Source organism: Zalophus californianus, chromosome 1 (genome assembly GCF_009762305.2).
Source record: "Zalophus californianus isolate mZalCal1 chromosome 1, mZalCal1.pri.v2, whole genome shotgun sequence".
Taxonomy (NCBI): domain Eukaryota; kingdom Metazoa; phylum Chordata; class Mammalia; order Carnivora; family Otariidae; genus Zalophus; species Zalophus californianus.
In genome coordinates, this window is record NC_045595.1 from 69,219,979 (window position 1) to 70,373,411 (window position 1,153,433).

Consider the following 1,153,433-nt stretch of genomic DNA (forward strand, 5'->3'; position numbering starts at 1 on the left):
CTTCAATATACCTCCTCAGCTGTAAGACTAGTGCAAAAAAGAACTGCATGTGATGAATCTTGGGACGAAAACAGAAAGACTTAGTGAAGCAGAGAGAGCCAGCTGGGGCAAAAACGAGTGCTTTCCCAGGCGAGCTTAGTGGTGAGTCTGTTTTCTGTTTCCAATAGTCCCCTGTTTTCATTCTACCCATTCCCAATCCCACACCAGCATGGAGCATGCCCTGAGCATGTGTGTGTGTGTGTGTGTGTGTGTGTGTGTGTGTGTGTGTGTGTGTGTGTGTGAGCATGCATATATGCTCATGGGCACACACACATACACACACACATGTGCATTCACATGAGCACAGACATGCCAGGATTAGCCTCCTAAGCTCTCTAGGCTCTGATGAAATGACATCGCTTCTGACTGGATCTAACAGGCCCCATAATACATCCACTTGGGTCCTGTGGTCTGGGAGCCAGCTCTGTCTCCCACACACCACTTGTCTGTTGGCCTGTCCATCTTCTGACCCTGTTAGCACGTCCTTGTTTCCAGCCCAACACCCTCCTCTCTGACTTGGAGACACAATTTGGCCATCAGGCTCCACAGGACACAGCCTGCCGTGGCCTTCTGGCTCAGTCCTGGGAACCCGACCAAATCAGTTCCAGCCACTGGGACCTTACCCAGTGTAGACAGCCAGGCAACCTTGAGCACCTGTTCAGGTGAAGAGGTGTCACTCTATCTCTCGGCAGCTGAAGCCTCTTCTAATCCCCACACTCTACCATTTTTCTCTGATCTAGTTTGTAAACAGCACTTTTCCCACTCTAAGGAAGCATCATGGTGGCGAGCAGTGATGAGCGAATGGACCTTGGGTCAAAGGCCATTCTTGTTGTAATATTTGTGTTGGGGGGAGGTTCCATGTGCATCTGGGCCTTGATTTCTCCCTCCCATATTTTAAGCATCCCATAAAGTTGCATGGGTGGAAACCCTGTAAATTTCTAAGGGAAACCATCCTTTCTTGCCCTCTCTGCTCTCAGATCTGCTCTTTCCACCTTTGTCCCTCATACCACCCTCTCTCTATCAGAAACAATATTTTCATTATTGTCGGTTTCTTTGGCCGCCTCTTTCTGGCTACTGATTGCGTTGGATAGATTTACATAAATAATTAGAGACAGAGAACATGAGGACTCTGAGTTCCTTGAGAGCAGGACTGTGTCCCCAGCCCAGTGCCCAACTGAGTGAATGAATGAACAAGTGAATGAAGGATGTGATGCATTTGCTACATAGAATGGAAAGATGCCCCATACCATACAGACCACACTCCATCTGCTAATGTGACTGCAAGATCCCATGAAGATTAGCTCCACAGTGAAGACTTAACAGGGTCAAAGATGGTATGCTACAGAAGTGCCCCTGCTTCTGCTTGACTCACTTGGACCTTCCCTTTTAACCCCCACCCCCCAGCCAGCACTCTTCCCAGAGTTCATCATCAGAGCACCCACATGCTCCAGTCAGAACAGACATTCAACATCTCTCTCTCCCTCTCCCTCTCTCTCCCACCCACCATCATTGAATCCTGGTGATCCCACACACCCAAATTTCTCTTTCTTGACTGTGATCACTAATCTTAGCCATCATCATTTCTTGCCTTATTTACTATAGAATTTTAGACCTTCCCATTTGTTCAAGCAGAGTAATCATCTTATAGTGGAAATTGGGTCATGTGATCTTCTTGCTTAAAATCCTTCAGGGACTTTCTACTACACTTAGAGCAAAATAGAATTCAAAATAAAATTTTGAGAGTAAAATCAAAACTCCATGGCACCACCTATACATTAGAATAATGCTAGCTGCTGTAACAAATGGAACAAAAAACATGTAACAGTTGAGACACAATAAAAGGTCACTTCTCAGATGCATAGCAGTCAGGGTGAGTGATCCTATGCAGCCGACAGGTGTCCTCTAGGATATTCTAACTCCCAGACACTAGAAGTTAAAGACACAAGGATAACATATGATAGAACAGTTTTCAAGATTCATCATTCTATATTTTTGAATAAGCAAAATATAGTCTAATTCTACTGGTGCTTTAGAAAAGTGCACTAGAATAATTTGCAAACCCGAAATCACTTAAAATTAAATATTAAAATAAAAACCAACATTCATCAAGTTACACACAGGATCTGTGCACTTCTCTGTACTTATGTTACATTTTAATATAAATTTTGTTTAGAAACAACAAAATTTCTGGTTTGAAGAGATTGTTGTTACTGCTTCACGAAGAGCAACTGCCATCACTTTACAGGTTAGTGATCAGCAAAGAGTTAAAATTTTTAACTTGAATGTAGGTTATCTGTTTATATATAATTATGCAATGTAAGAAAATGCAGGGAAGCTTGTCATTAAAAAATGATGGCATTTGACAATAACATAATAGAATACTTTAAATGTTAATGTTATATGTTGTGATATTATCTTATAAAGCAAAAACTATAATCTATTCAAATTAGAGTCAATGTATAAATACCTAGTATCTGCTTGTGTTAACATTTTTGAATCAAGGCCTTCATTTTAATTGAAAAGTGAACATAAATCTGTAACATAATAATATGAATTATGTTTTATAAGAGCGGTGATTGAAGGACCAAAAAATAAAAAATAAAATAAAATAAAATAATATATGTGAGCCCCAGATTTAATGCACCCAGATGCTCTCAGTTGGCCCTTGTGATGGAACTTTATATAGAGCCTTGTTGGCTTTATTAAAAATGTCAGAAAAGGTAGTGTTGATTTTTTTAGATCCTAGATGAATACAGTGGGCCAACCTGAATGATTTTGCATATGTTGGTTCTAAGTAGAAAAGTTAAAGATAACCCAGGAAAGAAAACATATGATTTATTTAACATTATGATGTATATATGCATGGGAAGAGGGTCCCTGCTCTTTGTCATGGATGGGAGAGAAGAAAGGCCACCTTTAATTTAATTGAAAAGTGAATATAGATCTGTAAAATAAGAATACGAATTACTTTTTATAAAAGAGCATTGACTGCAGCACCAAAAACTAAAAAATAAAATAATATATGTGAGCCCCAGATTTAATGCACAGTGACCTCACCTGTTAGGGAACACAGCCCAGTTGGTGTGTTGTTCCTCCCAAGGAGAGGGGAGAGGGGTGTGGAGCAAGGAGAAAATGAGAGGGGACTCTAGGGCTTCAGGGGGTACTGCTAATTGCTGTGTGCAAGAAACTCATCACTTAACAGTTCCAATGAGCTCTGACTTTGATTAATAGAAAAAAATGGGGCACTAAGACCCAGATCATGATAGAACGTACACATTTCTCCTTTTTTTATTATTATGGTATGTTAATCACCATACATTACATCATTAGTTTTTGATGTAGTGTTCCATGATTCATTGTTTGCGTATAACACCCAGTGCTCCATGCAGTACGTGCCCTCTTTAATACCCATCACCAGGCTAACCCATCCCCCCACCTCCTCCCTCTAGAACCCTCAGTTTGTTTTTCAGAGTCCATTGTCTCTCATGGTTCGTCTCCCTGTCCGATTCTTTCCCCGCTTCATTCTTCCCTCCTGCTATCTTCTTCTTCTATTTTTTTTTAACATATAATGTATTATTTGTTTCAGAGGTACAGGTCTGTGATTCAATAGTCTTGCACAATTCACAGTGCTCACCATAGCACATACCCTCCCCAATGTCTATCACCCAGCCACCCCATCCCTCCCACCCCCCACCACTCCAGCAAACCTCAGTTTGTTTCCTGAGATTAAGAATTTCTCATATCAGTGAGGTCATATGATACTTGTCTTTCTCTGATTGACTTATTTCGCTCAGCACAATACCCTCCAGTTCCATCCACGTTGTCGCAAATGGCAAGATTTCATTCCTTTTGATGGCTGCATAATATTCCATTGTGTATATATATCACATCTTCTTTATCCATTCAGCTGTCAATGGACATCTTGGCTCTTTCCATAGTTCGGCTATTGTGGACATTGCTGCTATAAACATCAGGGTGCACAAACCCCTTCGGATCACTACATTTGTATCTTTGGGGTAAATACCCATTAGTGCAATTGCTGGGTCGTATGGTAGCTCTATTTTTAACTTTTTGGGGAAACTCCATACTGTTTTCCAGAGTGGTTGCACCAGCTTGCATTCCCACCAACAGTGTAGGAGGGTTCCCCTTTCTCCACATCCTCGCCAACATCTGTCGTTTCCTGACTTGTTTATTTTAGCCATTCTGACTGGTGTGAGGTGGTATCTCATTGAGGTTTTGATTTGGATTTCCCTGATGCCGAGAGATATTGAGCACTTTTTCATATGTCTGTTGGCCATTTGGATGTCTTCTTTGGAAAAATATTTGTTCATGTCATCTGCCCATTTCTTGATTGGATCATTTGTTCTTTGGGTGTTTGAGTTTAAGAAGTTCTTTATAGATTTTGGATACTAGCTCTTTATCTGATATGCCATTTGCAAATATCTTCTCCCATTCTGTCGGTTGTCTTTTGGTTTTGTGCACTGTTTCTTTTGCTGTGCAAAAGCTTTTTATCTTGATGAAGTCCCAATAGTTCATTTTTGCCCTTGCTTCCCTTGCCTTTGGCGATGTTTCTAGGAAGAAGTTGCTGCGGCTGAGGTCGAAGAGGTTGCTGCCTGTGTTCTCCTTTAAGATTTTGATGGATTCCTGTCTCACATTTAAGTCTTTCAACCATTTTGAGTCTATTTTTGTGTGTTGTATAAGGAAACAGTCCAGTTTCATTCTTCTGCATGTGGCTGTTCAATTTTCCCAACACCATTTGTTGAAGAGACTGTCTTTTTTCCATTGGATATTCTTTCCTGCTTTGTCGAAGATTAGTTGACCATAGAGTTGAAGGTCCCTTTCTGGGCTCTCTATTCTGTTCCATTGGTCTATGTGTCTGTTTCTGTGCCAGTACCATACTGTCTTGATGATTACAGGTTTTTTTTTTTAAGATTTTATTTATTTATTTATTTGAGAGAGAGAATGAGAGAGAGAGAGAGCATGAGAGGGGGGAGGGTCAGAGGGAGAAGCAGACTCCCCGCTGAGCAGGGAGCCCGTTGTGGGACTCGATCCCGGGACTCCAGGATCATGACCTGAGCCGAAGGCAGTCGCCCAACCAACTGACCCACCCAGGTGCCCAATTACAGGTTTGTAATAGAGCTTGAAGTCCGGAATTGTGATGCCACCAGCTTTGCTTTTCTTTTTCAACATTCCTCTGACTATTCGGAGTCTTTTCTTGTTCCATACAAATTTTAGGATTATTTGTTCCATTTCTTTGGAAAAAGTGGATGGTATTTTGATGGGGATTGCATTGAATGTGTAGATTGCTCTAGGTAGCATTGACGTCTTCACAATATTTGTTCTTCCAATCCATGAGCATGGAACGTTTTTCCATTTCTTTGTGTCTTCCTCAATTTCTTTCAGGAGTATTTTATATTTTTCTGAGTACAGATTCTTTGTCTCTTTGGTTAGATTTATTCCTAGGTATCTCATGGTTTTGGGTGCAATCGTAAATGGGATTGACTCCTTAATTTCTCTCTCTTCTGTCTTGTGGTTGGTGTATAGGAATGCCACTGGTTTCTGTGCATTGATTTTATATCGTGCCACTTTACTGAATTCCTGTATGAGTTCTAGCAGTTTTGGGGTGGAGTCTTTTGGGTTTTCCACATAAAGTATCATATCATCTGCAAAGAGTGAGACTTCTTCTTTGCCGATTTGGATGCCTTTTATTTCTTTTTGTTGTCTGATTGCTGTGGCTAGGACTTCTAATACTATGTTGAATAGCAATGGTGATAGTGGACATCCCTGCCGCGTTCCTGACCTTAGGGGGAAAGCTCTCAGTTTTTCCCCATTGAGAATGATATTCTGTGTGGGTTTTTCATAGATGGTTTTTATGATATTGAGGTATGTACCTTCTATCCCTATACTCTGAAGAGTTTTGATCAAGAAATGATGCTGTACTTTATCAAATGTCACATTTCTGCTTCTTATTCTCTCATGCATATCTCCTTCTGCCACCTCTCTTCAGAATGACAGTTCTCTGTAAAGGGCACATATCTGTTGGAATGTACACCTGTTTGGAGCAATCTGTGTCAGATAATATGATTCATATTATGTGTCAGCTTGGCTGGGCTATGGTGCCCAGTTGTGTGGTAAAACACTAGTCTAGATGTTGCTGTGAAGGTATTTTTTAGATGTGATTAACATTAGCAATCATTTGATTTTGAGTAAAGATGAACATTTTTTAAAATTTTTTTATTGTTATGTTAATCAGCATACATTACATCATTAGTTCTTGATGTAGTGTTCCATGATTCATTGTTTGTGCATAACACCCAGTGCTCCATGCAGAACGTACCCTCCTTAATACCCATCACCAGGCTCACCCATTCCCCCACCCCCCTCCCCTCTAGAACCCTCAGTTTGTTCTTCAGAGTCCATCGTCTCTCATGGTTCGTCTCCCTCTCCGACTTACTCCCCTTCATTCTTCCCCTCCTGCTATCTTCTTTTTTTCTTTTTTTTTCTTAACATATCTTGCATTATTTGTTTCAGAAGTACAGATCTGTGATTCAACAGTCTTGCACAATTCGAGTAAAGATTAACATTTAAATCAGTAGACCTTTTTTTAAAAAAAAGATTTATTTATTTTTCAGAGCAAGAGAGAGTGGGGGGAGGGGCAGAAGAAGAGAATCTCAAGCAGACTCCCTGCTGAGCATGGAGCCTGATGCAGGGCTCAATCTCATGACCTCAAGATCACAATCTGAGCCAAAATCAAGAGTCAGACACTTAACCAACTGAGCCATCCAAGAGCATGTAAATCAGTAGACTTTGAATAAAGCACACTACCCTCCATAACGTGGGTGGGCCTTATCCAGTTAGTTGTAAACCTTACGAGTGAAGACCGGGGTCCCCTGAGAAAGAAGACATTCCCCTTAAGACTGCACAATATAGAAATGTTGCCTATTTCCAGTCTTTGGATTCAAGACTGCAACATTAACTCTTGCCTGAATTTCCAGACTGCCAGCGTGCCCTACACACTTTGGACTTGCTAGCCCCCTCAATCTCATGAGACAATTCCTTAAATAAATCTCTCCTCTCTCCTTCCCTCCCACCCCACATATATATTCTATTGGTTCTGTTTCTCCAGAGAACCCTAACTAACACAACATTCTTCTTAAAAGAAGGTCTAGAACATCACAACCAACCACCGTCACAAAAGGACGCTAGACCGATCAAGCTTGTCAGAGTGAAGTCTGCCAACCGGACTAGAAGGTCTTGGTGCTGACTCTAGCAAGCAGAGGAAAATGGCCAAGGGTAAGATTCAGCTTTCTGAGGGCCCCTGGTTTACCAGTTTGTTCTGCCAAAATTCTTAGATCCATTCCTAACCACCCATAGAATAGAAATGGCTGCTTTAGTTGGATGGGGTGGGGAGTCCGGGCAAGAGTTTCAGGTACTCAATGGTAAAGTCCTGTTTATCTGCAGGAATTGTGATCATGAGGGTAATTTGCTATAAGTGTTTCCCTGAAAACTGTCACAGAGCAGGGTGGGATCACATCCATTTTTTGCTCCAGGGCTCAGAACCTTCTTCTTTCTCCACCAGCAACTCCGTTAGCTTAGGGCACAAAGCCATAGCAACAGAGCAGCTTCTTCTTTTTTTTTTTATAAAGATTTTTATTTATTTATTGAGAGAGGATGGTAGAGTGAGAGCATGAGAGGGAAGAAGGTCAGAGGGAGATGCAGACTCCCTGCTGAGCAGGGAGCCCGATGTGGGACTCGATCCTGGGACTCCAAGATCATGACCTAAGCCGAAGGCAGTCGCTTAACCAACTGAACCACCCAGGCACCCATCAGAGCAGCTTCTTACATAGAGTTTTGGCTCCAGAAAGCTTGCTAATTCATCATTACCAGGCCAGTTTAACCAAAGATCCTTCACCTAAAGCAAATCTTGTTTCCTCAGTAATTTCCTCCTGTTCAAACAGCATTACAAAACATATCCTCCAAGGGAAAGGCTCTTATTTCAGTACGAGTCATCCTGGGGACAACTTCTAGTCAAGGTTCTTCAGCCAAGAGCTCTAGAGGTAGCTGCAGATTTTGAGTCCTCTCATCTTTTTGTCTTTTAGTCAATTCAGAAGCTGGAATTGAGGTTTGCAATGGAATGCCAACCTCAAGAATGCATGGTGTATTCCTTTAGAAAAGACAACTTAAGACCAGAGACCCAACTGGATGTTCCTGTCAGTGTCTGCCAAAGGTCTAAGGATTGCATTCTACAGATAATGGCTGGACACATAGGAGTGGACACACAGGGCACATTTTACACTCAAGAAGCTGATGGTTTCTGACGGTCCCATATCCCCCCATAGGGGAATGTGGATATATGTCAGAATTCATGTATTAGTCCTCAAACAGGTATCAAGTGCCCATGATGTGCTCAATATGTCTCTGGGTGCTGAAATCTGATGCTCAGTTTCCCAGAAATCATAGTGAACGGTCTGGGTCCATCATTTCTCTTAAGACTCTCTGGCTACAGGAAAGGTGTATGGGACTCTCGAGCGCAGCACTGGTACATGAGCATACTTGTGGCCACAGTGGAATAGAATATCCTTGATTAGCTATGTTCCAGAAAATCTGTATGATAGGCCATAAGTCAAATGTCTGATCACCCTTCTTGATGTTAACTCTCCCTGACTTCCTCTCCCATAACCTGTCTAGTGAGGAATTTGAAAAGGTGAACTAGCAAAGGCACAGGTGTGCCCAGACCACAACCGGGCAAAGAAGCCACAAGAGGTCCTGAGAATTTTCAAACTGGATTTTTACTATGAAATATAGTTTAATCAATTACTAAACAGCCCAGAAAAAAAGGAGGACACACTCAAATGGGGTAATAAATGAGAATGTAAGAAAGGGTTATTTTTGAAGGTGTGGAGAGGGTGGGAAGCCAAGGGGGCAGGTAAAGTACTTGTGTCTAGTAACTGTGGGGTCCTGAGGTGGCAAAGGGAAGGAGCGATGATCTGCACAAGAGCCTTGGCCTTTGGAGGAGGAGCCCAGCACCCACACACATGTCTCCACATCTGCTAGTGCCTCCCATAGATAAACAGAAAACAGGGATGACAGGGATCCTTGCTATGTCTGCTGGGAAGAGCAAATAGAGACTATCCAGCACAATGGCTGATGAACAACAACACCATGAAAGAAGGGTGCGTCGTTGAGCTCTTCCTGTGAGCCAGGCACTGTGCTAGGCACCAGGAAATGCATTCCCTCATTTTACCCTCAGATAATATGGTTGAGTCACATGACCTTCTCCTGGCTAAGAATCAGATGTCAAAACTCCTGGAGCTCCAGAAACAAAACCAGTGTTGTGTCCATGGTGGAGGGGTGGGGAGCAGGAACAAATATTCTTGTCAAGCTATTTGGAAAGAAAAGGAGCTTCAGAACAGAATGTGAGGGTAGGGGGAGGGCACTATTAACCAAATAGTTCTCCCCAAGTCCCAGACACAACCTCTGGCCTGAGTCCTGGATTCAGGGCTCCAGTCCCACCACCAATGAATCAGCCAACCTTCTGTAAACTATCTCCCTGACGCTCTGTGAGTTTTTGAACCCCCATCTCCCTGCCTGCCTAAAGGAACACTCAGTTCCCAGCAGTTCAGTTCTGTTGACACAGAGTGAATGGGAATGAATTACTTTTCACTTCCTAGTTTGAAGTTTCTAAAATTATCGTGCTGTCACAGAGCAAAATTAGTCAAAGCCCAAGCGAGCCATTAAATTAACACCCCATGAACTTACCTCTCCTTACTTGATTCATAAGGCAGTTTACAATTTTAAACACCATTCTTACTGAGGAAAAACAAAAGGAGAGCTTGTCTGGAACTTTCTAGATTGCTTCCTGGGGTCAACCGACTGATTCACATACTCTGATGTTTTTCACACATTTCCCTGTTCACTGACCCTATTGTCAGCTTAGTAATTTGTGGTGGAAGTGAAGGTGACTTTTTGGAGCTGGAATTCCTAGGCCTACATGGTATGAGAATGTGGTTAACCGCTTAGAACTAGGTTGTCCCTGGCACCAGGTCCTTGAAGCAGTAAAAAGCTAGAACTCAAATTCAGAGATAGAGAGCACTCACCGACTCCCAGAGGCCACCAGCCTTGGGAGTTTGCAACTTGTGTTAAGTGATCAGAATCCTATCCCTTGACCCACGGACTTGTTCTTCTCATGGGGAGTGGGTGCTGCAGGCACGGGGCTCACCAGGTGACAACTCATGAGCTAGACAGGCAGCTGGGAGGCCAGAGCTTTGCTCCTGCTTTGCTGCTGCTTTGCTGTTTATCTAGTGTGTGCAATGGGGAAAGTTACTCCTGGTTTAAAAACCGGCAAATGTTTCCCGTTGTTCTTCAGTGGGAGTCTGGCATCCTATCTGGCTTAGCCAACCTTGCTAGGCTCTACTTTCAACTGCCCTGCTCTGTGCTGGGCACCTGACCTTGGCCCGCAGAGCCCTCCCCTGCTCTGCTCTGTGCCAGGGTGCCCACCATGCAAACTACACATACTAGGATTTCTGCCCTCCTTTCTCTGCTTTGAGTCATGTCTCTGGCCGTGGCTACATCTTATTCATGGGTCCAGCTCACATCTGGGCTCTGGCTTTGTTTCCCCGGCCCAGGGTGGTAGCAGATGGCCACTGTTGCCAATCTCAGGGTGACCCCACTGTCCTCCAGGTATCCTTTCAACTTTTTCTCTTCCTTTATTCCCCTGCACCAACTTCCTGGCATGGGCTCTGTCTTCAGGTCTGCATCCCCTGATACACTGGCTTTCTTTTTGTTACATAAATGGGCCATGCTATTTGCTCTTTCTACCATCCCCTGCGAAGATCCAAAATGCCGCTACACTTTTCACCAAGACATCCTCCCTTTCTGGGGCCCGGCCAGTCCAGAGCAACCTCTGCCTCAGATTCCTGCAGAGGGGATTCTTGAACCTGAGGTTGTCCGCTGCTGACTCACTTCTACCTTCCCGAATTCTGAAAAAGCCCAGAGATACCAGTGCTGGCACAAAAGGTCACTGCTCATTTTAATCAAACCACATAGCTCTGCATGGCTGGGCTGTGGCCTTCAGTCAAGATTTCCTGCGTGGCAGATTTTCTCTCTTCTTGGATAACAGTGATATTTGCTGCAAGCGTCTAATAGAGCTTGAAATTACCCTGGCAAGTTGTTTACTCTTCTCCAGAGTGGTACTAGGCTCTGTGCAGTGTTTATCCAGCACTGTCAATGTTTTTATTAAGTAAGCCCTTGCACATCCAAAGTGTGCCATAGGCTCTGTAAATATTTTATTAGCCTTTGTAATTAGTCCTTACATCTCATAGCCCTTCTGGGAAGTGGTTCAGTGTGACAGTCCCTATTTTACCACGGAGGTGAAAGAGAGCCACCCAGAGATGAGAAAGGGACCTTGAATCTGAGGCAGAGCGTGTAGCTCCTCCTTCCAACAAAGGGCAGGGACCTTACTTGCTGCAATTGATGGGGATCTGATAGTCCAAATAGGGAACGGTGAGAATAACTGTCCATCACCCCCAAAATGGCTGGCAATGCCTCTATAGGGCTGTGCTCAGAACTGAAGGAGAAAACAGAGAAAAAACTGGGACACACAGACAGATCAGCACGTGGTAGGCATTGGATAACACCGGTTCCCTTTCCTCCACCCCCAGCTCTGCTCCTGCTCAGTACCACGCTTGCACTTGATCCATGCACCCTCCCAGGGCCAGACAAGGAGGGACAAAAATGGCCTCGGTCTGCAAGGGGTGTACGGGTGTGGTTCCAAAGTGAGACCTATGAAATCCCTTATTGGAGAGAATCTATTTTCTTTGAGGTCAAGTGAATGTTGATTTTTAAACATGCTTTCCAGAGAAGAAAAAAAAAATTCATGTAGAGTCAGTAGATGAACTTGTTGGTTATGATATTTAAATACTTCTTGGTATGCCAAATAAGGAGAGAGATGTAATCAAATCCACCACCACGACGATTTTGTCAAGTCCTCCTTATATTTCTAAGAGTTTTCATCCTACGTATTTTGCTGTTATGTTTTTCATTGCACAAAAGTCCATGGCTGTTTTCATCTTCCTCAAGGATTGTATCTTTAATGAGAAAAAATATATTTCTTTTCTTCATTTAATGGTTCAGGCCTTGAATTATCTCTACATTGAAATACCACCTTTCTTGTTTTTTTAATGGTTCACATTTTCCTGGTATAGCAATGAGTATTAAAATCAACATTTCCTCATTAGCATTTATTTTTAGAGATGTCTCTTAGAAACTGCAGGTAGATGAAATTTCGTTTTTGTTTTTCTTTTTAACCTGAGGGTCTATTTTTTGAAGGGAGAATTCAGCCCATTTATGATTATTGGCTTATGGGACATATTTATTTTTAATGTTTTTAATTCATTCATTGTTGGTCCTGATTTATCTACTTTTTTCCTAGTATGTGGCCGGGCTGTGTTTTGGTTTTTTTTTTTTTCCTATTCTATCTCCCTTGCCCCCATTCACCTATGCTGTTCCTGTGCTCCATTCTGATGGTGGGTAAATATCATCATATTTAATCCTCTATCTTCCAGTGCTACATGAAATTAAATAATGGCCACTCAGTTCCCACAAGACATTTTACCAGCTCAGCCCCCATGGTGAAGGAAACTTTAGAGTATTTCTTTACTTGTTATTCCCTTCCTCCTTCACCTTTGGATTTTGCTGAGATTGCCCATAATTATAAATTCCAAACCCTCAGCTTTCCCCTTCAAGTATTTACCTTCATTTCAAAAATCCCACGTTTACACTTTACATTTCCTGGTTATATTATCGTGTTCTGCTTAGATATATTTTAAAAAATTGTTTATTTGATTCATTTTCATTTCTGTGGGTTTTTTTTTAAAGATTTTATTTATTTATTTGACAGAGAGAGAGGGAGAAAGAGCAAAGAAGCAGGGGGAGTGGCAGGCAGAGGGAGAGGGAGAAGCAGGCTCCCCGCTGAGCAGGGAGCCCGATGCAGGGCTCGGTCCCAGGACCCGGGGATCATGACCTGAGCCGAAGGCAGACGCTCAACTGATTGAGCCACCCAGGCACACCTCATTTTCATTTCTTTTGGCCTTTATTTAAAAGCTTTTAATCAGTGTCATCCTCACCTGGGTTTGCCAGAGAGCAAAGCCTGGGACCAAGGCAAACTGGGGATTTGATCCAGGGGACGGGATAAGTGACCGGAGGTGAAGCAGGGAAGGAGGGAGAGCAGTTCAAAGATGCACTATTGCTTGGCCATGGCCACAGGTGAACGGTTGTTCTATCAGGGGGACAGCCTGGAGAGCTGCAGGACTATGTCTTGGCACTCTCCACCCACGGGAAGAAAGAGGGAAGGATGCCTCAGCCAGCTCAGGATCTGCCCCCCACCACCAGTTGGTCAAATATGTGACTCAGCGTGTGTTAACTCCACTCCATTTCCAGGTTGAACGTCCATCAGAAGGGAGGTGGCTCCTGCCTGGACCTTTGCAGAGAAACCCAAGGGGGAAGTAAGAAGCACACGCGTGGGCCCAAGGCCAGGTACTGTCAGGCAGCACCTGCAGGAAGCTGGCCAGATCCTATGTAGGACCCAACTCTGCAGCCGAGATTCCAGTAACAGGTGAGGCTGGGACCATCTGAACCAGTATATAGAGGGCTTGCAGTGTAAGTGTAGTACCTGCAAATCATCCCACAATCGCATCACACCAAAAGATTTAGAATTATCCCCCACACCCCAACCCTTCCTCAAGTCTGCTCCTGATATCCTGAACTGCTTTCTTCCGATATTAGCCTGCAGGTTTCTTTCTTTCTTTTTTTTCCCCTTGGTCAAGGACACATATCTAGTTAGTGTCAGTACTGGCAATCAACCAGACAGATGTGGGCTCATGTCTATACTCTTTTTTTTAAAATTTTATTATGTTATATTAGTCACCATACATTACATCATTAGTTTTTGATGTAGTGTTCCATGATTCATTGTTTGCATATAACACCCAGTGCTCCATTCAGTACATGAATACCTCCTCTTTAATACCCATCACCAGGCTAACCCATCCCCCGCCCCCCTCCCCTCTAGAACCCTCAGTTTGTTTCTCAGAGTCCATAGTCTCTCATAGTTCATCTCCCCCTCCGATTTCCACCCCCTCATTTTTCCCTTCCTGCTATCTTCTTCTTCTTTTAACATATAATGTATTATTTGTTTCTGAGGTACAGGTTTGTGATTCATCAGCCTTACACAATTCACAGCTCTCACCATAGCACATACCCTCCCCAATGTCTATCACCCAGCCACCCCATCCCTCCCACCCCCCCACTCCAGCAACCCTCAGTTTGTTTCCTGAGATTAAGAATTCCTCATATGAGTGAGGTCATATGATACATGTCTTTCTCTGATTGACTTATTTCGCTCAGCATAACACCCTCCAGTTCCATCCACGTCATTGCAAATGGCAAGATTTCAGTCCTTTTAATGGCTGCATAATATTGCATTGTATATATATACCACATCTTCTTTATCCATTCAGCTGTTGATGGACATCTTGGCTCTTTCCATAGTTTTAGCCTGCAGGTTTCTAAATACTTTCATAACCCTAGTTTCTTATTCACCAATTTTTAGAATTTACCTATTAATATCCTGTTACAATGAGTCAAAATTTCATTGTAATGCCACCAAAACCCACTTCCCTGATCTCATCATTCCAAAAATGTTTACAGAATTGTTTTTTGTTTGTTGGGTAACAGTCAACATTTACATATTGTGGCTATAAAAATAATGTTCATTGCAGTGGCAAGGAGAAGGTTATATTTTTTTCCTGCACAATTTTTTTTTCATTTTTCTGAAATTAATGGTCTCCTGGTTTTTATGTACCTGTATCCTACCCACACGCGGCATCTGATCTACCATATGGCAAGCAGCGTTTTCTTTCGGAGTGCTCCTTCATATCAGATAAGCTTTGTGTAAACAGTTCCCTTCATTCTCTTTGTTTGGCTCTCTCTTTTGCAGCCCGTGTTCTCCAATCCAGCTCCTAGGGCCTGCTACAAACTCCTCAGCTAGAGACTCTTCTTGATGGGGGCACATTTCTTAGACCCTACACTACGCCTTCCTCTTCTTTGGTTTACTCCCTGAATTTGCTGGAGGTCATCCATCAGTTGTTTCCTAGGAAAAGGTGATTTGCAGGGTGTTTTTCAGTCCATGTCTTTATTTTCTCCTTCACACCTGAATAAGATTTTGGCTGCCAATAGGCTCCTAAGTGGTATGTTACTTCCTCTCAGATTTGTGAAGATGATTCTCCTGCGTCTTGTACCCAGCGTTGCTCTTCAGAAGACCCATGCCAGCCTGACTTTTAATCTCTCTGACTTTCTTTTCCTTTGGAAGAGTTCGGTAGCTCTGAAATTTCATGTTTTGCTTTCAGTGGGATCTTCTTTCACTTTTGCTGGATGTACTCTTTCAATAAGGAAACTCGGGTCTTTACATGTTTGGGAAATTTCATTGAAGTATTCTTTTGACATTTTAGCTTCAACCATTTTCTCTCTTTCTGGAACCCATCATTTAATGCTAAATGTCTTAAATTGATCCTTTAGGTCTCTTATCTTTTATTCTATTTTTCTTATCATCTCTTTTCACAAGGTTCTATTCTTGTTTTGTAGCTGTAACATTTTATTTTTATCTCTTATCCAGTTTTTTTATAAGAGGCACTTAAAAGGCACTCTATAGATATTGGTTAAATGAATGAACCTCTGGGGGTAATATAATTATTTGAATTATTTTGGAGTTTTTGTCCATTCCTGGCACTATCTTTGATCTCCAGATTCTTGTTATTTGTTGATTTCATTTGGTATCTTTCTTCAAGTTGAGTCGGTTAGAATTGGGCTTGGCTGAAAGCAACAGAAAGCCACCTGTGGTGATTTAATTAAATAGGGTTTATTCTCTCACACAGGACAATTTAAGGGCTTACATTTTGTCCATGAGATGATCAAACATCCAGGCTCCTTCTAACTGCCTGCCCCACCCCGCTAAGCTGCAAGATGGCTGCTTCATCCCCAGGCATCACATCCACATTCCAGATAGAGGTAGAACAGAGGAAAGATTAAAAGACAAGATGTGGATGTGGTTTAGTATATGTGCTTTCAAAGACCTTTCGTAGAAGCCCCTGCAGGGAAATGTGCTATTATATCTCATTTACTAAGCATGTGCCGCATGACCAACTCTAACTGCAGGAAGTCTGGGGAGGGAAGTGTAGGCACATAGCTGCCCAAACAGAACCTTCTTATCAAAGAAGGGAGAATGGGTGGTAGCAACTGGCAGTGTCTAGTGATCATTTGCTGACTTTATATTTAGAAGTAAGACACTAAAATCTGATTGTCCATGTGCAGGATTGTTAACTGGAGAGTTTTGCTGTAGATCAGTTGGATCAGTTGGATAACCTGATAATTCTGACAAAGTCAGTTTTCTAGAGTCCCTGAGGATGACTTTTTTTTTCTTTTTAGATTTATTTATTTGTTTGAGAGAGAAAGAGAGCACAGGCACGCATGGGGGGAGGGGCAGAGGGAAAGGAGAGAGAGAATCTCAAGCGGACTCTGTGCTGAACGTGGAGCCAGGCTCAGGGCTCTATCTCACTATGCTGAGATCATGACCTGAGCTGAAATCTGACTGAGCCAACTGGGTGCCCAAGAATGGCTTTTGTTCACAGAAAATATTATTTGGAGATTTGTTTTCATTTTTGTTAAGAATGAATATTCAATTTATTAAAGTTACAATTTTTGAAATCTCATTCTTAAACTTCTGACTTATATTTACAAATGTTGTTATTATTCTATTTATAAGCCTTACAAGTCTTGTTGGTTTTTATTTTAAGATTTTATTTATTTATTTGTCAGAGAGAGAGAGAACACAAGCAGGGAGAGCAGCAGGCAGAGGGAGAAGCAGGCTCCCTGCTGAGCAAGATCCTGACATGGGGCTCGATCCCAGGATCCGAGGATCATGACCTGAGCTGAAGGCAGACGCTTAACCGACTGAGCCACTCAAGTGTCCTGTAAGCCTTATAGGTCTTAAAAATCACCTCTAAGGAGTTTTTGAATGATGTCTGGTGCCATTTTAAACACCATTCATTAGATACCGTCAAATATTTTTAAATGCATATACAAATTAATACATTCAATTTTCTTTTTAAATTCTTTATTTTCCTGAATTAACAAACAATACTTTCCTGAACACATAATTTTTATGTTTAAAATATTAAATTTATAATTATGTTGAATCTAAAGTTATCTTAAATGTTTCAATTCAACTTAAAAATCACATACTTAAAACAAATATTTAATACACCTTTCTCCCTTCCTTCCTCCCTCCCTCACTTCGTTCTTTCCTTCCTTCTTCCCTCCCTGCCTTCCTTCCTTCCTTCCTTCTTTAAATTTTATTTAATTCCAATATAGTTAACATACTGTGTTATATTTTCAGGTGTATAATATAGTGATTCAGCAATTCTCATCGCTGTGCTCATCATAAGCGTACATTTTAATCCCCATCACTTATATTACCCTTTCCCCCACTCACCTCCCCTCTAGTAACCATCAGTTTGTTCTCTATAGTCAAGAGTCTGTTTTTGGTTTGTCTCTTTTTTCTCCCTTTTTTCCTTTGTTTGGTTTCTTAAATCCCACATATGAGTAAAATCGTATAGTATTTGTCTTTCTCTGATCGACTTATTTCACTCAGCATTATACTCTCTAGATTGATCCATGTGGTTGCAAATGGGAAGAATTCATTCTTTTTTATGGATGAATAATATTCCATTGTATATATATATACCACATCTTTTTTATCCAATCATCTATTGATGGACACTTGAGCTGCTTCCATAGTTTGGCTCTTGTAAATAATGCTGCAATAAACTTGGGGGTGGATGTATCCTTTTGAATTAATGTTTTCATATTCTTCGGGTAGATACCCAGTAGTGCCATTATTACTTGATCATATAGTAGGTCCATTTTTAGTTTTTTGAGGAGCCTTCATACTGTCCTCCATAGTGGCTGCATTAGTTTGCATTTCCACCAACAGTGCACAAGGGTTCCTTTTTCTTCACAACCTCTCTAACACTTGTGGTGTTGATTTTAACCATTGTGACAGGTGTGAGGTGATATCACATTGTGGTTTTGATTTGCATTTCCTTGATGATCAGTGATGTGGAACATCTTTTCATGTGTGTGCTGGCCGTCTATATGTCTTTTTTGGAGAAATGTCTGTTCATGTCTTCTGCCCATTTTTTTTATTATTATGTTATGTTAATCACCATACATTACATCATTTGTTTTTGGTGTAGTGTTCCATGATTCATTGTTTGCATATAACACCCAGTGCTCCATGCAGAACGTGCCCTCTTTAATCCCCATCACCAGGCCAACCCATCCCCCCACCCGCCTCCCCTCTAGAACCCTCAGTTTGTTTCCTGAGATTAAGAATTTCTCATATCAGTGAGTTCATATGATACTTGTCTTTCTCTGACTGACTTATTTCGCTCAGCATAATACCCTCCAGTTCCATCCACGTTGTCGCAAATGGCAAGATTTCATTCCTTTCGATGCCTGCATAATATTCCATTGTGTGTATATTTATATATATATACCACATCTTCTTTATCCATTCATCTGTCGATGGACATCTTGGCTCTTTCCACAGTTTGGCTCTTATGGACATTGCTGCTATAAACATCGGGGTGCATGTACCCCTTCAGATCCCTACATTTGTATCTTTGGGGTAAATACCCAGTAGTGCAATTGCTGGATCATATGGTAGCTCTATTCTCAACTTTTTGAGGAACCTCCATACTGTTTTCCAGAGTGTCTTCTGCCCATTTTTTAATTGGATTATCTGTGAGTTTTTTGGTGTTGACTTGTATAAGTTCTTTATATATTTTAGATCCTAACCCTTCATCAGATATGTCATTTGCAAATATCTTCTCCCATTCAGTAGGTTGTATTTTAGTTTTGTTGGTTGTTTTCTCTGCTGTGCAGAAGCTTGTTATTTTGATGTAGTCCCAGTAGTTCATCTTTGCTTTTGTTTCCCTTGCCTTTGGAGACATATCTAGAAAAATGTTGCTATGGCTGACATCAGAGAACTTGCTGTCTGTGCTTTATTCTAGGATTTTTTATAGTTTCACATTTAGGTCCTTAGTTTATTTTGAGTTTATTTTTGTGTAAGAAAGTGGTTCAGTTTCATTCTTTTGCATGTTGCTGTCCAGTTTTGCCAACGCCATTTGTTGAAGAGACTGTCCTTTCCCCATTGCATATTCTTACCTCCTTTGTTGAAGATTAATTAACCATATAATTGTGGGTTATTTTTGGGCTCTCTATTCTGTTCCATTGATCTATACGTCTATTTTTGTGCCAGTACCATACTGTTTTGATTATTATAACTTTGTAATATAACTTGAAGTCCAGAGTTGTTTTGCCTCTAGCTTTGTTTTTCTTTTTCAAGATTGCTTTGGCTGTTTGGGGTCTTTTGTTGTTCCACACTAAACTCTAGGATTCTTTGTTCTAGTTCTGTGAAAAATCCTGTTGGTATTTGGATAGGGATTGCATTAGATTTGTAGATTGCTTTGGGTACTATGAACATTTTAACAATATTTGTTTTTCCAACCCGTGAGCATGGGATGTCCTTCCATTTGTTTGTGTTGTCTTCAATTTCTTTCATCAGTATTTTACAGTTTTCAGAGTACAGTTTTTCACCTCCTTGATTAAGGTATCCCTAGATATTTTATTATTTTTGGTGCAAAAATATTGTAAATTGTAAATGAAGTTGTTTCCTGCTTTCTGCTGCTTCATTTTTAGTGTATAGAAATGTAATGGATTTCTGTATATTGATTTTGTATCCTGCAACTTTACTTAATTCATTTATCAGTTCTAGTAGTTTTTTAGTGGAGTCTTCAGGGTTTTCTATGTATAGTATCGTGTCATCTGCAAAGAGTGAAAGTTTTACTTCTTCCTTACCGATTTGGATGCCTTTTATTCCTTTTTCTTGTCTGTTTGCTGTGGCTAGGACTTCCGGTACTGTTTTGAATAAAAGTGGTGAGAGTGTACATCCTTTAATATACATTGTAAATTTGAGTTCAAGGTTTTCATTTATTAGTTATAATTATTAATTATAAATTCAATTTCTATCATTATAAATACCTAAAATTCCAGCATTATAAATACCTAAAATACCAAGTACAAAATATTCCTTCTAAGAAAAAATATCAATACAATGATTTTTTATTCTCTAAGCCTTTCTATCCTTATTTCTAAATCCTATTGTGGTTTAAAGTGCATACCCACTAAAAGTCCAGTTCTGCCCCAAGTAACCAAGGTTATTTCTTGTTAGGGATTTTGCTAGGGCATGATACCTGGAGCTGCAGAAACCAGAAAAATCCCTTTCTCCACCCATACTGTCATATCGAGCCCCTCTTCAGTAGGTTGAACCATATGAAATCACCATTTTTATAGCATCAAAGATGTTTGAGTATTGGTTTAACTTGAAACATTTATATCATGGGTTCCAAAACATAGGGAAGCAACATTCTCACAGTCCTTTATACTTAATTCTCTAGGTCACACAGTTCTTATATATATCTAAAAAGCCATTTGAGTGACCTTGAGCTATCTTCATGAAGTCGTTTTTAGGATGTCATTCTAGCCTCAACACCCCTTGACCCAGGGTCAAACAGTACCTTCTAAATTTGGTGTGTGTTCACTTCTGTACTCATTATTGGTGCAATGAACAAATCAATAATACCCATATGATAGCAGTGTGAGTAATGAGACCCAACAGCAATACATTCCCACTTTACTTCATGTTAACTCTTCAGTCTGGGGCTGTTTATCCTCTCCAGAAGTTATTGCTTCAGTCTGTCCTGAGGAGTCCATGCTTGACCACCAGCCCCCTGAGGAAGGCTGTGGGGGAAGTCCTTCTGTGCAGGATGAAAACTTTCACTTAATTCCTCTAGTTAAGCTCATTACTTCCCACCCTTGGCTGTCTCTGGTGTAAGTCTTTCCAAATCAATCTCCCGGGCTTCCTCCAGACACTGTGGGATGGAGAGGAATACAGCTGAGGTGGAGATCGCTTTAGTCAGTCCATCTGGTTCCAGCCACAGTGCTGCCCCTGGTGCCTATGAGTCCAGTTCTGTGGAGTGAATTGGCTCTACCATGCTCCACCCACTTTTTGACTTCCAAGTATCTACTGAACTCTCATCTGCTGCTGTTTCTTCTACAGTCTTTTGGACCTGGTGGGTTTTTTCCTTTTTAAAATTCATTTACAATCCTTTGATGGGGTTATAGGAAAAAGAAATAGTAAACATGTGGTCAACTTTAATTGGAAGTCCATCCATTTAGGTTTTACTTGATGCATTAGAAGTTAGAAGCTCACTGCTATTTCTAGTCCTCTACAGATCTTGGATCTCATTTGATTTGCATCTGGTTTGTGTTCTTCTGCCCTGACTTCTCCTCTCAGGAGAGTTGATAGATGTGCTGGCAGGAGACTGGTAAGGACTCTGTAACAGAAGATCTCCTTCAGGGACAACTGTCCACCATCATGGCCCATGTCTAAAGCTCTGTTCCCTTGCTCATCCTCTGACCTCCCTTCTCGTCATATGAAACGTCACCTGTTACTTCCACAGTAAACCTTGAAAAGCTATTAAAACCACATCTCAGATCATTAGCAAACAAAAATAATTTTCTCCCTTCCTAGAGGACAGGGAGGGCTCTATCATCAAACACTCCACTGAGCTGAAAAGGAATAGATTGCTCAATGACTTCTAGCATAGACTCTGTTGAATCTTTGGAGTATAGACACACATTCTTATAAGAATGGGGAAGAAAAGAAACATTAGAATTTCCTTATTAGAAATGTTAAAGATGCATGCCTTGCTGCAACTCCCTTACCTCTAACCTACTCTTGAGATGTCTGCCTGAATGGCACTGTGGCTGTGAGACCATAGCCCTAAAAAACTGACTACATAGTTTCAGGGCTCCCATACCCACATAGCCAAAATTCACAGTTGTGACATGGCACAGAGAGGGGCAGGCTTCCCCAGGGGCACAAGGCATACCATACACTGCTGGTGACTAAGCGTGGTACCTGTGAGTTTAACTTGTTCTATGTGTCTGTGTGTATCTTCCTAAAGAAACTTGGAAGCTCTTGGAAGCAGATATATTGTTGATACTGCTAGGTATCCCCAATGGTGCCCTGCATGATTTAGTGACCAGTAAATCTTTTCTGAAATGAGTGAGTAAAAGTCAATAGAAAGGGAGCAAAAATAATGTGATATCATATAGCTGAAAAGTAAGGAGAGTGCATAAGTCCAAATTTTTATAAGCCTAAAGATTTGGGGGAACCAGACATAATCATTATGGGCAAAATCATCTTTCTCACATGAATCTTCAGCTAGAGCACTCTGTGAGGGGTGATGGTCAATGTTGAACATGAATATGATGACCTTCTCCAGATTGCTCTTAGATCCTGCCATGGATTTGAAATCTGACACACCCAGAAGTGTTCAAGTGTGACCAAATAAATCTGCAAGAAAGGAGGAGCATTTGTGGATACAGAATGCTGTACAAAAAGACATAAAAAATGCAGCCAACAAAAACTTTTGTGTTTCTCACGTTGTGAGATTCTGATCAAAAAACACAAGTGCTCAGGAAACTAGGATGCGGTCCTCAGACTACACAGTCATTAAAGCGACTGTTGTCTCCACTTCATTATATTCTGCTTGGAGAGATGAAGACTTCTTGAGAGCAGCTGGATGGAAGAGTGGAGACAGTGGTGTTGGTGTGAGTAGGGAGGCGTGGTCCCCACATGGAATGCTGCTGGTGGGAATGGTGACTGGGATGGAAGGGGGTCGTGTTTCATGTACACTGTCTCTCCGTAGTCTTGGCAATACTCTGGAATCACTCTGGAAATATACCAGTGCCCAGGCCCCACCCCGGCAAAGTCTAGGTTGGGGATGGATATTGATGGGTTTTAATCTTCCTAGGTAAATGAAGGCAAACATAGCGTGTGGTCAAGGTTGAGAACCACTAGTTTATGGGTTGTCATTATTAACCCACTGCCAGATTTCAGGTCTGAGGAGATTCAAGGAGCTTCCAAGGAAATAGAGGAATGGGACAGTAAGAAAAAATCAAGTACTATGGAAAATGAGATCAGTGATGTGGAGGGCAAACTTGAGAAATTGTCTCATGAGGTTCAGAAATGCCCTTTGGGGTTGGAGTTGGCATAAATCCCAGTATTCCTACTTACCAAAAAAAGAAAAAATCTCCCAAGAATTTCTGCTCTGTCCCTTCACGATCCTCTCCCCCATCCCTAATCCACCCCTAGGAGCCAACACTGCAGAAAATCACATCCATGATGTGGCAGACAGGTTTGGCTTTCAAAACACAAAGTTAAGAGAAGAGATGAAAATGCTAAGAGGGACGGTAGCAATCCAGGATACAGAACTAAAATCCATGGTAAGAATCATTGCCTTCCCTGGGGCAGAAAACCAAGGCAAAAATTGAACTCATAACTGAAGACAAATTTCTTGATTTTTCCTGATCTGAACACAAAGATTGAACGAACATCCCATGCTACACTTTAAATAAATGAAAAAAGAAATGAAAAGAGATCCATATCAATATGTGTTCTGTCAGTTTTACGGAGTTACCCTGATGATGAAAAAGCGTCCGACAAGTGCCTACACACAAAATACAGGTCGTTCAATCCCCACTTCGTTCTGGGTCGTACCCACAATACTCAACAGCTCGTTCACACGGAACTCGCTGCCCCAGACACAACATCTGTCTGTACACCATGTACACCTGGAAATGCAGCTGCCTCAGCTTAGGGCCCCTTCCCCAACCCTCTTCTGAAATCCTCTTGGGTTCATTCATCCTTCAAGGCCTGGCTCAGACTGTATCCTCAGCCAGCTCCCTGCCCATTCGGTTATGGGAACGAGTCTTCTGCCGCCTTGCTCCCCCACCACATCTCACATTCTGATTAGAGTCGCGTCTGCCTCCTTGCTAGACTGCGAGACCCTCTGAAGGGCCGGAAGCACTGCCCACCCACCACGTACACCCCCAGTGCCTAACTGACAAAGCCGTGCTTGCTTCTTAGTTTGGCTTTTGGCTCCCTTGGTGTCCCCTAGAGGTTTCTAGGATAGGCCTTGGCTCTGTTCTCCAGAGAACAATGAACGCTGAGTCACCCGTCAGTGAAATTGCTCAGGAATCATTGCCTGGACAGCCAGAGTGAATGCCTGCCCCGTCTGGTGGGTGACTCCAGCCTCCAACAGAGCCAGCCATCTGGGACTTGTATCTCTCGCGCAGGCACTCTCACAAAAATCTGTTGACTCTAAGAACTTGGGGACTGCCTGAGCTTTCAAGGCCGTGATTTAGAGTTGGTAGCCAAGCATTGAGGCAAGTGAGGAACCTGAGACTCAAAGAGGTAAAGTGTCCCACCCAGAGTCACATAGTCCCCTTAGCACCACATGAGGATCGGCACTCAGAACCCGAGTCTCCACCATCCCAGGCTGCTTCCAAGATGGGTGAAAGGAAGCAGAGGCAGAGGCTAGTCATTCTAATTTGCCCCATTCCTACACTTCTCTGTGGTGGTTCCATTTCTTCAAAGCACACGGACCATGATCTGTCCCTCTCCTGCCCTTCACCCACTATACTGGTTTCTCATGGGTTGAATGTTGATTTAAAGACGTTGTCAGGCTTCGCACTAGCCTACCCGAGGAAGAAAAATTAAGTATGACACATTTCTGGAGAATTTGCTTCAATCCTCAGCTTCAGAAATTAAAACCTAATTTGAGATTTAGCTTTTGACCTCTAACAGGAGAGAAGTAAGCAAACCCAGCCAACAGAAGCACTGCACAGAGTCATGGAAGCGCAGTCTAGCATTTTAGCAATTAAGAGTACTTGCCCATAAAGCACTTAAAAATCCATTTAGACTGTCCAAATCGGTTCAAGCTCTTTAATCTTGGATAAAGTAAACAAGACTGTTTTTAAGTTTTTTTTGTTTGTTTGTTTTGGTTGTTGTTGGTTTTTTTCTCGCCTCCTCTATTTTAAAGCAAGACTATTGGGAGAGAAAAAAAATAAGATATTCAAGGCCAGACCTCTGTACCTCGGTAATGTATAACAGCTGCAGAGGCTGGTCAGACCTTTTGGTGATATTTTCAGTCTGCCAACACCGGCTAACCCTTTCGTAGATTGAAAACAGCACATCTCCTTGAAGTCCATTTTCCTTTTCCCTTGGGGCTTGGCAATTCCATAAGGGCAGGCCCAAACCTTATTCTGCACCCCACCAGAAGTGTAGCTCAGCCCAGGGGGTTTCACCATAGCCTGCAGGCACCCAAGCCAGCCAACTTTCAGTCCTGCAAAGCTTCGAACTACTCCTTGCCCACATTGGTTCTCCACCCGGAGCACATTTCCATCCTTCTGCATCCATCACGGCTCTCTTCACTGAAGGGACACCTCCAGAGGAGCTTTTCCCGATCTCCTTGGAACTTGCCTGGTTTATTTTTCTGCTACTGCTCTCTTGGCAGTAAGTTCCGGAAGGCATGGACTGCTACACATTTCTCTGTGTTTATTTGCTTAATGTCTGTTTTCCCTACCCAGCTCCATGCAGGCGGGACAGCAAGTGCTTTATCCACTTCTGTATTCCATTGCCTAGCACGTGGCCTGCCAGAATGGGGACTGAGTGAAACAGAGTAACTCAGACAGCGAGAGCACCGGTACACAATTCTCCATTTATTCTCCCTTTCAGTTAAAGGGCTTAAAGTATAGTGTGCCCTGTAACCATCATGGCTCAGCCAACTGATTACTCACCTAAAGCCACGAAACTCCAAGTTTACAGGGTGTGACACACCAAGGTGTGGCTTGGAGAAAATCTGCACAGCTTATCGGAACCAGGTGCACCTACGAGAGAATTTCCCGAGTATAGGAGGTGGAATGTGGCCAGAGGCTGGAAAGCTTTGTTCCACTGGGAGACGTTGTTCAATGAAGCTGCAGTCACGCTTCACTTTTCCCGGTTCTTGTTCTACTGGAAATTATTCTTCTACACGAGGAATTTTCTCAACAGGAGGGTTCCAAAGAGGGCAGCCAGCCTGCCCCTGGGTGTGCAGACAGGTGTGGCGCTGTGAGGCAGCAGTATGCAGAACTTCGGACCCCGCTGGGGACCAAACACTTAAAAGCTGCTTGGAATCTCAGGAGCACAAAGCATCGAATCTTGAGTCCCTGACACTTTTGCAAGGTGCCACACTTCATTCCTCAATGGAGAAGCGACGTGGCAAACATAGCACTCAGGCTCAGAATACCAACCCCTTTGGGTTTCTTGTAGAGTTGATTTAAGTTTGAATGATCTTTTTTTTTTAACTTTTTATGAAATGATTATAGATTTACAGGGATTTGCAGAGATAGTATGGAGAGGCGCTGTGTACCCTTCATCCATTTTCCCGAAGGGCTACATCTACATAGTTGTAGTACAATGTCAAAACCGGGAAACTGACATTTGTACAATGTATATGTATAGTCCTATGTCATTTCATCACCCATGTAGATTTTTGTAAGCACCGCCACAATCAAGATACAGAACTGTTCCATCCCTGCAAAGATCACCCTCCTACTGCTCTGTATAGTCATCCCCACCCTACCTTCCACCATTCCTTACCCCTGGAAACCACTAATCTGTTTTCAGACATAATTTTGTCATTAGGGAATAATACATAAATGGAGTCATACAATATGTAATATTTTGAGGTTGGCTTTTTTCATTCACATAATGCTCTTGAGATTTGCCCTGCTTGCTGTGTGTATTAATATTTTATCCCTTTTTATTGATGATGGGTCTGTTGTTGTTTACCAGTTAACTGCTCCCTTGTTGAGGGGCATTTTGGTTGTTTCTCGTTTTTGCCTATTACAAATAAATAGCTATGTTATGAACTATCGTGTAGAGGATTTTGTGTAGACATAAGCTATCATTTCTCTGGAAGTACAATTTCTGGTAAATGCATGTTTAGTTTTTTAAGACACTTTCAAACTATTTTCCCGGGTGACAGTACCATTTTACATTCCCAGGAGGCGTGTATGAGATCCAGTGTCTCCACATCTTTGCTGACATCTGGTATTGTCACCATTTTTTGGTTTACCTAGTTCAATTTCTGTGTAGTGATAAATCATCATGTTCTTAAAATGCATTTCCTTAACGGTTAGTGACGTCGAACATCTTTTTGTGTGTTGATTTGCCACTACATATCCTCTCTGATGAAATGACTTGTGTCTTTTGCCCATTTTATACTTTTTTAAGATTTATTTTATTTATTTATTTGTCAGAGAGAGCACGTGCAGGGGGATTGGCAGGCAGAGGGAGAAGCAGGCTCCCCGCTGAGCAAGAAGCCCAACACAGGACTCGATCCCAGGACCCCAGGATCATGACCCAAGCCGAAGGCAGACACTTAACTGACTGAGCCACCCAGGTGTCCTGCTTTTGCCCATTTTTAAATAGGATTTTTTTTTTTTACTATTGATATGCACAAGTTCTTCATGTATTCTAGCTATGAATCCTCTGTCAGCTATGCGGTTGCAAATATTTTCTCCCGGTTGGTCGCTTGTCATTTCATCTTCTTAATGGAATATTTTATAATATTTTTAATTTTGATAAAGTCTAATTTATTGATTTTTTTTCTTTTATGGAGCATGCATTGGTGTCATGTCTGAGAACTCTTCATCAAGACCTGGGTCCTAAATATTTTTTCTTATATTACCTTCTAAGAGTTCATGGCTTTACATTTTATTTACATTTAAATATATAATTGATTTTCAGTTAATTTTTGCATGAAGGTAATGTTTAAGTCAAAGTTCATTTTTGTTGTTGTTTTTGGTTTGTTTGTCTATGGATACCCAATTGTTATAGCACCATTTGTTGGAAAGACTGTCTTTTGTTCACTGAATTGCTTTTGCCCCTTTCTCCAAAATCAGTTGCTTCTACTTGTGTGGGGTTATTTCTGGACTCTCTATCTCATTCCATTCATTTATCTATCCTTTCACCAATGCCACCCTGTCTTGAGGACTTAACTACACCTCTGTGATAAGCCTTGAAACTGGATGGGGTGATTCATCCCACTTTTTCTTCCTTTTCAAAACTGAGAGTTGCTGGAGGAGAGGGAGGTGGAGGATGGGGTAATTGGGTGATGAGCATTAAGGAGGGCACTTGATGTAAATAGCACTGGGTGTTATATGTGCAACGGATGAATCCCTAAATTCTACCCCTGGAGCTAATAATACACTAGTGTTGATTAAGTTGAATTTAAATACAAAAATTTTTTTAAAAAGAACTTGTCAGAACAAATGAAAAAAATTGGTTTAGCTGTCTAGTTCCTTGCCTTTCCATATAAAGCTTGGAATAATTTTGCCAATATCTAGAAAAAAGGACTCACTTGGATTTGGTAGTTAAGCCTGCATACTGTTTTGGGAACATTGGCATCTTTATTCTGCTGAACCTCTCAGTTAATGAACACAATATGACTTTTCATTTACTTAGATCTTCTTGAATTTCTTTCCGGTGTTTGGTATTTTTCAGCAAACAAGTCCCATGTACGTTTTGTTAGATTTACACTTAAGTATTTTCATTTTTTTAAAACTTAAATGGTATTATATTTTTTAATTTAAGTTTCTATGTGTTCCTTACTAGTATATAGAAATACAATTGATTTTTTAAAAAGGTTTTAAAGATTTATTTATTTTAGAGAGCGAAAGAGAGAGAATGCTGCCCCTTGGGGGAGGGGCAGAGGGAGAGAATCTTTAAGCAGACTCCCCACTGAGCATGCAGCCCTCTGCCAGGCTTGATCTCATGATCCATGAGATCATGACCTGAGCTGAAACCAAGAGTCATATCTCCAACCACAAGCAAGGCAGAGGGAGAGGGAGAGGGAGAAGCAGACTCCCCGCTGATCAGGGAGTCCCACATGGGGCTGGATCCCAGGACCCTGAGATCATGACCTGAGTGGAAGGCAGACGCTTAACCGACCCAGCCACACAGGTGCCCCTTTTTTGGGCATTTTAAAATTATTAATTTAATTTTCATAATTGTTATAATTGTTATGGGCTATTCAAATAATCTATTTCATGCTGGGTGAGACTGTACTTTTCAAGGAAATGGTTCATTTCATCTAAATTGTTAAATCATGTGTGTAGACATGTTCATAGTATTCCCTTGTCATTCTTTTATGTCTCCAGAGTCTACAGTGATAGCCCCTGTTTCATTCCTGTTATTAGTAATTTGCCTCTTCCCTCTTTTTTTTCTTTGATATTCTTGCTAGAGGTTTGTCAATTTTATTGATCTTTTCAAAGAACCAGGTTTTTGTTTTATTGATTTTCTCTATTGTTTTTCTACTTTCAATTTCATTGATTTCTGCTCTTAACCTTACTTTTTCCTTCCTTCTGCTATCTTTGGGTTTATTTGCTCTTTTTCCATTTCTCGTGGTGGGTAGTGTAAATTACTGATTTGAGACTTCTTCTCTTATTTAATGTAAGCATTTGCTGCTGTAAATTTCCCCCTTAACACAGCTTTAGCTACAAGTTTTAATATGTTGTATTTTCATTTTCATTCAGTTTAATGAATTTTAAAATTGCTCTTAATATTTCCTTTTTGACCTTGAACTGAAGTATGGTTCCATTGAGGCCAGAAAATATACTCTGTATTATTTCTATTTTTAGGAATCTATTGAGGTTTATTTTTCATTCCTGTGACTATTTTATAACTGGAGGTTTATACCTCTTAAACCCCTTCACCTATTTTGCTCATCCTTCTACCCCCTTCCCTTCTGGCAACAACCAGTTTATTCTCTGTATTAATGAGTTTGTTTCTGTTTTTTGTTTTGTTTTGTTTTTTAGATTCCACATATGGGTGAAATCATGTGGTATTTGTCTTTCTCTGTCTGACTTATTATTTCACTTAGCGTAATACCCTCTAGGTCCATCCATGTTGTCCCAAATGGCATGATCTCAGGTTTATATTATGTTTTATGGATCACAGTATGGTCTCTTTTGGTATGTATTCTTTGAGCATAAAATGTGCATTCTGCTATTGTTGGGTGAAGTGTTTTATACATGTCAATTAAATCCAGTTGGTTGATGGTGCTGTTGAGTTCTTTTATATTTTTGCTGATTTTATGTGTGGTTTTCTATCATTGTTGGGGGATGTTGAAGTCTCTGATTAAAACTATGAATTTGTCTATTTCCCTTTTCAGTTCTATCGGTTTTTGCTTTACATACTTGATAGCTCAGGTGTTTGATGCATACACATTTAGAATTGGCCTGTATTCTTCGTAGATTGACTTATCGTTATGTAATGTCCTTCTCTATCTGTAATAATTGTCTTTGCTTTTAAGTCTACTTTTCTGGTAAATTTATATAACTATTCCTCATTTCTTTTGATTAATGTTTGCATGGCATATCTTTTTCCAACCTTTCAACATACCTATACCATCATATTTGAAGTAAGTTTCTTATAGTGTATATTAATTCAACAATTTTTTAAAAAGACCTATTCCACCAAAATCTGTCTTTTAATTGGTGTATATGCTCATTTACATTTTTAAAAGATTTTGTTTTTATTTATTTATTTATTTTAGAGAGAGAGAGAGCAGAGGGAGGAGCAGAGGGGGAGGAAAAGGAAGGAGGAAAGAATTTCCAGCAGACTCCGCGGCCTGACACAGGGCTCAATCTCATAACCCTGAGAGCATGACCTGAGCTGAAATCAAGAATCAGACACTTAAATGGTTGAGCCTCCCCAGGCACCCCTGTTCATTTCCATTTAATGTAACTATTAATATGTTAGGACTTAAGTCTACCATTTCACTTTTTGTTGTCTATTTATTCTGTTCTATTTTTCTTGCCATCCTGAGGGATAATTGAGCATTTCTTTAGAATTCCATTTTGATTTTTCTGTAGTGTTTTTGAGCGTATCTCTCCACATACCTTTTTGGATGATTGCTTTAAGTATTATATTGTATATCCATAATCGTCACAGTCTGCTGATGTTGACATTTTGCCAGTTCAAGTGAAGTGTATAAAACATACTCCTCACTTTGTGTCACCTTACTCTCTCCCATTGGTATTATAATTTCCTCCAAAATTTCATCTATGTCTTTTGAGTACTACATTTGATGATGTTGTAATTTGCTTCAACCATCAAACATAATTTAGAAAACATAAGAGGAGCAGGCAAGCCTCTTTACCAATATTTTTTTGTTGTTATGTTATTCCTTTCTTCCTGAGGTTCCAAGATTCCTTCTTTTATTATTTTCTTTCTTTTTATGGAACTACATTTAGCCATTCTGTTAAAGTAGGTCTGCTGGTGACACATTCTTAGTTTTCCCTCATCTGTGAATGTCTTGATTTCCCCTTCATTCCTAAAGGCTATTTTCTCTGAATATAAAATTCAGTGGTGGCAGTTCTTTTCTTTCAGCACTTGAAAAATATTGCGCCACTTTCTTCTGACCACTATGGTTTCTGATGAGAAAGCCACTGCCATTTGAATTGTTTCCCCTCTAGGTAACACCTCATTTGTCTCTGGCTGCTTTCAAGATTTCTTTGTCTTTAGGTTTCAGAAATCTTGGCACAGATTTCTTTGGGTTTATCCTATTGGAGATTTGCTCAGCTTCTTGATTATATAGGTTTATGTCTTTTGCTAAAGTTGGGAAATTTTCAGTTGTAACTTTTTTTCAAATACTTTTCCAGCTCCACTCCTTTTCTTCTCTCTTTCTTGGGCTCCAGTGCTACAAATACTAGCTTTTTTGGTTATGGTCCCATGTGTCCTTGAGGCTCTATTCTTTTTTTACTAGATTCCTTAGGATTTTCTGTACGCAAGATCATGTATTTTGCAAATAAAATGGTTTTACTTTTTTCCTTTCAATATGGTTGTCTTTTATTTCTTGCCCAGGTCTCATTGTCCTGACTAGAATCTGCAGTACAATGTTGAATAGCAGCGGTAAGAACCACTTGTCTTGTTCTTGATTTTAGGAGGAAAGCTTTCAGTCTTTTGCCATTAAGTATGTTAGTTGTGGGTTTTTCATAGATGCTCTTTATCAGGTTGAGAAATTTCCCTTCTATTCTTTTTTGAGTGTTTTCATCATGAAGGGGTGTTGAATTCCTTTGGCTGCTTTTTCTGTACCTGCTGAGATGATCATGTGGATTTTGTCCTTTATTTTATCAGTCTATTTTTTCTCTGTGTTTCAGATTCTTAATTTCTATTGTTTTACCTTTCAGTTTATTGATCGTTTTCTCTGTCCTCTCCATTTTGCTGTTGAACTTACCCATTGAGTTTTTATTCTGGTTATTGTATATTTTAGTTCCCAAATTTTCATTTGGCTTTTTTATAGCTTCTCTTTGTTAGCTAAGATTTTCTAAGATTTTTTTTAAATTTTCTAATTTTTAACTTGTTCAAGTATATTCATAATTTCTCACTTAAGCATGTCTATATTGGCTGTTTTCAAATTTGTATCAGTTAATTCTAATGTGTTATCTTGGTGCTGGTGTTGGTATTTGTATTGGTATTTTGTGTTGATATTTGTATTCAGTGTTTGGTATTATAGTTGTCTATTGATTTTCTTTTGTCATTCAATTTGAGATCTTCCTGTTCTTGGTATGACAATTGATTTTCAGTTGAAACCTGGACATTTGGTGTACTATAAAGACTCTAGATCTTATTTAAATTTTGTATTTTAGAAGGATTCTTCTCACACTGCTCTCATGGGGGAAGGGGAACATCACTTCATTACTACCAGTAGGGGTGAAAGTCAAAACAGAAGGAGGGAGGAAGTTCTTTTTTGCTCCTGGGCAGGAGTAGGAGTTCAGTCTCCTTACTGGGTCTCTGCTGTTATTATCCTGACTGAAGGGATGGGGGTGGCACTTTGTTACTCTTCCCCATCATCTCCCAATGTGCAGGGGTGAGCTCATTACAGCTGAGCAGTGGCAGAAGTCCTGACTCTCCACCAGGTTTTTTCTGACACCCCCCAGTGAGGAGGGGAAAAGGTACCTCATTATCGCCCAGTGGAAGTAGAAGTCTAGGCTTCTTGGATGATCTCCACTGACAGAGGATGGGGGCAGGCAGTGTTTTTACCTCACAGATGAGAGTCCCAGCTCCCTACCTTCTGTGACACCACTCTGTCAGGAGGGTTGAAGTGCCTTGTCACAGCCTGGTGAGGGTGGAAAGCTAGACCTCCACTTGGCCTTTGCTAGAAGGGGTGGGGTGGGGCTACAGTGCTTTCTGTGATGTTTGGCTGGAGGAGGACAGTTCTTGCTTAAAAGTTTTCTGTCTTTAAGACTGCCCCTTTCCTGGTCCTTTGGCTAGAGAGAGTGGGCTTTTCTTGGGGCTTCTTTTTGTCTTCAACCATTGACATTTCTGAGTCTCTGGCTTCCTTTGTCCCCAGTCTGGGATCTATGAGGCCAAAAGAACACCCAGGGAAACATCACCTTGTCGTTCCTGGGTATGAATGTCCCCAGCCAGGGTCCACCTTTCAGAGTCTCCTTATGTTTCTTTTATATGCCATGTCAGAGATTTTAGCTAGACTTAGCAGGAGGCATATAACAGAAAGCACATCTGCTCCATCTTTCCAGAAACACTTCCCCCTTGGATTTTAAAAACTGGCATTACTAGTGCTCCTGGAACCCCCATATAAGTTGCTTCGTGGTGCTGGTGCATTCACAGCACAATCAATGCCTTGGGATGGGGACTACAAGGGTCCAGGTTTTAATGGAACACTGTGAACAAGCTCCAAGAACTCCATTTACATCCTGTCGGACACTTCCAGTAATTTTAATAAATAGTCTGAGGGGATCTGAAAAATTAGAACACATTTACCAATAATTTAGGCTGGGTAACCCATTGGAAGTCATCATAGTTGTACAGTTGGTCAACAAAGGTGATGAATAAGAAAAGAAGTAAAATCAAATTTCAATTCCCTTTATCTAATAAACTTGAATATAAAAATGCCTCCAAATTAATGGGCTCTCAGGCAACGTAGACGATGAGTGAGCTCAGGAAGTTCCCACAAAATGTCCATTTCTTTACCTTTTTTAGGGAATTGAATCAACTGGCTCATGCTCCCTTGGTAATCCTCATGACCTCACTAAGTCTCTGTTTCATATAATCTCCAGGAAAAAGCAAACCAACAAGGAAAACTGAAACCTCATCCAGACTCACTCTGTAAGAAATTCAGCACCTCCTGAATATTTCTATAGGTGGAGAATTACAGATGCCTCTTCTCGCTCTAAACTGCTTCCAGCTTTGTCTTACTGACTTCTGACGGTCTACTTTCTGCTTCTGCTGGCTATTGTGTGTTCTCTTGGCATTGCTTTGCCCAGATGCTGACGTGGCTTCTTTCTCCCCCCTCGTTTCCCAAGACACTGCTAATAGAGTGCTCTGTGGGTAATGGGATTCACTGAAGGTTTGAGAATAACAAAGGGGAATTATTGCACAAGACAAAAAACAACTTAAAACTGACCATCCCTGCCTTGGGCGTATCTTACCGCTGGCACTCTAACTTCTGACTTGAGCTCACTAGGGAAAAATTTAAAATCTCTTAATACTAAGCGATCTAAGCAAAGTAGTTTCCCTCTTTTTGTCTTGACAAAAGACAGGGAGCTTATATTTATAGCCAAAGAGCCATTAAAGCATTTCCTTAAAGAAAAGAATTGTTTTTTCCCTGAGAATAAATACTGCCTTCTCAAACACAAAATTGATTGAAGTCGGGTTTTTTTTTTTTTTAACAGCATTTATTCCAGGGCTTTAAAATGATCATGATTTTAACCAAAAGGCAATTCATTTAGTCTGACAAGTTTTTTCCCCCAATGTAAGAATAGATCCATATGAAAAACCTTTCAATGAATCGTGGATCACCACAACAAAAACTAATGATGTATTGTATGGTGACTAACAGGACATAATAAAATTTAAAAAATTAAAAAAAAACCTTTCAAAGTTTTAAAACCAAATCAGATCATAGTGCATGCCTAACAGAGCCTCAGCTTTCTTGTCTATAAAACTGGACAATATCACGTACATTCAGAACTGTTGTGTTATAAGTGTCTCACAAAACATGTGAATACTGTAGGAATCAAAACCTGGTCTCCAGCACACAAAGCACACTTAACATGTTAGCTGGCCCTTTAATGAGCAGAGTAAAATGAAAAGAAATATTTGGGTGGGAGTTACCACACCTTACCAAATACATGAGTCTTTCTCCATCTGCGATGTATTTACTTTCTGCAATAGAAAGAATTTCAATAGAGTATATGAAGATCAAAAGTGACTCAGAGGATAAAAGGAATCTTAAGAATGCCTCTTCCCAAAATAATCTTTCTCCTTTGTACATCAGTCCATCATTCCCTCAGTACATTATCTTGAAATTAAAGACATGAAAAATTAATTGTCTATTAACTTTTATTTTCATTTTTTGAAGTTTAAATTCCACTGTTATTTTCTTAATTTAATGTGCCTTTATGAATGTAAAGATATTTATCAGTGTTTTTAGGTTCGCATACAACTTTACTCTCCCCAGTCTTTTCTCAGCCATTCATTCTTCTAGAACTGTGAGGTTGTAAAAAAATGGAACCATTATGACTGAGGAAAAAATAATAATATCCAGCAGCTTTCCCCTAAGGAAAGCCAGAATCTCTTGTCATATGCTAAATTGAGTCACCCCACCAATCCCCTCCCCCCCCCAGGTCCTCTGAGCTTTCTGTATCACTAACTCCTTTTCACAGCCTGACTTGACAACAGCCATTTTCTGTGGGGCAGAGGGGTTTCAAAGCCAGTTTTGGAACTCTCCTCCTGTCTGGTTTAGGTATAAATGGCAATACCAAAAAGTAAGAGATGGCATTCCCAGGAGACTGGTACTAGACCTTCAAATGTCTTTTATTTCAAATCCTCAGATGTTAATGTCATTTCTGTCTTAGTTTGGTCTCCCCCAGAAGCAGAGCCTGAGACAAGACTGGTTTATTTGGGAGGAGATCCCAGGAAGCAGGGGTGTAGGGAAAGGGGGTGAGCAAGCCCAAGAAGGAGTAAAAGCCGCTCTATGTGCATTATCAAGGTTGCTTGTGGGCAACAGGGTCTCAATTCTGGGACCTCTGGCAAGTGTACAAAATTCCTTCCAGAATGTTCCATCCAAAGGATGAGAGGCTGGGCATTTGTCTATTGGCTCTTATTCTCCACTAGTTGATGGTGGTTCCTGGAGTGTTACCTCCCCACACTTCCATGCTGTGCTTGTGTGAGGGTTGAGTGGGCTCCAGCCTCAGAGATAGATGGCTCTGAGGCAGAAAAACAGGAAGGCTCACCTCATGTTTGAGGTGGACATTATCATGTGGGTCCATACTTGAACTTACCACCAGAACTACAGCTGAATTCATAGGTGGGCTGAGGGGATGTGTCACAAGGTACCAAAACCATTGTCTGTAAACATATTGTCCCTTCTGCATCTTCTGGTCCCCACTGTGCCCATGTGGGTGCTCTCCAAAGCAAAGGATTTTCCAAAAAAAGACTAATTAGTCTAGTCCCAATGACACTGGCATGGAAGGGTGCTGTTAGTAACTTCCCTTATGGGTTTAGGGGCCCTAAGTAAAGGATGGCCCTCTTCCATCTTTCCTCCAACCCATACCTTTGTCTGCACTCCCTCCTGCAAAGCACTTTTATGGGATGGTGAGGAGCCGTGCAGCCTTAGCAGGTCCCAGGGGTAGAGGAAAGCTGCTGTTTAAGGGAGCATGTCACTTGACCATGAAAGAGGGTGGCAAAGAATCATCTGACCCTGCCTAGCATGTCTCCCTTGAGCAGCTTACCTGGCCTGTTCACACCTGGCCCTGTGCGGCCTCTTACCAGTGAACTTGTCCCATCTGTTTTCCTGGGTCTACTGGTCTGTCCCCGTGTGCACCAAGGAACTTGGGGAGCAGGACTCCATGTCTTCATTTCTCCACTCAAGACCTACTTGCGGAGGGAAGAGGGAGGGAGGAGGGAAGTCCGTTGCTGGGAGATAAAATTATTTGCTTATATCACAGTTGCCAAAGAGAAGTCATCTGACACATGCGGGGAATTCCCAGAGCTAACCATTGAAAGCACTACTTAGATGAAATCTCTTGCAAAACGAAGTAGTTACTTAGGCACTTACTTTAGCTTTTATTATTTTTTAAGAAAGAGATGCTCCAAGGGCCAGTGACTCAGATCACCAGGTGACTTGGCTGTGGTTCCTATGAGTGAGTCAGGCCTACCAAACTGCCGAGGACAGAGGTGAAGAGGAAACAGGCTGAAAAACGCCAGAGAAACGCAGTCAACACAGACATGATGGAGGCTTCCGGAGGCTTCTGCAACCTTCTCTGGCCAAAGGCCACACGGAGCCATGGACTCCCAGACACTCACAAGTGCATGCAGCTGAAATCACTTCAGCTTGCAACTCTTCAGTTTGAGTCAAGAGCAGGTTGTAAAGACCGTGGGGTGAGGACCACTTCAAGTGGGCTCTTTTTCTTATTTATTTGTTGGGTTAAAAACCAAAAAAAAACCCAAGATGTGAGCACTCATACTTCCATAAACTGTGAGTTTTCCCTCCCTTCTCTGTTCCCTGCATCCTCTCTCCCTACTCTGACATCTTGACAATCCTAATACTTGCCCATTACACAGAATATGCACCAATTAACATCACTATGTGAATCAAGAAAAATAAAGAAAAGTTGACTGCTTCTTCTTGAAAACACAAAAGCCCAGAGAAATGAGGTGTCTTTGAACAGAAGCTGCTTCAACTCTGTGCTCTTCATAGCCTCTAGCAGCTGCCTGGGCTTGTCTAATCTAGTCCTTGGGCTGTTCACCATCAAAAGCATTGCCCGCTACACAAATGTACGACTCTAATTACCCAAATTGCTAAGTGTTATGCACAGGAAATCGCATATTACATTTGTAATTCTATTTACAGTGTGCAAAGCACCTTCCCCATATTCCCTATAATCTAACAACAATCCTGAAATTATTATCACTATTTATAGATGCAGAAACTGAGGCACACTGAGGTTGAGTGACACGCCCTACTTCAAAGCAGGCAGATCCCAGCACTGAACTCGGGTTGTCTGGGCCTAAACCAAACTATTTCTAAGACCCCCTGGCAAACTCCCACCAGCTTGGTTACTTCCAGCCTCCCTAGCCCTACCTCTGTCTCCTGAGCGGAGATGCTTACCCCTCATTCCCAGCACGTGGATGACCATTGCAGATAATGTGCAACTTGGAGAAACAGCAGCTGTCTCCCCAAAGACAGCCTGGTTCTGTTAGCTCTGTTTAACATCTGGAAGAAAGAAAGTGAACATTTAAGGTGAATGTTTAGATGAAGTTAGAAACTATGAGGGAGTCGAGCATTGCTCAAGGGCCGTTGAACATGCAAGGCTGTAACTGGGAAAAGAAAATCAAGGAGATGAGGGCTCTTCCAGAGCTAGGAGGAGACAAGGAGGTAAGGTCAAGGATGGAGAGGGGAGGGGCAGGGGCAGGGCAGAAACCACACAAAGATTCACGTGCCACACTTGGCACTCCACGCTTACACTCACCCAATTCCGCCCTTGCCTTTCCAGCCCTCAGTCCTCATGGACAGTGCTCGGCACCTTGGGGTCTTTCTAAGAAGAAAGGTATCCTAGGTCAGGGCTCTTGTGCTGGCCTTGTTGGACTGCTCCTGCTCACCAAGACTTTTGTGGAACAGAGGTGGTTGGGTTTGCTTCCAGGTCCATCCCACTGCAGTAGGCAGTTGCAGAAGCAGCATGATGGTGTTCTGGGGTCTGCAGGCAGTCAGACTCTGTCAAGATTCGGGGTCAGTCAGCACAAGAAGGGGAGCCTAAGGATGGAATGTTGATTGGAGGCTGGGACTCCAAGCCGATCCATGGCTTTAAAACTCATGTAAATGCCAACAACTCTCAAATGTGTATTTGCAGCCCAGACTCTACTTCCTAGCTTTAGAGTCATTCTTTGATATTACATACTTGGATGTGTCATTGAAATCTCAAACTCGTTTAAAAAGGAATTTGTAAATTGTCTCTTTCATGGGGGACAAGCCAGGCTCTGGGCATTGTCCATGAGTTTCTCCTCCTTGCTCCCACATTCAGCCCATCACTGTGTGCTACTGTGCTTTCAAATCCATCCACTTCTTTTTATCTTCAAGACTGGCTCCCTGGGCCTAGCCCCCACCACCTCCTACCCAAATCATCAAATTCACACCTGCACTGGCCTTTCCAATGAATCTCTGTCACCACAGAACAGCCAGAATGACTTTACCAGAGCATGAAGCAGATCATCATTCCTTGGCTCAAAACCTCATCCAATGGCTTCAGAACAGAATCTAAACTCAGATGGTGCCAGCTACATCACCAGCCTTCCCCTCAAAGCCCTCTCTCCCACTTCCCACACTCTGGTCTGTTTAGCTCCTCTAAGCGACCAAATCCTTTCTCACTTCAGGGTCTTCACACCGTGGTGTTCCCTCTGCCTGGAATTCCTCCCTCTTTGCCACCTTTGCAGTGGCTGCTCCTTCTTACATATTCATTCTCAGGTAAGTGCCACCTGAGACCTCCCAGAGCCTTTTCCAGACTCTCAATCAAAAGAAGGTCCTTTTCCTGCTCTTCTTTCTCAGAGAGCACCCAGTTGTTTCCTTTCCCAGGAAATATCAAGGTCTGCTATCATGTATGTATGTGGCTTACTTCTTCAATGATTGGCCCTTCTGCTGGACTCTAAGCTTCACGAGGACAGAGATCCTGTCTGTTCTGTTTACCCTATATCCTGAGAGCCCAGTCCAGTGTCTGGTGTATAAAGATGTGGTCATCGATAATGGCTGAATGAACGAATAAATTTTAAAACAGAGCAAACTAATTTGTTCTCTCAACAGAGCTTCTGGCCTTCTCCCCTCCAGTTTCTGTCCCCATCCACCGCTAGCTCTGAGCCCACAATTTAATGCTGTGTCAGGATGCGTATGCTGTCAGGCAACTCAGAGAAGCAAGGCAAATCCCTCCCCTGGGTCATGAGCCACACCCCTTCCCTCCTTTCCTCCTTTATTAATTTAGCAAATAGACCCATATGTAATCATCATAGTCTATGACATAATAATAATGACATTAATGGGACTTTTGCAATTTGTTAGGCACAGTCCTTTGCTTTCCCATTTAGTCCTCTATAGAACCCCATGATGCTATTACTAGCATTGGCTCCATTTTACAAAGAAGAAAATCAAGGCTTGGTGATTTGGTGACTTTCCTTAGCTCAGATGTTAGGAACTGGCAGAACCAGGATGTCTGTTGGAGGCCATAACCCATAGGCAACCCTGTCTCCCAAGTGTTCACTGGTATTCAATGTATTTTGAGATTTGACCAACCCTTAAGTCCCCATGTATGAACCAAGCACTGTGCACAGTGTTTCTGTTCATGTTTGTATTTTATTCCCACAACAACCTGGTGAAGTAGGTCTTTATTCTTCTCATTTTCACAGAAGAAGGATCAAGATCCCAAGAGTTGAAGCACCTTCATATGGTTCATTGTGGAAGAGCCAGGATTTGATGTAGCTCACTTCCACTGAAGCCACTGCTCTCTCCATTCCTGCATATTTTGCTGCTCTGCCCAAAGAGAAAGGAACAGAGAGAACCGGGGGACTTGACTCGCCCACACTCTGATTAGCAGAGTGTGGCCAGAGGGATAAGCCACTCCCGGAGCAGCCCTTGTTGCTCTGTCACTGCAAGAATGGTTCTGGAAAGCCACGGGACAGGAGAGGGGACGGGTTTCAGAGTCAGATGGATGCCCATATAATTCACAGCTTTGCTCACAAGCTGGGTGGCCTTGTACCACGTACTCAACTCTCTGAGCCTCTGGTACCACTAAGAACTCTGTGAGCCTCTGATACCATTAAGGGGGTCCTGGTGTCAACTTCGTGGGGCTTTTTGTGGGGATTCAATAAGACACAGAAAGAAAGCCCTTAATATAGGGGTCAGCATATGGTAGGTCCCTGTTGGTAGGTTTGGTATTTCCAACTTCCTGCCCACTGGGTTCTCAGGCCTCAGGGAAGAGGCACTATAATTAGGCTATTCTGCTGTGGAATTCTTCAGAGGTTTGTGCCTCTCTTTTTTTCCTTCTATTGTCTGTCCCTTCCTCTCCCACCCATAATTTGAAGCTGACTGTTCTGTCTGCAGGAAATGTGTTAAATGAGACAATGTTTGTGTTCGCGCCTCCTTCCACGAGCTTTGCTGGCATGTGCCTCTGTTCTGGTCCTTGGGGAGCATCTGAAATGTGGTCAGGTGTGCCCACCAGCAGTCTCACAGGCACAATGCACACAGCTACTAGAAGAGAAATTTCATTCTTGGAAAAGAATATGAGACTAATATATTCAAGTGTGCATGGATTTTAGAGACCAGATCTGGGTCCACATCCCAGCACTGTTATTGACTGTGAGTGTGGCTATGTGGTCAGTGTCCCCATGCATGAGACTTTCAGAATCTGATCAGAATAATGAGGGGCAGTGTTTTGAAACATCTGGACAAATGTCAGGCACATTGTAGATGCTTGACAAATAAGTATCTAACACAATGGTTGGAATCTAAAACAGCTGGCCACAAGCCCAACCTAACCAACTTACCTCTTTTTATAAATAAAGTTTTATTGAGACACAGCCACACCCATTTGTTTAACATATTGTCTATGGCTGCTTTTGTGCTACAATGCCAGAGTTGAGTAACTGCCATTCACTGTTAATTCCTTCCATTTCTTCTAGAAACTAGCTGCTATAGACTCTGGAGTATGAAGTACAATGGCTATGGGGTCCTCCCAGCAGCTGCCCTTTTAGTGTATCACTTGGGATTAAATTCAGCCACATGAACAGAGAACTAACATAAAAATGGCTTAAACATGATAGAGACTAACTTGTCTCTTGTACAAAAGTCTGCAGGTGGGTAAATCCTAAGGCTATTCCTTCCTGCAAACCCCTCAGGGACCCAGGTTCTTTCACCTTGCCACTTTTCGTCCCTAGGATGAGGCTTTCATCCTCACAGACCAAGATGGTCGCTGAAGCTCCAGCCGTCATGTTCTCATTCCAGGTGTCTGCATAAAGAAGGGGATGAAGAAAAAGGAGCGAAATATATGAACCAATTCTTTTTAAGGATGGTTCCCAACAGCTGCCACCTGACACAATCTGCTAATATCTCACTGGTCACATGGGCATACTTAGTTGTAATGGAGGCTAGGAAATGGAACATTTCCGGGGGGCCATATGCCCAGAGGAAAATGGTGGTAGTGGTGGGGGGGCGATTTACATACTAAAGAAGATGGGGGAACACATATTAAGGGAAAACCAGTGGGTGTGCCTCTCAGGATTGTTTAAGCAAAAGCCCAGGCTTCAGTGGTTTAGACCACCAGGACTTTTATTCTTCAGTCATCAAAAATCCAAAGGCAGGTAGTCCAAGCCTAGTACCCATGCTTCCCCTCTGCCTCTCATTTCCCCAGGCTGTGGTCTTCTGGTGTCAAGATAGCTGCTGCAGCCTCAAGCATCAAATCCCAATCCTGCTCCAAAATTAAGACTGAGGAAGTGGCAGGGGAGGGCTTTCTTCTTGTACTGCTTTTCTTGTATTCCTGCAGAAGTCCTAGAAGCTTCTCCTTCCTTCTCCTTTGCCAACCCTCGCTCCCATGCTGGCTCCCTGGCTCCCTAGACTAGCAAAAGGGAGTGGGATTGCCAAGACTGGCTTTCATGACTTGCTGCCTGAACAAAGTTAGGATTCTGTCAGCAAGGAAGAAAAGGAAAGCAACCTGTGAGTGGAATACAATTGAAAGATCCACTATTAGCAGAGAGGGGAAGAAATAGTCATTTCCCACCCCACCCCTGACTCGAGGAACAGGATACTTAGATTCTTTCTGGATAAAAGGCAGGGAGTGAATTGAATTTGGACCATATCCTCAAGCCTCCTATGGCTTTTATTTATTATCAACAGGTTTTGTATCATTACAAAATCTGGAATTAGAGGTAAAATCTGCTCCATAAATTTTTAGGCTTGAACTTTCAGTTCACTAGTCTGCAAGGTGCTCCCTCCACAATGTTCAGAGCTATTTTCAGGTAGATGTTCTGGACCAAAAAAAAAAAAAAAAAAGGCAGCTTCCTAAAAATAATTTTGCAGTGGCAATCCCACATCTCCCGGAAATGATGCACCTTATCTTGTTGATAGGGTCTGAAATCTTATGGCAGTGCCATCAGCCCTAAATGGACTGCTGGTGGTAATGAGATTAAATTCCTCTCCACCAAAAATAGTCCTCCTCCTCTAGCACAGCCCAAAAAGCACTTTGCAACTTTATCCAGCAAGCCTGATGTTTAAGAAGAGCAATGGGCACCCCACATCTAGATTTGCAACATAGAGCTGGAAGCTTAACTTAATAGGCAGCTTGCCTCACTCAGATTTCATCTAGACCTTTCCCCTAGAAGAGAAAAAGGAAAGTCGTGTTCCTTGGGTGTCTTCCATGTGGTAGGTGTTTTATATGTATTGTTTATCAAAGCCCTGCATTTGTAAATTAAGATGGACTTATTCCTATCTGAACCACCCTTACAGGATGGACATGGATTAGACTCTGGTTAGCTGAGTTTGGGGCTTGAGGCTCTTGGTCCTGCACTCTGAATTTAGATATCCAGAACTGGAAAGAACCAAAAGGTGTATACAACATAGATACCTCAGAAAATGCCAAAAGTCCAAGTCTAATAACCCAACAGTACTGCAAAGAAAGAAGACGAAAGGTGTAACCAGTCATAGAAAGACCTGATGGTTTTTCACAAATAAAGTTCAAGGGCACATATGGTGTAGGAGTAGCCTTAAGGTTTTCAAATGTTGAATAACAGTGTTAGTGACAATAACCCAAGTGGGAGAAACATCTTTTGTTTGTGATGGATGATCTTTTTTTATATGCTGCTAGATTCATTTTGTTAGTATTCTTTTGAGGGTTTTTGCTAGTACGTTCATGAGGGATATTGGTCTGCCATTTTCTTTTCTTGAAAGTTTTTGTCTCAATTTGGCTTTAGAGTAAGGCTGGCTTCGTAGAGTCAGGGTTGCAAAGTATTCCATTCTCTGCAATTTTCTGAAAGAGTTTGTATAGAATTGGCACTATTTCTTCCTTACGTGTGTGGTAGAATCCCCAGTGAATTCATCTGGGTTAGGAATTTTCTTTAGGGAAATGTTTTCAAGTATAAGTTTAATTTCTTTAATATATTTAGGGCTATTAATATGTATTTCTTCCTGAGCAAGCTTTGGTTGTTTTAGCCTTTGTCCATTTCATCTAAGTCATCAAACTTTTCAGCATAAAGTGAATTATAATATTTATTTATTATGCTTTAATATCTGTAGAATCTGAAGTGATAGCATCTCCCTCATTCTTACTGTTGGCGATTCAAACTATTTATCATTTAATTGATCTTCTCTATTTTTTTATGTTTTCTACTTTATAGATTTCCACTCCATCTTTTCTTCTGCCTACTTTGGGTCTCAATTTGCTCTCATTTTCCTAGTTCCTTGATGTGGAAGCTAAGATCATTAATTTAAAACCTTTCTTCTTTTCAAACATAGGTATTTAGTGTATAAATTTCTCTCTACGTATGGCTTTAGTGGCCTCCCACAAATTTTGGTATGCTATTTTTTTTTTGCATTTTCATTCAACTTAATATGCTTTCTAATTTCCCTTTTGGTTTCTTCTCTGATCCATGGGTTATTTAGAGTGTGTTACTTAGTTTCCAAATTTTTGTGAATCTTCCGGATATCTTTCTGTTATTGATTTCTAATTTAACTTTATTGTGATCAGAAAATACTGTGTCTGCTTTGAATCTTTTAAAATTTAATGAAACTTCTTTTATGGCCCAGAATATTATCCATCTTGTAAATTCTCTGTGTGTACTTGAAAAAATGTATTCTGTCATTGAGTGGAATATTCTATAAGTGTCAGTTAGGTCAAGCTGGTTGGCAGTGTTGTTCAAGTTTCCTATGTCCTACTAATTTTCCATTTGTTTGTTCTGTCAATTATTTAGTTATTGAAATCTCCAATTATTATGGTGAATTGTATCTTTTATATCCTTGAAATTCTACCAATTTTTGCTTCATGTATTTGAGGCTCTGTTGTAAGGTGCATAAACATTTAGGTTTGTGAATGACTTTTATGAATAACTCCTTTATCATTATGAATAGTCTTTGTTCTGAAATTGACTTTGTCTAACATTTAATATAGCCATTCCAATCTTTTTTGAGGGGACATAGGGGAGGAGGTAGTGTTAACATGGTATAAATTTTCCTTTTATTTTTAACTTGTTCATATCTTTATATTTAAAGTGCATTTATTTTAAGCAACATTTAGTGGTATCTTCATCTTTTTATCCAAACTGAAAATCACTGCCTTTAATGGGAGTGTTTAAACCATTTACATTTAATTGATTATTGTTGTTATTAGTTTTAGGTCTTTCGTCTTGCTGTTTGTTTTCTAAAACAGTGTTTATGAGGAGGGTTTATTATGACAATAGACTTTTTCACAGTAATAGAGGATTGGCATTATATAAGGAAATAACTAAGAGAAAATTCACTCTTAATTTAAAATCTATATTCAGCTAAATGTCATTCAAGAGTAAGGGCCGGGGGCGCCTGGGTGGCTCAGTTGTTAAGTGTCTGCCTTCAGTTCAGGTCACGATCCCAGGGTTCTGGGATTGAGCCCCACATCGGGCTCCCTGCTCGGCGGGAAGCCTGCTTCTCCCTCTCCCACTCTCCCTGCTTGTGTTTCCTCTCTCAATGTCTCTCTCTGTGAAATAAATAAATAAGATCTTTAAAAAAAAGAGTAAGGGCAAAAAATGACATATTTAGACCAAAATCAAGAGGATCTACCAGAAAGAAGGATGCACTTTAGGATGAAGAAAATTGAATCCAGAAGAAAAAAAAATTAGGAATTAATTTTTTTGGAAGTTGGAATTAACATGACAAAATGTAAACACCTATTTGATCTCGGTAGTGGGTGTATGACTGTGTAAACTTTCTATGCTTTTTGTATGTTTTAAATATTGTGATATAAAAATAAAAGTGCCCTGGAGAGTGTGGTATCATGGAAACCAAGCTAGGAGAGTGCTACTGTGTAAAATACTGCTGAGAAATAAACTAGTTTGAGGACAGAAAATTACCTTTAGTTTTTCAGGATGAAACCTATTGATGAACTTGACAGAAGCAGATCAGTGGCATGGTGGAGGACGAGCCCAGACTGGTCAATGAGGGGTCAGGTAGAAGTCCTGTGACCAATCTCTTAAGCATTGCTGCCTGGCCAGAGGATCAGACCTTCTCTGATCATCCCCCAACTTTATCAACATGGGACCACCCATCTACAGCCCTTCTGCTGTACTTTTTGCCTGTAGGATGAAGCTTGGATTTCAGGGCCTAACATACAAAGTAGGATCTGGCTCCTGCCCACCCTTGGAGAGTTAATGTAGACCTACATATCTAAATTGATCTCCTAGGTTCACAATGCTGCTTGTCTGTTCAGACTTACCTAGCTCTTTTTAATTTCTGGGTGCTCACTTTAGCTCTCATTTTTTTCTTCCTTAATCCATCCATTTCCTGAGCTATCTTGGATCTTTTGGTATTAGATTTGATTTTACCCACGATCCATTATAGTCAATCCTATTTTCTTTTTGAGAGAGAACCTGACTTCCTACTTATGATACCATTCCCATACAGACTATATTCCACATATGGTTTGTGTTTTGCCAAAATCCCAAACCTGATGTTTCTGGAACATTTACATTCCTGTATAACCAAAACCCTATCCAAATAGAATTCTCCCTTCTATGTTTCTGATGGCTATTTGTTCAGACTATGCTTGAATATCTGCAATAATAGAGGGCCTTCATACTTAAAGGTGCTGTGTTTCACTTGGGACAACTCTGGTTGATAAAATATTCTCTTTTATTTTGAGGGAAAAAAGTCTTCCTCCCTGTATCCTGCCCCCCCGCCTCCCCCGGCAAAGCCAAGTCCTAATCTAAGCTCTAGGATGACAATGTTTCCAGTATTTGAAATTAGAGGGCTGCCAGTTGTATGGTTAGACTACTGGATTAGAATTCCAGCTCCCACACTTGAGCTACCACTCTGAGCCTCAATTAACTCATCTATAAATTAAGGATAATAATAGTGCTCACTTCAGGGGATCATGTGAAGATCACATAAAATAATTCACACAATATGTTTAGTGCAACACAATGACTGACACAGAGTGAACGCTCTAAAAATGTGAGCTCTCACTAAGCATCAAAGAGAAGATATTTTACATTGTGAGACCCTTCTCCCCTTCAGAAGAGCTAAGCCCTTCAGGAATCTGAACCAGAGGATGGCCCCTTGACTTAGGGTGGGGTACTTTGGAAGCTTCACTCAGGACCAGTGCTTGCTAGGAAACGTCAATACCTGCATTAATATTAAGGTGAGAAGAGCAGGTGCCTGGAGGTGGTCAAAGAGCACAACTACCTCATGCTGGCCACCAGAGCTTACAGACAACCTGCCAGTGCTCATCACCATGTTACAAGCTCCAGTGTTATCCATAGTGGTTATGTAGTGGATATAATCATACTTTTATAGAACTCCATGGTTCTAAGAAGATTTTCATCTAAATTGTTACTTCATCTCTATAGGACCCCAGTGAAATTGGTATTATCATTCCCATTTTACAAATGAGAAAATCAAAGTTCAGATGAATGAAGAAACATGGTCAGGGTCATAAAGAACAGAGTAATTGCCATCTGTTGATTGACAACTCTGTGATAGGTATTTTACCTGGTGATTTTGCATACTTTATCTCATTTTATTAAAAAAATAAAACACCACCCTACTCATGAATAGGTACTCATTTTTAGATAAAGAAAATGAAATTCAGAAAGGTTAAGGAAATTCTCCCAAGTCACACAGCTATAATAAGTCCATTAGCAGCAAACTCGATGTGCTTTTTACATTCCCCTCATGGCCAAGGAGAATTACACAGAACACTCTGAACAGCTTCGGGTGGAATGGAAATGACAAATAGCTACATTGCCTTGGATCACATTTTCTGTCAGGTATGTTATAAATCTTGCTCATGAAAGAGGTTCTCTCCTGTTCTAGTTCTGGTTCCTCAGCATGGAGGAATCACATTCCTTGAGGGAGAAAGCTAAATTAATGAGTGCATCTGGGGATCCATCTGCAGACTTAGAAGCCCATTCTCACCAGACCAATGGGTGGTCCTCAACAATATAGAACACCTTGGGTAAATCACTCTTCCTATTACCAAAGAAATGGAAAATAACAGTGGAGACTCTATTCAGAGCATGCTCCCTCTGCAGCAGTGACAAAGGTTTTGAACCTTGGCTAGGGTATATGAGAGAGCTACTGAAGTCAGAGATAGCCAAGTCCAAAAATGCCAGCTTGATAGGCTGGCTTTGAGACTCAGCCTTTGAAGTCTCTTGTGTTTTCAAAGCAAAACACCCCTACCTCACACCATTAATAAACCTGGCCTTGAAAGAGGAGAGAAAAGTGGGTCCTCATTCCGGAGAGCGTGGTGCTAGCACCCGCCACAGCCCCAGGGGGCCAGTGTAGATGCGTGGTTCTCATCCAGGGGCAGTTTTTCTCACAGGGAATGTTTGGTGATGTCCAAGACATTTTCCATTATTAAAACTTGAGGGGAGAGGGGGAAGCTATTGGCATCTATTGGGTAGAGGACGGAAAAACAAGCTCCTTTACCCATTTCCACAAAGAGCCCATGGGTGCCCAGGGTTCAGCAGGAGTTTTGGCTACCCTAACTAACCTTGCTTGGAGCACAGGAAGAGGGTAACAAAGCAGAGCACAGCCCACCAGCAGCCTGCTGGTTCCTTGCCTTCTCTCTCTACCCGTGTCTGAGGATCACAGGTAAGTCTTTTACAGGGTCCTATACAACAGTTTAGTGAGCATCTTCTGAGGCCTAAGCTTGCCCTTGGGCTCCCAATGCCACCGTAGTGGCTCATCAATACATTTCTTTCACATAAATGTGATGCTCTTGCTAAAAGGAACTATGGCTCAATCAGTTAAGTGGCCAACTCTTGGTTTTGGCTCAGGTCATGATCTCAGGGTCCTGAGATTAAGCCCCATGTCAGGCTCCAAGCACAGTGTAGAGTCTGCTTGAGGATTCTCTCCCTCTCCCTTTGCCCCTACCCCTGCTTGTGGTGTGTGGTCTTTCCCTCTATCTCTAAAATAAATAAATAAATAAATAAATAAACAAAATCTTAAAAAAATAAAAGAAACTATGGGGAATAACAAGGGTTCCTTCCCCTACCTTGTTTCTTTTTTTCTTTTTAAATATTTTATTTATTTATTTGTCAGAGAATGAGAGAGAGAGAGTACAAGCAAGGGGAAAGGCAGAGGGAGAGGGAGAAGCAGACTCCCTGCTGAGCAGGGAGCCAGATGTGGGACTCAATCCCAGGACCCTGGGATCATGACCTGAGCCGAAGGCAGACGCTTAACTGAGCCACCCAGGCGCCCCCTACCTTGTGTTTTAAACAGATTATTTTATTTGTGTGTCCTACCCTGGTGTATTCTGGCACCTCATTTATTTGTCTGTTTATTTATTTACTTACTTATTTTAGTTTCTCTGTCATTGTCTTAGATATGTTTCTTAGAAATAATCCACATTTAGATCCAACCTGGGGATCTTCGCTTTTATTTGTTTCGACAATAGACATAGGTGGTGTTATTTCTTTCATTGTAGTTTCTGCAAACTGTTTGGGATTTTTATGCCTCTTTGCTTCTTTGTTTCCTGTCTTTTGCCAAATGGCTTATTTGTTTTTATTTACCCAAGTGATTTGAACATTGTGAATTCTGTTTTTCCTGGGTTAGTGGTTACCCTTACATTTCAAAAAATAGTTGATCCTGTAGTCTTTTATCAGTGTCAAGAATGAGAGAGGACCTATAGGCCCTCTGCACAGACAATGGATGACCTAGTACACCTTCCTTTCTTTCCCACCCATGTCCACCTCCAACCTCCCAAAGTTGTTTTTTGGTATAACCTCGGTTTTTAAGTCCAGGTTAAAAATATTGTTTAACTGTCAATCTTTTTCTTTTCATGATTATTTTTACATTAGCATTGTTTCTTTATAAAATTAAGAATTTAATGATTTATATTCAATGTGCTATTTATATATTTAATTATTTAGAGAATAGTTTCACTTCAGACTCTATCATTGCTCACCTCATTTCTTTCGTGTTGTGTTATCCTCATACTGGGGTTCTCTATTGTGATTTGTTTCTAAGATCACTGGACTACTGAAGAATGAGGAAGAGACACGAGATTGTTGCATTCCCCCTGAGACCTTGTCTGTCTGGGTCTTCTCTATTTTCCTTGCCTCAAATTTTTCAATCGTCATGTATAACATTACCCCATTTCCTTCTGATCTTTAGAGTTGCAGAAAAAAAGTAAGCTGTGAACTTGATCATTTTGTTCGTTTTATCTACCTGATCACTTGTAAGATTTTTTTCCCCTTATTCTCAAATTTAAAAAAAAATTTCCAGGGGATTCCTAAGTGTGTATTCTTTCTTTCTATTAATTTCTCTGATACTTGGTAAGCCCTTTTAATCTAAAGATTTTAGTCTTTTCAGCTCTGGAAAATGGCTTTTATAACACCTCCTGAATCAATTTTTCATGACTCTTATTTTTTGCTCATGATCTCAATCTTTTTACACTTATAGGAAATCTTTTTACATTTCTGAATAATCAGATAATTTATCAAACCATCCTTCAAAATCAATGAGTCTCTTTTCTGCCTTATCCACTATGTTATTCATGCTGTCCAGGATGGTTTTCTAAATTAGGGAATTCATGTTTTCATCAGAAAGCAATCTATCCTGATTTCAAATTTCTCCCTTTTCATCAGTGCCGTGTCATCTTGAATCTTGCTGAGAATACAAATTAGAGGAATTTATTTCCTGTTCCCAGGTTGCTTCCAAGATTGCGACTTGCCTGGAAACTGGCTGTCTCCAGCCCCTGCAGGAGGTGCTGGTGTCAGTCAGGACTGCCATTGTCCACAGGAGACGGGGAGAACCCGCTGGGGAGAGAACCAGGCAATGGGAAGATTCACCGTAAGCTGAAAGCTTCTCTTCACAACACTTGAGCAACCCAAGTTTTCTGGAGCCCTACAGTCCTTTCTTAGGACCACTGACAACTTTAGGCAGCCCCACTGTGCTGACTTAATTAACTGCTGACTATGTCACATGCGGGCTGGTGGCGAGCACCATTGCCAGTCATTCCATATGGTGGACACTAGTACAGCTCATTCATTCATTCATTCATCAAATGTCTCTTGAGCACCTCTTTGTACAGAAGCTGGTTCTATACATTGGAGATATGATGGCACAGTTAGTTCTACCCCTATAATATTTTTATTATACTGGGGAGACCGTGTATAACAAGTTGATATAATATCAAGGAATTATAAGTGCTATGAAGAAAAATAAATAAATCCAGAGTAAAGGGTTAGAGAAAGAAAAAGTGCAATTTTAGTAAAAATGGTCTGGAAAGACCTTTCTTAAGTTCATTTGAGCAGAAACCAGAATAGAGTGGGGGAGTGAGCCAAGAGGATGTGTGGAGGAAAAGCTGTCCAAGCAGAGGGGATGGCAAGTAGAAAGGCCCTGAGGCAGGAAGTTGTTGGACTTGTGAAAGAAAAACAAAGAAGCTGGTGTGCCTGGGGTTGCACAAGGGAGCAGAGCAGGGCAGGGAAAAGTCTGAGGGCTAGCATATTGTGCTGTGCTTGCTTCATCAGACATCCCTACATGCATCTGGGCCATACTTGGGCTTCTTATGGGAAGGTTGCATCATTCAACATGCAAGACCAAGTCAGCGACATACCTTTTAGCAAATTGCATCTCAGCAGCCCAGTCCCCCAGCATGTGGGGCTAGAATGACTCCTGCTGAGCCACAAGCTTAATACCTGCTATGATGAGTCCTCAGACCACCAAAGGGCTCCCTGTATCAACCTTGCACTCATACCCATGGTGTTGGGTCAGCTTCCCACCCTCTCTTGTCCATAAGCCTGGTGCTAAGCTTCATTCTTCTTGACCTGAGGCCTGAAGTGGCTGAGTGCCCACCATACCCTCATTCCAGAGGGGAACAAAATGGCCCACTGTGGCTTCAGCAGGATTCCATTAATCTGGTTAGTGGACTCATCTTCAAGTGGGCTTAGCACTGCTGAGAGGACCACCTACTGCTTCTGCTGTTTGGGGCCCCCCTAATAACATCTGCCAAAATCTGGTCACCCTGGAAGCCTCTACCCTAGAGTCCTATCCTTTACCTCAGCCCTCATTCTTCTCATGCTTCCCTGGCTTTCTCTGTTTCCTACAAGCTTGTGTTTCTTAGGTCTCCATGTGTCCTACCCCAAGCCCATCTGAATTTTTACAAGTGAGCATCTACCACCCTCACCCTGCTCTACATCCAGGCTGGGTGACATAAAGGGATGAAATCACATCTGGATTTTTATAAGCAAAGAAACTTATAACTAAGGGAAAATAAAAGGTTATTTTTCAAAGGAGAGCTTGTAGGATTGAGCAACCATCTGCATTCCTCTGTCCCAGTTGACCCAGCCACTGAACAACCTTTTTTAAGGATCTGAGTCTTTCTGAAAGTTTTGGTTTGTGCGATACAGTCCTCATACACACTGTCAAATTTTATAACTCTAAATATTTGCTTGAGACTACTGTTAACAAGGACTTACATCCTTTCTCTAAGGAGATGGCTAAATATGTATCAAGATAAATTTATATCAAGAAATTCTTCCCTTGCACTCATTTTGCAGAAATCTATATGGATTTCTCGTCGAAATTTTTTGACCAGTCATGCTGAATGTTAGGATCTATTCTAAACCACCTGGCAGTATTAACAGATGAGCAATACCTGGGTGAGTTATAGGGTCCACATATCACAAAAAAATTATCTTCTATAGTAATACAGCCTTTTCTCTTACAAGTCATTTTTCAGAAAAGAAGCAGTTTCTACAACTTATGAATAAACTGAATTGCTGAGACAAGTTTCATTACTTGTCGCCCACCCACACCTATAAAGGCACCTGTCAATTAACACAGTCGATTCTGTCAAGAAACACAGTTAATGGCATTAATTAATCATCCTGTAGGCTGTGTCTTGGAGAAGATAGTCCAATGTAATATGGGACTGGTATGGCAGGAGGCTCAATGACATTTGATCCAACATGAGCTAGTTGACCTCTATCAAGCCCGACACTCTGATATTGCCAATAGTAAGAATGCAGTGCACTTGCAGAGACTCAGAGTGTCTTCAAGGACTGTCTTGACCTTATATCACTTTCCAGACAGTCTGGTCTTCATAAGGAGTCCAGCTGACTTGAAATGATTCAACAATGATTGTTATTTGTGAAAGAAAAAGATCTGAATCAAGCCTCACCAGATAGGCTTGAAACTTGTCTTTGGAGCCAGTCCATTATGGATTATGAAAACTTAATGTTTGATGTTGTGAACAGCAGCTGCTTTGACCAGTTAACTTTAGAAGACGAATTGACCCAGGATGTTCTAAAATGCACAACATAAGCAGTCATTTCTCAAAACTCTTTCTTGGTAGTAGAAGAGGCACAAATTATTAATACCCAACTTAAATAGCAGTAGTTCACAGGCTACAGATTCCATTTGTGAAATTTAAATCTCTGAACAGTGACTGATGGTGCTTGGGAAAAGTGCCTCTGCAGTAAGCCCACAAGTTCAGCTGTCCTCATCTAATTTAAAGCACCGATTGTGAGAAACTCTCAAATGGCATGTGGTTCTGTCCCACCGATGGCAACATGAGCAAAGCAGGGATCCAAACCACAGTAATAATCTACATTTCAGTGGCACAAGCCTACACCTCATGCAAAATCTGGCCATGCCCTATGTTTCCAGACTTCAAGAGTCCCACATATGCTCATGAGCAGTTGTCCTTTGGTGGTCTGGCCCTTTCATTGGTGCTCACCAATCAGGAAGCCACCCAAGGGTGGTGTCACTACTGCCTTTCTTCCAGAAGGACCCCATTTTCTTAGTTTGGTTTCCACCTGAAGCAAACCACAAGACAGGATTTGAGCAGAATTGCCTTATTTGAGACATAATCACAGACACAATCCCTTATTTGAGACATAATCCAAGCAGGGAAGAAAAGGAAGTAAATAAGAGAGGTGTTACCAAACCAGTCATTATGTTTGAACTTTGAAAGTTAATTGTGATGAGGAATTCTGGAAATCAATGTAGGAATTGATTGAGAGAAAAGGGATGTTTATATATCAACTCCCAGAAGTCGTTATTTGAGGGCTGCTGGGGATAGAGGTCTTCAGGCCACAGCAAGCCCTAGAGCAACTGGCAGACTGGTTGGTGTGCACTAAGATAGTATGGCCCCGGGGAAGATGAGTGGGGTGCTCACAACATCTTTCTCCCCAAGTACCCACAGCAAGGATGGCATTTCTTCGTTGTCCCCAAGTTGAGGAGACCAGGTAGACTGCATTTCCCATAGGCCTTACCCTACCCAAGGATGTCTGTGGGATACATTCTCAGAGGCAGAACTGCCTATTTTAAGGAGTGCACATTTCCCAATTTTAAGATATACTGCTAAATTGCACTCCAAGAAGTGCTCACCAATTGATATTCTTGCTAAAAGGTCATCTGAATTCCCTTTATCCTGCTTTGTGGGATACTGATGTTCCCTATTACAGTGAAATTGGTTATGTTGTGGTCTTCAACTTTTTTGGAGGGAGGGTGAAATTTACTACATGTAAATTTATCAAAGAATTCTGTGAAATTTAACACATGCATACAGTCATATAACTACCACCAGGATTAAGATAAAAAAACAGGTCCATCACCCCCAACAATATACCCATGCCTCTTTGTACTCAAGCCTTCCCCCACACCAAGCCCCTGGCAACTATTAGTACATTTCCTGTGTCTGTAGTTTTGCCTCTTCCAAGTTGCCATGGAATCATAGAATACGTTAACTTTTTGAGTCTGGCTTTTTAAATGCATTTGGCTTTCATCCGTGTTATTGGGTATCAACAATTCATTTATTTTTATTGCTGAGTTGGAAGTACTACACTTTATCTGTTCACCCAGTGAAGAACATATGTGTTCTTTCTAGTTTTTGATGATTATGAATAAACATCTGTGTAGAGGTCAACATAGCTTTCATTTCACTTAGGTAAACATCAGTGAGTGATGCTGCTGGGTCATATGGTATTTATAAGAAACTGCCAAACTATCTTCCAAAGTGGCTATATCATTTTGCATTCCCCCAGGCAACAGAAAGGGGTTTTAGTTTCTCCATATCTTCATCAGCACTTGGTATTAATGGTGTTTCTTCTTTCTCTTCGTTCATTTTTTTCCCCCTTCTGACTGGCGAGTAGAGATATCTTATGATTTTAATTTTTATTTCCCTAATGACTAATAATACCAAGCATTCTTTCATGTGCATATTTGCTATCTATATATTTACTTTAGTAAAGCATCTGTTCAATTCTTGTGTGTATTTTAAACTGGGCCAAGGTTTTTTGTTTCTTATTTCTTTGCATATGAATGTCCAATTGTTGAAAAGATTACCTTTGCTCCAGTAAATTGCCTTTGCAATTTTGGTCAAAACCAAACAAGCATATATGTAGATCTATTTCTAGACTTTCTATTCTGTTTCATTAATCTTTGTGTCTATCCTTTTACAAATAACATGCTCTCTTTGTCATTGTAGCTTTATAATAAGTCTTGAAATCCAGTAGTGTGAGTTCTCCAAACTTGTTCTTTTCCAAAATTTGTTTGTTTTTTCTTTCTTTCCTTTTTTTTGAAGATTTTATTTTATTTATTTGACAGAGAGAGACACAGCAAGAGAGGGAACACAAGCAGGGGAAGTGGGAGAAGCAGGCTCCCTGGAGAGCAGGAAGCCTGATGCGGGGCTCGATTCCAGGACCCTGGAATCATGACCTGAGCCAAAGGCAGATGCTTAACAACTGAGCCACCCAGGCACCCCTGGTTTGCTTTTTCTAGTTCCTTTGCCTTTCTATATACATTTTAGAATCAGTTTGCCAGTGTCTAAAAAATCCTGCTGGGATTTTGGTTGGAATTACATTAATCTAGAAGTCGGCTTGGAGATAATTGACATCTAAACCATACCGAGTCTTCCAATTCACAAACATATAACTCTATTTACTTAGGTCTTCTTTTATTTCTTTCACCAGTGTTTTATACTTTTCAGCACACCTATTCTGAACATATTTTGTAAAATTTGTACCTAGGCATTTCATATTTTTGGGTGTGATTAGCATACTTTTTTAAATTTCAAATTTCAATTGTTCATCGCTAGCATATGAAAATAAGATTGATTTTTTTATTAACCTTGTATTCTACAATAATGCTAAGCTCACTTACTATTTCTAGTAGCTCTTTGTAGATTATTTTGGATATTCTATGTAGATAATCGTGCCATCTGTCAGTGGAGAGAGTTTGTCATTTCTCCTTTCCAATAGAGATGACTGTTGCACTGGCTAGGATCTCCAATACAATGTGAATGGGAGTGGTGAGAGCAGAGATATTTGTCTTGTTTCAACTTTAGGAGAAAATATTCAGTCTTTACTAGTGAGTATACATTAGCTAAAAGATTTTTTTGCAGATATCTTTGATCAGGTTGAGGTAATTCCTAGTTTGCTGAGAGCTCTTGCTTATGAATCAATATTGAATTTTGTTAAATGTTTTTCTTGCATCTGTAGAGATTATCATATGGTAATTCTTTAGTCTGTTGACATGGTAAATTATAGTGATTGTTTTTAAAGATTTTATTTATTTATTTGAGAGAGAAAGAGAGCACAAGTCGGGGGGTGGGTGTGGAGGGGCAGAGGGAGAGGGAGAAGCAGACTCCCCACTGAGCAGGGAGCCCAATGCGGGGCTCAATCCCAGAGATCATGACCTGAGCCGAAGGCAGATGTTTAACCTACTGAGCCACCCAGGTGCCCCAGTGATTGATTTTTAAATGTTGAATCGAACTTACATTCCAAGGATGAATCCTTGTCAGACATAATGTATTATTGTTTTATATATTCCTGGGTTTATTTTACTTGTATTTTGTTGAGGATTTTCATATCTATGTTCATGAGGGATATTGGTTTATAATGTTTTTTTCTTATGAAATCTTTGTCCAGTTTGTTATTCAGGGTAATACAGGACTCATAAAATAAGTTGGGAAGTATTCCTTCCTCTTCTATGTTCTCTAAGCATTTGTGTATAGTTGATATTATTTCTTCCTTAAATGTTTGCTAGAATTCACCAATGAAGACATCTAGGCCTGGAGTTTTCTTTTTCGGGAGGCCTTTAACTACTAATTCAATTTTTAATAAGGTATAGGATTATTTATGTTATCTATTTCTTCTTGAGTGAGCTTTGGTAGTTTGTGTCTTTCAAAGAATTTCATCTAAGTTGTCAAATTTATGGGCAGAAAGTTATTCATAGTATTCTCTTATTGTTCTTTGAATGTTCATGGAGTCTGTGGTGATATCACCTCTTTTCCTGATATTTGTAATTTATATCTTCTGGGCTTTTCCTTGGTCAGTCTGGTTAGATGTTTATCAGTGTTATTAAGCTTTTCAAAGAGCCAGAGTTTAGTTTCATTGACATTTTCTTTTATTTTTCTGTTCTCAATTTCACTGATTTCTGTTTTTATCTTTATTTTTCTTTCCTTCTGCTTGTCTTTTTCTAGTTTCGCAAAGTGGAAACTTAGAACCTCACCATCTTTAGATTATCCTTTCTGTGTTTGAAAATATAATGAGTCCTTTGTCCCATTATAGAAATCAAGTGTTGCTTTCTCAGCCTCATTGTATCTAAGCTGCTGGCATGTGACATACATTCCACCAATCAGACATGGCCACTCAAGTCTTCTGTTCAGAAGTGGGAAATGTGAAGAAATAGGTGAACATGAAATCCTTCTTTTGACAAGGTTGGTTGTGAAGGTGTCTAGTTCTACAGGAGTTTCAGAGGCAGAATTGGTGGCGTCCAGTGCCTAACATCACAGGTGCAAGTTTCAGAGTCTGGATCGAGTGTGGGTAGCAGGGATATCTTAGTCAGAATGACCTCCACAGGTGGTGTGGAGTGATCTGGTGTTGTTCTAGCATTGTATTCTACAATTTTATCTCTAGCCTTCCTAGAAATTCCCTCCTAAGAATTTCTTTCTTGCTTAAAGTCTCTGGTTTGAATTCTCTTGGCAACTAAGAACCTCTACTGATAGATCCATCTTTTAAATTTTTCCAATTCTGTGTGTGTCAAATGGTACCTCATCTTTATTTAATTATGACTGCAGTCTAAAGCATTTTCATATATCTTTGGCCATTTGTATACCTGCATTTGAAGTATCCATTCATATCGCTTGTCTATTTTTCCATCCTAACAGTTTTTCTTATCGATTTGTAACACATAACCACACACACACACACACACACACACATACACACACACATTCCATTCTAGCTAATAATCCCTCTGTATTAAATATATTGCAAATATTTCTTCTGCCTGTAACTTTCCATCTAACCTTGCTTATGGTTTTTTTATTATTCACAAGTTTTTCATTTTTATGACATAAAATTTCTTAATTTTCCACTTATATGGCTTTTGGGAGTTTGTTTCTTACTTAGGAAGCCCACATCCAAACATTTTCTTTTCTTTTTTTTTTTAATATTTTATTTGTTTGACAGAGAGAGACATAGTGAGAGAGGGAACAGAAGCAGGGGGAGTGGGAGAGGAAGAAGCAGGCTTCCCACGGAGCAGGGAGCCTGATGCGTGGCTCAATCCCAGGGCCCTGGGACCATGACCTGAGCCAAAGGCAGATGCTTAACGACTGAGCCACCCAGCACCCCCCAAACATTTTCTTAAAATGAACTATCCTGTATTTTATTCTAATACTCTCATACTTTTATTGTTAACTTCTTAATGCTCTTTCAATGTTTTTCTGTGTATCTTATGGTGTAAAAGTATATCATTTCTTTTTAATACCTTTTATTGAATGGTCCAATCATTTCTCCACTCTTCTGCAAATCCTATTACAGAAAGATTAAAATATGAGTCTACACTATACACAGTGAATCCTTGAATGTGGAATATTTGCAAACTATTCTGAAAATACACTCCATATATAAACATTAATATGTAACTAACATTGTGTAATTATTTCTTCATTTATTTCCTACCCTATTCCAGATGGGATTGTGCATAGGTTTGTACCATTCTTTCAGCACTAGAAGGGACCACTGGAATATACTAAATGGACTGACTTTGCATTATCTTTGTCTCATTGGCAGAGCTCTTGTACATCAGGTATTCTCAGAGGCCCCACACTAGTGGGACCTTAATTGGACAGGCTCTTGCTGCAAGAGCTTTCTGCTTGGGTTCCTGGTGTATTCAGTAGGTGCATGAAGCAGGCACAGAAAAAGAGCCAAAAATGTGTCCTTGGATGTCATTGGGTAAAGCAACTGGGGGAAAGAGGAGGGGTCAGCAATTTTTTCTTTTCATTTTGCCACATGGAACTCTAAGGAAAAAAAAGTCTCAGAGCATGTCACACTAATCCAGGAGGCAAAAAAAAAAGAAAGCCTGATACTGGGCAGAGCCCCTCCTGGCTAAGGGTGAAGAATAGCCAAGGAATACTTTTCCAGCCTGGGGCCAGCTGCACCTGCTATATTTGGGGTCAGTCTCCTTGAGGCAATGCCTCTGCAGGAGTCACCCAGGGAATTCCTGGGAATTTCCACCCACTTCCTCCCCTCCAAATGGCAGCAGGTGGCTTTTCACTCTGACAGCATTTATGTTTGCATTTCGGTTTAGGATAAATTGTCAACTCACTCAGGTTTCTTGGAGAATCCACAACAACTAGCATCTTTTTAGGAATGCAAATAAAATTTTCTTGTATGTGCTATTTTGTGTGTATGCTATTTTCTTTGTTTATCATATTTAAAAAATATTATGTTGAATTTTTATTTATTTACATAATCTCTACACCCAATATGGGGCTCCAACTCATGACCCTGAGATCAAGAGTCACATGCTCTTCTAACTGAGTCAACCAGGCACCCCTGTGTTGAATATTTGAGGCAATGATTTCAGTACTAATTAAAGGCACATAGGAAAGGCAGAAATAGTCATGCAGACACATGCATGTAATAGATGAGACTGGCAGTTCTTTGGTAAAAGTGTGCCCTGTAGAGCTCAAAGAGGAGGAGGAATGTCTCCAGTTTCACCTAGGGAGGAGGAGTGGGGGGTCAGGAAAGAGTCTCTGAGGAGGTGATCTTGTCATGGTTGTCACTTCCCCTGTCTCTGCCAGGGAGGGTGTTCACCCTCCATTTCCTGCCTTTCCTGTTAAATATCCACCTTTTGTCCCAAGACTCACAAGCAGACGTTTTCTACACTCTTTTGTGGCCCTCTGGGACACATCTGAACTGACCTCCAGAGTGCCCCTAATCTCCTAAGTCTACCAGACAAAAGAGTGAGGTGGCTCTGCAAGAGATGAGGGAAAACAACCCTGATCTCTCCACTTTTAAGAACCCTTTAGCAACTGTGGAGGAGCTCAAGCTCCAAGGGCAGATGCTGACCAGGAGCTCGACAGGAGGGTCAGTAATACAGGCAGAAGGGAGGGTCCCAGGAGACCGCTATTCCATAATCTCACTGGGTGGTTTTGAATCAAAAACCATTCAGAAGGTAGATTCCAAAACAAGTCATAAGTAAGTTTGCAATCAAAACAATGTTCCAATGCACAAAAATCAGTGGCATTCCTATACACCAACAAGACAGAAGAGAGACAAATTAAGGAGTCGATCCCATTTACAATTATACCCAAAACCGTAAGATACCTAGGAATAAATCTAACCAAAGAGGCAAAGGATCTGTACTCAGAAAACTATAAAATACTCATGAAAGAAATTGAGGAAGACACAAAGAAATGGACAAACGTCCCATGCTCATGGATTGGAAGAACAAATATTGTGAAGATGTCAATGCTACCTAGAGCAATCTACACATTCAATGCAATCCCCATCAAAATACCATCCACTTTTTTCAAAGAAATGGAACAAATAATCCTAAAATTTGTATGGAACCAGAAGAGACCCCGAATAGCCAGAGGAATGTTGAAAAAGAAAAGCAAAGCTGGCGGCATCACAATTCCGGACTTCCAGCTCTATTACAAAGCTGTCATCATCAAGACAGTATGGTACTGGCACAAAAACAGACACATAGATCAATGGAACAGAATCGAGAGCCCAGAAAGGGACCCTCAACTCTATGGTCAACTCATCTTTGACAAAGCAGGAAAGAATGTCCAATGGCAAAAAGACAGTCTCTTCAACAAATGGTGTTGGGAAAATTGGACAGCCACATGCAGAAGAATGAAACGGGACCATTTCCTTACACCACACACAAAAATAGACCCCAAATGGTTGAAAGACCTAAACGTGAGACAGGAGTCCATCAAAATCCTAAAGGAGAACACAGGCAGCAACCTCTTCAACCTCAGCCGCAGCAACTTCTTCCTAGAAACATCGCCAAAAGCAAGGGAAGCAAGGGCAAAAATGAACTATTGGGATTTCATCAAGAATAAAAGCTTTTGCACAGCAAAAGAAACAGTCCACAAAACCAAAAGACAATCGACAGAATGGGAGAAAATATTTGCAAATGACATATCAGATAAAGGGCTAGTATCCAAAATCTATAAAGAACTTATCAAACTCAACACCCAAAGAGCGAATAATCCAATCAAGAAATGGGCAGACGACATGAACAGACATTTTTCCAAAGAAGACATCCAAATGGCCAACAGACACATGAAAAAGTGCTCCACATCGCTCGGCATCAGGGAAATTCAAATCAAAACCTCAATGAGATACCACCTCACACCAGTCAGAATGGCTAAAATTAACAAGTCAGGAAATGACAGATGTTGGTGGGGATGTGGAGAAAGGGGAACCCTCCTACACTGTTGGTGGGAATGCAAGCTGGTGCAACCACTCTGGAAAACAGTATGGAGGTTCCTCAAAAAGTTGAAAATAGAGCTAGCATATGATCCAGCAATTGCACTACTGGATATTTACCCCAAAGATATAAATGTAGGGATCCGAAGGGGTACGTGCACCCCAATGTTTATAGCAGCAATGTCCACAATAGCCAAACTGTGGAAAGAGCCAAGATGTCCATTGACAGCTGAATGGATAAAGAAGAAGTGGTATATATACACAATGGAATATTATGCAGCCATCAAAATGAATGAGATCTTGCCATTTGCAACGACGTGGATGGAACTGGAGGGTGTTATGCTGAGTGAAATAAGTCAATCAGAGAAAAACATCTATCATATGACCTCACTGATATGAGGAATTCTTAATCTCAGGAAACAAACTGAGGGTTGCTGGAGTGGTGGGGGGGTAGGAGGGATGGGGTGGCTGGGTGATAGACATTGGGGAGGGTATGTGCTATGGTGAGTGCTGTGAATTGTGCAAGACTGTTGAATCTCAGATCTGTACCTCTGAAGCAAGTAATGCAATATATGTTAAGAAAAAAAGAAGAAGAAGAAGAAGATAGCAGGAGGGGAAAAATGAAGGGGGGGAAATCGGAGGGGGAAACCAACCATGAGAGACGATGGACTCTGAAAAACAAACTGAGGGTTCTAGAGGGGAGGCGGGGGGGGATGGGTTAGCCTGGTGATGGGTATTAAAGAGGGCACGTTCTGCGTGGAGCACTGGGTGTTATGCACAAACAATGAATCATGGAACACTACATCCAAAACTAATGATGTAATGTATGATGATTAACATAACAATAAAAATAAAAAAAAACACAATGTTCCAGAAACTCTGTTAATTCCCATAACACTCCCATGCAGCTTGCATTTTCATTATCATTTTACAGATGGTGAAACAGGTACAGAGAAACTCCGTGTCTAGTCAGTTCTGAATTCAGACCCACGTCTTCTCTCCATGAGCCCCTCCCACTCTACTGCACTTGGGGATCCAGGGTTATATTTCAAACCAGCGGTTCTCAGCCTCCCCTCTGCCTCCACATCATCTGCATTCCAAGGCTTGCTCATCAGTTACTTCCCAGATTCCCACAGGGATTCTTTACCAGGGAGGTAGAGAGGAGGCCCTATCTCCACCCCCAACTCCCTGCAGGGGACCCCATCAGATTCAGAGGAGGTAGTGTGTCTGGTTGGAAAGAAGCACCTCAGAAATCCTGAAGTCCCCTCCAAGCCATGTGAGAATCACTGATTCAATTAAACTAACAGATCCAGGCCAAGGTCACATAATTTTCTTCCTGCCCACATAACTGCCATTTCCATTCCCAGGGACAATTTTGGATTAACATTTGAGCCTTTATTCCTTGGTTCTTTGTAATGTAGGAGTTTATCAAAGAACTATATTTTCCATCCAGAACACTCATATCCAGAGCCAGAGTGAAGGTACAGATAGTGGGATTACAGGAGATGGGGGCTCTGGGGCTGCCTGGGAACAGAGCAGGGAATTCGAAGACTGGAAAAGGGATGGGTACAAAGAGCCGGGGCAGCAGAAGAACAGAGAGGACCCAGGAGCACATGTTAATAATGTCCCAGCCACATCCCCCAGCTGGTCCTGGAGGATTTCTGCAGCCAGCTGATGCCTGCACTGTGTCTCTTGGCCTTAGGCCATTCTCTGGCCATGGGCACACGCTGTGTCCACAGACCAGTCAGGCTAGAAGGAGTGAGGAGTAAAATGTCTCAGAAAGTCTCTCAGCCAATGACGGATGGGAGCTAGTGAGCAGAAGCATCACACACCGGTGAGAAATTCTGAAGTATGTTTTTCTCTGGTTCTCAGAGACCCAGTGGGATTGAGTCCCAGGTGTCCATAGTGAGCCCATGCTCACTAACACCCTTCGAATTGTTTTCCTTTCCTCCACCTGCACACAGGTTCTCTCTCAGGGTCTGCTTTGAGGAGACCCAAATGAAGACAGATGCCCATGTAAACATTTTCAATCAAGTTCTTTCTCAGGCTCCCAGACCACGCACCAGTTAGTTGCCTGCAGGACACCTCCATCACACCCCACCAGACTCCTCATTTGAGTGTGAACTTGCTTCTCCTACCTCCTCTGCTCTCAACTAACAGTACGGGAATTCTCTTCTAAGATATCAATTCCGCCCCCCTCCCCCAAGGATTGATTCAAGTGGCCCAAGTTGGAGGAAATGAAAGCCAAGATCAAGCTTTCTGCTTATGTACTGGAGGAGAGAGATCTCTCCTTTTCCAGCCCCAAGAAATGGTTGTCACTTGTGAGTGGGAAGGCAGAGCCTGCTAAGAATGGAGATGAGGCTGGTGCTGTCGGAGCCCTGCCATTATCCATGGGGCCTTAACCTTCAAGGGTACTAGCCACCCCAGCTGCATCTCTGCCTATGGGTTTTCTCAAAAATCTCAGAAGACTGTGCTCCCTGAATACACAGCAGCTAGAAGTGCCTGGGAATTGCTTCTCCCTATGAGCAGCTCTCTACCAGTGCCTCATCCCTGGAGCAGGGAGCACCGATGCCCATGCTTACATGGTTTCCCATAACTTCACACTGGGATCAAGCTTGGGGCATGGAGATTTCCCAGCTGCTTCCCTTCCCTGTCTCCCTTCCCCACCCAGCCCCCCACTGGTACTTTCTGCATTTCCCAAATTATAGTCAAATCCTTGCCTCGAGATCCACTTTGGGCGAACACAAATTAAAAGGTGACAACTTCAAGGACAGAGATAAAATAACAGGAGTGGGAAAACCTATTCTTAGCCATCATTTGAACTGGAGATCAAGCAAAGCCTGAGGCAATATGTTGCTATTTATTTATTTATTTATTTTTGCTTAAACAAGTCTGATTTTTTTTTCCGCAGTTGCAACACGGAGTCTTAAAAAATATATCTAAAATCCCACAACAGCCGCCTACTCTGCCATTCCACACTGTGCACCAGTGGTCCCAGCCTGAGGTTCTCCAGCACTTCTTCCCCACCCTCCCCCATCTCCAGACAGGGACCAGATGGGGCTCCTTGCTGGTTGCTGAAGCCCTGCAGGCCCCTTCTTACACTCAAGGGATCCCAGCCCCTCCCCCCCTGGCACACCTGCCCCTTTCTCTGTTTAACCGAACACCACCCATCTTGCAGGGCACAGTTCTGAAGTCTCCTTTTCTCCTTCCTGCCAGAACAAAGTATCCTCTGTTTCTGGTAGGGCATTTCTCCCTTTTCATGGCACTTTCCATGTTCCTCTCGTGTTTATAATACGAAAAAAATTTGCTATTTAAATTGCCAATTGTCTTCGGGGCTCTGAAATGTTGCTTTTATTTTGTTCCTTGGTCTGGACTCTGGGTATGCAGGTGTGTTTTCTTTGTGCACATTTATCAAACGGTATGCTTCTCATGTGTACACTCTGCCTGGATGTTGTCTATCAATAAAAGAGTTTATTTAAAGATAAAATACCAACTGCATCTAAAGTCCTGGTGGCAAAGAGAAAGTCCTTTTCTCCTCTGAACACTATGATATGTGTGGTTGTACAGCTTTGGGGTTAGGAGCTGGGTGAATGACTCACCCTAAAAGAGGAAGAGAAGCATTGGAGTTTCCCTGAGTGGTGAAGGGGTGTGGGGCAGAGAGACGGGGCTGGGGGGCGACTGCACCCCCACAATGGCATTGCTACTCTGTGACTCTCCACTTGCGATGCCTTATCTAAGCTCACAAAATGCACGAGTGGATTTTTCTTCTGGACTGTGGTAAAGTGGCTTAATTCCATGTGTCCACTGGCACAGAATGAAATGTTGTTAGCACACTTGATTCAGGAGCTGGCAGTAAAGAGCCTCAAGAGAGGGTGAACTCTAGAATTGGCATTCATCGCTGAGAGGACATGAGTCTATGGGGCCGAGAAATTGGGTCTTGAAGCAAGTTTAGCTTCTACCAAAGGGGCCTGGATGTGATACAGTTTTCTCAGTATGTCTTTTCTCCTTTATTGGTCTGTAATTTTCTTGAGGCTAAAGGCAGCAACTGGATACATGGATGGATGGATGGATGGATAGATGATAGATAGACAGATAGATAGATGTTATTCTTGTAACTGTCCTCTTTCCTCAGCATGAAGAAGGTGCTTGATAAATTTCTTTTTGTGTGAATTAATGGAAAATGGAAGGAGATGAGGGACTTGGGGTTTCCTGGATAACCAAGAATTCTCCTGCCTATATAAGGAGCCTAACAGTACATAAAGAATATAAATTTTTAGTTGAAGATCTGGGTCGGAATCTCAATTTTATCACTTCCTGGTCATACAACTTTGGGCAAGTCACAATCCCTTTGAACTTCAGTTTCTTCAATACAAAACAGGTGCATGAGGGAAAAAGTACTTTTGTAAACTGTAATATGCTTTTCAGACTTCTTTGTTGGGAGGGTCATTTTGAGGACCTGCCTCCTAAGATGACAGAACTTACCTGAACAATGTGACCTCTCTGGTCCCAAATGCCACCCCCCCAACATGTTTGTTGCCTTCAGCTTAGTAGCTCTAACAGTCATCTAGAGTGTAGAAATGCAAATACTCATTGATTCAAATTCATGCAGAGCTGTAAGTGATACTTGACAGACTCATTCAGGAAGAACAGGTTTTCTTTGGTAGGCAGATCCTGGGAATTTCAGTGGGGTGGGAAGAGGATACAAGAGAAGGGACTGGGGCCTGCAGTGGCTTTATCTCAAACCCCATCAAGAAATGGCACTCATACCCCCCTTGCGGCATTGTCACTGCTGGGAGCTATCGTCACTTAGGTTCTTACCCTGTTAAAGTGGACAGATGTTATAGGGACTTCGGAAAGGCATAAAGCAAGTATGGAATGTGTCTTCTCAGAAGTAACACCTGAAGAAGGAGTCCCCCCTCCGAGCACCTCACAGTGGGGACGTGATGTTTGCCAGATGCACCCTCCCAGCATCCCTGCAGGGCTTTCCCCATAGTGGCCCATTATAGTTATCCTGTAGATCAGGCCTTCTGACTTATCTATGGTTAAGAATTCTCTGGCAGTTTTATCCAAATGCAGATTCAAGTTCAGCAGGGTCGAGGTGGAGCCCGAGATTTGCATTTCTGACAAGCTCCCCCAGATGATGCTGACACTGTGGGCCATGGCCCACACTTTGAGGAGCAAGGCTATATAGATCCTTGTTGGATTAACAAATGAATGAATGAATTTATTAAATTTCCGTTATGTATATCATCAGCTCTTGCTCTTTCATCTCCTAGGAGACTCTTACCTGTCTGCCCCTCCCAGGAAATTGCAGCCTGTTATTTACAGCCAGCTGTCTGACAGGAAGCCAGGATCTATCTTCAGCCACAGGGCCCCATCTCTGCTTTGAGCAGCAGCTGCCTACCCTCAGCCCCCCTCCCCCAGTCTGTGCCCTGTAACTCTCCAGGTAGCATTTGATGTGAAGATGAAAGGACCAGCACACCTGGGTGTCTGCCCCACTCTTCAAGCTCCACTTCCTCGACATCAATCACTCCAACCCTCTCATGGATCCAAATTAAAGCTGGGCTACCAAGTTCTTGCTGTAACAAATTCTGGTTCACAGCCCACCCCAAGGCTAGCTAGCTCTGTCCAGCCCCAAAAAAGGTGATGGGGACAGCCAGATGGTCACTTCCCTCACTCAACCTCTGGGGACCAACTCAATGTCCAGCTGATTGTCATTCTCTTCCTGACCCCACAGATGCTGCATAGGAAATATCTGGGAATTGGAAATAGAGCACCCTGTGCATCTTCAGGGTGTGCCTAACAGCACAGCCTGCCAGGTAGTCAGCCTCAGAGCAGCCTGCTGGCAGAAGTTCTGCAACAAATCCATACTGATGGGATAGGCTATATATTGAGTAGTATCAGATGTAAAAAAGAGCTTGGCCTCCTTTTTTGTGGCTTCTTACTGCACAAGAACCTTCATCAGAATGAATTACTGAGATTAAGAGTGCCTCCTCATTGCCAACATCAGCCAGATTTTCATTTTTTGAGTTCCTTCTGATGCACCCCTTTGGACATGGGGCGCACTCTTTCTCAGGAGGACTCTGGTTTCTTCTGAACACAACTGATGACCCTTGAGGACATTTGGGAGTCAGCACATTCAACCCAGATTTATTGAGCACCTAATAAATCCCAGGGACTATCCATACTGCTGAGGACCCAGTGGCCAACAAAACACAGAGGCCCCTGCTCTCCTAGAGCACAATTCTACTAGGTGAGGAGAGAAAACAAATAAGTCAATACATAATTAAAATATTTCCAGATAGTGATGATGCTGTAAAGTCAATTAAACAAGATGACGTGATACAAGGCTTTCAAAGGATCAAGGAACAGCTTCACTCTGAGGCTGACTACCTGGCAGGCTGTGCTGTTAGGCACACCCTGAAGATGCACGGGGTGCTCTATCTCCAATTCCCAGATATTTCCTATGCAGCACCTGTGGGGTCAGGAAGAGAATGACAGTCAGCTGGACATTGAGTTGGTCCCCAGAGGTTGAGTGAGGGAAGTGACCATCTGGCTGTCCCCACCCACCATCTTTTTTGGGGCTGGACAGAGCTAGCCTTGGGGTGGGCTGTGAACCAGAATTTGTTACAGCACGAACTTGGTAGCCTAGCTTTTAATTTGGATTTGGTACCAATTTGAATTGGTACCTGAATAGTGAGAAGGAGCCAGCCACATGGAAACCCGGGGGCAAAACAGAGCATGTCACCAGCACAGAGTCCCAAAGAAGGGAAGACACTTTGAATGCTTTAGGAAGAGAGAGACGGGCAGCATGGTTAGAGCATGGGAGAAAAGGAGGGGGTGGGTTTGAAGAGCCAGGGCAGATCATGTAGGACCTTGTAGTTTGCTCTAATGCGGTGAGAATCCCTAGAGGGATTTTGGGCAGGGGCAGACATGACATGGCTTATGTTTTATTTATTTATTTTTTTTTTTCAAGTGACTTACATTTGAAAGAACACACTGGCTGTTACATGCAGAAAGGTTGGAGGAGGAGGGTGCAAAGTCAAAATGGGAACATGAAGACCAATGAGAAGGTCATTCACCAGAGAGCTGATGGTGGCCTGGACTGAGGAAAGTGGCTGGATTTGGAAATTAGGACAAAGAACCTCATGGAAACCTCCACTGGGTGACATCTTTACCACCTCACCCTTACAAACTCCTGCAAAGGTGTCTTAGTGCACAAGTCATCAGCTGTAGGCCCAAGCTCTCTAGAAGCTGGAAGTTCTTCCCAGTGTCCAGGCACCATGAGACTGCCCCCTTCCATCTGAGCACAAAAAAATCTGACTCTGACCACAATCCACCTTTCTCCTGATGTCTGCTACTCAAAACAGGAACAACCAATCAATAAGCAACAAACTGCTTTATTAGTACTAAGTATTTTGTCTCAACCTTAAACTGCCTTAAAATTTGTTCTGACTGGGAATCTGCTATTTCCTAAAATGTGTTCATTCCAATTTTCCTAGGTCTGGGCCCTCAGGGTGGAATTGCTGAGTGGAGAGCTGCTTGATCATCTTCATTCCTTCATTGGTCCATGTGATCCGAGGCCAGTGTTTGCTGACAGCACATCATCTCTATCCCCGCCCTTCATGACTCTTAGGCTCAGCAATGTGTGGTCATTTATGGAGACCCAACCCCATTCCAAGCTTCTCTGGTGGGGCAGTAATTGTGAAAGGTAGAAAAGTAGTTGGAGCGGACCTATAGCCTTTGGCATTGCTAAGGTCCCTAAAAGCTTTTTTTCTTGCTATTTTAGGATAAGGTCTGAGGGCTAGGGAGATAAAAAGCCATAAAGCAGTTGTTGTGGCATCCACACAAGGAAGAAGGGACATATTTAAAATTATGGAAACTTTAACTGAACTGTGGTTAAATCACTTGAATGTTGATAAAAGAATTATTGAGAAAGATGGGATTTCCCAGAATTCTTGACAATTTTCCTCTATTTTATAGACTCTTACAACTGGAAGAAATGAACAAGCCAAATTCTCTCATTTTAATGAAAAGGAAACAGAAGTCCAGCAAATGAAAAAGAACTTGCTCCCAAATAAAACAAATTAGTGCTTATCTTTACCTAGTTTATTTCCAAAAGCAGAGCCTGGGACCAGGGCTTGTATACCAGTGGCACATTTTGGGAAATTATCCTAAGGAACAAGAGTAGAGCACTGGGAAGGGCAAAGTGGAGAAGGAGAGAAAGCCAGCTTCTGTCCCCCTCATGGTCAAGGGATTCCCTCTGGGATATCCTGGACAGTGGGTATCAGAATGGCTGAGCAGGTGCCCCAGGCTGACCCAGGGCAGACGGGAGAGGTGCACAGTGCCACTGAGGTGAGCTGCTTTGGTGTTTTTCCACCACTCCTGGCCATCACTGATCAATAAGGAGGCCATGGCCACTGGACATGTGCAAAGGGTGAAAGGCAGGTTAGAATATGGAATTCAAATTCACAAGTATTAATGCTTACTATGAAATATTGCCTTTCAAATAGGACTGCCAAAATTCCAGATTACTGAACGGTAAGGTACACATTTAGCCATAAATACAAAAATCAGAATGAACTATATTGGCAGTGACTCACCTAGTATCTCAGACACCCAGTGTCTATTCACTTCTGTTCACTTCTTGGGCATGCTGCCCTTGGTTAGCACTTCAGATACCAGAATGGATAAATTCTTTCTCATCCCTTCCACTGGTTCACTCCGAGTAGGAGGCTGAGCTCCAAGTGAGCTATAGCAGAGTCAAATAGGAGTCCTCGAACTTTGTCTGCTCATAGCCCCTTTTGTTAGCATACAAGACTCCTCATCTGTCACCTCAGAAAAATCCAAACAGAATAAATGAGGATAATGAGACTGTCTTTGAGAAGTCACATGCCCTTCCCACAAATGTCCAAACTCTTATAATATCTTCACGAAATTCCTTTTTTTAATCTTCATAAAATTCTTAAGCACTTTCAGAATTTGTCATCTTTAATTCATAGAGGTATAATAGGAATATCTGTAAACATTTTAGCACTGGTAGTATCTTTTTATTTCACAGCTGATGGAGTCTTTGTTTTTGACAACCAGAGGACACAGCTGATTGCACTAACATTCTCAATTTTATTTGTCTCAAGGACTAAAATAACAACAAACAGTTTAAGCCATTCCATCTTTGGCAGGCTTTGACCATGAGAAAGTTTCTTTCTGTTACTGATCCCAGCCCTCCGGCTTGCTTCTGCCTCTTGGGGCCACGCAGAAAAAGTTTGGTCCTTTTCCCCTGTGGTAGCCATTTTCAGATCTGAAGACAATTGCCATGTTTCTTTTCATCCTACAGACTCACCTTCTGACAAGACAACAACTTACTTTGGTACACACCTCTCCCAGAAAGTGAACATTAGAATTATTTCAAAGAAGCATAAGGTTTTATGGAGGTGACCTTAAATACGCTATAAATATGAATTCTGAGAGAAACTTCCTACATCCTTATTGTACCTCCCTACTCCAATGCCAATGGAGATATGGGATGTCATTATGTTGACATTGCATGATAAAGTGTTTGAGCAGCTGGTTTATGGCTTGTGGTGCTCTACAATACAGTTTTGAATAATGCAGTTAACCCTAAAATGTTATTAAAACATCAGATTAGCCTCTGTGATAATACAAGGTGACCTGGTCAGTTGTGGTAGCACAAAATCCTGAATGCAAAAAAAGAAGGCTTACTACCAGAACCATGCAAGGGGTCTGTATCAAACTCTTCTCTTTCTTCTAGGATGTGTCAAATTTACTTATTTATTTACTTACCTAGGCCTTGCCCAATTATTAGAAAAAGTTTTGTAGTCACTTACACAAATATATACATGCTTTCAAATAATGTCAGTGAAAAGTGGGGACAAAGGAAAAATTAGAATAAGTCAAGGGGTGAGTCAGTTCATACAATAAGAATCAAAAGTCTATATGCAAATTGCTCACATTTGGATCCTGTTATCTTGAGGTCAGAAAAAAAAGGGAATTGCAGTCATTTGGAAACATCACAGTCATCCCTAAGAAAAAAATATGAAGCCAAGGGATGAGAAGTTCCACACAGTGCCTCAAGTTTAGCAGTTTAAAAGCTTCCCAAGTCAGAGCACTATTTTCTGAAGCAAACTGTACTCTTATTTTCTAGGCACATGATGTTTCTATAGAGTTATAAAGCATGAAAAACAAAAGTACGTATTACTTAGGGATGTGTGTGTGTATATATATATATATATATATATATATATATATATATATATTTAGAGTATAAAGATATAAAGACATGTGTGGGAATAACTACCAAATTAAAGAGGACAGTAACTTCCAGACAGAAGAGAGAAGGAGGATATCATGGAGACTTCAACTATGTCAATAGTATTTTATTTCTTATGTTGGATTATGGATATGTTGAGGTTACTTTTCTCTAGATCTAAAATATTTCAGTATTTTATTCTGACTATTATGGAGACAAAAGTGAGACAATAAGATCATTAAGGAGGTTATTAAAGTTGTTCAGGGGAAAGAGGAAGGTAAATTGGACTAAAATGATACAGGATGGTGACATGTCATACTATGGGGATGACCTAGAGGGAATGGTTGGGGCTAGTATGGGGGATAATATAATAGCCATTAGATCTCTTTGAATATATGAAGTGGGAGATGTTTGATAGGCAAACAAGTAAAAATGTTGTGTAGATGGTTGAATATGTAAGTCTAAAACTCGGAAGGTCTGGTCTGCTAATTAAAACTTTGAGTCATCAACACATACATGTTTTTTTATATACCTGAGACTGTAGGAGACCACCCATTGAGTCTGGATAGAGAAGAGAGCCAAGTAAAGAGCCTTGGGCATCATAGCATTTCAAGATCTAGAACAGAAGCAGCAGCCAAATAAAGAGTCTGAGGAAGTGTGGGCAGTGGCACAGGGGGAAAAAAGAAGAATGTGTTATCTCAGAATCAGATGAAGTAGTGTTTCAAAGATGGGAAGGGTCAATTGGATCAGATGCCACTGGGAAGTCAGATGACGACAGAAAATTGATCTTAAGCTTTGTCAAAGGCAACCTTAAAAAAAGCCCTGTCAGTGTGGATTCAATGTGTTGTGCTGGGGTGAAAATGGGAGGCAGGAATTTGAGAGATTTGCTTATATTTAAATATTTTGATGAATTCAACTATGACTGGGAACAGGGAAATGGGAAAGCTGGAAGGTGATACTAGATGAAGAAGGTCTTATTTAAGGTGGGAGATGTTGAAGTATGTATGTCTGAGATGACCTAGTTGAAAGGGAAAAAGTGTTAATACAGGACAGAAAGGAGGTAATGTGCGTAGGGAATCCTTGAATTGAGGGGAGAGGGAACCAGGGTGAAATGCAGAACTCAGACAGGACATGATGCAAATCTTCTATTATAAATTGGGGTACAAATGCAGGCAGAATGTCAGACAAAAGGTAGAAGGACAAGATCACTCTCCTTCTAATTAAGTTGTTTTTCTCTATGAAGTTGGAGTTGAGGTCTTAGCTGAGATTAAGAGGTGAGAGGGTATTGGAGGCTTAAGTGTAGAAGAGAAGTAAAATAGCTGTTTGAGAGGGTAGAAGGATAAATTTATTGGGGGAGAGTAGTAGGCATGTCTGAATGTGTTGAGTGCCCATGTGAGATGTAAGGTCACAAATCTGAAGTGATTTAATGTCATTTTCCCCAGTATTATTCAGCTTCTTGGGTACAAACATAGAGTAAGCAGAAAACTAGGGTTTAACAGGGTTGTTTTTCCAGGAGTAATTATGAAGGGAGGGAGGAGCAAAGGGTGTTTACAAGGAGACAGTTATACTGCATTGTCTGTGTAACCTAAAGGGAGTAGGGAGGGAAATAGACAGTGAAAACAGAGTAATGAGACAGAAGAAATGGCAATGGTGGTCAGATAGTGGGATATTTAAAATGGAGAATTAGGTGCTGATTCATTTATTATGGATGGCAAAGTCTAGACTAGACAATGACCATGGATGGCTGGGGGGCAGTGAAGAAAGAATGGTGGCAAAAAAATGAACAAAATTCACAGCTACCTAAAAAGGCATTGATTACTTAACAAAAATAATAAAAATTAAGATTAAAGATAAAATGCCAAACGGTCTCAACATGGGAAGTTACTGCAGTGGGTGGGAAGGGAGATGGTAGAGAGAGTAGAAAAATAAAAATGTGCCAAGGTCATGTTTTATTTGGAAAGGGGATAGAAACACTTATTAACTTTAAGTACAGATAGAAAAATGTGTTTACATGCATTTATCTAAAAGTTAAAGGTAACTGCTAGAAGACAAGAAATAGTATCTAAATTCTTACATCATTAAGAAGGAAAAGTATTAAAGAAAATGCAATCAATTCACTAAAAAGCAACATGAGGGGAATGAGAACATAAAATATGGTAAATATAAAACTAAAATAAGATGGCAGGAATAACTTTGCATTTGTGTAAATAACTGCAATAAATGCAAATGGTGGAAGTGGGAGGGAAGACTTCTGAAATAGCTGAAGGACAAACTTGGAAAATCCTTTGACCAAAAAGAAGTAATAAAACTGAGCACAATTGTAATAATAAACCCTTTAATAATTTTGGAGATTGGCCAAAGCATACAAAAAATTGGATGTGCTTATAAAAAGGGAGGAATCTATGACATTTTAGTTTTCAGCAGTTCCCATTTCCCCCAACTCCAGTTCTGTAGCATTAGGGGTTCTATCTCGATGGGACAGGTCACAAGACTGGCAGCTCTCCTGCTGAAAGGCATTGACATTATTTGCAACAGAAGGCAAAGACTTCCATGCCCAGGAAATACTTTTAATGTTAAATGTTTAAATGTTAAATAAATGCAAATCATGAATAAATATGAACACTTTTATGCCAGCAAATTAGACAGCTTAGATGAAATGGATACTTTCCTAGAAAGGCAAAAATTTAACAAAATGACTCAAGAAGTTTTAAAAAACTGACTAGACTTAAAGAAGTAAAGACATTGAATTAGTAATTGAAAATTTTCCACCAAGTAAAAGCACCAGCCCAGGTGACTTCACTGGTGAATTCTACCAAACATTTAAAGAAGAATTCATACCAATCCTTCAGAAACTCTTACAGAAAATAAAGGAGGAGAAAAAAACTTTACTAAAGCCAATATCCCTTATGAATATATACGCAAAAAATTCTCAGGAAATTATTAGCAAACTGAATTCAGCAACATATAAAAAATTATATAGTATGACCAAATGGGATTTATCCAATATTTCAAGGTTGGTTTAACACCCAAAACCCCCCCACAATTATTGTAATACACCATGTTAATAGAGCAAGAGACCAAAACTATTTGGCCATTTCAACAGATGCAGAAAAACATTTGACAAAATCCAGCACCCATGAATGATACAACTCTCAGCAAACTCAGAAAGAAATTTCTTCAACCTGATAAAGGACATCTATGAAAAACCTACATCCAATACCATACTTAATGATAAGAGACTACATTCTTTCCCCCTAAGACTGGGGGGAAAAACAAGGATGTCTGCTTTCACCACATCTATTCAACCTTGTACTGGAGGTTTTAGCTAGTGCAATCAGATAAGAAAAAAAATAAAAAGTATCCCAGTTGGAAAATAGAATTAAAACTGTTTTTATTCACAGACAACATAATCCTATATGTAGAAAATTAAAATAGTAGAACTAATCAACAAGTTCAGCAACTAATAACAAGTTAAATGTACAAAAATCAATTGTATTTCTACATACTCACAATGAACGATCCAAAAATAAAATTAAGAAAACAACTCCATGCACAATAACATCAAAAAGCATTACAAACTTTGAAATAAATTTAACAAAATAAGTACAAGATTTGTTCATGGAAAACTACAAAATGTCGCTCAGAGAAACTAAAAAAATTTTAAATAAATAAATATTTATGTTCTATTCATGGACTGAAAGACTCAAAAAGGTAATTTTCCCCAAATTAATTTATAGATTCAATGCAATTCCTGTCAAAATTTTAGCTGTTTTTTTTTTTTTTGGAGAAATTGTCAAGATGATCCTAAAATTTATATGAAAATGCAAATTACTCAGAATAACCAGACGGGGGGCGCCTGGGTGGCTCAGTCGTTAAGCATCTGCCTTTGGCTCAGGTCATGATCCCAGGGTCCTGAGATCGAGCCCCGCATTGGGCTCCCTGCTCAGCGGGAAGCCTGATTCTCCCTCTTCCACTCCCCCTGCTTGTGTTCCCTCTCTTGCTGTCTCTCTCTCTTTCTGTCAAATAAATAAATAAAATCTTAAAAAAAAAAAAAGAATAACCAGACGGACTTGAAGGAGAAGAATAAAATCGAAGGGGTTTGAAGTCCCAATTTTAAAACTAACTATAAAGCTACAGTAACAAAGACAGTATAGTACAAACATAAGGGTAGACATAAACAGAATTAAGCATACAAAAACAAACCCTTACATTTATATCAATTGATATTTGTATAATGTGTCAAAGTAATGGATGGTTTTTTAAACATATGATTCTGGGGTAATTGGACATCCATATGCAAAAAGATGATTTTAATCCTTATCCCAAACCATAAACAAAAATTAACAGAAAATAAATCATTGACTTAAATGTAAGAGCTAAAACTATAAAACTTTTAGAAAAAAGCATAAGAGAAAATGTTCATGTTTGGGTCAGGCAAAGATTACTTAGATATGATACCAAAAGAACTATCCATTTTTTTAAATTATAAATTTGACTCCATCAACATGAAAAATGTTTGCACTACAAAAACACCGTCAAGAAAATGAAAAGACAAGCCACAGATCAAGAGAAGATATTTACAAATCATATACCTGATAAAAAACTTTTATTCAGAATATGTAAAGAACATTTACAACTCAATAATAAAAGACAGACAATCCAACTTTAATTACTTCAACAATATTTTATAGTTTTTTTAAAGATTATATTTATTTACTTAGAGAGCACAAGCAGAGGGAATGGCAGAGGGAGAGGGAGAAGCAGACTCCGCACTGAACAGGTAGCCTGACACGGGGCTTGATCCCAGGACCCTGGGACCATGACCTGAGCCCAAGGCAGATGTTTAACCAACTGAGTCACCCAGGTGCCCCAACAATATTTTATAGTTTTAAATTCATTTTGATGTTATTGTAAATGGAATTGTTTTCTTAGTTTTATTTTTGAATTGTTCATTGCAAGTATACAAGAATACAATTGATCTTTAAAATTGTGATCTTGCATTTGCAACCTGTTCAACTTGTTTATTCATTCTAATAGTTCTTCAGTGAATTCCTTAGGATTTTATATACAAGATCATGTCATCTGCAAATAAAGGTAGTTTTACTTTTCTCTTTCTAATCTAGATGCCCTTCCCCCCACCCATGTTCTTGCCTAATTGCTTATCAAAAGCTCTAGTACAATGTTGAATATAAGTGGCAAGAGCAGACATCCTTGTCTTGTTCTTGACCCTAGAGGAAAAGCTTTTGGTCCTTCACCATTGAGTATTGTTAGTTGTGGTTTTTCACAGACACCCTTTATCAGGTTAATAAAATTCCCTTCTATTCTTACTTTGGTAATTTTTGTTGTTGTTGTTGTTATAAAAGTGTATTGAATTTTATCAAATACCCTTTCTACATCTATAGAGATGATCATATGGCTTGTGTCCTGTATTCTATCTATATGTTGTATCACATTAATAGATTTTTGGATGTTAAACCAATCTTGCATTCCCAGGATAAATCCTACTTAGTCATGGTGTATAATTCTTTTTACATGTTGCTGGATTTCATTTGTTAGTATTTTATTGAGGGCTTTTGTGTCTATATTCATAAGAGTTATTGATTGATAGTTTTATTTTTCTCATGTTGTCTTTGTCTGCTTTAGTATCAGGGGAATACTGACCTAATAGAAGGAGTTAGAAAATGTTCAACCCAATTTTAAAATGGGCAAAATATTTAATTATTGCCATTCTACTATGGGTAGTTATATACCACCAACCGGATTAAACTAGAAGAAATGAGAACATTCATTGAAATATACAACTAAGCAAGACTGAATCATGAAGAAATAGAAAATCTGAACATACCATAAAAAATAAAGAGAATGAATCAGTAATCAAAAACCTCACAACACAGGAAAGCCCAGAACTAGATGGTTTCCCTGTTGAATTCTACCAAACATTTAAAGAAGAATTAATGCCAATCCTTCTCAAACTCTGTCAAAAAATTAAAAAGGAGGGAACACTCCCAAACTCATTTTATAAGACCAGCATTACCCTGAATCCAAAGTCAGGTAAAGATACTACAAGAAAGGAAAACTACAGACCGATAACCCTGATGAACATGGATGCAAAAATTCTCAACAAAATATTAGCAAACCAAGTCCAACAGTACATTAGAAGTATCATACACCTTGAGTAAGTGGGATTTATCCCTGAGATGCAAGGATTGGTAAACATATACAAAACAATAAATGTGATATACCACATTAACTGGTGCACCTCCAGGCAGATGGGGCAGCCATACTGTACCTCCAAGCCACTGTTGCCATCCACAGCCTGCCTGGTGGCTGCCACTAATAAACCAAAGCCACCAGACTTCAGCATATCGTCTCCCAGGGGCCAGGTCTATTGCTGTCTACCATTCCAGTGCCAGCCTGGTCTTCCTATGTGCAGACATTTTTCAATAAATATACCTACAGTACTGTAAGCGTATTTTCTCTTCCTTATGATTTTCTTAAAAACATTTTCTTTTCTCTGGCTTACTTTATTATAAGAATACAATATATAAGAAATATATAAAATATGTATTAATCATTATGGTTCAGTAAGGTTTCTGGCCAACAATAAACTACTGGTAGTTAAGTTTTAGGGTTGTCAGTTTATACATGGATTTTCAACTGCATGGAGATTGGTGCCCATAACTCCACTTTGTTCAAGAGTCAACTGTAAGTGGAACTGCATCAAACTTCTATATAGCAAAAGAAATAATCAACAAAATCAACAAGATGAAAAGGCAACTTGTGGAATGGGAAAAATATTTGTAAATCATGTATCTGATAAAGAGCTAATATCCAAAACATATAAAGAACTTACGCAGCTCAATAGCAAAAAACCCCAAACAATCCAATTTAAAAATGGGTGAAGGACTTGAACAGACATTTTTCCAAAGAAGATACACAAATGGCCGATAGGTACATGATGAAAAGGTATACAATATCACTCCATAATCAGGGAAATGTAAATCAAAACCACAATGAGATATCACCTCACAACTATTAGAATGACTATCATCAAGAAAGACAAGAGATAACAAATGTTGGCAAGGATGTCTAAAGGGAGCCCTTGTGCACTGTTGGTGGGAATGTAAGTTGGTGCAGCCACTATGGGAAACAGCATGAAGTTTCCTCAGAAAATTAAAAATAGAACTACCATATGATCCAGCAATCCCACTTCTGGGCATATATCCAAAGGAAATGAAAACAATCTCAAAGAGATGTCTGCACCCCCATGTTCATTGCAACATTGTTCACAATAGCCAAGGTATAGGAACAACCTAAGTGCCAATGGATGAATAGATAAAGATGTGATATGGAATAGTATTCAACCATGAGAAAGAAGGAAACCCTGCCATTTGCAACAACCTGGATGAAACTTGAGGGCATTGTGCTAAGTGGGATGAATCTTATAGGAAAAGACAAATACTGTATGATCTCATTTATATGTGGAATCTAAAACAGCCAAACTCATAGAAATAGAAAGTAGAATGATAATTACCATGGACGGGAGGTGGGGAAAATGGGGAGATATTGGCCAAAGGGTACAAACTTGCAGCTATAAAATTAACAAGTTCTGGAGATCTAATATACAGCATGGTGATTATGGCTACTGATACTGTATTATTTACTTGTAAGTTGCTAAGAGACTAGATCTTAAATATTCTCACCACAAAAAAAAAGGTAATTATGTGAAATGATGGAGGTGTTAGCTAATGCTATTATGGTAATCATTTTGTAATATATCACTGTATCAAAGGTGTAAGTGTATCAGATCAAATCATATCATATCAAATGAAATCATACACCTTGAATTTATACGACACTATGTCAATATATCTCAATAAAGCTGAAGGAGGGGTGGGAAAGAAGGGAAGATTTGTTTATCCCCCTCATTAAATAACTTTCAAGACATACTTTATGTTCCATAATAATAAACTTGATGAGAGACAGAGAGACACACACACACACAGAGAGAAGGCATCTTTTCAAACCAACATGAAATTTTCACAAAATTTACCATATATTAAGTCACTCATACAAATACACACACACACACACACACACACACACTCTATACAAATAAAATCTAGAAAAAATGTTCCCTGAAGCAGAAGTTATACAGGCTATATTCTCAGACCACAAGGCTATAAACTAAGAAATTAGTTGAAACTAATGTGAAATCATATGAAACCATATGATTTCATTCCTATGTAGAATTTAAGAAACAGAACAAATAAGCGAAGGGGAAAAAAGAGAGTTAGGGAGAGGCAAACCAAGAAACAGACTCTTAACTATAGAGAACAAACTGATGGTTACCAGAGGGGAGGTGGGTGGGGGATGGGTGAAATAGGTGATGGGGATTCAGGAGTGTACTTGTGATGTTTGTAAGTATTGAATCAGTATATTGTACACCTGCAAGTAATATCACACTGTATGCTAACCAATTGGAATTTAAATAAAAACTTTAAAAAATTTCTAAACATAATTTTTGGATAAAAAAATTAAAATGGAAATTATTACTATTTAAAAGTGAACAAAAATGAGAATGCAGTACATCAAAAGTGGTTCTCAAGGGAAAAGTTTCAACTTTAAAGGCATGTATTGGAAAACTAAAAATCTTTAAATGAATTAAGCACACTACCAGAAAAATTATACAAAAGCTCTACAGAACAGTTCCAAAGATGTAGGGGTATTTAATAATGATAAAAGAAATTAATAGGCCAGAAAACCAAAGAGAGAATAATCAGTAAGAATTAAACTCATTCTTTGAAAAGACCGACAAACAGATAAACCTCTGGCAAATCTAATGAAGAGAAAATACAGAATGGGGTAGCTGGGTGGCTCAGTGGGTTAAGCAGCTGCCTTTGGCTCAGGTCATGATCTCAGGTCTTTTGATAGGGCCCGCATCCGGCTCCCTGCTCATCAGGGAGTCTGCTTCTCCCTCAACCCCTCCTCTCTGCTCGTGATCTTTCTCGTGCTCTCTCTCTCTCAAATAAATAAATAAAATTAATTTTAAAAGGGCTAAATAGAAAGCATAATTACCAGGAAATATGAAAATTTAAGTGTAATAGATGATTTCCAGGGGAAAAAGCAAATTTTAAAAACTTACTAAAGAAGAGGCCAAACCGGAAGAGACCAATATCAATTGGAGAGGAAATGAAAAGTTAATTGAATAACTTCCCTACAGCAGGGAGCAAGTGGAGATGGTTTAAAAGCATATTATGCCATACCTGAAAAATACGTGCGCCCTCTGTTCTAGCAGTTCCATTTCTAGGGATCTGCCCTAAAGAAACACACATATATGCTCAGAGTTATGCACAAGGTGTTTCTTACTTTGAGGTTTATAATAGCCGACGAAGTGGAAGCAGTCTACATTTCCCATCAGTTATGAAGTAGTACAAAATTTTTTTAAAAATTATGAAGTAGTCAAGGGAGCATGGAAATCCACATGATGGAATACTATACAGCCTTTAAAAATGAATTTGACCACCATATATGAAGACAAAAAGATCTCCAAAACATACTGGTCAGTGAGAAAATCAAATCAAAAAACATTGTGCTTGGCATGATCCCATAATGTAGCAACAGGAAAGTAGATTCATGAATATATATCCATTTTTATATGAATGTAAACAGATAGAGATGGCTGCCTTTGCAAGGGTGGGTCAGGGCGCCATGGCATGAAGAAGCAATGCTGCTCTTGTAGGACTACTTTCCAAGGAGAATATATTCAGGTATTGCTTGTGTCCATAAAAACAATACCTATAAAAATAAAATGAAGCATTCGAGTGGAGGACAGAGATTTCTCACAAGACAACCTTTAAGACCCTTTGCAGATGTAAACTTCCACCACTCATCCCTGTCATGGAGCCTTCCAGACCAGACCCTTACAGGGCAACAGCTGTTTCCACTTACCAGTCTATCCCCTGGCTGGGCCGGAGCAAATTCCTACTTCTCATGGGGTGCCTTTGAGAGCTAGAAGGCATTGGCAACTCAGTAGGTTCTCTCCAAAGACACTTTTCTTCCCTCTGTCATTGTTCCCACTTGTCCTCTAAACTCCAGAAATTAAGCACCCCTGTGGTAAGATTCAGCAGCTGTCTTAAAAAGTGTTAAGTTCCTTTTAGACCCCAAAACAAAACCCTATCTGTGGCTTTGCCCAGAATAGGAGTCAAGGAGGTACATACCTGCCCAGCAAGAAAACAAGGTGGGATTGGGCCTTTGCAGGCACACCAGTTGCTGCCTGTTAGTTCCACTCAGCTCTGAACTCACTGGTGACACCCGTCCACTCCTCTATCCTTCCCCGTCCTCTTGTTGGGTGACCTATGACCCAGAGACCTGGCTCCATTCCCTGTTGTTTATTTTTGTGCATTTATTTACCACTCCCAATTTCTTGTCTGCTGAGCTGTGCATGAAGGCCAGGAGCAGGAATACTACGGGCCCTCTACTGCCCATAACCCAGTTTTACCGCAAAGCAAACTATTCCCAAACCTTGGGGCTTAAAACAATGGCTGTTTACGGAGCTCACCATTGCGAGGGCCCTTCATTGGGCTGTGCTTGGCTGGGCAGGTATTCCGGTCTCAGCTGGGCTCCCTCATGGGCCTGCAGACACTCCCAAGTCATGCCTGTGGTTCTGCTTTTCAGAATGGCCTTGCTATCAGCCGGGTGACAGGGGTGGCTGGGACACGTGTCTTTCATCCTGCAGCTGGCTAGCCTGAGCACGTTCACATGGTGGTGGCACCTGTATAAGGTGGTTAACAGGCCATTTCCAGGCACTAAATTCTCAAGTAAAGAGAAAGAAGAAACCCCACCCTATAATTTACCATCCTGTGCAACGTCTCCAGACAAGCTTATGGTTTGCAGAGGTTGTCACGCATACCATGGATTCCTAGCTCCTCAGAAACATCTAGTCCAACTCCCCTTTTTTGTCTTTGTTGCCAGCCAGGAAACTCACCCCTGAGAGGGGAAAGGTCTTGTCCAAAGGGACACAGGTTTTTCGAGGGACCTACAGATCTTCCTCAGACAGATCCTCTGCAATATGTTACCCAGACTTTGGATGTTCCTGCTCACCTCTATCCCAGACCCCAATAACTACCTGGTACTCTGTCCTGTTGGGAGACGAGGAGAGCTTGGAGGAATTAGAAAATAACTTTCATTCAAGCCCAAGTAATGGCTGAGCAGCATGTCCTGCTGATGTCCTGCCAAACACCTGAGCTGTCAAGTAGAGAGGCTGTCTACAAATACTGATATTAACATTCAGGTCTGCCTTCGTGGCTGGTGACCTCCACTCCTCAACTAAATCCAATACCTGCAGATTTTGAGATACCCAGTATGGCAAAATATGAAAATGTCCCTCAAATATATCACTCCATCCCTTTCTTCTTCTCAGACACCATCCCCGTGATTTTTCACAGCGCCTAAGCCCGTCCTTGGGAGGTAGGTAGGGGAAAGGAGAACCAGGAATGCCCTTTGCTGGTATTTCTGGTCTTTAGCCCTAAGTGTCACCTACAACTGGCTTTTGAAATTATATGATCTGCCTCTGACTCCAAGAATTGATCATTCATTTAAATGATGGGCATAGAGGCAAAAAAATTAGGTTACATCCTAGTCATGCTAATTCCTGCACTGGCACGGGCATTACAAAAATAGAGCGGCAAAATCTTTGACTTCTGGGTACTCATGGTCTAATAGAGACTACAAACAGATATTCTAGTATTTGCAAAGCAATGAGATAACTTCTATAATGATGTATGCCAAAGTGAGAGCAAAGGGGGAGAAGGACCAGTCATGAAGCAGGAAAGAGAAAAGTAAGGGTAAAGATTCAGAGGTGAAAATCAACAAATGGAGGTCACAGAAAGACTGGGGGTACCTGAGTGCAGCACAGCTCCTGGGTATTGGAGCGGAGCGGGAAGCCGGCTGCAGAGACGGAGCCAAGGCGCAGGTTCTCAGCTCGCGGTTGCCATAAATCATGATCCGTGGCACAGTCGGGCCACTGCGCCTCCAGCAGGGACCCAACAAGCGGCAGATCCAGAGAGACTCCCCTCCCTCCCCCGGGAGGAGCGGCATGGAAGCGCACCGCAGGGCTCTGCTGGGTTTGGAGACTCCACACCGGGTCGTGTGCCAGAGATAGAAACACTCGGTCACAGGCTGGGTGAGCATGGAGTGCGGCCGGAGACCGGGGAGATGGGAGTGACTGCTTTTCTCTGGGGGCGCCCTGAGGAGTGGGGCCCCAAGTTCTCGGCTCCTCCGGGTCGGAGATTGGGAGGCGACCACTTTCACTCTCGTCCTCCAAACTGTACCCAAAGCTTGCAGGGAACAAAAGCTCCCAAGAGCAAACCTGAGCAGATTACTTAGCCCAAACCCAGCAAGGGCGGGGCAATTCCGTCTCTGGCAGAGACATCTGGAAACCACAGCAACAGGCCCTTTCCCCAGAAGATCAGCAAGAACAACCAGCCAAGACCAAGTTTACTGATCAGTGAGAACGGCAGAACTCCAGCGCTAGGGGTATACTGCACATTGAATTCATGGCTTTTTTCCCATGATTCTTTAGTCTTTGAAAGTAAATTTTTTTTAAACTTTCCTTTTCATTTTTTTTGAATTTTTCTTTTTCCCTTTTTCAACCAACATCTTATCAATCCCTTTTTTTTAAAAAAATCTTTTTTATTTTTCATTTTTAGAGTCATATTCTATCCCTTCATAGTAGTTAGTCTTATTTTTGGTATATATATATATATATATATATATATAGTTCTCTCTTTAAAATTTTGGGATACAGTTTCTCCTAACAGACCAAAATATACCCTAAATCTCTAGTGTATGGCTTTGTTCTAGTCTCCTGCCTGATCACATTCTCCCCTTTTTTTAAATCCTCTTCTTTCTTTTTTCAACCAAATTCTTATCAATTCCTTTTATAAAATCCTTGATAATTTTCATCTTTAAGTCATATCCCATCTCTTCATTGTATTTACTCTTATTTTTGTACATATATAAGCTTTTCTTTCTTTAAAATTTTGGGAGGCAGTTTTTCTAACAGACCAAAATACGCCCAAAATCTAGTGTGTGTCACTGATCTATTCACCAGCCTGATCATATTTGATCATATTCTTTTTTTTAAATCTTTTTTCTTTTTCTTTCTTTCCCTTTCTTTCCCCCCAGCTTCAGGTGTCTTCTGATTTGTTTAGTGTATATTTTTCTGGGGTCCTTGTTACCCTGTTAGCATTTTATTCTGTCATTCATCTATTCTCCTCTGGACAAAATGAAAGATGGAAAAACTCACCTCAACAAAAAGAACAAGAGGCAGTACCAACTGCCAGGGACCTAATCAATACGGACATTAGTAAGATGTCAGAACTAGAGTTCAGAACGATGATTTCAAAGATACTAGCTGGGCTTGAAAAAAGCATGGAAAATATTAAAGAACCCCTTTCTGGAGAAATAAAAGAACTAAAATCTAACCAAGTCAAAATCAAAAAGGCTATTAATGAGGTGCAATAAAAAATGGAGGCTCTAACTGCTAGGACAAATGAGGCAGAAGAGAGAATTAGTGATATAGAAGACCAAAGGATGGAAAATAAAGAAGCTGAGAAAAAGAGAGATAAACAACTACTGGATCACGAGGGCAGAATTCGAGAGATAAGTGATACCATAAGACGAAACAACATTAGAATAATTGGGATCCCAGAAAAAGAAGAAAGAGAGAGAGGGGCAGAAAGGTATATTGGAGCAAATTATAGCAGAGAACTTCCCTAATTTGGGGGAGGAAACAGGCATCAAAATCCAGGAGACACAGAGAACCCCTCTCAAAATCAATAAAAATAGGTCAACACCCCAACATCTAGTAGTAAAACTTACGAGTCTCAGAGACAAAGAGAAAATCCTTAAAGCCGCTTGGGACAAGAGATCTGTAACCTACAATGGTAGAAACATTAGATTGGCAACAGACCTATCCACAGAGACCTGGCAGGCCAGAAAGGACTGGCATGATATCTTCAGAGCACTAAATGAGAAAAATATGCAGCCAAGAATACTATATCCAGCCAGGTTGTCATTGAAAATAGAAGGAGAGATAAAAAGCTTCCAGGACAAACAAAAACTAAAGGAATTTGCAAACATGAAACCAGCCCTCCAAGAAATATTGAAAGGGGTCCTCTAAGCAAAGAGAGAGCCTAAAAGCAACATAGACCAGAAAGGAATACAGACAATATACAGTAACAGTCAACTTACAGGCAATACAATGGCACTAAATTCATATCTTTCAATAGTTACCCTGAATGTAAATGGACTAAATGCCCCAATCAAAAGACACAGGCTATCAGATTGGATTAAAAAGCAAGACCCATTGATATGCTGTCTGCAAGAGACTCATTTTAGACCCAAAGACAACCCCACATTGAAAGTGAGGGGGTGGAAACCATTCACCATGCTAATGGACACCAAAAGAAAGCTGGGGTGGCAATCCTTATATCAGACAAATTAGATTTTAAACCAAAGACTGTAATAAGAGATGAGGAAGGACACTCTATCCTACTTAAGGGGTCTATCCAACAAGAAGATCTAACAATTGTAAATATCTATGCCCCTAATATGGGAGCAGCCAATCATATAAGCCAATTAATAACAAAAGCAAAGAAATACATTGACAACAATACAATAATAGTAAGGGACTTTAACACCCCCCTGATTGAAATGGACAGGTCATCTAAGCAAAAGATCAACCAGGAAATAAAGACTTTAAATGACACACTGGACCAAATGGACTTCACAGATATATTCAGAACATTCCATCCCAAAGCAACAGAATACACATTCTTCTCTAGTGCCAATGGAACATTCTCCAGAATAGACCACATCCTAGGTCACAAATCAGGTCTCAACCGGTATCAAAAGTTTGGGATCATTCCCTGCATATTTTTGGACCACATGCTTTGAAACTAGAACTCAATCACAAGAGGAAAGTCGGAAAGAACTCAAATACATGGAGGCTAAAGAGCATCCTACTAAAGAATGAATGGGTCAACCAGGAAATTAAAGAAGAATTTTAAAAATTCATGGAAACCAATGAAAATGAAAACACAACTGTTCAAAATCTTTGGGATACAGCAAAGGCAGTCCTAAGAGGAAAGTATATAGCAATACAAGCCTTTCTCAAGAAACAAGAAAGGTCTCAAATACACAACGTAACTCTACGCCTAAAGGAGCTGGAGAAAGAACAGCAAATAAAGCCTAAACCCAGCATGAGAAGAGAAATAATAAAGATCAGAGCAGAAATCAGTGAAATAGAAACCAAAAGAACAGTAGAACAGATCAATGAAACTAGGAGCTTGTTCTTTGAAAGAATTACTAAGATTGATAAACCCCTGGCCAAACTTATCAAAAAGAAAAGAGAAATGACCCAAATCAATAAAATCATGAATGAAAGAGGAGAGATCACAACCAACATCAAAGAAATACAAACAATTATAAGAACATATTATGAGCAACTCTATGCCAGCAAATTAGATAATCTGGAAGAAATGGATGCATTCCTAGAGATGTATCAACTACCAAAACTGAACCAGGGAGAAATAGAAAACCTGAACAGACCTATAACCACTAAGGAAAGTGAAGCAGTCATCAAAAATCTCCCAACAAACAAAAGCCCAGAGCGAGATGGCTTCCCAGGGGAATTCTACCAAACATTTCAAGAAGAATTAATACCTATTCTCCTGAAACTGTTCCAAAAAATAGAAATGGAAGGAAAACTTCCAAACTCACTTTATGAGGCCACCATTACCTTGATCCCCAAACCAGACAAAGACCCCATCAAAAAGGAGAATTACAGACCAATATCCTTGATGAACATGGATGCAAAAATTCTCACCAAAATACTAGCCAATAGGATCCAACAGTACATTAAAAGGATTATTCACCACGACCAAGTGGGATTTATTCCTTGGCTGCAAGGTTGGTTCAACGTCCGCAAATCAATTGGTGTGATACAATACATTAAGAAAAGAAAGAACAGGAACCATATGATCCTCTCAATAGATGCAGAAAAAGCATTTGACAAAGTACAGCATCCTTTCTTGATCAAAACTCTTCAGAGTATAGGGATAGAGGGTACATACCTCAATACCATAAAAACCATCTATGAAAAACATACAATGAATATCATTCTCAATGGGGAAAAACTGAGAGCTTTCCCCCTAAGGTCAGGAACACAGCAGGGTTGTCCACTATCACCCCTGCTGTTCAACATAGTATTAGAAGTCCTAGTCACAGCAATCAGACAACAGAAAGAAATAAAAGGCATCCGAATAGCAAAGAAGAAGTCAAACTCTCTCTTTGCAGATGATATGACACTTTATGTGGAAAACCCAAGAGACTCCACCCCAAAACTGCTAGAACTCATACAGGAATTCAGTAAAGTGGCAGAATATAAAATCAAAGCACAGAAATCAGTTGCATTTCTATCCACCAACAAGACAAAAGAAAGAGAAATTAAGGAGTCGATCCCATTTACAATTGCACCGAAAACGATAAGATACCTAGGAATAAATCTAACCAAAGAGGCAAAGAATCTGTACTCAGAAAACTATAAAATACTCATGAAAGAAATTGAGGAAGACACAAAGAAATGGAAAAACGTTCCATGCTCATGGATTGGAAGAGCAAATATTGTGAAGATGTCAAAGCTACCTAGAGCAACCTACACATTTAATACAATCCCTATCAAAATACCATCCACTTTTTTCAAAGAAATGGAACAAATAATCCTAAAATTTGTATGGAAACAGAAAAGAACCCAAATAGACAGAAGAATATTGAAAAAGAAAAGCAAAGCAGTGGCATCACAATTCCAGACTGCCAGCTCTATTACAAAGCTGTCATCAACAAGACAGTATGGTACTGGCACAAAAACAAACACATAGATCAGTGGAACAGAATAGAGAGCCCTGAAATGGACCTTCATCTCTATGGTCAACTAATCTTTGACAAAGCAGGAGAGAACATCCAATGGAAAAAAGACAGTCTCTTCAACAAATGGTGTTGGGAAAATTGGACAGCCACATGCAGAAGAATGAAACGGGACCATTTCCTTACACCACACGCACAAATAGACTCAAAATGGTTGAAAGACCTAAATGTGAGACAGGAGTCTATCAAAACCCTAAAGGAGAACACAGGCAGCAACCTCTTTGACCTCAGCCCCAGCAACTTCTTCCTAGAAACATCGCCAAAGGCAAGGAAGCAAGGGCAAAAATGAACTATTGGGACTTCATCAAGATAAAAAGCTTTTGCACAGCAAAAGAAACAGTCCACAAAACCAAAAGACAACCAACAAAATTGGAGAAAATATTTGCAAATGACACATCAGATAAAGGGCTAGTATCCAAAATCTATAAAGAACTTATCAAACTCAACACCCAAAGAACAAATGATCCAGTCAAGAAATAGGCAGAAGACATGAACAGACATTTTTCCAAAGAAGACATCCAAATGGCCAACAGACACATGAAAAAGTGTTCAACATCGCTCGGCATCAGGGAAATCCAAATCCACCTCAGTGAGCTACCTCCTCACACCAGTCAGAATGGCTAAAATTAACAAGTCAGGAAACGACAGATGTTGGTGGGGGTGGGAAGAAAGGGTAACCCTCCTACACTGTCGGTGGGAATGCAAGCTGGTGCAGCCACTCTGGAAACAGTATGGAGGTTCCTCAAAAAGTTGAAAACAGAGCTACCATAAAACCCAGCAATTGCACTACTGGGTATTTACCCCAAAGATAAAATGTGGGGATCCGAAGGGGTACGTGCCCCCTGATGTTTATAGCAGCAATGTCCACAATAGCCAAACTATGGAAAGAGCCAAGATGTCCATCGATAGATGAATGGACAAAGAAGATGTGTGTATTTATACAATGGAATATTATGCAGCCATCAAAAAGAATGAAATCTTGCCATTTGCAATGACCTGGATGGAACTGGAGGGTATTATGCTGAGTGAAATAAGTCAATCAGAGAAAGACATGTATCATATGATCTCACTGATATGAGGAATTCTTAATCTCAGGAAACAAAGTGAGGGTTGCTGGAGTGGTGGGGATGGGAGGGATGGGGTGGCTGGGTGATAGACATTGGGGAGGGTGTGTGCTATGGTGAGCGCTGTGAAATGTGTAAGACTGTTGAATCACAGACCTGTACCTCTGAAACAAATAATACATTATATGTTAAAAAAAGAAGAAGAAGGAGAAGATAGCAGGAAGGGAAAAATGAAGGGGGGGAAATCAGAGGGAGAGATGAGCCATGAGAGACTATGAACTCTGAGAAACAAACTGAGGGTTCTAAAGGGGAGGGGGTGTGGGGAGATGGGTTAGCCTGGTGATGGGTATTAAAGAGGGCACGTATTGAATGGAGCGCTGGGTGTTATACGCAAACAGTGAATCATGGAACACCACATCAAAAACGAATGATGTAATGTATGGTGATTAACATAACATAATAAAATAAAATAAAATAAAAGGGTAGAGACTCTAAATAGACCTTTTTCCAAAGAAGACATACAAATGGCCAACAGACACACAAAAGGATGCTCAACATCACTCATCATCAGGGAAATGCAAATCAAAACCACAATGAGATATTACCTCGCACCTGTTAGGATGGGTAACGATTGTGTTAAAAGGCAACACAGTAAGTGTTCGTGAGGATGTGGAGAAAAGAGAATCCTGGTGCTCTGTTGGTGGGGATGTGAACTAGTTCGGTGACTATGGAAAACAGTATGGAGATTCCTCAAAAAATTAGAAATAGAAACATCTTATGATCCAGCAATTCCACCTTGAAGTGTTTATCCAAAAGAATTGAAATCAGAATCTCAAGAAAATATCTGCATGCTTATATTCACTGAAGTATTATTCACAGTAGCCAAGATAGGGAAACAACCTAAATGTCTATTGATAGATGAATGGGGAAAGAAAATGTGGTGTATACATACAATGGAATAGTATTTGGCCATGAGAGAAGAAGAAATCCTGCCATTTGCAACAACATAGATGCACCTAGAGAACACTGTTCTACATGAAGTAAGCCAAATGCAGGAGGACAAATACTGTATAGTCTCACTCACATCTAGAATCTAAAATTGTCAAACTCATAGAACCAGAAAGTAGAATGGTGATTGTCAGGGGCTGGGGGTAAAGGAAATAGAAAGACATTGGTCAAAGGGTACAAAGTCTCAGTCATGCAGGATGAATAAGTTCCGAAGATCTAAGGTACAGTATGGTGATTATTGTAACCACACTGTTCTGTATATTCAAAATTGGCTAGGAGAGTAGGCCCTGAGTGTTCTCATCACACCACACACACACACACACACACACACACACACACACACACACACAGAGACCCTCCCCCCCCACACACAAGGTAACTATGTGAGGTGATGGATATGTTAATTAGCTTGATTGTGATGATTATTTAGCAACGTACAATTATCAAGTTTTACACCTTAAATATACGTAATTTTTTTAAGTTAAAAAAAGATTCAGAGGTGAGAGAGAGCGTGGCTGATTCTTCCTGGGGCACCTGGCTCGCAATTGCTGGGGCAACATCAAAGAAGACACAAGGGAAGAAAAACAGACATGAGAGAAGCCTGGCACAAAAAATAAACGGTGATTTGGCGGCTGGAAGAGAAGGGAAGGAGTCAGAACTCTCAAAGATGTGTTTACTGGGGCCTCAGGGCAGGTGATGTTGTTGCTGGCCAAGTTAGGGAATACCAGAGGATAAGCAGGTGCTGGGACAGGCTTGGACAGAGACAGCAAGTGAGCAGGTTCCGCCGGCACACTGAGTGTGGCCCTATGGGGATGGGGGGGAAAAGCCCTGGTCATACGGTGCGGAGGGGCTGGAGGGGCGGGGGGAGGGGTCTGGGCTGCAGAGAGGGACTTGAGAATGAGGCTCCAGAGAATGCTGGAGAGGGCGCCTGAAGGAAGAAAGGAAAGAGTAGAGAACGGAGCCCTCGGGAACACATAGTTTGCAAGGCAGAGGAAATGCGAGCTGGAAAGGGAGGAGAGGCACGGGGGTGGGGGTGGGGCGGCCATCAGTGTCATCTGCTACTGAGAAACTGGGGCGACAAAGCGTGAAAGCGGGCACTGTGCTGGCCTCGTGGAGGTCACTGGTGATGTCAGCGGGAGCTGTTACAGTCAAGGCAGGGCTCAGTTCCAGTGAGATAGGAAAGACAGAGAGGTCAGAGTGTGCAGGCAGCTGGTACAGATGGCACTTTGAATGGAATAAAAGAGCATAACGGCATCAGGTGGAAGGGAATACAGCATCTAGGAAGGGCAATGCTTTAAATAAAGGAGACTATATTTAAATGTCATCTGGAAAGTGGGATAATAATAGTGCCTGCATAGGACTATTATAAGGATTAAACTAGAGCATGTATTTGTGTTCAGCAAAGTGCCTGGAACTTCGTAAGTATCCAGTAAATAGTCACTATAATAATATTATTATTAATGATGGCAATAATGATAGTAGAATGCAAAACACCATGGGGAAAGAGAGCAACTGATGGCATGAGGAGGCAGGAAGAGAAAAGATCCAGATTACAGGTGAATGGACTAATTTTTTGTACAGAAAAGGGATTCATTCCTTCAACACACACCAAGCTCCTACTGTGTGTCAGGCACTCCGCCAAGGATTAGAGATAAAAAAGAGAATGAGCAAAGCAGTATTTCTGCCCCCAAGGAACTCACAGTCTAGAAGGGGAGACAAACAGTGACTCAACCACTATAGTGTGATATGATGGAGTTAAAATCAGGGCTGTGTAGAAATCCACAAGAGGGGACTCCAACCTGGTGTTGACCAGTGCGGGTGGGAGGATCCAAGGAAGACTTCCTGGAAGAAGTGATGTCTAGCCTTAGCCCTAGTTTCCATAGACAGAAGACAGGCAGCAGGGTGATGAAAGAGAGGGAAGGAAGAGACAAAATGCCCAGCAAATGAGGCCGGGAGGAGAGGAATTCAAGCCAGGATTCTCTTTCCTTCTGTGCTAGCACAGTCTATTGAAAGCTTGAGAAGGGGTTCTGGGACAGCTGCAGAGGAAGGGAAGAAGGAGCTAGGGACTTCAGAGAGATAGATGCTGAGCGATGTTGAGGGCACAAGGAACAGAGATGTGTAATTGCCCCCTGGCAGCACTCATATGCTTGACAAAAATCTTCACCTGATCAAACTTCAGTCAGGTTCCTCTAAGCCCTCTTCTCAACTTTCGACCTTGGCCCCCATTCTTGCTGGGTCTGCATAACCCAGTTTTGACAAGAAGCCTGATAAGTCAATTTGGAGAAAATCCCCCACCCTTGATATCTGATCAAATTCCCACCCCCACCATCCCCCCAGTGACACCTGATCACCCTGGCCTGCCTTCAGCAAGAATCCTATTAGGTCAGTTTAGCAAGAATTCCCCCTACATTTGATGCCTTCTCTGTATAATTTCCACCCACCAACCCTCCCAAACTGCCCCTCAGGTATCAATCCACACTTGTTCTTGCTCTCTTCTGATTGAGCCCAGTTCTATACTGAGGCCTCTGTTCTGTTGCAATAGTTCTTGAATAAAGTCTGTTTTTCCTGCTTTAACTTTAGTCTGGCTCAGTTCTCTTTAACAGGCCAGACCAGTGGGGAAAGGATGGATATGTTTTGTGGAGCATGGGGCAGGCTGAAGACAGGGGAGTTAGCCAAAGAGAGGATGATGTGATGCCGTCTGAGATTAGGGGAGCCTAAGAGGATGATGCATGGAAAAGGAGGCACATGGAGTCCAAGAGTGGATGTGGTAGGAACTGGGGGTGGGGAAGCTTGGGTGGACAAGAGGCCGAGCTCAAAGAGGAAGACACTGAGTGGCCAACAGCTCCAGGTTGGCAAAATCGAGCAGGTGCCATAGGCATGGAGGGGAGGGGACAGTCATGAGAAGTGAGCAGGTCAAGGAGCTATGGGGCATTAGGATGATCACCCAGGAGGACCTAGATTGGGAAGTGCTCCCATCTCCACCACCTTGGTGAATGTGGGGGTAGTACCCGGGTTGGGACTGAGAGCTATGGGGCTATTAGCTCAGGCATGGCCTGCCTGAGGACAAGGGCACCACATTCTGGATTTACAACCATTCTCTCCTATTGTTCCCATAAGTGCTTGGGACAGCTTGTGCCCTGGCTTCCTTTTTCTTTTTCTTCTTTTTTTTTAATTTAAAAAAAATACAGTCTATGAGTATGAAGAGTGACCTATTTTCTTCCATCTGCAAATTACATTCTGATATTCACCCTGGGGCTGTTCCTTTGTTGCCAAGTAGGTAAGGCCAGCAAGTACAAATTTACCACTTGATTAAGGCACCATGATTTGCTTTTAAATATTATTATTCAATGACTTCAAACCCTCAGACCTAGAGGTTTTCATTCACCCTCATCAACTAGACAAGTAAAAGGCAATTACAAAATAGTGTGTGAAATGATGTAGTAGGAGTCTGCGGGAACACACTGGAGGGGCCCAGGCAAGTCTTGAGGCTGTCAAGAAAGGTTTTGGAGGCCCAAGGGTAATACCTGCCTTACTTGTGTCCCTCCCCAATCAGAAGTACACACAAGACATTAACCACGTAAAAGCCAAGTAGATGAGGGCGGAGGGGAAGCTATTTTCTAAAATACTCTTTGGAGCAGTAGAGATGGGAAAAGGACACTGGCCTTATTTTGAATTCATCAAGGAAACTATTAATCAAAGACTTGAAAGGCACATCCCCAAACTCTAATCAGCATCAGATTTTGAGGGGGCCAGTGGCCATGTGAAAGGGGATGCTGCTCCTCCCATCCCAGAGAAAGGATCCCAGGAACCACCTCTCTTTAATATGGGCCCACTTGGCTCCTCAGTCTCCTGGCCCCATGTTTCCAAGGCAACAAAGTCCCAGATAAGTCAAATGCTGGCTGGTGAGTTTGTACTTTCCTGAAATAACCCAACCCAGAAAAGAGATGTGGCTGTGGCCCGAGCAGACAGTTGTCTGGGTCTCCAAAGGCCATTGGTAGATGTGCCCCATTGTACATGTGAAGAAGCTGACTGAAGACTAGCCAAAGACAGGAGGCCATCTTCCTAGGAAAGTACAGAGACCTATGGGATTGAGGAGCACCAGAGACAAGGATTCCAAACACACGGAGTTAATTTAGGACATGCTCACAGTTGAGATTGGTATGGGAGGGAGGAAAGCAGCACAGAGAAGGGGAGAAAGTCAAGCAAGGTTGTGATTTCAGGGGCAGCCCCACCCAAAGGCAGCTTTAGCCTGATCCTATCTATATAGGGAAACTCTGTCCTGTCACACTTCACAATTGGCCTTCCCTCAGGTAAGGTAGCTGAGGTCTCCTATTCTTTCTCCAGCTAGTCATTGGTCATTGGCTGCCCTTGGAGGTGTCAACTCCCTAACACTCCCAGCTCTTCATAAGCAAATGGGCTCCCAGAACTGGAGGGCCATTCTGTGGAGAAAAGCAGAAGTTAGTAGCTGCTGTAAGCAAAAATTCACCAAAGTCAAGGAGACACACACAGGTATGGTAAAAGGGAGTAGATCTGGGCAGAGTACAATGTCCACTCCAGTAACTAATATTTGTGAAGGTATAGGAATGATCAGAAGAAACACTCTGGACTTGGATGCCTGTTTCCTTTTTGGAACTTCAAGGGACTTCTCAGGGACCACTCCAATTGGGAGGAGGGCTGCTCATGTCTGGATCTCCAAGGAGAGCAGCTCGTCCTTCCTTCCTTTTACATATCGATCTCCCATATGCAATGTCATTTAAAGAAAGGCTTCCCCTGCTAAACAGAAGTTTGAAAATCATCCTACAATGGCTCTTCAACGCTTCCATGTGCAAAGAGAACAGAGTAAATCAAGATGGTAATTAAGCCTTGTGCCTATGGAAGAAGTCATCCACCCTGCCCTAGGATAGCAGTAATCCCAGCCCTTGATGCATACCTTCCCCCTAGCCCTTGTGCATCCCACCAAACTGAAGACCTCAAGCCTCAACAGCTCTGGCTACACGGTCACAGAATTCTGTGGAAGGTCCTAAGAATAAGTATATGTAAAACATACTTCACCTTTTAGTGCATAGCAATAAGATGGTGCCCAGACATAAACCAAGGACAGAACCAAAAGAAAGGAGCTTTGGCAGCTGGTAAATAAAGTCCTTGGAAATGAAAAATGCACCCCCAAATACAAAGAAAAGGCCCAAAGGGAGATTTGTGGTCCCAGAGAAGCCTTGCTCTCCATCTGGTTAAACAGGTTCCTGAAAAATAGCTTTAATTTCATTCCAAGAAGAGAGAGATACAAACTAAAAGAGTTGCTGGGGGAAAGAAGTGCCTGGATTCCTAACTTTGCAATCATTCAACAAATATTATGTGCCAGGCAGCCTCCTTGATCACCTGCCCTTGTGGAAAGGTGGGGGAGGGGAGAGGTGAGAAGAAAAGCCACAATTACCAGAAGCCAAGCAGGACCGGGGAGAAATAAAACCTGGGAACCCAAAGGAGAAAGTGTTTAATGCAGGCCACTGAAATCCCAAAGTGTCCACAAATGCCACATAAATGTTACCAACCATTGAAGACCACATGGTTTAGAGAGATACCATCAGCTTTCAGGTGACATAGCTGGTAATGGAGAAACTGTGCAGAAATGCCCCAAAAGCAGAAGCATGAACTGGCTGGCCATGTTCATTTGGATTAGTTGTCAAAGTCATAAAATTGAGAATTTTTACATAAAAGTCCCAACTTCCATTTTTTTGTTTTTTCTGAAAATTGAATTTGACAAGGCTGGGCCCAAGATCCTGAAAGGTAATGGTGGGTAGTAGCTGGGTGGTGCCCTTGAAATAGGGACACTTTCACATTTCTTTGTAGGGAGATGCCCTTGCAGCATGGAGAATAGGATGTGCATACCTATGTAGACATGGTGGTGAAGATGGACAGGAAAGTCATCACTGCTGGGGATAGTCCGATTGCTTTGCTTTTGCCATCTCTGTCCTGTTCTGGGTTCTGTCTCTTTGCACCAACCCCTGTTATCACACACCTAACTCAACAAAACACAAGTCAAATCTGATGGTATTAATCAGATGGTATTAATCCTGTCCTGACTGATGGATATGCCAGATCCTCAGTCAACCAGAAGGTGCAAGTGAATAGAGTCTAAAAATGTCCATTTCTGAGGAGATAATTGTGTTCATCCCACTTGCTGAGCATGGTTCTAAGTGCTTGGTACACGGTATTGCCTCTCATCCTCATGACAGCCCTGTGAGTTAGGTCACATTGCCAACGGCCTTTTATGGATGAGGGAGCTAAGGTTCATGAGTTGTAGGATCAACTCATGGGATTTTGCTATATTTGGCAAGCTGAAGTCAGGAGAGGGGGAACCCCAGGCTGAAAGTAGCCCAGCTCAGGGGAGACAATGGTGTAAGCATGTTCCCCAGGCCAAAACAGAAGCAGGAGTCTACTTGCAAGGGCAGGACACTTGGGAAATAAGAATTAGCAGCAGAATACTGGCTTTATGATTGTCAGTGGGCTGGGATCCCAGCCAGTGGGGGCAGATAATACCAATAGCCAATATTTATTGAGTTGGCGGCAGGATGCTGAGCGGTCCACATGTGCTAACTCATTTCATCTCAATAGCTGTATGAACCAGGTACTATTATTAGCCTCATTGTACAGATGGGGAAACTGAGGTACAAAGAGAGGTTCAGAAACTGGTCTAGCATCACAGTCAGGAACTGGTGGAGCTGGGATTGAAGCACATCAGTTGTTTCCAGAATCGGTAATCATAAACCCTCCATTTGCTACCTTAGACAGCTCAGGGGCCAGCCAGGCAAACAGGATAAAGGTTTAGATGAAGATGCTTAGAAGATGCAGCAGCAGGTGCCAGGAGGCAAAGTTTGGACAAACAGGGTCAGGGGCTGACACAGGGAGGCCAAGCTCAGAGGCAAAAATCCAACATCAAACCCAGATGTCTTGGGGGTATGGGAAAGTACGGGTTCTCCCATCCTGCAGGGGATCATATACAGCCCATCAAGCAGGGAATTTGCCTGAATCTCTGAGTTCACAATGGATATCCTTACAGTCAGAAATTCCTCCTCTTCATACTTACCCCAGAGAAGCCCTGATCAGATTCCTGCTGTGGATGGAATGTTGTTCAAGGATGATGATTGCCACACTGTCCATAACAGCAAAGAGGGGCCAACCTAAGTGTCCACCAAGAGGGGAATGGCTAAGTCAATTGTAATCAACCCATACCGGGGAACATTCTCCAACAAAAAGCATACACGCCCCTCCTGAAAAGACTCTAAGACCAATGAGGCAGCCATGAGCCTGTAAGAGAGGAGTTGCCAGTGGCTATAAGGAGTGCAGTGAGTGGATGGCCTCCAGCTGCAGAGCTCTGGGAATTTACTGCAGCTTTTGAATTAAGTCCTAATTTTCCTGGGTAGCCCCCAGCCAATGACAGAGCATGGTAGGGTTCTAAGGCCTCACCATTTCTGCCAAGTGGGGAACTCCTCTAGGGGGCAGTCTCTGAACTCCCCACTAGCTGGCCAAGACCCTGTGAGATCCACATCTCTGTGCTGTCCTTCCCCAGTGTGTCCCTCTTATCTTTCCTAAGTATCACCCCCAATTCATCTCTTATACTTCTAACTGTTCTCAGTGTCTGCCACCAGAGGACCCCAAACTGACACACTCATTGAGGAGTGAAAATAGCAAATTTCAGGACAATGCATGCACTAAGATACCATTTAGGTAAGTAAACAAACAAGTACAAGCCTACACGAATAACTATCTTTTTAAAGACGGAGAAAGAATTCCTCATATCAGTGGGGGGTGGGAGGGAAAGGGCAGCTGGGTGATAGACATTGGGGAGGGTATGTGCTATGGTGAACGCTGTGAATTGTGCAAGACTGTTGAATCACAGATCTGTACTTCTGAAACAAATAATACATTATATGTTAAAAAAAAAAGAAGAAGGAGAAGAAGATAGGAGGGGAAGAATGAAGCGGGGGAATCAGGGGGGGAGATGAACCATGAGAGACGATGGACTCTGAAAAACAAACTGAGGGTTCTGGGGGGGACGGGGGGTGGGGGATGGGTTAGCCTGGTGATGGGTATTAAAGAGGGCACGTTCTGCGTGGAGCACTGGGTGTTATGCACAAACAATGAATCATGGAACACTACATCAAAACCTAATGTTGTAATGTATGGTGATTAACATAACATAATAAAAAAACAATAAAGACAGAGAAACAGAAAAAGAAAAATCAAGGAAGGAAGGAGGGAACCTCACACACAAAAACCCATATCTTTTTATGCATTCATATGTATGCATAGATATGCACTGAAGAGTTCTGGGAAAAGCCCTCTCAAATGGCAACAATAGTTATTGCTTGGGGTGGAAGGAGGAAGTTAGGGAGTTATCCATGATTAGGGCTTCAGATTGTGTATATTGCTATCATGTTCCTTTTACAAGGAGAACACATGCAGGTATTACTTATGTAATTAAAAAATTTTAAGACATATACCGGCCCTTGGGAATGCACGTTCCTTGGATTGAGACTAACTTTTCTCAAGGAGGCTCCCCAGCATCTCAGCGGGACCCAAAGCCGTTAGAGTGGGGACCACAACTATATGGTAATGTTCCATCCTGCAGGGGTCTGCCACCCCTGGTCTACTCCCATTCCCTGCCTCTGTTGGAATGGCTAATGGTCTGGTGATACATTGGAAAGGTGTCCAGAAAGATCTATGGAGTGTTTTAAATTGCATGAGACTTTCCTGGCCTCCCTGGCTGCACTGTACAGAGATGCCATAACTCCCCACTATAGCATCTCTGAGAAATGCACTTGTAAATCTTCCCCCCCCCCCACCTCATGTGGCGTGGAGTACATCAGAGAATGATACTGGGTGATCCTAAATCTAATCAGCTGCATAGACGGTTCATGCAGGAGGAAACCACGTTTGTTACTTATCTGCCAAAACTACCTCTTTCACCTTTAAGCTGTCAGAGTCTTCTTTCTCTCTTTCTCTTTCACTCTCTGCCTCCCTGACTCCTTTCTCCACTTTTTCTCCTTCTTTCCCCAGGGCCCTTAACCAGGGCTGAAGGGGTGGCTGGCAGGGGAAGAGTCCCAGCCTGGAGATTGAGCCTTGGGCACAGGCTGGAAGCTTCCTCCTTGGACTGCTGGCCCATGTCCTCCTCCTGGCCTCACTGACAGTGACAGGCTGGTGACAGGTCAGAGGTCTGCAATCTGGACGCAGTGTCAATGGCTTTCACAGCATGCCTGGAGGAAGAGGGAGCAAGCTGGCTGGGTCAGGCTATTACCGTTTAGGAAATTACGATTATTTTTATTTTTAGACACCAATAAAAATGACATCGGGGACCAGGGTAGATGAATGTTCCATTTAAAGAGGACCAGAAGTCTCCGTTATGGCTGGGGGTGCCCAGCCAAGCATGGTCGGGGGGGCAGGGGATGCTTCTGGGACGAGAGGCACCTGTGGCATTGCAGGGGTGTAATGGAGCCCAACTTGGGAAATGAGTTCAGCAGACGTTTGAGAGGTCCCAGAATTGTCGTCTTTAGCAAGCCTGAAACTCCCAGCGCCTGACCAAAGGGTGTCTTAAGTAAAGTACCATCTCCCAGGTGTTAAGTGTCTACAGTGCCCCTGGCTCTCTACTTACCAAACGTCCCTCAGAGCTTTGTGAGGAGGGCACTATCACTACCACTCCACTTCTAAGAGGAAAAAGTAACACACCTAAGGTCACACAGCTGATGGTTGTCAGGGCTGGGTTTGGTGCCTGGTTCTGTTGAAATTATCATGCTTTCCTTCCACCGGCCCTCAATGCCAAGGTTCTAGCTCTCAGTGACCCACCTATGTCACCAGACGGTCAGACCAGCCAGATCTTCACAGGCACCCATCCTAGAAAATGAGCAAGGGGAGGAAACAGGGCTCTCACTGGACTAGTGTCAATACTTGTAAACACATCCATCATGAACTTTATGAATGAGATGTTGACACTGAGGTTGTACCCAAATGCTGGTGTCCCTCCCTGTATGTTGACGGGAAGCTAGATTCCTACTCTATCCCTTTTTTTTCTTAACAAAAGTTTAGATTTATTTAATGTCCTTCTTCTGTCCCAGGATCCCATCCGGGATACCACAATATTTTGAGTTGCCTTGTCTCTTTAGGTTCCCCTTGCCTATAACAGTTTCTCAGACTTTCCCTGGTTTTGATGACCTTGACCATTTTGAGGAGTGCTGCTCAGATGTTTTGTAGAGTGTCCCTCAGCCTCACCACTTGGTACCTAGGAAATCCTACTGGAAGGCAGGATTCATGCAACTTCCCCAGGCTTCCTAGACTTTACAACCAGAGAATAACTGAGATGTTAGGACAAAGGCCTTTAAAATCCACTCATTTATTCATTCATTCATCCATTCATTCATTCTACAATCACTGAGCCCTGCATATATGCTAAAGAAGTGCTGGAGGAGGCCCAACGGAGGGTGCAAGAGAAGAGGGTCGAGCGCCAGAAGCACAGGGCTCTCTAGCCAGTTGTCCTGCCAGCCCTCTCCCTCTGGCTTGCAGCTCCCATCTGTGGAGGAAGGGCTGCAGCAGACCAGTGCTCCTCAGACTAACACAGAGGGCCTCCTGCATTGTAATCGCAAAAGTTCTTGTTAAAAATGCAAGTTCTCAACATTACTTCAGATTCACTGAATCGGATGCTTTGGTCAGGTATCCACTTGGAAAAAAAAAAAGATTGCAGTTGATTCTGAGGCTCAAGCAAGTTTGAGGACTACCATGAAAGATAACACTGAACGGTCTACCTGCCCTGATGGTATATGTAGAAGCCCAAGTGGATCCAGGGCAGACAGATGAAAGTAGGTAGGTGACATTACATGTGGGCATTGCACTGGGTTGCAGAAGGAACGGTGCAGACAAGGAGGGATGGGGACCCAGAGAAAGAGTCTATGATCTAGATGGTTGGGCGTGGTGTCAGGGGACAGAAAGCACCTGCATGGGCCTGGGGCTGGCTGGCAGCATGTAGGTAGAGAATGGGGAATCTGTAATCCAAGGTCACTTGTAGATGTCAACATATAGGGAATCTATAAGGCAGAGAAAGCATAGAGGAGGATGAAGGAGAAGTGAGGTTGGTTTTAGACATGTAGTGTTCAAGGTCTTAATGAAATATATAAGCAGACACAGCTTCTAGGTGGTTGGGGGTCAGAATCTGGCATTCACGTCAGGGAGGGGGGTGCCCTAGACACTCATGGGCTTTAGTATCATCACAAAGCTGGGTTTGAGCTGCCCACTCTCATCATCCTCCAAATGAGTGGCCTCAGCCAGGTCAATGGACTCCTCTCAACTTCAAAGTGGGTGCAGCATTGACCTTTCAGGGTTACGTTGAGGATTTAATGAGATACCCTATGTAAAGTCCCCGGAGCGCTCTTGGAAAAATCAATATTAATTCACATTCAGGATCAATGTTAACATTGAAAGCGTGAGCCAGACCATGAGAGAAAAGAGTATGTGGTAAAAAAGAGATTAAGGCCTGAACCTTGGGGAAAACAACAGTTAAGGGACAGCAGAAGGAGCAGAAGCCATAACAAAAGAGAGATCCTTCAGGTCTGAGGAAGAACTATAACATCATGCGGTCAGAGGTAGCACTGACCTGGGGAGTATTGGCAGTCAGGTCCTCCACACCAAGGTTCGAACCCCGGCTCTTCCGCTTCCTAGATGGGAACTGAGACTTGACAAAACTGTTTCCTCACATGTAAATCTGGGGTGACAGTACTCACCATGTCTGCCTGTTGTGAGAAACAGTTAAGATGCTCCATGTAAATCTTACGTCCTGGAGGAGGAACTCAGTGAATGCTAATCAGAATTATAATTATTATACAGGCAAGGCCAGCAAATGTTTTGAAGAAGAGCAGCAAATGGTGTCCAATGCCCCAGAGAGATTAAGAAAAATGAGGACTGTGGAAAAAAACCCTGGATTTGTGATTTCCCTGAGCAGAGATAGGTAGAAAAGCCAATTGGGAGGGTGTTAGGGTACAGACTCGAGATAATGAAGACAGCTGGTATGGACTCCTGTCTGAAGATGTCCTAACCTTTCACAAGTCACGGCACACACCGGCAACACGCTGAGACAAACCACTGAGGCTACTCAAAATCACTCTCAAAATCACAGAAGACCTGCCCGGGAATTCCAACTGCCCTATCCCCTATCCAGCTGCCCCGAGGGCTGAGGGGATCAACATGCCAGCTTTCTGTAACCATCCCGGCATCAAGGCACCACGGCACCATAACATTGTTCCCATTGGCAGATAAGCCAAGAGCACAGCAACAAGAGGCTTATGATGATTTCCAAGACGATTTTTCCATGATCCACTTGCTTTAAACAATGAAATATATAATTTCTTCTATAACTGGCCAGCTATTGTAGGCTTTGTGGGCCATGCATTCTTTGTTGCAACTATTCAACTTGGCTACGTCAGTGCAAAAGTAGCGATAGACATACACAAATGAATGAGCATGGTTGTGTTTCAATAAAACTTTATTTACAAAAACAGGCAGTGGGTTGGATTTGGCCTGCGGGCCCTATTTGCTAACCTCTGACTTGGAACTTCAAAATCTGGCAATATACTTCCACCAGAATCACCAAACACACAAGACTGACTAAAATTAAAAGAACTGATATTACCAAATTTTGGTGCGGATGTGGTTAAATTGGAACTTTAACACATTGCTAGTGGGGGGTATAAATTAGTGTAATCACTTTGGAAAACATTGACAGTCCCTACTACAGCTAAACCTACATGGCCTTCAACCCAGCAATTCCACTTTTGGATATAAACCCAACTAAAATAAGTGTGTATATCCACCAAAACACATGTACAAGGATGTTTATGGTGGATTTATTCATAATAGCCACAAGCTGGAAAATGTTCAAATGTCAGCAGCAGTAGAATGGATAAATAAATTCTGGTACATTCAGTATGATGGAATACTATACAGGAATGGAAGAGAATACACTTTGCTACATGCAACCATCTGGGTGCAACTCACAGACATAATACTGAGCGAGAGAAGCTCTAGGATTCCATAAATGTAAAGTTCTTGAACAGGCAAAACCAGTCTAGAAATCAGAAAAGTGATTGCTCTTGCCAGAAGATATGGATTAAAATTCTTTGCTGTGGGAATCACATGTGTGTGTATATATATAAAAAATTCCCCAAAATGTACATTTAAGATGTCTGTACTTTATTTTATATTACACCTTAATTTAAAAAAATTAAATGAGTAAATACCAAAAAAATGCAGAAAATTTTGAATCCAGTACTCCCATCTACTAGGAAGTCAACAATAGCATACCTCCCTAGAAAGCCCATAGGACTGAGCCAGTCTTTGGGTGCAACACACTTCCAGCCTTGGTAGGATTGGGAGTTTTAGTAAGCTTTTTTCCCTTACCATGCTGGACAGTCACTGGCCTGGGTAATAGGGACCCTCATATTTCTCCTCTGTCAATGAAGCAGCTTCCGGGTGGTGGCCAAGTTGGAGGTAGAGGGGAGGCAGGGGTTGATATAGGAATAAAGGTGGAGGGTGGGGTTAGGTGACAGCAAATGACAATGAACAAGATTTATAGAAAACAAGCCTTGCTCCCAGTCACTCAATGAAGGAGCCCATCTCCTGCAGCCCAGGATTCCTTCTGAAGGCCATTGGGTGATGTGACGTTATCTGCCAAGATGGGAGATACAGTGGTCACAGCATGGAACATACCACCTAATGTTTAGGTGCTTTGTAGACATCAGCTCTCAAAAGACCAGGGACCTTAGGAAACCATTACCATACTTGCTGTGCTGTTAAATTGTCTGGCAATGTTCTGGTAAGTCTGATAAATTCTGGTAAGTCTATACATTGACATCTAATCTTGTCCACATGCATACATTAGGAAAGGCCAGCTTTTTCCTGGGTTTCCAACAACACAGGGTCCTGGCTTTACTAGGTAACTAGGTAGGAATAAAGTTCAAACACTGTTATTTAGGTCTGCCCCTTAAATCCGGTTCTCTTTGCAACCTTTGGCTCTCTTTACCCTTGAAATGAACACCTCCTGCTCTTGTTGCTTTCTGTTCAGTAGTTGGTGACTGAATGAGTTTTCAGAGAAGTATAGAGGGGGTGCGGGGGACACAGGAAGAGAAGTCAACATCCATGGTCCACTACTAGGTTCTAGATGCTGTGCCAGATGATTTTATAGATCTGTGCTATACAACACAGTAGTCACTAGCCACATGTAACTATTTAAATGTCTAATTTTCATTAATTAAAATTAATTGAAATTTAAAATTTATTTCTTCAGTTGCTCTGGTCACATTTCAAATGCCGAACAGCCATGTGAGTAGTGGCTACTGTATTGGAGAGTGTAGATATAGAACATCCACCATCACAGAAATTTTCACTGGACATCCCTGTATATAGACTCTTTTCCCCTTAATCCTTATAATAGTCCCCTGAAATATTTATCAGTTAGAATGCATTGGACTGCCTGTAACAGAGAACCTAGGCTCGAAACGACATTAAAAATAAATATAATTTTATTATCTTTTAAATAATAATTTTTTAAATAAATAATAAATTTATTTCTACTTGGAGACCAGACGGGTGTTTCCAGGCACAGCCCAATCAATGAGGTTATTAAGCACCCAGGCTCCTTCTGTCTCAATGCTTTGCCATTCTCACTACTGCTTTCACACCAACCTAGTTCCTCGTGTGGCTACAAGATAGCAGCCAGTGGCCTTTGGGCAAAATGTGCTTCTTTGTTCATACACACCAGGAGAAAGTTAAAATACGTTTCCCCCAACCGGATTGGACCAACAAGAACATGCGCCCTTCCCTGGACCAATAACATTCGTCAGGGAGGGACTGCTGAGACTGCTTGGAGTGAATCGAGATTCCTCTATGGAATTCGGGGTTGGGAAACCTGAACAAAATATCAGGGTTCTGTTGGAAAGGAGGAGGAAGGGAAATGGGGAATGGATAACCATTAAAGGCTACACTGGTTATTGCCATGCCCATTCACAAACAAGGAGACTGAGGCTCAAAGACATTAAGCGAATTACCCACGGTTACAGACACATATGCGACAGGACGGAGGATCAGCCTGGGGTCTGGGCCGCTGCCCGCACACCACCCTGCCACACAACACTGGATATATTTTGTCATTCAATGCCACTCGAGTGGTTATCACCTCACTTCTGTTTAGTAGCAACATGATGATTAGCTAATAAGGCAAAGCAGTAATGAACTTGCTCTGATCATCTTTTTGTGTAAGCAACTTCTGGTTATCTGTTGAACAGAACACATTATGCTGCTTTCCTCTCCCAACCTTTCCTTTTCTGTTAAATATATGATTTTTATCCTCAGAAGGGGGATTATCTCAGAGCAGAATTGGCAAGGTTAAACACTATCTATAAAACACATTCAGCTATGCCATGAAATGAATTACATAATATATCAGTCATTTACCTGGCTTTCAAAAACCTGCAAATTCATTTCTGTTCGGTATGGGTGAGTATTTTATATTTTGCCTCCCTTCCCATGAAGGTAAGAATGACCTTGGTTCTTAGGAAGTGAAGATATATTGAACGGGTTAGGATCAACACAGTTCCATTTCATTTAGCCTCCACTAAAATTGCAAGGAGTGAAAATAGAGCTGGAATTTATTTTACTATATATTGCCTCATTTGAACTTTAGTAAGGCATTAGCTTCTAAGGAAAACCCTCCCCCTTCCATAATCTCTTATTGATGGCATGTTAAGGAAATTGCCTTGACTTTATTGATTCTAAGCTATGAGGTACAATGTACCCGGTGGTGTGTTAAACTGAGAAACGTGTGCTGGGCTGGCTACCACTTCAGCGATGGACCCAGCTGACAGCCGGCACTTTCGCCCTACCCAACACGCATGGCCATTCTCCTCAAAGAGCAAATTAATGGGTGCCGGCCATGTTGGAGCATTCCCTCCATGACCTTGTTTTGAAAGAGGGAGCTCTGGGGCGCCTGGGTGGCTCAGTCAGTTAAGCATCTGCCTTCAGCTCAGATCATGATCCCAGGGTCCTGGGATCAAGTCCCACATCAGGCTTCCTGCTTGGCGGGGAGTCCACTTCTCCCTCTCCCACTCCCACTCTCCCTGCTCATTCTCTCTCTCTCTCTCCCTCTCTCAAATAAATAAAATCTTTAAAAGATAAAAATAAAAGAGGGAGCCCTGGAAGGAGAGGAGCCTCATGTCCTGAAGAGGAACAGCAGGGCAGGTCACCCTACCGCTACCCACGCCAGCCGAGGCCAGGCCCTCTGAGTCTCCAGCTTCCTGGGGGCCAAGAACCATGGGGACCAGCAAGTGTGTATCTGGCCAGGTTGCTTATCTTCTGCGAGTCTTGGAAGCTTCAACTGCAAAACAGTCTTGGCATGGTGAAAAAAGTTGCTCTTTTGGCGGGCACCAGCCTCCCTTTGCTGAATTTGTTCGGGAAACTATTGTGATGGGCCACTTTGGGTGAGGGAGAGGCACCTGGAGAATAGTCTACAAGGAGACAGTGAAACAAGGAGGTAGCTAACACGCTCTGCACAAAGAAAGGTACCAGAAACGTGTGGGGCTGGGAGAGAATCAAACGAGCAGGTAGAGATGAGAAGCGGAGATTCAAGGAGAAGAACGTGGGGCTGGTCTGGTGAAGATTGGGTTGTTACGATCAGGAATATCCAGTATTATTTTAAGTCGTTTGTAATAAAATAAAAACAAAAAAACCATCTGCCGCCACCAGACTTTGGTAAAGTCTACCACTCATACAAAAAGTAGTTCAGAGTAGAATAGGAGGGAGGCCAGGCCTGGGCCAAGGAGGAAGGTCAGCACAGAGCAGAGGGAGGAAGCAGCCCTGGGAAGCAAGTGGGGTTGACACAGTTCAGTAGTGACCATCCACACCCCAGCCTGGGGCCTCATTGGTATCTCAGAGCCCAGCCCAGTGTTGGACACAGAGAAGACAGTCACCTGTCCCCGGCCATCCCAGCTGCTAAATGAACTTGTCCACCTCTGATGACCCCCACGCTGTAGATAAAAACCCTCTCAGGGCTAACAGAAGGGCAGTGTCCCTTCTTTTCTGAACATGATAATAAGTTTATTTTCTCAACAGTGAGGTCAGAGAATAGTGTAGGTGAAACAAAGAAACCTTTTTTCTTTTGTTGATATTAACTGACTTGTATGGCTGCCTTCTGGGTATTATGCTAACCAAGTCTTTCCTTTTTTTCCCCATCTTAGCAAAAAAGTTCAGGTAGCTGAGGATATGTGTGTCTGTGCTGGGGGTGGGAGGCAATGGGAAGGGTCAAGGAGGAGAGGCTATAAGGACAGCAGAAAGCCCATCCTATCCAGTAAGTGGTCAGCAAATGCATGTGGAATGAGTTTTAGCCCAAGATGACACTAGACATTATATAGGTCACGAGCCAACAGCTCAAATACCTCCAGACAGGATTGAGCGAAGAGAGGTGGGTAATGAGGGGCCGCAGCTCCCAGGAGGGCTGGTGCCCTTTCTAAGAGCACTAGCCTCTTCTCAGCTCCAGATAATTATTGCCAAGCAGGGACGTGAGTCCCCTGTGGCTAGATCTTCTGATTTTTTCCCCCAAGAAAAGCTAGAAATGTGGATTTTCATATAAAAATACCCATTTTGAAACACTGGAAACCAGTTCAAACAATTTCAAAAGCTCCACCAGTCAATAAAAATGCATCCGTGGGCTGGATCCAGTGCCCTCGTTAGATGCAGAGTAGTGGTTCGCAGACAGAAGTAGGCATCGCAGTCTGCCACAGACCTTAGGAAAACAGGTATACTGATCTCCACCCCCAGAATCTCTGAGCCAGCAGTGGTCAGGTGGAGGCCAGACCCGTGCCTATCTAGCAAGTTCCCGGAGATGCTGATGCAGCTGGCCCTGGACGACCCCGGGAGATCCACTACTGTTGCTGACCATCAGGCTCTCCAGCCTCTCTCTGTGCCCAGTCGGGGACTGCTGGGATCTGCCCTCTCCTTCAGGGCCTCCTGTGAATAAAGTTTTGTGTGTGCCCGCTCTCTATTTAGAACCTGCCTTTGGGGCATATTTTAAAATAGAAGGACAAGGCTCTAATTCTTGGGCTCTTTCATCTCCTGATAATATGTTCCTGGCAAGGTCTGGGCCCCAAGCATCACATTGTCTTCTCTGAGTCCCAAACCAGAAGATTCTGTCCCGGAGAATCAGGTGCCCCAGTGCCCAACTGCATTTGATCATGTTAATATTAGAAGAAATCCAATAAAATCCTCCAGGTGTCAGGGGTTCTGCAAGGTTGCTCTAATTGCCTGAAGCTTAAAACACATGTTTAACCTCTTCTGCATTCAAAGTCAGTTCCAACAAGGCCAGGGGAGATGTCTACACCCTGGGGTTCTCATTAGGGCAGGAGGGCATAGTTCTAGTAACTCAGGGAGGTTGGAAGAAGTAGCACATACTTATTGTTCCCACAGAACTATGCTCACCCAGGATTTCCACAGTGACTTGTGTCTTTTCAAACCCGGAATTACAGAGCTGACCAGATCTTGTCCCTAACATGGGCCCTGACTAGGAAGCAGTAAACCCCCTTCCTCCAGTGTCCACAGAGAATGGTGTAGAGATTGCTAAAGACCGAGTCTGTAGGGTGGCTCAGAAAGCTAGAGACACAGGTCTCTGGCAGTCCTAAAAGACTTACTGCTAGGGGCCCAGGGTGACCACGCACACATACCTGCCATGATGAAGGATCCAAAAACTTAATCCCCAAAGTCCCAAATGCCTGCCTGTCTTGGCCTTGAAATCTCCCAACACTTCCTCACTGATGAGATATAAAACCAGCAGGCAAGCCTTACAGTAACCATTCATGTTACCGTTTGGCTTCTGGGAAAGGGCACCACTTAGGTCAGGATGTCACAAAGCAAGGGAGCTCAAGCAACTGGAAACAAGATGGTGACAAGGCCAGGGCTCTGAGTCTGGAGGGTTCCACTGGAGAAGTTTCTCACTCAGCTCCCCTGGCTGAAGAGCGAGGTTCCTGGCCTGGACCTTCACGGGTGAAATCTAGCCTGGGAGGCTTGCCAAGATCCTGCTCTTGGAAGCCTGCCACTGGAGCCCAGGCTTCCCAAATCTGTCACCTCTCCCCTTGCCCGCTGTCTCTGGCTTGAGGTCTTTATCCCCTTTGACTGGGGTCTGGGGCTGTGTTTCTGCCACTGTGGACTGCGATGAGTGTCCCCTGCTGCAGCTTAGGCCCACCTCCCCTCTCTGAAATCGGGAATCCTGGACTGGGTAGACCCTAAGGAGTCCTGGGCCCCATCTCTAAAATATGTGTAATGATAACTGAGAACCAAATTGGACAGTAGCCTCGAAGTTCTTGGCAACCGTGAGCACCTTCCCATCAGAAGGTGGCGTCTATGGACTCACTCTTTGTCTCCTTTCACCCAAGTGTTCTGGTTCCCTTCAGAGTATGCAGCAAAATCTAGGCACGGTTCCCTCCAGCAACAATGTGCCCGGGGAAGATAAAAGAAACTGGGTAAAGGTAAAACAAACAAACAAAAACAAAAAACACCCACGTTTTTGAAAGGAATCAGCTCTGAGTGCAGGAATCAGTTTGGAGGCAGTCAGAGTCTCCCCCCCTCCCCATGCTCTGTCCCCGCTCCCGTGGGCCTTCTCAGAGCCCACACAGCTTTACCTGTATGGATGGCGCAAGGGCAGGGCCACAGAGAAGCCCAGCTCCAAAGGCTCCTGCCATGTCCTACTCATACTGAGGCCTCACTGGGAGGCACCAGACGAGAGGTCAAAGGCTGACTATAAAAAGGCGCTGGCAGTGGACCCAAGGGCAAAAGCACATGAGCACACACCTAAATGCCAGTCCCGGCCCCACTCTTACCAGCTGCAGGTATTCAGCCAGGGACTTCTCTCTGAGCCTCAGTTTGTTCATTTGTCAAATTGGGACAAGGACCCTCAATTCATGCTGTCTTTGTGAGGACAGCAGGATCCACCTGCATGAGCTTCTGCCTTAGAAGACGTTCCCCAGAGGCAGAAGCAGAGCCTGAGACAGGGATTTGGGTGTATGTGGTTTATTAGAGGAATGCCCTCAGGAGAAGAGGAACAAGAGAAACGGGATGGACTAGGAGATTCTACTAAGCCAGGAAGTGGTCCCAGCTTTAGTTTTATCCCCTGCGGAGTTCCGGAGCATTAACTGCACCACAGCCTTGGCCCCTCCTAGAGGCCAAGGGCAATGGGCTTTTGTACCTTCATCAGTCAGTTGTTGTCTACAGGCTATCCATCAGTAGAGAGGGAAGGGAAGCATGATAGGAGGGTAGCCTTCTGGGAGAGTCAGCTCCCATTCTGCCGAGGGCAATCCTCTGCAGGAGGCAGCTGTGAGCACCTTGCAAACAGTACATATAGCCACTGGGGATGGGCACCCCCTTGGTGAAGGAGATTCAGGTGGGCACCACCAGCATCCACCTTCTTTTCAGTACTTCCAGCAAGAAAGTCTTGGCTCAGAGGCACACCTGCCTCATCCTGACTTTTGTGCCATCCTGAGCGGCATCACAGCAAGACTCTAATGGGTGCCCCATACCCATGGGCTCATCACAGTGCCATGTGTGTACACGACCCATTCTCCTCACCTCAGAGGACAATGGCAGACAGAAGGCAAGGTTCCTTTGCCAGGAATAGTGGTGGATTCACATGGACCGGCCGCACTCCTGCCTTTCCATGATTCCTAACAAGCGGCTCTTCTCAAAAGGTTGAGATCATGGGATAGAGCCTTGCTTCCCAAAGTGTGGCAGACAGAGCAGCAGCATGGGCATCCCCTGGGCATTTCATCAGAACGTGGACCTTGGAACCCCGCCCCAGAGCTGCTGACCCAGAACCCAGTCTGACAACCTCCCGAGGTGATCTATGTGCACGCTGAAGCACAAGACGGTTGGGGTGGACACTTCCTTTCCCCCTCCTCCACACCTCCCACCACACCACCAGCTCCCCTCCACTGGAATGCTTATTGCCTTTGCTGTAATTTTCAAATTTGACTTTTTGTGTCCAGAAAACCAGTGGTGGGACGAAGTCAATGAGTCTGGAGACCTACAGATTGGGGTTTGAAACCCAGCTTTGTCGCTGGCTAGCAAGTCGCTCACCACTCTTTGAGTCTTTATTTCTCCCCGGGTAAAATGGAGAAGATACTTTCCACCACACAAGGTCGTTGTGAGCCAAAGTGGTTAAAACATCTAACTCTGTCCCAAGCACACAGTAGGCAGGACAAAAAAAAATCCCCAAGGCTTAGCTTAGTGCTTGCCATGTGGTAATATTGAGGAAATTTAATTGACGTGAACTGAATGGAAGCAGGCTGACTTTCAGCCTCCAACGAAACAGAATGTCTGCAAGGAGGGGGAGGGTGTCAGAAACTTTGATCTCCCTGCTTGCTCTTGTTTCTCTTGCCCTTGGTGGTTTTCACATCATGTCTTCAGCTGTTGACATGCAGAAGTATTTGTCCCTGTCTTGCAGTATTCAAGAGGATGGATGGAGATTCATGGGGACAGAGAGCAGGGCCAGAGGCCAGGTGGCCTTAACATTTGGAGCTCACAGGCTGACCTCCAGAACTTCAAAGCAAATGTAACAAATTGATGGCATGCCAAATTCAACCCTGGCTTCTATTTTGTTCGGTCTATACCATTTTTAATTTTTCTTAATTACTGGAAGACTTTTAAAAATCAAAAGAATTTAGGGAACAAAAATCATGTGGCTTTCTGGCTTTTCTTTTAAGTCATACCAACATCACTCAACACCCCCCCACCCCCACCCCACTGCCTAGCAACCACTGGCTGGAGCTGAGAGCAGCTGCTGTCTTGGGCAGGGCCTACCCTCTCTGCATTGCCACAGTCCACACCTTTCCCTATTGTCACCCTCTGTCACCACACATGTTCTCTGTTTGGCCTCAACCCACCTGTCTTTCTGGCCTCTCCTTGACTGACATTTGGAAAAAGCAGAAGACCCCAGGGAATTTGAGAAAGACTTGGGCCTTCTATAATCCATGGAATGAGGCTTTGGATGAATTGTGTCATCCTTTGAAGCAGAGAGGCCCCTCAAGACCCAATATTTTATGTCCTTCACTATTTGAGCACTTAGGGTATGCCAAGATTGTTGTCTAACTTTCATATTTTATCCTTATGGTGGTTCTGTGAGGTGGGCTCAGTTTTATGGATGAGAAAAGGAGTGCTGAGAGAGGTAAATTTGTTGCCCATAATCACACCAGGGGCCAGCAGGAGAGCCAGGATTTGTGGAAGAGTGGATCTGGCCGACCCCTGTGTCCCTAAGCCCTTGCCTATGGGCTTAGCTTCATATATGTGCACATACCAGGTTGCAAGAAGATAAAACCCCATGGAATAAGAAAAAAAATGAACCAACTAATTCCACTATCAATTATTTATAAGTTTTGAAACCAGTTTGAAACCAGAAAGGAAAGAAAATCAAACAGTAACAAATGTTGGTAGATGCTTACTCTTTCATACACCCTTTAATTTGTAATCGACCCTCTTGAGCAAACTCCCCTCCTGATGTGTATGCAGAGGTAAGAACAGGCCTCCTCTAGGGCCTACTGCACACCTGTCAGCAAGCAAAGAGTTGACTGGGGCTGTGAGCTGCCTACACCTTCACATGGGTCTTGCTGCTAGTGACCAGCTTCCCCCACCTAGTCTTACCTAGCCATGGAATCTATGGGCCCCCTTGACACCCAATTCTGATGCCATTTGACATTCTCTTCATTGACACTCAGAATTCCTCCCCTACCTCCCCCAGCCTGGAATGTTCCAGGAGTGTGGAGTAACTGGGACCAGCTAGGCCCCAAATCAGCTCTTTAGTCATGGTTTTATATTGCATTATCACCCTTAAATTGTGGAGCCTCTTTAGGAAACACTTCTCAGCTTTCCATCTGCTGTGGGGTCTTGCTGCTTTTACACACTGACAGAATGTTCACAGTGGAAAAGTTTCTATTTCTGCATTCATATAGACCCATCTCCTCCCACGGGGATTCCTTCTTCAGTACCCCTGACAGAATGGTGATGCAGCTTATCCATATACTTTTGGAAGTATGAAACATATTACCTCAGGGGGGCATTCTGTTCTATATGTCAGAGCTCTGAGTTTTAATAAGCCTTCTTTCAACCTTCCTGAAATCCACTTCATTTTTACACCATTCATCCATCAGCAAACCTGTGTTAGTATAGATTTATTTTGTATGACATAATTTTACAAGTGACAGAGGCCCCAATCAAATTGACCTGCCCCCCAAAAGGTATTTAAAAAAACAGTTTCAAGTGAAGCTTATCTCAGAGTTTAAAAATGCTGGAATGGACCTCGTGGTGCTCCCATTTCAATTTGTCTGCCATGTTATTGGCCCACATATTCTCAAGCAATCCTGGTAGCTCCTGGGTTATCCTTCGTATTAGCAAAATGGTTGCTATGGTTCCAGGCCTCTTATCTCATCCTCCAGAAGAATCAGGAGCAACTCTTTTGTTAGCTTTCTCCAAGTCCTAAGACTCAGTCTTATTGGCTCAAATTGAGTCATGTATGGATGTTAACTAGATTTATTGTGGTGATCATTTCACAATGTACAAATATCGAATCACTATGTTATACACCTGAAACTAATATAATGTGTGTCAGTTATACCTGAATAAAAAAAAATTTAATTGAGTCAGGTACCCTTCTCTTGGACCAATCACTGCAGCCAAAGGGATGAGATATGGACTTGGGGTGGGAAAGGGGTATTATCCATCCGACCCAAACCAAAAAACCTGAAACGAGGGAGGAATAAATTCTCTAAAGGAAAGTGAGGATGCTGTTGGCAGGAAAGGTGGGGAATGGATCCTGGGGAGGAAGCCACAGATGTCTCCCATAATCTTCTGCTTTGTGGCAACCAACATGTTGGTTACTGAGGATGGCAAGTTGAATAAAACCCAATCTAAGGAAGATAATAGCTTGGTAGCGTCACTCATTATGACTTATGGAGTTCTGTGGCCCATTCTGGAGTAGAGAGAACATATCCTCCTTTTATGAGGCACCTTCTAGGCATTTGAAGACACCTTGCCCACCTCTTCAAAATCTTCCCTGAGTTAAACATCCCTGGTAATTCTGGTTGTAAGCCCTCTGACTAGGTGTGCAAGACTCAGATCATGACAGTCCCCTCCTGTGGATGATATGAACACAGGGCACAGAATTGAATCTGAACTCCAGAAACGATGGTACCACCGTAGGTGGAACCCCCTCCTCAAAGCAGTAGATTCTGAGACTAGGACTGGAGTGCATGGAGTTTATCTGGGAGGTGGTCTCAAGAGATACCAGTAGGAAGGTAGGAAAGACAGCCAATGCAGAGTGGCCACAGATTATCACTGTGGGCAACCAAAAGCCCAATCCTCCCAGGGAATTCTGGGAGACCACATAAGGCATGCTTTCAGCAGTCCCTCGAAGACAGGAGGCTTGGAAGCTATTCCCCAACTCCCACTTGTCATGGGGTGAGACCTCTCTGAGTGTCCTCTTCCAAAGTGTTAAGGTCTTAAAAAACAAGACTGAAAAACTGTCACAGATTGGAGAAAACTAAGGACACATGACAGCTAAATGCAACATAGTGGTCTAGATTAGATCTTGGAACAGAAAAAGAGCCTTAGCGGAAAAGTGGTAAAATTTGAATAAGGTGGATAGTGTAATAAGTAAGATTGTGTGGATGCTGATTGATTTCTTGGCTTTGATAAATATGCCATGGCTATATAGAATGCTAACATCCAGGGAAACTTGTGTGAAAGATATATTTGAACTCTCTGCACTATATTTGCAACTTTTCTGTAAATATAAATTTATTTCAAAATAAAAAGTATTTTAAAAAAATAAATGCTGGACATCTTTCCAGTGCAATAGAGGTCTACAATAAAGTTTTTGATGACTGCCTAACATTTCATTGTATAGAAATACCAAATTTTACTTAATCAATGTCTAGTTTTCCCCTCTAGTTTTTCTGTTTTAACCACATTGAAATAATAATTATCTTAAATTCATTTTTGTGTACTTGTCCTTAGGATAAATTCCAAAAGGTAGAATTTCTGGGTGCATTTTAACTTCTCTTTTCCAGGGTCTGAGGGCTCCTGCACCATTATTCCCAAAAGAACTAGGGTCAAGTGCAGTTCCTTGGACCACACCCTGACATGTTGAACTCCGATCTCTAGGGGTATAGACCTAGGAATCTGCATTTTCACAAGCAACCCAGTGACATTTGAGAAGGTTGGTCTGGTCTTGGCTTGAAAAAAACAAAAAGAGAAAGAAAGAACTTAAAGGGATTTGTAGGTACCTTGGTTGGCCTGTGGGCTCCACAAGGCCTGAACCGACACCACATGTGCCACCTTGGTTTTTATAGCTAAAGAGACCGCTATCCCAAGGGTGATGACCCCACTCTTGCAATTAGCAATTAGTTTTGGTGTGCAGACTCTGCAGAGCATTCTGGAGGAAACGCTGGGTTGCGACCAGGGTGGGTGGAGTTTTGTTCTTTTCTAATCCAAGAGCAGAGCAAAATGGGAAAACAAGGGAAAAGCTGAACAGCCATCACCTCAGACTACCACTTGTCTGCAAGAGCTGCAGATGGACATCACCTCCTCTGCTTGACTTTGAAGAGAAGAGAATGATGTTTCCCCTGCCAGAAAAGCTGTCTTTCCTGCTTTTCAGGGTGACCAATTCATCCTGATTTGTCAGGACCTTTCCAATTTTCACACTGAAAATCCCATGTCCCAGGAAACACCTCAGTCCCAACAAACTTGGATGGTTAGTCACCCCAAGTGGCCTAGAGAGAACCCTGGGCCCTAACTCAGAAACCTTCCTCCCCAACCATGGGGCTAGAACAAGTTCCAGACTCTGAGGTGTTAGAGGAGGAGTCCAAGATGCTCCCTGAGTCCTCAACATGATTCCTCTTCCCTAATGCCCCTCTTCCTGCTCCCAGCTTCTTCCTCCACCTGGGCAGCCTGCCTCAGCCCTCCAGCTGCCTTCTAGGCACCAGCCAACTCTTATTCAAATATCAAAATTCAGTGCCACTATCACCTCCTTCAGGTAGACTTCCTGCCCTCTCTACAGGCTGGTTGAGATGACAATACCTCATGTTCCCTGTGTCGGGGCACTCAATCCCTCACCAGGAGAGTTGGCTTGGCATGAAGATTACAGAGGGACACCCCCCCAAGCCATAGACACCCACCTCACCAAAGTCCTGCTCTCCCACTTAGCAGCCATGTGACTCTGGGCAAGTAATTTAACCTCCCTAATCCTTCCTTGCTCCATCTGTAAAATGGGTTTAATAATGCTGCTTGCCTCATAAAGGGAGTACCGGATTAGATGAACTCACCACATAGTAGATGTTCATTGACTATTCTTTGAATGAATGAATGCATGACTACGTAGAGTTGAAAAATTCAACTCAGAGCCAAAAGCTAGCCATCTAGGTAATACTTTTTTCTTCTTTCCCTATCTCTCTGGACTTGGCAACTTCCTTGACCACAGCTATTCTCAACCTTCCCAGTGCTGTGGGCCCCACTGGCAGCCCGGTCCCATAGGCCTCTTCTCAGAGTAATATTTGTGGGTGAATTAAGTAAAATAATAGATTATAAAGAAAGCTAATTACATTGAAATCATTCTTAAAATATGAAATATAATTTGCGGCACGGCGCTGTATAGCTTCTATATTGACACATTAAATAAAGTCTAGCAGCAGGTCTAATCACTATTATTTGAAGTAACGGTGAACTTAATGATATTTCAAGAGAACTTCAAAAACATTAATGGGGTAGAAAAACATCCATGATTTTTCTTGGTGACAGTCCTGCTAATACTACACTTTGTTGCCTACGTTGATAATTGATGGAAATGCTAAATTTTACCTAGAGGTTAGTAGAAATAAAGATGTGATGGTTTGCCTAGCCAAGTTCACAGACGCACTGACTTCTACCTTTGGACCCTTGAGGGGTGGTGTCTATGGAGTCCAGGTTAAGAAGCCCTGCTGTCCATGTCAGCAACCTTTGGGATACCACCCTGAGAGCTGCTTCCCTCCAGCCTGGGGCACAGTTGGATGTTGGGGGTATGTTCCATGTTCCCCTGCTTCTAGAACATGAGATTGTTCTCATGCTAGCCCTTAGGAACATTCCTTACACACCAGGAACATTGCCATGTAGGCATCTCCTGGGCTCCAGAGGGCATTCTGTAGGGATGGTCTTTCCGTGGCTAGAGTGGCTGTCAGAGGCCACAGCCAGTGGGGGCTCTGAATCCCCAAATAGATTCCTCTGGCAAAACTCATGGTGGAGGGATGCAGGCAGTGCCTCATTCTGGTGGACTCTGCTGCCTCAGGGCCACCAGTCAGAGCAGACCCATGTGCTGTGGGGCCTAAGACTCACACAACTCAGGACCTCTCTTTAGGAAACAACACAAAATTACTAATACAAAATTAGGCATGACAATGAATACCAAAAATGAGAAAAGAAATGACAACAAATTATAAATATTGAAAGCTGACAACACAAACATCACAAAATCCAGAAAAACAGCATTTTATTTTTATTAAATAACTACCTGACTCCTGTCTAAAATATTTTCCCCTGCATGTATTTATCTGCTTTCTCTCTGATTGCTTCATGACATGACACCAATTTTATATTTTTCTACAGAGCCAATAGAAAGATCTTTAAGTTTTTTTCTCTAACATGGTTGAGCAGATTTTTTTTTTATTATTATCAACAGTTTATCAAGTTTTCTTGTAGCTTCACAACCCATTACTGATAAGGTCACAGACATTTTCAGGATGATTGTCAAACTTGGGGAATCTTTTCTAAGCTGGAAGTTCTTCCAGGGCATCTCAAGTTTTCTTTTGGGGAGGGAGGGGTTGTTTTTTAAATATTTTACTTATTTATTTATTTGTTTGTTTGTTTATTTATTTATTTATTTAAGAGAGATTGGGAGAGAGAGAGTGCATGCTCACAGGTGGGAGGGCGGAGGCAGAGGCAGAGAGAGAAGCAGACTCCCGCCAGGACCCCAAGATCATGACCTGGGCCCAAGGCAGATGCTTAACCAACTGAGCCACCCAGGCGCCCCCTCAATTTTCTTATGCAATGGCTCATCTTTATGCTCTGAGTCAGAGCGCTCATTCATGAGTCTGTCACCCACACCATCACCAGAGTGGCCTCCTGGGAGGTTGATGCCACCACATCTGATGGAGAGAACTGTTTTTTTTTTTTTAAGATTTTATTTATTTAATTGACAGAGAGAGAGAGAGACGGCGAGAGAGGGGACACAAGCAGGCGGAGTGGGAGAGGGAGAAGCAGACTTCCCGCAGAGCAGGGAGCCCGATGCGGGGCTCAATCCCAGGACCCTGGGATCAGACCTGAGCTGAAGGCAGTTGCTTAACCAACTGAGCCACCCAGGCGCCCCTGGAGAGAACTGTTTTGATGAGGCATTGCAGAGAACTGAGTCCTTCACTCACACTTACACGTATCTGGCAAGTGGAAGGAGTTTCCTCAGACTACATTTCACATCTTCTTCCTCCTCCGCCCTCCATGTGGTTCTGGGCTGTGTACTGTGGTCCATGTTTCACACCATGTGACCATCTGAGGTCCCGCACCTTTGAGATTCGGTGCCCCTGGTGAGTCAGCTCTATGGGTGGTAAGAGAATTCTTGGAAGTCGTTCCCACATGGGATGATCCAGCATGACTTAAGCTAAACCCCAAAGTGACCGTGAACGCTGCCCTTCCACACCCAACAGCATGAATGACCGACTCCTATCTCCCTGGGCTGTATCCTCAAACTGCCTTTGTCTGTCTCAACTGCACCCCACCCCCGGGGAGTGTAGGAGACATGGGTGCGTGAAGAGGTATGTTTTGATGGACTGTGGTTGAACTATCATGCCTTTGTAAATTTTACAAAAACATGTCACCCACAAGCACTTTGTGAGGTCCTCCCCCTGCCTTGGAAGGGGCGTGTGTAAGTAAAACAATCTTAATAAAATAAAGCTTATGTTTCTTCAGCTTACAGAGATCAGCCTTGCTTCCAGCTGCAGGTAACAGAAAACTCAGCTTATTGGAGCTTCCAGAAGCAGAATTCTTGCTAGTGCATGTACTGGAAGTCAGAAGTGGACAACTTGAGGGATTGATCCAGTAGTTCCCCAGGGACCCAAGCTCTCTCTGCCTTTCCTCTCTGCCCTCTATGGAGCCAGCTTCATCTTACACCTGCATCCTTTCTGTTCTCGAGATGGTTGTCAAAGGCCACTGGCCATCAGCCTCCTCTGAGAACTTTTTCAACACCTCCAGCCACTCCCTCCTTGAGTTTCATTGGCTCAAAATGGGGTGTCCATCGGCCCTAAGCCAATCACAGGCCAGGTCATTGGAATGACTTTCCACCCAATCAAGTCTGCCCCTGGAGCTGAGGTCAAGGCCCCAACCTGGCTGCTGCCTCTCCATGAGGGTGAAAGAACCAGTCTGTTGTAGTCTTACAGGGGTCAGAGGTCAGCTCTGGTCAGTGGCCTACTGGAAACACATTTTCAAGTTGTTTCTGTAGAGAGATGCCTTCAGGGCTCCAAGCCACTCCATTCATTCTTTGGTTTATTCAGTAAGCTTGCTAGGGTGCCTACTGAGGCCTTGCCCAGGCTAGGAACTGGGGAGTCAGAGGGGACTCACACACTGTCCTCATCCTCCAGTGCTTGGGCCCACTGAGGGAAAATGGAAGTGAGCAGACCACCAAAATGGACAATGAGATGACTTTAAAGACAGGTGGAGTCAGGACAGTCCTGGAGGCAAGACTGCCAGGTTCATTCTCAAGGGGGAAGGTGAGGGAGAGGCTGGTGCAGAGAGAATGATCCAAGGGTCAGAGGCCCCAGCGAGGGGAGGGGCCGGTCGCTCCACGTAGCTGGGGAGCAGGAGAGCACTGGGCCAGAACTGCCTTGGCCTGCTGGTAGGCAGTGGGCACCTGGCCAGGTCTTCATGCTGGCTTCAGGCCTGAGCTGCACCCTGAAGGTGATAATGCAGGTTCCTGAGAGAGAGCAACATGGTTAAATTCAAATTTAGAAGAGACTGCTGCAGTAGGTGTAGGGCAGTGATGTGAGGGATACCAGCCAACAGCTGAGCAGAAATTACTTCAAATCCTGTGTAGTTGGCTGGCATGGCGTTCCCTCTGAAACAGCCCCTGACACACACACACACACACACACACACACACACACACACACACACACAGAGCTTTACCAGCAAGTCCTGAGAGAACCCGGAAAGTCACCAAAACAGCTTGCATTCCAGTTTGGAGCCATTGTCTGCTTCTGTGTGTGTTCATGTATGTGTGTACGCATGTTATGTATATGTGTGTATTTGCATATGTGCATGTGTGTTCGTGTATGTTTGTATATGTGTGTATGTGTTCTGTATGTGTGTGTGCCTGTGTGTGTGTGTTGGGTGTGGAGACTGGTCAGACACCAGGTTTTCCCCTTCTCTACTTGATGGTCAAACACTTTGCAGAGATCTAGAGTCAAGTATGAAAGAGAGAACTAAGCTCAGTGTCCCTGAGAAGCCCCCGTCCCTTGAAAAGCCTGAAATAGAGAAGGAAGTGCTGGAGAGAACATGAGCTCTGCACTGACTCAGGATATGATCGTGGGACAGATATTTTATGTTTCCAGGTCTCCATCTCCTCCCGTGTAAAACAGGGACGAGAATTCCCAGTTCTGCCTACTTCCCGGGAGGTAGAGTGGAATGGAGAGCATACATTTTGTGAATATAAGACTTGCTTTTAGTGGGGCACCTGGGTTGCTCATTCGGTTAAGCGTCAGACTCTTGACTTTGGCTCTGGCCATGATCTCAGGGTCGTGGGATCAAGCCCTGCGTCAGACTCTGCGCTCAGCGGGGAGTCTGCTTGAGGATTCTCTCTCTCTCTCCTTCTTCCTCTACCTCTGCCCCTTACCCCACTCATGCGCTCGCTCTTTCTCTCTCTCTCTCATAAATAAATAAATCTTTAAAACAAAATGAGTTCCTTTTAGGATCATCTGTATGGAACAGTGTTACCACACTGGACTGTCAGCTGATGTAGACTTAGTCTTGTGATGGATCGGTGCTCCCAAATTCATACTGGAATGGCATAGGCCTTACCCACACTCTGGGGAAAGACAAGAGGTCCCCAAGTATCACATACATACTTGGAGGAGACAAAGACTTAACAGGATCTGACTCTGGAAGATGAAGAGTAACTTCCAAACAGAAAACATATTCTTATCTTCAAGTAATTGCTGGAGTGAAGAATAGAAAGCAAAGGGCACAGGCAATGCTCATGTCCCTCTGAGGACAACAGTGCAGGATAACGAGGCAGTTGCCAAGTGTATTGGGGGGAAATATGCAAACAGATCCAGATCAACCTGAGGTAAGTAATCAATCAGTAAACATTTACTGAATACTTACTATATGCCTGGATGAATACCATCCACCGGTCCCTTGTTTTGTTTTGTTTTGTTTTGTTTTTACTACAGTTAAATATACCTAACACAAAATATACCATTTTAACCATTTTTTTAAAGATTTTATTTATTTATTTGACAGAGAGAGAGAGAGACAGTGAGAGAGGGAACACAAGCAGGGGGAGTGGGAGAGGGAGAAGCAGGTTTCCTGACGAGCAGGGAGTCCGATGTGCGGCTCGATCCCAGAACCCTGGGATCATGACGTGAGCCGAAGGCAGATGCTTAACGACTGAGCCACACAGGCACCCCCCATTTTAACCATTTTTAAGTGTACAGTTCGCTGGCATTAAATATATTCACACCATGTGCAGCCATCACCATGACCAGAACCCCTTCAGCCTCCCCAACTGAATGTCCCCATTAAACATGAATTCCATATATATGAGTACCTACAATAGTCAAATTCACCAATTCCTTTAAGCAGATGCCATTTTTTCCCTTTAATTTTTTAAAAGATTTTATTTATTTATTTGCGAGAGAGAGCATGGTGGGGAGGGTCGGAGGGAGAAGCAGACTCCCTGCTGAGCAGGGAGCCTGACTCAGGACTCGATTCTGGGACTCCAAGATCATGACCTAAGCTGAAGGCAGCTGCCCAACTGACTGAGCCACCTAAGTGCCCTTACATTTAATTTCTTAAATAATAGGGAAATGGGTACAGAATTGACACTTGGATTCAATGATTCACTCATGTATTGAATTGAGCTAGTGTGTCTGAGTGTGAACTTCAGAATAGTTGTCCTCTGTCACTTGATATGAACTAGAGAGAGACAGGAAAAACATAAAAACGCCTCAGTAACTTCTGAGCTGCATTTTTCAGAGGGCTGTGGGAGAGCTGGTAACAAGGAGAAAGGATGTATTTTTGAAAGGATAAAGTCCCCTTATTATAGCATTACACAAAATTCCTGCTGCTACAGTTTCCTTCAGGAAAACTCCAGGCGCGGCCAGTACCGGTGTGTGTGAAACAATGAAGACATTCTGAAGCTCTGTTTTCAAAGCCAAGAACAAGCTTCAGGAGTGCAAGTAAATGTCACCACAAAAGTCTGGGGAGATGGAAGCACCCTGCAGACCACAGTGATTCAGCTTTTCTCTGCATTATTGTTCCCTGGCACACCTTGCCTTGCTCTCCCTGAGTGTGGAAGGCAGCCTTGCAAGAGGAAAGTCTTTTGCTAGTTATTTCTTAAGCTCTAATGGCTGTTTGACTCTAGGTGACTGATAGCATTAAGGGTCAGGCATGTGTATTACATCTTTCTTTGTGTGTGTGTGTGTGTGAGAGAGAGAGAGAAGCAGAGAAGCCCATGTCCGTCCTCTGGTATTCTCCCAAGGAAGATGGAGCTATGTGGTTGCCCCGTTTGCTTAAGTGAGGATCTAGGATAAACTCTCTCCATCTCTGCACTGCTCACATCTGGGGCCAGACACTTCTTCGTGGGTGGGGGGGGGAGGGGGGAGGTTGTAGTCTGTCGTGTAGAAAGCTTAGTAACATCCCTGGTCTCTACCCACCAAAGTGTAGGAACACTGCCCCCCTGACACACAGGTTGTGATTAGGACAACCCAAAATGCCTCCAGTCATTTCCAGGTGTCCTCTGGGAGTAGGCTTGCCAGATTTAGAAGATAAAAAATTAAAAAGATGCCTAGCTTAAATTTGAATTTCAGATAAGCAAGGGATTGGTTTATTATATTTGGGACATAGTTACACCAAAAATATTCATTTTGGGGGGCAAAGTCACCTCCACCTTGGGAGCAAAATTACCCCCAGTTGAGAACCACGGATCTAGGGTGACCAACCATCCCAGTTTGCCCAGAATTATCCTGGTGTTAGTAGTAAAAGTCCAGCACCTCAGGAAACCCTTGAGTCCCAAGTGACCTGGGACAGTTGGCCACTCTAGAAGATCTACCCTCAATCCTTCATGCTGGTTTCAGCTTTCGGGCTCCCTACAGCCTCCCCACGGCCCTTGGGAGATGCTGGCAATTTCACTGCTTGGTGAGGCTTCTTTGCAAGATTGACAGATAGTGCCTCCATGGGAACTACTAAATGGTCCTATTTTTTGCTGAATTGATTTGCAAACACAACCAAAACATTACCAATAATGGCTTGAGTCAGCCTTCAAAGTGGCCTATTGATTTTGAAGGCCTCAGAGTAGATTATTCTTCCCAGAAAAAAACATCCATATCCCAGATATTTCACCTTAAATAATCCAATACCAGAGCTAATAAGACTTCCCCACCAACAATGAGACTATAAGTATGCTTTGGTTTTCCTATAAATCCTCAAGATGGAATTTTTTGTGGGTTGTTGTTGCCTTAATTCAGAATTGTATTGACTGGTCTCTCCCTGCATCCTGGGCTGTTACTAAGCAACAGAGGTGGGTTTTTTTTTTTTTTTTTTCCCTGTCATTTTATATTGGGCAGAACAGCAAAGTGAAGTGGAGTGGGGGATGGGGATTCCAGAAGCTTCTTCTGTACTAATGTTGCTATTGCTACCCATGGTATTAGTCCACCACAGACCTCATTCCCCACTCTTTACAATTTTTTTCCAATAGAACTTGACTTTTGTCAACATGAAAAGGAAATCTATCTTGGGTGTCTTGAGCCCATCAAGTTTCCAGTCACTTAATGGCCACCTCACGCCTGTATTAGTTGGTAGTGTATGGGGGTAAAAATAAAATGTTCTCCAAGAGCTTGGAAATGAGGCTTTTCCCCAAGAATTAAACTGAAAAATTTCACATACGATGGTTGTGACTAATTTGGTAAATGTGTTACTGAGAAGTCTGGGGACACCACATAATTCCCTTAGGGCATTGGGACATTATCACAGCAGAGTGCCAGGCCTGTTCACAACTGTTCTTTGCACCACTGTATACACCTCTTCGCACTGGTAGCTTGAAATCAGTCTTGATGGGTGTATTTACACCATGGAACTTAGCAAATACTATGAAATCAGGGTTTCTTTTGTTATGTTTTGGTTTTGTTGTTTTTGTTTTGTTTTGTTTTTACCTGAAAAAAAACAATTTACTAGTCCACCATTGAATAGACCCGACCGGTTGAGTTTGACCATGTCTGGAAAAGCACTGTATAAACAGCCTGGCATTGAAACAGGAGCCCTGAGACTTGGCATTCTCCTATTATAGCTAGCCAGGGAGACAAGGCCCAGCCCTTGCAGGCACTTGACCCCATCTGGGTGTCAGGGGTGTCCTGTGTGTTGATCTGCTTCAGGCTCCCTCAGGGACCTTCTGAATATAACTTAGCTTCCCAAACTTTGGGTTATAATGCTGGCCAGTTCTGTTTCTCATCATGCATTAGTAAACCAGCACTCCAGGCTTACATAGCCATCTTGGGAGCATGACTATAGTAGTTACTGGCTCAGTGTTGGAAGGAGTCACATCCCGGGTGTGGACCTCAGCCCCGCTATTTTCCAGCGGTGTTACCTGGAGCACGTGGCTGTTAGTGTCCTCACCTTCGTTCTTCTCCCTGATTAAGACCCAGCTCAGCTCTCCCCATCTCCACAAAACTTTAGCTACTCTAGCATGCACTGATCATGTCCTTCTCTAAACCATTTATTTTGCTTTATTTCTAGTCTTGTCTCCACCAACTAAATTTTATGATGCTTGAAGACAAGGACGGTGCTTTATATGCCTCCTTTATTCCCAGAAAGTCCTGTCCTGTACCGTCCATGTGGCAGGTGCCTGATACAAGCTCGTTGAGAGTTAGTTAATTAATACAGATTCTTTGGGATGTTCCAGGTGGAGCACAAGGTGTGTTTTACACCATCCTATTAAAAGTGTCAAGCCCCCCACTGCCCATTATGTGCTCTTCCCTTATTTCTTATCTTAGTGGGTGCTTTTGCCTCAAGGACATGACCCTAACTGTATCAGGTGCTTTTGGGTACAAAGAACAGAGAATTCCAATGCACAGTTGGCTTCAACAATAAGCAAGTCCAGAGGCAATATAATCGGAAGGTAAATACAGATCAGCAGCCAGGTGATACGGTCCTTAGAGACCCAGGAATTTTCCATTCTACCACTCAACCATCTTTGATGCTGGCCTGTCCTGTGGATGATAGCAAGATGACACAGCAATACCAGGCACTCATGGCAAAGTCCACAGGAACTCTTTGAGTCTCCTTAGGAGAGCATAAACCTTCCTGGCACACCTCCTCCTCCACCGCACACAGGCTTTCCTTTGTGTCTCACTGGCCCTGAAAGGACCACATACCCTTTACTTAACCAATCACTGGGCACAAATGACCCTCCCACCAATTATCATTACTGCTCCTCCATGCTCTGCTGGCTCTCCCATCAAAATGGGGGAATAACTTTCCCCTCTTCTGTAAATCTGACAAAGTAGTACAAAAATTCCTTTAAATTTTTAGTGGAAAGAATTGTAGCAGAGGTGGTCAGTGCCCTGTCAGTATTCCTTGGACTTTATTATTACAGTATGCAACAACCAACTTCAAACCCAAGTGTTTATATCTCTGAGCTTGACGCCTTTATCCGGAACCTGGAAAAGCTGCTTTGTCCCCCAGAAAGCAGGCCAGAAGTGCCAGAGCATTAACATCCGAGGCCCCAGAAACCCTCAACCCATGATTCTCTGAGATGTTGTATAAATACCTCAGCTCCTTCACACCTGGAGTAAGGGGAGGGGGAGGGGGGACAAATAACCCTGAGGTGTGTGTTCTACAGTGTTTCCCAGATTTCCCCATATGTTTAAACTACAGGCACCCTCTGGCTCACTTCTCCACCTCCCTACCTCCCCAGAATCCCCTCACCTTCCAGAATCCTCATCTTAGGGTCTGCTTTTGTAGGAACACGAGCTAAGACTTCCAGTTAAACCTACATCCTTGTCTCCCTTTGTAGCCCAGACATGAGGGGACTAAACGATCTGGAGGAGAGACACCAATTTTGTGTGCCAAACATCGTCTCTGCCCACTCCACGTGGAAGTGCCCACTACCTAGTAGATCCTTCACATGCATTGGCTCCTCCTCCTTCTTGTCCCCAGAATCACATTCTTAGTAGAAGCAGAACTACAAGCAGAGCAAGGCGACCTCTCATTTTAATTTGGGCTTGCAATTTCTCTTTGATTGCCTAAGGAAGTTGATCGTCATGTAATTTAGGGGAGCTGCTCTCTTACAAACAAAAACAAATAGAGGGAAAGTTCAGAGGTGGTGCAAAGAAAAGGGGAACAAGGAAAGACAAAGACCCCAAAATATTATCTACAAAAGGCCCTGGTCATTCCGAGGGGGTTTCAGCCATTGAAGGGGATGCTGAGCTAATGGGTAGAGATTACAGAAAGCATGTTTTTCTCATCTTTTAATGGAGGGGCTGTCAGTATAACTGTCCTTCAGAAGTCCTGGCACTGTAATTATACCAAAGAACCTATGATATTTAACTCAGGCTGCAACTAACCATGTTCCCTGCATGATCACCTCTCCCAGGGCATAGCCTTACCTGGGACAATCCTGACAGAGGCCTCAGTCTCCTGTCCCAAACCCTGGGGGCCAACTGCATTTCAGAATGTAGAATGTATTTTAGAAAGGTGGATTTGGTGCACAACCCACATCTTATACAACACCCTCAGGGGGCTTTGGGACCTCTCCTACTCAATGGCATTAATATTTTTGCAGCAGCATGTATGCATATTCACACCAAGAGAGATCAATAAAGGCTATAAATAGCCTCCCCTTAGTGCAGGTCAGATATTTCTGGCAAATGAGATAAGTTAGATCAGCTTTTGCTGCGTTTTAGATTACAACTAACTTCTGGTTTTCAGAGCTTTTTGGATCTTGAGATTGTGGCTAAGGCATTAAGGAAAAACAGAGGCATGTTTTCATACCAATACATTAACATTTAAAAAAGTAAGTGAATTCTGGCTCTCATCCTATGTGAGACCTCACCAGTACCCATTCGTGAGAGCCCAGGTTGGGCTAGAGAAGGCCCCAGGCCCCCAGTGCCTGGGCTAGGCTAGAGTCCTATGACCACTTATGTTATATTCATAGAGTTGAGTTGAGGTGATCCCCTGTGAAGCTAGAGACTGTTGGAACCCCAGGATCCAGCCAGCAAGAAGATGGCCAAGGTGATCCTCAAAGAGCCATATCAAGTGTCACTTCTTAGAGACAGGTATGGGCATGGCATGGCCAAGGCTTAGGCTAGGAATAAGGTGGGAGTAGGAGAACCAGACATTCCTATTTGGCACTGTCATAGGCACTGAAAGCAGGTCAGCTAGCCTGGACAGATAAACAGTGGCTGAGCTGGACTTACCTCCAAAGTCTCCAGTGAAAAGGTGCACTCATTGCCTGGACACAGAGGCTCTGGTCCTCCCCCATGTGAAAGGATTAGGTCATCAGATTAGTGAGGGAATGTCAGGCCTCAGGGGATAGCAGAGTGGTTTCTTTTCTCTGAACCACTTAGCATATCTAGAAGGTGTGTTTTTGAACATGCTGCAATCTCTTATACATCAATTATTAAAAAGCTAAGTGACTTTGGTCTCCAGCAGTCTTCTCTTCCCAGCAGGGTATAATTCAGAAAGTGGACAACATGGATTTGATTGTTTCACATTTGGGACTCAAACCTTTGTTTGGATCCTGAGCTCTCAAACCTTTGTTTGGATCCTGAGCACAGGGCACACAGTGGAACAGAGATACAAACAAGATTAACAGGTGGACAGAGCCATGGCACCTGCCCATCCCCAAACAACCCGTTGACATGGGGCCCAAGAACCTCCTGGCAAAAGACTTGAACAGTCAGTAATCAGAGTTCTGACACATAAACCAGGCATGTTTTGTGAACTGAAGGTAAGTCCCATGAGGACACACCCACAAGACCTAGAGAAACACCAGGCATGTTGCAGTCATTATAACATAACCTTATAGGATCGGGTATTATACTAGGCATTTTACATAAATTAACTCACTTAATCATGACAACCTCATGAGGAAACATAGCTTATGTTTTGGGTCCCATATCATGGCCCCTCATCTCACCCTTGATTTCAATCCAGCTGCAATGGGGAGCTTCCTGGGACAGGGCCCCCAGGCACGTGCCACAGCTTGCCTCTTGAGCTCACAGACTCACTGAAGCTGCAGAAGCCAGCTCAGTCCTCTGAAGGGAGGGTAGGTAACCCCTGGTGCCTGGCCCCCACTCCAGACAGCTCTCCATCAAGCAGAGCTGGGAGCTGTGAATAAGTGCTCCTGCCACTTTCCTTCACAAGGACAATCCTGGGCAGGGCGGCGGGCGGGGGGGGTGCTCTGCACACTTTTCTGAGGTCCCAGCACAACTGGGCTCCCACTGCAGCAGCATTGACCTTGATAAGGTGCCCTGGTGCTGGTGCTTCCCTCCTTCCCTGCTCCTCTCCCTGCTCTCTCTTGTCTTAACTCTGCTTGCCAGAGACCCAAACCAAGATAGACAGATAGATACTATTACTACATAGATCTTTTTATTTTACAGATAACTGGTCCACAATGAGTATTTGCTGCTGACCGAGTAAGTTAATGAATATGAAGTTGGGGTGGGAGAGTGTTTGAGCCAAATATCAAAAAGGGAAGGTGGGGTCTTCAGTGGGGAGCAGCAGAGGGGAGATGTCACACCAGGTGGTTTGCGTCCTTGGGACGGAGGGTGTCCTGACATCACTGCGCAGACATCTGTGCAGACTCCGGGGCAGAAGGAGTGTAGCTTGTAAGAGCAACTAAACTTGCCTCCTACTGAAATCTGAGGCTCCTGGGGGCCCAAGTAGCCTTGCCAAACTTGCCCCATCACAGACTGTAGTCAAGAGGAGCTCATCCTCTTCTGCCCTCACAGTAAGCTGCAGAGACCTGATCCTGAAGACTTTGCCTGGATGAGGACCAGCAGTCCCAGAGGGTCTCTGGCTTGTTGGGAAGTTGTGGCAGACTCAGGGGACATAGTAACAGCAGGTAGCTCAGTCTGGAAGATGGGAAAAGTGTTGGGGGGCACCCCCAGTGCCACCAAGAAGGGCTGCAAGAGAGTGTCTGCCCACTAGCAGCCCAGCAACCCAAGCTGTAGTTTCTCAGCATGGCCAGCAGCCTCCATAGCAAGCCTGGGCTGGGCAGGGGATGGTGACAACACAGTGGCCACCAATAACTTACTTGCTCTGACTCAGAAACCCACATAAGCTGTTCTTGGAGACTCCCAGAAGTACCTTGAGATGGGGCTTGCAAGAGACTGGAGTTCCTATGAACAATTAATGTGATATAATTTGTCCCCGGTGAATGGTGAGACTTAGAGACAGCAGGTCACAATGCTGTAACTTAGAGAAATATACCTAGAGTTCCTCACCCAGCCTCACTCATGGAAGTGTGACCATGGTTTCCGAAGACGGGCTGCCTAAGCTAGAATCTCAGCTTGGCTACCTACTAGCTGTGTGCCTAGGACATGTCTATAACACATTTGCCTTTTTTGTAAAATGGGTACAATATTAGTAATTGCCAGGGGATCTGTCAGGAGGATTAAATGAGATTCTGCATTTACACCACTTCGCACATAGAGTAATTGCTCAAAACCCATTAGAGAACGTCATTACCGTCAGCACACTGACCCTGCATGCAGCTTCTCAATTCTCACCTAAGGCTACAACTGTGAATATTGATCATTTTATTTGGCTCTCCCATTACCTGAACCCCTGTTGTATTAGGAGAACTCCCCACTTTATGAGCCTTCATGGTCTTCAGTGTCAACCTGCCCTTGTAGATGCTGACAATGACAGAAACTTGCATTCCCAGCAGCCTCTGCAGCCAGGGCACAGGCTGTCTCCAGGACCCACCAACCCTGTGCCCATGCTGGGCTTTGACCCAGAAGCTGGAAGCAGGAATGGTGGACTTCTTTCTCTCCCTCTGCTGCAGGTTCAAGTTTTCGCACGGAGGTGGAAGCAATGCCACTGAGGGTTCAATGGCCACAGGAATGGAAGTCTCACCAGACCCCTCTGCCATGTGACTTTGAGTGTTGCTCCAGGCTGCTATCCTCCAGCTCTGTCATCTGTCTCTCTATTGATTTTCCAGGCACCCAGTGTCCTTTTCATCAGACTGTCTTCCGCCTCGATTAGCAAAGGTTGGCTTCTGAAGCCTATAACTAAGAACTATGACTGATACGACCACATGGCAATGGAACCAAGCCATGGCTTGGAGCTCACAAGGCCTCTCCCTATGAGTGCCTCCTGGAGTCACCTGCAGTCCTGTATTTCTAAATCTGAGGCCACTGCAAGCCATGACTCATGAGGCCCTCATGGTTTCTTGCCTGCATTATTGTGACGCCTTCCCCCAAGCCCACACTAGTCAGAGCAACACTGGTAGAACATGTGTTGGATCTCTTCAAAACACTAGGGGCATGCAATACATCTATGCTACATTCTGACCACTTCTCAGTTGCATCCCCTTTCCCCACCCAGCCTCTGTCCCCCACACATAAACACCTACTGTACAGACACACCATGTCCCATTGCTTGTAGCTCACAGGACATGCCAAGTACTAGGGTCTACTCATCCTTTGTCCATCAAGACTTAATTCAGAGGTCACACCCTCCAGGGAACCTCTTCTTCCTCATATGGATTAGGTATTAGAGTCCACTGAGCATGAATCTATTGTCAAATCTTTCTAACTCTTTGATAATGGTCTGTGTCTGTGTAAGCCTACAGTGTGATTCCCTGATGACAAGGATGTGTCTTTTATATCTATTTCCCCAGCAACTAGAGAAGAGTAAGAGTTTGGTCAATGTCTGCTGCATTACTGAAGGAGCAATGTTATACTGATCCCCTTCCTCCCTCAGATCCCCTCAGGCTTTTGTTAAGACCTCTTTCTGAGTCTTTATGCTGTTCTGCAATGCCGGATGGTTACTGGTGAGCATGTCTTGTCTATCTTGGGCGTTACAGCCTAGGATCACGTATGCAGTGCTTATGAACTTGGTTGAATCTGAGCCAACGAAGTGAGATGGACTCCTGTGTAAGCTCATGCTTAGCACACAACAGAATTATTGAAAGCCTGTCCAAACCCCTGTGGGGATTCTCCCACTCTTTTTCTTCCCCAGGTAAGTGGGCCCTGCCGGCCCCTACCCACAAAGACTCCTTAGCACATGAGCCTGGGACTATCTGACCATCTTCAGACTAAGAGAGAGTGGGACCAAACGGCCGGAATGCCCAAGAGGGGCCAGTGTATGACAGGACTGGGACAGGTATAGGTGGCCCTGGGCCAGAGACCCAGAGCTCTGGACCCTCTTCCTGACTTAATGGGATCCAGTCTACTCAGTTCTTTTTCTGAAGGTACCCGAAGACATCCAGAGCCATTTTGGAGACATACCCAGCTCTGCCATCCCCAATGAAATGAAAGAATGCCACATAACAACCTACAGGTGATATGTGTTTAGAAGAAGTGTAGATGTGTGTAGACTCATTTATATCTGTTCTCCAGGGCCTTTGTTTCAAAGCAGCCCAGGAAAAAACTGCCTACTCTTCTTCTTATCCTTCCTCCACACCTATTGCATCTTGTGTCACCTTGAGTACAGCCTGGTGGGCCCCAGAAACTTTGTTCCCAGCCTCCAATTTATTCCATCCCAAGAGCAGTTTTATTTTCTATCCCCCTCCCTTTCTCCTTCTAGCCTCTTCTGTAGGCAGTGAAGTGAGGCAGATTTGGGTCCCCCACATTGTTACCCTCAGCTTCAATACATTCATCTGTGAAAGGGGACCAATCATATCTATTTTGAAAAGTTGGTAATGAGATAACCATGTTAGTACTCTAAAAGATATTCCCTAAATATTGGTCCTATTCTTGACTCTGACCCTGGCAGCCTAAGGCTCACAGTACTGAGAGCCACTCCTGGCTGTAGCCTAGGAAGAAGCAGCCCTAGTATATAAGAGAGGAGGGAGAGAAGAGCCAGTAGACCAGTGAGGATGCCAGGGATGAGAAATGATTAAACTGTTTTACAGCAGCGGATAATGCTCCCAGGCTTGGAGGAGTGGTCCCTGGGCCACACCTGTCATAAAGCATCAGGAAACATCCAGCAGTCAATTCCTTAGTCTCTGAATGTTTAAATCATGAGCACAATCAATACTGGGCTCTGGATGGTGGATACTTCATCCTGAACTGACAGAGGGACCACAAACAAAACAGGTTGCCAGCCAGCTCCTGCAGATGAGCCATGCTGTTCACTCCTTGAGACATCCAATTGCATTCTGGGTGTCAAGGGCCAAAACTATGCACCCACTAGTAATATCTCCAACTCTATGCTGATTTTGCATAAAAGGGTAGCAGAGCCTAACTAGAGCCATGTGAGTCTATGCACAAGTGGAACTGGATTTCCACCTTCTTAGGTCAGATTCCCTAGACGCAGAGACTTTCAGCTCCCTAGATGTGTCCATACCCTCCATAATGCTTTCCATTTCTAAAATGCTTACTGTTTGTCATCTAAATCCTACAAAATCATCCTGTGAAGTGGGCAGAACAAGAATGCTTTTCCTCATTTGAAAAAGTACAGAACAAGCCTCAGAAGAGCAAGTGGCATTCCGCTAGTAACACTAAGCCCCAGGCTCTTTAAGTCTCTAAAACCAGGTCTCTCCATTCTCTCTGCTCATGGTCAATGTTTTAAATTTCCACCACTAGGTCTCTCCCACCCCTTGAACACTTAAATAGAACATAGAGTTCTCAGTTTGCTTATCAGTCCCACCACTTAGACTGACACCTTATCTAGCTCATCTTTATAGCACCAGGTGTCTAGTATAGTCCTGCTTTCTACATGAACTCCATCACCTAGAAGTGATGGTAAATGCGGCTGGAGAGTGAGCCAGAAGAGGCCATACGTGGCCTCAAACGCCAGGCACAGGAAACTACATGTAATCCTAGACTGGAGATGCAGAAGGTCTTAGATGGGGCTGTAGCATAATCAGATTTGCATACCAGAATTGGCGTGGGTCTGTGTGGAACACCGCAGGAAGGGGTCATCCATCACTGTTTTACAGTATGACAGTACCTTAAACCTGGGAGAGTTTTCACTGAGGAAATTGCATTATTATAGATGAGCTTGCAGAGGGAAGAGGAGGCTAGACCCAGAATTCTCTAATGTAGGATTCAAGACCATCCATGAATGATCATTTCCCCATCCCCTCCAGCCTTATGTACTCTGCTCCCTGTTTCACTTGTCATTTCAATCTACTTACAATCCTGAGAAGCTCATGCCTATTCCAGACACCACACTTTTGCCCATGCTGTTTTCTCTGCCTGCAACGCTTTCCATTCTCATCTCCTTGGGAAATCCCTATCCAGTGTCAGTATTAGGGCAAATTCTAGGTCTCTGTAAGTTAGTCCACTCCCTAACTAACTGCTGATGAGCTTGCATCAGTTTTGAGGACATTTCTCGGGACTAGTGGTGGAGCTTTTGGTGTAACCAAGGAAGGCCAAAGCACTAAGCCTTAGAAGCCCAGAATGACCAGCTGCTCTATCTGTCCAGAGTTTAATTGGAGATTGTTCAACACAGAAAAATAATGAAATGGGGGTTTCCGCAAGTTTCTCTTGTTAGACTATGAAGACAAATATCCGGGAAACTCATGTCCCCTTGGTCCTTATTCTCTCAGGTGGGAGCTGGGCACCTTCTTGAGAAGCAGAGAAAAAGAGATGGTGCCAAGTCACATTCCCATCAGCAGTGTTTGAAAGCATCAGGTGCTCTATATTCTCACCAACTCTTGACGTTTTCTGGATTTTGTGTGTGTGTTTTGCTTGCCCCTTGAATTCCTCATCACTTCTATACCTCCATCCCTGGAGCACATATGGACTGTCGGCCCTGCAGGAACTCTGGGAACTGCAGCTTTCTCCATTATGTTACACTTTAGTGATGGCTTAGTGTCTTAGCACCCTCTGTAGACTGTCATTCTGGTCTAACAGGCCCAATGGACCACTCCTTCCTTATCTAGCTCTAGAAAACACTCATAGAGATAGCCACATTACATTCCCATTGGGCTAGCTCTAATTCTCTGCCTCTCAAGAAAGCATACCAGTGCAAGTAACAATGGGGTTTCATAGGAATTACATCTGTCCTACTTTTTAGTGAAGCATTTATAAGCTTCAGTCCCTTAATAATTACTAGTAGCAACTTTCTTGGTCACACCTCACTGATACCACAGGTTTGCCAACAACCAGCTGTGTGATCCTAAACAATTTCCTTCCCCTAGCACCACACTCAGATGTGGGCAAGTGGAGCCCCTACTCTAATCCTTGTGCCTTGGCACCCCCAGTCTGCTCCCCTTGCATTGGAATATCTTCCTCAAGGCATTCCTAAGAACACTTAGGTACTTGAAACCAGCCAGGGCCAACACTACTATTTCAGTGGAGTATCTTGAGCACAGACTGGGATCCATGTGGGCCCCATCCCCATTTCTCACTTTCAGAATGCTCTCTGACCTTCTATCCCAATGGATAGTGTTGACTTACTGCCCTGAGGGGCTTCAGGACTCATGCTTATGAGATTGTCCTGACAAGCAGACTGCCCCCACTGGCTGGTGTGGTATTTCTGTTAAGGGATTGCATGAGATTGGGCTGCGAGAATGGTGCTGATGTGCTGATTTGGTGACTCTCACATCAGACGCAGGATGAGGTTAGGGCTCTGGACTTACAATAGTTCACCATCAACTCTTGGCCCTGAGCCCTGTGCATGCGCCCCGGGGTTGGCTCTCACTCAACTATGTTCTGTCCACAGTGCCACGTCCAGTCTATAGTTCCTGAGGGCAGCAGGGATATTTTACTCTGTGAACCCCCTGCTATGGGCACACAGGGCAGTTACCCCATCCCCTCTGCGGGCTCTGTTCCCTCTAGAGTTGGCTGCAGCCATCTCCTACAAGAGTTTCAAGAGGAAAATTTGCCTGTGAACAGCAGCTCATGCCTGAGGGTTCCAGCCCACCTTCCCAACAGCCTGCCCTATGGAGTTCAGACTTGCCTATCTAGCTCTCACAATTGCATAACCAACTCCGGACAATAAATTTCTTAATATATACATATCTTACTGATTCTGTTTCTCTGGTTCTGCCTGACTGATACAGTGGTCATCATCAATGAATCACAGTCACAATCTTTGCAAGAGTCACTGGAAGCCATTATTCATAAGTGGTGCAGAACACGATGCAGTGCCATGAGTAATGGGAAGGCCAGCATTAAATAGATGGCATTAGGGAACCACAGAGGCAAGAAGATCTATTTTTTTTCAACACAAACAGGTTCCAAGGAGCCATGGCACTATGAGTGTTGCTACATTTTTCTCATAGCAGGAGATATTAAATTACCCAGGTGTATTTCACAATAAAGAACATGAAGGGACTCCTGGGTGGCTCAGTCAGTTAAGCATCTGCCTTTGGTTCAGGTCATGATCCCAGAGTCCCGAGATGGAGTCCCTGGTGCTCCACCTGCTTGTGTGCTCACTCTTTCTATCTCTCAAATAAATAAATACAATCTTTAAAAAAAAAAAGAACATGAAGAGATGGTTTATGGGCCAAAAAAGGAAGACACAATACCTAGAATCCACAAAGAGTATTCACATGACAGGACAATAAGCAAACACTTATGTGCCTCTTCTCTACTCATTATTCTAAATCGTCACCAGTAAATTGCCTTACATGGGCCTATGAATTTTATAATATAGTTATTAGAAAATTATTATATTTCCTACTTATAATTTTATTATTTATTATAACATTCATTATATTATTTTAAATTTATAATTTATTATTGTTTCAAATTATTTATACAGACAGGGACCCTGAAAAAACTATTTTCCCAGAACTCACATGCTGTAAGTGCGATCATGCCTTCCACCTCTGCACCTGTTTCCCCATTGGTAATGAGGAATTTGACTGGTTATTCTCCAGAGTTCTTTCCAGCTCTAATATTCTGATTCTTTTCCCAAGGAATTCAAAGCACCTTTCATCTAGAGTTAGGACAAATTTTAACCTAGTGGGGGTGGGGTTTTCAATTTGGCTTAAAGAAAATTCTCCCTTCTCTTGTCCACTCAGAACGTCTTGCTCCATTCAGAAAGAAGACTCCACTGCTCCATTCTCAGAGCAAGGATATCCTCCTTAGGATATCTCCCACCTGGACTCTCACAGAAGGTAAATAGCCCGAGCCAAGTGGGGGTTGTGTTAGAATACAGGCTCACATCTTCACTCCCTCATACAGCGGCACTTAGCCAGGAGGCCTCACAAGCAAATTCCGTCTGGTCCTCCTCTGCCGGCTGGACATAGTCACACTGCCAAGACTTGACCTTAAAGCAGTGCAAACCATTGCTACAAGCATTTCCATTCGTGATGCTTTGACTTCTGTCTAGCACACACGCTTGTGCATGGATGAGTCTGTAGTGAAAGGGATACTGGACAAGAAGTTGGGGGGGGCCCCGGTCTGGTTCTCCCAACGGTTATGTGAAACTGAGAAGACTCTTTCTCTCTGGACCTCAGTTTTTCTTTTTTTTATCTATAAAATGGGTAAGTTAGATTAAAGCACTAAGATTGCTTTCAGTTCTCACATGCTGTATTTTCTTTTAATATGTAAAAGGAATTTGAAGGGAAAGTATAAATAATAATGTAACATTCATCATAATCCTTCCAATCGATATATATATATATGCACATGCGTATATCTGCATGTGTGCATATATAGTTTTTAATTTGTGTACGTAATATATTTATTCTCCTTTTAAAAGAAATGAAGAAATCAAACATTATATAATGCCTTTGATGCTTAGAGGGACATCTGAATTAGCAGTCCTGAAATGGCAGTCCTTGGTTCTGGTTGGTTCACAGACATGTTTGGTTTGGCCAACAGTGTTTTTAAAAATGAGAATGCTGATGTCTTCCGATGGGATGTGTGTGTCCTGGTTCCATTATAGCTTTGTCCCCCAACTCCCTATGCACCACACTTCACTCACATTTACATATCCCACCAGGCCGCCAAAGGCATTTGAGTTTGTGAACATCAGTTGATTATGTCTACCTGAGAACAGAAATAATAAGAGTATTTCCTGTCCTGTCCCATTTCACCTCAACTGTATCTCCCAAGAAATATCACACAGGCAGCTAGGCCACTAAGTCTGTCCTTTCTGCCATGGATTAATTGTATCCTGGTACACACAGGGAGAACTTGGGCTTGGAATGAACAGACTTGGGCCCAGATTCCAGCTCCACCCTTGGCTTCTTTATCCAGAGCTTTCAATTCTTCATTTACCTTCCAGAGATTTTGCAGTGTTCAGCAAAAGCATCTGGCGCAGAAGAGCACATAGCAGGAGCTCAATAAATACTAATTCTTTCTCTTATCCTGTTGCAGAGTCAGCACGAAACTCTCTCCAATTTCTTCTCCAGGGAAAAGGCCTCTTGGGCCCACCCAAGCTGGGTTGTGGCGTGCAACTCCTCATTAAGAGATACGAAGAGCCTGGAATTCGAAAAGCTGGAGTAGAAGACAGAATGGGGTTACCTATTTTGTTTCTTTTGCAATCACACATGACTATAGGGAACAGCATCCTAAAGAGGGCCAGGGTGAACGTGGCATAGGTCAAATGCACCTGCCCTTCCCAAAATGCCTAAGGCAGCACAGCTTCTGGCAGCCCCCCCTTTTTTTTCTAATCATGGCAAAGATTTCTCAAAAAAAAAGTTCACATAAAAAGGAAGCCAAAGGAATGTTGGTGCCTGTCCCTAGAAGCCACATATCTCTATTTTTGGTTCCCAGTAAAGCCCAGTACACTGTAATTAGTATAATAACATGCTCTCTTCCATAAAGACAGATGACACAGTTGACCCCGGTCCCCATCTGGGCACAGGACGTGTGCTGTGGGTTGTTTTGTCAGCTGTGGACTTGGATTATTTGTTGGTACCCTTTCATCTAGTTTGGACCAGGACCAGGCATTTGCAGGAAGATGGGGAAAGATGAGTGTGGGGTCAACTTGGCCTCAGAGGGAAGAATGAGTAGTTGATGTGGAGTGTGGGAGCATCGTTGGTGAGATTAGTAAGGAATTTGGCTCCTGGAGTCACTTCTGTCAGGACCAACCTGTCCTGACCTCCTTTGAGAACCAAACCCTTCACCCTCATCTTTTCACCTGAGGCTCAGTGGACTCAGTGCAGGCCCTTTACCTGACCACTTCTAGTCTTGAAAGCTGACTTGCCCTTGGGGATACTTTCTAGTACACTCCAAAATCCAGCCTCCTGGTAAGATGTCAAATGTATGCTCTTAAGCCAGCCTCCCTGAACCCAGCAAAACCAATTACCCGTAGATATGCAGCCACAGGCACTGCACATTGCCTATGGAAAGAAAAGTGAGGACATGTGAAGAAGAAACAGCATCAGGTCAGTTCAGGTGTAAAACTTTCTGAATACCCTGCCTTACAGATAGCACTGTCCAGACTCCTAAAACTGTCCCTTCTTGCTCCCCCTGCCATTGTGATTGTCCCTCTGGTTCCAGTCTGCTCCCCTCCTAATCTGGACTGGGTTCCTCCCGCAGATGATCCAAGCTTTCTAACATTACATTTACATGTTACAACTCTTTTGGTCCCTGCCTACACTTGAGTCATTAGTCTGTAAGCCTCACTGTCATTTTGCTGGCCCTAGGGAAAGTAACAAAGAAATCTCTCACCAATCTTTTCAGTCCTCATTTGTAAAGTGTGGTGATCTCTTAGGCCTCTTTGAGTCCAGAAATCCTAATCCCAAGAACAGCTTGTCCAACTGTGAGCAACCTGATATAAGCCTATCAACATCGGATGTGTGTGTGTGTGGTATATAGACATGTAGAGACAGGTATGTATCTATATGTAACAGCCATCTTTTATAAAAGCCATCACAACCTACAATTATAAAGACCTTAGTCATGCAAATTGTAGGATTTAATCTTTATAATAAACTTAATATAGACAGGGTAAGTGTTGCTACTCACATCCAGACCTTCTGACTTTGGAGCAATGCTGTCTTTGTGATCCCACACCGCATTCCTGGTAAGCAGACATGCTAATAGTGTATGTGTCTCAGAAAGAACAGGTAAATGGGACACTCTTCCCCTGAGTTCTCCAAGCCAGTATAATACTCTGGCATTCAGCGGCTGTGTAATCTTGATCAATTCCTTAAATTCTCTAAGTCTCAGTTTTACCCTGGAGGGAATTCATATATCACAATGTAGCTATGAGGATTAAATGAGTTTGTCCGTGGAAGTGCTTAGCATAGATCTGGCCCATGGAAACCAATAAATAATATTATTCTTATTTAGATTAATATTGATATTAACACATAAATGATCCCCCAAATATTTCTTACCAATAATGTTCAGAATAGTTTTAATTTTTAAAATCCAGTAGCAATACACCATTCCTAGTGAAAAGCATGAATCCGAAGTGAGGTTAGATGAACAAGTTCCAAGAGGACATTTGAGAAACCTGATGGAAGGAAAGGCACTACCTCTTGTAAAATTCTGTGGTCTTCTAGATTGTAGCAATGCCCATGATTCATGCATAACTAAAACAGAGCAAATCATGTGTCAATAAACAGAGCTGCCCACAAGGATTAGCTAACAGGTCTCTTTAAAGGAGCACCAATCCCATAAAAGGCCATAAATAAGAATGAACAATAGCAAGAACCTCAGCTTTCAACACAAGACATATTTCCTGCATGGGGCCGGCTCTAAATGCTGAAGGATCCAGCTGGAAACAGCATCAGGCAGAAGCAGGGTCTGCAGCCAGGTCAGTCCCAGCTACCTTCCGTGCTGAGACCCCACCTCCTTTGCAGTCACGAGGTTTGGGGTAATCCTCTTCCACATCCCAGATAACCAGCTGCTCTTAGGCATGACTCCTGGGGAAAACCTTTCTGGAGCCCAGAGTGAAACATGTGTCCTCCCATGAGGGGTTCAACCACAAAGTTTCCAAAGTCAGATAGAATGGAACCCACCTCTCCAACCAGCCCATAGAAAGAGCCTCAGTCCACTGTGTATGCCTTGTATATGACTGTTGAACAAACATCCTGAAGCTTCTGGAAGCATGCACTCTGAGACATCTGGTCCTTCCAAACCTATTCCGTCTTTTAGATGTAAATGGGAGTGGAGGTTTAAGCATTTTAGGAAGAAATCCAGGGAGAGACAGAATGGACTCAAGTAATGAGCTCTAGCCCAAGACTTGGGAGCTCCGAGTTCTGGCTCTGCCCCGAGTGATCTCTGTAACCCGTGGCTGGGGGTTTCAGGCAAAGCTAACTCTCCATCTGTGGATGGGCTCAGGGGAGATGCCAGCTTCCAAGGTGGAGAGAAAGAAAGGACCATGAAGCCCCTGATACGCCGAGGTTCTGCTTCCTTTCCTTTTCCTGGGTTTAGTCTATAAAATGTGGAGCCTGACCTGGCCTCTCTAGGACATGCTTTCTCAACAGGAGTGGTTTCGCCCCTAAGGGACAAAAATTGCTTCAGTGAAAAATGCTTAATCTTTACATATAAAGCAAAAATATCTATGTAGTACATAACGTAAGTGTTAATACCATAGTCACAGCCTGTCTCACTGTTTGGGGTTCCACAACGGGTGGATAAAAGAGGTTGTCCCTCCTTGTAAAGTTCCAGGTCTTCTTGAATCCAAGGGGTCACCAGAAATCCTGTTTCTCCAGCCTAGCTCTGGCCTTAAGCCAATTCTTTACTCGCTTTTTTTTTTTTTTTTTTTTTTTTAATGTGCCCTTGTCACTGAATGCCCTGATGTTCAGCCCTGGAGCAGGGAGTAGGATCTGTCCATTGCATCGCCCAGTGGAAACCATCCACCATAAGACAAATGGATTAAGTCTGGGAAGCCATGCTGAGCACATTCATCATATCTAGTGTCTCCTGCCCAGGACCTTGACTGTCTAACCATTTCTGAAGTACAGCTTTATACTTGGAGTGACCGAATGGCTTATCATCCAAACAAGGACATTTCTGAGAGGAAAGGAGTTCTATGAATAAGTACATCTTATTGGAAGACCACAAGAGTACCTGGGACTGCCCCTAGGTAAAGGAGGATGTGTGATCTCCATACTCAAACGTATCTAGGAAGGAGAGTCCATAATGACAGATGGCCCAGTTTGGCCATACCCAGGGTCAGTCTGGGTTGTCACATTGACCTGGGGACACTCTAGCCTTGAGCCAGTGGAAGTCAGAGACGCTAAGTGTCTTGCAATGTAAAAAAAGACAGTCCCAGAAAACAGGGAATTGTCTGGCCCCCAGTGCCCGTTACTACTGAGAAATAATGATTGATATGGTGGAATACTAATAATCATAAATAATGATATAAAACTTGGGATGGCAATCAAACACTCCCAGCGCCAGTCAGGGATTGAAGGATACATGCCCCTCTCTAAGACATTCCAATTCAGCTATTTAAAAGATACTGTCAGATGAATGGATAAAGAAGATGTGGTATATATATATACAACGGAATATTATGCCGCCATCAAAAAGACTGAGATCTTGCCATTTGCAACAACGTGGATAGAACTGGAGGGTGTTATGCTGAGCGAAATAAGTCAGTCAGAGAAAGACATGTATCATATGACCTCACTGATATGAGGAATTCTTAATCTCAGGAAACAAACTGAGGGTTGCTGGAGTGGTGGGGGGTGGGAGGGATGGGGTAGCTGGGTGATAGACATTGGGGAGGGTATGTGCTATGGTGAGCGCTGTGAATTGTGCAAGACTGTTGAATCACAGATCTGTACCTCTGAAACAAATAATACAATATATGTTTAAAAAAAAAAGAAGAAGATAGCAGGAGGGGAAGAATGAAGGGGGGGATATCGGAGGGGGAGACCAACCATGAAAGACGATGGACTCTAAAGAACAAACTGAGGGTTCTAGAGGAGAGGGGGTGGGGGGATGGGTTAGCCTGGTGATGGGTATTCAAGAGGGCACTCTGCATGGAGCGCTGGGTGTTATACACAAACAATGAATCATGGAACACTACATCAAAAACTAATGATGTAACGTATGGTGATTAACATAACAATAAAAATTTTAAAAAATAAATAGAAAATAAAAGTATTTTTTATGTTCCCAAGGAAAAATAAATAAATAAAATAAATAAAAGATACTGTCATCTTTTACTAAAGGTTTACTAATCAGAAATGATGTTTATGATATGTTAAGTGAAAACAAGAGACCACTAATCAGTATGATCCCATTTTACATATATATATGTATGTATGTGTGTGCATACAAGCATACAGGTATTGTCTCTTCATATGTACACACACACATGTATTTGGAGAGATACATACATATATGAATGTATGGGTGTATATCGGTGAGTGTGTGTGTGTGTGTACAAAAATTCTGGAAGAATATGCAATGTGATGGGGTGACAAAAAAAGTAGATGACCCAAAGCTTGAATGTTTTCTCCTTTAGAGTTTTCTAGGGCTATGGGGAAATACTAAGCTGTTGAGCAGAGATTGGCAACTGCTTAAGACAGAAGGCTCCTGGGGAAGTCCGTGAAAAGTAACAGTAGGGCACACCTGTAGGCTCTGGGCCTGTGATTGTCATCACATCTCAGACGATTCTTGCTAACCCTCAATCAGACTTCTGATGGACATAAATCCACACCCGTGGGCCCAGTCTGCTGACCCACAGGAATTGGAGTAATGCTGACGGGTGGAGGTGCGGACTTGGGGGAGCAGGAGGAAACTGGCTGCAGATGACCAAACCATTCCCACTTCCATGTTCTCCTGTGAGGAAAACACGTGCCCTGGCCCCCAACACAATCATTTCTGGGCTCAAAAACAGGAAGAAATTCACTAAACACTACATCGCTAGCACAAAGAGCAGAGAAGTTTTGCCAAGAGTATAGCCCTGTCCTGACTGGGCTGTCAGCTAAGTCATTAAAGGCAGGACCCATGGCCAGGCGCATGAGTTCTCAGGCAAAGGGGAAGCCCCACCTGCCCCGGGCCTCCTCTGATGGCTCTGAGATCATCATAAATGAGGCCTATGGCCAGCAAGGGAGCACTGAGACTGTCTCCTCATTCATGTGGGGGAAGACATCTTTCCCAAGGTCGGTTATGCTAGGCCCCACCCCTGCAGGATTTTTCTCATGCTTCACCCCAATCCTACAAGGAGATAGGCCCCACACATGTACTATTTCATTTCAGACTACCAGTGACCCTAGGAGGCAAGCAGTACTGTCCCCATTTTAATGATGAAGAAACAGAGACTCCAGGAGTTTAAATCCCATGGCTAGTCAGTGCCACAGTCTTTACCTTCTTGTGCCCACCCATCACTGCACATCTCCAGGGAGCTAGAAACAGGAGCTGACATAGGTCCTTTGTGGGCAGTGTAGCCATTGCTGCTGAATTTCCTTGGGGATAATGTCCAAAGATGCAGAGGGCTCTGGAGCTAGGCCTTTGCAGACAGGATGTCGACAGACTGATTTATCAGCTGTGCCACTGACCTACACATCAGTCAGATATCTTCCCCTGTGGGTCGCCTGGGTGGCTCAGTCGGTTGGGTGTCTGACTCTTGATTTTGGCTCAGGTCATGATCTTGTGGGCTGTGGGATTGAGCCCCTCATGGGGCTCCATTCTAAGTGGGAAATCTGCCGAAGATTCTCTCCCTCTGCTCTCCCCCACTTGTGCACACACGTTTTCTCTCTCTCTCTCTCTCTCTCTCTCTCTCTCAAATAAATAAATCTTAAAAAATGAAGAAAAAAGGGGGGACCTGGGTGGCTCAGATGGTTAAGCGCCTGCCTTCGGCTCAGGTCATGATCCCGGGGTCCTGGGATCGAGTCCCGCATCGGGTTCCCTGCTAGGCGGGGAGCCTGCTTCTCCCTCTGTCTCTGCCTCTGCCTCTCTCTCTCTCTGACTCTCATGACTAAATAAATAAAACATTTAAAAAAAGATGTTTAAAAAAATGAAGAAAAAAGAAATCTTCCCATGCAATGCCTAGGAAAGTTAAGCGTAAACAAAAATGACATTTGTTTGCAGTGAAAGCTGAGTGTGGGGAAAGGGACACATGCCACTTTCTCTGACTCTCAGATTCCACCCCCCAACCTTGTTAAATGATGCATTAGTTATTTATGCCTATATAACAAACAACCCCGTACTAAGTGGCCTAAAACCTTACCATTATTCCAGCTCATGATACTGTGTCCTGGCAACTGGGACTGGGCTCGGCTGGTGGGCCTTCTGTTCTTGGCTTGGCTCCCTCATGCACCTGCTGTCAGACATGGATGAGTTGTTGGTTGGCTTTGCTGACATTCCCTATGCTCTCACATTTCTGAGGCCTACCCAGACAGCTGGGCTGACTTAGCTCCTCTGGTCCACTTGGTCTGTCATCATCCAGTGGGCTGGCCTGGGCTTGTTCACATGACTGTACAGGTTTTCAAGAGAGAAAAGTCCAAAAGCCTTTTGAGTCCTAGGATCAGAACTGGAACGGTGTCACTTCTGCCACTTCCTATTGGCTTAAGTAAGTCGTAAGGCCAACTCAGATTTAAGAAGCAGAGCAATAGACTTCACTTCCTGATGGGAAGACCTGCAAAGTCATATTGCAAAGAGGCATGGTTATAGAGAGGAATAATTGTTGCGATAAATAATATACCACAACTGGCTTAACATAAGTCCTATTAGTATCTACTTCATGCTTCTCCAGAATGGTCCTCACTCCTGCCCCATCTTATTCAATTCAGGTTACCTTGAAGAACCCTAACCAGGTACATGCTGACACCCATTTTTCACCCCATTTTCTGTACCTTGTATCTAACATGTTTCTTCAGTTCTTCTAGAAACTTTCATCTAGGGAGACAGACCCCCGCACATATACCCAACTAATGAGGGTGCCTCTTCTCTGGGGGACCTAATCTCAGCTGGACCCTGATCCATTTCTCCATGCACCCATTCTTTTAAGAAAGCATTTATTGGGTACCCGTGATATTCCTATAGTGTTCTGGCATCTAAGAATATAAGGAAAAAGCTAGAGTCAATACCTGCCCTCATGGAGTTCATAGTGGGATAAATAGACACAAACAAAGAGCTGGGGATTGAGTTAGCTGATCCATGACACATGGTAATCACTCAATAAATGTTAGGTATTGTTAACTGAAGAGGTGTTCTAAGGATTACCTGAAAAATATAAATATAAAGCTCAGCTTGATGTCTAGGACATGGAAGCATTGGATAACTGTTTGCCATTGTTAATTAAATTCATTGATTACCTCCCAAACTACCAAATCATTTGGGCATTTTTTTCCAGCCTTCATCTTATGGGAATGCATTGGAAACTACTGGTCACTCTCATACTCTTGAAAGTCCTGTTCTCTGAGTATCCATTGACACTGAAGTCCTCACATGGCATGGCCAGAATTTGCACCCAAGCAGGCTCACTTCACTGCCTGTGTTTATTAACCACCACGCTGAGCATTGATAACAAGAGCAGCCTCTGCAGAGGGAGTAAAAGCCAAACCACAGAAGACATAGATATATTTGGGGGGTGACGAATGGAACCATAGGAATGTCCGCTCGCAGTGGGAAAGTGTGGAAGATATAGAGAGAAGGGAAGTGGGCAGAGCTCTTTTAGCAGTAGGCACCCACAGGGCTATGGAGAAAATGGAAGCACAATCCCTCTAGCAAAACTTAGGCTCACACAGGTACCTGGACAGGACCCTGGAGTAGTGGGGCACCGCTCCTTTCCTCCTGCCACAAGATGTTGACCTGGCCTCCAGAGTGGTCTTCAAGGGAAGCCTTGCTGCTTCCCCAAAGGGCCAGGCAATACCAGCTCCTTAAAGAGAGTAAAGAGGTACGTATGGGCTCTCTGGAAGTGTTCACCCAGTGCACCAATTTATCTTCATTGTGATTCAGCAGTTATTTACTGCATTCCCACGGGGCCAGCGCCAGCTGGAACCAAACTTGGTAATCGTTTCCTGCCTTATCCTCAGCAATTGTGTATTACATTCCAGCTGATGCTACGTACACCGATATAAATTGTTCACCAATAAACACGTCTCTTAAGAGCCTTATTTATCTTTGGGAAGCTTCATGAAATAATCATACAGATTCATCATGCCATATTCTGCCCTTAGACTTTATAGGAGATTCCCCATTAACTTTAATGTAGAAGGTTGTTAGGTGTCTATTTCCCCCTCCCTTAGCATAGATCAAGGTTAGTGCATGGCCAATAAAAGACATATTTTTCAAAAGACCTACTGGATCATTCTTACCCACCTCCTCAGTGACTGCAAGGGAGTCTTCTCCCAGGACAATTTCTCATGTTTTGCCTTCCTCACGACAGAACAACTTCCCCTGTAGGCTTTTGACTTCAGCCCCCACTTCCCAGTACATATTGGTCTCATGCTGGGAAGATCGTCCCACCTTAAAATGCCAGCATTCTTTCCTCTCCTTCACCCAATGTCTTTCTCCTCACTGTTCCCAGTGCAAATCTGTTCACACTATTCCCACCAAAATCATGTCCAGCCGTCCATAGGTGCTCCCGGCTCCTGGATGGCCCTCTTCCCTTGGTCGTCCTCCATTTTATATTCATCTAAAGGTTCTGATCCTGCAGACTTCATGCCTCAACTGAACAATGCCACTTTCAACTTTCTGATTTTCTGCTGGTTGATTGGTTTGTTTTGGTATGGGCTCTTATATTAGGGTAAAGGTTAAACAGCTGTACCGAAAATACCTCCAGTAAACTATGACTTTAAAAAGATTGTGTTTTCTCTCTCACATAATAGTCCTGAGGGAAGTTGGGGGGCAGCAGCTCTGCTCTTCATGGTCACCTCAAAATCTTAGTTTTCTCCATCCTTTTACTCAACGGTTCTTGGTTCCGTGGTCAAAGCCAAGCCAGTGGCACGTAGACATCGGTGTTTTGGCTTATGAGCTCAAAAGAGGAGAAATGTCTTCTCTTGTGTGGGGGGATCACCTGGAATTCATACTTCCACTCCTCTCCCCTTGGGCCACACTTGGTCCCAGAGAAGCATCTAGGTGCTTCATGCCCAACGTCAGTTCTGCTACTGTGTGTGAGAAAGGAGGAGAATGGATTTTTGTGGACCTCTGGCACTCTCCCTGAGTTGTGCTTGGTTGACTTGCTTAGGACTGGACTGCTCAAAATCAAGCATAGTTAAAAGGACATCTTTCCTCCAGAACAAAATTTGTGTAGAAGAAAGAAAGAAAAACCAAAGAGCTAAGTGGTAGTCTCTGTGGCCATACCTCAAATCTTCTTAAACTAAAACATTTTCTTTAATTTCAATATAAGAAAAGGTCTTAATAGAAAGGGGTCATCCTTGACTTCTTTCCCACATGCAGCAAATCTGATCCATCAGCAAATACTGTGGGTTCTTCCTCGACCGTGTGTTCAGTATCTAACCGTTTCTTCACCTCCAGTACCAATCAAAACAACCATCACCTCCCTCCTGGATTACTTCAATAGCCTGCTAATGGTTGGAATTCTGCCCTCCTACAGTTCTATACTCAACACAGCAGCCAGAGTAATCCTCTAAAACATAAATCAGAACTTGTCATTTCTCCAATGACTTCCATCTCAAATCAGGAGTAAAATCCAAAATATTTACAATAACCTAGAAGGCCTACATCTGATCCTGTCTCCAACCAGTCTCCCCTTTGTTTTCCATCACTTACCACCCTTCTTCTGCTCCCCACTTCCTCCAAATATGCTCCAGCTGCACTGGCCTCCTTGCTGTTTCTAAAACATGCAACCACACCTTGCCTCAGGACTTTGCATTGGCTGTTCCCTCTGCCTAGAATGCTCTTCCCCAAAAAACCCATATGGTTCCCTCCTTCATCTCCTCCTTGTCAAATGCCACCTTCTCAGTGAGATCTTCCCTGACTCACCCATACAAAGTGGCCACCCCATAACCAGTTGTGTGCTGATAGAAGTTTAACACCAGCTGCCCCTGAATTGTAGCATTTTATGTGTGTGATGTAAATACTTCCACCACGACCAGTTTCCAGCTACGAACATGAGGTCACTGAAGAGGGACTGGGAGGGATGCACACAATTTTCAAGAGCTGGTGCAAGGTAGCAGCAGGACACCATTGCCCACATTTCCCCAGCCTTCTCTGTCTTTTTACCCTATTTGGTTTTTTGTCCCTGTAGCATGATGTATTATTCATTCACTCACTTGCTTATTAATAGTGTGTGTGTGCCCCAGTAAAATTTGAGCTGGATGAGGGCAGAGATTATACCTTTGCTGTCTTAGCTCTACCATCCAGAACATCTTAGGCACTCAGCAATATTTTTCGCAATGAATTAATAAATGAAGGAAGGATGTGGCAGAGAACATGGACAACTCCCACAAGAGAAAACACGTTGTCATCAAATGTACGGGGAAATGCTCTTCCCCACTTGTACTAATTGTCTAAATCAGTGCCTACCGTCAGGAGAGGGAGGGATGCTGTCCAGAGAGCATGGAACAGTAATTCCTTAATTGAAACAACTGGAGGAGTTGGCTAGACAGAGAACGTGCATGCTAGAAGAGCCTGGAAGAGAATCAAATCTGGCAGGAGCCAGGAGCAGGCAGGGAGATCCTCCCCGAGTTTAAGAATCATTGAAAACAGATTCAGGATTAACATGGGGGATGTAGGGATGTCTTGGGAAATTAAGGCCAGCAGGGTAGGGCAGATTGGTAAGTCTTCCTGGACCAAAGGGTCAGATAAAGGGAAGACAGTAATAATTCAAGAAATGCAATTGAAGCAGATGTGGGATACTATGTCTTAGCTATAAAAATTTAATAATGCAAATTTTAATGGTAACAGGCAATGTGAGTAAAGTTGAACAGGAAATGGTAGCATCATACATAGCTGGTAACTTTGCAAATTGGTTCAACCCTTTTGGAAAATAATATGTATTAAGGAGAAGAAAAAAATGTTCATACCTTTCAGCCCAGTAAGCCCATTACCCGTATTTTACCCAGAGGAAGAATTTAATAGAAGAAACCAACTGTTAATACAAAGATGTTCTCACAGCAGTCACCATCACAGCCGAAGTAAAAAATGATATAAATGTTCATTAATAGGAAATGACTAAATAAATGATGGTCTACTAACTCAGTGGAATATTTGTCATAAAGCTCTAAAGAATAATTATGAAATCATATAGCAACACTAATGATGCTTATGACATAAGGTTGAGTGAAGACCAGACTACACGTGGTTGCAAATCTTTAAAACTATATTTGCAATGTGGCTGAGTCTGAAGGAAATGTGCAAAAATGATCATGCTGGTGGAAAGGGGAATTTTTTTTCTTTTCTAAAATCGACTTTATTCAATTACTAAAGTTTTAATATTAATAGGCTTTTGAAACAGACAATTATGTTTTACACAAAAAATGGAGGGTTGACGTGTGGAGAAAAGACATCCCCTCTCTTGGTGGCTGATCAGCCCCATGAAATCCCCCAGCACCGGGAATCGCCAAAGGACATGGGGACACAAGCCCTCTACACACAGTACCATCCAGCCTGGCCACAATGAGCACTCCATCAGTCCCACCTACCGGGTCTGGGGCAGAAAACTGCTGTGACGCTGGGTTTGGATGGCCTCTTGGGCTTATAGCAGTCATACTGCATTTCCTGCCTATCAACAAGGAGAGCCGCTTGGAAACAATGAACTTCATACGGACACTTCCCACCTTCCAGGCTCAGCAGTGAGCAGCAGGGTGGGAAGACCCAGCCTTCCTTAGCAGCTCAGGAACCTATTGCCCCTGGAGCCTCTTCTGCCTGAGGGGAGCTAGGGGCTTCCAGCAATTATTCAATTAGTCTCTGAGCCGCCAGTACCTTGCTCTCAGAACCACTCGAGTGCAAGAGTCAAAGGGGCATAATTTTTTTCCTTTTCCAACTTGTCTTTTTTAACAGCTCACTTTTCCAAGCTCCTCCATGCCGCATGATGGGAGCCATAGAATCTCACAGAGATTCTATGTCTGGGTCAGATTATCTATTCTCCTGACTCCCGGCAAAGCTACATTTTAAATCCCCCATAAAAACAGCTGGCGGCCTTAGCCTAAATCTTCTTCAGAGAAAAAGAGTCTCCAGCCTCCTGCGACTGTGCTCATTTGAAAGGCAAAGCAGTGTCCCGCAACTCGGCCATCTGAAAGTGCCACTGTAACTTCACTAGTCACATCCCCTCCGCCCCCCACCCCGTCCTTGTCACCCGAAGCAGAAAGCGGCTGCACATCAGAAGTATAAAGGTGCAGCTCTATGCTTCATTCACTTAAGCATCACAACAATTTTATGTCGTAGATACTGTTATTATCCCCATTTCGTAGACGACAAAACTGAGACAGAGCAAAGCTAAGTAATGTGTCCAAAATCACACAGTAAGTGACAGAATTGGGCTCTGAGCTCCTTTGGTTTGATTCCAGGCCCTGCCCACCTCCACAGCGTTCCCTGCTTTCCTCTACGGAACTTCCGCCCTAAAGAAGAGAATCACAACAGAGAAGCTTCCAAAATTCAATTCGCCTTCTAAAATATTTCTGAGTTGCCGGGAATTCACTTAAACACAACCATAAACTCACACCGATGACCTGCCTCCAGGGAGGCTGAAAAGCATCCAGCAAAAGGTTTCTTTAAAAGTGAGCCCCAAATCCAGCCCCGTGCTCTGGGAAGAAAGTGGTGGGTCTCAAGGTCTCAACATAAAAAAGAAGTTTGATTGTAAACCTTAATCTTCATCTTTATTATACATATATATAATACTTTATTTATGTATATAAATATTTTATTTAGATTATATATAAATAATAAAGTCTTAATAAAAAAGGAAGAAGGTTGACAAAAGTCCTGTGATACTTCTGGGCCTAAGTAACCTGACGTGGGACACTGTGACAGAACAGAGCACAGAGAAGAAGTAACATCCCCACCTGCAGGAGGGGTGAGCATGGATGGTCTGGATTGGGGGCAAGAGAACCAGTAGGAGATAGGGATGCCAACTTCAACCCAAGGCTGGGAGCTGGGCAGTGGCCTGGCAGCAACAGACTCCAGAATTAGACCCAGCAGGACCTCCGCCTCCGGGCCCTCGCTCCCTGAGATCTCACAGGTGGGATAGGGTCCTTCGGTTCAGCAGGTGGGAGAAGAATAGGAAATTATGGGAGGAAAACATGATCTCTCTATCACTGTAACTTCATTTATACCCCCGGGCTGGTAAGGAAGGAAGAATACCCAGTTCTAGTCCTAAAGAGCAAAGCTAATCACAAAACTTCCTCTTCAAAGCCCTCTGCTTTTTCCCATTGCTTTTTCCCAATCACCTTCAGGTTAGAGCTCGGTCTCCTTCACTTGGCACACAAGACCCTTTGTAATCCCCCCACCGCCCCCCCTGTGCAGCATCGGCTCCCAGGATTATACCACCACCCACCCCACCCCCCCAGCCCAGGGCCACAATGCTCCATTCTCCCACAGATACACCATGGCTCGCTAATCTCTGCACCCGTGCACTTCTGCGCCCTCTCCAGAAAGCCCACCTTTCCTTTCTCTAACCCTATTATTTTATAGGACCAGCCAAGCTGCTGCAACTCCACAACTCACCTCTTCTTACCCCCCTCTGCCCCTTGCTCCCCAGTTAGTCATCCTTACCTTTGGGTGCCAAACACACAGGGTTCAGCTTGATTTAAACACTCACCATGTGATGTTATAATTGTTGGTCGCGGTACCGGTCCCCCTCTCTCCCAGAAGACAGCCACGCCCCTCTCACCTTTTTCTCCCCCACCCACTCCTATCTGCTTCCCTGAGGCTCTTGAGTCAAACCCTGCTAACAAATGGACAGGATTAAGTCAATAGGCGAGGTGATCCAGTGCCTCTAACAATAAGAGAAGTCCTTTGGAAATCTAGATAGCAACAGATGTTTGCTGGAAGGGCCTGGAACGTTGTGTGCTAAGTAACAAGGGAAATTCACCTGCGTGATGGTGCTGGGGTGCAGTGCACACTCTGTGACTGTTGATTGAAGCCAGCCTGTGCCTGGGCTCTGGCGTCTTGTGTCCCAGCCTACACAACTGGGTTTGCACCTGCAATGCCTTCCCAACAAGACTGGGACAGTCAGAATTTCCCTAAATTGTGCACAGGAAAACTCTTTTGAACGTAAAGACCAGTTTCTCATTCAAGAGACTGGGAGAATTGGAACCTATGAACTGGTTGGTTGTCTCCTGTCGCCCTGCCCCCGTCCTGGCCTGGGTCACTGCCACCCTTCCGTTGCCCCTCCCTCCATGGTTCGCAGAGCACCTCTCCCCTGCTCCTCCTCCCTGCCTGCTGCCAGGATCATTTACTAGGCCAGTTTGTTCAAGCTCCCTGGCCACATGATAAAGGACAGTGTGCACAGCACCAGCAGTTTCCATGATGCAGGTCACCTTACTGAGTCATCTGTCACTGTGTCATCAAACACACCACTTTCTGAGCACTTGCTCCCAAAAATGTCTCTGGCTATTCAGATTTCTAAAAGACTCCTCTTGTGGATTGATCTTAGGGTAGAGACAAGATTACCCAGCCTTCTGGCTGAAGAATCCTCTCCCTATTTTAACAGGGTTTGACACAGAAGCCTCAAAAATAGAGATAGGAATTGGCTTTTCCAATCTACCCCCAAAGATTTGACACTCTCGAGTGAATTCATCCCTGGCAATCAGCTAAGAACCCCTCTGCTAGCATTCCTCAGAAGGCCTGCCTCCTTGGCTCCTAGGGAATGTGGTAGGATTGCCTGAGAATGAATGCTGGGGGTCCCTCCTGTGGGAAGACTGAGTTGGGTCTACACTATCAGGCACAGGAACCTCCAGTGCTACTACTCAGACTCAGGCACAGCTCAAGGTGCGCCTTGCTTCCTGAACAAGTGCCACTTGGAAGAGAGAAAACATTTGGGCCGATATGGAGCTCTTCCCCTTACCTGTTCTGGCAGCAGGACATTACTCACCTGGGGAACCGACTGCCTGCCAGTCCACAGGTGGGCTTGGCCTAGGGCATTATCAGAGCACTCCCTGGGCTGTGGGTTTTTGACCATGGTCCTCCAATGCACTGATACTGACCTCAGATTATTCTATCTTCCCAGAGTTCCTGTAATCACCTGGGCTACCTGCAGACACCTGGGTTTGAATAGATCCTCCAAGATCTGGTCTGGTTCCTGGAGTGGAACACAGAGCCAGGGAGACTTTGCAACCATTACCCACAGCCATGTCCACTTCTATGACTGACTCTGTTCTAATTTCTAGAGGCTCAATTACTCCTCCAAGGAATTCCCTAGAATAAAACCTGGCTGTAATCTAGAACCTTGGTGTAGGAAGGGAGTTAGCTCTCTGTTGTACCCCATAACCCAGCCAGGCATGGAGCTTCTGGGAGCACTCCAGAGCCATCTGACTAACTGAACTATGGCTGGGGAAAGTGGGGTGCCTGGCAGGAGGTGTCAGCCAGGGGCAATGAGAAACCACTGGGTAAGGCAATAAATAAGGAGATAGCCAGGGCATGAGGAAAGCAAGACAGCCCAGTAGGTGGCTGGGGCCCTGCTAAGTGAGCTTGGAGTCAAGAGCTGAGTCCCGGGCTCTGAATCAGCTCCTGAGAACAGATAGCTTTATCTGGGCTAGGGAAAGCCACAGGCAAGAGCAAGGGCGATGCTGAGCCCCTCTGTAAGGCTGAGGGATAGGCAGGGTCCCCTAGCTGCACGAGTGAAAGAGCGACAAGAACAGGGGCTGGGTCGGGGCAGGAGCTGCTTAATTCCCTCTAGCCTGAGGACAGAATTGGCCTGGAAACCTCCTGGGCCTGCAGAGGCTTGACAAGGGTCCTCTGCCAAAAAAAAGAAAAAGGTTTCACGTGGTATCAGCCAACAGAGGGGAAAGTCAGCTTCTGCATGGAGAGTGACATTCCTTCCTGTGCCCACATGAGTCCCCTGAGCCCAGACCAGCCATGAGGTGTTTGAGTTCTCCGGAGAGCTTTCCTGGGGAGGGGTCCTCTCATCCTCAGGAAGAAGTACAGCACCTCAGAGATGCTCCTTCCCTTCTGGTTTTTTAAGGGGTGCAGTGCCTGAGACCCTCAGGATTGCAAGACAAATATCACTCCATATATGAAATTATACAAATTGGATCATAAAGGAGAAAGGCTCTCTTATTTTCAAGGTATAGAACTTCTACACCCAAATGAACTCTGTCCCCCCAAAGCATCGCTCTGGAAAACCACACCCATCTTATACCTGGCCGATGCCATTGCTGGAGATGTTTTGAGAAACCTCCTGCGGTGACCTTCTGAGACCATTTACAAGGCATCGAAGAGAAGCAGTATCATCACCATAAAACCACGCCTTGTTTTGTCCAAGAATGGTATTACCTAGTATATTAGTCAACACCTTCAAATTACTAGGATCGGAAACCTAACTCCAACTAGTTTTCCTTTGTTTTTTCTAGTTTTGAAAGTTTTACAGTTTTACATTTTATATTTAAGTTGGTGATCCATTTTTAAGTTAATTTTTGTATAATGTGTGAGACTTATGTTAAATTTTGGTTTGTTTTGTTTTGTTGCTTATAGCCGTCCGGTTGTTCCAACTCAACTTGTTGCAAAGCCTATCTATCCTCCATGGGATCATTTTTGCACCTCTGTAAAATCAGTTGGGCATGTTTGTGTGGGTCTATTTCTGGATTCTTCATTCTGTTCGATTGATCTTTATGTCTATCCCTCCACCATTCCCAGGCAGGCTTGATTATTATAGTTACTTAATAAATCTTGAAATTGGGTAGACTTATTCCTAACACTTCAGTCTTCTTTTTGAAAATTGTTTTAGTTCTTCTAACTTATTTGCATTTCCATAAAAATTTTAGAATAATCTTCTATATCTAAAAAACTAAAATTATTCTGGGATTTTGACTGGAAATATGTTAAAGCCATAGATTAATTTGTAGAGAATTAATGTATTTATTGTGCTCAGTCCTCCAGTCCATGAACCGGGTATGTCTCTTCACTTATATTTAGGTTCTCCTTGATTTATTTCATTAGTGTTTTATAGTTTTCAGCATATAAGTCCTGTACGTATTTTGTTAGATGTACACTTAAGTATTTCATTTTTTTTTACTGAGTGATCATAAATGAGATTGTATTTTTAATTTCAAGAGTCACATGGTTTTTGCTTACATATAAAAATGCAGCTGTTTTTCCATATGCTCATCTTGTATCCTACTACTTAATTCACTGGTTAATTTTAAGAGATGTTCTTTTTTTCTTTCTTTTTTTTTTGGTAGATTCCTTGGGATTTTCTACATAAACAATCATGTCATCTGCACATAGGAACAGCTTTATTTCTTCCTTCTCAATACGTATGCCTTTTATTTCCTTTATTTGATTTGTTATGCTGGCTAGAATTACAACACAAAGTTGTTTGAGAGTGGTAAAACATCTTTATCTTGTTTCTGATCTTAGGGATAAAGCATTCAGTCTTTCACCAATAAGTATAAGGTCAGTTGTAGGGGTTTTGTAGATGTTCTTTATTGAATTGAGAAGGTTCCCTCTATTCCTAGTTTTCTGGGATTTTTTAATCATAAATGAGTTGTTGAAATTTGTCAAGTTCTTTTCTGTATTAGTTGATATGATCATGTAAGTTTTTCTTTAGCCTATTAATGTGTTGGATTACACAGATTGATTTTTGAATATTGAATCATCATTGCATCCTCGGAGTAAACTTCATTCCATTTGCTAATATTTTGTTACAGATTTTTGCATCTGCATTCATGAGATATTGGCCTATAATTTTCTTTTTTATAATGTTTTCATTTGGTATCAGGACACTACTAGCTTCATAGAATGAATTGGGAACTGTTCCCTCCTTTTCTATTTTCTGGAAAAATTTGTGTAAAATTGATTTAAATACTTGGTAGAATTCTCCAATGAAGCCATCTGGGCCTGGAGATTTCATTTTGGGGAGTTTTAAAAATTAGAAATTCAATTTCCTTAATAGTTAAAGGCTGTTCAAAATCATCTATTTCATGTTGAGCGAGGTGTGATTGTTTGTGTTTTCAACAAGGTGATCCATTTCCTCCAAGTTGTCAAATTTATGTGTGGAGAGTTGCTTACCGTGTGACCTTATTATCTTTTTGATGCCTTTAGGGTCTGTAGATAGCTCACATTTCATCCCTGATATTGGTAATTGGTGTCTCTTCTCTTTTTCCTTTTGTCAGTCTTCCTAGAGGTCTATCAATTTTATTGATTTTTTTCAAAGGACCATCTCTTTGTTTCATTGATTTTCTCTATTGTTTCTATTTTCAATTTCATTGGTTTCTGCTCTTATCTTTATTATTTCTTTCCTGCTGTTGGCTTTGGGTTTATTTTGCTCTTCCTTTTCAAGATCCTTATACTGGGAGCTATATTACTGCCTTGAGACTTTTCCACTTTTCTAGTGTATATATTTAATGCTACAAATTTCCTGTTAGCACAGCAGTAGCTGTGTCCCACAGTTTTGAAATGTTGCATTTTCATTTTCATTCAGTCTAATGTATGATTTTATTTCCCCTGATACTTCCTCTTTAACCATGGATTATTTAAAAATGTATTGTTTAATTTTCAAGTATTTGGAGATTTTTCAGTTATCTTTCTGTTATTGATTTCTAATTTGATTTCATTGTGATTAGAGAATACACTATGTAGGACTTTAATTATTTTCAGTTTGTTGAGGTTTGTTTTACTAGTCCAAAATAAAGTCTATCTTGGGATGTGTTCCACAGACACTTGAAAAGAATGTGTATTCTGGTGTTTGGGTGAAGGGTTCCACAAATGTCTATGAGATCCTATTGGTTGACTGTGTTAGTATCTCTCGATTATCTTTTTTCATTTGGTAGAGGCTTTCCTGGCTCTTGATATTACAAGCAATTTTCTATTGATGCTGGGGCATTCTCATTTTATAAGTCCAATTCCTCTTTAAGCCTTCTGTTACAGTTGGCTTAGGGGAGAGGGGACCTCATCACTGACCTGGGGGGATGAAAGTCCTGGTTCCCTAAATGGCCTTCTCCGACAGCACCCCTGTGGGGGTGTTGGGATGCCTTGCTACAGCCTTGGGAGGGTAGAGGTCTAGGATCCCAGTTGGCCTTTACTGGCATGGGTAGAGGTGAGCCACACTTTTTTCTGTGATGTTTGGCTGGAGTAGAGCAGTCATTGCCTAAAAGTTTTCTGTCTTGTTAGTCTGCCTCTTTCCTGGTCTTTTGGCCCAAAAGAATAGGCTTTTGTCAGAACTTTTGGAATCTGTACCTATTGGTATTTGGGGGCTGCTGGCTTCTTCAGATCCAAGTTTGGTGTCTATAAGGCAAAAAGAAAACCCAGAAAACTTATCAGCATGTCGTTCCTTTGGTCCTGAAGTTCCTAGCTGCTTTTCTCCACCTTTGAGAGTCCTTATATTTGTTTCACATATAATATCTAGAGTTTTTAGTTGTACTTAGAGGTAGATGAAATAGAACTATGTCCACTCCACCTTCCCAGAAACAGAATTCTAATGGAACACTTTCCATTTATTTCCTTCAATCTTTCTCTATGCATTTAAAACTTGAGAATTTTCTGTACATAACAATTCTGCTTTTAAAAAAAACTCAGGATTCAGTTGGTTAAGTGACTGCCTTCGGCTCAGGTCATGATCCTGGAGTTCCAGGATCAAGTCCCGCATCGGGCTCCCTGCTCAGCAGGGAGTCTGCTTCTCCCTCTGACCCCCCCTCCTCTCATGTGCTCTCTCTCTCTTATTCTCTCTCTCAAATAAATAAATAAAATCTTAAAAACCTCAGTATTACACTGTAGATATGACTTTAATGGGTACAGAATATTCCATCACACTGATAACATGCAATTTCTTAGCCATTTTCTTCTTAACCATTTGAATTGTTTCCATTATTTTATTGTGTAGTTCCTTTAGCTCCTCTCTTAATGAACATGAGACTGGTTTCCATGCGCCTACTAGTGTAAGTACCACTATAATTAACATCTTTGTGCATACAATATTATTTCTTTATTTAGGGGTTACTTTTTTCAGGATAAATTCCTAGAAATGAGGTTCCTGAGCTAAAAGAGAAGAATATTGTATGTAGTGTTTTTTTTAAAGCACAGTTTGGAATGCGTTTATAAGAGACATCTGCAAACATTGCCTGCAGTATTTGGATTCAAAAGGACCCAAATGTGTTCACTCCCATTTCAATGAGAGGCTGAGAAGATCATCGGCTTAACTTAAGCAGATGTGACCATCATGGTCCTCCCTGCAGGACTCCTTCATCAACCCACAAGTCAGGAATCACTTATTAGCATTAGTGTCTTAGGTACGTCACCTCCAAAGAATGATCAACAAATCCTTTATTACCCACTATCATGATTATTAGCTTCGTTAGGATGTATACTTCAGCAATAAATTGTTTTAGAGCATTTTGTGAGCTATGGTTAAAGTTTTTATAGCAGCCATCAGTCACTACATTAGGGCTAAACGTGTACTGTTCAAGTCAGTAGCCACTTACCACGTGTGGCCCCCTAATTTTAAATTAGTTAAAATGAAAAATTCAACAACAGCACAATATTCAAGTTCTCGTTTGCACTCACCACACTTCAGGTGCTCAATAACTCCATGTGACTCTGTTGAACAGTGTGTATTACAGAAATTTTCCATAATCGCAGAAAGTTCTTTTGGACCGTGCTGGCTAAGCAATTCCTCTTTGCGCTCAGCTGTCACAGAGGACCTCTGTTTCGGATTACCTTTCCGGAAATCAATTCTGATTTAGAATGAAGTATATCTTCCTACTTACTGAAGGCACAAAGAGCACCCTACCAAAAGAGGCCGGCAGTAATAATAATCATGAACAGCAACCGAGGATTTACTAGGTGCCAGGCATTCTGCTACACACAGCCACCTCCCCACAACCCCAAGGTGTGGGTACTATTTTAAACTATTTTAAACGAGAAATTCCGGTGTGTGTGTGGGGGGGGGGATATTCTCCCATTCATTAAAAATAATCTGTTGGGAAGAAACACTTTACTCTGCTGCTCGGGGTAAAGTGTGAGTCTCCAAGTTTGTGCCCAAGGAATACAAGATGCTGATCGAATCAACTCTGTGATCATTTTTTTCTCTGCAGGGACGGCAACAGAGGCTAGGAAAGGGTAGCACCGGGAAGGTGTGAGCATGAAGCGCAGGTGAAGATCTTCAGTCTCTTGGAAAAACCTCCTGGGATGTGGGAAGGACCCTCCCAGACAGGCCTGAGGGCAGCAGTGCAAGGAGAAAGGAGAGGCAGTGTGGCCAGGTGTCTCCCAGAAAGATGTCGTCAGCTCCATGCTGGAGCTGACCTCTTGCTGGCTGTGAGAGTTTGCTCAAGCCTCAGTATGTGGGTCTACAGATTGGAGACAGCGCCACCTAACACAGACATGTGCTTGGGGCCCACATCGAAGAGACACAGGTGCTTTATCAATGCCGCCTCCCAGGTCACCCCTGGGCTGCATGCCTTTGTGGCCCGACTGAGATGGGCACCAACAGAGCCACAGAGATGGCACATGCACTCCCAGGCCAACTGCTACAGATCTCTGCAGCATTGAGAAGGGGTTTGTCTGCGCTCGTCCGAGAAAACTCTTCCCCCAACACCCATAAGGCTGGAGCTGGTGGCTCACCGGGGTTGTTGGGAGAGGAGACAGGATGAAGTCAGCCGTTTGGGTTCTCCCAGGACCCTGCCCGCCCCCGCCACACAGAGGTGTTGCCTGGTACCGCCAGGAAGCAGTATGGTGCATCCATGCAATTCTATATGCTGCGGAGTGGAAGCCCCAGCACTCCCTGAAATATTGGGCTTTAAACCTGTCACAGTAAATAGTCAGGAATTAATACACCAACTACCCAACTCTGGCAGCACAATTTGCCATCTAAATTGTTACCTTTCGCCGGACAGTACATAAACAAAATGAGCAGGTCGCAGGGACTTTTTTCGGCAGCCCTGTGCTCAGGCGTAACTTCTTCCCCAAGAACGGGGAGGAAAAGTAGTCAAGGAAGGGAGTTGGCATTTCACAAATTCCTGCTGCGAGCCAAGCAGGGAGCTAGGCGCTGAGCGGGCTCTGCCCCTTTTATCTCTACAACCGCCCTATGAGAAAGGAATTACCATTCCCATCATGCCAATGAGGAGCGTGAAGGTCAGAGCCATTCACTCAAGGTCACAAAGCTGGTGAGTTTAAGGAGTTGCCTTCAGCCTCAGTGGTGGTGCTGGCCCAAGTTTCACACTCGTTCACAGAATAGGGTCTTCAAAAAGTTCCTGGGGGAAGGAGCCAAGACAAGGCAGCGAGCAGCTCAGTAGAGAATGCCAGCCCCCAGAGGTATTCCTTTTGCCCTTTCTGTGCACCTCTGCCCCAGGGCTGTGTCCTTCTGCTGCTAACAGCCACCCTAGCCTCTCCCTTGAGAGGATTGTCTAAGGGCTCCTACAGCACTCTGCTCACATGAGCAAAGAGCTGGCAGTGTCTAGAAGTTTTTGACCTCCCAGGTGGCCCCTAGCCAGCAACTGACTGACTGAGGGCTATGAAAGCCTAGCTCGGTTGCATCGAGTCAGGACAGCCTCTAAGACGGGACATGCTCCAGAGCATCTGGTGGGCCCCCGAGGAGGCTGAGACTCTGCCTGAGCGCATAGCTTTGAGCTCTACCCTGCCCCGCTCCCCCATCCCTTCATCATTTCCTTTGAAAGCACCTCCCAAGAAATCAGTTTCCCACGGATCCTCGTCTCAGGGCTTGCTTCCAAGAAACCCCCTAAGACAGAGCATTTCCTCAATGAAGACAGCCAACTGGTGTCTGGGACCCAGCTGACTGAGTGACCTGTGGGTCTCTTCTCCTCCGTTAATAAATTACTGGAGGCCAATTCCTCTCTTCCCGTGCCCACCAGAGTGCCTGGCTCAGAAGTCTTTGCCCTACTGAGTACAGACTGATAAAATGTGTGTATGCAAATGTACAGTGAATCAAAATGTGAACCAAAATCCCAAAGTGCAGATTTTTAAAGCCTTGCTCAAAAAAGGTGTCCACTCTCCCCAAAGGGATCGAATCTGACTGATGTGAGCATTCAACCAGCTCTCTAGCTAGCTGGTGCAAACCAGTTATATTTCTTGTGTTCAATCATTCAACTCCCCCCTTCCCACCTTATCTAGAAGATTCCTTCTTTGGACCTTCTTTATCTTCCTCTCCCAACCTTCCTGGGCCTTGCTCAGACTGAAGAGGCCAGTCCTGCTTTTAACTACCTGGTGGAGAAAGAACAAGACTCTGCTCAGTCCTCCCCCTGCTATGGCTTCTGTTGCTGCCACATGAGGTCACCGTTGAAAACTGGTCCTTCAGATGGATGGATGCTCCTGCGCTGAAGTCAGAGCCATGGTGTCCAGCTTTGCAGGCTGCAGCCCCACTCCAGGGGTGCTGTTCCCATCCACAGCCCCAAGGCATGAGATGTGAACATGCAGTGTGCTGCTCGCACAACTTTGCACAATGGCCTTGCTTGTGCAAGCCTCCACACAGCCTGTGCTGCCCTCACTTGGCTTCCGGGGCTGAAGTTCTTTAGATTTCCATTCGTGTGCTCAGCCGGTTCCATAGGTACAGTTGGAGGATCATCCAGCCTCAGCTCTCCTCCCCACAGGGGCCCTCCCCTCCCCTTTCTCCCCAAACCCACACACACCAACTCTAGATCCTGCTGGTGAGCCTGGGTCACCAACCCAGACCTCCCTTCCTCCTTGGTGACCTCACCATTGGGTCTCTTGATGTCCTCTGGCCAGGGTGCCTCATTCAGGATGACCAGGGAGGTGCTAATGTCTCTGAACATCAGCGATTTTAGGGTACACCAGTCATTTCCCCTCTGATCCTGACTCGCTCAGCGTCCACCTTCTTACCCGGCATCCCAGGAGGCATTAGGGGCAGGCTAACTGCGTCCTCCTCAAAATTCACATGCTGAAATCCTAACCCCCAGGACCTTAGAGTGTGACCTTATTTGGGCATGGGGTCTCTAGGGTAAAATGAGGTCATTGAGTGGGCTGTGCCCCAGTAGGACTGGTGTCTTTCTGGGAAGATTAGAACACACACTGGCACAGAGGAAAGACCACATGAGGACACGGGGGAAGGTGGCCACCTACAAGTCAAGGACAGGGGCCTCAGGGGACGGCAACCCTGCCAACACCTTGATCTCAGACTTTTGGCCTCTAGAACTGTGGAGGAAATAAATGTCTGTTGTTTAAGTTACCCAGTCTGTGGTATGTTTTGGTGGCAAATGAACAGAACCGCCCCTTGTAAACTTTCCCACCAACTTCCTTCCTTTCAGCTCTGCCTCCCAAGGGAAGAAGGGAAGAGCCAGCCTCGTTCCCCTAGGACAGAGGAGACTTCCTTATCTTACATTTTCATGATGAAGAGGAACCTTTCTCAAGTTGAAGGGGGCTTCCTACATGTCCCAGCCAGAAAAGGGACTGGCAGCTTCTTCCATGACACCATCCCATCACCGTAGTCAAAGCTACTCAGCTACCCCCACCGGCAACCCACTCCCCAGCTCAGGTCTAAGAGCTTCTGTTCTTGCCTGGCGCTGTGAAGCAAGCCTTGGTCCTCCCGAGGCTGGAGCATGGTAACACCACTTACTTCTCTATTTCACCCTCCAGAATTAGAGAGGGAATCTACAGAATGTTTTTTTTTTTTTTCCAAAAAATTTTCGCTGCCTGGGAGGAAGTATTGCTCTCACACAAGGAAAAGTAACATGAATATAATCTCCCTCACGTAAATGAATGCTTAAGGGACTTCCCCAGAGAGATCCAAAGCAACACTGGACCCCAGAGATGGGAGTCACTGCTAATTTGGTTCCCTGGGTCACAGAGAAATGGAAGGAGGTGGCATGGGAAGAGGGAGGCTGGTATTTTCTTTCCGCTCACAGGACTGCAGTATACTTTACATTTCCCAAAGGCCATAATTATTTCCCGGAGAAGAAATTCAAATGACCCAGATAGTTAATTCAGCGAGATTGGCCCAAAAAGTATTTACCTAAAAGGCAGTTTTGTCAAAAAGAACATCACAACATAGTCAGGGCCGGCTCTCATTGCGTGAAAAATGCAGGTGCCAGATCCAAGGCTGAAGCCTAATGTAATTAGAGAGGGCAGGAGGTTTGGGAGTTTGAGAGGCAGAGAGAGAGAAGGAAGGCTGGAAAGTAGGAGGGAGGGAGGAAGTGTGGGAGAGTGAGGTGGAGGGAGAGAGAGAGAGAGAGAGATTGAGAAAGAGAAAGAGGAGCCATCCAGTGCAATGGCCAGGCTAGGGCTGTCCATGAACGCCCTGGATCCCAGGAATTCTCTCTGCGTGGATAAAAGTAGAAATGCAAGAGAAGCTTATCTTTGGCCACCCCCACCTTCCTTTCCATGTTCATCTCTGACTGGCTAGGACCACCTTTCCCTTCTTCCAGGGCCCCAGGTCCTCCCCACCCCCATGACTGAGACTCAACTCCACAATCACCTCCTTCTGCTTCCCCTAATCCAAATACTCATTCCCTCAGCACAAGGAATTCAGCTCCAAGTCGAGAGGGAATTCACTGGAGGAATTAATCCACACAACAGCTACTGTGTGCCCAGCACCTTGCCCCAAGCCCCTTGACCATGGAAGGCTAGATGTGTACCAAGTCATCATCGGACAAATAAGAAAATGGAGCTGACAGTGTTCTACAAAAGCATGACCACGTCTGTGTAAGGGATCCCATTTGCTATAATAAAAGTAAATATCCATTAAGCAGTTACTATGTGCCAGAGATGGTGCTAAACCCTGTGTCATAATTTTATTTAATCCATAAAAACAATAAGTATAAATATTATCTCTATTTTACAGATAAGGAAATTAGGAAGAGAGCCAGGGCTGACTCCAAAAAGCCACACCCTTAATCACCATATTACTAAGCCTCTCAGTGCAGTAAAATGTTGTAACAGACTCTCAAGGTCCCTCTCTCCACCCTCTTATCCCTGTCCAAAGAACAATCCCAGGCAGGTAGCAGTAAGTTGGCCTTCAACCCCTGAACTCATGATACATCTCCAAGACAGCTGGAGTTGAGTGACATGGGTCTAGAAAGGGTGTCCTTACAGAGAGGGACCCCACCGTTGGTGTAGTTATGGTATGGTTTGCACTGCTGGACAGGAGGAAATTTACCCAGTTAATAACCCTGACCTCTCCCCACCCTGCACTCTACCCAAATCTGACTGGTTGAAAGAGGCTACTAGAAGTCCTTTCCTCTTGGAACTCTCGTTGCTTTCAGGAAACCCACATTCCTCCTTGCTCCCTAATGCGAGGTCAGGCCCCAACATGGGGATAACTGGAATATGTTGGGAGGTCAGTCTGTCCTATTCATTATTTTGAGATCCACAGTGGCCCCACACCTAAGTCATGCAATGCTCTCCACCATCAGCCATTGCCAATGCAGAGGTTCCGCAGTCTGCCTCGGTGGCTCAGTGCTTAGGTGAGAAGAGACACACTGTTTATTGGGCCCCTTCCAATCTCAACAAAAGACATTGTTTCATGCAGGGCCGGAATGGAGAATGGGCGGAGTCCAGCCAAGGATGGGCCTCAAAGAGTTAGGCCAGTCATAGGCGCTCAGCAAAAGTCAATCACACTGTCTGGCCAATGAGGGTTCAGTGACTCAGGGCAAAATGAACAAATACATCCTACTGGTCCATCATTTGAGGCATTGTGTCTCTATGCATAGGAAACTATGTGTCAGTGTTTATCCAAATAGGAACCACTGGCAGGTGGGTAGGATGTAGGGTCTGTGCATGTGACATTTAAAGGAGCCTGCTCCCAAGGACCAACATTTTTGCAAGCCTAAGAACAGAGCTGGGTCTGCCGGCATCGTCTTTTACACACTACTCCAGTCCTACCCTTTCAGTGGGGACCCTAAGGGTCAAGGACCCCCAGGACAGAAGCTGGGCATACCCATCGCCCAGCCTCAGCTCCCTCCTCCGCAAACGAGAAATCGCAGGACCCAGCACCCCACCCGGAGTGAGACCCGCGCCTGCGCATTCAGTCTGCACCGTCCTACACATCCAAGCAGGAAACTGTAGCTCGGGGATCAACCGGACCCCCGGTTTCCCGTGTGCCCGCCTGGCTTCTCAGTCTGAACATAAGCTCCTTGTGTCACACAGGGCGCCTCTGTGTGCCCCGCAGACCTGGCCACGGAGCTGGTCCAGGGCAGACCCTCGATAAATATTTGCGGATCGTCTGCCAGGAGGGAGGCCTAACTTCGGCCAGCCGCGTCACACGTCTCCTGCCACCCCTGGGCCTGCGGCCGCCGTTCCACCTAGATGCCACCAATGGACTGTGATGTCTCCCAGCTGTGGATAAGGGATGCTTTTCCATGGCACTCTGCGGGGGGGGAGGCGCGGCGGGTCTCCAGAAGGCTGCAGGGCCACGCGGAGGGGCCCCGCGGAAACGTCACCGACGTTTCTGGGGACATGGGGACGGGGTCCGGTGAAAGCTGACTTCCCTCGCTGGCGGGGCATCGTCACCTGGGATGTTCACAGCGGGGCCCGCAGGAGAAAGAGCGGATGCCAGGGCAGGAAATCCCGGCAGAGCCCCCACACTCTGCAGTGACGTGAGGCCCTGGCCACGCCCGGCCACCCGGCAGCGCCAGCGGGGAAACAGCTTCCTTTTGTGGTCTGACCCTGGCCGGCCGCCAGGGCTTCAACAAGAGCCTTGTGATGTGCACTTTTGAAATGTGTTGGTGGCGCGGAATGGCATGTCTAACTCGTGTTTAATGCCCGTCAGCGTTTACGTCTCTTTCCCACGCCCACGGATGCAGACAGGCTGCATGTGGGGACTGTGGTGTCCAGCCGTCTCAGCGCCAGGCCGTGTGGCCGGGGCTCTCTCAGGACACGCTTCCTGTTACCCTCAACCCGCCCTCTGTCAGGCCAAGGATGTGTGGCTCCCTTGGAGGAGGACGAAGAGAAGGCAAATGGGAGCTATACTTAATATCAGAGGCTGGACACGCATTATGTTGTGTTCCGTGAGGTGTCAGGGCCCCGGGTTTGCAGGTGGGGAAACCGAGGCTCAGAGAGGTTAAATCTTTTGCCAAGGGTAACACAGCTAGAACGTGATGGAGCAGAGGCTCAACTCCAGCCTGTCTCTTCCAGGATTCAGACTCTTCCCAGACACCTCAACCCCTCTCTTAGGAGGATCGTTCTCCCCAAGATCATTCCTTAAGGACAGGGCAGCAGTGACCACAGCCCACATTCCTACTGCCTACACCCACCTCACTGATTACCACTGGCAACCAGAGTTCGAGAAGCCCAGGAGAGGCCACTCCAAGCTCCCAGTTTGCTTCAAGAACATTCTATTTGATTTGGGTGGTTAATTCTCCAAGTATGTCTGTCAAAGCTCAGAAGTTACTGTGCTTATTGTTTTTCCACGATTTTCTTGTTTTTCTGTGTTTATTAATTAAGGCAGCTTCTGCCTGAAGTCCTTGTAGAGACACACTTGGGCTCCAGCAAGTTCCCTGGGTGGTCTCCAGGAAACCCAGGCAAGAATCATGTGCTGCTTTGTACTGTGATGACACGGCCCTTTACATTCCCAAAGCTCCCAGGAGCTGGGGAAAAGCTGCTAGAACCACACAGCCCCTGTCTTGGGCTAAGTTCCTCCGGGGAGATTAGAACTGAAGAGTAGGCACGTGGTTTACCTGGGAGGCCCAGAATGAAAGCTCCAGAACAGTAGCAGGCCACGTGAGATGGGGAAGGAGAGGAAGATAAGACAGGGTGTGTTCCTGAGCAGGTCACCTCTGGGGGCACCTGGGGCTCTCTGGGAAACGGTGCGACATGCCCCAGAGTTTTTCCGAAAGAAGGTGTAGCATTTATCCATCAGTTTAAGTGTGCCCCAGACAAGCCAAACACTTGTGACAGAAGTCCTCAGGCAGAGAGAGACACACATGCCTAGATCAGAGCCTGATGGCAGGCACGGGAGTGGTGACTACCGGGGGATATGGGCAGGGTGCCCCCTCACAATGGGGCTGTGTCTGGTACCATGATTTTGGGACAGAGCTCTTGCCCTTTCACCTCTTCCTCCTTATGGGCTGTGATTTGAAAGATGCAACAGCAAGGGCTATAGGTCACTATGTCTGTCTGCATGCATACCTTCTCAGGCATCTCAGGTAGGGAAGAAGGAATTGGTGGTCACTTCCCAGTTTGGGGGAGTCTGAGGGGATACAGATGAGGCACTTGGACTTGTCATCAACCAAAGGCCAACCTTCCAGAGAGGAAAGAGGGCAGACCCCAGAGATCCCTTAATGCACCAGGCACAGAAGCTGAGGCCTCGGTGACCACTTGCCAAGCTGGAGGACTGCAGGGAAAGCTTGCAGTTATTGTAGAATTTGCACACTCTTCCTGGTAGTTGTCCCTTCAAAGCAAAGATGACCACAAAACAAACCAATCATGGCTCCTCCTGTAAACATGGAGTGGGACTGGGGCATAGGAAGGATGGATCATCTGCAGCCTAGGGGAGGGTGCTGTGCTGCCCCCTTCCTTCTCATTACCCAGTAAGGTACCCATTGCTTCCTTTCCTTCCATGGCTGATCCCCCTCCTTCCTTCTGTCTCTGTATGTGTCTGGCTGCTTTCTGCTTCCCCCCTGTGGGCTTCTGTCCCCATTTGGCTTCTCTCTCTCTCTCTCTCTCTCTGAGCCACTGGGTCTCTAAGGTGCTCATCATCTCCTGTCAGATCTCTCTCTTCATTCTCTCTGCACCTCTCCCCCCTCTCCTTGGGCTCCCCTGGGCTCCTTCCCCATCCTCCATAGAGACTCGTGTGCCCCTCCAGACAGGTTTGGAGTTTCAGTGATGGGGGCTGCATAAATCTCCAGGGACGGCATAGGGCGTACAGATTCCAGTGGCGTGCTGCCTGTGTGGACACACTCCTGACAGCCTCATCCATTGCCAAGGACGGCTCCCAGCCTCAGCCACCAGCAGCCCTCCATTCAACCGCCTCCTCTTAGCCATGATCAACATTTCAAAAGCAAACGCAGGAGGCCTACAGTGGGTTCCTATAATTCACCCAAGGGTTGCGCCTGCCTGCCTGCCTCCAGACAAGCTGCATTCTTCCCTCTGAGTGAGCTATTTTTAAGAAGGCCCCCCCCTCCCCCGCGTTTCCAGTTCCCATTTCAGCCCAAGCGCTGAATTAGATTCTTTCTTCATTTTGTAGGCTCCCCCTCTCTGTTATTATATAAAACCATTTCAGCCCTTAAGGAGTTGGCATATGACATCGACAGCTTCTGAATCCCCAGAACAGAGAAGGGAAGGAATAAACAGAAGGGAGGGAAAGAAATGTTCTGTTTCTGCTCCGGGAACATGAATCGGCAGAGAGTTAAATAGCAACAAAGTATTTGGTGTTAATCTTTAATATTCTCAGGAACTTCAATCCCTGAGCTGCCATTCTCCAAGTGACTCTGGCGCCTCTCACAAGATATCACACCTTCTATTATGCTCTAAAAAAAGTACCCACCAGAGGGGAGTTCTTAGTGATTAGGCTGCAAAAAAAAAAAAGAAAGAAAGAAAGAAAAAAAAAGTGAAGGTGCTCCTTGCTATTTACAGGGAAATGACTGAAAAGGATGAACCATGAATTCCTCTGCTGTCAGTCTCACCTGTTTTAAGCAGACCCTGCCTGAGCTGGTCTTGTGATGTGATCTCTACCTTCCTCCATCTCCAGAGTCAGGGAGGGGTTCATGACAGATCTCAGGGGTTGCAGGCAGCATCAGAAAGTGGAGGCGGAGAGAGGTTGGATGCTCCTACCCTTGCTGCCTGTGCCCTCCTGACAGCAGCTCCTTCCCACCGCAGAGGAGATGAGCCAGGACGTAAATGCAAATGACAAGACTCTGCCTCTAAACCTCATGTGTGGCCTGCTAGCTCCATGTAGGTTCCTCCAGGCAGAGCCTGAGCCCAGCATTCTACGGAGGGCAGTTTATCTGGGAGGGGATCCCGGGAAACACCTGTAGGAGGTGGGAGGTGAGACGGGAGGGCAGGCAGCCAATAAAGACGTAACTTCAAGCGAGTGACCACTGTGGGCACCTGGGGCTTAAACTGCCTGGACAAGTCGGAGAGACAGTGTGGAACACACCCTTCAGAGTTACTACTCCTGGAGGTGAAGGATCTGGAGTATTTGTCTCCAGGCTCCTGCCAGTCCTCCGCTGAGGGCTACGGGAGGGAGGGTGTTAATTCTCTGGCACTCTGAGCTTGTGCACACTGGCTGCTGAGGACACCTCCAGCGAAGAGATGCAGGTGCCAACTGTTGGAAGTACATTGCAATGGTAAGCTAGAGGGTAAGCCCCCTTGGCAGGTATCAGTGACCTGTATCATTCCTATTTGGGGCTACAGCTTCAAAATAAAGAGTGGGAATCGAAACTCAGCAGATATACATTGCCTTTAGCATGCCACTCCTCTTCTCAATGGGTGCTTCTTGGGTTTCTAGGCAACAAGTCACATTGGGTTTGGAAGTCTTTGCCCCAACACCATAGTCATCAAACCTAGAGGAAAGTTTTCTCCTCATTTTGCCGGAAGAGTTGCCTGGACATGAAGTCCCGTCCTTACCCTAGATTGTCTGCAGGGCTTTCTGAAGCTGAGGAATTCTTTCTCCTTTCCTCTGGCACCTGTGGACCTAGAGTTGTGTCCAAGCAAAACAGAACATTAAGGAGGAAGGAGATGAGTCACTCCCTCCCTGCCTCCCCACCAGAGCTCCCCTCTCATCAGAGTCTCTTCCCAAAACACACAGCTTTTATAGGAACACTTACTGTTATATGGTATGTCTGCTGACACCCTCCCTCCCTCCTGGTTCCATGTGGATCAGGCCTGAGCCTCTTCCAGAACTGCAGCCCTAGGACCTAGGTGGCAGATAGTCAATAAACTTTTCTTCAATGAACGACTGAATGCTTAATTGAGAAATTCTTTGGTTTCCCCATTACCTATACGGTCAAGTCTAAACCCCCTCGTATAAGTACTCAAGGCCCTTTACAATTTTCTACCCCAATTTCCCACCCAAGTTTCATGCCATTCCTCTCCATGAGCTATTGACCATTTGGCCAGAATGTCACCACTTTTCACTCTGATTGGTTTGCATGTGCTACTTCCTCCGCCTGGAATACTCTTCCCCTTTCCTCTGTCTGTTAAAGGGCTACTCATAATCCTCTAGGACCCACCTCCAATGTCCCCTCCTCCATGAAGTCATCCTGAACTCTTCAAAGAGGTGCAAGATGAACAAATAGACAGACCTAGCATGTGTTTGGGGCACCAGCAAACAGAGACAACCAATAGCTCTTTTTAAACAGTTTTGATATTTCTAAAAAACAAAGACAGCCAAGTAGCCAATAGGCAAAATGCTCCGATCTGGCTTGGCCTTCCTTATACATTTTATTTTTGTTTTTGGCTTTATTTGGTTTTGACTAATCAAGCTTGGAGAAAGTCACCATCAACCTTTTGGAGCTCGGGGCCTCTAGGGATCTTATTATTGCCTCTACTTACAGGATTAAAATCATTCAATCATTCATTCATTCATTCATTCGTTCACTCATTCAGCACATCGTGCAAGGCCTGTGGCCTGGGACATGCAGGTAACACACTCTGGAGGAAGTAACCAGCACATACAGATAGTTAAAACACTGTGAGGTTCCTGACCATTTGAAAGGGCCTGCCCTAGTGAAATAATGACAGGAGTAGATTATAGCATGAACTAAATATTCAAGAGTTTACACTCATGTAAATAAACATGTGAATAAATAATTAAATGGCAGAGAAGGGACAGCTCATTCTTACACTCGAATTCTAATTAATAAATGCACAAGGAGGGATGGGAATAGAAAATCACCTATTTGGTGATTTAGCCATGACCATATTAATAATGGCTGTAGGCAAGAATCATATACTAATACTAAAATTAGTGGACTACCATGTGCTGAGAAACAGGATATTTGCAAAGTCTCAAAGACTTTGTGAAGTTTCATCCTTACAAGGAATACATTAATTACAAAGGGAGGAATAGCCACTTTGTGGTGGAGACATCTGGCAGACAGCACCTTCATCAGGTGATCAAAGTTAATTTAATATCACCAATGATAAGACAAGGTGACATCATGGACCTCCCGATATGATGCACTAAGGAGGATACAATATCACTTCTGTGCTATTGCTGCCAAAAATGTATAACTTCAATCTAATCATGAGAAGCTATCATACACACCCTGTACAAGAGACATTCTATAAAATAACTGGCTTGCCTTCTTCCTAAAAGCGACAGTCATAACAGGCAAAGAAAGACTGAGGAAGTATCCCAGATTAGAGGAGGCTTACAGGACAAATTCGGGCAGACAATGCCGACTCCTGGATTGAAAAAGGTTACTGGAGGGACAATTGGTAAAATATGAATAAAGCCTGTAGATTGGTTAATACAGCTATATCAACATTAATTTCTTGGCTTTGATAATTGTACTAGGTGATGTAAGATTTTAACATTAAGGGAAGCTAAGTGAAGAGTAGACAAAATCTCTGTGTACTATTCGGCAACTTTTTTCTAAGTCTGAAATTACTTCAAAACAATGTCAAAAACATATGGGGAAACAGCCTACTCTATCTCTTAACCTCATGTTATCACAGCACCTCAGGGATTGTTTTGGAATATTTGTTTTATTTATTTCCATCCCTGCAAGCCTGTAAGCCTCTCCAAGGACTGTCTAATTCATTCCGGGATCCCTGCGGGGCCAGTACTCCAAGGTTTCATGTCATTCCCTCCTCTGACACCCACTCCGTGCATTGTGGAGACCATTGCTTGGAGGTACAAAGGGAGCTGTAGAAAAAATTCTGGACTTACTAAACAGTACCGCTTAAATATCACCATGCCTTTTATGAAGAGAAAAGGCAATGCATAGGTAGCGTGATAGGTAGTTTCCACTCTTCCCTTATCCATGCCCCATGGTACTGAAACTTTCCAGATCCTATTCCCTGCCTTGAATCAGTGCTGGCCTCATTCTTGCTCTGACCAACAGGCAGCAGAAGAGACACTGAGCCAGTTTTGAGCCAAGCCAAAGGAGGCCTTGCATGTTTCTGCTCATTGTCCTGGAATCCTGCCCACTCACCAGGTGAAGAAACCCGAGCTAGCTGCTGGAAGATGACAGGTACTGTGGTGCCAATGGCCAGCCAACACCAGACGTGTGCATGAAACCATACTTGATCCGTAGGCTTGCTAGCTGACCACAGACTCATGAGTGAATCCAAATAAACCAGAAGAGCCACCCAACTGAGCCTAGCCTAAATTCCTGACTCATAGCACCATGAGCTAAACAAATGGTTGTTGTTTTAAACCACCAGGTCTTGACATTGTTTTTTACACAACATTGGATAACTGACATAGGTAGCAATATATATCTGATATATCTCCATATCCTATACCTCCAATAGCTCTAAGCTCAGGGACTAATAGTATTATCCTCTCTTTGCCTCAGATAGACAAATGCAAAGACACGGATCCTTTTTTTTAAACAAAGGCAAGCCCCAACTGAAATAATACCAGAGAAATCTCCTTTCCTAAGTAAGATAATTTGGACACCTCTCCCCAAAAAAGAAAAGGAATCCTTGCAAAGGAGTTTCACTGAATGAGGAAGCAAAGCACAGGCAAATCAGCTAGGCAATTCCTCAGTAAGAGGTTGTCAGTCCACCAGGGGCTGCTGAGGCAAAGGAAGCAGAGGGAATAGTGGTGGACGGAGGTGTCTGAGTAACCTCCCAACACAAACTGTCCACACCTCTCCCTGAAGGACAGCCAGTGTGGTCTCTGGAGGCTCGGTTGGCAGGGTAAAGTCCTCCATGGGCTGCATGGGGCCCAGAGGAGTCAGTAGGCTGGGCTGAGGTCAGCACACTGGAGAAGTGCATCCTAAAGGGCTTTCAGAGAGGAGGGGGGGACATGGGCAGCCGCAGGCCTGGCAAGGGTGAGGCAGGAGGGTGTGTTGGGGCTGCTGGAACTAGGCCTGGCAGGCTCAGCAGGCACCAGCCATGGGATCTCCAGAGCTGGAGGGGCCTCCCCCAAAGCTGGGAACAGGTGGGCAAGACTCCCAGGAGAGGGGATAACTAGTTAAAATTGCATCTTAACCCACATCAAGAGTGCTTTGGTTGAGCTCTCATGGGCTTGGGACCCAGCATGGCAGAGTGTGAGGACAAGGCAGGCAGGGGCGGGGGGCGGGGCAGTCGGTAAGCACGGTGCAAGGGGAGATCTGAGGTTCTAGGTAGAGTCGCGGTGAATAAGTTCATAGAAATGGTGACTGTTGTGTGTTGTAGCTATCCTCTCCAGTGAGAAGCTTGGTCATCTCTTCTGTCAAAATAACTTTCTAGGCCCAAGATGGAACCTCTCTTGCCTGGGGTGCCATGTCAGCAAACCAAAACTCAGATAACTCATGTCCCTGTCAATGCTCTGTTTGACCAGAAATGCAGTCTGTCCAGCCGGCCAATCCCCAGATGCCAAGCCAACTCTGGGCCTTTTCACCCCAAACAAGGTTGACCCTCTGGCCCCAGCCCATCAGGCATTTTCTATTTTTCTCGTCCTACTTCTTTATTCTTTATCCTATAAAAGTGTCCTGCCCTCTGCCCCATTTTGCAGTTGTCTGAAAGGAGATTGTCCACTTGAGGAAGTGTTAAGTTAAATTTATGTCACCTAAATTGTCTTTAATCATTTTTTAACACTTCAAAGGTCCCCCTGATCCTGGACTATGGGAGAAAAGCTGGCTATTTTACTCTTTTCTGTCTCCTTGATGAGGATTCAGCACTGGTCATTGAGCGGAACATCCTGTCTTTACCTGCTGGGGACACAGGCACACTTCCCAAGGTGACAGCTCGTCTCTGCTTTCAGGAAGTGCTTTCTTGCCCTTGGCACAAAGGAGATGGCTTCCAGTGTCCCTTCCCCAGCTCTGCTCCTCACAACACGAGGACCCTGCTTTTTTTAAGAACCGGCAATCAGACCTGAGGACAACACAGCCCAGCTGCACAGATCATAAGAAAACAATACTCATCGAATGTCCGACTATCCCGATGTTTGAATTGAGGAACAACTTTGTGATGTGTTCTTCTGGTAGGAAGGTGCAGAAGTAGAGGAGAGAAAGAAGGAGCAAAATGATCAAAAGATATATGATGGTCAGGATTTCTCATTGGGCAGGCAATAGATGACACAGGGGAGGATTTCTTTGATGTAGGTCACCTCGGGGAGGCAGGAGTCACTCCCCCATCCCCCTTACCTGAGACTCCTTCCTGCACCATCCCAGGCCTCCTCCACACTGCCCACCAAGCTCCCCAGAATGCCACAGACTACGCTTGGCTCAAAGCTAAGCTTGGGTAGAGTCCAGCCTAGCTCAACTCTTTCTCTGTTTTCCCCCTCAAGATATAAGACAGTTATTAAAATAAATAGCAGGGCTCAGCCACACACCCTCTTGTTAACCCTGAAGGAGCCAGTAAAGAATAACCACCACCACCACCACCCCGCCCCGTGATCAATTGTACAATGATGACCTCCTACTCCTGAGCCTGAGCTCTCCTGCTCCTTAAGGCCACTGTAAAGGGCCCAGCATGAGCTGGAAGGTCAAGGGCTCCTGGGAGGCCCATCTGCTTTCAGGGGTTTGCCAATAGACAGGTGGGCATGAGGGGTGCCGAGGCTGATCACTGACAGAAGGCAAAAATGCTCTGGGATGGTTCCAATTTGTGCCAAGCTTCATCATCACTTGGAGCAAGGCCCTTCTTCACATGGTCCAGGCCTCACGTGTCTGTGGGAGAAGCTATCTCCTGTACCTGCCCACATGGGGGCCATATCCTGTCTTTGATCAGAAATACCCGTGCCGTCGTAGGCCCAAAGCTGGAACTCGTTCCCTCCTACAGGGCCGGAGCAAACTTTCCCCAGGGAGACAGAGTTTCCTCAAGCCACTATTTATAATGTAAGTCTCCCCAAGAAGCTGAGAAGCATCACCTAGTAAATTATATCAGACGTGGGTTCCCCACGAAGCAGCTCCTGAGACAAGGACTCAAGTGCAAGCAGTTTATTTGGAATATAAGAACTGGGGAAGTTAGGGAATATATAGTACCGTGTTGACGAGTTGGCTACGGGTCACTAGGGTTTAAACCCCTGGGAAAACCGGGAGCTCATGTAGATTATTTGCCCATGAGCTGGAGCATTTTTACACCAACTCCTGCAGTCTTGATTTGAAGGTGAGCCAGTTGGGGAAGGAGGGAAGAGACAAGGGAGGTGTTAATTCCTAGCACGTCCAGCCTTTCACGTGGATCTGGCACGTGGACCTTGGTGGCCAGAAGAGAAACAGAGCCTCTGCCTATTGGGAATCAGGCCAGCAGGCCCTGGAGTAGGGCGGGCTAGGAGTACAGCAGGGATTCCCAGTGGCCACACGGGACCCTCCATGTGACCAGGGCAGCAGCGACGATTCTAAAGAACACTGGTATCTTCCCCAGGAGCCAGAGCCTGTGTGGGCAACTGAGGAAGGAGTCCACTGTCTTGGCAAGGACACAGAGGCTCGGGGAGGGCCCTGTGACTTGTCTCCAGCCACACTGTTAGTGAGCTGTTCAAACTCTTTGATCCCAAATTCCAAATGTTTGCTACTTGACCAGTTGGGCAGGACGAAGAAATGAGGAACAAAAGGTTGGGGCATCAGATGGACAGGGACAGGGACAGGACATTTGAGGGCAGATATCAACTACCATTTATTGAGCAGTTATTATCTGCTTGGTCTTGTTCTGAGTGTTTTTCACGAATTTTCTCATTTCATCTTCACGGTAACCTCATGAGGTCGAGACCACTATTTTCCCCACTTACAGATGAGGAAACTGAGGCACAGAAAGGTTAAGAAATTTGCCAACACCACGCAAGTAGGGTGGGACAGATCTGGGGTGCCAACCCAGACAATCCAGTTAGTAAGGCTACCCCACTCTGTCTTTACATTTTCAACAAGTTTGCTCGTAGTCATGCCTGCTTGAAGGCTAGTGAGCTCTCCTCATCTAAAGCACACTTCCTAGAACTTTTTGACAGCAAAGAGGCCACGGCCAGGTGAGGAAAGAGTCAGGAACTCCTAAACCATCTAGCTGTCCACCTTGGCAGGGGCAGCAAGGCACGTAGACAGATTGGCTCTGGGTTCTACAGCACCAGACTGGAATTCTGAGCTTTCCATTCAGGTGTCTCCGCAGGATTTGAGGGGCAGCCATGTGCCAGACACTGTACGAGGCTCCAGGGTCACAAAGGTGAGAATGGTGAGAATACCCAACTGATTCTATATCCAGACAAACAGTCAATCAAGTATGAGGGTAGGATGAAGACACAGTCACATACAATGACTCAAAAAAAAAAAAAAAAAAAAATGATCTGCCATGTATCCTTTCTTAGGAAGCTCCCGGAGAACGTGTTTTGGCAAGACAAAATCATAAACCCATAAAGGGAAGGAACTGCAGGGGCGCCTGGGTAGCTTAGTTGGTTAAGCATCCGGCTTTTGATTTCGGCTCAAGTTATGAGCTCAGGTGGTGAGATCAAGCCCTATATCAGCTTCACGCTCAGCTCTGAGTCTGCTTGAGATTCTCTCTCCCTCTCCCTCTGCCGCTCGTGCTCTCTCTCTCTCAAATAAATAAATCTTAAAAAAGAGAGAGAGAGAAGGAACAGCAGTAAATCAGAGCAGAGAGTGACAGGACATGACTGGATAAAGGATTTGTACTGTCCTAAAAAGCATTTAAGATGGGGAGGCACACAGGGAAGACAGCAGCAGTATGGGGTTGGGAGGGGAATGACAGGTTATTTGATGGATTTGAGAGAAATGTTGATGACATTGACAGATCTGCAGATGTACTGGGCATGGGCTGGGGATGGAGGAATTGCCTTGGACATATAGACAATTAAGCAAAGGGGAAAAGTGGAGCACTTTTTCAAGCATTGAAACATAATCATATTACACTAGTTGATCCATCAGTGAGCGAGAGTTTCATAGTTTTAATGGAAACAAGGATTTGAGTAACCAAAAGTTGTGGTATTGAGATTGAGGGGAAGGAATAGTGCAAGTGGTGGTAGGATGTTTAATTCTCAACCATCATAAGAGAAGTTAATAAATAGCATGCCAACTGACATATCAAGATATAGTACAAAAGGAAGTCTAAAGGTACAGCCTTCCAGTTATAAGATAAATAAGACCCAGGGATGTAATGTATAGCATCGTGCCTATAGTTAATGACACTGTATTGTATATTTGAAAGTTGTTAAGATCTTAAAAGTTCTCATCACAAGAAAAAAAGTTCTAACTATGTGTGGTGACGGATGTTAACTAAGCTTATTGTGGTGATCATGTCCTCAATACATACATATATCAAATCGCTATGTTACACACCTAAAACTAATACAATTTTAGTATATGTGCTGCCGAAGCAAGCACCACACCTAAAACTAATACAATGTTTTATGTCAATTACATCTCCTTTTTAAAAAAGGAAGAACCAAAAATTTTTAAAAGAAATAGTGTAATAACTTAATGCATATAAAATATATATATTGTTTAGGAGGGCAAACAGGTGGAAACCTTTGGGTACTTGGGGTCATGAAAAGGTGGGGAGGGGGCAAGAAGCAAATTCCCATTTTAATATTTTAAATTTTATGTTCCTATTTGACTTTTTTTCCAACCTATTGATTTCTTTTAATATGCAGAATTTACTTGCAAGAAATTTAAATTAATTCCTTTACAAAGAAGAGACACCAAAAAGTAGGAAATATTTTTGCTGAATTTCTTCAAACTTTTGATCCAGTGGGAATGCATAAATTCATCTTTCATTATGTAGGGCTTTTATTATTAGGAAATCAGTGCCCCCTACCCCTGCTACATAAACATGGAACAGATCCTTAAGAAAACTAGTCTAAAAGGCAGCTAAGTGGACAGGCAGGCCAGGGTGCCCATAGCCGTGATCCACTTCGGCCAGCAAAGGCTACTTTTAACTGAAGAGAGAGAAGGCAGAATTAAGAATCGTGATTTTGAAGAATTGTGGCTCATGGTTAGGGCAAGCTATGGCCCCCTACCAGCTCACCACTGGCACTTCCCCAGACTCACCAGTGCCCTCCTCCCCTTAGATGTGCTGTGGCTGACAGTGACCCAGAGCAGGCTTGGGAAGTGTCCATACTGATGGGAGCATATCTCCCAAATCAACCCAGGCCAGGAGGAAGAGATTATTTCAAAGGTGTTGACACTTCTGTCAAGCCCAATTAAAGGAGAAAAATCTCCCCCCAGAGTTATCTAAAAGGCAAATATGATATTCCTATCCCCAGGAAAATGCAAATAATTGTTACAGGTCGAGAGATGTCACTCTCCAATATTTTCATACGTGGTAAAGATGGGATGTTTTCTTCGATGGAATGAGATAGATTCTATGGAAGCAAAGAGGCCCTTAAAACGGCTTCTTTTTATTCCCAGGCATTTGTTCAGGTTACCAATGGGACAGTAGGGGGACAGAGGAGCACCAAGTTGGCCAGCTCCCTGATCCATGACTCAGCCTCCCCCAGCTCAGACTTGGTGTGCAGAGAAGCTGCGGTCCATCTCACAGGCCTCCCGCATTCTCAGGGCAGGGGTGGACGTGTTGCTAGGAAAGCTGTAATTCCTCAGCTGAGGAACCCCACATGTTGTACCATGAGACCAGCACTCACGGCGGAAGGCTGATCCAGAGTAGCTTTGCAGCAGCTGCAGACAGAGCCAACCAAGGGTGAGGTGAATTCAGAGAGGCCCAGAGCTGAAGGCCCCTCTCTCCTGATTTTGGAAATAGCCCCCTGCCACCCCACCCTTTGGTTTTTCCTTTCCTTTTGCTTGGCTGAATTTCAGAACTAAAGTAAAATCTGCATGAGCCTCAGCCAAATATTACCCTTAATCATGTTGCTGCTACAACGCCTAATAACACTTTGTAGGATTATATTGCAGAACAAATCCCTCTCATGCACATAAACTTATTTGACCCTTAAAACTGCCCAGTGAAGTTGGCAGGATGTTTTATAGAAAATTGAGGTGCAAAGATTTTGAACGTATTTCCTGAGAACGCCCAGCTAATAACCATCAGAGGAGAGTCATGTTATTTCTACCCAGCTTTTCTCCACAAAGGGAATGAAGATGGCATAGTAAATGCATATAATAAAATAGTGCAATAAGCAACAGAAACAGGAAAACATAGGAATTAGAACAGGATATAAGGGCTGAGAAGAAATAGATCTCAACAAAGTCCTGCACGGTTGGTATAATTCAAGATATCCTGGCAGCCTAAGCAAAAAAGGAAACAAGATTAGTCACATAGTTTTAGTTGTAAATGATGTGCCAAAATCAAGAGCCAGCATTACAGAGAAAATTTGCCTTGAAAGGGCTTAGGTGCATTTCTCATCCCAAGAAGTATGCTATTCAAATCAGCCTCACTCAGGAAGCACCTGGGCCCACCAGCTAAGGGCTCATCCCTTGAAATATACAATCCTGTTACTGGCTTAGCACAGGTTCTGAGAACCATGGCAAAGTTCAAAATAAAAATCTCCTTATCTGAATCAAAAACTAATGATGTAATGTATGGTGATTAACATAACATAATAAAAAAAATCAAGAATCAATTTGCCTGAAAAAAAAAAATCTCCTTATCTGAGCCTCAAAAAACTAAGGTGGATCTTCCAAATGGAGTGATGGGTGATTTCTCCTAAACCTAAAAGAAAATCAGTTCCAAAGTCCTAGAGAAAAGTCAAGAAACTTAGATTCCATTAAAATGTCAATCAAGGATTCCCCCTGAAAATCTAATTATATCTCATTATTTCAAAGACTCAGGCTTCTATCTGCAGGTAGGATTAACCCTCTATCCAGGGCTCCTAAAACAAGCCAAATGGAAACCATTATATGGTTTCAGTTGTATCTGAGGAGATCCTCACAAAATGTAGTAGACACTTACTGTTTACATCTTCCCAGCATCTCTCCCTCTGTCCTTGGTAACAAAACTCAGTTTTTCTTCTGGGGTCCTGATGGGTCAAAATGTCCCACCACCCCATTTGGCCAAGAGATAGGAACATGACTCAACTGAGACTGTTGAGGTTCTTCTGGAAATTAGAATTTCGAGTGGAGAGACAGAACTGAGACATCTGATGGAAAGACCCCAAACAAGATAGCTCACCAGTTTTTGACTAAGATTTTCATGGCTCTGCTGATTCCCATAGCTCACTTGGTCAGCTTTTTCTGTGATTCTATCAACTACCCAACATCCTTCCAATAAGTTATTTTTTAAATTAAACCAATAAATGTTACTTTCTGTTGCTGACTATCAAAGAAACCTAGCAGATCCATAGAGAAAGGGTATAGGTGAGTAGACTAACCTTTTTTGACATGTCTTCCTACAGGTCAATACAATATAAACCAACCAAGCAGTGCTTATCAGAAACACCTGGAGGGCTTCTAAACAATTCAGGTATGCATTTTTCTAAAAAACTGCCCTGGTGATGCTGATGCCCATGTATGATTAATAATGCCTTCTCCAAACAAACCTAAGCTCCAATCCTGGACATATTTTATGTGACTGGGGCCAGCCCTTAACATCTCAGCCTTTATTTCTCTATAAAGTGAATGAGGTGGTAGCTGTGAGCCAAAATGTGAGTGGGGGTGATTCTAGAGAACTGCCCACCTAAAGTGAGGGGCTGCTTCTCATCCCAGTAAATTGTGGCCATGAGGGAAAGAAGATCTGGGCTTGCCAGACTTTTCAGCTTTCCAAGAGAAGTTGGAATTCGGTGTCATTTGCCATAAATGGACAGTAATCACAAAAAATAACTACAAGTAAAAAAAATTACTAAATTCTATATGGAAATTTTGCCTGCTTCAGGCTCTGGGCCTAAGGCCTGTGACCTCTTTACTACAAAGAGAGATTAAAAAGAGAGAGAAAGCTTACCAGTGTCTGTTGGGAACTTTCTCCTTCACATATCAGTGGGAGCACTGATAAGGACATAATTACCATAATGTGATTCAGTGTTATTCAGTACTGGATCTGTGGACTCCATGTGCAACTGTCCACTACCCTGGCCACTCTGGAGCCGTGCCCAAGCTGGATTCCTCCCTTCCTGGTGAGACTTTTCTGCCTGCTTCTGACACAGCCAACGTGGAGGACATTTTTATGCCATCTGGCCTGGAAGTCATCTTGAGCCAGCATTTTCTATATCATCCCTCACTCTCCATCTCTTTATTCCTGCTGCTTCTTTCTTCCCCTTCTAGATCCTTCCACACATCCTATGCAGGGTCCAGTATCTTCGTATTGTCCTTTGCCCCAAAGAGGGGAGAAACAAAGCGCCCAGCCATGACTGCAGAGACAGGGTGTCCTGCCATCTCCTCATGGAACAGATGGGCTACTCAAAAGGACCAACTGACTTGTCTGAGGTCCTGCAGTACACAATCGGCAGACCTGAGGAACATTCTCTCATTTATTCATCCAGTATGTTTTGAGGACTTCTATTATATTCTAGGCACTGTTCTCGGGATTAAAGATAAAGATAGAGCCAAGACTCTGCCCTTCACAAACAAAGAGAATGCAAAATACTCTCTCATGGTGTTAAGTGCTATGATATAAATCCAAGCTGGAGTGGAGGTGGAGAGTGCTAGGGACATGTTTTGGACAGGGTGGTGAAGAAAGGGCTTCTCTGAAGAGCTGATATTTGAGCACAGGACCAGAATAAAGTATGCCATGCAGACACCTGTGGGAAGAGCATTCTAGGTAGAAGGGAAAAAGCCCCAAGAAAGAAAGACACTCAGTATATATGAAAAACAGAAAGAAGACCAGTGTGGCTGGAGCAGAGTAAGTGAGGGGATGAGACTTTGGGGATAAAAACAGAAGTAGTAAGGAGCCAGAACGTGGAGTGCTATTAAGAACTTTTGCTAAGACGTTATTGAGTAGAACAGTGGCAAGATCAAGCAGCTTTGAGGAATGTTAGAAACCATCTTCTAGGCCCCAGCTCAGTGCTGGTTACAGAAGTCCATACAGCTTCCTTTTCCACCAGGGCCACTAAGCACAGTTGCACAGGTTGTGCACTGCCTAACTACAGTTCACATAGACTATTATAATGTTCCTTGAGTTGTGAAGTGTAATGACTACATTACCTCCTATCCCTGGAGGCACCGTTAGGCCTAATCGCATCTTGGTATGTGTGAACAAAGCTAAGCACTTCTGGCTCAAGCCCTCACTTTCCTTACTAGGTTGTGACAAGGTTGGTTTGGGGGGTTGAGCTGTATTTTGATGGAGAACCTGAGGCGAGGGAGAAGTTCAATCTGATCTCCAAACCCTCTTACTCATTTCCTCCTTCCCATGACCTGTGATTTCAGAAGCCAGAGGACAATGGCATGACCCAGTGTGACCTCTACCAATGACAAATCTGACTTGCTTGGCTCTTTGGACTGGGCAGAGAAACAATGAGCCTCCATTCCTCCTCCCCACATCTGAGCCTCTAGCATATGTCTTGCCATTAACAGGTGTGAAAGAGTAAAGAGAGACTCTTTCTGTTGCAGTTTCTTTCCATTACTTCTTATTGTTTTGGTTACACACCCACACATCCACCCAACCCCACCCCCCCCCCCACACACACACACGAGCTTACTCAGGGTCAAATGAGTCATCTTCCCTGGTCCCCAAAACCTCACCTTGGACCCCTTTCATACCCACTCCTTCTACCCCATGTGCCTACATTCTGATCAGATCTCTGACTACATTGTAAATAGCAGCTTAAAACTTAGCTTACTTTACATCAAGCCAGGACACAGGCAGAGAGACAGCAACTTGAGCAAGTGGCTTGTGCGGGCTGATTGTCCAGTACAGCTAACAACACCTCGTTTTGGGGGGATATTTATCTTTGCATCATTGGGGTTTCGATCTAAGATTGTCATGAAGCACTAGCATCTCACAGAAAGCCAATAAAACTCTTGAACAGGGAAGTATCATTTTCACAGACCCATTTTTAGAAGGCAAGCAGTTAATCAGACACAGCAGCTAATTAGCTGAACTGTGGAGGGAGCAACACATAAACATCTTGCTGGGAGATTCAGCAGAGCAAAACACACAAGGAGCACAACGGCTCACTCCCCAGTCCTTCCTGCAGAGGGGGACATAATAGACCAGGGTCCATCCTACCTGCACATCCCTCAGGTAGCTGGCAACTTTTGCACTGCCTTTCACCTATGCAGAACTGCCCTGAGAATGTTCTTCTTAGCCCAGCAGGGCAGGTGTGCACATCTCTGCTCAACCTTATGTCCTCCGGGAGAATCTCCTTCTAACTGGAGTCTTCAGTCCAGTTCCTGTTATAGGTATCTATTGCTGTGAAACAAACATCTGAAAAGTTAATGGCTTAAAGCCATTTATTATGATCTCTTATGAGTCTGTAGGTTAACTGGGCTCTGCTGGGTAGCTCTTACTTGGTGTCCATCATGCAGTGACCGTCAGATGCAGCTGGAACTGTTGGAAGGCTCAGCTGGGCTGGACATCCAAGATGTCTCCCTCATGGCTGGTGGTCATTGGTGGCTATAGGCCGGAAGCTCAACTGGAGCTGTTGACTGGGGTACCTACAAGTGTCCTCCCCATGTGGCTTAGGTATTCACAGCATGGAGACTGGGTTCAAAGAGGAAGCAAGAGACCCAAGTGGCAGCTGCTGGGCTTCTTGTGACCTAGTCTCAGCAGGCTCAGAACATCATTCCGCTGCTTTCCACTAGGTGAGCAGGTCACTAAGTCCTGCTCACTAAGGTCAGATTCAGGGGCGAGAAATTAGAATCTACCTCTTAATGCAAAGAATGACATGCATAGGGAAGGAAGGAATTGACAGAGACCATTTTTGGAGACTAAACAGTTCCCCAGAGCAGGCCTTGAGTCGATGATTCATGTGCGAGCAACTGATAGAAGAAGTGCTCCCAGGAGAAACTGAGTAAGAGAATAGGGGAGCACATAAGGGAACAGGAAGAAGCCCAGCAGGGATGATTTGGGGCAAAGTTCTAGCCTCACTCTGAATCCAGAGATGAGTGCTGGAGTTGATGCCTGAGAGTTTGACCCAACTTGAGAGAAGGAATGGAGCCCTCCTATTTCTACACCTGTGAGTAATTGGCTGTTGCCCACAGGGAGACATAGAGGGTGTGAACCCTAAACACTTCCCTCTCTCTACATGGCACAAAGTGGCTCCAGTAGCCCCAAGGGCAATCCTCTGAAGAGTCACCTGAGCTCCCCCGTAAAGCAAAGCACACAGATGTTAGGGAAGGGGTGCATGGAAACCTAAAAGGGACTCAAAAGGACCTGAGCAGAGGACCAGGTCTGTCTGCTACAACTGACTCAGGTGGTTTGGGAAGAAGATGGGGAAGTAAGGATTTGTCATTAGCATATCCTCAGGCATCATTTTGCCCCCAACTCTTCCATGAGATGGGTCCTGAAATCCCCATTTATATAGAGAAAACCCATGCTTGGACGGATTGGGTAACTTATCCGCAGAGCAGGATCTGAGCCCAGAACCATATGGCCCTGAAGTCTGTGCTCTGTCCTTAAACCACACTAAAGTCACAGAAGGGTAGGAAACTTCAGCTAACAGCTGCCTCTCACCACAAGAGGCATGGATGGCCTTTGGGTAAAAAGCCCGGGTTTCCCTCCAGCATTTGATAAAACCACACCATTTGCAGAATGCTCTGCACTGCCATGGTAGACGTGGCAAAGTTCTCTGCCATTTAAGTCATGTTATTCTCAAAGAGGTGCTGAGTGGTTTGTCCTCCATCTAAAGCAGCAGTTCTCAACGTGGGTGGGAGTGGGGTTGCTCCTCGGGGACATTTAGCAATACCTAGAGATATTTTTGTTTGTTCCAGGATGGGGGGTGAGGACATTGCTACTGGCTTCTAGCAAGGAGAAGCCAGGGATGCTGCTAAACATCCTGCAATACACAGGACAGCCCACTGTAACAATTATCCAACCCAAAATGTCAAAAGTGTTGAGCTTGAGAAAGCTTGACTTAACGGAATAAGTCTCCAACCAAGCTGAATGTCCAAGAGAACAGAGGGTTGAAGAGCAGAGACTCTGCCCACGTTCACGTGACCCAAACGCAAATTAACAGTGAACACTGAATTTTAGGTGGCTGATTTTTATCTTCACGCAGTACAGCTGGCTCTTTCTTTCTATTTTAGCAGCATGGACTGGTTGGATTTACTGAGTCACTCTACATTCTGGAGTGATAATGACCCACTGACTTACGACATTCTTGCACCAGAAAAGATACCTAACCACCTTCTCAAGGGAAGAAATGGACTGGAGTGATATTTAGCAACTTTAAAAGCAAGAAAATGGCGAGTAGAATATGTTGCCATCATGCTCAGCTTTCCCCACTTGCTAGTCTATAGCTTCTCAAACATAGACTCCATTTAACACGAGAGAGAGAAGATAATGATGTGTCTCAGCATTTGAGAATGTGGTGTGTGTTCACCTATAGATGAATTGTGGCCATAATTTCCTGTGACTGATCATATTAAACATACTTCAATATCCAAACAAGTGTTTCCTTTCAAAGTAGTCACCTGGGGAAGCTGTATAGTTGTATTTTTTTTCAAGTCTATCTTTTTTTTAAGTTGTGGGAAAATACACATTATATAAAATTTATTATCTTAGCCATTTTTAAGTGTACAGTCACGGTCATTAAGTCATTCACACTACTGTGCAACCATCACCACCATCCATCCACAAACCTCATTTCATCTTGCAAAACCAATACTCTGGACACATGAAACAATAACTCATCTCCCCCCGACCCCTGCCCCGCCACTTCCTCTGACCACCACCATTCTACTTTCTGTCTCTGTGAAGCTGGCTACCTTAGATATCTCACGTAAGTGGAATCATGCAGTCTTTGTCCTTTCATGACTATTTCACTTAGAATAATGTCCACACTGTTCATCTATGTTGTAGCATGTGTCAGAATTCCTTTCATTTTTAAGGCGGAATAATATTCCCTTGTATGTATTTATCATATTTTGTTTACCCATTCATCTGTCAATGGACACTTGGGTTTATTTTCCATCTTTTGGTTATTGTGAATAATGCTGCTAGGAACACGGTGTACAAATATCTCTTTGAGTTCCTGCTTTCAATTCCTATGAGTCTATACTCAGAAGTGGAATTGTTGGATCATAGGGTGATTCTATTTTTAATGTTTTGAGGAATCCGTGTACTGTTTTCCACAGTGGCTGCACCATTTGTATTCTCACCAACAGTGCACAAGGATTCCAACTTCTCAACATCTTCACTAACACTTGTCATTTTCTGTTTTTGTTGTTGTTTTTAATATATTAGCCATCCTAATGGGTTGAAGGTGGCATCTCATTGTGGCTATGCATTTATTTTTAACAAATCTTCCATTACTGAAAATATTTTTGGACTTTATCCTTTGGAAGTGCATTCCAGTGAAGCTTAAAGCAACAGAAGAAACAAAACTCATTACTTCAGAGTCATATACCTTACTTATAATCCAAAACGGTCTTTCTCACTTTGAAAATCTACTGGAATTTGCCAGACTTATCTCTGAACAAATCTGGGTCATTTCTAAACATCAAATCCACTCTCAAAAGAACCAAAGTTTGCAAGATATTATCTTCAAAACCCAGCTTTATAATGGATTTAGGTTATAGTTTAGAATAAGATTATGCCCAAGGTTAAAGTAAGACTTGAAATATTCACTGTTCAATGTAGTCATAAGCCACATGCACAATAGTCATTATCTGATTTAAGCCAAGCTTTGGGTAACCTTGGTATTAAATGGGTATTTTTATTTTGATACCATTCCTGTTTCTAGTATTGAGCCACCAAATGTGGCATGCCCTTTACTGGGTGATGAGAATATAAAAATAAATAAAACAGTCCTTGCTGGAAGACACACAATCTGGCGAAAGAGACAGACAGACATGTGGGTAGATGACTACAATCAGGGGCGATATTCAAAATATTTTACAGCCAATGGGGCACAGGTCCCTGACCAATCAGAACAGAGCAGGGACCTACCGGGCCAGGAATTAACTCTTTATTTGCTAGCTTATGGGATCATCCTCAGGTTTCAGGGAGAGGCTGAGGGCTGGCATGGGGTTGGGGCTTGGGGTTCTCAGTTCCGTGTTTGGACACCTGGCACACATCAGCTGAATAGCAGCACTGGTACAATGTGGTGTGGTTGGTGCAAGCCAGGGGTTGTCCCAGAGGAGAAGGTTATTAGCTGGGCAGATGCTTGGATGCCCTGCCACATCCCTTCATCCTGCCTATGACTTCAACCATGGCTGCGGTGGACTGTTCCACAAGCTGACAGTGTCCTACCTCAAGTGCCACTGTCTTTCCATTTTCTGCCCCAGAGCTGTCAACATCCTTCAGTTCAACCCAGAAGTGAAGGTCACCAACATTCCCTGAGGCAACACTTAACCATCAGTAGGGAGGGAAGGAGATAGGCTAGAGAAACACTTGCCTCCTCTCCTTCAGTGAACAGTCCTTCCCCACAGTCCCAGGAGTAAGATCTCCATAAAGCATCCCATATAACAGCTTCTGCTCTTCCTTGCCCCTCACTCCTGCTTCCAGGAGTCACTCCCAGGGCCCTTATCTCAGGCTCTGCTTTCAGGTGAACACAAGATGGGGGGAATCAGGGAAGGCACCACCAAGAAGACAAGGTTCAAGCTGCTCATTACTTCGGGATAGATTAGGGCACAGAGACCTCAGAAACCATAATCTCAGAGCAACTGACCTGCTCTGTGGTGAAGGCTTTTGGAAACACAAGGCCCAGCTCCTTTCAAAAGCCTCCCCCTGGGCGCCTGGGTGGCTCAGTCGTTAAGCGTCTGCCTTCGGCTCAGGTCATGATCCCAGGGTCCTGGGATCGAGTCCCACGTCGGGCTCCCTGCTCAGCGGGAAGCCTGCTTCTCCCTCTCCCACTCCCCCTGCTTGTGTTCCTGCTCTCGCTGTCTCTCTCTGTCAAATAAATAAATAAAATCTTTAAAAAAAAAAAGCCTCCCCCTTTTTAGACTAACTAGTGTTGACTAGAAAGTCTATAAACCTGTGTCAGCCTCCAGGTAGATGTGGGCAGTACCAACTGAAGAAAAATTGTGTGAGCAAGTAGAGTTCTAAAATCTTATCCAGGGGTGCTTGGGTGGCTCAGTCGTTAAGCGTCTGCCTTCGGCTCAGGTCATGATCCCGGGGTCCTGGGATCGAGTCCTGCATCGGGCTCCCTGCTCCGCGGGAAGCCTGCTTCTTCCTCTCCCACTCCCCCTGCTTGTGTTCCCTCTCTTGCTGTGTCTCTCTCTGTCAAATAAATAGATCTTTAAAAATAAATAAATAAAATAAAATAAAATAAAATAAAATCTTATCCAAAAAACTGCTTTTGACATCTTTTTATATATTTTCTTAAATTCTTGTTGTCCTATAACCATATTTTTTATTCCATCTTTTCCTTTCTTTGTCATCCATATCATTTGCTTGCTCATACTTAGACCAATTTTTATCACCAATTTGAAGCCCTTTGAATTCTTCCCCCCTGTCTCTCACACCCGTACCTGCTCTTCCTCCTGCACTACAACCTTTCCTCATCACTGCATGCCTCAGTGATTTCCAGCAGTCTCCTGCTCCTTACCACCATAGTCCATCCCCAGTTTAGCTCCAGGAATATCGTCCGCCAGATGCATGATGGGATTTAACTGACATCTGGATAAGGAACCCAGAAATGCCAAATCTTACCTTTGCCCCAGTGAGAATCTGAGATGAGTTTACCATTGTTCACAAGGGGCAAGTGAGAAACAAGGTACTATTGACATTTGCAGACTTAAAATCCTAACGTAGCACTTATTAGATAAAAAGACCAGAGAGTATGTCTGAGCCACAGACAAGGAAGATGTCCTTCTCCCCCTCAGCTCAAGAAAAAACTCTCCATGACCCAGCATCCAAGACTGAGGAAAGGACAGTATCCATGTGCATATGACTGCAGAATAGAGAAATGTGTGCACTTACTCTTCCAGCTGCCAGGCAACAAGAGGAAGAAAGCAGAGCACTGAGAGAAATAAGGCAAGGGAGCCTCCTTTCAAATAGGATGTTGGAAAGGAAAATGAAGAGGAGGAAGATGACCATAAAATGCATCTGTATGCTTAGGTTAAAGAGATACTTGTGAGACAAGTAGACAATAATCTGAGGCAAAATGGGCTGGCACCAAAAAGACACAAACAAAATTACAAGGACAGTGAAAAGATAGGTAGTTTAGTTTCACATTAGTAGCTTCTATAAGGAAAAATGGAAGGTATAAGTCTAGCCCATGCAGTTTGGGTCACAGAAGCTTAACGTTGTTTGTACATGCCCTGAAAGAAAATCATCTATCAAGTTGTCGCCAAGAAAGACTACACAGACACTAAGTAAGGGATGCAGGGAAGTCAAACTCCTTCCTGTATTACCATGACACAGTGATTCCAGGAGGGGAACACATAGGCCTAGTTTAAACCTGGAAGTGGGACCATCCAGGGTGGCATAGATACGTGATGAAGTCAAGAGGGAACAAGGAAATCAGTGTCCACCCATCCATACTGCTCACCCTCAACTAATCAGTTAGGCTGGTTGGTGTTTCCTCCTCCAAGAAGTAATGAAAATGGGTAGGAGAACAGGCCATGAGTGTATTTCTCCCTTTAGAAACCTACCCATGCTTTTTGCTTTTGCTAACCATTGGGCTCCATAGTTAGGTCTATTGTCAGTCAAACCTGAACTATCTGACTCAGGGGAGAAAAACCCACAGAGTATCAGGGATACCTCTTCCTCCATTATTGTGGTCCCTTGTCTATACTTTCACTCCATAAGCAGTGCCTCATTTGCATTGCCCCCAGAAATCTCTGAAGTGGGTCAAGAAAGGCCACTCATTTAACGCCCAAGTCCATTACTTAAGAATTTGCCCCCATTCTATACCCCAGCTACATCATCCAATCTAGCTCATCAGAAAAGGTTATGCAAAGAGCTCAACCCCAACCAGCAGGATAAAAATTAAATTAAGACTCCCAGACTATTACAAAGCTTCTGGACAAAAATTAAAGTTCTTAGAAAATATAAAATTTCCGACAATGTCATCAGCCCTCCATTGTTGTCTCAGAGAAAGTATAGTCTTGCAATCAAATATCCCCCACTTTGCCATTTCAAGAAATCAAAGTTGCACAACATCCTTTGCAGTTTTTTTTTTTTTCATTTTACATACCCCTAAGCTTAGAGATGGCTCTTTAGAACCTGGGTGGAATCTTGATTTCTCCTTTAGTAGCTACCATGTGGGCTGGCTGCTCACTGGGAATTGTGTAGCCCTTCCAGAGTCGTCCAGGTAAGATTTATCCAATGCTAAATCTCCCATGCATCCCACTTTCTGACGTTCCAAACTAATGGGCCACCTGAGAATATCCAGTCCCACTCTCACCCATAAAATATCACCATTCACTCCAAAAGCTTATTGTGTTAACACTTTCTTTATCCCCATGAAATGGTTGGGGGGAGGAATTGTGGGAGAAGAACAGCTTCAATCACATCACTTCTACTCAAAACCTGAAATGGCTCTCCAATGTTTAGACAATGAAGCATTACTACATCCTTCTCCTAGTATTCAAGGTTTTCCAATATCTAGCCAAAACTTGTCCCTCCACATCTGGATGCTACATCTGCTGTTCTCCTTTCCTCCCGTGTCCTCTCTCTTCCTGCCTGCCTCCTCTCTAGACTCAACTCATTAATTAAGTTCACTTCAGATTCCATCTTTTCCCTGAGGATTCCCTGGCCATCCACAGATAGTGCCACCACACCTCACCCATCCCTGAACTCAGGGACCATAGTTTGTGCTATTCATGTGCCACTGAGCACACACAGTCTTGTCTCTGGCTACCTGATGGCAAAGACCAAAACCATACCCTCTACACACAATAGGTGATCACATCCTGTGCAGAAATTGGTTTTAATAGCCAGAAAATCTCATTCTACAAGGATCTGACTTTATATCACTCAGTCTTATACACGAAGAATAGAAGCTATTCTAGCCAGGTTATGCAGGAATGAATTATTATAGGATACTCACAGCTTAAAAGATCACTGGAAGTACTCAACAAACAGGTTGAGCTTTCCCAAATGACTCTCAAAGCCACAGGAATAATTGGGTCACCAAAAAAGCTACTGTGTCTCTTACAGTCAGGAAGCCCCTGGGGACATCATCAGTCCCACAGCCAAGAGACCACCACATATCCCATGATCCACAACACTGGAAGCACGCCCCACCCGCACCCTGCCTTTTGACACCCTCAAAGACAATGACTGGACCCTGAGACCAATACCTATGGCTCCATAAACAGGCCTGACAACAGAAAGAGCAGAAGCTAATCATCTGCTCACTTCAGCTTCCCTACATTCATGTAAGTGCACCTGATAGGCTAAGTCTTGATCCTATCTAAAACTTGACCTGCAAGGGAGTCTGGGAAATGTAGTTCTTGGCATTCCAGCCTCTACAAGAAGAGAAGATCCTAGAAAAAGAGTGGAATGGCTGCCACAAATCTATAGGTATGTTAACTTTGCCTCTGATCTGACCCTCAGATTCATGCATAATTGAATTGTCTGTGGTGCCTGATATTTTTTTAATTCATTTTGGTAACCACTATTCCCCCAACTCTGTCAAACAGTTAATAGTCTATATAATCTTTCAGTACACTAAATGTACACAGCACTTCTCAAACTTTAAAGGAAAAATTATTACAGACCCCCAATGTTTGTCAAAATTATTTTTATTACAATGTTATTTAAAATGTAGAAACAAAAATAGTTATAAAATTCTCATGGTTACAAAATCTAAAAAAAAAAAAAAAAAAAACCAACCCTGTAAAAACCAATTCGCAAATTAAACACAAGCCAAAGTCTAAAACGAATGAAATGGAAACAAACCACATTTCTTTAGCATGATTAATGATGTTGTTTTGTTCAAAGTAAATCACCAACATTGGACCTAACAGTGGGAAAATTCATTTGCACGTCTTACATTTCACGTGTTAATGGCTTGATTCTTTTGATTTTGAGCAGGATGGTCCATTGTTTCAGTCACTGTCAGTATCATTAACATTATTTTTCTGTTTTAACAATGAACTCATTTTTAACCACTGATTTTTAATGGGCCAATCAATTTAATGGTGCATTCCCAAATAGAGTGCTGAAAAATTTAAAGCATCATTTAATGAAAACGTCTTCAGTGCACAATTACTAATACCCTTATTGTTAATGAACTGTTGAAGGTTGGTTTGTACAAAGAGGTGGCTGTGCAGCACAGCCCTGTGCCATGAGTGTGGTTCTAATGGCCACAGCGCAGGCTCCAAGGAGTGGTACACTCTTGTACTATCCAGGATGGAAAACGACTCATTCCTCCCACCTCCTTTCTCTATAGGAACTACTGGAGGTCCTTCGTTCCTATGGTTTGTTTGAGCTTTACCATCATGCTCGTAAACATGAATGTAAACAGGGACAGTACTTGGTTAGGATAGTTCCCATGACAAAAGGAAACACTTCCCTTCAAATCCAAGACAGGAAACCCAATAGGAAAAGAATGTGCAAAAAATATGAACAGTCAATTCAAAGAAGTGGAGGTTGAATGGCCAACAAGCATGAGAATTGATGCTCACACTGACACAATGAACTGAATCATTGATTCAGTTTACTTAACTGTTTAACAGTCTAATTAACTGAATTAAAATAATTATGAGATACCACTTACTATATATCCATGAAATTGGCAAAATTAAAAAGTCAGACAGTACCAATATCTTTAAGCATAATAGGGAAATATCTGGGGGCAAGGAACATCTATTGACTAAAGATAAGAAAGAAGACCAGATACAGCCATCCTGAAAAGCAATCTAGCACTATTTAAGTATGGTTATAGCCTGTGGCCCAGCAATCCCACTCAGGTACACATCCAAGAAGGTCCATGAAGGAATATGCCTGGGGATTTTTTTTTTTTTTGGTAACAATTTTTCTTTTCTAGCAGGGGTTTTGTGATAACTGAGGCATACAAAATTAGGGGAATGGATAAGCAAAATATGGTGCGAACTCATTATGGAACACACAGAAGCAATAGACATAATGAACTAGAAGTTCATATAGTAACATAGATAAATCTTAGAAAGCTTAATGTTGGTTATAAAAGTAAGAATGAGATCTCTGCTTTAAACCAAAATAGTTGCATACACAAATACTATGTATTTTTCCAAGATACATACCAAACATATCGGAATGCCTATAGGGAGAAAGGATATGGGATAAATGAGTGAACGTGTGATATATCTTGAAAATAGAATCAATGAGAATTGTGTGATGGATCAGAAGTGGAGTTAAGAAACTGGGTTAGCCTGGTGATGGGTATTAAAGAGGGCACGTATTGAATGGAGCACTGGGTGTTATATGCAAACAATGAATCATGGAACACTACATCAAAAACTAATGATGTAACGTATGGTGATTAACATAACATAATAAAATAAATTTTTAAAGAAGGAATATTAAAAATAAACACCAACATCCAGGTAATATAGAAATTCAGCCTACATGACGCTGATAGAAAAGGAGAATATCAGAGAGGGACATTACAGGAGGAAAGGAGTGAAAACTAAGAGTTCGTTTTTTTTTTTTAATTAATTTATTTTTTTATTTGAGAGAGAGAGCACGAGTGGGAAGGGAAATGGGGGAGGGAGAGAAACTCGAGCAGACTCCATGCTGAGTGCAGAGCCCGATGCAGGGTTGGATCTCACACCCCTGAGACCACGACCTGAGCCAAAACCAGGAGTCAGATGCTTAACTGACTGCACCACACAGTCGCCCCAAGAGTTCAGTTTTAATTGAGGGAACAAGGGTCATCCAAGTAGAAACGTGGAGTTGAATTTGGGTAAATGGGTCAGGACCTCAGAAGAGGAGTCTGGTCGAGTTTATTACTTCATTAACAGGCTAACCTGCTATAATGTAACAAGCTGCAAATATAGATGTTTAATAAAATAAAATTTTAGTGTAGTATGACTCTGCTCCACGAGGTAATTCAGGGGCCCAGGCTCTTCCATCTATTCCCTCTACCATCCTCAGAGTGTGTCCTCACTGGGATTGACAAAGCTAGGTTACTACTCTTTCTGTATCCCAGCCCCTGGGAAGGAGGGAAGGGGGGAGGTCCAAGGCAAGTAACTTGGACTTAACCAAAAATTGCCCACATCACTTCGGCTCACAACCAATTGACTCAAACTTGGCCAAACCTCAAAGCTGGCCACAGCTAGCCACTAGAAAGACAGAGAATGTTGCATCAAGCTAGGAAGGCCAGGGTCTGGCTGCAACTGAATTAATATGGAAGAAAGGAGAACAGATCGGGGGTGCAGCTACTAGTCTCCCCAAGCCAGCAGTTGCAGTCCTGAGTGTACAGGTAGAACTAAAGCCAAGGGAGCGGATAATATAGTGTAAGATGATGGTGTAGATAACTAAGGAAACAGGGAAACCAAGGCTAAGGCACTTCTACATTTAATGATGGAAGCTGAAGGAGGAGCCCCAAAAGTAGCCTGAAAACCAATGGAGATGTAGCAGAGCAGTGTGTCACAAAACTAAAAAATGACCCAGGGAACAACCCCCTGCTAGCAAGACACAAGAGTTTATGAATAAATATCCCATCTTCCTCCCCCTGCCCAGGACAATCTCTCAAGGACCCCTGTGGACAGAACCCCGATTTGCCCATAGAGGAGACCTGCTCCTTAACTCACACTGGATCTGCTTCCTTTCTTTCCCTGGCTCACTTCCCTAAACCAATAATGCTTCCTGGGACCTGCTTTGGTGGGGTACCCAAACTCAGTCAAGGCCTCAAAATGCACTCTGATGATGATGCTTTTGTGACTCCGCACTTGCTCAGAGCAGGCCAGGGCCGGAGCCCTCCCTCAGAGCCCCAGCAACAGACTGTAGTATTTATAACAAAGCTCATAGACCTGTAGCTCCAGGCCACATCATCCACACTCCCGCCAGCTCTGGATATGACAGATCAGACGGCTCCCTAAATTTAATGCCCCACTGAGCTACAACAGCAACAATCAAAGAAAGGGAGGTGGGTAGGAAACCCCACCAGACACTCCACTCCTAAGAAAATAAATAAAATCTCAGTCTCTGACGGCAAGGTCAAGAGATGTTTTATTTTCACACATTTGCTCTGCACCTTCACAGGCTGGATTCATGAATCCTCAGTCTTTATCTTGATGCTATATTAAATGGGAATTAAACTGAGTGATAGTGATCGCTTCTGGAAGGAGGCTCAGCCCTCATGGGGACAGAGCAGTCGGCGATGCTGGGCAGCATGACCCACAAGGCAGGAAGGCAGCTCTCCAGGGACCGTAGAGACAGTGCTTCTGATCCTGGGTGCAGATCCTGCTCAGCACCTTCTTGCCCCAGTTGCTCCCCCATGGAAAGTAGAGCCCCACAGGGCACCTGGCCTTCCACTCTACCCAGCATTTAAAGGAAGCCCTGTGTATTGGAGCTGCCTTCCTGGGGACAAACAACTCTGAGAGAAGAAATTGCTTTGAGGTTGAACTTTAGATTTCAAATAATTCCTCAATCTAGATTTGAGAGTTTGGTTTAACATTTTAAGTTGTGTCTGTGTTCTAGAAAGACAAAGCAGGGTGGAGGGAATGATGAAGGGCTAAAGAATAAAGACTCCTCCATCTTACTCCCCTTTTGTGCCAAGAAAATTTATAGTGATTCTTAACCTTTTTTGGGTCAAGTAATCCTGAGACACTGATGAACGCTCTGGAGCCTGCCTCCAGGAACATATACATACACCCAAACATAGGAAATGCTGCTTACCCTTCCACTGGCCCTCAGATGAAGGACCTCTGCTAAATAAGGAGGAGGAAGAAGACTGAAAATAAGAAAGAACAGCAAGAAGAACAAAAAGGGGGGGGGGAGCAGGAGATGTGCTTGAATGGTACTTTATAGATTAAAATCACCTTTACATATGTTAACTGGTGAACAACACAGAATAACTCTGTGGGCTAGGTCATTCTTCACAGGAAGTTGTACGAGGGGCTCCCAATCCCAATCTGGGGGTCAAATGGCTCCAAGGCATCTTGGAAGAAGTACCTCCGAGGTGAGACCCCTGAAAGATGAGTAGGAATCCACCAGCCAGGAGGGGAAGAAGAGGGTTCAAGGCCAAAAGGAAAGCAAAGTCTGCTGGTAAGAGAAAGTGTGGCTGCATCTGGTAGGTAATCCTCCATCTAAGACTTGTTAGCCCACATCTCTCCTGTACTCATACCCTCCAAAGGCTTTCCCTCTCACTCTGAGTAAAATCCCAAGCCTCACAATGACCTCGAAAGTTCTGCATCATCTGCTTCCCTCCCCACAACCCCCACTGCCTCTTGGACTTCACCTTCTATTTACTCACACCAAGGCAACCTCATTGACCTTTCTGTTGTATCCCAAGCACATTAACCCCACTAAATGCTCAGGACCATTTCACTTTCCAAGCTCTCAGCTGGAAAGCTCTTCTCCCAACTCTCTGCAGGGCTGTCTCCCTCACCTTTGCCTTGCCTTTACTCAGATATCGCTCCTTAGTGAGGTCTTCTCTGACAACCTCCTTCCAAACTGCAACTCCACAAAAATACTCCCCATCCCTCTCCTTAGCTTCATTTTCTCGCATTTACCACCATCTAACATTTATTTTACTTAACTTGTTTATTCTCTATCTTTCCCCACTCGATTATATGGGGAGGACAGATCTCTGTCTCTTTTGTTCACTAGGACTAGAAAGTTGCCAGGAACATAGTAAATGCTCAACAAATAGTTGTTCTAAAAATGAATAAATAGGGGCGCCTGGGTGGCTCAGTTGGTTAAGCGACTGCCTTCGGCTCAGGCCATGATCCTGGAGTCCCGGGATCGAGTCCCACAGCGGGCTCCCTGCTCAGCAGGGAGTCTGCTTCTCCCTCTGACCCTCTTCCCTCTCATGCTCTCTATCTCTCATTCTCTATCTCTCAAATAAATAAATAAAATCTTTAAAAAAATAAATAAATAAAAATAAAAATGAATAAATATAGAAATCCTCAGCAGGGATGTAGTCTAGAGAACCCAAATTTTCCATGGTTAAGAACTAGAGAAAAAAAAATTCTGAGTTCCCATAATGTACAAGCCCTGAAATAGAGGGAGAAAACTTATGCCGTAGGTTGGAAGGAAATAGCTTCCTCCTGCCCAAATGGAGAGAATTCATAGCCAGTGGTAGGAGAAGGAGAGGACCCCTAGCTGAAATTCTGAGAATGGGAGGGTGATGGATTCCTCAGATAGGAAGAGGCCACTCGAGGGGCAGGTGGGACTGACCTTTGGCCTTCCAGGTATAACCCAGGGTGGCTGGAAGAGTCTTGGAGAAGATCCAAGTACCCTGAAACAGGCAATGGTGATTCAGGCCCCTGGGGCCTAGCCCTCGAAGTGGGGCCTGGGCTGAGGCATGGGTGTGCCTCTGGAACTCCTGGAGCTGGGGCAGTGTGCAGAAGGGCTGAGAGGACCAGTGGACTGGTGAGGCCTGTGTGGACACATGGATGGTATGTGGACTGGTCAACCAGTAGCCACAGGAGGACCAAGGTCATGAACCACAGACAATGTTCATGCCAACAGAGTAGCAAGTCTGTGAATCTTCCTCGACACCTAGAAACTTAAATCCCCCCAGGAGAGAGGGGAGAAGGAATAGGAAGGAACCCTAAGTTGCCTAGTAGTCACCAAGTATTGGTGTATTGACCAGTGCAATTCATAGAGGCAGGAAGGGAAATGGGGGTTGTCAGGCACTGGGGGCAGGGAGAGTTATTTGAAGGGTATGGAGTTTCTGTTTGGGATCATGAAAAACTTCTGGAGATGGGTAATGTTGATGGTTGCACAACCATGTGAGTGACTTAATGCCACTGAACTGTACACCTAAAACTAGTTTAAACCGGGTGGTTCAGTCGGTTAAGCATCTGCCTTCGGCTCAGGTCATGAGCCCAGGGTCCTGGGATCGAGCCCCGCATCGGGCTCCCTGCTCAGCGGGCAGTCTGCTTCTCCCTCTGCCCCTACCTCCCCCACTCATGCTCTCTCTCAAATAAATAAATAAATCTTTTTAAAAAACTGGTTAAAATGGTACACTTTGCTTATTTATTTTTTTTAAAGATTTTTATTTATTGAGAGAGAGAGAGAGAGAGAATGGTAGAGAGAGAGCATGAGAGGGGGGAAGGTCAGAGGGAGAAGCAGACTCCCCGCCGAGCAGGGAGCCCGATGCGGGACTCGATCCCGGGACTCCAGGATCATGACCTGAGCCGAAGGCAGATGCTTAACCAACTGAGCCACCCAGGCGCCCACTTTATTTATTTTTTTAAAAGATTTTATTTATTTGAGAGAGCACGAGCAGGGCAGAGGGGGAGGGGATAGAGAAGAGGACATGTGATAGTTTGAGTTTAGTTATAGAAAAATTAAGCTTCATTTCTTCAAAGCTGAGCTCAGTGACTATGTAAAATGTTGCCGCCGCCGCCCCCTCCACACACATGTATTTTTGCGACACTCTAAGTGGTCCACACAACTAGGGTGTAGAGTGGTGCGAGGAAGACCAGAAGAAGGAAGAGGGAGACCAAGCTGGAGAGATATCAGTGGCCAGATGATGAAGTCCTTGTAAGTTATGTTAAGGAGTTTGAGGGCGTGAGGGAGCCATCGAAGGGGTTTAAAATAGCAGAGTGACACACTCAGCTTTATATTCTAGAAAGATCATTCGGCTGCAATGTGAAGAATGTGATGTTGGAAAGAGTGGAGGGTAAAAATGAGGGTACACAAGACAGATGGCAAGCAATTCCAAACAAGTGATGAACTAGGGTTCTGACCATGGGATTGGAAAGCTGCAGGTGGGTTAGGAGCTATTTGGGCATCAGTGCCTGGGGTATAAGGGTGGGAAGGAAAAGAAGTATCCAGGTTGAGACTCAGGCCCTGCTTGGTCAACTGAGGGGAGGGTCGTCACTAGGATAAGCAAAAAAGAAGAAGAAAAGCAAATTTGGTGGGGGACAAGGGTGCTGCTTTGTGCCTACTGGCGGTCAAGAGTTTATAAAATTAATTGGGAAAATACTTATGAAAGAGTCGGCCCTTCCAACCATAAGACCATGACCAGTAGGCCTGGAAGCAACTTCAGAGAACATGGAGACCAGTATCTTCACGTCACCTGACCAAAGCCTTGAAAGGGGAGCACATTTCCATCTATAAGCGATGAGGTTGTAGAGGGAAGGACGAGCCAGGTTGTGGAGGAAATATGGGCACCAGGACTCTTTCTAGAAAGTTTATTCTAGCACTGCTGTGCTGGATGGACTGGCGGGGAAAGATTGAAGGAAAGAGCAAGGGAGGGGTGCCTGGGTGGCCCAGTTGGTTAAGCGACTGCCTTCGGCTCAGGTCATGATCCTGGAGTCCTGGGATCGAGTCCCGCATCGGGCTCCCTGCTCGGCGGGGAGTCTGCTTCTCCCTCTGACCCTCCCCCCGTCATGTGCTCTCTCTCTCTCTCTCTCTCTCTCTCTCTCTCATTCTCGCTCTCTCAAATAAATAAATAAATAAAATCTTTAAAAAAAAAAAGAGCAAGGGAATTTCAGATTGCGGTTAAGAATGATTTTCCCTTAAGCTTCAGGAGCCTGACAAACCTGAATCTCTAACCGTGGCTTTCAGAGGGTCGCCCCACCACTGTGGAAACCTGCTGCAGCCTGTAAATGAGGAGCTCTTGACCCTTATCTCAGGAATTAAACAAAACAGCGGCTCAGGGCTGGCACACAGTAGGTGTTTCATAAATACTTGTTTAATACTCAGTGTCTTCCCCAGTCATTCTCACTGTCCATTATCCACCTGGTGAAGATGCTCATATTGAAATAGTAACACTATCACGATTTTCCCAGCTCGTTCCCGAAGCCCCCCCGCCGCCATCCCCAGGCACCCAGAACTCATCCTCAACCCATGATTTGCTCCACAGGCTGGTCCATCCCAGAAGCATATAAATGCACATGGCTGGAGACAATGATGGGATTGTCTGACTGGACATTTCAGGTGGACATGTAGAAGCCTGTAAGGTTCTGCCTCCCCTCCTATTTTAAGAGGACACACTGGCTCAGATCTGTTAGAAAGTCTCCTCTCATGTATTAATTATGCCCCTACTAATTACACAGAAATGTTCAGGCAGCATTATGGGAAGGGATGGGCACCAAGCAGCCCAGGAGAGAGATGACAAACTTGGCTTTTGCTTCGCACTTGCGTCCAGTCTGAATTCAAGAAAAGATTTTGACAGCTTCATTCTCTACATACATGGGGTGGGATTCTGCAGCCCCTGATCTGGTGGGCCAGCAGAGCTACACAGGTGATGGGGCTGGACATGAAGGGGAATAGGAGGGGAGCATCTATGTTACCTGACTCCAGGACCCCACCAACTGTAGGACGACACACCCCCTATTTAATAACAGGCTTCAGAAAGAGCCAGGGGGAGGGACACTCCCACTGTCAAGGTCCACCTCCCATTGTGGGAGCACCACAATGGAAAATAAAAGTGGGTATCTGAACATTGAGGGAATGTGGTGTCTAGTTTGCCGGCGCAAGAGGAAGAGAAAGGCTGGAGGGCTTGGGTCCAGGATGGGGACCCATTCTCTCTGCCCACCCCCAAAACACACACACTAGGAGCTCCACTCTGGAGCTATCAGCCCCTTGTATCTCCAGAAAATCCACCAAGTCCAAGCTCCAGAGAAGCCAGCCCACCTTCCCCCTCGCCCCACCCAGGAGGCCATCAGCCCGTGGGATCAGCGACTGAAGCCTTCCCAGGAGTGTCAGCGACCACCAACTGCCAAGGAGAGGCCTTTGGGTCACCAGACAGTCTGTGAACAGTGAACATCCAGAGCCATCAAGGACAATCCACCCCACACTCCCTTTCCAGACTTGGCAACTGTAGCCACCTCATGCGTAGCCCCAAAATATGTGGTATTTATTTACAAGGTGGTGCTACTGAATAGCTCATTTATCCTGAGGGGGAAAAAATGGGCCCACCGAGTGCCTTCAGGCTATTAGAAACAGTCTAATGGAATCTTTTAATATGTTGACTATTTTTAATAATCGCAATAACACACGTTCATTACAGAGAAACGAAAACTCAGAACTCTTCTGCAAAAATGCAGGCCCATGCCCACAAGAACACAGGCACAAGAATGTTCTTTGCAACATTGTTTGAGATAGTAAATAAATAGAATGTTCTTTGCAACATTGAGATAGTAAATAAATAGAAAGTACTTAAGTGTCCAAGGAGGTGGAAAGGGTTGAGTAAATTAAAGGTCACCCTTGCAGGATGAAAGGCACAACATAGGGAATCTAGTCATTGTACTCATGCTGTATGGTGGCAAATGGGAGCTACACTTGTGAGCACAGGATAACATATATAGAGTTCTTGAGTCACTGTGTTGTACACCTCAAACTAATGCAATATTGTGTGCAACCATGCTTCAATAAAAGAAAAAACTACACTGTTGCAGCTTGGAAAGAGGTTAATGATAGTGTCAAGTGAAAGAGGAAGGCAAAGAACAGTATCCACGGTATGACTCCATGGATGGAAGAATTACTTTAAAAGTTTTTATGCAGGGTGCCTGGGTGGCTCAGTCGTTAAGTGTCTGCCTTCTGCTCAGGTCAGGGTCCCAGGGTCCTGGGATCGAGCCCCACATCGGGCTCCCTGCTTGTGTTCCCTCTCTCGCTGTGTCTCTCTCTGTCAAATAAATAAATAAAATCTTTTTAAAAAAGTTTTTATGCATTTATCGGGAAAAGGGTCTGGAAAGATACCCACCCATGGATATGGGTTACCTTCAAGGGGATAGGAAAGGGTGAGAGGAGCAGAAATCCTGTTTTAGCTTAGATACAGCTGAATTTTTTGAAAGTTTGAAAGTATTGCTTTCTGAACTTAGAAGAGAGAAATGAGAAAATCCACATTACCAGTAAAGAAATAAAAACCCTGCAAAGCCCTGAAGATAACCCTGCTGGTGTGTGTCTACTCTTTGAGGTTTCATTACACAAATAAGACCGTACTCATAGCTAAAATTTGTCGCTATGTAATAAATCGTGCACATCTTTCCAAGTCAATAAGCAAACATTACAGTTTTAAAGACCACCTCATATTCCATTGCATGGATGAACTATATTTACTTAAACAGTTCCCCTGGGGCCCCTGGGTGGTGCAGTAGGTTCAGAGTCTGACTCTTGGTTTTGGCTACAGTTTCAATCTCAGGGTCGTGAGATCGAGGCCTGCCTCGGGCTCCCCACTCAGCACTAAGTCTGTTTAAGATTCTCTCTCCTTCTGCCCCTCCCCCCCAACCTGCACATGCTCTCTCCCTCTAAAAATAAAAATAAATCTTTAAAGAAAAAAAAATCAATCCCCTATTGGTAGACGTTTAGATTGTTTCTCCTGTTCTTTCATTTTTTTTTCAAACAAAAGCAATGCAGTAATGAACATCCTTATTGCTAGATTGTTGCTTGTAATCATGATTATTTCCTTAGAACTAAGTCCTAGAAGTAAAGTTGCTGGGTGAAAGGGCATGTATATTTTAAGACTCTTAATACATGTTGTCAAAATGCCCTGCAGAAAGGTTACAAGGTCTCTAATCCCTTATCCACAAAACTCTGAAAACTTGCTTTCACAAGTTGAATATCTAAACTCATTTGGTGTCAGACCCTGACCTGAATAGACACAAGGTTATTTGACAGTCTGTATTTATCCCACTAAGTATGAATGTTTGTACATTTCGGGCAGACACATAAATGTGTGTATCTCCCTGGTTCCTGCAGGGAGTGTTATATAATATACAATTTATACATCATGTTGTTTTTCAAAAATCTGAAAAATTCTAAATTCCAATGTACTTCTGGCCCCATGGGTTTCAGGTAAAGGACTGCGGACCAGTGTTGATTCATGCTTCCCCCCCAGCAGACTATGAGGGTACCATTTTCATTAAGTTGTTTTCATCTTTGCTAATCTGATTTTCAAAAATCCTAACAGGGGTGCCCGGGGAGTCTGCTTCTCCCTCTGACTCTCCCGCCTCTCATCCTTTCTCTCTCTCAAATAAATAAATAGAATTTTTAAAAAATAAATTAAACAAACAAACAAATAAATGTTCTAAGTGAGGTGAGGCACTTTGCCAGAGTTGTCTTGCCATGAGAAGACCTTCTGGCGTAGCCTGTCAGCTGCCATCTGAGCGCCTTGGCCCCAGCTCCCCCTGGTGAGGCCGGGGGCCTCTGAGACCTACCACTTCTGTGCTGCTGATCATGTCTTCACATCCCCTTCAGGTACCACTGGCCCAAACCCTCATATCAGCTCTTCCTCCACTATCAGTAGGAGTTTCTCACCCTCCACTTCCTCATCTCTGGTTCCCAATTCCAGCAGGTGAGACACCATTCTCTTCTAACCCATCCAGTTACTGGAAGGAGGGAAGGAGGAGTGATCCCACAGCACACTCAGGACCCCTGGTAATACTATTACTTTTAGGAAATCCTCTTATTTCCAGGAGGCCTGGGACTCTGATGCTGGGTCTGTGTAAATTCTAATGAAGCCTCACACCAACCATAACCCACACTCTACCACAGGCTAACCCACCCCACCAGAGCCATCCTGTACGTAGGATTATTTTTTCCACCATTGTCATGTATATCAGTCAAAATGACGGTGAAATTATAGATAGGGCCATTCAGGCAGACCGATCCTAGCAGCCTGGCCCCAGTGCACCCCCTAGTATCACCGGGGTCAAAAAGGCTGTGGGGAAACCCAGGCACATTGACTCAAGGGAGCACCTTGGGGGAAGTACCTGGGGGCAAGGTATGCCTGCAGGAATGTGACACTCATGTCCGGGACTAGGGACCTTCATAGCTACTCCAGGGATCTGCAAGTTAATGGCTATGCCTGTCTCACAGATGCGCCTTTGAAGCAGAGGGTGAGCCCCCGGCTGATGCATGCAGTTTCCTTCCTTCAGCTGGGGCCCTGAGCATGTCACAGAATCATGCAAAGGCCAGGCAAAGGTATCAGGAACATACTGGAGGGGCTACAGTCAGAAACGTGTCTCAGAAAGTGCTGCTAGGGTCCAAGGAAGGGACACTGAATCCCAATAAAACATGACCCTGAGACCCTATAGGAACAGCTGCAGCCAGTGTAGACAGTAACAACCAAAAAAAGAGTCTGAACACAGAGCCTTCAAAAGGACATATGCAACAATTCATGTCCTCCAGACAAACGGTGATTCAGTAATCATGTCTGAATGTCCAGGACCACTTAAGCAGGTTTTGGGAAGGGGGCCAACGGGATATACAAATATTTCTAAACACGGTGTATTCCCATGGCTCTTAATTTAGGATGTCAACTGGAGTTGGTTCTAGCACTTCGCAAGTTACTTAAATTTTTTGTGCCTGATTTTTCTCACCTGTAGAGTGGGGATTGTCACTAGGGTCAAAAGAGACCATATCTGTAAAGCACATCAAATTGTACCTGCTACAGGGTAAGCACCCAATAAATGTAAGCTAGTATTATCGTCATTGTTTTATTATGATTTTGAGTGGTTATTAATATTATATAAGAAGTGGAAAAGGTCTTTGTCATGCGCCTGGAAGGTTTGTTATGGAAAGTAGTAGTGAAAAAAGAGACAATAAACAAAGAAGGTGTCATTATCAAGACTCTAGTTCTGATTGCCAGACGACAGGGAATCCTGAATTTCTTCCAGCTAATAAAATGAATGTGAGAAGACAGAGGAAGAGGTTGAAAGCCCAAGACAATAGAAAAGGAACACACAGCAGCTGAGGGGACTTCAAGGAAACCCACAGAACCCTGGTGGCTGGGCAGTGAGGCCTGAAACTGCAGGTGTCACCCCTGCACTTCTGGGGACCGGCAGGGAAAGGGACGACACTGGGAGCCCAGGACAAGCCACTGGGAGGGAGAGCATAAGCAAAATGAGTAGGTTCAGAAAGAGAATTCCTCTCTAAAACTGCAAAAGTCAAAGGCCCTTAGAGAAAGTCAGAAAACCGAAGGAGATTTAAAGAAGGGCTTTACCATCTTGCACTGAAATCATCTCCAGTCGCTGAAGTCTGTCCCCAGGAGAAACAGGGAAACCAAGATAAAATGGATTCAGTGCTCAGCACATCAGTGAAATGTCACAAGTCTCTATTCGTTTTGGCTCTCCTGGTCAACCCAGAGGATTTGGGTTTGGAGGGTGGGGACCGTGGTAGAAGTTTCCCTACCCCACCCCCCAAAACCAAGATGGAGAGGCAGTCAGGCTGGAACATAGGGGAGGGGGCCCCGGGAAGAGGGAGGCGGTGGTGGGAGGGACGCAGCGTCTGTCAAATGAATAACCATCCACTTGATCAGTTTCGGGTGTTCACGCTCCACTCTAGGCAGCAGGGCTGGGCTCTGCGTGGACATCCTGGCCGTGCATCCACATTCCACGAAAGCCAGCCACAGAGGCAGAAAGAAGCTGTGTGCATCCCACTTACCATTTCGAAAAGCTGCAGGACTTGACTTGTCACTTGACAAATGTCAGGTATGCCTACCCTTGGTAAATTAGGTAAGAAACCTAACACCACAAAAAGGAGGAGACTCTGATTCTGAAGAGATACCAAAAGTAGCTTCAGCCCACCAATTTTAGGGAAAGAAAGACTTCCTTGGAGTCAAGGGCATATCATCGAAGAGCTGTGAAGGATTATTTAGGATAATAAGATCCCTTCGGGAATTTCCAAGCTAGAATTCTAAAATAAAGTGGCCAGAGCTGGAGAGAAATACAAAACAATACTGTTTATTTTGTGTGTGTGTGTGTGTATTTATATATGTATATACATAACAAAAATTCATATGTAGATATGTACAATACGTGTATTTATATATACATGTTTCATATGTATCTATATTTATATATGTACACACATATGCAAATACCAAAAAGTGAATATTTACTGACCATTAATCCAATTCGATTTATCACTGTGTATGTGAAAATATATAAAGAAAAAAGAGGGAGCAAATATACCAAAAACATCAATAATGAGATTCTGCATGCTGGGACTACAGATGATCATTTTCATTTTTGGATTTTTCTCTATTTTTCAAATGTCCAAGGTTTTTGGTTTGGGTTTGGTTTCTTAGAGAAGATGTTAGATCTCCATGCCCTGCATCCCAGGGAACTCCTTGAGCCTCATAGAAATGTGCCCAGCTTGTCCCTAGCAGCCTCACAGAGGCGTATATGAAAGGATACAGCAGCGAGGCCCCAAAAAAGTCCAGCTACTGCCATTCTCCCACTCTGATTGCTCACAAAACAAAAACGAGTTTTTCCATGGTAACCTACAGCCTCCTCCGTTAGACACAAAGGCCACTGGCAACTTTTAAAGAGCGGCTTCATGCCCTACTCCTCTTCATACATACAACTTGAGGGGGAAAAAAACAAACAGTCCAGAAAAGGCATTCCAAATTTTTATGACTGACCTGTCAGTTCAAAGTGACTATGGTTATCTGTGTAGCGAGAGCAAAGATGATTATTATTCTCTTTCTTAATACTGTTGTTATAATAGGAATTTTTCAAAAATAATGACATATATAAGTTACAAAACCATACCCCCCCGCCAAATGGTCTTATTTTAAGGAAAAGAAAAAGTAAAACCTCATTGCCTCTCCATGCTCTCAGGAGAAAATTTAGTCTTTTTTATGTGACTCATAAGGCCCCACAGGATCTTGTCCCTATTCACCTCTGGTTCAACTCTATTTGATTGTTGTTTTTCTTAGTCAAAAGTGGCCAGTTATTGGCAACTTTATACGGTTGAACCTACCCAAGTCCTTCATCCTCAACTGTGTGCTGCATCTTGGGTGTGCGAGCCCCAACCCTTTCTCAACTCCCCCATCATTCCCCTACCTACCCTACCTCACTTTGTCTGCCTTACTCACTTCTACCTATTTTTTTTTCAAGACTTCTGTCCTCTCTGTCATTTCTTGGTTACAGGATTAGGGTCCCCTTCTAGGGGCTCCCTAAACATCCCATCCTTATTCACTCATTCATTTACTCAACAAATCATTATTAAGCACCAACTCTGTACATATGTACACACGTAGGTTAACACTGAAGAATGGATATTTGCTGACCATTAACCCAATTTGATTTATCACTATATATATATATATATATATATATATATATATATATATATATACGTGTTTGTGAGCATGGTCACAAAGATAAAGAACACATATCACCACCTAGCTGAAATCTAAACAGTGGGACACAGTAATGAAAAAGGCAAAGTCAGTGACCCCTAGTCATACTATATGGTAATCTGCCCTGGTTCCCACTTCTAATCTCCACTAAAGCGTGACCCCTCCTAGGTCATGCTCCATGTCCAGTGCACCATTACACAGCCACAGTTCCACACATCTGTCATAATATTCACATGCTCGCTGGATGAAAAATAAATGAAAGCCTTAATTTCATCAAAGTATATATGACTTACTTTTTTTCTCCTCTGTTCCAGTTTTGTTTTTTTTTTTAAAGGTTATTGCTCACAATTTATCTTCTGACAAAAGGAAACAGCTGATTCAAGAAGCCCTCTTTTGTTCTGGATTTCCTGGCCAGGTCGAGCAAGTCCTGTTTGCCTCTGGACTGCTTGCTGGGTGAGGTCAGGGAAGGGAAGGAGAACACCGCCCGCCTGTTGCTGGAGTGGCAGGAAGCCAAACACTAACTCCTTCCGTACAGAGAGGGGGCCGGGGAGGCAGGAGAGTGACCGGCCTGGATAAACCCCAACCTGAGGAGAAATGCGTATGGGACCCCAATGCCGGCCTCAGGACCTGCCCAGCAAATGCAGTCCATGTGTATTCAGGTCACAGGATTTGAGGGCACCCAGGGACAAATAGAGAAACCAAGACACCAAGCAGAGTCAACACTTGCTAAGATCACAGAGCCGGGCAGCAGCAAAGCTGAGAGTCAGACTGTAGCTTGCCACCCTGGAGTCCTGGCATTTTCCTGGAGAGGCAGAGCTGGGCCGGGGGAGGCGGGGAGGCTGTCTAAAACTCCTAGGTCCTGGCTTCCGCTCGACAACTTTGGGTGATTAATCCACCCACAATTGTTTACTGAGCACCTATTATATTCCAGCATCTGTCTAGGTAGGCCGTAGTGGGGGAGGCAAATTCCCACCGTTGAAAATCCCCACAAGGAGAGTGATCTGACTCGTGGTGCCCATAAATTTGTGCGACTCACCTGGGTGAATCCGAGTCTGAGCCTTGAGGAAGCCTCTGAAGGGGGAGGTGGCCTCTTCAGTCTGCCCCTCCCAGAAGCATAGGCTATGCTCCCTGACTCCCACCTCCTCCAGGTGGAAACTTTTACTTGTCCGAAGCCTATTGGGAATCCTGAGAGCCAAGAAGACACACATAGGGGAATCGGAATCTACAGTGGGCCAGGCCCTGTGCCAGGTACATTTGATCAAAGGTACATCCTTTGATCCCCAAACCAATTCTCTACAAATAAAGAGACTGAGGCCTCAAAGAAAGGATAGAGAGGCTGAATTCTGGAGTGTTTGCTGCAAAGTCCCCAGCATTGTATTGCTTCCTCCAAGGCACTGGGAGGTTTGTCCATATTGGAGAGCGCAGATTTTGCAGCACTTTTCTATCATCGCAAACAATGAACGGAACCAGGAGAGCTCATAACAGCCCTTTCCACTACCCTGCATATTCCACTCTCACTCCTTCCAAAAGGAGACATTACAGGTGCTCAGTAGATACTTGTTGAATGAATGAGGAAGGTGTGGCCTGAAGACCAAGAGGGAAGTGATCACAGAGGTGAAAGTGGGACAGATTTATCTGAGAAATGTTCAGTACCTGGTAAAGAGCAAAAGGTTCTTTCTCCATCACCTGGCCCTACCCATGAAAACACAGAAATGAATGTGATATAAATTATTGGAGCAATATAATGTGTACCTACCCATTACCTCCTCAAATGATTCATGTCTGACTGTGTGCACTCACAGTAAAACATTTCAACCTAGCCAAACAGTGCCTAACTCTGATGGGGGCAACAGTGCCTTTTAAGTGAAATTGTTAGTCCTCTTCAGGCCAGAACTAGAGAGCTAGAACCTCAGAACAGCAGGGTTGACCAGATGCACATTAAGAAGGGGAAGAAATGGGGTGGCTGGGTTGCTTCGGCTCAGGTCATGATCTCAGGGTCCTCGGATTGAGCCCACATCAGGTTCCCTGCTGAGCAGGGAGTCTGCTTCTCCCTCTGCCTCTGCCCCTTGTCCCCAGTACTCTCTCTCTCACTCTGTCACTCTTAAATAAATAAATAAAGTCTTAAAAGAAGAAGGAGGAGGAGGAGGAGGAGAAGAAGAAGAAAATTAGGAAATATCCAAGTCTGGCAGTATCAAATGTTGGTGAAGATGATGGAAATGGGCACTCTTGTACACTGCTGGTGGGACTGCATTATTGGTAGGGCCCTTCAGAGGACAAGCTAGCATGGTCTAATAGAATTTAAAACGTGCATCTCTAGGATTCAGCAATCCCCATACCTCTCTAGAGAAACAGCTACACAAGTGGACACAGAGACATATACAAGACTGTTCATGGCAACACTGCCTACAATTGCTGAGAAATTAGAAACGACTTAAGTGTCTAACCATGGGGATGGATACATAAAATGCAGTCTATCCACACTGTGGAATACTACCATCAATTAAATAGAGCATAGAAGATCCATCCAGGACCACCACATCACATACCATATCTTCATATTAATTAGAGAAAGATAGCCCCCTCTGGGTAAACCAGATAGAGAAAAGCAGCCCTCCCTTTGGGCCAACCTAGCAGAGATGGGCTGAGTTTCAGCCTCCTTCATGCCCTCCCAGCTATGTGACCAGAGAGGTAGCTTCCGAGTTTAGTCCTACCAAACTAGAGGACTGTATCAAATGGAAAAATAAGTTGCAGTGTAGTATATAAAATATTACAACTTTAATATATTCAAACACACATTCTTTATATTTTCTGTGGGGACATACATACATTAACATGTATGTTAATGAATAGAAAAAGGACAAGAGGGGTATACATCTTCCTATAATAGCTGTTACCTCTTTGGGTTGGGCGTACTGCTGGTCAAAGTGGCCTTTCATCTTATCCAAAGGGTTTTGATTTAATTTTTCACAAGGAGAATTCATTTCTCTGAAATTTATATAATTAATTTTTAAATTAAAAACTGCAAAATGGAAGTTGGGACTTTGGAGCAGGAGAGATTTGTGACATCCTAGGTGACACCACCCCTGTCACCGTCGCCACCACCAGATTTAAAGTCACCCTGTTTTATGGGCCGAAAACCCACACAAGTCCATTCAGGACATCCACCCCTCTGGGGTAGAAAGTGACAGAGATCTCAGATGAGATGAAAGAACTTAACTTAAAATGAGAGAACAATAAACCTAGTGACACTCTCTTCTAGGAATGCCTGCCGACAACCTTGGTGACTTCAACTCCAAGAACCCCAGCTTCGTCCCCAGGCTGGAAAACAACAAGAGAAATGGGGGCTAGGGGGGTGGATGAACCTATCCTCTCCCTACCCCCTCCCAAAGGCAGCATTTCCTCAATGCAGGGAGGACCTGTATGCCCCAATGCAAAGTGGTGAGAAAGTCAACACACCAACTTGAACAAGATCAAAGGAGCCATCCAGTGACTTCTGGGGGTTTCATCACAGTGAAAAGAAGGTGAGGGAGGTTGACTGGACTTGAAATTGTTTTTTAATGGTTTGATTTCACGGTCTTCTTGTTACGTAAGTACCATTCATCTTCTTCCAAATCTCTAGCGGGAGCTTCATATGGCTTGGCAGCTCAATTTCCTCTCAGCCTACTGGATGAGACAAAGGTCCACCGGTCACTTATCTAGGGAAGGCACACTGGGAGCCACCAGAACCTGCACCACCAGGTCTGGGCATCTCCCTCTTTGCAAGATTTACAGCTATCATGAGAACGGATTTATATCTCAAAACCCTGGCTACTCTTGTCTTCCCCATTCAGAAGCAACCCTTCTATTGATTGTCCCTGCTTTGGGTACTGTTTAATGATCTCTCAGAACAATTGGCCACTCAGACAAGGAGACTTCACTGAAATGACGATGATGCCTGATGTGAACATGTAACTCCAAAGGAACTAATAGTTCACATCTATGTCCCCTATTTCCTGTACTTATTTTTCTTCCTCCCCTTTGCCTAGCCCACCCACTCGTCGAACCCGCCCGCCAGCGAGTATCTGCCCTGGGGCCATGATATGTTACCAGGTGGCATTTCTATGTTGGGCACTCTTTGCCCAGAGAGCATTTTCCCAAGGCCCACTCCACACAAGAAATTTGGCTCCCACAGCAGGGGTATCATTTCTCTTCCAGTGACAGAGAGAAGGAAAAATCTGGACTGAAAGGGCAGCAAACAGAATGATGAAAAACTGAAAGTCTAAGTCAGCATCTAAAAGCTGTGGCTGAGGAAGAAGGAAATGCTGGCTCCAAGCTGATTTTCCATGTGCTTGTCAGCATAATCTTGCTGCTATTCAACCTGATGCGTAGACACATCTCACAGTTGAGCTGCCAACCAGCCCCTGTTGTACCTCTTGTTCTGGTCTCTCTGTCTCCCAGGTGTGCAGGGTGCAGTCCGGCCCCCTTTGTCCACATTCCTGCTGCTTCTGGGACCGTGACTGCCTTTGGTAGTTCTCCCAGAAGTAGCCTTGAGGCAAGAATTCAAAAGGAAATTGTTTGGGAAGTGACCTCAGGAAAAACTGAAGGGAAGTGTGGAAGTGAGGTGGGGTAGGAAAGAAAGTCAATAAAGAATGTGTTACCAAGCATATTACCATGGATGCAAGGGACCCAGCCCTCTCAGGGACTTCGGGCAAACAGCATAAAGTGCACCTCCAAGTTGTTCCAATGGAGGGGCAACAAAGTTGGGGCCTCTATCTTCCAAAGCCCACCCACCATAGGCTGAGGGCAACTTCTGGGCTCTAGCTCATCAGCACTTCCACAGCCTGCCTAGCACACTTCCAGGAGAAAGCCTCAGGTCCAGAGCTCTATGTGCATGCAATAAATAACTGGAACCATACAGTGGACAGTGAGCTCAGGATATGGGCAGTGCATACAAAGACACTACTACTCTTAATCCCCATTTTGCCTGGCAAACTCATTTGTCTTTCAAGATCCAGGTAAAATGTGACCTCCCCTGAGCTTTCACTTCCTTCCTCACTGTCCCTCCACAGAGAGGAAATGAATAGCTTTCTCTTCGAAGTTCTAGTAGCACTTTACACACATTTTAATTGAACCAGCAACCATATTTTCTTCTATTTTGTTGGACTATTCTTCTTCCCAAACGGTGCAATATTAATGAAGGGATCAAGTTTGAACCATCCAGGCATCTTAGCCCATTCACACATTTATAATTTGTATTTACTGCATGTCTACTCTGTGGCAAACACTGTTCCAGGTACTGGGGACACAGAAGTAAGGGAAAAAAAATACTAGGTCCCTGCTTTCCTAATTTTAACAATCGTGTGTGTGTGTGTGTCAAAAGATGACAGATAAAAACAAACAAACATATAACATGTCAGAGGTGATAAATATAATGAAAAAAAAAAAAAAAAAACAGAGCCAGGTATGGAATAGAAAGTAAATGTACTGAGGGTAGTCTTCTATATGGGATGGTCAGGGAAGACCTACTCTGATAAAATAGCATTTGAATATGGATGTTGGATAAAGTAAGGGAGAGAGCCATAAGGATACTTGGGGGGAAATAATCTGGGCAAAGAAAAAAAAATCAAATGTGCAAAGATTCTTTAGTGAAAGCATGCTAGGTGTGTTCAGAGAACAGCAGGAAACACATAATGCATGCCCAGCTCTTGGTTGATTTCACAGTGCATGACTGTAAGATCCACCTGCAATCCCTTCTTAGTTGGCCAAACTGCCCTCATCCTGTGAACATCTCTAGTGCCGCATTTACCATAGGGGACTACAATTATTTGCAAAGTCATCAATGGTAAGAATGGTATCTTTTTTTTTTTTTAAGATTTTATTTATTTTTTGACAGAGAGACATAGCGAGAGAGGGAACACAAGCGGGGGGAGTGGGAGAGGGAGAAGCAGGCTTCCCGCGGAGCAGGGAGCCCGATGTGGGGCTCAACCCCAGGACCCTGGGATCATGACCTGAACCGAAGGCAGACGCTTAATGACTGAGCCATCCAGGCGCCCCAAGGATGGTATCTTTTGATCACTTTTGTGTCCCCGGTACCACTCGGTACCCAGTCTGCTGCCTGTGCTCAATACGTTCCTTAAACGAAAGTCATCATTATCCTCCATCTCAAACTTGAGAAAGTAGAGATCAAATCACAGAAAGGGTTCATTCAAAGGGCACACTTGCTTGCAAATTAAGATGCATATGGCTACTGGGGACTAGCTTCAGATTTTTCTTTTACATTTTAATATCTTATTTCTTCAACATTTACTCTGTTTAGGTTCATCAGCAACATTTCCTCTACCCATCCTGAGCTTAATGGTTTCTTTTTTTTCCAGTATAATAATAGAAATAATTACATATGTCACTGTGTAAGTTTAAGGTATATAGCGTGATAGCCTGATTCACATACGTCATGAAATGATTACAGCAATAGGTTGAGTTATTATCCATCATCTCATATAGATAGAATATTTGAAATTATTAATGTGAGCAGCCATTCTTGGGTGAAACCAGGCCCTCTTTTGGGAGTTATAACCCTAAAATGTATAGCTTTTCCCTTAGAGGCATTGGAATGATGCAAATGGTTGAAGGTATTTTACAGGCTGACCAGAGTGAATTTTTGGTGCCTAAAAAACAATGATGTATTACAACCTTCATGGATGAACACAGCCTTTGGTCCTTTAGAAACCACCAATGATCTAGGTCTCATCCTAGAGCAGAGGCAGCAGTGGCTCAGGTGTTGACTCAGAAATGGGCCGGAGTGATTGATTGTTAAAGTAGTAACAGATGACAGCATGTTCCAGAAAAGCCTTCCCATTAGTAAGGACATTTGGGGTCACAAGGACATCAGTGCTTCTTCTGTCTAGCACTCTGTACCTTTCCTTTGGGCAGTTGTACCTTTCCTATTTTAAACATACAATCGGAGGGAGGGGGGCTTGATTACAGGGTCAGTGACCCCATGAGGGAGGTACTAATAATATTCCCATCTTATGATTGAATAACCCGAGGGTCAGCAAGATGAAGCTTGTGCCCAAATTCACCCAGCTAGAAAATAATAGGACCGGGGGTCAGACCCAGTTCTTTGTGATTCCAAGGTCCTTGCTCTTCTTTGGAAATGACAGGGAACAAGCAGCAGCAGAATAGGGGTGCTACAGACATGCAGTGGAAGCTGTCGTTGAGGCCACATTGTCCCTGTAAACTCAGGCCGCTGAGCTCAAACAAGAGAGGGGGTAGAAGAACCAAGCATTTCCATAGGGTGGAACCAGCTTTCAGAACCAGCTAAAGAAGCTTCAAGGAACCCAAATGGATTTTCAAGAGTTAGAATTTCTCATAAAGAATCTAGCCTGGGAACGCTGTGAATTGTGTAAGATGGATGAATCACAGACCTACACCCCTGAAACAAATAATACATTTTATGTTCATAAAAAAAATTAAAAATTAGAAAAAAAAAAAAAAGAATCTAGCCTGGGGGGCCAAGGTGTCATCCATAAAGGCAATAGAGCAGGGCAGTCTGCAGTCAGGGCAGAAACCTTTGGAGACCGAGGAGAAAACACTCTCCTTTTCCAGGAAAACAGGAGCCAGAGCAAGACCAAGACCAAGTCTGCGGAGACTTGCTTTGTATCTAGGAGGTCACTGGGGACAATCCAGAGGATCCCATTTGAAGAAAATATTTACATGCCAATTCTAGTAGGCTCACCCTGGAAGTACTGCCAATTTAAAGTCACCTTTGACCTATTATTTGAGTATCTTCGAGAGCAACTAGCCCAGCAGGGTATTTCCAACCCCATCAGTGGTGAACCTGGAATCAATATCTAATCTCAAGAGGAAGGGACCTATATTGGTCAGGGTTCACTTGGTTCACAGTGACAGAAACTCATTTTAAATTAGCTGGGGCAAAAGAGGCAAAAATTACCATACATTAGAACCACAGCATAGGAAGGCAAGGTCACCTGCAACCAGGGACCCAATGGCTGCCCATTCTCCCTCCTCATCTCTTTCCTCTGCTCTCTGTTAGGAGGTTGCAGTTCCTTTCATGAGATGAAATCATGGCTCCCTGGAACTCTAGAATGTGTGCCAACTTCATCATCCAAGAAGAAATCTCCAATTAGATAAATCCCAGAAAAGACCCTTATTTCTCTACCCCAAGACTGATCACTGTTGTCAGGAGCTGAAGCACTACGATTGGCCATATCAGGTCAAGAGTGTGGGTTCCCAGGAATGGCAGCCTTTACTAAAACCTCATGCAGCTTTAGGTATCAGTTGAAGGAAGAGCTATTCCCTGAAGAGAATGGGGGTATAGCAAGGACAAGGCCTCATGGCAACTGCCGAGCAGCTGAGCAGCTACACCAGTACTATCTATGTCAGTTCCTAGGTATTTCCCCCTCACCATGCCAATTCTCATACCTCTCGGTGGTAAGCAATCTACTAAACCTACTCATTTTGAGAAGTAAATCTCTGATGTCATCTTTGTTATAGAGAATAGGAACAGAAACACGATCAATACTTACTGCTTACTGGACTCATGATGCATCTCTAATCCACACAGAAAGGTCAACAGTCGCATCCCATCTTGCAGATGAGGAAAATGAGGCTGAGAAATGCAAAAGTGATTGCCTTGGGTCACACAGGTAGTCACTGGGAGAAGCAAGCATCTTTTCATATTGGTGGCAGTTTTACAGGTAAGGGTATATCTTCCAAACCACGGAATCTCTCTCCAAGAATACTTGTATACTGGCCTGAAGGTAAGGTACCCATCCTGGGGATGAGCATCTTATTCAGCGTTTGGTAAGCTTTTCCTCCTGCCCACCTATGGATATCTGTGTAGACATCCAGAGCCAGTCTGAAATCCACACCCATCAGGAAAAATGACCTGAGCCATTGAGTGATGGATTCTTCCTTTGTGTCTTTGGTCTAGTGGTGGGAAGACCCTTTACAAATGATTGTAACATGCTCTGACTGGTCCTTCTTGTCGACATAGAATTGACAACTGATACTCCTAGCGTTAAGGACCTTCACATTCTAAAAAGATGGCACCTCCTTCATGGCTTATTAAGAGGCAGCAGCAGTGTCCATTCTATAATCAATCACCAGCCCTGCCCTTGGGTGGTACTTATAAAGAGAGCACTGTGGATAGGAAAGGAAGTGGGGATCAGTGGAGAGTTCTGTGGGCTTTTTGGTGAGCACAGTGTTCCTGGCAAGACTAAACCCCGTATCTGCCCACTAATGATGGGGAGATAGGAGGGATTTCTCCTCTTCACACCAGTGGGCAGATAGGATCAGGAAAATCACTCATGGATATTTGGGATATCTACAAGAAGGGAGGATTTTATCTCCCTGGATCTCTCTAGTGCTGGCAACAGGCAAAGAGGAATGTGTTTGGGGAGTGCTTGGGGAATTTGTAAATGTCTCCTGAAGGTGAAGGGCACATGTGAACATCTTCATCTTACCTGGAGAAAAGACTCATAAGGGTGCTCAGGAAGAAAGAGAGAGGGGCACCTCCACCTCAACAGAAGAAACACAGAGGTAGAGGGGAGGCTGGAAGTATGGGGCTGCCCAGGTGTCCCTCAGCCAAAAGAAGAGACACCCACTCTGAAAGGGTGTTGGGACCTGAACCACATGTGGGGAGACATGGTCACCTCTGAATAGTCTTTAGCAATAGAAAGAGATGGAACAAAACTGAGTACTGTCCCAGGAAAACCACATGCTGTCTATACAAATATGGCCATATCCAAAAAGACCTCAAGCTGCAGACAGAACCAGATTGAACCAGAGAGAAATCAAGACCACCTCACCACATAAGAGTCACGTAAATTGACCCCTTCTTCCCATCCCTCCCCCACTTTCTCAGTGTAGACAAGCTAGAAATAAGAGGGAGGGGGAATAAGGAAAAGGAAGACCATGTTTTTCCTCCATATAAGTTCTCTGAGCCGCAAGTCTAGACTGCAGTGGCAGAGTAGAAATCATGGCATTGGATAGAAGACTGGTATTTTTAATGGGACCTGGCTGCGTTTGATCATTGGGCGTGGCCAGACAGTTATGGAATCTGCCAAAAAAAAATTAAAGATCCAAAAAGCATATATTACAGAGCACAGCAATGAGTAGGAAAAAAAAAATCTTGTGTTTCTATCTACCACACCGAGTGTTCTCAATGAACCACTTACATTTGGATTCTCTTAATTGACCTATTTTCCCTAATCCTGTTGAGCCATTCAGTGCTCATTTTTATGTGCCCTTTTAGGGGTGAGAAACAAGACCAGAGTTCTCTCTTTCTCTCCTCCTTGCGTATATCTGCGTGGCTTATCTTCTCCTAGCAGACAGGCTTTCTCTGGGTGGCTGAGAACAAGGCCACCATTCTCCAACTTCAACTCCTTCTTGAGCCATAACCCCAGGGATGGGGCCCTTCTCCAAACCCACCTGAAAAATCTGAGAAGGATCCTGATTGGCCTTACTTGGGTCACATGACTCCCCAGGACGCGGTCAGAGTCTTGTGACTGCCTGACCCCACCCTTCATGCTTGAAGCTGGGGATGTGCAATTCCCCAGACCAAGGAAGGAGAGTGTTGGAACAGACAAAATACTACTGATAACCCATGTGACACCAATATGCGTCTTAAGGAAGCAAGGCTTTCATTCTTTCTGACATCTTGGAATTCTTGACTATCTACACACTTCTAAAAGATCTTTTAAATCATGAGGGGTTTTTAAAAACTCTTTTTAACAGGGGTGCCTGGGTAGCTCAGTAAATTAAGCATCCGGCTCAGGTCATGATCTCGGGGGTGTGAGATGGAGCCACATGTCGGACTCTGTGCTGGGCATGGAGCCTGCTTAGGAATCTCTCTCTGCCTCTGACCCTCTCCCCCCACCACTGCTCTTGTACATGTGCTCTCTCTCTCTCCCCCCCAAAAAAACCCAAAACAAAACAAAACAAAACAAAAAACACCTCTTTTTAATAGAATCAAGTGATTATGAAAAATAATAAAAATGAGTGATAACAATTTCCATATTTTAGGTTCCTCTTCCCTAAAAGTTATAAAGGCCCATTGGTAGAAAAAAAAAAAAAAGAAAACTCTCTTTGGCCATCCCTTTTCTTTCCTTGGATAACAATCAGAGTTCCTGGAAAAAACTAATTTTCCTTTCAGTGGAATTTAGTCCACTTATTCATATTTTGAAATATTTGGAAAAGCTAATCGTAAGTAGTATCCAGATATCTAAGCAGGACATTAAAAAGAATCAATTGCTCTTCAATCCGCCCCACCCCCAGAGACCTCCAGTTTGGTCTTTAGTTCAAGGTACCAAAGATTAACTACTAGAATTTCAGGAAGGTGTTAGAGACACACAGAATAGTATATTGCTAAATATTCCTCTTGCTTTTTTCCAAAACTAATCACAAAAACTATGTCCTCTCTGACTAGCCACCTGCCCAAACCTAAGTGGAACTGATCATGCCCACTTTTGTGTCCCTACCACTGTTCTGAAGTCTATTAATCCTACCAGGAAGGCTATAATGTTGGAGGTAATGGTGGCTGTGTTTGTTTATCTCTCTTCCTCTTCCAGGCTCTGGATTTCTTAGGGATAAGGTTCATGTCTGATTCACCTCTGTGTTCTAAACACACATCTGAGAGTGTGGCACAAGTGGCACTCTCTGGGATCGATGGAAGGGTGGATGGATGGATGGTGTCAAGAGTGTAGGTGGCCCATGAATATGAAAGCCCAAAGATTTGCTAGTGATCCAGACCAGGCAGAGTCTCTATTTAGATCTGTACTATACAGTTTTGGTAGCCACTCTTTGTGGCTTTTTAAATTTAAATGAATTAAAAGTAGACAAAATTAAAAATTCATTTCCTCAGTCATATCAGCCACATTTCAAGTGCTTGCTAGTAGCTAGTGATTACTGTTTGGATGGCACAGATTATAGAGCATTTCCATCACTGTAGTAAGTTCTATTGGGCAGTTTAATAGAGACCGACAGTACAAGCGGACTGACCCAAGAACATGTTAGTAATCAAAGCAAAGCGAATAAGCAGCAGAAAGGACCAAACGCCAGAGGTCAAGGCCAGATGGCAGAGATCAGAATTCCTACAGAAATCTCTGGAGGACAGAGGACAAATGAGGTAACTGTTTTGGGGATCACACTTTCGTTCCCGCTGGGCTGCCTGCCTCTTCCCAGGCAGGATCTAAAGTCCAGCCAGTGGAAAGAGGTAAATAGGAATAGCTGGCTGGAGTGAGGAGTGTAACAACCAAGAACAAGCATAAATTTGCCCTGCACCCTCTCTTTTCCAGGGGAACCCTCATACTTTTGGGTCCAAGCTTGTCAGGGGAGAAGTAGAGATAAAGGAAAACAAAATCGGGGTGCCAGGATGGCTCAGTTGGTTGAGTGTCTGACTCTTGGTTTCAGCTCAGGTCCTGGTCTTGGCGTCGTGGGATCAGGCCCAGTGTTGGGCTCCATGAGGGGCATGAAGCCTTCTTGAGATTCTCTCTCTCCTTCCTCTGTCCCTCCCCACTGGCACTCTCTCTCACACTCTCTCTTTTTCTCTCTCAAAAGAAAGAAAGAAAGAAAGGGGGGAAGAAAGAAAGAAAGAAAGAAAGAAAGAAAGAAAGAAAGAAAGAAAGAAAGAAAGAAAGAAAGAAAGAAAGAAAGAAAGAAAGAAAGAAAGAAAGAAAGAAAGAAAGGAAGGAAGGAAGGAAGGAAGGAAGGAAGGAAGGAAGGAAGAAAGAAAGAAAGGAGGGAAGGAAGAAAGAAAGAAAGGAGGGAAGAAAGAAAGAAAGAAAGAAAGGGGGGAAGAAAGAAAGAAAGAAAGAAAGAAAGAAAGAAAGAAAGAAAGAAAGAAAGAAAGAAAGAAAGGAAGGAAGGAAGGAAGAGAAAGAAAGAAAAAGCCACTTAAGCTATTCTTTCTGGCAAGTCCTTAATCTTTTTATTTTTTTTCCCTCTTTATGAACACTCTGATCAAGATGAAGCCAAGAATAAAGATTTGGAAGGAGTTGGACTGAACATCTCACTCAGAATATTCCTGTGTCCCAGAATTCAACCATTCTCCTGGGTGAGGCTCAGTGAGCTTGTCCTATTATCTTTGCTTACCCAGTCCCTCATACAGCATCTGGCCCAGAGTTAGTATTTAGAAAATGTTGACGAATTAACTAATTAGTCCCCTTTCAGTGGCGTAAAGAAACAGTCTAGTTGCCCAGGAAAATGTTCATTCATTAAATGTGGGCGAGAAGGGAAAAGATGTATCATTTAAGTGGCTGCTACAGAATAACAGCAAAAGTCTTGGTTCTGACACTGGTTTGAGCTCTGCCAGTAACTAACTATGTTCCTTGGGCCTCAGTTTCCTTACCTGTGAAATGGAGGGACTTGTTCTGATGTGCTCCATGGTCTGCCCAGCTTGGTGACAACCAGCCATTCCTTCTTTGACCTAGAACACGTGTGTTTACTTTTCCTAAAAGTGCGTGAGAACTATTTCTGCTTGTTTTTTGGGTGGGGATACAGGATTTTATTAAGGGATTTAATTAATCCCTCCCCCCCATCAAAGGTGAGTTTTGGAGCATCCCCAGTCCGGCTGGGGCCAGCTTAAGTGACCTGTAATTAAGTTGTAAATCTGTTCATGATTAAGTGTATGTCTGCCAGAGACCACAGGGTGGGGAGAAGTCTTCCCTAACCACAGGGGAAAACTGGAAGCCTGCCTGGGCGATGGACTTATGGAGGCAGAGAGGAGAAGAATGTGGAGCTCTGAGAATGGGCTAATGCAGGATGTCACAGAATTGCAGGCAAGAAATTAAAAAAAAAAAAAAAAAAAGCCAAGGAAGCAGGCACCTTCTGGTAGATGAGCAAGAAAAATGAGGCAGGGAATAACATGTAAAATTATCTACATACCTTGTACTTCAGACATTTATTTTGTTTTTCCAAAACACAAAAACAAAAACAAATCCTAGTGAGTTCAATATCATTACACTCATTTTACGGATGAGGAACCTGAAGTCAGGAGAGGTTTGTTTTGTTTCGTTCCCATTGCCGAGAGCCTACTGTGTACCAGCACATAACAGTGAACATGACAGACATTTTCTCAGCCTTCATGACACTTAGAGTCCAGTGAGCTCTCAGATAGCAAACAAAGGATTACCCAAATAATTATGTTAGAGTTGACCCTTGATTAACACAGGGGCTACAGGCACCAACCCTCTGCACAGTGGAAAATCTGTGTCTAATTTTCAGTTCTTCCAGAGCTTACTGTTAACAGGAAGCCTTACTGATAACATAATAGTGGATTAACATATATTTTGTGTATTATATGTAGTATATCCTCTATTCTTACAATAAAGTAAGCTAGAGGAAAAAAATATCAAGAAAAGCATAAGAAAGAGAAAGTACATTTACAGTACTGTGCTGTAAAAAATTCCTGTGTAAATGGACCCATGCAATTCAAACCCATGTTATTCAAAGGTCAACTGTAATTATAATGATGGGACATTCTATAAAAGGAAAAGTCTAGGGTGTTCACTAGGGTGCAGGCTAACAGTGGGTGCAACTATCTAACTGGATGCATGGATCAGAGAAAGGCTCTGGGGAAATAAGTGGGGACCTGAAGGGTCTGGGAGAGGGGCCAGGTGAGGAAGGTGGGGGCAAGAGGAGAGCCTCTCAGCTGAGAGGCCTCAGAAAGCTCCCCCTAACCTCCCAGACGGTGCCAGAACCTCAGAACAGCATTGTTCCTCTTTCCAGCCCTCAGCTAGTTTGGAGCTTTTGGTCTCCACAGTATGCTGAGCACCAAAACCAGGACCAGGACAGAGGAGATGGCCAATAGCCATTCACTAAGTCAGTACATGAAGAAAGCTGACGAGTATGGGAAATTTGGTAATTAAGGAAAAGTGCATATCAGTCGATAATAATAATAATAATAATAATAATAATAATAAAAACCTGACCTCTGGTTAGTATAAAGGTCTCTAGCACATTGCCTGACACCTGGTGTTTAGGCTCTAAATGGCAGTTTTCAAAGAATAACTGTAAGGGAACTGTAAGCAACCTAGAGCTATACAAATACCTGAAACTCACAAGCTATCACTACCAATCTTCAGAAACCTCCATACCACCTTCTCAGTTTTTGATCGGTATCTGGACAGTCATTTGCTTAATATTCTTCTTTAAATCAACCCAATGTATTACTTTGATAAGCGGAGAAAAAAAATCCACCCCCTTTTTAATAGAAGGGAACTACAGTAAACACAGTGGAATCAGTTTTGACTAAATTCGGATATTAATGTCTGAGAAATAGTCTTCGCCTGGGGCCTGCTCTCCCTGTGTCAATGAAAAGAGAAGAAATAACTAAAGAAACCTCTATGTATGGAACGAAACTGGTCCCAGATAGAAGGAACGAAGTACAGGAAGAAAGGTGGCGAACCTAAAAAGGTAAATATAAAAACTATGGACTGTTTAGACCAAGGGTAATAATAACATATGACATATATAGAAGTAAAATATGTAACAATGAGAACAAAAAGGCAGGAGAGATACATGAATTTAAACTGTTGTAAGGGTCTTGCATCACTCAGGATGCAGTAAGAGTACTAATTCAAGACAGACTACATTAATTTAAAGACGCATTTTGTCATTTCTAGAGTAGCAACTAAAACAATGGTACTATAAAACATAGCAGAAACGCTAATGTGAGAGAGAAAATGGAAGAAAAGTAGGAAAATAGCAAGGGATGTTACCGAGGTAGAAAAGAGGCTAGCACCAATCCGAGATTTGGGTATGTCTAAAAGAAATTTATCAAGAAAACAAGCTTTGTGCTTTTGACTCATCATTTTCTAAGGCTGCATCTATGACCCATCTGAAATCCCCAGTGAGGTGGGTACCAGGTTTCAAAATCTGGCTCACCCAACAGATGTGACAGGAAGGCTATCCCATTATTAGGAATGATGTTTAGATTCATGTGTCCACACCCTCCTCACTTTTCTCAGGGACAAATATCAGAGCAGAATTGGGCTCTCCCTACTGTGTATCAGAGTCAGACACTGTTTCTAACCAAAGGCCCTCCTTCTGAACAGTGATTTTCAAGTAACGGTCATTTTGCCCACCAGGGTGTATTTGGCAATGTCTGGAGACATTTTTGGTTGCCACAACTGGAGGAACTGCAACTGGCATCTGGAGGCCAGGGATGCTGCTGGACATCCCTGAACAACAAAGAATTATCAGGCCCCAGAATGTCAATAATGCCAAGGTTGAGAAACAGTGCTTTAGGGAACAGTTAATCACAACATCAAACTGGAGTCTTGTGTTGAAGCCAAGAGGAAAAGAGTTTGCAACATGGATTGTGCTTGTCCTGAACTCTAGACCAGAAGAAAAAAATGTCAGCCCCGCTTTCCGGGGCTCGAATCAGATCATCATTAACACGGAGGAGGCTCTTCTCAGAAACTTTGGTAACTGATTCTAGAACACAGAGGAAGATCTAACATCACAGAGCCGAAGTCCTGGAAATTATTAGGTAAAGACCCTTCCTAACATCAAGCCGCGGAGAGACAGCATTGTGTGATACAGTTAGAGATGTTGTTTTGCCACGGGGCATCCCCAAGATCTACAATAAGTAAATAAATAACATCCCTAATTACAGAGGACCCAGTGGTCAAGTTTGTGCTTCAAGCAGGTTCTCAGGGAGACTAAGTCACTTTACCCATCTTTGCTTTACTTGGTTCTACAGGGCACAGCCTGTGTTTCTTTCTTTCCTTGGCAGCTGTGGATCCTGCTTTCCAGTACTCACCTGTGAACTGTCACCAGGCACAGCCACCACTTTCACCTCCTTCTTTGCCAGAGTGAAGGCTCCTGTAGCCAATGGGCTTCCTCCACGGTAGTACCAAGCCTCAGGGAACCTGCCCTCCCCTTTCCCCCTGACAGCTAGGGCTCTGCGGAGCTTTGGAGGCAAGAAAGCAAAGCTCCCCAGAGTCCCAGTGCTCTCTGGCAGGCATCCCCAGGGATTCAGGGCAGCTGGAGAATTCTCCTAGGGGCAGGCTTTCCTCCCACTCGATGGTGGCATGTGCGAGGCGTGAGGAGAGAGCAGGGCAGCCATATGGAAGCCCACGGAACCAGAGGGGAGGAGTAATACTCCTCCAAGACTGCTCATCTCCTCAGCCTCTCTCCCTGCCTGGAATCTCCCTATTGCTTCTCCTCCGAGTTCTCCAGAAGCAGCAGCCTCAGGGGTGCAGCCTCTACTGCCGAGGACCCTTGGGGTAGGCAGTGTATGGCTATGCTGAGTTTATGATGGTTGGTTACTGGCTGGGGCTGGGTTGACACTGAAGCTGTTGCTGTGTTTGTGGTCAGTCTTCCAAAGGGCAGCTCATCCACAGCTGGAGCTCACACCCTGGGGCACACCACACCACGCTCTGGGCCTGAATCTATGGGAAGGAACCACCACTGGAGCCTCCCACATTGCTCCAATCTCAGCATGTCTGCAAGCTCATCTTCCCCCCCATCTGCCCTTCATCCTGCCTGGAGTAGTGTGTTCAAGCTAGGAACTTGAGAGTCACACTCCACCCTGCCCCACTTCTGCACCCAACCACTCACCAAACACAGCTAATTCTACCCTTGGGTCTCTCTCATGTCCATTCTCTCCTCCGTCTCCTCTCTCCATTCCCATTGGCCTGTCTTTGTCTACATGGGTCATCTCTTACCTGAACAACTGGGGGGTCCCCAGTTGGTATCCCTCACCTCCGACCCCCTACCTGACTGTATGGCTTTCTGTGGACACTGGTGGGTATACAACATCTTTCCTTGTGATTTTTTTCAGAAACATAATTCTGACCCTACCACCCTCCTGCTTAAAATCCTTGGAATGTATGCTCTAGTTTCCAGAAGACTCCAAATTCTTTTGTGTTGGATAAAAGTCCTATTGGAATCTGGCCCCTTCTTTCCTCTTGAGCTCATCTCTGGCCAGTCAAACCCCAGGGAGTGATAATTAGACAAGTCAATCACAGAGAGAGCAAAACTTTCTGGTCTCATGGTTTGTGCATTTTAAAGCTCATCTGGGCAGAGGCAGCCATCCAAGCCAGGGAGGCCAGGGTTGAAGGCTCCTGGCTCAGACTCTACAGAGCAACAGCATCCGCTGCTGGCCCCAAGCCCCTGTTCATGCTCTTGCACCCCACAAGAGAGCCTCTCTCAGTCGTCCAGACTCCTGTGAGGCCACACCCCTCCCCCAATCACATCCGAGGAATGGGTAATGATTGATGCTCACTGAGCTCCTATTGCATGTTCCAGGGCCCGTGCTGAGCCCATCACCTGCCTGTCTCATTAATCTTTGCAGCATCCCTATGAGACAGTACAATTATTATCCCCATTTTGCAGATGACCAACTTGAGATCCAGAGGTCAAGTAGCTTGCCTAAGATCCACAGATGGAAAGTGGCAGAACTGGGGTTCATAGTCACAGGTAAGCCATACTGTTTCCTGGGTTCAGGAAGCCAGGGTTGCTTTAAAATTCAGAATGGGCTGGGGCACCTGGGTGGCTCAGTCAGTTAAGCGTCTGCCTTCAGATCCGGTCATGATCCCAGGGTCCTGGGATAGAGCCCCACAGCGGGCTCCCTGTTCAGCGGGGAGTCTGCTTCTCCCTCTCCCTCTGCTGCTCCTTCTGCTTCTGCTCTCTTGCTCGCACTCTCTCTCTCTCTCTCAAATAAATAAATAAAAATCTAAAAAAACAAAGAGTTCAGAATGGGGAGGGCACTCTACAACATATTGTTTATTTTTGCGTGTGTCCTTCCAGCATGTGTTGGCACCTCTTCTGAAAAGATGTTTTGGCCACCTTTGACAATGTATGCATCCTTTTAATAGAAAGGATTCAGAAGCACCATGGTGATGAGTTGCAGCTTGGCCTACCAAATGTGGAAGAACCTGTCTCGGCCAAATTTGGGTGCGGCGGGGGGGAGGAAGCTCTACTTGGTCACTCTGCTCCCAGAGGCTGCAGGCAGAGAATTCAGTTCAGGAGGTGAGCTCCCACCCAGAAATGCCCAGAAATGAGTTTGATTATGAATTTAAAGCCATTGCAAGGGCTCTGGTAGGCACGGGAGAGAGTGTGCCATGGCAGCTCAGAGATGGTAGCTGAGTTGTGTGGGTTCTGTGTCTCCCCTCCAATTCAGAGAAACCCTTGGCACCTCCCACGGATGACAGGAGGTGAGAACGCAGCCCAAAAGATGCCGGACAGGGAGGGTCTCAGGCTGAGGTGCGTAATAAGAGCTGTTATCAATTGTGAAGACCTGCATGTGGGAGTAGAGATAAGACTTCCCAGATGTGACTGATTCCTTAAAAACTGAACCCTCAACCTGCCTCTCTCATCCTTGTGACTGTTCTTCCTCTATGTTGTTTTGGCTTCAAGGTCAGTGAAAACATATCACACAGGTGATTCAGGAACTGGCTCTGAGGATGAGGCTGTTTCCTTCGAAGAGGTAACACGGAATTCAGCATGGGTTATCCACACTCCCTGTGCAGTACAGAGGAGCAATGCTTGAGATTTGGAGGTGAACTTGACCAGAAGGCAATCTCCTGGGTGCATGAGTACTCCTGGCATTCAGGAGAATACAGCTCCCTTAAGATTTATCACTTTATTTTATGTTTGAATGCTTTCTGTCAAAATTCCAAGATGCTCTAGTGACTAATGGGGAGCAAGGAAAAGGAAAGAATATTCCAGGTAGTGGAAATAGCAGAGATGAAGGTTTATAGTGAACGTTTACTGAGTACCTATTACACACCACTGGCTGACTCCCAGATAAAGAGTTCGGGGCCACATCACCCTCAAGGACACTCTGGAGGATCCTGCAATGCCTCTCTGGGAGAATGAAGGCCTGTTGTCAATTCTTCCAGCCGGGGGACAGAGCATGGCATTTCAGAGGAGCCCCAGTTCATGCCAACCCCTCCCCATCTAGCAGTAAAACCTCAGAAAAACCGAGTCCGTGAGCTGACCCAGGGCAGAAGTACGATCTTCGCTCTTTCTCAGTTCTAAACCCCGCACATCCTCAAGCCCCTGGCACAGTCACACACCCACCAGCATGAATCTGGCTCCGCAGATGTCTGCTCAACCTCGCCTCTCTGACACCAAGGCGTTCTCCTAATAGACCACCTAGAGCCTCTTGCAAAACAGCCAGGAAGCCCCGCCTTGAGGACCGTGGGGTCCGCAGCAGCCCCTCCGCCCATCCCCACTTTCTGTGTTCCAGCCACTCCTTTGAAATCAGTGTATTCAAGACAAAGGTATAAATTGGATGAAAGTTGTTTTTAAATGCTGATTTCATGCCCCTCCCAAAGGCACTCTTTTCGTTCTTCTATTTAATTTTTACATCAGATTTGTGATAACAAACACTAGGGCTGACTCATCCAAGGAAACTGTTAATTACTAACTTGGTACATTTTATTTTGTTCCTTATTTTGTTAACACCCGATTCTGAGAACTATTCCTTCTGAACGGGCTGGAAGCTGGCATAAAAATTATTAGCAGTAAAGAGGTCTTTTTGCATAGAAATCGGTTTATTTCCTGCCAGCTGCAGTACGTGTGTGGGACTCGCTTTGTGGCAGCCAGCAAAATCTAGCAGACACCCTTCCATCTGCCTCCAGGTAAACAGACACCTTATAACCTAAGGGCTGCGTTCTATCTTGCTTTGCAGAAAGGTACCCATCTTGCCCTGGTTATGACTCCAGGTGGGTAGAAAATAGTAAATTACCAGGGAGGTGGAGTCAAAAACTGAGCCCAGGGCAGCCCCTCAAAGGGCAACAAGGGATAGGATGTCCCAAGGATTGGTTGGGGTGGCACTGTGGGAGACCCCAGAATCGCTGAGAACAGCAGAAAGTATGTGCACCGACCCTATTTCGGAAGTACTTCCTATTGCCCGGCCCTCAGCAGAAGCCAGCTGTATGTAAGTAAGCAGAAGGTACTGGAGGTTTCCCAGCATCTTTCAATCCCTTTCTTATTTGGGGGAAAGTCCCTAGTTTATGTCCCCATGCCTCCTCACGACAGAAGCTGGGATTTCTCTTGCCACTAAGGCGCAGGCAGCAGGTTTGGGATTCACTGATCTGACACACCCACACGAGACTCTGAGCAGGAAGCTAGTGCCCTAAAGGATGGGGTGGCACACGGGGTCCATGCTGCTGAGCAGAGCAGCAGAGTGTTCTGCTCCAGGGACAGAGGTCCCAAGTAGCATTCAAGCACCAGAGTCAGGGGCGGACGTGATATTTGTGCCCAGGGATATATTCTGTTTGGCATAGAATCTGGCCACGGTTCTTTATCAGTGGGCCTTCACAGTTTGTTCCTCTAGACCTCCCAGAGATTCTGTGAGTTATCTGATATTCCTGAACAAATTATTTTCCTGCTTAAACTGGCTCGGATGAGTTTCTGATGTTTGCAACTGGGAGCCCAGACGGCGATCACAGCTCTACAAACTGCAACTGACGGAAGCCCAAAGGAAATTTCCTGGGTTGCAAATTCGAAATAATCCAGGAGAATGTAGCTTCAGGTATCATTAGATCCAGGCACCACAGCTAGCTACATAATTTGTGGGGCTCAACACAAAATGAAAGTACAGGGACCTTTTTCAAAACTTGTTAGGAATTTCAAAATGACAGTGCAAGAGCACTAAAACTAACTCAGCGTCTTTCTAAGCCCAGAGCCCCACGTGACTGCACAGATTGCGGGCCCTTAAAGCTGGCCCCGCCAAGGGCTCAAACAGTGTCACCAGGCCCCCAGTGTCTTTCTTCTCTAGCTCTTTCTTTCCCATGCCTGCACTTGCACTCCCATATTCTAGAGGGCAAGGCCTGTCTGGATTCATACAGGCCCCCAATCGAGACTCTTAGACTAGCTGTACACACAGCGTGCCAAGGCATGCTTACCACAAGCACACGACTACCCTAGATGTTGGCAGGCTTAGGTCAGGCCCCCAAAGGCAACTTCTGAGACAAGAATTGGTGTGCAAGTGATTTGTAAAGGGAGTGCTGGGGAGACCTGTAAGGACAGAGAGAAGCGGGACAGGGAGGGAGAGGAAGCTAAGCAAGAGCGTGATCCCAGGCAGAACCCCTCGAGGGTGGCCTCCCCTGATCTCGCAAAGAGCTCTCGCGTATAAGGGACATCTCACAGTTATCCAGGCCTGAGATGAGGAAGCTGGCATTTCAACTCTCCCCATTTGCACCCCTCAGTCATGGATTCAAGCCACTCCCTGTGTGAGTGGGCACATAAACTCCCAGGCGCTGCTGGCTCTCTGTGCATATAGACAATCAACCCCAACAGACTGGAGACAATCTTCTAAAAAGAAATGCAGATGCTACCTCTCGGAGATGAACACCAAAGTTGTGGAAGAAGGGACCCCAAATGGTACAACCTTTCTAAGATGTGGGCAGAGCACACGCCCTCGTTCCGTGACATCCTAGCACACTGACTACCTGCAGCAGTTCTCATAAAATGCTGAAGGACGTGACCCTGAGGTTCCACTGAGAATGTTCTTGTGTGATCTCTCCAGCGAATGAATCAGGAAGTCCTGGGTGCCAGGCAAGTAGTGATTGGAAGATTTGATCTATTTCTGAGCTTTCATTTACCTAACATTTAAAAAATTAATCTCAGGCTATCTAAGCATATAATGCAAAACTCATATTCCCTATTTTGAAATGAATGAATTGCCTCACAATGTTTGCAAGAACTGTATGAGTTGCTGAGTCTGTCACAGGACAAACTTTGTACAAAATCTGCTCATATCTTTTGACACCTGCACTTAGACATGGGTGACTACATATGACTCTTGCGAGATGAATATCATTTGTTTCATTAAGGATGGGCTCCTAGAAGAATAAGTTAATTATTAACAATAAGATATATGAATAAATTTTATTACAATTTTGAAGCATAATTCACATATCATACAATTCCCTGATTTTGAGTGTACATTTCAGTCATTTTTAGTAGAGTCAACAAAGTAGTGCAATCAATTTTAGGAGATGTTCATTACTCTAAAAAGAAACCCCATACCCATTAGCAGTCATTCCTGATCCCCACCCCAAACTCCCAGTGCTAAGCGAAAAAGTAGATAGGGCTGGTGGGCCATCCTTCTTGTTCCTGATCTCAGGAACCATCCAGAAAGCCCTATGGGAAAGAATAGGTCTGGAAAGTCCCCCATGATCTCCAGGTGCTTGGGAGTCATGACTTTAGAGTGCCTTTCTGATCCCCGGGCTCAGTGACTGGCAAATCAACAGAAAGAAAGTAAAAGAGAGGCCCTATCAACTCAATCGAGCCAAGCTAATGAATCTGGCCCGGTGTCACAGTCCAAGAGAAATGTGATCATTTGCCTACTCAGCTATCCTGAGGGCAGCCGTCACCTCGGGCACACGAGGTAGAGGCGTGGCCTGTTTCCTTCTTGAACACCAAGACGATGTCAGGTCACTCCCTCCACAGGCCCCGCTTCTCCAAATTCAAACATGGGGAAAACAGAGCATTCCCTACACAGGAAGCTGGCGATGCTGGTTGAACCAATTTATACACTTCAGTAAAAAAGCCAACTTTCCTTTTAGGGGAAGGGAAAGGCAAGGGGACACCCAGCTAACCATGTTAGAAAACCCTTTAGAAATAAATTGACCACTTGGGCGCCTGGGTGGCTCAGTTGGTTAAGCGACTGCCTTCGGCTCAGGTCATGATCCTGGAGTCCCGGGATTGAGTCCCACATCGGTGTCCCTGCTCAGCAGGGAGTCTGCTTCTCCCTCTGACCCTCCCCTCTCTCATGTGCTCTCTCTCTCAAATAAATAAATAAAATCTTTAAAAAAAAAAAGAAGAAAGAAAGTGACCACACTATTAAGAGATTTCTGTCTGACCAAACATTTTTTTATTCTTCCAACTGAGGCAAAGATTTTAGAAAAAAATCATCTACGAGACCCAAGGTCATTAAGTCAATTAAACATACACGTGTGTGCATAACTTTGCCGTATAAAAATCTTGGCTACAGTATGGTGTTACCGAGTTAGATACATTAAGTAAACACTCATTTGAAGACCTTTCCCACTGGAATGTAAGAATAAGGCAGTGAAAAGAATACATTTTCTGAACATCACATCGGCCCCATTAGGAGGGCTCTGTGATCACATTATTATGTGCTTTGTCTTCAAACAGAGACTTCCCTGTCTTTTTCACCCATAAGCAGAAAAAGTCCTCTCCATGCTCATTATCAGCCTCCCGGAGCCCGTTCTCTCTGATGTGCCTCCCTCCCTCACTTTGGAGCTCTACTTCCTTGAGATCTGTCATTGTCACCTTTATTATAATGGAGTCTTACAATCCCACAGCTAGTGACACTCAGGGGAGGAGTATTCTGATGAGGAGGGTGGGGGTGCCCGGGGGAGATGTCTGTGATGGAAGTTTCCACAGAGGCTACACTGAAAACTCGCAGAGAGAATGGAGGCCGGGTAAGAAGATGGGCATTTCACCACCCAGTTCCCCTCCCCTGGTCTCCTGCAAGAAAAGTCAGGAAGGCTCTGGAGAGTATCCAAGAAAGGGGATCTTGCATTATTCCATTTGCATTATTCTCTTCCCAGGTAAAGCAAGCAGGATCGTACAGAGTTGAGTAAAACAGGTGGAGATGATGCATTCTCTTTGTATCCTATGTGGGCCAAGGGAGCTTAATACACCCATGGGAGGAAGGAATGAAAGCTGGTTTCCTTTCCTCGTGTTCAATAGGGCCTCTGACTCAATGGTAGGACAGTTAACCAGACCAATAGAGCATGATGAGTCTCTTTCCTTCTAAGAAGAGACTGCCTCCATGGGTGTTATTCAACTAAAAGAAAGTCGAAGATCAGTGTGTACAATTCACCCACGTTTGGAGGGTAGGATTGGCTTGCACAATCAAAAAAAGAGACACCAGAGGTTCAGGAACAATAGTTTTAGAAGCACACCTAAGAAATGGCAAAACAGGCAGCAATAAATCTGAAAAGGTTTAATTCTTCCAGTTTTTCTGCTTTGGCCAAGTCAACAGAATTTAATCAAGTTCATGTGCAGATATGATTTGCATGACTTGTTTAGCATTCTATGGATGAATACAGATCAGGTCTATTCATTGATCTATTTTTTTTTTTTTTTGTATTTTTCTCCCTAAGGGTGGACCGTTAAGACAAAAGTAAATTTTAAGTACACAGCAATGTGCTGAGTTGTAGAAGGATCCTGAAGATTTACAAAATTGTTAGTGGCCCTCTCAATCTTTTTCATTTTTTTTTTTTTTTGAGCTTGCAATTGAAAACACACTGCATTCTGCATGGAGCACTGGGTGTTATAGGCAAACAATGAATCATGGAAGACTGCATCAAAAACTAATGATGTAATGTATGGTGATTAACATAACATAATAAAAAAAAACACTGCAATCTTAGGAGAGATTGGGTCCAATGCCATATGAAAACGGCACACGAGTTGCTCTGCAGTTTTGAACAGAACAAAGGAAAAAATGCAGAAATGTGGGAAAGGAAAAAATATGTACTTTTAGATAAGATAAAATACGGGCTCAGTAAAGTGAAAGATACGGGGAGGCTATTCCAGATAGAGAAATACTGCAGTGGGAAACTCTTCTGCTAATAAGGGTAGTAAAGGCCAAGTTAAGAGGAAAGACAAATGACCCGCAGTCATCTGCAAGAGGAAATAAGTTGGGGCAGTGAAATATGACACTTTGCTCAAAGTAACCCAAGGGCAGTGGGTGATCCTGGGAGAGATCATAGGGCAGAAAAAGCACAACAAAGGTAAAAGTTGATGAACATTTACTAGGATAAATTCCAAATGGATTAAAGATACAGTTAAATATAAAAAAATTTTTAAGTGTTATTAGAAGACATGACTTTCTTCCTCTATATCTTAAGATGGAGGAAAGCATTTTACCATGACAAAAGAAAAGATTGATTAATTGGTCTACATAAAAATAAAAACTTCTGAACAGCAAGAAAAAGAAAGAAGAGGAGGGGCACCTGGGTGGCTCAGTCAGTTAAGCATCTGCCTTTGGCTAGGTCATGATCCCAGGGTCCTGGGATCGAGCCCCGCATCAGGCTCCCTGCTCAGCGGGAAGCCTGCTTCTCCCTCGCCCTCTACAGCTCCCCCTGCTTGTGTTCCCTCTCTTGCTGTCTCTTTCTGTCAAATAAATAAATAAAATCTTAAAAAAAAAAGAAAGAAGAGGAGGAGGAGGAAAAGGTGGAGTGAAGAATATAAAACAACATTTTATAAACCCCACAAGGACAAAGAACAAACTGGAAAAAATATTCGTATCACAGACAAAGAGCTAATCTTCCTATTGATTTTATAGAAATTGAAGAAGCCAAGAGGCAGATGATAATGACCATCATTCACAGAAGTAGCAATAAAAATAGCTCAAATATATGAAAATATCATTTATTAGAGAAGCACAAATTCAAATTACACTGAGATATTTCTAAAATTGCAAATGTTTGATGACCGGCTGTTAGACTGGGTTTTCCCAGAAGCATACCTTGAGACAAAAAATTTAGTGGAAGTAGTTTATTTGGGAGGTGATCACTGGAATTGCCAGCAGGAAAGCGAGGAGAAGGCAAAGAAGTTGTGGCAGGCTGTGTTATCAGGCCAATTGCCAGGATGGGTATCTGGAGCTCAGCCAGGAAACTGGGAGACAGTGCAGAACACAAGTCAGAGTTATCCCCTCGACAGGTGAGAAAGCCAGGGTGCTTATCCACCCACTGCTTGACCACCACTTTTGATGGCTGCTTGTGGGGAATTAACTCCCAGGCATTTCTGCCCTTTCTCCCACACTCACACACAGACCAACCCAGCTTCCTGAAGGCAGAAAAAAGCCCTGGAGCAGAGACTTGCAGCTATTGTATAGAGATGACAGTCTAGAAGGCATGGGTGGGGCGCGGAATTCCCCTCCTCCTCCACTGATGAGGCTGCCAGGGAACAGGGACTCTCGTATGTTGCTAGTGAGAATGGAAATTGTTACGACACCTATGGCAATTGAGAGTGCCAATGAGTTACTGGCAATCTGGCAATACCTAATACTCTTTTCTCCTGGTGAAGATACCCTTTGACTCAGCAGTCCCACTTCCGGGAATTTACCCTATAGTTAAGATTTGTGCATTTAGGCGCCTGAGTGGCTGTCAGTTAAGCATCTGCCTTTGGCTCAGGGAGTCTACTTCTCCCTCTCTCTCTGTGCTCACTCACTCTCTCTCTCTCAAATAAATAAATAAAATATTTTTTAAAAAAGATTTGCACATTTAGCAAATGGCACATGTGTGAGATTATTCATGCAGCACTATTTGCAGCGACAAACTCTTGGAAACCGCCTAACGTCCATCAATGGGAAGGGACTAGTTAAATAAATCAAGGTGCCGTGGAATGCCACACAGCTGTAAAAATGAATGAGGCACTGCTCTGGGGGTACTGATGTGGTGAGATTTCCAAGATACGCTGGTAAGTGACAAAAGTAAAGGGTGAGAAGATTATACTATCCTTTCTGTAAGAAGGGTGGTGGAGGGAAAGTAACCCAAACTCATATTGACTTATATATGGATAGGGAAACTGGCCAGATACAGAAGAAATTAATAACAATGCAAAGGTGAGGGTTGTGGTGGTATAATATATATGAAATATATATATAATTGTGAATACATTATTTAATTCAAAAACTAAACTTAAAAATGCTGATGGATGTGGATATGGGAGTGTGTGGAATTATGTAGCACTCTTCCATTCTATGTTTTATCTTTCTGATTTCTTTGAATGTTTTATGTAGTGCATGTACTACTTGGCAATATGAAAAAAACAGTAGACATATAATGACTAAATACAAACTAGGGAGATAGACAATGGTTGAAAAGAATCAAAATGCAAAAATGTATTGGACTACGTAAGGAATAAAAATTGACTGGCTGTGGCTAAAGGAGAAAAATAATTCATTGGGGGCACCTGGGTGGCTCAGATGGTTAAGCGTCTGCCTTCGGCTCAGGTCATGATCCCAGGGTCTTGGGATCGAGCCCCGCATCGGGCTCCCTGCTTGGCGGGGAACCTGCTTCTCCCTCTCCCTCTACTGTTCCCCCTGCTTGTGCTCTCTCGCTCTCTCTATCAAATAAATAAATAAAATCTTAAAAAAAATAATTCATTGGAAGGGTACTGGATATTTCATAGAATCACCAGGAAGGTAGAAGCAATGGACTGAAAATAAAAGCAAAACTGTCAGATGACTACACTGTGGCCATGGCCCCACTGGACCGGGTTCCCTCTGCCTCTTTAGGGGAACAGGAAATCAGACCAGAAGTTTCAACTGAGGCACCGAGATATGGCAGCTTTTAGATGTCGGGGTGTGAGGCAGGTCACCAGGCAGAAATGTGAAAGCAGACAGCCCAGAATTGGGTGCAGTGAGGACATCAAAGTGACTAGAGACCGAGATTAGAGGCAGACCCTTGAAGAGGACCCTAAGGTTGTGGATTCCCACCATGCACAACAGAGTGATAGAGCATTCCGGCAGGGGAGCTGCCAACAAACCTGCAAAAATGCCCTTAACCGGCCCACCTTTCAACATTGGCCAGATCCAGAGAGCAAAAGCCAGTCTATGATAGTAACCAGCCTCTGAGGAAAGGCCTCATCCCTCTTAGCCCTAACCCCAGAAGAGTCGACAATAGCAGCTAGGCAGTGGGGAGGATGTAGGGATGGGGAGAGGAAGGAGTCAACCCACTCTCTTCGTAGTCCTAGCTGGGTTAAGGAGGAGAATTCTTACCTTCAGCTGAAGATAGAAGTATAGACAAACTGAGACCGTGTTTTGCAAGTTAATGACCAAAGGACTTTGTTACCTGGAGAAGACCAAAAAGGTCACAGGCATTCATTTCATGGGGCTTCCAGTGGTAATGGCAAATGAAGGAGGCTTAATGGGGGGTTGGGGGAGTTGGACAAAAATTAGGTTGCTTGTAGGAGTGACCATCACAAGTCCAGGGTATTGAACCCTGCCAAGCGCCAGAGGGGCGAGAGAGGAGGATTCCAGGAAGAGTAACAGAGACCCTGCCCTCACTGAAGTGGAGTCCCACTACATTATAGCAATTACAACACAAGAGTATCTCCCTTTATCTAGAACCTTACAGCTTAAGAAGCTCTTTGATGTGTATCACATTTGCTCTGGACAACAACACAATGAGAAAACTCTCCAGGGTCCAACATGGTGCCTGGCAGGTAGTAAGTACTCAGTAAATGTTAGTTTGGTGAATGAGCAAAGGGACAAATGGGTAAGGAAGAGTTAAGTCCAGTGGTGAAAATGGAACTCACCATGAGGATGGTTCTTCATCTGTGCTGTGCAATGATAGCCACATATGGTTACTGAGTGCTTGAAATGTGCTAATGAGACTGGGGAACTGCATGTTAACTTTATTTAATTTTAATTTATTTCCATTTAAATTAAAATGGCCACATGCTGTCGATGGCTACTGTTTTGCACAACACAGTTGTGGAATTTGAATTCCGGTTCTGTTTATCTAGCTTGTAATCTGAGCAAACTCTTTAATTTTCCTAAATCTCAGTTTCTCCAAATGTGAAACGGGGAAAATAACGTTCCCCTACCCCACTGTCCATGATGGCTAAAAGAGGTGTTCTATGTGAAAAGGTGAAGGTCCCTTGTGAAAGGCAAAGCTTCATGTCTAGCAGAAGCTCAGCAAATGGAAGCTGCTATTTGGATTCCTGTGACTGCCACTGCAGAAGGGATGCCAAGACTCAGAGAGATTAGAGAACCGTCCGGGGCACATGGCTAGCACACGCAGAGTAGGATTTGTGTCTCCTGTTTTCCTTACCATGGTGGTATTCTCACTACCAAGTTAAGCAAGGGCTCCAAAACCCCATATGGGCACTATGAATTGTCTGTGCACTGAAAAATGAATCTTCCCCATATGTTTGTGATTAGTATTCAAATTCATGTCGATTCCACTGGGATTGATAAAACATAAATTTGTTTAAAAGCATTACTGACTTTATAGGAGCTTTTTATCACCATGTGCATTCTCAATCAACACACACTAAAAGTACAACTATTATCACGTGAGGTGTATCAGAATCTTTGACTTTGAAAAGGCATCCTCATCTTCTTTGTTGAAAAGGTTAACACCTTGTCGAAACAGAGTTAAAGAAGGGAAAGACGCAGCAGACACCCACAAAAAAGAGTTAAATATCAAGAGAAAACAGTGATGCAAGAGACTCCATCAACTAGTATATATTCCAGGTACGTTTGCTAGAAACGTGAGTGGCAGTTTTTACCAGAGGGTTTATTTAAAGTCAGTTAATAGAAAAGATCAATGGGTAATTCCCTAAAGGATTCTGTAATAATCAGCAACTATAATAAATAAAGCTCCGAGTTTAGTTTTATAAAACAAATTGCACCCATTCAAATTGGGTGAAATAATGCTTTAAAGCAGATTATGTGGAAGATCTCAGAATTTTAATGAGTGGTCCTGAGTGGAGTGAATAATACCCAGAAGGTGCACATGAGGATCCACTGGGATGAAAAAATAAAATACTGCAACTCCTATATTTACTTTTTTATCTTAAAAAAAAAGTCAAGCTTCACTGATATTTCATGTATGCATCGACAGCAGTACATGTGTATTGTTTAAATAAATACATATCTAGAGGGTGCATACTCACAATTATTTTACTAAGAAGACTGCACAATGCAAAATCTTTAGAAATTTTTGTTTTAGAAGACGACCAGCTCAGGATCACCATTAGTAAATTGATCCTAATAATCAATTAGTGATTGGTAAAAACAAGCCAAAAATGGAATCAGCTTTGTCCTGTGTAACAAACCACCCCAAAATGAGTTGGCTTTCAACAACAAACATTTTTTTTTTCATTGCTCAGAAACTGCACAGTGTCACTTGTCTTGACAATCTAAGAATATGGGTTCGGAAAACTAAGTCATATGAGGCAGGGCTGAGAGACCAGTGATCGTTATGCCATGAAAAGAGAACACGAATGGGAAAGAGAAATATGTGTGTTAGACATTTCCTACCTTGATGTCTTACAGCTTAGATTTGAATACAATTTATGGTGGGAAGAAAAATATTTTGAATGGACAATCGGTCGGAGCTACAGAAATTAAAGCAATTTTTTTTCTTTTCCCTAATTGATTTCAAAATCACAATTTTATAGAGCGATATGATTTCAGAAGTTTACATTTGTGTGGAATGACCCAGTCAGCTGACATCAAAATTACTGGAAAATCCTGGAGGAGACGTATATATTACACATTTGTCAACTTTTCTCCTTTTTACCAAGGAATTGCCTATTTTTTTCTTCTCATTTTAAAAGAAAACCAATGGTCTTTGTTTCTTCCCCCCCCACCAACTCAAATTCTCTAATTGTAAATTCAAAATATGAGCAGATGTGAAGATGGCTTATGAAGAAGCTTTGGTATAAACAAAAGAAAGATGGAGTAAAATGCATGCCCGTCACCGCATGAGAAATGGCAGGACAAACGTACATCACTTCTGCATCAGAATGATAGTGACAAGTACCACTTGTCCACCCAAAAGAAATATGGGAAATAAAATCTATTTTAAAGAAAACTTGTGCACATGCAGTCTCCCTTCTCGGGATAGCTGGAACAGTGTTCTGTTTGAATAACATTATATTGTCTCCTAGAACTAAAATTTCTGCAAAGTCAAATCAAAATGCCAGAGCATTCTATCCATTATTATCTCCTTTATTGTAAGATTTAGAATTGAAATTTAAGATCATTTGATAAAATAGATTTTAATAACCAATAGCCTTGAATACTTAGACCATGATAAAATGTATACTTTTTGGCTTTTAACAAACAATGAACCAAGGCTGCAATGACAAAAAAATGTCATTTCTTTCAGTGGTGTTACTGGAAGAAAAGTCAGAAATGACTAGATCCTTACTCTAAGAGCATTTTTTAGTCAGGTAGTTAAACAAAATTCAATCTGTATGTTTCTCCACTTTCCTAGGCCCAAAGTTCTTTTTTGCTGAGTGGTGCAAAACAGAAAATGGACATTTGCTTCTGGCATTGTGACCTTCTCCAGGCCCCCGTCCGAGCTGCCCTGACGCAGAGTATTTCTGGCACATACTTGCGATATAACCAGCAACCATTCTCCATAAATGCTCAACTTGACAGCGAATGAGAGTTAAAAAAAAAATCTCTCTTTTACATCAATGAAGAGTGCCACATTACAAACACATTTCTCTCCTTTATAAGCTAGGTGATTTTTTTTAAAAGATTAATTCAGATGGGCAACTGCTCAACACTTATTTTTCTTCTAGATATACACATGAATCCACCTAATTTTTGTTTTAAAACCAATCAAGCTCTTAAATATTATAAACTATCTCTAATTTTTCAAAAGAAATCTATAGCTGGTCCATACGTTTTCCAACTAAGACATAGCATTAAACCTCCACATGCTTAAAAATGTCATCCCTTCCACCTCCGTACATACACATTCATACACATGCACACCCGATCCAACTCCACACTTAGCCACTGATGACTAAACCATTTGAGATGGCTTGATGGGAGCCAGAGGGGAAAGGGGCTGGGAGGATTTTGTTTTATTTTTTTACAATAGGCATGCATAATATTTACTGAACAAGACATTTTGCTCTGTATTTTGCTTTAGTGTGTGTGGGGGGAATCATAATTGTATTTGGACTTTATATGGCATGGGTTACTCAGTTCACAGCAGAGGCACCTGCAGCAAATTAATTTGTTGTAGCACATTAATTATCTCATAGCTTCTATTTAGGCTGCAGCTGTTGCTATTATGTTAATAATATTTTTTATCACCACTGTATACAACAGGTTATGGAAATGATAGAAATATCTCTTTTTTTTTGGCTTCCCCCCTGTCGTTTCCATTTTTCTATGTCAGGAGGGAAGACTGCAAGAAATTTAGGCAAATTAAGCCCCAAAGCGCACTATAATTTTCTATTTCTGAACCGATTTGTAAGAGAATGGGTAACTGAAATTAGCAAAGAATCACCCCACACAAAGATGGCGCGTGCAGAATTTGTGAAAGCGAAAAAGAAGACGAAGGAGAAGCAAAAGAGGGACGGAACACGGCGGTGCTGGGGTGGTGAGTGTTTGGATGGGGGCGGGGAAAATGCTGCAGTTTTCATGAAATAATAAGGTGGGGGAAAAGAGGCATACAAAGAGTAGGTTTTTCATTGTTTGTAAAATATAAACACAGATGAATTCTGTCTTTGGTTTGTTCATGCTTTTCACTCTGCACAGCAGGGATGTTCTTAAGAAGTTGCCCTCTGCGAAATTTCACTAAATGGGAACCGTGGACCCTGCATGATGGGATTATAATCACACCAGCCACTCCTTTTACATAATTTTTTGTTTAAGATCCAGTAAGACTCCCTGTTTTTAATATATATAAAGCAATAGACATGTATATGTCGATAAACAGAGTTTGCGTCCCCATAGCCCAGTGCAGGCTAAAACAAAAAACCGGTGATATCACATCTACAAATCTCAATGGATTCAAAAACAATATGAAAATTTTTAGCTGACAAGAACATGTCCGCTGCCTGCAGTCCCTGCAATAGCTCACCATGTTGCCTACTAACCGAAAGATCAAAAATTATCGATTTCATGGCGCTGCGTGCTCTGGAAAGAAAAGCTACTTTAAAATTTGCATTGTTTAAGAAATGAGTTAAAAGAAAAGAAACATTTTTTTTTTCTGAACACTTTGGAATGTGAAAATGGCTTGTTTTAATCTTATCCATGATTTACTATAATTCTATTATTTTTAGCAGCTGGAGTCCAGAAATGATTTTTTTTCGATGAACTTAGGATTTTGCCGCAGTATACATCTGCAGTCCCAGAATCCTCCGGTAAGTTAATCCTTCTTGCGATGGGAAACGCCTTTAACCTTCTTGTGAATGAGATATCTGCAACCATTTTGAAATTTTTAATAGTGTGTGTATATGTGTGTGGTGTGTGTGTGTATGTGTGTGTGTGTGTGTGTGTGTGTGTTGGCGGGGAGGGGGGGGTGGAGAGCACGTCTCCAAAGCGTGATTTCTTTGCAATGCAGCCTTATTTGTGTTAATTCTTAGAAACACTGAGAAACATATACCTTTGTGTTCTTTGAATATCATGGATGATGTCTCCATCGCTTTTCCTTCACACTTTCTATGGTGGCCATTAAATGTGCTTCCTGAGTATGGCAAGGACTGTTGTGTCAAGCCAAGGAAGGCCTCGAGAACATGTAACTCCAAGCAGGAAGCCTGTTCCTGGCATAAGTGAAGCCGCCATGATCATAGTTACCACTGCCGCTGCCTCGGCCACCACCATGGCCATTGCCTCCCACCACCTTCACCACCCCTCCCTCGCTCTGCAGTGCACACCAGATGCAAGCTTTCCACAGGGGCTCTCCGCCTGAATTTGCCCAGTGGGTTCCTAGATTACTTCTGTGAGCGAGAATAGCCAACCATGTAGGCTGACAAGAGGTATTTACAACTACTTAGCCTGTTCAGCTGGAAAGAAATCAAAAGATAACACTGAACCCTGAGATGAGGTATTGCAAATCAAAAGTCCCAATCCATAAATAGCCCACTTGATGAGCTGCTAAATGAAAAGCTGATCTGATTTTTGTCCAATGTTTTCACTTTGACAGAAAGAAATATTTTTAACAGACCTTCTTAGGGAAATTGGGACTTATTTTTTCTAAGTGCATGGAATGTTATTAGTCTTACCTTTCTGCTGGGTGAGGTTTCTTCCCAAGGAGATTCAGATACAGAGTCCAGATGAGACCACACCCTCGTCTGACGGCTCTTATTCTTACTGTCTGTTTACTTTTAAGTCGGATTGATTAACAGCTACAATTATACATTAATTTAAGGGACCTCATCAAAAGAAGCCAGTCACTCGCTTCCCTCTCTCTAAAGGAAGCTCATTGTCTTAGTGCTCAATAAATGTTTAATTAATGGATTTGATAGTTAACTATCCAAAAAGTGAACGGGCCTTCTTTACAGTGCTGACTTGATTAATGTTTCTTTTGAAAGTGCTCAAACAATCTGGGCATTTATTTATTTGCCTAAAGGTGATTCAAAAGCATGTGTTTTAGTGAAGGGCACTTTACATTCAGGTTCCATGTAGTCAGTGCTGATATGGCAATTGTCTAGTATCATGACAAGTAATACTTCCTCTATTAAACCAGCTGGAGACACTTGGGGTTTCTAGGCACAGAGCCTGAAATTTAGAACCATTTGTCTTTTGCAGTTTTTTTGTTTGTTTGCTTGTTTGTTTAATGCCATTTTTTGCACTAACATGGATTAATTTATGTCATACCCAAATGGCCAGCTCTAGGAGAAAAAGGTGTAAAAAAATAACCAAGTGTTTTTTTGTGAAACATACTGCCCGAGGTCAGTTTTGAAAAATCATTTTTACAAAACCACTTATTTCACCAGTTCATCAGGTATTTTGATGCTTGTATTTCTCCTTGGTTTAATGGGAGCATTTGTCTTCATTTCTCAGAAGTTATTCGTGTCATATTTTTGGTGAGACAACTGGAACAATTTCTGTTGTTTGAGAGAAGAAATAAGGAAATTCTGAGCAATCTGTTAAATTCAACAAAAATTTTTTTTAATGCTAGTCACCCAGGAAGTCTTCAGTACACTTAAATTTGATGGGAAAAACAGCTTACTGCATTGTTGTGAATTTTACATCTCCTTTAATAACATTGTGTTTGCTTAAAGCATTAGCAGGGATTTAAAAATCTTAATTCCAAATTTAGATTAAGATATAAGTGATAGAAAATGCTTCCATTTTATTTCGGCATCTGAATAAAGAAATACAAACGTAGAATAGTTTTTATCCCTTAGATGTTCAAATGGTGCAAATATGTCTTAACCAGTTTTAACAGTGTCTTACTGAGGAAAGAAAAACAAAAACAAAAACACCACAAAAACTGAAGATAGAAAAAGGAGACATCCATAAAAAATTCCTCAAATATTGATTAATCAGTCATCTGATTTTAAATGTGACTCTAATCAAATCAACTGTATATTCTTTAATACTATATATGAGGATTAAAATTGGGGGTCAGTGCCTGGAAATGCTATTTACACTTTTGAGTTTATATGGGAAATACTGCTTTGATGAAATAACTTTTTCGGTATAATGTGTTTGAATTCTGACTAGCAGAGTTAATCACCACCATTGGTTTATTTAATTCTACAGAATTACTAGCAAAGATACAAATGAGGAAGTAACCCTAGACAACGGATCTCACCGAACATCATCTTAGTGTGTGTACTTTTTCCACTGGTATGGTCATAGCAGTTAAATGTTACCACTGTATGTAGCAAAATATCTTTAAGACGTGTGTGTGTGTGTGGGGGGGGGGGAACCACAATTATCTAACATGTTGGCCCTGAAGCATTAACTTGCCTAAAACTACATATTCTACTCCATGAGTGAATAGTGAGTAAGTAGGTTTCCCGCTCTTACCTATGTAAAAAGACCTATTGTTTGCATGCATTAATTATAGGGATAAAAGCCTCAAGACAACTTTCACTGTTGCTTTTTGCACTCTCCATTGTTTTGGAGGAAAAATAAGCATAAAACAATAGACTAGAGAAACTGAATCAATCGTAATTGTTTCAACTTTGACAAATAAATGCCAATCTTGATGGATGACAATCGAAACATTTCCAAGGGAAATGGAGACCTTCAGCCTATTAAGACGAATTAAAAAATGTTTTTGAGGAATGGAAAATTAATTTTAAAAAAATCACAAGCTGCCTAATTGATAATTCCTTCTATAAACAACATAATAGATTTCTCAAGAAAGTATTACCTTAGAAATGCATTTCGTCCAAAGAAACATCCCCACAAGTAAATCTATTGATAGTTAGTAGCACTGTAGAACCAGATAAAAATGGAATCTATAAGAATTAACCTAATTGACAGGGCTCTAGAGCTAATCCATTTCCATCAGTCATTTGTTCACAGTGCGTACTCCTGAGGACTTGTTGAATTGCGCACTAGGCGCCCATTCTAAGAGAGTTCACAGCCTTCGGGAGGGGGGAATCGCAGGCGGCCCGGCGGTTCACTTCCAGATTCAGGCTGAGCAACCGGTCGGGATGCGGGATCCACGACCCGGACAGTGGGGGGCTTTGGAGCGGTGTGCGGCTCGCCCGCGAGCCAGGTCCTGAGGGGAGTGCGAGGCCCAGACCGCAACGACCGCGGAAGCCCTAACCCGCGGGAGTTCCCGGACCCGACAGCCGGGCGGCTGCGGCTGCGGCGCCCAACAGCGCCCGGAGCGGGCGGGCCCCGGCCTCAGCTCCCGCGCCACCGCTTTCCCCCCCCCCAACCCTCCCCCCCCGCCCAAGAGAGCCGGGGACGAGAGGCCGCCGCCCGCAGGCAGCGGGAAGCGCGGCAAGCCCGCGTCCGCTCTCACCGCCGGGGCCCGCACGGGGTGGGGCGCCGGGCTCCGGACAGTGGGGGCTCCGAACAGTGGAGGCTCCGGGTGCGCCCTCCCTCAAACCCTGGCCTGCAGGGGCCCGGGCCTCCCCGCCTCGGACCACGACACCCTCGCGGGCCGCCCCCCAGAGCAGCGCGGCAAGACACCCTCCAGGATCTCCCTCGGGGAGCGGCCGGGGAGCGAGCGGGCGCCCCGCCCCTGCCCGGGGCGGTCGGACGGCAGCGGGCGCTGGGCGGTGCGGGGACTACTTTCCGCCGCTTGTCCACGCCCCGCCCCTTGTCCTCGCGCGGCGGAACGCTCCGCGCTGCGCCGGTGGCGGCAGGATACAGCGGCCACTGCGCGCCTTATAAGAGGTCCTTGTGCGGCGCCATTTTAAGCCTCTCGGTCTGTGGCAGCTGCGCTAGCTCGGCCCTAGAAGCAGAGAGCGAGGGGAGGCGGAGACGGAGGAAGGTCCGAGGAGCAGCTCCAGTCCCCGCCGAGCCGCCACCGCAGGCCGAGGACGGTCGGACTCCAGCGGCGGGAGGAGCCTGTTCCCCTGAGGTGCTTGGGCGCTCCTTTCCTTACCCTTCCGGGGCTGCTCCCGCTCCCTCTTCGGAGCCAAACTTCGTCGCGGGCGCGCGGTCCCGGCGGCGGCTGGGAGCCGGGCCCGGCGCGGCGCGGAGGCCCGGGGTGGGGAGCGGGGGGGTGCGGGCTGGGGGCGCCGAGGAGGCGGCGGGGGCGGGCCGCGCCCGGGGGGCGGAGGGCGGCGGCCGGGCCCGGGTTCCGGTTGCGCTGCTCCTCGGGGCCCCGGGGGCGCCGCTGGCGGGGAGGGGGCGACGCGAGGGTGCGTCCAGGAGCTCGATGGCCGGTGGGGGCGGTCGCGGGGGAGGCTGTGGTTTCCGTCCGGGGCTCCGGCCGCGGCCGAGTTTGGGGGAGGGACCCTGTGCCTCGGGATGCTCCGGGCCGGAGTGGGGGGCGGGGTGGGGACGGGGGTGGGGGGCTCCGCCTTCCCAGTCCCAGCGGGGAGTTGGGGTACGGACGCTGGGCCTGGGACGCCACCCAGGTCCCATCTGCCGGGTCGATAGGGCCAGTAGACTTTCTGTTCAGATTCCCTCTTTCGTTCTTAAGGACGAATTAAGAGAATTCTTAAGAGAATTGTTTTTTGTTTTTAATGCCACGCTTATGTGAGTTTGGCACTGGCGCTTGTTTAGACCCAAGCAACTTTAAACCTTAGAGGAACCAAACTACTAGTGCAGACGGTGCGATGCGTCAGTAGGGTTTGCACATATAAATCCGTGTCCTGCACCTATATCTTGTACCGTGCAGGTGAGTGAAAGCGGCATGCAACGTACGGGGAGTCTTTTGGATTTATGGCGGTGGGTGTGAGACCCTAGTAAAAATAGGGGCGGGGGCCAGGGCGACTGGCTTACTGTTTCTTATCAAGTGAACGGCGGGATTCAGCTCCTGAGTGCTTCGAGAATCTTGTTGGTAGAAATGATTTATTCAAATACTTTTAGGGCAGATAAACATGATTTTTAGAGCACGTTTTCTTTTCAGCAGAGTGAATTGTTTCCTCGCTACGAAATTGACCAAATAATTGCAACTTCTTTCAGTGTTTTGTCTAGGGAGAGGATTTTGAACAGAGACTGAAAGTTCTCAAAGCCTCCTTCTGAATCCGCGAAACTTAAAAGCTTTGGCAGCTGGGTGTAGTTGTTTCCTTCGTTTTCAGTTCCCTTTTGGAGGGAGCATTGTCTCCATACTTTCTATCTTCCAGACATCTGTGGTCTCCCCTCCCCCCTGAGTTTGTGAGTGGTGAATGAAGAGAGACTGGCCTGCTGGTATGCAGAGGTCGGCAAAAGGAAATCGAGGAGTGGTTTTAGTGAAATGAGAGCTTTGTATCATGAATAGTGGTGGCTTAGACTAGACATCAAGTTGAAGAGACGGCTATCCTTTGAAAAGTCTAGGCTAATGTTTTTCAGATCGCTGAAGTTACAGCGTATTTTGTGTGTAATTTAGGAAGCCATTTCATTATTGTCAGTTGGTGAACATTCAGGACCTGCAGATATCTTCGTGTTAACTTGTTTTTATCCTACAAAATAGTAGACATAGCTTGAAATGTCTTTACATAACGCTACCGTTAACTGCTTAAATTAGTGACATAAACTTTTATTTTGGAGACTTTGTTTTGGGTCTAAACTGAGGCTGCTGCAGTATTTATTTTACTTTCACATTCTCTGGATTAAAAAAAAAGAACCATTAAGGTTTACTGGAGAATATCGTTTCTCAAAATTTGCTTAATTTGCACCCAATATTCATTACTTTGACCCAGTCTTTGTTCTGAAGGCCATGTACAAGGACAAGGCCCTAAAGTGATTGCAACAGTAACTTGAAAAACTTGCAGAAGACTATTCTATAGGATTAAAGGAATGCTGAGACTATTCAAGCCTGAAGTCCTTGAGGGGGAAAAAATGCACTAGGAAGTTTAGTATAGCGTGCAACTTAGAGTCCTTGTGGAGTCCTAAGCTTGAGACTCTCCCAGAGGCTGGAACAGTCATTTTAAATAGCTTTCAGGGAAAACTATGTTTTTAAAATAAGGCGGTTAATAAAAAAGTAAAACATTTACCAGTGTTCAATGTCAAGTATTCAAGAGTTTTCTTTCTTTTGAACTAATTATTAGTTATCCTTTGCCAAGATTATTATGTAGAGTAAATGTATATTCCAATATTAAAACTCATCAAACTGAATTGAGCTTCGTACTGTTACTAATCATGACTAGAATGAAAATTGTTCATATATATGAAGTTTTTGTGTGTGCTTGTTTTCATAGATACTTCCCTCTCCAAATAGGAAGGGAAGACATGAAGTAGGCAGATTTCTCAAAGGGTATTTTAAGATGTAGCACTTAACATAAACTATGTGCAGATACCCTTTTTTGTTGGGAGGGTGGCAAGAGGAGTATAAATATTGTTGAAACTAGGGATGTGGATAATTAAAAAGTTTGAATATCTTTCTTATAGTTGTAAGTAGCAGTGAAATTATAACCCCCCAAAATGGACTAAGTATATTCAGCCAAATGAAACTTTTGTGTTATTCAAATGAAAGAATACGTCTGTCCAGTTACAACATGATTTTGTTTCTCTTTCATAGTTTACTAGTTGTTGATGATAATGCAGATGAGTAGGTGGTAAATTTTTTAAGTTTGTACTTTGAGCTTGGTTGGAAGTATTCTTGATTGCTAACCCAGGGTGGAAGGGGTGAATGCTTTTTGTGTGGGACAAACTTCTAATTAAAAGTATTGCAACTCTTGTGTAGTGCTTCATATTGACTTGGGACATTGTTTTTGAAAACATTAGTTGTATTAAGTTTTTCTTGCAGCTCTCTTCTTGTTGGGAATATGATATCTTCTGTTGAAATAGCTTGACTAAAAACATTTTTATACCATAAAAGTAAATAGTAAACATAGATTAGGAACTGCTTCGTGATTATTCTAGAGCATCTAGCTGTTGCCTCCTGTGCCCTCATATAGAGGATACTGATTTGCAGAATCAGTTCTCCTTCTTTAACAGACCATTGTTTATGTAATGCGTTCTAATTGTGTGATAGATAACTAGGCTAATAGGCTAAAATAAGTATATACTTCTCAGGTTCCATGAAGAGAAAATACGTGATTTGTGTTGCTTGAAATGAGTAGGAATTAACTCGTATAGTTTTTCATCATTTAAACTCAGGAGAAAGTTCTTTATTTCCTCTGTTTACTTAGGAATGCTGCTTGTGTTTTTGTGTTTCATGCAAGACAGAGCTTGACTCAGTTTGAAACCTAGATCCGTTGAGGCCTGAACCCTGTTATCCTTAAAAGTATGTATAAAATCTACTTTCCCTACAGAAAGATGCTCTTGTAACAGAGAAAGTCAGTTACATTAGGAACCCTTTTTTTAGAGTTTAACTGCCTTTTTGAATTTAATTGTGGGCATCTTTTTAAAGATTTTATTTATTTATTTGACAGAGAGACAGCAAGAGAGGGAACACAAGCAGGGGGAGTGGGAGAGGGAGAAGCAGGCTTCCTGCTTTGCAGGGAGCCCGATGCGGGGCTCCATCCCAGGACCTTGGGATCGTGACCTGAGCCGAAGGCAGACGCTTAACGACTGAGCCACCCAGGCGCCCCTCATCTCTTCTTTTAAGAGACATTCCCCACGCCCCAGAGTCTCCCTCAAACCCGATGCAGCTGCAGAGTGAGAGTAGTGTTGGGGCATGTTTTCATTGCATGCTTTGGTCATGTTGAGTGCCCTCCAGTGGATATAATGTAATGCTTGTGATTTTTTTTTCCCCCCAGCAAGTTTGTGTGGAATATATTTTTGAACAGTTCTGATGAGAAAGCATCAATCAAGAAACCTTTTGAATTCTAGAATAATTTATTCATATCAATACTGATCATTAAAAGATTGGCTTGAGAAAATGTCATCTCAACCAATATTTGTAGGAGAAAGATCAGAGTTAAATTAGGGATTACATTTAATGTAACCCACTTTAAGTAGGTTAAATATATCATGATGATAAAACCAAAAACTCACTATAATAATTTGGGGGTGAGGGATCATGTGTTTAGCTGTCCTAATGAATTACAGAAACTAAAGTTCTCAGAAAAAGTTAATCAGATTGTCAGTGTGTCTAAAATAAGGTACACAGTAAAAACATGAGTAAGTGCTCAATTCAGTTATATTATCAAGAAATATGTCTGTGTTAGGAACTAGATAGAAACAAAACTAGCTCAGTCAGTGTATGTGAACTCTAGACTATAATGCCCTGGTTACTATAGGCTCTCATTGTATAAGGTTGTGGGTGGTGATGTACTATGCCAATATTTTGCCCTTTAAATTTTTCAATAAAAACCTTTCTCCCTGCTCCTGTAGTAAAGGTCTTATGTTTCCATTAGTAACATTTTTTAATGAATATACTTGTTTTCAGTTTGGATTCTGATTAGTAACAAGAATGAAGTGTATTCTCAATTAACTTTTGGAAGTCAGATGTTAATTTTATGGAAAATTAATCAGTTCAGACAAACTTTAAAATGTTGCCTGTTTTCCATAATGGGTGGTTGAAGTGAAATCGAAAAGTTGACAGTAGGGGAGGAAAATGACAGTATCACTGCTCCATTTTCCTCTTGGAATTCAAGTAATTTTTTGAAAACGATAATTTTTGACTAAGAAATATTGTTAAATTTTTTTTTAAAAGCACAACAAGAATGCCTTGTTTTATGCAAATGGTTATTCAGAATGGATTGTGTTTTTTTTCCACAGTGGATCATTTTTGGAATTAGTAATGTTCAAGTTGATTCTTAGTATTTGCATCATTTATTGTCTCTTAAGGCTGCTGTTCCAGTTTTCCAAAATTTTTACGAGATAGAGTGGATTTGAAAGTTCTTCTAAAAAGTATGTGCATACAGCTTATTGAAAAATTCTATTAGGGACTTAATTTATCTCTGAAATTGGCTGCTTGTCTTCCTTATTGTAACATAAACATTTTGACATTCAAGATAAGTGACTAAAGTAAGATTGCTTTCGTAAGTCATATAGGATTGGTCTTCTATTATAGTGGCAATGGCCACTCGATGTTTCTAGGACCATTTGGTATAGGGTAACTGGGACTGTGGAATACAACAAATTGGAGAATACAAATCCCTTCTAAGCAGCCAATCTTCAGCAGTTCCAGCTATTGTATGGGAATATAGTTCATGTTGCCACATCATCTGATTTTTTTTTTTCTTGAGAGAGGCAGGGAATCAGATTAATGTGCATCCTTTGATTTGCACATGTTGGTGAATGACATTCATGTTTTAAGACACTATTCACAAATTAAATACACCTACTGGCAGGATACTGCCAGTTTGTAACATCTGTGGTAGTCCCATTTAGAGTACAGTTCTTTATGATAATGATTCTACTAAAAGAGAATGATATGAATCTGTGGGTTCATATAACATAGGAAATAAGATTTTTAAACTATTAGGGTCATGTTTAGGCACTTGGAAAATACCTTCTATACATGAGGAACTTAAAAGCACTTTTGTATTATTAACTTGTTTGTGAAATCTGGGAAACTCACACTTGAGTTTAGGAATTATAAGATAGTTTTGGTCAAGGAAAAGGAGAAATAACAACTTGGTCATCTTAATTATAGTTTTTTAAAGAGCATTTTTAAGAGAGATTTCAAAACTTAATCTGTGAAGATATTAAAATGCTGGACATATTTTGGCTGCATGTACATAATCATGTCAGCCTGAAATTTTATTGATGTCTTTAAATCATGTCCTGGTTTTTATCTGAAGTCTACGCTTTAAACAGAAACTATTATCAAACCAAATCCAAAACTTAAAAGCAAAGTTTAGATAATGAAAAATTAATTGAATAAAAGTTTTACTTAAATTAATGGCATGCTATTACTTGGTTAGAATAAATTTATGCAGGCAGTTAAATAGATTTTGGTTAAATCTTTTGTTGCTAGGGCAATGTTTTTCATTTCTGGAGTTTGAAAAGTTGGGTGTTTAGTCTGCAAGCTACATGTTTAAATGACAAGCTGTGTCTGGACTGAAGTTGTAGTGCATAGGGCAACATTGATTATAAAACGCAGTATCTGAGAATAGTGCTACAGTTGTAGTTATATGATATGGTATAGAATACAAACAAAACTGGTCAGTGAACTTTTCACAAAACATTTATCTCAGAGGTGCTTACTCCTTGGCCTATCCCACTATCCCCATGTAACTTTGCCAAGCCACTGTAAAGTTTCTTATAATATTCCAGAAATTTCCTGCCTCTGATTTTTTATGAACTTGTTGAAAAGGTTCACCCCCGCCCTCCCCGCCCCAGCAGTTTGAATAGTGTGAACAGCTGGATGATGCTGGGGTGAAAATGCTTCATAGCACTTCCCATTTTCTCCCGTATTTATTTGTCTCTTCATTTCTTCACTAATGTTCCCACAGTTTTACTTGTGATTTCCTAATTCACATGTTGTTGTACTGTTTCCTTTTAACTGATTTGTAACAGATAGGTTAAACAATTAGTGAAAAAAATTGGGTGGGAGGGAGATATTTTTAATCTGTTTGTTCTGTCAAGTTCATCAGTTCTCAAGGCATACAAACCATATCTGTGATTAATAAATCTTACCATGAATGCTGGTAGCTGATCTGACTTGGAAGTAAAAGATGTGCAAAGGCTGAAGGGTTAGTTTAATAAGCTTTTATTAAAAGGGTTTTAGGATAGCTGGAATAATTGTGATGTATGTGTATGTATATACACACATTTTATTGTACATTTTTCATATAAAAGTGTGAGAAGTTAGATTTACTGCAGAATTTCTTGGAAATGCAATTTGAAGATGATCTTAAATGATTGTAGTAATTTGCTGCACTGAGGAGTGGTTGTTGTAAACTTTTTTTTTTTTTTTAAGTATAATTAAGTGGTTTGGGGTAAGGATATAGGGAGTGAGTCTGTCTTTGAAGTTTGCCCTATACTAGATGAGTGCCATATCTGTAAAACAGGAACAAGGGTTTCTTGGAAATATTTTCCAGTCTAACTGTGGAGGTTTCCAAGTGGTGTTCCATTCTACTATGTAGAAAGTACTGGCTTAGACAGTTATTTTTCTGAGCTACTGAAAGATTGCAGCAATGTCAGACATTACTTCTGTCTACCTAATAGTTCATTTAGATGCAAAAGTAGACATTAAATGTTTTAAGAAACCTAGTATGCGTGGACATATAACTCTTTCGATACATTTGTAAGTTTAGTCTGTTTTCTGGCATTTTGCTGAATTCTACAGTTTGGTTTTTAAGTCCAGCTATTTTATTATTTTTTTATTACCTGTGGAAAAAACTACGTGAGACTATGAAATTAGGTTTATATTGTGCTATTTATGAATATTTTGTGTGATCCATTCATGTAGTTAAAACTGTTCTCTATCTGATAGTTGTCCTGTAGGTCACTATTTCCTGCCTTAATTTGTCCTCTTTCCTCTGTCCTGAATCAGTGCTAGTCATTCTGTTTCCCATAGAATAAGAAATAAGAGGCTAGAAAGTTTAAGAAATTAAAAGTCTGGAACACCTAAAGATTGGGGGTCACTCATGAGGCAGAGTAATGATAGTTAAATTGATATTGCTCAAAAGTGGAAGCTGGGAAGTACTAAAATTGGACTTTTCTTTTGTAAGAATACTGAATAATCATTTTTGAAGAATACCCTGACTGTAGGCTAAAGGGCCTCAGATTTCTCCCTTTGCCATTATACCCCAGACTGTATTACATTTCTCTAGAAAGCTCCAAGACAGGAAGACTATTTAACCTTCTCCGCTCTTCAAGTGAGTCCCCTCTCGCCCATCAGAAGCTAAGCAGGAACTCCTTCACCACCTTATCAATCTGCATCAAATGTCCATCTTTAAAATGGAGGAAAGAGTATATCCTGGTCAGAGGCCAGTCCTGACTCATGCCTTTTCAAGGACTTTGTTCTTTTAGTTATACCTAACTTTTCTGTGTTAGTCTTATCCCTCCAGATTCTAATCCCATTGTGGTTTTGTTTGTTTGTGGGATTTTTGTTGTTGTTCTCCATTGCCCACCTTTTATCATCCTCCTTAAATTCACTTATTGTGCCTTCTATAATTCATAGTCATCAGCAGACCCCTTTTATTTTCAGTGTATTCTGAGAATGTTCCCTTTTTTTTTTTTTTTAAAGATTTAATTTATTTAATTGACAGAAAGCGAGAGAGGGAACACAAGCAGGGGGAGGGTCAGAGGGAGAAGCAGGCTTCCCACTGAGCAGGGAGCCCGATGCGGGGCTCGATCCCAGGATCCTGAGATCACTACCAGAGCCGAAGGCAGTCGCTCAACCAACTGAGCCACCCAGGCGCCCCTCCCGTCTCTTTCTTAATCCCACTGTAACCTAGCCTGTCTTCTAATAATGCTACTTCCCTTGCAGCTCTCTCAGTACCTTTTTGCATAGCTTTTACTACTAAACCAAGAGAGAGAGAAGATGTCTTTGTTTCTCATTGTCACGTCTTAACCATTATTTTCCAGAACTTCAAACTTTGACTCTCATGCCATCAAATTATACTACCCATTACCACTCTCTTTTAGTCATCTGCCAACTTTCCTGGGGAGGTGTTGGGATGTTTGAGAAAAGAAGAAAAAGTAAGGAGGGGTCATCTCCTTCCTTCCTTGAACACTTTATTAGCCTGGCTCACTGTCTTCTTTATTTCTGTCATAATTCTTGGTGATATCAGTGTCCATGTAGAACAGTGCTACTCAAAATGTCGTCTGGTCTGAACTGTTTGTTACTAGCATGGATTATGATAAGGGGTTTGTGCCAGAATATAAATCACCTATCACTAAATTCTTCTTGATAAAGGATGCAGTGTGTTGATTTATAATCTAGCAGAAGCTCCTTATGGTGTCATGGTCTGGCTCTTTGAGGAACATTGATATAAAAGATGCTTCCAATATTCTGGGCTATTAGTTCCTTGATTTCTTCTCCAGTGATGTTATTTTTCAGTCTAATTCATCCACGTGTTCCCATTTCATATCCTAGAATACCTTGTCTTTTACCAGTAACTATCCCCACCCCAGTCTCATTTCAAGTGTCCTACTGTCTTATTCCTCTAGTAAATACTTCCAGTTCCAACAGCCCTTCATCTCCACCAGAACCTCCAATCTATCCATTTAAGCTTTTCATTATCCCTCACCTTCACTTATACCCAGTTGAAATTTCATGTTGAAGAATAATCTCTTATATATACTCTCAACAACTTTGTCCTTCTCTGGCTTCATGCCCAATGGTCCCTGGTCTATTCAACCTCTTTTATGACTGTATTTTTCTTTTTCTTTTTCTTTTTCTCAAACATCCCAGCACCTCCTCCCCTATCTTCACTCATCTAATGTCCTTGCTTTCTATTTCACTAAGCATATTGAATGATTGAAAGAATTCCTGCATGCTCCCATATCTGTGACTGCGCTCTTTACTTTCTCTGTCATGGTGGGTGAACTTTAATGTTCCAAGAGAAGGACAACCCGTTCATTTGTACACTAGATCCCATTCCCTCTTGGTCTCAGGAATAGTACTATTGTCAGTCTCCCTTCTCTTGCATCATTGGTTTTTCCTTCTCTGCTAGCTCTTGCCATGAGCATACAAAAATGATTGTTTATCTCATTTTAAAACAGATTTCTCTTCCCGTCTCCCCTTTCACCCACCACCTACACAAAATACCTTGAAAATTCTGCTTATATTCATTCTCCCTTTTCTTTTGAACCCTGCCAGCAACCACTGTTCTAAATTTCCAGTCCTCATTTCATTTAACCTATTAGTAGCATTTGGCACAGTTGGCTTGAAATGCCTTTTCCTTTGACTTCTAGGCCACCATGTCTGCTAGCAGTTTTCTTCGTACTTCACTGGTGGTTCCTTAGTCGCCTTTGCTTTTTCTGTTATCTCTCTGACCTCTTTGTTGATGTGGCTGAGAGTTTAGTTTTAGGACCTCTCCTTTCTTGTCAAAATACAGTCCAGTCTCATAGCTTTAAACAGATAAATTTATTTGCTGATAACTTCCAAATTCATATCCCTAGCTTGGGTTTCTTCTCTGAACTCTACATGCTAATACCCAACATTTTGAAAAAAATTTGGGGTGTCTAAGAAGCATCACAAACTTAATACATCAAGAGCTGAGCTCCCAGTTTCCCATAAGGCTGCTTCTCTTAGTTGTTCCTAAATGCAACTGATTCTTTCCAGTTACTCAGACTTCTGACAGTATTGTTCTTGACTCATTTTTCTCTCACACAGCATATCCAAACCCTGTCTGCAAATCATGTCTGCTCTCCCTTTAAAAATATCTAAAACCTTAACCATTTCTTACCATAGCCATGCCATTGTATCAGTTGCCCAGATTACTGCACAGGCCTTCTAACTGGTCTCCCTGCTTACACCTTTGTTCCCCTAAAACGTATTTTCAACACAGTAGCTAGAGTAATCCTTTTAAAGCAATAGATCATGTAACTTTCTGTTCAGAAACCTCCAGGTGCTTACCATCTCTTTCAGTAAAAGCACAAAAGTTAGTTTTTCTGTTCAGCACTCTCTTTATCACCTATTACTTTCCTTTTCTTCTGTGCCACTATTATGTTTTTCCTCCAACTGGTGAAGCATGCTCCCATATCATGGCTCACTTCCTCACCTCTTTCAGGTTTTTTCTTGCTGTCCTGTCTAAAATCACAGTCCTTCCCTAACTTCCTATCTCCTTTCTTGGTTTATGTTTTTCCTTAGTCCTTATCACTCTGTAACATAATAAATAACATAATAATATTTGTTTTGTTATTTTCCTTTTTCTTAGCCTACTAGGATGTAAACTCCAGAAAGAGGGATTTTTGTCTGTGTCCTTGAGTGTTTTCTTCCCAATGCCTACAGCCATATTGCATAAGTAAGTTGATTGGTAAATATGTGTTGAGTGAGTCTTATTACCTCATTTGGATCATTCCCGATAGCATATAGGTATATTCCAGACCTTTGCAGAGATGGTTCCTTCTTGTCATTTATGGCTCATGTTCAGGTATCCTTTCTACATTGAGGTCTTTCCTGTTCACTCATTTTCATTTTATCATATTATTTGGTTTGTGGCGCTTATACTCTGAAGTAACATTGTTTACTTGTTTGTTCTTTCTTCTTCTCCTGGTCTTGTCTTAATTTTGTATCCCTGGTACCCAGAAGAGTGTCTGGAAGTTACACATGCTCTGTAAAGGTTTGTTGGCTGGGTGAATATTCTAGACTTGGACACCCTTTGTTTTGCTCCAGCTAATGCCCCATTTATTTCTGTGCTCCATTTCACAGTGTGTTCCTATCCTATGGACATGTCTCCGCTTTTCATCTCCCATTCCAGTTCATGCTCTGCTTTCATTTATTCTGGTGAATATGCTCCACTGAGCTCACTATTGGACCTGCATGTTGACCAACCATATGGATACTTTTTAGCTTTATTCTTGCTGGACTACCCAGCATTTGATATATATATTTTTTATTTTTATTTATTTTTTTCTTTCTTCCTTCTGTAACAGCACTCACCAGTAGAATTTTCTGTGGTGGTAGAGATGTTCTACATCTGTGTTGTCCAGTATGGTAACCAACAGCTACATGTGGCGATTGAGCATTTGAAATATTCAATCTGAGGAACTAAATTTTTAATAAAGTTAAATGTGAATAACCACATGTGACAAGTAGCTACCTGTATTGGACAGTGCAGTTCTGGAAATACTCCCCCTTTTTTTTCCTTTGTTGCACTAAACTCAGTATCACAACCTAATTGGTCAACCCAGATACCTAAGATTCTTCTTTAGTTCCTCTTACCCTACTTTAATTTCTCTCATTTATTACAACCAGTCTGTTGTTTCTATTTCCAAAGTATTTCTCCAGTGTAGCTATTTTTTGTGCTTAGTTCTCCTACCCTAGCTTAAGCCACCACCATCACCTGGACTGTTTGCTATAATTTCTTTACAGGTTTCCCTTTATTTCTTGTCCCCTTTTCAGTTTTTCCCATTATAACCAAAATCAGCTTTTAAAAACTCGTTGGGCGCCTGGGTGGCTCAGTCAGTTAAGCATCCAGACTCTTGGTTTCAGCTCAGGTCATGATCTCAGGGTCCTGGGACTGAGCCCTGCCTTGAACTTCGTGCTCAGCGGGGAGTCTGCTTGAGATTATTTCTCCATCCCCCCTCCACCCCCCCCCGCCCCTGCACATGCACAAGCGTGCTTTCTCGCTCTCAAATAAGTAAATAAATAAAATCTTTAAAAACTCAGTGGGATTTTGTTACTCACCAGATTATAACCTTTCATGGACTTTCAGTAGCACTTAGGGGAAAAAAAGCTTTCCTTACCAAAGGCTAGAGAACCCTACAGGATCTGGCTATTTTCAGCCTCATCTCATTGCACTCACTTTCCCACTATAATTAAACACTGGTCTTGAGGTTTCGTTCTTAAACGTGATCAGGGCTTTATTACTCTGGGCTTCTGCACATGTTACTTCTGTTTCTGGAATGTTCCTGCTCTGCTCCTTATATGCTGTAAGACAGCAGTCTCTTTTGCATCCTTCAGGTCTCAGCTTTTGAAGGCTACCTTCAAGAAGCCTTTGGCCACTATAAGTAGGACCTTCCACTTGTCCTTGTGTCATTCCACTCCCTTCTACTTGTTACTTAGTTATACACATAACGCTCTTTGAAATTATTCATTTATTGTCTGTTTCCCTTTCAAGGATGCAAGGACCATGTCTGCTTTAATCGCCACTGTCTACCCAGAATCTATTATACCTCCTCACATGTAGCATTTGCATAAACATTTGTTGAATAAATGAAATCTACACATACATTGTATTTATGCCATTGGTATTGCTATATCCTTTAACTTTTCAGTAAATGAAGGAATTATGGGGAAACTTGTGGAACATAAAATCTTGATTAACATCACAAATTGGCAAATCGAGAAAACAAAGAACATAATATACCATTGAGGCTTCCATATATACCTCCACGTTATGACTCATTTACTGGTGTATTTTTGGGCTTAAAATAGAACAGAGATTTAGAGCTATTCCTTGAAGTTTTTTTTGTATTGAGATAATGAAAGTAGTCACATTTTGAAAATAAAAGCTTCCTAGCTCACTCTACTTTCTGTAATATTCTGCTACTCTTTCTAAATATAAGAGAGCCTCATGATTATGAAACCTGTTACTGTGGTAAGGCTGTCAAAGGCAGCAAAAATGTCTTTCTGTTTGGGAAAGTAACATAAACTTCATATGCATGGTGAGATATAGAAGGTTGCTAAAGATTAAGAAGAATCAGGGCACCTGGGTAGCTCAGTTGGTTAAGCATCTGATTCTTGATTTCAGCTCAGATCATGATCTCAGGGTCCTGAGATTGAGCCCTGCGCGGGACTCTGGCGCTTAGCCCGGAGTCAGCTTGAGATTCTCTCTCTCCCTCGCCCCCTGCCACTCCCACTCTTGTGCTCACTCTCTCTCTCAATAAATAAATAAAATCTTTTAAAAAAGAAGGTTACAGTAAGAATCTGTGTTGTCCTAATGAAAGGTGTTTCTTAAAGAGCTGGACCCTGTGGTTACTCTATGGAGTCCCATTTGTTTTATTATTTAACTTGAGTTGTTGACCATTACATACATAGAGTTGGATATGGTTCATCTACAGCTGTAGCCTTTTGCTGGGGGTAGCAGTGTCAGCAACATATATGACATTTTAAACAAATTTAAAAATGCAATGCCAGGGCCCTATCCCAACCCTACTGGGTTAAAGAACCATGGGGATGGAGTGGAGTCCTCTGGGTTTAAATTTCTAGGTTAGAGTCATTGGAAGGATCTGGTAGCCAGTTTAAAGGATCCTTCAAGCAAACATGGAGATCTTTATAGTAAAAAAAAAAAAAAAAAAAGACTTTAAAAGGCATGCGTATATTGAGGCCTGATTCTGGTTTAGTCCATACCTGGTCTTAATGGCCGGAAGTGTTTTTTCCAAATAAATGGTCTTGATGTGGCCTTCATATGTCATTTGTTCCAGTTTTGTTTTTCACATAAACTGTTTCTGGAAGTACAGGCAAAAGCAGTGTGTGACCTCTCAGCAACCTGTTAACTTACTTAAAAAACCCTTTCTGTTACTGGGTCTTCACATTTAGGTCTGATGTACTTAATTAAAAATGTAAACTCAGTTGCCTTTGGTTTGTTCTCTATAATAAATAGGTGAGGGGATGGGCAACTACTGTTCTCCACCTGTTTTTGTATGGCCTGAGGACTAAGAATAGTTTTTATATTTTTTAATGGCTGATTAAAAAGTTAAAAGAAGGATCAGATCTCATGACATGTGAAAGTACATGAAATTGCAAATTTGCAATTTCCATGAGTAAAGTTTTACTGGAATACAGCCATGCTTGTTTGTGTACATATTGTCTGTGGCTGCTTTCACACTGTAATAGAGTTGAGTAGTTGCAACAAAGATCTTTTTTAAAAAAACATTTTTATCCTTGGAAGTATAGTTGACATACAATGTTGTATTAGTTCCATGTGTACAACATAACGATTTGACAGTTCTGTACATTACTCACTGCTCATCATGATAAGCATAGTCACCATTGTCACCATACAACACTATTACAATATTATTGTATTATTATCTATGTTTCCAATGCTGTACTTTTCATCTCTGTGATGTATTTATTTCATAACTGGGAAATATATATATGTATGTGTGTGTGTGTGTGTGTATAAAAAACTGGGAATTTGTACCTCTTAATTCCCTTCACCTGTTTGACCCATCCCTCACTCCTTCCCTCTGGCAACCACTAGTTCTCTGTATTTATGAGTCTTTCTGCTTTTTTGTTCATTTGTTTTTTAGATTCCACATACAGGTGAAATCATATGGTATTTGTCTTTCTTTGTCTTAGTTCACTCAGCGTAATTCCCTCTAAGAGGTCCATCCATGTTGTTATGAATGGCACCCATTCCTTTTTTTTTTTTAATGGCTGAGTAGTATCCCATTGTGTGTGTGTGTATGTATATATATATATATACACATATATATATATACCCCACATCTTTATCCATTCATCTGTGGATGGACATTTAGGTTGCTTCCATATCTTGGCTATTGTAAATAATGCTGCAGTAAACATGGGGTGCATATATCTTTTCCAATTAGTGTTTTCGTTTTCTTTGGATACATACCTAGTTGTGGGTGGAGTTACTGGATCAATATGGTGTTTCTACTGTTAATTTTTTGAGGAACCTCCGTATTGTTTTCCACAGTGGTTGCACCAATTTCCACTGCCACCAACTGCACAGGGGTTCCCTTTTCACCACATCCTTGCCAACACTTATTATTTCTTGTCTTTTTGATACTAGCCATTCTGGTTTGTGTGAGGTGATAATCACATACTGGTTTTGATTTGCATTTCCCTGATGATTAATGATGTTGAGAATCTTTTTATGTGTCTTTTGGCTGTCTGTAGGTCTTCTTTGGAAAAATGTTTATTCAGGTCCTCTGTCCAGGTTTTAATTAGGTGTTTGGGTTTTTTTGGTGTTGTGTAAGTTCTTTATATATTTTGGATACTAATCTTTATTGGATATATCATTTGCAAATATTTTCTCCCATTTGGTAGGCTGCCTTTTCATTTTGTTGCAAGCTTTGCTCGCAAAGCTTTTTATTTTGGTGTAGTCCCGTTTTATGGTCTACAAAGCCTAAAATAATTACTGTCTGGCCCTTTACGGAAAAAGTTTGCTGACCTCTGTTTCAGATAATACGTTCTTAATAAATGAATCCTTCATGTTCCTAAAGGCATTTAAGAAGTCTCCTAGGTTATATAATTGTTTGTTGGTTATCTAAGTCTTTGTATTATTTCATTTGTCTTACTGTCTAATTTTTTTGAGCATCTTTCTTATTGGCACATTCAGTCCATCAAATTATTTAAAAGCTTGGTATGTGCTAAGCACTTTGGATACAATGAGAAAACTAAAGATACAACCCCAGCCCTCACTGTGTTCACACATTGAACTTTTTTTTTTTAAGGTCTCTGTGCTGTATGGTGGGAAACTCTTATAACAAGTGAAAAAGAGGAAGGTTATTGCTAAGGGGTATAAAGTAACGCATTAATTACTTCTAGAAGTCATTGAGTCCCTTGCTGTTCATTCTGTCTATAGCCTGAACCTAGAGATTAACATCTGGAGACTTTCTTGAAATAAACCCTTACATCTCCTTAGCATAATAAGCTTGTGTTTGAAAATTTTGCATTTTCTTGTCAGCAGTAGCGCCATCTAGCTAGGCAAGAGGCAAAGTATGAAGTATGTAGTGAGTCGCATCTTAGATTGTTTTTTGTTTTTTCCCTGTAGTCAGTGTTCAAAGAAAGTAGTTCTTTTTGCTACCCTTTCTCTTGCATTGATCTACAACATTATTAAATACGAATTGTCCTTAGCTTTCAGATGGGGGTGGGATACATGATTTGATTAAAAGGGTACATGACTCTGAGCTTAAACATAAGACCTGGATTTGAATTTTAACTGAGCAGTTTATTAGCTATACTCTTTTATATTAACTGCTCCTAGTCAGGCTTTTAATCTGATAATTTGGGGAATGTTGTCTACTTTATGAGGTTTCTGGGAACATTCAGTGGGGTAACATTAGACTCAGAATTCAAGTTACTAAGCATTTAATTATGATACATTGTTAAGTATGTCAAGGGGAAAATTAGATGTTTACCTGATATTACAAGGCAACATCCTAAAATTACGCTGTAAAATATATTTAAAATAAGTCAGTAAAATCTGGCATTACTTTGTGATGCAGTTGATTCTTAGAATAGTGCCATTTTAATAGAACAAGAACTGAATGAAAATTTCTATTAAACTACTAAAAATAGGAAAATTATGTAATTAAATAAAATGTTATTTGTCTGAATATCAAAAAAATGCAGTGTTTGATTTCCTTGCTTTTAGAAAACATTTTTCCAAAGAATGTCTTTTTTTTTTTTTTTTTTTGCCTTGAGGTACTAATGGTTGGCTGAGAAGGTTCCACATTTCTTTTGCAGAGAGTCTATTTTAGAGGCCACTCAGCTTTCATACTTAGAAACATTTCCTTAATGTTCAGTATCACTGGCTAACACATATGGGGCTAAATGATATATTTTCTTGGACATGTATCATTTCTAATACTATTGTATTACATTAAATTTAATTCTGGGAATGTATGCAAAAATCTTAAAATATGCAAATGTTTTGCATTATCAGGTATGTGTTGAATTTTTTTTTCTCCTGAAAATATTCATTATTTTTAATGGCTACATAGTTATCCATTACCCCTTCTCACTTGGGTGATTTACAATTAGTAGTAGCTTCCTGATTGGTGTCCCTGCTTTTCTTTTGGCCCCTCACCCTCTTTTTTTATCCATACAGACACTAGAGTGAATTTTAAAAGGCCTAAATCAACAGTACATGCACCTCAGTGGCTTCCTAGTGCACTTTGGATTTTATTCTACATCCTTATTGACCTGGTCCTTTCCTCTTTTCATAGTTCCCTGACATCTCGTTACACTGGTGACCTTTTAGTACCTTTACCAAACAGCTCATAACCTTCCTTTGCACTTTTTCTCTGCATGAGGTGTTCTGTCCCGTCTTCAGTTGACTGGCTCCTCCTCCTCTGCTCAGATGTCCCTACCATCATCCGTCATTCTTACCGAGAGTAGCCTTCCTCCTCAACCAGTTACTCTGTTCTCACCTTGTTTATTTCCTTCACACCAGTTCTCTTTAAATTGTTTTGTTTTTATTAACTTTCTAATCATAGAATGCAAGCTTTACTAGATGTATGACCTTGACTCTCATTCACTGTTATTGCAGTGCCAGTAATATGAAAGGTGTTACATATTTGTTCAATGGATGAAAATATATTCCATTTAATAAATTATTTTTTATTCATTCCCTTGCTGATGAGCATTTGGGTAATTTCCAGCAATTTCTATGACTGCTTCACTGTGCAGACCTCTTGGCATACTTCTGTGAATATTCCTGCATAATAATTTCTGTTTTAAAAATGGAACTTTAAAGTGAGAGGGTATTTACACTTATATTTAATGGGTAGTGCCAACTTACCCTCCAGAAAGTTTCTGCCAGTTTAACTACAGTTACCTCTTAAATAATGAGATTAGGGGCACCAGACCCACACAGTCCAAAGTCTCTGTATAACTTTGACTCCTCCAAAACTTAACTTGCTATAGCCTACTGTTGATAGAAAAAAAAAAAAGCCTTACTAATAACATAAACAGAGGATTAAGACATTTTTTGTATGTTGTATTATATACTGTATTCTTACCATAAAGTAAGCTAGAGAAAAGAAAATATGAAGAAAATCATAAGAGAAAATACTTTTATTGCAGTACTGTATTATTAAAAAAAAATCCATGTATATAAGAAACAAGTGTTGGCAAGGATGTGGAGAAAATGGAACCTTCTCGCACTGTTGGTGGGAAGGCAAACTGGTGCAGCCATCGTGGAAAATAGTATGGAGTTTCCTCGAAAAATTAAAAATAGAACTACCATATGATCCAGTAATTCCAGTACTGGGTATTTACCCAAAGAATACAAACACACTAATTTGAGAAAATATATGCACCCCTATGTTTATAGCAGTATAGCCAACCTATGGAAGCAGCCCAAGTGTCCATTGATGGATGAATGGATAAAGAAGATGTAGTTTATGTAATGGAATATTATTCAGCCATAAAAATGAATGAAATCTTGCCATTTGCAACAGCATGGAGAGAGCTAGAGAGCATAATGCTAAGCGAAATAAGTTAGAGAAAGACAAATACCATATGATCTCACTCGTGTGGAATTTAAAAAACAAAACAAATGAGCAAAGAAAAAAAAGGCAAACCAAGAAACAGACTCTTAACCATGGAGAACAAACTGATGGTTATCTTTACTGGTCTGATAAACAAAATAAATGAGTTTCTATTCTTTTGTGTATATTTATTGCTATTTTTCCTTTGAAATGATGGTTCCTGCCCTTTCCCTGATGTTTTTTTCTTAATGATTTGTCCTTAGTTCTTTGCGTACTGTGGATATTAACCTTTAATCATATTTTACCTGTCTTGTGTCCAGCATGTCATTTTTTAAATTACTTTGTATGTGGTGGGTTTTTGTTGTTGTTGTTTTTGCCTGGAATTTAAAAATTTTATGTACACACACAAATGGTCCAGAGTTTCAAGTCATACTTCTGTTTGGCTTCTTACCATCATTTATTTCTATATATACCATCCTTGCTTATATATACCTTGTTTTATCTCATTGTTTTGTTTGATTTCTTACATGTAAGTATTTGATGAATGTAGGTTTAATTTTAATATAGGGAAATGAAAATAGATGAAAAAAGGATAAAAGAAATGTTTTTTTCGAAGACAAGCCTGTTTCCTGATACTGTTAATCACATAATCCACTGCCTCCCGCTACTTGAAGTATCACCTCTTTGATTTATTAAATTGCCATATTATCTCTTGGTGTTGTCTGATTACAGTAGTCTCTTACCCATTCATATCCCAGTTATACAATTCTTTAATTGCTGTGGCTGTTGATTTATAATGTATTTTAGTATCTGATAGAATCGGTCTCTTCTCATAGTTATTTCAGTCTTTTATTTTCCTTAATTATCTTCATACTTCTATTCCAAATGAGCTTAAGAACCATTTTCAGTGCTTAAGAAATCTGAGAATTTTGGGGGAATACATTAAATTCATAAACTAAGAGAAAACTAACAATATCTTACTAATATAAAAGTTTTCCAGTCAAAAAACATAACTCCATTTAATCTTGTATGTACTTTGTTTTTATTGTTGCTTTCATGAATGAGATCTTTTTGTGATTATATTTTTCTAACCAATTTGTATATAGGAAAGTAGTTTGTACATAATGGTCCCTTTTATTAAAAATCTAGTTTAACTGTGAATTGTTTTCTGTGCAGCCTTGTCACACTGTAACTTAAAATGGGTGTGAAAGTGTCTCTAGAGTGTTAACAAAGAAAGTCCTCAAGTTAAAAAGTATTTAGCTAATCATCATTTTGTGAACTCGAAAGAGAAACAGGATTTTCAGTTTCAGGATATAATGGAAACAGACCCTCCCACATCCCACGTAGCTTATAGTCTTTAGCCTTCTAAAATAGACTTGTAGCCTGCTTAGCTTTTGTGACTGCTGCCTCTTTAAGGAGACAAGTATTTATTTTATCCTCATCTTTGAGACTTGAGTTTGTTAGGTTTAGTTGGTTTGACAAAAATGTACACGAAATACTTGTGTCTTTTATGGATAGTTCCATTTTAGTTTGAAAATAGTAAAGTACAAAGATTTTCTCATATTTTGAAATCATATTTGGAGTTTACCTGAAATGTTCATTTGTTTTATTGTTAATCAGTTATTTTTGCTATGCAAGATAAAGAGAATAATGTAACGGTCATGTACTCATGGGTGACCCAGATTAAGAGATGTATGTATTTTTGCTGTATTTATTTGACTTTAAAAAAATGCTGGAGAGTTGAAGGCATCTTTAATACCCTTCATTTCTGATTCCCTTTGCATCCAGGTATTAAGAAGCTGGCATGTAATCTTTGTACTTTTACTGCATCAACAATATCAACAACATTAAACATTTTGTTTTTTTTTACTTAGCCGGCATAAAATTATACTTGGAAACTATAAAAATGTGCCTGTGTAGATAAAGGCTATTTCCTATGTACTTTGAGATAGCTGTGTTTTAAAATATCTTTTTGGTTGCTTAGATTAATACAGGCTAAAGAAAAACTATCTGCTTTTTGTAGTGATTTGTTCAAAGTGGATAAAGTGAAAGTGTGTTTTAAAACATTATCCTTTTTTCTGAAGGATCCAGACTGTTTTAGGATTATGTTACTGACCAAAGATTCTGTGTGAAGCTTCTCATTGGTGAGACTAAGGATATATCAGAGTGTAAAGAATATTACCATAGTCGATTATTTTAAATAGTAAAATCATATTTTCGGGTATACACAGGAGGCCTAAATATGCTGTACCAGTGATTATTCAAGGAGTTTCTTATATGTAACATATACATGTGCTTTATAAAAATATAAAAGGACAGGGGCGCCTGGGTGGCTCAGTCGTTAAGCTTCTGCCTTCGGCTCGGGTCATGATCTCAGGGTCCTGGGATCGAGCCCCACGTCGGGCTCCCTGCTCGGCGGGAAGCCTGCTTCTCCCTCTCCCACTCCCCCTGCTTGTGTTCCCTCTCTCACTGTGTCTCTCTCTGTCGAATGAATAAAATCTTTAAAAATATATATATATAAAAGGACTGCATTAAGAATCTGGCAAGCCAAAAAGGCTACATGTGGCAAACAAACAAAAGAAATTAAGCATGTAATTTCAGAATTTAGAAAAACTTGCAGGTGGTAGTGTGTACATTAGATGGATGGACATGGCTACTACAGGTTGTCCTGAGGTAACGGTTGATGCTCCTCACACCTTGCTTGGTAGGCTGGCCACTCATACAGGGCCTTCTGTGAAAATTGTCTGCTTATGTTCCCTCAGTATTACGGAGCTGTGTATCAAAGGCCTTATAAATTCTTACCCTTTTAACCCAGTAGTTGGAGCAGTCCTCATGTGGAAAGGTAAGTGGAAGAAACTAAGAGAATCTTTTATATGCAAACATTTTTGTTCAGCATTGTTTGAATAGGAAACTAAATGGGGGAGGACTAAATACTCAAGAAAGGGAGATTTGGTTAAATTATAGTACGGACATATGATACAGTGTAGATGAAAATATTTTGTTAGGGTCTACAAGGAATTGGTTTTTGTATGTTCATGTTAAAAGAATACCGATAGTAAATTTAATAAAATACTGAATATACCAGAATGTCATTAACTGTGTATCATTATTATGGGAACGACAAGGAAAAATATTATTTTATACTAAGCTTATATATGTTTTACTTTATAGGTAGGGTAGAGAATTGGGAAGACAATAAAATGAAGGAGGAAGAGAGATCATTTGGGAAATGTCCTAATTTTTCCTAGTCACAGACCATTCATATTCTAATAGCGATTTTTAAGCCTATGTATTTAAAGATAATACAAAGGGCATTAATAATGTTAGGAGTTTTGGAGGAGCAAAAGTGTCATTAGATACTTGTTTTTTATCGGCCGGTAAAGGGAGATTCCTCTCAGAATACACAAAGACATAGCTGAGGAGTAAAAGAAAGAAGGAAACTAGAGGGAGTTGTGATTTAAAAGTGTTACTGATGAATGAAAAGTGCCCAAACAGGAAGATTTGAGGAGACTATAAATTTTTTAACTGGCAAGGTATTAGTAGGGACGGTTAATAAAAATGCATTATGTTTGTGCTTTTAGATTTACAAAGCAAATTTTACTTATAATGGTTTTTAATCCCTGAGGATTTTTTGTAAGTTTATCATGCTCCTGAAATAGAGTTCTGTTTTCTTACTTGAAAACAGAGTAAGTGATTGGCTTTGGTTCTTCCAGTACGGGTTATTGGAAAGTGAATTGTTTGCATGAACTGCCAGTATAAAACTGTGGCTTTATAATAGATCTGCTTTATTTTTACATAGCAAAGTTACTCCTAGTTAGTAATACTCAAATTTTGTGAAATCTAAGGTAATTAAGATAATTTGTCCTAATGGGAACTGGAGAAGTAAACTAGTGTGAAACCTGTATCATGTCAAGAATTCTCACATAGACTTTGACAGAAGGCCACTTAAAGTACACAAGGTGAAGTAGACGCTCCAATTCACTCCTTCTGAAATTGAGTAGCAGCTAGTACGGCTAATTTTTTATAAAAGTGTTCTATGCAAAAAAATATCCTTTTATAACCACATAATGAACTAATGTATGTAACTTACGTTAAAATTATTCTGTGGAATGGCACAAATACTGCGTAATATTAACAGTCATTAAGTATAGGTGATGTGGGTGTTCATTATACAGTTGTGTTTATGCTCTCCTTTATGCTCAAATAGGCACTTTCCTGCCTATTTGAAATTTTTCCTAATAAGAAAAAAGAAAAGCCTAGAATGCTTAAGTAGTCCTATTAGAAAAGCTGAAGGAAAAATTGCTTATAGTAATACTTTGAATAAGGTATGGATCAGGATGAACTTTTCACCTAGGTAGAAATTATTAATATATAAAGGATATATATTTTTTTCTGTTCCATATCTTGTTAAGCTCTTAAGTCAAAAATAAATTTTGAGATAACTGGAAAGAATACATGTTTAACAAAAAAAAAAAATAAAAGGATGTATGTATCCATTACCTCACTAAACTGGATAAATTGGCTATCCTGGCAATCCTCTTTCTTTGTTAAAGCACCACTTGGTGGTGATAAAGCTGGCAAGACACAAAGCATTCTAATGCAGTCTGTAGTTAGTGATCACTTGCATTGGGAACATTTAGTACTTCATAATTTGCTAGCGTTATGCCCCAGGCTTTTCCCCATTTTTGTTTCTCCTAATTCTGAAATGGCCATTAGTTGGAGCTTTGATCCTCTAGATTGATCATCTTGTTTCTTCTCTCTTCTCTTTTGTATATTGAGCATCTTTCTCCTTTATGCTCTAAGAGGTTTTTTTTTTTCACCTTTGGTTATCTAGTGAACTTTTTATTTATTATCTCCAATCTTTTTGAGGGTAATAAATTGAAACGTTCTGTTTCCTTCCCCACCTTTACCCTTTTTTAAAATTCTGTGTTACTCTGGAGTCAGTTTTTCTGTTGGTTTTTCTTGAACTTTTTCCTTTGATATTAAAGATTTTTCTGATGTGTTTCGGAAGCCTTGGTTAATTGGGACCTCTAGAATGATTGGCAGGGTGTGGTGGAGGGAGCCAGCCCTCGGGCCGAAAGTTCTGTCCACAGGAAGAATGAGGAAAGCTTTCCTTTTGGGCAAGATTCTGGCCTAGTTTTCTTTGGACAGCATATTCAGTTTCTAAAGAAATTTCTAAAGTGAAGAGTTCTCATATTTTTGGAAAATTTGGATTTGTCTGCAGAGTAATGTAAGAGTGAGTTGGTTATACTGTTGCTTATGTAGATCCCCATTTTCCTTCCTACTTTTTATTTCTCAGCCTGCTGGGTTGACACTTGCCCTCCCTCACACACAGGATTGTAGTGAAGAGCAAGAATAATTCTTTTGTATGCTGCATAAAAAATTTAAAGTGCTATAAAAATAATAGTATTTACAAGTCCCCAACATACAAACTGATATTGTAAGTTTGGAATAGGAGCTTGCTTTTTTCCATAAAATCAGTATAGATTATGATCAATTTACGGATCAGCCCATATAAAGATTTTACACAGTAGCGTGGCAAAATGTTTTGCCTTTGCATCAACAACAAGGAAACAATACTATAAATGTTTTTGTCTTGAAGCCATGTACACTTGAACCCTGAACAATGCAGGGGTTAGGGGCACCAACCCCTCTGCACAGTGGAAAATCTGCATATAACTTTTGACTTGTTAAAAACTTAACTACTAATAGCCTACTATTGACCAGAAGCCTTACCAATGACATAAAGTTGATTAATACATACTATTTATGTATATTATAGTGACTGGTTGGTTTCTGAACCCTGTGGCATTCATTGGCCAAAGGAGGAGCCTAATGTAGACCATGTTTTAGGTCGCCTTTCCCGGAAGTATACTGGGAGCTGGAGTGGGGAACTCAGTTTCCAGAGAGTCGGAAAAATAAAAGTTAAAATGCAGCATCAGTGAATAGGGAACTTGGGTATTTCTCAAAGTGTGGTCTGCATCCTAGAATGTTCATTAAAAGTTCAGGTTTCTATGCCCCACTCCAGTCTATTGAATCAAAACATTAAACACATAATCCTGCTTGGTGTCTTAAAAGATTCTTATTGACAGGAACCACCTTTATTATTTTCTGTCCTTCATTTTGCTGTGTACAAAGATTGTCAGTTGTTTGTACTGTGGACACTAAAACAATTGTATCCACAATCTTGTCATCTTCACGTGTCAAGTGATCTTTGTGGTTGTAAAAATCTAGTACTGGAAGAGCAATTTCAGGAATAATTAATACATGCTTCCTTGACATTTGAGCAAATAGGACTTGGGAGTGTAGTTTCCAACCTTAGACTCTTTTTTACATTGATAGAATACACACTTCACACTTACATATTTTAGTCCGTATTTTTACATATTGGTAAGCCAATATGAAATTTGCGGTGCAAGATAAACGTTTAGGGGAATACTTTGTGATAAAGGAAATTTTGTTATTAGAAATATCTAGTGGCCATGAGCCTTTAAACAGTTCTCATTTGCAGGTAGTTTCCCGTGTGATTCAGTATTGTGACTATTACACAATAAAGCCAAAATGCAAATACGGAGGCTAAGATTTATATATATAAATATATAAATATGTAATTATATATGAATGATTAAATTTTTATAATCAAAACAGTATTAGTCAGTAATACTTATATTTATAATACATCATTGCTATAAATTTGAGCTAGAAAAATTTTACTAAAAAGTGCTTTTTGTGTTGCAGACTTGCATTTGAAAAGTAATTTTACTTCTTAGTAAAAGATTAAGTGAAGGTATTTTAGATGGCATTGTATCAGGAAAGAAAAACCATTTAATGAAAATCTGGTGTGTTTTTTTTTTTTCCCCCATGTCCAATTCCACTGTCCAGAATTTTTCAGTGAAAGAAGTTAAAAAGGGAGAGAGGCCTTTTGGGAACTCAGGGAGGAGTTGATTTTGAATAGTTTTTTTCCCCCACTTTGGCTTTCACTATAAATTTTCTTTATCTGCAACAGTAATTATGCTTTCTGACCTCCTGAATAACTGTAATTTGTATTTCTACTTAAAAAGAGGTGCTTGTTAACGAGGAATTTTTACTTAGAGGTTCAGCAGTGGTGGAGCTGTAGTTGAGTGTTACGGAGGAGACTGTGGAGTCTGGGTTTCACTCTCACATGATAAAAGGGGATTTGGGGCTTTTCATGGATATCGTCCATGATGTTTAGCAGGCCATCCTAGTGACTGAAAAGTACTAAAAACAAACTAATTTTAAATCCTAATGACTTGATTAACTCTTTTAGGGTATCTGAAGCACACCATACAACGGTTTTGAAAATCCCGTGTGGGCAATGGCTACCCAAGGTTTGTATCATAAATCTTTAGTTACTGAATCGGGGCTCTGCTTCATTGCCATTAACCCAGTCTGGCTCAGATCCCCCTGCTTTACTCTCTCCCTGCTTACTTGTCAGGCTACCTTTTGCTCCATTTTCTGCTCACTCCTCCTAATGGCTTGGTGAAATAGCAAACAAGCCACCAGCAGGAATCTAGTCTGGATGACTGCTTCTGGAGCCTGGATGCAGTACCATTCTTCCGCTAATTCAGTGAGTAACTGTTAGGTGGTCCCCCTAAGAGTGTAGAAATTTCATCACTGAGCTAATCCTGGCTATTGTTATTCTTGGCTGTCTTTCAGATTTGACTGTTCCTAACAATATTTCAGTGGGTCGTCATATCACAGATTTTTAAGGTGAAGATAACATTTCCGTGGTAGTAATGCTAATGCTGTTTGATTTTTATAGCTGATTTGATGGAGCTGGACATGGCCATGGAGCCAGACAGAAAAGCGGCTGTTAGTCACTGGCAGCAACAGTCTTACCTGGACTCTGGAATCCATTCTGGTGCCACTACCACAGCTCCTTCTCTGAGTGGTAAAGGCAACCCCGAGGAAGAGGATGTGGATACCACCCAAGTCCTGTACGAGTGGGAACAGGGCTTTTCTCAGTCCTTCACTCAAGAACAAGTAGCTGGTAAGAGGGTTATTGTCTTATTAGTAAGAGTCAGAAGTCAATTTTGAGAATGATTCTTACAAAAGTTAGTGTGTAATCGCTTAAATAAAATGATGTAAAGAGAGGGGAGTGGTTGTGATGTTACCTCACCACTTAGGGTAGCACGAACTCAGGCAAATGCTGAATTATGGATAGTGAGTGCTGATTATCTTTTCCAGATATTGATGGTCAGTATGCGATGACACGAGCTCAGAGGGTGCGAGCTGCTATGTTCCCTGAGACCCTAGATGAGGGCATGCAGATCCCATCTACACAGTTTGATGCCGCTCATCCTACTAACGTCCAGCGTTTGGCTGAACCATCACAGATGCTGAAACATGCAGTTGTAAATTTGATTAACTATCAAGATGATGCAGAACTTGCCACACGTGCAATCCCTGAACTGACAAAACTGCTAAACGATGAGGACCAGGTAAGTAACGATACAGCGAGCTTTTAATCTGCTTTGAAGGAAACTTTCAAGGAAGGAGCCTCAGAATGTCTACCCAATAGCAGTATTTGAAAACTAATACTGTCTCTTAATTCCTATATACATTATAGGTGGTGGTTAATAAGGCTGCAGTTATGGTCCATCAGCTTTCTAAAAAGGAAGCTTCCAGACACGCCATCATGCGTTCTCCTCAGATGGTGTCTGCTATTGTACGCACCATGCAGAATACAAACGATGTGGAAACGGCTCGCTGTACTGCTGGGACCTTGCACAATCTTTCTCATCATCGTGAGGGCTTGCTGGCCATCTTTAAGTCTGGGGGCATTCCTGCCCTGGTGAAGATGCTCGGGTAAGAAAACGTGGACAGAATGCTTGAAGCTAAGAAGGCAAAGAGTGCCCTCACAGCATTTCTGATGAGGCTTTTTTCTTCTTCCCAGTTCACCGGTGGATTCTGTATTATTTTATGCCATTACAACTCTCCACAACCTTTTATTGCATCAAGAAGGAGCTAAAATGGCAGTGCGTTTAGCCGGTGGGCTGCAGAAAATGGTTGCCTTGCTCAACAAAACAAATGTTAAATTCTTGGCTATTACAACAGACTGCCTTCAGATTTTAGCTTACGGCAATCAAGAAAGCAAGGTAAAAGAATTGTTCTGAGTGTGGTTCATGGAGCGTCAGGAAATCCAGTGTCATGTCCTTCTGTGGACTCTTGCACATTCTTTGTATGCTTCATCCTTTGTGTATATCCTAGAAAAAAAAAGTTGGACATCTCTTTTTCTTTAAACATTTGTCTGTATGACGCTAGGTGATAGGGTATAGTGGGCAAACTTAGAGCTTTCATTCTTAGGTGGGTGATAGACACTGAGATAATCTAATTACTGTTTAATCCATATATTCCAAGGAAGTAGAGGGGCTATGAGAGCAGCATATATGTGAACCAGACCCTGTTTGGAAGGTTCAGGGAGACCTGTGGGAGGAAGTGATAGTTGAGTTCAGCTCTCAAGGATGAGGAAAAACTGACTAGGTGACGGTCAAAGAGAGGAAATGACACCTTTGAAAGTCCTACTGAGGGAGGAGAGGGATGAGTTTATGAAGAGTAAAGAAGAGTAAAGGTTTGAGATTGAGACCATTGAGATATCAGCAGGGCAGGTCATGCAGGGCCATGTAGAATATGTTCAAAGAGTCATGGAAAGCAGTTCAGTATCAGCAGAGGCATGAAGTGATGAGATTTATTTTTAGAAAATCAGGATAGTTTGGAGGTGGGGGTATACAGGGAAGTAAAGGAGAAGAATGAATGGTGATTTTGTGATACATCATTTTAAGTAGGTGAATAATGATTAGGAAAAGCCAAGAGCCAGATCATTAGGAGTTCTAAGCGCCTGTTCTGGTTCAAATTTTCAACAAATCCACTTTGATGGATTTGTTGAACTGCTGTTGATGATACAGCATCATTATCTGGACCTTACTGTTGCATACCAACATGGTTTCTGTTTGTTTCTTTTGCTGTGATCAGTGGGGGGGGGAAGAAAATTGGGACAGAGTTGATATATTCTTGGGAGTACTGGGATGCCTGAATTTGAGTGGAATGCTGTAGAAGGAGGGGTTAAACAGGGCTCCAGTATGGGGATCTGGGTAATGGGTCCAGGAATACATTTAGGTCAGTGGCAAGCTGGCTGAAATGCTTGTATAATAAAATAGGTTGGTAATGTGGCTTTTCTTGGGCATATGGTGAAGATTCCATGACTAACGATACATATATATACATGTTTTTCTAGCTGATCATCCTGGCTAGTGGTGGACCTCAAGCTTTAGTAAATATAATGAGGACCTACACTTATGAGAAACTACTGTGGACCACGAGCAGAGTACTGAAGGTGCTCTCTGTCTGCTCTAGTAATAAACCAGCTATTGTAGAAGCAGGTAAGTATTCTGAGTGTCATGTGTACAGCATTTTGCAGTTCTAATTAGATTACCTGTCTTAGGGAAAGGGTAATACACCTTGACCTGTTAATGGGCTGAAATTGAATAGAAGCAGTTTGCAGCCAAGATCACATTCGAAGTATATGTCTTGCTTGACACCTGCACTGGTGCTGTTTAAGCCTAGTTTAGGCAGAGTTCTTATTACCCGTCAAAAATGATTGCTGATACTTGGTAGTTTACAGTTTATATTGTGTGCATGTTGGTAGCAGAGGAAAGGAATAGGTGGACCAACCAGGGCCTTTTGTTTTTTCTATCATGAGGATACAGTTACTCTTCAGCTACCTAGCATCAGTTCTCCTTTCTGTAACCCACTTAACAGTATCTACCTGGATTCTTAAACCAAGCTTCATATTACAACTGGAAGAGGGAAAATATGAAAGCATTTAATAGAAGAAAATGGTGGGAGTAAAGTGTAGGGTTGGTAACACCTGTTTTTCTCACTTGTTGAGAGTAATTTTACTTGAGAATTTGTGGGAGGGGCATTATGATTACCCAGGATGGCGGCTGGCACTGGGACGGACAGGTGTGGCTGCATTCATATTCAGCAAGGGAATGAAATTCTGCTAGCTATTCCAGAAATATGAGGAGTGCTTGCAAAAATTGCAGATTTTGGACTTAATCCCCAAGAATCCTTGGAGTGAAGTGACAAGGTCAGTAGGTAGTTGGAAATGTGTATGGGACTAGAGACCTAGGCATCTTCCATTTTAAGAAGTTAGCCAGGTTATTCTGATGTTCATTTGTGTGTTCAGAAAACATTCAGCACCTGTGTCTCATACACTATAATAAGCATGTGGTATACACTGGATAACCAAGCAGATATGGTCCCTGTATTCTTCCATTCTGGTGAGGGTGACAAAAATATGCAAAAGACCGGGGGGAGGGGCATTACAACTTAGAATGACTTCTGTGTCGGGGAGAAAGGAACAGCAAATGCTGATACAGAAGTAGTGGGGAGGGAAGAGCTTCCCTGGGAAGGGGACGTAAAATGGGGTTGCAGGATGAGAAGGCACCTGTTAGCTATATGAGAAGTGGGGATTAGATGCCTTCTAGGCAGGGAAAAGAAACATGTGCTATGTCCTGAAGGGAAGAAAGAGATTGTTGATCTCTAAGTGCTAAAGAGGAAGTGTGTGTAACTAGAATTTAATGAGTAATTGGTGAGTAGCCCAGAATGAGGTTGAGGGGCTAGGTAAGGGCCCATATCTTACAGGACTTTCTAGGCCTGTAAGATGTTCATTTATGCTTTTTTTCCAGCTTTAGAACCACAGATGTAGAATATTTAGTTCAATTTGCAGTGCTAGGTGGGATCCAAATTCTAAAGGGTTCCTTAAGGTTATGCTAAAGAATTTGGCCTTTGTCTTACAGAAAATGAGAACTTACTAATTGTTATTAAGCAGTGGCACAGCATCACAGTGCGGTGTTTGGAATGTTAGTATTAACAATGTGTGACAGTTTGAATGACCAAAGGCAAGCAGACCAGGCCACTGACATGTGTTACAGGCTTCTAGGAATGAAACAGTTTGGTATTAAAAATACACCGCAAAGGATGACTGTCTTGAGGTTTCTGAAAGAACCCATAGAATATAATAACTTATGGGTTAAAGGTACAACTAGAAGTGGTTTGTGGTGGGGAGAACATAGGTACCATTAAGGTAAAGGGAACTACCAGAATGGGTTAGTTTAAGATTTGGAACAAGATAATTTAAGAAGCTGACATACTGAGTGACTAAAACGGCGGTAGGTAGGTGGAAACGTATGGTACTAAAATGCAGGGGAAGACTGGGCTAGAGATTTGGGAGTTGACCTGTCACTGTAGGAGGGAAGGGGGTGTGTGCCTCAGGGGGCATCTGCATGGGACTCTTCCCTTAGACCTGCTGAGTACAGTGTGTGTTTTTAAAGTCTACAGGCTGTTTTGATGGGACATTTGCAGGTGAGATCCACCCTGTTAGAGTGAAGAGTAAAAGGAGGGAATGAAATCTGTGAGGGAAAGAAGGTAGAGGGGAATCTAGTCATTTAACAGATATTGAGCATCAGCCTTTTGCAGGTCACTCTCTCAGTAGCTGGAGCTGCTATGAGGAAGGAACCAGATAGGGACGATCCTTGTCCTGTAGAGGAGGTAAACTTAATTTTAAAACAGACCTAAAAAGGGGCACCTGGTTGGCTCAGTTGGTAGAGCATGCGACTCTTGATCTCCAGGCTCATGAGTTCAAGCCCCACGTTGGGTGTTGAGCCTACCTATGATTTAAAAAAATAATAAAAAATGAAAAATAAAACAGACCTGAAAAGATGAACAAGGAGGTGAGGGAAAGTATCTCACTATGTTCAGAAGTGACTTCAGTAGGAGACAGATGGGTGAAGTTAGGCCATTATGTGGGGGAACTGAGCTTCATTTAGACTTCTCCACCAGTATAAATGTCCTTCCTTAGGCTCCTGGATGGTGAAAGGTTGTGAACCTTTGGGGCACATGTTTTTGGAGTCAGTACCTTTCATACGGTCCCTGGTAATAAGCATTCCAGTGCCTTTTTGAATTGGTCTCCCATAGCTCCTTCAGGTCTTTGCTCAGATGTCACTTTCACACTGAGGTGACCTAATTACACTACTTGAAACTGTAGCCCCCACCAGCTTTTTTTTTCCATAGCACTTAACACCATCTGACATACTATGTAGTTTCAGTTTAAGTGTGTATTTATTGTCTGCCTCTAGCTAGACTATGAGCTCTATGAGAGTAGGGACCTTAGAGTATTTTGCTCACGGTAACAGCTCCAACTCAAAACAGGGTCTGATATTGGGTGAATATTTTTGAGATGACTGTATGAAAGTAAATAAACAATACAGATATTACCTAAGGAGGACAGTGGAAATAATGAAGGCAGCATTTTCCACATAGGGAAGGAACAATAGATGATACTCGACAGAAGTTGTCACTAGTTGAGGTGAATCGGAAAAGAAAGGGGAACTGAGCAACATCCTAGCAAATGAAAAGAAAGGACTTAGATGGAGGGGATGAGCTTTGGGAATGAAGATGGACACTCTCTAAGCCTAGAAAAGACAGTGCTGATAGGAATTGCCAGCTAATGGTCATTGCCTGAGATCTTCTTTCACTTCTAGGTGGAATGCAAGCTTTAGGGCTTCACCTGACAGATCCAAGTCAACGTCTTGTTCAGAATTGTCTTTGGACTCTTAGGAATCTATCAGATGCTGCAACTAAACAGGTAAATTTTGAGTATGCCAGTGCCTTGGTGACAGAATTAAGTAAGATGAATATGTACTGAGCATTTGTTTATATGTCCATAGGAAGGGATGGAAGGTCTTCTTGGGACCCTCGTTCAGCTTCTGGGCTCAGATGATATAAATGTGGTCACCTGTGCAGCTGGAATTCTTTCTAATCTCACTTGCAATAATTATAAGAACAAGATGATGGTCTGCCAAGTGGGTGGTATAGAGGCGCTTGTGCGTACTGTCCTTCGTGCTGGTGACAGGGAGGACATTACTGAGCCTGCCATCTGTGCTCTTCGTCATCTGACCAGCCGACACCAGGAAGCAGAGATGGCCCAGAATGCTGTTCGTCTTCACTATGGACTACCAGTTGTGGTTAAACTCCTGCACCCACCATCCCACTGGCCTCTGATAAAGGTAAACTGTCAGTCAAAATAGAAGGTTGCACAATTGAAAATGAACCACCTCTAGCTATTGGATGGCTGTCTAGGCATAAGGGATTGACAAGTACGAGTCGTATTCCTTAGTAAATAGGAAGTATGGCTAGGGTGGGGTCCCGAAGTATTTGTTAAGTCTGAGCTACTACTCAGGTGACACCAATAGATTTAGTGTGGTGGGAATTTTAGGCTCAGAAGATGATTTTGTTGAGTTACATGCCCATCCTTTATTTTTCCTTTTTATCTACAGGCTACTGTTGGATTGATTCGAAATCTTGCCCTTTGTCCAGCAAATCATGCACCTCTGCGTGAGCAGGGTGCCATTCCGCGACTAGTTCAGTTGTTGGTTCGTGCCCATCAGGATACCCAGCGCCGTACGTCTATGGGCGGAACACAGCAGCAGTTTGTGGTAGGTAAATCTGAATAGTGACACCTGGCTGTTTAAAAGGAATGCACAAGTTCATAGGATCCTGAACTTCTTTGGTCATTGGTTCCTTTCATCTTCTTGCCTGTAGGGGCTATTTGCTAATGGTTTAAAAAAAAAAAAAAAACAAAACAACAAAACAAAACATGTTTCTGTGGCTGTGGAAAAGATAAGGAATAATGTGGCTCCTAGTGATGTTGCCTTTGATCTCTCATTGCATCATCAGTCTACAAAGAGAGCATGGGTGTGATGTACTGCTGTGGGGTTAGGCACTTCATACAGTGTTTTCATTTAATCCATACAGAGGTTCACCTTAGAAAGTAATAGAACCATAATTTGAATCCAAGTCTTATTCCCCATTAGAACATGAGTTTTGCCTGTAAGTATGTAACACACTTAGTTTAGTGTCTCTTCCAGGAATGGTTTAAACTGTTTTCACAGACCTAAGAATACTAACAAATTTCAAGAATAACTAGTAGCATCTCTGGAATCTTTACGTAATATAATAGCCTAAAGCTTTGATGTCAGGTTTGAAATCTTTAAAAACTAGCTTCATTTTAAGTATCTAAAGACACTTTAGAATTTATTCCTCTCAATTTATTTTTGAAGATTCAGATTTTCAGAGTCTTCTCTTATTGAATTAGGTTACTTTAGAAAACAAGAGCCTACCAGAACAGATTTTGGGCATCTCTTCTTGCTAGTTGTTACATGTACGTACTCATGACAGGGTGTCAGCTTTCTCCATTCGTTATTATTGGTATTGGCCTGTCTCCATGAGGTGGCTTAAAAGAATGCAAAAGATACCTTTTATTTTAAGTCCCTTCTCTAGGAAGAAGCGAGTATTTGTGTCTTTATAAAAATCAAGTTGTTTATAAAAGCCACTAAAAATACCAGAATCATTACCTTTTTTAAAACTCAGGAACAGGGAAAGCAGAGAGTACCTACATTTTGCAAAAGTTAACTTCCTTCTCCCATGTAGACCACTGGTCAAACAGTCTTGGAGGCTGTGAGGAGTGGATCTTCCACCTGACAGCTCAATAGAATTTTAGCAGTTGGTGATAAAACTTTGCTTGGTTTTCACCTGATACACATAGAAATACAAAAATAAATAGAGGGAGCATATGGAAGTAAAGCATTTGTCAGTTTGTGCGTTACTTTGCCATCTTTGTGTATCTTTATATTTTCCTTTTACTGAAAGTGGTTGGTGTCTTGACTGTAAGAAAGTTATCTTTGGGATTCAGAGTATGTCAGAGCTCTATTTCCTGTGCGTAGTATGTGTGTGTGTGGGGCAGGGGGGGGGGGATGCAGCTAGGAATTAGTGCCATCCTGAGCCCCCTGCCCCCTACCTCCATAACGTTCATCTTCATGGAATCCTCCTTCATTCTGAAACCAGTTGCAAATTCTGGGGAACTTTGGGTGTATAATGTGAGTAACTGCCCTAGGAATTGCTACTCAGAACAGAAAGCCTTTCGGTTTATAAACTTTAGGGAGGAGAATGTCCTCTTTGTTAACCATGTTTCTTTTGGTAGGAGGGGGTCCGTATGGAAGAAATTGTTGAAGGTTGTACTGGAGCCCTTCATATCCTAGCTCGGGATGTTCACAACCGAATTGTAATCAGAGGACTAAATACCATTCCATTGTTTGTGCAGGTATGTGGGTTTCATGTGAGGTGTTCTAGATTTTATGAGTCTATAAAATTTCAGGATTTTAATGATAAACAGAATTTCAGAAAATTAGGGACCAAGTTAGGGGCAATTTTTCATCTATCTCCATTTATAAAATGACAACGCTCTGCTTATGCCCCCTGCCAGCGAATGACAAATGGAATCTGAATGTGTAGTGTCCTTTTAGTTCAGTCCATTTAACTTTATGAAAAGTCTCTTCCATTTTCCCTGGGCAGTAGGAGAAACATTGGGGCTAGAGCCTGAAGAAGAGGAATACTTCATACTCCACTTTTGGGGTACTGAGTTTGGGAGGTAGGAGAGCTGGTCTCGGTTGCCGGAGCACAGGCCTCCAGCCACCTCCTGATTTGCCAGATCTGAGCTCAACTAAAACTGTCACTGAAGAAAGGGATTGTAGCCGAAAGTGGTCTAGAAAACCCGTGCTCCAGAGCATCACATACCTGAGAAGTTAGAGAATATGATTTACCATACAAGTAGTGCAAACGCCTCGTTCTCTCTGAATTGGGAATGTTTGCAGCACAGTGGGGTGCTTGCCATGTTCTTCCTTTAGATTTAAGTAGGTTTTGTGTTTTTCTCCTTAGCTGCTTTATTCACCCATTGAAAATATCCAAAGAGTAGCTGCTGGGGTCCTCTGTGAACTTGCTCAGGACAAGGAGGCTGCGGAAGCCATCGAAGCAGAGGGAGCCACAGCTCCTCTGACAGAGTTACTTCACTCTAGGAACGAAGGTGTAGGTAAGTAGAAGAGGAACCAGAACCTTTAGCTGGTGTATACAGGAAAGCCTCAGCTTTTCCTCAGGGGCCTTTTTTCCTTTCCTCTCCCAGCAACATACGCAGCTGCCGTTTTGTTCCGAATGTCTGAGGACAAGCCACAGGATTACAAGAAACGGCTTTCAGTTGAGCTGACCAGTTCTCTCTTCAGAACAGAGCCAATGGCTTGGAATGAGGTAGGCCGTGTGGACGTGTTTATTCGGTAGTGTGCAGTTTCCCCTCAAATGTTCATACACATTTATTTGCATTTACTGTGCCCTTGGCTTGAATAGTCATCCTTTCTGCTACCTTAGCAGCCACTATGAGGAAGAACCACGACTTTAAACAGCCTATTCAGAACAAACAGTGCTGCTTCATGTTAGAATTCGTGAGGGACATGGATGAAAAAGTTACCAGGTTAAAGCATCTTTTTCAAAAGGGATGTTTTTCCAAGAGGGAATATTTTTCCTTTTAAGGAAAGAGGCACACTCTATTAAACACTTTTAGTTAGAGGTCACTTTATTGATACTGTTTAAATTTTCAATTTTTATTCTACTTTTCTATTTGAATTTCTGTGAATTTGTCTTCAGTATTTATCCTTAGTACAGAATTGTTCTTGAAACAGTAGAACCACTCTGAAAGTTCATTCAGTTATGCTACATAGTCATACAGTGGATTATATGAATGGAAAGAGATCCTGTAGATTATTAGGTGAAAAAGAAAAGCAGATTGCCAAATAGTGAGTAATATGTTAGTTGGGTTTTAATGGGCAGTCTTAACATGTTCCAGCTTGGGCCGTGAACTCCCCCAAACCTGTTCCCCTCCTAGTCCTCCCCTTTCATCTGCTCAGGCTAAAAGTCTTTCATAGGTCATACCCTGTTTGTCAGCAGCTCCTGTTGGGGGTAGACACTTTGCCTATTTTGTTGACTGTTACATTTGCTGAAAGCATAAATTAGTGAATATTTTTAATGCTGTGTGCAGTGACAGACATGTTGCTCTCCTTATCAGGAGTGAATATTTGAGGGGTGGAGTTTGAAGTATTTCTGTGAATTCTTTGTTCCTTCGATAACCTGAAAATATGTTTTCAGAATATTAGAGAGTATACTTGAGAATTTTCGTTTTTATTTTGCTTCCTTGCCTTGTACCTGTTTATCTAGACTGCTGATCTTGGACTTGATATTGGTGCCCAGGGAGAACCCCTTGGATATCGCCAGGATGGTATGTGTCTCAGATTTCTCGATTAACTCCAGGTCAAGCTGAGGTTCCAGAGCTTTATCAGAAGAGCTGGTTTGCTCATCTGGGAAACCAGTGTTGGCAGGAAAGTAGTGGCAGCAGTTAAAGGCACTTCTGAAATGCCAGAGTCAGCAGCAGTAGCTCTCGTGGAGCCTAGGGAATTCGGAGCCGCACACTGAGCAGGCGGCAGGATCACACCAACAAATATGTGTCATGACTGCTGGGCCTCTGCAGTGCAGAACATGACAAGTTGCCTGTGTAGTCCCTTTTTTGGTCAGAGAACCCATAATCTCTGTGTCTGCAACCCGCCCAGGAAGTAAGAATATGGGGAACTCTGGCTCCAAGCTCTGATCTGGGGTGGATCTGCACAGTTCTGTTATCACGGCATTCCGAAAAGCTCATTCAAATCTGGGTAATGGAGAATGGAGCATGGGGTAGACCGGGAGCAAATACAACTATTCACCTTATGTTTATAATCTCATCTGGGTTTTCCTAAGTATTAAACCACTGAAGCTCATAGGCGTCTTACGTGACAGAGATCTAAATGTCAACCCTTAACGTAAAGGTTTCATTGGAAACAGCAGCTTGAGTTTTCTCAGTTCCTTTGTAATACTGGACTCTGCAAAAGATAGATTATATCCGCCAGACTGCCTTGCTTTTGCTTTCATCTCTTGCCCATGACTTGTTGATGCCTGGGCGGTCATACACACAGTAGATTGCTTGCTGCCCCTCCTCAGGGATTTTATGTCTCTACTGAAGCAAACACAAAATGTTCGGTGGTAAACGGATGGTGTGGTTAGAACCTGCTGGTCTGCCTCTCCTGGAAACAGACTTTGTATAACCTTGTGGGTGGCCTGGCAGTGAGTAATTACTTGGTTGAAGAAAGCTAGAAGTTGAACAGGCTAGAAAGGCCTGCTTTCTGAGATGAGTTCGCTGCTATTGAAGGCTCACGCCTTAGCGTTAACTTTAATGTCTTTCTCCTCTTTCTCTCTGTCCCTTGCTCCTTTTGTTTCCATCCCGACTACTCTAGATCCCAGCTATCGTTCTTTTCACTCTGGTGGATATGGCCAGGATGCCTTGGGTATGGACCCCATGATGGAGCATGAGATGGGTGGCCACCACCCTGGTGCTGACTATCCAGTTGATGGGCTGCCAGATCTGGGGCATGCCCAGGACCTCATGGATGGGCTGCCTCCAGGCGACAGCAATCAGCTGGCCTGGTTTGATACTGACCTGTAAATCATCCTTTAGGTAAGAAGTTAAAAAAAGCCAGTTTGGGTAAAATACTTTTACTCTGCCTACAGAACTTCAGAGAGACTTGGTTGGTAGGGTGGGAGTGGTTTAGGCCTATTTGTAAATCTGCCACCAAAACAGATACATACTTTGAAAGGAGATGTCTTAGAACATTTGACTGTTCTCAGATTTCTGGTTAAGTGGTCATATGTGGAAGTTATTAACTTTAATGTTTTTTGCCACAGCTTTTGCAACTTAATACTCAAATGAGTAACATTTGCTGTTTTAAACATTAATAGCAGCCTTTCTCTCTTTATACAGCTGTATTGTCTGAACTTGCATTGTGATTGGCCTGTAGAGTTGCTGAGAGGGCTCGAGGGGTGGGCTGGTATCTCAGAAAGTGCCTGACACACTAACCAAGCTGAGTTTCCTATGGGAACAATTGAAGTAAACTTTTTGTTCTGGTCCTTTTTGGTCGAGGAGTAACAATACAAATGGATTTTGGGAGTGACTCAAGAAGTGAAGAATGCACAAGAATGGATCACAAGATATGGAATTTATCAAACTCTAGCCTTGCTTGTTAAATTTTTTTTAAATATCTGTAATGGTACTGACTTTGCTTGCTTTGAAGTAGCTCTTTAATTTTTTTTGCAGTAACTGTTAGTTTTTTAAGTCTCTCGTAGTGTTAAGTTATAGTGAATACTGCTACAGCAATTTCTAATTTTTAAGAATTGAGTAATGGTGTAGAACACTAATTCATAATCACTCTAATTGTAATCTGAATAAAGTGTAACATTGTGTAGCCTTTTTGTATAAAATAGACAAATAGAAATGGTCCAATTAGTTTCCTTTTTAATATGCTTAAAATAAGCAGGTGGATCTATTTCATGTTTTTGATCAAAAACTTTATTTGGGATATGTATGGGTAGGGTAAATCAGTAAGAGGTGTTATTTGGAACCTTGTTTTGGACAGTTTACCATTTGCCTTTTATCCCAAAGTTGTTGTAACCTGCTGTGATACGATGCTTCAAGAGAAAATGCGGTTATAAAAGTGGTTCAGAATTAAACTTTTAATTCATTCGATTGTGTCACCTTTTTCTCCTTGTCATTAACTGGTTTGTGAGGATAGTTTATTCAGCTTCATCCTGAGGAAAACACACATAGTGGTATAATTGAAGTTGTAATGAGAGAGAGAGCGAGCCTTACATCCAGATGGGATTGTTTGCCTTGTTTGCCAAGTTTCTTTAACAGTGGGTCCTGGGTTAAGTGGCACCAGAAACCTCAATTCAAAGGCATGTCATATCATCTTTGGGCTACATGGAACCAGACTGAAAGCCATATAGGCTTCCCCCACTCCAGACACCATCAGATGGATCCTTTCTATTAAGATAATAATGAAAAATTAGCTACCTGGATTTGGATTTCAAGCACCTTCACATAATGGAGAGGGGAATTCCTTCAACTCCCCTTTGAACTGAAAATTAAGATGGTTTAAGTGTTGTTGATGTTTATCATGGACATAATCAGACCGGAATGGAGCCGCCTTCCACCTGTCTGCCAGGTAATCCTGTCATCCTGGCGGTAGGTCTGACAAGCCTTCGTTCATACCTCAGGGCAGAGTCAGTGGACCTGTTAAGACTTGCGTTTTGGTCTTCAGAAAGAGTGAAAGTGTTTTGTGCTTAGGGAGAGCTGTTTGAGTTAGTTACCGGGTATTTTTATTTGATTAAGATCGTGACTATTAGATAAACCTGTTCACTTCCTTTTGGCTGAAGTTTTATGAAAGCCACTGTGGTCTAAAGTGTAATAGGGATCGGAGAGGAGACCCTGTACCTGGGGAGGTGGATGGTTTCAGGTTCCTTCCAGTGCGTGACAGAATCATGCCAGTATCACAGGAAGTTTCACATAAGGTACCACAGCAGGGTGTTTTATTTAAAGAACTTAAAATCAGAAAACATTTTCAGAGCTTTGCCTAAAATCATCATAGTTTTGAAGTTCCACTTAAAAATGTAAAGTTACTCTGATTCAGCAAGGCGGTTCTGCAAGTATTCAGTAATACAAGGCGCCAAGAATGGCCAAGACACTTGGGAAGAATGAGGGGAGAGACTTGCTCTAGTTAGGTCAGGGCCTAACTAAAAGGGTAGAGGGAGTTAGCAGTTACTGGCCCAAAGGCAGCTACAGAAGACGGAGAAAGTGGAAGATGTGGACATGGTACTTTCGAGGTGTAGCACTGGAGGTCAGTGTGAAGAGAGGGACTTTTTTAAAAGTAAAGGTATAGAACAGTTGGTAGCCATTTGGAAAAAATGAAAATGCGGGGGTAAAAAAAAAATCATGACCCACAAAATACCAAGATTTTGAAGACAAGTAGGGTCGGTATTAATGATTTTTCTTTTGCCTCGAACTCCATTATTACGGCTTGGGAGAGCACTGCGCAACAGCCCATGTGTCCGAGAACCGCTGTATCCGTCCTAGAGAACAGCCGTGCTGCGGTAGAGAACTACAGCTTCACACGGCAGTGTGTGGATACCGCAAACAGGACTGACCAAAAGCAAGTCACAGACTGCATGCTGTAGGACCTCACTGATCGAATAAAAGGAGGACATCACCCATGGATGGTAAAAACAAAAGCAAGGAGGTGATGGGATTTCTACAGAAATCAGAATAGTGGTTACCTGGGGAGAGGGGGGCGCCTACAACATTTGATCCCATTGCAGTGACCGCCACTAAGCTGAAGAACGCAGCTCTTTTCCATGGTGGAGCAGATGTTCTAGACATGAGGCTTCGATCTGATTATTTGAATCCTTGACAGTGAAAGATTTTAAATATGCTTTTTAATTTTTGATTTCTGTAATAAAAACAGGTCTGAATCATGCTGTTTGGTTTATAAAGGGGAGAGTGCCCAGTCGATTGCAGTTATTTTGTTCTGATAGGTGAGAATTTAAAATGGCCTTACCTTGCCTTGAGTGAGTCACCCACCAGATGCAATGGCCGAGTGAGAGGCCAGGCTGAGAAGATGGTGCTTCCTTTTCCTCCTCTGTCGGCATACTGGGGGGAGTCCCCTGCCCCTCCCCACCCCACGAGTGAGCTAGAGGCAGGTGACAGGCTGCCCTTACTGCCCCTACAGTAAGGGCCTTAAACGGCATTTACAAGAAAGACCAGTGTTCCTTCGCATCAGGGCTCCACACCTCCCTGGTCCTCATTCTGAGCTGTGACTTCTGGCTTCCCGTCCCCTCTACTTCCCTCCTCAGCCCCACTGAAGCTTTCACGGCCGCCTCAGCCTTGGCTGGTCTTGTCCCCGCCCGCCCTGCTTCCCTACCAGTTCGTTCCTGAAGCTCCTACCTCAGCTCCTGTATCAATCCATGGATTCTGCCACCATATTTTTCTGTCACCAGGGAAGGGAGAAAAGGAATCTTGCTTCAAGCCAAGAGCCTTAGCCCCCAGAGGTCCCACTTTCTGAGCTGTGTCACAGGGATAAAGCCTGCGTGTAGTCACAGAATTGACCTGAGAACCTCGTGAGATAATCTTGAAAAGCCTCAGGGTAATAGGGGAACCATGAAGAGCTAGACAAGTACAGAGAACTGTAAGAGAAAATTCTGTTGCTGCATCCTACAGACCCACCAGCCGTAGCTGCCCCGATGATTGTCCCCCCTCCTCTCAGGAGACCTGTGGCCAGGGTGTGGCTCTTTAGATGGACAGACCCCTCCCCTGGGCATCTGCTCTCGGGCTGTAAGTTAAGGCCAGGTCTTGAAGCTTTGGGCCTGCTGTTCACGGAGGGAACGGTAGTTCTGTGCAGCCATTCACCTGGTCATCTCTGGCTCCCCAATCTGCTCTGCAACTTGTGACCCCATTTGTCCCTGAAGAGGCTCAGCTGATGGTCGTAGCCGGTTAAAGAGCAAATAGCTGAAGCATGAAAGTAGGGAGACTGAGGGCCAGTAGGTGCCTGGGTCTGGGCCCCTTGCCACTGCCAGAATCCTGAGAGCTCTGATGGGCCAGGAGCCAGGGGCCAGCTCTTCTCTTAGAACTGGAGCCAGCCGGGGAAGCCAGATAGGAGGGTATGGGCCTCACATGGGGAGGGCAAGGAAGGGTTAGGCCACCTGCTGCCCCAGCCAGGCCTGTTCGTGTCCCATAGGCCTGTTCGTGTCCCCTATGCCTGTGGGGCCAGGGCTGCTCCTTTCCACTTGGCGCCCTTATGAGAATAATAAGGATCCCCTAACTCCAGGATGACAGCCTCACGTCCCTGTGAAGCCTGGCCTGCGCTAGCCTCAGTGCCCCAGCACCCTAGGCCAAGCACTCGCCCTGCTTGTCCCGTGCCTACTCAGATAGCTTTTCCTGAAAAAGGCAATGCTGAGGGGCTCCGGGCCAAGAAGGGTCCATCCAACAAGACCATTCTGGAATGTTAAAACTTTTCTGTTTTTACCTCAAACAGCAAAGACGACTCTGTGCCCTTAACTAAAAAGGGTAAGGCAGAATCTTCCGGTGCTCTGAAGTACCTTCTGGGAAGACTCCAGGCACAGAACTCCAGGGCAGTTCCCCCAAGAACTGAATGAAGGGAGAGAACAGATTTGTTTCCTGGGAAAATGGGGAGACCCTTGCCTGTTTGCTGGACCCAGCCGGCAAGGCGACTGGAGCTGAGGGCCAGGCCTCCGGCTTCTCCCCCACCCCAGGACCACAGGCAAAATGAGTGGGGCATGGAGTGTCCTCACCATGGGCGGTGAGTAGCCTAGGAGACGTGGAAGGAGACTGTGTGGGCCACTCTTGCGCCGTGACTGCTCCCAGCTCAACCTCTGGGTACCCCGCTGCGGGGCACACAAAGGCTGTGGAGTCAGTTCCTTGGTTCAACCAGACTCTGGGGCCTTGGGAAGCCGGACCGGCCCCTCTGAGCCTGTTTTCTCTCGGGAAATGAAGCTAAGGCAGCCTGCTTTTGTCAGCTGTGGTGGCGAGTAAATAAGGTAACACCTAGGCTCCTGATGGAGTTGGGCACAGAGAACTGCTGTTTTCAGTACAAACGGCATGGAGGCTGGCAGACTACCCAGACCACGGCGGCAAGGTGGGGCTGTTGGTGACAACGTGACCAGCTTCCTGTGATGCAACAGATGGGGCCACCTATGCGCCCTCTGGTGCTTATCCCGCCCACTCCGCCTGCATGCCCTTTCCTACGGGCCCCAGAGAGGCTAAGGAAGGGGCTCAACTTGCTCACATAGTTCGAGCTGCCCAGGACCCAACCCTACCTTCCAGGCCACATTCAAGAGTAAGCCTTCCTCAGTATCACGGTCCCAGCACCTTTCTGCAGTGTCCACCAAATATTTCCATGGGCTTCTTACATTCATAGGAGGTTTAAGGGCATATGTGTGACAGAACATAGGAAGAAGCTGGAAAGGTTCTAAGGACAAAGGGGGTAATTGGCAGAGGTTGGCATCAAAGTAGAAACACCCCCCCCCCCCCCCAATCGCAACACCTAGATGGGCAGACCTTCAAGGAAGCCAGGGTTCCTCAAGCGTTTTGCATGCATCCTTTAGGCAAACTTTGCACCATCTGCCTGTTTGTGGAGCTTTGCCCAGCCCTCCCCAGGATTCGTGGATTCAGTTTGTCCCTGAAAGGTAAAAAGTGGGAGGTAAAAGTGGGAGGAAGACAAGAGGCTAAAACTAGTTTCCACAGGCTTGCTCTGGAGCTGCGGCTGGAGAGCATTACACGCCTAGTCCTGTCTTTTAAATCTCTGGTGAAAGATGCTCACAGATGCCGCAGGCTGAGAACTGTGGCTCTTCGTGTCCCTGATCAGCACAGGCTTTCGTGGAGGCCTACCTTGCACACACACACACACAGGGAAAGCACATTCTCAGAACAGCTAGCAAACCTGTGTTTTCCAGATGCATCCCGCAGGAATGAAGGAACCACTCCGTTCTGAGTGGGTTTCCTAGGGCCCAGGGTTAGTGAGAACGCCTCAGCCAGAAGGTTCTGGGTTCAGCTGACTTTATTAGGTCCTTTATTAGAGCTACAGGTGGCGATGTGAATGTGTGTAGCCAAAGGCTGGTGCTGCAGAACAGGCTTGTGCTAAGTGTCTTCTTGCCTAGTGTCCAGCAGCTTGGAGGATTTCCAAGGCCAAGGAAGCCACCACACTGTCAGCAGACGAACTGTGAGAAAAACCAGAGTAGAAACACTTAGCCACCTCCAGGGCAAAATGCGCCCTCTTCCAAAGGGGCTGGCCTCTTTTGTACCTGAGTATCTGATGGACCAGCTCCTTCATAAAGTTGCCCTGTGTATCACTTTGAGGTGCAGAAGCAGGACACTCAAGCTCCAGGGCTTCAAGGTGAGAACCCCCTCAGCCCACAGTCCCAGAGGGCTCCGAACTGGCCTTGCGGGCACCCCTAAACCAGGCCTGAGCTCCTGGCCGCCCGCCCCCCCCTCCCTGCCCACCTGACACTGAGCTGTAAGGGCAAGTCAGCAGCCAGTCCCTGCCTAGCCCAGGTCCTGCAACGGGCCTGCCCAGAGCCGGCCTGCAGCTGACTTGGGCACAAGGGCCAAGACTCCAGACCTGCCTCCGATGCTGGCTCTCCCTGCTCCATGTTGCCACTTCCTGGCCAATCAGCCAGGAGGCATTGCGTTTCTTACTCTAATAGGTGTGGATGTGCAGTCAAGAGCTTAACGTGGAAAATTCGCTACTGGAGCTAATTGAAACCTGTGCCTTAACAACTGTTAGCAAGGAAAAGAACGACATACGGCACTGCCTTGAAGTATAAAATTAGCTCATGGCAGACTCCTGACTACACAGAAATAGAGCTGTCGCCAAATAACCAGGGTTGGGGGCGCTGCATAAGCAGTGGGTCACAGTGGACGGGGCTGTGGACAGGAGACGGTGCTGCGCTTTCCTGCTGTGCGCATCAAAGGTCCCAAGGGATGGCAAGAATGGGTTTGAACTCCACCTGATCCCGGCTGAGTCAAAGCTAGGCTGGTGGGAGTTCTGCCGCCCACCCTGCCCACCAGAGCAGCCCAGAGGCCCCCGTGACAGGCAAGGAGGTGCACCGACCTCTGGCAGCGCCACACTGGAACTGAGAGCCCGGCCACCCGCTCATTCTTGGTCAACATAAGACCTTTTCTGGTTGCGCCAGCCGAACGGAGCCCAAACAAGACAACTTCTTTAGCAGCAACCTCCCCAACCCAACTCTTGAGATCTGCCTGGTGTAGGCATTTCAGTTGCTGCAGTGTTGGGCGGGTGTGCAGGAGGGGCTCCCAGCTTTGTGGAGCACTGAGCTATGTTTTGATACATTTGGTCCAAATCTGGGTCCAGCTCTGAGGGGTGCTGGCTTTGGCCTCCAGACAGCTGGAGGCCCCTGCTGGCTGAGGGCTCCCACAGAGGCAGGTGCTGGAAAGGAAGGGCTCGTGGGGCTCTCCGCTCAACTCCTGTCTGCAGTGGCTCTCCCGGGGAGGCCCTCCTTGGCATACATCCGCTCAGAGTGGCTTCATCATGGCCCAAGACCAGGTCTCTGGGGACAGATGCCACATACTCTGTGGCCCAGCCTAGGGAGTCCCTGGCCATGTCTTACACCACAGGGGCCCAGCAGAGCAAGGAGGCCCCCCCCCCCCACCAAAGCTAGCCTGTTCCTCCCCCTCACCTCAAAGAGACCACGGATAACCTCCCTCTTTGGCTTAAACTTGGGAGGAGAGGGACTGGGGTTGTCTAGGTGATGGCATCCCTTCCCCACAGACCACTTCTTAGCAATACCCCAGCCATGTATTTTTCTTCAAATTAAAACTGAACCCAAGACACCAGGAAGCAGAATTCAGAGAACACTGTGGTTCTGAAAACCAACCAGGAAACCCTAGCACCCATTCCGTGTCTTGCGTGCCCAGTGAAGGCCCGGTACCCCAGACAGCAGCTCAGGGGACTGTGGCACCCGGCACCTCCCTCAGCTCTGGGGACAGCGGCCTGACTGCAAGCCCGGCTCTGGCACCGTCACGCACAGTGAGCCATCCTCAACAGTCTGACTGCAGGCAACTTTCTTCTTATTCCCATGAATTTTTCTTTGGTCACTTGGCATTAACAGTTCAGATTTAGTGTAACAACTTGTAAGCTCCCCCCCGCCCCCTGCCACCGCCTCTCAAGTCCAGGATGTGTGTGTTTGGGGGGGGGGGTGTCACTGTGGGATGAACCCTCCCTGTGGCCCTTATTTTACCAAGATGATAGCGGTGCCCGCCTTCACAGCGAGTGACGCACTCCTGGGCGACAGGGCAGCCCCAGGCTGTGGAGCTCACTGCCAGGAAATACTGCACACGCCGAGTGGAGAGCTGAGGACTAGGAGGCTGACCTAACCGCACACTGTCAGCTTCTGGGTGACACACAGTCTGTTCTACAGGTTCCAAGTTTTCCCTGAAGACGTGGCCAAGGAAGACAGCCTGGTGCTGTCAGTCCTGACCCCAGCCCTGCCCAAACCCCTGCAAGGTGGTGACGATGAAGCCATGTGTGCACGGGCTGGCCACTGCCTTCCTTGTGAGGTTCATCACATCCCCTCCTGCCGTCCCTGCCCCCATCTCTCTTCCCTATAAATGGGAATATACCTCCCCCAGCAGGGCTAAGACATTCTACTCCCCCCCCCGCCCCCGCCGCTGACCTCCCCAAACCCCCACCACCAGCACAGTGGGGATGCCCGGAGGGTGGAGGGGCACAGCGTCCCCTCCTACACTGGCAATGACAGGCTGAAAGGCATGGGTCCTGGGGTGTGGGGAAGCCCCGTAGACTCTACACTGCTCCTCCCGGGGCCAACTTACCCCCCAGCCGGGGCCAGCCACTCCAGAGCCTGCAGAAGGCTGCCAGCATCCTTAAGCCTCTCCAGGTGCTTCTTATTGGATGTGACCTGCAAGGGAGGGAGACGAAAGTGGTTGGCTGGCCCATCCCTGACTCGGGCCCCATTGGATGGGCACTCTGGGTCTCAGGCGACTGGCGGTGTTAGGGAGCATGCCCCGAGTCCCCGCCCCAGGGCACTGCTGACCAGAGCACTAGAGGCAGAGAGTGGCGGCCCCTGTTGGCGGGGGGGGGGGGGGGGGGCGGTGGTGAGCAGGAGGGAGTCCACTGGGGCTGGAGATAGGCCAGTTCAGGGTGGGGTGCCTCCTGTGGGTCCCTCAGGAAAGTTTGTGTTCTGGAAGCCTGAACTTCTGAGTTAGAGCAAATGATGGTGAATGAACTTTTCCAGTTGTTAGAGACAGGACTCCTTGGGGCCTTGAGCCCAACACAACCTCTTTCATACGGACAGAAGAATCACAGTTCTGGGTGCCTGGAGATCTGTGGGGCCTGAGGGAAGAAGTACTAATAACCAAACCAGGGCACATACCCCTTCCCGAGTACCCTGGGGACTGCGCCCTGGCTCAATGCCATGGTCCTGGAACAGGAAAAACACATGGGAATCTCTGGGTCTGTGGTGCCTATAAGCTGAATCATATACTCTCAGGGTTGGAAAGGCCTAGATGGGACTGGACCCAACCCGGGCTTCCGGAGACCTCTTCATAAAGCCCTCTGTAAAAATCCACATCTGCGAGGCAAGAAGAGAAGGCTTTAGGAATGAATCTTGATCTAGTATGAAAATTGCTCCTCTTAATTCAACTTCTGTGCCCTATTTTTGTCTTTGTTATAAAAATAACATTTTATAATAAACATTTGCATGGCGCTTTACCTTTCAGAAGGCTCTGCAGTCTCCTGTCAACTTTCTCATCTATTCTTTTTATTTATTCACCTTGCAAGGTAAGCACGTAGGGTGTTTTGTAGATGAGATCATGGAGCCCTAGTGAGATTAAGGGGACACAACAGAGGTACCCCCGGAGGCCAATCCTAACCCCACCCTGAAGCTAGAACCAGGCTGGCCTCAGCTGCCCTCCAATGCTCAGGTGGTCTTTGTCCTTCCACTTGATCATGGTGACCAGGGCTGGATTATCATTTCCCAGGTTCTCAAGAAGAGGCTGAACATTTCTTAATCAATCACTCATGGTGCTGGGAAGGCCGCAGGGGTAATTAGACCTTAACACGGACTCTAAATTACACGTGAGTGAATTTGCACCTCCACAGAGATCCTATCCCACCTTCTGAGTGTGCCAGCGACCAGCTGCCAGCTCAACTACATCAGGTGTGATTTCTGCAAAGATTTGCATCTTAAAAGAGATGCATGTAAATTTGTTCTGAAATTGCACCCAACTTGATGAGTTCAAAGGCTGCTATTTGAAAACGCCAGCTGTAGTTCAATTATGTCTGAAGTAAGCACAAACACTACAGGGTCTTCAGAGAGAATTCCCACTGGATTTTTTCTCAAAACTGTGCCGCATACAACTCAGTTGAGCTATGCCCACAATCACTGCCCTGACCAGCCCTACCGTGGGACTGTGTGCAGAGGCTGCGCTCCGAGGCAATTATCCCACAAGTTGCAAAGAAACAACAAGACTACATTTGCTCACAAGGCGAGTTAAAAGGTGCAAATAGAAAATGACAGTGAGCATCATGTGCAGCTGACCTAAATGTAGCCACAAATGATGCCAAAACTATGTGATTCGGCCACTTAACTGAACTCTTACTTTTTTTAAAGATTTATTTATCTTAGAGAGGGGGAGAGTGCGTGTGAGTGGGGGAGGGGCAGAGGGAGAGAACCTCCAGCAGACTCCCTGCTCAGTGAGGAGCCCAAAGTGGGGCTCGATCCCGACAACAGTGAGATCACGACCTGAGCCAAAACCAAGAGTCAGATGCTCAACCGACTGGGCCACCCAGGTGCCCCTTAACTGAACTATTAATAACATCAGTTGTCCTGTATATAAAGATGAGTTAATTAGAAAATAAATATTTTAAATAATATCCATCAGAGGTTCTAGCTCTGGGTCAGGCTGAGAAAACATATGCCACCCTTTGTCTCCCTCTAACTGCAGGTATAAAACCTGAACAGAATGCACAGCACAGCTATTTGGGAACACCGAAAAGTGAACAGCAACAGGTAGACTGGGGAAATGCACTGAATTCAGAGCACCACCAAACTGGTGGTGAGTTCACCACTTCTATTCCTCCAGTATAGCCTGGCCTGAAGTCAGCATTGTGGAGCAGGAGCGAGAGCTCCAGGGGAAACCAGGATGCAGGAATGGGAAAGGAAACTCCCAAAAGCTCACAGGGAACAGATAAAATCCTCCAGGTTTTTATCCCTCTCCTTTTCCTCAGTTCTTTTATCCCAGGCCCCAGGCAATTCTGTGAAGGCAGTGGCAGCAGCACTAGCAGTCAGTGACAGGAGCCCCAGCAAAAACTAACCCCCTCCCCACCCGCTCTGTTCTCACCAGTGGTTAGCCCAGACATGGCAGCAAGTGAGCCAGACAGAAAATGGAAGATGCAAGAAACCAGAAAAGTACTGGGGAGGTAACAAATCAGGAAGAGCCTGAGAAACAAACCCCATAAAACTGTTTATAAACTCGTAGGCTTACCCTCAACGTGTGCATGCATGGAACTGATTCAGATAGCATACCAAAAACTTAGGGAACTGAGCTAATAAACCTCTGTCCAGATCCCAGACTGACCTTTAGAGGATGGACATACAAGACAGACCCAAATAGCATTGCAATGCTTAGAAACTGACCTGACATTCAAATTACTATTTTAACCTACAGCCTGATCACAACCAACATAATTGCTTGCTCAAATGAAAGTATCAATAGTCTCTGTAGGGTTCCAACTAGGCACAGTGTCTCATAATATAATATTTAAAATAGCCAACATAAAATCCAAACTTGCTCAGCATCCAAACAACCATGAAAATCTCAACTCACATGAGAAAAGACAACACAAAATAAATAACAAGATGACACAAATGCTGGAATTATTTGACAAAAACAGAGTCTTGTAAAAATTATAACAAGTACTCACTAATGCTCTTGAAACAAGTATTAAAATAGAATGTAACACTCTTAAAACAAGTATTAGAGTAGTATTAAAATAGAATGAAGTATTAGAATAGAACGTAAAAAAATTAGACAATATAAAGGAGAACCAAATGAAAATTTAAAGCTAAAATTATAACCCCCCAGTTTTAAAAACCGTGACAAATGGATTCATTAGCATAATGGAAAGAGGCAGTGAACTTGAAGACAGATAAATAGAAATGATCCAATCAGAGCAACCAGAGGGAAATAACGTTTGAAGACACAAACAGAGCCTCAGGGACCTGTGGGACAATAACAAAAGGTTTGTGTCACTGGAGTTCCAGAATAAGAGGGCAGAGCATGAATGGATGAAAAGTACTTGAAGAAATCTTAGCTAAAACTATTCCAAGTGTGATGAAAGACATAAATCTACAGAGTCAAAAAAAGTGATAGATGCTCAAATAACATAAACCCAAACAATCCACATCCAAACACATCATAATCAGATTTGCTGAGGACAAAGAAAGAATTGTGAAAGCCAGCAAAAAAAAAAAAAAAAAAAAAAAAAAGTATGTACTTATAGGGGAACACTGATTTGAATTACTGTGGATTTCTCATCACACTGAGGTCAGAAGAGAGTGACAGACACAACATTTTTAAAGGGCTAAAAGTATCAAACTAGAATTCTTCATCTAGCAAAAATATCATTCAGGAATTAAGGTGAAATAAAAACATTCTCAGGTGAAGGAAAACTAATAGAAGCAGAACTTGTCTAAAGAATTACTAAAGGAAACCTTCCCTTCAGGGACACCTGGCTGGCTCAGTCAGAAGAGCATGTGACTCTTGATCTTGGAGTGGTGAGTTTCAGCCCCACATTGGGGGTAGAGATTACTTAAAAATAAATAAAAAATACACTTAAGAAAAAAAAAAAAAAGGAAACTCTTCAGAGAGAAAGGAAATAACACCAGAAGGAAACTTGGAACATGAGGAATGAAGGAAGAGCAACAGAAATGGTAAATATCTGGGTAAACACAACAGACTATTCTCTCTCTTTAAAATACATTTGATGGTAGAAAAGCAGAACATATAATATTGTCCCATGGGATTTTCAACATATGTAGACATAAGAGAAATGGAACATAAAGGGGGGAGGATAGAGGAATCTATAAGGTGATAGGGTTTCTATTTACAACTGAAGTTGTAAAATACTGATTATAAGTAGATTGTGAAAAGGAAAATCTTTTATAATCCCCATAGCAACCACTAACAAAACTTATACAAAGAGATAGTAAAAAATACAGTAGTAAAAAAAACTTATAGAAGTCTTAAAAAATACAGTATACAAAATGTTAAATAGCTTAAACGTAGTCAGGAAAGAAAAAACAAGAAAATGAAAACTGAGGGGATAAACAAATAAAAAGGTAGACTGTATCCTAACATATCAAGAATTACATTAAATGTAAATGATCCAAATGCAGCAAGTAAAAGATTTTTCTACATGACATAAAAATGACCCAACTATATACTGTCTACAAGAATCTTAATTCAAGTAGAGATAGGTTGGTTAAAAGTAAAAGGATGAAAACAGGTATACTATCCAAACATGAATCAAAAGAAAGGTAGAGTGACTACATTAATATCAAAGAAGACTTCAGAACAAAAAAATTCTCAAGGATAAATAGGGATATAACATTCTGATAAAAAGGTTTTGTCATCGAGAAGATATAACAATAAGTGTGCACTCATTTAGCAAAAGAAATTAAAAATACACAAAGCAAAAACTGATACAACTGAAAGGAAAAACAGATAACTCTACAACTGAAGTTGGATGCTTCAAACCTACTTTCATAGTAATAGATAGGATTAGCAGGAAAAAAAAATCAGCAAGGATACAGAAGAGTTGAACCACACCATTAACTAACTGGATCTCATTGACATTTGTAGAGCACTAAACCCATCAATAACAGAATATACATTTTTTCCCAAAAACTCAGGAACATTCACCAATGTATACAATATTCTGGATCATAAAACAAATCTTAACTAATATAAAAGAACTGAAACCATATAAATATTTTTGATCATAAACTTTTAGAAATTAATAATGATAATAGGAATATCTCAAATCCTTTGAAAATTAAACAACTTACTCCTATAACCCAAAGATCACTTTCCCAAGGAAAATTTAAAAATTAGAAAATATTTTAAGAACAAAGTTTAATAAAATACTTTAACAGTAAAAATGACAATATATCACTGCTAAAGCAGTGCTTAAAGAGAAATTTATAGTACTAAATACTTAACATTAAACACAAAGAAAGGTTCAAATTAATAATCCAAGATTTCATGTTAAGAAACTAGAGAAAGAGTAAGACTGAAACTCAAAGAGGGAAGGAAAAAGGAGCAAAAATTAAGAGTAATGTGGTACACATAAGTCCAAATATTATCAATATCTACATTAAGTGTACATTTAACAAATACTACAAGTAAAAGACTAAGATTTTTCAGTCTTGATATAAACAAAACACAACATAACTACACATTGCTTACAAGAAACGTACCTTTTTAGATATAAGGGCACAGAACAAATGAAGGTTAAAGAGTGAAAAAAGACACTACACAAACAGAAGCCAAAGAAAGCTGGTGTAGCTAATATCAGACAAGGTAGACTCTAAGCCAATGATCATTAACTACAGGTAAAGAGAGACATTTCATATTTATAAAAAGATCAACTGACCAGGAATATGTACACCAAGTCTAAATTCTAAATACACTTAATAACAGTCTAAAAATAAATTTTAAAAAATGATGAAACCAGTGTAAGAATTAGACACCGTAATTATATGGGATACTTTTCAATTTCTCCCAGGAACATGCAGACCAAAATCACAAGGGACGCAGAAGTTTTGTTCTTTGTTTTTAAGACTTTATTTATTTATTTGACAGACAGAGAGAGAGAGCACACAAGCAGGGGGAGTGGGAGAGGGAGAAGCAGGCTCCCCGCTGGGCAGGGAGCCTGATTCAGGGCTCCATCACAAAACCCTGGGATCATGACCTGAGCTGAAGGCAGACGTTTAACCGATTGAGCCACCCAGGTGCCCCTCCCAGAAGGATTTTATGTAGATAAAGACTAGCTGATTCTGAATTTATATGGAAAGGCAAAGGAACTACAGTAACCAAAACAATTTTGAAAAAAAGCAGAATAAATTTGGAGAAACCACACTACACAATTTTAAGATTTACTATGTAGCTACAGGGACCACATGGTATGGCAGAGGGACAGACATGTAGATCAGAACTAATGGCCCAGAAATCGGCCCACACAAATACTATCAACGTTGTAACAAATGCGCAAAGGTAACTGAATGGGTCAGAGAGAGCCTTGTTTTGAACAAATAGTACTACAACAAAGGATGCCTATATGCAAAAACATGAACCTAGGCACCTATCTTATACCTTAAATAAAACACAATTCAAAACAAATCATGAATCTGAATGTATAAAATGTAAAACTATAAAACTTGTAGAAGAAAATATAGGAGAGAATCTATGTGACCTTAGCTTTGTTGATGAGTTTTTAGAAAACAAAAGCACAATCCCTGAAAAAAAAAATTGACAAATTGGATTTTACCAATATTAAAAACTTTGCTCTTTGTAAAATATTGGTAAGAGAGTAAGATAAGCACAGACTAGGAGAAAATATTGGCAAGTCACATATCTGATAAAGGACTTTTAACCACAATGTAAAAAGAACTCTTAAAATTCAGCAGGAGAACAACCCACTGGACTGTTAAAAATGGGCAGAAAAACTGCATAGACAATTTACCAAAGAAAGTCTTATGGGTGGCAAATGAGCACATGACAAAGCACTCAACACCATTTGTCATTAGGGAAATACAAATTAAAACTGCAAAGCAATACCACTACATCCCTATCAGAGTGGCTAACATTCAGAAAACTAACAACGGATGCTGGTCAGGAAGCAGAGTAGCAGAAACTCTCATTTGTTGCTGGCTGGAATGCAAAATGGTACAGCACTTTGGAAGATAGTTTGGCACTTTCTTATAAAATTAAACATGGTCTTACCATATGGCCCAGCCATTGCACTCTTAGGTATTCACCCAAGTACACCGAAAATTTACATTCGCACAAGAACCTGTGTGCAAAAAGTCTGTAGCAGCTTTATTCATAGTCACTAAAAAGTGAAAGGAACCAAGATGTCCTGCGACAGGGAAATGAAAACACAGTAGGGAAAGCATTCATGCGTTACTTGTTGTCTAGGTCTGACTGGGTCTCTAGAATGACACAGCAGTAAGGTCTGGATGATTTTTGAAAAGATAAAGAGTTTTAATTTACCCTGCTGGCACGTGCTCCCCAATGTTTACAGCAGCAATGTCCACAACAGCCAAACTATGGGAAGAGCCTAGATGTCCACTGACAGATGAATGGATAAAGAAGATGTGGTGTATTGTGTACACACACACACACACACACACACACACACACACACACACACACAATGGAATATTATGCAGCCAAAAAAAAATGAAATCTTGCCATTTGCAACGACATGGGAACTAGAGGGTATTATGCTAAGCGAAATAAGTCAATCAGAGAAAGACAATTATATGATCTCACTGATATGTGGAATTTGAGAAACAAGGCAGAGGATCATAGGGGAAGGGAGGGAAAAATGAAACAAGAAGAAACCAGAGAGGGAGATAAACCATAAGAGACTCGTAATCTCAGGAAACAAACTGAGGGTTGCTGGAGTGGTGGGGGGTGGGAGGGATGGGGGGGATGGGGTGGCTGGGTGATGGACATTGGGGAGGGTATGTGCTATGGTGAGCGCTGTGAAGTGTGCAAGACTGTTGAATCACAGATCTGTACCTCTGAAACAAATAATACATTATATGTTAATTAAAAAAAAATAAATAAATTAATTTACCCTGCTAAGTTATTTTGTCCTGTGATACCGATTTCCTGTAATTAGTCAAACTGGCAATATTAGGATTTCCAGTGGCTTTGAAATGATCCTTAGGAGTGAATGACTCCTTTCTCCCAGAGTTTGGGCTCCTCTCAGGCCACTGAAGTTTATAAATTAAGATAGGAACCAACCTTATTTTAGAAAGATTCCACTGTACCTACCACACAGTGTGGCCCTGAACCTTCTATTTTCTTGGTACTTAAACTTTTTTGAAACCCAAATTGCGGGTCTGTTCAAGGGCCATCCTACCTTTTCTCTTTTGTGCTATCGAAGCCGAGAATGTTTTGTGCACACTGAGACCCACAGAAAAATGTCAATGAGGTCGAAGTGACACTTGTCCCCTGCGATCCTGAATTTCTGGCTCAGCCACCGTTGGAGAACTTCTCATGACTGTGATTAGAGTCATCAAGAGAGAGCATTGCAGGGACTCTTTAAGAAAATAAATAATGTAAGAGGAGACTGGCAAAGAGTGTAAACATAACACTTCTTCCTGCAATTACTATTTTCATTACTTGCACTCAGCTAATTCCCATAAGCCAAGACAAACAAACTCAATTTTATTTTCCAATAATGTACTATAGCCAAGGTTCCTGGACCTCTAAAAGTCCATGAGTGGATTTCATTATTTCCACACGTCGTCCATTTCCTGAGAACAGTCAGTCATGCCTGCCTCACATTCCTCCTCGTTATGATAAAAATGTATCCGCTGAATATAGAGTGCTAGTCATTATCTCACGCTGAGACATCTGACTCGTAGCTGTGTGGCTAAAATCAATCAAAATGGAAACACGAATTATACTTAAATACATGTCGTTCCCTTGGTAAACAGGATGGCTCCAAACATGGGGTGTTTAAGAAAAAGATCAGAAAAAAGCTGGAAATTGGAGCTCAGAATTAAGAGCAACTTGGAAAGACTATTCCTCCACTGCTGTTTAATTGAGGATATATATATTTAAAAAAACACAACAGATAACGTACTTTGGGCAAATACATGACTTATTCAACCTGCTACTGTCACTTGAACATGGTCGGTGTCAATCAGCATTCATGCATCACTGGGCATAACCAAAACATTGAAACGAAGGGCAAGTGTCCTGCAGAATCAACCTTCAAATGCCCTACCAGGCTCATGAATTGTAAGGTAGTGGCTTTACACACACCCTATAGGACAGACTTGGGCTTGGCTCCTTCCTGGATTCCACCTTCCCAAAGGCAAACTCACAAAAAAGTTCTCTTCTGTCCCCAACCACGGCAGGACACTGAAGTCAGCCAGGCCCTTCAGTGGGCAGGTGAGGCTTGACAGTCGGGAGGACAGTGGCTTGCCCAGGGCACGGGGGCCACGGAGGGACAAATCCAGTCCCGGTGCCTACACTCCTGATCAAAGGCCATTAAAAAGGTGTGAAGGAGAATGTACTTTAATTTTCTATCACGGTGGTACATCATGAATTCATGCTCATAAATGACTCACAGCATCGTCCTCGTGAAGCTCATAAAATGTTCCAGGGTGAGCTTCTCTATTTAAAAATGGATTTTGGGGAATGGGGAGATGCGCGGCTACAACCAAGTCAGGCCTGGGCAGCCCATGGGGTTGTTTATGAGTGTGTCCTAACATCTGCCTGTGTCTTCAGTGATCCTGAATGTGTGTGGCCAAATGAAGCCAAGGTAGCTTCGGTTTTCTAACCCGAGAGGCCGCCGGACAGGCCCAGGCAACACTGAGAGATGAGAAAAATCCAGGAGATGAAACAGGCCACAGGGAGCCAGCCCAGGTGCTCTCTGGTGCTTATTACAGACACACACTTCACACAGGGGGGGTTTGTTTTCATTCCTGGCCCTTCAGATCTCCCAAATACAAGTAAAAACAGGCAGGTAACTATGACAACTCTACTTCAGAGAGTTTAAATTTCAAAAATAAACCCATTCGCTGAGCCCCTTCATTTTGTTCTCTTAACAGATACTTTGTCTTCTCTCAGCTGAGGTTTTTAGGTGACTTCAAAGCCATTCTACCAAACGCATATCGAGACATGCTGTCTCCTTGCCATCAGACGCCAGGATGGAATCTGGGGATGAACCTCTGGAAGGTGTGAGAGGAAGTTCCTCTCCCACTTTCTGCCTGGTGTGGCAGTGCTCGCTGCGGGCCTCTCCAGAAACTTCTTGAGCTGCTGCCAGGGTCCTGCCTCCCACATTCACATTAAAGCAGGGCTATATTAATATACACTGCTCTGCATCCAGGCCCGCACGCTCATCACGCCTTCCGTGATGCTGAGCGCATCTGGGGTAAAATGGAGCAAATCTCATACAGCTTTTAGTGGCGTCATGGCATCCATGCCTTCCCTGAAGTCCATTTAAAACTTTATGTTCCTCAACAAAAGCAAGTGAGGCCCCTTCCAACTAGTAAGGAGGGGGGATGACTGGAAGGAATCTAGAGGTATCCCTGATTCCTGTAAGCGGATCTGCTGATTGATCACTAAGAGGTGAGGGGTTCTGGCTAGAACCTGCACTGGGGCGTCTCCAGGGAAGAGACAGGGCTTTGCAGATGAGGCAGGCCACTGCAAAGCCTTGCTCACCCTGATTTGGCTGAGATTCCCATGAACTCAGGCTCTCTGGAGGGTGCCAGAGGTCTTACACTAAGCCTGAATGGGACTGGGACATACGCAGTACCATCTGTGTGTCCAGACTGACCACCATGGAGGGATTCATCTACGCTCTGCAAGAAGCACAGTTGAGCTTTCATTTGCAGTTGAGCAGCATCGAGGGCCAGAGAAACGGTGGCAGCTGGAACATATTGATTCCTCAAGTTGAAGAAGGCTGGGGCAGAAGAGGAAGAAAATGGCTGACCACCTCTTGCTCAAGGGTACCCATGAGCTTCCATGTTGAGTACTCAAGAAGAACTGGGGGGTGGGGGAGTGCACACAGGGCATTGGCAGGTGTGCACAGGCAAGGCTAACAAATCTTAGGTTTCAGGTAGGAACTGCTGGGATTCACCTTTATAAGACTAATTGACCTAAGAGGCCTAGGAGTAGAACATCTTGGAATTCGGGTCAAGGAAGGAAACACTTGGACAACCTTGAAAAATAAATATTAATATGCTCACCTCCCAGAAGAGGAAATGGAGGCTAGCAGGGCTTCTGTGACTTGTCCCAGGTCACGTGGCTAGCAAGCACTGGCACTGAGATAGGACCCAGTCTCCCCAACGTCAAGACCCCTGCCTGTTCTTCCCAAGAGACCACTACAACCTCACATCTGCTGCTGAACACCCTGTGCAGCTGGGGTTGGCTGCTGGGTTGGTTAATAATAGTAAGAGACTGACTGATGGAGTGTGGTTTCACTTCGAGCTCCTCCGCCTACATGCTGGTGATGTGGAGTAAAGGCTCGCCCACTCTGTGCCACCATGCACCCCGCCCCTCGCGAATCATATGGCACTCTCTGCTCCCCACCATTGTTGTTGTGGACTCCCATCGTTTCCAGTGCGAGCAGGGACCACAGAATTTCTCTCCTAGACAGAACTGGGGTTCCAGGTGTTGACTGAAGGACTCTGTGGGTCATGTGTCCTGTCTGATAAATGGCTCCTGATGTGGAGACCACCACTCATTTGGCGATTTCCTTCACTGCCTGGCTACCAGAAGGTTTTGTGCATCCCTCCTTGCATCCACGGGTGGAGGTCTGTCCTTGCTGGTGATAGGAAGTGAGTTACGAGTTTTCTGGGCTGCCACTGTGGACTATTATTTCCTGTTCTCCTCACCTCACAATGACCCTATGAGGAAGGTCTATGATCCCATGTTAGAGATGGGGTGAAGTTGCTGGTCAATAGTGGAGCTGGGATGGAGACCCTGGTCCCTGGGCCCTGGCTGACTCCATTGCTCCCCCTGCCCTAATCAGCATGCTGCCCTCTGCCTCACCCTATCAGGGTCTGGTTGCAGGAACACTCAACACAGAGACAGAGACAGAGCCAGCATCTGACCAGTGAGGGTAGGAGCTGACACCTCTCATGAGTAATGAGAGGCTAGCATTCTGGCATGAGGGGAGCCAGCCCCAGCTTCTAGGAGGAATGGCTGGGCCCGCAGTATTTAAGAGCTAAGGTCAAAGTGGGGAGCACTTTCCTCTCAACTGGTATTTCCAGATTTGGAAAAGTAGCCAGCAAAGGAGGATGGGTGGTAGGCAAACATTTGAATTACCAAATGGCATGGCTTTAGTGGGAACACACCAGCGTGGGAGGATTTTCTTCTTTCTCTTGACCTTTCTTTCCTCCCCCTGGGGTCTGTATGCTCCCAAGTCCAGCCTGACACCTCCGTTCTCCTCTCTTGCCCAAACTGCAGCCTGCACCTGTGGGCACCTGCTAAATCCAGGGGCCATGGAAATAATATGCTGAGGATCTGAATGTTTTCCCTTTTCATCCCATAAGACATGATTATTTTCTAGAAGAAAATTATCCATATCTGTCTCCTTCATTTTGGGACAGCCAATTCTCTCATCTCTCTGCGGGGCAGTAAAAATGCCCTTATTGCTTAAAACTGTCCATAATTATATCAGTTTCTGGCCATTAAATCTAGTAAGTTTAAAATGTTGAATATAATACAGCTGGTTTGGGAAATCTTTTAAGCCTGATCCAACTGACTAGCTACAACAGCCAGGTCCAAAATATGTGAGGAAAAAGCAGTTTTAATTGGCAAAGAATTATAATTGTGGACCCCGTGTGGATATAAGGATAAACGAGAGGGTGGCCCAGAGAAACTTCTGGTGAAGTACAGGATCCATGCCATTTTCCCCAGAAAACCCCATCCAAGTGCTTAGAAAGGCAAATATGAGAGAGTGGATTTCCAAAGCAGTGGCGCTAGGATGTCAACCATGGGATGTGGCTGGAATCATTTCCTCACAAGAGAAAGTACCCAAGGTAGCAACCACCGTGTGATTTGGAAAGCATGAGAACTTGGGTCGCAGGAAGTTGAAGAACTGTGTGAGTAGATAGAATGTGAACTTGACCCAAGAAAGTTCCAGCTCATCCTTAGGAATACTATCTCGTCATACTGAGGTGTCTGACAGTGGGATCCCTGATCTGTGGTATGAGCTATGTGTGTGTAAAGGCGGGGCTTTGAGGTGGGACAGCAGCAGATAGGAGAAGTGGCTTAATAGTACCCATTTCCAGAATTTTCTCTGAACCTTCTAATGGATAGGGAGACAAAGTAGAGTGATGTTGATGTCAGGTTAACAAGGCTACATCAGCCCCCACAGCTTCCTTCTTTCCTCAGTTCCTCACTTCACCGAGCGAGGACACTGTCAGCCGCTACACCACTCTGCTGCGATTCAGCCATTGTGAATAAGAACAATCAGGAAAATGCTCGCAACGTAAAGTAAACAACGTAAAAAATGAACACATATGTGGAACATGACTACAATCATCTGAGTATGGGTACATGCTAAGTTTGAAGCCTCTAGTGTTATAAGAGAATTACACACCTCATCCTCACTCCCAAGGCCCTCAGTTTAGTGAGCAGTGGGCAGAAAAGTAACCACAACAGTACACGAGACGACAGGTGAGCAGCTCTTTCGGCAACTGTAAAGGGTCCTACACACATTAGTTAGTATGATTCTGTGCTCCAGATGACACGGTGTATTGAGCACCGACTATGTGCCAGGCCCTATTTGGAGTCTCCGGATCTAGTGTGTGGAGGGGGGTCAAGTCAGAGCTGTGGCTGTGAGAAGCAATGAAAAAGTAAGCATAATAATTTGAGAGAGCAGTAGGTACCCTGAGCAGGAGGAGAGGAGAAAGTGTGTGCAGATCGGTGGCCAGGACAAGCTCCCTGAGAACGGAATGATGAGGGCGCCGCACCAGCCATGAGAACAGTCTGGTAACCCGAGTTTTGCAGAGGGGTGGGCGCAGTAGCCATGCAGGTCGTGAGGGGGGAACGACGCTGCAGAAACTGGGCAAGGAAGCACGGAGTCAGCCGGCAGGGGCTGCAAAACTGGTCCGGGGGTGGCCACGGGGACCCCATCCAAGAGCTTACCTGCCAACCCCGGGTCCCCAACCACGCTGACTTGACCCCTCCTGTCTTTCCTCCTACTGAGCCTTCAATGAAGCCAAGATGAGACACTGCCTGGACCTTTGTCCTCAGTGGCAGAGACTGCACCTTTGGTGGAGGCGTGAGGCAGCAGGTGACTGGGGGGGGGGCGAGTGTGGCAAATGGGCCAACCCCTTATTGTAGGCCAAGTGTTTACACAGCCCCTTTGGGGGAATATGAGAAAAGTCTACATCCTAGACTTTGTGACGTGGAAACAGAACCCTTGAGATTTCTATCAGGACTCTTCAGAGACAAGGAAACGGTGGACATAGAGACCTTACATTTGTGACATGATCACAGACTCATTCTCAGAGTGGAGGGGGATAAACTCATCTATGATGACTAATCATCTTTTAAGCAGACTTATTAGATGAGCATTTTGGTTTCTGGTGACTTGTTAATAAATGGTGAAACTATTAGCTAAGCGAGCGAAGTCTTCAACCTCCTCCCGACACACACGTTATGACTGGAGGAAAAAGTCAGTTGGTTATGGCTGGCCGTGAATTCTGCTTGTAGTAACATGCTCCGCGAGCAGAAACACCTTTGCTGCTATGAAGTCACTGCATTCGCAAGTACAAGGGGGAGATGACACGGGGTTGGGGCCTAGTAACTTGCCCCCACAGGCCCTCAGGGAAGCCACGACAAATGACTCCAAAGGCATCAAGTTGGGATCTGTTAAGTTCAGAAAAGAGGGCTTCAGGGACTCTGAGGGACATGAGAGGTCGAGGTGGCCAGGTCTGGAGACTGAGTCTAGGCTGGAGCCTGGGCCTCCAGTCAGGAAGGCAAGTGAGGGAACACTTTGGGGCTGATGGGCACTGCGCAGTTTCCACAGCCAGCAACGGTGTGGATGCAGGGAGCGGCCTGCTTTGGGAGTGACCTGCTGGCCTTCCTGGGCCTCAGAGGCAAGTGGCTTCCAGGAGGCTCACTATCACCTCAGCAGCTGCCTTAGCATGTGTCAGGACAAGGCTGGACACAGGCAGGCAGCGCCGAGGGTCGACTCATTTCTTCTTCTGCCTTGCACTGTCCTTCAAACTTCACCTGGTACTTCTGGGACTCTCGAATGATTGGGGGTTGCTGAAATTTCCTCAAATTGGTAAAATTGGGGAGAAAATGACATGGAGAGAAAAATTAGAGCACATTTGGTTTACATGATTAAAGCCAAAAGGCACCAATTAGTCAAAATTTAGGCCAGATATTGACTGCTGGACAGCTGAACATTCCCATGGTGGCTGTTGTTTTTTTGTTGCGAAACTTAATCAAATACTGAGAGACTCCATTTGGAAGCAGTTTAATAACGACCCTTCTGAGAACATCTCGTCCTCCCCTCCCTCAGGCAGACCGCAGCATGAGGGCGATCTCTGTGAGGCCTCAAGGAAGCCTGGCTCCAGAAGGAGAGAGGGGAGTCGGGAAGTCCTGGGATTTCACCTCAGAGGCAGGTCAGCTGTCAGCTGACCCTGAAGCATCCATTATGCACAGCTAGGTGGTAACAAGGAGCTATGTGTGTGGTGGGCGTGGGTGGGCTTGGGAAACTCCCAGGAGAAGCCCGGGGCGAACCTGGTGACCTCCACAGCGCTGAGCAAAATTGGTATCCACAGGAAACAGCTTCCTGGACAAGGGTCACACTGGCCTTGGGATAAAATTAACTGAAGCAGAGTCTCAGAGGCTTCTAGGGCAACATCAAAGAGTCCAGATCTTCTTCTATAAAAGGCTCTGGCAGGCTGAGTTGACCACCTCCACAGGCCTCTATCCCTCCTCTTTGTGGGGAACTCAAGGGGCTGGGGAGGGGGAAGCGCGTGACTGTTGCTGGTGACTGGACAGGGTTCAGGGTCCTGGAATCAAGGGAGTTGTGGCTACCACGTGGCAATCCCTCCTGGCCGCCTTTTGGGCTGCCTGGGGTACTTTAATAGGGATGTCAGAGCTTTGGTCCAAGGGAGTCTCTGATGGGTGAGTCAGAGCCTCTAGAAAAGCCTCGGGCTGGCTGCAGACTCTGCTCACACATCTTTGTAGACCAGAACAGGACACCAAGAGGGCCTTGCAGAGTTGAGGTCCCAGGGTTCTGAAACCCCCAGGGACTCCATCTCAACCGAGGCCAGGCACCATGGGGGAATGCTCAGGAATAGGTGGTTTGGCCACAGACAGGCTAGACCGTTGTTTTTGCACATTGTCCTTAATGGCTCACAGTCAAGGTCAAGCCGCCTGGAAGCTTAAGAGCATGATCCAAGAGGAAAAGCTTCCAGTGCTTTCAGATGAGGTGGCGCATACATGACTTCCGTGTGCTTCATGAGCCCCTGGGTCAAATGCAGAAGTATCCCTGGGAGGTTTTCATTGAATGGAGGCAGGAGAATAGACTGAGAAAAGGATGTCTTTCCCTAGAGGGGACAGGGAGCTCTCCTACTCTTCCTTCTAACTGCAGTGCTGCTACACCTTCCTCCAAACAGCTTCCTCTCACTCCCTTGGTCCCTCAAAAGCACCCTGCTCAGGACTGACTTACACGGAGCAAAGGTGATGCTAACAGGAAGGTGGGGCCGCCTGACAGCTTTTAAGTAGAGAATGTGGGGTGTGTGTGTGTGTGTGTGTGTGTGTGTGTGTGTGTGTGTGTGTGTGTGTGTGTGTGAATGTGCTGGGAGGGGGTGTTTTGAGGCTCTAAAACACTTTCCTTAGATAGACTCAATTATCTTGAAATGAGGAACACAGCAGATGGCAAAAAGGCGGAAATCCTACAGACTAACACGGTAACCTCTGCATGAGGTCATAATGTGACAAGAGCTATATAGTGAGAAGGCCTTCACATGCATTACCCCAGAGTGAGCGGGGCTCCTGCTGCTCTTCTCATTTCCCAGAGGAGGAAACTGCCACCTCGAGAGGCAAAGTGGGTAACTGAGGTCTCCTCGACTCAGGACCCTCGGTCACAGTCACCAAGTGACACTGAGAAAAAATGAAGGGGCCGAGTCAGGAGTGTGAGGTGCGATGTCCATGAGATCCAGATGGTCTGCTAAATAGGCACCGAGCTGTGACTGTGGATGATCTGCTGGCTTCATGACCCACATCCGTGTTTCTCAAATGGGGGTGGTCTGTCCCCCAGAGAACATCTGGCCATGTCTGGAGATATTTTTGGTCAAGTCACAACTGGGGGTAAGGGGACATGCTACTGGCATCTGGTGGGTAGAGGGGAGATGCTACTACACATCCTAGATGCACAGGACAGCTCCACAATAGAGGATTATCTGACTCCAATGTCAACAGCACTGAGGTTGACAATCCCTGGGTTAGCCACCAGATCCTTGCTCAGGCAGGTTATGTTGTCGCCTTCTCGTGCTATACTAGGATGTCTGGGGAAATTCAGAAGGCTAGCTCCCCGCCTGCCCTGTTTGTTTCTGTGTGAGGTTAAGTCTTGGACTAGCCTTTGTCCGATGCATGATACCCTTCCTTCTGTGGTCTGTGGGTCTGAGACCATCCCGGGATGTATCCCACCCCAGGACGAACTTGTGCTGCAAGGGCCTTCTGAGCTTCCCAAGGCTGAGAGGTCCTGGTGGAGCATCCTTGAAGGCCCCCATGCTCCACCATCCCCGCATGTGGCTCTAGAAAGTAAAGGCTTCACACATAGATGCTGCACAGGCAGCGGAGGAGCCAACCCGTGACCAGACCAAACTGGCACTCAACTGTCATCCCTATTTTCCCCACGTGACCCACTTGAGTGAAAATTTAAAGCAAGCTTTATTACACTCAACTGAAATTAGTTCTGTAAGAGTTTTAGAAGCGATCAGGATTCTGGAAGAGTTAAAGAGTTAAAAGTGGTGATGAGCATGACATCCTTATTTTGTATTTTTGTATTTATTTTGTATTTAGAATATAATTACTCAATCATCATTCCAAGATAACTTATCCATCATTCCAAGATAAATTATCCTTGGAAATGGATAATTTCATCCTTCTCCATTAGCTTCACTAATAATTTCAATGCAAATCCTTGAAAAGAATAAAGGTCACAGACTGGAAATATTATGTGTCACCTGACATGTCCTTTTATAGAAAATCCTAGAAACAGATTTTGGGCCTAGGATAGATAAATGAGTTCTAGGAACTGATGGTCCTGTGCAAATGCAGTCTTCCAGCATATGGATCAGGTGGTTTCAGAGAATGTAGCATGACCCAAAAGCTCCCTTAATTAGGAATATTATGAGGCTAAAATCCCTTTCACCCCACAACAAAATGGCACCATGATTCAGTTGCTGCCTTGATGAGATGCTTTGGTTCATGCCAGTGAAACATGAGTTAAGATCATAGGAATTCTGGGACTATTTTAATGAAATGCATTTATGAAAAACAAAATCTTACGCAGATTATCTACTTAATGGACCTTCCTAGGATTTCCTTTAAACAGTACAATCTCCATGTCTCTTAAAGTTACTCAAATGATAAAACATTTGGTTTTACAGTTTCCTATAAAATTAAATTACTTAATAAAAGAGAAGTGTACAATAAAGTACTTGAACATAACTGTAGTTGAAAGGGTGCTGGGGAAAGTCCTTGACTCTTTGGCGGCTCATCTTTTTTCCACCCTTGATACTTTGCATGACTCAACCTTCAGTTTGAAGGTACAATGAAAATACTATTTATTAGTATGAACTGTTATGTGTGAAAATTACGGACTGTTTTCTGGATTAGTTGGAATACATACGTATATATTAGAAAAAAACACACATACACACATCATGTAAGCAGCCCAGGACAATGACGGGCAAGATTGTTAGCTCAAGTTGGAGACCAAGAGATAGATCATCACCCAGAGAAAAAATGATCTGTAATATACAATAAAAACCACCTGCTCAAATAGGGGGCCCAGAGTTCAGAGAAAAGAGGGGAGGATGGACACATTCAGGTGGGGGAGGATATAAACACCCAACCAAGGGAGGGTCTGGGGGCCAGGGCTAGACATCCAGGCAAGGTACTCACTCTACCCAGCTGAGGGTCCATGACCTTAAAGCAAGCCCCTGACTGACTCCACATCCATACCTATCCACTCCTCTGCCCAGGAGGCTCAAAGAATCACTCTGCATTGTCCTAGGGCCTTAGTCTCAAAATTAGGAAGTACAAACAAAGATCTTTCCCTTCCTCTAGCTCTTTTTTTTTTTTTTTATTTTGTTGTTTTTCTCTGAGTGTATGGAGATGGGGAGGAATCAGCAGCACTCCAAAGTTCAACCTCTGCCTTTCATGCTTGGATCCAAGGTGGCTGCAAGACTGCATTATATCAGTAGCTGGTCCTGCTAAGGTGTACTAAATGCTTACTGTGGGCCGGGTACTGTTATAGGCACTTAGGGATGAATTAGCTCATTTGAGCTCCTAAGAGTTAAACCCTGTTAATGTTCCCATTTCATATATGAAGAGACTGTGGCACAGAAAGGTTACATTTCTAAGGAAGCTATTAAAAAGCTTAAATAAGCGACACTGAAATTCAAATCCATAAAATGACAAAATTTGAGATAAAGTGTATTGTTGTCTATTTATTCATTTTGTGTATTAAAACAGGTGGCAAAAATTATTACAATAACTCTTTTTCTAAACACAACATCTTTCTAAATTATTTCTTTTTAACCATCTATAACACATGTGGTTTTTACCTAGTCAATACAGGGCTTCTAAAATTATGCTTTTAAAAATGTTTTCCTATGTCCTTCTTCTATTTCCTGCTCACTGTCATTCTGTCTTCATGTATTAATAATTTTTAACAGCTTTATAGGGGATTTTTTTTTTTAAAGATTTTATTTATTTATTTGAGAGAGAGAGAATGAGAGATAGAGAGCATGAGAGGGAAGAGGGTCAGAGGGAGAAGCAGACTCCCCGCCGAGCAGGAAGCCCGATGTGGGACTCGATCCTGGGACTCCAGGATCATGACCCGAGCTGAAGGCAGTCGCTTAACCAACTGAGCCACCCAGGCGCCCTTTATAGGGGATTAATTGACATGACAAGCTACACAAACAGAAGTTATACAATCTGCTAAATTGTACGTACGCATACAATTGTATACATACACGAAACCAACACCATAATCCAGATGGTGACAATATTCACTGTCCCTAAAGTCTCCTCGTGCCTATTTGTAATCTCTCCCATCTCCTCTCTGCTCCCACCTCCATCTCCAGGCAAGCGCTGATCTGCCTCCTGTCATATATACTATTTTGCATTTCATAAAATTTTATGTAGATGGAATCAGACCGTCTATATTGTCTAGCTACTTTCATGCAATATAATTATGTTGAGACTCATCCATGCTGTAGCATGTATCACTAATTCACTCCTCTTCATAGCTGGGTGGTGCTTCACTGTAGGGATGGATATACCAGTGTGTTTATCTGCTCACTTACTGATGGACATTTGGGCTGTTCCCAGCTTTGGGCTATTACAAATGGAGCCACTATGAACTCGCATATTCTGCTGGTGGGAATGTCATCACCACTTCTGATGACCCTCACTCCTTTGTGTAGATGGAGATTTCGATCTGATACCCTCTTCCTTCCAACCATAGGGCTTCCTGTAGTGCAGGTCCCTCTGTTGGTAATGAATTCCTTCAGCTTTTGTATATCTGAAAATGTCTTTTTTTTTTTTTTGCCTTCAGTTTTGAAAGATATTTTTTGCTGGATATAGAATTCTAAGTTCACTACTTCGAAGGTGTCGCCTCATTGTCTTCTCTCGTGCACTGTTTCTAAAAGAGAAACGGGCTGTCATCCTCATCTCTGTCCCTCTGTATGTGTCTTTTTACTCTGCCTACCTGATTGTTTTCTTTATCACTGTTTTTGAGCAATCTGATTGCAATGTGCCTTTACTTTTCTTCATGTTTCTGGTGCTTGGGGTTCACTGAACATATTGGATCTGTGGGTTTATAGCTTCCACCAAATTTAGAAAAATTCCAACTACTATTTCTTCAAATATTTTTGCCCCCCCCCCTTTTTTTCAGGGACTCCACTGACACATATGTTAGGCTACTTGAAGTCATCCAAAAGCTCACTGATGCTCTCTATCTTTTTCATTATTCTTCCTGTGTCCCATTTTGGACAGTGTCCATAACTATGTGTTCAAACTTCGTAGATTTTCTTCTGTAATATCTAATCTACTGTTGATTTCTTTCCATGTATATTTCATCTCTAAGAGTTCTATTTTAGATCTTCTTAAAAATATATATATTTATGTCTCTGCTAAAGCTTTTAAGTATACAGAATACAGTTATAGTAACTTTTAACATCTTGTCTGCTAATTCTGACATCTGTGTCAGTTCTGGATTTGTTCTGATGGATTGTGTTTTTCTGCTTCTTGGTATACCTTGTAATCTTTGATGATAGAAATTATACAACTTATCCTATTGCTTGATATTTTTGTATTCTCATAAATGTTCTTGGTTTTTGTTTTGGGATGCAGCTGAATTACTAGAAACATTCTGATGCTTTTGGGCCTTGCTTTTTTGATTTGTTAGGAAAGTCTAGAGCACTACTCAATTTGGGGCTAATTATCCCCTGCTACTGGGGTAAGACCTTTACTGTGTATTCTACCCTAAGCCTCATGAATCTTCAGGTTTTCCAGTTAGGCTGGTGGGAACACTATTCCTGGCTCTCTATGAGCACCGGGCTTTGTTCCCTTTAATCCCTTTGGATAAATCTTTCGCTGGCCTCACACACAGGCATCGATCAGTACTCTGTGGAATATTCAAGGGGGACCAGCTGTGGGTCTCTGAGGCTCCTCTGTATGCAGACCTCTCCACTCTGATGCTGTGTCCTGTGAACTCCAGCTGCCCTGATCTCCTTGGACTCTCGGTTCTGGGTCCTCAACTCAGGAGATCCTGGCTCCAGCTTGGTTCCTCCTCCACATACTGTGGCCTGCAAACTCGAGCTGGGGAAATGATAGGACTCATCTCCCTGTGAAATGTCTCTCAGGGACCACTATCTTTATCTTTTATGGCCAGTGTCTTAAAAGCCATTGTTTTATACACACACACACACACACACACACACACACACACACACACACACACAATTTTCTTCTGTTTGTTTTGTTTCAGGCTGGGCAGTAAATCTGTGCCTTCTTACTCCATCCTGTCCTGAAGCAGAAGTCCTCGCGTATTAATTTGGAATGCTTTCAGGTCCAAAATTTATCTAACCATTTCTCTATTGTTGGGTACCTGGGATGTTTCTCACTTTTCTTTTTTTGGGCACATGCATTAGTTTGCAGTATATTTTTAGATTGGACAGCCACACAGACAGCCAACAATACATTGATATTCAGTCACAGTGATGGCATTTTTCCTCAGAAGGCATAAATTGCATTAAGAAAAATAAAAGGCCTAGATGCTGACTCATGGGCTTAAAGATGGGTGGTAACCACAGAATCTCAAATTCTTATTTGTAAGAATATTTGGGCACAGATATAGCCAAACTAATTACAGGCCTTGGCCTAGAATACTTGACTATTAACCATATTGAGCCAGAATACAAATTCCGCTGGGCTCAATCCGCGGTAGTTCACGTAGGTGTCTGAAACCTCAACAGGCAGTGCAGTCTATCACATCCCAAGGAGCTGTGCTCCGATCTGTTGGAGTCCCTCTGTGTCCTGTATCTCATGGCCTCATGTGCCTAGGACTTCTATCTACATGGTGGCGGGGAGGGTAAAAGGTGAAGGGAAAAGACGGCGCCATCATAGCTACCTAACTCTGGCAACCTGGATGCAGTACCGGGTCCATTGACATGGTGTGTGAGAACACCTGAGGCATCTGTGCCCTGCACTGCCCACCACGTGGGCTCAGAGGCTCACAGTCCAGGGGGACCAAAGTAGAGTGAGCCAAGTTATCCCACAGCCCTCATGAAAAAGACGTGAGTGATCATGTAAGGCCTGCAGTGCTTAGGGAATGCCCCAGAAGATGCAACTCGTCTATTACTTCCTATCAAGAATCGTAGGACAGTGATGAGACAAAGCAGAACTACTGATATGTGATTTGCTATCTGGGCTTTGGGGATCATGAAGTTGGTGATCCCCTGTTACAGAGGAGACCTGGGAAGTTCTCCTTTTTACCTCCGGCCTGGTTAGAAACAATTTGCTGGTTGCAAAGGACAATTTAACAGTACTTTGTTAGGGGTTACAATAAAGGTTCGGTATGGGTTTTGCTTTTGAAAGTATTTGTCTTATTTGACCTGATATTTAGGTGATTTTGAAGCAAACCATTAAGTACATAGAAACAAAACATCAAATCAAAAGATCAAACTTAAAAAGAATGCCTACAAGATCAAAGCCTCTTGTTCATCCACTCTTGCTCCAAGAGTGTCTAGGAGAGGGAGAAAACATTTCTTTTGAGAAATATTCTTTTCAAAGAAAGATGAGAATCCGACTTTAAGAGAATGGCCAAAGGGTGGAGAGATGATAAAGGGTGGGGGAAAATCAGTAATGGCATTTAGAGCAAACCTTTCAGCTACCAGTCCAGACAAGCTGGTGTATCCATCAGATGTTTGAACACTCACGAGAGGACAACCCAGCTGCTGGTGAACTTGCTCAGAACCTCTCCTACCATCTGCAGGGTCTAGGGTGATGCCATGTGTCCAAGAAATGTGTGGCTCTTCCGGGCCCTCTAACCAAGACTGACCCAGCTGCTGCTGCCATCGGCCCCACATGCAGAGCAGGGGCTAGTGAGCTGTCCTCACTGTTCATGGGCTTTGCTATAGTGTATTAAGGAAGGGACATCAATGCAGAAAGGACTGAGAACCAGCCCCTTTCCCAGCCCAGTTCTAGGATTCCACATGACAGAATATGTGCCAGATGAGATGACCGTTGATCCACAGGGGCCTGGCTTATTGTCTCAGGGGAGAAAATGAGCTAGAGAAGGTGTGTCTCTGAATGGCAGACACCTGCCCAGTGGCTGAACTCAAACTGTGCAGGTTCCAACTCACTGACTAGGTTGATGCTCTCATTCTCCTGTAGTTGTCAGATGACAGGAAGTGCAGAACAGGCTTGGCACCCTCAACCCAACCCCAACTTAACAAAGACTCCTTTCCCAGAGCTCTGAGCATTCCTGTTCTGGTCACCTGGACCTTTGAGCCCGCTCTCCAGGGCAGGCCCTTCACTTCAGATCTCAGCTGTGTTTTCCATTTGCCCTAAGACTCAACATTCTGGATGGTCCCTTGCTGTCTGGACCATTTCTGTCAAAGCTCCAGCCCTTGTACCCTTCCCCTGGCTGAGAGAGGAGGTCAAAGCATAACAACAGGTGACAGAAAAAGAATAAAGGCTCAAGACAGACTCACTGAGAGGCAGCCCTCAGAGCTCAAGAGCTCCTTGTCTTCATTCTTTCATTCCATGGTATAGGACACAAATGTGACTACATAAAATCACAGTCTGCATGGAAACCAACATGAACGGAATCAAGAGGTAAGCCATAAACTGGGAAAACAGTTGGGACATGGATCACAGAGGGCTCGTTTCCCTGGTAAAGAGCTACAAATCAAGAAATATAAGATCAACTGAAAAAAAAAAAAAAAACCTAAAGGGCAAAACATGAAAATACACCTCACAAGAAAAGAAATTCACATGGTTTTGGACAGCAAACTGCACTTAATTCCACTTACAGTAAGTTAAATAGAAATTACAACCACAGCACAATATCATTTCCACCTACTGACTGGCAAAGACGAAGCAAGTGAGGAGGAAGTGGGAAAGGTGTCTGTGGAGAAAGCAGCTGTTTGTGTAGAGGGGGAGGAGAGTGGACATCCAGCCCTTTCTTGTCTATGTATAAAGCACGTGTGGATGGATATCCGGAAAGTGATAGCACCGGCTGTCTCCAGAGAGGAGAATTTGGAGGCTGGAGAAGAGATCGTTCCCTCTATATTCTCTTTATTGATTGAAATTTGAACCTGAGATGGCCTGAGAGCTGCACTCATTTTGTCAGTGTCTAGGGAAAGATGATCTTTCCTGGGACCTTGTTCTGCTGGGCATGTCGCTGTGCCACGCTGAAAGAGAGGCTCCACATCTTCAGACATTGATATATAACAATTTCCTTTAAAGAGACAACAGATTGGTGCATGACGGCCTATGAAGCTCTTTCATGTATTAGCCTCTTGAATCCTTGTCATAAGCCTCTGAGGCAGGCATTATTTTCATCTCTGTTTTTCTGAGGGGGTGAGTGAGGCTCAGAGAGGCTGCTTTCTTGAGCCAAAAAGTTGAGCTCCAGAGCCTGGATCTGGCGCAAAGTTGCTCTGGTGGTCACCTGAGGTTGCATTTTTGGATCTGCCCAACCTAAGGCTCAGAGGCTCCAAAGCTGCCAGAAGCCATGGGGGAAAGCGGACCGGGGAGTGAGGGCAGCTGAAAGGCTGAGGTTGTGATAACCGGCAGAGGGTCCACCTGGGGGCAGTCCTGAGGCCTGTCCAGACCTTTAGAAAGAGGAGGCAGGGCTCATGGCAGAGGCAGGTAGAGAATCTTCTCCAGGGCCCAGGCAACACCACAGGCCACCACCACAGCCCGGCCTAAGGAGGAATGCAGGCTGGGGCCGGGGAAACAAAGATGGCTCCAAGAGTATGCTCAGAAGTAGCACAGGAGTACAGATTTGAGGCAAAACTTCCCGCCAAATCTGTAGAGTGCCTTCTTTCTCTTCCATGCTCAGGCCTTCTCACACCCAGGGCCTTCTCTCTCCACTCCATCCCTCCCTGCCTCTTGCCTTCAATCCCTCTTCAAGACCTTCCCACTGCGAGTGATGGTTATCCCGGAGGCAGAGGTCAACCTGCTCCTCATGGTCTCCCCCAACTGTGCTTCCCCAGACCCGCATGACTGCTGGGCCCAGAGGCCCAGTCCATGTCTTTCTCAGTGCCAGGATGCTGCAAATCCATCTCGTAACCACTCGTTGTGTGAACCACTCACTGAAGACTGCAGAGGCTGTGCAGAAGGACTGAGAGCTCCTTGCTGGAGCTCCCTGCGCATCAAAGGGCCTGGTGCGACTCTAAGTGCTCTTGGCAGAACCTGGTCAAAATCTCCATGGTGACTGGCAAGGTCAGGGTGGGGGCTGACTGTGGGGGCAAGAAGGAGGGTGCACAAGAGCAGAGATGAGGAAGGCCACCGAGCAGGCGCGGCTGGGGTTGAGGAAGGCTAAGCAAAGGGCCAGGGACTTGGTTCTTCTAACAGACAGGAGGAAAGAAAGTTGTTCCTCTTTAACTTGGTGGAAGGAAGGAAAATAGGACTGAGCAGCTGAGTGGGATAGTTTCCTGCTGGCTCAAGAACTGAAATGATGTGAAGAGAAAAACAAGGCAGCTTCCTCTTTCTGCCCCTGGGATATGGGTTTCGGCTGTGAGTGGAATATGATGCTTATCTTTATATTGATTTTTCCTGGTCCAAAATTCAGAAACAAAAGAATATCAAATGGGGGCCCTGTGGGGTGAAATCTGGTTGTGTAATTTCGCTCTGCAAAGGAGAGGACATGGAGCTGTGACTGACGGAGGACACATTTTAGCTTCTCCTTTCACCCCGGAGATACTGAAACTCTCTGGGGATTTGAGGCCTCTTCAAATGCTGTCTGGCTAGAGATTTGGGTCTGTGGAAGCAGCGTTCTTCCCTCAACCAAACCCCCACAATTAAGAGCCTCAAACCCACCTAGGATGACAACATTCGCCAGAGTCCAAATATAAGAACTAGAGTCATTCTGGAAAGTGCTGCACTGAGGTTAATATCATGTTTGTTCATGACATTTAGTCCAGTGAATCTTATTATTGGCCAGGGCTGCACATTTGAAGACAGGGTCTACATAGCCAGTTTTCTTAAACTAGAGTTGAAACTTCTTTTGGATCTTGATCCCAAGAGCCTGTGTGTAAATACAGGGTGACTGGGTTAAATGTCTTCAGAGTGGCTTCTAGATCTTTTTGAGTCTAAGGTGGGTGTAAGCAGACCCAAAGGGAACAGAGTGATTTCTTCAATGAGGAAGAGAATTATCCTAAAATTCAGTTTGCTTCTACTTATCCTTTGTATATAGTTTTATGGGAAAACTGAACTTAAACTAATTTCACAAATAAACAAAAAAATGAAATATAGCATGTAGTGGACATCTCTGTGGCCACAGAAATTCCATCTTCCACTTTTTTGCTTCTTAACCGAATCCTAATTTTGTTCAGGTATGCACTTCTCCAACATGGTTTGCCTCAGGGAAGCTGAGCCCACCCAAACCCCAGAGGTCATTTCCAACTAGTCTAAGCCAATCCTGGTGAACAGAATCCCAGCCAAGGCACTGACCCGAAGCTGGTCAAGGGGACTTTACGGGAAGTCTGCTGGGAGCTTCTTGAGAAGGTTTCCTTCTCCGAGACCTGGGCAGGACCTGGAAGACCTTTGGAGGGTCTGTCTTGGTGTGATGTCCGGGACTGCTGCCAATGGCCTACCACAGTCCAAGAAAGCAGCTCATGTAAGGAGGAGGGCAATTCGAGAATAAGGAGCAGGCAGAACCCTGGGATCTCCTATACTGCCGAACACCCTTCTATGAGACGCAACATGCTTACTCTCTGCTTAAACCAGTTTGACTCACTTTGTGATTTGCTGATGACGTAAGTGATAACTAATACATGACCCAAAGAATGCTTAGAGGGACCTTATTCTACCCCAATGTATAAGCAGCCAGAGACTTACCAAACCCAACACGGACGTGCCCGGTGGCCGTGTTTACTCAGCGAAGAAACCCTCCTCGAAGTAATTTTTCGAATGGCCACAGTTTCCAACCTAGTCTTGAAATGCGACGGTCAAAGATGGCAAACATTTGGGTCCTTCTTTGTTCCCATTCACAACAGAGCAGGCACTCCTGTCCGGCTGTCAGGGACGTAGGGCACCAAGCACAGTGTGGGTGTGGAGGGAGCTCTGTTGAGAGAGCTATCAGGGGAGCAGCTGGGCAACTCCTGAGGCTTTCTAGCTTTTTCTATTATAGCTGCATCTCCCATACATTTCAAATTTTTTAGTTAACCTATTTAAATTGTTCTATTATGGCTGTTGTTATGGCAATTATATACCACATACTTAAGATGTTCCTAATTCTGGAATATCACACCATCATCTGAGTGCGCCGACCACTTTAAAATCATGGTTATTACTTACTGAGTTTACAGTTCCGGGTAGGAGAGGGAGAAGGCACAGTGCACGACAATGACTGAAATAAATGATTAAATCCCCATAGGGGACTCCATCCTCTGAATTCTTAATTAGATTTTACAGTCACCTGGACCCAACACCTACTAAAAATAATCATAAATACTCTCACAAAACTCCTCCAGAAATTTAGCATTACTGAAAACACCCACCAAATACAAGGTGAGTTCAATATGATTTTGGTGCCTGGACCCAAACATTTTATGCTGACAAAAGGCCAAAGCTGAGGGGAACTTTCATAGGATGAAAGCCTGAACAGTATCCTCTGACATCCCACAGGATCTCAGGCTGAAAGTGGCTGCAGAGTCCTAGGCTGACAGAGCAGGAGGAATCCCAGGGCATACTCACCCTACCTCTCCTCCTTGTACAGAAGAACCAGCAGCTCAGGGCTAGAAGGTGGAAGCCCAAGGAAGGGAGCGAGTCAGTCTAACCAGAGACTGGACCTGCCCCTCATCTTCTCCATTAGAGCAACCTTATTTCGGTGTAAGATCTGATAAGGTCTCTGCCCTACGACAACACAGGGATGATGATGATGGCAATGGCAATGATGATGAAGACAGCTAAGTTCACTGAGGATTTACTACGTGCCACTTCTTTGCATGGATTCACTCCTTTAATCATATAACAACTGGACAGGGAAGGTACTGTTACTACCTCCATTTAACAGATGGAGAAACTGAGACAGAGATTAAGTACCTTTCACCCAGCTGGAGAGTTTTGGAGCTGGAATTTAAACCCTCCCAGTCTGGCCTCAAAGGCTCTGCTCTTCCTCTTTAGGTTATACGGCTTCCCTTCTAGGCTTTTGTCATCTTCAACGGCTCCTCACTGAGCCCTTTCTAGCTGCGTCGTGCTCTGTGCTCTCAGTGACTCATGGGCTTGCCCTGGGGGGGGGGGGTGCAGGGAGACCCAAGTAACTGGACTGAGCTGTGTCCCTGAGGCGCTGAGTGACTGGAGAGCAGCATCACAAAGCGTGTTCCCGGTGCTGCCCAGAACGATCTGGGCATGAGTTCTCTGTGGACAAGGGCTGTGGCACACATATGCTGAATATCATCTCTTGCTCCTCCGGACCCCCCACTACCCTTCTAAGCTCTTGCCTCTAGGCAGGGGCCCTGGAAACTACAATTCCCGGACTCCTTTGCCAATGGGTGCCACATTAGATTTTGCTGGTGAGATCAATCATGTGAACTAGGGAAGGCAGGCAAAAAGAGAAGTCAATATTCACTGGAGGCCCTGCAGACAGTCACCTGGGGATTCGCAGATGGCAGGTGTAAGGTAGGCTTCGTGGCAGAGGTGACATTTCATTTGCATGTTGAAGGATTAGACACAGTTTGCAGAGTGGAGAGGAAGCAGAATGACTCCCAGTAGAGAGGACGGCGTGAACCAAGTCCTGAAGGTGTGAAGAGCGTGGTGAGTCCAGGACCTCGGTGTGGGAGTGGTGTCGGTGCCACTGGTGGTTTGCCGTGGAGGATGCTGAGAGGCAGGTGGAGAGAATGTACCAGGCCAGCTGTAATGGGCTTTCTGGGTCATGCTAACGAGTTGTACTTTATTTTGTCAGTAGAAGAAATCACGAGAGTTTTTATAGGAAAGGAAGTGATCAGCTTCGTTTTATAATGATAATGTTACTTCAGGACATTATGAATAGTGATAGTGATGTAAGAAGCGCCCCCCCCCCCCCCGCCACCGCCGCCCACTTTCCTCCAAACACATTGAAATTCTGGACAGCATGCAATCCAAATGACAAGGAAACACTTAACTCAGTCTGAAAGAAAGGGACCCCCAGAGAGTAGTGTACAGCAGGGCAGGAAGCTAAAGCCTCTGGGAATCTTTTTTTTTTTTTAAGATTTTATTTATTTATTTGAGAGAGAGAGAGACAGAGATAGAGAGAGAGCACAAGCTGGGAGGAGAGGGAGAAGCAGGCTCCCCGCCGAGCAGGGAGCCCGATGCGGGGCTCGGATCCCAGCACCCTGGGATCATGACCTGAGCTGAAGGCAGACACTTAACTGAGCCACCCAGGTGGCCCAGCCTCTGGGGACCTTGACCAGGATGGCCATCACAGGGACAGGCTGTAGCACCAGCCTGCTGCATGCCAGAGGCCACAGGCCCCACAGACTTGCCAAACCAGTGCTGAGCTTTCTGGCTGAGGCGGGGAGTCAGGAAGGTCTGTCCTGCCTGTGGTGTGGGCATGGGAAACTGTCCACTGGCTGGGGACCATGTGCAGAGGCTGCCATCTCTTAGAGCCACTGATGGAAAAAGAATCATCAGTGAGATGTCAGAGGCCTTTGGTGAGGGGTGACATTTGTGCCGAGGCCTAAATGAGAGAGGGGGCAACCACACGAGGAACCCGAGGAAGGGCAGAGCATGTGAGCAGAGGGAACTTTAGGCCTAATGACTGGGTAGCAAGGGGCCAGAGCACAGGGACAGAGCCCCGTGCTCTTGGCCCTGTGGCTGGAAGGTGATGGGGGGAGGAACAGGGGCCAGGTTGCCTATGATGTTTCAGACCTCTGCAAACAGAGCCCCGGGGGCTGGGATGTGCTCTCTCCTTAAATGTGCCCCATCAGAGCCCATCCATCCTTCAGGGACCCAACGTCTCCTAAAGTTTCTCTCCCTCCCATGGCCTCCACGAGTGCCGCTGTGCTCATGATCAGTACTTAGGCGCTGTTTCATTTTCCTGTATAGAAGCTTTGTGAGCCTGGATTCCTTCTGGAACCCCAATCCCTGCCTCTCTGCAATCACTGCTGCCTGGCACCTGCAGAGGGTGGGGCGGGGGGGGGGTTCTTCCTGCTACAAACACTTTGAAAAACAGAACAGAGGGAGTGCCTGGTTTTTTGATTTTGAGACTGAAGTCACCCCGCACAAAAGCCCCATGAAGGTTTTCAGCATATTGCAGTGGCAAAGAAGAAGGTAAAAGGATGCTGACAATGAACGCTGTTTAAAGGATTGGCAGACCTTTCTTCCTCGAAACACAGACCTAATTTGAGGGGTCTCGACCCTTAGGACATGTCAGAATCACCTCTACAGCTATGAAACACAGAGATTTCCAGGCCCCTCTAGACCCAGCAAGTCAGAATCCTCGGGGGCTAGGGGCAAGCACTCTTTTAAAGTTAAGAGCCACTGAAATCGACTGAAGCCAAAGAAAAATGCATACTATTAACAAATTTGATTCCTGTTCTTTCTGATGGGCCACAGCGATGCTTTCCAAAGCAAACTGCCTTGCCCAATGCAGCCTCTCTCACGGTAACAGGCTGAGGATGAGGAGGCTGTCAGCAGTCCTTGGATGGGCTGATGCACTCTCGTACTTCAGAGGAGCATGCACATCAGCTCAGTGCCCCAGGTGACAAGGAATGATGGCCTCCTGCCTGGTGACGTTACTTTTTGCACCTATAGGTCAAAGGTCTAACACAAATCAACACGTCCACAGTCAACAGCTGCCTAGGCAGCCATTTTGCCTTATGAGTTTACAGTAGATGAAAAGCTGCCTGTCTCCACTGAAAGTACGGCATCTATCATTTGACTCTGCTAATGAGTGGAAGAATCAGACACCCAAGTAATATCATGTACCACAAGCAGTAACTGACATTCAGTTCAAAATGCTCTAGAAAGAAAATAATATTTGGCTTACAATAATATTTGGCTTACAATAATATTTGGCTAATGCACAACCTCAAACCAGAAGGCTACTAAAGCACTTTGAAAAATTCGCATTTGGGCTTCCTGATGATAAATTATTTTGGGTTTTCTGTCAATAAGGAGAGAGAACATCAGGATTCAACGGACAGAAGTGTTGGCTTTTTCTAAGAGTTTAAGGCTCACTTTTCAATCCCCTATTGGTCAGTCCCCAAAATGACATGTAACTTCAACACGACGCCACTATGCTGTGTGCTCATGGTTTTTTTCTGTCTTTAAAATAAACAAATAAATTAACCAGAATTAGTGCTGTTTAAAAATATTTAAATCTTCCTATTCTCATTTTCCTTTTTTTGTTTTTAAAATTTTATTTATTTATTTGACACAGGGAGGGGGAGCGGCAGGCAGAGGGAGAAGCAGGCTCCCCCTGAGCAAGGAGCCCGATGTGGGGCTCAATCCCAGGACCCTGAGATCACAACCCGAGCCAAAGGCAGACGCTTAACCGACTGAGCCCCCCAGGTACCCCTCATTTTTCTCCTTTAAATCAAAAAGGAAACAAGATTTTAATCTAAAAATAAGAAACAGGGTCCCAGGGGTGCCTGAGTAGCGCAGCTGGTTAAGCATCTGACTCTTGGTTTGTTTAGGTCATGATCTCAGGGTCATGGGATCAAGCCCCACATTGGGCTCCGTGTTCATTGCGGAGTCAGCTTGAGATTCTCTCTCCCTCTGCCCCTCCTCCTCATGTACTCTAATAAATAAATAAATCTTAAAAAAAAAAGAAAAAGAAGTAAGGGTCACGACAACCATCATTACACCCTCTGTTGTTGAAGATTAACTCATTTAAGAGTTACATTCTCCTTTTCTAAACTGTATATCAGAAGAGGGTAACCCTGGAAAGGTTGTAAACTTCCATGCATATTGGGGGTCCTCCAATCAGAGAGGGTCAAACGGAAGAGACATTCAAAATACTTACGAATCGGTATAACACGGGACTGAGCAGCCAGAATGGACACCATGGCCACCCCCAAGTGGTGCACGCTGAAGTGTTCAGGATGGATCTCAGCCTGGGGTAAAGCACCAGGTTTGGTATACCTAAACTCTTTGGAAAAAATTACTAACAACTATAAGGAACCTCAACAATGAACCTCTGTCTTGGACCTCTGTCTGTGAGAACAAGCCCGGCCTCACCTGCTGGAGAATGAGAGGCCATACAGGGCAGAACTGGCCCAGCCAAGACCCCAGATATGTGAGACAGGCACCCACCTGACCTGCAACTGACCAAGGATGCATGAGATAGCCCAGTCAAGACCAGGAAAAGAATGGCCAGCAGCTTCCAGCCTAAATGGCTGACCTGCAGAATCGTGAGCCATTGAAGTCGCTCTTGTTTTAAGTAAGTTTCAGGGTGATTGGTTAATGTAGCAATATTTAGTTGATATAACTGGAGGTCTCCTAGAAATTTGGATGGGGAGAGTCTTATGTTCTGTGATCCTTTGCTCAAGAGGAATAATTTGTAACCCCAGTGAACATATTATTTTTCTGTTGTTTTCCTTCCAGCCATAATAGCCCATAAATTTTTCCACCTTGCTAATTTGTATTAGAATAATTTTAATGACTATAAAATATTCCACTGAAGGAGTAAAATATAATTTCCCCAATCATGCCCCATGTTGGTGGATTTTTAGATTGACTTCAATTTCTGAACTATAAATAATTTTATACTTATAACATTTCTCACATTTCTGATGATTTCTTTTGGATAAACTCTTAGGCACAGAATTACTGAGTCAAGCTCATTACCAATAATATGGCTCTGGAAACATGCCAGAAGATAGTTTCCGTAGGGGCTGAGTGCTCACTGACACCATCAGGGGATGGCCACCGGTTTCATCACACACTTGCCAGGACTGGATTTATTTTGGGGAGGTACAAATTCAGCAGATGAAAAATTGAAAAATGAGAGCTTTGGTTACATTTCTTCGACTGGATGAAAGCCCGGGGCAACCACAGAGCTGTCTGATTTATACACCACTGGATAAATGAGGTTGGCATAAAATTTTGAAGATGTAGAGAACTCAGGAAGAGGTAAATGTGACTCAGATATTTATTTCTGGAACATTTACAGCAGCTCTAAAACTGGTGGGTTATTTATCTGCTTTTCTAAAACTGAGTTTTCAGAGGAGGAACCTTCATTACGACAGATATGGTGTTTGACTATGTGTAACTTTCCTCTAAATGTGCGTCTATGATGGGCATTATTTAACACAACTATATTGAGGGGATAACAATAAACTGACAACTAAATAAACCCTACAGGATTTCACCATTAGTTTTCACTGATTTCTGTATTAAAATTATTCTGCGGTTGTGGAACACTTCCCAAATAATACAAGCAGGCCTGGGAGAAGCTTTATCTTAATGAAGGCCTAACGATGTACACACACAGCCCCATGACAGCCTGGTGAGCCTCCCGTACACTTCCACAGCCCACCCAGGTGGCCATGGGAAGCACCACATAGGTTCCAGCTAGAAGAGCCCTCCCAGGCACGATACAAGTCATGTGTGACTAATAGCAGTTAAAGCTTTTTTTTTTTTTAAAGATTTTATTTATTTGACAGAGAGAGAGACAGCGAGAGAGGGAACACAAGCAGTGGGAGTGGGAGAGGGAGAAGCAGGCTTCCCACTGAGCAGAGAGCCCGATGCGGGGCTCGATCCCAGGACCTGGAATCATGACCTGAGCTGAAGGCAGACGCTTAACGACTGAGCCACCCAGGCGCCCCAAGCCTGCAGTGTTCTTGTCCTAAACACCTACAGGCCTTACTCCCCCACCTCCTTCAAGTCTTTACACAAATGTCACCTCTCAATTGCAGCCAGAACCCTTCATACCTCGTCTGCCCATTCCTTTGTTAATTTCTCCCTAGCACTTGTTACTTTCTGATATACCATATAATTCCATTATTTACTGTCTACCTCCCCCCACACGAATATAAAGGCCACAAGAAGGATTTATGTCTCTTTTGCTTCACTGACACATCCCCAGATCTTGGAACAAAGTCTGGTACATTGTAGGTAAGTATTTGTTGAATTGACTTTTTTCCTCCTCTAAGAAACTTTAGATCCTGGGATCAGAGATAAGAAAGAGCACAATTATGAAACCCCCAACTCCAAAAAAGGTCTTGTTAACACGGAGCCATAAAAAATAAGACAAGATGTTACTAATATTGCCGCAAACCAGTGTTCGCCACAGCTGGCGTTCCTGCCTCAGTTACACTATAGGACACGCTAGAAGCACGGGGACACTTTAAACAAACAAACATCAGTCCCAGGGAAGGTTGAGATCCCACAATACAGACTGAACGCTTTCCAGACCCAATGTAATTAAATCTCGATCATCTCACAGGTTTTTTGGGCTTCTTTCTGATCTCAAATAACTGGGACCGGAAGTCACGACAGGGAGATTGCTGAATTCGGATTGAGAAGGAGCATCATGAAAGGGAGTTTGGTGTGACAGACTCCCTCAAGCTCAGGGACTTGTCCAAGTCTGTGCAGCCACATGGATGGAACAGAAAGGGTCAGAGGACACTGTTGTATTTCACTCCAAAATGAAAAGTCGTGATTTCTGAATCATTTATTGCCCGGGGATCATCCACACTGCCTGCCGCCTTCATTAGTCAAGACTGAGGGCTGAGACAGGGGGAAATCAGTACCCTGCAGGGATGGTACCACTGATGCGAAGAATATTATACTAACTACATTTTTTTTTCTCTTTTAACCAGCTGGCATTTTATTTCATGTTTAAATGAAATGCTATTCAATCTTTTAAGATGAGGGGAAATGTGCATTTCAACATAACAATGTTGAATACAATGGACTGAGTCTTCCCAGGCCTCAAGATAACTTCTAATTAGCTCTAAGTTACAGGCCCGGAATGGATATAATACGTGAGCACTAACTTATTTAATGGTATATACAGCCAGCTGAAACAGATTTCAACCAATCTTCATTTATTTAACTTTCCATTAGTTAACAGCTTAAGCACTGGGTGGAATGGTTGGTTGATCACAATTTTCTAGAGAAAGAGGCTATGTTTACAGTATTGCAAAGGAAAGCATCTGAGAAAAGCATCTTTATTTTAAGTATTAATACAAAGGAAGAAATAGGAAAGAACATAAACACAAAGGTAAGAATTTGGTTGGCACTGAATGCACACTGCCAGATAGGTCATCATTAAAAGATTTCAAAATCCAAATACTTGTAGAGTATCAAAATACTTGTCTGTGAAAAATGAGTTTGAATCTCTGATCAACAGAACACCTCTTGGGAAAAGGAACTTGATTTCTAAGAGGTATTTGGTGTTGATCATCTACAGTAAAACTCAGTTTAAGGTTTTAAAGCCCCCTTGGCCTCTTGATGAATAAAATATTTTTATGATATTAATAAATTTAGCAGTTTCTCTTTAAGATTGTCACTGAAGCCCAGTCCTAACTGGTGATGAATGGTTACGCCACAGATGTCAGAGTCAGAACAAGAACATGGGATAATTAGAATCATTTGAAGCGCTCAGGTGAAGAAAGTGGGCATTTCATACCTCAGAGGAAGCTACTTTTACACATATAAGCACCGTAAAGAATGTCTAGCTAGTGGAGACTTACACAGATATAGTCAAAGGGTCCAACTCTCAGTTTTAAACATGTTTAACTTTTCTCTCAGGGATAAATGGCATTTTCTTCAACTCCTTATTGAGTGGAAACAAAATAAGATCTGCATCAAGACTTACTGAAATTGTTTAAGCAAGTCAGTAAAGAGAGCTTTTCGTATGTCTGGGGTCCAGGAGAGAGGATGTGGATGACCGTGGACGCTAACGCCACCATCTTGGCTCTTACGCATCTGGTGGCCTTTTGAAGGAAGACTACAAAAGGATGGAAGGCTGATGGGAACACAGCTGTGAAAGATCATTCATAGGGATACTCAAGTCTGTGATCAAAAGAGGTAGTTTTGTGAAAACTCAGCATGCTGTAAGAAGCCATTTCTTTTAACTCTTTTCAAAGTACTTGAAATATTTAGAATATTGCCCAGTTGCAGCCCTGTTTATTTACTTCCAATTACTCTCCAAGAGGTTCAGATTTCAAGTTGCAAAATGGTCCTTAAAGTGAACAGATCATTTTAAAATGAAGGAAAATGATAAAAAGCTCTGATTCCAAATAAAAAATTCACGATGAATGTCTGTTGGGGGAGTATGGGAATTCGCAAACCTCTCAAATGATCTATGCCAGCAGAGTGGTTATCTTTGGCTCCATAGCTGTCAAATTTAGATAAACCAGTTTGATTAAATATTTAAAAGTCGAAATAATTTATTCCCTGACTAATTCGACATAGACATAGAATGTTTCATGATATTAAAGAATAAGTGAAATGTTTCTTAAAATAAAATAAATTACAACAGTCCACAGCAAAAGACTGGAAGGCAGAATTGTGCATTTATGTCCAAACGAAACCAATATCATATTCAAAGTTCATAAAACATCGAAACTTCAAGTACAAATGAACAAGTGTTATAATTATTATTTAGATATGATTTTTTTAAAAAAATTATAGCACTGCCTCTGATAATAATTACTTGGCATTGTCTTTCTGGAGTTTGGGAGCAAAGATTGTCTTCTTCTTGAGAAGAAGCAGCTCTACATTGAAAGAGCTTCCGGTTCAGGCACCTACACCGATACTTCACTCTGCTTAAATCAAGATTCAATCATTGAAGGTGTCATAGCAAGAAGTAACTCTAGGGAGGCTATTAACAATTTAGCATTTGTTGTTCCTGCTGGAATGCTAATTCGGCTTCCCAAAGAAAAGGAGAGAAGTGGAATTCATTAACATGGAGATCCTGTGACTGTGGGAACATGCTAGAACTCTTCTGCCTGAGCACATTCAGAGTGATGATGCAAATGTCTCTACAGAGTCAGTGAGGCGAGTAAGATCTCCGCTTGACTGACTTCTCCCAAATTTACTTCTTCACGCGGTGAAACACAGCTGACTCCTGATTATTCAACAAACGGAAGGGAGTCTGCACTCATGTCTAGCGGTGTTCTCTGGGCCAAGCAAGGTGATCTTTAAGAGCCCAGCTGTATGTCTGTTTTCTGCTCAGGTCTGTACCTCAGGGTTGTCTTGGGTGGCAAGCCCTGTGGCTGTCCCCAAACTCTGAGGTAAGGCACGCTACTGGCGAAGGCAGCAGCCAGTAGAAGAGCCCAGGATTAAACCTGGGAGACACAGGGCAGAGCGTGCAGTGAGAGGGGGACAACCAAGAGGTGTTCGAGGATCTCCTGGGAGAGGATTAGAGAGCCTACACTCATGCCAAATGATTGGTACCACTTGCACATGGATACTAAAGTAAGGGACATATGAGAAGGTTTGAAAACTTGTGGGAGGGAGGGTAGTCAGTATCACGGGTAAGATGGTGAGCAACTTGCCAGGCATTTCCTTCTTCAAGAGAACACAACACTGTTGGCTCCATAGAATTGGAAACTTAACATAGATAAATATAACACTTGGGTTCTTAGTTTTTAGCAGCAAGCTGCAGAGAGATCAACCCTGGCTGATCCAAGCAGAGAAAGATACTGGGGGGCTCACAATTTTGGGAGGAGCTGAAAAATTTGAGGCTACGCTTCCAGGGACAAAGTCCACCCCTATCGCTGCCTCTGGTACAAGGTGCTCTAGCTTGCAATAGGGCCGCTTCTGACTGGGAAGACCATCGTACTACAGCCATGACTGGTAGCCGTCCTGCTTCCGCTCCGAAGTGCCAGGAAGTCAGTCCGGCGAAGTGAGATCCTGTCACTTCTCCAGAGAGCAAACTCACCATCCCTTGCTTATGTCAGTAGCTCCTACGTCAAATTTTGCAATGAGGGGGGGTTCTGACACCAAGAGCTGAAGTCACCTGCCTGTGGCTCAGCTGCGAGGGAGCCTGGAGTAGCAAATCCATAGTATTATCATTAGAGACAGTCTTTGTTTCCTGCCAAGAGTTGTAAGGTAGGAAACATTCCCCTTTTATGGAGACGGGTGCACACACTGGGCCACCAAAATGATGGTCAGGCCCGGAAGGGGGAAGATTTACACCTTGGGAAAGGAAATTCCAGCCCTTTGTAAAGGTGAGTGTTTTTTTTTTTTCCCTTTTAAATGAAAATATATCAATATTGTTTCTGATGATAAAAATGCATTGTGACAGACTTCCATTTCCAACAATATAACATTAAGTAAGGCCTAGATAAACTAGAAACCTCACACTGTAAAAGCCTAGATGTGCTGATAAAAAACAACCCACATTTCCTTAGCTATAAAGCTGAGCTAGCAAGGAAATAAGGGAAATCCCCGGCAAGAAAACACAAGGAAGAAATTAAAACCTGGGGCTGTTTGCTGGTGTGGCTGCCTCAGAACACACTATTTTGGTACCCCAAAACTTGAATTTCCAGTTCCTCCCTCATATTTATCCAAGGTCTCACTTTTTGTCCTTACATGCTGTGGAAACTTAATCTATATACTAATCTCATTGTGGAAAAAAAAAAAAGAGTCTTGGACTGGCACCAATCTGTGGTTCACACTTTTTAGCGGCACTGCTTTTAGATTTTGTTAAATCAATGATACCTGTTAACTTTTCAAAGATAATTGCCAAATAAAAGAGAAAGAACACATACCTTTCAAACCAGTAAACAGGAAAAAAGGTATATATTTATTTACATTACAATCAATTTATTATTAGGAGCCAGGAAAAAAACAGAAGGGGAACAAGTCAGAAATACACAAAATGATGGAAAAAACTAACTCCATATAGGATCACAATAAATGCAAATGGAATAAACAGACCAGTTAAAACACAGAGACTGTTAGATTGGATAACAACAACAAAATCTAACTTGATGCTGTTTACATGAAACTTACCTAAGTCATAAAAGCAGAGAATGGCTGAGAGTAAAAAGATGGAAAATGAAATAACAAGTGTGACAGTTAATTTTATGTTTCAACTTGGCTAGGCCACAGCACCCAAATATTTTGCCAAACACTATTCCAGGTGTTTCTGTGAAAGCATTTTTTGGATGAGATTAACCTTTAAATTGGTAGACTTGCAATAAAGTAGGTTACCTCCATTATGTGGCTGGGCCGCATCCAATCAGTTGAAGGCCTCAATAGAGAAAGGCTGACACCTGCCCCAGACCCAAGAAGAAGGGAATTCTGCCAGCAGACTGCCTTTGCATTTGGATTTGAACTGCAATTCTGCCCTGGGTCTCCAGCCTGCCGGCCTACTCTGCAGATTTGGGGGCTCACCAAGCCTTCATAATTATGTGAGCCAATTCCTTAAAATAAATCTATCTCTTTCTCCATATACACATATACAGAAATCTGGCATAACTCTCTCTCTCTCTACACACACACATACACACACACACACACACACACACACTCAACTGGTTCTGTTTCTCTGGAGAACCTTGACTAATACAAAAAGCAAGAGAAAGGTAAAACAGATCTAACAGATCTTAAGGCAAAAAGCATTATTTAGAAATGAAGATGAAGGCCCAAACACAGTGATAACAGATGAATTCTCTAGGAAGTTGCCCAGGAAACTAACAATTCTGATGTTGTATACACATAAATACCACAACCCTAAAATATACAAAGTAGAAATGAACAAATTATAAGGAAATATTGGAAATGATAATCATAGTGAGAGATGTGTTAACATCTCCATTGATTGGTCTATCAAGCAGCCCAAAACATCAGGAAGATCATAAAGAGAGGAATGTAACACAACTAGTAAGATTAACATAATGGCTATACATAGAGTCCTGTATTCTAAAACTAAAAAACACATTTTTTTCCAAACATGAAGAAGTGCAAAAACTGACCACATATTAGGCTACAAATAGTCTCAAGATCATGGAACCCTACATCAAAAACTAATGATGTAATGTATGGTGATTAACATTATAAAATAAAATTAAAAAAAAAGAAATAGCTAAGAACTGATATCATAGAGATGGTATTTTCCGACCTATGATGCAATTAAAATACAAAAAATATTTTTTTTCAAAAACTCATAAATTGGGCGCCTGAGTGGCTCAGTCGTTAATCGTCTGCCTTCGGCTCAGGTCATTATCCCAGGGTCCTGGGATCGAGCCCCACATCGGGCTCCCTGCTCAGCGGGAAGCCTGCTTCTCCCTCTCCCACTCCCCCTGCTTGTGTTCCCTCTCTCGCTGTCTCTCTCTCTCTGTCAAATAAATAATAAAAATAAAAAAAAAAAAACCTCATAAATTTTGAGTATTTAAAACATACTTCTAATGACACGAGAGAGAACAAATGGAACACAGAGTATGTTTAAAGGAACATAGAACCTATTTAGATCTAAAAAGAATAAAAGGGCTACACACTGAATTTCTACTTTTTAATTAAAGGGCTACTGCAAGGACAAAGTCTTAAGTGTTTTTATTAGAAAATAAAAAATTTTAAAGTTACAAAGGAAGAGAATGATCATCATACAAGTGAGAAATGGAAATGGTTAGATTTAGGAGGAGTCTGAGCAGAATGTCAGAAGGGAGGGACGCAGGAGTGTCGCCAAGGGACTGGCAATGCTGTATCCTACATGTCTGCATTATAATTATTCTTTAAATCATGCAAATATGTTTACATACCCTTCTGTACAATAAAAGAGTTAGAACAATTGAGGAAACAACTGAGTTAAAAGTGTAACTGAGAAAGTTACACAAAGAATAGCAAACAAAACAAAATCCAGCTCTGTGCTCTTTATAAGAGCCACTTCTAAAGCAAAAGAATATATAGAAAGATTGAAAGTAAAAATATGGAAAAAGACCAACCATGAAAATAATACTCAAAGAAATTGGACATAACCATATTAATCTAAAAACGAGACCTTAAGATAAAAACCACAATTAGGGAAAAAGTTACTGCATAATATTAAAAGTTTCATATCACCAGTATGATACAATTCTAAACTCCAATGCACCTAGTAAAATAGTGTCAAAATATAGGGAGCAAAAATTGATAGAAACTATAGGGAGAAATGCACAAATTTACAACCTCGCTGATAATCAGGCAGATACAAATAGATAAATAGATACAGAATACTTCAACAAAACAATTAACTACCTCAATGTAATGGATAGAGAGAGCTTTACATCAAACAACTGAAGAATGCATATTCTTCTAATGCACACATGGAACATTTATAAAAAGAGATATTAGGCCATAATGCAGGTCTCAAAAAACTTTAAGAACAAGAATCTATAAAGATCATATTCCCTGACCATAGCACCATTCAGTTAGAAGTCAATCACAACAAAACCACCCATAGGTTTGGAAATCCCAAACCACACATATAAATAACTTAAGATTCAATGATGGGAGGATGAAGTTGTTTTAAAAGTTGGGTCTGAGTGATTAAAAAAAACCCAACACACTATATATCAAAACTTGTGGAATGCAGTGCAAGTGGCCCTAGGAGGGATATTTACAGCCCTAAATGCTTACATCAGAAAGGAAGAAAGGCTAAAAAGTAATGAGCTTATCATGCAAATTAATAAATTAGAAAAAGAAAAGCAGAATAAATCTAAGGGAACTAGAACTAACTACAGGAACAAAGATGAATGAAAGAGAAACAAATGCACACACAAAAAACCAACAAAACCAAGAGATGGTTCTTAAAGACCGAGAAAGTAGACAAACCTCTAGAAAGGTTGCTCAAGAAGAGAGAGGACACAAAACACCATTAGGAACGAAAAGGCAGGCATCAAACAGATGCAGCAAAGATGAAAAGTAATAGGGCACTTAGCAGCTATGTGTCCCATGGGCAAATTATTTAACCTCCACAATGCTTTGGTTTCATCATCTGTAAATTAGGGTTATCTAACGTGCCAATTTCATCTAATTGTTGGGAAAATTAAACTGGTTAATGGATGTAATATACCTAGATGAGTCCTTGGCAATAAAAGTGACAACGAATACATTTAGTGCTCACTAAATGTTGGCTGTTCCTCCTATTGTTGGTGCATAATTATTTGTTCTGTTTCTCCTTAGCCAGTTGGACTATTTTATTAGTATTTTATAAGATCATCTTTTGGTTTTGCTGATCTTCTCCTCTATTGCATGATTTCCTATTTCATTAATTTCTACTCTAATATCTAGCATTTTCTTCCTTCTGCTTTCTTTGGGTTTAATCCGTTATTCTTTTACAAGCTTCTTTAATTGAATAACCAACACATTTATTTTCAACGTTTCTTGTTTTTAAAATTTGTTTTTAATGTTAAAAATTTCCCTCTAGCTAAAGTACTAACGTGCTGCCTAAGTTAAACTATTTAATTTTATTACTTCAATTCTCTAGTGGTTTTAAAACATGCCCAGGGGTTCTCTGACAATCCTATCAAAAAATGGAGTCTAATTTCCTGCTTCCTTCAGCCTAGTGACTTGACCTGGAGCAGAGAGAAGTGATATCGAGTGACTTCTGAAGCTGGGTCATAAAAGGCAATGCAGCTTCTGCAAGGCTCTCTAGAGATGGTCATCCTTAGAACTAGCCACCATGTTCTGGGGACACCCAGGCTACATGAAGAGGCCACATAAAGAGATAACATCAATTGCCAGACATAAGAGTAAGCCTTCAGATGATTCCAGCCCCCAGCCTTTGAGATGGGCCAGTGGATGCCCCATGGTACAGAGGAGCAGAGACAAGTTGGCTTTACTGAGTCCAAGACAAACTACAGATTTGTCAGCAAATAAATTTTTTTAGGCAAGTTTCAGTGCAGTTTGTTTTATGTCAATAGATAACCAGAACAGTTCTAAATATTTTCAATCTGAACATCATCAAATTCTTTTAAAGCCATGAATTATTTAAGAGTATGTATACGCCACAGTTTCCAAACAAATAATGGCCATGGTGGTAATGGTGATGGGATGGCTTATTATTCATTTCTAATTTAATTTGACTGGGTTAGAGATGTGGTCTGAATATATAATTTGTTTTTTTTTTTTTAAGATTTTATTTATTTAGGGGCGCCTGGGTGGCTCAGTCGTTAAGCGTCTGCCTTCGGCTCAGGTCATGGTCCCAGGGTCCTGGGATGGAGCCCCACGTCGGGCTCCCCGCTCTGCGGGAAGCCTGCTTCTCCCTCTCCCACTCCCTCTGCTTGTGTTCCCTCTCTCGCTGTGTCTCTCTCTGTCAAATAAATAAGTAAAATCTTTAAAAAAAAAAAAAGATTTTACTTATTTATTTGAGAGAGAGAGAATGAGAGAGAGCACAAGAGGGAAGAGGGTCAGAGGGAGAAGCAGACTCCCCGCTGAGCAGGGAGCCTGATGCAGGACTTGATCCCAGGACTCAAGGATCATGACCTGAGCCGAAGGCAGTCGCTTAACCAACTGAGCCACCCAGGCGCCCTGAATATATAATTTGTTTTAAATTGGTTAAGAAACTTTGTGATAACCTATAAGTGTAATTGTTGCATCTGTCTTTGTAAAGAATACATCTTTGTTCAGTGCAGGCTTTTATATATATATGTATATGTGTGCATATGTAGATACACAAATACATACATGAAAACACTTATCTACTGGACATTATATATATGGGTCTCCCTTAGATGGGTGGTTTTCAAACTTTTTATTGTCAGAACCCTTTACATTAAAAAAAAAAAATGCGGACCCTGAAGATCTTTTGTTTATGTGGGGACTATTTATCAATATTTACTGGATTAGAAATCAAAAGTGAGACATTTAAAAATATTTATAAATTCATTTTAAAATAACAAAACCATTCATATTAGCAAATGTTTTTACTTTAAAAATATATTTTTCCTAAGCAAGAAAATTTTGGAACAAGAGTATAATTGTTTTACATTTTTGCAAATTCTTTAATGTTGGATGTATTAAAAGACAACTGGATTCTCAAATTTGTTTCTGCATTCAATCTGCTGGGATATATTGTTTTGGTTGAAATATACAAAGAAAATTCAGCCTCACACAGATACGTAACTGGGAAGTGGAGAAGTATCATAATATTCTTTTCAGATGATTGTGAATATTCTTCTTTGATGCTACACCAAAATTCAACAAGTGGAAGTTTCTTAAGGATAATTGTGACATGGAATGGAAACCATATCAGTAAACTTTCCATGTCCTTATTACATGAAAAGCCAATGATTTATCTTGCACTTTGAATAGGTCTTACCATACAAAATTTTGTAATCTCATGTGTTTTGTCATCTCAAAAATACCAGTCTACTGAGTTGTAAAGATCTGCCCAAAATGTTGATGCATTTTGTTATGTAATATAAAAATCCCATTCATTAATATCACCACTGATCTCACCAGAAAAATCTTTACATACTGGAACATTGTCAAACTCTCTGTGGTGACTACACAACCCTAAAATTCTAATTTTTGCTTGAAAACTCAATTTTATGGCACCAAATGCTGTTAGTTATTTTCCCCAAAGTGATGGACTTCACTTTTTGAGAAAATGCTTGCTAAATGCTGGAGTCTAACCATAGTTTGTTAGTAGTTGTTCTTTTGAGTAAAAATGGTGTTACAGACTTCGGGAATGGCAACATGGGGAGCTCCACAGACCCATGTCCCAGCAAAACAAGCATAATTGATAGAAATTATTTTTCTAAATGGTGTCTAAAATTGTCTTAAGGGCATACAGCAAATGAAGAAATATCTACTCAAGAAAATCCACTAACAATCAATGAGAACAGTGAAAGTCTGTGGCATGCCAACCACAATCCCCTCCATCCCTTTCCAGCTCAGGATGATGGACACTCTAGACTGGCGAAGCCAAGAATTCAGGGCTCCTGTTCTTGCCAATTCCCAGTTAGGGACTATGGTACACCCCCAGGAAGGGCAAGATACCAACATTTCTCATCCTGACCAACTATGTGTTGCAGAGGCTAAATTCCAAGCAATACAGCTGAGAAATTGGAGGTTCCCTTCCTTTACCCAGTTCCCATACAGAGAGATGTTCCCTGTCAGGGGTGGCACCCTGAGAATAGTGGTGCCCTGATTGCCCTTGCCCCAGTTTGTTCACAGGTTAGAGATTCCATGCTGGAAGAGGTAAGCTGAGAAGGCCAGAGGACACCCTGCTCATAAAGCAGGGGTGTCACTCTAAGAGAAACTGGCCCCTGTCCTCTCCCCCAGCTCCAGAGTTGTGGCTCAGAGATTTTGTGCAGGGAAGAGGCAGGCCATAAGAACAAAGAACTCCAAAGCTGTCCCCAAAGGAAATGAGTTTATTTAGAACAGAGTATAAGGAAGCTCAAACCTAAGGATGCTCCAGAAACAAAGCAGCTTTTGGTGGTAAGCAAGTAAGGGAAGGCTAGTAGTTTCATTGTAGTAGCAAGCTAAACTGCAGGCTAGTTTCTTTATCAAAGAGAACCATGAAAAGAAATAGCCCAAAAGGGAGCCCTCCTGGGGTGAGAACAAACCTTGAAGACTGGCCTCAAAAAATTCCCCTGCAAAGGGGTCCAAATTTATCTGGATCAGACTGCAGAGCAATTTTTGCCCTAGAATATTCTTGAAAACATACACAGCAATCAGTAATTAATAGAAGCTCACAGCTAGATGTGATACCAAAGAGGCAGACAGCTTAACAGAGAGACCTGGGAAAGAGACAGACAGCCTGGTAAAACCATGATCATCCCAGGGTGACTGCAAATACCCAAGGCTGCAATCCTTAGGCGGCTTCATGAGAGGCCCTATATTATGGGGAGGGTGGAAAGAAATAGATCCCACTACAATAATATCACTAGTCATGGAAGAAATAAATGAACAGGGGTGCCTCGGCAGCTCAGTAGGTTAAACGTCTGCCTTGGGCTCAGGTCATGATCCCAGGGTCCTGAGATTGAGCCCCGCATTGGGGTCCCTGCTAAGCGGGGAGCCTGCTTCTCCCTCTCCCTCTGCTGCTTCCCCTGCTTGTGCTCTCTGTCGAATAAATAAATAAAATCTTTAAGAAAAAAAAAGAAAAAAGAAATAAATGAACAAATAATAACAAGCTCTGGGGGAAGGGAAACCAGTAGCCAGAACTGCTACAAAATATTACCTAAAATGTCCAGTTTCCAACAAGACATTATGACTATACAAAGAAACAGAAAAACACGACCCATACAGGAAAAAAAAAATCAGGCAACAACTGTGATAGGACCCAGAAGTTGGATTTAACAGACATGAACTTCAAAGCAGCATTAGAAATATGCTCAAAGACCTAATGGAAATCATGTTTAAAGAAGTAAAGTGCGATGACAAGGTTCATCAAATAGAGAATATAAAGAGAAAAAAAAATTTTAAAGAGGAAATTTAAAAAAAATGAATTCTGATATTGAAAAGTACAATAAATAAAATGGTAAGTTCACTAGAGACTCCCAACAGTAGATTTGAAGAGACAGAAAAAAAAAATCAGCACAATTTATATCAATAGTGATTATGCAATCCAAAGAACAGAGAGAAAGCAATGATGAAGAAAAATTCTCATCCACTGTGTTTTGGCCTCACTGGCCCATCTGCTCCTTAAATAAGTCAAATTCACTCACCATAAGTTCACCTGGTGCTCTATAGGTCCAGAATACTCTCCTCTACATGCCTAGCTCCTACTCAGCACTTGGGCCGTGGCTACCAGAGAGGCCTCCCTGACCATGCCTTCCCTAGTTTCTCTCAACTAATAAATGGGCCAGGTACTGAATAAACATCCCTCAAAGAAGATATGCAAATGGCCAATAAGCACATGAAAAGATGTGCAATATCGTTAGCCATCAGGGAAATACAAGTCAAAACCACAACGAGACACCACTTCATACGCACTAGGATAGCTTTAACCAAAAAGACAAATATTAGCCAGTGACGATAATGATAAGGATGGGAAGAAATCAGAGCTTGTATATACCACTGGTGAGAACATAAAATGATGCAGCCACTCTGGAAGAGACTCTAGGAATTCCTCAAATGATTAAACATGGATTTACCATATGACCCAGCAATTCCATACCCAAGAGAAACAAAATCATAGGTCTACATGAACACCTGTACATGAATGTTCACAGCAGTATTATTCATATTAGCAAAAGGTAGAGAAAACCCAAATGACCATCAGCTGATGAATGGATAAGTATAATGTGGTATACCCATACGATGGATATAATATAATATGATATGATATAATATAACATAATATTTTGGTAGAAAAAAGGAATGAAGTACTGACATAAGCTACAACATAGATGAATTCTGAAAGCACTATACTAGGTGAAAAAGTCAGACACAAAAGGCCACACCACATATTGTATGGCTCCATTTATATGAAAGGTCCAGAAGAGACGAATCTATAGAGAGAAAAGTTTGTGGTTGCCAGGGGCTAGAGAGAGGGGGGCAAATGGGAAGTGATCAGAGAGTCAGTATGAGGTTGGGTATGAGGTTGCTTTTGGTAAAACTGTTATGAACCTGCTGTGATGGTTGCACAACTGTGGATGTACAGAACAATAACAACATTGAACTGTATACTTTAAAGGGGTGATGTGTATGGTATATGAATTATGTCGCAACAACCTGTTATTAAAAAAAACAAAAACTAGCATGCTGTGCCCCCTCCCCATAACTGGTATGAAGCTCCATGAAGGCAGGAAACTTTTTTATTCCATTTACCACGTATGTCAGCATCTACAACAGCATCTTGCACATAATAGGCACTAAAATCTTTGGTAAGTGAATGAGTTAACATCTTGGAATATCTTTTGTATTTAGCCCATATATTTCTCTCTGCAATTTTCTCTTTCTTTTGAGAGCATGTGAGCAGGGAGCGGGGTGGGGAGGAAGAGCAGAGGGAGAGGGAGAGAGTCTTAAGTGGACTCCCCACTGAGCAAGGAGACTGACTCAGGGCTTGATCTCATGACCCATGATATCATGACCTGAGCCGAAATCAAGAGTAGGACACTTAACAGAGTGAGTCTGCCCAGGCGCCCTGACTCTAGGCAATTTTCTAAGTTAATATTGTATCAGTCATTCTCTGAAAACATTAATACTCTCATTAAACATTTTAATGTTTAAATGATTGAATATTTTAATGTAAAATAGACTGTGACATCTATTTTCTCAGCAATTCAAATTCATTTCTTCTGACTTGGAAACACTGCCATTTTACTTTTTAAGTTTTCAGTTTCTGCACAGCTGATTATTTATAAAGGTAAATATCCAACATAAAGATTTGTGAAGCTTGTATGACAGAAGAGAAGATAATCCAGTCCAGTTCTAGCCTGCTGGCCCCTTCCCCACACACATACATTTACCAAATCACAACTATTTTTTTTCTTGGTCAAATATATATCCCATCAATTTATTATAATGGGAACCTCACCATACATGGCTGATGCTGAACAGAACTGTAATTCTGATGGAGAAATTTACCAGAATACTCCAGAATGTTCTGATTTATTACACAGTGCTACCTAAACCACAAACCAGGGTCCTGGCACCCTCTAGAATAACTTCCTATGATTACAGACAGGGAAGATTTACTTTCTGGGCCCCAGGTTGGGAAAGTTGCTACCAACTCCTTTCCTTTGGTATCTGTTTACTGTTAACTCACAGATCCTACAGGGAATTAATCACCCAACCTCCCTCCTCCTGTAAATGTAGTTTTATTGACCCTTTAACCAATGGGTGTATCAGACACTGTTGTCCCAGGGATTAACATAAAATATTAATGAGTTTAAAGGAAAAAATTACTCTCAACTCTTATTCGGACCTCTTGAGAAAATCCTAATGGGGGCAAATATAGGTAAAGAAGATAAGACAGAAAAAAATCCCTTTGTTTCAGTTCTTCCATTTCATGACTGGTAAATGGTAAATAATAATAGGCGGAATTTTCTCTGGCATAGAGAACTGAGAAGATATTTTTAAAAATTTGGGTCTCTAAGACCATAAGATACCTAGGAATAAATCTAACCAAAGAGGCAAAGGATCTGTACTCAGAAAACTATAAAATACTCATGAAGAAACTGAGGAAGACACAAAGAAATGGAAAAACGTTCCATGCTCATGGATTGGAAGAATAAATATTGTGACGATGTCAATGCTAGCTAGAGCAATCTACACATTCAATGCAATCCCCATCAAAATACCATCCACTTTTTTCAAAGAAATGGAACAAATAATCCTAAAATTTGTACGGAACCAGAAAAGACCCCGAATAGCCAGAGGAATGTTGAAAAAGAAAAGCAGAGCTGGTGGCATCACAATTCTGGACTTCCAGCTCTATTGCAAAGTTGTCATCATCAAGACAGTATGGTACTGGCACAAAAACAGACACATAGATCAATGGAACAGAATAGAGAGCCCAGAGATGGACCCTCAACTCTTTTTTTTTTTTTTTAGATTTTATTTATTTATTTGATAGAGAGAGAGAGATAGCGAGAGCAGGAACACAAGCAGGGGGAGTGGGAGAGGGGGAAGCAGGCCTCCCACCGAGCAGGAAGCCAGATGTGGGATTCGATCCCAGAACCCTGGGATCATGACCTGAGCCGAAGGCAGACACTCAACAACTGAGCCACCCAGGCGCCCTGGACCCTCAACTCTTTGGTCAACTAATCTTCGACAAAGCAGGAAAGAATGTCCAATGGAAAAAAGACAGTCTCTTCAACAAATGGTGTTGGGAAAATTGGACAACCACATGCAGAAGAATGAAACTGGACCATTTCCTTACATCACACACAAAAATAGACTCAAAATGATTGAGAGACCTAAATGTGAGACAGGAGTCCATCAACATCCTAAAGGAGAACACAGGCAGCAACCTCTTCAACCTCAGCCGCAGCAACTTCTTCCTAGAAACACTGCCAAAGGCAAGGGAAGCAAGGGCAAAAATAAACTATTGGGATTTCATCAAGATAAAAAGCTTTTGCACAGTAAAAGAAACAGTCCACAAAACCAAAAGACAACCAACAGAATGGGAGAAGATATTTGCAAATGACATATCAGATAAAGGGCTAGTATCCAAAATCTATAAAGAACTTATCAAACTCAACACCCAAAGAACAAATGATCCAGTCAAGAAATGGGCAGAAGACATGAACAGAGATTTTTCCAAAGAGGACATCCAAATGGCTAACAGACACGTGAAAAAGTGCTCAACATTGCTCGGCATCAGGGAAATCCAAGCCAAAACCTCAATGAGATACCACCTCACACCAGTCAGAATGGCTAAAATTAACAAGTCAGAAAACGACAGATGTTGGCGGGGATGCGGAGAAAGGGGAACCCTCCTACATTGTTGGTAGAAATGCAAGCTGGTGCAGCCACTCTGGAAAACAGTATGGAGGTTCCTCAAACAGTTGAAAATAGAGCTACCATATGACCCAGCAATTGCACTACTGGGTATTTACCCCAAAGATACAAATGTAGGGACCCGAAGGGGTATGTGCACCCCGATGTTTATAGCAGCAATGTCCACAATAGCCAAACTGTGGAAAGAGCCAAGATGTCCATCAACAGATGAATGGATAACGAAGATGTGGTATATATATACAATGGAATATTATGCAGCCATTAAAAAGGAATGAGATCTTGCCATTTGCAACGACGTGGATGGAAGTAGAAGGTGTTATGCTGAGCGAAATAAGTCAATCAGAGAAAGACATGTATCATATGACCTCACTGATATGTGGAATTCTTAATCTCAGGAAACAAAGTGAGGGTTGCTGGAGTGGTGGGGCGGTGGGAGGGATGGGGTGGCTGGGTGATAGACATTGGGGAGGGTATGTGCTATGGTGAGCACTGTGAATTGTGCAAGACTGTTGAATCACAGATCTGTACCTCTGAAACAAATAATGCAATATATGTTAAAAAAAAAAAAGAAGAAGATAGCAGGAGGGGAAGAATGAAGGGGGGAAACTGTAGGGGGAGACGAACCATGAGAGATGATGGACTCTGAGAAACAAACTGAGGGTTCTAGAGGGGAGGAGGGTAGGGGGATGGGTTAGCCTGGTGATGGGTATTAAAGAGGGCACGTTCTGCATGGAGCCCTGGGTGTTATGCACAAACAATGAACCATGGAACACTACATCAAAAACTAATGATGTAATGTATGGTGATTAACATAACAATAAAAAAATTTAAAGAAGAAAAAAAAGAATTCAAATCCCCCCTGCCAAAAAAATTTGGCTCCCAAAACAAAATTTCACTTTGTAGAACAAGTTTGATATTCTATCTTAAGTCCACATGGGTTTGAACTGGGTTGTTAGTTTTTTAAAAAAAATGGTTGTTTGTATATTTTCATAAAAATGGATATTTGGGTTTAGTTTTAAATTCAGTAAGCAGGCATAGTTATTAGAGCCAGTTTTTAGTTCAAAACTTAAATTTCTTAAATATAAACATAACAGTTCTGAAAGGCCAAACCGAGAGTTGGAAGAAATGCTAGAAACAAATCTTTTGTTTCGGATTATAGCTACGACTATCCTAAAACATTTTATTCAGAATCTTCTATATAGTAAGGGTGCTACGCAGAGTGCTAGTAGGAAGAAAAGGCCCGGCTGTCAGTGTGCCCTGTGGGAAATCCTGCTGCATGGGTTCAGCCAGCCACCTGAGTCACCTCAGAGTGACGGCAGCAGGCAATCAGTGGTGCACTCTGTGAGGTGAGAGAAAATCTAGAACTGCAGCTGGGCACCATAGATCCAATCATGGCTTACAAAGAAAATGGGTGGCATTTGGAATGAAGTGGTCTAAATCAGTGATTAATCTTCTACCATAACTGGTAGGATGGATCCATTTAAAAAATTTACTCCCAGCATGGGTTAATTTTGTTCTAAATGGAACTATGGAGGAGTCCGTACCTCTGATGATAGGATGGTGGAGTCTAGGGAATAAACGACTGTGTCTGAAAAGGTATCATTAGCTGTAACAGGTCTATGAAAACGAGTTTAGATAGGTCTTACATCCTTTCTAGAAATGGGGTCCTTCTTTCACTTACATGGAATGGTAAAGTTAGTACAAGATGGCCCTGGAGATGATTCAAAATGGCTGCATGGACATTGCGGCAGCCTTGGGAATGGACATGCAGGCTGTGTTTCTCTCTCCCGCATCCGTGGGCCTCTCCTCTGGGGCAGGGGGGCCCTGTGGGCAGGTGCATGCGAGTGCTCATGACTGCAATTTATCCTGCCAACCAGCTGGTATTCCACTGTTTAAGGGCTGCAGGCCACCTCATTTCCACTGAGATCTCAATGGCTCAAAAGACTTAACAGCACTTTTCATGTTGTACGTGCATTGGTTATCGTAACTCATCAGAACGAGCAAGGTGTTTAACTGTTGTCAATTCTGGGAGAGGCCAGATCAAAAGGGAGAACCTGCAGGGCTGTGGCTCTTTCAAAATCTATGTTCTAGTAAATAAGAAGAAATCTTTGCATGTATTGTTTTATTAGACTAAATACATCCTGGTACATGGTCCAAGCAGGTACATCTCCAATTTGCCACTGCAAATGCCATCATATCACCGTATTTGTTTTTTAAGCATCTAACATTTATTGGGTGCTTTCCATGTGCCTGACACTTTCCTAAACCCTTTGTATGTATTATGTCATGCAAGCCTCCTAAGAACGACTCAAAATAGGCTTTGCTATTTTGTCCAATTAATAGATCTGGAAACTGAAGTCAGAGAGGTTAAATAACTCTCTTAAAATCACTGAATTAGGAACTGGAATAGCTGGAGTTGTTGAATAATAAACATAGAGCCTAAGCTTTTATGTATTGATTCCACAGGGGTTTCTTTGTCTAGAGAGACACAAAAGTTTCTCATAACTTAATACAGCTCAGAAGTGATAGAGATATGCTATATTTTAAATGTTAATGGTTGAGACAAATATAAACTTGCACTTTCTTTAAATTACTGAATACATAGTATATGACTGGAGAATCTGCTACTTGAATTCTGATTCCAGCTCTGCTGCTTGCTGGTTATGTGGCTTAAAGGAAATTTGAGTGGTTTTGAGTCTCTGTCTCTCCAACTATAGAAACACAGATTTCTTGGCGGGGGGGAGATTAAAGGTAATGTATGTAAAGCATCCCCATCTCATTGCGAGCACGCGACAAAAAGCAGCCATTATTATTATGAGAGAATCTAGGGGAAAGTCCTGTGTAAACCATCCTATATGAATCCACAGGGTATCACTGTTACCACCCTGGTAACGATGACAAACATGTTAATACGAGTCAACTGTTGGAATCACAGCACATTCTCCAAGAGCCAGAGAGTGGCTGGGTCCCCAGGAGCCTCATACACATAGCATAAATTCCTCCAGGGTCTCTGGGACTGAGGGAACCATGCACAAACCTGGCCCAGTCGCATGACCCAGGCTGGGCACTGAGCACAAATTCTGCCTGCCCCTGTCCTGGACAAGAATCCTTCTCGAGGGGGAATATGCTTCTGAACTGATCCTGAGAGACCCAGCCCTGAAAGAAGCCACGTCGGCCGTGTTCTGGAACAAGTTTTGAGTTCAGTAATTTAAGGTAATTATATCTTACTGCCATTTTTTAAAGCCTGGAAACTGTCCATGGATCTTAATTGCCAGGTCTTTCTGGTTCTTACTTTTTTCCCTTTATAATGCAGCAAAGTGGGACCTTGGGAAGGTGCTTTCTCCCAAGATCTCACATTTCCATTACTACTTCAGGGGGCACCTTTAAAAGAAGAGGAGAGGTGTTAATTAGGGTGGTAATGGCCTCTAAAAACCCATTCCTGGTTTCCAGTGCCCTTTAGAAAGTCAGCGTTAGTGTGAAAAGAGCTAGGGGTATAGAATATTCAACAACTCTTGGGGATAGAAGCCTTACTTCCTCATACCCGGGACCACCCCCACGCCAATGACTGCAGTGCCCAAAGGCTGGACTGGGGTGGCAGGTAAATTCTCCATTACATTCCCTCTGCTCAAAGTCCCCTATGTGGATTGTTGTGGCTGGTGTTTCTTAAAGTGATGCACCTGCCCTAACTGAACGCTAAGGTAGTTTCCCTCAAGGTACTAGCTAGAGACCCCCTGCATCAGAATCATCTCAAAGTGGGTAAAAAGCAGATTCCAGAGCCCCATCCCAGACCTAATGAAGTAGGATCTTTGGCAGGGATCAAGAATCTGCTTTTTACCAAGCTCCCAGGTAATTCGCCATTTTGAGAACCACTGGTAAATGAAATGATGGATGCTGACTTACTTCTGGCCAAATTACCCAATGCTCAGCATGTACTGCTTGCTAGGTCCCATCGCAAACACGTTAAGTCTATATTCAAGATTTGTGCTGGACTCAAAATTAAAATTAAAGAAACCGAAATAAATGTGTGCCAAAGATTTACAGGATGACATTTCGAAAATGAAGTGAAAAGGACACACTGTAGGAGGTTCTTTATGACCAGGGATTAGGGAAAGGCTTCTTAAGCAAAGCTCTCAAAGTACAAACCAAAGACAAACAGTTGATAATTTTCTGGTCGGTGAAGGATATGACAAAGTCAACAAACATGACAGGCATGGAGATAATATTTGCCATCTTTAGATCCACATATAAATATCTAGAATATATCAGCACTATCCGCAAATCAGCCCGGAATACCAACAGAATGAGCAAAGGTTATAAACAGGAAATTCACAAAAGCACTAATTTGCCGAGAAATGCAAAATGAATTTACAGTGAAATACTACCTTGCACCCACCAGAATGGATATAAAGTGCCTGGCAAACAGAAAGGTAGGGAATACTCCATGTTGACAAGATTGTGCAGGAGCCAAGAACCCTCACGGACCACTGTGGGGGGATTAAGCCGCTGCCGTCACACTGTCAAACAATCAACCAGTATTGACTGAAAGAAAGGATGCTCATATATGGTCCAGCAAGTCCACCCCTAGCTCTATATTATAGATGCAAAGAACTATATGTACACAAAGTAACACAAATGGGGTTTTTGAGTAGAGTGCTAGGTAAAAAAATTTTTAAAAAAGTGTATGATCACTTGAACATGAACAAGAACAGTATTACTTGTGTAAATTAAACATACACGCATACAAACACAAAAGAGCTCTCTGTGTGTGAGTGGACATTGGAGAGGGAGAATAAAAACAAAATAGCATATGGCTGAATTACAACAACATAAAACAGCAGGCACATCTAACAGCGGGCACATCTAGAGAAAGAAACTTTAAATTCAGCTATGAGAGCAAAAATGAACATTTTTCTTAACTAGGATTTACAGTATCGACTAAATACTGTAGCAGTTTCACACTGCGGTATTAGAGAAAGTTAATTCATCAGCAAGCCAGGAGACCACATCCAGGAATCCTGCACCCAAGCACTTGACTTCGCCTACTCCCCAGTGGGCAGGGCTGGTTGCAAGGATACCTGCAAGATTGCTGAGAGTGCCCCTCCCCCAGTCCAATCCCACTTGCAGATGGTGAAAAAGGCAGATCCTTGGAAGGCTGGGGGTCGGTGGAGGGGGTTACATTAGGGGTATTTTTACTGGGTCAACAAAAAGTAACAAGCAAAATAACTACAGTTCAAGAGCCCCAGGAACAGACAGACTTGAGGGTTAAAAATAAGAAAAATAGAAAAAAAAGTAGATTTGAAATGTTTCCTCTTTCTTGTGGGTGGTGGATACAGGTTGGCTACCTCCCAGCATTCCTAAATGGGGAGGGCAGCTGAGCCTGCACCTGGTTATCTTGCGCTGTTTCATGATCCAGCAACATTTCAGTTATGTTGCTTTAAAGAATTCTGACTGTCCCTGCAGGTCTGGCCCAGCAGGAAGCCAGGCCAGCCTAGGCTCAGGGCACTGAGATTGCAGTTGCAGCTACTTCAACTGGGGCTGAAGCATCAAGAAAGTGTCCCTTTCTCTGCCTTTCCATTTAGTGAGCAGGTTCTGAAAATCTCTGGTGTGCCTGGCCTATGTTAGGGATGCAGGGGGACACAGGAAGATGCAGGCTTGGCTCCTGGGGAGGAGACAGCAAGCTCATGTCACAGTCATGAACCAATTCTTTGCTGAATAAGAAAGCTACACTGAGTGAGGGGACCGGGGAACATCTGTTTCATTTATGAGATCCTTTACTAAATTCAATGCATTTATTGTCTACTCTGTGCAAGAGCTATATAAAGGCAGGTGAGGTAGCATCCCTGCCTTAATGTGGCAGGCGGAGTAGATGGGAAAAGTTTCATAGGAATTCAAGAATCACAGAAAACAGGCTCAGGAACCTACCAGGTACAGAGGGTTAAGTGCCAGTTAGGGGAGGGACCACTCCCTGTGCTGGCAGCGGGCGAGGGGCTGACACAGACACGGGGAAATGGGGTTTGGACAAGTGGAAAGAACAATGGGGGGAGATATTAGGAAAAGCAAAGGCTGAAGGTGAAGGGAACCCTCTCTCTCTGGGACTCTACCTGCCAGCATTTTTCTCTTCTTTTCATTGAAGTCCACATAAGGGCATTTTCCTCTTTCACCTTGTACACTGTGATCCTAGGAGGGTTTCCTTTGCTTTTCTTGTTTTCCAACTCGCATCTCACGACAAACTATGCATGTTTCACTCTTGCCTGGAGGAAGTATTCTACTAAAATGTTAGGTTGGAAAAAAAATTAGCAACACAAGAGTAAAGAGGAATGATCACCTGTCCAAAGGAGATAATTACCCAGCTGAAACGAGATCATCTGCACTAGGAGGGACCAGTCGGGCTTGTTATGGTAGGAGAATGCCCCGCATTTCTTCACAGCGCAACCTACAATTTTCTGATAGTTTAGGTGATAACGCTTTTCATTTAAGTCCAGCTTGACACTATTCACTCCATCCCTGGTGACAGTTAGATGAGTATAATAGCAATATTCTCCCAAGAATCCCCAAGGTAAATCCCTCTTTTCAAAAAGTGACAGTTACAGTTTGGGTGCTCAGAAAAATGAAGCCCAGGAGGTGGGGGGCATCCTGGGGACTTTGAAGAATTAAGATGAAGTTAGTAGGGACCAAGATAACTGTTCAAAAATATTTTTATTTAAATATAAATTATTCATTTTTTTAAAGATTTATTTATCTTAGAGACAGAATGCATCCGCATGCCTGGGGGGAGGGGCAGAGGGAGAGGGAGAGAGAATCCCCAGCAGCCTCCCTGTTGAGCATGGAACCCAATGTGGGGCTTGACCTCATGACCCATGAGATCATGACCTGAGCCATAACCAAGAGCCAGACATTTAACCAACTGAGGCCTCCAGGCACCCCTATTCATTGGTTTCTTTGAAGAAAGATTAGAGTTAAACTCTAATTAAATATAAAAAAGAAATCAGATTTTATGTTATTACATAAAGCAGATATGTTCACTTCAAAGACTTATCCATTCAGTAAATTCTAGAATTTATGTTATTGTCTTGGTTGAAAATGATTTTCAGAGACACAGAAATTACATATGAGAAGCTCCTGGCACTGAAAAAGCTGTTTTTAATGAAAGAATGGATCTTGTAATATATATGTATATAAGAAGTGGACGCTATACATATGTATATATATAACTATGTAAATGTAGGCACATATGTGTATATGAATATATCTGTATAGACATAAAATAATGCATTTATATATGTAATAAAATAAAGCCAGGTCTTTATCATACTCCAGTAAGAATCAGTGTACATAATAACTGGGCTCCTGGACCCCCTACTGGTTGTTAGTGGGGGCTATTTGTTTCAGCACAGCTCAGGCTCCCCGAGGACAGACTGCTCTGCTCTGTTGTCCCACTCTCTCTGCAGGCAGCAAATCCACAGCATTCTGATCACGAGAAGTACCATTACACTTCACAAATCGATATGGACAACTCTTCAAATTCGATTCCTGAGTACAAGTTTGCAGCTAATTCCTGCAAGAATTTCATTATTAACTGAAGTGCAATTTAGAATTTGTGATTGAAACGCCTGCCTGCTACAATCCCCACTTCTCCTCTTCAACTAGATTACTCTACCTTTGTTGGAAAATGTATTAACTACAAGTTAAAGAAAGTTACATTTACATGCTTATATATGCACAAGAGGACACATGCAGTAGGACAGTATTACATACTACCTCCTCTGGTTAAAAAGGGTAAAAAGAAAAATATTAGGTCAGTGGCAGACTTAAGGCAAATGAAGCTTACGGTCAATAGGGTATAGGTTCGGGGGTCTAGGGATAAAAGGAAAAGCTCACACAAAATGTGTGTTTGTGGGGGGGTCATGTGTAAGGTCTGTTTTAAGATAGTCTAAGCTGTTTTTAATGAAGTGTCTTTTTTTCCCAAGTTGAGTGGCCCTGATTGGTGAGAATGGACAGTTTAGCTATTTCAAGGTCCTATAGAAATGGTCCTGTTTGACAGTGTCTGGGGCTTTGGGAGGCACACAGAGGACAGGGGTACCATTTGCCAGCCTAGCAATCTGAGAGACCACCGACCCAGAAGCCAGATCCCCTTCTCACCCCATCAAGAGCAGGGTCTTTAGAACATAGTGGCAAATGTTTTATGTAAGGGCTCTGAATTGAATGCAGTCTCTTGACCAAGCAGTTTAGTAGTTATATAAAACAGGTCAGTTTTGGATAACACTGCATTTATATGTTAGGATCTCTGTCTTGGTGTTTCCAAGCTCTTGATAAGTAGCCCAGCACACTGCTTTGGGGTGAGTTATTTTATTTATTTCTTGGTGAAATGAGGAAAAGAAAAAGGTTTGGAAATAAACCCCTGGCTTCTGAGGTGGGGGGAAGGTGATCTAGCACTCTCTCTCCATTTACCCTCACATCTTAAGCAATGTTTTAGAAGAAGGTATCTTGACAGACAAAGTCCATAGAACACTTTGCTCAGAAGCAACTCCACCACATCCCTGGTCTGTTTAATTTACCTCATTATATCAAGTGCACTTTTCAGTCACGCCAAAAAATTGCCTCAATGGCCTTTTATAATCTGCTTTTCCTTTAGATGTTTTTCTCACATTTCTTTATAGTGTCTCTACTTCCTTTTATGTCCATTTGCTCGGACACTGGCACCAGGTCACTGGCTACCTGTCTTCTCTGTGGTCTCTGGAACCCACACCCCTCCAGCACTCACTCAGAGAAGCTGCTTCGGAATTCCCGATTATTAACATAATTAACACCTTTTCATTCTAGAACAGGCCGGTAGTCACCTTTCAAGTGCAGCAATTATGGAAATGAGACATCCAGATGTGTAGTAATTTCATAATAACTACACACCCATGAAGTGCCAGAGAAGACCTCAAGGTTTCAAACCTGCTTAAGTATGCAGTGATGCCAATTAGGATGATAACTTATATTTATGTGGCGCCATGCTGCCCCACCAACCCAAACTAGCATCAAGGCATACAATTAACAGTCACATATAAAAAGTGACAATATTGGGAACACAGAGGATCTTTCCATAAGGGAATACAGGCAGAGGAAACCTTAAGGGTACGTTGCCCTTTCTCTTCCCATGGAACAGGCTCTCCCAGTGAGTCACGGGTGACGGGGCAGAGAGGAAGCTCAGGCATCTTCCCTCCTCAAATCTTCTAGAAAGAGGGGCAACACTGACAGAGATGAAGACTTGGCATGTCTGAGCCTGAGGCTGGGAAGGATGGTGGGTGTGACAGATTAGCGCCCCACAGGATTCTGGATAGTTTGGGATGATCACCCCAGGAGGATGTAACCGAAAAGGTTAAATGTGCAATTCAACAGTGAAAGACGAAGAACCTACTCAGGAATACGAGGGGAGGGAGGCTTCCCAGCCGCAGATGTGAAAAGGCAGTGTTTGCACAGTTCGAGGCCACAGAGCGATATGGCTTCCAGAGACGGCGATGTGACCGTCAGTACCACTGACCAAAAACCTGTGTTAGGATGGGCAGGAGAGCTGGCCAGCTCCGTCCCCCACTGCCAGACCACAGACAGAGGAGCACTCTCTTCTGGCCAATGTGGGTTCAGAAAAAAGAGACCAGAAAGCTGGAGGTTCTCAAAACCTGAACACAGCAAGAGTTGTGGGACTCTGAGAGAGCAGAGAGATGACTGCAGTAAACAGATGTTTCTGGAATTGTAAGAGGGGTTGGCCTTATTTTATCATCAGAGAGCAAAATTAGATTCCCTTGGGGCAAGTTGTAGGGAAAAAGTCCCATAGAAGGCATATATGTAAATCCAACATACAGTCTTTAAAGGTCTTGAGCTTCCTGATACGAGATTTGCTCAGACACAAACTAAACAATCCCTTATAGTTGTCGGGTGGAGGGACTGGTGCGCTGGGCACAGAGGTAAGGGAAGGTTGCCTCTGAGACTCAGCCAAGGAGAGCCAGCCATGTAGAGGAGAGAATATGTGGTGCTGACAACTGCAAGACTACAGCCAAGTTCTTATGTGAGGTCAGATACACGATCCCCCTCGGTTCCCTGTTCCTTTATTTCATTGCTTAAGAAAATCTTTTTTTAATTAGCATGGAATAAAATGGACTTTTCTGTGTATAATTCTATGAATTCGGGCATGAAAATTCATGTTCACCACCACCACAATCACAATCCAGAATGGTTCCATCGCCAGAAACAATCCCCCTCTGCTAGCCCTGTTCCCAAACCCTGGTAAACCACTGATCTCTTCTCTGTCCCCAGAGTGATGGTGTTTCGAGGGTGTCAGATAAATGGAAGCATACTCTCTGTAACTTCTTGACACTCGTTTCTTTGATTCAGCATAATTCCTTTGAGATCCATCCAAGTTACTGTGTGTATCAATAGTCCCAATTCTTAAACAGAGGGTAATGAAGGACCTCGATTGGCTACTTTGGCTACATTGAAATCTCTGTTTTTTCACATGTTCTAAACTTCTTGGCTCTATCCGGGGAGCAGCGAATCTAGTTTAAGGAAATTACAGTATCTGGTGGCTCTAGTGATCTTTTTCTTTCCACTGGTGTTTAATTTTAAAGGAAATCTGATTTCTAAAAAAAAAAACCCTGAAGTCCATGCTCCCTGTTAAAAAAAAACCAAATGCTAGGGATGAATATATATAAGCATGAATAAAAAAATAAAATTTTCCCTCTACAACTTTCACTTTTACAGGGACACACTATTCATGGCTATTCCTTACAGACTCATTTCTAACCTTAGAAATATCTATTTCTCATAGATATCAACCTCATATCTATTCAGTACTTATAAAAATGGGATCATACTATAAATACAGTTGTGCATCCTGATGTCATAAACACCTTTTTCTATCAACACATATAGTTCTACCGTATTGTTTTTAAGAACTGCACAGTATTCTATTATATAGATGGACCAACATTTATATAATAGGTCCCTGTGGTTGAACATTTAGATTATTTCCAAGTTTTCATTAATTCAATATAGCAATAAACACCTTTTTTATATATATGATAGGGATTTAAGCCATTTGAATGAAAAAATAAGCCTCTTCACAAAAGAAGGGTATCTGTTAGAAAAGTGCATTAGATTTGACAAATGTTATTGCAATGGGGAATAAAAATACAGAAATATACAGGATTATTAAAATATAAGCACCAGAATTCAAGTTCCCTAATTTGTGTGAGCATGAAGATCTTTCAGATTAATATCACATTAATTGGCCCTAAGTCCACAGGACCAGTGTTTCCTCTCCGGACAGTTAAATGTGTTTCTCCCCCGAAGCTAAGAGCTGTTTCCTGCCACAGATTTTACAATCCTGCTGTCGCTGAGCTTTCTGGACTCAGTGCACTGGAGTCATGTCAGAGATTAGAACTGGCCAGCACAAGGACTCTTTGTGTCTCTAATCCCTACATGTCTATTTCCCCCTTGTTCCATTCAATCAACTTCTGCCAGCTTCTCTCTCCCCTCAAATGTCTTGGTTTTGCTTTCCCAAGGAAATGGATGCCATACTGACTACTTTTTTAAAATTTAATTTTATTATGTTATGTTAATTGCCATACACTACATCATTAGTTTTTGATGTAGTGTTCAATGATTCATTGTTTGCGTATAACACACCCAGTGCTCCATTCAGTACGTGCCCTCTTTAATACCCATCACCAGGCTAACCCATCCTCCCCCCCCACCTCCCCCTCTAGAACCCTCAGTTTGTTTCTCAGAGTCCATAGTCTCTCATGGTTCGTCTCCCCCACTGATTTACCCCCCTTCATTTTTCCCTTCCTACTATCTTCTTTTTTTTAACATATAATGTATTATTTGTTTCAGAGGTACAGATCTGTGATTCAACAGTCTCACACAATTCACAGCGCTCACCATAGCACATACCTTCCCCAATGTCTATCACCCAGCCACCCCATCCCTCCCACCCCCCACCACTCCAGCAACCCTCAGTTTGTTTCCTGAGATTAAGAATTCCTCATATCAGTGAGATCATATGATACTTGTCTTTCTCTGATTGACTTATTTCGCTCAGCATAACACCCTCCAGTTCCATCCACATCATTGCAAATGGCAGGATTTCATTCCTTTTGATGGCTGCATAATATTCCATTGTGTATATATACCACTTCTTCTTTATCCATCTGTCGATGGACATCTTGGCTCTTTCCATAGTTTGGCTATTGTGGACATTGCTGCTATAAACATCGGGGTCCAAGTACCCCTTCGGATCACTACATTTGTATCTTTGGGGTAAATACCCAGTTGTGCAATTGCTGGGTCATATGGTAGCTCTATTTTCAGCTTTTTGAGGAACCTCCATACTGTTTTGCAGAGTGGCTGCACCAACTTGCATTTCCATCAACAGTGGAAGAGGGTTCCCCTTTCTCCACATCCCCGCCAACATCTGTCGTTCCCTGACTTGTTAATTTTAGCCATTCTGACGGGTGTGAGGTGGTATCTCATTGAGGTTTTGGTTTGGATTTCCCTGATGCTGAGCAATGTTGAGCACTTTTTCACATGTCTGTTGGCCATTTGGATGTCTTCTTTGGAAAAATGTCTGTTCATGTCTTCTGCCCATTTCTTGACCGGATCATTTGTTCTTTGGGTGTTGAGTTTGGTAAGTTCTTTATAGATTTTGGATACTAGCCCTTTATCTGATATGCCATTTGCAAATATCTTCTCCCATTCTGTTGGTTGTCTTTTGGTTTTGTGGACTGTTTCTTTTACTGTGCAAAAGCTTTTTATCTTGATGAAATCCCAATAGTTCATCTTTGCCTTGCTTCCCTTGCCTTTGGCGATATTTCTAGGAAGAAGTTGCTGTGGCAAGGTGGAGGTTGAAGAGGTTGCTACCTGTGTTCTTCTTTAGGATGTTGATGGACTCCTGTCTCACATTTAGGTCTCTCAATCATTTTGAGTCTATTTGTGTCTGTGGTATAAGGAAATGGTCCAGTTTCATTCTTCTGCATGTGGTTGTCCAATTTTCCCAACACCATTTGTTGGAGAGACTGTCTTTTTTCCATTGGACATTCTTTCCTGCTTTGTCAAAGATGAGTTGACCAAAGAGTTGAGGGTCCACTTCTGGGCTCTCCATTCTGTTCCATTGATCTATGTGTCTGTTTTTGTGCCAGTACCATACTGTCTTAATGATGACAACTTTGCAATAGAGCTGGAAGTCCAGAATTGTGATGCCACCAGCTCTGCTTTTCTTTTTCAACATTCCTCTGGCTATTCGGGGTCTTTTCTGGTTCCGTACAAATTTTAGGATTATTTGTTCCATTTCTTTGAAAAAAGTGGATGGTGTTTTGATGGGGATTGCATTGAATGTGTAGATTGCTCTAGCTAGCATTGACATCTTCACAATATTTGTTCTTCCAATCCATGAGCATGGAACGTTTTTCCATTTCTTTGTGTCTTCCTCAGTTTCTTCATGAGTATTTTATAGTTTTCTGAGTACAGATTCTTTGCCTCTTTGGTTAAATTTATTCCTAGGTATCTTATGGTTTTGGGTGCAATTGGAAATGGGATCGACTCCTTAATTTCTCTTTCTTCTGTCTTGTTGTTGGTGTATAGGAATGCCACTGATTTCTGTGCATTGATTTTATATCCTTCCACTTTACTGAATTCCTCTATGAGTTCTAGCAGTTTTGAGGTGGTCTTTTGGGTTTTCCACATAAAGTATCATATCATCTGCAAAGAGTGAGAGTTTGACTTCTTCTTTGCCGATTTGGATGCCTTTGATTTCTTTTTGTTGTCTGATTGCTGTGGCTAGGACTTCTAGTCCTATGTCGAATAGCAGTGGTGAGAGTGGACATCCCTGCCGCGTTCCTGACCTTAGGGGGAAAGCTCTCAGTTTTTCCCATTGAGAATGATATTCACTGTGGGTTTTTCATAGATGGCTTTTATGATATTGAGGTATGTACCCTCTATCCCTATACTCTGAAGAGTTTTGATCAAGAAAGGATGCCGTACTTCGTCAAATGATTTTTCTGCATCTATTGAGAGGATCATATGGTTCTTGTTCTTTGTTTTACAAATTATCTGACAATCGGAGCATGTTTGGACATGTCCCAAGGCTGGCCACTGCTCACATGCTATCCCAATTCTTCAGGCAATGCTTACCTAGGCAGTTCTTACAGGCAAAACCAGTCAGATTAAGTCTAACTATTTTCCTACTATTCTGCAATCCCATCCAGGAATGAAGCTTCAGGGACCAGAGCTGGGCATGGACAGGCAATGATGCTGCAAGAAGCGGGTGCATTATCAAGGTAAAGAGTGCAGAGTGAGAGGCTCAGAGCTAAGCCACAGACTAAGAGGTCTGATCACCCCTAAGTATCTAAAAGCTCAAAAGAGCCCCCAGCCTTCAGCACTCTGTGGCTTAAAGGACTTCTATGCCCACATTTTCACTTGGGCCTCAGAGTAGTTCCAGGCAACAGAGCGAAGGCTGTGGAAGGAGTCCAGCCACAGCCATGGAAGAAGTCTGGGGTTCTGGGCTTTTGCTGAGCCTTGCTGGTATGCTCACAGTGGCTACAGAGGTTAGAGAGAAAAGAGGCAAGGAGGATACAGGGAGCCAGGAGGAATGGCCCATCTCTGGGGGAGGGTGGTCCCCGAGCTCTGGAGCTTAGCACTTGGCATGGTGTTTTCACAAAGACTAAAGGGTTTGCTCATGTAACATACACACACACACGCACGCACGCACACACACACACACCCCTCCCACAAAAACACTGAAGCAGCCTCAGGTCCCTGCTCTTGGACTATCATTAAACTTTCTAATGAACTCTTTCAGGCACAGCAACCATTTGGGTGAAAGAAGGGAGTTGCCCTTAGACTGACTTAGGTATGGGTTAGCTCTGCGGGTCAGGCCTGCAACCGTTCATTAGGGTGAGAGACCTCGTTAGTCCTGACTGCGTCAGGCAGGCCTGTCTCCTTGGGGCCAACAGTTAAGGAAATGGCACAGCAGTGATGCATGTAAAGGACTCGTCAAGAGAGCAGAACCATTTGGGCAAATCAATTCAAACTAGGCCTGTGCTCCTGGGTTCTTGACAGCTAATCTACTCCAATTACCTTAAGAAAATGGAGTGTTCTTGGGTTAATAATGTGTGCAACTATAGAATAAAACCTGACTGCTTAACATTAATTCCTTGCTCTTAGATCCTAAAAAAAAAAAAAAAAAAGTAAGAACATGAAGAAAAATGTCTACCTAAGTTTATTCTTATGCTTTTTGTTTTCTGTCCATATCCCCAACCCCAGGGTAACAAAAGTGTCACAGCATCACTTAGAATTCCTCAGTTTCTTTTTTTTCTACATTTACCTATACATTTTCTTAACTATTTTACAGACTCAAGGGAAAAATGAACATTTTCTCTGCAATCCACCTTTATCCTCACTCCCAATACCTGTGCCAAACTTGTAGACTCTTGAAAGTTGTTTGAGACAAATTTCTTAGCACTTTGTTTTCCCCATGTGGACTTAACAAGAATTTCCCAATAACTCCATCGATCTCTCTTTGACTGACTGTTAATAACTTCAGATTGTTCCTTAGTGCCTTATAAAGAGCAAGTGATAAATATTAATATGGAACAAGCAGACATATGATTAGAAGAAAATACACCAAAGTTATAACCAACAATTTATCTGGGACTATGGTATAATTTTTCTTTCCTCTTAAATGTCTTTCCAACTTTCTATAAGCTAAAATAAATCGCTTTTAAAAATAAAATAAAATGTGAAAATGTACCTGTTGTAGAAGTATAGAATCATAATTAAACGAAGTAAGATCTTGGGATGTTGGGTCTTAAAAGCTCCTGGGCCTTTCTTCAGTAACCATGGAAAATCTGAGCATGACCATTGTATGGCCTGTGGGATGCGGCTGTTCCTCTAGTAAGCCGAGGTTCTCCAGCCAAGGGGAGAAAAATAAAACATAAACCAACAGATCCACATTTCCCTTTCAAAGCCGATCTACCCTAAAAGAATCCATTACAAAGCAAATCTGGGGGCTTTTTCAACATCTGTGAATTCCAATCAAACATTCACATGATTTTAAGAAAATTCTGGAAAATAGTCAAGCGCAAGCAAGAATCAAATTGATTTCATCATGATTAACCACACTAGTGGTACAAAAGGACAGTATTTAGGGCTTCCCATCTTCCCAGTGACAATCCTAGTTGGAAGCCAGAAATCTCAGCTGCTCAATGGACTAAGACTAAGCTTGCACTACGCTGCTTGGATGGCCAGATGGTGCGACAGACAAGAGAGTTTAAGATCCTTTCTTTCACAAGGGTGGCACCAACCTTTAAACCAACTTTAACCTTTAAACATACTTTCTAGTCATCTCATCTTGAATTTCTGAGACTTTTTTTTTTTTCAAGCAAAGCATTGTGCATTGAGATCCAGAGGGCAAGCTGATAACACACTTCTGAATAACTTATGCATGGCCACGCCCAATCCAGACAACATGAGAAAGAATCTTTCCAGAAGGTTCCATCTTAGACTGTATCAGTCAGAATAAATTGTGAGGACATTATCCAGAGATATTTCAGATCAATTCACTGAACTGAATCATGCAGACAAGTGTAACCTGGATAATTTCAAACTGCAAACTGATTGCCAGTGGGATCTACAGAAGTTAATGCTATAACAGCAAAACCTAACAGTGCACATGGCCTCAACAGACATGCATTCACAGAGGGGAACTGGTGCTTTGTAGTTTCTGCTCATTTCTGTCTATGACTGAGACTTTCCACATCCTTTTCAACAGAGATGCACCAAAAAAACCCAGAAAAATGAGTGCAGAGAAGTTAGATACCTAATCAGGACTGAGGGCTCTATGCTGGGAATGTGCTTGGGGAAAGAGCTGAAATCAGTAGATGTTTCCACCTGCCTTGGCCTGCATTCCTTTTTCTTTGTCTTGATGTCTAGTATTTTTTTTTTTTTTAAATTCTGACATCTTTCCTACTTTACCTAAGGGTAACTAAGGATAGTGCCATTTTATGATAACCTTTGTTTTTGTCTAAAACAGTTCTTGCTGTTCCCTTTTGTCATCCATGCAGGGTTTGGTATGAGCTCTTTCACTTTCCATTCGTTTGCTGCACAGGACATAGAGACAGTGCTGGGATGCTGGCTATGTGGGACAGCTTTAGTATAAAATACACCAGGACTGGCAAACCTGGGGGCATCTTAGTGGGCAGCATTAAGGATTCAGGCTCCTGGGAACCATGACTGGAGACCGTGATTCAGCTGGGCTGGACTGGGGCCTTCTGGACTCCATAGCAGCCGGGCCATGGACTGGCACTTGGGAACTCCTGTTCTAAGTAGAATACTTAGTGCCAAGTTATTAAAGCTTCCAGGTCTGGCTTTCCTATTTTAGTGGCTGGGGGCTATTTATTATAAGATGTTAAGATCTTGAGAGGAGACTATAAGTTCACAGGACAGGACAACCAAGGAGAACCCCCCACGCACTGGCAAAACTGAGGGTAGGAGAAGGTCACATTTGCAAAATTGCTTCTTGCCCTCTCCTCCTTTATTAGAAGTGCGTTGCTATGGTGACGGGAAGAGGGCGGAACATGGAGGTCTGTGAAAGGCGTTGCAAATTGGAGAAGGCTTAACCTACAGGAACCTTTGCTAAAATTATTTTTGTGAATAGGGTTGAGAGGCTGCCTCATCTACTCTCAGATGGAGGCCTGTTGAGTCTCTTGAGGTTCGATTGGCCACTCGGTTCTTTGTCCCCCCCACCCTATCCCTCCCCCATCATGCTGGGGGGACCCCAAGCCTTGGCTACACAGAGAGGGTGTCTCACCTGATATCCTGGGTTCCTTCCAGCTCTACATTTCTGGACCTCTACAATGACTTTGGGGGAATTTTCTTATGGATTATTTTTCTTTGTAGGGCATGAAGATATATAAACAAATATAGAGAGACAGGTATTTTTTAAATCAGTGCATCTGCTCTATGCATCTTTAGAGGTTTCATGCTTGTCCATAAAATACACAGAACAGTGAGCTATGGGGAGCGACGCGGGGCAGCTCTGCAGGTGCTTCCCAGTCGGGCCTCCTCTGCCGCCAGCCCTCCACTTCCACACATGCTCCGAAGCGGCAGCAGGAAGTCCCCTTGTGTGGCTACGTACCATTTAAACAAAGAACCAGTTCTGGGGCTTTGAAGTTTACTGCCTAAAGATAGATATCTGCGATGTATGTATTAATAACCAGAATGGATTTGAAGGTTTATGGAAAAGAATTAACTATAAATAGTAAAAAAAAAAAAAAAAAAGTTTCATGTTTAATTAACTTTTGTTTTCATTCATCCTTTGAAGGAGTGGAAATAAAGAAGACTCAGACAAAGGGGGAAGGAACAACTGAACAGGGCTCTGGTATGTCACAGCTAGAGGGGAAAGGGACAGTCAAAATGATGGCTCGTTTCCTCGGCACCGAGAATTTAGAGCAGGGTGAAAATTTCTAACGCTGAAGGTGACAGAGAGAAAGGGCAACACGGGTAAATTGATACTGATAGGAAACTGCTGGTTATATAAATGGGAGAAACAAAACTGGGATGGTTGTCAAATGATTTTTTAAAAGGTGTTTTTAACAATGGCACCCGATTCCTTCTTCTTAATAGTGTTCTTTGCAAGACAAGTAGAGTGGATAATTAAATCATGAAACAACACTATTACACATACTCATTAAGAGTGGAGTCATAAGTTAGCTTAATTTGAGCTAGGAACTAAGGCACAACAGGCCTTTAATGCTGGTTAACTTTATAGTAAGATGATCTGAGGGTAAAGAATCAGATTTCATTACCTGGGACTTAAAAACTGGTGACAAAAGTGATCAGCAATGTTGAATATTTATCAATCTCTATTTTCATTTGTTTCATGAATCCCTAACAAGTTAGGTAAGAATATCTTCATCTTCATATCATCAAGTTTAATGAGATTGGAAATTATTAAAATATGTCTCAGTGATAGCGAATGTTTCTTGGGAACACACTAAAAATTCAAGAGATAGTAAGACAAAATGAAAGACTTTATCCCTCTTGCAAAAAAGTCACAACCGCTAATGACACAAGATGTGAGAAAATTACAGCCTGTGATAGGTATAACCAAAGAACTATTTTGTTAAAGAGTGCTGTGCATAATGCTAGCCTACACCACGGAAATTGGTCCTTGCAAAACAGGTGTGTCCTGGAGGCATAAGATTTAAGGGAGTTGGATGTCAAAAGCATGAGGACAGAAAGAACGGATATAGTGGTCTTTGAACATCACTGACTTTCTCATCTCACATTATTTCTTATTTTGGATATTTCAAAACTGTCCAGCCCAAGGCTCTCAAGGAATATGCAAAAAATGGAAAGGAACACATCAACATGAGGTCACCCAAATAAAAAATGCTCCACATGCTTATAAAGAAATCCTTAACTTGAAAACAGGAAAAACTGCAAACTTCTTCTAGAACAAGGCTTTCGGACAGAGAGAGAGAAAAGGAGAGGGAGAGATGCCCAGAGGGAGGGTGGGCAGAAGGAAACAGCTATGTCAGCTGACAGTATATATAGTCTCGTCATACGTAGTTTCAGCCACACAGAACATGAGCACAGCTTCTACCCAGACTCTCAGCTCATGGGAGGGAGAGTGTGAGAACTGGGGCTCCCTCTGGTTCACCACCCCTGCGACATGCAGAGTCCCAGCCTCAGGCACTCCTGGCAGGACCCCACTACTGTTACCAGGAAAACCACCACACTAATGAAATTGCCTCTGGAGGAAAACACTTTCTGTACAAGAGAGAACAGCCAGCAAGAGCTCTCGGAAGATAGCATGCACTAAAGGTTCCTCCCTACAGAGCTTCAAGCCTGTAAGAAAATGCAATAGGAAATGATAGTGGTAGAACTTCAACCCCCTCTCTCTGAAACTTTCTCCAGTGTTACCAGGGCCCAGTTTAAGAAAGAGAGTGGGGAGAGGAGTGTGCTGTGGACTTCTGCCTGCGTAGCTTCTGCACGAGGGCACACGTCCACTTCTCACCAGGTTTCAAGGACAAGGAGTCAACGCCCTGGAGGTTTAAGGAGAGAACTTGCTGGTACAGGCAGGCGCGGGGCTGACTCAAAGGGGCGGGAGAAATTTCACCCCAGTCCACAACCACTCCCCTTTACAAACACCCATGGTCTGTCCCTCCTTTGACTGCACCGCTAGCCTCCTCAGGCAGGTCTCCAGCACTGGCCTTCCAGAGCCTGGCACCGGCTGGCAGCTGGCAGGAGGGGGCTCCGGGTGGCCCGCGAGGCCATCCACCCCTGCGTCCACCTGCAGCACGTGGGATGCCCTGCTCAGGAAGCCGTGGGGCTAGAGCCCCGCTGTCAGTCACTTCTTGGGGGTCCACGGAGGAGTCTGAACTGACCTGGGGCTCTGCGTCCTCATCCAGGAAACAGGGAAACGGGCCCTATAGTGGCTCCAATCCCCTTGCTAAGGCCGCTGATGATATTAACTCTGTATGAGGAGCACTCTACAGCTCACGTTTATCACATATCATCTTATTGGACCATCACAAATCTTTCTAGGCCTTAGACCTGTTTGCTAGATGGGGAAACTGAGGCTCAGAGAGAATGTGTGTACATAATGAGTCAACCGCAAATCCACGTCTTCTTACTCAAAATCCTGATGAGGACTCCACTTTTATTTTCAATTTTACATTTCTGGGCTCTAAAGTGCTATTATACAGTATATATTTTTTATGTTTATTTAAGAGCAGGCAATTTTAATAAAATAAAATTGATGTTGTTCTGACAGACTCCTTGCATGGGCTGGGGGGCAGGTAGGGGAGGAGCTCAGGAATAGGAGTCACTGTCATCACCCTCTGTCACTGCTGCAGTCAAGGGCCCGTGTGGACGAGGGGGCTCCCCACTTGCCCTATTCTGCAACATGGAGTGAGGGCAGGGCTGGCACCCGAGGGGCACGTCACCAACAAACACTCTGCTAGAAGAGGACAGAGCACGCACACACACACACAGTACTCTGAGGTCCTGCAGCCCAGCGTTCATCACCACCACCAGCAACTGGAACTGCTTGACACTTAACAGTTTACAACGCACTCTGCGCGATGTGCTGAGGTGCTGCCAACCTCATTTCCTAAGGTAGGATTTTCAAAGCCACTTAGCAGCCCAACCAGCCTCAACCACAGACGATAAGTGCAAACACAGTTCTTCTCCCCTTGCACGGGCCCTAGGCTCGGCCCTCTGGGTCTGCCCTCCTAACAGGGATCCCAGAGTCTCAGGCAGTTCTGGATGTGTGGCCCTTGAAGCTCTGAGGTGAGGGGCCAGAGAGAGCCACGGGGAGAACGTGTGTGCCTTTCTGTCTAGCCTCATCCCTGGAAACCAGGGGGAAAGATGATGAGAGCTAATCAAGTTCTCAGAGCCCCACGCCCTCTCTTCTTTCAAAGGCAGAGAGCTTTCTCAAATGGAACAAAGCAATTGCTTTGCCAAGAGAGCTTTCATGTTCACCTTCAAAATAGCATTTCTGCTTTGCACAGAGCCAAAAAGAGAACACCTTCCTTGAAAGAAGGTAAATAAGAAGAAAGTATCTAGGGCTCCAATTTTTCTCCAGTAAGATCTGAGTGGTTCGATATAAGGGTGCCTGGCACCTGGGATTCGGTCCCCCGCCAAATAGTGACACGGGTGTGGGGAGGCTGCTCCAGAGGCAGCAGGAAGGCCTGCTGGACACTATCTCTGCTGCTCAGAGATCCAGCCCCAAAGGTCCTGGCATGACAAGGTGGCGCTCTCTACAGCATCCCCAGGAAATTCCCAGGTGCTGAAGAAGAAAAGCTGAAACTGAATTTCTGGCTTATGTGGGGTCCTTATTAGCTGGCCTTGCCTGTATCTTTCTTGATCTGAACACTTTCTGCACTGGGCTTGCTATAGATTCCCTTCACTACTCACCCTTTTGTTTAAAACCCTGCAGGCTGCTGCCAAAATACCAATGTGATTGGACAGAATAAAAACCATTATGAAAAAATCCCAGCAGCCTGGACATCATGTACCAGGAAGCTCTCAAGTGCCCAAGGGGAACTCTAGGGAAGAGACGCCACGTGCTTTGGAAAAAGAGCAACGAGGTAGGGGTGCCAGCTGTGGGCAGGGACCCGGGGTAAGGTTCTGGTGGACAGGGCCAGCACTCTGCTCAGTCCTCTCTGGTCTCTGTGCGCCCACCCACAGTCCTGCCCCAGTGGCTCCTGTCGGAGGTCTGCCCTTGACCTACATCTGCTCTACCAGTCCTCCCAGGGAGCAGCAAGTGCCTCAGGATGACTCTAGCCCATGAATGACTTGGAGTGTACATTATGAAAGCCCAGTCCCCTGGTCTCAGGTGGGGACAAACACATCCAGTGGCCCCTGTGGAATCAGGATGAAGCCACCCTCCATGGGACTCTGCCTGAGATCTCACTCTTGTTTGCCCTTCTCTCCTTCTATGTCCCATGCCTCCACCCTCCTCACAGGTTTCTCCTAGGAGCACTTTCTCAATAAACTACTTGTACCCAAATCCTCATCTCCAGGTTGGCTTTCGAAGGACCCACCCTATGACAGGTTCTGACGGGAAAGGGCCAGGGAATGGGGCTCCTCTGAGGAGGTGGGGGCACAACAGTCCGTACCCACTTTTTGATTTTCGCTTTGGGCCTCCCGTAGAAGAAAGGTGGGAATTATACTTTAGTATCTGGAATTCTCCATGCAGCTGGAAGAAAATAGCCCTTTCTGCCACAGCAGCTTTGCTGACCAGCGTATTTAATCAAATTCACAGCTAAGGACTCCCTCATCTAGTGCCACTGCCTAACACGTGTGGGCAGTAGGGCTGGTAATGACTGTCGTTTTTCTCAACAGTGATTAGTATTATTTGCATAAATTTGCAGTGGCACTTATCACAAAGAAATAAAGTATCCACCTAAGCAGTGCATGAAAACCAGCATAATATTAACCAAAAGAGGAAATCAGAAATGAAAATGTCACCGGAAATTTTAGCTTCCCCTTTAACACTGTTTTGCTGCTGCTTATGTCCCATTTGCATAATTAAATTGCTGGGAGCCTGTGTTTTCATTTGGATGGGAAGTGTATATTATTTCTACTGTGTAAAAATTATTTGATGTTTGATTGAGTTTTTGATGCTCACTCTTCAAATTACTAAAGACAGAAAAATAGTTCGGGGTTTCCAGCCCCCACTCCAGCCTATCTGACCACGAGGTGTGCAGATATTGTTGGAAGGCTATGGGTAGAGAAAGCCAAGCTAGCGCAGACACATACAGGCCTTGAGGAGGCGCCGTGGCACGGGGGATGTGCCCAGGCCAGCCTGTCCATGTCCCAGGGTCTTACTTTGGCTTTGCCACCACTTTGCTGGGTGATGTTGGGTGGGAGTCATTTCCCTCCTTCTCGTTCATTCAAGAACTATCTGATATCTACTCTGGGCCAATGAGGGATTAACCAGATCTACACTGTCTAATACGGTAATGACTAGCCACGTGTGGCTATTTAAATATAAATCTAAATTAAAATTAAATGAAGTTACAATTCAGTTCCTCAGCTCCACCAGACACATTTGAAGTGGCAATGGCTACTGTCCTGGGCAGTATGAATCTACATTTCCAACTGTAGAAAGTTTGGACAGTGCTGAACTAGATGATCTCTGAGGGCATCTCCATCTCTAATGCGCTACAATTAAAATGCTGTAACAAGAAGCCCAAGTTCATACTGCTAACCACCTGTGGTGCAAAGCTGAGGCTTCTGCCATTTTATAGGCATTCGCCGGGAGGCTTTCACAGAACTGGGTGGGGCGGAGGGGCAAACATGGGGGACAAAGGGGCAGGTGTCTCCTCCAGGAGGAAATGAGAGTTGCCCAGGAGGAGACAGACATATGTACAAACAGTACATGGCGGGGGGGGGGGCGGGCACTAAGAATGGTTCCTCAGCTGAGAACAGGACCAGCCTCCTCAAATTTCCAAACAGAAGCCTGCATGTTACGCCAGCCCACTGCTGGGAATAGCCCAGGCCAGCGTCATAACTGCGGTGCCTTCTAGATCACATTCTCTCACATGTGAGCTAATGCTCCCACCAGTGCTGTGGTTATACCATCATTAATATAGGCAGGGTTATGTTTCAGCATAAGCAGCAAGAGAGAAACAGGAAGACGGATACGGGATTGACCTCATGCGGCCAGGCCCTGTGATAGCGTGAGAGTTTATGTTATTTTTCCACAAATATCCACTTGGGTTTGGCCCCGTGACTTGATTTGGCTTCACGGGGCAGAGATACTTCCCATCTCCTTGATGTTGGGCCTGAGCACATGACCTGGTTTGGCCAATGCGGGTGTCAGTGGACATGACACGGGCAGCAGCCAGGAATGGACTCGCGTGATGGGTTTGGACTTCTGTGCTTCTGCCACTTGCCTGAGAGCACCTGGCTCTGACTAGTCCACTGGCCTTGAGGAACAGAGCAGAGCTGGACCCGAGCTGCGGGCTGGGCCGAGCCTAGCTGAGCCCCGCCGAGATGAGCGGAACCAGGTGACCTACAATCAGATGACCAAGGAAGAAATGCTTAGTGGGGCAATGCCGCGGGCCTCTGTTATGTGACTGGGCGTGTGCTAGTGTGGTCTGTTATGTTACTGGGCCGTGTGTTAGTGTGGTAATAGCTGACTGTGGCGAGAGGAGGGAGGGCTAGGCCCAGTTCAGGAAAAGGACCCGGTTTGAGGCTGTGATTTGATTCAGTGACTGATCTCTTTTGAGGAGCCGGCCTGGCAGCACCACATCAAGTACGATGAGGACAGACCAGGTGGGTTCTGACCACCACCGTCCCACAGGTGAGAGTTTGCCTGTACCACGGAAACCTGCCCAGACCAGCACAGCCACTCAAAACAGAGCGGCCCAGATGTTGGAACCAGCTCCATCACTCTATCATAACTGATTTCCTAAAAGACATACGTGCCCAAGCACTCCTCAACAAGCACAGTATTTGCCTCTAGACTCTACAACTGCGACGGAAAGGGGACATTTTGAAAATAACCTCCTCCCTCAAAACCTTCATTTTCGCTCTTCTCTGCCCCCTATGTTATCACCAGAGAGCCGGTGGCATAAAACCACCAGTGTGGAGCCGTGTCCTGGAGCAGTGTGTCACAGAGACACACATGAATGGCAGATGGGAGCTGCTCTCCTCACCCCGCCTCCGTCTGTGGTCTGCTCACAGTGGAGCTGATACCACCCCTCGTCTCTGTGCCTTGGCCTCAGGGCTACTCTTCCCGATGTTGGCTGGCCCCTGAGGTGAGGCTAGAAGAGAGAAGGACGGGCCCAGTGAAGGGCAGGGGCTGCAGTCGAGACACCAGGACGCCCAACTCTATGGTGGTCCTGCAGGCTCCGTGGGAGAAAGCACGGCTAAGCATCCCCATGTTTTACTTCCCTGTCAAGGATGATGTCTGTCTCTCAGAGGATCAACACAAATGACTGGATGAATCGAGACCAGGTACTTGAGAGTTGGCTCCTATTGTTTGGGAAATGAAATGGAACCTGAAGCATCTGTAGAATTTGTCTCCAATATCAGGACGTTCCCTGAACTATTTGCAAACAAAATTTGCTATATTAAAAGCCAGGCAAGCACAGAATTTTAGCCGAGGTGTTAAATTAGGTGATGTCTGGAGAAAAAGAAAAATTCGATATGGTTCGTGCTAAGATGCCGGGGAAGTATAGAATAAACTGCCATGATGGATTAAGGAGTTGCCCTCCCTCCGTTCAGTGCGGGGTCCACGGTGAGGGCAAAAGTGTATGGGGCGCATGCATTCATGAGCGGAGGGTTCAGGATCAAACTTCCTGGTTCTCATGCACGGGACAGGCTAACGCACCCAGTCATATCAGAAATGCACAGCCATGGCCACTGTCCATCCATGGGTCAGAGGGCAGAATGGACAGGGAAGGGGCCTGCCCGCAAAGCTGACAGACTCACGCCACAATCTAATGCTTCCATGTTGCCTCTCTGTGGAGCCCAGGGTTTCTACGAGATTTCCCTGGCCTCTGTTGCAGTCAAAGCTGATGGAGGGGCCCCTTGATAATTAGGATGTTGCTACTGTCATTAGAGCTAACGTCATGTAAGAAATACGCAACAGCTACTGCCTAATAAAGAGCCAAATGAACAAAAAAGTAAACCACTCCACAGGCTGCAGTCTTGTTTTAATTTGAACCCTCACCAGTTCCCATTGCACTGTAATCGTACAGAACAATGAAGAGCCCCCGTCACGGTGGAAGCTTCTCCCATAGCCTCACGCTCATTTGCTTTTCCTTTCCCACCGCCGCCAGGGAGATTACCGAGGACAGAAGGACAGAATGGGGGTGAGGAGTCCCAGCAGGGCCGGTGTGCGCTTCTCCCTGTGCTTTTCTTTTCTTTTTTTTTTTCTTTTTTAGATTTTATTTATTTATTTGACAGAGAGACACAGCGAGAGAGGGAACACAAGCAGGAGGAGTGGGGGAGGGAGAAGCAGGCTTCCCGCGGAGCAGGGAGCCCGATGCGGGGCTCGAGCCCAGGACCCTGGGATCGTGACCTGAGCCCAAGGCAGACGCTTAACGACTGAGCCCCCCAGGCGTCCCTCCCTGTGCTTTTCCACAGCTCGCAGGAAGAACAGCTACTCACTTGGACGGCACTTGGGGCATCTCCTATTAGCCTTTTATTTTTAAGCACTTTAAACAAGATCACACCCATTAATGCCCCAGTTTGATAAGCTCGTATATAGTTGCCCATAGTGTTCTTTCTTCTAGCAGCATCACAGCAACAGTGGAAGCTGGACCAGCTCTGCGTAGAAGGCAGACCTTCTGGCCTCAAGCAGCTCATCAGAACCACACTCAAGCTGGAAACCCCTCCATGTTCGGGCAAGAGATCGTGCCTGCAGGAATAAGGAGGTGGTGGCCCCCTGTGCTTTCCCATGATTTGGGGCATGTAAGCCCAGAGAGCCTCAGTGTCCCTACACAAAACACAGGCTTGATCCAGCCCCTTCAGGTGGAAGCAAGGAGAGTCCTGTGGGCACCTGAGGCTGCACATGGCAACCCTGGTGGCCAACCTTCCATCCAGGGCAATCTCATCGCCCGACCTCCTGGGCCCACTATCCTAAGATCCGTAGCAAGGTCTCACTCATGCTCAGGAGCCAGCCTGTGGGGCCCAGGAGACTTGTGTGTGCACCACTAGCACAGGTTTTCGCACACTGCATTTTTAATAATTTGGTACAAGTCTCTCTTCCCCATGAGGCTTCGAGCTCCTGTGGCCAAGGGCACTTTACTCAAATTTTTACTTCCAGTGCCTGGCTCAATCCCATGCGGGAATTGAATTCTTTCTCCTCCTTCTTCCTCCCTCTGTCTTTCCTCTCGTCCTTCTGTTCTCCCTTACTCTGGATGTCTGGATGTCCTCTGTCTGTTCCACACACTCCGCTAAATGCTAGTGGGGTGTGACTGAGACAGTCCCCCAAAGACCGTGTAGTCTACATCAGGAACTAAACATAATGATGCCGTGAAATGTTACAGGATGTTACCCACCTCTAGCCAGAACTGTAAACTGAGACCCGCAGAGACAGCAGGGATGTGCTGGGGGCGAGAGGGAAGGGCGGGAGGGAACCCTGCTCCAGGTGGCGGGGACAGCTCAAAGGCAAGCGAAAGTACGGTCAACGAGGGGAACTACTGGTGGCCAGAGTGGCCGCAGTAAGAGGACAGTGGGGGAGGACTGAGTGGGGGTAGGGACTCGCCGATGGGCTTAAGCCAAGCAGTATGATGCTTTCCCCAAGTGCTCAATAAATTTACTGAGGACACAGCCCATGCTTTCACTGAGATGCTCTTTCCTGCCACTTACATGACCCACCGTTCTTGTGTGGAAACATCAAGACTGTCAGGACTTCATTTTACGTGTCTCTCGAAAGTTCCTAGTGTCTTCTTGTTCATGCCTCCCAAGGAACACTAGGCTTCCTCTTCAAAGAGCATGAGCCCTATTTCTCGCATCCTGAGGTCCTCGGTACTCTTTCTCTGCAGAACGTGATCACAGTGAACACCTCAGCTCAGTGCTCCTACCAGTGCCCAGGATGTGGAGCCCAGGAGGGCAAGAGGCAAGTCCACAGCAGGTGTGACGGAAGAAGGAAGAGAGGCTGACGTGGCAATGAGAAGAATCCTGCTATTTCATTTTTGTAGGCTTAGTTTAATACTTTCAAACTTTTGGATGTTAATTTTCATTGTTGATGACTCTCCTTAATAACTACAAAATGAGTAAGAAGTACTTTTTTGTGTGTGTGCTGTGGAAAAGAAATCTGAAGTAAAATAAATAATTGAAAAAGATGACAGCAAGTAGAACTACTATATCCTTGAGTTCTCTTGTTCTAAAATAATTCATTTAAAAAATCATTTTCCAAGTAGTTTTAAGAACACAGCATTGAATGTGACAAAAGAATGCGAGTCAGTCATCTGGATTTGAGGTCTCTGTGACATATATACTCACTGCTTTTTCTGATGAGCTTCCAACTTTTCTAATGGCTTAAAAATAACCTATAATACATGAGTCATTACTCAGGATTTATCTTCAAAGGACTCCAATTACAGAATTCAGTCACTAGAATCCCCCCCCACCCCCACTTTAAACACAGGAACAAGTATTCAGGAAAAAAAAATCACAGAGTTCACAAGTAAAGATTTATACTTTTTTTCTGAACAGAACAGGCACTAAATACAAGTGCCATCATTGCAGCTCTGAGTTCAAAGGCACAGTGCATCAGCTTTCAAGTTCATCCCAATAGGAGACTCAATCCAAAGTCACACACGTGCTAACTGGACTTGCCATGTGTATACTGCTTTCAAGTCTTTAGCATGCAAGATGTCTCTTTGTTTTTAGGTGAATTGTTATAAAGAATTCTTATTTTGAATATTTCTAATATAGAGTTCATCGTCTAAAAAAAGGTGAGGTCTGACAGCTCAAAACACTGTAGGGAACAAGAAATATGGGTACTTTCCCCAGCTCTGAAAAATCAAGAGATAGCCAAGCTACTTCCAGACCAGGCTCTGATTGATCTTGTCAACTCCATTTCTTCTTCCTCCTCTCTTTCAGGAATGTAACACTCCATCTGAGACTTCCTTTCCTTCTCTATACATGGCTCTCCCTTTCCTGCCTGCCTCCATACTCTTGCTCATACCATTCCCTGTTTCTGGAATATTCTTCCCTCCATATCTGTATGTCCAAATCCTATACATGTATCAAACTTATCTCAGATGCGACCTGATCTAAGAAACTTGCCCTAATATCTGCAGAAAAAAAGGTGCTTCTCATCCCAATGGAATCACTGAACCACGTACTGCTGACTTGTGCAATCTACTCTAGGATCATTGAGGGTAAGCCCAAGGTGACCCCTAGTGCATGGCTTGATTTACAACAGTCATCAGTAGCTGCTCCCTACATGAGCAGTAAGGTACTGGGAAGCTGTGAACAGGCAGCTTTGTTGATTTAATAATAAATTAAAGTAAATGGATGGAGAGCACCAAATCCTAACCACTAGACCACATACATGCACCCCTATGTTTACTGCAGCATTATTTATAATAGCCAAATTATGGAAGCAACCCAAGTGTCCATTTCCATTAATAGATGAATAAAGAAGAGGTGGTATGTATATATATATATATATATATATATATATATATATATATATATATATATATATATACAGCGCAATATTATTCAGCCATAAAAAAGAGTAAGATCCTGCCATTTGCAACAACATGGATGAATCCAGAGAGTATAATGCCAAGCAAAATAAGTGACTCAGAGAAAGACAAATACCATATGATTTCACTCATATGTAGAATTTAAGAAAGAAAACAAATGAACAAAGGGAAAAAAAGAGAGAAACCAACCAAGAAATGGACTCTTGTCTACATAGAACAAACTGCCGTTTACCAGAGGGGAGTTGGGTGGGTGGATGGGCGAAATAGGTGATGGGAATGGAGGAGGGCACTTGCTGCGATGAGCACTGGCTGATGTACAGAAGTGTTGAATCACCATACTGTACACTTGAAACTAATACTGTATGTTAACTATACTGGAATTAAAATAAAAACTTAATTAAGAAAAAGTAAATGCATGGAGAAAAGGCAGAGAAGAAGAGGAAGGTCTTGGATGTGAATGAAATTTGGCACAGCAGTGGTGTTCACAATTCAGCATTTCTGGGTCCTTATACAAGGTGTCCTAGAGAACAAGGCAAAAGCTACCATTTTAGTGTGTTGACCAAATGCCAGGGAGGTTTGTGCACATGACTTACAGTGTTTTATTTATTTCTCAAAACAATTCTAGAATATACATATTATGATCCCTGCTTTACAGACAAGGAATGGGGGTCAGAGAGGCTAAGTGAGCTCAGATGGGCCCAAACAGCTAAAATTCCTTCTGCCTCTATGTCCCACTCCCCATGCTGCCCCAAGAACACTATACTCTAAGAGAAAGAAATATAACTGCACACACTCCAAGCCCCAGGAACACAAAGGGAAATGTAACTGTGAAACTCCTCTGGGCACCAGTAGTTTTATAGTTGGAAATATCAAAAGAGGTCAGCAGAGGTCCCTCACCTCTGCATAATGCATCATACTCCTCAGACAGCATCCACATCCATTAATTTATTCACCTATTAGATTCAACATCATCTGAATTGGTAAGGTATGAACAGACAGGGTTTGGCTGTGCCTTGCCAGACAGTACCAGAGCCCTTAGTTCTCTGCTTCTACAAGATCCAGAGAAGTAAACACCTTCTGGAAGCCTACCCAGAACCAAGAGACCTGAGGAAGTGAAGTGCCTCATAAAGTTGTGATCAAAGCGGTTCACACTTCCCCAAATCAGTCTCCATGACACAGGTCCAAACAGATGAAGTGGTGAAGGTCTTCGGTCAAGGGCTGTAGTCTAGCACACCTGGAAGACCAGAGGGTCTCGAGGGCTATGGATCATACTAATGGTCACATGAGATGAAAGGCTAAGCTCCTACTGAATCCACATACCCCTGCATCCAACATATCATTTATAGAGCTTAGTTTTCCCACAACAACAAAAGTACCCATCCTTCCCTCCGTCCATATCTAATGTAACTCCCAGAAGGCAGTCACAGACCCTTGCCATTTGACCAGGGGCAAAAAAATAAAAGCACCTGCTGAACAGTGTCTGCTCAGAAATTGCCTATCTCTGGGGTTATCCTAAGGAAGCCTGATTACCTAGTTTGGTTGCTGAGAGTTCGCCTCCAAGTTCATTCCACGCGGTATGACCTGAGCCAAGCTCCTCTGCCTCCAGCCCCTGCGTCTGAGTCCTGCTCAGGGGCCAGCATGGAACTGGCTCATTCACCAACACCTAGCACGTCATGGGCATGCAGATGAGAGGGACATGTAGATGTAGTCGTTGGAGGAGCACTAATACAATTGCTAGTAATAGTAATAAGCAGCAGGAATGGCTTCTGAAGTTGCCCCCTCACCCCCGCCATAGAATTGGACTCTAGGAGGGGCCAAGTCAGACTTCAGGAGGGCAAAATCGGAATCTTTTCTACCCTCACTCTGGTTATCAAGTATGAACATAAAACTGATGTCCCCATGGAGCTCTGGGCACACATAGAAGGCAGAGAAGTTTCTCTCTGGAGGCGTCTCACTACGGAATGTGGGGCCCAAGGTTCTTTTCTGTCACTTTTGATGCAACAGCATCATTTTTCTTTATGTGTTTTTTTTTCCTCTGTAAAGTGAAGGAATTATCACCATGGCGCCACTGTCAAGGCCACACATACTCTGTGAAAAATAAGATGTAGATTATTTTGTCCATCTTGCCATTATTAATATGGGCATAAATTCCTTTGATATTTTGTGGGTATATTTCCAGGCACATGGTAGACATTTTAAAATTTAACACTACATTATGATAAACGTGATCTGTGAAAGTAATTTCTTCACAAACACAGATCTTTTTCCATATTTTAGGCAAACCTACTATCCATCATATTTAGCATTCCTATATTTAACCTGAGAAGATAATAAAAGTGTAAATTGAAGGAATCGTTTTATATTATTCTAACTCGGCTGTCTCGGTCTCCCTTCCTCCAGAGAGGGACCACGTTCTCCATCTTTTGTTTTTGATTGTTTTTCTTGTTTTTTGTTCGAAGTCATGGACCTTTTTAAGAATGAAAGTTATAGATCCCTTCTACAGAAAAATGTGCATGAGCAGAAACAAAGTTTTCATAGGACTAATTATATTTCACTGGAAGTTTATTTCCTTAACATAAACACAATGGAAAAATAATCTTTACTAAGAATTAGGTAGCCTTCACTATCTTTTTTATGTGCTTATTAAGCATAGAAACTGACAAAGTGATGCTGCTTGAGAATAAACTTCAATTTGAAGGCTGTTATTTAACTTGAATAAGAAACCGAATTTATGGCTTTGGTGCTTGAGAGCCAGGGGTGCATGTGGGGAGGGGGGTGTTTTAACAGTATAACCAAAGCTAAGCTGGCATCAAGTAACTCCAGAATCGTCTTGTATTCTTTGTGATGAATTCACGGTTTAGTCTTCACTATGTCTTTCAAGAAGTGTCTTTGCATTCGGCAAGGTCCGCCTCACTGGGGCTGCCTGGGTCATCACAGAAAAGACCCAGAAATCCAAATTTCCATTTTAAAGTCTGAGCAGGAAAAGCCCTCAAAGGTATCGGCTGGTGTTGCCAGATGTGTGCAGACTGCCTGTTGCGGAGAAATTAACAAGGCTTGGTCCTTTAGTTGGAGACCCAGCTGCCGGGCCTCTTCCTCCAGCACTGGGCCGTTTGCAAGACACCCACCTGCACCCTCCTCTTCCAGAATGGAAGTCCAGTAAAGAGCACTCAGGATTTCTCAGGAGCACCAGTAACAGGAGCTGTAGGACCTGATAATGAACGATTTTCCTCATTCGCACAGACAAAATCAAAACAAAACTTCTAAGTGTTCCATGATCAACTTCTCTTTCAGCTCCTCTCATCCTTTCCAGGCCACACAGCAGTGCCCGGACTGGTGAGCGGCCAAGCCACCTGAGTTGTTGTCTGGAGAGCCAGCAAACTCGGGGCAGTGGGTGGGAACTTTACACCCTGCATCACCGCTTGACCAAACCCTTTAGAAGCTGGTGAGTCAAGGCCTTGGCTCTCCTAAAAGACAGCTTAGCACAGTGGGAAATACTTCCATGGGATTGCTGGTGGAAGGCCCAGTGCCAGGGTGTGTGGAGGCAGAGACTGATGCCCTTCCTTTTTCACAAAAGGAGTCAAACCAGGAGCTCTTTGGTTGAAACAACACACATCTGCTGGACAAAAGCTGTGGCCTAGTTTCTGGAAATACACCAAGAATTGCATTAAGTTTCATCTGATGAAAAGGGGCATAATTGCCAATGCCTCCAGGATGTAGTTTAAAATAATTAGAAATTAGAAACTCTGGGCATTCTAGAGCAATATTTGACAGGGCAGTGCTTCATTCTTTCTCTTCTCCTATGGATGCACCCCTGGCCCTCTCTTGCCCCTGCCCCCAGCATTGCTACAAGAGCCTTACTGGCTTCTTAGACATAAAGCTTTCCTTTTGAGACAAACCCAGGTTTCTGCCTTTTCAAATATAGCCATCTTCCCTACCACCGGGTGAATCTCCACATCAGGCGGACAGGTGCTCTTTTCAGTGTGTTGCATCCAGTGTGACTACTAGGGTCACCCCCATCCACAGGGCAGAAGAGCTGACCTTCCCTCATTTCCAGGTCACTTCTAGGGCATGCATTCTCAACAGGGCAATATTGATCCCAAAGAGGTGAAAACTGGCTCTTGGTGGGGGCAGGACTAAATCTTAAACATTACAGTGATTTACGGCTCTCCCAAGGACCACCAGATAGATAGATAGATAGGTAGAATGTCCGCAGTGTTAAGATTTTACAGGGAGAGGCAAAGATTCCCTTGGATGCATAATAATAATGATGATGATGATGATGATGATGATGATGATAATAATAATAATGAAAGATTGACAAACACCGCTCCAGTGTATTTGAAGAAGGGGGTTGGTGTATCTCTGGACCGTCATGCTTTCTGGCTATGGTCTTGTGCTTTTTACTCAGCTGCAAGCATCTCTGGAAGGCTCCTGGTTACCACCCGGATTTGAGGACCACTGACTCCCTCCCCCATCCATGTCCAACTATCATTGTAGCCACCGAGGAATGGTGAGGGTCATAACACACACTGTTCCTCCTTTCTTTATCCCTCAAGGCACCACTGACTTGACTAGTATTTATAAAAGTCTTTACGAGTTTCAGAAGGGATTTGCCACTCAAAAAAGAAAACTTAAATCTCTGTATAAGGTTTTGGTGTTCCCCTTGAGGTCTTCAACAGTCCCGCTGCTGGGGTCCCCCTTTTAACCACCGCTTTCCCTTCCCCTTCAAATTTTGGGGGCCCCTCTCCTTCAGGTATAAGCTCATTCTCCCCATGCTCTGGTCCCAGGCTTAGGACACTCTGACCACCAAGAAGAAGCCAGAAATAGTTAATACCATAGTAACTTCCCCTTCCAGAACAGTACCCTTTTGATTCGCCCAGCAGAGCACCTTAGCTCCTCTTTGTTTAACCTCCTCCTTTAGACTAGGATCCCAGCCTCATCTCTGCAGAGCCCAAAGCCCAAGCAGGAAGCTGGTTGGCATGGAGGAAAGCAGATGACTCAAGGGACCTAACCTAAGGGCTGGTTAACAGGGAACTGTGTGCGTCTTTGAGGTCAGACAAGGGCAACTCACAAAGAAAGTAGGGCATATGCACTTTCAAATCTCAAGCAAAATAGATCAGCAGAATCTTCCACCCACTGGGTATCAGAATGATGCCCATGGAACTTGGAATCTGCCTCTTGCCCTGCTTTCTCATGCTTTTAACTCTGCTGGACTTGCTTTCAATGCCAGCAGTAGATGGTAACCTTCCTCTTCGGGCTTGGGAATCAAAGAAATAACTTGGCTTTGGCCTCTCCCAGGGATACCGCCTCCTGCTTACTCTGTGACATTCTAAGCTTGGTGTTCATTGCTCCTGGGTCTCCCCGTCTTAGAACCCTCTCTGGACATCAAGTTCTCGAACTGGTTAGAACAGCAGGGCTTGGCTCCACTAAGCAATGACCCAACTCACTGAGTATAAACCAGATGATGTTCACTCAAAGGGCTGGGGAAATAGGCACACATTTGTACTGATATATTTGATGAGCAATCTGGTATAGACTGGACTGGCACAAAGTCAATAATAACTAAAGCAAAACAAGGAAAGGCTGTGTTACAACTTTCCAACTTATTTCCATAGGCTAACCCACTACTTAGTCAAAATGATCCTAGATGAAATAATAAAAAGCTGTGTTACAACTTTCCAACTTATTTCCATAGGCTAACCCACCACGTTAGTCAAAATGATGCTAGATCCCCACCACTCCCGCCACCCTAATCTCAGGGACCTAGAAGTTTACTTTTGTCTCCTCTAACAGTTCAACGCAAGCTTCAAAAGGCACTTTCTATCTGGAGGCTCAGAGACACATGCTCCTTCCATCTTGTGGCTCTACTATCCCATGGGGGTCTCAGAGCCCTTTCTATCCAGCTGGCAAATGGGCAAAGAGAGAGAGAGAGGAAAAGGTACCTTTGCCTCCTAAGGAATCTTAACCCAGAAGCCCACATATATGTGTTCCAGCAACTGGCTAGAACCTAAATGTAAGGGGATGCTGGGATATGTAGTCCGGTTGTGGGCACCATGCTTGGTGCATCACTGGCCACTCTGTGGCCCCTACTTCTCCCATCTGTTCACAGTGGCTGAGCAGAGGCTGTGCTGGAATCATGATCTCATAGGTAGGGCCTTATGAGACCACGAGGACCAATCTCCTTTTACTAAAAGGCTTGAGTGACTTCGCAGGGACTTCTCATTTCCCAAGCATTACTGGCTGCCATTTTCATAAATTGCATCCACTGCAAATCAAGCTTCTCTGGCTGTTTCAGGGATTTCAATGGAGAATTGCTTTCAATGGTCTCATTTTCAGCTATCTCATTTATAGAGCACATTTGCAGGTAATTCTCAATTTTGTTGAAGTTTTTGATTTCCCCTTCTACATTACAAACCCTGGGTGGTAACATGCTTCTTGCTCTTTAGGACTGGGAGCTCCCTGAGGTCAAGACACAATATAGGAAGTATTCTTCATTGTACTTTCTGTTTTTAAGTTAGGAAGCAGGCAAAAGCTTGGCAGAGGCCAGCTTAAACAAGGGTCCTGGAATCTCAAGAAATGAGGGCCCCACTCTGAGGTGGGTCTGCCAGCCCACCAAAGAAACTGTGTTTACTACAGTATAACTTAATTTCCAAATCTGTTTTCATTACAGGCATATATAATTGTAGACAAGAACTACTGTGTGGTCTTCCCCACGTAAACACTTGCCCTCTGTTATACTGTGGAAATCCAGAATGGCTTACTGACCCCACTTTTGCCTTGCGGATCTCCCTTTCCTCAGTGATCTGGGTCACTGTCTTTCCCTTCCCCTCGTACATGTATCAAAGCACTGATATGTTCCTATTATATGCATCATTCTTGAAGGCGTTGCTCTCAGCTCTCCACCACATTGGAAAGCAGCTAGTAAACTCTTATTTGCCAATGAACTAACTGTGCTGAGGGCAAAGACATCACCTTTCCAAGAGTGCCTGCCTATTAATGAGAGCTTGTTCCCTAAAGAGAGATCTCTGGTGGTGGAATATTAGGAACTGATGATGACCTTCAGGGAGGACAGAGATACTCTGAGATGGAAAGGCATTCCTAGTACTCTTCAATCACCCTGAGAAATGGTAGCTGTTGGTTTACCTACATCTGAGCCTCGCCCTGGGAAGAGGGATCCAATCCTGGGTTGAATCCCAACCTCCAAATCCCATGCTTTTGGGCTCAGCCAGAGCTTTGTAGAACCTAACTTCTGCTCACCACTCATTACTACACCCATCCTGGACTTAGTGATGTTTTTTTAGTGTCATCGTCTCCATGGATACATTTTTAATGGAGATTTGGGGGTGGAAAGTCTTCAAGGCAGTATTCATTATCAATCAGCACTTCCTTATTGTAAAGGGAGCTGATTGTCAAGATTGTTTGGGAAAAATATTGTAGAAGGTCTCAAATCAAACTGTATAATCAGCACTCGTGTTTTATGCAAATTAAAGACATATTCTTACACTGCATCATATGAGCTAATCATCTCGGCACCATCGCTCAGAGAAAGCATCTGCCACCCGAAATTTAGAACAATAATTCACAGTCCATGGAACAGCGCATCACCACAGATTAGACTTGTTATAAATTTATAATGATTTCATATAAAAACATTACATTTTAATAGTTTCAAGAAATGACAGGGTAGGGCTGGTATAAATGTTTAACTAGCGCTGTCTCATATTCACACTTTGTTTATTTCATTACTGGGTATGCTAAAATGAAACAGCTAGCTTAAAAATGTCATCAAATTCAAAACAGAAAACTTATGAACAGATACTCTATGCAAACCAGATTGCTAGCCCCAAGGATATCCCACAGCCTGTTTTAGATAAACACCTGGATATTTCACTTAACTATCAACTCATTTTCCCTTACACATAATTTGTTTATCATTCTTGCCTTGGTGAGATGAAAAATAGGTCATGACCCTCCTAACTGAATTTGTGTTCATATTTGCAGGCCACCGTGGAGGGGCCCTGACCCCTTGTGTTCTCTGTGCCCAACTGCTTATTGGCTCTACTGTGACTTCCCATGTTTTTCTATAAAGAGGATCACTCAAAGAACATCAGGTCCTATGAATAGGAGATTGAGATGTGACAGTCATCGGGATGTGTCAGACACACAGATGAAGCCCGAAGCTGCCTGGCAGGAACACATTTTATTTGTTACATCAGATGTGTATTATCTAGTGTCCTATCTCTTGCTCGTCTTTCTTTTCTCTGAATTCTCAGTGATTCTGACCATTCTTTTCTGATGTGATCACTCACAGAGGTCTGAGGATGTGGCAGTATTACAAATCATAACATCAGAAACTCTATCCTTTATGTGCCCACTATTTATTAACTATAGACTAACCAGATTTAAAACTCCCTGCCACACAAACCAGTACAAAAGGGCGGTTGTGGGATAGTAGGTTTCATAGGATTCCTTTCTCAGGGGTTTTTAATTTTTTCACAGTCATTTCTTTAACACTTGAATTGTTATGATGAAAAGTCATATGTTACCTGTACAATCAGAAAATAAAAATATTTAGTTTTGCTAGCTAAGAGAAAAAAAAAGTTCCTCTGGTCTAGGTGGTCCATTAGGAAGACAGGCTTGGGATGGAAGGGAAGGTGAAACCAGGTAAAGCCCACGAGAGCCCGGAGCCTGGTGAGCAGGTTCAAGGGGTGGGTCAAGTCCCGGGTAGGAGCCAAGGCTGACGGAGCAGGAGCTAAAGGAAGGGGGTACAGCTGGGAAGTGGGGTGCAAGGTAGAATGAGGTCTAGCTCAGAGAGCAGGTAGGTGGAAAATGTCCCTTCCCCAACCTTGGGGAAGTGGAATGCTGAGGGATGAGAGAGGAAGGCTCAGGTGCAAGTTTTAAGCAAAATCGGGTGAGAAAGGACAGAAATACCAAAATCGTGTGTGATCGTGAGTAGCAAGCAGGGATTTGGGGTACAAGCGACCAACAGTTTCTCAGCCCCTTCTACTTCTCTGTCATCTTCTGATGACATTAATGATGGTGGAGTGCTGGACCCTAGGGCATATCAATTGTTTTATAAGGAAGTTAAAGAAAATGGTGACCCTATAAAGCCTAGAATATGTGAAGACATCTGGATAAACCTCTGATCCTTATAGTAACCTGCAGGGCAGATGCTGAAATCGCCAGTTTATCAATAAGAAAAGAATGTTTCAGGAAGTACCTTGGCCAAGGTTCCCCAGTGTAGAGCACACGCTTTGACCTACACCTGAAATTGAAACCTTCCTCCTCGTGAACGCTATCTTGGAAGGAATAAGCAGCAGCTCCACTCAGCAGCTCACGGCCATCTCCAAGAATGTGTCGGTGCTGTGTGGGACAGCCCCTCAACCCCAAATGCCAGAGCACTAAGATGGGAGGAAGGTCACACCAACCCCGGGGTGCATGGGAGCCAGTGAGATGAAGTTACAGACTGCATTTGGTCTACCTCCCTCATTGTCAGCTTCTCTGAGTGGGACACCCAGATCCCATAGCTACATAAGCATGGCAGAGAGCTCCCTGAGACTAGAGACTGGCCTGTGTTTGCTTATCACTCTGCCCAATGCCCAGCACTGAGCGTGGCACAGAGTAGGGCTCAGCACGTTTGCTGACATGAAATGCGAGTGGCTTGGGAACAGGTCTGTTGCCTGCCAATCTAACACTTCACCTACTCTTCCTTAGGTTGCCTCCCCAACAGGAGACGTGGATTTGATGAATGCCACTTAATTCAGGCTACTGTGGCAGGTGTCATGGCAGATCCAAAGAGAAGTAAAAACAACAGAGCGAACACATAGATAGTACCTACCATGTGCTGGGCACTGTTCTGCTTTTGCAGAAGTAACTCATCCAAACCTCACAATAACCCTACACTAGGCGAGGACTATTACAATTCCATTTTACAGATGAGGACATAGGGGCACAGGCAGGTTAGGTAACCTAAGGTCACAGTGGAGCCAGGTTTTAATCCCAGCTATTTTGGCTCCAGAGTCCATGCTGTGTACCATTATGCACAACGCCTCTTGCATGTTCTCAAGCCACAGGGCATTTGTGGACAAACCCAGCATGAATGAGTGGGCTCTACTGGACAGCCTATGGCTTCAGTCCATCCAGAGAGGAGCAGGCCCCAAAACCATTCACTTATTTAAACAAACCATATATGCCTGGTACAACTCTAGGTGCTAGGGATACAGAAACAATGCTACGAACAGATGAATTTCTTGTCCTCACAGTGTTTATATCCTAGTGAGGAAGAGAAACGATAGAAAATCAACAAACCAATAGACAGAACAGCACAACAATGAGTGTGCTGAAGAAAAAGGAAGCCGGTCAGTAGGTGGAGGGCGCAGAGGCAGGGAAAAGGGAGGCTGGCCGAGAAGGCCTCTCTGTCCCAGTCACACTTGAGTAAAGACCTGAAAGAAGTGAAGACCTGAAAGAAGGAGTGAAGCCCTGTGGGTGTAGGTAGGAATGGTCCAGAAAAAGGGTACAGCACATACACAGGCCTTGAGGTACAAGCATGCCTGGGATGTGAGGAGTGGCCCATGTGTCTGGATTGACTTAAGCAAGAAGAAAAGCATTAGGAGAGATGATGAGATGGGCCGGGGTGGAGGCCAACTTGCGAGAGCCTTGTAGGTCTCGCTCTGAGAAGGAGAGCCCACGATCTCACTTCGGGTTTACAGGGATTATCCTGCCTGCCATGTTGAGAACAGACTGTGAGGCAGGGTGGGGAACGGGAAGTCTGAGGTATGACCGTCAGCCAAGTGACAGTACAGAGCAGGCCGGATGCCATCAGGCTCAAGTTCAGGGGCTTGAAGGAGCAAACACAGAGGTGACCGGAGAGGCAAGGAACTGGCTGAGCGCGCTGAGGAGTGAATGCGAATGGAGCAGGACAATGTGCTATCCCAGAAACCCAGGGAGGAGAGACTTTCCCAAAGGTGAGAGCCACCACTGTGCCGCAGGCCAAGTGAAAGGTGAGCTGGGGAAGGACGGGTCACCAGCTGCCACAGGGAGTGCTGCCTAATGGAGGGATGGGAGTGAAAGCCTCACTCGCTGCATCCCAAGGGGTTTTGCTGGGAGTGGGAGCAGAGAAATGGGGTGGCTAGGCAGGGATGTGGGCAAGAGAAGTTGTTTATTCCTTTCTAAAGGTGGGTGATGTTATCAGCATACTGTGCTCTGATGGGAAGGACCCAGCTAAGGGCCGTGACAATGTGGGAGAGATGTCAGAGAAACATCCCTGGACAAGAGGGAAGAGAAGGGTCGGGGCAGGAGGGGAGTGGCACAGACACAGGGAGGCGACCATGTTGGGGCAGGAGTTGGAGACAGCTGTCTCCTGACTGCCTCTGTTTTCCCAGTGAAATATGAGGAAAAGTCATTGGCTGACAGACAAGATGTGGGAAAATGATGGGTTTGGAGATCTTTCAAAAGATTTAAAATAGAAAACAGTAAACTTAGATTTGATTGAGAGAAAACAGATTTGATGACATAAAATTCAGGAAAAAATATGCAGAATTATCAAAAGTGCTCATTTCTTATCCTGCTGTTTGCGAAGTGCTGTTGAACACAAACTCATCTCTTCCTGGGGTCAGGACTGACATGGGCCATTCCCTGCAGATGCAGAAAACCGAATCCACCAGAACGTGGTACACATCCTCCATAAAACTGCTTATAAGCTCAAAAGCCATACTGCTGAAAATACATCATTATTTGGGGATTATTTTCTATCACCACATTACTGTAAGTTTTCATATCCTAGCATGACTCACTAAGATACTTTTTCAAAGCAGTACCTTAGCGGGTGGTGGTGACAAGAGTGTTTGTTATTTTGTTCTCTGTACCTTTCTGTGAATGTGTAATGTTAATCACGATAATAAAATGCAGCACCTTACTCAAATTTTGATACAATGGGTGTGTATTAAGTGCAAGTTTCTGCCATAAAATCTTTATTTTTTATTTTTATTTTTTTTAAAGATTTTATTTATTTATTTGCCAGAGAGAGAGAGAGAGTGAGAGCACAAGCAGGGAGAGCGGCAGGCAGAGGGAGAAGCAGGCCTCCTGCTGAGCAGGGAGCCTGATGTGGGACTCGAACCCAGGACCCTGGGATCATGACCTGAGCCGAAGGCCCACGCTTAACTGACTGAGCCACCCAGGCCTCCCTACCATAAAATCTTTAAAGATAGATTCTAATGCTTTGGTGTTGTTTCAAAGGAAGGTGGCTGTTTTTTGTTTTTTTTTTTTATTTTACATCATTATGAGGTAAGAACTTCAGCCATACTCATAAAACAACAAGATAATCGAATAAGCCTATGCTTGGTGTTATGCTGTTCATATCAAACGGGTCGCTATGTATTCAGAAAGGAGCTCAGGGGCACCTGGGTGGATCAGTCAGTTAAACGCCTGACTCTTGGTTTCAGCTCAGGTCATGATCTCATGGTCATGGGATTGAGCCCCACATCAGGCTCTGCACTCAGTGCAGAGTGTTCTTCAGATTCTTTCTCCCTCTCCCCTCTCCCTCTGCCCCTTCCTACTCACATGCATGCTCTCTCTCTCTAATAAATAAAATCTTAAAAAAAAAAAGGAGCTCAAAACAGTCAAGCTAAGACTAATTTGTGTTTAGAAGAGTTTTGCTGATAAACATGACTTACTGCAGTCTAGTTTCCTGGGACACCATTAATTATATGCCTCAATTAACCAGAATAACCCACTTCTCAGCCATAGCAGAGAGCAGAGGGTTAACTTTAAGAAAGATGGTTGGGACTAGCAAATTCGTTTCAGGTGTGGCCTGAAAACCGACATAGACGACATAGACAGGTGGATTAAAGAACATGGGAAATGTAACCCTTAAGAGTACTTGCCAATACAAATGCAGAAAGTTCCTAGGAATGAAGGCACCAAATTATTTGGGGATTTTTTTTTTTTTTAGAAAAGACAACTTTAAGGGAAAAGCTAGAATTTATAATTGAATTAGAGATTGACACATTCAGGCTACTGAAAACAGAGATCAGTTAGGAACATTCAAATTAGCAACACATTTATAAAAGTAGACCCTGGAGGATTTTGCCAATTCTTCTCCTTTTTTTCCCAATTTTTAAAAAATTGTGATAAAATACACATAACATAAAATTTATCCTCTTACCCATTTTAGGTGCATACTTTCCTCCTTATTTGGGGTAAACATGATATGACATACATGATTCATGATGATGATGGTTAAAGATGTTAAGGTAAAATATGTGGGTTCCAATCCTGGATCTACCACTTACTCACCTGGCCTCCTGTGCCTCAGTGTCCTCAACGGAAAAATGGAGCTATTAATATCTGCCTGTCTCCCAGTCTTAAGTCACCTGATTAACAGTTGGAGACAATAACTGGCATTCCTTGCACTTAGCAGCAGAGAACATTCCAGGTTCACGATGGCTCAGAAGCTCAGGGGATCTAGGCACCCTACCCTAGATGCACTGTTCCTGGAAAGTTTTTGTGTGGTGACACAGTCTCCCGTGTCATCTGCTGCAGCTTGCAGCCTGGCCACCCTCCAGCCTTTGGAGTAGTCAAGGAGGCGGCAAGCCTGTGCACTGCTGCACTGTGGACCCCAGGAGCCATGCTGCCCTTCCTCAGAATGCCCCAGGGCCACTGGTGAGACTCAAACCATAGGCTCCAGTTCTCAGGGGCCATGCAATTAAGCCTAACAAGGCACAAGGAGCTCTTTGGGGAACAGAGAGATGCCCACAGTAATGGGCAACAGGCCTTGGGCTCCCCAGGGGCTAAGGATGCTGTGTAGGCAGCAGGGCAGGGCCAAGGAAGGGTCAAGACCTTGAGGGAGGCCAGATGGGATCACCTGGCTTCATGCATAAGTCATGAGCAGCTCTGTTGATGGCTCTGAGTTCTCCTGAGCGAGACACAGCAAGGCCGATCCCTGGTGTGGAGGAGCAGACCACAAACCTCCTCTGTGCCTGGGAGACCACTGCTGGCCCAGGGTTGCTTCATGACGTCCAACTGGGACTGTTATCAAACTGACTTCAGCGCTCCAGCTTCTCACAGAGGCAAGCGATAACACTATACATTATGCAGTGTGCGTTCCAGGCCTGCCGTCCCCAAAGCCCTGGGCGGGAGGTGTAGCCCTGGGCAGACAGGAAGGATGTGTGTTCTCAAACAGCAGTGGTCTTAACTGAGAAAATAAGTGCCAGGAAAGTCTACAGCCTGGTAGGGACAGATACCTGGGTCCTGAGTATTTGGGAAGACGCTTGCCATTTCCAAAGTCTATATCGGCGCACGTGCGCGGGCATGGATGCCTTCACTCATGGCTTTGTCTGTGCTGTGGTCATCGATGTGCTGCACTGTTATCTCCTGTAATCCTTACATAAGGGCTCCATCAGGTAGACTGCACTCAGATTTGAGACGTCAAGTGACTTGTCCAAGGACACACAGCAGGTAAGGGACAGAGAGGTCAAATCTGCCTGTCTTTGTCTGGGTGTCCTCTCTCAATCCAGTCACTGGTGATGACTAAAAGGGCTCACTCAATACTACCCTCCCCGCTCCATCTCCACTTCCTGGCCTCTGCCCCTGAACTGATCGATCAGCAACAATGTTGGCTCCCTGCCCTCTGCCAGACCCCAAGCTGGGCCCTTTGTCCACATGACTGCATTATTAATGCATTTGTAGGTGGATATTATCATTTTAGCAGACAGGAAAACTCTCGTACTTTCTGCTAGCCTGTTTCACGAGCTTATTTAATCAATATTCTCTCCCTGGTATTTCTCTTCTCATGCTATTCAAAGTCTCTTCCCTTGTGAATTCTATACTAGTTAAACTAGCTTTTAGAAACAGAAACCATAAACAGTTATGTCAACTTTGAATATCATGATCATGTTCAAATAGAAGAAAAATTAAAATAAGAAATAAAAAGATTACCAAAAGTAGATGTTAGCAGGTCTTCTAGAAATAAATGGACAGACACTGATAAGAGTCCCAGGCCTCTTCCTTGAAAACATAGCTGAAAGTATACGGACTGGATTCTGAGAAGGGAATCTCTCAGACCCACGTCTTTTTTATGGTTTCGGTAACTGCCCATTCTGGATTTGCAGGAGGAGACCCTAGAGTAGTGCTTTTTTCCTTCTCTTTTCCTTTTCCTTTGCCTCCCCCTCCCCTTTTTTCCTTCCTTCCTTCCTTCCTTCCTTCCTTCCCTCCCTCCCTCCCTTACTTTCCAGTAGTACTTTTCCCTCCCTTCCTTCCTCCTTACTTTCCAATAGTATTTTTCAAAGAGTTTGCCCATGAACCACGTGGGGGACACGCTGACATGCAGACTCTGATTCAGCAGGCACAGGGTGGGACCTGAGACTCTGCATTTCAAATGTCCTTCCAAGTAATAAAGCTGCTGCAGGTCAGGGACCACATTTTGAGTAGCAAGGGGCTGGAGGTCCTGTGGACTCCATCACACCATCAAACTAGCCCTGAGATGGCACTATTTCAGCAGGTTCACTACACTCTGGATTTGGAATCCAGAAGTGCTTTTTGCTGGATAATCTCAGTATCTGTTCTGGAAATCTACTTGTTTTTACTGGGGCCCGCCCTGGGTGAGCACTGCTTCATGTCACAGTAAACAGTAACATTCGCCTCACTTAAGAGAAAGAAGAAAGGAATAAGTAAAATTTGACTGGATTTTTTGAGTGTTTTTGGTTGTTCAGTTTGATAAATTCTTTATAGATTTTTGGATACTACTCCTTTATCTGATAAGACATTTGCAAATATCTTCTCTCATTCCATAGGTTGCCTTTAAGTTTTGTTGACTGTTTCCTTTGCTGTGCAAAAGCTCTGAAACTAATAATACACTATATGTTAAATTGAATTTAAATAAAAATTTTTTTTCACAATATACAGCCCTTGCCCTCATGACCTTGAACTCTGAACCTATGAAAGTTCGATGAAGCAAACTCAAAACAGCCTCAAATGACCAGCAGACATTTTTCATGTCCTAACGTTTTTACAATTATGTGAGGGTAACATGTATTTAGGAAGAAGACAGCTAAATATTCTGAAGCCTAGAAATTAATATAATATAGGAATAAAAATGACGATGGGAATGTTGATGATAATGACAAGAGCAAGAGTTACCATTTCTGAGCAGTTACGTTCCATGCATGTGCTAAGCATGCTGTTTACACTACCTCAATACTCACAACAATGCTATGGTAGAAATATTATGTCTATTTTTTTATATTAGAGAACAGAGATCAGTGAAGATAGATTACTTGGCCAGTTGTTTACAAATAAAAGTGACACCTAAATCCAAGGCTGCCCAAATCCCCAAGCCTCTTCACCATTTGACTGAGCTCTTTCATTGGGAATGCAGAACAAGCATTTTGTCAAAGTTCAGACTTCACCCACCTCAACGGAAAGAACATTATATCCTAAAGCTATATCAAATAAAGACTTTTTAAAAATAAAATTAGGACAACTGATATTCTTGATTAAAGACATAGACCAAATTGATTTAAATCAAATACTCCATATTGAAAGTGAATCATTCAGGAACCATTTGGATAGAATCACTGTGTATCTCAACAAAGGGCGATCTGTGAATCACGCATCTGGAAGGCTGCCCAGGTTAGATCTGCTAATCCAGAAAAGATGTGCAGCCTCACAGTGGCCCCATTGCAAAGGCCAGAGATGCTCTCAAAGCAAAGAGCAAGCAGCATTTGGGTATCAAGGGTACCCCATGTAGAGAGCGCTTGGAACCAGACAGGGAATCCTGGTCACATGGCTTCATGGTTTCCTTCTGAGTTCAATTCCACTCTTGAAATCCTCTTAAGATTTGATGAATCCCTAAACTCTACTCTGAACCTAATAATACACACTATATGTTAACTAACTTTAATTTAAAATAAAAAAAGAAAACGCAGATTAAAAATATAGTGAGACATCACCTTATGCCTTTTAAAATGGCTATCCTTTAAAGACAAGAGATGTGGTGATGGATGTTGACCAGACTTATTGTGATGGTCATTTTGCAATATATACATATATCCAATTATTATGTTGTACACCTGAAATTAATGTTATATATCAATTATATCTCAATTAAAAATAAGAAAATAAAAAAGATGAAAAAAATTTACTTCAATGGAAACCCAAGGAATCTAGGGCTAATGATGTTGCTGGTGGTTCTCATTAGCTCAGCATCAAAGAGGGGTGACTATTTAGAGTAAATATAGGGGAAAAGTGATGGGATGGTCTTTTATTTGTATATTTCAGTTTTGGAAATACATGTAACTCCCTAGAAAATATGTTCTTCCAAGAGTAATATTATACACCTTATGTTTTAAACATTACAAAACAATCAGCATCCAGTTCAATAGATTCTACAAACGAAATGCCCCAAACACCTATCTTTAGAAAACACACCTGACATACATACATATAGACAGACAGGCATGTATACACACACACATATACTTATTGTGTGTATATATAGCTCCACAGGAGAGCCATTTGCAAACAGATACACAGTAAGTATACATACAGATTTATGCATATAGCCTATAAGCAAATTGCTCTCCTGTGAAGGATGTGGGGGAAACGGCCACATACCACAGTCAGGAGTTCAATCGCTTTTCCCTATGCCAAGAGGGTAATTAATTTGGGTGGATCACCAGATTTAGCACCAACTTGTGGTGCTAATAGACTGTTCCCATGAAAGGTTGTTGGATTTTCTGGATCCATCTGCCACAGTTATGAACATTTCTCTCACTCTGTGTTCAGAAAGAACTCTTCAAGTTGGATTTATAAATAATTCACTTGGCTTTTGTCAGTTTATTCTGTTACTCAACCTCTCTACTGGGTTTTAAAATTTGAAAGCCATGTATTTATGAATACAATAATCTTTCAAGTCTTTATGAGGATACTAATTATAATTTTTTAAAAAGTCTTGTTTCTTATTTTTTTTTCTGTAACCACTAGCTTTTTTTGCTCACATGTGGCCATTCTTTGGTTACAGACTTTCCTCAAATGTCCAGTGATTGATTCTTCTTTGTCTATTCATTATCATAAATGAAGATCTACATGAGTGAGTACTGGTAGCCTAATGAACCACCTCAGGAATTTGTAAGGTCTCACTTTGGATTCCTTTGGGAATCTCCCCTAAGCAGAGGCTGCTGAGAGCAGTGGGCACCTTTGCCCTGGGAGAAATGAAGGAGAAATGAGTTGACTTAAATTCAGAGGAGGAACAGGGTCAGAAGGTTTAGCATTCTCTTTGGTGGAGGGCAATGGCTCTGGGGAGTCAGGGCAGCCCAGCCCGGAATTCAGTCACCCTTATAGCTACACCACAGGGCACCTTGGGGATGTTCCCATGCTGAGCAGGTCCAAGGATGGGGCCAGGGCTCAGGCTCTGCCCTCCCTCTGAGCCCCTGCTGCCCCTGAGCCTGGGATTCTCCCAAAGCTTCTCAATAAAACTGCTTCTTTGCCTGTGCTGATCTGAGGTCTCCTAAATTCGGAATACCCTCTCTGTTAAACTAACTGGTGTCTTCTAGAAATTTCCCAAATTAGACATCTCTTACTGATACTTCTCCTTGTTTTCAGTGAGACTGTGCACTTTTGCTTATTTTTTAAATTTTTTTTACTTTTGCTTATCTTTATACTTATATTGATCATTTCGATGGAATTTGTAGAGGCAATCAAGGTAAACACATGAATTTTTTACAATTTAAAATCTCAAATCATTTAGAAATATATGTCAATGTATGTGTGTGTTTGTGCATATGTATATATACATACACACATATAGGTCATGTGTGTCCAGCATGAAACAAAACATTAACCACGGTAATTGTATGGATTACAAGTTTAAGGATGATTTTCTTCTTTTTACTCATATATCCAAGTTTTCTACTATGGCTATATATGCCCTTTTTTCTTTTTATGGGATGCTGTAAATTTTCTTTTATAACAAATTCACATAACATAAAATTCATCATTTTAAAAGTGTACAATTCACTGGTTTTCAGTATATTCACAAAGGTATGTAACGATCATCACGATCGGTTCTGGATCACGTTCATCACCCCCTAAAACCCCAGATGTGGTAGCAGTCACTCTCATCCCCTCCCTTTCGAGCCCTGGCAACCACTAATCCTTCTGTCTCTATACATTTGTCTATTCTAGGGTTTCACATAAATGGAATTGTACAGTACGTGGCATTTTGTGTGTGACTTCTTTCACTTAGCACAATGCTCTCAAGGTTCATCCTTGTTGCAGCATGCATCAGTACTTCGCTCCCTTTCATGGCTGAATAATATTCCATTGTATGGATATACCACATTTTATTTGTCCATTCATCAGGTGATGGACATTTGGGTTGGTTCTACTTTTTGGCTATCATCAACAATGCTGCTATGAAGTTCAGGTACAAATTGTCTATTCTTTTATAATCTAAAAAAATACCGCTTTAGAAAAATTACAAAAATATCTTTCCAAAGATAGTCAATAACTCAAGCCTTCCCCCCTAAAACATATGGTTTTCCTATACTATTAAAACCTGTCTGGCACCTGCAAATACCTGGACTGAACAAGCAGACATTCTTGCATTAACTGGTAGTCAATGAATAAGCCAAACCTTCTTTTCAACACAGTGAAGGTACATGCGTATGTTAACAATTTCTATGGTATTTACAATCAATTTCAGAACAGTAAATCTTCTTTTCAAGAATATCATCTTAGAATCTATTCCATTCTGTCACATACAACATTCAGAAAACAATACTATGCACTGAATTAAAACCTGCCCGGACTATGAGAAGAGAAAAAAAAGAAAATCTATTTTGCTGCCCACTCATAGAGTGCAACCTTTAGAAAGGGATTATTTCCTTGACATTCTCATCAGGGACTGGCAAAGAAAAGTATATCATGTTATTACAGAGCCTGGAAATGTAATGACTTCCAGGTTGCTAAGCAACGCTGCAATGTTAAAGGCCCCAGTATCTGTGATCTCTAGAGACACTCTCAAATTTCATTAAAACCTGCTCATAACCATTACACAAAAGGTCCACATGGAGTTTATAAACAGGCTTCGTTTCTTGACATAATAATGAAGGAATAAAAAAAAAAGCGAGTGGCATAAAAACTTTTGTGGTACTTAAAATTAAATATTTTAGAGTCCAAACTAATGAAATCTATCATGTTTCTAAGGGTATTTCATAGAAAGCAAGTACGATCTGTTTATAGTAAATAAAAGTATTTAATATCTCGAGAAAATAGACTGTGTAGAACTTCGAGACTTTCTCTGAAGAAAGAATAAATACATCCTGTGTATAAATCCAGGGGGGAAGCAAGGATAATTTGAAATGAAAGTTCCAATCATTACCTGCTTCAAAGAGGGTCATGAGAGTGGCAATAGGAAAGCAAGATGCCACAAGAAATAATTCTCAGGAACACTTTCAAAACATTTCTTTTAGTAATGGTGTTGGAAAAGCTAATCCCTGAAACAAAAAGTTATGGCAGGTCTCAGTAACAATCCCATGTGTACCCCTGGGATACTGGTGTAGGATGTTGGCTCAACACCCTAAGATGCTAATGAGATTTGGTCTTTCCATACTGCCTGTATGGGCCACCTAACCTCCTCAACCATCTCCTGAGGTTCTAGGGAGAAAGAGTGGAAGGAGACTGTGTAGTTTGCTCAGCCTTACTCATCAACCCTGCAAATCAAAATATTAAGATGTCAAAGCAAATGTCTACAGACATAGATCAGGAGGGTCATTTATTATGGTGGTTGACTTTAAAGGCAAATTCTTAAATGCAAACTATGTCTGCAAGTGGGATCATCAAATTTACAAAGTTAAAAGAGTCATTACAGGGGTGCCTGGATGGCTCAGTCGTTAAGCACCTGCCTTCGGCTCAGGTCATGATCCCAGGGTCCTGGGATGGAGCCCCACATCGGGCTCTCTGCTCAGTGGGAAGCCTGCTTCTCCCTCTCCCACTCCCTCCGCTAATGTTCCCTCTCTTTATGTCTCTCTCTGTCAAATAAATCTTTAAAAGAGAGAGAGAGAGAGAGAGAGAGAACGAGTCATTACATGGTGGCAGAGGGTTCTTATTACCCAAATATTTTTCAAAACCCAAGTCCCCATGAACTCCAATTGAGCTGAGAAGCACACATCTTTGGTGCACAAATAAGTTCCCTGATAAATTGATGGGTGGTTTGCTGTCAGGTGTTCACATATGAAAATGCTCACCTGGGCCTAGGCGAAATGTTTTTTTACAAGTCAGCCTACTTGTGATACAGAAATCAACTGTAACATGAAAATCCAATCTTGCAAAACATATGGGATTTCATTAAATTTCACTAATGATTTCATTAAATCATTGCCAGTGATGGTGGAAGAATCACACCCAAAGCCTTTGAAGAGTGAAGGTCTGGCAGAGAGATTGGAGGATCACCAGTGGTAGAAGGGACAAATACCTTCAGGTGTGAAGATAGGACAGACCTTCAAAATGGAATACTAATGTGAATAGCAATGGACCTTAAACAGTGTGGCAAAAACCATTCTAAGACGGTGCTAAGAAGGTTAAATGTGCAAGCTATTACAATGTGCCATCATTCAATTGTGATAATGTGAAAGATGACATACACAGAAAAGTCCAGAATCACTGGTGGAGCCCCATGTGATGGAGTGGAAGGGCCTGGCTACAGGCCTGCTTGGCAGGGCTCAGCTGGAAAATGCGCACGCAGAGCAAGACCAGCCCTTTGCTGACTCTCATGGGAAAGCGAGCACTCTGGGTGGGGTCACCTCTCTCCTGGCTGGAGTCAGGAGGAGTCCCTGAATGCTGCAGGCTCTCTCACAGCCTCACCCATCCTGTCCACCCAGAACAGTCATGCCCTTCATCCTAGTTTACATGGGTCGGTATGCAGAGCCCAGGTCTCTCCCTTCCTCTGGACTGTCATCCCCAAAAGGCTCTGTACAGACCTTTCTTGGGCTCCCTGTTCATCCCTCCTCTTGAACTTCATGCACTGTGTCCTTTGGCGAGTCACCAGCAAAATCTCTTGTATCTTCATCTCTTCCCAGGATGTTCCCTTCGTTTTGTTGCTCTAACTGAAACCAGGCTTTTCCCTCAGAATGCTGCTTCCCCTGCCAGTGTCTCTTGCACGCCTTGAACCACTGGGCCTGGAGGTGGCTCCTTGGTTCTCACTGATGCTTGCTAACCATTCTCCATCCCTTCTCCATCCCCCCTTCCTCAGCTTTAAATCTCACGTCACCAGACAATGCCATCTGCTACTCTTCCCTGTTGCAATTACAGGATCAGTTGGTCCCTAGCTCACTGTCCTTGTCCTCGACAGCACTCCTGTCACAGTGCTAGGCAATATCAACATCCATAGACAGGATCATTCTAGCACTACTCAGTTCTTTGGCTTTCCACCCAATGACCTTGGACCCCTTCCCACTCTCACTCCTATGGTTTTACCCTAGACCTGGTCATTACCATTAATTGCAGCCCTCCAGAATCCACATGGTAAGCATCCCACACTCTGGTCACCACCTCCCCACCATTCCCCCCTCCAGTCCAGACCTCTCCTACTTGGAATTCCAAATCTATGGATCCAACAGCCAACCAGCACTCCCACTTGGTTGTCTGACTGACAGCTCACATAGAACCTATCCCAAAGCGAGCTCCTGATTTCCCCACTCTCCCCCAAAACCAGCTCCCCCTGAGTTCTGGCCATCCAGGGTTTAGCTTAGACCAAAATTGGAATCACCTTTGACTATTCCTTTTGTCTTGACCTATCTATATCCAATCTGTTGGAAGTAGATGTAGAACTACTGGTTCTACTTTCCAAAATCTGTCCAAAATATAAACACTGCAAGCCATGATCAGGACTCTCCTGGACTGCAGTAGACCTTTCCTGGCCACGTTATCTCAAGTTGCAAACGTCCCGCTCTATTTCTTCCCTGCTATACTTTTCTTCTTAGTGTTTTTACTGCCTAAAATATAACATATCTATATTTACATCTATGTGGCTACCATCTCTCCCAGGAAGCTCCACTGGAGCCGAGATTTTTGTCTGTGTTGTTCACTGCTGCATCCTCAGCCTTTAGAACTCTGTCTGCCACAGAGTAGGCACTTTTAATAACTACTTGCTGCGTGGTTACTCAGTGAAGACCTTTTCTGCACAGTGTCACAAAAGACTAAGTAGTAACTCATTATAAGAATGCCTTTATAATTTGTTAAAAGACAAAATCAATTCACTTTAATAAATTTTAGTTTTATTTTTTTGAGATCAAGTCCCACCACACATCCTATCATTATTTACCACAATTGTTAGGTGGCTAGTTTACATGAATTTACACTAAGTGGTTATTTTTCCAGTATCACTTGTTCTGGAACAAAAAGAAACTCCTGTGTTACAAAATCATATGCCTAAACTTGGTTAAGTACTTCTGTTGATCAATTACCCCCTCAAGGAAGACAAGGTCATAATATACTTTTAAATTCAAGTTATCTAAAAGCTACAATTTAAAGTACTCACTCAGGGGTGCCTGGGTGGCTCAGTAGGTTATCTGACTCTTGATTTCGGCTCAGGTCATGATCTCAGGGTTGTGAGATCGAGCCCTGCATCAGGCTCTGTGCTTTGCATGGAACCTGCTTAAGATTCTTCCTCTCTCTCTACCCCACTCCCCCCCCCAAAAAATAAATAAATAAAAATTAAAATAAATAAAATACTCCCTCAGATATTTAAAATATCAACTGAAAAACATTTTTTTAATCTTTAGCTTTTTCTATGATTATTTAAACACTGAAAACCTGAAACCAAATTCTCGTTCTTTGTTATATACAGTGTATCTACTTGAAAACAATCTTTTTAAGGAAAGAAACATATTCCTATGAATAGAATGCAGATATTAACTAATATTTCCTTCAACCAGCAGAATTCATTTCTTAAAATTAACATAGATTATATAAAGGAAAATTATATGTAAAATAATTTTAAAAATTAAAAAATTAGAAATATTTAATGTAGGTGTTCTTAAGGGAAGGACCCTCAGAACAATTTTCTTTGCTGTCCACATCCACAAGGAGGTATTTTTCAAACATGTTCAACCTAATACTTAACATGCTTTGAATGCTCATTATTTTGAGACGGTTTCGTTAAAAGCTCATCGTTAAGGAAATCCCACATAACCAAGAGAATCTGCAGCGTTCTGCACAGCAACAATTGCACAGCGGGGTTGCTGATGGTCAGAATGATCACTAAAAATCAGGAAAACTCCAGAGTGAGCCATAATCACTACAGTTTGAACCAGATAATAAGTCCCTATAAATAGGAATATTCAAGGTTTGAATAAATAAATGACCCTTCAGAGTAAGCTGCTTTTTTGTTTCTTTTTCCTTATTTTTTTCTTCCCTGGCTGTTAGGAGGCTACAGAACATAAAACAATTCCAAGGACTCTTAGCTTTTTACTTACAATTCACACTGGGTGCATTCTCAGGGAATTAATATTGTAGAAGGAAGCAGCATCTCTGACAGGTCTTCCCTCTTTCTGAGAGATAGTCTACCTGTTGCCAAGGACAGCAGCTTGGTCCTTTCCACACTTCAAATGGTCTCTCTCTCTCATGCTTACAAATCACCTATTTCTTTTGCTCCATGAACATCATCCCATTTATATAGTTTTTACCCCTTGGTTTAAAAAGTTGTGGGGAATATAGATATTCGCAGAGTGCCAAAGGATCTCTCCAAGGATTACTTTGTAATTGCACCGGGAAACATCTCTGCAAGATGGAGAGGTGTGGCACACAGTCCCTTTTAAATAAGCAATTAAACTTCTCCCACAAGTGGGGAAGCCCAGCATCGTATGCTTCCTATGGGATACAACATGAGGGGTCATTGCCAGTGAGATATTCTCACCAAAAATGTCATGAAGAAACAATCATATGTTCCGGAATATTGAACATTCTACCAGTCAACTAACTCAGGCTCTTTAGAAAGTTAATTTCCTAGGGGAAAAAAACAAAAAGCGAAAGACTCTTCTAGATTAAAAGAGACAAAGGGGTGCCTGGCTGGCTCATTGGAGGAGCATGTGATTCTTGATCTTGGGGTTGTGTTGTCTGAGCCCCACGTTGGGGGAGAGATTACTTAGAGAGTGTGTGCACATGTGAGTGAGAAAGAGACTAAAAAAAAAAAAAATTAAATTCAGTGATTCAGTGTCTGAGCCTTGACTACAATATGGTTCTTTTTTTAAAAAAAGAATTATTTATTTATTTATTTGAGAGAGAGTTGGGGGAAGGGCAGAGGGAGAGAGAATTCTTAAGCAGACTCCTCGATGAGCTTGGAGCCCAGTGCAATTTCAACACACTGAGAGATCATGACCTGAGCCAAAATCAAGAGTCTGATGCTCAACTGACTGAGCCACCCAGGTGCCCCGACAATTATATGGTTCTAAAAAAAAAAAGGCTATGAAAGCCATTTTTTTACAACTAGGAAAATATGAACTGGAGATTATCAATATTATGAAACTGTTATTTTCTTGGGTGTGATAATGTTGATGTTGTCAGGGGCCAAGTGTCATGATGCTTTTACAGTCACATAATTCAGAAAACACAGATACAGAGATATAGTATGGTAAAATAGTAACAATTCTGATAACAATTCTTGATTACACTGGTGTTCATTGTACTGTTCTTTCAACTTTTCTGTGGTTTTGAGACTTTTGTGATAAAAAGGGGGGTAAAAGTACCATCAATGGCAATCTCTTTAGAGAAAGTAGGGAACAATGTTTTTCCCAGAAGAATTTGAGGAAGTGGGCAGGGGAGATGAACCTTTTGAGGAAAAGTCAAAACAGAAGGAAAATTATGTTGTCTAGGGGACATAAACAGATTGTGAAAGAGGCCAGGAAGGTGAGCAGCCTCGTCCTGAGGAGCCTTCACGTGGGAAGGGAAGGAGGGAGCAGGTGCACATAGGGGAAGATGAAGGAAATGTGGGGGAAGATGAGACATGTTCAAAGTGGATTTTAAGGAAGATTCTCTGTTACATGCACATCCTGAAGAAACCTATGGCAAAGAGCTATATGCTCCCTCAGGGTCCTGAAAGGGATGGTTGTTGCACAGCAAGACAGAAGTCTCTGTCCTAAGAGGGACTGGCTATCAAGGACTCTATTCCACTGGCTGTTTGCTCCCAGAGCCTGTCTTGCTCAAATGCTCAGGAATGTTTGCTCAGGGAATTAAGTAAAAATTCTAGCCAAGATATTGCTTTTCTTTGTTGGAAAGGAACAACTCAGTCATCCAGAGAGTTCCCAATTACCTTGCAACTCTCTGGCAATCACTGGTGGAGAATGCTTGTCCAGCATAACTACAAATGGATGTGTATGGATTCAGGGGAAGATCCCCCTTGCAAACCTAGAAGAGCATCCCTCAGAGTTTCAGAAAAACCTTCTAAGTGATCAGATTTCCACGAAAATTGATTACATTTACTTTTTACTCATTTGGGTGCATGGCATTTCTCTTAAAAATTTCACTGGCTTCACTACAATCTTCTTTTTTTTTTTCCCTTTAATAAAGCAAGGACAGAAGATGTTATCACGAGAAAAATAAGCTAGGAGATCCTACACTGTTGGTGGGAATGCAGGCCGGTGCAACCACTCTGGAAAACAGTATGGACGTTCCTCAAAAAGTTGAAAATAGAGCCACCATATGATCCAGCAATTGCACTACTGGGTATTTACCCCAAAGATACAAATGTAGGATCCGAAGGGGTACGAGCACCCCGATGTTTATAGCAGCAATGTCCACAATAGCCAAACTGTGGAAGAGCCAAGATGTCCATCGACAGATGAATGGATAACAAAGATGTGGTATATATATAAAATGGAATATTATGCAGCCATCAAAAGGAATGAAAGCTTGTCATTTGCAACGACGTAGATGGAACTAGAGAGTGTTATGCTAGCGAAATAAGTCAACCAGAGAGAAAGACATGTGTCATATAACCTCACTGATATGAGGAATTCTTAATCTCAGGAAACAAAGTGAGGGTTGCTGAAGTGGTGGGGGGTGGGAGGGATGGGTAGCTGGGTGATAGACATTGGGGAGGGTATGTGCTATGGTGAGTGCTGTGAATTGTGCAAGACTGTTGAATCACAGATCTGTACCTCTGAAACAAATAATGCAATATATGTTAAGAAAAAAAAAGAAGAAGAAGCTAGCAGGAGGGGAAGAATGAAGGGGGGGAAATCGGAGGGTGAGACGAACCATGAGAGACGATGGACTCTGAAAAACAAACCGAGGGTTCTAGAGGGGAGGGGGGTGGGAGGATGGGTTAGCCTGGTGATGGGTATTAAAGAGGGCATGTTCTGCATGGAGCACTGGGTGTTATGCACAAACAATGAATCCTGGAACACTACATCAAAAACTAATGATGTAACATATGGTGATTAACATAATAAAAAAATTTTAAAAATAAAGAAAAATAAGCTAGGAGAGAGAAAGGAACCATTTGGCCTTTCTGTTACACCTCAAGAAACAGTTCTTTACTTTTCTAATAGAAATGAGGTCCTTTCTGATCCTAAATCTACAGCTCATCCTGGTCCTAAAATAGAAAAAGAATGGCTGCAGAATTTCCAGTTTCTTCATGTGGTCTCCTCAAAGCTTTAAAGACCCTGTACATGAAGAGGTGCTGTCACACTGATTTTTAGCACCCGAGCAGCTCTCTTCCCACACTGGAATGAAAGGACCAGGGCATGTACATGAGAATTTGGAAAGAAAATGATGGTGAGCGCAGGGAGATTTTCTGAAAGTCGTAGGGTATAGGGGCTCCAAGAGATAGATATTTGTAATAATCTTCAATACTAACCCTCTTCAGAGAGCGATCCCGAATAACACTCCTACCACCTCTGCTGCATCAGGTAGACAGGTGGGCAGGTGTTAGACACATCAAGCATCTCACCATCACCCTCCCATGGATCACTTCTCTGCTTTCATAAAGTAGTCAATAGTTTATGTTTAAGCCATTTTTAAGAGAATAAGTCTGTGGTGGTTTACGTGTAGTTGGTATTTCGAGTGTCGGAATAAGCTAGCTTTAATTAAGTGACGAGTAGCTAATCTATAATCATTACCCTGGGAAAACTCCCACTGATACCAAGTTTAAGGGATAGGTAAACATGGCAGCGCCTTGAAAGATTCCATCACATTTTTAAAGCCAGAGCACAAAGTATAATTATAAAACCTCCCAACTTTCTGGTAAATTACAATAGATAATTAAATTCTTAGGTCTGTTCAACATTTTCTGGCTGTTCTAAATACAGACTAAATAAGGAAGAGCACCCTAGGGGCAGAACATATCCCACCTCCATTAGCACAAATTAAACATTCTATGTCTTGAATCAGTTATTGAAAATTGTGATTTTTATAAAGTCATTGTCACAAGCTTGGGACTATAAACAGATATTTCAAGAATCCAGGCCTTTCGTGGGACTCACTGGAGGGGATCTGCCATGGTATGCCCCAAGACAGCAATCTGATGGCGGTGGCTTACCTGTCGCTGATATGTTTATTACCTGGCCTTGTAAACTATGGGGCCACATGTGTTTTGAGGTCCCTCTCTGGATGAAACCAGCAAGCTCGCTCAGCTTTAGGGAAGGGAGGGTATTCCTTTATCAGGGCTTAAAAAGAGATAGCCCCACAGCATAGGGCCTTCTTTTTAGAAGTCCTCCTGGAGGGAGTAGGCACTCAGTGAATATCCTTTGAGGAAGAGCCTCAGGAGCTTGTCTTCTTAACTCCTTCCAATCAGGAGCCTGCACCTATCAGTCCTCCTCAATCCAATTACTGACAGCAGGTAATTAATCTAGAAGGGTCTCTGCTTCTCTGTCATATCTTGTTCCTCTAGTCATGTGAGGTGAGATGAGCCTGAAAGGCTGGCCTCCTGAAGGCCACAGGAAAGCTATGCTTACATTGCTGGATCTTTTGAGTTTCTGTCCTCCACATATCTGCCTATCCGATCTCATCCACTCCACAGAAACTTGGCAGGGATACGTGGAGGAGACTGGGACAGCGGACTGTGGGCTAACTACATGCCCTATGACGTCCCTCTCAGTCGGACATATGCATCCCTAAAGCACTAAAGTGAGCTCACAATACACACTGTGAACGGTGAAAATGAACAACTGCCAATAACAAAAGCAGAGATTTTATAGATATTCCTTACTCAGCTCATTGGAGACCTATTACACACTTATTACATGCCAGCTACTATGATAAAGTTATTCCCCAGTACAGATAATTGGAATTCAATTAGATGCTGCCACTGCCCTTTTGTTTCAGAGGCCAGAATTTCCTAATTCCAGAAAATAGTGTCCCAACTCCAAAGGCTACTAAAATTGCTACTGGAACGGTCTGATCTTTCTTGGCCCTTTTCTTATGTCTTCCATTCTAGCTCCATAAATCTCAGATCCTTTGCTCAGGATGTATTTCCTCCTTTCCATGTGTGGACGACCTTGCCAACTTCATCCCTAAAGGGTTTGTTCCTGTGGAACCTCGCTGGCCCCTCCACTATAGCACGGATTGCATTCTGCTTTGCAATGAAGCTGGGTGTTTTTCTCTCGCGAGAATCGGGAGCAGGAAGATGATGTGTTACTGTCCTAGTATCCTCGGTGCCACACTGGCACATAGAAAGAATTCTATGACTTGTTTTTCCATGAATGAAAGAATAAATCTCTCAAGTACTTTCCAGATCAAAATTTGGCCAAAGTCAGCTTGATGAGTACCCATAGAGTCCATGTCAGTAATGGGCAGCAGTGGCTAGGCGGCCAGCTACTTGGAAAGGGCACAGGCAAGGGGCAATCCAACTTGGTATCAGCTCCTCCGTCTCCTACTTGGTGGCCTTGGGAACATTACTTAAGTTCTCTGAGTCTTAGTTTTGAACTGTGTAAAACAGGAATGATCTGTGGGGCTGACCTCTAGAGTTGCTGTTAAATGAGACAATGTACCAAAAAGTACTCAATGCAGGCACTAGCACAGTTATAAACATCTGCTGACCACCTTTTATGGATCAGACACTGTAACGTGATAAAGATACGGAAGCAGGTGAACAAGACCACAACACTACCCTGGTAATATGCAGATGAGAACAGAAAGTAAGCCAACGGTTAGAAAAATGGTTGCCACAGAGGTAAGGACAGGGAGCAGTGGGACAGACAGGAGGAAGGACTAAATCACTCTTGGAGTGGGTGCTGGCATTATACAATTCTGAATAATCTGCTGCCATTTCTCTCTGAATGTACTGAACTCAGTGTTAAGTGTGAACAGAATTGAGTTTCAGACTCCACCCCCAAATTACTAGAACTCATATAGCAATTCAGTAATGTGGCAGGATACAAAATCAATGCACAGAAATCAGTTGCTTTCTTATACACTAACAATGCAACTGTAGAAAGTAAAAATTAGAGAAACGATTCCATTTACAATAGCACCAAAAACCATAAGATACCTCAGAATAAACCTAACCAATGAGGGAAATGATCTATACTCTAGGAACTATAGAACACTCATGAAAGAAACTGAAGAAGACCCACAAAAGATGGAAAAACATCCCATGCTCATGGATTGGAAGAATAAACATTGTTAAAAGTCTATGCTACCCAGAGCAATCTATACCTTCAATGCCATCCTGATCAAAATTCCAATGACATTTTTCAAAGTGCTAGAACAAACAATCCTAAAATCTGTACAGAATCAAAAAAGACCCTGAATTGCCAAGGAAATGTTGAAAAAGAAAAACAGCTGGGGGCATCACCGGAGAAAAGGGAGCCCTCCTACACTGTTGGTGGGAATGCAAGCTGGTGCAATCACTCTGGAAAACAGTAAGGAGGTTCCTCAAACAGTTGAAAATAGAGCTACCATATGATCCAGCAATTGCACTACTGGGTATTTACCCCAAAGATACAAATGTAGGGATCCGAAGGGGTACATGCACCCCGATGTTTATAGCAGCAATGTCCACAATAGCCAAACTGTGGAAAGAGCCAAGATGTCCATCGACAGATGAATGGATAACGAAGATGTGGTATATATATAAAATGGAATATTATGCAGCCATCAAAAGGAATGAGAGCTTGCCATTTGCAACGACGTGGATGGAACTAGAGGGTGTTATGCTGAGCGAAATAAGTCAATCAGAGAGAAAGACATGTGTCATATGACCTCACTGATATGAGGAATTCTTAATCTCAGGAAACAAACTGAGGGTTGCTGGAGCGGGGGTGGAGTGGGAGGGATGGGGTGGCTGGGTGACAGACATTGGGGAGGGTATGTGCTATGGTGAGTGCTGTGAATTGTGTAAGACTGTTGAATCACAGATCTGTACCTCTGAAACAAATAATGCAAGATATGTTAAGAAAAAAAAAAAAGAAGATAGCAGGAGGGGAAGAATGAAGGGGAGGAAATCGGAGGGGGAGACAAACCATGAGAGACAACGGACTCTAAAAAACAAACTGAGGGTTCTAGACAGGTGGGGGGTGGGGGGATGGGTTAGCCTGGTGATGAGTATTAAAGAGGGCACGTTCTCTGTGGAGCACTGGGTGTTATGCACAAACAATGAATCATGGAACAGTACATCAAAAACTAATGATGTAATGTAACGTGATTAACATAACAATAAAAAATTTAAAGAAAAAAATAAAACGTTATTCCACTAAAAAAAAAAAAAAAGCTGGGGGCATCACGTTGTCCAATATCAAGCTATATTACAAAGCAGTGATCACCAAGACAGCATGGTACTGGCACAAAAACAGACATACAGACCAATGGAACAGAATAGAGAGCCCAGATATGGACCCTCAACTCTATGGTCAAATAATCTTCGACAAAGCAGGAAAAAATATGCAATGAAAAAAAGACAGTCTCTCCAGTAAATGGTGCTAGGAAAATTGGACAGCTATATACAGAAGAATGAAACTCGACCATTCTCTAACACCACACACAAAGATAAACTCTAAATGGATGAAAGACCTCAATGTGAGACAGGAATCCATCAAAATCCTAGACGAGAACATAGGCAGTAACCTCTTTGACATCAGCCACAGCAGCTTCTTTCAAGATTCATCTCCAAAGGCTAGTGAAACAAAAGCAAAAATGAACTTTTGGGACTTCATCAAGATAAAAAGCTTCTGCACAGCAAAGGAAACAGTCAACAAAACAAAGAGGCAACTCACAGAATGGGAGAAGATATTTGCAAATGACACTACAGATAAAGGGCTGGTATCCAAGATCTATAAAGAACTTCTCAAACTCAACACCCAAAAAACAAATAATCAAGTCAAAAAATGGGCAGAAGACATGAACAGACACTTCTCCACAGAAGACATACAAATGGTTAACAGACACATGAAAAAATGTTCATCATCATTAGCCATCAGGGAAATTCAAATCAAAACCACATTAAGATACCACCTTACACCAGTTAGAATGGCAAAAATTGACAAGGCAAGAAACAACAAATGTTGGAGAGGTTGTGGAGAAATGGGAACCCTCTTACACTGTTGGTGGGAATGGAAGTTGGTACAGCCACTTTGGAAAACAGTGTGGAGGTGCCTCAAAAAATTAAAAATAGAGCTACCCTATGACCCAGCAATTGCACTACTGGGTATTTACCCCAAAGACACAGATTTAGTGAAAAGAAGGGCCATGTGCACCCCAATGTTCATAGCAGCAATGTCTGCAATAGCCAAACTGTGGAAAGAGCCAAGATGCCCTTCAACAGATGAATGGATAAAGAAGATGTGGTCCATATATACAATGGAATATTACTCAGCCATCAGAAAGGATGAATACCCAACTTTTACATCAACATGGATGGGACTGGAGGAGATGATGCTAAGTGAAATAAGTCAAGCAGAGAAAGTCAATTATCATATAGTTTCACTTATTTGTGGAACATAAGGGATAGCATGGAGGACATTAGGAGAAGAAAGGGAAAAATGAAGGGGGAGGAAATCGGAGGGGGAGATGAACCACGAGAGACTATGGACTCTGAGAAACAAACTGAGGGTTTTAGAGGGGATGGGGGTGGGGGGATGGGTTAGCCCGGTGATGGGTATTAAGGAGGGCATGTACTGCATGGAGCACTGGGTGTTATACGAAAACAATGAAGCATGGATCACCACATCAAAAACTAATGATGTATTGTATGTGACAACATAACATAATAAAATTAAATTAAAAAAAAAAGAACTGAGTTTCAGGATAGGCAAGTTCCAGGCCTCAGCTGAGCTGAATGGGCCTCAGAATCCCTGACTGTGTTTTACACAACTTGAACCCACCACTGACTGACCCAGGGTAATTTAGAAAGCTTTGGGAGATTTTAAAACATGCCTCACAGATGGCTGGCCTGCAAACATGGTGGGCATTCCTGCGTAGCTAAGTCAGAGACATCAGGGTGACAGTGACTTGCAGAGCTTTCCTCTATGAGATGGTACAACTTGGGATAGGACTCTTGGGACTGTCCAGGCTGTTTTTCTTGTTAAGCAAACAGTCCTCATAACTTCACCGTTGAACATCTTTGTATCTTGTTTTCTAAATGAAAAGAAAGAAAACTCCGGGAAAAGTTCCATGGTTCCTTGGAGGAATGGCTAACTCCAGGGCTGCTGCAGAAAAAAGGTAGAAGATGAACCTGGAATATCATGTTATGATGGAAAGTGCTCAATAGAGAGCCCAGAAATAAACCCACACTTACATGATCAGTTAATCTACAACAAAGGAGGCAAGAATATACAATGAAGGAAAGACAGTCTCTTCAGTAAATGGTGCTGGGAAAACTGGACAGCTACATGTGTAAGAATGAAATTGGGCCATTTTCTTACACCATACCCAAAATAAACGGATTCAGGACCTACATGTGAGACCTAAAACCATAAAAATCCTAGAAGAAAACACATGCAATAATGTCTCTGACATCAGCTATAGCAACATTTTTCTAGATGTCTCCTGAGGCAGGGGAAACAAAAGCAAAGATACACTATTAGGACACCACCAAACTAAAAAGCTTTTGCAGAGCAAAGGAAACCATCAACAAAACAAAAAGGCAATCTATTAAATGAGAGAAGATATTTGCAAGTGATACATTCGATAAGAGGGTAATATCCAATATATTTAAAGAAGTCACACAACTCAACACCAAAAAACCAATTTGATGAAAAAATGAGCAAAGGACCTCAACAGATATTTTTCCAAAGAAGACACACAGATGCCCAACCATACAAGTAAAGATGCTCAACATCACTCATCAACAGGGAAATGCAAGTCAAAACCACAATGAGACACCACCTCACACCTGTCACAATGGTTAGAATCAAAAAGACAAAAAATAAGTTTTGGTGATGAGGTAGAGAAAAGGGAACCCCAACCTCTTGTGCACGTTGGATGTCAACTGGTATAGCCACTGTGGAAAACAATATGGAGGTCCTTGAAAAAATGAGAAATACCATATGATCCAGTAATTCCACTACTGGGTATTTAACCAAAGAAAAGGAAAACACTAATTTGAAAAAGATAACAGCAGAACATTCTGAATAATTTTATGCTCATAAATTCTGAAACTAGAAGAAATGGACAAATTCTTTAAAAAGTAACAAAACTCAGCTAAGGTAAACACCTTAACAGTCCTATAATCATTAAAGAAATTGAATTCATAATTTAAAAATTCCCAAAAAGCAATCTCCTGGCCTAAATGATTTCACTGGAGAATTCTACCAAATATTTAATACCAATTGCAGCCAATTATTTATAATAGCCAAGATACAGAAGCAACCTAAGCATCCATTGATAGATGAATGGATAAAGAAGATGTATGTGTCTGTGCATGTGTGTTTGTATATATATGCATACACACTATGAATATACAATGAAATATATATATGCAATATATACATATTTATACAAATATATATACTCTGCCATAGAAAGAATGAAATCTTGCCATTTGCAACAGCATGGATGGACCTAGAGAGTATTATGTTAAGCAAAATAAGTCAGACAGAGAAAGAAAACTACCACATGATTTTACTTATATGTGGACTCTACAACACACAATAAACAAAAACAGAAACAAACTCAAATATAGAGAACAAACTGGTAATGGCCAGGGGGAAGAGGGGTGGGGGTGGGCGAAATAGCTGAAGGGGTTTAAGAAGTACCAACTTCCATTTATAAAATAAATGCATCACAGGGATGAAAAGTACAACATAGGGAATATAGGCAATAATTTTAAAAAACTTTGTACGGTGACAGAACCACATTTATTGTGGTGAACACTGTAATGTATAGAAGGAATTGTTGAATCGCTATGTTGTACACCTGAAACTAATCATAACATTGTCAACACTTCAATTACAAAAAGAGAATACACACGTGATTACAAAAAGAAAAAAGATGGAAGTGCTCAAAAAAAAATGATGGGGGCATGTCAAAAGACACAGTCCCCCCAGAAGAGGTTCTCACTGGCCACATAATAGAAAGCAGTGGATTACAACACACTGAAAAAAAGAAAATGCCATGAGTCTATTGGATAATAATAAAAAGACAAAAAAAAAAATAAGTGGAGCAGAAAAGGTAGAAACCACCCAAATGTCCATCAACAGATGGAAAGATAAATAAAATGTGGTCTATACACACAATGGAACATTTTTCAACCTTAAAAAGGAAGGAAATTCTGGCACAGGTTACACCATGGATGAACCCCAAAGATACTACACGAAGTGAAATAAGCCAGACATAAAAGGGCAAATATTGTATGCTTCCACTTATAGGAGGGACTGAGAGTAGACAAATTTATGGAGACAGAAATTAGAATGCACACAATACCACTGAACTGTATAATTAAAACTGGTTGAGATGGTAAATTTTATGTTATATATATAAATAATATTTATATATAATATACATTATATATTGTCTTATATATAAACATATATGTTATATATACAATAATATATATTACCTCAATTAAAAAATGAAAAAGGATGAGCAGTATCAGAAACAACTTCTGTTTTTACATATACAGGTCAAAGTCACTTGGATTTAACTTTCTTCCCCAAACAGAATCTAATTGGCCCTATAGGTGGCATGTCAGAAACTGTAAAGAAATCATTTCAGGGTAAATCTCTATCTCTCTTCTAATCTGTCACCCATAACCTGCCCTATAGATTTAGCTGGGTCACGCACTACAGTTGTCTACCAACTGGCACAAAAGTTGTCTTGAATATAAGTCTCTGGGGGCATCCGTAGCCTCCACTGCCAACGGACTCCTCAAGATATCTGTATCTAGAGGTAAACACAGACTGACAAGCCAGAACATGACATAGACGAATGGGACCTCCACCCCTTCATTAATTTCAACAATAGCTACAATATATAATGGCTTTCCAAACCAGCAGAATAATAGCTACTGTAAAAAGAAAATGAGTCAGTTTTCAAAAGTACTTTCCAATAAACATCAGCTATAGACATTTGTAAAATATAAAACAAAACCGATGGGGCAAAAGGAAATTTTTTCCTTAAAGTAGAATATTGGGAGTTAGAAATGTTGGAAGTCAGAAGATCTCCATCTTGCAACCATTGCAACATTAAAAATAATGGCTGCCATCGACTAATCCCAGTGATCAAAATTAACATCACCAGTGAAGGGGCAAACAGACGTCATGAGCCTCTGGGTGTGAAGGAGTGAGAAAGACACAATTTCCCTTCTGGGGTTTTCCTGAATCTAATCATCACAAAACATTACACAGACCCAAACTGAATGAGAGCCTACAGAACACCCAGCCTATATTCTTCAAAAATGCCATGCAAGATGAAGAAAGGCAGCAGGACTAGTCCAGATTAAAGACAAGTGTCTACCAACATATGTGATCCTGGACTGGATCCTGTACCAGGAAAAAAAAAAAAAAGCTATAAAAGACATTAAAAGACATTATTGGAGCAATTGACAGAATTGGAATATGGATAACCCATCAGTAAAAGAAGGGTACCAATGTTAAATTTCTTGATTTTGATTACTGTGGTGAAAAGAACATCCATTTTGTTAGAAAATGTACATTTAATGCCTTAAGGGGTGAGAGGGCACAATGTCTCTAATTTATTCTTCAACAGTTCAGGAAAAAAAAATACGTGTATATGCAGATAGACAAGCAGAACGCAATAAATGTTATCAAGAGGTGACCGCCGAGAAAGGTACCCAGGAATTCTTTTACTGAAATCCGGTGGAAGAAAATCACTACTCTCTTCCATCAGCTGCCACTGAAGCCACCCACCCTGGCCCCAGTTTCCGTAGGGACTCACCATTCTTCTGAGAATCTTCAACAGAAGCTTCTGCTCTTTTGGGTCCTCCTTAGATGTCAGTAAATCGGCAAAGTTCTCTGCATTTTCAGGAGACAGGCTGTCTGGGTTTTCCCCTCCATACAGCTGAACCAGTATGGACAGACATTTGGATGACACTTCAAAAATTTCAGGATCCTCATTTGGAAGCTGCAAATTAACAAACAGGACTACTTAAGTTAATTGAGGACAGTGCTGGTATTCCTCAAGAAACACAGGAAAATTTGGCTCAAAGGGAAGAATGTCAGTCTAAGTGAGTACAAAGATTGACTAACTCAGGATTTTTTTAAATCTCTTTCAAAATGCATACAATGAGCCAAGGCTAATAGCATGAAATCAGAAGAAAGTCCCTCAGTCCTTTCTTTAATCCATAGTAAAGAACAGCCTGTAACAAGCAGAGGACCAGCATATATTTTATATGCATTCCTAATATGTGAATATATTCACACAGGCGTGTGTGTCCATCTGTAGGAATGGAAATAGCCTGAATTTTTGGGAGCACGACCCAACCATTCTTGCTTACTATCGACTTGTTTAGGAAAAATCTACTTCCTAGGAGACACAAAGGAACATTCTGAACTTGTCCGTGTCCAAATTATTGACTAAACCGGTGGGACAGAAAGCATTGTTTCTGTTCTGTATTAAAAGGTATAGTATGAAATAATAATCATCATCCTTCAAAGCATCTTAAAATAAAACTTTAAAAATGGAAAGGTTATTGGTAAGAGCTTGAGATGCAATTCCTGTGCCATTTACTCATTTAACATGTAGAATGCAAGGATTTTTAGTATATGCTGAGTTGTGCAACCATCACCACAATCAATTTTAGAATTTTTTTTCATTATCTGAAACATGAAATCATACAAAAATAGGATCCTTTGTGATTGGCTTCTTTTACTTAGTATAATGTTTTCAGAATTCATCCCTGCTATAGCATATAACAGTATTTCTTTTTATTGTTTAGCATATAAACATCCTGTTGTATGAACAGACCACATTTTGTTTATCCATTCATCAGTTGATGAACATTTGGGTTGTTTTCACTTTCTGGCTATTATGAATAATACTGCTGTGAACATTTGTGTATAAGTTTTGGTGCAGACTAGGTTTTCATTTCTTTTGGGTGTATACCTAGAAATGGTTGCTGGGTCATATGATAATTCTATGTCTAACCTTTTGAGGAACTGCCAGACTGTTTTTCAAAGCTGCCATTAGCACCAGCAACGTAGGAGGGTTCCAGTTTCTCCACATTCTCACCAACACTTGCTGTTATCTGTATGTTTAATTACAGCCATCCTAGTAGGTACAGAGTGGTAACTCACTGGTTTTCATTTGTACTTCCATAATGACTAATAATGGGGAGCAGCTTTTCATCTGCTTATTGGCCATTTGTACATCTTCTTTGGAGAAATGTCTATTCAGATCCTTTGCCCTTTTATAAAATGGGTCATCTGCCATTTTATAACCAAGACTTAGTATTCTTTATATATTTTAAAAACAAGTCCCTTAGCAGATTTTCAAAAATGTTTTCCTATTCTGTGGGTTGTCTTTTCACTTTCTTGATAGTATCCTTAAAGCACAAAATATTTTATTTTGATGAATCCAAATTCATCTATTTTTTTATTGTTTGTGATTTTGGTATCCTACCGAAGAAACCATCACTTACTCCAATGTTCTGAGATTTATGCTTCTAAGAATTTTTTAAATTTTTAGCTCTTACATTTATTTTTTCTTCTAAGAATGTTATAGTTTTAGCTTTTACATTTAGATCTTTGATCCATTTTGAGTTAATTTTGAATATGGTATTGCAGGGGTCCAACTTCATTTTTTGCATGTGAATTAATCTTTTATTCTGAGATATCTGTAGGTTCGTATGTAGTTGTAAGAAACAGTACAGAGAGATCTCATACATATTTCACCCATTTTCCCCAATGGAAACATCTTCCATAACTAAAGTACAATAGCACAACCAGGAAATTAACATTGATATAATCCACTGAACTTATTCAGATTCTACTGCTTTTACACGTGTGTTGTGTGTGTATACATATATATTTAGTTCTATGCCATTTTATCACATGAGTAGATTTGGCAACACCCACTACCTTAAGATAAAGAACAATTCTATCATAAAGATTCTTTTCATAGCAAAAGCCAGCTCTCTCCCTCCTCCATGTCTAATTCCCGGCAACCACTAACCTGTTGGCCATTTTGTCGTTTCAAGTAAGTTACATAAATGAAAGCACATAGTACATATGGCTTTCTTCACTCAACATAATTTCTTTGAGATTCATCCAAGTTTTTGTGAGTATCAACAGTTCATTTCTTTTTATTACTGAGTTGCATCCCATGGTATGATGTACCACAGTTTAACTACTTACTCCTTAAAGGAAATTTGAATTATTTCCAATTTGGAGCTATCCCAAGTAAAACTACTATGAGAACATTTGTGCAAGTTTTTATGTGAACATAAACTTTTATTTCTCATTGACATAAATGCCCAAGAGTACATTATTGGGTTGAATGGGAGGCTCATGTTTAGGTTTTTAAGAAACTAGTGAACTGTTTTCCAGAATGGCTGTACCATTTTACAATTTTATATTCCTAGAAACAATGTATAAGAGATCCAGTTTCTCAGCATCTTTACCAGCATTTGGTGTTATCAGTATTTTTTATTTTAACCACCCTAATACGCAGGTGGTGATAGCTCATTGTGGTTTTAATTTGCATTTCCCTACTTGCAACTGACAGTGAATATCTTTTCATCTGTTCATATCTTTTGTCCTTTGCTAACTGGATTGTTTGTTGCTTTATTTTTGATATTTCAAAGTTCTTTAGATATTCTAGATATGACTTCTTTTTCAGATATGTGGTTTGCAAACATTTTCTCCCAGTTCATAGCTTGTCTTTTCACCCACTTTATTCTTTTGCAGAAAGAAAATTTTAATTTTGATTAGGTCCAATTTGTGATTTTATTTCACTGGGATTGTGCTTTTGGTATCAAGTTTAAAAACTCTTCGCCTAGCCCTCAGTCCTGAAGATTTTCTATTTTTTTTCCTAAAAGTTTCAAAATTTACATTTAAATAAATTTTTGAATAAAATATGAGGGTTAGGAAGAGGTTCTTTATTTATTTTTGCCACCAAATGTACAATTATTCCAGCATCATTCTTAAAAATTGGTTTCTCCACTGAATTATTTTCACATCTTCATTAAAAAATCAGTTGGGCGTGTTTGTGTGAGACTGTTTCTTAGTTCTCTACTCTGTTCCATTGATCTCAGTGTCTATCTCTCCACCAATAATAATACACCATCTTGTTATTGCAGCTATATAATAAGTGTTAACACCAGGTAGAGTGTTTCCTCCAACTTCATTCTTTTTCAAATTATTTTAGCTATGCTAAGGCCCATTATTTTTCTACATAAATTTTAGAATAAGCTTGTCTATTTATTAAATACTTTACTGGAATTTTAATAGGAATTGACTTAAAATTGTCCATGAAACTGGCAAGAACTGACATTTTTAGTCTGTTGAGTCTTCTAATGCAGTAACATGCAATGTCTCTCCATTTAGGTATCTCTTCTTTGATTTCTTTCATCACAAGTTTGCAATGTCAAGGATATAGATTCTGTATACATTTTATTATATTTATATCTTAGTACTTAATTTTCTTTGCAAATTATAAATGGTGATTTTAATATTTGTTTCCACACGTTCGCTGTCATAATAGCAATACAACTGATTTTTGTTTGGTGATTTTGGATCCTGCAACCTTGCTGAACTCATGTATTCATGCTAAGAGTGTTTCTGTAGATCCCTTTGAATTTTTTTATATAGACAGTTGTGTCACATGCAAACAGGGATAGCTTTTGCTCTTTCTTTCATACAGTATGTCTTTTATTTCTTTTCTTGCCTTACTGTACTGATTAGAACTTCCAGTACTACAGTGAATAAAAATGGGGGGAAGCAGACAGATGCCCTTGCTTTGTTCTCAATTGAAGAGAAAAAGGATTCAGTCTTTTACCATTAAGTATGATGTTAGGTGTAGGTTTTGCATAGATGCCCTTTATCAAGTTGAGGAAGTTCCCCCTCTAATTCTAATTTGATGAGAACTTTTACCATGAGTGCTGGCTTTGTCAAATACCTTTTTCTGTAATAATTGATATGATCATGTGATATTTCTTCTTTCACTTCTTTATATGTTAGAATACATTGCTGCATTTTTGGACACTGAACAAGCTTTGCAAATGCAATAAATCCTGCTTGGTCATAGTATTAATTCTTTTTATACACTGGTGTATACAATTTGCTAATATTTTTTCGAAAATGTTTGTATCTAAGTTTATAAGAGATATTGTAGGTTTAGGTTATATTTTGTTTTTGTAGGTTTTTTTTAGTTTAGCATCAGGGTAATAGTATCTTCATAAAACTCCCCTTAAAATTGGTATTAAAAACTCTTTCAATGTTCGGTTGAAATCATCTAGGCCAGGAGATGGCTTTTCCAGAATTTTTAAATTACAAATTCAATTTCTTTAATGATTTTAATGAGTATCGGACTATTAAGGTGTTTATCTTAGCTGGGTTTTGGTACTTTTTAAAGAATTTGTCCATTTCTACTTACAAAATTTATGAGCATAAAATTATTCAGAATATTCCACTATTATCCTTTTAATGACTGTGGATCTATACTGACATTTCCTGTTTCACTCCTTCTATTGGTAATTTTGTCTTTTTTTAATCTTTGTTATTTTGCTAGAGATTTTTCAATTTTGTTAAGTGTCAGGTTTTTGCTTCATTGATTTTTCTGTATTGTTTTTCTTTTTTCAATTTCACTAATTCCTGGTTTTATCCTTATTATTTCCCCCCTTTTGCTTGCTTTGGGTTCATTATGCTGTTCTTTTTCTAGTTTCTGGAGGTAGAAACTTGATTATATTATTGATTTAAGATCTTTCTTCTTTTCTAATGAAAGCTTTTGTTACTATAAACTTTCCTCAGTAGTGCTTTAGCTGCATTCTACATATTTTTTTTTAAAGATTTATCTATTTTAGAGAGAGAGAGCAGATGGGGAGGAGCAGACGGAGAGGGAGAGGGAGAGGAAGAACCCTCAAGCAGACTCCCCCCTGAGCATGGAGCCTGACATGGGGCTCAGTCCCAGGACCCTGACATCATGACCTGAACAGAAATCAAGAGTTGGATGCTTAACCAACTGAGCCGCCCAGGTGCCTCTGCATTCTACATATTTGATGTTTTCTTTTTCATTCACTTTTATGCATTTAAAAAATTTCCCTTGTGAAATCCTTTTTGACCCATGAATTATGTAAAGGGTGTTTTCTTTTTAAGTGTTGGAAATTTTCCTATGGTCTTTTAATTACTGACTTCTAGTTTGATTTCATTATGCTCAGAAAATCCATTCTGTATTACTTTATTTTACATTTGTTAAGGTTTATTTTATGGCCCAGGGTGTGTGAATGTTCCATGGGTACTTGAAAAAAATATGTATTCTGTAGTTGTTGGATAGGGTGTTCTATAAATGTCAATTATATCCTGTCGATTGTTTTGTTCAATTTTTCTATATTCTTGATGATTTTCTGTCTAGTTCCTCTATTAATTGCTGGAGAGTGGAGTTTTGAAATCCACTGTAGTTGTGAATCTATTTATCCTTTTAGCACTACCATTTTTTTTGCTTCATGTACTTTGCAGTCTTGTTGTTTGGTATTCATACATTTGAAATGGTTGTCACCTCAGTGGGACTGCCCTTATCGTTATGCAATATCCCCATCTCTAGTAATTTTTCCTGCTCAGAAGTCTACTTTATCTGATGTTAGGAAATCCAGTCCTGTTTTTCTAAAAATAATATTTGCATAGTACATACTTTTCAACCTTTACTTTCAACCTATTAAATGAGGTTTTTATAGACAACATATTGTTAAATTGTGTTTGTTATCCATTCTAGCTATCTTTGTCTTTAATTGGTGCATTTAAACCATTTACATTTAAGGTAAATATTAAGATGCTAGGGTTTAAGTGCAATATGCAATTTTATTATTAATCTTCTGTATTTTTCCTCTGTTTCTTGTTACTCTGATTTCCCTCCCGTTTTTTTAAACCTTTCTGTGGGCTACTTGAACATTCATTTTATGGAAGTAAAAGAGAACTTTAATTCCCAGTAGTAGTTTCCTAGGAGACCATAACAAAGTACCACAAACAGGTGGCACAAAAAATAGAAATTTGTTGTCTGACAGTTCTGGAAGCTAGAAGTCTGAACCAAAGGGAAAGGCCACACTTCCTCTGAAACCCATAGCAGATTCCACCCTTGCTTCTTACTACCTTCTGGCAATCATTGGCATTCCTTCACTGGTAGCTGCATAATTCCAATCTCTGCCTCTGTCATCGTATGACATTCTCCCTGTGGGTCTGTCTGCACATGGTTGTCTTCTTCTAAGAACACCAGTCATATTGGATTAGAGGCCCACTGTACTTGACAATGACCTCATCTTAACTAATTACATCTGGAACAACACTATTTCCAAATAAGGTAAAATTCTGGCATACCAGGAGTTAGGACTTCAATTGTGGGGGACACAATTCAACCCATAACACTTCTTATCAACTTTGTTCCTTCTGTGCTCAGCTGTTTATTTTTGTTTTGTTTTGGTTTTTTTTGCTTCTTGCAGTTATGCTTTCCCAAATGTCTAGCCACCTTTGGTTTTTTATTTTATGAATGAAAGATTGGGCAGATTATTATAGGCAGCTGGTATGGATTTCTTCTGCATTTGTATATATCTGTTTCTTCAGCTGGCTTCCCCAGTCTGTGTTCTTCGGTTTCTCAAATTCCACAATGCTTATTCCTAGGCCCTGACCCCATAGTAGAAATCACATCAGATAGACAGGTCATCCTCTTTACAGTACAGTTCTTGACTTTATGCTGGAAAAAAGTGGAGCAAAATGGATAAGGGGAGGGGTCTGATCGGTCTGCCTCTTCTAAATGTTAATCTTCAATTAGCCTGGGAAATGCCATAGGGCCTTTATCAGTTTTTCACCTCATTCTGAGTTTATAGATCTTCTGCATCTTTTCCTACCTTCTGGTTAGTTTTCTCCTATATATATGCTGGGTAATAGGTCTCTTAACTATTTCAATTCAGTCCCATCTGCTTTCTATCATCTAGTAATTGCACAAAATTTCTTTTCCATTAATAGATTCTCTTTCCGTTCTCCCAAAATTTTAAGATGTATTCAATCCTTTCTCTATTTTTATAGATTGTGGGTACTTGGTGAGGTAGGCACAGGTCTTCAGGCTTTATTTCAATCTACTTTAACATTTCTTCATTTTTGAGTTAATTTTGCTTCATTGTTCAAATAATTGGAGGCTGTTATCATAAAGTAACATTTTCAAGGTGGCTTATTTCTTGGATAATTGTAAAGCTCATAGTGTTTGTAGGGGTTTTTTAGTGCCCCTCACCCCCAAAAAAGACTGTGAAGGTATAAAAATCCGCCCCCCCCCCACCATCTTCTCTGGAATAACAGGGAAAGGACAGACCCAGTTGCACACAATAATAAATCAGCAGACAAATACACAGAACGATGCTTTTTAAGACACTGGGCTTTAGGCAAAGCAGGACAGTGATGCCCAATGGATGGAAACCAAGCGAGATGAGTTCTACTCTCGTAGCAGATTCCTTGAGTTAAGGAGATATTATGAGTTAAAAGTCTCAGAAATCCAAAGCAGCTAGAGCTCACAGGACAAACTATCAGAGAGAACACAGCAGGGAAATGGGCCCACTCAAAAAGAAAGATCACCTGGAGAGCGATTTATCCATTAGATAAAATAAATGGATGATTAAGGACTTTCCTATAAAGAAAACTCCAGGCCCAAATGGCTTTACTGGCCAATCCTACTAAACATTCAAGGACGAAGTAATACCAATTCTATACAAACTCTTCCGGAAAGCTAGAGAAAAATCAACACTTCCATACTCATTCTATGTGGCCAGTATTACCCTGATATCAAAACCAGACAAAGACCTTCCAAGAAAGAAAACTACAAACCAATAGCCCTTAAGAATATGAGTGAAAAAATCTTCAACAAAATGTTAGTAGACCATATCCAGCAACATATTAAAAAGATCACAGGGATGCCTGGCTGGCTCAGTTGGTAGAACATGTGACTCTTGATCTTGGAGTCCTGAGTTCAAGTCCCACATTGGGTGTGGAGTTTACTTAAAGAAAAAAGATTTCGGTATGTCAGTTGTATCTCAATAAAACTGTATGTATATATATAATATATAAAAACTGACAATTCATAATAAAAAGACACAATCTAATTTCTAAAAGGGCAAAGAAAAGAGACATTTCTCCAAAAAATGTATAGAAATCAATAAGCAAAAGAAAAGATGCTCCACACTATTAGTCATCAGGGAAATACAAATTAAACCACCCTGAGATACCATTTCACATACACTAGGATGGCTATAATTAAAAACACAGAAAAACCAAGAAGGTGAAAGACCTGTACACTAAAAATCTTAACACACTGATGAAAGAAATTGAATATGACACAAAATGGAAAGATATTTCATGCTCATGGATTAGAAGAATTAATATTGTTTAAATCTCCATATCATACAAAACAATCTACAGGTTCAATGCAATCTCTATCAAAATATCAATAGTATCTTTCACCAAACTAGAATGACTCTAAAATTTGTATGGAATCATAAAAGACCCCTAATAGCCAAAGGAGTCTTGAGAAAGAAGAACAAAGCTGGAGACATCATGCTCCCTGATTTCAAAACTACAGTAATCAAAACAGTATGGTACCAGTACAGAAACAAACATATAAATCAATGGAACCGGACAGAGAGCCCAGAAATAAACCCATGCTTATATGGTCAATTAATCCATGACAAAGGAGGCAGGAGTACACAATGGGAAAAAGAGTCTAATAAATGGTGTGGGAAAACTGGACAGTTACATGCAAAAGAATGAAAGTGGACCACTGCCTTAGCAGTACTTTCTGAATGTGTCTCCCGGGGCAAGAGAAACAAAAACAAAAACAAACTATTAGGACTACATCAAACTAGAAAGCTCTGCACAGCAAAGGAAACCATCAACAAAACAAAAAGGCAAACTACTGAATGGGAGAAGGTATGTGCAAATGATGTATTTGGTAAAGGGTTAATATCTAAAATATATGAAGAACTTATACAACTCAACACTAAAAAAAACAACTCAATTTAAAAATGAGCAGAGGACCTGAATAGACATTTTTCCAAAGAAGACCTATAGATGGCCAACAGACACATGAAAAGATGCTCAACATCACTAAACATCCCAGAAATACAAATCAAGACCACAATGAAATACCACTTCACACTAGTCAGAATGCCTAGTATCAAACAGGTAAGAAATAAGTTTTGCTTGAGGATAGGGAGAAAAGTGAACTCCTGTGCACTGCTGGTGGGAATATAAATTAGTACAGCCACTATGGAAAACATTGAGATTCCTCAAAAAATTAAAAATAGAAATACCATACAATCCAGTAATTTCACTCCTGGAAAAAAACGAAAACACTAATTTGAAAGGATATATGCACCCTCCATTGGTCACTGCAGCATTATTTACAATAGCCAACATATGGAAGCAACCTAAGTGTCCATCAATGGATGAATGGAGAAAGAAGATGTGGTATGTATACACAATGGAATATTACTCAACCATAAAAATAGATTAAGTTTTGCTGTTTGGGACAACATGGATGGACCTAGAGGGTATTATGCTAAGTGAAATAAGTCAGACAGAGAAATACAAATACCATATGATTTCCAAAAAACAAAACAAATGAACAAATAACAAAACAACAAAAAGGAACAGAGTCATAAATCCAGAGAACAAATTGGTGGTTGCCAGAGGGGAGAGAGGTAGGGAGACAGGTGAAATAGGTAAAGGGGATTAAGAGGTACAAACTTCCAGTATAAAATAAGTCCTGACAGGGATGAAAAATGCAGCAGAGGGCGCCTGGGTGGCTCAATCGGTTGGGTGTGTCTGCCTTTGGCTCAGGTCATGATCCTGGAGTCCTGGGATTGAGCCCCACATCAGGCTCCCTGCTCAGGGCGGGAGCCTGCTTCTCCTTCTCCTCTGCCCCTCCACCTGCTTGTGCTCTGTCTCTGCCTCTCTCTCTCAAATAAATAGATAAAATCTTAAAAAAAAAAGAAAAAACAAAAACACAGCATAGGGAATACAGTCAATAACACTGTAATAACTTTGGTGACAGATGTTAATTACTGTTATCGTGGCATTTCATAATGTATATAATTGTTGAATCACTATGTTGTACACCGAAAACTAATATTATGTATCAACTATACTTTAATTAAAAACAATAAAATAAGAAAAAAGTAAACTACAAAACAATATCCCTCATGAACATGGATAAGTCAATCCATAACATCATATTAATAATTAAAAAGAAAAGCCATTGATCATCTCAATAGAAAGAGTATTTATCAATATTCAACATCTATTTCTACAAAAACTCAGCAAATGAAGATAGAAGGAAACTTCTTCAACCTGATAAAAGGTATGTTTCACCCCAAGATCAGACAAAGACAGGACATCTGCTTGACCACTTCCATTCAACATCGAATGGGAGGCTTTGGCCAGAGCAGTTAGGCCCTAGAAAGGGGCATCCAGATTAGAAAGGAGGACATAACTGCTTATTTGCAGAAGACATGATCTTTTCTGTAAAAAATCCAATGTAATTCACAAATAAGCTACTAGACCCCATAAATGAATATAACAAAGTTACAGGATTCAAGAACAACATACACAATCAACCGTACTTTTGTATGTAAGCAACAATAAAAAATCAGAATTAAACAATACCATGTACAGTATCACCTAAAAAATTGAAAAACTTAGATGTGACAGAGCGTAAAAGACCTGTATACTGAAAAATACAAAATATTGCCAAGGGGAATTAAAAAGGATCAAAATAAAGGGAGGGATCTACCTTATTCATGTCAGATGGTTCAATTTTGTTAAAATGACATTCCCTGCAAATAGGCTACAGATTCAATGCAATCCCATTCAGAATCCCAGTTTTGTTTGTTTGCTTGTTTTTTGTTTGTTTTGGTAGAAACTGACAAGCTGATTCTAAGTTTTATATGGACATAGGATAGCCAAAACAAATTTGAAAAAGAACAAAAGTTGAAAAACTAACATTACTGGTTTTCCAGACTTATCATAAAGGTGCTTGAACAATATGCCAAAACAAACTTCAATCTGTACCTTTTACCCCATATCAAAATTAACTCAAAATGGTTGACAACATAGGTCAATTCTAGTGCTAAGGTGGCCCAGAATGACCAGGGAACATCAATACTCAATGAAAGAAACCCAAGTCCTCAGGAATCTCTGAAAGTCATTTCATTCTTTTTTTTTAAAGATTTTATTTATTTTTATTTGAGAGAGAGAGAATGAGAGCTAGAGAGCACGAGAGGGAAGAGGGTCAGAGGGAGAAGCAGACTCCCCGCTGAGCAGGGAGCCCGATGTGGGACTCGATCCCGGGACTCCAGGATCATGACCTGAGCCGCAGGCAGTCGCTTAACCAACTGAGCCACCCAGGCACCCTCATTTCATTCTTATAAAAAAAAAAAAAGTGGTTGATAGACATAAATATAAGACTTAAAGCTATAAAATTTCAAAGAGAAAACTGGGAGAAATCATCTTGACCTTACATATGACTGCAAAAGCATAATTTACAAAAAGTAAAAAAGAAAGGTAAAATGAACTTCATCTAGATTAAAAAATTCTCTTTGAAAGACACTGTCTAATTCATAAAATGCTCAATAAAAGGTAGATATCACCACCATCAACCCCATCACGAAGTGTCCCTTCCTTTAAAGGAGATCCATGAAGAAGTGTTTTTTCAGATCCAAAGAGTAGAAAATGTTTCCTGACTCCAAGAAACTGTCTCCCTGCCAACCTCTCCCACTTTCTGGGCAATGTACATCTCATAAACGATTATATTTCCATTTCTGTGTGGCAACCAGAATTCTCAAGGCCAAAACCATGACCCAACTTTAGCAATTATGTTAGACTTCATACCTGTATAGAAACTTCACCCTATCTCATCTTCATTATTTTATTTATGTTTTCTACTTTATTTAGAATTAACAGACTTTAAAAAACCAAACATCTAATTAAGTTTGAATTTCAGATAAACAATAAATATTTTTTCAGTGAAAGTATGTCCACTTGGCATCTTGTATTTTACCTGTCAACATTAAAATTTACTGCAAACACTCTTATAGGCCAACTCAAACGCTTTATGGAAGAGATAATACATATATACACGCACACATAACTTAGCAATACCTCAAAGTAAACTTATAATTGAATTCTTAAAACTATTTTAAAACAATTAAAAATCACAGTTGTGTAACCCTTTATTCAATCTATCCAATACAATAAATGCATTTGAAAATTGTTCTCATTTTATATTGTATTTTAAAAATGCTGCCTGGAGGTAGTCAAAAATACATGAGAATATTTATTTTCAGAGAAGAGAACAAATTAACCAAGAAAGAAAAAAATAACTCCTTATAATGCAATGTTTTCTATTTTTATGCTGTTTAAAAGCACCTTGAGAACAGACTCCGCCTGTATTGTTAGGACATCTTTAACGAGATTTCACAATAGGCCATCAGTCCCTGTTCTTCTTCATTTTAACATATAACTCCTGCCCAAATTCAGCTAAAGAGGCAGCAAAAAATATCATTAAGCTGATAAATGGTGGTAATTCCAGATAACATCACCGAAGGAAACACTATTGCCCACAGTCTTGACATTGCCCCCTTGCCCTTGAGAAATAAGGATACTATTTAGTCTCATTGACCCCCCCAGGGAAATTATATTCCTAAAAGTGAATATTTAGAAGGAAGAAAATCTGCCACGACCATTATTGATTTAGTTGTAAGTCTATATATCACAGACCAGAGTACTAGGGTCAAAAAAAAAAAAAAAAAAAAAAATCTGAAAACAAGTTTAAAGTCATAGGTAAGTCAAATTGGCCTTGACTTCTGGGGCTCCGGCACTGTCCTGCCTAACTCTTGTAACAAAACTTTACATCCTTGTCAATAACTACAGAATGGGGAAACAGAGCTCATTTAAAAACTCACAGCCAGTCAATATAGAAGGATATTCAAACAATTCTACTGAAGCTGCAAAGCTACAGAAACCACAGAAGGATTCAAGTGGATTTCACTGACACTGGATGACAGAAAGATGTTTGAGATTGCCACTCGAGAAGTAACCAGATGTTCCCTCATGCTTCCACTTGTGCTCCTTCCAATCTGTTTTCCACACAAAAGCCACAGTGGTTGTTTCAACTTTAATCAGATCATATCACTCCTCCTCTTAGAACCTCCAGTGACTTCTCCCTGCATTTAGAATACAGTCCGAATGCCTGGCAGTGATTCACAAGATCCTGAGCAATGAGACAGCGTGACTGCAGTGAATGTGCCAGAAGCCAGGCAATGCAGAGAGGAGAGCGAGAGGACACAGAGCCTACGAAACATGAGTTAGGTCCTCAATCACTGTGGGAACCACCACTGGCGGAGATACTCGTAGGGAGATATCAGGCAGTAGCACAGGACATTCAGGTATGGAGTTCAGGGGACAGGTCATGACTAAAGATACACACTTGGGTGGCAGCCCATCCTTCCACCATGGGTGTGGAGTTGGGGAAGCTTTGCTTTAGGGAGGCCTCATCATCAGTTCTACCACCATTCCTCCTCAGAAAATTCAGGAATGCTTTATTCTGTGGTACTGTTGGATTTCTTCTCAGCTTCGGCTTCTCAAGGGCAAAGTCCTGGCACCATCTTGGAAGGCATATACTACACTACTTAGCTTCTGCATGTTAAAATTGGAGAAGAGCAAATGGGGGATCGAATGTGGAGCTGTTCATACAGCCTTTTGAAAATGCCCTGGTTTTTATCTCTTCCCCTGATGCCTGAGGTGCTGTGGGGTTTCAGTGGGAAGGCCAATGCCTGCCACCACGCTGTTTTTGGGCCAGGCTTCTTCTGCCCTAGTTTAATTCTTCTACAGGTTTCCTTCTGTCCTCCAGAAATATTTTTATCTTAATCTGCTACTGATTCCCATTTTCTCTTTCTCTTCTTTGTTATAAGTTACTTCTTTGTGAGTTCCTGCACTTTTCCTTGAAAGGCATCTTGTGAGAGACAGGAGAGGATCGTGTGAGAAAGCACAGTGGAAAGAGGCCATCCTGTTGAAGATTTTCACGGCAAACCTCACATTGATTCCATAGGATCATTTCAATGATCAATGAAAAAGTATGGATGGAATTATGACAAAAAATTAAGTCTGTATATGAATTTGGGAAGAATCTATATTTTTAAGTCTTACTACCAGGTACCCAGCATGTCTCCATTTATTTAGGTCATATATTATGTCTTTCAAAATGTTCTGAAGTTATGACATGATCTGAATTTTCTCGTTACATTTGTTTTGGGCCTTTTTTATGGGATGGTTTTAGTCACTTCTGTAAAAGGGACCTCCCCCCCATTTCTATTTCTATCAGACTAACATCAGCAGGAAGAAAAGTTGTTGTTTTTTTGTGCATGATATTATAATCCACCAACTTACTGAACTTTGCTTTTTAGTTCCAACAAATTTTTTGCTTCAATCTTTTTCTAGGTATAAAAATTTTACCAACTTAAGTAATGATCATTTTTAGACTTAATATTTCTCTTATCTCACAGCATTATCTATTAGCCCCCACCTCCTCGCCAATCACTGCTGACCATTAGTGGTAGTCTAAGCTATTCCTTTCTTTTTTTTAATTTTAATGAAATCGCCTTCAGCATTTATTCAAAATGTTTACTATTAATTTCTAGGAAATAACTTTCAATATGTTTAGAAGATTCACTCTGTCTTAAAGAGGGTTAAAAAATGAAGAATGGCTAGTTGAACCTTCTAGCATTATTATGACCATGTTTTTAATCTCCTTCAATTGCTTAAAATATTAAGTTATGCTTTTCTAGTGCTTGAACTTTCTTGAATTCCTGGATCAAACCCTATTTGGTTATATTGGTCCTTTAATATATTGGTAGATTTGATTTACTATTTCTTAAAAATTTTCTTAGCTATATTCATAAGTAAAAGTGGTTTGCAGTTGTTGTCTTATTTTAAAGTAGGTTATGGCATTAAACTTATTATAGTTTTATGAAAATGAACCAGAAAGCTTTCCATAGCTTTCTATACTCTGAATTAAACAGCACAGGAATGGTCTATTCCTTGAAAATTTAGAACTCACATGTAAAACCACCTAGACTTGTAATATTTCAATGATAATCTTGTAGATGAAAAATATCACATTACTACAATCCAATTGTCTGATGGGGTTTTTTTCATATTGTTTTTCTTTTGATAAGAAAGTAATGGAATTCTAGTATTTACCCCTCTAACTACTTGTGAAAGAAATCTTAGCAGGATAATAAAGAAAAAAAATATTCTTTCTTTCCCTGCAGCTACAAAAGAGCAGATTATATTCTGTGTCATAAAGTAGTCCTTGAAAAGATCATTTCTAATAAGGAAGTCTTGTAAGACATGTAGAAGACAGAAAGGGTGATCATGTCCTGTGAATTCAATGTTTAACTTTTAAAACAAATAATTCTGATTGGTTATCCTACCTAATAATGTTTGCTTTGATGATAATACTTACACTGACAACTGTGAGTTTCTACATGGTGTATATATACTTGTAAGATTTCTTTATTGGATTGGCATATTCCTCTTTTCCACCTACTTGTGGTAGAAACAAATTAGACCTTGTGGATTCCTATTTAAACAAAGAGGTTGAGACTTACACCATCAGTGTTCAAATTTAAGCACTTTTGAAGGTTGATATTTTTATCTATTCTGATACCAATTTTGGTCATTTATAATTTGCTATATAATCATCTACTTCTTTGTATTTTCAAAGTTAATGCCTTAATGTGATACATATTTCACATGTGTGTGGCTGTGTGTCCTTTTTCTAAACATTACGGCCACGGAATATGAAACATTATTTTTACCTGTTACTTGGACAAAGCAGTTTTAAAAAGACTCAGAAGATGTGGTGCTGGTGACAACGGAGGGAAACAAGTACACTTCTATACATTTAATTAGAATATAAACTGCTAAAATGTTTGGGAAGTTATATGGTAATGAATATTTATTGAAATTTAAAAGCACCTTTTAACCTAGCCATCTCACTTCTGGGTGCTTATCTAATTAAAGAAAATGCAGAAGTACTGAAAACCATACAAAGATGTGTATTGTATCATGTTTATAATAGCAAATAAGTGGAAACAACTTGAATGGCCAACCATCAGATGTTTGAATTGAATAATAGTACATTTATACTATGAAATACCATGCAGCTGTTAAAAAGAATGAGATTGATTTGTTAAGTATTGACTTGGAAAGATGTCCATATTATGGAGATAAGTAAAAAGTTATCAAATATTTGTATGTATACTATGGTCCCACTTTTAAGAATGAGAACTAAAACAAAACAAAAAATAAAATCAATGATATAAGCGCATGTGATTATAGGCAAAATGAAAATAATGCAAGAACACATGTCAAATGTATGCAATGTATACAAATGTATACAATGGCTACACTAGGGGATAGTTTAGGGGGAGACTTTAGTTTTACTTTAACCATTTCTATATTGTTTGAATTGTTATAATGTGCTTATGGCGTCTTTTGTAATTCAAATATCTGAAAGTGTCAACTATACACATAGATACATAAATACAAGTATCTGTTATAAATCTGCCTTCCCTTCCCCTAAAATTTAAAAGACGGTAAATGTCCTGGGCACCCTCTGTAATGATCCTCAGGTACTGACATGAGGCAAATACAAGACTTGCTATAACCAAAAATAATGGCCGGAGAAAATGTGAAGGGCTAAACATGCCTTTAACAGCTCCAATAACAGACTAGCACTTCTCATGACGGTCAACTAATGAACAAAGAAACTTGGAAATATTACTTTTTGGTTATAAGATTCAAAAATGTGTTAACAGAGGTATGTAGTTTAGAAATCTGTTAAAATTACTGTGTAGTGGGGGCACTCAGTCGGTTAAGTGTCTGACTCTTGATTTCAGCTCAGGTCATGATCTCATGGGTGGGGGGACTGAGCCCCATGTCGGGGTCCCTGCTCAGTAGGGAGTCTACTGGAGATTCTCTTACTCTGCCCATTCCCCCCTCAAGTGCTCTCTTTTTCTCACTCTCTTTCCTTCTCTCTAAAATAACTAAATAAAGCTTTAAAAAAAACACTGTGTACTGAATGCAGGATATTAAAAAATACCTGAAGTCCTCTTCATACTAAAATAATTCCTTTCTAAAAAGCTCATCTCTAAATAATATAGGTTTGAGTTAGAGAATGTACCCCAAAGGAAAAAAAGAATAAAAGATAATACATTTATCCCTAAAAAGGGTTTTTATTTCTATTAAAAGAATGGATATTTTAGAATAAAATTGTAAGGCTAATAACATTTAAAAAACCACTTTCTAACAGTAAAAAACTTATCAAACCCGGCAATTTTTATAACTGGAAGAAGAAAATTCTCTGTATAAAATCAGTTAAACATAGTTATGGCTTTATTATCTAGACACTTAGCATGAATTCCATAAGGTAAAGTCTCAGCTTTATAAAGGGGGGTTCATTTATTCAAAGAGACTGATCCAGAATTAAAATTAAAATGAGATTGTTAGTCTAAAGTTTTACGCTGTCGGACTTTGTTGCCCTCAAAGCACCTTTACTGGGAGCTCTGCCCCATCTACCTTCATGATCAGCAAGGCACTGCAGAAAACTTGATCACTGGAGCTGAAGTGGCAGTTTTCCCACCAATAGAGCTGTTAGGGCAGCTAATTTTAGAGCTACAATGAAATTGTTGGAAATACCCCCGGGTACATTATTTTAGCACATTAATGAGGCTATTCACAAAGAGAGTTTATTACAATGAGATAGATGTTTATTAGATCAGTAATATGATTACAGAACATGCTGTATGGGAAGGGCCTCTGGGAGCCGTAGGCAGGATAATTTTGCAGGCATTAAACAAAACAAAAAAGCCAAACATCATTATCAAAACTGCTAACTGCACTGTATCACAGTTATGGGTAAATATCTACACTATTAAATATCCACATTATTTTCTTGCTTCAAGAATGATGCATACGCATACTTACTGAGTTTACACAAAATCAAAGACTTTGGTGGGGGGGTAGCAAAAATAAAACAAAGCAAACTCAGGGTGTTTACTGCTCATTTTAAATATGGCCCACTTCTAAAGACACCCAGGAATTGTATTTCAAGGCTGTAGACATAATGGGTTTTTCACTGCATGTTATTGTACTACTGAGTAATAAAGATAATACTAGCATCAATAATGATACAACGAAGATAAAAACAAACACGGAGGAAGGGGAACGGGAATTTACTATGTACTAGACGTTCCTCAAGCATTGGTTCTTTGTCTTCCCAACAACCCTGTGACGTGTTAACACTTCCTCCTTTTTTGATGTAGAAATGGAGACTTACTAACTTCCCCATGGTCATCCATCTGGTGACCAACGAAACCAACTTCACTACAGGTAAATACATGGATGTTCAGAGATGACCAAAATGAATCATGGAAATGCCACCATGTCTGGCCAAACAGCCTCACATGAATGTCAAATCCATTAGATAACACTGTTTGGTTTTCCCCTTTGTGAAGATGCAATCATTTCTCTTTTTGTTGCTGTTACCTGTAAATGCACAGCTCCATGCATGTTATCAGGCTATTAACCCTACTGACAACAAAGCAACAGCAGTTTCCATGGTTTAAAAATCTAACACACATTTTAGGAGGCTAAGATATTTAAAGACCGGATTGACAAAGTAAAATGTAATTAGTATGACCTTGAAGTAGATCAGGTTTATATATAGAGAGATACATAACATATAGATACTAGATAATATATCTGTATCATGTATCTATATACACATAAAATGCATGGCAAATTAGCCATTATCCATCAATGGAGTTTTTAAAAATTAATTAATTAATTTAGAGAGATAGAATGTGAGTGGGGGGAGGGGGAAAGGGAGAGAGAGAATCTCAAGGAGACTCCCTGCTGAGCGAGGAGCCTGACGTAAGATTGATCCCACAATCCTGAGATCACCACCTAAGCTGAAATCAAGAGTCACTTAACCGACTACAACACCCAGGCGCCCCAATCTATGGAGTTTTCTTCATCAATCTCAAAAGAAACAGCATAACATATCTTGGATTTGTCTGTTTCTTTCTGATGAACCAGTGAAGAAAAGATGTTTTTCCATGAGGGAAACCAATCCTGAAAATGCTACTTTCTCTAGAGGATCACATAATATAAAAGCAAGGTTCTTCCAGTGTAACCCTTGGGGAATATATGAGAGAATACTGGAAGTCACTACTCATCTCCATTTCTGTGGTATAAAAGAATCACTATGGTTTCCTCCCCTCTTGTTCAGTTTTATTAGGAAGATATCAAATTAGATCAAAGAGATGATGCTTTTATAGGATATGCTTTGCTACTACTATCTCCTAGGACACAAACTACTACCAATTATTTAATGATACGGTGCAAAGAATAAACATAACCACTTATATTCAAAGCAATGTTTTTTTTTTTATAAGATATGCAGGTGCTACTCCCACTTAGCTAATAATTCTATGGCAAAAGATAAATAGAACCAATGAAACAAAATCTTAATAATATTTAATGTCTGAAATCTTTTACAAATCTGACAAATTAAGATGTACACCTTATTCCTAATAACACAATAATCCTGAATAAATCAAATATCTAAATGTCAAACAAACAAAATATGAAAGCACTAGAAGAAAATATGGGTGAATGTATTTATAACCTTGGAATAGGAAGACTTTAAAACATGACATAAAACTCAGAGGCGTGAAGGAAAACACTAAAAAATTTCACTACTAAAGGGAAACTATCTTTATAGCTAAAATACCAATAAAAACTAAAAATACAAAGAGAAAACGAAAACATATTTGTTATAACAAAATAAACTTAATATACAAAAAACTTTTAAAAGTCAATAGTAAGGGGCGCCTGGGTGGCTCAGTCGTTAAGCGTCTGCCTTCGGCTCAGGTCATGATCGCAGGGTCCTGGGATCAAGCCCCACATCAGGCTCCCTGCTCCGCGGGAAGCCTGCTTCTCCCTCTCCCACTCCCCCTGCTTGTGTTCCCTCTCTCGCTGTGTCTCTGTCAAATAAATAAAATCTTTAAAAAAAAAAAATCAATAGAAAAAGGTAAACTAAGTAGAAATAAAGGGACAAAGATTACACTAAAGGGATTTCAAGAAAAAGACACACAAGTGGTTAACCCACAAAAGAGGAAAACTTCATTCACAATGAGGTGAATGCAAAACATCAAAGACCTACAATGTTTCATGTGTCAGAAAGGCAAAATGTTACCAAAAAAGTCAGTATCAGCAAGGCTGTGGAGAAACGGGCAGTTTCTATTTTACTGAGAATGAAAATTGGTACTCTACCTTTTGAGGAGGACAATTTGGCAATATATATAACAAAATTAAAAATTTATAACCCTTTCACTTAGCATATTAGACAGGATTCTCCAGAGACACAGAGCCAGTAGGAGATATGTAGGTATGCAGAAAGAGATTTATAATGAAGGACTGGCTCACATGATTATGGAGGCTGAGAATTTCCATAACCTGCCACCTACAAGCTGCAGGCCAAGGAAAGATGGTGGTCTAATTTCCATCTAAACCCAAAGACCAGAAAGTTGCGGGGGGCGGGGGAGGGAGGGGCATGGTGTAAAACTTACTCTGAGTCTGAAAACCCAAGAACCAGGAGCTCCAATGTATGAGGGCAGAAGAATTTGGATGTCCCAGCTCAAGCACAGAAAAAATTCATTCTTCCTTTGTTTTTCTGTTCCATTTAGGCCCTCAAGCGATTGGATGAGGTCCACTCAAGCTGGTGAGGACAATCTGCCTTACTGAGCCTACCATGAAATGCCAATTGCTTCCAGAAACACCCTCAGAGACACATCCAGAGAAAATGTATCATGCATATTCACTAAAAACTCAGAAGGGAGCTAGCTATTCTGCCCAGACATCAGGATGACTAATTTTTCATTTTTCATTTGCACTTTTTGGTATCATGTATGTGAGGCCCCAGCATGAAAATATCTCACTTTATTATTATTTTATATTTTAGTATTTTATATTTGCTCAGTATTAATGCTCAAAGGGTTTCCAACTAACTATTAAACAATAACTACTATACAAAAACGGAGTTTTGTTCTTCAATATTCAATTTATTTTTCTCTCAGTGATAAATTAAGAGAAACTGATCACTGGGTTAAACACTGAATTTTCTGTATTTGCAGTGTTTCTGCATGATGGATTTTGTAATTATCTTGGTCACATTCCAAACAGCTTTGAGGTCTCATTTACATGAAATGTGAGTTTCCTATTTTTTGCCTCAAGTCTATCTTTAATTATGTACTAAACCATAATTACAAAATAAGTTATGAGTTGAAAATTTTACCCTTCAATTCACACTGACAAAAAGAAAGATAGGAATAGCTTAACCACATAATGTATACTTAAATTTACTTCTCTGTAAAATGAGTGGTTGTCTGTTACATTTGAAAATGTGCAGCCCAGCAGGCTTGCCCCTGAGGGTGGAATGATCGCAGCAAATGAACACCACGTGCCACATTTTCAGAGCTATCACATCGCTGTTTTTGAAGACGGCTTAATCCAAGGACAAACAAACTACAGAAACCAAACTATTAAAGACTATAGGGAATCCAGTCAAAGTGACAATAAAAATACCTATTAGAAGATACATACATATGTTTATAATACAAAAAAAAATGATAGACTGATTTCTAAGAAGTATGTTAATGAGGTCAAATTGATCAAGGTTAACGTTTCCCAATTATTTCACCAGATCATGTAGGCATGGCCCAAAATAAGTAAAAAATTGCTAAATAAAATTCTATATGAGAATAAATTGTAAATTTGATCTAAATGTGAGTACAATTACTTTCTGGCCCAAGGGATACTTCATTTTTATTTTATTTTTTTATTGAGTACAATTGACACAAATGTTCTATCAGTTTCAGGTGTACAACATTCAACTTCTCTATATATTATGCTATGCTCACCACAAGCGTAGCTACCATCTGTCACATTACAGTATCACATATAATATATGTCTAGATTCTCTACGCTGGACCTTTTATTTCTAGGACTTATTCACCCCATAACTGGGAGCCTGAATCTCCTTCCTTTTTCACCCATTTTGCCCATCCTCCCACCCCCTTCCCTCTGCCAACCATCAGTTTGTTCTCTGTATTTACAGGTCTGATTCTGCTTTTTAATTATTTTGTTTCTTAGATTTCACATTTGCGTGAAATCATATAATATTTGCCTTTCTTAGTCTGACCTATTCCATTTAGCATAATACCCTCTGGTCCATGCATGTTGTCACAAATGGTATCTCTCATCCTTTTTTATGGCTGAATAATATTCCAGTCTGTGTGTGTGTATGAGCGTGCATGTGCACATGTCTGTGTGTATTCCATTATCCTATTTATTGATGGGACATTTAGGTTGCTTCCATATTTTGGCTATTGTAAATAATGCTACAATAAACATAGGGTGAATGTATCTTTATGATTAGTGTTTTCATTTTTTTTGGGTAAATATTCGGCAGTGGAATTATTGGATCATATGGTATTCCTATTTTTAACTTTTTGAGGAACCTCCATACTGTTTTCCATAGTGGCTGCACCAATTTAACATTCCCACAACAGCGTATGAGGGGTCTTTTCTCTCCGTATTCTCATCAGTACTTGTTATTTCTTGTCTCTACTTCAGCCATTCTGACAGATGTGAGTTGATACCTCACTGTGGTTTAGATTTGCATTTCCCTGATGATGAGTGATGTTGAGCACCTTTTCATGTGTCTGTTGGCCATTTGTATGTCGTCTTTGGAAAAAAATCCTATTCAGGTCCTCTCCCCATTTTTTAATCAAATCTTTTTTTGGTGCTGAGTTGTATAAGCTCTTCATATATTTTGGATATTAACCCCTTATTAAATAAATCATTTCAAATACCTTCTGCCATTCAGTAGGGTTGCCTTTTTGTGTTGCTGATGGATTCCTTCACTATGCAAAAGCTTTTTATTTTGATAGAGTCCCAGTAGTTTATTTTTGCTTTTGTTTCCCTTGTCTTAGGAGACATTTAGAAAAATGTTGCTATGGCCAATATCAGAGAAATTGTTGTCTTTGTTCTCTTCTAGGATTTTTATGGTTTCCTGTCTTATATTTAGATCTTTATTTTAGTGTATGGTGTTAGAAAGTAGTCCAGTTTCATTCTTTTGCTTGTAGCTGTCTAGTTTTCCCAACACTATTTATTGCCTTTCCCTGTTGTATATTCTTGCCTATTTTGCCATAGACTAATCAACCATATAAGCATGGGTTTATTCCTGGGCTCTCTATTCTGTTTCATAGATCTGCATGTCTATTTTGGTGTCAGTACCATACTGCTTTGATTATTACAGCTTTGTAGTGTATCTTGAAATCTGGAATTGTGATACTTCCAGCTTTGTTCTGCTTTCTCAAGACTGCTTTGGCTATTCAAGGTCTTTTGTGGTTCCATACAAATTTCAGTATTATTTGTTCTAGTTCTATGAAAAATGCTATTGGTGATTTGAGAGGGATTTCATTGAATCTGCAGATTGCTTTGGGTAGTATGGACATTTTAACAATATAAATTCTTCCAGTCCGTGAGCATGAAATATCTTTCCATTTATTTGTGTCATCATCAATTTCTTTCATCAGCGTTTCATAGTTTTCAGAGTGCAGGTCTTTCACCTCCTTGGTTAAGTTTATTCCTAGGTATTTTATTCTCTTTGGTATAATTGTAAATGGAATTGTTTTCTTAATCTCTTTCTGCTGCTTCATTATTAGTGTACAAAAATGCTACTTATTTCTGGGTATTAATTTTGTATCCTGCAACTTTACTGAATTATTACTTCTAATAGTTTTTTGGTGGAGCCTGTAGGTTTTTTCATGTATAGTATTGTGCCGTCTGCAAATAGTGACAGCTTAACTTCTTCTTTACCAATATGGATGTCTCTTATTTCTTTTTCTTGTCTGATTACTGTGGCTAGGACTTCCCAAGGGATACTTCAAAAGTAGGAAAATGGAACTACATATAACCAACATTTTTTAAGAATATTTCCGGTTGATACTTTTTAAAAAATACTATACCATTTCAAACTGATACTAGGTATTTATCATTATTTCAAGTGAATTTTAAAATGATAGAACTTCAAGAGGCCCACAGAGCTCTTCTCATCTAAACACCAGCTTGGTAGCAGGAAATGGTCATTTTAACTCCCAATCTTTCAAATGAACTGGATGAAAATGCTGCCTTTACACACTGTGTCAATTGGTTGCACTAGGTCACTGGATAAGGACATGGTAAGGGCTATCTGCCCCCAAACAGTCTGCTTGAGAGGAAAGACCAAGCAGCCCTGCTCTTTTGACAGTAATTAGAAGGCAAATCCAGGGGCTGCTGTTGGTGATGTCCTCTGCAGCAACGGGACACAATCCAGCTCCCTCAGGAAAGTCATCAAACATTAATTACAATTAGCAATCATCACAAATAACACAGATCCAAAATCTCATCTGCTTTTACTATTCTTTTCATTTCATGGATATAGCACAGATGCCAAGACAATGAACTTACTGAGTCTGAAAGTAGATGAACAACATTTTTAAGTACAACATAAAGTTTTATGCTAAGTCATATCCAGTACTTATTTTGGAGACCAAAAATATACATAAAATATATATTATAGCACCACAGAGCTTATTTATTGCCACTTTTAATTTTGTTCTTAGGTTTCACTCACCAGAACAGTATGTTGACCTTTACTGGCAGAACTAGAGTGAATTCTGTTGATAGCAGCTACTGTGAGAATTGCAGAACTGGTAAATATTTATGAAGTTTTCCTACTGCACTGGCCACTGGCAAGAGGCTGGGAAGGATGTGTGCTTCTGAGTCATCCAAGAAGATTAGAGTTACCTATCAGATTTGAGTCTAGGATTTCAAATCCTATATTTAGGAACAAATTTCACTGTTTATAAAAATGATAAGGTATATTAGGAGAAATGCTCAAGAGTCTGAAGCCAGAATACACTCCAGATATTTTTAGTTGATGGAGAGAATGTCAGGTATCTTTAGAGGGGAAAGAGCTAGCAGGAAGCTGCTGTCTTGCTTGGTTTCCATGTCTTACACATTACACTTTCGGCAGAGCAAAAAGCCCGCTTGGTCCTCACTGAGGCAGATAAGAGATGCCTCTGAGGCTAGCTTCTGGCCACTCTTGGAGTGGAGAAAGGTTCTGAGGCTGAGGTTGAATGTCAATTGTCCTGCGCCCTCTTAAAAGCATCCCTGCCCCACCTCATGACCATTTAGCCTTCCTGTTTTATCACCCACACCCCAAACAAAAATAGAAAAAAATCTGAATGTCATCACTGATTTGCCAGAAATGCAGACATATTAGTTTGTTAGCTTTCCCAAGGAGGCAATCCAAGCCTAACACTTTGATTTCTTATCCTAACTAAAGGAATTTCAAACAGTATCAAGCAGATGGAATGACTTCTTGAAGGGATATGAAGGAGAGATTCTGTTTACTTCTTCAAAACCTTTTCGTCCTTTTAGAGTACCTGAGAGTTAGGTCCTGGAGGAAGATAAGGAAGAGAAGGAAGAGAAAGGTAACAGAAAATCATGTACAAACATGACTTGAGGTTTGGGAATAGGGAATGGGAGGGTGGGGGTGGCAGTGCCTCAACTTTGGAGGACTTAAGAGTCAGGATCACTATTTTGGTTTTTCCAATGTCAAATAACTACTGTGTATTCAGAGTTCATGTTTATTGTAACAACAACAGAGTGGGAAGGAGACAGCACAGAAAGGCATTTTTTAAAAAATTTATTATGTTGTGTTAATCACCATACATTACATCATTAGTTTTTTTCTTTTTTTTGATGTTATGTTAGTCACCATTCAATACATCATTAGTTTTTGATGTAGTGTTCCATGATTCATTGTTTGTGCATAACACCCAGTGCTCCACACAGAACGTGCCCTCTTTAATACCCATCACCAGGCTAACCCATCCCCCCAGCCCCCTCCCCTCTAGAACCCTCAGTTTGTTTCTCAGAGTCCAAAGTCTCTCATGGTTAGTGTCCCCCTCCGATTTTCCCCCCTTCATTTTTCCCTTCCTACTATCTTCTTCTTTCAGAAAGGCATTTTTTTAAAAAGCAAAAAATTGTTGACTAATATCCTGTTAAACCCTTGATATAAATCAATCCACCACCATTTCTTTTTGTGCACTTTATACAAACATATATTCAGTATGACATAACTCAGCTCACAGTATAATTTTGTTTTGGCACTCACTATATCTTATTCATGCATCCCACAATTATTTATTAAGAGCTTGCAATGGCTTAGCACTTTGAAAAGTGCCAGGGATAAGGCTGGAAACTAAACAGACCTGTGACTTCCAATCAAGATAGTATGTGACTTCAAAATTTGCACCAATACCTCCATTATAATGAAAATAAGAAAAAAAAATTTAAAGATACAGATTAATATCTCTATGGACCACAAATAGAACAAACACACAGAAGCCTGAGACTCAAAAACAGTGAGAAGAAGCAACCAGGAGATGGGCTCTACAGTGTAAGTGGGACCACCACCCCACATAGACCGAGGACAAAAGCCAGATCCGGAGTATGAAATGGGGGTTGGGGTTTCCTGTCCACAAAAAGAGGCTGAAGAAGCTGCTCCAGCTTTGGGGCTCTAGCTAATAAAGAAAGTTCCTCTATTGTTGAAAACAACAGCAACAGAACCTGAGCCAAATGCCCTGCAGGCTCAGTGCCTGGATCTGTGATAAACCCCAGTTTCACCATGAGACAGAAATTTGAGCTTCATATCTGTTTCTGAATTGAGGGACCCAAGGAAGAGTCGAGGTAACTGTAGTACCACTAGATAGGGAGGAGTTGGTGCAGAAAAGAAGTAACAGCACCACAAAACACAAATAACTCCCACTCTTGATAAGACTGAGTAGGAAGGAAGCCTGAAATGGAAAAAGAGAACCACCAAACACAGTAACTACCAGGTAACCTGACTCAGAATGTAATGAAAATAATAAAGGAATGACTTCCTATTTTTAACGATTTTCTTGAAGTATATTTGACATACAATAAACCACACATACTTAAAGTGTATAGCAATCAAGATAATGAACATACATATATCCACAACCTTCAAAGGTATCTTTTCACCAATATCTGACCCAATTTTGATTACAGTAGCTTCACAGTAAAGACTTACTATAAAATTAGTTAGTGTTAACCCTCCAACTTTGTTCTTTTTCAAAGTTGTTCTGACTATATAAATGTCCTTTGTATTACATGTAAACTTCAGAACCAAGTGATCCATTTCTATAAAAAAGGCTGATGGGAGTTTGATTGAAATTGCATTGAGTTCACGAATCAATTTGGGGAGAACTGGATTCTTAACAATATTCAGTCTGCCACTCATGAACAAGGTATATCTCCATTTATTTATAAATTCTTTAATTTCTCTAAGCAATGTTTTTGGATTTTCATGTCTTTTGTCAGATTCATTCCTAAGAATTTCATATTTTTCTGCTATTGTAAATAGTATAATTTTTATTTAAATTTCCAATCATCTATTGTCAGAAATAAAATAGATTTCTGTATATTGATCTAATGTTTCCTGCAACACTGCTAAATTCTGTTATTTCTAGTAGCTACTTTTTAGATTTCATTGGATTTTTTTTGACAAAGATAATCAAGCCATCTGGGAACAGAGACAGTTTTACTTTAGCCTTTCCAATCTAAAAGATTATTTATTTTTCTTGCCTTATTGCGCTGGCTAGAACCTACAATACAATGGCAAGTGGAAGCTATAAAAGTAGGTATCTCTGTGTTCCTGATCTTAGGAAGAAAGCATTAAGGCTTTCACCATCAAGTATGATACCACCAAGTATGATATCAAATGTTAGTTTTTCACAGATGTTTCTGCATCTATTAACATGATTATATGGTTCTTCTTCTTAGCTTGCAAATGCAGTATACTTTATTGTTTTTAACCAATCTTTGTGTTACTAGGATAAATCTTAGTTGATCATGATGCATTATCCTTTTAATATATTTGTTGGATTCAATGTTCTAAAATTTTACTTAGAATTTTTACATGTTAATGACGTATATTGACTGGTAGTTTTTCTTTTCTTGTAATGCTTTTGTATGAATTTTGGTATTGGGTAATGCTAGCCTCTTAGAATGGGAAATAGTATCTCCTTTTCAATTTTCAGGGAAAGTTCATTTAAATTGGAATTTCGTATTAAATGTTTACTTGAATTTCCTACTAAAGCCATCCGAGTCTGGAGTCCTCCCTATGGAAATATTTTTAACTAAAAGTTCAATTTCCTTAATAGATACAGAGCTATCCATGTTTTCTTTCTTTCTTTCCTTCTTTCTTTCTTTCTTTCTTCAAGTGATCTATCAAGTTTGGATCTCTCAAGGAATTTGTCAATTTCATCTAAGTTGCTGAAATTAGCATAAAGCTGTTCATAATATTCTCTTATTTACCTTTTAATATTTGTAAAATTTGTGGTGATATTTTTCCACATTTCTCTCATTCCTGATCTGGGCAATTTGCGTCTTCTTTCATTTCTCCCTGACCAGTCTGGCAATGGGTTTAGCAATTTTGTTGATCTTCTCAAAGAAGTGGATTTTGGTTTTACATATTTTTCTCTACCATTTTCCTGTTTCCTATTTCATTGATTACTACTTTGATCATAATTATTTCCTTTCTTCGGCTTATTTTTGGTTTCATTTGCTCTTCTTATTCTAATCTCCTAAGGTAGAAGCTGAGCTCAATGATTTGAAACCCTTATTTTCTAACATAAATGTTATGCCAATAAACTTCCCTCCCTCTAAATGCCATTTTAACAGCATCCAAATAATTGATATCATAGTGTTTTCATTTTCATTTACTTCAAAATACTTTTTAATTTCATTTTTTATTTTTAATTTGATCCAAGATTATTTAGAAATATGTGAGTTCCAAATATTTTTGAATATTCCAAGTATCTCTTATTGATTTCTAATTTAACTCCATTATGATGGGAGAATATATTTTAAATGACCTGAATAATTTTTAATTTATTGAGACCTGCTTTATGGCTCAGAATATAATCTATCTTGCTAAAATTCTCAGTCAGCACCTGAAAGAATCTGTTTTCTTCTTTGGATGGGTGTTCAAGGAATGTCAATCAGGTCACATTGAATGATAGTGTTGATCAAGTATGCCATTTTCTTTATACTTTTCTTTCAGCTTCTTCTATCAATTATCAAGCGAGGGGTATTGAAATCTCTGATGAAAACTGAATTTATCTTTTCATGCTTGCACTTGACATTTTTTTGTTTTATTTGGTATATTTAGGATTATTATGTCTACTTGATTAACTGATCACTTTATCATTAGGAAATGACCTTCTTTATCATCCCTAGTAATATTCTTTGATCTCAAATCTACTTTGTCTAATATTTAATTATTAGATATCATTACAGACTTCTCTCAACTACTATTAGTCTGGCACATCTTCCATTCTTTTTCTTTCAAACTACTTGTGTCATTATATGTACAATAAGTTTCTTATAGGCAGTATAGAGTTGGGTCTTGGTTTTTGACCCAATAAGACATTTTTTGCCTTATAATTGAGGTATTTAGACTGTTCACATTTTATGTGATTGTTGATATTGTTAGGTTTAAGTATACCTACTTGCCATTTGTTTTCTATTTGTTCCAGAAGCTTTTGTTCTTTTTTTCTCTTTTTTCTGTCTTCTTTTTGATGAACTGTTTATTATTCCATTCATCTCCTTGGTTATTAGTTATAACTATTTGTTTTGTGCAGTGGCTACTTTGGGGTTTAATAGTATCATCTTTAACATAACACAGTCTAATCTCAAGTGATATTACACCATTTAACATTAGTATAAGAATCTTATAATAGTATAATTCCACTTTTTCCCTTCCAGATTTTACATTGTACATACACACACGCTTTTTTAAAATTTTTCTTATGTTAAGTTAATCATCATACATTACATCATTAGTTTTTGGTGTAGTGTTCCATGATTCATTGTTTCCGTGTAACGCCCAGTGCTCCATTCAATACGTGCCCTCCTTAATACCCATCACCAGGCTAACCCATAATCCAACCCCCCTCCCCTCTAGAACACTCAGTTTGTTTCTCAGAGTCCACAGTCTCATGGTTTGTCTCCCCCTCCAATTTCCCCTTCCTGCTATCTTTTTTTTTCTTAACATATAATGTATTATTTGTTTCAGAGGTACAGGTCTATGATTCAACAGTCTTACACAATTCACAGTGCTCACCATAGCATATAACCTCCCCAGTGTCTATCACCCAGCCACCCCATGCCACACACCTGCCACCACTCCAGCAACCCTCAGTTTGTTTCGTGAGATTAAGAATTCCTCATATCAGTGAGATCATATGATACACGTCTTTCTCTGATTGACTTATTTCGCTCAGCATAATACCCTCCAGTTCCATCCACGTTGTTGCAAATGGCAAGATTTCATTCCTTTTGATGGCTGCATAATATTCCATTGTATATATAAACCACATCTTCTTTATCCATTCATCTGTCTATGGACATCTTGGATCTTTCCATAGTTTGGCTATTGTGGACATTGCTGCTATAAACATCGGGGTGCACGTACCCCTTCGGATCCCTACATTTGTATCTTTGGGGTAAATACCCAGTAGTGCAATTGCTGGATCATATGGTAGCTCTATTTTCAACTGTTTGAGGAACCTCCATACTGTTTTCCAGAGTGGCTGCACCAGCTTGCATTCCCACCAACAGTGTAGGAGGGTTCCCCTTTCTCTGCATCCCCGCCAACATCTGTCGTTTCCTGACTTGTTAATTTTAGCCACTCTGACTGGTGTGAGGTGGTATCTCAATGACGTTTTGATTTAGATTTCCCTGATGCTGAGCGATGTTGAGCACTTTTTCACATGTCTGTTGGCCATTTGGATATCCTCTTTGGAAAAATGTCTGTTCATGTCTTCTGCCCATTTCTCGACTGCATCATTTGTTCTTTGGGTGTTGAGTTTGATAAGTTCTTTATAGATTTTCGATACTAGCCCTTTATCTGATATGTCATTTATAAATATCTTCTCCCATTCTGTCGGTTGTCTTTTGGTTTTGTGGACTGTTTCTTTTGCTGTGCAAAAGCTTGATGAAGTTCCAATAGTTCATTTTTGCCCTTGCTTCCCTTGCCTTTGGCGATGTTTCTAGGAAGAAGTTGCTGTGGCTGAGGTCGAAGAGGTAGCTGTCTGTGTTCTCCTTTAGGATTGTGACGGACTGCTGTCTGACATTTGGGTCTTTCAACCATTTTGAGTCTATTTGTGTGTGTGGTGTAAGGAAATGGTCCAGTTTCATTCTTCTGCATGTGGTTGTCCAATTTTCCCAACACCATTTGTTGAAGACACTGTCTTTTTTCCATTGGACATTCTTTTCTGCTTTGTCGAAGATGAGTTGACCACAGAGTTGAGGGTCCATTTCTGGGCTCTCTATTCTGTTCCATTGATCTACGTGTCTGTTTTAGTGCCAGTACCATACTGTCTTGATGATTGTAATAGGTTTGTAATAGAGCTGGAAGTCCGGAATTTTGATGCTGCCAGCTTTGCTTTTCTTTTTCAATATCCCTCTGGCTATTCAGGGTCTTTTCTGGTTCCATACAAATTTTAGGATTATTCCATTTCTTTGAAAAAAGTGGATGGTATTTTGATAGGGATGGCATTAAATGTGTAGATTGCTCTAGGTGGCATTGACATCTTCACAATATTTGTTCTTCCAATCCATAAGCATGGAACATTTTTCCATTTCTTTGTGTCTTCCTCAATTTCTTTCATGAGTATTTTATAGTTTTCTGAGTACAGATCCTTTGCCTCTTTGGTTAGATTTATTCCTAGGTATCTTAGTTTTGGGTGCAATTGTAAATGGGATCGACTCCTTAATTTCTCTTTCTTCTGTCTTGTTGGTGTATAGGAATGCCACTGATTTCTGTGCATTGATTTTATATCCTGCCGCTTTACTGAATTTCTGTATGAGTTCTAGCAGTTTTGGGGTGGAGTCTTTTGGGTTTTCCACATAAAGTATCATATCATCTGCAAAGAGTGAGAGTTTGACTTCCTCTTTGCCGATTTGGATGCCTTTGATTTCTTTTTGTTGTCTGATTGCCGTGGTTAGGACTTCTAGTACTATGTTAAATAGCAGTGGTGATAGTGGACATCCGTGCTGTGTTCCTGACCTTAGGGGGAAATCTCTCAGTTTTTCCCCATTGAGAATGATATTCGCTGTGGGTTTTTCATAGATGGCTTTTATGATATTGAGGTATGTACCCTCTATCCCTATACTCTGAAGAGTTTTGATCAAGAAAGGATGCTGTACTTTGTCAAATGCTTTTTTGGCACCTATTGAGAGGATCATACAGTTCTTGTTCTTTCTTTTATTAATGTATTGTACCAAATTGATTGATTTGCAGATGTTGAACAAACCTTGCAGCCAAGGAATAAATCCCACTTGGTTGTGGTGAATAATCCTTTTAATGTACTGTTGGATCCTATTGGCTAGTATTTTAGTGAGAATTTTTGCATCCATGTTCATCAGGGATATTGGTCTGTAATTCTCCTTTTTGATGGGGTCTTTGTCTGGTTTGGGGATCAAGGTAATGGTGGCCTCATAAAATGAGTTTGGAAGTTTTCCCTCCATTTCTATTTTTTGGAAGAGTTTCAGAAGAATAGATATTAATTCTTCTTGAAATGTTTGGTAGAATTCCCCTAGGAAGCCATCTGGCCCTGGGCTCTTGTTTGTTGGGAGATTTTGGATGACTGCTTCAATTTCCTTAGTGCTTATAGGTCTGTTCAGGTTTTCTATTTCTTCCTGGTTCAGTTTTGGGGGTTGAGACATCTCTAGGAATGCATCCATTTCTTCCAGATTATCTTATTTGCTGGCATACAGTTGCTCATAATATGTTCTTATAATTGTATTTTTTTGGTGTTGGTTGTGATCTCTCCTCTTTCATTCATGATTTTGTTGATTTGGGTCATTTTTCTTTTCTTTTTGATAAGTCTGGCCAGGGGTTTATCAATCTTATTAATTCTTTCAAAGAACCAGCTCCTAGTTTCGTTGATCTGTTCTACTGTTCTTTTGGTTTCTATTTCATTGATTTCTGCTCTGATCTTTATTATTTCTCTTCTCATGCTGGGTTTAGGCTTTATTTGCTGTTCTTTCTCCAGCTCCTTTAGGTGTAGGGTTAGGTTGTGTATTTGAGACCTTTCTTGTTTCTTGAGAAAGGCTTGTATTGCTATATACTTTCCTCTTAGGACTGCCTTTGCTGCATCCGAAAGATTTTGAACAGTTGTGTTTTCATTTTCATTGGTTTCCATGAATTTTTTTAATTCTTCTTTAATTTCCTGGTTGACCCATTCATTCTTTAGTAGGATGCTCTTTAGCCTCCATGTATTTGAGTTCTTTCTGACTTTCCTCTTGTGATTGAGTTCTAGTTTCAAAGCATTGTGGTCTGAAAATATGCAGGGAATGATCCCAACCCTTTGGTACCGGTGGAGACCTGATTTGTGACCTAGGATGTGATCTATTCTGGAGATTGTTCCACGGGCACTAGAGAAGAATGTGTATTCTGTTGCTTTGGGATGGAATATTCTCAATAGATCTGTGAAGTCTAGTTGGTCCAGTGTGTCATTTAAAGTCTTTATTTCCTTGTTGATCTTTTGCTTTAGATGATCCATCCATTTCAGTCAGGGGAGCGTTAAAGTCCCCCACTATTATGTATTGTTGTTGATGTGTTTCTTTGCTTTTGTTAATTGGCTTATATAATTGGCAGCTCCCACATTAGGGGCAAAGATATTTACAATTGTTAGATCTTCTTGTTGGATAGACCCTTTAAGTAGGATATAGTGTCCCTCCTCATCTCTTATTACAGTCTTTGATTTGTCTGATATAAGGATTGCCACCCCAGCTTTCTTTTGGTGTCCATTAGCATGGTAAATGGTTTTCCACCCCCTCACTTTCAATCTGGGGGTGTCTTTGGGTCTAAAATGAGTCTCTCATAGACAGCATATTGATGGGTCTTGTTTTTTTATCCAATCTGATAGCCTGTGTCTTTTGATTGGGGCATTTAGCCCATTTACATTCAGGGTAACTATTGAAAGGTATGAATTTAGTGCCATTGTAATGCCTGTAAGGTCACTGTTACTGTATATTGTCTGTGTTCCTTTCTGGTCTATGTTGCTTTTAGGCTCTCTCTTTTCTTAGAGGACCCTTTTCAATATTACTTGTAGGGCTGGTTTTGTGTTTGCAAATTCCTTTACTTTCTGTTTGGCCTGGAAGCTTTTTATCTCTCCTTCTATTTTCAATGACAGCCTAGCTGGATATAGTATTCTTGGCTGCATATTTTTCTCATTTAGTGCTCTAAATATATCATGGCAGTCCTTTCTGGCCTGCCAGGTCTCTGTGGATAGGTCTGTTGCCAATCTAATGTTTCTACCCATGTAGGTTACAGATCTCTTCTCCTGAGCTGCTTTCAGGATTTTCCATTTGTCTCTGAGACTTGTAAGTTTTACTATTAGATGTCAGGGTGTTGACCTATTTTTATTGATTTTTGAGGAGGGATTCTCTGTGCCTCCTGGATTTTGATGCCTGTTTCCTTCCCCACATTAGGTAAGTTCTCTGCTATCATTTGCTCCAATATACCTTCTGCCCTTCTCTCTCTTTCTTCTTCTTCTGAGATCCCAATTATTCTAATATTTCTTTGTCTTATGGTATCGCTTATTTCTCGAATTCTTTCCTCATGATCCAGTAGTTGTTTATCTCTCTTTCTCTCAGCTTCCTTATTTTCCATCCTTTGGTCTTCTATATCACTAATTCTCTCTTCTGCCTCATTTATCCTAGCAGTTAGAGCCTCCATTTTTGATTGCACCTCATTAATAGACTTTTTGATTTCAACTTGGTTAGATTTTAGTTCTTTTATTTCTCCAGAAAGGGTTTCTCTCATAGCTTCCATGCTTTTTTCAAGCCCAGCTAGTAGCTAGTATCCTTATTACCGTCATTCTGAACTCTAGTTCTGATATCTTACTAATGTCCGTATTGATTAGGTCCCTGGCAGACGATACTGCCTCTTGTTCTTTTTTTGAGCTGATTTTTTCGTCTTGTCATTTTGTCCAGAGGAGAATAAATGAATGAGAGAACAAAATGCTAACAGGGTAACAACGACCCCAGAAAAATATACACTAAACAAATCAGAAGAGACCTTCCAGGAAGCGGTCGTTTTTCTGTTCAGAGAGTTGCTGCTATTCTTTTCTTTGATATCCTGTTGAATTCATAGGTGTTCAGAATGGTTTGATCCCTATTCAGCTGTATTCCTGAGACCAGACAAAATCCAGGGCTCCTACTCTTCCGCCATCTTGCTCTTCCCCACCACACATGCTTTTATAAACCTCACAATACACATAGCTATTATTGTAGTTTAAATGGTCAAATTATCCTTTAGAGAGATGCTAGGAACTGTGAATTTAACCTTGTTGAGTGCTTGATATATGTGTATTCCTAAAAATAGTCATGAGGATTTTTTCCTGGGAGGCAGTTAACTGGAAACAGTTTGATCCTTTCAGATCCTGTCTTTATGATGTGTTAGGTGGGTCTGGAGCAGTGCTCAGTCTAGGACTAATTATTCCCCACTACTGAAGCAAGATCTTCCTGAGTGTCCTTTCCAATGCTCCATGAATTAAGAATTGTTTCCAGGGGCGCCTGGGTGGCTCAGTCATTAAGCATCTGCCTTCGGCTCAGGTCATGATCCCAGGGTCCTGGGATTGAGCCCCGCATCAGGCACCCTGCTCAGCGGGAAGCCTGCTTCTCCCTCTCCCACTCCCCCTGCTTGTGTTCCCTCTCTCACTGTGTCTCTCTCTGTCAAATAAATAAATAAAATCTTAAAAAAAAAAAAGAATTGTTTCCATTCTGTCTGGTGGGAAAAAGAACTATTTTAGGCCTTGTGTGAATAACTGGCTCTATTCTCTAATCCTTCTGGGCTGTTTCATTGCTGGCCTTGGGTTATTTCCTCATATACACATACTCTGCTGAATAACTGAGAGAAACCCTCTGGAGATCTCTGGGATTCTCTCCCTCTGCAACATTCTGTCCTGGGCACTCTGGTCACCTTGTTCTATTCCTCCTCTCAGCTTCACCTCAACTCAGTCTTCAGCGTAAAACAACAATCTGATAGCATACTCTTGTTTAAAATTTTTCCCAAATGCACTATTACTACAATAGAATGAGACTAAATACAGCTGTGTTGGATGACCCACATTAGAAGAAATGATGCCTTAGTTTCCTGTAGATTCTTCAGTATAACCCAGGAGCTGGGTTTCTGTGACGTAGAAAGCTTGAATCATTGAGAGACAGGGAAGTGGCCAATCTACAAAAAGATTTACAACTGGAAAACAATGGGTAGGCCATACAAGGCAGGTTTATAAGTGACCATCAGGAGGTAGGGCCTAAGTGCTATGGACCCTGAACTCCAAGTGCCACAGTCTTGGGAAATAAGATAACCTTCAAGAATTCAATGGGGGATGGGGCGCCTGGGTGGCTCAGTCATTAAGAGTCTGCCTTTGGCTCAGGTCATGATCCCAGAGTCCTGGCATCGAGCCCTGCATCGAGCCCTGCATCAAGCTCCCTGCTCAACAGGAATCCTGCTTCTCCCTCTTCCATTCCCCGAGCTTGTGTTCCCTCTCTCGCTGTCTCTCTCTCTCTATTCAAAAAATAAATAAATACTAAGTAAAATCTAAAAAAAAATTGATGGGGGAAAATCAATCCAGAGAGAAGGACTAAGACTTTTGTACTAAAAGGAGTGAATGGCATATCAGAGCCAGATTCCTTCCTTTCTTAAAGTCCTTAATTTTTCACCTTTCATTTTGATATAATTTTGGACTCAAATGAGCTTCAACAAGTAGTAAAAATGAGTTCACTTTACTGTCCTAAATAGTAACATCTTATGGAGCCATAGTATAGTTACAACAAACAACAATTTAACATTGAGACATTACTATTAACTAATTTACAGACCTTATTCAAGTTTTGCCTGTTTTTCCACTAATGTCCTTTTCTGGTCCAGGATCCAATCTGGGATTCAGATAGGATTTAGCTGTCATGCCTCCTCAGTCTCCTACAATTTGTGATAGTCCATCTAGTCTTTCTTGGATTTTAATGACCTAGACACTTTTGAAAAGTACTGGCCAGTTAGTATGTAGGACACTTTGGTTTGACTGATGCTTCCTCATGATTAAATCTTGGTAATGCGTTTTTCCCAGGAATACCAGGAGGTGATGTTGTACACTTTTTAGTGCCTTATACCAGTAGGCACAGGATGTCAATCAGCTTATCACTTGTGATATTAACTTTGATCGCTTGTTGGGGTGGTAGCTATCAGTTTTCTGCACTATAAAAAAATCACAATTTTTTCTTTTGTAATTATCTTGTGGAGAGGTAATTTGGGTTTTATTTCTTATTTCTCATTATACTTTTAACCACTAATTTTCACATCCATTGATAATGCCAGATTTCATTTGACTTAGAAAAATAAAGTGACACTGTTAAGATTTACACTTAGTGAAAAGGCTTACATGTTTTTCACTATCTGTCCTTGACAATTTTTCAAAGTACATTTCTCATCACTACATTGGAAAAAATCCTGAGTTCCAATCCCACCATTACCTTCAGAGACCCAAACTTCAAATGATCTTTTATGCCTATGAGTATATTTTCTATCTGGAGTGTACAACCCTTCAGTCCTTCACCCATCCCCATTATATCTGCTTGGCATACCGTCATCCACTCTTCGAACAAAATTCAAAAAGCCCTGGGGGGTTTGAAGAAGAATAAGAAGCACCAGGAATCTGTCTCCCCACATAGACAACAACTGCAGTGGCAAAATCTGTCTGATGTAACTGCTTCAGAATTCTGGAACCTACTGAAGGCTTACAACTTCCAGGAGAAGGCTTGGGTAGTAAATTGAGGTTGATTTTGGTCAATTTCAGCTCTTAGCACAGTAGTAGCTGCCCATTCCCCACCTCAACCCCCATGGCAGGCAGCTATTCATGTGTTTTGGGGGCAGCTTACACAAAGTTTACAGGAGCTAGGGTAGACAAAAAGGACGCAGTCCTCCAAATATCAAGAATCTGTTCTTCAATCACTGATGGCTGCTTCTGATCACAGGTGCAGACAAAAAGGCAGGCAGCCACTCTTGTTGTACCTCCCTCATTGTTGCAAGTGTCTCTCCCTCTGGATAAAGTGACTTCCAGATTTAAAGAGACAGCATCCTGCCCCCTCACCTCCCCTCACCCCACCGCATTTTTCTGTTTTTCGTCTTTGGGGAATGAGACATTAAAAAGCAGCTACATGTATTGGAAAAATTAGAAAGTAACTACATGAGCCCAGGGAAAGGCACACACTCAGAAAAGACCTGGAAAGGCCTTGCGTTTACACAGCAGACTGATCCTCAGAACAAGGACACCCTACAATAAAAAAAAAAAAAACCTAGGTAAATAAACAAAACAAGAAAAAAATAGCAAGTCCTGGGGAAGTGGGAAAATCTGATTTGCAGAGTTACCTTTATTAGAGTCAAATGTCCAGTTTTCAACAAAAATTTTTTAAAAAATATCAAGGCATACAAAGAAACAGGTAATCACGGCCCATTCAAAAGAGAAAAGTAAATCAACAGAAACTGTCTCTGAAAAAAACCTGATGGTAAATGTACTAGACAAAAACTTTAAAGCAACTATCTTAAATATGCTCTAAAAGTACTAAAGGGAGTTGTGTAGAAAGTCAAGAAAACAGTGCATGAACAAAATGTAAACATAAATAAAAAGAAAAACCTAAAAACAAAGTATGGAGATAAAAAGTACAATAAATGAACTGGAAAATACACTAGAGAGATTCAAAGGCATACTGGAACATGAGAAAAGAATCAGCGAACATTAAGATAGGAAAATGAAAATTACTGAGTCTGGGGAACAGAAAGAAATAGATTGAAGAAAAGTGAACAAAGCCTAAGAGACCTTTAGGACACCATCTAATGGACCGACATACATTGTGAAAGTTTGAGAAAGAGGAGAGAGAGAGGGAGAGGGGCAGACAGAATATTTGAAGAAAGACTGGTTGAACACTTCCCAAATTTGGTGAAAGACCTGAACATAAACATCCAGGAAGCTCACTCAACTCCAAGAAAAATGATCTTAAAAAAAAAAAAAAAAAAAAAACCCACAGGGAGACACACAATGCTCAAAGTTTCAAAGGCCAAAGACAGAGAGCAAAAGAGAAATGTCCTAAATCTCAGTAGATTTAGTGATAGGTATCATGCAAAATATCCTTCCAACAACAGGATTAAATTAGAAATCAGTGACAATACAAAAACTAAGACATCCATAAGTTTATGGAAATTAAATAACACATTCTTAAACAACCAATGGATCAAAGAAGAAATCATAAGGGAAGGTAGAAAATACTTAGAGATGAAGGAAAATGAAAACACAATATACCCAAACTTATGAGACACAGCAATGCTAAAGGGGTTCTTTTTCAAACTTTTCCCCAAAATTGAAGGAAACATTTCCCAACTTGTTCTGAGAGGCCAGGATCATCCTGATACCAAAGCCAGAGAAAGACACTACAAGAAAACCACAGATCAATATCCCTGATAAACACTGATGCAAAAATCCTTTAAAAAATACTAGCAAACCTAATTATGCAGCATATTAAAAGTATTATATACCTCGAACAAGTGGGATTTGTTCCTGGGATGCAAGAATGGCTCAAAATACAAAAATTATCAATGGAATACACTACAGTACTACCCAAAGCAAACTACAGAGTCAGTGCAATCCCTATCAAAATCCCAATGATGTTTTCTCTAGAAATAGAAAACCCCATCTAAAAATTCATATGCAATCTCAAATCACTCTAAATAGCCAAAACAATCTTGAAAAAGAAAAACAAAACTGGATGACTCAGACTTCTTGATTTTAAAAACTTACTATAAAACTATAGTAATTAAATCATTGTGGTCCTGGCATAAAGACTGACTGACATATAGACCAACAGAATATAGAATACAGAGGCCAGAAATAAACCCTCCCATATATATGGTCAAATGATTTTTGACAAGGGCGCCAAGAATATCCTATGGAAAAAGGACAGTCTTTCCAGCAAATGGTGCTGAGAAAACTGGTATCCACTTTCAAATGAATGAAGATGGAACTAACACCATATAAAAATTAGACCAAATGGATTAAAGACCTAAATGTAAGACCTAAAACTATAAAATTCTTAGAGGAAACATTGGACAAAAGCTTCATGACATTGGATTTGGCAACAATTTCTTGAATATGACACCAAAGGCACAAGCAACAAGTGAAAAAATTGCACAGGCACATTGGACTTCATGAAAATTTTGTGCATCAAAAGATATTATCAATACAGTTTTTTTTTTACATGAACAGACTCATATCAATACAAAGCAACCTACAGAATGGGAGAAAATGTTTTCAAGTAACATATTTAAAATGGATCAATATCCAGAATATATAGTGAGTTCTTAAAATTCAACAACAAAAAAACCTGATTAAAAAAATGGCAAGGGCGCCTGAGTGGTTCAGTCATTAAGCATCTGCCTTCGGCTCAGGTCATGATCCCAGGGTCCTAGAATCGAGTCCCACATCGGGCTTCCTGCTCAGCGGGGAGCCTGCTTCTCCCTCTCCCACTCTCCCTGCTTGTGTTCGTGCTCTCACTATCTCTGTCTCTGTCAAATAAATAAAATCTTTAAAAAAAAATCATTCTTAAAAAAATAAAAAATTAAAATTAAAATTAAAAAATGGCAAAAAACTTGAATAGATACTTCTAAAAAGAAGACATGCAAGTGACAATCCACACATGAAAAGATGCTCAATATGACTAATAATTAGGGAATGCAAATCACAACTATAATGAGATATCACCTTACATCCATTAGGATGCCTACTATCAACAAAAAAGAAAATAACAAGTTATCAGTTTGGATATAGAGAAATTTGAACACTTGCACACTGTTGATGGGAATGTAAAATAGGAAGGCCATCATGGAAAACAGAACAGTGGTTCTTCAAAAAATTGAAAATAGAATTATCAGAGGATCTAGCAATTCCATTTCTGGGCATATATTCAAAAGAACTGAAAGCAGGGTCTCAAAAAGATACATCCATGTTCACAGCATCTTCCACAACAACTAAAAGTTGGAAGGAACCCAACTGACCACTGACAGATGAATGGATAAGCAAAATGTGGTACATACATAGAACAGAGTATTATTTAGCCTTAAAAAACACAGAAATTCTGACACAAACTACATGGATGAACCTTGAGGACACTGCTAAGTGAAATAAGCCAGTCACAAAACAACAAATACTGTATGACTCCGTTTATGTGAGGTACTTATAGTAGTGAAATCATAGAGACAGGAAGTAGAATGGTGGTTGCCAGGGGCTGGGGTAAAAGGGAATAGGGAGTTAATGTTTATTTAATAGGTACAGAGTTGCAGTTTCACAAGATGAAAAACGTTATGGAAATGAACAGTGGTGATGGTTGTACAACATCATGAATATATTAATAACAGTGAACTGTATACTAAAAAAGGGTTCACATGGCAAGTTTTACATTTATTTTACCACAGTCAAAAAAAAATTAGAAAAAATTCATCCAGCCTTTCCTCCTTGGCCCAACTCATGTAGTTGGGTTTTTCCCTCCACAGGGCTCGATGGCACCTATAAGCCTATCACAGGATTTGCTATATTTTATTCTGTGGTGGATTTGCAAGTTTGTGGCTGTTCCTTGATCTTATGTGTGATGTTTATGAAGATATATTGGAGACACTGTATGTTTTCTGAGGAGTATACTCTGGATCTCTGTAATTCAAGAATTTATTGTCAGGAGGCTGCAGGTTTACAGCTGAAATTGCTGCTAGACATTTCAATGAAAGAAAAGTTGTCCAGAGGACATTATGGGAGATAAAGAGTGGGGGGAAACTTGGCAGTGGGATTTTTAAAAAGCCTAAAGTAGACCACCTGTTGGCTGATGGAAAAGGGATGTCACTCATTCACCAAAAGGTAGTAGGAATCTGGGAAAGGACAGAGAAGGTAGAAATTCAGTATTATAAATTTGTTTTTGCTGAGTAAAATGGGATTACAAAAGGTAGAAATGTGGACTTAAAACCTTTTATGATTATAAAAGTAATAAATGTTCACTTTATAAAATCTGAAATATACAGATGGGTGTTACAAAAACAGAAATCATATGTACTTTTACCACCCCAAGTTAACCACTGCAGGCACTGTGGAATACATCTGTCCTATCTACCTACTCTACCTATCTACCTACTCAGCAGGCAACCATAAAAATGACTGTGCCAACTTTAACCATGCAAAATGATCTTAATGAATGGGGAAATTGCACCTATTCCATAACCTTTCAAATTTGTTATCAAAACACTAAAAGCTCTCAATATCAATTACAGATGTGTCCTGATAAATGTGCAAAAGAATAAACAGTAAATCTAATATTTATTCCTGTAATCCAGAACATTAGAAACATCGAGAATTAAAGTCTTTTTGTTTTGTTTTTCTGAAAAAAGAGTTATCAAGAGTAGTTTGGGGTGCCTGAGTGGCTCAGTCAATTGAGCGTCTGACGCTTGGTTTCAGCTTGGGTCGTGGGACTGAGCCCTGGACGGGCTCTGCCACGGGCACAGAGCCTGCTTGGGATTCTCTCTCTCCTTTGCCCTCTGCCCCTCCAGCACTACCAACCACACCCCCCACCCCGGCTCTCTGAAAAAAATTAAAAATTAAAACAAAAAAAAGGGTAGTTTGAGGAGTGCTTGCTGCTTTTTTCTCATGTTAACTCACCGTACAGAGAGAGCATCTTTTCTATGCCTTGGACAACTGTCTTACTCCCTTTCTAACTCTGGCTCAGCTCCCAGCATTTTATCCTTTGTGCCTGCACGGTTGGAAAATACCTCCCAGAATTCCTTTAGTGTAAAGGGTTTTTTGTTTTGGATTAGGCTTTTTTGTTTTGGTTTGGTTTGCATTTGTTTTGTTTTGCTTTGTTTTTTGCCTACATTGCTTCCTCTGAGACTTCATTCTTTTCTTAAAAAAAAAAAAAAACTTCCCTTTTTTACGTAGATGATTTCACTTCCACTAAGTTCCTCTGGCTGCCTACTTAGAACCTCTTAAGTGGCACCACTGTCAACATTCCTAAAGTCTGCTGTTTCTTCTGCAACTCCATTTATATTAGATTCAAATTTCCCTTCCAAAATTATTGCTTTTAGCTTCTTTGTTACTCTTTTGTCTTTGTTGCGCAATTCCCTTTCAATGATCAGTTTTTGTAAAATGCTATGTGGATTTACCACTAGCAGACAAAGAAGAAACATAGCTACATGCTTTGCTGTCTGTGTGTGAACTAAATGATAAATGCAAAGCAACCAACTGCTGACAGATTTTCATGTAAGTGCATGATTGATTACTGGTGATGATGCACGCCTATTATTTACATAGTGATTTGTTCACTGAAGAGCTAATAGCAAAGTTTGTACTTCATGCAATTACCCCCAGTGAATACAACATGGTAACTGAAATCTGAACCATGTTCTGGGGGACTGGGGTTATCTGGCTGAAATCTGTCCATATTAAAGCCCTGTGAAAGTAAGGATTGCCTCTGTGGGAGCACCATTATATACAATAATTATAAAAATGATGCTAACTTAAAATACATGTACATTTTAGATACATACATATTTTTTATTATATATACTTTAAAATTTTTACATTTTAAATTAGCATCATTCTACAATGAATATATATGCTGATATTTTATTTAGCCTTATGTTATATATATTTTCCTACACTGTTATATATGCTTGGGAAATATGATATTTAATAGCACAACGGACTTCTACCCTAAGAATGGAAATTAATTTCCAACTGAGAACATATAGGTTATTGCCAAAGTGTTCGATACTAGAGATAATGTTGTGAGAACATATGCTTACACAGATCATTCAGTACTTCTATGATTATTTCCTATGCATAAATTTTCTAGATGTGGAATGACTACATTAAAGGATATAAATAATTTGAAGGCTTTTGATACAGACCTAGGTATATTTTTATTTACCTCTTCTTGTCTCCAAAGTCAGCTTCCAACTTTGAGGGTTGTGTTGCATTTTTAAAAATTAATTTTCCATTATTCATAGCATGCTTAAATGTGTCCAGTGAAATTAACATTGGACATTTGCACTTTTGTTGTTGTAAGTTGTCCACTCAAGTCCTTTGCCCACTTTTCTCTTGGGATACCTGTCTATTTCTAGGTGATTTATATGACCTCTTTCTATTTAGCACCTCTTTACAGACACTGTCTCAAAAATGAACGAGTGTGGAACTCCAAAAACCCCAGGCTGTTATTGCCCTCCTGTCCATTTGTTACATAAGTGAGATGTATAAATATAAAATCACACCACAATTCTGATGTGTTTTTAGCTGGTTCTAATAACTTTTAGAGCTGGTTATAAGAGTCCAATTACTAACATTCACTTTCCTCAATGATGCACATAAAAGACTCAACTCTTAATTATTAACCTTCTTTTCTTTTTTTAAGGCAAGATAAGTGTACTGGAAACAGAGAAGAAAGCCCACACCAAAAATCTTTAACTAGACTTTGATTTTGGCATGACCCATGTTTCACAGTTCCATAGTCAGTTCTTTATCCCTCAAACTCCCACTTCTTCATTCTCTTCTATGATCTGTCCCGCTGCCCTGGTCTTGTTTTGTGAAACAAGTGACTTGCTTTCACGTTAAAGCATTATTATTTAAAAGAAGGCTTGTAAAGAGGGCAATAAGAGTATGGGAATTTGGGGGTGCCTGGGTGGCTCAGTCGTTAAGTGTCTGCCTTCGGCTCAGGTCATAATCCCAGGGCCCTGGGATCGAGTCCCATGTCGGGCTCCCTTCTCAGGGGGAGGCCTGCTTCTCCCTCTCCCACTCCCGCTGCTTGTGTTCCTGCTCTCACTATCTCTGTCTCTGTCAAATAAATAAATAAAATCTTTGGGGAAAAAAAAAAGAGTATGGGAATTTGGGTTATCAATGGGTGAGAATGATTTTCTAGAGGGGTTGCTTTCTGACACCAGTCACACTTTACCACATAAGGGAATGCTTGCCTATTCAACTTAGCACTAGCAGCTCTGAACAACCACCAAATGCTATTAAAAAACCTATCATGGGGCGCCTGGGTGGCTCAGTTGGTTAAGTGACCAACTCAGGTCATGATCTCAGCATTCTGGGATCGAGCCCCGAGTTGGGCTCCACGCTCAGTGGGGAGTCTGCTTGAGGATTCTCTTTCTCTCTCCCTCTGACCCTCCCTGCTCTCTCTCTAAAATAAATAAATAAATCTTAAAAAAAAAAAAAAACTGTATCATTATATTGCAACCAACTGCTTACATTCTGATGTTCGGTGCAGACTGCCATCCCAACCTGACCGCAGAAGGTCATCTGCTCAATGGCCAAGGAAGACGTGGTTAACGCGAAACATATAAACCAACCTACATACTACATCTCAGGCAAAATGAAGAAAAATTTTTAAAAACAATGATCTCTTGTTAAGTTTGAAAATGCCTATTTTAATTGAAGGAGAAGGTGGCTGTAGCATAATTTCTTATAGCAACTTTATCTAGTTATAAAACTCATGTAGGATGTACACTTCAAGATAAAGGTATAAGAATTAATGGCAGAAAACACACCTGCAGTTTTGGGAGTCTTTCCCACAGTACCCAAGTTCAAATACTGAACGTCAGAAACCTGGGGGGGGTCTCGTGTTAGAAAAGGTAATGATGCCGTGGCCTCTATTTTGATGGCTCAGAGGCTTTTATGCTCACCACTGCTGTGGGGATTCTAGGGCTGGGTTTTTATATTTTGCAGTTACTATAAGTACAGCAATTTTCCAAAAACAGAAGTCCTGGGCAATGCTACCTGCCCTTTTGTATTCTTTCCTGTCAATCTAAGGCAGAGTATGGGTTATTTCAGGAATATAGGCTGCCCAGTGAAGGTCAGGATAACTCCTGCCAAAAAGAGGTCAACCTCTAGAGAGGAATCCAGATGATGCGGTTTTAAAGCAAGCAAGCTAGTGAGCCATATCATTACCAGCCCGTAGGAGGGGCTGGCTTAGCCAGGGCAGGACAGCAATGGTACAGACGAACTCTCTGGATAAATTTGTCCTTAAATCTATGTCCTACCAGACGTGGTCTGTTCTTGGTTAGAATAAGGAAAGGCAGAAAATATACTGCATTTGTTAACAATTAGCTTGCTTTCCTACACAAATATTCATCAAATCCCTCCTCTGCACCAGACCCAAAAGTAAAGCTGAAGAAGGGATATCTAAGTCAAGAGCTGAAAGCTGAGGAACAGTCAAGTAGAAGGAGGAGGAGCATGTTCTAGACAGGGAAATCAAAGTACATTTAAAGAACTGAAAAAAGCTGGGGTACAAAACACAGAGTAGGACAAAGAGAGTCAAGAGACAAGGCTAGAAACTAAATGTCAGATCATACATGGTTCTGTAAATCTGTTAAGTTAGAGATTATCCATGAATAATGGGGGATCATTGAAAGGTTTGAAGTCAATGAGTGACAAGATGAGTCTTGCATTTTAGAGAAAGCATGATGCTTCCACTGTGCAGAAGAGAGTGGGCAGGGCAAGAGCAGGCCTTGAGAGAGGCCCCCGGGACCCTGCAAGCACAAGATGGTGGTGGTCTTCATGACACCGTCCATGGGAATGAAGAGAAAGGACAGTCTGTGATGAGTTTTGGTGGCTTGACAGAATAGGGCAGGATGGCACAGGAAAAGAGGGCAAGATGATGCCTGCATTCTTGATGGGCAACTGCAGGGAAATGAATTTCATTCTCTGACACAGGACGTAAGAAGAGAAACAGTTTTAAGGAGGTGATTATGGGTTTGTTTTAACCCTGTAGTATCTGAGGTGTTTATGGTGCATCCAGTGGAAATGCCCAGCAGACAGACGGGCAGTGGTTAACTGGAAAGAGGGATATCCCTATTAAATGGGGCAGTAACTCCTTAGAGCAGCTGCTTAGTAGAGAACTATCAAGATGCCCAACCTCTTGGGTTTGACCTGCAACTGGACTACTCAGTACTTCTGGCCTCCAACACCATAAACCATAATCACCATAAACTATCATTTAGATTTCAGACCACTGACTATGAAGAGAAAGAACAGACAAGTCCAAGTCCATTTCTGTTTAAAGAGAAAAATCTACTTGGTTCTTTCTTTTTTTTTTTTTCTTATCCAGGATTAATTTAATTTTAAAAACAAATACAAGCTATCAATTCACTCTTCTCAACTCAACTGGACAGTCTACCTGTGGTATAACTGTCAGGTAAAAACATAAACATCTTTACAACTTGGTGGTCCCAAGTTTTTTAAAAAACCATTTCACAGAAAGGAAAGAAATATGAAAACAGCTCAAGAAATACACTAACAAGCAAAAATATATGGGGGATAGAGGAACACATGGTTTTGACTTAACTGAAGAAACTGAGAGGAGACTGGTCTACATAGGAAAATGTGCATCCTGGAAAGTCAGGTGGGAAAATTTTAGAATAGGAATTTATGACTTGAATCTCCCCCATTTCCTGAGTAAAAATGACATCTTGTGGTATTTATACTTCATGGCTCAGACACCTACCTCACTTGGCTCTACTCCTTCCTTACTTTAGCCTTTACTTAAAGGAGTCTGAAAAACTTGGGGATATAGCCTAAGAAGAAAAATAACCACACATAATATTCCCCTTTCTGTGGCTACTTGAGACCTTTGTTACTAGAAAATTCCTAAGGAAAATTTAAATATTAAGTCTGTAGCTTTACTGAATCAAGTCCCCCAGTTAATATTTAGAAAACACCCTCTGTTTGGGCTAATAACATTGTTGATGGTACCTATCATAGAGGGATAGCCAAACAAAGTCTGTGTCTCAAAACCAGTGTTAAATCAATTTCAGGGTTGAGAGGGAAAAAAAGGTGAGTCTAAAATCACAAGAAGTGCAGACATATCTAGGACCCTTGTCCTTCTGGATCCACGCTTCCTTCAGGATCTTCATCATTATAAATGTTCTCTGCCATTTGCCACACTTGCATGATACTGTCTTCTGATACAGAACAAATCACCCAAGGTTCACTGGGATTCCAGGAGAAATCAGATATCTTGGCAGTGTGACCACCATGAATAAACAACAATTCTGGTGGCCCATCTTCTGCATCTTCTGGGGATTGTTCCTCTCCAATTTTACTTAAATCCCAGACATTCAGTCTGCGATCAGTACCACTGGAAGTCAAAATAGTCTCATTGTGAGGCGACCACTGAACCTGGAATATTTCATCCTTATGTGATTCAAAGGAATGCAACTTAAGTTTCAGATTTCTCAGATCCCACAAGGCAACAGTCTTGTCAGCTGATCCTGTGGCCAGAATGAACTTGCTATAAGGATTGACAGATAGGCAGTTCACTTCAGCATTGTGAGGATCAACTGAGTGGCTTGGTTTGGAAGTATTGTTTGAACGAGTATCCCAGATCATAAGTTTCTGATCATCAGCAACTGACCCAGAGACTCATGGAGCAAATGACAGGAAACATCTTCTACTACTGCTGTATGTCCTGTAAAGATGGTCTTCGCATTCACCATTTTTCCTTTCTTTGGAACAGCACTGATGTCCCAGAGGCAGATGGTATGGTCGTCTGAAGCACTAAGTAAGTGCCCACTGAGACTTGGGTTCCAAGAAAGTCCATAGCCTTCCTTCTGATGTCCACGAAGACGCAAGTCTGGGTTGCACTCTCCAGAAGGGTCTGGTTTGGAAGGATGTTTTGTATAGTCAAAAACAAGAACATCACTGGATGGAGTCTTTGTTGCAACGATGCAAGGGTTCTGGAGCATATAACGTGCCCGGTTTACTTCTCCTTCATGGTTGATCTTGATTTCTATTTCAATTTTTCCACTAACTGAGCCAAAACCTCCAAATTCTCCTTTCTCACTGTCGTAGTGTGAGGCATCAAACTGAGCATCGTCGTTAGGGAGCTGCACACTGGCTATCACAAGATGGTTTTGTTCATCTGACGTGTGTGTTCCCAGGACAAGTCGATGAATGCTGAAGTCTTTCCCTTCCAGTCTGGTTACATCTGGAAGCCACTGTGCAGTTAGGCTAGGCCACTCCAGAGCATTGGGTCATCACCAAATCGTAAAGAAAAGGGTGTTCTTTTTCCATATTTTGTACTCTCTGTTGATCACATGTTCTTCTACTGCGTCATCAAAGGCTGCTTCCTTGTCGGCCATGGCGGGCAGGCCTACTTGGTTATTTCTTGAGAAAAATTAGAAACTGAAAAAAAGAAACTTTTCCCCCTATACTTAGTGGGGCACAATTTTTTAAATTGCACAGTGACGTCAGAAACATGAACTGGTAAGTATCATGTTGATATTGGCTTAAATGTTGTTACTGGCAGAATCATTAACTGCTCGGGAGATGGCTCAGGTCCCTACTCATCTAGCACAGGAGGGAGCTCACATTCTGATGTTCGGTGCAGACTGCCATCCCAACCTGACTGCAGAAGGTCATCTGCTCAATGGCCAAGGAAGGCATGGTTAACGTGAAACATATAAACCAAGCTACATACTGCATCTCAGGCAAAATGAAGGAAAATTTTTTAAAAACAATGATCTCTTAAGTTTGAAAATGCCTATTTTAATTGAAGAAGAAGGAGGCTGTAGCATAATTTCTTATAGCAACTTTATCTAGTTATAAAACTCATGTAGGATGTACAGCATAGCTTCTCATTTCCTCTTCTTAAATAAAATATTTAATTCAAACAATTACCTTGCTTTATTTTTTTTTTTTCAGGAGACACGGTCAATTGGTTATACCTTTATTAGCCAGATCTTATACTATGTTCCAACTGAGGGTTCAAAGATCCCCCTGAAACTGAATGGGAAGAAATCAGAGAGGGGGACAAACCATGACAGACTCTTGACTCTGGGAAACAAACTGAGGGTTGCTGGAGGGTAGGTGGGTGGGGGGATGGGGTAACTGGGTGATGGGCATTAAAGAGGGCATGTGATGTGATGAGCACTGGGTGTTGTATGCAACTGATGAATTATTGAACACTACATCAAAAACGATGTACTACATGTTGGCTAATTGAAAAAACAAAACAAAACAAAACAAAGATCTTCCTGAAACTGTGAACTGTGCACAGAACCTGGCATATATGTGAGTCTACACATTTTTCTGGGAAGAGAATCTAGAACCCTCAGATTCTTAAAGCAGTTTACATTCAAAACAGACTAAGAATCACTGTCTTTTATCTACCTTCCACTATGATTCTACTACAGTGTATAGTAAAAATATAGGGCATAAATTAGGGGTTGACAGGTTTTCTCTTCTCTTAAGGATATGTTTTCTTTCGTAGGACCATAATCTGGAAAGAACCTCAAAAGCTAACAAGTTCATCCACCTACCTTTAGGCGAAATACCTCCAAAATTACCCAAGTCAGATGAAAACTGCAAGTCTGTTTATTTCTCCCTATGGGAAAGCAATTCCAGCACCTCATTCTGTAACCTATTACATTTTTTAACAACCACTATAAAATTTATCTTTGGTCTGTATGTGCTCTAGTTTAGGTCCTAAATTGCCTTATTACTATTTTTCTTCACTTTATACACAGCTATAAGTGTGTGTTAATCTTTTCCAGGGAAGATATATTGCAGTGTTCTTGTCACAGGCCATTTTTAAAACCAGTGACTGTGGTGATCAATATTGTATACATACAACACAGCTCACACAGGTTAGGCAGACGTCTGGCCATATACTAGAACATGAGTGTGATCAAGTTACTAGTAACAAGAGTTCAGAGTCTCAAAGAGCTGGGGAAAATCTCTCAGATGACCCAGTGCAGGAAGAAGAGGCTCTCCTGCTGCTTCTGTCAGTCAGAGGCATGAATGTGAGGCATCTGGTGGAGATCCGACCTAACCATGGGCCCAGAATGTGTGGCCACCTCAGCAACCCTCAGCCTTAGCCTGACCTGTGATTATGGTCCTGTTGCCCTCCCCAAGGGACACTGTGCCCTCCAGCCCTCCCATATACACTGGCCACCTGACTCCCCCTACTCATCTGCCTTTTGCATAGCTTTGTTTCCTGTGGTCCTCTCTCTATGAATACTGGGCACCCCAGTCCTCCCACCTCCAGTGGCTTTCCTGGGGACAGTGCACCCCTTCTGGACCAGGAACCCCAGCAAACTTGTCCACTGTCCCGTGGGTTGCCTTCCCCAATAAGGTCTGACCCACAGCCCCAGCACAGGGGTGCCCCCGATCAAGTCTGTCCTTCCTTGAGTACTCTCTCTAAGGTACTTAAGGTACCTTAGAGAGTTCTTTGTAAATCTTATGGTTACTCTTTTTTCAAGGCTAATGATGTTTTACATTAAAATTCTCCTATTTAAATCACTGTGTGGTTTCTCCCTTCTGATTGGACCCAGACTGAAATAATCACAATGAAAACTTATTCTTTGATTACTGTCATGGATTGTATTGGCTAACAGTGCATCTTCTATTCTTATTTTTCCTTCTAGTTTAACTGTATTGTGCTTAAAGAATGTGGACTATACAATTCCAACTTACTGGAATTTTTTGATGTCCTTTTAACATAATGCATGGCCCACTTTTTTTTTTTTTTAGACTTTTTATTTATTTATTTGACAGAGAGAGAGACAGCGAGAGAGGGAACACAAGCAGGGGGAGTGGGAGAGGGAGAAGCAGGCTCTCCGCTGAGCAGGGAGCCTGATGTGGGGCTCGATCCCAGGACCCCGGTATCATGACCTAAGCCAAAGGCAGACGCTTAATGACTGAGCCACCCAGGCACCCCGCATGGCCCACTTTTTAAAGATGTTTCTGAAAACTGAAAAATTAGTTTCTGTTTTCAGGGTACAATCTTATTAAAATATTTATACCCTTCATATAGGGGTCAGCAAACTTTTTCTGTGAAGAGCCAGATAGTAAATACTATAGACTTGTGAGCTATAAGGTCTGTGTTGTAACTCCTCAACTCTTATCAAGGAACAAAAGCAGCCACAGACAATATGTAAACAAAGGGTCTGTGTGGCTATATTCAATTTATTTACAAAAATAGGCAGTGTGGGGGTAGGGGGCACCTGGGTGGCTCAGTTGCTTGAGCATCGACTCTTGACTTCAGCTCAGGTCATGATCTCAGGGTGCTGGGATCAGCCCTGCGACAGGCTCTGTGCTCAGTGGGGAGTCTGCTGGAGATTTTCTCTCTCCCCATCTCCCTCTGCCCCTCGGAGCGTACACTCTCTCCCTCTCAAATAAATAATCTTTTAAATAATAAAATAAAAAAATAAAAAACTTTACAAATAGGCAGTGGGCTAGAGTTAGCCCACAGGCCATAGTTTATCGACCCCTGCTCTACATCATTATTTTTATCTACTTTGTCTGTAAAGCAATGAGAAAGAGGAGTTAAATCTCTCAATACTACTGTGTTTTTTGGATTTCCTCCTGAGTGTTTTTGGTCCTTTGTTTATATAGTTCTATGCTCTAAAATTCGACACAAAAAGGTTCATAGTTATTATGTTCTCCTGTGAATTTTATTCCTTATCATTGTAGAATTTCCTTTGTTCTGTTGAAAGTTTTTTTGGTACATTAAACCTTACAGTTAATATTAAAAAATATTTAGAAAGAAAATATAAAATAAGAATAAAATTAAGATCAAAGAGAAGTTTAACAATAAATCCAATTGGAATAAATTTACCTATTAAAAGAAAGCAAATCTAAGAATGTGGCAAATACCAAAACCTGGTCTGTAAGATAGATGTGAAAAAGAGTGTCCCAGAACTTTTACCTATAATGGATTCTGCATCTGTCTTTCCTTTTTATTGTATTTGAGAGTGTGTGTGTGTGGGGAGGAGCAGAGGGGGAGGGAGAGGGACAAGCAGACTCTGTGCTGAGCACAGAGCCCGACAGTGGGGCTTATCCCAGGACCCCGAGATCATGACCTGAGCTGAAACCAAGAGTCAGACGCTCAACTGACTGAGCCACCCAGGCACCTCTGCATCTGTCCTTCTTAAGACAGTCTTTATCTGTCTTTTTAAATCTTTCTCTATAAATATAACTATTATCCAATATATCACATATTGCATCAATTTATATATATGCATATAGATTTTTTTAATTTGATATCATTTTGAGTCTCTTATATAAGAGAGTCTAGTTTGTGTCAGTCTCTCCTCTGTTCACTGGAGCCTCATCTGTTTCCTGCCCTTGGCCTAAGAGACAGCTGGCTATGTGGGTTCAGCCCCCACACTCTGAGCTAGAGCAGCTAGGGTTCTGTTTTCCACATAGCTTCAGGCAATAGATTTTCTATACCAAATATCCTTCCACTTTGGGGTTTGGGGATGTTCCCTGGGGTTGGGGGATGTTCCCTTACTTCATTGTGAGCCCACTGCCACTTTTTTTGTGACTGCTCTACTTCACATATGCCATTATTTAATGTAACCCAGAGTTGATGGATTTTCCCCTCTTTCTTTTTCACCCCATTGAACCAAACCTTTATTTGCTAAATATAATTAAGTCTAAGGAATTTTTCATCCAAATTGCATTTGCCTTTCCTTAAAAGCCACAAAGCAGAAAAAGACAAATCCTAGCAGCTTTGAGAGAACTGAAGGTCTGTCTCTGCGAGGAACCAGACCTAAGTTCCCGGGGGTTACAGGGATCCCCAGTCCTTGGATCCCCAAATCTGGAGAGGTTTTCAGGAGTCTTCATGGAATTTCATCAACCCACCCTCTGGCTGGCTGCTCTGTAGGAATCATGTGTCAAGCACTGGGTCCCCTTCAAGTTTGGGTAAAATTGTTTAGTTGGTCCAAACTCCAAGTTTCTGCAGGGCTGTTTCCATCTTTTCGGTGGTCTTGTGTCATCTTGTCTTCACTTCACTTTACTTACTTCCTTCTATCTCTGTGGAGATTTAGGGGAGTATGCTCTAGATCTGTGTGCCTGCTTCTGCATTCCTCGGGAGTCCTGCATGCCAAGTACAAGTCTAAAACATCTTTTTGAGAGAGAACTGGCCTCCATAACCATTTCTTCTTCCTTCTTGGAATTCATTTCTCGAATTTCCTACCTCCCATTAAGACGGCTTTGAGATTCTGCCTTAAATACCTATTGAAATGAATAAGCCATCTAGTTTTAAAATGAAGGAGAAATTTAGTGTTTCTAGGCCAAATAATCTTCTGACATTTCTCTTGGTTCCAGCTTTGAAAAGAAGTAAAATGGTATAGAAATTCAAGGCATCATGAAATTCAAGTAAAATCACTTTCACCTCAGCAGTGTTCTGAGAGACACACCACCAGGTGAGCTCTTACCAGTGGGATGAGCAGGCTAATGAGGTCTGTCAGAGGTTTGCTGAGCAGCAGCAGATCCTCGGCGGCTTGAGTGTCCCCTCCTGAGCCAGACTTCTGTGCCTTGAGAGAGGACGAGACAAGGGGCGGGGGGGTTGCTGGTGATTAGTCAGTTTGGCCAGAGGAGACAGATCCACTCAGTCCAGGAGAGGAAGGGGGCTGAGGAAGCAATCCCCCGTGGCCCCCTGAGGAGAGGTCACGCCTTGTTATAACAGGACAAGGGGCGCAAACAATGCCACTGCCTCCAGCTCAGGCTACAGAGGCCCACCCGGACGGCCCACAGATAAAGCAAGACCAAGGCTGTCCTTGAAAGAATGATGTTGATGTTCATGTACTGGGGGGGGGGGGGGGACTCTCTCTCTCTTTCCAACCATGCTGGCATGGGGTGCTGCTACCCCCATCTTTTGGGTGAGAAAACTGAAGTTCGGAGAAGTAGTTTGTCGAAAGCCCCACAGACAATGAGTGCCAAAGCCAGACCCCAAATCACAGATGCTCGTTTCTTGCGGGCATTTTTATGCACATTATCTGAAGCTACTATCATTGTATAATGCTGCTCTGCTTTCCTTCTCTGTACGCATGCACGTGCTTGAATACCATCTAGAAGGTTGGTCCAACATACCAGCACACGGACAGGCCTCAGACACAGGTCTCCGTTGCCGAGACAGGACAGGCTTAAGTTGCATTGGAAAAAGAAAATGAGAAGCAAGTGGTTCTACTCTTAAGTGTGTCTGCTCTCAGGAGTTTTATGGGACTGTTTAATCTCTACTATAAGGGATGAATAATTTTATACTGAAAAAAGGCACTGACTAGTGTGTTTGCTACAGTATATACACATTTCATTCACACACTTCTTCGCTGTTTTTAATTTCACTCAGAAGAAACCAAACCTCTTGTACGGACTGACCTCTGCCAGAGCCTTCAGAGCCGGCTGCAGACTGCCTGTCTCGGGTTATTAGCCTGGACTCTAGGACCCTTCTCATGAAGGCCCTGTTCCTTCTGGACAGAACTTGAGCTGCCTGCTTTCTCTGGCTCAGAGGGACTTGCACCTCTCGATAGCCAAGGGGAACCACCATAATCGTAGCATGGAGCTTCCCTCTCTCCTCCCCACCCCCACCTCCAATCTTCCCAACTGATTTTACCAGAAAGGTAGAATTTCCTCCAGAAAACAAATGTGCGGCACTACCCCAGAGGTCTGAACCCTTCAGACTCTTGGCTGCTGATTCCGGCTTCAGAAGCACAGTGCAAGATAGGAGCACTGGGTGTTATGCACAAACAATGAATCATGGAACACTACATCAAAAACTAATAATGTGATGTATGGTGATTAACATAACATAATAAAAAAATAAATTAAAAAAAAAGAATACTGGCCTTTTCACATGAACACATTATTCTTTAGAGCAAATGGATTCTCTCTTGGGGAAGATAAGGCAGTCTTGCAAACCAGCACCTGGACCGAGAGGGGGGCATGATATGATGTCACCGCTTCCTTACCAAACCCACAGAGGCAAGCAGATGGGGCCACAAAAGCAAGTGCACACTGTAGGACTCTCCCACCAGGACATCCAGTGTCCTCCATAGCCTCTAAATCCACATAGCCATTTGTTATTGTTACCAAGAAGCAGCCAGACCCTCCCCACCAGTATTCAGGTACCACCTCCTTGCAAAGCTGCCAAGGGTTCCAGAAAGAGAATGCTGCCTCTCTGCACAACCAAGAACTTCACAACTGGAATGCACTAGAAACTCCTCTCCTTACAAAAATATGGGACTGCAGTGGAAGCTCTGTGCACAGAGGGATCCCAGCAGGGTTTCCCACAGGAAGAAAAACAGAAGCTGAGCAACAATTTCTGGGGCCCAAGTTCACCTCTTCTCTCAGTCTATCTCCAGGTCCCTAATGTCACCACTCCCTAAAGGCAGCCCTTGATACCCACATCCATGGCCCACTGTCTGCATTTCGTAAAGGGCCCTTTCTGCAGCAAGGATTCTCTTTTCTGCTATGACACTGCTATTGTCCTCTCCATTCAGGCCCTCTGCCCTTGCCTCTGGTCTACAATTCACTTTCCCCCATCACGGCCATATGGTAACTGACCCCACTCCCAGCCATCCAGTGTTCTTGACCCACTCAGTTATGGTCTAAGCAAGAGATGGTAGACTGCACGAGGGAGGCAGCAGTAGGGTTTGAGAGAAGTGGCTGGACTTACTAGATATTTAAGGTAAAATCTACATTATTGGAGGACAGATTAGATATGGAGTATGAAAAAAAGAAAAATTTTAAGGGTGACTCCTGGGCTTCTAGTATATATAGCAAGAGGAAAGTGATCAGCCTTGCTGGGGAGGCAAATCCCAAGCTGAGCTTTGGACGTGTTGAACTTGAGGTGACAATGGGGGGGTTCTAGTGATTATTTGGAGAAAGCTGTTGGATCTCTAAGGGTGGATTTCCTGGGAGGACTCTGGGTAGAAATATAAACTTAATAGTCTTAAACATATAAAACATGGGAATGTCAACTTATGAGCCATCTTTAATATTAAATGGCAACAGAGCATTACTCAAAATGAGATAAAGGAGTACAGTGTTCAAAAAATGAAAATAAACAAAAGGCCAGGCAAATAGAGTTCTATTCTATCTAGCACTGCTACATGAATCTAGTGCATGCAGGTAGGTACTCAAGAGAGGTTTGTTAAATAAATACAGAGGTGGGGCGCCTGGGTGGCTCAGTTGGTTAAGCAACTGCCTTCAGCTCAGGTCACGATCTCAGAGCCCTGGGATAGAGCCCCAGGTCAGGTTCCCCACTCAGTGGGGAGTGTGCTTCTCCCTCTGCTCCTCCCCCCACAACTAATGCTCTCTCTCTCTCTCAAATTAATAAATAAAATATGTTTTAAAAATTGAAAAAAAAAAAAACATGGAGGGAAGGCAGCCGTGGAGAACAAGAGCAGTCAATTCTGCAGGTAGCTACTGTCTGATGTCCCCACAATGGGGCCCAACCCGCAATGGTGGCACCCGGACCAGTTCAGCACTCCCTGTGCTCCCCGGTCACCACCATGTGAGTTCTCACAATGCGCAGATGACACAATTCAGTCCCCACTCTGTAGGCTCGCACTGCCTGCTCCATAGCATAGCGTGCTTACACACAACTGTGCTAAAGGTAGAGTGTAAAAGTAGAGGTGGACACAATTTGGGTGGTGGGGGCAAGTAAGAGAAGACGACATGTGACTTTGTTGTTTCCATGGTGGGAAGGAGGTCTACAGGGAAGAGGGTGGAGAACAGCGTTGCAGGGGCTGGGAACCACAGAAGGAAAAGGCATGGCAGTGAAAGACTGAGAGCCGACTGTTCGCCATGGGAGTGGTCAGCACAGAGGCCGGGCACATCAGGCGGGAAGGCACCCTGGGGCTGGATCATACCGGGCCTTGAATGTCTCACCAACAAGTAGAAGATCCCATCACAGACAACGAGATGTCACTGACGTTTGCCACGGAAGGGAGAGGCATGGAGAAGACTACGAGCGATGGCAGAAAAATCTCCCTTGCATTTGGCGGCCAGGTAGAGGGTAGCCGATGGGCATGAGCAAGGGGAACACCACAGAGGAGTCAAACTGGATCATTTCAACAGACTTGTGTCCACATTCCAGTCTTTCAGCAACACCAGCATGTTTGCAGAGAAACAGCAGTTTAACGGTCCCACGATCACAAGAGCAGTGGAAAAAGGTCCCCCATCACTTCACAAATGATAGTCAAGGCCCAGACGGGGTGGGGGGGGCGGTGAGGGGACCTGAATTTAAATATTGAAGTGGGCTTCCCGAGCCCCCAAACTCAGTTAGGTTCTCTTCGCCCACGTTCACCCTGCAGCACCCTGTACCTCACAGCAGCTGCGTGCTCACAGATGTAATGGGATGATGATTTCCTTGTCATTTGTGTAGCGACGGTCTTCCTTCAGAAACCGCGAGCTCCCCGAGCACTAACACCCTTCCCTCTCTAGATCCCTGCCGAAATCTCAGTACCCAGCTGTGTTCCAGGCTAATAAGTACAGAAATAAACCGTAAATTAAGTATTTCATAAGCCTGCCAGGAGTCAGTTCAGTCAGGAGCCATGGCCTGAGCAGCCTCCCACGCGCCAGGACACGGACCTGAGGAAGTCATGGTCCACAGGAAGCCTTCTGTAAACAAGAATGTGAGGGGAGCACTTCTCTTCTTCTGTTAATGATACAGTGACCATTTAGTGCTGACCTTCCCTGGGCCATATATACACACACACACAAGGCACTACCTATTTACATCTACTCACATGTATCTTCTTCTCTCATTTAAGTCATACGATGACCCAGCAGAGCAGTTTTTATCATTTCTACTCTGCATATGAGGAAACCAATATTAGGCAGGTGAAGAAGCTTGCCCAAGGTCATACAGGTAGAAAGTGGTGTGGCTGGGATTTGCATCCAAAGTCCATCCCACACGAGTGAGTCTGGAGCATGTACTTGTCTTTGCTTCCACATCTCTCCCACACAACCCTCAGGTTACACCAGGACTGATTTTGAATCACAAGGCATGTTAGGGGCAGGGACTGAACTCCTGCTTCTAACACCCACCTTCCCACGGTCCCCGCCTCCCTAGCACACATTCTTACATGATATCACTCTCCTCCCTGAAAAAGAAAAGCAAAGCACTTATCATTTAAACACTGGCAACCCTCAACTCTGCTGCTTGACAGTCATTCCTGTTAAAAGTAGATCAGGTCTTGAATGCAGAAGAATCCCCAGGGTGGAGCATGTTTATATATTTTCTTTTTACTTTATTTTTTTAAGATTTTATTTTTTTTAATTTTAATTTTTTCATTTTGAAAAGATTTTTTAATTTATTTATTTGAGAGAGAGCAAGCAGCCAGAGGGAGAAGGGGATGGAGAAGCAGACACCCCGCTGAGCAGAGAACCTGAAGTGGGGCTCGATCCCAGGATCCCAAGATCACAACTGCAGCTGAAGGCAGATGCTTAACTGACTGAGCCATCCAGATGTCCCAAGATTATTTGAAAGAAAGTGAGAGAGAAAGAGCATGAGCAGGGTGAGGGGCAGAGGGAGAAACAGACTCTTTGATGAGCAGGGAGCCCTAAGCGGGGCTTGATCCCAGGACTCCAGGATCATGACCTGAGCTGAAGGCAGACGTTCAACCAACTGAGCCACCCAGGTGCCCCTGGAGCATGTTTATAAATGGAAGAGGTGACCTTAGGTTTGGAAAGTACTTCTAGCTCCCTGTTCTAGGAGGATGTGTCTTTGATACACATGCAATTTCTTTTCCCAGCCCTTTCCCCTAATTCTGTCTCCAAGGACTCCATCTCTTTCAGATTGACACGGTATATGAAGATCAAAGTCGGTAGTCAAGGCCAAAAGCAATACATGGCAGGTATTCAGGGGAAGATTTAGAAAGATGTTAGCAGTAAAATATACAGTGGTGTGGAAGAAATGAAAAAGTAAGACACAGTGATCTATCAGTACACTAGAACATTAAAAAAAAAAAGAATTAGAAAATATTTTGTATTAAGGAGTTTTCTTTTAAAATCCTTGAATATCTCTCTAAATCACTTGTAATAAAAGGATTTCTATTGTTCTGGAATTTTTAAACTTCTGATCCTTTTTATCTACAATCTACAAAACATAATCTTTTACAGATTGATATCATCAAAGCATCTTGCAAGAGTACCTATCGATGGCGCCTTGAAGAATTACCTAAAACCCCTGTCAAAACTGAAATAAGAAACAACATTCTCTGAAAAAAACACCAGGAAAGAGAGGAAAAGTGAAGAGAAATTTGTAACTCAGGATTGCATAAGTACTTAACAGTGCTCGGTTAGCTTGCAATTCTTATAGATGAGCAAATAAAAACAACCAGGTAGTTTGAAGGCCACTTCTATCTACCGGCTTTACAAGTTTGGGTTAAACACTAACTATCATGTTTACTAGGGGATCTTGGAATCATTTATTAAACCACACTGGACAAGCTAAACACTGACCAGCTCAATTGGGGATAAAAGATACCATTTATCAGAATGAAGAATAACAGAATAAACCAGAGTCTAGGGAATCATTCTTGGCTCAGCTACTATGACTCGTGGCAAAGTATCAAACAGCTTGGTTTCAACTTGAGCTTCTGCATCTCTCCAAGCCAGGATGCTACCATTTGATGTATATACCTCTTGCAATTTTACCAGGATTTTAAATATAAAATGAGTTCATCTTGGCTGTATGCTTTCACATAATCTAAGTATCAGCAGACTCAGTTGGTTAAATGAAATAGGCATGTGTAGGCACCTAACACCCAACACAGAAAGCACTCAATAAACCCACATCCCCTTCCTTCCTTACAGCATGATGCAAAGTAAATTCAGGTTATAGTTTGGGATGAATTGACTTTCCCAGTAGACACTGAACACACTTCTAGTCCTCAAAAACTGTCCTGGAATTCCATGTTATTGGTCATAATAGAAAATGAGAAAATTTATGTGTTGTACGTGTATATATAAGTGTGTATAAACGTGTGTTTGTGTGTGTGTGTGTGTGTGTGTGTGTGTGTGCCTAAAATCTCAATCCATTGTCTGTAGCAAGTTAATTCATCCTGTTGAGGGTGGGCTGGAGCGCCATCCCTAGACAGGAAAGATGGCACACTGCAGGGCCGGCCCTAGGGTGCCTGTAAGGCAAACGATCTCCTCCATCAGTAGACTTCCCCGACTAGCTCTTGGCAAGTGTTTCCTTAGGCCTCCCTTGCTTTCCTTTCAGATTGTGTGATCACAGAACGTGTCCTTGACAGTGGTCACCCCAAGATGGCTTATCTCGTAGTCTATAGAATCATATGTTCTTCCTCAAAAATAAAAACATATTAGAGAAAGATCGGGAAGGAGAGAACAAAAGGGAAGGGTGACGTGGTGTAGGGTTAAGACATGGGAGGAGAGGCCCTATACCTGCAGAGCCAGTCGAACGACACTGGATGTGTAGGTCAGCATGCCATGCAGAATATCGAGCAGGGAGAAGAGCAGCGCAGCTGCCATCTTGTTGTTGTTCTTATTGTCCATGTCCAAGCACAGTGTGGCGGTGTCAGTGAAGAGGTCACAGACATGGCGGACCAGACCTGAGCGTAAAAAGGAGAAGGGTAGAACATGCCTTGTAAATTACAAAATAATGTGCCATATAAACCCAATGGAGCAGGCATGTGTATTCTATGCTGCATAAACTTGAAGCAGGCTTTCAATTGTACTCGTACAGGATACCCTCAGGCAGTTTTTAAAAATGCAGGTTTCCAGGCCTCACTCTCAGAGTCTGCTCAGGAGCCTGGGATGTGTTACATAAGCTCCCCAGGTGACTTGATGCAAGTGTTCCCCAAATTACACTTTGAGAAACACAATCCTACATGAACAGGCTTCACAAAGACAGAGGGCTCCCTGACACTGGAAGAAAACATGTTACATATGAACATACTGTCTCCAGGTTCTCTGAGGTTCAGTTCTTCACAGTATGGATCAGGCTCTACATGTGGACCCAGGGGACCCAAGGATCTACAAGTAATCAGGTCATTCCAAGAGGATAAAGCACTGAAGCATTTTTTTCCCACATGTATTCAAAGAAAAAATTTGAAATGTAAGATCAATGATGATTTTAAGAAATCCAAAATTTAGAAATTTCTAACTTCTATCATTTTGTCTCTGCAAACCTCGTATTAAATTAACAGTGAAGTTGGTCTTCAACTTTTAGTTTGATGTAGTCTGTCACAAATAACACATTTGCAAAAGTAGGGGCATTATTATTTATATTTAAGTTGGCATTTTTATTGATACTATTATGTAGCATCATTCTTTGAATTCACATAAATGATTCAGATGTAAATATGGTGAAAATACAACACACAGTGTTAGAAACCTAAAGTGGTGAAGGACCTTTGGCATCAGTAGATCACCTGAATGCTCTAGAAAAACTGAATCTTCAGAAATAAGTATTTTACACAGGAGATGGTAGGAGGAAGCATGGTAAGGAGCTGTATACTAAACTGGACTTTATTGGTCTTGCAATCCATTTGGCCCTAATTTTCAGATGATCAATTGGATGGAAACTCTGCCAAGCACAGCCATCCAAGCTTTGGTATCTCTCCCAAACAATGCCATTGTCACTTCCAGTAAAGCAACCAAGTTCTCCTAGACAAGTGAGGAATAATTCTTAGACTTCAAAAGTAATTAATTTTGTCACTAAAGGCAGGGAGAAACCAAAATTATAGAGGTCTCAAAGTTGTACTCCTTGTGGCAAAGAGTGGTACAAGTCACAAAGCTGAAGATAAATATACTTGAAGAGAAGGTAGAATTAACTGTTGGCAAAATGGATCTATGACAAGGTTGGATCGCACATATCATGAACAACACACAGTATAGAAAAGCAATTATTATGACATGTACATGACACCAGAAGGCATTCTCCTCCGAGTGAGGCCGCTCATTCGCACGCCATGAATCAGCACTTTGGCATTCATAAGTTGCAGACAGGGCAGAAGGGCTTTAAAACACAGTGTTTGGTAAATACATGCTACAAGAGGTTTTCCTTTGGGGGTTTAGGATTACTTTGTGACACATCACGTAAAGGGTCAAAGGTGCAGTAGGGTGAGAACTATGTGAACAGCAGAGAAGGACGTGGCTCTTCACAGGGGGAGGCAGACCCCCAGATACCCCTCTCTACATGCTGCTTGACTCAGACTAAACAGCTGGTGAGCAACAGCGAGCGATCTTCCCAATCTTCATTCAGTCTTCAAGGAAAGAGTGCAAACAATGAACGCAATCGGATCCCGGCTGGGACGGGAAGTCTTTCCAGCCTGCTAGGTGAAAAAGCGGGCAACAAATGCCACGTTCTGACTTTACACACTGTCGGGAAGGTGCTCATAGGAGATTAGAAATGAAGCATCACACAAAATATTTCTCCAAAGCAGTGATAATGCCAGCAAGCTCATTAGTAGGATGTCAAGTGGTCTATTCTCAGCCATATATTCAATGCTCTTCATGGCTAGAACTTACACTTCAGGGTCAAAATACACGTTTTTCTCATTTAAACTTCTTATTATGAAAACAAAGAAAGCCACAAGACAGTTCTGTAAAAAGAACTCCCATCACTTTCTTCAATAGTTATCAACACTTTTGACCATCTTTGGTTAATCTATCCCCATGTTATTTTTTAGGATTTTAAAGTAAACACCAGACATCATCTTATTTCTCCTGTAAATACTTCTGTAGAGTCTAACAGATAAAGGTTCTTTTTTTTTAAACATTACCACTTAATAAAATGAAATTTATTTAATATAGGCAATACGCAGCCTATGTTTAAAACTCAGCTGTCTCAAACTGTCTTTTTAAGGATTAATTTGTTGAAATCGGGATACAAACCAGGTCCACACATTCCATTTGGTTGCAGACCTTACATCTCCTTTAATGTCTAACAGTCTTTCCCCCGCCTGCAATTTTCATGCCATTTATTTTTGGAGAAGTTAGAACGTTGTTTTCCTATAGGTTTTTTTTTTTTAAAGATTTTATTTATTTATTTGACAGAGACACAGTGAGAGAGGGAACACAAGCAGGGGGAGTGGGAGAGGGAGAAGCAGGCTTCCCGCGGAGCAGGGAGCCCGATGTGGGGCTCGATCCCAGGACCCTGGGATCATGACCCGAGCCGAAGGCAGACACTTAATGACTGAGCCACCCAGGCATCCCTCCTGTAGATTTTCTTGTGGTGATGTTCCTGTATCCCTGTACTTCCTGCAAAATGGTAATTGTAGTGACTAGAGACTCTATTTAATTCAGGTTCAATTATTTTGGCAATAATACTTGGGGCTGGGTCTCTACATGTCCTGTTGCATCATATCTGGAAGGATACACTGTCTAGCTATTCTACACTTAACAATGTTAAAATTGATCAGGTTCAGAGATTATTAGCCTAACCCATTCATTATAAAGTTCAACATCAAATGTTTACCTACTAAGGACCACCATCTAGTCCCACATTTCATTAGATAAGGGCAATACAGTAAGTTTCAAATTCTATCATTCCTTCCATATTTTTTTCAGCTGGTTTTCTTCTATAAATAATCTTCTTGGGGTGCCTCAGTGGCTCAGTCAGTTAATCATTTGCCTTTGGCTCAGGTCATGATCCCGGGGTCCTAGGATGAGCCCCACATAGGGCTCCCTGATCAGTGGGGAGCCTGCTTCTCCCTCTGCCCTGCCCCTTGCTCCGGCTCTCTCTCTCACTCACTGTCTCTCAAAGGAAGGAAGGAAGGAGAAGGAAGAGAGAAAGGGGGGGGGAGAGGGAGAGAGAGAGAGAGAGAGAAAGAAAGAAAAAAAGAAAGAGAGAGAGAGAGAGAGAGGGAGGGAGAGAGGGAGGGAGGGAGGGAGGGAGGGAGGGAGGAAGGAAGGAAGGAAGAAAGAAAGAAAAAGAAAGGAAGAAAGAAAGAGAGAGAGAGAAAGAATCTTCTTTTATCAACTATTTGGTTATAAAATATGGTTTGTAAAGGAAAGGCAGGATATGTTTGATAAATATTTCTTTGTTGTCATTTACCAGTTTTCAGAACAATGATTTTGGAGTTTTAGCAATTACCAAATATGACTAATGGGGGAGAGGGTGGGGAAGCTAGAAACTACCAAAAGTTACTAATGAATTCATTTTGTGGCGTCATTCTGAATACAGTGGATTTTTAAAGAATATATTTTATGGATTTCAGTGGATTCAATCTTTTTTTTTTTTAATATTCAACTTGTTTCCATCTTTGGCTACTGACAGCCCCTTGAAAGTGTCCTGGCCACTGCTATATAATACGTCCCAAGTTCATCTTAAGAATTCCTGCCTCAAACATACTAAATAAAATGAATTTAAATAAAAAATTCCTGTCTCAGACTGGGCATTAGCTACTTCCCCAAGAAGCCCTGGTGTCTTTTAAGAAGAAACTGTGTTTGGAAACCATGATCTAAGCACTAAGGATGCTCATTGCTACTGGGTCACTGATTCAGTGGATAGAGATAACAAATATGTATTGACAGAGAAAAATAATGACTTCGTACCAATAATTCCAGTTTCAGAGTCCAGAAATGGACCCACACATATATAGTCACATAAATTGCAACAAATGAATTCTTTACAAAAAAAACTCTTTTCAACAAAAGGAGGTGGAAAAACTGAGTATCCATATGGAGAGAAGGATCCTTGACCATGACATCATATGATATGCAAAATTAGTTTCACATGAATCACAGATCTTCACATAAAAACTAAAACTGTAAAGGTTCTAGAATAAGATATAAAAGAAGATCTTTGTAACTAGGAGGCAGGCAAGATTTTTAAGGTCTCAAAAAGTATGGATCATTTAAAAATCAGTAAACTAAACTTCATCACAAAATTAAGTATTTACAGGGGCGCCTGGGTGGCTCAGTTGGTTAAGCAACTGCCTTCAGCTCAGGTCATGATCCTGGAGTCCCGGGATCAAGTCCCGCATCGGGCTCCCTGCTCAGCAGGGAGTCTGCTTCTCCCTCTGCCCCTCCCCTGTCTCATGCGCACGCTCTCTCTCTCAATAAATAAAATCTTTAAAAAAAAATTAAGTATTTACAACATAGATATCTAATAAAGAATTTACATGCAGAATACACAAACAGTTCCTACAACTCAATAATAAAAAGACAATTTTAAAGATGGGTAAAAAACTTAAACAGTCTGTTCACAAAAGATATATGTCAATAAGCACATGAAAAATGTTCAACATCACTAGTCATGAGCAAAATGCAAATTAAAATCACAGTGAGATACGACCACACACAAACAGGAATAATTATAATGAAAAAAGCTGAGAACACCAAATGTTGGTAAGGATGTGGAGAGACCAGTACTCATATACACTGCTGATGGGAAATAGTTGCCGTTTTTATAAATTTAAATATACAGTTAGTATATTACCTAGCAATTCCACTCCTAAGTATTTACCCAAGTAAAATGAAAACCTACATCCACAGAAAGACTCATTAGACCTTTATTCAAAATAGCCCCAAGCTAGAGATAGCCCAGCTGTCCATCTAGAGGAGAATGGGCGAACACATTAAGATATATTCATACAATGGAATACTAGTCAGCAATAAAAAGAATTGAGCCACTGAATCCCACAAGGACATGGATGAATCTCAAAAAGGGTGCTGAGAGATAGACACCAGAAACAGGTGTATAAATTCAGTGGTATGATTACATGTATAAGATTCTGGAAAAAATATCTATGTTGATTAAGATCAGAACAGTAGTTGCCTCTAGGGAAGGGACAGGATGGAACCTTCTAGAGTGATGGAAATTTTCCATACTTTGACAGTGCAGCCTGTGCTGGGATGATAGCAGCATGTACTGAGCACTGCTCTGTGTCTGGCAATGGGCCTTTACTTGGCTTTTTACACTGAATACCTCACCTGAATTCTGTAAGAGCTCTGCGAGGCAGATGCTGATATCTCCATTTTATATAAGCAAAAACAAAGACTCAAATAACAAGTACTCAAGTACCAAGTTCAAGGTTACAGAGTTAAGTACAAGTCACAGAAGTGATCTGAACCCATGTATAACTCCAAAGTCAATATTGTGAAGCCTCTTGGACCAACCAGTGGGGAACTGAGACCCGAAGACCAATGAGTAGGCCACTGAGGTCGTGCCATAACCAAGTGGTGGTGGGAAGCAAGGAGGAAGGCAGACACATCACTAAAGCAGTGTGACTTGTAACTTGGTGGCAACAGTGGAATGGGGCCAAAAAGGGTCAATAAGGAATAGGAGAACTGTATCAGCACTGGAATAACTGGGGAATGAGTTTTCTAGGCACTGTAAGATACCTTTTAAGACATGAGTTTGAGATAACAACCAAAAGCCAATGACCAAAGGCAGTTGGAGATTAAAACCTAGAAAGTGGGTGGCAGTCAAGACCGGAGAAAACAGAAATTGAAGATGACCAGAGAGAGCGGAAGGGTTCCCAAAGGACAGTCAACACAAACAAGCAAGACAAGCAGCACTGAGCAAACCCAAGACAGGGGCAGGCTTTACAGAGGAAAGGAAGGAAAAGGTGTTACTAGAGAAATAATCATGATAACATAATCATGTCATAGATAAAAAGAAATGACTAGAATTTAAAAAAAGAAAAAGGTGTCAGGGAAGGGTGTTTCATCACCACAGTTCATAAGCCTGAGGAAAGTTCACTGACTGGGTCATTTCCAGACAACTGATGCCAGTCGTTGGTAATCCTGTGGCCTGAAGTCAAACTTCAAGTTACTGGATCTTTCTTGGTACACTTTCCCCAAAAACCCTGTATGTTTTGACATGTTTGCTTCCACACTGTGTCCAGAATTTCCCCATAGAGGGAGTTAGGAAATACTGTTTCTTGGAAGGAAGGGCTTGAACCTGCATTTGCATAAGGCTGACCACATCCACTATGGAGCAAAATGAGGGACTGCTCTTTGTCCCCTCATCTTACCCCAGGGGCCTCAAGGATTAGATTGCTAATATTGGCAAAGCTCTGTGAAGAAGCTAAAACAGGATGCGTTTTACTAAAGTGGAGGAATAACTCTAAGAAGGAGGCAAAGGGAAGGAAAGGACATTAACATTCCCCTACTTGTGTTCTTTTATTCTTCTCCAAAGATAAGTGCTAATCAAGAGAAAGATACTCTTACCTCCAAAGAGAAAGAGTCAAGTTCAGGGACATTGCCAGGGCTGTGTTCTCCAGAGGGAAAATTCTCCAAGGGATTCAACTCTCAGTGGGCATGCGTGTATGGCTCTTTCCATACTCTCTTCTTCTACTAAGAAGGCTGGTATACAGCATAGCCAGAGGCCTGCACCCCTGACAAAGGTGTGGCCACTTTCATGTTTTGGGGTTTTTTTTTTCCCCCTCTCTCTCCCCCCACCTCTCATCCAGACCCAGTCTGAGATTTAGTAGCTACCTGTGGCTTAGGTCAGCTCTGTTCCAGCCCCTGGGCAAATGCACAGCCCCTGGCTGTGTCTCCCGCCTCTCTCCATTGGTACAAGCTGGTACGCACCCGTGTGAAGGGAAAAGGGAGGCTCCCCCGCCTGAGTGTTAAGATGCAAGACTGATGTTTCAACACTGAGGCAAATACACAGGGAAAGTCACAACCAACTTTGTTCCCAGTGTGGCAGGTGGACCTAATATAGGAAGTAAGGCTAAAAACAACCTTCTACGCAGACCCGCATAATAAAGAAGGTTTCTGTGCCTTGCTTGTCCATCAGCTCCCTCAGAGATGCTGTACAAAGGTATCTGAAATGGGGCTCTAGCATTTCCCAGTCCTCTGGTCAAACATCATCATAAGAACTTCTTAATACTCCATCCTAACACCTCAAAGAGAAATCAAAATTCATCAAGCTACAGAACCCAAGAATTACTTTGCATTAATTACAACCAACTCATCAAAAAAAAAAAAAAAAAATCCAAGAATTATTTTGTATTAATTATAAGCAAATCTCTAAAGGAGTCATCCCCATGAGTTATTTTCAAGTGTTTAATGTTCTGGGAATATTCATGCACATGAGCTATTTCCAGCTCCGGTCACTGTGTCCTGATTATATTATTATTTTTTTCAAAATCTGTTGGACTAGAGAGATAATATGAGAGTACACTTTGAATCGCCAAGCTTTTGAAAGCAATTTATATTTCTATCATTAATGATTTGAATACAACATTTTAAATCCAAACGTAAACTCCCCAAATTGAGGCTTTCTTGTGGATAATTTTATATCTGCATCATACAAACATGTGGCCATTTCCCCTAGGGCTCATGAAAGTCACCCTGAACAGACAATCTGGAAGAGGAGTATAAAGGCATCTGTGAGATGTGATGTGGGAAAATCGTTTTTTCCCAAACCGATCAGTGCTGTACCACCAAATGCAGAATCACAACAAATCAGCAGAGTTAAGAGTCTGCTTTGAAACAGAAAACCATGGAGGGTGAAAGTGGCAATGCCCATCCTGGACACACTGGTAGGGGAAATAGAGGCATCTGTAAACTCAGGGTCCTGAGCCGAGCATCCAAGCACACAAAACCTGCTCTGGCTAAAGGTTAATGAGCAGCCACACACACAGAGATATGACCCCAAACGAAAATATGTCCCATTTCTCAGTCTAAAAATTTAGGAACCCCCTTAGTGTGGGTTTTTGCCTCTGTTATTCCAGCCCCTTCCTGGGAGACCCTGGGTGTCTACACTGGGCTCTAGGCTTCATTCTCCCCGTGCAGCTGTGGCCCCAAATCTGCATGCCCTCTGCCTTGGAGCTTTGGCTTCCACGCTACATCTCAAGCCTTCCCTCTCACACTCTGCCCAAACACCAGGGCCCATGGGAGCCTGGCTTTCCCCAGTTAGGAGAAGGACACTGAACAAGTTTCACTTGATGCGTAGGACCCACCAATTCCCAACGGTGTATTCTGCTGAAATGAAATAACCCATCAAACCTGAAAGCTGGAAGTACATCATGGTCAGAGGCTGGGCACTTCTCAAATATGACAGAGGCTAATGTTTTAATTAATAATCCTGAAGGGACTCTCTATATGAGAGTATCTTAAAAACAACCTTGCCCCAGCTCCCCTGAACCCACAGTGGTCCCTGGACCCCCATGATTAGTACAGAATCAGTCTAGCACTTAACTCCAAGGACAGAGGAGAGCACTGTATTGAATTATTCCAAGTATACAATTTATTCTGGTCACCTGCCCCAGGAGACTGCAATGCCCATTCCTGTTTGAAGCAGAGACCCTGCATTTTAGCAACATGGAAACCTACTCCTCTGCCCCCTCTCTCCTTGCATACTTGAAAGGTAAAAAATTTGGGATAGAATAAGCTCAATTACAAAATCGCCGAAAAGAGAAGTTTAACACTTGAGGGACTTATGCACTGAAACCTACACTCTTTTTGATTACTCAGATAGCTAAAGTAGCTTAGAATTGGTTTACACAAATATATCTGGAGCCATTTTTGAAAGGGAGGACACAAAAAGTAGAAGTGGGTGCTAATTTCATATCCCAAACTTAAGATATAATGTTGTTTATGACTAATTCAAAAAAGTAAATTTTATTAACTCAAAGGTGCATCAAGTTTCTAATTCCAATTCCAATTCCAATTCCAATGACTGATTATATATGTACAATGCCCAGGAAAGTGCTGGAAGAGAGTGGGGTTGGAGGAACAGGGAAGGAAACCTTCTCTGTTTGTGTGTGACCCCTCTTAGCAGCAACACCCCCCCGGGGTCTGCCCCCAAAGCGTGAAAGCTTTGTCCAGTTGAATTCTGACTTCAATGCAGCACTTGCTGAAGCATAAAGGGGCTTTTATGAACTGGGCCCTGAGCTAGAGCACATCCTCTTGAGTTCCACATACCACATCTTCCCTCCTTCCCCGTGATCTATGAGCTGGTAGGGCAACATTCAGGAGAGAACATGCATCCTTCATTCAATCCCTGGTTCATATGCAATATGCTGAGCATTTATAATGTAAATTTTATAGGGCTCAACAAGGAAGGAACTAGAAAAAAGCTCAAGAAATGGTCCCTTCCCTTCAGGGGCCATAATAAGATATCGACGTGTGAAACAGATCATGGAATAAAACGCTATCTTGGTGCTATCAGGCAGAGGGAGTGATGGTCCAAGTCATGCTTGGCATTTTTTCTTATACTCTGTAAAAATTCAATTAATACATGTATGACACAGACAATACAAAGGTCCGTGACATCCCATTTCCTCGAAACTCACCATGCATAAGGGTTTACTGTAGAGGGCATAGGAGACACATGCAAATACAAGCATGCATAGATGCATGGAATATAGCCCAGAGCTTGCTATTTTTCACTGAAGGATGTATCAGAGACTTCTATATCTTGCCCCATTCCATAGATAAAACGCTAACTTGTTCTTTTAAGTAACTGCACAGTGTCCCTTGTTAAGATGAAATTCCATGATACAGCTAGCAATCCCAAGAAGGACGGGTGAAGTTCAGGCACCACCCGGCTACTGTACAGCGTTCACTCTACACAAAGTGACCGTCTCCAGCCACAACCAGCTATTTCCTTCCCCTGGAGTTCCAGAAACGGGGCAGCAGAGGCGAGAGCTCCTAAGAAACACATTCCAACATTTGAAACAGGAAGTGGCAGTGGCAGTGGCGATGCCTCATCTCAAGGACCGAGGAGCAAGAACACTAGGCTGTAGGAAGGGCGGAAAGGAAAATGATGGGGGAGGGAGAGAAACTTGGGGGGCAGGGGCTCCGAGTATCATGTTTGGTTCTAGCTGTTTCTGGGGCCCAAGAATGATTCGTATCTTGAGTTCCATCAGACATGCTCTCACTGGTAAGACATTTTCTTTTTTTTATGTGGCTAATCTGAATTTCTGATATGTGTATGTAATAGTCCTAACCAGCTCAAGGGACTGGGAGTTCTAAATGTTTTTTTTAAGTCTTCCTTTAGTGGGACAGAGTATCAGTCTCCCAGGTGTCAAATTTCAAGTTAGTTATCTTCAAAAGTGTCATGCTTTCTCGACCCCATGCATTATCCACCCTCCTCATCTTCCATTTCAATCTATATTTATTTTGTGATTTTTTATTTTTTTCAGAGTCAAAGCCTTCCTGCAGTCCAGGTCACCTTCTTCTCCCCAGAGGCAACTAGTTTCGCTTTTACCTACTTATCATCCCCCCCCCATTTCTCTAAATAATACACACTTGCATTTTTTGAGTTGCAGGCATTATCTGTTGACTTCCTCCTACGCAGGAAGGAAGATGCAGCTCTTTCCCCATGCCCTACCTCACACCCACACAGCTCCCACTCCTCATTCCCCCACTATAGGTATCTTTTACTTTCAATCAGACTGACAGTGATCACATCATTATGACTATATAAACACTATTCCCAATTAAGTCACATGGAAAACTATGATTATTTTTCCTTTCCTGGGCAACTTCATGTTTCCTCTAGAGTTAATAACTTTGAAGACTCGACTCTCATTTTAATGGTGCTTTGGGAGTGTGGTAGGATGAATAATGCCCCCTTCCCCAAAGATACCCATAACCTAATTCCTGGAAACTGTGTCACCTTACATGGAAAAGGGAACTTTGCAAATGTGATTTGGTTAAGGATCTTTTTTTTTTTTCAAAGATTTTATTTATTTATTTGTCAGAGAGAGAGAGAGAGAGCAAGCACAAGCTGGGGTGGGAAGCAGCAGGCCGAGGGAGAAGCAGCCTCCCTGCTGAGCAGGGAGCCCACTGGGGGACTCAATCCCGGGACCCCAGGATCATGACCTGAGCCACAGGCAGACGCCTGACCGACTGAGCCACCCAGGCGTCCCATCGGTTAAGGATCTTGAGAGAGAATATCCTGGATGATCCAAATGGGTCCAGTGTAATCCCAAGTATTCCTATAGGAGGGAAGCAGGAGGTCAGAGTGAACAGGTGATGTGAAGACAGAAGTACGAGGATGCAGTGACACAAGGGCCGAGAAACAAGGAACACAGGCAGCACCTAGAAGCTTTTCAGCTTGGGTTTTCAAGGCAAGGAAACAGAAGCCTCCTGAAGGAATGAAGCCGCCAACATCTTGACTTTAGACTCTTCATCTCCAGAATTGTAAGAGAATACATTTTTGTGTTGTTTTAAGCCACTAAACTTGTGGCTTTGTTACAACAGCAATAAGAAGCCAATACAAGGAGGCAGCAAAAGTAATTCCCTTTGTCAAGTCCATCATCTTGACCCGGAAGTCCTCAGCTACTTCCTGCTGACAAGATGCACTTCTGAGTCTGCGTCAGCTGACAGACCAAGAACTTAAAGAACCCGAGTTGGATAATACCAGAGACACTATTTTCCCTACGTTGTTCTGGGAAAAATTTATGAACTGGCTCATTTTGGTCATCCAAGAATAGAGAGGGAAACTATATCATTCAAATTATAGCATGGGAAACTCCTTGGACTGGGAGCCACACATCCTGGTGTCAGCACTATCAGAACCTAACAGAGTGACTGTGGTCAACTCATTCCATTTTCCTGAGCCCTAATTTCCTTGTTAGAAAATAAAGAAGGAGCACTCTGTGATGTTGGAGGCTTCTCTTAGCTCTAATATTTTATAAGTCAGAATGTGGCAAATGAATATTAAATAGTACTCATTTACTCTAAACCTATTAAAACTCCATAGGGAAAATTATTCCCATACACTATCAATGAAGAGATAGGATAACAAACTGGTATTATTATTTATAAATCAGTACTCCAAAGCTAAAAATTAGATATGAGAATAAGCCATGCAGAGAAAGAATGATGATAGTAAACACCTCTAGGGCTCTCGCCATGGGCAAAGTACTATTCTAAGTGCGTTAACAGATATCTAACCAAAAATCCCCTTCACTCCATTTTACAGATGATGAAACTGAAGTTTGGAAAGGTTGAGTAACTTTGCCCCAGCCATCTGGCTCCAGTCTATGCTATTACTCACTCTGCAAGACTGCATTTTGTAACTGCAAATGGAAGAGGAGGAAAAGAAGGACTATCTGTGAAGTTTATCGTGCGAATACAAAACAAAATACAGGGGCGCCTGGGAGGCACAGTAGGTTGAACCTCCAACTCTTGGTTTCTGCTCAGGTTGTGATCTAAGGTCTAGAGATCAAGGCCCACAATAGGTCCTCCGAGCTCAGCAGGGAGTCTGCTTAAGACTCTCTCTCCTTCTCCCTCTGTCCCTCCCTCCTGCACGCAGAGGCACGCTCTCTCTCACTCTCTCTCAATAAATAAGTAATCTTTAAAAAAATACAAAAAACAACAGGTTTTAGAAAGATGAAATTAGGAACAGATAAGGCTAAGAAAGGGGAGGGGGAGGGGAACACATACCAAGTTGAATCTCTCACCGCTAGAGAAATATAAAGGGCTAAAAAATAAGTAAACAGAAAGAAGGGACAGAAAATTGACACACTGTGCCTTGAAAATAAATCTGCTTCGTTAAAATCTTATTTTGCAAAAGTAATTTTGGCATTTGTACACAGTAGGCCTGTTATCCCACGACAATCTTCTACTTCAGTGACATCTTTCTGCATCAGTTAATTAACAGGTGCCACTCACAGAGCGAGCCTATTGAGCTGTTGCTGCAGGAGACACGGAGCAATATCAGATATTCAATACCAGTGCTGTCAAGTAAATGACAACAATCAGCAGGGAATGTATTTCATTTTCAGCTTTCTAGTGGAGAAAATAAATATGACTTAGGAAGAATTTGATATGCACCTTCTACATATCAAATTTCTGAGAAAAATTTGAAGGCACATTGGAAATCAATTCAAGCTATAAAGGAACTTGTAAATGTTCACTTAAATTTGAATGTAAAAAATGAAGCCTTCAGAAATAACCACAGAGGAAAATAAATGAAATGTGGTTTTTTAAAAAACCATTTAAAAGCATTTAAAAAACAAAACAAAACCAGAAGAGCATAATACTCATTCTTTACCTTCTTGCACTTGACTTCCTGATAGCTCTTGTCACATCTTATCTTTTGGAAAGGCGGCCTCCTTCTCTTGGCTTAGAGGACACCCCACTCTTCTGAGTTCCCTCCCTGCCCATTCCTTCTCAGTTTCCTGGAGCACTTTTCTCCAAAACCCCACAATCAAGTATACTTATCTGATGAATGTCTGTGTTGCCTACTAGACCATAAATCCTACAGGAGCAGAAAACACATCTGTTTGGGTTATTCCTATCTAATCTGAGCCTACCACAGACCCTGGCTCATAGCAGGTTCTCAAGAAACACTGTGTGTTGAGTAACATTACATGACCAAAGAAGGGCTCATTCTAGAAATTCACAGCTGATTAATCATTAGAAAACCCACTACTGGAAATTACACTGAACAGTGTAAGGAAATAAAGATCACCCAAAGGAGAACAAGCAGAGGCTATTCAGAGCTTGCTATAGCAAGGGGGTCAGCCACTATCCCTTGCATTTGGCAGAGACTCAAAGACAGGCAGGGGAGTGGGAAAGCTTTATAGTAAAAAGACAGGAAGGCTTCAGGTATGCACTGATTGGAAGCTGTTGGTACCGGGAAGCTGAAAGCAGGTTAACTAGAAGTAGGGCATGTCATGTGATTGGTTTAGGGAGCAGATTTGGTTTTCTGTGGTTGGTCCTGAGTCAGAAGGAAGGGCAAAACTTAAGGAAGCTGACAGTTACTGACCAAGCCCCGACCAATTTGTGCCAATTGCTACAGAGGTAGTGGTTTGGCATCCCAGAGTGGTTCCTGCAGAGGCTGTAGTGTGGCTTCCTGCGCTAGGTGCTGCAGAGGTTGGGAGTCGGAGTTCTATTTTCATACATGAACTGGCCATTGGCCATTTACATATAGCCTCTCAATAGTGGAGGCATACCCATTAAGGTCAGCAACTGGAAAAGGATGCCCACTCCCAATTTTCACTCAAAATTCCTTGGCTAATGTAGCCAAGGCAATGATAATAATATGTAACTACTCCAATAGTTAATAGGCTTCTCTAAAAGCCTACTTAGGGTGGGGATCAATGAGATTTAAAATCATTAAAAAAAAAATAAAGCAGAACTACACGTATTGACATAGACATATGTCTATCACATCAAATATGGAAAACCAAGTTAAAAAATAGTACACATAGAATAACAGCATGTAGAGAAGGCATTTAAGAGTCACTGAACATGCCTTATCTTTCAAGCACTGTGCTCTTTTACACACACAGCATCTTTACACACATTGTCTCATCTAATCTGCCATGGCCTACCCTGCAGATGAGAAGGTGGGGACCTTCCAGATAACTGGAAGTGAGGAAGAGCCCCAGACCCAGATTCTTTCTCACTACCTTGTACTGCTTGGTAAGCTTTTATGCATGAGGAAAACCCGGTTCATCGACCCAAGTGAGTTCACTTTTTCACTTCTTACCCTTCTGCACTCATGAATGTGTTTATACTGAATACACATTACCTCTTTCTTTTTTTAAGATTTTATTTATTTATTTGACAGTGAGAGAGACAGAGAGAGCAGGAACACAAGCAGGGGGAGTGGGAGAGGGAGAAGCAGGCTTCCTGCTGAGCAGGGAGCCCGATGCGGGGCTCCATCCCAGGACCCTGGAATCATGACCCAAGCCGAAGGCAGACTCTTAACGCCTGAGCCACCCAGGCGCCCCCACATGTTACTTTTATGATCAGAAAAGTTACAGTTATTTTACATCTTTAAAAAATAAAAAGAAGAAGGAATGATACAGTACTTTAGACACTTTTGGACCTGCAAATAAAGGCTACTGCTCAGGGTTCAGACTGAACCTCTGTAACACCATGTGAGACTCTTATTCCATCTGACACCTTTGTGAGGCCTGTTCCACCTTGAAGGAAGTCTCAGGTGTCTCAGCCATGAGAAGCTTGATACCAAGAAAGGAAATACTACCTGGCATCTTGGGGGACATCAGAGGGCTGGCTTTGCCTGTCTAGTTGGGATGGCCTTGGCACAGGGGCATAATGCAAAAACCAAGGAGAGAGAAAATGGTGCTGAAAAACATGATAAGCTCTCATCATCCTTCCTTGGAGGTCTCTGAGCAAAAGCAGTCTCATCCCTTTTCAGAACCCACCCCTCGTCCGTAAGCTCCACCCCAGTCCCTCTGCCTTCTCCAAACCTTCCACCCCCTGCCTCCCTGTCCGAGTCACTCACCACATGTAAGTCTCCCTCATCTCTCCCTTCACCTGTCTTTTTCAACTAAGCCAATTTCTCAGTTCCAAAGAAACTTTCAACTGGCCTTGCTGCCCCCGAAAATATCATCCGATCCCTCTTTCCTTTACTGACAATGTAGACAAATCTGTTTCCTTTCCATTTTTCCTTCTAGTAAAGTCACCATTAGATTTTTCAAAAGGTACTTTACCACAGCACTTCACCTCTTTTCACCCCTGGCTTGTTTCTCACTGCCCTCCTGGGCTCTCTGTCGCTCATCACCAGCTGGCTGATAACAGAATACCTCATTGGGCACAGTGGGATGGTAACGGGATCTTTCTGAAGACCAGAGCATCTAGAGGGTAGGGTGTGGTATGCTTTCATTCTCTAGCTTGGCCCAGTGCTTCACAATCAATACGTGAATCTCCTCTGATAATGAAACCAAATCCTACTAATAACTTGACAAGACAAAGAGCAACACCATCTCCCTTCCTGGCACAATCTTTTCTTCTCCCACCCAACCTGGGTAGAAGTAGATGCTTTCTCCCCTAACCTTCATCTCCTCTGAGACTTTCTGCAAAGTTCTCTCCAGCATAAGAAATGCACCTACTGTGCCTGCTGTGTTTTCAAGCTAGTCAGCACTCACGCACCCTGAGAGCCAGGAAACGTAATTCTACTGTGGATTAGTTACTCAACTGATTCCACTCCAGAAAGACCGTGTCTTAGATGTCACCTCCCACCAATCTTGGCTAGCAACATTCTAGTTGCTAGATTCTAATTATAAAGCCTAAAACAGAGGGTACTAACACACAGGCTGTGACTAGAATTATCCTCACATATGAATTCTTTCACTTTCCCAACTTATTAACCCGATTCAGAGGACAGGACTCCCAAACCGACATCTTTAGGAAGAGGCCAAAGGCATGATGAGCTTTTCCTCTCCCTGTGATCTGTAACCTCCTCCCTCTCAACCCGAATGCCTGACACTCAGTCCCAGCTGTGCCCCTTTCGCCACGCCCCTGTATGCTGCACCAGCTCCCTTCCTGTTCCGGGTTGGGCTGGTAGGTATCACCACATACCTACAGTTACTGTTTTCGCCTCCTGCAATTCTGCTTCCACTCTCCATCCCACCAGCAGGGTGGCCTAATTTTGCTTGGCATCACTGAGGGAATGTTCCCGCACTGCTAAGAGAGTCTGAGCACTGACCTTGCCATCTCTTACCTGGCTGAGCATTCAAGGCCCTCCACACTCTGGCTCCAGCCCAGCCTGCCAACACAAACCCACTCTTGCAGCCCAGATGTACATAGCCTACCACCACCACCTGTGCTCTCGTCCTTCACTCCTGCCTCTCTGCTCGGCTCCCACTGCTCTTTGCGGCTAAGGTGGCCTCTCTTCCTCATCCTGCCTCCAGCCTCCACTTCACTCGTGCACTTTCACTCACCACTTTCTCCTTTGAAAGCTTCTGTTTACACCACCCATTTGTGCAATATCATCCTGTATTTCTACTTATCTTTACACATAAAATGTTTCTCCCCAACGAGACCACAAGCTCCCCAAGGAAGGAACTATCATGGAATAAAAAAGGTATTTCAGAAATATTGAATACATATATTTGAATTGCACAAGCTTTTTTGTGAGTTCTACACTGTCTAACACTTACTGAAGATATTCAGTAAATACCTTTTGAATGAACAAATAAATGACTAATTTAGACCACTGGCTCTTGAGGGTCTGAATATATCTTGTGCATCATTCTACCCAGAGCCCATCTCAGTGGACTCAATAAATCTTTGGGTGAATGTCAGTGAGAAAAGCAGACAGAGGAAGGGGACAGTGTTTAGGTGAAGGTTATGAATATCACAGTTTAGAATTTGTTGTAAAAAAGTAAAACATTCAGTGGAAGAGTAATAGTCACTAAGAAGATAGAAGATCCCATTTACAACGGCAACAAAAGTAGATGAGATACTTAAGAATAGATGTATCAAGGACCCTGCAAGGTCCACATGAAAAAAACAAACATTAATGAGGGATAAAGAATCAGACAAACAACTGGAGGGTCATACCATATTTTTGGCTAGAAAAGCTCAAAATCATAAACATGTTGATTCTTCCTAAGTTAATCTATGAATTAAAAGTAACTGCAAAAACATTAGGATTCAACATGTTTTTTGAAACTAGACAAGCTAATTACAAAGTTATTGTGGGGAAAAAAATCAAAAGGTAAAATAGCAAGGAAACTCTTAAAATAGATAAAGTAACTAGAAGTGGGAACTATCCCAATCAAATGTCTAACTACATAACAACACCACGAAAATTAAGAGTTAGGCACTGACATGTGAGTAAATAAAAACCAAAGGGAAAAATGAAGAGGCCGAAATCTGCACAAAAATACACAGATATTTAATATGATGGCATTTCAGATTGATGGAGAAAAGATGGAACGTTCACTTAACGGTACTACTGAGGAATAATAAAATAATAAATCCTACTCTAAAGACTTAAAACCAAATATATTTCAAGTAGATCAATGATTTAATAATCAAAACTGAATCCATAAAAGTAACAGAAAAAAAGGAGAATTTAGAGTTGAGAACGCATTCCTAATAGAACACAAAACCCAGAAGCTATAAAAGATTTGTTAAATAATACTTACTAAAACTCTAATTTCTGTAGCAAAATACAACTTAATAAAATTAAATGTCAATAACTAAGTGTAAATATTTGCATAACCAATCACAGGAGTCAATTTTCACTTACTTGTAACGAACACTGAGAAACTGGTAAGAAAACACTAGAAACACATAAGAAAAGTGGTCAAAGAAAATGAACAGGGAAATATTTTCAAGAGAAGGAAATACAAATGGCTCTTACGTAAAAGAAGAGATGCTCATAATAAGTAAACTTCAAAATAAAAAGAGACTGAGAGAGGACTGTGATATCCAGTCATGATGGTATAACTGGCACCAAACTCATCCTTCATAAGCAAGATTAAACCTAGACTAAATAGATGACACAACCCTTCTTCAGATGTTAGACAACAAATAGTACAGGATTCTGATTCCTGAGAGAGAGGAGATGCAGGAAATAAGCCCTATAATCACGCTGGTATTCTCTCTGTCTTTCCTGACATTTCTCCTTTTGAGGCACTTTCCAGATGAAGGCATGAGGTTGCGGGACTCAGAGCAGAGGAGCCTCACTTTGCTGCGCAGCAGGAGAGTGGAGTTAGGGTTTGCTGAGGCAGCTGGAGTTTACCAGGCAGATTAATGAAGGGAGTGAAGCTGCTCAGAAAAGCAGTTTCGGAAATCTGCACAGTGGGACCCTTAAAGTCTTTGGTCACGTGCTAAGATGTTGGTTGGATGAGATTCCAGGTAGTGATAGACAACAGCTCCCTGGAAGCTGTGGGTTGATGGGAGAGCCTGAAATTGCACAGAGCTGGGAGACAAGAGTTCTGGCAATCCAGAGAAAACAGATCTTGCTAAATACTCTGAGTAATGGACTGAGACCTCAGAAAAGCCACACCTTATTAAGGCACCCATGAAACAAAAATTAAAAACAAGGCTTGAAAGAGTCAAGCTGAACTACCAGTAAATTAAATGACAGCCAGAAAGAACTCAATATTCTCTAAAAACACCAAAATTCAGACTCCTTATTGTGCCTACAGAACTGCCACCGTGCAAAAATTATTATACATTGCAAAAAATCAGGGACTGAGAAATGTAACCCATAACCAAGAAAAAATATATATTAAATGGAGACATCAAGATGACCCAGGATTTTAAAGTAGCTAATGAAAATATATTGAAAGGGGCGCCTGGGTGGCTCAGTCGTTAAGCATCTGCCTTTGGCTCAGGTCATGATCCCAGGGTCCTGGAATTGAGCCCCTCATCGGGCTCCCTACTCAGCAGGAAACCTGCTTCTCCCTCTCCCACTCCCCCTACTTGTGTTGCCTCTCTCACTGTGTCTCTGTCAAATAAATAAATAAAATCCCTAAAAAAAAAGAAAATATATTAAAAGATATAGAAGAAAATATGGTCATAATGAATTAACAGATCAGAACTCCTTAAGAAATGAAAACAATAAACCAAATGGAAATCCTAAAACTAAAAAGTATACTATCTGAAATAAAGTTTTCACTGGTCAGATCAAGGGAAGACTAGAGATGGCAGGAAAAAATTAAACTAAAAGATCTACACAAATTATCCAATCTGAAGAAAAGAGGAAAAAACAAGTTTAAATTTTAGATAATAAAGACTGTAACAAATCCAAATAGACTAACACATATGCAGGATGTACATAAAAACTGGAGTTCTAGAGGAAAAAGAGAAATAATGGGGGAGAAGAAATATTTGGAAAAATAATAGCTCACAGTTAGCCAAATTTGATTAAAAAATATAATATATACTTGCAAATTTCAAGGAGCTCAGCAAACTGCAAGCAGGAAAATTATAAATAAAACCATACCAAGGTTCGTCAATAGTCAAACTCAAGAAAATCAAATATATTGATACATTGGACCAGAAGTAAAAAGGGACATTTCATAATGATATAAGGGTGACAATCATAAATGTAAGAGCACTTAATAACAGAGTTTCAAACTACATAAAACAAAAACTGATACAACTAAACAAAAATAGATCCAGTCATAACTGGAGATTTTCTTTTTTTTTTAAGATTTTATTTATTCATTTGAGACAGAGATACAGAGTGAGAGAGAGAGCATGAGCAGGGGTGGAAGGCAGAGGGAGAAGGAAAAGCAGACTCCCCGCTGAGCCAGGAGCCCAACACGGGGCTCGATCCCAGGACCCGGAGATCATGACCTGAGCAGAAGGCAGACACTTAACTACCTGAGCCACCCAGGCACCGCAATAACTGGAGATTTTAAATACTTTTCTTAGTGATAGAACCACTGGAAAAAAAAATCAGTATATAGAAAATTAGCCAAAAAAATCTGAACAGCTCTCACAATCTTTACCTTGAGGTCAACAATTTTTACAGACTATATATCTATATCCAACAACTACTGCAGAATATACATTCCTTACCAGTACACTTGATACCTTCAAAGACAGACCACATGCCAGACCAAAATAGTAAGCCTCAAAAATTTCAAAAAACTGAAATCTTAGTGTGTGTTCTTTCAACACAGTTAGAAGCAGATTAGAAATCAGTAACAATAAAGTATCTAGAAAGTCCCCAAATGTAGGGAAATTAAAGATACTTCTAAAACATGATCATGTTGAAGAAGATATCACAAGGAAAATTAGAAAATATGTCAAAATGGATGATAATGAAAATACAACAGTGCTTAGCCAAACATCTGTAGTTCTAAATGCTGGAAATGAAGAAAGCTTTAAAATCAATTCTCTAAATCCTCACCCTAGGAATCTAGGGGGGAAACGCCCTCCCCCTCCAAATAAGCCCAAAGTAAACAGAAGGAACTAATAAAGATAAAAGCAGAAATTAGTGAAACAGAAAACAAATACTACAGCTTCTTCTTTTAAAAGCTAATAAATTGATAAAACCCTAGCAAAAGTGAAGAAAAAGAAAAGCACAAATTAAAAATACAATACCACTTTGTAATAAAAGGAAATGAAATATTGATACATGCTACAACATGGATAAACCTCAAATTGCCATCTAAGTTAAAAAAGCTGGATGCAAGGGGCGCCTGAGTGGTTCAGTTGGTTAAACGTCTGGCTTTGGCTCAGGTCATGATCTCAGAGTCCTGGGATGGACATCAGGCTCCCTGCTCAGCAGGGAGTCTGTTTGCCCCTCAACCCCTCCCCCCACTCATTCTCTCTCTCACTCTCAAATAAAATTAAAAAAAAAAAAAAAAGCCGGATGCAAAAGACGATATATTGAATGATCCCATTTATATGAAATGCCCAGAAAAGACAAATCTATGGAAACCAAAAGCATGGGAAATATGGCCCAGCATAAATCTGCCCTAAATCTCATGTGCTGTATTATTTTCTGTCTCATCAAGTTTGCTGACAATTAAATATCAGGCTCAATTAAGATGGACTCTGTTTTACGTCCTTCCCTGGACCCACTTCATTCATTCATTCAATCATTCTTTTACCAATACTTTCATTGAGCTAGGAACTCAATTCTTACAGGTAAAATGCAATAGAACATTGGTTTTCAAAATTATTTTTACGATGAAAACTCTTTTGCTAAGATGTATCATGAAAAGCCCCAACATGCAAAACAGATGAGAGTAGGGGTGCTCTGTCGAAATAAAGAAAGGCTTTCTTGCTTGTGATCTACCTTTGAACACCTTCTCCCAACCACCCACTTTCCTCTTATGGTGGTCTGGGCAATCAAGAGTTGACTACGTTAGACAGAAAAATCCAAATTAAATATTTGCAAAACTTCAGAAGTTTTGGAATCACAGCATTTCTTGGCAAAGTGGCAACTTTTTTCTTATGTGTAGGGTGCTGAAGGCAGGATACCTTGGGCAAATGCTTATTGATTGGCATAAAACGTGTGGAAGGCTCCCAGCCTGGGTACAATCTACCACAGAATGCAAAGGGTGGGAGTTACAGTTTAACTTCTACACAAAGTAGTTAAACCTGAGAATTTTTTTCAGTTGTTCGATTTCACTTTTGACTTTTGCTATGCGGCAAAAAATTTTTAACACATTGAAATTTTAATTACTGTATTAATTCTGCAAAAGCTTGCCAACTTTATGAAAATGGCACATTCAGAGGTGACAATAAAATAACTTCTGCTTGGCACAGGGCAGCAAATGACAAGGTTGCTTGTGGCCAGAGACTCCCTGTCTCAAAAGCCCACCTCGCCTGTCCTACCCACCTTCCCTCATGATGCATCTAGTCCCTTTAACCCACATACGATGTACCACATGCCATGGCCCAGAGTCTCCTGCAAGGTTTCTCCCTTCTCTCTGCCCAGAAGATCCCCCAGAGCACCTCAGCCAAAGGTCCAGTGGACATTCTGTACTTGTGTGAGCTTGTTGTACAGTCCTTATTTGTCCCTGCAATAAGTGTTAAATTCTGAAATTTGTTCTAATTTTACTTTTAGCTTTCAACTATTTTGCTAAAACATCTATTAATTCCTCCATTCCACTGCTGCTTTCATTTGAACTTTGAGTTGAATATTTGATCCACTTATCTTCACGTTTCTTATTTAAAATAAAAAGAACTCAAAACTATTTAATCTGGAAGAGCTTAACTGAAAATACAGAAAGCATAATATATAGATTCCCTGAGCCTTTATTTCCTAAATAATCTGATTTGTAGTTCTGATTTTTCATTAATTTTATGATATTTTGATACAATCAATAGATTACGAAGCATAATAAAATGAACACCCATAAATGTTATACTCAACTTGAAAATTAGAATATCACCAATTCCATTTAATCTGCCTGGATAATCCTCCCTGGATACATCCACTGTTCTACATTTTGAGTGTTTTATTCCCTTGCTTTTGCTTCCACAGTCTTATTATATGTATGTATCCCTAAATGTATTGTTTCATCTTGAGTTTTATAAAATTGGTTATTACACTACACATGGAACTGTGCAGCTTGTATTTTTTTCTCAATAGTTTGTATATTTGGCTTTGATTCATTCATTTCGTGGCTGGAAAATATTCTTGTGTAGGATTTTGCCACATTTATTTATCCATTCTTCTACTGATGTTTACTGGTGTTGTTTCCGTGCTGATATGAATATATTTGTATATTTCCCTTGACTGACATACACAAAAATTTCCCTAAGATTTGTAGAAGAGGAATTGCTCAAAGGATATACGGATGTTCAGTTTCACAAGGTAGTGTGTCTACTGTCCACACTGGGGTTCTGAATGCATGTCTCCATGTACAGTGTTCACTTGGTTTCTTAACTTCACCAGCGATCCAGAGCCAATGTAATAGTATAAAATCGTATCTCAATGAGAACTTAATTTGTATCTCCTTATTAATAAAAAGGCTGTGTTTTCTATTCATCTATGATTTCATATTTATTTGTCATTTATCTCTTCAGTAAATGCGTATTTACTACTTTTGCTTAATTTTCTATTGGGTTGTCTTTGTCAGTTCTTCCTGAATTCAGGGAGCTCTTCACAGACGCAGGAATGCTAGGTCAATTATGTATGTCAAGAATAACTTCTCTAGATTTATGCCTTGTCTTTTTACTTTTTAGATGGTGTCTTGTGATAAGCGGATTTTTAAAAATTTGAGGTACTCAAATAATATCAGTCCTTTTTTGTGATTAGCGTTTAAGAAATCTTTACAAATCTTAAGATCATAAAGGAATTTCCTATATTTTCTTCCAAAAGTTTTTAAAGGATAGTCTTCTACATTTAAATACATAGAACTCCTGGACTTGGTTTTCATGAATGGTATCAAGTAGGGGTCCAATTTCTCTTTTGTCCCCATAAGGAGAAATAATCATCCTGGGACCATTTACTGAATACTCCATCACTTCTCCAGAGATCTGGAATGCCCCTTCCATCATGGAATATGTAGGGCTCTATTTGTGAGTAATCTTTCTGCTCCTTTGGTTTATTCGACCACATTGTAACTCTCACAAGAAGTCAGGTTACTGCAACAAAACTATCTTACAGAGATGGACATTTCTTAAGGTCTAATTAGTGTCCCGAAAGGCCATCAGTGGATGTCTCCTGGCTCTGGTACAGGGAGCACAGAGGAAAATAACAAAGCCAACAAGAGATCAAAACTTGGTTGTTAAACAAAATATGTGTAAACATTCCAGAGATCATCTGTACAAACAATTATGACATCAGCTCCTCTTTATAATACGAGCATGCTGTGATCTAAGGCTGATACAGGAAACAGAGAGGAAGGCTTAGTTTTAGAGACTGCAGGTCATGGTTGTCAGCTCTAGTCCTGTAGGGCACCCCAACTTCCTCCAGACCTCTTCAGTGTTAGTAAGGCATCATATCAAAAGAGCTCTCAAGGTCCTGTCCATTCTAAAATTCTCAAAAAAAAAGTTCCTGCTAATGCCACAGAGAACCTATTTTTTTTTTTTTTTTTTTTTTTTTACAAATCAGCTTTGTAGTTTAGATTGTTGAAAAATATTTAAAAACACTGAGTTCTGAGCTGGCTGAAAAATTATCCTAAAAAATGATGTATATTTTTCACTTCATATTTAACTTAAGATTACAACATACATGTAATTTGTATGCATGCTCTATACATCATTTGTGGGTTTTTTTGGAGGGGGGTCTTTTAAAAAAGAAGAAACTTGATAATTAAGAGCTGATATTTTAATGTTCTAAAATGCAAAAAAAAAAAAAAAACCCACACTCTGTCCTTCTGAAAAAAAAAATCTGAACTTTACTCAGGATGTCAATAATTTTTACAATAAACAAGGACCACAACAAAAAAAGCTTTTGCATGGGGAAAGAAACCATCAATAAAAAGGAAAGGCAACCTATTGAATGGGAGAAGATAATTGCAAATGACATATCTGATAAAGGGTTAATATCCAAAATATATAAAGAACTCCTACACCAAAAAAACCCCGAACAATTCAATTAAAAAACAGGCAGAGGAACTGTATAGACATTTTTCCAAAGAAGACATACAGATGGCCAACAGACATGTGAACAAATGCTCAACGTCACTAACCATCAGGAAAATGCATGTCCAAACCACAGGGATCTATCACCTCACATCAGTCGGAATGGCTAAAAAAAAAAAAAAAAAAAAAAAAAAACACAAGAAATAACAAGTGTTAGTGAGGACGTGGAGAAAAAGTAACCCCCAGGCACTGTTGGTGGAAGTGTAAATTGGTGCAGCCACTGTGGAAAACAGTATGGAGAGAAAAATTCAAAAAATTAAAAATAGAAATACCATATAATCCAATAATTCCACTACTGGGTATTTACCCATAGAAAATAAACACACTAATTCAAAAAGATACATGTGCCCCTATATTTACTGCAACATTATTTACAATAGCCAAGATATGGAAGAAACTTGAGTGTTCACTGATACATGAATGCATGAGGAGGACGGTACATGTGTATACACACATACATACGTGTACACACACACACACACACACACACACACACACGATGAAATATTACTCAGCCATAAAAAAGGAAGGAAATCTTGCCATTTGTGACAAGATGGATGGGCCCAGAGGGTATAATGCTAAGTGAAGTAAGTCACAGAGAAAGACAAATACCCTATGATTTCATTTACATGTGGAATCTAAAAAACAAAACAAACAAAAAACCAGAAACAGACTTAACTACAGAGAGCTGGTGGTTGCCAAAGAGGCTAGGGGTGGAGGGATGAGCCAAATAGGTGGAGGGGATTAAGAGGTACAAACTTCCATTTATAAAATAAATAAGTCCAGGGGATGAAAAGTACAGCATAGGGAATATAGTCAACAACATTGGAACAACTTCGTATGGTGACAGAAGGTGACGACACTTATCGGGCACTTCAAAATGTATAGAAATATTGAATCTCTAAGTTGTACACCTGAAGCTAATACTGTATGCCACTATCCTTCAATTAAAAATAAATTTTAAAAAATGTTATCACCACCACCACCACCAACAACAATAAAGCAAGGCCCTGAAAAGAGAAGCTAGAACTAGAAACAGAGAGTTCCAGAACCTCAACATTCAGAACTAGTCGTTCAAATCAGTGCTTTGATTTCAGCAATAGTAAAGGCCATTTTTGTTGTGTCCAAAAATATAAAATCAAAGCAAACAAAACAGAAAACAACAAAAACACTCCATAGAAAGATTCGTAAAATTTTTATTTTGGGTGTTTTTTTAAATTGGAAGTATAATTAACACACAGTGTTATATTAGTTTCAGATGTATAATACAGTAATTCAATAATTCTGTCCATCACTCAGCGCTCATCACCATAAGTGTACTTTTTATCCTCATCTATTTCACTCACCCTCCCACCCACCACCCCTCTGGCAACCACCAGCTTATCTCTGTAAGTCTGTGTTTTTTGTCTTTCTTTGTTTCTTAAATTCCAACACTGAAAAAAAAAAAAAAAAACCAATTGGGCGATTTGATTTTGAATTACGAATAGGGTATATACTACGACCGAGCAATTGCACTACTGGGTATTTACCCCAAAGATAACAAATGTAGGGATCCGAAGGGGTACGTGCACCCCAATGTTTATAGCAGCAATTCCACAATAGCCAAACTGTGGAAAGAGCCTAGATGTCCATCAAGAGATGAATGGATAAAGAAGATGTGGTATATATACATACAATGGAAAATCATGCAGCCATCAAAAAAATGAAATCTTGCCATTTGCAACAACATGGATGGAGCTAGAGGGTATTATGCTAAGCAAAATAAGTCAAAGAAAGACAATTATCATATGATCTCACTGATATGTGGAATTTGAGAAACAAGGCAGAGGATCATAGGGGAAGGGAGGGAAAAATGAAACAAGATGAAACCAGAGAGGGAGACAAACCACAGGAGACTCTTAATCTCAGGAAACAAACTGAGGGTTGCTGGAGTGGTAGGGGGTAGGAGGGATGGGGTGGCTGGGTGATGGACATTGGGGAGGGTATGTGCTGTGGGGAGCGCTGTGTATTGTGTAAGACTGATGAATCACAGATCTGTACCCCTGAAATAAATAATATATGTTAATAAAAACAAGCAAACAAACTAGGGTATATTCAAGTTGGTCAGGTAGAAAATGCGTGTCCTCCCCCCTCCTCCAACACACACTGGTATGATGACTCTTCCTTCACATCTCTGCTCAAATGCCATCTTAAAGGACAGGCCTGGGCGCCTGGGTGGCTCAGATGGTTAAGCGTCTGCCTTCGGCTCAGGTCATGATCCCAGGGTCCTGGGATCGAGTCCCACATCGGGCTCCCTGCTCCTTGGGAGCCTGCTTCTCCCTCTGCCTCTCTCTCTCTCTCTCTCTCTGTCTCTCATGAATAAATAAATAAAATCTTAAAAAAAAAAAGACAGGCCTTCCTCAGTCATCCTGTGCACCACCCCGATGTCACATGTCCTATCCCCCCTTATTGGTCACGTCATGACCTAACACATATTTGACATGCAGATTGTATTCTGGGGGAGACAGACCATAAAGAATCACTGTTAAGACAAAAGGCTTTCTTTTATTCCAGTGCCTGGAACAGTGGCAGAATCAGTTCTCATCAAACATTTAAATAAATGAATATGTGAATGACTAAGTGGGTGGAAATAAAAGCCACTTCCGTTATTTGCGGCTATAAAATGGCTCAGGTCTTCAGACTGATGTATGCAAATATGGAAATGTAGAGCATAACTTTGAATTTCATTTTCCATCAATGTCTGATTACCTCCTGATTAAATCTGACAACCTGCAAAGGGAGAAAAATCATTATTAGATCCCAACCTATCGTCCGTAACAACCTAAATGTAACTAATGATACATTTTATTATACATAGCTTTTAGAGGGAAAAAATAAATGGCCATACTGTCACTGTAACAAAGTTTCCAAGAACTTTGCTCTATATTTGAACATAGCCACATAAATGTATAGTTATACTTGAGTTATAAATGTAAACTGTAAAATATTTAAAGTTTCATTTGTAGATACATCATTTTGAATCTAATCATGAATTGTAATTTAAAATTCACCCAGTTGCGGCTTTCTATCACAGATATATTATGTGTATATAATATACAGAGTGTCCCCTAAAGGGAAGAAAATGAGCATTCTTCTCAATGACACCTACGTGCCCTATTAAATTCTCAATATAACTAGGGGCGCCTGGGTAGCTCAGTTGTTAAGCGTCTGCCTTCGGCTCAGGTCCTGGGATCAAGGCCTTATCGGGCTCCCTGCTCAGCAGGAAGCCTGCTTCTCCCTCTCCCACTCCCCCTGCTTGTGTTCCCTCTCTCGCTGTCTCTCTCTGTAAAATAAATAAATAAACTCTTTAAAAAAATTCTCAATATATCTAAACAACGACATTATCCCCACCTCACAGATGACGAAGTAGTTCAAACATGTGACATCGCGCGATGCACGAGGTCACCAGCTATCATGTAGTAGTGCCAAATGACAATCGAATCTGACTGACCTGAATCTAAGGCACCCATATACCCAATGTTAAGCCACTATCTGCGTCTATAAGAAGTACTAGGCTCTTTTAGAAAACCTTTTTACTGATATGCAGTAGACATATAAAAAAAATTATAAATATCCTAAGTACACAGTTAGGTGAATTTTCCCCAAACTGAACACATGTAAAGAGCTCACAACTAAAGAAAGAGAACATCACCAGCACCTAGATTCCTCTTGCACCCCCTCCAGACATTATCTGCCTCCCCAAAAGTCATTACTACCCTGACTTCTAACATCAATAATTAGCTGCTGGCTTTGTATTTTGTATAATTAGAATCACACGTTATGTTCATGAGATCCACGCACATGACACTAACAGGAGAGTATTGCTATGTGGCACTACATTTGTGACTACAACACGGTGTATTTAAACATTCTCATGTTGATGGGCATTTGAAGAGTCTCCAGTGTTTTGTTATTACAAATATTATGCTGTCAACACCCTTGTACATCTCTCTCAATGTTCTGCAGGTTTCAGTACATAAGTTTTGTCCATTAGATTTATTCCTTAAGTATTTGATTTTTGGGATACTACTATAAATGGAATCATCCTTCAATTTTTTTGATTATTGTTAGTTGAAACCTGGGGTTTTTTTAAAATCAATCTTATATTGATATTTTATAATGACCTTATAACTGGTGAACTTGATAAATCTGCATGTTAATTCGGTAGTGCATTGATTCTTTTGAATTTTCCAGGTTCACATTCATGTCATCTGAAAATAATGATAATTTCTTTCTTTCTAATTCTTATGCATCTTTTTTTTATATACCTACTGCTTTGGATAGAACTTTCAATACAGTGTTTAAACACAGTGATGGTGGACATTTTTTATCTGTTCCAATCTCAGGGTGAAATTGCCAATATTCCGATGTTCCAATATTGAATATGACCTTTGCTTTTTTTTTTGACATATTCTTTATCAAATGAAGGTAATTCCCTTCTAATCTTAGTAAGTCAATAGTTTTGAAATTATAAATAGGTATTATCTTTTGTCAAGTGTATTTTCTGCAGTGTTATTCTTTTAATTGTCTAGATAGCAAGAAAAACCAAACTAGAAATGCCTGTCTCACATAAGCCGTACATACATGAATGCAATCATCTTAAAAATTAGACTACAGAGTACATTAACATTTCTTAGCTACATTATAGTTCCTTCATCCTACCCTGCTGGCACTAACATTCATTTATGTGGAGGGAGGAAGCCAGAAGAGAAGCTCAGGCCTCCAGGACAAAGAAACGGAAGCAGAAGCCAAAGAGAAGGTACTTCTTCCCACTCATGGCCCTGGAGACAATTACTCCAGCAATCCAAAGCAGCTGAGAGCACGGTTAGGTGGGTTTCCTAAGTGTGGATAGAGTATCCACTGTAGGGAAAAGAGTGGAAGCTGACAATGACTCATGTACCTTGCTTTTCCAATCTTGAGGCAAGAAGCAAGAGAATTGCAGAAATCCTGGATTATAGCCAATTTTTTTTTTCTTGCTGCTGCTTTTTCTTCTACTTTTTTCTTCACCTTTTTGGAATCTTTTACGATTTTTCTTTACCTTTCCACCAATTTTGCATCACCTTCTCTGTTAATTTTTTCTCTCAAATCTCTTTTCTTGCATTCCAACCCTTAACTCCTTCATTAATGAATCATTTCCCTGTTCTCTAGCACTGGAAGCAGGGGTTTTCTTATTTTTGACCAGAGGTCTCCAAAGTAACCCACTGGAGTGTGTTTAAAAAAATATTAGAACTTGTTATAATTATTTTTACCAAACAAACAAGAAAGCGCACCAACAGCTGGTCTTTTCAATGCACATATCATTCTTCTGCACAAAGCCAGGGGTACTTGGGTATCCAGACAAAAGGCTGGGGGCAGCAAGACTCAGAGAGGCAGAGTGGGCCATGGGTTTTATAAAATTTCACCACAGTGGGACATCATAGCAGCTCATGTACCTCTGGTTAAATGGATGTACCAATTGTACTATCTCATTTTGACTAAATTAATAAATAACAAATTAAAAAGTAGGTGAGTACCTTATAATGATTGCTGCAACAACAACAAAGTGGAATTGAAGGTAATACTAATAACACAAGCACACAAAGATTCAGAGCGATTCTGCTCCCTACAGTTTTCCACCACCACATCATGATGTTAAAAACAATGACAAGCTAATCAGATCTGAAAAGCAGCTTTAAAAATTGAAATTATGACAACAACTACTGTTAAAATGAATTTGCTATGTATTTTGTCTTGACACTTTAGCTAGAAATAGGAATCTGTCATAATTAGCAAGAAAATGTAAAACTAAGCACCCAAATAAATAAATCTCTATATTTCATGTGATTCTAATACCTCTCAACATTTTATGAAACTTAATGATAAATATACAGAAGCCCCTATGAGGTTTCACACTGTACAAAAGTCAGAAAAAGCACAAACCATCGGGGCAACACTTTTCTTCTCATGGTAAAAATGGCTGAAATAATATCCAACCAAAAAAACAGAACCTGAAATTTAATCTTTATCAATAAATATTGTTGGCAATATTTTTTAAATATTGCTGAAAACTTGAAGCAGCCAGTATTAGAACAAATTATATATTATGAGAGGTTGGATCACAATATAGCTATTTCAAATTGATTCCAGTCATACTATTAAGAGATTCTGTTCCTACCAAAAAATAGTCACATAATTACTTTTTCTATGAGTCACTGAAGAAAAGATGTGCTGGAAATGATATATTCTTGTCAGTAATTTATTTACTAGGGATGTTTTTATTAAAACCTGTGTAAGTGAAATCACTTATAGAATATCTGCTTTGATATCAATTTTTTTTAAAATTATTCTCAGGATAAGGTTAGAAAGATAACTCTGTAAGTAAAATTTGTTTCTAGCATCATTCACTGGCAAACTGCTGCAGTAGGGTTGCTGAATGGCAGAAATATATAATGTGTTAGAGGAAAAATAACAAAATTAAATACCCATATGTACATGACTATATGCATATAAAATATTTATGGAATATGAACTTTGTGCAAGACAACATTCTTCTTTACATTCATTCTCGTGCAACATTTGCAACAACCCCCTATGCTGGATTTGGTTTTTAAACCTACTGTCACATGTGAGGCCACTGAGGCATCAGATAGGTAAGACCTGCTCAAGGTCATAGTGGCTTGTCAGCTGCACAGTCAAGGACTCGAACCCAGGTAACCCAGGTTAAGAGTGCCCACTCCCAAACACTAGGCCACTGATGGGGTGAGTTTTGGAAAAACAAGATCTTGACAACAGGCAAATCTTTACAGCATTTTGTAATGAGATGCAGAATGATCAGAAAAACACATGGCTTCACTGCTTATCTCACGGCTAAGGTGTTAGAAGAGCTGCTAAGCTTGAAGATGATTTATGTAGTTTTTTTCTTTACAAAAAGGTATTCGCGGAGATTCTGTGATAACAAACAACTTGTCGGGATGCTACCCAGCAGTTGCTTACACACACACACACACACACACACACACACACACACACACGCACACTCCATTCCCTAACACACACTTCACCCATTCTTGCAAGGTGAAGAAGTTGAAACACTGAGTGAAACATTAACCACTATAGAGAGCATTTTTTAAAAAATACATTTGATAAAGTTTCCAGCATTATCTGATTGGGTGGCTAAAAGTACTATAGTGAGACTGTTCCCTAAAAATCTAAAATCTGTAACATAAGGAAAATCTGACAAAGATAGAAAGCCTTTAAATACACAGTGCAGGAGATTAAAAAAAAAATGAGCCATGGCTATTATGTCATACCATACACAAAAATTAATTTGAGATGTTTCGTAGATCTACGTATGAAAGGTAAATGATAAAGCTTCTAGAAAAAAGCACAGGAGACTATCTTTGTGACTTTGGCAAAATTTCTAAAACAAGGCACAGTAAAACATTAACTGTAAAAAATATAAGATTTCATTAAATTAGGAACATCTGCTCATAAAGTCTGCCATTGAGGAGTAGAAAGCACACTACAGAACTGAAGACAGTATTTGCAAAATACATATCCAACAAAGGAATCTTATCTAGAATACATAAAGAATCCTATAAATTAATTAGATACCAAAAATGCTAATTTTAGAAATGAGTGAAAGATATGCACAGGCACAAAAGAGGATATCCAAATGGTCAATCAACATATGAAAATGTTACAAATTAAAAACATAATAAAATACTACTTACATGGCAACAAAAAGACTAAGATTAAAAAGACGAATACCAAATATGTACAGCAACTGTAATTCTCTTATATGGCCAGCTGGCATGCAAATCAAATCAGCACAACACTTTAGAAAACTGTTTGGCAAAATCTACCGAAGACTAATATACATCTTCCCAAGACTCAGCAATGCCACTTGTAGGTGTATGTATACGTGTGTGTGTGTGCGCACGCATGTGTGTGTGGTTCTGTATGTATCAAAACAAAAGAGGGGATATGGCCACAAAAACGTGTACAAGAATGTTAACAGCAGCATTATTCATAATAACCATAAAGTGAGGGATGTCTGGGTGGCTCAGTTGGTTAAGTGTCTGCCTTGGGCTCAGGTCATGATCCCAGGGTCCTGGGATCGAGTCCCATATCAGGCTCCCTGCTCAGCGGGAGGTCTGCTTCTCCCTCTGCCGGCTGCGCCCCCTGCTTGTGCTCACTCATGCTCTCTGACAAATAAATAAAATCCTAAAAAAATAGCCATAAAGTGAAAACAAGCCAAAGGCCCATCAATAGGAAAAGAGAAACTGCAATATAGTCATAAATGGGATACTATATAGCAATTTTTTAAATTAAAAAACACGTAAAAAGGAACAATGCAGATGACTTTCACAGAAATTATGCTATGAAAGTAGCCAAGTGAATCTATTTTGTATTTCGTTTATATGAAGTTCAAGAACAGACAAATTAATCAATGGTTCTAGAAATCAGAATACTGATTAGCTCTGGGTAAAGCATGCACTGGAAATGAATTTGAAGGAACTTTCTGTTATAGTAAAAATGTTCTTACTCTGGATTTAGATGTTGGTTTTACATATGTTTTACATATGTTCATACATATGTAAAAATTCATTAAGTTGTATGCTTAAAATTAGTCTACTTTATTACCGCCTGTTAAAGCTCAGTAAAAAGTAAATAAAATATGACCAAAAAAATTTTAGGGCGCCTGGGTGGCTCAGTTGGTTAAGCGACTGCCTTCGGCTCAGGTCACGATCCTGGAGTCCTGGGATCGAGTCCCGCATCAGGCTCCCTGCTCAGCAGGGAGTCTGCTTCTCCCTCTGACCCTCTTCCCTCTCGTGCTCTCTCTCTCTCATTCTCTCTCTCTCAAATAAACAAATAAAATCTTTAAAAAAAAAAAAAAATTTTAAACCTATTTTCACACCCATTTAAATGTTTTCCAAGGAAATCTCAGTAGGTCTTGAATCTATGCAAGAATGCAAAATGTTCTAATTAGTTTATAAGAATAGGCAATGTTCTGGGAAAATGATATTTTGCTAAATAAATTATTAACAAGTCTTTGCATAACTGGTTTATTGTCTTGAAAATAAGTATGATTTAGGAAGCAGAGTCAACGGTGCACGTTCTCCACACAGATCTATGCACTGTTATGAGGCTTATTTTTCAGCTACAACAACCATTAAAACCAAGTATCAAAATTAACTAAACCAGAAGAAAATAAAGACAGGCCACAGAGTGGGAACAAATATTTACAAAACACATGTCTGAAAAAGGACGTGTAGCCAAAATATACAAAGAATCCTTAAAGCTCAACAATAAGAAAACAAACAATCCAATTAAAAACCGGGCAAAAGACCTGAACACATACTTCCTCAAAGAAGAGATACACAGATGGCAAATAAGCATATGAAAGATGCCCCACATCACATGGTGTTAGGGAACTGCAAATTAAACAAATTACCACCATAAACTTACTAGAATGGTGGGAATTCAAAACACTGACACCAAATGCTGGTAAGGATGCGGAGAAACACGAACTCTTCGTTCACTGCTAGGGGGGGATGCAAAATGGCACAGCCACCTTGGAAGACAGTTGGCGCTTTCTTATAACACTAAACATAGGCTGGCCATACAGTCCAGTGACTGTGCCCTTTGGTATTAACTCATATGAGCCGAAAAACTTAAGTCCACACAGGAATCTGCACACAGATATTTATAGCAGCTTTATTCATAATTGCTAAAACTTGGAAGCAACCAAGATGTCTTTCAAGTGGATACACAAACTGTGATCATCCGATGGAATATATATGGCAAATACAATGGAATATTCAGCAATAAAAGGAAATGAGCTATCAAGCCACAAAAAGACATGGAGAAATGTCTTAAATGCATATTGTGGGTGAAAGAAGCCAGTATGAAAAGGGTACATACTGTATGATTCCAAACATAGGACATCTAGGAAAGGTAAAACTACAGAGACATTAAAAAGATCGGGGGTTGGAGTGGGACAGAGAGAAGGATGAATGCATGGAACACAGGAGATCTTTAGGGCAGTGGAACCATTGTATATGATACTGCAACGGTGGAGACAAGACAACGTGCATTTGGCAAAATCCATTGAATTATACATTACAAAGAGTGAACCCTAAAGTAAACTATGAATTTTATATAATTAATAATGTATCAATACTGGTTCACCAATTATAACAAATATTAACATTAGTGTGTTACAAGAAGGGAATCTGTGCAGGGGGTTGGAGGAAAGGGACCTCTCTGTACTTTCTATTAAACTTCTCTGTAAAACCTAAACAGCTTTTTTTTTTTTAAAGATTTATTTACTTATTGGAGAGAGAGAGAGAGAGAGAGAGCACGAATGCGAGGAACAGAGGGAGAGGGAGAGAGACTCTCAAGCAGACTCTGCACTGAGCACAGAGCCCAATGTGGAGCTTGATCTCAGGACTCTGAGATCATGACCTGAGCCGAAACCAAGAGTCTGATTATTAACCAACTATGCCACACAGGCACCCCTAAAACTGCTCTTTTAAAAAAAAAGTCTACTAATTAAGAAAAAATAAACCAAACCAAATCTGCAAACTGCTCTCTCATAAAATGCTAAATCTTATTTTCAAGAATAATGAAACATATTTGATTAAAAACTAAAAGGTATTTCATACCATTAAAATAAAGTTAGTTAAAAAAAACATTTATTTCATTTGCATCTCATCATAAGGGTAGCCACAGAGCCCCTGCCTTGCCCCTGCCTTCCCCCTGCCCCCACAAGGACACACAAAGCACTGCTATAGATCCAGTCTCTGCTTTAGGGAGGAGGGAGAGATGGATTTTGAACAGACTATAAATAGACTTGCAATCAGGCTATCTTCAACCAGAAAAGAATTAGATACATTTAACTGGGCAGTTCATGTTTGGGAGAAAAGTTTTTTTTTTTTTTTTTTTTTTTTTAATTTGGGTTTTGCTAATGCAGTTGAGATGGGGCTTGTGAAGGTTTTCATTTATACATAAATACATTTTTGACCCTCAGCAATATATGAGTCTACAACATCATAAACAACGTACCTCAGACATGTCACCTTTAAAGTAAAATAACCCACAAGGTCAAAACCAGGTTTCTATTTCCATGCTGCCATTCTGACAGCCCCTCTGTGGGCTCTCTGGATTTGGGGGGCTGGTTTTCCTTAAGAGATATCCACCTTGCCTGGTAGAGAACCAGACCCAGAGGCAAACACCATTAAGAGTGTTCAATGCTAGCTGGCTGTGTCTTTGAAAAACAAATGCCATTTGGGATTCCACTTCTTCTTATTACTGTTGTTGCTGCAATTATTATTATTATTATTATTATTGGAACTGCTCTCTCCTCATCTGATGGACTCACAAGCAAATACCATAGGCAATTATCTTTACCATAATTTTTCAAGTTCATTTGTTCATTCATTCATTCAATAGATATTTATTGAGCAAAAATGATGTGCCTGATGTTGTACCAGAAAAATCTAGATGAACATCCCTTTATCCAATATCAAATACCTGATTAGGCTATCTTAGTAAAACCCCTTGGATTGGCCATTCTGTCAAGATATGATTAGGAGGACTGAGCACTGGATGAATGGTCATGCCACCAATCTGTTTACTGCTTCAATTTCATAAAATAGACCCATGCCCAAACAATTATCCTTTCTTTTGTCTTTATTGTCAGCGCTAGAGTGAATCCATTTCCAGCTGCAGAGCGTAGTTGGTGGAAACCCAGGATTAAAGAATGCATGTCTTTATTCTCTAGGCAGAGATGCCTTTTCTAAACACTGGCCATGTCTCAAAAAGAAAGAAAATGCATGCCACTGGTCACTAGGGACATCAAGGGAGAAGATGATGAACCGTGTCTATAAAGGAGGGACCTCAAATCATCAGTAATATTAGCCTCAAAGACAGAGGGCATTGTTCCAGTCCACTTCACCGACAGCAAACAGAACTAAAGCAAAATGTTGGTTCCAAAGGAGAGCAGAAAAGAATACCGAACGGGGGGTATCAAGTACCTTCCATCAAATACTTGGTGTTCTGGAGAAAGAGGTGAGCCAGCCCTTGCTGGAGGCTAGGGAGTGAAGGGCGCTCAACTTTAGAACCTCTGAATCTCGGGGGTCATCCTAGCTACTTTCCCAAGGGGGCCTCCATCCCCAAGGCAAGTTTCTGCACCTTGTTGGCCTCGCTTTCGTCATTTGCACAATGAGGGGTTTGAATAGGTGACTTTTAGGAATATCCCAACTCTAGACACTGTGATTCAAAAAAAGGTTATTGAGTGAAATGGAAGGCAACAAAATCCAAATCAGATAACCGTCTCCAAAGGAAAGGAGATTTTTCTGGGCATAGGGCAGTGAAAGACAGCTGTTAGGAAGGAGGTGAGGACAAACTATAATGCCCAGACAGACTCCAGAAGGGTAGAAGTTGTTACCATAATGGGAGATAAATAGACTGATTTATTCAGCCATTTATAGCTAATGTCCAAGAGACACCTAGAGAAAAAGACTGGATTAAATCCAAAGTTTGGTGCTTATACAGACAGAAGATCATTTTATTGTTTGCCAGTCACTCATTTATATATCTGTAGATGGACAGAGCGGATACCTTACATTTTATTAAAAATGTTAATGCTAGATCATTGCTCTCTGGGGACTCATTTTTTAAGTGTGCCAAATTCCACCCGCTTTAACAACAGGATACCCATACTGATGTTTGAAATCTAAGTAATCTCTTGACATTTGACTAAAAGTCAAAGCAGTGGACCACAGGACAAATAGAACACTTCACCCATGAAGGGTGACTGTTAGCTTTGTTTCATGGTCTGTAAATGAGTTATTAAACTCCTCTATAAAGTTTTATTACTGTTCTAATCCCCATTAATAACTGTCCTCAGTTTAAATGGCTTACTGTTTGCGGAATATGCCAGCGCAGTGCTGCTCTAATTGTTGCCTGACATTAGATTTTTCTCCCTCTGAAACTAAAGATGTAAAAGAGCAGGCATTACAGACACAGTGCAATCCTGATTATATCCTTTAAAGGAAAAAAGGAAAGAGCCAGATGTTAGCGGTCTCTCTTTGTATGGGGATAACCTGCTTGATTCCACATTTCCATCTTTAGTTTCTGAGTGTTTGCAGCCTAGACAGAAGGGAATAAAAGTGAATGTATGTTTCAGCACATTGTGAAAGCACTTAGGGAGAAAACAATTTACATCTTAATCGCTTCCTTTCATTACATTAACTCCTCCTCTGCTTCTCATCTTGGAGACTGCAGGAATGTTTGCAAACATTGGCAAGTATAGGAGAGAATCACAGAATCTCCAGAGCACTTAAGCTCTAGCTGCCATAAGCCAGCTTCCCACTAGCCCCAGAGTCGCTCCTCCATCTGGTCTCCCTTCCAGACTTGTGGCACTCACTTCGCCCAAAGTCTGACCTCTCCACACTTCAGTTTTCAAATTGCTGGAAAGATCTTTCTTATGTTGAACAGGACGTGGCTGCTCTGGAACCTTCACTAGGGCTTGAGGTCCTGCCTTTTGGAGTGACTCGAGGCATGAACCTCCCCAAGTTTCACGACAGAGGTGGACACTGATCTGAAGACCGCACTGGGAGTTCATCTGGCCTACAAGCCAACAGCGTAGCATCTTCTGCCACTCCTTAGGACGACAAATGGCTTCCATCCATTCCATTCCAGAAAGGACTGCCTCACCATCATGGATGCCTTATGCTGAACAGCCTCTCATTTTATCTGCAATGTTTCTTTAATGTTTCACCCAGAAGTAAACTCCACATTCTTCCTCACACCGAGGAGACATCTGAAGCCCCAAGGCTGGGATGTCATCAAGTATGACCCTCCTGAAATGGAGGGAGGTAAAGAATTTGAGTTTAAAGTACGTATGAACATGTGTGGAAAACAGGGATAGAAGCAAAGTAAATTCGTGAATGCCTTAACAGGACACAGGACACACATTAACATACGAAACATTTTATTCATTTTAAACATTTCCTACACTAAAATTAGTAAACTGGGAACTTTAATATTTCTGTTACTTGGTTCATATTTGATAAGAAATTTTCAAGATCTGGGGCGCCTGGGTGGCTCAGTCGGTTAAGCCTGCCTTTGGCTCGGGTCATGGTCCCGGGGTCCTGGGATCGAGCCCCGCATCGGGCTCCCTGCTCGGCGGGGAGCCTGCTTCTCCCTCTGCCGCTCCCGCTGCCCCTGCTTGTGATCCCTCTCTCGCAGGGTCTCTCTCTGTCAAATAAATACAATCTTTAAAAAAAGAAAAAAAAAAGAAAAGAAATTTTCAGGATCTTTCGATCCCACAGTTTCAAGAAGTTGCTTCTAAACTGGATTTCCCATCTTGCAAAATACACATGTACTAAAAAACAGTCTAAAACTTGATCTCTTGTGTCCACAGTAGCTGGCTGGCCACAAAATGTTCACGCTCTTCTTTCCAAGCAGTGTGATCATCACCGAGAAGTGGCTGCTCAGTCTGGTATGCCGCCGGTCAAACTCTCTGCAACCTAACGTGTCCGTGGTACCGGTTCTTGCCAGGAACTGTGAGCAAAGGGGCGTGTGTCCTTCCCAGCTGGGTTTCCTTCTCAGGTGTGGTAAGATATACGTAACATAAAATTTACCATTTTAACCTCGAAGTGTTCAATTCAGTGGCATTAAATACATCCACAATGTTGTGTAACCGATGCCACCGTAGCCAGACCATTTTCACCACCCCAGACAGATTTCGGACCCATTAAACAGTAACTCCCCATCCCCCTTCTCCCGGGCCCTGGGAACTGCTATTCTACTGACTCTATGAATTTGTCTATTCTAGGTACCTCACAAAAGTGAAATAATATTACTATTTTTCCTTTTGCGTCTGGCTTCTTTCATTTGGGTTAATGTTCACAAAGTTCATCCATGTGGTAGTATATATCAGATTTTTACTTTTTTTTTTTTAAGATTTTATTTATTTGAGAGAGAGAGAGAGAGCACATGAGAGGGGGTTGGGTCAGAGGGAGAAGCAGACTCCCTGTTGAGCAGGGAGCCCGATGTGGGACTCGATCCTGGGACTCCAGGATCATGACCTGAGCCGAAGGCAGTCGCTTAACCAACTGAGCCACCCAGGCACCCATGATTTTTACTACTTTTTATGACTGAATAATATTCCAATGTACATATATTTTGTTATACACACCACATTTTGTCATCCATTCATCTGTTGATGAGCACATGGGCAGTTTCTACCCTTTGGCTGTTGTGAAAAATGCTGCAACGAACATTTGTGTTTACGTATCTGCTTGAGTCCTTGTTTTCAATTCTTTGGGGCATACACCTCAGAGTGGGACTGCTAGATCATGTGGTAATTCTGTGTTTAACTTTTTGAGGAATCACCAGGCTGTTTTCCACAGCAGCTGCACCATTTTACATTGCCATCAGCAATGCATGAGGATTCCGATTTCTCCATATTCTTATCAACATTTCCTTTTTTAAAAAAAAAAAACAACTAATTGTCATCCTAATAGGTGCGAAGTAGTATCTCATTATGGTTTTGATTTGCATTTCTCTAATAACAAATAATATGGTACATCTTTTCATGTGCTTACTGGCTACTTGTAGGTTTTTTTTAAATTTTTTATTGTTATGTTAATCACCATATATTACATGATTTGTTTTGCTGTACTGTTCCATGATTCATTGTTTGTTCATAACACCCAGTGCTCCATGCAGAACGTGCCCTCCTCAATACCCATCACCAGGCTAACCCATCCCCCCACCCTCCCCCCTCCAGAAACCTCAGTTTGTTTTTCAGAGTCCATCATCTCTCCTGGTTCGTCTCCCCCTCTGACTTACTCCCCTTCATTCGTCCTCTCCTGCTAACTTCTTTTTCTTTTTTCTTAACATATGTTATTTGTTTCAGAAGTACAGATCTGTGATTCAACAGTCTTACACAATTCACAGCGCTCACCGTAGCACATATCTTCCCCAATGTCCATCACCCAGCCACCCCATCCCTCCCACCCCCGACCACTCCAGCAACCCTCAGTTTGTTCCTGAGATTAAGAATTCCTCATATCAGTGAGGTCATATGATACATGTCTTTCTCTGATTGACTTATTTCACTCAGCATAACACCCTACAGTTCCATCCACGTTGTTGCAAATGGCAACATCTCATTCCTTTTGATGGCTGCATAATATTCCATTGTGTCTATATACCACATCTTCTTTATCCATTCATCTGTCAATGGACATCTTGGCTCTTTCCACAGTTTGGCTATTGTGGACATTGCTGCTATAAACATTGGGGTGCACGTACCCCTTCGGGTCCCTACCTTTGTATCTTTGGGGTAAATACCCAGTAGTGCAATTGCTGGATCGAATGGTAGCTCTAATTTCAACTGTTTGAGGAACCTCCATACTGTTTGCCAGAGGGGTTGCACCAGCTTGCATTCCCACCAACAGTGTAGGAGGGTTCCCCTTTCTCCACATCCCCGCCAACATCTGTCGTTCCCTGACTTGTTAATTTTAGCCATTCTGACGGGTGTGAGGTGGTATCTCATTGAGGTTTTGATTTGGATTTCCCTGATGCCGAGCGATGTTGAGCACTTTTTCATGTGCCTGTTGGCCATTTGGATGTCTTCTTTGGAGAAATGTCTGTTCATGTCTTCTGCCCATTTCTTGATTGGATTATTTGTTCTTTGGGTGTTGAGTTTGATAAGTTCTTTATAGATTTTGGATACTAGCCCTTTATCTGATATGTCATTTGCAAATATTTTCTCCCATTCTGTCGGTTGTCTTTTGGTTTTCTGGACTGTTTCTTTTGCTGTGCAAAAGCTTTTTATCTTGATGAAGTCCCAATAGTTCATTTTTGCCCTGGCTTCCTGTGCCTTTGGTGATGTTTCTAGGAAGAAGTTGCTGCGGCTGAGGTCAAAGAGGTTGCTAACTGTGTTCTCCTTTAGGATTTGGATGGACTCCTGTCTCACGTTTAGGTCTTTCAACCATTTGGAGTCTATTTTTGTGTGTGGTGTAAGGAAATGGTCCAGTTTCATTCTTCTGCATGTGGCTGTCCAATTTTCCCCACACCATTTGTTGAAGAGACTGTCTTTTTTCCATTGGACATTCTTTCCTGCTTTGTCGAAGATTAGTTGACCGTAGAGTTGAGGGTCCATTTCTGGGCTCTCTGTTCGGTTCCATTGATCTATGTGTCTGTTTTTGTGCCCGTACCATACTGTCTTGATGATGACAGCTTTGAAATAGAGCTGGAAGTCCGGAATCGTGATGCCGCCAGCTTTGCTTTTCTTTTTCAATATTCCTCTGGCTATTCGGGGTCTCTTCTGGTTCCATACAAATTTTAGGATTATTTGTTCCATTTCTTTGAAAAAAGTGGATGGTATTTTGATGGGATTGCATTGAATGTGTAGATTGCTCTAGGTAGCATTGACATCTTCACAATGTTGGTTCTTCCAATCCATGAGCATGGAATGTTTTTCCATTTCTTTGTGTCTTCTTCAATTTCTTTCCTGAGTATTTTATAGTTTTCTGAGTACAGATCCTTTGCCTCTTTGGTTAAATTTATTCCTAGGTATCTTATGGTTTTGGGTGCAATTGTGAATGGGATCGACTCCTTGATTTGTCTCTCTTCTGTCTTGTTGTTGGTGTATAGGAATGCCACTGATTTCTGTGCATTGATTTTATAGCCTGCTACTTGACTGAATTCCTGTATGAGTTCTAGCAGTTTTGGGTTGGAGTCTTTTGGGTTTTCCACATAAAGTATCATATCATCTGCAAAGAGTGAGAGTTTGACTTCCTCTTTGCCGATTTGGATGCCTTTGATTTCTTTTTGTTGTCTGATGGCTGTGGCTAGGACTTCTAATACTATGTTGAATAGCAGTGGTGAGAGTGGACATCCCTGCCACATTCCTGACCTTAGGAGAAAAGCTGTCAGCTTTTCCCCATTGAGAATGATATTGGCTGTAGGTTTCTCGTAGATGGCTTTTGTGATATTGAGGTATGTACCCTCTATCCCTATACTCTGAAGAGTTTTGATCAAGAAAGGATGCTGTACTTTGTCAAATGCTTTTTCTGCACCTATTGAGAGGATCATATGATTCTTGTTCTTTCTTTTGTTAATGTATTGTATCACGTTGATTGATTTGCGGATGTTGAACCAGCCTTGCAGCCCAGGGATAAATCCCACTTGGTCGTGGTGAATAATCCTTTTAATGTACTGTTGGATCCTATTGGCTAGTATTTTGGTGAGAATTTTTGCATCCATGTTCATCAAGGATATTGGTCTGTAATTCTCCTTTTTGATGGGATCTTTGTCTGGTTTTGGGATCAAGGTAATGGTGGCCTCATAAAATGAATTTGGAAGTTTTCCTTCCATTTCTATTTTTTGGAACAGTTTCAGGAGAATAGGTATTAATTCTTCTTGAAATGTCTGATAGAATTCCCCTGGGAAGCCATCTGGCCCTGGGCTTTTGTTTGTTGGGAGATTTTTGATGACTGCTTCAATTTCCTTAGTGGTTATAGGTCTGTTCAGGTTTTCTGTTTCTTCCTGGTTCAGTTTTGGTAGTTGATACATCTCTAGGAATGCACCCATTATTTCCAGGTTATCTAATTTGCTGGCATAGAGTTGCTCATAATATGTTCTTATAATTGTTTGTATTTCTTTGGTGTTGGTTGTGATCTCTCCTCTTTCATTCATGATTTTGTTGATTTGGGTCATTTCTCTTTTCTTTTTGATCAGTCTGGCCAGGGGTTTATCAATCTTGTTCATTCTTTCAAAGAACCAGCTCCTAGTTTCGTTGATCTGTTCTACTGTTCTTTTGGTTTCTATTTCATTGATTTCTGCTCTGATCTTTATTATTTCTCTTCTCCTGCTGGGTTTAGGCTTTATTTGCTGTTCTTTCTCCAGCTCCTTTAGGTGTAGGGTTAGATTGTGTATTTGAGACCTTTCTTATTTCTTGAGAAAGGCTTGTATTGCTATATACTTTCCTCTCAGGACTGCCTTTGCTGTATCCCAAAGATTTTGGACAGTTGTGTTTTCATTTTCATTGGTTTCCATGAATTTTTAAAATTCTTCTTTAATTTCCTGGTTGACCCATTCATTCCTTAGTAGGATGCTCTTTAGCTTCCATGTATTTGAGTTCTTTCCGACTTTCCTCTTTGATTGAGTTCTAGTTTCAAAGCACTGTGGTCTCAAAATATGCAGGGAATAAACCCAATCTTTTGGTACTGGTTGAGACCTGATTTGTGACCTAGGATGTGATCAATTCTGGAGAATGTTCCATGGGCACTAGAGAAGAATGTGTATTCCGTTGCTTTGGGGTGGAATGTTCTGAATATGTCTGTGAAGTCCATTTGGTCCAGTGTGTCATTTAAAGTCTTTATTTCCTTGTTGATCTTTTGCTTAGATGATCTGTCCATTTCAGTCAGGGGGGTGTTAAAGTCCCCCACTATTATTGTGTTGTTGTCAATGTGTTTCTTTGCTTTTGTTATTAATTGCCTTATATAATTGGCTGCTCCCATGTTCGGGGCATAGATATTTACAATTGTTAGATCTTCTTGTTGGATAGACCCTTTAAGTAGGATATAGTGTCCTTCCTCATCTCTTATTACAGTCTTTGTTTTAAAATCTAGTTTGTCTCATATAAGGATTGCCACCCCAGCTTTCTTTTGGTGTCCATTAGCATGGTAAATGGTTTTCCACCCCCTCACTTTCAATCTGGGGGTGTCTTTGGGTCTAAAATGAGTCCCTTGCAGACAGCATATGGATGGGTCTTGTTTTTTAATCCAATCTGATAGCCTGTGACTTTTGATTGGGGCATTGAGCCCATTGACATTCAGGGTAACTATTGAAAGGTATGAATTTAGTGCCATTGTATTGCCTGTAAGGTGACTGTTACTGTATGTTGTCTGTGTTCCTTTCTAATCTTTGCTGCTTTTAGGCTCTCTCTTTGCTTAGAGGACCCCTTTCAATATTTCTTGGAGGGCTGGTTTCATGTTTGCAAATTCCTTTAGTTTTTGTTTGTTCTGGAAGCTTTTTATCTCTCCTTCTATTTTCAATGACAGCCTAGGTGGATATAGTATCCTTGGCTGCATATTTTTCTCGTTTAGTGCTCTGAAGATATCTTGCCAGTCCTTTCTGGCCTGCCAGGTCTCTGTGGATAGGTCTGTTGCCAATCTAATATTTTTACCATTGTAGGTTACATATCTCTTCTCCTGAGCTGCTTTCAGGATTTTCTCTTTGTCTGTGAGACTCGTAAGTTTTACTATTAGATGTCGGGGTATTGACCTATTTTTGATTTTGAGAGGGGTTCTCTGTGCCTCCTGGATTTTGATGCCTGTTTCCTTCCTCACATTAGGGAAGTTCTCTGCTATTATTTGCTCCAGTATACCTTCTGCCCCTCTCTCTCTTTCTTCTTCTTCTGGGATCCCAATTATTCTAATGTTGTTTCATCTTATCAAATCACTTATCTCTCGAATTCTGCCCTCGTGATCCTGTAGTTGTTTCTCCCTCTTTTTCTCAGCCTCTTTACTTTCCATCATTTGGTCTTCTATATCGCTGATTCTCTCTTCTGCCTCATTTATTCTAGCATTAGTGCCCCCATTTTTTATTGCACCTCATCAATAGCCTTTTTGATTTCGACTTGGTTAGATTTTAGTTCTTTTATTTCTCCAGAAAGGGTTTCTCTAATAACTTCCACGCTTTTTTCAAGCCCAGCTAGTATCTTTAAAGTCATGATTCTGAACTCTAGGTCCGACATCGTACTAATGTCCGTATTGAGTAGGTCCCTGGCTGACGGTACTAGCTCTTGTTCTTTTTGCTGAGGTGATTTTTTTCGTCTTGTCATTTTGTCCAGAGGAGAATAGATGAATGAGAGAACAAAATGCTAACAGGTTTACAACGTCCCCAGCAAATATACTGCATACAAATCAGAAAAGACCTGAAACCAGGGGAAAAGAAAGGGAAAGAAAGAAAAAAGAAAGAGAAGAAAAAAAAGATAAAAAGATAAAAAAGATAAAAACAAAAACAACAATACAAAAAAAGCAGAATGTGATCAAATATGATCAGGCTAGTGCATAGATCAGTGCCACACACTAGATTTTGGGCGTATTTTGGTCTGTTAGAAAAAAGTGCCCCCTAAAATTTTAAAGGAAGAAAGACATATATGTACAAAATAAGGGTTGATACAATGAAGGGATAGAAGATGACTGTAAAGATGAAAATTATAAAAGATTTTATAAAAGGACTTGATAAGATAAGAAGTTGTTTGAAAAAAGAAAGAAGATTTAAAAAAAAAAAGAGAGAGAATGTGATCAGCAGGAGACTAGAACAGAACCATACACTAGTGATTTAGGGTATATTTTTATCTGTTAGAAGAAACTGTATCTCAAAATTTTAAAGAGAGAACTTATATATATATGCCAAAAATAAGGGTAACTACTATGAAGGGATAAAATATGACTCTAAAAATGAAAAATAAAAAAAATTTTTTTTTAAAAAAAGAGATTGATAAGATGTTGGTTGAAAAAGGGAAAAAGAAAAAGAAAAAAAAGTTAACAAAAATTAACTTTGATCAACTAATGAATCATGGTTAAAAAAAGCCATGAATTCTATGTGCAGTATTCCCCTAGCGCTGGAGTTCTCCCCTTCTCCTTGATCGGTAAACTTGGTCTTGGCTTGCTGGCTGTTCGTGCTGGTCTTCTGGGGGAGGGGCCTGTTGCTGTGGTTTCCAAATGTCTTTGCCGGAGGCTGAATTGCCCCGCCCTTGTCCGTCCGGGCTAAGCAAGCTGCTCGGGTTTGATCTCAGGAGCTTTTGTTCCCTGCAAGCTCTCCGTACAGCCTTGGAGGACCAGGGCAAAAACGGTGGCCTCCCAATCTCCACCCGGAGGAGCTGAGAACTCGGGGCCCCGCTCCTCAGTGCGCCCCCAGAGAAAAGCAGTCACTCCCTTGTCCCGGGTCTCCGGCCGCACTCCGTGCTCACCCAGCCTGTGACCGAGCGTTTGTATCTCTGGCACCCGACCCCATGTGGAGTCTCCAAACCCAGCAGATCCCTGCGGTGCGTTCCCGCGCCACTCCTCCCCGGGAAGGAAGGGGAGTCTCTCCGGCTCTGCCGCTTGTTGGGTCCCTGCTGCAGGAGCAGTGGCCCGACTGGGCCACGGATCACAGTTTATGGCCACCCCGAGCTGAGAGCCCGCGCCTTGGCTCCGTCTCTGCAGCCGGCTTCCCCGCTCCGATCCCTGGGAGCTCTGCCGCACTCAGGCACCCCCGGTCTTTCCGTGACCCCGAGGGTCCTGAGACCCCACTGTCCCGCGGGGGTTCCACCCCCGCTTAGCCACTGGAGCGACGTCCCTCAGCGGAGCCGACTTCTAAAAGGTCCGATTTTGTGCTCCGCGGCTCTAGCACTTGCCAGAAGCGGCCGGCGGAGGCCCCTCCCCCACCGTCTATCCTCCCAAATATCGCCTCGGATTCACTTCTCCGCACGTCCTACCTTCCAGTAAGTGGTCGCTTCTCTGTTCAGAGAGTTGTTGCTACTCTCCTCTTTGATCTCCTGTTGAGTTCGTAGGTGTTCAGAATGGTTTGATCCCTATTCAGCTGAATTCCTGAGACCAGACGAAATCTAGGTCTCCTACTCCTCCGCCATCTTGCTCTGCCCCCTAGGTCTTCTTTTGAGAAAGGTCTATTCAAGTCCTTTGCCCATTTTTGAATTAGGTTGTTTGGGGATTTGTTGTTGAGTTGTAGGCGTTCTTTATATATTCTGGAAATTAATCCCTTATCAGATACATGATTTGCAAGTATTTTCACCTCTAGCTGGGGTTCTTAAGAAGCAGGTGTGCCCTCTCCACTATTTTACTCTTCTGCCCACTGGATGTGGAGGACGCTAAGACCCAGGGGAATAATGGAGCCATGAAATGGAAGGAGATGGGCACCACAAGGAAGAAAGCCACTCACTGACCAGGAAGGTCACATATTCTATTTACACAACTGATAAACTTCTTTTGTATTCATCGACTGAAATTTTCGTTCCTTTTCTCCACAAGCTACCATCACCCATCCTAAAACAGTCCTCTTTCCAAATGTTCAGTCTTTCTAATTGTAAGATCTAAGAGTTCATGATTTCCATCTCCTAGATCACAACGCCATTAGTGCCTCTTAAATATGGTCTCAGGAATTCCCTGATCAATCCTCCTTTTTTCAATTATCATGAACTAACAGCATCATTATTTTGTTAAGATGGACTTATCTAGAGTTCTGAAATCCCGCCATTCCTCTTTTTGTAAATGAGATACTTTCCATCCTACAATCTTAGCACCCCCATTTATCTCTAACTTCTTAAGAATGATGACTGAGTATAAACTATAAACTAAGATGAATAAGGTCTGGGGATCTAATGTACAACATGTTGATTATGGCTAACAATCCTGTACTGTACACTTGAAAGTTGCTAGAAGAGTAGAACTTAAAATGTTCTCACCACAAAAAAAGGTAATTCTGTAACTCTGCACTATATGTGTACTAAAAACCTTAAACATACACTCTGTGATATGTCAATTATATCTCAGAAAGAAGGAAAGAGAAAGACTCTCACAAATAAATATCTAATTATAAAAAAAGAACAATGCCTCAGAGATCATATTTGGGGATCTTTGAGTACACTGCATTATAACCTATTTGAAGTGGTCAAACAATAGTGGTGAGAGTGGGCATCCTTGTCATGTTCCTGATCTTAAGGGAAAGGCTCTCAGCTTTTCCCCATTGAGAATGATATTCGATGTGGGCTTTTCACAGATGGTTTTTACAAAATTGAGGAATGTTCCCTCTATCCCTACACTCTAAAGAGTTTTAATCAGGAAAGGATGCTATACTTTGTCAAATGCTTTTTCTACATCAATTGAGAGGACCATATGGTTCTTCTCGCTCCTCTTATTAATGTGTTCTATCACACTGATTGATTTGTGAATGTTGAACCATCCTTGTATCTCAGGGATAAATCCCACCTGGTCATAATGGATAATCCTTTTAATGCACTATTGGATCCTATTAGCTAGGATCTTGTTGAGAATTTTGGCATCCATAGTCATCAGGGATATTGGTCTGAAGTTCTCCTTTTTGATGGGGTCTTTTGCCTGGTTTTGGGATCAAGGTAATGCTGGCCTCATAAAATGAGTCTGAAAGTTTTCCTTCCGTTTCTATTTTTTGAAACAGCTTCAGGAGAATAGCTATTATTTCTTCTTTGAATGTTTGGTAGAATTCGCCAGGTAATCCATCAGGTACTGGACTCGTTTTTTGGGAGGTTTTTGATCACTGCTTCAATCTTGTTACTGGTTATTGGCCTATTCAGGTTGTCAATTTCTTCCTGTTTCAGTCTTGGTAGTTTATAGCTTTCCAGGAAGGCATCCATTTCTTCCAGGTTGCTTAATTTATTGGCATATAGTTGTTGATAGTAATTTCTGATAATTGTTTCTATTTCTTTGGTGTTAGTCGTGATCTCTCCCCTTTCGTTCATAATTTTATTAATTTGGGTCCTTTCTCTTTTCTTTTCAATAAGTCTGGCCAGTGGTTTATCGATCTTATTAATTCTTTCAAGGAACCAGTGTCTAGCTTCATTGATCTGCTCTACTGTATTTCTGGTTTCTAATTCATTGATCTCTGCTCTAATCTTAATTATTTCTCTTCTCATGCATGGCTTAGGCATCATTTGTTGTTTTTTCTCCAGTTCTTTAAGGTGTACTGTTAGTTGGTGAATTTGGGATTTTTTTTTTTTCTTTTTTTTGAGTGAGGCTTGGATGGCTATGTATTTCCCCCTTAGGACCGCCTTTGCAGTATCCCATAGGTTATGGACAGATGTGTTTTCATTCTCATTGGTTTCCATGAATTGTTTAAGTTCTTGTTTGATTTCCTGGTTGACCCAAACATTCTTAAGCAGGATGGTCTTTAGCTTCCAAGTGTTTGAATTTCTTCCAAATTTTTTCTTGTGATTGAGTTTCAAAGTATTGTGGTCTGAGAATATGCAGGGAATAATCTCAAGTCTTTCAGTATTGGTTGAGACCTGATTTGTGACCCAGTATGTGGTCTATTCTGGAGAAAGTTCCATGTTCACTCGAAAAGAATGAGTATTCTGTTGTTTTAGAGTGGAATGTTCTGTATGTATCTATGAGGTCCACCTGGTCCAGTGTGTCATTCAAAGCTCTTGTTTCTTTGTTGATTTTCTGATTAGATGATCTGTCTACTGCTAAGAGTGGAGTGTTCAGGTCTCCTATTATTAATGTATTATTATCAATATGTTTATTTTGGTTAACATTTGGCTTGAAGTGGTCAAGTTTAACTCATTTAAAATGGTTGATGCTGTCTTAAAATCAAACAATTTATCCTGAGCTTCACTTCTCTCCTTCCAATGATCTACTTATACAGTCCCATGTGAGGACCACTTAGCTATTTTCAGTACTCTTACTTATGCTAATTTTATTAATTATACATGAAAGTTTTACATATATTATCATTCAATCCTCAAAACAAACATATGAAATAGGTACCATTCTCCTAAAGATATTAGGACCCAAAGTATCTCCCAGATAAGTTGTAGACTCAGGATTGAAACCCAGCTATTTCAATTGTCATACTATGTAACCCTCTTTTACTTGCATGCTAACTTCTCAAATTCTCCCCTAAATAATGGGTTTATATCTTTTTTTTTTTTTTGAAGAGTGTTTCAAAAACCTTTCAGTAGCTCTTTGAAATATTTAGAGGAGGCCTATAGATTCACACCTTCTATTATATGTCCCTCCCTCCTATTTAACATGTTTTTAATCTGATTTAATCAAAAAGCCTGTTAAATGTTTTTCCTTTCACTGGAAAAAACTTTTTTGATATGTGATAATATGGCTTTGATATTTCCGAGTATTTCTGACATTAAAAAGTCTAATTGAGGGCTGGTGAGGACATTCTTGGGAAGGGGAGTAATGGTGCACAGGTCCTTCTATCTCAAAGAAACCTGAAAGATAAGTGGACAGTTCTATCTAGCTAACACCTAGTTTTCCTTATTTTAAAATCAAATACAAGAAAAGATGCAAAAATGAGATCACTGCTTCTAAGTTTTTAGCTCCCCAAAATTGCTCTGCTAAGTTCAAGATTATGGTCTCAGCCTCTGGCACTGACTTTCAGCGTGCTCCAAGGTGACAGGTTCTGCCCCTGGGAGATCAGCCAGCTGGATCCCAAAGGTGAGGAACTAGGTGAGAACTGAAGAAAAATCAGTCAGCAGCTCAAATTTTATTCAGTTTGGTGGCCTTAAGAGAATCCAGCGCACATCGTCTTATGTAAATATGCGTGGAGGGAAGATACAAAGTGCATCACTACAGATGAGGTCAGCAGTTGGACAACACATATGGTTGGGGCATTCTGTGGCTGAGCTCGTGAGCAGAGTGCAGAGACTCGAAGCACTTATTCTAGAAATGGAATATGAGCCCGATGCTGGGTGATCCACCATCATTCATTCAGTGAGCGCATATTTACTGAGCAACCTCCATGCCCCACGAACTGTGCAGGGGAGTCCATTGTGAATGGAACAGGCAGGTACTGGACTTCGTGGGGATGTCCTTCTAGCAGAGGACTGGGACATTGAGCAATTAACTGCCTAATTAGTATTTTAATTAAAGCTGTGAAAAGCACAACAGAGGAGAAAATGGGGTATCAGGGAAAGATTCCTTGAGGAAATGGTGTTTGAACTGAGCTCTGAAGGCAGTCCGGAGGGGAGAAGGATAGGAAATGGTACATGGGAAGGCGGAAAAGGCACAGGGTAGAAAGAAGCATGAGATATGGTGAATGAGGCCAAAGCACAGACAGCAGAGGGAAACGTGGCTTGAGATGAAGTAGATGGAATAGCTACATTAATGATTCCATTCTTGCTCCTAAAAACAGCATAAAGTTAGTATAGGGAGCAATATAAGATTTGCCCCCTGAAATGATCATTCTGGCTGTTGCTCTACAAAAAATAGGTTAGAGAATTCTCTTATCTTCTACTCCAATATTCTCCTGTTCCCAAGGCGAGTCCCGGACAAACCACCTCTGAAATCCCTAGTAGGCAACAATGCAATTAAAACATTTGAAATCTTAAAATTTATTTTTCTAAGATTTTATTTATTTGAGAGAGAGAGAGAGAGCACACAAGCAGGGGGGAGAGGGACAGAGGGAGAGGGAGAAGCAGACTCCCCACTGAGCAGGGAGCCTGATGTGGGGCTCGATCCCAGGACCCTGGGATCATGACCTGAGCCAAAGGCAGGCACTTAACCAACTGAGCCACCCAGGCACCTCTGAAATTCTAAAATTTAGAGCAAAAGAATTCCTACAATTCAATAATAAAATAGACAATCCTCATAGACATTTTGCCAAAGAATAGTCAATAAGCCCATGAAAGGATGTTCAACATCATTAACCATTAGGGAAATGCATGTGAATACCATATGAGCTATCACTTCACACCATTAGGATAGTCATATAAAAAAAGACACACAAATAACCTTTTCTCTGTTCTTGATGGTTAATACTGCCACCAGAATGGGTCACTTTGCATCATTTTTTCTAGGATATGACACGCCTTTTTAATCTGCACACTGACTTATTTATGGAGCATTTTCTACTATTTTAAAGTATTTATCTGTTCAATTTGCTCAGGCCTCTTTTTTAAGAGCACCAATCATCCTTATTATGTTCTATCTTCTTTGCCAAGGATATTGCTCATTGCCTCTATTTGTATTTTTAAATCACTGTTTTCTTTTGTGTTGTTGTGTGACTTCCTGAAGTCTATTTGCCCCCTGATGATACCTTCAGTTGTGCTGACTCGGTTTTTTGCAGCTTTTGGTGTGGCTTTCATGTCTGTGACAGGTAATTTCCAATGTCACAATATAAAGTTCCCTTCTTCCATTTCTTCCCAAGCTCTCCCAGTTTGCTGTCCATTTCCCTCTCTGTCTCATGTCTCCTCTGAGCTCCTGCATCTCTCCTTGAGCTCCTTCATCTACAGTGAGCCTGTCTACATCTCTCAGACTTAGAAAATGTGGATTCTTCTTCTGTTTCTCTTGAAATGTTGGTCCTTTCTCTCCTTTTCACATAGGTTTCCTTCTTCCAGTTTTTATGGATGGTTCCTTCCTGATGGCTACTCAGCTTTGAAAAAGAACAGGTACCTGCTCAAGAAATATGGAGAGGGACAGGGACAAGGCCAGCAGTGTGGCCAGCATGAGTAGAATCAGTGTGCAGCTTCCAGATGTATCTCTTTAACATTCAAGAGACCAGTGTGGCCATGGCTACGCCAATTCAGACATAAATTCCTGCCAAAGTCCCTCCTTAACACATTTCCTGAGGTTGCTGCCTTCAGCTGGAAGGCAAGTTCAGAGATGGTACTTGAGCACGGTCTCCCCTGCAGCCCTCTACTTCCCATAGGTTCCCTAATGCCCCTGTGGTTCTGAACAGTTATCCTTTTAGGGACACCACCATCTGGCTGACCTGCATCTTGTCACTCCAATCAAGGACTTACTAGATATGTCTTTCAGGGTTGTGGCACTTATTTGGAGAATATAAGTGCCTTGTTCAAAGTCTGAAGGAAGTGTATACGGCTCATCTTTGTACAGAATTCATGGTATTTGGCAGGTATACCACAAAGGTTTCAGCTTGAAGTTTGGCAGGTTTTTTTTTTTTTCCCCACTGAAGATGAAGTTGGGCTTCTGTTTTACGTGGACTTGGGATGTGGAAGCAAAATTAAGTGGGTTTTTCTTTCCCTGCTACTTTATCCAGAAACTTTCAGAAGGTCCTAAAAAAAGTCAAATCTGCAATTCTTCTAGCAAGCAGTTATTAACCAAGCACGACACCAAAATAGTAGTAGTAATAATAGGTACTATTTGTTGGAACTCCATTATTTTGTCAAGTGTTTTACATACATGATCTCATTTAAATCTTCCCAACCCTGCAAAGAAGACTTAAGCTCTACTTTATCAATGAGAAAACCAATTTCATGGTCCCACTGTGAGGCCAGAATAGGATGATGGAATTTCAGATCTCTAGATTTTTCATTTCATGGAAGAAAAACTCAAATAATGTACTCCCTCTGAGAGTAGGACATATAAATAACATGGTAAGACAGAAGACTGGCCACACCTCATAGGCAGACCTGCCCTCAAGAAGCAAAGACCAAGAGTCCAAGCTTGAGTTCGCCTAATTAACTTCTATATCCTGAAACCACTCCCCATAATCCTGCCTTCACAGATCAGTATTTTTTAGAGTTTTCTGTTAGAACCTAGGTCTAATTGTATGCTTGAATTTATCATTGGAAATTTATAGATATGGACATTTACATATAAAGAATTCCTTTTATAGCTTTCCTGTTAGGGAATGTTTGGTTAACTATAGCATCTTTCCTGAGGGGTTTCAAAAGTCTCTAACAATTCATTCGCCTGCAGAGTACCTAGATAAATATTAGTACAGCCACTTTATAAGTAGGAAACCAAGGAAATGGGGGAAAGGGGAGAATACTGACTTTTCCACTGATTAAGCATAGTAAACTGTTGATTAGTATGAGTGGCAAGACAAGATATACTTTGTCTCAACATAAGCTGAAAGAGAACCTTGTGACATACCTCAGGATTCCACTAAAAGAAAATACTATCCTATATAGACTGAGCTCAATTAAAGATTTCCCAGATACTTAGGTTTTTTTTAAGAGTTTATTTATTTTAGAGAGAGAGCAAGTGAGTGGGGAGAGGAGCAGAGGGGGAGGAACAAGCAGACTCTGCTGAGTGCAACCTGACATGGGGCTGGATCCCAGGACCCTGAGATCATGACCCGCGCTGAAATCAAGAGTCTGAGGCTCAACTGACTGAGCCACCCAGACGCCCCTCCAGAGACTTAGTTTTATCTCATCCCCACATGCAGCTTTGAAAACTAAGGCTGTGGTGTGTTCTAGTCCAAGAAAAAGATATATCCTAAGATTTAAGTTGGGAATCTTTGTTGTCTCCAAGTTTCATTACAAGTCTGTCTTTATCCAAATATTAGCTTAACAGAAAAGAGTTGTCAAAGCATCTTTGAGAAAAGAAAAGCCCATCTGGCATCCACCTTTTACTACTCTTAAGTTTGGTAACATTGTCCTAATGAATAATTTCATGGCAATTTGAGCAATGCCCATTCTATGCTCAGTTAAAGTTCAACTTTTTTTGAGAGCACTCTTTTCACTCATACAATGCTATTTTACTCATTTAAAATGAGAATAATTTCTAACAGAGAAAAGCTACTGAATTAAACCTATTCCTCACATAGGAATTTACTTCAGATTTATGTAGACATGTTTAAATATTTTGGGAGCAAATGGGGCAATTTTTTAATGCAAAGTTTTAGTGATATCAAGATAGTAAGAAGAAAAATTCAAATATGTAATGAAAATGTTATTTAAACATACACAAGTTGATTAGCAATATTTTAAACTAAAATTTGTGCCTTTTTAAACATTAAAATTTGTATATTAAGTGAAAGAAGTCAAACACAAAGACCACATATTGTATGATTACATTTATATGAAATGTCCAGAATAAGCAAATCCACAGAGACAGAAAGTACACTGCTGGTTTCCAGGGGCTGGGGAAGAAGTAAATGGAAATGATTGGATGATTGGAAGGGAAACACGGGGTTTGTTTTGGTTTTTGATTTTGGGGATTTTCTGAAGTCATGACACTGTTCTGGAACTAAACAGTGAATATAGTTGTACACCTTGTGACTACACTAAAACCACCAAATTGGGAATTTTTAAATGTTGAATTTTATGGCATATGAATTTGATCTCAATTTTTAAAACTACACTTTAAACAACAAAAATTTCACTAAATACAGAAGAGTCAAATATTTCCTAGAACCAACTTGAGAAACTTTAACACATCAATCCTTAAAACCAGTCTTTCCTCCCACATCATGGGATTGCTAGGCATGAGGGCACAGAAACTGCTGTTAGGTACAACAGGGCATTTAGAAAGATGGGGGTTCAGAAAACTGAGGTGAAATGCTTGGGCCACTGAGGAAATTAGGTCCTCAGCAGTCAGGGAGTCACACTGGGACCTTTGTGTCCTGAAAGAGTAACATGCTTATTTTTGCAGCACTGACCATGCCCATGAATGCATTGAGGGATCAGCTGGACTGCATCCAGAACTAAAGAGAACTGTAGAAGACCCCAACTTCATCAGGGTCCATTAGAGCTGATCCTACTTAGGCAATCTGTTCATGTTAAGTTTTCACAGCTTAGCCCAGACACAAGAGCCCCAGCCAACCTCCAGACACAAGAGTCAAAATAATAGGATTTTTGTTTTAATGCACTGATTTATGGGGTGGTTTGTAATCTGACAACAGCCAGTAGAACTTGAAAATAAATACCATCTAGAATAAACTGGTATAACTGAATAAATTCTCAATAATGGATGAAGTAAAATAAATGTCGAAATCAAGGAACACCAGGCATTTTGAGAGATATGTTAACAAGGGGTACTATAAATAGCTACACAGGGTAGGAAAGAAAGAAATAGGTCTCTTAACAGCTGAAAAAAAAATCAAGAGCATATTTCTGGCATCTTAAACAGTAAGGTATTATAAAACACAAATTGTGATATCACTGTAATCTAAAGTCTACTTGCTCACGTAATACGGCAAGGTACTTTATTCCCCCTGCAGGGAACCGAAATAACAAAATGTTGTCTAAGTAGCTCCAAAGGGGGAAACCAGGATCAAGTAGGGTAGAATCAAAAGAGAAGCCAGTTTCAGCTCAATATAAAGAAATCCTTCCTAACAAATAGAATTTTTCAAAGGTGAAGTGTGCTGCTCTGTGCAAAAAAAGGGCTTTCTAATGCCAGAGCCATTCACACAGAAATATCTCAAGGTGACAGCCAATAAGAGATGCCAGCCCCAGGTAGCTGCTGAGTCACTGCAGGATTTTTCCAATCCAGATTATCATTAGCTTCACCTAAAACACTGGTCTGACCTTTACAAGTTAGCCAAGGTAAGTAAGGTAGGTAGGCTACCAACCAATTACCTAGTGCTCCATTAAAACTGAACTGCAGGGGCCCCTGGATGGCTCAGTCAGTTAAGCGTCTGCCTTCGGCTCAGGTCATCATTCCAGGGTCCTGGGATCGAGCCCCGCATCAGGCTCCCTGCTCAGCGGGAGTCAGCTTCTCCCTCTCCTTCTGCCCTTTCTGCTCACTCACTCGCTCGTGCACTCTCTCTCTCTCAAATAAATAACAGCCTAAAAAACAACAAAATCTGAACTTCAGTCTAGCCACAAGTTTCCAGATGATTTTAAAGCTTTCAATAGCTTTTGACAAAAATAATGGCCCTGTGCACCCTGAATGTTCCAACCAGTTCTGCTGACTCTTCCTATTGCTCTTGCCAGTGTTCCCTGTACTGCAGCCACGCCCGCCTCCCGGCGATTCCCCCACCGGCCGGCCACGCACTTGCTTGTTCAACCTGCCCGCCGACCCCCAGTTACCTGTGGGACTCGCTTCTTCACTTCTTTCACGTTTTTACTTAACAATCACCTTCAAGGTGATGAGGCCTTCCTTGGCTACCCAAGGTAGGGTTTCTTTCCCACACCCATCCAGACACATCCTATCCTCTCTTCTTCCTTGATTTTGTCCTCAGTACTTATTACCACGTAACATCTAATGTTCTCTAACATAAACCTCTTCTTCATTAATTTTTGTTTATTTTCTCCACCAGAACATAAGTTTCAGGAAGGCAGAGATATTTATCAGTTTTGTTCATTGCTGTATTCCTTACCCTAGAACCAGGCCCCCGGCACACACCTGTCTGTTAAAAGACTGAATGAACTAGATTGGGGCAGTCAAATGCCTGTTTTTGTAAATAAATTTTTATTGAAACAGTCACATGCATTGCTTTATGTATGGTGTATGGTTGTTTTGGAGCTCTAAGAGTGGAAATGAGTAGCCGCCACAGAGGCTGTGGCCACAAAGCCTAAAATATGTACTACCTGGCTCTTTTATAGAATAGTTGCCGACCCCAAGTGCCCCGGTTATGGTGCGTGTCAAGTTCTGGTTCTAAATGTCTAGGTAACTAAACTAGATTAATGATGGCCATGTATTCCTTGCAGCTCCTATTATCAAGGGTTGGAACCTCTTTTCTCACCTCTTGAACCAGCGTGGCTTAGCAATTTCCCTCAACCAACAGCATGTGACAGAAGGGGCATAAGATTTCTAAGGGGCTTTGCAACCTCTGTGCAGGTTCTTCTTGAATGTGGCTGCCATGTCAGGAAGGCCGAGGGAACGCCCCTCGAAGATGAGAGGCCCCCACTGAGGATCCAGGCATACAAGAGAGCACAGCCCATGCTTCCAACCCACAGAATGGGGAGAAAATAAGTGACTTATTTTAAGAGACTTAGCTTTGGTGTGGTTTATTATCTAACAAAGGCTAATTGACACAATAAAATTTATTATCATTTTTAGATAAAACCTTAGGGCAAATTTCTGCTTTTCTTCATATACCTTCATACTATTATAATGGCAGCAGGCTCTTCCTTAACTTATTAATTTATATGTAATTTTCTGTTATTTCTTTTTTTGCTGTTATTTCTTAATAACTAAATGTTATAAATATGTTGACTTGTAAAGATTTAAGAGTAGTTCTGAGAAAGTTTGAGTTAGTTACTGTATAACAGAAGTTGGCAAACCATGGCCAGTGGGCTGGCCACCTAATTTTGGAAACAAATTTTTATTGAAACAAGATCATGTCCATTCATTTCTGGATTCCTGATGGCTGCTTTCTTGCTATATTAACAGTACTGAGTAGTAATGACAAAGACCATAGGGCCTACAGGCCTACAGTATTTGCTATCTGGTCCTTTGCAGGAAATGTTTGCCAACCTCTACTGTACAGCATTATTTTGAATCTTAGTCATAAAAGTAAAAGAATCTAAGACAGTTATCAACTACACTTTCAAAGTCCAAACAACGCTCAGTGATTTCCTGGTTTCTTAAGTAAACACCAATTCCGGGAGTTTAATAAACCTAGTAAGAAATGAGTATTTTGATTTCTGACACACCATAAACCAAAGGAGACAAACGTAATTTCTTTAAATGCCTCTTTCAAGGTGCTACAGTTTTTTGGCTGCTGCAGTGTGTCATGTAAATACATTTTTCTGACAGCTCTGCTGGTAAAACTCAGCTAAAATTAATATCCATTATTGAAAGGTCATTGCACAGGGACAAGCCAGCAGCCAGTTTTAAAATGTTAATAACTCTGATATTTTTCAAATGTAAACAAAAGGTCTTCTTTTGTTTTATAATTCTCTCCCTAAATGGTTCATTTATAAATGAAAATGTTTCAGCAAAAAACCTAAATGACGTAATGCCGTTGCATGCGGGTGATATGTCAGTGACTGTGCTTAACAGAGTTAGTGTGCTCTGTGAAAGGCCTACCAAGCAGTGGACACCATACTGCAACATACTTCATTGAGTCAAAGATGCCACCGATCAGAAGAAACACATTATTTTATATACCACTAAGAAAGAAAAAAAATGCTGCCAATCTCATTACATCACATGCTTTATCACTTAAAACTCCATCGTGCACTCTGTACAAGTGCTCTTGGGGACTTCTGATGCAGAGTTTCTCACCTATTGCCTTTATTTGGGCATAAAAAGGAATATGTAAGTAAAATTAGTTGGTTTCATTTTTCTGAAAAGCTCTTCCCATTTGGAGGAGGACTCTTCTCATTTTTCAACTCAGAATCATCGATGTCCCTGTTGTTCTGCATGCTTTGTACCATCAGAGCACTGATACAAGAGAGCGTGGCTGGAGCAGACCACCCCCCGCCCCGAGGTCTCTCCCCATTGTTAGTGCACAGTCTGTGGATGAAACTCAGCTGCCACTGGCCCAATACAGTGCCGTTATGAGGCACTTGAAAACAAGAATAATCATTTCTTCATCTAACTTCTAGTTCACTTAGATGAAGGTGATTTTTAAAGTATCAATGTTAGAAACAGCTCTATGTTCAGAAGAGGGAATTTAATTTTGCGTGAATTGTAATAAATATACAAACCAGTAACTGAGCCAGAACCAATCCGAAATAAAGATTAACAAGAAGATTTCATTCAAACCAACCACATACATTCAAGGCTGTGCGGTGGCAGGTCGTCAATGACTCTTCACGTGGCCACACTCCAATGAATCTTAATACTCTCTGGGTTTGCAAACATGCATCGGGTCTTTACCCAGTCCCAGAAAAATCAACCCACACATTTAGTAGCCAAGGAGTTTGGAAAGCAGCAGAGCATGACGGAAAATCAGACCTGGTGCTCATCTCCAGAGATGGGAAGCAGACTGTTCTGCAGGCCACAGGAGCCTCCTCTCTTCCCCTCCTTTCTATCCTCCACTAGCAGGGGCCAGCAAGGAGGTCCCAAAGTCTGTACTCCTAGAATTCACTACCCTTCCTCACCCTGTCTTCCTTGCTGCCTGACATCCCTCCTCAGCCTTAAGACCATGTGGGGTCATCATGCCCACTATCTCTACTTCAGCTGCCACAAGCAGCTCATGATCCCAAGTCATTCATCCACCATCTCCTGAAGTCCAAACACAAAGACAGTTTTGCACATCATCTTTCAAAGGCAACAGCCTACCCATTCTCAACCCCTGAGCCCCTTCCATTGTGACATTTGGAACACAGAGTCATCAGCAAAATCTCCCAAATTGTCCACCTCTTTCTATACGTATCTGGGTGGGGTTGTTTTGTTCCATACAGCTGCTTCTGGGCCAAAGGTTGGCAAACGTTTTTCTCAAAGGGCCATATGGCAAATATTTCAGACTTTATGGGCCATGCAGTCTGTATCTCAACTATGGACAGTGCCATTATACAACAAAACCAGCCAAAGATGCGCGTAAATGAATGGACATGTCTATGTTCCAACAAAACTTGATTTGTAAAAGTAAGCAGCCAGCCACCAGGCTACAGCTCACTAAACCTCAGATCAACAGTCTCTACCACCTGCTTCCTCTCTCCCAATTGCTATCACCCTCAAACCACTAAATCACTCCCGCTTATCCCCTGAGCGCAATATTAACACTAACGTTATTAATACTATTACCATTAACTAACACTGCTCTTGCCATAATTACTTTTGTGATTTCCAGTTCACCCCACAAAACCTGGAATGGGGCCAGATACCACGAGAACTGAAGCTTATCTGGTTGGGGGTGGGGACAGACTTTAAGAAGAAGAAAAAATTATGAGTGTAAAATTGCCCCTCTGTAACGACACTTAAGCTTCATTAGCTTGGTGGTAAATCTGCCTGTGCTTCTTCAGCTGCTCCAGCTCGAACAGTCCACTGAACACAAAATCTCTGTAGCCATCAAGATCACCTCATAAACAATCCTTCCATGCCTGATCTCTCAATTCCCTAATTTCCTGTCCTCTAGCATTTTGTCCTTCATCCTGCCTCAGCCCTGGAATTCCATGCTTTCACGAGCCAGTAGCTGCAACCTCTCTAATCTCAATTTCAGACATCTGACTCCTTACTCCCTCTCTCAACCAGCCAACAGGGCTACTAAGAATCCTATGGTCACTGTTTCACAGTATCCTAATTCTCAGTCCAAGTTAAAATGCTTTGAAGGGATTCATGGGTGGGCTTTTGGTTTAAGGGAACAAATAGTAGTAAGATTTACAGGAAACCGAGTGACGTCACTAAGATGGTGATACAGATTGTTCCGGACTTTGCTCCCCTCACAACAAGTGACAGCTGTTTAGGAACAAGACACCACTAATTCAGAGAGAATCCTAGAACACAGAGGTGAGGCTGAAGCACACCCCTGTTTCAAAGAGACTGAGACAGACTGCATTAGAAGAGTAAGAGAATTGTCTTTCTCTGTTTGACATAAGCAATAGCATGGAGGACCATAGGGGAAGGGAGGGAAATCCAAAGGGAGAGAAATCAGAGAGGGAGATGAACCATGAGTGACTATGGACCCCGAGAAACAATCTCGGGGTTTCAGAGAGGAAGAGGGCGGTGGGAGGGCGTAACAGGGTGATGGGTATTGAGGAAGGCATGTGCTGTGATGAGCACTGGGTGTTATACTTAACTAACGAATCATTGAACAGTGCATCAAGGACTAATTATGTACTATACAGTGGCTAACTGAACATAATAAAAAGAAGAAGAGTAAGAGAAGCAGCTACATGTTGAGCATATTGCCCCTCCCCCAGGCCAGTATAGCACCACAGGGAAAGGTCCCTCTGAGCCTTCAATTCCTTCAGTGGGAAAAAAGAACCTGCGGGGACAACCAACAGCCCCCTAACATTGTGGGTTGCTATGCAGGAGCGCCTAGTCTGATCTTGCACCACAGGGATTGCAAGGGGAATCTGTGGGGCTCCACCATGGGAAGTTTGACTAACAGTGAAGCAGGAAGGGGCTTGCAACATCCAGCACAGGGATTTTGGCAGACTGAGCTTACACCCGAGGTGCCCAAGTAGTAATCTCAATGAATGGCTTTGCTCATCGTAGATTCAGGTTGGGGGTGCACTATGACCAGGGAACTCAGGGCGGGGTACAGATCTGCCTGATTTGGATCCTCAAACAAGTTTTGCTATCCCTAGTACCCAGGCAAGAAGCTGAGTCATAGCCTTACCTGCTATGGAGAGTGACTTCCAACACAATCTGACCAGTAGGGCTGGTGCCAACTGGAAGCAGCGTGGACCAGTGGTACTTGAGCCAATAGGCAGGTGAGCAGGCAGAGCTGATCACCCAAAGAGCAAAGCCAGAACTGGGTATGGAGCATTCCTGTACTACACACAAGCAGGGGAATTCATTTGCAGCCAAGGCTGAGGGTCATTCCTGACCCCTCTCAACTGGAGAGGCTGTTGGAATTGAGAGTAGCCTGGCATGGCCCCTTCACATCCTGTTCAGGCAAGGGAACAGCGACATAGCTCCACCCACTGTGGGAGTGTCATTTGGCCCCATCTGACCAGAAGGGCTAGTGACAAATCCTAGAAGCTGTGCAGCCTGATGGCACTTGAGCCAAGAGATGGGCAAGCAGAGCCAAAAGTTTGCAGAGCAAAGCCAGTGGCCCTGTTCAGTCAGAGCACTTGGGGTGTAAGTTGGCTTGACTTAAGACAACAAAGAGCTTTACCAGCTTTGGAGCCACTTCTCCTACTGTGCCCAGACAGGAAATCTAATCCACAGCCCTGCTGATTGCTGAATATAGCCTTCAGCCAATCCGACCAGGGTACCTAACAAGAGCACACAGGAAATTTTATAGCCCATTCAAAAATGTAATGTACGGTGGCACATGAACAAAGAGCACAGCCCATGGTTTCCCACATCTGCAGAGCAAAACTGGCGGCCTCACCTGACCAGGGAATTCAGTATACACCTTGACCTAATTCAGATTCCCAAATGATGAGTTATACAGGTGCTGGGTGCCATTCTACTGCCTTGCCAGGACAGGCAAGCTAATTCATAGCCCCAGTCTACTACTGAATAAAGTCCCCAGTCTTGACCACCTAGCAAGCCTAATCAGAGAATCCAACCAACCAAGGAGCCCATCCTACAGCCTCACTCAGGTAGGGAATGGAGCCAGCAGTCCTACCCAACTGTTCTGTGCCAGTGGCACATCTCCATCCCTGTCTTCAAAGGACAAACAGCTGCCTTACCACAAAAGAGACCAAAATAGCCCATCCCACCTGCTCAAGGTCATTACCAGCAGACACACCCAGAAGCCCAAACTGAGCTAACTGGTGAAGAATCATCTCTGCAAAGTTGTAAACTCAAGGATATTGATTACTGAAATGTGTGGATATCGACCCAAAGAATCAGGATCATGAAAAGTCAGGTAAATATGACAACACCAAAGGAAACTAATAAAGCTCCAATAACTGGCCCCCCAAAATGGAGATCTATGAACTATCAGACAAAGAATTCATAATAATCCTTTCAAGGAAGTTTAGTGAACCATAAGAAAACACAGACAAGTAAATGAATTAGGAAAACAATGCATGAACAAAACAAGAAGTTCAACAAGGAAATAGCAACCATCAAAAAAAACAAACAGAAATCCTAGATTGAAAAATACAATAACTAAACTGATGAATTCAATAGAGTTTCCAAAGTGGACCCAGCAATACAGAAGAAAGAACCAGTGCCCTGGAGTATAGGACATGGTAATTACACAGTCATAAAAGCAAAAGGAAAAAGCAATGGGAAGAGTGAAAAAGCCTATATGAATTATGGGGACAATATGAAAGGAAACAATATCCACATTATGGAGATTCCAGAATGAGAAGAGAAAGGAACAGAAAGTATACTTAAAGCAACAATGGCCGAAAACATCAAGAAGCTGGAGAGAAAAATGAACATCTCCATGTCTGAGGCCCAAAGGACCCCAAATAGGTTGAACCTGAACAGGGTTACAGGGACACATTATAATTAAATTGTCAAAAGCCAAAAACAAAGAAAGAATTTAAAGAACAGCAAGAGAAAAGAAGGAAGTTACATACAAGGGAACCCCCACAAGACTACTGACAAATTTCTCAACAGAAACTTTCAGGCAAGGAGAGAATGGGATGACATATTTAAAATACTGAAAGAGAATAACTGTCAACCAAGAATTCTATACCCCATGAAGTTGTCTTTCAGAAATGGAGGAATAAGGACTTTCCTAAACAAACAAAAGGAGTTCATTACCATCAGAACTGCCTTACAAGAAATGCTAAAGGAAGTTCTTTGAGTGGAAGTAAAAGTAAAATACCATAATAAAAATATAAAAAGATAGTATAAATCCCACTGGTAATGGTTTAAGTATATAGTCATAGTTAGATTCTGCAATATGGTAATAGTGGTAAATCACTTACAACTCTAGTTCACAAGTATAAAAAAACTAATGTATTAAAAATAACTACAATAATCTGTTATTAATTACACAATATAAAAAACACATAAAAGTAACAGCAATAACCTGACAGAAGTAAAACTGTCAAGTTTAAAAATTCTACTGAAGTTGTTATCAGCTTAAAATAGGGTGTTACAAGTTTGAAATATCTTATGTAAGCCTTATGATAACCACAAGGAAACAACCTATAATACTTACACAAATAACATGATAAAGAAGTCAAAGCACAGGGATGGCAAAAGACATCAAAACTCATAAAAAGCAGGATAAGAAACAAAGAACAATGAATCTATAAGATAACCAGAAACAACAGAGTGGCAACAGTAAGTCCCTACCTGTCAATAATTACTTGAAATAGATTAAATTATCTAATTAAAGGACATAGAATGCCTGAAGGGATTTTTTTAAAAATCCAACAATATGCTGGCTACAAGAGACTTCACTGAGAGTGAGGGGATAGAAAAGGACATTTTAATTAAATGGTAACCAAAAAAAGCAGGAGCAGCTATACTTATATCAGACAATTTTCAACTACAAATGATAAAGAGACAAAGAAAATCATTACATAATGATGAAGACATAACAATCATAAATAAGAGATGTTTACCTCTAGAAAACAAACTGAGAGTGGCTGGAGGGGTAGAATTTGGGGGGATGGGGTAATTGGGTGATAGGCATTAAGGAGGGCACTTGATGTTATGAGCACTGGGTATTATATGCAACTGATGAATAATTAAATTCAACCCCTGAAACTAATAATACAGTATATGTTAACTAAATTGAATTTAAGTAAAAAATTAAATATATTTATATGCCACACATTGGAGCTCCTAAATGTATAAAGCAAAAACAGATATAAAAGGATTAATAACAATAATACAATAATAGTTGGTTACTTTAATACCCTACTCTCAACAATGGATAAATCATCCAGACAGACAATCCATAAGGAAACAGCAGATTTGAACAACACTAGAGACCAAACAGAGCTAACAGACATACACAGAGCATTTTATCTGACAACAGCAGAATTTACGTTCTTCTTGAATGCACACTGACCACGTTCTAAGACAGATCATGCATCAGGCCACAAAATAAGCCTTAGCAAATTTTAAAAGACTGAAAAAATATCAAGTATCTTCTCTGATCACAATGGCATGAAACTAAAAATCACTAACAATAGGAAAACTGGAAAATTCACAAATACATGGAAATTAAACACTCTCCTGAACAACCAGTGGTCAAAGAAAAATTACAGGTGAAATTTAAAACAAAGTTTGAGACGAATGGAACTAGAAACATATCAGAATTTATGGGATGTAGCAAAAGTAGTTCTAAGAGGGAAGTTCACAGTAATAACACTTACATTAAGAAGCTAGAAAGACCCCAAAGAAACAACCTCAATCTACACCTTAAGGAGACAGAAAAAAAAACAAACCAACTAATAATGTAATGGCATTGTATGGTGACAGATAGTAGCTACACTTGTGATGAGCACAGCATAATGTATAGACTTGTCAAATCACTATGTTGTACACCAGAAACTCAACTATACTTCAATTAGAAAGAAAAAAAAAAAACTGAGCCCAAAGAAGAAAGATTAGAGCATAAATAAATGAAATAGAAAAGAGAAAAACAGTAGAAAAGATTAACCAAACTAAGAGTTGGTTCTTTTGAAAAGATAAACAAAATTGACAAACCCTTAGTTAATAGTTAATCAAAAGAGAGAGAGGGAGGGAGGAAGAGAGGAAGGGAGAAAGAGAGAGAGAGAGAGAGAGAGAGAAAGGACTTGAATCAACAAAATTATAAATGAAAAAGGAGGCATTACAATGGATACCACAGAAATTCAAAGGATCATTAAGAGGCTACTATGAACCAACAATACACCAACGAACTAGACAACTTACAAGAAATGGAAAAATTCCTAGAAATGTACAACTTACCATACTGAATCAGGAAAAAATAGAAAATCTGAATGAAGAAAAAATAGAAAATCAGGAAAAAACAGACTGATTACTAGTAAGGATAACGAATCAGTAAGCAAAAACCTCCCAATGAAGTAAAGCCCAGGACCAGATGGCTTCATTGGTGAATTTTACCAAACATTTAAAGAAGAATACCAATTCTTCTCAAACTCTTCCAAAAAATCAAAAGAGCAGGGAACATTCCTGAACTCATTTTACAAAGCCAGCATTTATCCTATTACCAAAACCACAAAAGGACACTACTAAGAAAGAAAACTAAAGGCCAATATCCCTGATGAATACAGATGCAAAAATTATCAAGAAAACACTAACAAACCAAAGTCAGCAGCACATTAAAAAGGATCATTCACCACGATCAAGTGGGATTCAAGGATGGTTCAACATATGCAAAATCAATGTGACACATCACATTAATAGAATGAAAAGAATCATATGATCATCTTAATAGACAAAGAAAAAGCAGTTGATAAAATTCAACATCCATTCACGATAAAATCTAACAAATTAGGCATGAAAAGAACATATCAACATAATAAAGGCCATATATGACAATCCTACAGTTTAACATCATCCTCAATCGTGAAAAGTTGAAGGCTTTTCCTCTAAGATCAGGAAAAGACACGGGTGCACATTCTCACCATTCCTCTTCAACACAGTACTAGAAGTCCTTGCAAGAACAATCAGGGAAGAAAAAGAAATAAAAGTCACTACAAAGACATGTAAAAGGAATTGCAAACAAAGAAGTAAAACTTTCTCTACTTGTAGATGACATTACTTTATACAAAGAAACTCTAAAGACTCAACCAAAAAACTGTTAGATGTAATCAGTAAATTCAGTAAAGTTGGAGGATACAAAATTAACAAAAAATCAGTAGCATTTCTATATGATAACAATGAATTTTATGAAAGAGAAAGAAATCAATTCCAATTTCAATTGCATCAAAAGCAACAAAATGCTGAGGAATAAAAATTTAAGTAAAGAAGTGAAAGATCTCTACTCTGAAAAATACAAGATGTTAATGAAAGAAATTGAAGAAGAAAGGAAGAAATGGAAAGGTATCCTATGTTCATGGATTGGAAGAATTAATAACGTTAAAATGGCAAAAATACAAAAAGCCATCTATATATTCAATGCAATCCCTATGAAGTTGCCAATGACATTTTTACAGAAGTAGAAAAAAAACTCCTAAAAAGCTTCTGTACAGCAAAAGAAACCACCAAGAAAGTGAAAAGACAACCTATGAAATGAAAAAAAATTTGCAAACCACATATCTGATAAGGCAGTAGTATTCTAAATACAAAAAGAAATCATTTGTTGATTCAAAATCAATGGCAAAAAAAAAGTAACCCAGTTAAAAAATGGGTAAAGGACCTGAATACACACTTCTCCAAAGAAGATACACAAAAGGCCAACAGGTAAGTGAAAAGATGATCAACATCACTGGTCATTAGAAAATGCAAATTAAAACCACAATGAGATACCATCTTAGGTCTGTTAGAATGGCCACCATCAAAAAGATAAGGGCTAACAAGGGCATGGATGAGAAAAAGGATCCTTGTGCACTGTTGGTGAGAAAGTAAATTGGTGCAGCCACTATGGAAAACAAGATGGAGGATCCTTTAAAAAAAAAAAAATAGAGCTATCATGTGATCCAGCAATTCTACTTCTGGGAATATAGCCATAGGACAAAAACACTAACTCAAAAAATATCTGCACCTGCACGTTCATAGCAGCGTTATTTATAATAGCCAGACATGAAAACATCCTCAGTATCTACTGACCAATAAATGGATAAAGAAGTTATGCTATGTGTGTATGTACGTGTATGGATGTATGTGGTTACTACAGGTGGACAGTGCGGAGAGGAGGAATAGGAAAAAGGTGGTCAAAAGGTACAAGCCCCCAGGAGTAAGAGCAAACAAGTACTAGGGATGTAATATGCAACATGATGACTACAGCTAACACTGCTATACAATATATAGGAAAATTGTTAAGAGTAAATGCTAAGAGTTCTCATTATAAGGAAAAAAACGCCCATTTTTTTCATTTCTTTTTATTCTATCTATGGGAGAAGATGAATATTAGCTGAACTTTTTGTGGTAATTTCACAACATATGCAAACCAAACCAGCATGCCGTATGCCTTAAATTTATACAGTGATGTTTATTTCCCAATAAAACTAGAAAAAATATTATAAGAACATAACAAAGATTTTGCTAGACTTACGTTGTAAGAAACACCACCGATTCAGACTAAAAAGAACAGGAATAATCCCTTTTAGAATGAAAAGAAGTTGTAGGGTCCCAAACGTCTATAGATAGGAATCAGGCTTAGAATCCTACTCAGCTACAACGATGGGCCATCTTTATGGAAAAAGAACAATGATCCAGAAGTTAGAGACAAGAGCCATAGAGAAGCATTCACAAGGAGAACTACTCTCAAAGCAAGGGATATTTTCCCCCCCTGTGGAACAAAGGGAAATCAGGAAATGTGTTTGCCAAGATTTCAACATTATCATGCATCAGTGACTGCTATGTCCTTTTTAGTTTTGCCTTTTAAATAAGAGTTTCTATGAGGGTTCCTCTTTCTGTGTCTCCTCATTAAGTCTAAAAATGTGGCAGAGCAGATAACTTGTGTCCTTAGTTCACAGGTCTTCAAGTTTGAGAGGACCAAAATTCAAGGAGCTACACCTGACAAAAATGTACCCAAGGGGTCTCATGTATCTCTAGACTTAATTTAGATGACAACATCCTTGTTATGAAGCCTAGAAGAAACCAAGATACCCTTCAGCTGGGGAATGGATTTAGAAAAACAAAAAAACAAAAAAAAAATCTGTGGTATATCCAGACAAATGGAGTATTATCCAGTGCTGAAAAGAAATGAGTTAACAAGTCACGAAAAGTCATGGAGGAACCGGGGCGGTGGGGGCACACCTGGGTGGCTCAGTTGCACCTGCTTTTGCCTCAGGTCATGATCCCAGAGTTCTGGGATCGAGCCCCACATCGGGCTCCCTGCTTGGCATGGAGCCTGTTTCTGCCTCTCCCTGTCTCCCCTTACTTGTGCTTGCTCTCTCTCTCTCTCTCTCTCTCTAGTGTTCTCTGTGTCAAATAAATAAATAAATAAATAAATAAATAAATAAATATTTTTTTTAAAAAAGACATGGAGGAACCGGAAATGCATATCACTAGGTGAAAACCACTAATCCTAAAAAGCTACATACTGTAGGACTCCAACTATGACATTCTGGAAAAGACAAAACTATAGAGACAATAAAAAGACAATTAAAAGGGGAGAATATAAATGGGGGCAGGGGTTATATGAGAAATCTCTGTACCTCCCTCTCAATGTGGTTTTAAACCTAAAACTGGTCTAAAAAAATAAAGTCTTTAAAAACGTTTTTAATCTTAATGTTATAGGTATGCATAAGATGTAACATAAAGCCACCCTCAACCCATCCGATCTCATTTTCCAAGATGCTTTGGACTAAATATGTTTTTATTGTGATTGACAGCAATAAGTCTAACTACCATGCTTACACTTGTACTTCTTGGTTTATCATCTGTAACAGTGCCTATAGGAGGAAGGAAAATTTGAGCCCTAAAGGAAAATAAATGAACTTAGAGAAAATACCACAATCTAACCACATTTCCTATTTTTGCTGATAACATTATTATTATTTATAGATTCTTAAATATCTATTTTGATTCATCAACTTTGAATAGCACTTCTTGACTCCCCGCTACATATGATGAGGAAAATAACAAACAGGCAGAAATCAGGACTCAAAATGAATTCTAAGAAGCATTTACCTTGTTCATAAAGTAGCTTCATATTTGAATCTTTGCAGGCAACCAGATTGTTGAGCAATGCAATCACACTTTGCATGGTGTTACCCAGAATGTTCTCCTGATGTTCCTGCAATAGATCACAATTTCCATCATAACTATACAGAATTGTAATTACATCATGATAGAGACAAATGATCAAATGACCTCCATCCCTTCATTCTTTGCACAAGGTCAAATAATTATCTTTCTCCACTTTAATGAAGCAGATCCTTCTGCGTTAAGGCACTCCCACTCCCCATCAGTGTGTTAAGTCAGCTGGGAGGCAGCATGAACGCTTCAGAGCACCAGAGCTGCTGCATGCAGTCCCCTACCCACAGCTGAGTGACAACCACACAGCCCTCTGGGCTTTAGATGGGGGACAGGGGACTCAGAGTGACTAGGAATCAACTAAACGGAGCTGAGGAGACCACACCTGAAAGTGACTGAGATCGCAAAATAAAGCTACCATGTCTCAGAGTGACAAATGCTGCAGAGTGACCAGGAGACCCTTGATGGACACATGGTTTCCAAAGCTTACAAAAACACCAGCACTGCATCTGGCTCTAAAGCACCTCTGTTGCCAGATGTGTACCTCCCAGCAATGCCAGCCACTTGACGTTCCGAGTCGCACCATCTAGGTCTTCCCTTGGTCTGAGACAAGGAGTTTGCTTTCCAAATACTGGTGCCTAAAAATTTCTACCTTTTTTTAGAAATACACACTTAAGAGTAGATGTTCATGTTTGAATGTTCCACTGACACCGGTTTAAGAAGATGAATAAGGAAGCGATGGTCTGCCACCAATTTCATCTAATTATTCATACAGTTGGTTGGAAGGAAAGGGTGATTAATAAGCACAAGATGACACAACATGTTATTCATGATAAAGTAACTAACGATACATAGGAAACCTATGCTAATCAAGAAAAGAGAAGCTAATAAATCTTTTTGGTTTTTTTTTTTTTTTTTGGTCCCATTCAATAAAATAACACATTTTGCTCCTTGTTCCAAGACCAGCCTGTCAGCAAATACAGGGCAGTTTCATTAGAGATAAATCCATTGTTCCTTCAATATACACATTTCTTGTGATTAATTGTACCTCTTCTATGATGCTCTTGGTAATATTTTTGCCTCCCTGTGAAGCCAATACTTCAGTTTTCCATTGTACTCACGGGGTGAGTGCCACTTGCTAATATAGGCATTTCCTTTAGTACAAAAGCCAACTATCCAAATCCCTATTACCCCTGAATACTACGAATCCAGGACTGTCCCCTGGCCAACCAGGTTCTCGGACTCCTGCCCTGAAGGTTCTAGAGTCCCTGCAAAATGAAGGCCTCTGCCAGCCCACAACTCAGTCTGCAGAGGGGCATAAAGCCAAGGTGCACTCTGATCATTAAAAGCCCCAGCCAACTATACTACTGGGTGTCTCCAGGATTGAATATCTGCTGCAGGAAATAAAAGAGACCAATAATCCTATAACCAGACCAGGAGAAATGGTTCCTTTTCTTTTCTAACCATTATCAAAAACATTGTTGTTGGATTTCAAGCCATGCATACACTATGACCTTTGTTTAATATAAAGTGAGGGCTTTGTAAAAATTATAGTAGAGATTTCTATTTATGCACTCTTCTCTCTTGTAGATAGATATGTGCTTCCTACATAGTGTTGGGGAGGAAGAGCGTGGAACAGAGTCCTTGCTCCTGCTCGAGATGATGCCGCAGTTCTCCAGGGGGTACTGAGACAGCTACTGCTATGGCTCAGGTCATCATTTCCCCCAGAAAGAATGAAATACATGCAAAGAGCAGTTGAGAAGGCATAAAAATGAGTTAAACACACTTCCATTAACTTCTATCAAATTAGTTTGTTTCATTTCTCTTAGCAACTTTAATAAGATTTGTTCTTGCTGTTCACAACCATATTAGCCTACAGGGGATAAATGATGCATTGAAAAACAGCACGGTTACTTAAAGTCAGAGTAGAGGATTATATGAAGGGAGAAAACAGGGGGGTAAATCTGTGGGGCCAGAGTTGTTCTCAGGCACTCTACAAGCCTGGTGTAAAGACAAATGGGAAACTCAAGTTTGATTCAAAGACCACAGGCCAGAGTCGGAGGGGAGGGATGATCCCGATGAAATACTGGGTCCCCATTAGATGCTCCTCTAGGGCAGCCCCTCTCCCCAGAAAGCTATGACTGAGTTCCAGGGTAAAAAGATTATAACAGAAGGGTAGGTAAAGTCCTGATGTCTTTTTTTTTAATCCCCACGGCTCATGAATAAAAGCAAGGAGTCCACACCATTGGCACCTCAATAAATGCAAGTAAAGCAGTATAAGGAGAGAGAGCAGCAGCTGATGACTTGCAACAGGGCCTTTGACACAGGGTCAGGGGCCCAGGCAGCAGTGGCCTCTGTGATGATCTTGGCCTGCGGAGGAACAAGGCAGTGCTGACAGTTTGCTGATGGGGCACTGGGTGCCAAGGCCCGTATCCCAGGCATGTAACCTATGTCACCATCACATCCGATCCTCACAGAAACACTGGAGTGGCTACAGGTCTCCCTTGCTACAGATAAGGCCGCTGAGGTTGGCGAGGTGAAGTGTAACTTGCCAGGAATCAGCCAGCTCTTCAGCGGTGAAGCTAGGACTGGGTCCGTGGGATGGCGGAAGCCACACACCTGATCACCATGCAGCGCTGCCTGCTCACCCACAGTCATGGGGCACAAGGAAGGAGAGACGGGGGTCAGAGCAAACAGCCCACCAGCACTTCCCAGCTTAACCCGTACCACCTGAGGGCCCATGGGGTGAGGTGGCAGGAACGTAAAAGGGGCCCAGAGCAGGGGGTGGAAAAGCCGAGAAATACTGAACTGGGGCAGCTCTGGTAGCACTGCCCTCCCTGTGCCACCATGACTGGCATCTCTTGGCTTCATAAGCATCCTCCGTAGATACCACAATGCTCTAAGGCATAGAACGCAGGAAGCAAGATGGAGGTGCCAGGCAACTCCAGGAAAGAAAAGAATAAGCTGTTACTCCAAAGACTGGAAATACATACCTTGAGACCCCGACCACAGCCCCACTGCTCAGACACTCAGCATGAGCCTTGGCGGCCGGGTAAGAAAGGCAGCCGAGCTCATCAGAAAAGGCATCGCCAACCGCGCACAAAGCCACAGAAGGCAATCCCACTGCATTTTAAGATTATGACGAAAAAATCCTTTATCCATAACCCATCAATAAGCACAGCTGACCTAATTTGTGTGTCTAATGCCATAGTGTGCAGACATTTAATAAACAGAGCACTTGAGAGTTCTAATAAAACATAGCATTTGCCAGTAGAGATAATTAGAATTGAAGCAGCAAAATTCTAGTGTTTGGCAACATAGATGAAACAGCTTCATTAAAATGTACAGCTTCAGCAAATGAAAGGCAGGGGAGCACTGGACCCTGAAGAATCAGCCTTCTCAAAACTAATTGCTTCAGTGCTTAAAGAGGACAGCTCTGAACTACCAAGGGCACGGCAAGGAAACACTACTGAAAAATGATCAGCCTTCCCAGAGCGGTTTCACTGTAAACAAAGCATTATACTTTCCTCTAATATCTGAGGACGGAAATGGCACTAGAAGATGTCAGATGGCCAGACTCAAAAGTTTGGCAGGGCTCTCAATAGTCAAGGCAGGAAACACCTTTAGCAATAGAAAGTCACGATGAGCCATGGTCACTCTCTTTTCCCTTGGTATGGGGTCAGGATTCTAAAGAGGGCAAATTAAAAGACAACCACCAGTCCCCAGGGAGGTTGGAAACCAAGAGGAGGCAAAAAAGCAGAAGCACATGCAAGAGTCGTGAACGTGAAATCTATAATCTCTGGGAGATAAACACAGGTCACGTCCTACTCAACACACAGTGAGATCACATTTCAGGGGAAAAACTTTTTGCACGTTGCACTACAGGATGCTAGTCTACTGCGCATGTTCTGGGACATAGTACAGAGGAGACAGAGACGGAGTGTGTGTCTGCTCACTTTCCTTTTTATACTTTCTCTCGTACAACTAGATTCCTAGACATCTGGAGCCCACAGGAGACTCTTCAGAGCATTCAGATGAAATAAATGTATTGGACGGAGTGGAAGACGACCATTTTGCATACTACTGATTTTTCACAAGGCGGTACCACACACAGCTCCAACTCAATGGGATCTAAACTGAACTCACCCTGTCCTTTCCCCTCACACATCGTCCTTGGCTTCCTGTCTCAATGAAGGGCTCTACCGTCTGTCCACCATGCAGCCATAAATCCCAAAATCACCTGGGGCCACTGCCTCTCTCCTGCCTCCCACATCCCATCAGTGATAAATTCCCCTTGATTCTCCCTGGACCCCCTCTTGAAGCTCTCCTCTGCCAAAGATAAGGTGGGGACAGTTTGTCCCGTCTCCACTGCTCCTCCTGTCCTCCACTGCTAACCAGGCTCCTCCTTCTCGAGTGGCAAGACTCATCCCCATTCCTAGGGCTTAAATCTGGGGCCTGCAGGCCCAGGGAATATATTAGAGTCCACTGTAGGCCCAAGGTAGGGGGGGCACTGCTTCCCACCACCCCGTTTGTCCAGAGCCCCAGGGGGATTCAAAGGCCTGAAGGGAGGGAGGGCCATGAGAAACAAGGGATGGCAGAAGCGAGGGTACTGTAGCTCAGCTGCTCTCAATCCCACAGATGTATCATGTTATGATTTTGGAAATATTCTCATATTTATTGACCCAAATTCTGACTCCTGGGGGTAAGGAAAAGGGAAGGAAACAAGGTGAAGGAACACAAATTTAAAATTAATCGCCACTCATTTACCTCATAAATAAATAAATGCACGCACACACACACACACACACACACACACACACACACACACACACACACACACACACACACACATGATTTCCTGGGAGGCAAGGGCAGGATTTGGGCATCCAAAGCTAGAATGTTTGGGGTGTGATGAAGCTGGGGATGGGGTAACTACCACTGGGCATTTGCTCTGCCAGTTGTGAAACAGTTAAATAGCCCCTCTGTCCTCTGGTCAGGGCTGCTGGGGGCTTAGCAGCCTCCGAGGAGGCTCAAGGAGAACCTCAAGCACGCTCTTCCCATCTGTAGCCAAAGATGTAGGATGCTCTCACCATACAAGCCTGGAGGTATAGAATTAAGTCTCTTCCTTGATTTCGGTCATCATCTTTCTGATTAAAGGACATGAGAGAAAAGAATTTAAATTTTTTAATTTGACTGACAGATAGTATAGAGGCCCTGTAGCAGCAGCAAATACAAATTCTTATTTGCAATACATTGCAGCTGACACAGAAGGGAGGCTGTGCATCAAAAGGAATGAGATCTTGCCATTTGCAACGACATGGATGGAACTGGAAGGTGTCATGCTGAGTGAAATAAGTCAATCAGAGAAAGACATGTATCATATGACCTCACTGATATGAGGAATTTTTAATCTCAGGAAACAAACTAAGGGCTGCTGGAGTGGGGGTGGGGTGGGAGGGATGGGGGGTTGGGTGATAGACATTGGGGAGCGTACGTGCTATGGTGAGTGCTGTGAATTGTGCAAGACTGTTGAATCACAGATCTATACCTCTGAAACAAATAATGCAACATATGTTAAGAAAAAAAAAAGAAGATAGCAGGAGGGGAAGAATGAAGGGGGGGGAATCGGAGGGTGAGACGAACCATGAGAGACGATGGACTCTGAAAAACAAACTGAGGGTTCTAGAGGGGAGGGGGGTGGGGGAATGGGTTAACCTGAGGAACGGTATTAAAGAGGGCACAGTCTGCGTGGAGCACTGGGTGTTATGCACAAACAGTGAATCATGGAACACTACATCACAAACTAATGATGTAATGTATGGTGATTAACATAACAATAAAAAATTTAAAGAAAAAATAAAGAGAAGAAGAAGGGAGGCTGTGGACCAAACGGTACCATCTGACAATCAGTATGCTGAGTTCAGCCTGAGAATTCCAGTCCTCGCTCAACACCAATGGCCGACTGCTGGGGATGCCCTTCTGTGGCAGGTTAACTGTGTCACTTGGCTTACTCAGCCCTCCTGCTCTTTCACGTTATTTAAGCTTCTATTTTCATTTTTTCAATTTTTTTATTGTTATGTTAACCACCATACATTACATCATTAGTTTTGGATATAGCATTCCATGATTCACTGTTTCTGCATAACACCAAGTGCTCCACGCAGAACGTGCCCTCTTTAATATCCATCACCAGGCTAACCCATCCCCCCACCCGCCTCCCCTCCAGAAACCTCAGTTTGGTTTTCAGAGTCCATCTCTCATGGTTTGTCCCCCCCTCCGACTTACTCCCCTTCATTCTTCCCCTCCTCCTATCTTCTTCTTTTTCTTTTTTCTTAACATCTGTTGCATTATTTGTTTCAGAATTACAGATCTGTGATTCAAGTCTTGCATAATTGACACCACTCACCATAGCACATACCCTCCCCAATGTCTATCACCCAGCCACGCCATCCCTCCCACCCCCATCACTCCAGCAACACTCAGTTTGTTTCCTGAGATTAAGAATTCCTCGTATCAGTGAGGTCATATGATACATGTCTTTCTCTGATTGACTTATTTCACTCAGCATAACACCCTACAGTTCCATCCATGTCGTTACAAATGGCAAGATCTCATTCCTTTTGATGGCTGCATAATATTCCATTGTGTATATATACCACATCTTCGTTATCCATTCATCTGTCGATGGACATCTTGGCTCTTTCCACAGATTGGCTATTGTGGACACTGCTGCCATAAACATCGGGGTGCACGAACCCCTTCGGATCCCTACATTTGTATCTTTGTGGTAAATACCCAGGAATGCAATTGCTGGATCCTCTGGTAGCTCTATTTTCAACTGTTTGAGGAACCTCCATACTGTTTTCCAGAATGGTTGCACCAACTTCCATTCCCACCAACAGTGTAGGAGGGGTCCCCTTTCTCCGCATCCCCGCCAACATCTGTCGTTTCTTGACTTGTTAATTTGAGCCATTCTGACTGGTGTGAGCTGGTGTCTCATTGAGGTTTTGATTTGGATTTCCCTGATGCCGAGCGATGTTGAACACGTTTTCATGTGTCTCTTGGCCATTTGGATGTCTTCTTTGGAAAAATGTATGATCATGTCTTCTGCCCATTTCTTGATTGGATTGCTTATTTGGTAAGTTCTTTATAGATTTTGGATACTAGCCCTTTATCTGATATGTCATTTGCAATTATTTTCTCCCATTCTGTCGGTTGTCTTTTGGTTTTCTGGACTGTTTCTTTTGCTGTGCAAAAGCTTTTTATCTTAATGAAATCCCAATAGTTCATTTTTGCCCTTGCTTCCCTTGCCTTTGGTGATGTTTCTAGGAAGAAGTTGCTGCGGCTGAGGTCAAAGAGGTTGCTGCCTGTGTTCTCCCTTAGGATTTTGATGGACTCCTGTCTCACGTTTAGGTCTTTCAACCATTTGGAGCCTACTTTTGTGTGTGGTGTAAGAAAATGGTCCAGTTTCATTCTTCTGCATGTGGCTGTCCAATTTTCCCAACACCATTTGATGAAGGGACTGTCTTTTTTTCCATTGGACATTCTTTCCTGCTTTGTCAAAGATGAGTTGACCATAGAGTTGAGGAAACATTTCTGGGCTCTCTATTCTGTTCCATTGATCTGTGTGTCTGTTTTTGTGCCAGTACCATACTGTCTTGATGATGACAGCTTTGTAATAGAGCTGGAAGTCCGGAATTGTGATGCCGCCAGCTTTGCTTTGCTTTTTCAACATTCCTCTGGCTATTCGGGGTCTCTTCTGGTTCCATACAAATGTTAGGATTATTTGTTCCATTTCTTTGAAAAAAGTGGATGGTATTTTGATGGGGATTGCATTGAATGTGTAGATTGCTCTAGGGAGCATTGACATCTTCAAAATGTTTGTTCTTCCAATCCATGAGCATGGAACGTTTTTCCATTTCTTTGTGTCTTCCTCAATTTCTTTCATGAGTATTTTATAGTTTTCTGAGTACAGATCCTTTGCCTCTCTGGTTAGATGTATTCCTAGGTATCTTATGGTTTTGGCTGCAATTGTAAATGGGATCGACTCCTTCATTTGTCTGTCTTCTGTCTTGTTGTTGGTGTATAGGAATGCCACTGATTTCTGTGCATTGATTTTATATCCTGCCACTTTACTAAATTCCTGTATGAGTTCTAGCAGTTTTGGGGTGGAGTCTTTTGGGTTTTCCGCATAAACTATCATATCATCTGCAAAGAGTGAGAGTTTGACTTCCTCTTTGCCGATTTGGATGCCTTTGATTTCTTTTTATTGTCTGATTGCTGTGGCTAGGACTTCTAATACTATGTTGAATAGCAGTGGTGAGAGTGGACATCCCTGCCGCGTTCCTGACCTTAGGGGGAAAGCTCTCAGCTTTTCCCCATTGAGAATATTCGCTGTAGGTTTTTCATAGATGGTTTTTATGATATTGAGGTATGTACCCTCTATCCCTATACTCTGAAGAGTTTTGATCAAGAAAGGATGCTGTATTTTGTCAAATGCTTCGTCTGCATCTATTGAGAGGATCATATGGTTCTTGTTCTTTCTTTTGTTAATGTATTATATCGCATTGATTGATTTGCGGATGTTGAACCAACCTTGCAGCCCAGGGATAAATCCCAGTTGGTCGTGGTGAATAATCCTTTTAATGTACTGTTGGATCCTATTGGCTAGTATTTTGGTGAGAATTTATGCATCCATGTTCATCAAGGATATTGGTCTGTAATTCTCCTTTTTGATGGGGTCTTTGTCTGATTTGGGGATCAAGGTAATGGTGGCCTCATAAAATGAGTTTGGAAGTTTTCCTTCCATTTCTATTTTTTGGAACAGTTTCAGGAGAATAGGTATTAATTCTTCTTGAAATGTTTGGTAGAATTCCCCTGGGAAGCCATCTGGCCCTGGGCCTTTGTTTGTTGGGAGATTTTTAATGACTGCTTCAATTTCCTTACTGGTTATAGGTCTGTTTAGGTTTTGTATTTCCTCCTGGTTCAATTTTGGTAGTTGATACATCTCTAGGAATGCACCCATTTCATCCAGGTTATCTAATTTGCTGGCATAGAGTTGTTCATAATATGTTCTTATACTTGTTTGTATGTCTTTGGTGTTGGTTGTGATCTCTCCTCTTTCATTCATGATTTTGTTGATTTGGGTCATTTCTCTTTTCCTTTTGATAAGTCTGGCCAGGGGTTTATCAATCTTGTTAATTCTTTCAAAGAACCAGCTCCTAGTTTTGTTGATCTGTTCTACTGTTCTTTTGGTTTCTATTTCATTGATTTCTGCTCTGATCTTTATTATTTCTCTTCTCCTGCTGGGTTTAGGCTTTATTTGCTGTTTTTTCTCTAGCCACCTTAGGTGTAGGGTCAGGTTGTGTATTTGAGACCTTTCTTGTTTCTTGAGAAAGGCTTGTATTGCTAAATACTTTCCTCTCAGGACTGCCTTTGCTGTATCCGAAAGATTTTGAACAGTTGTGTTTTCATTTTCATGGGTTTCCATGAATTTCTTTAATTCTTCTTTAATTTCCTGGTTGACCCATTCATTCCTTAGTAGGATGCTCTTTAGCTTCCATGTATTTGAGTTCTTTCCAACTTTCCTCTTTGATTGAGTTCTAGTTTCAAAGCACTGTGGTCTCAAAATATGCAGGGAATAAACCCAATCTTTTGGTACTGGTTGAGACCTGATTTGTGACCTAGGATGTGATCTATTCTGGAGAATGTTCCATGGGCACTAGAGAAGAATGTGTATTCCCTTGCTTTGGGATGGAATGTTCTGAATATGTTTGTGAAGTCCATTTGGTCCAGTGTGTCATTTAGAGTCTTTATTTCCTTGTTGATCTTTTGCTTAGATGATCTGTCCATTTCATTGGGGGGGTGTTAAAAGTCCCCCACTCTTATTGTATTGTTGTCAATGTGTTTCTTTGCTTTTGTTATTAATTGCCTTATATAATTAGCTGCTCCCATGTTAGGGGCAAAGATATTTACAATTGTTAGATCTTCTTGTTGGAGAGACCCTTTAAGTAGGATAGAGTGTCCTTCCTCATCTCTTATTACAGTCTTTGGTTTAAAATCTAATTTCTCTGATACAAGGATCGCCACCCCAGCTGTCTTTTGGTGTCCATTAGCATGGTAAATGGTTTTCCACCCCTCACTTTCAATGTGGGGGTGTCTTTGGGTCTAAAATGAGTCTCTTGCAGACAGCATATCGATGGTCTTGTTTTTTAAACCAATCTGATAGCCTGTGTCTTTTGATTGGGGCATTTAGCCCATTTACATTCAGGGTAACTATTGAAAGGTATGAATTTAGTGCCATTGTATTGCCTGTAAGGTGACTGTTACTGTATATTGTCTGTGTTCCTTTCTGGTCTATGCTGCTTTTAGGCTCTCTCTTTGCTTAGAGGACCCCTTTCAATATTTCTTGGAGGGCGGGTTTCGTGTTTGCAAATTCCTTTAGTTTTTGTTTGTCCTGGAAGATTTTTATCTCTCCTTCAATTTTCACTGAAAGCCTAGCTGGATGTAGTATTCTTGGCTGCATATTTTTCTCGTTTAGTGCTCTGAAGATATCATGCCAGTCCTTTCTGGCCTGCCAGGTCTCTGTGGATAGGTCTGTTCCCAATCTAATGTTTCTACCATTATAGGTCACATATCTCTTCTCCCGAGCTGCTTTCAGGATTTTCTCTTTGTCTCTGAGACTCGTAAGTTTTACTATTAGATGTCGGGGTGCTGACCTATTTTTATTGATTTTGAGAGGGTTTCTCTGTGCCTCCTGGATTTTGATGCCTGTTTCCTTCCCCACATTAGGGAAGTTCTCTGCTATCATTTGCTCCAATATACCTTCTGCCCCTCTCTCTCTTTCTTCTTTTTCTGGGATCCCAATTATTCTAATGTTGTTTCGTCTTACAGTATCGCTTATCCTTCAAATTCTGCCCTCGGGATCCAGTACTTGTTTATCTCTCTTTTTCTCAGCCTCTTCATTTTCCATCTTTTGGTCTTCTATATCGCTGATTCTCTCTTCTGCCTCATTTATCCTAGCAGTTAGTGCCCCCATTTTTGATTGCACTTCATTAATAGCCTTTTTGATTTCGATTTGGTTAGATTTTAGTTCTTTTATTTCTCCAGAAAGGGTTTCTCTATTAACTTCCATGCTTTTTAGCCCAGCTATTATCTTTAAAATCATGATTCTGAACTCCTGGTCCGACATCATCCTAATGTCCGTATTGAGTAGGTCCCTGGCAGACGGTACTACGTCTTGTTCTTTTTGCTGAGGTGATTTTTTTCGTCTTGTCGTTTTGTCCAGAGGAGAACAGATGAATGAGAGAACAAAATGCTAACAGGTTAACAACATCCCCAGCAAATATACTTTAGACAAATCAGAAAAGACCTGAAACCAGGGGAAAAGAAAGGGAAAGAAAGAAAAAAGAGAAAAAAAAAAGATAAAAACATACAAAAACAGAATAAAACAAAACCAAAAAAAACAGAATATGATCAAATATGATCAGGTTAGTGCATAGATCAGTGCCACACACTGGATTCTGGGTATATTTTGGTCTGTTAGAAGAAAGTGCCTCCTAAAATTTTAAAGAAAGAAAGACTTATATATGTACAAAATAAAGGGTTGATACAGTGAAGGGACGGAAGATGACTGTAAAGGTGAAAATTATAAAAGATTTTATAAAAGGAATTGATAAGAAGTTGTTTGCAAAAAGAAAGAAGGTTTAAAAAAAAAAGGAGAGAATGTAATCAGGCAGGAGACTAGAACAAAGCCATATACTAGTGATTTAGGGTACATTTTGATCTGTTAGAAGAAACTATCTCAAAATTTTAAAGAGAGAACGACTTATTTATATATGCCAAAAATAAGGGTATCTACTATGAAGGGATAAAATATGACTCTAAAAATGAAAAATAAAACTGTTTTTTTTTTCAAAAAGGGATTGATAAGATGTTGGTTGAAAAAGGGAAAAAGAAAAATTCAAAAAAAAAAAAACAGTTAAAAAAATTAACTTTGAAAAACTAATGAATCATGGTAAAAAAGCCATGAATTCTATGTGCAGTATTCCCCTAGCGCTGGAGTTCTCCCGTTCTCCTTGATCGGTAAACTTGGTCTTGGCTGGCTGTTCGTGCTGATCGTCTGGGGGACAGGCCTGTTGCCGTGGTTCTCCAATGTCTTTGCCGGAAGCGGAATTGCCTTGCTGGCCCAGGCTAAGCAATCTGGTCGGGTTTGCTCTCAGGAGCTTTTGTTCCCTGCAAGCTTTCCATACAGCTTTGGAGAACGAGAGTGAAAATGGCGGCCCCCCCAATCTCCGCCCGGAGGAGCCAAGAACTTGGTGCCCCGCTCCTCATTGCGCCCCCAGAGAAAAGCAATCAGTCACTCCCGTCTCCCCGGTCTCCGGCCACACTCCATGCTCACCCGGCCTGTGACCTAGCATTTCCATCTCTGGCACCCGACCCTGTGTGGAGTCTCCAAACCCAGCAGATCCCTGCAGTGCACTCTCGTGCCGCTCCTCCCCGGGGAGGAAGGGGAATCTCTCCGGATCTCCCGCTGGTTGGGTCCCTGCTGGAGGAGCAGTGGCCTGACTGCCGTGGATCACGGTTTATGGCCACCCCAAGCTGAGAGCCCGTGCCTGGGCTCCGTCTCTGCAGCCGGCCTCCCCGCTCCGATACCTGGGAGCTCTGCCGCACTCAGGCAGCCCCAGTCTTTCTGTGACCCCAAGGGTCCTGAGACCACACTGTCCCACGAGGGTTCCACCCCCCGCTTAGCCACTGCAGCGACGTCCCTCAGCGGAGCCAACTTCTAGAAGGTCCGATTTTGTGCTCCGCGGCTCTATCACTTGCCAGAAGCGGCCAATGGAGGCCCCCTCCCCCGCCGTCTATCCTCCCGAATATCGCCTCAGATTCACTTCTCCGCACGTCCTACCTTCCAGTAAGTGGTCGCTTTTCTGTTCAGAGAGTTGTTGCTATTCTTCTCTTCGATCTCCTGTTGAGTTCGTAGGTGTTCAGAATGGTTTGAACCCTATTCAGCTGAATTCCTGAGACCAGATGAAATCCAGGTCTCCTACTCCTCCGCCATCTTGCTGCGCACCCTCCTCACGTTATTTAAGCTTCTAGCAGGAAACTTCCATCCTCCGTCCTGGCTCCTCAAGGCAGGTGCACTGGGTCGGAGCCAAGGCTACTCAAGCAGGAGAGCCCTGGCAATGGAGAGAGATGGCGGGAAGCAGACAGGACCGGCGTCCCCAGGGATAGACCGCACCCCTTTCACATGTCTGTCTGTGGGGTTGATAGGTCAAACTGCCCCACAACACCCTGAGCCAAAAACGGGCCCCAAGTAGGGGGACAAATGAGAAGATACAGGTGTTCATCCAGACACACAACTCCTTCCGCCTTCCTGTCACATCCCTGCCACTGTCCAAAGTAATAGATAATAATAAAATGTTACAAAAATAAAGCCTTGGCAAACTAATATTCACTCTTAAAAATTCAGGCCAGATACTGTTTGCTGAAGCTGGGGGGGAGGGGGGGCGGGGAGGAGACATGGGGAAGGCTGTCCTTCTTGTTGGACAGCACCGACATCACCTTCCTGTGCCTGACTTCATCATTGCACCTACTGTATACAGTAACCCATGGTTCATCCAGTCCTCACCTGATGCTGAGCCTCTGGAGGACAGAACTGGGACTTTTAATCATGTCCCCAGTGCGAGGTGCAGTGCCTGGTATGCAGAGGCCTCTGGTAGATTAACGAAGAAACAAATTGGCTCAAAGCTGCTTGGGTGAATACAGTTGGGGAAGGGATAGATAGTTCACGTGAGTCTCCTTCAAGGAATTACCTTGTCACAGACTAGAAATTGTCTTCAATTAAATAATTGACAAATACTTATTGATACTTTTGAATATTTGCAATAAATGATAAATTCAGACCTTTTCACTTTAAATAAAATATATAAAATCTCTCCCATGTGAAATAGTTGTCAAGGACTCATGAAGTACTTGCATCAGCATGGAAAATACATACTCCAAAAATCCTGAAGGTTGCTGACACAATTTCTTAAATGATTTTTTATTTATTGAGAGAGAGAGAGAGAGAGAGCGCATGCACAAGTTGGGGGGATGGGCAGGGACAGAGGGAGAAACAGACTCCCTGCTGAGCACAGGGCCCAATGTGGGCTCAATCCCAGGACCCTGAGATCATGACCTGAGCCGAAGGCAGATGCCTAACCAACTGAGCCACCTGGGCGCCCCGATGCTGACACAATTTTAATGGCACTCTCTGTTAAAAGTGATTGCTCACTTGGGACGCGTGGGTGGCTCAGCTGGTTAAGCGTCTGCCTTCGGCTCAGGTCATGATCCCAGGGTCCTGGGATCAAATCCCACATCAGGTTTCTTGCTCAGCAGGGAGCCTGCTTCTCCCTCTGCCTACCACTCCCCCTGTTTATTCTCTCTCTCTCTGAAAAATAAATATTTTTTAAAAAGTGATTGCTCACAAATATAAAGTGTCCCGTTTTAAAGAAAGAAAATATTACATATGGTGAATGATAAGATCAATACATTCCATTATCACAAGACAGGTTTCAATCACAGCTGTCTTCTACTATGGTAGTTTGCGAAGTGCCCACGCTGGGAGTTTACCAAATGTTGGTATTCACGGTTCCTGTCTCAAAGGAGTACTAGCAAAGTCTGCAGGAGAAAGACTGTGTTGATTGGCAAGTTTCTTCGAACCTAGGTGCTCAGAGAGCATAAAGAGATAGTGTGGTAAGCAGAAAGGAAACCAGGCTGAGGAAAGTAAGAGCTCCTTGGCCTGCCCCAAACCAGCAGGGTAAGCTGGAGCGAAGCAAGAATCATACTACCAGATTTTGGGAGAATCTTAGAGAACTTTCTAGTTCAATCTTTAGATTTTAAAGATAAGAGAAAATGAGGTGCCAGAAGAGAATATAAGGAGCAGGCCAGGACTTCACCTAAGAAGTGCCTCCTTCCCCACAACCTCACTTTGTCCTCAAAATTCACATTTGGGAATGCAGAGTCAAGTCGGCCACTTTAAAAACTGATTTTTCTTTTTCTTTTCTTTTTTTTGCAAGCACTACAGGCACTGCTCCCTGGAGCTACAGATTCAGTGCCCTTAACACCTCTTTGCTAGGTCAGCTAGTGGTAGGTGGGCTACTCCTAAGGACATGGGAATCCCTCAACATAATACCTCCTGACCCTCACACCCCCAAAGCACACATTGTCTGGATCCCCTTGGATCTTTCAACTAGTTTTTGTTGCACAGGATGGTCTCTAAAGCAGCAATGAGACCCTAGCCATCTCACTGTCTGAGTTGAAATTTCAAAGAAGGAGCACCTTTCTCCAATACATTATTCTGAGCAGGTAACAAATCAGACATCAGGGGAACTGCAAATACATACACTGGGTATTTACAAACCAGCAGCATAAGGCAGCCCGGATCTTTGTCGCTCAATTTGGTGGAATTTGGTGCACTTGGTATTTTATGCATGATCACACTTCTGTTCTCAATCTCCATAACTGAGGGCAATCAGCTTTCCTTTTCTTAGACTCTACTTAGATAATAACAGTTTTATTTGTATAATCACTTTAGAACATTCACTATGCTCATTTTTGGCCACACAATGATAGAAACTATACCATCTTGGAGAATACATTGGTTGTAATAGGATAAAATCATCTGAGGCATTTTTCATCTCCTAGATAATAAAAAAAATGCCAGCAAGGACCCAAAATATTAACTGGAATTTGAAGATACTCTACCATAAGCATAAACTGGGTACATGCATAAAAGCGTTAATGTGGATCATGCTGGACAACCATGGGCAGGGTAAAAGGGTCTTGTGATGGGTCAAGAAACTCACAGACCCTGAGCAGAGAGCAGGGCATGTGCTGGGAACACAAGAAAAATAAGGAGATTCCGGAGGAGTCAGGAGATTGACCAACTTGACCAAGGAAGAATGTGACCATATACTGGCCAGTTCCATTTCTGAAACCTATACGGGGTCTATTGAGAGCTTAAGCAAATTTCTTAGACCAAGCCAGGATGGTCTAAGGACCTTATCAGCTGAAACCTGACCCCCCCCCCTTCAATATCTATTCTGGGACAAATCCCTTCGGGGGTCTTGGCTGTATGCTGGACAACCAAGACTCATCTACGGAGTGCCCATGTGCTCACATCCACTGCTTCTGGATCAAAGCAACTGTCCCACCAGTCCCTGGGAAGTCCCTGAAGCTTAGGAATGAGGGAGTAGGGAGGAAGGGAAAGGGAAGGGTGTGGGATTTTCATATTTTTAATTCTTGTACCCCCAATAAATGAGCTTCAGCTTTAAGAAATTCCATATAAAGATGGCTTCATTAAATTATCTTCAAGCAGGTCAAAGAGAAAAACCAGAAATCTGAATGAGTGCTAAGAAGGGAAGGACAAAAGATAGAAGGGAGGGACTGGAAAGGATGGGAAGGAAGAAAGAGGGACCACTGGATTTCCTCAAGAAAGAAAAATGAGCCCAGAAAGGATAAGCTCAGGGTGCAACCCCAAGTATACAGGTGTTAAAACAAAAATTCTCTGCATCACAGGGTAGCTGGTCACCTCAATCAGGAACTAAAAGTCAGTCAACTGACCTATTATGTGTCCAACCACTGGGTACCTCCAAATAAATGCTGACCAACATTTCAACGGGACATGCACAGAGACAACAACAGCTCGGGTCCCTGCCCATTGGCACTGCCTAGTGTCAGCCCCCAGGTGACCCGGGCCATCTTCAACAGACAGGGAGCAGAGGAGCAAATGATTCTGTTTGACACCAAGCACTTCAAGCTCTTTCTCAATTCATGGAACACATATGTTGGGACTGTCTTCTTGCTACCACACTCTCACCTGGCCACCCCCCATTGCCCCCATGGATATATGGAATAATAGTGTCACAGCCACTTCTGTGTATGAATTCTGATGAGCTGCAAATGAAAAGATGCATAGTCCCCTTGGACAAACTGGCTGACAATGGGATCCTCCCTTCTGATGGCTTGCATGAAAACGGATGAGCACCGGTGAATGTTGTCCAGTCTGTTTGTGTGGGGTGCACAGAGAAGGGGCACTGATCTTTAAGAGAGCTTCCCTGAGCTGTCCCTGAGCTTCTGAGACATGCATACACCATTCACAGAGGACTGGAGTCTATTTGTCACCAATCTTAATGGCTTATCTTAGAATCTCATCTCTCAGGGCACAAGTAGTATGTTAAACAACCAAACCAAACACACACATGAACACACACAAAAAAACCTGTCTTGGAAGCTGTTAGGGAAAGTCATCAGAAAGACATGACTGCCAGTTGACCCAGGACACTCAGAGGCTTCCATCCCTTCCCGGTCCTTGGAATGTGGGTTCTGCTGGCCTTTCCTGCTCCCAGAGGCTGCCCCTAGAACACACCCTTGAGACAGTGACGTGGTATTGAGAACACCTGCATGGTATACGTGACTGAACCCCGGCAAGACCTCTATATATAAATTTTTAACATTTGGCAGGCAGTGCAGAGATCCACTGTCTTGCTGCTACCCAAGACAAGCCTCGTATGTAAGTTCCCTTTGCTTATGAAATGGCCACTTACCAACCTGGAGTGGCCGGCCTGTTTCTTCCATCTCTCCCTGCCCTGCCAGCGCCAGGGTTGGTTTCAGATTTCACCCAGGAAGCTCCCTAGAGGGTTGTGACCCAAAAGCAGTAGGACGAGAAACAACCAATATAGCTTCAATTCTGAAACATTTCACATGACCATGCTCTGAATAATGTAGGCTCTGGTGCTTCATCAGAATGACTCCAACAGCAATGACTTTGAGCCACAGCATCCAAGTCATCATCGCACAATCCATCAAGGGCAGGGCACAAGACAAAACCTCGACAGCTGGAAACGTCATTTGAAGCCATACAGAGGACAGGGAGCTCTTTCCCGCCAGCAATGGAGGGGGACAGAGCACCCAACTCATCATTTTGCACCAGCTGTCACATCCAGGGGCAGGGCTGGGAGCTCCACTGGAAATAGGCAGAAGGGAAAGCCCTGCCCCTGACACATGCAGACGCGGGCAACCAGGGAGAGATGAGCTGCTGGAGTTTCAGGCTAACCTCCAAGGTCCTCTTCTGCTTTAACACCCTTCCATACTGAACCCAATGCTGTGTCTTCCAGCAATGGAGAGCATACAATGGAATAATTGCTAAGAGTTATTTGAAATGGAACCAGGAGGACATTGAGGAGGTGGGGTTCATGCACATCTTTTGTCTCAAATTCTAGAGGGTTTTTTTTCCTTTTTACTGAACTCAGCTAAAAGTCAAGCTATCTACTTATGTTATAATGGACATAAATGGATTTTCTGCCCAACATTAGCCCTAGCAACCAATCACATGTAGATTAATGTAACTATAGATAAACCAGCATCAATCACCTTTTCTTCAATACAACTTATGTAAAACCTCTCTTTCCAACTTATTTTTTATTTATTTTTTTAAAGATTTTATTTATTTGAGAAAGAGAGAGAGAGAGCAAGCAGGGGGTGGGGACAGAGGGTCAAGCAGACTCCCCACAAGCGGGGAGCCCAACTCGGGGCTTGATGCCAGGACCCTGAGATCATGACCTGAGCCAAAATCAAGAGTTGGCCACTTAACCAACTGAGCCACCCAGGCGCCCCCTCTCTTTCCACTTTAAAAACTCTAACCTCCTTTGTCTCTCCAGAGCATGTTTTCGATTTCAATCAAACCTGTGTCTCCTGGATTGTAATCCCTAAGACTCCCAATAAAAGCACATATTTTATTTTGCAGCTTACAGTTTTGTCTTTGACACTTCTCAAAGAATATTTGAAAGAGAGGTTAAAGAGTATCAAATTATATCAAATTCCTATGCTTTCCTATAGTCAAACAGAACCGTTCTGCACAGTCTCAAATATTTACTTGTGGATTGTAGCAAAGATTACTCAAATAAAAGTTTTAGCACAAGACAAGTAACCCTATCCCCATCTTTCCAACATGCACTTAATCAATCTAAAAACAAAAGATTGTTGGGTGAAACAATTTCCTCAGAATTCTGCCTTTCTTCAGCCCCTAAAAAGAATCCTAAATACCACATGCCACCTGAGTTACCATGAAGTCCAACTTCATCACATAAATATTGGGGGGAGGGGGAGGGAGAAAAGGATAGGTTTATGAATTACCATCCTCCTAATCACAGGATTTTACAATATAGATAACAGAACTGACTCAGAATGAATGTAAGCTCCCATATTAAAAAAAGTGGTTTTAATGTGAATTTGCATAAAATTTTAAAATGCACACAAACATATATACACACAAACAGACCTGAAAACCTTTACAAATAAGTGAACAATTTGATTATTTATTTTGAGTAGTCTGCCCAGTTGATATCCTTTTGTATTACAGAAAATAGTGTATACTATTTTGCACGATCTCCTCTGCACACAATTGAATGTCATTCCTTCAACAATCCATACTAAAGACCAGCCCATATCAGGCCCACCGTAGATCCTGATGACACGCCCCAAACCCGCACCAGACACCTGCCTTTGGGGAGCTTCCCATCCAGTGAGAGGGCAGGGAGACAGAATGGGCTGAGAGGAGTATGCTGATTGTGCTAACACACACTACGGAGTGAGATCCTGGTGAGCTGAGAAGACCAGAAAAGGTTTTAGGCAGGAGATGGGAATGGAGCTGGGTGGGAAGAACCAGCAGGCTTGCAAAGGTCTAGAACTTGAGGAAGGGCACAAACCATAGGACTTGGGAACTTGAGGTTGACAGAAATGAGACATTACAAAGGCACACTGAGGCTCATTACTCTGAAGACTTGGCTAAGACTTTTGGAATCCATACTAAATCTCAGCTAATAAGTGCCTGGGATAGTAATTTCTTTTGGATTCAGTGGAGTTAAAAACAAACTAGATATATTTTAACTAAAAAAAACTAAAAACTAGAAATACACTGTTGCTGTAACTCACGGATATAAATTAGTGACATCACCCCTGCACAGAGTGGGCGGGAGTGGCTCTGTGTCATCCTCAAGGTCAGCTCCTCAGGGCCTGCTCCCTGCCGGTTTCTCTCAGCTCCTCACCTCACCTGTGGCCAGTCTTCATCACCTGACCTCAGCACCTTGTCTTCTGCTTGTACTCAGCCCTGTGACATGGACTTGAGACTGAATCTAAAGTAACAGAGTCTACCACTAGCTGGAAAGGCCAGCACTCTCTCTCCTTAGTGACATCAAACAGAGGGCGCAATACTTTCTGGAGATTTTTCAGATGTACAGATTCTTACCTATCCCTACCTGTGAAGTTCTACCATGTGTAAAGGGCTAATACTGTTACTGATTCTGTTACTATCTACAAATAGGATTTAGCTGTGGATTTAGCTCTGGATATGCTTGAGGGCCAATTATTTCCCCCTTGTAAAGCGACATTTGCCAGTTCTGGGTGATGGCTGAAAACTAGATTGGGTACATACAGAGGGATGTAGATATACCTGAAGCCAAAGGATAACCAGAGGAATTCTTAAAATTTCTCAGAGCTTCTGCACTTCAGAGACATTCATCAGAAAGTCTGAGTTTTGTTTTCAACTCTGGAATCAAACTTCTTTTGCATGAAAGCTCTTAGATAATGATACTTATAAGTTTTAAGAGATCAGGTTAGGAAGAGAATACAAGAGCCTCTGGTTGTGAGACATTGATATCAAATAGCAAAAATGAAAGAACAGCATATTATTAGCTGTTTTTGTTTTTTAATGGGAACTCACAGGCTTCCATGTGCTCCCCACAAATGCCTCAGAGTTGCCATGTGGCTGGAAACCTAAATGAAGTCTCAGAACAGATAATGGAGTTTAATGATGGAAAGAGTAAGAAAATTAAATCTAATCATGTTCCATTAAGCACGCTCTTAGCTCCCATTTTTACTAAATTATTTTAGTATGATTTTGCCTCTGTCTATTGAAATAACCTTTTATGGCAATTTGATTTGCAAGCATAAATAAGTCTCATTTACTTTCCACTATGAAACCCTGCGGGATTAATAAGAAGAGATGGATCATCTAAAATCTTACCCACTCTGCAATCAGGAAGTAACCATTCAGAGAGATGGATACTTTGTCTAATATTTTATATTTAGATCTGTGCGGAAAGCATTACACTATAATTAGGGTCTCATTCAACAACAACTTATCACCTGCTAGAGGGACCATCTTCAACCAGCCTTGGCTTCCATACCAGCCTTGAAAGGGAGCCACAATCATCCCCACTTCCTGTGCTGGTGGGTCACCTCACCTCCTCAGACCTTAATCCTCAAGCTCATCCTCCTCCCCCTGCTCTTTGATGGACTTTTATCATGTTTAGAGTGCTTTGCTACTATTGGCCAGAACTGCTGGAGTGTTTGCCTCCAGAAGGATGCTCCTGCATAGCTACCTAGATCTGAGTTCTAGAGCACAGAGTGACAAATTGTAGGCAATCATGCACTCAGTCCAGGAGTATGCAAACATGGAACACAGCAAAGGACAACGGGAGTGGTTCTTCAATTCCGAGCTGTGAAAAGCATAGAACCACCTGTCAGAATATGCAGGTGGGGTTTTAAACATTCTTTCCAAAGCACGTTTACTTCCAAAAAGTGTAACAATGAAAAAGCTATGAAGTGTAACTAGAATCACAATTTGCAAATTAGAGGAGACTCTGGGCCCAATCTTGATCACTTCTATCAAGATTTAGAGGACTTAGGAGGGAAAAATCACATTCAGCAGGAATGATAACTATGGGAAAAGAGGCTGGGAGAATGTCACACAAGGAACAGACATGAATCCACACCTATATTCTATTCTAACTCTGTATTCAGGACTGAAGAACACAAAACACGATAAAGAATGATCTTATGAAACCAATTTCAACTACAGACCATAAAACTAAATAAGAGTATAAAAATTATTGACATGTCTGCACCCAGTAATACAACAACTCTCAAACCAGGAGAAACAAGGAGAAATACACAGAAACACACTAATAATGGAACACTATATTCACTTCCCTCAATCTAAGATAGATCAAGGAAAAAAATTAGTAAGGTATATTTTATACATACAGGATATATCTTAGAGATATATATCTTATAGATATATGCCAAATTCTGAACCCTATAGAGAATAACCGTTTTCAAACGCACAGAGAATTCATGAAATGTACTATACCATATACAAAGAAACATCAACAAATTTCCCCCCAAATAGAAATTTACTCATTGTACTAATACTAGAAATTTAAAAACCAAACAAGTTTCTATTAAATGCAATTTTAAAATTCTTGAGGGAAATATAGATTAAAATTGCAAACTTCTGTGAAAATACGTATAATGAAAACATTATAAATTAGAATGCAGTAGATACTGCTAAAGCAGTTTATAAGATGAAAACAGCATTAGATACAACAATAAAATACTACAATAAAGGAAGTATTCAATTTTTAAATTCTAGAAAAAATGAAGTTACTGAAAGCAAGCAACAGGATGAAATTTAAAAAGGTAAAAGCAGAATTTAATCAATTAGGAGACTTGTGCCTCTACTAGGATATATTAGGTCACAAAGGCCAATATTGCCTTATAACAACCAGAAAACCCCACATAAATTATAAAATCATATTTGTAGAGATATCAGACAGCTACAGAACCACCAAGAAATAGGTGAACTAAAGTTCCAGAAAGTAGAGAAATTTTCCAATGTCAACTGATACTTCCATTTCTTCCTGCAGGGGCATTTGCTGGTTCTGGATGATGGCTGAAAATTGGGCTTAGTACATACAGGGAGCTCCACTGAGGGCATGAGAAACTGGCAATGGTTTTAAAGCTTGTATGGGGCTGGAATAACAAATAGGAAATTTAAGGGGCCTCAGACAAAAACAGCATCCCCCAAAACATTTGATGGTTGCTACCGAAGGCTGATAAGATGGACAGAAAAATCTATAAAATATGGAGTAAAATCTCCCACAGTTGGTGGTACCTAAGAAACGATGACCATTCAGTCACCCTATGTCTTTTCATTGGAGCATTTAGTCCATTTACATTTAAAGTAATTATTGATAGGTATGTACTTACTTCCATTTGTTACTTGTTTCATGGTTGTTTTCATAATTCTCAGTTCTTCTTGCTTTCTTCCCTTGCTGTTTGATAGCTTTCTTGAGTATTACGCTTAGATTCTTTTCTCTTTTTTGTGTGGTTACCAATAGGTTTATATATAAAATCTTATATATATAGAACTCTATATTAAGTTGATGGATGCTTAAGTTTAAATCTATTCTAAAAGCACTAAATTTTTATTCCCACTCATTTTCTGTATATGGTGTGATACTTTACATCCTTTTATTTTGTGAATCCCTTGACTGATTTTTGTAGATATAATTGATTTTACTGCTTCTGTGCTTTAACCTCCATACTGGTTTTATAAGTAATCAATCTACAACTTTTATTATGTTTGCATTTATCTGTGAAATTCTTCCCTAATTTTTTTTTACTCCTAATAATGGCCTTTCTTTTCACTCAAAGAATTTTCTTTAACATGTCCTGTAAGGTTGGTTTAGCCTACTACCCTGCAGTGCCCTGTAGCTGAATACCCTCTGCTCACCAGACCAGGCATTCCTGAGGTTTCTCCTTATATGGACTGCGTGCGCCCTACTGTTGTGGCTCAGCCCTGATTGCCTTCAGTTCAGTTGGCTGCAATGACCGACTTTGCCTGCTGTAGGTGCACTAGGCAGGGTTTGGTCCCTGTGCTATTAAGGGACCTGTCTGGGGCTGCCACAGACTTGTAGTTGGGGGTGTAAGCAGGAATGTACAATGGGAAAAAGACAGTCTCTTTGACCAATGGTGTTGGCAAAACTGGACAGATAAATGCAAAAGAATCAAACTGGACCATTTTCTTACACCATACACAAAAATAAACTCAAAATTAATTAGACTTAAATGTGAGACATGACCATAAAACTCCTAGAAGAAAACATAGGCAGTAATTGCTTTGACAATGTTGCCTTAGCAATATTTTCCTAGATATGTCTCCTGAGGCAAGAGAAATAAAAGTGAAAATAAACTATTCAGACTGCACCAAAATAAAAAACTTTGCACGGCAAAGGAAACCGTCAACAAAACAAGAAGTCTACCTATCAAATGGGAGAAGATATTTGCAAATGATATATACAGTAAAGGGTTAATGGGAGAAGATATTTGCAAATGATATATACAACAACATATAAAAATGTATACAACACCAAAAATTCACTTAAAAAATGGGCAGAAGACCTGAACAGGAATTTTTCCAAAGACAACAGACAGGTGAAAAGATGCTCAACATCACTCATCATCAGGGAAATGCAAATCAAAACCACAATGAGGTATCACCTCACACCTGTCAAAATGACTAAAAAAGACAAGGAACATCAAGTGCTGACAAAGAGGTAGAGAAAAAGAACCCTTGTGCACTGGTGGTGGGAATGCAAGTTGGTGCAGGAACTGTGGAAAACAGCATGGAGATTCCTCAAAAAGTTAAAAATAGAACCATCATATGATCTAATAAGTATCTACCCAAACAAAAAAAAAATTCAAAAAGATATATGCACCCCGATGTTTACTGCAGCATTATTTATAATAGCCAAGATATGAAAGCAACCGAAGTATCCATCTATAGATGAGCGGATAAAGAAAATGTGGTGTATCCATAGAATGAACATTACTCAGCCATAAAAAGACTGAAATCTTCCCATGTGCAACAACATGAATGGAGCTACAGTGTATTATGCTAAGTGAAATAAGTCAGAGAAAGACAAACACTATACAATCTCATCCACATGTGGAATTTAAGAAAACAAATGAACAAAGAAAAAAAGAGACAAACAAAAACCAGACTCTTAAATACAAAGAACAAACTAGTGGTTGCCAGAGAGGAGGGGGGGAGGGGGATGGGTGAACTAAAGGGGATTAAGAATACACTTATCTTAAATTAGTATTTAGAGCCACAAATCCCCTCCTTGACTCAGATCAGTGGATGGCTGCCATGTCCATATCATCACCCAAGCAGAAGACTGGGTTTTATTCTCTAGAGAGGTCTCTAAACTGCAGGATGCCAGGCACAGACCCTAACCCAAACCCTAAACATAGCCCTGACCCTAACCCCTAACCCTCACCCTCTGGAGAGGTCTCTGAACAGCAGGATGCCAAGCACAAACTTTCACCCTAACCCTAAACCTAGGTCTAAGAAACTGGGTTCCTGCGCACACAATAAGAAAAGGTGAGAAGAAGCTTAGTTATTCTGGAGAAGACCCAAACATTTAAGAACTCATAACATTTCTGAAAATGGGTCTGAAGGTAGAGATTAAACAGAAGGAATAATTGAATATCTATCTGAAGAGTATTTAGAGCCCCAAGCCCCTCCTTGCCTCAGCTCAGTAGATGGCTACCACGTCTATTCTCACCCCCAAACAAGTCTGGGGTTTTATTCTCTGGAGAGGTCTCTGAACTGCAGGATGCCAAGCATATATCTTAACACTAACCCTCACCTTAGCTCTAGCCCTAACCCTAACCCTAGATCTGAGAAAAAGGAAAAAGAGAGCGCACACACACACACACACACACACACACACACACACACACACAAATATTACTCACCCATGAAAAAATGAAATCCTGCCATTTGCAATGACGTAGATAGAACCAGAGGGTATTATGCTAAGCGAAATAAGTCAGAGAAAGACAAATTCCATATGATTTCACTCATATGTGGAATTTAAGAAACACAACAAAGGACAAAAAAGCAAAAAAGAGAGAGAAAGAAGCAAACCAAAACAGACTCTTAATTATAGGAACAAACTGATGGTTACCAGGGGGGATGTGAGTGGGGGATGGGTGAAATAGGTGATGGAGATTCAGGAGTGCACAGCACAGGGTGATGTATGAAAGTGTTGAATCAATATATTGTACACCTGAAACTAATGCTGCACTCTTAACTAACTGGAATTTAAATAAAAACTTAAAAACAACATTTAACAAGCACTGGGTAATGTATAAAATTATTGAACTATCCTATTTTACACCTGAAACTAATATAACACTATATGTTAATTGCACTTCAATTTAAAAAGTATATTTAAAAAAGCAAGAAAGAAGCTATGACCAGTCAGGAAAAGAACTCCACCTCAAGTATTCAAAGGGTCTCTCCTTTAATTAAGGTATTCGTCAGATTCTGAAAGTACATGAGGCATGAAGTTTGAGAACGAGGCTGGGACATTCTGAAAGGTAGAGTTGAGTCCCCTGGTCTTGTAGGACTGAGAGGACAGAGAACTGTCAGTTGTTAATCAAAAGCCCAGGAAAGCCAAACAAAAGAACAGGACTATACCAGAGTTAGAAACAAATCTTAATACAACAGCCCTGGCTCAGCTTACTTTCTAATTGGATTAAGTTGATCAGGCTCTATCCCTAAATGACCAAGGAAAAAAAAGGGGTGGAGGGGGTGGCACCTGGGTGGCTCAGTCAATTAAAAGTCTAACTCTTGATTTCAGCTCAGGTCATGATCTCAGGGTTGTGAGACTGAGCCCGCATCAGGCTCCTCGCTGGGCATGGAGGCTGCTTAAGATTCTCCCTCCCCCTATCCTCACTCTCTCTCCCCACTTCTCTAAGAAAAAAAAAAAAGAGAGAGAGAGAGATGGGGCCTCTCTCTGATGGAAGATATAATATCATCAGTAATCTCTACAGTTTTTACAGATTACAGAAATCTCTATAGTTTTTAATATACAATGAAAAACTGCTAGACATGCAAAGAGCAAGAAAATTTGACCAACACTGAGGGAAAAAATGCTGGAGTTATCAAAAAAAAAGGATTTTAAAATAATTATGAATAATGAAGAAAATAGAAAATAGATGAAATAATGCAGAAATTCACCAGAATTTATTACCTATTAAAAAAATCAAATGGACATTCTAGAATTGAACAATTAAATATCTATATTAACAATACAATAGATGGGCTTGATAAGTAATTTACATACAACTAAACACTTGTTTTGCCTCCTAGAAGATAGGTTAAGAAAGGAAAAACTAAGCAGAAAGGGAAAGAAATGATGGAAAAAATAGTTAAGACTATAAAAAACATGTAAGACACTCAAAAGATCTAACAGGTATAATCTGAGCCCAGAATGAAGAGGGAAGGAGCAAGAATGAAGGAATGAAGCAGAAGTATTTAAAGAGGTAACAGCCAAGTACTTTCTGCAAATGATTAAAATATATTTTTAACAGAAAACCTTAACCCATGGATTCGAGAAGCCCAGTTAATCCAAAACAGGTTAAAAAATTAAGAAAACACAGAAGCATATTAGAGTAAAATTGTAGAAAACCAAAGACCAAACGAAAATCTTAAAAGCAAAATGTCAATTTCAAAAGAACAAAACGTTACCCAATGATACTCTTTCTATCCCCCTGTTCATCCTGATTTTCAATAACTAGTGTATGATATAATACAATGGATGCTTCCATCCCTCTCAGAAGTGAGTTCATTATAGTCAAAGGATCATCCAAGCCAGTGAGTATGGTTTGTGATCACTAAGAACTCTTATAAGAAATAATGAGCTTGCCTTTACATTCAAGTACTTAATGTAAGTAATGTATACATTCTCTTAAATTTAAACATTCTCTTAAATTTAAACATATTCCATTTAGCTATAATTAGCAAAACCTAGGGATTAGAGAATAAAAACATAAGGAGTTAATTTCCTATTTCAATTATCAATCTCTCACTGGTAGTAACAGGGTTCTTGGCGGGGGGGGGGGGGGCGGTGAGTGGAAACAGACAGTTGCATTGAATTTAGCTTTTTTTCCCTCTAGATTATCACAACCAAGGCCATTATTGCAAGATATTTTACAAGGAGGGAGGAAGAAGGAAAAAAAGGAAGGAAAGGAGGAAGGAGGGAAGGGAGGGAACGGAGGGAAGGGAGGGGAGGGAGAGAAGGAGGGAGGGAGGGGAGCAAAGGAGGAAAGACAGACAATGGATTTGTATTGTTGGACTTTTTCCAAGTAGCTCCAAATCACCTTGGCTCTAAGGAGGAAAGTTCCATGAAAATAAACCCTCTGAAAGTCCCTGGAGAGAGGGCAGGATCTTGGTGCCTCTCTTGATTCATCCCAGTAGTGACAAGGGTGACTGCATCAGGGATCTGGACATCTCCTTTGAAGCACTTCGGAGAGCACTACTGTGGGTGTGCTGGAAGGACAGGAGGGCGCTCCGAGAGGGGGCTGCTCGAAGCTGGACTGTGAAGGCAGTGTACATTTATGAGGGTGACAAAGTCAGAAACGTGTCCACAGACAGGCACATCAGGTGTGTGCGGGGACTGGAAAGGAACGATCGAAACAGGTGACATTCTGAATGGGCATCCACATGAAAACTGAAGTCACCAAGAATGAGGACAGCAGTAGTCATAGAAAGAAAGAAAGGGAGCCAGACTCCAGAGTGACATGGATGCTACTGACATCTTGGGCCAAGTAATTCATTGTGGTGGTGGCCATCCTTGCGCATTGTCTATTTAGTGCATCCCTAACCTCTGCCTTCCGGACCGAAATAGCATCCCACCCGAGTCTGTTACAGTTCTCCTGGGTTGAGAACAGGCTGACCTTGCAGACTCCTCGCTCAGGAGTCAAGGGTCAAGTCCACAGAAGGCCCTGATCTCATGCAGCATGGAGGTAACTGAGAAGGAAGTCCCACCCAGAATGGATACTCCAATATTCTGCTGTCTTCCCAACTCCATGACGGGGCATAACGTAACAATCCCAAGGGAAGTCCCACGTGCCATTCACATGGCAACCCAAAAGCTCCTTCTTACATGTTCTCTTGAAGCAGGGCCATCCCAAAGGACTCTCTAGGAAACGGAACCGTGTCCAAAGAACTTTTCTCCATGTAGACCAAGGAAGATACACGGGGGCTTTCCTTCTTTAGGCTCAAAACCTGCAGGGCTTTGCATTCATCGGGACATGGCAAATTGTACATCTATCTTTTATACCTTAAAGAAACTGTGGCTTTCCCTGCCCCTCCCCCCAAAGCATGCTCTGGGTTGAATATTCTAGGCAGATAGTCCACATCTTGCACAATCAAGACCCTGGTGACACCAAACAATGAATTCAGTGTAGGACTCCCTTGTGTTGTCATCTGGGTTCACTCCCCAGACATGGGGAGGGAGTACTGAGGGTATTCATGGGGGAGGGACAGGTTTTCGGGCAGGTCCTAAGGAGGCAGTAACACCCACATTCAGAGAGGTAGTCCTCTCTGATTCCCATCCCAGGACAACGGAGTTACCATTGGACAATTTTCTAAAAGGCCAAAAAAGAGATAGGCTCCTCAAAACACAAACTTGGAGATTTGGGTGGGGGCCAGCTCTGCAGAGCAGAGGAGCTCGAAGGTAAAATGTATAATTCTTCACATACCACACGGAGAAAGTGAAGAACAAAACAAAACTCCTAAGTACAGCAACTGCGCTACCTTCTCTTGACATGGATATCCCTGAATTAAAAAATAACAACTTTCTTAAAAATTCATTTCTAAGCATGCCTTTCATTACTGGCAGTCCCAGACTTCCCAAAGGGCTCCAGCTAATAAGCCTCAAGAGTTCTAAGGCCCCCTAGAGATGAGTGGACCCACTGAGCATCACAAGAATCTCTTATATGCAAAACTGTCCAACACAGACATCCAAGTTGGAGCCGACCAGTCCCTCCCTCCCCCAGAGCAGGCTCCATCGCAAGGAAGAGAGGGAGCACCTGACCTTGCTCCAGCCTGCCCACCCCAGCCATCTATCTAAACAGCTTTACAACGCGGCATACTGTCTAACTAAACCCTCTAAAACATTAATTGCTAAAAAGTGGCTCAACTGGAGCTATGGAAAACTATAAAACATTTTATAGTGAAATAAAAATAAAAATCCAGTGCTTCAACAGACACAGAGCTTCTCAGGAGACCAGACACAGACAGAGAGACATATGTGAGCAATCTCCCAGAGCACATGAGTAATATATTTCAAAGGAAAACCTGTCATGGAGAGCAAAATGAATTATTTTTACAACGAAACCTAGAAATTGCCATAGTTATTTGGCACAGCAGGAATTATTCAGATGTGAATCATGTGGGGGCAGCATCAGAATAAAAAAAGAATATTATTTCTGCTTTGACCAATATAGATCAAGAAACGTTATTGTGATTTTGAATCTAAAAAAAAATAATACAGCTAATATATGTGGATATTTTTATCACTCATCAAATACACAAACACAAAAAGATCCAAGCAGAATTTCACAGTTAATCTCGGTTGCTGCTTCTACAAAGACCACTTTGTATTTTTTCTCATGATTGCTTACATGGTAGGCTTATTATAAAATATAGTTAAGTGGATTTCTGTAAGTATCCCATTATTACCGCAACAAATTGCCACAAACTTAAGAGGCTTCAAACAACACAAATTTATTACATTATTAGTTCTGGAGGTCAGAAGTACAAGATGGGTCTCACTGAACTAAGAATCAAGATGGCAAGGCTGCATTCTTTTCTGGAGGCCGGCATTTTCCAGCATCTAGAGGCTCCCGGAATGCCTTGGCCTGTGGTCCCTTTCCAGTGCGCCAAAGCAGCAATGGCCAGATGAGTCTGTCCCGAATTTCATCCAGCCACTTTGAGAGCTCCTTCTGCCTCCTCCTTCCACATTTAAAGGTACTTGTGATTACAGACCTGGATAATCTCCCTAAGGTCAGCTGATTAACAAGCTTAATTCCATCTGCAACCTTAATTTCTCCCTTGCCAAGCAACCTAAAACTCACAGGTTTCAGGGATTAACACAGGGACATCTTGGTAGGTGGATGCAATATTCTGCTTACCATAGGTAGAAACTCTAAAAACCATTTCTAACTAGAGCATAGGAGAGAATCTCCATAAATGTAGAGAAAGATTGCTCGTAAAAGGCATTTTCACCCAAAATGGGAACTTTGTGAATAATAACTACTGGTAAATAGCTCCAAAAATAAGAAATTTCTACTTGCTAACACTGCTTTCCTCACGTTTTTTTTTTTTTTTTTTTTTTAAAGATTTTATTTATTTGACAGAGAGAGACACAGTGAGAGAGGGAACACAAGCAGGGGGAGTGGCAGAGGGAGAAGCAGGCTTCCCACTGAGCAGGGAGCCCGATGAGGGGCTCAATCCCAGGACCCTGGGATCATGACCTGAGCCGAAGGCAGACACTTAATGACTGAGCCACCCAGGCGCCCCTCCTCTCATGTTCTAAAATGTGCTTTTCCCATAAATGGTTCCCAGATCTTTATAGATTAAATGTAATCATGTCAATTCCTTGCTTAATATTCTTCCAAGGCTCATCAGAGGACATGAGGCAGAGTCCAAATCCTTTGGTAGGGACATGAAGGTCTTCACAGGGTGAACCCAACGCACCTGACATCTACCACTGCTCCCCCTCATGCATTGCTCATTCAATGCAGGCCTTTACTGAGCACCTGCCACAGGCCATTCCCTGACAGAGGTGCAGGGATAGGACAGTAGCCAAACAGGACACGGCTCCTGCTGTCTGAAGTCAGTCATTCAGTGGTAGCCTTTAATCAACTCATCACACAAAACAGAACACTGCGACGGTCACACAGGCCCAGCTGATCCTCAGGAGGAGTCAGCCAAGAAAACACAGGAGGCACCACCGGAAGTTACCCTTGCCAGGAGAGCAGCAGTCACGCAGGCAAAGGAAGGGCAGGGGGCCTGCGCCCTTGGCGGTCGGGGACAGAGCAAGCGCACTCTGCTGCTGCTGGTGCACAACACGGCCCATCGTGCAAACTGCACACTTTCCACTGACCCCAAGTGTGGCCCACTCCGTGCAGGGGCTCCAATCACCCCACACCAGAGAGCTGGCCCGCTGTTATCGTACACAGCAACGTACACGATGCTGCACTAAACGGCTGATTTCTGTTGGCTTCCACAGTAAACCGTGAGCTCTGAGGCCATGCCCCCAGCAGTGCCCGACGGGCCAACCCACCGAATAACCATGACTGCCACAGTCACACACAAACTTCCACACAATAATAATACTTTCCACTTCTCTCCCTGACACTCTCAAGAAGCAGAGGTAGCTCTGGTTGGCATCCATTACTACTCACAAGGAAAATCGATAAGTGCATAACAGCACTGAAATCAAGATAAGGAAATGAGCAAAAAGTTCTAATGAAAGGAAAAAGGAATGATTGATAATGTTTTTAAAGGGAATTAATGTAATTAGGATAAAATCAGCAGACTTGGTAAATATCCAAGAGCTAGTGATTTGGGGGGGTGGGGGGAGTCATGAAACACTAGCTTTCGTAATGTAGGCAAAAAGGAAGAAGTCACAAATACACCAAATTAGGAAGAATACCAGGTAAATAACCATATGTTAAAACAAATATTTATACAATGCCACTCTAATAAATGATAGATTTGGATGATACTTTAGAAAAATTCAAATTTCCAAAATAAAAAAGAACTTCAAGAGGAGATACCTAGGGAAGCAATTTTAAAAAAGTTGTCAAATAATAAAAAAAATAAATGGCGAGAAGAGATAAATCTCCCCTATAAAAAATTCCAAATAATTTATGTAGATACTGTGCCTTCGGGAAGACAGAGCTGAATTCCACATCCTTCGAGTGCCAGATGAGCTTTGTGACCTGCTTCCAAAGAGTAAAGTATGGAAAAGGGGGGAAAACAACGTTACACAGGAGAAAGCTGATAAACCTCAGCCACACAGTCAAGGTTAATGCTCAGTGACAGAGCACTGATTGCCTATACCCGTCATATGATGTGATATAAACAGCACTTCACCTCTGTGGTATTCCTCCCCCAAGCCCATCTCTGACTTATCATGAGGGGAAAAAAAAAAAAAAAAAACAGGGCACACTTGGATTATGAGACATTTTTCAAAATGCCAGGGCTACTCAAAACCACCAAGGTCATCAAAAACAAGGGAAGTCCGAGGAGGAGATAAAGGAGGCACAGTGACTAAATATGATGTATTGCACTGGGTGATGCTGGGAAAAGAAAAAGGAACTATGCCCGGCTAGTGAAATCTGAATCAAGTACAGGACTGCCCACTGTGACAGACGCAGCACAGTAAGGTAAGAACTTGCCAGGCTGCACTTTCCTCCAAACTGCATGCCCCTGTACTCTCTGTACTACCTTCACAACCTTTCCGCAAATCTGAAACTACACTGACGTGGTCAATGAGCTAGAATCTCCTCAAGAAGAACCGTGACCAGAGAGGAGCCAAGATGGCGGAGGAGGAAGACCCTAGCTTTGCCTCATCCCTCAAACACATCTGGATAAATATCAAGTCATGCTGGATACCCAAGAAATTGATCTGAGGCCTGGTAGAAAAGCTGCACAACTAGAGAGAGAGAAGAGGCCACATCGTGGAAGGTAGGAGGTGCGGAGCATAATTCGGGGGGAGAAACGGATCACAGGAGCTGCAGAGAGGAGGGAGCCCTCGTCTGAGAGAGAGGCAAGAGAAAGAGGAACACACAGGGGATCACACAAGGGAAACACTTTCCTAAAGCCACTGACTGGGAAAACAAGAAGGGCTGAATTTTTCGAGATCTTAGAACCACCGGGGCTCAAAGACTGGAGTTTTAGAGGTCTGCGGTGTGGCCAGTGTGGAGCCTGGTGAGCACTGCAGAGCTCCTGCGGAGAAGGAGGGCAGAGAGCCTGGGAGCAGACCTGAGGATCCCCTGGGAAGCACGGGGAGAGATGGTTTCCCCTTCTTGGAAATATCTGGGAGAGGTGGCATTGCCTTTCCAGGGACAAGAGAACCAGTGGCCACCATTTCCCTCCCCTGCCCCTCAGTATAGGCGCAGAGACACCTGCTGAGCGCGGCTAACCTGGACACCGGCTCTTTGCTGCACTTTCCTCCAAACTCCATGCCCCTGTACTTCGGTGTGACTGCCATTCTGGGACAAACCTGCATCAATCCCGGCTTAGGGACACACCCCCCCCCCCCCCAGAGGATCAGTGTGGGCCCATGCCAGCCAAGTCCCTAAAGCTTGTGTAGTTTTAAAAAACTCAGCAGGCTTGCCTGGGAAAGGACACAGGTGTACCATGCTGCCAAGAAGGCACACTGCCTGGGCACTGACAGATGAAGGCAGGGATCTGAGGGATGCCGAAGACACATGAAGGGAGATTGCTTGCTCTTCTGGGAGGGCTTCCTGGACAGCAGTGGATGCAAACTCCCCTCTCCGGGGAGTAGGTTGAGGGGGCTTCCGCCATTTCTCTCCCCTGCTGCTCAGCATAAGCTAACTTGGGTAAGCAGCACGGCACAGTGAATGACACACTGGACCAGATGGACTTAACAGATAATATTCAGAACATTTCATCCTACAGTAGCAGAATACACATTCTTTTTGAATGCACATGGGACATTCTCCAGAACAGGTCACAAATCAGGCCTCAACAAGTACAAAAAGATTGAGATCATACCATGCACATTTTCAGACCACAATGCTATGAAACTTGAAATCAACCACAAGAAAAAATTTGGAAATACCATAAATACATGGAGGTTAAAGACTATCCTACTAAAGAATAAATGGGTCAACCAGAAAATTAAAGAGGACGTTTAAAAAAATACATGGAAACAAATGAAAATGAACACAACTGTACAAAACCTTTGGGATGTAGCAAAAGTGGTCATAAGAAAGAAGTATATAGCAATACAGGCCTACCTCAACAAGTAAGAAAAATCTCAAATACACAACCTAACCTTACATCTAAAGGAGCTGGAAAGAGAACAACATATGCAGCCTAAAGCCAGCAGAAGAAGGGAAATAATAAAGAAAAGAGCAAAAAATAAATGATATAGAAACAAACAAAAACAGTAGGACAGATCAAAGAAACCAGGAAAAAATTAATTAAATTGATCAACCCCTAGCTGGACTGACCAAAAAGAAAAGAGAAAGGACCCAAATGAACAAAATCATGAATGAGAGAGGAGAGATCACAACCAACACCACAGAAATACAATTATAGGAGAATATTATGAAAAATTATATGCCAACAAATTGGGCAATCTGGAAGAAATGGATAAATTCTTAGAAACATATCAACTACCAAAACTGAAACAGGTCCAGGGCCAGATGGCTTCCTAGGGGGATTCTACCAAACATTTAAAGAGTTAATACCTATTCTTCTCAAACTGTTCCAAAAAACAGAAGAGGAAGGAAAACTTCCAAACGCATTCCGTGAGGCCAGCATTACCGTGAATGCAAAACCAGACACTTAAAAAAAAATGCAGGGGGGGCGGGGCGCCTGGGTGGCTCAGATGGTTAAGCGTCTGCCTTTGGCTCAGGTCATGATCCCAGGGTCCTTGGATCGAGCCCCATATCAGGCTTCCTGCTCAGCGGGGAGCCTGCTTCTCCCTCTCCCTCTGCCTGCAGCTCCCCCCTGCTTGTGCTCTGTCAAATAAAAAATAAAAAAATCTTTAAAAAAAATAGACAAAGATCCCACTAATAAAGAGAACTACAGGTCAATATCCCTGATGAACATGGATGTAAAACGCCTCAACAACATACTAGCAAATCAAATCAAGCAGTACATTAAAAGAATCATTCACCACGATCAAATGGGATTTATTCCTGGGCTGCAAAGATGGGTCAATATTCACAAATCAATCAATGTGACACACATTAAAAAAAGAAAGGATAAGAACCCTATGATCCTCCCAATAGATGCAGAAAAAGCATTTGACAAAGTACAACATCCATGCTTGATAAAAACCCTCAATAAAGTAGGGATAGTGGGAACATACCTCAACATCATAAAGGCCATATACAAAAGACCCACAGCTAATATCATCTTCAATGGGGAAAAACTGAGTGCTTTTCCTCTACCATTAGGAACAGGACAGGGATGTCCACTCTCACCATTGCTATTTAACACAGTACTGGAAGTCCTAGCTTCAGCAATCAGACAACAAAAAGAAATGAAAGGCATCCAAATCAACAAGGAAGAGGTCAAACTTTCCTATTCACAGATGGCATGATACTCCATGTAGAAAACCCAAAAGACTCCACCAAAAAATTGCTAGAACTGATCCATGAATACAGGAAGTCGCAGGATATAAAATCAATGTACAGAAATCTGTTGCATTTCCATACACCAATAATGAAGCACAGAAAGAAAAATCAAGGAATTGATCCCACTTACAACTGCATCAAAAACCCTAAGGTATCTAGGAATAAACCTAACCAAAGAGGTAAAGATCTGTACTCCGAAAACTATAGAACACTTATGAAAGAAACTGAATATGATGCAATAGAAAAACATTCCATGCTCATGGTTTGGAAGAACAAATACTGTTAAAATGTCTATACTAAAAATAAATAAATAAATAAATTTCTATACTACCCAAAGCAATCTACAAATTTAAAGCAATCCCTATAAAAATATCATCAGCATTTTTCACAGAGCTAAACAAACAATCCTAAAATGTGTATGGAACCACAAAAGACCCCGAATAGCCAAAGCAGTCCTGAAAAAGAAAAGCAAAGCTGGAGGCATCACAATTCCAGGCTTCAAGCTATAATACAAAGCTGTAGATATCAAGACAGCATGGTACTGGCACAAAAACAGACATATAGATCAACGGAACAGATCACAAAACCCAAAAATTGACCCCCAATTATATGGTCAACTAATTTTCAACAAAGTAGGAAAGAATATCCACTGGAAAGAGACGGTCTCTTCAACAAATGGTGTTTGGAAAACTGGAGAGTGACATGCCTGATTGAAGAATGAAACTGGACCACTTTCTTGTACCATGCACAAAATAAATTCAAAAGGGATGAAAGACCTAAATGTAAGACAGGAAACCATCAAAATCCTAGAGAACCCAGGCAGCAACCTCTTTGACATCAGCCATAGCAATTTCTTACTTAGATACATCTCCAGAGGCAAGGGAAACAAAAGCAAAAGTGAACTACTGGGACATCATCAAGATAAAAAGCTCATACACAGCAAAGGAAACAATAAACGAAACTAAAAGGCAACCTTTGGAATGGCAGAAGATATTTGCAAATATCAATCTAATAAAGGGTTAGTATTCAAAATCTATAAAAAAAACTTATCAAACTCAACATCCAAAAAAAAGAAAAAACAAATAATCCAGTTAAGAAATGGGCAGAAGACATGAAAAGATATTTTTCCAAAGAAGACATCCACTTAGCTAACAGACACATGAAAAGATGCTCAACATCACTCAGCATCAGGGAAATACAAATCAAAACCACAATGAGATACCACCTCACACAGGTCAGAATGGCTCACAGGAAACGAAAGATGTTGGTGAGGATGCAGAGAAAGGGGAACCCTCCTACACTGTAGGTGGGAATGCAAACTGGTATAGCCACTGTGGAAAACAGTATGGAGGTTCCTCAACAAGTAAAAAATAGAACTACCCTACTGTCCAGAAATTGCACTACTAGTTATTTAACCAAAGGATACAAAAATACTGATTTGAAGGGACACATGCACCCAGATCTTTATAGCAGCATTATCAACAATAGCCAAATTATGGAAAGAGCCCAAATATCCATCAACTGATGAATGGATAAAGAAATTGTGGTGTATATATATATACAATGGAATACTACTCAGCCATTAAAAAGAATGAAACCTTGCCATTTGCAATGACATGGATGGAGCTGGAGTGTATATGCTAAGTGAAATAAGTCAGTCTGAGAAAGACAAACACCATATGACTTCCCTCATATGTGGAATTTAAGAAACAAAACAGATGAACAGGGAAGAAAAGAGGACTAACCATAAAACAGATTCTTAATTATAGAGAACGAACTGAGGGTTGTTGGGAGGGTAGGTAGGCAGGAGGATGGATTAAATGGGTAATGGATATCAAGACACTCGGGATGAGCACTGGGTGTTACATGTAAGTGATGAATCACTAAATTCTACTCTTGAAACTAATATTACACTATATGTTAACTAAATGGAATTTAAATAAACTTAAAAAAAAAAAAACTATGACCAGACAGACTCAGAGGTGAATTTTATAAACAAATTTTCTGTGAAGGGAGATAAAGTTTTCACACTTTATTAAAACTGGTAAAAGATAGTGACACTATTAATCATTATAACATATCTATGTATATAAATTATGTATTATACTGAGAGTAACCACTAACAAACCTATACAAAAAGATAAGCTCAAAAACACTATAGACAAATCAAAATAGAATTCTAAAATAATGTCCAAGTAATCCACAGGACAGCAGAAAAAAGAAAACAGAGGAACAAAAAAAAGGGGGGGGGGAAACAAATGGCAAACTTACTAACACATCAATTGTTATATTAAATATTAAACATATAAACACATCACTGAAAAGAAAGACTTGCAGAGTGGATTAAGGGGGGGGGGGAAGGACCCAATAATATGCTCTCTATAAGTAACTCATTTAAAATATAAAGGTGGCTTGAACATTAAAAGGATGGAAAAACATATACCATGCAAACATTAATCAAAAGAAAGCAGATGTGGCTGTACTGTGATATTAGGAAAAAGACTTTGGGGGAAAGAAATATAAAGAACGAACATAAAGAACATAAAGAAGGAACATATAAAAACATTGCATAATAATAAAATAATAAATAAATAAATAATGATAAAATTACATCATTACCCATTTAACCCATCCTCCTACCCACCTACCCTCCAACAACCCTCAGTTCGTTCTCATGTCAGGTCCTGTGGTAGGAGAAAAGCAGCCCTATGCATAGCCTCTTCAGGAAACTGAGAGGTCAGTATGGTGAAAGCATAGTACTTCCCATAGTATGGCAAAGAGAAGTACTTAAGACATGAGGCAGGAGGGTAGCCACAGCGCATCACATAGGGTTCTGCAGGAGTTTGGTTTATGACATATGTAATGCGAAATCACTAAGAATAGAAGAACTCAACAGAACAGAACTCAACCTGTGAGTCCTTACATAAAACATCGAGTGGCATAAAGTACATTTCTAGATCACTTGAGAGGATTTAATTCTGATACAGAAAAAAAGAAGAAGAAAAATGGGATGTTTGAAGCCCATACAATGTGACATGTACAGGGAGAGAATATGTATGCTGAACATGAATGGAAATGGATGAGAGGACCAAAGGATTCATGAGTCATTAAACATGCGTAAGACATCAGATCCTAAATATTCATGACACACTAAATATTAAACAACAACAACAAAAAAAACAGGAAGGACCAAATATTCAGTACAACATGCAGTTTTAGTTAAGCCACACACTGGTGACATCTACTCAGGTCCTGTGTGTTCTTGGCTGAAAAACACAAATAAAATCCAGAATATCCAGCTTGGATAGTGAGCTTGTCAAAGCTACAGCCAGGGCCAACTGCACACATCTCAGTGTCTCTCTTATACAGCAAATACATATTGTTGGCCTGAGATATTTTCTGCTGAAAATATCTCTAACATTTCAACTCTGAGGAGGCTGATGCAGCAGACAAGGGTGAGATATGAATACACTGTTCCCCAGGATTTGGATGCTGTGTACTTCACCTTGCTTGTACTCTACTTAGTATGTGTTAATTTATCTTAACCCTTGCCTCTCACTGTGTGTGCTTAATTGATTCAACAAATTGTGTGATGTGGGAATTTTTCTATTTGACATGTGATCTTTTATGTCCAATAAACTCTTGGCTACTTTGTCTAGTACTACATTTAGAGGTGACCATTATATAAGGTAATTACCTACATGACAGTGGGTTACACAAAGATGTGTATTGTAAACCTTACACCAATCACTAAAACGGAAAATACTCAATCCAAAAGATGGCTAGAAAAGGCTAGAAAAAAGAAAGAATAGAAGGAACAATAGAAAACTAGTAGTAAGATTGTAGATTTAAATATATTAACATTGATAATTACATTTAATGAAAATATTCTAAACATCTCAAAAAGAAGACTAATATTATAAAACTGAATAAAAACATAAGCCCCAACTACAACTCTCTTCAAGAAAATACCTCTTTGAATATAAAGGCATAGATAGGTTAAAAGTTAAGGGATAGAAAAGGATACCTGCTTTACTAGTAACACTAATCTTGGAAAGCTACAGTGGTGATGGTAACATCAGACTAAGTAGTTTTCAGGATAAATAACATCATGAAGAAGAAAGAGTGGCAGCTCATAATGATAAAGAGTTCCATTCCTCAAGACCACAAATAATCCTAAATTTAATTTTTACATGGAATAACAGAGCCTCAGAATATTAAACAAAACTGATATAACAAAAAGCAAAATAGCCAAAGCCAGGAGACACTCTCTTACCTTTCTCTCAATAAGTAACAGTACCCAGAAAACCAGGAAAGATATAAAAGACTGAACACCACTAACAACTAACTTGACCTAACTGACATTCATAGAATACTCCAGCCAACAATAGCTGAATACACATTCTTTACAAGTATGCAGGGACCAACTACCAAAATAGAATATACTGGGCCATAAAACAAGACTGATGAAATTACATAGCATGCAAATCATACAATGTATGTTCTCTAACTACAATATAATTAAATTGAGATCAATAAAAATATAGTAGGCCCCAAATGCCGGAAAGTTACATAAGACAGTTCTAAATAACCCATTCATCAAAGAAGAAATCACAAAGGAAATTAGAAGTTACATAGAACTAAATGAAAATGGAAACAAAATATTTCAAAATTTGTGGAATGGAACTACAGCAGTGCTTGAGGGAAATTTATAGTACCAAATGATTATGTTAGAAAAACAGAGAAGTCATAAACCAATGACCTTAGCTTCTACCTTAAAAAATTAGAGTAAGAGCAAAAACTGAAACCCAAAGGAAAAAGAAGGATATAAGAGCAGAATTAGTGAAATAGGAAAAAAAAAGAAAAAGAAAAAAAATCAATAACCTAAAGCTAGTTCTTTGAGTTCTTTGAGCAGGCAAAGTAAGTAAAACTCTAGTCAAGTGGATCAAGAAGAAAAAAATTCAATTTCTCATTGCCGTTCAAATAAGCAATATCAGAAATGACAGGGAGGCACCACTATATATTAAGACACTAAAAGGGTAAGAGAATATCATAAACAATTTCATGCCAATAAATCTGGTAACTTAAATGAAATATACGAATTCCTTGAAAGATATCAAGAAGAAATAAACTGAATAATCTAGTGAAAATCAACTTATATTTTAGACCCCCATGCCACAGAGATAATTCTAGGCCCAAATAGTTTCACTGATAACTTTTACTAAACATTTAAGGAGAAAATAGCACCAATTCTAAAAAAAATAAAATCTATTCCAAAAAACTGAAGAGAACATGTTCCAACTCATTCCTTGAGTCCAACATTTCTCTGATATAAAAATCAGAAAAAGATTACAAGAAAAGAAAATTTCAGAGCAATATCCTTCATGGACATAGTCACAAAAATTCTTAAAAGTTTTACTAAGTCAAATCCAACATTATATAAAAGAAATAATAGAACATAGTCACATGTGGTTTAGATCCAGGTTTAACACAAACATCAATTAATACATTTACCATATTAAAAATTTTTTTAAAGAACTATACGATCATTTCAATAGACACAGAAAAAAATCCATCACATTGAAATCTCAGCATATCAGGAATGAAAGACAACTTCTCAGCCTACTAAAGGACTCTACAAAAAGCCTACAGCCCACATCAGAGATAATCCTTTCTCCCTAGGCTCTGGAAAGAGCCTAGGATGTCTGCTTTCACCACTCTGTACAACACTGCACCGGAGGTCCTAGCCAGTGCAAAAAGGGAAGGAAAACAAAAGGCATATGGATTGTAAAAGAAAAAGTAATAGTTTCATTTACAAATGTCATGATAATTTATGTAGAAAATTCTAAAGATCCTATCATTAATCTATTAGAAATACATAGTGAGTTTGGCTAGATTGCAGGATACAAGGTCATTACACAAAAAATCAATTCTTTTTTATATGCTAGCAATGAACAATCAGAAATGGAAGTTAAAGAATGCCACTTACTGGGGCGCCTGGGTGGCTCAGTCATTAAGCGTCTGCCTTTGGCTCAGGTCATGATCCCAGGGTCCTGGGATTGAGCCCCTGGGATCAAGCCCCACGTCTGGCTCCCTGCTCAGCAGGAAGCCTGATATTCCCTTTCCCACTCCCCCTGCTTGTGTTCCCCCTCTCACTGTGTCTCTGTCAAAAAAATAAAATCTTAAAAAAAAAAAAAAGAATGCACTTACAATAGCATCAAAGATACTAAATACCTAGAGCTAAATTTGAGAAAGGTTGTATATATACTCTTCCTATACAATGAAAACTACAAAACATCGCTGACAGATATCACAGAATATCCAAATAAATAGAGATATACCAAAGTCATGGATCAAAAGACACTGTTACTCAGATGTGAGTTCTCCCCAAAATCATGTATGGAGTCCATAAATCAACAGGCATTTTTGGAGAGATATTGACAAGCTGATGCTAAAATTTCCATGTAGATGGAAATGCAAAGGACCTACATATGTAAAACAATGGAACAGAAGAGGAAGTCCAGAGATAAACTCACTCATAAATGATTAATTTTTAACCAAAAGTGTTGAAGTAATTCAACACAGAAAGGATAATTTTTTCAGCAAATGGTGCTGGAACAATTGGATACCCTCAAGAAAGAAAATAAATCCCAACTCTCACTACACATCATACACTCAAATATATTTCAGACCTCAGTGTAAGAGCTAAAACTATCAGAGAGGGAGGCAAACCATAAGAGACCCTTAACTCTAGGAAACAAAGTTGCTGGAGGGGAGGTGGGTGGGGGGATGGGGTAACTGGGTGATGGGCATTAAAGAGGGCACTTGATGTAATGAGCACTGGGTGTTATACGCAACTGATGAGTCACTAAATTCTACCCCTGAGGGGCGCCTGGGTGGTTCAGTCGGTTAAATGGCTGCCTTCGGCTCAGGTCATGATCCTGGGGTCCTGGGATCGAGCTCCACGCCTGGCTTCCTGCTCAGCCAGGAGCCTGCTTCTCTGTCTCCCTCTGCCTGCCACTCTAACTGCTTATGCTCTCTCTCTGTCAAATAAATAAAATCTTTAAAAAAAAAATAAATTCTACCCCTGAAACAATACAGTATATGTTAACTTATTGAATTTAAAAACAAAACAAAACAAAAAACAAAGTAAAAGAAAGCACATGAGCAAATTTTATGAACTTGGTTTTGGCAAGTATTTCTTAAGTAGAATACAAAAAGTATCTAGTATTAAAAAGAAAAAATATTTGGACTTCATCAAAACTGAAAACTTTCAGTCTTCAGAAACTTTAGTATTCTGAATACTACTATGAAAATAAAAAGGCAAACTACACACTGCGATAAAAATACTCAGAATATACATCTGACAAAGTACTTTAGGTAGATATAAAAAAGAACTCTCAGGTTGCTGGAGTGGTGGGGGTGGGAGGGATGGGGCGGCTGGGTGATAGACATTGGGGAGGGTACGTGCTATGGTGAGCACTGTGAATTGTGCAAGACTGTTGAATCATAGACTTGTGAAACAAATAAAAAAGAAAAGAAGAAAAAGATAGTAGGAAGGGAAAAATGAAGTGGGGGAAATCGGAGGGGGAGAGGAACCATGAGACTATGGACTGAGGGTTCTAGAGGGGAGGGGGGTGGGGGTATGGGTTAGCCTGGTGATGGGTATTAAAGAGGGCACATACTGAATGGAGCACTGGGTGTTATACGCAAACAATGAATCATGGAACACTACATCAAAAACTAATGATGTAATCTTTGGTGATTAACATAATAAAATTTTAAAAAGAACTCTTACAACTCAGTGACAAGAAAACAAACAAAAAAATGGGCATAAGATTTATATAGATAACTTGTACATATAAAAGATATATAAAGATATATATATATATACAGATGGCAAATAAACCCAACAAAAGTAATAAGGCAATACAAATTAAGCCACACTGATATGCTACTACAAATCCATTAGAATGTCTAAAACAAAAAAGATTAATCAAACCAAGTTTAATGAAAATGTGGAATAACTGCAACTCTCATCAGTGCTAATGGGAATCTAAGAGTACAGCCGTGTTCAAAAATGTTTTGCAGTATCTTAAAAAGTTGAACATATTTTCATGTGTCTGTTGGCCATTTGTATGTCTTCTTTCGAGAAGTGTCTGTTCATGTCTTCTGCCCATTTCTTGATGTGATTATTTGTTTTTTGGGTGTTGAGTTTTATAAGTTTTTTACAGATCTTAGATACAAGCCCTTTGTCTGTAATGTCATTTGCAAATGTCTTCTCCATTCCGTGGGTTGCCTTTTAGTTCTGTTTACTGTTTCCTTCACTGTGCAGAAGTTTTTTTATCCTGATGAAGTCCCAAAAGTTCTAGCCATCAGGGAAATACAAATCAAAACCACATCAAGATACCACCTTACACCAGTTAGAATGGCAAAAATTAACAAGGCAGGAAACAACAAATGTTGGTGAAGATGTAGAGAAAGGGGAACCCTCCTACACTGTTGGTGGGAATGCAAGTTGGTACAGCCACTCTGGAAAATAGTATGGAAGCTCCTCAAGACGTTAAAAATAGAGCTACCCTATGACCAAGCATTGCACTATGAGGTATTTACCCCAAAGTTACTGATGTAGTGAAAAGAAGGACCACTTGCACCCCAGTGTTCATAGCAGCAATGTCCACAATAGCCAAACTGTGGAAGGAGCCAAGATGTCCTTCAACAGATGAATGGATAAAGATGTGGTCCATATATACAACAGAATATTACTCAGCCATCAGAAAGGAAGAATACCTACTATCTGCATTGACATGGATGGATCTGGAGGAGATTATGCTAAGTGAAATAAGTCAAGCAGAGAAAGACAATTATCATATGGTTTCACTTATTTGTGGAACATAAGGAACAGCATGGAGGACATTAGGGGAAGGGCGGGAAAACTGAAGGGGGAGAAATCAGAGAGGGAGACGAACCATGAGAGGCTCTTGACTCCAGGGTTACAGTATGGAGGGGGGTTGGGGGGTGGGGTAACCAGGTGATGGGTATTAAGCAGGGCACATGTTGTGATGAGCACTGGGTGTTACATGCAAATGAATCCTTGAACACTACATCAAAAACTAATGATGTACTATATGTTGGCTAACTGAACATAATAATAAAAAGAAAAGTTAAACATACACCTATTATATACTCTACCCATTCCATTCCTAGGCATTAGCCCCAAAGTGACAACAACCCAAATGTCCATCAACAGATGAATGGATCAATAAACTGTAGTATATCCATGCAATGGATAAAGAGTATCCATGCAATGTAGAGTTCAAATGGTACAAAAATGTCTAACATAAATTGTGAAGGTCTTCCATAATATCACCCTGTGCAGCTGAACGCATATTCTTTTTTTTTTTTAGATTTTATTTATTTATTTGGCAGAGAGAGAGAGAGAGAGAGAAAGAGAGCACCAGCAGGGGGAGCGACAGGCAGAGGGAGAGGGAGAGGCAGACTCCTGGCTGAGCAGGAGTCAGACACAGGGCTTAATGCATATTCTTATTCTTTGCAATGGAACAGTACAGGGCAGGAAAAACAAATGAACTATTGATACATACTACAACACTGATGAACTCAAAATAAATTTGCTCAGTGAAAGAAGCCAGGTCCATAAAAGTCCATATCTTATTACTTATTTATATAAAATTCTATGTGAAACTATCATGTGAAAGCTAATCTATAGTGACTGAAAGCAAATTAATAGTTGTCTGGGACAGGAAATATAGAGGGATGGATTACAAATAGGAATGCAAAATTTTAGGGGTATGATGGATATGTTCATTATCTTGATTGAACATACATATTTAAAAACTCATCAAATTGCACATGCTAAATATATGCAGCCAATTGTATGCCCATACAGACAATAAACGATATGTAGAGATCCAGTGAATGAATCATAAATATAATATTTCAAGTCACCATAATGACGAATTACACCAACAAACAATGTCGGAACAACAACTCAGTAATGGAGAAAGGGAGGTGTGGGGAAGAGGAGAGAAAAGGTGGATTTGAACTCATTTCTTATAACAAAGTTATTTTAGAGCAAAGATTTAAAATTCAATCATGACACCATAAATGTACAGAATAAAAGATTAATATTATATAAACTTGTTGAGGAGAAGTCCTTATTCAAGCATGCTGAAAAACACAGAAGGTATAAGAAAGGAAAGAAAAAGGAAAGAAAAAGGAAAGAGGAAAGGAAAGAGGGAAAGGAAAGGAAAGGAAAGGAAAGGAAAGGAAAGGAAAGGAAAAAGGAAAGGAAAGGAAAAAGGAAAGGAAAGGAAAGGAAAGGAAAACGGAAAGGAAAACGGAAAGGAAAACGGAAAGGAAAATGGAAAGGATAAAGGAAAGGAAAGGAAAGGAAAAGGAAAGGAAAGGAAAGGAAGGAGAGAAGGAAGGAGAGAAGAAAGAAAGGAAGAGAGAGAGAGAAAGAGAAGAGAAGAAAGAGAAGAAAGAAAGAGAGAGAGAAAGAGAGAGACAGAGAGACAGAGAAAGAGAGACAGCGCGAGATAGAAAGAGAGATAGAGAGAGAAAGAGATAAAGAGAGAGAAGAAAGAAAGAAAGAAAGAAAGAAAGAAAAAGAAAGAAGAAAGAAAAGAAAAGAAAGAAAGAAAAGAAAGAAAAGAAAGAAAAGAAAGAAAGAAAGAAAGAAAGAAAGAAAGAAAGAAAGAAAGAAAGAAAGAAAGAAAGAAAGAAAGAAAAGAAAAGAAAAGAAAAAAAAGAAAAGAAAAGAAAAGAAAAGAAAGAGGGCACCTGGGTGGCTCAGTTGGTTAAGCGTCTGCCTTCTGTGGGTAGTGATCAGTGGGTCCTGGGATCTACCTGCGTGGCGCTCCCTGCTCAGCGGGGAGTCTGCTTCTCCCTCTCCCTCTCCCCCTCCCCGTGCTAACAAGCTCTTTCTCTAATAAAATCTTTAAAAAAAAAAAAAGATCTATTTGACAGATATTAAAAAGCAAACCAGTCAAAACACAAACAACTGACAACTGAATGATACTCAGTGGGAGCATGGCACAGTTGGTACTATTTTATACCACTACTGTGTGGGAAATTTTATATTAACATTTTTGAGAGTAACATAAAATACAAAAGATGCATATACTTTGGCATAACAATTCGACTTTAAGAATTAGGAGAAACTCACAGAGGTGCAAAGATATAGCAAAGATATTCTGTTCAATGTTGCTCATATTAGCAAAAAGGTAAGGGAAAAAACTTTAAGTGTCCATCAGTGGGGATTGGCTAAATGTTGTTAATACAATGAACTATGGCCATGAAATAGAACAAATAATACATATGTGCACACATATACACACTTTTGCCATGGACACTATAAAGTAAGGCAGATACAAAATAGAATATTTAGTATGGTTCTGTTTTTGATTTAAAAAAAAAAGAGAGAGATATAAGGGGCGTCTGGGTGGCTCAGTCTTTAAATGTCTGCCTTCGGCTCAGGTCATGATCCCAGGGTCCTGGGATCAAGCCCCGCATTGGGCTCCCTGCTCGGTGGGAAGCCTGCTTCTCCCTCTCCCACTCCCCCTGCTTGAGTTCCCTCTCTCACTGTGTCTCTCTCTGTCAAATAAATAAATAAAATCTTAAAAAAAAGAGAGAGAGATAATATATGGCTGGAAAAGAATAAGACTATGCATTAAGCTGTACAGTGTGATATTATGGAAGATCTTCACATTCTATGTTAGACATTTCTGTACTGTGTGAACTCTTTACAAGTAGGCACTGATTTTGTTACCAGAAAAAAATAAACGTAAAAATCCTATGTAATAATTTGCCCTTACTGGCTTCTCCTCAGTCTTTCTCTAATTTGGTGCCTCTAATAAATCCAAAATGCAATTTCACTTGCTAGTGCTATTTAAAAAGCTTTCCTTTCCCCATAAATCTGTAAACTGCTTCAGTCCATTAGATTTCCTGGCTCAGTCTGAAAATCCTTTGCAGCTCTGGGTAAGCGTATAAATTCTGCTCTTTCTTGCTCATCCAAGAAAACAAACACAAAGAGCATCAAAAGCAAATGCTAATAGATGTTTGTGGCTTTAATCAAAACTTGTAACTTTTTGCTGACATTTCCACTTTCTTAAAAAGTGGGTATTCTCAATCGTTTTGTTCATGAATAAACTTTATCGAATCCTACATTATTGAAGAAGTTTAAGAAAAAGTAGCATTTAGTGGTTACTTATGGAGAATGAGCAATCACTGATTTTACACTAGGCCCTTCCAATAAGTCTTTGTATTTACCACAAGTCATTCCACTCTGTTCCCATCTATCAAAGGGGCCTAAATACAAACATTTTGGAGTCACGAGACTGGGCAATGCCTGATGACGACCGCAGGCACTTTTTTTTTTAACAGAAGCCTGAACCCAAAGGTGGCCAGTGGCCAAGGAATGGGCATCCCCAGACAGTCCAGAGTCAGGAAACAAGTAAAATCAAATGGTGTCACCAGCCAAGGACAAAAGTCAGGGGAGCTACGACCAAATTGCCTTTCGTGAGCACATCACTTGGAGAACACTGGCCCATCTTACTATTTCATCTTCCCACCACCATCAAGGGGAGAAAGATCAGCTGGTGACCCCAGTCTAGGAAAGAAGGATCTAAGTATAACAGCCATGCCTTACCTCCCTCACTTGTTCACAAATGAATCGATACATACTGAAAGGCAAAAAGCAGGAGGGCAATGTTCTGGGTGCAAATGAGATTGTACACAGCGGGGGTTCTTCCCTAAGTGAAACTCACAATGTAACTGAGGATACAAGATGTAGGAAATCACCTTCTACAGCTCTTATCCAACAGAAATAGAATGCAAACCACATGTTTTAAATGTTCTGGAAGCCACCATAAACAAAAAGAAACAGACAAAATTAATTGAATGATACTTCACTTAGCCCAATATATCCAAAATATTAACATATAGTCAATATAAGAAAATTAATCAGCTACTTTTTTTTTTTTTTTTTTTTTGGAAATCCGGTATCTGACACTTGGAGCACATCTCCGTTCAATGCTCTGCGTGGCTACTGGCTAGTGTAGTGTGCCCTAGCTTACCCTCACTCTCTTTGCAAGTCTAATTCCACAACCAATTAAGAGTAAAAACCAAAAAATGCAAAAGCTACACTCCTGGGAAGTACATATCACTTGTCAATTTCTATGCTTTTTTAACTAGACTGTCTCCTTAGAGAGAAGGAAGAAGGAATACTGCTTCCTCAAAGTGAAGCCCAGGACCTAGAGCAGAACTAACTAGAAACAAGAATGATGAGGATAAAACTCAGGATTATCCCACTGGCTCAGAAGAGGCCATATGTAACACATTCCCAATGTGTGCCCTGTGACTGGCCAAAGATATCCTCAGTTCTACTTTAGCATTTTCTTCAGTGGACACAACATGTGGTTTTTATGGTAATAAAGTCCATCTTCTTTCAAACCAACTGGGTTAATTATGCAGAAACTAGTTATGCTTTACACCAAGTTTGCTGATATACATTTATTTTATTTAGCTTCAACACATTTACTTGGCTAACCAGATAACAGGATGCTGATCAGATAAATTCAGTAGCGATATGGGCAACTTCACTACATTTAATCCAGCATCAACAGATTACACCCTAGCCCTAGAGAGCTATTTTGCAAATACAAACTGATGACATAAGCTACCAAGAGCAGATCCATGCATATCTATTTCCTCTCCCTCACAAAAAAGCCACATCAAAGTATATACTTTAATGACAGTGTGTATTATGTATAAAATCATCTTGTATACAATAGCAGTTGGGTTATACAGCTCCATTCTGCAATCTACAGAAATCCTGAATAGGTATTCATGTAGGTTGAAGAAACAGATTTCTCTTACATCCAGTAAGTCCTCTTTTATAACTTTGAAAGGATCTTCCTAAGTCAAGCATTTTGAAATTTTAATCATATCTTATTTGCTACTTTAGAAATTCATGCCCATGTGCACAGCAGAATCATATTAATGGCATATTGGACACAAGTGTGCAGATTCTTAATCTTATAAGGAACTTGTCATTTTAACATAAAAGAACCAATTCATAGCAGATGAGTTGCAACTAGGAAAGAGCAAAGTAATTTTAAAAGTCTAATGAATGCACAGGACTGAAAACATTCCTTAAATATAACGTGGCTGCCAATCTGTACTATGTTGGTGTCTCCATGATTAAATCCTTTAAGGCTCCAAGGGTCCATAAAGAGACTTTTTTTCTAAAGATACCAATGACTTGAAAGATTTACTCAAGCTTGCTTCAGCGGCTATCCTCAAGACTGTTAAAACAATATAATTGTCAAACTAGTGTATTGCTAATCCCATTTTTATTGTTAACATTTGCCACTGAAATTGCTCTTTAATTGTTTTGGAACAGACACATAAAATATCATGACAGTGATATTTTGGCACATGTTGGAAAATCTGCCATGAATAAAGATTTTTTTTCCAATAAAATGCAGTTTGCCTATATTACTTGGTATCAAAATGATTTACTGAAGTAGGCCAAAGCATAAACCACTAAAATAAAATGAAGAGAGATTAGAGTTATGGCAAAATCCAAAGGCTGATTCATCCAAATTCATACTTAAGACACATTTAAAAGCAACTTCTATTTTTTGGAAAGTGGCAAAGGGGAAGAAGAAGAATGCCTTCCATCCTGCTCCGCAGGCAACTCTGCACTCGAAACCAAGCCACCGGGTCCTTCTGATGGCTCCTGTTCTTAGGAACCCGCATTTGTTACACAGATCCAGACTGCCTTAGCATGCTAGACCCTGAAGACTGTGCATAGGAATCCGTTTAGCTTTATCCCACGTACACTGCCTGAGCCTCCAGTCCCCACTCAACACAGCTGCCTTGCAAGGCCAAGGAAAAGGCAGTGCCCTCACCCAGGTGGGCCTGCAGCTGCTTTTTTGTAAGCAGTCAGCTACCTGGCTTTCCCCACCTCTTGGCCTGCCAAGAGCTGGGGCACCTGCAGCTGGATCTCAGGATTAAAAACATTCTGCCTGCTCTCTGGCCTGAATGTGGTGTTAGAACTCCTGGGCCCTTAGCTCAAACCTCTGAGACTGGCCCTGTGTTTTATGACTCCTTCCCTACTCTCCCTGTGGCTGATTTCAAAAGCCTCACTGATGGAGACTGGCAGAGAACTCACTGAATCCAGCCCTCAACCAGTCTCAAGTTTTCTGTATAATCCCATGACCCTAAACCTGATTCTCTCCAAGTCCCAACCTCTGGCTGAGCAGCCTACCTCCTCAGTGCACACAGCTAGAGGCTCCAAAAGATTTTCTTTTTTCTAAGTAAAGGATACTATCTGATTTTGAAAAAGCATCAATTATGTGCAAAGCCAAACAAATATGAAACCACCACAATATAAAGCCTGCAGGATCTGTGCCCAAACTACCCTCCAGCATCACTCCCTGCATTTCTCCATGGATTCTGGTCCAGGCACAGCTAAGTTCTCACCATCTCCCACGCTGGAATGCCCCCTCTCCTCATGGCAACTCCCTCAAGGCCATGTTCAAAGGTTACTTCTTCTGTGAGACTCCTCTCCTTGCAATGAGGGGTGGGTCCCTTCCACCCCTGGGATCCCCAGCATTCTCTCCCTCTCTCCATAAAGCTCCTATACTACTGTGTGATTATGTGCCTGCACATCATTCTTCCTGTATTTTGAATCCAGAGGGCCCAGACGGTTAGCCATGCAGACAGGAGGGAGCACTGTGCTCCTGAGTGGGCAATTATAACTGGAGATTTGGCTTTTTTTCAAAATAATAAAAACTACTTCCAGTTGGTTATATCTTTAACCAGTTGTAGTTTTTTGATATAGTTGACACACAATGTTAGTTTCAGGTGTACAACACAGTGATTTGACCAGTCTATACATTATCCTCTGCTCTTCAACATACAACACTATTGCAATACTATTGACTAGATTCCTTATGCTGTCTGTGCCTTTTATTCTCATTCCTTCTTCATTCCATAACTGGAAGGCTGTACCACCCAATCCCCTTTCACTCATCTTGCCCATCCCCCTCACCCCTGGCAACCATCAGTTTGTCTTCTGTATTTATAGATCTGATTCTGCTTTTTGTTTTTTCACTGGTTTTGGTTTTTAGATTCCACAAAGTGAAATCATATGATATTTGTCTTTCTCGGACTTATTTCACTTAGCATAATATCATTTAGTTCCATCCATGTTGTTGCAGATGGCAAGATTCATCCTTTCTATGGCTGAGTAATAGTCCTCTGTGTGTGTGTGTGTGTGTGTGTGTGTGTGTGTACGCGCTCATTATCCGTTCATCTATCACTTGACACTTGGGTTGCTTCTGTATCTTGGTTATTATAAATAATGCTTCAATAAATATAGGGGTGCATGTATCTTTTCAAAGTGTTTTCTTTTTCTTTGGGTAAATACCAATTAGTGGAATTACTGGATCATATGGTATTTCTATTGTTAATTTTGTGAGGAATCTCTATACTGTTTTCCACAGTGGCTGCACCAATTTACATTTCCACCAACAGTGCATGAAGCTTCCTTTTTCTCCACATCTTGCCAACACATTTCTTTTCATTCCTGATGTTCTGACAGGTGTGAAGTGTGGTTTTGTGGTTTGATTTGCATTTCCCTCATTACTAATGATCTTTTCATGTGTCTGTTGGCCATCTGTATATCTTCTTTGGAGAAATGTCTGTTCAGGTCCTCTCCCCATTTTTTTAAATTGGATTGTTTGTTTTTTTGGTGTTGAGTTGTATGAGTTCTTTATCTATTTTGAGTATTAACCCCTTAGCAGATATATGATTTGCAAATATCTTCTCCCTTTCAGTAGGTTGCCTTTCTGTTTTGTTGGTGGTTTCTTTTGCTGTGCAAAGCTTTTTATTTTGGTGTAGTCCCAGGAGTTTATTTTTGCTTTTGATTCACTTGCTTGAGAAGACAAATCCAGAAAAATGTTGCTATGGCTGATGTCAGAGAAATTACTGCCTGTGTTCTCCTCTAAGAGTTTTATGGTTTCAAGTCTCACAGGTCTTTCATCCATTTTGAGTTTATTTTTGTGGATGGTGTATGAAAGCAGTCCAGTTTCATTCCTCTGCATGTAGCTGTCCAGTTTTCCCAACACCATTTGTTGAAGAGACTGTTTTTTCTCCATTGTATGTTCTTGCCTCTCTTGTCATAGATTGACCATAAAAACATGGATTTATTTCTGGGCTTTCTATACTGTTCCATTAATCTATGTGTCTATTTTTATGAGAGTACCAGACTGTTTTGATTACTACAGCTTTGTACTATATCTTGGCCAGCTGGATCCATACTTAAATCTCTTTGTTCTACCTGCTTTTCTTAAGATTTATACATGGCTGTTTTATATAAACGGCATCAAATTCACAGGTTGTTTCTTTCATCTTCACTTCCCTCCAGGCCCACAGAAAAGACACAGAAACTGCCTGAAATTCCTGCCCATCAGAAGAGAAACATTTGCTTTCTTACTGAAAAACATGTAGGAGAGGAAGCACTGCTGGTAAGAGCACATTGTATGAGGATCTCTAGAAAAGGAGGAAGTTATAAAGCCTGTATCAGTCTTTCAGTATATCAAAAGAAGCTGGAAAATAGTTATGGGCTAAGAGGAGAGGAAAAAGTCATAAGGAGGACACAGTGGACCACCAGCTTTTGCTTTTTTAGTGGGTGGCTAGAAGACAAGTAGTAGCCAATATGCAGGACTCTGTACAATCTTTTCATTATTCTTTGTTATTATTATGTTAATCACCATACATTACATCATTAGTTTTTGATGTAGTATTCCATGATTCATTGTTTGTGCATAATACCCAGTGCTCCACGCAATAACGTGCCCTCCTTAATACCCCTCACCGGGCTAACCCATTCCCCTGACATCCCTCCCCTCTAGAACCCTCAGTTTGTTTCTCAGAGTCCATAGTCTCTCATGGTACATCTCCCCTTCCGATTTTCCCTTCATTTTTCCCTTCCTTCTCCTAATGTCCTCCATGCTATTCCTTATGTTCCACAAATAAGTGAAACCATATGATAATTGTCTTTCTCTGCTTGACTTATTTCAACTCAGCATAATCTCCTCCAGTCCCATCCATGTCGATGCAAATGGTGGGTATTCATCCTTTCTGATGGCTGAGTAATATTCCATTGTATATATGGACCACATCTTCTTTATCCATTCGTCTGTTAAAGGGCATCTTGGCTCCTTCCACAGTTTGACTCTTGTGGACATTGCTGCTATGAACACTGGGGTGCATGTGGCCCTTCTTTTCACTACATCTGTATCTTTGGGATAAATACCCAGTCGTGCAATTGCTGGGTCATAAGGTAGCTCTATCTTTAACTTTTTGAGGAACCTCCACACTGTTTTCCAAAGTGGCTGTACCAACTTGCATTCCCACCAACAGTGTAAGAGGGTTCCCCTTTCTCCACATCCTCTCCAACATATGTTGTTTCCTGCCCTGTTAATTTTTGCCATTCTAACTGATGTAAGGTGGTATCTCAATGTGTTTTTGATTTGAATTTCCCTGATGGCTAGTGATGTTCAACATTTTTTCATGTGTCTGTTAGCCATTTGTATGATATCTTCTTTGGAGAAGTGTCTGTTCATGTCTTCTGCCCATTTTCTGACTTGATTATCTGTTTTTTTGGGTGTTGAGTTTGAGAAGTTCTTTATAGATCTTGGATATCAGCCCTTTGTCTGTAGTGTCATTTGCAAAAACCTTCTCCCATTCTGTGGGTTGCCTCTTTGTTTTGTTGACTGTTTCCTTTGCTGTGCAGAAGCTTTTTATCTTGATGAAGTCCCAAAGTTCATTTTCGCTTTCGTTTCCCTTGCCTTTGGAGACATGTCTTGAGAGAAGTTGCTGTGGCCGATGTCGAAGAGGTTACTGCCTATGTTCTCCTTTAAGATTATGATGGATTCCTGTCTCACATTGAGGTCTTTCACCCATTTAGAGTTTATATTTGTGTATGGTGTAAGAGAAAGATCAAGTTTCATTCTTCTGTATATAGCTGCCCAGAGCAGCTATACTTTCAATGCCATCCCAATCAAAATACCAATGGCATTTTTCAAAGTGCTGGAACAAACAATCCTAAAATTTGTATGGAACCAGAAAAGACCCCAAATCACCAAGGAAATGTTGAAAAAGAAAAACAAAGCTGGGGCATCATGTTGCCTGATTTCAAGCTTTATTACAAAGCTGTGATCACCAAGACAGCATGGTACTGGCACAAAAACAGACCCATAGGTCAATGGAACATAATAGAGAGCCCAGATATGAACCCTCAACTCTATGGTCAACTAATCTTCGACAAAGCAGGAAAAAATATCCAATGGAAAAAAAGACAGTCTCTTCAATAAATGTAGATGGGGTAAAATTGGACAGCTATATACAGAAGAATGAAACTCGACCATTCTCTTACATCATTATGTCTTTTCTGAGCAAACTGTTGCCAAGAAGCTGCTACATGTATGTAGACGCCACACAGGCCCTTGAGCTTAGAAACCAAACCTCACTGAAGTATATACTGTGTTTCCCTGAAACTAGGAATCCCTCAGTTCTAAGATGTACCATTATTTTCTTAAGCCCTAAGAAAGAAAAATGCTGCCAATTAAACTATGACATGATTTCTTATTACTTAGAAAGTTCATTTTATGTTTATTGAAAGAGCTCTTTTAGACATATTCAGACATATATTTTTATAATGCATCACTCTTGGGCACTTATAAAAAGAAAAATAAAAGCGAAATGAATTGGTTAAGGCAATGACAACCAGGTCACCTGGCTGAAAGCAATCATAAAATGTCACTGATTTGGAAAGTACACCCCAGTTTCAGAAATGTTAAAATCTGAAAGAAAAAAAAAAAAGTACATCATAGAATCACTAAAATGCTATATCATGTCTTGCTCAGTGACAAAAATTTAGAAAGGACAAGGTAATTGTTCACAGGATAACTGCTACAAAGACATTTCACTGATTAAAAAATGTATTTATACAGAGGGAAAAAGTTGAGATTATTCAACTCAAGAAAGACAAAAGTAGAAAAGGGATTTAATAATGTTCTTCAAGGACATCAAAGTCCTGTCCCCTAAAAGCAGTGATTTCCAACTTTTTTTTTTTTTTTTTTTTTTTTTTTTTTAGCAGCAGGACCTCTTTTTGAAATCTTATCATAGAAGAAACCTGAGTATGGAGCTGTTTTGGTTAGAGGAAAAGCATCATCCCAGACATGCCTGGGAGGTCACAGGGCTCAGGACTGGCTGAGATCCTCACTTGGACAGTAGACATCACCTCTACCCATGCTATGACAGCTCCAATACATGAAAAAGGTCTAAATCATGGCATTAATCAATTAAACATTCACTGTGGTTTGTAAGATATGAAGCCATTCGGGTGCCTGGGTGGCTCAGTCGGTTAAGCATTTGCCTTCAGCTCAGGTCATGATCCCAGGTCCTGGGATCAAGCCACTCATCGGGCTCCCTGCTCAGCGGGGAGTCTGCTTCTCCCTCTGCCCCTCCCCCCACCACCGCTCATGTGCATGCTCACGCACGTGCTCTCTCTCCCTCTCTCTCTCTTGCACAAAAATAAAATCTTTTAAAAATAAGATATGAAACCTTTCTAGGTGGTCATTATACAAAGATTAATCAAGCACAGATTTTGGTAACCTTCAAGAAGGAATTTCCTATGTACAAGATTTGAGACCCTGAAGTGATTGCCAAAGGACAGGATGAAAACTTTTCATCAGTCACAAAAGGAGCTGTACTGACCCGAACAGGTTAGAAACGTTCCTGCCACAGCAGGGCAATGAGTCACACCCCCCCCACCGCCCCCGCTTAAGGCCTGTTCGAGCTCTAGAGAGCTCTCCATGTCTTCAATGCTGGTCTCCTCAAATGCAAGCCTGATGTGGCTGGGTTTGGACAGCTTTGGCTCTTGCCCCATGCCCAATGAAACCCAAAGCAGACAGTTTACTGCACCTACTGAACTCCACAACAAATCCAATGCTGCAACAAATTAGCAAGTCACATATCCCCTTATTGAAGATGGGGAGACACACAGGCCACTTGGCAAAGCTTAAAATCCCATTCGACAGCTATCTCCATGTGCCTTCCTCCCACTTTCTCTATTTCTTCTCCCACTATTGCTTATAAAATCCCCTTACTATTCAAAGCAATTCAATCCAGCCTCCAACTTTGTACAGGCCCCAGCATGGCAGCTCTGTGCCATCTTGTCACTGGAGCATGCTTTGGGAATATCACCCACTGCCACCTCTTGTCCCCATCCAAACCACGTAGCTCAGCAAACCCAACCCACTCTCCTGGAAGGAAAAGGTTCACCTTGCAGCTAAGAAAAATAATGTTTTCACCATTTAGCCATATCAACACACAAACAACTTGTATATTAATATTTTAGGATGATTAAAGAAAGATAATTTTCCATGGGTACAGTTATCAGACTAGGGTTATTGCTCCATTGAAGGCCAAGGTAGGTTAGGCTGAGCTGGCTGGGGACGTGTCCCCTCCTTTGTCCATTATGCTGTCACTTACCTATGTAGGGCAGGTTTTTAGTGAAGGGGGATAGCCAACCCAGGTACAAGAGAACATTTCTTCAGCTAAGGGCACTCTGTTGCCCTAAGCACCAACTCAACCTCCAGCCTATTTCTCAAACCTGCCTAAAGGCAGGAATTAGTAGGGATTTATCAGAAGTGAGAAAAGTCAACCCGGCAATCCCATTTTACTCTCTACACATAGGAACCATAGAAGAAAGGTTTCCTTTAACAAATGGTTTTCAATGGAGTAGCATTCTATGAATAGAAAAAAATGTGTATGGAAGTTAAGCTATTCCACATTCAGAAGAACATAACCTTCTGGCCATAGGCACAAAACTGCTGATCTGACCCATTGACTACCAAGTCAGGGGGCTTCATACTGAGCATCAGAAAATTCACACCAAAGTGTAGTGATCAACCCTCTGCCCTTCCTCCACAAACCAATCTCAAATGAACGATGTATAAATAGAGGGCAGGTCATTAAGCGGTGTCCCATACCATTTCAGAGCTGGACAAGGTCCAGATAGAGAAACTGAGGCCCAATAAGGTGAAGTGAGATGATGAAGGGCACAGAATCCTTCTGGACAGAGTCAGGGTTTGAACCCAACCCTACGACATGGTCAAAACCTTAAAATGTTTTAAATGTCACTCGAATTTCAGAGACAAGTTTCCCTTCTTACCAGAATTACTTCAAAAATGAGTGGGATCAGTTTGCTCTCTTCCACAAGTCTGTTAAAAAAAAATAAAAAGAGAAGCACACATTAGATAACTCATATTTAAACTGCCCTGATCAGGAGCACCACAGCCCCATGTTTTATTGCTTAAATTCTGTGACCGAGAAATAGATGATTAAATACTCATTTTTAACACATTGAACTACATCTATTAAATACAAGAAATATGGGGCTCTTTTCAAGTGACTCTTAGCTTAGCCTTATTGATCTGTAGCAAGTATAATCTCAAATAGGTTGACATTTATAAATATAAAAATTAATTAAAATTCACAATTTAGACTATGAGAATAGGCAATGCCAGCTGAAATCATGTGACCAGCCCTCACTGCACAGTTAAATTCTAAGCATGCCACATGTAATCTTTCATTTATGCCTCATTAGCTATCTTCTCAGCATTATGAATGTATAATGATTTTTAATCTGTTACTTTAAAAAAAAAAAAAAAGAGTAGACCCCAATCACCCAATAGACTTTGGGAATTTTCCCTCACCAAAACTAGTTATGAATTATTATCTATTGTGACAAGATTTTTTTTCATGCCATGTAAGAGAAAATAGCCTCAACCGTTCTTTTTTTTTTTTTAGCCTCAACCATTCTTACTAAAAACAATACCTCAGTCTCTAAATATTCCTTCAGTCCAGGGCAGTCAACCTGTTTCTGTAAAAGGTCAGATGGCAAAGATTTCAGGCTTTGGTGGGCCACACAGTCTCTATAGCAACTACTTAACTCTGTCATTATAATGTAAAAGCAGGCATAAATTATACATAAATGAATAGGCATGGCTGTGTTCCAATAAAATTTTATTTACAAAAACAGGTATATGCCATATTTGGCCCATAAGCTATCATTTGCTGATTCCTGATTCCGTTTTAAAAATAAATCAGATTTCTTCATTTTATTAGCGTTGACTTTGTATGATAAATGACAGCACTTAAGACAAGCATGCTGCCTTCATTGTGGGTATTAGAGTTTGTCTATTTCACAGAAAATGCCAGGTGGATAGGAAGGGAATTCATCATCTGGCCTCCCTAGAGCTTGTCTGTCTACGATAATACAGTGATAAAAGAAAAGCCTACGAGACTTGCCAAAAAGAGATCACAGTGTTTATAATAATAATAATATATATATATATATAATAACACATATAATTATGTGTTAAGGGAAAGTGAAGTACGGAAAGGAGTCCCAAAGACTGGAGCGAGCATTTAGAAAGCCCCTCAGTATCTAGCAGAAATAAATGTGATTATTTTTGTAGTTTTACTATATCAGGGGATAAGGTTTTGACTACAAATATTAAATTTATTTATTCACTTTCTTGGGCAACTGAGGCTCAGATGTGAAGCCGAAGCTCCTTACACCATGTCCCAGCAGGATGCAAAATGCACAGACCCAAGACCAAGCATGACCTCAAGCCAGCACTTTTCCAGGCTTCTTCCTCAGCTTCCGAGATGTTGACCATCCCTTTCCCTAAACTGATCTTTTTAAATTCTTATGATATATACTCTCATGAGGCCTGGGCTGAAATAGCCAAGCACATATATCTGAGAGTTGCCCTAGTACCCAAGCCAAGAAAGTTACAGGGGCATGGACTCCACTTCTCCAATGGTACCCAGAGGTGAGAGCTGCTTCTTCTACACTCTCCCCCAACATTCAGATCCAGAAGCATCCACCCACAACATCAGTGTCCTCGTGAGAGTATTTTTAAATATACTCTACTGCTAGGACATGCCTACAGAAACTACTGTACTTCATTCTGATGAATTACAACTAGTCCTTCTCCGGGCTTCTGCACGAGGAGCGGGCTGGCCTGGATGCCCTCTTCAGGCCCCTTCAACTCCCAGTTCTAGCATGCCAGGCATCACATTTTTCTGAATACCAACCATAACAATTGTTGTTCCCTGACTGGACGGACATGATTCAGAACTACGTCTGGGAAACTAAAAGGGAGCTCGAGCTAAATAAAAGCACTTTCAGTTAAAGACAAAAACAAAAACAAAAAAAACCCCACAACATTTCTATGACATTTTCTGTAACTCATGAACTAAACATAAATTCAAAAAAAAAAAAAAAACAAAAACCACCTCTAAAGCAAGTACAGAACAAGGGTGGCCGCAAATGTTTATGACAATCTCAGGTGGTGTTTTTCCAGACTGTGGGAAGTGGCCAATAAGTGCACAATGACATGAGTTCACTGGGTATTGACTAGCATTTTCTTTTTTAAGATTTATTCATGTGAGAGAGAGAGAGAGAGCAGAGACAGAGAGAGACAGACAGACAGAGAGAGAACGCACATGAGCAGTGGGGAGGGGCAGAAGGAGAGGGAGAAGCAGGTTCCCCCCTGAGCAGGGAGCCCGCCGCTCAATCCCAGGACCCTGGGATCATGACCTGAGCTGAAGGCAGACGCTCAACCGAGTGAGCCACCCAGGCACCCTGACTAGCATCTTCTTAATTAAAAATAATAAAATAGAGAATATCCAAAGCTGTCACACACAGTATGGTCCCATAACATTTTTGTTTCAGTTTTAGGCCTATAGATTCATACTGGGTAGTGACGTAAAATGCATTTTTCTTATGTGGGTCATAGTTAGACATCTGAAATCCAGAGATTTTAGATTGCTTTAGAGACAATATTTGCCTTCCATATGCTCTTAAACTTTGATTTTTAAAAATCTGTCTCCTTATTTTAACCACCTCCTCTCATACCACTATAGGCCCAATTAGTGGCTCGGGTCTCCAGTGATCAAACCCTTGATGTGCTCTGAGTAACACAGCAATCTTCTCAGAGTTCTCTTCCTTTGATTTGTACTCTGGAGAGCAGCCCCGGCGCTCAGGCCTCTGTAGAACAGGGAGGACAAGGCTTACCTCCAAAGAAAGCTGATGTGGCTGAATCTCAGGGAATTGTTCAGGCAGTAAGTCTTAAATCATCAGAGTTGACTTTTGCAAAAGGTTATCTTATTTTTGGGTTCTGTTCAGTGGTTGGCCACCATGATTTTAACATTTTTTTTTTAAAGATTTTATTTATTTATTTGACAGAGAGAGAAACAGAGAGAGCAGGAACACAAGCAGGGGGAGTGGGAGGGGGAGAAGCAGGCTTCCTGCCGAGCAGGGAGCCCGATGCGGGTCTCGATTCCAGGACCCTGGGATCATGACCCGAGCCGAAGGCAGACGCTTAACGACTGAGCCACCCAGGCGCCCCAATGATTTTAAATCACCAGTATCATTTTACTACATGAGCCTGTTATATCCTCCAGTCTAAAATAATAAAATTTCTATGGTCTATGGACAGCCTGAAGGACAGGAAGTAAAAAGATTTATCTGGATTTTTTTTAAAACCAAAAACAAACAAAAAGAGATCTTTCTGAAATTATCCCTAATCTTCAAAGGACTGTGAAGATATTAACTACATCACAGTATACTTTTCTTTATGTTAACCATCCAAGCACAGTGTTTTTAAGTAATTCCAGATGAAAACTGAAATATACTGCCCTCTGCAAATGTAGTTCATAAGACCACTTGTTATTGTTGTGGTTTTTTTTTTTTTTCAGGGGGAGGTCTTCTTTGTTTTGTTTCTTCCCCTCAACAGTAAAATTTAATAATAGATTGTATGTGGTTAAAGAGTTTTCCTTACAAAATTTTCATTCAGAAGATTTACTGGGATTTTCTCTATCTGTGGTTTATATTATTAACAAAGGGTGCTGTTTGAATTAGAAAATCTTGAATAAACTTAGGAACATCTTTAGGATACATTATTTGGCATTCTAACTCCCTCCTGTGCCTAAAGTAATTGTCACCCTTAGTGTTGGGAAACTTTGTAAAGATTTTTTTTTTTATTATTTATTTGAGAAAGAACGCACATTAGTGGGGGGGGGTAGTAGAGGGAGGAGGAGAAGCAGACCCCCCACTGAGCAGGGGCTGGATCCCAGGACCCTGGGATCATGACCTGAGCCAAAGGCAGACGCTTAACCAACTGAGCCACCCAGGCGCCCCAGTTTTGGGAAACTTTTTAAAAGTTTTATTTACTGATGCTTGACAATTCAGACTAAATATAAAGTCTAGCAACAGTTAGATATAAATGACTAAATGCAATTTAGGTAGGAAAAGTAGGAATAGGGAGAGTCCTCTGCTTCTGTTCAGAAAGCTACAGAAGTGAGTTGGGCTTAATTTCAAACCATTGTTAACATTTTTTTAACTTTCCTTTGAAACATAAAGACAATCTTGGGATGAACCAAGAACAAGAATTAAAAGTAACTAAATAAAGTCCCTTGACCTACCCTACCATACTGCTATGTATTCAGAGAAAAGAGGAGCCAGAGGAGGAGGTCCAAGGAGGAGAAGCAAAGGATCTCTGTCTGCTCTGGGCTCAGGTTTGCAAGACAAAGAAAGCAGTCCCAACAGTGATTAAATGGATCGAAGGAGACACCAGGTTTGGTCATGGAGCTGCACAGTCATGTTTGCTTGCTTGCTTACTTGCTTGAATTTTTTATCTGCCCACATAGGTAGAGACAATATGCACGAAGCAAGCACCAGAAGTCAAGAGCCTCCATCTCTGCAGTCGGCCCTATCCATCAGGAACACTGTCCGTCCCCCCCAAGGGCTTTTCCATCTACTGTGTTGCATTTCAACAAGCCATATAGATCTTAATTAGTGCTGGAGATTTTTTTTTCCCTGAAAACTAACTCCGTACTCAAATTTGACTAACCCTATTGAGCATTTGCCATGGGCTAACCTTATGAACTCAAAATCTGTGACTTCAAACTTGAGAGTCAAGTGGCTTCAGAGACACACTGAACAGCATACAAACAGAGTTAAGTTCTAGCACAGATTAGGGAACCGACCCGGGGAAAACCTAGTGAGCCCAGACTGGGGAGAAGAGGTGTTCATGAGCACTGAAAGAATTGAGCAGGAGGAATGGTACAATCGGAGTAGCGAAAGGACAACGTGAAAGATGGAGAAGAATGACACAACCTTGAACACCATGCCAAGAAGTCTGGGCTTTACCTACAGATTACAGGGAGTTTATGAAGGATTTTAAGCAGAAGAATGACACAGTAGGATTTGCTGTTCAAACTCCAATCTGACAGTAATGTGAAAAATGACCGGGGGAAGGAGTATAGTCCAGAACATTCCTACTCAAAGAATGGTCTGCAGACCAGAGCCAGCCTGCAAACTGTCACAGGTCTGCGACAAGACAACTACCCAAATTTGAAAGATTAAGTTTCTAATCTGTTAGGTCTAATGATAAGAAATTTGAATTTTTGCAGCAGTTTAAAACACGACCCCACCAAAATATGATGAAAAACGGGATATTTGCATAGCCTCAAAATAGTTCCCCACAAAGAAATGTACAGTGGAGAAACGTGGCAGATACCACCTTAACCAATGGAGCACGTTCCTGAGCCAAAGGCAGATGCTTAACCAACTGAGCCACCCAGGCATCCCTGGGGCTGTGTTTTCAACCACATTCTTATTGTTGATAGAATTCAGTTCCTTAGGGGCACCTGGGTGGCTCAATCGTTAAGCGTCTCCCTTCGGCTCAGGTCGTGATCCTAGGGTCCTGGGACTGAGCCCCACATCAGACTCCCTGTTCCGCGGGAAGCCTGCTTCTCCCTCTCCCATTCCCTCTGCTTGTGTTCCCTCTCTCGCTGTGTCTCTCTCTGTCAAATAAATAAATAAAATCTTAAAAAAAAAAAAAAAATTCAGTTCCTTACAGTTGTAGGACTGTTATCCCTTTCCTTGTTGGCTACCAGCCACGGGTCCCTCTCAGATCCCTTGGCACATGGACCCCTCTATCTGCAAAACCAGAAAAGAGGACTCTCCTCCATGTCAAATCCTTCTCGAGCTTCAAATCTCTTTGACTTTCTAGTCTCTCTACCTCTAGGCCAAATTTAAATGACTCCTGTGATGAGTACAGCCCACCTGGATGATTTCCATATTTTAAGGTCAACTAGTTTGGGACCTTAATTACATCTGCAATGTCCCTTCACAGTAGCACTAAATTACTGTTTCACTGAGTAACTGGGAGAAGGTGTGTATACACCTGCTGGGAATCTTTTTTTTTTTTTTTTAAGATTTTATTTATTTGACAGAGAGAGACACAGCGAGAGAGGGAACACAAGCAGGGGGAGTGGGAGAGGGAGAAGCAGGCCTCCCCCCCAACAAGGAGCCTGATGCGGGGCTCAATCCCAGGACCCTGGGATCATGACCTGAGCTGAAGGCAGACGCTTAATGACTGAGCCACCCAGGCGCCCCACCCATTGGGAATCTTGAAGTCCACCAGGAAATTCCATCCACTCCAACCTCACCTCATCCTTGTCTTCTTTTTTAAGGAATAATTCATATTTAGGTCTTTGAATAAGCTGCTTCTGGTCAACTTTTGTAGAAGCACTAAATAGATGCTAGACTTTTTAAAACTTCAACAATGCTGGATAGGAGTTTTAGAGTTACTATTTGTTTGTAACTGAACACTAGACTACAAACAAAGCTTTTTCATTTCTTTTGACTTACATAATTTGCCAGTCTAGTGGACCAATACCAGTCATTTTAAATTAAAAAAAAAAAAATCTCTAACATCAAGCTGAATTTCAAATTATTGGTCCAGTGAATCAGCTTCAAAAAGAAATGGTTTTATAATGTGTAGCTATGGCATGATATTATGTCTAGCCTGAAAGCAAGAATATTCATAATGTTTCTCCTTGAAATGTTTGCCCTTGCCTGCAATGCTTGCTAATCCTCTTGCACAGAACTGCAGAAGTCTTACCAATAGAGGTATACATCTAAGGAGAGATTTTTCACAAGAAAAGGGCAGGGTTGAAATTTTAACAGCTCTAGCACAGAACATTTTTAGATCTGGCCATTTTACAAGGATCTACAGAGTCCTTCGTATGGGCAACTCTTCCTTGAAGAAGTTTATACCCCAATGGGCAAAAAACATATACAATATAAAAATAACTTAATTCAACTTATAAAGCTAACTGCTTCATTTGTTGAGAAAGTCTCAGAATTGAGTTAGAATACAAGGCTATACCAGAATGACCTCCCATGTGCAGAATCTCCCATTGCCCCAGGGAGCATGAAAAAGATATGAATTTCAGTAAGAAACTATGGCTAAGCAAAAAGCAAGTGTCTTCCAATAGAAAGGAGATTTATATATAAATTTTAAAATTGTATGTTACATTAGCCAACTCGCAAAATGCTTTTGTACCCATTACCTCAACAGATACCCAATACAGGCCTGTGATAACCCTCATCCGTTGAACAAAGCCCCAGTCTGTTTCTATCACAGAAAGTACAGAAGGTTAAGACAGAAGAGTCGGGCTCCAGATCTTCCTGACTCCTTCTTACTCTGGCCACTATAAGGTGCCTGAAAGTCACATTTTGTCCAGGGCTTTATACTCACTGTCCCTGCACAGGCAACAACATTCTTGTTCACCAACCAAAGGCTTTTGCCCCTTGTTCCCACATCCTTTCTGTTCTGCCTAGGTCCTGGGCCCTTACCCTCTGTCTTTCTGAACCCTAATAATTCTTTGAATCCTTGGCACTCTCCCCAAGACATGATTCTATGCTGGTCACACAGCTCTACATTCACACTCCAGGTAAGAAGTATGTTGCTTCTTGCACCAGAGCAGGGAGGGGACTGAACCAAAGGAAAAACAAAACAAAACAAAACAAAACAAAAAGCAGTATCAGTAAGACAAGTAAGATAAAGGACTGGCAAGGGCACAAAGCAGAGACAAGTCCCTCAGAGAACCCCCAGATTTCACACGTGGCTGGCATCTCCTTTTCCCCTACAGACAAGAGCCTGACACTAGGGAAGAGCAATTGTGTACGAGATAATCCTTAAATTCTTTTCAATTTAATGAACCTGCTTATATTCCATGATCCCTTTTTGTCCTGTTATGTAATGAAATGCAAGAGAATTCTTTTTTTTAATCTACTTGAAGTCAGGCTAAGATCTGTCTCTCTTCTCTTTCACTAACTCATTAACATCTACTGAGTACCCACAACGTGCCATACATTGAGCTAAGTTAGAGCTACATCAAGTATTATAGTGCTAAGACAGATGTCTACAAAGGGTACAGAAGGGGGGCGCCTGGCTGGCTCAGTTGGTAAAGCAAGCGACTCTTGATCTCGGGGTTGTAAATTTGGAGCCCCACATGGGGTGTAGAGATTACTTAAAAATAAAATCTTAAAAAAGAAAAAAAAAAAGGAGTACAGAAGGGACAACAGAAATACAGTTGACCCTTGAATAACACAGCAGGCAGGGGCACTGACCCCCTGCATAATTGAAAAATCCATGTGTAACAATTTTAACTCCCCCAAAACTTAACCACTAATAGCCTACCGTCGATCTGAAGTCTTGCTGATAACATAAACAGCCCATTACCACATACTTTGTATGTTATATGATTATATATCATATTCTTACAATAAAGCAAGCTAGAGGGAAAAAATGTTAAGGAAAGCATAAGGAAGAGAAAATACATTTACAATACTGTACTGTATATATTGGAAAAAAATCCGCATATGAGTGGGCCTATGCAGTTCAAACCCATGTTGTTCAAGGGTCAGCTATAGTCTTTTCTGTCTGAGGAGCATAACAAAGGCTTCAAAGTGAAGGCAGCAATGACGACAGGAGTAAACACACAGTTACTGTGCGGAACATGGTTGCCAAGGCTGTACATGTGGTAGCTCATTGGATTCTAACAAAGAAAATGAAAATCCTAGGAGTCAGGGCATATGATGATGATGATGATTTTTTTTCTTCATGTGAGAAGCTGAGATATGAGGAAGTCCAGCAGTCAAGTGACAAGGAGGGGGCGGAGATACAGACGCAGGCAGCTCAGATTACATCCCACAGTACAGGTATTGCCTGAGCTGAACCTTGAAAGAGGATTAGGTTATTGACAGGCAGAGAATGGATGAAGCGAGGGGGCGGGGGGGGGGGGGGACAGGCTGGTATGAATTATGTCCTGGGCAATGCGAACAGCATGACAAAGAGCAAAATCGGAATGGGCTCATTATAGGCAGTGAAAAGCAAGTGAACAGGCACATTTGTTGGAGTAGTAGAAGTAAAGGGAAGATAATAAAAGATCAGGCTAGAGGAATAAAGCAGGGCAGATCACGAGAGATCTTATCAGCCATGCTGAGGAGTTTAAACCTTATCCTCTGGATGGGGATTGCTAAACTCCACCTGAAGGCCAAACCCTGCTGGTCACCTATTATTTCTATGGCCCACAAGCTATGAATGGTTGTTGCGTTTCTAAATGGTTGGGGAAAAAAATCAAAAGAATATTTCATGACATATGAAATTGCATGAAATTCAAATTTCAGTTTTCGTAAATAAAGTTTAACTGAAACACAGCCATGCTCATTCATTTACACACTATCTCTGGCTGCTTTTATACTGCAAAGCCAGGGCTGAGTAGCTGCAACAGAGCCCATATGGCCGGCAATGACTGAAATATTTACTATCTGGTCTTTTAGAGAAAGTTTGCCAAGCTCTACTCTAGGTAACTGGGAGCTTCTAAGGGGCTCATGAAAATGATGATGCAAAATGATGTCATTGCCAGCTTTATATTTTTACAGTGATTATTCAGGTTATAGTGAGGAAGATGGATGGAAATAAAAAGGATTGGGAACAGGAAGATCAGTTAGCTGACAGTGACTACTCTCAAAATAAGCGGTGATAAGCACCAACGCAGGCAGAAATGGGAAAAGAAAAATGAGGAAGATCAATAAGGTTGTATCAATAGGATTTCAAAATCTACTGGATGCAGGAGAGGAAGAGGAAGGAAGAAATACAGAATGACTCCAGGTGCCTGATCTGTCCCCCCTCGGGCCACCATCATGCCCACCACCAGAACAATCCCCATCACAGCACGCAACCTCACAGGAACTCCTATGCATCATGCACTGGGTGTAATCGGTGCTTTACCTCTCACCTAATCCTTACCATGATGTGGGAATGAGCCACCTTGTTCTACAGAGAAGAAAACTAACAATGAACCCTATCCAAGGTAACATAACTAATTAATTTCTGAGTTCCCGATATTAACTGCTCTAAGATACTATAATATATAGAGGGAAAACCTCCTAAGAAAATGAATTAAGTTCTGAAAGATGAGTGACAAGTCGACTGAGGGCAGAAACCCAAGGCACACCAACATTTAAAGAGTTGGTAAGGGAAAAAAACCACCCAGTGGTGTCAAGGTTCACAGAACACAGGAAGCAAGGATGTCAGTGGGGTGGAATGGAAGAGAGTCAAAAAGAACACCTTAACACCCTGCTCAATCTCCTGGATGTTCAGATCTTAGGTGCAGTCCCAGTTTCTAAAAGTTATACTTGTATTATATGGAGAAACTCCCCAAGCTCACTTCAGGAGTTGTTTCTAAGATCCATACGTGATACCACGGTACTAACAAACAAACAAAACAGAGCAATGATCAACTTGAAGCCACTGAACCAAAGGCTACCTCACTGACCCTCAAAACCACAAGATGGGTGATGGATTATCATTAATGTTAATGTTTCATAAGAACCACCAGCCTGGGGACGCCTGGGTGGCTCAGTTGGTTAAGCGGCTGCCTTCAGCTCAGGTCATGATCCTGGGGTCCTGGGATCGAGTCTGCATCTGGCACCCTGCTCAGCGGGGAGTCTGCTTCTCCCCCTTCCTCTGCCTTCCCCCTGCTCATGCTTGCTCTCTCTCTCTCTCTAATAAATAAAATCTTTTAAAAAAAAAAAAGACTATATGAGTGTGTTTTTTAACAAATAAGTGTTTTTTCCTGATTATAGAAAATAATTATTAAAAATCATATTAAAAATAGGCAAGATCTGAATAGATATATTTCCAAAGAAAACATACAGATGGCCAACAGGTACATGAAAAGATGCTCAAAATCATTAATCATCAGGGAAATGCAAATCAAAACCACAATGAAATATCACCTCACACCTGTTAGAATGACTTACCAAAAAGACTAGAAATAACAAATGTTGGTAAAGATGTAGAAAAAAGAGTACCCTTTTTTTTCATCTTTTTGAGGAACCTCCATACTGTTTTCCAGAGTGGTTGCACCAGCTTGCATTGCCACCAACAGCGTAGGAGGGTTCCCCTTTCTCCACATCCCCGCCAACATCTGTCATTTCCTGACTTGTTAATTTTAGCCATTCTGACTGGTGTGAGGTGATAATCTCATCGAGGTTTTGATGTGGATTTCCCTGATGCCGAGCGATGTGGAGCACTTTTTCATGTGTCTGTTGGCCATTAGGATGTCTGCTTTGGAAAAATGTCTGTTCATGTCTTCTGCCCACTCTTTGATTGGATCATTTGTTCTTTGGGTGTTGAGTTTCAGAAGTTATTTATAGATTTTGGATACAAGCCCTTTATCTGATATGTCATTTGCAAATATCTTCTCCCATTCTGTCGGTTGTCTTTTGGTTTTGTGGACTGTTTCTTTTGCTGTGCCAAAGGTTTTTATCTTGATGAAGTCCCAATAGTTCATTTTTGCCCTTGCTTCCCTTGCCTTTGGAGATGTTTCTAGGAAGAAGTTGCTGCAGCTGAAGTCAAAGAGGTTGCTGCCTATGTTCTCCTTTAGCATTTTGATGGACTCCTGTCTCACATTTAGGTCTTTCAAGCATTTGGAATCTATTTGTGTGTGTGGTGTAAGGAAACGGTCCAGTTTCATTCTTCTGCATGTGGCTGTCCAATTTTCCCAAGACCATTTGTTGAAAAGACTGTCTTGTTTCCATTGGACATTCTTTCCTGCTTTGTCAAAGATTAGTTGACCATAGAGTCTGTTGATCAGAATATAAATTGGTACAGCCATTGTGGAAAACAATATAGAGGTTCCTTGAAAATTAAAAATAGGACTATCATATGATTCAACAATTCCACTTATGGGTATTTATCCAAAGAAAACAAAAGCATTAATTTTAAAAGATATATGCACCCTCATGTTCACTGCAGCATTCTTTACAAAAGCCAAGATATAGAAGCAGCCCAAGTGTCCATCAATGAGTGAATGGACAAAGAAGATGTGGTGTATGTATATACACAGTGCTATATTATGCAGCCATTTAAAAAAAATTAAAATCCTCCCATTTCCAACAAGATGGATGAACCTAAAAGGCATTACGGTAAGTGAAATAAGGCAAAGACAATTAATATATGATCTCACTTAAATGTAGAATTTAAACAAAACAAATCAACAAACCAAACAAAACCAAGCTCACAGATACAGAGGAAAGACTGGTAGTTGCCAGAGGCGAGGGCTGGGTGGGTACGGAAGAAATGTGTGAACTGTTTTGATGTTTTTCTTATAGTTTAAATAAACTGAATATAAATAAACAAATGAAGAAAGAACAAGGTAGGAGAATATACTCTACCAGTTACCAACACTTATTATAAATAACTGCACTAACACAGAGCATGGTATTAGTTTACAACCTCCCACAAATCAAATTAGAATGGATGGGGAAAAAAATCTTCATTTTATAGACCTATTTATATAAAATTATTTATATAAAATCTAGAAATACAGAAGCATAAAATATAGTATTTTACTGACTGTTACCTTTGGGAAAATAGAAAAACATTACAAAGAAAATAATGCAATCCCAGTGCTATAAGAAAATCATTAATAAGTTCTAATGCTTTATTTACTTGTCTTTCTCTATTCATACAAGGCATAGGATCCACCTCACCTGGAAAATCACAGCTACCATTTCTTGTGCATGTACTCTGTCCCTTGCACGGCCACGCCTCATTTAATGTCTAATGACACTTACAGAGGAAGACACCGAAGCATAGGCTGGTGAGCAATTTTCTCGCAGCCACTCACAAGCCAGGAATGGATCTGGGATAAGAACGGGAATCTGCCTGATTAAAGGTAGATTACATCCAAATAGGGGGTAGGAGAAAATGGTCAACTCATACCACATATATTAGGGCTTATTAAAAACATTTTCCCATGTCATTTAATATTCATTTAAAATATGACTTCTTGTACCTTCATAGTTTTCTAACCTACAAGGTATTTAGCTAATCGTCTATGGATGGATCCTTGTTTTCCACTCTTTACTAGTATTCACTAGGGAAAAAAAAAACCCAAACGTAGTGGTTAAGGGATCATTTCAAAGGAGTTTAAATCCTCACTCAATAGTCCTAGCTCTGTGCTCCTGAGTAAGTACATCAACTCCAAGCTTATTTTCTTTGTATGTAGTACCACTGCCTAGTTCATTTTGTGAAGCTGAAGAGTAAATACAGTTGTGCACATGAAGCATCCAGCACTGTCTGGAACATAAGCAGCTCTCTTTGAAGACAGATACTAGCTATCTTTACTTTTGTTGTTGTTGTTGTTTTATGAGAGAGAGAGAGGGAGAGAGCCCAAGAGTGAGTGGGGAGGGGAGGGACAGAGGGAGAACGAGAGAGAGAATTTTAAGCAGGCTCCATGCCTAGTGCAGAGCCTGACGGGGGGCTCACCATGGGGCTCGATCCCATGACCCTGAGACCATGACCTGGGCTGAAATCAACAGTCAGATGCTTAAAAGACTGAGCGACCCAGGTGCCCCAACTTTCACTGTTTTAAATAATGTATTAATGGACATTCTTGTATACAAATATTTGTGTATATCTTTTGTGTGTGTGTGTGTTTTGTGTATATCTTTTACTATTTTCTTAAGATATGTTCCTAGAAGTGTAATCAAAGGACATTTAAGGTTTAACACATACTGACAGTCTGCATGTCACAAAAGATGTACTAATGTATGAAAGTGCAAGTTTCACTAGACTCTCAACCAGAGCTGTTAAAAAAAAAAAAAACTCTGCCAATTTGACTTTTTATTATCTTGATGGAATTTTCTTGACTACTAATTTAGGGTTATTCTTTTCATATTTATTGTTAGGAACGCCCTTCTCATGCCCTTTATCCATTTTCCCTTTGGGCTACCCTACTTTAGAATTTCAAAATAACTAAAGAAGTCTGTCCCTAAAAGCTGACCATTTTGTTTATGTTGTAACAGTTGGGTAAGCTGGGTTTATAACTTCAAGCAGACAGAAGAAATGCACACACACAAAATGGTACATTTTGAGGATATGAGGTGTCTCAGAGGCATTTACCTCATTGAAGAGTCATGGTTAGTCTCCTTCACTGCCTGGGGTTTTTTTCCTATGTAATACTCTATGGCAAAGAATCCTAAGTGATAACACATGCTCAAGATGGTAATAAAACTGTGCCAGGAAAGTCACAGAACATTTGAAACTCAGACCACTGTTTAGTCTGGCAGCTCTCGTGCTCTTTAATTATATCACAAAGGCCCCTTCTGTACAGCAAACACTGTAATATATTCTGACCAATAACTGTCATCACATCAAATTAGAAGACTTGATAAGGAGGAGGATTTGGTGTTGAGAGTCTGTGCTTTATGCCTCATGTTACATTCCATTCAGTTGGGCTTCACTTTGTTCTATGGAGTTGACAGCGACAGGTGTACTCAATATATTCACAGATAATGCATGGCTTTATCAAGAGTAGATAAACAACGCCAAAAATGAGTCTGTAGCACACATACCGTACTATTTCTAAAATGGTAAATTACCTTGCAAAATCACCAAAAGAGAGTGCAAACATTGAAACAGAACTCTGATGCTAAAATCAGCCAAATAGTACCAAAGGATTTATTCCTTCAGACTTTAGAAGGTACACTGATCATACCAGGAAACTTTCTTTAGCTATTATTTCTATGCTAGAATGCCACGATGGTTTTTCTGGCTATAAAAACCAAACAAATAAAGGCTTGTAAATTAACTGTATAATTCAAAAAGAGACCCAATAACCATATAAAGACAAAATGTAAGAGCACCATGGAAATGCTTTACAGCAATACAATGGTATTTTTGCCCTTTGCCACTGTTTTCAGTGTTGCACATTTTAACACCATCAGAAGCAAAATAAATCTGTTTTACAGGTACAAAATAACCAAACGGCATTAACTGATGAGTCAAAAATCAAAGAAGTCATTAAGGAAAGTTGGAAACTCCCACAAAGCAAAGATAAATAAATATATCAGTCAAAATAAACATACCTGACATTAATATTCTAGTCCAAGGCAACTGGCTCAACTGTCATCTCTACACATTTCTTAATGAAGCGATAAAATAAAAATGTTCGTCTGATGTTAAACAGGTAAGTAATTTAAAGACCATTCCTTTTAAATCCTGAAGATAATGATGCCTATGGTGGCTGGATGCAGAAATGAAAACCTGTTTACAGTGGCAGAAAATAAAGTCAATTGCTTTGATGCCACCCACACCCAATGTGTACATGAGAAGCCAAGTACTGCCCTGAAGGGTATCCATGTTTCGGTGGCTAATGGCCTTGAGAGCTTGTGACGGTCAGGTTTTCGCAACGCCACCATAACAGCCATCTCCTCGTGGGCCCTGCGACTCCCACCCTGCACCATCATTTCTGCTGGCACACCAGCCAGACCTTTCACCTCCCCACTGAATTAGCCGGAAAAGCTCACTGCGCACAAACGCACACCACACTGTCTGCACAAGCCCCATAGAAAGGTTGCTCTAAACAACTCAAAAGTCACTTCTCGGTAATTCCAAGGCAACTGAAGAGCCTGCTGCCGAACCGGGCCCAACACTTAATGGCGCAGGTGTGTGATCTAGCCCTGGCATTTACCTCACGCTCTGACAGCCCAGGCCAGACCTCCTGCCTTCAGGGAACGATGGTATTTGAGCACTATGATTGTCACATTGCTGCCATGCACCTCCGTGATGGCCACAGAGTCTGCAGAACAGTCTCCGGCTTTGTCTGGAGGTCCAGCAAGCCTAGGGCTGTTGACAGTGAGGAATTGAGGAGAAGAAGATTAGGGATGTGTGGGCTGCATGCACTGCCCACTCGTCGAGGGCTCCAGCCAGCTTCGCTAGGAAACACGTGGAGAATCACAGCCCCAAAGTCTAGCCCCCGAGGCGTAAGTTTGAGCAAATAATGAGCAGGTGATAAAATATGGCCAAGGGCTTGGTACACCTGAGATGTAACCCACATTCTGGGTATATATATGTAGCAAGGAACCTGGATGACACTCACTTTAAGCAGGAGTTCAAAGAGAACAGGTAGGAATGCTCCAATAATCTACACAACCCTTAACTTATAAAAACCGCTGCTCCTGAAGCCTACAATACCCAGGGTAACACCTACCTCTCTAAGAAGGGTTCCAGAGATGACTGAGACCCCCAAAAAGATGAGTCCCTCTGTCCTATCTGAAAGGGCTAAAAATAAACAGTAATTCCAAACAGGCTTAAAGGGTTTATTAAGAAAAACGTAATACTTTTTTCTACAGGGAAAATAATTATTATCTAATTATTTTTAAAGGCAAGTATGAAAAGAGGAACTCATAAAAATAATGCTCACCACAATAATGATCACCATTTTTCAGTGACCACAATACCACTTTTACTGTCTTAAAGGAGGAAACAAAGGATAGTAACAAATGACAAGAGCCCCAAATAGAAACACATAAACAAGTCTTCAGTACAGTGCTGGTATTGTTTTCATAAATATTCTATAAATGGGAATATATAATCTAGTTTCCAATTATCTAAATAGAAATGCAATACCTTGACCTCACAATTCATTGACCTCATGGTTTCCAAACACTTTTCTTATCCCATCCTCACGCACCCTGTTTCTACAGGTTTAGGACCACTAATGGCAATCTGCACTTCAAAAGTCTCACTGCAAGCTTCCCAAAGGCAGAACACCACTTAACTAGCAGTTCGATGGTTCCTCCATGTGTGCAGGGGTTCCTACACTTCTCCCTTAGGTAATACTGCAGGGGACACCCCCTAGGGGACAAGATGTCTGTCTAGCAAACCACTCCTTGCCCTCTTGCTTCATCGGTTTTACCCTTCCTCCAAGATCAAGAGTTGGGCAACTTTTCTAGAAAAGGATCAGAAGTAAATACTTTTGGCTTTGCAAGCCATGTGGTCTCTTTCACAATGACTCAGCTGTGCCACTGTAATGCAAAAGCAGCCACAGACCATAAACAAATTCAAGTGGCTGTGTTTGATAACATTATTTTGACAAAAGCAGGTAGGCTGGATTTGGTCCATAAACTGTAGGTAATCAACCTCTGTACTAGATCATTCTCATCAACATAAAAATGTCTCTCAAATATTGCTCGTCCTGAAAGAAACAAGAAATGTTTGTGACCCCATTTCTCCTTCCAGCTCCCCGTTTTTCAGCTCTCCCTTAGAGGAAAAGTCTTTCTAGATTTATTGAGGTTCCCTGTCTCCACCTCATCATTCGCTCTTCAATGAACCCCACGAGGCTTTTGCCCCACCCGCCAGTGGAAATAACCCCTCAAGAAGTTACTCCTGTTGCCACTATAATGGTTACTTCTCCATCCTCATCTTCCGGACACTCTCAGGAGCATCTGACGCTGTGAGTACTCTCTTCCTCTGAAAGACCCTGAAAATCAGAGGCTTCTTTACTTATGAAGCTAGCACCCACACAGCCAGTCAACTTCACCACCTTCCCAGGGAAGCTCTGAGCACCCTCTTGATAATAGCTGACCCAAGCCCATCACTCCCCATTCTCTAACCCTGTTTTCTGTTATTTACACCACTAACTGAAATTCAGATTTTTTATCAATTTCCTCGTTTATTGTCTATGATCCCCATGGAATCATAAGCTTCATGAAAACCAGGACCGTGTCTGTTCTATCTCAGTAAACACAACTCTTTGTGGGGTGACTCAAGGAATGAATAAATAATATTAACTTCTCTTGCAAGTAGAAAACTATCAAAGCTGACTCTGCCCTGAAGGTCCATAATTCTATGATGAAAATAAACAGCAAAATTTTAAGAGCTTCTGTGAACAACCGAAAGGAAGCAAATGAATTCTCATGGGCAAGTAAGAAAATACTTCAAGGGAAAATGTTAGGTATCAATTTGTTAAAGATGATGATATCTCTGAACATTTATTTAAATACAGAAGGAAGGAACTGTGAATTATTGTTGATTGGAGCCCCCAAAATGCCAGGGGCCTCTCTGACTAAACACTTCCACTAAAAGCTGGCTTCTGACGTGACATGCAGTGAGCGGCTCAAATCTGGGGACCATGGGGCCAGAGACACCAACATGTAGGACTCCCAGCCAAGTGCTGCCTGCCACTCCCTAAGGAAAGCTGTCACCAGGCCCACATGAGTCAAAAGAGGAAAACTGAAATAACCAAGCATATACGCTGCTATGAGAATATTCAAAGAGGGCGGGGCAAGATGAGGGAGGAGTAGGAGACCTGGATTTCGTCTGGTCTCAGGAATTCAGCTGAATAGGGATCAAACCATTCTGAACACCTACGAACTCAACAGGAGACCAAAGAAGAGAGAAGCAACAACTCTCTGAACAGAAAAGTGACCACTTTCTGGAAGGTAGGACGTGCGGAGAAGTGAATCCGAGGTGATATTCGGGAGGATAGATGGCGGGGGAGGGGGCCTCCGTCGGCCGCTTCTGGCAAGTGATAGAGCCACGGAGCACAAAATCGGAAAGAAGTCCATTCCGCTGAGGGACCTCGCTCCAGTGGCTAAGAAGGGGGTGGAACCCTCGCAGGACCTCGGGGTCACAGAAAGACCAGGGGTGCCTGAGTGCGGGAGGGCTCCCAGGTATTGGAGCGGGGAAGCCGGCTGCAGAGACGGAGCTGAGGCGCGGGCTCGCAGCTTGGGGTGGACATAAACTGTGATCCGCGGCTCAGTCCGGCCACTGCTCCTCCAGCAGGGACCCAACAAGAGGCAGAACCCCCGACTCTGCTTCCTCCCCCAGGGGGGAGCGGCACGGGAGCGCACCGCAGGGATCTGCTGGGTTTGGAGACTCCACACGGGGTCGGGTGCCAGAGACAGAAACGCTCGTTCACCGGCCCGGTGAGCACGGAGTGCGGCCAGAAACCAGGGACACGGGAGTGACTAACTGCTATTCTCTGGGGGTGCACTGAGAAGCGGGGCCCTGAGTTCTCGCCTCCTCCAGGGCAGAGACTGGGAGGCCTCCATCTTTACTCTCATTCTCCAAAGCTGTATGGAAAGCTGGCAGGGAACGAAAGCTCCCGAGACCAAACCCGAGCAGATTGCTTACCCCTGACCGACAAGGGCGGGGCAATTCCGCCTCCCACAAAGACATTTGGGATCCACTGCAACAGGTCCTCGCCCAGAAGATCAGCACGAACAGCCAGCCAAGATCAAGTTTACCGATCAAGGAGAACGGGAGAACTCCAGCGCTAGGAGAATACTGCACATAGAATTCATGGCTTTTTTACCATGATTCATTAGTCTTTCAAAGTTAATTATTTTTCACTGTTTTTTTGAATTTTTCTTTTTCCCTATTTTAATCAACAACTTATCAATCCCTTTTTTAAAAAAACAATTTTTCATTTTTAGAGTCAAATTCTATCCCTTAATAGTAGTTACCCTTATTTTTGGCATATATATATAAGTTGTTCTCTCTTTAAATTGTGAGATACAGTTTCTTCTAACAGATCAAAATATACCCTAAATCACTAGTGTATGGCTTTGTTCTAGTCTCCTGCCTGATCACATTCTCTCATTTTTTTTTAAATCTTCTTCTTTCTTTTTTCAAACAACTTATCAATTCCTTTTATAAAATCTTTTATACTTTTCATCTTTACAATCATCTTCCATCCCTTCATTGTATCACCCCTTATTTTGTATATATATGTCTTTCTTTCTTTAAAAAATTTTAGGAGGCACTTTCTTCTAACAGACCAAAATACACCCAAATTCTAGTGTATGGCACTGATCTATGAATGAGCCTGATCATATTTGTTCATGTTCTGTTTTTGTTTTGTTCTGTTTTTGTTTGTTTTTATCTTTTTCTTTATCTTTTTATTTTCTCTTTCTTTTTTCCTTCTTTCCCTTTCTTTTCCCCTGGTTTCAGGTCTTTTCTGATTTGTTTAGAGTGTATTTGCTGGGGACGTTGTTAACGTCTTAGCATTTTGTTCTCTCATTCATCTATTCTCCTCTAGACAAAATGACAAGACGGAAAAAATCACCTCAGCAAAAAGAACAAGATGTAGTACCGTCTGCCAGGAACCTACTCAATACAGATATTAGTACGATGTCGGACCTAGAGTTCAGAACCATGATCTTAAAGATACTAGATGGGATTGAAAAAAGCATGGAAATTATTAGAGAAACCCTTCCTAGAGAAATAAAAGAACTAAAATCTAACCAAGTCGAAATCAAAAAGGCTATTAATGAGGTGCAATCAAAAATGGGGGCACTAACTGCTAGGATAAATGAGGCAGAAGAGAGAATTAGCGATATAGAAGACCAAATGATGGAAAATAAAGGAGCTGAGAAAAAGAGAGATAAACAAGTACTGGATCCCGAGGGCAGAATTCGAGAGAGAAGCGATACGATAAGATGAAACAACATTAGAATAGTTGGGATCCCAGAAGAAGAAGAACGAGAGAGAGGGGCAGAAGGTATATTGGAGCAAATGATAGCAGAGAACTTCCCTAATGTGGGGAAGGAAACAGGCATCAAAATCCAGGAGGCACAGAGAAACCCTCTCAAAATCAATAAAAATAGGTCAACACCCCGACATCTAATAGTAAAACTTACGAGTCTCAGAGACAAAGAGAAAATCCTGAAAGCAGCTCGGGAGAAGAGATATGTGACCTATAATGGTAGAAACATTAGATTGGCAACAGACCTATCCACAGAGACCTGGCAGGCCAGAAAGGACTGGCATGATATCTTCAGAGCACTAAACGAGAAAAATATGCAGCCAAGAATACTACATCCAGCTAGGCTTTCAGTGAAAATTGAAGGAGAGATAAAAATCTTCCAGGACAAACAAAAACTAAAGGAATTTGCAAACACGAAACCCGCCCTCCAAGAAATATTGAAAGGGGTCCTCTAAGCAAAGAGAGAGCCTAAAAGCAGCATAGACCAGAAAGGAACACAGACAATATACAGTAACAGTCACCTTACAGGCATTACAATGGCACTAAATTCATATCTTTCAATAGGTACCCTGAAGGTAAATGGCCTAAATGCCCCAATCAAAAGACACAGGCTATCAGATTGGATTAAAAACAAGACCCATCGATAATGCTGTCTGCAAGAGACTCATTTTAGACCTAAAGACAACCCCACATTGAAAGTGAGGGGGTGGAAAACCATTTATCATGCTAATGGACACCAAAAGAAAGCTGGGGTGGCAATCCTTATATCAGACAAATTAGATTTAAAAAAAAAGACTGTAATAAGAGATGAGGAAGGACACTCTATCCTACTTAAAGGGTCTATCCAACAAGACCTAACAATTTTAAATATCTATGCCCCAACATGGGAGCAGCCAATTATATAAGGCAATTAATAAAAAAGCAAAGAAACACATTGAGAACAATACGATAATAGTGGAGGACTTTAACACCCCCTGACTGAAATGGACAGATGATCTAAGCAAAAGATCAAAAAGGAAATAAGGACTTTAAATGACACACTGGACCAAAAGGACTTCACAGACATATTCAGAACATTCCATCCCAAAGCAACGGAATACACATTCTTCTCTACTGCCCATGGAACATTGTCCAGAACAGATCACATCCTAGGTCACAAATCAGGTCTCAACTGGTACCAAAAGACTGGGTTTATTCCCTGCATATTTTCAGACCACAGTGCTTTGAAACTAGAAGTCAATCACAAGAGGAAAGTCGTAAAGAACTCAAATGCATGGAGGCTAAAAAGCATCCCACTAAAGAATGAATGGGTCAACCAGAAACTTAAAGAAGAATTTAAAAAATTCATGGAAACCCATGAAAATGAAAACACAACTGTTCAAAATCGTTGGGATACAGCAAAGGCAGTCCTGAGAGGAAAGTATTTAGCAATACAAGCCTTTCTCAAGAAACAAGAAAGGTCTCAAATACACAGCCTGACCCTACACCTAAAGGAGCTGGAGAAAAAACAGCAAATAAAGCCTCAACCCAGCAGAGAAGAGAAATAATAAAGATCAGAGCAGAAATCAATGAAATAGAAACCAAAAGAACGGTAGAACAGATCAACAAAACTAGGAGCTGGTTCTTTGAAAGAATGAACAAGATTGATAAACCCCTGGCCAGACTGATCAAAAAGAAAGGAGAAATGACCCAAATCAACAAAATCACGAATGAAAGAGGAGAGATCACAACCAACACCAAAGAAATACAAACAATTATAAGAACATATTATGAGCAACTCTATGCCAGCAAATTAGATAACCTGGAAGAAATGGATGCATTCCTAGAGATGTATCAACTACCAAAATTGAACCAGGAGGAAATACAAAACCTGAACAGATCTATAACCACTAAGGAAATTGAAGCAGTCATCAAAAATCTCCCAACAAACAAAAGCTCAGGGCCAGATTGCTTCCCAGGGGAATTCTACCAAACACTTCAAGAAGAATTAATACCTATTCTCCTGAAACTGTTCCAAAAAATAGAAATGGAAGGAAAACTTCCAAATTCGTTTTATGAGGCCACCATTACCTTGATCCCCAAACCAGACAAAGACCCCATCAAAAAGGAGAATTACAGACCAATATCCTTGATGAACATGGATGCAACAATTCTCAACAAAACACTAGCCAATAGGATCCAACAGTACATTAAAAGGATTATTCACCACGACCACGTGGGATTTATCCCTGGGCTGCAAGGCTGGTTCAACATCTGCAAATCAATCAACGTGATACAATACATTAACAAAAGAAAGAACAAGAATCATATGATCCTCTCAATAGATGCAGAAGAAGCATTTGACAAAGTACAGCATCCTTTCTTGATCAAAACTCTTCAGAGTATAGGGATAGAAGGTACATACCTCAATATCATAAAAGCCATCTATGAAAAACCTACAGCCAATATCATTCTCAATGGGGAAAAGCTGAGAGCTTTTCCCCTAAGGTCAGGAACGCGGCAGGGACGTCCACTATCACCACTGCTATTCAACATAATATTAGAAGTCCTAGCCACAGCGATCAGACAATAAAAAGAAATCAAAGGCATCCAAATCGGCGAAGAGGAAGTCAAACTCTCACTCTTTGCAGATGATATGATACTTTATGTGGAAAACCCAAAGACTCCACCCCAAAACTGCTAGAACTCATACCGGAATTCAGTAGAGTGGCAGGATATAAAATCAATGCACAGAAATCAGTGGCATTCCTATACACCAACAACAAGACAGAAGACAGACAAATGAAGGAGTCGATCCCATTTACAATTGCAGCCAAAACCATAAGATACCTAGGAATACATCTAACCAGAGAGGCAAAGGATCTGTACTCAGAAAACTATAAAATACTTATGAAAGAAATTGAGGAAGACACAAAGAAATGGAAAAACGTTCCATGCTCATGGATTGAAAGAACAAATATTGTGAAGATGTCAATGCTACCTAGAGCAATCTACACATTCAATGCAATCCCCATCAAAATACCATCCACTTTTTTCAAAGAAATGGAACAAATAATCCTAAAATTTGTATGGAACTAGAAGAGACCCCGAATAGCCAGAGGAATGTTGAAAAAGAAAAGCAAAGCTGGTGGCATCACGATTCCGGACTTCCAGCTCTATTACAAAGCTGTCATCATCAAGACAGTATGGTACTGGCACAAAAACAGACACACAGATCAATGGAACAGAATCGAGAGCCCAGAAATGGACCCTCAACTCTATGGTCAACTCATCTTTGACAAAGCAGGAAAGAACGTCCAATGGAAAAAAGACAGTCTCTTCAACAAATGGTGTGGGGAAAATTGGACAGCCACATGCAGAAGAATGAAACTGGACCATTTCCTTACACCACACACAAAAATAGAGTCAAAATGGTTGAAAGACCTAAATGTGAGACAGGAGTCCATCAAAATCCTAAAGGAGAACACAGGCAGCAACGTCTCCGACCTCAGCCACAGCAACTTCTTCCTAGAAACATCGTCAAAGGCAAGGGAAGCCAGGGCAAAAATGAACTATTGGGATTTCATCAAGATAAAAAGCTTTTGCACAGCAAAAGAAACAGTCCACAAAACCAAAAGACAACGGACAGAATGGGAGAAGATATTTGGAAATGACATATCAGAAAAAGGGCTAGTATCTAAAATCTATAAAGAACTTATCAAACTCAACACCCAAAGAATAATCCAATCAAGAATTGGACAGAAGACACAAACAGACATTTTTCCAAAGAAGACATCCAAATGGCCAACAGACACATGAAAAAGTGCTCCACATCACTCGGCATCAGGGAAATCCAAATGAAAACCTCAATGAGATACCACCTCACACCCGTCAGAATGGCTAAAATTAACAAGTCAGGAAACAAAAGATGTTGGCGGGGATGCGGAGAATGGGCAACCCTCCTACACTGTTGGTGGGAATGCAAGCTGGTGCAATCACTCTGGAAAACAGTATAGAGGTTCCTCAAACAGTTGAAAATAGAGCTACCTACAATCCAGCAATTGCACTACTGGGTATTTACCACAAAGATACAAATGTTGGGATCCGAATGGGTACATGCACCCCAATGTTTATAGCCACAATGTCCACAATAGCCAAACTTTGGAAAGAGCCAAGATGTCCATCGACAGATGAATGGACAATGAAGATGTGGTATATATACACAATGGAATATTATGCAGCCATCAAAAGGAATGAGATCTTGCCATTTGCAACGACATGGATGGATCTGGAGGGTGTTATGCTGAGTGAAATAAGTCAATCAGACAAAGACATGTATCATATGACCTCACTGATATGAGGAATTCTTAATCTCAGGAAACAAACTGAGGGTTGCTGGAGTGGTGGGGGGTGGGAGGGATGGAGTGGCTGGGTGATAGACATTGGAGAGGGTATGTGCTATGGTGAGTGCTGTGAATTGTGCAAGACTGTTGAATCACAGATCTGTACCTCTGAAACAAATAATGCAATATATGTTAAGAAAAAAAAAGAAGATAGCAGGAGGGGAAGAATGAAGGGGAGTAAATCGGAGGGGGAGATGAACCATGAGAGACGATGGACTCTGAAAAACAAACTGAGGGTTCTAGAGGGGAGGGGGGTGGGGGGATGGTTTAGCCTGGTGATGGGTATTAAAGAGGGCACATTCTGCGTGGAGCACTGGGTGTTATGCACAAACAATGAATCATGGAACACTACATCAAAAACTAATGATATAATGTGTGGTGATTAACATAACAATAAAAAATTTTTAAAAACCAATGATGTAATATGTGGTGATTAACATAACAATAAAAACGTTTAAAGAAGGGCACCTGGGTGGCTCAGTTGGTTAAGCGACTGCCTTCGGCTCAGGTCATGATCCCAGAGTCCTGCGATCAAGTCCCACATCAGGCTCCCGGCTCAGCGGGGAGCCTGGTTCTCCCTCTGACCTTCTCCTCTCTCATGCTGTTTCTCTCTCTCTCTCTCTAATATACAAATAAAATCTTTAAAAAAAAAACAGTTTAAAGAAAAAATAAAAATTATTAAAAAAGAAAGAAGGAAAGAAAGAAAGATAGAAAGAAAGAAAGAAGAAAGAAAGATTGATTCAAAGATTCAAAGATTAATTTGTTTCTGACAGGAGAGCCGAACTGTCTCCATGGACCCAACTGAACCCCATACAGTAAGGATAGGCAATGAAATGTTCACCAGCTCACCATGAACTTAGGGAAAAGCTCCATGATAGTAAGCAAGATAATGGAAGAAAATAAGCAGAAGTGTATACTTCCACCAGTAGCAGGCAAAAACCACGTTAAGAGTTTTTCCTTTCTGAAAACGTAACGTCGAAATAGATTTCAATTACTGTTGATTTTCCTCACACATCGTTCAGGAAAAGAGAATGCCTTGATCAGTTCCTAAGGTTTTAGGTTGATGTCCCTCCATAATTCCATCAGAAACAGAATGCTGGGGTGGAAGGAGAGAATTAATTGAATACTTACTCCGTGAGTGCTTACATAAACACTTACATTTGTTGCTATAGGAAATACTGCGATGAATTATAGCATGATTAATGTAATGACAAGGGATTTCAACCCAGGTGGTGTTTCTTAAGTCATCAGCACAGGAAGGTCCCAAACCTAGGAGGATGAGGGAAGGAAGAGGTTCCATTGAACCAGGAACCAGGATCATATTATTAACCACATTTGTGCCAAGAACTGCCACAGTGATAAAAATCAAAGAAGGATGGTGCCAGAACCTAGTGATCATGGCAGAGGGGCACAAAGGAGAATCACGCATTTGCTCTTAACAGATCCACATGACAGTGAAGATGACTGTGTTGAGGAACTGGACCAGTTTTCTAAGTAAATGTGAGGCAATGAAACTTAAAACAAGAGGACTCCGAAGTCCACTGTGATATCCACTTGGGTTTGTTTTTAAAAGTGGCTCTGCTGGGTAGTTCAAAGAAAAATGGACCAGGAAGTCTGATCCAAAATCTGATCTTCTTCAAATTGACTTGGGGTTTGGGGCACACCAATTGCCTCTGGGACCTCATTTTCCTTATCTATAAAATGAAGACATTAGCCCAGTGTACTAATCGTGTATTTTTATTCTGTATTTTTGTTTCTTTAACATCTTGAGGCCTTGCTAACTCTGGAGGGAATGCCCCTCCCAGGGCCAACTGATTCTCAGAAAGAGCAAACAACTCTCCTTTGAGCTTGCCTTTCCTGTGCAAATCAACCAATCCAGAGCCATAACCCCAACCGCCTCCTTTATGGCACTCTTCCACTCCAGGCCAGGCCGACACCCCAGGGCCAGGTACTGGACCAGAGCTGGCCCCTATTCACCCCAGGGCCAGGTACCAGATGACTGGAGATAGCCGCTATACTCCCACAGCCCAGGAAACTTATTCAAACTAGTCAAGCCTAAACCTGTTCACCCATTCCTTCCTTTGTAAACTACAATAAGGGCTCTGGTCCACATTTGCCTCTCACTTCCTCTGCCTCTTGACTGACCCTGTTGCTTCTTCATGTGGCTGCCTTTGGCATGGTATACCCTCTCCTTTTTGGATCTGTGAGTATAACACGCTATCTTTTCCAGGACAGTTTTCACCTGATCTGTTGACCTCACCACACCAACAGCAAAAAATCTACATTTTAAAACACCCAGATAATCTCCAAAGTTCCCTAAGAGCTCTAAAATTTTAGTATTTCTACATTCTCATGAATAAAGGCAAAAAAAAAAAAGTTCTATTCCTTTAGATCAGGGATCAGGAAACACTGTGTGAAAAGGGCTAGAAAATAAATATTTCAGGCTTTGCTGGACACAAGGTCTCTGTCTCAGATGCATCTGTGTGTTTGTAAATTTTACAACTCTTTAAAAATGTCAATACCACTCTTACCTTGCAGACCACGGAAAGACAGGCTGCAAGCCAGTTGGCTCTGTGGACCACAGTTTGCCAATCTCTTTGGATGACAAGGATAAGTCAACAGACCTAAGGACATCTTGTGAAACACAAAAAGCTTTATTGACTCCCCACACAGATTGAACATGGCTCTGCAATACACAACTGGGAAAGCACTATTTGCAAAGGTGTACAATAAACGCTAAGTGCTTTCCTTAAATGTAAATGTCACAGCAAAAAAGTCAACTGAAACCATCCACTCTGACCTAGAAATAGCTTTCAATTGCAAGGTGCTATTCTACTAACAGTTTTCAAAGACAGTTAATCACCACTAGCAGTTGAAGAAAAAGAACTTTCCTGGAAAAAAAAATAAAATGCTGAACTTTCCAAGAGCAAAACAACGCTTCTAACTGTTTAAAGGATAATCTCAGTGGAAGTACACAAAATACCCCAGCAAAGTTGATCATTAGGGCAATTTTAATTTAATTTCCAAATTCTGCTCAACTAATACTTAAGTACCAATATACGTGTTGAACAAGGGTGCAGCACTATAATCCCAAATCAAGGCAGACAGAAAGGAAAACAAAAAAAAAAAAAATAAAGTTTTCGGTTCAAGGAACTGATGAAAGGCGCAAACCCAAAATGGCTCAGTATTTTCAATCTTTTATGCTTGCTTTATCCCCTGAAATGACTGTACTTTAGTAAGAAGTGTAGATATGTACCCAATTTGAACAAGTGGCTAGGAACACTGGAACACAGGCTATGCCCACGAGAGAGGAAAGAGAACATAAAAATAGATGCTCAAAGGCTCGGCGCCTATTGGAAAAACCTTGTGTTTTATTCTGCGAGTGCTCGTAAAGAATAAATAGGGTAGCCACAAAAGAGTGACCCTAGAATGGATATGGGAGCTGCAGAGACTGAGAGACTGACTTGCTTCTCATGATGAGGCTTTTTGATAGCCACAGACAACCTGAGAAGCAGCAAATCATTTCTGGAGAAATCAATTCATTCTAATTGTGACAATAAAGCATTACTGTATTACATAGTTATTTCAATCACAGATTTCATCAGAGGAAATATTTAACTGGGTAAATTTAGCTAACTGAGGGGGCAAAAACACCTAACTGGCTTATTTTAATGACAAGGAAACCTCTCAAACATCTCTGACATTTCTGATAATTTGGGCTTTTAGCTTCATCAGGCTACAAAATTTAAATTAAAATATATCAGAATATGGCAAAAACAAATGTTATTAAGATTATAAATTAAAAGGCAGGGCGCCTGGGTGGCTCAGTCATTAAGCGTCTGCCTTCAGCTCAGGTCATGATCCCGGGGTCCTGGGATCGAGCTCCGCATCGGGCTCCCTGCTCCGCGGGAAGCCTGCTTCTCCTTCTCCCACTCCCCCTGCTTGTGTTCCCTCTCTCACTGTGTCTCTCTGTCAAATAAATAAAATCTTAAAAAAAAAAGGAATATAAATTAAAAGGCAAATGCCTATGGCAGGTGTCTTGTGCGGGGGTGGGGGGGATGCTCTCTATGGCTCCCACTGTTCTGTTATGCAGTCGAACTAGTGAGAAAGCCCCATGCAGTTTGTTTCTATTATTGAAAAACTGGTTGTTTTTTTTTTCCTTTCAATTCCTTGTAGGGTGTTGGAGCTCTGGTTTCAATCAGTGTCACCAAACATTTTTTCTACTGTCAAAGGGGATACCTCTTCTAGGAATACTTCCTTTGCTAATCCTTCCTCTAATCATGCGAAAAGGAGAAGTAAGGAGAAGGGGCGGGAGGAAGAAGGGGAACATTTACACAGCATTTTCTGTAGACCAGATGCTAATATTACCCCCATTTTCCAGATGAGGGAACTTAGGTACAAACAAGTTAAAAAAAAAAAAACTTGGCCAACATCATACAACTACTTGGGTTAAATTCCTTTAGTTGCTCCCATAACCTTCTAGACATGACTGTACCTTTGAAATTATTACACTGTTTTATAGGAACCTATTGATAAATATCTCCTCCACTAAGTCCTTAGCACTTTGAGGGGGAGAACTTTAACTGTCTCTTATCCTTGTATCATTCAGTACTTGCTGATTAGTTGAATGAATGAACGAACGAATGAACCAAAAACCAATGAAGGAAGTCAGCTGAAGCCTGCTGACTGTAAAGGCAGAAGTATTTTTCACTGAAGGCTATACCATGGATTCACCATGAATTTCATTTAAGAGATCACTAAAATTTTATTCTTCAGAAGGCATTTCTGTGAATCTTGCCATAAAACAAACAGCTCTAACATTTTTTGAGCAAACTAAAATGATAATCCTTAGATACAGAGCATAGACAAACCTTTTGCAATTCAGGGTAAGAGGTAAATTTTGCTCCAAAAGAACTAAAGAAGTTAAAATTCAATTTGTTTGCCAAGGAAGATTTGCTGAAAGCTGACTAGCTCTTAATGGAAACGAGATCCTGGGGTATTGCTCTCCCTGAGAACAATGGTTCAGTGCAACCTACTGTAAAATTAAGGAGAGAGAAAAGGGCAGAGCTCAGAGGAGTTAACACATCCCTTCTGATAGTAATGTTGGACCAACATGGTAAACAATTTACGTTTCTTGCTATAAACCCAGTCAGAAACTAGATTTACCAGGGCAGTGGTGTTTAAAAAAAAAAAAAAAATCCCAGTCAGATACAATGCAGATTTGATCATGCTCTTGTCTCTTATTTGAAGGAATAATAAATTCATAGTTGTACTCTAAGCTTTTGAAGATTTCTTTTTCCACTAAGAATCCTCTAAAATAAGAATAAACACAATGAAATAATGTTGCACTTGGCATAGAATGATTTAATATTCTAGTGGTTATTATTTGGTATTTTAAACTCTAAATGCAGTTGACCCTTGAATAGTACTGGTTTAAACTGCATGGGTCCGCTTATACCTGGGTTGTTTGTTTTTTTTTTAATAAATACAGTACAGTATTATAAATATCATCTCTTCTCCTTATGATTTTCTTAATAACATTTTCTTTTCTCTAGCTTACTTTATGTATGTATGTAATACATATAACATACAAAATAAGTATTGATTGGCTGTTTATGTTATCAGTAAAGCCTCCAGTTAATACTAGGCTACTAGTACTTAAGTTGTGGGTGAGTTTTGACCATGCCTCTAACCCCTGCATTGTTCAAGAGTCAATTATATATACAAGATAAAATGACTATACTTCAAAGAACATGATGCAGATGGAGCCAATAAATAAGCTAAATTTATAATAAATCATTCATGTTTATTTTATATTACTAGAAATCTATCTGTACATAAAAATTAAGGCATTCTACCCTTGATATACACTTTAGGCATTTTGCCTAAAAGTCACTGCTACCAAGTGACTGGGGACAATCTCCTAGGTTAATGAGTTACCATTTTAAGACACGAGCCAAAGTTAGGAATGGATAACACTCTTTTCAAGGTTAGACCTAACTTTGCTGTAGTTACAGTAAGCAACTAAACATAAGACATTCACAAAAACTGACCTATTATACAAATAAAATCCAATAAAAATTAGCAAAAACAAAAATATGATCTGATCACAAAGCAAGAAAACCAGAAATTAGTAACAAAGAGGGAATATTCACCTATCACAATGGCAAAGGTCAAACACATATACACACTAATGTGGTAAAGGTCTGACACACATAGGCACTCTCATACACTGCTGGTGGAGAATAAACTGCACAACGTAGATGGGGGGCAACTGGGAAATATTTGTCAAAATACAAATGCTTAGACCAGTCCTTCCCAAGCTCGCCTGCACATTGTAATCACGTGGTGAGAGTCATCAATTACTGGTGCCTGGAGATTTTTATTTAGTTGAGCTGGGATGTGGCCAGTCTTCAGACTTTTTAAAAGATTCCCCAGATGACACTAATGTACAGATAAGTTTGGGAATCACTGGCTTATGTACCCTTTGATGAAGTAATTCCACTTTTCATTACTCATCCCACATATATGTATTCACACACGGGATGAATGGCCTATGTCATTAACTGTAGCTTTGTTTTATAATACCAAAAGTTTAGAAAAACATAAATTAAATGTTCACCAAAAGGGAACTTGTTAAATAAATATGGAGCATTCATAAAATGCAATGCCTATGCATCTGTTAAAAAGAAGTACAGATGGTATGTGAATTATATCCCAATAAAGCTGTTGTATGTATTTTTAAAAAGAAGTACAGAATGGTGCATATAGCATACTACCATCTGTATGAAAAACAACACACACACACACACACGCACACACACACGCGTGCGCGCACACACACACTGAGAAGAGTGGCTTTCTCCTTGGGTAAAAATATGCTTTTCTCTGTATACTCTTTCAAATACTGAAATTTGTAATGTGTTATGTATTAACTCCTAAAAAATCATCTTTTTCTCTTTTTTAAAAAGATTTATTTATATGAGGAAGAGAGAGCACTTGTGCATGCGCACGTGCAAGTGGGGGGAGGGGCAGAAGGAGAGAGAGAATCTTAAGCAGGCTCCACACCCAGCAAGGAGTCCGATGGAGGAGGGGTGGGGGGCTCGATCTCACAACCCTGAGATCATGACCCAAGCTGAAACCAAGAGTCAGATGCTTAACCAACTGAGCCACCCAGTCACCCCTTAAAAAATAAATTTTAAAAATTAAAATGAAATATAAAATCAATCTGGTCGTATTATTCTCCAAGCAAACAGTCTGTATAAGCTAATATTCAAAGGGGCAGGAGAGAACATTTTGGAGTGATGGAAATATCCTTTTTTTTTTAAGATTTTATTTATTTATTTGAGAGAGAGAGAATAAGAGATAGAGAGCAAGAGGGAAGAGGGTCAGAGGGAGAAGCAGACTGCCTCCTGAGCAAGGAGCCCAATGTGGGACTCAATCCCGGGACTCCAGGATCATGACCTGAGCCGAAGGCAGTTGCTTAACCAACTGAGCCACCCAGGCACCCGGAAATATTCTATCTTGATAGAGGTGGTGGTGCGCAATTGTACATGTTTCTCAAAACTCAGAAAACTGTATAGCCAAAATAAGTGATTGTAGTCTATGTAAATTGTCCCTCAATAAACCAGACTTAAAATAAATTTTTTTAAAGCTTATATGACAACCAAACAATGGCAGCAGGAATGCAAATTGGTACAATGGATCTGGAAAACAACTTGGCAGTATCTACTCAATCTGGGGAAGCACCAGCTCTGTGAGCTCGTACTCCCACTCCAGCATGGGTGCCCAATGGAGACATGTGCATAGATTCACCAAGGAACATGCAAAGGAAAACTTATTGGCCAAACTATCCAAGACAGCAAAAAATTGGAAAGTTGTTCAAAGTAAATGGATTAGCAGACTCCAGTGTACGTGTGCAATGGAAAGCCAGGCAGGAGGTGATTCAGTTTGAGGCAGGGCATTGCCAAGACAAAGAAACTGTTGGCAAAGAGCATGAGCAAAAAATACAAATGCCCCAACAAAAGAAAGAGATATTCAACCACACTCATGATGAGAGAAATATGAATTAAAACTACTCTGAAATAACCTGTCTCATCACGCTGGAAAAATTCCAGTTTAATGACACATTCTGATTGCAAAGGTGCAAGGAAACAGGCATCCTCAAACATGTCCCTTGGAGATGGAAAATGGTAAAATCTCCATGAAGGACAATTTGGCCATTCCTTTAAAAAGGTTTTTCAAATGCATTTATCCTTTGATACCTTAATACCAACTTTAGGAATGTATCCCATAAGATGTACAAGATGATATAAAAGATTATTCATTGCAATATTGCAAGATTAGAACTCAAGTTTATCCACTGGACACTAATTAAACTATGATATATCATCCATACAATGGAAGATTCTGTAACTATAAAACCTAACAGGAAAGCTCTCTATATACTGCTACAGAAACAAATGTTGGGGATACTGTCGAATGCAAAAAAAAAAAAAAAAAAAAAAAATCAAGGGGGAGAGAAACATACATAATATGCTACTTGTGTGTAAAAGGGAGAAACGAGAAAATACATATTCACATTAGCTTGCCTTAGGACACAACATAAACAAAAGTGGTTAGCCATTTGTGATAATGGGAAGCTGAAGGAAGAACAGAATGGACAGAGAAAGGAACAAGACTTCTCAGCATCTATCTTTTGATCTATCTATATTATATATAAATCTTCATATCTGTCTATATATATATGTATCTTTATATCTCTATATCTATCTGTCCATATATATATATATTTCTCCCTCAATGGAAATCTATTGCCAATTCCAAAATGTTACACTTTTTTAAAACTCGTTAGGGAAATAAAAACAAACTCCAAAGTCTAATTACTTTCCCTTCCCCATCCCTCCTGTCAAGGTGTGTGAATAGACTTTGCAAGTTGCACACAGGTTGAGCTACAGCCTGTGGGCCTAGGACCTCCCTTTCAAGGTGTGGGGTGGGGAGAAGGTGGGGTGGATGGCAATAGGCTTTTAATGCTTTGCCCTTCACCTATGGAGCCTCAGTCAAAACTGTTTGCCTTTTCCATTAGAAAAGCAAACAAACAGGGTACCTGGGTGGCTCAGTCAGTTAAGCGTCTGCCTTCGGCTCAGGTCATGATCCCAAGGTCCTGGGATCAAGTCCTGCATCCGGCTCCCTGTTCAGCAGATAGCCTGCTTCTCCCTCTCCCTCTGCCCCTCCCCCTGCTTGTGCTCTCTTGCACGCATACTCTCTCAAATAAATTTAATAAAAAGGAAAGAAAGAAAAGCAAACAAACAGAAGAGTGAATCCAGAAAGAGACCTTATATACAGCAAAGGTGGTATTTAAATGGGAGGGTTGTAAGTAGTTTCAGGTAACAAAATTATTTGGATATCTTTGTATTCAAATTTATCTTGCCCATTTAATCTGTTACACGGTATTGTATATTATGGCTATATTATAATTTAAAAATTATTTTTCTCATTTTAAAAATTATTTGCCTGAGTGGAAATCTCTGTATATATAGGAGTTTTTCTCTACAGGAGATATTTCAAAGTAGAACTGAAACTGAAGGCTATATACCTTTTACAATTAAATATAGTAAATAAACATTAAGAGGTTCAACATTATCAGTAGGTAAATAAATGCAAAATGAAATCTCATTTCTATCCATTAGCAAAGATATCGCCAAGAGTATGAATAAATACTGATATAAAAAAAATCTCCCAATAATTTTGATAAATAAAAAGGCAAATTTCAGAAAAATACATACATCTATGTTATTGGGTACTATCTATGATTTTTTTTTTAAATCGACAACCAGAAAGGAATGCCATTTATTTCTGATACACATACTGACTTTTAACAGCCAGAAAAGATTCAGGACAGACACACACCAAAACAACAACTATTATCCCTGGGAGAGAGACCTGCGTATGGCAGTGTGGGAGGGAAATGAGGAAGCTGAGGCGACCTCTTGATTTTACTGCTGGATTGTAATACACATACAATATATTCAGATGTTACTTGTCAAAGTGAAGAAAAACATTTATCAAAATTAGTTCATTGAGGGGACGCCTGGGTGGCTCAGTCGGTTAAGCATCTGCCTTCAGCACAGGTCATGATCCTGAGATCCTGGGCTCCCTGCTCTGTGGGGAGCCTTCTTCTCCCTCTCCCTCTCTCTCTGTCTCTCATGAAAAAATAAATCTTTTAAAAATTTGTTCATTGAATTCTGCTTGTAAACGTAAAAAAAAAAAAAAAAAGAATAAAGTGTCTTCCAAGCTTACTCATTTTTAAAATAAAAAGATTATATATAAGTCACGAACTTCACTAGGTTCTTCCCCGCAAGGTGAGGAAATTCAGATGAATTTCATAGAGAGTTGGCAAAAAGAGGAAGGAGCTTAGAAAGCATGCCACATGAGTGAGCAAGAGTCAACATTAAAAAAGTAAATGCAACCTGCCCCATCTAATGAAAGGATACAATTAGTATACAGTATTATATATAATATATATATATATATTATATATATATAATACCTGGCATTAAAACTCCAGGAAAGAAGTAACTATATGAAATTTATATTTGACTTCTAATACAGATACACTCTTTATAATGAAATTTCTTCTGTAGGAATAGAGAAAAGTACCTTTGAGTGATGATTTTGGAAGTCTCATTGCAGACTTTTAAAAGGCTATAGAGACACAGGATTTAGGACTGGCAAGGGTACATGCTCCCCAAATTCTTTTGCAACATGACATTGAGAGGACAAAGTAGTACTTATATGTCACTCTCTGGAAATGAATGAGGCCGCTCACAGCAGAAGGAAACGGGCCTGAGCCTCAGCCTTGCAGATGAACCAAAGCCTGACAGCACCTTGGCACCCCAGGGACTCAGTCATGGCACACCTCCGGCCCTGGCCCAGCCACCAGAAAGGTTGCAGTTCAGCCTTTCACCCAATATGGAGAGTCTACAAACAGACCTTCCTGTTCACTCCTAACACTGATAGTGGCTCATCACTATGCAGTACCTTCTGTGGCAGAACAACGGAGCAGATGAAAACAAGGTGGTTGGGGCTGCGTGACTTTCTTCTTTCCTAAAGACCAATGGTAGAGGTGTCCCAAGCCAGAGGTCCTCGGCCATCACCTAACAACTACAACTAGCTGTCTTGACTGAGAGCAAGGAGGGCCTTCCCTTCTCCGCCCCTTCTATGGAGCTGGGCTCTCTCCGACAAACTCTCCCATGCCAGACTGAAAGCAGGTGCCAGTCTCCTACAAACTAGCTCTAAAATATTTAGCATCATCACACGTAGTACCTTCCACAGAGGCAAAAGCTCTCCCTTGCTGAATAAAAGTATGTCAGTTTAACAAAATGGTAGAAAATAAAAGTCTATAAATACTAGACAGATTTAATAAACAACTGCTCAGTACAACAGGAAGCACCAATTGACATTTTTTAAAGTATGTGTGTTATTTTTTCTCTTTAAAGAATTTATAATTTTTTTAAAGATTTTATTTATTTATTCGATGGGGGGGGGCACAAGCAGGGGGAGCAGCAGGCAGAGGGAGAAGCGGGCTCTCCACCAAGCAGGGAACCCGATGCAGGACTTGATCCCAGGACCCTGCAATCATGACCTGAGCTGAAGGCCACCCAGGTGCCCCAAGAATTTATAATTTTAAAGCAACATGAATTCCATAGTATGCAAATCCAATAAGGGATAAAAATATGAGAATGAGACCCAAAACCGCATAAAGGTGAGATACCACAAACCCTCAAACTTGAGAAAGGGCCACTTCGGTAACTCAATTGTTAATCTTTCAGAATCTCATCATCTTTAACACTTTTAGAACATATGAAATTCATTTTATAGATGAAAAACAAGAAAAATAAAGCTGGAGTTATAGTACCTGGTGAAAGCCGGGTTGTGTTCCGTCATGGCAACTAGCAGTTTCAGAGCATATGCTGGGACTGGGTCTGGCTCTGTGAGGATGTGCTCATACCTGCAATGATAAAGTGATTAAAAAAGGACTCAGTGGTTTTCTTCGCTTAACCTCTCCTCTGAACGACAGAAGCAATACACCATAAGGCGCAAACATAAAGACACCGAAATAAACGTATGAGCTATAGGACCTGCACAGGACATTTACCCTCATGGAACTTCCAAGAGCTTCACTTGGCAATGGGGGGCGAGGACACTGACCTGCCTCAAAGAGGTCTGTTTAGGGGAAGATTCAATGAGACAATCCAGTAAAAGGATTAGTATTGGGCTACATGCATAGTAAGAGACCAATAAAAATTAGGCATTTGTGGCAGGGTCCCCAAGAGCACCCTCAAGTTCAGAGATGTGCTTGTGATAGATACTCAGTAGAGCTACATGGCTGGAACATACAGATGAATCCTAAGGGAGGACACAGGTGGAGATTGGAGGATTCTGTGTACATCCTGATGCTCTCCTCCACCCATGAGAGGTCAGACAGAGAACAATCTTTTCCCCAGCAACAAAAATGCAACACATGCGTGGGATGTTTCTGCCCCTAAGAGACTCAAGTGACCAAGGTTTTTATTGGGGGCTGGACACATCAGCAACCTCTAACAAGAATCAAAACCCCTCCCAGGAGGGGAGTTGCTTTTCCTCCCAGGAGGAAAGCAGACATTCAGCGTAAACCCTGCTGTCTGCACAATAGGCCAGGCAGCGTGAACTACCCCCAGCAGTTAAATAGTGACTGGAAACATTCTGAGCGCCAATTTCTAAGACGCGAGCCTGCCGAGGGCTGGCCTATCACCCCGCAAGCCGGCCTTTCTAAGGGGAACAGTCGCAGACCTGCTATGTTAGCTCTTTTCTGCACAGTATTCTTCTTATGAAAACTTTAAAATCTGACATGAAAATTACTACCAGAGAGAATAAAACTAAAAAATAAATGAATAAAATTCCTTTTTTTAATGATTTTATTTATTTATTTGACAGAGAAAGACATAGCGACAGAGGGAACATAAGCGGGGGGGGGGGGGGGGGGGGGCGGGGAGAGGAAGAAGCAGGCCCCCCGCGGAGCAGGGAGCCTGATGAGGGGCTCAATCCCAGGACTCTGGGATCATGACCCGAGCCGAAGGCAGACGCCCAACGACTGAGCCACCCAGGTGCCCCAATGAATAAAAGTTCTTTATTAACTGAAAGTTTCCACAACACAGTTCTGACTGCGCCCCCATGTTATTTGTGAGGCAGATGCTGATTTGCAGACCGCGTCTTACCTACTCAAGTTCGGCTATCTGGTCTACAGCACCGTGGAGGAGTTCAAGAAATAAGTGTCAGGTGAAGGGATGGACAGACAGTTGGAGAAATGGATGGATGACATATGAACAGATGAATAAACAAACCAATGAACTTTATGACTCTACTCTCTGGAACAACCAACAACTAAAAAGGGAGTAAACTATCTCCCCAAACCCAAAATGTATATTTAAAAATCCATGACATGAAGCGGATGCTTTTCATCTGGAGAACAGGGCCCCAGGCTCTTACTCAGAGCCTATTTACTCTCATTTTGGAAGTCATTATATAACAAGCTTAATTATGCAGCCTCTAATCCGACAGCCATTAAAAAGGAGCCAAGTAAAGGGAAGAGAGGGACTATTACAGAAAGAAGTGGGACTTGAAGGCATTGGGGAAAAAAAAAAAAAAAGCAAACCCAAGAACTCCAAACAAAGAGAAGTCTGGGGAGCATTTAACGTAGAAGCAGCAGCTGCTCATACCTCAATGGGACCAGAGGGCCCATTACACACCATATTGCTCAAAATGGGGGTAGTGAGTCAAGAAAATGTTAAATTGGGTAAAGTGCTCTGTTCAAGGAGGCAGGAAGTACCATATTTTAGAAAGATTTTTTATAAAATATTTTTAAATTATAGAATTAAAAGTTTTGCCCAGGTATGACAAAGACAAAAGTCAAAATGCCAATCATTCATAATAAAATCATAAATGTTAATAAATCAAAGAGAATGGTATGTTACAAAAAAATACAGCACAACCTAAGCATCAGTAATTTCAGGAATGAAAAAATCAAATTTAGGAAAACATTATGTTTTATCATCTGAATCAAACAAAACTCAAGGAAACACCTTTAGAGGTGATAAAAATGTATTCATAAAATTTAACATCCAGTTTGAACTCTTTTTTTTAATTTTATTTTATTATGTTATGTTAATCACCATACATTACATCATTAGTTTTTAATGTAGTGTTCCATGATTCACTGTTTGCGTATAACACCCAGTGCTCCGTTCAATATGTGCCCTCTTTAATACCCATCACCAGGCTAACCCATCCCCCACCCCCCTCCCCTCTAGAACCCTCGGTTTGTTTCTCAGAGTCCACAGTCTCTCATGGTTCATCTCCCCCTCCAATTTCCCCCCCTTAATTTTTCCCTTCCTACTATCTTTTTTTTTTTTTTAACATATAATGAACTCTTTTTAAAAAAGGAACTCAGCATATTAGAGAGAAATCATTATTCCTTTCTCGAGGAGTCTTGTAAAATCAAAAGCTCTTTCATCCTAAGTTGGGGGCACCCAAGACGACCTTCAGGTTTAATGGTTTGCTAGAAAGACTCAGAGAAAAGGTGTTACGCTAACAATTATGGTGTGTTACAGTGAAAACTGGCGTAGATGAAAGGCGCATAGGGCAGAGTCCAGGCGGGACCAGGAGCAAGCAGCCAGCTGTCCTTGCCCAGTGAAGGTGGGTGGACAGAGCTCAGCCTCCAAGCAACACTGTGGACAGCACACGGGATGTGCTGCCAGCCAGGGAAGCTCCCTGGAGCACTGGTGTCAAGAGTGGCATTAGGGGTCAGTCACACGGGCATGGCCATGTGTCTGCGAGCTAACCTTAGTTGCTCAGTCTCCAGCCCCTCCAGAGGTCAAGCTGATAAGCTATAGCCCAAGGCCCCCATCAAAATTCACATTGTTAGCATAAAGTATCTGGCACGGCTCAAGGCCCCCTGTATACAGACTCTCTTATCAGGCAGGATAGTATAGAGGCTCAGAAATTATCTCCCAGAAGACGGTCAAGGGCCAGTCTCTTTGTAGCATGTAGGGCTTGAACACCCCACACTTGCTAAGTTAGCTCTTCAGGGCACACATCCTGAAAAGGGAAACTGAGGCACTGAGTTTAAAGTGAGGCATTAAGTCAGATAAGAGAAGGATGTACCCTGCAGCTGCCTACCAGTATGTGGAAACTGTCATCCAGAGAATTTCAAATGAAGTGGGGATGGGAGGCTTCCGATGAGTCACACAAACACACTGGACGACGGGCTCCCCTTGTCCCCATTCCCAGACTTAGCTGAATCACTGAGGAAAGGACCACAAGCCTATAAATTTAAAAAAGCTTCCCATGTAATCTTCTGTACTTTTCTTGTGGAAAGTACAAGAGAAAATATGGACAACTGGTTAGAAATGTAATAAACAATCCGAAGAAGACTGAGAAAACACAAACTATTTTAAAATAGAGTTAACAGGAATATGTAGAATCTACATTTAAAAAGAACACACGGATGAAGCTTGACTGACTGAAATTCAAATGTCTTACGTTGTCTGAGGTTATCTAACCTTGAAATGGGAGGGAAAGATGAAGCCTTTACCGGCCTGTGCATGAGAATTTTCCTAAAGAATATTGTTATGTTTTTCTCCCCTTGGAAAAAGAAGGATAAGATTCATAATAGATATGTTTAGAATACAAATACTGAATATATTGAATATACTTTCATTTCATCAAAGATAGGTTTGTAATGGTCAGCAAGAACTAGCCAGAAGAATGCTGTGATTTATTAAGCTTGTCTTCTGAACAGAGATAAAGCAGCGGAGCTGATGGTAACTGGATCTCGCACTCCTCTGAATGTGACTTGGCAGGAAACAAACAGTGATGAGTCCAGACTCCTGAAAAGGCTTGGAAGGACAGTGACCCAGGGAAGAGCTGGCCCATTCTGATGGACAGGGGCTGGAGAGGAGCACTCCAAGTGCCCTGAGCCTGGATACAGACTAAGATCGCTAACAACATATGCCCCCACTCTTCTTCATCTAGAATCCTCCCAAATAAGGGGTCTTTTCCAGTCCCAAACAGCTGGAACCCAGGCAGGAAAAGTCACTCGTACTAAATCCACATCTATCCCAAAGGAGAGAACACTTCTAAAAATCACATATTCAGGGATCCAAGGGATGGTCTCTTCCCTATCTTGCTAAGTGCCTGGTGAAAATCGTGCCCAGTTAGGTAAGCTGGCAGGAAGTGGAAACAGGCTATCAAAATAAATCTGCATTATTGGAAGATGCTACTCTGGGGAAGTGAGCAAAGATTTGGCCAAGTGGAAAGAAGTATCTATTCTGCTGGGGGAAAGGGGGAGGCTGATATCTTGAAGAGGTCCAGTCTGCTAGGAGTAAGCCACAAATTCACATTTCTACATCTCAATGGAGTGGGCTCTGAGAATTTTAGGGGAAAGAAGGATTCTAGAATATCCAAGGAACTTTAGAGGAAGTACAATGAGGAAGATCCTGCTAAATGAAAAAATGAATTACTTTACAAAATCATAATAATTATTAAGTGTTGTAGGATCAAGAACATACATATAAATTAAGGAAAGAAAGGTGACATACATTGGACAAGAAAGAGTGATCTTAGAAAGGGGGTTAGAATGGTTAGGACAGATCTTATGAAAATATATCACCAATAAATTAAGAATTTAGGTAAAAAATTTTAACTTCCATTAAAATCCTAAAATGAGTAAATATTCACATAATCTTGAGTGAAGCACTCTGTAGCATGACAATCAGAAATGAATCAAAAAACATTTATAGCTTTGGGGGTGCCTGGGTGGCTTGGTCATTAAGCATCTGCCTTCGGCTCAGGTCATGGTCCCAGGGTCCTGGGATTGAGCCCCACATTGGGCTCCCTGCTCGGCGGGGGACCTGCTTCTCCCTCCCCCACTCCCCCTGCTTGTGTTCCCTCTCTATGTCTCTCTCTGTCAAATAAATAAATAAAATCTTAAAAAAAAAAATTTATAGCTTTAAAGTTTTTAAGTAGTATTTCTCAATGGCAAAACCTCCATAAATAAATCAAATGAGGGAAAAACTTGCAGAATGTTGGTAGAACAGAGTGGATATTCTTAATATATAAAAAGCTATTGCCAACCAATAAACAATCAAAAAAAAAACGTGGACAAAATCCATCTAAGAAGAATATAAATGGCCAAGAAGCATGGAGGGAAATGGCCAACTTCACTAATATCTAAAGGTATTCAAGAGATAACAAGGGTACAGCAAAATAGGTTCAAAAGGGAAGCTGGTAATATAAACTCTTTATCATCTCTGAAAAAAACTGCCAAAACCTATCAAATGCCGTTCAAAAGGTATATAATTTTATTATAGTGATTCCAACCCTAGAAATTCAACAAAAAGAAACAGTATGTACCCAAAGATGTAGCTCAAAAAGTGGCTCTTTGCAGCAGTATATATAATTATGAAATACTGGGAAAATCCTAGATATTCAGTAACTGGAAATTATTTAAAATATTTTTAGTGCATTTATAACTGTAGATAAGTAGATTACAAGACAGTAATCTACTTATATTAGGATAGACAGAGATATTCACAGTATGGTGTCTGGGAATTGGCAGGAAAGAAAGGTTCTCAGGAGGAAATTTCAGAAAATACTAAGTAAATCTCACCACAAATGGAGAAACCATATTGGAGAGCAGGCAGATATTAACATAAAACGGTAGGCAAGAGGTAAAATGTGGAGAGCCTTGAATGGCTGGATAAGTACTGTGAATGTTACTTTCTACAATGCAAAGGTTTTTGAGCAAGGGAAACATGTGAAGAAGGCAGTGTGTTTAAAGGCCTATCTAACAGAATGCAAGTTGGATTCAAAGCTCAGAGCATAGAGGAAAGAGATGTGTGGGGGTTAGTTCAAGAGAAGGCTGCCAAACGGCAAAGGCATGAAGGTGAAACCTGCCTTTGGAGAACACTGAGGACCTCCCCCACCAGATGGCTGTGAGAAAGGAGTAGATAACCTACTCTTAGGCATTTTCCGTACAGTTTTGTCCAAAATGTGAATTGGGACATCACATAGGTGATACCTTGAGTCAACTCCAAATTTTATGAACTGAGAAAGGTATGAACCAAATAAAGAGCTGATATCTTGAGAGTTTTTCAGTCCAGTGATTTTTATGTGACCTGAGTTCTACATGATATTCCATTGTCTTGCATGGATGCATAGATATTTAAGTACATCAGAAGTTAAATGGACACATAGGTGGATGGAGAAATAGACAAATGGTATATATAAACATATATTTTAATATTTTTAAGTGAAAGAACGGTAGGTGTGACTTCAAAATAAGTGTTAAATACAATTTCAGATAGTAAACCCTCATCTCTTCTGGATTTCTTCAACAAAACCAATAGCAAATTTTTATTACAAAGTCCTGAAAAGCTTAAAAAAAAAAAAGGCTTCGATAAAGCAACACGCAAAGTTAACCAAATATCATCCAAAGACCTGGAGCAATATCACTATCCTGATTCAGAAGGATACAAGAACATTTATCCCTACTTTAACTCAGATTATCCTACTTTAGATTCCTATAGGTTGTATCCCAGGAGGGATCACTGTACCTAAATGTACTGATTTAGGTAGACACTCAAAACATAGAAGGATTAAGTAAAAGGAACAAAGTAGAACATTATGATGCTTCTTTCTGCTACAAAAATAGTTGTGATTTAAATTTTATCCGCAAAATAAAATTATCTAACGAAAAGCTAAAATTGAAATACTCTATTCTGATTTCCATCAGAGATGGTCAAGTTCACATCTGTTTTAACATAGGATATTTGTGGTTAAGGGAGACAAAAGACTCAATAAAGAACCATCTGGATGCCAGTTAAGTCACCAACATACAAGCCAGGTAGTCAAACTCACGACTTTTACTGGATATTATTTCAAAACCAGATAAAGAGCTCTACGGTGTATTGCCACTAATGGAATCCACTTACAAATTCCAATTTCTAAGAGGAAATACAATTCTAATTTGTAAAAAATATAGCCCTTTCTGAGATTCTAAAAAACAAAGTCTTAATAATTTATGAAGTCATTATGGCCCTGATGATTGCACAGCTCACAAGAGAATTATAAAAAAGAAAGGCAATACTCATTTTCCCCAGGAGAGAAATGCCAAATGCCATATTGTCATAAAAACACTGTAAGCACATTTATATCAGCATGATCTCTTTTCAAAACACACAAAGCTAAAAGAAAATATGAAAACTAAAATTCATGTTGGCAAAGTACTTCCAGCCTAGCAAAGGCAAATTCCATAGAGATTTTCCCCGTGACTTGCTACCTCACATAAAGCCTTTCCTGACTATCCTACCTAAAACAACCCCTTCCTCATTCCCCTTACGATCATTCTCTATCCTGACACTGTTTTATGTTTTGTTTTTCTTTACAGTGCTCACAATTAACCGCAATCATCTTATTTATTTATTTGGTTACTGCTTTATCTTACCCACTAGAATGTAGTTGCACTGAAGGGCAGGGATCCAATCTTACCCACCATAGCATCCCCAGTGCCTGGCACGTGGAAGTCACTCAATATATATTTACTGAAGGAAGGAAGGAAGGAAGGAAGGAAGGAAGGAAAGAAGGAAGGAAGGAAGGGCTTTAAACCTTGTATGCACAATCACACAATGTAGTACAAATGACATGATCTACCTTTGTATGAATATTAAAATTTCTTCTTCCCCAAGAAGAGCAATGGTGTCTTTCCTGGGTGAAGGATTTAGTCCCATTATGGCTAAATACTGAAAGAGAAATGCCCTCACCTTGTGGAACAAGTCTCAGAAAAAAACATTCAGTCAGGAGATACTGACTTTCGATACTACAAGTTCATTGATAATGACTTTGATATTCAACTTCTGAGAGGTGCCAATTTTAATTGATAAAGTCACTCTGGACTTAAGTTTCATTAAATATTGCCTCTTCTGCATGAACCTTTCAAATCAAATCTTGTCTCTCTGCTGAAGGAAATCATAGCAATTTCCTGAGTATATATGGTTATCTTTCTTCCCAGAAAAAAAACTTTTTCTCATGAATCAGTTATGGTAGTGGCATTCCAACCATCTCGGAGGAGGCGAAACTGAAGGAGAGAAGGAGAGGAGCAGGAAGTGAGGGCACACACACCAAATGTGGCAGAGCCAAGTACATCACAAGTATATTCTAATCACAAGACCCAGACTACCAAGGGCCAACATCACCGACTTGAACATGCAGAGTCTTCTCAAGCTGGTAGCAGACAAGGAACTCAGAAAGGTTGCCAGCACGAGGGAGGTTTGATAACTGTTGCTGACGTAAAGATGGAGGGGCCCGTGAGAAAAAATGTGGGTGCCCAACAGAATGCAAGGCAGCACAGAAACAGGAACTTTGGTCCTGCAACAGTGCACTGGGGTGAATAATGGCCCCATAGGATATGTCCAAGTCCTAACCCCCAGGACCTGAATGTGACTTCATTTGGAAGAGGCTTTGCAGATTTGGTTAAGGATCTCAAGATAATTCAGGGTAGGCCCTAAACATAATGACAGATGTCCTTACACCAGGAAAGCAGAGGCAAACACAGGGGAGACACAGGGGAGAAAGCCATATGAAGACAGAGGCAGAGATTGGAGTGGATGCTGCTATAAACCCAAGATTGCTGGCAGCCCTCAGAAGCCAGGAGAGAGGCATGGTTTCTCCCTCAGAGCCTCCAAAAGGAACCAATACTGCCAAGACTTTGACTTTGAACTTCTGACCTCCTCAACTGTCAAAGAATAAATCTCTGTTGTTTTAAGCCAGTCAGTGTGTGGTAATTCAGCCTTAAGAAACTAATGCAAACTACAAGAAACAGAATTCTGTCAACAACCTGACCAAGCCCAGAAGCAGGTTTCTCCCATAGTCTCCAGGCAAGGACTCAGCCCAGCAGACACCTGACTTCAGCAGCATAAGATCCTGAACAGAGAACCTGGTCACGCTGTGTCAGACTTCCCACCTACAGAGCTAAGTAGATGTTGATTTAAGCCACTGAGTGTGTGATAATTTGTTATGCATCAATTTGCATCTCATGGAATATTTAGAGTTTAATATTCTTGTATTATTACATTAGTTATAATACTCATGATGCAACGCTACAAAGAAGTTTTGATGGTGAGCATCTTTTTCTTGTTCCTGATCTTAATGGAAAAGCCCTTGAGTCGTATTTCAAAACTGTGATCAAAAGAGTTCTGGGAGATGGTAATAGATAAGCCATAGGAAATAGTGTCTTAAGGTCATAAAATGTTGAGAAACACTGAGCTTCCGAAAGTTAAATGGGTGAACTGTGAAATTCAAAAGCCAAGGGATAGTAAACACACAGAACAGTTCAGAAAGAACATGTGTTCTGTGGCACGTTTATGAACATTACATAGGCACACTGTTGAAGGAAGTTGGCTTCAATATTTAATTTATACTTAAACATTTCTATTTGTAGGACTTACAGACTTCTTCAGTTAAAAAATATTAATGTCTGAAATATTTGGTTCTACCAGACAGTACATGTTCCATAAAGGCTGTACCTATATTGGTCATTATTATGTTCCCAGAAACTAGAAATATGCCTCTACAGTAAGATGTACTCAATTAGTACTGGTGAATAAATAAGCTGATTAGGAGAAAAAGCATTCTCTCCCCAGCTCACTTCATATAACTATCCCATGCAGATGTACACTGGAAATAAGCTGGCCTGTTTACTGCTCACCTCTCTGCACCTTCCACACCTTTGCGTACCCCAATCTTGCCTAGAGACCCACTGCTTTTCTATGCAACCCTACCGAGATTTCAAAATCTAACTGAAACACCACCTCTCTATCCATGGTATTATAATTCTCCACATAGAAAAGGCACTGAACAAATACTTACAACTACGGTTCATCTCTTCAGAAAGCAAAGCAGGTACAATGCGAAGAGATAACACTTCTTTTATATTAATTCATTAATTTATATAGAAAGCAATCCAGCCAGGATATTTATGATAGATGAGGTGATGGTTAATTGTACATGTTAAACTGACTGGGCCACACAAGCACAGTTATTTGGTCAAACATCATTCTGGGTCTGTCTGGATGCGATTAACATTTGAGTCAGGAAACGACCTGAAGCAGATTGCCCTCCCTAGTGTGGGTGGGCCTCATCCAATCAGTTCAAGACCTGAGTAAAACAAAAAGGCTGAGTGAAAGGGAACTCCTCTGTTCTACTGCCTTGAGCTGGGACATTGCTCTTCGGCTGCCTTTGGACTGGAAACATCGGCTCTTCTTGAGTTTCCAGCCTGTCAGCTTTCAGACTACTGTGTACCCTACCAGCTGTCCTAGTTCTCAGGCCTTTGGACTCAAGCCAGAACTACACCATTGGCTCTCTAGGTCTCCAGCTTGCTGACTGCCATTCTTGGGACTTCTCAGCCTCTATAGTCATGTGAGCAAATGTCCTTATTGTAAATCTTTTTCTCTAGTTACATCCTATCAGTTCTATTTTTCTGAGAACCATAACTAATATTTAATAAGATATTTATTCTTACAACTGAGTTTTCATTCATATCACTAGCAGTTCTGATAAGCACCTGGAACACAGGTATTACATGGTATTTAACAAGATTAAATTACTGTCCTCCCTGAACATTTTGTTAAAGCTTTTGGAAAAGACATCTCCTCTTTCCTGAGGATCAACACCAGGAGCCATTTAACCACCAAGTAGAAAGAGCCTGAGAACAAAGGCACATAGCTATAGGCAGAGCAGAGAGAAGGGGAGAAAGGCACAGACACACAGGACTGTTGACTTCACTCACACCCCTGAATCCAGCTATATTGGATGCTAGCACAAGCTCATAATGTGAGCACATGAGGATTTTCCCAAATTAGCTTGAGTGTTACTGTTTGCAAATAAAATAGTCTTAACTAATGCAACTAGTTGAGTAGTTGAGTACTTCTGTGTAAAAACTGGGAAGCCTACTGTATATGTGCATGAAAAGCCTATCCCCTTGGCTTTAGCCAAAGTATTAACGTCAAAGAAAGATTAAAACTTTAACAAAATTATGGGGCGCCTGGGTGGCTCAGTCAGTTAAGCGTCTGCCTTCGGCTCAGGTCATGATCCCAGGGTCCTGGGATCCAGCCCCACATTGGGCTCCCTGCTCAGCAGAGAGCCTGCTTCTCTCTCTCCCTCTGCTGCTCCCCCTGCTTGTGCTCTGTCAAATAAATAAATAAAATCTTAAAAAAAAAAACTAACAAAATTAAAAATGTGGATATTAATATGCAGATTTGACAAGCCAAAGCCCGATGCCATGTTACTCTTATAAACTGTAGAAACTTCAAAATTCTTTTATTAAAGTACAATTGACATACAAGATTTTATTAGTTTCAGGTGTACATCATGGGATTTGACATTTTTATACATTATAAAATGATCCCTGTGATAAGTCTAGTTACCATAATCTGTCACCAGTTACTACAATATTATTGCTGATGTTCTGTAAGCTGTACATGACATCCCATAACTTATTTATTTTATAACTGCAAGTTTATACCTCTTAACCCCCTTCACCTATTTTGCCAGCCCCATCCCCTTTCCCCATCCTCTTCAGGTAACCAACAGTTTATTTCCTGTATCTACAAAGCTGTTTTTGTTTTGTTTAATTGTTTTGTTTTGTTTAGATTTCACATACAAGTGAAACCATACGGTATTTGTCTTTCTCTGTCTGCCTTATTTCACTTAGCATAATATCCTCTAGGTCCATTCATGTTGTCACAAATGGCAAGATTTCTCATAATTCTTAAGCCATATATTTACCTACTCAATGAAGAACATGAATTTTCTATGATTAGCATTTTTTTTTAAGATTTTATTTATTTATTTAACAGAGAGAGAGACGCAGCAAGAAAGGGAACACAAGCAGGGGGAGTGGGAGAGGGAGAAGCAGGCTTCCCGCTGAGCAGGGAGCCCGATGTGGGGCTCGATCCCAGGACCCTGGGATCATGACCTGAGCCAAAGGCAGATGCCTAACACTGAGCCACCCAGGCGCCCCTGGTTAGCATTTCTAAACTTACAATCATCAACGGTTATCATCAAAGACCAAACTCTTTGTCAAGATTTCTAGTTTTCCAGAGTCAAGGTTAAATGAATGCATTAGATTTCATTTTTAAGTTTTTATTTAACATTTACTGAGCACTTACTATATATGCCAGGCACAATCAGCAACACCTATTTCAATGGCCACTTAACATCTCTGAAGTATGTACGATTACTACTATTACTGTCCTATTACAATCTTCCTTTTAAAGGTTAATAGGAGAGATTATAATAATTTACAAGTGCTACTATTATCAAGAATGTACCATGGCCCACACATTGTACTAAGTATTTTACAAGAGGTATCCCATTTAATCCCGACAACTATCTTCTGACTTAGATACTACTGTCCCCATTCTGCAGATTAGAAAACTGAGGCCAAGAGAAGGAAATGTAGAGCCAAGATCTACACATCACATCAGAGTCAGTCCACAAGCTTTGAAAACATCCTGCACCCTATCCCAACCAATTCTGTGATATTTTCCAAAGGGGATTTCAAATTGCTTAATGAAAACCTGAACTCATCTACATTACTTCTGTTCTTGAATTGCCATGTGGTTTCATTCGTATTTTCCTCTGTAATTCCTCATCTCTGGAAAAAGTAAAGATACCTTTTTCTTATTCTTAAAGATACACATTAAAGGAAGTGCATACTATTTATTCCAGCTCAGATGAATAAAACAAAAGCATGGAATTATAGATTTAACACTTTTTATTTTACAAGCTCTTCCAAAAATGGGCAAACTTCAGATAGGAAGAAATTTTATTTCAAATTTGCATGGGTGTTAACCAGCTATTAGTACCTGTGAAGTCCTCACCAGTCAGAATGGCTAAAATCAACAAGTCAGGAAACAAAAGATGTTGGTGAGGATGCGGAGAAAGGGGAACCCTCCTACACTGTGGGTGGGAATGCAAGCTGGTGCAACCACTCTGGAAAACAGTATGGAGGTTCCTCAAAAGGTTGAAAAGAGAGCTACCCTACGACCCAGCAATTGCACTACTGGGTATTTACCCCAAAGATACAAATGTGATCCAAAGGGGCACCTGCACCCTGATGTTTATAGCAGCAATGTCCACAATAGCCAAATTATGAAAAGAGCCCAGATGTCCATTGACAGATGAATGGATAAAGAAGATGTGGTACATTTATACAATGGAATAGCACTCAGCCATCAAAAAAAAATATCTTGCCATTTGCAACAATGTGGATGGATCTAGAGGGTATTATGCTAAGCGAAGTAAGTCAATCAGAAAAAGACAATTATCATATGATCTCGCTGATATGTGGAATTTAAGAAACAAAACTGAGGATCATAGGGGAAGAGAGGAAAAATAAAACAAGAAATCAGAGAGGGAGACAAACCATGAGAGACCCTTAAGCATAGGAAACAAACAGAGGGTTGCTGGAGGGGTGGAGGGTGGGGGGGGAGAGGCATTAGGAGGGCACAGGATGTAATGGGCACTGGGTATTATATAAGACTGATGAATCACTGACCTCTACCTCTAAAACCAATAATACATTATATGTTAATTGAACTTAAATAAAAATAAGTAAATTTTTTTTTTTAAAGTAACCTGTGAAGTCCTGTTAAAGGAAATCCTGTCCCTACTGTGGGGGCACATCTCAGGTCCTGAGAAATGCTTCTCTACGAGCTGTTAGCAGATATCCACAGTACATCTTTCAAAAATTACATTTCTCACAAAAAAAAAATCTTCTTAGGCATTTTCTTATCAGAAAGATGTATATAATTACATACGGTTTAGAAGTGTAAGATGGCACTGAAAGCATGAATTAATCCCGTGAAAGAAGGTTCTAATCTTATATTTACCCACATGGGTACAAACATACACATTCAGAGATGACAAATGGAGCCAAAAGTACATTTACTGATAGTTTCTCACATGAGAAAGTTTGAAATTTTTTCTTCCTGCAGATAACCACTTTCTTACTTTGGGTATCAAAAGTCGTCTTACAGTACATATTCATGAGCAGGAGTCTCCCTGAAACCACTGCAGCAGTGCAGGAATAAAAGAAATGAGCGCCTAACTCTGTAAACCAAGCCATTACAGATCAGGCTCCAAGCAGTCAAGACAGGCCCCCTCCGCCACCAGGAGGCTCATACACACTGGCCAAGCACTTCATAAAACGAACCTTCTAAAACCGATGATGAGGGGTTGAGTACTTCGGAATACGATCAGATCTGGCAGCTACACAGTGTGGAAATGAATCTTTTCTTACATGAGAACCGGTGATCAGGAAAAGTGGAACAAACGGAGGGGAGCATTGGGTGAAACTGCTGCTCCTAAAAACCTACTGAGCTCAGACAGCCCGGGGCCCTTAAGGCAGCTGGGAGCCGGCAGGCACACCAATGCAGGACATGCAATCCAGCATCTGCTGAATTCTGTCATCTTTTCTTTAATAGTGATATCCGGCATACGTTTTTCATCTTTAGTTCCAGGCATACTTCGGAGATATTGTGGGTTCTGTTCCAGATCACCACAGTAAAGCAAATGCGGCAAGAAAACAGGTCAAATGAACTTTTTGGTTTTCCAGCTCATATAAAAGTTAATTTACACTATACTAAATAGTCTATTAAGTGTGCAACAGCATTATTCTAAAAAAAAATGCACGTATCTTGATTTAAAAAAACTTTATTACTAAAAAAGGCTAACATCACCTGAGCTTTCAGCAAGTCATAATCACTGATCACAGACCAACATAATATAATAATAATAGTTTGAAACATTGTGAGGATTACCAAAATGTAACCCAGAGACACGAAGTGAGCAAATACTACTGGAAAAAATGGTGCCAATAGACTTGCTCGACAGAGGGTTGACCTTCAATTGTGAAAGATGCAACATCTCTAAAGCACAATGAAGCAAAGCATAATAAAACAAGGTAGCCCTGTACTTTTGTTTGATAAGACTCACAGTGGGGGAGAAAACACTTCAGTGTCCCTCAGTTATAAGAATGTCATTTTAGAGTCTCACATGTTTGCAATGGGTCCTCTCAGTCATCACCCTCCTGTGTGTTTGCCATGTGAACCACGGAGTCAAAGGAAAAAGATAACCCCATCCTGTTAATTAGTAGTCATTACTTTTTCTAGCACGATACCCTATCCCTGCCAAAATACCCTATTTGTAAATAAGCTTAATTTCCATTCCAAGAGTTTGGGGTGATAGAAGATTTCTTTCATCTCCATTATTCTGGAGCAGAGCCAGGAAATGTCCTGATTCCATGTTCCAATAAGTCTTGTAATGTTGACCTTGAATAATAAACCTTACCCCTCTGGCCACGAATACCTGTAAATCTGCATAACTTCAGAGTCATGTGCCTTAGGGAAAACAGGGAAGGCTCTAAATGGATTCTCCTGGATTCTCTGCAATGTAGTAGCATAGGACACCAAGACCCCAACCCCATCACTGGACCTAGTTTGACAGAAGCATCCTGGACATCCTACCCTTCTCTGCGTGAATGCAGCACGTGGGACTTACTGGGGAAGTAAGACGTCTCTAATGAGAGCCAGAAGATTGCTGTCAAAGTCAACATTCTCCTCCTTCTTGCCATCCCCAACCTCCTGGTTCACGAGTAGAGATGTGGTTTCTGAGAGCAACCGCAAGCTGAAGAGTCTCCACTCCACTTGAAAGAAAAAAAAATGCCAAGAATGTGAGTACATGGAGAGAGAATGAAAACTGAATGTGTACCTAATGGCATTCTCCTTGATGTGGTCACACTTACCATTTTGGCTCTGAACCAAGGAGACCAAGGGTGGCAGGATATAATCAACAACCTTAAAGAAAAGACATAAAAGACTTGATTCCAATCTTTTTAATCACAAAACTAGTATTAACTACTATCTGTGCTTTTTGCACTGACAGAATCACTAATAAAAAGAGGGGGAAAATCAATGGCTAAATTTATCCTGGATTTAAACTCTGCATGGCATTTAATAAACCACCAAGCTCATTTAACTCTGAAAAAGTCCTCAGGTCAAAATGACATTATGATCACCAAAACAGTAATTTATCAAACCTTCAAGGTTTATAAAAGGAACTTTACTATATAACACAAAATCTGGTTGGCATGGGTTGACATTAAACCACCAAATTAATATATAGAAGCTGGTGATCCTTACTCAGGTTTAAACTACACAATCAAAATATTGGGGAAAAAGGAGTCACCCAATCCTCATGCTTTATTAAAAACATCAAAGAGCAGTGACAAGTTAATCTTGGGTGTTTTTAGAAACTGATTCAAAAGATGTAAATCCTACACAAATCACCTCTAGAATTTCCTTGTTATTTCAGACAGAGCACAAACAAATATGGTTTGAAACCTACTCCAAAATAACAAATTTATTCCTCTGGATGAAAACGAACAATGAGGGACAAATTGTTTGCACAATCTAATTTGGAAACCTACTCCCTCATTTGATGAACTATTTTGGTGACAATAAACAAAATTCCTGTTGTTTACAACTGAATTTATTACTGACCCTGAAATATGTATTTGTTCTCTCTACACTGATAAGAGGGCAGGAGACGCCTGTCACAGCCCAACAATACCATCTTGCTGTCCAAACCAATGAAAGGAAGCTTCACATAGGTAAAGATCTCCACACATGGGTAGCAGCCCATCTATTCTAGCTCCACCTTATGTAATAAGCTCATCTCTATCTTATATTTGTTCAAGAACCCTAAGAACCAGAGATGTTTTGTTTATCCTCTTCCATTAAGTGATGTCACATCACCCAAAGCACAGACATCGTGCTCCACTGAGGAATCTTCGACACCTCTAAACTCGCAGTTATGTCAAAAGCAAAAACCATGCAAAGGAAAGAAATATATCCTACTATTAACACCTATCAACATGATCAACACCCATCTTAAAGGTTTTAGAGAAGGGGGACTGGCATTATTGATCTAAATGTCCAATTCAAGTTTGAAATACAGTGAAGCACGTTCAAAAAGCAAGATCGTCAGAAGATGAGCAGACAAAAATCAACAGTATTCCTATATGCCTACAATAACCAATTAAATAACATAATTAAGATACAATCTACAACACCAATTAAATTCTAAGGTGTCAGTGATATTATGACTTCTACAGAAAAAAAAATGTAGAAAATATTTACAGGTATGATTGCCATTGATAGACTTCTGAAAAAAGCTTGGAAGTTGTCACAACAATCCTTACAACAAGAAAAATGCTAAACAAACAAAATCAACAACTCCTGTCAGACACATCAGAGAACTGAGGTCACGGAACAAACTGCTGCCACAAACACTGAAGAGAGCCAGGCAAATAAAGAAAATCACAGCTTAATAGGAGCATGAATCGCCACTGGAGCCAGCAGCTGGTACAAAAACTGGAAGGGTAACCTAATCGTTGGAGCCTGAGCTTGGGGGATAAAAATTCCTAGAGCCCAGCCTTAGTGGAGCCCCCACATGCCCAAGAGTTTACTTCCCAGAATCCCCACTAGATTCTCAGGATGAAAATCAGAGGAACCACCCCCCCATGCTCCCAGCAGAAGGACGAAAAAATAACCATTGTGAAACATGCTCAGAGCATTCTTTTCTCCTCAACAAAGGCCTAGACACAGGGCACACTACTTTACCAGAACCTAACTGACCTGGGAAGGACAAACCCAACCTCAGCACACTCTAAGCCTCCCTGTCTCCCCTGTGGGGGGAAACAACTGAGAAGTACTTGCGAAGGTCACAGACCAAACGCGCAGGCTCACAAAAAGAATCCTAACCATAGGACTGTCGGATGCTTCCCCTCCCACCACCACATCAACAGGGCTCCTGTATAATAACACAGATTACAACTGAGACAATTGCAAAACACAAGTTTTATGTCAGAAGGAGTTATTAGGGAAACCCAAAACAACAGGAGAGACAAACACAAGGATGCTGGAGGGAATTTTAGCCTCTGAAACCACAGGTTCAGCAAACAGTGGACACAACCTGGCTTCAAGCCACACACATGTACAATCTCACACTAACGACGCGTTTATCTCAGTTCGTTTTACCTGATAGGTCATGTTCGAGTGAAATATTCAAAGAGTTGAGAGAAAAAAGCCACCAGCTTAGAATTCTGAGTGAAATTATCCCTCAAAAGTAAAAGGAGAAATAAAGATTTTCTCACACGCCAGTAGACCTGCCTTGCAAGAAATGTTTTAAAAAGTTCTTCAGAGAGTGGAGCACCCAACTGGCTCAGTCAGAGAAGCATGCGCCTCTTGATCTAGGACTGTGAGTTCAAGCCCCACATTGCATGTAGAGATTACTTGAAAATAAAATCTTAAAAAAAAAAAAAAAACTCTTCAGAGAGAAGAAAAATGATACAAGTCAGAAACTCATATTTCTGTATCAGAGAAAGAATAAATGAAGGTAACACCTAGTCACTGATGAGAAGACTCAGAGAGATCAACTCTCCTCAAATTAACCCATAGTTCCAATGTATATTCCAAGGTTTTCATGAACTCGTATTGATTCCATACTGTATTTGGAAAGTAGCAGGGCGCCTGGGTGGCTCAGTCGTTAAGCATCTGCCTTCAGCTCAGGTCATGATCCCGGGGTCCTGGGATCGAGCCCCACATTGGACTCCCTGCTCAACGAGGAGTCTGCTTCTCCCTCTCCTACTCCCCCTGCTTGTGTTCCCTCTCTTGCCGTGTGTCTCTCTCTGTCCAATAAATAAATAAAATCTTTGAAAAAAAAGTAGTGATACTGCTATAGAAACAGAAAGATGGATGGCAATTAAGAGGGACACACTAGTGCTTGAGCAAAATAAAAGCCTTGACTTTGAATAAATTTGCCTCTTCCTCACTCTTGAAGACTCTCTTCCTTCCCCTCACTTGGTTTTCTGTAGAATCCTTTGTTCCAGGAACTCAGTATTGATACTGACACCTCACGGACCCCAATGTATACTTAATGGTAATGGCTGCACCAGTGCTAGTCATGAGACCACCTTGAGGACATGATGAAGACAGCCGGTAGGATGTGTATCAGATTCCTATTGGAACCACCCAGACCGTGTATTTTCCTATAAAACCCCTCAGCCTTTTACCCCGGGAGGACCTGCAGTCTTGGAGGCATTACCCTGCTGCAGACTCCTTCACCTGGCAAAGTAGTAAACTGTCTTCCTACTTTATACACCAACTCTGCCTTTGCTCTGGCTTTTGGCTCTGGAGCACAGAGGTTGATTTTCACCAACAGGACAGAAACAAGAATAAAAGAGAACTTTCAAGATGTCGTGGGCAGGGATGATTTACCCTACCAAGTTTCCAGGTTTACTGTAATGGAAGTAAAGTGGTACAAGCATAGGGCTAGACAGAGATTTATGGAATATAATAGAGAGCCTCAAAACAGACATATGTGGGAACTCAGCAAGAGGCAGCGAGAACATTACCAACAGTACAAAAACATACAGACTATTCATTTAAGGGTATAGGTATAATTAGCTATCTATTTGGTAAAAAAAAAAAAAAATACCAAAGAATACCAAAAAAAAAAAAAAATGATTACAAGACGATTAAAGATCTAACAGTTAAAAAGAAAGGCTTTTGAAGGAAAATATGCGAGAACAGTTTGTGACATTAAAGTAGGAGAGGACTTCTTAAATAACATCTAAAAAGTACAAACTGAAATTAAAAAAAAAAAAAACTTTTGTATCAGGTGAATCCCCAATAAACAAAATGAGAAGAAAAGCCACTGGCTAGGAGAAAGTTCTACAATCTCCATACCTGACAATGGATTAATATGTGGAATACAAGAAAAAAAAATCAATGGGAAAAAGATGAACAATCCCTACAACTGGAACAAGTGGTTCACAAAAGAGAATACCCAAATAGCCAACAAACATGTGAGAACTACACAAACCCACTAATGATCAGAGAAATGAAAATTAGAACACTGAGACACCAATTTATACAAATCCAGTTAAGAAACCATATTAATACCAGAACTTGCAAAACTGGGGTGAAATAGGTACTCACATACCACAGTAAATCAATAAATTGGTACAACAACTTGGATAAAGAATTTCACGACACCAACCAAAGCTGAAGATGAACACACCCTACAACCTAGCAATTCCACGTCTATGTGACACATTCAAAGATCCTCACTGAAGATCTGATTTCAAGAGTTCAAAAATGGAATGGGTAAATCTCTCATCATTATATTTCATGAAAGCAATCACCTTGCAAAAAGACCTAGACGACATAACACTATGTAGCCTGAAACAATACCTATAATCTTAAATACATACTAAATGTAAATTTCAGTATTAAAAATATATTTCATCAGTTTTAAAAGAAGAAATCTAGTTCATATTAATATCATTTAATTTTTTAATTAAGTTTTCCTTTGAATGACTGAAGGCAATTATAAATGTATCCCAGGATGATATAAATTTAATCCTTCCAATTAAGAATGATCCTTTATTAAAAAAAAAAAAAAGAATGATCCTTTAGAAGAAATAATAGGTAGAGGATGGTAATGAAGAAATAAAATGCTTGCTATAATATGTAAATAAAAACTACAAGAATATTCAGAAAATCATTTGACTATTCACCTTTAATTCATATTTTTGCTGAAAAATGACAGTTGATTACATTATCAAATGAAAGCTACCCATAAAGACACAAACTGAAAAATAAAAATAAAATTACACTGAAAATGTCTGGATGTTTAGCAATTCGAGCAAAGCAAGGGAGATAAAAATTAAAAAACAGTTTCATCCATTTTATTTATATTTAACAACTTCATAAATCAAAATAATAAATGGTTTTCAGGAAAAGATCACTGGTTTTTAAATCATAACAAGGAAAAAGACCACATACCTTTGGCAAAACGCTGACTTAAAATTAAGCATACAATGATTTGAGAAAAAAAGAACAGTGAAAGTTTTAAAATGTTAGTTACTTTGGAGCATAGAGCAAAGAAACATATTATTTAGTTCTTGGAGTAGAATTTTAGCAGAAAATACAATGAAAATTTAACAATAGAAATTTAAGAAAATAAAACATTTTGATATAATCCCATAGAAATCAGAAGGCTTACTGTATCTCCTCTCAACAAAATGTTAAGAAAAAAATTTGTAGAACTGATAACAATTCAACATTTCTACACACAGAAATACACACACACACACACAAATGATTTCAGTGAGCTCGCTGTATGTAGGTACGGGGATTTTGTCACCACCACTATCAAAACTTAATAGCTACTAAGGGCTAGAAGGGAAATGAACACAAATGTAGAATAACTAACATTACATAAATTGGGATGTGTGGGTGAGCCAGAGTTTCCTGCAGAGGGGAAGGTGTATTTTGTTGTTGCCACTGTCCTTGAAATAAATAACTGCTTAGAGTTAGATTTAAACTTTAAAAGGGCAAGCTGTAGAATAAAACAAATAACATGATCCTGTTTATAGAAAAATATAATGTTCATGTCTATATAAACTCATAGAAAAACAGAAAAAGCAGAAAAAAACCCTACGACATACTAAAGTATGAAAAGTGGTTGGGGGATCAAATGTCCATCTATGGATGAATTGAAAAACAAAACACAGCATACCTGTGCAATGGAACATTATTCAGCCTTAGAAAGGAAGGAGATTCTGACACAAACTACGACATGTGGATGAACCGCGAGAACACTACCGTAAGTGAAATAAGCCAAATGCAAAAGGACAAGTATTGTATGATTCCACTTACATGAGTTTCCTGGACAGTCAAGAAACAGAAAATAGAATCAGTGGTTGTGAGGGGCTGGCAGGGAGGGGGGGAGTGGGGGTTATTGTTTAATGGGTACAGCATTTCTATTTGGGATGATGAAGAAGTTCTGGAGATGGTAGTCGAGGTCGCCCAGCAACATGAATGTACTTAATGCCACAGAGCTGTACACTTAATAATTATTGAAGTGGTAAATTTGATGGAAAAAAAAAAAGGCCTAGAGATCCATCCATATGACGACTTGAGCCTTTTTTTTTCCTTTTTGAGATATTTAGAGTAATTTACTCGGAATTTATTTTGAAAACATTCAGATGAACCTTAAAATGATTACCTGGAGATATAACCTACAAGATAGCAGTCAGAGATGAGAAAGCAACTCTAAATTGAGAGAGCAGGTTGACTCATGATGACAAATTGAGCAAAAATTCTAACCTCTGGCCCCAAATCCCTGGAGTCACAAGGTCACTCATGCAGAGAGGGACAGAGGGGGACTGCTGTAAAATAAAAGACCACGGCTCCAAGGGTGCTCAAAGTGAGGCAGCAGAGCGTGGCGGGGGTGGGGGAACATCCCAGAAAAAGGCTCTTGGAAACAGGATTGATGATTACTTGGGCCCAGCAGCAAGGCGAATTTGTTCTTTTTTAAAAATATCTTGGTATCTGTATTTCAGGACAAACGGTTTCCTACATATTCCTATGCAGTTTATTTATTTTGCCTTATGCATTTAAAAAATCTTTCCAGGAATGAGTTCACAGACTTCACCAGACTGCCAAAGGCTTCCAATGTACAAAACGCAGGAACAAACCAGAGTTGAAGCCAAGAACTCCACCCTGCTGGGCTCACTGGATTCTTGCACCCTTCCAAGGGTTGGCCACTTGCCCATTATTTCCAGCCAATCCACATGGGTCCATCTTTAAAAATGGACCCATTTCACCAAAGAAAAGAATCCTTCTAACAAAAGCTTCATCAAGATAAAGACAGGTGTGAACTTCTGATTAGAGCTTTTCAAATGCTAACCAACCACCTATTGAGGGTGCATTCATGATAGCGTACTTCACATACAAACTGACCTTTCCTGGGGCAGACATTAAAACCGACTCATGCATGTAATTTTATACCTCTATGATTAAGTATTTTCAAGTAAATTACTCTAAGTATCTCAAAATAATACAGGGAGAAACCTTAAAATGACTCATGAAATTATTTCACACTTCTCTGCTGGTAACACCCACTCCTCACCTGGGAGCCCACTCAGGCGTTAATGCTCATATGTCTTCAAGATTTAGTTCAAGAATAAAATCATCTCTAAAAATCCTCTCCAGACCCTGTCAGACTGAGTAGGGCTCTTGGCTATACCCCATGCAAACCACCAATACAGCACTCTTCAAACCATGCGTGGTCCAACTTAATTTTTCACACTGGTCTCTTCCTCCCAAGCAAAACTGAACCTTTTTAGAGCAGGGTCTGATTCTAGCTCACTAGCGTATTCTCGGTGCTTTATTTTAAAGAGGTGGTTTATAAAAGGTACTTTACTATAAATATACGAGTGATAAATACGTAAGTAAATCAAAAACTTAAAAGTTTTTTGGGGTCCACTCATTACATCACTGCTATAACTCTATTCATATTAATTCATCCCATTAATATGAATAGGATATTTAAAAAATGTTTTGAAACCTAAAAGGTATTTGTTCGGGTGCCTCAGTGGCCCAGTCAGTTAAGCATCTGCCTTCAGCTCAGGTCATGATCCCAGGGTCCTGGGATGGAGCCCTGCATCGGGCTCCCTGCTCCGCGGGAAGCCTGCTTCTCCCTCTCCCACTCCCCCTGCTTGTGTTCCCTCTCTCACTGTCTCTCTCTCTGTCCAATAAATAAATAAAATCTTTAAAAAAATAAAATAAAAGGTATTTGTTCTACACAATGGCAATTTCTTTTAAAAAAGAAAGGAAAGAAAAACCTAATTTGACTTTGTATCCTAGGTGTCAGCTGAGGTCACCCCAAACTTTAATTTTAAATAAAACTCTCAGGCCTGAATAAGAAATCTCCAGTCCTCTCCCAGATTTCAAGGAATGTACAATGGTTTATTTACTTTCCCATGCTTCAGTGCCAACTCCAAGATTTTACTTACTCTAGTATTTTATTAGCTTCTCACCTTCTCCTGCTGTTTGCTTCAGAGAGGCTGACTATACAGATGAACGGTGGTCAGACTATCTGTGACAATTAGGACCCTGCCCCACAGCCTCTGCAGGAAGCCAAATCACACCTGCTGCAATCAGCTCATGATTGTCAGGGCGTGGTGGATGACTGCCAGCTTCACTGTGTTTTGCACCCTTCACTCCCCTCCCCAACTCAAGACTGGCCAGAGAAAGCCAAATATGCTCCCCTAACCAATCTCATAGGAGGCCCTATTTCTCATTAGTCTGCCTCCAGCTCCCCTATGCCAACCAAGATATGCCTTCAGCCTTCCCATTTTTTTTTTTACCCTAAAGTTTTTACACCCTCTGCCCGCCTTTGAGTCTCTGCCAAATGCAAGTGATGGTGCTGACTTCTTTGCTACAGCAAGCTCTGAATCCACAGCCTCTGCTTGTCATCATTCAGGTGGTCTTCCCTGATCTCCACCTTCCTCATGGTACCATATGAACACAGATGCAGAACATAGTCCCTTTTTAAGGCCTGAATTTAAAATCTCACAAGTTGTCAGTAGGTACACCGGACTTCACTGAGGGCTTGGGGTGATGCAGATTTTATAACATCAACACCGACAATCTGCAATTAAATATTAAACGTCTGGTTTTTAGTTGTGTTTGAATCACCTGCACCTTTTTGTTTTACTAACCTTCTCCCCGCCTCCCCACAAGCTATGGGGATCCTGCCCTGTTGCCTGTCTCTTCTAGGCTCCCTCTTTGTTCCTGCTTTTTTTCCTCTTTTCTTCTCTCACTCACCCCCCCCCCAGTGCCTGTTCATTATTTACGCAAATTTTACTTATCCTGCCACCCCCACCCTTGTCTATCCAGGCTTCGAGGCGGCTCCTAGATCCCCACCTACAAAGGAAGCAAAAGTCCAATACAGACCCATCTATGGTCTAATGGTTATAAAAAAGCCACGAAAATGTTCCAAGGTGACAGCTCTTCTTGGTCTTCCAGCAGACCATACTGCCAAACATGCAAAGAGGACGTCCCTCTCCACATAATCTGAGACCCACACCACTCCCAGAGATCTCTGTCCATTCTCTCTTCCAAATATACTTTTAAACAGCACTCGTGTGTTATTTTCTTTCTTAACACCCCCTGATTTTTTTTATTAAGTTTGTAATTTTAATTCCAGTGTAATTAACATACAGTGTAACATTAGTTTCAGGTGTATGACATAATGATTCAACAATTCTATACATAACACCCCTTGATTTTTATCTAAACCAGGAGCTAAGTTCCCTTAGCACCGGAGAAATTCAAATCCTGTATCATACCAACACAAAGAATGATTACTGGTTAATCATGTTACAGAATGCTTCTTGATTTTAAAATCATATATGGGGAATGCAGTCTGACTCAGGATAAAACTCAATCTGCATTTTGAGAAGTCACATTATAAAGGTATGCTTTCATGACAATCCAATGCCAAATGGCAACAATGCAGCAGAGTAATAAAGAAGAGAGGAAAAGGGCAAAAACCTAAAAACCCTCTTTATCAAATCACTTTCAAGTCACAGCGAGGAAACCATGAGAACAATATCAGATGCTGTGTATGACAAAGAAATTATTCTACACCTTCAGTTGGCTTTGTTCATTGGTACGAGGTCTCCCTGTTAAAAACAAGAGACTGAACCATCGGAGACAATACACAGTACCTTCACAGTAGCTTTTGCTGCTGTGAAGTTAGATGTTTGTTCATCAGCACTCTCCTCTTCTAGAATCTTCCACAGAATTTATAAACATATACACCATTTAAGTAAATACCACTGCAACTCTAATCAAGCTCCCCTGCACGAATGACTTCGATCATGAAATTCCACCATTTGTTACTTATTTTAGTTGTAGAGATAATACACCTGTGTATAGAGCAATCCAAGGAATTTTAATATTTAATTAATGCTTGCAGCATTACTTTCTTATTAAACAAAGACATTCGTCTGTGGTGGAGGTCATTTAAGGACATGTCCTAAAAACAGAGTTGTAGATCACTTTTTTAAAAAATACAGATTCCCAAGTCTAGGGACTTTTTATTTCTTTGCTCCAAAACTGGGCAAAAGCCTATATTCAAAAACTCTGTGTGCATGTATGCACATGTTGCCGCTAATGATCCTCAATGTCCCAAAAGTAATGAACACCTGTGGCTTAGGGATGCTACTGACAGCGCTGGGACACTTAAGCTAAACAATCACAAAGGCATTGAAATATGTAAGTAACACTCCCATGGCTAAACCTTACTTCACTTGTTCTTAAAGCAACTGATGGCCGAGGTGATACTTTATCATTTAACAGACTTATTTTCCATTTTGAGAAATGATGAACATGCAGCTCAGTAGTTTTAAACTGTAAATAACCATGTAACCATATTCAAATTTTCTTCTTTTCACAAAGAAAAAAGCAACAACCTAACCTATGGAAAGTGTATTTCTGAAATAATCATTTATGATGAGAGTATGCTTCATACTGTTATCTCTGTAGAGGGGTGTTTTTCCTATTTTTTTTTTAATTTTATAAAGGAAAGTACATCATTTGAAAAGTGAAGTTTACTATTCTAGGCACTCAATTAAAATTCTTATCCTACATTTGAAAATTAATCACCACTTCCTTCACTGCAGCAGGCCTTGGAAAATCTGGTGCCTCTGACAGCACAGTAATTAACATGTTCACACCAACTGCCAGTCCCCTATCCTTCACACGAAGTAATTGGACATACAGGGAAAACATGCCTAAGACATGAATTCTACCTCTGCTAATGGCAAAGCGGGTCATACAGAACACCCCTTTTGAGGAGAACAACTAGGAAAACTAGACACAACTTGCTTAAATCTTCTTTACAATATTAAATACCTAAACAGATGTTAAGGAATTCCCAAGGCACAAGAGAGTGACAAAATTTCAGAAGACTGGCCTTTGCTATTGGCAATACCGGGACTGGGAGACACAGGCAGTCTCGTATACTACTGGGAGGAAAGCAAAATAGTAAACCCTAGGCATTTATCCTTTGATCCCACAATCACTGCTCTGGAAATATGCCCTGAAGATACACCTCCAACAACAAGAAACTGCATATGCATGAGGTTGTTTATAACTGAAAAATATTAGATACTACCTAAACATCCTAACACACGAGATGGGTTGAATAACCTACGATCCACGTACACACAGTGGAGTACTACACTGATCCAATGAAGAAACAGGAAGAGCTCTATGAACTGAAATGGAGTAATTTCCAACATCCATTATGAAATGAAAAAGTAAAGTGCACAAGAATATAGCATGTTATCTTTTATATAAGAAAGAGGCAGACATCTGTTCTCTTCACAAAAAAGAAACACTGAAGGAGAAACCAGAAAACAATGAAGCCAGCTACCTGTAAGAGTAGGGAAGGCAAAAGGGATATATGCCCAGGGGAAGGAAGTGACCCTGTTCTGAATACATCTTTTTCTATAGCTTTGGCTTTTGGAAGCATGTTAATCTTATGCATATTCAAAAAATAAAATCAAAAAGCATAGGAAGGGGAAAAGAAAACCTACAACTGAAAGCAAACTGAAAATAAATCAACTGCATTTCAGATGAGCATGATAACCACACTACAAGGGGAGGAAAGGAACCAATCCCAGTACCTTATGAACACAGCATTGAGTATACAGCCCCAGTCTTGCTTGGGTGACATCTGGGAGGCAGAGGAGAGGTAGGAATTCCCTCCCCGATTCCCTGATTTCATTAGGTTTGTTTTTGTATTGGTGAGGGTAAAGCAATTCTGGAATAATTTCAGATGCATTATACAATTAAGCAAATGAGAGAATGTGTTGTTGTTGGAAGCCAGAATTTTTACAAAGGAAGAAGGGACACACAAATATGAAATGGGGGAAGGCAAGAAAGAACCATGTGGACAAGGACTGGATTTGAAGGGATTAACGTAAACTCATGATTTCAAAATACATATATGTGTGTGTACAGACAAGTATATGCAAGCATGCATCATGTGTGTTCATATGTGTATATACATGTATCCATTTCCTAGCTCTATGTATACCTTTCCTAGAAGCTCAGACATCCTAGGAAGGAGGAGCACACTTAGGGCCCTAACTAATGACACCTCCCATGAGAAGGAGCCAGGGCTCCTCAGAGAACTGACTGGGAAATGACTGGGCCAGGGCAGGGAAGCTAGAAGCTGAAGCAAGAAGATCTTGTGCCGGAAAGTTTAAAACAAAATCACTCAAAAAATGATGGGGTATGTCACAAGGACACAGCAGCCAACTTGAAAGGCTTTACACTGGCCAAGTCTGGTATAATTTGAGCACCAAAGTAATTTTAGTAATGAAGCCACTGATAAAAACAGGAATCTGTGGTACACAGAATGATGGTGGACAGAAAGATGTCCACCATCCTTATCCCTGAAACCTGATCATTCCTGGTCTTACACAGAAATGATTTTGTAGACATGATTACGTCAAGGACCTTGAGGTCTTTATCCTGGATCAGACAGGTAGGCTGAATGTAAGAAGATCTCCTTAGAAGAGGGAGAAAGGAGGATCAGAATCAGAGAAAGAGATGTGTCAACAAAAACAAAGGCCAGTGAGGCGCATGAGTGGCTCAGTCGGGTTAAGTGTCTGACTCTTGGTTTCAGCTCAGATCATGATCTCAGGGTTGTGAGATCAATCCCCACGTCAGGCTCCGCACCGGGCATAGAGCCTCCTTAAGATTCTCTCTAGGAAAAAAAAAAAAAAAATGCAGAGGTCAGAGAGTGTGCTACACTGCCATCCTTGAAGATGGAAGAAGGGGCCATAAGCTAAGGAATACAGGCAGCCCCTGGAGGCCAGAAAAGGCAAGGAAAAAGAATTTTCCCTTACTGCTTCCAAAAGGAACACAGGTATGCTGACATCTTGATTTTAACCTTAAAGACCTATTTTGTACTTCAGACCTACAAAACCGTAACATAATAAATCTGTGTTGTTTTAAGCCACTTAAGTTTTGATAATCTGTTACGGAAGCGATAGGAAACTAATACAGAATACAAGTCCATACCAGTGATTAATAGATATGCTAATTCATATTAGTTACTTTGCAAAAAAACAAAAAAATGCTTATATTTGCCAAGATCTAAATACTTTTTAACTTATCTATGAAAAATATTTTTATATTTATGTAACCTTTTTAATTCAATATAACATACATAAAGGTATATTAATCCTAGGCATATGTCTCAGTTAACTTTCACAAGATGAACAGACTCATGTTAACTAGCACCTGGATCAAAACGAGACTTTACCAGACTACAAAACCCCCTTGTAGTCCCTTCCAGCCACCGCCTGCCCCAGGAATAACCACTATCCTAATTTGTAATAGACAAACCTGTTTTTAAATTTAATGCAACTGCTACTGGGTATTTACCCCAAAGATACAAATGTAGGGATCCGAAGGGGTACGTGCACCCCAATGTTTATAGCAGCAATGTCCACAATAGCCAAACTGTGGAAAGAGCCAAGATGTCCATCGACAGATGAATGGATAAAGAAGATGTGGTATATATACACAATGGAATATTATGCAGCCATCAAAAGGAATGAGAGCTTGCCATTTGCAACAACATGGATGGATCTGGAGGGTGTTATGCTGAGTGAAATAAGTCAATCAGACAAAGACATGTATCATATGACCTCACTGATATGAGGAATTCTTAATCTCAGGAAACAAACTGAGGGTGCTGGAGTGGTGGGGGGGTGGGAGGGATGGGATGGCTGGGTGATAGACATTGGGGAGGGTATGTGCTACGGTGAGCGCTGTGAATTGTGCAAGACTGTTGAATCACAGATCTGTACTTCTGAAACAAATAATGCAATATATATTAAAAAAAAAGAAGAAGATGATAGCAGGAGGGGAAGAATGAAGGGGAGTAAGTCAGAGGGGGAGACGAACCATGAGAGATGATGGACTCTGAAAAACAAACTGAGGGTTCTAGAGGGGAGGGGGGTGGGGGGATGGGTTAGCCTGGTGATGGGTATTAAAGAGGGCACGTTCTGCGTGGAGCACTGGGTGTTATGAACAAACAATGAATCATGGAACACTACATCAAAAATTAATGATGTAATGTATGGTGATTAACATAATAAAAAAATGAAAAAAAATTTAATGCAACTGTACTATGATATTTTGTATTTGCCAGCTTTGTCTCATTATTAACATTGTGAGATTTATCCATGTTCTTAAGTATAACTATAAATCATTTCCTTTGCTACACAGTATTCCATCATGGGACTAAACCATAATTTATCTATCAGACTGTTGATGATGGATATTTGGATAGTTTCCTGTTTGGAGTTACGAGCATCCTTCTGTATGTACTTTAGTGAACATATGCTCATGTTTCTTTTTTTTTTTTTTAAAGATTTTATTCACTTTATTTGAGAGAGAGAGCACATGAGACGGGGGAGGATCAGAGGGAGAAGCAGACTCCCCGCCGAGCAGGGAGCCCGATGTGGGACTCGATCCCAGAACTCCAGGATCATGACCTGAGCCGAAGGCAGTCGCTTAACCAACTGAGCCACCCAGGTGCCCTATGCTCATGTTTCTATTGAATGTATATTTAGAGGTGAAATTGCTGACTCATGGGATATACTATATTCAGCTTCAATAGCTACTACCTGTTTTCCAAAGTATCTGTACCAATTTACATTTCCACACTCTACATCCTTACCAACTCTTAATTAAAAAATCTGGTTTAATTAAAGGTAAATTACTCAATATTTATTAGCTCCAGGCTTTAGCTTAAAACTTCACAAAAGGGCAGGATTTCATTTTTTAAAAAAAGGGTGGGGGGGATTATGACTTAGCTTAGTTTTTTAGTTAAAGAAACTGAAATATATTTTAGGTGACTTAACTATATTATTGCCAGAATTTTCTAATAAAGAATCACCTTTATTTTTCCCTTTGCTATTAGTAACATTTTTTTGAAACCACCATGAATGGGAACAAATTCTTCATACAATCCAAATCATTGTGTATTTCTGACTACTCTGTAGGCCACACCGTTGATTTCCAACTCTGAGGAACGAAGTGGTCTAAACTCTGGAAAGAATCTGAGTTAAGCAACTGTGCTCATCAAGAATTAAATGCATGTAATCACTTCCATATACTAAAGTATTGATTAGCAGCCTTGAACACAATTTGTGATAACATTTCAAACAATGTCATGCTCCTTGCAGTGCTGGATCTTCAATTTCATGTATTCCAGTCATGCTCAAGAAGAGATAATTAGAAGATTTCCCATGGGTTATAGCATTAAAAAATATTTTTTTTATGAAGCCCATGAGTTGCAATGGCCCTTTCCTATCATAATACGGGCTCTAATTATTATGATGGCATTTCATGTTTTGTAAATAAACTAAATGCCTACATATATGTAAGTACAGATACTTGTTAACACTGGATCTTAACATATTCTCCATGAGGTTACTATTCACTGGGATAAAGAATCAATAAGCAACACTGGAGCAAGTAAGAGCTCAATGAAAGACTCGAAATCATTGCTGAGAAAGTGACCATCACAGAGTTTCTGGTAATAATGGTATGATTATTTGGATTAACCCTCTCACTGAAAACAGTGCAAGATGCCAGATAAAATATAAAAAAAACCAAAATCTTAAAAGTATTTGAGATCTGAAAAAGCAGGGGAACTTTCAGACCAGTTTCCTGAATGAAATAACTAGTGAGTGGAGTAGACCACGTGAGCACATACCTGATTGTGCCACGGAGGTGCCTACCAGTAACACAAGCGCACGCTCCGTGGGGGCCACCAGGGCCAGAAAGAAAGGTGTGAGTCCAGGACTTCCCAGCCTATGCAGTTTTGTATCGTCTCCTATCCTGAGCTGGGCACTGAGAAGAGGGGGGATTACACTCTCGGAGTAATAGAAAAATCATTCTAGTGATATAGTGATCAAGTCACCAAGCCCTCCACACACATTCACACTCCTGGGAACTGCTGAGGAGGCTGCCCTGGGAAGTTATGATCTCAGACCTATAGTCTATTTTACTTAAAGGTCTGTATTTTACTTAAAGAGAGCTGCTTTTTAAGTTCAGCTTTTAATAAGTTAATATGCATAATGTAAATTTTAGGGTAAGCAGTAAAAGAACAGGGAGTACCTAAATACTAACATTCTACAGAGAAAATTTAATGCAAAAAAAAAGTCATTAGGAAGAAAGATAAATTGGAGGTGAGAAAAGAGAAAATATGTATGACAAAGTCTGAAAGAAGATGGTACAATGAAGCCCAATATACTAACAATTACAGTCAATGTAAATGGAGTACATGCTCCAGTGAAAAGTTAAATATTGGTCCAAATTAGACTTTTTAAAAATGCTATACAATATTTACATGACACAGATCTAAAATATAAGGAAAGAGCTGTTGGAAGGAAAAAAATGAAAGAGCTATATCAGCAAGTATGAAGCAAAAGAAAGTATGTGTGATTACATTAAATGACACAGAAGAGGCCTTAAGGCAAAAAGCATAACTGGAAATAAAGGTCACTTCACAATGAAACAAAGGTCAATTTCATAAAATGACACAAGAATTTTAAATTTTCATGCACCTAATAACACGGCCTCAAAATACATAAAATAAAAACAATTACATAAGGAGAAATAAATTCATAATGGCCTTAAAGGAGATTTATACACACCTCTCAGTAAGTTATAGAAAAATGACACAGAAGTCAAAATCAAAATCACAGAAATACCTTGACAGGCATTTCATAAACAAATATTCTTAAACAGCGAATAAACATTTGAAAAATAACTCAGCTTCATTAATAGTCTTGATCCTACTGTTCAAAACTATGGTGAAATATCACTATATATTCATTCATTAAAAGCCTGAAATAACAGGAGTTGAGAAGGATGTGGGGATCAGGTACTGCACTGCTGATGTGAATATAAACTAGTACCACCTCTTGGAAAACACTATGGCATTTTCTAGACAAAATGAGTTTTTAAATATTCTATAACCACTAATTTCATTCTTAAGTATGTATCCTAGAAATACTGCATGCTTACGTGGTGCAAAATACAAAAACAAGAATCTCCACAGCAATATTTTGTAAATGCCAAAAACCACAAAGAGCCTAACATCTACCAAAAAAAAAATAAATAAGTAAACTGTGATATCTGTATAGACTCAGATTTCAACACTGAGATACAATACACTGATGAAAAATTAAACCATAAAGATACTTAACAACACAGATACTCTACAAAGACTGAGCCAAAAAAGTGAGTCACAAATGAACACATAATATTGATACAAAGTACAAAAGCAGACAAAACCAATCTATATTGTTTAGGAATGCATACACAGGCCTACAAAGGAATACATGCGAATGATTACTATGAAAGTCAGAATAGTGGCCCCTCTCTTGGGAGGAAAGGAATCATGATTGAGGGGAATTCAGGGCTATGGTCATGGTTTTTTAACCAAGTGGCAATTTCTCAAGCACTGGCTTTGCAACTATTTGTTAAACCACACACATTTTAAGGCACTTTTAAAGAGGAGGAGGAGGAGAAAGAGAAGAAAACAATCATAAATTGGTAGAAATTTTCTACCCTTAAAAAATAATTATTCCCTCTCTCTTGAAACATGTGTCCTCAGAGTCCCCAGATGCCATGTAAGAAGTCAGGCCACCCAGAAGTCACTCTGCTGGAGAGGCCACATAGAGGATGGAGAGTGCCTGAAGAGTCCCAGCTGGAGGCAGACATGTGAGTGAATGAGCCCTCAGATGATTCCAGTCCCAGGCACCACTGAGTACAAGAACTTGAAAGACCCCAAGTTAGAACTGCCTTACTGAGTTCAGTCAACCCCTAGAACCACTAGAGAAAATAGGAAAATGATAACTAGGGTACTCATCTTACCTGGCTTCTTTTCTTGAGACTTTCTGTGAGTGAGAATGAAATCACATAGCCTCTCCTCCCTCCTCTAAAGTCAGCACTCGACTCACCTAAGGATCGCTCTAAGGCAGAGCTTCTGAAATGTGTGCAATTTCACTGCCCAGAAGACATATGGCAATTTGTAAAGACCTTTCTGTTTGTCACTGAATGGGGAAGGAGTATGCTACCCACATCTAGTGGGTAGAGGCCAGGGACACTGCGAAACATCCTACAATGCCCTGGAGAGCCACCACAACAAGGAACAGTCCATTCCCAAATGCCCATAGTGCCAAGACTGAGAAACTCTGCTCTAAGAGTTTATGTGGTTGGGTACAGCAAATAACCAGCAAAGAAGCAAGAAGAAGCAAGCTGGGAGTAAGGTGTGGACCAGAAGGGAAACAGAATAACGAGCATAGGCAATCCCAAAGAAGTCAACAAGGCGGGAAGACACTTCTTATGTTCATCTCATCGGGGGGGAGGGGGGGGCAGCTTTTCTGAATGGTTATTTCATGTGAGGAACATATATGATCCAAACATATGTAAATTAATCTCTTTCCATACAGAATTACCAAGTAAACAAAAAAAAATCTTCTCACAAGCTGTTGGAACTGACCGTAGAGCAATAATCTTTCAACAAAATAGGGTACTGTATTATCGCTTCAAAAGCCGACAACGTGATCTTGATAAATTCTTCCGATGCCATCAGTCCTAGGGATACAGTTAATTATTACAGATGTTGATTTTCATGTGCAAAATCACGATATCAAAGTACCTCAGACAAAGACATAAACTGTCCCATGGTCTACTCACCTATTGCTCCATCTATGTTAGTTTCTCCTGAGTCTACAGATATAATATGACTCTGTAAAAAATAAAAATAAATGAAGATTTCAAAATAACTCTGAAAGAAAATATAGATAATGTTTTCCCCAAAACGACACCTATCCTTCTTATTGAAATAATTCCTGGAAGGTATTACATACCATATACAATTTATTAAACACTATAATCATAGTCTTAAAATATGATCATATGAAATAATATATATTATAAACCATAGTCATTTTTAAACATACAGATCACTATCCATGATATTTAATGTTGGAATAAATTCAATAGCAATAAAAGCACAGAAAGGTCAACCTATAAAAGTGAGGAAAATCCAATTAATACATAACCATTTCCAATATGATACACTTATTCAATTGCCGCCTTGGATGTTAGTAATCAGGTGAAACAATCCTCTCGAAGGTCAAGCCTTATCTACCCTGAGTGCACATTGCATCGAGATGCAGTAGTTCAAGCACTGCCTTCAAAGTTCACCACTGTTGTTAGTCCCTCCTATATGTGTCCTACCCGAACCCCAACCCCAGCCCCATGCCTCTGTGCAGGATGACCCCCAACACGGTTCTAGAGGCAGGCCTACAAAGCTCAGCTATGAAGGAAGGAAGGAAGGGAGGGAGGGAAGGAGGAAGGAAGGAAGGAAGGAAGGAAGGACGGAAGGAAGGAAAGAAGGAAGGAAGGAAATTTTTAAGAAAAGCTTCTTCTAAGGAAGAGATACCATAAGTAAAATCAAAAGACAAATGTGGGCAGCCTCCTCAGCAGTTCCCACGAGTGTGAATGTGTGTGGAGGGCTTGGTGACTCAATCACTATATCACTAGAATGATTTCTCTATTACTCCGAGAGTGTAATCCCCCCCCCCCCCCCACTTAGTGCCCAGCTCAGGGTAGGAGACAATACAAAACTGAGTTTTGTATGCGTGAGTTTCCCAGTCCCCAGCTGAACGCACCACACAGAAGAGGTACTCTGTGAACATGATCTGAATGAAACAGTAATAATAAGCAGCGTGGCCATGTTAGTGATGTGCGGAAATACTACAAAAGAGTTCTGGCCCCCGGCTCATAAAAGAATACATATATAATATTTTATATATAATAACAAATAGCAAATAAAGTATAAGATTACCCTGAAATAGAAAAAAACAAATAAGCAATTAGTCTGGAGGGAAAATGAGTCTACTTGGTCCAATGGTTCTTCTCAAAATACTTGGTAAAGTTATTTACTAAAATACTAATGTATAGTAACAACTATATATAACAATATAAAAGAACGTATGTGTAGGCTTTTGTGCTATAAAAAAAAAAGAAAAATAAAGAAAATCCTTAAACCCATATTTGAGTTAAGAACTAAGACATTCCAGGGGCACCTGGGTTGCTCAGTCAGTTGAGCATCCAACTCTTGATCTCAGCTCAGGTCTTGATCTCAGGATTGTGAGTTCAAGCCCTACGCTGGGCTCCATGCTATACTTAAAAAAAAAAAAAAGAACTAAGACATTCCCAATTCTTTGCATGAGCTTCCTCACCCCATGTCATGTTTTTGGAGATAACCACTGTCATGAATTTATCATTTCCTTGGCATTTTTTAATAGTTTTACTAGACTTGTGTCCCTAAATTGTATACTGTTTGGGTATTTTTGAACTTCACTGAAATGGTATCAAACTGTACACAGTTTATACAAATAGGACAGTATATAGCCATTTAAATGTGGGGAAAAAAGAAATCTTTAAAGTTATGGGAAAATACTTATGAGTCAAAATTAAATAGAAAAAAACTGGGGTGGCTCGGTGGCTCAGTCAGTTAAGCATCTGAACCCGTTCTGGCTCAGGTCATGATCTCAGGGTTTTGAGATCAAGCCCAGTATGGGGCTTCCCACGCTCAGCAGGGAGTTTACTTCCCCTCTCCCTCTGCCCCTCCCCCTGCTTGCTCTCTCTCTCACTCTAATAAAATCTTTTAAAAAGTTAAATAGAAAAAAGAATACAAATCTATATACACACAGCATAATCTCAACCACATGTATCAGTGTAGGTCATATATATCTATATGTTACACATACAGTTTTCTACACACAGATGCATATATGTGAATTGAAAACACTCTAAGTAAACAACAATATGTTAACAATGGGGTTGTTTTTTAGAGTGGTGGAGTTATGGGTGCTTTCTCCTTCAAATCTCACTATAATTTTCTACATTTTCTTGAATAAGCATGTATTTTATAATTTAAATAAATAAGCACAAATTGCCTTTAAGACAAAACCTCAAAGACATATGCTCTTTGAAAGCTGAACATATGAGACACTTTAAATTGTTTTTTTCAGTCTATGACTACAAAAACAAAAAAAGGTTAAAAAAGAAATAACTGTAATAAATAATAAAATAAAATTTTAAAAAGGTAATGTAAGCCTGTCACAATAATTTGGCTGAAATAGTTTCACAAAATTCCAAACCGGGCACATAACTTTTGCTGAGTAAATATGGATTTGATGTTGAATAAAATATCCAAAGAAAGATGTCTTTTGACTTAAATAAATCTATTTAAAAGTCTGTGGATTACGAAGTAAAGAAAGAAGGCACAGCACAGTGTTTATACTATGATCTCTCCTGTGTATATATTTTTAAATATAGATCATACACAAACACAGATGAGGACAAAAATTCGGGAGGAAGAAATAAAAGGAAAGCACTAACAGAGGTGCTGGCCTGGGAGGTGGGCTTTCATGCTTCATTTTCTGCCCTTCTGCAGTGTTGGAATTTTCTAGCCATATATGTGTACTAATTTTTTTTTCTTTTTTGGGGGTGCCTGGGTGGCTCAGTCATTAAGCATCTGCCTTTGGCTCGGGTCATGATCCCAAGGTCCTGGGATGGAGTCCTGCATCGGGCTCCCTGCTCAGCGGGAAGCCTGCTTCTCCCTCTCCCATCCCCACCCCGCCCCCGCTTGTGTTCCCTCTCTCGCTGTATCTCTCAGTCAAATAAATAAATAACATCTTTAAAAAATTTTTTTTTCTTTTTTAATGTCATGGAGGATTATCTAGATAGTGAAATTATGGGCTTCTTTTAACTTATTTTCCTTATACTTCCTATTTAATTAAAAAAAATCCCTCCTGAATGTTTCATTGATTTACCAATTTTAATGTCTTTTGATATATTTCTTCTTCTAGTAAGCATGAAGGTGTATAAATTAGGAAAATAAGCTAGATGCACCAGTGCGCAGAGAGAGGGCTCACTTGAGATAAGCAGTCATGAATTTAAAGTGAGACCAGTTACAAAAAAATAAAGAACAAGAAAAAAAAAATTAAGTGAGGCCAGTTATTTCATTGAGTTTTTCTCTAGCCATACTTAGCCCCTCAAAGCAGGAGGTGGAAAATTACATTGAGCCAGAATTAGAGTTTGCCAGAGGACAACACCGGAGGAAGAAAGCAAAGGGAGTTACAGGTATGTGTAAAGCAATAATGGGGGCTGAACAAGGGACTTGAAGCTGAGTGAAGAGAAAAGTGAAGTTGGCCCTTGAGAGGGCAGGATGGTGAGCGGAAAGTGCTAAGACCAATTTAAGTCCAGAAGAATCGAAGGGCTGCTGGACATGGGGAGCAGAGGAAGTGAGGTGAAGATCAGTGGTGGTGGCCAGACAGCGAGGCGCTGGAAAGGTCATGGATGCAGACAGCTGAGAGAGGGAAGACAAGCTCCTGAGGGAAGAGGTGCTGGAGAGGCTGAGAGGTCGAGGTGTTGGAAGGATGGTCCATAGTGAAGTCTGGCTTTCCAAGAGCGTGGACAGATGCAGCACGGAGACATTAGCAGTGAGCTCAGTGCTGGAAGATTCCGAGGAATGAGGGGCAATGATCCAGGAATCTGTATGAGCACAGCACAGGGCATAACACAGGCCACCTTCTCACGGCACAAGCTTCAAAGCTGGGAGTTTTAGCAGAGAAGCAGAAAGGAGGGACACCTGCCCCACAGCCAGGCTCCCTGGTGGAGGAGTAGGGGGCAGAAAATGGCACCATCTAGAAGAAAAAGCTGCACCTCCAGTGCAGGCTGGTGCTCTGCAATATCATTCAGTACTTCAAAGAAGCTGGGAATGAGCTCCTGCAGCAAACTATGTATATGATTTAACTCATGGTTCATAAAAAGGGGGGGGTGGGGACTCATAACAGGAACACCTGTGTGGCAGTGAACAAGTACATAGTAGCATATTTTTTAAAAATGTAAGATGCACTCTCTCTGTTGTATCTACTGCAACTGAAGTCAAAACACTTTAAAAATCCGCAGAAGGCAGGGAGTAGGTCTCTTTTCAAATAATTATCTCAATGCCCAGGATAAGTAAAGATTTACTAATAATGGAAATTATAAATATACTTTTGTATAAAAATCTATCAGAATCATTTTATCATCTTGCATTTGAAAATTAGAATTGTGAGGTCTTTTTTTTTTTTTTTTGTATAAAACTGTAGCCACCACACTGCCATTATTGCACTTTTATAAGTGAAGGAGGCCAGGACTTCAGAAGAAAACCACAACAAAATCCTTTTCCTCAGCTCATTAATCAAGAGCATTTTCAAAAGGACACAAGAAACACAGTGAACATTAGGTTAATACACATCATGAGTTCCCGAGCATACTTCCTTGATGTCACTGCTTCCTATTTCCCAGCCCAATTCAATGGAGGCCCCACAGAACTATGGTATTCACCACAGGATTTCCCCATAGCACTTCCCCAGAGGCTCACACTATCCCTAGATACCTTTTTTTTTCTTTTTTAAACTGGGGAGAGAGGTGGGTATGATGACACACTGCTTCTTTTAATCAAAAGGGAAAATAGCAATTATCAGCTATGTAGCCCTCTTTTGCCTGGACCCTTTCAAAGCTTAAAAATGGTTTAAAGGTGCCCCACTAAATTGTTTCCAAATACTCGCCTCTTTAAAACATAAGACGACGAAAACTTCATTTTAGTTGGGAAAAATATGTTCACAAAATGTTAATTCCTATACTCATGTGTCCATACGTAAGAAGTACCCCGAATTTTTCTACCAAAAAAATAAAAGAGGTCTATGGGTCAAATAGGCAAACCATGCCTGGTGCCAGTATGAGGAGTGAAACCAACAGGAAGCACACAATGCCACTGCCCCCTCCAGCCTGGCTCCTTCGGGACCCTTCTCACGAGTGGCCACCGCACCAGCCTGACTACCGTCTCCATAGCTGTGGAAGGCAGGTCAGCAGCTCTTGGAGAGCTGCGTTAGAGGAAGCCCAAAAGCTCTGGACAGCAACTTGCTGCCACTGGATACAGCTACTAAAGATGAACCACACTGGAATACCTCAAATTCAGGCACATTAAGCTATTCTACCAGATATATTTCGAAAAACACGAAAAATAATATTTATCTCCAGACAGAATAAGGCTTTCAAAACACAGTACCAAATACATACACAAGAATGACGTGCGCCCTCAGGCCACCAGGACAGAAGGTGTCCTGTGCTCTGGACAGTTTCTACAGGACTGCTCTACAGAAGACATACAGCTGTGCAGCCCCCTTCTCTCCTCATAACAAAACAAAACCAACAGACAAAACCTCTCAAATAAGTTCAGGAAACCCTTGCCAAAGCAAAATTTAAAAGAATTATTTCAGAGGCTTTAATATGCTAATCTGCACTGTGAATTTCTATGAAGCTGGAGGATGTTAGATGAGTTGACTTCGCCTGGTGGCATCAGTAGGGCACTGTGACTTCAATAATACCTTTAGCACCTTCTAGATAGATTATGAATCAATTCACAGAAGTAACAACCCTCAATAGTTCATAATATATGCACAAGAACTCTGTAGATAACTAAATCCAAGTCCTTCATTTTAGTCAATACCTCTTTCCCTTTACTAGTTTTTCATCAAAGCCATCAACACTGAGTATAAGAACAATGAACACATACAGCTAAGGCAAATAACAGATGTGATGAGGAAAATAATGAAAAAATTCTGGGACTGGCCATGATCCAAACTAGGAAAACAGCCTGAGGAAAGCCCAAAGATCTTTTCCATTTTATTTGCCTAAACTCCCTCTACCTGAGTGACATTATCTAGGGAAAAAACTGCTAAAGATTTTCCAATATCCTAATTATCTCTCAACCAGGCAAGTTATTTTCCATTCCCTAAAAGGGCCTATATTAAGAAGACCCTACAGACTACCTCCCAACCCACAGAGTTCACCCATTCTTGGGAGAAGATGAGGAAATCCCTCCTTGGTGTGGCCTCCTCCCTTGTCCCGAGCATAGCGTTAGATGGAGCAGATGTGTTCTCCCTAAAATACACACACATAATTCCTGAAAGTCCATAAAGACTTTCAGTTGAGACATTTGCTGGTTCCTTGAAAACCTAAACTGTACTCAGTTAATGTAGGCAGAGAAAAGTACTCCACAGGAGAAAAAAAAATAAGAGAACAAACACGGACAAATATCTGCATCCCCAATAAACACTGTGCCAAAAGATTCCAAGATGTCTACCAGGGAAAAACTACCATTTCCAGGCAACGATAGTTCAGTGCAGTGGGATCAGAGAATTACAGTCATGCCAAAATGATACCTATATAGTACTTAAAAACAAATTAAAAAGCAAATCAAAGAAGGTAGCAAGTGAAAATTCTAATAATATGCAAATCCATGATTGCACAACAACAAAATTACGTACTCTGCAGAATTTGGGATTCAAGGCACTTAGGATGATAAAGATTTGAAATTAGGTACAAAAGGACCCTAACTGCATTGCTTGAACACACTTCTTAAAAAATCAGTGACCTCCACTCAACATTTGTACTTCAAAACTTCATATTTTACTCTCTGATGAACCTTCTAGAAAACTATACTCTCATCTGTGGAGGACAGTCATTTTTTTGTATTCCAAACTTACAATAACATGGAGATGTTTACTACGTTTTAACTAGAAACCTCTATGTCCTTTTGAAAATCTCAGTTGAGTATTTGTTATTAATATCAAAGTAAGACTGGAGATCCATGTGACAAATGTCCCAGCTTCCTCTTTGTGTAGCTCTCCATTTTATCAACGATAGATATTATAACTATTCCAGGCTAGGAAAAAGATAATAGAATTCATGAGCCACAACCTGAAGGAAAAGACAGTTTTTTGTGAGCAAAAACGAAGTGAAAGATAGGACAATGACTTGCTTTTCATTTTTACTCATCTCATCAAAATTAAAGAAAAAGTTAAATTGAGCTTAACTTAGAGAAATGCCACCATAAAAAGAGATACTGCATGTAACTGGACAACATAAGCCAAAGTAAATAATGAAGATAATATATTCACAGCATTCCATTCTCACCAGGTTGATTATTTTAAATTTTTTTCACGACGTTTAATACCAAAATCTATGAAAGTGTTTTCTATGGACTTATTTACCCTACTTGGGCAGTATCTGAACAAAATACATTACCAGGAGAGAATGTATTTTTCTCCAAATGTCAAATTTTATTACAGTCAACAGATAAAAATATAAAAAGGTCACATCCCTACAGACAAATAAATACCACAAAGATTTTAAAATTACTTCATTCTGACACCAAAATCCAGACAGTAGAGACAGCCACATTTTTATTAGGAACGTGAAAAATTCAGTGTTACTCACAAGAATAGTTCCATAACTGAAAAGGAATTCTTCTGTTACAACTTGAGGTCGAAATACCTGTGTGATGAGAGTTTCCACAGATTAAATCCTGAAAGCCACGTATAAGAAAACAAAATGTTTTGTCTGAACTGATGTCTCTAAGATTCAGTTTACCAAAAAGGGAGTCACCTTTACATTATTGTTTTGCTAATAAGATAGTACCTGAGAAGTTACGAGGTGAAGCACTATAGGCATCTGGGGTAGACACATCTTCAGCTGCTTCGCTTGGACTGTTGATGGGTGTTTACGACCAGAAACATTGGCCAAGGCATTAAGAATGTCACCTGCAAAGCACATCCCAGAGCAAGCACGACAGTTACAGACCACAAATACTTAGGGACCACTAGTCACTGCTTGAACACTCATGGGGCTGCTGCGGTAATTACTCTCCAAATAAAAGAAGTGGGTAGGGGCTGTGTTATTTTATTCAGAAATATTGATATTATACTAGAAAGCTGTGGCCTCTGGGGACAGAATGGATATAAGCCTTGATCTTTCATCTAGCAATTTTAAATAGTTTATAGTAATGGTTTTCGATATGATTGTTCTTCCTTTTTCTTTTCTTTCTTTTTTTTCTTTTCTTTTTTTTTTTATTTTGATCTTTTCCAAATTTTAACCACAAGCCCTTTCCACACTTCTGTAAACAGGAAAATGTTATTTAAAACATTAAAAGTGAGGGGCGCCTGGGTGGCTCAGTCGGTTAAGCATCCAACTCTCGATTTCAGCTCAGGTCTTGATCTCAGGGTCATGAGTTCAAGACCCACGTCGGGCTCCACGCCCAGCCTACTTAAAAAAACATATAAGTGAACAGATTACAGATTGCAATTTTTAAAGAACAGAATAGGATGGAAGAAAAAAAAGATCAATTCCTAAAACTTCCCATTGGATGATAAGCCCAGTCATAAATAAAACTTATGCTGTGGACATCTGAATCTTAGCAGCACATCCTAAAACAAGATGAGTCTGGCACTAAGAAACTCAACTACCAATTGACCAGACTGTAGTCTGCAGGTTGAAATTTTATAAAAGGTCACAATCCAAAAAGAAATTTGAAATATTCTATTTTCAGTCATTAACAGGCAAAAAACAAAACAAACAAACAAAAAAAACCTCAAAGTATTAGTAAGGAGCAAAAAGATACTGTCAATCAGCCATGATGACAAATGAAAAGATATTTTCATTATTCTGATTTAAAACTCTAACATTCTGAGTCTAAGTATATTTTACCATAAGAGATTGGATCAAATTTAACATTTTAAACATTTCTGGTTTATAGCTACATCTGCTGGAAAAGCATGGAATGGGATTTAAACAAAATGTACGCATTCCTGAGGTTATTTTAGTTTCTCCAAATAACAATGAAATAAGAGATTAGCTGGAACAGACATCTTTTACAAATCATTATTAGATATTTGTATTTAAATTTTTTCAAACTCAAGAAATTTCTAAACTTTGAACTTCAATATCAAAATTCTTTAATATCTAAATGCTAATGCCCATGGATTTTTAAATTCTTTTAACAATAAATAAATGTGTGGCTGTAACCTGAAGGAAAATTTTTCTTCTTCAGAATTAGGCAGAGAAAAATCTTGGGAAAGTCACCTACAATAAAAAGCCTAAGTTCAATTTTAAGCTCTTAAGATGCTTTCCTTGTGTTTATTTTCCAAAATTGCCCGTTCACTACAGATAACACCTCAGTGTGACCTTTAGCCTGCTCGTTGCCTCAGTCATGTCACTGATGCAAAATAACTGTAAAAACAGATAAAGCAAATCTTGAATTGAAATCTTGAAACTATACAATCAAGAAAAGGTGTCACTGTGCTCGCCTGTGATAAGCAAGAGGCAAGAATAAAAGAGGCGAAGCCTAAAAGCCCAGGCGCAGAAAGGCAATCAGCAAGGGGCGTATGGATGAGCCTCCAATTTACCCAGGATCCGTGGCAGTTCCTGCACAATATGACGGATGAGAAGGTCCAGGCATTTGGACAGGTATTCATTGCTGCTTTGCTGCTCCTTGCCTGGAGTGGTCTTTCTGCTGTCTCTCTCGATGTACATCACCAGTCTACATACAGGAAAGTGCAAAAGATTACCTCTCATGATAAAACAGTTGATAGCATCTGTCTGAAAATGCAGCCAAGGCAAGTGTTTCCAGGGGGCACAGTCCCAATCATGCTGACATTTGGATTTGTAGCAATTTGTCAGGCACAGTCTAGTTTTGCCTTAGAAAAACCTAAATGTTTATGCAGTAAGAAAATAAGGCAACTTTGAATGCATCTGCCAATGTATTACAAAATAATGCCCTGATTTCATCTGGCCTTGGCCCATGAAAAGAAACCACATTCTTTAGATGACAGATGAAAGGCAGAAAAAGGCATCTGGGCAAAAAAGCGCTCTTGGAGTTTCAAAGATTCAAAGTAGAACCACAAATTGCACTTCTGTTGGTCATCAGTACTAAACTTGCTTGGAACCTCAGGCAAGTCACATGAATTCCGGCTCCTTCAGTAAATTGTGTACATAAATCCAAAGAAAAAGTTTCATTTCAACACTGGGCGATACGGATAGCAGACACTGTATCAAAACATCTGGATTTCACATGTCCCTTTGTCCCCTAGTTTTATGATCTCTGCCCTTTAACGAACATCTGACTTCTTCAACCCACTGGCATTCAGTACATCAATCTCTGACCAACTGTGCCCAGCCCAGACCCAAGGAACATACTGGACCATCACTCCAGTGATGATCCAATGACAATGTGGTTGAAAACTTTTAGGTTCATGTTTCATCCCCTTTGCTGAACCCACCAGGCACCTTCCCAAATGCCCATTTCTCTTGATTATTGAAAGGGCAGTGAGTTCACTGATTCCATCACAAGAAAGCCCCTTTATATCTCCCATGCCATCATCCCTCATCATTCCTCTTCTCAGCTCCCTTGTTCTCACCCATATCATCCAACTTCTACTTCCCAGAGGGAACTTCGAACCAACTCCTACTGTCAACTGGAAAGAGGTGGTTTTGTACATAACACAGATATACATAAAGTATACTGAAATCATAAGGCTTAGCATTCATGTGGCTCTCTTCATAGATCTGGTCATGCTTTTTGCCGTTTTTGCTTACTATCACTTGGAGTTCTACATGAAAACATGTGGACAACACCGAATCAAAAGTCTGTTTCCATCAGCCAGTTAGTATCCTTTGAGTCACTGATTACAGCACTGGCCACACTCTAACAAATACACAGCATTCATCAAAATGCAGGGAAAATACTCATGCATCAGCAGAAATGTATCAATACTACTTAAAGAATTCACAGGACAAAACTTCTTGATGATGAGTAAAACCACAGAAATAAGACCCTGAGATTTCATGACAAGTGGAATCTAAGAGCTTCAGGAGATATGATACAATGCGTGGGGGTATCCTGCTCTGCCAGCCAGCCTGGAGCTCCCAGAACATGCAGCATCACACACCATCATTATGGCCAGGAGCTTCTGAGACAAGAGCAGCAACTTCAAGAACCTCTTGATTAGTTGGCACTGGTCCCTCAGCCCAATCCAAGGAGCAGGACCTGAAAATACCAAGGACGGGGAAACTTATCCTTTTCTGCTCCCCAAGAGGGGTTGCCTGACATCTCCCTGCCCAGCCCCACCATCTGCCCAACAGCTTTTCCAAAGTGAAAGAATACAGCGTTTCCTTCAAGATGAGTATTTCAAACACACCTTCTAACCATAATCTGCTCTTGATCCTACTTGCACGTTCTTTCCTGTGACCGTTCCTCAACTTTGGGGAACCTTCTCCTAATTGAATCCATGACATTTTCTCCCAATCCATCAGCCTTCTCTCTTCTTCACTTACTTCCTGATTCGATTATATCCCATCATCCATCATTTCGATACCCTTTTGTACCCTGTCTTTTCTTTGCGCCCATCTAGCCAAATGAACTCTGGATGAGTCCAGTGATCTGCTTTCTGGACGCCTGCAGAGAAGGCTGCTGCAGCTAAACTCCACCATAAATGCACGGCACCAGTACTGAATGGCCCAGAGCAGTAGCAGCAATCTGACTGTAACCGTCAATATATGTCCAGTCTATTTTCAAATTTTTCTTCTCTTCAAACCCCCCAAGGGTCCACCCTCTAATGAGACTGTGAGTGATTTTGCCTCCTGTTGTACAGAGAAAATAGAAAGCATCATGAAGGAACCCTCCTCCCTAATTCTCAACATGGACACCTACTGTGCATCCCATCCTAGCTGCCTTTCCTCCCATCACAACAGTGGACCTATCTCTCCTTTGCTCTGTGCTTTAGATCTCATTCTCTCCCACCTTCTCAGAACCTTAAAACTGCCAATTACTCATTTTCCCTTTTATATATTTACTTCCTCCCACTTAAAATAATTTTCATGTTCTTCTAGCAACTTCCTCATTGCCTCTCTAGGCCCCTTCTCATCAAATCTCTTAAAAGAAAAATCTATACCTAGCACCTCCACAGTTCCTCCTACATGTTCCTCAACCCTCCCCAGTCTGACTCACGCTCATCACTCGCTTGAAGGTCACCGACAATCTCCATGCCATCAAATCCAGCGGGCACCTCTCAGCAGCGTTCAACACTGTTGCCACCCCTTCTTGCTCCTCTATATATCATGACACCATATACATTCCTAGTTTTTTTCTCCAGTTTCTTTAGTTGGCCCTTCTCTATGTCTTTTGTTGACTCATGCTCCTAAATGCTCAAGTTTATCAAGACTCAGTTCTAGATCCACTGCTCTTTTCTTACTACCATTTGACCCAGGTGATCGCATCACCACCAATGATTTGACTTCCACTATGTACACAGATGTTTTCCAATTACATAGCTGCAGCCCAAACCTGGTCTCTAAGTCTCTAAGCTACAGACCTACATATTCCACTGCTGATTTGACTTCTGCTTTTGTTTGTCTCAAAGCACTTCAAAATCTACATATCCCAGATAAACATGATTATCATCCCAACAAGCCTGGTGGTCTTTCAGAATATAATGTCCCATTGTAAGGCATCACTCTCTACCCTATTAATACAGACCAGAAACCTAAGAGTCATCCTTATCACCTCCCTTTCTCTTACTTCCCATACCATGTCAATCATTAAATGCTTCCCAAACCCTTACACTTTTCCACTCCCAATCAAGTGCAAGCTTCCATACTGCCTTCTCCTGGACAACTACAGCAGCCTCCTAGCTAGTGTATGTCTTTCTACTCTGTCATTTTCACCCTTACACACCATACATCTATGTGGATCTTGTCCATCAAGTTGTTCCTGTTCTTAAAACCTTTCAAGGGAATCCCACTGTCCTTAAGTTCTTAAAACTCCCTATCATGACCTTCAAGGCCTACAGTGTCTGGCCCGCAACTGTATCTCCAGCTTTGGCTTACTTTCTTCCCTCTGGTTACACGTTCTTCCAGCCCCTCTCACCTTCCCCAGCAAGAAGGTACTGCCTCTCTGCCTACATGGCTCTTCTCTTCTCTCCTGGCCAGTGAGATTTTATAATGTATTTTTATACAATTTATAATGTATTTTTATACATTTTAATGTATTTTTTATTATCTGATAATGTTTGGCATCCCAGGAAACTTAAAAATACTGTAGGGCAAGAACGATATCTGATTTTGCTCACCACATCTTTCCATTTCTGAGCACAGTTCCTGACATGAAATAAGTGCCCAATAAATATTAGCTGACTAAACACATATTGCTGTTGAAACTGCCCTAAGACTTTACCTAGTTCTCTGAAGCAATTCCTTGGTCCTTACCCTTCTCAAGGCCTTTTTCTTAATTCTACTGTTTGATGTGTTTGGCATTTATATTGCTGGGGAAGGGAGGAAGGAAGGAAGGAAGGGAGGGAAGGAGGGAGGGAGGGAGGGAGGGGGGGAGGGGAGGGGGGGAGGGAGGGAGGGAGGGAGGGAGGGAGGGAATTTTTTAAAAAAGCTTTTTCTAAGGAAGAGATACCATAACTAAAATCAAAAGACAAATGAGGGAAAAAATATTTCCCCATTTGGTTCTTCAAGGAATGAATGGTTAAAGAAGATGTGGTATACAAATACAATGGAATATTATGCAGCATGAGAAAGAAGGAAATCCTGCCATTTGAGACAACATGGATGGATTTTGAGGGCACTGTGCTAAGTGAAATAAGCCAGACAGAGAAGACAAATACTTCATGGTAGCATTTCTATGTGGAATCTAAAAAAGGAAGGAAGGAAGGAAGGAGAAGAGAAGAGAAGAGAAAAAAAGAAAAGTCAAACTCATAGCAACTGAGAATAAAAAAGTAGTTGCCAGATGCTCGGGGTCGAGGGGGGAATAAGGAGAGGTAGGTAAGACAGTACCAACTTTCTGCTATAAGAGCAATAAGGTCTAGAGGATCTAATGTAAAACATGGTGACTATAGTTGAGAACACTATTGTATAACTGAAACTTACTAAGAGAGTAGAACTTAAATAATCTCAAAAAAAAAAAAAGATAAATCTGTGACTGGTGAATGTATTAATTAGCTAGATGGGGGAGTCCTTTCACAATGTATTATCAAATCACCAGAATCCACACTTTAAATATCTTACAATGTCAATTATACCTCAATAAAGCTGAATTTTTTAAAAAAGACAAATTGGGAAATATTTCCAATTCACATCACAAAAGACTATTTTAGATGTATACACACACACACACATATATATACACACATCTATGCCTCCCAGATATGAATTAGAATAAAACTAAGAAGCCAAGAGAAAATATGAAGGATAGGAAAAGGCAATATACAGAGAAAATAATATAAATGGCCCAAGCAAGAAGATGCTCCACTTTGCCCATAGTAAGAAAAATGTACAGTTGGCCCTTGAACAACGTGGGAGTTAAGGGTGCTGAGCCCCCGGCACAGTTGAAAATCCGCGTATAACATTTGACACCCCCACCTGAAAAAACCTAACTACCAATATTGGAACCACAATAGATCACTTTTTACTGTGATACGCAATTTCCTACAGAGATGAACTGCTGCTCAAGCACAGAATACTAGTGTCACATGTTTTAAGCAGATACTCCCCAACACTTGAGCTCACTGCAACTGCACCAGGAAGTAGCTACAAAATTCTTACAGTGATACAGTATGTGCTAGTGAGTTTTATGTAGCTATGATTTAATACTGCATCTTTACATTTGTTTATATCTCTCTCAACTACAAATGGCACCCTGCATAGTCTGTATGCTTGAGTTGTGATAAATTTTAACATTTTTTAAGATATATCTACTTCTTTTAGAGAGAGTGAGAGAATGAACATGAGCGGGGGTGGGGGCACAGAGGGAGAGAGAAGGGGGAAGCAGACTCCCGCTGAGCACACAGCCCTGTGCAGGGCTCAATCCCAGGACCGCAAGATCACAACCTGAGCCAAAACCAAGACTCGGACGCTTAACTGACTGAGCCATCCAGGAGCCCCAAATTTTAACTTTTTATAATAGATTTATATGTATTTAATAGCAGTAAATGATAAAATAGACTAATATCTACATATATTTTGTGCATTCATGACATACCAACTTTTTAATTTTTTCAATATTTCTACGCTATATGCTTCATCTGTAAGTTTTTTTCAAATTGTCACAAATCTCAAAAAAATTTTCCCAAGTGTTTATTGGAAAAATCTGCATATAAGTGAACCCATACAGTTCAAACCCATGTTGGTCAAGGGTCAACTGTATGTTTAAATAACCGTTTAGCCTTCAAATGGCCAAATGCAGGAAGTTTGGTAGCCAAGACTGCTATCAAGACTCTGGAGGATACCAACACCCTGGTACTGCTGGTGGAAGTAAAACTTGGCACAAATCCCAGAGACAGCAGGTTGGCAGTATCTTCAAAATTAAAAAAAATCTAGCAAATCTACCTCTAGGAAGAAACATATATACTTGTATATGTGTGACACATTCATATTTTTCTGCTTATAACAGTAAGATATTAAGGAGGAAAGTGTCCAGCAAAAGAGGGCTGGTAAAATAAAATATGGTCCAAAATAATATATATATATATAAAATAAATAAAATATGGTCCATCATTATACTGTATCAAAAAAAAAAAAAAAAACCAGACAAGGAAGCTCTCTATATACTATACAGAAAGAACTGTGTATAAGAGACACTGTTAACTGAAACAAAGTTCAAAACAGTATTTTTTGTGTATAAAGAGACGAATAGGATCTATACTCACATTTGCTTGAATAAAAATTCTCTGGAAGGATACACAAGCCAAGAGCAACTAATAATAATGCTTAATTTTGCATGATGGTGCTCTAGGGCTATGGAAGACAAGGTGGAATATATTTCTCACTTTTGAATTTTCTTTAGTTTATGAACCAAGAATACAAGTTATCTACTCAAAACATGGAGTAATATCATTGTCCTACAGAGTCCATTTTTTCAAGTCACAGGAATAAAAGGCAAGGCACAGGGAATATAGCCACTGGTCCTGTAAAAGCATTGTATGGGGACAGATGGGAGCTACACTTGTGGTGGGCACAGGAAAATGCAGAGTTACTGAATCACTATGTTGTACACCTGAAAGTAATGTAACATCATGTGTCAGCTATACTCAAAAAAATTGTTTAGATGATGTAATGCTCAATAGCACAAGATACTCTACCAAATGATAAATGCTGAGTGCAGGCAAAAAGACTATCCCTCTCTGTAAGATCTACAGAGTTATGCTTTCTCACAGTGCCAAGTGTCAGGGTGACTTTTAAAGAGTAGTAAGCCAACAACAGTACCACAGTAGTACCCCCAAAAGTTTATTATGGTCTGTGGCTGCATTAGGATTTCTAGATTTTTTTTTCTACTTTCCTTCGGCAGGCTCATTCCATCTAACAATACTAAGATGGAGCTGTCACCCAAACCTGTATATAATTCCCTGCACCACTATCTAAAACTGTGATCCTAAACAAATTTCTTAAACTCTTAAAAGCTTCAGTTTTCTAATTATAAACAAGATAATAATGCCCACCTTGTAGAATACTGCTGTGAGAATTCAATGAGCTAGTAGCCTGGGGTAGGATACACAGTCAACTCTCAAGAAATGGTAGCTAGTACCGCTAATTATTATTAATAAGTATTATTACCCCTACCACCAATCTCAAGAAACTGCTTTCTTGAGTGCACAGGTCTTAACAGCAAGATCCCAGAGGGCAAACTACTCCTCATCCTACTCTCTTACAAATCTTCATGGTCAAAAATCTCACCCCCAGCTTCCCCTGCATTTGGAGCCCTGCCTCAAGTGATTACAGTAAGAGGGAGTATGCTGTCTTTCAGTAGATGATGTGGAAATACAGGTCATTAAAACTTTACTACTCCTTTTGATGTAAGAAAAAAATGTAAACATTTCCTGTTAGGAAATAAAATAGCTATCAGGTCAGTTTTGTTTTAAATGAACGTGCAGAATGTACTGCCATTTATTTACCCAATCTTCTACGAAGAGACATTATGGCTGCACAGCTTTCGTTCTTACAGACCATTCCGCTGCGTATGTCTTCTGGGGTACAGGGCCAAGAGTGGCTGAGGGACATATATAGGAAGAGAACCACGAAAGTTCTACATCATGGTACTGCCCCACTGCTTCCCAAAGTAGCTGTCCCAATGTACTCCCAACAGCCAGGTAGGAGCTGCCTCTGAGTTACAAGCTCATTGATATCTACTGGTGTCAGATTTCATCTTTACCCATCTCTATCTTGTGGTCTTCATTTGAATCTTCTTTGTTATTAACATGGTAAACATATTTTTGTATCTCTTTGTTCATATTTCTTTTTGTGAAATTCCTGTTCAGGTGTTTTGCTCATTCTCCCACTGGGTTTCCAAACTTCTGTTACTGACTTGTAGGCATTATTTATATGGTCTATATCTTTCTTCTTCCCCTTCTTTTCCCCTCTTTCTGTTTCTTCTCCAACTTTTGGTCTTTCCCACTGGAGTCCTCCATTCACTGGAAACTGATTTATCAGTACAGGTTGGGAAGGAATCCAAATCCATTATTCTTTCAGGTAGATAACCACTTGCCTGGTACTACTGACTAAAAAGATTCTTCCGAAACTACGTGTGAAAGACGAAGGGTAAAATAACAAATATATGGCAAAGTCTGATTAAAAACAGCAGATCCCTAGATTACCTCCTCTACCCAATGAGTCCAGGTGACTGCCACTAAACTTGCACCCAAGCAGACATTGAAGTCTGAAGGTTTATTCTCTACAGAAAGTAAAACAGCAAGTTTCTACACTGGGAGAAAGTAGACCAAATCAAAGAGACCACTACCAAAGTGCAAACAGGGAGAGACTAAGTGAATTCCCACTGGGGTTTCCATCCCCTTTCCCCAGCAGGCTCTCAGGATTCTGGTAGCCAGGTCCCTGCCTTCCAGCTGACAATTAGAATGCTCTTCATGCTCTTTAGTAAACTGGCCCAAGACAAACATATTAGAGATATTAATACTGAAGTTCAAATAAAAATCCCTATACAGATGATCTTAGTGTGAAACTCAAAGTCAAGAAAATTCATTCATGCACTAAGAACTTTTAAAATAGGTTGTCACCCTAACCATAACCAGACCAAACATTACCACTTATCTGCAGCCATGGTTTTGCCTGACATTTTATTTGCTGATATTCATCCATGCTATTTTTCATTGCTGGATAGTATTCCAGTGTGTGGATATGACACAATTTATACATTATTGATGGATGTTGGGGCTATTTCAATTTATGAATAGAATATCTTATGCTTGGCACATGTAAACATTTCTGTTGGGTATATACCACAAGTGAACTTGCTGGATCACAAAGCATTCTTACATTCAGTTTAGTAGACACTGCTGCTGATCAGTTTTCCAAAGTGATTAAGACAATTTACATTCTGGGGCACCTGGGTGTCTCAGCTGTTTAGCGTCTGCCTTTGTCTCAGGTCATGATCCCAGGGTCCTGGGATCAAGCCCTGCATTAGGCTCCCTTCTCAGCCAGAAGCCTGCTTCTCCCTCTCCCACTCCCCCTGCTGTGTTCTGTCTCTCCCTGTGTCTCTGTCAAATAAATAAAATCTTTTAAAAAACAAACAAGATAATTTACATTCCAACATGCAGATATAAGAATTCCAGTTGCTCTACATTTTTGCCAAACTCTGCATTATGAGACTTTTTAATTATAGCCATTCTCGTGGGTATTCATTGGTATGTCATCACAATCAAACTGAACTTTCCTAATGACTTACAAGGCTATGCATCTTTTTGTGTGTTAAATGGCCACTTGGAGATAACTTCTGTAAACTGCTTATTCAAGTATTGTGCTCATTTTCCTGTTGGGTTATCCCCTTTCAGTTCTTTAGATACTGTAATTACGAGGCCACTGTTGGTTATGTGACAAAAACCTTCCTGTACCCTATGTCTTATTTTGTTATTCTCTTAATGATGTCTTTTGATGAACAGAAGTTCCTAATTTTAAGGTATTCCAATCTATCAATATTTTCCTTTTGGACAGTGCTTTTGTGTCCTGTTAAAAAATATTGGTCAAGGGGCACGTGGGTGGCTCAGTCGTTAAGCATCTGCCTTCGGCTCAGGCCATGATCCCAGGGTCCTGGGATCAAGCCCTGCATCGGGCTCTCTGCTTGGCGGGAAGCCTGGTTCTCCCTCTCCCACTCCCCCTGCTTGTGTTCCCTCTCTCGCTGTGTCTCTCTGTCAAATAAATAAAATCTTTTAAAAAAAAATGTTGGTCAATTCCACGGTCACGAAGATATTTTTATTTGCTACCTACTGGAAGTTTTATTGTTTAAATAACATTTTTATATTTAAACATGCAATCTACCAGAATGGACTTTTTCGTACAGTGTAACTTAATACAGTCTCTCTACTGATATCCAAAGTAATCCAGCACGAACTATTGCAAAAACCACCATTTCCCACTGTCCTCCCACCCATCTCTTCTGCTCTTCTCCATGTTTTCCATCCTTGTCTCTCTCTATCCTGACCCCACCTTACTTCAGTAGATTAATTCTCTATTCAGCTGTGTCTGATCCACTGAACTCCTACTTTCAGTTATTGCATTTTTTAGTTCTGGAGTCTCTATTTTGTTTTTATAGCTCTAGCTCTCTACTGAAATATCCCATCTTTCAAATTCCTTGAATATACTGATCTAGTTATTTTAAGGTCAACATCTGATAAGTCCATCGTCTGTATCCTCTGTGAATACTATCTTGTTTATTTGTTTGTCATATCATCTTATCTCCTCCTAGGCCTGATTACTTTCTACTGAGGGTTAGATTCTATACAAGAAAACTGGAAGACTATTTTGAGGCCTAGGATTACACTTCTCCAGACAGGATTTACAATTGCTTCTGGAAGGCAGCTGGGGTATCAATGAGCCTGGATCACCTGAATCCACTCAGAGATTGAGATGATTCAGAAGTGGGCTTCTTTCCTTGTTCCAGGAAATCCTTTAAATAAATAACAGGTAGTCCAGAAACAGAAAACAGAGAACATGGAAATGTTTATCTATTGGAAATCAGGGGATCCAAAAGAAACCCTGCCAAAATTCACAGAGTATAAAAAAAAGCAAATTAACACTTGTCTATAAGAAACTGATTTTTTCCTTTGTATTTAAGTGTATTTCCTTAGTACTTGAGTGCTCTCTGTTACAAAATGTAATAATGTGCTACCTAACTACCATACCCTGAAACATCTTTTTTTTTTTTAAGGCAAAAACTACTCAAATCATTTCCAAACAATAGCAAAGACTTTTCAACATAAGAAAATACTCATTACCTCTGCTGGGAGAAATAAAAGACTGATGGGATGCATAACGATATCAAACTAACTCTAGAATGACACTCCATCTCTTTGTGCTCTCCCCAGTGCCTTCCCATTACAAGGTATGTTTACACAGGCTATAGTAGGATAGACTGACTTTACTGACAAGGGAACATTAGCTCCTAAAAGCATTCACATTCTATGAAGAAAATAAAATGTCAGAACATTTGAATGTAGTATCCATAAACACTTTACAGTTGCTCTACAACAAAACTGTAAATTATATTTCTTAGCATTTTACAGAGATCAACAATCTGAACTGTAATCCAAGTAAACCACAAATAAATAAATAAGATCCACTCCTCTTTCCCTCCCCCATTACCTATAATAGAATTATTTCTGCCCAGGACATATCTGCTTCCCAATCTACTACCTGTCCCCCATTTCCTTCCATTTATCCCTTGAATTCATTCCCACCGATATGACCACAATTTCCTTACTCCCATCTCCAAGGAATCTTTATGCTTCCCTCATCTGCCTCCTGCTGTACCACCATACTTGTGGCCAAACCTGCATGTCCTAAACTTGTTTATATCTCCAGTACTTACACCAGTGCAGTGCCTTTAATAAAATGAACTTCATGAGTACAAGGATAATAATATTCATTTATTCACTCAATATTTACAGTGGCCATTATGCGCTAAGCATTTTTCTAGATAATGGGGATATGGCTCATGGAATGTACATTCGAGTGTGAAGAAGATAAACAATTAACAAATAACTACAAAATAGTTTACAGAATGATAAATCCTAAAAGAAAGTTAAAGAAGAGTGAGACAACTAGTCACGTGTCAGAGAAGGTGTCTCTGACAGGATGACATTTAAGCAGAGAGGAGAAGGAGTGAAGAAATAAGCAATGTGAAGGCCAGGGCAAAATGTTCCAGGCAGTTGGGAAGGCACACGCAACATCCCAAAGGCAAGCATGTGCTTGCTGTGTTCCTGTGTGGCTGGAGCACAGTGAAAGAAAAGAACAGAGAGAAAGGCTCCTATAACGCTTGTAAGATGTTATAGGCCACAGGCGGAGCAAGATGGCAGAGGAGTAGGAGACCTGGATTTCATCTGGTCTCAGGAATTCAGCTGAATAGGGATCAAACCATTCTGAACACCTACGAACTCAACAGGAGATCGAAGAGAAGAATAGCAACAACTCTCTGAACAGAAAAAAGACCACTTACTGGAAGGTAGGACGTGCAGAGAAGTGAATCTGAGGCGATATTCGGGAGGATAGACCGCGGGGGAGGGGGCCTCCGTCGGCCGCTTCTGGCAAGTGATAGAGCCGCGGAGCACAAAATCGGACCTTTTAGAAGTCGCTCCGCTGAGGGACGTCGCTCCAGCGGCTAAGGAGGGGGTGGAACCCCCGCAGGACAGTGTGGTCTCAGGACCCTCGGGGTCACAGAAAGACCGGGGGTGCCTGAGTGCAGCAGAGCTCCCAGGTATCGGAGCAGGGAAGCCGGCTGCAGAGACGGAGCTGAGGCGCGGGCTCTCGGCTCAGGATGGCCATAAACTGTGATGGGTGACAGTCGGGCCACTGCTCCTCCAGCAGGGACCCAACAAGCGGCAGAGCCGGGGAGACTCCCCTTCCTCCCCTGGGAGGAGGGGCATGAGAGCGCACCGCAGGGATCTGCTGGGTTTGGAGACTCCACACGGCGTCGGGTGCCAGAGATAGAAACACTCGGTCACGGGCCAGGTGAGCACGGAGTACTGCCCGAGTCCAGGGAGACGGGAGTGATTGACTGCTTTTCTCTGGGGGCGCACTGAGGAGCGGGGCCCCGAGTTCTCGGCTCCTCCGGGCGGAGATTGGGAGGCCGCCATTTTCACTCTCATCCTCCAAAGCTGTACCAGAGCTTGCAGGGAACAAAAGCTCCCGAAAGCAAACCCGAGCAGATAGCTTAGCCTGGACCGACAAGGGCGGGACAATTCCGCTTCCAGCAAAGACATTTGGGAACCAGGCAACAGGCCCCTCCCCCAGAAGATCAGCACGAACAGCCAGCAAGCCAAGACCAGGTTTACCGACCAAGGAGAACGGGAGAACTCCAGCGCTAGGGGAATACTGCACATAGAATTCATGGCTTTTTCACCATGATTCATTAGTTTTTCAAAGTTAATTTTTTTAACTTTTTTTTTTTAATTTTTCTTTTTCCCTTTTACAACCAACATCTTATCAATCCCTTTTTAAAAAAAACATTTTTATTTTTCATTTTTAGAGTCATATTCTATCCCTTCAGAGTAAATACTCTTATTTTTGGCATATATGTATAAGTTGTTCTCTCTTTAAAACTTTGAGATACAGTTTCTTCTAACAGATCAAAATAGACCCTAAATCACTAGTGTATGGCTTTGTTCTACTGTCCTGCCTGATCACATTCTCTCCTTTTTTTTTAAAATCGTCTTTCTTTTTTCAAACTTATCAATTCCTTTTATAAAATCTTTTATAATTTTCATCTTTACAATCATCTTCCATCCCTTCACTGTATCAACCCTTATTTTGTACATATATAAGTCTTTCTTTCTTTAAAATTTTAGGAGGCACTTTCTTCTAACAGACCAAAACAAACCCAAAATCTACTGTGTGGCACTGATCTATGCACTAGCCTGATCATATTTGATCATATTCTGTTTTTTTTTTTGTTTGTTTTCTTCTGTTTTTGCTTGTTCTTATCTTTTTCTTTTTCTTTTTTTTCTCTTTCTTTTTTCTTTCCGTCCCTTTCTTTTCCCCTGGTTTCAGGTCTTTTCTGATTTGTATACAGTATATTTGCTGGGGACGTTGTAAACCTGTTAACATTTTGTTCTCTCATTCATCTACTCTCCTCTGGACAAAATGACAAGATGAAAAAAATCACCTCAGCAAAAAGAACAAGATGTAGTACCGTCTGCCAGGGACCTACTCATTACGGACATTAGTATGATGTCAGACCTAGAGTTCAGAATCATGATTTTAAAGATACGAGCTGCGCTTGAAAAAAGCATGGACGTTATTAGAGATACCCTTCCTGGAGAAATAAAAGAACTAAAATCTAACCAAGTCGAAATCAAAAAGGCTATTAATGAGGTGCAATCAAAAATGGGGGCACTAACTGCTAGGATAAATGAGGCAGAAGAGAGAATTAGCGATATAGAAGACCAAATGATGGAAAATAAAGAAGCTGAGAAAAAGAGAGATAAACAACTACTGGATCACGAGGGCAGAATTCAAGAGATAAGCGATACGATAAGACGAAACATTAGAATAGTTGGGATCCCAGAAGAAGAACGAGAGAGAGGGGCAGAAGGTATGTTGGAGCAAATGATAGCAGAGAACTTCCCTAATGTGGGGAAGGAAACAGGCATCAAAATCCAGGAGGCACAGAGAAACCCTCTCAAAATCAATAAAAATAGGTCAACACCCCGACATCTAATAGTAAAACTTGGAAGTCTCAAAGAGAAAATCTTGAAAGCAGCTCGGGAGAAGAGATACGTAACCTATAATGGTAGAAACATTAGTTTGGCAAAAGACCTATCCACAGAGACCTGGGGGGCCAGAAAGGACTGGCATGATATCTTCAGAGCACTAAACGAGAAAAATATGCAGCCAAGAATACTATATCCAGCTAGGCTCTCATTGAAAATTGAAGGAGAGATAAAAAGCTTCCAGGACAAACAAAAACTAAAGGAATTTGCAAACACGAAACCAGCCCTCCAAGAAATATTGAAAGGGGTCCTCTAAGCAAAGAGAGAGCCTAAAAGCAGCATAGACCAGACAGGAACACAGACAATATACACTAACAGTCACCTTACAGGTAATACAATGTTACAGGCAATACAATGGCACTAAATTCGTACCTTTCAATAGTTACTCTGAATGTAAATGGGCTAAAGGCCCCAATCAAAAGACACAGGCTATCAGATTGCTTTAAAAAACAAGACCCATCGATATGCTGTCTGTAAGAGACTCACTTTAGACCAAAAGACACCCCCACATTGAAAGTGAGGGGGTGGAAAACCATTTATCATGCTAATGGACACCAAAAGAAAGCTGGGGTGGCAATCCTTATATCAGACAAATTAGATTTTAAACCAAAGACTGTAATAAGAGATGAGGAAGGACACTCTATCCTACTTAAAGGGTCTATCCAACAAGAAGATCTAACAATTGTAAATATCTATGCCCCTAACATGGAAGCAGCCAATTATATAAGCCAATTAATAACATAAGGAAAGAAACACATTGACAACAATACAATAATAGTGGGGGACTTTAACACCACCCCCAATGAAATGGACAGATCATCTAAGCAAAAGATCAACAAGGAAATAAAGACTCTAAATGACACACTGGACCAAATGGACTTCACAGACATATTCAGAACATTCCATCCCAAAGCAACGGAATACACATTCTTCTCTAGTGCCCATGGAACATTCTCCAGAATAGATCACATCCTAGGTCACAAATCAGGTCTCAACCAGTACCAAAAGATTGGGATTATTCCCTGCATATTTTCAGACCACAGTGCTTTGAAACTAGAAGTCAATCACAAGAGGAAAGTCAGAAAAAACTCAAATGCATGGAGGCTAAAGAGCATCCTACTAAACAATGAATGGGTCAACCAGGAAATTAAGGAAGAATTAAAAAAATTCATGGAAACCAATGAAAATGAAAACACAACTGTTCAAAATCTTTGGGATACAGAAAAGGCAGTCCTGAGAGGAAACTATATAGCCATACAAGCCTTTCTCAAGAAACAAGAAAGCTCTCAAATACACAACCTGACCCTACACCTAAAGGAGCTAGAGAAAAAACAGCAAATAAAGCCCAAACCCAGCAGGAGAAGAGAAATAATAAAGATCAGAGCAGAAATCAATGAAATAGAAACCAAAAGAACAGTAGAACAGATCAATGAAAATGGGAGCTGGTTCTTTGAAAGAATTAACAAGATTGATAAACCCCTGGCCAGACTTATCAAAAAGAAAAGAGAAAGGACCCCAATCAACAAAATCATGAATGAAAGAGGAGAGATCACAACCAACACCAAAGAAATACAAACAATTAGAAGAACATATTATGAGCAACTCGATGCCAGCAAATTAGATAACCTGGGAGAAATGGATGCATTCCTAGAGATGTATCAACTACCAAAATTGAACCAGGAAAAAATAGAAAACCTGAACAGACCTATAACCACTAAAGAAATTGAAGGAGTCATCCAAAATCTCCCAACAAACAAAAGCCCAGGGCCAGATGGCTTCCCAGGGGAATTCTCTCAGACCTTTCAAGAAGAATTAATACCTATTCTCCTGAAACTGTTCCAAAAAATAGAAATGGAAGGAAAACTTCCAAACTCATTTTATGAGGCCACCATTACCTTGATCCCAAAACCAAAGACCCCATCAAAAAGAATTACAGACCAATATCCATGATGAACATGGATGCAAAAATTCTCACCAAAATACTAGCCAATAGGATCCAACAGTACATTAAAAGGATTATTCACCATGACCAAGTGGGATTTATCCCTGGGCTGCAAGGCTGGTTCAACATCTGCAAATCAATCAACGTGATAGAATATATTAACAAAAGAAAGAACAAGAATCATATGATCCTCTCAACAGATGTAGAAAAACCATTCGACAAAGTACAGCATCCTTTCTTGATCAAAACTCCTCAAAGTATAGGGATAGAGGGGACATACCTCAATATCATAAAAGCCATCTATGAAAAACCTACAGCCAATATCATTCTCAATGGGGAAAAGCTGAGAGCTTTCCCCCTAAAGTCAGGAATGCAGCAGGGATGTCCACTCTCACCACTGCTATTCAACATAGTATTCGAAGTCCTAGTCACAGCAATCAGACAACAAAAAGAAATCAAAGGCAACCAAATCGGCAAAGAGGAAGTCAAACTCTCACTCTTTGCAGATGATATGATACTTTATGTGGAAAACCCAAAAGACTCCACCCCAAAACTGCTAGAACTCATACAGGAATTCAGTAGAGTGGCAGGATATAAAATCAATGCACAGAAATCAGTGGCATTCCTATACACCAACGACAAGACAGAAGACAGACAAATGAAGGAGTCGATCCCATTTACAATTGCAGCCAAAACCATAAGATACCTAGGAATACATCTAACCAAAGAGGCAAAGGATCTGTACTCAGAAAACTATAAAATACTCATGAAAGAAACTGAGGAAGACACAAAGAAATGGAAAAATGTTCCATGCTCATGGATTGGAAGAACAAACACGGTGAAGATGTCAATGCTACCCAGAGCAATCCACACATTCAATGCAATCCCCATCAAAATACCATCCACTTTTTTCAAAGAAATGGAACAAATAATCCTAACATTTGTATGGAACTAGAAGAGACTCCGAATAGCCAGAGGAATGTTGAAAAAGGAAAGCAAAGCTGGTGGCATCACGATTCCGGACTTCCAGCTCTATTACAAAGCTGTCATCATCAAGACAGTATGGTACTGGCACAAAAACAGACACATAGATCAATGGAACAGAATCGAGAGCCCAGAAATGGACCCTCAACTCTATGGTCAACTCATCTTTGACAAAGCAGGAAAGAATGTCCAATGGAAAAAAGACAGTCTCTTCAACAAATGGTGTGGGGAAAATTGGACAGCCACATGCAGAAGAATGAAACTGGACCATTTCCTTACACCACACACAAAAATAGACTCCAAATGGTTGAAAGACCTAAATGTGAGACAGGAGTCCATCCAAATCCTAAAGGAGACCACAGGCAGCAACCTCTTCGAGCTCAGCCGCAGCAACTTCTTCCTAGAGACATCACCAAAGGCAAGGGAAGCAAGGGCAAAAATGAACTATTGGGATTTCATCAAGATAAAAAGCTTTTGCACAGCAAAAGAAACAGTCCACAAAATCAAAAGACAACCGACAGAATGGGAGAAGATATTTGCAAATGACATATCAGATAAAGGGCTAGTACCCAAATTCTATAAAGAACTTATCAAACTCAACACCCAAAGAACAAATAATCCAATCAAGAAATGGGCAGAAGACACGAACAGACATTTTTCCAAAGAAGACATCCAAATGGCCAAGAGACACATGAAAAAGTGCTCAACATCGCTCGGCATCAGGGAAATCAAAATCAAAACCTCAATGAGATACCACCTCACACCCGTCAGAATGGCTAAAATTAACAAGTCAGGAAATGACAGATGTTGGCGGGGAGGCAGAGAAAGGGGAACCCTCCTACACTGTTGGTGGGAATGCAAGTTGGTGCAACCCCTCTGGAAAACAGTATGGAGGTTCCTCAAACAGTTGAAAATAGAGCTACCATATGATCCAGCAATTACACTACTGGGTATTTACCACAAAGATACAAATGTAGGGATCCAAAGGGGTATGTGCACCCCGATGTTTATAGCAGCAATGTCCACAATAGCCAAACTGTGGAAAGAGCCAAGATGTCCATCAACAGATGAATGGATAAAGATGATGTGGTATATATACACGATGGAATATTATGCAGCCATCAAAAGGAAGGAGATCTTGCCATTTGCAACGACATGGATGGAACTGGAGGGTGTTATGCGGAGTGAAATAAGTCAATCAGAGAAAGACATGTATCATATGACCTCACTGATATGAGGAATTCTTTTTGTGTCTGTGTGTGTGTTTTGTTTTATTTTTGTTTTTTTTTATTTTTTTACTGTTATGTTAATCACCATACATTAAATCATCAGTTTTTGATGTAGTGTTCCATGATTCATTGTTTGTGCATAACACCCAGTGCTCCACGCAGAACGTGCCCTCTTTAATACCCATCACCAGGCTAACCCATCCCCCCCACCCCCCTCCCCTCTAGAACCCTCAGTTTGTTTTTCAGAGTCCATCGTCTCTCATGGTTTGTCTCCCCCTCCGACTTACTCCCCTTCATTCTTCCCCTTCTGCTATCTTCTTTTTTTTTCTTAACATATATTGCATTATTTGTTTCAGAGGTACAGATCTGTGATTCAACAGTCTTGCACAATTCACAGCGTTCACCATAGTACATACCCTCCCCAATGTCTATCCCCCAGCCACCCGGGTTGCTGGAGTGGTGGGGGGCTGGCAGCAATGGGGGGCTGGGTGATAGACATTGGAGAGGGCGTGTGCTATGGTGAGTGCTGTGAATTGTGCAAGACTTCTGAATCACAGATCTGTACCTCTGAAACAAATAATGCAATATATGTTAAAAAAAAAAAAAAAAAGAAGATAGCTGGAGGGGAAGAATGAAGGGGAGTAAGTCAGAGGGGGAGACGATCCATGAGAGACGATGGACTCTGAAAAACAAACTGAGGGTTCTAGAGGGGAAGGGGGTGGGGGGGATGGGTTAGCCTGGTGATGGGTATTAAAGAGGGCACGTTCTGCGTGGAGCACTGGGTGTTATGTACAAACAATGAATCATGGAACACTACATCAAAAACTGATGATGTAATGTATGGTGATTAACATAACAGTAAAAAAATTAAAGAAAAAAAAAAAAGATGTTATAAGCCACGGTAAGAACCTTGAATTTCACTCTCCATGAGAGGGAATGGCATAATCTCACTTGTGGGTTAAAAATAGCACTCTGGATATTGTGAGGAGGACAGATTATACAAACTTAAGAATAAATTCAGTGAAGAGGCAAGTGTCATAGTTTGAATGAGAAATTATAGTGGCTTTGGTGGGGATGGTAGTGTGTAAATGGTGTCAACTGATGAGATTCTAGGTATCTTTTTAAGGTACAAATAATTAGACTTGCTATTGATCAGATACGAAATATAAAAGGAGAAGCCAAGAATAACTCCATGTACCTAAACAAAAGGAAGAACGGAGCTGCCATTTATTGAGAGGGGTAGAGACCAATGGAATAGCAAGTTTGGGGTAGAAAATCCAGTATTGGATAAGTAAGCGTAGATATCAAGTTGGCAGCTGACATGAGAGTCTGAGTTCAGAGGTAAGGTCTAGACTGATGACACTAATCTGACAGTGATCCATGCACAGATAGTATGTAAGGCCATTAAACTAAATGAGAGCACCTGGGAAGGGAATGGCCAAGGGCTGAGCCATGGGACTACTATGGAGACGGGATCATCAGGAAGGACCAGCAAAGGAAACTGAGCAAGAGTTGACTAGTGAAGGATGAAGAAAAGCATGAAAATTACCCTGGATGCCAAGAGAAAATACTTCAGAAATAGAGGGGAAGAAGACAGTGGACTTCCAGTTTCTGGTAAAGGCAAGTTAGGTTATTCAGACAAGTCTTCCCACTATAAACAATGCAAAAAAGAAACATGCTGAATAAAATATATATCCATTTAATAATCACATCAAATTATGTAGAGTACAAATAAGCACAGGAAAAATGCCTAAGCAACTGTCTACTGTTATACAAGAACAGCATGGTTCATAGAGAATTTTCAGTGACATCATACTTGGGTACAAAAAGTGTTGTCTCTGAAACAATTTAAATGGAAGAGAAGATGATACTCTCTGGAATACCGTGTCAGTTGTTGCAGAAGAAACTCAAGGAACTGATGTCAACTATGCTATGGTAACACTTCAATAAAACAACTTAAGAAGATGCACATGGAGTGTTGAAATAAATCCTTTTTATGAAACGCAAGAATGGAAAAAATTTCTAAACCAGTACATTGTTTTATGTAATTTTAAGTACATATGTGTAACCATAATAATAAGTTAAATATTTAGAGTTACAGGTAGATATGTCTATTTTATCAAATTCCTACAAAATATATATATGTTCCGCCATGGTCCCAACAAGCCTTTTTGAACCTACCATTGAAACACTGGGTGTTTGTGTTATAATCAGAATCACCTTGAATTCAACTAACTCCAAGATGTTCTCATCAGATTATTCTAGCTTTCATATGGACAATAAATCATGGGAGGATGGGAGGGTGGGCTGCAAGACTAGAAGCAGAGAGACCAGGTAGCAGGCTAGTGTCATAGCCAAGGACAGATGCTGTTGGCTTGGACTAGGATTAGGAGCGGTCTGGATGGAAAGAAGCAGATAAATGGGGAGGTGAGCATCTTTTGGAGAAAGTGTCAATATGATTTGCTGATGAAATGGACTGAGTGATAAGAACTACAACAAAAACATGGGTTACTCAAAGGTTTGGGATCAAAGAACTAGATAAAGAATACTACTGAACATGCTGAATGTTCTTGAGATGGTGGAGTCTGGGAGTAGAAATGAAGGCGGAAAGCAGATCTGGTTGGTACAGGTTACCTTGAAGGTTCCTCTTAGGCAGGCCACTGAACACTGAACACATGGTGATCATGTAAGCCTGGAGTGGGAAGAGGTCATTTAGGTGCTTATCAGCGGATAAAAAGTTTGAAGCCATTGGATTAGATGAAATCACCTCAGAACAGTAATGATAGGGAAACAAGGAGGGCCCAGGATAAAGCAGAAGAGGGAGAACTAGCTAAGAGAGCCTGAGGTGGAAAGAAAGCAAGAACTGCCCATCAAGTTCCTACTGTGAGCTCTATAACTACAAAGGTAAATTCTGGGTCCAGTTGGCAAGTTGAACCCAAGCATTTTACTTCCCATTTTTGCCTCTTCCCACAGGAAATCCACCTTAGCCCTACAAACAGGAAACTGTACCATTCACAATCAGAACCTTGAAAGAATTTCCTAAAGATGATGGTGCAGATATAACTGCACCAAGGGAAGACCCAAGTGCCCAGGATGGAAAACCTGGCTGGGAAGTGGGGAGAACCCCAGCAGCACGCAAAGCTCTAAATGGCAGGGGAACAAGACAGGTTTATAGACACAGGGGCAGATAAGGAGAGGGAAGTTTCTCAACCCTATGAACTTTTTTTTTTTTTTAAGATTTTATCCATTTGAGAGAGAGAGAGAGAGATCGCATGAATGGGGGCAGGGGCAGAGGGAGAAGCAGACTCCCCACTGAGCAGGGAGCCTGATGCAGGACTCGATCCCAGGACCCTGAGATCATCACCCGAGCCCAAGGCAGACGTTTAACCAACTGAACCGCCCAGGTGCCCCCCTATGAACAATTCTTAAAGGAACTGCATAACAGCAAACTTGGCACAAAGGCCATGCTAACTAGAAGGAGAAGGAGCACAGAGGGATTACAAAAAGGAAACTGATTATCGGGGTTTTTGTTTTCCATCAAAGTAAGTATACTCTTTAATCCCCATCACCTACTTCCCACATCCCCCCCATCCCCCACCCCTCTGGTAACCGTCAGTTTGTTCTCTATAGTTAGGAGTGTGTTTCTTGGTTTGTCTCTTTTGTAAATTTATTCCTTTGTTTTGTTTCTTAAATTCCATATGAGTGAGATCATACAGTATTTGTCTTTCTCTTGCTGACTTACTTGGCTCAGATTATACTTTCTAGCTCCATCTACACTGTTGCAAATGGCAAGATTTCATTCTTTTTTATGACTAAATAATATTCCATTGTATAATATATGCCACATCTTCTTTATCCATCTTGTATCGATGGACACTTAGGCTGCTTCCATAGTTTGGCTATTGTAAATAATGCTGCAATAAACATGGGGGTGCACGTATCCATCTGAACTAGTGTTTTTATCTTTGGGGGATAAATACCCAGCAGTGTGATTACTAGATCATAGGGTAGTTCTATTTTTAATTTTTTGAGGAACCTCCATACGGTTTCCCACAGTGGCTGCACCAGTTTGCATTCCCACCAACAGTGCACAAGTGTTCCTTTTTCTGCACATCCTCATCAACACCTGTTGTTTCTTGTGTTTTAGATTTTAGCCTTCTGACAGGTGTAAGCTGACAGCTCATTGTAGTTTTTTGTTTGTTTTTGTTCATTTTAGTTTTGATTTGCATTTCCCTGATGATGAGTGACGGTGAGCATCTTTTCATGTGTCTGTTGGGCATTTGGCTGTCTTCTTTGGAGAAATATCTGTTCATGTCTTCTGCCCATTTAATTGGATTATTCGTTTTCGGGGTATTAAGTTGTATCAGTTCCTTATGTATTTTGGATACTGCTTATCAGATATGTCCTATGAACAATTCTTAAAGAAACCACAAACCAGAAAACCTGGCACAAAGGCCATGCTACCAAAAAGGAGAGGGAGCACAAGAGAATAGCAGGAAGGAAATTTTTTATAGCAAAGGGATGACTTGAGGAAAAGTGGCATATTAAGGACTATTAATCTAGTAGTGGCAGGAAGGATGCGAAAGGGAGTCAGCCGGACAGGCAATTAGGAGTTACATGTGTACAGGTGGAGGAGAAACAGAAAGGAACTCAAGAACAGAACAGACTGCCTGGAAATGGTGTGAATAGGGGACAAGATTCCCATAGTCTGTTATTGAGAGAATGGCACTGTGCACTGTGGGAAGGCAATTAGATAGGTTCTAAAAACAGAGAAGCCGCACACCTTGCTTTAACTTAATCCATGCCCTTCCTGGAATTTGCCTTTACCTCTGCCCCCCATTCGAACCCCCCAGCCCCAGGACATCTCCACTCCCTTCAAGTTCTGCTGAGCTCACTGTGCCCATCGATGGCACTGCTCCAGTATCTGTTTCTACTGCAGATCTTCTCACACTACTGCAATAGGATGCAAACTGGGGATATCCGTCTCATTGGATGCATCCTAAACAACTTCACAGTCGGCTCCTTGCTGTGGCCATATACTATTTCCAGAGAGCCAAAACACCACACTTTTCTTTGCTTCACTACACACTAAGCCCATTTGTATCTATCTACTGCACATTCTTTAACTCATACCTGGTGTTTTTCCCCATACAGCAAAAATTTGTACTTTAAATAGGAGAGACATTTTTCTTCCATCTCCTTGTCAGATTCCTCCGCAAATTAATCATCCAATTTAAAACTTCTGTTTATAATTAAAGCTACTGTCCCTCAGCTTAGGGTACTCAGGTGATAAATGGAGTTTTGGCCCCAATTCAAACTGCATTCACCGAGCACATCTACAAACCAAGTCGGTGATTATTTCTTCAGTTCCCAAATGTGTAACTGGAACAGGCATACTTAGCAACTAGCAGAATCCATCCATTGGCTATCTGATCTGTGCAGTGAGGGCTATTATGATCAGAAGGGATAAATGGCAGGGTCTGGCATGTCCCCTAACAAGATAGTAACCCATACCAGCGGAAAACCAAATCACAGAAATTCCACCAATAGCAAAAAATTGAAAGGTGCAGTGGTGATAAAATCTATTATGTCCCCATTTAAACTAACTTGGCCAGTGCAGAATCTTAGAAAATGGCTATGATAGATCTTGAATGACTGTAGGTTATCCAAAATAGGAACAGGCTATGACTCCAGCTACAGCTGTGATTTAAGATTTAGGATCTCTACTGGAGCAAATCAACACCACCCTGGAATTGTAGTTGCTAATGACCTGACAAAGGCTTTTTACTCTGTTACCAGTTTGGAAGAACCACCAGCATGTGTTTGCTTTTACTCAGCAGGGTAAACAGTAAATGTTCACTGCCTTGCCTTTGAGTTATGCCAACGATCCTGCTCTCAGCTATAAAACAGTTTGCAAAGACCTAGATCATCTTGATGTCTACCCAACATCACACTCGTATGCTACTTTGTTGGCATTAAGCTGATTAAACCTGAGGAACAGTTAGCAGTGGGTACTTCAGTTGGCTTAGGAAGACATATGAGAGAGAGATAAATTCCATAAAAATCCATGGGCCTAATAGCCCTCAATGAAGTTTCTGGGGCTCACTAGTCTAGAGTATGTTGGGGCATCCCTCAGGGTCCAAAACAAGTTATTGCATCTTCTACCGACTATAACCAAAACAAGTGGCTTAGGAAGGAATATATACCACTTTTGAATGTGTTCTTAACTCATTTTCTGAGGAACCCATTTAAATACGTGCTAGTTTTGAACACAGGTATTGTGAATAAAGGCTCTGCTGCACTTCCAGCTTGCAATGTGAGCTGCTCGGCCCCTTGGGCCTCAGGACCCAGCATAGCTACTGACACTGAGTGTCTGTGGTAAACAGGGTTGACAGAGGGAGCCCCAGGGAAGCACCAAGAAGTGAATCACAACACAGGTCTTTAGGGTTGCTATGATCTGAAGGATTGTATCCACCCCAAAATTCACACGTTAGAATCTTAACACCTAATGTGATGGTGTTAGAAAGCAACTAGGTCACCCATGGGAGGTAATTAGGTCATGAAGGGAGAGTCCTCATGAGTGGAATTAGTGCCCTTATAAAAGAGATCCCACAGAGCTCCCCAGTTCCTTCCTCCACGTGAGGATACAAGGAGAAGTCTGTGACTGGATGAGGCCCTTCATCCAACCATGCTGGCACCCTGATGTCACACTTCCAGCCCCTGGAACTGTTTCCGTTGTTTATAAGCTACCCAGTCTCTGGCATCTTGTTATAGCAGCCCAAACAGACCCAGGGGTTTTAGAGCAAAGCCACATGCTCATCTGCAGATTACTATTCTTTTGAGAACAGCTCCTGATGGAGAATGAATGAATGAGTACTGACATCAAATGATTACATCATCTGAGCTACTTCTCTTTACCTGTATTATTAACCTGACACACCAAGCCACTAGGTTGGGCATGCAGAGCAGTAACCCACCAGGTAGACTGATGAGTAGAGGAGACTGAGCTGGAACAGATCCAGAATGTACTAATAAGTTGTATAAGTAGGTGGCTGAGATTCCTCTGACACACACTCTTCTCCATTGCCCCCCACCCCTTGATCCTGATCAAGAATTATTTATGACCAATTGACTGAAGAGGAAAAGCATTGAGCCTGAACCGTACTTTATGCCGGCACCAAATCGAAGTATACTGCTGCAGTTTACAAAGCGAATCGCGAGAGTTCCTGAAAAGGAAATCCTCCCAGGTGGCAGAGCTTCAAATATTTTGTTGTACCCTGTGTTTACATTGCAATATAGCTACAAGTACAGATGCATGCTGATTCACAGGCACTAATAGCTTAGGAGGATGGTCAGGGACTTAGAAAGAACAAGATATGAAGACTGATGACAAGAAGTGCTGGGAAAGGGGTACATAGGTAGACATCTCTGAATGGGCACAAAGCATGAAGACATTTCTGTACCATGTGGATGACCTTTCTTGGGCATCCACATCAGAGGAGGCTCTCAATAACCAGGTAGACAAATGACATGTTCTGCAAACATCAGTCACGACTCCCTCCAGCCACCCTGGGACTTGCTCAATGGGCCCACATGCAAAGTGGCCCAGGTGGCAACAATGGAGGCTATGCACGGGGGCTCAGCAAAAGGAATGCTCCTCATCAACCATGACCTGGATATTGCCACTTCAACCAACAGAAGCCAATGCTGAGGCCCCCGTTTGGCCCATTTCCTGGGGAGACCAGCCAGTCATCTAGAAACAAGTAGGGTTATGGAAGAGGCTGTAAACTCTCCTTGGTGTAACAAGTTACATATCCTGGATACAGATTTGCTTTCCCGGCCTTTAAGCGTCTGCCTGTGCCACTAAGTGCAGATTTAAGAAATGCCTTAAAGATCATGCCACTAAGTGCGGATTTAAGAAATGCCTTAAAGATCACGGTAATCAATATAATCCTATATCTGCCCCAGGATCTTATTACAGCAAAAGAAGTGTGGTACTGTGTTGATGAATCACTGACCTCTACCTCTGAAACCAATAATGCATTATATGTTAATTGAATTTAAATTTAAAAATAACTGGAAAAAAAAAAGTTTCCAATCTATATATAGCCAAAACATCAGTATTTCCTTTTATGGTTTCTTTCATTGCTTTTCTACTCAATAAAGCTTTTGTTACCCATATTTAAACATATTCTCTTCCAGCTGTTTATGGTTCCTTTTTGGTATATAATTCTTTAATCCATCTGGAATTGGCTTTTGTATGGTGTAAGCTGAGAAAAATTTTTCCCATACAGTTAAACAATGATACAGAATAAATGTTTCTTTAAAAAAAAATCCTCCAAGATCAAAGTAGACTTTTTCTTTATTTCACTAATTACCATATTAATAGTAATGCTATGGGGAAGGGGGAAAAAAAAAAAAAACCTTGAAGAAAACGTGATCCCTCAGGAGTCACTGAAATTTCAGGCTCGGAAAGCAAATCTATACAATGAGCTTACAAGACTATTCATCCTCGGAAAGGGTTATCATTTCCAGAGACAACTAAGACCCTATTTTATCACCTGTCATATTCAATATGAATATGAAACCATTTGGAAAAATAGGTGGACATTTTGGGGCCATCATATAATTTTTATCTGATCCTGACAGATCAATTTCACTGTCTGTCATGCAAGATAGATTTAAAAGCTGACATCATAGAAAATGTGCTGATATTTAATCCAGAAAAGGCCAATGGTGATGACAGTAAGCAGGAAAAAATATCTACATAATGTAGCAAAGGTTATTGTGGGCTTTTGATGTGAGGTTTCAAGTTCTCAGGCAGATGGACAGCATTGTGGTTAGTTCAGAATTCCAGCTGCTAGTGGAGTTCCAGGGAACGGATAAGGAAGGAGAAACAATTTTGCATATAAACTCATTACAGAGAATTTTAATCTCTAACCTGAAGTCTGCCTTCCTTTTGCATGCTTTTATATTCAACCTTGCATTTTATAGATACCCTAATATAATACCTGGGCTGCAAAGCACAAAGCAACAAGTACCATTTTCCACACTCTGGACTGGCTACCTCTGTGTTTCTGAGAGTAACATATTCATAAATTTAATTTATAAAATCAAAACAAATTTGAGCTTTGACTGCCTTAAGGATTCCCTTAATCCTTCAAAATCACCTAGTGTCTGTTACTGTCATTTTTTTTCTTCATTAGATTTTAATTATAGGAATGAAACATTCCTATTATAAGGCTAAAATAAAAATAAAAATAACAATCTCCTGACTAAAAATAACAAACTCCCTATCCCACCCTCCTCTGATAATACCAAGTTGGTATTAACCTTCACTAGCTTTTTAAAAATAATTTTTTATACAAATAGAAGAGTTTTTACCATTTTTGTTTTATAAAAATAACTTCATTATATGTGGCTCTGCCCTTTCATTTTGCCACTTATCTATATATAATGAACATACCTCCAAGTTAATGAAATGAATCACTTACTTATAGCTTTACCAGCATTTCAATATCAATGGATAGTAACTGTATTTCCAGATATTAACCACTAGAAACAATGCTACTACATTGGACACCCGCAGGCACACATCCTGAATAATTCATACTTCTATTTCTAACACCAAATGCAGATCTGTTAGAACCAAAGTGATGTGTATTGTTAACAGTCATAGATGTTTTTAAATTACTTTCCAAAAAGCTGCACCAATTTGTATTTCCATGAGCAGCACTTAAAAGTGACTTTGGATTTCCAATTATGCCAAGATAGAATTATGCTCCATTCCTCCCAGATCTTCCCTCTTATAAATAAAATGCCTGGACATAATATAAAGAACAAGCATAGGTGACTCTAAAATATGGAAAAAAGGAGCCAAGCTGCCTGGAGAATAAAGGACTTGAGGAACAACATAGCCGTGAGTCTCCTCGGTTTCCTTATTGCTGCTCACGTATTTGGAAAAGGATGCTGCAGAAGCTGCCAACCCAGAACTATCCCCCAAAAAGAAAAGGCCTGCTTCCCTTAGCCAAAGCACCAGTAAAAAGATAGTCTAAAGGGAAATTTCTGTGAGAATACCTACCCTACTTTGGCAAAACACCAACAGAAAACTGCACACAGCCCTCTCCCTCCTCTACAAGTGGCCCACTCTGATCCCCCAACTGGGAGGTGTGAACAAGGCCAACAGGGAGCTAATCTTCCATCCTCTGCCTGGTGGGAGCAGGCAGCAATGATCTGATCCCACCACCCAGCATAGCATCCGTGAGATGAGCTGGCAACTGATCCTCTACTCCCTGCCCAACCAAAGCAAGGCACTCGCCAGTTTCCCAGAGAGGATGGTGTCAGCATATCTGAGCAGGAAACTGTTGTCCCATACCCCAACCAGCAGAAGCAAGCAGCAATCAGATTCCCCCATCAGGTTAGTGTCAGTGGGGTCCAGTGATGAGTGAACCTCCATTTCTTAACAAGCAATAAGACTTAATGACACAGAGTTAAGGTGAAGACACAAGAGTCTCCTAAGATAATAGGCAAAATGTCCAAGATACAATCAAAAATCATTAATGGTATCAAGAACCAGGAATCAAGACGACAGTCAACAGATCCTAACACCAATATGAATCAGATGCTAGGACGACCTCATAAGAATTTTAAAACTGCCAAAATATAAATGTTTCAAATCCAATGAAAGTACTGAAAATTTCAGGGAAAATAAAGGTTATAAAAAAATGTAAAATATAGACCTGAAAAATACAATAACAAATACAAAAAACTCACTGGATGGGGCTCAATAATAGAATGCAGGTGGGAGAGAACATAATCAGTGAATTAAGAATAATTATATTTACGAAATCTGAAAAACTGATTTAAAAAAAAGACTTAAGAAAAAAAAAAAAAAAGAAAAGCAGCAGGGCTCCTGCATGGCTCAGTCAGTTAAGTATCCAACTCTTGATTTCAGCTCAGGTCATGATCTCAGGGCTGTGAGATTGAGCCCCACATTGGAGGTGGAGACTGCTTAAGATTCTCTCTCTCCCTCTCACCTTCCTCCTCCCCACCCATCTCTCTAAAGAAATTAAAAAAAAAAAAAAAGGCAGAGTCTCATGACCTGTAGAATAATCACAAAATGCTTTATACAAGGATACCTCATTTTATTGGGCATTGCAGATATTGCATTTTTTTTTACAAACTGAAGGTTTATGGCAACTATGCATGGGATCAAGTCTATTAGTGCCATTTTTCCAATAGCATTTGCTCCTTTAGGTCTCTGTCACATTTTTCTCAAACTTTTTCAATTTTTTGAAATTTCAAACTTTTTCATATTATTTATTATATTTGAATTGCTGCAATCTCATGATAAAACTTCAATGAATGAGGAGTTGCTTCTTATGGATGAGCAAACAAAGCAATTTCTTAAGAGGGAATCTACTTCTGATAAAAATGCTGTGAGGACTGTTGAAATGACAACAATGCATTTAGAATATTACATGAACTTGGTTGAAAAAGTAACAGCAGGGTTTGAGAAAACTGACTCCAATTTTGAAAGAAGTTCTACTTGGGTAAAATGCTATCAAACAACATCACATGCTACAGAACAATCATTCATGAAAGGAAGAGTCAATCAGTGAGGCAAACTTCATTGTTGGATTATTTTGGGAAATTGCTATAGCTACCTCACCCTTCAGCAACTACCACCCTGATCAGTCACTGGCCATCAACATCGAGGTAAGAACCCCCTGCATGAGCAAAAACATTACAGCTCAGTGAAAGCTCAGATGATGGTTAGCAATATTTTTTGCAATAAGGTATTTTTTAATTAAGGTATGTACACTGTTTTTTTAGACATAATGCTACTTCACACTTAATAGACCACAGTATAGTTTAAACATTACTTTCATATGCACTGGGAAATCAAAAAATTCATTTGACTCAATTTATTGTAATGTTCACTTTACCGTGGTAGTCTGGAACTGAACCTGCAATATCTTTTATCTTCAGACTCCCAAGAAAGAAAGGAAAGGAATAATGGAACTGACCATGTATTTAAAGAAATAATGCCAGGAAAATACGCACATTTAGCAGAAAAAATAAATCTACAGATTTAAGGAGCTGAACAAACTCAAAATAGGAGAAACTCAAAGAAATTCACACCACAGATAAATTACAATTAAGCTTCTAAATCCTAAAAGACAAAGAAAATATCTTAAAAAAAAAAAAAACAACCAGAGAGGAATGGCCCATCACTTATAAATAACATCAATTGTAACAACAGATTTTTTCCTATGAAACTATGAGGACCAGAAGAAAGTGTAATATTTGGGGGGACTTTAATAAAAAATTGTCAACCAAAGTTTTAACTGCAGAGAAATATGCTTTGGGAATGCAAGATAAATAAAGACTTCACAGAAAAAGGAAAAGTAATAGTTCCTTTATGACAAACCTATCTTTAAAGAATGGCTTCAGAAAGTTCTCTAAACATAAAGGAAACTATATCAGACTAAGAATATCAAAAAAGAACATCAGAATACGTAAAACTAGGGCTATATGTAATAGTCTAACCTACATTAACCTAAAATAAAGACAGACAGAAGTGGCTATATTGACACTAAATGAAGTAGATGTCACAGAAAAGAAAACTCTCAGAGACAAAGAGGAACTTAAATAATGATAAAAGCATCTATCCAGGAAGACATAATAATCCTAAATATATATGCACTGAACAATGGAACCTCCAAATACATGAAGTGAAAATTGTTACAGACGTAGTGAAAAGAAGGGCCACATACACCCCAATGTTCATAGCAGCAATGTGCACAATAGCCAAATTATGGAAGGAGCTGAGATGCCCTTCAACAGAGGAATGGATAAAGAAGATGTGGTTCATATATACAATGGAATATTAATCTGCCATCAGAAAGGATGAATACCAACCATTTACACTAACATGGATGGAACTGGAGGGTACTATACTCAGTGAAATAAGTCAATCAGAGAAAGACAATTTTCATACGATTTCACTCATATGTGGAACATAAGGAATAGTGCAGAGGACAATAGGGGAAGGGAGGGAAAACTGAATAGGAAGAAAACAGAGACGGAGACCAACCATATGAGACTCTTGGCTCCAGGAGGGTTGTGGAAAGGGAGGTGGGTGGAGGGAGAGGGTAACTGGGTGATGGGAATTAAAGAGGGCACATAATATGATGAGCAGTGGGTGTTATATTCAACTAATGAATCAGTGAACATTATATCAAAAACTAATGATGTACTATACCTTGGCTAATTGAATTTAAATTTAAAAAAATAAAATTGAAAATTAAAAAATTTTTTAAATTATTAAAATTTGTAAGAGCTGAAAAGAGAAATAGACAAATCCACAATTATAATCGCAGACTTCATTACCCTTCTTTCAGTAATCGCCAGAAATACTAGAAATAAAAACCGTAAGACTACAAAATATCTAAACAACACAATGAAACAAAAGAATCTAACCGACAGAGAAAGAACACTCCACCCAACAAGTAGAATTCACATCCTTTTCAAGCATCCATGGAACATTCAGTAAGATAAATCATTTACTAAACCATAAAATAAATCTCAACAAATTTTTAAGAACTGGAATCATACAGACTATGTTCTCTGACCATAACAAAATCCAAACCGAAATCAATTAACAAAATGATAACAGAAAATCTCTCAGCATGTGAAAATTAAACAATACATTTCTAAATAATCCATGGATCAAAGAGGAAGGTTTTTTTTTTTTTAAAGATTTTATTTATTTGAAATAGAGCAAGAGCAAGTGAGAGCGAGCGAGCGAGCGAGAGAGCACAAGAAGGGGAGAGGGACAGAGGAGGAGGGAGAAGCAGGAGAACCAGGCTCTCCACTGAGCAGGGAGCCCGATGTGGGGCTTGATCCCAGGACCCTAAGATCATAACCTGAACTGAAAGCAGACATTTAACCGACTGAGCCACCCAGGTGCACCCCAAGAGGAAGTTTTAAGGGAAATAAAGATGCATAGAACTGAAAGAAATTTTTAGGCACAACATAAAATATATACAAAAGCAGCAAAAGTGTTGCTGTAAATGGGACTTATAACACTCAATCTACATGAGAACTTATATAGAGAAAGATGTCAAATCAATAATCTGTTTCTACTTTAAGAAATGAAAAAAAAGAGCAAAACGAGACCAAACAATAAGAAAGGAAAAAATGATAAAAATTGAAGAAAGTAATGACACTGAAAACAGAAAAATAAAATTAATGAAACAAAAAGTTAGTTATTTTAAAAATTGATAAGTTTCTAACACAATTGGCCAAAAAAAGAGGCACAAATCACCAATATCAGAAATAAAAAGATCCTTCAGATCCTTCAGCAGTTAAAAAATATACTACCAGGGAGGGGCGGAGCAAGGAGGCGGAGGAGTAGGAGACCTGGATTTCGTCTGGTCTCAGGAATTCAGCTGAATAGGGATCAAACCATTCTGAACACCTACGAACTCAAGAGGAGATCGAAGAAAAGAATAGCAACAACTCTCTGAACAGAAAAGCGACCACTTACTGGAAGGTAGGACGTGCGGAGAAGTGAATCCGAGGCAATATTCGGGAGGATAGACGGCGGGGAGGGGGGAAGGGGGCCTCCGTTGCCCACTTCTGGCAAGTGATAGAGCCACAGAGCACAAAATCAGAACTTTTAGAAGTCGGCTCCGCTGAGGGATGTCGCTCCAGTGGCTAAGCGGGGGGGTGGAACCCTCGCGGGACAGTGTGGTCTCAGGACCCTCGGGGTCACAGAAAGACCGGGGGTGCCTGAGTGCGGCAGAGCTCCCAGGGATTGGAGCGGGGAAGCCAGCTGCAGAGACAGAGCCGAGGCGTGGGGTTGCCATAAACTGTGATCTGCGGCCCAGTCGGGCCACTGCTCCTCCAGCAGGGACCCAGCAAGCGGCAGATCCGGGGAGACTCCTCTTCCTCCCCGGGGAGGAGCAGTGCGGGACCACACCGCAGGGATCTGCTGGGTTTGGAGACTCCACACAGGGTCAGGTGCCAGACACAGAAACACTCGGTCACAAGCCAGGGGAGCACGGAGAGCGGCCGGAGACTGGGGAGACGGGAGTGACTGCTTTTCTCTGGGGGCACAATGAGGAGCGGGGCCCCGAGTTCTCGGCTCCTCCAGGCAGAGATTGGGAGGCCACCATTTTCACTCTGGTCCTCCAAAGCTGTACCGAGAGCTTGCAGGGAACAAAAGCTCCTGAGAGGAAACCCGAGCAGCTTCCTTAGCCCGGGCTCACAAGGGCGGGACAATTCCGCCTCCGGCAAAGACATTTGGGAACCACGGAAACAAGCCCCTCCCCCAGAAGATCAGCAAGAACAGCCAGCAAGCCAACACCAAGTTTACCAATCAAGGAGAACAGGAGAATTCCAGCGCTAACTGAATACTGCACATACAATTCATGGCTTTTTTACCATGATTCATTAGTTTTTCAAAGTTAATTGTTTTAACTGTTTTTTTTTTCTAATTTTTCTTTTTCCCTTTTTCAACCAACATCTTATCAATCCCTTTTTTAAAAAAACATTTTTTATTTTTTATTTTACATTTTTAGAGTCATATTTTATGCCTTCATAGTAGTTACCCTTATTTTTGGCATATACATATAAGATGTTCTCTCTTTAAAATTTTGAGATACAGTTTCTTCTAACAGATCAAAATATACCCTAAATCACTAGTGTATGGCTTTGTTCTAGTCTCCTGCCTGATCACATTCTCTCCCTTTTTTTTTTTTCAATCTTCTTCTTTCTTTTTTCAAACAACTTCTTATCTTATCAATTCCTTTTATACAAACTTTTATAATTTTCATCTTTACAGTCATCTTCCATCCCTTCATTGTATCAACCCTTACTTTGTATATATATGTCTTTCTTTCTTTACAATTTTAGGAGGCACTTTCTTCTAACAGACAAAAATACGCCCAAAATCTAGTGTGTGGCACTGATCTATGCACTACCCTGATCATATTTGATCATATTCTGTTTTTTTTTCTTTTGTTCTGTTTTTGTTTCTTTTTATCATTTTCTTTTTTCTTTCTTTCCCTTTCTTTTCCCCTGGTTTCAGGTCTTTTCTGATTTGTATACAGTATATTTGCTGGGGACGTTGTTAACCTGTTAGCATTTTGATCTCTCATTCATCTATTCTCCTCTGGACAAAATGACAAGATGAAAAAAATCACCTCAGCAAAAAGAACCGTAGTACCGTCTGCCAGGGACCTACTCAATATGGACATTAGTACGATGTCAGACCTAGAGTTCAGAATCATGACTTTAAAGATACTAGCTAGGCTTCAAAAAAGCGTGGAAGCTATTAGAGAAACCTTTTCTGGAGAAATAACAACTAAAATCTAACCAAGTCGAAATCAAAAAGGCTATTAAGGAAGTGCAATCAAAAATGGGGGCACTAACTGCTAGGATAAATGAGGCAGAAGAGAATATGAGTGATATAGAAGACCAAATGATGGAAAATAAAGAGGCTGAGAGAGACAACTACAGGATCACGAGGGCAGAATCCAAGAGATAAGTGATACGATAAGACGAAACAACATTAGAAGAATTGGGATCCCAGAAGAAGAAGTACGAGAGAGAGGGGCAGAGGTATATTGGAGCAAATGATAGCAGAGAACTTCACTAATGTGGGGAAGGAAACAAGCATCAAAATCCAGGAGGCACAGAGAACCCCTCTCAAAATCAATAAAAATAGGTCAACACCCCGACATCTAATAGTAAAACTTAAGAGTCTCAGAGACAAAGAGAAAATCCTGAAAGCAGCTCGGGAGAAGAGATATGTAACCTACAATGATAGAAACATTAGATTGGCAACAGACCTATCCACAGAGACCTGGCGGGCCAGAAAGGACTGGCATGATATCGTCAGAGCATTAAAGGAGAAAAATATGCAGCCAAAAATACTATATCCAGCTAGGCTCTCACTGAAAATTGAAGGAGAGATCAAAAGCTTCCAGGACAAACAAAAACTAAAGGAATTTGCAAACACGAAACCAGCCTTCCAAGAAATATTGAAAGGGGTCCTCTAAGCAAAGAGAGAGCCTAAAAGCAGCATAGAACAGAAAGGAGCACAGATAATATACAGTAAGAGTCACCTTACAAGCAATACAATGGCACTAAATTCATACCTTTCAATAGTTACCCTGAATGTAAATGGGCTAAATGCCCCAATCAAAAGACACAGGCTATCAGATTGGATTAAAAAACAAGACCCATCGATATGCTGTCTGTAAGAGACTCATTTTAGACCCAAAGACACCCCACATTGAAAGTGAGGGGGTGGAAAACCATTTACCATGCTAATGGACACCAAAAGAAAGCCGGGGTGGCGATCCTTATATCAGACAAATTAGATTTTAAACCAAAGACTGTAATAAGAGATGAGGAAGGACACTCTATCCTACTTAAAGGGTCTCTCCAACAAGAAGATCTAACAATTGTAAATATCTATGCCCCTAACGTGGGAGCAGCCAATTATATAAGGCAATTAATTACAAAAGCAAAGAAACACATTGACAACAATACAATAATAGCGGGGGACTTTAACTCCCCCCTCACTGAAATGGACAGCTCATCTAAGCAAAAGATCAACAAGGAAATACTTTAAATGACACACTGGACCAAATGGACTTCACAGACATATTCAGAACATTCCATCCCAAAGCAACGGAATACACATTCTTCTCTAGTGCCCATGGAACATTCTCCAGAATAGATCACATCCTAGGTCACAAATCAGGTCTCAACCAGTACCAAAAGATTGGGATTATTCCCTGCATATTTTCAGACCACAATGCTTTGAAACTAGAACTCAATCACAAGAGGAAAGTCAGAAAGATCTCAAATGCATGGAGGCTAAAGAGCATCCTACTAAAGAATGAATGGGTCAATCAGGAAATTAAAGAAGAACTAAAAAAATTCATGGAAACCAATGAAAATGAAAACACAACTGTTCAAAATCTTTGGGATACAGAAAAGGCAGTCCTGACAGGAAAGTATATAGCAATACAAGCCTTTCTCAAGAAACAAGAAAGCTCTCAAATACACAACCTGACCCTACACCTAAAGGAGCTAGAGAAAAAACAGCAAATAAAGCCCAAACCCAGCAGGAGAAGAGAAATAATAAAGATCAGAGCAGAAATCAATGAAATAGAAACCAAAAGAACAGTAGAACAGATCAATGAAACTAGGAGCTGGTTCTTTGAAAGAATGAACAAGATTGATAAACCCCTGGCCAGACTTATCAAAAAGAAAAGAGAAAGGACCCCAATCAACAAAATCATGAATGAAAGAGGAGAGATCACAACCAACACCAAAGAAATACAAACAATTAGAAGAACATATTATGAGCAACTCTATGCCAGCAAATAGATAACCTGGAAGAAATGGATGCATTCCCAGAGATGTATCAACTACCAAAATTGAACCAGGAAAAAATAGAAAACCTGAACACACCTATAACCACTAAGGAAATTGAAGCAGTCATCAAAAATCTCCCAAGAAACAAAAGCCCAGGGCCAGATGGCTTCCCAGGGGAATTCTCTCAGACCTTTCAAAAAGAATTAATACCTATTCTCCTGAAACTGTTCCAAAAAATAGAAATGGAAAGAAAACTTCCAAACTCATTTTATGAGGCCACCATTACCTTGATCCCCAAACCAGACAAAGACCCCATCAAAAAGGAGAATTACAGACCAATATCCTTGATGAACATGGATGCAAAAATTCTCACCAAAATACTAGCCAATAGGATCCAACACTACATTAAAAGGATTATTCACCACGACCAAGTGGGATTTATCCCTGGGCTGCAAGGCTGGTTCAACATCTGCAAATCAATCAACGTGATACAATGTATTAACAAAAGAAAGAACAAGAATCATATGATCCTCTCAATAGATGCAGAAAAAGCATCTGACAAAGTACAGCATCCTTTCTTGATCAAAACTCTTCAGAGTATAGGGATAGAGGGTACATACCTCAATATCATAAAAGCCATCTATGAAAAACCTCCAGCAAATATCATTCTCAATGGGGAAAAGCTGAGAGCTTTTCCCCTAAGGTCAGGAACGTGGCAGGGATGTCCACTCTCACCACTGCTATTCAACATAGTATTCGAAGTCCTAGCCACAGCAATCAGACAAGAAGAAGAAATCAAAGGCATCCAAATCGGCAAAGAGGAAGTCAAACTCTCACTCTTTGCAGATGATATGATACTTTATGTGGAAAACCCAAAAGACTCCACCCCAAAACTGCTAGAACTCATACAGGAATTCAGTAGAGTGGCAGGATATAAAATCAATGCACAGAAATCAGTGGCATTCCTATACACCAACGACAAGACAGAAGAGAGACAAATCAAGGAGTCAATCCCATTTCCAACTGCACCCAAAACCATAAGATACCTAGGAATAAATTTAACCAAAGAGGCAAAGGATCTGTACTCAGAAAACTATAAAATACTCATGAAAGAAACTGAGGAAGACACAAAGAAATGGAAAAATGTTCCATGCTCATGGATTGGAAGAACACACACTGTGAAGATGTAAATGCTACCTAGAGCAATCTACACATTCAATGCAATCCCCATCAAAATACCATCCACTTTTTTCAAAGAAATGGAACAAATAATCCTAAAATTTGTATGGAACCAGAAGAGACCCCGAATAGCCAGAGGAATGTTGAAAAAGAAAAGCAAAGCTGGCGGCATCACGATTCCAGACTTCCAGCTCTATTTCAAAGCTGTCATCATCAAGACAGTATGTTACTGGCACAAAAACAGACACATAGATCAATGGAACAGAATCAAGAGCCCAGAAATGGACCCTCAACTCTATGGTCAACTCATCTTTGACAAAGCAGGAAAGAATGTCCAATGGAAAAAAGACAGTCTCTTCAACAAATGGTGTGGGGAAAATTGGACAGCCACATGAAGAAGAATGAAACTGGACCATTTCCTTACACCACACACAAAAATAGACTCAAAATGCTTGAAAGACCTAAATGTGAGACAGGAGTCTATCCAAATCCTAAAGGAGAACACAGGCAGCAACCTCTCCGACCTCAGCCGCAGCAACTTCTTCCTAGAGACATCGCCAAAGGCAAGGGAAGCCAGGGCAAAAATGATCTATTGGGATTTCATCAAGATAAAAAGCTTTTGCACAGCAAAAGAAAGAGTCCACAAAACCAAAAGACAACCGACAGAATGGGAGAAAATATTTGCAAATGACATATCAGATAAAGGGCTAGTATCCAAAATCTATAAAGAACTTATCAAACTCAACACCCAAAGAACAAATAATCCAATCAAGAAATGGGCAGAAGACATGAACAGACATTTTTCCAAAGACGACATCCTAATGGCCAACAGATGCATGAAAAAGTGCTCAACATCGCTCGGCATCAGGGAAATCCAAATCAAAACCTCAATGAGATACCACCTCACACCAGTCAGAATGGCTAAAATTAACAAGTCAGGAAACGACAGATGTTGGCGGGGATGTGGAGAAAGGGGAACCCTCCTACACTGTTGGTGGGAATGCAAGCTGGTGCAACCACCCTGGAAAACAGTATGGACGTTCCTCAAACAGTTGAAAATAGAGCTACCATACGATCCAGCAATTGCACTACTGGGTATTTACCACAAAGATACAAATGTGGGGTTCCGAAGGGGTACGTGCACCCCAATGTTTATAGGAGCAATGTCCACAATAGCCAAACTCTGGAAAGAGCCAAGATGTCCATCGACAGATGAATGGATAAAGAAGATGTGGTATATATACATGATGGAAGATTATGCAGCCATCAAAAGGAATGAGACCTTGCCATTTGCAACGACGTGGATGGAACTGTAGGGTGTTATGCTGAGTGAAATAAGTCAGAGAAAGACATGTATCATATGACCTCACTGATATGAGGAATTCTTAATCTCAGGAAACAAACTGAGGGTTGCTGGAGTGGTGGGGGGTGGGAGGGATGGGGTGGCTGGGTGATAGACATTGGGGAGGGTATGTGCTACGGTGAACGCTGTGAATTGTGCAAGACTGTTGAATCACAGATCTGTACCTCTGAAACAAATAATGCAATATATGTTAAAAAGAAAGAAGATAGCAGGAGGGGAAGAATGAAGGGGAGTAAGTCGGAGGGGGAGACGAACCATGAGAGACGATGGACTCTGAAAAACAAATTGAGGGTTCTAGAGGGGAGGGGGCTGGGGGATGGGTTAGCCTGGTGATGGGTATTAAAGAGGGCACGTTCTGCGTGTAGCATTGGGTGTTATGCACAAACAATGAATCATGGAACACTACATCAAAAACTAATGATGTAATGTATGGTGATTAACATAACAATAAAAAATGGGGAAAAAATACCAGGAAAAAAAACTTTATTCTCATAAACTCAACAACATAGAAGAAATGGGCCAATTCTTCAAAAACTGTAAGTTACCAAAACTTGACTAAAGACAAAATTAATAATCTGAATGGCCCTGCACTGATTAAAAAAATTAGATTTGGGTAAAATGCTCCAAAAAATTAAATAAATCTCCAAGCCCAGATGAATTCATTGGAGCAATCTACCAAACATTTAAAGAAAACTTAACACCAATTTTATACAATCTCCTCCAGAAAACAGAGGAGGAAGGAACATATTCCCAACTCACTTTATGAGGCCAGTATTATACTTAAACTAGAAAGAGAGAGAGAGAGAAAGGAAAGAAGGAATGGGATGGAGGCAAGAATGCCCCTGGGAAGGGGGCAGATTTATTTTCCAATCAGGATAATGAAGATAATGTCTCCTATGGGTAAAAGTTGGGCAGGTTTGCCAGCACCCCTCATAAAATGAGGTTTTCCTAATCCCGGAGCTCAGCAATGACACACACCACCTCCCCCTGTGCACAGCATCCACCTGGACCTGCTTGCACATTGTTCCCTCCACTGTGGGCCCTGGGAGTCAAGGGGAACCAATTCAAACATAACCCTCAGGCCCTCCACTGTGCCCTGGGGTGATAAAGTTCTGTCTCTGACCCAGGAGTGTGTGTCTTCCACCTCCATCTATTAAAGCCAGCAGGTTTGCCTGTTAACTTTCAAGTAGGATGAAACCTTTCAGTCCTAAAAACTACTTATTGCTAAGTAGTTATTGCAAAGTAAGGATCCCTTGTATGAATAGGCCAGTTTATCCATGTACATTTGGACATGTCTGCTCTTTGAAAGACACTCTTAAAAGATTAAACAGACAAGCCACTGAGAGACAATATTTGCAAGTCACACATCTGATAAATAACTTCTATCATAAATATATATTTTAAAACCCTCAAAACTAAGAAAACAACCCTTTTTAATAAAGGAGAAGATATGCATAGATGGCTCAACAAGATACAGAAATGACAAATAGGTACATGAAAAGATGCTCTAAATCATAAATCATTAGGGAAATGCAAATTTAAACCACAGCAAGACAGAATGACACACCTGGTTGAATGGGTAACATTAAAACAAGACTAGTCATAAGGAGTTGGCAAGGATGTGGAAAAACTGGAATTCCCAAACACTGTGGGGGAAAATGTAAAACGGTACAACTACTTTGAAAAATAGCTTGCTGCTTCTTAAAAACATAAGACCTACCATAAGACCCAGCAATTTCACTTCTAGAAAGTTACCCAAAAGAAATGTTAAAGCGTATATCAAAAGATTTTTCCAAATTTTTTAAGTTAATTAATTTATGAGTTGAAGACTTGCAAAATGGAGATATCATTTTTAAATGATAGAAATAATTCTATCATTTCTCCTATATTGCTTAGCTATGAGATTTCTATAAAGAAGAACTTTGCCAAATCAACTATTTGATTATTCTGAATTAAAGTCTGTTAAATGCTGGGTAAATACTGATTTTGGCCCCTGACTAAACAATTTTCAGGATAATGGTCACCTGTCCTAACAAAAGTTGTTTATTATAAGCATGACCTCAAAAATTTTTTACACTATTTTATTATATTGCAGTCATTATTCCTTTTAATGGTCAAAATGCCATCTTGGGCCAGCAGAAGCTCCTTCATGTTGGATCTTATGTTCTTTTGATGTGACCTTAGCAGTTTCTGGGAATTTCCTTGCTTTTTCAGGAATGACATGTCGTGGGCTCTATTTTGCTTATCTCTTGCATGACTGTAGCTGTGTCCACCAGAGGCCATCTGCATGAAAGGCATGGTTCCTTTTAGTGGAAAAGAGCATTTAGGAATTAAAATTTGTGCTGAATTTTTAGTAGATAAAACTATAAAATAAATAAATAAACTATAAAATAAGTGACTTTTTTCAAGAGACTAAATCAAAAAAAAAAAAACAAACAAAAATAAAAAGACTATGAGTTCATCCTAATAATTTTGATTTCAATTAAGGGTGACAGGCTTTTGCTTTTTATTTCATAATTGTGTGTTTTCTTTTATGCTGAAAATCCTTGGTTCCTATTACAATTGGCATAATTATTAGCTTCTCTTCCTATACATACAGGTATATACAATAGTTTCAAGCCAGAAGTACAATTATTACCACCACCACCAACAACAAAATACAGCTGTAAGTGTTTTTTTTTTTTTAAGATTTTATTTATTTGACAGAGCACAAGCAGAGGGAGAGAGAGGGAGAAGCAGGCCCCCTGCCGAGCAAGGAGCCCGACGCGGGACTTGATCCCAGGGTCCTGGGATCATGACCCGGGCCGAAGGCAGCCGCCCAACCAACTGAGCCACCCAGGCGTCCCACAGCTGTAAGTTTCTTAATGGGGTTTTTTAGTCCCTAAAATATATCCCAATAGAAATATACTGCCAAGTACTGTGATCTAAAAACATGTTTATATCTCTTCTCTGGGTAGTTATACCACAAAGTTGATACCAGGTTATTTTTTCCATTTTTACACTACTTCCTTTTTATCATTTTTATTTTATTTTTAATCATGTACAACATTTACATGGTTTTTAAATCTAAGTCATAAACCATTTACATTCAGAGAAGTAGAGCTTTCATCCCTGCCCCTACTCCCTATTCTCTTCCTTTCCCTATAAATTGTTATTTTTTGTTAATTTTTCATTTATCCTTCCATTCTCTTTTTGAAAATATTAGTAAATGCATGTATCTTTTGTTTCCACCCCCCCTTTTTTTAATCAGATTTTATTTATTTATTTGTCAGAGAGAGAGGGAGAGAGGGACAGAGAGCAAGCACAAGCAGGGGGAGGCAGGCAGAGGGAGAAGCAGGCTCCCCACTGAGCAAGGAGCCGAATGTAGGACTCGATCCCAGGATTCTGGGATCATCACCTGAGCCGAAGGCAGACACTTAACCGACTGAGCCATTCAGGCATCCCTCACCCCCTTTCTTATACAAAAGGTAGTATATACCATAAATACTGTTCTGCACCTTGCTTGTTTTCAGGGTAATAACATATATTGGAGACCACGCCATGCTTGTGTATCGAGATCTTCCTGGTCCCTTCTCACAGCTCTCTAGTCCTCCATTATGGGGACTGTGGTTGGCAGAATCCTAAAGATGTGCCTCCCCCAAGATTCCCACCCCTCCTGCATCAAACACTAATCTAGGTACTACAGTGAAGAGAATTTGAAGATTAAGCTAAAAATACGTAGATTATCTACACGACCCTAAGCCAATCAGGTGAAACCTGTAAAAGCAGAGTTTTCTGTGGCTGGCAGCAGAAGAGGGAGGTCAAGGACATTTGAGGGGATGGAGAGGATTCGAGAAATACATAGTCCCCCTGTTGGCCTCCAGGAAGAAAGCAAAGAGCTCCACTGTGAACTGCCGATGGAGAGGAAAGTCAGCCTCTAGAATCTGAGAGCTATCACCAGCCAAAAGCCACCAAGGAAATGGGAACTTCAGTCCTACAGCTGCAAGGAAATAAATTCCACCAACAATCAGTGAGCTTAGAAGAGGACCCTGAGCCTCAGATGAAGACTGCAGCACCAGCCAACACCTTCCCTTCAAGCCTGTGACACACGAGCAGAGGGTCCCGCTACAGAGCCCTGACTCCCAACCCTTTGGAACTGTTGGATTAATAATGTGCATTGTCTTAAACCACGGAGTTTGTGGTAATTTGTTACAGTGGGAATATAAAACTCACACAAAGTTGCTGACAGTTCTCTAGCCAGTCTCCTGCTGATGCATATTTTTTTATAGGCTTTTGCCATAACAAGCAATGCCTAGTGGATGTGTCACTTCACTTCTTTGCTAATAATGGATCTTTGGACGCTCTTGCCTAGAAGTAAAATGGCTGGGCAAAAGGGTGAAAACATGCAATTTTTCTAGATATTATGAAATTCCTCTTCACAGTAACTACAATATTTTACATCCCCACCAGCAAAGTATGAGAAGGCTGGTTTTAAAGAAGACATACAAATGGCCAACAGACACATGAAAAAATGCTCCACATCACTTGTCATCAGGGAAATATAAATCAAAACCACAATGAGATACCACCTTATACCAGTTAAAATGGCTAAAATTAACAATTCAGGGAACAACGAATGTTGGTGAGGATGTGGAGAAAGGGGAACCCTCTTACACTGTTGGTGGGAATGCAAGCTGGTGCAACCACTCTGGAAAACAGTATGGAGGTTCCTCAAACAGTTGAAAATAGAGCCACCATACGATCCAGCAATTGCACTACTGGGTATTTGCCCCAAAGATAGAGATACAATGAAAAGAAGGGGCAACCGTACCCCAATGTTCACAGCAGCAATGTCCACAAGAGCCAAACTGTGGAAGGAGCAGAGATGCCCTTCAACAGAAGAATGGATAAAGAAGATGTGGTCCATATGTATAACGGAATATTACTCAGCCATCAGAAAGGACGAATACCTACCATTTATGTCAACATGGATGGAACTGGAGGGGATTATGCTAAGTGAAATAAGTCAAGCAGAGAAAGGTTATCACATGGTTTCACTCATATGTGGACCAGAAGGAACAGCACAGAGGAACACAGGGGAAGGGCGGGAAAACTGAGTGGGAAGAAATCAGAGAGGGAGACGAACCATGAGAGACTCGATTCTGGGAAACAAACTGAGGGTTGCAGAAGGGGAGGTGGGTGGGGGGTTGGGGTAACTGGGTGATGGGTATTAAGGAGGGCAGGTGATATGATGAGCCCTGGGTGTTATACACAACTAATGAATCATTGAACACTACATCAAAAACTAATGATGTACTATATGTTGGCTAACTGAATTTATAAAAAAAAAAAAAAAAGAAACCTAAGCATAAGACAAATGTGACTTACATATAAAACAATTAATAAAAATAGATCCAAAGAAGAAGGCTGATTTCCCCACAGCCTCACCAAGAGAATACATTTTCAGACCCTGCCAGGGCACTAAGTGAGAAACACTATCTCTGCTCGTTTCCCTTAGAATGAGGAAGAGCGAAGTGCATTCCTCTTACAATGAGGAAGCTTTCACATTTACTTGTAGGTTTAAAGGTCCTCCTCATTCCTTTCTCCATGAAGTGTCTGTTCAGAACTTTCATCTCTATTTCTGCCACATCCCTTTTATCTGTTGGCGAGTTTTGGCTTCTGCATCCTATGTTAGAGGCTTCCCTTAAGTACCTGGTGATTCTTGAGTTCCATTTATATTTTTAAATGATGCACTGAAGTGTTGTTGGGAGGTGTGTGTGCAGGAGCAGGGCCTAAGGCTGATGGGCTCCACTCCAAGAATATTCGGCAAACTGTCATTAGCTGCAGAAGGGGACATCCAAATGGCAGCCCCTGTGGGGCTTTTATCAGGATTTGGTCAGCTTCCCGGAGATGAATCTCCAGATTCTAGCCAAGAGTACATCAGCCAGGCTGCCAACAGTCTGCAAGTGCGGTAGGAAAGGGGGTGAAAGGCCTCACCCTTCAGAGTAAGTAGACTTGCAGACAATCCTCAGATTTCTCACAAGGCACCTACCTCACCTCGCTCTTATCTATATGTGAAAATACCCAAATTGGCAGCATTTCCAGTTCACACTACCCAGAATGCATTTCAAGTCTCTTGCTGAGACAGGAAAGGCGGAGGAGTCTCCTGGATGTTTGTGTTGGAGGACGGGGTGGGGATTAACCCTCCCTGCAGATTCCCCATCAATCCTGCCTTGAGTTTCCCCTCCCCCTCACCGCCGCCATCAAACCTAGCAGGCACCCCTAATTCCCAACCTTTCCAGAGTTCTGTCATGCAGGCATCAGATCTCCTCCCGGCTTTCCCCTTGCAGACAAAAAGGGACCTCGGCATTCTCCATTCTGCTAAATGAGCAAGCATTCATCTCTCAGCTTTCCAGCTTCCAAAACCCAAAAATGGGATGACAATGCTCATCGGTTTTAGCCATCTTTCCCTTTGCCTTTGTAGTTTTGTGACATTCTCATTCCTTTACTTGCAGCTCGGTACAGTATCAGAAGAGAACATGTTTGAGCAGAAGACGACTGCTAACATGTCTTCAGTTAGAAACCCTCCATCGGTTCCTTTCTTCCCCCGGGCATTCAGGGCATGTGAGGTCTCCTGGAAACTCACTCCATCTTTCCTATTTTCACATGAACTGTCCAGGTCTCTGTCAGGAGCTCGGTGTGGTTCAGGGTATTCTTTCATACCCCCTTTCAAAGCCCTAACACCATCCCCCGCAGAGGCCATGCTCTTTTAGTTCCTCTGCTGAATTTCAAAAAAGTGCCTTTCCGCAGAGTTCTCATTACTTGTTTGTTAAAATTCTGTCAATTCCATTCGTTCTGTCCCAGTAAGCGCTACCTGTTCTTTTTCCTCCTCCTTCAAGTACCATGTCTCTCTCAACAGACTATGACAAATGTGCTTATTCAGGACTTCATCTACTCAGCACCTGACCAGGACAGGTTGTGGCAAAGAGGCAGGTGGTGAGAGGGGGCTGTTCTCTTCAAGTGCAAGGAAATGAGGTCATCTGCCTGCAACCTCACCGACCGGGGGCAGACTGGCCCCCATTCAGTCCTGCTCCCAGTCTCCTGGGAATAGGCATGCTGGGCCCAACAACCAAACATAGAAAGCATCTGCGTTTTGGACCCTGTGGAAGCCCCAAGATCTGCCGTTCACCTAGGTTTAGAAGACAGAGAGTCAACTCTGCCACAAAGCACAGGAAGAACAGAGCCTGTCCTCACCTCTCCGGCAAGGCTAAGCCTCATCTTCCAGGCTCCTTCTCTACATGCATCCTGCTCACTGTGGAGCTCCAGAGAGTTGGCAGGGTGGAAGCTGGGGCCAGGGTATGCATTCAGACCACCGTCTTCCCACCACTGCTCAAGTTTCTAAATATTCATTCAGACACACAGAAACCATAGCCGTTTCCTGGGAGGACCAAAAAGATCATGCACAGGCTCTGATGGTCTGAATGCTTTGATTCTCACCAGTTAAAGGGTTTCTGCAGTGGGGCCTGAGAGGGGGATTTGAGACAGGATGAGCAGAGTGGCTCTCAGAAGAAGAGACCCTTACACTGACCAGAAACCTGAATGACCTGAGGAAGCCAGCCTCTGGGGGAAAAGCAAAATGGGCACAAGGAACAGCACCTGGGAAGGGCCCTGCGGTGGGTCTAGTAGGCTTACTGTGTTCGAAAAGCAGTAAGAGAAACTATGTGGCTGGAATGGAGCAAGAGCAAAGAAGAGTCAGAAGACACAGGCTGACAGGTGGGCAGGGACTAGGTGAAGTAGGGCAGAGGAGGCCAAGGCCATCATTTCAGCATGACAGGATGTTTTTAGAAGAGTCTGAGCAGGGAAGAAACAAAAGTCAATTCACACTGTGTAAGAGCTTCTCTAGTTCCTACATGAAGACCAGACTATGAGTCTAGGAAACAATGTAAGAACATCTGTTGAGAAACTATATTATTTGCCCTGGTGAAAATGATGGTAGACACACAGAGCAGAGGCAGCAAAGTGAGTGGTGAGAGGCCTTTACAAATAGACAAGAACTTCACCTTCCGGTTCTAATGGACTAAGAAAAAGGACGCATGCTCCCATTTGAAACAACTATAAAATATGCAGCCATCGGAACGGTACGGCACTGGCACAAAAACAGACACACAGATCAATGGAACAGCATAGAGAGTCCAGAAATGGACCCTCAACGATATGCTTAACTAATCTTCGACAAAGCAAGAAAGAATAGGCAATGGAAAAAAGAAAAATCTCTTCAACAAATGGTGCTGGGAACATTGGACAGCCACATGCGGAAGAATGAAACTGGACCACTTTCTTACACCACACATAAAAATAAGCTCAGGATGGATGAAAGACCTAAATGGGAGACAGGAATCCATCAAAATCCTAGAGGAGAATATAGGCAGCAACCTCTTTGACCATGGCCACAGCAACTTTGTGCTAAACAATATCCAAAGGCAAGGGAAACAAAAGCAAAATGAACTACTGGGACTTCGTCAGGATAAAAAGCTTTTGCACAGCAAAGGAAAACAGTTGACAAAACTAAAAGACACGTATGGAATGGGAAAAGATATTTGCAAATGCCTTATCATATAAAGGGCTAGTATCCAAAATCTGAGCCACCCAGGTGCCCCAATGTTTTGCTTTGTTTTTTATTTTTATTTTATTATGGTAAAGAACTTACCAAACTCAACACCCAAAGAAAAAATAATCCAATCAAGAAATGGGGAAAGACATGAACAGACATTTCTCCAAAGAAGACATACAAATGGCTAACAGGGACATTAAAAAATGTTCAACATTACTCAGCATCAGGGAAATACAAATCAAAACCACAATGAGATACTACCTCACACTGGTCAGAATGGCTAAAATTAACAAGTCAGGAAATGGCAGATGTCGGCAAGGATGTGGAGAAAGGAGAATCCTCCTACACTGTTGGTGGGAATGCAAGCTGGGGCAGCCACTGTGGAAAACAGTATGGAGGTTCCTCAGAAAGTTGAAAATAGAGCTACCATACGACCAAGCAATTGCACTACTAGGTATTTATCCAAAGGATACAAACATAGTGATTCAAAGGGGCACATGCACCCCAAAGTTTACAGCAGCAATGTCCACAATAGCCAAAATATGGAAAGAGCCTAGAGCTCCATTGACAGATGAATGGATAAAAAAGTTGTGGTATATATATATACACACACACACACATATATACATACAATGGAATATTATGCAGCCATCAAAAAGAATGAAATCTTGCCATTTGCAACAATGTGGATGGAACTAGAGGGCATTATGCTAAGCAAAATCAGAGAAAGACAAATACCAAGTGATCTCACTCATATGTGGAATTTAAGAAACAAAACACATGAACACAGGGGAAAGGAAGGAAAAATAAAATAAGATGAAAACAGAGAGGGAGGCAAACCATCAGAGACTCTTAACTATAGGGAACAAGTGAGGGTTGCTGGAGGGGAGGTGGATGGGGGGATGGGGTAATTGGGTGATGGGTATTAAGGAGGGCACATGACATAAAGAGGACTGGGTGTTATATGCAACTGATAAAACACTAAATTCTATCCCTGAAACTAATAATACAGTATATGTTCACTAAATTGAATTTAAATAAAAAGTTTTTAAAAAACACAACTACAAGATAGACAAAATATGTGAAACATCAGTTTTCAAGACACTGGATGTAAAACAAAGCTGGACGATGATCCCTGAGACAAGAAAGAAGGCTCTGTAGGAGCTTCTACATACCCTTCACTTAGTCTGATTAACCTGCAACATAAGGACATGCTAAAAGGCAGATGTCAAGGAAGAATCTAATAGAATCCTACAAATGCCTTCCAAGCAATGAATATGCTCAATTAAAATCACATACTCATGAACTAATATTGGTATGTGACAATACCTATCTATAAGAAAAGACATTTCAAAGACAAGATACACAAAATTAAGCTAGCAATGAGCACTAACATAGACATTTACAACTGATTTGATGAGGAAGACACTGACTTTGATCCCTAAATAAGCAAAATGTTATCTCTCCCTCAGAAAAAGAATTCTGTTCTTCTCATCTGTAGACCTGCATTACAAAAAAAATTGTACTCATTTATTAGTATATTTTTCCTATGTCAATTTAAAAATCTGTAGATATTGGTTCCCTCTCCTGTTATAGAAGTACGTTCATCAATAAAAAATTTGTGGAAGTTTGTTTTTTCTTGTTACGTAAATACAAATAGCCACAATTTTGCCTCTTAACCCATAAATCCTAAAATATTTACTCTATTTACAGGAAAAAAGTTTTCCAATCTCTAATCTAGATCAATCTCAGCAATTATAGGGTCTCCTCAGTATTCTACAGTGAGTAACAAGCTAAATCAAGAAACAGACATTCAACCACATATTCAAGGTTCCTCTGGGTTGTAATTTTGCATGGACCAGACAGTCCAGATGCTCATCAGGAAGCATCAAAGCATGACGGGAATCTGAGGTGCGTCAGAACAGGTTCTCCTTTTTGAGGAAGTAGGTGGAACCCAGGGAGAGAGAGATCTGCCCAGCCTAGGTCCAGTCCAGAAACTTGTCCCTGCTCTGCCTCTTCCTCTACACTTCACTAGACTATTCCGCTGGGCTTCCAGCTGCTCATTCCAGAATCTTACAAAAGTGAAAACTATGACCAAACCAAGAGTCAAGAATGCCTCCCAAAGATGCAAGCCAGAACCAACTTTAACACCCTGACTTGGACCGTCCTCACACCTAGGAACTCCAGCTCCTTCCCACCACCCTGCCTCAGCTCCAGAGGTCTTCTCTCGGTCCTCTGTATTTCCCAGCTGCAGCTGTATGTGAAAAATTAAACCCATAGAAAGGTCCAGGAAAAAAAATTTTCAGCATTAGGCATACAGAGGCCAAGAAATACTAACAATAAAAGAGGTTCCAAATCGATGTTATTGATGAAACCATATCAGAGAAAATCATACCTTGCCTGGCAGCTGAGCAGCAGCATCTCATGGTTATGAATCAAAATATATAAAAGAACGAGGAAGGCTTTTGCTCTAATGGAAGTTGAGGGGCTGTCAAGTAAACGGATAATTGTAGAGACAAAATCCTGTGGAAGATAATAAAATACTTTTTGAGAAAACATGAAATGAAGAGAGCAGTCAACTATCAGGGTCAGTAGTGCACAATAACTAAACAGAGCGCAAAAAAATAAAATATCAGCTACTGGTTTTGCATTCTTAATTGGCGCTGGACTCTATACTAAAATTTTAGTATGTATTATCCCATTTAAACCTGAAAACTAGCCATAACAACATGATACTATGATCCCTATTTTTTTTTAAAAGATTTTATTCATCTATTTGAGAGAGAGAGCATGAGTCGGGGGGGAAGGGGCAGAGGAAGAGAGAGAAGCAGACTCCCCACTGAGCTGGGAGCCCAGTGAGGTGCTCCTTGCAGGGCTTAACCCCAGGACCCCAGGATCAACCTCAGCCGAAGGCAGATGCTTAACCGACTGAGCCACCCAGGCGCCCCAATGTTTTGTTTTTTAATTTTACTATGTTATATTAATCACATCATTAGTTTGTGATGTAGTGATCCATGATTCGTTGTTTGCATATAACACCCAGTGCTCCATTCAGTATGTACCCTTTAATACCCATCACCAGGCTAACCCATCCCCCCACCCCCCTCTAAAATCCTCAGTTTGTTTCTCAGTCCATAGTCTTTCATTGTTTGTATCCCCCTCTGATATCCCCCCTTCATTTTTCCCTTCCTATCTTTTTTTTTAATATATAATGTATTATTTGTTTCAGAGGTACAGGTCTATGATTCATCAGTCTTACACAATTCACAGTGCTCACCATGGCACATACCCTCCCCAATATCTATCACGCAGCCACCCCATCCCTCCCACCCCCCACCTCTCCAGCAACCTGTTTGTTTCCTGAGATTAAGAATTCCTTATATCAGTGAGATCAAATGATACCTGTCTTTTTCTGATTGACTTATTTCACTTAGCATAATACCCTCTAGTTTCATCCATGTCGTTGCAAATGGCAAGATTTCATTCCTTTTGATGGCTGCATAATATTCCATCATATATATATACCACATATTCGTTATCCATTCATCTGTTGACGGACATCTTGGCTCTTTCCATAGTTTCAGGCACCCCATTTATCCCTATTTTATTTTACTTATTTTTTTTAAAGATTTTATTTATTTATTTCACAGAGAGAAACAGCAAGAGAGGAACACAAGCAGGGGGAGTGGGAGAGGGAGAAGCAGGCTTCCCGCCAAGCAGGGAGCCCGATGTGGGGCTCGATCCCAGGACCCTGGGACCATGACCTGAGCTGAAGGCAGACACTTAACGACTGAGCCACCCAGGTGCCCCGTTATCCCTATTTTAAAGAGGAAAATCAATCTTGAAAAGTTAACCAATTCAAAAAGTTGGATTGAAATCAAGGCCAGTGGGACAACAAAGCCTTCCTCTTAACCATTCAACCACCCAACAGGAAGTGTGGCAATAAATAACTAGAAAAATTGCAAGTCACAACTGCACGTACACGTGAACATCTGTACAAACCTGCGTCTATAGAAAACACATCTCTAGTCTATATAACTAAGGTCCTACAGATATACGAATACCCAAAAGAAGAACCTATATTTCTATAACATTCTGTAACCAAAGGCATAATACAACAGAGAGGAACACATACTGACTACTATTTATATTATTTTCCCTTCTAACAGATTGTACATCATCTCAGGTACCTATAGATATGCAAAAAGGAAATGCAGACACATACATATATGCACACAGAGTTAATGAATGTAAGCAGGCAGGAATACTGGATTGTACTGTTAGCAAGATGGCTACACAGAGCAAGAGTGGAACTTCCCAATGGTCCTGAAGAGAAGCAAACACCTAACAGTGACACTATTATGTCCAAGGCAAATGTAAGCAGTTCGATTTTTTGGCCATGCCACGGTCCTTTTACACTGGGTGCTATGCTGCCAAGCAGGAAGAATTTACATAGTCAGGCACCTGCTTTTATTTAAGGATGGAGAAATACCTACGTATCTATACCTATGCATGAGTCTCACCAGGTCATGAACAAAATAATCAAGCTAATTCATCACCTAGGGTTAAAAAACAAATCAACACTAAGGTATCTTTGAGTAATAGATCTGTTTCCACCTTTCCAGCAGGTAGACAGTAGAAAACCCAATTCTCCACAGTCAATTCCCATTCTAATTTATACCCTGGGCCCAAGTACCACAATTACAAATCTGTTTCCCACACTAATACCACCTGCCACACAAACACATAATTCCAAAACCACTCAAAGATCCACTAGCCTTAGACTGAAAAACTGTTCCGATTATAGGAGACTAAAAAGTCATGATAACTGATGCAATTCAAGATCTGGCAACTTTGTTTCACATAAAAGAACATTACTGGGACAATTGCAAAATCTGAATAAGGTCTGTAGATGAGTTAATAACGTTAAATTTTAAATGTTAATTTCTTTTTAAATCCATGGCTTGTTTTTAGGGAATATTCAGTAAAGTAATTAAAACTAAAGGAGCAGCGCTGTGAATTGTGCAAGACTGTTGAATCACAGATCTGTACTTCTGAAACAAATAATGCAACATATTTTAAGAAAAAAGAAAAAGAAGATAACAGGAGAGGAAGAAAAGGGGAGTATGTCAGAGGGGGAGACGAACCATGAGAGATGATGGACTCTGAAAAACAAACTGAGGGTTCTAGAGGGGAGGGGGTAGGGGGATGGGTTAGCCTGGTGATGGGCATTGAGGAGGGCACGTTCTGCATGGAGCACTGGGTGTTATGAACAAACAATGAATCATGGAACACTGCACCAAAAACTAATGATGTAATATATGGTGATTAACATAACAATAAAAAAAATTAAAAAAATATATATATACATATATACATAAAAAAAAATAAAAAAAAATAAAAAAATAAAAATAAAAAAATAAAAAAATAAATAAAACTAAAGGAGCATCAAAAACCAAAACAAAACAAACAAAAAAAGTAAAGGAGCATCAGGTCTCCAACCTCTTCTCATTTTGGCCACACACATGCACACACACGGTAAAAGAAAGAAAGTATAAATCAAACATGGTAAAATGCTAACATTTGCTAAATGTGGGTAAAGGGTATACTACAATCCTTTGAACTGCACATCCAACACTAAACTCAGAACCTACCCTAAACATGATACTCGCCCTCTGAGGATCATCAATTCAAGATCAAACTTAAAAACCTGAGCATCTTCCTCGACTCCTCCTTCCTCCCATGTCCAATTGATCCCCAATTACTGTGAGAGTGATACCCCCACTAACATTGCCTTATATTTCAATGCACCATTATATTTTTCCTGAATTACTATAACTTTGCTTTCTTCCATCTATTTCACAAGTGATAGCCACAGTGATCTTCTCCAACAGCGAATATGATTATGTTATTCACCTATAAAATATCCTCAATAGTTGCTGCAATCCTTGAGATGAACCCTTACCAAAGCATACAAAGCTTTTCATGATCTGGCCTTTTATTATCTTTCCAAAATCACTTATCATTCCACCACTAATCTCTATAACCCCCAACACTCACTCTGGGGAAATGAACCAAGAAAACAGAGGATACTGAACAAAGGGAAGAGAGGAAGGGAATCCCACGATGATTCCAGGTGATAGTTATAACCAGGCACAGAGGGCAGCCTAACCATATTGGAGTTGTTTAGAAGATTCCAGGAGAGATCTCTTTAAGGAGAAAAAAAATGGACAGAACACCTGATGCTTTGAAATGCAATCTAAAAACAGAAAGTTATGTAATAAAATTCTGCTGAATGTTGAGCTAACCAAAACTAACAGAATGAGTGCATGTTTGTGGTAGTGTCATACCTGCAAGTAAACTCCACACAAATCTAAAATTTAAAAAATAAACAAAAAAGAATAAAAATATCTACAAGAGGCCACAGGACATATCAGATGTATATATATTTACACACACACACACACACACACACACACACACACACACACACACACACAAGCATTTATAGGCATGAAAAAGATCCAAGACAGTTAACGATACAAGGAATAAAAAGTATAAACATACCTTAGGAATAGAGATGCAAAAATCCTCAACAAATATATGCAATTTGAATCCAATGATACATAAAACGTATAAATAAAAAGATCATAATCAAGTAGAATTTATCTCAGAAATCAAGACTGGTTCAATATTTGAGTATCAATCCACGTAATTCAGCAGATTAAATAAGAAAAATCACATGATCATATCAATAAATAATGAAAAAGCATTTGACACAATTCAACATCCATTCATGATAATAACAATTTTTTTTTAAAGATTTTATTTATTTATTTGACAGAGACACAGCGAGAGAGGGAACACAAGCAGGGGGAGTGGGAGAGGGAGAAGCCGGCTTCCCGCAGAGCAGGGAGCCCGATGCGGGGCTCGATCCCAGGACCCTGGGATCATGACCCGAGCCGAAGGCAGACGCTCAACAACTGAGCCACCCAGGCACCCCCAACATCCATTCATGATAAAAACCCACCGAACAAGGAACAGAAGGGAACTTCCTCAATCTATAAAAGAGTATTAAAGAAAAATTGCAGCTAACATCGTACTTAGAGGGGAAACACCTGATGCTTCCCCACGGAGACTGGGAATTAAACAAGCATGCCCATTCCCATTACTCATAATTCAATATTTTACTGAAAGTCATTGCCAGTATGATAAGGAAAGAAAAATAAATAAAAGTCATTCACACTATAATGGAAACAATATTCTCAGAGATTATGATTGTCTATGTAGAAAATCCCAAGGAATCTACAGAAAGGCTTCTACACCTTATGAGTTTAGCAAGATCTGGTGTAGTTCTATACACCAGTAATGAACGATTAGAATACAAATTTTTTGAAGTATCATTTTTCAATAACTCTAACAAGAACAACAACAGAAATACAGGTATAAACCTAACAAAATTTGTGCAGAATCACTAAGCTGAAAACTATACAACAATCATGAAAGAAAAAATGTTAAAGACATAAATAAATGAAGTGACATTTCACATTCATCTCTTTAAAAACTCAAAATAGTTAATATGCCAATTTTCCCCCAAACTGACTTACAGATTTAATTCCAATAAAAAAAAATCCCAGCAGGATTTTTTGTAGATATAAACAAGCTAATCATAAAGTTTATATGGAAAGGCAAAGGAACCCCTAAGCAAAACAATTTGGGGGGAAAAAGATGAATCACACAATTATTTTAAAACATAAAAAAAACCCTAGAGTAATCAAAACAATGTGGTATTGACAAAATGACAGATACACAGACCAAGGAAACAGAGTTCAGAAATGGAATCAATTAGTTTAGGACAGGTTGCAAAGGGAACTTAGGATAAAGGACAGTTTTTTCAATAAGTAGTACTTATTATGGATATCCACATACAAAAAAAAATTTACTTCATTTCATACTGTGCACCATATACAAAAATTGCAATCATACAAAATGAATCATACATCTGAATAAAAAATGTGAAACTATAAAGTTCTTACAAGAAAACAGAACACAAATCTTCATGACCTTTGATTAGGCAGTTTTTAGATATAACACCAAAAGCACAATCCATAAAAGAAATAACTGATGACCTGAACTTCATGAATATTAAAATTATCCTCTGTGGAAGACAAATACAACAAGACAAGCCACATACTAGCATAAAATATTTGTATGCAGAATATACAAAGAACTCTCAAAACTCAATATTAAGAAAAAACATTTTTAATGGGCAAAATATTTAAACAGACATTTCACCAAAGGACATATGCAGATATTCACATAAACACAAGAGGATGCTCAATGTCACAATCATTAAAATAATGCAAGTTGAGATCACAGTGAGACACTATGCAATTATTTGAATGACCAACTGAAAAATGACTACTATGTGGAACAACTAGAATTCTATATACATAGCTGGTAGGACTGCAAAATGGCACAGTTACTCTAGAAAACAGCTTGGCAGTTTCATAAAAAATTGTTAAACACACAACTACCATATATGTTGCAGCCACTGTACTTCTAAGTATTTATTCTAGTGAAATAAAAATGTATGCTCACAGAAAAACCTACACACAAAAGTTGACAGCAATACTTTTCGTATAACAGTCAAGAAATGAAAACAACCCATATGTCCTTGAATGAGTACATGGGTATATAAACTGTGGTATATCTACATAACAGAACAGTACTCAGCAACAAAAAGAAATGAACTATTGATACAACATGGATGAATTTCAACTGCATTTAAAAAAAAGTCTCAAAGATTACATACAAAACAGTTCCATTTACATAACATTTTAGAAAAGGTAAAACTTTGGGGCAGAGAAGACATCAGTAATTGCCAGGGAATGGGGTGGGAGGTGGTTTGCCTAAAAAGGGAGCAGCACAATGTCATTCTTTGCGATGCCGCAATTGTTCTGTATCCTTCTTGTGGTGGTAGTGACAGGGTCTACACATGTGTTAATCCTCACAGAACTGTACTCCAAAAAGTAAATTTATCACTTCTAACATGTTAGAGTGATAAAGTGGTAAATGTTAGAAGTGATAAAAAGTGAGAGAGGCAAACAAGAATAGAAAGTAGGAACTGTGTTTGTGTTCCTAATATACAAAGAGTTACATAACGACTCTGCCTCACATATAAGGCAGAATTTAGGCCAAAAAGAAGTAAACAAGATGAGGAAGACTTTTTAATGCTAAAGGCCACTTAACACTTAACAAGTAATGAATACAGTAATGAATGCTATGCCTTAAAGAGCACAGTAACCACTTTTATAAAGTGGAAACTATAGAAGATGCAAGAAGCAACAGACTTTATCATACCACTCTCAGCCCAAGAAGGTCAAGAGAACAAAAATAAGTGAGAACATAAAAGACTAAATGACATAAACAACAGATGTTATGGTATATATCCAACTTTACACTTAAATAACAGAAAATGTACCTTGTTCTTCAACATAAAATGTTCCTTTAAACTGACCATATAAAAGGTCACAAAGAAAACCCTAATGTAATCCATAAAATAAAAAATATTTTCAGATTTCATCTCTCCCCCAACCCACCTCCCCTCTGACAACCACCAGTTTGTTCTCTGTACTTAAGAGTCTTTTTTGTTTGTCTCTTTTTTGGTTGTTCATTTGTTTTCTTAAATTCCACATATGAGTGAAATCAGATGGTACTTGTCTTGCTCTTATTTCACTTATCATTATACCCTCTGAAGTCCATCCATATTGTTGCAAATGGCAAGATCTCATTCCTTTTTATGGCTGAATAATGTGTGTGGGGGGGGGGGCATCATCTTTATCCATTCATCTATCAATGGATGCTTCAGTTGCTTCCATATCTTGGCTGTAAATAATGCTGCAATAAACAAAGATGCATTATCTTTTTGCATTATTGTTTTCATTTTACTTGGGTAAATATCCAGTTGCGAAATTATGAGATCATATGGTAATTCTATTTTTAATTTTTTGAGGAGACTCTATACTGTTTCCCACAGTGGCTGCTCCAGTTTGCATTCCCACCAACAGTGCATGAGGATTCCTTTTCCTTCACATCCCCACCAACATTTGTTATCTCTTGTCTTTTCGATTCCAGTCACTCTGACAGGAGTATGGCAATATCTCATTGTGGTTTTGATTTGCATTTCCCTGATTGTTAGTGATGTTGAGCCATCTTTTCATGGGTCTGTTAGCCATCTGTATATCTTCTTTGGAAAAATGTCTTTTTAGGTCCACTGCCCATTTTTAATTAGATTTGGGGTGTTTTCTTTTTGGCATTGAGTTACATAAGTTCTTTATATATTTTAGATATTAACCCCTAAATGATATTGACTATATCATTTGCAAATATCTTCTCTCATTCAGTAGGTTGCCTTTTTGTGTTGTTGATGGTATCTTTTGCTGTGAAAAAGCTTTTTATTTTGGTGTAGTCCCAATAATTTTGCCTTTGTTTCCCTTGCCTGAGGAGACATATCTAAAAAAATTGTTTCTACGGCTGATGTCACAGCAATTACTATGTTTTCTTTTAGGAATCTTATGGTTTCAAGTCTCACAGTTAGGTCCTTAATCCATTTTGAGTTTATTTTTGTGTATAGTGTAAGAAAGTGCTCCAGTTTTCCCAGCATCATTTGTTGAAATAACTGTCTTTTCCCCATTGTATATTCTTGCCTTCACTGTCGTAGATTAATTCACCATAAAAGCACAGGTTTATTTCTGGACTCCCTATTCTGTTACACTGATCTGTGTGTCCATTTTTGTGTCAGTACCATACTGTTTTGATTACTACAGCTTTGTAGTATATCTTGAAATCTAGAATTGTGATACCTCCAGCTTTGTTCTTCTTTTTCAAGATTGCTTTGGACTTTTTGGGGTCTTCTGGGATTCCATACAAATTTTAGGATTATTTGTTCTGGTACTGTGAAAAATGTTGTTGGTATTTTGATACGGATTGCAATAAGTCTATAGATTGCTTTGGGTAGTATGGGCATTTTAAAAATATTAATTCTTCTAATCCATGAGCATGGAATGTCTTTCCATTTGTGTTTTATAGTTTGTAGTACATGTCTTTTACCTCCTTAGTTAAGTTTGTTACGAGGTATTTTATTATTTTGGGTGCACTTGAAAATGGGATTTTTCTTAATTTCTCTGCTACTTGATTATTAGCACATAGAAATGCAATGGATTTCTGTGCATTGGTTTTGTATCCAGTGACATCAGTTCTAGTAGTTTAGCAGAATCTTTAGGGTTTTCTATATAGAGTATCACGTCATCTGCAAATAGTGAAAGTTTTACTTCTTCCTTACCAACCTGGATGCATTTTATTTCTTTTTCTTGTCTAATTGGTGTGGCTAAGATTTCCAGTGCTATGCTGAATAGAAGTCGGGAGAGTGACATCCTTGTTTTGTTCCTGATCTTAGAGGAAAAGCTCTTGGCTTCTCACCACTGAGTATGATGTTAGCTGTGGGCCTTTATTGGCGTTTATTATGTTGAGCTATGTTCCCTCTAAACCTACTTTGTTGAGGGTTTTTAACTATGAATGAATGTTGTACTCTGTCAAATGCTTTTTTTGTGTCTATTGAGATCATATGGTTTTATCCCTTCTCTTGTTGATGTGATGTATATTGATTGAGTTGTGAATAATGAACCATTCTTGCATCCCTGAAATAAATCCCACTTGGTTGTAGTGAATGATTTTTTTCATATATTGCTAGATTCAGTTTGCTAATATTTTGTTGAGATTTTTACATCTGTGTTTATCAGATAGATTGGCCTGTAGTTCTTTTCTGTAATGTCGTTTTCTAGTTTTGTTATAAGGGTAATGTTGAAACTCAGAGAGTGAATTTGGAAGCTTCCTTCTATTTTTTTGGAATACTTTGAGAAGAAAAAATAATTTTTATTAGCATGATGCAATAAAACTAGAAATTAATAAAAGCACCAATACTTCAAAAGATCCTTATACCTGGAAATTTTTCTCTATACAAGCCAAAATTTAAAAACTTAAAAATATGGGATACATTTAGAACAGCAGTCAGAAGAAAATACAACCTGTAAATATATTTGTAAATGAAAATGGAACAAAAATATGAGAACTAAATTCCCAACACTGAAACTGAAAAAAAATAATAAAATAAAAATGAAGAAAATCAAAGAAAATAAAGATGCAAACATAAGGTAATAACATAGAAAATAGAAAAAAAAGGCAAATGATAAATAAGTCAAAATGCTGGTTTTTTGAAAAATAACAAAATAGAGAAAGCACTAAGAAAAAGGGGAGACAGCAAAGATATAAAAAAAAGTAAAAAAATATAGCGGCATGAAAGTCAGCTGTGTTCTGTGCAGAAGCAATTCATATTTTACTACTCTATAATGTTCTACTATGTGAACACAGAAAAATATACGAATCCATTCTACTCCTGAACATTTGTGTTGTTTGGAGTTTGGGACTATTATGAGTAAAGCTGCTATGGACAATGTCATGATACATTTATGTATCTTTTTGTGAACAAATAACGTATGTATTCACTTCTCTTGCATATATACCTGAGAGCAGAGCCTCTAAGTCAAGAAGTAGGCATCTCTTTAGCTTTAATAGAGGCTGTCAAATGATTTTCCCAAGTGGTTGTACTAAGTTATTCTTCACTAATATATGAAAGTTGCATTTCCACATCTTTCCCAACACTTGTTATCCATCTTTTCATTTTATCTAAAGTTTTAACTGAGTTTAGAGCAAATACAATGAACACAAATGACAGTCAATTTAGGAGAAATTTCTAAACAGTCTAGTATTACTTTAAAGCCAAAATTTATGAGTAAGATAACACATCCCTTATTCTAACTCAAAAGGAACTAAAAAGGATTCACGGCAATCTATATACACATAGATTCCATATAAGGAGATCTATATTTAAATAGATTTAATTCCCTGACAAAGAATACAACATAAGACTTTAGTATAAATAAAAAATCAAGAAAATGAAAATGTGTATTAACTTAAAGAAAATAGTTATAAATGGTGAATACTCCTGCTAAAGATTTTTATGTATATTAAAATGCATCTTCTTAAATTTTAAACACTTAAATTTTTTAAGTACTCATAGATTTAGCATTTATGCATTCAAGTCTAAAACCATTATGCCAAAAATATAATTGGTGCTTTCTCTTTCTTTTCCACATGCCTAGGAAAGTAGCTAAATAAAACTGAAAACTCCATAGTTTTCACTCTATTAGGTCATGAAAAGATGAATTCCTTCAACAAAGAATAACAAAAATACAAACCTTTTAAGAAAAAACTTGAGAAAAATGTATGACTTAAAGAAAAATAGCTTTTGATTGAGTGATAAGAGAACTCTTGAACAACTGGAGTGGCAGCATAATATACAGACTGGGAAAGAACTTGGAATCAGGAGCCAAGCAAACCTGACTAACAAATGCCATATTCCTTGACAAAATAACCTCTCTAGGATTCTGTTTCCCCAACTTCAAAATAAAATGGAGATGATTACACTGACATTTTTACAGGATTGATATAATGATTGAAGGCTTTTTGCCCAACTTAAAAATGCTAAAATAACTAAAAATACTAAATAATGTATTTTCCATACAATTACTAAAACATATAAAGTGCTGCAAGAACTAAAGTTTTGAAATGTGTATGGGAAACATAAATAAAACAATAGAAAGAGGAAAATAATCAGAAGTATATTTAAGACTTTAGCAAATAAAAAAGATAGACTATTCATTTATCGAGATTCTTACTTTTCTACTTACACTAGAAAGACTCCAAATGTGTTGTTAAAAATTTCAATTTAAAGAAGGGGTGGGGGAACAGCCTTATGATACGTCTGTCGAAATAAATACATAATCTTGGAAAAAGTATTTGAAATATGTACAAATCACTTTTGCCAATAAAAAATTTATGAACACTCCAGTCAAAAAACACATGAACTAGCAAACAACTGATAAAAGAACTCTAAACTGCCTAACAAGGAAATAAATCTTCCACTCTCACTAGTAGGCAAAGAAATGCAAATTTCAGAAGAATAAGATTCCAACTCATTGCAAAGCAGACCAGCAAAGATGAAAATGGATGGCAGCCAGTGTTGGCATGGTCATGGATAAATGGATAAATCTTAAATAGAGCCCATATGAAAATAATGTTATTTTGTGAACAAATAACGTATGTATTCACTTCTCTTGCATATATACCTGACAGCAGAACCTCCAGCTGGGAGGAAAGTAAGTTATTTCTCAAAGGCCTTAAAAATGTTATTTTCTTCTGACACAGCTGTTACAGCTCAAGAAATTTCTCCTAACAAAGTGATGAACAAATGAGCTTTATGTACAATAATGTTTGCTGTAGCGGGCGCCTGGGTGGCTCAGTTGGTGAAGCGACTGCCTTCGGCTCAGGTCATGATCCTGGAGTCCCGGCATCGAGTCCCACATCAGGCTCCCTGCTCGGCAGGGAGTCTGCTTCTCCCTCTGACCCTCTCCCCTTTCATATGCTCTCTAATAAATAAATAAAATCTTTTAAAAAAAAATGTTTGCTGTAATATTGTTTACATGACAGAAACAAAAACAAGCAACAATCTTAATATCCCCAAATAAGGGATTTGTTAAGTAAATCATAACTGTAGCAAAGACTGTATCTACCCCACTTCCCGTTTCATTGTCTTCTTTCATGGCAAACACTAACAACACGCTTGGTGGGTGGAGGTGTATAAGGGGCACTACAAGACTTCCAGAGCCAGGTCAGAAAAGGCCAGGTGGCCTCTGCCTGCTTCTCTTAGAAAATACTTTTTTTTTTTTTAAGATTTATTTATTTTAGAGTGAGAGAGAGAGCACGGCAGTAGGGGGGTGCAGAGGGAGAGAGAAGAGAAACTCAAGCAGACTCCATGTGGAGCATGGAGCACAATGTGGGGGCTCGATCCCATGACCTCAAGATCACAACCCAAGCTGAAACCAAGAGTCGGATGCTCAACAGACTGTGCCACCCAGGCATCCCTCTCAGAGCACTTGTGGAACCCAGCCACTATGCTGTAAGGAAGCCCAAACAACCTTCAGAGGCCCACGTGGAAAGCAAATGAGGCTCCCAACCCACAGCCCCAGTGGGGTGCCCACTGAATGGCTAGCACCAACTTGCTGCTCATATGAATGAACGAACCATCTGGAAAATTTATTCTCCAAACCCACTCCATCTTCCCAGCTAACACGGCCTTGCTGGAATTACAGATTTGTGAGCAAAATGAATTACTGTCCTTGTGTAAGCCACTATGTTTTGAAGTAGTTTGTTAGAGAGGGAAGATGAGTGAAATACAGCTTAAGTATATAATGAAAGATGAAAACTTTCCAGGCATAAAAAAAATTGTGTACAGTAATAGCCATAATTTTAAAACACAGAAATGCCCACAAGTAAGTGATGAGGTCTAACGTATTTCTTCTTGGTGTAGTGGATGCAGCCATTATTAACAATCTTGCAAAACTGAAATAATTTATGATTTTGATTGGGGAAAAAAACTAAACTATAACAAATACTAAAAATAAAAAATTATATACTAGATTTGTTTGTAACACAGTAACTCTGAGTCCCTTGAGAAGATGCAGTATATTACAGACTACAATTTTGGATCGAGGCCTAAAAACATCTCGTGCCCTAAATAAATTCTCATTTAGTCATATCTGAAATAAAATGAACAGTCTGATTCCCTACCACTAACTGCCCAGGACTCCAGAATTAATCTTAAGCAACATGCACCACACCTCTAGAACAGTATTAGTCTTAGAACACTTGAGGATGGAAGATTATAGGCTGCAGGCAAAGACTCAGTGCCAAGGATGAATAATCAAAACTACCTTTAGAGAACCAAAAATGACCTCAGGTCACTTCAGTTTGCAGTCCACTATGCATTCAGCTCTGATTTAAATTCATCTTGCCATTCAGCTCAACATACCTAAATATTACATGTGGGGAAAAAAAAGCAGAAGCCATGTAGGTCTATAACCAAACCACAGCAAGACGAGTTTATGTCCAACAATCAAATGGTACTTGGCAGTGATTTCACAGTGGACAGATCTACCTAATGAAGATGAGATGATGAAATATTCAGAAAGCTAGGAATTGGTCCAAATATGTGAAGCTTCCAGAGCAAACAAAATGAAACCTTCATCAAAATTCAGCAAAAGGATAAAACATCCCTCTACTACATCCCATAAAGACAAAACTATTAGATAAATAAAAATAATGATGAGGTCGAAAACTTCAAAATTTTCTCCTGCAAATCTCAAGAGGGAAAATTGATCTGCTTCAATCAACTGTCACAGGTAAAAATCAATGAGTACAGCCTAGCCATCAACAGATAATAGCCTCAAGGAAAACAGTGAGAAATCACGGACACGATTTTTTCCTGTTTAATAGCAATGGAAATAAAAAAATGTACTGATTAAATCTCAAATTGTTTTGGGGCTACACTTTCCTTAAAGTTTAGCCAAGTATCTAACTAAACGTCTCACAAAATACACTTATTAATGTAGACGGACTAAAAATACCACAATACAAACTCATGGTCTGATGAATATGCAGAAATTACCATCTTTTAAATGCTTAATTAGTGACCATTGAGTCAGTATGCCTAGTGACTCTGAGAAGGAAAAAAAAAAAAAAAAGCCTGAGAAAGCTTAGCATTCAAAATTTCTAAATTTTACATGCACAAAATAATTCAGTGATCTTTCTTGGTACTTCCAAATAACAGTGGTCTACAGCTTCTGGTTTATTATTAATTGCTATTGTGCTACTTGGGCAAAACATAAAACCTGAAGCAACGACTTCAGTCAACCTAGTTTGCCAAAATAAAAATGGACAGCAGCTATTGTCAAAATAAGGCAAAAAATTTTCAGAAGACAGTATTTCTAGTCAATAACACTCAGAAGGAAGCCGTTCTTACCAGTGAGCATGAACAAACTCACCTGTGCAATATGCTATGCCTTTAAAAATTAATGTGTAAATCTTTAACCCCCAAAGCATATAAAGTCCAAAGGATGCATTACTGATTATCCAGCTACAAGGTACATTCGAGGTCACTTACCTTAGGAAAAACATAACCCAGGCAGACGTTTGAATCTATGTAACTTAAACAAGTTGATGTGAGTTTTCAAAGCTCAATTAACTGAAATACAGCAGAGTTCCAGGAGTTTCATATGCTGTCAATTTTCTAACATCAGCAATCAGACACTGAGTTTCTATGATAAGCTTTTTTTTTTTTTTTTTTTTTAAAGATTTTCTTTATTTATTCATGAGAGAGAGAGGGAGAGAGAGAGAGAGAACCAGGCTCCCAAGGAGCAGGAGGCCCGATGCGGGACTCGATCCCAGGACCCTGGGATCATAACCTGAGCCGAAGGCAGATGCTTAACCATCTGAGCCACCCAGGCGCCCAAGCTTTTTTTTTTTTAAGTCACACCAGTGATTTATTTACAAAGCAGTTGACTAGTTTATTGTAACTTTCATATACTTACCCCTTTTCATATACATACATAGGCATGTATTTACATATATGTGTGCATATGGATGGATGGAGGGAGGGAGGGAGACAGTCACTGCAGGTTTAGAATGACATACTATGCTATCAACCTGATTCTCATTACTTGGCCTTAGCTTAGTCAAACATTATTTGGTTGTGTGCAGTTCATTCTCTGATAGAAGCCTCAGGAAGAGTTCACAGAAACTGATCTCTTCCATGTTCACACATCTACCTGTGGTTTTTATAACAAAGACCCAATGTAACTGAATATAAAATCCTTGGCTAATATCTTTTCTTAAAAATCTTAAATGCCTTAGGAATAAGTGGAGCTGTATTGTGACATCAAGGGTCACTATGGAAATGTCTGATGCCAGTAAAATTGTTGTTTCCTTAAAAGTGACTTGCTGAGATTTAAGGTCCTTTTGCCTAGATGCTCAAAGGAGTTTTCTTTAAAATGTCATCGTATTGCTATTGTAGAATGATTTTCCTAGATACGCTGTGTGTCCCTTTGATTTGTCCATTCAAGTACCCTTTACTCAGGAAAGTGTTGTCTGGATCGTAGTTTTTAGTATTTGTTCTGTTTCAATGATTTAGTTTTCTTCTTTGTATGTTGGATTATCTTTGTCTCCTCTATATCCAAGACTGTCACTGGGATACTTTTCATCTTTTTTTTTTAATTTTTTTATTGTTATGTTAATCACCATATATTACATCATTAGTTTTTGGTGCAGTATTCCATGATTCATTGTTTGTTCATAACACCCAGTGCTCCACGCAGAACGTGCCCTCCTCAATACCCATCACCAGGCTAACCCATCCCCCTACCCCCTCCCCTCTAGAACCCTCAGTTTGTTTTTCAGAGTCCATCATCTCTCATGATTCGTCTCCTCCTCTGACATACTCCCCTTTTCTTCCTCTCCTGTTATCTTCTTCTTTTTCTTTTTTCTTAAAATATGTTGCATTATTTGTTTCAGAAGTACAGATCTGTGATTCAACAGTCTTGCACAATTCACAGCGCTCACCGTAGCACATACCCTCCCCAATGTCTATCACCCAGCCACCCCATCCCTCCCACCCCCAACCACTCCAGTAACACTCAGTTTGTTTCCTGAGATTAAGAATTCCTCATATCAGTGAGGTCATGTGATACATGTCTTTCTCTGATTGACTTATTTCACTCAGCATAACACCCTCCAGTTCCATCCACGTCGTTGCAAATGGCAAGATCTCATTCATTTTGATGGCTGCATAATATTCCATTGTGTATATATACCACATCTTCTTTATCCATTCATCTGTCGATGGGCATCTTGGCTCTTTCCACAGTTTGGCTATTGTGGACATTGCTGCTATAAACATTGGGGTACACGTACCCCTTCGGGTCCCTACATTTGTATCTTTGTGGTAAATACCCAGTAGTGCAATTGCTGGATCGAACGGTAGCTCTAATTTCAACTGTTTGAGGAACCTCCATACTGTTTTCCAGAGTGGTTGCACCAGCTTGCATTCCCACCAACAGTGTAGGAGGGTTCCCCTTTCTCCACATCCCCGCCAACATCTGTCGTTCCCTGACTTGTTAATTTTAGCCATTCTGACGGGTGTGAGATGGTATCTCATTGAGGTTTTGATTTGGAGTTCCCTGATGCCGAGCGATGGGATACTTTTCATCTTAATCTTAATTTGATTTTTTTTTTCACTTTTCTCCTTTCTATTCCTATTATCCTTGTAAAACAAAAGTGTTAGCGCCTATTTCCCTTTGTGTTCCTTTGTAAACTGTCTTCATTACTGCTTCTCCCCTTATTTTGGAATCTTTCCGGAGATAACATCATCTTTTTGTACTTTTCTACAGCCCAGTCCCGTCCTCCACTCTCCTATTTCCAACTTGTGCCGTTCTTCCAGAGCTTCCATGCCAAATTTTCTCATTCGTTTCAGTTTTTTTTTAAATATTAGGTCTGAAAGTTTTCATAATGCTTTGTGGCCATGTTTTTATTACTAATCCTCCATTGTCCAGGGGGATGTTATTCAGAACCACTTATTCTTACCTTCCTATATACTCTTTTACACTATCTTTTCATGGATTTTTGACAACAACCCTTTTGCTTTATTGGTGTCTGAATGAAATGGATTTTCTTGTACTTTCGAGAAGGAGGTTCTACTGTGGACAGTGAGGAGAGACCAGGATAACTTGTTATTTTTGTGATTTGAGGGCTCTTTCCTCTGCTGTGACTCTGAAATGTTCACACATATGGCCTCTTGGAGTGAACTCCACAGCACCTTCTCAGAGCTGCCTTATCCAATGTCCTCTACATCTTTTCTCTCAGGGTTCCCGCCATATTTAATGTGCATTCTAGTCCTGGTTTGTCCAGCATGCAGTGCTCTCCTGGGAGAGAGTTTTTCTTGGGTATTTCTGAAAACCTGGAAGGGCTTATGTTACTCTTGCCCACCCTGGTCTCCCCAGTCTTTCTGTACTTAACCACACACTAGAACTTATGAAGTCTCCCCGACTTTCAAAGACTAATCTAAGAACCGCATGCCAGGTTTTCCACTTCGGAAAATGAGTGAGGAATTTTCCTCATGTGGTGTATATATACAATGGAATATTACTCAGCCCTCAACCACTCTCATGGTTAGAGAGTGAGTACTTGCTGGAAATTCTTGTACTCCCCAGTTTCTGGGACTGACAGAATGCACCTTCTCCTCCTCTCCGCAACCTCCCAAACAGGTGCTGACCCCACACTGCCATTCACAATTTCACCACACGCACTCCTATTCTGGCATTTGTGGAATAACTTGACACCTTTATGAGGAGATCTGAGGAGGTGAAAAAATTCTATGTAGCAGCAACATTCTTCCTCCCCAAATCTACCCCAACAGGAACACATTATTTTATAATGTTTACCTTTGAGTTTTTCTCAGTTTCAACAGAATTCATAGGCAAGGGGCTATGACGTTGATTCTGCCATCTGAATAATCCTGTCAGTAAATTATAATCTAAAATCAATTACAAAGCGACAATCTCAAATATGGACTATCTGACAAGCCGACAAGCATATAAATATTAAGTAACTATTTTAAGTGTATATATGTATCCTACTCAGAATCCACTCATTGCACCAGGTTGGCACCACTTGGAATAAGAATAAAAAGACCAGCAATCAGATCTTTTTATACCACTAAATAAAAGCTCCAAGGCCGTCCAAAACATGGGCCACAGCCCAAAAGACCAAAACAACGAAACAAGAAGGCATACACAAAAGCTGTGGCCAACCGCCCAATCACATCAGTATACCACAAGATCCAGTGTTAAATAACTCAAGCATTCCACATAAGCAATACACCTCTTCCCTCAGAGCACTCTTTCCAATCACAGGATAATTTTCCCAATTCTACAGAGTGCAATGCTGCCACTGAAATGTGTAATACATATGTGAACTTTTTTTTCATATGTGAATTTAATAGAATGATACTTCCTGAATCACAAGGCAGAAGGGTATCTGGTAGGCTTTTAGATGGCAAATACTATTTTTGAAAGCTAAACTTCTTTAAAGAAATGTTTTTTTTAATTAACTTCAAATTCTCCCCTTAACTAAACCAGTATGCCTAAAGCCAACCATGAAGGCCTGCAAATTGAAAGAAGAGGACTAATTTTGTGATGTTTAGGACAGAATAAAAAAGGATAAGAACACTTTTTCTTATATCCAAAACAAGTGATACTCCAACTATTAACACAGCTTGTCACAAAAGAAGACATTCACTCCCTGGCTCCCTTAAGTGAGCCTACATCACGTGCCATCTCGTTCCATCTCATTCCATCTCATACATGGGGTTGGGATAACTTGTTATTTTTGTGGTGACATGGGTCTCATCCTTATATCACGTTCCATCTCATCTATCATAAAGTACCACATTACCAACTTGCCAGAATATTTCCATTAAACATAGGTGGTAATGTTCAAAGTTAGTTCGTTTAAGAATCCATACTATTTTCAATGAGGTGATAGGGCTCCTAAAACCCTGTATATTGTGAGACTGTCTGTAAAGCTTTAAGAATAATAGGGGGAAAAAAAAATCCAGTCAAGAAATGGGCACAAGACATGAACAGACATTTCTCCAAAGAAGACATACAAATGGCTAACAGACACATGAAAAAATGCTCAACATCACTCATCATCAGGGAAATACAAATCAAAACCACAATAAGATACCACCTCACACCAGTCAGAATGGCTAAAATTAACTGAGGAAATAACAGATGTTGGTGAGGATGCAGAGAAAGGAGAACCCTCCTACACTGTTGGTGGGAATGCAAACCGGTATAGCCACTGTGGAAAACAGTATGGAGGTTCCTCAAAAAGTTAAAAATAGAACTACCCTATGACCCACAATTGCACTTCTAGGAATTTATCCAAAGGATACAAACAGTGATTTGACGGGGCACATGCACCCCAGTGTTTATAGCAGCAACATCCACAATAGCCAAACTATGGAAAGAGCCCAGATGTCCACTGACAGATGAATGGATAAAGAAAATGTGGTGTATATATACAATGGATATTACTCAGCCATCAAAAAGAATGAAATCTTGCCATTTGCAATGACACGGATGGAACTAGAGGGCATTATGCTAAGTGAAATAAGTCAGTCAAAGAAAGACAAATACCATATGATTTCACTCATATGTGGAACTTAAGAAACAAAACACATGAACATAGGTGAAGGGAAGGAAAAATAAAATAAGATGAAAACAGAGAGGGAGGCAAACCACAGGAGACTCTTAACTCTAGGAAACAAACTGAGGATTGCTGGAAGGTGAGTGGGGGATGGGTATTAAGGCAGGCACCTGACATAATGAGCACTGGGTGTTATATACAACTGATGAATCACTAAATTCTACCCCTGAAGCTAATAATACAGTATATGTTAACTAAACTGAATTTAAATAAAATGTTTTAAAAAAAAATACGTTACAGTGTTTCTACCTTCAAGTTTATTTCTAAAGAACAAAAGGAAGCTTAGAATCACAAATGATACCAAAACTCAATAAATGTAAACTAAAAGATGTATTTCATTGGTAGTCATATTGTTAGTAAACACCAGAATTTTTTTAAAGATTTTATTTATTTAAGAGAGAGAGAGAGACAGAGCGCACAAGTAGGGGGAGGGGCAGAAGGAGAGGGAGAAGCAGACCACCCCTACTGAGCAGGGAGGTGTGGGGCCTGATCCTATGACCCCGGGGATCATGACCTGAGCTGAAGGCAGATGCCCAACCAAGTGAGCCACCCAGGTGCCCCAACACCAGAATTTTTGAAGAAAGAATTCTTGCACTTCAAGAAAAAAAAAATCACAAATGAGTATCTGCGAGATGTCACCATGGTTTTCCTTTCAGACCATACCGCAAATAGTAAAAAGTATCCATGTGGTAGGCAGACTATCACACCTAACACCATAGCCACAATCAGCACACACACAAGGAGAAAACTACCAAATGTTCCCTAGAGATCATGAGAAACCTCAAAAGTGAAGAAAATGTAAATTATAACTTGAGTGCTGTAACATGAATCCTCTCATCCAAATTATGAAACATTTCAAAGATACAGAAAAGTGATTTTAAAAATCCATTCAACATTATCGAATCTTAATACTTAAAAAAAGATAAACCCAAATTCCTTCTACTTATTTTATTTTTTTTAAGAAACAACATATTACAGAGACACAGCTGAAGCTGCCACCCTCCCTCTATTACCAAAAGGCACTCTCAGAACTCTGGTGGTTACAACAGAATTATGTACCCATAAAAAATAAATATTTTTGCATATTTTAAACTTTGTGTATGTTATTCTTTTGTCCATATCTTTTTCAGCTTACCTTTTTCACTCAGTTTTATTTACGAGATTATCCAAATCAATACATTTTCAGTCTAGTTAACTCATTTTTACTTGCTATGTATTGTTCCATCATATGGATATATCACAATTTAATTTCCAAATCCTTTGTTGATTGACTTTTACATCGCTTGCCACCTTCTGACACTACAAAAATTCTGAGACAAATACTCCGTTCTTGTGTACAACTGTACAAGAATACGTTCCTAATGGAAATATTTATTGCTATGCTATGTGCATCTTCAACTTCACTAGAGAGTATGAAATAGCACTCCAAAGTGATTATACCATTTTACCTAGGAGGGTTCCCAGTGGTCTATACCAACAACTCTGTCAGACTTCTATATTTGCCAACCTAAAGTGTATGAAACTAACTCATTTTAACCTTCATTTTATTCATCAACATTCAGTGTGAGCTTTTCCCAACATTATGGATCACTCTAGTTTCCTCTTCTATGAACTAAGTCTTCAGAGCCTATGTTCATTTTGTCTTGTGTTTTCCTTTTTACACATAGGCTATTTTTTACATGCTGGATATTAAGCCTTAAGAAAACTTCCCCTAGAGCAAGGTCACAAAGATAGCCACTTATATTTTCTTTTAAAAATTTTTCAAGTTTTCACATTTTAGTCTGAAAATGTAAGAAAAGAGACCTAAGAGCCAATTATCTTTCAAAAGCAGAATGGTTGACTAAAAGGTGGCACATCCACTATGAAGCACTGTTTTTAAAAGAGTTGGGGGGGGGCACACACAAAGAACATATCTATTAACAACAATGCAGTGATCTCTGAAATATATTACCAAGTAAACAAAAAACAAGGTACAAAATGGCATATGCTGTCCTTTAGTCTAAAGAAGGGAGAGAAAAATACAACACCCACCAGAGGTCATTTTAGAGTCAACTAGACATACCGATGCAAAAGACGACCATAGCTCACATTTTCAACCAGTTTGCTCAGAAACCAGAACTTGCTGGGAAGGCAGCATCAGAAGTTGCTCTGGCCAAAGCCTACCGAGCACAGCTTGGCATAGTAAGAAAAGAGCCACACTGGGTGGGTATGAGGGTCACCCTCGCTTAGAAGCTTCATACCCCACAGGCACCAATCTCTCTTGTAACAACTTCACAGATGACAGGTTGGTCTTAGGTTTCCAGAAACACAGAGCTGGAAAGTTAACTGAAAGTACAATTCTTAAACCTTTACCCATAGATAAATATAGGACCACTGTGGGGCAGGGGGTGAAGGTAGATAAAATGAAAGAGATAAATAATATATCTATGAAATAACACATTAATAAAAATTTTAGAGATATAGAGATAAATACACTGATATAATACATAGATATAAGGAGAGAAATAGAAAGATACAGGGAGAGAGACATAGATGCTTATATTCGATTTTTTTTTAAATATTCGATTTTTTTTAAATATAAGATTTAAACAGATACTAAAAAAAAATGTTTACATTCGAGGCAGAGCAAGATGGGGGAGGAGTAGGAGACCTGGATTTCCTCTGGTCTCAGGAATTCAGCTGAATACGGATCAAACCATTCTGAACACCTACGAACTCAACAGGAGATTGAAGAGAAGAATAGCAACAACTCTCTGAACAGAGAAGCGACCACTTACTGGAAGGTAGGACGTGCGGAGAAGTGAATCTGAGGCGATATTCGGGAGGATAGACAGCGGGGCTGGGAACCTCGACGGCCGCTTCTAGGAAGTGATAGAACCGCGGAGCACAAAATCGGAACTTTTAGAAGTCGGCTCCACTGAGAGACCTCGCTCCAGTGGCTGAGCGGGAGGTGGAAACCTCACGGGACAGTGTGGTCTCAGGACCCTCGGGGGTCAGAAAGACCGGGGGTGCCTGAGTGCGGCAGAGCTCCCAGGTATCGGAGCGGGGAAGCCGGCTGCAGAGACGGAGCCGAGGCGCGGGCTCTCAGCTCGGGGTGGCCATAAACTGTGATCCGCGGCAGTCGGGCCACTGCTCCTCCAGCAGGGACCCAACAAGCGGCAGAGCCGGGGAGACTCCCCTTCCTCCCCGGGGAGGAGCGGTGCGGGAGCACACCGCAGGGATCTGCTGGGTCTGGAGACTCCACACGGGGTCGGGTGCCAGACATAGAAACGCTCGGTCACAGGCCAGGTGAGTACAGAGTGCGGCCAGAGACCGGGGAGATGGGACTGACTGACCGCTTTTCTCTGGGGGCGCACTGAGGAGCGGGGCCCCAAGTTCTCGGCTCCTCCGGGCAGAGATTGGGAGGCCACCATCTTCACTCTCATCCACCAAAGCTGTACCAAGAGCTTGCAGGGAACAAAAGCTCCTGAGAGCAAACCGGAGCAGCTTGCTTAGCCCGGACCGACAAGGGCGGGGCAATTCCGACTCCGGCAAAGACATTTGGGAACCACAACAACAGGCCCCTCCCCCAGAAGATCAGCACGGACAGCCAGCAAGCCAAGACCAAGTTTACCGATCAAGGAGAAAGGGAGAACCTCCAGGGCTAGGCGAATACTGCACAGAGAATTCATGGCTTTTTTTACCATGATTCATTAGTTTTTCAAAGTTAATTTTTTTAACTGGTTTTTTTTATTTTTTCTTTTTCCCTTTTCAACCAACATCTTATCAATCCCTTTTTAAAAAAAAATTATTTTTCATTTTTACAGTCATATTCTATCCCTTCATAGTAGTTACCCTTATTTTTGGCATATATATATAAGTTGTTCTCTCTTTAAAATTTTGAGATACAGTTTCTTCTAACAGATCAAAATACACCCTAAAGCTCTAGTGTATGGCTTTGTTCTAGTCTCCTGCCTCATCACATTCTCTCCCTTTTTTTTTAAATCTTCTTTCTTTCTTCAAACAACTTCTTATCAATTCCTTTTATAAAACCTTTTATAATTTTCATCTTTGCACTCATCTTCCATCCCTTCATTGTATCAACCCTCATTTTGTACATATATAAGTCCTTCTTTCCTTACAATTTTAGGAGGCACTATCTTCTAAGACACCAAAATACACCCAAAATCTAGTGTGTGGCACTGATCTATGCACTACCCTGATCATATTTGATCATATTCTGTTTTTTTGTTGTTTTTGTTTGTTTTTATCTTTTTCTTTTTTCTTTTCTTTCTTTTTTCTTTCTTTCCCTTTCTTTTCCCCTGGTTTCAGGTCTTTTCTGATTTGTTTAGAGTATATTTTATGGGGACGTTGTTAACCTGTTAGCATTTTGTTCTCTAATTCATCTATTCTCCCCTGGACAAAATGACAAGACGAAAAAAATCACCTCAGCAAAAAGAACAAGAGGTAGTACCGTCTGCCAGGGACCCACTCATTACGGACATTAGTACAATGTCGGACCTAGAGCTCAGAATCATGATTTTAAAGATCCTAGCTGGGCTTGAAAAAAGCATGGAAGTTATTAGAGACACCCTTCCTGGAGAAAAAAAAGAACTAAAATCTAACCAAATCGAAATCAAAAAAGCTATTAATGAGGTGCAATCAAAAATGGGGGCACTAACTGCTAGGATAAATGAGGCAGAAGAGAGAATTAGCAACACAGAAGACCAAATGATGGAAAACAAAGAGGCTGAGAAAAAGAGAGATAAACAACTACTAGATCACAAGCGCAGAATTCGAGAGATAAGCGATACCATAAGACGAAACAACATTAGAATAATTGGGATCCCAGAAGAAGAAGAACGAGAGAGAGGGGCAGAAGGTATATTGGAGCAAATTATAGCAGAGAACTTCCCTAACGAGGGGAAGGGAACAGGCATCAAAATCCAGGAGGCACAGAGAACCCCCCTCAAAATCAATAAAAATAGGTCAACACCCCGACATCTAATAGTAAAACTTACGAGTCTCAGAGACAAAGAGAAAATCCTGAAAGCAGCTCGGGAGAAGAGATATATAACCTACAATGGTAGAAAAATTAGATTGGCAACAGACCTATCCAGAGACCTGGCGGGCCAGAAAGGACTGGCATGATACCTTCAGAGCACTAAACGAGAAAAATATGCAGCCAAGAATACTATATCCAGCTAGGCTCTCACTGAAAATTGAAGGAGAGATAAAAAGCTTCCAGGACAAACAAAAACTAAAGGAATTTGCAAACACGAAACCAGCCCTCCAAGAAATATTGAAAGGGGTCCTCTAAGCAAAGAGAGAGCCTAAAAGCAGCATAGACCAGAAAGGAACACAGACAATATACAGTAAGAGTCACCTTACAGGCAATACAATGGCACTAAATTCATACCTTTCAATAGTTACCCTGAATGTAAATGGGCTAAATGCCCCAATCAAAAGATACAGGCTATCAGATTGGATTAAAAAACAAGACCCATCGATATGCTGTCTCCCATCGATATGCTGTCTGCAAGAGACTCATTTTAGACCCAAAGACACCCCCACATTGAAAGTGAGGGGGTGGAAAACCATTTACCATGCTAATGGACACCAAAAGAAAGCTGGGGTGGCGATCCTTATATCAGACAAATTAGATTTTATTTTTTTTTAAAGATTTTATTTATTTGACAGAAAAAGACACAGTGAGAGAAGGAACACAGCAGGGGGAGTGGGAGAGGGAGAAGCAGGCATCCCACTGAGCAGGGAGCCCAATGCGGGGCTCGACCCCAGGACCCTGGGATCATGACCCGAGCCGAAGGCAGAGGCCCAACGTCTGAGCCACCCAGGCGCCCCTCAGACAAATGAGATTTTAAACCAAAGACTGTAATAAGAGATGAAGAAGGACACTATATCCTACTTAAAGGGTCTCTGCAACAAGAAGATCTAACAATTGTAAATATCTATGCCCCTAACATGGGAGCAGCCAATTATATAAGGCAATTAATAACAAAAGCAAAGAAACACATTGACAACAATACAATAGTAGTGGGGGACTCTGACAGCCCCCTGACTGAAACGGACAGATCATCTAAGCAAAAGATCAACCAGGAAATAAAGACTTTAAATGACACACTGGGCCAAATGGACTTCACAGACATATTCAGAACATTCCATCCCAAAGCAACGGAATACACATTCTTCTCTAGTGCCCATGGAACATTCTCCAGAATTGATCACATCCTAGATCACAAATCAGGTCTCAACCGGTACCAAAAGACTGGAATAATTCCCTGCATATGTTCAGACCACAACGCTTTGAAACTAGAACTCAATCACAAGAGGAAAGTCGAAAGAACTCCATATATTTGAGTTCTTTGCATCCTACTAAGAATGAATGGGTTGGGGCGCCTGGGTGGCTCAGTTCGTTAAGCGACAGCCTTCGGCTCAGGTCATGATCCCAGGGTCCTGGGATCGAGCCCCGCATCGGGCTCCCTGCTCGGCAGGAAGCCTGCTTCTCCCTCTCCCCCTCCCCCTGCTTGTGTTCCCTCTCTCACTGTGTCTCTCTCTCTCTCTCTGTCAATTAAATAAATTTAAAAAAAAAAAAGAATGAATGGGTCAACCAGGAAATTAAATAAGAATAAAAAATTCATGGAAACCCATGGAAATGAAAACACAACTGTTCAAAATCTTTGGGATACAGCAAAGGCAGTCCTGACAGGAACGTATATAGCAAGACAAGCCTTTCTCAAGAAACAAGAAAGGTCTCACACCTAAAGGAGCTAGAGAAAAAACAGCAAATAAAGCCCAAACCCAGCAGGAGAAGAGAAATAATAAAGATCAGAGCAGAAATCAATGAAATAGAAACCAAAAGAACAGTAGAACAGATCAATGAAACTAGGAGCTGGTTCTTTGAAAGAATGAACAAGATTGATAAACCCCTGGCCAGAATTATCAAAAAGAAAAGAGAAAGGACCCCAATCAACAAAATCATGAATGAAAGAGGAGAGATCACAACCAACACCAAAGAAATACAAACAATTATAAGAACATATTATGAGGAACTCTATGCCAGCAAATTAGATAACCTGGAAGAAATGGATGCATTCCCTGAGATGTATCAACTACCAAAATTGAACCAGGAAAAAAGAGAAAATCTGAACAGACCTATAACCACTAAGGAAATTGAAGCAGTCATCAAAAATCTCCCAAGAAACAAAAGCCCAGGGCCAGATGGCTTCCCAGGGGAATTCTATCAGACATTTCAAGAAGAATTAATACCTATTCTCCTGAAACTGTTCCAAAAAATAGAAATGGAAGGAAAACTTCCAAACTCATTTTATGAAGCCAGCATTACCTTGATCCCAAAACCAAAGACCCCATCAAAAAGGAGAGTTACAGACCAATATCCTTGATGAACATGGATGCAAAAATTCTCACCAAAACACTAGCCAATAGGATCCAACAGTACATTAAAAGGATTATTCACCATGACCAAGTGGGATTTATCCCTGGGCTGCAAGGTTGGTTCAACACCCACAAATCAATCAACATGATACAATACATTAACAAAAGAAAGAACAAGAATCATATGATCCTCTCAATAGATGCAGAAAAAGCATTTGATAAAGGACAGCATCCTTTCTTGATCAAAACTCTTCAGAGTATAGGGATAGAGGGTACATACCTCAATATCATAAAAGCCATCTATGAAAAACCTACAGCAAATATCATTCTTAATGGGGAAAAGCTGAGAGCTTTTCCCCTAAGGTCAGGAACACGGCAGGGATGTCCACTCTCACCACTGCTATTCAACATAGTATTAGAAGTCCTAGCCACAGCAATCAGACAACAAAAAGAAATCAAAGGCAACCAAATCGGCAAAGAGGAAGTCAAACTCTCACTCTTTGCAGATGATATGATATTTTATGTGGAAAACCCAAAAGACTCCACCCCAAAACTGCTAGAACTCATACAGGAATTCAGTAGAGTGGCAGGATATAAAATCAATGCACAGAAATCAGTGGCATTCCTATACACCAACAACAAGACAGAAGACAGACAAATCAAGGAGTCGATCCCATTTCCAATTGCACCCAAAACCATAAGATACCTAGGAATAAATCTAACCACAGACACAAAGGATCTATACTCAGGAAACTATAAAATACTCATGAAAGAAATTGAGGAAGACACAAAGAAATGGAAAAATGTTCCATGCTCATGGATTGGAAGAACAAACATTGTGAAGATGTCAATGCTACCTAGAGCAATCTACACATTCAATACAATCCCCATCAAAATACCATCCACTTTTTTCAAAGAAATGGAACAAATAATCCTAAAATTTGTATGGAATCAGAAGAGACCCCGAATAGCCAGAGGAATGTTGAAAAAGAAAAGCAAAGCTGGCGGCATCACGATTCCGGACTTCCAGCTCTATTTCAAAGCTGTCATCATCAAGACAGTATGGTACGGGCACAAAAACAGACACATAGATCAATGGAACCGAACAGAGAGCCCAGAAATGGACCCTCAACTCTACGGTCAACTAATCTTCGACAAAGCAGGAAAGAATGTCCAATGGAAAAAAGACAGTCTCTTCAACAAATGGTGTGGGGAAAATTGGACAGCCACATGCAGAAGAATGAAACGGGACCATTTCCTTACACCACACACAAAAATAGACTCCAAATGGTTGAAAGACCTAAACGTGAGACAGGAGTCCATCAAAATCCTAAAGGAGAACACAGGCAGCAACCTCTTCGACCTCAGCCGCAGCAACTTCTTCCTAGAAACATCGCCAAAGGCAAGGGAAGGGCAAAAATGAACTATTGGGATTTCATCAAGATAAAAAGCTTTTGCACAGCAAAAGAAACAGTCCACAAAACCAAAAGACAACCGACAGAATGGGAGAAAATATTTGCAAATGACATATCCGATAAAGGGCTAGTATCCAAAATCTATAAAGAACTTATCAAACTCAACACCAAAGAACAAATAATCCAATCAAGAAATGGGCAGATGACATGAACAGACATTTTTCCAAAGAAGACATCCAAATGACCAACAGACACATGAAAAAGTGCTCAACATCGCTCGGCATCAGGGAAATCCAAATCAAAACCTCAATGAGATATCACCTCACGCCAGTCAGAATGGCTAAAATTAACAAGTCAGGGAACGACAGATGTTGGCGGGGATGCGGAGAAAGGGGAACTCTCCTACACTGTTGGTGGGAATCCAAGCTGGTGCAGCCACTCTGGAAAACAGTATGGAGGTTCCTCAAACAGTTGAAAATAGAGCTACCATACGATCCAGCAATTGCACTACTGGGTATTTACCACAAAGATACAAATGTAGGGATTCGAAGGGGTACGTGCACCCCAATGTTTATAGCAGCAATGTCCACAATAGCCAAACTGTGGAAAGAGCCAAGATGTCCATCGACAGATGAATGGATAAAGAAGATGTGGTATATATACACGATGGAAGATTATGCAGCCATCAAAAGGAATGAGACCTTGCCATTTGCAATGACATGGATGGAACTGGAGGGTGTTATGCTGAGTGAAATAAGTCAATCAGACAAAGACATGTATCATATGACCTCACTGATATGAGGAATTCTTAATCTCAGGAAACAAACTGAGGGTTGCTGGAGTGGTGGGGGGTGGGAGGGATGGGGTGGCTGGGTGATAGACATTGGGGAGGGTATGTGCTATGGTGGGCATTGTGAATTGTGCAAGACTGTTGAATCACAGATCTGTACCTCTGAAACAAATAATGCAATATATGTTCAGAAAAAAAAAGAAGAAGAAGATAGCAGGAGGGGAAGAATGAAGGGGAGTAAGTCGGAGGGGGAGAAGAACCATGAGAGACGATGGACTCTGAAAAACAAACTGAGGGTTCTAGAGGGGAGGGGGGTGGGGGGATCGGTTAGCCTGATGATGGGTGTTAAAGAGGGCACATTCTGCATGGAGCACTGGGTGTTATGCACAAACAATGAATCATGGAACACTACATCAAAAACTAATGATGTAATGTATGGTGATTAACATAATAAAAAAAATTTTTTAAATGTTTACATTCAATGCGTAAAGAAGGAAACAACTGAGGAGGGTAGAGATGGAAAACAGTTTCCTCTGAATTGATTCTTTGTAAACTGACATTAAAACCGTATCAACAGGGCACCTGAGTGGCTCAGTCATTAAGCGTCTGCCTTTGGCTCAGGTCATGATCCCAGTGTCCTGGGATTGAGCCCTGCACTGGGCTCCCTGCTCAGCGGGAAGCCTGCTACTCCCTCTCCCACTCCCCCCTGCTTGTGTTCCCTCCCTTTCTGTGTTTCTCTCTGTCAAATAAACAAATAAAATCTTTAAAAAAATAAGAAAGAAATCTTAAAAAAAAACATGTCAACATTTTACATAATTATAAAAAAAATTAAATCAAACTTTTAAAAAGCAATCCCCTCAAATCGAAAAGAAAATGATACTTAAGGGTATATTATGTTGGTGGTTTAAGAAGACAAAAAAAAAAAATTATTTGAAAAGAATTTACCACATACTAATCTGACAATACATCGAGTTAGATATACCCTAAGCACTAAAACAACGGCACAAAAATCCTAGGTTGTATTCAGAAATCATAACATTATTAATATCACTGTTACTCTGAGACTTCTATAAATATTGTAAAGCAAATAATGTCAATAGAAAACAAGATTTTTAGCTTAAGAGAAAGAATTACTCATATAAAATAAATTAGGCAAAATACTGCAATTGGAAATACCAGTATGAACAGATGTATTTTTTTTCCAATAAAATTTAAAATTTTTATTGATACTTAAATTATAAACCAAATGTTAGGAACCACATATAGACATGTTTGCTGTGGACAAATTAAGATTCGGAGGGCCTACTTTCAAATACAACTTCAGAATTAGTTGCAATAAATCAAGACATCTTCTCAGAATCTGTATGATTTCCTTCGGTTTACAACCCATGATATGCAAAGTTTAATATAACCTGAAATAACTTACCATCTACCCTAAAAGCTACGGAAAATGGAATCGCTATTAGGATCGAATAACAACAAAACAAACATTTCAGCAGTTTTTCTTAAAAGTATAAAATATAGAAACTTGGAAAAGGTAATACTGTTGGTTGAGCTGTAAAACCTATAAAAACAAGTTTTGCCACAGCGCACAGATAAACTCATTCATTTGGCTTCCCCGACGCCCCCGCCCATGCAGCCGTCAGTTTAGCACTGGAACACACAGAAAACCACACATCCTGATGTGAAGTCATGCAGACAGTGAGAAACAAGAGTGTGCAAAAGATAGACACGCCATACTCCCAACACCGTGGATGTCTACAGCGGACTTCCAGCTGACTCAGCGCCCGCAGTAACCTCAGACAGCGTCCCCTGGCAGTGCTGGCCGGCGGACTCAGATCTGGGGTCTCTCAATGCAACAGGGAAAGTGGTCTTCGGTCCGGAACAGGACGGGCGGCTCGTAGCCACTCTGCTGCGGCCTGCTGGAGGGCGCCTTGTTGAAGAAGGAGGGCACGCTGATCGTGTGCAGCAGTTTCCTGAAGGCGCTGGGGAAAGCGCCCAGCTCGGCCTCCGCCCTGGCCACCTGCTCCTCCATCCTGGCCACGCTGGCGCCAATCAATCCCCACGAAGGCCTCGAGCCAGTCGATCTTGCTGTAGACCTGCCGCATCTCGGTGGCCTTCACGTAAATGCGAGGCACACCCTCGCTGACGACGTGGGAGGAGTCTCCGCGCAGTATGTCCAGCATGCCCACGAACTCGTCCACTCTGGTGAGCAGGTCCTCCAGGCTGGCGTCCAGGGCCTCGACCTCGGGCCGCGCCCCGGCTCCCGGCAACAGGCAGGCGGCGCAGCCCGCGGCGGCGCGACGCAGCAGCGGCACATCGCGGCCCGGCACGCCCAGCTCTAAGCCCTCGTCCTCCCACGGCCCCGACGCGCTGCTGTGGCTCTGGGACACGTTGCCGCTGTCCCCGCTCCAGGCAGCTCCCTGGAGCTCGGCCTCCTCCTCCGCCGACCCCTCGCACGGCGGCCCACCACCCGCGGGACGATCCTCCATGGCCCGCTACGGCCGGGCTGCCCGCCCCTGAACAGATGTATTTTTAAAAGAGTTATTTCCTGGCTCTTTCTGCTGGGAATGCCTAGAAACAAAAACCAACCCAGTAGCAGTGAGTACTCCAATCAGATTGTGGTCTCTAAACATTATTTCCCACTAGAGGAAACGGGGCTCTTCAGAGGAACAACTGGTTCCAGATGCAGAGCAGAAAACGTGCAAGAGAAGCCTAAAACACACTGTTCCATCAGAAGGCAAGAAAGTAAAGACTATTGAATTTCTGACAAAAGGACCCAGGAGGCCACTTATGGAGGCTTCCACTGGCTAAAGCAGCAACACTATCAGTACTGAAAACATCATCCACAATGGAAACACACCAAAATATTAAAATCTGTGAGTTCATAAGGGAACTGAAGTATCCTTTAAAGTCCCAGTCCTAAAAAGTAAGTCTTTGGAGACTGCCAGGGAAACCAACTCCTGATTCCAAAACCCGGTAAATAAGTCAATCTTACATAAACTATTCCTCAGAGTAACCACACAGGTGATAAGAGCTTTTTTTCTATAGAGCAATTTCGATTAATACATGAAGTCAGAATGACAATATATATTTTCACCCATACCAAAACAATGTATCTCAGCAATTATCATTGACACCTGCTAAAACCATTACAAGGAGAGCTGGTGAGGAAACTTAAAATGAGTAGACCGGAAGTGACACCACTGCTCATTCTTTGTATGGGAAAAGGGAGAGCCAAGTCATCCATGTGTGCCTTCTGTTATGAAAAAACACACACCACTGGGGCGCCTGGGTGGTTCCCCAGTTAAGTGCCTGCATTTGGCTCAGGTCATGATCTCAAGGTCCTGGGATCCCCCAGCTCAACACCCAGCTCAACTAGCAGTCTGCTCAGCAGGAGGCCTGCTTCTCCCTATCCCTCTGCAGCTCCCCCTGCTTGTGTGCTCTTGTGTTAGTTTTCTCTCTGTCAAATAAATAAAATCTTAAAAGCAAAGACAGGGGCACCTCGGTGGCTCAATCGGTTAAGCATCTGCCTTCAGCTCAGGTCATGGTCCCAGGGTCCTGGGATCACGCCCCATGTCGGGGCTTTCTGCTGAACAGAGAGCCTGCTTCTCCTTCTGCCCCTCCCCCTGCTTCTCTGCATGCACTCTCACTCTCTCAAATAAAATCTTTAAAAAATAAAAAACAAAACAAAAAACCACCACCAATGAACTGTCTTCAAAAAAAATCTAATTTGGATCTGATCAAACCTATAAATTTATACAAGAAACACAGGAGCAGCAGTTTAAAGGACACAACACTATGTTGTTTCTAGATTCGATCAGTAAAATCCAAACATGAAAGGCCAATGAACTCTGTTTTCCTTATAACAGATTCATTTCAAGGACTAAAAAAGTAAAAAATTAAAAAATGATAAGGGGATCTATAGATTTAAAGAGAATTAAGAGACAAGTTAACCTGAATTAGAAAGGAGATATACAGACCTTGATTTGATCCTGATTCAAACAATCTAGAAAATAATCATTGATGAGCCAGTCAAGTGAACTCTGACTGGATATATGGCTGCATTAAGAACCTATTCAAAAAAAGCCAAAAACCAAAAACAAGAAAACCCAGGGGGGGGGGGAGAAAAAAGAACTTATTAATCAGTTGGTGTTTAATAATATTGTGAATATATCTATTTTAAAAGATTGGTATCTTCTACAGATATAGATGAAATAATTACAAATGATATGATGTCCATGTTTTGCTTCAAAATAATTCAGAGGCAAAAGGGGTGTGTAGAAATGAAGTACAAGTGAAGAGGGAGCAAAGATGAGACGTCATCAGCATGTACTGAAAATTGATGCTGAGGATGATGGGTATATATGGGCCAATTACATTGTTCTCTCAATGGTTTTTAGGTTTCACTCTTCTTATTAAACACACACACACACCCTAGCGCACGCGCACACACACACACACACACACACAACATCCATAATCTACACCCCCCTGCACACGCAAACCCTGCACATACCCCCACCCCACACACACCCTGCATACACGAACCCTGTACACACACTGCACACTCACCATGCCCTATACACACCCACACACACATACCTACACCCCACATACATGCACAAACCCTGCACACACACACCCCAAACTCCATACACACACATATATCCCCACCCCATACACATATGCTACATACATACATACATACACATACACACACACACAGACTCCAGTCCCCTGATAACCAGGCTGTGGCCCCATCACTCTCACAGTAGCCCTCCCAATTTTCATTTCATCTTCAGTGTTAGCTTCTGCATCTTGCTATTTTCCTGAAAATTCAGTCTTGTCCCTGCAAGGACAAGTCAGCCATACTGGCAAAAACAGATACCTTTTAAGATTCTGTTATTGTTCTGATCAGATTTCTAAATTCCATAACCAGTCACCTTCTATCAGACACCCTGACGTTACAAGACATAGATTTCATAATTAGCATGATTTCTAGACCAAAGTAACAGAGCCACAACTTTCAACAACCCAGAAATAACTCACTGTGGTTCAGTGAATGTAAAAGACAGAGATTATGAAAAAAAGAAAAAGAGAATTTACCAAGTGACCTCTCAGTATCTGGGCTGAAATTTTCAAAGACAGAAAAGTAAATCAAAAGGAATGATGGGATTGTAGCCATGCACTTAATACTGCCTGAAACCAAAACATTTTGGCAGATGTGAGAGACACATAATCTGGGTGCAATGTTACCACACTCTTTACTGGCACTGAGTCTATCTGCATACATACATACAACCATAGTGGGGTTTTTTTAAAACCTATAAACTATGAAGAGAAAGGAACTTTCTAAAAATGAGACTAACCTAGCAATTTTACTTACAAGTTTTATCCTAAAGGAAAAATTAAGGATGGCCATGCAAAAGGCCATAAGAATGTTCTACCTGGGAAAACAATGGCAAAATAATTCTTAGATGGGCAATAGTGAGCTGCTGGGCTAACTGGTGATACCTTCATGGGATAGAATGTCATTACCCTTTAAAAATAATATTGAAGAGTTATACTGACTTAGACACACATTCCTAACATGTCATGGAATAGAAAAAATATGGATTACCAAACAATATATAGTTGATCCAATTCCTGCAAAAAAGATTCTAACAGTATGTGTGTGTGGAGGCAGAGAGGAGGGAATATGGGAATGCATGTGCACGTGTGTGTGTGTGTGTGTGTGTGTATCCATGCACAACAAATATGAATTTGAAAGGGATAGAATATGAGAATTTTTACAGAGATTACCTCAGGAAGGTAAGCACTTCAGTCTTCTGTACATTCTGAATTTTCTATACTAAACATGTAAACCCCAAAATTCACAAAAGTTATAAATATAACCTGATAAAAATAGATTAGCATTTCCTACTCTACATTTCTTGCTCTGGTAATTAAGGGAAATTGTGATGACTTCATCCAACATCTTTCTCCTCAATAAAACAGCAGGAAATACATTTATGAACTCCCAAACTAATCCAGCCCCAGGTCTTAAATACTGAATATCTGTAGGACACATTAACAGCTTGGAAGAACCACAAAAATAAAACTAAAACAGCAACGAAAACCAAAAAAAGTTTCTAGGGCAAGGATTACTAAATGAACTCATACCTAACCTACATGTTTTTCTCTTACACTTGGTCATACCTTCCAGAAGCCTCTTGTTCATAGCCACTCATGTATCTGAATTGTGAGTAAGTTATCAATTCCCAACCTCTAGCAATGACACAGGAATTACATATAAAGTACCATCTACCGGGGCACCTGGGTGGCTCAGTCAGTTAAGCATCTGCCTTCGGCTCAGGTCATGATCCCAGAGTCCTGGGATCGAGCCCCATGTTGGGCTCCCTGTTCAGCGGGGATCCCACTTCTCCCTCTGTCCCTCACCCCACTCATGTTCCCTCTCACTCTCTCTCAAATAAATAAAATCTTTAAAAAATAAACAAATAAAGTACCATCTACCAATGGTTCAAAAAGTATCCTGTTGAGTACTGGGGAGGAAAAAAAAGTGGCAAAACTACTTGTCACTTGTTGTTTTGCTCAATTTCTCCAGTTACTAGAATATTCAGAACACATGATTTGTGGGCACCTGGGTGGCTCAGTTGGTTAAGCGTCTGCCTTTGGCTCGGGTCATGGTCCTAGAGTCCTGGGATCGAGTCCCGCATCGGGCTCCCTGCTGGGCGGGGAGTCCGCTTCTCCCTCTGACCCTCCCCCCTCTCATGCTCTATCTCATTCTCTCTCTCAAATAAATAAATAAATAAAATATTAAACAAAAAAAGAACACATGATTTGTGACTCAGAGAGTCCCCTGTCATCGTGGCTGTGATAGCTCACTTTTCACATCTCAGCGGAGGGAACTAACACTTGTTTTTGGATAAAGGAATATTCTGCCATTTAGTACATTTATGGGAAAGAAGATCATTTTAAAGATGACAATACAAATTAAACATCACCGATACACATGGGTGCTGGATACTGGTCAGCTAAGGGCACAGACATGCAAGCAGCTCATACAGGTAAGAGAATAAGCTGAACCACTTCCTTTAATATCTCACTGCCCACGCGAGGACATGAGCATGATTCAGAAGGGAATAATAATCTCATTAGTCTAGTTTAAGAGGAAAACCTGGCTACACTTACATAGTTCAAATGGAGAGTCAGGTTAACTGCTAACTGCAAATAACTATGAAAACATGCAGTATGCTGCTAATAATCCCAAACCCCACATTTTATTATAAGAGAAAGATAGCATGTCTCTAATGATTGCTAGTTAAATTTCAAGTCAGTATACTCTCATCATTTACCTTTCTAGAGAATAGTCTAGCACTGTCTAGGCTGAGCCTTCTAAATGCGGATAATACCTGTGGTAATCCATTAGCGGTGAACACAAAGATGTATGCCAACAGGATGTTCACTGCATCAGGGTCAATGGAAATCAAAAAATGAGAAGCAAACAGTTCAACAGTGGAGAAAGAATTAAATTACTGTAGTACCACAAAATGAAAAATTATATAATACTTTTTAATGTTCTTGGGGAATATTTAATGACAAAGTGCCATCAAGATAAATCTACACATTGGGGCGCCTGGGTGGCTTGGATGGGTTGAGCATCTAACTCTTGGTTTCGGCTCAGGTCATGATCTCAGGGTCATGGGATTGAGCCCTGCACTGGGCTCTTCAATGGGCGTGGAGTCTGCTTGTCCTTCTCCCTCCCCCCTCTGCCCATTCCCCCCATTCCCCTTCCCCCGACACATGAGCATGAGTGCACTCGCACTCTCTCTAATAAATTTTTAAAAAAGATAAACCTACGCATTTGGATCCTAATTTTATAAATGTGTGCATAAAATACATGGACACACAGACAAAAGACTAAAAAGAGACAAACCAACATGGTCATAGCCATTATCTCTGGGCAGTGAGATTACAGCTGATTTTGTCTTATTCTTTAGCTTCTTCTAAATTTTCGGCACTAAACGGTAATTTCTTTTATTTAAAAGGAATAGCATGAAGCTCTTCTGGGGACTTATTTTCAGTTTTTAAAAGATCATGATATACAGTCCATGGTTCCCCAAAAAGCACACATGCAGCTCTTCTGTCCAACAGGAAGGAGGACAGCTGGTACTTGTTGTTCCTAGGTCCTCTCCTCTCACACTCAGAAAAGCAGCTCAACTTAGCAATAAGAAGGTTGCTAAACCTGCCCCTGAAATACACGTCTATTTTTTTAAATGCACTTTTAAGTAAAAATAAAACCTGTGAGGAAGGCCAATATCCCCGATCCTACATGGTCTAGGCCTCCCTCTGTTCCCAGCCTCTTCCCAGTGGCCTCTCCCCCACCCCCTGCTCACTAGGTTCAGCTCTGTGGGCCTTCTTTCTCTTTCCAGACCTTCCCAAGATCTCTCACACCTCAGAGAAGCTGAACTATAAAGTTCTCCCCCCACCCCTGGCCCCAGGGCTTCACAGAGCAAACTCCTTCTTGTCACTCAGGGTTCAGATGGAATGACACCTCCTCAGAGAAGCCTTCCCTGACTTCCCCCCGCCACACACACACACACCCAGGTAATATCATTACCTGCACTCCCTGCATGCTATTACAGACACTCTATCACATTACTCTGTTTTATGTTCTTCAGAGCATCAACATTATCCAAAATTTTTCTGCTTCCCTCATTTGTCTGGCATGAGCATTAGCTCTAGCACTTACATCCTCCATTAACTTGACAAAAGTACTCAACACACTAAGTTTCATCCACGAATACCCCAGGATTGCAAGTCACTAACTGGCCCATAATGAATGTTCAATAAATGGTAATACTTTTTAATTAATAAAAAATAGAATCTTACATTTTAAGAGAATTCACTGCATATTATTGACATGTCACAGAAACATTTTAAAAATTAAAGGACAAGAGAGAGAAGATGCACTTTTTCCTATTCTTCCCACTAAGCACAACTAAAAACCCTGGAAGTTGGATATAAACAAACATAAGACAACTCTGAAAGGTAGAGAGAAGACAGAACCAGTAGGAACCTCAGGACCTGAGCATCAACATGGCAATGAACTGACTGGGTTTTATTTTTTGCCTCAGATATCCTGGATTGAGTGCTGGATAATCCAGGAGCCTAGAAACATCGATAGGCACAAAACGTAAGAAAGATCAACTCTCTCAAGCCAAAGGACCAAGAAAGGGGCAGCCCAGAAAGATTGAAAACTTTCAAACAATAGCTACTCTACTCTAGCCGAACATCATGGAAAAACCATGACGCCATCCCCATCAGCCCAGGGCAAGTGGGAAGCCTCAACTCCTACCCTCAATAGCCAACACTCTCCCCACAAGGGCAATACCAGAAAAGAACGAGTGGAGAGCTGACAATAACACCCACCCAACAACAGCCATTCGCCCCAACCATGGTGTCAGCACAGACCACGTGGGGAGCCTGGGTCTCCGCCCATATATCAGTAACCAGATTCCTTTCTCGCTCCCCACCAAGATGGCAGCAGAGAAGGCGAGTGGGAAGTCTGCACCTTCAGCACCTTCCCCCAGAAATGAGGCTCACATTCCCACCCTATAGTGGCAGGCGAGACAGTAAATGAGGAGCCCTCCCCACTCCCAGCTAGGGGGACATCAAAGGAAGCCTATGGAGAGTGTGGACTTGCACCCTTGCCCAGCAGTAAAGAGGGGCTCTCTGCACCCCTGGGGTGTCAACAGAAGCCCACCAAGGAACACGGACTTCCATCCCAGTAAGGCAGGCACAGGCATCGCCCTTTCTCTGCCAGTTCCATGTCAGAGGAGGCCTACTAAAGCAGATTCAAATAAAGCCCAGAGTCTTAGAACACAGCACCCCTAAATGGTTAGTGGGCACAGAGTTTCAGCTTTGCAAGATGAAAAGGTTCTAGAGATCTGTTCCACAACAATGTAAATATACTTACCACTACTAACTATAAACTTAAAAATGGTGAAGATGGTGAATTTTGTATTATATCTTTTCTACCACGATAATTTTTTTTAGCACCAGTATTAATCAAAATCAAAAGATTACTTATTCAATATATTTCACTGTTCAATCATCCCTTTTGTTAAGATACATGGAATATTACATATTATAAAACAATTACAAAATCACGTTAATCAATACATCTTATTTTACTACCTTTGTGAAATACCGTATTTGAAACTAAGTCAATCCATACCTGTTCTGAGAGTGGAAAAAAAAAAACAAAACTGAAGAAACTCTCAGCCTCTCTTATCACAATTTATGCAGAAAACTACTCAAGTGGGGCTTTTTCTAATACAATGTGATAATATTTAATGACTTGGAAAATTTAATAGCAAAAATTAGATACACAGACTGTTGGGAAAAAACAGGTTTCTCTGAGGCTCAAACTTCATAGCAGAATCTAAATCAGACTAATCAGAGTAAAGGCAAGAAGTGGTTTACTTTCCATCTTGACTCTGACAGATCAAGTTTACCATGTAAATCAGATAATTATTCATAATTACTGAAATTTTAAAAACCAGAATTTAATGTGTGGACCATAACACACAAGAACCAAGGCAAGTAGTGTATGTAAGTGGTTCCTTTCTCCACATGTTAGGAGCATTACCTTCACCGAGTTCTCAAAACTCCAATTTGAGAGGCATCTCCCCTCTAAAAAAAGGATAATTGGTCCAGTAAGTTTAAAGAACGCCACACACTACATTACCCTTCTGAAGATTCAAAATACACATGAGCATATAAAACACTGGGAAAGGCTGCACAGTTAAAACTATCCCTTTCACTTTGACTCATATCTTTCCAAACATGTATATACAAACATGGTCCACCTTTTCTACCTGGTAACACCTCACTCAGCACTAATACTCTAGGACAGGGCTTCTCAAATCATAAAGTTCGAACAAACCACCTAGAGATCTCATTAAAATGTAGATTCAGATTCAGCAGGCCCAAGATGGGGCCCAAGGGGCTGCCTTTCCAACCCTCTCCCAGGTGATGCCCATTGCTTCTGGTTCTCAGATTACTCTTTAGTGGGCAGACATGTTGAGGAGAAGACACGTTGAGGAAGGCTACCACAGAAACTTCTTCACAGCTATGCAGTTTTGGGATCAGAACTGAATATTTAAAAACTCTACTGTACATAAAATAAAGGAATATCAAAGGATTAGAAGGAAACTAAAACAGGAGAAAGGGAGTTGTCCAGGCGATTTGTGTTAGCCAAATATTGGACAAGGAAAGGGGCAAGAAAGGAGTCCAAGTAAGCAGAGAATATAAAGGGAAGACAAAGCATATGGTAAGAGATGGGGGCTGAAGAGCCAGAGGCATAAGAAATATCAGCATATAGGAAGGACTCATAAATTTTCCAGCTTTTCATTAATAAAATGGGACATGCAGGCAGAGCCATTTACTGGATTTCTATTTTAATCACTAAAAGACTCTTACAACATCATCAGATGAATGGCTTGTGGTACAGGGGTTTGGCAAAGTTCAAAAAGGTCCCCTGAGAAGAAAAATAAATTCTACAGAAATAATATTACTTGTTTTCTCCTGCAATTGCAATGGTTCAACAACAATTTTTAAAGTACAGTAATAGGTGAAATCTAAGTCAAACCTTTTCTTGGATTAGCCTCTGAAGATGAATCCCACAAGACAACATTGCAGTAAATAAGGTCAACATGTACTGCTGAACTTTGCAGATGGCTGAGGCCAGGGAGTTTATCACGGAGTTCAGTCCCACCTTCTCAATAACATTCTGGAAGGCAGTAGGAGAATGACGGGTGATTCTACACAAGGCCTGAAGAGAAAGAACAAATCCGTCAGACAACTCCAAGTACAGTAACCGCACTTCAGAAAGATAACACCCGCTTCTGGGGTGCTTACCTTGCTCCTTCATTACTTGTTTTGGCATAAGAAAGTTGGAAAACGTCAGCATATTTAAAAATAAAACAATAATCCAGCTGCCAGTAAAAACTGAAGTTGTTTTAAGACAACAAAGCCTCTTATGATAAGCATACAAATTCTAAAGGGTTAACTGAAATGACAAACTATAAGTCTGTATGGCAAAACTTCCCTTTAAGAAATAAAAAACATCAAATGCCTTCTTTCTGCAGACACTAGTAAAGGCGGAAGAAATAGCCATAAAAAATAAATAACATTTATTGTTTAGCATGTGAAAAATGGTATCTCAGAATATTAGAAGCCTATCACATTTAGTTCTCCCAATAACAGATAAGAAAGGTATTAGTACTAACCTACTTTATAGACAATAGAACTAAAGCATAGAAAACTTAAAAGTTACTTGCCCAAAGGCATGTACCTAGTAAGTGACAAAGCTAGAATTCAAACCAAGATAATCAGACATCTGAACTTTTCCTAACTTGCTCACAGATCAGAGATGAAACATAATTAATAAACTAACAGAATGTAACAAGTGTTGTAACAGAAGTGAGCTCACTGAATTATGCTTGGAAAGGAAGGTAAAGCAAGTCAACAACATAGGAAGATGATCTTGAACTGGTTTTTGAAGGGTAAATGGGAAGTGGACAGGCAGAAAAATAAGTGAAGAAAATTCTAGCCGGGACCTAAATGTGAGACCTGAAACCATAAAAACCCTAGAAGAGAACACAGGTAGTAATTTCTCCAATATCAGACATAGCAACTTTTTTCTAGATATGTCTCCTGAGGCAAGGGAAACAAAAGCAAAAATAAACTGTTGGGACTACATCAAAATAAAAAGCTTCCACAGAGCGAGGGAAACAATCAACAAAAAGACAACCTACAGAACAGGAAGAGATATTTGTAAATGACACCTCTGATTAAGGATTAGTATCCAAAATATATAAAAACTCTGGGCACCTGGGTGGCTCAGTCAGGTAAGTGTCTGCCTTCGGCTCAGGTTATGATCCCAGGGTCCTGGGATTGGGCTCTCTGCTCAGCGGGGTGTCTGCTTCTCCCTCTACCCTACCCCGCCCCTGCTTGTGATCTCTCTGTCTCTCTCTCTAATAAATAAAATCTTTAAATATATCTATATATAAACTCAACACCCAAAAAACAAAAAATTCCAATTAAAAAATAGGCAGAAGACATGAACAGACATTTCTCCAAAGACGACATACAGATGGCCAACAGACACATGAAAGTTATCATCAGGGAAATGCAAATCAAAACCACAATGAGAGATCACCGCACTCCTGTCAGAATGGCTAAAATCAAAAACAGAAGAAACAGCAAGTATTGGCAAAGATGTGAAGAAAAAGGAACCCTCATGCACTGTTGGTGGGAATGCAAACTGGTGCAGCCACTGTAGAAAACTAGATGGAGGTTCCTCAAAAAGTTAAAAATAGAACTACCTTTTGATCCAGTAATCATACCACTGGGTATTTACCCAAAGAATACAAATACACTAATTCAAAGGTACACATGCACCCTTAATGTTTGTTGCAGTATTATTTACAATAGCCAAATTATGGAGACAGCCCAAGTGTCCACTAACTGATGAATGGATAAAGAAGATGTGGTATGTATATATGCACATATATACCATGGAATATCATTCAGCCATAAAAAAAAGAGTGAAATTTTGCCGTTTGCAACAACTTGGATGGAGCTAGGGAGTATTATGCCAAGTGAAATAAGCCAGAGAAAAACAAATACCATATGATTTCACTCATATGTGGAAATTAAGAAACAAAACAAATAAAGAAAAAAGGAGACCAAAAAAAAAAAAAAAAAGACTCAACTATATAGAGAACAAACTGATGGTTACCAGAGGGGCAGTGGGTGAAATAGGTGATGGGGATCACTCATGATGAGCACTGAGTAATGTACGGAAATGAAGAATCACTCTATTGGACACCTGAAACTAATACCACACCATATGTTAATTGTATGTATACTGGAACCTTTAAAAAATTAAATTTAAAAAAATTCAAGCCAGAGAGAAGAGAACAAGTATTCACATGGAGATATGGAGATGAACAGCATGTTTTAAGAAGGGAAAGTTGATTCAATGAGAACACACTTCAGGTGTAGGAGGAAAAGCAGAGACTAGAAAAGTAGGCTGGAGCCAGAGTTGGTCTACCAAATTAGGACTTTTGAATTTTTTGTCATAAGCAATGGGAAGACCTCAAAAGTTTTTAGGAAGGGAAGGGAGGGGAGGGGAGGGGAGGGGAGGGAAAGGGAGGGGAGGGGAGGGAAGGAGGGAGGAACAAAGAAAGACAAAAAGACAGAAAGACAAAGACAGAAAGAAAGAAAGAAAGAAAAAATAAACCAAGGGATGGTCATATTCTGTGCATATATGGGAGACAACAAAGAGAGCCAGAAATAGTTTTATAAAAACATTCATTATAATTAATGTCCTATAACCTCCTTCTTCCTGATTTATATTTTAAACAGATCTATAACCATGATCAATAATGAAAATATCAATATAAGATGAATTGTTAGAGGCCCCTGGGTGGCCCAGTCAAGTTAAATGTCAGACTCTTGATTTCAGCTCAGGTCATGATCTCAGGGTCATGAGATGAGCCCAGCATTAGGCTCCGCGCTGGGGATAAATCTGCTTAAGATTCTTTCTCTCCCTCCTTCTGCCCCTCCCCCCAGCTCCCTGGTACACAAGCACTCTCTTAAAAAAAAATAATAATAATAATAATAATAAGGAATTGTAAGGAAAGATGAAGGGAAAAGATAAAGATCTCAAAAAATATTTTCATCTTCTTTAAAGTCTCAGGAAAAAGGATGCCTGGGTGGCTCAGGTCATGATCCCAGGGTCTTGGGATCGAGCCCCGCATCGGGCTCCTTGCCCAGAGGGAAGCCTGCCTCTCCCTCTGTCTGCGTCTCCCCCTGCTTGTGCTCTCTCGCACACAAATAAATAAAATCTTAAAAAACCAATAAAATTATTTTCAAATAAATAAAAATAAAATCTCAGGAAAAAAATTAAATATTTTTTATCTCCAAAAATGAACTTCCTTTAGAAGTTATTCCTATCGATAAAATAAGGAAAACAAGTGTTAATTGGCATAAACTCAATCTTCCACCAAAATGAACAGTTTAAAGTAAATACATTTACTCAATGCTAAACCTTAGTTCCAATCCTTTTGAAAATACTAATGTGACATTATAACCACAAAGGAGAAAGGAAAAGATAATACAACTAGTAACAATGAAAATCTAGAAGGACCCTCTCCAAGTTCTGTCTTCTGGGGGTGGGACTGAGAGGTGAGAGGTAGAGAAAAGACAAGGAAGTCTTCACCCTTTTACATATGTCCTGTTCAAAGTTTTCAAATAAATGCGTATTATTTTATAATAATTTCCTAAACTACACACACTCTCATCTGACTCCTGAGGCTACCCCAACATGGGGCCCGATCCCATGACCCCGAGATTATGACCTGAGTCAAAGTCAAGAGTCTGACGCTTAACCAACTGAGCCACTCAGGCACCCCAGGCAAGTTTACATTATTATTAATGTATACATTTACTACCATATCTGATATTACTGAATAAACAAATGCACTGAAAACTGAGCATTTGCAAAGCACTAAATATATACTATTCTGCCGAAATAAAAAGCGTCCCTTTCCTCATGGAACTGATTATCATATGGGATGCATAATCTTGTCTCAATAATAACTGACAAATGAAAACAGGATCTCAAAGAGCTATTTTATACCCCCATACTCACTGCAGCATTATTCACAATAGCCAGGATATGGAAACAGCTTAAGTGTCTGTCAATGGATGAATGGGTAAAGAAGATGTGGGTATATATGTAACATATATACACAATGGAATATTATTCAGCCACAAGAGAAAAAGAAATTCAGCCTTTTGCAACAACATGGATCAACTTTTAAGGCATTATGCTAAGTGAAATAAGACAGAGAAGGAAAGATGGATACTGTATGCTATCTAAGTACTTACATGTGGAATCTAAAAAAGCTGAGCTTATAGAAACAGAGACTAGAATGGTGGTTCCCAGGGGCTGCAGGTGGGAAGATGCAGAAATGCTGGGCAAAGAGTACAAACTTCCAGTTTTATGGTGAATAAATTCTGGGAATCTAATGTACAGCATGGTGATTATAGTTAATCATATTGCAATATATATTTGAAATTTGTCAAGAGAATAAATTGTAAATGTCTTCACCACAAAAAAGAAATGGTAAGCATGTGATATGATACAGAGGTTAGCTAACACTATCATCTGGTAATCATTTTGCAATATATACATGTATCAAATCAACATGTAGTACATCTTAAACTTCCACGTTATGTCAATGACATCTCAATAAAGCTAAAAAACTTAACAATAATCATTGACTGTATTTCAAACATATACCAGGGATCTGTATTCATTTACCAGAGCAGAATGAAATTATGGGGGGAAAAAAATCACTCTTATTTTGGACAGCTTTCAAATCATATTTGTCTCTCCTCTTCCTTCCATGGGAGTTACAGATGGCTAAGTTAGACATGATGGCTTGGAAACCATGACAGTAGGGTTCTTCAAGCCTAAAGCCCAAATTGTATATGTTTCAGTAGAAAAGTAGCAACTAATATCTGAAAATAGGAGCATGAAAAATGAATTCACTAAAAATAAAGCTAGCTCTGATTCTAGAATATGGAAGTTTTTAAAACTCATTTATAATGGATCTAAGAAAACTGCACTGTATGAAATCAAAACAGAATTATTTCATTATTTTAATCCAAGAATTAAAAAAAAGAAAACCAGCATTTTAAACAGAGTCCCTAAAGGTCATGCCACACTCAGAACTTTTTGAGCAAATTAAGGGTTCTCCCAACAGTGACCTCAAGACACGAAACATTGTCATTGGCATTTTAACAATTGTTGGGGCAGCTCTCACAGCAAAACTGACTTTCTACCAATATAAAATCCCCACCTGATCATAATGATCATGATGGGGACATTTCTTGATAAAAGATTTGTCCAGACTACTTCTAAATGTGTTCAAGCCAATATGAAGGCAACTAGAATGTCTCACCTTCAGAACGCTGCTCAGAAGCCTAACAGACTTTCCATTTTAAAAAGCTCATGCAGAAAATAACCTTTACCCCAACACTTCTGGATATCAAACACAGTTGAGAGTTTCATTAGTGCTTGTATTGTCTGAATCAAAAAAATCAGATCTCAAGTCTGATCTCCAGTGAACTGATTTTGAAATATTTACTTATTAAAATAGAGCTTGAGACTACATTTTAAAACTGGAGAAAACACCTCCCGTCTAAAATTCACTTCCAAATTTGCTTCAAAAAGAACATTGTGTTACCTCCAGAATTCCTGATAGTCTATATAATAAAAGCAATTTCTAGGAAATAGACTAAGCCAAAACTGGAGGATGCATATCTAATTAGAAACATGGCATCACCATGGAATAAAAACTTTAAAAACCATTTCTATTTTGTCTTTTGAATGGTTTTTTTCCAAGTCCTATCAAAATTACCCTGGGAGCTTTTCTAAACTGCACACACTCTCATCTGACTCTGCGGAGATCTTAAGCTACATCAGAATAGGGGCAGGGTGTGAGTAAAGTGGAGGAAGTAGTCAATGTTGCTTGAAAAGCTCCCTGCCAACCCCAGTGAGAACCACTACACTGCAAAAATTCTTCACTTTTTATCCCCTTCATCTCAGCCCATCAGTAATGTTTACCCCAGTTATCATCCTCAATCGGGGCCATCTCACTCAATCTAACTCTACAGGTTTCTCGGTCCCCCCTATGGTTCATAGAGAGTTCCTGTAATCCTAATAAGTCTAGGAATCTTTTATCCATCCAATATATTTCCTAAGTCAGGTCCACTCTGCCCAACAGCCAATTCCTAAGCCATGGAGCCATTCCTGAGTGGGAAGGAGAAATTCACCATCTTTCACTCCACACCGTGCCCGTGTTTTCCAAGAGCTTCAAGGACTAGGGCAATGGTTCTCCCACTTCAGCAGGTATTAGAATCAGCTGGAGGCTTGTTAACATGCAGATTACTGAGCCTCTCCCCCTAGAGATTCCTATTCAGCAGGTCTGGGTCAAGGGCCAAAAACCTGGATTTCTAACAAGTTCCCAGGTGATGTTTCTGCTGCTGGACCAGGGACCACACTGGTACAGGGGAATCTATGGGACCAAGAGACGACCAGGAAATTGGTGGCAGAGACAGCAGATGCAGACTGTTACAAACAGTACAAGGAGCAGGTCAGTGTCCCAGCACTGAACACCACTCTTCCCCAGCCAGAGTTCCGGCATTCATCTGGTTAACGAGACCTGCTAAGTACCCACCATGTGTGCTCAGGAAGGGAACAAGAGGAAAAGGGCTCCTACCTTCCTGGAACTGACACTAAGAGGGAAAACTATGCTTCCATACTTTAGATAAATAGAATGGTGGTCATTGCTATGAGCAAAAATACAAAGAGTTTTGAGGGGTCAGGGGATGTCCTATAGGAGGAGGTGACATTTAAGCTGATAGCTGAAACATGAAGACTCAGCTATGTGAAAAGAGCATCCAGGCACAGGGAACCAGCAAAGGGGAAAATCCTGAGGCAGCAAAGTGTTTGTAAATTCCAGAAAATGTCAGGACAAAGTATGGTTGAAGCACAGAGAGTGAGACAATGAGCTTTAGGAGATGTGACAAAAAAGGGAGGCACGGGCCAAACCATCTGAGTACCACCAGAGTACCACCAAACCACCAAATGGGTACATTAACTTCCAGCAAACATTCCTGAGAGAACAATTTGGAAAAAGAAAAAGGAAGTTCAGCTCTATAAGGCATGCTAGGGAGGAAGCAATTGTCACTCCCTGCTAGGAATTTGCATAAAGTGTTTTCAGAATGCATATTTTCAGTTTCTGTCACCTCAACCTTTAATAAATCCTCCTGTAAACCTGTTTATAACGCAGAAACAATTTTTTAAGATTACATTAGAATAACTTTATTTTAGGATCCCCCAACAATGATCTCATACTTTTATATAATAAAATATATTTATATTTTATATAATAAAAGTGATCACCCCACTTTTCTTATTAGCTGGATCTTTGTGACCTATTTTTGTCTCACCAGTAAAGAGGGATGGTAAATGTTATTAAACATCTACTCGTGATGCCCCCCCATTCATAATGTGGGACAGAAGGATCCCTCCATCTCAATGTTTACAAGAAAAATCCTAACTTGTAATCAAAGACCTGACTTCAAACAGATAGGGAGATGAAAAAATACAGTCCTGGCTTTATAGGAGTTTTAATCAATATAATATAATTGTTATAATTATAATAAGCTAACACAACTAATTTACTAAGCAAAATGTGTTAACCGCTTTAAATAATAAATATTGTCCTGAAAGCGAAAGCCTCACCAATTCTTAACTTCTACCTGGTACTTCGCATAAAGTCGTACCAATCCTTTAAGAAAAATGGTAGAAAGCTGTTGAAAAGTTGCAGCAGAGAAGAGAGAAGAGACGTGATTTTAGGAAGTGCACTCTGTGTGCAGAATGATGTCAGTGGAGCAAACTGGCCGTGGGAAGACCAGTGAGGAGGCCACTCGAGTGGTCCAGGGCAGAGACGGTGGGGCCTGGACTATGGCAGTAGCAACATAGCAGCAGGGAGAGGTAGACAGACCTGAGAGAAACTCAGGAATGAGCTTCCCAAGAAGGTTAAGCACCTGAATGTGAACAGTGAGGTGGGAGGAGGTAAGAGAAGGGAAAGTATGAAAAAGAACACCTGACCCTTCATTTTCCTTAATTCATCTCTTCTCACCTTCCCCTCCCAAGGTCAACATGTCAGTGCCTGAGGAAAGGGGGCAGTGAGAGGGAGGGGGAGGGGGAACCGAGCACAAGTGGTCAAGGCAGCAGGGCGGCAATGTCAAGGAAGACAGAAGAGGACACAGCGGAGGTGGCCTGAGTAGACGGAGTCTGTTACACAGAAGTAAATAACAATAAGAGAATAACAGGAACCGGTTTGTCTCCATCTGAGAAGGGATTTACAAAAAAAGAAAGTGGGAAGGCTAGAAAGATTCTTAAGGTATTGGATTAAAATTGGAAGTATCGATATGAATGCATGAGTTTTGTTCCAAATATGTATGATGATATATATAAAAGCAATTATAAATGTATGTATATGTATGGATATTTTTTTTCTAACTCTGAATATTAAGAAGGCCTAGAAACAATGACCCCATAGCAGTAAGTACAAAGAGCACCCAGATCTTGGCTTCTAAATACCAAATGTTCCCCAAAGAAATGACTGATTCCGGATCTGGCAGAAAGTAAAAATTAACCCAGAACATCAGGTGGTGTCAGAAAATAATGAAGTGCTCAAACAATGATAGAAATGGGTCCACAGAACACAAAAGCCAGCTTGAAGGGATCACACTGGCCAAATCTCGGATGACCTCAGCATCCCCGCCAATAATAATAATGGCGGTAGTATCACATTATGATCCACGGCATAAAGTACTTATTCATCAAAACAATGATACAAATACACACATACACATGGGAGAAGGGAAAGAGCTTCCTTACAATAGAATACCAACCAATACCAAAGGCCTGTTTTCCCACAGCTCATGAGGTATACAATAAGAATGGTTTGGGGGCGCCTGGGTGGCTCAGTCGGTTAAGCATCTGCCTTCAGCTCAGGTCATGATCCCAGGGTCCTGAGACAGAGCCCCGTGTCAAGCTGCCTGCTCAGAGGGCAACCTGCTTCTCCCTTTCCCTCTGCCCTTCACCCCACACACCTCCCCCCACCACTGGCTCGTGCTCTCAAATAAATAAAATGAATGAGAAGAAGAAAGAGAGAAAGAAAGAGAAAGAAAGAAAGAAAAGAAAGGAGAGAGAGAGAGAAAGAAAGAAAGAAAGAGAGAGAAAGAAAGAGAGAAAGAAAGAAAAAAGAGAGAAAGAGAAAGAGAGAAAGAGAGAGAGAGAGAAAGAGAGAGAGAAAGAGAAAGAAAGAGAAAGAGAGAAAGAAAAGAGAGAAAGAAAGAGAGAGAGAAAGAAAGAGAAAGAAAGAAAGAGGAAGAAAAAGAGAGAAAGAGAGAGAGAAAGAAAGAGAGAGAAAGAGAGAGAGAAAGAAAAAGAAAGAGAAAGGAAAGAAAGAAAAAGAGAAAGAGAGAAAGAAAGAGAGAGAGAGAAAGAAAGAAAAGAGAGAGAGAAAGAAGAGAGAGAGATAAAGAAAGAAAAGAAAAAGGGGCACCCAGGTGGCTCAGGTCATGATCTCAGAATCCTGGGATCAAGCCCCCCGTTGGACTCCCAGCTCACCTTCTCCCCCCCGCACCCCAACACTCGTGCATGCTCTCACTCTCTCTCAAATAAATAAATACTTTAAAAAAAATAATGGTTTTTACATTTACAGGGGCTATAGAAAAACAAAAAGGATGTGCAACAGAGACTACATGTGGCCTACCAAGCCCAAGTTGTTTATTATCTGGCCCTTTATAGAAAACATTTGCCAACCTCTGCTAGAGAAGGAATAATAAAAATAGGTGATCCTCCTATGGCTCCCATCACGGACTGTTTACAGGCAGGGGTCGTCAATGGTGCTAAGGAGGTTTCATGAGGAAGCACCAGACAGACCCAGGTCGAGCCTCCCTCTACAAAATAAAATCCCTATATTCTTTAAAATTGTAAAGGGCATGAAGTACACAGGAAGACTGAGGAACTGTTCATATTGGAGGAAACTAAAGAAATAGGAAAACAATACATAACACATGATACTGAATAGGATCCTGGAGCAAAGAAAGGAGAGACTTTTTTGGGACAGCAGGCAAAATTTCAGTGCAAAATTAATGATTCAGATGAATGCTAAGAACAAAATATAAGAACCCCAAGATGAAGGGTGAAGCTTAATGTCTCAGGTGAAGAAAGGGCTAGAAGGTACACAACTTTGGTGGGAACTGGAAAAAAATTTGCCAAGAAAAGAAACCACATTTGAGTATAAAGATGAAAATAACATAAACCCAATTACAGCAAGACAGATTTTTTTAAAGGCCCAGGATTAAAATGGATGTTCTTTTTCAAAATTTTTTAAATTCAATTTAATTAACATAGTGTACTATTAGTTTCAGAAGTAGAATTTAGTGATTCATCAGTTGCATACAACACCCAGTGCTCATCAACATCACGTGCCCTCCTTAATACCCATCACCCAGTTACCCCATCTCCCCACCTCCCTCCCCTCCAGCAACCCTCAGTTTGTTCCCTCTAGTTAAGAGTCTCTGAAGGTGGGCACCTGGGTGGCTCAGATGGTTAAGCATCTGCCTTCGGCTCAGGTCATGATCCCAGGGTCCTGGGATCAAGTCCCGCATTGGGCTCCCTGCTTGGCGGAGAGCCTGCTTCTCCCTCTGCTTCTGCCTCTCTCTCTCTGACTCTCATGAATAAATAAATTAAAAAAAAAAAAGTCTCTGAAGGTTTGCCTCCCTCTGTTTTCATCTTATTTTTCCTTCCCTTCCCCTATGATCCTCTGTTTTGTTTCTTAAATTCCACACAAGTGAAATTATATGGTATTTGTCTTTCTCTGACTTTTTCACTCAGCATAACACCCTCTAGTTCCATCCACATCATTGCAAATGGCAAAATTTCATTCTTTTTGATGGCTGAGTAATATTCCATTGTATATAGAGACGATGTAGTATAAAGTAGATGTTCTAAGATAGGATTCCAAGATGCCTTGAGAAATTTCACTGGTATACTTTGTAACTCTTTCTGACAGTCTCTCCGTAATTACTCATATCACAATTAGGGTTTTCTCTGTCATTTTGAAATCATGTGGCTCCAGAAGCATGTGAGCATGCGTGTGTGTGTAAGAGAGAGAAAGACTGAAACAGAGGCAGATGCTACATATCCTTTGCTTAATAATATTCAACGAACAGAATGCTTAGTGCTTGTTACATAGGTAAATTTAAGGTAAGAACTGGGGAAAATACCCCTAAATATTCCCAGGATTTAGCAACACAAAAGTCAGTGGAGATCTTAGCAAGATCAGCTTCATCTTGGGACAGATACTGCACCGGGTTAAAGAGGAAACAGCCAGAAAGGAGTAATAGTTTGTGGCAATAACTCTTTAAAGAAGTTTGGCTGTGAGGGGGATGTGCAGCCCAGAGACTCTTTGATATGTTGGCATGTGTGCTTTTCTTTTTTTTTTTTTAAATGGGGTAAAGAATACCTGAATGCTGATTAGAATGATCTAGTAGAGAAGGAGGGTTAAAGATTCAGGAAAGAGCAAAAATAACCATTTGAGTGAGATTCCCAAGAAGGGGACAGGAAGAAGATCGGAAGAAACATGGAGAGGTTTGTCTCTACCAGGAGAAGGGACAGTTCATCAACTCTAACAGGAGGGAAAGACAAGGGCAAAGGGTTGTTGGGGGAGGGGGGGGATGTAAACAGGTCTGCAGACATGGCAGATGTACATTGGGATAATTACCATTGGAGGTCTCCATTTTTCTCTGGGAAGTACAGAGGAAAGTCACTGAGGATGGAGGAGGAAAATGTGGGTTGGAGGTCTAAGGAAAGAGAATAAGAGACAAAAGAAGTGCAAGAAGGAGCAGGAGAGAGAGAGACAGCAAGGCTGCCATATAATGTTGAGAGTCCAGATGAGACTGGTGATCAAAAAGAGTATTTTAATAAATCATATGAGCAAGGGTTGTATTTGTTCAACAGACTATTAAATTGATACAACCATGTTAACACCTCCCCATAATTATCTTTTACATTAAGTCACTATAACCATGTGAGCAGAGTAGTAGAAAACCAATGAAAATAAAAAAGCTGCAAAACCACAGATGCCTGAACACTAACATGAATTCACTCTATAATTAATTCATGATAAATGTACTTAGCATAAAATCTGAAGGAGGGAGCTAACAGGAAAAGTCAGGGAACACGAAACATAAACCAAACCAAATGCTGTACCCCACCTATGAGCACAGCGTCCTACTATCACCTCCCAATCGTTTCTGAAACCATATGTTATGGTCCCACAAGGTCCTACTGCAATTTCCCCACAGTCCCAAGGTTTTCCAACCCGTTTTGAAAATTTTGTTTTAAAAGAAAATTATCGTTCTCACCAACTATATTAGTCTGAGATTTCTGTGTCCTACTTATCCAATGAAATTTACTCTATTTCTGGCACAGTTCTTCAAACTTGGTGTTTAAATATCCCCAGATCTATCCTCCAGAGATGCTCCATCTTACCGACATTGCTGTGATCCTGAGAGAATCAACAGTGGAATGTTTGAACAGGTACCATAAAATGGGTCCAATTTCCCCTGTAATAAAGCCCTGGGCCTGAGCAGAAAAGGTAGTGCAGACATTTTCAATAATCTTTGCTGCCATGTGATTCACAACACGTTCTTCCTAGAGAAGGAGAGAAGAGTGAAAGGGAGTTATTTAATAGGAGAAATACATACATGCAATTTATTCATAACCAGTGCAAATAAAAGCCTAATACCAAGCGCGTATCATCTGCCCCTGCATGCATTAGGTAATTAGGAAGTGTGATCATTCTTTCAGGGTACTATGAAATTATGACAATTTAATCACTAAATTTAATCTTTTAATCACTAAAACTTAGCATAACATAATTTTAATATATTTTAATAAAAATAAGAAAGACTCTGGAAAACAGCATGGCGGTTCCTCAGAAAGCTAAATTAGAACTACTCTACAATCCAGCAATTGCACTACTAGGTATTTACCCAAAGGATATAAAAATATTGATTTGAAGAGACACACGCAGCCTATGTTTATAGCAGCATTACCTATAATAGTTGAATTATGAAAAGAACCCAAATGTTTATCAACTGATGAATACATAAAGAAGATGTGGTATACACACACACACACACAGGAATATTGCCTAGCCATCAAAAAGAATGAAATCTTCCCATTTGCAATGACGTGTATCATGCTAAGCAAAATAAGTCAGTCAGAGAAAGACAAAAACTCAATGATTTCATTCATGAGGAATTTAAGAAACAAAACAGAAAAACATGGGGGGAAAAAAGAGGCAAACCATAAAACAGACCTCTTAACTATAGAGAACAAACAGAGGGTTACTGGCAGGGAGAAGGGGGGGATGGGTTACATGGGCAATGGGTATTAAGGAGGGCACTTGTTGTGATGAGTACTAGGTGTTGTATGTAAGTGATGAATCACTAAATTCTATACCAAAACTATTATTACACTGTATGTTAGCTAGCTGGAATTTATATAAAAACTTGAAAAAGAAAAAATAAATTTAAAAAATTAAAATGCTAAAATAATCTGAAAAATATGTAATATGAGTATAACAAAAAAATGGAAGATACTTTTAAAAATCAAAAGCACCAAGCAGAACAATCCTCATGAATCACTCAGGGCTGGGAATAATTAGCGTACCAATCAGCCAAACACCACCTAAAATACAAGCAATGTCCCAAGAAAGGTATTGCCTCAGCAGTGTGACCAAATTAACACTAGACTAGAGGCTATTCTGGATTGTCCTAATACTTAAAAGCTAGCCTCAAAAAGGATCAAACTGTTTCCACGTAACATAAATGATCCAAGAAAAAGCACAAAAGTACTTAAAGGAATACGAAAAAAAATCAAATTAAAAAAAAATTTTTTTAAGTAGGCTCCACACCCCACGTGGGCTTAACTCACAATCCTGAAATCAAGAGTAGTCGCATGCTCCTCCAACTGAGCCAGCCAGGCACCCGCAAAATAAAAAAATTTTCAAAATAAGAATACAAAAACTCCAGCACCAAACAATATAAAAAGCACAATGTCTGGCATCCATTTAATATTACCACACATGCAAAGAAGCAGAAAAAAATGACTCCTAAGAAGAAAATTCAGTCAGTTAGAAATGGCAAATATGATGGATTTAGAAAAAAAATATTAAAATGACTATTATAAATATTGTCTATACACTAAGAAGGAAGAAGAAAGCATAAGCATGCTTAAAAAGTGAAGTAGAAGATATAAAAATGGCCCAAATCAAAAGGCCAGACACCATAGAGTCTTATATGAAAAATACACAGTTGGATTAACAGATTAGATTCTGGAGACTTAGGGATTACTGAACTTTAAAACATAGCAATTAGCAATAAAAACTATCCAAAATAAACACAGAAAGAAGGTCGGGGGGGGGGGGGAATGGAACAGAGCATCAAAGCATCAGTAAACTATAGGGCAACTTCAAACAACCTAATGTATGCACAATGAAATCCCAAAGATGGCAAGAGGGGGGTGGAAGGTTGAAATATTGGCTGAAAATTTTTAAATTCATAAAAACTAGTAATTCTCAATTTAAGAAATTCAATGAACCTCAAGTGGGAAGGAACCAAGCAAAAATAATCACACCAAGGCACATCATAATCAAACTGCTAAAAACCAGTACTAAAGATAAAGACTTAAAAGCAGCTACAGTAAAAAGACACATTTTGTAGAGGGGAACAAAGATAAGGGGGGCAGGAAACTTCTCATCAGAAACAATGCAAGCCAGAAGATAGTGGAGCAATAACTTTAGAGTATCAAAAGGGAAAAAATAAAAAAGGACAGGTAACTGTCATCCTACAAATGTAGATCCAACAATAACACCTTTCAAAAACAAAGATAAAGGGGCGGAATAGGGAAAGGTTTGTGATGTACAAACTTGCAGCTATAAAATAAATAAGGTCTGAGGATCTAATGTAAAACATTGGACTGTAGTTGATAACCCTGTATTGTACAATTGAAATTTACTTAAAGAGTAGAATACGAATGTTCTCATCCAAAAAAAAAAAAAGAGAGAGAGAGAGAGGTAAATATGTGAGGTGACTGATGTTTTAATTAACTCAACAGGGGAATCCTTTCACAGTGTATGTATATACATATAAACATATATATGCACATATCAAATTATCACTATGTATACTTTAAGTATCTTGCAATTTTATCAATCATACCTCAATAAAACTGAAAAACAAAACAGAACAACAGGGGCGCCTGGGTGGCTCAGTCAGTTAAGCATCTGACTTCAGCTAAGGTCATGGTCCCAGGGGTCCTGGGATTGAACCCTGCATCAGACCCCCTGCTGCTTCTTCTCCCTCTCCCTCTGCCCCCCCCCTCCACCTCCCCTGGTCATGCGTGTGCTCTAATAAAATCTTTTAAAAATATAAAGCGAAAAAAAATGTAGAAGTAAAATGTACAACAATAGGCTAGAAAGGGAGTACTAGATGTATTCTGGTGTAATGGTCTTATATATGGTCTTCTTATATAGGATATATAAATTTGTATATCATTATATACAGTAAGTTCTGGTGTAAGCTTCTTATACAAAGTTCACATATATGTATGAATCTATATATCATTACTTGAAGGTCAACTGTGATTAAGTTAGAGATGTACATTGTAAAAAAAATGAATAATAAGCCAATAAAGGAGATAAAATGGAATCATTTAAAAGTCAATTAATTTCAAAAGAAGGCAGGAAAAGAAAAAAGAAAACAAAGCAACGGGTGGACAAATTGAACACAAATGGCAGATTTAAACCTATTTCAACAATCACACTAAATATAACAGTCTAAACATACTAATCAAAAAGTAGAGATTCTCAAATTAGATTTTTTTAAAAACAAGACTCATATATAGGTTATCTGCGAGAAATTCCCTTATAAATAAATTCACAAGGGGCGCCTGGGTGGATCAGATGGTTAAGCATCTGCCTTCAGCTCAGGTCATGATCCCAGGGTCCCGGGATCGAGTCCCGCATCAGGCTCCCTGCTCAGCGGGAAGCCTGCTTCTCCCTCTGCTTCTCTCTCTGTCTCTCATGAATAAATAAGTAAAGTCTTTAAAAAAAATAAATTCACAGGTTAAAAGTAAAAGAATGGAAATGATATATCATGTTAATGTGAATCAGAAGAAAGTCAGAGTGGCTATACTACTTCAGGAAAGTAGATTCCGGAGCAAAAAGTATCTCCAGAGATAAAGGTCATTTCACAAAGGTAATAGTCATTCAACAACAGAATATAACAGTCCTAACTGTATGCCTCTTAACAACAGAACTTCAAAATACCTGAGGCAAAACTTGATAAAATTGAGAGAGTAAACAGACAAATCCACAATTTTAGCTCGGAAATTCAATACCCTTTCTCAATAACTGACAGAACAAATAGCCAGAAAGTCAGTAAGGATATAGAAAGATAGCACTATCAACCAACTTTGACACGGATAGAACACTCTACTGAACAGAAGTAAAACACAATGTCTGTTTCAAGATCACACAAAACATCACCTTGTTAGACTATGTTCTGAACTATAAAACATCCCAGGAAACTCTATACTCACAAATTAATTTGAGATGAGTCACAGCCTTAAATGCAAAAGCTAAAACAAAAAAGCTTCTAGAAGAGATCATAAAGAATATCTTGGCCATTTTGAGGTAGACAAAGCTTTCTTAGTAAAAAAGGGCACTAAGCATAAAAGAAAACATTGGTAGAGTAATCCCCATAAAAATTGTAAATTTCTACCCTTAATGATACCATTATGCCTCACAGTGTTTTACACTGGGAGAAAATATTTGCAAAACATACACATTAAATATCTGAGCAGTTTATTTAAGTTATAGGTCAACAGAAATATTGAAAACTACATTAAAAATTATATGCAGAATATAATCCCATGTTTAACAAGAAAATATAGATATGTAAATACATAAGTAAAGGAAAGAGATACAACACCTGTTAATGGTGAGTATAGTATGTGTGAGTTGTGGGGAGTGGGGTCCACTAATTCTACTTTGAACATTTTTACATTTGAATTGTTACAGTACACATGTATTACTTTTTCAACCAAAAAATTATGTATTTTTCATGAAAATGTAAAAAAAAAATAGAAGATACAGAGTTAGATCTAGGTTCACACCATTATTTTACATTCTACTAGCTATATATCCTTGGGCATTTTCACCTCTGTGCTTCAGCTTCATCATCTATAAAAATAATAAAACACAAGGCAGTTTGGAAATTAAACAACATACATGGACACTTAACCTAGGTCATAAAAAGTAATATTTTTTAAGTAGAATATTCTAATGTTACTTTTTCTTCCTATTATTAATATCACAAAGTATGAATTCTAAGGCTGCTAGAAAAAAACAGTTTTAAAGATACCTGAACTTCTTCATTGCTTCCTCCCCAATCCTGATGTTTCCTTCTGTGTGGCAAGAATAAATTAGTATAACCCTTTCATCCTCTCTCTGTCCCTTTATTCATTCTACCCAAGAGAAAAATGCTTCACCTACGGGCGCCTGGGTGGCTCAGTCATTAAGCGTCTGCCTTCGGCTCAGGTCATGATCCCAGGGTCCTGGGATCGAGCCCCACATCGGGCTTCCTGCTCAGTGGAAAGCCTCCTTCTCCCTCTCCCACGCCCCCTGCTTGTGTTCCCTCTCTCGCTGTGTGTCTCTCTCTCAAATAAATAAATTAAAAAAAAAAAAAAATGCTTCACCTAGTTGGCAAATTTGGAAAGAATAAACTGAGCATGCCTAACTGCTCAGCTCAACTCCTGCCCCTTTTTCCTTGAGTCCAGGCCCAACCAACCTAGAGCTATCTTCTCATATTCCCCATCTTAAGTCTTACCTAAATGGGTACTCCACATGGAGAGTGCAGCTGTACCTGGCTGGTGCAAAAATTCCCTACACAGCAGTGCAATATAAGGGAGCCTACTCCCCCAAAGATATTAAGCTATATCCTCCATCCTCCCTAGCTCTCAGTACATACACATATGATATTTGTGTCCCATATGCCTTGTTCTGTGTCTTCTCATTAGGTTCTGAACCTTTGCTCTGCATGTAGGGGGAAAATGCAATTTGAGAGGGAGAAGGACTTTCTCAAATACCTTAGCATGTGCTTTACATCACAACTGTCAGTCAATTCCTAGAGGACTCATTCCCAGTACTGGAAAACCACCACTATTTTAGCACTTAGGTTGGAAAGGAGCCATGTGTCATCCCAGTTCTCTATAAACTCAGTGAGGCTGTCAGGCCAATTCAACTTGCTACTACCTGAAATGAGCTATCCTGGTCCCTCTGAAATCCCCTGTGGGACATGATACAAGCAATAAGATTGGTGCTATTTTCTGCTTAATTAACTCTTTGGAAGGGATAACTGGACTGAACTAATATCTGTCATTCAAATCAAAGACCTATTTCATCATATTATGAGGACAAAAGCTATGATGATTAGAAATTATCCTATGAAAATAAGCCTATGATGACTAGGCTTATTAATGAAGAGCTGTACTATTTTTTAATAATGTTAAGCAATTCTAATGTATTGTGGGTAGTCTTAACAAAAAGTTTTGCTGCCAATGTTAGTCTACGTGCCGACTTTTCCAAAAAAGAGTACCAAAATTAACACCTAAAATACTGACATTAATTATTTTCACATTTGTTGATTTAGTAAAACCATGCTCTTTCTTCTAAAGACTTCAAGGTACCTGGAGTTTATTTTGTTTGGTTTTCTGTTTCATTAACCCATTCAATCAAGAGAATAGGATTTCTATTTCTTACAATAGATACCTGGACAACTCTCTCCCTCTAAAAGCAACTAAAAATGCTCGCTAAAAAATAAGAAAATAAACCTCCTTAAAAGCATCAATGAACTAGTACCAAATGCTTAGGCCAGTGACTGTATAGGCAAGAACTCTGAGAGGTACCCAGAGCTCTCAAGCTGATGTTTACGCTGAGAGCATTTGTCTGACAAGATGAACAAGAGGAATGAGAGGCAAGGTGAGGGCCCACACAAATTGGAAGTTAGATGAAGACCCAGCCCCAGTTAAAGCTAGAGCTTCCTGTGACTACAGTCAAGTATAATAGAGATGATCAAAAAGTAACTCTCCCATCTCCCTGACCCCTCACTGATCTGAGCTGGGGGTTGACGGTATGTGTTAGGAGAGGATACTGCAGGAGGGGAAGTCCAAACGCTAAAAGCATAAGTAGGTCCTCACTTGATTTAGAGTATCTCTTTCAAAAGAGCCACAGTTGTTCTAACAGCTAATTTCTTAACAGCAACAAGTTCAATCAAAAGACACTAAAACAATATCTTTAATTGTTAAAAATACTGTCAACCTACAATTGTGTTCACAGACATAATAGATTTCAAAAACAAGAGAATAATTACTAAAAGAATAAAAGGAATTATTTAAAAGAACAAACCAAAAAGACATGAAAAAAAACACAAAACAGAATAAACAAAAAAGCACAAAATAAGATAGCAGCTATAAATACAACTATACCAACAATTACAATAAATGTAAATGGACTAAATACTAAAGAAAAACTGTAAAGCAGAAATTTTTTTAAATACAGTATGAAGAGATACATCCAAATAAATAAATAAATAAATAAAGTTCTTCAACCAGAAAGGCTAAAAACAAGAGAATGGTAAAAGATATACCAGTCATATCTAACCGAGCAATTGATGGTATAACTAAATTAGTATAAGACAGGATAGGCTTTGGACAAAAACCATTACTGGTTATTTTTTTTAAGTTTTATTTATTAATAAGTAATCTCTACACCCCACGTGGGACTTAAAGCTCATGACCCCAAGATCAAGAGTCGCATGCTCTGCCAGGCACCCCATACTGGTGAATTTTTAAGTAACAAAATAATGATAAAAATTTCAATAAGCCAAGGGAAATATAATCTAAATTTTTCATATATCTAATAACTAATATTCAAAATACATAAAGGCAAAATACAACAAAATTGCAATTGTACCAAAGAAAGCATTTCAAACCTATCTCAGTAGCTAATAAAATAAAAGAAGCAATCAGCATAGATACAGAAGATTTATATCCCTATCTATCAGATTAACAAGCTTGACCTATGGACAAGAAAAAAACATATTATCCAAAATGGCAGAATTCATTTTTTTTCCCAAGTATACACATACTGAATCATGAAAGAAGTCTCAACAAATTCTAAAGGATTGAAATCATACATACACCATTTCCTCTAACAATAATACCATAAGCTAAAAATAATAAAAAGATAAATAGAAAAACTATAAGGACAGGTATTAAATGAGTAAGAAACAGAAGAGCTACAGGATTTGTTAACAGTGCAAACCATGTAATGGGATAAAAATAAGTCAAACGAAAATGAAAATTTACACCCAATGTAAATCCTTGAAAGGTATTACAATTGATATTTCACCAGTTCTCACACACTGAACTCAGCAAAGCCAAACTCTGAAGCCTCCCCTGTCAAGTTACCTGCCACAGGAGGAGAGGAGATGCAACCTCACCCTTGCATGGAAAATGCCATGCTTTGTGCTTCTTACCCTACACCAACACTCTGGAAGCTGGTCTATCTCACTTTGTACTAACTCAGGATCACTTCCTCATGCCATTATCAAAGGTTCACTTCAAAACACATTAGGTAACTCCATCCTTACTTCATCTTACTGAACAGCATTCAAAACATTGTGGATAGTGGCTCTCTGCTCCTCCCCATTTGACAGATGGCTGCATCTTCTGATGCAGTGCCATCCACACCCCTGAAACACAATGGTGACAGTGAGAATGAAGTGATTTGGCTGTACTGGGTGCCTGGTCACCAGGGCTGCTATTAACTCTGGCAAAATAGATACTGTTGTCATCAATGACCCTTTCATTGACCTCAGCTACATGGTCTACATGTTCCAGTATGATTCCACCCATGGCAAATTCAACCGCACAGTCAAGGCTGAGAACAGGAAACTTGTCAATGGAAAGCCCATCTCCATCTTCCAGGAGCGAGAGAGATCCTGCCAATATCAAATGGGGTGATGCTGGTGCTAAGTATGTTGTGGAGTCCAAAGGGATCTTCACCACCATGGATAAGGATAAGGCACCACCTCAGCTCACTTGAAAGGTGGGGCCAAGAGGGTCATCATCTCTCCCCCTTCTGCTGATGCCCCCATGTTTGTGATGGGCATGAACCAGGAGAAGTATGACAACTCCCTAAAGATTGCCAGCAATGCTTCCTGCACCACCAACTCCTTTGCCCCCCTAGCCAAGATCATCCATCACAACTTTGGCATCATGGAGAGACTCATGACTCATGACTCCATGCCATCACCACCACCCAGAAGACCTTGGACAGCCCCTTTGGGAAGCTCTGGTGTGATGGCCAAGGGGCTGCCCAGGACATCATCCCTGCTTCTATCGGCACTGCCAGAACCACATAGGCAAGATCATCTCTGGGCTGAATAAGAAGCTCACTAACATGACCTTCCATGTCCCCACCTCCAACATATCAGTCATGGATATGACCTGCCACCCCGGAGAAAGCTGCCAAATACAATGATAACAAGAAGGCAGTAAAGCAGGCATGGGAGGGACCCCTCAAGAGTATCCTGGGCTAACTGAGGACCAGGTTGACTCCTGCAACTGTAACAGGGACACCCAGTCTTCAACATTCAATGTGGGGCTGACATTGCTCTCAATGACCACTTCGTCAAGCTCATTTCCTGGTATGACAATGAATTTGGCTACAGCAACCAGGTGATAGACTTTATGGTCCACATGGCCTCCAAGGAGTAAAAGCCCCCTGGACCACCAGCCCCAGTGAGAGCAAGAGGAAAGAGAGGCCCCCAGCTGCTGGGGAGTCCTTGCCCCAACTCATCCCCCAACACACTGAGAATCTCCTGACCTCTACACAGTTTCCGTCCCAGAAACCCCAAAGAAAGGGAGGGGCTTGGAGAGCACTAACCTTGTCATATACCATCAATAAAGTAGTAAAAAAAATCATGGATAGTAATAAAGAAAACACTGGATCATTTCTATTCCACATACATGTTGCCCAGTCTCACTGCAGAAATGCCAACAGAGCAGTGAGTACCGAAAAAGAACCTGATGTTGAGGCACACACATTTCTTTATTAGAAGATGAAACTTAAACTGTTACAATAACAAATCAGAAAATATAACTGTACATTTTAACTTTTATCAAAAACCAAGAATTTTAACTCATTTCTCTGTTTTAGGAACCCTGGTTGTCTAAAACATTTCAAAGATAATATGTATAATGGCTAACATCTCTGGCACTTCATTCTAATTCAAGCCCAGTCTTTTCTAATTAAACACAAACAATTTTACCACTGGCTTTCTTTAAAAGAGAGAGAGAGAGAGAGAGAGAAAGTTCTAGTTAAAAAATGAAATTTCCTCTTAAAATAATTTTGTTACTTCAAAATTATTGAATGAGCTATTATTCAGAAATAAAATAATAAAGCCAACAGTTTATTTTTTTTGAACCTCATATTTTTAACTACAACCTATGCCATGTCATTTCAGCTCCTATAATTATATGCAGACTGTTACACAGGCTATCAAAAAACATGTGGTTGATCAGATAGAAATATACAAATTAATCTTTTCCTCCAAATATGTGGAAATTGTCTAGAAGCTATTTCCAACTTCTTTTTGTGTTGTAGAATAGACTGCTACATACCTGATAAAAATAAACACCTCAGAGAAAGGTCACCTTTCTCACCCTCCCTTATTCCATGCACATATAAAACATACATCACGTAAATTCATTGCCAAATATTCCTGAGATCAGTACAGCAATGACCTCAAGGAGGGAACTACTCCTTGCTACTGTATGCAAACATGAAGATCAAAGCAATGGAAGGGAAATTTGTCAGACTCAGAGGGGGCCCAAGTCAGAAGCTCATGGAAGATCATCAAGAACAAGTACCCATCCCCCCCCCCAAAAAAAAACAAGTACCCTCCTATATAAGAAATACCACCAGGTGGGGTGCCCAGACCTTGACCAACATCAAACCACTAAAGAGTAGCACATGTGAGATTGAAAACCACATCTTCCGGCTCCCAGTTCAAGGTCTCTGAAATGCCAGCCCCAATTCTAAAGTCGGTCACTATCATGAATACCTTTCCTTCCATACTGCCATACTCCTTTTTCAAGAGTCATACCAGATCTTCCTATTGTTTTTGTGGTCCACCCTATGTCTCTTACTCTCTAAATATTTCCCCTCTCTCCACCTAAGCACTGACATCTGTAACAAGGACAAAAACATCTAATTCACATCTCTATCACCATTGTTAAAGTTACACAAATCATGTTCAGAAAGTAGGTTGATTGTTTAGGAAACATAGTCATAATATCTTAGGTAACTTTAAAAAAGAGAAAACCTACTCAAAACTATCTTAACAAACTCCTGACAGTCTCAGTGTCAGTCCATAGCTTCCTCTCCCAAAGTGCATCCCACAACATGGCATAAGGTAAGGTGGGTCTGCGGGTAAATTACTTTGAAAATATTGCACACACTATCCCCCCAAGTAGAGTCAAATTACAAGCTCTGAAAAGTACTAAAAAAAAAAAAAAAAAAAACTGTTCAACCTTGTTTAATCCAGTGTCTCAATGTATTTGACTAGAAAATGCTTTATTCTTATAACACTTATAAATATCTCATAGCAAAGCCAATTTTCTATGCATAATTAACAAAAAATATATATATTTATTTATTTGACAGAGAGAGACACAGAGAGGGAACACAAGCAGGGGGAGTGGGAGAGGGAGAAGCAGGCTTCCCACTGAGCAGGGAGCCCAATGCAGGGCTCGATCCCAGGACCCTGGGATCATGACCTGAGCCGAAGGCAGACGCTTTACAGCTGAGCCACCCAGGCGCCCCAAAATATATATTTTAAAACTAAATTTGGCTTCTAAGAAGCCTACATATCAAATTAAAATGAAGTAAAATTTTTGTACTGCTTTCTTCCCAAAGCAGAAATTAGAGAAAGAAAGAAAAGGGGTAAAAGCTGGTTTTCACCGGGTCCATAATCAATGGCCCATATTCAACAAGACACATTACGAAGTTTTGATGCAGAAAAAAATTCAGTGAGGCAAAAGAACATCTCACTACATTTAAAACAAAAGAAATAGCACAGCAATGTAAATGTACTCAATACCACAGAACTATATACTTAGTGGTTAAAGGGGTTAAGTTTTATGTTACATGTATTTTACCACAATTTTTTTTTTTTTTTTTTTTTACATCCGAAGAGAAGTAGGACAAACCACATTCTTGACGATAAGGTAATGCAACTTCGTTATTTTAACAAAGAAAAAAAAGAGGCAATAAAATCACACCCACCTGAAAAAGTTTTAATCATCCATAAACAACCTGGATCAAGGACAAATTTAAAAGGAGGACTAGGGACTATCAATGAAATAGCAACATTGGAAATACTAACATGTCAAAACGCGTGAGATACAGCTAACACTAGAGTGAGAGAACAATCAATAGCCTGAAATGTCTTAGTGACTACACAAAGAAACCAAAGCAAATGAAGCTACAAAAACAACAATAAAAGGCTGGCACACAGAACTAAGGACAAAAACATTTCTTTTTCCTAAAACAATGAAGGCAAGGCAGTGTCTTAATTCATCTTTACCTTTCCTGTACCCAGCTAGGACATAATATGGCTGTCATAAATGTTAGCTGTAAAGAATGAGACTTACATCTGAGAGAGTTAACGTAAGCAATAAATTAAATAGGTGAGCTGAATGTCATTAAGAATTCAAAGGAACTTCAGTTACCTTAATTCAGTTTTTTTAAATCAAATGTGTAATTCTATTATTAGTCTTCTCATTGAGTAGGCCTTCCATTTTCTACTAATATCCACTAACTCTCCTCAAATTTACAGATGTATTCTTAACATCCCAACAGGTGCAACTGAAGAGGTGAATGTAAAAACTATATACAAGTGAAAGGAACAAAAATAGCTAAGAAACTCTTGAAAAAGATTACATTAGGGCACCTGTGTGGCTCAGTCAGTTGGCCATCTGCCTTTGGCTCAGGTCATGATCCCAGGGTCCTGGGACTGAGTCCCACACATCAGGTTCCCTGCTCAGCAGGGGTCTGCTTCTCCCTCTCCCTCTCCTCACTTCTCGTGCTCTCTAATAAATAAAATCTTAAAAAAAAGATTACGTTAGTAGGGGAAAACTCCCCAGATACTTAAAAATTATTAAATAATAGAAAATATTCATTTGGGGGCGCCTGGGTGGCTCAGTTGGTTAAGCGACTGCCTTCGGCTCAGGTCATGATCCTGGAGTCCCGGGATCGAGTCCCACATCGGGCTCCCTGCTCAGCGGGGAGTCTGCTTCTCCCTCTGACCCTCTGACCCTCTTCCCTCTCGTGCTATCTCTCATTCTCTCTCTCTCAAATAAATAAATAAAATCTTAAAAAAAAAAAAGAAAATATTCATTTGGATAGTATGGCACAGAGACAGATAATAGACCAACAGAAACAAATAGAGCCCAGGAAGAGACATTGCTATGACAGCGGACACTGCAGAGCAGTGGGGAGAGGGTGACCTTCTCATCAAATAGCACTGGGAGAACAGAATACCCATTATTACTTTTTAAAAATAAAACTACCCATACATAGCACCACACACACAAAACAATTGCAAATAAAGTTCTAAATAGAAAAAGGGAAAATAATAAAGCTTTTAGAAGAAAATGGAATAGACCATCTTAATGATGAAGTAGAGAAGCATTTAAGACTCAAAAAGCACAAATCATAACGAAAGAGACTGATAAATTCAGCTACATTAAAATGAGGAACTTCTTCTTATCAACACTGTAAAGAAAATGAAAAGCACAGGGCGCCTGGGTGGCTCAGTTGGTTAAGCGACTGCCTTCAGCTCAGGTCATGATCCTGGAGTCCCGGGATCGAGTCCCACATCGGGCTCCCTGCTCAGGGGGGAGTCTGCTTCTCCCTCTGACCCTCTTCCCTCTCGTGCTCTCTATCTCTCATTCTCTCTCTCTCAAATAAATAAATCTTAAAAAAAAAAAAAAAAGAAAATGAAAAGCACAACCACAAATCATAAAATATCTGTAACACATATAAACAGCAGAAGATTAATATCCAGAATACATAAAAATTCCAGTGGGTGGAGTGCCATGACATCTGCAATTTTTTCAAACAATTCAGAAAATAAAGAAATGAATAAATGAGTAATAAATGAACGTACACATGACTATATATACCTATATCACAACAAAGCAAGGAGAGCAAAATGTTAAAAACTGTTGAAACTAAGTGATGGAAATAAAGGTCATCATTAGAGTTTTCTTTCCTTTTCTAATATTGCAAACATTTTATAACAATAAGCTTGCAGTAAGAGAGGCAGCATACAGAATTCCTACAAAGCAGTGGAAAACCAAAAAAAAAAAAAGAGAGAGATAAATAAAAAGGATTGTGATCCTATTAGTAATCACAAAAACGATTATTAAAACTATTATGAGAAAATATTTAATGCCCATGAAACTGACAAAAATTTAAAGTCTGACTATATCAAACGTTCAAGATGTGGGTTCAGGTGTACTCCTATACCCTACTGGTGGGAGTATAAACCGATACACATGTGTGTCTGTGTATACTGAGGCATATTCCAACATACTACATAGTAGTATAAATGAACAACAGTTTTCACAATTAGCATGTATCAATCTTGACCTAACATTAGAGCAAAAGAATTAAGTCTCCACAGGATTTAGTGCCATTTATTTATATGAAGTTTAGCCTTAAGAACCAGTCAATGAAATATCTAGCAATACAGGGGCACCTGGGTAGCTCAGTTGGTTAAGCGTCCAACTCTTGATTTCAGCTCAGGTGATGATCTCAGGGTTGTGAGATCGAGCCCCACATCAGGCTGGGTGTAGAGCCTGCTTAAGATTCTCTCTCTCCATCTCCCTCTGTCCCTCCCTCTCAAAAAGGGAAAAGGGAAAATGAAAAGGAAAGGCAGAAAAGAAATATCTAGCAATACAAAGATGGAAACATGATAAAGAAAAACTTGGGAGTGTTTATCACAAAGTCAGAATAAGAGCTACTCCTTGAAAGAAAAAGTAAGCTGCAATCCAAGAGGGACAGAGAGGAATTCTCTAAGCCACCAGCCTTTTTTCTGTGTGTGTGCTTTTAACCATACATATAAGCATACACATAAATTTCACATGCTCTTTTGTTTATGACATAAATTTCAAAAAAGAACCTACATTCAGAAATACCAGTAGGTGCTGGGAAAACAGTTTTCCTACCTGGAAAAAAGTTTTTAACTGTTGAAAATAAGAGGCTTAAAAATTATTTACCTTCAACTATGTCCTAAAGACATTAGACCTATATGTTAAAGAACTGCTACAATTGAGATATTTTTATAAAAACAGAAACCCTTTTTTAGGGGGAATATAATCATCCCTTAATTTATCTGTCTTATAGAGACAATGTTAGAGTACAGGTTTCCCCCACTATCCATAAGTACCATGTTTCTGTGAAACCTTTCTTAAGCCCCAGTGGTATAAAGCGAAGAGCAATTACATAAATAGACACGATTTTGAGCATTCCCAGACCCCAAAAATAACCTCTCTCAGGCTTCTCTGATACCTTAGGACACATCTTGTTAACGGATGCAGAAAATACATCAAGACAAAGCACAGGTGCTCAACGACATGGTTCAAAGCCATAGCGGCTTGATGCTGAGATGCTGAGTGTAGTTCCGGGGAAAGGAAGGACCATGGCGGGGCTGCTCTCCCTGCCTTGCGGGGCCAGGGGAGGCCTGCTGTGTAACAACTCATTGCAAAACAAACCCTGAATGCTATTTTTGCTTTTTGCTTTTTTTCATAGAAGCAGAAATCCTCTTTCCATTTCTTTCAATTAGAGAAAACAAGTGCTAACGTGGGTCTTTCGTAAAAGTGAAGTGGTGTAACGTGAACTTTTGAAAAACAAGGGACACGGGCATGTGCTGTCCAAGCACATATCTAACTGCTTTTCAGATAGAAAACAAAATTTTCACAAATTAGAGAGTCCTGGACTTCCCTCCCTCTTCATGAAAAATACACAAGACCTGTCATACATACCAAGACATTGAAAGGTACGTGTGCTGCTAAAATACAAAATGTCATTATAAATATTAACAATAATTATTTAATAACAATATACATGGATATCAGACATTATTCTGCATATTACATGTAGAGTGATAAACACAGGAAGGGGTGGGGAGAAGATATTCAATAAAGGCTTTAAGCCCATGGACTAGAACTAATCATCTTTTACTACACGTTAATCTAACTTTTAAAAATTAAAATACAAAGTTTTTAAAATTTCTTCACACTATTAAGAAAGTTTCTAGAAGACTCCTTTCTCCCTTAAGTTCCCATATTTTGTTCTTTCACATTTATACACTTGACATATTCCACTTTGTATTTTTATCTTATCTCCCGCAAGAGGTGGGATCAGTGTGTGAAGAGAATATTCACCTTCTTCACCTGTGTGCCCCCAAGTGTGCCTAGCTTGAGGCCTTGAACGATAAACTAAAGCATGTCTTGTGACTACAGATAAACATGACTTAATTCTTGTATTATTGATAAAGTACAATTTACCAGCTTTATTCATATCCTGTAACCACGGCTGACAACGCATTCAACCCTACAGGCTAGGAGTGTTCAAACTTCACTTCTGGATCACTAGGGGTAAAATCTCACAGAGCTCTTCTCCACTTGCAACATCATTCCATTTCCATACAACGCAGCAAGTAATGAACTCAAAAGGAAGATGTTTATTGTGACATTTTTTTTTCATTCCTTAAGGAATGTTTTCCGCCTATGGCTTTGCCTTGGGTGAAACAATGTCAAATGGTTTAAAGCAAACAGAAATTGTGAACCTTTTAGGTCAGCTACTAAATCCTTTACATAGTAACACACAGGAGCTACATATACTGGTTGGTTGGTTGGCCGGCTAGCTGGTTTTCAGCCACTAACAACGCATGAGAAGGACGGTGAATAAATTTAAAAAAAAAAAAAAAAAATCACATAACAAATACTACTTAATATTAAAATCAATGGATACTAGCGGGAGCTTCCTGTTTCTGAACTGCAAAATGGCAACCTGACAAGATAATCATGGGGTTTTGAGGCTCACAGAAAATTCCCTGCATACACTTTGCTTATGAAACTGGTGTATCAATAAATTTAAAAGCAGGGGAGGATTAAGATTATGTTAATAAAAAGCTACTTATGTTGTTTGTGCTTGCTATCATCTTTTAAAAGGCAAGACATTTTTGAAAGTGAAGGAGAAAGCTAGTTCATTTTTACACGTGCTCCGCTGTAGGTCACTTGCTCACGGTGGCTTGTCGGGATTTATTTAAATTCAGGAGCAATACTTGGTTGACAGCCTCCTCACCGCTGCAGGCTACAATCCGCACACAGTGCCTGAAGGGTTATTACAATTGCTGGTGTCTACAGAGGACAACAAAGGAGCCTTACCCCTTCCCGAAGGCACCTCATTAGCACCGTGTACGCAGCCAAGGGGACAGCCCAGCATTCTCTAGGGTTCCTCTTTTCTTCCTAAAATGAAGTGGAAGGAAAGGCAGTGAAGCTAACAGCACAAAAGATATTAACCCGTTCAAGAAAAAGGCAGTTTCAAATACAGACTAATATTCTTAATATGAATAAACTTAATAAACTTAATAAACTATCTAAACTTCTTAATATTCTATTTAAAGTATTACAGATTACCTGACAGTTCTGACCTGGTTAGGGGGTCTTTTACTACATTGTACATACAAGGTATTTCTCTTTCTCATCATATTCTATGTGATATTCATCAGACCCCTTCATCAGAAACCAGACGAAAAGAAGTGAGAAATGACAATATGATCCAGTTGTTAGAGAAACTACTCTATTGATAATTGTAGATGATAATACAGTTATTCCTACCTAAAAGGTATTACATTATCTGAAACGATTGGAAGGCACAGAATACACAGCTCTGAGGAATACTCAGGATGACCCGTAAGTACAAGTAAAGGAGAGTATGTCACCTAGTAAGACAATGTGTTAAAAAAAAAAAAAACAAGCAAATGTGATTAGCAGGTCCACTAATTTTAATGATATTGGCAATGATTCTCTCACAGAAGAACCAAATTAGGGTAATAACCACTAAAACCCTCCTGCAGTGTATCAAATAAAATCAAAATATAAATCAGGTACCACAGAAAAAGGTGGGAAAAATTAATCTCTTTAAAGCAAAAGAAATTAGTCACTGTTTAGAGAAAATATTTAAGATTCTCCAAATTTTAGAACTGGAACCTTACTGATCCAAATGTTTTTTACACTTATGATGAGACTTACGACCCATTAAAACCATATCCTCATTCTCCCCCCCCCCCCCCCCCCCCCCCCCCGCAAATCCTCAATCACAAAATTCCACACAGCCAGGGTGCTTGGGTGGCTCAGTCAGTTAAGCATCTGCCTTCGGCTCAGGTCATGATTTCGGGGTCCTGGGATGGAGCCCCACGTGCTCCCTGCTCAGCAGGGAGTCTGCTTCTCCCTCTGCTCCCCCATGCTCTCGTGCACACGCACTGAGTAAATACATAAAATCTTTTTTAAAAAATTTCAGTCATAATCGAGACATTATCATCCCAAGCTGCTGCTCCAGCTTAAAAAATCACTAATTTAGCACCCAATTTAACTTCCAAACACAATTTTCCTCCTTTCCAGCTCACTTATTCAAAACATCTACCATGCTTTTTTTTTTTTTTTAAGATTTTATTTATTTATTTGACAGAGAGAGAGAAAGCAAGAGCAGGAACACAAGCAGGGGGAGTGGGAGAGGGAGAAGCAGGCTCCCCGCTGAGCAGGGAGCCCGATGCGGGGCTCGATCCCAGGACCCCGGGATCATGACCTGAGCCGAAGGCAGACGCATAACGACTAAGCCACCCAGGCGTCCCATCTACCACAATCTTTCTGTAATGTATCACCTACCCTCCCTCCCGGCCACTTAGATGCCATGCTCTACCATTCAATCACTCCTGCCAAAAGCCTGAACACCTCACCCTCCAACATGCCCTTTTCCCCTCTCTGGGGAAACCGACCCTGGAGGGAGCCAGTGGCTTGTCTTCTTCAGGTCTGCACTCAGGCAGCTGGGCTCATAGAGGGCAGACCCCAGAACACAGAGAGTCCGTGAATGACTTAAGCTTTGAAAGCCCAGGGACCTTCAATATCACTCTGCAGCCTCCCGTTCGTGCCTCTCTGACCAATTCCTTCTTCGAAAGGACGACTTCACACCTGGGATCCTCCCACCACTGCACCTGCTTTCCTCCTCCTCAGAGATCACCGGGGTAGTGAGAAAGGAGCTCCCAGTGGTTCCTACACCTGAAGCCGTCTGCTACTTACACCCGGTGGTTATACCAGGAGAGGATCCACCACTCTTCCATGTGGGCTCAGGAACCCATTGGCATCTTGCCTCCTTCAGGGTCATTAGGTTATGGACTTTCCCATACTGCTCCTAAACTGTCCAAGTTCTGTCCACCGGGTCCTTTCCATTTCTGCTAGAACAGGCTATCTCTACCTTCCAAACAGGGCCGCCTGCAGCCCCCAGCACCACCCCCTACAACTTTTCACAACCATTCTCATCTCACATTGCCTTTCCCAGGAGGCCTTCTTCTGACTTCCTCGCTCAAAGTAAAGTAAATAAGTACCTAAAACAGCTCTTGCTGAGTTTCCGGTGACTTCCATGTCACTCAGGCCAGCAGGCGCTTTTCAGTCCTCCTTCATGGCCCATAGACTACATTCAGCCCTACTGACTTTCTCTTTCCTGAAACACCCTCTTCTCACTCCTAACTTTGCTCCTATTTTGCTTACTCGCATTTAGGTTCAGAATATTTTCTTATCGTTCTCCAATCTATTCTCCACCTTTAAGCCAGAGTCATCTTTTTGGTATTTAAGCCAGATGACGTCAATTCCCTTCTGTAAAGCCTTCATGACTTCCCCTTGCTCACAGGGTCAAGACGAAGACATCCGACTCAGGCAAGGAGTCCTTCCTGCACATGCCCTGGCCAGCCTCTCCAGCCCTGCCTCCTTGCTCACTTCCCTCCTGTTCCTGCTGGTCGGGGTGCAGGTCGTGCATTATAAAAGCACCTGCGAAGTGCCAGGAATTCTTCTAAACAAGAGCCACACAGCCATGAGCAAGACAAATTTCCTGCTTTAATAGTGCTTAGTGGGTAAAGAAGAAGAGGAGGAAGAAGGGAAAGGAGGAAGAGGAAGAGGTAGAGGAGGAGCCAATAAGACAAGTAAGTCAAGACGGTGAGGACTACTATAAAGAAAACCAGAGCAGGCTAAGGAGCTAGAGGAAGACCGTAGACAGGGTGGCTCCATCTCATACTACAGAGAGCCAGGAAAAGGCTCTCTGAAGGGGTCTGAGCAGAGAAAACACAAACATCTGGTGGGGCGAGGGTGTGAAGTCACTGCAAGCAGGAGGAACAGTAAGTGCAAAGGCGTTGAGGCAGGAATATGGCATAACGGGTTCAAAGAGCTGTGCAGAGGTCAATGTGGCGGGAAGAGGAAGAGAGCAGGACAGCAGCGAGAGCTAAGGTCACACAGACACTGGGAAGGCAGCCCACAATGGCCGCCAGGGCAAAGGGTGGGATTTGGTGGTGCCAACAAGCAAGACAAGCAGCACTGGAGGGCTCTGAGGAAAGACACCGTACTCTCTCATGTGTTTTTAACAGGCTCACTCTGGCTAATGTCTGGAAAATAGACTGTAATGGACATAAGAATAAAGCAAGGACACCAACTAAGAGTTCTTACAACAGTCCAGGTGAAAGATAATTAATGGCTGGGCAAAAAAAAAAAAAAAAAAAAAAATGACAAAATAGAAATACCTGGGCTCAACGTGGGAGGTATCCTTGATAAAAGAAAAAAATACATAAACCATAAATGTATTGCCTCCTAATGTCCTCTGCAGAATCTACGCTGGTCTTCCATCCTTGGGCTGCTCCCAGAAAGCCAACAGGACAGGGCTTAGGTCTCTGTATTATACACTCTCACTTCAGGTCAGTCTCACTACATCAGCATTGACCTGAGATTTTAAGGTTCATGTGTATTCACACTGACAATTCCACAAAAGCCCTCATCTCATGAAAAGGTATTGATTTTTATGGATCCAGGGACATAACTTCCTTTTCTAGTTTGCTATCCTAAGTTATAGTCAAATGCCACAGAATCATCCCTTTATTAAAATAGCCTTAGCTTATATCCAATTAAAACACGTACCAAAGAAAATGATTCTCTAGATCTACTTTTTGAAGCAAATAGAAATAGGATTCTGTATGATTCCATTTATAAAATTCTAGAAAATGCAAACTAGTCTATATGACAGAAAGCAAATCAGCGGTTGCCTGGGAGCAGGAAGAGGGACAGGAGGGAGGGATTACAAAGGGTGTGGAGAAACTTTTAGAGGTGATGGATATGTTCATTATCTGAACTGTGGTGATAGTTTCACAGGTGTATACATATATCAAAGTTGATCAAATTATAATCTTAAACATGTGCAGTTGATTGCCTGCCACTTACATGAGTAGACTCTCATCCCTGATCAGATGGCAAACTAGGTACCTGACCCCTCCTCTAATAAAAGCAACACCTGTATTCTGGCATTCTTACAATGTATCAGAGATGTGACAGGGAAACAAAGAACCAAACCAAAAATTAGATAATCGCAAGCATGAGAGCTCAACTGAGCACTGAGTTTGCTTTTACTCTGAGGGCCTGCAAAACTTGGTCCGTCTGAGCTCTGATGTCAAGGCCCCAAAGACTCAAGGTAAAGATAAAGTAAAACTGCCTTTCACCAAACTTGGCACAGGTGAGGAGAGACAAAAGGGAGAGAGGGAGAGAGGATGGAGCCCTAAGTACTGATTAAGAAATATATTCATTAATTAAGAAATAACTCCAGTGTATGTATTTCCATAGGCTACGCCTGGTTGGCTCAGTCAGTCCATAGGCTATTCTTAAAAGTGCACAACTACTGGAGCGCCTGGGTGGCTCATTTGATTAAGCATCTGCCTTCGGCTCAGGTCATGATCTCAGGGCTGTGGGATGGAGCCCTGCATCAGGCTCCCTGCTCAGTGGGGGGTCTGCTTGTCCCTCTCCCTGTGCTCCTCCCCCTGCTAATGCTCTCTCCCTCAAATAATTTTTTGATTTTTTTTTGAATTTTTTGAATTTTGAATAAAATTTTTTGAATTTTAATTTTGAATAAATTTTTTGAATTTTATTTGAGAGAGAGAGAGAGAGAGCACAAGCAGGGGGAGGAGGGAGAGGGAGAAGCAGGCTCCCCGCTGAGCAGGGAGCCCAATGCGGAACTCGATCTCAGGACCCTGGGATCATGACCTGAGCCAAAGGCAGACACTTAACCAACTGAGCCACCCAGGCGCCCCCTAAATAAATTTTTTTAAGGACTGTATAACTATTAAGAGAAAAAGAGCAAGTTGTCCTAATTGGTACATAAAAACAAATCAAAATAAGAATCTACATTTCTGTTTGTTCATACATACAAAAGTAACTTTGTTAATACAAGTAGGGATGTGATTAGATTGGGGAACGAGGCTTATAGGGAACAAAAATAGGAAAGCCACTTTACCCATATACTTTTTTTTTTTTTTTTAAGATTTTATTTATTTAGGGCGCCTGGGTGGCTCAGTTGGTTAAGCGACTGCCTTCAGCTCAGGTCATGATCCTGGAGTCCCAGGATCGAGTCCCGCATCGGGCTCCCTGCTCAGCAGGGAGTCTGCTTCTCCCTCTGACCCTCCCCCCTCTCATGTGCTCTCTCTCTCTCTCAGATAAATAAAAATCTTTAATAAAAACAAAAATAAAAAAAATTAAAAAAAAGATTTTATTTATTTATTTGACAGAGAGAGTCAGAGAGAGAGCACAAGCAGGGGGAACAGCAGAGGGAGAGGGAGAAGTAATCTCTCCCCTGAGCAGGGAGCCTGATGTGGGGCTCGATCCCAGGACTCTGAGATCATGACCTGAGCCGAAGGCAGATGCTTAACGACTGAGCCACCTAGGCCGCCCCCCCATATACCTTTCTTGACTTCCTAGTTTTCTAGCTTCATGAATGTGTTATCTCTTCAAAATATAAAATCACCTAAGAACAAATTCAACCAAAGATAGATGTACAAAAGTTTTATGAATAGAATGAACTAACTTAAATGAAAGTATTTCTAAAAATAGAAATATATGGAAGTGCCATTTTTATGCACTGGAAGACAAAAGAGCATCAACATACCACTACTTTCCTGACACATGGGTTCAGTACAACTCCAAATATGCAGAAGACTCAAAATTATCCAGGTAACAGTACTTCCCAAATTGATCTGCATAGTCAATGCAATTTCTTTAAATGATTTGCAGAACTGGACAAGCTGATTCCAACAAGAATAGCCAAAACATTTATGAAAAAAAAAAAAAGAATAAGGAGGACAGATTTGCTGTACCAGCTACCACTACTAATTATGGAGCTAAATGATTTTAAATAACGATGTTTTATAACAATTATGGTAGAAAGTCAGTTTAACTTAGATCCTAAGGATATTCAGGTTATACAACATTTGAGCAAGATCTAGGACCCAAAACATCATACAGTGAGAGAACTTCCTAATCAACTACAACTTACCAGTACTTCTTTAAAACTCAGTATCACCAATGTTTATAGCAGCAATGTCCACAACAGCCAAACTATGGAAAGAGCCCAGATGTCCACTGACAGATGAATGGATAAAGAACATGTGGTATACATATACAATGGAATATTACTCAGCCATCAGAAAGGATGAATACCTACCATTACGTCAACATGGATGGAACTGGAGGGTATTAAGTGAGAAATAAGTCAGTCAAAGAAAGATAAAAACCTTATATTTTCACTCATATACGGAATTTAAGAAACAAAACAGATGAACATAAAGGAAGGGAAGGAAAAATAAAATAAGATGAAAATTGAGAGGGAGGCAAACCATAAGAGATGTTGAACCCTAGGAAACAAACAGGGTTGCTGGAGGGGAGGTGGGTGGAGAGATGGGTATAATTGGGTGATGGGCATTAAGGAGGGCACCTGACGTTATGATCACTGGGTGTTATACGCAACTGATGAATCACTAAATTCTACCTCTGAAACTAATAAAGAAAATGAATAATAAATATATCAAATGAATAACATAATTTATCATTATCAATTCAATAACATTCAGAAAAAACACAAAAGAAATACTAATTTTTTTGTTGAATTCAATAGCACTTCAATATTTAACTTAAGAAATAAAAAGTCAAATTTTGTAGTCACAAACTCTCATGGCCATGTTAAGAGCTCTATTTGCACAAAGTAGTGTTTTTAACTGAAAGGAAGCTTTTATACACAAAGAACCAATGGCCTCCTCTTGAAGGAGTCAAAGATGGTAGCAATCTAGAAAGTAGTTTAGGGGACTTTTGGTCAATTGGTTTTTAAATATGGCTTGAGAATTTCCTATACCTCCCAGGAGGCAATGGGAGAGAGAGGGAACATGACAGACAAGGAGAGGGACAGACAGACAGACACTGATAGACTTAATCTTTCAGAGGTAAACTTTCCCCAAAGTTCCTTAGGTATGCTCTAAGGGGCAAAGTCAAAACAACTTTTATAGGATATTAACACTTGTCAGCCAGGATTTGTCAGAACAGGTCAAAAAGAAATAGAGTTAATCAGATGGTCTCACCTGGGTGGCTACAAGGTAGATCAGCTCCCCAAGGGTTGGTAAGAGGCACTGTTTTAATTTGCTGTTTCTGAAGTTTTCCCTAATTAATTCAGTTAAGATAGTAATTGCCTGAAAAGGAAAAAAAGGTATATTAGTTCATATATATCTCTCAGTTCTTTCACCTATATGTAAAAGAAAAGACACTCTACAAAATTTGCCCTCCGTTTTTAAAGACTAGTTTCCAAATTATTTTCAAAATATGGGTCTTAGTCCTTAAAAAAATAAATAAATGGTAACTGTCCCAGATGAAGGTAAAAATATATCCAGTGAAAGAAAGGCACATACATATATCACTTGTCAGTTACCACACACTTTCACTGTATTGCTGATCTGATGAGGCAACTGTTGCTCCATCTCTAAAGACAGGAAATGAAGGATGAAAGACAAACAGCAGGTCTCTGTCCAGGTCACTCAGACAGCCAGGATCTGAGCACAGACTTTACCATGCCAGAGCCTACTATCCTCCAGCACACCCCAGTTTGAAAATTCTTACACTGCATGAAACTTTTAAATGATTCCTCTAAAATTTTGAGAGTAGGAAATATTATACCGAAGTTTCAATATAATCCACTTTGAAATTCAGTAGGCTATTTTATCAGATCCAGTTAATTTCCCGGGAGTCATGCTAAGAAAATCACATATATACACTCATTGCCAGAATTCATACACCAGAATGCAAGTTAATCAAATCACAGTGTGACCATAAAGTAGAATAAAATGGGTTCAGAATGATACATATAGAATGGCCCCATTCTGAGATGGAAAAAATGTATATAAAATAGTGTGGTAGCACTGCTCTAAAACAGTGTGATTCAAAAATGTTCAGTAACTCATACAAAAGTAAAAAGAAAATGAAAAACAGAACTACTCTAAAACAGATAAAACTGTTTCTTACTGTCAACAAAGATTTAAGTATAAAAACTGAGAATAACAGGGTGCCTGGGTGGCTCAGTTGGTTAAGTGTCTGCCTTCAGCTCAGGTCATGATCTCGGGGTCCTGGGATTGAGTCTTGCATCGTCGGGCTCTTAACTCAGCGAGGAGCCTGCTTCTCCCTCTCCCTCTCCCTGTGACTTCCCCCTGCTTGAGCTCTCTGTCAAATAATATAAATAAAATCTTGAAAAAGGAAGGAAGGAAGGAACTAAGGAAAAACGAAAGAAAAGAAAAGAAACTGAGAGTAAACATTTAAAAACTTCCAGAGCCATTTGACAATGCCACAACATCCAAGCATGTGATCATGGGCCTCCCTCTGTAAACAAGAGTAGACAAGCTGGACCTGCATGTGGGGTTGCTGCACAACAGCCACACACTAGAGGAACACTTGTTGATGTGGTATTTTTTTTAAACAGCTTTATTAAGTTATAACTGATACAGAATAAACTGCATATATTTAAAGTGTACAATTAGGTACATTTGACATACATATGCATCTTTGAAATCATCACCACAGTCAAGATAACAACACCTCCACATGTTACTTCAAGTTCCCTTGGTAATACCTCCATCTCACTCCCTTTCATTCTTTCCCCAGACAGCCATTGATTTACTTTGTCATTAATTCACATTTTTCTATAGTTTATGTAAATGAGATAATACCCTATGTATTCTTTTTGGTCTGCTCTGTTCATTTAGCATAATGCATTTGAGAGTTACCCATGTTGCAGCATATATCAATAATTTGTTCTTTTTATTGCTGAGTAGTATTCCCCTGAATGGATATACCGATGTGTAACCCCCACCACTCACTGCCTCACACACAATGAGTGTGAAGGAAAGGGAAACATATAGATCACATTAGCCCTTGCAGCAGGTCACTTCTCCTACAGTCTTCCTTTTCCTTGACCTTTACTGATCATCCACTAGCATTACACTGAACCATCTGAAATTAACAGCATTCAGACTTTTTTTTTGTAAACTACAAACATAGAAACTTGTCACCAGCACTCCTACTCCAAAAGAACAGCTAAAGGAAGTATTCCAAAGAGAAACTAAATGATAAAGGAAAGAACCTTAGAATTAACAGGAAGGAAACAAGAACATGAGAAGAATATAGGTAAATATAACAGGTTTTCCTTCTCCTTTTAGGTTTCCTAAACTATGTTTGATGGTGGAAGCAAATATTATAATAATGTCTGATTTGGTTCTAAATGAATTTAGAGGACATATTTAAGACAATTATATAAAAATTAGGGAAATTAAAAGGTTGAAAAGGAAGGTAAGTTTTCTATACTTCACTTGAACTAATGATAGGTTATGTAAAATTATATACATATGTATGTTATTTATATATACATATATATATAATATCTAGGACCAGTAAAAATCTATACAAATACAACTCTAAAATACTATAAAAAATCAAAATTATAAAAAATGTTCAGTAACTCATATAAAAGTAAAAAGAAAATGAAAAACAGCAAGAAGAAACAAAATGGTAGACTTAACAAATATATCATGATTATATTAAATGTAAATGGTCTAAATACAACAATTAAAAGACAGAGTTCATTTAAAAATATGACCCAACTTTATGCTATCTACAAGAAACTCAAAGATAGTGATATAGGCAGATTGAAAGTAATATATAACGTATATACATGTACATACACATACATGTATATATATGAATAGGTATGTATACACACATGAATGTATATACATATACATGTATATATGCGTATATATACATGTATTCACGTATATGTGCATGTATGTATATATACATATGGCATTAAAGCAAAACAGGAATGTATATATTAATATCACATAACAGCTTTCAGAGCAAAGAAAATTACATAATAAAAGGGTCAATCCACCAATAAAATATACCAATCATAAATGTGCATGCATCATTAACAGCTGTAAAATATGTGAACCAAAAACTGACAAAGTTATAAAAAGAAACAAACCCTCAATTATAGTTGCAGACTTCAATACACTTCTCTCAATAATTGATAAACCAAGTAGGCAGAAAATGAGCAGACATCAAAAGGACCTAACTCTACACATATAAATTTGGCAACTTAGACGAAATGGACCAACCCCTTAGAAAACACAAACTATCACAACCCACCCAATATGAAATAGAAGATTATTTGCAGATGACATGATTGTCTTCACAGAAAATACCAAAGAATCTACAGAAACAAACTATTATAACTTATAAGCGGGTCTGGCAAGGTGACAGGATAAAACATCAGCATTCAAAACCTAACTGTATTTCTTCATAGAAGTAATGAATACATAGAAACTTAAATTAAAAATGCCCTTTACAATCACTGCAAATATTAAATACTTAAGTATAAGTCTAACAAAACATGTATAGGATCTATATGCTAAAACTACACAATATTGTTTAAAAGAAATCAAAGAAGATCTTAATAAATGGAGAGATGACTGTGTGTGTGTTGTATTTTCTATAATTATGGCCTTTCTGACTGGGGAGAGACTGACCCTCCCAAGGCTAGCCAATTCTTAGAGACAGCTAAGGCTCAGATTAACTATGTCTTTGATAGGCAAACTTGCGAATCCAGACCCTGACACTCCTCTATCTGGCCCATACACCCCAGGAGGCACTATTCTTCTGCCTTCATCATCCCAGGGCCAGTTACCACCCAACTAGAGACTATCCCTATAGTCCAAACCCTGCTGAAGTTATTCAAACAACCCAATCCTAAACTGTTCACCCTTCCTTTGCCTTTCCTGCGGAAACCCCAATAAAGGCCATGGCTTTAAGCATTCCCCTTGCTGCCATCTTCTGCCTCCTAATCACTGTAGTATTTTTCCATGTGGCTCTGTGTGGCATGCCACGCCTGTCCCTAGGACCTGTGAATATAATAAACTTTATTTTCCTGAGCCTCTCCTCTGTCTCTTTTGGTGGCCAGTCCTGACTGACCATCTTATAAACAAATACAAAACAAGAGATATACTATGTGCATAGACAGAAAAACATAGTAAAGATGTCCATTTTCCCCAATCTGATAGCCCAGTTTAATGCAATTCCTACCAAAATCCCAGCAAAAATTTTTGTAGCTATCAACAAGATTATTCTAAAATTTATGTGGAGAGCACCTGGGTGGCTCAGTCAGTTGGGCATCTGCTTTCTGCTCAGGTCATGATCCCAGGGTCCTGGGATCGAGTCCCGTTGGGCTCCTGCTCAGCAGGGAGTCTGCTTCTCCCTCGACCCCTCCCCCCAGCTGTGATCTCTCTCTCTCACATACACTATCTCTAATAAAATCTTTAAAAAAAAAAATAAAATTTATGTGGAAAGGCAAAAGAATTAGAATAGCCAAAACAGTTCTGTAAAAAAAAAGGGGGGGGTTCAAATTATTTTACCTGATTTCAACACTTATTACATAGATAATGTAATCAAAACCGTATGGCACTGCCAAAGAGATAGACATATCAATCAATGGAACAGAGAATCCAAAAATAGCTCTACAGAAGTATGGCCTACTGATTTCTGACAAAGGTGCAAAGGCAATCCAATGGAGGAAAGTCAGCCTTTTCAACAAACGATGCTGGAGCAACTGGCTACCCAAAGAACAGAGGATAAAGTAAGCCTCCACCCAAATCTAACACTTTATACAAAATACTAACTTAAAATGGACCACGGACTTAAATGTTTAATATGAAAAATGAAACTATAAAACTGGGGGGAGGCGAATGGGATAAAGTCTTCAGGATCTAGATAAAAAAGTAGACTTGACACCAAAAGCACAGAGACATTATATCAAAGAAGATGTGCAGCTGGCAAATAAGCACATAAAAACATGTTCAATGTGATTAGCAATTAGGGAAACACAAATTAAAACCATGAGATATCACTACACGCTTATCAGAATGGCAAAAATACAAAATAGTGACACCACCAATTTCTACCGAGGATGGAAAGAAACTAGACCACTCATACATTGCTGGTAGGAAACAAAATGGTACAGACACTCTGGAAAATAGTGTAGCAGTTTCTGCGGGGGCGGGGGGGGGAAACACTAAACATGTGATTACCCAGCAAACTGTACCCCTGAGCATATATCCCAGAGAAACTGTGATTTGGTGGTAAGTATACTCTTTACCTAACCCTAGATCTTAGGAACTTATCCCAGAGAAATGAAGACTTTCATTCACACAAAAACCTGCACATCAATGTTTATAGCAGCCCTATCCATAACTGTCAAAACTGGAAATGACCTGGGTGTCTTTCAACAAATAAACTGTTGTACAACTGATAACATGGAATACCATTCATCAATAAAAAGGAACTACTGACACATGCAACAACCTGGATGAATCTCCAAAGAATTATGCTAAATATTAAAAGTCCGTCCCAAAAGGTTACATGCCATATGATTGAATTTACGCAACATTCTTGAAATTACACAAGTATAGAAATGAAGAGTAAATTAGTGGTTGCCAGTGGTTGGGATGGGGGTGGGACATGTGATAGAGCAAATGGCATGTGGTTATAAAACAGCAATATGAGGGATCCCTAGGGATGAAACCGTTCTGTTCCTTAACTGTTTTAATGCTAATATCCTGGTTGTAACATTGTACCATAATTGTCCAGAATGTTACCATTGTGAAAAACTGGATGGAGCATACATACATATCATCTCTGTATTATTTTTTACAACTGCATATGATCTACAATTATCTCAAAATAAAAGGTTAAATTCTTTTAAAAAGTCAACCTCATACTAAATTTGAAACCTAGATCCCACTTTCTGCTTCACAAAGTTAGTGTCAGGGATTTATAACATTTCTCCATTTTATAATCCACTGCCATTTTCTATCAGTGAGTGTCACTTGAAATTAAAAACATTTCAATGCCGCAGATCCTTAAAGAGATAAAACTGTCTGAACTGCCTGCAGCGTAACAGAAATTGCTTTGGAGCTTAGTGTCTTATAAATAGACACACATCAGGGGCGCCTGGGTGGCTCCAGTCATTAAGCGTCTGCCTTCGGCCGAGGTCATGATCCCAGGGTCCTGGGATCGAGCCCCGCATCGGGCTCCCTGCTCCGCGGGAAGCCTGCTTCTCCCTCTCCCACTCCCCCTGCTTGTGTTCCCTCTCTCACTGTGTCTCTCTCTGTCAAATAAATAAAAATCTTAAAAAAAAAATAAAATGAAATGAAATAAATAAATAAATAGACACACATCATAGAATCTATACTAGTAATGCCACGGCGACCTGACATGTCACCTGCAAAAGTTAACTCTGGATAGCACTAAACAGTACACAACAGATAATGTTTGTCTGCAATGTTATTTGTATAGATTTTCCACTTGCTATTTTTTAATTTTTAAGGAAATTTTAATATTAAAAAGGGAAAGTGTAAGATTAATAAACATACCACATAAATGACATATACCAAGGAGAAAAAGAAGTTTTAGTTGACCTCGGTACAGTAACATTCGAAAATGCTGATACTAAACAGAACGAAAAGGTTAAAAATACATTTGTTTAGTTCTTCTTCAAACTCAAAAAATCAATTAATGTGTGGATATGGTTCTAATGCTTATTTTTCTATATTCTGTAAAAATGCACCTGGCCTTCTAACACTGAAACTAAGAGCCAAAAATATGAGGCATCTGAGTGGCTCAGGGGGTTAAGCGTCCAAGTCTTGATTTCAGTTCGGGTCATGATCTCATGGGATCAGGCCCCGCATTGGGCTCCACACTGGGCATGGAGCCTGCTTAAGATTCTCTCTCTCTCCCTCTGCCCCTCCCCCCACCACACACACACATCTCTATAAAAAATTTTTTTAAGATTTATTTATTTGCCAGAGAGAGAGAGAAGTAGGCAGAGCGGCAGAGGGAAAGGGAGAAGCAGGCTCCCCACTGAGCAGAGAGCCCGATGTGGGGCTTGATCCCAGGACCCTGGGATCATGACCTGAGCTGAAGGCAGACTAATCAACTGAACCACCCAGGCACCCCAAAAATTTTTTAAAGAAATATAAAAACAGGATATTCAAGTATTACACTACTATTGTGTTCATTTTTTTGAAAAACCGAAGTAAAGAAAAACGAGGGGATGGGAGGGGTCTTATTTCTAGCATCATTATTAATGGAGACTATCCTTCTGCAACCACAGGCATGATTACTACAAATAATAATTTAAGACTGTACTATTTCCAAAACTACTTTGAAATCCAAACCCATTTTATACCAACTTTGACAAGGTGTAACAAGACCTCTTTCAGCTTTACCTGAAGTCATCAGATTGAATTAAGTAGTAAAATGTGCATCAGTCTTATATACCCTGGACTGAGTCTCTTAGGTCAAAGGCAAAAAGACAGGAAGATGAATTAAGAATACCAAGGCTTAGAAGTTCTGCATTATAAAACTAATACTCTGACACTTGCACAGATATAATTTACTTGCTCTTGACCCTCAAAATAGTTCTTAAATGTTCGTGTTCAAGGTTATACAATTAACAGCTACAAAAAGAAACTGAATTCAACCCCAGATCCAGAAAATATCTGGCATTTCCTATTTGGTCAATGTTTTTAGGCCAAAGGGATCTCTTTCTAAACCCTACTAACCTACTCCCAGTGGGAGATACAGCAGCAGTCATCATAACAACTATAACATAATCTTTCAAATTAGATATTGTTCAGCATTCTCCCCTAACCTCTGAAGAGGTATTCTACAATCTCAAGTGAACAGAGAATTCCAACTGATACCACTCTGCCCAGGCTTTTTCTTTCTTAAAACCCCACTTTCAATGTCCCCAGCATAGCTAGGGCACATAAAATAAGAACATGATAAGCCTCACAGTCCTTTCATAAATTTTATTCATATTAAATCTTAGATTCCCTTGGATCTTGCATTTCTGATTAAGTCTTGCCAAGTAAAATCACACCTGTAGGCTTGAAACTTCAAACCCTCATTCTCACAAGTGCTGGGTTAAAAAAGTGAGACAGAGAGAGAACGAAGTCTTGACACACAAAAGCAAGCCAATGATGCAGAAGAAAGATGGAAAACCTCTTTGAAGAGAATATAATTCTGCTCTGTATTTAATAACTAAAAATGTTATTGCAACGAAGCACTGTTGTCTGCATGAAGCTCTCCTGGTGACATCTTGACATCAAAGTTTTAACACTATCTTCTGTGGACATAACCTTTAATCTGATTCTCTGCATATGGGTTGGGCAACTGCATTCAAATTGGCATCTAACTCCTAAAACCAGATAATAGGAAGATGTAGCAAGGACTGCTAACTTGTCCCTTCCCTGCTGAGGCCTAAATATAAACAAACAACCTATAACTGGTGGATTCCTTCTCTTAAAGATAATAAACTGTCAGGAAAAGCAAATAAAACACATAACTAGATTTCCTGCAGTCTTTTAGTCATATAGAAAGTTTTGAAGCACTAGGCACACACACTTTATCAACTTCCCGGGTTGCTTGGGGGTTTTGTTTTTAAATTAGGTGTGAACGACTTTCAAGTGCAAAAGAAATTTGTCATTTTTTGGTCACCAGTCATCTGATCCCCCTTCCTAATACCCCTGAACTTCCTTTTGGGGAAAAACCTTTCCTGTACTGTGCTTAGTCTGCAGGATGACAAAACGGGCATTCTGCCCTCCAAATATGGAACCTGAAAGGGACCCTGGCTCCCTTCGGAAACATCTTTCCTCCCACAGTCTGGTACAGTCAAGGGAAGGCCACAATCTAAACTCAGCCAATGGAGCTCTTGCTCAGAAATCTGAACCTTGAGTGGAATGACAGAGTAAAGAAATGATGAACTTCATTCCCTTATTCTGGCAGTGCCCCAACCAAGACTCCAAGAGGGTCCTGCTCCAGAGGCCTTCCGGAGCTGCCAGGTCCTGACTGCTCCAAACCTTCTGGAGCCTTTGACCTTGCTCATTCCCTCCTAGTAAATACCATTTATACTTAAGCTAGGCAGAGTCAATCTGGAAAGTGATACACAGGACCACTGCTGAGCAGTTCCCCTTCTTTCCTGGACACACACACAGATTTCCCACCCCCTGCCTTGGAGTTGGATGGGGGTGGTGTAACTAGTTCCAGCCGCTGGCTGAAAGTAGAAATAATGTAGGTATGCCCATGTGCAATTTTCCAGTCTCTCCTCCCTACCCCAGGAAACTCAAAAGCATTATGACAGATGGAGATACCATATAGGATGGAAGCAACCTGGAAGGCCAAGGTCAGCTGGCTACCTAGGCCTGCAAGAACAAAGGTGAGCCTGAGATGTTGATGATCTTCATTACCACAACATAAACTAGCCTATCATGAGACTGAACCCTCATTAAATTCAAGAAGACCACTCTAGTTATACATAGAAATAAAGGAGTTTTCATACTTTAATCACTAATAAAACACTCAGTAAACTATTGCACATATATCTAAGGGTAAAAGATCACTTGTGTGGCAGCTAAGATCTGCCATCAACATTTACGTCATGGATCTGACACTACAGTTGCAAAGCACCAACCACCAGAAAAGCAGTGTATCAAAAGTATATGAAAAGGGCAACTGGGTGGCTCAGTTGGTTAAGCATCTGCCTTCGGCCCAGGTCATGATCCTGGGGTCCTGGGATCAAGTCCCACATCAGGCTCCCTGACCGGCAGGGAGTCTGCTTCTGCCTCTGCCCCTCCCTGCTGCTTGTGCACACACTCTCTCTCAAATAAATAAAATCAATCAATCAATCAATAAATGCATACGACTAAATCTTGCTATGCAGATTAAGTTAAGAAATTAGATGTCAGACTAATAAATCTGTAGTTTGAATCCTGAGTAACCATTAAAATTCTTTTGTCCTTTCAGATGGATAGCAGACAACATACCCTAAATATTCTTTGCATTGAAAATAACAAAAAATCAGGTAAAATATTTTTAAATATCTTTATTAAATGCACAGCTAAATTGGCAAGAAATTAAGGAAACCTGAAAGACCAAAAATAGAGAGAAAAGAGGAAAACAGAGATATAAGTAAGCACTTAAGATATTTTCACCCCAGGGCACCTGGGTGACTCAGTCAGTTAAGCATCCAACTCTTGATTTTGGCTCAGGTCATGATCGCAGGGTTGTGGGATTGAGCCCCAATTCAGGCTCCACACTCAGTGGGGAATCTGCTTGAGATTCTCTCTCTCCCTCTCCCCCACTCCCTCTCACTCTCTCTTTCTCTCTCAAATAAATAAGAAATCTTTTTTTTTTTAAAGATACTTTAACCTTGGTGGCATGTGCTAAATCTTGGTGACCTTGAAATAACCTTTTGAAATGGAGTAAGAGACAAATCTTAGGCTCTGCCCATAGTGTGGCATCAAATATAGGAGACCATTTACATTCAGTTGAAACTCCAAGGATGTAGGAATAAAACGTGTGCCAGTCTGCAAAAGAGGACAGTAAGGAATCTTGAGATTTTGGTACTAAATGAAGCAGTGGGGAAAAAAATGCCTTCCCTGAGCATTGAACCAGGTCTGAAAAGCACATCTGTAGGTCACATTTGCATCGCCTCTCACCTGGGAGACCAGAGATTCAAGCACCTGGGAGTCTGCTAGGCTGACCAGTGGTAACATGGCCTTAATGATGGTCTACAGTTAATGAGGTCAAAATGCTAGGATTTCCCCAGCAGACTGTAGAGCAATGATTCTCAATTTTACTGTGCTTCATAATCCCTGAAGAACTTGTAAAAACACAGTACTAGGCTCCACCTCGAGTTTCTCATTCAGTATGTCTGGGGTGGGGGCCTGAGAATTTGTATGTCTAACAAATCGCCCAATGGTTCTTAAGCTCTAAGACACCAATGAAATCACTACCGTGGGACTCAATATTGCCCGCATATTGGAATCATTTGCAGAGCTTTAAAAACTATAGATACTGCATCCAGCCCCAGAGATTCTGGTTTAATTGGTCTAGGGTATAGCCTGGACATCAGAATTACAGAGACCAAACTGAAAACTCAGGGAACTGGAAATGTTGGAATGGTTCAACAAAATGCAACCTGCCCAAGCCACCCTAAACCACCCCTCCCAGGAGGGCCTGAAAAACATGCCTTAGTGAGAGGGGCACCAGCACCTTTGAGAAGCTCTTGGCTATCCTTGACAGGCCAGGGGGGACAGTAGAAAATACAGACAATGGAACTGGGTTCTCTGGTCACAATGTGAATAATGGGATCTAGCAACAGTAGAGGCTAATGAGCACTTAACTGTAGGCACAAGTGCTGCAGTGAGTCACACAACAATCTGGTGATCAGAGTATTCTTACTCTCTAGAATCCAAGACAATGGTAAACTGGCCATCAAATCAGCCTACTAAGGTGATGATGGACATAGAGTAAGAAAATTTCTAGGTCTACTGGGCAGAAACCTAAGAAAAGTCCCCATACCAAGAATTCACAGCCTCTCATCCAGATCCCACACCCAGGCCCGTTCACAGATGCAGAGCTCCTCCACTAAGCTAAAGGTCCCTTCCAAAGAGACCCCTAAAAAATGGCCACAGTGAATGCTATTGATCTCCCCCCACCACTTTTCTTCCCCAGAGTCCTCAGACATTTACCATGGGACTGAGCACTGGGGAAATACCCAGACCCTTTGAAGTTATTAGATATTGGCTCTGAACTTGGGCTGATCTCTGGAGGCCTAAGAAGCCACTATAATCCAGTAGTCAGATCAAGAAAGAGCTTATCAAGGCCAGGTACCACATGCAATCTTACTAAACCCATCTCACATCTGTCCAGTGGGCCCATGGTTACAACCGTATCCTTGGTTATTTTCCTAATCCTAGAACATACAATGAGAAAAGATACACTCAGTAACTAGTAGGATCCCCACAATGGATTCCCACCCAGTGGACTGAGGACTACTCAGAGGACAAAGAGACAAAATGGAAGCTCCTGATACTACATACAACACCTGCCCTGCCCACCCATCCAATGACAGTAAACCAAAAGCAAGCCATATCCACAGATCAGTGATTAGGAACCAGTGCCACCAAAGACTTAAAAAGTGCAGGGATGGTAACTTCTATCATAGCCCCATTTAACTTGTCTGTTAGGCCAGTACAGAAGCCACATGGGTTATAGTTACTGCAAACTTAATCAGCCGATGATGCCTATTGTAGCTGCAGCTTCAGATGTGGCATCTTTACTGAAGCAAATTAACATAACCCTTGGCACTTGTTCTTTCTTTTCATTCTTTTCCATTCCAATCAGTAAGTAAAATCAGAAAGCAGTTTCCACTTACCAGACTGCCCCTGTATCAAGTCTCCTGCTTTGTCATAATATAGTACAGAGGGACTCCCTCATCTCGATAATCTGCAGGATAGCATATTGTTTCATTATACCGGTGACATGCTAACTGGCCTGGTAAGTAGCACCCTAATTTGGATGCCAGAGGGTAGGAGAGAAGTCCTACAAAAGTTCATGGTCTATGACACTGGCGAAGTACCTAGGAATCCAGTGGTCTTGGAGCATTTGATAATGTTCCTTCTAAAGTAAGAGAGAAGTTGCTGCATTACCCACCGAAATAAGGAAGTTCAATAATGGGTGAGTCTGTTTGGATTTTAGAGGCTCTAACCCATCTACTGATCATTGATAAGGCTGCCAGTTTTGAGAGGGGCCCAAGAAAAGGCTCTACAGCTGGTCCAAGCTAAAGTACAAGCTACTCTGTCAGTTGGGTCTCAAGACTCAGCAGACCTAATGCCATTGGAACTGATTGTGGCAGATAGGGATGCTATATAAAGCCTGTGGCAAGCCCTAGCAGCAGAATCATAGCATAGCACAGACCCCTAGGATTTTGGAATAAGATCCTGTCCTGCCCTCTGTCAATAACCACACTCCATTTGAAAAGCAGCTCCTGGCTTGTTCCTGGACCCTGGTTGAGACTGAATGCCTGACCTTGGAATAACAAGAGACCTGACCTACTCATCATGAACTGCATGTTACCATAACATTGGTTATACACACTAGCATTTTATTTTTAAATTAAAATGGTAAAAACAGGCCCAAGCCAAGCAGATTCACTCACTCCATGTGCAGATGACTCAGACTCCTATGGTTATCTGCTCAGCTGCCTCTCCCTTCCTTGACCCATTCTCATGACGTCCTAGGGACTTCTATATATTTCCTCTCTCTCAGGAGAAAAAAAGCATAAACTAGGTTCTTATATGGATCTGCATGGTATGTCAAAATCAGCAGAAAGTGGATGGCCACTTCACTGCAATCCCACTCAACTTGGCGCACAAAGACAACGGTGAAAGAAAATCCACTGAGTAGGCCAAACTTTGGGTGGTACACCTATTAACAGAGAGAAACGCACTAAAGGATAGATCTATACCAACTCAGAGGCAGTAACTAACAAGGGGTCAAAAACCTAGAAAGAACAAAATTATACCCCCCCACAAAAAGAAAAAATCATAAAGTGGGGGGAGAGAAGTATAGATGGAAATCTTCTAAATGGGAACAGAATATAAATACATTCATAACCTACCCCCATAAATGCCCACCAGAGGGCATCAATAGTCAGCTGGAGGGGCGCCTAGGTGGCTCAGTTGTTAAGCGTCTGCCTTCAGCTCAGGTCATGATCCCAGGGTCCTGGGATCAAGCCCCGCATTGGGCTCCCTGCTCAGTGGGAAGCTTGCTTCTCCCTCTCCCACTCCCCCTGCTTGTGTTCCCTCTCTTGCTGTCTCTGTCAAATAAATAAATAAAATGAAAAAAAAAAAAAAGTCAGCTGGAAAAGCAGAACCATCTATGGATGCCAATCAACATCCTTCACCAGTTACCCTGGTGCTTGCTCAATGAGCCCATGTACAAACTAAACAGCATGGAGGCCAGGCTGGAGGCTATGCCCGGGACAACATGGACTTCTGCTCACCAGGGATGACTTGGCCACTGCCACTGTTGAGTTCCCAACCTGCCGTGAACAAAGGACAACACTGAGTCTTGATGTAACTCCATTCTCTAGAGGACCCAGGTGGTCAGCCAGTGGCTGGCTGATTATACTGGAACTCTCTGATCATGAAGGGGACATTTTGTCCTCACAGGGATGTCCTCACAGATGCCCATTCCAGGTATGAATTAACCATCCCTGCCCCTGCATTTGAGCCATCTCTACCATCCATGGTACTGTCCCTTTCAGTCAACCTCCCAGTGCAACTCCCAAATGTTCCAAGGAATGGCATTCAACCCACCCCCCCTTATTCTCTTTGGACCAAGAGGTAAGAGCAACTCCACTATTACTAACCCCTGAAAACTGCACTATCCCTTGTACTTAATAACCCCTTTGTAAATGAACCATCAACGAACTATCCCAATTTGAGTGTACCATGTGTGAGGAACTATGAATAATTCCCTCTGAAAGCACCACTTTCCAGTTCTTCCCATACTAGTTTCTGAAACCAATTAACATTAGAAATGATGGCATTTCCTTCCCCTCTCCCCAAGAGCTGGATTCGTCTTTTCCTTCTTGGAAAATCATACCAATTTCATACACTTAGACTGATCAATGACTAAGTTGTCAGATTTCATTTTGAGTAATAGCCCTTGAAGCCTTCATAAACCATTGATTTTATAGTTTTGAGTTAGTTTTAGTCAAATTAAAAAAAAAAAAGGAACTGCTGGAATTGCCATGGACAGTGGATTCGTATGTCATCTTGGTATCAGAGAATTAGCCCCTGTATAACTACTCATCCAGCAACAATGCTCACCAATGGCAACTGTGTGGCAGTGGCTAAGGGAGGGCAGTACAAAGTAAGACACCAGCAGTGCGCAGAGGCCTCGATCTAGAATCAAACTACAATGATGAAAAAGTCATGCTGTTCTAACAAGTGCTTTCTTACCAATGTCAGGTACTGCAGAGCCAGGACTCTTTGGCAGCTATACTGGAAAGAGATGCATACCCTCTATTTCCACCCTTCTCCACCTCCCTCTGGCAACCACAAATTAAACCTAACAAAGAGGGATGAAGAAGCCATTCCAGACAGAAAAAACAAAGCCAGACACATATTCCAGGTACTCCCACACTGCCGTGGTAAACCCCTTCTTCTGTATCTAATGAAGGAGCTGGTAGGGCATAGATGATATATATATATATACATATCTTTATCGAGGGTTAAATGACATTTTTATTTAGGATCAACAGAACAAAATTATGCCTGCTACATAAATGTTTTCTTAAGAAACCAAGTTACCAATGTCCATTAATACTGAATCTTTTAGGGACTTGAATAATGTAAAAGTTATGGCACAAAGAACATAACCTCAATACTGCAGTTGGAGCTTGCTATATATTACTACTATTATTTACTCGTTACTATGTTCTTAATAGTCATCCCGTCAACACTCCTCAAATAGTAGAAATACAAAGGAAGCTCATTTTAAATTGCAGTTTTCTGCCTCAGGGATCAGCTCTGATTAGTTTTGTTTTGTGCAATTCTCCCCATCACCAATTCTCTTTCCAGGTTTCTTTCATCTAATAGAAAATTAAATGTGATGCTCTGCTAGGTTCCCGAGGATTACTAAATTATATCACATTCAGATATATAAGCCTCACAACTGCTACTCTAAAAATATTATAACAAAGGTACGTACGTGGCCCAGGTAAAACGAGCACAAAAATTAGAGCAGAAAACACAGAAGCTAAAAATTGTTCTACAAGATGTCAGGTAAGAAATTAAACAAATTCTACCGTTACAAGAAATTAGGAAACATGCCTTTCAAGAATTCTTTAATGTGAGATGTTTCATTTGTATGCAAAAGTGATTCAAATATGGCAATTCCCTAAATGCTATGTACTTCAGCATCATGGTTTAATACAACAAATCCAGAACGTTTCACTTTATTCTACACAAAGACCTGAATATTACTCAACTCTTGCTTTATCGTTCTCAACAAATTTGTCTCTGGCACTGTCCAAAAAGTAACAGAAAAACAAGTTTAGCAGGGAGGTACAAGGGCAGAGTCGCTGAAACTAACAATGTGGAGGATTATAATTGATAACAGTCTCAGCTCAGGGCTACAAACAATCCAGAAATGGGTTCACAGTATCTGATGTAAACAGTGGCATCTCTCAGCCCCTCAACACAAAAACTCCTGAGGAGACCGCATTGACCACAGCAGTGGGTACAAAGCACTCTGTGGAACTATTTAATAACTACAAAAGGGGGGGGAATATAAATCCAACAAGGAAGAAGTCATTTTGTTGTTTGATTTTTTAGGAAAGCATCCAGCACCATTTTTACAAATTGCCATCAACAAGAACTTTCTCAAATGCAGGTTTTAGAAAGAAAAGTATTACCAGAAACATAGCTAATTTTTTTTTTTAATAGTTCTTCCCACTGGTCGCATTTGAGCAACTACTTTGTCTTGAGTTGAGACACATACACTGACAGACACACAACACTGTTATTAACCGAGTCCTGATGATGGGCCAAATTTAAATAAAGAACAGCGAAATCATTTTCTGAGATTATCGTCGAAAATTTCTCTCTCTCTCTCTCCGCTTCCTGTTGCCCTGTCATGCAGGAAAGGTGATACTGAACCTAACTCAAAGTATATTTGGGGTTTTTTTTTTGGTGTGTGTGTGTGTGTTTTTTTAAAGATTTTACTTATTTGAGCGAGAGAGAGCGCACATGCACACACAGAGGGAAAGGGAGAAGCAGACTCCCTGCTGAGCAGAGAGCCAGATGCAGGGCTCGATCCCAGGATTCTGGGATCACGACCTGAGCCAAAGGCAGATGCTTAACCAACTGAGCCACCCAGGTGCCCTTCAAAGTATATTTGGAAGTGAGATCCGGCTGGTGTCCTTCTCATTCCTTCTAACATTCCCAAACCTTCTGTCATGACAAAGGACCTGTGACTGAGTACATTATCATACTACACTAGCCTCCTGGGTGCCCTTGACTACTGACACCCTGCTCACTCCTCTTCTCCACTGAGGACACTGGTTCCTTGCTCCTTACCTTCTTTCCCACCTGCACTCCTTTCTACACCTGCAGCAAAGTGGATATCCATGTGGAAGACACACCCAGCACCCTGACCACACGGTTTCCTTGGGCTCATTGTTCAGTTCGTTAGCCTGTTCCTCCACCCCAACTCAGCCACTCATCCACAGTCACCTCCTGGACCCTGACAGTACCTCCAGTACTTCTCAAATTCAAACACTCTCTAATCTCCACTCTCATCTTTTTAAGATCCTTTTTCAAAGCCCTTCCACAATTATTTTTTAAACTCAACAATACCATCCAAGCCAATGAGTGCACCACCTTCTTGCTTTACTTGCTTTCCTGGACTGGGTCCTGGGGTCTAAGACTCAAAACCACAGGGCCTCATGTGAAAGGGTTTGGAAGTGGCCACTCTCTCCCTCCAATGGGCTCAACTACTCCCTTGATTGAAACCTGTCTTAGACTTAAACAAAATTAACTTTTGGATAACACTATAAAGAGAATGAAATGACAAGCCACAGACTGGAAAAAAATACTGCAAACTACATATTTGATAAAGGATTTATATCCAGAATATATAAAGCACTCTCAGATACAGATATTTAGATATACAGACAGATCGCTAAAGACTAAGAGTTGATGAATGGATGGATGATAGGAAGACGGATAGCAAAGTTCAGTAATAAAACAATCTTAACTTCGGAGATTATGATTTCCCCAAAATGATTTGTTCTATGCCCATCCAGCATCATCTCTTTCAACCACATGCTTCCCAACAGCAAAGTGACTTGGATCATCACTAGGTACACCTACATCATGAGACCTCTACCATGCTATTATCATTCATGCTATGTTGCCTGTCTTGTACTTTCTCATAAAGCTAAGTAAATCAGGTTGAATGAAAATAAATGTAAATAAATATATATATTAATGTATATACTACTGCATATGTATATACTACCATACATAGGGGGATTGAAGTCACCAGAGGTCATCTAGCCCAGAGCTATTTTGGGGCGAAGGTTTTTAATAATATATTAACAGACATGGGGCTCTCCAAATTGTTCTTCTTCAGGCAATTCCAGAAAGTTGGGTCATTCAGGCAACTTGTCCATTTCATTTAAACTGTCAAGTATGTAGGCCTACAGTTAGTACCCTTTAATGGATGTTGAATTTATACTATCTCCCTTTTAGTCCTGACAATGGTGACTTTTTTTTTCTTCTGATCAATCTGGCTAGAAGTTCAATAATTTTAAGATACCAAAGTATGAACTATTGGTTTCAGTGGTTTTTATCTATTGCTACTTTTCCAATTCATTGATTTTGCCTCTTATTTTTATCATACCTTTATTTTAATTGCATTGGGTTTACTTTGCTCTCTTTTTTCTAGCTCCTTAAACTGGAACTTAAAACAGACTTACTTTCTAATATAGTGGGGTTCTGAAAGTATAGTGCCTGAACCAGCAACACCAAAAATCACCTAATAACTGTATTAGAAATGCCAATTATTATGCCCTACTCAGACCTACTGAATGAGAAACTCTGGAGGTGATGTCCAACAATCTGCATTTGAACAAACCTCCCATGTAATTCTGATGCAGTCAGAGGAGTCTTCAGAACTCCTGTTCTAACAAATGGGCATTTCAAGATATAGCTATTTCCCTCTTAGTCCCACTTTAGCACATCACAAAAATTTTGCTGTATTAGGTGTTCAATATCATTTAGTTTAAAATATTTAAAGCCTCTTGAGCATTCTTCATTGGCACATGAGTTATTTAGAAGTATTTCAATTTCCAGGAGTGCCTGGGTGGCTCAGATGGTTAAGCGTCTGCCTTCAGCTCAAGTCATGATCCCAGGGTCCTGGGTTCGAGCCCCGCATTGGGCTCCCTGCTCAGCAGGAAGCCTGCTTCTCCCTCTCCCACTCCCCCTGCTTGTGTTCCCTTTCTCACTGTGTCTCTGTCAAATAAGTAAATAAAAATCTTAAAAAAAAAAAAAAAGTATTTCAATTTCCAAACATTTGGGGGATTTCCCGGATTTCCTCTTGTTATCTATGTCTAATTTAATTCCACTGCAGTCAGATAATTTATTCTAAATTTTAATTAATGTCATTAATTCCATTTATTTTAATCCTCTAAAATATGTTTTGTGGCTGAAAATGTCTTAGTGGAAATTCAGTGTGCACTTAAAATGAATGTGTTTTATAGTTGCTGGAGTTAGTGTTCCCTGAATGACAACTAGTTGTTTCATTTGTATCATTCAAATCTTTTATGTCCCAACTTTGTCTCCTTGTTTAAAACATATCTAACAATTATAATGAATTCATCTACTTCTACTCGTAGTTCTAGCAAATGTTTCTTCATCTATTTTAAATGCTATTCGTTGATACATACAAATTAAGGATTGTTAATACCTTCCTAATGAGTTGAAACTTTTTTTTTTTTTAAAGATTTTATGTATTTATTTGAGAGAGCGAGAACAAGAGCAGGGAAGGAGCAGGGGCAGAGGGAGAGGGAAAGAATCTCAAGCAGACTCCATGCTGAGCGCAGAGCCCAACATGGGGCTCAATTCCATGACCCTGAGATCACAACCTGGGCCAAAACCAAGAGTCAGATGCTTAACCAACTGAGCCACCCTGGTGTCCCGAACTGAAACGCTCATTTAAAGTAGGCCTCATATAAACTGTACATAGCTAGTTTCTCTCTTTGATCCAGTATGACAATCTCTCCCCTTTTGAATACACTATTTAAGCCACTGGCATTGAATGTAATTACTAATGTGTGAAGTTTAAGTCTATCATCTTGCTATTTGCTTTCTCTTCGTCCCATTGGATCTTTCTTCCTAATTTCCCGACTTCTTTTGAATTGAGCATTTAGTAGTCTATTTAATTTCCTCTATTGTCTATTTAGGCATAACTGTTTAATTTTTTACTAGATATTCTGCAGATTATAAGAGCATCTGTAAAATTACACTATTTCCTAACAGTACAACATAAACAATATGTATATAAGACCCATAAAAAATAGAGACAGAGGAAATATTTGATATCTCAACAAGAATCTTGTTGAATCTGGACCAAGATATACAAAGGACATTAGGCAGATCATACTCAAACTGCTGAACATCAAAACTAAAGAGAAAATCTTGAAAGCAATTAGAGAAATACCTATATATTTCATTCTGGGGGAACAATCACATGAATGAATGCTGACTTATCAAAAAACATCAATGCCATAAGATGCTAGAACAATATTTTGAGAGTGTTGAAAGAAAAAAAAACGCTATCTCAGAATTCTGTATCTATAAAAAGATTCTCAAAAATAAAGAAATAAAGAGAAAATGGGCAAATTCATTTCCAAACAGAATTTAACACAAAATGTTAAAGTAAATCTTTCAGGCTAAAGGGAAATAGGCCTAGATACGAACCTGGGTTTATAAGAATAAAGAATACTATAGAGCGGGGCATCTGGGTGGCTCAGTCATTTAAGAGTCCAACTCTTGATTTCGGCTCAGGTCATGATCTCAGGGTCGTGAGATCAAAGCCCGTGTCAGGCTCCACACTGAGCGTGGAGCCTGCTTAAGAGTCTCTCTCTCCCTCTGCCCTTACCACCCCCTCTAAAAAAAAAAAAAAAAAAATACTATAGAGGTAAATATGTTGGAAAATAAAGTACTTTTTTTAAATCATAAACTCACAGGGAGCCGCAGAAAGTAGTAGAGATCCCATATTCTCTTCCTCCAGTTTCCCACAATGATTAATATCCTACACAATAACAGTACATTATCAAAAACCAAACATTCGGCATTGGTACAATATGTACGTATAGTTCTACTTCATTTTATCACAATGCGCAGATTCACATAACCACCATCGCAATCATAATACAGAACTAATCCATTATCACCAAGATCTAGCTATGCCTTTACAGTAAAACTCACACTCTTCTCTCAGTATCCCTAACCCCTAGCAACCACTGGTCTGTTTTCCAGTTCTATGATTTTGTCATTTCAAGAATAATATATAATCTGACCTTTCACTCAGCACAACACCCTTGCTGATACCACCCAAATTATTATAAATAGTTCCTTCCTCTTTACTGTGAAGTACTATTCCATGGTAAAGACGTACCAAGGTTTGTATAATGACTCACAAATTGAAGGATATTGTAGTATTTTCAGGTTTTGGCTATGATAAAGCTGGTTCGAATAGTCAAATACAGACTTTTGTATGAACATAGGATTTCATTTCTCTGAAAGAGAGTCCAGGAGCAAAACTGTTGAGTCATATGGCAAATGTAGGTTTCATTTTTTATAAAACTGCCAAAATGTCTTCTAGAGTGGACGTAACATTTTCCATTCCTACCAGCAATGTAAAAAGATCCAGTTCTCAACATCTTTGCCTGCACTTGGTATTGTCATGATTATGTTAATTGTTTTAATACATGTGTACATGAAATCTTAGTTTGCTTTTCTCTAATGAATAATGCTAAATATCTTTTCGTGTGCATATTTGCCATATATCCTCTTTGGTGAAATGTCTCTCGTGTCTTTTCCCCATTTTGTAATTTTTTTGTTCATTTGTTTACTGTTGAGTTTTGAGAGTTCTTTATTATGAGTCCTTTGTCCGAGATGTAGTTTGTAAATATTTCCTCCCACGTGTAGTTTGTCTTTTCATCATCTTAACAGGGTCTTTGCCAGAGCAGAAGTGTCTCATTTTGATGAAATCCAATTTACTGATTTCCTTTGTTTTTTTACGGATCATGCTCTTAGCATTAAGTATAAGAAATCTCAGAGGGTACAAAAGAGTTTCTCCTCTGAATATTGTGGATAATCTTAGTTTCCTATAAAGAATGTTTTATTGTCAAGCAGTTAAAATACTGGCCAATCACCTCCATCCTGTGAAGGCTTGGTTTTCCTTTAGTCCCAGGGCATGGTTCTTAGATCTAAACTATAGCCCTCCTGGAATTTCAATGGAAAGTCCACGGTGTTTATCAAGCCCCTCTTAACTTGGTGGGACTTGACCCCCAAAGTCTATCTCCCCAGCACTGGGCAACTGCTGAAATTTCTGCTCAACTCTTCGACCTCCCAGCTGCCACTTTCTGCCTGTTTCCATGCAGTATCATTCAGCACACGCACAGCTTTCAAGTTAGCCAAGGACTGCAGAGGAACTGGTACACATATTTTGTGGCTTTGCTCTTGAAAGATTTCCCCCCACTCCTTTTCTACCCTGCCTAGCAGTGCCAAGTTCCAACCACAATTCCTTGGCCCAGCAAGACTGTTGTGTTCTACCTGGGCTCTGTTCCCTGGCATGAATTCAGATCTCCTGCAGGGGATAAGCCAATTAAAAGTACATCTCTCATAGCCTGCCTGCCTCCCTCCTTTGAATAGTGTGTCCTCTTCAGCTTCTATGTACTTCTGTTATATTCTGTCCAGATTCGTTATTGTTATGAGCAGAAAGGTTAGCCCAATATAGCTTCTCGACCATTACCAGAACCGGAACTCCACCCCCTGATTTTTATGTTGATTTTTCAGTCTGGAAGAAGTATAAATTTATACCCCAAACATGATGAAACTCAAAAAACTGGTTACAGGGGCACCTGGGGGGCTCAGGTAAGCATCTGACTCTTGGTTTCGGCTCAGGTCATAAGGTTAGGGTCATGAGATTGAGCCCCACATCAGGCTCTGCACCGGGCATGGAGTCTGCTTCAGATGCTCTCTCCAAGTAAAAACAAAGTGCTGAACAGTGTGATTAAAATGCTGCAACTTGTAGTTTTAAAAAAATAGACACATCTAATGCTTGTATATGCAAGGATCCCTCTGAAAAAAATATTTGATTCTGTAGAAGGAAGGGACTCTGTGGGTTGGGAACAAAGAGGGAGGAAGGGTCACTGTTTGCTGTTTGAGGTGTGTTCCATGTACACCTGTAACTCATTCTAGTTGATCATAATTTCTTAAACCGTAATAAAAAAGATTGACTAGCACCACAAAAAAAATAATTTCTCCCTCTTCCTCTGCCCCTCCCTCTCGCCCGCAGTGACAAGTTTATATGGGAGACAATTTTTCCCTTTCTAGAGTTAAAGATAAAAAAAAAATCAACAAACTTCCCTGTTATCTCCTTATGTAGACAGGTGTGCTGTTGCTCTTTTTTTATCTCCCCTCTTCCAAATGCCCCTTCTACTAGTAGGAGTAGCCCGTCAAGGGTCTTATTTCCAACTAACTGCTTCGGGGAAACCTCAAGCTTCATCTCCTGTTCTTAAATTACACGAAATCTCAAAACTCTAATAGCAATAACAACCAACCCACCTGCCCTAAACAGCCTTAAGGTCTTACTGTTTCAGATTTCAGTTCTCCCTATTTCTGACTTTTGACAATTTCCTTTATTTTCCTGTGCATTCAGCTAAGTATTTTAAAGTCTCTTTGTTATATTTTATCCTGCATTTCTAATTCTTTTTGCTATTGAAGTATTTTCAGATTATCTAAGTAGCTATGTTGCCACACTCAGAAGGCCATATATTATTTTTATAATATAAAATATATTTTATAATATGAAATCAGAATGTTACATGGAAAAACTCCAGGGAAAAATAATTTCATATATGTACATAAAACACACCTAAGAATACAGCCAAAAAATAAGTATCATTTGTTCTTCAAAAAAGTTGTAAGTTGGGCACCTGGGTGGTTCAGTCAGTTAAGTGTCTGCCTTCGGCTCAGGTCATGATCCCAGGATCCTGGGATCGAGCCCCACATTGGGCTCCCTGCTCAGCAGGGAGTCTGCTTCTCCCCTTCCCTCTGCTCCTCCCCCATGCTTGTGCTCTCTCTCTCTCTCTCTCAAATAAATAAATATACCTTTAAAAAAGTCACAAATTGATTACTAGGACTGTGGAAAGTAAGGACCATGACAGAATATAGTGTGTGCAGTTGTGCTATAGCAATGAAACGCTACAGTACTCAGGCCACCAAGCACAGCAAAGTGGTGCAAGTATGTAGCTTAACACTGAACAAGGGCTCAAAGTGAACACTCTATACCACACCTCTAAGATATACATGGGGTCTGTCTCTAAATGCAGTTCAACACACCCTATACCTAGAATTCCAACATCACACAATGTTCAGAGAACATGTTCAAAAGCAAGAAGCAAACTCAAAAGGGCTCTCATTGGACTTATTACAATTTAACCATCAAAAAAGACTAATATTGCAAAAGACTGAAATATGTAAACTTACACATATAAATCCATAAGTTCTTTTCCTCCATTTTTTATGTTAATAACCATATATTACATCATTAGGTTTTGATGCAGTGTTCCATGATTGTTTGCATATAACACCCAGTGCTCCATGCAGTATGCGTCCTCTTTAATATCCATCACCAGGCTAACTCATCCCCCCACCCCTCTCCCTTCTAGAACCCTCAGTTTGTTTCTCAGAGTCCATAGTCTCTCATGGTTTGTCTCCCCCTCCGATTTCCCCCCCTGCTATCTTTTTTTTTTTTTTAACATATAATGTATTATTTGTTTCAGAGATACAGGTCTGTGATTCAACAGTCTTACACAATTCACAGCGCTCACCATAGCACCTACCTTCCCCAATGTCTATCACCCATATACAAAGAAAATCACTGGACACATCAAGATTACGAAGGTACCAACTCATTGCTCTGAAAAATGGTCTATAAAGGAAACAATCACTTATCCTGACTTTGATAAACTATACTTCTGGAAAAAAAAAAAAAAAAACCTCCCAACTATAAGTGAGAAAGGAATTGCAGAATGAGAAAATTATTGGGGCGCCTGGGTGGTTCAGTTGGTTAAGCGTATGCCTTCAGTTCAGGTCATGATCCCAGCGTCCTGGGATCAAGCCCTGCACTGGGCTCCCTGCTTGGCGGGGGTCTGCTTCTCCCTCTCCCTCTGCAGCTCTCCCTGTTCAGTCTCACTTTCTCTCTCAAATAAATAAAATCTTAAAAAAAAAAAAAAAGTATAGGGATTAAAAAAAAAAGAGAGAATGAGAAAATCATCATTTTTGCAACCCTAATGGACTAAGGCATCTAAGCAATGATCATAATGGATGCTAATAACTATGAAGTAAAAGAGCGATGGGCAACTTCGCAATAAGGCTGACAACACCTGGAGCCAGGGAGCAATCCTAACATCAGTAACAGGCAACCAAACATTCCCTGCCTCTCCCTTTGAGGCAACAGGAAATACATGGCACCAACTATGAAGAATTCCTATCCCCCCTCCAAAAAACTGAACTTGAGTCTAATCAAGGCTATACACAAAAAACTACAGTTCACAGGAAATGTAAGTGATTAAGGACCATGTGAAATGACATCAAGAGGGTGGAATAAAATTTCCGACATTCCAGCTTTGGCTAAAACAAATAACAATTTGTCTTTAATAGATGGCACTAAAACACAATAGGGAAATGCTTGAAATTAAAAGACTTAAGAGTCTACATTATCTAAATGCAATGCAAGACCCTATTTCAACCCTGGCTCAATGAAAAGTTACAAAATGACATGTATGGGACCATCAGGAAAATCTGGAGAGTGGCTGTGACCCCACGGGTCCCTGAGAGGAACTAGCATGGCTGCAGCAAAGGAGGGCCTGTCCAGCCGCCATGAAGCCCAGGGCACCACCAGCCCAAGCTTCCCCCCCTAAAGGCCAAGACACCTCAGCTCAGCCCGCGACCCCCCACTCACAGCATGGAGCAATTAATCTGGGGTTGAGAAGAAGACTTACAGCCCAAGAGATGGTCCACAACCACTAGAAACCTCATTGCTGGATAACCTGTCCCTGTGCATAAAGAACCTGAATGCTATGAGACCAGATTTGGGGCATGTTCCAGACTTACTCTGTAATCAAACCCTCCAGTTTGACTCAGATGGAGGAGACTGCACTTCTATATATAATGACAGATTTTAAATTAGATAATGATGACGATACCTTTAATTACATTGTCAAGGAAATTACTGAAGCTGTTCTAGTTCAAGGAAAACTCTGTAGATAAATAGAATGTCTCCATAAGCCCATTACATAAGATAAATAAGTTTTACTTACTCAATAGATGACTATTCAGGGGGCCATTGGAAAGGAAACCAATCATTTAACAACAATACAATACACGGGCTGCTAAACCAAATTCAAAGGAATGTTTTTGTTCCTACCCACATTTAAACCACAGCAATTCAAGATGGGTGCATGCCGATGCCTACATAACAAAGAATAACTATGATGTCCGCATTGCCCCTAACTGATGGGTTCTGGGATCCACTTGAGCTCTGTCTCTGAGTAGTACTGGGTTGGTTATTCATTCTCTGTGGTAATAAGATACACGAAGGTTTCCCACCCAAATGGTCTGGATGCTTTAGGTTAGGATATCTTGCATCCAAAATGACGAAATAGGACTCCTTCAATGCTAGTCAGGTTGAAACATATGATCACTTGTTCATAAAGTGACTCCTCATAGGTGAGCTTCCTGTGAACTTCCAAATCCTAATATTCAAAAAAGGTCTAGTTTCTATACATTTGTCAGGATGCTTTTTCTTCAACTGGGAATTAATGAATTCGAAAAAACTCACTAATTTTTCTGCAATTATTGAAAAAAGTTTTAACAATACCCTAAATGCTCCTCAAGCAGTACAAACTGAAATAAATGGTTTATCTCCAGCAGTACTCCAAAATGAGAGAGTCCTTGATGCCCTGACAGCTCAGCAAGGAGGTATATGTCCTGTCATCGGTGAAATGTTGTTTATAGGTCGACAAATCAGGAATTGTTACCCAAATTAGATTTGGGATCCTAAAGACCAGATAAAATTTTTTCATCAAATAAGTGACACCTCTTCCAGAGACTCATTTAACTTGTTAAACCTTGGCTCCTAGGAATCCCTGCTCTGGAGGATTTTTCAGTCCTTGGCTACTGTTCTTATAGTCATCAAATGAACCTCCCTACTGGCTTGTACACTTGCCGGGGTTTCAAATGTCTATTGGAAGCCACATGCACACCAAATGACATCCTTAAAAATCAGGCAACTGGATGAAATCAACAACCACCACATAAGTGATGAAGACAGTAACTACGTGGCCCTCCAGCCTGAAAACTCCTAATGGAAAACAGCGAATATGGGACTCTTTGGCCTGTGAGAGCATAACCAAAAAAAAAAAAGGGGGGCGGGGGAATTATTAAAATCAAACAGAGACCAGACTTGAAAATTCCCTCAGCAGACAAAACCAGTTAGTCATACAAGCAAAGCTTAATTTAACTTATTTTGCAGAACAAGCAAGGATAACTTGATCTAGGTCACTTCTTGCTTTTCCTCTGCATATTATAAGTGAAATATAAACAGTTCCCCAAAATCGACAGGAGGTAACCGCTAACCAATTCCCTTTAAGAGAATTCCAACATTATAACCAATCACTGTAAAGAATAAACACTCCCTGCCTTCACAGTATATAAATCTACTTTACAACAGCATACCTCTGAGCCTCATTCCATGTTTTGAGTGCTCCCAGTTTACAAACTCTTTGGTATGTGCACAATAAACCTTTACTAATTACTACTTCAAAAAAAGAAAAAAGAAAAAGTCTGAATACTAACAGGTTACTAGAGGATATTCAGAAAACACTAATGATTTTGTTGGGTGTGATAACTGGTTTTTTTTTTTAATTCTTTTCTGTTAAATATACGGAAATATTTATGAGTTAAATATGACGTCTGGGATTTTTTAAAACATACTGGTGTAAGGAGGTGGGGAAAGGAGAGGGAATGAGATAGGGAAGGAGAGGAGGGGGAACAAGAAAGAGACAAGATTTTGACAAACAATATTGGCAAAGTGCTGGTGATTATGGGAAGTGAGTGGTATCCCCTTATTCTTGTCTCTCTACTTTTATGTATGTTGAAATCTTCCACAATAAAAATGTTTAATGAAGGGATCGAATTAGAATGTCTGTTAGTTTTCCTTCCAGTTCTAAATTTTAGATTCTATATTCAACTTCCTAAAGCCCGTCCACTGCATGCTTAAGACAATCTATGCAGCAGAATATCAGGAATATTTCTTAAAAATTATTACACGTAAGAATCATAATCATTACAGGGTACTAAGTGTGTTATCTAGGAAGATAGGCTCAAGAAGCTGGATATCTCCTTCTTTAGAAAAAATAAAGAAGAATGGAATAAATGCTTCTAAATACTTACAAGAGATCACGACCAGCTCTTTTCTGTGGCCACTGGTGATAGAGTTAGATGGAACAGACTTAATTTATACCACCAGGATAGCAAAATAGCTTTTTCTCCATCTCTTCTCTTCATAAGAAATTATACTGCCATACTTCCCTACTATTCTTTTAATCATTTATTAAATCCTTCAATGCTGACTCAGTGCCTAAAATACTCATTGCTCTGCTGGCCAGGCACTGTGGGATACAAAGATAAGTTATAAAATAAGGTTCTATGCCTTTAAAATGCCTATAAGATCTTCAACCGCAAATTTGGGGGTGGGGGCAGTCCACCAGTAGTAAACCTACTGGGGAAATCAGGACATATCTCACACTTGAGATTTTATTCATGATTTACCAAAAAATATCTATGAACACCCACAATTATGAGTGTTACAGAAACCTGGTCTCCAGAGTTCTGAAGCTAAGATTCACCAATGCACTCCATGCAGTTCTCAAACCCCCTGAAATGACTGCGTTTTTCTGGATAGGCTGCCATGGTGTTCATTAATCTCAAATGGTAATAATCGGTAATGGAATAAAACCATGTACCATGCAGTAAAAACTCCAAAAACCAGGGAATAGATGAAACACTACACTGTATACCTGTTAAGCCAGCTTCCTCTTCAAGTGGAAAGTCTTAAACTTGCCAAACTTTGTTTCCAGTGCTTGAGTGCCCTCTAGTGGCTGCTTTGCCACAACCAACTGCTCACAGCCGGAATTAAGAATGAAAAAGTGTGAGAAGTAACAGAATTTCTAGAAGATGGCATCATCAGGAGCACCCAGCACAATTTGAAGTTAGTCCGTGAACTTCTCATTATCCAAAGGAACTTAGTTCACAATATGCATAATTCAGAAGTTTCCCAGATAACACATGACACACTACTGCATTTTTTAATAAGTATAATTTTTCCCGTTTCATTTCAAATTAATAAAATATCAGCAAACACCCAGAAAAGAACAGTATGTGAATGAAGGACACCAGAACCTCAGGAATTAACACCCATCCCTCCCCTGTCAGTGGAGGCAGCATCAAGAATGCAACAGCAACAGGAGTTGGGCAGTATTTTGAGAACACAAGGTACCCAGTCTCTGAAGGGAGGGAAGCACGGGCTAATGAACAACCTGAGTGCACACAGAGAGAAGGACACTTCCAGAACTGCCCCACCAGACACTCTCAGCGGTGGCAGCAACAGCAATTGCCAGGGGGAGAAGCCATGGGTACGGAGCCAGGGGGTGAGCTGACACATCACTCGGGGTGACTGACAGGTCCCCAGTTACTGCAGAGGCCTTCTGCCCAGACCCACAGGAATTCCTACAACCGCACAATATACTATCTGCAGTCACTGCCAAATGGAGCCCCAAGCACAAGGACACCACGGGGGTGCGGGCAACCTCTCAGTTCCAGCCTTGGCCTCCAGGCCGTCTTCCCAGATTCTGCCACAAGGCACCCCTCACCTCCATACCTTCCATGACTTCTACCTACATCCGCCTCTCCTTCATGATGTCCAGCATCAAGAGGGAGCCGGCCCTCTGAACAAGAACCTTCATAGCCCCTGGACATTTCTGAATCTATAGATCAATCTTTCCCCAGGAAATGTCCCTACTGATGTCTAGGACAACTGCCCATGACCAGGAGACTCATTCAGGCTTGCTGCTCAAAGCTGGGGTTCATTATGCACAATGCTATTTAGCATCCCATTGTGTGAATGTGACATACTTTGTCCATTCTGCTGTTAAGTATACCAGTTATTTCACACTTAGGGCTGTTACAAATAATGCTGGTAATATACATTATCGCACATGTCACTTGGTACACTGGGTTACGAGGTAGGGGATTCTGGCTTAGACAGTAAAGATGTCCTCAGTCCAGAGTGGCTGTGGCCAGTTACATTCCCACCAGCAGCATACAAGCCTTCCTTCTGCTCAGTACTTTCACCAACATTTAGGATTGTGAGGCTTTTTCATTTTTGCCAATCTGGTGACTCTCTCGGTATTTCATTTTGGTTTTGGTTTGTATTTCTCTGATGCCTCAGTACTTTTCATACTGAATTTTAGAATTTATATTGGCCAGACCTAGTTATTAAAGTCTGCCTTCAAATAGCACAGCAATCTGCCAATCTGTTAACACTTTGAAATCTATCCAGAAAGCAAGCATATATCCAGAATAAAATCATTTTTTACTGCATCTACCACTACGAACCTGGTCCAAGTCACCATCACCCCTCACCTGAACTATCACAGGCTCTTCTTCAAGTGGTCTCTCTGATTCTATCTTGCCCCTGTCCTTGTAACACAGTGATCCTCTTTAAACGTCAGCCACATCGAGGCTCTCCTCTGCTCAAATTCCTCCAATCACTTCCCATCTCATCCAGAATAAAGTCTCAATTCTGACCAGGGCTTACGACAAGGCTTAGGATGACCTAGCCCCTGGCTACCTCACTAACTTCATCTCCTGTGTCCTTCTGAGTCTCCCTCTCGCTCAGTTCCAGCTACATAACCTCCGTGTGGTTCCTCGAAACATGCCAACCACTCTCCCATCGCCAATCCTTTGCACCTGCCGTCCACCCTTCCCCCAACCGAGGGAAGTGTTCCCCCAATCCCTTCAGGTCTCTGCTTGGATGCCCCTTTCCAAGGCTTTCCCTGAACCCATCTAAAATGGCGCCGCCACCACCTCATCCTTCCCAAACACCACTAGCCTACTTTTATCTTTTTCATTGCATCTATCACCACCTAACACTACATATCTGCTCGCTCTCTTTTCTCACACTAGAACATGGACTCCATCAGAACAGGGATTTTTCTCTCTCTTGCTCAACATTGTACCTTGGTACTTAGACGGTACCTTGTATATACACAGCCACTGATAAATACTTGTTAAAAAAGGAACAAAAGAGTATCAGTACAATTAATAAAACAGTATCTATGAATTTCTTCTAGAACAAGATAAGGACCTGCCTGGGGTAATGGTTTTCCTGCACGTAACACACTGCCATGCCCGTAAGAGATACTCAATAAATGTTCAATTAGTAAAAGCACAACAATGATTTGTCTTGTCCTTTCCTATTCCCTTCTCTCCCCCTTCCAGATCTTCTAAACCAATGTAGAATTTACTTCCATGCTACCGTTAATTTTTTCACAGTATATACGTTCTTTAAGAATCCATTTTTTCCAGGTTACACAACACATTGATGTATTATTTGGATTTAAATGTTAATGGATTCATTGTTTATGTGTGCTTCTTCTTTACCTGAAAACTTGGTTATAGGCAGCTATTCAAGTAGCTTGGTCAGGTACAAGTTTTTGGAAATGTGGGTGAAATTAAGACTGAGTCTCTGAATTTCTGAAAAAGTCTTCCTTTTGTCCTCACAAGCAGGCAATAGGATGGCTGCACAGAGAAATTTAAGGTCACACAATCCCTTAAGTGTTGTTCTATTCCTATTGTTTTCCATATCTTCAGCTTGTAGTGTTGCAAATAAATTATATGCAAGTCTAATTCGTTTTTGTTTGTTTATAACCTGAGTTTTGGTTTTCTTTCTCTCTTTGTAATTACAAACTTCACCAGGATAGGTCTAAATGTGCATCTTTTTTCAGTATCTTGCCTGACATTTGGTGAAACCTTTCATCTAAAGACTGAGTCTTTCTTCAGCTCAGGGTGAAATTTTCTTCTATTATTTCTTTCATGAATGTTTGCTTTGATCTCTCCTTGAAATCCCATTATGTTTATCTTAGACAAGTACAATCTGATAGAAATACAATTCAAGCCACAAACATAATTTAAAATTTTCCAGGAGCCACAGCAAAAAATAAAAAGTAAAATTGTAATAATGTATTTATCCAAATATATCCAAAATATTATCATTTGAAAACGTAATCTATAAAAGATTTACAGATGAGATGCTTCCCCCCCCCACCCCCCTATTGAGTCTTCAAAATCTGATATGTGTTCTCTACTTGAAGCTCATCTCGATTCAGACTACCTGCTTTGCAAATGCTCAATAGTCATTTTGGGCTAGTGTCTGCCATACTGGACAGCAGAACAGATCTTCTGGAACTCTCTTCCATTCTTTTTTAGTTAATAATTTTTAACCTTTCTCTTTTCTTTCTGAATCCTAAAAGAATTCATCCAGCTGATCTTCAAATCCACTAACTCAGCTTCCTAAAGTATTCACCCTACTCATCATGGCACCTATTGAACATTTTAATTCAATAGTCATATTTTACATCTTCAAGGGCTCACTCTTCATGGCACACTGCTCCTGAGCACTGACTACCTGTTCTGATTATCTAGGAACGCCCTCTAGAATGTCAGGACTTTGTCTTAGAATTTTCTTTAACTTCTCTTCCATCTCCTACAGTACCACTCTGTTTCACTGGAAACTCTTCCTCTGAGTCATCGGAAGAAGCCCCCCCACTTTTGAGCTAAAAGCCTCTCTGCTCAGTGATACCACCCTATCTGCTTGGTCTTAAAAAGAAAAATTAAGTTTATACATCTCTGATAGCCAGGTTGGGTACCACCAGGGGTTGCATATGTCACAATTCATTCTTCTTAGTCCCATAAAAACAAGAAAAAAGTTAGACTTAGTGACATTTCCTGTAGATCTCCGCAGAGATCTCACAGTTTCCAGAAATAGGGATGGAATTAAAAGCAAAGGAAATGCAGGGACCTTAAATTAACTGTCCGTTCATGTCCACTCAGACCAGGGCTAACTGGGATGCTATCCCAGCAACTGGCTGAGGTACTGGACAGCAAAGTTACAGAACATTTTCCATCACTACAGAAAGTTCTATCGGACAATACTTGGCTAAACAATTCCTCCTAAAGCCCCAAATACCACACCACCAGGTTCTGGCTCTATAAAAATCCCCTCTTCTTCCCACTTCCTTCTCCTCACTTTCTCCTTCCTTCAAGAGTTATTGCCCTTACCCTTAAAAGCCTTGGTTCTTTTCGCCTATTTCGACTCTTGACACTCCCCTAGTCCAAGGGATAAAGGATGCTCAAAAAGGCAGTACAAAGGTAGCATTCACTTGATGGGACTTAGATTTACTAATTAACAAAGAAACGCTTCCCAGTATCAGTACTTGAAATAAATGCCTGATATGTCAAAATATCTTTCAAGCATGCATGGCCATTAATACTGGGATTGTTGTCAAAAATAACTGACAACTGGTGAGGATGAAAACACTAAATTCAGGGTGAAAAGGATTTTAATCAGAATCGTGAGCTGTGCTTCAACTAGGAAATAAATTAGGTTTAATAAAATGTTGGGTAGACTACACGAAAACTAGTAATGAAATAAGGGTTATCCAAAAATTCTTGAAATAATGACGAATAGAGCCCACAAGCCTTTTAACTCCACCATATCACCTTTAATAACAGAATAGGTTGTAAATGTGCGGCTGTGTTTACGCCTAAGGGTCTACTGAGGTTATTTTATAATTGCCACAATTGCACAAAGAAAACTTAAGTGATGGTCAATGAAAGCTGCGTGTTCTAAATTACAAATCAGCAACAACCTTTGTCATTCATAACATTACAGTCATAAAAGAGAATTACCTCAGTAACAGGTGTATTTTCCTGGAGCTCAGTTGTGTGCGAGGCCAGTAAACCAATCACCCGAGCAACCTTGGCCCGTCTGTAAAGAGAGAAAAATAAGCTCTGAAGAGGAGTTAGAGACCCAAGTAACCAACCCTAGTTATGTTTCACAATTATGAGCATTAAGATAAAAAGGGGGTGCACTAGGGTGAGCATTCACTCCTCCACATATATAGCCCTTATGTACATTGAAGAGACAAGAACAGCAATGCCCTCTGCAGGACCGTCTGTAATAGTGACTCAAATTGAACAAGCTGGGCTTTCGTAGTAAAATACAAAGTAAAATTTTTGAAAGGCCTTAACCAGAGAGGAGAAAAAAATGTAATTAACCCTTTTACTTCTGAGTACAGCAGTATTTGGCAAAGGTTATGTCCTACTTATTAGACCAAGGATTTTATACATAAGTGGTAGAAAAAAAAAAAATCAGAACAGTTAAACATATTTATATATCCACTTTTATAGAAATTTTTACAATCCTAGATCTTATACTGTTCCAAAAACTACCAGTTTTAGTGAGGTGTCTCTGTATCATTATCCAACAGAAAATAAGGTCAATAAATTATTAATATCATTTTCAGATGATTTGTTAAAATTTAGTTGTTTTTTTTTTAACTGGAGAAAATAGTTGGACATGTGAGTTGATGACAACCGTATTTTTTTTTTTTCGAGCACTGTATTCATACTGATGCTTGCATGTTCTCTGGGCTAATTAGTATGTACACCAGCGAGAGTCTCTAACTTTTCAAGTTATAAAATAAACTACACAGGACCCACGGAGGGAAACAACTCTGAGAAGGACCACAGGGAAGTGTTAATGTTGTCAGAACTCTAACATATAGATATAATTCTTATGGATTTCAACACTTTTTGAATTAGCCATTCAAATCTCTTAATATATACAAATTAAAGAAGTCCTAGGCATTTGTATGACTAGGATCCTGCCTCTAAATAAAAAACATTATACTGTTATTTAAATTTTAATACCAGTGTATTATAATATGTAATATGTATGTAATATGCAGTGTTATATAAGTTTCAGGTGTACAATATACTGATTCAATACTTACAAACATCACAAGTACACTCCTGAATCCCCATCACCTATTTCACCATCCCCCCCCCCACCTCCCCTCTGGTAACCATCAGTTTGTTCTCTATAGTTAAGAGTCTGTTTTTTTATTTGTTTCTTAGATTCCATATATGAGTGAAATCATATGGTTTTTGTCTTTCTCTGGCTGACTTATTTTGCTTAACATTATACTCTAGCTCCATCCATATTGTCACAAATGGCAAGATTCCATTCTTCTTTATGGCTGACTCGTATTGCATTATGTCTTCTTTATCCATTCACCTATCAATGGACACTTGGGCTGCTTCCACAGTTTGACTACTGTAAATAATTCTGCAAAATACACATGGGTGCATGTATCCCTTTGAATTAGTGTTTTTGTATTCTCTGGCAAGTAGTGGTGTAATTACTGGATCATAGGGTAGTTCTATTTTTAATATTTTGAGGAACCTCCATACTGTTTTCCACAGTGACTGCACCAGTTTGCATTCCCACCAACAGTGCAGGAGGGTTCCCCTTTCTCTACATCCTCACCAGCAATTGTTTCTTGTTGATTTTAGACATTCTGACAGGTGTGAGGTGGTATCTCCTTAGTTCTGATTTGCATTTCCCTGATCATCAGTGATGCTGAACATCTTTTCGTGTGTCTGTTGGTCATCCCAATGTCTTCTTTGGAGAAATGTCTGTCCGTGTCTTCTGCCATTTATTTGGATTGTTTTCTGGGTGTTGAGTTATATAAATTTTATCGATAGGTCCTTTGCAAATATCTTCTCCTATTCTGTAGGTTGCCTTTTAGTTTTGTTTCCTTCACTGTGCAGAAGCTTTTATTTTGATGCAATCCCCATAGTTTATTTTTTATTTCCCTTGCCTCAGGTGACATATCTAGAAAAATGTTGCTATGGCTGATGTCAGAAACATCACTGCCTGTGCTCACTTCTAGGATTGTGATGGTTTCAGGTCTCACATTTAAGCCCTTAATCCATTTTGAGTTTATTTTTGTATTTGGTGTAAGAAAGTGGTCCAGTTTCATTGTTTGGCATGTGGCTGCCCAGTTTTCCCAACACCATGTGTTGAAGAGACTGTCATAAAAAGATTATACTTTAAAAGTGATCATTTTGAAAAAGATTTGGTAGGACATTGGACCAAAAGTTACAAGAAAAAGCACCTAGTCACTGCTCTGCCACTGACCCATTTTGTGACCACAGCCAAGTCAATTATGCTTCAATTTCCACATGTGTGCAATTTCAAGGGATAGATGGATTAACTTCTAAATTTTTTTACAATGAGAACTGGGTGTTATATGCAACTAATGAATCACTGAATACATCAAAAAATAATGATGTACTATATACTGGCTAACTGAACATAAAAAAATAAAAATATAACATTATCAAAAACGGACTACTGAATTAGGGGATGCAAAGCAAAAACTTACCTTGGTTCAAGGACAAGCCCAAAGTACTTACGAAACACTAAGCTGTTTTTTCAATCTACAAAAGTAAATAACTAAAAGAACTAAAAGAAAAATGTATTACAACATGCTATTTTTCCCAATCTCGCCAGAAACGATCCTTTCAGAACAAGAGATAACACACTACCTTAAAATTCTTAGTTTTAAGTTATAAACTATTTAAAGTAACAAAAACATTTTTGTTTATACCAAATACTTACATACAACTATATCCTATATACAATGCCCTCAAAAAATGGACTTTTTCTCATAACCCAATTTCCTCTTAAATGTCACCACTTTGGATGCCCCTAGTGTCCCGTTACACTGTATCTCAGAAATGTCCCCATATTCATGACATTAGCTAAAATTGCACTGGCAAATAATCTTCATGCAAGGACAGTTATGTACCATATCTTCATTGTTCAAAGGAGTATCCATTGGTTACATGTGACTATTGAGCACTTAAAATACAGCTGGTACAAGTGAAGAAAAAATTTTTTGTGGAATTACTTTTAAATTTAAATTTTAATAACCACATATGGCTAGCAGCTACCACATTAGACAGAGTAGATCTAAAATGTAGTTCCTTCTTCATGTATTTACTTGTTTATTATGTGTTTCCCCCACCAGCCTAGAAGGCCCATGAATGCAAGGCTTGGTACTACTCACCAATACCAACACCAAGACAGTCCCTCGCATCAAGTAGGCCCTCAATAAATGTTTGTTGAATGAACAGAACATCCACATCAAATATAAGGTAAGTAAACATATTAATAGGAAAGGAGTGAACATACGACTACACGAGGTAAACAAAAGTGGGAAAGGGTTTTCAATATAAATCTCAAAAAAAAATTTAAGGCTAACATCACTAAATGAGAAAAAGATTCCTTGTAAACTAAAAGCAATATAACCTACAACGGGTACTGTTATACACCACGTAACAAAGAACACTCAAGAGTAATAGGAAACTTCAACCTTCTTCTCTTCCAAGCACAGCAAGGAGGCTACAGTGAATACATGTGTACAAGCATTCATAATAAAACTAGCAAGGTCAAAGTAACAGATGTATATACCAAACTTACTACAATCTACAAACAGTGACCACACTTACTCAGTGAGAGGCAGGATAGGGCAGTATTTATTACTCTGGAATGAAATGTCCTGGGCCCAGCCTTGTCCCCACCACAAAGTGGGGGAAGCGGGGGTGGGGGAGAGGGACAGTTCCTTGGGTTACTCATCCTTCATGTGCCTGGTTACTTTTATGTTAAATAGGACTTACTACAATATGTACCTCAAGTTGTTCAAAGAACCAAAAGAGATAATCCACGTGAAGAAATTACCATGTTGTCCGACATTTAATATATGCTGTATGGGTTAGCTACTATTACCAAATCACTTACTACATTAATAACATTTTTAAAAAATGATTTTGTATTGGGCGCCTGGGTGGCTGAGTCGGTTAAGCATCTGCCTTCAGCTCAGGTCATGATCCCAGGGTCCTGGGATCGAGTTCCGCATTGGGCTCCTTGCTCTGCGGGGAGACTGCTTCTCCCTCTCCTCCCCACTTGTGCTCTATCTCTGTCTCTCTCTCTCTCTCTCTCTCTCAAATAAATAAAATCTAAAAAAAAAAAAAGATTTCATATTACACCACAAAGATAAATGCACAGAATCCTCAAAGGCAGAAATTCTATAGAACATATTATGTTATAAAACTGAAATAGCAAATATAAAGCAAAAAAAAAAAAAAAAACCTAAACATTTGTAAATTCAGAGGCACTTTTGTGTATCTTATGTGTCAAATGAAAACTGAAAATGTCCATCAGGCACAATCATAATCAACACAAAAGCACAAGTTGAAACTTAGACATTTTTCTGCTTTACACTGAAGACTGGACACTGACACCCACCTTTCCGTTCTGTCAAGAGTCTGCAAAAAGAAAACATAATTTATAATTAAATGATAACTGGAAACAGAAAGAAGGGCTGAAAGTAGACCAAAATGTTTGAGGAAATCCCAGATGACAAGCATAGAGGAAATCATATTGACAGAAAATGAACAGAAGAAATCCCTAAGAACCACAGATAAAGACAGATCTTCCCAAGGAAACCCCCAGAGACTCAGAGTAAACTAAAGCAGAAGGCAAAGATGAGATGAGCCATTGGACGATCACCAGATTACAAAACCGCACAATGAACAAGTGGGCCAACCAGGTCCTGCTGTCTTCCCATCTCCCTCCTGGGTACACAAAATAAACCCTACAGTCCTGGCCTCCAGGATTAAAATGGAAAATTATTCCTATAGTAAGCAATCTACCCTAAGGTTGGATACAGATGTGGATGTGGGAACCAGAGACTGTGGTCCTCTACACCAGATACTAGAGTGGAAAAGAGGATTAATGGAGGAAAGCCAGCTCCATCCCAAAGAAAAACCCATCCTGGCAACTCTTGAGTAGGCCTCCAGCCTGCCTACCTGCTCTTTAGCCAGCTGGGCTCCCAACATGTAAGTCAACCAGCCAACAGGCATCACCACTCACATGCCCGCCCTTTACTTTAAAGAAGTTGCTGGAGAAACAGGCCTAGAGAAGCATAGGGGAAATTTGTATTGCCAACTTCTATACTGATCAATTCAACCATTGATTCATAATATAAATAAGTACCAAAGACCACCAAGAATTTGAGGAACTAACAGCACTAAAAAGCGAGACCGTGATGAAAAAGAAGTGACCCACAGGCTAAGGAGGTAAGAATAGAACTTGTATAATCCTACTGTTAAAACTTAAATATTAGTCATAATATTTATAACCCTAAATTCTGTTCCAAAACAGAATTTTTATAACCCTACAATTTGTCCTCAAATTCAAAAATACATTATAGACCAATACAGGCTGCTAAAGAATCAGAATACAATGAAAAAACGTTTCATATGATTGTTAAAATAAAATAGAGATCCTCAAGAATAAAATGAGCAGGGATAAATATCAAACCTGAAAGCTCAAAGATAAAATCAGGGAAGAACATAAAGTCTGGCAGTTCTTCAAAAGGCTGAACAAAGAATTACTATATGACCCAACAGTTCCACTACTATGTATATATCCAAGAGAAATGAAAACATCTGTTCACATAAAATCTTGTGCACAAATGTTCACAGCAACATTTATAAAAGCCAAATTTGGAAACAACCCAAATGTTCATCAAGAATGGATAAACAAAATATGATATTATCATACAAGGGAACATTATCCAGTCATAAAAAGAATGAAGTACTGATACATACTACAACATTGATAAACCCTGAAAACATTATGCTAAGTGAAAGAGGCCACATAAAGAATTAAATAATTCTGTATATTTCATTTATATGAAATGTATTTCATATAAAAATTTTCATATAAAAATTTTCATATAAAAATTTCATTTATATGAAATATACAAAATAGGTAAATCTATAGATAGAAAGTAGATTAGTGGTTTGCAGGGACCAGAGGGACGGGGCAATAGATATGGGGTTTCATTGGATGATGAAAATGTTCTGTAATTAGGTAATGGTGATGGTTGCACAACTTTGTGAATATGCTAATAACCACTGAATTTACAGTTTTTAAAAAAGAATTTCCATCACATCTACAAACACAAAGAAAAAAAAAATCACAGAATCGTATCAATACATGAGGAAAAAGCATTTGACAAAAATCTAAGACCCATTCATGATAAAAACTCTTAGTAAACTAGAAATAGAGGGGGAACTTCTTTAACTTGATAAAGACTATCTACAAAAAACCTACAACCAATATCCTACTTAATACTGAAAAACTCAAAAATTTCCCACTAAGATCAGGTACAAGGCAAGGCTGTTGCCTCTCACCACCACTCTTCAATATCATACTGAAAGCTCTAGCTAATGCAATAAGACAAGAAAAGGAAACAAAAGGTAGATTAAGAGGGAAGAAATAAAGCTGTCTTTGTTCACATAGGATATAACTGCCTGTAGAAAATCCTAAAGAATTGACTCCCCTTCCCCTCCCCCTGCCCAAAAAAAAAAAACCTCCAGGAAGTAGTGATTATGGCAAGGTGCAGGATACAAGGTTAACATATAAAAGTCAATTTTGGGCGCCTGGGTGGCTCAGTTGGTTAAGCAACTGCCTTCAGCTCAGGTCATCATCCTGGAGTCCCAGGATCAAGTCCCACATCAGGCTTCCTGCTCGGCAGGGAGTCTGCTCCCTCTGACCCTCCCCCCTCTCATGCTCTTTTTCATTCTCTCTCTCTCAAATAAATAAAATCTTTAAAAAAAAAAAAAATCACTTCCTTATTTACCAGCAATGAACAAGTGACATATGAAATTAAAAACATGACACCATTTACATTAACACCCCAAAACGAAGTTTTTATGAATAAATCTAATGAAATATGTACAGGACCTATATCAGAAACTACAAAACTACAATTAATGAAATCAAAAAACTAAGAAAATAAAGAGGTTATTACATATTCATGGATAAGGAAACTCAATATTGTCCAGATGTCATTTTCTCCCAATGTGATCCTGAGATTCGATAGAATTCCAAAGAAAATCCCAGCAAGTTATTTTATGAATATTGATACACTAATTCTAAAGGTTTATATGGAGAGGCAGAAGATCCAGAATAGCCAACACAATATTGAAAAAGAAGAGCAAAGCTGGAGGACTGATGCCACCTGACTTCATCAAGGTTCACTACGAAGTTACAGTCATCAAGACAGTGTGGTATTAAGAATGAACAAAAAGGTCAATGGAACAGAACAGAGAACTAAGAAATAGACTCACACAAATATACTTAAAGGATCTCTGACAAAGGAGCAAAGACAATACAATGGAGCAAAGATGGTCTTTTCACAAATGGTGCTAGCATACATGCAAAAAAAAAAAAAAATGAATCTGGAAACAGATCTTACTCACTTTACAAAAATTCAAAACAGATCAAAGACCTAAATGTAAGATGTCAAAATATAAAACTGCTAGAAGGTAACATAGGGGAAAAAAAAAAAAAACCTACATAACCTCAGGTGTGGCAAGGACTTTTTAGATACAACCACCAAAGGCACAGACCATGAAAGAAATAATAACCTGGACTTTATTTAAATAAAAACTTCTATTCTGTGAAAGATAACATCAGGAGAATGAAAAGACAAGCCACAGACTGGAAGAAGATATCTACAAAAGGCATACCAGATGTAAGACTCTCTTTCAAAATGCGCAAAGACCTCTTAAAACTCAACAATAAGAAAACAACCCAATGAAAAAGTGAGCCAAAGATCTTAGCAGATACCTCGGCAAAAAAGATAAACAGATGGCAAATAAAAATATGAGAAAACACTCCACATCATATGTCATCAGGGAAATGCAAATTAAAACAATATACTACTATACCCCCATAAGAATGGCCAAAATCCAAAACACTGACAACACCAAATGTTAGCAAGGCTATGGAGCAACAGGAACTCTCATTCATTGTTGATGGGAATACAAAATAGTACAGCCACTTTGGAAGACAGTTTGGAAGTTTCTTACAAAACTAAACATACTCTTACCACCCAATCTAGCAATTATACTCCTTGGGACTTACCCAAAGGAGTTGAAAGCATATGTCCACATGGTGTTTACAGCAGCTTTATTCATAAACACTAAACTTGGAAGAAACCAGGGTATACTTCAGTATGTGAATAAAGTGTGGTACATGAAGACAAGGAGATGTTTGGCACTAAAAAGAAATGGGGGAGCTGTCAAGCTATGAAAAGAGATGGAGGAAACTTAAATGCATATTTACTAAGTGAAAGAAGCCAATCTGAGGCTACATATCGTAGGATCCCAATATTGTAGGATTCCCAGTAGGGCATTCTGGAAAAGGCGGAACTACGGAGAAAGTAAAAGTTCAGTGATTGTCAGAGGGATGAATAGACAGAACACAGATTTTTTAAGGCAATGAAAACACTCTGTATGATACCATAAGGACAATACAGGTCATTATACAGTTGTCCAAACCCATGGACATATAAAACCAAGAGTGAACTGTACTGTAAGCTATGAACCGTGGGTGATTATAATGTGCCAATGTAGGTTTATCAGTTCCAACAAACGTACTGCTCTAGTGGGGGATGGTGATAACAGGGGAGGCTAGCCTGTGTGGGGGCAGGAGGTATAGGAGAAATCTCTGTACCTTCCTCTGAATTTTGCTGTAACTTAAAACTGCTCTAAATAATAAAAATACAAACAAAAAACATGAGTTTTATGATATGTAAATTATATCTCAACAAGAGAAAGCAAAAGAAAATGAAGAGTCAAGAAACAGGAGGGGCACCTGGGTGGCACACTCCGTTAAGCATCTGACTCTTGGTTTCAGCTTAGGTCATGATCTCAGGGTCATGAATTCGAGCCTCATGTTGGGCTCTATGCTCAGCGTGGAGTCTGCTTGAGATTCTCTCTCCCTCTCCCTCTGTCCCTCCTGTTCTCTCTCTCTCTCAAATAAATCAATCTAAGAAAATAGAAAAATAAAAATAGAAAATAAAATAAAAATAAAAAAATAAATATAAATAAAATAAAATAAAAATAAAAAAATAAAAATAAAAAATAATAAAATAAAATAAATTAAATAAATAAATAATAAAAAATAAAAATAAAATAAAAAATAAAAATAGAAAGAAAAGAAGAGAGGAAATCCCACACCCATCCTTATAGAACTTTCAGGGGCAGAAAAAGGATGAAACACAGAAGAGATCCTAAGGAAACAGGGAAGCTAAAGAAAGCCTGAAGCACTTAGACTTAATTTGCCAAAACAAATTAGTAAAAAGAAATACACATTCCAATAAAATTTCACAGGCCTAGAACAAACAGAAAAATCCAGACACTGAAAAACAATCAAACTAGTCACATATAAAGAAGAAAAACACAGGCTGGCCTTAAGTCTTCCAGAGCTGTGCAAACAGAGCAAGCTCCAAAGCATGGCACAGGGGTGAGTGAGCCCAAGGGCACAAGAAGGTCTCAGTCAGGCAGCCCCCTAAGCCTAAACCCTAAAACCAGAGAGAAAGCCTTGAGGAGGTAACAACTAGAGAAGCAGAGACTCAGAGATCTTTAGTAAAAAAAGAAAGAAAAGAAAAACTACTGAAAAAAAATGAAATCCAATCAACTAAGAGGTGAAACAGAGCAAAAAATTCACAAATAAACTGTATTTAAAAAATTGATGATGAACACTTGTTTACCTTATTCAACTGTCAAACTTATACCAAAAGTTAGAAAGCCCTTCCTAAACTTTATGACTCCCAAGGGACCCCAACTAAGCAACATAATCTTAAGAAAAAAGTTGGAGGTCTCACACTTTCTGACTGCAAAACTTAACTATTACAAAGCTGTGGTAATCAAGACGCTGTGGGACTGGCATAAAGACTGATATTTAGACTAAATAAACCCTCACATATCTGGTTAAAGGATTATCGACGAGGGTGCCATTCAATGGGGAAAGAATAACCTTTTCAACAAATGGTGCTAGGAAAACTGTATATGCATGTGCAAAAGAATGAAGTCAAACCCTTACCTAACGCCATATACAAAAATTAACTCGAAATGGATCAAAAACCCAAATATAAAAGCTAAAACTGTAAAACTCTTAGAAGAGATGAAAAGCTTTAAGACACTGAATTTGGCAATGGATTCTTGCATATGACATTAAAAGCACAGGCAACAAAAGAAAAAGTGGAAAATGTGAGTTTCAAAGGACACTACCAAGAGTGAAAAGACAACCCACAGAATGGGAGAAAATATTTGCAAGTCACATAATCTGATAAGGGGTTAATACCCAGAAGCTATGAAGAACTCTTACAAATCAACATAAAACAACCCAATTAGAAAATAGCCAAAGAACATGAATGGACATTTCTCCAATGGAGATAAACAGATGGTCAATAAGTACATGAAAAGATGCTCAACATTACTAGTCATCAGTGAAATGCAAATCAAAACCACAATGACTTACAGCTTCACACCCATCAGGATAGCTACTATTTAAAAAAAAAAAAAATGATGATGAAGAGGATGTGGAGAAATTGGAACACTTGTACACTGCTAGAGGGAATGTACAGCCACTGTGGAAAACAGTATGATGTCTCCTCAAGAAATGAAAAGATAGAATTACCAAATAACCCAACAATTCCACTCCTAGGTATATACCCAAAATAACTGATAGCACAGACTCAAAGAGATATTTGCATACCAATGTTCATAGCAGTATTATCTGCAATAACCAAAGGTAGAAGCAACCTAAGTATCCAACAGGTAAAAAGATAAAATGTGGCATATACATCTAGGGGATGTTAATCAACCTTAGAAAGGGAGGGCCTTCTGATACATGCTACAACATGGCTGAACTCTGAAAATGTTAAGCTAAGTGAATTAAGCCAGCTGCAAAAAGATGTTTATGATCCAATTACATTAGGTATAAAATAAGCAAATTTATAGAAACAAAAAGTAGAAGTTTACCAGGACTGGGAGAAGGGGAATGGGGAGCTAAAGTTTAATGGGTAATGGCTTCAGTTTAGGATGATGAAAAAGTTCTGGAAATTGATAGTGATGATGGTTGTACAGAAACCACTGAATTGTATACTTACTAAAATGGTCAATTTCATATGATGTATATTCCCACAGTTAATACAGTTAATACAGTTTAAGATATTATGCATTATTATATGTGGATTATATACCACAATAAAGTTGACTGGCAAAGGACACAAAATTTTATAAACATCCACTGTTGAAAGCTCTAACAAAAGGGCATTTTTATACACACCAACTGGGAATGCATGTCAATACAGTTTTTCTAAAGAATGTTTAAGCAATTTATCAGAAGTAGCAGAACTATTTATTGCCTTGTACTCATTTGTTCTAATTCTATAAATCTGCCCTAAGGGGAAAAAGAAAAAACAAACAGGCACCAAGATTTAAACACAAAAATGTTCATCGACGTATTATTTACAATGTTATAATATTATCCAAAAATAGGGAACAGGGTAAATTAAATGATCAGGCATTCCTAGCATAGAAGAAAAGGCATACCTTGAAAAAAATCCTAGACAAATAGTTGATGACATTAAAAAATACATAACATATCGGTGCCTGGGTGGCTCAGTTGGTTAAGCAGCCGACTCTCGATTTCGGCTCAGGTCATGATCTCAGGGTCGTGAGATCGAGCCCTGCGATGGGCCCCATGCTGAGCGTGGCACCCGCTTAAGATTCTCTCTCTCCCTCTCCTTCTGCTTGCTCTCTCTCTCTCAAAAAAAGTACATGTTATAAGGAGAAAAGAAACATTTTTTTAATTTTATTTAAATTCAATTAACATTATATAATCTATTATTAGTTTCAGAGGTAGAGAGCAGTGATTCATCAGTCTTATATAACACCCAGTGCTCATTACATCACGTGCCCTCCTTAATGTTCATCATCCAGTTACCCCACTCCCTGACCTCTCCCCGCTCCAGCAACCCTCAGTTTGGAGAAACAAAAAATTCTATCATGTTATTCTATTTTGTTTTCTATATGCTGAACAAAGCCAAGGAATAAACACATCTACTTCAACAGTGGTTATCCCCCAGCTAAGTTGAGGACCCTTATATGCTGTTAAGGGGATATGACCTGGGTCAGAGAAGGCCCCGCTGGAAGAACTGGTGTTTGAATGGAGGAAGACAATAAAAGAAGGTTCCAAGCAGAGGATTTGTGCACCTTATTATTTATCATTTTCCTCAAACACAAGCTGTTTTATAATGAAGCTTCAATCTAAAAGATGGGGGGGGGAAACAGTACTTGGAAAGGAAAAAAAAAATGTCTATTTTTTACAAGTCAGCAGGGGGCACCCCATTCAAGGATATAAGTTTTAGCTGAAGTGTTGGTTTTTTTGGTTTCTTTTTAGTGAGCACACCACAAACCCTCTCAGAAGTTTTACATGCTCAAAAATCACCTAAAAATCCTATTTGCAATGCCAAGTTTTACCTGGGGGAAGTAACCTTAGAAGATGCATAACAAAAATTATCCAAAAAAAAAAAGCATTTTGTGAATATCTCATTTCCCCCAAATTTCGCCAACATGGAAGAATAATTGTTATTAGCACATTTCACAAAACCCCTTCACCTTTATGTTTTCGTGTGCTTCTCTAAATGAAATACAAGATAAGCAGGCTTAAGAATACCAAGCACAACCACTGCAACCTCCACGCCCCAACAACTACCACCCACCCAGGAAGAATCAGACACCATGCAAAGTAGCTCATGTACTTATCTCGTTCAAAGTTTAACTATTAACATCTACGAGGTAGATACACTATCCCCATTTTACAGTTGAGGAAACGGAGGCTCAGCACTTAAGGCAATTTGCCCAGAAGGCAGATCTGTGACTCACACCCAGGTCTGTCTGTATCCGAAGCCCATGCAATTCCATTGCCCCACACAGGGCCCCCTCCCCCACCATGGAGCTGCAACTCAGAAAGAGGTAATCATCCGGTCTCACTGGCCACCGGAGCCCAGAGCCTTCTAACCTTTATTTAATGTGTTTTTCCACCATGGTATGCTGCCTGCATAATAAGCAAATATACATCCTTCCATCAGGGGCTTACAGAGCATAATCCCATTAGATTTTAAATAACATCATGAGGAAGTCATGCATCACGTAAGGGAAAGATAAGAGTCACAAGGGAAAACTCTGCAGGAAGCAAAACTAAAACACAGGAGGAATCAAGTGTTTAATAAAGAACACTCAAAAGGGCACCTGGGTGGCTCAATCGCTAAGCGGCTGCCTTCGGCTCAGGTCATGATCCCAAGGTCCTGGGATCGAGCCCCACATCGGGTTCCCTGCTCAGCGGGAAGCCTGCTTCTCCCTCGCCCACTCCCCCTGCTTGTGTTCCCTCTCTTGTTCCCTCTCTTGCTGTGTCTCTGTCAAATAAATAAATAAAATCTTAAAAAAAAAAAAGAATACTCAAAAGAAGAACAGTAACAAAGTTTCCAGATGTAGTTTATATAATCCTAGAATTATATTTATAATAGTTTAAGGCCTATTTTGAAATCTTTTTAAATTTGCAGTTGGGATACCTATGATTTGCCTATGACTGCCTATGATTCAGAGTAATTATTACTTCAGTATATAAGAATTTGGACCTATGTGCTTTTGATAAATGTTGTAACTATTAATGAATAATTTATTAAATATAAATGATACTTACATATCCCAGTTTGGAGCTATTCGCAAATGCTGGATTAGCAACTGGAACTAGAATTAAAAAAAATAAGATGTACATTTCATTCATGAAATGACACAGAAAGTGACTAACACATCTGACCTGTAGACAATGGAAAAGTGAACCCTGCACTAGGAGACAACAAAAAAAGTTCAAGATTACTGTCTATTCAACTGCTTTCAGATGTGAGGATTAAATAATTTCGGCAAACCTATAATCTTGATAAATCATTTTTTTCCACTGTAATTAGATCAAATTAATATTTTAGCACTAATTTTTTAATCTCAACAGAAATATAAAAGTTACATGCAAAAGGCACACTGCAAGGACCAGGAAAGGAGTCTTTACAACCAAACTACGTACCAGCGGGGAATGGAGGAGCCGGGTAGCCACGTCCCGGTGTCCAGCCACAACACACAGATAGCAAAGGAGATTGAGCTTGGCTCGGGAGGCCCCCATGCTCTTCTCACTGGAGTCAATCTGTGAGCACACTTGTTGCAAAAAGTCATTCCAATCTTGGTCTTTTAGAAATACTAACTTATCCACTGGAGAGGAAAGAAAATGTTAAAAGTAGGTATCATGTAAAAAAAAAAAAAAAATGCTGAAAACACAAGAGAAATAAATGGAACATAGAATTTCAATAAATAAGATGAGGACTAAGAAAGTCCTAACTTTACAATGTCAAAACCAAAAAGTCCTCCGAAGATGACACTACTTTTATTTATTCTTCTAGATTCCTCTTTTTCTATCCAGGGAGACTTTTTCACTATGTGCATGGAAAACTATGCATAACAGATGCCTACAAGAGAATCATCCTGCAACCTAGAATCTAACAAAATACAAAGCTAAACTGTATTACAAAAAAGCAAAAATAGCCTTTGTATAAATAAAGCAATCTAGCCTTAAAATATCAGAAAAGCCAAGAACTGTACAGTTGTTAAAAGGTTCCAATGAAATTATTAAGCATAACAGGTTAATAGTCCTCTGGAAAGTCCAAGTCCAAACCCTCCACAAACAGAAAACAAAAACTGGGCAATGAGATGCCATCTAAAACTAACATAGTTTCAGTTAATTTCTATCTTTAAACAGAATAAGCTGTAATAATAATTTCTTAAAATAATTCAACATAAAGGGAGAAAGGGAAGGAATATTTTGAAATACTCTAAGGTTTTCATGAATAGTGGTTCTACTTGGCACAGTTTATTTAAATTTGAATATATTTTACTTTTAATTTACTTTGATTTGCTTTTAAATTATAGATTATACTCTAGCTATGATAACAAATTTTTTCTGGATCTAGCTTAATAGCTGCAAATAGATTTTATCAAACAAAATACACCAAAATTTAAGGCATAAAACAATTTCTGATGTTCATCCCAATTAAGACTTCCCATTAGGTGAAAGGAAACATAACAATCATCCTTTAAGTTACTTAAGTATCTCCATTCCCACACCACGAGATACCATAAGTATCTCCATTCCCACAAAAGTGAACCATCTGACCCCCGTTGTCAACTGCCCCACTCTCTGAAGTGGAATCTCAGTTCTTCATTATGGTCTCCACCCCTCTGTACCCACAAGAGCACCATAAGTGTTGAAAATTCAATGGACTCTACAAAGGGCAAGAGCAAGAGAAGGGCCCACCCAGCTTTACAGGAACTTTCACTCCCCCAAGAGTACATGGCAGCCCAGACTCAGCTGAGTAAGGTGAAACACTCGCACGAATGGATTATAGGTTTATAACATACACAGCTCTGCCCCAAGAATACAGCCAGGTGGCAAGAACACAGGAACTCAGCTATTCAATAAATAAGATATTCCATTTGCTATTAAATTTCTGATTTATACTTATCTTCTAAGAGTCCATGTGTTTGACAAGGCCGCTATAATCCTACCTGAATGTGCCGGTAGATGCAGTATCTTTGGATCAAATTTAATTGGTGGTTGTTTCATTATCTGTGGTAGAAAAAAACAAAAAAAACTTCTAAGACGCCTTTTGAGACAGCTATCTGTCTCCTAATATATTGCCTATTACCAGATTATAAATCAATTAGGGCAGAATAAAAAAAAAAAACTGAAAATTTGTCACTAAAAAGAATTCAACATTGCCCTTCAGCTTAAAATATACAAACACAGATAATAATTTATAAAAATAAAATCATTTCAGGGCACCTGTCTGGCTCAGTCAGTAGAACATGTGACACTTGATCTCTGGGTCGTGAGTTCAAACCCCACATTGAGGGTAGAGTTTACTTCAAATATGTAAAATTTTTTAAATATCAATTCAATTGATATCTGCAATAAACTAAAGCTTCATTTAAAAAGAAGCACTTTATCCCAGTAAGGATATCCTTAAAAGGATATCTTCTTAAGCTAATCAACCTCTAGGTTAGAAATTTAGTCATATCAACAAATACTTATTGGGTGCCTGAGAGGGTGAGGCAGTATGCTAAGTGCTACGGGGGATAACCAAGACATAAAAGACACAATCCTACGGTCAGAGAACTGATACTCTGGGAAGATAAAAACTGTTAAAAAAAAAAAAAAAATACAATATTGAACAATGCAAAATGGGCAGGACATAATTAGAGTTGGAACATTCCACAGAAAGAAAATTTTCTAAAATATTAGAGAATGCGGCAAGCACTCTAGGCTGACAAGGTTTATGGAAGAGCTGGAGGGAGGCTGAGGTTTTAAAGAATGGTAAGGACTTCGTGGTTGAATTAGAGAACAAATCCATTGCAGGAAGCTGTAAACAGCATTAATAGGGAAGCACACAATTGGTTCATTTAAGAAAGGGAAAAAAACAGGTAGTTTGCTCCATAAGTTTGGAACAACAAAGGGTACTTTCATCCTGAGACTTTTAATTAAAAATTTCAACCATCATCTCTATGTCTAAATCCTCCAAAACTTCTCTATAGAGAATTTTAAAAAGCTTAGCTGGTCGTATTCTTGCCAAAAATGTATAACCTCATACATACTAATCATAAGAAACACTTAGACAAACCCAGCTTGAGCGACAGTCTACAAAATACCTGACCAGTACTCTTCAAAATGTCAAGGTCATGAAAGCCAAGGTCAGGAAAGCTGAGAAATAACCACAAGGCCATGAAAGCCAAGGTCAGGAGGTAGGAGGAAAAGAAGGCCTAACAGCAAACTGTTAACAAGAGACCCTAGAACAGAAAAAGGACATCAGTGGTATAACTGGTAAAATTCAATAAATTTGGGAATTTAGTTAATAGCACAGTACCAATGTTAATTCCCTGGCTTTGCTAACCATTCTATGGGGCTATAAGATGCTAACATTAGGAAAAGCAGGGTAAAAACTATACAGGAACTCTACTATTTTTGAACCTTTTCTGTGTGTCTAAAATTAGAAGTTAAAACAATTTCTACTAAGGTTTCCCCAAAACAATTAAGTATGGTTATAAAAGAAATAAAGAAACAGAAAAAATATGGTCAAAAGATACTACAAACTCTTCTTAGAAGGTCCACTGGGAAAATGACCCATTACATTAAATTTGGCATGATACATAATTACTCTGCCAGATATCTGAACTCATGAAAAGAATTAGCTCCATTATGAAAAATTGTTGGGTAATCTATATTAAATCTTGTCTACCTAATAAATATGCATCCAAAAACCCGTTTGTTCTAAATTACAGTAATGTTCCCCAATGAGAGGAGAGAAAATGGCCATAAATTAAAAACAGAAGAAGACATTTAAAAAGAAAATTAAAATACAGAATAGGTAGTACAGAGGTCCTGAGAAATTAATTTTTCTTTTCTTAAGCAGAATACTCATCCTCCCCTAGTAATACAGCACTACATTCCAAGTAACATGAAGCAACAAAAATCACGCTGGGTATGACATGCACTGTGAATCAGGACTCCCCAAGCTCCCAGTGTCTCCCCACCATCTGGCCTGTGGTCCTGAGCACCTGTGAGAGGGCATGGTCTCCGTGTGCCCTGCCCACCCACCCCAGTCGGGGGAATGGTGGTCACCCACATCTGCTTTCCTAACACATCCACAACTACAGTGTTTGGAGAAATTCACCCAGTATACATGGATAAACGAAGGGACTGAGGACGAAGGTCTGAGGCCTAGAAGCCCATGGACAGAGGGGAGGCAGAGCTGATGCAGAAGAGGAAGAAACTCACCACTCAGTGAAGCCAAAAACAATGCAGGAAGAGAAGAGGGTTACAGACAGGGCGGGCATTAGAAATGTAGACACGTGGCACAAGTGACATAAAAGCAGACATGAGGAAAGGCAAAGAATATTTGCGATGAAAATATCACCAGGATTCCAGCTCCCAGGAAAGTCTAAAGCTCAGCCCTCAGCTGTTACAGCATCTTTCCACACCTTTGGATTGTCGATAATCGGGGTGACAACAAGATCAGAGTCCATGTAGATAAGCTCTCTCATCTGGGATTCCAGGTCCTGCTGACTCAGGCGTTCACTTGTATTCTGAAATAAGAACAAAAATGAGGCTTTGTTTCTGTGACTAGTGAAGAGCTTTTAAAAACTGAGCTCATAAGATGCTGAGTAAGACACCACTGGAAGGGTCACCTAGATTAGCACACCTCACTTTTCTATCAAAACACTTTCACAGTCTTCTTTGATCCTCACAAAGATCCTCAGTCCTCTGTATCATCATTCCCATTTTTTTCCTTTTTTTTTTTTTTTAATAACAGAAGGAAAACATAAAGCTCAGACAAAGTAAAAGACTTGTTTGTGTTTACCACAAAGGTTGGTTAGGACCAGAAAACAGATCTTCTGTAGTCTAATGTTCTAAGCTATGATGAGGCAAACTGGTTTTTCAATCACCAGCATGGTTTTTATCATTCATCCACTGAACACACATCACTTTATTCTGCTTTACAGAATATTCAGTACGAAGTTAAAAATTACAGCATAAAAGAATTTCAGGGTCAGTTAGTACCTGTTACCTAAGTGTTAAAACCCTCTATAAAAGCTGAAGTAGAGTTAACACAATGAAAATGAGTAACCAGATATTTGCCATCAGTTCCTTTGAGATGTTTCTTTGTGCTCAAACAGTAAACAGAACTCTCATTCCTAGTGCTATGTCTTAGGACCTCACATCAGACAAAATAAGAGGATTTATGCATTAAGAATTTCCACTGAAACACTGAACAGCAAACTGAACAAGACAGAAAACCAAATCAGTGAAGTGAAAAATGAGGAAATTATCCAAAACTGAGGCAGAGGCATGAAAAAAGGAATAGAATAATTAGCTAACAAAGTTCCTGGAAACCAAGACCACCCCTTTGCAATTTAGAAAACAGACATATATAAAAAAAATACATGAAGAGTAAGTATGAAACAACTTTGGAAAACAAAAATTTTAATGCTTAAAGGCATGGACTTTCAAGATAGAAAGACTTCAAAGAAAGGCCATAATGAATGACTTATATTCTAATATAATATATTCTTATAAGAATTAGGCAGACCAATTAGAAATTTATATGTAAAAATTAATTTCCTATATATAAACAAAATGTATGCACAGATAACAGATTACAAAAACGAAATACCAAGGATGCCTGGGTAGTTCTGCCTCCCCTCCACCCATGCTGGTGAGCATCCAACTCCTGATTTTGGCTCAGATCATGATCTCAGGGTCATTAGATCGAGAACTGCATCAGGCTCTGCACTAAATGTAGAGCCTACTCAAGATTCTCCCTCTCCTTCTGTCCCTCCCCACCCCTACTCACGCTCTCTCTATAAAAAAGAAAACCTACTCATGATAGCAAAAAATAAAATATAATGCTCAGGAATAAACTAAATGATCAAACACTACAATCTACTAAATGAAAAAAAATTAAGTTAAAAAATTATGTTCCCTTGTTTGAAAATGAACACATATGTATAGAACCAAAAGAAGATATGTCAAAATATAACCAGTAGTTCCTCTGGGTAATTAAATTACAAGTAGGTTTTGTTTTGGGTTTTTTGTTTTTTTTTTGTCCTCTTGTACAGTTTCTAAGTTTTCTACAATTTTTTTTTTTAAAGATTTTATTTGAGAGAGAGAGAGAGAGAGAGACAGCACAAGGTGGGAGAGCAGCAGAGGGAGAGGGAGAAGCAGGCTCCCCACTGAGCAGGGAGCCCAAGGTGGGGCTCCATCCCAGAACCTGGGGATCATGACCTGAGCCAAAGGCAGACGCTTAACCGACCGAGCCACCCAGGTGCCCCAAGTTTTCTAGAGGTATTATAAAAAGTGTGTAATTCAATCTAAAGTATCACTTAAAAAATTAGAAAAGATAAACTCTCATATAGTACTTATATAATTACTGCTTGAATATTCTCAATAAAATGATTAAGTGTTCTCTACAATAACCATGTGCCAGAAGAGATTCAACATCTATTTCAGATGCATTTTTTACTTTTACACTGATTTTCTATCTCACATATAACTAAACAATTATTGGCAGAATGAGATTATAATGCATTTATATTTCATTTCAATGCAGAAATAAGTTTCATGCAGTCCAAATGCATTTTACATTAAATAAAAATTACAGTAACAACTAAAAGCAAGTATATCTCTCAAGCACTAAATACAATGAGATAACTTGGAAAAACTTTAATTCAAAATATCTCTGCAGGGTGATAGACATTGGGGAGGGTATGTGCTATGGTGAGCGCTGTGAATTGTGTAAGACTGTTGAATCACAGACCTGTACCTCTGAAACAAATAATACATTATATGTTTAAAAAAAAAGAAGAAGAAGAAGAAGATAGCAGGAAGGGAAAAATGAAGGGGGCGAAATCAGAGGGGGAGACGAACCATGAGAGACGATGGACTCTGAAAAACAAACTGAGGGTTCTAGAGGGGAGGGGGGTGGGAGGATGGGTTAGCCTGGTGATGGGTATTAAAGAGGGCATGTACTGCATGGAGCACAAACAATGAATCATGGAACACTACATCAAAAACTAATGATGTAATATATGGTGATTAACGTAACAAAAAAAACTGAACGAAATTAAAGACCTAAACAAATAGACATTCCACATTCATGGAGGAAAACTTTACATTGTTAAAATGGCAATACTCCCCAAATTCAATGTCACTGCCATCACAATCCCAGCTGGCTTCTTTACAGAAACATGCAAAGTGCAAACTGATTCTAAAATTCACATGGAAATGCAAGGGATCCAGAATAGCCAAAAAAATCTTGAAAAAGAACAAAGCTGGAAGAATCATACCTCCTAACTTCAAAACTTACTAAAAAGCTATGGTGATCAAGACAGGCAGCTAGGGGTACCTGGGTGGCACAGTCATGTAAGCATCCAACTCAATCTGAGCTCAGGTCTTAATCTCAGGGTCATGAGTTCAAGCCCTGCATTGGGCTCCATGCTGGGCATGGAGTCTACTTAAAAAAAAAAAAAAAAAAGAAAGAAAGAAAAGAAAAAAAATTGGGGCACCTGTGTAGCTCAGTCAGTTGAGTGTCCAACTCTTGACTTCAGCTCATGTCATGATCTCAGGGTCGTGACACTGAGCCCTACACTGAGCTGTTTTGGGCCTGAAGCCTGCGTGGGATTCTCCCTCTCCCTCTTCCTCTTCCATTCCCCCTCCTCCCTCCCTCGCCCTTGTGCTTGCTCTCTTAGAAAAAAAAAAAAAAAAAAAAATAGCTAACCAGTTATTCTACTACCAGCATGAGAAGGATGCACAGATCAACAGACTAGAGAGTCCAGAAATAAACCTCACCTTTATAGTCGATTGATAGTCAACTAGAATGCCAAGATAATTGTGGAAAGAACAGTCTTTTCAACAAATGGTGCTGAGACAAATGGAAATCCACATGCAAAACAACGAAGCTGGACCCCCTGCCTCATGCCATATACAAAAATTAACTCAAATGAATTAAAGAGCTAAAGGTAAGAGCTAAGCATAGGCATACACCTTTGTAACCTTTAAGTAGCCAATGGCTTCTAAATTATGACACCAGGAGCATAAACAACAAACATGCACACAAAAAGATAATTTGAACTACATCAAAATTTAAAATGTCTGTGTGCTTCAAAGGACACCACCACCAAGTCACATACCCAGAATATATAAAGAATTTCTACAATTCAAATGGGTAAAGATTTGAATTCTTCCAAAGGAGATATACATATGGTCCATAAGCATACGAAAAGATACTCAACCTAATTAACCATCAGAAATGCAAATCAAAACTAGATGAAATTTCATACACCCCAGTATTGCTACCATGCAGCATGATTCACAGTAGCCCAAAGGCTAAAGCAACCAAAGTGTCCAAAGATGGATGAACAGGAAAACAAAACATGGTTTATACACACAATGGACTATTAGCTTTAAAAAGGAATGAAATTCTGACACATGCCACATGGATGGACCTTGAAGATAGCACGCTGAGTGTAATAAGCCAGACACAAAAGGGCAAATATTATATAGTTCCACTTGTAGGAGATGACTAGGCAGATTCACAGAGGCAGAAAGTAGAATCGTGGCTCCCAGGACTGAGAGGAAAGGGAGATGGGGAGCTATTGCTTAGTGGGTACACAGTCTCAGTTTGAGATATGAAAAAGTTCTGGAGATGGATGGTGGGAATGGTTGCACAAAAATGGGAAGGTACTCAATGACACAGAACTGTCCATTTAAAGATAGTGAAATGGTAAATTTTACATAGTCTATTTTACCACAATTAGAAAGCAAACGGAGAGTAACAAGTTTTGTTAGGGATGGGTAAACACTGGAATTCTCACCCACTGCTGGGGGACAATGTAAAATGGCACAGCTGTCTCGGAACACGGAGTTACCACACAATGCCACAATTACACTCCTACAGGTATGAGGAGAAATAAACACATGCCCACTCAAAACCGTGCATACGAAACTTCACAGCAGCACAATTTACAATAGCCACAAGGTGGAAATGACCCACATGTCCACTAACTGATGAATGGAAACATACAATGTGGTATATACAACAGATTATTTTTTGGCACTAAAAAGAAACATAGGACTGATACACACTGTAATTTGGATGAATCTTAAAAACATTAGGTTAGGTGAAAAAAAGCCAGTCACAAAAGAACACATATTGTGTTATTTCATTTACACGCAATGTCCAGAATAGACAAATGTATCAAGACAAAAATGCGTGGTTGCCTAGGGTCAGAGGAGAGAGAAATTGAGGGAAGATGGGAGTGACTGCTAATAGGTGTGCGGTTTCTTTGTGGGATGATGAGTGTTCTCAAGCTGACTGTGGTGATGGCTGCATGACTCCATGAATATGCTCAAAGCGCCTGAATTGTACACTCCAACTGGGTGAATGACATGGGATGTCAATCATATCTCAGGAAAGCTGTTATCAAAGAAATAACTATGAACCAACTCCCTCTTAAGAGTACTTACCAGAAAAACCAGTGATCAAAGATGACGACTTAATTGTAAATTTCGTCATTTCGATCATAGTTCAAAGATGAACTTGGCAATTATTCTTCTGAGTCTCTATATCATATGCGAAAAAAACAAAAAGTCCCCCTCTGCTCACCGTGACTGAAGGAGAAGTCTTCTGGGGTGAACGCTGAGTCCTATCCTCACCAGGACTTAATCCCACTGCAGTGCTCGTTCTTGGAGTTGGACGAGAACTGGAAAATACAGACCAGTCAACATTACTCACATTTTAGAAACTTTTACGTGTTTACTATTATCTGGAGGAGAAAAAAAAAAAAAACACACCTCATGGGAAAAAAAAACAGAATAATCAAGATTCTAGGTGATCTCATATATTTAAACCCTAATTTGTGATTATCCAACACTTTTTTTGTAAATGTCAAAGCAATTTCCTGGCTAATTTATTTCTTTTATTTATAGCACCTATGTTATATACAGTAGTTTCTATTTTAACTAAAAACCTTAAAACATTGATTTTATTATTTTTTAAATGTCTGCTGGTATCAGGATTGACATAATAAAATAGATCGGACTCTACAAAGGATGGAAAATATTTACAATTTCAGAATATGTTTGAAATGGAAAATGATCTTGGTACCTATTTAAGAAACAAGTTATAATCTGCATCTCTTTTTAATGATCCCTCCTATCCCTCCTACCCTTAAAATTGGTTGTCATACTCTGTGGGTCACTCCATTACTCCTGGGTCTCTGAGTTTTTCATTTTAAGAAATTTTTCCATTCAGATCATTAGGGTCTTTTACAATGAATTCCTTCAAATTCCCAAGTATCAAGATTCTCTCCTCTCTTTCACTTATCTGTTTATTCATTCCTTGAACAAGTCCTTATTTAACTCACAAAATATGCCAAAGATCAAAGTTTTTAAAAACTGAATTTAAAATGCCTAGAATGTATATAGATAAAGTTAACATATTTTATATTTAAATAGAGTAAAACAAGTCAGGAAACTTTAGTTCATTGTTACAACCCCTATGTCATTAAAATAAAACTATTTGTGTCTAAGACTAAAACTATAAATAAAATGTAACACTTAACACGTATTACTAAGATTTTAAATACATTGGTCTTAATCACATTAAAATACCATTTGATTTTTTGGGCGCCTGGGTGGTTCAGTCGGTTAAGCGACTGCCTTCGGCTCAGGTCATGATCCTGGAGCCCCGGAATCGAGTCCCACATCGGGCTCCCTGCTTGGCAGGGAGTCTGCTTCTCCCTCTGACCCTCCCCCCTCTCATGTGCACTCTCTCTCTCTCTCATTCTCAGTCTCTCAAAATAAATAAATAAATCTTTAAAAAAAAAATAAAAATAAAAAAATAAAATACCTTTGATTTTTTAATTATTTCGATGATTACATTATTAAGTAAACATTATTGAGGCCTCCATATAAAACAACACAACAAAAAACACCTGTTCTTTCCTGTGGGCCTTTATCCAATAAAGAAGCTGGCCTGCTAAAATTTCAAATCTAATTCTATTTGAAGGGAAAGTACAAAATGAAGAGGTTTCAACCCTTATGAATAGGTGGTTCAATTAAAAACTTTTAAAAATGCACAGCCAAGTCAACATTCCATTGGCCAGCACTTAACATTAACTTTGAAAGCAGAGAGTGAAACTGGAATTTGGCACTCATATCCCTGTCCTTTAGCTCTGTGTAACAGTTTGGCACCAGGACAACAGATGCTTCGGGAAGACCCTGTCATCTCCCATGGATTCTCTCCTGCTCTGTCAACATACATACCTGAGAAGAAACATGGACTCATTCGGTTGACCCCCAACAGTACTTTTAGGCCGCAACTCAGTTGGATTTTCTGTGGCAGGAAAGAAAAACATTATCCATAAAGGACCAAAAATACCATGAGAAGAGCAGGATGCAGACTTAAAGGAGTGGTAACAAAAACTAGAAACTCTCAGAAACAGCATTGTGAGCAGCAGGAACGTGCTCCAGTGAGAGCTCACCTAGTCTGAAAGAATGACTTAGTCGTTGACCACTCTTCTCCCCCTTGGCTTGTCTGCTCGGAGGCTTCAAAAACTCCTTGGAATCTTGTGTCCCAGAATGCTGCATCACTTTCCTGCTGTTCAACAGGAGAAAACCAACACAACCAAATTTACTTTTGAGCTTTCTATCATTTTCTGTGTAGAACAAGAGGTGGGAAAAGATCATTAACTTACAAGTAACATTTGGCAAAGCCGTGGAGTTGGAAAGTATGGTCACTGAGTAGCTAAAATGAGCACTCACTATACCAAAGGCATTGTACAGAGTCTATAAACCTTATCCCTGAGAAATAAATAGCAGCACTCAGATTGGGGAAAGAAACCAGAACTCAAAGTACCAATAAACCCACAGTGAGTTTCCATTTTTTCTCCTTCCAGTATTGCCTGGCCTGGACTCAAAGGCAATGAGTACAGACAAAAGGAGCCCCCAAGAGAAGCTTCCTATTTCTGTTCTAAGGAACAGGACACGGGACCTCTAAGGGTCAGAGCAGGGGAAATCCCCTGGTTTGTTTTGGTTTTTTGTTCTGTTTTGTTTCTTTTTCCATTTTATTCTGTTCCAGTCTCCGGGTAATCCTGCAGCAGCTAGCTGGGGAAACAGCAGCTTCTAGCCAGTGCCTACAACAGAGAGGGGCACCTCCTTTAATCACACAGCTATGATCTCAAGAACATGAGGCAAATCCCTGTTGCTCTGTTCTTTTTTTCTCCTATCTTGCTGTCCTCCTGCCACTTGGCCCCAAACACCTGCAGCAAGACATAAAAATTCTAAAATAGCATGACTAAGTGGGGTTTACTGTAGGATTGCAAGGCTGGCTCAATATTTGAAAACCAATTTATGTAAGAGTCCATAATCAGAGCCTAAAGAAGAAAACCCATATGATCTTATCAACTGATAGAAAAAGGCATTTGACAAAATTGAACATTCATTCAAACTACAAAGAGCAGCTACACAAACCTCCAGCTCATTTTACTTAATGGTGAAAGGCTGAAGGCTTTCACCCCAGAGGCAGAAACTAGGCAAAGATATTCACTTTCATCACTCCCGTTCAACATCTTACTGAAAAAGGCTTAGCAAGGGCAATAAGGCAAGAAACAAAATCAAAGGCATAGAGATTTAAAAGGGAAGATGACAAACTAAGGGCAGAGGTGTTCTGTGACTTGCTAATGCTAGAAGACCAGGACCAGGGCCCCACTTTCTGTAGTCCCCACAGACCCTAACACAATGGGGAGAACAGGATTGAATCTCACTGGATCAGAGAAACCCAAGTTTGGGAGAGACCTTAACTAAAACTCAGGCTTCTCTTATCCAATACACTGAATCTGCCAAGATGAAAATCCAGAATCAGACAATCATTCACCACTGAATAAGTGGAGGGGGAGCAAAGCCAATTAACAGAACTTTATTCGACCACTTCTCAGCTGGTTCTTTATACCACCACTTGTGTAAGTGTCCTGGACTAAGAAGATTTCATAACAAAAATGAGGTGTATTAGTCAGGATCAGACAGGAGCTAGGTTATACTGTGGTAAAACACAACCCACCAAACCCAGTGGCTTAAATCTCATCACTTTGTCTCACTCATGCACACAGCCATTGCAGGGAAGCTACACTCATCACAGTCATGGAAGACCCGGACTGACAGCAACCCTATTTGGACATCTTCATCCCAGTTACCCCATCAGGGGGAAGAAATGTGTCAAATCTCACACTGGCTTGTGAGGTTTCCATGCAGAATGAACACACGTCACTTCTGCTCACATTTCATTAGCCAAAGCAAGTCACATAACCACATCTAACTCAAAACGGGGAAATGAGATCCTACCATGTGCGTGCAAGGTGGAAAGTGAGTTACAGTTGGTGGCCAGAGCTAATGACTAGCATACTAAATCACTGGAGAATAAACAACTGATCAGAAAAAGCAAATTCGAGAACACAGAATGTCATGACTAAACTCTTTAAGCAACGCTTAAAGAAATGTTTGATTTTCTCCTAGTCAGCGGAGAAATTCATGTCACTGATGCTGCATTGATAGAATAGTAATCAGTATGATCATCTAATAACCATGCCCCCCACACAAAGATAAGCTTATATACTACCTGACGTTGGAATCCTCAGGGCTTGATTCCTGATCTTTCCTAGTGAAGGCATCCTTCCAAAATGAATGCTGCAGTAAGCCTGCCCAAGTTAATCTTTATAAAACATAATTGTTAAAATTCTATTTTAACATGATTTATTTACCATGCACAATTCCCAAGTCATGTCCCAACTACATCTACCAGATTTTAGGATTTATAAATTTGTCTCTATAAATGAAGCTCAGCAATTCTTTCATGCTTTACTTTTTTTTTTTTTTTTTTTAAGATTTTAATTATTTGAGAGACAGAAAATGCACCAGAGAGCACATATATGGGCAGAGGGGATACGGGAGAGAGTCTCAAGCAAACGCCCTGCTGAGTGTGGAGCCTGACTCGGGGCCCAATCCCACCACCCTGAGATCATGACCTGAGCCAAAACCAAGAGTAGGACGCTTAACCAACTGAGCCACCCAGGCGCCCCTATTTTCATTTTAGTATATAATTAATCTCTTAGTGAAACCCAAAAAAATAATTCAGAAGCCTTAAATGGTACCAAATGAAAGAGTCTGACAACTAAGTATTAGAAGTCTCAGCGCTCATATTCCATGGAGCCTGATGAAAGCATTTCGGGTTCTCAAAAACAGTCTATGAAAGGAGTCTATAATTAGCTTAAAATTTTAAAGTAAACATATCAATTATCAATCTATAATTCTGTCATCCTTTATTCTATATACCCTACCTGTTTCACACATTTCATTTTGGGGACTTCACTTTTAGAACCGCATTCAGAAATAAACAAGAAAATTAACCTCATAATTTTACACAGTCATACTTCTGTGTAGGAGCCAAAATGTTATCTAGCTAGTTCACCCACATTAAAATGACTTCAGGCTGTATCTAAAATCCAGACTTACTTTCAATGCATTAGTTTTTATAATTAATAGAGTAGGTTTCTAGTTATAATCATCAGACTTGGAATGGTTAAGCCTGACTGAAATTTCAAAACAAAAGAGAAAATGTGATTATTCAAAATGTCTCTATTGAAATAAAGACTACTTTGGGGTGCCTGGGTGGCTTGGTTGGTTAAGCATCCGACTCTTGATTTCAGCTCAGGTCTTGATCTCAGGGTCATGAGTTCAAGCCGTGTTGGGCTCCACACTAGGCATGGAGCCTACTTAAAAAAAAGAAAAAAAGAAACTACTTAGATCAAAACTAAAACATGATTAATGAAGAGAAAGAATCTGCAATCACACATAATACCCCTTTTATACAAAGGGCTCTTAAAATTCACTAACAGAGAAATAAAAATTGCCAATAAAGTGAAATTTCTTTTTCATCTGGCAGCTTGGCAAATATAAATAAGGTCAACAAAGTCCATTGTAGGTAACACAGGGAGGGAAGGGGCTCTCTAAGGTTACTAAACCAGCACACATTCCAAGAATGTAGCAAATGCATCAAACTGTTTCATGTTCTTAGCCTCTGGCCACCAAACCCACTGTCAGAAATCTCTCCAAAGCTGCTAACTACCTAAGTGAACAACAAATACACAAAAGGATTTTTACTGTATCAGCCCATATAATATTCTAAATCAAGAAATACTCTAGGGGCGCTTGAGTGGCTCAGTTGTTAAGCGGCTGCCTTCGGCTCAGGTCATGATCCCAGAGTCCTGGGATTGAGCCCCGCATCGGGCTCCCTGCTCAGCGGAGAGCCTGCTTCTCCGTCTCCCTCTGCTGCTCCCCCTGCTTGTGCTCTCTGTCTCTCTCTCTCTCTGTCAAATAAATAAAAATCTTAAAAAAAAAAAAAAACCACTCTAAATGTGCTTAAGGTTAGCACATGTACATTCTACAGCCATTTAAAAGGACTTAGCAGACATATAGAAAGAACTAGGTTACAGAGTGGTACCACTTATGCAATAAAGTATACAAGAATGTTAATATGTGGAAATGTGAATACACCATTCTCAAGTATATTTGTATCCTACCAAAAGAAAGACTATAGCAAAATAACACCAATCCTAAAAGCATCCATTGTAAGCGCAAGGGGTTTGTCCTACAACTTATACAAGAATTAGCATCTCCTTCTGCAGTTTTTCTCTTATATTTAAGGAACCTAGAGAATGCATTATTTTACATGCTACACTGAACTGACTCTTCATTTTACACCCTGAAGCAAAGACCCCAAATAGTTGCCTAAAAACCCCCCAGTTACCTGGAGGCAGAATCTGAAATAGAAACCAATTGCTCTTGTCTGCCAACCCAGGGAGGCCCCCTCCGGGCTGCTCCCCTCCCTCCCTTCCACCCTCCCCTATCCCGTGCCACAGTGATTTCTAACTTTCTGCCATTACTGTAACCCAGAAAATTCACACTGTGCCTATGATCCTCGCACTTGATACCCTCGTTATGACAGGATTATCATAAAAACATATCACATTAAAATACCACTCAGTAGTTATTACATTAACTATCTTGACAGCATCATCCCTCGTTCAATAGTATAAGACAGTTTTAGCCTGAAATCCACAATGGGAAAAAATGCCCCTCTTGGATTTGGGAGTTACAAGAAAATCTGTCAACCTACTATGCAACTATTTAATATATTAAAGGATAAAAGGACTTTTAAAACTTCCTCATGATTAAAAACCCCTGCAAACAGAGAGAGAAACCAAGAAACAGACTCTTAACTAGAGAAAACAAACTGCTGGTTACCAGAGGGGAGGTGGGGGGGAGGATGGATGAAATAGGTGCTGGGGATGGAGGAGGGCACTTGCTGCGACGAGCACCGGTGATGTATGGAAGTGCTGAATCACCATATCGTATACCTGAAGCTAATACCACACTGTATGTTAGGGGCACCTGGGTGGCTTAGTCGGCTAAGCAGCCGACTCTTGATTTCAGCTCAGGTCATGACCTTAGGTCATGGGATCGAGCCCCACGTAGGGCTTCCCACTCAGCAGGGAGTCTATTTCTCCCTCTGCCCCTCCCCTCACTCACCCTCTTTCACTTTCTCTAAAATAAACAAATCTTTAATATTACACTCTATGTTAACGAATTAAAAACTTAAAAACACCTGCAACAGAGAGAAAACTCTAAAAAAAAAAAAAAAAGAAAAGAAAAGAAACAAAATCTGAGTTTATGGTAAGAGTAATTCGAATAGCTCTCTCTATATAACAGTACTATTTTAGAAGTACTTGAAAGGAGAAAAAGATTCCTTTTCTCCATACTAAAATACTACCCATACATACCTTTTCTGAGGATCTTTTTGAAGTAAGCCATCAAGCAAATTAATAAAATCTGAAGAAGCTTTAGGAAGAGAGGGATCTACACACAAATTGATTCCCAAAAAGAAAAACAAGTGGTAAGTACATGAATACATACCCTACACCATACCATACTATTTAGAGTAATAGTATTTTAAACACATATCATTTTTAAGAAAACACTGAATCCATTATTAACAATTACAGCCTCCATTTAATGGGGGGTGAGGTGTGGGCATAAAAATTTTTTCCTAGACCATAAAAAACATGAATCTCAAAAACTGAGTCTTGACTAACCTCTCAACTTTCTCTTTATTGAATAAGCCCAGTAAGGATCACCAGCCCGACAAACTCATACCCTTATCTTCAACTTTTAATTATGCCTCATTTTCTGAGGCATTCTTAATTGACCAACTTGCCTTTACAAGGTACAATAAAAATACTTGCAATCCTTCTTTTCTCCCTCTCCCTCTTTTAAAGATTCTTAACAGGAAAACAATAAATATGACAATATTATGATACTGGCCAATTCCAGTATTCTCCAAATGTTAGTTCTTTTTAACTTAGAATATACCACAACCAAATTATCAGTCTCTGGTTGCAAGTGGCCATGAAGACAGCGGACAAAGACATGAAACAGAAGGTGTTACTGGGCACTATGGCCACAGTTAAAGGAAGATGCCTAATTAAACCTGGGCCACCAGGGGTATCCTGACCAGACCTTTGACACCTGCATTTTCAGTTTCTCTTCCCTGCATAAAAATCCTTAACTTACAGGACAAACCAATAATATTATGAGTATTCAAAACAAAACAAAAATCAGAAATCACCATTACAGGAGATAGCTTTTGTAGAAATCAGTCATTCTTAATATAAAAGTTAAAGAATAAACAAATGCAGTTTCGTTTTGTTTTAATAAGTATAGACTATTTTCAGAATAAGATTTTGGGTTTTTTTCCCTTTCAGGATGGCTCTTGAAATCCTAAAAGAATTCTGCATTCCCAGTTCTTCCATTAATTACTTTTAAAAGTTTTTTCTTCTAAAAACGTACATGTTAGGTAAAGTCCTGTTTTCATTTGTGTGTCTTGAAACTCAACTTTTTTTGTGGTGTACATCCAGCAAAGTGCTTTACTATCTTTTTGTGTTTGGGGCTTTTTCCTTTTCTTGCCTTACAATTGTTAGTGGTAGATTGTTATATTAATCAAAATTCATATGATTAAAGTTCCAATACTTTTAAAATACTACAACTATATCTAGTTTAAAAGACTTTAAAAACTCGTCAGGGACATTCTGATTGAGATAAGGACTGACAAATGACTGACTTGTCCCTATTTAAATACTAAACAGAAATAACTACATGGAACATGAGCACAAAGTAAATGATACACAAGAAAAAAATAACAGAAGTTTGGGTTTTTAAAATCTTTAAACCAGACTTCTGTTGATATGAGCACAAAATAATTTGTGTTTTTAAATGAGGGCATCTATTAGTACTTTGTTCTTCATTTCAAGGTCTTAAAAAGCAAAGGGAATGCTAACATTTCTAAAAATATAAATCTGGAACTATGCATAAAATGTAAATTTGGGGATTAGGAATCAAAAAAGACTTTGGATAAAAATCTACCATAAGTGTCAGATGTAAACTAACTGCATTTATCACACACACACACACACACACACACACACACACACACACACACAAATCGTACCTTTTGGAATAGGTGGCAAAGGATCTTCATAAAGAATCCTTTCAACTAATTCTGAAAAAGTTTCTGAGAAGAATGGAGGTTTTCCTGAAATCACAAGAAAAACTGCAAATTAGACAATAGTTTGCTATTACTAATAATTCTAAATAAATCTCAACTACAGATAGTTTAGGATTATAAAGTTTACAGGAAAAAATATGGAGCAATAACTACTTATTGAATGCTTGGTACAGACCAGGCACACTGTATATTTTTATATTTCTATATTTCAAAACTTATCATCCTAATAAATATGCTAATGCATTTATGGACCATTACCATGATCCAAGGGCTGCATGGGCCACTGGACACATCTGAAAAATTCCAGGTACAAGGTACCTTACAACAATTTCTACTAATAATCAGTTTTTAATAAGTAGGCACATTTTTCCAAATGATTATCCTGAAAAATACCTATATGTCAAAAGTTCCTTGACCTGTATGTCAAAGGTTCTAGACATACGCCTAGATGCCAAGCATACAGGAGGAATACAGAGGGAAGCAAGCCAAAACCAGTTATATAAAAACTTAGAAAAGCCAGGTTTTTTTCACATCTTCCAGGTAAAATTGTTGCAAACTACAAACTTCATCTTTTTGTGTGTGCCCGGCTCTGATTTTAAAATGAACCAGAAAGGAATCACCTGAAAACATTTCATAAAGCAGACAGCCCAAAGACCAGAGGTCACTGGTGATGGAGAAGTCAGTACCCCTCAAAATTTCTGGCGCTGTGTATGTAAGAGATCCTAGAAGTATAAAGAACAACTTTGTTAAGCATTTCTATCAATCCCCAAAACAAATCTACCTCGCAAGGACCTGGTAAAGTAAAAAAAGGTTGTAGGAAAGCGTGCACATGACTATATGCCTTCATGTGTATTCCACATTTTTTAATGGTTTCTAATTTAAAGGTTTCATTTACAAGGATACATAAGAATACAAAGAGGTTTTGAAAATCCACGTGAGTTAGAGGTGTGGCACAATTCTAGGTATATTCTTTTTTAAGTTAACACTTTAAATAATCAAAAGAACCTTTGATTATAATATTTTCATTAGAGTAGGTTACATTATATAGCAGTAACACCCCAAATTCCCACTGGCTTACCAACAAAGGTTCATTACTCCAACTACATGTCCACCACAGGTCAGCCCAGGGGCCCTGATCCTCAGAGTCATTCAAAGAGCCATCTCAACACTTGCTTCCTCCATCACCAAGACAGGGGGAAAGAATGTAGCAAACTGCACACTGGCTCTGAAAATGCCCACCTCAAAGTAACCCCCACACTTCTGCTCACACTTCCTTAGCTTTGGCAGGGAGAAGATACAATCCAGGAGAACAAGAAATGTTTAGTGAAGAACACTAAGGGGTGCCACTTAGACTTTATACAAAGTTTAATTTTACAGAGAAGTAGCAAATTCCATGTTCCCTTATTTACTGATGGGAGAAATTGAAGCTTAGAGGGTCCCCTAATATCCCCTAAGTCACATGGCCGAGCGGTTGCAGAACACCCACCAGAATTCCACCAAAAAGCCTTTCATCTTCCAATGAGAATATTCTTTCCATGAAGTGAGTCATCACCAATCATTTGGAAAATAAAATTCCACTGAGGTAAATCTTCCAGCAAATAGTATCTCCAGAGCCCATTACAGCCAGGGCAGCAGTCTCATGCGGCCCCAGGGTTTAAAGCTCTCCTGTGTGACATTTTTGCTATGCTATCACATTTCATACATACATTCACTCATGCAGCAAACACTTACGGAGGGCCTATTTGCCTTTACTTTGCCAGGTCCTGAGAAAGCAAACATAAATAAGACCCCCAAGATGCCCAAGCACCCTGCCCAACACTTAATAAGTACATCATTTATAGGTGTTGAAGGTGAATGTCTGTCTTCCCCGATTAGAATGCAAGTTTGGTTAGACCAGGGATTTTTGCCTGTTTGTTCACATCCATATTTCCAATATCTAGAACATGTCTAAATTTCTGTTGACTTTATACACTTTATTTCTTCTTCCTTCAACATTGAGTTAATAAACATACTAATGAACAAATGAATATGAAGTCCCTACCAACACAACTGCATGAGAAAAGACAACACAGAAAAATGATTATGTGTGTTAAGTTTCACGACAGATTTACACATAGAACATTACAAAAGAGGGGTGCCCGGGTGGCTCAGTCAGTTAAAGAGTCCAACTCTTGATTTCGGCTCAGGTCACGATCTCAGGTTGTGAGACTGGGCCCCGCATCAGCTCCACACTGGGTATGAAGCCTGCTTAAGATTTGCTCTCTCCCTCTCCCCCTCCTGCCCCAGGCCTACTCACAAGTGCATGCTCTCTCTCTCTCACTCTCAAAAAAGAGTATTACAAAAGAGATATCACTTCACAATTTCCCCTCAAGCACAGCAACTCTTAACACCTCAGGCCCCATCTCACTGGCAAAACCACCTCCCAAGAATGCACCCTAACAATCTCCCTTAGTTTCAGAGCATCAGCTACTCATCAATGTTGAAAAATATCTACTGAGCTGAAAGTGTGGGCCAGGCACTGTTCTAAGTACCGAGGATACAGAAGGAAGCAGGACAAAACGGCCATCCTGTTTAATGAGTAGTCAGCGACATAGAAAGCCAAGGATAGGCTATAGGCTTTGTTAGAGATTCCCTGTACTTTACACAGTATTGGACCTATGTGAAAACCTTTGGGTTATGGACAAAGCCATCCCCATATCCAGACTTCTACTCACCATTATTTTCAATATATTATTTTGGCTGGCAAAAACATAAGGTCGACATCATCTCCTAAACACGTGACTTAGGCAGCACAGGGTTCTGATCTGTAACTCTCCACATACCTTTGGCTCTACTTTTTACGGTTTTCTTCAGTACATTTTCCCCGCTATCACCTCCTCCTTCTTCTGCTGCCACCAAAGCAAAGAACTCTTCCAAATTTTCACCTTCCACTTTGGCCAAGCAAAAATTACTAAACTTCAATGTGCCAGGCCCTTCCAAGAGTATCTATAAAGATGAAAAAATAAAGGTGTTCAGAAACCAGCTCCATTTGCACTCCCATCAGTACCTCTTCACATCCCACTGAAGAACTCAGAGCATTGGCCTTCTTGCTTCATACTACTCAAAAAATTAAATGCATGCAAATTTTTAAAAGCAGCTAAAGAAAAAAATAAATCGGGGGCGCCTGGGTGGCTCAGTCGTTAAGCGTCTGCCTTCGGCTCAGGTCATGATCCCAGGGTCCTGGGATCGAGCCCCGCACTGGGCTCCCTGCTCAGTGGGGAGTCTGCTTCTCCCTCTGCCACTCCCCCTGCTTGTGCTCCCTCTCTTGCTGTGTCTCTGTCAAATAAAATCTTTTTAAAAATAAACCAATCCAATATTTTAACAATAGAATCAAATATTAAACTGCCCATTCTCAGATGTATACAATGAACACATCATAACCACAGAGGGAAACCACATGCCTTTGGGAAAGATAAAGAACAATGTATATGGAACAATCTATCCTCACCAATCCTCCATGACAGCTGAAGGAGGATTTGAAAACCCACCCGTCCAAGGTGTTGTTTACTCACAGGCTCAAAACTAGGGTTTTGAAGTTAAGAGATCTAGCCTTAGGTCCACCATTTACTAGCAGTCTGAACTGGGAAATTTACTTAACCTTTCTAAATCTTGGTCTCTTCACCTGTAATTATGTTCTCATATGGAGGGCCTACAATAATAATGTTTAACAATATTCAACTTTTTATTTCATCATGTACACTTTAACAAAGTAGCAATTCAAACCAAATCCCTAAGAATATGTACTTATAAATAATAGATGCCATTGATTGAAAACACCAGAAAGTGCCCTAGAAGCTTAACCTAAATATAGTATGGAATCCATCTCCAGATCACAGACAAGGAAGCCAAGGCAGAGAGAGAGAGAAAGGGTAACCTGCCCAGGGTCAGACAACTTCTAAATGTCAGTGTCACCCGTAGGTTTCATGCCTCTACTATACTGAAGCCCATTTAGTTATGGATCATTAATTTTACCAGAGAAGAAGCTATTTGACACATAGTGCCACTAATCAAACAACAAAGTCAAAATCCATTATCAAGCTAAAATAATGGCTCATAATCTTATAATTTAAGAGCTTAGCATCTTATTTTATAGAGCTACTGAGCTCATCATTCACAGTATACCTTGGCAGCAATAATTACTCAAAGGATTCTGAGAGGAAGGGAGACTTCCCATTCTAAAAGCTACTTCAGGTAGCTAAAATATGGCACTATGTTTTTTATTTTAAAAATATATTAACTCAAGGGGCTTCCGGATGGCTCAGTCGGTTGGGCCTCAACTCTTGGTTTCGTCTTGGGTCATAATCTCAGGTAGGGGGATTGGCTCCACGCTCAGCACGGAGTCTGCTGGAGATTCTCTCTCCCTCTCCCTCTTCTTGATAGCACTCACTCTCACTCTCTAAGATAAATAAAATCTTTAAAAGAAAAAAAATTAACTCAATTTCCATATGGTTTATATTTTATCTAAATTTTATCTAAAAATAAAAACACCTTTGAGACAGCACTATAACTAAGACAGAAGCAGTTAGGAAATGAAAACTTTTATGAATTACCTTGCCAGGAGAAATGTCACAAAAGAGAATGCCAAGCTGATGAAGATGATGTAATCCAGTAATGAGGTCAACCCCAAATTCTCTCACAACATCTTCTGGGAGGTTTTCATCTTGAGCAATAACCATTTCTAAGGAACCACCTGCAAGTTGATTAAAATCACCCATTTTAACTCACCAGCATAACACAGTGCCTCCAGGAGCTTCCATGCTGGGAGATACTGAGCCTTTAAAAACTGAGCAAATCAGTACACATGGACAGCCTGACAGGGGAAATACACATGTGAATGAACACAGTGGTCCAAGCACCCTAAGAGGAATTTGTGTCCACACTCCAGAGCCAGCTTCCAGAGAATTATGCTTAGGCTGGAGACTAGTCAGTAAGCAAGCAGGTGGGATGCAGGGAGAATCCCTCTGGTGCTGTGATTTCTAACTCATCCCTCAGGAATTGAACAGCTACAAAAATTAGTGGTAAATACTAATGCAAACTGTGCATTTAAAACACATCATGCAAAGTCTAGCCATATTTACTCCTGTGCAAAGTTAATCACATTCTACAAAGTACTGCATGGCCGAGAAGAGGCCTTTCCTTAAGAGAAAATCACAACCCTTCAAGTAATATCACTGAGGAAATAAAACGTCAAAGGCAGACACACTGTGAATTCTATTTCTACGCTATTCCAAGGCTGCTCATATTTCTACCATCTAAGTGCTGGGAACAAACTTTTTTTTCCCCCCCAAAGTATCAATATTCCAACAGGAGCCAAGTTCAGAGAAACATATAGAACACTGCACATAATGTTCCTTCCCCAGAGCACTCTTTTCTTTGTGAAGATTGTATATCCCAGGCAGCTGTCCTCACTTGGGCTCAAATAAAACTCTTCTGCTTTCTCTTAAAAAAGAACAGAAGAGAGGAAAAAAAAGGAGAGGAGAGAGAAAAGAGAAAAGGGAGAAGAAAAAGTCTTGGGGCGCCTGGGTGGCTCAGTAGGTTAAGTGTCTGACTCTTGATTTCAGCTCAAGTCATGATCTCAGGGTTGTAAGACTGAGCCCCGCATCAAGCCCTGTGCTGGGCATGGAGCCTGCTTATGATTCTCTCTCTCTCTCCCTCTGCCCCACCCCCACCACCCACCCCCACCCACCCCAGAGGCTGCACACACTCTTAAAAAAAATAAAAAAGTCTCAGCTGTCATCTGAAAGTGTGGGTCAGAACACTATGATGAAGGTAGGAGGTATTTTGAAGTTTATTTTGTTTCAGTGGGTGAGGAGCCGCTCCAAACACAGGCATAAAGTACTAAGCCTAGGACGATGGTCAGGAAGCAGAAATAATGGCTGAAGCAAAAAGGAACACAGGGAAAGTCCCCTGATCACCTCAACAGTGTGTTCGACTGTGCAATTAAGCCATAGTCCTTCCCTATTGATTCAGAAAAAATAAAATGCAATTATTCCAGATAACCTCTTTCATGATTGTCTTACAAAGTCTAAGTTCCAATATAATGGGTAAGATGCATAAAGCTAGAAATTACAATATATCTAAATATTTAATGATCCTTTATTACTCAATGTATGAGTAGAAGTACGCTAACAGTGGTCCTTTTTCCCTGAAGACACTGAAACTAAAAGCCCAGATAATATCCATATCTTCAGTTTTCTCCCTATATATATAGTCCCAGAAAGTTGTATCAAGCAAGAGTTATAACAAGTTATCTCTAATTATTGTTAGGTGGTGGTATTGTTGGTTCATCTTTGTACTTTTTCACATTGCTTAAGTTTTATAAACAAGTATTCTCTTCATAAAAATAAAAAGATGATCACTTTATAAACTAATTGCCTAATAGCCACTTGACCTAAAATACTTGGTTTTTATTGAATAGGAAAACTTGTTTGATAAGTTCATCACTAAAAAATATTTCTAAATTTTTATGTAGGTGATTTAGTAATATTTTATATCAAAATAAAGTTAAGCCCAAATTGAATTTTATGGTCTCCCTCTTATCAGACATCTTGGCTCTTTACCCAACCTTAACAACCAAACAACATATGTGCAAGTGAACAGTCAAGAGTATCAAGTGCTTATATTTGCAACACAAAAGGAAAATAACAAAACCTACATCATATGTTTTTTCAAAACTACATAAGGTGGCGGGGCGCCTGGGTGGCTCAGTTGGTTAAGTGACTGCCTTCAGCTCAGGTCATGATCTCAGGGTCCTGGGATCGAGCCCCGCATCGGGCTCCCTGCTCGGCGGGAAGCCTGCTTCTCCCTCTGACCCTCTCCCTGCTTGTGTTCCCTCTCTCGCTGTCTTTCTCTGTCAATTAAATAAATAAATAAAATCTTAAAAAAAAAAAAAAACACTACATAAGGTGGATATATCTGAAGCACTTCTTACACACACTTACCTGTGCAGAGTTCCACCACTAGCCAGAGATGATTGCTGGTTTCATACCATTCATGAAAAGTTACGATATTCTTGTGTTTAATTTCATGGGTGAGACGGACCTATAAAAACAGAGCATTCACACACACACTTCTTAAAATCCTCATATCTATTAAGAAACACCTAAATACACAATTGGGAAATGGGTAACAAGATAGCAGAATGTGGTGGAATTCTATGCAGACATTAAAAATGATGGCTCTGAAGGCTGGTTGACATGGAAAAATGCTAATTTGATGTACAGTCTTAAAAAAAAAAAACTTGTGCAATAGTTTTGTGTATTTGTGTAAACACAACACTGCAAAAGAAATGTTCATAGGAAAATGACCAAAAGGAATACATCAAAATAGCTGTTATGAGCAGAACTGCTAGTGATTTTTTTCTATTTTTTACATTAAGTACACAGTACTTTTTATAATCAGGAAAGAATTTTCAAGGAAGAAAAAAAAACCTTTACTACATAAAAATAACCTCAAGGCTCAATAACACAATAAACTATCAACTGACAAAATATTAGCCCAACTTTAAGACATTTAATTTTGTATAATGACAGTATAATAATGTTAAGTAAAAGAGGCAAGAAACAAAATTATATAATACCATGATTTAAATTTTTTTTTAAAAAACTCACAGTAAAAAAGACTAGAACAAACAAACCAAAACAGAACAGGACTGCCTCAGGTGATGGAACAATGTTTTTCTTCTACCCATTTTTCTAGATTGTCCAAGTTTTCTATAATAATGATGTATTACTTTTAAAATATTTAACATAATTCTCAAAGGATTCTACAATTTTATTCTTAAAAATATCCTTGTGAATCCCAGTATCAATTCACTCAGGTTATTAAAAGAATCATTACAATGAGCACACTGATCTTAAAATGTACACTTCCATTAGATCATGAGAATACCTGTGCCCCAAAAACAAGAGTGAATTCAAAACTCAGTAACAAAGACGCAAGTCTATCAGTAAAAAAAAAAAAAAAAAAAAAACAACAACAACAACAACAACAACTGTCACCTCAGGGATTTTTGCTTTCTCCCTTCAAAATCCCATGAAATGTGGAAACTAAAACCACAAAAATGTGTGCTTTACTAATAAACCATCCAGACTCTAAATTGGTGACAACTACCCAAGTGCTTTGGATCCTTGTTTTCTGATTCTCTTAAACACACACACACACACACACACAAATTCTACTGTCACTCACATTCAACACAGGCTAATGGGTCCATTGATGCATAGAAATACAGAGCTCCCTATTTTAAAAATGGATAAGTGGTACACTCTAGAAACAACTAGGTGGGCTCGTATTCTAACACAAAGGGAAATGAATCCACATAATTTAGAATACAGATAAGGAGAAAAACAAAAATCAGAGTAACCAAGAGAATTTGAGGAGCACCTTATAATAAACTCCTAATAAAGGGCCAGAAGAGAATGGGGAAGACACAGGTGAGCATGTTTAAATGGACCCCCACTGATTCAGGCACTGGAAGAGGGAGGTCCTGATGACAAGTAAAGGAGGTGTGGAAATTCCAACAGAAATCAGGCCACAGCCCAGCCACCTACACTCCCTATCACTCAGTATATGCCAAGTACCTACTCTTCCAGACGCTGGTCCACCTCCACTCTCTCAATCTCCCCAACCACCCATCTGTTGAAATGATAATACACTCTTTATGCTGGATTAAATATATTAATAAAATGTCCTTTCCATGTGGCTACTAGGAACTTTAAAGTTAGATTTGTAGCCCCCATTATATTTCTGTTGGATTGCATTGTTAGGTTTTGACTAAGAGCTGTAACATCTCCAAAATCTTGCACACACCCTAGACTGTGACCACCACTCCTTGACTTTCCAGCTCACTCACTCTAGTACTCCAATTCTGGGTCCATTCAGACATCCACACTCCACATATGCACAAGCAACTGAGGCAGACACAAGCCATGTTGACTGATCCAGCTTCAATTTAGGATCCCCAATCTCAAATGGCCCCAGCCAGTCTGTCCTCCAGGTGACAACTCACTTCTGCTTCCCTCTTGCCTGAAATACTGGCTTCCCCCACCCCCTCAATTGAGGACTTAGCTTTTCATCTCAGAGAAAACCTCATTAGAAGAGAAATTCCTTGTGTTCCTAGTGCTGAATTCTACAAACTAACCTGTATCTTGTCCCATATACCTGTTTTCCCTCAACAATCCACACTCCTTAACAAAAGCCAACACCTCAAACCCATCAGAATAGCTACCTTCAAGACAAAAACAAAGAGAATAACAAGTGTTGCCACCAAAGATGTGGAAAAATGGAATCACTTGTGCACTGCTGGTGGGAGTGTAAAATGGTACAACCTCTGTGCAAAACAGTGTGGTAGTTCCTTTAAAAAAAAATTAAACCTAGAATTCCACTTTCTGGGTATATACCCAAAGGACTGAAAGCAGAATATGTCCTGAAGACATACGTGTACACCCATGTTCACAGCAGCATTATTCACAATAGCCAAATGGTAGAAGCAACCCAAGTGTCCAAAGACAGGTAAATGGATAAGAAAAATGTGGTATATACATACAGTGGAATATTATAGAGTCTTATGTCAGAAATTCTGACACATGCTACAACATGGATGAACCCTGAGGACACCATGCTAAGTGAAAGAAGTCAGTCATAAAAGGAGGTATGATTCCACTTACATGAGGTACCATTCAGAGACAAAGTAGAATGGTGGCTGCCTGGGACTGGGGAAGGAGAAATGAGGAATTATTGTTTAATGTGTATAGAGTTTCAGCTGTGCAAGATGACATGAGTTCTGAACAATCCAGCAATCATACTCTGGGTATTTACCCAAAAGAGTTAAAAACTTATGTCCTCACAAAAACCTGTACACAGATGTTTATAGGAGCTTTATTCACAACTGGAAACAATCAAGATGCCCTTCAATAGGTGAATGAATAAACTGGTACATCTATGTGATGTTGTTCATCAAAAAAAAAAAAAAAAAAAGACACGAGCTATCAGCCACAAACAGACACAGAAAACTTACATGCGTATTGCTAAGTTAAAGATGTCAATCTGAAAAGGCTACATACAATTCCAACTATATAACATTCTGGAAAAGGCAAAACTATGGACATAATAAAAAGGTCAGTGGTTGCCCAAGGTCAGAAAGAAGGGGGAGGGATGAATAGGTGGAGCACAGTGGATTTTTAGGGCAGTGAAACTCTTCTGGATGATACTATAATGATAGATACATATCATTACATATTTGTCCACAACTATGGAATGTACACCACCAAGAATGCACCCTAAGTCAACTATGGATTTTGGATGATTATGATGTGTCAGTGTGGGTTCATCATTTGTAATATATGGGCCACTCTGGTAGGGATGCTGACAATGCGGAAGACTATGCATGCAGGAGGACAGTAAGTGGGAAATCGCTACACTTTAATTTTGCTGTGAATCTAAAACTGCTCTTAAGAAATTAACTTTTTAGGGGCACCTGGGTGGCTCAGTTAAGCATCCAAATCTTGACCTCAGCTCAGGTGTTGATCTCAGGGTCATGAGTTCAAGCCCCATATTGGGCTCCACGCTGGGCATGGAGCCTACTTTAAAAAAAAAAAAAAAAAATGAATTCTAGAGATGGTGATGGTTGTACAGCATAATGAATGTACTTAATATCACCAGCTGTAAACGTAAAAATGGTCAAGATGATAAATTTTTTGATACATGTATTTTACCACAATGGGGGGGAAAAAGCTAAGTTTGGTCCAGAGCCTGGGCTACAAATTTTAAACCCAAGTCACTCTCACCCAACGTCCTTCCTTTGGTAAGCTTCATAAATCACATACTAAATTTATAAGTAAATGATCTAATATAGAGTATATTTTCCCTGACTCTTCCCAAAAAAATAACACTAAGTTGATAATGACTTAGGTATGTTTATTAGTCATTATTCAAGACTGGTGGCACTAAACAGACAGAAGACCACCCATTACAGATTGAAAATGTGGTATTTTCTATAGTGAGTTCAATCGCTTCTATTTAATGCTGCTACCTCTCCTTGATCATAACTCTGTGTTTTCCCAGAGGGAGGGAAACATACTTGACTTACCCAATTGGTTATTTCAGGCCTTTTGCACTTATCAGTACAAAGAATAGCTACAAAATTGATTGTTCCCTTCCGCCGCCCTTTATAAACAATGGTGTTGCTTCCTCGGCCAATCTCCTCATACAGAATAAAGTTTTCCATCTCTGGGCTGACTTCTCACATTGGATAAAATGACAGCCTAATGGCATCTCTAGTTCCTAAAAGGTAAACAAAAATAATATTTATAAACGCAAGCTAGTTACATGATTAATTAGTCTAGGATACTTAATATGTAAACCTAGTAATTCTATAAACTCAGAAAATTCACCTACAAGTGTTGGATATGAATGTCTTTTGTAGGGTGAAAGAAAAAAAAACTAAGAGGAAAATAAAACAAGTGACAAACCAATACTCAATTTCCTTCAACAAGATCTCAACAAAAATGATGAAAATGACAGCTATTTCCAACACATGTAACAAAAAGAGGGATGAATGAGATGCCAGCCAATGTATCTTGATACTTTTCTTTCATTCTTGTTACAAAGGCAGGCACATTGTGTCAATATCTGTATAGAATATGGCAATATATGACCCACCTAAACCTTAAATGAGACAATGTATGTTAAAATACTTTATAAACAAATATGGAATGATATTTCCATCTAATCCACAGAGATTCTAAGAGTCAATCCAAATATTATTTGAAGTCAGCTGTCACCAAACTACTGGGTCCTGGGCCAAATCCAGCCTGCTGCCTGCTTTTGTAAATAAAGCTTAACTGGAACATAGCCACATCCATTCATTTATATATTGTCTAAGGCTCCTTTTAGGCTACAATTGCAGAGTTGTGACAGAGTAATGGCCTGCACACATTCTAAAATATCTACTATCTGGCCCTTTACAGAAAAAGCTTGCCAACTCCTGTTTTAAATTTATTTTTTTTTTTTTAAGATTTTATTTATTTGGCAGAGAGAGACACAGCGAGAGAGGGAACACAAGCAGGGGGGAGTGGGAGAGGGAGAAGGCTTCCCGCCCAGCAGGGAGCCCGATGCGGGGCTCGATCCCAGGACCCTGGGACCATGACCTGAGCCGAAGGCAGACGCTTAATGGCTGAGCCACCCAGGTGCCCCTCCTGTTTTAAATTTAAACAAACAAAAAAATTTAACCAATCACTTCATCATCTACGATATAAGCAGTTAAGAGAGCTCATTTTCTTGGCCAATTTGTCCTAATTTGCATGACTGAATAGGAATTGATTTAGTCTTATCAAATTTTATTTAGAATTGAAGTACATTAGTGGATTCAGCATCTTGAACAATACCTTTATAATATATCAAAGTATTTACTTGATTGGCAAAATATATTTTAAATTGGCATCTCTTTGGAAGGATTTCATATGCTAGACTATAGAAAATGTTCCAGAAATTATCCAGTAAGCTGTAAGATACACTCTTTAAAAGCAGCTGTTTCGACATGGTATCCAGTAAGTCCGAAACTATAGCAAAACCCTTTGAAACAGAATGTAAAAGAGAAGTTAATGAGTATGGCATTTCTTTTGGGGCAGATGAAAATGTCTGGAATTAGTACTGATGGTTGTACAACTTTGTGAATACACTAAAAATCCTTGAATCCGGGTGCCTAGGTGGCTCAGTTGGTTAAGTATCTGCCTTGGGCTCAGGTCATGATCTTGGGGTCCTGGGACTGAGCCCCTAGTGCTCCCTGCTCAGCCCAGAGTCTGCTTCTCCCTCTCCCTCTGCCCTCCCACCCCCATGCTCGCTCTCTCCCCCAATAAAATCTTTTTTAAAAACTCAATGAATTGTACATTTTAAAAGGGGACTGTATAGTATGTGAATATCTCAATTTTTTGTTGATATAATTGACAAGTACTTTAAGTTGAAAGTGTACAATATGATTTGATACATTTATATATAAGAATATGATCACTACCCTAGCATTAGTTAACACCTCTACATGTCACATAATTATCACTTTTTTGTGGTAAGAACATGTAAGGTCTATTCTCGTCGCAACTTTTAAGTACATAATACACTATTGTTTAGTATAATCACTATGATGTACATCAGATCTCCAGAATGTATTTTCTGTTGTAGGCCATATAAAAACAGGCTATGAGCCAGATTTGGCCAATATGCAGCAATTGGTCCCGTCCTGGTATAGGTAACCAGTAATCTGAGAATCTAGGAATAACTAATTCTAGGATTCCCTCTTCCAAAGAAATTAAAATTTATGGCAAAACGGGAAAAAATTCTACTATAAAAATGTATAGGCTAGTAGTTACATTTAATTATTTGGATTACAAACCTGGTCTCTATATCAAATCAGAAGAACTCATACTAATGACAGCAAAATTCTTTAAATTCTAAGTTGTGTTAATTCTAAGATGTGGGAGAAATCTGAATTTAAATCAGTGAAAAACCAAAAGCGGCACAGATAGTATCTATTTATTTTAATGAACACATTTACTAAGTTCCCTCTATGTTCCTCTCTTCCTAAAACCCATTCATTAAAAACCAATACTGACTCATGACCTGCCAAAATGCAGCCCAGACAGGAGTAATTTTGTGGCAACAGGTCAACATTACATAGTATGTAATATAACCAAAGTAAGATTTAAATTGACAATATGTTAAGATGGAAAAGCTATTTAGCCAGAAAAAAATAACCAGAGACCTTTAAATGCTCACAAATTGGCTACATTAGGATACACCAGGATAAGGTGTTGAAATAAGTTTTATATAATTGAGTCCTTGAAAATAAGGTTCTAAGCCACAAGAAAAAAATTAAATCTTCTAAGTTTGAATTTGATTCAGGCCAAATTATTTTCCTCAATCTTTTACTGAGTAGTGGCATCTAGGCAGACCATGCCTGAAATTAATGAAATGCACCAATTACAAAGTTGGCTTAGGTAAGGGTGGTTTACTATGGAAGCACTTTCCCTCTCCGGGGCTCAGTTTCCTTAGAGTAAAATAAGAATTGTATCAGATGATCTTCTAAGTTATCTTTGAAGTTTGAAATTCCAGGCTTTTAGATTCTTTTTGGCTCACCCCAAGACCATTCTCACCTAAGACTTCCTAAAATGCATTTAAAATATATAACCTCTTAAATTGTAAAATAACACACAAATACAGAAAACCCCACAAAATAAATGTATAGTTTAATGAATTATTATAAGAAGGACATCCTTGTGATCACCACCCAGGTGAAGAACATCCCTTTGCCTGCTACTCCAGAAGTCCCTTCCTGAGCCTATGGCAATCACAACTCCTTGTCCTTTCCAAAAGCAATCACCATCCTGACTGTCACGGTTATTACTTCCTAGTGTTTATCGTTTTCTCACCGAGTGTGCATTTCCAGACACTAGTCTTCCCCCATTTTCTAAAGGCGTGCCGCGTCTTCTAAGACTCTCAGTCTACAAGTTCACTGAGGTATTATCAGAGAAGCCAGAAGTCAGAAAGAATCACACTTAGGAGCAAATGAGGCATTTAAGATTCAATTTTTTTTTTTGAAGTTGTAGAACCAAGTTGGCAAATACTGTTTTTTTGAGGATGCTGAGATATATCAAACCCCAATGAGAGAAATAATGGTGTTTCACAGAGCTCTTAGGTAGAAAGAAATAGGCCAACAAGATTTATAGCTGCATTTATTTCTAAGGTGATTCTATATCAAAGGTCAGGTAACATATATTCTGTGCTATGCTATACTTAGAGTGTTTCAAGATGGATTTTAAATTGACAGAGTCTCCAGTTAGCACAGAGATATCACATTGAATGTTAAGGAAGAGGGAGAGCCTCAATATGATACCAGCACGTGGCTTACACAGTTCCGCAAAGCTTTAAAATGTAAGATAACCCCATTATAGTAATTATGAGACGAGATTGATTTTTTTTACAATACCATTTAATAAATTACTGAAATGTCAATAATATAACCAGTGTGCTTGCTAGGAAGAACATACCTTGTAAAAACCAGACTCAGGGCTATTATGTGTGAGGCTGAATTGAACTGTTCAAGTTTTAAAATGAGAACACCATCCTGCGGTGTGAAAATTCAACAAACTCTGAAACTGACCAGGTGCTAGAGGCACGCAGATAAAGACCAGAATCCTCCCTTCACTTACCTCTTATTAATCTTCAGATCATTAACTCCACAACTAGCAGCAGCTGTCCCAGCCCAGACCTATTGAATCAGAAACTTTGGAAGCAGAGCCCAGCTATTTGTGGTGTAACTCACCGCCCCCCTCACGCCCCGATGCACGCTCAACTTCGCTAACCACAGGCTAAAACAACCTTTTTCGAGGGCATAAAAGGTAGCAGGCACTGTGCCAAGCATTCAACAGGTGCTCCTCCTTGACAGGCCGAATTAACTACAGGTTTTAAGCTTAGTCTGATCTCGAAAGTGCAGGCGCTGAATCGCTGCATAAACACTCCCCACTCCAAGAAGCTCATGACCAGCGAATTGGCGGCTTTCGCTGTCTCTCTACGTCCATGGACATCCGTCAGCACAGCCGGCTTAGAACTCAGGAAGCGTCGCCAAGGTTTTAAGGGGGAAAACTCCGAATCTGGAGCGTCCATAAAGCGCATCTCCCGAACCCCTACAGTCCCGAATCCCCCCCTGCACCTAAGTCCTGGAAGAAGTGTCCTATGTGCCCGGAACCAAAGCCTCAAGAAAACTGTTTAAGGTTTTTAGTTTAACAGTAAAGCAAAGCCCGAAGAGAGAAGACGCAAGAGACACAGGGTTCACGGAGAGAGGGCAGGTGGATGGCGCCCCTCCATGCCTGTAGTGTCCCCCGCACCCGCTCAGGAAGACACGAACCCAAATTCGTAGACCCTAAAACTGCTACCACCACTCACCTGAACGCTCGGTGAGAAGAAGCCGCCCACCCGCTGGAAGGTTCCCGCCACCGCGCGCGTCTAGCCTTCTAATGCTTCAGGGCAGGTCCACTGGCCAAGGCCCGGGGTGAAGAAATGGAGCAAAGTGGAATGCGCAGGCGCAGTTTAGGTAGTGCGGGTCCAGCACCCCTCTACTTTTGGATTCGCCCACTCCGTCTCCAGGGCAGCACGCAGAACGCCGGAAGTAGCGCAGGGCGCTGACTGGCTAAGCAGTTTGAGTTCCTATTGGCTTGGGCCCGGAAGTGGTGGGCCGAGGCAGAGCGTTTGTCCACCTAATTGGGGGTGGGGACTGGGGTTTTGGGCGGGCAGGGTACTTGCGTGGGCGATAGATGTGCCGTTGGGGGCTCTGAAAGCCTGGGCCCTTGTCGTTTCTTCCTGCCCCACAGTGTCCTCCTCTGTTTTCTTTCATTCTTTTTCTGACGCTTGCCGGAGCTCAAGGACGAGGCGTCATAGTCCGGGTAACTAAAGGCTCACAGAAAGAAGCCGGTTTCTCGGGTTCCTCACCCTTTAGAAAAGAGAAGACTATGAATTACCTTGCTTCTTGTACATGAGAAAACAGCCCAGATCCTCCATCTCGAGTTGATTGCTTATGGCTTTTAAAATTCCACGTCCTCAAATTCCAGCAACGAGACACGTTAACCCCAGCTCCGCTCTTTCTTCCCTCACGTTAGGTCAGTGGTTCTCAAACTTTAGCATAAGAATCACCTGGAACATTTATTGAAATACATTTCTGGGCCCACACACAGAGAATCTTAATTCTGTGCTTCTGGATGAGGCCCAAAATTTTGCATTTCTATCAAGTTACCAGGTGATGTGGATGTTGCTGATGAGGAACCACGCTTTGCAAACCTGATGTGGAGGAGCTGGGCATCTCTGATCTCAGGTGAATCACAGCTATTCTTTGACTTCTAACCCTTCCTACTTTCTCGAGAATCTTTCTCGAGTGGCTTCTGCTTTCAGGATAGAACTTGGAAATACTTTATAAATGACATGAGCAAAAGGCCAAAAGCAGTGGAGAATGAAGAATGCCTTCTGAACCCGGAGGCTTTTTTTGCCTAGAATGATGACAGCAGCAGCTGTTCCAATCTTTGTTGGAAAAAATTGGCAAGGTTCCCTGTTGGGGAAAGAGATTTGCCTAATACCTGGCAGAAGAGAAGTTCTCCCAGTAAAAGAGCTGTCTTAGTGCCTTATTTCTTCTAAACAAAGTTCACTAATCAATAACCCCCCAAAATGTGTTATAAACACTGAATGAGCCTTTTAGTACCTTAGTCTTGCATGTGAATACATAGCCAGAAATATCAAGATAGATGGGAAAAGACCCTAACATGAAAGAGACTAAAATAAGCAAAGCAATGAAACAAAAACAAGGCAGAAACCAGACTAAGACTTCAAAATTTTTAATATCATTATAGCTGTGAAATGTATAGCATCTATAGTTTGCATTCTCTTTTTTTTTTTCTTTAACGCAAGAGATATTTAAGAGTTGGGCTTTTGTTTGCTTTGTTGCTAGAAAGATTTTGCTCTTGGTGGCCTGCATGTATTTGGTGTGGGGAAGCTACTGAAATTTCCTTTGTGGTCTAATAAATGGTTAATATTTTTAAATGTTCCAAAGGAGTTTGGAAAGAAGATCTACTTCTTATTTGTTGTGTTCAAAATTTCATATGCATATTTTCAAGCTTATTAACTGACATGTTCGACTCTTCCAAACCTTTTTTTTAAGTTGCTTTATCCTGATTGTTCTGCCACTTCCTGAGAAAGCTGTTTTGAAGTTACTCATTATGATTGTGGATTTGGCAATATACTTGTTTTATGGGTTTAGTTCAAGGACAGTGGGCTTAGAGAAATAAAAACAAAATTATCCCAGTGGAAATAAATAGAAGGAAAACATTATTAAAGATAAAAACAAATGAATGAAATAGAAGGGGGGAAAATCTAACCAGGATATAAATTCAGAGGGCAGGAGATGGTTTCCATGGTTCTCTTCTGCGTTGTAATTTCCCCCAGAGAACTAGACACAGAAGTTGACCATGGCGCCCTATGGTCTCCAGCTCTCCCTATGATGTGCTCCACGCTCGGGTTACCAGCTCAGGGGATGGATTATCCTGGAGACACAAGTTCAAGTCTGAGAACCTCAAGACCAAAGTACCCCATTACTCTGAAGTCTTGGGAGAGAGCATGATCATTCCTCTAGCACCGGCTTACAAGTGTAAATACACTGGAAGAGCCAGATGCCCCCTCCATCTTTGATGGGAGATTTTCAACCTTATAATACTAACCCATAGTCTTTATTTTTTTTTAATTTTATTTATTTATTTATTTGAGAGAGAGAGAATGAGATAGAGAGAGAGCATGAGAGGGGAGAGGGTCAGAGGGAGAAGCAGACTCCCCGCTGCGCAGGGAGCCCGATGCGGGACTCGATTCCGGGACTCCAGGATCACGACCCGAGCCGAAGGCAGTCGCCCAACCAACTGAGCCACCCAGGCGCCCTAACCCATAGTCTTTAAAATTTCTGACCTCCTGGGATGTCTTTTCCCTTCAATAACAAAAATTAATCACTCTAACATCTATTACACATGCTGTGGCAACTCCAGGGTAGACTAGATTTCCAGAGAAATGATATTTTTTTGGTCACTTCTTGCAACAAATTCCTTAATGATTGCCCCCTTTTTCACTGTGTTATCTCCAGCACATCCTATTCACCTGTGACCCTGCTCCTGATGGTGCTCTCTTCTCCTTCCTTCCCCAAAGCCCATGTTACTGTGCAAGGCATATTTTACTGATGATGTGGTGATAGCAGAGGTTATAACACAGAAAGGAAAGGACTTAAAAGTGAGTGTTAGACATAGTCATAAGGGTGTTAGAAAGCAGACGCTTGCACACTGCTGGTGGGAGAGCACTTTGGCAATATCTATCGAAATAACAAATGCACATCCGCACTGGCCCAGCAGCTCTTCTAAAAATTTATCTAAGTCATATATATATATATATATATTTACATTTGAAAAATAATGAATGCAAAAAGTATTCAATGAAACCTCATCTATAATTTTAAAAAGTCTATCAGCAAGATACTGATTAAATTAGAAATGAATTTGCTCTTTGTTGATATAAAAATGAAAATATAAGAAATGATATAAAAATATCTCCAAGACTAGTTATTAAGGGGGAAAAGCAAGGTGCCTAACACTGAGCGTAATATACTCCTATCTGTAAACAGAAAAAAAGAGGAGCAAGAGTACATGCAGATATTTGCTCATATATGCGAAGAATCACTCCAACACCTCCTGAAGGAAGGACAAGAAGCCAGTAACTGCTGACTGTTGGAGGAAAGCTGGGTGGGTGCGGGGCTGGCTAGAAGAGACAGACTTTGTACTGTTCAAATTTGCAACCACAGAACTATACTACCTCTTCCACCTGTACATCACATAATGTAAATAAATATATTTTAAATGATATATAACATATGCACATGTTTTGTATACACACACATATATACATATACCCACAAATGGACAAAACAGAGTGTGGTTCATCTCCATTCTGCAAGCCTCCCAGCCACGCACTACCCCCCCTCTCTTGGACATTCCCCGATAGTTTCATTTTCCCTTCTCTCCTGTTCACTCGGTCCAGGACTGACATCCTCCCTTCTTTGTCTTCAGGGGAATATTGTCTCAGTCCCATCATCGTATCTGATGGAGCACCTGAACTCCCTACCCATTCCTCACCTCCTCGGGACAGAACTCATCTAATCTTTCATCAGCAGGAAGGTTGTTACAGAGTTTCCCTAAACAAATGTTGCCCGCTTCTGATTACTACCTTTAGGTATGCAAAGGGTCTGTAGATTATTTGAATTTTGAGTTTTCTCTTAACAAATTTCAAGCCAGCGGCGCCTGGGTGGCTCAGATGGTTAAGCGTCTGCCTTCGGCTCAGGTCATGATTTCCAGGTCTTGGGATCGAGCCCTGCATCGGGCTCCCTGCTCAGGGGGGAGTCTGCTTCTCCCTCTCCCTCTGCCTCTTCTCCTGCTTGTGCTCTCTGTGTCTCTCTCTCAAACAAATAAACAAAATCTAGGGGCGCCTGGGTGGCTCAGTCGTTCTGCATCTGCCTTCAGCTCAGGTCATGATGCCAGGGTCCTGGGATAGAGCCCTGCATGGGACTCCCTACTCGGCAGGAAGCCTGCTTCTCCCTCTTCCACTCCCCCTGCTTGTGTTCCCTCTCTCACTGTGTCTCTCTGTGTCAAATAAATAAATAAAATCTTTAAAAAAAAAAAAATCTCAAGCCAAATTATTAAGCCAGCCTCTCTAACAGTCTCTGAAAGGGGAAGGGCTTAGTTCCCTTTCCTCTTTCCTGGTAACACTGAAATGAATGTTCTTATCCATCCATCTCAGCAAGCAGCTCTTGATTTTCTGCCTGCGGGTAAATTCACATATGATAGGGCAGTGTCACAGGTTTAACATTTCCTTTGTGGTCTGTAAAAAAATTATTTGTAAGCTTATGAAGGCATTTCCCATGTGGAGATTAGCCATTCACCTATTTTTCTACTTTCATTGTTTCAGTTTTTACATTGGATTATTTCGTCCATCTGGAATTTATCTTGGTGAACACTGGGGAATTAGGTTCTAACTTTATTACACCTCAGAATGATTAACCAGTTATCCCAGCACCAACATTTTCCCTTTCCTCGGGCACTTGTGATGCCTTCTTCATTGTAGACCAGTTTTTTTAATATGCACATGAAGGTCTGTTTCTGGCTTGCTTATTTTGATCAGTTGAGATCTCTATTGGTGGATTAGTTGGAGACGATTCTGAATAATTTGGGTTTTAAAATTTTATAACATGGAAGAAAGACAAATTACCTGCAGAGAACGGAGGGGCAGGGTGACAGTGAGAACATAGGGAAGGGGATGGTTAAGACAGGGCAGTGCCCCATGTGTGATGGAGAGTCATTTAGAGCTGAAGCACTGAGCTACACTAATAGCCAGCCTGTGGCTGCAGAACATCAAATTATGAGAGGAAAAGTCTGGCATGGTGACCCTCTGGAGTTGGCAACAGTCTGGGAGCAAGATCAGAGGAATCATGTGTATTAACCATGCATAGACTCAACAAGTGTATACTCAGGGCCTACTATAGATCAGGCAAGACATTCACTCCTGAGTCTAAAGCAGCGAGCAAAAAGATAGCATTCTGTCACACAGAGTCTACTGGAACTGGAGAGACAACTAGTATCCCTTGAGTAGAATATGTCATCAACGGGGGTTATGCATCTTGTTTTTCTTTTACGATAGGCATCGTGGGTGATTGTCTATTGTTGGCAGTTCAGAACACGAATCTCCTTATATTTGAGTTAGTGCTCACTATCTTAGGTTTCGTTGCCTAGAAGGAGAACCTGAGAAGGAGATTCTTGTGCATGTGACTTATCGGGAAGTGTTCCTAGAAAGAAGGAAGTGAGGAAAATAGGGCAGGGCATTGAACAGCTAAGCAGAGATGTGGACCTGGAAACAAGATTTGGCCTGAACCCACTGATTGCTCTCAACCATAAATTGCAGCCCAGAATTGGTTCCACCTTGAAGCTGAGGTGCCACTTTCGAATGCTGGTAGCAGTCAAATATTGGTGGAAGGCTACTAGGGTTAGCAGCCTAATTTCCAAGGTTGAGTTGGTTACTGTTCACATAGAGTAAATTTCAGCAGAAGGAAGTAAATGGAGGGTGAGTGCACTAGCCAGGGAGAGAAAACCTTGGTGAGAAGTCAGGAGCATGAACTACATCCACCAAATGAGGCTTACACCAGCCTTAACCATAATTCTAACTATAGCACTAGAAGTAACACCAGCTCTAGTCCTATGGTTCTCTTTGTCCTAAGGTTAGCAAAAGCCATAAAAGCCAAGCCCAAGCCATAACCCTAAATCTACTCTTTCAACCCTAGACTACGTTAGCCCTAAATCTGACCCTAGCCCTAACCGTAGCCCTGACTTTAGCCATATCCCAAACATAACTCTATCACTGGATTAGCCTGAGCCCTAGCCCTTGCCCCAATCTGAGTCCTGATCCTAACCTTCACCTTAACCGCAGTTATAGCTCTGACCCTAGACCTAGCCCTGGTACCTGTGGTTCTCTTTATTCTTTCTTGGGCTTTTTTTTTTTTTTTTTTTTTGAGCCCAATTCCCCAGTCTTTCCAATATTTCTGTGAACTGCCCAGTATCTTATCAATATATTCCTATTTTGTTTAATCAATGTCCATTTCTGTTGCTTCCAGTTAAGAGCCCTGGCTAATGTGGGAATTGATCCCAACAGTAGATACAGACTAAAGAAAGACCCTAAAATTTAAGAGCAAACATGGGATGAATATCAGGTCTGCCTAGGGACCAAGGCGATGAAATCTAGCTCATTTTAAGGGATGGGCATTTGGCAACCTATAGCAGAATGAGGGAAAACAATGATTGAAATTATGATCTGTAGTCACCTGGGATGGATACCCAATTGAAAAAAGACTTGAGAGTAAAATGTAATTCCTGCAGGAGAAACACACACACACGCGCGCGCGCACACACACACACACGCCACAAACAATTTAAGACCCATGACTTGAGATAGCTTCTTCTAATGGGGCTAGACAATGTTAAGTTCCTAAATTCTTGGTTTGAAGCATGGAACAAAACCTCAGGAATCTGTAGGACTGTGATTAAAGAATCTCTTATTTCAAAGCTACATGACTTAAATTGAAAAAAAAGTTTAATCCTGTGGATTGCAAATTACATCAGCTGAATTTATAGCCTGTTTTCTTAGTTAATCAAAACTGGTCTCACTGGTGACCCAGTGTGTTTTAATGCCAAAAGCTCCAAGATATAAAATACAGATCAAAATTTCTCAAACATTTTGGTCTTCGGATATCTTTCCACTCTTAAAAACTATTCAAGCCCCTGGGCCGCCTGGGTGACTCAGTCAGCTGAGTGTCTGACCCCTGATGTCAGCTTGGGTTGTGATCCCAGGATCCAGGGATCGAGCCCCATGTCGGACTCTGCACTCAGTGGGGAGTCTGCTTGAGGATTCTCTCTCCCTCTCCCTCGGCTCCTCACCCTGCTTGCACTTTCTCTCTCTCAAATAAATAAATAAATCTTTAAAAAATTATTGAAGACCCCAAAGAGATTTTGTTTGTGTGCTATAGCTATTGATATTTACCACATCAACAATTCAAACTCAGAAGTTTAAAAATATTTATGTAATATTTAACTAAAGAATAAATCCCTTACATTTTCACATAAGTAACATTTTGATAAACATAACTGTATTTGTGAAAAGAAAAAAATTAGTGAGAAAGATAGCATTGTTTTGCAAATCTCTTTAGGGTCTAGCTTAAATGGAGAGAGCTAGATTCTCACATCTGTTTCTGCATTCAGTCTGCTGAAATGTCATGTCACATAGACTCTGGAAAACTTCACAGTACACTCATGAAAGAATGAGAGTGGAAAAGGCAGGTGGCCCCATGTTTTACTCTGAAAATAGTTCTGAGCCTGTACATACCCTGAAAGGGACTCAGAGACCCACATGGGTCCCTGTACCATACTTTGAGAGTCATTGGTAAAGAGAAAGGTCTCCAAAGACTTTACGAGGGGACCTGACAACCATCCCTTAGTATGTGTCCCAACAGAACCCAGAAGACCCTTACTTCACTAAAGTCTTGAGAAATATATTGGGAGAGAAGTATAAACATGTTTTAAAAGCACTTGAGTGGCTTTTCTCTATAGGCTGTGGAGTGGGCAGTGTTACAGTTGAAATGGGCTCCTTCATTTCATTGGGAATGGTGGGACCCCAGGAAGGTCTGATCAAGCAGCTCTTGACTTTGAGAGTCAAGGTGGGCATGGTTACCATAATAGCCAGCAGGGATGGAGAGATAAATAGAGTGTGCTCACCCACAGGAATATTTAAGTGGGGCTACTTGATCGTGTAATCTCTACTACTAACATAGATAATAGTGTACTAAGATACTATTTGATTTGTATGACCCTCCCTCCCCCCAAAAAAGTTTAGGTCTAGAAAACAGAGGTATAATTTGAAACACTGTGATGGAAAATCATGGCCCCTCACCCAAGTGCCACACCTAAGACATATCAGGAGTCTTTGAATGAACAGGAGGCTCAAATGCCCGTGAGAAAAAAATGCTCTCCCCCTCCCCAACACAGAAACTTACTGTGTATCTTCTTCCTGGTATTTTCCAAAAAGACTTGAAACCATTGATCACAGTAACAGTGCACCAGGGAAAGGGAAATTCCTGGACTGTCAGGGGAATACTTGGCACTGGCTTTGAAATAACCCAGACTGACTTGAACAAAAGATCTTGCAAAATGACAATGGATTACCATAGGCTTCATCAGTTGGTGTCTTAAATATTGCACTTGCTCTTCCAGATGTGGTCCCCTTATTGGGGTAAATCAACCTTCTTAGCATCTGGTACGTAACTTGTTATTTGGCAAATGCATTTTTTTTTTTAATCTCCGGATATAGAGGGGGTAAAAATCAGGTGTTTTTTGTTTTTTGTTTTTTGTTTTTTTTTCCACCTGCTAAGGTGAGTAGTGCACTTTTAAATTTTGCCTCAGGGTTACATCCACTCTGGCTCTGTGCCACATTTAGCCACATTGACCCTCTCATCATCCTACAGGGTATCACACAGGTTCATTATATTGAGGCCATAATGCTGATGGAATTAGGAAAGATGGAAGTAACAGATCCTCTAGATTCCCTGGTAATACATATTTGTCCTGTGAGTGTAGGAGATGAATCTTAAGAAACTCTAAGAAAATTCAGGGGCGCCTGGGTGGCTCAGACGGTAAAGCTTCTGCCTTTGGCTCAGGTCATAATCCTAGGGTCCTGGGATCGAAACCCGCATCTGGCTCCCTGCTCCGGGGGAGGCCTGCTTCTCCCTCTCCCACTCTCCCTGCTTGTATTCCCTCTCGCTGTCTCTCTCTCTCTGTCAAATAAATAAAATCTTAAAAAAAAAAAGAAGAAACTCTAAGAAAATTCAGATACCTTTTATTTGGTTGGATTTTCTGACAAGCCAGTGGTCCCTACTTCAAAGCCAACAGGAAATTACCACACCTGCATCTCTACCACTAAGAAAGATGCACAATGTTTGCTGGACCTCTTTGGATTTCTGAAGCAAAATATGCAGATGTGTTACTCTGAGTCTACTAAATTATATGAAAAGGATGCCAAATTTGAGTGGATCCAGGAACAAAAGAGCCTCTCCAGCCTGTCCAGGCTAATGAGCAACTAGCTCATTAACTAGCTCATCAACTAGCTCATCAACTAGCTCTGTGATTTGGTCCACATACTCCAATGGATGCAATGCTACTCTAAGTGTCTGTGTCAGATCCGCATGGATCCTATGGTCAGCTCTGACTGCATTAGCCCCGGGGTGGTGCCCATGAATTTGAAACCGAGCACCCTCTCTTCATCAGGTAACTACCTTTGAGAAACAATTCCTAGAGGCCCCTGGTAGATACCATTAGATAGTAAGTACCCTTGGGATATAAGCTGCTTATCATGAACTAAGTTTTATGATCCACCAAACCATTAAGGTGGGTGTGTCCAGTGTTAATACCACCTTGTTAATTGCAGCTCCCGAAGGCATTAGGGAGCTGCCTGAACAGGTTGGTTACATTCCCAGCGTGACAACTCTTGATTCATAAAAACCCTCCCTTTAAAAAAAAAAAAATGCTTTATTTTTTTAAAGTACTCTCTACACCCAACATGGGGCTCAAACTCATGATCAAGAGTTCTCTACCCACTGTGCCAGCCAGGTGCCCCTAGAAACCCCTTTTAAACCCACAGGTTTTTCCTCTTGTGGAGTTCCTTTTGACCAGTTGACTTTTTTTTTCCTAAAGATTTTATTTATTTATTTGAGAGAGAGAGTGAGAGAGAGAGCACATGAAAGGGGGGAGGGTCAGAGGGAGAAGCAGACTCCCTGCCGAGCAGGGAGCCCGATGCGGGACTCGATCCTGGGACTCCAGGATCATGACCTGAGCCAAAGGCAGTCGCTTAACCAACTGAGCCACCCAGGCGCCCTGACCAGTTGACTACTGAACAAAAATTTAAGCCTGGCTTACAATATTCTCTGCAAGGTTTCTTGGAACCAACAAGAAGTGGACTGCCTTGGCATTAAAAGACATGAAAGACAAAGAAAGATGGCTTTGAAAACTAAAGGAAAGAAAATCCTCCCGGTGGGGACTTTGAAATAGCAAATCTACTTTTCTAGATAGAGAAAAGCCCAGAAGTAAAGAACAACAAGATTCACAGACAGTGCCTAACAGGCACAAGAAGTGAAAGCCCCCTCGGACATCATTCCTCTCTTGTATCTTATCCTGCTACTCTTAATGCAACAATCTCCCACACACTTCCACTGTGCGCCTTCCCCGCCCTTCTGCTGTGCCCTCTAGACTTACAGCCCATCATCACCCAGATCCCCTTGGCTGTTCCCTGAGCACACCGCTGCTGCTACCATCCTCTCAGGCATGGTTATTTTTTCCTCCAGCACCTCAAATGGCTTTGTCATCATCCACCACTCTCAACTTCTTTTTACTTTCCCAATCACTAAAATTACTCTCCTGTGTCTATTCTAAACTACCCTAAATCTACCTCTCTTTCTTCATTAAACTCAATTGGAAAAAACTCACTTTGGTGAAATCCAACTCTCTTCCTCTCTTTTATGCCAACATGGAGCAGAGGATTGGGGCTGGAGAAAAACACGCAATCATGCTAATGGAGCCCTCCTTTAAATTTATAACCCATGTATCTAAAATGGTCTCTCAGCTGTGGTGCCTGGGTGGCTCAGTCGGTTAAGCATCTGCCTTCCACTCTCAGGGTCCTGGAATTGAGTCCCACCTCTGGCGTGTGGAGTCTGCTTCTCCCTCACCTTCACCCTCTGCCTGCTGCTTCCCCTTCTTGTGCTCTCTCTTTCTCTCTCTGTCAAATAAGTAAATAAAATCTTTTATTAAAAAATGGACTCTCGGGCCTCCAAGAAATCCTATGTTTTTTTAGACGATTAACTTTTCCCCTCTTTGAGCTATTTCAGTTTTTCTCTCCTGCAACCTCTGATATTCTCATCACTATCCTCACTCTCAGCGGAAGCACTAAATCAAGCCATTTACATCTATCAGAATCCATGAACCGTGTCTCCCCTTTGCACAGTGGATGGGTGGCATCACCCCCCCCACACACACACACTTGTTCCCTGGATCCATCCTCACTCTCCGGCATCATCAATTTGCTCCTCCAACATTAACTTGATATATTCTATTTTTTTTCTCTCACTAGATGCAATCTCATGAAAATAAATTAGGAAATTTCATGAAATTGATGTATTTTAAGCAAAATTCAGACTAACAGCATGGCCTCAAACATAGAGAAAAATTTTTAATAAAACAATAACCAAAGAAGACATTGAAAATTTTACAAAAGATTTCCAGTCCCTCAAAAAGCTAAGTCAAGGTAAGTTTTGTGAACCCAACTTCATTAATAATTTGTACTTTTTAAAAAAAGATTTTATTTATTTGAGAGAGAGAGAGAGCGTGCACGTGAGCATGAGCATGAGCATGAGCAGGGGGCACAGCAGAGGGAGAAGGAACACCAGAGAGAGAGGGAGAAGCAGACTCCTCGCTGAGCAGGGAGCCCGATGCAGGACTCCATCCCAGGACCCTAAGATCAAGGCCTGAGCTGAAGGCAGATGCTTAACCAACTGAGCCACCCAGGCACCCAATAATATGTACTTTTAAATTGAAGTATAGTTGACACATAAGGTTACATTAGTTTCAGGTGTTACAACAGAGTGATTCCACAAGTCTATACCTTATGCTTGCTCACCCCAAGTGTAGCTCCCATCTGTCACCATACAGCATGATTACAATACCATTGACTAGATTCCCTGTGCTGTGTCTTTTATTTCGGTGACTTATTCATTCTATACCTGGAAGCCTGCACCTCCCATTTTGCCCATGCCCCCACCCTCCTCTCCTCTGGCAACCACCAGTTTGTTCTCTGTGTTTATGGGTCTGTTTCTGCTTTGTTTGTTTTGTTTTTTAGATTCCACATGCAAGTGAAATCATATGGCATTTGTCTTTCTCTAAATTATTTCACTTAGCATAATACCAAAACTATGTACATTTTAGGTAACTTGTCAGAAAAGGACTTCTTGTCTTTTAGAGATGCACACTGAAATATTTATAAATGAAACTATATGTTGTCTGAGTTTGGGATTTGCTTCAAAATAATTTAAGGGATGAGGGAATTGAGTGAGGATGGAGATAGATGGGCTCTGCACTGGTCATTGTTGAAGTTGGCAAAGAATACACGGAGCCCATTATCTGATTCTATTTTCATGTTTGAAATTTTTTATAGTTTCTTTAAAAAAATTGCTTAATGTGTTGGTGATGGCTGTTAATCTTGGAATTTCAAAGGACGAGACAATGTCTCTAGAGATAGATTACCCAGATCATCTCTTTAAAAAGAGGAAGAAGAGGGGGGCTCCTGGCTGGCTCAGTTGGTGGAGCATGTGACTCTTGATCTCGGGGTCATGACTTTGAGCCCCACCTTGGATGTAGAGATTACTTAAGAATAAAATCTTTCGAGGCACTTGGGTGGCTCAATCAGTTAAGCATCTGCCTTCAGCTCAGGTCTTGGGATCCAGCCCCATGTCAGGCTCCCTGCTCAGCGGGAAGCCTGTCTCTCCCTTTCCATTGGCGTCTCCTCTAGCTCATGCTCTCTTTCATACTCTCTCTCTCTCAAATAAAGAAAGAAATAATCTTTTAAAAAATTTTAAAAATCTTCCAAAAAATTTAAAAAATATAAAAAGAGGAAGAGAAACTACGAAGAGATTAGAGAAACATGGAACACTTAGAGAACATTTTTAAAAAGTGTTTTCTCTGAATCATTCAGGATTTTGCCTGAAACTCATGTCACGGTGGGCACTATGTGATTAATAAAACTGTGTACAGTTTTCTTCCAGTAACACAGTTTTCATTTAATTATTCAGGACTCCAGAGAATTGTAACTACTAAACCAAGGGGAAAACAGTGTCCTGCTAGCAAAAAACCTAAATTCTCACAGAGGCATTATTCTGTTTTTCAACTCTCAATTCTGTGTGATTCCTGTGCTTGTCTATTCCTATGACAGAAACAACCCTGTATTTTGCTTTCTGGTCAGAATTAGTAGCCCCTGATGGTTTTCTCAATTGTCTTGGATATTCTTATGTATTTATCCTTCCCTATGAACTGAGGGACACATTGTCATTTCCTTAAAATAAAATTTCTTTGGCATTTGATTGGTATAACACAAAATCCACTGATTAGTTTGGGGGATAAATGACCTATCACAACAACGAGTCTTTCCATCTGGTGAACTTGGCTAACGTGTAATGACTATGCTTGGGTCTTAGCGAACTCTAATTAAACATGACAGCCCTGCATTAGCTGTGCTCAGGCGACATCAGGGGGCCTCCAGGTGGCCTTGACTCAAGAGATCCGCAGAGGCCAGAGGCCCGAGTGAGTCATTTGCAGGCCCAGCACAAGAGGTGACAAGAATAATGGGATGGATGTTCGGAAAATGTAAACACTCAGATTTACCAGGGAAATGGGCAGAACTTCCTGCAGTCAGGCGTGAGGCGGACTCAGGCTCAGTGTGAGCGCACTGGGAAGGGCGCAGGTAAGCAGTTGAGGACCCTGCTGCTGTATTAGTAGAGTTGCCCATGCTTTCTGTGTATGTTTTCTTTTCTTAATGTATTGTGCCTTCTATTGTTATATGTTTGCCCTTCCCGTGATTTTCAGTGCTTTAAAAATCATGCTCCTGGGACGCCTGGGTGCCCCAGCCGGTTAAGCGTCAGGCTTAAGCTCAGGTCGTGATCCCAGGGTACTGGGATCGAGTCCCATGTCGGGCTCCCTGCTCAGCAGGGAGTCTGCTTCTCCCTCTCCCTCTGTCCCTCCCCCTGCTCAAGCTCTCTCTCTCTCATGCTCTCTCGTGCGCATGCTCGCTCTCTCTCTCAAATAAATAAATAAAATCTTTTTTAAAAAAGTTATTTCAACTTTAAATTGTACCAGTTTCAATGTTTACCATTATTCTTTAAATAAACTTACTTTAGAATAGTTTTAGATTCATAGAAGAATGACGAAGATAGCACAAACACTTCTCATGCCCCACACCCAGTTTTCTCTGTTAACATCTTAAGATGGCATGCTTGTCACAAATATTGAGACATAACTAAAGTCCACATTTTATTCAGATTTCCTTAGTTTTTACCAAATGTCCAGGATCTCATCCAAGATACTGAGTTACATTGAGTTGTTGTGTTTCCTTAGGTTTCTCTTGGCTGTGACCATTTCTCAGACTTTCCTTGTTTTTCATGACCTTGACAGTTTTGAAGAATATTGATTAGGTATTTTTAGAATGTCACTCAATTGAGATCTGTCTGATATATTTCTCATGATTAGACAGGGGTTATGGGTTAGGGCAGGAGGACCACAAAGGTGAAGTGCCCTTCTCATCCCATCATATCAGGGGTACCTGCTGTCAACATGACTTGTCACTGTTTTGTTTTTTTTTTTTAAAGATTTTATTTATTTATTTGACAGAGAGAGACACAGTGAGAGAGGGACCACAAGCAGGGAGAGTGGGAGAGGGAGAAGCAGGCTTCCCGCGGAGCAGAGAGCCCGAAGTGGGGCTCGATCCCAGGACCCTGGGATCATGACCTGAGCCGAAGGCAGACGCTTAACGACTGAGCCACCCAGGCGCCCCATGACTTGTCACTGTTGATGTAAGCCTTGTTCACCTGGCAGAGGTCAAGCCTACCAAGTTTCCCCACTGTAAAGTAACTCTTTTTTCCCCTTTCTATATGGAACTCTCTGGAAGTAAGTAACTATATTTAGCCCACACTTCCAGAGTAGGGAGTTAGGCGCCACCCCCTTGAGAATGGCGATCTACATACTTTATTTGGAATTTTTCTGTGTGGGAGATTTTTCTCTTCCTCCCCGTTTATTTACTTATTCAATCATTTATTTATATCGGTATGTATTCATGGCTATTTAATTTATACTTTGGGTTGTAATCCAAATGACTCAATACCACTTTATTTTTTGCTCAAATTGTTTCAGCTTTGGCCACTGGGAATTCTTGCAGTTGACCCCTGCGTCCCGTTGACATGACCCATCACTGTGGGTTTGTTTTTGTTTTTTTAAAGATTTTATTTATTTATTTGACAGAGAGAGACAGCGAGAGAGGGAACCCAAGCAGGGGGAGTGGGAGAGGGAGAAGCAGGCTTCCCGCCGAGCAGGGAGCCTGATGCGGAGCTCAATCCCAGGACCCTGGGATCATGACTCGAGCCAAAGGCAGATGCTTAACGACTGAGCCACCCAGGCACCCTATCACTGTGGGTTTTGTTTTTGTCTTTTGAGCACTCCTTTTTTTTTTAAGATTTATTTATTTATTTTAGGGGTGCCTGGGTGGTTCAGTTGGTTAAGGTCTGCCCCCGGCTCGGGTCATGATCCCAGGGTCCTGGGAGCGAACCTTGCTTTGGGCTCTGGGCTCAGCAGGGACTCTGCTTCTCCCTCTCCTCCCCACTTGTGTACTCTCTAGCTATTTCTGTCTCTCTCTCTCTCATAAATAAAATCTTTAAAAAATTGTTTATTTTAGAGAGAGACAGAGCAGGGGGATGTGGCAGAGGGAGAGGGAGAGCGAGAATCTCAATCAGACTCCGCCCTGAGCACAGAGCCCGACTCGGAGCTCCATCCCCCAACCCTGAGATCATGACCTAAGCCAAAATCAAGAGTCAGATGCTTAACCCACTGCACCACCCAGGCGCCCCAAGCACATATCACGTTTTATCATTATTGTTTTGCATGTCGTCTTTTAGCCTCTTTATTTGCATCTATGTTTGTTTGTTTTCCTAGAGAACATTCTCCAAGGAAGATTGATAGATCTTGTTTTGATAAATAAACATATTTGTTAAAAATTTAAGGGTAAATATGAAAGAAACAGAAACAGGTTGTAAAACTTTCAAACCAATTGAGACGGGGAGGAAAAGAATCAACCAAATGTGTTCTCTCCAGCAACCTTTTGAAATGGAGGAGGAAGCAGGAAACAAGGACTTCATCCAGTTTCCTCAAGTTGTGTGTCATTTCTTCCATTGGGCACTGGGATGTGTACCCCTGGAGGAGGCTTCACACGAGGCTTCTGAACGGAAGCTGACTCCAGTTTGAGTTTTTTTCAGGAAGAAGACGCACCGTCTCTGCAGCATGTTCACAATGATGAGCCACAGATTCTCCTGCACTTTGCCTTTGCCTTTGTGCTCTTGTCGGCAAGAACATCATCCCATGTGGGACGGGGTGGCTTTGCATCCTGTCCCATGCGATGATTCAATAAAACAAAAGCCATGAGCACTTCATCCCTGTTTTTTGCTCTCTGGTCAGAATTAGTAGCCCTTGATGGTTTTCTCAATTGTCTTGGAATTGAGATATTCCAATGTTTTTGTTTTTCAAGCCCTTCTTTGTCACCTCAGATAGGCTTAGCTTAGTATCTTTTTTTAAGAGCTTGCTGCCTTGCCATCAATATAATTGGTCCATGGGGGGTGGGGGGCTTGGGAGGACTAGAGCAAACTGTTTCTGCCCTGCCATATTCCCTTAGCTAACTCTGCTTCATCTGGGCCAAGGTCTTACACCCTACATGGAGGTTGTTTCTTACTGGCTTATTTATTCTTAAACTCCAGTCAGAGAAATGGGAGTCTATTCATATTGGGTCAACTACATTCTATTGCTAAACATGATAAATTTAGTAACAGCAAAAGGAAAATTTTCTATTTGCTGATGCTGAGCAGTGCGAGATTGTTACTTTTGTTTTCTTTTCATAGCCCTTGCAGTGCAGAAACCTCTGACCCTGCTTCTCCTCACCTTGTTTCCTGGTGTGACATAATCACAGTGTCTAAAGAAGTTTCCATAGAGGCTCTTTGCTTTGCTTTGACAGTTTCCAACATAGTCTGTGCTATGCTAAGCACAAACACTGACCAGTATGCATAATGGTCATGGTAGGGTAAGTGTCTTAGTCTGGGTCCCTCCAAAAGAAGCCCTAGAGATTTCAAGCTATTTATTTGGTGATCCCAAGAGACGTGGGCAGGAGGGCAGAGGAGTGAGACAGGGAAAGAAAGATAGCCAATGAAGGATGTGTTATCAAGCAAAAATAACAGGAACTTAATCATGTGGAGAAAGTCGGGGAGCCAGCATAAAAGTGACATGTCCTAAGGGGTAAGGCAACAAAGACTTCTGGGACCAGGTCTTCAAGAGCCCCAGAACCTCCCAGCCATCGTACTGAGCAGAGCAGCCTTCAGTTGCCAGAAGAGGTGGGAGAGAGGCAGGTGTTAGACACTGGCTACACTAACCTTGGCAGGACACGGAGGACACAGGGAGGGGTACGGGGGGGATAGGGGAGTCCCAGCTGTGTCCCTCACAACGGGTTTTTCTCAATTAAGTTAATTCAGATGTCATAACGTGGTGCAAGGCTGTGATGATCCTTGTACCTTGCCTGACCATAAGTACCAGCAACTTTCCTTGCTAACAGACTCCACCCTGGATGCCCTAGAATCATATGACCCAACCGGGCCAATCAGATCACCTCCTGCTTCCTCATGAAGCGTAAAGTAAAACCATAAGCCTATAATTTGAATTAATAAAGCAATTTTTTAATAATTTTCAAAATAAATCAAATAAAAATATATTTTTCGTGTGTGTGCCCGTTTGTCAACCACCCCCCGCCCCCGTGTCAGAAAATGCTAGCTGAGCACCAAAATCTGTTCTCCCCTTCTTCCTGGTTGCTCTGCTAGACAACATTTCCCAGCTTCCCTCTAGTGAATGTGGCCATGTAACTAAGACCTCTAGCCAGTGAGACTTGAGTGGAAGTGGTTTGTGTGTTCCTGTCAGGCCTGGCTCATGGAATCTCCCTTACAGCCTCCTCCGTACTCTTCCCCAGCCCCTCATTGAGGTGGCCACGCCCAGGGTGACCCAAGATGGTGGAGCCAGAGTTTGCCCATTCAGTCCACAATCTGTCCCTTGGTAAAATATGTAGAACAGAGCTCCTCTACCAATCTGAAATTACTCTAGATTGTTACTTGAGCAAAAGACAAACCACCGTAATGAATCATTACATTTTACGTTTACTTATTACATCAGTTTAGCCCACTCTAACTAATATGCTCCCTGACATCCCACCTTGGACTTCCATGGACCTTGGATGAAGAATCCGTGCTCAGGGTAAAATAAAACAAAATATAAATATATACCACTAGGAAACAGGCAGCTAGGAGAATATTGGCCACATGTAAAATATCATTTATTGGAAATTCTTCGAGGCATATGAATTTGAAAAGAGTTAGATGGGAGGGGCGCCTTGGTGGCTCAGTGGTTAAGCATCTGCCTTTGGCTCGGGTCGTGATCCCAGGGTCCTGGAATCGAGCCCCGCATCCGGCTCACTGCTTGACAGGGAGCCTGCTTCTTCCTCTTTCCCGGCTCGTTCTCTCTCTCTCTCTCTCAAATAAATAAGTGAAACAAAAAAAATAAAAAAAAAAGTTAGATGGGAGTAAGTAAAGAATTAAAATAGCAGACATAGTCCTATCAGGATAAACTGAGAGTGAGACTCTTTAGTTGGGAAAGAGAATTAGATGAGCAACTCTGCAAGCTGAAGTTTAGCTGGTATCAACAGAGTCATCCAATGAAATGTGGAATCTTGGACTTGGAGATAAGTCGTTTTATGATAACATTAGCCAATATGAACAAATACACAATAGTCAGAAAGAACGCTCATTCCCTTGAGACTAATACTATAGATCTTGAGAACAAATAGGGTCTAACAGGGTTTTGATAGATGGTCACTTCATAATGGGTTGTGGAAGAGAGGTTAAGGATAGTCAGGACATATTCTCAAGATCTTTTAACACTGATATAAAAACCCAAAATTACTACATTCTCCATCTCCAACAAGACAGTAAAATGTTAATCAGTGAGCGTATTCTGGGTCAGATGGGTTCTTTGGTAAGATTCAGAAGGATTGATCATTCGACAAATAATTATTGAGCAACTATTATGTCCTAAACATTGTGCCGAGATTACACCTAGGAATAAAAACTACCTTGTGAATCAAAAGAGAGAAGGCAGAAAATAAGCAGCAATGAGTACATTTTATAATGTGCTAAATAAGAAGAAATAGAGGAGGGCAAGGGGAATTGGGGCATCTAAGCGCCTTGCAGGGAAGGTGAGGGGAAGGGCCATGTGGAGGAGGGGAATTCTGGGTGAAGGGATCAGTGTGCATTGTTGAGGTGAGAGTGTCTTTGGATGTTCAGGGAAAAGCAAAGAGATCATTATGCCTGTGGAGTGAAGTGAGTGAGTTGGAGACAAGAGGGAAAAGAGGCCGGGAGGTGGGGGGTGGGGGCAGACCATGTATGTCTTACAGATGATTAGAAAAATTTTTGCTTATTTTCTGGGGGAAATGTGGAGCCATTGGAGGGTTTTGAGAGAGGGGGACCATGAAATGAGTCACATTTTACAGGGACATTTGCTCCTGTGTTGACAATACCCTTGTCAAAGATGCTCTTGCAGGGATCCAGGGGGAAATGATGGTGGTTTGGAGCAGGTTAGAAGCAAGGAAGGTGGTGAGAAGTAGATTCTGGATTCTATTTTAAAGGTAGAACCAACAGAATCCCTGATAGGTTGGGAACAAAGAGAGACTAAAGTTAAAAATGATTATAAGGTTTTTGGCTCGAGCAACTGATATCTAAAAGACTGGAAGAGTAGGGTGCCTGGGTGGCTCAGTTGGTTAAATGACTGCCCTCGGCTCAGGTCATGATCCTGGAGTCCCAGGATCGAGTCCCGCATCGGGCTCCCTGCTCAGCGGGGGTCTGCTTCTCCCTCTGACCCTCCCCCTTCTCATGTGCTCTCTCTCTCATTCTCACTCTCTCAAATAAATAAATAAAATCTTTAAAAAAAATAAAAGACTGGAAGGGTAGAACTACTTGGGGCTAGACCAGCAGTTCAAGTTGGCACATCAGAGGGTTGAGATGACTCTTAGATATCCAGATGGAAGTGCCAGTTAGGCAGTTTGCTTACACGAGTCTGGAGTTCGGGAGGGCTGGAAGTGTAAAGTTGGAAATTATCCACGCATAGATGGTGTTTAAAGCCTCAGGACTAACACTAGGTATTAAAGAAGGTATTGGTATTAATCTACTTTTTTTCTCATTTCTAAGGAACCCATGAGCAACTGGTCAGCATTATAAACACAAGGCTACACGTCTTTAGCCTAGGATTCCTTTCCCACCCCAATCCTCACCTCTCCTTTCTTCCAAGACTGAGGTTGATTCTCCTTTACTTTGCAGGAGGACAAAAGCAAAGTGTTGAATCAATCATATGGGGCTGGAAGCCTGGATTGATTCTGATTTTGTCAATAGTGTGTGACTTTGGGTAAGTTAATTCACTTCTCCGAGGCTCAAATTGTCTCATTTATAAACTACAGATGATAATGGCTATCACAAAGACTTGCTGTCAGGATTCAATGAAGTGATGTCATTAAAGTACTTAGTACAGTGCTTGGTGCATATATGTGCTCAGTAAATGTTAGATTAAAACCCTGGGACAAGGGGCACCTTGTGGTGATATAGTCGGTTGGGCATCTAACTCTTGGTTTCCGTTCAGGTCATGAACTCACGGTCCTGGGATCAAGCCCTGCATTGGGCTCTGTGCTTGGCATGGAGTCTGCTTGGGATTCTCTCCCCCCTCTCCCTCTGCCTCTCTCTCTCTCTCAAATAAATAAATAAATATTAACAACAACAACAACAACAACAAACCAAAACCCTGGGATAAGACATTCAGTGACTACTTGAGTGTGGATATAACATGATTGGATTTTTGGTCTTGTTCTGGAATGGTAGCAGGTTCAAGTTCTTTTCTTGGAGGATGTGTGTGTGGGAGGAGGTTATAGGTGAATAGCCCATGATCATTTGGGATGCTCTTAGTTCAGTTAAGCTGATGTTTTATATATAATTTCCTACACATTTATTAAATGAATAGGAAACATTTTTCCTTCTTTTTTTTCACATAGTAACTGTAACATAGTTACGAGAAATACTGATTTTAATTAACCTTCAGTTTTATGACCCTATGCCATACTCTACCAGTTGAATTTGGGGGGCCCACTTACATCATGTGGGGTTTTAGCATGTTCCCAAAGTATTACTGGTAGCAGTAGTGGAGTATGGAGGTGGAGGTTGTGAGTGAGCCCTGCCAGCTGGCCCTGAAGTGGTCTCTGGGTTTCCTCAAACTGGTGCAGGGCCACAGTCTGGCTCTTCCCTGAAATCCCACCATGGTTCTAGCTACTGAGTGTCTTTCTTACTTCTGGGTCCTTTTCTGATGCTGTCCCTTGCCCTTTGCATGATTGGTTCCTGTTCCTCCTCTGGGTTACCTCCTTAGACAGATCCTCCCTGACCAACTAGTCTACCATAAATCCTATTATTAGATTTCTAGTGTCTGCATGCTTTTTTTTTCCAGCATGCATCACAGACTAATTGAATGTGCATGTATAGCATATTATCTGCCTCTTCTCTTGGACTGAAAGGTTCACAGGGCCAAGATTGTAACTTCTTTGTTCACTATCACTCTAGCCTATCCGATACGCAGTGCACATGCACGTGCGTGCGTACACACACACACATTGTTGATAAATGACTTATTTACATTTATTTATTCATTCATTCATTCATTCATTCATTCATTCGAGACAGAGGCAGAGGGAGAAGCAGGCTCCCCGCGGAGCAGACAGCCCGATGCGGAACTCGATCCCAGGACCCTGGGATCATGACCTGAGCCGAAGGCAGACGCTTAACCGACTGAGCCACCCAGGCATCCCTATTTATATACTTTTAATAATTTCCTCTATATTTCACTCATTCTGTATCTATTGATTGAGCATCTACTATGAGTCAAGCCCTGTTGTTGATGCTGGGAATGTAGCAATGAATAAAGCAAGCAAAAATCTCTGCCCATAGGCTGCTTTTTTGCTGGTGGATCTGAGCATTTTATATATGTATGTCCCCTGTGATACCTTTTTTTAGTTCACTTTTTTGCTCAGTACCCACTTGGCCGATGGGAGCTAGGAGCTGGTGGATAAATGCTCCCTCCTTCCATCTTGCATTTTTTTTTCTTTTTAAAGATTCATTTATTTATTTTGGAGAGAGCACAGGGGGGAGGGGCAGAGGGAGAGGGAGAGAAAACCCGAAGCTGACTCTGTGATAAGTGCAGAGCCTGAGGCAGGGCTTGATCTCACAACCCTGAGATCAGGACCTGAGTTCAAACCAAGAGTCAGATGCTTAACCAAGTTCAGGCCCCCCCACCGGTGCCCCCCCATCTTGCATTCTAGGCAATTCCTCGGAGGGTGCCAGTAGGACTGAGCCCTACTTGCACAGAGACCATCTAGATTAAGCACCCTTGGATGGGTTTTCTCTCCCTCCCTGTTTCATTCTTTCTGGTCCTGATTCCTTTTCCTACCCCTGTGCCATGGGATCACATCCCAAAAGAAAGCACTTGCCCTCAAGTCCTTCTCTAACACTGCTTTTGAGGAGAACCCAAGCCAACGAGCTAGCATTTTAATTCTTTTGTCAGGTCATTTTCTACATTTCCATCTTGGGTCCCAGGCTGCATTTTGGATTTCTAAAGGGCAGGCATCAGATTTTTTTTTTTTTTAATTTTCCCATAGGTACTTATTCAGTGCCTGGCAAGTATCAGTGAACATATGCTGATTTTGATTTGATTTGACAGAAGGAAAGACTACAGTGGCTATCTGTCCCCCAAGGGAGGCCAGAGTCACTTCTGGTGTAGAGACCTGTGCCTGATGCTGGGTAAGGCTGGGACCTGCCAGGGCAATTAGTGCTTTCTCTACCATACACCCATCCAGCTTCCCTCGCAGGTCCCTGCACCCTCCAGAAGCAGCAGGTCACCAGCTGCTGAAGTAGCTCAGGGCGCACAGCTGGGGGCTCACTCAAGGGGCCCTGCCTGCCACCTGCTCTCTCCAAGCTGGGAGTAGCAGAGGGAAACCAGTCCCTCCTCCTTGGCGGTGGGATGCACATGTCTGTCATCTGGTGCTGGAAACAGGATGTCAGGACCCTGTGCCCACAGGACCACAGTCAGGGAGTCAACATGGATGAATGGATGACTTCAAAATTTGGCACCAACCTCGACTGAACCTCATGGACATAGAGAGTGATAGGCAGCTGGTAAAGGTGCAGAGCATTGGACATATTCGGCAGACAAGAGTTGTAGTTATGGTTCTACCACTAATTTGATGCTCCTTTGGTCATGTACCACTTTTCTGCCCGCAGTTTCCTGAAAATGAGAAGGTTGGACTAGATGATGTCAAAGATCCCCCAGCTCTAGGATTCTTAAATTACAGAACTGGAAGGAACCTGATCTGTCAGTTATACTTCAAATAGTCCTTTATTTAATTACTTTTTACTTAAAAAAACATGTTGCTAACAGCCCCATTTCTACTCTAAACCCACAAGGAGATAGCACCAGTGCATTTGCTTTTACATATTCCCAGGTAGACGTGCTTACCTATGTGCCAACCTGGCATATACTTGATCACTTATTTGGTAATTGAGATTTTTTTTAAAGATTTTTTTTTTTTATTTTTAAGTAATCTCCACACCCAGTGTGGGGCTCAAATTCACACCAAGATCAAGAGTCACATTCTCTAGCAACCAAGGAAGCCAGGCGTCCTTGTGATTGAAATTTTTATTGAGATAATTGTAGATTCACATTTAATTACAAGAAATAATACATTTTGCAGTTTCCCCAATGATCACATTTTGCAAAACCTTAATACGTTATTACACCTAGAATATTAACATTGATACAATCCACCTATCTTATTCAGATTTCCCCAGTCTTACTTGTACTTATTTAAGTGCATCTCAGTTCCATATAAATTCGATCACCTGTTCTAAGACCACAAGTTCTAAAACCAGAAGGATCTCTTGTGTCACCCTTTTACAAACACACCTTGCCTTCCTCCCATCCAACCTCATCCCCTACTTGGTTTCTCAAAAGTGTTTTTATTCGGAAATAATTTCAAATGTGCAGAAATGTTTTAGTACACCCTGTACCCAGGTTCACTGATTGTTAATATTTTGCCCATTTACTTTATCGTTTTTCCTATCAACATGTTTTTTTTCTGAGTCACTTGCCCTTATGCAAATCATGCCTGCACAATACTTCAGTGGGTATTTCTAAGAATAGGGATACTCTTCCACATGACCATAGTACACGTTATCAACAGCAGCAAATTTAACTTTACTATCAGGATTCCAACTTTGTCCACTGAAATGCCTTTACTAGCATTTCACCTCCTCCAGTACAGGATCCAGTCTAGGACAAGGTATCCCATTAAGTTGTCACGACTTTTTAGCAGCCTTTAATTTGGAACATTTAACCTTCTTTTGTCTTTTATTTATTTATTTATTATTAATTTTTTTGTCTTTTTTTTTTTCTTTAAAGTAGGCTCCATGCCCAACGTGGAACCCACGGTGGGGTTTGAACTCAACCCCCTGCAATCAAGACCTGACCCAAAATCGAGTCAGACACTTAATGGACTGAGCCACCCAGATGCCCCTCTTCTGTCTTTAATGACGTTGACATGTTTGAAGAATACAGCCCCTGCCCCTTTTTACTAGATGTTCCTCATTTTGGGTTTGTCTGAGGTTTCATCATTGTCAGATTCAGGTTATGCAGTCTCCCTGGAATACTGCGTAGGTGATACGTTCTGACGACATGGTATCCATCTACTTTCATTGGTGATGTTAATTTTGATCACCTAGTCAAGGTGTTGTCCGCCCACTCCATTGTAAATATTTCCCCCTTGCTATTAATGAGCCTAAACCATCTACGGAGAGACAAAATAAGCCAAGCAAGTATCTGCTCTCCAGTGAAATCCGCTCTAGTGTTAGCATCCGGTGATGATTCTTGCCTGAACGAATCTTTACAGTACACTACCAGTCCTCTTCCAGTATTTGAAACCAGGTTTTCTATGGCTCAGCTTTCTTAGGTCTTTGGTTCTGATCAGAGTCCTCTCCGTGTCTTCCCAATGTCCTCTACGACCTTTGGGCCAAGACGGGGGAGAAGTAGTACACTCAGCAGCCCTAACTGGAAATGGGCTAATTGGATTGTTCCGCGTTAAACTGTCCACCAGTGATTTGCATAATACAGTGGCCTGTGAGCACTTACTTCCTGGATCCTTTTCTGATTCTCCTCCCCCTCGTCCCCCCCATTCCCGGCCTTGGCATTTTGTTCAGACTGTCCATACCCCTCCTCCACCGCAACCCCCCAGCACGGGGCTCTGCCCTTCCCTGCTTAAGCCTCAGGGTTGCTTCCCCAGGAGACTGCGGAAACGCAACGCCTGGACTTCCACTGCTTTAGTGGCAAACAGTGCACGTGTGAGTCCCATGCTCCCCTTAGACTGACCCTAGACGGACGCCGAGAAGCGCTAGAAGTAAATGAGCGCGCGGGGAGAGGTGTGATAGGTTTTCCCCACCCAGGTATTCCGCTGGGTACTTTCCCGAGCCCCGCGGCGCCGGTAAAAGCGTAGGACCGGCCAAGGGCCGCGACAGCAGGGCAGAGGGGCGCGGCTCCCGGCACCCCGGGCGCGCTCCGCGGGGCGAGCATCCTGGAGGGCGGCCCGCAGGTGGCGGCGCAGGCCGGCGGGCTGGCGGGCGGAGCGGTGGAAGGGGAGGGCTCGGCGCGCGTCGGGCGGTGACGGCAGCGCGGAGGGGAGGTGCGAACCGCCCGCCCGCCGGGGAGCCATGGCGAGAGGCCGCGCCGCGGCGCCCGCATCAGTGCCCGCGTCTGCAGCAGCGCCCCCGCCCGCCGCCCCGGGGCCCACACCGCCGCCGTCCCGGCGCGCATCGAGCCCGTGACGCCCGCGCGCCGCGAGCGAGGCGCCCCCCCCCCCTCCCGAGAGGGGCTGCGCGCGGGAGGGAGCGCGGGGCAGCCGGAGCACCCCGACGACCCCCGCGTCCCGGCCCCGCGGACCCCCAGCCCGCGAGCGCCAAGGCGGCGGCGGGCAGCAGGAGAGGAGGGGGCGCCGAAGCCGAACCCCGCCGCCTGCACCCCGGTGCCGCCCGGCCGGCGGCTGCGGAGGGAACCGGAGCCGCCGGGCGGCCGGGGCCGGGCCGAGGACAACGAAGAGGAGGCGGCCAGCAGAACCAGCCGTGCGCCCGGGTAGCCCCGCGCGGGAGGCCCCCGGGACCGCGCCTGCTACGGGGCCGCGCGCTCCGTGCGCCTCTCGCGGGTAAGACCTGGGTCTGCGCGTCGGGCTCGGGGGGTGGGACACGGGTGCTCGCGGAGTGTGAGCGCGTGATGTGGCGGTGGCGGCGGGAGAGGCCGAGCTCCGGGACCTTGAGGGGCAGTACCCCTCCTGCATTGACCGCACCTGTGGGAGACCCTCGCGGGGCCCCAAAAGGTGGCCATAGGGCATGGTGTCGGTCACACCGCGTGGCCTGGATTCCGGGCTTCGGCACTCCGAAATGACAGTGAGGCGACCTTCAAAGAGTCCCGAGCTGAGCCAGGCCAGAGAGTGAGCTGCACCCCGGTGCCCACTCACCCGCAAAACTAATGTAAATTACATCTTATGAGTGTGTCTGGGACCGAACGGGTGGCTTCCTTTCAGTTCTGAGAGTTAACAAGTTTACTTTTGTCACTTTTTTGACGGGAGTTTTTAAATCCTTTTCGAATTTCCAAGGTCAGCAGGTAAAAACAAATGTGAAGTGTAGTTTCTTCTTTTGTAAAGTTGTGTTTAGGGAAGCCCAAGTCCAAAGCCGAGCTGCTCCCGGGGTTGGCGCTGGATGCACACGAGCCCTTGAAGCCTCTGTGCTTCAAGCCTTTCCCTGCACTTGCTCAGAAACTGAAATCAGCGTTCACTTTGAGCGCCTCCGAAGTACGAGTTTTTAGGCCTCTGATTTCTTTTTTGAAAAAGTTGTTTTCTGATATTCTTCACCAGAACTTAATTGCTTCAAACAAATGTGTAAATGTTGTCCGCAAGTGTGTGGGCAGGATGGGTACCCTTTCCTGGAGCATCTTTTGTTTATCTGTGGCAGGGAGTGACAGACAGGGAGACAAGCTGGGAACAGGGTCCTTTTCAGTTTGCGACTGCAAGAGCAGCGGAGAGGGAGGTGGCCAGACTGAGCAATGCCCAGCCCTGAGCAGTCTGCACTGGGGAGGGTCTTCCTTCTCCCCGCCCCAAGCCAGGGGGGGATGACAGGCAGGGAGTTGGACCTGGACCTGGAGTGACAGATGGCACCTTCCTCTCTGTCTTGGGTTGGAAAGATCACACTTGTGTGCCCTTTGATCTCTGACCCCAGTTTTATCACAGAGGTGCCCAGACAAGCATAGGCCTGGCCACCTGGAGAGTTGAGCAGGGCAGGGGGTTGCTGAACCGGGTTAGAAAGCCCGGGTCCATGTGCAGCAGGTTTGGCAAGAGTTGGGTCTCAGCTTGACCCCAGCATGAGCCAGTTCCTGTTTGATTCCCCAGGGGCCTGTGAGATCTGGTTTCCCATCCCCAGCTCTTCCTGGAAGGTGTCTCTACCCTGGCTGTGTTGATGTTCCTTCTAAAAGTACACAGGCATTTTTTTTTTTAGAGATTTATTTATTTATTATTTATTTGAGAGAGACCGCGCGCGTGCACGCATGTGCTCTTGGGGGAGCGTGGGGGGAGTGGGGGCAGAGGGAGGAGGAAAGAGAATGCTAAAGCAGACTCCCCACTGAGCCTGATGGTGGGGGGCTGGATCCCAGCACCCCAACACCATGACCTGAGAGCCTAAATCAAAAGTCCGCTGTTCAACAGACTGAACCACCCAGGCGCCCCAGGACACAGGCCTTTGGGTGGAAAACCTGGATTCAAATTCCAGCTCCTCTCTTCACCGGATTTGTGACCTTGGGCCCTTACTTAACCTCTCTGACCTGGCTTTCCCTTCTCTGGGATTGCCTGCCTCCCTGGAACAAACAAACCTCATTGGATTGTTACAAGGATTAAAGAGTGTTTTAAGGGGCGCCTGGGTGGCTCAGTCGTTAAGCATCTGCCTTCGGCTCAGGTCGTCATCCCAGGGTCCTGGGGTCAAGCCCTGCATCGGGCTCCCTGCTCCACGGGGGCCTGCTTCTCCCTCTCCCACTCCCCCTGCTTGTGTTCCCTCTCTCGCTGTGTCTCTCTCTGTCAAATAAATAAAATCTTAAAAAAAAAAGAGTGTTTTAAATGAAAGTGTTTATAAAAGTTTGACTAAATGATGTGAGAGGGTTTTCAGGTCTCATTCCAGCACGACTAGGTGTGTGACTTGGTAACCTTTTTCAGCCCTAACAGGGATAAATAAAGTGGATATTATAATACTAATTTTCTTTCTTACAAGTTTGCTGTGAAGGTCAAATCAGATCATGTAGAAAGGCTTTGAGGGGCGCCTGGGTGGTTCAGTCAGTTAAGTGTCCGACTGTTGATTTCAGCTCAGGTCATGATCTCAGGGTTGTGAGTTTGAGCCCCAAGTCAGGCTCTGTGCTGGGCTGGAGCCTGCTTAAGATTCTCCCTCTCCCTCCCTCCCTCCCCCAAAAGGGGGCTTTGAAAATAAAAGAGCGATATTTGCACTGAAAGGAGTTCCTAAACTTTCAGTTTCCAAACCAAGGCCACCTTACCATTTGCCATCTGATGTGGACTTCCTTCCGGTCATTGCTTTCTGAGCCCCAGCCTCTGACCTGGCTCACAGTAGGTCTCTGTAACTGTTAGATGACTTTTGAGTTGACCGTCTCACATAGGTTCTTAGATTTTATTTTTTAGTGTTGAGGGAGTGTCTTTTGTCTAGAGACACACTTTTGAATGGGCCTTCTGGTTCCTTCCCCCATTTTGGGGAACAAATACTACCCATTCTGACTTGCCACCTTATTAGTTGTATCCAAATGGAGGCCACCTGCAGTGTTGAAAAATTCAACGTTTTAGTGAAGACACAGTAACTAATAGCATATGTGTGAATCTGGATGCCTCTAAGCTATGTATAATGCCAGTGATCTGCAGCTGCTTAAAGAAATGCTTTGACATGTGTTTTATGGAGGGACGTGTTGCTTTATGATTCATTGACAAGCTCATTTAATTATGTGTTTGTTAGGAGTGCACCTGAGGTGGAAGAGGATGGCACACAAGTGGAAAGCGAGCTCTTAGCATCCTTGTTTGGGCTTCTGGTCCTGCATTTGAGGAAGGGTTGCTCCCAGCCTCACCTGGTTAGTGGGAGGAGGGCTGTAAATCACTTCGAAGACCAGCACATGGCAGTGACTTCTAGCGCCACTCACAGCCAGGTCTCAAGCTGTGAAATGGATCATATTGATGCTTCTTAAACCTGCCCTATAATCTTCAGGAACAAAGGAACCCTGGAAAGGGGGATTTTGGGGTGTAGCCTAAGGTTTCTGGCACTTTTTAGGGCATTTTTCAATGTGCGTTCACTGATGCCTTTAATGGAGAATAGAATGTAGGAGGATTCATCTGTTTTAATATAAAAATGCTTTAAATTGTTTTGATTAAAAAAGCACTCAAGGAAGATGCACCTCATTTTCCCTGAGGCTCTGGGGGCTCCCTGCAGCTTAAATTTGTGTACCCCAATTTAGAATCTTGGAGCTGGATTATTTCTAGAGGCTCTGCTAGTTCAACTTCATGATGTGCCTGGACTTTTTAAAAGCAGGAGGTCATCTCCTTCCTAGAGGTGGAAAGGGTGCTCCAATATCCAAGGGTATGTTAGTGAATTAAAGAACCACCAGAGTATGAATTATCTGGATTTGAATGTTAAGAAAGACCATGCTCTGGGTATTTGAAATCTTTTTTTTTACCCCTAAGAATTTGTTGAAAATAACTGTGAACCTGCGGATGAAGTGGTTTGACTTTTTCTGGAAGGTATCCCTTGTAGAATACCATTCAGAGCACTTCTTTATTGCACGCCCCCTTAGTGACTAGACCTAGTTACTAGAGAGTGAGACTATGTTGATTAAAAAATGCTGCTGTCTCCCGAATTATGGTCACAGAGATGAGCTATTAGCAAATCCTACATTGGATTACATAGATGCAGGTTTGTACATGTCATTTAAAATGGGTATTAATTAGAATAATGGTAAGGATTTTGATTTTTCTTCTCCAGGTTTAGAGAGAAAAAGCATCTCTGCAAATGGAGAACCCTGGGATTTTCGAAATTCTCCATCAGTTCCTCTGGTGGTTTTGGTAAAGTCAAAAAGTCCTTCCCAGCCGTTCTTTATATCAACAGCCTGTGCTGTGGGCCTGGACTTTTTTGAGGGTGCGTTCTGCGAGCTCTCACTTTCTAAGTTTTGCAAAAAGTAGAGAAGGCGGGACCTAGTGTAGGTTTGCTTCCTTTTATTATGTTTCTTATCAAATAATTTCCAGTTGGGGATGTGGTCAAACACCCTCCGCCTCCCATTAGAATGTTAGAATATGTTTGGCTTCATTTGTATTATTGACTCAGGAATTTGAACCAGGGGGAGCAGGTGAGCAACGAGGGCAGAAGCCGCCCTTGAAGTTGTTGGAAGAGCTTTGGGAAATTTTGCCTGGGGGAGTGGGGAGCAAAATTTTATTTTTGCTATTTATGCCAAAGGGGGCTGAGAGTCCAAGTTCATGGTGGGACCACTTGGCCGTGACCTGGGTGGAGGAGAGCAATGCTCAGGAGAGGAAGATCCTGAATGTGCTGTTTGTGCCTGGCCTTTGCTCCTTGCTGTCCTGGCTCCAGCTGGTTGCAGGAGTGTAAGGCTTTACTACCCGACCTGTGGCAGGTGGGCCTGCAGCCCGTCAGCATTACCTGGTAGCCTGTTAGCCCTGCAGAACCTCAGACCCCGCCCCAGACTTGCGAAGTGTGAATCTGCATTTTTATTTTATTTTATTTTATTTTATTTTTTTAAGTAGGCTCCATGCCCAGCGTGGAGCCCAACACAGGGCTTGAACTCAACAACCGAGACATCAAGACCTGAGCTGAGATCAAGAGTCGGACACTTAACTGACTGAGCCACCCAGGAGTCCCATGAATCTCCATTTTAAACATATTCCCAGGTGGTATTGATGCTCAGAGACCTCTTCACCTTGTCGTGGCTCCCCAGAATGTTCTTTCCTCATGCGCAAGGCCAGACTTTGCATATATTGGGAAGAACAAGTGGCCGGTACACACTTGTTCCTGACCCACTGGGGAGAGTTGGCGCTCAAGTCAGCAGTAAGGAAAAGCAGTCCAAAATGTGGATAGTTACTTACCCTCCCTGCCACAGCACACACCTAAAACATTGGATGATGTTTCATGTTCTTAAAAATATGCCAGAGTAATGACTAGGTGGTTGTCCCCAAGTTCTAGCCATCGAGTTGACCCAGCTACCCACACACTCACCTCCTCTTTGTTGAACAGATCGGAAGTGCCAGGTCATATGCGTGGGGCATCGCTAGACAAGGTGGAAGCTAGAGAGAAGGTAGGTGGATCTGACCCCAGTATATAGGTAACCTTTCTCAACCTCCCTTCTTCCGTCCTGCTTTCCTAGCAGGTACAAAGCTCTCAGCCTAGGGTCCTCCTTCTGTAACCTCATGCGGGGATGGGCACAGACAGCCCACCTTTGCAAAATTCTCCTTTTCTTGCCCTGGAAGTGCCCAAGACTCCAGTCTGAGAGATGAAAGGAAATCTCTAGGGGTGCCTGGATGGCTCAGTTCGTAAGCATCTGCCTTCAGCTCAGGTCCCGGGGGTTCTGGGATTGAGCCCCACGTCGGGCTCCCTGCTTGGCGGGGAGTCTGCTTCTCCCACTCCCCCACTTGTGCTCTCTCACCCCCCATCTCTCTCAAATAAATAAAATCTTAAAAAAGAAAAGACAAAAAAATTAAAAAAGAAAAGGAAATCTCTAATGTAATGTTCAGCTTTTATTCTTTTTTAAAAAGTTGTAGTAAATACATATAACCAAATTGACCATCTTGGCCGTTTTTCAGTAGTTTCGTGGAATTAAACACATCCACGTTGTGCAGATATCACTTTCATCTATCCCCAGAACTTTCTCATGTTCCCCAACTGCCGCTGGGTACCCATTAAACCCTAACTCCCCATTCCCCCGTCCCTCCAGCCTTGGGCAACCACCATTCTTTTACTTTCTGTCTCTATGAGTTTACCACTCTAGGTGCCTCATTTAAGAGGCATTGTACAATATTTTTTGCTTTGCATCTGGCTTTTCTCACTTAGCATAGTATCTTCAAGGTCCACCCATGTTGTAGCATGTACCAGAATTTCCGTCCTTTTTAAGGCTGAATAGTATTCCATTGTGTGTATAGACACATGTTGTTTATCCATTCATCCATCTTTGGACACTTAGGTTGCTTCTACCTTTTGGCTGTTGTGAATAATGCTGCTATGAACGTGGGTGTGCAAATATCTGTTTGAGTCCTTGCTTTACCTTCTTTGGGGTGCATACCCACAAGCGGAATTGCTGGGTCCAGTGGTAATTGTATGTTTAATTTTTGAGGAAGTGCCGTACCATTTTTCTCAGGGGCTGAACCATTTTATTTTCCTACCAAGAACATACACAAGTGTTCCAGTTTCTCCACATTCTCACCAACACTTGTTATTTTCAGTTTTTGTTCTGTTCTTTCTTGATAGTAGCCATCCTAAGGGGTGTGATGGGGTTCTTTCTTTCAAGTCCCTTTTCTTTATTCTGATATTCTCCCAACACTAGCCACAGTCTTTACCTGGCTTTGAGCTGTGGAGAGATCCTGAAAAGTGGAGTGCTAACTTCAATCCTTGCTCCTGATTGCTGTTTAACTCTGTGGGCGTCACACTGAATTTTCTTAGTAAGTGTGGTGAGACTCAGATGAATAAGGTTTCTAGGAGCTGCTAGTATTTTAGTCTGTGAGTTTATGGTCTTTCCTTCCATGCTTCCCTCTTCTTTTTTATTTTGAATGGGAATGTGGGTGTGTGAATTGGGGGAGCAAGTAGGACAACAGTGGAAAGGCAACTCAGTAAGACAGGACATCATGTTTTATGATTCTGAGTCCAGGGTTCTAAGATAAATTTTGGTTTGCCTGTTGGACCTTGCCTTGGAGTAGAGGTGTTGGGCGGTCTAACATCAGAAATCTGGCAACACAGTTGTAATGTCGGCTCCAAAACTGTGGGTTTTGCCCACATTGCAGAATGTCAAATCTGGGGGGCACCAGGGTGGCTCAGGTGGTTAAGCGTCTGCCTTCGGCTCAGGTCATGATCCCGGGGTCCTGGGATCGAGCCCCACATCGGGCTCCCTGCTCTGCGGGGAGTCTGCTTCTCCCTCTCCCTCTGCTCTGCCCCCTGCTCCTGCTTGTCTTCTCTCTCATGCTCTCTGTGTCTCTCTCTCTCAAATAAATAAATAAAATCTTAAAAAATTTCAAATCTGGGAAGAAAATTGGAGATTTATTTAAACTAAAGTGGCAGGCAGATTCTTGCCTTGTCCCACCATAGTTGGGATCGATGAGCTTTGTGCCAGGGAATTAAAAACACCAACCAACAAACGAAAAACCAAACCTATGATTCAGGGATAGCAGTATAATGATTCTGAGGAAAGGTGGGGAGAAAGAAAATGAGCAATTTGTTACACGTATGAGTCACTGGTGTTGTGTCTGCGAGTGTCCCAGTTGGACACAGAATTTCTGAGACAATTGGTTTACTGGCTTTGGTAGGGAAGGAAACAGTGTCATCCAGACGGTGGGTATTTCATTTCAATCTTTGCATCTAGAATATGTTTTAAATAAAATGCTGAATCCTATGGGAATTGTACAGTTTTGTTTTATGTACTTGAGTGTGGCATAGCCTTATTTCCATTCATTAAAAAATAAGAGTCTCCGTGCAGAGAACCCAGGCTCCAGCTGTGGTCACCACCTAGTTTTATACAAGAAGAATAAAGTGAACTAAAGCTTTTTTAAAAAAAAACAAATGAATAAAAAATTCTCCAGATTTAACAATTTGTTGGGATAAACTGTAGCACACGATTGATACGTTTGAAGCCATGTTCTTGGTTTCCCTCTAAGATTGGTGCTTTCTCAGGGTTAGGTGTATCGAAGCTGGCAAAAACTCCTCTTTGGGGCAGCCAATTTCTGAATCATTACCTTGTAGGATAACCTCATATGGTTATTAAGGGGATTACGTGAATTAATGTGTATGCATGGCTCATAGTCAACATTTTGTGCGAGCCATTATTATTGTTACTGAACTCCTTGTGATGTGTTCACCCACAAGTCATTTCAGAGCAGGTATCCTGTGCCATGCCCCAGGGGTGTGGACCTAAGTGTTTATGGTCCTCACAGGACTAGCCTCCCGTGACCAGGCAGTGAGGTGGGCTGTGGATTTTGCTCACCTGACAATGAACTTCCCTCCTTTGGCTTTGGGGAGAACCGGCTCATTTTGCAAGGATCCCGAGGCATGAGAGAAATCCCTTTGGACTTGATATTTGGGCACAAATATCAAGACATTTCCAAGGTCTCTTGTGGAAGGAATGTAGTTTGGTGTTAAGCATTCGAGAAAATATCTTTCTGTTTGAGAAGACAAGCAGAATATTCTTACTATTATAACAGATAAAAGGTATGATAGGCAGATCACTGGGAAAATAGGCTATAAACTGTTGACTGACATGGTACGTGTGTTTATACTGTACTGGGAAGCTAGGAAAATAGTTTGTGTTGTTATAAGAGATTAGAACAAGAATGTCATAGCAACTGTTGAGTGTTAACTTGAGCAACTTTTAGCTGAGCTGAGTCTCTTGATACTAGAAGAGAACTGATACTCATGTAGAAGGGAACAAAGGGAATAAAGAAGAGCGTTTAGTTATTTTATCATCAAACTTACCCTTTTTTGTAGTATCCTGATTGAAGAGGCCGCACGGCCGAGAATCTCAGCGTAATCCAGTGTGAGAATTTCCCTCGCGGACTCAGAAGAAGTCGCACCCACTGTGCTCAGTATAGGGCAGAGCAGGGGTGCAGCGTGTAGACTTTGTGAAGAGAAGGCCATGGCAGGGCAGGGGTGTCATGAGGGGAGGCGGCCGGCGTCACACGGTGAGCGTGCCCAGGCAGGTGTGTGGTCCCCAGAATGACAGACACACGCTGGATGGAGCTCTGGCACGGCTCCAGGTGAGAGAGGGTGGTGACTCCAGCTGGGCAGTGAGGATAGTGTGGATAAAATGTATGGATTCCTTTGGGTGACCTGGAGGAGCTGCGGCTTGCCCTTTGAAGACATGGTGGTAAGGTTCGGGAGGGGTGGCCTCAAGGGTGAGGTTGAGATTTTTGAATTGGGTTATCTCAATTGTGATAACTCGGCTGTGCGGGGGGGTTAAGACATGCAGGATCCTGTTGGGGAGGTCCTGCGTTTGATGGGTTTGTGAGATTTCCCAGTGGAGGAGTTTAGGGCAGTGGGACGTCTGGGCCCGAGGAGGCTTGGGAGAGAGATCTGAGTGTGAGGGGAGGGCTTGGGGGCCATCGCCGTGTAGACAGTAATAATATCATGTGAAGAAGCGCTCCCAGAGGCCGACCTGAGAGGAGACCAGAAGTGCTGGGGGAGACAGTGTGCTTGCAGCGAGGAGTGAGGTTCCTGGGTTCTCTCTGCTGTGAGAAGCCCAGTAAGGTAACAGCTAAAATGTTCTTTGGGTTTGTTTATGCTTAGTTGGTATGCAAATATTTGTAGAGTTTTATCAGAAGAGATGCCCACTTCGCCTTGTGAGCGCAGTAACGTGATGACTGTGAAGATTCTTGTGGCCTTCAGAAACATTTGCAAGTGTTCTTGCCAAGTATCGTGTGCTTATCTCACGGGTGCCCGTGTTTTATGAATTCCCGAAATTGGTGAGTTCGGAATTAGAGATTTTGCTGCACTTTCTTGTGATTCTTATACATGTAACTTGAGGGTTTACAGTTTGTACTGTTAGAGCTGGGGAATCATGGTAAAATTGGAGGGAACTAGAAATTGCTTGTTTTAGCAAAGGTAACTTCTGCCACCCCAACACAGTGGATAAAATAAACAACTTGGCAGTACTAACCGCTGGTGAGGATGTGGAAGAAGTGGACGCCTCACGCACCACATACAAAGAACAACGACCACTTGGAAAATTGGCAATATTTACTAAAGCTGACCATCTACATTATGATGCCAAGATTCACGCCTGGGCATATATTCAACAGAAACACGTGCTGCCTTCTTAAGTTAGTAGCAGCTTTACTCGTGTTAGCCCCCCAAGTGGAGAAACCCAAACATCTATTAACTAGTGACTGTGTAAACAAAATCGTGGTTTATCCCTACAATGGACTACTACTGAGCAGTAAAAAGGCGTGAGCTATTGATAGATGCAACGAGTAGATGATACTACGGAGAAAATGTTGAGCTGAAGAGACCAGACACAAAAGGATATTCCAGAGGATTCCATTTTTAGGAGGTCCAAACACAGGCAAAACTATCCTAAAATAAGGATCAGAATAGTGGTGGTTACCTACAAGGAGGTATTGACCGTGCAAGGTGGGCGTGTAAGGAAAAATTAATGGAGCTGCATGCATAAAACAATGAAAGGTTCCAGTGAATTTGGCAACTATGAGATTTTAATGCAACATGACGTAAGATAGCTGTTCCACAGAATTTAACAGTGCCCTTATCTGTGGTTTCCATCCCATTGCCCCCGCTGTGGAGTCATTTGGAACATACACATGCACCTCTAGTACATGGTCCTTAAGGCAGCTGTTGTCCAGTCTTTGCGATAGTTGATGAAGCTTGGGTCTTTAGTCATTTTTCCTTGGTTTATGCAGGGTGTATAGTTATCACTGTGGCCCATGGCCAGGCCTAGGGTGATGTGATAGAGGCACTTGCCTAAGGGGTCCACAATTTAAGTAATCAAGAGAAATGATATTTTAGTGCAGCATTTCTTAAAAAAAAAAAATCTAATTTAGCACAAAGAAGTCAATGATGAACAAAACATCACGTTTGTCATAAAGATGGAAAGAGTCCGTATTACTGATTTTTCCTTTTGCTTCATGCTCCCTTATGGCTTGGTGGGGCACTGTCGTGGGCCCCAAGACGGAGCCGGTGGAGCGTGAGGCTTGAGAACCGTAGTCTTGGCCTGGATGTCTGACTGACTCAAGAGAGTAAGAAGTGAAAAGGCAGGTTGGTAAAGACTGAATGGCAGTTGATTTCTGTTAATGCTTTTCAGTGTTTTGTGAGTGGAAACAACTGTGTTGTGTCTTGGAACACTGACAAGACCCATTCTGACAAAAGGGAATGATATATACAAGCACTTATGATGGTCCTTCAGATACCATAATTTTTTTTTTTTTAAGTTTCTGTGGATTTTGTAGTGTTAACTTATGGCAAGAGTGGCTTGATGTCCTGAATCAAAACAGGACATTGTCAAGGCTCAGATAATTTGTTCATGGCATTAACAAGATATAAAATGCTGTCTTTTAGTGTGGAACAGTGTTTAATAGTAGAAAAAATTCATGATTGCCCACCTTTTAGCTAATCTTGTGATTGCTGTTGATATAATTACCTGGTAGGCAGAGTAGAATCTAGTAATTTGCTAGCCTCCATACTGCATGCTTACAAACACATCCATGCTTTTGGATGTTACCAAGCGTGGTTTCTGAACTGTGGCCTTTTTCTTGTCTTTTTCTGGGGAGTAAATCCCACGTATCCATCTGGCTCTTCTTTGTGGTCAGGATGTGTTGCCTGGACTGAGTGAAGGGGGAGGTCCCAGATTTTTCAGCACCTCTTCCAATTGCTATGGATACGGTATCAGTGCCAACTGGAGTCTCCTCTCTGTCCCTTTCCGATAGGCTTCCCCTTAGAAGCTGAAATGCTTGTCCTTCCTGATGCTAAGGTAATAGGTTCTTTAAAGTACTAGAGGACTTTTCAAAGAGTGCTATATGGGAATTACTTTCAAAAAATCGTACCGGAGAGGGTTAAAACTTCCCAGCCTTGTAAAAGCTCACTTCTTTGTTCACGCTCTCCCCACCCCCTAGCCAGTTTTGCTGTGCATGGTTTTCTCCTAGCAACATGCAGTGGTCAGTGGGAAAGTCAGGCTGGCTGAGAGCCTCCCTGCCAGAGACGGGCTTCCCCAGACGGTCACTGGGGCTCCTGGAGGGGCCGGTACCCTGTACCCTGGCCTCAAGGCACAGCTGATGGTCCACTGGCCTTTTGCGGAATCTGGACAAGTTTTTCATTAGGAGTTCCATTGCTTTCATAAAGATGGGGTTATTCAGATCTGTTCTTTCCTCTTGTGTTAGTTTTGGTTAACTTGTATGTTTCAAGGACTTTGTCTATTTCATCTAAGCCCTTGAATTTATCGGCATAACCATTATCCTTTTATTGTCTAGAAGATTTGCACTCGTGCCCTCCCTTTTGTTTCTGATCTGTGCCTTTCCTGTTAAGGAGGTCTCTGTTCATAGGAACTGCTGGATCGGGGTAACTGAGTTCAGGAAAGTGGGTGGGGGCGGTGTCGGGGAAGGGAGCGGGAAGGCAGTGGAGGAAATAAAGCCTGGGGGAAGGAGGGCGGAGAGGTCTGTTGGCCGCCTCCTCTCTGGGGAGGAGCCGCCGGGGAAGAGCGGTCACGTGGGCGGTGAGCTCATTAGGCTGGGGACACCAGCTGTGCTATTATTAGGGCTTTTCAAGTCCCTCCGTGGCAGATGTTCTTAGGCGGAGTTCCAGCCTTGTTCATTTCCCACATATGGCATAATACAGTACATGGAAAAGGAGCGACTCGGTAACAAATAGCTTTTCCATGAAACACATCACTCCTTTTCCCCGTGAACTTTTCCCTTCTCTCTCTCTCTTTCGCCCTTTGTGTCATTTTCTCTCGCTGTTGTTCCTCATCTTTTTCTTCCCCTCTCTATGTGTTTTCTCTGCTTCTTCTTTCGTCTTTGTTTTTCTCTCTGTTAGTTGTCTTTCTCTCCCAGCCTCTCTTCTCTCCTTCTCTCTCTCTGTTTCTCTCTCTCTCTCTCCCCATCTTTTCTTGTTCTGGGCTGTTACCACCCCCCCCCCCCCAGCCCTCCCTCAGTCCCTCCCTCCTATAATACTTCCTTCTTTTCTCCTTTGAGGCCCTCTTATTTAACCCTGTGTGGGACTAGGGCAGGACAGAGTGGCACGGGAAGAAAGTTGGCCCATTTTAGGTTAAAAGTGAGCCTCGGCGTTTCCTAGAAAGTAAGGAGCGCAGGTAAGTCTGAGGGTGATGAACACTGGAGATTGTTTGGTCCAGAGCCTGTTTTAAACTGCACGGTTAGCTTACTGCTCTCTCCACTCGTGGGGCTCAGCAGCGGTTCCAGGGCTACTGGAACGGGGCAGACTGAGGAGCCGGCCAGGGCCTGGTTACTTCTGCTCATTTTTGCACACAGTCTGTGCGTTGTGGGTTTGGCTGATGACCTCTCCTGCCACTGTTGTCCTGGGTCCCGCTGTTAACTTCTATCAGTAAGCTTCCACGTGGCCCTTCCCTCACCCCTCATTTTTATAGTAACCCATCTCAGCTTGGAAACACAAGGTAAAATCAGTATCAGATCACCTTAAATTATTGTTCTGGGGGAACTGAATCTCTACAGGGGATGTGCTATTATGTGCTGGGACCTCAGTGTACGTGCTTTAAAGCTCAAAGGGATGCAAGCTTCACTATAGAAGTTTCCTACTGTTTATTTTCAAGTGCTGACGTTTTGAGATATTTATGTTAATTTTGTAGCTATGACAAATTGATCCTATTTTAATTTCAAAAATGAAATAATACATATATCAGCGTCCTATCTTACTCTAATTTTAAGAAAAGCTTCTATAACCTGGGCATTTTTCTTCAAAGGAAAATAAATATAACTATTTTAGAAAAAATACTTTTTTTGGATTTTAAAAATCATTTTGTTGTAAAAATACTAAAAAAAAAAAAAAAAAAGCCCAAACCCAAAATGTAGAGTGAGATCAGCATGGGAAGAGAGTTACTGAACTGGGCACGTAATTATTCTTACTGGGTTCTCTGCTAATCCAGAGATTGGGAAATAAAACCAAGAATGGCCTTTTCTTCATTTCCCTAACTTTATCTGAAGAAGGGGAATCATAAAATAGGAAGCCTTTTCCCATGGTGGCTGCCCCAGCTCTTACAGACTGGTGGGGACAGGTGCCATGGCTCCAGGCTGTGGGGCAACAGTGACAAGTGTCCATGCCGAATCTCAGTGTATTTGCTGAGTGGTGTCCACTTATTCCAGAAACGTGGTCGGTTCTGATTTCCTAGGTCTTCAGCAGGTAAGAGTCAGCTTTGGTTGGAGTCATTGCCTTCTCGGCAGGATGGGGAGCTGGAGATCTGGTTAGAAGAGTGATTGTAAGTATGTGCGGAGTGGCCTCCCTGGGCCAGGCTTTGAGTGTGACAATAAACCAGACAGCCCAGGTCTGGGGACAGGGGAGAGAGAGATGCAAACGAGTGGCAGGTGTCAGCTGAGTAGCAGGTGTAAGTTGTAATGCCAGGTAGTGACTAGGGGCGATAGGGAGGGAGGGGTGACAGAGGGTGGAGTGGCTCTGAAGGCCTCTGTTGGGAGGTTATGGGTGAGCAGAGACCCGGTAATGGGGAGGGGAATGAGCCATGGGAAACTGCAAGCACAGCGTCCTCTGAGGTGGAGCAAACAGCAAGGGCCCAGGCCTCTGCAAGAAGGCTGGTGTGACCTTAATGCAGGGAACCCCCCCCCACCCACTCCCCCGGGATAGTAGACACAGATGAGGGAGACGCTCAGGACAGGCCTGTGTCCCACTGGCCTGCCTGGCTACGGTCAGCAGTTGAGATTTCATTTTGAGTATGATTGGAAGGAAGCTGCTGGAGGATTCTGAGCAGAGGTAACATGAATGGATTTACTTTGTGCATGGGTTCCCCAGCTGCTGTGCAGAGAGCCAGGGTGTGGGAGCGGGGAGAGGGAGTGGGAGAGGGTTCTGTGTTGGTACAGGCCCAGTCAGGGTGGTGGCAGCTCCAGGCCAGGGTAAAGGATGCAATGTGTGTTGGGGTAGAGGCTCAGAACAAGCTGGCCGTGGATGTGAGGAGCTGTGGCAAGGAAGAATGTAATGTGATGCCTTAGGTCGCGTACATTCCGAATGGAGCTTTTAACACCGGACAACATTTACATAATTCATAGATCCTGGTGTTAAAAGTCATTCTGTGTCATTTGTTGGTCAAGTGGTTAGTAGGGACTGCTGGAGTTAAAGTTTACCCAATACCAAAGAAGTGAGTGGAGGCATCTTCATCTCAAGCCTGAGGTAAAGGCCGAGAGCAAGGAGAATGCTGTGTTCTTTCATAGCTCCGAAGTTACTCTTCTTGGCCGAGGGAAGAAGAGGAATCTCAAACTTCAACCCAAGGCAAGGAGCATGAAGTAACCGTTGAACAGATTACAAAGAGGGAAAGGAACGGTGTGCCTCAGAGCACAGCATTAGTAACAATTGCTTATAGTGAAGCGTAGCAATTTGAATTTTCAACGCTGAAAAATTTCCGAAGATTCTTAAAGGAATTCGATAGTATTTTCTTTGTGTATGTTGCCCATTTGCTTATCCTGTGTCTGGATACAGTGCCCTTTTTGAAATTTACTGTTTTAAAAATGCTTCTCATAAATTAGAGTGGGGTTGTCTGAGGTACGTTGCCAATTTCCTCACAGTGTGGATGATAGCATTTTCCCCCAGTGAGGATCAGAATTTCAGGAACCAGGAAGATTATAGAAATATTAAAAGCTGATCCCCGGTTTATCATTATCACTCTTGCTTACCTCATAATCTGAGATGATTTCCCTCTGGGAAGCTAGAGGGTTCCGCTCTTTCATCTGCAGGCTTGAAGGGACTGAGTTAGGAATGCTCAGCAGGCTCCTTTGAGAAGCCTGTGCTGATGCTTCAAATCAAACCGGTCAGCAGTAAAGAATCGGAAAGGTGCGTTCTCTTGGAATCTGAAATATTTAAGGACAGAAGATCTTGCTGCTTTCTGGTAGAGTATGTCAAGAATAATCAACACGAGAGCTGGGCTTACTTGGGGTTGCAATAAATTGAGGATGAGTGGGGCATGCCTGGTTATTCTAGAACGTGCTGCCGTCTTCCAGGTAGTGGCTCTGGGGCTTGGGTTTCCTCTGTGCGCAGCGCAGAGGAGCTGCCCATCACCCCATCGTGCTGTTCATGGCCTTAGTGAGTCTTTGCCAAGTATGGTGTGAAGCCCCAGGATTTTGCTCAAATTCACCTAGAGTGTGTCAACACTTGAGGGCTTCTTTCCAACCTCTGAACACTTCTCTTCCAGGCCTTTCCACTATGTCTTATTGGCATCTGAATAAACAGCAAGTTATGAAGAACCAAATTAATGCTGACAGCCATCTCACTTATTACAAGATTGTTGTCCTGTTTTACTCCCTGGGGTCTTTTCTGTCACCCCAAGACTGTGACACCAATAATTTTTAACTCCCCCAAACAAGTGTGGTAGGCCCTTAAAATGAAACTCCTTTGTCATTGAATTCAGACACTGGCTGCTTTGTTGGAAGTGTGGGAAGGAAGGGATTTTTCCTGTAGTATATGAGCGAGTCAGCTCTTTTAGAAATATCTGTTCTGGGCTCGCACTGTCTTAAACTATATTTCGATGTGTTTGTTCTGGAACTATTAGCACATCACATTCTGGGCTCTTTTTAATGGGCTCTGGGTAATTACATGGCCTCCCATGTCAGCGAGTACAGTAAGCCATTCAGGAGGATAGCTGGTCGCTTATTAGCCGTCAGCCCGTGGCCCCTGACCCCTCCTCCTTGGAGAGGGTGTGAGGCGCAATTAGAGAGCCCTTGCATGGGGCTAAGTGATTGCTGGGGCATAAATAATGCAATCTACCCTGTCTCTCAGTGCATGTGGTGGGGCCGAGCACATCGGATCTTCGGATGCCTGAACCTCATAATTTGGGTCCAGCCGGTTTAGGCGTTGTGACCTTGGGAAAGTTCTCAGCCAGTGAGCGTCCGTGTTTCCATCCGTAGAATAAGACTGTGTAGCCTGAGCGCGGGGATTTACTAAGGTGATGTGTAGACTGGTTTGGCTCCTTCTTGCTTGTTGGCAGCGCACAGCAGGCACTCAGCGAGGGGAGCTCTGAGCGCCACTCTTTTGGGGCTGGTGACACTTTGGGATATTGTCCTCTCCTTCCACTCGCAGGCTCTCTGCCTCCCATCATGGAAGACCAGGACGTTTGGCTTCAGGTCGTCTTCCCCTGATCTAGTGCATCATTCGGGATTCTGATGACTCCCCCGGCACCTTGACCATCTCCTCTTCAGTGGTGGCCTCTCCTCCCTGCTTTACCCACTGCCCTAGTCTCAGCCTGGACTGTGTCATCTCCTGAAGTCATCTGTCCCACCTCTGAAACCCTCAGCATAACTACCATGCTCTTTGAACTCCAGACCTTCCAGCCCTCTGCACACGTCCCTTGCCCCCTCCAGGTTCCTGGCGTCTCCCCCCCGCCCCCCCCCCCCCCGCCCCGGCCTACTATCACCGAGCACCCATTGTCCTTCCTTTTTGCCACCAGGCCAAACTCTGTGCTGCGGGGCCCTAGGCTCTGCCCAGTTGTGTGTGTATGTTTCTTTAGGTTTCTCTCTCTGCCTTGTGCCTCAGTGACTGTGCTAGACTTGCCACGTCTTTCCTAAACATTTTACTTACCCCTGGAGCAGATTTGCTGCCTCCTAGCCTTCATGTCCAGATGTTAGAGCCTTTTTCTGTCCTATCTCCTGTGAAGTGAAGAAGGGACCCTCTTCCTGCCTGAGGCTGACTTGCATCATCCTGTAGGTCTCGCCCTCTCCCACCTCCTCAGGAGTGGCTCCTGGACGATATCGGTCCTTCTTTCTGTCTCTTCAGCCTCATCCCGTCTGTGGACTGCATCCCACATCCTCTGACCTCCTCCTCCTTTCTGTCCCATCATCTAGACCCCTGGTCTCCCCTGGCCATGGCTCTTCCCCCAGCCCCCTTCACGGCCAGTCTCACTGAAACCTCCCCTGCCCCTCCTCCCTGGCCCTGTTGCCCTCAGGCACCTGAGCCCATTATTCCCCTAGAGAGCAGCTGAATTTGGTGCTAAGTCCAGGGCACACCCAGTCCTGGCATTCTTGACCTTCAACAGCACAGGCTACACACTTGGCATTCTTTCCATCTTGAAAGGCTCTTTTCCCCGGGCTTCTAAAAAGCTGCTCCCTTCCCACTTCTTCTGCCACCCTGCCTCACAGGCTGCAGGCTCCTCTGCTCCCCCCCCCCCCCCCCCCCCCGCCCCAGCCTTTGAGTGGTGGCATCCTCGGGGACTGTGACCTCAGCTGAGCACCTTGCTTTGCACGCTGCCCCTGGAGGTGACCACACCTGTGGCCTCGTTTGCCATCACTTCCCCAATCTTGTCTCCTGAGCCCTGGACCTATTTACCTGCCTGCCTGCCTGCCTGCCCACTGCACACCTCCATTTTGGGATGCACGAACACAGCGCAGCTCATTACCACCCCTGTCCCTTGCTCCCCCGTCCCCCGCTCCCTCCCCACCAAGAAAGGGGTCTACCTGTGAACCCAGTCACATGGAGGTTACCACTGTTCCCAGCTGCTCAGGCAGGAGCCTGGACCTTTTCCTGACTCTCCATTTCTCTCGCCCCCATCCCTTCCCGTGGATATTTGCCTCCCAGATCGCTCTGAATGCCCTGCTGGGCTTGGCTGCTCTAATATTTTCTCTGCTCTGCTCCTGAGGTGACCTTTCTAAAGCGTAGCCAGATCCCTTCACCTGCTTGCTTACAACCTGTTCAGGAGCTCCCCATGGGGCCAAAGAGGCTGCTGCCACCCCTTCCCTTGCTAAAGCCCTTCAGAGCTTTTCAGTTCCCTCACTGGGCCCTGCTTTCTCGTCTTCCTCCTGGACTTTGCCTGGGCTGTTAACCCTGCCCCCGCTCCCCGCACAGCCTGTCCTGGCAGCTTGGCCTGTTTCCTGCTCACTCTGTAGGTCTGACCCAAGGTTGGCATGGGAAGCCTTTCCTGACCCCAGGTTACCCTTCTGTATCAGCAGTTCTCCTGGTGGCCTATCACTGCTGATATTTTTTATCTGTGGCCCCTTGGAGGTAAAGAACGTCCGTGAGAGGCTTCAGTGGGACAGTGGAGGGCACACAGACATCCGCCCTGGCATGTGGCACTTGACCCGAAGGGCTGTTCTTGTCTGGGTCTTACAGGGGGGCAGAGCATGTGGAGATCATTCTTCCCAATGGACTGCAGGCTCCATCAGGGCAGGGGTTTTTGTTGGATTCATTTCTCCCTATGTCCCCAGTGCTACTGGAGGCAGGCAGTAGCTCCTGTGGCTGAAGAGCAAACGTGACCCTTTCGATGCAGATTTAAGTTGCTCGGAGCGGCTCCCCCCCGGAGCAGACTTGCTCTGCGGCCTCTCTTGTACTCTTGTCACACATTTGTGAGCCTTTTAAAATCACAAGTCGTCATCACCAGAGCTGTGTAATAACAGAATTCCTGGGTCATGAGATAACTGTGGTTGCTTTGACTCATGCCGCAGCTGGGGAAAATTGACATGTTTCTGGTACGGGGAATCAGACTCGACCTGACTGTGCCCGTCAGAGTGCCTTTTCACCTTTCAGGGAGTTGATGCTCCTTGGAAACGGACCTGGCCAAGCGTAGCCCATAGTGCTGTGGTTCCGGGCAAGCAAGCACGTGCTATCGTGCATGAGACACGGAAGATGCCTTTCATGCTTTTGGGAGTCAAGTAACTAAATGGGTACAGTTCTTGGTCATTCACTTACTGGACAGATGTATAGCGTGCCCACTTTGTGCCCGTTTTCTTAATGATCTTCTTCGCTGGTTTCCGGGGTTTATTTCCAGCCTTCCCCCGAAGGAGAATGGAAGCTGCTGGAGGTTGGGAACCTCATCTGTGATGTTCACTGGGGATGCTCAGGACCTAGCACAGTGCCTGGCAGAGCGTTTCTGTTGAAGGCATGGCGGGCAGGGTGCAGGGGATGGTGAGCAGTCATGCAGCCCCCGCCCGCTGGCGTTTATAGTCTGGTGGTGTAGGCAGACATTGATGACATTTCACAAAGAAATGTAGAGTTCTAGCAGTGACTGAGAGGCCACTGTGCTCGGAGGCCTGTCACAGGAGCTTTTTGGCTTGGGGAGTTTGGGAAGGGTCCCCGGAGGTAGAGGAAAGGTGCCCAGCTCAGGGGGGTGCAGGGCCGTTCAGATGGAGGGAGCAGTGTGACCCATGTTGGGAAATCATGGTAGAGGACTCTCTTTCTGTCTCTAGCAGTGGGCTCTAATACCTGCCTCTCCTCTCTCAGAACAACAGGTGACATTTAGTGAGTGTTTACATGGATTATAGTATTTCATCCTCCCAGTGACTTCGTCGAGGTGGGTCCTGGCGAACCACTGGAAGTTGAGTAGTTGGTCCGTATTGAGGGGTTCGAATCCAGGCATCTTCACTCGGGTCCATGCTTCTCCCCCTTCCAGAGGCAAGCTGTGTGTGGGGTAATGTGCCAGAAGGGTGTGCAGTCCTGGATTCCCGAGAGCTGTCTTGGAGGGTTGCTGCAGGGAGAGCCCCGGGACCTTGTATATGTGAAAGACAGGGTTATGGTATCCTTAGCCCCTTGCCTGACAAGGGTGTGGATCTGAGAGGTCAATCGCTTTTTATAAGGGGGACCTCAAGTGGAGGGGAGGCTGAGATCGGAGTGTGGCAGAGAGAGGTTCACAACCCACTAGGTAACTCTTGAAATCTTTCAAATAGAGTCTCCTCCTAGAGGTGGCACAAGGGTGTTGGGATAGGTTTAGGAATGCTGAGCTGCCTTTACCTGGACCAGAATACCAAGGATACCTTGTTTTGTTTTGAACAGCCTTGACATACCTATTCTATGTTGTCTTTTCACTTTCTTGATGGTATCATCTGCAGCACAAAGTTTTAATTTTGACGAAGCCTAGTTTATCTCTTTTTGGTTACTTGTGCTTATCATGTTACAACTAAGAAACCATTGCCTAACTTAAGGTCATGAAGATCTATTCCTGTATTTTCTTCTAAGAGTTTTATAGTTTTAGCTCGTACATTTAGGACTGTGATCCATTTCAGGTTAATTTTTGTGTATGGTGTGCATAGGGGTCCAACTTTGCTGGTTTGCATGGGGGTATTGTCCCAGCACCATTTGTTGGAAAGACTGTTCTTTTCACGTTGAATTGTCTGGTCGAAAGTCAATTGTCCATACGCGTAAGGGTTTATTTCTGGGTTCTCAGTTCTCTTCCACTGATCTGTAGCATTATGGCAGTCCTACACTCTTTTGATTAACCGTAGCTTTGTAGTAAGTTTTGAAATCAGACAGTGTGAGTCCTCCAACTTTATTTTCCTTTTTCAAGATTATTTTAGCTATTCTGGATCTCTTACGTTTCCATTTGAATTTTAAGATCAGCTTTTAATTTCTGCAATAAAGGCAACTGGGATTTTGATAGGGGTTGCATGGAATGTGGAGATCAATTTTGGGACCGTTGCTATCTTAAAATAGTCTTAATGTGAGATGTCTTCTCATCTATTTAGATATTCTTCACTTCTTTCTACAATGTCGTTTTCAGTGTACAAGTCTTCCACTTCTTTTGTTAAATTTATACCTCAGTATTTTATCCTTTGAGATGTTGTTATAAATGTGATAATTTTCCCAATTTCATTTTTAGAATATTCCTTACTAGTATATAGAAATACAACTGATTTTTGTATATTGATGACATAGCCTGCAACCTTGCCGAACCTGTTTATTAGTTATAATAGGTTTTTAGTGGGTTCCTTAGGATTTTTTGTATATAAGATCATGTCATATGCAAGTAGAAGTAGAAGCTTTACTTCTGCCTTCCCAGTATGAGTGTTTTTTTTTTTTTTTTTTTATTTCGTGTTCTTTCCGATCTGCTCTGTGCCTCCGGTACAGTGTTGAACAGAAGTGGCAAGAGTGGGCATTCTTGCCTTGTTTCTGATCATAGGGGAAAACATTCATTCTTCCATTAATAAGTGTGATGTTAGTTGTGGGTTGTTCATAGATGCTTTTTACCAGGTTGAGGAAGTTCTTTATTTCTAGTTTGTTGAGTGTCTTGTCATGAAAGGGGGTTGAATTTTTGTCAGATGTTTTTTCAACATCTATTGAGATGGTCATGTGGTTTTTGTCCTTTATTTTATTAGGATGATGTATTGCAGTAAATGACTTTCAGATTATTACTTCCTTATATTATTTTTCAGGACCTCCATCAGGACCTCCATTAAATGAAAATACTTTTGAAATAGAGACTTCTGAGTAAAAAATGCTTCTGCTTATAAATTGTTTTTCACTGAACTGAAGTTCTTTGTGTGTGGTTTTTTTTTTTTCTTTTGGAAAATGAACCCGTGAAAGTGATTGCTTCCTAGTATGTGTTCCGGAGAAGAAATACAGTTCTTAATGCTGGTGGCACATGGGCTGTCCTGCTGTCTGGGGCTGATCATCTCCTGTTGCCGCTCTAGCTATCACTGCTATCTCTAATGTTTAAGTGGACCCTGACCTGCTGTGTCTGGAAGTGTTACTAATTATACTGATCTCCTTGTGTCATCTTTAAAAAGAATGATGAGCCTGGGTTCTTATAACCAGAGAATGTTGGCCTCCTTTGTAAAGAATACATTAGGAAGGATGCTTATGTGGAATTTGATCTCGGGAACTCTGCTTTAGTGTTCTTGCTGATCTTGCCTCCCCCTTTTAGGGTAAGGATTAGCGTATCTGCAGCCATTATTGTGGGTTTATGGGCAGCAGCTTAGCAACCATTTCATGGCACTCAGCTGTCTCAGTCTGTCCCTGCTTGTCGCCCTCCTCTTGCCTTCCCTCTTCTCCCTCTCCCCTCCCCCACTCCCCCTTTTCTTCCCCCCCCCCCCCCCCCCCCCCCCCCCCCCCGTCCTTCCCCTCGCCTCTCCTCTGGTCTTCCCTCCCTGTTCCTCTGCCTTTCGTCCCCTCCCCCATTCCCTCTCCCCTCTCTCCCCCTTCATCCCTCCTCCTGCCTTCATCTTTCTCTTGCCAGTGCCCTCCCTCGACCCCCGCCCTTCTGCTTCCCCCTTTGTCTTGGGAATCTTTGTCCTTACTGTGACCCCCGGCCCCTCTCCTCTGTGAGCAAATCTCTCTGGTTTCTGATGGATGTTGTGTTTGACTTTTCACCTGTGGGTTTCTCTAACTTGAGACCTGTTTTCTCCACGAAGGTGGGGAGTAAAGGGGGACCCAGTTTTCATGGTCTCAGACAGGCTCTGTCTTCAAGGTCCAGCCATTTCCGAGCCAGTCCCTGGCTTTGCTTTTCAGTCTCCCTGGTTCTGACTGTGACCTCCTGAGAGTGGCAGAGCTCCTCCCCCGCCATCCCCAGGGGATGCACAGAATCGAAGATTGGAAAGAGGACAATGCTGTGTCCTCAAAGCTCCTGATAACTTGATGGACGGCCTTCTTACTGGCCCTTTAAAATGCCTTTGATCGGTGGGAGACAGTGTATTCTAAGTAAAACAAAAATGATTGCTATGGTCATAGTTTAGTATTTTGAAAATGGAAACTCAAGCGTTCACCATCTGGTTGTGATTCTTTGCCCTGATCTGCAGAAGTGGGTTCGTTTGGGATGGAAAGGGTAGTCTGCTGACCAGCTAGTTTTCTTCATTTGCTGGAACCCAGATGTCCCGGCCACCGGCCTGGGCAGAAACTTACCTAAGTAGATAGTGGGTTGACTTAGATTTTGGACCTTAAAACTGATGCTGAAATTTGAAAATAATGTTTCTTCAGTTCTACTGGGTGTCTTACACCCCCCCTCCCATAATTTCCAGGCTCTTTTTTTTAAGGTCATTTGAATATTGTTTTTAATTATGTGGAAGTTTTCTCTGTATGAGAGGGCAAGTTTCCTAGAAAGTAGTCAATAAATTGGATTTGCCAGTACAAGTTTCATCTTGCTGTGCCAAGAGGCTGGGCTCCAGAGCCAGACCACCCAGGTTCAAACCCCATCTGTGCCACCTGCCTGCTGTGTGGGCTGTTTTTCCCGCTCCAAGAGTTGCAGTCTCCTCCTCAGTAGGTCTGAGATGGAGTGCCTTCTTCATGGGACAGTGAGGGTAAGGTGGGGCGCTGTAGTTTAAGTGCTTATTAATAAACACCACCTATTTGTTATTATGACTTATTTAGTTACAGAGGTCAGCCATTGAAACAGCCTTGAGCCGGTTGCCAGTTTTCTTTATTTTCTTTCCTGTGCTGTTTTTTCACTTGAATTACATGATTCCTCTGGATTTTTAAGTTAGCCCAGTTTAAGAAATTAGAGCTGTAAAACCAATTGACTTGACGAAAAGAAAATCTTTACCAGCTGATGCCTGTGTGTTTCTTAAAAACTTTTTTTTTTTTTAAAGATGTAGCCATTCTGAAATGTGATGATTTAAATCTCTCAAAGCCGGAACCTATTGCTACTATAAACTTCAGCGCCAGAGGACACATTTTATAGCGCATTACATCTCTATAAATGTTTATCTTTTCTTTTTATAACCTTAGTTAGAAACTGTACTCCTTCCTTCATTTAAAGGAACCTTACTGTGGGAACTGTGATTCAGAGTAGAGTTTTAAAGGTGGAATCACGTCATTATGCGATTCATTTAAACATGAACTGAATGCTGTCTGTGAGGTGGGGTAACTGTGGATCCAACCCTTTGCCCAAGGCTCACACTTAAAAGTGAGTCCAATGAACTCTTGGTTCACTGCATGGTTGGGCCCCAGATTGGGATCCAGTTTTTACTCTGGCCTTCGGTTGTCCTGTGATCCCGAGGCCATGCCATCTGCCTTCCCCCCGAACCAAGACGTCCTTCACCTGGGTTGGTTAGAAATCAGACCACTGTGTTTAAGTAAACTGAAACCTTTCATAGTATAGTCTTTGTTCGGAGGTACTTCTGAATCAAACCCATTCCCATGGGCTCTTGTTCCAATCGCCCATGACATATAAAGGTAACTTTAAAAAAATCTGTGTATTTGAGCTTTTTGGTTCATGTGAATTCTAAGATAATTGAACGATTCAGTATATCATATGAGTGGAGTCCCTGTGCCTACAGGTCTCTGAGCCTGCAGAGAATTGCTCTCTTTCCCTATGAACCTCCCTCCTCTGCCAGACTAGTGTGGGTCTTAGTAATATGTGTTCTGGGGTAGCGGTCCCCGAACTGAATGGCAAACAAATAAAAACCAGGGACTTACTTGCGTAGCAGATCCCAAATTTGGAATTGGAAACTTTGCCTTGATAGTCATGGTTTGGACTGAGCAACTTTTGCAATTTCCTTTCTTTTTGTTGATTCAAATCTGCCATAGAGCGTACTTGAAAAAAAAATCACACACAATTTTCGTACCATTCGGGAACTCCCGTGAGACCCTCTGAAGGCCGTAGCTTGGGAAGGCAGAGCAGATGTGGGTTCTGGTCTGTGCCCCTCTGCTGTCTTGCCTGGCTGCTTGTATATGGTCCTCCCTCCTGGAGGAGTTTGTTGGCTCGTCCGGTTGGTGCCTGGAGTTTCTCTGGCTCTAGTATCCCACTCCTAGGAAGTTGGAATTCAGAGGATGTCTCTTGAGTGCTTGGAGCTCTTCTGAGAGGGAAACTGAATCAGTGTGTTTACAGTTAAGTTTGGATTTAGGCTAGAAGGCCCAGTATCTGCTAGAATTTATGGTACTTGTTTTGGGAGGAAGAAATGTAAACATTTTCCAGTAAGACTAACTCCCTGTCCATAAACCCATCAAGCACTAATGGGTCACCTTTCTGGTCTTAATTGAGTAGTTTTCTCCTTTTTTTTTTTTTTTAAGATTTATTTACTTCAGAGAGCGAGAGAAAGAGGGAGAGAGAGAGCCTGCACATGCGCGTATGTGCATGCACCAGCGTTGGGGAGGGGCAGAGGGAGGGAGAGAGAGAAGGTCAAGCAGAGTCTGTGCTGAGCATGGAGCCCGAATTGGGGCTTGATCCCATGACCCTGAGATCATGACCTGAGCCAAAATCAAAAGTCCGCCATTCAACCAACTAAGCCACCCAGACACCCCCTCCTCCCTTCCTTAGTGTAAGTGTATGCTTTTTGATTGTCCATTCTGAATATCATGAGTTTTGGTATTTCCTGAGGGCCCTGAAGTAACTATTTTTTGTTGAAATTAGATGGCCTTGGCTTCATTTAGTTTTCAAGGGACAGTGCAAACTTTGAGATTGGAGGTACTTGTATATACATCTTACTAATTCAGAATAACATTTTAGTGCCTAATATTTAAATTCATTCTTATTTTTTTTAAAGATTTTATTTATTTGAGAGAGAGAGAGAGAATGAGAGAGAGAGAGCACAAGGGGGGGAGGGTCAGAGGGAGAAGCAGACTTCCCGCTGAGCAGGGAGCCCGATGTGGGACTCGATCCTGGGACTCCAGGATCATGACCTGAGCCGAAGGCAGTCGCTTAACCAACTGAGCCACCCAGGCGCCCTAAATTCATTCTTTACATTAAGTGTGGCCAAAGTATTAGGTTGCTTTTTTTTATGTAAACAAAAGTAAAGCAGATTTAAAAACACATGATTATTATATCCCTGAATTATCTTCATATATTCAGTGGCGACAAGAGGGAATGTAAATGGTCCCACACAAGCCAGTCTTTTGGCAGATCTTTAAATTTACTTTTTTCCATTTCTATCCTTCAATTCTGGGTTTAACATTAATCAGGTGGAGAGAAAAGAAGAAAGCTATGGAGCCCCCAAATTTGAAGGATTAGCCCATAGATACCTACGGGTGACTTTTTTAAGTTAAAAATATTGACTCTTTTTTGTGCAGTAGCCAGTTTTTAAGGGTCTGTGATTTAGGACAGAACAGAGATGAAAGCAAGAAAACATTCCAAATCAGACCACTCAGAATACCCAGTGTTGATACACAGAGAACATCTTGCCAGAAAATCTCTGTGTGAGATCCCCTTGACTTTTTTTTTAAACAATTCATTTTTATCAAGACAAGTGCATGCACATAACTTTTAAAGCTTTTTTATTATAAAATCAAACATAGATACAGAAAACCACACAAAACCATGAATTTCATAATGAATTATTATTAGATAAATACCTTCTATAGAGACGGCCCAGTTTAGGAAGTACAACTTTGTCAGTTTCTGCAGAAGCCCCTTCCACCCTCCCTCCAAAGGTAACTGCTGCCCAGACTTTTATCATAATCACTAGGTGCCATAATTTATTTTTGTCTATTTTTTTAAAGATTTTTATTTATTTGAGAGAGAGAGAGCAAGAAAGAGGGAGAGAGAGCACAAGTCCGGGGGGGGGGCCCCCCGAGAGGGAGAAGCAGACTCCCCGCTGAGCAGGGAGCCTGATGCGGGGCTAGATCCCAGGACCGTGAGATCATGACTTGAGCCAAAGGCAGATGCTTAACCGACTGAGCCACCAAGTCACCCCTATTTTTATCTAATTTTTAAAAACTTTTTTTTTGTTTGTTTTTCAGAGAGGGCACAAGTGGGTAGGTGTTGTGGGGAGGGGGAGAGGGAGAGGAGAGAGAGAATCTTAAACGGGCTCCGTGATGCAGGGCTCGATCTCATGACCCTGAGATCATGACCTGAGCTGAAATCAAGAGTCTGACACTTAACTGACTGAGCCACCCAGGTGCCCCAAAAAACATGCTATGTATTTTAAGTATTTTAATATACAGGTTTTCTCTTCCTTCACTTCCACTTCCTCATGGTTTATTGAATAACCCAGGCCACTGGGCCGGCGGAGTTGACCACAGCTCTGAAATGACTTGTGTGCACAGTCACAGTGCATTTCAACATGGTCCTCAGTCCAGTGTATTTCCTGCTAATTTCATGTACGTGGTTTCTAAAAAGTGTAATAACACTAAGAGACCAATGAAAACAACTGTATTTTCCATGTCCCACCTGTTCAACTCTCCCTCTTATTCCCTGGAAGTCACAGGCTCTGAGGTTTTTCTTCTTATCTTCGCTTTTGTAGTTCTAAAATATCCTGACATGTTTACTTTATTCTCATGCTTGATTGGTAGTTGGACTGGGTATAGAATTCTCAGTAGCAGTAACTTTCCCTCAAAATTCTGAGGGCCATGCTCCCTGTCTTTGAACCTTCAGTGTTGCTGTTGGGAAGTCCTTGACCATCCTGATTCCTGATCCTTTGCATGTAACTCAATTTTTTAGGAGCTTCTGAAATTTCAAGATGATGTGTAGGATGTTTTTCATTCATTATGCTGGGCATTTGGTGGACCCTCTCCATCTAGAAATGTATATTCTTCAGTTCTAGGAAACATAGTTTTAATGTATAATGTAAATATTAAGAAATATTATATGTGATGTAAATATAGATATAATTATATATAAATCCATAATATATATATAATTTTTGTATTTTGTATACTCTTTATATAATTTCTTGATAATTTCTTCCTGTTATTCTCCTCCCCCCTTTTCCATTCTGGAGCTCCTTTTGTTGACTGTTGTACCCCTGGGATTGGTTCCCTCTTTATCTTATCCCTCTATTATTAATTCTTACTCTTTTTTTGGAGATTTCCTCAGCTTTATTCTCAGTACTTTAATTTCTTATTTCTGCCATAAGTTAATTTCCGGTATTAATTTGTGAAAGCTCACTTTTATTCTTTGAGTGTCCCCCCTCCCATTTTTTTGGAATAGTGTCCTGTTCATATTTTGAGGGGGGGGACAACGTCTTCTCTTTCTGAAGGCATTAATGATAATCTTTTGAAATTTGCTTCTGTTCCCTGCATTTTCTCTGTTTCCTTTGAATTTCTTTTCCTTTTTGCTTTGGTCTCTGTCTACAAGTTAGAGGCTTTTCTCAAATGTCTGGTGGTCTTTGGTTGTCCGTATTTGGGGGACTTAAATCCCATTTGGAGTTGTATATGGAGAGCGGGACTTGTTGATTAAATATTATGAGTATTATGTGTGATGGGGCACTTTAGCCTTTCCACTGGGGACTGTGGGTATCTGGAATTGTTTCCTTTGGTGCTGGTCTGTTTTTCCCCAGAGGGGAACCCTCAGTCTCCTGCCTGGCGGCTGGTATTCTGTGAATTGAGTTGGGGAAGTGAGTTGGGGGGGGTAGCTTACACATACTCCCCCATTTTTGATCCAATCTCAGCCCTGCCTGGTGTTCGAGGGCCCAGTGCCTCTGTGGTTCACCCACTCCGACTCCAGTTTTCTTCTGGAATGAAGAAAGAACTATTACCTGGATGTTCTGGCAGGCCAACAGGATCTATGGGCCTGGGAAGGTGTCAGATTGCTCTTGTATATGAACCTTCTGCTAATCCCAAGCTCGTTCTCCCTCATCATCCCCCACAGTTCGGTTCCTAAAGTCCTGAGTCTTCCCAGAGTTCCTCACTTCTCCTTGGGACTGTGTTGCAGGCACTCGCTAGAGTTGCTTCTGCTCTGCGAAGACAGGTAAAGCCTGGTCCCGCTGCTTTTCATCTTCTGAAAATTGGTTGAAATTTTTCATGTTCTCTTCTCTTCCATTTTCTTTGACTTTATAGGTTATTGTATCTTAACATTTTTTTCCTTGTGGGACTTAGGGGAGTAAAGTTGAAGGCCCTGTGGCTGACTTTTATTTTGAAGGCAAAATTTTATTTTTACGTGCAGAAAAGCTAACACTGTACCATTAGTCCAGTTGAGAGGCAACCTCTTTAGCTATTGTCTTCCCAGTAGTGGCCGATCTCATCCTATGTGCCATTGTTCAGCAGCCCAGCAAGAGCTCTCAGTCTTCGAGTTAACCTCTGTGAACACGAGGGTGGTACAGATCTTTCCATGGCCTGTTCTTTGATAATCACTAGGGAACCTTCCTTCCAAGGCCAGTGGGAAGATGGGTTGGTAGCTCAGTGGCATCCACGCCTTCTCGTTTTCCCCTGCAGTGGGGACAGTATCAACCCTGTTCACAGTTCAGAGGCTCCCTTGGTGGGGACTTCCCCTTTACCTGCAGCTTTCTTTTCAGCCCGGGCCAACATCTGCTGCCTTGTTTTCCTGTTTTGGCTCCGGTCTGTACTCATGGACCAGTTTGAACAGGTGAGTAGCTGTTTGATGGCCCAAGACCCAAGTGAACTGGCCTTCAGAGTCTTACAGAAAATGGCTAGCTCTTGCACTGCATTTGGATGAGCCGAGGAAGAAGGGAAGGACAGTGATGGGTGATACATATGTGACCTCGAAGATTGTGAGACCCCCCATCTTTTAAATCATGAAACACAGTGGAGTTCTAGCTGCTTCATCCCCAGTTCCCAAGAACACAGTCCTGGTGGCTGTCTAAATGTCACTGAGATTTATTTTTTCCTTATCAAACTTCTCTCCCTTCTAATCCCATTCTCTCTACTGCCTGGCAACACCCTGGTGACTCATTTGGAAGCCTTTTGTGACTTGAAGCTGCCCCATGACCTTGTGATTTCATAGCTGAGCTGGGGCCCAGCTTTTGAATTATGAAATCTGGCTTCCTCAGAAGCAAGGAGTAATCAAGGAATTCCAAACCCACAAAAACATTTAAAGAGAATTAAAAGTCCGAGACACCCCTCCTGGGCAGGGTTCTCAGGGGCGTTAGCCCTGTGCTGAAGAATTCAGTGTGTTGGTGTCTTAGGGATGTCTGGCTTGAAATTATGTGTTGGTTTAGACCAGTGGCTCCCATTACGGTCCCCAGGCAGCAGCAGCCTCACCTGGGAGCCTGTCTGAAATGTAAATTCTCGGGTCTTACTCCGCACTAGAGAAACTCTGGGACGGGGCCCAGCAATCTTTGTTTTTTTTTTTTTTTAAGATATTTTTTATTTATTTATTTGACAGAGAGATAGAGAGCACAAGTAGGCAGAGCGGCAGGCAGAGGGAAAGGGAGAAGCAGGCTCTCTGCTGAGCAGGGAGCCCGATGCGGGGCTCGATCCCAGGACCCTGGGATCATGACCTGAGCCGAAGGCAGCAGCTTAACCGACTGAGCCACCCAGGCGCCCCAGCAATCTTTGTTTTTAACAAGCCCTCCAGAAGGTTCCAGAGGCACCCTGACTGGTTTAGATGATCTTAATAGACTCACACCAAAGCCCGTCCTTGTGGACTTAGGGGTTAGTGGCACAAAGCCTGGGAATCTATGTCCCACGGGAGCAGTAAAATTACCTGAGGCTTTCTGAGGGAAGTATCCCCCCAGTGCCACTGCCTAAGGTCCCTGTGCCCTGTTGAGCAGTTGCAGCCTGTGATTTGGGAAAGCAGCCAACCGGACCAAAAGCATGGGTAAATCTCGAAGGAAAAAAAGAACTTGTCTTACTCTGCATCCTGTGAAGAACTGGCGAGGTGTGTGTGTGTGTGTGTGTGTGTACATGGGTGAGAAGGACAGTTGGCATTCTGGGGGTTTCTTTTCAGTGTTCATCCTGTGTGTGCCTGTGGCTATGGGATGTCTGTTTCCCCTAGCTGAGATCACACTGCATGCGTTGTTCTGTATTTTGTCCCCCCGCCCCAAACGCATCCTGGAAGAGCCCTGGACGCCACTGTCGAGGGACTGAGGTAGCAGGTGGCCCCCAGCTTTGAGTTCCAGTTGTCAGAGGTGCCTACCTGCGCTCTGAGAAGAGCGCGGGGCCAGGTGCACAGGCCCTCAAGAAGTCATCTTCCTCATGCCATTTGGGGTTGTTGGTGCTCCTGGCTCATCTTGAACCTTCTTTTAAGGGGGAAAGGCAGGGGGAGCCAACCAACCAGGCCACTCCATTGCCATTCGGATTCCCTGACTCTGCAAGCCAGCTGAATGTTGCTTTTTCATGTGCTGCCGGGAAGAAAGCTGCTTGATTCTTTCCTCCCAAACAATGGCTCTTTCTATGAGTTCTTGCTTCTCCCAGGCAGTGCCCCACACAATGAAATCTTTTCTTTTCCATTTGTTTAAGCTGGTGGACCTTATGGACTCTGTCTCGTTGACTTTTATCTGATGTTTACAGTTAGAGTAGTGGGATAGCCGAATCATTCTTTGCACAGAGAAAAAGGTGGATGATGGCATCCTCCCATTTCCCAGAGGGAAAAAAAAAGACGCTCTGTGGAGGGAAAAATACCACAGTCCCTTCAGAATATGTAATCAAGTTGGTAGCAAGGGAAGAGTAGAGGGGAACCCTTAGGGCAGGTGGATGCTTTGGGCCCCGGGGAGTCTCCCCTCTTGGTGGGGGAGCTGGGTATACTCTGCTGGGGTCCCCATTCTGGGGTGTAATCTCCTCTCCTCCTGGACCCAGGCAAAGATTGGAGAAATCCAGAGGAGCTACTGTCTCCTCATCCCCGCCCTTGAAATCCAGGGTCAGAGGAGCCGGCAAGAGCTGGGTAGGTGCTGGTGCCCCAGGCCTGCTCCTCAGCCAAGTTCACACTGACCCTGCTTGGACCTGGCTCAGCAAGTAGTGCAGGCCTAAACTGGCCTGAGCAAAGAGGTATTCTGAATCCAGGTATGTGGCCTTTCCTTCCTCCTTGATTTGTCTTCCCTGAGCGAAATGAGACCCCACAGCTCTGCTTTTTCCAAGCCTGGTGATGGATTTACTGCTCATCCCACATAGTTGGGTATCAAAATCTGTGTCCCAGCAGAGAGCCTACCCTTACCCTGACACTTACTTCAGCTATGACAAAAGATACTGGGATGCATAAAGGTCTGCCAACATTTTAAGTAGAAATTTCTCTAAAGACTGTGGCTTTCTCCGAAGAATCTTCCCTCGGTTCTCTAAGACACGTTTCATGGAGCCAGTGTGTTTATTGAATACCTGGTATTGTTGCCATTTGGGTGTTGATACAGCATAGAGGGGACCTGTCCTTAAGAAGCTAACATTCGTGTGTGTGTGTGTGTGTGTGTGTGTGTGTGTGTGTGTATCTTTAACACTAACAATAGCTACCATTTATTGAGGATGCATTATGTGCCAAGCGTGTGCTCAGCGCTTAGTCAACATGATCAATAAGTACTTGTGGAGTGAATGACCTCCTTTCGTTCTTCCTCTGGCTGGAGAGTCAGGCCTGGCTGGTTTCATGGCCCACCCTGCTGTCCTGCCTTGTCCTGGCCCCCAGCCAGGATGGAGAGGCAGATACGTGGCCGCACACCGAGAGCCTTGCACGCCTCCATCAGGAGCTTGGGTCTTGTTTTAGCAGTGATGGGAAGCCGTGGGCGGGTTCAAGCAGAAGGATCAAAAATAACTCAGCCTAGGTCACCTGCTCACCAGCAAAGCAGTTGTGGAGCAAGCGCAAGAATCAAGGACCTCCCACTCCTCACCTGGTGACTGGAAGAGGCAGCCTTATATTGGGGGACTCCATTGCCTCTGAAAAGGGCCTTCTGCTGTTTTACCACCTTCCTGCTTGTTCCCACCATGGTTGAAACATTTCTAAAGTATGCTACAATTCATGTAAGGTGGAAAGTGGAGAGGACTTGGTCATTTTATGCCCCATAGCAGATACAGCCAAGTCAGCAGAATCATTCCCCATTTCCAGACCGATCGTTGGCATGACTATATCTGAACATTGGCTCCCAGTAAGTCAACTGTGGATGCCCAAAGCTATAGACTCGTGAAAAAATTTTTACTTTTCAAATCTCCATACAGTGAAATGGACATTTTTCTTTTGGTGTCCAGTTCTGTGAGTTTTAACACATGTGTAGTGTCACTAGCCACCACTAAGATAAAGAGTCGTTCTATTACCCCAGCGACACGGCCCTGTCCCTTCACAGTCCCTTGCTCCCACAGACTTTAAAAAATTTTCTTTTTCAAAATAATGGCCTTATTGAGATGATAATATGCATACTGTGCACTTCACCCCTTGAAATAGAGAATTCACAGGGTTTTAGTGTATTCACAGGGCTGTGCAACCATCATCACCACAATCAATTTTAGAATGCTTCCATCGCCCCAGCAGGAAACCCTGTACCAGCAGTGGCTCCCCATTTCCCTCAATGCCCCAGCCGCAGGCATCCACGAATCTACTTTCTGTTTCTATGGATTTGCCTACTCTGGACATTTCATATAAATAGAATCATATGTGGTCCTTGGCGTTTGGCTTTTTTCACTTAGCATAATGTTTTCCAGGCTCATCCATGTGGTATCCTGCATCGGTACTTCGTTCCTTTTTGCTGATGGATTTATCCATTCATCAGTAGAACTTTTGGATTGTTTATACTTTTGGGGTATTATGAATCATGCTGCTCTGAACATTCAGAAACAAGTTTTTGCATGGACGTGTGTTTCTACTTCTCTTGGATGGCTACCTGTGAGTGGACTTGCTCGATCCTATATATGATAACCTTTTCAGGAACTGCCCCACTGCTTCCCAAAGTGGTAGCTCCATTTTGCATTTTCCCACAAGCAGTGTATGAGGCTTCCAGTTTGTCCATCAGCTTGCCAACACTTGCTCTTGTTTATCATTGTGATTTTTGCCCTCCCAGGGGGTGGGGTGTAGTAGCTCATTGTGATTTTGATTTGCATTTTCCCTGATGGCTGCTGATGTTGAGCATCTCTTCATGGGCTTATTGGCCATTTGTCCCACAAACTTGTGAAATTATTTTGTTTAATTAAAACATCTTGGATGAATATCCAGTAAATGCTTAAAATGTTTCAACATAAAGAGAAATCCACCTTTTTTTAACCATTGATCTTTAAATTATATTTAGCATACATATTAACTAACATCAAATAGATTATTTCACCAAGTGAATATTAGAACTTGTCAAATTAAAAGCATTCTTTTTTGTTCTGTTCACTTGGAAATCCTATAGAAACAAGATAAGAATTCCTGCTTTTTAATGTCTCAAATACATCATTAAAGTGTGTATTTTTCATATCATAGGCTTAAATGTGTGCCACACGAGCATACAATATTGAATATAATATTGAAAACTTGGGGGGAGATGTGTGTGTGTGTGTGTGTGTGTGTGTGTGTGTGTGTGTTCACAAGTTCTTACTTTTTTCTGGCCCTGATTGTAGTAATAGACTGCTCTCTACCCTTTTTAATACCTTCATTGACATTTCTATTTCCAATACTAGGGTTTTAAAAATAAAAATCTTGTGTGAGAAACAAAGTACCCAAATTGCCTCAGTCAGGGGAAGCCAGTTGTATATGGATTTGAACCAACCTGTAACCCGAGTCACGCTGAGCTGCTATTAATAGAAGGGGCCTGGTGAAGGGCTCCTTCTGCCTCGGCTGCTTCACATTGAACCACTTTCTAGCCACCTATGATCATGGCAATGGGAAGTAGGACACTGATGCATTTTAAGGTGTAGTAATTAAAATCTGTGTATCACTGTTATATTACTCTTTGATATTTTTTTATTAGTTTCAGAGGTAGAGTTTAGTGATTCATCAGTTGCATAGAACACCCAGTGCTCATTATGTCAGGTGTTCTCCTTAGTGCCCATCACCCAGTTACCCCCGGTCCCCCTGCCCACCTCCCTTCCAGCAACCCTCAGTTCATTTCCTAGAGTTTGAAAGAAAGAAAGAAAGAAAGAAGGAAGGAAGGAAGGAAGGAAGGAAGGAAGGAAGGAAGGAAGGAAGGAAGGAAGGAAGAAAGAAAGAAAGAAAGAAAGAAAAGAAAAGAAAAGAAAGAAAAGAAAGAAAGAAACCAGCGTCTCTTGTGGTTTGCCTCCCTCTCAATTTTCACCTTATTTTATTTTTCCTTCCCTTCCCCTATGTTCATCTGTTGTTTCTTAAATTCCACATGTGAGGGAAATCATATGGTATTTGTCTTTCTCTAACTTATTTCGCTTAGCAAGGTATCTTCCAGTTCCATCCACGTCGTTGTAAATGGCAAGATTTCATTCTTTTTGATGGCTGAGTAATATTCCATTGCATTTATACACCATATCTTCTTTATTCATCTGTCGATGGACATCTGGGCTCTTTCCATATTTTGGCTGTTGTGGATATTGCTGCTATAAACATTGGGATGCATGTGCCCTTTCAGATCACTATGTCTATATCCTTTGGATAAGTACATAATAGTGCAATTGCTGGGTCTTAAAGAAGCTCTGTTTTTAACTTTTTGAGGCACCTCCATACTGTTTTCCAGAGTGGCTGCACCAGCTTGCATTCCCACCAACAGTGAAGGAGGGTTCCCCTTTCTCCACATCCTCACCAACATCTGTCATTTCCTGACTTGTTAATTTTAGCCATTCTGACGGGTGTGAGGTGGTATCTCATTGAGGTTTTGCTTTGTATTTCCCTGATGCCAAGTGATATTGAGCATTTTTTCATGTGTCTGTTGGCCATTTGTATGTCTTCTTTGGAGAAATGTGTGTTCATGTCCTCTGCCAATATTTTGATTGGACTATTTGTTTTTTTGGGTGTTGAATTTGATAAGTTCTTTATAGATTTTGGATACTAACCCTTTATCTGATAAGACATTTGCAGATATCTTTTCCCATTCCATTCCATTCCATTCCATAGGTTCCCTCTTAGTTTTGTTGACTGTTTCCTTTCCTGTGCAAAAGCTTTTTATCTTGATGAAGTTCCAGTAGTTCATTTTTGCTTTTGTTTCTCTTGCCTTTGGAGACGTGTCTAGCAAGAGGTTGCTTTGGCCCTATTACTCTTTGATATTTAGATCACCTGGGTAGTGCTACTTTGAATAGCAAGGAGATGAAATATTCTTATGTAAGTGTGGCTGGACCATAAGCCTAGAATTCAGTTTGGGGCAGGTGTTTTGTTTTTTTTTCTACGTAGGCTGACAAGCTCACAGTGGTGCTTGGATGAATGAACGGACAAACGGATGAATAAGTGATGGGAGTAGCAGAAACGGATTGCCAGCCCATATACCCGTCTTCCACCACGCTTTCGTCTTTCCTAGAAGAATCTGGATTTTGTGCCGCTCTTCAGCTTCCTTTGCAGTGTACGCGGTGCGGGTGGGGAGGCAGAGGGTGGGTGCTGATTGACCTAGGCCTGTCACTGTGGTCCCATTCTCCTTGCCATGCTTTTGGCCTGGGCTGTGGCAATTAGGACAAGTCGGCTTCAGCCTCCTGAGGAAGGACAAAGAGAGATGTGAAGACTGCCTCTCTCCTTCCCCTGGACATTGTCATGTCTGCAGTGACGCTGTATCTGCTGCCCTCCCCTAGCTATCTGAGGAGAACCAGCCTGTTGTCAGGCACTGACACGCTGCATGTGCCCCCGTGGAACAGGAAGGATGGACGCGTAATGGGGTTGGCTCTGACTCATCTGCCTCTCAGGCAGGCCATATGTCCTTCCTCCATAAAGTGTCCTATAACTTTGAGAACTCACCCTGTTTAACTGGAAAATACAACCATCCGAAAGATTTTTTTTTTTTTTTAATGCCAGTAAATCTGAGCATGTCATTTAAGGCTGAGCTCTGACTTCACTTCCTCCTTTACTACTTCCCACCTCTGCCCTCTGCCCGAGGTGAGTGGGGATTGTCCTTGCACCTTTGAGCTCTCCTGATTTTGCTTACGTTTCTCTTAACTGCTCTGCCACAGGAGGCATTTTGATGGGAAATCAGACCTGTGTCCAGCTTTTGGACAAATTACTCCTCTGAGTCTCCTTGTGTTTAAAATGTGAATCATTCTCATGTCATCTGGCAGTTAACAATGATTACATGAAATAAGGATTGTTTGCAGTGTCCTTTCCCCCTTAAATTCTGTTTTGTCATGTTCATCTTCATGATGGTTAGTGAGGACCAGAGGAACCCTTAGTCACCCAGTCCTGCCTGATGAAAGGATCTCCCCTAATATCCAGCCTGTCCTTGCTCATCATTTGTTTGGCCACTTGAGTTGTTGAGCTTATCTCTCCCGTCCCAGTGGCTCTTGGCAAAGTGACTTATGTGTATTTAAATGATATCTTTAGACTCCACCATGCCACGTCTAGCATGGTGGAGTCTATCTCTGCGTTTAGGAACGTACAAAACGGTTATCCACAGCCATTCATTGCAGTATATGGCAAAAGATTTAAAACAGTCTAAACTACTAGGCAACTGGTTAAGTTATGGTTTGTCCATTCAGTGGCTTGCTGTGCGTCTGTTTAAAGGCAAAGAGACATCTCTGTATGTGCATCGATAATGATTGGAGATCTGCTAAGCAAGGAAAGCAAAGAGCAGATCTGCGTGTACAGTAGGCTACCTTTTATATTAAAGAAATAGGGGTCTACCATATGTCTTTTTTTTTTTTTTAAACATTTTATTTATTTATTTGACAGAGACACAGTGAGAGAGGGAACACAAGCGGGGGAGTGGGAGAGGGAGAAGCAGGCTTCCCGCGGAGCAGGGCCTGATGCGGGGCTTGATCCCAGGACTCCCGGGATCATGACCTGAGCCGAAGGCAGACGCTTAACGACTGAGCCATCCAGGCGCCCCTCTACCGTATGTCTTAACCAAAAGTTAAGATCATTGTTTTATATACCTCTAAGAAAGAAAAAAAAATGGTGCAAAATAAGGTGTAAGATACCATTGGCTATATGTAAGACCTTGATTTGAGAGATCTTTGAATGTGAAAAATGTGTATCATGTGTATCTTGAGAGAGTTATTCTTTACCATCTGCCCTTTGTGCTGTTGTTATTTTTTTTAAACAACAGCTTATTCACCTGATTTAAAAGAAATCCAGGTATGTGTGTATACATATTCATGCACAGGATGTAAGTAGGCCTTGGTCTTCAGGGAATTTTTTAGATAGGGAGGGCAGCTTGGGGCAGAGGGAGAGGGAGAATCTTAAGCAGGCTCCAAGCACAGTGCAGCTCGACGCAGGGCTCAATCTCATGAGCCTGAGATCGGGACCTGACCCGAAAGCAAAGAGTTTGATGTGTAACCAGCTGAGCCACCCAGGTGCCCTGGGCTTCAGGGAATTTTTACGTGTGCTTTTGTTTCTGTACAAATTTTGAGATTCCACTTTTACTCCCCACTCTAGGATGGGAACCAATTTAACCCTCTCTTAGGAGGATATATACTTGGCTTGACTGGTAGGCTTTCTGGTAGTCTTGATGAATTCCAACAGAATTTTGGAAATAGCAGCTTGGTGAGAATTGTGGTCTGTTTCTCCCTGTGCCTATCAGCAGGGCCCTGTGCATTTTCCTACAAGGATACATGTGATAGGTCATATGTAATTTTCTTTAATATTTATTTTTTAATTTAGAAATTATCCAACTTTGAAATATTATTTTCTAGGAAAAAATTTAAAGTGACTGATTTCAGGGTGTTTTTTTTCCTTACAGAGAGATAGCTACCAGTGGTGGAGACTGTTCAAAGCAAAGTATTGGTAGCTTAGATTCTTTCTTGGTTTCACCATTTACTTGTGTCTCAGTTTCCTCCTCTGTGAAATGGGAGTGATAATACCTGCTTCTCCTACATCACAGTTTTGGGGAAGAGCAAGTTAGATAATTTACATGAAAGTGACATGTACTTAGTATAGACCATTACCTAAGAGCATAAGGGATAGTGTTACACATAGCAGTGATTCAGAAAGTGCTTGATTGATATTAGTCACTTTTTTTCTGCATAAGAAATGTCCTTTCCTTATTTAAAATATTCTGCTCTTTTCCTGTCAATCCTAAAGAACCATGTTATTAAGACATGATAGGGCCAAGCTCATAAAGGGTTTTTATTTTTTTCACATGCTTAAACTTTTTAAATGTTTTAATAAAAAACAAAATTTTTAGAGCAGTTTTAAGTACTTAGCAAAATTGAGTGGAAGGTGTGTAGATTTCCCATAGATATCCCCACATAAGCACAGCCTTCCCGGTTATCAGCATCCCCCACCAGAGTGATATATTTGTTACAGCTGATGAAACTGCATTGACATATCGTAATCACCCAAAGTCCATAGGTTACCTTAGCGTCATTCTTGGTGTTGTACATTCTGTGGGCTTGGACAAATGTATAATGACATGTATCCATCATTATATCATATAGAATATTTCATTGCTCCAAAAACTCTTTTGTTCTGCCTATTCATCCCTACTCCCCACCTCCCACCCCTGGCAACCACTGATCATTTTACTGTCTCCATAGTTTTGCCTGTTCCAGAATGTCATATAGTTGGAATCATATAGTTTGTAGCTCTTCAGATTGGCTTCTTTCACTTAGTAATATGCATTTAAGCTTTCTCTATCTCTTTCCGTGCTTGATAACTAATTCCTTCTTAGTGTTTAAGAATACTCAATTGTGTGGTTGTACTACAGTTTATCCATTCACCTACTGAAGAAGAGCATCTTGGTTGCTTCCAAGTTTGGGCAGTTATGTATAAAGCTGATATGAACATCTGTGTGCAGGTTTTTGTATGGACACAAGTTTCGGACTCCTTTGGAGCTTGATTGCTGGATCATGTGGTAAGAGTATATTTAGTTTTGTAAGAAGCCACCTATCTTCCAAAGTGGCTATGCCATTTTGTATTCCCCACAATGAATGAGAGTTCCTGTTGCTCCATATCCTTGTCAGCATTTGGTGTTGTCATTCTAATAGGTGTGTAGTGGTATTTCATATTTGTTTTAATTTGCCTTTCCCTGATGACATATGATGTTGAGCATATTTTCATATGCTTAATTGCAACTGTGTATCTTCTTAGGTAAGGTATCTGTTAAGGTCACTGGCCCGTTTTTTTCAATTGGGTTTTTTTCTCTTATTGTTGAGTTTTAAGAGTTCTTTGTTTTTGGCTAACAGTCCTTTTTATTAGAAGTGTCTTTTGCAGATATTTTCTCTGAGTGGTTTGTCGTCTTGTTCTCTTGATACTGTCTTTTGCACAGCACAAGTTTTTAATTTTAATGAAGGTCCAGCTTATCAATTATTTCTTTCATGGATTGTGCCTTTTCTGTTGTATCTAAAAAGTGATAGCCACACCTAATACCATCTAGGTTTTCTCCCACGTTTTCTTTTTGGAGTTTTATAGTTTTGCATTTTACAATGGTCAGTTTTGAGTTAATTTTTGTGAAGGATGTAAGGTCTGCGTTTAGATTCATTTTTTTGCATGTGGATGTCCAATTGTTCTAGCACCATTTCTTGAAGAGACCATCTTTGCTCCTTTGAGATAAGTTGACTGTATTTATGGGGGTCTATTTCTGGGCTCTTTATTCTGTTCTCTTGATCTATTTGCCTATTCTTTCACCAGTACCACATTGTGTTGATTACTGTAGATTTATAGTAGGTCTTAAAGTTGGGTAACATCCATCCTCCAGCTTCATTTTGTTTTTTTTTCCTTCAGTATTGTGTTGTCTATTCTAGGTTTTTTGCTGCTTCATATAAACTTTAGAATCAGTTTGTCAATTTCCACAGAATAACTTCCTGGGATTTTGATTGGCATTACATTGAATCTATAGATCAAGTTGGAAAGAACTGACATCTGAACAATATTGAGTCTTCCTATCCATGAACATGGGCTATCTCTCCATAGAAGGTTTATAAGAAATTGCGTTAGCAGTGCACAGAACATACAGAAACTCCGCTCATGTGGAGTGTAATTTCCATTTGGGGAATATGGACCCTTAACAAATGAGTAACTTATAGTACATTAGAAGGAATGACCTTTTTTTTTCTTTTTCTTTTTTTTAAGATTTTATTTATTAGAGAGCACACGAGCGGGAGTGGGGAGGGGCAAAGGGCGAGGGAGAAGCAGACTCCTTGCTGAGCAGGGAGCCCCACATGGGGCTCGATCCCAGGACCCCAGGATCATGACCTGAGCTGAAGGCAGACACTTAACCGACTGAGCAACCCAAGTGCCCCTAGGAGGAATGACTTCTAAGAAGAAAAATAAAAAGGGAAGAAGATACGGAGCGTTGGGAAAGGTGTGCAGTTTTAAACCGGGTGGTCAGGAAAGGGCTCTCTGAGGGGTTGATGTGTCCGTAGGATCTGTCAAAAGGTGGGACAGAAGGCCGTGAGGATGCCCGGGGGAGGAGGTTCCAAGTAGAGGGAACAAATACAAAGACCCAGAGTTTTGAGGAATAGAGGATGTTAGTGTTACATGACTTTTGAAATATTCATTTAAATATGGAGTAGGCAACTCTGTGAAAACTAAATAAAAAATATTTTCAGTGCCCTTAAAATGTTGAAGGGCTACCAAAGGACCGTCCCTCAGTGTTTGTCATCCCTTTGCATTTGGGAGGGTGGAGATGGGGTAGCATTGAAATACGGGGTGGTATAGTAGCATAACCAGCAAATGGCTGCCTCTTCTCCAGGCCTGGCTTCACTTAACGGTCTGGCTGGCTTGTAGCTGCAGCCTGTCACGGGGGAAAAGCCTAACTCTTAATGTTGAACTTTCATACATTTTTGTCAGGCATGGTTTGCAATCCCTTGGGAATCTCACAAGCTTCATTTCAGGGCTAAACAAACTGACCTTCTGAGGGCTTGAATGGCTGATGTAAAAGGAGCCTGTGAAGACTAGAAGCACCCCTCAGGCCTTCAAGTTGGCCTGAAGTTTATTTTATTTTTTGAAAAACGCTTTATAATGGTGTAATTTTAAATTTGCAGAAGAGTTGCAGAGAGAGTACAGAGAGTTCCCATACACCCTTGACCCAGCTTCCCCTGATGTTAGCGTCCTCCATGACCTTTGACCTTCAGCTGTGTGTGCTTGTGTGCACATATGCACACACACGTGCGTACGCACACATATACACACAAACACACACACGCAGGAGGGAGGCAGCTCTGTTACCACTCGGGCCTCTGGTAGCTCATCACCCTCACACCTCTTGGGTACAGAGTGGACTCTGGCTGCGGCAAAAGCAGGCAGGGAGCGACTTCGAAGCTCAGGGCTCCAAAGTGGGAGATACGGGGGAACAATCAGCTGTGTGGAGAGTGCCGAGGATCATGTGAACTCAGTGCCACTTGAACTTTAGGAGAAGATTGGCCTCAGATACTTAATATAGACATCCCAGCGATCATGTGAGAATTCCATTCTGCTCAAGCACAAATACAAGAGAATTTGGAAATGTTCACTTTTGCTTCTGTCAATGCTAAGTCATCCCACTTCTTTCCCATTTAATTTCTGAATCTGAAGACCAGCGAAATGTACCAATGTACCAATTTATTAGTTTCTGAATCAGGAGCAGCAGAGCTATTCATTCATCCATTTGTCTGGATTTTAACTTTGTCCAGTAGGATTTTGTTCTGGAAGTGGTACAGGTTGCTTTGGAAATGGACGTTCAGTCCAAATGGTGACAGCCACTGGCTCTCACTCTGGGGCTTAGGAGGGAGCCCACGCCCTTCTAGGATGTTCCTGACGCCATCACTCTGGAATGCAGCTGTCTCTGATGGAGGCTCTGGGACAGCTGCTTCTGACCATGGCTGCCCAGCTGTGGGAGAAAGGAACATGAAATTGCAAAATGTGTGGTGGCCAGGATCCTGCTCAGGTGTGTGCAGCAGGAAAATCTGGTAGTGGACAAGATGTTGTCAGTGATGCAATGGAATTTTCCAAACCCGGGAGTAGAATGCTGCCAGTTACTTATGGGAAATCTCTTATTCTCACAGAGGACTATTGGTATGATAAAGGGCTGCCCTATTAGTGGAGATGCAATGCTTTTAATTCCTTTTGGCTGTGGATAGATTTTTCAAAAAAATTTTGAATACTTTTTTTTTCCACCAGGGCCAACTTGAGGAACATAAAGCTTGTGCTCACATGTTTCAAAAATGCCAGTTATGCTTTTAGCATTAGATATATATACATTTAATATATATATATTTTTAATATACATATACTTGTCTCAGAGACTGTTTTCTGCTTAACCTCTCAGAAGTTATAAAACCAGCTTAAATACAGTATGATTATATTGCTGTGCTTCTGAACCAACTTTGTTTTGAGTAAAATACTTCTTTTGCTCATTTTGGTTTTTTTTTTTCCTTCTCATTGACCATGTATGCTCCTCATTTGTGACATACTGGATGTCTCAGTACTGTCTGTATGCCTTAAAATAAGGTATTTTGCTGTTGAAAAAGAGCGAAACAGTGCCAGGTCTTTAACAAAGAGTGTTCAGTCTGGTGAGAAATATAATTTTCATAGTGAAGGTTCCATTTCATTGAAAAACAGTCCCTTCTCTCCTGCCCAGCTGGATTTCCCCATGACCCCCTCCCAAGGAGCTGTTCTTTAGGCCCTGCAGGCTGGAACTAAGGCATGCTTGTTTTACTGAGGGGGCTGCTGTGTATCCTTCCCCCCAGCCACCATGGGAGATGGATGATATTATCCCTGTGTTGTAGATGCAGGAAATAAACCGGAAAGTTAAACCAAGGTCACGTGGGTAGTGAATAGTGAAGTCAGAATTCCAGGCCTGGTTTTCCATTCCCAAATCCAGTACGCCTTGTCCTAGACCAGGGGTCTGCAAAATACTCCCTTCCACCGCCTGTTGTTGTAAATAAAGTTTTACACAGTTTCACACAGCTACCCCCATTCATTTACATGTTGTCAATGGCTGAGTTCCTTCTACAAAGGCAGAGTTGAATAGTGATAGAGACTATATTGCTTCAAAGCCTGGAAAATTTCTATCTTGCCCTTTACAGAAAAAGTTTGCCAACCCTTGTCATAGTCCATAGCTGAAGAAGCATTCAAGTTCTTTGTGTTATCAGACTTGTTTCTTCCAGGAAAGCCTTTGTGGCTGAGTCCTGCTGTGAACGAAGACAAGGGAGGCAGGGGCAAGGCAGCTGTCTTACTGTCTCAGGGGCCTGATACTGTTGGCCATGTGGTAGGCCACAGATTGTTGCCATGCACCTGTGGAGAGGTAGAGTCTCTCTCCTTCCCCTGGAATGTGGGCTGGGCTTGTGACTTATTTTTTTACCAGTAGACTGTGGCGGAAGTGATACTGTGTAACTTTCAAGACTAACTCGAGAGAGATCTGTAGTTTCTGCCTCATACCTTGAACACCACCTACTAGGGTCGGGCCACCATATGAGAAGCCCAAGTAGCCCCATGGAAATAGCATGTTGCCCCACATGAGAGAGAAGTCCCAGCCTTCCCGCCATGCCTGCCAAGGTGCTAGACATGAGTGCACCCATTTTTAAATGCTCTAGCCCTTGTTATCATCTGACGCATCATGAGAGATCCAAGTGAGAACAGCAGAAGGACCACCTAGTGAGCCTCTGCTACTCCCACAGAATTGGGAGAGATAGTCCATCGTTGTTTTTAGCAAGTGTGTTTTGTGGTGGTTTTTAGTACAGCAAGAGAGATGCTGCTCCGAGACCCAGGGGAGATAAAATCTAGGGGAGAGGCCACAGATGCCTTCTAGATTGGGTGGTGGTGACACATCACAAAGATGTGAATTCTTAGACAGCCCCGTGTTAGTGCCCGAGGACTTTGACGTGTGAAACAAACTTTTGAACTTGCCATCTGGGTTACCCAGGTGTAATTCTGAAGAACTCTAAAAGATTATCAGCTGGAATTTGGGAAGCTATCATGTGATTCTAGACTAATAAGAATAGAATGAATGTTGCTTAATTATGAGCTTATCATGGAAAAGCAAGTGAACAGTGAGCATTTTAAGGAGCTGACAGAATGTTTCCTAAAATACTGAAGTTAAAATATTTCTGTTAGACTTCCCGGAAATGAAAGCTTTTCTGAAAATGATTTGTGAGTTGCTTTTACCTTGGAATAATAAGGGTTTATTTCCAGTGGGTTAAGTAGCTGTGTTTTTGGTTTTATTTTTTTTTCCAGCAGTCACATGGCGTAGGGCTGTTCAGTTTGATTTTGCTTGATTCTAATCAGAGGAATTGTGGAAGGGCTGGAATTGGTTTTTAAAATACATGCCTTTCTGCAGATCTAAATCTATGGCACTTGTTGGTCCTGAGCCTTCCTGAGCCCCCCTGGCCATGAAGCTCTCTCCTGTCAAAGCCCATGGTGTCATCTTAACTCACTGGGCATCTCAGGATGAACTTGGCAGCCCAGAGAATTTCTTCCATGGTAGATTATTTGCCTACTGGATAAAGGCCAATCTCTTTTTAGCATGGGGCAAGAAGGCCAGGATCATCTTAGTGTACAGTTACATAGATTACAGTGACAAGTGCCCCCCTGGAACTGTGTGATGATGCAGCCTGCACCTGCCCCTGCCTCTCCAGCTTCATCCCTTGCATCTTGAGTTCCACCCACATGGAACCTTTTTAGGGTTTTCTTGCTTCTGCTTTTCCTGCCCGTCGGACTAAATAAACAACCCCCTTCCGCCTTGTTATTAACAACAGCTGCTTATTATGCAACAACAACATGTTGACACATTGCACTCCAAATAATTTAAAATTGGCTACACCCATACCAGTGCCATCAACACACCTACTAAGTAAGATTGGCTTTGTGCAATTCTTTTTTTTAAAGATTTTATTTATTCGTCAGAGATAGAGTGTGCATAAAAGCAGGGGGAGTGGCAGGCAGAGGGGAGAAGCAGACTCCCCGATGAGCAGGGAGCCTGATGCGGGACTCGATCCCAGGACCCTGGGATCATGACCTGAGCTGAAGGCAGACGCTTAACCAACTGAGCCACTCAGGCGTCTCTGTGCAGTTCTTTTTCCTTGGAATGTATCTCGAGTGTGTACAGAGTATTATGTGCAAGAGTGACTTTGATGATTTCTTCTTCTAGTGCTAATGTTACTCATTTGCTCTATGACTGTGATCTCTTCCTTTTGTTGGCATGCAATTTCAGTCTCCCATCCTCACTGACTTAATTTTTTGATTATGTAAACCGTTAACCTGACCCAGGGTCCAAAATGTAGGAAAGGGTGCACCCAGAGACAGTGCATGTTACTTTCACCCTGTTCCTACCCACCTGGAAAGGTAACCAGTTTTCAGTTGTTTGTTCCTCCTGTGTTTCTTTTTATAAAAATAAGCAGTGTTGGGGCGCCTGGGTGGCTCAGTCGGTTAAGCGTCTTCCTTCTGCTCAGGTCATGATCTCAGGGTCCTGGGATCGAGCCCTGCGTCGAGCTCCCTGCTCGGCAGGGAGTCTGCTTCTCCCTCTGCCTCTGTCCCTTCCTCATGCTTATGCTCTCTCGCTCTCTCTCAAATAAATAAATAAAATCTTAAAAAAAACAGCTACTTGTATGTGAATGTTTTATTTCCCCTTCTTTCTTGTACAAAAAGCAGTAACCTTTTATACCTTTTTTTTTCTTGCACTTAGCAGTATATTCCAGAGACTGTTCCATAATCTGTTTATGAAGATCTTACCTCATAGATATTTTTTTTTTCTTTACCACTGTGTGAGATTCCATTGTTTGGTTGAACAAACTACTTTATATAAACATTTCTGCTGCTTCTGATATTTCCCTCTTATAATTTGTGTCATGATGAATAACTTTGTATGATTTTTAAGAATATTCTCCTACGTTGTACATAATCTTGTTCAGTTTATTTCAGAGTGGTTTATTTTGCCGTCATATGTGGGATTTCATCTGCTGTCCTAATCGCTGGTTATTGTTCGTGGATGTGAAGGCTGTTGATGTTTGTGCTAACATATCCTGTTACTTTACCAACTTCCTTTATTGAGTTAGTTTTGTTATTCTCTTGGTTTTTCTAGATATATCATCATATCATCTACAAAGAGAGCATTTTACTTCTTCTTTTCCCATTCTTATGCTGTTAATTGTTCATTTGTCTAATTGTGTTAGCTAACACCCCCAACACATTGTTACGTGGTAGTGGAGATAGTGGGTGTCCTGACCTTCTCCTAACCTCACTGAGAATGGTGCTATTGACATGTATGTGTGTGTGTGTGTGTGTGTGTGTGTGTGTGTGTGTGTTGTCAAGGCGGTATTCATCAATTCCTGTTTTATGGACTGTTTTTACTAGATGTAGGTTGTTGAGCTATATTGAAGTCTTTTTTAGTATTTGTAGAGATAATCATTTTTCTCCTTAGACTTAGTAGTATGGTGGACTGTATAAATGGGTTTTTTAAAATGTTGAACAGTTCCTGGAATAGATCCCATGATGTGTGTGCATGTTTTCTCATTTTTTTTTCCTTTTTAATGTGTCCTGGAACAATTTTAAATGTGATTGGGAATATCTGGTCTTTGAAGGTCTAATAGAATTACCCTGTGAAATTCTGATTGTAAATCAAATAGTAGTGTTTGATGGAGAAGATTTTCATTATGGGAAGTGTAAAGCTTTCTTTAAAAATTTTTATGTTGGGTTATATGTTCTCTATTATAAGTATAAACAAGAAGGTAACCAGGAATTTATCTAAAACCAGTCCCTTTTCCACAGGTTGGAATTTTGCAAAATGATAGAAAAAAGGGGACCTGCCAAGATTGGAATCATGCTGTATTAAAGGCAAAGCTATTCCAGAGTGTGGCCTCTGTTGGTACAGAACATGCTAGTGGAGGCCAGGCACAGAAACACCAAGGGGTGGACCAGCTGGGCATCAGATAGCAGGGAGGGGTGGGGACTGTGGCAAATGGAGGGTACCTGCTCTCTAGCTCCTGACCAAGTGCCGCCTCTCAGGACTGTGAGCCTGATGTTGCCAGATCTCCAAATTTGTCGGGAGGCTGAGAAATCCAGGTATTTTTTATGTGAAAACTTTTGACTTTTAACACTTGGCAGTTAGTTCAAAAATTAACAACATGGGGTAGGCCAAACATAATAGAGTTGTGAAAATGTGACCCCGTCATTTTTCCCGGGACCACGTGGGTGGTGTGGTTTTGAAGTTGTGAGCAAGCTGTCTTCCTTGGGTCTGCTGTTGAACTTGCAGTTGTGAAGAGGACGCTCTGGTGTGCGTTAGGCTCACCAAGGCCATGGAGAGATGTCACTTGTTTGTCCTGGAAAGTTGATGAAGAGGGAAAGGGATAGCCCAGCTTGGGAAAGCGGCGTGTGGGCCTTGATCCCCCCAAGTGAGGTCATGAACAGTGCAGAATTAGTGCCTCTGTGGGACCTCCACTGTTGGCACCCTGGGGGGCAGTGACTGGTGGGAGCCAGGGAGGTGTCAACACTTGTTTGCTTGGAGTTGACTTAGTCCGCCCTGCCTCCCACCCATCCAGGTCCTAGCCAGTGTGTTTCCTCCTTCTGTTTCCTATCTTGCTATTGCCTTTATGTTTTGTGGTTATCATGGCCCGTTTACCCTAAATTTTACCATCCCATGAAACTACATGTTGACTGCAAGCCAACTGTCAGGATTCATTCAGTGTGTACATGGCTGTTCGACCCCTTCCCTAGTAGCAACCCTGTTAATTTTGGAGAGAAAGACTAACTTGGTGCCGTGTGTGTGTGTGTGTGTGTGTGTGTGTGTGTGTGTGTGTGTGTGTAAGTAGGATCCATGTCTAGCATGGAGTCCAACACAGGGCTTGAACTCAGGACCCTGAGATCAAGAACTGAGCTGAAATCAAGAGTCAGATGCTTAACCGACTGAGTCACCCAGGCCCCCCCGGGTGCTTTTTTCTGTGGGGAAAGATATGCTTCCTTTAGGCCCTTGGTAGCTGTGGTCTCTGACCTCTCTGCTTTCTGCGACATCCCCCGCCCCCCCCCCCCCCCCCCGCCATGGTATCCTCATACAGAAACTTTTGGCTTCTACTCTCAATACCATGCATTCCTAATTATTTGTGCTACTTCTTGAGTAATCTCAAAGTCTGCTTTGGATTACTTACCAAAAGTGGATGATAAAATTGAGCCATTGGTTTCCCACTTCTGTGCAGATGCCTATGTTAATGATTTGTAGAAAATTTCTTCTTTGGCATGATGATTCAAGCCCAGAATCTGATTTTTAATGTGGACCAATCACTTGCCTCTTGGGGGATTATTTCGAACTAATAAAATCAGGAATAGGAGATTTTTGTGTGTATGTACCAAAGTATGAGTTGTTAGCTGAAGGAACTTTTGTGGGTACAATTTGTTTAGAGAGTTCAGATTTTAAGGGCTTTATTAATTATGGTTAAGCACATTTTATTGAAAAGAACAACCTCTGGAGCTGATTAGCTGTGTCCGAACTGAGAGCTCTTTCTTCTCAGTTGATCCTACGGTGAAGTCAGAATAGTGACAACTTCTGTTACCATAGCTACGGAATCTGTTTTCAAAAACACAAGGCTATGATTTCACTATAGTTTGGTGCACATTGAGAAGATGATATGGAAATGGGAATGAAACTTTATTCAGAAATACAGTTGAAAATAAAAATTTCCTGTCCTCTGATGCTTAGATGAGAATTTTTCTTCTCTTTCCAGCTTTCAGGTTTTGTGGGTCAATTTTGGAAGCTGACCTTGGTTCTGTCACTCAGGAAGCCCCTCAAACATTTCCTTCTCACTTCCTAATATGACGGATGACTCAGTGGAAATCCATTGTACTTGAGAGTCACCACAGTTGTGATTAGCCTGTCATGTAGTTGTAATTAAGTCAGAAGATTGGGTTGGGGTTATAGTCAGTTGGGTGAGTCATGTAATTCTTTCTGCATTCATGGAGCTTTTACTGTCCCAGGCACTGAGGCACTATATTCCATCACACAGCAATGAACAAAAGAGGCAGAAGTGAGTATTTTAGTCAGGTTCTGTCCATATGATATGAAGCATAGAATATAAGCCGTGTGTACTTGAACTTTATATATAGCTTGATTGTAGGAAAATGCTTGTTGAAATAGGGTTCCCATTTTCTAAGCAAGTTAACTCCCGTTAGGGGAGCTGCTCTGAGCATTTACTCTGTGTGCTTAGAGTGCATTTGCCTTTAACATGTTATCTCATTTAATCCTTATGACAGCTGTGCACGCTTAGGTACAGTTATTACGTCCCATTTTATAGAGGAGAGCACTGAGGCTCATCGAGGCTAAACTAACTTTAACCTGCCCCACCCCACAATGACTAATGGTGACTCTTTCAAAGGGGTTGAACTTGTCCTGGGAGTGCTTTAGGAAATGCATTTGTTCCTGTGGTGAGGAAATGTGCTCATACTCAGACTGTTCAAAAGTTGTGGGCATCTAGGAAGGTGCAGTGGTGCTAGAACTCACCCAGCCATCGAGAGGTGAGGGCTGGACTGTTGTGTGGGAGGACAGCCAGGGACCTAATAAGGAATGGGTAGCAGAGGACTCTTGAGTGTAGTTCTGTGGGTGAGGATAGGGCACGAGGTTGGGATGCTTATGAAGAGGACATATCCTTTTATTATATTTATATGTGTCTTGTTTTTATTAAAACAGATAGCCCATATTCTGCACCTGCCTTTGTGGTCTGCTCTTTTCCCATTAAATCTGTCCTGAACATCTTGGCTTGACCACCATACGTTTCTTTGCACTGACATTAGAAATGGTGTTACGGGGGCACCTGGGTGGCTCAGTCAGTTAAGTGTCTGCCTTCGGCTCAGGTCATGATCCCAGGGTCCTGGGATAGAGCCCCACATCGGGCTGCCTGCTCAGCGGGAAGCCTGCTCTCCCTCTGCCCTCTTGTGCTTCCTTTTTTTTTTTTTAAGATTTTATTTATTTGAGAGGGAGAGAATGAGAGAGAGAGAGCACGAGAGGGAAGAGGGTCAGAGGGAGAAGCAGACTCCCCGCCGAGCAGGGAGCCGATGCGGGACTCGATCCCGGGACTCCAGGATCATGACCTGAGCCAAAGGCAGTCAGTCGCTCAACCAACTGAGCCACCCAGGCGCCCACTTGTGTTTTCTATCCTCTGTCCTTCCCCCTGCTGTGTTCCTGCTCTCTATCTCTGTGTCAAATAAATAAAATCTTTAAAAAAAAACAAAAACAAAAAAGAAATGGTGTTACGGTCAGAAGTGTACAGATGTGTTATATGGACGGGCCATGCTTTATTGAATTGAAATCCGTGTTATTAGACATTTTCATTTTCTAGCTGTTCTCTGTTGTGCAGTGCTGAGAACAGGAAAGTTCTCTGTCCGTAGTTATGATTTTTTCCCCTAGGAAATAATTGTAGAAGTGGAATTGCTTTTGATGCACGCCCCTGAACATGAAGCTAGTTCATTATCTGCGCCCTTGTCAGCAGTGTAGGCTCTACCTAGGGGGGAAAAAAAAGCGTGTCTGTTTGATAGATAACAAGATAGTATCTCATTTTTTTTTAATTTTATTTTTTAAAAGATTATTTATTTATTTATTTGACACGGAGAGAGAGCACAAGCAGGGGAAGTGGCAGGCAGAGGGAGAGGGAGAAGCAGGCTCCCCGCTGAGCAGGGAGCCCGATGTGGGGCTGGATCCCAGGACCCTGGGATCATGACCTGAGCCGAAGGCAGACGCTTAACCGACTGAGCCACCCAGGCGTCGCTGTCTCATGTTTTAATTGCTATTTCTTTGATTTTGTGTGTGTGTGTGTGGGTGTGTGTGTGTGTGATTTTCTCCTAAAAACTAGTACTGAATTTCCTTTATTAATGATTGATAACTAAGCATTTTCATTGGGGATGTTAACATTTTTTAGTGTAAAATGATCTTCATGATTTCTTTGAAAGCGTTTGTCTCAAAACTGACATTATCTTATGCTATTATTTCTTTTTCATGAAGGGGATTGCTCTTTTTATGTCCTAACCGTCCCAAAAAATTTTTGATCTCCATGAGTGGTAAGAGAAGAATACCATGAACAAAGCTGACGTCCACCTTCTACATTTATTGGCATTTGCTGTGTACAACACATTTGCTATGTGCACTATGCAAACAGGCGTGGGTTCAATACCAGCCCCACCTCCAGGTCCTCGGACTGTGGGCAAGTTGTCTCCAGCCCCCGTTTCTCCATCAGTAACGTGAGGAGAGGGCCACGATGCAGGCCCCACTGCCGTTGAGTTTTACGTCAGCACGCCTGGGGGTAACGCACCCAGCCCTGACCAGGCACATGGTCACTGTGCAGTAATCAGGAGCCATTAATACTCTTTTTCCTTGTTGGAATCATTAAAAGCCAGACTCCTCCCAGGGACTGAGTGCCATAAAAGCCAGGCCCTAAGGAGGGGGTCATGCACAAAGAACTGTTCCCTTCTCCTCTGCTCGTCTCCCACCCCTGTCCCACACTCCCGGGCCTCCTTCCCACTCTGGTTATTGTATTAACTTTATCCTGGAGCACGATAGCTTGGCAACAGCTGTTCTTGGCCAGGCAAGTCTTACTAATTAAGGCCTATACGTCGAGAGGGCAGGTGAGGCCTCATATGCTTGCCTTTCCCCAAGGATCTCCGCTCTTTCCCCTTCCCCATTTTTTGCTCCCCCGAGACCCCGTGCCCCTTCAAAGTGATGGACACATGCATTTGGGCTGCAGGGCTTCCTGATGAGGACATCTGGCTCTTTTCAGGGACTGTTTCCTCTTCAAAGGAGCAGTCCTCCAGCGTGGAATCGTGGAGATGGCCAGCGAGCCATCCCACCCTGATTCTGGATGAGGTTACCACCCTTGCCGCACTCCCCGGCTTTGGCCAGCCTCCAGAACTCCTCCCAGGCGTCCTGGGAATGTGAAGGGATCTCTGCTGTAATTTCGGATTTTCTGATTGGGTTTCGAGATAGGGCAGGGCACATACGGCCGCCTCGGTCCTGCCTGCCACCTGTCGGGCTGGCCTTGCGCCCCGGGGCTGGCCTCGCACCCTGGGGCTGGCAGGATAAAGTGTCCAAAGGCTGCTCTTTGTCCTGAATTGGTCTGGGAATGCAGAGTGACCCTGTGGTGCTGGGGAAGCTCCTCTGGAGAGCAACATGCTAGAGTTACCATTCCTCCCTGGGCCTGGGAGCTCCATCTCTGAGGGACCCACAGCTACGTTTTGAATGTCTTCTCCAGCGTTTTGGGGTGGGGGGTCGGGGTCTCAGGTGCCACGTGTCTGTGCAGGGCCCTGGCAGCTGGTCTCTTGGAACTCGCTTCGTGCTGGAAGGCGCAGACAGTGTCCTTTGCGGACGGAAGGGGAGAGAGGCAGGCTGTAGGCGAGCCTCTCCTGCTCAGCCTCCCAGGCTGGTCCCGTTTTGCAGGAGAGGGAGCTATTTCTGGCGTGGTATAAATCTGCTGCCGCCAGCTAGGGAGAGCTGGGACTGTTACGTAAGGCTGTCCGCACACAGCCTTTGATTTCCTTGCTTCCCTTCTTCTGGGAGACAGGGCTGGGAGGTGGCGAGGCTGGGCATTTCTCTTCTCTCCAGTGTGGCAGGATTATTTTTGGAAACTAGGGGATCTGCTCACATGACAGCACTTTTCATTCATGAGACCCGATCGATGAAATGGGCCTATCTTCATAGCATGGACTTGGGAGGGGGGCAGTGCCATGTGTGGGCAGCTTTGCTTCCCTCCTAAGCAAGGTTTAGAAAGGACAAGGGAGTTATAGGACCAGACACCATAGTTTTTTTTTCCCACTTGCCTGGAGTTATAAGCATTTTCTTTGATTCTTGATTTTCTTTCAAAACCATTTTGGGGATTCACTTTCTTTGGAACCAGAGAACGGTACAGCCTCGAAAATGGCATTTATTTCCTGTGTGTGTGCGTGTGTGTGCGCACGCGCACGCGTATGTGCACAAGAGCGTGGGAAAGTGGGTATCAGGGAGGAAGACACGCATGACAGTCACTGGAGCACCGTCCCCCTTCTATGCCTTCACCCAGCCTAGTGGAGACCGTGACAGCACCCAACCTGCAGTCCCTAGCTGTCCCCAGTCCTGGTCTCTCCCTTTCCAGGGCCCCTTTCCAGGCTTCTCGGAGGAGTCCACAAGAAGTCCTGACAGTCGTCCTTGAGACCATATGGCATCTCCTTTCCTGTGCCTGGGGGTGCCCCGGTGTGGCCCTGACTTCCTGTCTGTGGTGGCCGACACTGCCTCCTCCAAATATTCTTCCTCATTCTGCAGGTAGTCACACTTGGCCTCTTCTAGGATGCCCCCTCCCTTTGTTGTGTGGCGTAGTAGTCGTTGAAGTTTTTGTGTTAATAAGAAATGCTTCCCAGAGGCACCTGAGTGGCTCACTCGTTAAGCATCTGCCTTCGGCTCAGGTCATGATCCCAGGGTCCTGGGATCGAGCCCCACATCGGGCTCCCTGCTCCGCGGGAAGCCTGCTTCTCCCTCTCCCACTCCCCCTGCTTGTGTTCCCTCTCTCGCTGTCTCTCTCTCTGTCAAATAAATAAATAAATAAACAAATAAATAAATAAAATTAAAAAAAGAAAAGAAATGCTTCCCAGTCCCGCTTCTGTTACCCGAGATGAAACTTGGAGCCAGGCACTTAACCAGGCCCCACCACCATTTTCCTGAGTGAGAAGGGCTCCACCAGGCTCCAGCGTGGGTTTGGTTTTATGGGACAGAGGGCTTCAGGCATGTCGAAGCCTGCCGTGAGCCGTATTGTCCCGTGGGGCCAGCGGCTGCTTCTTGGCGGCCTCGCTCTTTCTCCCACATGACAGACAGCATTGCCGCAAAGTGGCAACTCATCCCCTCCTCATCCTCCAGCTGTTCCAACTGTGCATGATATTTTCCACTACTTCGCTGCTTGTCCAGTTATTTAAGAAGCTGGCCGGGGCTGGTGGGAGTGGCAGAGAGGTCAAATGAGGTAGGGAGGGAGCAATAAGATGGAGAAGTAAGGGAGGACTGGACCTGTGTGGTTGCCGCTGGGCGGCCTGCCTGCCCAGCATGGCCCTGGAGGTCATGACCCCACCTTGGGCTGGCTGGGCGGGGACGCATATTATGTGTAGTTGAATGGTTTCAGTGGGGTCTTCACTTTGGGTTCCTTTGCCCCTTTTATGGCAAGAGGGTTTGTTCGTTTGTTTTTAAAGATTTATTTGTTTTAGAGAGCGCACGCGAGCGTGGGGGAAGGGACAGGAGAGGGAGAGAGAATCTAAGCAGACTCCGTGTGAGCGCGGAGCCCGATGTGGGACTCGATCTCACGACCCTGAGATCACAACCTGAGCTGAAACCAAGAGTTGGATGCTTAACCCACTCTGCCAGCCAGGCGCCCCAGGAGGGTTGACTTGAGAGAGAGTGGACAGCTGTAGGAGAAGGGTCAGCAGTAAGAGATCACGTGGGATATGATTCTCCACTCGACTGAACAACATAGTCACACAGGATTACTCACAACTGTAATAGGGCAGTGTCTTTGGGGCCATTCAGATCTAGGTTCAAATCCTGGGCAAGTTATTTATCTCTCTGAGCCAGTTCCTCTCCTGAAAATAGCAGCTGCTGATATTACTTTTATGGGTTGTGAGCCATGAACGAGGTCATGCATGGAAATTACTAAGTCGAGTGCCAGGCCTGTGGCTCATTTTACAATTACAGGAGTGCTGAGGCCATCTGCATTCTGAAATAGCACACGAAGCTCTCACCACCTTCAAAGCACACAGCAGTTTGCTCAGAGAAGCAGTTCTAGAATGGCTGGCCTGGGAGTGGGGCGAGCCTAGTGCTCGTCGGACCTTAGTCAGGCACCTTTGTGAGCGAGTCAGCCTCCAGGGAGTGTCCGGTCCCGGGAGTGGGTGTCCTGAGTCCACAGCCTGCAAGTTACCTTATTCTTGAGAGAAAAACAGTGTGTTGTAGACATAAATATGCCTCCGTGGTATGTTCAGGTGCTAAGGCTTAGGCTCCCATCCCAGGCCTGGCAGGCCATCTACTTCCATTATGTCTACTTCTCCCGGCTGCTTGGTGACCTGTTGGTGGCACCTGCATTTTATAGATGAGAGACATCTTGGAATCCCCAGTGTTGGGTCTCAGTCATCGTCCTGTGGGGCCGAAAGGGTCTGGGCTGACTCTGATTTGCCTTCTCACCAGGCTGGGGGTGACATGGGGGGCTCCTGAGGTGTACTGTGGCTTCAGATCCAAAGGCCCTTGTGTGAGGCAAAATTCTGAAGTCATTCTTTCAAGATTGCCATCCCCTGGCTTTAATCAGTCCAGCACTAACCTAGGTTCTGGCTCAAAGGGGCCTGCAGTTGGAATGAAGGTTATTGATCACATGACTTTAAGACAGGGAGCCTGCCCTGGATTATGTGAATGTAATCACAGGAGTCCTTAAAAGCAGAGAAGGAAGATGGGAGAGGGTATAAAGATGTGGAGGAAGGTGGGGGGGGGGGTAGGTTCCAGGTGTGAGAAGGATTCAACATGCTGTTGCTCTGAGATATGGGGGGCACAGGCAAGGACCTGGGAACTGTGACAAGGAACACAGGATGGCTAGGAGCAAAGACTGGCCCCCAGTAGACAGCCCAGCCAGGAAACTGGGATCTCATTCCTGCAAACACAGGAAACCAATTTCTGCCAACCACCTGAATAAGCTTGGATTCAGGCTCTTCCCCAGAGAGCCAGGAAGGAGCACAGCCCTGCTGACCTGTTGCCTGGGGCCCAGTGAGGCCCGTATCAGATTGCTGACCTAGAAAAAACTGCGAGTTGGTAAATAGGTGTCTGTGGCAGCTTGTCACAGCATCAGTGGGGGACTGATACAATCCTGAGGAGCAGTTTGTCCCTTTTTGAAAACTTTTGCCGTACTTGGACCTGTTTGTGCAGAATTGCTAAGTTATGACAGTAAGTCACAGTCCCAGATATATTGAATGCCTTTGCCCAGAAAATGGAAGCCTCGAAAGCTCAGGCACCTGGCTGGCCATGGAGGGAGTCACCCAACACCGGCTTCCCCTTGTCACCTGTTGGGCCACCAACCTGGAGCCCTGGTCTAGTTTATCCCCCCGACAACCTCTGAGTTTGTCCTGACGGAAGCTCCTTTTTTTGGCCCTTGGGAAGTAGGTGATTCGTGTCCGCAGAGGGCAGCTGCGTCTGAACAGTATCACTTGGCTCTCCTGCCAGGGGTCCCCTGTATGTGGGTGAGGGAGGAGGGTTCATGCGGATAGTACTGGGGAGGGGGTTAGTGCGGGGGAGGGGCTGATGACACAGAAGCCTTCCCATAATATCCTGTGCTTTTGGGGCTCCTCATGTGGCTTAGCTGCAAGGGACAGTCTGGGTTCATGCTCGCTCAAGGTCTTCCCTGATCCGGATGAGGCATCTGAGGCCCAGAGGGGCAGCGCTACCTCCTCAGTGTCACACAGCTCTCTGGGTTTTAGTTCCGGTTTCCAAAACTCGCATGCTGGGGGGTGGGGGTGGGGGACGAACTTGCACACGTGTACTTGTCAGCAACAAACTGGAGCAAGATGAGTGGCCCGTCACGTCCCCTGACAACCAGGGGGCAGGATCGAGGACCACAAGTTGAGAGGAAGAGTGAGGCAGGGGAGCCGGGATTAAGGGCCTCAGGCCGGAGGCCAGAGAATTCTCTCAGCTCGAATGCGAAGCTGCCTCCGGGCGTACTTTCTCCTACTTCTTTCCCTGGCACCCCTTCGGCTGAAGAATTGACCAGGTTGCAGAATTTCTCACTCCTCTGCTGAGAAAAATCCCTCCTTGGCGCAGGCTCGGCAAGCAGAATTCAGGCAGGGAAACAGAGGCGCTTTCATGGCTCAGGACCATGCACTCTCACTTTGCCTAAGCCCTGTTTGTTCCCTCTGGCTGAAAGAGGCCTTTTGCTCGGGGTGCCAGGGTTTGCCGGAGCCAGAGAGCACCCAGGGCTGCGGCTGCTTTGTTCCTGGACCCCATGAAGCCTCACAAATGCTCGCGTGCGGTAGACGGAGGGGAAGGCAAGAGACCGGGTGCTGGGAATTGTCTTCACGTTGGGTTTCCGTCACTTGTTGCAATGAAGACGTGGATTGCTGGCTCTGTGACCTTTGGAAAGTTACTGAACCTCTCTGAGCATGGCTTGCCTCAACTGTAAAATGGGGCTGGTCACAGGACCCCAGCAAGGACGGGGAGGTGGTGGTGGGTGGTGTAAGAGCTTCCAAAAACAAACTCTTAATAAAAGTTGATATTGGTGGGGCACCTGGGTGCCTCAGTCGGTTAAGCATCTGTCTTCAGCTCAGGTCATGATCCCAGGGTCCTGGGATCGAGCTCCGTGTTGGATTCCCTGCTCAGCGGGGAGTCTGCTTTTCCCTCTCCCTCTGCCCCTCCCCCACTCGTGCCCATACTGTCTCTCTCTCAAAAAAATAAAATCATAAAAAAAAAGTTGACATGGTTAAGACTTGACAGATGTGCACTGCTTCACAGAATACCGGTGTTCAAAATTGTGCACCTTTAGGTACATTCAAGGGTCACTTCTCTTAGTAAATAATTTTGGGGGGGAGCCAATTTGAGAATTTGTAAAACTGGAGGGTTTGCTGTGTGCTTAGCATGGTGCTGGCTACTTTACTTATATCTGTGTCTATAATCTGTTTAACAGTCTGAGAGATGTGGGTATTATTGCCTCAGAGAGGAGGAATCCGAGGCTCTGAGACATACAGGAGCTCATCTCTCCCCCCTCTCCCCCAAATGATGCTTTGGGATTGTTGGGGTCCCGTGCTGGGTGGCCTCCTTGCAGCGGCTGCTTGCCTCTGGAGTCTGATTGGGTGCCTGGCTCTGTTTATTTCTGATCCTTGAGCTCTTAGAGACCCAGAGTTACCAGCAGAATACTGCATTATGAGTAAAAGCGCTGATAAACCACTGTTCTGGGAAACCTGATTTTTGAAATGTTAGGGTGTCTCTCACAGCACTCCTCACCTGCCTACACTTTGGGGAAGAAGAGAAGCATCGTCGCCCCTCCCCCACCATCCCTGAGGTCTCCCCAGGGGACACGGGCTCTGACTTTCTTCAAGCTAGAAACGGGGTGAGGAACTTGCAAGCCAACTTTTGAGGGGTTTATAGGTGAGACTTCCTGATTCCTGAATTGTTGTGTGTGCGTCATCTTACACGAAATCACATTTGGTGTGTATTGGTCAGTAATGGAAATGATTCGGTGAGGTTCGATTGGCGCCATCCTGGAGAGCCCACGGGGTATGGTCCTCATCCCTGGAACACCTCAGGCGTGCTTCAGAAGGTTTCCTGTTGATTTTTGTTAGTCCTCAAGGTTAGCATTTGGAGTTGAAATTTGGGAGTTTAGACCCTTTGGTTCATATGTGGATCATAGAACTACCACTTCATAGCTTCAGAAGATCCTCAGCATCATTTGGACCAAATTCTTTGTTGTTCAGTCATTACTGTTTATTCTGTAAATATTTACTTAGTACCCAACAGGTGTCAGGACCAGCTTTCAAGATGCTCACAATGTGTGGGAGATGTGTGTTCGGGACAAGTGATGATGGAGGCATGGAGGTTGAGTCAAACACAGGGAGGCTTTTCCCAAGGTGAACTCCATTAGGTAAACGCCACACAGCTAGGTATCACGTGGAGAAAGGTTTCACAGTGAAATAGGATGGGAAGTGCTGGCAAGTGAATATTATGGTTGAATCTGCGAATCTGTGATTATTTTGAGAATGTTAGATGTACCTGGCACGGAGGCCTGTGTCTGAGGTGGATTATCTCCTCTTCCAGAATTTCAGTGGTTTGGGTTGGCTGTAATTTGTAACTTTTTTTTTAATTTTTTTTTTTAAATTTAATTATTAGTTGACAGAGAGAGAGACAGCGAGAGAGGGAACACAAGCAGGGGGAATGGGAGAGGGAGAAGCGGGTTTTCTGCTGAGCAGGGAGCCCGATATAGGGCTCCATCCCAGGACCCTGGGATCATGACCTGAGCCAAAGGCAGACGCTTAATGACTGAGCCACCCAGGCACCCCTGTAACTACTTTTGTATTGATAGAAGTTTAGGTTGTTTTCCATTTGACTTTAATGGGCTAGAGATTGGTCTTTTCTTTTCAAGAAGGGCTTCTCAATACAGTGGAATATTATTCAGCCTTTAGAAAGAATGAAATTCTGACACATGCTCCGACATGGATAAACCTTGAGGATATTATGCTAAGTGATATAAGTCAGTTGCAAAAAGACATAGTATGGTTCCACTCACATGAGGCACTTAGAGTAGTGAATTCATAGGATAGAAAGTAGATGGTGGTTGCCAGGTTCTGGCGGGAGAGGGGGCTGGGGGGTTGTTTAATGGGTGCAGTTTCAGTTCTGCAAGACGAAAAGCGTTCTGGAGATTGGTTGCACAACAGTGGGAATGGACTCAGTACTACTGAACTTTACACTTAAAAATGGTTAAGAGGGTACATTTTATGTTATGTGGCTTTTTTTAAACCACAACACAACAAAAATATTATGACCAAAGAAAGTCACGTGGTGAGCATTAAAATTCACAAATTATGGGATATGATGTACCTCAAGTGCAGCATATGCATATGAATGCACATGCCTATGTACTTAATTCTCTTCACCGGGGTTTGAGATGAGAAAATAAATTGTAGTAGTTCTGTTCTGCTTAAAAAAGAGAGGCCTCTCGAGCTTCTGAAGGCTTTGCCAGTTGCGGCACATAAGAAGTGTACTTTGTACTTCAAAATGGTTGCTTGTGTTCCCTTTTGAGGCTTGAGTGAGCATTTGCTGATGTGCCCAAACTATGTTTTTTAGAAAGTGCTTATACTTTGAGCTATTTTTTTTTTCTTAAGATTTTATTTGTTAGAGAGAGAGAGAGAGTACACAAGCAGGGAGAGGGAGAGGGAGAAGCAGACACCCTGCTGAGCAGGGAGCCCGATACAGGACCCTGGGATCATGACCTGAGCCAAAGGCAGATGCTTACCTGACTGAGTCACCCAGGCGCCCTTGAACTATTCGTTTTATAACAATATGTTTCTGGAGTGAGTGTATGACTACTGTAAATTGAAGCAAAGGCGCCAAGAGGCAGGACAGTAGCAATTTAGGACATGTAATGAGAGTTTAGGCCAATTCCCTCACTTTATGGACTTTGAAAGCGAAAGTTGTATAATCCACGGTTGAGGTCTTCTTTAAGAGATCTGTGTATTTGAGGGCGCCTGGGTGGCTCAGTCGTTAAGCGTCTGCCTTCGGCTCAGGTCATGATTTCAGAGTCCTGGGATCGAGTTCCTCATCGGGCTCCCTGCTTGGCAGGAAGTCTGCTCCTCTCTCTCCCACACCCCCTGCTTGTGTTCCCTCTCTCGCTGTCTCTCTCTCTCTTTGTGAAATAAATAAAGAAAACCTTAAAAAAAAATAAATCTGTATATTTGAAACCCCTTGTTTAAAAAAAAGAATACATTGATTCGAGTGGAATTTTCCTAGCTTTCAGTAGAACAGTAGCATTTTGCAAAGGGAGAAAGTATTTCAAACTTCTGTGTTAGGATCATCTAGAATGCATCTGAGTACAGATTATGGAAGGTTTGAGTGAGGGTTCAGTCTGTTAGCGGGTTTAAAACTTTTGGAGGGCCATGTTCATCATCTCCCATCTCTCTGGGCCAGGCATCTTTCCATGATGATAAACTCATATGGGCTCTGAAACTTCTTTTTTCGGCTGCATGGTTACCTTGTCTGTGGTGGAGCTATAATGGACCCCCTGCTCTCTGTAGCACATTGGCCGTTCTTAGCATTTCACAGTGATAAATATCCTGGGCCCACGTCCACCCGAGCCAGAGGCCACATACATCTAGCCAAGGCTGCCCTCCTGAATTTATCATCACCCCTCCCATCCCAAGTAATGCCTAAAACGGTTTCTTAAAACTCTTGCCAAATTGAACCTTTTTATAATTTTTAAATCTTTGTCAGTCTGATAAAGAGACTTTTTTTTGGGCGGGGGGAGATCACTGTGACGGTTCCTTAACATATTTGGTGTGTGTGTGTGTGTGTGTGTGTGTGTGTGTGTGTGTGTGTGTGTGTGTGTGTTTGTGTATTTCTTTTTTGGGGACTAGAGAATCTTTATATCCTTTGACCATTTTTTTCCCTTTTGAGCTGTTTGCTTCAGGTTTGTGAATCATGCGCATTATTTAGACATTAATTCTAAGTGTCCCTGGTTTAATTTCACTGCCATTTTACTGTAGCAGGCCTTCCTCACCTTTGAGTTCTTTCCGTTCATCTGTTCATTAGTGGGAGCCCGTAAGGTGTGGTTGGCATACCTGGCTGGAGCTTCCCCGGGAGTATCCGGCATCAGATCTTTAAGCTTTTTAAATATCTGACAATGTCTTTCTGTTGTCTTTGCATAAAACAGTAGCTTCATTGGCTCACAGGTCTCTTCTGGAGTTCTCCTGGTCTGCCTCTTCAGGCCTCTGCGGCCTGCAATGTTTTTGGGATTCTGCTTGGGAATTCCAGACTTTTTCTTATCAGGAGGCTTATCCGTTTGTATTTGAATCACTGACTAGATGTTACAATCTGGTTTTATCCCTGGTTACCTTTCACTTTTCACCAGGGATCTACAGGCTCCCCAGCTCCTTCCCACGTTGTATTTGTGTATTCACTCTAATGAGGGCTGAATTCATTTATATCTAATCGGAACTCTTGGTGTATTGTGGTAAATAACCTCTTGTGGAGGGCAAGGTCACAGACCTAGGGCTGTGGTTTTTGGTCCGGACTGACTGTGCCGTGTTGGTGTTGGGTAAAATGTCTGTTAGCTTTCCCCTCTTTTTGTTTTCTTTCTTGTTAAAAAAAAAAAGAACTATACTGGTTATTAACTATTAACTATACTGATTATTGTTATACTTATTAAAAAAAAAAGAACTATATAATGGAGCAGTAATTCTCAAACTTTGTTGGGCCCAGGATCCCTTAAAAATTAGTGAGGATCCCAGAGAGCTTTTGTTCATAGGTGTTATATTGATTCATATGTATTGTATTAGAAATCAAAACAGAAAAATTTAAGCCACAGCGGTACAGAAGTACACATGCCATTAATAAGCCTTCAGGACAAGGTGTCACCACACATCATGTGGTCTCCGGAAAACTCCCCTGGTGCTCTGTGAGAAAGAATGAGGGTGAACTACCTTAGAAAATCTGACCTGGTGAGCCCTTCAAACTGGTCTCAGGGAACCCCAGGGGTTCTCAGGTCGCACTTTGAGAACTGTTGTGCTAAAGCAGGTCCACAATTTACTGCAGTTTCTTTTATCAAAATCGAAGAATTTGGTGGGAAATACCTTGGTTTGAAGGAAACACTTTGCAGAATTTGTGATCTGAACCCACATCATCTCAGGGCCCTTATTTTGTCCTCCCCCCCCCCCCCCCAGAGACTTTACTAACTCTGCTCTTCTCTCTGGATTGTCCCATAGATTCCCTGTAAGGAGCCCCTGCTGGTGTGCCAGACCTACCGGGGGCTGTCTACCCGACTGCCCCAGACTCCGGCAACGGGGCCCCCGATGGCAGTGGGCACCTCCCTGTGAAACCTGCCAAGCTGGACGCCACAGCTCCGCACGACGACACTTTGGCCAACTCTGTGCCCCCTTTGGAGGCGTGCAACCATGCAGTCCTAGCCTGCAGCCCGGGCATCCCTGAGGAGCACTATGTAAGCGAGGCTGTGGAAGATGCTCCCAGCTGCAGAGGGTACCGGGATGCCTGCACCATCACCGGTAAGGGGGCCTTTCCTGCCTGGGACAGAGTAGGGGGCCCAGGGGCGTGGCCACAGGAGTAGGTCTGGGGGAGGTGTGAAGGGCCGGGGAGAAAAAGTCTGAGTGCAGAGAGTCGGAGCTTTGCGATTCCGAGCCCCGCCATGCAGAACCCACGTGAGATGAAGAATCGCCGTGAAGTTTAAGGATGGAAATTTTGAACCCTGAGCAGCCTGTGGTGATGCTCAGTGTAGTTTGGTGCTCCCCCCCACCCGCACTGAGGCTCAGTGTCTGATTCACACATAAAGACAGGTGGAATGGAGATCACACACGATTGCCTTGTGGGGTGCAAACCTGGAGAACTGCTTGCGGTGCCCGGCACCTACTGCCAAGGCTTGCCTGGATAGCGCTTCCTACAGATGCTTGCATCAGTCACACCTTCCCCGTGTCCCAGGAGCAGAGTTCATCATGCTGGAGCTCTTGCTTGTTCCTTTCCCCCCCGAGGGATCATCGGGACAGCACACGCAGGGGCTCCGAGCAGATATGGTGTAGTCTGGGGTGCACAGACAGCAGCGAGGAGCATTGTTAGAGTTACATCCAGATGCCTTCATATCAAAGTTCGCCCTGGTTCTCATTTTGTCTGCAGTGTTTACTTTTCTCCTCCTGTTTGAAACAATGCCCGGTGACAGCTGAAAATGTGCAGATTTGCTTCCAGTAGCTTTCCACTGCTCTGTCTCACAGTTAAGCCTGGGGGACCTCCTGTGTATCAGGAGTGTCCCAAGTACGGAGGGCCACCGGGATGGCCCAGGATCCCAGCCTGGGTGCCTAGCCCTTATGCTGGGCTCCGGCCCCGCGAGTGAGTGGCCCTCTGGCTGCTCGTGCACTGAATCCCGCCCCTGCTGGCCTGCCCACTTCTGGAAGGAGACATTTCCTCCAGCTCCTCTCCCTCCATGTCATCCATTTCCCCTTGCTCATGGAGCTCTCCTCTGAGCACAGAAACGTGCTGTGATCTCTCCCTTTGTAAAAAGACTCATTCGCGGCCCCCACGGCCAGTGCCCGTATCCATGTCTCTGCTCCTCTCTGTGCTCACTGCATCTTCTCTTCTGTTCTCACCTGTGTCCAGTGCAAGCAGGCTGCGAGCCCCCCATTCCCCCAGCACTGAGGGCCTCGTCCAGTGCAGGGGTCCGTCCTCAGGCTTCATCTCCTTACCTTTTCAGCAGGGGTTGACACTGCCGACCACTCCCTTCTCCTGGAAATCGAGTCCTCCCTTGCCTCCCTGATTCTCCTGTTCTCCTACCTTGCTGGCTGCTGGTCCTCCCGAGCCTGGGGCTGTTGGAGGGCCCAGGGCTCAGTCCTCCTAAGCCCCTCGGTCTCTCATCAGCACCCGTGCCCCAGGTGATCTCCCCCAGTCGCCAGGATTTAAAATCTGCCCCACGCTGACCCCTGTCCTCAGACTAATCCTCTCCCCTGGAGGCCAGACGTGTTGGTTTAACTCCACATACAACATCTTCGCCTGGATGCCTATAGGTATCTTAAACTCGAACAGCCAAAAATGAACCGATTTCCACCTCTGCCTGCTTTTCCTGTGGTCTACCCTGTCTTTATAAATGGTACTCCTGTCCTTCCAGTTGTCCAGGCCGGATACCTCAGAGGCATCCGTGGCCTCTGTATCTTTCACACCCCAGTTTGCTGGGAAGTCTCTTGGCTGTGTCTTCAGCGTGTCCAGAATTTGACAGCTTCTCACCAGCTCTACGGCATCTACCCTGTTCTGTGCCACCTTCCTCTTATGTCTGGATTATTGCAGCGACCTCCTAATTGGGCCTCCTGCTTCCGTGCTTGCTTCTGTGCAGGCTGTTCTCTGTCTACCCACCAAAGAGGCTTTTTAAACACACAATCAGATGATTTATTTAACTCTTCTGCTCCAGACCTCCAGTGGGCTCCTCTCTGACTGTGGCGGGTTGTGGTCTCAGTGACAGGGCTTTCCTACCCCCCTGACCGTCTCATCTGTGCCCACTCCACCCCAGACACACTGGCCACTTTGCTAATCCTTGGACTCACCAGGAATGTGCTGCCTCAGGGCCTTTGTTCTTGCTGCTGCCCAGCACCTGGATCACTTTACCCCCCGATGTCCTCATGATTCCCTCTTCACTTTCTCCAAAGGGCATTTCATTAGAGGCCTTTTCGTGACTGCCCTTTTCCCTTTCCTGGGACTTAGTCATGAGCTACCATGTGTTCGTATTTTAGGGCAAGGACTTTGTGCAGCCCTGAATCCCAGTGACTAAAATAGCATCTCACTAAGGCCAGTGCTTGGCAAGTGGGGTCTATTATCTCCTTTTTACAGGTAAAGAGACTAAATCATGAGAGGCTCAGCATCCTGCCTAAGATCCCTGAGCTCTGAGGGGTGAGATTTGCGTGCAGGTTGTGACCCTGGAACAGGAGTTCTCACCTCCCCCCCCCCCCCCCGGAATACAGTCCAGTGGGGTGGACAGATGAGCAAGTGAAAATGGACAGTGCACCGTGGTTAGCACAGTGATAAGCACGGGCACATGGGAGCACGCTGAGGGGGGTGCCTGGCCGAGCCTGGGAGGGGGAAGTTTGGGGGAGGACCCATAGGGCTTCCTGGAGGAGGCAGTGTCCCAACTGCGTCCTCATTTGTCCAAGCGTGTGAACTAACTCCCAGGCTTCCAGTGGCATCTGTGCCAGCGAAATCCAGGAAACGTCCAGCCTGTTGAAATAGTTTTACTTTCTCTGAACGTGACAGCCGAGGGCAAAGAAATGGTAGAATGCAGTGCTGAAACTTCAAACGCCACAGGGCGTGGTGCCTGGGGGCCCTTTGCTGGGACGTGGGTGGCAAGCCCCGAGGACAGCTGAGCAGCAGAGCTCAGTGCTGTCCCGTTTGGCGGTGGCTCAGTAAACAGGAGTGTAAGCACAGACCCTGTTACGTGTTCAAGGTGCTGGGCAGCCCGATGATGCAGGACCTGCTCAGGTTCAAGTCTTACTGGATGGTCACTGAGAGGAGGACACAGAGTGAAAAATATTCTTGGAGAGACCTGGAGTGTCCCCAAGAACGCCTCTGTGCCTCCAGGGGCTTCGCCAAGTGCAGTCCCGGGAGCCCACTTGGCATCCGGCCTCTGATAAATACCCTCCGCCCCTGGTTCCCAGCGAGCAGTGAGGTGAACAGCAGACTTTTTGTTCCTCTTTCATTTTTAGGCAGAGCCCAATGTCCAGCACAAAGCCCTGCTCCCCTGCTCCTCCCCCCTCCCCTCAACTTAAGGATATCACATTTTGGGGTGCGTCATTTTCTCTTTGGGGCGGTTTAACAAGATGAGCCGATAGGGTGCCCAGGCTGCCTGGAGTTACGTAACCCATTGTGCCTCCGGAGCAGCTCACAATCTTAGGATTTGCCCCAACAAGCAAACCGAGAAAGCTGCTGAGGAAGGCACAGGAGGGTAGCTGTGCCGAGGTCCTGCCCGCGCTGGGGTTCTCATGGAGAGTCCCCTTTCTCACTGAACTGCCTTTGGAGTTGATTTCTGTACATGGCATTGGTACTTCAGTTCGGGCAGCCCGTTGGGGCCCAGCCTCTGCCAGGACTCGGCCAAGGCAAGCTCATTCGGACAGACTCCTGTGGTAAGTTGTCTGCTGTTTGTTTTCTCTGCGGTGTGGCCGGAAAGGAGAGGAGACCACAGGAGAAGTAGTGTCTCTCCTGCCCTGTTCTGCTTGGTGGGTCGTCCTTGGGCACGTGTGGGGAAATTGCAGTATCGCATCACCAAAGGGCAGAGCCGAGGGTCCTTAGAGGCTGCTGCCGCCTCATCCCCTCGTCCCGGAGGCTCAGGGGAAGCAGTGACACGCGGCCAAGAGGGGCAGCTCTGAGTTGGGACCAGGCCTCCTGGGCTCCCACCACCTTCCCCTTGTGGTTCACTGCAGCAGCTAAACAGGGAGGGTCTCCAAGCCCTGCTCTGGCCTCTCCAACTCTTCAGTTTTTCCTAATTCTGTGTCTTCATCCTGGTTTCTCAGAACCTCACCTGGCATCTGGGTCAGTGAGGACTTTTTTGAAAGGCAAAGAACAGAGTTAGCGTCTCCCTTCCTCCTCCTCTCTTTTCTGCCTTTCCTGTTTTTTTTTTTTTTTCTTTACTAAGTGTGCTTGGCCCCGTCCGTACCTCTGATCCACACCCCAGTGATGGAGAGCTTGCGAATCAGCTCTGCTCTGGCTTGTCTCCCCTGCTGGGGGGCCGATCAGAGTCCGATGATGGATGAGTGTCTGGTATCTGCCCTGCCTACATGCTGTTACCAAGAGCTGTCTGGGCCCAAACCCAGTAAACTGAGAGGCGAGCCCCTCTCGGCCTGTTCGAATTGGTTCAGTTTTTCAGGACATTTAAGAGTTTGGATGAGAGATGATGGGGTCCCGTGAGTGTGTGAGCGTGGGGGGGCTACGTAAAGCTCCTTCAGGCATGTTCCATGATTCTGACCGAATCAGAAGAGCTCCTCAAGGCCAGCATTTTGCTGGGGTCCAGCATGAGAACTGGTTCTTGCCCCGAGCACTGGGGGCGGGCGGAGGTGTAGCTGACCAGCGGCGGCCCCATGAGAATTGCTCCCACTCTGCAAATCCACTGTTTAGGATTTGTTCCTTTTCCATCATTAGCCTAAGCCATCAAACTAGATGGTTTATCCTCTGAAAACATGCTCAGAGAAGATATTATGGGTGTTTTTTATGAATTCAGTTTAATGTCTTTGCTTTTATTGGTTCATGTCTGATGTAAAATTCCTCATGTGTTTTCCGTTGAAAAGTTATAACCTAAATGGTACTTGGCTGAATGAAACAGAAAAGAATGGACCGTGAACTATCCCTTCTTTCATGGGGTGAGAAGATGTGAATTAGAATCCAGGGAATTACACGTGTATGTTTTCTAAACTCTTAACTTGGAAGTGTTCTTTTCTTCTTCTTAGTGGAATGTGCTCTGTTTAGCAGTTGGTTTTTGCTCATGGAATGCAGGGGGAAGGCCTCGTACGCTGATTTCCAGAGCTAATGTTTAATCTTCAGCAAAACACGCAGTCATTCACGTCTCTTTTAAGTACTCTATAAGTGATTGTGGAGGCCAACTCTGATCCTCCTTCTCCATCAGTCCTTCATTGTGAGGTGAGTGGGGAGAATGTTTGTCACACAGGGTCTTTGACATACATTGTAAAATTTAGGTAAGACGCGTTAGTAAGATTCTTAGCATGCAGTCGGGAAGCTGTAGTTCCAGGTGCTTGATACATATATTTTTATCTTCCTAACTGGTTTTCGTTTTGAATTTGAAACAAGTTTTGAAAGTATCCAGTGTATTCCTGTTAGTCTTTACCCATTTTAAACCATTTCAGGAAGCTGGCAAATAGTAAATTATGTTAAGCAAAATTAAAGAAGGATCTTATTATTCTTTTTAAAGATTTTATTTATTTGAGAGAGAACGAGAGCGAGAGAGCACACAAGCAGAGGGGAAGGGGCAGAGGCAGAGGGAGAAGCAGGCTTCCCATTGAGCAGGGAACCTAATGCAGGGCTCTATCCCAGGACCCTGAGATCATGACCTGAGCCGAAGGCAGATGCTTAACCAACTGAGCCACTCAGGCGCCCCAAGAGTGATCTTATTTTAAAGTATTAATCAGGCGTGCTTTGCAGGGGCTTCAGAACATCGATCCCAGCAGCAAATAGCATTCCTCATGGTGTTCCTTCAGAAGCTCCATTTTCATAATGAATTTATATTAATTTGATTTGCAGGTATCAGAGTGAGGTCGCTTCATGCATGCTTTTGTCAAGGTGCCCTCTTTTCGATGTGACCAGACCAGGGTTCAGAGGCATTTGCTGGCTGAGGGGCCAGGTGTGGGCCTCTGGCCTCAGCACCCTGTTTGCCCCCTTGGCCAGGGTCTGCTGTAGGGGCTTTCCAGGGACTTGGCGAGAGAGGGTGTGCGGCTGCCAGGAGCAGGCCTTGCAGCTGGGTTCAGATGTTCCCCTGTCTGTGCAGTTCAGCGGTGACTCTGGGACTTGCGGCCCAGAGAGACCTGTCTGTGTTCCCTGCCCTCCCCACCCCCCGTGTGAACATTGACGGATTTGAGCCCTTCCAGCTGAGACCATCATGAACTGGAACTTTATAGCTGTAATTAGACCTGGAACAAATCAGATTTCATAAATCTTGTATTAGTCAGGGCTCTCCGGAGAGACAGAACCAACAGGATATACATATATAAAGAGGTTTATTATAAAGAATTGACTCACGGGATTATGGAGGCTGACAAGTCCCAAGGTCTACAGTCAGCAAGCTGGAGGCCCAGGGGACCCAGTGGTGTAGCTCCAGGCCAAAGACCAGCAGCTTGCAAGCTAGGAAGGGCCAGTGTTTCAGTTTGAGTCCAAAGGCAGGAAAAAGTTGATGTCAGAGCTCCAAGGCAGTCAGGCTGGAGGATTATCTTACTCGAGGGAGGTCTCTTTGTTCTATTCAGGCCTTCACCAGATTGGATGAGGCCCACCCACATTAAGGAGGGCAGTCTGCTTTACTCTGTCTACTGATTTAAATGTTGATCTCTTCCAAAGATTCCTTCACAGAAACAGCCTGAATAATGTTTGGTCAACTATCTGGTCATCCCATGGCTCAGTGAGGTTGACAGTTAGCCATCACAAATGCTAACAACAGGCTGACCTTACAAGTGGTTGCTCCATGCCTACCTAGCAGGCTTCCAAGCACCTCTGGGGAAACTCATTTCGTCCTTGGCACAACCCTGCTAGGGTAGGGGGTGGGGTGGGTATTGTTATCACCCATACCTTTAAGGAGGCGTAGAGTGGAGTGGCCTGTCCTCTCATGTAAAATAGGGGTCCTTGGGGTTTAGACCCAGCAGTGGCATTTGCTGAGCCTATTTCAATGAACTTCCTCCATTGTGAAAATTTTTTTTTTAGAGACAGAGAGAGCTAGAGCAAGTAAGCAGGGGGAGGGGCAGAGGGAGAGGGAAAGAGAATCTTTTTTTTTTCTTTTTTTAAGATTTTCTTTATTTGAGAGAGAGTGAGAGAGAGCACGTGCACACAAAGGGAGAGGGAGAAGCCGACTCCCCGATGAGCAGGGAACCCAATGCGGGGCTCCATCCCAGGACCCTGGGAACATGACCTGAGCCCAAGGCAGACGCTTAACTGACTGAGCCACCCCAGCACCCTGAAAAATTTTTTTAATGATTTCATTTAATTAGGGTTTTAAATTATAAAAATAATACATTCAAGTGGTAAAACTTGGATTATACCAAAGCACAGCAATGTAGAATAACTCTATCATCTATGTAGTTTAACGGTGTTTTTTAAAAAATCATTCCAAGAAGTTTTTTTTCTAGATTCTTTTTCAGAAAAACACAAATGGGACCATACCCTATACCCTGATCTGCATTTTAAAAAAGTTGACACTACCACTTAACGATTGTTTCATTACGATACATGTAATATTGCCTTAATCTTTTAAAATAGCTACAGAGTCTCCTGTTGTTTCTCATCCTTATCATTTTTTTTAATCCAGCAATTCTCAGGTGTACCGTTCCTTTTTATAACATTTTAAAATTTGTCCTTTATTAATTGCAAATGGATAAATCACTCATCCTTCTCAAGACCACTTTTAAAGAACCAGCATCATGGCATGATGCTGCCCCACTGTAACGTAGACGAGAAGCTAAAGCAAACCGCTGTGACCTGGATTTCAGCTGCGATGGCGTGCACATGGCCTCGTCAGGGTGCCTGACAGTCAGGTCCTGCCTCTCTGCGGGTGGAATCACCCGGAAGGTGGCAACTGCAAGGGCAACTGACTGTGTGCTGGGCACTTAAGGTCCAAGCAAGAGCCGCTGTTTGGGGCAGACCCCTCTTGGTGGAGCCTTTACGTTATTTCCAGGGTTTGTGTTTTAACAGGACGCCTGGGAACATTCTTGCATGTGTATCTTTTGGGTCACTTATCCTATGTGTCTGTAAGGTAACAGGGGATGTGCATTTAGTATTTGGTCTATACCACAGCACTGCTTGCACCCATTAGTGCCTAGTGTGAGTGTGAGGGAGTGGCCGTTTCTTGCCAACTCTGGGCATCAACTCTTCATCTCAGTTAGTCAGGTAGTCATGAAGAAAGGTACTTCATTTTATTTTGTATCTTTTTCATTATGAATAGTCTGTACCCCTTTTCTGTTGCATTTTATTTTCTGCAAACAGCCTGTTATGTGTGTGTGTGTGTGTGTGTGTGTGTGTGTGTGTGTGTGTGTGTGTTTTGTTTTTGCTCATGTTTCTAATGGGTTGTTGACCTTTAAGAGGTATAATTGAGTTTCTATTGTGTGTACGGAGGATAGGGCAGTGTGCCAGGTTGAGATTCTTTTATGTTTCAGAAGAGGAAAAATGTCTTAAAAATAGTCACATGAATTACTATTTAACTACTATTACTATTTATTTGATATTCATAGAAGCAGAGGGTGATAAAATATTACATAAAGGGGATTTTTGAAGTGGCATTTCCAAGAAGGTTTCTATGGGAAAGCAGTATTTAAGCAGAAGTCTGAAGGGTACGTAGGAGTTTGCAGGGTGGGGATGGGAGAAGAGCATTCTAAGCGGTGAAGACAGGGTGAGCAAAGGCCCTGTGGTGCGAAGATTATTGACAGTAATAGCTAACATTGATAGAACACTTACTATGTACTAGGTGTTGTCCTAAATGCCTTTTATATCTACCTGCATTTAATTCTCCTCTATCACTTATGCAGCACACTACCCCAAACCTTGGCCGTTTAGAACAGCAAACATTTATAGTCTCACATATTTCTGTGGGTTGAGAAGTTAGGAGTAGCTTAGCTGGGTGGTTTTAATTCAGGGTCCCTCGTGATGTCGACAAAGGCTGCAGGGGATATTGACGTTCCCAGATATTTGAGCAACTATGGGATGAAGACACTTGTGAGAATTTCCGGAGTGGGGACTTTAGTTTTGATGGATGTTGCCAGAGAGGTTGTATTTTTTATTGTTCAGATAAAGTGGGGGTGTCTGGGCCCACACCCCCTGCACCCCCCTACACCCCGGGTATTAGCAAACACCTCGCACTTTGCCAACTGAGGTGTGAAAACAAGAGCGCAGATGGTCTCGATTTATATTCCTCTCAGTACATAGAAGGAGTTTTTATTTTTATTTTCCGTATCTGAGGAGAAATGCTTCTTAACAGTTTCTGTTTTTAGCCCATGGAGTAGTTACTTCCATGATTCCGTATGAGAGAATAGTAATTTACACTTCCCTTTCTCTCTTTGCCAACGGAGGAGAAGGTCTCCTTGTACCTGCCTCACTGGCTTGCCGTGAGGATTCACCGAGTTACTACACGCAGAGTGCTGAGCATGCTGTGGGCACATAGTAAGCATTCAGTGAGTCAGTTTCAGTGTTGTTACAGTTGCCTGCCGTCTGTGTATCATCTGTGCTTTGTCTGTCTGTCTCGCTATCATTGTCTGTTCATCTGTGTGCATTTGGCCTGGAGGAGAGCCCTGGGCTGCCTGAGGCTGGGGCGGTAGGTGGAGGGTCGAGGGGAAGGACGGCGGGTTGCAGAGTTTCACCTGTTGCCCTTCTGCTCTCCCTTGGTTTGCGGCCCCTTCCCCCTCTTCTGTTTGTCTCTCTGTCTCTGAGCCTGGGCCCCAGACTTACCCTGTCCTTTCTGACATCAGCGCGCTCCCATCTGTCTCCCAGAAACGTGCTTATCTTTTACCCACCCATGGCTCTTCTCTCACTTCTTCCTTCCTTTGCCCGGCTGGGTTTGTTCTTCCTTTTTTGTTCTTTTACTGCTCTTCTTGTTCAGGGGCCGGCTTTGCGGGGAGTGGCAAGCTGGGCTGGATTTGGCTCCCATCACTGGAAGGCCTTGCCAGGCAGCCTCAGGGCGGGGCAGGTCTCCGAGGCTTCTGGGGTGCTGGGGAGGCAGAATTTGTTTCTCTCCCTGTCTGATGGGAATGATGGACTTACTGGAGGGAGCAAGTGACATATTATTGTGAAATACTTAGAAAATATAAGGAGCCTAGTAGCACCTTCTACAGTGATGGAAATGTCCTCCATTAAACGTCTTCATAGACTTGTAGCGTATGATCTCTGTTGTTGTTTTTTTTTTTAAAGCTTTAGTCCTTCCATTTAATAAGATATATAGGGTGCTCTCCTTTTATGCTTATTCTAACATAGTTCTGTTGAAACCTTAGTGGACATACATGGGGTTTGAGAGGAAATAAGGGTTGACCCACTGTACTTTCTCAAGGTGCCATGAACTTGTTCCTGTGGGAAGTCCAGCCACCCCCATATTTCAGCCCAAACAGACTCTGCCAGTATTCCCAAGGGAGAAGCAGTGTGGCTTCCTGGGGTTCTCAGCCTAAAGCATATTGGCTTTGGGGCAGAGACATCCGGGTGTGTTTTACGGCTACAGCATTTACAGTGGGACCCGGGGCAAGTCAGCTGGTCTCTGAACCTGTTTCTGCATCTCTAAAATGGGATGACAGTAAGAACCTCAGGGCCGTTGGTACTCATTGTGGTGATTCCTATTAAGTACCTGGTACAGCGGTGCAGGGAAGGTGTTCAGTAAGGACTGGTGACTCTTTTTACTTACAGGCTCTACTTAATTCCCATTTTGGTGAACGCTGCCTCCACCCAGCCCAGTTTACCAGGAAATCTGCTACAGTCCTTGCCCATCGTCCTCAGCTGGCGGTTCACTGCCAGCATGGCTTGATTTTGAATTCCAGAAGTGAGGAGCCAGGTTTTGGATCACCCGCTGGGGTGTGTCCTGTGCCTTATACAAACAGGGATCACTGTGTGTTTGTGATTCGAGTCTTTAAATTTCGCAGGTGTCTGTCCTGGGAAACAGACTGAACACATGCATGCGGACACGTGGTCAGTCCGAGGCTCTGGGAAGGCCTGGAGGGCCCTGGCTTTTTAAACTGCAGTCATACCAGGACCTGCCTCAGAGCCAGGGGCCAGTGGGCATCCCGTTGCCGGAGGGCTAGCTCAGAGGACTATTTTCAGTTTTCCTTTGCTCGTTTCTTTTTACTTCTCCCCTTCTTTCCTCTCTTGTCTTTGTCTCCCCTCTTCTGCCCTCCCTCCCTACTCCCTTTCCCCTTCTTCCCCTGCTCTCCCCCGCCCCCATAAGAGAAACTATTTTTTCTCTTTAAAAAATATTTAATTTTAGAGAGAGAGTGTGAGCGCATGCTAGCATGTGGGGGTAGGGGCAGAGAGAGGGGGAGAGAGAGAATCTCAAGCAGACTCCCTACTGAGTGTGGAGCCCGACACATGGCTTGATCTCGCGATCCTGAAATCAGGACCTGAGCCAAAATCAAGAGTTAGATGCTTAACCGACTGAGCCACCCAGGTTTTCTGAAACCTGAAGTTCAGATGCCCCGTCCTGGCCACGACCTCTTTTTTCTTTTTCTAAAAATTTTACAACAGGGGTGGATCTAGCTGGGCAGACTCTAGAAGTTGTGCCACATTCGGCCAGAACTACTTAGGTAAAGACAGCAGGTTGCAGGCCCTGCTGGGTTAATGTTTTTTAGTGCTTTTCTGGCACACGGAGGAGGTGAAGGTGGCCTGTTGTAAACTAGTTCCTTTCTTATGTCTGGGTAATAGGAGCCCTCTTCTGTTCTCAGACACATCTGGGATAATGAAGGGGCTACATAATACTGATTTGGGATATGCTGGGGTTTGGCTAGAAGAGGAAGATAAGTAAAGGTGTTTCCCAGCCATGCTGCTGGGTTCGTGCAGGTGAGCAAACAGACTAGAGAAGGGACTGCTCCTTAACACTGTGCGTGCAGCCATTGTGCAGTAGGTCTAGGGAATTCTCAGATGGAGCTAAATGGGAAGGGAGGGCTGAGCATTTGCATGTGAGCTCTGGAAGTCTTCAGGAGGGAACCTGACCACTGGGGGAGTGAAGGAAGGAGGGAGAGCATACAGAGACTGGCCACTCACTCTCTGGGCAATGGGAAGCTGCTGCAAGGTGGTTTTACCCTGAATTACTGCCCTGCAGAGAGGCTGTTTCAGACCTTACCCAGCCCATCTCATCCCCAGCCCTGCCACCCCAGCACTGTGTCAGAATAGGTGATGGGGTGCTGGGCGTGGTGGCCCCTCTGAACATGGGAGTCCCCAGCCTTCTGGAGCTTTCCACCAGCCCCGCAGTGCTTTGTGATTTCCCCTAGTGCTTCCGGGAGCCCAGGGGCAGGGCAGGGTAAGGCAGACGCTTGTTCCTGCAGAATTGGGTGAAAGTACTGTGGAATGAGGAGGGTAGTTGAAGCAAAGGGCTGTGGGATTCAAGCTGGAGGGAAGGGCACCATTGAGGCAAAGTGGAGGGATCACGGGGCAGTGGTCTGGATGTGGCACAGTGGGAATAAGTGAGGGGGAGCTGTGAGGAGAGGGGGCTGGAGGGGCTGGTCGTGGTCGGGAGGGGGCACCTGAATTTCAGGTTTCAGAGGTGGCCCAGGTGCAGCTGGCAGAGGTGGAGTGTGTGGTCCAGGGAGGGACTAGGAAGTGGACAAGTGAGCGTGATCCAAGGGGTGGCGTGAGTCTCAAGTGAGCAAGGGTAAGGGCAGGTGGAAGAAAATGAACCATCTGTGGCTGGAGGAGCCAGAGAATGCGGACGCTAACTCCAGACCCCGTGTGAACCATCTCAGAGCAAGACTCAAATCTTCTTCCAGGGGGTTTTCAGCCCTCCTGGATTTTGATCTGTATGCTGGGACATGTATGTGGGCTGAACTGAAACTTCCTAGTGGGAGAGAACCTTCCTTCTTCTTAATGGTTGGAAAGACGATGATGATAAGGCTAAGCCTAGGGGCATGGTGACCCTGACATTCCTTCTCTTATAGGAATTCTGTTCTCATTTTCAAACCAACATGCTCAGTTTCAGCTTGTCTGATAAATATAATTTTACTTCTTTTTCGGTATCAAGAAAAACCTTGACAACAGTCCATTCAGATGATCATAACTGCAGGTGTGAACTCCATTGCTCACTGTTATTTCAGCTCGATTTCTCCCTATTTATGGGGGGGGGGGGGTTGTGGTGGGTAGAAATGGGAAGAGACACGTCTGATTTGAGAAAGGGTATGGGAGTCCTCTGGTGCCCAGTCTCCTTTTGCCTGGGACCAGGAGGCTGGGAGTGGCCCGCCCAGGTGTGCACGCAGCACCACCTAGTGGGCAAGGGAAGCACCAGCAACGGGAGTGGCAGCCTTAACCCGGAGACCAGATATGTGGGGTGCCCTGGGGTCCGCAACTTCTGAAAGGGACTGAAGGAAAGAGGAGGTTAATTGTCCAAAGAATCCGACAGGGAGGACAGACAGCTTAGCTGGGTAGAACAAAACAAATCTCCCTCCGTTCCTCCATGCCTTCCTCTGTCTTGTTCCTTCCACCTTTATTTTAGTTGATCCCCATCTGCTGTTTGCTGGAGTTCATTCCAGAAATTGTTTTTGTTTTTTTTGTTTTTTTTTTTTTTGCAAGGGGGAGGGTATTATGAGAGCCAAGCGTGACCATGTCTTTCCTGCTTAGGCTGCTGGTTAGGAGGTCCTGATGGTGGTGTGATTTCAGTGCCGTGCAGGCAACTTTATTCTTCTAGCTCTCAGTCATCAGACATCATATCATTTTATTTATTTTTTTATTTTTATTTTTTTAAAGATTTATTTATTTATTTATTTGAAAGAGAGAGAATGAGAGAGAGAGAGAGAGAGAGCGAGCACATGAGAGGGGGGAGGGTCAGAGGGAGAAGCAGACTCCCCGCTGAGCAGGGAGCCCAATTGCGGGACTCGATCCCGGGACTCCAGGATCATGACCTGAGCCAAAGGCAGTCGCTTAACCAACTGAGCCACCCAGGCGCCCCAGACATCATATCATTTTAAACTGAGCGTATATATTAGTCAGGTTTTGTTGGGTAATAAACCACTCCCAAATCCACAGTGGGTGCTGCAACATTTATTCCTAGATCGTGGTCGTAGGTGACCTGAGGATTGCCTGGGCTTCAAATCTGGGTCTGCTCCACTTAGTTCTTATTTGAGGATTTGAGCTCAAGGGTCCCTGGCTGTCTAGGGCTGGACCCTTCCGGCGGAACACAGGGCCGAGCAGACAAACTCAGCCAACACATTCTCACATTCCAGACTGGCCGAGGCAAGTTCTGTGGCCCCGCTCAGTCACAGAACTGTGAAGTGGTATTTTGTTCACAGTGCACCAAAACCAAAGCCAGGGTAGATAGTGAAGGAAGAATTGTGAATAAGATGAGGAGCCGGATTTGAGAAGATCCTCAAATGGCTGAGGCCCCTTGGTGGCCTTCAGGAAGCCTCGGGGAGTACACGATCTCTCCTATGGCCTAGAATAGGGGTTGGCAGACCTTTCTCCTAAAGGCCAGAGAGTAAATATTTCAGGCTTGTGGGTCACATGACCTGTGTTGCGACGACTGGCCTCTGCAGTCATAGCTGAAAGCAGCCGTAGACCATACTGAAGGAATGAGTGTATAGCTGGGTTTCAGTAAAGTCCTTATTTATGAAAACAGGCTGTGGCTGGATTTGACCATGGATCGTAGTTGGTGGACTTCTGGCGTAGACGTTCAAGCCCTGATTTCTCTCTGGGTGTCAACCTAACAGTACGAGAAAGAATACCCCTTGTTAGTTGGGAGGCTGCTGGTGAGTCCAGTAATACTCCACCCACCGTTCAGCATGGTAAAGCCGTAAATGGCTGTTCCATGTCATTGAATTTTCTAGGCAGCCAAAGCTTCTTGTTTCTAAGTATGAAACCTCGTTTTGCTTAACCTGTTCTCCATAGAAATGTCTGGGAGGGGTATGAGAAGATCCTTGGTCTTCCCAAGGATGATGGGAAAGGCGATTTAACCTTCCTGGTGGATTCAGATTTATCTTTCAGGAACATCGTTTTTGTGAAGGACTTTGAAGTGTGCCTAAGTAAGGGTAGTATGTGTGCTCGGTGACCCTGCTTCCCCATCTCTTGTGGTTACCTTTTTGTGTGTGTGTGACCGCTCCATTGAGATATAATTCACCCCTTAAAGTGTATAATTTGATGGCTTTTTGTTTGTTCACAGGGTTGTGTGGTTATTACCACAAATCAATTTTAGAACATTTTCTTCACCCCCAAAAGAAACTCCAGACCCTTTAGCTGCCACCCCCAGTCCACTCCCATTTACCCCCCCCCAGTGTGACTGAATTTTTAATGAGCTTTTGGAGGGTCACCTCTTGGAATCTGCTACCCTGGTTTCTTGGCCCTAACAGGCACAGTCCTGGCCTTGGAGAGCAGAGCGAGGAATCATCATCATCATCATCATCTTCTTTTTTTTTTAAGATTTTATTTATTTATCAGAGAGAGAGCGAGCGAGCACAAGCAGGGGTCACTACAGGCAGAGGGAGAAGCAGGCTCTCTGCTGAGCAGGGAGCCTGATGCGGGACTCGATCCCAGGACCCTGGGATCATGACCTGAACCTAAGGCTGACGCCTAACGACTGAGCCACCCAGGCATCGCCTGAGCCAAGAATCTTCTTGAATGGTCATTGTGCTATGCAGGTGTACACCCAATACTTTCATTGCCCCTGAGAACCTGTGCATCAAAACTACATCAGCTGAGGACATAGCTTTAACATTTGTCCTTTATCATACCTTTCTATTTCTTCATTTATATTCTGCTTTGGAGGAGTCACCCTTTGTAATTGTCTACTTTTTGAATTTACATTTGTGTTGGTTTGAGACCTGGTTCAAGGAACATGGAATCATTTCACGCTCAGGTTTTATTGGTTTTATCTAGTTGGCTTAAATGCTTATTGTCAGGCTATAGTAATGGTTTTGGGGATGAGTTTATAGTCTTTTAATAACCAGATGATCTCACTTCATGTTTTGAGAAAGTAGCCATTGTTCGCTCATAAACAGAATTTCCTGCCTGGGAAATCATTTAGATGAACAGTAAAGCAGTGGACCGCATCCAATGGTCGAGGCACAGTAGGCATTATGATTTTATAAAATTGTGTTCTATTAATAAAATAAACTTCTCCTGATTTGACGTCTGACTGTTGCTCTCCGAGTTTAACCTTTGACATTAATTGGCTGTCATTCCATAGTGAAAGGTAACTCTGGGGAGGAGAGGATGAGTGGGAGGGTATGGGCCTTGAACTCGGGCAGCTGCTCGGCTCAGGCTGCCCTGAAAGCTTTAGAGAGGCTAACGATAAATATTGGGGATAGATGTTTTTGGAAAACAGAAAGCAAGTGTAAGTGTCAAAGGTTAATAATTTTAAAACAGGAGACTGGGTCCGAACCCACAGATTAAAGCAACAGGAGTCAAGGGAGGGGGAGGGAGATTGGTGAGGTGGAGTGTCATCGGCTGTCCTATCTTTGCTGTGGAGAATCAGGGAAATAGAGATTTATCTCCTGGTGACTCCACATCAGTAAGGATTAGGTTTGGCTTCACAGAGCAGCGGCCTCACCTGGTAGGATTTATTTAGTGATGGTTAACGCTCCATAAATGTTTGCCTTGTTATTACTGTTGTTTGTTATCATTGTAAAAAGTACAGCTGGATCCCTCCATCACTCTCACACGCAGTAAAATCCAGATGGCTCAAAGATAGACTGTCAAGAATGAAGCCATAAAAGTGGTAGAAGTAAATATTGCTGGATATTTTTAATAATCTTGAGATGGGCAAGGCCGTGCTGAAGCGGGACACAGAGGCTAGAACTGTAAAGAAAATGGGGGATCATTTTGACTATTTAAAAATGAAGCCTGAGACAGGGATTCTTGCTGTCATATGATGTATCTGTTCCTGAAAAGCTCGCATGTTCTGCAAAATTGCAGGCCAGAAATAACAGGAGTTAAGCGACTTTGTAACCAGAACACTAAACAGTACAAAGCACAAACAGGACGCTGGGGGATAAGGCGAGGCTGCAGAAACCAGTCAGTGAGACATGCAGGCGATGGGGGCTCTGAGCCCTGCAGCTTCCATGAAGGTGGGCATGGAAGGAAGTGCAGTCACTGCAAACTGAGATCCATGCAAGGCTGGGCTACACCTCCTTGGAGATGGAGCCCTACGGGTAGCGCTTGTTTTAAACTTATTTAAAATAGGGCTGAAAGGGCTCCTGCCTGTGCAGTATAAGAGCACTTCCCTACTTGCCACCGGCATATGAGCTCCTGCCAGGAAGTCCTGTTGCAGCACCCAAGGCTGTGTGGGGGAAACCAGGAAACACGCGTAGGGTTGCAAGACCAGAGACAAGCCAATGGGGGGTGACGGGAACAGTTGTACTATATTTGAAAGAGGATTAATACAAAGCTCATCTGTGTCTATCAATATTAAAGTAGAGATAAGCAAGAAAAAATACGTATGAGCATCCTGTAAAAGAAAATGGCCAATATGTCCATGAAAAGATGTTGGATATTATTGAGGAATAAATGCAAACGGCCAAACAGGCACATGAAAAGGTGCTCAGCATCAACAGTCATCAGGGAAATGCAAACCAAAACCAAAACCTCACAGCTATTAGAATGGCTCATATGGAAAAGACAAGAGACAACAGGTATTGGCGAGGACCCTCGTGCACTGTTGTCGGGAAGGTAAATTGGTGCAGCCACTGTGGAATATTTATTTCAGTGTTAATTGCGAAAACGTGAGATGTTTGTGAATGGGGAATCACATAACTGAACTGTGTATGCCGAAAGTGGAACACTATGCGGCCCTTAAAAAGGAGGTGGACAGATGTCCGTGACATATTGATGACATCGCCAGTGAATTTTCCCAGGCATATGGAGGGGAGAGAAATAAAATCACAGGAAGTCTAAGAGAGATTTTTCAGAGTGGTTTTGGAATTAATGACTGTCTCCAGGGCTTTTGGATGTCTTCCTTCCTTCCTTCTCCTTTGGAATCTGTGGCAAGCTCACCTGTGCTGTTCTCATCCGTCAGCGAGTGCTGTTACCTCTACCTCCAGCGTGTTTCCTGAATCCAGCCGCTTCTCCTCCCTACGTCATTCTAGCCTGAGCCACCATTGGTTCTTGCCTGGACCTTAGCAGTAGCATCCTGGCTTACCCCCCGCTGGTCGTCCCTCCAGTCTGTCCATACAGCAGCCAGAGAGGCCTGTTTCATTCCTGAGTCAAAACACGGCACTCTTGTGGAGCGGCTGCCCACTGTTCCCAAGTGGGTTCAGACCTCCTGCCATGGCCTAAAGGTTCTAGGTGCTGAGGTCTCACTCCCCTCCCCTGCATTGCTCTCCCTGCCCTAGCCCCAGCCACACAGGATGCGTCTGGCCTTTCTTCATATTGACTCTTCCCTGTGCTTGGAACACCGTCACCCTAGATCTTCGTTCCAGTTTCTGCCCCAGTGACCCTTCCCCAGAAATGAACAAATAATTGATATTCGTGGCTTTATAATATTCCATTAAGTTGGTGTGATTTACTTAAATACTGCCCTTTTGCTAGACGTGAAGCTTGTATTTGGCAATGCAGTGAACATCTTTTCGTTTTCAAAATTAATTTTTAAATTCAAATATAATGAACTTACAGGGTTCTATTAGTTTCAGGTGTACAGTACAGTGAGTCGACATTTCTGTACATTTCTCAGTGCTCACCAAGATGAATGCACTGTTAATCCCCTTTGTCTCTTTGACCCATCCCACACCCATCTCCCCTGTGGCAACCACCAGTTTATTCTCGGAATTTCAGAGTCTGGGTTTTTTTGTTGTTGTTGTTTTTGCAATGAACATCTTTTTAAAAGTGTATTGAGGATGTGACTGTTAACATACAGGAATGTGCAGAAATAATTTACAGGTGCTTATGACCCCCGTTTGTATTTGATAAGCTTTCATTTTAACTTCGGATCTCCTAAGTAGTCGGCCCAAGTTATGGTGATCATTGTTCGAGTAAGGACAATTTTTAACAGCTTCGTTGAGGTGTAATTTACGGAACCATACGGTTGTAAGTAAGCAGTTGAGAGAGATTTTGCAGTGGACTTAGAGCTGTACCAGCTGCCAGAATACCTCTACCATCTCCCATCCCCGTCTGCAGTGTGGAAGGGTCCCAGTTTCTGCACATCCTCTCTGACTCATGCGACTGTCTTTTTTTGAAGCCATTCTAGCGAGTGTGCCATGGTATTGCCGTGTGGTCTATCAGTGGGGACACTTTTGTTATTAAGGTTTTTTAACTGTGTTAAAATCTGTATAACATTTCCCACTTAACCATTTTGACAGTGTGTAATTCACTGGTATTTGGTGCATTCAGATGTAAGCACCATCTATTTCCAGAACATTTCATCACCCCCAGAGGGAACTTCCCACCCGTTAGTGCTCACTCCCGTTTCTCCCTCCTCTTAGCCTCTGGCAACTGCCAATCTACTGTCTGTCTCTATGGCTTTAAGTATTCTGGTTATTTCCTAGAAGGGGAACCATATCGCATGTGGTCTTTTGTGAGTGGCTTCTTTCACTCACCGTGATGTTTTCAGTGTTCATTCACATCATAGCAGGTATCCTTTTTATGGCAGAGTGACATTCCGTTGTATGGATATACCACATTTTCTTCATCAGTTCACCCGTTGGTCGACATTGGGTTGTTTCCACCTTTTGGCTAGTGGGAAGAGTGTTGCTGTAGACGTTTGTGTACAAGATTTTCTTTGAATACCCACTTTCGGTTCTTCAGGGTACAAACCCAGGCGTGGAATTGCCGGGTCATGGGGTGATTCTGTGTTTAACTTATCGAGGACCCTGCCACACTGTTTTCTAGAAGGGACACCTTTGGGTATGACAGAGGGTGATAGTAATGCTTACATGGGAAGAGCCGGCATGAACTGGGGCTGTCCTGGGCATGCCGAGACAAATGGGTGTCCTTGCTCAGCCTTGCCCCTCCACCTCCTCTCTTCCCTTCCCTCCCGGTGCTTGCCGCCATCCAGACGGTTCCCTCACATGTTCTTCAACGTCTATTCCATGTGTATGTTTTCTTGTCCCCAAGGTGCTGAGGTCCCCAGGTTCCCAGTCGAAGAAAAGGAAATCCCTAATGCAGTTGACCGTCTTTTATTTCAAAAAAAAAAAAAAAAAAAAAAAAAAAAAAAAATAGTGGTAAAACGTACATAACATAAAACTTACCATTTTAGCTATTTTTAAGTATACAGTTCCGTAGCATTAAGTATCTTTAGTGCTGAGCTAGTACCACCTTCAGCCCTCTCCAGAACTTTGTCATTTACTCTGATTGAAACTCTGTACCCTCTAAACACTAACCGCCCTGTACCCCTCCCTCTAGCCTTGGGCCACCACCGTTCAACTTTCTGTCTCCATGCATTTGCTACTCTAGGGACCTCGTAAAAGAGGAAGCATGCAGTGTTTGCCCCTTTCTGACTGGCTTATTTCATTTCGTCTCATGTCTTCAGGGTTCGTCCATGGTATAGCATGTGCCAGAATTTCCTTCCTACTTAGGGCTGAAAGATATCCCACTGTATGTATAGACCACGTTTTGATATCCATTCATTCATCCGTGACCACTTAGGTTGCTTCTACCTTTTAGCTGTTGTGAATAATGCTGCTATGAACGTGGGTGTACAAATATCTGTTCAAGTCCCTGCAGTTGCTTCTGGATATATACCCAGATTTGGAATTTTTTTTTTAAAGATTATTTATTTATTTATTTATTTGAGAGAGAGGGAAAGAGAGAACAGGCAGAGGGAGAGGGAGAAGCAGACTCCCGACTGCACGGGGAGCCCGATGCGGGGCTCAGTCCCGAGACCCCGAGATCGTGACCTGAGTTGAGGGCAGATGCTTAACCGACTGAGCCACCCAGGCGCCCCCCCAGATTTGGAATTGTTGGATCATAAGGTCGTTCTGTGTTTAACTCTTTTGAGGAAACTGGTTATGCATGTTTTTATCAGATGCGCTGTAAACATGCTTATATATTTGGCACTTTAGATTTTTTGGACTCCTTTCTTAGATTTGATCCTATATGTGAGAGTACTAGCTTGAGGGTCATGACACATTTTTGGTTCTCCAAACATGCTGTCAAACTGTGTACTGCCAGTGTTGTTCCAATTTATACCAGCTCCATCTGTCTAAACACTAATTCAGCTGTGAGCACTTTAATTGCAATCATCACACCGACCCTGGCTATTTTCGTGTAAAATTATTTTCTCCCTGGTAATTTAACAATTATAGAATACATACTTTTAAGAGAAATTATCAAGGAAATTAGAAAACCAAAGTATTTTTTTTCTATTCATCGCCCACTAAAACAAAGTCTGAGGGGTAGTAACACTCCTGATTTTTTTGTGCAGGTTTAACTGTGGGGAATTTATACACAGTACTTTTTTCCTTTTAAAAATCAATTTCTGTACAATTCAAGCTGTATGTCTCAGTATTAGAATCAATCCAACCTGTAATGTAGTATCATCTGCTTTTGTCCATTTCTATCCAAAGTCCACTGGGGGCACTCTTTCTGAAAAGCTGAATTTGGTTTTGCCATTTGGGGAGCCCGCGTAGCAGGATCCGCCCCCTTTGCTTTGCCCTCCCTGTCTTCTTGCACAACACACTGGTGTGTCCGGGTGGACGGTACCACGGTCAGTTGCACAAGATTGCGCTTTAGTGTCAGGTCGGCGATCCCGCTGGTGAATGTGGCCTTCCGGCGGATCGGCTGTCATTGCCGCCGTGCTTCTGGCGGGGGTAGGTGTCCTCCAAGCTGGCGGTTGTGTGTGATTATGTGACAGCTCGGGGCCTGACGCCCGAGTGCAATCCACCCCGTGTCACTGTTTATCCTTTTTCTTAGAAAGAGTCGCTTCTGTGGCAGTTAGGATCACAGCCATTGCTGAGAACTCCCCAGTGTAGGTTTTTTCTTTCTGTAGTTGGCCTTTTCTGTCCATTTCCCGGTGGGTTTCTCTGTGTGGTCCTGCCCCTCCCCGAGGTTACTTGCGCTGCCCCCAGCAAGGGAGCCGGCCCTCAGTGGGTTGGGGCAGAAGAGGAGGGGAGGGAAGACTTGGGCCTGTCCCCTCGTGTCCGGTCCGCCCTCAGCCCTGCACTTTGTCCAGCCTTTCCCCTGTGTAAGGGGAAGAGGAGGGCGAGGACGGGCTCGCTGGAGGCCCACGCCGGGTCTCGTGAGGAGTCTGAGAAGGGTCTTGTGTGCAAGTGGGGGCAGGGCGGAGGTGTGGGCGGGATGGAGCCCGCAGAGAGACCTCCTCACCCTTGTGTACTTTTGAGTTTGAATGTTGAGCCACATGCCTTACTTATTGATTTTGTTTTTAAAGAAAGCAAATTCAGTTAATGAAGACCACCAGGGCCGAAGTGTCAACTCTCAAACGCTGGTATGCAAGAACCCCTTGGAGGGCTTGACATAAAAGCCAGTTCCTGGGTCACACCGCCTAGATCCTGGTACAAGAGGTCTAGGGTGGAGCCTCGGGAACCATCTGAAGACCCCTCGTAGAGAAGCCTGCCGGTTGGCAACGTCACCCCCGTGTACGGTTCTTGGGAGGGTTCCTCAGCACCGCTCGGTAAAGGAAGGGAAGTGCTTTCTCGCAGATTCCTTCCCTGGAGGATCCTCGCCAGGACCCACCAGACGAGGAGTGAGCCATGTGTGAGTTAGGGTTGGGAGGAAGCAGGCTGGGGTGTGGGGTCCAGCTCAGCCCCTTAGTAGCGGGCTCCTCACATAATGTCTGGGACTTTGGTTTCCTCGTTTGTAAAATGTGTTCTTAATTCTCACCCTGCACTGCCTGCTGGTTCGTGAGAGTAGATGAAATTCAGGAATGGGTACCACGTGCTTTGCATTATTCAGCAATGTTTGTTGAGTGCTTCCTGTTTACTGGGCAGGGCGCTGTATAAACTGGAGGACAAATCAGCATCCAAGATGGCACTGTTACTTTCTGAGGCCTCTCATGTGGTGGGCTGTGCACCAGTCTCGGGTTGTTGCTGGTTGCTCAGTGGCATTTGGCTACCACCTCAGCCTCTCTGAGTACAGTCTCTTCTCCGTTAGATGAAGCGGGTGAGCCAGTAATTTTTAGCTCTAATGGTGCCTTTGTAGTTTGTGAAACCTCAGCTTTTGTGGTGTAGAGCATAACTACTTACCCTGAGTTCCTTAAAGATGCTGAAGTGAGTCTCTCAACTGTGTGACTCTATAATAGAAATTTTCTAGAAAGACACCAGTTACAAAGTATCATGTGTGTCTCCGGCACCATTATGGCCCGTGTGTAAGTCTTTGCATCTGCACCCTTTAATCTTAATAATTTCAAGAAAAATGAATTGTTTCCAAGTCTGTACAAGTGGTTTACAAGTGGCCGAGAAGGGTCTCGTCCTGCGCAGTCTTTAAAACATTGCTGTGAGTTTACCGTCACTGCCAAGCATAATGGATGGTAGGAGGCTTACCTCCTCTCCAGAACCTCCTCAAGCACAGACCTGGGGTCACAATCCTCGACCACCACCCCTGTGGCTAACTGGAAACACGGTGGGTAAAGAAATGGAATGGGTTGGGGCGGGGGAGGAGAAAATAGAAGGTAGATGGGCTTTTAGAATATGGCCAGTTTTGTTGAGTTAAGGTTCCTTTGCTTTTTCTTTGATTGTCACCTTTACTGTAGTCTAGAACCTTCCCCTGAGGCCCAGAGTGAGACACCAGGTTGGGAAATCCCAGAGCACAAACAGGAGGCACATATGTTTAATGTGGCCCTTGGGTGTTTACGAAATTCTAAGTGAGTGTCTGACATTGAGAAAATCAAGAAATCTCATGTAAAAATGCAGATTCCTAGCCTCTTAGAAGAAATCAGCACATCCGGGGCTCTGGGCCCCCCTCGGTGGAGCAGGGTGTGCTGTACACACAGTCCTTGGCCTGCCTGCTCAGACACCTGTCGGGTAGGAATAGAGCTTTTCTGCAACCTCCCGCCTTTGTTCTGTGGATGCAGAAACTGAGTTCCAGACAGACAAAGATGGGACTTGCTGGGGTGATGGGGAGAAGTTGCGGACAGAGCCAGGCCTGGGGTCCCCTCCTCTGAGCTCTCGGAACAGCGCTCCTGCCGTACCTGAGCCCCACGCACCTTCCTGCAGGTGGCAGTCGTGCTGCTGGCTTGCCTCCCAGTCTCTCTCTTCCCTGACTTCACCCTGCGCCCTTGTTCCCCTCTCTTCTGATTTTGCATTTCTTCTCAGGAAGCTCTCCTCTTTATCCAATGCTGTTCCCTCTCTCCTTTTGTTCTTTCTCCTCCCCCTGCTGTTGCCCCAGGATCTCCTGGAGCCTGGGTGAGTGTTTAGGATGCTTCTCCCCTGCATCTGTGCAGTTCCCCACTCTCCCGGGCCCAGAGCCCTCCAGCTTCAGCATGTAGGCGGGAGGCCCAGAGACCCTGATGGAGCCACCCCCACCCCCGTCTGGGGGTGGCCACCACTCAGAGCATGTAACTGCACAGTCCTTGATATGCTGATTTCTTCCGAGAGGCCAGGGATCTGTGTCTTTACATGAGACTCCCCGATCTTTAAATGTCAGGCACTGATTTAGTGCTGCCGCCTCTGCTGTAAAATGTTAAGCCTGATCTCGGGTGCCTGGCAAGTTCCATGAAGCTGGCATGTCACCTGTGTATCAGAGGGGCCTCCTTCTAGCCCTTCTGCGGGAATGAGGATCTGGCCCAAGGCAGGTGTCAAGTGGACATAGTGCCCCTGTAGCCCCAGACCTTCTGGATGCCTAGCAGTCTCTAGCACCCTGTGCCACCTCCTAGCCAGCCTTAAATGTAGCCCTCATCCTCGGGTAGGAGGACCCACTCCAAACTTAATGCCTTGGAGAAAGCCTGGGAGGGATTATAGCTCTGAACAGGTGAAGAGACCCCTTATGTTTTGCTCCCAAAGTGGTGCCGTAGGAATAGGGGACATTGGATTGAATCGGTTGTTGGCTGAGTAATTGAGGGGACATTCACTTCCCCGTGGGACTTACCTCCATGTTGAACGAAAACCTACGGGGTTGCCAGGAGGGGCCTGAAAACACGACACTAGATGGCTCTACCTTCCTTGTGCTGAATGCTGGGCGTTGTCCATCCTGGGGACGCAGGGCTCACAGAGTAGCCCTGCCACCCATTGCTGATTTTTTCCTTGCCCTTGTCCCCATTATTTACCCAGCACTCACTGGGCACTTACTGTTTGTTGCCCGGCTGGATGTAGAGGTGGTGAACTCCATTCTTTTTCCTGAGGGGCTCACAGCTAGTGGAGAAGGGGCTGCAGAAAACATAACATTGTAGTGGAATCATCAGTGTGCTGTGTACCTAGCCACAGTCAGAAGTCAAGGAAAGCCTGAAATACAAGGTGACATTTGAGTGGTATTTTGAGATGGAGTTTGCTGGGCAGTGAAGGGCGTTCTAGGCAGCTAGGACAGCTGGTGTAAAAACCAACATTTGTGAAAAAGTATGTTTAGCAAATGGTGACAAGTTGGTGTGGCTTAACTGAAGAGGTATTGGATAAAACAGCAGGGTCTGCACTTGCTGAGAAAGGCTGTTTTTACAGAGACCAAGATAATAGTGGCTTCAACAAGGTAGACCTTTCTTCCCCTCCTCAAAGTCCCAGGCGAAGGTTGGACTCGACCAGGTGGCCCCAGGTGCCCAGGATTGCTCTGGCGTTGCCTTTATTTGTGTGGTTGAAGATGGTTTCAGCACCAGCCCCCTCTCTGCGTGCGACAGCTGGAGAAGGCATGGCTTGGAGGCTCTCTTCACATCCTGTTAACCAGGCCTGGGGACATACCTTCCTGCAAGGAAAGATGGGACATGTAGTTTTTATCCAGGTGGCCATGTGCCCAGCCACACCTTGGGAATTACATTACCAAAAGGAAGAAGCAGAAATTGGGTATTGGGAAACCTCCATCCCAACAGCCTCTATCTTAGGAAGGCGTGGGCTGAAACATGGAGCACTTTATAGGGAGCTGGGAGGTTTTTAAAGCAGGGCAGTACCATTTTTTAAAAAGCATCTTTCCACAGATGGCACCAGCCACAGGGTGGCCAGCAACCATGGGGCTGTTGTAGTAACCGAGGAAGGGGGAGATCTGCCCTGACTGTCTGAGTGGGCCTGGCTTTCTGGTGGTTTGACAGGCTGGGCGTTGGTGGGTTCTGGCCTGTGTGGTTGCTGAACATCTCCCAGGAGCCAGGGACCTGTTGGGTCCTGAGTTCAATCTGCAGGTTGGTGCTCTTTATTTGAGGTTTATCTGAGAATACATTTTTATAGCTTGTTAATAATGTGAAGTGGGGGAGGGGGGGCGCCTGGGTAGCTTAGTTGTTTAAGCATCCAACTCTTGGTTTCATCTCAGGTCACTATCTCGGGGTCCTGGGCTCAAGCCCCATGTCATTGGGCTCTGCACTCAGCCAGGAGTCTGCTTACTCCTCTCCCTCCCTCTTTGCACCCCCCGCCCGGCCTGGCCCATGCTCCATTGCTTGCGCGCTCTCTCTCTCTCTCTCAAATAAATAAATAAAATCTTAAAATAATATGAGTTGGAGCTGTGGAGAAATGACTGTCAAGAGTATAAAGGGGTCCTTCAGTGTCCTTTGACACTGTGAGCTTGAGTAAGCCCCAGGAGAGGGGGCAGGGCCATCCTTCTCGGGCCCCTGACCCTCCCTGGTTCTGCAGACAAGTTCCTTAAACTTCACTTCTCCGCTCTGCTTCCTGGGTTCTAGAAGGGAACATCATTCTGATGCCTCCCTCACTTGTCAGTGTGTTTAACTGCACATCCCTGTCATGCTTTTGAAGTCGTCTCCCTACTTAGAACAACAACTTCCTCATCGGGATACCCTGGGAATTCCCCAGCATTTCTTGTGTGCCCACTGGGAGAGATGGAAGGCAGGTGGCAGAAGGAAGGGATATAGTTTTCTCAGTCAGACAGTTGAGGCTTCCCGTGCAGGATCTGCCACTTATTTAGCTGCGTAGCCTTGACCGACAAGATATTCCACAGCCCTTGTGAATCTCTGCTTCTCATCTGTAAAACACAACAGGTATTATCTGTCCCAGGTTGCTTGAAGGGTCAGAGAGGGCCCTGCAGGCAGCCGGCTGGTGCTTGCAACAGTGCAGGCATTCCCGGAGAATTCTTGAAGGCTCTCATGCTCTGTTTACCCAACTTCGGGCCTTGAGTACGTCTTCTCCGTGGGGCAAATGTGGTGTTCCCCTCTTCACCCTGCAGCCGAGGTCAAGGAATGCTCCCTGCGTCTCCAATCCTTCCTTATGCTCTGATTCTCTGGGCCTTCCAGGTGGCCAAAAACTTGACTGTGTTTATATGGCTGGTCACATTATGGCAAAATCAAATACACAAGAGTTTTTTTAAAAAGGTATTTTGGCACAGTCTCACCTTTTGATACTTTATCTCCCCGGTCAGCTTGTGCTCTGAGGGAAACGATCTCTCTTGGACGTAAAGACCCACACTGTAAATAGGTTGACCTTCAGCCCTGGAAATGTGGAAGGACAGGTCAAGTCTCAGAGTTTGAGCCCCTGCCAACATGCTCAGAAGTGACATGGTATTCTTAGAAGGGATTTTTGTTTTAGATAGTTACCTTCCTCCCCCCACCCAAAAACAGTGACACCGGAAGATTCTAGCCTGTTGTGAGGGTGAGTCATGTAGGAATGTGTTAGTTCCCTGCCTGATCTCCTAGGCAGAGATTGGCACTGCCTTTTGTGGGGCCAATCCACGTTCAGTTAAGAGATGCTGCCAATTGGGTGTCAGCCCTCCTTGACCCCATGTCCCCTCAGTCACAAGGCTGCCATTTTATAACCATGAGGCCTCTCCCCAAGATGAGCTTTGTGGTAACTTATTCTTCACTTGATTGTGAGGGGAGGAAGTATTTGCTTAATTACGGGCCCTTCTTGAGCCTCTTGAGTGGCGTTTGTCGTTGGCAGGCGGTGAGAAAAAATATGAGGTCTGTCCTGAGGTTGGGCTGTTGGCTCTGGCCTCAGGGAGGAGGCATCTTCTGTTCGCGGCAGACCTTTGCTAAGTGGCAGAGCAGCTTGGGTCTGGTTTTCAGCTGGCTGAAATGCCAAGAGCGCTTGCAGTGACATTTCCCACATGAGGCCGAGAATCTTAAGTGTTCAGACGTTGTCCCCTTCCAGTCCCTAAAGCTCCAAGGAAAATTCTAAATGTCTTCACTTTGTACTTATTTTCTTCTCTTTCCTCAGTGCTTGAGAAACCACACTGACTTCCTGAATCGAAATGTTCTGCAGTGAAGCTTTGCATATTGAATTGAGCGAGAACGGGGTGTGGGGGGTGGTAGGAGGTGGAGGGGGTCTGACAGGCGCTTTCGGTGGGCTCTTGCTCGAAGGGAGACACTGGGTCACCGAATGCTCCCTTTACCTGTGATTCTGTATTTTTTTTGCCTGCTGTGTGGCCTTAAACACGAAGGACAGAGGGATTTTGGTAAGTCTCTGGCGTAGCTGTTCTGGGCACGGAAGGCTCCATACTCTCCTCGAGCGTGAGCGGCCCTGTAGCCACGCCCTGCTGCCGCGTTGTCTTTGGTTCAGCCCAGAAAGCAGCAAAGGGACTGGTCTTCCCTGCTGTGCTGGCTTTGGTTCCCCGGTGAACCCCGAACCCCTGCCCCGGGCCCTTCCTGCTCCCTCCGCCTCCCCTTCCAGCTTGCCACACCCCGGGATTCGCCCCCACTCTTTGCACCGCTCATTTTCCTCTGTGTGTGTTCAGGCTGGGCCTCTCTCCTTTCCTTTGGTGCCACCTTCCACGTTCTCAGAATGACTCATAATAGTGATCTCTTGTCAGCACCCCTTCCTTACTTCACCTTGCTGTTGTGTGGTTTCACATATGTCGGGAGGATTTTCTCCTCCTGCCCTCCCCTGCACTTTGGAGAGGGACGGGAGACTGAATCCCATGCTCTGCCCTCCACCGTGATCCAGGCCCCCACCTTTGTTTACTACTTCAAGGCTAAAACATTGTGCAATAACCTTCCTAAGAATTGCTCTGATTGTATTCTTCTTATCTTTTGAGTGGTTTTTCTCACTGAGGGCTCATTCCTAGGATGAAAGACTGAGTTAACTCTCTGGTCCAGCCAGGAGCACCATAGGTGCTTCAGTTTCTTTTTGGGTTCACAAGACCACCACTGCTTGTACCTGCCGTTTGCCATCATGGGTCACGAATACTCTGAACTGGGCCAGTAATGGCGACTGGTGTCAGAATTAGTTGAGAGATAATCAACACTCATCCATTGGCATTTATTTAATTCATTCTTCCCCAGGGGTAGAGAAGTTGCGGAAGACTGGTCTTGTCCTGGGTACATTGGATGTGTTGTTGTGTTTACAGTTTAATTACAAGGCCTCTTTGATGGGCTTTTCATGGATTGATCGACCTTCACAGGCATTACGGTGCGCCCCTTGAGCACACAGTCTAGGCCAGGACCTGTGAGGAGTACGGTTGGTGAATTGGGAATAACCACTGATGGAAATTGGCCATCGCACAGGGAAATGGGTTGGATACTAAAATACCCAGAAGACAGAACCTAATAAGGGCAATAATAGAAGATCTGGCAAAACACTGTGGGAATATAGAAGGGAGGGAAGAGGTTAATTCCGCTTGAAGTGTTCAAAACACCAGCATATCCTGGAAGACCTGGCCTCTGCCTTGGAGGCAGAGGAACACCTATTGCTTTAATGGTTGGAAGCCCCACAAGAATACAGGCATTGCAAGAGCGGGACCATGACTGTTGTGTTGTTTCTGTGCATCTCCTGTGTCTCAGACTCAGGATATATTTGGATGGATGAATGGAAAGAAATACAGGCAGATGAACAGTTGAGTGAATTAAATGAAGGCACAATCCCAGATGGGGGCATGGCTTGAATGGTAAGAGTAGCAGGAAGAAGTTGGACATACCGGTGAAATTGTAGCTGGTTTGGCTTACACGTAGAGTGATTGAAAGAGAATGGTCCGAGAAAGGGTTGGGAAGACTGACTGAGCCCAGAAAGCATAGGAATTGTGGCTTCACTTTGAAGAAAGTGGGCTGCTAAACAGTATAGGAAATGTTTCAGGTGGGTCTCGTACGTTTCAAGAATGGAATTTAAATTGGAAGAAGGTCCCCGATGTGGGCGCATCTGGCCGCTCCCTGCTGTGGGTACGGAGCTGAAGACACCCGTTGGGGCCATGAGGTTAGTTAGCTAGCAGCCGCCAGGCCACAGCCAGGTCTGGGCTCTCATATCCCTGTCTTCTTCTCTCTAGACGTGTGCAACAGCACCGATCTTCCGGAAGTCGAGATCATCAGCCTGCTGGAGGAGCAGCTGCCCCATTATAAGTTAAGAGCCGACACCATCTACGGTTATGACCACGACGACTGGCTCCATACACCCCTCATTTCTCCAGATGCCAACATTGACCTCACAACTGAGCAAATTGAAGAGACGCTGAAGTACTTCCGTGAGTAGTTCCCTTTCGTCTGGTGACGGTGCTGTGACGGCCAGTGGTCCTTAGCCATGGCCCCACGTGGGACCTCGTACTGGCTAGCAGGGCTTATGGCCTGCCATTCGTGGAAGGGTGTCCCGAGAAATGTGGCTGTAGGGTTCAGCCACACACAAGGCCTTGATTTTGAATATTCTGAATAGAAATTTTAGGGTGGTGGGGACCAGGTACAAATTTTCATTTGAACCAGTTTTCTCTTAACTGTACAGGAGAATTTGAAAATGCTCCCATTTCCCCCCTCTTACCAAAATACCGTGTGAGTCTATAGAAACTCACTGGGAAGGAGTTTGCGTTTAAACCAAAGTCACTGGGAACATCTTGGCTGCTTAGTATTATTTATATGACATAGCAAGACACGTATACCAAGGCTGACCAATGAGGTTGGTAGGACAGACCAGCTCTCCTTTCTCTTGACAACCCTGACTTTAAAATTCAAGTTAACTTTAGCCTCGTCTAAATTAGTGATGTCTCTTTGGAAGTGAGATCATTTACATACCTGTGTATCATTGTGTTGTCTTCAAAAATAAAAAGTACAGCAATCCTGCTTCTATTTGATGGTAACTTGGTTCAAAACCAGCTTATAACATCCGTACGTTTTCTGTAATTATTGTCTCAATACAGAGTGATTTCCAATGTTCTTGAATTTGGGAAATCATTTATAATAAACAAGTTGGAACTACAAGTTTCTCTTTTAGAATGTGTCTGGGGCTATTCTCACTTTTTTCTTCATTAGATGTTAATGAGAAAGGAATTTTGTTTAAACCGACCTGTGTGTTTATACCTAAGAAGAATCCTACAGTCTCTGTAAACACGGCAGGTAATCAGTTTCGATCGGAATAAAAATAGAATAATCCACACCAGGGCAGATATGAAGCGTGTTAGACTTGTACCAGTGTTCACAGTGGTGCTTTAGACTTTCTGACGTGTCTGGTAGTGTATAGGAAGCTCTTTGGCAGTCACTTTTGTTGACTCACGGTATCTGTTATACCAAGAGATGTGGTGTTAGATAGAAAACTGTGTCCAGAGTCATGTCCTTGGCAGGTTCCGTCTTTGGTTCCTTCAGACTGCTTCACGGTAGAATTCACAGCAGAACAGTTTTTTCAGAAATCCCCGTGTGTTACTTCTTCTTCTTTAAGAGACCTTCCTGTGATTCTGTGGGACTCTGCATGGCCATTTCTGCCACAGGAGGCTCCTCGGTCCCTACACAGATGAATCACTTACAATCACAGTGTGATGGGAACTGTCCACGGACAGGACTTCAGTATTTTTGGAGAACTTTCACATGAATTGCTCCTTTCATTCCTATGCAAGGTCTGCATTCTGGGCAGGGCTGGTTTGATTATCGAGGAAGTGAAAGCGTGGAGGGCTCCTAGTATTTCTTCCATAGCACTGACCTCCAGCTTCTGAAATACTTGCCAACAGTAGACTTGAACAGACGCTGTGGCTTGTTTCTGTTTGTGCACTCTATTTTTGGTTATATATTTAAGAGAGGGAGAAAAAGGTCCTGTTGGATTTGGCAGTGGACAACACAGATTATGCCAAAATTAGAAGAAGCGAAGTAAACGCTGAGCAGAGACCCTGAAAGTTCTTAGACCATGGTCGCCCCCCCAAGTCTTACCTTAATTCTGTGTTTCCTTCTGCGTTACTTGTGCTTAGAGCAAAGTAGGTATTGATTAAAACTGTTGATTAAATGAACGATCGGGGGTAACTCTTAAATATAGCACACTCCTCAGCAGGGCTTTCAAACGGAGGTCCTAGGACCCCTGAAGAGTCTGTAGAGGGGAATTGGGGGAATCTGTGAACCTTTGAAGAAATGAAATGACATGACATCTTTATTTTCACTAACTTCAAACTGAAATGCAGCATTTCCTTTCACGGTGAACACAGGAACCAAAGCACGGTGTTCTCAGCAGGTCCTGTGACTTTTGTCACCAATAGAAATCAAGATTTTCATGTCCTGCTGCAGTGGAGACAGGACTCCCCTTTGAAATGCCACCTTTATTCATCACTGCTTTGAAATTACCTTCATTATGAGGCGTGCCCGATAGATCTTGTTATTTAATACATTGACAAAGAAGCTCTTCTATCACAGTCTATTTGCAAGTTGTCATAACCGCATTGCAATACAATTGGTTTCCTTCCTAGTTCTTTGTGCTTTGTTATGTTTTCAACTCTTTCTTCTAAGGAGGGGTCTGTGAGCCTCACCAAACTGGCTGAGAGGTCGGTGGAAGGCACAGATCAGAGCCCTGCTCCGTGCGTGGTGTCCTTTCTGGGTTCCACTGTTTGTTTATAGGTATGTAACCCAGGAGATGCCGTGGCCGCAGCGCTGTGACTCACCAGTGTGTAAAATCAGTTGTGAGGTGTGGAGAAGGTAACAGAGCTGTTTCCTCTTAGATTTATTTTCTTATCAGTTAGGACAGTGGTTCTCTGTTGTGGGTGGGAGTGGGGATAAAGGGGTAACCTAGGGGCTCTGATAATAGGAGACGAGGTAAACCTCAGCTCCCTCTCTTACAGACTGTCTCCCAGAGTAGAGAAATGACGCTTTGCCTTTTGAATCTGGCCCTCCCCTGGCTTGTTTTTTTTTTTTTTTTTTTTTTTTTAAGTAGCTTCCACGCCTAACATGGGCTTGAACTCAAGACTCTGAGGTTAGGACTCTGCATCTGGCTTGGGCCCGTGCAAGAAGCCCTCCAGGCCTCTGCTGGTATCCTGCATGGACTTGCTTGCCTTGCCTTGGGAGAAGCGAGTGGGGTCTGGGAACTTGCATATTCCGCCAGGTCCCTGTGCCATTTTAACTTTTTAAAGTTGAATTTAAACAACAACAACAACAAAATGAAAGACCATTGCAGAGCACCTGAGGCCTGTGGCAAAGTGCCTCACTAAGCTTATGTGTGGTGCCGGCCTTCCACGGGCCAGGGGTCATGGACGGGTCCCCCTGCCCCTCACCCCCATACTCTGGAGTTGTGCCCAGGGAGGACTGGAGCCCACAGTCGATATCATACGCCGATTTCCACTGTGTTCATTCACTTGTGTCCATGTGGTCCCGGGCATCACAATTGTACGAGCCTTTGTGTTACACTTTACCACCCTAGGACTATCACAAGGCAACTGGAGTCTGCTCGGGACGAGGCATGAAGGCCCAGAGCATCTGCAGGGTGCCTAACTGGCCAGAGCGTGGGCTGGACCCCAGCGTCTCTACCCGGCCGTCCCTGGAGGTCCTGGTGCCCCTGGAGCAGGCGTGACACAGTGACCACTCCCTTCTGGACACTTGTCGTTCCTGCTCCTCTACTTTCCTCCTGTCTCTCTGGCCTGTCCTTCCAACCTCTTTGACCGGTTTTCCCTCTTCTTCTGAGTTCCTAAATCAGTAGGCGTCGACCCTGATGAACTGAGAGAGCTTTTTAAAAAATAAGCCCTCACAAGCCTCCCCTCTGGAAGTGGTCATCTGAAGCCCGTAACTGTGAGGGGCTGCTGGAAATGTGGGCATGCCCTGCGGGGCATCTCTCCGAACACTCTCCTCCTCCCAGCTCCGTGCTCGCAGCTCGCCAATTTCTGCCCACGTCTGACTCCCCTTCCTCCCTCCCGGCTCCAGGCTCCTGGCTCCTATGCCCAGTCATTGGCTTAGCAGGTCCACTGTCAACATTCCCCCTCCCCCCATCCTTACACATTTGTCTTGAGAAATGTGACATGCTTTACCCCAGTTCTGCATCCTGCTGGCCATCAGCCGACTCTATTAATTCTTCGTGCACGTGCATCTTGGACCCCTTCTCTGACCCTGCATCCACCGGCATGGACGAAGCCAGTGCCATCCCGTCCCTGGGCTGCCGTACCTGCTCGCCTGTATCCACCTTGCTTCTCTGCAAATACTCTTTTGTATCAGCAGCCCGGCTGGTCTTTTCTCGAGATCCCCTGGGGTTATGCTGCTCCTTTGCTTCTCCCTGCTCTTTGGATCAAAGGCAGGGTCTTCTAGAACCCTGTGACCTGGCTCTTGGCCCTCTCTGCCGCCAGCCTCGTTGCACCCTCCCCCTTCGCCCTGCACCAGCCCCACTGTGGATACCCCACGCTTGCCTCACGGAGGCTTCCTCCCTCCCCTTTCTTTCCTGATCTCTGTTTCTCAGCCCAAATGTGCCCTCCCTGAAGAGCCTTCCTCCAAGAAGCCTTCCCGGAGCACCCATCTGTGGTGCCCCCTCCCTTTCCTTTTTGCTACCATCATGGCTCTCATCTGTCTGCTCCCATCATGATAATGCAAGCAGTAATAATAATGAGTCACCTCTGGGGAGTGCTTCCTGTTGGCCGGGCTAGTGCTCCTAAGCGCTTTACCTTCATGAGTCCACTAGGACACACACACTGGATTTGAAGTCCATGATCCCCTCTTTGTCAAGTGATTTTTTTCGGATACAGTGCAACCGTGTATCCAAATTGAATTGGCCGTTTAATCCTTAATTTAGTTTTTCAAGGTATTAAACTTCGCTTTCATAGAAACAGCTCTTTTTCTGTGTGACTCACGAAATAATAAACGTAACTGTATAATTACATTAACAAGCAAAACGGACACGGACGGGTTTGGGAACAAACACAAATGACCCTTGGTAGGGAAAAGAGCTCAATTCCTACGAGCCCACATGGCCGGGCTGGAGAGATACTGGTCTGTCTGTGGGTGGGCGGCAGGCTCTCTGGGGGCCACGGGCTCTCCGGGGGCCACGGCTCCTTGTTGTGGCTCTAGAGCGGGGCTGTGGCACCTCCGTGTGCAGTTGAATTATCCCCAGCAGTGTTGTAGTTCTGCCTCTCCTCGGACCAGGCCTCTCTGGTCTGGCTTGTTCCTGTTCATTTTTGGTAAATCTCTTTTCTCCTTCCTCTGCTTAACACGGACGCTTGTCAGTCTCCTGTCTTGGGGTCTCCTGCCTCCCCCACCTCCTTTGCTTTAGCTATTGCCTCTCTGGAGGCGGCTTCTGCATTTCTCTCTCCACCCACAGGAGGCATTGCCAGAGGCTTCCGGAAACTGAGCACGGGTTTGTCATCTTTCTTACCAGCTGCCTGACTTGCACGGAGGCCACCGCCCGTGCCACGTTCCTGTCGTTTCTGTCCTCAGGGGCACCTTCTCCCTGCTCCTACATCCACAGATGCTCCACTCACATCTCAGTCCTGGTCCTGCGTGAGCTTGTGAATGTCGCCACAAGTCATGGAAACTCTTTGGACCTCGGTTTTCTTTTCTTTTTTTTTTTTTTAAGTTAAAAGTTTTGTGACCCTCTGTTGGTGGCATGGCATTGGTAGATAGCTTCCATTTCTGATTTTCAGGGTGGAAAAAGCAGGGATGCTTGTCACTGTTTGACAGAATCATGGAGCCGACTCCATTGCTCAGCCCTTAGTGCCTGGCCATTTAGTGAACGTAAACAGTCTTTAAAGGGAGTGAAGTTTGTTTTTTTTTTTTAAGATTTTATTTATTTATTTGACAGAGAGAGACACAGCGAGAGAGGGAACACAAGCAGGGGGAGTGGAGAGGGAGAAGCAGGCTTCCTGCCGAGCAGGGAGCCCGATGCGGGGCTCGATCCATCATGACCTGAACCGAAGGCAGACACCTAATGACTGAGCTACCCAGGCGCCCTAAAGGGAGTGAAGTTTTAAAAATGATATATCCATTGGTCATAAAAGTGTGCTGATTGTAGATAATTTAGCAAAAATTAGGACAAAAAGATGACTAACTTAGCAACCACTTCTCATTTTTTTGTGAGGTATTTTTAAGTGGTTTTATTCCTCCGACAAATACATTACATATCTGGGGCAATAAAAATGCTTTTTTACCTAATTATATACATTGACCATTTCCCCATGGTGTTAAAATTCTTGAAAAGCACAATTTTCATTATTGCTTAATATCCCATCATTTATATCTAATCATTGGTCTGTTATTGGGAATCTGGGCTGTTTCTAATTTTTCCTCAGATAACACACCAGCGAACACCCTTCTGCATCAGTATGTGTGAACCCAACACATTTCCTTCAAGTATATTTCTAGAAATTTACTTGGCTTGAAAATGTGGCAATTTTTAAGATTCTTTGAACTATATTATTACTCTTAGATTAAATATTAACTCACTGCAAGAAAAGCAGCCCATTCTTGTTGAGCATATACTGAGTCATGAAATCATTAGGAACCCTAAGGAGTAAATGTTGAGTGAGTAGGGCATCATTCCATGAGGTGCTTAGAGTTCATAAACTTCCTGATGTTTTCCTCACCTAAAAATGGTCAGCAGAGATTCAGAGACTGGTGGATCCCTCATTCTTTGGATTCAGAATTCTTTTCGGGTTTCATCTCTAATTTCTGCTGATGGTTTGTACATGATGGTGCTTAATGATAAATGAAAAGGACATCCATTGAGTGTTTATTACATTCTGGGCACTTTGAGTCCCCCTGCAGTGCTCAGAGGTGGAGACTATTCTTACCCCATTTTTAAAACGAGGAGGCCAAGGTTCAGAGGGACCCTCTATTGCCAGCCTAGGGTCACACAGGATGGGCGAGAAACAGGGTCTGAGGCCAGCTGGACCAACTGTATGATATCCCCAGTGCAGTCCAGGCCTTATTATCTGGTTTGAAAAGGTCTTATGTACTTTTGAGATGCTTAAAACAGACAGCATTTTAGCTCTGATTTATGATCTTCTCATCTTTCACCAAATCTTTTTATTTCCAAGACATCTGGCTCCATAGTACTCAGGAGCACTTTGTCTGAAAACACTGTATTTGGTCTTTAAGAAGTCTGAACGTATCCTACATGTTTTCTTACAAGACACCTGAGGAAGAGTGTCTTACCCGTTTCTTGGCTTGTACACGTTGTTACCCATTAATGAATGTTTGGAAAATGACAGTAATAGGTAACGGCCTGAAGAAGACGATTGAAGTGCTCAGTTTATGTGTGTGTGCGCGCGTGTGTATTTTTTTAATTCAAAGTGTCATCAAGGGATCACCTAAAGCTTCATGAGAGAGAACAGTAATGTATGTTATCTCTAGAAGTTTGGCTAGGATTGAGAGGTGCAGCTCATCTGTGTGGGAGTAGGTGGTGTCTATTTGAGGTTTAGGTAACCTCCCTATATGGTGAAGGTTATCCTTTTCCGAGTGGTTCTTAGAGAAGACAAGCTGTGAGAGACCCAGCAGTCAGCCTTGTGTTAGAGGGCCTTGCCTCCCTCATCTGCCAACGCCATGTGTGACCTTGAGCAAATCTCATAGCCTCTTTGGGACTCAGATTTACTATCTGGAAATTAGTCAGCATTAAACATTCTGTGACTCTCCAAAATACGTCATTGAGAGCTTTTTACTCTTTTGTCAAAGGTATCCCAGGACAAAGTTCTTTTATTGTTGTTATTTCTTGTTTTTGTTTTATTGCATTTTCTTTTGTTTTTTCTGTATTGTATAATAGGAATTCTGAGACTTGGGACTTTAATTTTCAGTTTTAAGAAATTGTTAAAAAGTAAAACCAGCTTCATAAATTAAAAAAAAAAAAGGTAGTGTTTGCTTTTTTTTAAAATAAAAATGCTATTATTGCTCTCAGGTGATAGTTCTAGGGAAAATTTTAAAGAATTCTCAGAACACTAGAAATATTGGCCTAATTCTCTAAGCACGTTTTAAATTGCCTAGAACTTTTCTCATTAAGATTTAGATCCCTGCAAGGCTTGTGTTCTAAAAGGCTACAAGCTGTTGCAAATAATTTCCGTATTCACTGAGTAAATCCCAAGGGGGCAGAGCCCACGTCTGCCTTGTGTTTGCATGGGCCAAAGCCCTCCGCCCAGTGCCTTGCGTTTAATAAGTGTTCAATAAATCCTTCTCGAGTAAGAGAAAATGAAAAGATACATGTTTTTAAGTTAAAGTTTCCTCCTTTTTAAAAATAAAAACAAACAAAAAACCACATATGGAATACAGAGATCGTGTTGATTTTTGCCACCTTCCCAAGATCGCCTTCGTCGGATTACAGTCCTAAGCGCAGCCAAAACAGAGGCACTGCAGTAGGCTCTGAGCCTAGACAAAGAAATGGATAAGTAACACCTGGTGCTGACTTTCTGAAAGAGGGGGGAGTTAATAGTTACAGGAGGTGGTGACATAGGAGAAAATGTGGGGGAGGGGTGCCCTGTGGAACGCTGGGGATCTGTTCTCACCCAGGTGTTATGTGTGGTGGGTGGGGTTGAGTGAGGGGAGGAAAGATAAATTATAGGGTTGGGGTGGAGGGTGCGTTGGGGACGGAAAAGGGATCTTACGGCCAGGGAGAACTTCTCATTTTCATTCGCCAACAAAAATGATACCAAAATGCATACATTATGATATATTTATAAATAGTTGCCATGAATTTCTCTCCTGTAAACGCCCACGTTTTGGCCATGTCCTTCTGCCATTCCAAGACCCGGGGCCATGTTGTTTCCAGGTGAGCATCCAAATGAGCCTTGGATTGTGCCCACTCCCCTCTCTTGCTCAGCCCTCGCATGAGTGGACTCTTCCTTGGGCGCATTGGCACTGCTTTTAGCTACCTAGGTGTCTGCAGGGGCAGAGGTGGGAGCAGAGTGGCCCTGGCTGCCTGGGCACTCAGCACGCATGAGCCACACCTGGTCACATTGTCCCCAGCCCGGTGTGGGCCCAGGCCCCAGGGGGGGCTGGAGGACTTGTGTCCGGGGGCTGGGGCAGGGCAGCCGCACGCTGGCGTGCCTGGTAGCACCTGCAGCTCTGGGCACAGGGTCCGGTCAGCAGGGTTGCCAGGGGCTTCTCCCCGGTGGGCAGTCTACCCACGTGGCCCCTGAGCTTACTCTGGCATCTGCTACCTGCCAGCTTTTTTTTTTTTTTTCTCATCAAACCAGATTCCAATCTTGAGTATCTTTTCTTTTAAGACCAAAAATGCTTGGCAAGCGGTTCTGTACAGATTGTTTTCCTTTTCGCGTCACTCCAGCACGTCTAAGACAAAGTTGGAACAGACTCAGGTGGGAAATTGACATGACAGCTCAGCTCACACCCCCATTGGCTCCTCCTGGGGGATACGCTCAGGCCAGAGAGGCTCTGAGTCACAGCAGGAGCAGAGTTGGGGTTCGGTGGAGCTTCTGGTTTGTGTTTGAAGCCTGTGACACCTGCCCCATGACCCGCCGGTCCCAGGAGTGGAATGCCCCATGCAGCCCCCCGAGGCTGCAGCAAGCAAACTGGGAACTGTGGGACACATCCGAGCTCTGTTTCTTCTCCGTGTCCTTCTCGGATTTTAATAACTGCATCAAGGCCGGCTGCATGTTGCCTCGGTGGTGCCCTGCTGAATGCCATCTCCCTGCCTTTGGATGTGTCTCTGAAAGCCAGGCTTTGTTCTGCCCCAGAGAACCCTGGAGGTGGCATGGGGACCTGCTTTTCCTGTGCCTGCAATGAGGTGGAGATGGTTTGGGAGGGGGGTAGCTGACAGCAAGCTGTTTGCTAGCAGCCTGCCTTCTGTTGCAGGAGCTCAGTGACTGGCAGTGGCCATGTTTTAAAAAACTAAGGATCGGAAAGAGAGCTCCCCAGAAGCATCCTCTCTGTAGCAGGTGCAGGGAAGGTCTGCTTGTGAGGCTGTGTTTTACTCGAGCTCCAGCAGCCCTGTCTGGAATGGAAGGCCGGGAAGCCCATTTTTCTGTCTTCAGGCTCCTGGCCTCCTTTGGGTGCAGACAGGAGGCCAGCTGCACTATTTCCTGAAGGGAGGAAAGCCCTAGAGACTGGGAGCATGTTCCAGAGGGCATTGGGGCCGTCGAGTGGTTCTCCTTCCTAGCAGGAGGGTAGCATGCAGGGAGCCATCCTTATACCCACCTGCTTGAATGGGTGGCAGCGCGTGGCGTGTGCCAATCACCGAGGGGTACGGAGGAAGGAAAGTGGCATGTGGCGAGTGCCAGGACGTCAGATACTTTGGGGAAAACTCATAACTGTGTTATTTGTGCTTTAATTGTTCATTGTTAGTGTTTACTCATCTTTTAAATGTATTGAATAACTATTCAAAATTAGGTATACATATATGTATAGGTTCAGGTATATATAGAAAATCATTCATATGTACATGGATATTTACTTCATATGCTCACAGAACTAATTAGAAACTTAGAAGTTAAGTTCTTTTTTTTTTTTTTAAAGATTATTTATTTGAGAGAGAGAATGAGAGATAGAGAGCACGAGAGGGAAGAGGGTCAGAGGGAGAAGCAGACTCCCCGCTGAGCAGGGAGCCCTATGCGGGACTCGATCCTGGGACTCCAGGATCATGACCTGAGCCGAAGGTAGTCGCTTAACCAACTGAGCCATCCAGGAGCCCCAGAAGTTAAGTTCTTTTAAACAGTTACATCTCATCACAAATGTATGCCTTAGATTCCCCTAACACTGCAGACCAAATCTATTCGATTCTCTTAAGTGCTTACAAAAGTGAACATACAGCTCACCTGGCAACACGGGACCCGACCCTCCTCCTGCCTGGGTGTAGTCTGTGACCACAGTGTCAGGCCTTTCTGTTCTCCTACCTGCCTCCTCATTCCATATCCGGTTGGCTTATTCATAGCCACCCTGCTTAGAGAAATGTTCATGTCATGCTTTATAAAAGATATTAGTGGCAGATACAGAACAGTCATACACGCCCACCCTCCCCTTACTTCTTAAGATGGATTAAAAATATCTTCCTTTTATCTTCTTTCCTTTATATATCAGTTGCTTCGTTTGCTTGGTTGCCCTTTCAGCCTTGGCATTCCCTGATCGTCATGGCCTTTACAGACGCAACTTATTCCCTTTAAATGTCATTAACTGTATTCTGTTTTTGATGTTCAAATTGTCACAACCTGGCCCTTGACCGTCCTTTTAAGCTGGCTTCTGCGCTTTATCACTTCTACCCCCAAGACCTTTTGGAGCCATCTTTGCTTTCTTGCATGCCCGCAGTTATAGGTGGATCTTGATTTTTCCTTCCTCAAGGCATGGAATTAGCAGCTCTCCAAGGAGCCCTGTTGACATTTCACCCAAAGCTGGACACTAGAATGTTAACCTGCTGGTCATGGGTGGAGTAGTATCCTTGCTGGGCCACTTTCTTGACAGAGCTGGAAATAGGATTTCCTTTTAGTATCACAAAGTCCCATTGATATTTTCAATTTAATTCTTTCGCGATCATTTTTTATTTTGTTCTTAAAAAAAAAAAAGACTTCACAATTTTTAAAAAAGATTTATTTATTTGGGGGAGAGAGAGAGCCTTAGCGGGTGGGACAGGGGGAGAGGGAGAGAGGATCTCAAGCAGACTCCCCGCTGAGCCCGGAGCCTGACTTGGGGTTCCCTCTCACCACCTGAGCCGAAACCGACAGTGGGATGCTTAACCGAATGAGCCACCAGACGCCCCCACAATTTGTTTTTGCTGGGAGATGCCAACTTGAGTTTTTATCTCCTTTGTCTCCCTTCTTTTTTCTTTCTTTTTTCCTTTCACATTTCATTTGTAAATAATCCTTGGATGTTTTCTTAATTATCAAGGGGGAAGACTTTAGAGGTGGAGCATGCCCAATTTATATCCAGATGCTCTTATTGTCGAGTGGTCCTGGACAAGCAAGCGACTTAAACTCTCTGGGTCCCCTGTCCTCATCTGCACAGCGAGGGGGCTGGTAATTAGGAAGCAGGGTCTGAGGAATGAGTGAGCTAGAAAGTGCTGGCTGCCTGGTGTGCAGCCTGCATATCCTAAATGGTATTGAGTGATGAGGGTGAATGAGAGGTGGCTTCTCTGAGGCTGCTCCTGGGACCTGTCCCTCATCCTGATTCTCCTAGGGTGGGGTGGTGATGGGGCAGCCCAGGCCGGGGGTGGGGTTGGGGGGGGGAGCTTGCTTTTTCAGCTGCAGGAAGCGGGGGCTAGGGGTGGGTGGGTGGGGAGGGAAGGCTGGGACCCTTGGGGCCATGGGCCTCTTGGAGGAAAGTGTGGATTTGAAGGCAGGTATACACCTGGATCCTAACCTCAGCACCATCTCCGCAGAGCTGCGGATGGATTGCTTTAATCCTTCTGAGCCTATAAAAATGGGAGTTTTGGTGTAGATGTTCACTTTGAATCTTGCTTGAAGCCCATGGAAGTCGCCCACAAGTGATGCTCTTTCCTTTGTACTTGTTGATACACACTGTTTTCTTTCCCATTTTCTTAAGACATGAACTGGATATGTATAGTCTTTGCACTTGATGTTGGTTGTATTCAGTAATATATTACTGTTTAGAAATGCATCCTCCGCCCTGCCTCCCGCCAACTGTCACTCTCGCTTATTACTGTGAACTCAGTGCCTTTTCATTAATTATGCGGGGACAGGCCAAGACGTGACGATTCTACCTCATTTCCCTAATTACAGCTTAGAAAATTGTACTCTCTTTTTAATTGCCTGTACTGGCTTATTTATGTTTTTAAAGAATTTGAGTGATGAAGGTGATCGGAAACTAATATTTATTGGCAACTCACTTTGTCCCAGGCACTGTGCTGAGTGCTCTGCCATGCATTAATTAATTAATTAAAACCTTTCCTTATCTCTGAGGCAGGTATTATAATCACCTCATTTCACAGGTAAGACTCAGGTGTCTAAGAGGTCACAGAGATGGTGGATGAGGAGCCTGGACCAAACCTCAGGCCATCTTACTCCAAAAGCCCACACTCTTAACTGTGAAATTAAAGTGCCTGCTATTAGTCCACCTGTTGTCTCTCTGTATGTCCATCTGTCCGTCCATCCGTCCATACATTATTTTTTGCCTTTATGATGATGTGTTAGGAATAAAGTATTTTTTAAAAATTCATAGTGCGGGAGGAAATGTGCCATGACTTTCTTTAGATGGTCTCTACCCTCATCTGACTTTCTGTGATGCTTTACAGAGTTTGCATTTCCCGTTCGTTTATTACATCTTCATTTTGCAAATTCATATTGGACTCTTTCCCCCAGACATAGTGGATTGAACCTGTTGAGCGTGCTGATATTTGAGGAATCTGTTAATTGTTGACTGGAGGCCTAGAATCATCTTTTTAGAAACACCTTAAGGAACTTTATTTATTTTTACTTTTTTTAGATTTCACTTGTTTATTTCAGAGAGAGAGAGAGGGCACAAGCAGGGGGAGCTGCAGGCAGAGGGAGAAGCAGGCTCCCTGCTGAACAGAGAGCCTGACATGGGGCTCGATCCCAGGGCCCTGGGATCATGACCTTAGCCGAAGGCAGACACTTAACCGACTAAGCCACCCAGGCACCCCCACGTTAAGGAACTTTTAACCTTGGAAGACCTTGGGGCACCAGCCTCTGCTCACGTCTCACATGGGGGTTTGCTGTGGGGCTGTTGAGAGGTGCTGTCCTTGCCAGAGAGAGACATGATAAGAGGACCAGAGGGAGAGATATGTTCAGATAATGGGGGCAGGTATAGCCGGAATTAAAATCATTGGCTGCTGACTTTAAATAGGCAGATGTCCTAGAAAATCTTAAATGTGTATCTAAGTTAGGGTCAGGGAGAGGGAAGGGCAGGGATTAAAGTGGCTGAAGGAGGCATGGGGTCTGCTCTCTATATTGCCCAGGAAGAATTTGGAATTGGGTGGGGAGGGGTGCAGGTCCTCCAGGGTGTAGGTGACAGCTGGGAAACAGCGTGACCAGAGACGTACCATTCCCTGGCACTGTACGTCTTCCAAACTTTCCCAAAAGCCTGTTTACAGCCTGAGCCAAGATTCATCACCAGCTGCCTTTAACTTTCCTTTCCCCTTCTGAGACTTGAGAAGGTTCTGCTATTTGATGTTGCTAATGAGGCAGGAACCCTGCTTTCCACTCAGGGCAGGACATGCTCTCACGGTGTGCAGGCTGGGCCAAGTGGGAAGAACTGCTTGTAGCCTCTTGTGCTGGTGGGCAGGCACGGCCTGGTAAAACCACAGGGCCCTGAAGTAAGGAAGGGGTACCTGGAGCTGGGAGAAGCTTCTGGAACCTACCCGGGGGACAGGAAGCCAGCTCTGGGGACCTCACAGCAGAGCATTAAAGGCTCATCTGCATCCCATGATTTAGGAAGGTTGAGATAGATCTATACGTAGTACAGATTCTGCCCAAGAGTCTATATATAGGGTTTGTAATTATGTGTGTATGTATGTTTATAAACTATATGTATGTGTGTATATATACATATATACACACAAAAACATAGTTTTCTTCTTAAAAAATGTTTTTACTCAAATGCAGAGAGAGAGAGACACACACACTGTATATGTTACCCTCCCCAATCTATCCATCCTATTGACATACCTCACCACTGAAACTGTGGTCTGGGGACTAGCAGCATCTCCGTCCTGTGGGAACTTGTTAGAGATGCAGAATCTTGGGCCTGCTACGGACCTGCTGCATCCGAATCTGCATTTTAGCCAGAGTTCTGGGTGCTTCCAAGGCACATTAACTCCTGGAAGCCCTGCCCTAGACGGACATCTCCACATTTGTTAACTGAGGCATCATAGGCCACTGGAAGAATAAAGGGAAATTGTCCCTGTTCAGTCATTGTAGAAGGAAAGGAGCATGCCCTCTCGGTAGTGGAAAAGAGACCTTTTACTATTACTTGTTCACAAATTATATGGTCTTGAGTAGCAAATTAAGAGAAGAACCCATCAAAGCCCACACTGCTGCTGCTGACACCAGCAGATAGAGTATTCAGCCAACAGGCTGGTGAGATTCTGTAGATAGTTTTGTTTTAGGGCATTGGTTTTTGAGAGAGATTTTTGCCTCCAGAGGACATTTGGCAGTGTCTGGAGACATTTTTGGTCCTTACATCGACAAGGGGGGGGGGTGGTGCTCCTGGCATTTAAGTGGCTAGAAGCCAGGGGTGCTGCTAACCCCCACCTGCAATGACCAGACAGCCCCCCCACATCGAGGATCTGATCCTCAATGTCAGTAGCGCTGAGGTTGAGGAACCCTGGTTTAAGGGATGGAGTTATCTATAGTAAGTCCAAAATCTGTCTAATTATCCATTACTCATTTTAGTGAGATATTTAAAACATACCAAACACTTAGAACTAATAAATGGTAACTCCATTTTTTTTTTCTTTAGGAAATAGCACATTACCGATGCATTTATAAGGACAGTTGCGAAGCCCCCATTCCCTCCCTCCCTAGAGGCAACCACACCGATTTGCAGGTGGGCTGTTGCCTTCTGTTGTTTGTACTTGGATCACACACGTGAGTGTCCATGAAACAGTCTATCACATTGCCTGGGTCCCTTTGTGATGGCATTCTCCCCTGTTTGTATGTTGCAGGCTGTTTTCCCAGAAGTTTGAGCAAAGGCATGAGCAGGGGAGCCAAACTGCATCTCAATGAAAACATTTCCATTTTCTGAGTAATTTATATTTCCTTTAGGTGGTGGTCAAAAATGTTAAGGAAAGGTGTTTAATGTATTAAATCAGGTTGGCGAAAGAAAACCAAAAGTGATGGTTGCAGATTTTAGAAGGTGGCATTTTTCAAGTGCAGACTCCGTAGCGGCCCAGAACTGAGCAGATATTCTTGTCCTTAGGTTTGTTGGAAGTGATGATGGTAGCAAGGCTCCCGGCCCCCACCTGCCTGCACCCTCCTTTCTCCCTGGGTGGTACCTCCCAGCCCCTGCTCCTAGCATCCTTGGAAGACATTTCCTTCATCTCTGCATCATTTTTCAGAGCTGGCCAGTTTCTATGGCAACTGTTAGATTGAAAGATGATCAGCGAGCGGGAGGCGAGAGCAGGAGGCGAGGCTCGAGTGAGACCTCCCGGTGGTGGTGTGTGTCCCTGACGTCACCCTCCTCGCGTCTGGATAGGACGATAACGGATACTCCCATTTAGGGCGGCTGGCGGCTGCCGCTTTATTAGCAGGGCTGCTGGGGGCTCCGATAGCTCTGCAAATTGCCTCTCTTTCTGCTCCTCCTGTTCTCGCCCCACCAGAATTCTGCTTTTCACGGCCTCTTTTCTGTTTCGGCTGCAGACTGTCATTAAGAATGCACAGCTTAATTCCGGTGTGTTTCAGGATGCTCTTCTGCCCAGTGTTCTGGAAGGGCAGGGAGGCATGGCAGTGTTTTACTTGATGTTGATGGCGCTGTGAAGTCCGTTCTTTCCTCTGAGAGAATACTGACTATGCAGAAATTTATTGAAGCGGATTATTATGAACTAGACTGGTATTATGAAGAATGCTCGGACGGTAATTATGGCCCCCTCACGAAACAGAGCAGGAATGTGTAGGGGCATTGTCTCCCTCTGGGGTGGGGTGGTGGTCCTGAAACCTTTCCTGGGGACATGGGCGGGGTGGTGGGCATGGGAACCCGCAGCACTGCAGGCATGCATGGTTCTGACAGTTGTGGAGGCATGGTGGACGAGATGGCAGGTGGGCAGGGCCCATGGGGACTCCTCTGCGCTTAGTCGATCTCTGCTCAGAAGGGCAGATGGTGTTGGTGTGCAGTGCTTGTGAGCATTATACTTCTCTTGGATTGAATTCTCTCCGGGGTGAGGCGTGAGTGTGGTGTTGATGTGCATGCAAGGGTGGGTGTGTGTGTGTGTGTGTGTGTGTGTGTGTGTGTGAGTGAATGCAAGCAAGGGGAGATGTGTTCAGTGACCTCTCTGCTATTGATGGGGCTGGGAGTAGTATATTCAGGAGGTGGCTCTCTGGACTGTTGGCAGCAGGCCTGGAAGAATCCTCCAACCCTCCCAGACCTGGGGGCCCATGGGGGAGGCTGGAGAAAATGCAGAAGCAGCTTCCCACCTGGCAGGCAATTCAAATGAATTTTGCAGGTGGGATCTCACCGAGCTATGGGGGTGGGGAGACGTTGGGAGGGGCAGGAGAGACTGTCTCCTTCTGTCACAGGCTCAGTTTGTGCAGGGAGGGTGTGGCACATTCCAGAGGAGACTGGGTGGAGTTTGTGTGGCCGGACAGGCCTCGGGAGGTTTCGGGTACCTGGAAAATAGCACTGAGGTGCGTTCTCAGAGAGGCCACAGGAGAGGGCCCTTAGGCTCCTGTGGTGTTGGGCCTCAGAATCGTGTGGGACACAGTGGATCTGTCTTCTTTAATTTCTTCTTCAAAATGACCCTCAAATCACATGTCTTTTGCATGTGTTCACGAAAAGAACACAAAATATGTACAGTCTGAGGGTCTGGTCCCTAGTGATGCTATGTTCCCTAAGGTAACTGTTTCTTAATTGAATCAGGAGTTTCAGACTGCGCTAACCATGACCACATTTGATAAACCTGAATGATGTAGCAGGCTGGGAGCTGGCCTCGTCAGTAAGCTGAGGAACTACATAATTATCTCTTGTTTGCTGGTTTCTCCCTTGACCAACGGCTACAGGAGAGGGACCAAGAGGTTTCCTCGGGGATGGTGGGTGGGTGTGGGTGTATAACTGTGCTGAGGAAACTTCCCCAGTTGAGCCCCACTGTCCCCCAGCATTAGGTGAGGATGGCGTCACATGAAGTCCGTGTGCAGTTTTTAAATATCCTGAGTAATTGTGGTGGTGGGCAGCTCCAAGGATCTTCCAGGGAAAAGGTGGCTGGATCCTTTTTCTCATTTGGATATATCGTTCTTGAAGCAAGTTCTCATCCTGTTACCCCGCTCCAAGAGGCAATGATGGGGATGCTTCTTTTCAGAACTGTCACTGAATTTGTAGAGTTTCTTTGGTGATTTGGGACTCACTGAGCAAGCCCTCCCTAACTTTTTGAAGTAGGGACCTCTGCTGGATCACTGGAATGGGGAGCGTAAGTTCCACAGAGTGCCTGTCCCAGACTGCTGAGGAGTTGGGTGTGGCCATGGCTCCCGCGGATCCCTCCTAGAAGTGGGGGAGGAAGGTTTCTTACTGTCTTGACCCGATTGCTACACTGTCCAGCTCTCTTTACACCCTCATCCTTGGGAATAAAGCCAGTCGTTGGTGGTAGTCAGTCTGAGGGATGAGAGGAGGCTGGCTGATTCTTATCTGGGTGTCTGTCAGAAGGATTTTCTTACCCAGCCATTTCTCAGTTGAGTCTTTTGGCCCCGGAGGCAGCCAGATCTCTCTTCTTGCAACCGAAAGGAAAATGGAAGGAGAGGCGACTCATCTGTCCAAGGGTCGATCAGTGTTGATTGCAGTTACTCTCTGAGTATGTGTTGAGCAAAATACTTGCCTTTACCCTCCATTCCAGTTTGGATGAAGGGGAGAGGGCCACTGGGACATAATTTACTAGGACAACTGGTATTTTCATAATCCCATTTTTAAAATAGTTAGCAAAACAGGGGACAGAAACCCAGAAATCATTTAGTTTAGGAAACCCAAGGGGATTAGGATTTCAAGTAAATGCTAATTTTGTAGTCAACTCCATTACTCATTTCTCACTAGTTGGGTTCTTTGCTGGCCTCTGCAGTTGGTCTGGAAATGCAATTTGCCTTTGTTTATATATGCATCTTTAAAATTGCAAATGAAATAGCCCTTTCATCTCCCAGTCCTAACCTACTGGGTGGTGAGAAGGCCAGGTGGGAGTAGACGACACAGCACTGCTTTGTCTCTTATCATTTGGCATTTGAATCGGTAATGAGGGAAACTTCTAGGGAACTTTCCATATTAATAACAAAAGATGAGTCAAATGTTTTGAAAAAGATGCAAAATCATCATTTATGTCAGAGTTACTGACTCACACTTACATTGCAGGGTTAGCACTGACAAGTAATATATATATATATATATATATAGACCCCTCTTTTAAAACTGGAATAAAAAAATAGCTGCTGTTCTCTTTTCTCTCTGAGGTTTAGGAGAGCTTTATTTGGTGTCGAAGGACCGTATCCTCCGCCTCTTCAGTCTTAGTTATAGAATCTTACACACAATCTTCCCCACCGCCCCAGCCAAAAGCAGTAAGACCCCAGAGGGTGTAACAGGGGGCATGGGGTAGGGGCTTACAATAATAAGAAATTGGAGGGGTTGGTTGCCCAGTATATTAAGGTCATTTTTAGAGATTTGAAACAGCCGGCTCTCAACACCACATAGCATGGCCTTCGCGGAATTTGCGCAGATAAACCGGTGCCTACAGTTTAATGTGTACCGTCAGATGGGGTCCTGGCTACCTACAATGGTTGTGTCCCCCCTCCCCCGCCCAAAGCCTGGTAGATTATGAAAATTGCCCACTTATTTCAAAAGAAGATTCTTGGGTTTACTCCAGATCCAGAGAGGTCCTGAGAAATCTGAATTTTTAGCACGTGCTTTAGGTGATTCTTTACATCAGGTGGGTTTGGGAAACTGTGCCAATGTCAGTGGAGACCAACCCCAGGTACCAGGGTCTGGAAAGTAATTTTTTAGGTCTGTCACAGAATCTCATGTTGTCTCTTGGCTATGCTGGTCACTTTTTTTTTTTTTAAGTATGCTTTTAAAAACTGTGAGGCCTTTTCAATATTTAAAAAGGCTTGTATTCAAGTGTATGTCTTTAAGTTAAAGAAAGAGAGTGTATTTTTGTAATGACTCTAGAAGTACGGAGATCACCAGAAAGGGCACTGGCCTGGAGCTTCTGTCTGAGGCCCATTTTGCACTCTGCATGGCCATGTGGTTTGGGCACATCCTGGGACCTCTGTGAGCCTCTGTCATCTCAGATGCCCCGTCTGGAAAGTGGGGATAGCCACACTGACCGGAGCCATAGTGAAGAGTTGTTGAAAGCACAGTTGACCCCTGAACAACGTGGGGGTTGGGGGTACTGACTCCCCCCACACAATAAAAAAAATCTGTAGAACTTCTGACTCCCTCAGAACTTAACTACTAGTAGTCTACTGTCAACCAAAAGCCTTTCCAACAACATAAACAGTTGATTGACATGTTCTGTATGTTGTATATATTATATGCAGTATTCTTAGAATAAAGTGAGCTAGAGAAAAGAAAATGTTTTTACGAAAATCATAAGGAGGAGAAAATATATTCACAGTACTGTACGGCATTTATTGAAAAAAAATCCACATATAAGTGGACCCACGCAGTTCAAACCCATGTTGTTCAAGGGTCAACTGTAAAAGCTTTCTGTAAAACCGTGATGTTCTAGGCCAGTGCTTAATTTTATTTTCTCAGAAATAGTTTAGTTAGTAAGTTCTTTTTAAAAATCCCTTTCAGAAGGTGAGTGGCATTTTGAACAAGGTATAGTATCTTTTTTTTTTAAGATTTCATTTATTTATTAGAGAGAGAGTGAGAGAGCGAGCACGAGAAGGGGGAGGGTCAGAGGGAGAAGCAGGCTTCCCGCTGAGCAGGGAGCCCAACGCGGGGCTGGATCCCAGGACCTTGGGATCATGACCCGATCCAAAGACAGACACTTAACCGACTGAGCCACCCAGGCGCCCCAAGGTTTATACTTTACCACCTGTTTCTTGCTAGTTTCTCTTGTGCCCGTGCACCCTCATTGCCTGCTGCACAACATTGCAGACGTGAATGTCAGGGTGCGGGGTGGTCTCGCTCAGGCTGATCTCATCACGGGGAAGCTCCCGTGGACGGCTGAGGAAGTTGTTCCTTGGGCTTCTTACTTCATAGTGAGAAGTCTGTGACGATACATGGGGGCCGTCATGCGTGCTCTGTTAGTCGCTTGACTGCAGTGACCTCTAAAATGCCACCCCAAGGTGGGGGGATTGGCTAGCTTGGGAGTAAAGTTTTGTTGGAGGTATTTTAAGCATTCATTGAAAAGCTGTTCCTAGATTTCAAGATGATTTTCTAATGTTCCTGCACAATGCAGACAGGCCCCATGTGTTCATCTTGTGTTTATTGTGGGATGCACCTTTGGAAGCGGAGGATGGCTTTTCCCTTTCCAGACACAGCACCCTTCTGAATGGCTGTAAAAGTGACTTAAAAAAAAAAATTAAGTATAAATGCATAATGTAACTACCCATTCTTTTGACTGGCTTTGGGAAAGTAGCAGTAATGTCCTCCCTCAGATGTTGATTCAAGCCCAGATCCCAGGTTTTGGAGCATGATGTTTCTCTTATTTATTTATTTTTAATGGCATAAGTGAGGTCCTTGGACCATGACCCTCAGTAATGGGGGCTCTGCAACAACGGGACCAAGAAGTGGCAGGAGGAGGGAGCTTGGAGCACTGAGAGAAGGCTGCAGGGTGGATGGCTGCAGGAGAGGGCAGAAGGACGCTCGGGGCAGGAGGGTGCAGTGCAGTAGTGTGGGCGGGGGCTTTGGGGGAAGCACAGACCGTGGAGGTCAGGAAGTGTACAGCTCATACCTTGAAACGAAGGGGCACCCTCTGGAGGAGGGTTGCCGTCCAGCGGGACTTGTCATGACAATGGAAACATTCTGTGTTGTGCTGTCCGGTATGGTAGCCACTAGCCACGTAGGGCTCTGGAGCCCTGGAGCCCTGGAAATGTGGCTAGAATGACTGAATTTTGGGTTTTATTTAATTTTAATCAATTTAAATTTGAACATGAATAGCCCCAGTGGCTTGTGGCCATTCTCGGGACAGTGCATGGTAGAGCTTCAGGACAGTGACGTCTCTGACGGTATATTGAGTAGGTCTGGAGAGGGACACTCGCAGAAGGAAGCCCCTCTACCCTGTAAGAGGCCACACCTTCCACTTAACGGTCTTCCTGTCCAGTGTTCCCGGGGGCAGTCCGGAACTCAGCCCCTACCTCTCTTCCCCGGCATCCCAGTGTCTGGTCCTTGCCTCTAGGACAGCACACATCCTTGCTTCGTGACTCTTCCTGGGGCTGAGCTCCATCCAGAGGTCCAGGATCTCCCACTTGGCACAGGGATTCCTAGGTTTTCTTGCTTTGGCTTTTGAAGAAATTACTCTGTCAGAGAAGATGTTCTTTGGCCTGTCGGCTGCCTTTTACCTTGAAATGAATGCAGGTGCGGATAAGGTTTGAGAATTCCTTAACATCCGGGGGCAGGGGGAGATTTGGGGTGGGTGGCAGGGAATATCCTGAAGGACTAAACCCAGAAATAGGGGGTGACATGAAGAGTCTAGGATGGTTTTATGTTCAAAATGCTGTGTCCTCAGTGTTTATTATATATATATAGACCTGGACATCATCTGACATCATTTGTTAAGGATAGCCTAGATTTGAGTTAAAAGCTGAGTAGAAACAACTTGCTGATGAGTCATCACTTGAGGGTATTTTCACATACATGAAATCAGCTTTTGTTTTCATTTGTAAACACCGTGGCCAGTACAGTATCCTACACATCTTACAGTCAGTCTGATATTTGCTGAGTGAATAATGCACAAGGTGGAGATCCTCCCTCCCATCCCCCCTCCCTCCCTCCCTCCCTCCCTTGCCAGGGCTTCAGACTCACTATCATTTGAATTGAATTAAGCCCAATTTGATACCATTTATTGAGATTAAATGGCGTTTCCCCCCCCCCCCCGAGTGTGTGTCCTCATACACATTGTATTTAAAGCTTATGCAGATTTTCAAAATGTGATTTTATACCCCCTGCCACTGAATTTCTGCTAAGCTTCCTTTTTATAAAGAACACCTCTTTAATGTTGTACAATGTAGTAATCATTTTCAGGTTCCAAAATATTAACCAGACAATGCATATGTCTCTAGGGTTTTACTTTTAAATAGCATTTTTTATTATATTCTGGTTTGCTATTTGAGGCACTCATATGGTCTTATATTCGTTTTTGTGGAGGTAGCAATTCAATGTAGCAGACATTTTTAGCTACCAAAACAGGATCTTCAGCCCTACGGATCCAAAGCTGAATGAGACCGAGTGCCCGCACCTGTGCAGAGAATTCTGTATGACGGTCTTGCCTCTGCTGAAAGCCTCCCTCTCCATACCTGGGGGAGGTGAATCGGCAGAGAGCTGGAATAGGTCTCCTGCTGTGGCTTTTAGGAGCAGGGACACCCGCCGCAGTGTAGCTGGGAGGTGGGCAGGCACAGAAATTGCAGAATGGGCTGCAGTTCTTTGCGGCCAGCGCTCAGGGCCACCTTCTAGTGGCTTTGATGGAAGGACCTGCCATTTTCACTGTTAAAGGCAAAATCAAACAGTACAGAGGAATTGGTACTGAGATACACAATTAAACTGTGGATTCTTCTTCCAGGCAACATTGTAAACTATTAGGCTTTAGGCTTTAGATTTTTTTCCCCCTTATCCTAGCAATTAGAATTTGTAAATCTGACTGTGAATACAGAGATTTAGGATGAGAGTGGGGGTTATAAAATGCACATTTAAAAACAGCAAATGCAATGTATTATTACCGAAGAAAGACTGAATTAAGCTTAAAACAGGTAACGGCTACTGCCACATCTTTTTCTCCTTCTGCTAGAAATCAGAAGGATCACTTCCTTCCCCTTTCAGCACTGTGTCAGGCTGTTGTCAAAGTCAGATTGGCCTCAGGGGCGCCTGGGTGGCTCAGTTGGTTAAGCGTCAGCCTTGCTCAGGTCATGATTCCAGGGTCCTGGGATCCCAGGTTCCTGGGATCGAGCCCTGTGTCTGGCTCCCTACTCAGCAGGGAGTCTCGTTTCTCCCTCTCCCTCTGCCCCTCTCCCCTACTCGTGCTCTCTTTCAAATAAATAAAATCTTTTTTTTTTTTTTTAAGATTTTATTTATTTGACAGAGACACAGAGAGAGAGGGAACACGAGCAGGGGGAGTGGAAGAGGGAGAAGCAGGCTTCCCGCCGAGCAGGGAGCCCAGTGCGGAGCTCGATCTCAGGACCCTGGGATCATGACCTGAGCCAAAGGCAGACGCTTAATGACTGAGCCACCCAGGCACCCCTCCAATAAATAAAATCTTAAAAAAAAAAAAAAAAAAAAGGCAGATTGGTCTCAGCTTCTGGAGTGTGCCCACCAAAATTCTCTCATCTGAGGGCATTGGGCAGTTATTCACCAGGGCGGCTCCTCTGCTGGAGTCCTACCTTGAGAGAGGTGTACTGCTTAAGGCTTGTTTGGTATTGCCCTGTGCAGTTGCTATGAAACTTCCAGGGAGCTACCATTCCTCATTGCTTCTGGGGGGAGGAAGAGTAGGGAGAAGAATCTGGAGGTTGAGAGCTTAACCTAAAGTCCTGCACTTGCCAGCCTGCCTCCCCTCTGCGTCCACAGCACCTGGCAAGGTCACCCAGGGGCAGGCAGGGCATTCCCATTCTGGCAGGTGCTTCACCCCCGCCCCACCCCACACCATCCCTCCTCCCAGCTCCTGGGAGCCGCCCCCTTCCGGTCCGTCCTGGGTGACGCTGGGCCAATTCCCTGTGCACACCCTCCACTCCAGCTCAGCCAGGGAATGTCCTCTGCCCCATCCCGGGCCTCGCGTGTGCCTCAGGGGCCTGGACTCCGATGGCTCCTCTGGGCACACAGCTGGGACCTACCCCAAGAACCGCCCCTTCCACCCCTTAGGGCAATGTTTGGGCTTTGGGGTGACTTCAGCAATGTCCCTGAGAGACGTGGGAAGGGAAGAAGAGCATTTTGAGTATGACTACCAGGATGAAGAGAGGAAGTCCCCCTGTGAGCGGCACGAAAGCCTGGACCTCTTGGAAGAGGGTAAATTCTGTACTTTGTTCAGATCTGAGCCTTTCCCTGTTAGTGTCTACTGATCTCACAGCACTCTTCTGGTTTCCTGTTGAGGTTTCACTTCAAGTACATAGATCTCACATGGTGAGTGGCATGTAATGACCCCCGTGTAAAACCAAGACAGCGTGCCCAGCACCCTGAGAAGGCCCCTCGCACCCCAGAAGGGGAGACCATTGTCCTGGCTTCTGTCCCTTAAATCTGTTTGCTCCTTTGTTCTTGATCTGTGTCGCTGGAATTAAATAGTGGGTATGAGTTTGTCTGGTTTCTGTTGCTTACCCAATTCATTCATGTTATCGTAAATAACAGTAGTTGTCTAGTTGGTTGTCTCCGTTGTGGCATTCCAGTACTCTCTTTTAAGAGGTTTAGTCATTTTCTTGTGGCTGAATGGGTTTTGGGCAGGAGACTGAGTCATTATTAAATAAAGTATGTTTTTGTTTTGGCGTTATTTTTATTTATTTATTTGTTATTTTTTACGTTTGAATTCAATTAATTAACATACAGTGCATTAGTTTCAGGGGTAGAATTTAGTGAATCATCAGTTGTGGACTACACCCAGTGCTCATTCCATCACGTGCCCTCCTTAATGCCCATCACCCAGTTACCCCCTCCCTCTCCCCGCCTCCCCTCCAGCAACCCTCAGTTTGTTTATTTCCTATAGTGTGCTGGTGTTATTTTTAAAAAATCATTAATCACCAACCTTAAATAGGGATTTTTTTTTTTTAAACTTAGGATTCTTTTTCTTTCTTTCTTTCTTTCCCTTTCTTTCTTTCTTTGTTTCCTTCCTTCCTTCCTTCCTTCCTTCCGAATTTATTTGAGAGAGAGAGTAAGTGGTGGCGGGGCAGGGGGTGGGTAATAAGGGGCAGAAAGAATCTCAAGCAGACTCCCTGCTGAGAGGGGAGCCATTACGCTGAGATCATGACCTGAGCTGAAATCAAAGAGTCTGTCACTTAACGACTGAGCCACCCAGGCGCCCCAAATTGGTTAAAGGCTCCACGCTGGGGCCTGAACTTAAAACCCTGAGGTCAAGGCCTGAGCAGAGATCAAGAGTCGGATGCTTAAGCCACCCAGGTGCCCCTAGGATTATTCCAAATAGAAAAGTATTCCAGATAGAAAAGGCTGATGTTGAAGTCACCTTGGGAACCCACCATCAGGCTCTACCAAAGGGATGCTGCTTTTGGACAAGTGGAAGAGTGTTAAATTAACGATAGGCCCAAAGGCTTGGTGTGAGTTTCCCAGTTGGGCTTCTTTGGCTTTTGCCCACAACCCAGAGAAAACCCAGGGAAAGGGATTTTTGGGGTGCAATTGGATGTTTAAACAGTGACTGTGTGTATGTTCTTTAGGTCTTGAGTAAAAACAATGTGAATACCTTTTCAAAATTCTTCTCTGTGGTGATCTATTTTCATGTCTCAACATAGCTTTTATTTTAAAAATTATTTGTAGTCGGCCATATAGCAACAGCGTTTTTCTTTTGAGGTTTCTGTCCTGAAAATATTCCCATTTTACCTACAGGACTGTCAGAAGCATTACATTAGAGAAAGCAGGGAAAGGGAACAGCAGGAAAGAACCAGGGAGCTCCGTGCTGAGGCCTGGTGTCCCACCTGACCCTTTCACAAAGGAGACGGTGGAGATGAAAGGAGAAGTGGCCGGTCGATGGGGACTGTGCATTAGTCAGGTTCCTGGAAATGCTCAGGAGAAAGGCATCCATGTGCTCTTGTAGGTTTACCTGGATCAGCTGATGTCCCTTACTGCTGTGGAACCCTAGCGTGTGGCCCGTGTGCCCACATCACCTGGGAACTGGTTAGACATGCAGACTCTCGGGCCCCAGACCCACTGAGTCACAACCCACATTTTAACAAGATCTTTCGGGGCTTCCTGTGCAGATGAAAGTGTGGGATGAGCAGTCACCATAAAGCATAGTAAGATGATTTTAGAAACCAGTCATTGAACCATAGGATTCTAAATTAAAGGCTACACAAGGCTCTGGAGCAATGTCTTACAGTCTAGCCAAGAGAAGAAAAACATTTGTATTGCAAATATTTCATATATCCATATTTTTAACCTTAAGGAAAAAACTGTGAGCCAGATGATGATGATGTGACCCTGTGTTTGTCTTGTACTTACATTCTAAGTACTTTATATGGATTTGTGCATTTAATCCTTAACACAACCATATGAGGTTAAGTGCCATTATAATTTCCATTTTATAAAAGGAAACTTACGTGACCTTGTCCAGAGTCATAGAGCTAGTAAGTGATTTCAACCTGTGTAGAATGGCTCAAGGGCCTTCTGCTCTTAAACCATTATGCTAGCAGTTCTCAAAGTGGGGTCCCTGCCTGGCAGCATCAGTATCACCCAGGATTGTGTTAGAAATGCACGCTCTCGGGCCCTGCCCCTGACCTGCTGAGCCAGACACCCTGGGGTGGGGCCCGGCAGACTGGGTTTTAACACGCCCTCTGGCTGATTCCGATGTACATTGTCCTGTGCTGGTCCACATTTCATAGATAACCATGGGTGTTTGCTTTGCAACCCCATCTGGAGCTTCCTGGGTATAATCTGAAACCTGCCCCCATTCAACGTGGGTAAGGGGAGAGATGAAGGAGGCAGGCCACTCCAGATTGGTAGGTGGCAGGTTTTATAAGCAAAGAGAACTTTCATAGGAGGCTTCCCTTGGGCAGCTGAAAGACAGTGGATCCCCACACCTGCCTGCCAAACCTTAGACATTTTATATAGAGGCTTTAACTGGATTTAGTCACATACTGCACAGGTGTTCTCAACACCACATCACCATCTCAAGGCTGTGACCTTGGAGCAGCCTCTGGGAGCAGGAAAGGCAAGGGGAACCCACATTCCAAGGACAAGGAGGGCATGGGGAGCCTCCGAGTGCCCGGGTCCAACTCACAGGTCAACTGATGGTGGTCACATCTCTTTGTTGGCATCTCCTAACACAGGTCACCTACGTTAAGATCACATTCAAGGGGGACACTGCTCTATATTTGCCATCTCATGATAGACTTAAATTCTCTTTTGTTCCTTCCCATTCCATCTCCTTCCTTTCTCCAATGAAATGTTTAGGTGTCCTGGAGGGGTGAAGTGTTAATAATAATTTCAGGACAGTAAGCTCAAAAGAAGACGCTTTATTGCCAACGTGCTGTTTTCTCTGTAAAATCAAATTCACAAGACTGGCTCCTGGCCTGAAGGAAGTCTGGGGCATAGATCAGAAGATGGAGTTTTGGTCTGGCAGGTTTGGTTTCTGTGGCCAGTCCTGTGTCCCAGAGCACGCCGCTTGCTGGGCAGGCCCTTGCTTTTCTCCGACACTGTCATACCACCTGTGTCTTGAGTTAATGGGAAGCAAGTCCTGTGTGTGGAAGAGAAATGCTCTTGAATAATGAAATTATGTGCAGGATGTGGACATAACTGTTCCGTGGATTCTGAACTGGTTTAGATGGTTTTCTTCCCTGTTAACTGATCTAAAAGAGGTGCTTTTGGTTGACAACTGAAGGACAGATTTAGCATTTGGGTTGCTCTGTTAGCTGTGGATATAGGAGACATTCTCTTCCGGTCACCTTGTGGGAGTGATAGTCACCCTTTAACCTTCAAAACAGCCTTTGAAAGAAATGCTACTCCCATTTGCAGTCAAAGCAACTGAGGCTGAGCTGGGTTGTCGCTGTCCAGGGTTCCGTCGCCCTGCCTGGGGTCTGCCTTCCAGCACAGCCAGGCATGAAGCTAATGGAGTCGAAGGCCCTTCCTGGCTTCATCTCAAACAATCGTTTCTAACCCGCAGGGTGGGTGCTCACAGGGACACCGGGCTCCCAGGAGAAGCAGCTTGCTCACACCACGCGGCTGCGAGGGGCGGCTTGGCTGCGAGGGGCGGCTTGGCTGTTACTGTCCTCAGAGAAAATGTCTGTGCTCTGTGTCTTCTGACCATTGAGGACCTGAACAGTGCAGACACGGAATTGACCTGAAGCAGTCTTGGGCTGCGTGGCGTTCTTGAAGAAGGCCTCTGCTTGTTTGCCCCAGGCCCCTCTGCTCGGGGTGAGAGCGGGCAGGGGGCAGGGCTCAGTGCTGCTGGAGTGAAGTCGCAGGTCGTGTCCCCTCGTGCCAAGCAGGGCGCTGGCATCGGCACCAGGAAAACACTGGCGAAGAGTGAAGTTCTGGGGTTGTTTCCTTGTGGTTTGCCGTGCAGCAGATTCCCACCGCTTTCTCAAGGGAGTGCCTAAGGAAACCTGATTTCATAATTTTTTTCTCATCTGGACACTCCTGAGGCTGTTACCCAACTGCAAGATTCCTCACCCGATCCCTGGCGGGTGGCAGGATTGGAAAAGAGCATATGGAATTCTCTGGGGTTTACCCAGTGCTCTTATAGCAGGTTTTGGTTTTCTGAGCCTGTGTCCGGTCCTCAGAGGCAGCCGCTGATGGCCAGGATGTAGGGGGCCACATCAGTGTTTTGCACAAAGGGCAGTTTTCAGGTGTTGAGCACTAACCAGTAATTATCATCTGGAAAAGCAGAGATGGAGAAAACACCAATTGGCAGTGGGAGCCTAGCTGGAGCTTGATGGGGAGCCCCAGGCCGGCCCCATGGGACTCTGTGCATAGCTGGGCTATAGCCCACCCTGCTGAGCTGTTCAAGTTCTCCGGCTGGTTCCAAGGTGAAGCCCGAGAAGCAGCACAAACTGCACATTCCTCTGGTGTGAAAGGGAAATCTCAGGCTGCTGGTGGAGGGCTGGGCTGCGTGGAGAATGGCTGGATGGGAGGTGGTTGTGACATCCGCCCCAGAGCAGGCGCCACCAGGATCCCACCCCGGTGTCTGTGTTGACACAGGATGGCCAGCAGCATGTGAGCGAGCCGTATAGGACTCTCTCCTGTAGGTCACGCAGGAGGAAGGAGCTGACCCGGCTTATCAGTACTGGCCTCAGCATCGTTTGCTCATGCTGTTCATGACCTTGGTCTCCATCCTGGGCTTTGGTTGGTAGTATCCACGGCCACCCCACGCAGGCCTCCAGTGATGTCAGTTGCTCGGGGTGGTCCTCTTCCTGGGGTGCAGCTACCAGCATAACCCCAGGGCTGGTTGGGGACAAGGCTCACTAGGGCCTGTGTTCTTTTGGGGTCCCCTTGCTGCTCTGTCCACTTCTGGCCCTTGCCATCCCCAGTCTTCTTGTATCTGAACTCCCAACAGCATCTCTCACCTGGCACTTCCTGCTTGCTCCTCTCTATTATGCCCATTTATGCAAGCATCTTACCTGCTTAAGAGTGAGATTCATGTATTTACTCAGCAGATGGTGTACCGTTAAGTGTGCCAACATGGGGGGCCCACCGATCAGGGCCTCCCATGATAGCTCTCTGACCTTGGGCAGTTTCTTCACGTCTAAAGGGTGGACAGCAGTAATGCTTTTCTCCTAGGATGAATGTAAACACCGAAGGAGATGGTAGCCATCCAGCACTTGGCAGACTACCAGCGTGTGGTGAGCAGTCATCAGTTAGCCATTGCTAACCACCAGGTTAGCCCTCATTAAATATCCCAGTGATGGAAGGACACCAGAGATCAACACTGAGTGTTCCAGCCTAGGGTGGGGTGGATGATTATGGCGTCCAGTAGTCTCATGGTTATGTCCGTGGACAAGCCACTTGGCCTCTCTCCCTGTCCGGTGTGTTAAATGGGGATCATATTTATGTCATGGAGTTGTGCTGGGTTTTAAGTGAAATAGGCCATTCCATTGTAAGATGGCCAGGGTAGCAGTTGACGTGTAATAGAGACTCAGCAGTTGTTTCATTTCTTCTTCCCTGCCTCTTCGGGAGCTTGCCGTGGTGCTCTGCTCTCAGCCCACCTCGGAGGGGAAGGTGAGCCAGTAAAACAGCAGCTAAATGTAGCCAGACTGTACTGTCAGGTCTGTGCTCTTGGCAGTGCTGCCCGTCTTCCACCCCCCAGTGCACAGACCGGGCCCCACGCTGCCAGTGGCCGGACAGTCCCTGAGACCAGCTCCGAGGCTGCGGTGACAAATGAGCACCTTGCACTGAGAGGAGTGGCGGCCTCGGTCAACCCATTTGCTTCTGGCTTGAGACCACAGCTGCTTATTAGTTGATGCCTTTCCTTTGAACTCTGCTTCTTTCTCAGCAGTTTCCTTCATCATCCCTTTGTGTCACATTGGACTTGAGCCTGCCCTTTTCCAGATGGCTTCTCTCCTCCCCGCTCCCCCCACCCCCTCAGGGAGCTAGGAGGGAAGGGGGGCGATTCTCTGGGACATTTGCTTCTCTTGGGGTGACAAGATATACACTGGGGCTTTTATGTTTTCACCCCTATCTGGGCTGTCGGTCAGACACGAGCCTTTCTTTCCAAAGACTGGTCTGGGAGAAAACAAAATCTTCCTGTTTTTTTGAGTATCAATTATGTGTTGGTCTCCAAATAAGACTCCACTGCCTTCAGGTGACTTCCATAGCCCAGGTGGGAGGGGACGTGGGCCATTTGTAAAAATTACATTCAACCAGGCACCTGGGTGGCTTGGTCATGAATCGTGTGCCTTTGGCTCAGGTCATGATCCCAGAGTCCTGGGATTGAGCCCCGCATCAGGCTCCCTGCTCAGCGAGCCTGCTTCTCCCTCTCCCTCTGCCTGCCGTTCCCCCTGCTGTGCTCTGTCTCTGTGTGTCAAATAAATAAATAAAACTTTTTTATTTTTTAAAGAATTATGTTCTTTATGGCCTTGGCTGTAGCTGTTTTCGGTGGGCCTCACCCTATTCCTATGCCCACTTCAAGGTCTACCTCAAAACAGTTATTTTGTTTGTTTGTTTTTTAAACCAAATAATGTGTGTCTTATGGGTCTTAGTAGTTAATCCACTTGGGCTGTTGGGCCAAGTCTAAATTATTTTGAAGCTAGATGAAAGGCAACAGCTACGCCAGGGATGAGGCTCTAGCTTGGGAGGAGAGTGGAAGCATCATGCCTGGGAAGACAGTCCAGAGCCCCTCTTTTCAAAAACTGGACTGAGGTGGCTCTCGGTTTCCTTACAGATGTATCCCCTGAGCAAATTTAAATGAAGTCATCTAAGTAAAAGTACATTTGTGTGCCTTGCCGGGTTTGGAGTGGGGGATTGCTGTTGCTAATCACTTGCTGTCTGAGTGTACCACTGTGGTCTGGGGAAGGCTCAGTCAGGGATCAAGGTAACAAAAGAAGGCTTTTCCACTGCCACGTAGTGGGGCAGTGTTTGGAACAGGTTTATGTAGTCCCAGTATATGTAGTTACGTGTTGTTTGGTAACTTAAAATATTGAGGTATAACTTACAGACCGTAAAACTCAGCTACTTTAAATGGACAGTGTAACGCTTTTTTTTTTTTTTTTAAGATTTTATTTATTTGACAGGGAGAGAGCAAGCAAGCACAATAGGGGGAAAGGGAGAAGCAGGCTCCCCGCTGAGCAGGGAGCCTGATGAGGGGCTCGATCCCAGGACCCTGGAATCATGACCTGGGCTGAAGGCAGACACTTAACCGACTGAGCCACCCAGGTGCCCCCGGTGTAATGCCTTTGAGGAAATTCTCAGAATTGTACAACCATCACCCTAGTCCTGTTTTAGAACATGTGTATGCCCTCCCCGTGTGAGCTCCCTCATGCCTGCTCACAGCTAGTCCCATTCCCACTCCTGGCTGCAGCCACCACTAAGCTGCTTTCTTTCTGTCTCATTCGCCTGTACTGGATACTGCATAGGAAGGCATCCTACAGGGTATGGTATTTTGTGTCGGGCTGCTTCTGAGCGTACATCACTTGCTCCATGTACCAGTCCTTCATTCCTTTTGAAGGGAGGCTGTGTAGCTCTCCAGGGGTGCAGATGTACCACGTTCTGTTTATCCGTTCACCAGGAGAGGGTCATCTGGGTTTGTGTCCACTTCTGGCTATTATGAGTAAGGCTGCTGTAAACATTTGTGTACAAGTTTTGTGTGGATATAGGTTTTTCGTTCTCTTGGGTAGGGGCCTAAAGGACTTGTAAAGTCTGTGGCCTTAGGCCATTCATCTGACTTCTCAGAGCCTGAGTTTCCCTGCCAAAAAGTATGGGGACACGTGTGTCTAACCTACCAGCACTGTGTGTGGCCGAGGTGACTGGGGCCGAGTAGCCATTGAAAGATGTCTCCCTGCCTTCAGGGAGGGCACCTGGGTGGCTCAGTTGGTTAAACGTCTGCCTTGGGCTCAGGTCATGATCCCAGGGTCTTGGGATTGAGCCCCACGGTGGGCTCCCTGCTCATAGGGGACCCTGCTTCTCCCTCTCCCTCTACCCCTCCACCCCACTCGTGTTCTTTCTCGCTTGCTCTGCTCACTCTCTCAAATAAATAAATTAAAAAAAAAATAAAGATGTCCCCCTCATCAAAATGCTTTGCCAGATCGGCCTAGTCTGGGAGTCTGCTAGCTGTCTTCCAAGGGAGGACTGACTGGGAAAGGTGCAGTTTTTACAGTGGTGGACCCGTTGTCCTGCTGGGCCACGGGGAGGAGCAGGAACACCCCAGATGGAAAAGCCGGTGAGAGACGGTCCCTGCAGAAGGAAATAGGCACATGTGACACCAAGCCAAACCAAATTCAAAAGCATGTAGACAAAGCTTTAAATAAAGGACATTTATTTTGTAATGCCTGGAAACTTAGCACCAGTGGTGACTCACTTAGAATTTCTTAGGGCAGAGGTGGGGGGCATCTTTTTAGCCTGTGGCTTTCAGGTTCTGAACCTTCCGCCCCTTGCCAGGGGCAGGGCCAGACAGTAAGTACTTATTAGGTTTACTTCCTGGAGGATGGGGGGCGGGGAACTGTAGGGATGCTTTTTCAACTGACAGCTGCTGTTCCTGGTCAGAGTGAGAGAGGGATAACCCACTGATTTGTGGACCATTCTCTCTGACACCTAACTGCCGGCTCCTGTCTCAACTGGGCATATCGAAAGCTTATTCAATGTTTAGGGTTTTTATAAATATTATAGAAAACAAAACCGTTAAAAAAAATTTTAAGGTAAGAGGAGAAATTATCAGGGAGGGGACTGGAATCAGGTTCTAAAATAAGTTGAAAAACAATGTTCTAATTATTTAAAGAAATGACCTATGAATAAGCTAGAACACATAACCAAACAACCCAAAATGCAAATATAGTGGGCAGTCATGAGTATCTTTTCTCTATTCATGGATACTGGTGACTTGGCCTTTGTGTTACAAGGGGGCAGTGTCTCCTGAGGTCTTGGCGTGTGTGTGCGTGCGCGCACGCGCGCACACACACATATATTTCTAATTTAATTGTATATATACATGTACTTATGTCTGTATATACACACACGTTTGTACGTGTGCAAAATATTCATTCATTTATTTCCTCCAAAGATATGTGAAACTGACATAGGAGAAATGTTATCAAAATTAGGTTAAGAAGTGATGAGAGCTAATCGTTCACACAGCTTCAGGAGAATCTTTCCACCACAGTGCAGTACATAAATGAGTGTGGTGAGGGCTGCCAACCAGAGTTTCTCAGAGAAGTCTGATAAGGCCAAAATGTCAAGGGGGCCTTGTCGAGCCTCTTAATGTGATGAGAAGGCACGGGTTCCTGGGGGGATCAGGTTGTGTGCTGGAACCTTCTTGCCCTCCACTTCATTGGTGAGGCCTGCAGTTCTGCGTCAGACTTCCTCTCCGGCCGCCCCACCGCCTGCCCCGCCCCTGCCCCATTCTCCCACTGTGGCCCCGTGGCTCCTTCCCCTGCCCACGTCTGATCTGACCCTGGAACCCCACCCCCCCACCCCTGCTGCCCCTGGCCCCTTTGTTTTCTTCCCTGTGGGGGTTTCTCTCAGGCCCCAGGGCGTCGCCGCGAGCTTCCCACTGGCTACATCTCTGAATTAGGCAGGGCCTCACCTCTCTTCAGGGCCTGCCCACTTGTAGATATTGGGGATTTCTTGGCTGGCATCTCATGTCTATTATCGGGAGCTGTAAAATGGCTGCCAGGATTTATTCTCCAAGATTTGTTTTGGGCCCAGTTTAATTTGCGTAAAGTTTGCATTGCTGATTTTCATCCAAAGCCAGTTAGCCGAGACAGCCCAGGACAGGCCGCCCTCTCTCTGCTCAGCCAGCCCAGGGCCACTCATTCCAGTCTGGCTTCATGATTCCACCTGCCCACCCAAGGATAGGCACTGGATTCTTTTCTCCTTGCAAACCATGATTTGGCACCTCCAGCTCCTGGGAGGGCGTTCCTGCTGCGGTGGGTCTCCTGCTGCAGGGGGTTGTGCATGGCCCTCTGCCTGGCACATTATTCCCGTGATGACCTCAGCCGCTGTCCCCTTTGCCAGTGTTGTTTGGTAACTTAAATCTTCTGTCGCATGCGCCTGTCTTGCTGGGGAACAGCAAGCCTAGGAAATGGAGTGCCCATGTCCCCCTGTCCCGGCAAGAAGCCCAAATCCTATCTTTCTGATTTACCTCCCACCCCGTCCGGTCTCTTAACTCTCTCAAGAAAAGAGACTACTCGTCGCTATTTTCACAGCCATTTAGGATTGCCTTGAGTTAATCGACAGCCTTGACCACCCCTTCCCCCCATTTCTTTGTACTGTAGCCACAATTTTTTCTGAAATATAGCTCTTACATGGATACTCCCTCTTTGAGAACCGTCCAGTGTCTTCTGCTCTCCCAGCATGGAAGTCCAGACTCCTTTAAAGGGACTTGCCAGGCCTCGCACACCTTGGGCCCCTGCCCAGCCGTTGCCCAGCTGGGACATGTGGGCGGCCTGTTTTCTGTGTGCCTTGGAAGGGGTAGATCTCGTGTCCTGGTCGGCACAGAGCCTGCTGCACGCCTGATCCACGTTAGTTGGATACTGCAAGAGGGGTGCTATGTGTACGGTATATCTGCTTTGCTGCTGGAGGCATATTATACTTCTTTTTCTAGGACTTAGACCCTAGTTTTTTCATGTTACTATAGAGGTTTGTGGCTGTCCTTTTACTTTGGTGTTTGAACATCCTTTGAGTGGAAGTGGATTGATTTGCTAGCGCTCCCTTGGACAGAACTGGAGCCTCCCTTTGGAATGTTGTTCCCATGGAGAGAGAAACAGGACCATGGTTTCTTGTAGATTGAATATTTAGAAAGTCGGTGCTTGGAAAGTGCAGCCTGTACTTGTCTTACTGTTTAAAGGCATTGTTGGTTCTTTTCCTACCTCATTGTTCTCACCCCTGCCCCCTCATTTCTTGGAAGAGAAGCCCAAGACACACAATTACAGGGCTTGTCCTGGGCCTCATGACCTTGGTAGAGTCTCCTATGGAAACTTAAGCCTCAGAGCCCCGGTGCCAGGGACCTCTCCCCTACACCACAGATGCTTCTTGTTCTGCTTCTGCTTCCTGAATGTTGTTGATGTGTGCTGGGCTCGGCCTCACCCTTGTATCGTCTATGGCTCCCTAGCTCAGGACACAGCCAGACTGGCCCTCGCACAGTCCTTGCCACGCAGCCTCACTTGCTGTGACTTTGGCCGTGACCTTGGTCGGGTCCTTAATGTCTCAGTTTTCTCATCTGTGGAATGGCTACCATGACAGCACCTACCCTGCAGGGTTGCCGTGAGGATTAAGGAAAAAGCACATTAAATCCCCCGGACATAGCAGGGACCCTATGAATGTTAACTGCTGCCCCTGCTGGGAGTCTCTTCTGATACTGAAATTCACCATGGTTCTCAAGCTGACATCAGAGGTGTTACTTAACCTCTCTGGGTCTCAGTTTCCCACTTTAAAATGGGGCGAGTTTAAGTTCCTATCCTGTTGTATTTATTGATAATCTGTACAGAGGGCTATTGAACATGACCTGGCCATAGGAAGTGTGCTCAGTAAAGGTCTGCTGCTTCTGTTACTGATTTCTCTAAAAAGCTGCATCAGGGAGGATCCCGGGACCCTATATTGTAGTCAACTGTATACTTTCTGAAAAATATTTTAAGTAATATTTTTCCCCATCAGTAAACAGTCACCACAAAAAAATATTAAAATTTGTAATGCTATCTAAATGTCAATATTTTTATGGCTGTCCTAACTATTTTTCCTGTGTTTTTATTATAAATCAGTACATCTTCTCCCCATTGGGATTATTTGTATTTATAAAAACATAACAGGAATAACAATGCACATGCTTTAATAGCTCGGGGTCAGCAGTGGTTTTTCATTTATACCTCTGACTTCCGAAGCTGGGCTCTGTCAAAGGCCTGGGGACTTTTGGAAGGAATAACAATGCACATGCTTTAATAGCTCAGGGTCAGCAGTGGTTTTTCATTTATACCTCTGACTTCCGAAGCTGGGCTCTGTCAAAGGCCTGGGGACTTTTGGAAGGTCTCTCTGCAGCCCTAACTGAACGGGAAAGGTCACACTTGCCCTCCTGTCACTGTGTGCATGGCGGCAATATGTGTCTGACTGGTTAATGCTAGAAGAAAACCACTGGTCCAAGTGTACATCTTACTGGGTCAATGGTTAGAGCATGTTAAAGCTTTTTTTTTTTTTTTTTTTAAATGAGCTTTATAAAAGGAGACACGAGTGATCTTTGTGGTGGTGGATACAGGAACCTACACAGGTAATAGGATTGTTAGAGCTTACGAGTCACTTGTGGGCGCACAGTCAGATAAGTAAGAATTAGTCTGGGGATATCCGAGTCAGGTTCATGGATTGTATCAGTGTCAGTGCCCTGGGTATGATATAATTTTATAGAATGTCACCACCGCGAGAAAGAGGTGAAAGGTATAAGGGATCTCAGTATTATTTCTTACACCTGCATGTGATTATCTACACATGATTAACTACACGATTAATTCAGAAAGTTAGCTTAAAAAATGTAAGTGTAATTTCTGATTAATACAATCCTGGAGGAAAAAAGCGGCCCCGAATCCTGCTCTCTCACCTTCGGGTGACACGGAGCCCGATTCAAGTATAGCCCGGGTTTCTTTTTCTCCACAGCAGCGGAGGACTCAGTCCTCTAAGTTAAGGGCGGGTAGGCACTAAGCAGGCCCCCAGTCGCAACACCGGTTTCAGCACAGAGGCCTTTTGTTCCTGCTGGGGTCTGTTTCCGGTTAATGAGCCGGGCATGCTGACTCTTGTCTGCGGGGCCAGCAGGCTGGGGGGCCTCCCGCGTCTTTTCCTGCAACACTGCTGCAGAGCACCGTTGTCCAGTGTGAAAACTAACACCTGCAGCGGCACAGGAATCTTCACGTAAGGATTTCTCATGACCCCGCACTGACGAACAATTTACAGCAATTTGAGCTGGACCTCCCCCTCCATCAAGTTAAATTCTGGTTTAAACCAACTCTTACGAATCTCCCTCCCTTTTCCAAGCCGGCAGCCCCCACTGGAGGCGAGGGAAGGAAAGTGCCCGAGGCAGTAATGTACTTCTTTCCAGCTCCCAGAGAAGTGTCGGGTGGAGGAGAGAGCTGGAAGGGGGTTTCAGATTTGGAACCAGATTTCAGGTCTCCTTAAGCTAGAAAATCATTCTGACGGATCTGATTTCTCTGAGCTCATTCACTAGGGTGATCTTTACTTGCATTTAATAAAATATTTAGAGACCTATTGCATTCCTGTTGCAGCTTGCCATTAGCAATGCTACGGAGGTTGGCTTAGTAATACACTTAATTCCCACTGACTTGCTTGGGCTGTTACTGAATGTGGGTCATTATGAAAGCTGAATCAAGTCCTTTGGCTCTTAAGGAATTATTTTGTAGAGTCTTAGTTATAAAGAGTTACCCAGACTTTATTTAGGGCAGAAGTGGCAAGTTTAAAAAATTTTACACTTGGGTCCTAAACCCATTTATGTTCATTCCTTCCTCCACAGAATAAAACCTGTAATACCCTTCTTGGTGTTTGTGGAATTGCAAATCGATTCCTTGCCATTGATTTAAAATAAAACCGTGCAATTTTTCCACAGACTAAAGTATTCTTTCCTTGCACGACCTTTTTCTCCAACAGAAGGAGAAAAAAGACCCACACGTCCTAAAGTGGTCTGCATGCAGCCTCTTAGGACCACAGGCCATTATGTATGTGGTGAAATATCACTCCGTGCGCGTGCATGCATATTCGTGTATGGTAGAAATGGTATCAACCTTTTTGGTGTTGATTAAAAAGAATCTACGACCCTAGTTTTCATGGTAGGGAAACTGGTTGCATAGCCTTAGAATGTAGGCCATTTGGAGAGGGGAGGGGAAGGGCTGCACCATTATGAAATGATCAGCTAAGATTGTTATTTAATAATTATACCGATAGCCGCTTTCTGAAGGATCCCACGCTGTCCGTGTGGTTGGGTCTCTGTGGTTAGCGAGGTCTAGACCCTGGGATGTTTTCTGATCATTCACACACTGGAGGCTTTGCTGCTGACCCATTTCAGTTTGCTGAGTTTATATGAGGCCAGACCCCTTTCTATTCCAGTGCCTCGTCCTCAGCGCCATCAAGTGCGTGCACGCGTGCGCACGCGCGCACACACACGTCAGAACCTTGCAGGATTGGAAGTTAACCCCATCCCCTGAGCCGCCCTGAGGCTCTTCCTGGAACTGGGAAATGAAATCCAGTGGTGCTGAGCGCAGTGTGGGTCGAACCCGGCAAAACCAGCGACCCTTTGTGCCCGACACGCAGGCATGACTTGAAGACTGCTTTATTAGATGGGTCATTTGTTTGGCCGGTTTGTGACATTGGTAGCTCATCGCCACTTTTATTTCTTGCAGTTTTATGTGCTGAAAGAGTTGGCCAGATGACTAAGACATATAATGACATAGATGCTGTCACTCGGCTTCTTGAGGAGGTAAGTGCTTCCGGGGAGGCAAAGAACCGTTTATGATCGACTGATTATAACTTCTGTTGATTAAAGCGTACGCTATTGTCGGTCTCAGTGAAGAATCCCCAAAATGGGGCCCTCTCGGGGTGCAAGGCCTTGCCTTTAGGTTTTGAACTGGTAGCTCTGCAGGTCTTTGTAGCTGTAATTTGCACAAGGCATGTTAGGTTTTAAAAGGAATGTATTAATGACACCAAATAGGAATACTTGCTAGAATACCCAGTCTAAGATCTTTAAAAACCCTTAAAGTATTTTGTAACGCTATATTTTAAGGGTATCCAAAAGTGTCCGAAAAATACATCATTATTATATCTTTGTAATTTTTTTTTAAAGATCTTATTTATTTATTTGACAGAGAGAGACACAGTGAGTGAGGGAACACAAGCAGGGGGAGTGGGAGAGGGAGAAGCAGGCTTCCCACTGAACAGGGAGCCCGATGCGGGGCTCGATCCCAGGACCCTGGGATCATGACCTGAGCCGAAGGCAGACGCTTAACTGACTGAGCCACCCGGGCGCCCCTATATCTTTGTAATTTTTTTGAACTTACCTCAGGTTAAGGGGATATTATGCAGCATAAAAATAACCAAAATCATCGTGGGGAAAAGAAATTAGGGAACTTGCTTAGAATGGGACTAGCTGCTGGTATTTTAGAGACTCTAGCTTTCTCGGTCTCTTCTTAGCATTCTGTTGGCAGTTGAGAATCCCGGTGCTGTGCAGACCTCTACAAGCAGATGAGCACCATATGTATACCCCCATGCCTAGAACCGGCCAGAACACACCAGGTTCTTATAGATATATATTGAATAAGTGCCCATCTTTAAACCTTATCAGTCCTTAATGGCACCACTGCTAACTTAGACCCTCGTTTCTGCTCTGGAACCAAGGCTGACTTTGGGTCATGTTACTATTCATCAGCTCTTCTCCAGGAAGAGAGTAGCATAATGTGGGAGATCGTGAGACAGGGCCATTGCAAGGCATTTTAGGGCACAGGCCTTCTGGTGGTTCTCCAGTTGCCGCCATTATGGTGGCTGGCTTTAGGCACTTGGAAGGCTAGCTTGGTTGGCACCACTGACTTTTGGAAAATGGTTCATCACAGACCCCTTCCCACTGTGTCCATTTCCCCCAACAGTGTCATGCTGTCCGGATCCGCTAGTATTTCCAGCCTCCACTCCTCACCCTACACCTTTAGCCATCAGTCAGATCTTCTGAGGGGGCTCCAATCTGGACCATTCTTTTCATTCCGAGTCCACTCCACTCCTCCAGCCCCCAGAGCCTCAGCAGGGAGATTTCTGTTTCTCTCTGCAGCTGCCCCATCCCAAGCCCACCGTGACCACTTTGCCCCCGACCCCCAACTTAGAGACACTTAGAAGTCCTCACTGTGGCATCCAAAGCCACACACGGATCCCGTTCTGGTGAAAAGAATATTTGTGGGACGCTTTTTTCAGTGGCCTTGTTGTGCCTTCTGTGTTCTGTTTTTAGCAACTCATCATGGCAGTGGTCTGTGTGTATCTGCGTTTTATTTATAATGCCATTCTTCTCCTCGTCTGCGTTTTATTTATAATGCCATTCTTTTCCTCGTCCTGATAAGAACCACCTCAGAGTCACTGCCTTTCTTTGGAACTAGGCGGGTGCCCCCGCCACGCCCGGTGAAAGTCTAACTGCCTCTGTCACGTGACAGTCCTACTGGGCTGTGCTTGGCTTGGTTTGGCTTTGGTTCTGCTTCCTCCGATCATTTGCTTTGGTTTGCAGGCTTGCCACACGCAAGGCAGTGTGCTTGCGCCGGGCGGGGGGGGTGTGTGTGTGTGTGTGTGCGGAGACTGTGCACAGGAAGCCAAAGCACAGCCCGTGGGCAGCGGGGAGCTTTTGTTTCTGCCTCTAAGGGGAAGAGGATCCCACAGCTTGCCTTGGCTTCCTGCCTTTGGATTTACCTTTGTGCAGAGCTTGCCTTCCCCTCCTCCGCCCCCCCCCCCCGCCCCAGTTTAGAGAGGGGTGTTCCGAGGGCCCCTTAGTCATGCTTTCTATGCTGAGACTGGTGAATGAGATGAGTCAGCCGCGAAGTGTGGGAGGCTTGCTGCTCTCCATCTCCCAAGGGCTGTGTCAGACCTGCCCGAGCGCCCCTGGCAAAAGGGGCTGAGCCAAGGCACAATCTTTTTAAGCAAAGCATGAGCAGGAAGAGGGAGCGAGCAATTGGAATGAGCTCCATCCACCTAGGTGGCTGCATTTTCGGGAGGAATGAGGGAACGAGCTCTTTTAATAGTTTATTTCCAAGGGCCTGAATTACTTATTTGTAATCTCTCATTCTCACCGTAGTTTAACCCAGTGGTCATTTCCTAGCAGCTTTCCTGTTTTTAGAAGTAAACATTTACCCTATGTTGGCTGGTTGTAATAAATACGAATGTTTTCATTTCTGGAATCCTCCAGGGGAATCGCAACCAGTCTCTCCTCTTAGTAAAGAAAAACCAGAGCCACTGCAATAAGTTTTTAGTTACTGTAACTTTTAGATGAACTGTTTTTAGGTAACTTTTAAGTAATCTCCACACCCAACGTGGGGCTCAAACCCACAGCCCTGAGATCAAGAGTCGAGCCAGCCAGGTGCCCTCCTTAGATAACTTTTAGATACCACGTAACTTGTTTAATTTTTTCATTTCATCCATAAATAGTTTTACTGTAACTTCTTGCCCCCCCCCTTTTTTTCCCTGAGCAGAGAGTTTTGTTTTACTGTAAAGATTAGGTTTTAGGTGGAAATGGGGTGAAAGCTGCCCCGCTGTGGGGCAGGGAAGGTGAGGGGGGCCCCAGGTCTGAGGTTTGGGGTATCATGGGGAGGGCGAGGGGCTTCACTGAGTGCACAGCCCATCTGTTTTCTTCCCCTGCCCATCGCTCTTGGGCTCTGGCTTTTGTGTGCCATGGGAAGCCCTCACCGTCCTTTGGGTGCTCCAGCCGGCCTTGCCCAGTGGGCTTTCATAATTGTAATTTCTGCTTGATTTGTTTGCCGTGGAGTCTGCACCCAGAATGTGGCTAAGGCATTAAGAATGTCTGTGCTTGTTGGAACTTAGCACGATGCATGCATGCAATGTAGACCCAGGAGGGAGGCAGTGAAGCCTCTGGCCTTAAGCGCTTGCTGGGTATTCAGTCTGAGAATTTGTTCTGGTAGACAGATTCAATAGGCTTGAGTGAGATTTGTGGAGACCACTCTTCCAAAGAGAATTGGACACTGGTATTGCAGTTTTAATTGAGTGTTAGCCAGCTGAAAGCATTTGCACAAGATGCTAATTTTGAGTCGATCTGGAGAGGTAGGTTTCATCCCACCATTCCTTTGGGTCCTTCCCCCACATACCAAATAAGCACACATGTTGAGTCTCAAAGTGATGAAGGGTGACTGAGCAAAGGACCTTCCTTGGAAGACACCGTAGTCAGCCTGGATGAGTACACAGAGAAGAAACATCTCAGTTCATTGGGCAGAGTCACTGGTCCCCTTCGTGCCTTGGCAGGCATGCAAGGAGGTACAAATTGTGGGAATAAGGTGGAGGTATTTGTGGCTCCCATGATGGGACACCCGGCTGGCTTCTGGAGGGGAGAAGTGATAGCAGTGACTGGTTTCAGGACTGTGGGAACTGAAGGGAGAGTGACCATCATTTGTGTATGTGTGTGTGAGAGAGAGAGAGAGAGAGAGAGTGCCAAATCCCCGTCAAATCCAGAGTCTTCCCAAACTGTACTTTGCCCTCCACTGCTCAGCTCCTATTTCAGTGAAACTCCTGGGATGAGCAAGGGGGAAGGTGTGCTGCTAGTGCACGGAATTGTTTCATGGATATATAAAAAGTTAGAAATAAAAACTCCCTTTCTTTTTTTTTTTTTATATTGTACAACTCTGAATCATAATGCTAGGAGATTTTTTCAAGGGTAGCTCAGCCAGTCTGCACCACCCTCCTCCCCATCTAACAGAGGAGGGAACCGGGTCCCAGGGATGTTCAGTCAGAGCCCGATCTCACAGCTGTGCAGTAGAAGGGCTTGCCTGGAGCAGGTAAGCTTTTGACCAATACCCGCTGTAAGAAACGCATATCAGGCTGTGACTTGGTACTCACATAAATAAATATAGGACAAGCAAAAGCAGAAACATGAACTAATAATACCCTTATGATGTGGAATGCACTTTGGTGTTTCAATGTCGTGCTGTTGAATTTCATTTAAAACAAAATATCAGTTGCCATTATGAAAATGATTCTCCACCTACTGATGGTTTGTTTATAACCTGTTTGGAAAAAGCTAACCTGGAGTGTACCTGATCCTTGTTAAGTGGAAGCCATTGGCTCAAGGTCATATGGTTAGTTAGTAGCTGGTCAGAAGCTAAGACTCCTCCCTAGCTTTTTTTTTTTTTTTTAAGTTTATTTGTCAGAGAGAGAAAGAAAGAGAGCACAAGCAGGGGGAGCAGCAGGCAGAGGGAGGGGGAGAAGCAGGCTCCCCGCTGAGCAAGGAGCCGGATGCAGGGCTCGATCCCAGGATGCCAGGATCATGACCTGAGCTGAAGGCAGATGCTTAACTGACTGAGCCACCCAAGGCGTCCCTTCCCCAGCTTTTTTCCTTGTCTAAGCTGCATGTTCCCATTCCTCTGCTTTTTACATCAGCTGGACAGAATAACTCGCAGAAGCTTCTTAAATGATTTAGTTTTCCAGAGTTGCCCTCCTCTTGCTAATCCCACTTATAAGGGAGCAAGTGGAATCTAACCACAGTGGCAAATAGTCTCTCAGGCACGAGTGAGTCTGCCTTTGGTGATGGCGTCTTTCCTGCTGTCTGCACTGTCAGGGAACATCTTTCCTCCCATAGGGGCAGCTGTACCATTATTTTTTTATTTTTAAAGATTTACTTATTTTAGAGAGAGCACGGAAGCGGGGGGAAGGGAGAGAATCTCAAGCAGACTCCCTCCTGAGCACAGAGCCTGACACAGGGCTCAGTCTCACAACCCTGAGGTGGGAACCTGAGCCAAAATCAAGACTCGGCTGCCCAACCAACTGAGCCACCCAGGCGTCCCCAGCAGCTGTACCTTTACATGCCGCTGAAGATCTTCCCTTGTGTACTGCTTTGCTACATATATGTGATGTCATCAACTGAACTAACAGAAACTTCTGTGTCCTTAACACAGTCTTTGTCTCTGAAGTAAGGCAATTTTATGCATTGTATCCATTTTGAAAGTTTTTTTTAAAGTTTTTTTAAGTTTATTTTTTTTAGTAATCTCTACACACAATGTGGGGCTCAAATCCCAAACCCTGAGATCAGAAATCGCACGCGCCTCCCACTGAGCCAGCCAGGCACCACTTGAAGGTATTTTTAAAAAAAAAATCTAAGTACGGGCGCCTGGGTGGCTCAGTCGGTTAAGCGTCCGACTCTTGGTTTCGGCTCAGGTCTTGATCTCAGGGTCACGGAATCCAGCCCGCCTTGGGCTTCCTGCTCAGTGCAGAGTCTGCTTCAGATCCTCTCTCCCTCTCTGGATCTTCCCACTTGTGCTCTCTCTGTCTCTCTTTCAAATAAATAAATTAAAAGAATAATAAAAAATCAACCTAAGTACCCTCCATTAAGTAAAAGAAACATGCTATTAGATTTTAGAGTGACCTTGAACATTTTTGTTTCATATGAAATAAACATAAATAGCTCAGTAAATTCCACCTTCGTTTGCTCTAACGAGCCTGCCTCCCTGTGTCAGCTCTTGGCTTTGTTGCAAGAGCACTGTGGAATTTCTGTGCTCGTTCACTGACCCAGCAGGCAGTTACTGAGTATTTCCAGGTGCTGGGCCCTGGGGGATACAAGAGCCCAGCCCTCAGGAGGACAGATTGGCAAGTGATTTCACAGACACCAAAAGCCTTTCACTGCGGAGAAATGTTTTGGAAGCACGTTTCTCTTGTAGGAACAGAGACATGTTTTCATTGGCTTTTGAGGTTCTCTCCCACTGCCCGAGGTCTGCGTAGCTTTTACACATTCTGTGGGCTGAACATCCCCCCTCTTTGGACAGGTATCAAACGTTGGTGCGTGGATGGTGAGTTATTAATACCTTTGTTAGTTCTCAGTGCCCTGTTTTCCTCAGTTGACCCTGAGCACCCTGGGCTCCTTCAGGAAGCACAGGTGTTCTGAACGTCTGTTCTCATTTTTGCCTTTCATAGAAAGAGCGGGATTTAGAACTGGCTGCTCGGATTGGCCAGTCGTTGTTGAAGAAGAACAAGACACTAACAGAGAGGAACGAGCTGCTGGAGGAGCAGGTGGAGCACATCAGGGAGGAGGTGAGCCGGTGGCAGTGGCCGGGGGCCAGTCGGTTTGGGCACAGGCCCTAGCGCTGTCTGTCCTGGGGCGGCTGCCTGGAGGCAGAAGGTGGCCGCCTTCCTCGGCTGCTTCTGTTTAGGACCCTCCTTCGGACAGTGTGGACGTCACCAGCTGGGCGAGGACAGCCTTCACCTACTCGCTAGGCCCAGAGTGTCCATTCCCCCACCATGCCTCGGTGTGCCGGACCAGTGCCAGTCGCTGTCCCCCAGAGTCCAGATCCTCACGTAGGCTGGGAAAGACACTCAGCTTGGGGCAGGAGCGCACGCAGCCTAAGGCGGCAGAGAGCAGGGGCTCCTGGGGCAGGGGGGCACAGGCAGGCCAGAGGGGAGCCCTGTTGGGAGGAGGCCAGCCTGTGCTGCCGAGTAGGGCAGCGGATGGCACATTCTTCATTCCAATATAATGTTGTGTGTGTAAAACAGAACGAAGAAGATAGGCTATTGTTGTAATGGTAGGAACCCTATCATTTTCATGATACAAATCTTGGCTGAAGGGCATCAGGGGTGGGGGTCTGAATGCTTTAGGCTTATCTTAAGGGGCTGAGATTTCAGAGGCGCAACACTGGTTTTCTGGAAGGTTGTGGTGTGGGCAGGACAAGGAAGGCTCTGCAGAGTTGGACGGGGTGGCTGGAACAAGACCTAGGAGTTAGAGCCGGGCCCTACTTTGTAGCTTCTTTCCCATCATCCTGTTCTTTTAACTGCGAATTTAGCTGTGAGGACTTTCACTTGACCTTCTTCTCCTGGTTTCCCTTATTTTCTACAAGAAACCTTCTGAGTGGGAGGGGATGCCCTGACTCACGTCTCTTAGATGTATTCAGACCTCTTCCTCATTGAAGCTGTTCCCAGCTATTGTTGCCTGGGTTCAGTGATTGTTTTAATATTGATGAAACAGAATTGCCAATATCTAAGAAAAGTTTTCATCCTGGGCAGCTTCCTTTGAAAGATGATATGGTAGAACGTGGTCATGTTTTGGAGAAGTCAAGTCGCCGCCTGCTTTCCCGGCACCCAGCATCATGACCTGACATCTCCTTCTCTTGGGCATTAGAGAGCAGAGGACCGTGCCACCCAGGAACCAGTAAATGGTCACCGACTGTCCCTCATGTGCTGCTCCTCTTCATGCCCTTGCCTGGGGCTCCCTCACCTCACACAAACAGCACCCACCTCTTTGGAAGTGGATATGCCTCTTTTTCCTTGGAAAAGCTCTGATTTTGGCAGCTGTAATATGTTCCCCTTTGGCACGTCATTAAATTGTCAGTCTAGATGTTGAAACTAAACTTTTGTGTGCTTAGAATTTGCTTCTCCCCGGAAGTCATAAATACCCACTGTGTTGTGTAGGAAAGCTGGAATAAACCATAGACCCCAAATCAAATTAGAAACAAGAAAGAATGAAAACTAAATTGTAATTCTCGCTTGCAGCACAGGCTCCCTGCTCATCAGTAGTGAGTGGTGAAAGGGAAGTGAAAAATTTTATGGCTCAGGTTTGTTTGCTTAAGATGTTAAGTATAAATCAGGTGACTCGCAAAAACTGTCCTGGTAATCAGTATGGCCACTTCCTGATGGCTGCCTCCTTTGTCCCTGTGTCTGAAATTGCTATCTTGTGGTCACTGAGTACAGAGCAAGGTCTGGCCAGGCTTGGCAGTGAGCCCTGTGAGGGTGAAGCAGTCACAGGGTGGGGCTGGGAGTGTGCCAAGTGTGACAGCGAGGGTGGACAGGCTGCTTGTAGCTGCCCACCCAGGGCTGGCATCGCCAGGGGCCCAGTCCAGGGTGGCATTTGGTTTCGGCAGAAGTGAATGGCCTCTTCTTTCATTTGGTAACAGGATCTTTTTCTCTGGCCATTTGCCTAGCTGGTCATCTGGCTACTTGCAAAGACCATATGCTGTCTTGTCGTCATCTGTTCCCCCCCCAGCCCCACCCCGCAAACATCATTCTAGAGCCTTCTAGTCTCCTTTTACCTCTTCTCTGAACCAAAGTAAGAACCATAAATTTAGGCAGAGGGTTTTCTGTCAAAACACAGTTGACTATTTTTCTTTAGTGGGATCAAATGCAACCTCTTCTTGAAAAGCACAAAATCAATGACATGCCTTCACTTTGCATGAGGAATTAAACAAACGTTGTCACCAGCAACAAGTGTTTGAACGTGACAGGGGTGTTGTCCATGCTTGGGGCTGAGTGCCTGTCTCCCCCCTGCCCCCCCCGCACCCGGCTGTGTCTGTGCAGGTGTCTCAACTCCGGCATGAGCTGTCCATGAAGGATGAGCTTCTTCAGTTCTACACCAGCGCCGCGGAAGAGAGCGAGCCCGAGTCTGTGTGCTCCACCCCGTAAGTCGCCAGAGGGCCGTGGCTCTGGGGCTGGGGCACAGGCGGCTGGCTGTCGTCCATGTCCTTGGAGGTGCCTTGGCAGGGTCGCTTCCCCAGCAGCTCAGGTCTGTTGCTCCCAGCCTTCCCCAGACCAAGCATCTCCACGTGCCTCCAACAAATTGCTTGGATGATTTTAGCAGGATGTGGAAGGGGACAGGGTTAGTCATCAATTTAGATCGATCCGGCCTGGTCACAGGTAACAGGGTGGGCCCCTCAGTTAGAGGATAGTACCAGGTTCTGGAGCCAGAGGTGTCACCGTGGGCCCTTGGGACTTCTCGGAGAGTCAGCAGAGCCTCACATTAGGAGCATGAACTTTAGAGCCCAGTGGTCTCAGTTCAGACCTTGGCTCTGTGGTTTCCTAGCTGTGTGCTCTTGGCCAAGTTACTTAACCGTTCTGTGCCTGTTTCCTCATTTGTAAAATGGGAATACCAACAGTACTTAGTTCAGAGGGTTATGAGCATTAATTGACTTCATACCTGTAGAGTACTTATCTAGGCACATAGAATTGCCCTGTAAATATGAAGTGGACTTTTAGGCATCTGGAATTGTGCGTCGGCTTCGAATAGTTGATTCTGCCAAGTTGGAGGCCATGTGGCTGTACATGGTGGCCAGAGGGTTGGGATGGGGGTCCTGAGTGCTGGCGAGCCTGTGTGCCGGCAGGTGCTATTTCCCTGGAGCGAGATTGCACTTTCTCCCCCAGGTTGAAGAGGAATGAGTCATCCTCCTCTGTCCAGAATTACTTCCATCTGGATTCTCTTCAGAAGAAGCTGAAGGACCTCGAAGAGGAGAACGTCGTACTTCGATCGGAGGTCAAGTGCACTCCCTGCCCTTGTTCCATCTGGAGGGTGATGGCCCCTTGGCCTTATCTGTCAGGAGGAGCTGTGCTTACAGCGCTGTTCTCAAGGGTGACCATCTGTGGGAGAGTCCCCTGAGCTCCGCTCATAGTGGCACCCGGGGCCCAGCCAGCGTGCCTCCTCTGTGAGCTGGGCACTGGCTTGCGGGGAGCATGTACCCGTCTGGGGGGCCGAGGACTCAGATTCTTCATGTGGCTGGGCAAGAGTGGCGAGCCTCTCCTCCTTCAGTTCGGGCAGGGCTCTCTCAGCTCTTGAGGCTTCCTGACTAGTTAGTCGCTGTGCCAGGCACTTGGCCTGTGTTGTGTTTTTGTTTTTCAGTTTTTTTCAAATTTCACAGCAAGACGAAGCTGGTTACTTTGCTTCTCATTTACAGTGAGAACGCTGGGACCCAGGCTCCTAGGTGTTTGATTTGCCAACGTGGCACAAGTTAGGGAATGACAAAGGTGGGATTTGCAAGGCTCTCTGACTCTGAACCCGTTACTTCCCTTCACCCACGGCCCCTGTCTGGAAACACAGAGGCGTGCAAGTTTAGTAATTTTTGTCTTAATTGTCAGTGAGTTTATGCTCTCCAGCCAGAGGTATGCTTTGTCAAGTTTGGGCTGCATGCCCACCTGAGTTGGCCCAGGGTTCCCTGAAACCCCTACAATACGGCAGACCACCTTGAACTTGCCCACACATTGGAAAGAGCCTCATGTCTGGGCTTATCTCCTAGTCCTCATTGACTAGTGGGAAACACAAACCCAGAGCAACCAAGAGGGTTGTGCAAGCTTTCTGTGCCAGCCAGTGGCCAAGCCAAGACTACTTCCCAGAGCTTTGCATCCCAGTGCCCACCCCAGGTAAATGCTCCAGTCCTGGGTGCGCAATAATTCATCCCTCTGTCAGAGTGTTCACCTAAAGCAGGTGGAGGGAATCTGATCCCAGCTACAAATTCCACCTCAGTTTTCAGGAGTGTTGTCTCTCCCTGGGGCCAGGGCCCGAGGGCTCAGAGATACCTGCTCTCCACCTGGGATAGTTTCTTCAGACCTTTGGATCTCTATTTTCTCACCTTGTCAGCTGGGAGCATGGCTATCCAGAGTCCTGGGATAGCTCTTGGGTCTCTGAATTTTAATGCTTTTGTATCATACCTTGTTTTTACTAAGCTGAATACAGTAGATCTAACTCCCAACTTAGATCTCATAGGACAGTGCCTTGCATAAAGCAGGTACATGATAAGTGTCAGCCATTCTTGTGGTCAACCTTAAATGGTAGGCAGAGCTGAGTCCTAGACACTGTTCGGGTCCAAAGGGGTCCCTGTCTATGAGCCGGGACAGATGCAAATGAATAGACACCAGGGGTGGCGCTTTGTAGAGTGCATATCGCTTTATGTAGCGCCCTCTGGTGGTACGCCTTTTTCAGCTCTTCAGCTTTGAGGATCCGAGATTCCTTAACTAAGCAGGGCATTCTGATGGACTTTCTGTATTGGAGGGTGTCCTGGATGGCAGGTGGGGAGAGGGTGAAGGGCAGCTTCCCAGACCCGGGTTAGTCCTTGCTCCGTGCCCCAGCTTTGCCCACCCCACCGGTCCAGGTGTGAATGTGGGGCCTCTGACCTGAGCCTTGTCCACAGGCCTGCCAGCTGAAGACGGAGACCATCACCTACGAAGAGAAGGAACAGCAGCTGGTCAACGACTGCGTGAAGGAGCTGAGTATGGCCTGATTCTCTTGCTCCATCCCTACCCACTCTTTTTACTTTCTGCCGCTGCCATCATTGTGATGAGATACCCACCCCCACCCCCCGATCTTGTGGGGCACCCTTCACTCTGATGCATGAGAAATTGGGTGCTAGGTTGTCAGCCATACACTGTCCTAATTTCTCACTGAGACGGATATTTAATTTTGATTCCAGCTTTCTACTGTATTACTGGAGTTATGTGAAGTCTAAGCTAAGCCCAGTTACAGAGTTCCCCTGTCAATATGCAAACACTAATCAATTATGGGTTCTCATAATGGATGTGTGCAAGGTGAGGCCAGAGTTCTCCGCTTTACAAACAAGTACTTTCCCCACCCTCTCCATTGTAAGTTTAACAAGTTAAGACGAAAGGGCAAACAGTATTTTGAATTTCAGCAAAATGCTCAATAAGTGAAACACACCCTGTGTTCCAGTATAGTAAAATGAGTTATGACTCTGAATATGGGTTGGAAACATCCAAAGTTATTATAGTGTGCGGGCACAGTTCCTTCTAGAACAGGGTGCAGCAGAGGTTCCTGTTAATGATGTGGATCCATTCATGCATGAATGTGGGGATTCGGGCAGATGCACCTTTGTGTGGTGTGGCATTTCCCAGCTGACCCCCAAAGCCTTCCTGACTTCCTCTGGGGAGGGAGGCAGCTTTGGTCAGCGGGGTTGGGTCCCCACTCCAGGCCCCCCACCTCCTTCTCATGATAGACTGAGCCCATATGGGAAAATGGGCACCGTTCCTTCTTCACTGCCCTCTCCACTCGTCCCCCTGTCTGGTAACAAAGATGCTTTTGCTTGTGCACACCACAAAGAAACCATTCTCTCTGGGTCAGACTTCCTCTTGTTGTCATTTCTTGGTTAAAGGGGATGCCAACGTGCAGATCGCCAGTATCTCAGAGGAGCTGGCTAAGAAGACCGAGGATGCTGCCCGCCAGCAAGAGGAGATCACACACCTGCTGTCGCAGATAGTTGACTTGCAGAAGAAGGCAAAAGCTGTAAGGCTTCTGTTTCTCTGGATGCTGCAGATGGCATTTGCCCCCGAAGACCATGTCCTTTGGTTTCATAGTTTAGGAGTTTGTGCTGCCCCTTTGGGGAAAAGGCTTATTAGCAAATTCAATAGAATAAAGCTAGTCACCCTGAACTGGGGAGGGCATCATATAACCACTGACCTCCTAAAAATAATCCGCACATTAATAGAATTTGTTAAGAAAGGTGCTGCAGAGATGGAGTCCTGGAATTTCACTTGTGAATTTTCTAGTCTAGGACTTGTTTTTACACAGAGCACCTGGTGTTCCTATAGCAGAATAATATCTCCTTTAGATTTGAGATGAAGCAGCTGCAAGACAACAACAACAACAACAACAACAAAACAAATACAGTTTAGTTTCCCATGTCAGGCCTTTGCTAGCAGCGTGAGGTGAAGCGCGTCTTGGGAGGGGCTGTGCCTACGGAGGCGGACGTAGGGTGAGCCATACAGCATGAGCACGGATGTAGGAAAGGCTGCCTTCAAAATTACAGAAAAGGTGAAATGTTACTCTGGCTTAAAAGTCTCACTGTAGAAATGTGATAGGATTGGAACAGATCAGGTAATAAGAGGAAACCAGTTAGACGTTTCCAGGTATCTTAAAGGAGAAGTTGATGGGCCTTTGCCCTGTTGCAGTGCGCGGTGGAAAATGAAGAGCTGGTCCAGCACCTGGGGGCTGCTAAGGATGCCCAGCGGCAGCTCACGGCCGAGGTGAGCAGCTCTCCCCCCTTTCCCCAGGCCCATCCCACTTAGGGTGACCAGCCTCCCTCTGATGGGCCGCGGGTCGTGTCCACCTCACTAGCTGCTTTTATTCTGAATTGAAAGCGTTCTTACCGGTAAATTCCCGCTGACGCTGTCGCGGCTGGCGAGCGCCCAGGGGGCAGGGCCCTGCACAGCCCGCTCCTGCTAAATGTCCCATGAGGGCAATGGCACGGAGCTCACCACGGAAGGAGCCCACTCACAGATGTGTCTAGAAACGAGGGTGTGACAATTCACTCTCCCATTCGTGGAAAGTTGGCTTTTTCTTTTTTTAAAATACTTTTTTACTTGAATATCATTGGCACGAGGTTCCATGAGTGTTAGGGGTACAACATAGTGCTTGGACATCTCTGTACATCATGCTATGCTCACCAAACTGTCGCCCCATCTGTCACCACACAACCCGGTTACCGTACCGCTGACTCAAGTCCCCGCACTGTGCCGTTCATCCCCGTGACTTAGGCATCCTGTAACTGGAAGCCTGGGATCTCGGTTGCACGTTAGAACTTGGGAGGTTTCTGAGGCTAGAAGCACGCCCCAGGGGGAAGCCGAACTGAGCCTCGAGGGCCCTTTGGTGTCGGGCCTGGAGGCACAGGGCAGTCCCGTCCCCCCCCCACACCCCCCTGACCGTGCGTTACTTTCTGGTGTGTGCAGCTGCGAGAGCTGGAGGACAAGTACGCAGAGTGCATGGAGATGCTTCACGAGGCGCAGGAGGAGCTCAAGAACCTCCGGAACAAGACCATGCCCAATACTGCATCACGGCGCTACCACTCGCTCGGCCTGTTCCCCATGGTGAGCGCCCGCCTGCTCTGTGCCCCTGCTCCCCACCAGCCTGCCCGGCCGCAAGGGGGGCCCCTGGCAGGGAGGCGGGGTCTGGCGCCGAGACTTGGTGGATGGGCTTCTTGTCCTGCAGCTTAGCTCTAGATCTGTGTCAGGGGCTCGCGTGCCCAGCTCCTGGCCCCTTGACAACATGAGGTCGACTGACTCTTCCTTTGCCATTCCTCTGACTCAGTCCTTTTTTTCTCCTCATGTCCTTAATTGGTATATTTCCTAAGAACCTCAGATATTTGGGAGATGTTATTCACACATTGTTATTTTTCTAACCTTATTAGAGTATGAGCTATTTTGGCCTCACCGTGCATTCTAGAATTCTTAAGTTGCCCATACAGTTCTGCTGGTTCTTTCTAGGCTTACTGATCATCCTCTTGGGGGCTTTCAGTGTCTGTGATCTGAAAAAATCTCCCTCTCTAGCTGGAGCGGCATTTCCATTTCTACAAAATGATTTCCCCACAATCTTACTTCATAGCTCTGAAGGCCTGATCTGTTTCATGCTTGGGCTTTAAGGAGACATGATTGAGAAGGGGTTTTCCAGGTTAGCCCCTCCCTGCTGGGGTCCGCAGCACAGGGCAGGCCTCCTCTGCTGGTCTTTTCCCTGAGACGTTTGGTGAGCTTCCTCACTGTACCTTCTTCTGTCAGACTAAAGCCCCTCAAAGGTGGGGGCCGTGTCTTATTTGCTCCTTTCTTCCTTCCCTCTGTAATACTCTTCTATCTGCTCAGTGCTTGTTATGTTTCACAATTGTACATGCTTAGTAGGTACTAGATTTGGATGGGTGGACAGACAGACCAAAGAACAAATGACCAAGAACTTTTATATTCAGGCTCTGTTTCTGTGGTTTGATGAAATACCAAATTCTCTTTGAGGAGACAAGAACTTTTGAGAGAAACACTCCCAATGAGATACAAGTGGATAGCGGCTACAATGTTTGTGACACTCAGTCCTTTGGAATTTGGCCTTTACTTGGGGCTCTTTCCCTTTACACTGTCTGGCCCACTTTTCCTAAATCACAATCTCATTTTATATATAAAAATCAGGCTAGAACTCTCTCTCTCTCTCTCTCTGTCAGCTTGATTGAAACCTAATGAAACCAAAACGAAAGATACATAAACATAGCTTTCTAGGGAGCAGATTGGTGATCCAGTGTGTCCAGAAATCCAAGTAAAGGCAGCAAAGAACATTCGATGCCCCCAATTCCTCCATCGAGAGCCGATGACACTTAGCTCACAGACTGGCCTATGTAGTGATATATGCTCCCTGCCTCAATTTCCCTCCTTCCTGGCTTCCCACCTTGGCGCAGTGGCCTCCTGGGGGCACCTTATCTCCCGTGCACTTAGGATGCACTCCACTGCATTCCCCATGCTCAGAAACAGAGCTGTTTTAAAACAAAGCCATGACATAGAAAAGTCAAACTGAAAATTGGCATTTGGGCGTCTTCAGAGATTCTCAGCTATTGTATTTGCTGAAATGGAGCTTTCGCTTGCCTTTTCCTGTAGCTGTTGGCACGGCTCACTTTTTGAAGGTGGCTATTTTTAAAGTGCGCGATGTATTAAAGGTATTTGCGGCACTGAGTGGTGCTGTGCCCGTGTTTCTGGAGCAGAACGCCCCAATCTGAGTCAAATGGTGGGTAGCAGTTTCTGCCCGAGGAGTACGTTGCCAGCTCTCTTGTCTGTGGCAGGAGCTCCTAATCGGGGATCCCCAGACAGGACTCAGGGGACCCGTGAACTTGAGGGAGGGTCACGTCTTTTATCTTAGTCCCTAATTGTATACAGTGCTTCCTGCTCATACGAAGGTGGGCAACAAGCCACAGTGATATTAGCACCCCGGTGACTTGGTCACCAGTTGAGATCACATCCGCTCTCCGTTGTAAGATGTCTCCAAATCCTTTTTGTGCTAAGGCCCACTTCAAGGTGGCAGTCATTACCAGGACCAAAGCCAGATCCTGTGTGTTACCGTACCACGATTGTTTTTATTAATAGTCTAGTGACTAGTTCAATATATCAGGCTTCCTTTTTGTCCTAATTATTTTGTTCACTTAAAGATACTATTCTGAGAAGGGGTCCATGGCTTCCCCAGACTGCTAGGGGGCTCAGGGCCAAGAAAAAGTCACAGAGCCAGCTTGCTCTCTCCTCCAGGCACAGCCTTGAAGTTAGTAGTTTGGTATGTCGTCTCTCTTAAGTTGTATGAAGGTCCTTTCCTCGTGCAGAACTCTGAATGTAAACTATATGGTGAATTACAGTAGTTAAGAAGTAAAGCGGTGGGGCGCCTAGGTGGCTCAGTCGATTAAGTGTCTGCCTTCGGCTCAGGTCATGATCCCAGGGTCCTGGGATCGATCCCTGCATCAGACTCCCTGCTCAGCGGGGAGCCTGCTTCTCCCTCTCCCTCTGCCCCTCCCCCTCCTTGTGCTCTCTTGCTATCTCAGTTTCTCTCTCTCTTGCTCAAATAAATAAATAAAATCTTTAAAAAAAAGGAAGAAAAGTAAACTGACTAAAAAAGCTCACTCAGGGAAGCCCTTTACAACATGGGTTATGTTGAATGACAATCTGTACATAATTACTAAATGAAGTTGCATATTTATAAATAATAGTTGAAAACAAGCCCATTAGCCCCTTTATGGACCCAGCTTCTTGCTACCTCCTGTCAAGTCTCCCCACTTGGTTCCAGCTTCTAGCCTGGAGCATTGCTCCCTGACTGTGGGGCTGTGGAGGTGGGTGCTCTGGAGTTCCCATGCTCTGTCTGCTGGGAATCCAGTGGCCACAAGTGGCTATGTGAATTTAAATCTGTTAAAATTAGTACAGCGAATTCAGGTTCTCAGTCATATTGGCCATGTTTCAGGTGCCCAATAGCCACCTGCGGCCTGTGGCTCCCACAGTGGACAGTGCAGAAAGAACATTCCTGATCATCGCAGGGAGTCTTCAGTTAGCACAGTAAGCCCTTCCCTTCAGGCCGTTGTAGGTGGTGTCCTCCTCTGAGGCCCCAGCAGGTGCTTTTCTGCACACACCTGGTCCTCCTGTTGGCACCGACCTGTGCCAGTGTGTGGGATTGCTTGTTAGGCTCTACCTCAGAGGGTGAGGAATGGTGGGTCATTTGGGGAGGGGGGGCGCTCATCAGGGAGTCTGTATCGGTGAGTCTCAGCTGGGGGCCTGGCCATCCGGGAAGGGAGAAGTCATCCGTGACCAGCCTTGCCCTGACCCACAAAATCCACAACCTAACTAGAGAAAGATCTAAGTGAACTAACTGTTCAGGGAACTCGCAGGGACTTCATGTGTTTGGTGTCTTTCTTCGGGGAGGAATGAAGGATTAGTAGTGGAAACGAGGTATGAACTGGTCATTAAAGGTGGGCAGGCGATGGGTCGTTGGTGGGGAGAGGAGCTCTCCTTGCAGGGGAGGCGGGCGGCAGCAGAACAGAGGCTCAGATGACAGTGCTCACAACTCAGGTCCCCTCCTCCACAAATTCCCCGCCTCTCCTTGTGGGCAGAGTCACAGCTCTGTGGTGTGGCCAAGGGAACATGGGGTTTGCTCTCAGACCCGCATCTGCAGGGGAGTATAGGGGCTGTACACTCAGTGCCCACTGGGGATTGCTCCATTGAGAACCCGCCATGGGGATTGCTCAGTCGGGTTCCCCCGGTGATGAATGCTGGAAGCCTAGTGGCATGGGTGGTTTGTAGGCTCTGAGACCTCAGTTGATGCTCGTATGGCTAGCCAGCCGTGAGCCTCTTCTAGAGACTTGAGTTGCTGCTCACTCAGTGTGTTTTCTGGCTTTTCTCAGGACTCCTTGGCAGCAGAGATTGAGGGAACGATGCGCAAGGAGCTGCAGTTGGAAGAACCTGAGTCTCCAGATATCGCGTACGGCCTGGTTCTAAGCTTCCCAGAGACTGCTCATGCCCTGTGGTCATCAAAACTAGCAGTGTTTGGGCTTCAGACACCAACAGTGATCACGGTGGTCCTTCCACAGATTTGGGTCCAGATTAAGGGAGATAAGAGCACACAGCCAATAATATCCCCCAGGTCCTCTTCCTGAGTTTTAAAGCTATATTATTAACTTACAGGAAGTTGAGTAAGGAGAGTTGTTTCCCATCTCTGTTAATACAGGCCCTGTCTTGATACCACCACTTGGTTTTATCTTTCCTTTCAGTGAAAAACAGTACTTAAAAAATGTTTACTGTCTGTTAGAAAAAGCAAACTAGGATGCAGTAGGAGATACAGAGGGCTCTTTGAGGGGTGCACGCAAGGCTTCTGCTTCCTTTCTGGATACGTTTATGGATATTGGCCTCTACCAACTCTCTTCCTAACATGAGACCTTGTGCTAGGCCTGCCCCGAGTTTCTAAGGAACGTGTGGCTCCAATTTCATTGTGTATTTTCTGTACCCAAAGCCCACAGCCAGAACTGAAATGGGATCCTGGGTGTGACCAGAGTCCCCGAGCCTCAGTGCGTGTGTGAAGCCCTATGCATCCCAGAAGAACATGGCTGTTATAGCAACGTGCCTACCTTTGTCTCCTGAAAAAGGAACAAATGAGGGGATGCCTGGGAGGCTCAGTTGGTTAAGCGACCGACTCTTGATTTCAGCTCAGGTCATGATCTCAGGGTCGTGAGATCGAGCCCCATGTTGGGCTCTGCACTGGGCACGGAGCCTGCTCGGGATTCTCTCTCTTTCTCTCCTTCTCCCTCTGCCTCTGCTCATGTGCGCTCCCTCTCTCTCTCTCTCTGTCTCTCTCCCTCTTAAAAAAAAAAAAAAACAAATGAGCATCAAAGGGAAGTTCCACTCTTAGAAATAGCAATTTTTAAAAAAGATTCCTGTGGTATTTATCATCTCATTACTGAAGTGTAAGACTTTGTCTTGCTTTTTTATATATATATGAACAGTCAACAAATACTCATTCTACAGATATTTATGGAGCCCTGTTATGTGCTGAGCAGGGAACACTGCCCTCTTGGACTTTGCATTCTAGTGACCGTCGTGAAAGAGGAAAAGTAGCCGGGAGACCAAAGCCCTACTTAAGTATTTGTATTTGTGGGTCAAGCCTCAGGGAGAGAAAAGCAGTATCATCTTGCTAGCTTCACCTGTAGGACACAACCGTGAATTAGGGCCCGGAATTCAGTGGGCATTGAGTCTCTTGAGTTTCAGCCAGCACATGGAAGGCAGGGGATGGCAGGTTGCCTGGGGGCTCGCGTGGGCCAGTAGCCTTTTGGCTCCTTGGATGGTCGTTTCTGGAGGGCTGAACTCCACGGTCATTCCTGCATTTGTTTATTCATGGATGTTGTGCATTCCCTCCCCTCCTCCCCCCAGTCACCAGAAGCGAGTCTTTGAGACGGTGAGAAACATCAACCAGGTCGTCAAGCAGAGGTCTCTGACCCCATCCCCCATGAACATCCCCGGCTCCAACCAGTCCTCAGCCGTGAACTCCCTCCTGTCCAGCTGCGTCAGCACCCCCCGGTCCAGCTTCTATGGCAGTGACGTTGGCAACGTCGTCCTGGACAACAAGACCAACAGCATCATCCTGGAAGCAGAGTCAGCTGACCTGGGGTGAGCCAGCTGGGAGTTTGTAATCTTTGGGTTTGGGAGACAGGTAGTGTGGATCGAGGATAGGTTCGGACATCAGAAGAGGGGGGCTGACAAAGAATCGCCTGAAAAGCATAGACCTTTCGGTCTGTCATCTGTTTTGCTAGCCCTCTGAGTTTACACTCATTCTTGATTCTGCTATTTTCACCAGTGTAAGGAGGTATGATAGGAAGTCTGCTTTTCCGTCAAATGCTGAAGGGGAGGATGAATGAGTATTTTTTCTGTGATTAACCTTCACTGTTGGGCTACAGAATAGACATTCGTTTCAGGGACCCCTCTGTAGCTTGGGTGTTTGAAAGGCTGAGGAGGACTCAGGCTCTGTCTTGTGACCAGAATCTAGTTTGCTGCTAAAGGTGGGGTGCAGGGCCCCCTGCAGGTGCACATCACACCTCCTGTCCCTGCAGTGGGGCCTCCTCAGCGGGGGGGGGGGGGGGGGGGGGGGCGGGCAGTCCCTCTTTGTCCTGAAGCCCTCCACACATGCACGCACACACACATGACCTCAGCTGTGTTGTACAGCTTTTTTCTGTGACAATGAAATTGGTTCTTCTGACGGACTGGGTCAGAGGGGAAACAGCTTGATCAGAACAGCTCTTTCAATTCAAGAGGAAAGAGAAATGCCTCTTGAACCAGTGGCCCTTCTGGTAACTACGACCTGCAGCCTGAAGAAGTCGTCTTCCTGAGGGCTCAGGAGGGAGATGTTGCTAGGGACGGATTTTTTTACATAGTATGTGCCAATTTTCTTTGCACCTTAATGCTCTCCCCGCTACCCAGCAAGACACCCACCAGAGGAACTAGTTCTCCCGGGCAGGCATTTACCTCCCCATTTTTGCCTAAATTTCTGCTGCTTGCCTTGTTGGCTTCCCTAGCAAAAATCCTGCGGCCACCAGGAAACATGTCCACCCATGGCCACCTAGCAGTAAGGCCTCCCTCGCACCGTGCACCCTGCACTGCGCCCGCTGCAGGGTGCGCCACGCTCAGCCCCGTCTCCCTCCTCGCAGGAACGCTGAGCGGAGCAAGAAGCCCGGGACGCCGGGCACCCCGGGCTCCCACGACCTGGAGACGGCGCTGCGGCGGCTGTCCCTCCGCCGGGAGAACTACCTGTCGGAGCGGAGGTTCTTCGAGGAGGAGCAGGAGCGGAAGCTTAGGGAGCTGGCGGAGAAGGGCGAGCTGCTCAGCGGCTCCCTCACGCCCACGGAGAGCATCATGTCCCTCGGCACCCATTCGCGCTTCTCCGAGTTCACCGGCTTCTCGGGCATGTCCTTCAGCAGCCGCTCCTACCTGCCCGAGAAACTCCAGATCGTGAAGCCTCTGGAAGGTGATCCCCGGGGGCCTCGGCCCCTCTCGGCCCTCCTCGGCGACCGCCTGTGGTCCCTGATCCACCACCAGCAAGCGGGCAGCCTCTGTCACACCTACTCCTTTTTCTTCCGAGACAGCCTCCCGCGCTGCTGGTTTGAGTTCCTCTGACGGTGGCGCCCAGCCTGGGCTTCCATCTCCCGGGGCAGGTGTGGGAGTGTGCACGCAGGCCGACTCTCACCTCGGCCAGCTAGGCCAAAGGAAAGGAACGAGCGCCTTCACGCCAGTTCCCTGGTTCTCCTTCTTGTGCATCTAGAACCTTAGAAGTCAGCATCTTTTTGAGAGGCAGAGGTACTGCTACCGTACTAGAAAGTTAATTAGGTCATGCCTGGGGTCTGAGAAGCGCAGGGAATTATTGCTGTCACCTCTCAGAAACGTTGGTGTCAGGGAGGGGTGCAGAGCACATGCTAGAAGTTGTTTTTTTCAGGAACCACCTGAAAGCCATCTGCAGTTCATGGGCTCACATGTTTTGCTTCGATCTTCCAGTTAAAGAGAGTGCGGCTTTCTTCCAGTGCCCTGGGTTCTGAGCAAGATGCCCAGACCTCTACGGTCTGGGGACCGGGAAGGGGGTAGTCGCGGAGGCGAATGAGTTCTGTACCTCCTCAAGCCTGCCTTTCCCAGGGGTAGTTTACTTTTTAGTGCCAGGACACCCCAGATGGTTAAACTCCTGGAAAAATTCTTTTCTGTTTTTTGCTTTTTCTTCCAGGCATTATAAAATGTCTTCCTTTTACTTACCCACTTACCCTGTCAAGAGCCACCGAGGGTTTGTATTTTTCACTTTTGACTCCTTTAGTTTGGAAACCCATGTGAGTTTGAGAAGGTATTTTAGAATTCTGTATTACATTTCTGGTGCAAAGTCAAATCAGAATTTCTGTAAGGCTGTATTTCCTGTGTTAGACCTGTATTCTTAAGGAGTCATTGTAGACATATATTCTCAGTTACTCGTTCCCGCAATTTAATACCACAAATACACTGTTGATGGGTCATAGCTTTGCTCTCTGCCTAAAAAGAGTAGGATTCTTTTTACCCCAGAAGAACCTGTTTTCAACCCTTTGGGGGCAGTATTATCCCTGTTGAGAATGTGTGGTGTAAAATGAGGGTGTGCTTGTTAAAGACCCAAGACATGCTGGGTCCCGTAGCCTCCAGAGGAAGGAAGAGGGTGGGCTGACGTTCTTTCTTCATGATTATTTTTTAATTGTATTAATTTAGGCCCTTATTAGATTTCAGAAAAGGGATGGCTCGTTCTTTTTTTAATTGTTTATTCAGTTGTGAGCTTGGTGATTGTTTCCTGATCCATAATTATGTCTGTTTTTCTTTCAATAAAATCTTCCATTTCTGCAATTTTACTTTCTGCCTTTCTTTTCTTTTTTTCTCCTTTGTCTCTTCAAGCTCATTGGAATTTATCATCTCTATTTCGTCTGATTTCTGTATTTAACTTTGTGTTCCATTAGATCATCTAAGAATATGTCTTTGGATTCATTTTCCAAGCATATTACAGGAAGAGATTTTTAAAAATTTATTTCAACCAATTCGTCTTTTTTTCTTTTAATCTAATGACTTAGCGATATTTTTTGTGTTAATAGAATAAGAGGAAATCCCATGAGATTTGCTAGATCAGTTTCATCTAAAGTATCCTGCTCACCGGGAAGCTAAATCACCACCGTTAAGAAGTCATGTCATATCACTACGGACTGTGATGCATCCTCATGATAGCGATCCCTCGCCTCCATTTTGTAGTTCTCTGACTTCTCAGCAATTTCAGATACAACCAATATTTTCTTTCTTCCTTACCTCCACAATTTTTTTGTTTATTACTTTGTTTAATTTGACAAGATGGAGTGCTGACACAGAAGTCTGCCTGACACTGGATTCAGTGCAGCTCAAACTGTGGCAGTAGATAAGTTAGCCTTTTGAGCCCCGTTTCCCTTACTTGTGAGGTAAGGCTTACATCTGCCACACAAAATTGTGAGGAGTAAATGTGATTATGCCTGGTACCTAATAGGTGCTAATTAAAACTTAGGTTCCCCGCACTTGCCCTGTTCCAGCAGCTCAGGTCTAAAGGGTGGCCTTGCCAGTGTTGAGAACCTGAACCAGCATTGTGCTGGGGCCATGTTCTTATATCATCCTTTTCCATTGGCCCCTCAGAAGCTAATAGGATTCCCTTGATCTTCAGTGGCTCAGGCAAATGTACCTGGGGTGAGGTTTCTGGAGAGTGTTGGCTGGGATCATAGCAGATAGCCAATCTGGGTCTTCGTCTGTGTCTCCCTTACCTATTTAATGCATCTTGGGATCTGCTTGTTGGTGTCAGCCAAAATAGCTGGGCTTGGTGTTTAAGAAGATTAGCACTCTTGTCTCTTCATCTTACCTTAGGAGTTTTAAGCAGGCCAAGAGCAAACAAAACTTTTCAGACTGGAAGAGAGATGAATCCGGTAATATCCCCCCCGCCCCGTGATTAATTAAAACCAAAATGGTATTTCTCAGTAAGTTCATATGTAATTAGGGGAAAGCGTATACTTCTCAGCTAAGCTAGACATTGTCCAGCAGGTTAGTTCTAAACTTTTAAGCCCCGGATACTCCTCTGACATAAATGGATTTGGTTTTCTTCTCCTTTGATGATATCACAGCTTTTAGTTAGAACAGTGAGATGTGAAAGGAAAGCAAACAGGGAAAGGCGTGGTAATCATAACTGTTCCCTTCTGTCCCTGCCCTTGTTTCATAGAGCTTCATCTTGGTGCCAACTAGGAACGCAAAGCTTCCTCTTTCCCTGACCCCAGCCTCATTCTCGCATGGAGGGGAGGCAGGGGCTGGTAATGGGAGGTAGCGCTTAGTGCAGTGATTCTCTCCTTTTGTGCTTGACAAATAAAGGAAGCCAGGCCAGCGGGGTGGGGGTAGGGGGTGGTAGGGTGTAGAGATGGGAAAGAGGCAGCCAAGGCTGAATAAGATGCTGTTCCTATTTAATTTTTGATCTGTGCTCCATTTTGTATCAAAGACAGAACCTTAGGCAGCCAGGAGATCAGTAGGATTCCTACGTGGCAGTCCAGGCAGTGGCAGGGGGAGGGAGTGCGGTGTAGGCTGTTTTCCTTGGGTGCTGGACCCGGGAAACCCTCCTGGGGCCTTAGAACCAGTTGGGAACAGAAATGGTCTGAGCCCCACAGCCTGATATAACTCAATAACAGGGCTGTGGGGGCTTTCACCCATAGTCAACTTTTGCAGGACGGAAGACTGCAAAGGTATGGGGATTGTAAAAGCCAGCCGGGTGTGTTACTGGCCTGATTTCTGAGACACACACCCAGGAGGGCCCCTCACTGCTGGCCCAGAGAAGGTGTATATGGTTAAGAGGTTGGACACTGGAGTTTGGACAGCGTGGGTTTGAATCCTAGACTAGCCATTTATGAGCCATGCAACCTCTGGCAAGTTACCTGACCTCCCTGTGCTCAGTTTCCTCACCTGTAAAATGAGGACAACAGGGTTATCGTAATGATTGAGTGACTAAGTGTAGGCCTCTTAGAGGGGTGCCCGATACCTGGTTACTGCTCAGTAAAGGTTGGCTGTCCTACCTGAGTAAGGGATGCCCAAGGCGGGGGTAAAATCCAAGTACCATGCATCTTTCAGCATAATCTCTCCATTGTAATCTTGGCTCTGCGTGTTCAGGGAAGGCAGATAAGCCCATGTACTTCTGTAGCACCTTGAACTCCAAACAGCAAACCCCCTGTAGCCTCGTTTCTCTGTCGGGCCCATGCCCGGGGTGGGGAGAGATGAGGGCAGTCTGCTGAACAGAGGGAGGATGGAGGCCCATGGGACTGGTGTCTGGGCCCAGACCTCCAGCCTCCCTGACTTCTTTCCCAGGGCATGGTAAACACCTCCGCGCCCTTCGGAAGGGTGAGGACCTCTGGCACTTCCGGACATGGTTCTTCACTTGCCAGTGTCTGTCAACTTTCCCTTTCCTCCCCTTCCACAAGTAGAGGTGATGTGGCCACACCGTACGTAGGGATTTGTCATCATCCTCCTCAGACCAGCATGTGCGTCCCAAGCTGGATGTCACGGTGCCTTGTTAAGTCTTCTCCCCAGTGCAGTGTTTTTGCCAGGAATGTGCCTGGGCATCCAGTGAACACACGAATAGGGAGCTCATTATGGATCATGAATGGGGTTCTCCAGGGGTGGCTTGAGAAATCCCATTCGCCACAGTGTGTGTGCCTCCTGGCTGGCCTTGGACGGCCACCTAGAACTTCTACTGCCCACCATCGATGCTTCTCACTTAGTGTGGGTTCCCGGCTGGAGCACTGAGGTCCTTGCTTGTTTACAGGCCTGCGAACTTTGCAGGGGGGCAGGCGGTGTGAACTCACTCGAGGAGCCTGGCCTTCAGCGCCACCACTACTCAGGGACTTGGGAAAATTGTCTAACTTCAGGGAACCTCAGTCCCCTCATTGGGTGCTTCTGAGCTAGGAGTTGATGTAACACAAGCTGTTACACAGACCCGTTCGATACAGGGTAGCTTAAAAAAAAATGATCCTATGGCACCCCGGCCCCAGGATCCCATGAGCTGCCCTGAGCACGTCTGCCAAGCCCTGGTCGGTTCTGCACGCTGCTGCTTGCACGTGAGCTCCTCCGGATTCTCCAGAGATCCGAGAATAGAGGACCACAGCTCTAGGTCAGGGTTTCTCAGTCTCAGCCCTGCTGACACCTGGGGCCGGATCATTCTGTGGTGAGGGGGCTGCCCTGGGCATCATGGGGTGCAGCACCCCTGACTCTGCCCGCTCGGTGCCATTAGCACTCCCTCTTTCCCCACAGTGGTGACAACCAACAATGTCTCCGTTGGTTTACCAGATGTCCCGTGTGGGGCAGGATCATCCCTGGTTGAGAACCGCGGCTCTAGAAGCATCTGAGCACCTTGTGAGAGAACAGTATGTGATGCTCTTTTGTCGTACGGACCTCTTTATTACTGCGTTTCTTTTGCATGTAGAATATTTGCTATTTATATGCAGTAGATTCAGGTGAAGTAGGTTGTACTTGCGCACACTTAAAACTGGGACAGACCTCCAAGTGGGTGTCTGGGGACTTCCCTAAACATGTACTGGCAGCGTGTACAGCGTTTCTCTTTAAAGTGGATGTGAAATTGCCCACTTACAAAATGCCTTCAAGACTCGTTGGCTGGGATTGCCCTGGACGCTCCTTCCCGGCGGTGTGTTGGGGGCCGCGCACTGACTGGGCACACCAGAGGGTCGGGAGCTCCTGTTGAGGGGGTTCTCTGCATCTCACTCACGTTCCTGGACCGGTCCCTGACCCCAACACCTGCCACCATTTCCTTCTCTCTTCTCTTGACCCTGAGCTGCTGGCTCCTGGCATCCCTGGCTCCCCTCTCCAACAGGGCGGCCCAGAGGGGTTCTTGCCTGCCTGACAGAGGCCGCCCTTGGTAAACCAGCGGTAACCAGGAGGCATTTGTGTGGGAAGGCCCCTGCTTTCCCACGCCTGAGAACTGCTCTCAAAGTCTCTCTCTTAAGTGTAGGGTAGGCATTTGTGTGGCTAACTAATTCATCTGTAGATTGGGGACAGACGCCCAGCCTCACGGGCTGTCATCCCTGGGCCATGTGAGGTGTGAGAAGTGTCCTGAAGGGAAGAAAGGGTTGCTCTGGCAAATGGACTGGGCAGAATCCCAGGACACAGCAACAGACTGAAGGTTCTGAGGTGTCCCTCCGTAAATCTGCTTCTCAAGCCTGGTTTGCAAAGCATACTCATTCTTGGGATGCTTCTCTCTGTGAGCCGCCGCGATGCCCTCAAGGTCCTCGGGGACACACTCCGGTGTTATTACAGACCTTGCATGATGTCATCTGAGCCCCGGGGTCTGGTGTCACTGAGATCTCCTCTGCTTCAGACCTCTGTGTGGACTTACGTGCTCATCGATCACACCTGGCTAGCACCATTCCCTCTCCCAAACCTGCAGCGCCTTGGGGTTGCTGCCAGAAAACAGAAACCCTCATAAGTAAAGGAGGCGACAGTCATGCATGCGACTCTCATTTCCTTTTGCTTGTCTCATGTCGTGCGTCCCGGGGTCGGTTCCACATTGTCTTATGCTGCCTCAGCTTGGGTCTTTCCCTGTCCCCAGCCATGGGTGCTTGGCACAGAGTCAGTACCCAGACACCCCCTTGTTTTACTTGTCTTGCTTATCTTTCCCCTGCTCTTCCTACGTTGGTACGGTGTTGGGTTTGGGGATTGACCTCGCTTGACTAAAGTAGTTTGTCACCAAACATCCTTGCCCCACCAGGTGGCACTAGTCTTGCTTCGTAAAAAGATTTGTTTGGGATTCCCCGAATGGGTGGTCCTCCCAGGTGTGGCGAAGTATCAGCCCCTGTGGCACAGTGGCCCGTGGCCGGGACCGCTCTGCCAGCGTCCCTCCCAGAGTTCACCTGCCGGGCTCAGATCCTACCAGGGGTCGGGTTCCACACTTCGGGGGTGGTGACAGCCATCGGCTCAGGCCTCCATCCTAACCGTCTCTTCTCCCTGTCCCCCCTCCCTCTCTGCGCTTTCTCCTGCAAGGCTCTGCCACCCTTCACCACTGGCAGCAGCTGGCCCAGCCCCACCTCGGGGGCATCCTGGACCCCCGGCCTGGGGTGGTCACCAAGGGCTTCCGGACACTGGACGTTGACCTGGACGAAGTGTACTGCCTTAACGACTTTGAGGAAGACGACACAGGTGACCACATTTCCCTCCCGGGCCTAGCTACCTCCACGCCAGTTCAGCACCCAGAGACCTCAGGTGAGGGGTCCCGAGCACGCGTGACTGGCTCAGGCAGCAGAAGTTACCCGCGCCGGCCTCAGGCTTGCCCAGAGGAGATGCAGGAGCCGCCAGCGGCCGAGGAGGAGGAGGAGGAGGAGGAGGAGGGGTCTGGTGAGGGCACCTCGATAAGTCCTGTAAACCTGGCATCTTTACCGGAGGCCGAGTTCCGGGCCATTCTCACCTCTGTTCCGAGCACCATCCGTAGTGGCTCTCTGTCTGTAGCTTCCGCTCGTCTGTGTGGGTGATGATTAAAGCATTCCCATCACGCGGTTGTTTTTTAACGCAGAGTCCGATGCCCCCGTGGTGTAACGAATGGGTGTAGCTCCCTGCCCATCTTGGAGGTGCATGGCCCACCAGGGCTCCTGACCAGGGAGCAGGAAAGGCTGCTAAAAAGAAGTGGCTTGTTGCCCCCCACCCCGCCCCGCACGTCAGCTCCCCTGTTCCTGCTATGGGTCTCTCCCTGAGGCTGGGGGCAGGGGGGCAGGTTCCCGAGTCCCGCAGTGATTTCCAAACTGAGCTGAGCAGAGTTGGGCATTTTAAGGGGAAATCAGGAGTGCTGGATCGCTCAAGAGAGTGAAGGAGAGAATCTGTTACCTCTGAGGAGTGTCGAAATAGGAAGAAGCCCAGAAAGTGTTCAGGATTTCAGACAACACTGGGATAGATCGGCCTTTTCACATTTCTAACTTCAATCAAGGTATATGCATTTTCTTTCCAGCTTACACATGTGTTCAAAGTGGAGTTTTCCCAAAGTGTTTTAGCAATACTCCTTAACTCCAACAAACCCAAGGAGTATGTCAGTAAGCTTTTCCAGAGACAGGACCCCAGATGAATCAGGGGAAGAGCTCTAGCCGATCACCCACCCCTGCTACCCCATTAAAGATGGGATCATGAGTTTGCAGAATTACACCCTAGGTGTCACTGGGGTGAAATGGTTTGGGCTTGGGGCCCTGGGACCACAAAGGTTATGTGGTTACCACTTGCCTCAGACTTCCTGGGTCCCCCGGCTGCAGTGCTGAGAAGACAAGGAAGCTCTCTCGTGGGATCAGGGCAGAGACGCAGAAAAAGATGAATTCACCCAGTGCTGTCATGCTGATGGCATCTCGGAGTCACTAGACTTGAGGAGAGGACACGCATCTTTGTGATTCTTATCTTTCGTTCATGAAGGCCGCAACACTCCGGTGAAGGACAGGGCAGGAGAGAGCTGAGGTGCATGAGGGCGCCTCCCAGCCTAAGTTCGGATGCCTGTGGGAAGGGACTTTATTTGGGGCCAACTTTTCTTTTTTCTTTGACGTAAACTTTAGAGATACCACCAAGTAAAAAGGATTGGTTTAGCACATAAGCTTACGGTTTGTTGATTTATTTTTTAGCAATTAAGTTACCAGATTAAGCTTGCAAGTGAGTGAAAATATGTTTTATTTAATATCTTTCACACTTAAAGGGAAACCAGCTGTGGTATCGTTACTTCCCTTTGTTCTCGGCACCACTGTCCTTCTGGAAGGCAGACAGTGGTACGGGAAACACAGTGTCTGCTGAGTTTTGTGACTGAAAGGGTAGGAATCATGTCAAGTGTGATGACCCCTCCCTGCAGTCCTACAGGTGGACCAGAAGGTGAATGCTATAAGTTTAAAGTAGCACCATTAGGTGTGTCTTCAAAAAGTTGTACAGAAGGAATAAAACTCATCAGTCAAGTCAGCTAAGAACTTCCCTCAGAGGTCAGAGGGAGAGACCAATTATGACATAAATCCTGACCACTTTCCTTACCATAAACAAAGACATATTTATTGCTTCTTCCCTCCTTCCTCAAAACCTGCAGCAAATTCATCTTGGCAACTTGGAGGAGAGGCACACCCATCTAGAGTTGAAGCTTAGAGGAGCCCCAGGTTGGAAGTATGTGATCAAAAAGAGTTCTGTAGATTGCTGAAGGTAACTTAGGAAGGGCCTGATCATTTAAGACAAGAGTTCTTTTGGGCTCGTTCTAGGTCAGACTTGTTAAAAGCTCAGCACAGAGGGGATCGGTGTGAACAGTGATTTGGCTCTTTTTTTTTTCCTATTGGGAGTAACAGGACCCTTTTGATTACTGGAAGGTAAGAAACATGTCACTCTAAGTAAATCACCCCTGAGACCCATAATAGTGCATAGATATGCACTATGTACATAATCCTGGAGTCACAGGTAAATAGACAAGCTTCAGCAGGGAGGACGGGGGCATTGTCTGTCTTGGGATTTGTATCCAGGCTGGTCTGGTCCGCCTCAGTCCACCCTTGATGTTTAGGCTTTTCTCTTGCCAGATAGCACATTCCCAGAAGCTGCCATCTGGGAATACTGTGTAGGGAGGAACTTTGAAGACAGAAAAAGGTTTAGCCTTTTTTCTTGCAACTGACACTCTGGGAGGAAACTGGGGAGACTTGAATATTAGGCGCTTTTGTCTAGAACCTGTTAGCTCATGGAGAAAAAGTTCTGAGTACTGAAAAAAAAAGTCCATATATTTTAATGTATTATATCATTATTTGCTGATTTTTATAATCCCATGTCTTAAAAAGCACGACTCCTTGTTTCTATATTTGTAAATAATTTAGATGATTAAAATGGATTTTTTAAAAACAACTTTTAGATTATAGTTTTACTTTTCAGTGACTTTTACATACTAACTCACATAGAAAGGGCAATTTATCAGAAGTAGTCATGATCTTGTACTGTCCATGTTCTGAAGTTTAGGTATTTATGCGGAGGGAAGAGCCAGCATGTGGGGAAGGATTAAGATCAGTGTTTTAAAGTCATACAGTTACGTTAGTAGATGGTTGGTTGGACAGTTTAGTTGGGTTATCGTGGACGCCGGGATCCTTACAGGGGAGAAGGAAGTAGGATTAGAGCAACATAGAAGAAAGCAAAGGTCCGTTTATTTTCATACTCATACCTATGAGGGCCACTCGCGGGGGTGGGGCGGGGGGCGGAAGTGCCTGAAAACAGGCTCCTAGCAATCACAGCTGCCTGTCTGGCAGTGGCCCCACAGTGGAGCTGTGTCATTGGGGCTAAGGTGCAAAAGTAGGTGTTGAAGGCAAAAATCACATTTGGTCAAATAGCCCTTGAAAAATCCCCTGAAGCTGCAGCACATGGACCTGTTCCCCGCGCCCCCCCCCCCCCCCCCCCCCCCCCGCCAAGCCCACTGGCAAAGGCCAGGAATTAGCTTCTTTTATAGCATCCTTACTTGATACATAGGTCCAGGTTCTGTTCAGGAGTGGCTACTGAGCAAGGCAAGAGAAGGAAGAGCTTGTGGAGGAAAGGAGCCAGAGGGCCAGTGGGGCCGGCAGAGTATTTCTCCAGCGCCTGTGTGGGCCAGGAGCGGGTTGGAGCAGAGCCCTACTGCCATGTCCTGTACTTTCTGCTGTCCCAGGACCCCAAGTGGGTCCTGAGGGAGAGTGGGCCGTGAGGGCCTGATGGGTCTGGAAGGAAAGCCCGATCCCTCTGATTCATAGACCCTCAGGTGTAGGAGAGGTTCATATTTGTCTCCACGGAGAGTTGACCACGCAGTCCCGCTCTGATGGGAAGACTTTCCAACCCAGCCCTCGTTCTAGAGTGGTTACAGGAGTTCGGTCCTTGTGCACAGGGCAGATGGTCTGCTCACACCCACCTGTGTTAGGCGATGCTAAGGAAGCCCCCATGCCCTTGCCTCAGGATACCTATAAAACCAGAGCAAAACAGGCCAACCGAAACCTGGAAGTGGAAAAATGAATGAAGAGAGGTCATTGGCTCCTCCCAAACCAACAGCTGGAGTCAACCCTGCTGACAATGTCCTGAACAAAAGCCCCCTTTTTGGGAGCGCTCTCTTGATGGCATCCTCACCTCTGAAAACCAAAGGAGGGCCCTCCTGTGCTCTAGGAGCACCCCTGTGGACCACTGAGGAGTGTGCTCCAGCAGCAGACACTTCTCAGTGGAGGAGGGAGCGCTGGGATGGGGTGAGGGGGTCCAGCGGCACCGCCTAGAGGCTGGTGGGGGAAGCGCGCTCCTGAACTGGCTTGGAAAGCACTTAGCGGGGCAGTGACAGGCACCCCGCCCCCCCCACAACGTGATTACTCTTTGAACAAAAAGTAACGAAGTCATTAGAAGCTAGTCGAAAGGTCAAAACAAAAAGACAAGAAAAGGTATGGATGGTCTTAGTTCAAGCCACGCCTTTAAACTGGATGGACAGTGGCTTCTCTTTTCAGTGGGTTTGGTTTGGCTTGGATATAAAAGGCCGGCCCGTGGGTACCACTGTTGATGTGGTGGCAGCTTCCGGAACTGGTGGGGGAAGGGAAGGGGGTGGGGAGAAGATATGTGTGCGTGTGTGCGTGTGTGCGTGTGTGTGCGTGCGTGTGTGTGTGTGTGTGTCAGCTAATGAGTTCGTAGAAATGGCAAAGCAGATCCAAATGGTGTGACCGCAGCTTCACCCTAAGTGTTCAAGTTAAGAAAAGGAAATTGTCCGGCATTCTGTTCATTTCACATGGATTTGACCGCTTCCCGTGAAAAGCGGTAAGAGACTCTGGAAACGTGTTCAGTGCATCACAAAGTCCTCTTTTTCCAAGATTTGGATTGGTGTTTGTAATTTTGACTTTTAAGAAGTTATTTATGTTAGCAAAAACATGGCTTGGGGGTGTGGTGTGGCCAGGTTTCTCCGTCCTCAGAGGGCCCCTTTGAAGCAGCCTCGTACAGGTGTGTATTTCACAACTCCCCTTAGAAACCTCTGGGAGCAGGCATGCTCTTTGGCATCTGTGTGGGTTCACGTGGGGGCTCTTTGAAGGACTGGGTGCCACGATGGCCTTTAGAGGGGCGAGTTTCTGTTCTCCCCAGCATGTTAAGTTACCAGCCTGCCTGTGGATGGGGGATGGAAAGTGCCATTGGGATTGACTGAAATGCATGAGTTGGTATATACCAATCACATCACTTGGGTGGGAGAGGCTGGTAGAGTCTTGGTCGGGCTTCAGGTCCCCACCAGAGCAACCCCACCTTGTCTGTGCTCCTTGTCTCTCCTCACAACTAGAGCAGGGGGCCCTGGGGAGAGCAGTGGGCTTTCCTGCCCATCTCCTCTGGAGGCCCGAGCATCCCACTGAGCAGCGATCACCCAGATCTGCACAGCACACTTGCAGATAACCTCCAGTATAGTCTCAGGGCCATCCAGGGAGGAAGCCCCAGCTCACTGGAGACTGTGGGCCCTCTCAGGGCACCCCCGTGACTGGCTGCAGCAGCAGGATCCCAAGCACCCAGTTTCCAGTCAGTACCAGGCACCCTGTGCCCCCCAGAGGAGCACAGCCCTTGTGCATTTACCAAGTGCACCTGAGCCAGGCAGAAAGCACACAGGGTCAGATCAGAGAGCAAGTGAGCAGGGTGACCCTTGTCCGTCGAAAGCCCTCCTATGCCCCACCTGCACCTAGCTGAAGGGATGTGCCTGCAGGCGGCCTGTATTCAGAAAAAAAAAAAAAATGTGCGCGCTAGCCACCTGTATGTAGTTCACCAACTCAGAAGATCTTGAATAATCAAGGAATAACTAAGTTTATAGGTTCTCTTTGATAGATTCGGAGTTTGTACCAGTGTCAGAACCTGGTGGAAAAGGAACAGATAAAAATAATAAAATTTTAAAAAACTTAAAAAATGTAGGATTAGGGGATGCTTGATGGAAGCCCTTTCCAGTGTGAATACTCTAACCCGTTTAATACTCTCTCCTTGCAACACTGTGGGGCCACCATAGTCCGGGGGATTGAAGTAGGAAGTCAGAGCATTAAATCCAAGAAACCCCGTCCCTTGGAGGCCCTGAGTGGGCAGCAGGAGGAGACCACACAGCACATGAGGCAGGGCTTTGGTGCACTGTGGGGACGGGGGACTTGAGTAGGGAGCCCTCACCACGAGCTTCCTGTCTCTGCTGAGGAGAAGGCATCCTGTGCATCTTGCTTGGAGAAATTGCTCTCCTGCAGGCAGGGCTTTAGGAATTAGCCCGTAGCTGCTGGGCAGTGAGCACAGGGGGCCTGGGGCGACTCACTGTCTCTGTATTGTGTCCCAAGGAAGGGAAGCACCGCAGCAGCCCGGCAGGCAATGGTGACACGCAGAGAGCTGGCGGGGCCAGGCGTCCCAGTGGTATTGCGGAGGGGCCGAACCTCTGACTTGGCGCTCTTGATTCCTGTTGATCTTCCTATCCGTGGCTTCTGGGGAATGATGACTTCTGAATTTTAGCAGCCTTTTCCTATCCCCAAAACCCATTTGCGTCAGATGGGTTTTGCTTCTGCTAATGCCACCGCGTCTCTAAAATGTCCATCTCGTGCTACCTGTTGCACTCAAAGATCCCATGTGTGATGGGGTGGAGGAGGAGTGGGCCTTTGGGACCTTTTGATTCGATATTCTGGCCATGTATTGAAAGGGGCTACACTCCTCTAATTTTAAATCCAGCCTTGCCTTTGATTTAAGTTTCACTCTTTCCACTGTTTTGTCTTAGTTACCTCTCTTTACTGCCTTTTTCTCCCCCCCCCCGCCAAATAACCCCTCATGCTGGTTATTTGGGATGCTTCTCTCAGGCCTTTTGTTACTTTTGTTGCTAGACCTTATTGCAGTCAGAGAATCGTGATTGTTCGGTTGCCTTTTCTTCATAGCTTATTCCATTTTTGTTTTGTTTGCAGCAGTTTTCCAGTTGCCTGAGTCCCTAAGCCATCCCATTTATTGGTTGAGAAAGATTCATAAAGGCTGTTTTCATGTGTGTTTTTTTCCCCCTTCCTGCTGTGCCCGGCGCTCCCTGTGGTTGAGAGTTTGCTCTGGTGGCCAGGGTGCTGGCTGCCACGCCAGGGACTACGGGCACCTGCCTGGATCCAGAGAGATGGGTTGGACCATAGTAATCGGGGCAAAGCAGTCTTACATTGCACCTCTAGTCGCTGCCACCATTTTTGTGCTCTGCCTTTGTCCTGCCTGCCTTCAGTTTGCCTGTCTCGGACATTTTTTGTTTCATCTGGTTGCTGGGTTTTGTTTTTGTTTTTGTTTTTGTTTTTTAAAGACACAGTTGGCTGTGTGTGGATCTGTAGGTTTAGGGCACCAGTCTCTTCTGTTTTGTTTTCCTTTTCCTTTTTTGTAAAATCCAAGAGAAAAATTGCCATAATGAGCTAGAAGATTCTAGTTCACAGCCTTCTGAATCTTCAGAGTGCTCATGGCATCTGAGAACCAAATGTGTTTCCCCCAAGAGGTCTCTGGGGGCTGAACTGCTGCAGGGGGGGGGGGTGGGGGGGGTGGGTGGGGTTGTCCCAATACCTCACTGTGCATGCTATTCAGAGCAGCATCTTTCCCCCCCTTTTTTCCTTTTTTTCTTTTCTTTCTTTTTTTTTTGCATTTGAGTTATGAATGAGGGTGATCTCTACAATCATGATGTCTCCCGTAGACTATCTCACTCCTTACTTTACCGTTTGCCAGCTTCTTGATGCATAGTCTTAACGCTTCTGTGATTTACTTTGCTCCAAATCATAGTCTTCAGCTGCCTGAACAACAGCTCTTTAGAGCTTTAAAAGGAAATAAATTGAGGACAGCTTGTGGCTGTCTTATTTTCTTTAGAAATCAGACATTCCAGAGATGCCAAGGAAGTGGCCTGGGGGACAGGGGCTGTATGCACTAGAGTGCATCAGACCACACCTGATCCTAGGGCTGAAAACAGCCCCGGGCTCTGGGAGTCTTACCCCCTGTTGCTGAGGCAGCTGAGGCCCCATCTCCCACCCTGCCCATCACCGACAGACAGTAGTGGAGCCAGCTTCCCCAAGCCCCTTTTCGTGTACTCTGGAAAGGGAGCCATGCGAGCCTTGCCCAGTTTCCAGGTGGCAAGGCCCCTCCCCACCCCCCACCTCTCCCCTCTTCTTGGCAGAACTTGGCACCTGTTTGCCAGTGAAAAGGGTGAAGCACCACAAGAAGGAAGCCGATTCTGACCCCTGAGGAGGGAAACCAAATTACCCCCAAGGGCTCATTAGCTCCTCAAACTGGATCCACTACTGGCCAAAGAACACTGATGGGGAACCTTGTCTGGATTGGGTCGGAAGCTGGAATTCGATGCACTGCATGCCAGTGCTCAAAAGTGTGGTTATTTTTGAAAGACCACCTTCGATCCAGAACATTTGCATTACACCTTCCTTGCCCAGATCCAGTTAACAAGGTAGCTCATTGCTTCTTACGTCCGTTGAGAGCCATGCTGGAATTTGACTTTTCTCATGGGTTTACTTGGATGCAAGGAATATGTTTTGTTCCCCTCCCAATGTAGCGCACCACCCTGGGAAGTGCATGTCACAGACCAACTCCACCTTCACCTTCACCACATGCCGCATCCTGCATCCTTCAGACGAGCTCACACGGGTCACGCCAAGGTAAGGGACCCAGGCCCCGGGGTGGGTAAGGATGCGGTGAAGTTGGGGCACTCCCCGCAAGACTCGCTGTCAAGGAAAGTCAAGTAGAGAGGCTCATTCGAAACCAACTCTGGCCAGCTGAGGTATCCTGTAGCACTTGCTGTCTGTCACCTGTTTGGGGTCCCATCTTTCCTCTTGACTTGAGGCCCCTGTTGATTCAGATCCACCACAGAGACAGACCTGGACCTACCTATAGTTGCCTTTTTCATTGGCCACGGAAGATTCTTAGGTCCGTCCTTAACCAGCTGAAGCTGACAGTACCACAGGCGGTAAGGCCAAGGTTGCTGGCATTTTGTCCCCAAGTTTGTCAGTAGAGCATGGAGTTCCTTCACAGAATGGAGTTACTGAGCCCTGTGGAAGCCCCTGGTGCCTCTGGAATAGACCGCAGGAACCATGCACCACAGCCGCATGATAATGACTGAAATGATAAAACCCGAAGACTGAACCGTGTGCCCAGCACGGTCCGTTTCCCTTTGGTGCCTTCAAGAAGTGATAGAGGTTGGCACCATCTGGCAAGAGGACTTGGATGGCGTGGGGTGGTCCGCTTGGCTTCCAGTGGAAGGGCAAAATGGTGAAGTGGCCCCCTCAGCTGTTTCTGGTGCAGTCGAGCAAGATGCTGGGGTGAATGGCAGGTAACGCAGAAAGGGAGGGAGGTGAGCAGGGCCCCCGGAGGGAGCAGCCGCCCCAGGGAGCCCCTTAAACTATGAATAATTCTCCACAGGTCATGTGAGGAGGACGACGAAGCGGCCCTATGCCCTGTTGAGCTGAGAGGAGATGTAGGGCAGAGAGTGAGCCCACAGGCGAGGCAGGGGGTGAGCACACTGTCAGCGGTGCCTGCCCGGGCAGGGCCTCCTGGAAGGAGCTGTGTGTGCACGCGTGGCCGCCACTAACCCAGGACTTAGGCGTGGATGTGTCTCTGTGGTTGTGCCTGGCTAACGTGGCCTTGACAGTGGATACCCCTAACCCCTCTAAATGCTCAGTTGAGCCGAGTGCCAGCACTAATACGGGCCTAACGGAAGTTCTCAGCAGAAAGGGAATCTAAACGTTAGCTTGTCTTCTCTGTCTCCTTCCTGCCTCTGGAGAAGCCGGCATCCCCCTCCCCCTCCCCCACCCCCAGCCCCCCCGAGCACCCCCCAGGGCTCTGCGTTGGAAGAGCTCTGTGTTTTCATCGTGTGATAGAGCTTCCCCTGGGAGAGGCTAGTGCCCAGTGCTCTCCTGCCTGAAGCCATAGGACGCCAACCAGCACACCTGTCCCCATCTCTTGTCAGGGACGGCAAAGGCCTGGGCAGTCAGTAGCGAGAGAAGGCTTTTTGTGTGAGTTTGAAGGAGCGGCTGCCTGACACAAAATCACAGATCTCCCCAAGAATGGCCCTGTAAACAAGATTTTTTGAGTCCAGGCTGTTCTTGTCCTCTGTTGCTGTAGCCCAGTTTTGTCGAATCCCACCTGTGCCTTTTGAAGAACCCACTTTTTAACCTTAGGAATCTGCTGTGGCTTCTAATCTCGTGTTTCTCTGAGTGCTCCTGCCCCACCAGCATCCCCACCCCTGAGCTTGCATGAGGTGGACCTGTTCCGGGTTTCTCGCCCTGTGCTGACCAGCCAGTGGCAAGGAACCAAAGGATGCCTTAGCTCGAACTTGCTTGTGACCTTCCCTCCCATGGCGGGAGGCCCCTTCCTGCCCGTTCCCCTGGTTGGTGTCTTGCCCCAGGTATCTGGCCCTCCCCCTGCCAGGCTGGGGACAGAGGGTCCCCCAGCTCTTGGGGATTGCCCAGCTGGCTGCTCCAAAGGGCACGTGCAGCCCCTGCCATGTCCTTGGGTGGGTAGCAGGGCAGGGCTCACAAGACTATAAGGGGAAGGGTATGCTGCTTTGCCCTTGGCGGTTCATCCAGCAGCCACGAAGGGTCTTTGTGCCTGTGTGGCCTCCCAGCCCCATCCCTGTACCAGCTGTTAAGAGAGGGCCTTTCCTGTTTTTTAAGCAGACAGCAATGCCTTTGCCCCTGCAGCACCAGTTGAACTATTTTGTCATAACTCCCGTTACTGTGGGACCCCAGCTTCTGGAACATACTGGGTCCTCAGCCAGCCTGGCAGGAGTAGATGAAGGAATCTTCCTGCTTTCCTTCGATGACGCACGTTTCATACATCCCATGAGCCTTTTCTAGATCGCGCCACAGATAGAGGCCTGATGACACATGACGTGGCTGCCGCTGACCCCACATCTCCACCCCCTGAGGTGGACTCAGCAACCATGGGAGGAGGACGAAGGGGTAGCGTGGCACGGAGGGAAGTCTACAGTGGGAGTCAGGAGGCTGGGGTCTGCTGCTGACGTGATGCATGCCGTCAGCCTCTGCCCTCCCCCGCCCCCCCATCACCCAAGGGTCCTACCTGCTGGGGCCATTCCTGAGATGAGCTGTCAGATCTCATAGTCCTGGTTAACTTCTTGCCTCAGGGAAGTAGTCATTAGGAAGGAACGCTGAAATTTGAGTACATTTGGTAGGGAAAGGAAGCCTGTCTCCTGAGGGGCTCCCCCCAACCCCTATCCCTGAGGCCTGAGCCCTCAGACTTGGGCTCAAATCCTGGGTCTTTCAGTTAATAGATGAGTGTGACATTGACTAGCCACCTAACCTCCGAGTCTGACTTGCTTCACCTGCAAAGGGGACAGTTATCCCTGCCCTCTGGGGCCGAGACAAGGGAATCAACGTGCAGCTTGTCAACTTTAAACCATGCCCCCATGCAAGGGAACCTAGGGCCCTCTTGGGTAGGAGGGAGGAACAGACAGGGAAGGAGGCATCTGGGGAGCCTGGGCTGGGGGAGCCCTCCCTGCACCCCAGCAGGAGACTGGCCGCAAACCTTTCCGGGTGCTTGTGGGCTTTTGCTGACAAATGACCTCTTGTCTTTCCTTGTCAGCCTTAACTCGGCTCCAACTCCAGCTTGTGGCAGCGCCAGTCACTTGAAGTCCACGCCGGTGGCCACCCCATGCACTCCACGGAGACTGAGCCTGGCTGAATCCTTCACTAACATCCGTGAGTCCACGACCACCATGAGCACGTCTCTGGGGCTGGTGTGGCTGCTGAAGGAGCGGGGCATTTCCGCGGCCGTGTATGATCCTCAGAGCTGGGACAGGGCCGGCCGGGGCTCCCTCCTGCACTCCTACACCCCCAGGATGGCTGTGATCCCCTCCACCCCACCCAACTCGCCTATGCAGACGCCCACGTCCTCCCCGCCCTCCTTTGAGTTCAAGTGCACGAGCCCTCCCTATGACAACTTCCTGGCCTCCAAGCCGGCCAGCTCCATCCTGAGGGAAGTGAGGGAGAAGAAGAACGTCCGGAGCAGTGAGAGCCAGACAGACGTGTCTGTCTCCAACCTCAACCTCGTGGACAAAGTCAGGAGGTTTGGCGTGGCCAAAGTGGTGAACTCAGGGCGAGCCCACGTCCCCACCTTGACTGAGGATCAGGGACCTCTCCTCTGTGGGCCTGCAGGCCCCGCCCAGGCCCTCGTCCCTGGCGGCCTGGTCCCCGAGGGCCTGCCCCTCGGGTGCCCCGCTGTCACCAGGGCCATGGGCGGACTGCAGCTCAACAGCGGCATCCGGAGGAACCGCAGCTTCCCCACCATGGTGGGGTCCAGCATGCAGATGAAAGCCCCTGTGACTCTCACCTCGGGCATCTTGATGGGTGCTAAGCTCCCCAAACAAACTAGCTTACGGTGAGGAGGGGAGGGGGGTCCTTCCCCTGGAGGAGACCAGGCTTGCTCCTGCCTCCCTCTCTTCCCTGCCCGCCCCCCCCCCCCCCCCCCCCCCCCCCCCCGCCATGAGCACTCCCTCTTTCCTCCTCCGTCCCTCCCCTCTGGAGCTAGACAAATCAACCTCGTGCCTAATGGGGGAAGAGTGGAGACTTTGTAAAGTGTACATAGGACTTGCGGACCTTGTATCCACCTGCCCTTTCTCCCCATCGTGCGGGAGGGGCCCCAGCATCATCCCTGCTCTTACCGGGACTGCACCTGTGCTAGCCCGAGGGCAGGGGGGTGGCCGGGTGTCCTGTTCGCCTCCTCCTCTCCTTCAAGAAGCACTGAAACTCCCAAGGGTGTTCTTATCCCATGGATAGGAAACCCGTGAATCCGCGGCTGGCTCCCGGTGCCGCATGTGGTGAGCTGGCACGCGGCCCGGGGTGGGGGGGCGAGGCCTCTGCCGGCTGGTGTCGCTGGGTGGGCACAGCGGGAGCCTCTGTCTGCGGCCACTGCAGCCACCGAGCAGCTGATGTCGCTTCCAGGATGGCAGGGCTGTTCTTCCTTCTCTGCCTCCAGACCTTCCCTCCTCTGCTTCAGTGGAGAGTCACTTCTTTTCTGAGGTGTGACTTTTTCTTTCCACGCCTTCAACCCAAATCACCCTTCGATGTCCTGTCCCTGGTCGTCAGGCCAGAGGTATGGCCTGAAAGAATGTATCGACACTCCCGCTGTGTTCTGTGTGAGGTCTTATTTTTTCCATTTTTTTATAGGCAGGGAAGTAATGGTACTAGATGGAAAGTCACAGTCTCTGTTCTCTCTGTGGCTCTGGGCCACGGAAATAGGTTTCACGCATGCCCGGTGGCTAGTGAGATAGCAGTGGAGTTTGGGGACCCAGGGTCACAAACCAAATTAAGACCAGACCCAAGACAATTTTCACAATAGGATGAAAAGGAACGGGGTGGCGGGGGGAGGGCGGGCAGGGGAAAAAGGCGTGGATGGAATGTGTCAGTGGGAAAAGTAAACAGAACCACCCACCTAATGCAATACCAGACTGGTTCACGAGAGCAGTGCGGCTTGGGCATCCTGTTGGTTCCGGTCCTCGCTGCGGCGTCCGAGGCTGGCCCGTGTGCTGGCACGGATGTGGTCTCCACGCACACAGTCGGTGCCCCCACAGCTTGCTCTCGTGTTTCAGGACAGAGTGGTCACAACAAGATGTTCTCCCCCACCCGCTCCCCCCAAAACCTTGGTCTCCGTGTGCCCACTCTTTATCCCTAGGAAATCAAATAGAGGTGCTCATGGGAAGAACCAGAAATGAACGGGGGAGCCTGGTCCTGTTGCTGTCACTGACCGTTTTGAACTTTTATTTATTGTGTGTGTGTGTGTGTGCTGTTCTCTCCAGCCCTGGTCACAGTGTGTCTGTGGCCTTCCACTCCAAGCAGGTAACTTATTTATTCCTACCTGAGGGCTGCACTGCCCGGCACAGTGCTCCCTGGTCCTTTGTTCCGGGTGACATCGTATGCAGATGAAATTGTCACGTTGCCATCCCTGTTCCCCGACCCCCCTCCCACCCCCGCAAAAATGTGTCCAGCCGAGTGTAAACGTGCCCACTGAAGACTCTTTGAGAATGTCTCAAAGGAGCAAGCTTCAGTCCCACCCTTTTAGATTATTTATTCTCAGAACATGAGGGGGTTGGTTCATTATTTTCAGTTCCCCTTGTGGTTGTATGTGTGCACTCACTGCAAGGAAATTCTTTGTATTTGAATGTATTTTAAGGCAGTAGGTAGAATAACAAAGGCATATGGAAACCACGAACTGAACGGACCACTATATGTATTCAGAAAGGAGCTACCCATCACCACAAAGGAAGTACCAGTGTAAAAAATCAGCAATTCGGAGGTTGCAGTATTTAGTATAGTTCATGATCAACCTTGTGCAACCACTACCAACAGAGTGTGTTGTTATGCATCAAAAAAACCGATACAATTTTATTCTCTAATGAATATCAATAAAAGAAGTTCAAGTGATGGAAACCACACGGGGATTCTGGCTCGTGTTTCATTTTTGTCTTTTTCATTTATGTGAGTCGTAAAGCTATTCAGCTCTTCTGGAAGAGTAAATGTCCCTTAGACACCTGTCCAGTTGGAATCCAAAGATCTTCCCTACTTTTCAGGGCTGTGCCCTGTTCCACCATGCATACATACCCACGGTGAATACATTCACACTCCTGTGGACCAGTGCCCTATGGCGACACATGGAGTTCCTTCTGGCCTTTTCTAACACAACACTGTAACGAAAAATGTTGGCATGTATTTGATCTTTCACATATGTGAGCACATCTCACAGTTACCAGATTGCCCTCCACAGAGTTGTGTTAAGAAAGTTTTGAGGGGCATCTGGAGTGGCTCAGTCAGCTAAGCATCTGACTCTTGATTCAGCTCAGGTCGTGATCTCAGGGCTGTGGGATCGAGCCCCACATCAGGCTCCATGCTCAGCGCAGAGTCTGCTTAGGATTCTTTCTCCCCTCACCCTCTGCCCCTCCTCCCCACTCCTCTGAAATAAAATCTTTAAAAAATGTTTTTTGAAAACCAAGGACAGTGGGGGAGTAGTCAGAAAATTGAGAGAAAAAGGATCAAACTTACTCTGCCACCTCCGTCTGTGGACACGGTGAAATTATGCAGACAAACTGTAGTGGATGGTGGCAGCATGGATTTTTAATCAGGCGCTACCATTAGGTCATGATGTGACCGTGGGCGAGCCACTTACGGTCTTCTGGGGCCTCTTAACCTGCAGGATGTGACTAGTAATACCCCTTAGGGTGAATCCATTGAGTAAGTTTGTCTTGATCTACTGTGTGCCAGGCCCTGTTCTAGGTAGTGGGGGTCGAAGTAGCTTCTGCTCTTGTGGAGTGTACATACAATCTGTTACTGGGAGAAAGATGGCACCTAACACGGCATGATGAGGGCCAGGCAGAGAATTCTAGCGGCATGTTGTGAGGGCGTGGGTGGCAGTCAGGGAAGGCCTCTCCAGGGAGGTGGCACTTGAGATAACTGTGTGAGAGCTGGCACAAGACCACGCGGGCAGAGAGCAACCATGGCAAAGGCACAAAGGCCGGAAAAGCGTTTGGTGTGTTTGAGGAGCGGAAAGAAGATGCACCTGCTGGGAGAGAAGGGGAGCACGGTGGTGGCCGGGAAGCCAGGGCACTCACCCCATGGTCCCTCTGATCCCTATGCTTCCCAGCCACTGTGCAGGGGACAAGGCACACAATTAGTTCTGGCCTGTGGGCTGTGAGCAGAGAGATCCGTGCCTGACTCTCCATGCCCCTCCCTTCCCCTGAAGCGCAGGTGGAAATGGGGTGACATGTTGGTGCAGCCTCCATCACCCTGGGTTGCCCAGGAACCACGTGGGCCAGACTCCCCGCCAACCCATATTTTGCACGTGATCTGAAGGAGAAACAAACTTGTTAAGCCAGTGAGATTCTTGGGCCGGGCATCAGAGTCCAGGGTAGGACCCAGGCATCTGTGTTTTACCAAACCCTTCTGGTGATTCTGGGGCTAAAGTTTGAGAACCACTGTGCTGGGTCAGGTGGTGTTGGGGTGAGAGTCTTGCTATGGGAGGAAGGGTTTTCCCTCCACAGTCTCTCCCAGTCCCGGAAACTTGAGATGGCCAGACAGCTGCGGCCCATCTTACTTGAAGGGAAGAGGCAGAGTGAGGGGTTTATCTGCCCAACTGGGGCCAGGAAAGGCTTAGAGACAGGTGACTCTGGATCTGGACTTCAAGGATGGGCAGGATTTGCCCCGTGGGGGGAGGCATTTCAAGCAGAGGGTGAAGATGTAGGGGAGGAATGGGAAAAGCATCCTAGCATAATGCATTCCTCTAAGCCCTTCCTTACAGTAGCCTGGTACCTTATAAATGGAGAAGGGGCAATAGAGTTAGGAAAACCACCATTTTGTAGCCATAAGACTAACTCATCTTGACAACGATGGACGCCAAAACCATAGGGTTGGGAGAGAGTGTGTTAGATAGCAGGAGATAGTTACACACATATCTTCCTGTAGAATGTTTATTAACTTGCAAAGGGGGAGAAGGTACCTTTGCAGTGGAGAAACCGGTCATGCATCACTTCCAACAAGTCATTAAACTTTACCCAAATGAGACAAACTGATAGGAGTACCTCCCGATGTGATGTACTGGGAAGGACACATCACTTCTGTGCTCTTCTGCCAAAATTGCAAAACCTGAATCATGAGGTTGACAAATTGACTAACCCAGATTGAGGACATTTTATAAAACAAGGTACCTGTTGCCTTTAAAAATGCCGATGTCATGAAAGAAAGACCAAGAACCTATATCAGAATAAAGGAGAATGAAGAGACAACTAATGCAATTCGTGGTTTTGTACTGAAAAACAGGCTCTAAAAGATATTTGGATGATCAGAGAAATTTGAATATTGAACACATTTAAAAAATACTGTGTCAATGTTAAATTTCATTGAATTCAGTTGTACTGTCACTATGTAAAAGCTTGTCCTATTTCTTAGGCGATACTAGCTAAAGAATTAAGATAGAGAGGCTTGAAATCTGTCTGCAAGTCATTTTCAGATGTTTCTGGCTGGCTCAGTTGGTAGAACATGCAAGTCTTGATCTTGGGGTTGTGTTCAAGCCCCATGTTGGGCATAGAGCTTAATTTTAAAAGATTTGGGGCACCTGGGTGTCTCAGTCGGTTAAGGGTCCAACTCCCAGTTTTAGCTCAGGTCATGGTCTCCTGGTTGTGAGATCAAGCCCTGTGTCAGGCTCCATGCTCAGCACAGTCTGCTTCAGATTCTCTCTTCCTCTCCTTCCGCTCCTCTCCCTGCTTGCTCTCTCCTTCTCAAAATATTTTTTTAAATGCAAGAAAAAGAACCCTTAAAACGTAGGAAGCACCCTAATACCATTAGGTCTTGTAAACCGTAAGAATAAAATGCATTCTTCTGTCTCATGGCTGTGGCATGTGGCAGGAGGGATGCTTGGGGCGGCTTGTTTCTTCCTCCCTATTCTGTGTTAAATTTCTTCATGTACATCCTGAACCCTACCCCCAGCCCAGGGAGCTCAACCAGAAGGCACCAGGGCCCAAGGGGAAGTTCTCAAAGAGGCAGGTGATGGGACCAGGAAACAAAGATGTCAAATTCTTGGTATTTTTAATTATGAGTACAGAAAAAGCTGAGTAAATGTTTTAAGATCAAAAGATTCAGGGGGCGCCTGAGTGGCTCAGTTGGTTAAGCATCTGCCTTAGCCTCAGGTCATGATCTTGGGGTCCTGGGATCGAGCCCCGTGTCCTTCAGCAGAGTCTGCTTCTCTCTCCCTCTCCCTCCCTCTACTCCTCCCCACCGCTCATGCTCTCTCAAATAAAAATCTTAAAAAAAAAAAAATCCAAGATTTGAGATGAAACCTACTGAGTCAGTTTCCCTTTTTACTGCTTATTGCCCCTCTGCTACGCCAGTGGCCCAGCAGCTCCTTCAAGCCGGTACATGAATGAATACTGTTGGACAGGTCTCCGACCCACAACTAACATGGGGGTCCTTCACCTTCCCGGACTCTGGGCCAACTCTAGGGTCTTGGGAGAAGCCCTGGAGGAGGCTGAAGATCCAAGTACAGATGAACTAGTTTCACAGAGCGGGGGCAAGAAAGTGAAGATATTCCAGAATACCACCCCTCCTCACCCCTACTTAGGCAATGACCACACAAAAATAGAAATGGCAAGTGGGTCTCCACAGAGAGATGCCCAGGGGATCACCAAGTATCTGCTACCAGACAGATGTAGGACTCACTTCTAACCATTGCCTGGGAGCAGCAAGGCAGGTATGCCCCAGGGGCCCTTTCCAACAAGGGGAGGAAAGTAGACCCATGCCTCCCCAAAGCTTGTATGAGTGCTGTCACCCCGAACTTAGATTCATCTGAGGAGAAGTCTGTGGAGGTGGAAAGTTATTCTGATGACCTAAATGGAATGGAACTTTAGAAAATTAATTTTTTGCTCATGTGGGCTCCTGGCTGGCAAACATATCCTGGGAGGATTTATTTTTTGTAGCCGGTAGAGGGCACTTTAAGACAGCAGAAGACCTGAAAGAATCTACCCTGAGGATCCAATCCTGAATTCATATGGGTTTGCTTTTCCCTGGAAAGCAATTCAGGGAGGGCAACCGGGATGAACAGGGACATTGAGGGAAGTCAGGAGGCATGGTCTCAGTTGACCAGGTGAACTGGAAGGAGGCATTCCAGGCCAAGGGGTCGGCGTACGCACAGGCTTGGGGTATCAGTAGAGAAATTCAGCAGATAATGGGAAGGAAACCACTTCCTATGTCCTGCCATACCCAGGAGACAGAAGAAAGCAAAACATAGTTTACGAAACATTCTATGCTAGGAGGGTGTTTCCACCTTTGGAAATTAACCCACCCCCCTTTTAATGCACCTTCCTTTTAAGAATAATTTTTGTTCCTTGCTTTTTCCAAAGACATCTGAGAGTGGGCTATAGATAGCATGCCTCTTTACTCTTTAGTACATTAGCCCATGTCAGAGCCACAGCATGGGGACCAAATCCAGGGTTGGAGGAAGTGGCAATTCCCTGGTACTTGGGCATTCACCATGTCTAATACCCAAGGTTCAGGCTGACTCTGCTCTCAAGTCCCAAAGAACTTCAGACCAGAGAGGGAAAGTAGGCCCTTGAGCTTAGACCAGCAGCATGGAGACTCAGCAATGCCTGTGAGTAGACATGAGAGACCCAGAGAAAGGAGGTAAGACAGGAACTGGGTATCAATTAAGAGCAGGGCAGAATGCCGCAGGGTTTCCTATGGTTGGCAGCTGCACCACTGAAGAACCACCAGGAGAGGTGACTCGCAAGCAGCAGGCCAAAGTTTAGGGACATCTTTACAGAAGAGAAAAAACAGGGGTGCCTGGGTGGCTCAGTCGGTTAAGCGTTGGACTCTTGATCTCAGCTCAGGTCTTGATCTTAGGGTTGTGAGTTCAAGTCCCATGTTGGGCTTCACGCCTACTTAAAAAAAAAAAAAAAAAAAAAAAGAGGAAAAACAGATGTGTTGTTCTCCTAAGCCCCCAAGTAGATAAAACCTTAGTCTTCCCTGGGGCTCCCCCTGGTTGCCTGTGACAATAAGGCCAGGTGTAACAATAGTTCTATGTGACCCCTGATTCTCCTGGTTGCCTGACTTCCAGCCGGCAGTGGGCTTCACGACCCTTGGGTCATAGCTTGTGACAGGAGAAGTAATTGTATTGTGTGCTCAGCTGTTCTGAGAGGTGCAAGAAGCTATGGAACTGACCCACCGGAGAGACAAGGTACCTGGCTGGCTCAGGAAGTGGGTAAGTAGGTACCTCCACCCTCATCAGCTGTCATCCAGTCTTTGGTCCCCCTGAGGCTGCCTTGTCAAAGCTGGAGTCCTGATTCCACATGAATACACAGGGATGAAGAGGGGATCACTGAGCCAGGTTGTCAAGAGCCAGCCAAGTAGCTAGGACTTTATGGACACGTGAAATGGTGCTTCTCAATTCTTAGTGGTGAAGGATTGTTTGTTTTGCTTTAAATCAATCCCTGTGGGTCAATATTTGTAAAATACAACAATGAAAATACAAAACCAACTTTTAAATTACTATATTCAAGATATTAAATTACAAGAATATAAGAACACAGGAAAAGTAAAATTATGAAAATAGTGCGTGTTATTCATTGAAAGTACACATAAAATATTTAATATAGAGACTCACTACTACACCCAACTTTGTCATTCTGCAATCATAACTAAACAGTTGTAAGTAGTGATTTTCCAAATTAAACACTCGTACGCTCACTTGGAATGAACACTGTATATCGAAGTTTTTAAGGTGGTGGAGGAGTTGGATTCTTTTATTTTATCTCAGCTGGTTCAGATTGACAAGCATGCTCCTTGCAGGCGATAGGGTGTATCTACAGTGCTTGCATGTTTTCTTTTAATAATACCCACCATAGAGAAACTAGCCTCAGAGAAGGAATATTGATAGGAAAGGAAGAAAGATTTTTCAAGTAACTTCTTAACAAATAATTCTAGTGGGGCTTACTTTACAATCTGTAAATACTGGCTAAAAAAAATAAGCACTACAAAGACTTCAGGGAAGATGGCAGAATAGGAGGACCCAAACCTCACCTCATCCCGTGGATACCAGTAGAACCCACATCAGTGTAAATAACCCAGAAAACGGCCTGAAGACTGGAAGAACAGACTCTCCACAGCTAAATGTAAAGAAGAGGCCACATCAAAGATGGTCAGAAGGGCAAAAACCAGTAGAGAGCTAACTGAGCCCATAGGACTGTCCATGGGAGGGAGAGGTGCCAGGGTAGCAGAGAGGGGAGAGAAACAGACCCTCACTCACACCAGGAACCCCAGGCATGGGGGACCCTCATGGGAAAGATGAACCTTCATAACTTCGGCTTTCAAAACCAGAGAGACAAAATTTCATGAATTCTTACAACTGGTGGGGCTTAACCCCTGGAACTTTAAAAATCAGTAGGCTTGGCTTTGGGAGAGCAGGAAGGGTGAGAGGAAACGGAGGTCCCACTCTTGAAGAGATAGCACAAAAAAACAGCCCTGCTGAGGTACAGCACAGAGGAAGCAGTTTGATAAACTGCTGGGTATAGGGGAGGGAGATTTATTTACTAATTATTTACTAATCTCAGAACATGTGCTGCAGGGGCAGGGATCATTGGGAGACTTCTCCAAGAACACAGGAGCTGCTGGTGTCATTTCCCTTCCCCACTCCGCAGCCTAGAGACAGGAACACTTGCTACTTAACTGCTAATAGCATGCCCATCCCTGCCTTCTCCTGCAGACCTGCCCCCCACTCCAGTACAACCTTGATCAGAGCCCATCCAAAGCAGGACCACAAGCCTGGCCACAAGCCTGTGTGCAAGCAGCCCCAGTAGGGGTCAACACCACTGCAAAGTGACTCCTGCACCAAGGAGAGGGGCAGATAAAAACACACACCCATATGACTGCAGTGGGGTGGGGGCAGATATCTGGTCTGACTGTGGACCCTGCCCACCAACAAAAGCTTCTCAGGGAACACCACAGGGAAAGCATCCTGCAGTTTGGTGTTACTGCATCTCTGGCAAATGCCTTGGGTCTGACTCAACTCAAGCCCAAGCTGGACCCAGATTGGTCCCCTAACAACACAGGGACTAAACCCTGTCCACAACAGGGAATGAGAGCCACCATAGATGACTGGACTGAAGGAAAAAGCAGCCAAGACACAACAGCAGTGCACATATAACACACATAGGAGACAGCCCTGGAGTGCCAGGTTCCAGTAAACATGGGACATTATACTGCAGGGCACTACAGGATGCCTTCTTCATAAGGCCACTACTTTCTTTCTTTCTTTTCTTTCTTTCTTTTAATAAGGCCATTACTTTCAAAAGCAGGAGACAAAGCTGACTTTCCTAACACATAAAAAGAGACACAAAGAGTTGGACAAAATGAGGAGAGAGGAATATGTCCCAAATGAAAGAACAGGATAAAATCACATCAAGAGAGCTTAATGAAACACACATAAGTAATACATCTGATAGAGAGTTCAAAGTAATGGTTAAAGATACTCATTGGACTTAAGAGTGGAAGACCTCAGTGAGACCCTCAACAAAGAGATAGAAAACACATAAAAGAACCAGAGATAAAGAACTCAGTAACTGAAATTAAAAAATCTACTAAGTGGAATAAATAGTAGACTAGAGGAAGCAGAAGAATGGATCAGCGACCAGGAGGACAGAGTAATGGAAACCAAACAAGCTGAATCGGAGAAAGAGAGAAAAAAGAAAAAAAAGACAATAGACTATGGGAACTCAGCAACACCATCAAGCATAATAACATTTGCATTATAAGGATCACAGAAGGAGAAGAGAGAGAAAAGGGGGCAGAAAAATTATTTTAAGAAATAACACCTGAAAATTTCCCAAATCTGGGGAAGGAAATAGAAATCCAGATCAAGAAGGCACAGAGAGCCCTCAGTAAAAACCCAAGGCAGTCCACACCAACACACATAGTAATTAAAATGGCAAAAAGTAGTGATAAAGAGAATTTAAAACACAGCAAGAGGAAAGAAAACAGTTATATACAAGGGAAACCCCATAAGATACCAGATTTTTCAGCAGAAACTTTGCAGGCCAGAAGAAAGTGGCATGATATATTCAAAGGTATATTTGAGAGGAAAAAAATCCTGCGACCACGAATACTCTATCCAGCAAGGCTATATTCAGAATAGATGGAGAGATGAAGAGTTTCCCAGACAAAAGTTAAAGGAATTCATGACCACTGAACCAACACTACAAGAAATGTTAAAGGGAACATTTTGAGTGGGAAGAAAAGATCATAAGTAGGAGTAAGAAAAGTACGAAGCACAAAAGCAGTAAAATTAAGTATAACTATAAAAATCAGTCAAAGGATTCACAAAATAAAAAGATGCAAAGTATAACACCATATACCTAAAATGTGGGGGAGGGGTAGGAGTAAAGAGTGGGTTCAAACTTAAGCTACCATCAACTTAATATACACTGCTACATGCGTGTTATGTGTGTTATGTATAAACCTGTTGATAACCACAAATCAAAAACCAGTAATAAATATGTGAAAATAAAGATCAAAGAACCCAATTTTTTAAAAGTAAGCACCACACTCAGCTCAGGGCCCAATGCAGGGCTGGAACCCATGACCCTGAGATCAAGAGTCAGATGCTCAAACAACTGAGCCACCCCAGTGCCCTGGAACCCAATTTTATATCACAAAAGAAAGCCAATAAATCATGAGAGAAAGGAAGAAGGAAAGGAACAGAGAAGAACTACAAAAACAACCATAAAACAAAAAAAGTGACAATAAGTACATACCTATCAATAATTGCTTATGCTGAGTAAAATAAGTCAAGCAGAGAAAGTCAATTACCATATGGTTTCACTTATTTGTGGAACATAAGGAAGAGCATGGAGGACATTAGGAGAAGGAAGGGAAAGATGAAGGGGAGGAATCGGAGGGAGAGATGAACCATGAGAGACTGTGGACTCCGAGAAACACACTGAGGGTTCTAGAGGGGAGGAGGGTGGGGGGGTGAGTTAGCCTGGTGATGGGTATTAAAGAAGGCACGTACTGCATGGAGCACTGGGTGTTATACGCAAGCAATGAATCCTGGAACACTACATCAAAAACTAATGATGTACTGTATGGTGACTAACATAATAAAAAAATTTCTTTAAAATTGAAAAAAAATAATTACTTTGACTGTAAATGGACTAAGTGTTCCAATCAAAAGACATAGGGTGACAGAGTGGATTAAAAAAAAAAAAAGACCCATCTATATGCTGCCTACAGGAGACTCATTACAGACCTAAAGACACATGCAGATTGAAAGTAGAGGGAGGGAAAAACATTTATCATGCAAATGGAAGTGAAAAGAAAGCCAGGATAGTAATATATATATATATCAGCCAAAATATACTTTAAAACAAAGACTGTAACAACAGACAAAGAAGGACACCATATAATCATAAAGGGAACAATCCAACAAAAAGATATACCAATTGTAAATATTTATACACCCAACATGAGGGCACCCAAGTACATAAATCAACTATTAACATAATGGAAGCAATCAATAGTAATACAATAATAGTAAGGGACTTAAAACACCCTACTTACATTAATGGGTACATTATCCAAACAGAAAAATCAACAAGGAAACAGTGGCTTTGAATGACATTTTGGCCCAGGTGGATCTAACATATATTTAAAACATAATAATAATGAAGATTAGAGCAGAAATAAAGGATATAGAAACTAAATGTAATAGAGCAGATCAATGAAACCAGGAGCTGGTTCTTTGAAGGTCAACAAAATTGATAAACCTCTAGCGAGACTCATGAGAGAGAGAGAGAGAGAGAGAGAGAGAGAGAGAGATAGAAAGAGATAGAGAATCCAAATAAACAAAATCACTAATGAAAGGAGAAATAACAACCAACACCACAGAAATACAAACAGTTGTAACAGAATATTATGAAAACCTATATGGCAACAAATTGGACAGCTTAGAAGAGATGGATAAATTCCTAGAAATATAACCTCTTAAAACTAAAGCTGGAATAAATAGAAAATTGAACAGACCAATTACCAGCAATGACATTGAATCAGTAATCAAAAAAGACTCCCAACAACAAAAATCCAGGACCAGATGCTTTCACAGGCAAATTCTGCCAAACATTTGAAGAAGAGTTAATACCTATTCTTCTCAAACTATTCCAAAAAATACAAGAGGAAGGAGAGATTCCAAGTTCATTCTATGAGGCCAGTGTCACCCTGATACCAAAACTAGATCAAGACACCACACACACACACACACACACACACACACACACACACACACACACACACGAGAACTACAGGCCAATATCTCTGATGAGCATAGATGCAGAAACATCAACAAAATATTAGCAAACTGAATCCAACAATACATTAAAAAATATACACCACGATAAAGTGGGATTTATTCCTGGCATGCAAAGGTGGTTTAATATTAACAAAACAATCAACACGATACATTGCATCAATAAGAGAAAGGATAAGAACCATATGATCACTTCAATAGATGCAGGAAAAGCATTTGACAATGTACAACATCCATTCATGATTAAAAAACCCTCAATAAAATAGGGTTAGAGGGAACATACCTCAATATAATAAAGGCCTTATACAAAAAAACCCACAGCCAACATCATACTCAATGGTAAAAACCTGAGAGCTTTTCCCCTAAGATCAGGAACAAGACAAAGATGTCCACTCTCACCAGTTGTATTCAACATAGTACTGGAAGTCCTAGCCTCAGCAATTAGACAACAGAAAGAAAGAAAAGGAATCTGAATTGGTAAGGAAGAAGTAAAACTCTATTTGCAGATGACATGATACTATATAGAGAAAACCCTAAAGATCCCACCAAAAAACTCCTAGAACTGATAAATGAAGTCAGTGAAGTCACAGGATACAAAATCAATGTACAGGAATCTGTTGCATTCCTATACACTAATAATGAAGCAGCAAAAAGTGCAATTAAGAAAACAATCTCATTTACAATTGCACCAGTACAGTATGTAGGAATAAATCTAACCAGAGAGGTGAGAGATCTGTACTCTGAAAACTACAGAACATTGACGAAAGAAATTCAAGATGGTACAAAGAAATGGAAAGACATTCCAAGCTCATGGATTGAAAGAACCAATATTGTTGAAATGTCTATACTACTCAAAGCAGTCTACACATTTAATGCAATCCCTATCAAAACACCAACAATGTTTTTCATGGAACTAGAACAATCCTAAAATTTGTATGGAACCACAAAAGACCTCAGACAGCCAAAGCAATCTTGAAAAACAAAACAAAACAAAATTGGAGGTATCACAATTCCAGGTTTCAAGGTATATTACAAAGCAGTAGTAATTAAAACAGTATGGTACTGGCATAAAAATAGACACATAGATCAATGGAATAGAATAGAAAACCCAGAAATAAACCTGCAATTATATGGTCAATTAATTTTTGACAAAGGAGGCATGAATATACAATAGGGAAAAGAAAGTCTTTCCAACAAATGGTGTTGGGAAATCTGGACAGCCACATGCAAAACAATGAAACTGGATCCCCTTCTTTGACCATACACAAAAATAATCTCAAAATGGATTAAAGACCTAAATGTGAGACCTGAAACCATAAAAATCCTTGAAGAGAGCACAGGCAGTAATCTCTCTGATGTTTGCTATAGCAAAATTTTTCTAAATATGTCTCCTGAGGCAAGGGAAATAAAAGCAAAAATAGACTATTGGAACTACATCAAAATAAAGTCTCTGCACAGTGAAAGAAACAATCAACAAAAGTAAAAGGCAACCTACTTAATGGGAGACAATATTTGCAAATGACATATCTGATAAAGGGTTAGTATCTAAAATATATAAAGAACTGACACAACTCAGTATCCCAAAACCAAATAATCCGATCAAAAAATGGGCAGAAGACACGAATAGACATTTCTCCAAAGAAGTCATACAGATCACCAACAGACACATGAAAAGATGCTGAACACTACTCGCCATCAGGGAAATGCAAAACAAAACTATAATGAGATATCACCTGACACCAGAAAGAATGGTTCTGGGCCCCCAATTCCCCTACTTCTTCATCTCCACTGGCCTCACCACCACTCTGTTTCTTCCAAGCTCTCCCAAAGCTATATCCTCGAGCTTATTATCACCTGAAATTGCTCAACTTCTGAAGTTTGAGATGCAATTACCCCCCTTTTGACCACAACCTTTTGGCACACGGTTCTCTGTCAATTACTCACTCACCATGTGTTCTTGGACCTCAAGGAGATATATTTACCCCTGGCTCTTCTGCTCTTTTCATTTGCCATCTATCCCTCATCTTGTCACTTTTCTTTCTACGAAGCCTAGACTGTGCCCCATCATTCCAGAACCAAGTTCCTAAGTCAAAACCCCAATTCTAGATCATTCAACTTTGTTTCCTGGCCAGGACTGCTGGCTTCTGGTAGGGAAAATAAACCATGAGTATGGATGTCCAATTACTGTCTCCCACCCCACCTGGGTCTTCCAAGTGGCTAGGCAAGCCTACATTTCCCTTGTCAATGGTTTCTCTCATTCCCTATAGGTAGTATTTCAGCTCTTCTCCCCTCCTCACTTTCTACTCCATCTCTCCCTCACGCTCAACAAATGAAATTCCCTTTTTCACAGAAAGAATTCATCACACAGGAATGGTCTCAATTTTCTCTGACCAAACTTGTAAACTTGCTGAAGACACACTCATTGTTTTCTATCTTCTGTTACAAAAGAGGGTAGGTTCTTCTTCTGGACTCTGGCCCATGTCTCTACCAATTTTATAGATCTTAGCCCCTCCCTCCTTCTCCTAGGGCCTTATTTCATCCATTATATACTCTCACTCACCTGTATCTTAAAAACCTTCTTTATGAAGAATTTCAAACTTATAACGAAGAGTTCTATAACACACAGTCTGTTCTTACCATCTGCATCAGTTAGGGCTCTTAGTTACAAACAAGAGAAACCTGCTGTAGAAGGTTTAGGGAGAAAAGAGGCTTAGTAAAGGATAATAAGATTACAGAATCTCCTAACACAGAGAACCAGGGCTAGAAGCCATGGAAGTAAGATCATTTCCAAATTGTGTCACCAGCCCAGTCCAGGAGATCCACTGTAGTCCATACTACCGAAGTCGTGTATGACTGGTGGGGCCAACTTCGCAAGCCCACGCCCCAGCTGCCAAAGAGGCTGGGGGAAAAAGTTTCTGGCTCCTACTTCGGGGTTGTAGAGAATGCCCAAACAGAGGAGGGACGTTCAAAGATATCCAGTAGACAAAAGGAATGTTGAGTGTCCCCCACAGTTCACTCCCTGGCTGTCCAACACCTAATTACACTCTTCTTCCTTACTTCAAAACATAAACCTCATCAGCAACAGCACTTCCATTAGCACAGTACAGCCATCCCTCCTACAGATTATAAATGCATGGCCTTCTCTAAAGGGAATTTCAGGATCTACAGGATATGTCCAGACCTTATCTTGTTCCATCATGAACCAGTCTTGACGTACTGGACCTGTGGATGCATTGAAACGTCAGCCATTTAACACATCCTATGTGAAAGTGTAAGGAAAGTCAACTCTGCCAGTTTTTAAGCTATTGTTTCTCAGCTCTGAACTCACCACTTTATACATGGCTGGAGCTGGAACTGGGACTCTGCAAACCATGTCCACACCAAAGTGCTGCCAATAGGCGCAACCCTAGGGGGCCGCAGGAGGGAGACGAGGCTTGTCACAACCTGTCTGTGTGCCTTACCCATCAGTGTCAACCAGCAACACTTCTTCACCCTGGAAGCAGCAGCTGGTTACAGTTCAGTCTTTTTCCTCATTCCCAGAACCAACTTCATCACTCACTCTCCTTTTCTTTCTCTCGTGTGCATGCGTGCGCATGCACACACACACACACACACACACACACACACACACACACCCTGCTCTGTGATAATAGCAAAGTAACATGCTCTCCTTTGAAGTCTGGGTTCCACTTCCTTATCACCACTTCTCCAAGCTTCTAAATTGAGTGAGTCCCAACCTCTGCCCTTTGTCCCCCCAGCCCTGCAGAGGTGGGGCTCTGCCTCCTGCTGTTAATATCACTAGGTTATCCCATGTTCCCTTCTGCTTTTTCAGTCTTCCGACACCTGTTTAATTCTCTATATTCTGTCTGTTGAAAAAGCCACCACGGTAGCCCTTGTTTCTGGTTGGTAATTAGAACCTCATTCCTCCACCACCTACTTCATGTTCCTTTTGTCCTCAGCTGGTCAAAATTCTTTACTCAGTGGGAATAATGCAAAATTTCACTGGGAAATGATCAGAACCATCACCAGTGGCCATGCCTGTTTGGTTTGCAGGGAATGTGGGATACTTAGCGAAGGAAGGAAATCATGGTTACCAACTACAACCTCATGACCTGTTCAGAAACAAGGACTCTAGGATTGTAACCGAACGCAAGTCTGTCTGTCCCATGCACAGAGACAATCACTGAGACATCAAGTATGTAGCAAGGAAAGGGTTTGAGAGGCAGCCAAATGAGAAGATGGAAGGGCAAACCTCAAATCCACCTTACTTCTGGGAAGCTGGGAGAGTCAGGGATATTTAGAGGCAAACAAAAATGGTCTGGGTAAAAAGTTGCATCTGTGAATAGCCCTGTTAGCCCTTTCGTTGCTGGTTTCACTCCCCACTGTCTTTCGGTCATTCCTTATTCTAGAGGGAATTGGGACAATGACCATTCTAGTTATGACCTGCTGCAAAGAAGTTTGAGGTTATAGCAATGGAATCTTTCTGCACTCACTTAGAAATACTCTTCAGTTCCAGGTTGAAACCCAACATTCTGCATTATCAAGATTTTTGTACTTTGGTTCTCACGTGGGCAAACAGTCCCATTTCTGGTGTCATTGGCTATGGACAAGAGCTGATGGGTCACCACTGCATCCAGCTCTTTGTTGTTCTGGGTCCATAAAACTGCTTGCATCTGTGACATCTCAAGGTCTGGATTTTCCAGTGGCAGATCCAGCAAGTCTGGATGGCTGAAATAAACTTGTTCAATTATCCATATGCCTCTAGTGATCTTTGAGAGGCCTATGAAGCAACAGATGTGAAGTTTGTCGAAACAGGGGCCATTATAACAATTTTTCTGAAATTTATCTCAGGTTGTCCAGGTTCCGTTTGGAGTGTTTCAGGAAAAAGTTGGTTTTAGTTCTCATTGATTTCAAGTTAAGAGAATGGGAGAAAATTGGAAACCTTAGTTTGAAGAGTCATAGCCAGACATTTGAGAAAATTAGGATCCATTCCAAAGACAGCCAATCAGAACTAGAATCTAACATCCACAAAGGTGTTATTGAAACAATTTCTCTAAAATCACCCTCATTTCCAAAGACAGCCAAATTAAGCTAATTTGTTTGTAAAATAAGTCCAATTTTAACAAACTTGGCCTAATTGTTTATGTAAGTACAGCAAGAATAGTGATTGGTCAGGCACCTGGGTGGCTCAGTTAGTTAAGCTTCTATCTTCAGTTTGAGTCATGATCCCAGGATCCTGGGATCAAGTCCTCAGCAGGTAATCTGCTTCTCCCTCTGCCTGCCGCTCCCCCTGCTTGTGCTCTCTCTGTCAAATAAATAAATTAAATTAAAAAAAAAAGAAAGAAAAGTGATTGGTCATATAGGTTAGTTGGTTTTTAATCTGTTTTGCTGGAATTTCAGATTGAACTTTTAACAGCCTCTTAAGGCTAAGTAAGCAAGCCAAATACTTGTCACAGACTTCACCTGTGATACTGCTCTGCCTGAGATCCCCAAAATATCCTGAGGTTCCTGCACCTGCCAGAAAGTGACCTTCTTTACTCACCTGGTAAGGCTGCTGGGAACCCTGTGAGCAAGGTACGAGGCTGATTTTTCCATGGGGCTTCATTAGCTCCATAAAGGCAGTCTTACCCCTTAAAGCTGTCTAACCATATCCGAGTCTATGCAGGTTCTCTTTCAAATAGGACATTCTAGCCAAAAACTTGGTAATATAACCAGTGTTTCCAATTGTGTCCTGACATAAGGAGACCAGACTCTTATTGAACTTATGCAAATAAATACATTGCCATAAAAATATAATACTCACTGAGAGTTTCTGAATTCTAGAGGGAACAGGTAGGGAGAAAAGATACAAGGTTTCATATTTGTTTACAAAGGAGTATTTTACCAGATTTCTGTAAGTGATAGCTTTAAACCTGGAAAAGCAAACATTAGAGAACCAGCAATGTTTCAAACAAGAGTCTGTTTGAATGCAGCCTTTCCATTAGTTTCAGAAATTCTAGTTTTAGGATCTTAAAGGTATCAGAGACCTGTATTTGTCATTACAATGCAATTGACAAGGAAATTCTGTGACCAACACTTCAATAATGAGAAGGACAAGTGACGACATTATGCCAGGACATATCAAAACCTTAGGAATTTTATATAATTCCTGGAACAGTCATTTGCATTCACCCATGGGTGATAAAGAGGGTTTGTTAGCACTTATTTGACAATGCTTCCTGTGTAATTTGACATGCCAAATAAACAAGTGTAATTAGTCAAGAAGCCTTCATTTAGAAGTTGAATTTTGAGAAATTTGTCTGAAACATCAGGTGTTGAAGCACATGTCTAAATAAGATTATAGATTACAATACTACTAAATTATGTATTTAGCCATGGCGGCAACAAGAGATTCTAAAGCCAAATGCAGAGGGTTACATAGTTGTTAACAAAACTTAGTTCTATTTGTTCATTGTTCATTCATTCATGTAATCTCTACACCCAATGTGGGGCTCAAACTCATGACCCCGAGATCAAGAGTCAGATGCTCTTCCAACTGAGCCACCCAGGTACCCCTGAAACTTAGCTCTTTTAATAGAAGCTTTGTTTTTCTAGGCAGATTAAAAGATAAATTTTGTTTACAATTTAGACCAATTACCTAAGAAAAGTGTCATTTTAACAGAGAAAACCCAAATTCCAATCTTATACCAATGTACGTCTGATACTAAAACCCATTCATTCCAACAGGCTAACTTTTTAAAAACGTGTGCAGTCCCATCTCTTTCTTGCCTAACTCCCATGTTGATGTACTTATTGAGACAAGGACTTCCAGGGTGCCCCATGGACCTGTGTTCTTGGGGAGGGTGCTGGGATGTGGACCAGTATCCCCATCAGGAACGAAGGACCCTAAACTATAAGGACACTGCCATCAGGGATTGCCTTGACTGAAGATAGCTGCCTTGTCAAAGACATGCCCTCTTTGTGGGTAGCCACATCCAATGACTGTTCTAAAAACCCTAAATTTTGTCCCAATTTAGGTTATTTTGGAACTTGTCAGAGAATCAGTTTTCTGTTGAAGGTCATCAGTCCAAGTCTGGATTTATGGAGATTGAGGTATTCATCAGGTATCCAAGGGGAAATGATTCCTAAATCTTTGCCTTTGGGTCTGATTTCTCACCTCTGACTAGAACATGAATGCCTGATGTCGGCGCCCATGTGTCTCGTTCTGGCGCGCCTAGTGCTCAGTGCTCTGCTCGGACCACAGTCATCTCTTGTATCACTGCTCAATGTCTGCCTGACCTTGCTTATTCTCCCTTCTCTTCCCTAGGTGCTGATCACCTTTTTTTTTTTTTTTTTTTAAACATACTAGCTTCCATCATCTTCATCTGGACCATGCACAAAATTCCTTTCCAAAGATGCCCTTCTCACAAACCTTCAACTTTCTTTTTTACATTGAGATTTTGTCCTAAGTTTCGCTCTTAAATAACCAGGCTCGCTTCCCTTGCTTACAGGGTTTTCCCCTTATTTTCAGTAGTCTTAACATTAAAATTATTTATACCTGTTTCTTTGTTCTTGGAATACCCATAAAACTTCACAAGGCATTAGACAAAGTTCTAAGGGCTTTTTTCCCCCTTTTCCTACAAATTTTACAATGGAGATAAGATGGGCATGGGCAGAATAAGTTTTATATTTAATGCTGATAATTCTAAAGGCATCTCCATTTTAATTAAACCAACCTCAGCTTAGCTTTCATAGCAAATATTTTCCCAGATCATGTGAACTTGTAAAACAGTTGTTTCTATCTTTGAATTAGAATGCCTAATTCTTATAAATGCTTACTTTTAACTAAACAGAGCTCTTTCATGAATTTTAGCAATACCATCCAGAGGTAGAGAAAATAGCTCACATTTACATGTCCACATACATGGGCAAATACACAAACAGGATGCAAAGCAAATCTTAAAAGCTCAGTTCCCAAATATCTCCCTTTTACAAAACAAATCTAATTGTAAGATGGTATTATAGCTTATGGACCCATTAACTGGTCATTCTTCTCCAGAGCCTAATGAATATTGTGGCCAAACACTGTTGCAAAAAAGAAAAAAGATTGCCCAGTTTGGGGGGATACAACCCGAAGGGTAGCATGTAGGGATAAATTGTCATTTCCCATTTTCCAATTAGAACACAGCTAGTTTTATTCAAAGACACCAAAAGCTGAAGCAACAAACAAACCAAATGAAACCCAGAATACCTCTGTGAGCATTGGTACCGCCTCAAAAGCTGGGGCGTCATCAACTGAACCTATTGCTTCCTACTTTCTAGTGCCTCCCTAAAAGTCAGAGCTCCACCTGAATCAAACGGCTTCCTAATCAAACTTTTCTTAAGCAAGCAAGAAAAAAGGCTAAGAGAACCCAAACCCCCTATCTGGAGGCAGCTGAATGGGAGGAAGAAATCAGCTCACCTGCTGTCACCCACCGAACGCTCGCCAAGAGATGTCTGTCCAAACTGAATCCAAAAACTATTTTCTTGCCACAAGAGTTAAATTAAGCGCCACGGATTGGCGGAGTCCAGCTGGGGTGGGCCACTGGGACAGTCCCGGGACAGAGAGCCTAGGCAGCCAGCTGGAGTGGTTATGAGAATCCCGTTCTTGGCTGGGGGTCGACAAAGCCCCGACAAAGAGCTCCTGGCTGGCGTGCCGTATTTATAATTGAATCCAAGTTCCTCTGCCTAAAGCACAGCAAAAACTATCACTGAGACATGGAGTATGCAGCAAGGAAAGGGTTTATTCGGGAGGCAGCCAAACAAGGAGACAGAAGGGCAAGACTCCAACCTGCCTCCCTGAAGGAGGAGAGTCAGGGATATTTCAAGGCAAATGAAAAAGGTCTGGGTAAAAAGTTGCACCTGTGCTTATTGGTCTGCAGCTGTGATTAGTCCTGTTAACCCTTTGCCCACTGGTTTCAGTATCTGCCCATATCGCTGTAATTATGCATATAAACTGTAGGGTAAAAGCCCAGACCGGTTAGCAGGCCGTTTCAGCAATCCAGGTGAAGGATAACGTGGCTCAGAGCAAGGTGGTGACAGTGGAAGTTGTAAAAAGTGGGTGGCTTCTAAATACTTTTTGAAGTAAAGCCAACAAGATCTGCTGATGCTTTCGATGAAAGGCATGAAGGCAAGAGGAGTCAAAGATTACTGCAAGGGTTTTCACCTGAGCAACTGGACGGATGGAGTTGCCATCAGCTGCGCTGGAATCCAGGCATTAGGTGGAGAAGGTTGAAGGGGGAAGGTCATCAGTCCAAGTCTGGATTTATGGAGATTGAGGTATCCATCAGGTATCCAAGGGGAAATGATTCCTAAATCTTTGCCTTTGGGTCTGATTTCTCACCTCTGACTAGAACATGAATGCCTGATGTCGGCGCCCATGTGTCTCGTTCTGGCGCGCCTGGTGCTCAGTGCTCTGCTCGGACCACAGTCATCTCAGTAAATAGCTTTTCAATGAAAGGATGAAAAAAAATAAACGAACAACTCCAGAGGTTTCTCACATGGACCAAAGTTCATCTTATGCAGATCCCAAGCCCACAGTTTTTCTCCAGACAGTAGAGGAGAATAAGAATTTTATTCTGCATGCTGTGCCTCATGTTCATTGGAAACCCATCTTATGACTTCATTAATTGCAGCTGAAATCTTTCTCCCTTGGTGTGGAGAAATCCCTCACAGACAGGAACTTCCTCTCTCCTGAGAGAAATTTACCCCAGCCCGAATTCAGCTGGACACTGGGTCAGATAGTCAGCTCTGGTGAGGTATGTGGAGTGGGTCGTCCACCTTTCTTCTCCCTTTAAATGTGGGTATGTTTTTGTGTTGTCCTTCCTCCTCTCAGAACACCTTCTTTGGGGGCTTCCCTCTCTGTTCAAGTTCAAGTCCAAGTCGTTACAGACCCCCTGCTGGTCACTCCTGATGGGGACCGCGGCCAGATTCAACCGCTCCCCGGGGTCCAGCACAGAACAGGAGGAGTTAATTTGGATCCTGTATACATTCACCCCACTTCAGCCACAGTTAGAGCCCCTGCATAGGTCTGACTCAGCGGTGAGCTGCCTGTCCTTCACCCTGGCTTCTGGTGCCACCCCCTGCAAGGAGACATCCTTGACCCCAGTTTGGGCTTATGAGCCCTCATTATGCAAGGACAGACACAGAAGGGGAAGGGGAAGCTTCAAAATCCTATATCTCCTCCTTTATGTTAAAGATACAAGAATACGTGCACTCGATGGAAAATTAACATGTTTACTTATTTGGAATTGTTTTCCCTTTCCAATTTTCCTCCGCTCAAATCTGGGAAGCATAAGGTGCTTGCTAATTAGAGGTAACCATAGTTACCAAGTTGCCTTCACAATATATGAGAGTTTGTTTTTCTTGGTTTTAATTCTACAAAAAGCATTTCGCCTGCCAGTGGTTCTTCTCTCTTCAGTTTCATCGGGTGATTTTCCAAACCCAAGAGACTTTTGGCAGCCCTATTAAAGGTTCAAAATGAAAATAATAAAAGAAACCACCCATTCTCAGAAAATAGTCCCATATCCTGAATTCTCTGGTTTTAAAATCTCAGCCGACTAGGTGGGATAACCAGCAGGTTAAATGGGCCTGATTCTGCAGATTTCAACATGGGCACAGCTGTTTCTTTGCCCAGAAGCTTGGCACCCAGAGGAGTGTGGTTTTTTTTAATTGTCCACTTGGGGGCGCTGTTGTCCTCTGTAGAGGTGAAGCCAACCTCCTTTGTCCAGTTAGGCAAACTATTAAGCATGAAGAACTTTACTGACACAGGGGTTTCCAACCTGCCTCAGTGGTGGTTTGATGTCACTTAGAGACTGGCATCCTCGGGCAGCTGCCTGCCTGGCTGGCTCCTTAATTCAGCTGCCCTGCTTTCTTCCAGCCTCTACCTATTACCTGTCAGTTCCTGTGCATTGCACCATGATTTTCTGAATCTCCCACCTGGCTGGGTTCTGTACCTACTACATCAACACAGTGCCTGGCACACAAGCACATTTCCATGCATGTTAAGCCAGTGAAGGGTTTGTAACAGTCCACCCGAGTTGACACAAGAGAGCAGTTGAATCCTTTCCAAAACGGAACTTAGAGAAAGATCCAACCCATGGAAGTCATTCTGGCTGCAGTCTAGAGGTGTTTGGGCAAGTAAGGCTCCAGCTACTGCCAAGTATGCCTGCTTCTATTTGCCCAGACCAGCATGTGAGCCGTAAAAAGGAAAAGGTAGAAAAGGTGCTAGTCTTGGAGCTTGGTTAGATGTAGCATTCCACATGTCAGCAATACTTGTCCTCTCTTGAGATTTTCCAAACCAGAAGCCTCTTGGGAGTCATATTAAACAATTCAAAATTAAGATAATAAAGCAAGCCACCCCTTCTTAGGGAATAGTCTGATGCTAGTAATGACTGGGTTTTAAATCTTCAACACATCTTGAGGTGATATCACATCAAGATCCTACAGTTCCAGCAGGAAATGCCAGACTCTGGCAGGCTGAGAGAAGGCAGAGGGAAAGTCCTGAAGGCTTTGGTGGTGCCTTTCTTAAGCTTAACGCACCGGACACTGGAAGCGGGGTCTAGGGCCCAGATAGCTCCAGGAGATGCCCTTTCATTCTGGCTTGAGGAATGAAAAAGGGAGCTCTTAATGCCCAAAGAGCATGGGCAGTCCCTGGTTTTCTCTTTCTCCTCTTTCTCTGCTCTCTCATGCCACGGCGCCCAGGCAGACCCACAGTGCAGTGGTGACTGTCAGTAATGTGGTAGGGCCAAAACCCTAAGGAAGGGGAAACTTGCTCTTCACAGAGAGGAACGGTGATCCCAAGAGGGTGAGGCCAGCCCCCATGGCTTTTTTTCTCTCTCTCTCTGTTCTCCTGCCCTTGGGACCTGAATATGGGTTCAGATGTGGAAGCGCGTGGCAGAACAGGGTACTAGAGCCCTGAATTTCTGAGTGGAGGACCCAAAAGGGGGGCACCAGGGAACTGAAAAGAGCAGGGGAGATTGCAGAGAGGGAGGAGCTCAGGAAAATGACTCTGTATCATTGTTTATGAGCTTCTGAGCCATGTATGTCTGGATCAGGTCCTAATTAGCATACTGAAGATTTTGACAACTAAAGTGATGCATAGAGCACCACCCAGGTCCCACCATGGTGCACGCCTGAAATGGAGCCAAAGAGCAGTATAGCTTCATTGAAAAGCTGAACTGTCATTGGAACCACAGCCCACAGCAGGGGGACCGGAACTTGCAGACTGAATCTAACCAGGTTGCACCTGCTAAAGCAAAAAAAATCAACATTTTTGGTAAGACTTAAACAACATCCAGAGTCTCATAATGTAATATTCAAATTGTCCACAGGACACAATCCAAAATTACTGAACATACAGAGGACCATAAAATTTTCAACCTTCCTCAGAAAAGACAATTAACAGACACCAAGGATGAGATTTCACAGATGTTGGAATTATCGAAGACTTTCAAGCCAGCTGTTCTAAAAGTGCTCAAGTAAGCAATTGCAAACCTCCTTGAAATAATTGTTAAAATAGAAAATCTTCACAAGGAAATGGAAGATATCCACGGCAATTTTAGAGCTGAAAAATACAAAAACCATGCTAAGAAACTCAGGGGATGGGACTCATTAGCAGAATGGAAATGACAGAGAATGTGTGAACCAGAAGATTGATAAATAGAAATTATCCATTGTAAACCACAGGGGAAAAAAATGAACAGAGCCTCTGGGACACGTGGGGCAACAAAAGGTTGAATGTTTGTTGCAGCAAAATCCCAGGAGAAAATAAAGAGTGTGATGCTGGAAAAATATTTGAAGAAATCATGATTGAAAACTTCCCCAAGTTTGGTAAAGGTTATAAACTTACACATTCAAGAAGCTGAACAAATCCCAAACAGGATAAACTGAAAGAAATATGCACCCGAAGACATTGTAAACAAACTGTTGAGATCTTAAGACAAAGAAGATACCTTGAAAACAGCCAGAGAAAAATGACTCATTATCTGTAGGCGAGTCATGATTTAATACTGCAGGTTTCTCAGCAGAAACCATGGTAGCCTTGAGAAGTGATGAAGTATTTTGAAGGTACAAAAGAAAAGAACTGTCAACCTGGAATTCTAAATCCAGTGAAAACATCCCTCAGGAAGGAAGGTGAAATAAATATGTTCTCCAATGAAGGAAAACTAAGGGAATTCATAGCCAGCAGACCTGCTGTAGAAGAATGGATAAAGTTCTTTCGAAAGAAGGGTGATGTTCTGGTTCCACCCCAGCACCTGTGCTCATGGCCCCCCTGCATCATCCCTACCCTGCTGAACCGAACGTAGCCAGCAGGTGTAAAGAATGGACTGCCCACGTGACTCATGCTATCATTTTTCAATTTACAAAGTAAATGCAGAGACTTCAATATACAAAGTGACATTCAGGGCCAATGATGTTTCTGAAAACTGAGTAGAATAAAGGACTTGCACACTCAGGGGAGGCAGTACACCCACCTGGCTGGGGAAACTGCTGAATTTGATGATAACTGGCATCCAGGTCCCACAGAGAACTGTTGAGACCCAGTGAGAACAAAATGGTACCAGTGTGGACTAGGGTCCCACTCTGAGGACAGAAGGTACCAGAAGACTCTAGACAGTGGGCCTGAACCTGGGGGTGGGCACAGCTGCCGGAATACTCTTAATCTCCACCAGCAGAGGTGACATCCTCAGGGAGCTTAAAGGCCTTTAATGAGTAGGAGCCGAGGAACTGCAAAATGGCAGATGCCGTGGGTAGCTACACAAGTGATTGTCAAAATCATCTGGGGAGAGGTGGGGGTGTTTTCTTGGTCAAGATGGCTGAAGAACTAATTTTATGGCTTTTCTTCTGACTCTGTGTCTCTCTGTAGACTGGCACAACCTGGAAAACATGAGCTATAGTTATTATAAGGATGATCTACAAAGAGTACAGAAGTTTGGAGAAGATGAAGAAAAATACCTGTGCTCCTGTGACCCTCACCTGATTATCTTCATATTAAAAGGAAAATAAACCTAATGAGGTCAGAGGACCTTTTCACTTTGCATGGATCATAGTCATTTTCCATGTTCCTACACCATCTCGATTCTCATTAAATAACTGCTTAGTAGTCCACTAGCTGGTTGTGCATTCATTTCTTTAACAACTCTCTCACTGTGGATCATTTAGATTGTTTCCACTTCTTTGATATTTTGAGTAAATGCAACAAAACCCATCAACATTCTTCTTTTTCCTTCTTTGAAATTGCTCTATTCTTTCTGGATTTTAACTTACAGCAAAAGAAGTAGGGCTGGACCTGTGTGTGTGTGTGTGTGTGTGTGTGTGTGTGTGTGTGTGTGTGTGTGTGTGTTTGGGGTGGGGTATATTTTATTTTTAGAGAGAGAGGGAGGGAGGGAGAGAGAGAGAGAATCTTAAGAAGGCTTGCAGGATTGGGACAGCATCCTGAGCTCCTGCTCACGAGACTCCTTGTACAGAGTCCTGCAGCCCAGAGGAGGCCAGAAAATGTCCTTTCCCTTTCCTGCATTAGGAGGAACTGTGAAAGACTTTGAAATGAGCAAAGGGGATTAGTGGGTGTCCTTTCAGTGGGACGCTGGGCATGGATCCCATGCTGTTGAGGTCTGTGTTTCTGACTGGGCTACTTTGTAAGCCATAGAAAACTGGCAGTCCCTCAAATAATTCTAGTCCATAGAAACATCAGTGAATATTGTCCCCGAAAAATACAACCATTTTCTGTCCTGGATAACAGGTTTTTCCAAACATTGCATTTTATTGGCCTAAAGATACAACCCAGTTTTGTGTCTATCAGCAAATTCATTTTGGCATTCTTGACTGCCTCAATGTGTCTGTCCTTCAGATTCTCCTTTGCAATGATATGACATCTTACTGGTCTCTTTATTAATGAGTAAAATGACATCTTTGATGTGTGTTCATTTATATTTCTATGGCTCATGTCTTTTCTTTGAAAATGATATTTTACCATCCACTTCCCTGATGATTTACAAATTACTAATTCAGATCAGACCTTTGTCACCCATTCCCCATAGCTCATTTCATATTAAATTCCAAGTCTTTCACCGTCCCCCATCCCAACACACACACACACACACACACACACACACACACACACACACACACACACTCATTCCCATCTATACCCAAGATCCCCTGCACACCCAGAACAAAAACAGTGTTTTTTACAAGATGTGTGTGTTCTGCACTAAAAACATATGCATCTGGGCATTTGGCCAGGCTTGGACCCCTGAGATACGAAGCAGTCTTTGAGACCAAACTGTAGGGACTGAATGAGGTAATGACCTCACGAGGGAACAGTATAATGTGTTGTCTCTTCAGAGTCTGTTTTACACTGAATGCTGACTTCAGTTCAAGTTAAAGAATTGCCAAGTCCTCTTCTTCTGAGGACTTTCCTGGCATCGTCTTTCTACCACCAAGGAAGCTGGCACTAAGGGTCTGCTGCGTAGCTCTGGGTCAAGGATGGCCCGTCCAGGACCGGTTATAGATTTGCCAACATTCTTTCCAACGTCTGTTCCTTTGGGGCTGCATGTCCGGCTGCATTAGGCCACCTGGGGCCTTTGTTGGATAAAAACTTGAAATTCCTGGAAGCCTTGGCCAGGAGGCATGACAAGGCTACACTGTGGGTGGCTGGTGTCAGATTATCTCCAGGTGTCCCCTTGAAATAGTTTCTTTTACGGACCCCTACAGAGACCCAACGGAGGGATTGGCCCAAGGAAGGAGAGCTTCTGCTCCGAATAGCTACCAGAATCACCCAACATGCCCTGAAATATGTCTCTGAGATATGGTGAGACCCAGGGGATTGTAATCACAGGCTCCTCTCTAGACCACTGCCACCCAAGTGTGGTCCAGGCTCTACCATGCTGGTATCACCCGGGAGCTTGCTCAGGCCCAAGGCCAGACTTGCTGAATCCGAATGTGTGGGTTACAAGATTCCCTGGTGATTCATATGCACTCCGGAATCTGGAAAGGCTGGGGTGATGGAGGTCACACTACCTGGGAGCGATCAAGTCTGTGAATCTCGTTAGCTGGGGAACTGTGGGCCCGTCACTTCCACTTCTCAGGGCCTGTTTCCCCATCTATAAGAGGACAATAACCTCTGTACCACGGGGCCATGGAGAGATCCAAGGGATGTGAAAGCACCGACTGGCATTGCCTCATAATTTGTTTAAAGGCCAAGGGAACTGCAAGGAAATCCTGGTGTGGGATGGGGTTGGTATCCTGTGGGGATGCGCGGATGGAAGGCTCCATCCCAAGCTGCCTTTCTGGTCTTTACCCAGACAAATGAGTGCTCCCTACAAGCAGGACACGTTCTATTTTTGCAGGGGAGCCCCGCTGGGGCCCCAGGCCCAGGATGGCCAGGGCTGGGCCATGGAGCTGACCCAGAAGGTCCTTTCACTGCCACTATGCACAGCTGCAGAGAAGTTAGCCTGATGCCCGACCCTCATTTCTCAAGCCTTCTCTGCAATCATCTACTGCAGGGATTTGTCCTTGGGCAAAATCCAAGTATCAGGCTTCCCTCCTTGAAGGTCCTGAGGATTAAATGGAGCCCTTTGTGCTCGATAGACACAGGGAACAAGGGGGCAGAATGAAATCATTTTAATAGCATAGCAACACTTTAGGACCAGGCGTCACAGACGAGGAAAATGTTTTGTCTTCCATTCGTACAAGTCTGGTGAGGCGTGAAGTTGCCCTGGACAATCTTACAGACATATTTTTCTCACTGAAAACTTAATAAATAGATACTTAAAATGTCAAACTTCAGAGACAATGAGTTATGAGTGTGATTGCTTTCTTATTCTGCCTCATCTGAGCCAGGAGGTCGCTTCCTGGCATGCTGACAAAGGCGGGGTCCCTTAGGAGGGGTACTCATACTCCTCAGCACTGCGCCGGCCAAAATCCATCCAGCCCATGTAGTCCCGGTCGCTTATCCTGTGACTGGGGTCCAGGCTCTGCAGGTTCTTAATGACAGACATTCGGCCAGACGGAGCTACAAGGGGCAGGGGAAAGAAAACAAGGCCATTATATTGAAGAGCATCGCTAATTCAATCTGTAAAGGAGAACAATGAGAAAAGCCAGACACTACGTAACAGGCACCTTCTTAAAGGTATCAAAGAGCCATCAAGTAGTGGGATTGCTGGACCAAAATCTAAGTGAAGGACCCAGGTCTGGGTAAAAAGAGAGGGTAATATTTATTAGCGATGGGTATGGCTTTCAATCTGTAAGGATTTAAGTGGATTCACTGACTATGGGACCTGCCTCAATTTCCCTACTCCTAGGGGTGTTTTCTCTTATGTAGCTGGCCCTCAGCAGATGCCAAGCAAGAATTTCCTTGGTACTTACCCGTTGCTGAAGTTTGCCCCTCAAGATCCCCAGCATACCTGAGTACTCTTGTTAAGGTAACACAATTACAAAATTTTGATGTTAGAATGGTTTAAAAAAAAATGGGGTCAAGTCGCACTGCTAGACAAATACTGTTTAGAAATTAATTTGAAAGCTACCTTCTTTTTAAAAAATGATACTGAGAAAAAGGCACACTGTTAGAGTAAAATCTTACTTCAGTAACACTCAAAGAAGAGTGGGCAGAGAAGTAATAAGGAGGTTATTTCATTTATTCCTTTTTTTTATTAAAGATTTTATTTATTTATTTGAAAGAAAGAGACACAGCGAGAGAGGGAACACAAGCAGGGGGAGTGGGAAAGGGAGAAGCAGGCTTCCCGCTGAGCAGGGAGCCCGATGCGGGGCTCGATCCCAGGACTCTGGAATCATGACGTGAGCTGAAGGCAGACGCTTAATGATTGAGCCAACCAAGCACACCATTTATCCCTTTTGACTAAAATGCAATAACTGAATGAGCAATGGGCCTTTGGGGATGGGAGTGAAGTCCTCAGGAACAGGATGGTTCTCATGTGTCATTCACATTGAGGGAGCAGGGACATGAAGAAGCAGTTCCTTTAGAGACATGTGACATAGTCTTAGCCCACAGATCACAGACAGTGGCTTTCTGGATAAGAAATCTGTATAGTGGCTTTTTCTGTGCAAGCTAAGAGACAAGACATGTCCCTCAGGGACCTCGAAGGGCAAAGCCCAGGCAACTCTAAGAGCAACATGGTGGGAGATCACTCCATGGGGCCACTGTGTCCCCACTGTTTGTGATGCTGGCATCCAGCCCTACTGTATGAGGCTGCCCTTGCCAACTCTTGCCCACAGGCTGCAAAGAGTCAGACCATAGCTTATTTGTTGATAAATGACCTGACAGGAGCAGCTTCTCTGTCTTACTGGATGACCGAGTAAAGCTAGCTACATTAAAAACCAGAACAATTATACAGAGCAATGTCCCCAACCGTTCTTCACCCCCCAACCCCACCTCAATCCTTTCCCAGCCTTGGAATCAAGAGTCAATCCAGCACATTCCAACCCCTTTGCAGGTATCTCCAGCCTATGCAAAAGGCAAACAGACCTGGCATTGAACGGTTCAACATTTTTCAGGTGAAATATTAGTCATTGCATTCAAAAAAACCTTGCGGATCCAGTTAGTTGTACACAGTTATGGAAATATGGCCCATCCTTCTTCCTGCTGCTGATGAATGCCCCCACCAAAGGCTGGGCACAGCCCCAAGTTCCAGTTAATGAAGGCAAAGTGGCAGCTTCGATGTGTGCAAGCAGCCTGGGTTGTGTGTGTGTGTATGGGGGGGGGGCGGTGAGGGCACCACGTTTTCAGCCCTGGTGGCTGTGCTGGTTACACACCTCAATTTCGCCATTCCACATGCAGTGTATGCATTTACCAGGGTCCTCACTCACTTCCCCAGTGCAACACAAAGTAGGAACTACTACTGGTTTACAGAATTGAATCGAAGAGCCTGGCTCCTTTAAACTTTAAAACCCCAAATGGTCAGTACAGCTGGGAAACTGAATGGCTCCCAGGCCTTCTGGAGAAGGCAGGGTTTTGAACAGTCGGTGAGATGTGCAAAGTCATGTAGGTTATACATTCTCCCCGGCTGCCACACTGACAAAGGGAGGCTAACGGAATTTACTAAGCAGGGCTTCTGGGAGGACTAGCAGACCCTACCGATGTTACAGATGTATCATTAGAGCTTCGCTGGGCATGGGGCAGGTGTATGTTAGATGTCCCCTGCCCCCAACAGACCTGCTTCCCCTCAATCCCTGAAAGCCCTGCAGACAGTTCCTGATGATAAACTCTTGAGCACTCCTCAAAGAGTACATGAGCATGTTTAGAATCTTTAAGCCTAAGTACGATAGAGGGGTAGATTAGCCAGTATGATCTCAAAATATGTAAAATAGTCAAAGAAACTGTACAGGTATAAATATTTATTCCTGGTTCATATTTGTCAAAGAGAAGAGTGTGATTGTTTTCCACCTAAGGCTGCCATTCCCACGTGGGCTTGTTTGGCACAACATTCTAAAGGCAACGGGAGAAGGTGGCTGACAAGGGATGCTAGGAAGAAACTGCCAGCTAAGATTTGTAGCGTAATGCCATGTCAAGTGTCCGTTCTAGGGAAAGAGTTTGGTAACTGGCTTCTTTCCCAGACCTGTTTCTGGTGGCTCTTTCCTGAAGGTGGGGAGGTGGTTCCAGATTATGGCTCAATGAAAAACCTGTGATATTTCAGACTGGTCTGGCTGAAATTCAATCTACATCCAAGGACAGATATTAAATTACTTTGAGACAGACAATCAATAGGGACTCAAAAAGTTTTCAGATTTTTCTGTCATCTGACTAATATTTCCACATCTCTCAATTTAATTAGCCAGAGAGCAAAACAGAAGATGGTAGCTGGGACAATTTCCAAAGAGAGGACAAAATATAACAAATCATCTTCTGTTGTTGTTGTTTCCTTCTGAATTTCCCTGGTCAAAAAAGTTCTGATCTTACCTTCATATGAAACCATCAGAGACTCTGGAAAGCCAAGCCCATCGTTTCCTCCTTGTCTAGTCAAGCCATGAGCTTAAGGTTCAAATCCAGGCCCTGACAGATTGGAGAGTAAGAGAGCCTCCTGGGAAAGGAGCCCACCCCCCACCCTTCCCAGCAGCATTTTCTGTGGTTTACTGTCCAGCTGCGTTGGTCCAGTTTAGCACACTGCCCCACGGCTCGTGTGTTCACCATCAGTGTCCCTGTGGATCAAGCTGGTAGAAAAAAACTGCCCCAGTCCCAATCATGGTTCCTAAGGACCCTACAGATGCATGAGCCTCCCTCTGAATCTCACAAAGAGCTAGAAGGGACTCGCAGAACTCTAGCCTCATCCCTGCTTTACAGGTGAGACAGGCCCAGGAAAGGGATAGGCTGTCAGTATGGCACCCAGCTAGTGAGCCACTCAGTCACCTTATTCCTGGAGACAGCCTTCTGATGCTGAGAAACCTGGCTTGCACGCTACTGCTGCAATTGGGACCATGTCTCCAACAGCAAAATAAAAACAAACAGGTCTCTTGAGTAATCATTTTAAATTACTGCCAAGGACAACTCAAAACTGCTACTGATTCTTTCCTCCTGTTAGGTTCTTTGGTGAAAACTGACACATTGTCACTGCTTTTTCAACTGTTGTAGTCTGAACTCAAGAGCTTTCTCAGCATCGATCCCTTTCTGCTAGGGGTTTCCAAGTGTCACTGTCTGAGTGGCTCCTGGTTCCTCTGCATTTACAGTATTGGGTATTTAGTAGATCTGCAAACCCTTTTAGAGTCCGTAATTTGCTCGGTAATTATCTTTTCATGTCTTCATAATATGGCGTTGAACTTAAACAGCAACATGTGCCAAAAACTAGTTTCAAGAAAGCTTTTTAAAAAAGGTTTTCCTTAATTAATTAAATCCTCCACCCTCGCTCTCAGTTTGCTACAAAGGACGTCCAGAAAATCGTACTGTCCGGCGCAGTGCAATTCGTGGGGCAGGGGGGTGGGGGTGAGGGAAGAAAGTGAAAAACCTTTCAGCTTAACGCGTCGCCTTGTGTTTCCTTCCCCGGGGTTACCCGCCTCCATCAGCCAGACGCTAGGGAGGAGGGTCAGGATTGGGAGGCCCGCGGGGGGTCGGAGTGAGGAATAAGGTCCCTACAGATGAAAGAGCATCCGTACCTTTCCGGGCCTGCTGGATGTACCTGGCCAGCAGCGCGCCCAGGTGCGCTCGGGGCTCGTCGTCCACCTTCTGCACTGCCCTCAGCTGCCTCCGGGGCGCCTCTTCCTCCTGCTGCGCCCCTGGGCCCACCGGGTCCGCCGAAGGGACCGGCTGCGCCAGGGCGCCGGCCGCCAGGACCGCCAGCAGCACGCACAGGCACACGCCGCCGTTCATGGCTGCGGAGAGCAAAGGCGAGGGGACGTGAGCGAAAAGGTGGGCGGATCGCGGGCTCTCGTGGAGGCTCGGGGCAGCCGGGGTACGGAAAAGGGGGCTCAGTCCAAACGCGCGGGGCCCCAGGTCCGCCACACTGGTGCACACACAAGGGCTCGCCAGGCGCCGACGTGAGCCAGGTGGCCACAGCGCGCGTGTCCGGGCACACCCCGTTTGTCTTTTGGGTGAACCACACCCCGTGCCCGGGGAAGCGGACAGAGACCCTGTCTTCTGCCCTGGCTAGCAGAAGAAATGTCTTCTGTTTTCCATTCGTTTCAGAAAGTGTGGTTAGAACGTCTGTCTTCTAACTGGAAAAGCAAGAGATTAAAGCTGGGAAAATAATCTCAAGACAAGACACCGTGGGAGAAGCGAGATCCTTGATAGCTAAGAAGCTTTCAATGGGGGAAATAAAGGGTGAAAAAAAAAAAAAAAAAAAGAAGCACAGCTTAAAATGAGGGAACAAAAAACAAAAGCCATATTTAGAAAGTTTCTTTAAGGTGTATATGGGAATTGGCAATAAACTACTATGCAGAACACAGGAAGGGCTTTTTTAAAAATCAGAAGTATGCTAAAATAAATAAATCTTCATAAAAAATGTTGTCAGAAGTATGCGCTCAGTCTTCTGTCCTTGGCAAAGCGCCGCAGCCTTTTAGATGCACCAGCAGATACGACAGCCGCACGTTTCTATCCCCAAAGCCTGGAATTTTTCTGCAATTTTTAGAAAATGAATTTAAATCTTAAAACCTCTTGATAGTTTATTTGAAGAGATTGCAAAGTACGCTGCACCTCTGTGTAACATCAAGCTAATCCCAAACTGCATGCTAATCCTAGCAAATAGATAGTCCAGCATTGCGTGCGGACGAGAACAAAGGCGCTTTGAAGTCTCCTAAGCAGCTCTACCCACCCAAACCTCCCTGTTACTGACTTCAAGAAATGTCTTTCGAGCTGGGAAGAAGACGCAGAAAACGGATAAATAAAATGGAAGGGGCACAAAACTGAAGACAGCATTCTCAAGCCAACTTGACACTTGGATCCCCCGCGGGAATGCGGGGAACCTACCTTCAGAGTAGGACGCAGCGGGCTTTGCGTGCGTTTCGACGGGAGTGGAGGGGGAGCTGAGCCAAGTTCAGGGGGCAGGCAGGACGCTGTCTCTTAAATAGCCCCTCCCGGTGCTGTCAGCCAGTCATCTGTTTACCCAGCGTTGACGCAGACCGGCAGCAACACGTGCTCAGAGGGCGGCCACTGGGACGACAACCGATTGAAGTGGCTCCTGGGAGAGAGGAGGCAACGGCCCACTGGAGCTGGGTTAACCCCTCGCAGGAGGGGTGTCCCGTGCCCAGCCCCCCCTCTCTGTCGGAGGAGCTTCCTCTCCCAACTCTGTCCCTCTCCCTCTCCCATTCCAGGGTGGGAAACCTGGGTGTCGGGAATATCCTTCAGGTTGGAGAAGCTGCCCAAGTTTAGTCCGCTTTGGGGACCGGAGGGGCCGGAAAGGAGACCCGGAGCAGGGCGGGGGGCGGGGTTTCAGCAAAGTGTAATTCGGAGCTGGAGGGGGTGTTAGCGCCCCTCGGAGCATCCCAAGCAGCTCTGGTTTTTTTTGACCAGTGAGTGGGCTTCCTGGGGGAGGGAGGTGTCTTCACTTTCTGCTCCGCCCCATGAAAAGCCCTGGAGGTTCTCCAGGATTCCGAGGGCAGGTGTTCCCGGGTCAGCGAAAGGGCTCCGGCCGCAGCTGGTTCTTGGAAACCCCGGGCCTCTGTTCACGCAGCTGTAAAGTGAGGATGACACCCCAGGACTTTGCTCAGAGTTTGGGAAAGGGCTGTGTTTTCCTCGGGGCCAAATTACTCCTGCTCGCGGCGCGCGCGGCTCCTGGTCGCCAAGTGGCGCCAGCGAGTGTCCCAAAGAGCCCTCTCTCGGTGTTCCCCTCCGGCAGCGGCATCCGCCCCTCCCACCTGCCTCCAGTCGGGGAGCATTCACACCCAGGCCGGATCCCCGCTCCAGCGCCCGCTGCTCGGCTTCGGCTTGAGGACCTCGCCCTGGTCACTCACCGCCCGCAGCGGGCAGGGGAGGCGCGGAGGCCGTCCTGCGTCCTTCCCAATGCCATCGCGCCCCTGGCTCCCGAGCCAGGTGACCCGTGCCAGGGCGCCGTGGTGGCCAAAGCCGCCTCGGCCCTGAGGCCGTTTGGGTGGGTGCTCGAGTTCGCCGCGTCTCCGCGAAAAGGCACTGGCAATCCCATTTCACAGACGGCAAACCGAGGCGCGAAGAGCTGAGCCTAGCCGAGGATCCACCGCCTGGCCCTGGCTGCCTCGCGCACTGAGCCTCCCTGCCCGAGACCTCCGGGTCGCATCCATCCCTCCTCCCGTCCCGGAACCCTCATTCCTCCCCTCCTTTCCCTCAAGAAGCATTTGGAAGTGCTTCTTTGAAAACTGGCACCTGTACTCAGCAGTGGGGGTCCCGAGATGGCCGGACCGCGAGGACTCTTGAGGGGGTGGGGGTCGGCGTGGGGGGGTTGGCTGGGGGAGCTTGGCGGGGAGACACTTCTGGTTGCATCCCCTTTTCTAAACTCTAGAGGCTGCTGTTTTTCTGCAACCAACAGGCAACATTTCTGAAACAGCTGCAGATAAAATGTTTTCCAGTGGTTTTCCCACGAGGCTGCTAAGGGTTGTGCAGTTCAGTTTGAGAAACCAGTTTGATTTGTGACTGTGGCTAAGACATTTCTGGGAACATAAACTTGTTATAAGACGGAATCACCTAAACGGCTTGTTCAAACCCCTCCAGAGTTTTTGATTCTGAAGTGGGGCCCAAGAAGCTGCATTTCTAACAAGTTCCCCAATGAGGCACCTGCTGGTGGGCCCCTGACCACCCTTCGAGAAGCACTGCTATAGAATTTCCCTATGGTAAGCCAGTGACTTAATGCCCTTCCTTCCATCCATTTAATTAATATGTATTTATTGAACACTTGCTTTGTGCCAGGCATTGGAGATGTAGTATGAACAATGGTGACAATATAATGGGGGAGCAGAAAAAACAAGTTAACAGACACCCCCCTGGTGATTCTGATGTACTGGGGGGACTTTCAGGGTGGAGGAGGTGGGGGATGATCCCAGAGAAATGTGTTGTTTTTTTTTTAAGAAAGATTTATTTATTTGAGAGAGAGAGAGAAAGTGCACAGCAAGTGCAGTGGAGGGGGGTAGGGGCAAAGGGAGAGGGAGAGAGAGAGTCCTCAAGCGGACTCCACGCTGAGTGTAGAGCCTGGGCAGGGGACCCCGCCCAGGACCCTGACATCATGACCTGAGCCGAGATCAAGAGTCAATCGCTCAACCTATTGAGCCACCCAGGTGCCCCCAGAGAAATGTTTTGCTGAGGGGGAGTAAAGGAATGAGGCTCTGATTTTAGAAAGATGAGTCTGGTTGTGATGTGCAAGGTGTTCCAAGCGGGGAGATGCTGTAAGTCAGGATCTGTTAGGAGGACCAGGAGGGATCAAGATAGATTTACATTGAGGATTATAATGCATTATGAAGCCTGTTAGTTATTACAAAACATACTGAACATTATGAAAGTAATGTGTTCATTAGAGATAATTCAGAAAATCAGTAAAAGGAGAGAGAAGAAGAAAAATTCCATCATCCCAAGACAGCCACTATTAACCTCTTGGTGTCTGAGAAGCCTGGAAAGGCAATGAAACTAGTTGACTGAGGCTGACCTTGAGGCTCCCTGTTGTGAGACGGGGGTGGGGTGGGGGGTGGGAGTGCTACTCAAGACCGAGAATTCCGGTGTGAGGGCAGGTTTGCGGCATGCGGGTGAGGGAGGTAATGAGTCTAACATAAGACTGAGCTCATTGCTGGTGCATGGATGGTCCAGGAGCAGGTTGAGAATGAGCCCTGAGCTCAGGACAGAGAGGCACTGGAGGTGTGGACCAGAGTCTTTGGGGGGTGGTGGTGTCTGCCAGCCTGGGAGTCCTAGGGAGTGCCTACGAGGGCAGGCAGAATAGGCACATCCTGAGGAGCGAGAGCAAGAAGGTGAGTGGAGAAGAGGAGGCTGGTAAAGAACCAGAGAAGGAGTGGCCAAGACACCAGAGTAAAAATGCCATAAGGAGAAGCCAACAGTGACAAGGATTATCAGAAGCTGGAAGAAGAGCATAACTTGCAATAAAGTTGTAGCCACTTCACCCCTAGGAATGGGATTCTGAGCAGGGATATGTTACAGAAGATCCTCTGGGAAAATAAAAAGTTAAAAGGGGTCTGAACTCCATGACCATAGTAACGAGTCTTCCTTCTTAATGGGTCAGAGGGTACTAATAACTCTAGACCACTTCTAAAGCAAGATGGGCCTGGACCCCACTTTTCCTGCTAATGCAAATGCATATCTGCATTAAGGAGAATCCATTTATTCACAAAAAGATACTTGCTTAATGCCTCTTAAGGCAGATGCTTTTGGTGCCCTTCACCACAGCTACATATCCCACCTCTGGCTCTAGCTGGGTTTGGACTGGGCAGTTGTGAGCAAACAGTGTTCTCATCTCAAGTTTCTAAAGCACCCCTCTGCAGCTCTCTGCCTCAAAGCTCAGTCCTAGCAGAGGTTTAGTCTGGAAGTACAAGGGTCTTAATATCCCAGAGGATAGGACAACCCTCATCCAGTGGGGGATAGGAACCCATTTCCTGTCCTCTGTATGGACCATTTACAGAAGCTTCTAGAATCTTCTCAAAGTTTCTTTCGTCCAGCAAAGGCCTTGATAACCTCTCTTTAGCTGATTTTTCTTTTCTTTTTTAAAGATTTTTATTTGTTTATTTGAGAGAGAGAGAGCACAAACAGGGGGAGTGGGAGAGGGAGAAGCAGACTCCACGCTGAGCAGCGAGCCCGATGCGGGGCTTGATCCTAGGACCAGGGATCATGACCTGAGCCAAAGGCAGATGCTTAAATGACTGAGCCATCCAGGTGCCCCTTTTTGGCTTTTCCTTCTCCCCTGCCTTACTCCTCTCATTTCCTCACTTTTGTATCTGGTATCATCTCTCAAATAAACCACTTGCCCCCATGGCTGTCTCTAATTTCAGGATAATGCTACTGAAAGCATCAACTGTCCATTAGGCACTGTTGGGATACAACAGGGAGCAAGACAGACAAAAATCCCTCTGCTCATGGTGCTTCCATTCTAGTGGGAGAGATAGGTAATAAACAAGAAAAATACTTGTGTATGCGGTAGGTCATCGATGGGCACAAATGATTCTGAGAGAAGTAGATCAGGTAGAGGGTTTGGGCTGAAGATTTGTGGGAACATATGCAAACCCTTGCTTGAGGTTCCTCTTTTAGGCTCTTTGATATGTAGACCTCATTATGTATGTTAAGGAGAAATGGTTTTGCTTTTCAATGCAAATAAACACAATGGAAGTTGTAATGAAATTTTACCTTGTTTGGAGGTTGTTTTTGTATTTCACCAAATATGAGATGGTAATTAAGTTTTACCCTAAGCCCATCCTCTTGTCTCAGGAAAGGAAAGAGCAAGGGCAGTGCCCTCTCTGTTCCCCACCTGCCCACCCCTCACCCCCTTACCACTGAGTGAGGCTCACCAGCTGGGGCCCAGAACTGCCCATGATGTGGAAGTTCCTTCACGTCATGCAGGGGGCTGAAAGCATGACAACCATATCCAGATGTGGCATTTAAGAGCGAGTAGTGGTGAGAGGAAATTTGTGACTTTAACTGGTTTTAGAAGCTAGATAGTTCCATCTGATTGTGGTGAAAAGAATTAAATGAAGTTCCATTTAGAGTTGGAGAGGCATCCCCAAAGAGGGGTCCTTGCAAAAGATGCAATCATTGCAATGTAGGATTTTTAGCCATGGGAGGTATCTCAAAGACATATGTCCATTCTGCACTTGTAGAAAACTTAGTGGAATTTCCAGGGACATACTAGAGCCTCCTAATTTATTATTCACAGAATTTAAACTTGTTACAAGCAGTTCCGCTTTAAAGGATGTCAGGAGACTATTTGCTCTGATTCAAAAGGTGTTAGTTTGAAGTCTTCTTTTTTGGGTCTTTGAGTTTTTTTCCCTGGAACATGTATTAGAAATGCCGTTGTTTGTCCTGGAACTTTTCAAAGGCCCACCGAGCCAATGTTTCTGCTATCACCTGGGATGATTTGATTGAAAAGAAGGAAGTAGCTGTGGTCATTGTGAACAGTGTTTCCTTTCCTTAATGATGAGTTCCCTTAGAATGTCTTGTCTTAGTTTCAGTGCTTGCAAAGGCAGGGCTGAGACAACACCTGGGAGCAGGGAGTTTATTTGGGAGTGATCTCAAGGAAGCAGGGGTGAGGGGGCAGGGGAGAGAGAGAGGACAATCAAATGCATGTTGATGAGCAGGTTCCTGCTGTGGGGACAGTTCCATTGGGGTCTTTGTGAGACACCTCGTGGAACATGCCTCATATCCAGCCTACCTGAGGCTGGGAGGAGAGCCTAGGGCATTTACCCACCAGCTCCCATGCCCCATTGGTTGAGGGCTGCTCCAGGGGTGTCAGCTCCCCCTTCACTTCTGAATAGACCTCCCTCTCCTGAAGGGCCAGAGAAAGTTCTCAGGTAGAGAAGACAGAAGCTGATGGCAGAGGTGGGAATAGACTTCCAGGGAGCCAAGGGGACTAGCTGGGCTGCTATAACAAAATACCATACATAGACTGGGTGGCTTAAACAATACACGTTTGTTTCTCACAGCCTGGAGGCTGAGAAGACCCAAGTCAGGGGGCCCTCATGGTTGGGGTCCTGTGAGAGCTCTTTTCCTCTCACATGATAGAGAGAGCAACTCTATGATTTTGTTCTTGTTAGGGCACCAATTACATCATGAGGACCTCACCCTCATGACCTCATCTAGACCTAATTACCTTCAAAGGTTCAACCTCCAAATACCATCACATTAAGAGTTTAGGGCATCCACCTATGAATTTTTAGAGGACACAAACATTTAGCCCATAGCAAACTGCAACATACCTGCATGGAAAAGAGGAAAAATCCTCTTTTGCTGGCATTTCTGTAAGGTTAGTGGAATCCCTTAATCTGGGGAGGAAGGCCCTCTCATTCAAGGGTCACAAACCCAAACACCAACAGGTGAGTGAAACAGGCTGAGGGTAAGAAGAGCAACAGCAACATCATAATGATAAATGTCAAATGATGGTTGTGGGTGGTAGTTAATCCCACTGGGAACCCTCAGGGCAAGTGTAGAACTCGTACTTCAGAGTTATCTTATCCAAGTGGGTGAGGGAGCTGGGGTATTTATACACCAATGCCAGTCAGTCACTGGTTGAGGGTGGTTCCTGGGAGAGGGGCATTAATCCCCTAGCGCTCCTGGCCCAATGGATGTGGGGGCCAGAGGGGTTTCCAACTCCCATGGGAAGCCCTTAGGGGAACAGCTGCAGCTGCTGGTTTTGGAAACTGGACCCACAGGCACTATTAAGGTCAGGCCCGTGGGGTGATAGGTGGGGCAGGGACATTGCAGATTAACTCCTTTAACACTCAGTATTAGAGCTTACCATATTTTACCTGAATTTCCTTCAACAGTGCTTGGGACATAGCAGTTGCTCAATAAATCTGTTGACTGACCTCTTTATCTATGTGAATATCTCATCTGCCAGAGGACAGGAACTGTGACTTCTGTGCTGGATGCATGCTAGGTGATCAATAAACGTTTACCAAGTAAACAACTCTTAGTGCGATAGACTGGATATACAAGGTGTTTGGTGGTGAGTGACAAGCCATTAGCTGCCCCTTGGCTGGGTCACTGACTCCCAAATTATCACAGGAACTGTTTTCAGCACCATTTCTTTTTGCCAGGGATGTAAGAGCTGCCAGAAACAGGAGATCGCCTCATGAGTGGAAAATAGGAATGGGGAGAGGTCAGCTCCCAGCCATTGATCTCCAAGCAGAAGGAGTCTTTGCTTTTCAAACTAATACTGAAAAGCCAAGAGGAATGGTAGTCGCTGGGGAAACCGGCTGCCAATGTCCTCAGGCCTGTCCCTTGGCTCACTTTCATTTGTAGAAGGTTTAGAAGAAGGCTTTATGGCTATACTCAGGAAAAGTTAATGAACAGACTCAAGTTCTTTGACCAGTGGCCTGGAGTCTTTGAAATCCTGCCAATCCAGCTTCCCTCTGAAGCTGGGGCCCGTGTGACAGAGGACAAGGGTGTGTCCTTGCAGTTGTCTCAGCACCCACCAGGGACACGCCCCCCTGACCAGCCCACCTGGTGCCAAATGGAGGCCATTTGCTCTCCTTTGAGTTAATGCCTGGGGTCACAGCTGTTCCAGGATGACCTTATTGGGGAAAGCTCTTAGTTTTAAAAAAATAAATTTAAATGGTTTGAGTAGGTATTAAATACACATAATTCATAACTGAAAAGGTAGAAAAGAGTATATAATGAAACTCAGTCTTCCCCTCACCCCATGCTTCCATCCAATTTCTCTTCTTTAGGGTCAAAGAGTGCTTCTAGGTTATAGTAAATTCTTCCAAAGAGAGTCTATGCACATACAAGTACATCAAATAAGTCTCTCTCTCTTTCTCTCTTTCTCACACTCACACACACAAGCACATGCATATATATACACACACATGCACATAATGTCCCAATAGAAGCACATATTACATAATGTTCTCTACTTCACCTTTTTCACTTAAAATATATGTTGGGGTCACTCTGTATTGTTGGCATAATTCTACCTCAATATCTATAGAATACCCCTTTTATATGGATGTGCCATAATTCATCTAGCTAGTGTCCTGTTAAAATTTAAATAGTTTCCAGTATTTTCCAAGGATAACAGAAGCTCCTTGAATATACATCATTCTGCACATGCACAAATATGCCGATGGCATGAATTTATAGAATTACAGAATTAAAGGGTATGCACATTTAACATTTTGATAAATATTGCTAAGTTCCCCTCTATGGCAATTGTTCTCAACTGTCAAGGACAGCATATTTATCTTTTCTTGCTTATTAATTCTTCAGCTCCAGCTCCGGGGGCCAGCTCCTCAGCCACGCCCACTGTCTGAGAGCATTAGCTCTGAGTTGGTGGAGAGCTGACCTCATAGAATGACTAGGACTTAAATTTTGAGTGACGGTTCTGTCTGAATTCCAGCGCATGTAGGAGGCAACTTTAGGCAGTGGTTCTCAGTGTGGCTGGTACTGCCCTCTAGATGAGGTTTTGGAAACGTATGGGGACTTTTTTTGGGTGAGCACAATAATAGGGGTGCCTACTGGTGTTGAGGGGAAGGGCACCAGGATGCTGGGTGTCTGGCAACCCCCTGAAAGAGACAAGCACATGATGTTGAATGACCCACTGGACATTCAAGTAGGTGAATAAAGCCTGTCTATAATGATGCAAGCCTAGGGGGTGCCTGAGTGGCTCTTTGGTTAAGTGTCTGCCTTCGGCTCAGGTCACGATCTCGGGGTTCTGGGATCAAGCCCTGCTTGGAGCCACTCATTGGTGCAGAGAGAACATAAGTAAACATTTCTTTCTCCTTACCATGCTACTGAGCAATGGGCTTGACTACACCATCCAACCTGTAATCACTTCTTGTGGAAAGCTTGAGATCCGAGGTCCCAGATTCTACTGTGGAGGTGGGCAGAGATTTGGGGTTTTAAGAAAAGCAGGTTGGGCTGCTTTGCATAGGGATAACTGAGCAATGTCCAAAGGGCATGTTGGTGGGAAAGGTAGCCCAAAGAGAAAGGGGAAATGATTTCACGCTAAAAAGCAGTGATATTTGAACTGTGGGGATTTGTCCCATAAATGTAAAAGTTCTATTTAGATTTTCATTCCTTAAGAAATAGCACAAACCTGTAGCGTGTGCAACAAAATGTTAAAAACTGGCAGCCCAGAAATGAGAGATCTGTGCATATATTTTCCTAGCACCCAGGATGATGAGTGAAGGGAAGAGTTTATTTACCAGCTTCTGTGACTTCCCTGGAGATGGCTGGCAACAGACGGGCCTCCAGCTGAGCAGGGAGCTTCGGGGTGCTGGGCCCAGAGGCTGCCGAGGACTTGCAAAGGAGTGAGAATATGATCTTATCTGCCAGATTGTGTTTCTTATGTAAGTTTCTGGAGCTGGGAGTGGAAAGGAAAAAGAGATTCAGTCTTTGAGCAAGCATGTTGGTTGATGGAGTGCCTGGATGGTTCAGTCAGTCGGTTGGGTGGCCAGCTCTTGATTTTGGCTTAGGTCATGATCTTGGGATCCTGGGATTGAGCCCCACATCGGGCCCCACACTCAGTATGTAGTCAGCTTCATATTCTCTCTACTCTGCCCCTCCTGCTCATGCCCTCTCTCTTTAAAATAAATAAATAAATCTTTAAAAAAAAAGTTGGTTTATATTTTGGGTCCCTGTCTTAATTTGGGTCCCCTTCCTGCCAAAAAAGACCCTGAGACAAAGACCTGGATGCAGGTGGTGTGTTTGGGAGGGCATTTCAGATTGCTGAGCTGAGAAGTTTGTAAAATGAGTCTGGGAAGAGGGAAACATCAAATGTGGGTTGATGAACAGGTTACTGATGAGGGAGACTGAGCCTCAGTCTGGCTGGGGCCCCTCTGAGTAGCTGTATAGGAAACACCTCACAAGTGCCCCACCGGAGCATTAATCCAGGATTCCTGTGTCCTCTTGTTTGAGGGTTCTGTGATGGGTTGGGGGCAGGAGGACCTACCATAGACAGAGAATAAAGATGCAGGTCGTCAATGTGGACAGCCACCAGCCTATTCGGGAACTGTCCCCAGCAGCTGCCGGTGTGTTCAGGTGGGCGGAGGAGAAATGCGTGAAGCATCAACAGTGTCTCCTGCAGCCCCTAAGTGCAAACCTGAGGACAGACCCTGTTACATTCATGAACTATAAAAACACACAAGTCTTCCTAGTTTGTTCTTATTCTTTGGGGAATGTGTGCACCAATGGGTACAAATATTTTGCCTGGGTCTCCCTGCCATAGTTTGTGTAACCCAGAATGAGCCACTTTGGTTTCCTGATCCTGTGTTTGCACAACCGTCAAACAAGTCACACAGGAATCACTTCCTAGAACGCTGTGAGCTCTTAATGGGATAAACCTTAGTGGAGTGAGGTGAGGCTTCGGGGACAAGAAAACTTGCATTTTCAGCCTTTTCCCACATTCAGCTCTTCTTGGAACAAAAAGATTGGTCTCAGGACGAGATATGGAGGAGGAGACACTCAAGGGGGGATGGGGTAGAGGTGAGAGGCGTTTGGGATTCTGTCACACAGATCCGCGCCAAGCCTCCTGAGTTTTATCACTCACACTCCCTTTTCAGAGAATAGTGGCTCCATTGAAGTCAAAGTGCGGGGAGAACCACACTAAAAGCTCAAGTCCACTAAAACTGTCAAGTTTTGGGAGGTTTTTTTCTGGGCTCCCCATGGAGGACCCTTGTATAACAAGATGCTAATTTTAGAGAGAAATCACGGATGCAGAGAGCAGGAGTGATAGTGCAGCTATTTCTTGGCAACCCTAATTGCCGCAGGAGTTGCCAGGCTGCTAAAGGCATTCGCTTGTGCTGTACACACAGCTGGGAAAATCAGAAGCGAGAAACTGGGTTTGTCACCAGCCCTGGAGCTCACAAAGCAATCTGCTCTCCTTGGGAAGATACAGATGGGTCTAAAGGATTCATCTAGAGAAATGCTGCTGGTTTTAGGATATGGCTGTGTTTCTTTTTCTTCCATCCATAGCTGTTCGCTTTCTTGCTTTCTTGCTTTATTATTTTATTTTTTTAAAGGGACCATGTAATAAGCACTGTAATTGGAAAGAACTTACCTCACATATTGATATAGATGCTTCATCAGATGCCATGGGTGCCTTGTGGGTGGGGCTGACTTCCAGCTCCCAGCCCTGTGACTCTTTGCTTGAGCTTTCTCTCTGGTGGTGGGAGGAGCCTGCTCTGCCCTGCGGAGGTGGGCTTCAAGTGCTGGGGATTAATGGCCCCCCGGGAGCAGCCCTCAACCAGTGATTCATGGGAAGTGGTGAACATGTCCCCAGCTCTCTCTCCTAAGCCATGTTCTGTGCTGGCTGCCATCAGTCCCCAACAGGGTTCAGCCCTGATGGCCTTTGGTGGTACCATGCTCAGCAATGCTCCTTTCACTGTCTGCCTTCCTTGCTCTGTCTCACTTCCTTATTTCCATCCATGTGTTGTCTTGGATCCCCTTCCAAATAAACCACTTGCTCCCAAAGCCTTTGCTCAGGTCTACTTCTAGGAAAACCCAAATTACGATAGTTGAATTTGCAGCTTCCATCAATCTGAGTCATATTGGAGTTAAAAAATATTCTTCATGCTTACCCCTGTCACGAGTAACAAACTCCCTGAGGATTGTGTGGCTAGGAGTCCTGCACTGTCCTGGGATGTTGTGGTAACTAAGGGAGTGCACTGGCCTGGAAGAGTTTACTTCTCCCAGGGGCTGACATGTGGATGTGGACACTAGGGTTTATCTTAATGGGTTGCAGAAGCTTCCTTTTGCACAGCTTGGCAAAACATTTGCTGAATGCACAGTGGCCTCACCCTGACATCAGGACTCTCATCCATTTTTAGGACCATCAAACCACATGAGAAACCCTAAGTGTATATTTCCTTAAGTCTGAATCACTTATTTTGGACGAGTCATTCTCAGTGTAGAGGCCACTGATTGATCCCGTCCTTCAGAATCATGAGGGGTGCTTATTAAAAAGGCAGGTTTTTATTATTTTTTTTTAATTTTTAATTTAATTTAATTTATTTTTATTTTTATTATTTTTTTAAATTTTATTTTATTATGTTATGTTAGTCACCATACATTACATCATTAGTTTTTGATGTAGTGTTCCATGATTCATTGTTTGTGTATAACACCCAGTGCTCCATGCAGAACGTGCCCTCTTTAATACCCATCACCAGGGTATTAAATCACCCATCCTCCCACCCCCCTCCCCATCTAGAACCCTCTGTTTCTCAGAGTCCATAGTCTCTCATGGTTCGTCTCCTGTTCTGATTTCCACCCCCTTCATTCTTCCCCTCCTGTTATCTTCTTTTTTTTTTTAACATATAATGTATTATTTGTTTCAGAGGTACAGGTCTGTGATTCATCAGTCTTACACAATTCACAGTGCTCACCATAGCACATACCCTCCCCAATGTCCATCACCCAGCCACCCCATCCCTCCCACCCCCCCACCACTCCAGCAACCCTCAGTTTGTTTCCTGAGATTAAGAATTCCTCATATCAGTGAGGTCATATGATACTTGTCTTTCTCTGATTGACTTATTTTGCTTAGCATAATACCCTCTAGTTCCATCCACATTGTTGCAAATGGCAAGATTTCGTTTTTTGGTTTTTTTTGATGGCTGCATAATATTCCATTGTATAGATATACTACATCTTCTTTATCCATTCATCTGTCGATGGATAGCTTGGCTCTTTCCATAGTTTGGCTATTGTGGACATTGCTGCTATAAACATCAGGGCGCATGTACCCCTTCGGATCCCTACATCTGTATCTTTGGGGTAAATACCCAGTAGTGCAATTGCTGGGTCGGAGGGTAGCTCTATTTTCAACTTTCTGAGGAACCTCCAAACTGTTTTCCAGAGTGGCTGCACCAGCTTGCATTCCCACCAACAGTGTAGGAGGGTTCCCCTTTCTCCGCATCCTCGCCAACATCTGTTGTTTCCTGACTTGTTAATTTTAGCCATTCTGACTGGTGTGAGGTAGTATCTCATTGAGGTTTTGGTTTGGATTTCCCTGATGCCGAGCGATATTGAGCACTTTTTCATCTGTCTGTTGGCCAATTGGATGTCTTCTTTGGAAAAAGACGTCTGTTCACGTCTTCTGCCTATTTCTTGATTGGATTATTTGTTCTTTGGGTGTTGAGTTTGATAAGTTCAACAAGGCAGAATTTGAGTCTCATCTTAGACCTACTGTATCAGAATCTCTGAAGGTGGGACCAAAGTGTGCTTTTTGACAAGCTCCTGAAATGTCTTGGCTGGACTCCCCGGAGTGATGCATCTGGTAGGAGAGTGGGAGAAGCAGGGCAGGAATGGAGGAAGCCAAGGCATGATGTATCCCAGACAGAGCCCCATAGAACCACACATAGAACTACACATAGCCTCCACTCAATCTGGCAGGGAAGCACTGGCATTTAAATTACATCTTGGTGATGTCCCTACTTGAGGCAAAAGGCTGAGCTGTTGTTCTCCTGCAACTGTCAGTCACTGGCTCAGGGCAGGCAAGCTCACTGGCACTTCCGGTTCTCTGGAGGTGCCAGCAAAGAGATTCCAGTAGCCTGAACATAGCCCTCTAGATAGAGTCATGAGTGGAAGCCATTAGAAGCTGGGGCAGGGGAGCACAGCAGCCACAAAAGGGATCCAAGGGCACCTAGGTAGAACAGAGACAGTGTCCACTACAGCAGGTGATTCTTTCTTTTTAATGTTTATTTTAATTCAATTAATTAACATATAATATGTTACTGGTTTCAGGGGTAGAGGTCTGTGATTCATCAGTCTTATATAACACCCAGTGCTCATTCCATCACATGCCCTCCTTAATGTCCATCACCCAGTTACCCCATCCCTCCACCCCAGCAACCCTCAGTTTGTTTCCTATGATTAAGAGTCTCTTAAGGTTTGTCTCCCTCTCCAGTTTTGTCTTGCTTTATTTTTTCCTCTCTTCCCCTATGACACTCTGTTTTGTTTCTTAAATTCTATGTATCAGTGAGACCATATGATAAATTCCCTTTCTCTAATTGACTTATTCCACTTAACATAATGCCTTCTAGTTCCATCCATGTCATTGCAAATGGCAAGATTTCATTTTTTGATGGCTGCATAATATTCCATTATATATATATATATTCCATTATATATATATATATATATACCACATCTTCTTTACCCTTTCATCCATCAGTGGACATCTGGGCTCTTTCCATAGTTTGGCTATTGTGGACATTACTGCTATAAACATTGGGGTGCAGGTGCCCCTTCGGATCACTACATTTGTATCTTTGGGGTAAATACCCAGTAGTGCAATTGCTGCGTCATAGGGTAGCTTTATTTTCAACTTTTTGAGGAACCTCCATACTGTTTTCCAGAGTGGCTGCACCAGCTTGCATTCCCACCAACAGTGTAGGAGGGTTCCCCTTTCTCACCAACATCTGTCATTTCCTGACTTGTTAATTTTCGCCATTCTGAATGGTGTGAGGTGGTATCTCACTGAGGTTTTGATTTGTTTTTCCCTGATGCTGAGTGATATTGAGCACTTTTTCATGTGTCTGTTGGCCATTTGGATGTTTTCTTTGGAAAAATGTCTGTTCACGTCTTCTGCCCATTTCTTGATTGGATTGTTTGTTCTTTGGGAGTTGAGTTTGATAAGTTCTTTTTTTTTTTAAAGATTTTATTTATTTATTTGAGAGAGAGAGAATGAGAGATAGAGGGCACAAGAGCGAAGAGGGTCCGAGAGAGAAGCAGGCTCCCCATTGAGCAGGGAGCCCGATGTGGGACTCGATCCCGGGACTCCAGGATCATGACCTGAGCCGAAGGCAGTCGCTTAACCAACTGAGCTACCCAGGCGCCCGAGTTTGGTAAGTTCTTTACAGATTTTGGATACTAGGCCTTTATCTGATAAGACATTTGCAAATATCTTTTCCCATTCTGTCAGTTGTCTTTTGGTTTTGTCGACTGTTTCCTTTGCTGTGCAAGAGCTTTTTATCTTGATGAAGTCCCAATAGTTCATTTTTGCCTCTGTTTCCCTTGTGACTCTTATACAAGACTAGAATGAATTCCATGGAGTGGAGACAGTAGAGTGGAATGGGGAAGAAGGAAGTTGCAGGGATGTGGCTCCATTGGACAGTTCCAGGTGTCCTTTTGAGATCTCCCCACCACTGAGCTGTGCAAACATGCCTTTTCATTCTTCCTGGTTGTCTGCTGGATAAGTTGTAGGGCACGCACATGCGCACATATATGCCATTAGATAAGCACAATTGAGTGAGTCCTTCAAAGCCTCTCTCTGCTGGAAGCAAAGGAGGAGCCCCCATGCTTACTACCCATTCCATCCCTGCCCACAGATACTCCAAAGGACATCCCAATCCCAGGAGATGCTCAATGTAATTATCTGAATGATAAGAGAGAGTCACTTTATGGGTTATTATTTTTAAGCAGCTGCCTTGGTGTCAAGTACTAGGATGGTCCTGGGAAAGCCAGGATTATTATTATTTCTTTTGGATGGGGAAGGAATTATGTCTATATAAAATAAGTGAATTTTTGAATCTTTATAAAAGGGAAATAAGAGCGGATGGAAATTTAGGAAAGGACGGGATGCCAGGCGCTGCTAGGACTTCTGAGTTTGTCCCCTGGCAGCCACTTCTTAGGGACGCTCCTGTGAAGGACTTGTCATTGAGATCAACAAAGCCTCTATGCAGCCAGGACCTGATCACTCCAGGGAATGAAAACACGTTCTTCCTCTCAGGGAGAAGTGACAAATGCTGGACCTTTATCTGGGGGCAGTGACCAAGACATCTGATGATTTGTTGTCCAACTTGGAAGGCTTCAGCAATGGAGATTCTGGCTGCTGGTTTATTTGCATGTCTGTCCAGGCTTAGAGGCTCTGGGTTTTCTGGACCAAATCAAAGGTAAGTTTTTTCCCTCTCAATTCCTATAGTTTAGATCCTATAGTTTAGGTCCTCATGGGTTCTTCTTATCATAGCCTCTGGATCCAACCCTCCCTCCTTTCCTTCCTTCCTTCCTTCCTTCCTTCCTTCCTTCCTTCCTTCCTTCCTTCCTTCCTTCCTTCCACTCTTCCTTCCTTCCTTCCAATATCTATTGTGCAACAAATCACTGCAAAACTGGACAGTTCGGAAGCTCTTTCTGATAGTGACCTACACATTTTCCTGACTTCACAGTTTCCTCACCTCACTGGCATCTGTCTTCTCTCTGGATCTGAGATCCAGGGCCAAGCCAGAGTAAGGGCATTTACGGAAGACTGTTTCTCTAACTAGGTGCCTTCCATTTTAACCCTGGGGCCAGTCCCTGTCGCTGCTCACCATTGACTGAATTTTCCAATTGTGCCTTTTATACTCAGGGCCCATGTGGCCCAAGCACACCCAGGGCATAATCTCATATCCCCCTTTAAGGCTAATATTAGCTTAAGGGATTCAGTGGAAATGGGAAGCTGGTAACCCACAGACTTTGTAGGATGTTGGTGAGTTCAATTGTGGACCAAGCCTGCTGTGTTTGGAAAATGAGGTGCTTGCCACCTGAGCTTCTCCCCCTCCTCCAGGATAGGACACTTCTTGCCAATTGTGGGCTCGCTCTGCACTCTGAGGTATGAGCTTAGCATTTATTCTTCACCTTGTCAGACAGTCCCTTGGGTGGAGCACTATTTTACTTGAGATGGTAGGTTATACTTGAAAGAGGTTTGAATGGAGAAGCTGGGGAGAAAGGGGACGACATTCTTTGAATCATAAGAGCACAGGCTTTAGTGTCAGACAATCTCAAATATTAAATCCCTGCTGTGCTCCTATTGTCTGTGTGGCCTTGCCTATGTTACTCTGTCTCTCTGATGATCAATTTTTTATCTGTAAAATGAATAGCATAATGACACCTACTTCTCTTGGTACCTGTGAGGACTAGATCAGGCACACAAAGTCCTAACATATAGCACATAACCAGCACATAACTTATGCCAACTACTGCTACCATCACTGAAGTTTAAAACATGCTTTTTGCTTGTTGGGATTTCCCAAGTCTTTTAAACAGATTTTCTGGAGAATTGTAAAAAAAAAAAAAAAGATGTCACACTTTCAGTGTTGGCTCTGGGATATAAACTCGCACCTTGCTTAAATAGTTCCCAACTTTAGAAAAATTAAACGGTTAAATACACTAAAAGCCAGTTTTAAAGAGCCTGTATCACTCATGTCTGTTTCCAGGGTTGAGGGTTGTGGAGAAGGTGTAGCATTGTGCTCATCTGCGGTATCCTCACAGGACCCAGCCTCGAGCCTGGGAACTGCCTTGGTCAAGGCTGCAAGTCCAAGAGCATTGTTTTTCCCCCTCATCCTTGGGACAGGACTTCTGCAGTAATTGCTGGGCCTGAGAAGGTAACCTTCAACTAACTTCAGTCCCTGAAGCAAAGGGTGTGCATTTAGGATGATTTACACTCTCCCAGCTGAGTGTGTGTGGTGAGATCAAGGGATGGCCTTCAGAATGCCCACACTGTAATTACTTTCATTTTATGAAACATGCGCTTAAATTATAGTTCAATTTGCAAAACTAGGCCAACTAACAGGTCAACACTGATGCAATTTTGAAGTGTGCTTGAAGTTGTCAAAATGGGAACAGCACTTAGAAGACCTTTTATGAGCAAATTACTTCCTTTTGGGCATGGTTTTATGTCATATAAGTGTGCGTGTGTGTGCATAATTTATGTGTACCATATTTTATCAATTATATGAGGTGGATATTTTTTTCACACTTTAACATTTCTGAAATCAGGACATGTATTACAATCTGTGGCATTTTATATTTACTGGAGAATAGGTGACCTGTGATTGTCATTGCATACAGATGTACAAACTTGGCCTTGGTTGTTCATATTGGTGCCATGTCAACTGAGTAAGGTACATTGTTGGGTTATGTATGTTGGTTTTTTTTTTTTAGAAGATTTTATTCTTAGGTAATCTCTAAACCCAACATGGGGCTTGAACTCACAACCCCAAGATCAAGAGTCTTAAGCTTCACTGACTGAGCAAGCCAGACACCCATACGCATGTTGGCTTTAAACACTATTTTGAATGTCTTTGGAAAGATTACTCTACAACTGACATTGAAATGAAAAGTTGTTGTGTGCGTAGAAGGGCACAGAAACAGGAGTAAAACCTAGAGATGTTTTCAGTGAAGCAAACAGGCATTGTTGGAAAAATTATTGCAGTTCTATATTTTCTCAGCAAATAACAATCAAGTCCTTCATATAGGTCATAAAAAGGAAGATACCCACAAGCAAAGCTGTGCTGCATTTTGTATTAAGATACTTAACAAAATGATTTCCCAGCACCCTCTAAGCCATGCAATTGAAGGCAGGAGAGATTGCCAAATTCCTTAGAATAGATGAAAGAAATTTCAAAGCAACAAGGGGTGGGTGTGGCTGATATATGCATCTATAGAATGACTATCAAGGAATTATGTTTCACCAACAGTGTTCTTTGCTTCATTGTTCCTAAAATAATGGCGCATTTTACAACCAATAGAGTCTTAGAGTCTATGAAATACGATATATTGGAAATGACACATAACTAGGTCAGTAGCTGCAGATGCTGGCCTTGCCTGGAAAATATGTTTGGCGTATTATAAAGCTTGACAAATAACAGGCACCTACTGCCCCCAAAATACATACTTCTTCTGTTCATTGTCTCCCTCTTGTAAGCAATTCTAAAACTAGATAAAATAAATAAAGCAACTATTTTCAGTAGAAGACAGCAGACCATGCAGGACTCTGATTATTGAGAGAAGAAACTTGTATTTTCCCTGGCCTTAGGCCTGGGGGCACTTTCCAGACTCCAGCAGAAAAGTTGAGTCCAAGTGGAACACAAGGGTCTTGCAAGGTGGAGGAGTCAGAGAATGAACTTTGGAGTGGCTGGGTGGCTGGAATCAGTAGAGCAGGGCGTCAAAGAGGAGAGATTGCACAAGGATAAGCAGTCTGAGCTATGTATGTGCAAGGCAAGACTCTGCTGGAATGCAGAGAGCTAAATAGATACAAGAAGTGGTAAAGAGCTGGGAAACATTGAGATTTCTATGTAGCCAGAGTTCAGAGATCTTACTGAGCATCTTGAGCATTCAGCGGAGACCTCAGCCCTTACTTTTAGGAGTAAAGAACACATCCTAGATCGAGGGCCACATCTCTAGGAAGTGGACACAACTGGGTGGCTTTACCAAAGCTTTAATCAAAGCCTGACAAGATCAAGAAGATCCACCAGTAATTTAGCCACTTGTCAGAGCAAAATCTAACACTATTTAAAGGAAAACAGCATAGCCCAGACTTCCTACAATGTATCATCTACAATGTTCAACATGTAATAAAAAATTATCACATAGGGAAAGCAAGAAAATAAGACCCATAATCAATAGAAAAGGCACCAAATAGAAGTACACCTCAAAACAACCCAGATGTTGGAATTAGCAGAAGAAGACTTAAAACGGTGTTGCAAATAAGTTCAAGATTTAAAAGAAAAGATTGATGGGAATTAGTGAATGGAAGTGTAAGAAGACAAAAACTTTAAGAGTTGTTAAAATATGTGTAAAGACTAAAAGGAAAAACTGACAGAATGAGTGAATAGATTGGTAAGATGGAAATGGAAACAAATAGAAACTTTAAGAAATGGCTCTGGGTTACTCAGATGCAGGGAAGTACTGTGTAGTGCTGCAGAGCAAAAGTTCTGGACTCAGAATGCTTGGGTTCAAATCTTGGTTCTTCCCCTTAGCTGTGAGACTTTTTTTTTTATAAAGATTTTATTTCTTTATTTGACAGAGAGAGATACAGCGAGAGAGGGAACACAAGCAGGGGGAATGGGAGAGGGAGAAGCAGGCTTCCTGTGGAGCAGGGAACCCAATGCGGGGCTCGATCCCAGGACCCCTAGATCATGACCTGAGCCAAAGGCAGAAGCTTAACAACTGAGCCACCCAGGTGCCCCTAGCTGTGAGACTTTGAGCAAGTTATTTATCCCCTCAGACCCTTAGTTTTCTTATCAGTAAAATGAGGATAATGATAATAATAGTGCTTACCCTTTTGGGTATTGTGAGAATTAAATGAGATAACTGTAAAATGCCTTTCCAGTGGCTTACATATATGAGGAAATATTTTTTTAATTGTTTCAAATTTTATAGTACTCCAGTACAGTATGCTTTTTCTAAAGCTGAAGAAAGGACTTATGATTTAGAGTCACTTATGGACACTCATGTTTCACTCATGGGCTTAGATCATACTTTGACAAACAGTTGATTTAGGCACCTTATTGTTTTATAGATTGAACTAGGGAAAGAAAAAGCAATGGCAAAACATTCATGGAAAATTTGTCCAGAGGTTTTGAATTTGTTAAATTTCTCATTTCCCTCCATGGCGAGATATGAGGATAGGAATTAGGTGAGTAGAAATTGGTGATGGTGAGGGAATAAGTAAGATACAGAAAAAAGAAGAAAAAAATCCACCAACAAAATCTGATTCTACCCGTTCTGTTGGTTTTAATTTGAAAACAAAGTTGTCTTCAATTTGAGGGGGACTTCTTGTTTAAATGTAGATCCAAATTCTTCTCTTTCCCCCCAGCTGTCAGAACTGTGGATGATTATTTTTTTCCAGGTGAATATTTCACTGTCTTCCTTATTTCATGATCTTAGGTGACTGGGAAGTTCCTTGAAATTAAAGTTGGTCACATTGTTTATGCTACTCATAATTTGAAGATGGTATCTGAGACTGTGTTCTGGCTTTAGGGATTAATAAAATAGTATTGGGCCACCTTATCATACCTTAATAAAATTACTGACTGTTGAGCCAGGCAGAAATATTATTTTGCTGGAGAAACAGTTGTTTTCAGTATTTCTCAGTTGAAGCAGACATTTTCTAACAGGGATAAATGAAATAAACCACAGAGGTAGGTGTGAAGGTGCCATTTTCTTAAATCTTCTTTTTAACTTCCATCAACTCAGGGCAACTTTCCTAATCACCCTAGACCATTATACATTTATCCTAGCTTTCCTTTTAGTTATCTTTTATTGTATTACATGCATTTCTAGATTAAGGTTTTGTCTGTCCAGCTCCTGAGAGCAGGGACCAAGAGATGAATTCATGCCACATAAAATAAAAATAATGGAGTAATCTAAAAATGACTTTATGCTAAGAATTCTCAGGAGATGCAGAAATTGTTATAAAAATAAGAAACTATTGAATAAAGCCAAATAGAAATGAAACAAGACCAGGTAGATATGCTAAGGAATCAAGTAGAAATCTTAGAAATAAAAAATATGGTCAATGAAATAAAAACCCAATAGACCAAACGCTAATATTAATCAATTGGAAGTGAGTCATAAAGGATGAAACTGGAAGTTAGCATATAAAGAGAAAAATAAAACACACACAAAAAGAAATTAGACTGAGAGTCTTTAACAAACATCTAAAAGGAGGTCCAGAAGAAATGAGTTAGAAAGGGGGAAAAAAGGTAATATTCTAAGAAAATGCTGGGAACTTTCTAGAACTAAAGAAAGGCATAAGTCCTTGGATTCATAGTGAGTACTAAAACCCATGTAGGATAGATAAAGATAAATCCACATATAGGCACTTTTGAGAGAAACTGAAGAACATTAGGGGTAAGAAAAGAATCTTAGAAGAACAAAAATCACCAACTGAAACCTTACTTCTTCAGAAATGTTTTGGCTATTCTAGATTCTTTGCATTTCTGTATGAATTTTAGAATCAGCTTGTCACTTTCTACAAAAAAATCCTTCAGGGATTTTGATCAAACATGTGTTGAATCTATAGATCAATTTGAAGAAGATTTTCCAATCTATGGTAAGCCCTTGAGAGAAGAAGCTTGGAGAGATTGAAATACTTGCCCAAGGTCATGTAGCAATATATCGCAGAGCTGGAACCAAAGAGGTGAGGGGCTCAATGGTAAAAGCAGAAGATTTAGCACAAGCTAGACTTACTTTTGAATCACAGCAATACCAGCTAAAATTTCCTTTCTTTTAGGTGGAATAGCATTGAATAAGGGAGGGGGAAAGAATCTCAAATTATGGGCTTTATGAGAACATCAATCTCTGGCACATAATAGAAGGTGATTACAGGTGCCCCTTTCCTCCATGAATGTCTATTACTGTATATCTAAGCCTTACAGGTTAAGGCCAAGAATGATGGTATTTCATTCATCAATACATTCCCTCCTCTCAGAGCTATTTTCTTCTCTGTGAAGGTCAAGTTTATCTGTGCTCTGAATAAATTACAAGTTGGCATCATTATTTTCCTGTGAATGGGGAGGGCAGTCCAATGGCCTTTCCTCCTGCTGCAAAAGCAAGATAGCACAGGCAAAGGCAGGGCTTTAGCCTTTCCACCAGAGTTGAAGAATCTCCTTTCCCCCCAGATGAATGAGAACCACGAAATTTCACAAGAGAGAAGACAAGTTCTGTGACCTCCAGGTGGAGAATGCAGCCATCACAGAGGACTGAGAGGGAGACAGGAGAGAGACGGAGACAGAGGTCAGACAGTAGCCTTCAACATCTGGATCCATCTGTGCCTGAAGAGACCCACTCTGGATCTCCAAGTGATAGTAGTCAATAAATTCCAATTCTGTGTGGTCTCTTTTGAGCCAGGATTTGATCACATTCAATTAAATCTGAACCTGACTTTGAAAAATTGTGTCCTTCCTTTTTTACCCAGGTGAAATGAAGAAGAAATATTTTTTCTTGGAAAAGGCAGCTCAGATGTGGATACATGTGTTATTCATCTTCTCTATTCTGCCTTGCCTTAGAGCTAAATGTGATTGGAACCTTTGCTCTGGAAGGCTCTGGAGTTGTTCTGAGAAGCTCAGTGTTCCCACAATCTCATATGCATACAACCTTGAAGCCATCACCACAGTCAAGATAAGGAACATTTCCATCTCCCCCAAAAGTTTCCTAGTGTCCCTTTCCTCCTTCCCTCCCCATCCCCATCCCCAGGCAACCACTGATCTGGTTTTTTTTGTCACTATAGAGTCATTTACATTTTCTGGAATTGCTAATAAGAATTTTGAAGTAGGTTGGAAAAAGTGTCTAGATAAGTGCCTCCTCAAAACAGGCAGGGGAAGCTCCCCTGAGCTACTCAGGTTGGGAGAGGAAACTGTGCACAGCATAAATTTCTAGAAATTTTCCTCTCACTGTCCCTTGAAAAACAAGCCATATGCTAGCCCATGGTGGCACGTGATTTGGAAATTTTGCAATAGGAGTTAGTCAAGTAGAGCCAAGGCTAATTAGGTGGATGAAGTGGAGGTTGAGGCTGGGCAAGGGAATGATCCTGGGCACCTCATCTTAGCCAAGATTAGAACTAAAGGAACGAAGTTGAAACTGAAGCACAAAGAATGTAGGAGGGTGCCCTTAAATGCCAATGTCTGTAAACAACAGAGCCAATTAGTAGCAGAAATGGTGAAATCACTCCTTGGGGGGCATTTATCATTATTACTGATTAAAAAAAATAAGAGAGGTTCTTTTTTTTATGAGTTGAGGTAGTAATGGTCCTGTTGAAAGGTAGAGGAATGGACTAAGAACATCTTAAATTCTCATGCAGGTCTGATTCAATCATAAAATCTTTTTTTAAAATGATTGTATTTATTTATTTAAGACAGAGAGAGAGAGAGAGAGAGCATGTGCAGGGGTGAGGGGCAGAAGAAGGCTCTCCGCTGAGCAAGGAGCTCAATGTAGGGCTCCATCCCAGGACCCTGGGATCATGACCTGAGCGAACGCAGACGCTTAACCAACTGAGCCACCCAGGCTCCTCCTCAATCACAAACTCTTAAACTGCTTTATAGAAACATACTTTGAGGGGTAGCTTCTCAGGTGAACATTAAAAATGTCTGAGCCTAACTCGATCAGCTTCACTTTGAGACTGTGGCAGTAAGCCTTTGTGTTGAGAAGGGTCGGCAGCACTCAGGTCCTCTGATGTGGGACATGGGTCTGTTCACACACCTGCGCCCAGGTGCTTGTCCTGCTGCTAACCTGGGGCTGGCGGTGCCATATCCATGACCCACCACTGCCATGGAGTGAGCTACCTTTGGGACATTATTTTAGGCTCAGAGACAGAAAAAAAAAATCATTAAAAACTGATAAGATTTGGGGCGCCTGGGTGGCTCAGTCGTTAAGCATCTGCCTTCGGCTCAGGTCATGATCCCAGGGTCCTGGGATCGAGCCCCACATCAGGCTCCCTGCTCAGCGGGAAGCCTGCTTCTCCCTCTCCCACTCCCCTGCTTGTGTTCCCTCTCTCGCTGTGTCTCTCTCTGTCAAATAAATAAAATCTTTAAAAAAAACCAGCTGATGTGATTTACATCTACAAATACATTTTCCCCTCATCCCTTCTCTCCCAGACCGTTAAAACTTGATGGATACAATTCTGTTATTGAACAA

The 1,153,433-nt window shown here is 42.4% G+C and overlaps 5 protein-coding genes, 3 long non-coding RNA genes and 1 pseudogene across 28 annotated transcripts; 4 read left to right on the forward strand and 5 right to left on the reverse strand.

Moving 5' to 3' along the window:
• Nucleotides 1–241,909: 241,909 nt before the first annotated feature.
• Nucleotides 241,910–245,191, forward strand: LOC113917720. Its single transcript, XR_003518334.2, has 3 exons — nt 241,910–242,028; nt 242,714–242,794; nt 245,142–245,191. It is a non-coding gene; the product is annotated as an uncharacterized LOC113917720 (long non-coding RNA).
• Nucleotides 245,192–246,717: 1,526 nt separating this feature from the next.
• On the forward strand, nt 246,718–286,206 carry CTNNB1 (catenin beta 1). Of its 3 annotated transcripts, none has more exons than XM_027585662.1 (16): nt 246,718–246,927; nt 272,983–273,043; nt 273,478–273,705; nt 273,903–274,156; nt 274,285–274,523; nt 274,612–274,813; nt 275,950–276,094; nt 279,260–279,363; nt 279,446–279,784; nt 280,055–280,213; nt 281,758–281,877; nt 282,492–282,642; nt 282,733–282,854; nt 283,815–283,875; nt 284,921–285,141; nt 285,445–286,206. In XM_027585662.1, the coding sequence occupies exons 2-15, from the start codon at nt 273,031–273,033 to the stop codon at nt 285,127–285,129; spliced, it is 2,346 nt and encodes a 781-aa protein (XP_027441463.1). In that variant the 5' UTR covers nt 246,718–246,927; nt 272,983–273,030; the 3' UTR covers nt 285,130–285,141; nt 285,445–286,206. The 3 variants fall into 3 exon arrangements, with proteins under 3 accessions (XP_027441463.1, XP_027441464.1, XP_027441462.1); XM_027585663.1 differs by having other exon boundaries at nt 285,604–286,206; XM_027585661.1 differs by having other exon boundaries at nt 284,921–286,206.
• Nucleotides 286,207–291,078: 4,872 nt separating this feature from the next.
• ULK4 (unc-51 like kinase 4) lies at nt 291,079–895,380 on the reverse strand. Of its 6 annotated transcripts, none has more exons than XM_027585657.2 (37): nt 895,315–895,380; nt 890,468–890,661; nt 886,320–886,419; nt 883,929–884,068; nt 882,162–882,324; nt 879,960–880,061; nt 879,283–879,366; nt 877,559–877,634; nt 874,339–874,431; nt 872,210–872,322; nt 871,992–872,061; nt 870,331–870,427; nt 865,148–865,252; nt 862,679–862,739; nt 861,147–861,328; nt 860,769–860,815; nt 846,980–847,058; nt 813,281–813,388; nt 806,019–806,099; nt 788,919–789,080; nt 776,352–776,534; nt 735,210–735,337; nt 684,762–684,895; nt 682,999–683,120; nt 682,798–682,854; nt 675,151–675,202; nt 674,954–675,048; nt 656,235–656,286; nt 655,991–656,135; nt 640,251–640,343; nt 603,412–603,460; nt 544,986–545,091; nt 473,944–474,110; nt 466,968–467,066; nt 412,140–412,325; nt 293,881–293,966; nt 291,185–291,248 (listed from the first exon to the last, which is right to left on the reverse strand). In XM_027585657.2, exons 2-37 carry the CDS (start codon nt 890,603–890,605, stop codon nt 291,185–291,187), a joined length of 3,819 nt encoding a protein of 1,272 aa, XP_027441458.2. In that variant the 5' UTR covers nt 890,606–890,661; nt 895,315–895,380. The 6 variants fall into 6 exon arrangements, with proteins under 6 accessions (XP_027441456.2, XP_027441460.2, XP_027441458.2 ...); XM_027585656.2 differs by having other exon boundaries at nt 872,210–872,325; XM_027585655.2 differs by lacking the exon at nt 895,315–895,380 and having other exon boundaries at nt 291,079–291,248; nt 872,210–872,325; nt 890,468–890,605.
• LOC113917719 lies at nt 353,968–367,477 on the forward strand. Its single transcript, XR_003518333.1, has 5 exons — nt 353,968–354,210; nt 359,334–359,405; nt 363,449–363,505; nt 367,073–367,223; nt 367,324–367,477. It is a non-coding gene; the product is annotated as an uncharacterized LOC113917719 (long non-coding RNA).
• On the reverse strand, nt 460,612–461,885 carry LOC113917715 (annotated as a pseudogene).
• LOC113917717 (biogenesis of lysosome-related organelles complex 1 subunit 4-like) lies at nt 766,527–767,184 on the reverse strand. Its single transcript, XM_027585664.2, is given in 2 exon segments — nt 766,527–766,754; nt 766,756–767,184. Coding segments are annotated over 2 exon segments (657 nt in total).
• A 26,049-nt stretch (nt 895,381–921,429) lies between the features above and the next one.
• Nucleotides 921,430–1,096,571, forward strand: TRAK1 (trafficking kinesin protein 1). 14 transcript variants are annotated; one of them, XM_027582461.2, is made up of 17 exons: nt 921,438–921,699; nt 985,113–985,409; nt 1,015,477–1,015,671; nt 1,054,792–1,054,868; nt 1,061,045–1,061,161; nt 1,063,415–1,063,515; nt 1,064,255–1,064,363; nt 1,066,012–1,066,090; nt 1,066,987–1,067,117; nt 1,067,783–1,067,857; nt 1,068,560–1,068,697; nt 1,072,510–1,072,586; nt 1,074,029–1,074,265; nt 1,075,300–1,075,616; nt 1,082,186–1,082,536; nt 1,090,674–1,090,776; nt 1,093,718–1,096,571. In XM_027582461.2, the coding sequence occupies exons 4-17, from the start codon at nt 1,054,818–1,054,820 to the stop codon at nt 1,094,514–1,094,516; spliced, it is 2,685 nt and encodes an 894-aa protein (XP_027438262.1). In that variant the 5' UTR covers nt 921,438–921,699; nt 985,113–985,409; nt 1,015,477–1,015,671; nt 1,054,792–1,054,817; the 3' UTR covers nt 1,094,517–1,096,571. The 14 variants fall into 14 exon arrangements, with proteins under 14 accessions (XP_035581546.1, XP_027438262.1, XP_035581474.1 ...); XM_035725581.1 differs by lacking the exon at nt 921,438–921,699 and adding an exon at nt 934,473–934,601; XM_035725653.1 differs by lacking the exon at nt 1,054,792–1,054,868 and having other exon boundaries at nt 921,430–921,699.
• On the reverse strand, nt 1,036,909–1,039,530 carry LOC113916331. The gene is made up of 3 exons (XR_003517909.2): nt 1,039,489–1,039,530; nt 1,038,412–1,038,598; nt 1,036,909–1,037,457 (listed from the first exon to the last, which is right to left on the reverse strand). It is a non-coding gene; the product is annotated as an uncharacterized LOC113916331 (long non-coding RNA).
• A 27,014-nt stretch (nt 1,096,572–1,123,585) lies between the features above and the next one.
• CCK (cholecystokinin) lies at nt 1,123,586–1,129,580 on the reverse strand. The gene is made up of 3 exons (XM_027585374.2): nt 1,129,395–1,129,580; nt 1,128,086–1,128,301; nt 1,123,586–1,123,997 (listed from the first exon to the last, which is right to left on the reverse strand). The coding sequence occupies exons 2-3, from the start codon at nt 1,128,297–1,128,299 to the stop codon at nt 1,123,864–1,123,866; spliced, it is 348 nt and encodes a 115-aa protein (XP_027441175.1). The 5' UTR covers nt 1,128,300–1,128,301; nt 1,129,395–1,129,580; the 3' UTR covers nt 1,123,586–1,123,863.
• Nucleotides 1,129,581–1,153,433: the final 23,853 nt, after the last annotated feature.

What these genes read in the sequence shown, in the direction of transcription:
- CTNNB1 (XM_027585661.1), top strand. An exon ending in GCCCTGGTGAAGATGCTCGG is followed by an intron (nt 274,524 to 274,611) that starts GTAAGAAAACGT and finishes TCTTCTTCCCAG; the next exon opens with TTCACCGGTGGATTCTGTAT. An exon ending in CCTTGGATATCGCCAGGATG is followed by an intron (nt 283,876 to 284,920) that starts GTATGTGTCTCA and finishes CGACTACTCTAG; the next exon opens with ATCCCAGCTATCGTTCTTTT.
- ULK4 (XM_027585655.2), bottom strand. Translation starts at nt 890,605, where the DNA reads ATGGAAAACTTTATTCTGTATGAGGAGATTGGCCGAGGAAGCAACACC. An exon ending in GGAACTGCCACGGATCCTGG is followed by an intron (nt 683,121 to 684,761) that starts GTAAATTGGAGG and finishes TGTGCTTTGCAG; the next exon opens with GTGACATTCTTAATGCCTTG. An exon ending in TCATTTTTGAAGTAATTCTG is followed by an intron (nt 545,092 to 603,411) that starts GTAAGAAGGGAA and finishes GATCTATTGCAG; the next exon opens with GAACATCAGGAGAACATTCT.
- TRAK1 (XM_027582454.2), top strand. Translation starts at nt 988,922, where the DNA reads ATGGCATTGGTACTTCAGTTCGGGCAGCCCGTTGGGGCCCAGCCTCTG. An exon ending in TCACTCGGCTTCTTGAGGAG is followed by an intron (nt 1,054,869 to 1,061,044) that starts GTAAGTGCTTCC and finishes TGCCTTTCATAG; the next exon opens with AAAGAGCGGGATTTAGAACT. An exon ending in ACGTCGTACTTCGATCGGAG is followed by an intron (nt 1,064,364 to 1,066,011) that starts GTCAAGTGCACT and finishes CCTTGTCCACAG; the next exon opens with GCCTGCCAGCTGAAGACGGA.
- CCK (XM_027585374.2), bottom strand. Translation starts at nt 1,128,299, where the DNA reads ATGAACGGCGGCGTGTGCCTGTGCGTGCTGCTGGCGGTCCTGGCGGCC. An exon ending in CATCCAGCAGGCCCGGAAAG is followed by an intron (nt 1,123,998 to 1,128,085) that starts GTACGGATGCTC and finishes TGCCCCTTGTAG; the next exon opens with CTCCGTCTGGCCGAATGTCT.